At 39.1% G+C, this 982,088-nt stretch overlaps 1 protein-coding gene and 1 long non-coding RNA gene across 3 annotated transcripts; one reads left to right on the top strand and one right to left on the bottom strand.

The window, feature by feature from the left end:
* The first annotated feature begins 48,812 nt into the window (after positions 1 to 48,812).
* On the top strand, positions 48,813 to 49,697 carry LOC136876593 (uncharacterized). The gene is made up of 2 exons (XR_010860630.2): positions 48,813 to 48,950; positions 49,244 to 49,697. It is a non-coding gene; the product is annotated as an uncharacterized lncRNA (long non-coding RNA).
* A 98,617-nt stretch (positions 49,698 to 148,314) lies between these two features.
* LOC136858067 (uncharacterized) lies at positions 148,315 to 727,408 on the bottom strand. 2 transcript variants are annotated; one of them, XM_067137317.2, is made up of 20 exons: positions 727,326 to 727,408; positions 727,092 to 727,238; positions 680,979 to 681,173; positions 659,000 to 659,296; positions 647,922 to 648,084; positions 631,570 to 631,875; positions 615,367 to 615,521; positions 578,717 to 578,900; positions 578,512 to 578,633; positions 542,857 to 543,075; positions 530,631 to 530,830; positions 510,915 to 511,053; positions 458,577 to 458,852; positions 407,950 to 408,081; positions 320,606 to 322,074; positions 285,961 to 286,094; positions 260,008 to 260,203; positions 201,481 to 201,613; positions 200,968 to 201,046; positions 148,315 to 149,863 (listed from the first exon to the last, which is right to left on the bottom strand). In XM_067137317.2, the coding sequence occupies exons 3-19, from the start codon at positions 681,165 to 681,167 to the stop codon at positions 200,981 to 200,983; spliced, it is 4,380 nt and encodes a 1,459-aa protein (XP_066993418.2). In that variant the 5' UTR covers positions 681,168 to 681,173; positions 727,092 to 727,238; positions 727,326 to 727,408; the 3' UTR covers positions 148,315 to 149,863; positions 200,968 to 200,980. The 2 variants fall into 2 exon arrangements, with proteins under 2 accessions (XP_066993418.2, XP_066993419.2); XM_067137318.2 differs by having other exon boundaries at positions 458,628 to 458,852.
* Between the last annotated feature and the right edge of the window lie 254,680 nt (positions 727,409 to 982,088).

The raw sequence follows: 982,088 nt of genomic DNA, 5'->3' as shown, positions 1-982,088 counted from the left end.
GCCCTCACAACGCATTGTTCAGTTAATTCCTTGTTCTTTAAACGAAATGTGAAACAAAATTCGACAAATAATTACCGTGGCTATCCGTACTTTCGCTAAGTAAACAATAAAATGGATTTAATTACAAACAGAAATTACAAAAAGGAATCTCGGCTATAATTCAGTAATACTTACTTAAAGTACGATATATCCTTGGTTTTATTACTCCGATTAGTACAACCATACGCTGAGCTTACGGCTGGCATTCTTGAAAGCGAGAATCTATCTTTTCACTTCTTAAAACTTAGGGAATTAAATTGGCATGCACGATCTCCCTGTAACCTCAACATATGCTCTCGCGCCAATTCGCTTTGTTTTGACAACCGTTAAGATGGCTGCCCCTTATCAACTTGCTTCAAGCAGGGAGCGCTGATGTCAGGTATACAGCCCCTCTATTCTAGCTCGTTGCTCGCAGCGCTTCTTTAAGCCAAATACAGTATTTGTATTTGTTTAAGCCTCATTCACAATGCAAACGTAACGTAAAGGCCGGTCTCCAATTAAATGTTAACTGGTGACACCATCAGCATGTTAAATGTTAAATGTCAAATACTGTTTCATTTAACATTGTGTCCACACCAAATACAGTAGAGACAATACGAGACACTGAGCGAGATATCGAGGGACAGCTATTGGAGCTCACTCTAGCGGATAGACCTGAACGGTACTGATTCTGTCATAAGAGCACGTGTATTTTTGTGTGAAGTTTTTGGTGTTATCTATGCGTTTTCAGTGAGTTGACATAATTAAATAATAGCGTGTGTCATTCTTTGATATCTCCTCTCAACATGAGGGGAAAGGTATGTGCTGTGTTTGGCTGCAGTAATTACGAAGTAGAGAAAAATGCGCGGTCGTTCTTTAGGTTCCCTCGTGACAAGAACATGTAAGTAATATTGTGTTTGCATATATATTCTTCCAGTTACAGAGATTTTTATAGTACTTCATAATCTTCTGACCTGCTCGACCCATGTTTTAACGGGCTTAAAATATAATACGCATATTTTATTGTATAGTGCAGCAGTTAACCTTCAATACCGATGTGTTGTTGTAGGTGTGATCTGTGGGTTTTGAAATGTCACAGAAGCGATTTGGATAAAGTGTACAAGAAAGAAGGGACGTTACGCTTGTATAAGAATTATAAGATCTGTTCAGATAATTTCCAGGCCAGCGACTTTAAAAATCCTCGACTATACAGCCAAGGGTATGTTACATTTTTACTCCAATTGTACATAAATATTCCTCAAAATATCACTATCGACAACATTTTAAAACTTTTCTTTCTTTTATCCCTCTTCTCAGATTAAAGCCGGGATTTTATAGATTTTCTTTCTGTTAATAGGCTTCATGTTAAGAGGAAAATTGTCCACCTATTAAATGTTAAATCGTTGCATCATGTGTGTAAGGAATGTGCCGATATTTTTATTGACAAATATCTTAATGAGATGATACAATGTTTTCAAATGAGGAAAAAAGACAAATCTAACCGTAAGATTTCAGGTAGGTATGCTAAAGCTAAAATTTAATGCATAATGAAAGATCAAGCCATTTCACAGCAGTCCATTTCACACCTTGTTTATATGTCTAATTTCAGTCTTTGAATAATAACCTTTTAAATAATTCTTCATTCATTTATCCAGAATTGCTTTAGCAACTTCGAAGTTAATATCTCAATACCACTTTCTTTCTAGACGTAATTTATTTATCAATTTCCGCATATACATTTCCATTGATATTTGAATTTAGCGCGATTTGTTCAGGTCAAGTCACTAGGAGCGCCACAGTCGAATTGTCTCTCATTTTAGCAAGGCGAAATCTGTAAGTGTCGTGTATTGTCTGTACTGTATTTGTCCACACTTAATAAACATGTTAAACTTAACATCCTTTGTTTATATACAGGTAGTTCATCATATCAATTTATGGTAATATATTCAGGTGATGTCAAATACAGTAGAAACAATACGCGACACTGAGCGAGATATCGAGGGACAGTTATTGGAACTCACTCTAGTGGATAGACCTGAACAGTACTGATTCTCTCATAAGAGCACGTGTATTTTTGTGTTAAGTTTTTGGTGTTATTTATGCGTTTTCAGTGAGCTGACATAATTAAATAGTAGCGTGTGTCATTCCTTGATATCTCCTCTCAACATGAGGGGAAAGGTATGTGCTGTGTTTGGCTGCAGTAATTACGAAGTATAGAAAAATGCGCGGTCGTTCTTCAGGTTCCCTCGTGACGAGAACATGTAAGTAATATTGTGTTTGCATATATATTCTTCCAGTTACAGAGATTTTTATAGTACTTCATAATTTTCTGACCTGCTCGACCCATATTTGAACTGGCATAAAATGTAATACGCATTTTATTGTATAGTGCAGCAGTTAGCCTTCAATACCGATGTGTTGTTGTAGGTGTGATCTGTGGGTTTTGAAATGTCACAGAAGTGATTTGGAGAAGGTGTACAAGAAAGAAGGAACGTTACGCTTATATAAGAATTGTAAGATCTGTTCAGATCATTTCCAGGCCAGCGACTTTAAAAATCCTCGACTATACAGCCAAGGGTATGTTACATTTTTACCCTAATTGTACGTAAATATTCCTCAAAGCATCACAATCGACAACATTTTCATACTTTTCTTCCTTTAATCCCTCTTCTCAGATTAAAGCAGGAATTTTATAGTTTTTCTTTCTGTTAGTAGGCTTCATGTTAAAAGGAAAATTGTCCAGCTTTTAAGTGTTAATTCATTGCATCATGTGTGTAAGGAATGTGCCGATATTTTTATTGACAAGTGTCTTAATGTGATGATACAATGTTTTTTAAATGAGAAAAAAGACAATTCTAACCGTAAAAGTTCAGGGAGGAGTGCTAAAGCAAAAAAAGGTACTACATAAATGAAAGATCAAGCCATTTCACAGCAGTATATTTCACATCTTGTTTATATGTCTAATTTCAGTCTTTAAATAATAACCTTTGAAATAATTCTTCATTCATTTATCCAGAATTGCTTTAGCAACTTCGAAGTTAATATCTCAATACCACTTTCTTTCTAGACGTAATTTATTTATCCACTTCCGTATATACATTTCCATTGATATTTGAATTTAGCGCGATTTATTCAGGTCAAGTCACAAGGAGCGCCACCGTCAAATTGTCTCCCATTTTAGCAAGGCGAAATCCGTAAGTGTCGCGTATTGTCTCTACTGTATTTGGTGATGTCTAGTATTTTTAAACAAGGACAATAGACTCATATGAAGAGGAATTGGCCTTTGTTATTGCCACTGTTGCTTCTTGTTATGATTTAGAAATGCGGTTTTATTAGGCACATTTCTTCCCCTCATTCTGCTCATTGCTTCAAAAGCAAACCACGTTGAAGTATAAACTTCGTCCGTTCCCGACTACCGAATTTTCTGAACTTTCTGCAATTCTTGACTGTACTGGAAGCGGAGGGACGCTAGTTTTTTCGATGCACCCGCGGGAACAATTATAGATATTTTCGAGTTCCTGGAAACCGTCGGCTTTCTTCGCTTTTTATCTGTATTCCTCTGATGAGACATCCCACAAATAAGGCCTTTCTATTATATCATTAATTAAGTCCAGAGTAATCTCCTTGCTCTACTCCATTTCTGACTATACATTTTAGTATAGTGCAGAGAGAACGACACACGTGCGCGTACTGTATTTGTAGCTTATAACAAAAGAGAATGAGTTGCGGAGTGTTGTAATTATAATCCTTCTTCATGAGGAGCACGTCGTTAGCGTCGTTTAGGCTATGTGTTGGCATGGAAACAGCATGGAAGTTGCCGAAGCTGTGCCAACATCGCACGAACAACGAATTGACATGTTTTCCACTTGGAGCGGAAAACACGCCAACATGTTAAAAGTGTTAACTTCAACATTCTGAGTTAACATGCAAAGTCAATTGGAAGACACAATCACAATATACATGTCAACTGTAACATGTTAAATTTAACATGTTGGTGTTAAATGTTAAACAATGGAGACCGGCCTTAACGTAAACTTAAAATTAACGTTAACTCAGAAGTTAGCGGCCATCTTATCTAATGGATCTAATGGAACCATTCACAATACGCCAACGTAGACTGCGAGTCCGTAAAATTAAGGAATTGCAAACTCCAAGCTATTGCGGTTAATTTTACGTTAACTTTAAGAACCAGCCAATCAGAGCAGAGGTAAACATTGTATTTTGTGCACGATATAATGACTTCTTTCGACGAAACACTTGTAATTCTCTTTCAAAACAATCTTTGAAGAAAGAATTACAAAGACGCTGTACCGAAAAATTATAGATGGAAATAAATATCCTGTAGCAATGAAATTTGTCGATAAATGGCGGGAGACAAGCTCGCAGCGCTGGCGAACGGACGAGAGACAATCTCTGTCATAAATAAAACAGTGTCCCTGTATATTTCTTAATATTATACGGACTACTAGTTTACGAAACAAATAGATCCAAACATCTCATCGGGGTGTGATAGATAGGGGCATAGATGTCGGTAAAGGAGACCTTACATTTCTTTTCTTATTAGAAAACAGGAAGTAAATCCTAAGAAAGGCAAACAGTTCAGGTTTCATCCACATGTCCAAAACGAGCTGATGAGGCTCATTTCTTACATTAGATTACCGAAATCGCACTGATGTACCGGTAACATTCTTTGATTCAAGAGACGAACCCATTTTATGCACCGTTGTTTAGATCGCCTTTTCCCAGGAGCAAAGCAATAGATGTTTGAAGTAATATGAATTCCGCTACCACGTTCTTTGATTCCATCGTGGTAATGAAATATAAAACTGCGAAATAGTCCAAAACCCGACTTCCGTGCTAATTAACATTGCATTGTTTTGATTGGCTGCTGTGTACTCTTTACGTTAATGTTACGTTCCTCCATTGTGAATACCACAAATTTTACGTTAATTTTACGCTTACGTTACGTCGTTAAGTTTACGGTTACGTTTGCATTGTGAATGAGGCCTTATAACTTGTACCAGCCATGAAAATCGCTTGTGAATCCGTTCATTAAAGCAGTAATTGGAAACTTTTACCATAATGCCGCTGGAGCGCTGACCCCCTAAGTCACTGGCAGGAAGCTCTATACCGCAAATTACCACATTTATATTGTTTTGCTGTCGTAAATGTTGGCAATGGGTTCGCAATGAGGTGTTTGTTGGCTTGATATTGAGAGCTGATAGTTATGCACTAATCAGTTATTTTATTGTCTGATGTGGTGATTTTATTTTTTTAATTGTATGTACAAATTTTGGAATATGTTATTTCACTGTGCGCGTTTTTGTCCTTCGAACAGAAAATTTCTGCAAACAAGAACAAAGGTAATGAGTGGTTCACAGTGATTTCTAGCCGAAATTTCGTCCTAAACAAGAATTTGAATTTATGCCCAAATTCATTTTTTAAAATTGTGTAGTGATTTGCTTTTCTTTAACGGGGTTTGGAAATATTCGAATATGTATTGTTGTGTGCCTTTTTTTGTACTTCGAACAGGAGAAAAAAAGCAAAGAGACACTATAATTTCACGAATTCTCTGCAGACAAGGACAAAACTACAGAGTGACTCAAAGCTAACACTTTCATCCTACAGTAGTTTTCCGCTTCTGTTTCGGGCATTTATCTTCTTTCTTTCTTAATGTGTTTACCCCTCCAGGGTTGGTTTTCCCTCAGACTCAGTGAGGGATCCCACCTCAACCACATCAAGGGCAGGGCCCTGGAGTCTGAGACATCGGTTCGGGGATACAAATGGGAAGTACGACCAGTACCTTGCCTAGGGGGTCGCAACTGCTAGCTGAACAGGGGTGTCGAAGATGGGACGATTGGATGGGATAGACAAGGAAGAGTGAAGGAAACGGCCGTAGCCTTAAGTTAGGTACCATGCCCGCATTTCCCTGGAGGAGAAGTGGGAAAATATAGAAAACCACTTCGAAGATGACTTAGGTGGGAATCGACCCCCCCCCCTCTACTTGCCTGACATCCCGAGGCTGAGTAGACCCTGTTCCAGCTCACGTATCACTTTTCAAATTTTGTGGCAGAGCAGGGAATCGAACCTGCGCTTTCAGGGGTGGCAGCTAACCGCGCTAATCGGGTATTTCTTACCCCTACATTTTCTTTCACTGAATAATCCTTTAGGCGGAGTAATATTTGCCACAAGACAGCAACACAACACATTTTTACCCAAGATAATCTGAAACTTAACATTTAAACACTGACAAGTACTGTTATTACGGTAAGGCCAAGGAATGAAGTGTTACCTGTGCAATGAACAATTTAAAATGTATTTACTCAAAATAATTTTCTCTCACTGAATTTTTATTTAAAAGTCTTCTTTTTTCTGCTATTTTTTATATCGCACGAAACAGATAGATCTTCTGGCGAGGTTGGGAGAGGAAAGGACTAGGTGTGGGAAGGAATCGGTCGTGGCATTAATTAAGGTACAACCTGGTGTGAAAATGGGAAAGCACAGAAAACCACCTTCAGGGGGCTGCCCACAGTGGGGTTCGAACCCCCTATCTCCCGGATCCAAACTCACAGCTGTGCGCCCCTAACCGCACGGCCAACTCGCCCGGTATTTACAATTCTACTACTTTTGTTCCATCATGATTACTTCAAGTTGAAGTTGTTTGTGGTGATCTTTAATAAAGATCACGGTAATTCCAGACTGGATTGTTGAGATCAAGCCATATTTCACTGCCGCACCAACTAGGTGAACAGACGCAGACCACTAGTTGCGGGATACCAGAACAGACACTAGTGGATTTCTTTATGTTGTTGTTGTGTGTTTGGTCCGCAGAGCTATTTTATTTCGCTCAAGTCCGCCGGCAAGCCGGTAAGGACCCCCTATCCACTACCTGGGACGCGCCACGTCGGAGTATCACCTCTCCGCCTGCTACGACACTGTAGGAGGTTTGTGTGTGTGTGTGTATACTCGCGCAACTTTTAGTGATATTTGATGGGTGTTACGGGAAAAAAGAGTAAGAAGGGAGCTCTCCCAGTTTCGGTAATACTGCTTCCTGAATGGAAATGAAATCTGAATTGAATCGATAATATGATCGATCGATATGAATTTTGTAAATCTTTATTATCTTAAGCCAACAACTGTGTCATACACACATTATACAACATTTCTCGATGCGTATCTTGTTCCTAGCATGAATTCTATGGTTTGGCTTTGCTGTGTAAACAACAGCACTAGTACGTAAAGTGTACGCCAGATGTCTCACAGCGATTTATAAGCGATCCATAGTTTGTGTTTCAAAGGCTGCCAATACAATTTTTCCATAACAACCGAGGTCACGCCGAGGTCTACCGATCAGTGATCTCAATCATTCAGTGCTACCTCCAGTATATATTACAGCTCAGTGCTACCGATTCAGTAATAGGGAGCCCATAAAAGTTGCGGGATTAATACCACGGCCGACTGGATCTCTCGCTGCGCTCCTTATACCGGCCTTGACAATCGCTAGAGAAGCCCAGCATACAGCCAGGAATTCTTCTTCTTCTTGATGTTTATGGGCTCCTATATTTGCCCAGTAAAATCTCTTGGATTCTATACAAACACACAAAATATAAACACTGGGACCTTTCCCACCGTCCCCCATGACTCATGGGACCATGTGACAACAAACCAACCCTTTCGGGTCACGAACACATGGGACCATGCTCCACGGAAGTCGATAGTCAAGGGATCTTTTTGGTCTGTGCCGATTTCTCCTCATTGGGATTGTATACTTAATCCACTCACATGAAAAGTTATCGACCATTCGACTCAGCTAGATCAAAGCTACTCTCCCGTTCCTGAGGTCTGAACACGGACTCCTCAGGGCCGAAGAACGTTCGCGGCATATAGAGGCTATCAAACATAAACTATCTTAAAGGCCTACAATGAACGGAAGAGGATTCTGGATGCATGTTTTTCGGTATAGATAGGCATGAAATCGTTTAGAACAATTTACTATTCACTCGGTGAAATATACAAAATTTACATACACTCTTGATACTTCTTACACAATTGATATAAGCAATCACTTATTTTAGCAGCGGAAAAATCCGGGCTGCCATTGACATCAGATGTTACCTCCACATTCCACAGACCAAAATCTATGTGGACGGCAACGTTAACTGGTACTTTCTCTAATCCAATTAATTTTCCTTTTTGACACAGACGTAAATATCCATATCCCTCTCTACCAAAACAGAGAATTACCAAGAGGTTATCAATATGATCTCACTTTTTCACATACTATCACTTTGAATTGCCTGTGTCCTATATTGCTTACATAACTATTACATTAGTTTGGATGTATGCTACACAAATTGTTTTGTGTATTATCGCGATTGTTTTGTGCGTTCCATCCCCCGGTTACCATAAACCATTGAGTACGACATACACAATAAAATGACCCTACCATATTCACAAAAACAAAACAAGCCATGTTCCCCCCAATGCGAGTATTCCATGGGACTGAATTCCGTATTACACATTACTCTATTTACAAAAAAGCAAACTGTCCGCTTTTTGAATGGTCGGCTAACTTAAGAAATCATTAAAGTAAATATTAAAACATAATTAATCCGAACATTCTGACCATATCAGAAATCCGTCACTAAAACACGGAGAAGGAAAATAAAAACAATGGACTCAAGTCTTCCATATAAAATTAAACAGACTTGAACAACGAATTATCATTTGCAATCACTACCAGTGGACTTTCACGAAGTCTAGATTCAAATCGACATCGATTATAAGTAAACAAAACACTTCCTGGAAAAGAAATATATCAAACACATGTATCAATAAAGACAATAGCTGTAATTAACCCGTTGTAACCCGCTGTCTTAGCGAGCTGTTGATCCCTGCTGTGCTTACACGAGGTTTGAACCTGAGACTCTGGTCGTCTCCATCCAGGGAGCTGTAATGCAAAACCCTAACTAAGCTAATCATGTCTCGTGCAGTAGTTACACTCTACATTGTTTTACGGATCAAGGCTAATGGACAGTGTGTAGTATTTACATAAATTTTGTGTCTTCTTTCACACAGTAGAACGCAACATTCTACCAGAGACGTTTTCTTAACAAGGCGAGTTCCTTTCTTCTCTGGTCATAAATCAGGACCCCAGTCCGTTCCCCCTCTCGCACCCCGGCAAGACTAATTCACCGCATTCCCAGGCGGCCTTCAAGGAGCCAATAACATCATTCAATTTTGCTAATGCAGGGTCACCTGCTCAAATTAGCTCATTACGATCCTTATGACCAATAATTATCTATTTATTTTTATTATACAACCAGATTATATCAAAAACTCCCTCATTATACTAGCCATTGGAATTTAACCCTTACATTCCAATCGTATCCTCATTCACACTTCCAACCGCCTTTCCTCGAAGAACAACGTCTCCTAATTTCACCCGTGTGGGTATAGATTGTGTACCTGGCATAACATTAACTTGCCATTTAAACGGATCGGCATGAAATCATCGATCAAAATATAAAATTAATAATAATAATAATAATAATAATAATAATAATAATAATAATAATAATAATAATAATAATAACAATCCTCTAACCTTTTGCTTGAAATGTATCGGTATCAAAACACTGATCAAGTTACATTAAGAAAATAATAATAATAATAATAATAATAATAACAATAATAATAATAAAAATCAAATTAATTAAAATTATTAAATCCTGCCAAAAACACTAACAGACCTCATTAGTGTAGTGGGGGACAGGGGTTCAAACCTCGGCACTCCAATCCTTGAACATCTTCCAGTACAGCCACAACTTATATTATCATGCAACAAACTATATCTTTACGAACATAGTGCTGATTCTAGCCCAAGCCTTTCCTTTTTATACGGACACTTTTTGATGACTCTTGTCACCTCGCTAATCCCTGTGTAACTTAGGCAATTGCTCAGATGAGATCTACATTATTAATCTACATAGCATTCTACTCCTTTTCCCCCTTCAATTCCTTCTCAGCACTAAATAAACAAAATATGATAACATGCAAATGTAGCCACTAAAAGGGGTCCCATATTCTATACACTAACACAGGATCACTCCCTTCCCATATCTAATTAATTAATTGAAACAAAAATGAATAAAAGGATTCCCGACCATTCTTGGGCGGATTAAACCTATTTATATATGTTATTTTAACCCTATACTTCATGACTATTATTTACAAAGGGAAATAATAGCATTGGAGAAGAAAACATAACTTTGTACTCAACGGTTGATGTCTTCGGCCCTGTCCGGAAGCTCCGGAGGCCTGCCCATGTTGGATTACTCCATGGTACTGGATCCTGGAGTCTTGGAGTTCAGAAGTTCCATATCTTGTCTCGCGTAATCCATTTTTGTGGCACACGGGTCACTGAAATTAGATTGTAACTTACACAATTTATCAATTTCTTGCACACGTGTTACCGTTCACTCCTATTACTTCTTTGTCTACCCACTACCAGTTACATGGAGATGAATATATCGGCTACTTTCAGCTAGTCTATTACACTGTTAAGCCGGGCGTTCCCAGCATTCGTATGATGCAGAATTTTCTATCCCTATCTTCTGTATGGTTTAATAGTTCAGGAACACCCCTCACTAGATTGTTAATCAGTTAATAATCTGACCTACGCTCTGTTCAGAAACAGCGTGATTCTATACAGTCCTTTGTTCTCCTCGAGAAATTCTACGTACTATCAAGTAGTTGTTATGCAAAATCCTACTTCATATTTCACGAAGTCTTAGTCTACTTTGCAACCGAGATCTAAAGTACATCTCATTACCGTAATCTTCTGTTGCCTATTACAAATTATAAGCGAAAAAACTGAAAAACTTTCACTCCCGCCTTGTTCACATAGTATATCAAGGAGCGGTAATTCGATAGCGAACCGACCGTCGTTTCCCGTCGAAAGCTCCTCGACGACTGCTGAAGCTCCCTGGAACTGCAAAAACTTATACTAGCCCCGATGGTAGGGGCGGTTTAGTGACTTCATCCCCACTCTTATTTCGACTGCTCCTGGATAAACCAGCCTGTCGAAATTAGCAATACGCTAGACTGTGTGACTTGGTTATGCACAAGTACTCTATGATATGCGGAACTGAATATGTTCGGCGGATCTGTAGTAATTAATTAATCAGCTTGGAGGGGAAATAGGGAGTCCCCGAAGGCCTCTGGTTTTTCACTAGGCGTCCGTACGCTACCGGGGTTATATAAGTTGTTTACCAACGCCTTTCGCTTGGAGAATATTTTCTATTAGATCTCCTGACTTTATAATTCCACCAAAATTCAGCACACTACTCTGATGGGTGCAGTTTTGTTAATCAAGCCTTATTTATGCCGAAAATGCATTAACTTTAGCCCGATCGCTTTGGCATCGCTGTACGCTGGCATTTGTTTTCCAATATGGAGTCGCTAAAGAGTGTTCTTCTCCTGCTTCTTCTATGACGTGTGCCTAGTTCGGGGATTCTTTAAGCCACCCAGTGGGCGGGTGAAGGCGCCTCTCTGGCGGGCGTCTTATTGCTCAACCTGATGATACTCCCAACATCCACACAAAAAACCACCTTCAGGGGACTGCCCACAGTGGGGTTCGAACCCCCTATCTCCCGGATCCAAACTCACAGCTGTGCGCCCCTAACCGCACGGCCAACTCGCCCGGTATTTACAATTCTACTACTTTTGTTCCATCATGATTACTTCAAGTTGAAGTTGTTTGTGGTGATCTTTAATAAAGATCACGGTAATTCCAGACTGGATTGTTGAGATCAAGCCATATTTCACTGCCGCACCAACTAGGTGAACAGACGCAGACCACTAGTTGCGGGATACCAGAACAGACACTAGTGGATTTCTTTATGTTGTTGTTGTGTGTTTGGTCCGCAGAGCTATTTTATTTCGCTCAAGTCCGCCGGCAAGCCGGTAAGGACCCCCTATCCACTACCTGGGACGCGCCACGTCGGAGTATCACCTCTCCGCCTGCTACGACACTGTAGGAGGTTTGTGTGTGTGTGTGTATACTCGCGCAACTTTTAGTGATATTTGATGGGTGTTACGGGAAAAAAGAGTAAGAAGGGAGCTCTCCCAGTTCCGGTAATACTGCTTCCTGAATGGAAATGAAATCTGAATTGAATCGATAATATGATCGATCGATATGAATTTTGTAAATCTTTATTATCTTAAGCCAACAACTGTGTCATACACACATTATACAACATTTCTCGATGCGTATCTTGTTCCTAGCATGAATTCTATGGTTTGGCTTTGCTGTGTAAACAACAGCACTAGTACGTAAAGTGTACGCCAGATGTCTCACAGCGATTTATAAGCGATCCATAGTTTGTGTTTCAAAGGCTGCCAATACAATTTTTCCATAACAACCGAGGTCACGCCGAGGCCTACCGATCAGTGATCTCAATCATTCAGTGCTACCTCCAGTATATATTACAGCTCAGTGCTACCGATTCAGTAATAGGGAGCCCATAAAAGTTGCGGGATTAATACCACGGCCGACTGGATCTCTCGCTGCGCTCCTTATACCGGCCTTGACAATCGCTAGAGAAGCCCAGCATACAGCCAGGAATTCTTCTTCTTCTTGATGTTTATGGGCTCCTATATTTGCCCAGTAAAATCTCTTGGATTCTATACAAACACACAAAATATAAACACTAAAACTTCTCCACACTCGTTGATCGTGATTGGCTCTCGAATATAGCACTACAGAATGTGTATCGCATAAAGCCTTGTTCAGAAATCACCAGTGGAAGCAGCAGTGCATTGGCTGAGCAGTGCTGGATTAAAGTGTTTGGGGGCCCTGGGCTTTTTAAAAATGTGGGGTCCCTTCTTCGTAACATCACGTAAGACTAGCATACTGAAGTCGTTATAGAACTACTTGCACTTAAATTGATGAATAGGGAAGTATTGAAATAGACTACAATTTTTCTCTATTTTTCATGTTAATATTTCAAACTGCCAAAACATATTTTACATTTGTCTCATCATCACTATCAAATCGACATACAAAACGGAACTTACGTTTTTTGGCACCACTATGATATTTCCTATCCATTTTACAAAAACATTACAGTTGTAACTTACGAATGGTTCAATAATCAGAGGTGAACTGGAAGTTCTCATCCTGATGCAAAGATGTAGTAGCCTATAGCATGCACATTCCACCGTGCTTTCCCTGTCTCCACCCGCTCACTTTCTAGACTTCATCCCCTTCCCCCTCTGCCCGTACTCGCAAGGTGCCAGATTTAAATTTTCGTCAACAATAACCTTTACAATAATTACAGTGCGTAAGTATCGAGGATTCCTGTCTCCGGACGGTAATTGATTCTAGCAGTGATGAAATACTAACGCGGACAACTGATGAGAAGGATTGAGCGTAAATATTCATATACATGCACAGAGGTGGAACAGCAGGCCTTTTTATACAATTTTAGGTTCGGCCAAGGGCCGGGGCCCCTTGGCACGCGGGGCCCGGGGCTGCAGCCCCTTTAGCCCCCCTTTTAATCCGGCCCTGCGGCTGAGGAAATGTTATTACGGTACAACTTGTTATAACACAAGGTTACAATCGTCAATAAACTCATTGATCACAGCTATCATATCTGGGGTAGGATGATATAAAAAACAAGAAACCCTTGTGGGGAAAGGTTGTTTGAGGCGTAGGAAATGTTTCAGAAAATTCTGACGAAAGGAATGAGTCGATTGGCATTGAAAAAATGAATGATCGATGTCTCCGTCATCCTCACCACAAGTGCAGTAGGCCGAGTTAGCAATGTGAAACGTATACTTATATTGGGGAGTAAAAGCATGATTCAAGCGCAAACGAATTATGTCTGTGATATGGCGACGAGAATAATATCCTTCCATAAACAATTATTTATGTGGAATACGAGGTTGTAAACTATAATGAAATATTGACCTTCGGTTTTTATTTATTTTGCCACTCTTCTTGCCAATCATGATATGCTTCGGCGTTGCATATTAGAATCTTTGAATAGACGGGGGGTTTATATGAAAACTAGAACGGTTTTCCTCCATTTTCTCTTATACTATTGATTTTCTGTAAAATCCGTGGACCGTATCTGAAACGCATCTTCATTATAAACAACTTTCGTTATGTTTATAATTTACCTTACTCTTCAATTGACGGATAAATTTACTATTTTCTGCGGGTATCATGTTCTGCATTGAGTGACCGACAGACCGACAGACCGACAACGAACCTACAGGTTACCATGGCAACGTCTCTGACTGCGTGCCAGCAGGTAAGTTGGTTGCTAAAAGGTCAGACTTTTCATTTCCGGGTATTCCCGCATGCCCAGGCACCCAATCCAAGGCGAGATAAACCCCCGATTGATCCAACCTATACATAAGTTGTTTAACATTACAGAGGTTCCAATTCGGAGAAAGGGACAGGGCGAGAGGTATTTTAAGAAACATAATGCATCTGTATAAATTGTAACCTTAAGATAAGCGTGGTCTATAGCAAATTCTAGAGCCTGCCGTGTGACAAATAATTCTGCGTTGAAAAAGGGTAACGTATTCGGTAACCTAAATTGCTCAATGACGTTGATATTAGACACAAATAATGCAGCTCCAACACCATTCTTGGATCCGTCCATATAGATACCTCGATCCAAATGCATGAACAACATTTCTGTAATCATCTCTGTATGTACCGTAAAACCTCTAGCTAGGATATAATTATTAGCGAAAGGAATAATTATGTGGGGAGTGTAGAAGAGTATGGGGAAAGAAAAGGTGTAATAAGGTAGTGTGAAACACTTCAATAATGAGTCCCGATACGAATGTAGTGAATTATACGCGAAGTATAGTTCTGGCATGCGCCTCGATCTACGTTGGTGCGCGGAGGTGTATTAATGAAGACACTGCAATTTGGGCACAAGCGTATTAGAAGTAAGGGCTAACCTTTTAAGGAGATAATTTTTGGCCAAGATTGTGCGTCGTATAGATAACGGAAGTCTGCTCGATTTCACCAAGAGGGCATTTATGGAAGTGGTTTTCAGCGCTCCCAAACATACGCGAAGGGTCTGAATTTTTTTGCTATTTGCTTTACGTCGCACCGACACAGATATGTCTTATGGCGACGATGGGATAGGAAAGGCCTAGGAAGTGGAAGGAAGCGGCCGTGGCCTTAATTAAGGTACAGCTCTGGCATTTGCCTGGTGTGAAAATGGAAAACTACGAAAAAACATCTTCAGGGCTGCCGACAGCGGGGCTCGAACCCACTATCTCCCGATTACTGGATACTGGCCGCACTTAAGCGACTGCAGCTATCGTGCTCGGTGGGGTCTGAATTGAGCCAGATTGGATACTGAAGCTGTGTCAGAAATATGCACCCCATAATCTAGTTACGTGCAAATTGATGCTTTATACAGGGACATGGAAACAACTGGATCCGCACCCCACTGACCTCGGATAACAATTTTTGAGACACTGTTATATACTGTACTACGGCTTTTTGACGAATGTTTTGGAAATTTTTTCTCCAATTCAGTTTATTGTCAAGAATTAAATCTAGATATTTATGGTGCATAGAAATCGGTACTTCGAAGCTACCAAAGTGAATAACAATGCCGGTGATGGATAAAAATAATTGACGAGTATTTATGGATCGAAGGTTGTAGACAATGTACATCTAACCACGCATGTGCTTCGCTCATTACTTTGGAAATATGTTGTCGACAGGTATCTAGGCAGGCATGAGAATAATAAATGACAAAGTCATCCGCGTAAGTAAGTAGACGAGCTGATCTGAGATTTAAATGTTTAAATGTTCGAAGTCATGCATACATAGGGCAAATAAAATTCCACTTAGAATGTCACCCTGTGGTAGACCGTGAGATGTTTGTTATTGATATATGATATTCTGTCGATATTAGTTACCGTGTTTTAGCGGTAGGTAGAGGTGAAAGAAGGTGCGGGTGTGAATGGATCTCAAGCTACGAAAATATAGTGCATGTAAACTAAATTTAAAATTTAATAAGGTTATATTTTCCTTTCAAAATAAATAAGTAACAAGCATGGCAGGTACAGAGTAGCAAGTCAAATAAGGTAGTTACAATATTTACAGGATTTGGGCTTCGCGCCCCGAATTCACAATGTTTGGGCAATCAGCTCAGTTTTACCCCAAACACAAGTTTTAACAGAGGGGCAGAAAACCCCATTCATACCTAGGAGCCCTTGCTCCAAATTACACTGAAAAGCCTCCTCGAGGCATGCAACATACAATTTTCAAAAGAGCCACTCGCTCTCAAATTTAAGCCTCTCCCAGGCCACACCAAACTCCACCTTCAAGCTGTCCTCAACGGACATAAACACAGGGGTAAAATACCCAATCTACTGAGGTCTATTAAATGAAAAGAATGTTAATTAAATGACCTCTAAAATAACAATTTGAGAGGAGGCGAACTTGCACTCCTAATACACTTAGATTAAGACCTACTTGGCGCTAGGCCGTTAATACAAGGGCTAATCCCATACTAAAGAGGTGACTTAAGAAGAGAACAATTTGTTTTACATTAACGAAGAATAGGTTGAGAAAAATAAGTTCACCTCAAAACAAAATGAGTGGGAGCTCGAGAGGGTTAGCACTCTCTATCCCAAAATGCAGCTTAAAAGAGAATAGATGAAAAGATCGTTACATTTTAGGAAAGGTTACATGGTAGAACGCTTCGCACCCGCCCCGAGAGTTAAACTGCTGAGCTAGCAAAGAAAGAATTTATTAATCGGCCATTACCTTATTGTTGACCGCTGCCGAAGAAAGAGGCGCTTCCCGCCTCCTGCTATGTACTTAATACACGGAAAGATGGAACAGAAGTGGCCCGGAGACCCAAAAATCAGCAGTTTATATCCTCTCGCGGAAGGTTCTAGGTGTTAGGGGAAAGAAAACACCCTCCCACAAACTTTTTATTGGCTAGGGTATAGAAACATATTCAAGTTGGGGGAAGATACCTATGATTGGTCAGAAATTAATACCAGAAATTCGGGATTGGTCAAATGCAAAACAAGGGGAAAGAGAGGGGTATACAGCCAACTTAAACAATAACAGAAAGAAATTTAACAAAGAACAAACTTTAGAAATAAAATTTTCTCCAAAGAACAGTTATTTTTCTTCCCACTAGGGTGCACTATTGTAGTTTTTCAGTGGTGTCCTCTAGAAGAGAAAGTTCACACTTCTTACTTTAAGCAAAACAAAAACACATCAAAAATGACACAGTTCTAAAACTCCGAAATTTACAGGCGGTGACATCTTCTGTGAAAGTAGAAAATTAATACCATCAATAAAGTTCAGACTTCCTCCAGCAGAGGAGTTTCAACTGGCGTACATTTTAAATTAGCGGAGTGGAGGTGTACCGCCCGGTACAGACCTCCCCCCCCCAAAAGTTCCTCCAGGGGTGACACATGAAGTCAGTTTGAAACAAGTTCCAAGTTATGATGTGAATATGAAGATAGATTGCAGAAGCATTTATGAGATTTTCTTAATTTGGTTTGTTTCAGTTCCAAAATTTTGTTGTTGCAGGTGAAGTAAAGTCTTTCTGTTTGTAGTAGTTGAATTCTGAGGTTAAACTTTTAATACTTAAAAGTGAAGAAAAATTTTGCAATGTCCACCAAATATTGCTGTTGAATTCCCATGAAACGGTATTAAGGTTGAACAGGAATGTCTATGTAGTTGATGTAGGCTAAGTTGGATGGCCAGACCGGCCGTTACAGCTTGCGTCCAAAGGAAGCCGCTCGGACCCCTCAAGTACCCTGAGATACCGCTCGCCCGCACTATGAGGGGAGCAGAGGTGTTGAAGCACGCCGCGCCCGCGGTGAACATATACAGGCTGCGGGCAAGTAGCAGGTCGTGCGCCGCACATCAGCCTTGGCCGGGAGGAGAGCTCCGGCTCGCCGTGCACATGTCGTCCTCGCTGGGGCCGAGGGGGCCCTTCCTCGAACCCAGTTGCGGCACGGCGCCGCGCGGCTGCGGGGGCACTGAAACATTAAAACTAGGCGGCAGAATTGTGTTGGACCATCATGTTTCTTTGAGGGCACAGGCTTGTAGAGAGATTGAGGGGCCAGCGGCGTGCAGATATCCATGGCATTTCATCTAAGCCAGCCACTGTGTATAGTGGAGCAGGAGACGGGAGCGTGGTAATGGCCGTGGCAAGGACAGGATGGCAGTTTAACAATCGGGGGAGGTTTACAAGAAATGCTTACATATAAAATAAAATAGAAGGAGCAGAATGTCTTAAGAGTGGAACTCAAAAAAAAAAATATAACCATCATATTCCTATCAAATTATATGAAGCAAGTTGACACAAAATTTACACCGGTTTCACCTGGGACAGGTGAACCCTAAATATCCTCTCGGTGGCTGGATTGCTTACTAACAATGTAACCGGCGTAAGAAAATCGAGAATGATGCATGGCCCATGAAATCTGGGGGCAAGCTTGCCCGCGGGAACAAAATTCTTGACCATAACCTGGTCACCTACCTTCAAAGAGGTGGGTCTCCGTCCACGATCATACCTTTCCCTAACCTTTTCATGAGACATTTTAAGATTGGCTTTAGCCTTCTTCCAAAGATCTTTGATATTATCCGGATCTATTGTCTCGGGTAGAATGTCACTCAGAGACCAGAGGTTAGAGAGCGGCGTGTTGGGAACAAACTTGAACATCAAGGAAGCTGGAGTAAACTTATGAGATTCATGAACCGCCGAATTCAAAGCAAAAGCTATCCAATGCAGGGACGTGTCCCACCTAGAATGATCTTCATGATGATAGGCAATAAGTGCGGACCTGAGATTACGATTAACCCGTTCAGCCAGAGATGGTTGAGGGTAATAAGCAGAAGTAGTTACATGAGAGATGGACAAGTCAAAACAGAATTTACGAAATAAATTAGATGTAAAAGCCTTAGCATTATCAGATACCATATATTGGCACGGACCAAAAGAAGCAAAAATAGAATTTAAGCAAGTAATGGTGGACTGAGCGGTAGCCAGCTTAGTCGGAAATAACCAAGAAAATCTGGTAAAACCATCTACACACACAAAGATGAACTTGTTGGCATTTCCCTTCGACTGGGGGAAGGGTCCTACATAATCAATATACAGGCGTTCCATGGGGCGCGACGCTTGCTGAGAAGACAAGAGGCCTACCTTGGTGGACATGGTCGGTTTACTAAGCAAACAGGATTTACAAGCCTTTACAAGTTCACGGATTTCACCGTCCATACCTTTCCAGATGAACATATCACGAATCTTTTCACGAGTTTTAAAGATACCAAGATGCCCTCCTAATGGGGTCTCATGATAATACTTGAAGATCATAGGTACAAGAACCGCTGGAACAACAACTTTCATCATCTTATCATGCCTCGAAGGGCAACATAGAACACCATTCCTCAGAACATAAGGGACAACATGTTCCCCAGAAGAAAGGGTTTCCATTATCGGAGCCAGCGTCGGATCTTCACGTTGGTATTTCTCGATATCCCTAAAAAGCATGGGAGCATCTGTTAGGATGGCATTAACCTCAAATAGTATGGACTCGGAAGGTGATGAACTGTCGACCGTTTCGTGGGTCTCGACGTCGTTAGAAAACATACGGCTGAGTCCATCAGCAACAACATTTTCGGTACCTCTGATATGTCTAACATCAAATTGGAAGGCAGAAATACGGATGGCCCAACGGGCTATACGACCAGTACGACGCGGCCTACCTAAGACCCAGCTTAAAGCTTGATTATCTGTCTCCAGGTCGAATTTGACGTGTTCCAGATAGAGACGGAACTTTTCTAAGGCGAATAAGACTGCCAAACCTTCGAGCTCATAGATGGAATACTTGGCTTCTTGAGCCGATAGAGTCCTAGATGCGTAGGCGATGGGTCGCCTCCCTAGTTCAGTCTCTTGAAGAAGGACTGCCGCTACTGCTGACGACGACGCATCGGTTTGGACGATGAATTTCTTCGAGAAATCAGGCATAGCAAGTACAGGAGCATTACAGAGAGCTAATTTAAGGTCTTCAAAAGCGGCTTGTTGAGAAGGTCCCCACTCAAATTTGATGCCTTTCCTACGAAGAAGGTTTAAGGGCGCCGCTCTATTAGCGAAGTTAGGAATAAACTTCCTGAAGAAATTCACCATACCAATGAACCTGGCGATACCTTTAATGTCCTTGGGAGGTTTAAAATCACGGATGGCCTGTGTTCTAGAATGATCGACTGCTACCCCATCGGGTGACACAATATGCCCTAGGAATGACATAGAGGGCTTAGCAAAGGCAACCTTGGACAACTTAACAGTTAACCCAGCCTTACGAAGGCGATCGAGAACTTCTCGCAGATGACCTAGATGTTCTTCAAAAGTCTCTGAAAATACGACGACATCATCTAAGTAGTGATATAAGTACTCGAATTTGATGTCGGAGAAGACCCTATCTAGTAGCCTAGTGAGCACAGCTGCCCCCGTGGGGAGCCCGAAAGGTACGCGGTTGTATTCATATAAATTCCAGTCCGTGGCAAACGCTGTAAGGTGTTTAGACTCTTCGGCAAGGGGAATTTGATTATAGGCCTGATTCAAGTCCAAGATGGTGAAGAACTTGGCATTACGAAACCATGAAAAACAAGAATGAAGGTCAGGAAGGGGCACAGATTGCAACACCACCTTCCGATTGAGAGCCCTGTAATCAATGACAGGCCTGAAGCCTCCTTGGGGTTTCGGGACTAGAAAAATAGGCGATGAATACGCCGACTTAGAGGGCCTAATAATACCATCCTTCAACATCTGATCGATAATTTCTTTCAGAGCCTTCATTTTAGGTGGAGATAACCTATAAGGTAGAAAACGGACAGGAATCGAATCCGTGACCTCAATTTTGTATTCAATAAGGTCAGTAACACCAAGAGTATCAGAGAACACCTCGGGAAACGACTGACACAGTTTGCGAATACTATCAGCCTGCTCCTCAGGTAGATGTCTAAGGTCTAACAACATCTCATCCTGGGTAGGCGAAATAGAAGAACATGACGCAGAATTACACTTTAATAGTGAGATTTTACAACTAGAAGCAAATTTGAATGTGCACGACCTAGACTGGAGATCGAGCACAAGACCAGTGTGAGAAATAAAGTCAGCTCCCAATATAATGGGGCAAGACAATTGCTTGGCCACAAACAATTTAACTTTCCATGTAAACTTAAAAATACGAATTTTGACCAGTAAGGAACCTAGAATTTCTAATGGAGATGAATTAGCCGAAACGTATTGAACAGGAGAAGAGACATAGTCAGGAAGTTTACAAACCGATTTCAATTTAGAATACCATTCAGCCGAAATAATCGAACAAACACTGCCTGAATCTAAGAGAGCTGTTATAGGCTCGTTATTTAACTCAATCTTAAGAAAAGGAACAGGTGCGGGGGTATCCGCCGCAATCCTAAGACATTCTTTAGGGCATTCAAAAGTTGAATTTGAAGGCTGATCGTTCTCTGCATTTACAACCTGTTTACTAGGGGCTGAGTCTCGGGAAGATGGATTAGTCGACTCAGCCGAAGCCACTAGTCACTTTTTATTATTGGCATAGGTGGAATTTGCACCAGAAGTTGAGCAGGAGGGGGTGCTATTTGAGTTTGGGCAATTCTTGGCGATATGTGAGAAGGCCCCACACTTAAAACAGCCTTGTGATGACCCGGCTCCATTCCTCGTCCCACTTGACTTGATCAGTGGACACTTGTTGCGCAGATGGTCAGGCGACCCGCAAGCATAACATTTACGGGGATTGACTGGTCGGCGAGGTGGAGGCCGAGTGTTTCTTTCGCGACACGCAAAGAATCGGCGTATCTAACTCCTTCCGCTGAGACGGCCAATGCTTCAAGTTCAGAGAAAGTTTGCGGGCACGCCGCGAAACACAAATATGACCTATAGGGAGGTGAAATTCCCTCTACAATAGCCTGTACAATCTGATCTTCAGGAAAATGAAGGGCAAACACCCTAGTATAAAACTTAATGTCCTGTATGAAATCAGCCAAGTTTTCATCCAAGCGCTGTACACGATAATAGTACTTCTGAATAAGGGAGGACCTGACCCTAGCCGGGATGAAGTTAGCTAGCAAATGGGCATGGAAATCCTCAATAGATGATTGCTCGGCAATGGCTCTTACGATTTTATCTGAGAGAATACCAATAGCATACGGATAGATAATTTGCAAAATTTGACATGGAGAAAGAGAAAACACAAGGGCATGATCCTGAAATTCAACTAGAAATCTTAAAAATGAAATTACATCACTGGTGGTATTAACGGAAAACTTAGATATACCTCTGAGCAACATTGCCAATGGATGAGGCAAGCTACTAAACCCGGGTGACATAGTAGGTAAAGGTTTCAATGGCAAAGAAGTTAATTCAGAACGGATGTTACTCAACGATGCACGGCGTTCAGACTCGTTGTCCAATGGGGCAGAGATAGTTTGAGCAGCGATGGTTTTCCTATTTACTTCTCCCTTAGCAAGTTCTTCCTCGCTACCTACATTCACTATGGTGGGTTGATCAGATTTGGGAGGAACTTCCCCAGTTAACAATTGAGTGACCTTACTAGATAATTCGGAAATATTTTCCAGGAGCGTACTAGCTTCCTTCCTCTGAACGTCATTCAGTTTTAGAGACAACAGATCGTTAACCCTATTCGAAAAATGATATAGCCTGCCTTGCACACGCTTAATTTGATTAGGAGACGGATCATTTTCATCAAAAAAACTAACTACAGAAGCTAGTCCAGTAATATTCTCGACGATCGTGGAAAGAGAGTCATCAATTTCTTTCTCTCCCAAATTGGGGATGGAAATGGGCAAATCAAGGGACTCTCTAAGCTTGTCAGTGTCTACTGCAACCGTGCCTCCAGATTGCACATTTCTGATATTTAATTCATAGATCAACTCCTCTTTGCGAAAATAATTAAGATGGAGAACATCGCGAGGGCCGGGCATGATGACAGAACAATTTTGAAAAACTCAAAAAATTCCAGCAACTGAGAAAATCGTTAGAATTCGGAACAAAACAATGTTTAGCCGTCAAAAGGGGCTAAATTGAGACCCATTCAACCACGCTCTGCTACCACTTGTTACCGTGTTTTAGCGGTAGGTAGAGGTGAAAGAAGGTGCGGGTGTGAATGGATCTCAAGCTACGAAAATATAGTGCATGTAAACTAAATTTAAAATTTAATAAGGTTATATTTTCCTTTCAAAATAAATAAGTAACAAGCATGGCAGCTACAGAGTAGCAAGTCAAATAAGGTAGTTACAATATTTACAGGATTTGGGCTTCGCGCCCCGAATTCACAATGTTTGGGCAATCAGCTCAGTTTTACCCCAAACACAAGTTTTAACAGAGGGGCAGAAAACCCCATTCATACCTAGGAGCCCTTGCTCCAAATTACACTGAAAAGCCTCCTCGAGGCATGCAACATACAATTTTCAAAAGAGCCACTCGCTCTCAAATTTAAGCCTCTCCCAGGCCACACCAAACTCCACCTTCAAGCTGTCCTCAACGGACATAAACACAGGGGTAAAATACCCAATCTACTGAGGTCTATTAAATGAAAAGAATGTTAATTAAATGACCTCTAAAATAACAATTTGAGAGGAGGCGAACTTGCACTCCTAATACACTTAGATTAAGACCTACTTGGCGCTAGGCCGTTAATACAAGGGCTAATCCCATACTAAAGAGGTGACTTAAGAAGAGAACAATTTGTTTTACATTAACGAAGAATAGGTTGAGAAAAATAAGTTCACCTCAAAACAAAATGAGTGGGAGCTCGAGAGGGTTAGCACTCTCTATCCCAAAATGCAGCTTAAAAGAGAACAGATGAAAAGATCGTTACATTTTAGGAAAGGTTACATGGTAGAACGCTTCGCACCCGCCCCGAGAGTTAAATTGCTGAGCTAGCAAAGAAAGAATTTATTAATCGGCCATTACCTTATTGTTGACCGCTGCCGAAAAAAGAGGCGCTTCCCGCCTCCTGCTATGTACTTAATACACGGAAAGATGGAACAGAAGTGGCCCGGAGACCCAAAAATCAGCAGTTTATATCCTCTCGCGGAAGGTTCTAGGTGTTAGGGGAAAGAAAACACCCTCCCACAAACTTTTTATTGGCTAGGGTATAGAAACATATTCAAGTTGGGGGAAGATACCTATGATTGGTCAGAAATTAATACCAGAAATTCGGGATTGGTCAAATGCAAAACAAGGGGAAAGAGAGGGGTATACAGCCAACTTAAACAATAACAGAAAGAAATTTAACAAAGAACAAACTTTAGAAATAAAATTTTCTCCAAAGAACAGTTATTTTTCTTCCCACTAGGGTGCACTATTGTAGTTTTTCAGTGGTGTCCTCTAGAAGAGAAAGTTCACACTTCTTACTTTAAGCAAAACAAAAACACATCAAAAATGACACAGTTCTAAAACTCCGAAATTTACAGGTGGTGACATCTTCTGTGAAAGTAGAAAATTAATACCATCAATAAAGTTCAGACTTCCTCCAGCAGAGGAGTTTCAACTGGCGTACATTTTAAATTAGCGGAGTGGAGGTGTACCGCCCGGTACAGACCTCCCCCCCCAAAAGTTCCTCCAGGGGTGACACATGAAGTCAGTTTGAAACAAGTTCCAAGTTATGATGTGAATATGAAGATAGATTGCAGAAGCATTTATGAGATTTTCTTAATTTGGTTTGTTTCATTTCCAAAATTTTGTTGTTGCAGGTGAAGTAAAGTCTTTCTGTTTGTAGTAGTTGAATTCTGAGGTTAAACTTTTAATACTTAAAAGTGAAGAAAAATTTTGCAATGTCCACCAAATATTGCTGTTGAATTCCCATGAAACGGTATTAAGGTTGAACAGGAATGTCTATGTAGTTGATGTAGGCTAAGTTGGATGGCCAGACCGGCCGTTACAGCTTGCGTCCAAAGGAAGCCGCTCGGACCCCTCAAGTACCCTGAGATACCGCTCGCCCGCACTATGAGGGGAGCAGAGGTGTTGAAGCACGCCGCGCCCGCGGTGAACATATACAGGCTGCGGGCAAGTAGCAGGTCGTGCGCCGCACATCAGCCTTGGCCGGGAGGAGAGCTCCGGCTCGCCGTGCACATGTCGTCCTCGCTGGGGCCGAGGGGGCCCTTCCTCGAACCCAGTTGCGGCACGGCGCCGCGCGGCTGCGGGGGCACTGAAACATTAAAACTAGGCGGCAGAATTGTGTTGGACCATCATGTTTCTTTGAGGGCACAGGCTTGTAGAGAGATTGAGGGGCCAGCGGCGTGCAGATATCCATGGCATTTCATCTAAGCCAGCCACTGTGTATAGTGGAGCAGGAGACGGGAGCGTGGTAATGGCCGTGGCAAGGACAGGATGGCAGTTTAACAATCGGGGGAGGTTTACAAGAAATGCTTACATATAAAATAAAATAGAAGGAGCAGAATGTCTTAAGAGTGGAACTCAAAAAAAAATATAACCATCATATTCCTATCAAATTATATGAAGCAAGTTGACACAAAATTTACACCGGTTTCACCTGGGACAGGTGAACCCTAAATATCCTCTCGGTGGCTGGATTGCTTACTAACAATGTAACCGGCGTAAGAAAATCGAGAATGATGCATGGCCCATGAAATCTGGGGGCAAGCTTGCCCGCGGGAACAAAATTCTTGACCATAACCTGGTCACCTACCTTCAAAGAGGTGGGTCTCCGTCCACGATCATACCTTTCCCTAACCTTTTCATGAGACATTTTAAGATTGGCTTTAGCCTTCTTCCAAAGATCTTTGATATTATCCGGATCTATTGTCTCGGGTAGAATGTCACTCAGAGACCAGAGGTTAGAGAGCGGCGTGTTGGGAACAAACTTGAACATCAAGGAAGCTGGAGTAAACTTATGAGATTCATGAACCGCCGAATTCAAAGCAAAAGCTATCCAATGCAGGGACGTGTCCCACCTAGAATGATCTTCATGATGATAGGCAATAAGTGCGGACCTGAGATTACGATTAACCCGTTCAGCCAGAGATGGTTGAGGGTAATAAGCAGAAGTAGTTACATGAGAGATGGACAAGTCAAAACAGAATTTACGAAATAAATTAGATGTAAAAGCCTTAGCATTATCAGATACCATATATTGGCACGGACCAAAAGAAGCAAAAATAGAATTTAAGCAAGTAATGGTGGACTGAGCGGTAGCCAGCTTAGTCGGAAATAACCAAGAAAATCTGGTAAAACCATCTACACACACAAAGATGAACTTGTTGGCATTTCCCTTCGACTGGGGGAAGGGTCCTACATAATCAATATACAGGCGTTCCATGGGGCGCGACGCTTGCTGAGAAGACAAGAGGCCTACCTTGGTGGACATGGTCGGTTTACTAAGCAAACAGGATTTACAAGCCTTTACAAGTTCACGGATTTCACCGTCCATACCTTTCCAGATGAACATATCACGAATCTTTTCACGAGTTTTAAAGATACCAAGATGCCCTCCTAATGGGGTCTCATGATAATACTTGAAGATCATAGGTACAAGAACCGCTGGAACAACAACTTTCATCATCTTATCATGCCTCGAAGGGCAACATAGAACACCATTCCTCAGAACATAAGGGACAACATGTTCCCCAGAAGAAAGGGTTTCCATTATCGGAGCCAGCGTCGGATCTTCACGTTGGTATTTCTCGATATCCCTAAAAAGCATGGGAGCATCTGTTAGGATGGCATTAACCTCAAATAGTATGGACTCGGAAGGTGATGAACTGTCGACCGTTTCGTGGGTCTCGACGTCGTTAGAAAACATACGGCTGAGTCCATCAGCAACAACATTTTCGGTACCTCTGATATGTCTAACATCAAATTGGAAGGCAGAAATACGGATGGCCCAACGGGCTATACGACCAGTACGACGCGGCCTACCTAAGACCCAGCTTAAAGCTTGATTATCTGTCTCCAGGTCGAATTTGACGTGTTCCAGATAGAGACGGAACTTTTCTAAGGCGAATAAGACTGCCAAACCTTCGAGCTCATAGATGGAATACTTGGCTTCTTGAGCCGATAGAGTCCTAGATGCGTAGGCGATGGGTCGCCTCCCTAGTTCAGTCTCTTGAAGAAGGACTGCCGCTACTGCTGACGACGACGCATCGGTTTGGACGATGAATTTCTTCGAGAAATCAGGCATAGCAAGTACAGGAGCATTACAGAGAGCTAATTTAAGGTCTTCAAAAGCGGCTTGTTGAGAAGGTCCCCACTCAAATTTGATGCCTTTCCTACGAAGAAGGTTTAAGGGCGCCGCTCTATTAGCGAAGTTAGGAATAAACTTCCTGAAGAAATTCACCATACCAATGAACCTGGCGATACCTTTAATGTCCTTGGGAGGTTTAAAATCACGGATGGCCTGTGTTCTAGAATGATCGACTGCTACCCCATCGGGTGACACAATATGCCCTAGGAATGACATAGAGGGCTTAGCAAAGGCAACCTTGGACAACTTAACAGTTAACCCAGCCTTACGAAGGCGATCGAGAACTTCTCGCAGATGACCTAGATGTTCTTCAAAAGTCTCTGAAAATACGACGACATCATCTAAGTAGTGATATAAGTACTCGAATTTGATGTCGGAGAAGACCCTATCTAGTAGCCTAGTGAGCACAGCTGCCCCCGTGGGGAGCCCGAAAGGTACGCGGTTGTATTCATATAAATTCCAGTCCGTGGCAAACGCTGTAAGGTGTTTAGACTCTTCGGCAAGGGGAATTTGATTATAGGCCTGATTCAAGTCCAAGATGGTGAAGAACTTGGCCTTACGAAACCATGAAAAACAAGAATGAAGGTCAGGAAGGGGCACAGATTGCAACACCACCTTCCGATTGAGAGCCCTGTAATCAATGACAGGCCTGAAGCCTCCTTGGGGTTTCGGGACTAGAAAAATAGGCGATGAATACGCCGACTTAGAGGGCCTAATAATACCATCCTTCAACATCTGATCGATAATTTCTTTCAGAGCCTTCATTTTAGGTGGAGATAACCTATAAGGTGGAAAACGGACAGGAATCGAATCCGTGACCTCAATTTTGTATTCAATAAGGTCAGTAACACCAAGAGTATCAGAGAACACCTCGGGAAACGACTGACACAGTTTGCGAATACTATCAGCCTGCTCCTCAGGTAGATGTCTAAGGTCTAACAACATCTCATCCTGGGTAGGCGAAATAGAAGAACATGACGCAGAATTACACTTTAACCTTTACCACTCGTCTGTCGGGTGAGGCCCGACATTACGATATTCCCGTTCCGGTCGCATGTCGGGGGAGACCCGACATGGCATTATATCGCCCACCGCTCGTCTGCCGTCTCTTAGCTGACAAAATACGCGATGATATACTGTACTGCCATCTTTTGGTTCCGCGTGGAACTTTGTAGAATCCAAATACTATTCAACAGTCAGTCAAAAATCCATTATTTAGGTGGCAGTGTAGCCGTCAGCTGTCAAATCACGCACATGAAAGCTCGAGCGATAGTAAACAAACATGGCCGCCATGTGCTCTTCTAGTCATATATATGTTGTCAACACACAAAACCTCAGTATTTTTGCACCTCTGCTCCTAATGAATATATCTAATAGCATTTCACGATGCCTAAAAGTCAACTGACGATGGTCGGTTTGTGTACCGTAACCCAACATGTACCTGATGCTGACGGCTGGCACAATTATAAATCAACGGATTCAGATTTCAAAAAATTGCCGTTTACAGTGGTTTCAGCCTACAAACTACCGCGAGGTATGAAAACAGAGACTGAATAGAGTTTTTCAATTGCTTTTTAGCGATGATTTGTACACTAAATTATTAACGAAACCAATCGGTATGCGATAACGGTAATAATAATAATAATAATAATAATAATGCAAAATAATTCGTCTTAAATTCCACATATTGCTTTTATTTGCTCCAGTATAGCTTGCTGTAAACGTGTATAGCCTAACTACATCATTTAAAAGCAAGTGCTATCTCCAAAATCGTGAAAGATTAATACAGGTCATATAAGATAAAAATGTACATTTAAAATACAAGTAGTAGAGGCAACACAGAGAACTTTAATTCTAGGGGTAAGGGTTAATAGTGAGATTTTACAACTAGAAGCAAATTTGAATGTGCACGACCTAGACTGGAGATCGAGCACAAGACCAGTGTGAGAAATAAAGTCAGCTCCCAATATAATGGGGCAAGACAATTGCTTGGCCACAAACAATTTAACTTTCCATGTAAACTTAAAAATACGAATTTTGACCAGTAAGGAACCTAGAATTTCTAATGGAGATGAATTAGCCGAAACGTATTGAACAGGAGAAGAGACATAGTCAGGAAGTTTACAAACCGATTTCAATTTAGAATACCATTCAGCCGAAATAATCGAACAAACACTGCCTGAATCTAAGAGAGCTGTTATAGGCTCGTTATTTAACTCAATCTTAAGAAAAGGAACAGGTGCGGGGGTATCCGCCGCAATCCTAAGACATTCTTTAGGGCATTCAAAAGTTGAATTTGAAGGCTGATCGTTCTCTGCATTTACAACCTGTTTACTAGGGGCTGAGTCTCGGGAAGATGGATTAGTCGACTCAGCCGAAGCCACTAGTCACTTTTTATTATTGGCATAGGTGGAATTTGCACCAGAAGTTGAGCAGGAGGGGGTGCTATTTGAGTTTGGGCAATTCTTGGCGATATGTGAGAAGGCCCCACACTTAAAACAGCCTTGTGATGACCCGGCTCCATTCCTCGTCCCACTTGACTTGATCAGTGGACACTTGTTGCGCAGATGGTCAGGCGACCCGCAAGCATAACATTTACGGGGATTGACTGGTCGGCGAGGTGGAGGCCGAGTGTTTCTTTCGCGACACGCAAAGAATCGGCGTATCTAACTCCTTCCGCTGAGACGGCCAATGCTTCAAGTTCAGAGAAAGTTTGCGGGCACGCCGCGAAACACAAATATGACCTATAGGGAGGTGAAATTCCCTCTACAATAGCCTGTACAATCTGATCTTCAGGAAAATGAAGGGCAAACACCCTAGTATAAAACTTAATGTCCTGTATGAAATCAGCCAAGTTTTCATCCAAGCGCTGTACACGATAATAGTACTTCTGAATAAGGGAGGACCTGACCCTAGCCGGGATGAAGTTAGCTAGCAAATGGGCATGGAAATCCTCAATAGATGATTGCTCGGCAATGGCTCTTACGATTTTATCTGAGAGAATACCAATAGCATACGGATAGATAATTTGCAAAATTTGACATGGAGAAAGAGAAAACACAAGGGCATGATCCTGAAATTCAACTAGAAATCTTAAAAATGAAATTACATCACTGGTGGTATTAACGGAAAACTTAGATATACCTCTGAGCAACATTGCCAATGGATGAGGCAAGCTACTAAACCCGGGTGACATAGTAGGTAAAGGTTTCAATGGCAAAGAAGTTAATTCAGAACGGATGTTACTCAACGATGCACGGCGTTCAGACTCGTTGTCCAATGGGGCAGAGATAGTTTGAGCAGCGATGGTTTTCCTATTTACTTCTCCCTTAGCAAGTTCTTCCTCGCTACCTACATTCACTATGGTGGGTTGATCAGATTTGGGAGGAACTTCCCCAGTTAACAATTGAGTGACCTTACTAGATAATTCGGAAATATTTTCCAGGAGCGTACTAGCTTCCTTCCTCTGAACGTCATTCAGTTTTAGAGACAACAGATCGTTAACCCTATTCGAAAAATGATATAGCCTGCCTTGCACACGCTTAATTTGATTAGGAGACGGATCATTTTCATCAAAAAAACTAACTACAGAAGCTAGTCCAGTAATATTCTCGACGATCGTGGAAAGAGAGTCATCAATTTCTTTCTCTCCCAAATTGGGGATGGAAATGGGCAAATCAAGGGACTCTCTAAGCTTGTTAGTGTCTACTGCAACCGTGCCTCCAGATTGCACATTTCTGATATTTAATTCATAGATCAACTCCTCTTTGCGCAAATAATTAAGATGGAGAACATCGCGAGGGCCGGGCATGATGACAGAACAATTTTGAAAAACTCAAAAAATTCCAGCAACTGAGAAAATCGTTAGAATGCGGAACAAAACAATGTTTAGCCGTCAAAAGGGGCTAAATTGAGACCCATTCAACCACGCTCTGCTACCACTTGTTACCGTGTTTTAGCGGTAGGTAGAGGTGAAAGAAGGTGCGGGTGTGAATGGATCTCAAGCTACGAAAATATAGTGCATGTAAACTAAATTTAAAATTTAATAAGGTTATATTTTCCTTTCAAAATAAATAAGTAACAAGCATGGCAGGTACAGAGTAGCAAGTCAAATAAGGTAGTTACAATATTTACAGGATTTGGGCTTCGCGCCCCGAATTCACAATGTTTGGGCAATCAGCTCAGTTTTACCCCAAACACAAGTTTTAACAGAGGGGCAGAAAACCCCATTCATACCTAGGAGCCCTTGCTCCAAATTACACTGAAAAGCCTCCTCGAGGCATGCAACATACAATTTTCAAAAGAGCCACTCGCTCTCAAATTTAAGCCTCTCCCAGGCCACACCAAACTCCACCTTCAAGCTGTCCTCAACGGACATAAACACAGGGGTAAAATACCCAATCTACTGAGGTCTATTAAATGAAAAGAATGTTAATTAAATGACCTCTAAAATAACAATTTGAGAGGAGGCGAACTTGCACTCCTAATACACTTAGATTAAGACCTACTTGGCGCTAGGCCGTTAATACAAGGGCTAATCCCATACTAAAGAGGTGACTTAAGAAGAGAACAATTTGTTTTACATTAACGAAGAATAGGTTGAGAAAAATAAGTTCACCTCAAAACAAAATGAGTGGGAGCTCGAGAGGGTTAGCACTCTCTATCCCAAAATGCAGCTTAAAAGAGAATAGATGAAAAGATCGTTACATTTTAGGAAAGGTTACATGGTAGAACGCTTCGCACCCGCCCCGAGAGTTAAACTGCTGAGCTAGCAAAGAAAGAATTTATTAATCGGCCATTACCTTATTGTTGACCGCTGCCGAAGAAAGAGGCGCTTCCCGCCTCCTGCTATGTACTTAATACACGGAAAGATGGAACAGAAGTGGCCCGGAGACCCAAAAATCAGCAGTTTATATCCTCTCGCGGAAGGTTCTAGGTGTTAGGGGAAAGAAAACACCCTCCCACAAACTTTTTATTGGCTAGGGTATAGAAACATATTCAAGTTGGGGGAAGATACCTATGATTGGTCAGAAATTAATACCAGAAATTCGGGATTGGTCAAATGCAAAACAAGGGGAAAGAGAGGGGTATACAGCCAACTTAAACAATAACAGAAAGAAATTTAACAAAGAACAAACTTTAGAAATAAAATTTTCTCCAAAGAACAGTTATTTTTCTTCCCACTAGGGTGCACTATTGTAGTTTTTCAGTGGTGTCCTCTAGAAGAGAAAGTTCACACTTCTTACTTTAAGCAAAACAAAAACACATCAAAAATGACACAGTTCTAAAACTCCGAAATTTACAGGTAGTGACATCTTCTGTGAAAGTAGAAAATTAATACCATCAATAAAGTTCAGACTTCCTCCAGCAGAGGAGTTTCAACTGGCGTACATTTTAAATTAGCGGAGTGGAGGTGTACCGCCCGGTACAGTTAATATTAAAGTTCGATGCGTAAGCCTTCGGGGAACCGTTTCAAAAAGAGCTTTTTCCCAAAGTAAATCTAGTGGGACTGAATCATACGCACTTTTAATATCCAGGAAAATAGCAACCGTATTTTGTTTACGATATTTCGGCAAGAGAACATAAGTAATACAAGTATTGAAGGCGTCGTGCGAGCTTCACCCCTTAATGACAGCATATTAATTTTTGGGAACCAGATTATAATACTCCAAAGCGCACATTAAACGTTGTAAAAGAAGTTAGCTGAATGTTTTCCGAAGACATGAGACTAAGACTGTTCCACGATAACTGTTCAGATCCCCAGGAAAACTTTGGACTTTAAAATGGGAATAAGAAATATTCATTCCAGTAATTTACCAAAGGATATGATTGATAAATTTCTAAGTTTTTGAAATCATAGGAGAGACTAATTAAGCAACTGTCAGGGAATCTGTAGCCGAGCGACAGCCCTAATTGTAGATCAGTGGTGACCGATTAATTTATTGATTGGTTGATTGATTGATTGATTATACCCTGGTGGTATGTCCTGGTTGAGAAGTAAACTATTGTTGTTTAGATTTTCGTGTGTTAAGTGTGTAAAATATTTTTTTTAAATTAGCCGGCCATCCAACGCATTGAAATTCCACGAGGAAGGCGGAAAGAGTAAAAAACGGCAAAGTGGCAGTTACTATAAACAATTGAAGCAAAAACGATGCGTTTGGAGAAAGATGAATTAAGTAAAGGTGTCACAAGAAAGACAGAGAAATGAGTCTAAATTCGAAGGCCTCTAATCCTAACATAAGAATATCAGGAGACGCAGAGTAAATGAGTACGGTTGAGATAATCATAAAGGACGGGGCATCTATGACCCCTCTACGCATTTTCAGCAGAAGGCCACCTACTTATAATGAACAACATATCACCTTTCGCTAGAAAAATGATCATGCTTGATGCAAGCTTCAGAGTGTGCCGGGCAGTAATACTTCACTGTTACAGAACAGGTGATAGTTTAAAATATTCTACTTAATGTCCAAAAACTAACAAATTTACCCGTGCTTCGCTACGGTATTCTACATTGTATACGGATTTCTCCGTAAATTACTGTAAATGCAATGAGTAAGACTATATTAAATTTCACCTACAAACGGACTTCACCATCAGACGACTCGTTCAGTGTTCTACATGCTTGGTCCTGTGACATTTTCCCTATCTCCTATATTTATGGGTTAGATTCAGTGATTCATTGAATGGGGTGAAATTTGGTACAGTTTTAATACCCTTTTTTATTTTTTGATATTCATGTCACCCTGGAATCATAAAATTTTGCGAACATATGGCCACTGGTCATGCCAATGGGCGTGCCCAATGTCATGAATGCATCTTTCTTATAAGTGTGCCAAACAATAACATACAAGTGTAAAATGTACAACATTAACTTGAACTCAAGAAATGCAGTACTATTTAAAGAATAAGGGATAGAGATACGACAAAATGTCATAGGCCCAAAGTTGTAGATCTCTCCATATTGAAATGCGATCTTTTGTGATACGACTTACGGTTTAGCCACCAGTTATTCCGAAAGGAAGGTTGGCACCGTCGTTAAAATTCCATCCATATTTCGATATTTTCCGGTGCCAAAAGTTATACATTTGCATGGCCTGGAAGATGTATTTCCTCCAAGAAGAGATTATCCAGGTGAGTAATTCAGGAAGAAATTAATTAAGGATTACAACTGAGGAGAGCGGGTTGAGTACAAATATATAAATAATAAGTGAATGTATTGGAAAATCAAATGCTCCTAAATAAATTATGATGGTATGAGTTATGGATATAAGAAAGCCGTAGCAGGGGAGAAATTTAGGCGCAGGGATTCTTAGGTAAACATATAAGAATATGACTAATGGTGTTATTACTTAAGCTATTCGAGGACGGTTATGAACTCCAACGATATTCCGCCAATATCCCGCAGAATGTCCGATTTACCCCTCTCTTGCATTCTACTCAAGGAACAACCACGAATTTAGAGGAATTATGACGAAAATGGCAATAAGTTATTTCCCTGGTGGCATGCAGTCAGAGACGTTGCCATGATAACCTGTAGGTTCGTTTTCGGTCTGTCGGTCACTCAATGTAGAGCACGATACCCGCTGAAAATAGTAAATTTCTCCGTCATTTGAAGAGTAAGGTAAATTTTGAACATGACAAAAGTTGTTTAAAATGAAGGGGCGTTTCACATAAAGTTCACGGAGTTTACCAAAAATCAATCGTATAAGAGAAAAATGAGGAAAACCGTTCTGGTATTCCTATAATACCCCCGTCTATTCAAATATTTTAAAACGTTTGCATTTCAAAACCGTCGCCGGGATGAGTATAATCTAAATATGACGTTTGGTCGAGATCTATGCTCCGTTTCGCTGTGATGGTGGAACAAACAGACAAACGGACAGACACGAAAAATAAAAACCACCGATTCGGCCTTGAGTTTACCTAAAACGGATAAATATCTGAAAAATTGGCAAAATAAACAAAATTATAGACAGCGAACCCCCTACAATTTCATTTATATAGATAAGCATGGACACGTCTAGCAGGGCATACCTTTATTTCGAGAGTTACTGCTTCGAAACTGTACGACATATCTACAAACGGACTTCACCATCAGACGCCTCGTTCAGTGTTTTACATGGCTGGTCCAATGACGTCTTCTCGTATCTCCTATATTCATTGTTTGATTGAGTTAGAGCCATTGAATGGGGTGAAATTTTATACAGTTTTCACATACTACTTTATATTTTTGATACTCATATGACAGATAGAATCATAAAATTTGGTTATCACATGGCCACTGGTCATGTTAATGTGCGAGCCGAATGTCATGATTCTATCTTTCCTACTAATGTGCCAAATGATAACATATACGTGTAAAAGTACAAAATTAACTTGAAATCGAGAAATACAGCTCTATTTAACGTATAAGGGATAGAAATACGAAAAAAGGCATAGGACCAACGTTTTAGATCTCTCCAAAATGAAACGCGGTTGCGCTTTCTGGTTTGTGATACGACTTAGCGATTAGCCACCAATTATCCCGAAACGATTGTCTGCACTGTCGTTAAAATTGCATCCATATTTCGATATTTTCCGGGGCCAAAAGTTATACATTTGCATAGCTTGGAATATTTCCTCAAGGAAAAGAGTATCCAGCTTTCGGGATTAGGACTCGCATACATACGGAATAATTAAGGAAGCAAAATAATAATGCACCTAAGAAAGCTGACATTAATAGAAAATGGACTATAACTGAGGATAGCTGGATGACGACAAATATGTAAATACCAAGTGAATGTATTGGAAAATCAAATGCCTCTCAATAAATTATGCTGGTGTGAGTTATGGATATAAGAAAGCTGCAACAGGGGAGAAATTTAGGCGCAGGGATTCTTAGGTAAACAGATAAGAAGATGAGTGATGGTGTTATTACTTGAGCTATTCGAGGACGGTAAAAACCTCCAAAAATATTCTGCCAATATCCCGCAGAATGGCCGATTGACGCCTCTCTTTCCTTCTACCCAAGGAACAACCACGAATTTAAAGGCATGATGAGGAAAATGGCAATGTGCATATCGAAAATTTTCACTGGATGAGTATAATCTAAATATGAAGTTTGGTTGAGATCTATCCAGCCGTTTCGCCGTGATGGTGGAACAAACAGACAGACACGTAAAATAAAAACCACCGATTCGGTCTTGAGTTGACCTAAGACGGATAAATATCTGAAAAATTGGCAAAACAAACGAAATTACAGACAGCGGACCCCCTACAACTTGATTTACATAGATTAAGAATTAACTTCACTGAATGGATTGTAAAATTCGAAAACGGAGAACTAGTTCAAATTGCACTATTTAAATTCAAGAAAATAGTATTTCAAAAATATTTTACGAGAATCGCATGGTATTTCATTCCATAAAAGTCACAGTACATTTTCAAAACTAGCATTTTTTACCTACGGAACGAACAAGTTAACATCATCAACTTTTAGGTTCTGCATAGTTTGATAGGTGGCCAAATAACGTACATTGGCAATGACTAGTGTGCAACGACGTTAAGGAAGTTAATAAAGCTGGTTTGTGCAATGGGACGAGACGGCATCTACGGAAGCAAGACACAAATATCTTTCATGCAGAAATTCGGACGGACTCAGCCTCAGGAAGAAAGAATGTTATTCGAAGAACAGCACCTGTGAATTCGGAAGACAATTTCCTCTAAATTTAACCTGTTCTGTCACAATGAATATGTCACCAGGGTAAATTTTAAAGTTGGTATAAATCTCTCCACTCCAGTGCTTCGGAGAGTTGCATGAAGGTTCCTCAACAGTACGCAGATCCACAGAAGTCAAATACAACTCAGAGCTACAACTGCATTCATTAGGTTTTGTAAGGGTATTCTACAATACCTACTTTGATTCCATTCGAATGCAGTATAAAACCTGTAATGTATAACTTTTATTCATAAGATACATTAACAGTCCATTTAGAATTTGCATTTAATTTATAGATAGTAATTTCGACTGTCGAAGGTAGGCTAGTGTAAACGCAGTCATTTCTGGACATTTTCCTTTTCATCCCTGCTCAACCCCCTTGCCGATGGTGGGTGAATTTGCAAAAAAAAATGTCATCCGGAGTGTTACTATTGTGCTATTTCATTGTTCTGAGAATAGAATTCAGTGGAGTTAAGATGGTCGCAATTGCCGATAACGAATTTAAACAGAACGCACAAACACTATAATATTTCTAGGAGATATGGTATAAGGCGAAGTCGAAATAGTCGAAATCAACATGGCAGTGGATAAGACAAAACAGGACTTAAAACTGTTAAAGACAGCACTATTGTAGAATTGATAAATGAACAAACAATCGTAGAGAGCGAACGCATTACGTCCAAGAGGCTAGCCACGCATCTTTAAATTCATAGCTTAGAAGAAATATCATCGGAAAAAGAAAAATTTACAGCGTCAAACTAACTGAATAGCATACAAATACAATATAAACAATATATTCTACGCGATAAAGAGATATATAATCGATATACAGGAGTTGATCATTGCAAAGATGAGGCCTTGATTCCATTAAAAGGAAAAGAAAGAATTCCTTGTAACGCAGCGATGACATATTGAACCTTAAAACTATAGTAGACATATTCGAGATCTGCAAGATTAAAACGATAAAATTCTAGCTAAACGAATTCTCATTGAAATTGTTATGTTAGAAGCACATCCTTCGTGATGTAAAGGCCGTACTGTAGCTCCGATGACGTCACGCAAAGAGTCGAACTGTTTCTTACGCCCTACCCGTGCAATGCAAATACACGATACGTCTGTAACTTGTAATTATGAAATATTCACAAATGTTGTATTAATATTACAGGTGAGATCATTACCACATATAATCGCATCGTAACTCGTGAGTCAGGTCTATGTAATTTTAGGAGAAATAGATTTGAAGTGCGATCTACGCGGTCAAAGCTTGAGTATGTTACACGGCAATGTACCCAACAAATAATAATTGCACATTAATACAAATATGATGACAACAAACGTCCAATACTAATAAATACTTTACCTCCAAACCTCTAGATGACCATAAATGAAGTATATATCTTGATTATATTTTTTCCTTGTCACTTCTGACACTATCCTTCGTACACTTTCTTGAGACCCTTTCTTCGACACAAACATTTGTGTAAAGTTTTATCTAGGAATAGCCCATGTTTTCCCAAATATTAACGCACTGACCAGCAAGATCTGTTAGTTACTTCCCATATTCACGTAAATTTCCGAGGAATTGTTTTTACTCGCATTAATTTTGGGGAGAAATGGCAGCGGGTATTCAACATTACTAACCCGAGAAAGAACCATGTATACGTTCAATTGGTTACTGACCACTTTTACGTTTGTTCAGTATGTTCAGTATCAACAATAAAACGCCCTGCTGTAAACATGTGTGACAAGAAAGTCAAAAGCAGAACTCGTCATCAGCTCTGGAAAATAAGTGAATAAATACCCCCTATATCCTTCGTAACAGGTAGTTTTTCGGTTGGGATTTTCGTCCTTCATAAGAGTAACCTGCACTCATACGAAGAAAATGAAACTATTAATGGATATGTACTTCTATAGTTGTATTTTCGCCGTGCTACGCACAATTCCTTAGCATTGTGACAACTGTGAACTTCCACACATTGTACTTAAATATTCAATATTTCCACAAAAACTTGGTATACGATAACAATTATATGAACAAATTCCACGAGAAGTAATGCACCATTCCATAAATCCGACTAACTCAGGAAATAGGTAGAGCGCGCGAAGGTGTTCGAAAATGGGCTAAAGAAAATCTCTAAATAACTTATACTAAATACTATATGGAGAGGATAAATGGAGGCATATCCTGAAATGTGTAATATATATATAAAAGCTAGAATGGATTTATTGGTAGAAAACATGAATATGGTCCATATTAATTTCAAAAGAAGACGAATAAAATTAAAATATCGCCCCCAAACCAGTCTTAAACTGCGACACGTGCATGAACAAAAATACATGACAATAAAAAAATCTAAACAAATAAGCGGGCAACGACCCGAGATGCAAGTACAAAGTCTATTTACATGGAAAATTTGATCCGTATTACGTAATAATTTTAGGTGCACCAGATGATTAACGAAACCCTTTTTTGCCCATGGGCTTCGATGTAAAATCGATATTTGATGTTCCGGGAATACTAATACACGTGTACATTATCTATCACTCTATGTTTACATTCCGACATATTCCGACACAAATAAATAAGCACTTTGGCCTAGGGGTGGTTCCATATCTACCATATAAATAACTCTGAATCTACTGTATGAGCCAGCACTCATATGCAAACGTATACCAGGCAGAGCCGGTTACCAACAAAATTCAGCTATCGAACTGATAAACCCATAATTAAACGACACAAGACATAAAAACAACAGAAACACACACATACATGGCACACACCTGTGGACATAATATATACACATACAAGCATATACGTCACAGAGATATCGGGGATCGAAGCCGACGTTAGCAGGCTGCGTAGGCATGTGTCTGACTAGAAACACAACTGGTCCATGTCTCTCTTGTAGGTCGATCAGCTGTTGGGAAATCAAAACACACTCTTTGACAGGCAGAGAAGAGCAGTAGTCAGGGACAGCTAACGGAATCTCATACATTTTACTTTCACTCAACACGAGGGGACATCGGCGCTAAGCTGTCAGACGGGCACATACAATACTGGGGATCTTGCACAAAGACGCAGCCCTCTCGGCCGCTATTCTCCTATATCTCGTCTATTCACACAAATTTGGCCCCTAAGTTCATCCCTCTGGCATTTCAAGCCATTCACATTACATTTATCTCATCTATCTACAATATATTTACACATCACTTGGGCTATATCATGCACTTCAGACCTGACCAAGCATTTAACGTTAAATAGACTGAAACAAAACACACGCCATCTGGCTGACAATTTAATTAAACCAAATATATTAAAAATTTCCCTATCCTAATGTATTAGTCCTTCCACAGATATGATTAAAATGGAAATCATACTCATCTTTTGAAGCTAGTGGTCCATTGCCACAGATCACATATCCGCTGCGTCACCACTGCTTAGTTCATCGTGACAGGGGTGAGCGAAGGTTAACTGGTCTTGGCGTCGACTCCACGTACAGCCATGGTGTCTTCTTCACGTTCCTGGAACTCTGCAGAAATGCTATGGATTAACACCTCCCTCTTCACCGCTTTGTATGCACGAGTGCACAATGTTGGATCTAATGCTAGGACATAATTTACGAAGCCTACGAGCAAGTATTTAGTCCCGACTCGTGCGTCACTAGATTAAGGGTCTGAGTCCAATCAACATTAGTCTTTCTTAGTGGCTCCGATTAAGCGAATCGCACACGATAGACTCATAACTCGAGATCGCGTACGGACTTGAGATATCGGATACTGTTTGACGTATACTTCCACTTCACTCGTAGGTCTCGAGTTGTTATTAATCACAGATTAATGAAACTATTAGGTCCGCACAGTACCAAACAGCAATTGTTATTCCAAAATATTTGAAACCAAACTAGGATAGAAGTAACTATCATTTAAAAGTACTGCTAGAGATAAGCAAAATGTTAAATCCGAAAGCGCACATAGCGTGTAACTCTTCTTGATCTATACAAATAAAAAGCACTTCAGTCACACAACGTTTGTTCACTGAAAATACTCCTGGTAAGTAGGGCCTCTTCCCACACCACGGGCGTTTAAACAGACACTAAGCCTCGAATGAATCCCCGAGTCACAGAAGCGATGGCTCGTAACGGCTCTCCTTCGGACCCAAACGACTTTAGGTTCATATAAGATTTTATATCAGAGCGCTCAATTATCCACCATTTTCACACAGAAGTGAATGATAAATCTACTTCCACGTTTTCATTAATTCGGACCTGTGGAATTTTAGCTAAAAAATTCAGACCCCAGTCCTGCGAAGATGAAGTTGGTCAAACTGAATTGCTTATCTCAGGGTTCCCGAAGTTCAAATATTACCTCCCCCTAGCTCGTATCGCTTGGATTTGAAAGGTTGAGTGGGGTCGGCGTGCCTAGATACCAAGCCAAGTGCTCAATTTTTAAAGTTCGCAGCTTGATATAAAAATACTGGGTGCGCCACGCTTATATTGACGTTCAACGGACTCCCTGCCTTCATACCTGCTCCATGCTTATGCCTCAAATATATGTTTCCACAATGTTATAATTTATTAATTGAGGCATCTAGGGGATGGCTCATCCTCCGTCCAATCGGGGTAAAAATTATCCAGCAAGTATATTTTTTTGACAAGAATAATATTCAACATCTCTTAACACTGGTTTGACTCTTAGGTACTCTCCTTACTCGCTTCGCAACCTTCGAGTATCCTCCCTCAGGCGTTCGTAATCCTTACTAGTATGTTAGTAAATATCTAGCAATGCCTGGAATTCTTTTTGATCACTCTCGCATTCCGTACAGGTATCTCCTGTAGTCTGTACTGGACTTTCGTTGATAACGACTTTTATATCCTCAGCAGCTTCCTCCTCTTCTTCTCCTTCCTCGGCAACCACAGGTTCTGCCTCCGGGTCTTCCTCTTTTTCGATGTCTTCATCTTATTCACCATCAAGACTTTCACCTTCCGTTTCCTCATCCTCGGGTATATCATCTATCCGTATTTGACGAGGTGGATAGTAACGTTTGCTGCATTAAAAGTTTCTCAACCATACCGTCCGTACTCCTATCTCTATACGAATTGTTGCCATACACGTGCACAATTATATATAGACCTATATACAACTCTTGCAAACTTATGGCAAAAGCATGCAGGCGCGTCAGACGCGCCGGCTCGCTTTACCATTGCTAATATTTGGCAGTTAATTGACGGTGAAAAACCTTGTGCCTACTTCAGCGTAATCGGCGGTTTGCCTAAGCTTTCAGACACTTCAGCTGTGTTGCTAATACACATATCAGGAGACGGTCTTGGATCAAGGTATTATCACGTACCATGGTCTGTTTGGATACACGTTCAAGTGAACACTGAGGGTATTTGATCACTAGACTCGTAGCGAGTTGAATTTATGCTCTCCATAATTATTGGTGTGACGTCCAACCACTTCCAATGCTCTTTCGGTATAAAGATTCTACAGTATTTAGCAATTTCGCGCATAATGCGTTCACTCGGGTTTGACTCAGGAGGCCACACAAAACTTAAAGGCATACTTGATTTCTAATATTTCAAGCTCACGTTTGAATGTAGGAGAAGTGAATTGAGGACAATGGTCGCTCAATATACTTTTTGGTTTTCCCATTGTATGTATAATTTTATTCTTAATTTGATGTAGAACAGATTTTATATTCGCCATTTGTACAGGACATTACGTGACAAATTTAGAGAAGACGTCCTTACAAACAAGTATATATCCGACTCCTCGACGTCTAACAGGCAACTGACCACAATAGTCTATTGAGAAAAGTGGCTTCGTCTTGTTTGGCAAAACTGGTTTAGGCGCTTGCTTCAATAGGAAAGTATTAGGTTTGATACGCTGCCACATGTCAGATGTTCTGAGAACTTTGTGTATCATTCGTCGCATTCGAGGTCAGACGAATGTTTCCTGTTATGCAGCGGTTACTTTGTCAATCCCCGCGTGTCCAGTGGCGTGAAGTCTAGCCAAATCAAATCTATCTGGAATACCGGTGGGACAACAATCCGAAAATTTGTATGTTCGTCGCCTATGAAGTTATATAACAGGTTATTGAAGAAGTGGTATGCCGTAGCATTCTTCTGGGCTTCAATGTATCTCGGGGTACCAGGTTCGATATCTTTCTTAAAATCAATTAATAGACGAGTATGTGGACAATTATTTTGTTCCTGGCTAATATCACGAAGTCGGTCAATAGTGCTTTGGTCTTAATCACACAGCAGTGCTATGTTGATAACAGTTTCATCCGTGTTCGGATTTCTATTAAGGGCATCAGCGAATACATTCAACATTCCAGGACAGTATTCTAAGATGAAGTTGAACTGCTGGACGAAAAGTGACCAACGGTAAGTACGGTCGCTTCCAACGTTAGATTTCATGATGGATGTGAGTGCCTTATAGTCCGTTCTAATAGTGATCGGAAAGCCATAAACGTATTTTCTCCACTGACTTAACGCAACCACTATAGATAACATCTCCAGCTCTGTAGTTATCAATTTCAATTCATTAGGTCTCAGCTTCCTACGGATAAATGCCAAATACGCGACTTTCTGCTCACACTCGGGTGTCTCTTGGTAAAGAACAGCTCCCATTCCAACCTTAGATGCGTCTGTCTGGATTATAAATCGGCGGTCGTAAGATAGGTATCCTAATTTTACAGCATTCGCCAGCATTTCCAACGTCTTCCTGAAAGCTTCTTCATGAACTTCGGTCCATTTCCAGCAGTTATTGATTTTCAATAATGTTTGAAGGGGCGCTACTGCTTCTGTATACGCAATACAGTGATCTGCGAAAAATTGGCATAATCCCGAAAATTGCCGGATATGCTTCACACGGTTCGCTTTCGGAAAATTCTGGATAGCAGAGATTTTCACCAGATTGGGCCTAATTCCCTTTCCATTAATCAGGTGTCCCAGAAATAGCGTAAATCGTTGACAGAAGTGGGACTTTTCCAAATTAATTTTGAAATTGCTTTTGTTAAGGTCTGCAAAAATAAAGTTTCTGAGGTATTCCTCTATTGTCTTCAAGCAAAAAATGATATCATCAATATATCTCAGTGTGAAGGCTCTAACTTCGGGACTAAGGTTGTTTTCGAATGCACGGATGAGAGCAGAACTGGGAGTTCATCAGTCCGGAAGGAAGTCTTTGAAAATTATATGTTTGATTGTCAAACATGAACCCTGTGAGCATATATGATCCTTCACGCAACGCTATGTGATGAAAAGACATTGTCAGGTCTACCGTCCCAAAGAATTCCTCCGAATTTCTTTAGAATTTCCTTCATCACGGGGAATTTGTCATATTGCTCTTGCATCCAAGCATACCCTAATAGAACCATTGCGTTTAGACACGGCGAGTATTGGGTTCAGGAACAGTGTGGGTGACTTAGTGATTATCTCATTTCTCTCCATATCCTCAATTTTCTTGACCTGGGGAAATAAATTTTCCGGAATCGGGTATGGTTTTCTCGTAAAATGTTCTCAGTTATTTACCCTTATATTGTATTCGTAATTAGGGATCTTTCCAGGCTTAGATCCGAAGACAGCTGATATTTTACTAAAATTTCCCGTAGCTTTCAATGCATATCTTCATTTACAGGTGTTTCGTGTAACTTCTCCGGCAATAATCTCTGAAATTTCTCCTCTTTATTTTCCTCCTCGAGGTTTTCTGTCATTGCTTCAAAATTTCCCCGATCTTCGTTACAATTACAATTTTCTAGCCAGTCGGTTGGAAAATCGGCAGACTCCAACGTCAATACTTTAATTTGAATGACATAAAAGGTATCTTAAAGGTAGCAGGTAGGGACCCTCTTCGGAGGTAGCCCTACCCAGGGATTGGCGCCTCTGTCTATGTGAGTCCCAGAGCACACTGACCCGGTCTGTAACATCTCGTATGGGTCCCAGCTCAGGGTTACGAGTGAAGATCTCAACGGCATCTACGGCGGAGAAGGTGGAGTTCTGTACGGCGGAGATGGCGGAAGGGGCATACCCGTAGCTTCTGTACTCCAGAGGAGCGGCTACGAAAGGTGTCTGTCTCCATGTTAGGGGTGGCCTAATTTTGAACCTGGCAGTAGGTATAAAATGCCTTTGGGTGTGGCGAGCCCATCGTAACAATAGCCTATATGGACAAAGCAGATATGGTGCCTCGGAAAAGTTTAGGGCGTCCACTGCTAAAAAGCGACGCGCAGCTCTTCACGTGCTGGGGGAACTGTGAAAAATGGGCAACCAGCACCAAACTACATCTAAATTGCAACAGTAAATGTACTGACACTGACGAGAAAGACAGAAGAACTGGTTGACTTCATGACAGAAAAAGATACATTTCTTTTTGAATGTGTGAGACCAAGAAGAGGGGTACAGGGGAGATCCCTGTGAGAGAAGGACACAAGCTGTATTACAGCGGACGACCTGAAGCAAAAATGGAGTGGCCATCATACTTAGAAGAGAAATCCAAGAATATGTGGAATATACAAAGTACGTCAGTGATAGGATGATGATGATGATGATGAGACTCCAGTTTGAAAATGGCGTGAAAGATCTATTTCAGTTGTATGCCCCACAAGCTGGTTGCATAGATGAACATCTAGAGGACTTCTTAGAGGAAGTGGAAAGACAGATAGAAGATAAGGAAGTACTATTGCTGGGAGATCTAAATGCACAAGTTGAAATGGAAAGACAAGGAAAGGAAGATGTTTTAGGGCCCTTTGGATATGGAAATGTAAATCCAGAAGGCGAGTTGTTGGTGGATTTTTGCATGAGGAATCAAATGATTGTTGGAAACACCTGGTTTAGGAAGAATGACAGTCAGAAGATTACAAGGTATGGTTGGGGAGACAGACGAACAAAGACCGTGGTTGATTATATAATCATAGAGAAAGAACACCGCAAGAACCTTGTAGATGTAACAGCCATACCTGAAGAAGCATTTGGTGGAGTTCATAGAGTTGTGATAGAGAAAAATGAAAGTTGGAAAGATTGAAAAACACCAATTAAAAAGAGAGCAAAGAATTAAAGTATGGAAGTTGAAGGAGAAAAGCATACAAGAAGAATTTCAAAGGGAAATAATACCCTTGCTACCCAGGACAGAGGTGGAGAATGTTGAAGAGGAATGGAAAAGATTTAAGGAAGCACTGGTTGGATGCGCAGAAAAGGTGTGTGGTAGAACATCAGGAAATGTGAAAGACAAAGAAACACACTGGTGGAATGATAGGGTAAAGATTAAAGTGAAGGTAAAGTAAATGGCATGGAAAGCATGGAAAACATCTAAGACTGAAGAAAGTAGAAGAAAATATCTGGAGGCAAAGAATTTGGCCAAGAAAGTAGTGGAGTAAGAAAAGAGGAAAGGCTGGGCCTTATTCACACAGAAATTGAGAGATGATACGCAGGGCAGCAAGAAATTACTGTATGGTATCTTAAGAAACAAAAAGAGAGATCAAGTAAACAACAGATTTGTGAAGGATGAAGGTGGCATAATTTTTATCAAAGCCAGAAGAAATAAGAAATAGATGGAGAGAGTATTTTCAGAAGCTGCTGAACATAAGAACGGATGACAGTCATTCAATGGACGACCAGGAAAAGCAATTAGTTGATGAAGAAATGGATAAAGAAATTACAATGAATGAAATTGAAATGGCAGTAAGAAAGATGAAGAATGGAATAATAATAATAATAATAATAATAATAATAATAATAATAATAATAATAATAATAATAATAATAATAATAATCGTTACGGGGTTACCCGCGGACCAGCAGAGGTGAAAGAAGGTGCCGGGGTGAATGTGTCTAACTACAAATTCATGAATCGATTAAAACTTTAACAAAGGTTATATTTATTTAGGATTTCAGAAATCAACAACAGAACTTTTAACAACTTTTCACTTAGTGAGATAACAATGACATATCAGGTACCATTACAACGTTTAGACAAAGCAAGAAAATCCAAAATTTAGTGACTGTTTAGTAATCAGGGCTTCCAGCGCCTCGCTTCACAATTATTGAGCGCTCAGCTCAAGATTTACAAAGACACAAAATTATACAAGGGCAGAAATCCCTCAATACAATGGAGCACTGGCTCCGTAATTTACAAAATCAAGCCTCCTAGAGGCACTTTCACAACACTTGAAAAAGAGCTAACGTGCTCTCGGTTTTCCCAAGCCTCTCCAAAGCGATATCAGAAAATACAATCACTTGCCATCAAGGCACAACTTACAATTTGAAACAGGGGTGTCTAATACCCAACCTATTGGGCCGTAGCTGAAAAGAATAGGTTAAGTAAATGGCCCGAAACGCAAATGAAAGGAGGCGAATGCTTGCGCTCCTAGATATGAACACTTAAAACCTAAAGAGCACTAGGCCGATGAAACAGGGGCTATTCCCAAACTATGGAGGTGATTCGTATAAGAAGAAATTAAAGACCTTACGAAAAGGACGAAAACCAGTTACAAAACGTAGTCACCTCAAACCAATATGAAGGGGATCTCGAGAGGTTATAACACACTCTATCCCCGATTCAGAGTTAAAGATTTATGAAGTTATTAGATAAGCCGGCAGAAGTTACATTTACAGAAAAGTAGGTTACGTCGTTAAAGTTTCGGACCTATCCCTCGGGTTAAACTGCGGAGCTAGCAAGAAATAAAAATGTTAAACGGCCATTACCTTGCTGAAGAACTGCTGCCTGATGAAAAAGTTCCTTTTGGGGATCATTGTAAGTATCTAGGTGTTATTATAAGGAAAGTTCTTCATTGGGGTAATCACATATATGGGATTGTAAATAAAGGATACAGATCTCTGCACATGGTTATGAGGATGTTTAGGGGTTGTAGTAAGGATGTAAAGGAGAAGGCATATAAGTCTCTGGTAAGACCCCAACTAGAGTATGATTCCAGTGTATTGGACCCTCACCAGGATTACCTGATTCAAGAACTGAAAAAAGAAAAGCAACTCGATTTGTTCTGGGTGATTTCCGACAAAAGATGAGGGTTACAAAAATGTTGCATAGTTTGGGCTGGGTAGAATTGAGAGATAGAAGGAGAGCTGCTCGACTAAAGGGGGCTGTCACACAGGCTCGATCGAACGACTGCGATCGACCGACTAAGAAAACAAACCTACAGAGGGCAGTGGCACCAGTCACACAGCATCGATCGTCAGCGATTAACTACGAGCGATGAAGATCGACTGGTTTGTAAAAACAAACGTGTCCGTTTTTCAGTCGCAGTCGTTCGATAATGGCGGACGCAACATAGTCATCTGTTGATGAAATCGAAACATTAATTTGCTTAGTGTATGAAAACAAAGTGGTGTATAATCCTAGACTCCCTGGATATAGTAATAGGGAGACCGTGAATTTTGTATGGCATTCTATAGTGTGGAGAATTGGGACAAAAACTGGTAAGTAATTATTAGATTTATTACGATTATCTTATGAATAGTGCTATCTTAGATTATTTATTGATAAAGTATATTATACGGAACAGAGTGGTAAAATGAGTTACACTAGGAGAAGTAGTAATTATCATTCTTGTAACTTAATTGAAGAAATGTTTGGAAAACATAAGCAGTGCTTTCCTAACCTCCATCTCGTACCTAATGAAATGAATACCATTGTTTGCTTTAATGACAAATAAGTGTAGGCCTATGCCATAAGTAGGCCTACTACATGTATATTTTCTTTGTCACCATATTCTGATTCATTGTTTCAGGAAAAAGTTGTACCAGAACATGGCAAATTCTGAGGGCTGGATATCGAACTTGGAGAGATAACATCCTCCCTCTCCTCCCAGGTTCTGCTGTACAGAAAACATAAAATGGGTCTACTTCAATGCCCTCAACTTTCTGGAACTCTTCATTGCTGGAAGAAGGTACAATTCTGTAATATTTATTGTTAAAAGTAGGCCTACATTACAGACCAGTGTTCTAGTTGTGAAAGAGTGAGGGGAAGATTCAGTCTGTAGGCCTTAAGTTCCACCCATCTGTTCATTAATTTATCAGATATAACTGAAAGTAATATAATATAATCTAACCTAGCAATCATCTTACTAAAATAATTATTGAAAGTAACAATTTCTTAAACAGAAGGTTTGTGTCCAGACTAAAATGTAGGCCTAGCTCCAATTTAGAAGAATTGCATTAATATGTTGTTCATTTTTTTCAGTTCTATAACAAACACATCTATGGAAGTGGCACCTGGTGTATGAGAGCCTTTTCACCAAGCTGAAATATAGGAGGAGGAACCAGAAATAATTTGTGTTGGAGGGGTTTAACTCCTACAGTTCAGAAATTACTGAAGGGACTTCAACTTCCAGTCCAGTGGCTTCTGCTTCTACAAACAGCTTTGCCAGCAGTTAAAAATAAAAGAAACAGAAATGTGACAGTGATGTGTTAAGTGAATATTTAGAAAAGATACTGAAAACTGAAAAGAAAATATAATCAATGTTATTTTTAGTGTCTTCATGATGACATGGAAAGAATGAGTGAACTAGGTCGAAGGGTTTTCAAAGTTAAAATTCAGAAACTGTTGTATACAGTGTTAGACCAAGAAAGAATCTAATAAAATTTATGTTCTTGAGAAATGTTCTACTTTTTAAATTAAATCATTTTTTGTTATACTTATCTATCAATATTTATTGGAATACTCAGTGAGTTATGTGTATTAGGACCTGATGGGAAAGAACCTTAACTCCAATTTTTATTAATTATTAGCATTATTACAACATCTTAATTTGTATATTTTATGTGGTAGAACAGGTATGGTTTACAAGGAAAGGAGTTTTTGAAATACATGTAGTAGGTCCTTTCTGTGTGTATGTAGTAAGCAGTTGTAAAGCACAGGTGGTCTGAAACCAGACCAGCGTATTGATAGTTCTGTCCAAGAGCTGACTTCCTTCTTACGGTATACTGTTGATCACAACTGCAAACTCATTGCACTAGGTTTGTACAGCACAGGTGGTCTGAAACCAGACCAGCGTATTGAGACTTCCTTCTTACGGTATACTGTTGATCGCAACTGCAAACTCATTGCACTAGGTTTGTACAGCACAGGTGGTCTGAAACCAGACCAGTGTAAAGACATTAGTAGTTTTGTCCAGGAGCTGACTGCCTTCTTACAGAATACTGTTGATCACAACTGCAAGCTCATTGCATTGGGTTTACTGCATCTGTGTTCAATGTTGCTTGCTATACTGCCATCCTGCGAGAATACACATCCTAAATACCTATTTGAAATTATCTACCTGTTCCAGTTTTGTATTCTCAACCTGACATTCAGTTCTATTTTATCTTCTCATTCCAAGTACTCTCCTGCCATTGTACCTGTCTGCACCAGCAATCACTACTTTCATGTCTGTTACCGTACTTATAATTTATTAATAACATATAGGCCTACAGAGGGCATCAAGGTAGACTGCTTATTTTATTTCTTGTGCTGTTGATCCATTAATATTAGATTGCACAGTTTCAATAGACCAAGTTGTTTGCATAGGACAAAATTCTTACTACAGTTATACCTGACAGAATCCCCCCCTGCCACCTTATAACTTTGTAACTTAGGTAGCCTTTATCTCCTCATTCCAAGTACTCTCCTGCCATTGTACCTGTCTGCACCAGCGATCACTACTTTCATGTCTGTTACCGTACTTATAATTTATTAATAACATATAGGCCTACAGAGGGCATCAAGGTAGACTGATTATTTTATTTCTTGTGCTGTAGATCCATATAAACAATGAAAAACAAAGATGAAAAATTCATTTGTAACTATTTTGACAGATGTTTCCACCAAAGTTTTGTAGATTTTAATCTACAACATAAAAAACTGTATTTTGTGTGATGTGATATTAAGGGGATATGATGGCAGAATATGTACATTATTTATAAAAATATATTCATATGACAGTTACATGCTTGTAATAAAAGGTTGAGTAGATTAATTACCCTGTAAGTCAATCCAAGATCTTACAAGGCCCATACACCCTACTCTGTCAAACATTCATTTATATAATTGGTATTTACAAACAGTTTTGACAGGCAATGTAAGATATAGCAAAATTAAATCATTTACCACCTGAGGCCTAAATAACATTTTACTGTAGACGGCAATAGTAGTCTATTTAGTTGTTAGAAAGGCATACTCTTCACTTCTAAAAATAGAAGGCAAGATGCTTGTTATTAGCACCTATTATTTTTTGCAGTGGTTGGTTCTCACTTTTGGTGAAATTGAAGGCAAAGTTTTCATTTTCCTTGAACTGATTCATAAGGAAAGTATTTCAGGATGGATAGATAGGCTTGGTCATGTTCATATCAGTAAAGAAGTTACATATGAACAATACACAGAAAGGCAAAATCAACATTGAAGTAAGAAAGAGAGTCCTACCAGACCTTTGTGGAAAAAGTTGTTACTCTGTACCAAGGAGTTTACCAGTAACTTGGATGGAAGTGCAGGATTTATATTAATTGGCTTATTATTGCCAAGTGAGCAATTAGATCAGCTTGCCAGTGCAAAGTTCGGGGAGACAGTACTTTATACTTAGTGATGAGGGTAATAAACAAGACCTTGTGTGTAATTTACATGTAGTTTTGACAAGTATCAGTCTATTACACTGCCAACGTACTTATTAGAACAATATTCCAGAAGCTTTTCCTATAGTTATTAAGCTAGTGTACAGAGCACTAGCCTCACCTGAACTCCTCAAGAAATGTACACATATGTGAATACACAGAATCCTAAAGAGAATTTACTTTGGAAGAGATGTCCATAGACAACCTTTCTTCACAGCCACTTGGTAAAATTAGCTGCTTTCGAAGCTGCTGTAGTCTTCAATGATATAAATTAAGACAGGATTGTCATTCTTGCAAAGTTTGGATATGGACCTGGATTCTTTGCACAAAACACAGTAGACCTACAGAAATTCAGCAACATGCTTGTCATGAAAGCAATATGATACTATTCTGAACATGGCACAATAACAAAGAAGAGGAGAGGCGACAAGAGATTTGCAGAGGATCATGAGGGAGAGAAACAGTGTAAGGAACTCCATTGCTTTTATCATTTTCACAATATTCAGAGCATATGTGCATTTTTCTTTCTTTCAAAATTATTTACAGGATTGTAATGAAACTTGACACACTATTTCTACATTAGGTAATGTAAATTTTGACTGGGAGCATTTCTTGATATGTCTATTATTTTGGTAGGTGGGATCTCACCAAGTGGTATGAAAAAAAAAAAAAGCTGTTAACCTCCATCTAATAAACACCTCAAAATATCATTTGAAAAGACAGTAATTATGCCCCAGGATCCAGCATCATTAAAACAAATAAGCATAAATGGTATTAGTCTTAATATTTGAAATACAATGAGCCACTTTTGTGAGGCTTTTGTTGGAATTTTCACCCTGTCAAGAATTCTGGCTGTAGTGCTCTATGAATGGCATCATATATAATAGGAACAAATCCACTGATGTATTGTGAGCAATCCTAAATCTGTATGAGTCACCGATGTCCAGAAACCTGTAGGCCTAAATAAATATATTTCCACTGTTGATGGTAGCACCTTCAAATTATGAATTCAAATTGATGTACATAACAGTTTTCAGTCCTTTTTATCAATACTTTATTAGAATCCTCCAGAATGCCACTAATCTTTTATTTGATATATTTTGCCACGGACATACAGTAGTTGTTTCGAAGGTAAACATCACTTTTGACTTTAAACCTAAAAAAATCGTTGTGAATATTGAATTTAACGATAGTGTCAGCCTTTCCTCAGAACTTATACTTTTCCTGTAATTCATTCATTCATTCATTTATTTCAATTAATTCCAACGAGCCTGCAGGCTCATACATAGGAATTGTACAGGACATTACATACTGGCGGGCACTTACACATCAAAATATAGTTTGTGTATATAAGATAATTAGTAAATGGTTGAACATATAAACACATACAATATATAAAATATGTGCATCATCAATATGAGGATTACAGAGAATTATTTCTGACTGTATTTACATTTACGTAACATGAAAGTTGCAAGGCACAAGAATGGATTATGGAGTATTTTCATTTACATAAGAGTTGCTGAAGTACAAGAATAGATTTCAGATTATTTACAATTACATAACACAAAAGTTGCAGACGTACAGGAATTGATTACAGAGTATTGTTTGCCTGATGTTTATTATTGACTTCATTTTTTCCTCTAATTCCTTATACCGTAATTATTGATGGGCATTCGGCTTACTAGTTCCTGAATTTTTCTTCGTCATTCCGCAACGAAGGCACACTTTGGTGGAATTCTCCATGGCTCTTTACCTTGTCCACTGTGATCGTCTGGTTCTTTCCTTTCTCCTAATATATTCATAGGTTAGAATCATATTTCCACCCGAATTATCGCTTTCACAACACATTCTTTTTCTCTCGTGAATATGAATACATCTGTAGCCTGTACGGTACTGGGCGGGAGTATCAGCTGTTTCCGTGCAGTCGATCCCTCTCGATCGATGAGCAGTGTGACAAGGTAAATGAATTTAGTCGTTAGTATTCGATGCCAGTTGGTCGCTCTTGATCGTTCGATGCCCTGTGTGACAGCGGGCTAAGTCGTATGTTCCGACCTGTCAGCGGAGAGATGGCGTAGAATGACATTAGTAGACGGATAAATTTGAGTGGCGTTTATAAAAGTAGGAAAGATCACAATGTGAATATAAAGTTGGAATTCAAGAGGACAAACTGGGGCAAATATTCATTTATAGGACGGGGAGTTATGGATTGGAATAATTACCAAGGGAGATGTTCAATAAAATTCCAGTTACATTGAAATCATTTAGGAAAAGACTAGGAAAACAACACATAGGAAATCTGCCACCTGGGCGACTGCCCTAAATGCAGATCAGTATTGATTGATTGATTGATTGAAAAATGAATGAAAATAATTGAGTTAGAAAAACTTAAGAATACAAAACTTCTTTAAATCAAAGTTCATCCACTTCGCACCATGGTGCATGATCATAGTTTTTGTAGTGATATCTGTTGCAGAAGGTGCAAACTTCTTGATAAATGGTAAACAAAACACGTAGAATTTCATACAGTACATGAGACTTCAAAATAACAAAATTTCATTAGATTTTTGTAGTGACATCTTCTGAGTAACGGTTTAAGTGGATGTAGTTTCAAGTTCACTTGTTCCTCCAGAAGAGGAGTTCTTTTGGGCGCAAGATTTAAATGTGCGGCTTAGAGGTGTACCTCCCGGTACAATAATAATGGTTCTTACGTTCCACTAACTACTTCTTACGGTTTATGGACACGCCGAGGTTTCGGAGTTTAGTCCCACTAGAGTTCTTTTACGTGCCACTAAACATACCGGCACGAGGCTGACGTACTTGAGCACTTTCAAATTCCACCGGATGGAGCCAAGACCAAACCTCCCAAGTTGGATTCAGAAGGCCTGCACTTTACGCAGCGTGGCACCAATCATCTTGCCGGGCCGAGTGGCTCAGACGGTTGATTCACTGGCGTTCTGACCCATCTTGGCAGGTTCGATCCTGGCTCAGTCTGGTAGAATTTGAAGGTGCTCAAATACGTCAGCCTTGTGTCAGTAGATTTACTGGCACGTGGAGAACTCCTGCGGTACTAAATTCCGACAACTCGGCGTCTCCGAAAAGCGTGAGGAGTAGTTATTAGGACGTAAAGCCAATAACATTATTATTATAATCTTACTTGCACGGTTCATAGGGGTATCTTACCTGGAGTTTCTCCTAGGTACGTTACTAGAGCTTTCAGAGGACACGCCGTTTCGACTATGCAGAAACATGTGGATTTTACACGATGGGGCACCACCTAATATAAGCCGCTTACTGCGTGATCATTTGGATCAGAAGTTTGGTCAATGGTGGATAGGACGACGCGGACCCATCAATTGGCCCACCAGATCTCCAAACCTGAATCCAGTGGGTAAGTATGTCTGGGGAAGGAAAAACAAAAGGTATATCGAACTAAAGTACCGACTTCAGATGACCTCCGGGAACGTATGTTTTAAGCAGCCGAAGATATTCGGAACAATCCTGGTATCTTGGCTCTAATGCGTCGCAACTTGATTCGGAGAAGTGATTTTTTGTTAGTTGCTTTACGTCACACCGACACAGACAGGTCTTATGGCGACAATGGGACAGGAAAGGCCTAGGAATGGGAAGGAAGTGGCCGTGGCCTTAATTAACGTACAGCCACAGCAATGCCTGGTGTGACATTGCGAAAACATGGAAAACCATCTTCAGGGATGCAGACATTGGGGTTCGATCCCCCTATCTGCCGGATGCGAGCTCAGAGCTTTGCGCTCCTAACCGCACGGCCAACTCGCCCGGTACGGAGAAGTAAAGCATTCATAGAAGCCCCGGTTGGTCACTTGAACAATTGCTACGAATTTCACCTTGGTATGTCAGATGTTACACCATTTCTGCAGCGTATTGAGTTGGGAGTTCAGTTCTCAATCGATGTAGTATTTGGAGTCTCGACAGTTCGATATTCTCATAAATCCGAGCAGAAAAATTGAAGTTCCGGTAACAAAACTTATTAATCGAGAGTTTCAGTGCGCGATTGCCTTGTGCGTAGCGAAAGCTGAAAACAACACACGCAAGACTTGTTTGTTAATACGCTAGATATCGGCCGTGAACGCAGTTCGGCAGTTCCTCATTCCTACACTGCAAGTGGTTCGGGTTCATTGCGTTTCTGTGGAAGTGCATGTTTGATATTTATACACAAAAACTGTTAGTCACACTTCGTCCTCTGGCGCTAACCACAATACGAAGGTACAGCTGACTCAACGCCAAGAGACCTGGTTCTGGACTTACGCATAGTATTCTGTAGTTAACTACTGCGAGCGATATTGGCACGTGTGAAGTACAGTACATTTCATCTTGTTTCTTCCTAAACCACGCTTATTTTACTATTTTTTTCCCTGCCTTTCAGCTCTTAATGACCTGATGGTAATAATAACTTAATAATAATATCGGTAATGTTATTTGCTTTACATCCCACTAACTATTCTTGCTGTTTCTGGAGGCCCTGAGGTGCTGTAATTTAGTCCCGCAGGAGTTCTCTTTACGTGCCAGTAAATGTACCGACACGAGGCTGACGTATTTGAGCACCTTCAAATACCACCGGCCTGAGGCAAAATCCATCCTGCAAGTTGGAACCAAGAAACCAGTGCTTTAACCGTCTGAGCAACTCAGAATGTTAACTTTTATTTTGATACATTTAATAAGTACTGCAAAGGCAGCAGTAAGTTATAATGCTTAATTATAGCATTAGACATATGCTTTTCATTTGCAAGCACGAAATCATAATGTAATTTTTTAACATCCCAATAATTGCTTTGACGGTTTTTGTAGATGCTGATGTGCCGAAATGTTGTAGCGCAGGACTTTTTTTAATGCAAGCAAATCTACAGACACGAAACTGGCGTATTTCAGCACCATCAAATACCACCGAACTGAGCCTCCATCGAACCTGCCAAGTTGGGATCAGAAGACCAGCACTCTATCGTCCGAGCTACTCAGTCCGGCAATAGAGCTTGGAGTAAGATGGTCGTGCGGTTAGGGATGCGCAATTGTGAGCTTGCATACGAGAGATAGTGGGTTCGAACTCCACTGTCGGCAACCCTGAAGATAGTTTTCAGTTGTTTCCCATTTTCACACCAGGAAATGATGGAGCTGAACTTTTATTAAGACCACGAACGCTTCCTTCTCACTTCTACCCCTTTTCTGTCCCATTGTCGCCATAAGACCTATCTGTGTCAGTGCGACGTAGAGCCAATTTTATAATGTCATCATACGTAGGACATTATACAACTGTCGAGATCGATAGTTATAAACGATGATAAGTATTTCCTGGGCAGACATTATTGGCGAGTAGTCAATAATAATAATAATAATAATAATAATAATAATAATAATAATAATAATAATAATGTTATTTGCGTTACGTCCCACTAACTACTTTTACGGTTTTCGGAGACGATGAGGTGCCGGAATTTAGTCCCGGAGGAGTTCTTTTTACGTGTCAGTAAATCTACCGCCACGAGAGTGGCGTGTTTGAGCACCTTCAAATACCACCGGACTTTGCCAGGTTCGAACCTGTGAGGTTGGAGTCAAAACGCCAGTATCTCAACCGTCTGAGCCATGCAGCGCGGCAGGAAGCAGAAAATGTAGGTACGTTTAATTTATTTATTGGTATAACATGTCCATTATTCGTTTGAAGCCTAACGTTCGCTGTGCTTCGAGAATTCAATTCCGATGCTACTCATTTGGACGTCCTATCCCATGCTTGCTTTCGTTGGCGTAAGGAATTGCCTTCTTTCTTCTACCTTTACGCAACGCACAACGGGGTTCGTACCGTATTTTACGTCCCGGCGCGCCTATCCAATCCAATAATTATATCACACGCTCCTACAAGTCCGCACCGACACGGGTTTTCAGGTCATTTCCATACTCACTAGACCACGGGGCTGACGACCACAGATATCCCAATCCCCTAAAAGACGTAACAGTAAATTAACTAGTATTAACGCTGACAATTCGGTACATCTCCAAGGTCCGAAACCGATGACTGGGGTTGCCTGAAGCCCCTAAGACGGAAACTAAATACTGACAATAACAAAACCAGTCTGGCGAGAATGCAACGTAATATGGTATATACTGGTAGTAGCCTTCAGCCGTTATCGTAGTTCAGCTGCTCGTAAACATAAAACCAGTTTGGCAAGTGAATTACGTAACATCTGATGGCATTGCGTAGGTAGCATTCAGCTGTTACGGTCGTACATTAGCTGTTAAAAATAAACAGAAACGAGTTTGGCATGGATGGCACGTGACTTGCCTGTTATCAACGGAAAGCTATTCATTCACAAGAACAAGGCATACTGCATAATCTAAAAACATCGCATCCCTTTGCTCTCGAAAATAACTTCCGCGGATTTCTAAGAGTGGTTCGTCACATCGTTCTCTATTGCTACAAGAAATATCTGCACGTATACCCGTAACATCCTGTTTATAAGCATGTTTTAAGTGATTTGACAGAATCTGAGGATGTCCTTGTAGAACGAAATATGTCATTCTTTGTATAATAGTGTGTATTTTTTCCGGGTATATTTATAGTGTTATTACTTACTTCGTAATTGCAGTGTGGTTGACCGACGAAAAATCTCGAGAAGAACTAAACAATGCTAGAAGACAAGTGGCCAAAGAAACTAGAAGAATCAAAAGAGACCATCAAAGAGAATACCTGAATATCACAGATGAGTCATTCAAACGACATAAGACAAGGGACTGTTACAGGACATTCAGACAATATCAATCAAAGTATCCACCACCCACACCTGAGATGAAAAATTAACAAGGAAAACTAGCGCACAATAATGATAATGCCAAAATTCTAGCCGATCACTTCAAATAATTACTAAATGCTGAGGAATCAAAGGAATACTTACAATTTGATCCTTATCCAAAAAATAATTCATATCTAGAAAAGATTATACCATCAGATTTCAGTGAAGTAATCAAAGCGATTGGTTGGCCCAAGAATTACAAGGCATCACGAGAGACCCTAGTGGTTGCAGAGCTGTGGGAGAATGCAAACAAACAAACACTTCAAAACCTCCATAAACACTTCATATACATCTGTACTTCATAAAAACTGCCTGCATAATGAAATACAGCGATAATTCATCCAATACACAAAAAGGGTGATAGATTGGATAAAAATAATTACCGGGGATTTCTTAACTTGATGTTACATATAAGATCCGGTCTACACTTATCCTAACTAGAATTCAAGAACAAGTCGACCATGAACTTGGAGAATATCAGGGAGGATTTCGACCTGGAAGAAGTTGTCCAGATCAAATCATCAGTCTTAAGTGGATTATGAAACATCAAAGGGTGAGAAACAAAATATCAGTCATCACTTTTTTTATTTCAAGAAAGCGTATGACAGTATCCATCGTGAGTCATTACTTAAAATCCTCAATGAATTTGGACTACACCAGAAACTTATCAACCTTATTGAAATTGCCATTAAGAACACCAAATCGAAAGTTAAGGTCAGTGGGGAGTTTTCTGAATCATGTGAAATCCGGACTAGACTTCGGCAGGGTGACGGTGTCTCACCATTACTATTTAACTGCACACTGGAGAAAATCATGCGAGATTGGACGAAGAAATGCCAATCAAACATCAAGATTGGCAAAAATATCAAACTCAATTGCCTGGCATTTTCAGATGGCCTTGCGCTGCTCGCAAATAGTGTGGAAGGGGCTAAACACCAACTTGAAGAACTCAAGAAATAGCAGAAACTGTCGGACTACAAATCTCATTTGAAAAGACGAAAATGATGCCATCCTTCAATGTTGAAACACAAACTATCACACTGAACAATAACAAACAAATTAAGATTGTAAATAAATTCAAGTATCTTGGGGAGACTATTACTTTGAACTTAAACGAGAAAGTATCAGAAAAAAATAGAACAACTAACTGAATCAAGCAAAACGCAATACTTGGTCAACCTACAAGAAGAAATCTCTCTCGATAAATGCAAAATTCAAACACTACAACTCCGTTACTAATCCTGAAGCAACCCATGCTGGTTATTTATGTATTTATTTATTTATTTATTTATTTATTTAATCGTGTCAGAAACGTACATTACATCTTACAATAATATCACGACAATAACAAATCTGGTACCGTACTATAACCATTACTTATTTCTGATGATACCTATGCTAGTGAAACACTATTCAATTTCAACACCAAATCAACAACAGATAAATTAAAGAAGACAGAAGTAAGAATCCTTAGAATAATCATGAACAGAAAACACAAAGTAAATGGACAATGATGATTATTATCTAATTAAGTTTTATACCAGGTAACTGAGTCAATAATAGACACAATCAGCAAAAGAAAGGTTGCATTTCTCTGTCACATATCAAGACTACCAGAAACCAGTGTACTGAAACAGCTTTTTAGCTACTTTTGGAAAAGTAAAACCAAGAAAAATTGATTCAAAGAAGTCCAAGATGATTTAGATGAGTTAGATATGACAATGTGCAAATTGAAGATCGAGAAGAGAAGAGGATCCTAAGATACAGAGACTTGAGACTAAAACTAAAAACTTTTACACGCAAACAGTACACCATAAATGACGAAGACAGGTTAGCCAGGTGGGAAAGAATGAAGAAGTACTGGGAGCAGAAGAAGAAACATCAGAAAAATTTCTAGCTAATATTCTTAAGACTTAAATGTGTATGGATTGATTAAAGTGCTCCAATGTGGACGTAAAATAATTTAAACAATGGTATGGGTAAAGACCTGGAATCACAGATAAGGATATTTGCGGATGATGTTATACTGTGTAGAATAGTAAGTGAGCTGCAGGATTGTGAGCGACTACAAGGTGAGTTAAACAATGTAGTGAGGTGGTCAGCAGACAATGGGATGAATGTAAAATGGGTGAAAAGTAAAGTTGTAAGTTTCACCAAGAGGAAAAATCCTCTCAATTTTAATTATTGTTTGATGGGTTGATAGTACCTGATAGGGAACAATGTAAGTACCTAGGTGTTAATATAAGGAATGACCTTTATTGGGGTAAACATACCAGCGAGGTACTTAACAAAGGTTTCCAACTCCTGACAATCTTCTATTGAATCTCTGAATTCCCTACTAAATAGATTTGCTTTCTCAGTATCTGTTAAATAGTGTTCAAGTGCTTTCCCTCCTTCGAAAATATTCAGTCCTAATAATGAACAAGATTCAAATTTAATCAGAGTACATTGTTATTCCACTTCTACTCCCACCAGCAACATTAGTTCTACATCCAAACACAAAGTGTAAATATCAAGATGACTAACGTTAGGCTTTACCAGCATTCTTTTGAATAATCAGGATCAACCTCAAAACCTTCCTTATTTGGAGATTTTAGATAACGACAGTTTGAAGCCTGTGAAACTTAAGAGATTCTTGCAGGAAAAATATCCGTGCTGTGAAAGTAAACCTACAGAAATGTTTAAGCATCATGAGCAACAACTAAAAGGTAATGTCCGATTTCCTTGAGAAGCGCGCAACAGTTCCTAAAATAAAGTGCTAAGAGCATCCTATTTAATTGCAAAATCCAAATCGCCATGGATCATTGGTGAGAAATTACTTCTTAACTGTGAAAATGTACGCGATCATATATGGAGAAAAGTCCGGCGAGTGTCTGAAGTCAATACTGCTCTCAGATACAGTGGCTCGCCATACTGATACAATAGCCTCTGACGTAAAACATCAATATTGCTACCACGTCACAGTACCCAGCTCCTTGTTTTTGTACGCTACTGTCATGAACATAAAATGCACGACGATTTTCTATTTTGTAGAGCTCAGGAAGGGAGGACTACAGGGGAAGATATTTTTTCTTGTGAATTCCTTTTTCACTGACAACAATCTGTCATAAACAAATTGTGTTGGAATATGTACCGATGGGGTGGCTGCATATACTGGAACTTCAAAGGAGTTCAGAGCAAGAGTGAGTGCCGTTACTAATTGTGTAAAATTTACACACTGCATGATAGACAGGAAGGCGTTGACTTCAACAGTATTACAACCAGAAGTCAATAAATTGATGAACGATGCAGTCAGTGTTGTAAATCTTGTGAAAGCAAGAGCTTTAAACAGTAGGCCATTTTCCATTTTTGTGAGATGGGATCTACACGATTCGTTTCTATTGCACAGGGAGGTACGTTGCTTGTCCCGTGGTAGAGTCCTTCGTCACATTGATGTTACTGCGTGCTTCAGCAATGAAGAATGGCGGATGAGAAATTATATTTATTAGGTTATAAAAGTAAACGTTCTTCTGTAGCCTAGCGGGTGGGTCCTGGCTGTTGCAGTGAACGTATCTCCTCTCTACAAGGTATTCCACATAAGATTTGTGGCATTTCAAATCCATTATAATGTTATAAAACTTACATAGCACATACTGAATTTTTCAATTGCTTGGTCAAACAGACCACGTTCTAATTCGCTATCAAGACTTTTGAAGACCTCTCAAGATTTGTCAAGTACTGAAAGCGATGTGACAAGTAAACTTTTGTCTTGTGAAGTCTTAAATTTGACAAAACATTGTCCGTGTACAACAGGCTTTAGTTTTGCGTTACACTGTTTCCTTGTCACACTCAATATTGTGTAGGAAGTAGTTGATCCTTCCCAAACATACAGTATAATAAATGTAAGTTGAACACTTAAACTTACTTTTATTGTTTGAAAAGATCAACTACTACCATATATAGAAAATGCACTAAAGTAAATCAAAGAGGAATTTGGAAATGGAATCACAATCCAAGGACAGGAAATAAAAACTCTGAGAGTTGTTATTTTGTCTGAGTCTGTAAAAGATCTGCAGAAATTGCTGAATGGTATGGACATAGTATTGGAGAGGGAGTCCAAAACAAACGTAATGGAGTGCAGTCGAATAAAGTCTGGCAATGCAGAAAAATTAGATTAGGAAATGAAGTCTTAAAGTAGGTGAATACTGTTACTTGGGTAGTAGAATTACTAATGATGGCAGAAGTAAGGACATACACTGACTGACAGAGCAAATGCAACACCAAGAAGGAGTAGTCAGAACTTTATGCCAATTGCAGGGTAGACTGACGTCACTGACGTATGCTCATGATGTGAAATGCGCCGCTGTGCTGCGCACGTAGCGAACGATAAATGGGACACGGCGTTGGCGAATGGCCCACTTCGTACCGTGATTTCTCAGCCGACAGTCATTGTAGAACGTGTTGTCGTGTGCCACAGGACACGTGTATAGCTAAGAACGCCAGGACGCCGTCAACGGAGGCATTTCCAGCAGACAGACGACTTTACGGGCTGAGAAGGGCAGGTTGGTCGCTTCAAGCTTTTAAATGTAGTGTTACTGAAGAATGCGGAAGGTGAGATGGACAGATATAATTATGAAACTTATTTTTTACAAATTACTTTACGTCGCACCGACACAGATAGGTCTTATGGAGACGATGGCAGAGGAAGGGGACAGGAGTGAGAAGGAAGTGGTCGTGGCCTTAATTAAGGTACAGTCCCAGCATTTGCCTCGTGTGAAAATGGGAAACCACGGAAAACCATCTTCAGGGCTGACGACAGTGGGATTCGATCCCACTATCTCCCGGATGCAAGCTCACAGCTGCGCGCTCCTAACTACATGGCCAAATGGCTGATATACATATCATGAGATTATTTATGCAGACAATATAATTCTCACCTCAATATCCAGCGCGGAACTACAACAGACATTTAACGTGCTGGTGAAGTGGACAAAAGAAAACTTCACTTAAATGAGGATAAGAAAAGACGTTTTCAAAGACCTTTAGAATGGGTGTAAAACTTCAGAGTTTTACATTCACGGAAGACCTCTGAAAAATGTATCGAGTTTCAAATATTTGGGCATCATGCTAAAATCTATGGGTAATGTATTCTCTGCCCACATCAATGACAGGACAAATGTAGCAATTAAGGCCACAAATGACAAAAGAATCTGAATAAACTTTCTATCAAAACAGCAGTAAAATGATTATAGATTGGAAAGTCTCATCCGTTGTCACATATCGTCTGGAAAATGTCTGGCCTTATTGAAAATGAAACAACTAATGCAACTGGAAAAAGTGAAGACAATGTTTCTGAAAAAAAAATCACTATGTGTCTCAAAACACACACCTTCAAAGCTTGTATATGAGTTAACATGTGAACCATTCTACGTAGCAGATCTTCGTTATCACTTGATGCTACCATCTACATCGAGTTATGTACAGTTTATAGAGAAATTAAGGACAAAGGAGAGCCATATGGAGTGAATTTTACTGAACGGATGCAATGATCTACAGAGACTGGCAAGGAGCAGGTTACCAGTTGAGACGCTTTATTACACGCTTTGACATACATTGTTTTTTCTTGCCGTGTGGACGCGCCATTGGTCTGCACCAGTTATATGGGGACAAGCAAAGGAGGTCTGGGGTGTAACCACACAGTTAAGAGCCCCAAAGCGGCCGTAGGCCTCTACTTTCTTCCACAAACACCACTGGTCCGGATTGGTTACGGTTAAGCCTGGACAAGACCATTGGTCAGGTCTGCTTTAATTGTGCCGGAGTTGGTAAAGGAATCTAATTATCATGATAGACGGGAATGAAGTCACGTACCACTTTCAGCCGGCCAATAGGAATGCAAGTAGCTACTGCAGCAATGGAAAATCGCATGTAATGCTCTTCATTAGGTTATAAAAGTAAATCTAGTTCTGGTGGTGGGATGGTGGGTTCCTGGTCATTGCAATGAACACATCTCTCATCTGACACTCTTTCCAAGTATGATTTCATTAATTTATACCTCCTTATAACGTTAGAAATATGTTGTGACTAGGTGTCAATTTTTACCCAGGTTAGAAAAAGAGATGCACCCGGGGCCACTATAAGTCCTTATAGTTTCATCTTTATATTGTCTTTAGTATGCTTGTTAAGCAAGACAGAAGTGTGGTATCAGGTTCCTGATATTCTGTGTGAACCATACACAATTCGCGCAGCCCCAGAAACAATAGGCCTACTTATTAAGTGCGCCACGTGTGTTGTATGCAGTTCACGTCATCAGTGTCTAAAGGCAATGGCTTGTCTATTTCTATTTTTGCTAGTTGCTTTACGTCGCACCGACATAGATACGTCTTATGGCGACGATGGGACAGGAAAGGCCTAGGAGTTGGAAGGAAGCGGCCGTGGCCTTAATTAAGGTACAGCCCCAGCATTTTCCTGGTGTGAAATTGGGAAACCACGGAAAACCATCTTCAGGGCTGCCGACCGTGGGGCTCGAACCCACGATCTCCCGGATGCAAGCTCACAGCCGCGCGCCTCTTGTCTATGAACCCATTCTTCTCTGTCCTCAGTTCCTCGTCTCTTTACATAACAAGAAACATAATGAAGAGTCTGTGCCAAGTCTTGAAGGAATTCTTTCCTTGGTCGTCCTATGCCCTTCTTCCTCGTGATTTTCCCTTCCAGTAGATTGGTAAGAATTATTCAATTCGGAGGAACAAAATTATAGGTCGTCCCCTGCCTTTCTTCCCCGTGATTTTTCCCTTCCAGAAGACTGGTAAGAAAGATTCATGTCAGAGGAACAAAATTATATAACAAATTATATAAAAAAGATCTGCAATAAATTTATTGATATGAGTGATATAAGGATGTGTCATTATTTAGTGATGTTTCAGTTGAGTATTTACCTCGTTAATCTACAAGTGAAAATAAATGAGAAGTAGGAAGTAACACCAGTAGTTACAAACCCGACAGTATAAACAGGATGTACTGATGCTAAGGACTGTTCAAGGTGATAAAGAAAAAGAAGTTCAATCTAGAGCAGGACGAAGAAGCCGGTAATAGTAATCGACTATGACCATTTAAAATCATTCATAGAAGTCTCTGATAAGATGAAATCATATTCCCACTCCCTACGACGTGGCATGAAATATACTAATGCCCACGACAGCTGGAGTCCAACACTTAGGCCTAGCGCCACCGGCACGAAACTGTCGACTAAAGCTGCTCCTCGAAAAGAGTCTATTGCTATGGCAACGATAACACCGATGTCACATTTAACGAAGAAGAGTGGAGAAGACGAATTGCTGCCAACCAATCTTAGGATTAATTAAGAAGAAGATCGCCCCGTGGGTTGGCTTGCTCTCAGTCTCTTTTGTAACATTATTCGGAGTGGTACTATATAAGCTGTTGCTGCTTTATGTATTTACATGTTTGTTTTATGAATATTATTTTAGTTTTTAGTTCATTTTTTGTTTTAGTTGTTAGTTTTATTGTAAGTTAATCAGTGACCAGTTGTACAGTTTAGTTCTCTATTTATCATGTGCACTTGTTAAGGTTATTGTCAGAAACTTACAATTCTCTTAGTGATCACAAACTCTATTTTTCGGCACTGAGTTATTATTGCACAAGACCAATTTCATGTTTTTGCCCGTATTGAACTTACTGCTAGTATTTACAAATCATGTTTTTATTATCCACTCAATTCAATACATCAAATGTTCTCAAATAACGAAAACACAACGAAAAATACTGCAAGTTTAACCCTTTAACTTTCACTAATTTCATTTTCCGATAAATACACGAACTGTGTGTGAAAAATAAGAAACAAACGAGAATTAGCGAAATATTTCAATTTAATTGTCATATTTAATATGACTTGGACATCAATATTATGTCATTAACGTCTAGGCCATTGATGATACATTTAAATTTTCAAAAAAAATTATTACTTTTTAAGTAGTGACAACGTTTTATCAATATTATATTATTAACGTCTAGTCCATTAATGATACAATTTAAGTGATAATTTTACTTGGTTACTTTTTAAGTAATGACTAAATTTTATTGTGTAAAACATTTTTAATGAACAATATTATTATAAATAAGGTTTAATGTATGACTCAACCTTGAGAAAATCGTATAAAAGATGGCTGAAGATGCTCGATATAGCGAGCGAAACATGTCCCAATTAACAGTTGTATTGTAATGTCCCTTTAGAAACAGTAAACATTTTATGTATTGAATTGAGTGGATAATAAAAACAAGAATTGTAAATACTGAGCTATTAGTCAGAAAAACTGTAAACTCTGAGAAGAGTAACTGGCGACAGTACTACGCTCGACTTAAGCGCACCTTCTTGTGATTAACTATATGTAAAAATAACGATAAATATAAAAATTATCAACATGAACTCAAAATTAGCTGTTCTCAACTTAAAAAAATATAAATATTATGCACTACTTAAAAGTTCATAGTCAACTTTGCAAGCTAACTGCTTCTACATCGACCTCTACAAAAACTTACCCAACATTTCCATTAACAAAAAACTGTTTTAATTCAAAACACCACCATTTAAAAGCAAGCATTAAAAGTAGAACACTATACTATACACACATAACCGTCCACAGCCTGCAGACTCAAAAGTAGACTGATTACAAATGAGACCCAAACACAGCGCTAGATTACTAGTTCAGGTTTCCTATGGGAATCAACATCTATATCAGACTACTAGTTGTTAAACCACAAAAAATTCCTTTGGCACACTAGCCTATAATACGAAGAAAATAATACTGAGAAGCAAAAATTAAACTGAAACACTGAAAATATTTTAATGATGTGCTCTACAATAATATAATAATGACATAATGAAGTACGGTAGGATAACTTACATTTGTACCCACTGCGTATCAGGAACGTTGCAACTTACATTACATGTCTCCACTTTAGGAAATATTTTATAACATTTTATAATCTGATTAGATGATATAATTTTTAAGAACTCATGAAAAATTAATATTGGTAATGGACCCAAATATCTTTACCATGGGAATTAAATATTTGGAGACAATTTTGGTTACTGGCATTATATCATATTGTGATTTTTCAATGTTGAATACATTATATAGTGGCAATTATAACAAATCATACTGCTCTAACAGGTGTCTTAAAGAGTAAACGAATTACCTCAGTGGTCTAATTTTGTGGTTCCCAAACTTTTGCAGTTGTTGGCCCCTCCATGAATAACCTTCAAGTGGCGATCAAGAGATTATTTAACAGAGCTGTTTACCACAAACTTACAACAAATACAACGTTGGGGTATTTTCTCCACTCGAAGGCTCAATACCATGAATATTTCGGACATGTGTCACGAGATTTATCTTTGCCGAAAATGTTTTACCACAATACTCACAGATTGTACTTCCACATTCATAATCAACGTTTTCAGCAGCCATTATTCATTCCATACAAAATTCCTCTCAATTAATATTCCGCTCTAACTTCGAACATGCAACACAGAGAAATGATTATGAATCAGCTACACCAAGCGACGCTAAACTAACAACACAGCACGCGGTAAGGAAAAGCGTAAAATAATAATATAACTTAAGCGTAAAGTGAGTCCACTCAAGACAGCCTTGATCCCTCCCGCCTTCAACAACAACTCCCCTTCCTCCCCACCACCAATAACAGAACTTTGCCGAACAGTACCCCCTCCCCTCAAGAACATGAAGCCGACCAAGTGCTGGTCTGCATTGATTCAAACGTGTTTGAGAGAAACGAGCATTAATCAACCGCCTTATGCAGTTAAAGTTAAGCTAGTAGTTACCTTCCTTTTTGTACCATAAATCATATATATATATATATATATATATATGAATGAGGGATATATATATATATATGGACTATTCATTTAAAACATAACTTTATGATATAGTATACATTTTCCGTGTCCATCGCCGTTGTAAATTATATTTTCATCAATTAATGCTAGTCTTGTTTTAATATTTAATAGATTGATTGCAACAGGAATGTTCAGTCAGCCGAGTGTGATTGCTGTGCTTTGCATTTATGTTAATACAGAAAGAGATTCTTCGAAGATTTCCTTTCTGCAACAATGGGAAAACCTAAGAATGTTGGCGCGGAATAATCTAAAGGTGAACATTTAGTTTGTAGCGTATTGCAAAGTGAGGGATTTGAAACATTAAGCAAAACTGAACTATATGAGAAAACTAAAATTATAGACAGTGCGTTTACAAGAATTTTGAAGGCCGAGTGTGAACGTGAATCCTTCATTATCTCCAATTCCATTGTTGAAGCTATCGTGGATGATGCTGTAGAACAAAGCGAAACAAGACTTTCAATTCAGTGTCTTCAGCAATTAGACCTTCAAAACGTTAATAAACTGTTTAGATGCTATGGAATAAATTACTTGCCAAGTGGCAAGATATTAATAGTGCCAAACAATTATTATGAGTGCACATTGCCAAGTGACCTCCTTAATTTTTATTATGACACCGTAAAAGTTACAAGATCGTAGACGTATGATATTGCGATTGAGACTAGGGCTCAGCCTAAAAATCCTGCGTGGCACTATCAAAGAAAATTACACATATCTGCCAGCCAAAGTGTACACGAGATTATGACACTGCAAGGTGGAGCTTTTAGTAAACTGGCAACCCAGCTCCTTATTTCTAAGGATATAAACACTCCTGCAGTGAGATACGGCAGAGATAATGAGCAGAGGGCACTTCAGGAGTTCTGTTTATCGTCCCAATGTTGCGTGTCACAGCTGGGTTTGTTAATAAAAGAAGAGAAACCCTAGTATCCTGGATGGGATAGTGCGAGGTCAGGACTGCCTCCCTCTTTTGGAGATTAAGTGCCCTTACTCGTATTGGGAAAAGCCCATGATTGATGAGAACATGTGTATTGTTCCATATTTATATATTGACATCGATGGTGATATCATGTTCAAGGAAAATCACATATATTACACCCAGGTACAGGCATCATTGTATATTTTGTACCTCAATACCTGTGACTTTTTTGTATATTCTGCAAAGAAAAGTGTGAAACTGGGTGTCTCCAGAAATGAAGAATTCCTTTCAAATAATATTCTCGCGGTAGGGAGGTTTTATTTCGAACATTATCTTCCACAGATTTTCAAGCGTTATGCATAGTGTTACATTGTTACTATACTCATGCATAGATTTTTACCGATATTCAGACATTTCAAACATGATATAATTTCTACTCGAGTTAGAAGAATTAAAAAAACAGTGAACTAAACTGACGTAATCATGTACACTTCAATAATTATATAATCATGTTCAAGTTTAGGCCTTACCTAAAAGATACTAGTCGTCTGCATTAATAATAGGAGGACTGAAGTTCACTAAGACACCTATGAGATGAACAATTTTGACTAAATGAGTTACCAAATGTGTTTCTTATTGTTTGGGAAAACGATGAACTTCGTTCCAGACGGACAATTTCTATAGGAATAGTTACATCCAACCACAGAACAATTCTTTCTACTCTTTGTAGAACTTTCTTCTATCTCGAACTTGATTTCGTATCTCAACAAACGCAGCCTGATAATAGCGTTGCTTCACTTCACTGACAAGAGAAAGTCACATGAACTATTCGAGGAACTTGCCGCCAGAGCGCAGCAATATCCATGCGCACGAGATCTATTGGCCAACTTCGTCATCCCATCCATAATTCGGGTTCATCTGTCTCGGAAAATTTCGGGCATCCCATAATTTTATTTCACCTCTAACAGGTCTTAAATGCCGAAGTGTGGGTTGAAAAACATTCTCATGGCGTCTCCTGCTTGGAATTATCCCACGGTTCAACAAAGTTTTTCCAACTTTTGTTTGAAGACAGATGTTAGTTTTATAATTACCAGGGAACGGATTTATATGTACTAATAATTATTGAAATATGTACATATATATTTAGTTACTTTTATTGAAATATGGAATTATATATGGACTTAAAATTACACATACAACATTCATTTCGATTTAATATCAAAGTTCAAAGAAGCTAAACAAAGTTTTAATATATTTTAATATATTTGAAGAACACACAATATTTTACTCCCTGATACCAAAACAATGGATTAAAAATGCTCTTTTAAGTGCTGTAAAGTGAATCCTTTCCTATTATCTCTAAGGACAGATTTATATTGACTGAAACTGCGTTCAACATCGGTAAAGGTAATGGGGGCATAATTCAACTTCACAATATCTGCTGGGGTTAAATCCAATGTTAATTTTACACTTAAATCTCCACACAGCATCGCAGCAACCTATGTAATTTCTTCATATCCAGGGTTGTTTAAAGGTACAGTGGCCATCTTCATGTTTGCTACATCTGCAACTTTACCTGTACCACGATTTAGTTGTTCCACAGTTTTATTCACAAATTCACAACTTTCAGAAAGTGTGAGATGCGAGTTTCGGAGCCTTTTCAGTGCATTTGTGATGCATGAAAAATTATGCTGAATGTAACATGTCATTTCTCACATTTGTATCGCAGACAACTGTTTTCGCGGCTTCGATTGAGGCTGCATCTTCGAAGTCCATAGCGTGCAGACCGTCCTTAATACAGTCTATATATTCAACACAATATTCAACCGCTTGCAGCCACGTGCCCCACCTAGTTAGAATCGGCTTAGGCGGCAGTGGACTCACTTGGGTACATTTCTTTCAAAAGATGAACTCTTCTGTGGGATTTGAGAAAAACTTTTCACTGAGGAAATCAATAAATTTACTATAGGGTAACTGTCTCTTATCACTTCTGCCACATGATGAATGGCATGTGCTACACATGTTAAATGAGTCATCTTAGGATATACAACACACAATGCTTCTCCGGCTTTTATCATATAAGGTGCGGCATCACTAATAAAAAGTAACACATTATTATACTTAGGCCTAATGCCCTGTGGCCAGAGGATACCCATCGACTCATTGATAAGTTTTGCTATAGTTTTGTTATCGCACTTTTGTAGAACATCAGAGTGTAAGAGAATCCATTTACAATAATCTTCGCTTAACAAACCAATGATTACGTTGCCAATTAGCCTGCCTTCTATGTCTGTTGTCTCGTCAATGGAAACCGAAATTGGACCGTCTTTAATCTCTTACCTTATCTTCCAAACAGTTTCATCGTATATGGCTGAACAGTACGTTTTTCTGAACGTTGACTCATACGGGATGCATCGTTTAGTATATTTCTCGAGGAATTCTCCTGGAGCACTGATTATTCAGTTTGAAGAGAGGTATGTCAGCAGAGATGAGAGCACGGCAGAGATCGGTGGTGAGCTCGGACGTTACACTGGAAGTTGCTGATTGTGTCAGAAACAACTGTCTCTGCTTGGAATCTCGTTGTTTGTTAGCCTGGTGTTTACTGGTTGAAACGTGCTGTTGCACAAGAAACCTTTGAGTAGATGTCACTGTACAATACACAAATTACAAAATAATATCTTACTGTCAGTTGATAAAGCATCTTCTTTAAATTCTGATACGTAACTTTTCAGTCTTAAACTGGTTGACTGAGCTACTTAAGGCATATCGTGACAACGTTAATGTCTGCAATGAATATCGATATACAATTGCACACACTGAACGTAGAAGAACACTATGATCCATCTTATTAATTCAAACTGTGAATGACTGGTAGTGAATTAGATCGCCTTCTAAAGCAATCAGAGGGAATGCCAGAATTACGAACTAATCCGGAAACCACTAGCACATCGTCGATGAATGAGATTTCCTTAGTTACGAAATTATGGCACAGACGCAGTCGATGTTATATAATGCAGCTGATCAGTGGTGTAAATGTGATTCAGATAGTCACGGTACTGACCGGCTGATCTCCACCACTTCTGCGCTCAATCTGTCTCTTTCTTCGCACCGCTTATCAGCTTATTTTATCAGCCCAGACGTGGACAGCCGTCCACTGAATATATATTTTTAATTTATTTCTCCGTTATTGAAAGGACTGCTAATTTAATACAATTTAACACTTTTTAGCCGAAATATGGACTATATTGATTTTAATGACGAAGAATATGTAACATATGTGCTAAACTCCAAAATATGGAAAAATCTGGAAAATGAATACTCCATTTTTCAACTCCACACGTCATGATTCGTAAAGATAATGCAAAATATAATTAATTTTAGTTTCCTAAAGGGATATGTATTTACATATAAATCCGTTCCCTGATAATTACTTTTTATTTGGAGTTTCACTTTGCCAATTTAGATAATAACTAACGTGTAATTCCTCTTTGTAATGATGGATTTTTTGTGTGTGTGCCCTCTTTCAAGTGGCGAGTTAGGGCGCATGCCCATCTCTTATATTTAACCACATTTACATTACTTTCTTCAGATACATTACCTTAGAATTTAGTAGAATTACGTTACGGTAACACGCATGCTATCGCCCTCACTCACATGCATAAAGCAGGGGCGGGTTTTCAGGTGAAGTGCCACTTCACCACTTATTTTTACCATAATGAATTACTTAAATTTATTTTTCTTATGACATTTGTTGGTTTTACGGAAAAAATGTTTTATTATACGGCGTTTGGAGCATCTCATCACCTGATGAGAACCAGGGGAACTCACGAAAGCGCCGGCTGTCGGCCACAGTACGGCGCGTGAGACTGAGTGAATACGAGAGTTTTTTTACGGGGTCCCCCGTAGCCCGCTCCCCCGGCGTGGCAATCGACATAATCTACATTGCCTCCGACATGCTATTAGTTCTAAGTAGAAAGAGATAGCAGGGAGAGAGGTAAGTGATACAAGGAGTATCTGTCTGTTTACATGTTGAACACGTTACCAGGCGATTTTGTATTGGTAGGTTGGTGTTAAGGTATGGTGTTGAGGGGTCAGGGAAAAACCACATAGGCAGAAAATAGAAAGAGCCTGCATGTAAAACCTGACATCTTTTGATAGCACATGCAAGGATGTGGGCTGGAAAAGTCCAGAGGTTGTGTTAGTTAGGAGTATGTGTCATGCAATCATAACCATTTACCTAGCTTTTGTTAATTATTATGGTGAATCAGTCCTTCTTGTCACTGCCTGGTGCGGCTCGGGTCCGCTGGCGTCTGGACTTTGGGCCGTCAGTGGAATAGGACGCTATGACGGGGGGTGGGGTTGGCTTGGATCGTCTCTTATTATGGCTGTGTTGCCTTCGTCATGTTGTATTTCTTCTCTCAATCCTCCCTCGCCTGACTTCCCTGTGGTGGCTAAATCTGCAACATAGTATAACATAATCTAGGACAAGGATATAGGTAGCAAACAGGCATGTACATATATACAGGAGTTGTGGTGTGTGTGCGTAATGTTAAGAGGTGCGGTGTAGTGAGTTGGTGTCAGCTTAAGAGTCGGGCGGTTTTGGGCCCCCGGCCTCCTAACCCTGTGGCTGAACAGAATGTGTTTCGGTTTGGGGTATTTGGTGTATAGGTCGACGTCATAGCGTCCTATTCAACTGACTAGTGGGTTGACCTTACTACCTCATGACTTCGTGTACATTCGGAGTGTTTCTTTTCGTATATGTTGCCTTATCGTGCTGACTTTCGCAATTGCATTAATCAACCGCCTTATGCAGTTAAAGTTAAGCTAGTAGTTACCTTCCTTTTTGTACCATAAATCATATATATATATATATGAATGAGGGATATATATATATATGGACTATTCATTTAAAACATAACTTTATGATATAGTATACATTTTCCGTGTCCATCGCCGTTGTAAATTATATTTTCATCAATTAATGCTAGTCTTGTTTAATATTTAATAGATTGATTGCAACAGGAATGTTCAGTCAGCTGAGTGTGATTGCTGTGCTTTGCATTTATGTTAATACAGAAAGAGATTCTTCGAAGATTTCCTTTCTGCAACAATGGGAAAACCTAAGAATGTTGGCGCGGAATAATCTAAAGGTGAACATTTAGTTTGTAGCGTATTGCAAAGTGAGGGATTTGAAACATTAAGCAAAACTGAACTATATGAGAAAACTAAAATTATAGACAGTGCGTTTACAAGAATTTTGAAGGCCGAGTGTGAACGTGAATCCTTCATTATCTCCAATTCCATTGTTGAAGCTATCGTGGATGATGCTGTAGAACAAAGCGAAACAAGACTTTCAATTCAGTGTCTTCAGCAATTAGACCTTCAAAACGTTAATAAACTGTTTAGATGCTATGGAATAAATTACTTGCCAAGTGGCAAGATATTAATAGTGCCAAACAATTATTATGAGTGCACATTGCCAAGTGACCTCCTTAATTTTTATTATGACACCGTAAAAGTTACAAGATCGTAGACGTATGATATTGCGATTGAGACTAGGGCTCAGCCTAAAAATCCTGCGTGGCACTATCAAAGAAAATTACACATATCTGCCAGCCAAAGTGTACACGAGATTATGACACTGCAAGGTGGAGCTTTTAGTAAACTGGCAACCCAGCTCCTTATTTCTAAGGATATAAACACTCCTGCAGTGAGATACGGCAGAGATAATGAGCAGAGGGCACTTCAGGAGTTCTGTTTATCGTCCCAATGTTGCGTGTCACAGCTGGGTTTGTTAATAAAAGAAGAGAAACCCTAGTATCCTGGATGGGATAGTGCGAGGTCAGGACTGCCTCCCTCTTTTGGAGATTAAGTGCCCTTACTCGTATTGGGAAAAGCCCATGATTGATGAGAACATGTGTATTGTTCCATATTTATATATTGACATCGATGGTGATATCATGTTCAAGGAAAATCACATATATTACACCCAGGTACAGGCATCATTGTATATTTTGTACCTCAATACCTGTGACTTTTTTGTATATTCTGCAAAGAAAAGTGTGAAACTGGGTGTCTCCAGAAATGAAGAATTCCTTTCAAATAATATTCTCGCGGTAGGGAGGTTTTATTTCGAACATTATCTTCCACAGATTTTCAAGCGTTATGCATAGTGTTACATTGTTACTATACTCATGCATAGATTTTTACCGATATTCAGACATTTCAAACATGATATAATTTCTACTCGAGTTAGAAGAATTAAAAAAACAGTGAACTAAACTGACGTAATCATGTACACTTCTATAATTATATAATCATGTTTAAGTTTAGGCCTTACCTAAAAGATACTAGTCGTCTGCATTAATAATAGGAGGACTGAAGTTCACTAAGACACCTATGAGATGAACAGTTTTGACTAAATGAGTTACCAAATGTGTTTCTTATTGTTTGGGAAAACGATGAACTTCGTTCCAGACGGACAATTTCTATAGGAATAGTTACATCCAACCACAGAACAATTCTTTCTACTCTTTGTAGAACTTTCTTCTATCTCGAACTTGATTTCGTATCTCAACAAACGCAGCCTGATAATAGCGTTGCTTCACTTCACTGACAAGAGAAAGTCACATGAACTATTCGAGGAACTTGCCGCCAGAGCGCAGCAATATCCATGCGCACGAGATCTATTGGCCAACTTCGTCATCCCATCCATAATTCGGGTTCATCTGTCTCGGAAAATTTCGGGCATCCCATAATTTTATTTCACCTCTAACAGGTCTTAAATGCCGAAGTGTGGGTTGAAAAACATTCTCATAGCGTCTCCTGCTTGGAATTATCCCACGGTTCAACAAAGTTTTTCCAACTTTTGTTTGAAGACAGATGTTAGTTTTATAATTACCAGGGAACGGATTTATATGTACTAATAATTATTGAAATATGTACATATATATTTAGTTACTTTTATTGAAATATGGAATTATATATGGACTTAAAATTACACATACAACATTCATTTCGATTTAATATCAAAGTTCAAAGAAGCTAAACAAAGTTTTAATATATTTTAATATATTTGAAGAACACACAATATTTTACTCCCTGATACCAAAACAATGGATTAAAAATGCTCTTTTAAGTGCTGTAAAGTGAATCCTTTCCTATTATCTCTAAGGACAGATTTATATTGACTGAAACTGCGTTCAACATCGGTAAAGGTAATGGGGGCATAATTCAACTTCACAATATCTGCTGGGGTTAAATCCAATGTTAATTTTACACTTAAATCTCCACACAGCATCGCAGCAACCTATGTAATTTCTTCATATCCAGGGTTGTTTAAAGGTACAGTGGCCATCTTCATGTTTGCTACATCTGCAACTTTACCTGTACCACGATTTAGTTGTTCCACAGTTTTATTCACAAATTCACAACTTTCAGAAAGTGTGAGATGCGAGTTTCGGAGCCTTTTCAGTGCATTTGTGATGCATGAAAAATTATGCTGAATGTAACATGTCATTTCTCACATTTGTATCGCAGACAACTGTTTTCGCGGCTTCGATTGAGGCTGCATCTTCGAAGTCCATAGCGTGCAGACCGTCCTTAATGCAGTCTATATATTCAACACAATATTCAACCGCTTGCAGCCACGTGCCCCACCTAGTTAGAATCGGCTTAGGCGGCAGTGGACTCACTTGGGTACATTTCTTTCAAAAGATGAACTCTTCTGTGGGATTTGAGAAAAACTTTTCACTGAGGAAATCAATAAATTTACTATAGGGTAACTGTCTCTTATCACTTCTGCCACACGATGAATGGCATGTGCTACACATGTTAAATGAGTCATCTTAGGATATACAACACACAATGCTTCTCCGGCTTTTATCATATAAGGTGCGGCATCACTAATAAAAAGTAACACATTATTATACTTAGGCCTAATGCCCTGTGGCCAGAGGATACCCATAGACTCATTGATAAGTTTTGCTATAGTTTTGTTATCGCACTTTATGTAGAACATCAGAGTGTAAGAGAATCCATTTACAATAATCTTCGCTTAACAAACCAATGATTACGTTGCCAATTAGCCTGCCTTCTATGTCTGTTGTCTCGTCAATGGAAACCGAAATTGGACCGTCTTTAATCTCTTACCTTATCTTCCAAACAGTTTCATCGTATATGGCTGAACAGTACGTTTTTCTGAACGTTGACTCATACGGGATGCATCGTTTAGTATATTTCTCGAGGAATTCTCCTGGAGCACTGATTATTCAGTTTGAAGAGAGGTATGTCAGCAGAGATGAGAGCACGGCAGAGATCGGTGGTGAGCTCGGACGTTACACTGGAAGTTGCTGATTGTGTCAGAAACAACTGTCTCTGCTTGGAATCTCGTTGTTTGTTAGCCTGGTGTTTACTGGTTGAAACGTGCTGTTGCACAAGAAACCTTTGAGTAGATGTCACTGTACAATACACAAATTACAAAATAATATCTTACTGTCAGTTGATAAAGCATCTTCTTTAAATTCTGATACGTAACTTTTCAGTCTTAAACTGGTTGACTGAGCTACTTAAGGCATATCGTGACAACGTTAATGTCTGCAATGAATATCGATATACAATTGCACACACTGAACGTAGAAGAACACTATGATCCATCTTATTAATTCAAACTGTGAATGACTGGTAGTGAATTAGATCGCCTTCTAAAGCAATCAGAGGGAATGCCCGAATTACGAACTAATCCGGAAACCACTAGCACATCGTCGATGAATGAGATTTCCTTAGTTACGAAATTATGGCACAGACGCAGTCGATGTTATATAATGCAGCTGATCAGTGGTGTAAATGTGATTCAGATAGTCACGGTACTGACCGGCTGATCTCCACCACTTCTGCGCTCAATCTGTCTCTTTCTTCGCACCGCTTATCAGCTTATTTTATCAGCCCAGACGTGGACAGCCGTCCACTGAATATATATTTTTAATTTATTTCTCCGTTATTGAAAGGACTGCTAATTTAATACAATTTAACACTTTTTAGCCGAAATATGGACTATATTGATTTTAATGACGAAGAATATGTAACATATGTGCTAAACTCCAAAATATGGAAAAATCTGGAAAATGAATACTCCATTTTTCAACTCCACACGTCATGATTCGTAAAGATAATGCAAAATATAATTAATTTTAGTTTCCTAAAGGGATATGTATTTACATATAAATCCGTTCCCTGATAATTACTTTTTATTTGGAGTTTCACTTTGCCAATTTAGATAATAACTAACGTGTAATTCCTCTTTGTAATGATGGATTTTTTGTGTGTGTGCCCTCTTTCAAGTGGCGAGTTAGGGCGCATGCCCATCTCTTATATTTAACCACATTTACATTACTTTCTTCAGATACATTACCTTAGAATTTAGTAGAATTACGTTACGGTAACACGCATGCTATCGCCCTCACTCACATGCATAAAGCAGGGGCGGGTTTTCAGGTGAAGTGCCACTTCACCACTTATTTTTACCATAATGAATTACTTAAATTTATTTTTCTTATGACATTTGTTGGTTTTACGGAAAAAATGTTTTATTATACGGCGTTTGGAGCATCTCATCACCTGATGAGAACCAGGGGAACTCACGAAAGCGCCGGCTGTCGGCCACAGTACGGCGCGTGAGACTGAGTGAATACGAGAGTTTTTTTACGGGGTCCCCCGTAGCCCGCTCCCCCGGCGTGGCAATCGACATAATCTACATTGCCTCCGACATGCTATTAGTTCTAAGTAGAAAGAGATAGCAGGGAGAGAGGTAAGTGATACAAGGAGTATCTGTCTGTTTACATGTTGAACACGTTACCAGGCGATTTTGTATTGGTAGGTTGGTGTTAAGGTATGGTGTTGAGGGGTCAGGGAAAAACCACATAGGCAGAAAATAGAAAGAGCCTGCATGTAAAACCTGACATCTTTTGATAGCACATGCAAGGATGTGGGCTGGAAAAGTCCAGAGGTTGTGTTAGTTAGGAGTATGTGTCATGCAATCATAACCATTTACCTAGCTTTTGTTAATTATTATGGTGAATCAGTCCTTCTTGTCACTGCCTGGTGCGGCTCGGGTCCGCTGGCGTCTGGACTTTGGGCCGTCAGTGGAATAGGACGCTATGACGGGGGGTGGGGTTGGCTTGGATCGTCTCTTATTATGGCTGTGTTGCCTTCGTCATGTTGTATTTCTTCTCTCAATCCTCCCTCGCCTGACTTCCCTGTGGTGGCTAAATCTGCAACATAGTATAACATAATCTAGGACAAGGATATAGGTAGCAAACAGGCATGTACATATATACAGGAGTTGTGGTGTGTGTGCGTAATGTTAAGAGGTGCGGTGTAGTGAGTTGGTGTCAGCTTAAGAGTCGGGCGGTTTTGGGCCCCCGGCCTCCTAACCCTGTGGCTGAACAGAATGTGTTTCGGTTTGGGGTATTTGGTGTATAGGTCGACGTCATAGCGTCCTATTCAACTGACTAGTGGGTTGACCTTACTACCTCATGACTTCGTGTACATTCGGAGTGTTTCTTTTCGTATATGTTGCCTTATCGTGCTGACTTTCGCAATTGCATTAATCAACCGCCTTATGCAGTTAAAGTTAAGCTAGTAGTTACCTTCCTTTTTGTACCATAAATCATATATATATATATATGAATGAGGGATATATATATATATGGACTATTCATTTAAAACATAACTTTATGATATAGTATACATTTTCCGTGTCCATCGCCGTTGTAAATTATATTTTCATCAATTAATGCTAGTCTTGTTTAATATTTAATAGATTGATTGCAACAGGAATGTTCAGTCAGCTGAGTGTGATTGCTGTGCTTTGCATTTATGTTAATACAGAAAGAGATTCTTCGAAGATTTCCTTTCTGCAACAATGGGAAAACCTAAGAATGTTGGCGCGGAATAATCTAAAGGTGAACATTTAGTTTGTAGCGTATTGCAAAGTGAGGGATTTGAAACATTAAGCAAAACTGAACTATATGAGAAAACTAAAATTATAGACAGTGCGTTTACAAGAATTTTGAAGGCCGAGTGTGAACGTGAATCCTTCATTATCTCCAATTCCATTGTTGAAGCTATCGTGGATGATGCTGTAGAACAAAGCGAAACAAGACTTTCAATTCAGTGTCTTCAGCAATTAGACCTTCAAAACGTTAATAAACTGTTTAGATGCTATGGAATAAATTACTTGCCAAGTGGCAAGATATTAATAGTGCCAAACAATTATTATGAGTGCACATTGCCAAGTGACCTCCTTAATTTTTATTATGACACCGTAAAAGTTACAAGATCGTAGACGTATGATATTGCGATTGAGACTAGGGCTCAGCCTAAAAATCCTGCGTGGCACTATCAAAGAAAATTACACATATCTGCCAGCCAAAGTGTACACGAGATTATGACACTGCAAGGTGGAGCTTTTAGTAAACTGGCAACCCAGCTCCTTATTTCTAAGGATATAAACACTCCTGCAGTGAGATACGGCAGAGATAATGAGCAGAGGGCACTTCAGGAGTTCTGTTTATCGTCCCAATGTTGCGTGTCACAGCTGGGTTTGTTAATAAAAGAAGAGAAACCCTAGTATCCTGGATGGGATAGTGCGAGGTCAGGACTGCCTCCCTCTTTTGGAGATTAAGTGCCCTTACTCGTATTGGGAAAAGCCCATGATTGATGAGAACATGTGTATTGTTCCATATTTATATATTGACATCGATGGTGATATCATGTTCAAGGAAAATCACATATATTACACCCAGGTACAGGCATCATTGTATATTTTGTACCTCAATACCTGTGACTTTTTTGTATATTCTGCAAAGAAAAGTGTGAAACTGGGTGTCTCCAGAAATGAAGAATTCCTTTCAAATAATATTCTCGCGGTAGGGAGGTTTTATTTCGAACATTATCTTCCACAGATTTTCAAGCGTTATGCATAGTGTTACATTGTTACTATACTCATGCATAGATTTTTACCGATATTCAGACATTTCAAACATGATATAATTTCTACTCGAGTTAGAAGAATTAAAAAAACAGTGAACTAAACTGACGTAATCATGTACACTTCTATAATTATATAATCATGTTTAAGTTTAGGCCTTACCTAAAAGATACTAGTCGTCTGCATTAATAATAGGAGGACTGAAGTTCACTAAGACACCTATGAGATGAACAGTTTTGACTAAATGAGTTACCAAATGTGTTTCTTATTGTTTGGGAAAACGATGAACTTCGTTCCAGACGGACAATTTCTATAGGAATAGTTACATCCAACCACAGAACAATTCTTTCTACTCTTTGTAGAACTTTCTTCTATCTCGAACTTGATTTCGTATCTCAACAAACGCAGCCTGATAATAGCGTTGCTTCACTTCACTGACAAGAGAAAGTCACATGAACTATTCGAGGAACTTGCCGCCAGAGCGCAGCAATATCCATGCGCACGAGATCTATTGGCCAACTTCGTCATCCCATCCATAATTCGGGTTCATCTGTCTCGGAAAATTTCGGGCATCCCATAATTTTATTTCACCTCTAACAGGTCTTAAATGCCGAAGTGTGGGTTGAAAAACATTCTCATAGCGTCTCCTGCTTGGAATTATCCCACGGTTCAACAAAGTTTTTCCAACTTTTGTTTGAAGACAGATGTTAGTTTTATAATTACCAGGGAACGGATTTATATGTACTAATAATTATTGAAATATGTACATATATATTTAGTTACTTTTATTGAAATATGGAATTATATATGGACTTAAAATTACACATACAACATTCATTTCGATTTAATATCAAAGTTCAAAGAAGCTAAACAAAGTTTTAATATATTTTAATATATTTGAAGAACACACAATATTTTACTCCCTGATACCAAAACAATGGATTAAAAATGCTCTTTTAAGTGCTGTAAAGTGAATCCTTTCCTATTATCTCTAAGGACAGATTTATATTGACTGAAACTGCGTTCAACATCGGTAAAGGTAATGGGGGCATAATTCAACTTCACAATATCTGCTGGGGTTAAATCCAATGTTAATTTTACACTTAAATCTCCACACAGCATCGCAGCAACCTATGTAATTTCTTCATATCCAGGGTTGTTTAAAGGTACAGTGGCCATCTTCATGTTTGCTACATCTGCAACTTTACCTGTACCACGATTTAGTTGTTCCACAGTTTTATTCACAAATTCACAACTTTCAGAAAGTGTGAGATGCGAGTTTCGGAGCCTTTTCAGTGCATTTGTGATGCATGAAAAATTATGCTGAATGTAACATGTCATTTCTCACATTTGTATCGCAGACAACTGTTTTCGCGGCTTCGATTGAGGCTGCATCTTCGAAGTCCATAGCGTGCAGACCGTCCTTAATGCAGTCTATATATTCAACACAATATTCAACCGCTTGCAGCCACGTGCCCCACCTAGTTAGAATCGGCTTAGGCGGCAGTGGACTCACTTGGGTACATTTCTTTCAAAAGATGAACTCTTCTGTGGGATTTGAGAAAAACTTTTCACTGAGGAAATCAATAAATTTACTATAGGGTAACTGTCTCTTATCACTTCTGCCACACGATGAATGGCATGTGCTACACATGTTAAATGAGTCATCTTAGGATATACAACACACAATGCTTCTCCGGCTTTTATCATATAAGGTGCGGCATCACTAATAAAAAGTAACACATTATTATACTTAGGCCTAATGCCCTGTGGCCAGAGGATACCCATAGACTCATTGATAAGTTTTGCTATAGTTTTGTTATCGCACTTTATGTAGAACATCAGAGTGTAAGAGAATCCATTTACAATAATCTTCGCTTAACAAACCAATGATTACGTTGCCAATTAGCCTGCCTTCTATGTCTGTTGTCTCGTCAATGGAAACCGAAATTGGACCGTCTTTAATCTCTTACCTTATCTTCCAAACAGTTTCATCGTATATGGCTGAACAGTACGTTTTTCTGAACGTTGACTCATACGGGATGCATCGTTTAGTATATTTCTCGAGGAATTCTCCTGGAGCACTGATTATTCAGTTTGAAGAGAGGTATGTCAGCAGAGATGAGAGCACGGCAGAGATCGGTGGTGAGCTCGGACGTTACACTGGAAGTTGCTGATTGTGTCAGAAACAACTGTCTCTGCTTGGAATCTCGTTGTTTGTTAGCCTGGTGTTTACTGGTTGAAACGTGCTGTTGCACAAGAAACCTTTGAGTAGATGTCACTGTACAATACACAAATTACAAAATAATATCTTACTGTCAGTTGATAAAGCATCTTCTTTAAATTCTGATACGTAACTTTTCAGTCTTAAACTGGTTGACTGAGCTACTTAAGGCATATCGTGACAACGTTAATGTCTGCAATGAATATCGATATACAATTGCACACACTGAACGTAGAAGAACACTATGATCCATCTTATTAATTCAAACTGTGAATGACTGGTAGTGAATTAGATCGCCTTCTAAAGCAATCAGAGGGAATGCCCGAATTACGAACTAATCCGGAAACCACTAGCACATCGTCGATGAATGAGATTTCCTTAGTTACGAAATTATGGCACAGACGCAGTCGATGTTATATAATGCAGCTGATCAGTGGTGTAAATGTGATTCAGATAGTCACGGTACTGACCGGCTGATCTCCACCACTTCTGCGCTCAATCTGTCTCTTTCTTCGCACCGCTTATCAGCTTATTTTATCAGCCCAGACGTGGACAGCCGTCCACTGAATATATATTTTTAATTTATTTCTCCGTTATTGAAAGGACTGCTAATTTAATACAATTTAACACTTTTTAGCCGAAATATGGACTATATTGATTTTAATGACGAAGAATATGTAACATATGTGCTAAACTCCAAAATATGGAAAAATCTGGAAAATGAATACTCCATTTTTCAACTCCACACGTCATGATTCGTAAAGATAATGCAAAATATAATTAATTTTAGTTTCCTAAAGGGATATGTATTTACATATAAATCCGTTCCCTGATAATTACTTTTTATTTGGAGTTTCACTTTGCCAATTTAGATAATAACTAACGTGTAATTCCTCTTTGTAATGATGGATTTTTTGTGTGTGTGCCCTCTTTCAAGTGGCGAGTTAGGGCGCATGCCCATCTCTTATATTTAACCACATTTACATTACTTTCTTCAGATACATTACCTTAGAATTTAGTAGAATTACGTTACGGTAACACGCATGCTATCGCCCTCACTCACATGCATAAAGCAGGGGCGGGTTTTCAGGTGAAGTGCCACTTCACCACTTATTTTTACCATAATGAATTACTTAAATTTATTTTTCTTATGACATTTGTTGGTTTTACGGAAAAAATGTTTTATTATACGGCGTTTGGAGCATCTCATCACCTGATGAGAACCAGGGGAACTCACGAAAGCGCCGGCTGTCGGCCACAGTACGGCGCGTGAGACTGAGTGAATACGAGAGTTTTTTTACGGGGTCCCCCGTAGCCCGCTCCCCCGGCGTGGCAATCGACATAATCTACATTGCCTCCGACATGCTATTAGTTCTAAGTAGAAAGAGATAGCAGGGAGAGAGGTAAGTGATACAAGGAGTATCTGTCTGTTTACATGTTGAACACGTTACCAGGCGATTTTGTATTGGTAGGTTGGTGTTAAGGTATGGTGTTGAGGGGTCAGGGAAAAACCACATAGGCAGAAAATAGAAAGAGCCTGCATGTAAAACCTGACATCTTTTGATAGCACATGCAAGGATGTGGGCTGGAAAAGTCCAGAGGTTGTGTTAGTTAGGAGTATGTGTCATGCAATCATAACCATTTACCTAGCTTTTGTTAATTATTATGGTGAATCAGTCCTTCTTGTCACTGCCTGGTGCGGCTCGGGTCCGCTGGCGTCTGGACTTTGGGCCGTCAGTGGAATAGGACGCTATGACGGGGGGTGGGGTTGGCTTGGATCGTCTCTTATTATGGCTGTGTTGCCTTCGTCATGTTGTATTTCTTCTCTCAATCCTCCCTCGCCTGACTTCCCTGTGGTGGCTAAATCTGCAACATAGTATAACATAATCTAGGACAAGGATATAGGTAGCAAACAGGCATGTACATATATACAGGAGTTGTGGTGTGTGTGCGTAATGTTAAGAGGTGCGGTGTAATGAGTTGGTGTCAGCTTAAGAGTCGGGCGGTTTTGGGCCCCCGGCCTCCTAACCCTGTGGCTGAACAGAATGTGTTTCGGTTTGGGGTATTTGGTGTATAGGTCGACGTCATAGCGTCCTATTCCACTGACTAGTGGGTTGACCTTACTACCTCATGACTTCGTGTACATTCGGAGTGTTTCTTTTCGTATATGTTGCCTTATCGTGCTGACTTTCGCAATTGCGCGTAGGTGGCGTATTGGTGTGTCATACGGGAGGCTGGCCGCTGCTCGAATGCGTTTGTTTTGTATTAGTTCCAGCTTATCCAGGTTCGTCATAGCAGTGTAGCCCCAGGGGGGTGCTGCGTACGTTATTATTGGCCTGATTAGGGCCTTGTACATGTTGATTGCTACTCTCTTGTTAATACTGGATGTTTTATTCAGTATAGGATAGAGCTGTGACAGTTGTGCGTGTGAGATTCCGCAGCTGCCTCTACCTCCCAAGTGCTCCCTCCTAGCGCTTGGCCTTGGCGGTTGCCATGACAAACGGGACGTCACCCGCGTACTTTCCACATAGCGGAATGTGCTAGTGAAGTTGTCGGAAGAGCGGAATGTTTCGTCTTCCCTGCGTCATCCTGTGTGAACTACGAGTACTTACGCATCGTGGTTCATTCGTAGTGTTGTTCTGTTATTCCAAATATGTATCCTATTTATGGCATAGTGTGCATTTTATTATAAACATCATTTTCACGTTGAAGAAACGAATATCCGTATGAAGTTCTACGTTTTGATCGCCCTATTGAATCACTGCAAATTTGTGCTACAAAAGAAGTGAAACATTCCGGTAAATCTTACAATCTTAGTTTCAAACGATCGTGGTTTAAGGAATTTCCATGGTTGTGCTCCTCTCCAGCTCTAAAGAAGTTGTTTTGTTGGGCCTGTTTGCCTTTTATCAATAAAAACAACGTTTGGAATAAAGAAGGATTTTCAGCCCTTTTGAACATAACACGTTCTTTACATAAGCAGTCAGACTCTGCAGAACATAAAATACGGCAGCTAGATTTCAAGGCATTGGAAACAAACCAAAATACGATCTTTGATGTCCTGAGGGAAAATGCCAGACTGTATATTGTAATTGTACAGTTCAGTGAAAATGTACATTTAAATAGGCTTTTCCTTTAGTTGGTAATTGATGCAGTGCTCTATTTAAGTAAGCAAGAACTAGCTTTTCGTGGTCATGACGAAACATTAAATTCAATAAATCGTGGTCACGTGCTGGACCCTCCGCCAGTCACAGGTACGAGGTACGAGTACAAAACAACCCGGCTCTGCCACGAAATTTGAAAAGTGGTACGAGAGCTGGAACGGGGTCCACTCAGCCTCGGGAGATCATCTGAATAGAGGTGGGCTCGATTCCCACCTCAGCCATCCTGGAAGTGGTTTTCCGTGGTTTCCCACTTCTCCTCCAGGCAAATACCGGGATGGTACCTAACTTAAGGCCACGGCCGCTTCCTTCCCTCTTCCTTGTCTATCCCTTCCAATCTTCCCATCCTACACCAAGGCCCCTGTTCGGCATAGCAGGTGAGGCCGCCTGGGCGAGGTACTGGTCATCCTCCCCAGTTGTATCCCCCGAACCAGAGTCTGAAGCTCCAGGACACTGTCCTTGAGGCGGTAGAGTATCAGTAGAAAATAGAACAGCTAAATTGAAACAAGCACAATGTACCACTTGGCCAACCTACAAGAAGAATTCTATCTCGATAAATGCAAAATTCAAACACTACAACTCCGTTATTAAATCTGAAGCAACCTATGCTAGTGAAACACCAAATTTGAACACCAAATCAACAACAGATAAATTATAGCAAACAGAAAGAAGAATCCTCAGAACAATCATAAGCAAAGCCACTAAGTAGATGGACAATTGCGATTACATAATGAAGATGTATACCACGAAACCGAGTCAATAGTAAACACAATGCGGAAAAGGAGGGTTGCATTTTTCTGACACATATCAAGACCACCATAAACCAGGGTACTGAAACATCTTGTCAACTACTTTTGGAAAAGTAAAACCAAGAATAATTGGTTCAAAAGAGTCCAAAATGATTTAGATGAGTTAGGCTTGTCAATGCAGCAAATTGAAGATCGAGAAGATTGAAGATCCTAAGAAACAGAGACTAGAGAGTTAAACTAAAATATTTTACAGGGAAACAGTACACCATACCTGACGAAGAAAGGTAAGCCAGGTGGGAAAGAATGAAGAGTTCTGGGAGCAGGAAAAACATAAGCCAAATTAGTAACTAAAACTGTTAGGACTTAAATGTGTATAGATTGATTAAAGTTATCCAATGTGGTCGTTAATTAATTATTTTAAATTGTGTTTTTTGTTTTTAACCTGGTTCTTTGGATTGTTTCTTTATGTACTGAAGTTGTCAACAATTCTTCAATTGTAATCAACCTATCATAAACTTGTACATATTTTCTCTAGCGAATTAAAATTAGGGGTGTGTACAGGAATCCAGCCCATCAGTAAAGAGTTCTGGAAGCTTCCCCTCAAAAATACTATAAAAGCTGTGCGCCTCAGGGCCGTATAGTATGAATTGCTCTAGTGTGAGGAGGATGTATTGACGTGTGCTAGGAGGCAGGGGCCGCGGGAGGCGTTCGGAAGGCCCAATAACTCAAGGCAATGAGTGAATTTTGATAAACATGTGATAGCTCCTGCGGATAGCTTGAGCGAAAAGTTTCAACCTCTTTTATTTATGTAACGTTTTAAATTTGATGTTTTAAATGTAGAATTTTCGGCAAGTCTGAGGACTCTGTTGTACCGGACAATAGCGATAAGGGACACCTAGGACGACTGCTCCATTTCCTGTCTTAAACTTCCAACTAAGCTCAAGTGGGTAGACAAGAGGGTTAGGCTGCCAAGGGTAAAATATAAGTCGAAATACGAACACTACTAAGTATAATGACAGGAATAATGAAGGTTTGTTGAATGAGAAATACAGTTAAGGGGTAAGGTGGATTACCGACAAATAACCGATTCATCCTAAACAAGTATAACCAAAATTAAATCAACCTCAAAAATATGATCCGCACATCACAAATAAAATGAAATAAAATTGCAAGAAAGTTGAACACAAACAAATACAAACTTGGGTATCGACCCAAAACACATTACACACGTCATAATTTAAATACATGGAGACAGGAATCTTAAGTTTGCGAATTAGTTAATTAATTGAGTTGCCTCTGTTAAGTACGATGTCGAGTGGGATAACGACCGCGTTTATGAACGTCCAGTGCATGAAATCATGATATACGAAAATACTAGTGAATCACTAATTACCCTATATTTACATCCGTTAATAGGTCAAAAAATCACATAATACACATTGGTACATTATTGGCAATAATCCCTTCCAAAAGGCACAGATTCTACATGTGAGTCCCGACTCACGGCAAGGATCCATGCAGAAATGGAAAACCACAATGATCAAACAGCATACGGGCTGTATCCCCAATTTAAACAAGACAAGGTTTTATTTATATAGAGGTGTGAGGGAATTATTAAAGCGAAGACGTATGATATTGATGATATGACGACGAGTGTAGGTGGCGTGTTGATACCAGAAAGTAGTAGGTAAGATGGGTTGGAGACGATGATAGAATTTGCCCTTCTGACATGCAGATGTTGTCCATGTGTTTTGCCATAATTGTCGTTGTTGTGATTTGAGGAGAGATATGAAATCTGTGGCTGGAACTGAAAATGTAGCTGGGGTTGTAGATAATAGGGAAGCCTCTTTCGCTAATCGATCGGCTCGTTCATTGCCTGGTATGTTCTTATGTGTAGGTATCCAAATGAGGGTTACTTGGACACCTAATTGGTGTAAATTGAAGAGGATATGTTTGACATTATACACATACCAGTTCAGCGTAAACTTGGTAGATTTTAGTGTTTGGAGTACGGAGAGAGAGTCAGTGAATATATTAGCAGATTGTATGGATGAATTTTTTATGTATACTGTAGTAATGTTTGTCGTATGGCAAGGAGTTCAGCAGAAAAAATAGAAAAGTGGGACGATAAGTGAAACAATTCAGCATACTGAGTCTGTTCGTAATAAAAAGCAGCGCCGACACCACAAGAATTTTTGGATCCATCAGTATAAAAATTGGGACAGGCATTAGTGGATGAAGTGCGAACTTTTTTAGAATGGAGAGGAAAAAATGAAAGCCGGTAAGGGAGCATAGCAAAGGAAGATTCTTTAGAATGAATAATAGTAGGAGTATATTGAATCACGTCGTATGCCACAGAATAGTATGGTAGCACATGACTACGAATAATAGTATGTTTAAATGGGGAGACAGACTCGAATGCCCAAATTAAGGCAGGGGCTCGGCAAGGATGTGTGATAGGTGATGAGAATGACTGAGCGAGTAATTGTAGTTTGGGTATAAGGTTATTGGAGAGCACTAGAAGTCGTTTGAGGAGATACTTAGATGCTAGAAATCGGCGCCGAAGGAGAAGAGGAGGGTGACCAGTTTCAACTAATAAGGCATTAGTAGGAGTGATAGACAACGCACCAAAACAAACTCGTAGTGCTTGATTTTGAGTTGTATTGAGGGATTGAAGGGCGGAGGGTGATGCAAGATCAATTATATGTGCACAGTAGTCGAAACGAGCACGGATGGTGGAGCAGAAGACTAATTTTGCTGTAGCAGGATCAGCTCCCCAGGAACGACGTGTAAGGGCTTTTAGGAGGTTAATATACGTGGCAGTACAGTGGCGTAGGTGTTATATATGTTGGGAAAATTGTAATTTACGGTCAGGGATAATGTCAAGATATTTATGGTGCCAACGTATGGGAATTTCATAAGTATCGAACAGTAATGGCTCGGAGTTGTAAACCCGCTTGGTAGTAAAGATTACGGCAGAGCATTTATCGGGTGATAAAGAGAACCCATGAGTGTGTAACCAGGACTGAACGTGAATTAGCAGCCGTGTTATGCATTCGCGAGCAACATCGACCTCTTTATGGGAAAAGTAGAGAACTATGTCGTCGGCATACATAAGAATTCTAGCAGATTGGAGGGCAAGTTGCTCGAGGCCGGATAAATATAAAGCAAACAGTATTCCACTGAACATGTCACATTGAGTGACGCCGACAGTAGCTTGACGAGGGGATGGTGTAGTGAGAGGAGGTTTGAAGATTAGAGTGCGAGACGTTAACAGATGACGTAAAAGAGTTATGAAAGTGGTTGGGATGCCTTTCTGTGCTAATACATCCCATAACATATTCAGGGGGACGGAATCAAAGGCACCTCGTATATCGAGGAAGACAGCAATAGTGTGTTATTTTCTAGATTTAGCTAATAATATGTCTATTATTAGCATATTGATCGCATCCTGAGCATTTCGACCTTTTCAGTAAGCATACTGATACTTGGGAAGAAGGGAATAATATTCTAAGTACCAGAGAAACCTTTGAAGCATGAGTTTAAGAAATAGTTTGCGTATACAAGATGGCAAAATTATTCCCCTAATATTGTGAGGGGAGTTCATTGGACGACGAGGCTTTGGAACCGAGACTAGGAAAAAAAGTGTTCCATTCGGGAGGAGGAGTCGTAGTATGTAACACAAAATTAAAGTACTGAACAAGCACTTGTAGGGATTTGGTCGGCAACTGTTGTAACATAGCATATGAGATATAATCAGGACCTGGAGTGGATGATTTGCAGGAGTTAAGAACGGACGTGAGCTCAGGGAGAGTGATGGGACGAGAAAGGACTGAGCACTGACTAGTGGAAGCAGAGATAGCTAGGGTATTAGGTGGAAGTGCATGATCTGGAGTGAGGGACCTTAGAAAGTCATTTATAATATTCGGCGGGATTTGAGGGGGTGGGACGTGAGTGGAAGCCCGGGTGAGAGCACGGATAGCATTCCATAATTGAGATGCAGAAATATGGTTATGGAAAGAGGATATAAAAGTTTTCCAGGCCTGTCGTCGTTTTTGATTGAATACACGTCTGATATGAGCAGTATGATGTTTGAGGTGAAAGTAGTGTGAAGGGGTTAGAGTTTTACGATAAATTTTGAGGAGTCTCTTGCGTTTAAGGATTAATTGGTGACATTCGCTGTCCCACCACTTTAATTTAGAGGGACCAGTGGTCACGGAGTTTGATGGTGTTGTAAAAGGATGGTATAGGTCCAGATACTGTGTTATTATTTGGAGAAGTGAGTGATAGGATAATTCTGTTACAGGGAAGGTCTCCAATTGGGTGACCATGTAGGAGTTAAAGCACGAAGCATTGAACTGTTTCATGGAACGTAGCGGAGCGATATAATGGTCGTTAAGTGGGTTTTTAGTAATATACCCATGGCCATAAGTAATGAGGATAGGAAAGTGATCACTTGTATGAATGTCACTGAATACCCGCCACGTGGTGATAGAGGCAATAGAGTTGCGGCAAAGTGATAGATCGACTGCACTAGGCAACGAACCAGGAGGAGTGAGCCTGGTAGGGGAACCATCGTTCAGAAGCAAGAGATTATGTTGAGTTACAGCATGTAAGAACTGTGTGCCTTTGGAGGTGTCGAGCGGGGCTTCCCACTGAGTATGATGAATATTGACATCTCCCAAAAAAACAGTGGGGTATCAGGTGGAAACTGATTAAAAAATTTGAACCATGGGGCGAAAGAAATATAGTTATCGGGGGGATTATACAAGTTTATAACATATGTGTTCTGATATATAAGGCCTAGGGAATAGGTATTTGGTATTATGTATTGTAGACGTAATGGAGTGTGCGATAACGAATTATGTATCATAAGTGCGACACCATCAAATCCTGGTCCGTCATGGCGTTCGATAGAATATCCTGGAAAATAAAAGTTAGATGTATGAGAAAACCAAGTTTCTTGCAAAGCGACTATATGAGGAGATGTTTCGTGCATGAGAATTTTGAATTCGTATTGTTTATTTTGTAGGCTCCTAGCATTCCATTAGAGTATGCGTACTACCATTATTAAAGATAAGGTGTAAACTTTCTCGAAGTTGACTAATAACTGGTAAAATATTGGGGTGATCTCCAATTAGTTGATTAAGCTGCATGAGAAGATTGAGAACACACTGTTGAACATGTTTTCGCTGTAGGAGTGCAATAGCTGTTTGGTGATGCTGTGCGGGTTGCAGAGGCATTGACGGGCTCGATGTTGAGGGAGTTGTCTGACTGGGTTGAATGGGGTATTGATAACTCAGAGATTCAGAGGGGCGAGGGGATGTAGTGGATTGCACTAGCTGGAGATAGCCAGCTCTGTCATATCCGGGAGAAGGCTTAGGTGGCAAATCCTTAACAATCACTTGTGTGAATTTGCGGTTGCAAGGGATGTCTGGTATTGGAGAAGGATGTTGAGAGGGCAGGGGAGGAAATTGTTGAATGTTGTTATACTCAGAATAAGTAGGTGGAAATAGTCGAGCAGAAGTTTCTGAGAAGGAGATGTTATCAGTGCACATGAGTTTTTTGATTTCCACTTGCTTCTGATGAACAGCACAATCTGATGAACCCGTTTCGTGTTCCCGATTGCAATGTACACATAATTTGACATTAGCAAGGCAGTCTGAGGTAGCATGATTCAAACCACAGTTGCGACAGCGAAAGTTAGTGGCCTGGCAATTGCGTATGGTGTGACCATAACGCTGGCACTTGGAACAAATAATGGGGTAGAATATAAAGGAATTGACTTCTAACATTACGTGATAGATTGAAACATATTTGGGCAAAGTTTTGGAGCAAAAAAATCTTTACAGAGCCGGTAGGTAGATAGACTACCTGACCATCTTGGAGGGTTTTACGGCGTAGGCGATGAACAGAATGAACCTTGACGTCACTCTGAAGTAAAGTAAGAATATCGGATTCAGTTAGATCTTTCTCAACACCGCGTATAATGCCTACTCGGAAGATATTGGAGTGAGGAATAAAGGCATCCAACTTGTGTGTATCAAGGAACTTATTCTGCAAAAAGTCATTAGCATGATTGGGAGAGTGAAAGTTTACCTGAATCCTGTTACGGCCTTTATACTGGATGGATTTAACAGGAAAGTTTCTTTCATGAAGTGAACGCCCAATAGCCATAGGGTGCAGGTTGCCAATGTTAGTACCTTTTTTGGATGAAACAAAAACAAGATATGGTCCCGGGTGGTTTAATGGGTATAAATTACATGCAATAGTATTAGGAGGTTGGACAGGAAGGCGAGGGTTATTATTGCATTGGGTCGAAGGTTGCAACGAAGGGGTAGTAGTAGAACTATCATTCACGTTTGTATCCATTTTCACTTCTTCTTCCCGTTCAACATTACTATTTGACGCGGGATGAAAGTGCCGAGTTCCTCCACTATCAGAACTCATGCCACCACTTCACAATCACACGCAAGCTAGCACTCGAATGCAGGAGTAAGTTCGAGAAACTTCAGACACCGAACACGAAACCTCGAACACTACCAACCGTACAGTACGAGGACAAGACTCATAGATCAGCAACTGAAGTAAGTCACTCGATTGTCTGCCGCGCACCTCAGGTCCGGCCAAACCAGTTTGATGCGCACACACACACACACACACACACACACACACACACACACACACACACACACACACACACACACACACAGTCCGACTTGGCGCGTGTTTACGGCCGGGGTGGAAAACCTGAGGTCCGTCCAACCCGGTGCGGTGCGGTTCGCTCGCCACCACACACTACCTAACCGTTATCCAACCCGGTCTGCCATCCGACCAAGTTGGTACCGGGTTGGATAGTGTATGGGGGGCTTAAACACAGTTAAACGGAGTTGACCGCTGCAACACATCGCACGGAGCCACTGTGAGTACACGTGTCATTGCAAAATGGGGTGCAAAACGGAGCAATCCGTTAACATGAAGTTTTGCTTCCACCTAGGCAAAACGGCAACGGAAACACACGCAATGTTAGTGCAAGTTTACTACGCTCAAGCTGTGAGTAATAAGTGCGTTTTTGACTGGTTTAAACGCTTTCGGGATGGAAAGGAAGGTGTTGAGAACGAGGCGCGTTCGGGTCGACCACCCATATGCACATCTCCAGACAACATCGAACGAGTGCGACAGATGTTTGCGAATGATCGGCGACTGTCCTTACGAATGGTAGCAGATGAAGTGGATGTAGGCAAGGACAGTGTAAGGACCATTGTTCCAACAACGCATGGCAAGGGTTCTCCGGGAGATTCGAAAAGAAGCGTTTGCTGCCGGCTTCCAGCAGCTTTACAGTCGATGTCAAAAATGTGTTGTAGCTAACGGAGATTACTTTGAAGGCCAGTAAAGGAGTTCTGTGTGTAACTTGCGTTGTCTTTATTTCATGAGACCATTCACCGAACTTTTCAGACACAGGTTGTATTTAAAAGCGTATGGTAATATAAAGGTCATTCAAATAACAGTATTTCTAAAAACAATCATTGAATTATAGGAAGAATTACGGTCTGGAATAATTTAATAATGGTGCCCCCTACTATATCTAGATCAATTCGAAAAATTTCCAACTTCTTTGAAATCATTTAAGAAAAACACTAGGTGAACAATTGATAAGTAGTTTGCCACTTGAACAACCCTAAATTCAAGTCATTAGTGATTGATTGAATTGAGACTGTCATACTTTGAAACCCATCAGATATTCCCCCAGGACTGATATTTTAGAATACAAGCCTATATTACCTATTTCCTGGACCATACTAGTTCACATGAAAGACTTATATTTTGAACTAGCTGTTACCCACGGCTTCGCTCGCGATGATTTCGTAAGTCGATAAAAATTAATTGTTCCTCGGTACTGCACTAAGACATTATCTAAAATTCCGTAAAGTATAAAAAGTCGCAAAAAATTGCATTTATTTTACCCCAGAACCTCTTTGTAAACGACATTTGTGGCATAGCCTTTTGGGGATAAAATGACCAAGCTACTGGCAGAGCTAAATCTGGAACATGCGACATGGAACTCTACATGTGAGAAACAGACCTCTTTTAAGTCGAAAAGAAGAAAGGGTTTCTTTATTTCTAAAGATTCCAAATGCAAATTATCAGGTCTGTAACGTTTTAATTTTTGAGATATAAGTATCCTCAAAAAGCAAATTCAACCCCTTCTTCACTTATTTTCGAATTCCAGCTTAGTTGTATTTCCGAAAACAAAAAGTACGTGTTTCTTTATTTTTAAAGGAGATTACAAATACCGGTTTTCACGTCTGTAACATGTTAAGTTTATGACGTGTATTGTAGATATACTCATTTTAAAAACTGCTCCACTTCTTGGATGAGTGGTCAGCGTTGAGGTCTTCGGTTCACAGGGTTCCGGGTTCGATTTCGGGCTGAGTCGCGAAATTAAATCGCGTGTGATTAATTCTTCTCGCTCGGGGACAGGTTGTTTGAGTTTGTCCCAACACTCTCCTCTCCATATTCACTCAACACACCACTTTACCAACCACAACATGAACATGCAATAGTAATTACATCCCCAGACAGAGGGTTGGCGCCAGGAAGGGCATCCAGCCGTAAAACAGGGTAAAATCCACATTTGCGACACAGTTCGCAATGGGAAAAGCGGTCGAAGAAGAAGAAGATGCTCATTTTAAATCTTCTCCCACTTTTTTATTATTTCACCCCACTAAGTGGATTTTCCAAGAAAGTGTGTTCACTTATTTTTAAAGGAGATTCCATGTAACATCTTTGTTTTTCTCATATAAATAATTCAAATCTTTCCTCACTTCTTTTCACATCACCGACCCCTCCTCGCAAATCAACCCTTAAGTGGATTTTCTGAAAACAAACATTTGTGTTCTTTTATTTTTAAAGGAGAAACTAAATACCAGTTTTCATGTCTGTAACATGTGAAGTTTTTGTGATATATTGTAGATAATCTCGCTGCTGTACAATCTTGGAGCTGACGTTGCCATGGTTACGGCAGTTCATTTCTTTACCCAATTCCTTGAGCAAGGGTAGTATGGTGCCAATATCTCCATAACAGTTGGTTTGAGGGCCTTAAAACACGGTTTTCGGGCCCGTAGGGCTTACCGAGTTTCGTTCTTTGCGTCAAGGGGCTTAAATTGAGCTTTGTCTCGTTCTTGTACGACAAATTCGATTTCGCCTATATTAGCCTATTATTTTTAAATGTTTAAATCTCTCTCCGCCCCCCCCCCCAGAATTATTTTGAAAATAAAATACAGCCCATATTACTCACTGGCAATGTAGCTTTCTATAGGTGAAGTAATTTTTAAAAACGGTTCAGTAGTTTTTGAGTCTATCCGTTACAAACAAATATACAAATTTTTCCTCTTTGTAATATTAGTATAGACTAGCTGATGTACCCGTGCTTCGCTACTGAATTCTATACTGTATACAGAATTCTAGGTTAGGTAGTGTACACGTTGTGAGCAAGATTGTGTTAAATTGCATAGCTCTTAACGTTACCATAGGAACGCGACGGAGAAGTCACCAAACGTCTTTTCTCATATGAAGACTGGGTTACGGAAATTTTTAATGGTAGGCCCGCTTGCCTACCAACAGTCACAATCAGGTCGGGCAGTTTTCATTATAATAGCAGACACTAACTCTCCACGCCTTTTCTACATCCTCAGAAAGACTGTCTTAGTGGTTTTTCCAACTGAATTGAACATAGGTCATTACAATGACGTCAGTAGGAATGGCGCGATTAAAAGCAATGCTTTCATATGTACTGGATGAAATGAAAAACCACACATTAGTAGCATAATAGGGGGATTCGGCGGCCTCCTCCTCCTCCCGCGGGAAATTTGAATTCTGGCGGAAAATTTGAATTTTTGGCGGGAAATTTGAATTTTGGCGGGAGATTTGAATTTGTAAACAAAGCCACGTGCTTTTTGACAGACAACAACGCATCGCTAACCTCACTGCTGCCATCTTGACGGGCCTGAACCTCAGTAGTGCCAACTTAACCTAACTAGTGCGAGGTAAACAAAGCCACGTGTTTTTTGACAGCCACGTGCTTTTTGACAAACAACAACGCATCGCTAACCTCAGTACTGCCATCTTGACAGGCCTAAACCTCGGTAGTGCCAACTTAACCTAACTAGCGCGAGGTAAACAAAGCCACGTGCTTTTTGTCAGCCACGTGCTTTTTTGACAGCTGTCATCCGCCATCTTTAAACTACAGAGCACAGTGCTGCCCTCTTTATCGCAGTAGCTGCAAATTCGTCACCTGTCATCCGCAGTGCTGCCATCTTGACGGGTCTAAACTTTAGTGCTACCAACTTAACCTAACTAGCTCGAGGTAAACAAAGCCACGTGCAGCTGTCATCCGCCATCTTTAATCTATAGAGCACAGTGCTGCTCTCTTTAGCTACTTACCTTTGAAATGTGGTGGCGGATAATTTGAAAAATGCTTTTTGACAGCAGCCATCTTTGAGCACCGTGCTGCCCTCATTAGCTACTTACCTTTGAAATGTGGTGGCGGTAAATTCCACGTGCTTTACAAACCTATATGCTTTTCTGACAGCTGTCATCCGCCATCTTTAATCCAGAGAGAACAGTGCTGCCCTCTATGTGGTGGCGGCAAATTCCACGTGCTCTTGTTTGGAAACAAAGACATGTGCAGCTGTCATCCGCCATCTTTAATCAACAGAGCACCGTGCTGCGGGCAATTTCGTCAGCTGTCATCCGCCATCTTTAATCCACAGAACACCGTGCTGCCCTCTTTATGGCTACTACCTTAAGCACGTAGTAGCGGGCAATTTGAAAAGTTCTGTTAGCTATCATCCGCCATCTTTAATCAAGAGAGCACCGTGCTGCCATCTTTAGCTAGATACCTTTGAAATGTGGCGGCGGATAATTTGAAAAATGCTTTTTGACAGCAGCTATCTTTGAGCACCGTGCTACCCTCTATGTGGTGACGGCAAATTCTACATGGTCTTGTTTGGAAACAAACCCACGCGCTTTTTTTGACAGCCATCATCCGCCATCTTTAAGCAACAGAGTACAGTGCTGCCTTCTTTGTTGTGGCGGCAAATTCCACGTGCTCTTGTTTGGAAACAAAGCCACATGCTATTTTGACAGCTGTCACCCGCCATCTTTAACCAACAGAGCACTATGCTGCTATCATGCGGGCAATTTCGTTAGCTGTCATCCGACATCTTTAATGAACAGAGCACCGCGCTGCCCTCATGCGGGGCAATTTCGTTAGCTGTCATCCGCCATCTTTTAATGAACAGAGCACCGTGCTGCTTTCTGTAGTAGCGGGTAATTTGAAAAGTTCTGTTAGCTGTCATCCGCCATCTTTAATCAAGAGAGCACCGTGCTGCCATCTATGCGGTGGCGGCAAATTCCACGTGCTTAACAAACTCACGCGCTTTTTGTCAGCTGTCATCCGCCATCTTACATCGCAAACCTCAGTGCTACACTCTTTAGTTGAAAAATGGTGGTGGATAATTTAAAAAGAAAAATTCTACAGCAGCCATCTCTCGACGCTAATTGCACAAGATGGTGGCTATACATGACTCCTTAAAGGTGCTTATGCAAGATGATCGCTATACATAGACTCCCTTGGGATGCTTGCGCAAGATGGCGGTTATACAAGGCTCCTTATGAGACACCCTAGAAATGCTTGCGCGAGATGGTGGTTGCTCTTATGAGGCGGCTTAAGGATCATTGCACAAGATGGCTAGAGACGCCCTAAGGATGCTTGCGCAAGATGGCGGATGCAAGATTGCGGCTATACATAGCTCCTTATGAGACAGCCAGTACTCGATAAAACATGTAATTAGAACATTGATTGATGTGTTCAGAACACAAAATAAGTAGAATCGAAAACTGTACTCGATGTCGTTAACTTCAACATGTGATTAAAACATTGTCTGGTGTGTTCAGAACACTACATAAGTAGAATCGAACGCTGTACAACATTTTAGGGGATACCTTTGTTCTAAGAAGATCAGATTGAAACATAACAAGACTAGAATTGAACACTGCACTCGATGTCGTTACATATGATCAGAACAATGATTGATGTGTTCAGATCACTAAACAAGTAGAACCGAACACTGTACAACATGTTAGGGGATACCTTTGTTCTAAGAAGATCAGATTGAAACATAACAAGACTAGAATTGAACACTGCACTCGATACAACATGTAATCAGAACATTGATTGATGTGTTCAGATCACTAAACAAGTAGAACCGAACACTGTACAACATGTTAGGGGATACCTTTGTTCTAAGAAAATTAGATTGAAACTAACAAGACTAGAATCGAACACTGCACTCGATGTCGTTAACCTTAACATGTGATCCGATACAACATGTTAGGGGATACCTTTGTCCTAAGAACCGAACACTGTACAACATGTTAGGGGATACCTTTGTTCTAAGAAGATCAGATTGAAACTAACAAGACTAGAATCGAACACTGCACTCGATGTCGTTAACCTTAACATGTGATCCGATACAACATGTTAGGGGATACCTTTGTTCTAAGAAAATTAGATTGAAACATAGCAAGCCTAGAATCGAACACTGTAAGAACATTGTTTGATGTTTTCAGTACAACTTCAATGATTTACCTAGTGTAAAACACACACTGTGCACATATCGCATAGCTATCTCGCCTATCACGAAAATAAAAAAACACACTGTGCACATATCGCATAGCTAACACTTCAAATGATTTGCTTAGTACGAAAATAAAAAAAATCTATACCGCGTAGCTAACTCGTTCATCACACTGCTAAGACGCTTAGTAATTGTGAATACACTCATACGAAAATCAAGAAAGCACACTGCGTAGCCAACTCGCTCGGGTCACTCGCTTAGTAATTGCAACACTGATACACACACGGATAAGAATGTTGCGAGATACTACATACTTACATGTTTTTTAAGGGGGGTGAAAGATCATAAATTATATGTACACATGTTGTCTCCTCCAAGTTGTAAGATGAAATAGACGCAGTACTGCGAGTTTCCGCTCTAGCTAGCGAACGGAAGTAGCATGATATCTCAGCAAAAAAATAAAAAAATAAAAAAAATACGCGTGAGCTTGCAAGTCAGACACAATGATGGATACCGCGATTCAAATCCTGGCAACTTATGCCGTCGGGAAGGGCATCTAGCTAGATCATGTTATGACGATCGCGCAGGTCCCTCGCCTAGCATTTGCTATTTTTTACAGTTTCCAGTTCGAACCCGCTATCATCCGAAGTAGTGAGAATGATTGAAGAGTGTTTGAGGGTGATTCATTTGTTGGATGGAGGCGTTAAGCTGTGTGCAGGCTTCTTCGGTAGGAGTAGGCTATGTGCCGGTACCGGGACATCTAGTTATAAAACCCGCTATAACAAATTTATCGCGTATACTGCGATTTAAAATCCTAGTCAGGAAGGGTAACCGGTCGTATAAAACTATGGTGTATTATCTAAGAGGCGGGGTGTGCAAAAAAGCCAGCATTAAGTAACGGTTGTTGATGGGGGCGTTAAACCTTGTGCAGGCTCCTTCGAAAATGATTGTGAGTACAAGAGTGTTGAGGGTGATTCATCTGTCGGATGGAGACAATAAGCCTTGTGCAGGCTTCTTCGGTAGGAGTAGGCTATGTGCCGGTACCGGGATATCTAGTTATAAAACCCGCTATAACAAATTTATCGCGTATACTGCGATTTAAAATCCTAGTCAGGAAGGGCAACCGGTCGTAAAACTATGGTGTATGATCTAAGAGGTGGGGTGTGCAAAAAAAAGCCAGCATTAAGTAAGGGCTGTTGATAGGGGGCGTTAAACCTTGTGCAGACTCCTTCGAAAATGATTTTGAGTACAAGACGTTGAGGGTGATTCATCTGTCGGATGGAGACAATAAGCCTTGTGCAGGCTTCTTCGGTAGGAGTAGGCTATGTGCCGGTACCGGGATATCTAGTTATAAAACCCGCTACAACAAATTTATCGTGTATACTGCGATTTAAAATCCTAGTCAGGAAGGGCAACCGGTCGTAAAACTATGGTGTATGATCTAAGAGGCTCGGTGTGCTAGCACTGTGTGTTTTAACCTCTCCGTACTATCATGATAATTTATGTTAGGAGCTTACACGGTGAGTTACAAGTAGCTTATCACCACGCAGTGTCTTCGTTCAAGGTTACTACTACAGCCGGAAGATACGTGTACAATTTCAGCTAACACATGCATTCCGCGCCTCGCTCTGAATGACTGCGCTGATACAACTTCAAAGACCGTGGAACAAAAAAAATGTAACCTATAGCCTACAGTTCGGTTTAGTGTGCATGCCTCTCACCCGGTAGTCTCGGGTTCGATACTCTTGGGATTAAAAATATGTTTTACAGATTTTAAATCGCAAGAATTTGTTGAGTTGTCCTTCCTGACGCAAAACTAGCAGTATCTAACCTCTTACATCATACACTATTGTTTTCGACCGGTTGCCCTTCCTGACGACAAAGAACTCGGATTAAGAATGTGTTTTACAACTTCTAACACGAGAATCGGGGATTTACAGCTAGATGCTCTTCTTAGATTCTAAATCACTGTATCACGAACTATTGTTTTACAGCCGGATGCCCTTCCTGACGCAAATCTAAGATTTTAAATCGCAAGAATTTGTTTTAAGACTAGTTGCCCTTCCTGGCGCAAAACTGGCAGTATCTAGCCTCTTACATCATACACTATTGTTTACGACCGGTTGCCCTTCCTGACGTCAAAGAACTCGGAATAAGAAACTGTTTTACAACTTCTAACACGAGAATCGGGGATTTACAGCTAGATGCTCTTCTTAGATTTTAAATCGCTGTATCACGAACTATTGTTTTATAGCCGGATGCCCTTCCTGACGCAAAACTAAGATTTTAAATCGCAAGAATTTGTTTTAAGACTAGTTGCCCTTCCTGACGCAAAACTAGCAGTATCTAGCCTCTTACATCATACACAATTGTTTTCGACCAGTTGCCCTTCTTGACGTCAAAGAACTCGGATTAAGAATCTGTTTGACAAGTTCTAACACGAGAATCGGGGATTTACAGCTAGATGCTCTTCTTGGATTTTAAATCGCTGTATCGTGAACTATTGTTTTACAGCCGGATGCCCTTCCTGACGCAAAACTAAGATTTTAAATCGCAAGAATTTGTTGAGTTGCCCTTCCTGACGCAAAACTAGCAGTATCTAGCCTCTTACATCATACACTATTGTTTTCGACCGGTTGCCCTTCCTGACGTCAAAGAACTCGGATTAAGAATCTCTTTTACAACTTCTAACACGAGAATCGGGGATTTACAGCTAGATGCTCTTCTTAGATTTTAAATCACTGTATCACGAACTATTGCTTTACAGCCGGATGCCCTTCCTGACGCAAAACTAAGATTTTAAATCGCAAGAATTTGTTTTAAGACTAGTTGCCCTTCCTGACGCAAAACTGGCAGTATCTAGCCTCTTACATCATACACTATTGTTTTCGACCGGTTGCCCTTCCTGACGTCAAAGAACTCGGATTAAGAAACTGTTTTACAACTTCTAACACGAGAATCGGGGATTTACAGCTAGATGCTCTTCTTAGATTTTAAATCGCTGTATCACGAACTATTGTTTTACAGCCGGATGCCCTTCCTGACGCAAAACTAAGATTTTAAATCGCAAGAATTTGTTTTAAGACTAGTTTACCTTCCTGACGCAAAACTAGCAGTATCTAGCCTCTTACATCATACACTATTGTTTTCGACCGGTTGCCCTTCCTGACGTCAAAGAACTCGGATTAAGAATCTGTTTGACAACTTCTAACACGAGAATCGGGGATTTACAGCTAGATGCTCTTCTTAGATTTTAAATCGCTGTATCGTGAACTATTGTTTTACAGCCGGATGCCCTTCCTGACGCAAAACTAAGATTTTAAATCGCAAGAATTTGTTTTAAGACTAGTTGCCCTTCCTGACGCAAAACTAGCAGTATCTAGCCTCTTACATCATACACTATTGTTTTCGACCGGTTGCCCTTCCTGACGTCAAAGAACTCGGATTAAGAATCTGTTTTACAACTTCTAACACGAGAATCGGGGATTTACAGCTAGATGCTCTTCTTAGATTGTAAATCGCTGTATCACGAACTATTGTTTTACAGCCGGATGCCCTTCCTGACGCAGAACTAAGATTGTAAATCGCAAGAATTTGTTTTAAGACTAGTTGCCCTTCCTGACGCAAAACTAGCAGTATCTAGCCTCTTACATCATACACTATTGTTTTCGACCGGTTGCCCTTCCTGACGTCAAAGAACTCGGATTAAGAATCTGTTTTACAACTTCCAACACGAGAATCGGGGATTTACAGCTAGATGCTCTTCTTAGATTGTAAATCGCTGTATCACGAACTATTGTTTTACAGCCGGATGCCCTTCCTGACGCAGAACTAAGATTGTAAATCGCAAGAAATTGTTTTAAGACTAGTTGCCTTTCCTGACGCAAAGCTAGCAGTATCTAGCCTCTTACATCATACACTATTGTTTTCGACCGGTTGCCCTTCCTGACGACAAAGAACTCGGATTAAGAATCTGTTTTACAACTTCTAACACGAGAATCGGGGATTTACAGCTAGATGCTCTTCTTAGATTTTAAATCGCTGTATCGTGAACTGTTCTTTAACAGCCGGATGCCCTTCCTGACGCAAAACTAAGATTTTAAATCGCAAGAATTTGTTTTAAGACTAGTTGCCCTTCCTGACGCAAAACTAGCAGTATCTAGCCTCTTACATCATACACTATTGTTTTCGACCGGTTGCCCTTCCTGACGTCAAAGAACTCGGATTAAGAATCTGTTTTACAACTTCTAACACGAGAATCGGGGATTTACAGCTAGATGCTCTTCTTAGATTTTAAATCGCTGTATCACGAACTATTGTTTTACAGCCGGATGCCCTTCCTGACGCAGAACTAAGATTGTAAATCGCAAGAATTTGTTTTAAGACTAGTTGCCCTTCCTGACGCAAAACTAGCAGTATCTAGCCTCTTACATCATACACTATTGTTTTCAACCGGTTGCCCTTCCTGACGTCAAAGAACTCGGATTAAGAATCTGTTTTACAACTTCTACCGGTTGCCCTTCCTGACGTCAAAGAACTAGGATTAAGAATCTCTTTTACAACTTCTAACACGAGAATCGGGGATTTACAGCTAGATGCTCTTCTTAGATTTTAAATCGCTGTATCACGAACTATTGTTTTACAGCCGGATGCCCTTCCTGACGCAGAACTAAGATTTTAAATCGCAAGAATTTGTTTTAAGACTAGTTGCCTTTCCTGACGCAAAACTAGCAGTAGCTAGCCTCTTACATCATACGCTATTGTTTTCGACCGGTTGCCCTTCTTGACGTCAAAGAACTCGGATTAAGAATCTGTTTTACAACTTCTAACACGAGAATCGGGGATTTACAGCTAGATGCTCTTCTTAGATTTTAAATCGCTGTATCACGAACTATTGTTTTACAGCCGGATGCCCTTCCTGACGCAAAACTAAGATTTTAAATCGCAAGAATTTGTTTTAAGACTAGTTGCCCTTCCTGACGCAAAACTAGCAGTATCTAGCCTCTTACATCATACACAATTGTTTTCGACCAGTTGCCCTTCTTGACGTCAAAGAACTCGGATTAAGAATCTGTTTGACAAGTTCTAACACGAGAATCGGGGATTTACAGCTAGATGCTCTTCTTGGATTTTAAATCGCTGTATCGTGAACTATTGTTTTACAGCCGGATGCCCTTCCTGACGCAAAACTAAGATTTTAAATCGCAAGAATTTGTTGAGTTGCCCTTCCTGACGCAAAACTAGCAGTATCTAGCCTCTTACATCATACACTATTGTTTTCGACCGGTTGCCCTTCCTGACGTCAAAGAACTCGGATTAAGAATCTCTTTTACAACTTCTAACACGAGAATCGGGGATTTACAGCTAGATGCTCTTCTTAGATTTTAAATCACTGTATCACGAACTATTGCTTTACAGCCGGATGCCCTTCCTGACGCAAAACTAAGATTTTAAATCGCAAGAATTTGTTTTAAGACTAGTTGCCCTTCCTGACGCAAAACTGGCAGTATCTAGCCTCTTACATCATACACTATTGTTTTCGACCGGTTGCCCTTCCTGACGTCAAAGAACTCGGATTAAGAAACTGTTTTACAACTTCTAACACGAGAATCGGGGATTTACAGCTAGATGCTCTTCTTAGATTTTAAATCGCTGTATCACGAACTATTGTTTTACAGCCGGATGCCCTTCCTGACGCAAAACTAAGATTTTAAATCGCAAGAATTTGTTTTAAGACTAGTTTACCTTCCTGACGCAAAACTAGCAGTATCTAGCCTCTTACATCATACACTATTGTTTTCGACCGGTTGCCCTTCCTGACGTCAAAGAACTCGGATTAAGAATCTGTTTGACAACTTCTAACACGAGAATCGGGGATTTACAGCTAGATGCTCTTCTTAGATTTTAAATCGCTGTATCGTGAACTATTGTTTTACAGCCGGATGCCCTTCCTGACGCAAAACTAAGATTTTAAATCGCAAGAATTTGTTTTAAGACTAGTTGCCCTTCCTGACGCAAAACTAGCAGTATCTAGCCTCTTACATCATACACTATTGTTTTCGACCGGTTGCCCTTCCTGACGTCAAAGAACTCGGATTAAGAATCTGTTTTACAACTTCTAACACGAGAATCGGGGATTTACAGCTAGATGCTCTTCTTAGATTGTAAATCGCTGTATCACGAACTATTGTTTTACAGCCGGATGCCCTTCCTGACGCAGAACTAAGATTGTAAATCGCAAGAATTTGTTTTAAGACTAGTTGCCCTTCCTGACGCAAAACTAGCAGTATCTAGCCTCTTACATCATACACTATTGTTTTCGACCGGTTGCCCTTCCTGACGTCAAAGAACTCGGATTAAGAATCTGTTTTACAACTTCCAACACGAGAATCGGGGATTTACAGCTAGATGCTCTTCTTAGATTGTAAATCGCTGTATCACGAACTATTGTTTTACAGCCGGATGCCCTTCCTGACGCAGAACTAAGATTGTAAATCGCAAGAAATTGTTTTAAGACTAGTTGCCTTTCCTGACGCAAAGCTAGCAGTATCTAGCCTCTTACATCATACACTATTGTTTTCGACCGGTTGCCCTTCCTGACGACAAAGAACTCGGATTAAGAATCTGTTTTACAACTTCTAACACGAGAATCGGGGATTTACAGCTAGATGCTCTTCTTAGATTTTAAATCGCTGTATCGTGAACTGTTCTTTAACAGCCGGATGCCCTTCCTGACGCAAAACTAAGATTTTAAATCGCAAGAATTTGTTTTAAGACTAGTTGCCCTTCCTGACGCAAAACTAGCAGTATCTAGCCTCTTACATCATACACTATTGTTTTCGACCGGTTGCCCTTCCTGACGTCAAAGAACTCGGATTAAGAATCTGTTTTACAACTTCTAACACGAGAATCGGGGATTTACAGCTAGATGCTCTTCTTAGATTTTAAATCGCTGTATCACGAACTATTGTTTTACAGCCGGATGCCCTTCCTGACGCAGAACTAAGATTGTAAATCGCAAGAATTTGTTTTAAGACTAGTTGCCCTTCCTGACGCAAAACTAGCAGTATCTAGCCTCTTACATCATACACTATTGTTTTCAACCGGTTGCCCTTCCTGACGTCAAAGAACTCGGATTAAGAATCTGTTTTACAACTTCTACCGGTTGCCCTTCCTGACGTCAAAGAACTAGGATTAAGAATCTCTTTTACAACTTCTAACACGAGAATCGGGGATTTACAGCTAGATGCTCTTCTTAGATTTTAAATCGCTGTATCACGAACTATTGTTTTACAGCCGGATGCCCTTCCTGACGCAGAACTAAGATTTTAAATCGCAAGAATTTGTTTTAAGACTAGTTGCCTTTCCTGACGCAAAACTAGCAGTAGCTAGCCTCTTACATCATGCACTATTGTTTTCGACCGGTTGCCCTTCTTGACGTCAAAGAACTCGGATTAAGAATCTGTTTTACAACTTCTAACACGAGAATCGGGGATTTACAGCTAGATGCTCTTCTTAGATTTTAAATCGCTGTATCACGAACTATTGTTTTACAGCCGGATGCCCTTCCTGACGCAAAACTAAGATTTTAAATCGCAAGAATTTGTTGAGTTGCCCTTCCTGACGCAAAACTAGCAGTATCTAGCCTCTTACATCATGCACTATTGTTTTCGACCGGTTGCCCTTCCTGAAGTCAAAGAACTCGGATTAAGAATCTGTTTTACAACTTCCAACACGAGAATCGGGGATTTACAGCTAGATGTACTTCTTAGATTTTAAATCGCTGTATCACGAACTATTGTTCTACTGCCGGATGCCCTTCCTGACGAGAAAACTACGATTTTAAATCGCAAGAATTTGTTTTAAGACTAGTTGCCCTTCCTGATGCAAAACTGGCAGTATCTAGCCTCTTACATCATACACTATTGTTTTCGACCGGTTGCCATTCCTGACGTCAAAGAACTCTGATTAAGAATCTGTTTTACAACTTCTAACACGAGAATCGGGGTTTTACAGCTAGATGCTCTTCTTAGATTTTAAATCACTGTATCACGAACTATTGTTTTACTGCCGGATGCCCTTCCTGACGCAAAACTAAGATTTTAAATCGCAAGAATTTGTTTTAAGACTAGTTGCCCTTCCTGATGCAAGACTGGCAGTATCTAGCCTCTTACATCATACACTATTGTTTTCGACCGGTTGCCCTTCCTGACGTCAAAGAACTCGGATAAGGAATCTGTTTTTCAACTTCTAACACGAGAATCGGGGATTTATAGCTAGATGCTCTTCTTAGATTGTAAATCGCTGTATCACGAACTATTGTTTTACAGCCGGATGCCCTTCCTGACGCAAAACTAAGATTTTAAATCGCAAGATTTTGTTTTAAGACTAGTTGCCCTTCCTGACGCAAAACTGGCAGTATCTAGCCTCTTACATCATACACTATTGTTTTCGACCGGTTGCCCTTCCTGACGTCAAAGTACTGGGATTAAGAATGTTTTACAACTTCTAACATGAGAATCGGGGATTTACAGCTAGATGCTCGCCGGATGCCCTTCCCGACGGCATAAGTTGCCAGGATTTGAATCGCGGTATCCATCATTGTGTCTGACTTGCAAGCTCACGCGTATTTTCTTTTTAATTTTTTTTTTTTTTTTTGCTGAGATATCATGCTACTTCCGTTCGCTAGCTAGAGCGGAAACTCGCAGTACTGCGTCTATTTCATCTTACAACTTGGAGGAGACAACATGTGTACATATGATTTACGATCTTTCACCCCCCTTAAAAAAACATGTAAGTATGTAGTATCTCGCAACATTCTTATCCGTGTGTGTATCAGTGTTGCAATTACTAAGCGAGTGACCCGAGCGAGTTGGCTACGCAGTGTGCTTTCTTGATTTTCGTATGAGTGTATTCACAATTACTAAGCGTCTTAGCAGTGTGATGAACGAGTTAGCTACGCGGTATAGATTTTTTATTTTCGTACTAAGCAAATCATTTGAAGTGTTAGCTATGCGATATGTGCACAGTGTGTTTTTTTTATTTTCGTGATAGGCGAGATAGCTATGCGATATGTGCACAGTGTGTGCTTTACACTAGGTAAATCATTGAAGTTGTACTGAACACATCAAACAATGTTCTTACAGTGTTCGATTCTAGGCTTGCTATGTTTCAATCTAATTTTCTTAGAACAAAGGTATCCCCTAACATGTTGTACAGTGTTCGGTTCTATTTGTTTAGTGATCTGAACACATCAATCAATGTTCTGATTACATGTTATATCGAGTGCTGTTTTCAATTCTAGTCTTGTTATGTTTCAATCTGATCTTCTTAGAACAAAGGTATCCCCTAACATGTTGTACAGTGTTCGGTTCTACTTGTTTAGTGATCTGAACACATCAATCATTGTTCTGATCATATGTAACGACATCGAGTGCAGTGTTCAATTCTAGTCTTGTTATGTTTCAATCTGATCTTCTTAGAACAAAGGTATCCCCTAAAATGTTGTACAGCGTTCGATTCTACTTATGTAGTGTTCTGAACACACCAGACAATGTTTTAATCACATGTTGAAGTTAACGACATCGAGTACAGTTTTCGATTCTACTTATTTTGTGTTCTGAACACATCAATCAATGTTCTAATTACATGTTTTATCGAGTACTGGCTGTCTCATAAGGAGCTATGTATAGCCGCCATCTTGCGCAAGCATCCTTAGGGAGTCTCTAGCCATCTTGTGCAAGGATCCTTAAGCCGCCTCATAAGAGCAACCACCATCTCGCGCAAGCATTTCTAGGGTGTCTCATAAGGAGCCTTGTATAACCGCCATCTTGCGCAAGCATCCCAAGGGAGTCTATGTATAGCGATCATCTTGCATAAGCACCTTTAAGGAGTCATGTATAGCCACCATCTTGTGCAATTAGCGTCGAGAGATGGCTGCTGTAGAATTTTTCTTTTTAAATTATCCACCACCATTTTTCAACTAAAGAGTGTAGCACTGAGGTTTGCGATGTAAGATGGCGGATGACAGCTGACAAAAAGCGCGTGAGTTTGTTAAGCACGTGGAATTTGCCGCCACCACATAGATGGCAGCACGGTGCTCTCTTGATTAAAGATGGCGGATGACAGCTAACAGAACTTTTCAAATTACCCGCTACTACAGAGAGCAGCACGGTGCTCTGTTCATTAAAAGATGGCGGATGACAGCTAACGAAATTGCCCCGCATGAGGGCAGCACGGTGCTCTGTTCATTAAAGATGTCGGATGACAGCTAACGAAATTGCCCGCATGATAGCAGCATAGTGCTCTGTTGGTTAAAGATGGCGGGTGACAGCTGTCAAAAGAGCATGTGGCTTTGTTTCCAAACAAGAGCACGTGGAATTTGCCGCCACAACAAAGAGGGCAGCACTGTACTCTGTTGCTTAAAGATGGCGGATGATGGCTGTCAAAAAAAGCGCGTGGGTTTGTTTCCAAACAAGAGCATGTAGAATTTGCCGCCACAACATAGAGGGTAGCACGGTGCTCAAAGATAGCTGCTGTCAAAAAGCATTTTTCAAATTATCCGCCGCCACATTTCAAAGGTATCTAGCTAAAGATGGCAGCACGGTGCTCTCTTGATTAAAGATGGCGGATGATAGCTAACAGAACTTTTCAAATTGCCCGCTACTAAGTGCTTAAGGTAGTAGCCATAAAGAGGGCAGCACGGTGTTCTGTGGATTAAAGATGGCGGATGACAACTGACGAAATTGCCCGCAGCACGGTGCTCTGTTGATTAAAGATGGCGGATGACAGCTGCACATGTCTTTGTTTCCAAACAAGAGCACGTGGAATTTTCCGCCACCACATAGAGGGCAGCACTGTTCTCTCTGGATTAAAGATGGCGGATGACAGCTGTCAGAAAAGCATATAGGTTTGTAAAGCACGTGGAATTTACCCCCACCACATTTCAAAGGTAAGTAGCTAAAGAGGGCAGCACGGTGATTAAAGATGGCGGTTGACAGCTGTCAAAAATGCATGTTGATTTGTTTCCAAACAAGAGCACGTGGAATTTGCCGCCACCACAAAGATTGCAGCACTGTTCTCTCTGGATTAAAGATGGCGGATGACAGCTGTCAGAAAAGCATATAGGTTTGTAAAGCACGTGGAATTTACCGCCACCACATTTCAAAGTAGCTAAAGAGGGTAGCACGGTGCTCAAAGATGGCTGCTGTCAAAAAGCATTTTTCAAATTATCCGCCACCACATTTCAAAGGTAAGTAGCTAAAGAGAGCAGCACTGTGCTCTATAGATTAAAGATGGCGGATGACAGCTGCACGTGGCTTTGTTTACCTCGAGCTAGTTATGTTAAGTTGGTAGCACTAAGGTTTATACCCGTCAAGATGGCAGCACTGCGGATGACAGGTGACGAATTTACAGCTACTGCGAAAAAGAGGGAAGCACAGTGCTCTGTAGTTTAAAGATGGCGGATAACAGCTGTCAAAAAAGCACGTGACTGTCAAAAAACACGTGGATTTGTTTATCTCGCGCTAGTTAGGTTAAGTTGGCACTACTGAGGTTTAGGCCCGTCAAGATGTCAGTACTGAGGTTAGCGATGCGTTGTTGTCTGTCAAAAAGCACGTGGCTGTCAAAAAACACGTGGCTTTGTTTACCTCGCGCTAGTTAGGTTAAGTGACAGCTGTCAAAAAAGTACGTGGCTGTCAAAAAGCACGTGGCTTTGTTTACCTCGCGCTAGTTAGGTTAAGTTGGCACTACTGAGGTTTAGGCCCGTCAAGATGGCAGTACTGAGGTTAGCGATGCGTTTTTGTCTGTCAAAAAGCACGTGGCTGTCAAAAAACACGTGGCTTTGTTTACCTCGCACTAGTTAGGTTAAGTTGGCACTACTGAGGTTTAGGCCCGTCAAGATGGCAGCAGTGAGGTTAGCGATGCGTTGTTGTCTGTCAAAAAGCACGTGGCTTTGTTTACAAATCCAAATCTCCCGCGAAAATTCAAATTTCCCGCCAAAATTCAAATTTCCCGCCAGAATTCAAATTTCCCGCGGGAGGAGGAGGAGGCCGCCGAATCCCCCTATTATACTACTCACATTTTCTCACTTTTTACGAACAGTACTACGCTGCCGATCTAACAGTCTAAAGAGCTGGAATGACCAAGCCGCAGACAGCCGTGATCCGTGAACACTCTTCGTCTTTTTCCTGCGGGGATTGGGGGTCGAATAGTGGAGAGTTCCAAGGCAAAATCTATGCCCTTTTACTAGAGAGTGTTGAGAGCACCAAAGAAGGTCCAGTATTTCCTAGTAAAGTTAAGAGAAGGTGTTTCCTAGGAATACCCGGTAAGTCGGAAAATCTCAGTTCTCTACATTGGCGGCGGAAAAAATGTATCTGACTTGGAGGCAAATTTTTCCTCTAGCCCAGAGGAACAACCCCTCTTCATTGCTAATTTGGAATAAAATGAATGTAGAATTTAATAAATGTGAAGAGAAAGAAGCTTTTCTTTAGAAACAGCTCTTTTCAGCGTTGAATTTTGAGTTATTTAGTGAAATGTGGTGCTATAATTCGGAATAGTCATGAATTGTAATTCTAAACCAGGTCATACTACTACTATTACTACTACTACTACTACTACTACTACCACTAAGTCCCCTGGTATCTATATGTTCCACCTGTCTCCGACAAGATAGGTGATTGGTGACGTGCCGATACCGGTGCGCTGTTCCGCGCTCCTCTGTCGGCCTGTAGTGGGTGTGTAAGTCGGTTGTGTGTGATTATGTGTGTTTGAACTAGTTTGGTAATTTTGAAAACATGTGTGTGTGTGTGGGGGGGGGGGTCACCCAACCAGTGAGTGACCACGCCAGATATTGCTTAACTAACAGGTTTTTTTTGCTATTTCAATTTTTCTGTATATGTGTGTATTAGGTGTTACGTGTGTTTGTTTGCATATGTGTGTGAGTGACCAGAGGGTCGATTTACATTCAGTGTTGACTGACACAGCTGTCAAGTGTGTCAGCTGTGGTAGCCCTGGTGGTCACCCATCCAGGAGCTGACCACGCCCGGTTGCGTTAGGAAGTTTGCATGGGTTTTAGCCGATGTCGTGATGCAGTGACTAACACTTAGTTGAAGTGGTGTCGGCTTTAGTGTAAGTGTGCGGTGTTAAATTTTGAAAAACAGCATTGTAATAGGCAGTTTAAGTATGCGGTGCTCCCGCCTCGGTTTCCGCGTTCCACTGCTTTTATTTGAGGAAGTGAGAACTTTACATGATGTCTGACTTGACGGGAGTGCGGGTGTTGGTGATTGGGGGGGGGGGGGCTCGGGTAGTGTTTATTTTGTTATGTGGTGATATTTGGGACTGGGTTTAATCTGTTCTGGTTCATGAGTAGGTTTAGGAGTAAAAGTTGGAGGAGATTGTAGGTATCTCGACTTGGCTGGCGTGGAGGGACAGGGTTCGATGGAGGCGAGACATTGAGGTTTAGGAGGGACGGAGGATGAGTGTGTGTGTTTGTGAGGAGTCGTTGAAGTCTGTAGTGCTTCTGTATTGCCTGTTTAAAATAAGGGCAGCCAGGATATGAAGCTGCGTGACTACCTTCGCAGTTCGCGCACTTCGCCTGGTCCCTAGGTACCGTACAGACAGTGTGGTGGTGTGAGCCACCGCATCTGTTGCAGCGGATAGCTTCTGAGCAATTTGCTGCAGAATGATAAAGCTTCAGGCAATTGAAGAATTGTTACTAGGGTGGGATGGGAGAGTGTGTGGGTTCGTTTTTTGTGTTGTCTGTGGTCGTGACTTAGGAGGAGGGTTGGCACGGCTTCTGTGTGAGCCTCTGCCTTAACCCTCTGAGCGCCAACGTCATTTTGAAAGCCCGTTTGGTTTCCATCTGAAAACTGTCATCGTCCTTTCAAAAGGCCGTTCAGTATTTACTTTTTGTTATTAAAAGTAACAGTAATTTCCTTTCAGAATTTCCCAATATAGTTAGTTACAGACTTACTATTTTTGCAATAAACAGCCTCTTTTATTTTCAAGGCCATTATTTCAGTTATCAGTCCAATCAGCAAGCACATTATTGGCGCGCTTTACTTGGCGCGGCAACAACACTAGCAGTCTCGCTTTCGATCTTTTACTTGTTCATTTATTGCTGTGAAAATGATTATATATCCACTCTCCTTGACAAAACATAAGCGTGTTTGAGAGGTCTTGGAAAATGTACTGTACTGAATTTGATTATTATTTGTAGTATGTTATGTAAGTGTTATGTAAAAGAAGTTTGTACCGTGTTTCATTAGTAATGACAAACTAAACGAGTGTTATTAGACTTGTATTTTTGGCTCATATGGATATGTAAACTAATTATTTTTACTACAGATTTATTTTAGGTACAAAATTAATGAAATTTTCAATATAGCTTCATAACAGGTTGTACTATTCCATAAATATGTTCGCGATGTATAAAATATATTTTATTCTACCTACATTTTATTGCTAAACTTTTTTGTTTTATTTTTAATTATTTTGGGTTTTGGGTTCCAAATATTTACTAATGGTCATAAATGAACTGAGTAAGGCTTTATTTGTATAGGCACATATTAGTAAAATAATAGCGAAAATTTCAAGTTTCTACCTACAATAACAGCTGAACTGTGAGTGATCAAACAAAAGGTTGCAAAAAACGGAAACTAGCCTTGACGCTCAGCGGTAGGAAAACCGGAATAGCACGCGGCGCTCATAGGGGTAAGTTAATGTGCACACTGCTCATTGAAAACAGCGCGTCAGAGTAGGGATCGAATAGCTGGAATACTATGATGAACCAGTATGTTACGCACCAGCAGTATCAGACAATGTATGAACCAGAGGAATGGCATGCTAAAGAAGAAATGTTTCTAACTCTCCAGTTATTTCCAGCCAATGTTCAGTCAGGCTGTTATACTCGGTACGCAGCAGTAATTCCACCTATCCGGAGTTGAGTGGCAGAATAAGAGGCAAAGAACTTCACAACAAACAATTTTCGATGTAACGATATTGTTAATCAATGTTGTGGGCTTTCGTATTGTAGACCTTCGCATTTAGTTTTCTTCTGACTCTGAAATACCACTCTTATCATAGTCGGTACGGTAAAACTGAATGAAACATAATTGATCGGAAATTGTATTCCCTATAACTTTTGTTATGTGGCACTTTTCGATAGGACCAATGACATAGGTATTTAAAAATTAAATTTTAGGTGCCTTCCCCTAAACTACAATTTTATCCAGGGTGAATAAAATTGGTTATAGCTTAGACTGTAGTTTCTTATGCCGCGACTCTATACACCGATTTTCATTAAATTCTGTTTACCAGTTTCTCGTGGCTCAGCGTTCACATGGATTTAGCAACAAAAATACAAATTCATGAATATCTGCGTTAACATAGACGGTACGGTAAAAATGTATAAGACATAAATGGTCGGAAATGTAATTCTATATAACTTTAGTTATGTAGTATTTATCGATAGGACCGCTAATAATATGAATATTTGAAAATTACATTTTAAGCCTTCTCCTAAACTACCATTTCACTCAGCGTTAATAAAATGATTTATAGCCTAAATTGTAGTGGCTCATCTCCCGACTTTACATACCGATTTTCATTAAATTCTCTTCAGCCGTTTTCTCGTGATGCGAGTACATACATACATAGACAGAAATTACGGAAAAGTAAAAAATGCATTTCCTTGTTACTGTAGACGTGACCGATACAGAAATACCATTCTTTTCAAATTCTGAGCAATGTACGGACAAAACTCTTATTTTATATATATATGCTTATCCAAATATAGGCTATTTGTAGATGATATTGGTCTATTGCCCAAAGTATTCTCTTAGTTATTATTGACAACTTAGCAATTCAATACGATAATCAGAAGGTTGTGTTTATGTATCACAGGTTTGTTTACATTCAACCGATGCGTCGGCCATGTTGATTTTGTATTAAGGTATTACATTGTAGATGGTCTTGATTCAATCGTTCAATGCAATGATTCGTTCATTATGAATCACTCGTTCAGTCTCCCCACGTCTGTATTGGTACAGTGTATGAATATTGATAACGGATAAAAATTAACACGCCCGAATTTGGCCGTAATAACGAACGAATCAATAAAAGGGTTCTCATTGTAACCGAAGGATATTGCGCACATTAATATAGGAATTTTCGAAGGTTATAATAACATTGTCATTAAAACGGGGGTTCTCTTCTGCTACAGCGGCCGCAGTCGGATTTGCATCTGAGTCCAACATCTCACTTTAGCGCTAAGTGCCTGCGCTCTAAACTCCTCTTCTACCTTGAATCGTCCTTAGCAAGCTTATAGCGTCTTTTTCATAGGTTCTTACTGTCCAATAATCAAAACGAATAGAAATAAATATTTGAAAATTTTAACATTTTCTTAACGCTAAATGTGGGTTTTGCCCTAATGTGAATTTCGTTAAATCGAATATAAAATTGCATTTCCCTTACTGAATAATTTTCAGGACTGGAAATTTCTTCCGTCAAATGCGGGTTTACGTTAAATCGAGGTCACGCAAAATCGGGGTTATACTGTAAGTTGAATTACAATCATAAAATAGCAGTAGCAAAACGGAAAGTAAGATGAAAACATAGAGAAAGATGGGAAAATTTTGTATTAACATTGGAAATCGATTTAAGACCACAACCACATAAAATTCTGAATAAATTAAATAGGGAAACAAAGGAAGATGTAAAACTCGATGCAATACCATAAAATGGATGGCTTAAATATTTTCAGACACTTTGGACATGTTCAAAAGAACTAGAATCTACCTTGAAGAAACTCAGGAATGGTAAAACACCTGGAGAAGATTAAAAAATTATGAACTGTTCAAAAACTCAGGAGAATCTTTCAAATGATTCCTCAGTTTATAAATCTAATTTGGAATGACAACCTACCAGAAACCTGGCAGAAAGAATTTGTTATCTCTATTCATAAAGAAGGTGGTGTAAAATGTGAAAATTACAGAGGAATTATCATTGTTAACTCAGGTTATAAAATGTATGCAAATATAATTAAAGGAAAGTTGCAGAGACATCATGAATATACTGTAAAATGGGGAAAGAACAGGGTTTTCCAAAAAGGTTGCTCCTGCAATGATGCATATTTCACTATGAAGATATTAATAGAAACCATAAAGAATTAAATTTGGAAACACACATTGCATTTGTACACTTTTAAGAAATAAATTGCTCGAAATTTTAAATCAGGGTAATATTCCTCAATAGATCATAAATATTTCTGTAATCTAATCTCCTATAAAGATAAGAACGTCATCATTCAATACACATCAATAGACACCTCAAACATTTAGATGCCATTCTCTTTGTTGATGATGTTGCATTGCAGGTTTTAACAGATGACCTACAAAGATCAGTATTTAATTCTCGTAGATATACAAGCAAAAAATAATTTCATAAAAACATTAGGAATAATCAATCACATCATGAAGCCATCACTTGTAGAGAAACATACTTGTTTGCTAGGCCAACTCTTTGCTATGGATGTGGAGCGTGGACATTAAGAACTGGAGAATTTCAAGAATCATAGCATGAGGAATTATGTTCATGCACCATACTGCAGGACACACCAAGATGCATCAAAAGAGGGATGAAAAGGTGCTCAAAGAACTGAAAATACAACCAATAACTAAGTCTACCATTATCAGAATAACTGGAAACGTCATGGAACCTGGAAGATTGCCAAAAGACATTCTCTGATATCACCCCAGAGGAAAAATATCTGTAGGATATTCGATGAAGAGGTAAGGCAAATTTGTAACGGGACACATGGCCCAGTTACATGAAAGGAAGAAGAAGAAGATTATGATAATGATGATTCATAACATTTTATTCAGACATTTCTTTCAAAATTTTAATTTCCAACCAGAATATGATTGCTTTTCATCTTAGAATAAAATTGCCATGCAACATATTAACTGTGTAATTGTTTTAATGACATACAGCCTAATTCAATAATTGAGTACTGGTAAGCCCGATTATATCATTGCTCTATAGATACCTCTTAGTGAGTTTGGCTCCATGGCTAAATGGTTAGTGTGCTGGCCTTTGGTCACAGGGATTCCGGGTTCCATTCCCGGTAGGGTAGGGAATTTTAAATATAATAGGTTAATTTCGCTAGCTCGAGGGCTGGGTGTGTGTTGTCTTCGTCATAGTTTCATCCTCATCACGACTCGCAGGTCGCCTACGGGAGTAAAATAAAAAAGACCTGCATCTGGAGAGCCGAACTTGTCCTCGAACACTCCCGGCGCTAAAAGCCATATGCCATTTCTTACCTTTTAGTGACAATTTCTAAAAGAAAGCATTATAATTTGTAGTAGTATTTTAATAACTTTCTGATGTATTTATTTCTTCTGTATTATCTAACTTACTTCTCTTTGAATGTGTAGGCCTAAACTTCAATGCAATTCCGATTATCATAATGTTTGGTGTTTAAAGCTAGGTCATCGGCCCCTAATGGTATGATGTGCAACAAAATGAAAATTAAAACTTCAAAATGTATCCACTGACTAGAATATAAAACGAATGGTGATGAAAAAAAGATTGTCAAACAAAAACGATCAGTGGGTACAATTCACAATGTCTTGGAATTACTGGGACGATACGTATTATCTAAAGGGGTCCAAAATCCTGGTCACCGGTCCCTCATAATGGTACTAATCACTGGTAAAGCAGAACAATGGTGTGCCTCCTACAGCGGTACTAATCACAGGAAATGTAGACCCCCATGGTATGTCACACAATGGCACCACTCACAGGAAACACAAACCTATGGTGTTTCACAAGTAAGGATAATACTCACAGGAAATTCAGACCCATGGTGTTCATTACATAGTGGAGCAATCACGGGCACCGCATTTCCCGTTGTGTTCCTCACTTAGTGGAAATAATAATAATAATATTGAATTTACGTCCCACTAACTACTGTTACGGTTTTCGGAGATGCCGAGGTGCCGGAATTTAGTCCCATAGGAGTTCTTTTACGTTCCAGTAAATTTACCGACACGAGGCTGACGTATTTGAGCACCTTCAAATACCACCGGACTGAGCCAGGATCAAACCTGCGAAGTTGGAGTCAGAAAGCCAGCGCCTCAACCATCCAAACCACTCAACCCAGCAGTTTTTTATGGGGGGCCCCCATAGCCCGCTCCCCCCGCATGACCATCGACTCAATCTACATGGCCTCCGACATGCTATTAGTTCTAAGAAGAGAAAGATAGCAGGGAGGAGTGGGATTGTGATACTACAGGAGTATCTGCCTGTCCCCATGCTGGGCATGTTACCAGGCCAGATGTGCTGGTGGGTATTTAATAGCGGTGTAATCGGGTAATACGGGTCAGGACAAAACCACAGCGGAAATATAAAGATGCCTACATGTAAAACCTGACATTTTGTAGATAGCACATGCAAGGATTTGGGCTGGACTTTTCCAGGTTGTGTTACTGAGGAGTATGTATCATGCACAAGTCATGTCCATTTTCCTGCCATATTGTTTGTTATAGGGGATCAGCCTTCTTGGCACTGCGGGATTCCATGCGCGGGTTCAATGGCATCTGGGCTTTGGGACACAGGGTAAGTCCCATTGTCCAGCCGCCAATGTTCCCTGGTGCCATGCCTCCGTTTGCGGAGAAGGGATAAGCCAAGCCAGCTGTGTAGCTGGGGCTAACGTCTTCTTCAACAACGTCTGCTTCTTCTCTCATCCCTTGGGTGTGTCCCGGTATTGCGGTGGTATTCACTCATGTCACTTCTAATCTAAAAATAAACATACATACATGCTTGATATTATTATGATTACTGTACACGCCCCTGTCGCTGCAGCCAATCTTGTGCGATTGTTGTCCATGTACGCTTCTTGAGGGGCCGGTCTCCTGTTTACTCCTCGCGTTACTGAAACATAGGAATATAGAAATACAAGGATATGGGAAAACATATTATGTACATTTTATATACATTTAAAAAATATATTATAGTGATGTTTGAGGGGTGTTCGTATGTACATTTTTAGTGAAGTGGATGCCGTAGAAGGATTTGGAGCAGTCTCTTTATCTTGTATTCCTGTGGCTGAATAGTATTTGTTTTGGCGTGGGGTACTTTTTGTATTGGTCTGGGTCGTACCTTCCAATACTCCTGATTAAGGGATTGATCCTGTTGCCCCACGCCTTGGTGTACATTCGAAGTGCTTGCTTTCTGACGTGGTGTCTTATAGAGCGAGTGTTTGTTATGGTGCGTAGGTTCCTTGTTGCCGTTCCATAAGGGAGTTTCGCCGCTGCTCGCAGGCATTTGTTTTGTATGCACTCGAGGCTGTTTATGTTGGTTTTGGCCGTGTATCCCCATGCTGGGGCAGCATACATGATGATTGGCCTGATCAATGCTTTATACATGTTGACTGCTACCTTTGTGTTTATGCTGGATTTGCTGTTTAGTATGGGGTACAGTTTGACAAGCCGTATGTGGACTTTTCGCCTTAAGTCTCTTACGTGATGTAGCATCGTTAGCTTTTTGTCCCTAGATATTTAACTCTTTCGTGCCAGTTTATTTGTTTGTTGAATAGTGTCAGTGGTTTGATGCTGGCGGGTTGGTGTGTGCGTCTGTTTTTGCGTGTGAACATCACTGCTTGGCACTTCTCTACGTTGACTTTTATGCGCCATTTAGTGAGCAACGGTTCCAGTGTGCGCAGCGCTACCCGGAGCCTCTTTCTTGTGCTCAGGCGCTGGGGGTGCTGGACGGTTATTGCTGTGTCGTCCGCACAGAGGTACGTGGTGGTGAGCTCTGCTGTCGGCATATCATTGGCATACAGGACAAATAGGATCGGTCCTATTAGTGATCCTTGCGCTACGCCCGCTCTAATGTTTCGCGTACTTGATAGAGTGTTGTGTACGTCTACTTGAAATTTTCTATCTGTTAGGTAGGACTTAATTAGCCTTACGTATCCAGGATGGAACTCGTAGTCTATCAGCTTAGCCAGCAGGCCTTCATGCCATACTTTATCGAACGCTTTTTGTATGTCTAAGAATACCGTGCCGGTATCCCTTCGCTTGTTAAGCCCTATTGTGGCATGTTCTAGGAACCGCGTGAGGAGCTGAGTGGAGGAATGTCCGTTAAGGAACCCGAATTGTTCGTTCCTTAGTATTCCTTTCTCCTTGGTGTGGTTTACGAGCCTTTTTAGCAGTATTTTCTCGAATACTTTGCTTATGCCTGTTAGTAGGCTTATGGGCCGATAGTTGTTGGGATCCGATTTATCTTTCCCTGGCTTCCCGAATACAAGATTTTTGCTAGTTTCCATTGTTCTGAGAAGTATTGCAACTTAAGCATGGCGTTGAGTATGTTGGTAATTATTGTGAGAGCTTTCCTGCTTAGCTTTTTGAGAACTAGATTCATGATATCATCTGGCCCGGCGGCTTTTTTAGGGTTGAGGTGATCAATGATCCATTTTATTTCGTGGATATTCGTCTTTTTAATTTCTGGCCTAGGTGCATTGTTCAGAAATTCATTTACGTTTGCTTCGGTTTGCCGCGTGAATTCGGGGTCTGAAGGGTCACCATTCGGTGTGAATGCTGCCTCTAGTGTATCAGCTATGATTTCGGCTTTCTCCCTCGTGTCAAATACTGGTCCATTTGGTCCCTTTATGGTCGGAATAACGTGTGGCTCGCGTGTGAAGTGTCTTGCGAGTTGCCAGACGGGTCTGGTATTCGTGTCGAATTTTCGCAGCTTGTTGTTCCATTCGTTGGACCGGCGTTCTTTTAGGGCATTTTGAATTTCAGTGTTCAACTGATTTTTCATTTCCCTGTCTATGTCGTAGTGGTATCGGGCCCAGCTACGCCTATGACGGTTCCGTCTTCGTATGAGATCTTTAACGTTACTAGGAATTTCGAAAGTGTGCTCCTTATATGTGTGGGTGGGTACGCTCACTTCTGTCGCTGTTTGTATCGCCTTGATGAGGGTTGATATTGTCTCCTCAATCTCGGCGGGGCTTTCGGGGGTATTGTTTTCTATTCCTTGTAACTGCGAATCAAGTTTCCTTACGAACTTGTCCCATTTGGCTGCTTTATAGATTGCCTTCGCTTGGGATTTAGTTCGTATCCCTCAGGATCAGCATCTAGTGTTAGAAGTACTGGTTGGTGTCTTGATCCTAGGTCATTGATCACCTTCATACTGTATTCCAGAGGGATGTGATTGAGTAGAACAATGTCTAGTATATCAGAAGTGTGTCCTCTCGGAGCTAGGAAGGTGGGTTCCTTGGGTGCGGCTATTACGTATTCGCGGGCGAGCATGTGTTCGTATAGCGTGGTGCCTTGTTTGTTAGGCTTAAGACAGCCCCAGATTTCGTGTTTCGAGTTGATGTCTCCGCCGATTATCGTGTTTCTGGCTAATCCAAGGAGTACATCAATGTCGCCTGTGTTGACTGTCCTTTGGGGGGGGGGAGTATGTTGCAATGACATTAATTAACGTCCCACGTACTAGTAGGCGTATTTCGCATGCTTCCATTGCTACTAGCTCTGGAATTTCAAGCTCCATGTGTTTTAGGTCCCTTCTTACCAGGACTGCCACGCCGCCTCTGGGTGAGGGTCTGTCGTACTTGTGTTCTTTGTAGCCTTTGACTGTTAGTTTCGAACCTGGGGCGAGAAATGTCTCCGCGATTAGTGCTACGTGTATTTCGTGCTTTACTAGGAAGGCTTCGGGTTTTATTTTCATGTTGCGTATTCTGTCGCAATTCCAAATTAGAACTCGCAGCCCCTGTGTGTTGTGTGTGTTTATGTGATGTGCATTTTGTGTAGCCATTTCAGGGAATAGAAATAAATGACTCGATGAGGTTTACTATTATCCGCAGCCACTTGAGATTCTCCTCCTCTGCCACACTTTTTAAGAAGTTTAGAACGGTGGGTATCAGGGTGGTCAGCGGTATATTTATGCCTAATGACTTCAGTATGTCTTCGGCCGCATTGGTCTTCTGACCTGGAGGTTCTCGTGGGAGTTGTGGCTGGGGTGATATAGTGTTGTGTTAGTGGTGGTGGGCGTGGTCTGTGTTGCAGATGCTTTGTGTGTGATCCTAGTTACCGTGCGCTGACTGCGAGGGGTGAAGCAGGCGACGGGTTCTCCCTTTGGTTCCTGCTCGGGTTCCCTGGGCGTGGTCTTTGCGTCCCTTTTGTCGCATTTGGTTCGGAGGTTGGTCCTGCTTTGGTTGTTTGAGGCTGGATTTAGTAGGGCCTCGATTTCCTGGTTGGCCAGGTTTACCTGAAGGACCTGGTTGGCTACGGGGCCTTTGTTGCCTGATCGGCGTTTTTGAGCCTCATGGCGGCCACGCTGTTGTTCTCTTGCGCCCTTCGGTCTCTTAGCTCTGAAGGAGCTTTCGTATTCCCTGCGGCTCGGGCATTCACTGTAGTTGGCCGCGTGTTTCCCCTCGCAGTTACAACATTTAACATACTCCCTGTCTCCGCCATTCGGACAGTCACGTGAAGAGTGGGGCCCAGCACACCACCTGCATCTGTGGCTAAGCTTACACCCCACTTGGGAGTGACCGAACCGTTGGCACACTCTGCACTGGGTGCATGTGGCTTTAGGCCGGTATGGCTGAACCTTCACCAGCCATGCTTAGGAGGGTGCGCAGACTCTCCATCTTTTCCACTCCCGACTGGTCCGATAACGTGACAAGGTAGAGTGAGGCTACACATATTCATGGTGTTGCTCACATAGTAGTACTAATCATAGGCAATGTAGACTCACAGTGTATCACACATTATGGCAATGCTCACAGGTAACACAAACCCTGGGTGTTCGTCATATAATGGTATAACTACTCTCAGGCAACGCAGACCCATGGTTTTTCTCACATAGTGGTACTAGTCACGGGCACCAGCCAAACCCGTGGTGGTTCTCACTTAGTGGCACTAATCACAGGCAACACAGATGGTGTTTCTCATAAAGTTACTCATAGGTAACACAGATCCATTCTGAACACAGTGGAACCAACAGGTGGAATACACACGATGACCATTATCACAAACAATTATCATTATCACAGACCCGTTGTGTTTTGCACATAATCGTACTGCTCCTATGTAACGTAGACCCATGTTTTTTTCTCGCCTGGTGGTACTAGTCGCAAGTAACGTCGACCCATGTTGTCCCGTACGTAATGGTACTAATCACAAGTATTCTCATGGTTCTAATGTCATCATCCATTAGTCGCCTCTTAAGACAGGCAGGGGATACCGTGGGCGTATTCTTCTGCGTCTCCTACCCACAGAGGGTACCATGCACTTCTGTTATAACTATATACATTCCAATAATGTCCAATTTGCTTGGTTCATGGTGTGGGTTACTGTAGTCATGTCCTAGTTCAAGAACGGCTAGAGCTATACAATCCACCGGTGGTCCCTAACCCGTTAGGGGAGAGATCCTCACCTGGACTATATGTAAATAGGGTGGCATCCTACTTCATGAATTTACCGAGCTCAGGACATTTTAAGCAAGCTTTGGAACGATGGGAGTAACAGAGTCCCACTCCCATTTGACAAGCGAGGGATTCCTTGGAAAGAACTTGGCGAACGAAATGGAATTCGATGGCAGCTATCAATATTAATGGGGCTTATGGAAGAAAGAAAGCAGAACTGGCTGAGTCAGCAAAGAGGATGCATCTGGATGTGCTAGGAGTAAGTGATATTTGGGTAAGGGGAGATAACAAGAAAGAAATTATAACGTGTTCTTGACGGGTGTTAAAAAGGGAAGGGCAGAGTCTGGCGTAGGGCTGTTCATCAAGAATACTATTACATGCAACATTATTTCTGTTAGGCACGTAAACGAGCGGATGATGTGGGTAGATTTCAGCTGGAGGAATTAGGACGATAATTGTCTCAGTGTATTCAACATGCAAGGGTGTAGATGAGGATGATACTGACAAGTTTTATGAAGCATTGAGTGACATCATAGTCAGGGTCAACAGCAAGGATAGAATAGTGCTAATGGGCGATTTCAATGCGAGAGTTGAAAATAAAATTGAAGGATACATAGGGTGATTGGTAAATGTGGGGAAGATATGGAAGCTAATAGGAATGGGAAGCGTTTGCTGGACTTCTGTGCTAGTATGGGTTTAGCAGTTACGAATCTTCAAGCATGAGGCTATTCACCGCTACACATGGGAGGCTAGGGGTATAAGATCCGTAACAGACTATATCTTAACAGACTTCGAACTCAGGAAATCTGTTACGAATGTAGGTTTTTTCCTCGATGAAACAGACCACTATCTGATATGTAGTGAACTAAGTATCTCTATGCCTAGGATAGAGAAAGTGAAAACTGTCTGCAAAAGAACAAGGGTAGAAAATATCCAAGACGAGGAAATTAGAAGTACATGGATATAATTAGTGAGAAGTTCTGAACAGTGGACAGTGAGCAGGCCTAGGATATAGAAAGAGAATGGGTGGCATACAGGGATGCCACAGGAAGGGAATGCCTAGGAACAACTGTGTGTAAGGATGGGAAAAGTGAACATCTTGGTGGAATGAGGAAGTGAGAGCAGCTTGTAAACATAAAGAGGCGGCTTATCAGAAATGGCTTCAAACAAGGGCCGATGCAGACAGGGAAATGTACGTAGATGAAAGAAACAGAGTGAAATAAATAGTTGTTGAATCCAAAAAGAAATCTTGGGAAGAGTATGGTACTAACCTCGAAAGGCTAGGTCAAGCAGTAGGGAAACCTTTTTGGACAGTAATAAAGCATCTTAGGAAGGGAAGCAAAAAAGAAATGAACGGTGTTTTGGGTAATTCAGGTGAACTCATACTAGATTCCAGGCAGGGCCGTCGCGTGGTATGTAGGCGCCCAAGGCAAGGCTTAAATCACACGCCCCCCCCCCCCCCGGTAAAACTCGTAATTTTGTTCGTTCCAGTTTTGGTTCAGGGATGATACCCTACCTCTTTATAGCCACTCCATTATCTACCACATATCGACCCGCCGTGCTCCGGACTGGGAAAACCGGCAGCTATTATAAATAACAGCATCACGGACCACCCACCGTCCACTACATATTTGATATACATATACTAAGATTATATTTATTAGATTATATTTATTTATATACAAAATACAGTCTTTGATTTTTCTATATTTGTTCTTGTCTTTGGTGTTCTTTTTTGTCGTCTATATACAAACTTCAATCAATGAAAGGCATTCACCTGGCTTCTGCATGAGCAAACGTTATCAGAATTTCTCTAAAGCTTACTAAAGCTTCGTTCGGCACTAGCAACTGTCACGGGTATTGTTAGTAACACCGTTAATGCGACCCACAAGTGTGTAAACAAATCTTTACTGTTTGTGTTTTTGATCATCCACAAGACTTCTTTTGGTGTAACTTTGTTCTTTCCATGATCGAAAAACGAACTTACATGTAAAAGTTTAAGACACAGTTCAATGCCGTAGATATCAGACACTTTGGCTGTTTTGTCAGTTAAACGTCTTTCAAGGTCCGAACAACTTTATTTTAGATCAAGCGATTCCAACTGAGGTGCTCCCACGGCCCCGGCTGGCCTCGGCAGCAGCCCCGGCGCTGTGCTATAGCACCGTTGAGTTGGTGGGGGAAGGAGGGGAAGTGGCAGAGGCAAAACCACAGATCGTCAAGTCAGTGCGCAGCTTATGAAAACAATATTATTTATGACAGTTCCGTGAACACATAAACACACAATTTATTATGTACATACATTGCGTTGGCCTTAATGCACATTTAGCGTTTAAGTCGATTGTTGACATCGTTTTGCGGCAACTAATTTACCAATATTAGGTACAATCGATTTGGCAATAGAAATTCTAAGTACAGCCTCTAAGTCAGCATTAAACAGAGAAGTCCTAGTTTTCCATTTATTTAAATTCAGAATTGAAAAATTATGTTCGCATGCATACGTTGTACCGAGCATTGACGTAAATTTTAAAGCAAGTGCTTGAAGTCTAGGAAATTGGAAATGGCGGTATTTCAAACGCGAATTCTTGAGAAAACTCAACCGTGCGACGAGGCAACGGGAGAATCCCCCGAATACATTCACTGACAACACGTACTGATCAGATCAGCTAATATTACACGATGTGGATGAACCCCTTTGTAAAATTAAATCACCGCTGTAGTGGTAGTACCTGTCCTTTAGGATTGCGTCACACTGTAGTTTTATCAGCTCTATTTGGAAATATGATGGTGATTTTTCAAGACGCGCTGAAAATGGGGTCATGAATATTTCAAGTTGAGATGCCATATCATTAATTTCTTTGAATCGGGCACTGAATGCAGAGTGCAAAGTCTGTAACAACGTCTGATAGTCTCCAAGATTTTCATAAGTAGACAAATGTAATGATTTTAATGAAGGAAAATTGTCAAAATGTCCGGCTTCAAGCTGACTTTTCAATAACAAACTCTGCAGTTTGAAAGCCTTAATTCTATCACACATGATGCTAATCAATTTGTTTCTCCCTTGCAATGAAATATTTAAATCATTCAAATAAGACGTTATGTCTGCCAAGAACGCGAGGTTAGTTACCCATTGTTTATTCCGCAAAGTTGGTAGTGAGAATCTTTCATCTCCATTAACAGAGCAATTTGTGAACATGTAATGGGGCGGAAAGCCTCTTTGTTCATAAATAAATACTATACTATACTATACTGTACTATACTATACATTAACAGAGCAATTTCTTAAATTATTGTAAAGAAGCTTGTTAGCACTTTCGCGCAACTATACAATAAAAGTGAATGTCGCTACATTCTGCTTCGAGATCTTTTAAAAATTCTTTGAACTGCTGTTAGTTCAAACATTGCTTTCTGCAGAAATTTACACATTTTGACACAGTATGCATAACGGATTTAAAGTTGCGAAAGTTATTTGCGCGTAATTTTTTTAAAAAATCTAAAACACAATGTACCGATAATATTGGAGGTAACCCGGTATCGCGCACCTTCGTTTTTGATGCGGCCTGTAAAACCTTGCCCATCCGACGACTTCGCTGGTGCTCCGTCAGACAGATTTCCGAGTGATAAGCCCACATCATTCACTGCGTCTTCAAAAGCTGCAAATATAACTGCGCCGGTGGTAGTATCTTTGAGGGGAATGATGTCCAGTAGTTCCTCAGCTAGAGCGAAATTTTTTTCGACGAAAATAGCTAGCTAGCTGTAGATAGCTGTGCCGTATCACTTTTGTCAGTTGTCTTATCGAGAGCAATCTAGTACTTCTGGAAAGTGCCGCATTTGTTCCGAAATTGCTCTTTCTAGTCGGCACCAAGTTCCTGTACACGGTGAGAGATCGTTTTTTTTTTTTTTTAACAAGCTTATCGCCTCAAAGTGGGCCACAGCACGTGGACACAATACTTCCGAGCACTCTATTAAACATTCTTCTACAAATTCACCATCAGTAAATGGTCGCTCACTTTTGCAATTTTCAGAGCAACAATAGCCCATAATTTGCTCGAACTACGCCTCCTAAAGTGTTGAGTTCAAGTATCTGTGGGACAGGGAGATAAAATAACTATCTTTGTGTTTTCTTAGCAGCACATCTAGGTCTAATTCTAAACAGTTCTTAATAATACAAACCCCAAAACGAAAACAAATTCCCTAAATCGCATGTAAAACAAATCCTAATGAGTAAGTTAGTATTTATCTCTGAAGAACTTGGCAATTCCGATTTTAACTTAGCATTTCGTTCGGTTCTTGCTGCGCCAACATCATCATAGACTGAAATATGTTTATTGTGGTAGAGCAGCAATGGCGAAGCTAGGGGGAAATCTAAGAATATCAGATTCCCCAGACGAAATACGAATAATAAATTGATATAAGGCATAAAAATGATGTCTAATCACTGCCTGCTCGATCAGCATCCGATGGCTGCTTATACTGCCTGCTCATTCCATATTCAAACGTGTAACACGACTTACAAACGATCAAGGATCATATCAAATGATCTGCCGCTAGATGGCAGCACCAACCGTACCCAGTTATCGCGTGAATAAAACTAGATAAGCATACAAGCGAAATTTAAAATCTGAAAGTAACAGAAAAATTAAAGAATTTTACGCATAAAGTGGTGCTCTAGAGAGTTACAGCTTCAAGACTTTTCGAGAAAGAGGTTTCGACGAACAAGAAAACCTGGAAACTTTGTTTGTATGGTACTTCCCTATATTACTAAGTAGAGGTTTCACGAATTTGGCAACCACAGCTTCCGACACAAGTTCCTGGTGCTTACTTTTACTAAAACACGTTAAAATGTTACACTGGCACAAAGAAGGTAGAACATAGATTTTTATAGTCTGGAGCAGACTTGCATATTTCTTGCAGTACGGCAGAGTCGCCTCAACAAATTTCTGTAGCTCTATAATTAGGCCATTAAATCGTTGCTGGGGTTAGCGCAGACCTCCTCTATCCGACTGTCTGATTAAGTTCATCAATGGTGAAGCGTTAACTGAGGTAGAAACGTTATTCAAGCACGTGCTGCATTTTGTTTTTTCTTCGATTACACGCACTAAATAACCACAAACTAATGCCTGGGAAGCAGTTTCTAAAGTGACACACACTGACTCAGGGGGTTCACGAATATCTTCCAGTAAATCAAGTACATACTCAGGGAGCAACACTGGTTCTGTTTGGTCAAGTCCGGGAGAGGATACTGAGGCAGAAAATTTTTATTTTCCTCGTGGATAATGTTAGCACCATCGGTGGACATTAAAATTCCGGATTTCAGAATTCTCTTTATGGAATTCTGAGCAGCCCGGGAGTCAGTCATGTCATTGCACCCTCCTCCCATTCTTATAGAACTAAACATGGCTTCAACTGGGTCTCCTGAAAAGGCCCGTGTCAGCACATAAAACAATCCATTCTGTAGATGAACAATGCACGAAGAATTAGATAAAGCAGTAAAAAGAATAGCTTGATGTGTTTCTTTGGTAAGTCCCTTTAGATTGAGAGCTTTGGGCGCTTCTTGTATCTCTTCAAGATATTGACAGAAATCGTCTTTCTCGTCGCCATAAGACCTATCTGTGTCGGTGCGACGTAAAGCCCCTAGAAAAAAAGAAAAAATCGTCTTTCAGCCACTGGAGACGCTCGTCTGCTGGAGAAAAGAACATCATTTTGTCCGGATTATTTTGCCTCAAGTGCTGTGTTTTATCGCTGGTGTCATGGACACTGAAGAATTTATACACGGATTTCATAAAACGTATGGTAGGTCCAGCCTCCGAAAAATCGACTCTTGCCGTCAGGCGCGATGAGTTTTCCATTAGGAACTGCAAAGCTGCTGTGACTGGCGGTGAGAACACTTGCACAGCATAGAGTACATTCATCTTTTCAAAAGAACTTGGTTCGACGTGCATCCTCGTTAAATTCTGGACCGGTTTCACTACGAGATTCTTCTGAAGACGATACAGCTCCTTTAAGAAAGATGAAGTGATAATGCCGTCTTTATCTGCCATATCATGTTCAAGATACTGAGATCTGATGTTTATAATAACTTAATATGACAATAATCGAAAGACAAAAATATAGTTGTCGCATGGATGAACTACACACGACTTTAATTCTCCGTCACCAAATTTCTTAAACATTGAAGTATTTGTTCTATGATTGTCCGTCACCAGACGAATAACATAGAAACCACATTCTTCGACAGTTTTCAAAACCTGCTGAACCAGGAGGAAAAGCTCATGTTCTTCGTCAACCCATGAATCACAAAGCACAACAATTTGTTGGCGAGTTGAGGGTTTGTTCCAACTTCTTCGTTATAGATTCCCTCTGCTTCGACCAGTCCATAGAATCTGCCCTCTTCTTTATTATATAGCAGCCGCTCTTTAATTGCCATTTCGTCGCAAATAAGTGAGCAAACTTTCTCCAGATCATTCAAAGTTGCTTCTGCTTCCAGTCTTTCCTTTATTAGTGGCGAAATACCAGATCCACACTTCACCGTCCCTAGATACCTGTCTAATGTACTACGTGAAGGTGATAGCACCGTATTAATTTTGATCTCCACCCATACTCGTAATCTTTCGGAGAAGCAATCCGCCAACAAATGCAATGCCGCATAGTTTCTTCAGACCATACTGGGCGCAGTTTCTGAAAGTTATTCACTTGATCTTGAAGATAAATGGCCTTTACAACACCCCCACCTGCAGCTTTCTTTATAATGTTCAGTGGTTTGAGTTGCGTATAACAATCTTCAAGATGTTTACTTGATCGGTGTAATTTTTCTTCCAGATCGACTATTTTTTTTCTTCATTCTGAATAGCGCAACACGAAGCCTTTTATTTGTTCTCTTTAGACTTTCCATGCTGCTGTCATCCAATGTATTAACTTGACAACCAACGTCACACGGTTCGTTATTACTAGTATTTAAGCCTACCTCTCTATTCGTAAACGAAGAGTCGACTGGAAAGAGAAAGAACCTGACATTAGTTTAGCTATAACTGTAAAACCGAAACAACTAAATAGGGCCTATCTGCGTAATGAATAATAATAATAATAATAATAATAATAATAATAAAAATAAAAGAAGAACAGTATATTGACACGATTTTATACTACTAACAAACGACTCGTAATGGAATATATGGCAGCATATTATTCTGTTTTGTACCTTGATATTAACAGTACAATTGTCCCCAGAAATTATATTACTTAGTATGTAATACTTCAAACCTTATATAACGCTTACCATTTTCTGCAATGATGTTTGAAGAGCTCTTGTTAGACGTCTCTGTGCTTGAATCCCTTCTCTTCCTCTTCGCTGAAATTAGCGGTTGTTTATAAGCTGGATAATCAGGGAAAAGACTGGGTACAGATCCTGTTTTTAATTTTCGCGTTTTGCTGGTCACTTTGAAATCATCATTTACGAAATGTAGACTGCAAACCACGGAATAGTCAGAAGGAATCCATTTACTTCCCTTGCTGTTTCCTTCCCTGGATATAATACTTAACCACTTTCGACGCAATTCTGTACTTGTAGGTATGTCATGGAATGAAATACCACGGCATTCTGGTTTACCTTTCTTTGATATGCAGAAAGGCACGCAGCAGTACACCATTTTCACTGAAAACAAGTACAGTACTACCCTATTTCTCGCTATTTCATTCCGACAGGTCTGGAGCCAGTTGGTGCTGTCACCTGCTGTGGGTATTTGTAAACGGAGTGTTTCATTTAGTGCCATGTTAAAATGTTGTAATGAGCAGGCAGTATAAGCAGCCATCAGATGCAGATCAAGCAGGCAGTGGTCTACTAAACTTAATAGACTTCACGGCTCTCCGCTCTGCCGCGCTACTCACAGAGCCCTGAGCCGCCAGACTCTTACTTTCCTGCTAGCGGGCGGGGCTTGTGCTGGTTGCTATGACAATGTATAACATCATGAAGCGGTAAGTGCTCGCTTTGAAACCTAGTTGGGAGTCTAGTCTCCAAGTCTCGAGTTACGAGTGAATTTTTACATTGTGATCTTTTAAATCCGTGTGTAATGAATGAAAGTAATGATTTTTTTTTTTTGCTAGGGGGCTTTATGTCGCACCGACACAGATAGGTCTTATGGCGACGATGGGATAGGAAAGGCCTAGGAGTTGGAAGGAAGCGGCCATGGCCTTAATTAAGGTACAGCCCCAGCATTTGCCTGGTGTGAAAATGGGAAACCACGGAAAACCATCTTCAGGGCTGCCGATAGTGGGATTTGAACCTACTACTGTATCTCCCGGATGCAAGCTCACAGCCACGCGCCTCTACACACACGGCCAACTTGCCCGGTAAAGTAATGATATTACATACTTGCTTCGAACTCCATTTTCTTCTTTGTCTTCCGAAGAAAAATGGGCCCTGGAAGAAAAGCAGCCACAGTCATTATTGAAAATTGTGCAAAAGGATGGAAACCAAATAAGAACTTTCCAGTCCCAATGGTATAAGGATTATACATGGCTTACAGCAAGTGTGACAGATTGTAAGCTTTATTGTTATATTTGCACATTATTTGGAGGTGATAGTGAATGGAATGAGGGTGGCATCAGTACCCTAAAAAAATTTCATAGAAGAGCACTAAACACCAGATTTCAAAGAGACATTCAGAACAGTGAGCGTTTTCTTCTTCTTGGCAGAATTAGAATAGTGCATGCCTTATGAGAAGCGGCTCACCTTGCAGCTCTAAAGCATAATGAGTTAGTAAATCATAATAGACGGGTTCTTGACAGGTTAGTTCAAGTGGTGTGTTTTCTTGGAAAACAAGAACTTCCATTCCATGGGCATGACGAGAGTAGCGACTCCGTAAATAAAGGTAACTACCTCGAGACCCTGGAATTGCTAGCACAAGAAGAACAATTCATGAGAGAGCATCTGGGAGCAACTTCAGGATTTAAAGGAACTTCGAGTGACATTCAGAATGAACTTATTGACTGTGTAACTCAAGTGATGAATGAAGAGATTCAGAAAGAACTTTCTCTTTGTGAATTTGTATCAGTTCAGGCAGATGAAACATTAGATATATCTTGTCAGAATCAGATGAACATTACATTTCGGTATTGTGTTGGCTATAACGTTCACGAGAGGTTTGTGGGGTTCTACGATGTCTCAAAAGATAAAAGTGCCACTGGAGTGTCAGCCGTAATATTGGATGTCTTAAGAAAATGGGACGTAGAAAATATGTCAGACTTATGACGGGGCTTCCGTAATGGCGGGTTCTACAAGGGGTGTTCAAACTATCGTAAAGCAAGTTTGCCCACATGCAATGTTTATCCATTGCTATGCACATAAGCTTAATTTGGTACTCTTGTATGGAGCAAAAGCTATAAAGAAAGTGCGTCTCTTTACTTATGATTTGACTGCCTTCCATACATATTTCAGCAAGTCATCAAAGAGAACTCAAGTCCTAAGAGATAAAGGCTTTAAACTTCCCCGGCATGTACTACACGTTGAAACTTCCACTCCAGAGCAACACTAACAATAGCATCCCATTTCAAGGACTTGAAAGAAGCTCTTACACACATAAAGATGAAGAATGAGATGGCGAATCTGTTAATGGTGCTATGGGACTGGTTAAGAGATTAGATGACTCTAATTTCCTTTTCCTGTTGTGTATCTTCAACAAGATATTTTGCTACACGGATCAATTATTGAAGGTGCTGCAAGCAAAATGCACATCTAATGTAAATATCTGCAACCATGAGATAAAGCAAACCATAAATAACTTAAAAATCTGAGAAATGAAGAAACAGTGAATGAATGCATAGACACCAGCAAAGCTCGCAATTCTGCAATGACAGCAGAATCATTTGTAGTGCCAACCTTCACAGCATTAGCACATGAAATAATTGATACCACTGTGGTACAGATGGAAATTCGGTTCTGTGACTTTGAAAACTTCAATTTTGCTGAATTATTAGATGAGAATGAATTTAAGGCTTACAACACAAGTTTTCCCTCAATGAAAATGAAACAACTCCTGAAGACGTACCCTTTTTTTTAAAAAGTAAACAACTTACAAATTAACTTGTGAATGTGTGCTCTGATGAAGCTAAACATCTACCTCCACAAATACTGCTGAAATATATATTGGATAATGGTCTTGACAAGGTTTACGAAACAATACGTTTGGTTTGTTTAGTTCTCACATTTCCAGTGACAACATGTTTGAGTGAAGGAAGTATGAGTGCGCTAAAATGCTTAAAAACCTTCCTGAGGAATTCAATGACAAACAGTAGACTATGTAATTTAAGTACACTTGCGATAGAGAAATCTCTATTGCACAAACTGTCAAATAACCAAAGCTTCAGGGACCGCTTCATTGATACATTTGCAGAGAGAAAGGAGCACCGCATACACTTGCTTTATAAAAGAATTTAAGGTAAGCTTGAACAATATTATTAGACACCCCAAGTAATATAACTAGCTTCGCCACTGTAGAGCAGTCGAACGGTTGAAGACTTTACGCTTAAAATGACATGACAAATTAAACATTGAGCTTTCTCTTCGTTATTGTGAACAAAATATGAATCCACCCATGAAGGATTAAACAACATTTTTAACGAAGGAGAAACCAAGTGCTCCACTATCTGTTCTATCGAATAGATTCTACTGAGAGAGAGAGAGAGAGAGAGAATAAATGTACTGTCTCTTACGCACACATGCATCAACACTGCATGGGGTAGCGGGGAAGGAGGGGAACGGTGCTGCTGAGAGCAGCGCTGGTCTGCCCCAGCACTAAGTGCTCGAGTTGGACAGGCCTGTTTTAGATCATCTTTTTCCTGGAAGTTAAGCAACATTACCCACAAATCTTCAAAACTTTATCCACTAATGGATAAAAAACTTTTCTCATAAAGGTTCCTTTAAGTGACGATTGCACTTCCTCAGAAGACTCATAAAAAACGTGTTTTCATTTACGAATCCTTTTCTTGGGAAAAACAGGTTCGATACCAAGTTCAGCATCTATTTCTTTAGCGGAGATTACTGTGTTCACATATCCATTCTCTCTAAATCTATTTACAACTCCAAACATTTATTGAATTTTCAGAACAGTTACTGATGTCTACTTCTTTTCCTTGAATGCTTTTACTGACCAAATTAACTTCATAAAGAATGTCATTCCACAAGATCAAAGTTACAATGAAGGAAAAGTCTTCCATCTGATTAGTCAAAGATTGATCTTCACAGGCTTTTTGGGGGACATCAATTTTGTCACCTAACTCAACCAATGCATCTCTAACTTCGGTGTATTGGTATCTAACAGCCTGAACAGCACTTATGTGAGATTCCCAACGTGTTTCACACACTCGCTTTAAAGTAAGTGCTTTAGTATGGTTGCTTATTACACACCAGCGCTTTGTTGAACTAGAGAAAATGGTAAAGAGGCGTTGTAAAATACCAATTAAAGTTGTAGACTTAATTGATGCTCTTGCTCCATCAGCAATTACTAGGTTTAAGCTATGGCACCCACAAGGAATGAACACAGCCACAGGGAAGTTGGCCGGTATACTGGCTTGAACTCCTTTGCATACACCTGCCATGTTGGCGCTGCTATTGTATCCTTGACCACGAAAGTTTGTCAGGCTCAAACCACACTCTTCAATTTCCTTCTCCAGTGGTTTCTTTGGCAACTCAATATGCTATAAAGCTTTCTTCTACTTTGATCTTCCGATCATCATCTTCAGTGACGTAGCGAATCGTTAATGAAACTTGCTCCTTGTGACTTATGTCTGGAGTACAATCAAGGATAACGGAAAAATATCTGGCTTCCTTTATTTTTGCCAAGATACTTTGCTTTACTGAGTCACCTGGTATAACTTATTAGCTCATTTTGTATTGACACACTTAATAAATGAAATTGTGTTTCTATGCTAGTTATACGTCTTAAGTGTTCCATTACTACACTATCAAATTTTCCTAAAAGTTGCACAAGTTCAAGAAAGTTTCCATTATTTTTTGTGAAAACTTTGGAAGTTGACCCATGGAAAGCCATATTGTGCTCTGCTAGATATAAAGTAATTTCCACTAACCGACGCAATACTTCTTCTGAACGTTGACCCTCGGTTTAAATTTGCTTCATGATGTACTGGTTGATTGATGTGTCTCCTTTAATTCTTTTTTCTGCTTTAAACCATGTAGCCATATTTTTGAAATGGTCTGGTGACAACTCATGGGATTTTAAACGATCTGCCAAATTGTTCCAGTTGTTAAAATCCATTGCTTGACCAAAATGTGACTTCGATGAGGGATTAAACAATCTACAACAGAAACAATAGAAAGAATCTGATTTTTCTGAATCAATCAACCATCGCCTTGATATTTTTTCTCCATTTTCCAAAACCCAATACCGAAATTGGTTTGAAAAGTGCCTATTTTCGTAATTTGTTTTGGGCAATCATGGTCTTCTTTAGAATATTTAGTCGGCCCTGTCGAAACAAACTCATCACGCTGAATGTGCATAATATGCGCTGCCCACGTTGCAGGATCTCAAGTAATCACCGGCACCTGCTCCGATTTGGAAATAAATTCAGTTTCAGTGTCTGTTGAGACTCTTTTATTGCCATTATCACTAACACGATGGTCACGATCACTTGTAACTGTATCATTAGTAGGGGAAGGTACAGGTACAAATACAGTGTCATTGGCCTCTTGAGGAAGAACTACAGCTAGGTGCAGACGTACTGGTCTCAGCCGCAGCAACATTTCGTGTTGTATTAGTTTTAAAATAATAGTTTTGGCACTTTACTTAATAAAGCCTCATTAGCTAACTCACTTTCCTTGTACAACTTTCTCCTGTGCGCCCCTGACAATTTTTTCTTCAGAACGCGTTTTCATTTACAAATCCTTTTCTCAGGAAAAACAGGTTCGATTGAAAGATACGAAGTTTTCCACTAATCACTATGCACTTCACAACAACATTGTTCAGTATTCATAAAGCTCGTAACTCACGGAAGAATAAACTATTAACAATTGGCGTAAATAGCGACGGCGTGTCTACGCCAATGTCACTATAAAACCAAGTAACCAAGACAAGTGTAAACTGTGTCCCATGCACACTGTGGGTGGGGAGGGGTGTTGATGTCGACTCGCCGGCGCCGATGAGTCACGATCCTATTTCTACCCTCACTACATGCTACCACAGCGGACAGCGCTGCTCAGTACACACAGTTACTACAGTACATTATGCATAGAGAGAATTTGTGTGCACTCAGCCATGCATCCATTGTGTTATTGTATAACACAGAGACCAATACAGTCATCTATAGAATTAGACTACCAACGCATAAAATATACTTTTTTACCCACAGCGGCGCCCCCCCGATTGCGGCGCCCAAGGCGACCGCCTCGGTCGCACTATCCACGCGACGGCCCTGATCCCAGGGAATCACTGGACAGGTGGAGGGAATACTTTGAAAATCTTCTCAACATAAAAGGAAATCTTCATGGTTGTGTCGTGAACAATATAGCTCATGGGGAGGAGTAAAATTATGGTGAAATTACGCTTCAGGAATAGGTGAAATTAGACCTAAAATGGTGAAGTATAGTGAGAAGGCAGGGATAAATAATGACTTCATAGGCACCTTGAGATTGGACAAAAGCAGTAATTGCACCTATCTATAAACAAGGGAATAGGAATGATTGCAACAACTATCGAGCTATCACATTGATTAGTATACCAGGCAAAGTATTCACTGGTATCTTTGAAGGGAGGGTGCGATCAGTGGTTGAGAGGAAGTTGGATGAAAGCCAGTGTGGTTTCAGACCACAGAGGGGCTGTCAGGATCAGATTTTCAGTATATGCCAGGTAATTGAAAAATACTACATGCCCGAGAGAAGATCTAGAGAAAGCATATGAAAGGGTACTGAGGGAAAGATGTTCACCATACTGGGGGACTATGGGATCAAGGGTAGATTCTTAAAATCAATCAAAGGCATTTATGTTGACAATTGGGCTGCAGTGAGAATTGATGGTAGAATGAGTTCTTGGTTCAGGGTACTTACAGGGGTTAGACAAGGCTGTAATCTTTCACCTTTGTTGTTCATAGTTTACATGGCCATCTGCTGAAAGGTATAAAGAGGCAGGGAGGGATTCGGTTAGGTGGAAATGTAGTTAGCAGTCTGGCCTATATGGACGACTTAAGTCTTAATGGCAGATTGTGCCGAAAGCCTGCAGCCTATCTTGAAACTTGAAAATAGGTGCGATGAGTATGGTATCAAATTTAGCCTTTTGAAGACTAAATTGATGTCAGTACATAAGAAATTCAACAGAATTGAATGTCAGATTGGTGATACAAAGCTGGAACAGGTAGATAATTTCAAGTATTTAGGATGTGTGTTCTCCCAGGATCGTAATACAGTAAGTGAGATTGAATCAAGGTGCAGTAAAGCTAATGCAGTGAGCTCGCAGTTGTGTTCAACAGTATTCTGTAAGAAGGAAGTCAGCTTCCAGACCAAGTTATCTTTACATCGGTCTGTTTTCAGACCAACTTTGCTTTACAGGAGCGAAAGTTGGGTGGACTCAGGATATCTTATTCATAAGTTAGAAGTAGCAGACGTGAAAGTAGCGAGAATGAATGCTGGTACAAACAGGTGGGAACAATGACAGGAGAGTACTCGGAACGAGGAGATAAAGGCTACGTTAGGAATGAACTCAATGGATGAAGGTGCATGCATAAACCGGCTTCGGTGGTGGGGTCATGTGAGGCATATGGAGGAGGATAGGTTACCTATGAGAATAATGGACTCTGTTATGGAGGGTAAGAGAAGTAGAGGGAGACCAAGACGACGATGGTTAGACTTAGTTTCTAACAGTTTAACGATAAGAGGTATAGAACTAAATGGGACCAAAGCACCAGTTGCAAATAGATGATTGTGGTGACATTTAGTAAATTCACAGAAACTTGCTGACTGAACGTCGAAAGGCATAACGGTCTATAATGATGATATACTATGTATGGATGTGTGCTTGGTGGAAAACCCTGCAAACAGGTGATTTATAACATTAATATCAGGTTAGCTTATGCTACGAGGTGTATTGGTGCCCTCATAGACATGTCGTCACCAGCTAGGTTTGATATGTATAACGTTTTATTACAGAATTTGATGAAGTGACTATAAAAATGCTGTTCAGGAAATAGTCTAGTTAAATTAAGGAAACACCTGTGCTTCAGTGAAGTATCAGATGCATATTTCATTAAATAGTGTATTGACTGCCGCATCATCAGAAAGTGGGAAGTTATAGAAATTGAGTGAATGCTTTACAGTACAATCTTTTCTTACTTTCTTCTATTTCAGTCAATTTCTTTAAAGGATGGCACTTCTAGAAAGCAACACGCAATAACGTAAACAACATTTATCTTACCGGTATAAGCGAAGAATGTCATCTCTTTATGCATGGAGCAGCTTTGCGCGCAAAGTATTACTAATGACGTCGGACACCAAGGCCACTAGCTTTTAATTTGAATCTAACTTAGTCGAGCTGAGGTTAAGTTTTGTCTCGGAATACAAATGCAGAACTTTACTTCACGTGGCCTAGCTTTTTACTTCACTATGTTACAATGAAGTCAAGTTGGAGAAATGATGATCGCAGTTGTCACTAAAAGTTTCAATGGACAGGTTGGATCTGAGTGGGTGGTGAGAATATTTCACACTGAGTAGTTAGGTGGTGGGGACTCCAAAGGTTTTCAGAAAGTTTGTGATTTTAAATTTTATAGTGATATCAAGATTGAAAAGGTGTGCGTGTTGGACACATGCAAATATAATTGGCACAAGCTTGAGAAAACTAAAAGGAGACCTGAAGGGACAGAAATTTTCAGACGGGAAGGCAATTGGGAGGTTGTGGGTGACTAACCGATGATGAGAGGGGTAGTAGTAGTAGTAGTAGTAGTAGTAGTAGTAGTAGTTTGGCTATGAGAAGAAACAGACAATCTTGAAGGTATGGAAAAAGCAGTTTCTTTAATAAAAGATCCACTGATGACCATCCAGTTCACCAGCTTTGTCTGCCTGGCATTGATTCATGGTGTTGGAATCCAAAGGCAATGGCAGAAGGGAAGAAATACTATACTAACATAAACACTCCCTTTCACATCATGAAGTAGAAGCTATGAATTCAATATACAAAGATTTCAGTGATAATAATTTGTTAGAGGTTTGATGGAAGAACAGAGAACCTGAACAAGAATTTCAATAGTTGCATGTGGCAATGGGTACCCTAAGCTGTCATGAGTTTAGATACATTGAAAATAGGTGTAGTTGATGCTGTTATCTGTTTCAATGGAGGAACTGCTTCAGGATGCAAAGTGCTACAATCACTAAGAGTAATTTGTGGGGAAAATTACAAAAAATGCTTTGGTTGGAGTTGACTGAAGAAGGGTTTTCAAATTAGAAAAGGCAATCCAGAAAGCAGCAAAGGAAGCTAGAACTAAGAGAAGAGAGCCCAGAAGAGAAGGAAGATCAGGAGCTCAAAAACCAGGATGAATATAAATATTAGAGGAATGCTTTAATTTCATCTCAGATGAGACTGAAGTGTAGGATGTCAATATTTACAATGGTTCACAAGTTATTTGAGATGGACCTCTTAGCTGTAGATACCAAAGTAATTTTGGGGAAGCACAACTTTTGAGAATTTAAAATGGTGCTAAGTGGGCTTATAGTACATGAGGTGTTGGGTGAGGAGAGGACAATCAGCAGAGGCAGTGCAATCAACTGGCCACCTTGACTGCCTGATCTCTCTCCCTGCGATTTTTACCTGAGGGGCAAATTGAAGGGTCAGATGTACTCCAATAATCCTCACACACTGGAAGAGCTAGAGCAGAACACTGAAAACACTATTGCTGCTATCACTCAGGCAGAGCTGCTACGTGTGTCTCACAGTTTGATAAATCGAGCACAGCACTGCTGTGACGACAATGGTGGCTATTTCCAGCATCTTCTGTGATGTTCGTGAAAAAGGGTCAATCCCACATTAGTCCTATTGTAAATATTTTCTGGGCCAGTTATATTTTGCACACATATCCATACAATTGTTCATCTAACTGGAACAAAAAGAAATTAGTACTGTACATCCATCACAAAATACAAAAATGATTAATACAACATGTACAAGTACATGACTAAATTTGGTTTACAGAACTTGAGACCAAACCAACATCACACGGTTCGCTGTTACTAGTATTTAGGCCTACCTCTCTATCCGTAAACGAAGAGTCGACTGGAAAGAGAAAGAGAGAGAACCTGACATTAGTTTAGCTATAACTGTAAAACCGAAACAACTAAGGCCCGATGTGTTATTTATTTCTGTCGTGTGTTTTATTTTAGGATGTCCATTTAAAATACGCACTGAGTTGTTTCATAGGTCTGATGGTTCTTAAGTAACATGTGCTCATTTCAGGGGGTGTTACTTGATTTTATTGATGCATGCCTATTTTTGAGTAGAAAATATGACAACATGTGAATGTTCTTTGATTTGTTTGTACATTTTATTTGATGTGGGATGTAGTGTGTGGTTTCAATCCACGTTTTCATTCATTCTTGCTTGTTATTCTGGCGAGAGTTGTATATAGAAGAATACGCCTCCACACTCAGGCACTTGCGTAGTTAGAGCAGGAATTTTCCCGAAGAAATTAGATAACTTGTTAGGCTTGAATCTCCACTATGATATAAAAGTGCGCAGGAACGAGATATGTACTCAATCTTAAGGTTGAATAAATAAACAAAGTGAGCCAAGAGTGTAGTGTAATCACGCAAGCCCAGTTAAAAAGGTGATTAATTTTAAATGTGTGTGTCGGCTCATAATTGCTATTCTTTTATTTAACCACAAGATGAACTCTATTTTGAAACTTGGGAAAATACATTTTTTGTTCATGTCATTTGCTTAAGTGTTTAATATTTTTGACATCTTGTTTATTTCTGTGTAATAAATATTTCCTCAATATTATGTTGTGGTCTGCCTCATTTATACCTTTAGTTTTCCTTGACTTGTCCAGTGTAATAAATATGTTCTCCTTCACAAATCCAGGGTGTAATTTAAGTTAGATATTATTTTTATTGGAGTACAGACTTAGCACATCAGGGATCCACTGACTAGTTTGGGGCAATTACCGATGTGGTATAATAAGGGGACATTATGGAGTAAAGTGTCTTGGATCACACTTTCCAGGTGTACTAGATGATCGCAAACCACACTGGTATTCAAAGAAAAGATCTCTCTTCTCCAGACACTGTACCAGTAGCAGATTTATCATCCTCTCAAAAATTTTACACAGGTAATTTGTAAGGCAAATTGGTCAGTAACTCCCTGTATGCTTACCACATTTAAGATTCAGGACTATTATTCCCTCTTGTTACTGTGCTGAAACTCATCCTTCAACCAGACCTCGATGATCACCTTAGGAGGATAGCATAAGCAATTATGGATATTATACTGTCCGGGGTCACTGTCCTTGAAAAGCTCCAAGGTACTATGGAGTTACCACTCGATAATGGACACGTAATCATCTGAAGCATGAGTGGCAAAACATAGATTACTGTATTTACGCAAATAATTCCCGTACCCTAATTTTAGGAACGTTCATTTTGAAGAAAATGAAATTAACTAAAATTCCTTCCATCAAAAGAGTAACATAAGCATAAACAAACATTTCATATCACTCCGCAGGGTCCACATGGTCTTTACGCAAATAGGAACGTGTAAATTTACGGATGCAACTGCTTTGCTTAAACATATCTGAGGTGATAGAAATACATTTTCACTGTTATAAAAAATATGCCATGAAAAGTAGTAAGCCTAAGTATTTCATTAATCTGAACTTGCAATAAGCTCGATTCCCTGTAGATCGGAAGATTCGTTGTCTCTTGCATCACAAGGATCCCCTCTTGAATTATTTACAAATTCGTCACACTCAACGTCTAAAACACTTTTCAAACGTGGTCTCTTTTTACTCCGATATTAACACGACTGATGGTGGATAATACTTTTCGTGCAATGTAAACACTTGAAAGAGACAAAATGGCAAACTCCCATGTTAGTTTTGCGATACAGTAAAACTCTATCAATTCGAAGTTGTTGGGACGCAAAAATCGGACTTTGTATCACATGATTTCTAATTAACCGCCAACTCGTACTTCAGAAATGCCCAAACCTTGCTGCATCATTAACTATTCTAAGACCCGTTACTGCAGGGAATTAACATTGTTTCACAGTTTAAACCTTTCAAATATCATGGAAAGAACTATTTCCGAAATGTATCTAACAAGGTGCATTTACATTATTCAAATAATGCACTTGGATAAATCACTGACAAACATAACCTCATGCAATGAAAGAAAAATAACACGATTCAAAGATGAAGACAAATTATGCTGGCTCCTCTGTGCAAAGTGCTTTATTTTTTGGATTACTGTACTGTTTGCATTTTTAGATGCCTTGTACTTGCACGGAACCAGATTCCCTTAAAACTTCACGGTTCATCGAACTTTCCTGTGACGAGTGGAGGAATTCTTTCGCTTCCGTCTGCATTGCAACATAGTACAGTGACCCCATCTCCTTTAAAAATTTCTGTTAGGGCTAGGCATAAAAAACAATGCAGTTTCATTGGCGTAGAGAATACTGTTGGGTGCGTACGAATTGATTATAATTAATAATAATAAATAATGTTATTTGTTTTACGTCCCACTAACTACTTTTTAAGGTCTTCGGAGACGCCGAGGTGCCAGAATTTAGTACCGCAGGAGTTCTTTTACGTGCCAATAAATCTACCAACACGGGGCTGTCGTATTTGAGCACCTTCAAATACCACCGGACTGAGCCAGGATCGAACCTGCCAAGTTGGGGTTGGAAGGCCAGCGCCTTAACCGTCTGAGCCACTCAGCCCGGCTTGATTATAATTAAGAGCCACGCTTTTTCGCCAACTGTCGGCATCGCCAGTGTTTGCGAATTCTGCTTCTCCACACACTGCCTGTTACGTGATATTGCGGCATTCCTTAAAATGCTGAATACAAAAGAATTACAATTTCATTTGAACTTAGCAACTATGAAACACACTGTAGACTCACCGAAGTGAAAGCAGTGGCGGTGGGCTCTTAGGAGCACATGAATATCCAATTTTAATGCATATTCACGCATTCATGGATAATTCAAAATGGTTTCCTTTGTTTTGACCTGATTTCATCAATCGATTACAAGCATTTGACTTATATCGATGCCGTTACACTGACAGTTGTTCGTTTTGACTGACAATGCAGGAAGCACACTGGCGGTTGTGCTATGAGCCTCAAGACTATACACATGCGCATGCCGATGATGTCATGCTTTATACACGGTAAGGTACGTGTCTTTTCATCTAAACCACACTCAAACCAGAGATAGTATTACAGTTAACCACAAGGGTCCGCCATCTCCCCTGTTACTGCTGGCCACAGCTCCCAGAAGTTACTATTGCATTACATCGCCAAAGAAGTTTGTTTTACATTATGGGTGGAGAATAGTTTCCAGTAAAATTAATTTGAATACTGATAAATATGGTACCAATACGCATTATTTATATGCTTGTTGTCATACCTAAGTGAACTTCGTGCTATGTAAAACCAAGAATAGTGTTTGCATCGTTTAATATTTGCTACAGTAGCCTACAGCATTGTAGCAAAGCTGCTGTGAGTTTTACTTTCACCGAGATGAGTAGCTTTGGCTAACAGTGGTCACAACTATAATGCGACTTTTCAGATCTACATTCGGGAGGCGGTGGGGTTGGTCTCCTCCTGTCCGCTGACCTGAGAAAGGTTTTCCGTGGTTTTCAATTCTCCTCTCTTAAGAGAATGATGAAATACATCAACAGTTCCTTTTCTAGGCCACAGTTGCTCCTCTCGCCTCAAATCACCGTAGAACATCTCCTAGAGGATGTCACTCTCCAGGAGGCCCACCATCAAGGTACGGAATGAAAACATTTTAGCAGTACAAATAATAATAATAATAATAATAATAATAATAATAATAATAATAATAATAATAATAATAACAATAACAACAACGATGATGTTATTGTTTTTACGTCCCACTAACCACTTTTACAATTTTCGGAGAAGCAGAACTGTCAGAATATAGTCCCGCAGGAGTTCTTTTATGTGCCAGCCAATCTACCAAACAAGGCTGACATATTTGAGCATCTTCAAATACTACCAGACTGAGCCAGCATTGAACCTGCCAAGTCAGAAGGCCAGTGCTTCAACCGTCTGAGCTACTCAGCCAGGCAGTCGTAATTTTAGTTTTGTTGTACACTGGCAGATTAATCTTGGAAAAATGCATACTTGGTTGTAGGGGTTGTACCATATTATGAGAGAACAAGGAACCGTACAAGGAACTTTAAGTAAAATGAAGTTGTTTTGTACTGATTAGCATTCTACTTTGGTACATTTGAGGCGTGAACAAAAAAGTTGCTGTGAACCCCCTGAAAATGTTGTCGCGAGCCGCCACTGAGTGAAAGTGCAGAGAGCTACCCCCTGCACGTTCCGGAAGATGCATTCTAATGTGACACAGAGAAATTTTGAATATAAAATACCCTGTAAAATACTATTTTTTAAAATGTAAAGGTAGTTTTAAATTAAAAGTCTGAATTGTTTTCCATTTAAATATGACAAATGGAGGCAGTTTTCTTCCATCTGCAGTTACACAAAGCATAACTGTACACCCAACATCGAAAACTGGGTGAGCAGAAGCGTGTTGCCAACCTTGACACAATTAAAACCCGCACCCCAATTTCATGCCTGAATTTTTTAAAAAAAATATGCGGGGAATATTCACGTAAATACAGTATTTTGTTATGCCTCGCCCCTCAGGATAATAAATACCACAGCATAGTTCCTGGAACCAGAAATAACTACTAAATGTGAAGATAGACTGTTAGCAATTGAGGGAGGATGTGTGACGATATCGCCTGCAATGGAAATTCCTGGTATCAAGATGGATAAATACATACCAGAAATACATTGCAATTTTGTCCACACTTCAGATGGAGTACCAACAACTGAATGTTCCCATGAAGCTTTTCTACTCTGTCAAATATGTACCAGTTACTGATTTATCAGCGTTTCAAAAACTTTAGCACAGAGTTTAAATGAATAAATTGACCATAGTACGCTACCTACAGGAGAGCTTATGAGTGTGACAAGTCTCTTATAGCTGCTGCCATATCTTCCTTCTACCATACATTGAATTTATGACTAGCAGTCCCAGATAAAGATGGAAAGGACTCCTTGGCAGCAGCGAGAATGATGCTGGTGACATATTTCATTTCGGCATCTACACTTTGGCTACTGGAACTGTTAAAGACAATAAATAATGTGAACTTTGGTCTTTTCGCATTCTTCAGAACCCATTGTGGAGGAGCTTCAATAGATGTCTGTTTCAACAAAGTAATAATACTAAAATGGTCAATGTCACAGAGGCTGTCATGTCCATCCCACTGAAATAGTGGAAAAAACATACAGCTGCACAGAATCAAGTCTATGCTAAAGAAGGTTCCACGCACTATACTAAAGTGAGTTGGTTCCCCTGTATTCAGTGGACGCAAGTCCAGCACTCAAATCAATTTCTCCAATCTGGCAAATATTGAGAGAGGCCAGTAAGGGTTGCAGGACACCAGCTCCCTGAAGACATCCAGAGGTTGCTCCTGGTTGTCCTTTTGACTTCCAGAGATACCACTTTACAGAGGATACTGATGGTCTGGTAAAATGTGAAATAATATAATACCGATTAACTGCCTTATTACTGTACTCTTTCTAAAGTGATGAAAAAAGAAGAAATGAGGTGCTGGTGCGTGAGTGATGACATTAAGCAGGATGGAACTAGTCATCTGCTGCAGCCTTGCAGTAGAAACCTGTATGAGTGTATGAAGTGCAATACTCAACTATGGATCCCATGTTTTGTATCTTTCTATACAACCTGAGCAATGTCTCAGGAATTGTCTTTGGCTTCTTATAACTAACTGCTAGAATTTTCTGTTCAAAAATGCTTGCTTTTTTAAATGAGAGGAAAAGTACATATTCTTAGCCACAGTGGTATGTATTCTGCATTTTGAATGCTTGTGCTCCTTGGCATGTATACTGGCCTCAGCCATAACCTCCACTCGCCAAGCGTTGTAGTCACAGAGATATGCATTCCATATTTAGAATGCTTTTACCCCACGGCATGTATACTGGCCTCAATCATATCATTTCCACTCGCTGATCTTTGGTGTTAAGAGTAAACAGAGGGGCTGAGTAAGCTATTGTAATAGTAGGAAAGTCGCTAATCTCCAAGATATTTCCAGAGAGGATAGGAAAATGTCATGTTTAAAATTTTCTTTCATGGTACAAAAAGCAAACAAGCAAGTTTGTAGTTCTAAGTAACGATTGTATCGTGATCATAGCCACGGGACCTCCAGTTTTAAGAGGAATTTGACTCTTCATTTCAAAAACTGCGCAGGCATTGTCCAGAATTTGAAACACAGCCACCTTGGTGAGAAGCCATTGATGATGTCACTGTTGCTTCATGATGGGCTTGGTGCATTACGGAAAATAGCTCCGTGCACTTGTGTCTGACGATTTTCTAGTAAATTGTAGTGATATTGGCAGTGATAAAAAATAAACAAACAGATTGCACATGTAACTATTAGTAAGATGAGTTCATCCATGAAAATACTAAAGGAGTCTAAATTATCACTTAAAAAAGGAGGGACAGAAAGGAAAATACTGCTCATATTCTCTGAAAACCGTAAAAGTAGTTAGTGGGGCATAAAGCAAATAACATTATTACTGTTCATGCTCTCTTTAATAATAATACATTTTAAAAATAACAAACATAAATCTGTGCAAACCAAAGTAGGTCCAAGTTCTAAGAAAGAAGAAAATGTACATAAGAATGAACTCGTCAATTAAAATGTAAATATGTTGTCTTTCTAGCAGATGTCATGTCTAAGATCTTACTTCAAAGCAACTATAGTTTTATTTGTTGGACAACTTTTATGATTGCACTTTAATCTTGTGATTCCAATTTAACAGCAAGCAAAGAAAATTTTGTTACAAGAAAAATTCACCTAGTCCTCTAGGCGGCTTCTGCTTCACTAATCAAGTGAAACTACGGACATATACTGGAGGCCTTCTCCTATAAAAATGGAATACAATTTTGATTTTATAATTTTTATCTACCTATGAAAGATCCATTCATAAATAAAACAGCCAATTTTGGAGTTTGTGACTTCTGCCAGAACAACGAATATATCAAACTGATTTTAACAGTGGAGATTGCACTATAATAGAAAAAACACAGCGAGGTAAAATGAAATAATCATGACTACTAATAAGATCAACCAATCTCTTTCATTTTAAGACTTCAGTGTTACAAAAGATATAATAAAATCAATAAAGAGAAAAAGGTCTTTTACTAAAAACTAATCAATTTTATGAAGAGCACTGTTGGTATTTTAAACACGAGGAACTGACAGTAACCTGAGAAGAGTGTGTGTGTGTGTGTCTAGTTATAACTTAAATCTTCTAAGCATTAGGAAATAATATTGGTAATGATATGGGAGGATTAACAGTTGGACTGAATTAATAAACAAAATCTTTGGTGTAAATTTAGACAGTATACTTCCCTTATAACAAAAAATTATTGGTATATAATTGCATGTGAACTACTGTACTAGAAAGCCATCACACTCAAGTATACGAGAAATATTCATGTCAAAATGTGCCCCACACACACTTCTCATATGGCTATGAATACAAAGTTTTGTTTTGACAAAAAATAAATACAGTTAAGCAAGCCACACAGCTACAATTACTGAAATAAACACAACACATTTTTTATTAAATCTGAGGAACTAAGTAATTTCTGATCCATGACCAAGGGACAGCCAAAATGAAACTTGTTTAACAAACTGAGATTACTTAAAAAATAAGCATTATTATTTGAAAATGATAGCTTAAATAGTTGCGTCGTCATTCTGAAGACCAGAAAGAAAGTTGCTGCCAATATGCTGCATCTTCTCAAGTCTCCAGAACATTCTGAATGGCACAATCCAGTCATCTCGAGGGCAACATCACTGGACTAAGTGTAAGTCATTTTCATCCAGAATATACAGTTATATTTACGAGAAGTAATGCCTATTATTATATTTAACTATGTACATATATATCACTTTGATGAACAAATCTTTACTGATGTACACTATTTCCTGAGAAAGAATATATATACATAATATCTTACATAAATTCTTTTTCTATAGAATTGTTCACGTAAAAAAATATATAAAACAACAATATCACAGATCTCGTGGTTCAGTCCATTTATTGTTGAAGAAACTGATCTGTAACAAAAATAAAAATAAAAAAATGAATATTTATAACATATAATATTATAGAGGGCTATAGTAAGATTGGGGGGAAAGGAAATAACACACTCCCCAATGTCTTCTATACTTGAATTTTACAGGAAAACTCATTGAACTGTCAACTTCTAAATCCAACAAAATAAAACAATTAGCAAGCAAAATTAAAAAAGGAATCATCCATGACAAACAAATTAACATTTATTGTTTATACTTTTCTTATACTATTACATTCCTGAATAAAATAACACCATATTCTCTACAAGTTTTATGGTAAACTAGTTATTTTGCTGTATTCAGTAACTAATTTTTGGAACTGGAACACAAGATGATGTGGGTCTGTTACAAACATTACTGTCAGAAGATAGTTTTGTATGATGTTTTAGTATAAAGCGTGTGATTTTAACCGTGTCTGTTCTCCGAGACTGAGCAACTAGCTACACAGTTTGTGTCATGTATCTATCAGCTTGCATTGAAGAGATAGTGGGTTCAAACCTCACTGTCGGTAGCCGCGATGATGATTTTCTGCGGTTTCCTATTTTATTGCAACCAATGGCCATACAGATGTAAGATCATGTTACAATAGGTAATATAGAGTAAACTGCATTTTTTAATATTTAGTCTGTTTTATGCCTTACAGAAATCTGTTGGTGAGGTTCCTCTGTTTTTGCACCACATTACATGGTATTGGTCGCAATTTGACCCATATAGCTTGCCCTTGCACTTGTTTTCTGGGTTATGGTATTTCTTTGTTGTGCATATTCGGTGGTGAAACCCATCAACCGTTACTCTCGTCATGATGTGTAGTAGGTCGTATCTGGCTTCAGTCCAGTCTCTGTAGATCATTGCATCCATGGTGAAGAACTCCAGCCATACCTCGTTTCTTCTTGGCGAGTTCTCTTAGTAGATCTTTGTAGGCTTCGGTGGCTGGGAGGAGCAAGTCTAGGTGAAGTTCTTCTATGAAGAACTGTTCCTTTGTTAGCATGTAGGTGAGGTGTGAGGATGTGTACTTTGATAGAGAACTCTTTTCAGGAAGTGAGCTTTGACATTTTCTATGTCTTCCAGATTTTTCTTGTTTAGGTTCTTCCATATTACCTCTAATCTTTAGTTCATAGGTGGAATATGGTCATCGCCATCTCCAAAGATAATTTTTCAAATTCTTTATCCTATTTGCTGCCATTCTGGCTGTTAAGGCACGTTCTCTGATGTGTAGGTCGTATGTGTCCCCTCAGCTTTGCAGCGCGATTCCTAGGTATTTGAAGTTTGATACGTTTTGCAGTGAATTTCCTTTATACAGTAAGTAGTCTTTTGCTGCCAGTTTTCCACCCCTTCTAAATGTCATTTTCACTGTCTTCAGCTCACTTAGATTCAAGTTGTTTTCTCGGCCCATCCTATGAGTTTGTTGATGGCTTCTTGGGCATTTTAAAGTTCTTGAGATATGATTACCATGTCGTCTGCGTAGGTGCATATTTTGACATTTTCTGTTGCTATTTCTTCTGGTACTGCTGCAGTGGCTATTATGAAAAGCAGGGGCTTAAAGGGTCACCTTGAAGGACACTGTTCGTCTGCAGCTCTTGAGACTCTGTCGTCTATTTCTACTTGGTTTCTGGATAAGATGCTTTGTACGAGTCTGGTTTCTCGATTTCCTGCTGTGATTTCAATTCTTCTTCTTATCAATTGCCTATTTGCCTTGGTGTAATGTATGAAGATGGCATGCAGTTTTCCTCTTGGGTGTTCTAAAGCTGTTTCGATGTCATCTTGTATGCATTTCACTGCCTGAATTGTCAATTTCCCTTTTATGAAGCCAAATCTCTCTGTAAGTAGGCTTGTTAGTATTTTAAGGGCTGTGCAGTCCAGGGCAATCGCCCTGTAGGAGTTCGGGTCCCTTGTGTCTCCTTTGCCCTTATAGAGCACTTTAAGTATTGCTACTCTCCATTTGTTTGGAATGTTGCCTTGCTTCAGGCATTTATTGAAGAGCTCCATCCAGGTGTCTGCGAGAGCATGCACTGTTTCCTTTATATGCTCGAAAACAATACTGTCTGGGCTGCATGCTTTGTTGTTCTTTCAGTTTGCGATTTGCCTCCGTACTTCTCCGCAGAAAGGATGGGATTCCTCTACTTCTCCCTCCCCACTTGGGATTTCTGGGTGTGTTTCTTTGGCCTGGAGTACTTCTTTAAAATGTTCTTCCCATGTGTTAATTGGGAGGTCTCTTGGAAAATAGGGTTGCATTGGTGAGGCCACTTGCACCATTTCTCCTCTGCTTGTTCAATAAGTATTTTCTCCTCTTTTGCCGTGTATAACTTTTTGTATTTTTCCAGTGTTTGTTTGTAGGCTCTCCTGGTGTTGTTGTACTCCATTAGGTCTTCATGCGTTTTTGTTTGTCTAAACTTGTGAAGGGTAGTGATCGCGATTCTCCTTTCTGCGTAGCACTCCTGTTTGAACCATGGCTTGGCTTTTTTCTGTTTCCATTCTTTCTTGACCATTGCCTGTTTTATATGTCCTTCGATTGTGTCAAGTGCTTCATTTATTTTCCCTTCTGGTATTCAATGCTTTTCTTGCTGCTTCTGTGTTTAGTTTGTCCTTGTTGATTTCCCTTGACGGTTTGTTTGTTTGTTTGTTTTCTAGAGGTGTTTCTTTGTTGCGGGTCTTTTACATATATGACGGTGCACATCAGTATATGTTTCCTCACTGGGATGTGTGTTCTTATCTCCTAGTGGGTCTTGTCACTGTTTGTGAACACGAGGTCAATTATACTAACCCCATTTGGTCCGAGATGTGTGTATTCTTCCCATTTGTTTACCAGAGTTGGTCTTCCTTTTTCGATGTAGCTGATTACAGTTTTTGTTTTCCGTGTGAGAAAACACGTTGTCCATCTTGCTTAAGGCCTGGTTGATCTCCTCTTGGATTTCTTCTGCCTTGTATTCTGGCTGGAAGTAGGCATTTAGTACTGTGGAGGTGTTGGTCTTTACTAATAGTATGCTTTTTGTGTTTTGCAAAATCTCGAACGGTGCTAACCTTGGTTTTATTAACACTGTTATTCCTCCTTTTGGCCTGCCTCTTTACTCCTGGCTTGCATACAAGTGTGCTGCGTAGAAGTTATCTGTGCTCCATTAGGTTGTTGGGAATGTTTCTGCGAGTGTTACTATGTTGTATTCTTCAACGATATCTTCCGGTATCATGCTGATTGCATTTCTTAGGCCTTCTATATTCCATACTAGTGTATTTGGTTCCAATTTCCTTTTCCTGGTTCTTACAGTGCAGCATTTGTGCTTTGCCTTGAGAAATGAACTGGTCGTACAATCGCTCCTTTGGGCCAGAAACTTGGGTCTTCAGCGATCTTGTAGTGTTTAAACACTATTCCAATTCTGTATGCCTTGTTTCTTCCCATGACTGTTAACTCTTCCACTTCTATATCACCGTCAAGAACGTTTTTCAGTAGGTGTTCTTCTACCATCTCTGGTGTGGTCAATTTGTGTAGCTTTCCTATATAGAGCCACCTCTTTTCTCGGCCGCCTGTAGATTTTTCCTCTAGTCGTTTGTTTTGTCCCGACTGTTGTGTTTCTTGGGTGTCCTCTTCTTACCACTTGTGTGAATGTTTCCTTTCTCTCCTCTTCTTCATGTGTCTGGTCTGGTGTATAGTTTGTTTCACCTGTTGTGTGTTCCGGTCGCTCTAGTGAGGTTTGCTCCTTTATTTTTAACTCATCTTTTATCATCCGTTTTACATCTTTAAGTAAATGTAGCATATTTTCTTGTTTTTCTAGTTGCTTTACGTCGCACCGACACAGACAGGTCTTATTGCAACGACGGAATAGGAAAAGCCTAGGAGTTGGAAGGAAGCGGCCATGGCCTTAATTAAAGTACAGCCCCGGCATTTGCCTGGTGTGAAAATGGGAAACCACGGAAAACCATCTTCAGGGCTGCCGACAGTGGGATTCGAACCCACTATCTCCCGGATGCAAGCTCACAGCCGCGTGCTACTGACCGCACGGCCAACTTGCCCGGTAAATGTAGTATCTGTTCACTTACCATTCCTATAATGCTCTCTTCTATGACGTAATTTGTGTGTAATGGTTTTGCCATTGTCACACCATGCAAATGCTGGGGATGTACCTTGATTAAGGCCACGGCTGCTTTCTTCCCACTCCTAAGCCTTTCCTATCCCATCGTCGCCACAAGACCTATCTGTGTCGGTGCGACGTAAAGCAAGTTAAGGAGAAAACATGCTGACACTGTACAACACGGAGTGTTGAATGGAATGGACTTTTTCTGTTCTTTAAAACTCATATATAATCTTGGGATCTGGAGGCTGACACACTACCACTATGATGCAGAAACAATCTAAATTGTATGCAGTTACATGATAAAAATTATATCTTTTAACTTTCTAACAATAAGTACCAAATATGAAAGATGCAAACATTTGCTACAATTTTTACAGTAAACATGCTATTTCACAAGAGCACTTTTAACTGATTATATCTGGCTGTCTTCAGCAACTGAACACTGGATATGATGGATCTATTACCAAGATTACTGTTAGGATAGTTTTTAATGATGTGTTAGTATAAAGTGTGTGATTTTAATTGTCTGTTCTCTGAGAATATTATGGATATAGGCTATACTTATATTTACTCACATACAAGACCTTACCCCTAATTTTTTGAAGAGTAAAAAGGAAAGAAAAAGGAAGAGGTGAAAAGAAAAGGGCTTACATACTGGACCCTATTAAAAGAAAAACAGCTAACCAGTGAAGAAGAATCACAAGCCTTATGAACCATGTTCTCAAAATCTTCGTAAAACGAATAAATGAAAGAATATACAGCAAATGTGAATCATAACCCAGTTTGGATTCCATAATGGGTTTGGCACCAGAGAGGCACTTCTGGGGATGCAGGTTTTGGTGCAAAGATGTGTAGATCTGTCTATGGATGAACATGCTTGTTTTATCATTACGAAAAAGGTTTCGACCATGGGAAACATGAAATATTGCTGTATATCCGACATGATACTGGCCTGGATAGTAGAGATATCTGAATTATTGCAAACCGGTATTGGAATCAAACTGCACAAACACCTGTGCTATTTACATAAACCAAGGAGCGAGACAAGGCTGTGTTCTATCTCTACTTCTCTTCAATGTCTATTACGAAAGGATATTTTCTGAAGCACTGGAAGGAAAACAGGACAGCATCATTGTTCAAGGGATCACAATAAATAATCTGCGATATGGAAATTATACTGTTCTGCTTCCAACAAATGCTGAAGATCTACAAACATTACTGAACCATGTGGTCGAACACAGTGCTGCAGCAGGTCTGCATTTAAACATGAAAAAAGACCAAAGTAATGTTCATAAGCAAACATGTATTCAATGTGTTAACTTGACAGTAGCTGGCACATCACTGAAGCAAGTCCAATCCTTTAAGTATCTTGACTGTGTACTTGATCACAGCTGGAATAATGCTGTTGAAATTAGGTCCCGGATTGAATAAGCTAACTCCTCCATAACAGGAACTTTAAGTATACATTTTAAAGTTTACAAATTTTTGGTTTGTTTAATGAAATTGTACCTAACAGTTTTATTTCTGCCTAAAATATGTATGTCACCAGAGTTTGCTAGGGATGAATAGTAGTACAGTGACTTAGGATAGTAATTATAATAAGTATTGGAGTCGTCCTAGCAGTGGCTGGAGGACTGGCAACAATAGGCTGAATGTTGGCGTATGTCATTTAACTCGGTGACCGCCGAGTCCAGGGCTTCACAAGAAGTTACAATGAGCTTGTGGATTACGGTGCATTAACATTCACAGCAAAATATTTCAAAAGTAGTTTTATTTCACAAGTGATACGGGAATTTTCTATTTTTTCAATTTTATCACTGTTTAAAAAAGCCAAAAATTAAAGCAGGAGATAAAATATATCAAAATTCTGCATATAAAGGCTTCTTCTAGTGGCACTGACATGATTACTACTGGAAATGAAAAAAAATACCTGCAGATGATGAAATAAGGATGAGTGCTCACAGTACTTTAGTTGAAACGGCTGACATTTCCACTATCCCAAATGATGATGAGATTGTCACAGGAAAACAGGTAGGCCGAATCAAACAGGTGCTATGTTTTCTAGCGAATAACATTTCAATTAGGGCTAAGCGGCTAGTCAATAATGAGCATAAAACTGAGTAATAAAGTTACTTAAATGTAGTTTTTGAAAGATCCATGTTCTAAATGACACATGACAAAAACAGGGGAATATACAGTTGGTAGCGGAGGCTTGCATGACTTTTAATGCTTAATACATCTTCCATATTTACAATAATCTAATATAATAGGAACTCCTTAAATTCTTTGAAGAATTGCCCTTCATATTTTTTAATTATGAAAATGTTCAATGTTGAATGCTTAATGCAATTGTGGGGAACACGGAAGGAGCCACCCCGAAGAGGCATTCGGGCGTTCTCTGGGCAAAGGTGGTATTCCACCTGATTCTTTCATGAAGGCGCTGCTACACAGCAACAAGCAGATGATAGCAAGTACTATGTGCGCTAATAGTCCCTTTCAGGACCAACCAGAACACTTGTCGATCAGACTTGGTAACAATCTCTGCATTTGTCACTTAAATATCGAATCAATATCACCACCAAAGAGACAGTATCTGTCTTGTCTTATGCTGGAGAACAACATGGATTTGATTGCACTACAGGGAACACACACTAGTGACAGTGAAGATCTCTTCAGAAGAGGAAAATAGATGGTTACAAATTGCTGGGGCAATCAATGATGAATGTTGTGGGGTTGCAACTTACATCAGATCCCAGTTAACTGATTTTTAAGTTTTTTGAAGACATCTCAACAGATATCTTTGTCCTGGCAGTGGAAATTTCAGGCATTACTGTTGTGAATGTCTATAAACCATCAGGAGTCAGTTGGTCCAGCCCTTCATTAAAAGTTTTTGATCACCCTGTTTTGTACCTCGGAGATTCCAATAGTCACAGCCCAGCTTGGGATACGAAGTCGAAGATGACAATGGGTCCAACCTTATTAGCTGGATTGAAGTAAACTTCCTACAACTCGTTCACAATGCTAAACATCCTGGCACATTCTGTTCTGGCAGATGGCAAAAGGATTATTCTCCTGACCTGTGCAGACGTGCCAAGTCTACCGATTTGAGCGAGACAATCCCGATTTTTCATCATTCCTCCCGTCCGACTCGTTGGCTGAATGGTCAGCGTACTGGCCTTCAGTTCAGAGGGTCCCGGGTTTGATTCCCGGCTGGGTTAGGGATTTTAACCTTCATTGTTTAATTCCAGTGGCCGGGAGGCTGGGTGTTTGTGCTGTTCTCAACATCCCTGCAACTCACACACCCCACATAACACTATCCTCCACCACAATAACACGCAGTTACCTACACATGGCAGATGCCGCCCACTCTCATCGGAGGGTCTGCCTTACAAGGGCTGCACTCGGCTAGAAATAGCCACACAAAATTATCATTATCGTTCCTCCCGATCGCCGCGACCGATCTCCCGATTTTCAGAGCAATATCCGTAATTTACGTATTATTCTAAAATATTATGTTATCTATAGCTGATGATGCTCACTAAGATCGAGCGAAACATGTCCTACTTGTAATTAAATGGTTTTATCCTAAATATAAAGGACTATTGTGTATTGGAAAGGTGGTTGTATTAATATAATAACTTCTTATTCTAAACTCCCAATATATCGATCGATATAACTATCGATATATGGCTGAGTATGGCTGGTCAATAGTAGTTCTAATAATGATACCAGATGGCAGTCTGGGGCAAGAATGGCCAGTCATGTGCTCCTCTTTGGTCTATAATACAGTCATTCTCTTTGCAAGCGAGTAACATTCTCTTTGGAGTAACCTAACCTCAGAAGTGCTCGTGTTGTGTCTTAATATTTGTTTTGGCCAAAATGTCAAAAAAGAAATAAGATGCAATGTTTAAAAGTGCTTATAGGGAAGAGTCTCCGTGTTTGAGTGAATCCAGAAAGGGACCAATGTTCACATTCTGTACTACGTGTAGGTGTGATTTTTCATTGCACATGGCAGAAAATGCGATATACTCGAGCATGTGCAAACGAAAAAAACATAAGGAGAATGTCCAGCGTGTAGAAAGAAACCAGAAACTGAACTTTTCATGTAAAAACCACGATGTAAATCCTGTAACGAATGCCGAGGCGTTATTTACATCATTTATAGTAGAACATAACCTGTCTGTAAATTGTGCCGATCACGCGGGACCTTTGTTTCGCAAAATGTTTCCTGATTCGGAAATTGCTAAACGATATGGGTGTGCTAGAACGAAAACAGCGGCTATCACTACAGAAATGTGTATGGAAGAAAGGGCGTAAATTGTATCACATTTGTAGACGAATGCATTTTCTGTTGCTATTGATGGTAGCAATAAAAGCGACTTGAAAATATATCCCATTGTTGTAACATTTTTTAGGCCCGAACTCAATGAAATTCAGAGTTGTCTACTCTCTGTGCCTAATTTAGAAGGGGATGCTACCGTAGCTAACATTGCCAGTCTTTTGCTCTCAACTTTTCGGGAAGTCTGCATTCCATTAAAACACTGCCTAGCTCTTGGTGCTGATAATGCTCCAGTAATGGGAGGATAAGAGAATGGTGTGGCAGGATGTTTGAAACAGGAAAATAGTAACGTAATCATCGTAGGCTGCTCTTGTCACCTAATTCATCTTGCTGGTGAGATGGGTGTGGCGTGCTTGCCCGTAAATGTAGATGAAAGTATAATTGATATATTTTATTATCTGGAAAGCAGTGCAAAGAGGAAAGAGAAGTTCAGAGAATTTCAGACTTTACACAACACAGAGATCAGGAAAGTTCTGAAGCATGTGCCTACTCGATGGTTATCACCAAGAAGGTGTTTAGACAGGATATTGCTGCAGTGGTACCCTCTAGTTATTTTATTCAGGGGCAAAATTGTGAGTAAGGATTCTCAGATCAGAACTTTGAAGACTTACAAAATTCCTAAACACAGTTTAAGTGCAGATGCGTCTTGTTTGTCTGGAAAGGTGAAGGAATACCATTACGTTTCACCTCACTCCTCTGTTAAAAGGAAAACCCAGTGATCAGTTTCACTAAAAAAAGAAATGAAACTACTGATGACACTAAGAGCCATGCATTGTCATGTGAAGAACGACTGTTCATGTTCCTTTAATCAAATTTACATAAATCTTCTTGCCTTTTTCTCTCAAGTTTTATGGATATTTTTGAGAATACAAACGTAGCTCTTCAGTCAAGTATACCGCACATCCACTTTTTGAGGTCAGTTTTGGAGAAACTACTGAAGAATGTGATGGCAAGGTTTGTGAAACCACACATTATTAAAAGCTCCTTCTCTCCCCTTGATGTAGATTATCATACTCCAGCAAATCAAAAGGATGATTGTGATCTGATGATAGGGAACTCTGCGTTAGTTTCAGTGAACAGACTTCAAGTCTGAGGAAAAGTGCATATTCTTTAAGTCTGTTAGAAAGCGTTTCTCTTCATCGTGTGACTACATGGTACACAAATTTCCATTGAAAGATGAAGTTTTAATTAATGCAGAAGTTGCAAATATTTCTGCTGTAAGTAAGGCATCATTTTCTAGCCTTAGATTTTTCATTAACAAGTGTCCGAACACTTTGACTAGTGAAACGGAACATTTTGATAAAGAACTGATATTCTGCACTCCCAATTCTGTAACTTTCAGCTCGAAGGAACAGATCTGGCAAAAGGAAGAATTTATGTTCAATGCGCATTGGTAGGCCAAATGAAATCACCTGATGGTGTACTTAAATATGACAGACTCTCTAAGGTGATGGTTGCTATTTTGTCAATTCCATAAAGCAATGCATAATGTGAAAGGATTTTTAGCAGAGTCACAAAGACAAAAACACAGTTCAGATCCTCGCTGTCTGAACAAACTTTGAAGAAACTTTTAACCTGGAAATCAGTTCAGCAAGGCAAGTGCTTTGAGCAAAAATTTAGTTCCGAGTTTCTAAAGAAGTCGCAAGTTCCTACAGTTCAGATATGTCTGATCTTTAGTATTCACATATAAATGATGAAAAATATATCATCCCTGTTCTGCCAAAACGGCGAATGTGACAATGCTCTTCCTATCCATTATTTCCCCTAAGACTGGTCACACTGCCCAGCCACATATTGATATGCATTCTATCAGAACAATTTTCGTTGAGTTCATTTTCCTATGTACAGGTGTAGAGGAAAATGAACCTTAAATACATCACACTCTAGGAGTGGGTAAATGTCATGCAAACATACATTCCTTCAGTATGGCACATTAAAGTTAATTTTCCTTTACACACGCGCATAGGAAAATGAACTCAACGAAAACTGTTCTGATGGACCGCATAACAATATATGGCTGGAAGGCATGACCAGTCTTAAGGGAAATAATAGATAGGAAGAGCATTGCCACATTCGCCGTTTTGGCAAAACAGGGACTATATATATGTAGGCCAAATAGAATTGTTAATGTACTGAATTATAATAATTTGTAAATGTTCTGCCATCAGTGAAGTGTCGTAATACATCGCGATTCACTGCCAAATTTCTCCTGATTTCTCCTGATATGCCTGTGCATAGTGTCACAGTCAACTCCTGAGAATCAACACATGGTACAACAAAAGATCATCAGTTCCTTTCCTCACAGTCAACACAGACCAGTTATTATTCACTATGGCACTGAGATCCCTCTTGTGTCTTCAGTACCACAACCTTGTTAGAATTTTCAACTAGCAAAGTGGGATAAATTTGCAAAAGGGCTTGATAACACTGTACAGTGGATACCACCAGTTCCTGAAAGTTACAGTAGATTTGTCAACGACATAAAGGCTAATGCTAGGAAGTTCATTCCCCGGGGATATCGTAACACGTATATACCAGGATGGTCAGAAGAATGTAACCAGCACTACACCGAATATCAGAACTCTCCCAATAAAACGACAGCTGATGAGTTGCTAAGTGCTCTAAATAAATCTGGGAGAGAGAACTGGCACAGAACTACAGCAGAGAGGGACTTCACACACTCTAGTTGTAAAGCCTGGAACCTCATAAGAAAACTTGCTAGTGTCCCTCCCATGAAACACAAAGTTTGCCAACCCAAACACCATTGCCTCCAGACTGACACAAATCTCTAGAGCGAAGATAGATAAGGTACACGCAATGAGTGTTAAGAAGCAGCTAAGAATGAGAAGATCACAGTTGACATTTCATCCTGAGTATTCTTGTGACTTCAGTACTGAAGAACTGGACAAGGCTCTATCCAAGATAAAGATAAATAAAGCTGGTGGCCTGGATGAAATCTACCCTGAGTTTCTGAAGGCCATAGGCCCTGGAACCAAATATTGGCTTGTCAACTTCTTCAATGAAACTCTACGAACTGGTAAATTACCTAAGTTGTTGTTTTCTTCTTCTTTTCTTCATGGGGCCTCTAAATATTAGTTTCTAATTAGCATCAACCTCTAAGATCTTTTGCTACCATGTTTAGATGATGGTGATGCTTGTTTAAAGGGGCCTAACATCTAAGGTCATCGGCCTCTAATGGTACGAGATGGACAACATGAGATGATAAGTAAAATATTAAAATGTATCCACTGACTAGAATTTAAAATAAATGGTGATGAAAAATGATTATGAGATTAACACAATCCGTGGATCTAATTCGCAATGCCTTATTTACTAATAGAAGAATAGAAAATAGAGGTGATAATAGAATAAAGCATTGCCTGGACACTCAGATACATATACACTTAGAATTCAAGTTATGAGTTAAAATAACACATTAAAATATGCAACAGAACTAAAATACAGTCAATGGGATAAAAGTGCAGTCGACAGAAATATACTAAGCCAAGAACAATATTACACACGAGAAAACAGAACACTATCCCTCATAAAACGGATAACGAGGTCTGCAGACTGCTTGTCATCACTACCATGTTTTTCCATCATTCCCACCTAGATATACCTGCTCCCTTCACAAAGCTGCAGGTTCGGCCTTCTTGGATTTTCTCTCTCTCTTCACCTGGTAGTCCCTAGACTGGAGAGTCTGATTCTACCCAGCGCCTCACATTCGAAAAGTATGTGTTCAGCTGGTTCCTCGGCTTCATTGCGTTTTCTACATATTGTACCCGTCTAAATGGTGCCTAATTGAATTTGGGGAAGCTGGAGTAATTTTTGTTACAGAACACTGGGTTACAAGCAAGCATACATCAGCTGTTACCGTGCCGTGCCGCTGCAGGTGGACGTGTTATGTCACCAGGCTGGTGAAGGTCGCCACGTCACGCATTACGTCACTTAGCGAGCCGACCGCCGAGAGGGGAAGGATACTCTGGATAAATCTGCTTGCCGGTGTGAAGGACGAATTACGTCACAAGGAGGTCAACAGCCAATGAACATCGAGGAAGGTGCTAGTAGGTCTTGACATTATTCTAGAAAGAATTCGAGGAGAAGTCTCTAAGGAAAATCTGAAGAGAACAGTATAGTTTCTACGAGAGAATCGAATGGAACAGTCTCTGAGGAGAAGTTAAGTAAGACAGTCTTCAGGAAGAACATCGTATACTTTCAACCATCTAGCAAGAAGATAAACGTTCGCAGATATGGTTACTTTCTGCCCATTTCTTGTATGGCACAGCCACTATGTAATATGAGTGCTAATTCAACTTTTCATTAGCCTACTTCGGTATAGAGCGAACTGTTATAGCCGCATGATTCACTGGGTGGAACTTGAGAAATCACGGACAGTTCGTGCGCTCACTTAAGCCGAGTGTTGCAGTAGAAATTCATGGAGTGTCTCTTTGGATATTGTAAGGGAATTGAGCTATATAAAGCGAATATTCGAAAGGAAACCTGGCTTATAGAACGTCGAAATACTAGTAATAATGTTCCGTCAGCTTCAAGACTCACTGTAATCTTGTGAATGTGCTCGGAATTTGAAGCTTGGGGTACAACTGAAATTGATCGTACATCATTGTGCCAGTTAAGTGTCGTAAATAATTTAATAGAATACAACTTGTGTGGAACCACTTTTCTTATACAAAATTTTAGTTTCAGCTACCATTGTGAAGAGGAACCGAGAGCATGCAACGAACGAGAGGAAAATCCTGGAATTTTCTGGAACGTTGTGGGAGTGATACAACGCTGCTGTTCATAGCCGTAGTCATCATGGGTTAAGCCAAAGTGTGCACGCCAGCGCGATGACCTTGTACATCTATGAGCCTCCGTAGAGGAAGAAGAGGACGCCGACGCCCATAGTTGCATCCCGACGCCAAGGATTTCCATCGGAACCTTAAGTACCATTGTAAAATTTCTTCTCTTTCGGTAGATGAATATTAGATTGTATTCTTGCTTAGAGCAGTGTAGTTTCTTTTGGAAATGTTGTATTTAAATGGTGATGGTGGAGTATTCATGTATTCTTTAACTTATGGTTTCTACATTTTCAATCTTTGCATTTCCTTAGAACAATGTTTGTGTTTTTGATTCGAAGATAAGTAACCCCAGTTGTCAATGAGTTACATGAGGTCATGTACAGTTAAGATCCTCAAAAGGAATTATGGGGGATTAAGACCTAAAAATAATAATAATAATAATAATAATATTAAAATATGATTATAATAATCACAACGAGGAGGATAAAATTAAATATAAGAGTAAATACCAGTAAATCGAAGTCTTAATGAACTATTAGTTTATGTGATATAATTGATATCAGAAGGGATGGTCATTGACGTGTACTAGGAGCAGCTAATCGAGAAGACGTTTCTAGGAGCCATAATAGGAGGAACAAAAATAATTCATTATAATAATAATGAAAGTCGGGTACTTGACTGGTTGTTGAGAATAAAAATGTACGGCGTTATGATGGTAGATTTTACGATGAAATTGACTATATGGGACCACTAGGGTGCATGTCAGTCATAATGGTTATGGTGAATTATATTGATGATAGTGATTTATAGTGATTTGATAATATTTAGGGACTAATAGTAGTTCATTCCTTCGCTCAACAACCGATATTGTATAACATACGACTTGTTTATTATTAGCCTTTCCTGGGGCTCACAGACGCATCCTTCTGATGATGGTGGTGATAATTATCTCTTCGAGATTAACTTCGTCATCCTATGTCGTCTTGTAACAACAATCTTAGTGAATTCTTATTATGATCGATTCATGCTATAAGGGTCTTCAATAAAATTTAAGAGGAGAATATAATAATGATGATAATAATAAAATATGACAAGTTCAGCTGTATGATAAATTTGCCTATAAACAGCTGGTGTGATTGAGTTATTCGTGAATATTATTCATGTCTTTCCAGGAATGCTTATTCTTTTTTATATTTTATGTGATTTATTGGTCAACAATGTTGTTGTTGTTGATGATTACGCGTGGTGTTACGTGATGCTCTATCCATCCATAGAATACTAGTCAGATAGAAATTGTTGATATAATTTATAAAGGAATGCAATCGAGCGAGGTCTGCGAGAGGGGAGAAATGCGCCAAAGAATTTTTCAAAGAATTTCTCAAAGGAATTTGTCAAAATTGTATAAAATCTCTCAAATTATAAAACATTTCACAAAAATAATTTGAATAGAATTCCTCGAGAATAAGTTATAAAGAATTTCTCAGTGGCATGGAAAAAAAAAAATGAGTTAGGAAGGATTTTTCCAGAAATGTCAAAGTAATTTCTCAAGAGAATTTTCTCCAAGTATGCCAATACAATTTAAATAGAAAATTTGTCGCAGATGTGTTAAAGTAAAAATTATTAATGAGAATTTGTGAAGATTAAAACAGTAATAAGAAATAGTTATTTTCATGTTCAATGTGGCATTGTTTCGTTGATGTTAGTATGATGGTATCACTAATTGCACGATCAATCAATGTTACAGAGAACTGCTTCGGTTGGAGTTCATTGGAGATATTACTGAATCCCATGAAGCGACAAAGCATGTCAAGGACTTATAGTTAGTTGTAAATGAGAAGATCAAGCAATGGAATTATGTTGAAGAGATGTTAAAACATTTTTTTTTCTTTTCCTTTTGGTGCTTTGTCCAGACTGAGTTTTGTTTTTATATTTTAATAAATGATGTTATTTTGTTCTGATTTTTATTTCACATTATGTCTCCTATCCAGTCACCAACGGCCCTGTAAATAGAAATTTTCTGAAGGTCGGTCCCATAATAGCAAATCGGCCCTGCGAACAGTCCACCCTTTTGGGACTCTCGCTCCGCCGACTGAGCGACCCCGGAGAAGGGGACAATATATTGTCTCTTATTACTCCAATTCTATGTAGATGTGTTTTCAGATGGCAGTGTCCTGTCAAGAGTCCTACTACCCATCTAATTTTCTCTGCTGAGTTTCAACAGTTCTTTAGTATGCTTCTTGTTTGGTCCTTTTATCAGTTCCTTTGCAAGCCTGTATCCTGGAGTATTTTTCCAGTTCTCCATTTGTTTCTTTTATACCCATTTTCCTATGTAGCGTCGGGCTTGTCCATAGGAAATCCTGCAAACAGGTTCTGGGCCTACAAAATATGTTTCTGCCCCTTTCCTGGCCAGTTTATCTGCCTTTTAATTTCCTTCTATACCTGCATGCCCTGGTACCCATATTATTTTGACAATGTTGTACTTTGAGAGCTTCAGGAGAAGTGAATGGCAATACCAGACAATTCTGGATATTTTCCAGACTGCTTCTAGTGCCTTAATGGGCCGCTTGGCTGTCCGTAAAACTGAAAATGTTCTTATTCCTATAGTTCATTTTCAGATTTTCTTCAAGACATGTTGTGATAGCTACCCCTTCAGCTTGAAAGACTGTAGTTTTTTGCTCAGGCTCATCTGGATTGATCTCTCAGGTCTTTCCCCCGTTGATCCCTCCTCCTGTGCCATCCACAGTCTTTGAGCCATCAGTCCACCACACTATATCTTCTTTTTCAGTATTCCATTTGTTGATATCCCAGTGTTCTTTTTTTATTATCTGGGTCTGAAACGGTTTTTCAAAGTTGTACTTTGACATCATATGATCAGAAGGCAAGTGTAGAACTTCCTTTGTTATTACTCTGTTAATTTTATAGTGTCCTAGATTGGGTCTTTGTGCATTCCAGCACTCTGTGCTTATCTATATGAACTCATTCTAGCCTGTCTTTTTATGAAACTGCATAGCGATGGGATGTCTAGTAAAGTATTCACGGCTTCTGTCGGCGTAGTTCTCATAGCTCCAGTTATGGCTATGCATGCCATTCTCTGTAGGCTATCCAATCTTCTGCTGACTTTTCCTTGATTTACTTTCTGCCACCAGATGATTGCAGCATAGGCCATCAACGGTCTAATGATCACTGTGTATATCCACATTACCATTGATGGTCTTAGGCCCCATGTCTTTCCGACGGTTCTTTTACATGCATACAGCAATTTCTTGGCCCAAGTCACATTTTTATCTAACACTACACCTAGGTGCAATGCCTGTTCTTCCACACACACACACACACACACACACACACACACACACACACACACACACACACACACACACACACACACACACACACACACACACACACACACACACACACACACACACACACTCTCTCTCTCTCTCTCTCTCTCTCTCTCTCTCTCTCTCTCTCTCTCTCTTTGTCCAAATAGCTTCAGTGATCTCTTTCCCTCTAATTTTCTCCTTCTTGTAACAGGGCCAGAATTATCTTGTTTGGGTTGACTGATAGTTGTTCTTTCCGACACCAGTTCTCCACAAGGTTGAATGATCTTTGCATGAGGTCCTGGATAACGCTCATCACCTTACCTCGTACCTCAATCACTAGGTCATCTGCGTATCCTTGTGTATAGAAACCCTGTTCGTTGAGCATAGCTATGATTTTGTTCACCACAAGGTTCCACAGCAGAGCAGAAATCACTCCTCCCTGAACACAGCCTTGGGTGCCCCTAACCATCAGTGTTTCTTCAAACAGGGTTACTTTTATCTTCCTTGCGTCTAACATGGATTTAATCCATTTGACGACGGTTTTACTCACCTTGCTCTTTTCCAATGCTTTGATCATAGAGTCATATTGCTGACGGCTCCCTCTATATATCTAGAAATGCTGCATTCTAGGCTTTCCTCTGGTTTACAAACCTTACAAACCAACTGGTGGAGAGCTACTTCAGTGGATCTGCCAGGTCTATGTGCAAATTGATTTTCATGCAACTTTGAGTTCAGTTGCACTGTTCTTTTGATATATTTATCCAGAATTTTCTCCATTGCTTCAGCATGAAGGAGGTTAAACATAATGGTCTGTATGCTTTGGGTTGGGCACAATTTGCCCTTCCAGGCTTAGGTATGAATACTGCTTTAGCTTCAGACCATGATTTTGGCACGTACCCTAAAGCTAGACTAGCTCTGAAAAGGTCCGTCAGGGCACTGACGAGTATCTCCCATCCTTCTTGTAGGAGTATCAAAAATTTATTTAGATAATTTAGAATACACAAAAATCTTAAACAAACCCATATTCAATAATATCTGCTACTGGACTTGCTATGTGGATGATGTTCTGGCTATATTAAATCAAGACCTTGGAAATGTGGCCTATACCCTATCCAGTTTAAATGCCCTAGATCCACATATCAATTTTACACTAGAATCTGAATCCCAAGAGAATCTAAATTATTTAGGTTTAAGTATTACTAGACACCCCAACCAGCTATCTTATCTTTAGAAAACCAACTCGAACGGTTAGTACAACCCAAAATGATTCTCTCCATCCCCAATGCCATAAAAAAGGGGCATACTATTATGGTAAATAGAGCATTCACCATCCCCTTATTCAAAAGAGACCTTCAAAATGAACTAAATGTTATATGATCAATATCTAAATCAAACAGGTATAACGCACAATTTATCAATAAAATCATGAACACAACTAAAAGACACCAAATTTCCACTTTAACCAGACAATCACTAGACAAAAAAACTTCTGCCTTCACATTCAATAGAGTAAATATATACCAAATTACTAATATTTTCAAGAAAAAAAAAATCCAACAAATAGCTTTTAAAACAATAATAACAATTTTTCCAATTTCTATAATACACATACTATCAATCAAACTAATACATTTTCTCAATCAGGTGTCTACAAACAATAATGCAACAGCTGTAAAATTACATATGTAGGACAAACAGGACGTGGTTTTTCAGTAAGATACATGGAACATGCCAATGCTTCAAGATACAATTGTTTCTCTGCCATGGCGCACAACACATGACAGACTTGAAACATAATTTTACATCAACTGTCCAAGATTTAAGCATATTGAAAGTTGATAAGAAGGGTACCATGCTCAACATATTGGAGAACTGTTACATTTATTTAGAACAGTATTTTAACCCTAACTATAATATTAATGAAATCAAAGAAAAACCTAATATTCTGTTTGATATAAGCATTCCTATATATGCAAAGTATAAACATAAAAAGACACAAAGTCCACCAATCAGTTCATCCCCATCTACCTGCCCTCCTCACACATCTCTCCTCCAACCTCTGCCATCATAGCTATACTCCTGCTCCCTCTTAACAGTCAGTCTGGTGTTGGTGTCCATGCCAAGTGCACACAATTTGTGAGGAACATAGAGGTGAGTTTCACATAGCTGTATGTTAGTCTTAATCTTCTAGCTTTCCTTCTTATAAATCAAATGGTTCAACTATACAGATAAGGAATACCAACTCCAAGATCGACTCAAGAACACTTGGTTATTATAAGGATATTGGCATAATTCAACACCAACCACAACAGTTTTAATGTGTCATTTTAGTCTCAATTTTAAATGTGTAGTCTGACTTCATCTATGTTTTAGACTTATATTTTAAATTAAGACATACCAAATTGTATTCTTTATTGTTGGTTGTATGTAAACATGTTACCAATTAGATCATGGCTGAAGATGACCCAATGTATGTAGGTCAAAACTAGTACCAATTATATAGGACACTACATTAAGCTAATGGTACTGAACAGGTGGACCTTTCTCTACCCTTTGATAGTGATCAATTGTCAATACGGACCATAATGAATTTTAACCCTCTACTGCATACTGTTGCTACTTGGACTCTTTCCAAGTTTTGTATTAAATACTGTTGAGAAGGTAGCTACACCTCACCAACAGTATTCAAACGATGGCCTGATTAGAGTGCAAAACAAAGTTACTATATCAGAGTTCTAGGAAAAACAAATCTGGCAAAGTTTTTTTTTCTTCAGAAAACCAAGTAATCTTGTCTAAATGTTTCTCAAAGGAAAGACCATAACAGTTTGAACGTGTCACACCAAGATAATTTATTTCATTCACACAAGCTATTTGAAAATTACATAAATAGCAAGGGTAATTTACTGGTTCCAATTTTGTGAAAATGTAATTGCATTGCATTTTGAAGTATTCAAACCAAGTAGCCACTATATATATATATTTCGTATGGCATGAGGATACATTGTTACAATTTAGTTATTTACAAATATGTACAATTACACGAAAAACAGTTTCATCTATACACAAACAATATTTATACATTTATACATTTGAGCTCATCAATATCTGCATTGCTGCTAAAGCCACTTTTGACACCAGTTACTTAGAAGGTTCAAGTCAGACTGTAGCAACTCACTACTTATCACCTTCAGATTGTCAGCATAGAGAAGGCAATTACTGTGTTGTATAAATATAGTTATATCGTTTATGAACACATACATTCATTATTATTATAGACTGTTATGCCTTTCAGCGTTCAGTCTGCAAGCCTCTCTGAATTTACTAAACATCGCCACAATCCTCTATTTGCAACTAGTGCTGTGCCCTCATTTAGTTCTATACCTCTTATCTTTAAATCGTTAGAAACTGAGACTAACCATCATCGTCTTGGTCTCCCTCTACTTCTCTTACTCTCCATAACTGAGTCCATTATTCTCCTAGGTAACCTAGCCTCCTCCATTCACCTCAAATGACCCCACCACCAAAGCTGGTTTATGCATACAGCTTCATCCATCGAGTTCATTCCTAAATTAGCCTTTATCTCTGCATTCTGAGTACCCTCCTGCCATTGTTCCCACCTGTTTGTACCAGCAATCATTCTCGTTACTTTCATGTCTATTACTTTTAACTTATGAATAAGATATCCTGAGCCCACCCAGCTTTCGCTCCCGTAAAGCAAAGATCGATGTAAAGATAGTTTCGCCTGGGAGCTGACTTCCTCCTTACAGAATACTGTTGATCTCAACTGTGAGCTCACTGCATTAGCTTTACTGCACCTTGATTCCATCTCACTATATTACCTCGATAATTGTTGCAATCCTTCCTGTTCCCTTGCTTATAGATAGGTGGAATTACTGCTTTTGTCCAATCCGAAGGTACCTTACCAATACTACATGCTAATCTTACTACTCTAAGAAGCAATTTCATCCCTGCCTTCCCACTGTACTTCACCATTTCAGGTCTAATTTAATCTATTCCTGCTGTTTCATGACAATGGAATTTATTTACCATCCTTTCTACTTTCTCAAGCGTAATTTCACCAACATCATTTTCCTCCTCCCCATGAGCTTGGCTGTTTGCAACATGACCAGGAAATTTCCTTTTACGTTGAGAAGATGTTCAAAATATTCCCTCCACCTCTCCAGTGATTCCCTGGGATCTATTAGGAGTTCACCTGAATTACTCATAACAGTGTTCATTTCCTTTTTTCCCTCCCTTCCTAAGATTCTTTATTACTGTCCAGAAAGGTTTCCCTGCTGCTTGACCTAGCCTTTCCATGTTTATGGACATGAAAAAGAAAAGAGGAACCAGCAAAAAGAGCCTTTGGTGATATCGGAAGTAGGGTGGTACAGCTTTGACATCATTCATATTTTACTATGCAAACCCTGTCAGTGAGACAGCTTCTATTTCACTCCAAAGCACTTCCTCCTATTCTGTATGCTGACAGTTTGATGAGTAGAGAATCATGTTGAACGGAATCAAAGGCTTTGGAGAAGTCCGTGTAAACAACATCCACCTGTTGCCTCCTGTCCAGAGATTCTGAAATGAAGCTGAAATAATCCACCATATTGCACACGGTAGAGCGTTTCTGTACAAAACTGTGCTGAGCTACTGTATATTAATATACTGTGAAACTTGAACTGTAAATCTCCTATACATGATCTTCTTTGCCACCTTTGAAATCAGGGACAATAACATAACAGGGCTATAGTCATCAAGCACCATTTTCTCTCCTTTCTTGAACACTGGTACGATGTAACCTTTGTTTCTCTCACATGGAGAATACCCTCGAATACAGCATATTCATTATGATGCTAAGTGACCTGCACATTCGCTCAAAACTATTGTGGGTACGTCATCCGGACCAAATGATTGGAGGTATCCAAAGATGCAAGAATTTAAGATACCTCTGCTGGAGAGATCACTATCGAGGTTAGAGCCATATCACACATGGATGAAGTGGACAGATTACACTTTGTGGCAGGTGAGAGATACTTTTCAAACATATAAGCAAAACTGCCCAAGATGCTCCTTTTTTCTCCAATTCTTTACTGTCCTGAAGCATAGTAAATGGAAGGCAGAATGACCTCCGTTCGTTGCCCAAAAAATTCCAAAAGTGCTTTGGGTTGGCAGCTAATTTCGATTCCATTTAAGTCATACAGTTCCTGTACTTTTTGAGCTGAAGGCACTTAAATTCACTGTGTATGGTCGAAAATTGCACATAATCACTACCATATCGCCTGTTTTTTGAAGCTTTCTTGGCTTCTCCTTTTAATTCATCTATTACCTCTGTGTCATACCAGTATAGGTACTTCTGTGTGCTATCTGGGACGGTACAGTGTCTTTTTATTTCAGTGTGAAGGACGTCGTAAAAAAAGGGTTGAGGTCTCATTGACAGAGGGGGGATCTTCGATTAAATTCCAAGGACACAATGAAAGGAGATCTCCAATTTGAGGAAAACTGGCCTTAGTAACTTCCTCTGCAGTACGGGCCACATAACTTGTGGTAAAGATAAAGTGAATCTACAGCTGAATGGTCAGATGTAATTATCTTTTCTGTCCAAGTTTGCATAGTATTGTTCTGAGATTAGAACAAGGTCCAGGAAGTTCTTGTTAGGAAGTGACACATTCGGTTGAGTCTGAATTCACTGACAATTTCCGTAAGTCTTTGTTTTATAACAGGACAGGGATTCCAAGTCAAATGTCTGATGTTAAAGTTTCCACAAACTACAAGAATATCCTGTGGGTTTAAAAAAGCTGTGACGTTGGTCAGTGTTGTTCGTAGATGACTCATCCTAGCAGTCAATTCGTCTGTTGACAGGTAGCAGCACACTACAAACACAGCCCTTCCTGGTCTAGGGGTCGCCTTGACCACGAAACACTCCCAGTCTCCCGCTAGCTCTGGGCCGAAAACGGCCCCAGAGCAGATTTCACAGCAACCATAATCCCTCCCCCGTTTCACTTTGCTACTATGGACCTGATGTCTGTCTAGATGAAACATGTAGTAATCATTAGACAACAGTTCATTACCAACAGAATCATTCAACAAACTTTCAACTATACAAATACAATCTGTTCTGGTGTCACTGAAAGCAAGGTTAAAGTCCGTCAAAGAATTACACATTCCCTACATTTTGGTAGAAAAATTCATACCGCTGTCATGCTGGGGACCTGGGTTCAGTTGTATATCACCGGACAAAGCCAACAGAAGCAAACAAATCGTTGAACCAGATATCCAGATATCTTCAGGCTAGAGTTTGTCTCTCGCGGACTGGTTGCCTGGTTGTGAAATCACCAGATACATAGTTCCATTTAAAGCCAGCACATGGGACGAAATACAAAGCTCCAAGTCATTCACTAGAGTGGTTTTCATATTTCATGTCAAAGTCTAGCACACTGCCATCCCGGAGGCAAACTCAAACGAACATGATACTACATTTGAACACTACTAACTGACAAGAGATATGGAGTGACACCGACACACGACTACTCTCGGTTGCCATCTTGGACAACAAAGATGCAGAAAATACAATTGGTTCTTCCATAATCATCACAGGAATTCAGGCTTCCAGGAAGTCAGCAAGAGAGAATGTAAATGAAGTTAAATCTGAAGTAAGGAATGTAGCATATGTAGTTGGCCTATAACCAAGTAAAAGAAAATTCAAGTAAGAGTGGTGTGAAGAATGGTCTTGGCTGGTGTTCGATAAAACTACAGGCAGGGTTTAATGTACATCTTGTGTTTAGTTTCCAAATTCTCCAGATCAATCTTCTAAAGTAGTAAAGTTTAACAAGGCCATTTAAATGAGGAACATTTTAGAAACCCGAAAAATCTTGACAACACAGAAACTATGTGGCAGCTAGAAATACAGCTTTGTTTCCAGAAAAACACCCCTAGTTACGTATGTAAAGAAAATGGATTCTAATTATGTTTGACAATTTAAAAATCTGTTTCAATAATAATAAAAATAATAAGCCATTCATATATTTCCCTGGACATAGAAATGGGGAGAAGAACTGAGAAAGGAGTATGGCAATAGAACTATTTACAAGGAATTTATCTGTCAAATAGCTGAGGTGCTAAGAAGTGACTTAATTTATGAACTGAAAGATGAAAGTTGTGTTGCGGTACATTTATACTGCAGCTTTGCTGCTTGCACATGGATGCTCGCCCTAGTACCTTGCTGCTGGCAACAGCCAGACTACTCGCTATGGAGCTTATACCCTGCAACAGCCCCGGGCGCACGCTGCTGGCAGCTCACAGGTATAATCGAAAATTCAAGACAGCGGAACTGATAGTTAAGGCTGTTTGTATTTTGCATAATTTGATTATAGATATAGAGAGGCTGAACACTTAGACTACGAAGATGTACTTCCAAGAGCTACCCCATCGAGGAGGAACAACGCAGCTCCAGGTGAAGCTTTTGGAGTGCGGAATAAATTCAGAGATTTTTTTTAACGAGTGAGTCGCGGTTCTGTTGACGAGTGTATCTTACAATAATTTGGTAATTTGAATGTGTAATAAAATGTGTAAAATACCTCGCCTGGATTTTTCAGGGCATTTCTACTGCGGGAGCTGATTGAAGAATGAAGTTACAAATGCTTCATTTCCTACTTTAATAGTGTACTTTTGAATAATGTAAAGTAAGGGGTTATAGAGTATTTCACTTTGACTTTAGTTAGGTCTCCTAAACAAAATGTATTTACAGTTTGAAAAAATAACTGTCGAACTTTCCATGAAAAACAAAGTACTTCATATAAATCACCTGCTTGTAATGATAGAGGTCCCCTAAATAGCAAGAATAAAAGAACAAAGTTGACATAATCATTCCGCATTCTTTTGCCACTTCACTACATAGTTTGATGATGATGATGCTTGTTGTTTAAAGCGGGCTAACATCTAGGTCATCGGACCCTGATGGTACAAGATGAGACAAAATGGATTGAATGAATGAAAAACTACAACCTGTTTTCCAGTTATTGAGTGGGTCGGGGATCCAACATCTTGCGGCAAGGATAGGAATTGTGCTGGCTGCCGAGGGTTGTCGCACTCCTGTGGGGCAATGATTAATAGCTGACAGATGAAATGTACTTATATTGGAGGGTGCTGCTGGAATGAAAGATGACAGGGAAAACCGGAGTACCCAGAGAAAAAACTGTCCCGCCTCCGCTTTGTCCAGCAGAAATCTCACATGGAGTGACCGGGATTTGAACCACGCCTGCATAAAACGGAGAACGAGGTCTACTGGTCTCTCGTCACTCCTTTTATCCCACACAGACCTCTTATGATGATCCGCATGCCGCTGATTTCAAATTGCATTGCGTTCTAAGACAGGTTCAAATAGCAAGTGAGCAAGTGATCACTGAACATGTGTATAGATTGCGAAGAGAGGAAGAGTGGGAGAGTGGGTGACCTTGAAAGAATCAATCACAGTCCAAGTTACAGGATAGCCAGCGATGTGCCAGGCTCGAAATCAAACGTGTTTGAGACCACGGATGTGGTGAGGATAGCAGCCAGCAGCGCAGCTATGAGCCGAGCTCCTGGGTAAAAGAACTGATTGAGATCCATTGGTTTGTTTCATCATTGCCTAACATAGAGCAACAAGGGTTGGCAATGTGCTAGCAGCAAAGCTGCAGCATAAACGTACCCTTAGTTTAATGCTGGATGGATCAGTGGACAGTGGATCTATGGAAGAACTAGTCCTCTATGCAAGATACATAAGGAACTTCAAAATCAAAGAAATTTTCCTATCACTTACAGCTTTACAAAGTAGAAGAGGAGCTGTGTACATGAAAGTACTCGAAGAGGATCTTAAACTTGGCATTTCAGAATGTCTATATGGATAAGAGGTAGTTGGTATTGGAACAAATGGTGCTACTTCTTTACTTGGTGCACAAAATGGTAGACAAAAGGTCAAACATATTGCTTCTCTGCACTGCATAGCACATAGGCTTCAATTAAGTGTATTAAGTTGTGTAAAACAATTTGGACTATGTTGATGAACCTGATTTATTACTGTAGTCGCTATACAAATTCTGCCAGCAGTCTGTCAAGAGGCTACGGGAACTGAAAATGGTTGCTGAAAGCCTTGAGGCGAGAGTTTGGAACTTTCAGTATTTGCACAGTGCAAGATGGGTTGCCAGCAAGGCTGGTTGTGTATCAGCTCTAGTGACTGAATGGAAATGTGTCATTGTGCACTTGGAAAATGTAATTGCAAGTAAGGATAAATCAGTTGCAGTAAAGTTCTACTGACAAGGGAGTCAGCACAACTTGTACATTACAAATATGCGCAAATATATCCCATTGACAATTACACTGCACTTTACAATCATGCGCATGTTCAGGCACCGAGTTCAAAATATGGGTTGTTGGTAGCTCTTGGCAAAATATTACGAGGATGAGCATGTCCACAGAGTATAAAGTGCCGAAAACAGAGTTGCTTATCACAGTAGGAACACTTCATGAATGGTTTGCAATAAGCAGTCTTCCGAGTCACATGGCTTTTGAACATAAAAAATACGTTCGGGTGATGACTGAAACCTCTCTGGTCTGAAGTCATATCCAGTTACAGTCCAGGAGTATCGAACGAAGTCAGCGAAGACTGGAGAACAGAACTGATTGTGTAGAATACACATCAGCAACGAAATGGAATCCCTCGACGATGGTGTGAACTGATAGTCGGTAAGGATAATGTGATCTTCAATCTGCTTCAGCACCGCTTTGAACTGTCGGAAGAAAAGCACATCAAGCGGCTGAATGAAAGGTGTGCACTGTTACGTGCTCCCTAAATCACTGCTACTATGTTCATCTTACCTTCTGCCTACTTCGCCGCCGCGCTGCCGTGAATATTCCAACTTGACTCACTGTGCTCTGTCTGCTCACTCGCCTCATCAGCGACTGATTGCTGTTCCGCCTTCCTGGCGTGCACTGTACTACGTCACCAGCTTCGCATATGTTCTCGGCTACGCTTCGCTCCGGTATAAAAGTCGCCGCTGCCTTGCAATCACGGTCAGGCATTCTCTGTGTATGTGAGCGATGGGAGCACAAACTCTTTCGCACGGCTGGCCCGTAGCGATTTTAAATAAATTTTGTTCTACGTGGCATTTCATCACTGTGCAGGGTGAGCAGACTTGTATTATGTTATTCTGAAGCTTCGGACCTTCTTCACTGCGTAGCCCCTCAGGCCTTAACATACGTATTTTTCGAACTCTGGCCCATTCTGGGCATTTCATACTGTTTGGTTTAAACAACTTCAAATCCTTCAGACTTGGTCATAATTCTTGTTCAAAGGACTTGTGCTTGGGCAAACTTTTCTCACTGATACGGAACTTTGTATACGTCCTGTGTGCGTGTGATTTAAAATCATTGAAATAGATATAGCAACCTGATTTTTACCCTCTCTCACCCTCGCCATTTCTGTCCTCCTTGTCACTGTCAACACTGCTTCCCATTCCCTGTCTTTTCGTTTTTTCTGCCCCTCTAACCTCCTTCCTATTTCATAAATGTTAGTGGTGAAATTCTAGTAGTGGCCTTTACGCATTGTTAACTATTTTGTACATGGTGTATAATTATGGTGCGTTTATTCTTTTAACGTGTAAAGATTACTGTTAGATCCCTTCTGAATTGTTGATAAGGTATTTATCTCCAATCGAATCTAATTATTCCATAAAGCGTTTCCTCAGGTGTGTATGTTATTTCCAGTTACAGGGTTATACCTAGGTCTAGTCACAGTCTAATGATCGTTTAAATTCTTCCTTGTATTGCCATAGCAATTTTGAAAATTCTAGTCACGATCTCAAATCAACTTTTTCCTTGATGAGTCCCATGTAACTTTTTGAATTTTAGCTTATGCTTGAAAATGGAGCAATTACTGTAATTTGATTTTGATACTGTAATTATCAGAATTTTTTGATTGTAAAAATGTTTCCTTTTGGTGGTTTTGTTAATACATATTGTGACTTGAACCTTGTTGTCTGAGCTGTTTTCCTATCCCTACTTCCCCTCTTTCTTTCTTCTTATGTACTTACCACGATATACCTCCTGGGCAAAGGTCCAGAAATCCCTGTGCTAATTCTGCTGATGTCTTGGAGTTTATTCTGATTATACGCTTCGCTTTATTTCCCTATGTCGTCTGGTACTCGAGCTTGCAAATACTACATGTGCGCCACGAACAACTAGGCTGGTGTTTTCTATTGCACGTGACCTTGGGCTCAGTGCTTTTGTTTCTAGGCGCATACTGATTTATAACTTGGCTTTGCATTTGAATTTTCGCATCTTTAACCTTTGACTATGTAACTTTGATGCACTCAATGTATCCCCCCATTATCAACAGATATTATCAATTGTATGTAACATAATGCAAATCTTACCTAACAGCACCCAGGAGGGATGGTCTTGACTGTATACACCATATTTTGAGGTCGGATAGCATCGATATGCCTTCTGTCACGATATGTCCCGAGGGAATCAACCAGAAAAAGAGACTCCTGTGCTGCATATGGGAAGTAGACATCTTGAATGAATTGCGTCATGATTTGTTTTGTGATTAGGCCGGACTTTGAAGCAACTTGAACCATGTTTTGTGGTTTCAGCATGTGTTGCGCTACTCGCACTCCAAACTTACCATTAGGTTCCTGGTAAATAACCAGCAACGTGGGAAACACGCATCCACTTGCCGAAGTAACAGGTTGGATGGTGTAAGAATGAGGTGTTGCGTGATCACTCCGCACCAAACTTCTTACTGACTTCTCTCCCTTGTAATGCAGTAATCCTCACAGTCAGGTTCTGAATCATCCATAATGTTTTCACAATCAGATACGTCTTCCTCTGCGTATTCATGTTCTTCAATATAGTCTATTATATGTTCTTGATGTATTTATTACCACTGGTTGCGAGGGGTTCGTCTATCACATTGATTATGAATGCAGCTGCATTTCTCTCATTTACCGTAATTTTTCTGGATCTTCGTTTGTTTTTGTAATGGCTAACAATTATACTCACTATATTGGCAGGATTAATTATCACACGATTACGGTGACAGTGACTCGCTACGAAAATGGAAACACCACAAACAGAAGGAACTTTATGAACGGTCGAAGCAGATACAACACAGACGGAGTTCCCTATTATACTAGCTAGAGCTGGGAACGGAGTGAATAATACTGATGAGTAATCCGGTTGTAGCGGTATAGCACACCACCGATCCCGTCCGCTTACAACTGCAAGTACTCGCGGAGGACCAGACCACAGTGTAGTGCACAACACATGTTTAACAAGGGGAGACCACGACGTTCGGATCACGGATTATCTTCAAAGTCTGTTCACTTTTAGTAGTCCATTAGGACAAGATAATGATAAAATAGTAAGGCATACTACTTAGGCGTTACCGAGAAAATCAAAAGAGAATTTTCACGTCGAATATGTACCGGTGTGTTGCGGTCACAAGCACGAGATGGTGACGGTCAAGTGATTAGCGTTCAAGCTCCGTAATCACTGGATCCAGTCCCACTCATCGCTTTTTGTTATTCAACACTGGTCATATTCTTTCACATATATTGCAGGTCAGAACGTCCAGGTGCAAAGCAGTTCCGGGTACCTTGCCCGATTTCACTGTCAGGAATGAGGGATTTCGCAAATCACGACAGGCATACATTTTCAGGAAAACTTTATGCATTTGGTCGTTTACTTAGTTGATCATTATAAATATCTTTTTTTTCTACTCCGTCTCTGTGGTGGAGTGGTTAGTGTGATTAGCTGCCACCCCTGGAGGCCTGGGTTCGATTCCCAGCTCTATCACGAAATTTGAAAAGTGGTACGAGGGCTTGAACGGGGTCCACTCAGCCTCGGGAGGTCAACTGAGTAGAGGGGAGTTTGATTCCCTCGCCAGCCATCCTCAAAGTGGTTTTCCGTGATTTCCCATATCTCCTCCGGGCAAATGCCGGGATGTAGGCCCCTACCTGACGAAGGCCCAAGGCATTTCCTTCCCTCTTCCTTGCATATCCCTTCCAATCTTCCCATCCCTTCACAAGGCCCCTGTACAGCATAGCAGGTGAGGCCATCTGGGCAAGGTACTGGTCATCCTTCCCAGTTGTATCTGCAACCCAGTCTCGTACTTACTCCAGGACATTGTCCTTGAGGTGGTAGAGGTGGGATTCCTCGCTGAGTACGATGGGAAAACCAACCCTGGAGGGTAAACAGATTAAGAAAGAAAGAAAGAAAGAAAGAAAGAAAGAAAGAAAGAAAGAAATTATTTTTGTAACGATAAACATTACTAAAGAGCCAAATAACTTTGGAAATTCAATAAAAGTTCATGCAAGTACACCTTTCCTTCATTATAATACCTTTGAATTGTAATGTATACTAGCAAATGTACCCATGCTTCGCTACGGTATTCTACACTGCATACGGATTTCTCCGTACGTTACTGTAAATGCAGTGAGTAAGAATATTAAATTGCACCTACAAATGGACTTCACCATCAGACGACTTGTTCAGTGTTCTACACGGTTGGTCCCATGATGTCTTCTCGTATTTCCTATATGTATGGTTTGATAGAGTTAGAGTCATTGAATGGGCTGAAATTTTGTAGAGTTTTTACATACTACTTTATATTTTTATAACTCATGTGACAGAATCATGAAATTTGGCTATCACATGGCCACTGTGAGCTGAATTCTTTCCTATAAGTGTGCCAAATGATAACATATACGTGTAAAAGTACAAAATTAACATGAAATCGAGAAATACAGCTCTATTTAACGTATAAGGGATAGAAGTACGACAAAAAGTCATAGGACCAAAGTTGTAGATCCCTCCAAAATGAAACGCGATTGTGCTCTCTGATTTGTGATATGACTTGCCGATTAGCCATCAATTATCCCAAAACGAAGGCCTGCACCGTCGTTAAAATTGCATCCATTTTTCGATAAATTTCCCGGGCCAAAATTTGTACATCTGAATAGCTTGGAATATTTCCTCAAAGAAAAGAGTGTCCAGCTTTCGGGATTAGCACTCGCATACATACGGAATAATTAAGGAAGCAAAATAATACATCTAAGAAAGCTGACATTAATAGAAAATGGATTATAACTGAGGGTAGCCGGATGACGACAAATATGTAAAAACCAAGTGAATGTATTGGAAAATCAAATGCTCCTCAACAAATTATGCTGGTGTGAGTTATGGATATAAGAAATCGGTAACAGAGGAGAAATTTAGGCACAGGGATTCTTAGGTAAACAGATAAGAAGATGAGTAATGCTGTTATTACTTGAGCTATTGGAGGACGGTTATAACCTCGAACGATATTCTGCCAATATCCTGCAGAATGGCCGATTGACGCCTCTCTTGCCTTCTACCCAAGGAACAACCACGAATTTAAAGGCATGATGAGGAAAATGGCAATACGTTACTTCCCTGCTGGCATGCAGTCAGAGACGTTGCCATGGTAACCTGTAGGTTCGTTGTCGGTCTGTCGGTCACTCAATGCAGAGCATGATACCCGCAGAAAATAGTAAATTTCTCCGTCATTTGAAGAGTAAGGTAAATTATGAACATAACGAAAGTTGTTTATAATGAAGATGCGTTTCACATAAGGTCCATGGAGTTTACAGAAAATCAATAGTATAAGAGAAAATGGAGGAAAACCGTTCTGGTTTTCCTATAAACCTGCCGTCTATTCAAAGATTTTAATATGATATGCATATCGAAACCTTCCTTGGGATGAATATAATCTAAATATGACGTTTGGTTGAGATCCATCCAGCCATTTTGCCGCGATGGTGGAACAAACAGACAGACACGAAACATAAAAACCACCGATTCGGTCTTGAGTTGACCTAAAACGGATAAATATCTGAAAAATTGGCAAAACAAACTAAATTACAGACAGCGAACCCCCACAACTATATTTATATAGATGGAATAAAAAAACAAAAACAAAGTAACAAGCGGGACTCAATCCAGCGATTACAGAGCTTGAACGCTACCCACACGACCACCACCGCTTCGTGCTCAAGGTCGCACGACCGGTATATATTTGACGCAAAAACGTCTCAGCGATTTTCTCGAGAATGCCTTAGTAGTACAACTTACTACTTGCACATTATCTTGTCCTAAAGGACTACTACATGTGTATAATGTTATAATGTTTGAAGATGCTTCCGTGTAAGAGTACTGCACCTGTATTCAGTCTGTGCTTCTTAATTTGTCTCTATATTTCCTCTGCTTGTTGTGTTTTGTAGATAATGCAAAGTATATTAGATAATAATTGTGGTATTAGTTTGATATTTAATCCCATTTTACATGGTATTCATTTTTTAGAATATTTAAGCAACTGAATACATTTTCACATAAATTTCTACCTCAAATGCCACAAAAACCATCTGATTCACGGCAGTTCCTAAAATTATTGATGATAAATATCAACAAAATGCAAATTTTGCGGCCAGATTTATGCGACGGCCGGTGGCGTTTCAAATTTTGGGAATCATATCAAGAGGCATCAAAAGGATAAAATGGGCAGGTCGGCTTCTTTAGCAGAAAACAACATTGCTGTATTCAGCAAAACAGTTATGTTGTGAGAAAAGGGCAATTCATTTACGTTGCCATACTCATAACATATTTAAACCTGCTGCCACATTACATTCACTCGGTAGTTAATTCGGTACAACCAGGTGATGACGTCAGAACAACTGCTCCACTCTGCACTGCTCCATCCCCACCACTAATACTAGCTTCCTTGCTCTTATGCGGAATGTTTGTCTGGTTTCCCTAGATGTTGCATCAGGAACTGTGTCGGGTGACCTTGGACACGGTGCGGCATGTGTCGACCATAGCATACACGTAAAATAACTAAAGTAGCTAGAGAAAATGTTTACGGTGTCTAAAGTTACTAAAGCCACGATATCATGTTCGATATGGTCTACTTTGAGCGGAATAGCGAATCTTCGTAACTTACAGTGTAATTGGCCATGGCACCTAAGTTATACAGTGTTGTAATCAGCACCTCACACATATTCAAACAAACCATAAATCACCTGCAACTGCGATTGCAAGTTGTGCTAACTCCCTTGTGAGAAAACTAACTGATTTTAAATTTATTCACATGCTGTACTTTTTTCTGGATTTTTTAGACATTCTGAAAAAATTGTCTCTCCTATTTCAGAGGGAGCAGCTATTTCTCAGCACTACTGAACTAAATGTTAAAAGTACAATAGCATCACTTGAATTTCTCAAAACCACCCCTGGTCTAAAGGAAGATAAATTTGTAACAAACACCATCTTTAGTGACATTTTCCAATAGATACAGCTGAAGGAAGTTGAGCCAGCTGCTAGTTCTGCTGTCAAACTGCAGAAAGAAAACTGATCAGTCATAACGTCAGATAATTGAAGGAAAGATTTTTAGTTCAAGGAGCTGTAGAGAAGTGCACAACCATACCTGATACCTTCACATTGCCAACTGGAACTGATCTGGAAATTATTGTGCTGGCAGAACATTTCAGGGAATAACCTGCATAATATGAGAATGGTGGGAACTACATACAATGCAAACAAAATGAGTGATACAAGTTCCAAGTCCTTGCAAAAAAAGACAACTTTGAAATGTCCGAGTTGGTAAGCAGTGACAGATACTCTACTTTGGGACAGCTACTATCTAGTGTGTGTGTGTGTTCCTTCACTCTCTACAGCATTGTCTGAGCGAGGATTTAGTAAAATAACCTTATAAAAGACAAATTCAGATCAATATCAAATACGAACATTTTGTGTGATCTGATGATTTGTAATATGAATGGATCTGCAGTACAGGAATTTGATCCTGAAAGGGCTTTGGACTTGTGGCTTTTTAGTACCAAGACCACAAGGCACATCCATGATGACGAAAGACCATTCAAGAATTCTGTAAGATTGTAATGATGATGTTATTGATTTTACATCCCACTAACTACTTTTGCGGTTTTCGGAGAAGCCGAGGCACCATATTTTTGTCCCGCAGGAGTTCTTTCATGTGCCAGTAAACCTACTGACATGGGGCTCCAAGACTATGTTCATATGTTTTGGATTTTGTAAAATAAAGCCAACACTAGACTTTACAGCTAATAGCCCTACTGTAATTCTATAATTTAATATTTCTGGACAGTTTAAATGCTTGGATTAAAAAAAAAGTAATATTGAGGTCAACACTAAATGGCGCAACTCGATTATTTATAAGTATCAGGTTGGTGGGATCCTTGTTGGTTCATTAACTTTTGGGCTGGCTGCTCAATTCAGAGAAAATTTCTGTACCCCTGCCAGATAGTGAGCCGTTAGGTAAAGCTGTTGCCTTACGTGTGGCTTTGAGAAGAAGTGAATTTATCACCGGTTTGGAAACAGCTGTTCTTTGTTTGGCCTACACTGTGAAACTAAGCAAGTTCTTGCAAGATCCTAAATAATATTTGTCACCTGCATTGTCTGACACTGGCACCGTAATAGAAAAGTTGAATTTTTACAATCTATTTCATGTCACACCGACACAGATAGGTCTTGTGGCGACGGTGGAATAGGAAAGGACTAGGAGTGGGAAGGAAGGAAGGAAGGAAGGAAGCAACCGGACCTTAATTAAGGTAGAACCTCAGCATTTACCTGGTGTGAAAATGGAAAACCACCGAAAAACCATCTTCAGGGTTGCCGACAGTGGGGTTCGAACCCACTATCTCCCGACTGCAAAAGTGTAAAGGCATTTTTATTGCATCAAGTAACGTGACTGCTTCAATGGGTGAAAAAAATCCGTTTCCCACGTATTTGTGGCAGGCGAACTCCAAGAATTAATATGTCAACTAAGAATCCTGAAGAATACTTCAGTAAAGTAGTATTCTTGCCTTCTGCCAACCTCTTAATAAGCCAGTTAGAATAATGCCTTTGTGATGTCAGCAAAGTGACTCGTTTTTAAGGGCCTATTCCCAGCAATTTTTCTAAGATGAAATTATTAAAGCAGCTAAGACGTATGGCGCAGATTGCACAGCAACAAGAGCTGAATTAAGAGGAAAAATATCATTATGGAGAAGTAACTGGACAACGTCACATTCAGAAGAAAATAGAAGGCCAAAAATGAGTATAAATTAGCTCTATGTAATGAAGACTTCTTTCCTAATATTAGACCACTGCTACAAATATTTGCCACTCTACCAGTCAAGACAGCCTCTAGAGAAGTTTCTTGGCACTAAGTAAGCTAAAAACCTACAAGTACAATGGCCTTGCATTAGCAAACATCCATAAGGAAAGATCTCTTAACTAAAAACCACGAAGGCTGGATATTTCTAACTGGTCAAATGTCAACTGATGTGAACTGCTAGTACATAACCATACACAGTAAATTTGATGTATAACATTAAACATTATTTAATGGAATTTTGTGGCGATATATATATATATATATATATCAATAAATTATCTTAACTAACGCTTACTACTACTTATTCTTTTATGGCCTCATTGGACCTCTTCTTCCTAATAGTATCTGTGACAGGCTCCAGTTCTCTGTACACCACTTCATTTGGCCCTATCCACCATTGTCCATCTTTTTAATACTTTTTATTTAAGCACATCCTTACTCTTCTTCTCTCTACCATTTGGATTTTGTTGATTGTGTTTCTCTGAGTGACTTATCTTGTAATATTTTAATTCTGTTTTGTTTGATAAACATTTTTTATTATATATAGAGCATGTTAATTTTTGAGCTTTTATCATTTTAGTAGTGCTTTCTTGCCATGCAAGTTTCTTGTCCAAGTTGTATGTTATACTTTCTCCTAGGTATTTAAATTGTTTCACTATTTTTTACTGTTATGTGGTTTATACTAGTGGATCTGCTACCATTATCTCAGTTTTTCAAATGTTATCTGGAGTCCTATTCTTTGCACTATATTTTGTAGACTTGTTATTTGATTTCTGGCTTCTTGAATATTGTTAGCTAGTAACATTAAATCGTCCACAAATCCCAAGCAATTTAAGTTTATTTGATCTTTCTTGGTTCCAATTTGTATGTTCTTAGGATTTTTCCTGTACCTTTCCCTTATCATGTATTCTAGAGCACAGCTGAAAAGTAAAGTAATAGCGGTAAACCATTTTCCTGTCTTAATCCTACTTTAATTGTAAACGGCTCAGGTATATCTCCTCTGAATTTTACTTTGGTTTTGGTATTTGTTAGGGATAATTTTATCATTTTAGGTCATTTGGGATGAAGTCAAAAATCTCCTAGTATCTTCATCATTGAAGATCTGTGGATACAATCATAAGCTATTCTGAAGTCTAAAAAGGTTATGACTTGTTAGTTTTGCATTACTGTAACAATTTCCTTAAAATAAACATGGGAAATTTCATCACTACAGAAGTAAAATGTTCCAATTACACACTTTTTTAAAAATAAGTTAACTCCTCCCTTTAGCGAATCCTAGATCCACCACGGGGTATACAGTCTGTAGTAAGTTTCTGGAAGTCTTTTATCACATAAATTAGGCCTATGTTGACTTTTAAAGGTTATGTTGAACTCAAGAATATAGTTTCGAAAGTAAGTATAATTCTCAAAAGTTCTTGAACGAGAATATAGTTTCGAAAGTAAGTATAATTCTCAAAAGTTCTTGAATACATTTTACTCAATATTCTGCTATTCACTTATCACAAGAAAATTAGAAAGATAAAATCACTGAAACGGGTTTATTTGTTAAGTCGAATCAGCTGGAAAGCGTGTTGAGACACTCACTGCACAAGCCAGTATGAATGGAAAATGATACAAACTCGTTAAATGTAATGCTGCGCATATAAAACAACTGCGGTTTTTATAAGGACATATTAACACAAAAGTGTAAATGTAAAAATCTCTGTCTTATATTAGGGCCAAAACAGTAATAGGCAAACCCAACACCTCGCATGGCTTTATGTAAGGTAAGGGTGTATTCTCCCCGAAGGCAGGTCCGAACCTCCTCAGGGGTGTGCCTGAGCCATAGTTTACGTACGGTAGGGCGGCCAGTTCCTTTCCGCTCCTCTATTCCCTTACCCCCACCAACAGCGTGTGCCCGAGGCGGAGTTTACGTACGGTAGGGTGGCCAGTTCCTTTCCGCTCCTCCATTCCCTTACCCCTCACCAACAGCACGTGACAATCCATCCAAATCTTGACCACATCCAATGTTGCTTATGCAACATCTATTTTGGTCTCAAGAACCTAATTGTATCCAATCATATTAAAATACTAGATTCATGTTAGGATGGAACAATTTCATTTCCTGTCTGAAAACCCAGTGACTTCTCTGAGAGAAGTGCTGCAAACCTGTTTGGTGATCATTTCGAAAAATTAAAAAAATAAACATCTTACCTTGGACATAATGTAGATGTTTTTTTACAAGTACAAACATTTAATGAAACTCATTCCGTCTTCAAGCTGTCGAAATGTACTCTGTCTCCTTCCAACTGTTGCAGCCGCTCTCAATTTTGTGATTTCTGAGGTTTTCCTACATAACACCAGCCGAATGCGATACTAAGATAGTCCCTTATGCAAGTTTACCACTGATCGTTTTCCCAGTACAGTACTTGCTCTAATTACCGCAATGACGGAACATTAACGTCAAGATCCATAGGTATGTTGCAGCTGTCCTTTCGTGAGATACTGTTTCTTGAAAAATTATTGATTGAGAATTTAGCGTTGATGGCACTGAAATTTCTGGATGATTGATGAGGGAAATTGTTTCTTTGAGAAACGGATAATGCAGGATTTTTAAAGTAATTTAATTAGGATGCTTGCGGGACTATGTAATCTGAATGAATGATCTGGGAAAACACAGAATTCATGCATTTGCACTCAACTTGATCTATCCAAGTACCACTGCCAACACTTTTTTAAAAATACCGCTTCAGATATGGTGTCCCTGAGTCAATTTGACAACAAATTCCATGTTCGAATTGTGCTAACAACAAAAGACTTATTGTAGCAGGTGAACATGTGATTTGGTATTTTGAGGATTAGGTTAACTGCAACTCTAGTTGTAATGTTATGAATGATTGAGAACAACTGGAAATAATCTGTTAAGATAACAGGGGTCTGCCTGTTTATTATTTTGTAGAGAAAAAGCAATTACAATTTGACACAAAATATTCTATCCACATTTTTACATTGGAAGAAAAGTTTGATTTTAATTTTGCCAGAAGTACTGTATGTCTTTATCTATGCAGCTGAAAGCTTTAGTCAGATCTAATAGTATCAAAATTGTCAGCTGACAGCACATTCAGAATCACTGATTACTTTCACCAGTGCAGTAATACTGTGTGTAGGATGAAATCCTGACTAACATTTATTGAGTAAACTGTTCTCATCTATGTATGATAATCTGGTTGTAACTTTTTTTTTAGAATTTTTGACAGAAAAGCTAATATAGGTCGTAAATCTTCAGGAAGAGTAGGATTACTGTTTTCTGGGACTGGTTGAATAATAGCTTGCTTCTACTATGTACCTATGATGACATATGCAGTAGAAACCTGGATAATAACTCAGAGAGATGAAAATTGAGTACAGGCAGCTGAAATGAAATTCCTGAAGACAAGAAGGGATAGAGTACGGAATGAAGACATACAAGACGAGCTAAATGTGCAAAAATTAAATGAAAAATTGGAACAGAACAGATTGAGGTGGTTTGGACATGACAAGCAGATGAAACGAGAAAGACTGCTAAGTCAAGCACTGGACAGACAGATGACAGGGAAGAGAGGACAAGGGAGACCACGATTACGATGGGTGGACTCCATGAAGAACAGAATAGGACAACAGAACCTGGACTGGAACACAGTGGTGGATGAGGAATGGTGGTGGTGGTGGTGGTGATTATTGTTTTAAGAGGAAGTACAACTAGGCAACCATCCTCTAGCCTCTATATAACACTAATCAAAGAGAAGAAATGGAAGGGGTCCGACACTGCAAAAAATGAAGATATCAGTCAAAGAAAGACAAGGGCTATGAAGAGCATGAAAATGAAAGACTCTGTAGCCCTCGGAAACCTGATAGTGCCGGGGTCGGAAAAGAACAAGAGTTGACCAAGGGAGGTCGGATAGGATAGATGAAATTGAGGAGCCTGGCACAAGTAAGTGAGGAATGGTGGGGAGAGAGGATGAAGTGGAGAGGAACCATATTTGACCCCACCTGGTGTCAGCTGAAAAGGGGGAACTATTGATGGTGATGACTCTTCCATCTATTACAGATGCTGAAACAATGTGAAATGTTCTGAAGAAAGGTGCCATGAACATCTAGGCATTACAAAGTCCGGACGTCACAAAATCGACTGTCAAACGTGGCTCTAGACAAATGAGGTCATGACAAGGAGCTGATGAAAAAAAAAAAAAAAAAAAAAAAAAAAAAAAAAAAAAAAAAAAAAAAAAAAAAAAAAAAATGCTTATCGAAATGCGAGAAGTGAAGCAAACAGAGCTGTTGCAACAGCAAAATCATATCATTTCAGTGAAGTCCACAAAAGACTTGACACATCGGATGGTGAGCGAGAAATTTACCACCTTGCTAAGCAGCACCACAGACAGACAGGTGATATTGAGAGATTTTGCTATATTAATAGCAAAGAGGGCAAACTTGTCACTGATGGAATGAAAGTAGAAGAGTGCTGGAGGCAGAAAATTGATGAAATTAGCAATGCAGAGTTTCCGCACACCCCTAAAAGTCCACAACAACACAAGGACCCGTAAGCCCGATCACCAGGACAGAATTCGTTGAAGTAACTGAAAACATGAAGTCTGGGAAGGCAACTGGACCAATGTTATTCCTGCAGAACTCTGGAAATTAAAGCTGAGGGACTCAACTCGATGGCTCAGATGTTTATTCAATAACTGAAGACAGATGGACCAAGCAGATATTTAATACAATAATATTCTAATTATTGCCCAGTACACCTCCTATTTCACACAATGAAGGTTTTCAAGCATTTTATTGATCAGAGAAGCAAACAAATTGTCCACCTCATCATTAACCAATGCGGTTTCATCAAAGAATGTGGTACAATACATGCTCATCGAGATGTATCACGAGAAATCCAGGCATCTGCATCTTGCTTTCCTCAATCTTGAAAAGGCATTTGATCATGTGTCACGACTTGATCTGGCACATCCTCCATGGTCACGGTATCCCTGAATAGCTGATAGATTGTGTTAAACTGCTCCACCACAACCCAAAGAGCCAAGTACAATCAATGGCTGGATTATCTGATGATTTTCCTATTTCTGTTAGTCTCCATCAGGGATCTGTACTCTCCCATCTCATTACAGTCATGGATACTGTTACAAGACATCTACAAAAATCTGTACCTTGGACCTTGCTCTATGCTGACGATGTACTTTTGGTCTCTGAGGAAAGGACTGACTTACAACTACAAGTCCAGGCATAGACTAATCGCCTCGCAGAATTTGGACTATGGCTTAATGTTAAGAAAACTGAATATTTGATCACAAATCTAAAGGATCTGAGTATGATTAAAATTAATGGCATTGACCTTCCGAAGACAAGGTCATTTAAATATTTTGGCTCGACAATTACTGTAGATGAAACCCTCAACCATGAAATATCAAACTGCGTGAGCAGCGCATGGCTGAAGTGGCACTCAACAGCTAGCGTCTTATGTGATAAGATTCCAGACTAGCTAAAGTCTAAAGTTTATTGACCTGTGGTGCATCCAGTTACTATGTATGGTGCAGAATGCTGGCCTCCCACTAAGAAGACGTGGCTTGGTTTGATGGAAACAAAGATGCTCTGACGGACATCTGGCTTGACACTTCATGATCATGTCAGCAACAATAAAGTTTGCAAGCGATATGGAGTGGCACCAATCACTAAAAAGATGAGGGAAAGCTGTTTCCGTTGGAGTGGACATGTGCTTCAAGCTGCTTTAATAACAGTTGCAAAAACTGGATTGATATTGCTGATTGATGGGAAAAGGCCAGTAGGACGACCGAGACAACGTTGGCTTCACACCCTACATGAAGATCTAAAAATTGAATGCCTTCATCCTGACATGGCACAGAATTGTTTAAAGTGATGACAGAGAGTCAAGAAAGCAGACTCAATAATAATAATAATAATAATAATAATAATAATAATAATAATAATAATAATAATAATAATAATAATAATAATAATAATAAGAAGAAGAAGAAGAAGAAGAGTTAACCGATAAATATCAAAAGCATGTACAGAGGTTAAGAAGAAAGCTTTTGCTCCAAAGTTCAATGTCCTTAAATTTCGTGTTTTAGCTTTGTAGACATTGTCCAGAAAACATTTTCAAAACGAGTATGATACATAGTAATAATAAACAGAGTTGATGAATACTCAGAAATAAGTGAGTACAAGCAGAAATGTGAGGATCAAAGTGAGTGTGAAAACAACATAAGAGACATGGGAGAACAGACAATGAAGAGCTAGATAATATAGGTGGGATTTACTATCAGAATTTGATAGAAAGTGAGGATGACAGTGATACTGATGAGGAATGCATGGAATGGTATGAGGTCACAAATCAGATTTCAGGACCACAAACAATATTCTAGTTTACAACATAAATAACTTTATTGATGTTATTTCTGTATTACTGTTGTCTAGAGATATCAATTTTGTATTGGAGTTACTTCCTAATAAAGCCATAGGTTACAACAACAACAACATAAATAAAAATTCCAATTTGCTTTCCCATTTTGACATATGTACTGTAGTGTGCGTATCTAATAGTGAATTTGTCATTTTCAATTATTATACCATAGCGTTAGTGATGGTGAATTATAAGGTATGCAAAAGAGAATATTATTACAGGCCTAAGTTTTGAGTATGTAAAATAAATAAATTGTTTACAATATTAGTTGAGACTACTATATGGTGCTATTTTTGCACTAAAAGGGAGTTGAGGATTTTTTTCCTTCAAGATTAAATGGATGCTTGCAATTTCTGATAAAATACGGTATGAATGACTTATTTATGCTTAACTAGGCCTACTTATATTTTTGGAATTTTTATGGGTGTTAATAATTTTTAAAACTGATACAGAGTCTTCATACCTCACCTTAAATTAAGCTGAATACTTTACTCTGCAAGTTTGACAATTCAGAATTATAAAAGGAATAAAGTATCACCTTCTGTGTAATAATAATAATAAAAAAAAAAAAAAGCTAATTTAACTACTTAAGTGGAAAAAGGTATAGACATGTGAACTTTAGTAAGATGGTGCAGATTATGCTGTTGGTGAACAACTCCAGTCAGCGGAGCACAGTAGCATTCCCTCCACAGCAAACTCTTGTAGTGTGCGCATAATTCAATACGGTAGAGGTCGAAAACCGTGTTTTCTCTACCTTTACTCATGAGGGTTTTGGACCACCAATGGCAGATTTAAAAATGGTGTGCCAGCTGAAAAGCTGTTGTCCTTGTACTATAACACAGTATTTACAAGTTTACACTGCCTATTTGCAGAGTTCAAACTTTAAAAATAAATCATGAAATCAAATATTTGCAAGATTCACAACGCTCCTTCTTCAGTCGTCAGCATAACCACTGTCTGATGAATCAGATGAATTGTTGTTTAAATTTATTACAACAGCATCAATAGTAGGCGTCTTCCATGAGTGCTTCTTTCTCTCAATAATGTTTCTCAATTTTATTGGTGTGTCCGATGCATTCTTTCCATAGCTTGGGAGTAATTAACATCAAGGCACTTGGCCCTGGAAAACCTAGCAACATTCCCAAGTTGAACACCAACTGGGCATTTGCCGCTGTAGAATAAGTGGATTTTTATTGTTTCATCAGTTGTTTAAAACCTTTATTGGACTAGCACAGATCTCGCATCACCTCCATTGACCTTTCCTCAATCTGCCTAGTTAGACAAAGAGTATTCACTTTAGCTACTTTATGTTTTACATAAGTCCATATCAACTCTATGGGGTTAAGCTCACAATGAGCGACCGGCAGCCAGATGAGATTAACATCAGGACAAACATGCTTGATGATCTGTTTAAGTTTCTTTACGGGTGTCTGGAAGTGCAGCCTGGCGTGAACAATGAGCTCCGCTTTTGAAATTTTTTCAAAATTCTGGATTCCTGGAGGAAGTTCAATAGCCCTAGCTGTGATCCACATAATAATTTGATTTTTCTTCCAAGACATCAAATTCTTTTTGGGGGGGTGGTTAGGATCAACTATTGTAGAATACGGCACCTCATCGATCACAATAGCAGACTTTGCACGTAAAAGAGTCAACACTTTTTCAAACCATTCTTGATAATGTAAAGCGTTCATTTTGTTGTGGTAATCGCCGTCGTTTTTCTTCCTGATAAAGTTCTGCTTCAGATCAAAACCCATCTTCACTTCCGATATGGAGAATTATTAATTTTTTCTGCTCCTGATGATGTCTTGAAACCCCTTTGCCATCTGTAAATTTCCTACATGTGACCTCTGTATTGGTCATAGTTCTAAAAACTGCTGTTCAGAGCATCTGTAACATTTTCTTGCCACCCATACTTCATTCTATGATTCTGGGCACACCATGTTTTATCGGCACAAAAATTCTTGTATCCTACTGAGTGTAGAGTGCTCAGTTTCCTTAAATATGCATGCCGTGATGTAGCAACTGTCACCGACTCCATCAAAACAGGCTATTTGTTAAGTTTCTTGTAGAAAAATCCTAAGTTATTCACGATCTTTGAAAGAGTTTTTCTTGCTATTTCTCGAAAATCAGTCATGGTCTCTATGAGTTTCTGATGGAGATTTTGAATTGTTGGGAACATCTTATTGAGATAAAAGTCGTGTATTCTCCTCCTAATAACTCCAGAGTAAAACCGTCCAGCTTTATTTTTGGCCGTCCCGTCCTTACACACATCATCATCTTACTCGGTCCACATCCCGCATTCTCCGCATTCTTTTCATTGAAGTGGCACATCTCTTCACCATTGCTAATGACCTTCCAACACACACTAACACTTTGTGGTAAACTGGATACCTCTTATTATTGCTCTTTCCACTCTCACTTTGAAAAAACATATCACACTAATGATCATGGCAATTCTCCCAATAACTGTGGTTTGGCCGGCATCCTAATCGATGTGCGAACAATGAGAATTGCAGGCAAAATGAAAGATACTGTGAGAATCTTCACTGCTCAGTTCTGAAAGGAATGTGAAGGTTGCGTATTTAAGCTTCATCATTGGCAAAAAAATTTAAGCCCCAACAGTGTGTGCCAAAAAATTATTTACTCTTTGTCAGACTCCGTAGCTGAATAGTGAGTGTCTTGGTTTTTGGATACAAGTTTTTGGGTTTGATTCCTGGTCAGGTCATTGAAATTTATCTTCACTTCGGACTAGGTGATAGGGCTTATTCATAGTGTATCCTCTCTTCGAGATATCGATAGCAAGGGTGGGATGCGTTCAACTTTTGAAACGTCTTGTATTTAAAGTTTCAAGTGATGTGGGGGTGAATACCACTCTTCGTCATCTAGCATGTTATTCCCTTATTCCACTTTCTCAACCCACCCCACCCCACCCCACAACACAAGACAACAACACATTTATTGCAAAGTAGCTCTACATGACTCAAAGCTGATACAGAGCAGTGACAGAGTTCAGTTGGCACGGCAAATAAGCCAACTGGGCAACACCGCTCGGCCGATACGTTGCTTTCTTCTCTCAAAACCACTTAATTAAACATAAATAAACTAGCTGTTGCCTGCGGCTTCACTGTGTGGGTTTCGTAATTTGATAAAAGGAATCGTTCCTCGGTACTACACTAAGATATTAACTTATCAGAAAATCCCCATAGTATAAAAACTCACTGAAAAATTGAGTTTCATTCAACCCAGAGCCTCTTTGTAAACCATGTTTGCGGTATTGCCTTTAGGGGCTAAGATGACCAGGCTACTAGCAGAGCTAACTCTGGAACATTTGACAAAGAACTATACAGGCAAGAAACAGCCCTCTCTCAAGTCGAAAACAAATAATACGTGTTTCTTTATTTTTAAAGCAGATTCCAATTACATATTTCCACGTCTGTAACACGTTCAGTTTTTGAGATATACGTATCTCCATAAAGAGAATTCAACCCCTTTATCAGTCCTTCCCCTAGCACTCCACCCCCTAAATGGATTTTCTGAAAACAAATTAATATGTGATCTTTTATTTTTAAAGGAGATTCCAAATACCAATTTTCGCGTCTGTAACATCTTCAGTTTTTGAGAGATAAGTATCCTCATAAAAAGAACTAAACCCCTTTTTCAGTCCATGGATTTTCCAAAAACAAAAAATATGGGTATCTTTAATTTTAACCCATTTGCATACCATTTAACTGAACTTATTTATGCCTTGGTGTTCCATTTATTTTCGTTACTTTACATGATATTATCACCGACACTGAAAAAGCATGCTTTACAGCAACGTAATGAGAGGAAATATCCAAACTACTGTCAGATGTCCTTTGTGAAGTCTTTACGAAAATGGTAGGTCATAAAACAGTCATATTCGTGCATCGCCACCTTGCACCGGTGGCATTCAAATGTAGATTCCTTCCTCAGACACCGTGACACACAGACTTGGCCAACAGCTGTTCAGCCAAATAGATCCAGAAGGTGGTAAAGCCTACTCGCTTCTTTTCAGGGTTGAGGAGGGGATGAATGATGTTGGAATTCAGGAGTGTCATGTCTAGCATGTAGAAGTATATTTTTTGTATCCTTTTACATACTTCCTCATCAAAGGGAATGATGTGAGTCTCTGGACATGGGAATCAACACCACCCTTTCCACAATTGTAATGAACAACAAGATTGGGTCTGAACATCTTTTTTCCATCATACATTACCACTTCAAGGTAATCTGGCCTTCATTTCATCCACAGATACAGGAATCCAGTGTTCCTTTCCAAATGACATTATCCTATTTATATCCTTGGCAGCCGATACAAGACATTTACTTGCATAAGCATTTACCTCATTGGTTAGACGTTCCCGAAAAGTCTGCTGTTAGAAATTTGTTCACAACTTGTAGTTTGTTCGGGCATTGTCCTAGGTGCCTTTGGAAAACACTATTTCACCACTTGCGATGCATGAATGATACTCTGGAGTATTACTTACTTGCTCCCAGTTCCATTCCCTATCGTGTAAAACATGATTAGAAGCTGCTGGTGCAGCATCAGTTGTAGGCCTAAAATTCAGTGACATATTTGACGGCAAAACAGCACTTTGTTCACCCCTACCAGCGCTAAAGTTTCTATCACACGAACTACTTTCACTACTTTCCATATCCACTAAATTCTTCGTCGCTTATTTCTATATCAATGCCATTCTCTTCCAAAAAATTTCCATATAATCGCTTCGTCACTCAACACGGAGGCAGCCAGGATTTTGCTTACGATGAGGTTGCTAAGATACTGGCTATTCTTTCCGCGAAATAACTACACAGACATGTTTATCGAATACATCAATGGAATAAAACAGTGATTCCATCTGTCAAGAGGTTACTTACTAATATCAAATCCTTTCACAAAGGAAGCTGGCTTGGAGCGGGTCCGGAAATAAACACTACGCGCGGACGGAGAGATCCGTCTTTGTACCGGAGTGCAGTCTAGAGCCAGGACGGAGAGATCCGTCAAAGTACGTCAAGTGGTTAAAGGAGATTCCAAATCCCAATTTTCATGCACATAACATATTCAGTTTTTGAGATAAGTATCCCAATTGAGGGATTCAACCCCTTTTTCAGTCCATATCTCCCTCCCCGCCCACCTAAGCGGATTATAAAAAAAAGAAATCTTTACCTTTAAAGGAGATTTCAAATACCAATTTTTACGCCTGTATCATGATAAGTTTGAGATATACTCAATTTAAAAATCCACCCATTTATCACTTCTTCCCCTCACCCCCCAGCTTAAATGTCTTTTTTTTTCTTTTCTGAAAACAAAAGAAATTTGGGTTTCTTTATTTTTACATGAGATTCCAAATACCAATTTTCACGTCTGTAACATCTTCAGTTTTTGAGATACAAGTATGCTCATAAAAAGGATACAAACCCCTTTTCACTTATTTTTACCCCCTTTAAGCGGATTTTCTGAAAAAAAAAAAAACATGTTTTTTTTATTTTTGAGATATAGATATACTCATTTTGAAATTTCACTCCCTTAATGACGAAATATCCAAAAAATCCTTCCTTATTGAGCAGCTACACTGTAATATAAATGGATCTCCAAAATGTAATTTCTTTATGACCAGTTGTTTTGGCTCGGTGATGATAGTCGGTCGGTCGGTCGGTCAGTCGGTCAACGATATCTATTTAATATATTACAAAGCTGGACGAAAAAACAGTAATGTGTAGTGTGATATTCTATAAACAGATATACTGTATTTTTAGGTAAGGTATATGTATAAAATTAGGCATTTTCTTCATGTCAAGTAAATTCATGTGAAATTCAACTCACACACGGGTATTTCCTCTGCTGCGTGCTGTGCACCGCGCCAGCTCACACTGCTGTATTGCACTGCAATTGCATTCAGACAGAAGATTTTGTTGTAGTGTAGTTAATCTACAGTAGTAGCCGCGAGGCGCGTCAGTGGTAGAAGATCGAGAATAAAGAGTGAGTACGTTATGATAGTGTTGCTACTTGATAGGCAACAATGAACAAATGAAACCACGATTATCGTATGATGTTCTGTAAACAGATGTGACTCGGATGACATTATGCTAGCATTGCTACAAGGAAATGGAGCCAAGATTATTGTTTGAACAGTGGAAAGTAAATTTGAACTGGTATTGGAAAACTGAGAATGTTGTTGAAGTTCAGCGGCAATGGAGATGTGTGAACAAAACAAAACAATCAATTTGAGTGACAACTGCACGCATTCAAGACAAATTTGATACTCGTAGTATCATATGCGATGTTCACAAGGGCAGATCTGGAAGACCTCGCACAGCAACAAGCCCCGCGTCCTCGGCTATGGATTTGGAATGCTGTGAGTACTCACCGCAGAAATCTACAAAGCAATGTATGTGTGCGACTGGTATTAGTAGAACCAGCATATGCTGTATTATTAAAACAACAAAGTTGAAAGTTTTCATCCCAAGACTTTTGCATGCATTACATGAAGATGACCCTGATCGGAGACTGCAGTACTGCTTTGGAACAAGGTGCGAGAGGAGGGACCTTCATAGGGAAAGTTGTTTGGTCCGATGAGGCACAATTTAAGTTAACTGAAACTGTTGACCGGCATCACTGCGTCTACTAGTGTGCAAACAATCCATGTTTTTATGGAAAAGGCTGCTAATTTACCTGGAATGTTTGGCGTGGGTTGTCATCTAGGGGTAAAATTGGAACAGTAAACGGCCAGGTGTACCTGAACATGATAAGTACATCCGTCTTACCTGCCATTCACAGACTCTATGGGAATGAAGAATTTTACTTCCAACAGGATGGTGCACCACCACATTACTACTGAGATGTCCGTACATACCTTAATAACAATCTTCTTGGGCACTGGATAGGACGTAGAGGTCCGATTGAGTTTCCATTGTGTTCTCCGGATCTAACTCCATTGGACTTCTATCTATGGGGAACTCTTAAGGATGTTGTATACCGAAGAAAACCAGTTACACTGGCAGCACTTCTATATATATAAAATATGAGTTTTGTCTGTACATTGCTCAGAATTTAAAAAGGATGGTATTTCTGTATCAGTCGTGTCCACAGTAAGAAGGAAATGCACTTTTTACTTTTCCGTAATTTCTGTCTGTCTGTATGTATGTACACGCATCACGAGAAAACGGCTAAAGAGAATTTAATGAAAATCGGTATGCAAAATCGGGGAATAAGTTGCTACAATCTACGCCATAAATAATTTTATTCACGCTGAATGAAATGGTAGTTTAGGGAAAGGCCTAAAATGGAATTATCTAATATTTATGTTATTAGTGGTCCTATCTTAATAAAAATCGGTATTCAAAGTCGGGGAATAAGTCGCTGTAATCTAGGCCATAAATAATTTTATTCACAATGAGTGAAATTGTAGTTGAAGGGAAGGCCTATAATTTAATTCTTAAATATTTATGTATCGTATCGATAAAAACTACATAACTAAAGTTATATAGTATTAAATTTCCCATCATTTATGTCTTATACACTGTTACCGTACCGGCTATAATCACAGAGATATTCATGAATTTGGATTTTTGTTACTAAGTCCATATCAGCGCCGAGTCACGAGAAAATGGGTAAACAGGATTTTATGAAAATCGATATGTAAATTCAGATAATAAGAAACTACAGTATATGCTATAAATAATTTTTTAAGACGCCCTAATATCACAGAGTCGAAAGAAAACTAAATGTGAAGTCCTACAATATAGAGAGCCCATCACATTTATCAACAATAACATTAAATTGACCATTGTTTGTTGTGATGTGCTTTGTGTCTTCTTCTGTTGCCAATCATCTCCGATAGATAGGATTACTGCTGCGTACCGAGTATTTTTCAAAATTTGCCTTAAGTCGCACCAACACAGATATGTCTTATGGTGACGATGGGATAAGAAGGGGCTAGGAGTGTGAAGGAAGCTGCATTGGCCTTAATTAAGGTACAGCCCCAGCATTTGTCTGGTGTGAAAATGGAAAACCATAAAATACCACCTTCAGGGCTTCCGACAGTGGGGTTCCAATCCACTACCTCCCGGACGCAAGCTCACAGATGCGCGCCCCTAACCACACAGCCAACTCACCCAGTCGTACCGAGTGTAACAGCCTGCCTGAATATTGGCGGGAAGTAGCTGGGGAGTTAGATAACGTTCTTCTTTAGCATGCCATTCCTCTGGTTCATACATTTTCTGATACTACTGGTACATAGCACACGGGTTCATCATAGCATTCGAGCTATTCAATCCCTATTCTGAGGCACTGAATGGAATGAACATTGTGCATATTTAATGGGAAAATGGCAGAGGAGTGTTCACGGCTGTCTGCGGCCTGGTCATTCCAGCTCTGGAACTTTGGACAGTTAGATCGGCACTGTAGTAGTACTGTTTGTTCAAAGTGAGAAAATGTGCGGCTTTTCATTTGATAGAGTATTTTATATGATAACATTGCTTTTAATCGCACCTTTCCTACTGACGTTTTTGTAATGACCCCTACGTTGACTTCAGTTAAGAAAGTCACAAAGTCAGTCTTTCTGAGAATCCCGCAGCGAAGCATGGGTACATCAGCTAGTTGGGAATAAATTGAAACGGCATGTGCTGCAATCGCTGAGGACACTTCAGCAAATGTTGCTCGATCAGTAGTTAAACATACTCAGAAGTAGTGTATCGACGCCAATGTTAAGCATTTTGAACAACTGGTATTACTGGAAAAGTTGAAGATGATTACTTGCTCAACATTTTCTGTTTGTGTGAATTCAGCTTTGTCACATTAACACAGTTTTTTCTTTGCTTGAAATGTGAATACATTTTATTGGCACCCTCTGTACACAGATATAAAATCAACAATTGCATGCAGGCAAAAAGCAGTTCTAATTTTAGTGTGACATTCTTATGAGCTTCATAACAAGCCGAATGTTTTATGGCTATAATCACCCAATAATGAGAAAATGTTGTTTCAGAAAATTTACTTTTCACAAATATCAGGTGAAATAAAAACTTGGTATACAGATCAACAATAAGTTACTTTAAGATGTACTAAAGTTTGGTAACGATCTGATTAATACTTTTAAAGTTATGCATTTTCAAAGCGACCGCTGCGTTGGAAATGCAAAAAATACCACCACTTTTTTGTTCAACCTGCATTAAAATTTTAACTGGGTAGGATAAAAATTTCTACCACATGGAATTAAACATAGAATAAAATAAGCTAAATTTTGGTGTAGATTGTTTCTATGTGAGGCACAGGATAAACTTTTTATTAACGTATTAACTTGGGTGTCTATACTTTTGTCCATGACGGTAAATTTCAGTGCGAGACTATCCAGTGGAGGCATTATTCATCCCAGAGCCCGGAAACACTTCAGTCACATATACTGAATTGACTGTCAAACATGCATGTTACTTCACTGGAGGATAAGTAAAAAAAAGTCAAAGGCTTCACTTGTCATAATTTATCAAATTTAAATTAGCAAGATGTACGGGCTGTACGTACATGGAATAGTTGCTGCTTGCATTGTCTCTCAGAAGAACAGGAAAGAAAAGCAAGCAAACTTGCAGTTTTAAGTACCTACCTATTCATAGAGACCTCTAGCTTTATGTGGTATCCGAACCACATGGAAGTAACTTTTCATTTCAAAATTCCCACTTGCTCAGGCCAGGCTTCAAACAACAGCCACCTTGGTGAGAAGCCAGCGATGAAGTTACTAAAATTCCACGGCCATGAAAAATGTAGTAGAACAACTACATCTGAAAGAGAGAGAGAGAGAGAGAGAGAGGAGTAATCTCTGGGATAATGGTAACATGCAGAACTAATACTCTAAGGCAACCTGATCACCTGTATTATATTAATTTTATTAAAAGTATTAAATTTATACCTTCCATTTAGGCCTATGTACCACCAGACGTGTTTCCTGTCCAGTAGATGTCTTGGGGGTTAAAATTACTAATTTCCACCTGCAGAAAGAAAGAGTAATATTAACACAGAGATTCAAAGGATCATAAAAATAATAAGGAAGTCATAATATGAAATTACAATGAATCACATAAACAAAGGCAAATAGCATTTCTTTTTATTTCTTATTTTGCCAGCAGTTTAATATTACACTAACTCACATAGATAGTTGGCAATGATGGGGTAGGAAAAGGCAAAGACTAGAGAGGAAGTGACAATAACAGCATTTGTTACAAACACAGAGGGAACATTCTGGCAGGAATTTTTGAATAAACTCACTTCCAATACAAGATCCGAAACAAGGAGTGATGTCTAAACATCCATGCACGCTCAATAAATATCCAATTAGGAATTAAATATTGGAAAGGCAACTTCTACTGTTTTACCCAAGCTACTTTAACTAAACGATTAATATAAGAACAAACAAGTAACTCACTTGAAATGCATCCTGGATGTCAGAGCTCTGATTCAAAGCCTTTAGTACATCCATGGTAGATTTCAGTGGGAGAAGATGGATCCTTCTGCAAATTCTACCATCTGTTGTCTTCTTTAAATACTCGGTTGGTATCCTGTAAGGTAAGAATGAATGAATAACATATGGTATATTACAATTTAAGGAAAAATGCAAACCTCCACAACTTATCCCACATAAAAGCCACAATGCTTCATTTATTATTTTGGCTGGGTGTTTTAAGGCTGGATGCTTTTCCTAATGTCACATTTTCAGGTGAAGATTCCAATAGACTAGAACTCGAACCTCAGCCATCAGGGTGGAACGGGAGTAGCTAAGTCAATGCTCTAAGCTGCAGATTCTAATAAACCAGAATTCAAACCCAGCCATCTCGGTAGAGAGCCAGCAGCTAAGCCACTGCGATAACCATGCCCTCCTCTCAATTTAATTGAACAAACCAAAATTACAACAAACATATAGAGAGAAGGTGTTCATACCACATTTGTATACAGGACCCCAAGCTGTAAAATTTTGAATTATGATTTAGACAAGGCTAAAACCGATGTATCAAACTCTGAAGAGATCAAAGCTTTCCTCTGGATGCAAAATATTTTGACTGCAAAACTGGAATAAAATTGAAAATATTAGAAATACAGTTACTGCATTGAAAAACATAAGAACTTGCGAGTTACTGACCGAAAATGGTTGTTGGAAAAATTGTTGAACTCTATGCAGACAACACCCTCAAATTCTGAAGGTGCTGCAGACCAGGTCAAAGAAAAGCTTTCAAAAAATTGCAAGAGAACCTTGGTCAAGGACTGAAAGGAATTGGGTGAACTGGTAATATATTCCACAAGCCTGTCAGGGTATAACTCTGAAAGGACTTCTGAAAATTTATAAAGTTCTTTGACAGAATACTTATAAAGACAGGTATTTATACAAAGTTGTACCTTCTGCAGTTTTAATATTCATAACTGCTAGATACAATATTTTGTAAAGCAATGCAAGATCCACTTCAACTATCACAAAGGAATTCTTCAACATGGTTGACAATTTTATTTTGGCACTGATTTCCCCGACTTTGCATGACTGAAAATACAAGATTTATTTCCTTGACTCTCGATTCATTAAATGACAGGAAGGATTTCAATAATTTCATTTTAAAAAAAATTAATCGGCCTTCACCATCCCCATAGCCGTCCACCACTCACCTTTTTATTCTTACAATACTCTTTGATTATTACATAATAAAATTTTTCAAATTGAATACAATGTCGTACTCAGTCTAGTGCTTTAAAGTAATCAACTAAACATATCCTACAATATTAATGATACAAACATTTTAAGGCATGCTGAAAATTAATACAGTATGTCATAACATAAATGCGTATATTTGTACCTTTACACCTCTAGTAAATTGAAATACCTTTCAGATAACATTAAAAACTGTCTTTTTTTGGAGTTGCCATCATGACCCGTACTTATAATAGGCTTTTGGGCTTATGGCGTGTCAAGAAAATAAGGTGAAATTCTTTACGTTTCACAGAGAACTTTGCTCTGCGTCATCAGAAGTAAATCTTAAGGGCTCATGAGACAGGCTTCTCAAGGAATGAGGTTTGAATTTAGATGCTATAATAGAAGTGGAAGTGGTACGTTCATTCTTCACCAGATGGCTCACCGGACGTGATACAGTGCTAACGTTCGAAGTGGAAGCTGACGGAACCATCAGAATCAGTCAGAGAGAGTCACATAACAACAGGAGTACACACATATGAAAGTATGACGTACAGTCGTGGAAATATTTATTGCATCGCCATTAATTACTTTGTCTTTTTGTCTTTTACAGCTGTTTGCTTCAGTTTATACCATTCCCATTATTGTTAAACACTGTTGACATATTCTTGCTATGATAGTTTGACATATGGTTTAACTTCTTGTCACATTTTTTTCCCACAGTTCACAACTCTTTGTTGTTGTTTGTTTCTACAATGAAGCCAGTGTTTGTACAGTCATTTTGAGTTGAGACTTTGCAGCGAGAAGATGGGTAAGTCAGTTAAATTAACGCCAGAAAAGAACACTGCTATATTTGCTTATTCATCTTATGGTCTCGGTACCAGACAGATAGGTTTTAAAACAAGTTTTAATCCGTTTACGATTTTGAGGTTACTGAAAAATACAGGGAGAAAGGAAATGTCGATCATGAGAAAGAAAGGTCTACTGCTAAACAGGACAAGGTATTCAAAAAGGAGCTTTTGCTCAAGGATCGTTGCCTGTCATCAACTGAACTAAAAGGAGACTGGGAAGAAATGTGCGACATCTCAGTAACCAGTAAAACTGTGAGAAATAGACTACTGGAAGCTGGACTCTCAGCCTGCCGTCCTTGAAAGAAGCCTTTATTGACCAAGACAATGCGACAACAGTGGCTAAAATGGGAAAAAAGCACGTGTGACATGGACACCAGAGATGTGGAACAAACTAATCTTTTCAGACGAGTCAAAATTTAATCTCCATGGCTCAGATGGAAAAGGGTTTGTGCGTCGAAGGAAAGGTGAAGAAATTTTGCCATCAAATATAACACATGCAGTCAAACACCCACAAGGACAGATGATCTGGGGGCACAATTCCAGTCACGAAGTAGGTCATCTGGACTTCATGAATGGCACTGTCAATGCGGATGCCTACATAAGCATCCTTGAAAGGAAGCGTATGCCAAAATATACGAGACGAGTTTGGAGATGTTCCCACTCAAATTTTTCAGGATGACTCCACTCCTTGCCACAGAGCTATGAAGGCGAGTCCTGTGTTTAATTTTTGTACCAAGCACTAAGCAGATGATGTTTGTGATTGATTATCACGTATTCCTACATTTCAGGTAAAATATTTCCTTTGACAAAATGGGGTTTGAGTGTTAAAATGACCTGGAAATGGCCCTGAGTTCAATCCTATTGAGAACTGTTGGAAGGTTATGGGAAGTGTTGTCACCAAAAAAAGAAGCTGCGGAATAAATAGGAACTGTTGGAGACCCTTGTGCGTGTGTTGTTTCATGCAATGAATGAGGATTACATTAAAAATTTAATTTTTTCAATGCTTTCACGATGCCAAGCAGTGATTAAGGTGCGTGGTGGAACAACAAAGTGTTTAATGGCAACAGTGCATTCATATGAGGCAACTGTGCATTTACAAACACAAAAATCGATCAGTGTTACGTTACAACATTAATATGCAACATTTCTTTCAAAATTAGTATTCATAGTTCAGAAGAGCAAACAGAATAGCTCACACATCCACTTACATCCATTTTTCAAGAAAGTGTTAAATTATTTAAAAAAACCCTTTTTATAGAAACAAAAATTAAGAGTAAAAAAAAATTAACAAAAAGCATTGCGTATATTCATTTCTGATAGAAATGGAGAAAAATCAGGCCAATTCAGTTTAATTATTTAATGATTATAACAAAAATTGTTAATTATGAAAGGTGATGCAATAAATAGTTCCACTACTGTAGATGCTAGACTGGAATGAAACATCTGGCACTGAGGAACATACAAATTTGGAAAACACCGAAACAAAATAACAATAGTGAAGGGACATTGGGGGGGGGGGGGGGGGGGAACTACCTACGTAAATCCTTAACGGCTGACAACCACGTATTACTTAATTGACAGCCAGTGTCCCTGTTGAAACTGTTACGTAGGATTTTTGTGCATTTCAAGAGCTTCCCGTATAATCCTGGACCTGTAGTGTCTAGTGTGCGTAAGAGCTTGAGCATCTAGGAACACAACATTATGACCCAACGACAGAGCGTGCTCAGCTATTGTTGTTTTGTTCAGCTGGTTGAAATGAATATTTCGTTCATGTTCCTTGATATGAGTACCAATAGAGCGGCATGTTTGGCCAATGTATACCTTGCCGCAAGTACAGGGAATTTCGTATACCTCAAGATGTAAACGTGGGGACAATTTGTCCTTGGTTTCACCCAGACTGTGAGCAATTTTAGTGACAGTGCCAAACACGGTTTTTATATTGTGTTTGCGGAGGACCTTGGCAATTCGATCTGGGGTGTTGTGAATGTAAGGCAGGTAGGCAGTTCCCTTCACTTCTTCCGTCTGTGAGCTTTGCTTGGTCGTTTCTCTGGGATGCAGGACTCTAGTGAATCTGCAAATTGCTGTAACCATTATTCTTACACGTAACTTTGAGTGTGCCCATCTCAACCTGGATATTTGATGGCTCACAAATTCATCACCTTCTTGGTGAGTGTTGTGAGAATGCCTCGTCTTTATACTGGATGGTGGTGAGAATCCATAGTGAATGTAATTGAAGGAGAAGGAGTCGGACGGATGCCTTCCTCTCTTGGATGTTCTAGTAAGAAAGAAACCGGATGGTTCCTTAGGATATACCACCATCTATCGTAAGCCTACCCACACAAATCACTACCTTCATGAAGATTCTCACCACCATCCAGCACAAAAACAAGGCATTCTCATGACACTCACCAAGAGGGCGAGACAAATTTGTGAGCCATCAAATATCCAGGTGGAGATGGACACACGCAGTCATGTTCAGGGGTAATGGTTACAGTGATTTGCAGATTCATTGAGCCCTGCATCCCAGGGAAACGACCAAGCAAAGCTCACAGAAGAAAGAAGTGTAGGGAATCTTACATTCACAACACCACAGATCAAATAGCCGAGGTTCTCTGCAAACACAATATAAACACAGTGTTTGGCACCGTCACTAAAATTGCTCACAGTCTGGGTAAAACCAGGGACAAATTGTCCCCATGTTTACATCCTGGGGTATATGAAATTCCCTGTACTTGCAGCATGATATACAATGGTCAAACATATCGGTCCATTGGTACTCGCATCAAGGAACATGAACAAAATATTCGTCTCAACCAGCTAGACAAATCAGCAATAGGTGAGCATGCTCTATCATTGGGTCATGATGTCGTGTTCCAAGATGCTCGAGCTCTTACGCGCACTAGACACTACAAGTCGAGGATTATATGAGAAGCTGTGGAAATATGTAGAAATCCTAAAAATCCTAAAAATTTCAACAGGGACTATCAATTAAGTAATACGTGGTTGCCAGCCTTTAACGTTTTACGTAGGTAGTCATAGAGGGTCATGATGTTGTGTTCCAAGATGCTCGAGCTCTTACACGCACTAGACACTACAAGACCAGGGTTATATGGGAAGCTGTGGAAATAGGTAGAAATCCTAACAATTTCAACAGGGACACTGGCTATCAATTAAATAATACGTGATTGCTAGCCATGAAGGATTTACGTAGGTAGTTCCCCCCCCCCGCGACCCTTCACCATTGTTATTTTGTTTCGGTGTTTTCCAAATTCATACATTCCTCATCGCCAGATGTTTCATTCCTGTCTTGTTTCTGTCATACGTTCATATATGTATACTCCTGTTGTTATGCGATTCCCCTCAGACTGATTCTGATGGTTCCGCCAGCTTCTGCTTCGAACGCTAGCACTGTATCGCATCTGGTGATCCATCTGGTGACGAATGAACGTACCACTTCCACTTCTATTATAACGTCTAAATTCAAACCTCATTCCTCGAGAAGCCTTTCTCGTGAACAGTCAAGATTTTCTTCTGTTGACGCAGAGCTAAGTTCTCTGTGAAACGTAAAGAATTTCACCTTATTTTCTTGACACGGCATAAGCCCAAAAGCCTATATCATGTCTATAAGGCTATGCTTGTTTTGCCTTCTCCAACAATAGTATATTTGATGTGATGTTTTCTTATTTTTGAGCTATTTTTTGACTGTTGGAGGCTTTCCTCATATCTTCTGAGGGCAGTTCTGACATTGTTCAAGAGTGCTTGGGTTATTGGTACTGTATTTTCTGGATGCTTTCATAGAATCTTATTGCATTTTGAACTGTACGTTGCGCAACTAAGCTGTGTCCATGTAGATTTCCAACAAGTAAATTTTATATTTACTGAAATACTTCTCAACAGTAGCATTTCCATGAGAAAAGATTAGACCAAGTTTAATAACTTGCCACAGTTCCTGATATTTTATGTTCCCCATCAATAAGTCTGAATAAAAGTCATCAAGTCTTGCAGACGAACTTGTATTTTCTAAATAAGTTTTGAAATGCTGTTCAAATGTAATGCATGCTTCACAACAAAGACTACTGTACTGTGTTTTTGCTTCTTCAGCAAAAACATCAGAAATTCTGTTAGCGGTGTACAATGATTCCAATAACATGCTGACACTCTTGTTTTCCTTATTCTGATTGACTGAATATTATGTTGGGCTCTAAAAGATGACAAACCTTGAACAGTTCTGTACTAAATAGGACATTATCCTAGTAATTTTTCAGTCAGTTTGATCAGTATAGTCTGACACTCTAATGTGAACTTTTGAATATCAGTTTCCTTTGCTTTGGTTTCTTTAAGAAGCTTTTTGGTTTGGAAACCGATATCAATATTTTTCAAGTCATGGTAGTTGAGCTTATCTTTTAAGTCCAAGGAGAAGAGAGCAGATATACTAGAGGGTAGTTTCTCACTTCTTATGAACCTCTCCAACAAACTACGTAAAATGACTTGCAAATCTGTAAACAAAAACGGAGCTAGTGGATCCAAAGTTTGAAATTTTCTTAGAAATCATTCACATTCTAGGGAGATGTTTTGAAAAATGCCACGTTGCACTTGATGAAAGAGTCTTTTGTTTGTTCTGAAATATTTCTTAATGGTTCTGTATTCAAAACTTTTCTTGAAACAATGAATTCTTTAACACTATAAAAAATGTTTAAAAGTCAGTTACTATACATGCCACATTATCTAACCATCTAGTGATACAGTATTTTAAAGGAAATACTGTATTATATAATAAAAATCTTCCGGGCTATTATGCCGTGGTCCACTCCTCTCGCTTCTCCCAGACGCTTCGACTACTGCTGCGGTAGTCATCTTCTGTGGCATCGTATAGATACGCTATCCTGTATCCCGCTGGCGCTACCGCAGCAGTAGTCGAAACGTCTGGGAGAAACGAGAGGAGTGGACCACGGCATAATAGCCCGGAAGATTTTTATTATATTGACACCGGCCGTGAAAGCCTTCATACTTTAATACTGTATTGCCAGTAAGAGTGGTATATTCTAAGCAGCGGGCAGGAGAATAATTGAAAATGTAATGTACACCTCGCAAAAAGTCATGCCAGTTCCACTTTGCAGCTAGCAGACCAGACCGAATCACTCCATTTATTACATGTAGCCTACAAACTCCAATGTTAATGAGTTTTTCCCCATCAGAATTCTCTCCCTTTATGCTATCTTCTAACTGTTTCATAAAACTCAAATTAACATCTGGGCCATCCATTGAAACTTGAAGAATATATTTTTGCTTCAATGGATGGATACCTGCACTAAAACTTTCACGTAAATCTTGCGCAGTAGCCCTGCCTAAAAACAACTGTTAAAATACTCCATATGTACACTACTCTTATCGATGTCAAAAAACCTAACAAATATATCCATCTGTCCCTTTGTACTATCTTATTTAATGACTCATTAAAACAGATGATGTAATCATCACTCTGTTGCAACGTATCTTTGAGTTCACTGGCAAAATGAGGAGCTAGACCATAGTTTGTAATGTATTTGCACTTTGTGGCACCCATTTTAAATTTTGAAGCAACTGAACTGTCTGGGAACATTAGTTTGAATGTTTCTCCTACATCTGAACATGAATTTAATGAATACTTGCTATTAACAACTTTAAAAGCCCATACTGCTTCTGCTTTCGTAACATTGTCCATTGTGCAAAATGATTCAACTGAGTGTTGAGCGGATTTCAAAATCTCAGGTTACTTGACTCGTACTAGCAACATATTTTCTCTTCATGTACTTGTAGAAGCACAAAAAACGTTTTTATGGAAGATTGGTCTTCTTTCGTTTTAGCTAAACTCATATGAATTTATCCTTTACTATGGGATATAACATCCTTACGATCCATGTTTGATAAATCAATTGATTTTATGCAAATGTTGCAATGAGCTTGTGAAATGGTAGATCCTTTGCTTCACCAGCCTGCAAATTGGGAGTTGATTTTACAGTCCAACCATTGGTCATTAAAAAAGGTGTTCTTTGATCATGTCATATTCAAAATGTTAGTTGAAAAGCAGTTTCCATCTTCTGAATTCTTGAAGTCATGGATTTCCTTTCATTACAATTTTGTGTAATCTATTCACTTAGGTATTTGAATTCATTCACCCTTGAGATTTTGTTAGTGCCAATGATAAGTTCTTGTGGTGCATTTTTGATGTCAGTCATATATTTAGTTTTCTTCGTATGATATTTTTGCTGCTTGTTCTTGTAGAATATCAAGTTGCTTTTGTGCATCGGGTATGCTTTGGCTATAAGTGCCATATCATCAGCAAAGGCTAGACAGTCAATTTTTATACCTTTATTCTTAAGCCCTAAATGGTGACATGGTGCACCTGCTTTCCTGCATTCTCTGACAACCTTTCCAAGAGCACAATTGAAAAGTAATGGAGATACCTTGTCGTAATCCTGTGTTTATTTGAAATTCCTAACTATATTCACCCATACACTTTACTTCAGCCATAGTTTCGGTAGGCATTTCCTTGATAATATTTCTAGTTATTTGATCTAGTCTAAATTCTGATAAAACATTAAGAAGTGATTTTCGATCTATACTGTCATATGCTTTTTTGAAATCAATGAATGGATGTGATCACATAGTTTTTGTTAGCTGTGGTACGGAAGTGTGTTACTGTATTCTTTAAATTTAGAATTTGCTCAGCGCACAACCTTCCTTTTCTAAATCCAGCTTGGTATTCACCTAATTATTGGTCCAGTTGATGCTCTGCATGGTTCAGGATGACGATTGAAAGGATTTTATAGGTAACCTGAAGGAGAGAGAGTCCCTGATAATTATTTGGATCAGTCTTACTTCCTTCTTTATGTACTGGGTGTATGACCGTTGTTTTCCAATCTATAGGGATTTTTTGGGTTAGCCATATTGTCAGCATAATTTCATGAAGTTTCATGATAAAATTTTCTCCTGCATTTTTCTAAAGTTCAGCCATTATTTGGTCTTGCCCTGAAGCCTTGTTGTTTTTCAGTGATTTAATTACTTCCTTAATTTCCTGGACACTCAGTAGGGTTGAATCTGGGTTACTTCTGGGAAAATTGAATATAAACTTCTCTTGCGGTGTTTCAGAATTAAGTTATTTAGAAATGTATGCTGCCAGGATTTCACAACTAGCACTGTTAGTGTAGGTGATTTCTCCACGTTCATGGGCAAGATGGAGTGATGGTGGCGAATATTTGATTAACTTCTGTTTAAAAGTTCTGTAATAATTTTGTGAATTGTGTTTCTTAAAGTCTTCTCCTATACTTTGCAGTTTGTATATTCACTTTGTTTTCCAATTTTTCTTATAGTAGATTTTGTTACTGTCTTTCTAACATTTTTAAGATTTTGAAATGTGGTTGGATTTTTGTTGCATGACCAATTATTCCAAGCTTGTTGTCTAAGTTGTATGAGCTTGTGACATTAGTCTGTCTACCAAGCATGTTTTCTAGTCCTCATTAGTGGTGCTATGTTTCCTGCTCTTTGAAGAAGTCCTGCTTGGAGTTGTGACCAATTTTGTGGATTCAATTTTTCTGTTGCTTTCTTAAAGTTCTCATTATCTTTAATGTCATATTTTCGTTGAGGAGTTCGGTTTATAAACTTTCTTTTTTCTGGAATCATGGTAATTGAGAATTTATTAGGATAATGATGAGAGTCCAAGTCTAGTCCTTTGAGGACTTTGAGTTTCATGATTTCTGTTGTATTCATGCGGCAGATTAGGATGGGGTCCAGTTGATATTCATCTATAATATCTATCTATAATATCTATAATAAAAATCATCAAAATAAAATGTAGCCTTTGATGGCAAATTTCTGTAGCCTTTAAGATAGTGGTAGACTTATCTCCTGTCAACCTTTATACATTAAAGGCATAAGGTGAATTGTTTTATATTAACAACATGGTAAATATTATGTATATGAAGTATACTTCATATTGTTTTGTACTTTTGCAGTACTTATTGAATAAGAGTTGAAGTATAGTAAATGTACACTTATAGTGTAATTTTGTTATATAGTGTAAATTAATGTAGTTCTTGATTAATTCTATTTTAAAAGTAATAGCAGATATATAATATACTGTATAAATATTTCTTACCTGAACTTGGTTACAATTTGTTTCACCAGCAATTATCAAGAAGAAATCACACATTTGTTGTTGATTTATCACAACAACAAGCGCGAGCGAATGATGTAATTTAAAAATCCCCGACTTCTATTTTCTTTGATTTTCAGCATTTTATCAGTGTTTCCCTGAACTTTCCCAAATTCCCAGACTTTCCAGAAAGTGTGAACAATGTTAAAATAAATAAAATGATAGTCTTGTTTGTTTTGAAAAATAAAATAAAAGAGGAGTTTAAACCTTCATCCGCTCACACAGGTGGCAAATCGCTGCCCTTTCTGAAAAAAACGCTCACATCTTCACTGAGGGAGCATCAGGAAGTGATAGTACTCTCTAGTTACTCCTAGTTCCAATATACAGCAGACTATGCTAACATCTGTCCAATGTTTGATTCAGTTTGAGTGACAAAAGTGAATGGCTAACTGCCGCCTTGCGAGCAGAAGTAAGAATTGTTTTCGATCTTCCAAGGAAAATGGAGGGAAGGAACGAAGGTAGGTCTCCCTCAAACAATGTACAGGGTATAGTAGGTAAACAAGAGGGAGGGAATGGGAGGAAGTTGTACCTTTTGCAGTTTATAACAGTACTAGATATAATATTTCGTACAGCAATGTAAGATCCACTGCATCTATCACAAAGGTAATAATTTCTTCAAATAAATAACATGATAGCCTTGTTTATTTAAAAAAAAAATAGAAAAAAAAGAGAGAGAGGAGTTTAACCTTTATCCACTTGTCTGGGCAGCAAATGGCTGCCCTTTCTCAAAAGACGGTGCTCACATCTTTACTGAGGGAGGCTAGAGCATCGGGAAGGGATACTATTCTCCAATTATTCCTAGTTCCGATATATAGCAGACTATGCCAACATCTGTCCAACATTCAGTTCAGTTTTGAATTTCAAATGACAACAGTGAATGGCTAACTGCCGCCTCGAGAGCAGAAAAGAGAATTGTTTTTGATCTTCCAAGGGAAATGGAGGACAGGATTGAAACAATGTTTTAAGGTTGCAGTCTCCATGTGGTGTGTGCTTAGTGGTAGGCATTTGTTAAAGATGGCAGTTTGCTGATGTGTGTATTTTGCTGGTGACAGCAATTGATTAGGTTATGTGTATGTTTATGTGAAGTTAACGTGAAATAAATAGGTGTATAGAGTATGGTAGGTAGACAAGAGTGAAGGGAAGGGAGAGGATAAGTTGTCAAAGAAGACAGGTAGGCTTAAGTTTGAAGAGTGATGTATCCACAAAGACACACACAAAATGCTGTCAGTTGGTACACCTATTTATTTCACGTTAACTTCACATAAACATACACATAACCTAATCAACTGCTGTCACCAACAAAATACACACATCAGGAAACTGCCATCTTTAACAAATGCCTACCACTAACCACACACCACATGGAGACTGCAACCTTAAAACACAGTTGAAACAGTTAACTGCTTACAAGCATTAAAAGTTAGAAACTTCATTATGTTCCGTATTGAACTGGGATTACAATAAATTGAAAATGTTAAGGATCCACCTTTTCAATACAATGACAATTTATTGATGTGAGTTAGATCACATGTCGTTTATACAAGATTGCTACTAGTTTTGACACTCACTGTGGGTCATCATCAGCCAATGAATCAGTTGAGCAAAACACAACTAATAAACAATATAAAACACATGACAAGCACCTACAATGACAAATGTTAAATTATAACAAGTTAAAATTGTGGTACAAGATGATGAGAGTATGGTGTGTCTGACCATAAAGTAAAATTCTATAAAATCTGAGAAGGTAACTCAGTTAACATTGGTTCAAATTAAGATCTTCACATGACTACATTGTTTGTTTCGGAACCACGTGAGTTAAGCCTGTTGAATAACACAGATTTAGAGAACAAGATTTATTCTTCCCACGGATAACACGTTTTGCAATTTCTTCTTAATGAGACTAAAGATACACTTTATGAACTATACGCCTCAAGCTGGACTATTTTCTTGTGTATCAAGACTTAACAACTGAACAACGGATCAAATAGCTTACAAGAGGTCTGGATAATTGGTTTTGTTTTTCTTACTGTAACCAACAACGTTGGTCATACAAAAACAATGGCTGTCATAACGCTTGTTCTGTTCTCGCCATTGCATGGGCATGGCAAACAGCATTGTGTTTAGTTTGCTCTCAAACCAGTAACAAAGTCCCTTGACAGAGGTATTGCATGCAATATGAGGTGTGAAAGATTTGTTTTGATCTGCATTTTTCAATTGGAAGTAAGAAAAATGTTTCTTCACAAATGAGTCTACTTGATGCACCTAGGAATCAAACACAAGTTCCACAAATGTAGCAAAACCCTTCTGTGCACCCCTTACTACATTAGCCATGATGGTCTTAAAATACTAATATACAAAAGTTTCATGAATAACGATCAATTGAAACATAGCTTTTATATTCACATTAATGCACACATGCACGGATACAAATGAATGTAAAGACGCACTAAACAGATACTTTTTGGAGTACATCTCAAGTACAACTGACTATATCAACCTAGTTTTATCTTGAAAAGGAATGACAGCTCAACATCAACATTGAATATGGGCTGAGTTTTAAAACACTTCAGTTTATACAAGTGGTCTGAGATTGCAACTCTAGTCTTATTTTTAGCTGCAATCCAACTTCTCTTGAACTCCTAATATTACACATGGTTTAGCTATGGGCTCACCAACCTCAGGCATCCTAGCCGAAATATATCTTGATTTCTTGGAAAACACAAAAATTAATAATAATAATTTCTCTAACACCCTCTTTTGGTCCAGATATGTTGATGACACTTGCGTAATTTTAAATGAAGAATCGACCAACGCAGCCTCCACATTTCTCCTTCTTAACATCGCTGACTCTAATATTAAAAAGACCCTTGAATCTGAACATAACAAAACTCTCAATTTTCTAGACTTAACTGTTACCAGACATCCTTGTTCTTTAACCTACAAAATTTTCAGAAAACCAACCCAAACAGCAACCACAATTCGGCAAGATTTTGCACACCCACAAGCACATAAATATGCTACTTATAACAGCCTAGTTTTTCGGGCCTTCAACACTCCTATGTCTAAAAGAGATTTAAGTAATGAATTGAACACTGTCTGTTGTACTATCGCTAAATATAATGGCTTTAACAACTCTTTCATAAATCGTATTATTAACAAATTCAAACACCGTCCCAAAACCACGTTAACAAAAGATAAAACCGAAGCCACTGCATATTCCACTTTTACTTTCACTCAAGATGCTTATGAAGTCACCAACATTCTTAAAAAATACAACATGAAAATATCTTTTAGAACCAATAACAAAAATCCTGATATATTACACAACTCTCATTAAATAAATCTAATGCTTTTTCTAAATCTGGAAAATACAGATTCGAATACAACTGTAGCTCTTCGTACATTGGGCAGACTGGACGTAACTTTACTATCAGATACTCCAAACATATCAACGCCATAAAAGACAACAGATTCTCTGCAACAGGACAACACATACAAGACTCTAAACATAATTTTGCCAAAATTGAACAGGTCTTGGAAATACTTAAAATTATTAACAAAGGCCCCCTTCTAAACACAAATGAAAATTGTTTTATTCACCTTGACCAATACTTCAACCCTAATTTCAATTTTGACAATATTTCTAAAAAGAAAATTATTCTATTCGACTTCTTCATTCTCATCTTCAAAAATGCTAAATTTGTAAACCCGAATTTGATTTTCCATGCCTTACACAGTTCCTACCCACGTATTCTACCTCCAATAACCCATCCACCTGCCTCACCTTAAACTATTCCTCATCCTTTATTTCCCTATCCTATCACTTCCTTTCTTCTTTCCACTTCCTGGTCTATTAATCATCTCCTATCTAATTCAACCACTCTTTTTTACCTGCTTCAGTCATTATATATATTTTGATCCACACCTATTTATCTTCTATTAACATCTTTGTATTTTCTCTTTTTTTTTCTGCATCGAACTGTATATTTTAATATCACTTACGGTTCAGGTTATTATAAAATTTAAATTTAAATTTATACCTTTCACCTCCTCAAGAACTGTCTGAGTTCTTGTCTTCAAGAAATCACATACTGTGTAAATGTGCTTCTCAATTGTTCTAATATTGCGCTTTTTAACTTTTTTTTTTTCACAATTGTTTTTATGTCAACTATTCTGCATCTCCAAACTTCAAGAATCTGACATATGACATTCTATAAACACTAATATATATTTATATCATCAAGTATATTAATACATTAGTGCTCCTAATTACGATAAATATTTTTAAAAATATTTTTCATCGTTTCTGGTTTATAATGAACCTAGTAAGAAGTAAGAACTGAAATTTCAAAAATATATATTCATCGAGTAGTCATTTTTGACTGGCAACTTAAGCTGCTGGGGAGCACATACATAGTCAAAATCAGAAGGAAACTATAACTTATTACACTCATATTTACAATTCACATGTTATTCCAAATTTGTGCCGAAGAGCACATACATAGTCAAAAGGCACAAGGAAACAATAACATTTTACAATCATAATCCACATCTTACACTGACTGACAGACAGAGCAAATGCAACACCAAGAAGGAGTGGTCAGAACTTTATGCCAATTGCAGGGTAGACTTACGTCACTGAGGTATGTTCATGATGTGAAATGCGCCGCTGTGCTGCGCACGTAATGAACGATAAATGGGACACGGCGTTGGCGAATGGCCCACTTCGTACCGTGATTTCTCAGCCGACAGTCATTGTAGAACGTGTTGTCGTGTGCCACAGGACACGTGTATAGCTAAGAATGCCAGGCCGCCGTCAACGGAGGCATTTCCAGCGGACAGACGACTTTACGAGGGGTATGGTGATCGGGCTGAGAAGGGCAGGTTGGTCGCTTCTTCAAATCGCAGCCGATACCCATAGGGATGTGTCCACGGTGCAGCGCCTGTGGCGAAGATGGTTGGCGCAGGGACATGTGGCACGTGCGAGGGGTCCAGGCGCAGCCCGAGTGACGTCAGCACGCGAGGATTGGCGCATCCGCCGCCAAGCGGTGGCAGCCCCGCACGCCACGTCAACCGCCATTCTTCAGCATGTGCAAGACACCCTGGCTGTTCCAATATCGACCAGAACAATTTCCCGTCGATTGGTTGAAGGAGGCCTGCACTCCCGGCGTCCGCTCAGAAGACTACCATTGACTCCACAGCATAGACGTGCACGCCTGGCATGGTGCCGGGCTAGAGCGACTTGGATGAGGGAATGGAGGAACGTCGTGTTCTCCGATGAGTCACGCTTCTGTTCTGTCAGTGATAGTCACCGCAGACGAGTGTGGCGTCGGCGTGGAGAAAGGTCAAATCCGGCAGTAACTGTGGAGCGCCCTACCGCTAGACAACGCGGCATCATGGTTTGGGGCGCTATTGCGTATGATTCCACGTCACCTCTAGTGCGTATTCAAGGCACGTTAGATGCCCACCGCTACGTGCAGCATGTGCTGCGGCCGGTGGCACTCCCGTACCTTCAGGGGCTGCCCAATGCTCTGTTTCAGCAGGATAATGCCCGCCCACACACTGCTCGCATCTCCCAACAGGCTCTACGAGGTGTACAGATGCTTCCGTGGCCAGCGTACTCTCCGGATCTCTCACCAATCGAACACGTGTGGGATCTCATTGGATGCCGTTTGCAAACTCTGCCCCAGCCTCGTACGGACGACCAACTGTGGCAAATGGTTGACAGAGAATGGAGAACCATCCCTCAGGACAACATCCGCACTCTTATTGACTCTGTACCTCGACGTGTTTCTGCGTGCATCGCCGCTCGCGGTGGTCCTACATCCTACTGAGTCGATGCCGTGCGCATTGTGTAACCTGCATATCGGTTTGAAATAAACATCAATTATTCGTCCGTGCCGTCTCTGTTTTTTCCCCAACTTTCATCCCTTTCGAACCACTCCTTCTTGGTGTTGCATTTGCTCTGTCAGTCAGTGTATTTCAACATAGTCAAAGCCAGAAGGAAACAATAACTTTTTACAATCATAATCCACGTCTTATTTCCAATTTGTGGAAATGTCATTGTCAGTTCACTGCTTGTGGAATACCTTGAAGCATTCGTTTGGATGCAGAGGTGCATCACACTTTCTACACAAATATGTCGTGCTATTTCCGCATACTCTACAACGCCTGTACTTGGATGTTCCCTTCTCAATGATGTGATCCATTCGGTCTCGCCTCACATCATCTAACTCTGGTGAGAACTCCTAATGTTGGTCGGATGCCTGGAGATTGCTGTGGCGTCCCAAAAGACTTCAGAAGACATATAGCACATTGACGACGAATTTCCAACAATGCCATATCGTGCCCAAATCTGTGGAACAGAAGCCATGCTTGCACACAGGAAACGTCAACGGCCCAAGCAAAGAATGGCCACCACCATTTCTTTGTCCTAATATTGCAGCGGTATGTAGCTACGAACTGATCATTGATATCTACACCACCCATATCTCCACCTGGGCGATGAGACGTGGAATATCCACCAATATGCTTTTCTTCTCTGTACGTGAATATCTGTAGCACTTTTTCTTTAGTTCAGTGCTGTCACAGTTGGTTAGTACTGCTACAACATTGTTGTCATTCCACCTTACCACCAAAAGGTCCTTAGTAGACGATACTGCCGTTGCAAATCTGGGCTCTTTTTTCCACGTTTTCTTGTCTGGCAAGTGCATGCTTGGAAGGCATCTGTTTTCTCGGAGAGTCCCAGTGCCTCCTAATCTCCTCCTTGTTAGCTCCTGCAGGAGAGGTACGGAGGTGAACAAGTTATCAAAGTACACCTTAGTACCAGGCACAGGATCTACTTAGTCCAACAAACCTAGAACCACATCACCACCGTGGCCTAAGATTGTTGTTGGAAGCTGCGAAGACGCACCAGAGTAAGGTTCCACGTGAAATATAAAACCAGAAGGATCGGCAGCCACTCACAGTTTGTACCCGAATCTTATCGGCTTGCCGCGAATAAATTGCTTGCACCCATGCTTTCCATAGTATGGTATAATACTTTCATCAATACTGATAGTACTGCCGGGGCATAAAATCTTGAATGAATTATTCAAGAAACTGAAAATCGGACGAACCTTGAACATGCGATGTTCTCCTGTATTTTTGTCATTGTTGGCCAGATGGAGGTGTCGTAAAATTTCCTCAAAGCGCTTACGCCGTATAGCTTTGGTAACTAGAGGTATGTGCACGTCTGGTTCATTTCTCCAGTAAAGTTTTTTTGATGGAAGTGTGTGATAACCTGTGAATAGCATTACACCAATAAGGGTGAGTATTTCATTTGTTGTACATCCTAAATCATGCACTAAATGCTGAGCAGCATACCTGTTAGTCTCTTTTACTATATGATCGATAAGGTCACTAGTGAGGTATAGCTGAAGTGCATCTAGAGGATGTGTAACTGTCTCTTGTAACATGTCTTCAGAGGTAGGTTTATAGACCAGAGTTAGTTCAGGAATACTCAAAGAAGTAGACGTTCGGTGCAATTTCCATGACAAAGATTGGAACTGTTGCCTGACTTGTTTATGAGGAACGCTGGCACGAGCTGATGATGTGCTTGGTTGTTGCTCTTCCTCCTCTTCTAAATAAGATCTGCCATTGTCATTGTTGTAAGTTAGCAACACTTCAGACTGTAGAACACGAGATGGAAGATGATCAAAGTCTCCAGTCACCTCTGCATCTGACTTATCGGAGTCCTCGTCGCTGTCAGCTGGTGGATTTTCCATGGGCGGGCAAACCGCAATTGTATTGGGCAGTTCCCCATCTTCCTCATTTCCTTTAGCAAGTTCCTCGAGAATTTGATCTAAATTTAGGCCTAGCCCCCTTTTATAAGAGCCTCTTGATGACCTGTAAAATGCACAGTTGATTGAAGGATTGTGTTTTCTAAACTTCTAAACACTGTTAGCATATCAAATAACACATTTAGTGTTCTAAAAGTTTGTAATATTTTATGTCATTATTCCCTAACTGTCCTGAGTACGTCTTGTCATGTTCTTCAAATCTACCCATCTTTAGAATTTTGTCTGTTCGATCGCCGCGTGCGCACGCACGCACGCACACTCTCTCTCTCTATCTCTCTCTCTCTCTCTCTCTCTCTCTCTCATATGAACGCATAGAAAAGGATTGTACTGAAATACTATTCCTTTGTGATAGGCTTGCTTGTATATTACTAACTGTGGCACACTGGTATTCCAAGTGTTCCTCGGCAACTTTAGTTGCCACTATTATTATTATTATTATTATTATTTATTTTCCACTAATTGTAGTTACAATTTAGGGATGGTGAATGGAGAAAGGGCATAGCCCCATATACACAAAAGTGCCTCCATCACCACTTAAAATTATAATATACAAATATACAATTACATTCTACATGATGTTCTTATATACAGTTAAAATATTTACATAGGCATATTTACATACAGTAATACTCACAAGACCTGTTCAACATTCAAGTCATGACGACACACACACACACACACACACACACACACACACACACACACACACACACACACACACACACACACACACACACACACACACACACACACAGAGTCTCTCTCTCTCCCTCTCTCTAGAAACCCCACATATATTTTAGCTAGACCGGCTCACTCATACACATTTACCATCTCAATCACTCGGGACCCCATAACTTTCATCCAACCTCCCACTCATACTGAACATTCTCACAGTAGGTAAATTATGTTTTGTACAGAGGGTTTCGTTATATATACATCCGTTTTACGTCTTTACAGAAATTTTCTGCAGGTAGTTCTTTTATCTGCGGTGGGAGTTCATTCCACAACCGAGCAGAACGACTAAAGAAGCCACTTTGATATGATGCTGTTCTTGCAAATGGAGGGAAAAGGGACACACCTCGACCTCTTTGAGCGGAACGATAGTTCAGCTGTAAGCGGTTGAAAGGGTTTATATGAATGTTACCTGCGAGGGATTTTCTCAGGAAAGTAATATCTATTTGTTTACAGAGGGATGTTATGGAGGGCAGTGACCTGGCTGTATTTAAATGACCGTGTTGAGTAATTAGTCGTTCTGCTCGGCGTTGAACTCTCTCTAGTTTCGTCATGTTCTCCACTGTAGTAGGGTGCCAGGAAGGAAGCCCGTACAACAGTATTGGCCGTACTAATGACAGATAGGCTGTCTGAACGGCTTTCTTCCTGGCCACTAATATGAAACTGTATCTGTACATCAAGATATTCCTCATAAGTGCTTGATTATCAATCATTTCACTTGTACATACTTTCATCTAAGCTAGTAATAATGTTGAACTTAGTAAAATTATTGAGTATGAGAAAATTACTTACACTTTTGAAGTTCTGTAACAACAAGCAAATGGCAGCTGTGTAGTGTAGTTGAATAACTGTTCATTTAGGAAACAATCTGGTCTAGAATAACAATGAAGCTCTCTGTTGAGGTTGTAGGAGTCTCCATTGTTACTGTTAAGATCAACTCCAGGGATGTCAATTGTTTTCATATATCACCAGAGCATGAAATATGGCATGGCAAATTAAGTTGCTGGGGAGCACTAATGGGTTAAACTGTACTGTACTGTACGATTTTGTGCCTAGCAGCGTTTGCAGGCTTGATCTTTGAACTATTTAATTTTTCGTCCAGTTTTCATAAACACTTGGAAGCACAGTGCCAGTCAGCATGTATGTTTTGCTGCTCTCCAAGAACTTGCATCTTGCTTCATTTATGTGATTGATCCTCGACTTCTTCAGGATTTTGGGAACTTTCAACACACAGTGCTAATCCCTAAAGTGTTATAGTGCTCCATGGACTGCAACTGGTGAAAGATTTGTGCACTGTTCTTTATATTTTTTAAGTGACTGGCTGATGATGACCTGGACCAGTGGTCAAAACCGGTACCGCATTTAATCAACTAGGAATGTAGCATTACATTTCTAATTCTACTTGTATTGAAAAGGTTGAACCATTATATATCTTAATTCAATTTAATTATGCCTTCTTCACACTCAGGAATAATTATGCGTTTCCCTACCCTGTTTGACGGTTAGGGCCACCCGAGGCTGTGCTCAGGGAGAAGTTCTTTCGCCTCTGCTGTGGAACCTCGTGGTGAACAAAATCATAGCTATGCTCAACGAACAGGGTTTCTATACACAAGGATACACAGATGACCTAGTGATTGAGGTACGAGGTCAGGTGATGTGTGCTATCTAGGACCTCATGCAAAGATCACTCAACCTTGTGGAGAACTGGTGTTGGGAAGAACAACTATCAGTCAACCTGAACAAGATACCTCTGGCCCCTTTTACAAGAAGGAGAAAATTAGAGGGAAAGAGATCACTGAAGCTCTTTGGGCAAGAACAGGCGCTGCACCTAGGTATAGTGTTAGATAAAAATCTAACCTGGAATCCACATACAGAAAGGATCATAATCAGGCCAAGAACTTGCTGTATGCATGTAAAAGAGTTGTTGGGAAGACATGGGGCTTAAGACCATCAACGATAATGTGGATATACACAATGATCATGAGACTGTGACGTTCCAATGTTGATGGTGTGTATAGCCGTGACCTGACTATATACGAAAATCCATATATGTGAATTACATTACTGTATTGCATGGCTAAGCTTATATAATAAAATGTATGGTGCGCTTAGTATTTCGGTATTGGCTATGTGTGTATACATCGGGCTGGGAAGTGTACCCCAATGCCCTCTACCCGCGGACAGTGAAACTTTTATTGTGTTCGAACTCTTATATCCAGGGCGCGCAAGTATCTCTAGACTTTACCGCTGTGAGCGAGCTACTACGGAAAGTGTCTGTCATTAGAACTGAAGGTGAAGGAACACTTGGAGTCATGTACTCCATTTCATCTTGCAAGATGAATGTTGACTTAACTGGAATTGGGTGAAACGATGTTGTGTATCCCATTTAGGGATTAATGCTTGTACATGAGTTTTTGTTTTTAAAGAAAATATTGTAGTTTCTTAGATTATGTAGTATTAATTGTGTTTGATGACAGTGATTGCGGGCGCATGGGCCTGCATTGGTAAGATGCTAGTGTATCTCTCTTCACTTCTGTAAGCACCTTACTTTACTTTTTGTTGTGGGCTCATATCTTTTATTTGTGTATTGCATTTTTTTGCTGTGCATATTATTGAGAGATTTGATTTACATGCTATGCATATTCGTCATGGGGACTTCACGTTGGAGTCGTTTAGATAATGTGTTATTGTTCGTCTGGTGATCTTAAGTTTACTTTGTCCTCTCTCATTTTTTTTTTTCATCTGATGCATATTTTTTTTCTGCCCGTTTGACGTGTGTTTCATGGTACGTTGTCCTTCATGGTGGTGTTGTTGCCACTATATGTCTTTGCTGGTCATTACTCTTAATTCTTACCTGTGTTGGTGTTAAATTTTTATTTTGTCCTTCTGTTCTGGTTTAATTATTTTCTTTCCGTTTGTTTTGCATCCATTATTTCCGTGTAGTGAACTATGCACCCCGTAATCACTAGTTGCTACAGTTTTTTAAAAACTCAATATTAGGCCTATTATTATGATTAAATTTAGTAAGATTTAGTAAGATTATTTTTAAGGTATGCAGTTAATTAGAACTTCATGTTGAGTGCCAGAGAAGAAAATCACAAGTTTATTTTACTACTGCTTCCTGTCTCTTAGCTTCCAGCAAGATACAGCAGATATTTTGGCTTCAGGTCAGATGGACTTGTTACCTGCGTAACAATTTTTCCCTCTCGGTAAATATTTTTGAACTAGCCACATGGCTGTAGAAAAACTGTGTTCTTAAAAGTGGTTCGCCGCTTCGTTATTTCTTCTTTTCAAAACTTATAGCTGGAAACTTCGCCGCTGAAAAGGTTATTTGTTGTCCAGCCGACCGTATGCACGTCCTGTCTGTGCCTTACTGTATTCTCCTGCACTCTAGTGGCGTAGGTATGTACTACCTCGCGAACTACGTTACCACTCAGGCGCTTACCCTCTGTGTACATGTGATCGTTGTGGCCGTGCACTGTGGAATCTCGGGAAGACGCCATTGCTGTTTTGTGAGAAGAAGGAGATGGACGTGTGTGGCTTCTCTCCCCCTAGCGAGATGATTTCTCCAAAAATGTTCGAGCCTGGTTAAGGTTACATACGTAGGGCTTTGCCCTGGTGAAAACTGCAAGTTGTTTTGGTTTAATATTCCTCGCCTGGAATTTGTATGTTATGCATTTCTTCAAAATACGTAAGTAGAATATACTACCGAAGCCGCCCTCACAACTTCATCTGGATGAAACTGTAAGTGTTGTTCCAACTAAACTTTTACTGATTTATTGTGAAAGACCTGAAAATTTCCCTATGTGAAGAAAGTGTGTGCGACACGATGTTACTTGCGTCATCTAAAAACTAAGTCTTGCCTTGTGGAATTTCAAATTTTTGGCTTGTTAATTGGAACTTATAGCATGTGTAATTACGTCTGTTAACTTGGGACTTGCGTGCTATGTGAAAGAACGTTTTGGATTCTTCAAAATCGTAATTTGGAAACTTGATGTTTATTAATGGCTTTTCTAGGCCTAAAAGTTTTGTGGTAAAAGGCTATTATTTAACTGGAATAATTTAACAAGCGAGTCGCTTCAGGGATGTGGGTGTTACGTGTACATTCTGTCCTGGTTCCTTTTCTTTTCTTGCTTCTCTGTGTAATTCTAATTTAAATTCTTCTTTTATTGGTATTTGGGTAATTTTCTGCGTTGGGTTTTCTTTTGTCCTTTGTAAGTATTCGCCTATTGTTGTTTTGTGGCCTGTGATTGGCCCTTTCCTTCCCTTGAGCCATTGTTGGTCGTTGCCATGGGAATGCTAATGTTGTTGATGTTGTTGTGATGTGATTGATGACTTGTATTTGATGTGCCTGTGATGAATTCTGCCTTGTGCGCGGATTACCTCGGTCCCTTTTATTTTTCTTTGGGATTTTAATTTTTCCTTCTGCTCATTTTTCCTCCCAGTGTCGCGGAGCTTATTATTATTAATATTATTATTATTATTACTTTTATTTCGAGAAAAGTGTACTTAATACCTACCCATCCTTGTAGGGGCTCGTTTGGACACATCCTAAAGAAAAAGGGTTTTCAGTATCAATATTAAAAAAAATTGTTTCTGTCAAGGTTGTTTTTCATGGTTGAAAAGATGTTTGAAAAACTTTGGTACTGGACAAAGAAACCTTTTGGTTGTAAGAAACCTTATGAGTTGATGAGGTGTTTCATTAATCTACGTAGTCTTACTAAGTCCTTTAAAAACTAAATAATTATTTTCTTTATTAACGGTCGACCGTAGGGTTTTGGTTTGAGTTTAAAATTTTTAATTCTTAATTTTATTTTTCCAGCGAGGATATTCGTTTCCTTTTGTGAATTACTTAATTTTGCTGATTAAATATCTTTTGTTCCCCAAGGTGTTGGTGTTTTCCTTTAAAAGGGGTGATAATTTGATATGACCAGGTGTACTTTATCCGCTCCTTTGGGGGCTCTGTTTTTTTTCTTATGGTAAGTGCCTTTTTTTCCTTTTATTTGTCTTGGTCTAGCACGTTTCCATGTATCTGAACCGTGCCTTTGGTGCATGGTCAGACCTTTGGTGCTGTCACTTGGGGTAATTGAGCCTTTAATTGCTCTAAGTGCTACAGACTGTATAACTATTGACCTATCCAAGGCTTTTAATAGGGCAGATCCTGGAAGACGAATTCTTTTTAAGATCTGTTTTCAAGAAATTTAGAATACATGAAGTAACACATTAATTCACCTTCTTTCCATTACAGATCACATCTGGACTTAATAAGATCAACATATTGACAGTTTCCACTAATTGAGTTACAACAACATTGTACCAGGCCTTTTTTTCACATACTCTATGTTCACTTAAAAAAAGATTGAAGGTGGCAGCACCAGTAAAACAGGCAGCAGTACGAATGAACCGCTTTAACTCCGGGAAATTTGGGAAACTTGAAGTGCAAAATTAATTTAAGATACATTTGAAGAACAGGTTTGAAGCCCTCGCCAAACAACCAGATGAAGATGTAAATACCAAATGGAACACAGTCAAGAAACTCTTTCATGACACATGTGAAGAGAGCTAGGGAGGAAAGAATGGATATAGGATAACACTTGGGAATCAATACAAAAGCAAAGAGAATGTAAGGCACTTGTCAACTCCAGTAGAACAAGAAACCAGAAAGCAGTAGCAATGGAAAAATACAGGGAGGCCAACAAGGAGGTTAAGAAGAAAGTGAGGAGAGATAAACAAGTGTTTACAGACCAACAGGCAACACAAGCAGAAGAAGCAGCAAGAGTCGGCAACAGCAAAGAAGTATATGCCATTACGAGAAAGCTTTCTAGGAGGAACATTTCAGGGCAGAAACCAGTTAGAGATGCAAATGGATGCCTTGACATCTGAGACACAACAATTGGAAAGATGGAGACATCACTTCATGGAAGTACTCAATAATCTTGGTGAGGAATCGAGAACTGAAGAAGTTGAAACCATTTTGGAGGATCCAGACATCTCGGTAGAACCACCAACACGACAGGAGATTGCTCAAGCAGTTGAACAAATGAAGAGTGGCAAAGCACCAGGTTTAGATAACATTATCCCAGAAGCCCTAAAGGTAGATTCAGATTTAACAGCGGAAATCATGGAGCCACTTCTAACACTAATATGGAATGAAGAATGCCTTCCTGAGGAGTGGAAGAAGGGTGTCCTCATCAAGATACCGAAAAAAGGTGACCTCTCAGATTGCAATAACTGGAGGGGAATAACATTGCTCTCATATGGGGGAAAATTGATGTCAAGAACAGGCAGGTTTCACAGAAAGTCGGTCTACTGTGGATCAGATTAACACACTAAGGCTAATCATTGAACAATTTGCCGAGTATCAGACATCTCTGTATATACTTTTCATTGATTTTGGAAAGGCCTTTGACTCTATCAACCGGAGGAAAATGTGGAAGGCTATGGAAAAGTTCGGAATTCCACAAAAGATAGTCCGTCTTATACAGGCATTGTATGATGGATATACTTGTCAAGTAGAACCTTTTGCTGTAAAATCTGGAGTAAGACAAGGATGTCTACTGTCGCCAATCTTGTTTTCATGACACTGGACTGTATGCTGAGAGAAAAAACTAATAGAAAGCGTGGCATTCAGTGGGGATTAAGTCATCGGGCCCGAGCCATGGAACCGTTCCGTGCTTCGTCTCGGTGGACCAAACGCCGGACCACGGAACTGTTCCGTTGTCTCATTTTACTACGTAATTCAACTTTTCCTCAAGAGATGGCAGAGTGAGTTGCATATGTGATTTGTGTAGGGACACTTTCTTTGCAATGTTATATGCTCTTTGCTAATATATATCGATAGTGTGCTTGGTAATGTTAGTTTGAAGTGGGCTATCTCTAGCTTTGAGATTCGCTTGTAAACAAGATGGCTGCCATTATGGAACTGATATTTAACGATATATAACCGCTTTTAGGAAGTAATGATGATTAGGAATATAATTTTTTCAGTGAAATTAGTAGTAATATTAGTACTAGTGTGAGCAACGCTCCTGAAGAACAAATAGATGGGGAAATTGAAGAGGAAGTGCAAAGATAAGACTGTGTTACAGCTCAGCAGGCGGACCGAGCATGGTCCCGTCATGCTAATAAAATAAAATGTTTTACTGTATTCCTTGTTCCGCAGTTTGTGGTATGAAAGCCTTTTGTTTTCATGTACATTTAAATCTTTAATGGTCTTGTAAGTAATAAATTTCTCATGATATGAAGCGACACTATATTTCCGCCAAAATAATCCCAGCGCCAACGCAGTTTCAATCCAACAAATATGCAGGGCTCAATGGGTTAAATAACCGATTGGAAGAACTGGATTATGCGGATGACCTCAACATTCTTGCAGAATGTTTTCGGGACATGGAAATCAAACTGAATGACTTAAAAATAGAAGCTAAAGAAGTAGGCTTAAAAATTAATAACAAAAAGACTAAAGAAATGTGCATAAACCATCGTAACAATTGTAGCTTGACTCTAGATGGAATGGATATAGAAAAGGTAGAGGAATTTTGCTACTTAGGAAGCATGGTAAGCCAGGATGGAGGTGCTTTTAGAGATGTGGTGAGTCGTATAAATAAAGCAAAAGGAGCTTTTGCACAGTTACGACCAATATGGAGATCCCCTCACATTCGTATAAAAACGAAGTTAAAGATATTTAACTCAAATGTTAAATCTGTGTTACTGTATGGAAGTGAGACCTGGAAAGTGACCAAAGACATTACCACAAGGTTACAGACTTTTATAAATTGGTGTTTGAGGTACATTATGAGAATATGGTGGCCAAAAACCATCTCAAACAAAGACATTTGGGGAGGCCACAAGTCAAAGTCCCATACAGGAACAGATAATGAGAAGAAAATGGAGATGGATTGGGCACGCCCTGAGAAGACCACAACAAAGTATCACAAGGCAGGCATTGAGTTGGAATCCACAAGGCAGACCGAGGATTACCTGGAAGAGAACCATAGACAAGGAGATTGTTGGAGTTAACAAAACATGGAGGGAGGTGAAAGCATTGGCAGCAGATAGAACAAGCTGGAGAAATTTCGTCGAGGCCCTATGTTCCACCTGGAATTAAAGGAAATAAGTCTAGTCTACGTTCACTGGCTTCTGTTGCCATCCAGATCATAGGCTATGTGACTTACTGAAGATGGACAGTTCCAACTTTATAATTAAGATTTTACCCTCGTTTTAGAGTGATACAGTTTTTAGATAGAGGTTTCCAACCTCAGTATAACCCTGCTTGTTCTAGATATATTAATCATGTTCTACTCGGATTTTACATGCTCCTTTGCATTTTGCCCATTCCTCCCCCCAGACAGCCGGCGCCAGTGGTTTCCTGTCAACTTGCCACATGTCACAGAATGAAATATAAAATTCTGAAGGCTATTATTTCAATGTCTTATTACATCATTTTGTTGTATTAATTGGCCTAAGCACTGAATAAGGGTTCAATAGTACCATATCTGAAGTATTCCTTTGTTTACTCTTTGCATGAAGGAGCTATACCAAATGAATGGTGAGTTGCTATAATAACCCTAGTGTACAGAGGAAAAGGTGATAAATATAAAGCCGCTAAGTATAGGCCAGTCAGCTTGACGTGCTGCATGTAAGCTGTGGGAAAGCATTCTTTCTGATTATATTAGAAATGTTTGCAAAATGACTAACTGGTTTGATAGAAGGCAGTTTGGGTTTAGGAAAAGTTATTCCACTGAAGCTCAACTTGTAGGATTCCAGCAAGATACAGCAGATATTTTGGCTTCAGGTCAGATGGACTGTATAACTACTGACCTATCCAAGGCTTTTAATAGGGCAGATCCTGGAAGAAAAATTCTTTAAGATCTGTTTTCAAGAAATTTAGAATACATTAAGTATTCTCTGATCCTGTAGTGATTAAGAGGGGGCTTCCTTAAGACAGTATTACTGGACCTTTATGTTTTCTTATATACATAAATGATACAGGTAAAGTAGTGGAATCAACATAAGGCCTTTTTTTAATGATGATAATACACTGAATCGTGTAATAAATATTACAGGATTGTGAGCAACTACAAAAAAGACCTCAACAATGTATTAAGATGGACAGTTGATGATGGTAAATGGGGTGAAAAGTCAGGTTGCAGGTTTCACCAAGAGGAAAAGTCCCCTCAGTTTTAATTACTGAGTTGATGAGGTTAATAATCTCATGGGAATAATTGTAAGTACCTAGGCGTTAACATAAGGATAGGTCTTCATGGGGGTAATCACATTAACAAGTTTGTAAATAAAGGTTACAGATCTCTTCCTATGAATATGAGGGTAGTTAGGGGTTGTATAAAAGATGTAAAGAGAGGGCATGTAAATCACTGGTAAAACCTCAATTAGAGTATGGCTCCAGAGGATTTCTCTCTCATTTTTTCTTTTTTTTTTTTTTGCTAGTGGTTTAACTAACACATTGAAGGTGTTTGGCAACATAAGGATGGGAAAGGGTTAGGACTGGAAAGGAAGCGGCTGTGGCCTTAAATCTCCCGAATGCAAGCTCACAGCATCACGACCATAAGCGCACTGCCAACTCTAGTGTATAGAACCCTTACAAGGATTACTTTATTTGCGAATTAGAAAAAATCCAATGGAAAGCAACATTTGTTCTGGGTGATTTTCTACAAAAGAGTAGTGTTACAAAAATGTTGCAGACTTTGGACTGGAAAGACTTAGGAGGAAGGAGACATGCTGCTTGACTAAGTTGTGTATTCAAAGCAGTCAGTGGAGGGATGGTATGGCATGGAATGACATTAGTAGACAACTAAGCTTGAGTGAAGTTTTTAAAGGTTAGAAAATTCATAATATATATGTAAAAAAAATAAGAGTTTTGACTGTACATTACTCAGAATTAAAAAGAGATTGGTATTTCTGCATCAGACGTGTCAACAGTAAGAAGGAAATGACATTTTTTTAAAAATTTTCTGTCATCTCTGCTGTATCATGAGAAAATGGCTGAACAGAATTTATACAAAATTGGTATGCTCAATTGGGGAATAAGGCACTATACTTAAGGCCATAAATAATTTTAATCACGCCAAGTACAACGGTAGCTTAGGGAAGGCCTAAAATGTAATTCTCAAATATCTATATCCTATTGATAAATCTGTGTGTCGGAGGTATAGGACACTATGTCACATTTATTAAATTTTATATGAGAGCAGTTGGAAGATGCTTTACTGTGTTCTCCCTGAACAATCATGCCTGTTAATAGCATCATTGTAACAAAATTTTGTCAATTTACACTTTCAACATTATGTATCATGTTGCTTCACACGTAATGTACTTTTCTTTATTTTGTACTGATTTTACGGATATATAATGGGCTTGGTGTTGTATACCTCTCATAAACATGGTGAATTATGTGACATAGTGTTCTTGGTATTTAAGAAATAATATTACTTAACCACATTAATTTCATTGTAAAAATATATTACATGAACAGAACATTACTCACATTGTGGTATTACTTGCTGGAAGAAAGTAAATGTTACATTTGGTGTTAAATCTCATCTATGTCTTCTTCTGGATAGTCTGTTTTATTTGTATTACTTTTATGTTCTTAGTTTTTATAAAATGCATGGCAAGGGAGATATGGCAATAGCACCATTAAATCATTATATTTCTGCTGAGAAATAGGTTTTGGGACATCTGAGATTTGATTCAAATCTGCTGGAAATTTAAGTCCATGTCTGCGGAACCTAACAAAGTCAGCCTGTTTGTTGTCTCCATCAAAAGATGTTTTGAAATACAAAATTCCCATGTTTTGCTGTTCCCCTTGTAATTGCAAACACTTTGATAGAAAAAATGGCCATTTCTCAATATCCATTTTCCTATGAACAAGGGAAGTGCTTGCAGAGTCTTATGTGGCACACAGTGAATTGAAACTTTTAAAATCCATATTATAAACAATGTACTTGTTGGAAGTTTGTCTTACCAGTTGTTGCCAGTCTCAGGGTGTTAAAATGCTCTCTATCAACGCATGAACACTGTCAGCCTCCATATGGGTATGACCTTTTAGTAGAAACTTCCGAGTTATGGTTATAATTTGTGGATACTTATGCAGTACCCAGAAAAAACACACTATAATATTCACATTCTTATTTTGCCCATAGCAGTTGTCTGTCCAAAGTGTGATTTCTTCCATGTCACTGTCAGGTATGACACTATCTACCCATTTCGAAATTGCTAAAGCAATTTCACTTCTGCCTCATCCTCCTTTTGACTCATCCCACATCACACAGCGAACTGAGGAATCAGATGCATCTGAAAGGTAAAATTGAAGGCCCAAAGCTTCCTTTCATAGAAACTAATACTACTTGATATGAGTGGGGATGGCAAACATTTCTGAAGGTCTCTGGTTAACACTTTGTGCGTTGGCGTTCCTCTTGTCATCTTAGTGTCATTACCTTTTAGATTATATCTGTTTTTTGATTCATTAAGATGAGCAGTATGCTCAGCTTAAATACATTCTTTTTCTTCTGCAGTCAGATTACCTTTCAGCTTTGCTTGAAACATATCACATGTATCTCACAGGTGTCTACTTCAGGTGGTTTGCACGACAAATTGAACTGTTTATTAAAGATTTCTGAGTAAAGCAATTTTTTACCTCTTATCTCTGGATCAATATTGTTTTAAATGCAGCCATCTATGTATAGTTCATACATTCTTTGTATGTTTAGTTCTGGTCCTAAATATTCCCTGACACCCTGTTCTCTACTTAGTGACTTTCATATTTTGGGAAAGAAGAAATATGTTTTTTGATAAGTTCAACGGTTTCATCAGGTGTTTTTAGGCCTGAAGTTTGCCTACCCCTTTGATCATTTTTTTGCTACTCTACCTGCCTCAATGTTTAAAACAAAATTTTACTACAACTGCATTTGAGATAGAAAGTGTGTTCAAAAACATAACCTTGCACACCTTAACTCGTACACCATTTACAATAAAATAGTAACTCAGAGTATTATCTTTGCACTTATTCAAGGTTGACGCAAGTGTAATAGACCAATATAACTTGAAAACAATGTTCTTTAACCCAAGGGAAAATAATGCAAGTATTGAGCTCAAATCATTTTATTTTTATGATTATTATGATTATTGTGACTTGTGAGGTATGGCTATGAAGTGTTTACATCCATTTGGTATCAGTATTATTATTATTTCCGGACGATAGTGTTATTTGTGAGGTTATGTCATGAAACATTTGCTGTATATATATATATAAGAATCCATAATTAATAGTATATAATTTATTATTACCTGTATATATGATGTATAAAACACTACAATGTTGTGCAACACACCATAATATCCAGAATGTTACATGTTATAAACTTCATAATTATTCCGTATTGAAAGTTGTTATAACTTAAAATCCAATAAAGGTATCTTATTAGTGCAGCAATTCAATACTGTCCTCTTGTAAGTAGTTACAAATACATATGATTACAGACACCTTCGGGACATGTTTCGCCCTTTCTTACGTCTTACGCAAAACATAGTTCCTGTGCTTATGATATAACTTTTCCTTTGTTAGAACACATGTTTTTTACCATTGCATTCAGAGAAATAGGAGACAATTCAAAGAGACATTTTATAAGGACTTCGCAAGTTCATATAAGATGAAGATCTAGTTTTAGTCTCGGAACACATGGTTTTAGTGACTAAGTGATAGTTTTTCAACGACATTTTATCACAGTTTTTATTTAGTGTAGTCCATATATCACACTTAATGTACCATAATTTTAAGCATATTAATTCACAAGGCTAATTATCTAGCTTCTTGTTTTAATATTTAAGGTTAATATTTTAAGATTGATTTAAGGCTGAAGATGCCCTATAGAAAGGGTGAAATATGTCCTGAAGGTGTCTGTAATCGTATGTATTTGAAACCACTTACAAGTGGACAGTATTGAATAGGTGGACTAATAAGATACCTTTATAGGATTTTAAGTTATATCCAGAATGTATGACGAGAACTATGTAGAACTTTCCTTACAATGTAACTATGCTATTGGACACACTAGAATTTACGACATGATAGGTTGCGACATATCCTTCTAGAAGCCTGGCCAGGCAACATATATAAGGAGGCAGTCTTGATGGTGGAATTGAGTTACTGTTTAACAGGAGTTGTTTTTGTGAACTCGTGTTGTGCTTGTGCCAACATGCTACAGTAGCAGTCAGCTGTTTCAAGACGGCAGTCTTAGCCTTCTGCTTCTTCGTGAGAGGCAGTTGTTAAAAATGGTTGTTAATTGATGTGTGACAAATGTATGACAGTTTGTAAATAAATTAGTGTACGCAAGTGACAGCATTTTGTGTGTGTCCTCATGAATACATCAAGGTTAGGTCTGTTTTTCTTGAAAAAGTTGTACTACGTCGCTCAACACATGCACAAATAAATTGCCTTTTCATATCTAAAGGCATTTCCTCATACCAGCATGAATCAAAAATCTTCTTTCATTTTCTGGCAATTTTTCTGAACATTTCATCCTACACATGCATGGAGGCCGCAGTATTTTAGCAGGAACAGCCCTACCTTTCTTATTTACATACTCCTTCCCATCAGCTACTTTGCATTTAAGGACGTTACATTTCCATTCGTCAGCATGCACTACAGGCTTTCTACCATGCTGTATAATATTAGTTTTTTGGTTTACTTTCCTTCGAGTACATTCATTCTTTTCCAAAACTGCAAGACTTCTCACAGCACTTTCGCTATCACTGCTTAAGTATAAATCTGCCTCACGTAAATTTGGTATTTGTTGTTAATTTGCGGCAGTTTGAACATCACTTTTGTTTTTCAACCCACTGTTTGATTGATTACCTATTGACGCAGTACTATTACTGCCTTTAAGTAACTTTATAATTTTGTAACCATGAGTGTTTGGATTCATAATTCTTAACTCTTACCAAACACACACTGGAGACAACGCTGTCAAATCACACGTAAAACCGACTGGACTGAACTTAGCTCATGCTAACTCCTCCAGACTGTATGTCTCAAATATTATTACAATATTATAAGTCCACCTGTTCAATACAATGCAATATGATCCACTATTTCATATGGTCAAAATTTTTTTTATACATAATACATAAAAGTCAATGGTACATGTTTCACCCTCCTTACGGGCATCATCAGCCTATATCAATCTTAAAAATAATACATATAGAGTCATTCTAATCTTATAAATTATAGGTTAAAATGGTGAAAATGATTTCGTAAAACATTATACAATAACATCTAAAACAACGATAATGCACCAAAGTATGTTAAAAGAGAGTAAATTAACAGTTTTGAAGATTAAAACGTGATTAAACATGAAAGTCAAGCTAGCGTTGCTGAAACAACCTGACGTACTTAATACGCACCGTACGAAAAATCCTGATCATTTCTTCCAACAAATGTTTCAACGGAATTATAACATCAACTTGACTATCTTTTAGATCCAATCGACTACCACATAATTTCTGAACTCCGCTAGCTTTGACATACGTTTTATCATTAGTAACGCCTCTACAAGAAGTTCCATTTTCTTTTCGACTTTCAGATATCCCAACCATATACATTTTAACATGTTTATTACGTTCACACTTCCGTTTTAAATAACTGACAGTGATTTTACCATCTTGGATTCAAACTTGGGAATTGAAGAAACATCCCCCTTTGATGATTGTGTTTACACTCAAGGCCACCACAGTCTTAATGATATTATAAAAAAAGGATCCATTTTAGTTTTAAACTCTCAAAATTTCATGTTTAATCACGTTTTAATCTTCAAAACTGTTAATTTACTCTCTTTTAACATACTTTGGTGCATTATCGTTGTTTTAGATGTTATTGTATAATGTTTTACAAAATCATTTTCACCATTTTAACCTATAATTTATAAGATTAGAATGACTCTATATGTATTATTTTTAAGATTGATATAGGCTGATGATGCCCGTAAGGAGGGTGAAACATGTACCATTGACTTTTATGTATTATGTATAAAATTTTTTTTGACCATATGAAATAGTGGATCATATTGCATTGTATTGAACAGGTGGACTTATAATATTGTAATAATATTTGAGACATACGTCAACTTCAATACGGAACCAAAATGAGAATAGTTACTTGTAACTATCCTCCAGACTGTGCAGAAGTATATAACACTACGTTCATATGGTGTTGTATACCTCTAAGTGAAAGCAGACTTGGTGTTATTTAACAGCACCGCAACTCCACCAATATCTGACTTAGAACATAGTGTTGTATACCTCTGGGTAGAGGACAAGAAACCTATATGATTGTGCCAATAATCTCATTTTGGCTAAAAGTGGAAAGTGTCCTACACCTCCGACATACACAGAAATACTTATATAATAGGAATCAATCAAGGGATGTTCCACCATTCAAAACTTTCCTCAGACATCGACCTTTTGCAGGTATTGTGTCATACAACCTGCAACCTTCAACAACAACATCAACAGTACATTTTCAACATACAGCAGCTGTTACAAAACAACGAAGGATGTTTCCCCAACTCCTCGGCAAACTGCCTTAAATTTCATAAGAACTTTCATAAGAACGTCAAATTCGATACAAGTTTTTCATTATTTTTCATCGATGATCCGAATTCGAATATATGAACATTTTTTAACATATGTTTTTATATCCACAGCAACAACATAAGAATTTCATTGCATACCTCAACTTCAAGTTTTTATACATTATCTTAAAACTCTGCTCAACACTGTACAGACGCACTCCAATTATCTGTGACCTGGATCCTAGGACGTTCTTTAAATTTTAACATGTTTTTATGACATATAACTCATGTCAACTATTTTAAGTGTGTTTAAAGGCAGATTTCATGTTGAGTGTGTGTTAATGCCCCTTTTGATTCATTTATTTGCCATGAACTGATAATGATCCCCAAGGAATTGAAACCAGTATTCATTTAATAAATGTTATATTGTTAGGAAATTACACAGAAGTACATGGATATGATTAGTGAGAAGTTTCAAACAGTGGACAGTGAGAAGTTTCAGGATATAGAAAGAGAATGGGTGGCATACAGGGATGCTGTAGTACAAACAGCAAGGGAATGCCTAGGAACGACGGTGTGTAAAGACAGGAAAAAGAGAACATCTTGGTGGAATGATGAAGTGAGAGCAGCTTGTAAACGTAAAAAGAAGGCTTATCAGAAATGGCTCCAAACAAGGGCTGACGCAGACAGGGAATTGTACATAGATGAAAGAAATAGAGTGAAACAAATAGTTATTGAATCCAAAAAGAAGTCGTGGGAACTGTTTAGTAATAACCTGGAAAGGCTTGGTCAAGCAGCAGGTAAACCTTTCTGGACAGTAATAAAGAAAGGAAGGGAGGGAAAAAAGAATTTGAACAGTGTTTTGAGTAATTCAGGTGAACTCATAACAGATCCCAGGGAATCACTGGACAGGTGGAAGGAATACTTTAAAAATCTTCTCAACGCAAAAGGAAATCTTCATGGTGGTGTCGCGAACAACCAAGCTCATGGGGAGGAAGAAAATTATGTTGGTGAAATTATGCTTGAGGAAGTGGAAAGGATGATAACTATACTCCATTGTCATAAAGCAGCAGGAATAGATGAAATTAGACCTGAAATGGTGAAGTATAGTGGGAAGGCAGGGATGAAATGGCTTCGTAGAGTAGTAAGATTAGCATGGAGTGTTGGTAGGGTACCTTCAGATTTGACAAAAGCAGTAATTGCACCTATCTATAATCAAGGGAACAGGAAGGATTGCAACAATTATCGAGGTATCTCACTGATTAGTATACCAGGCAAAGTATTCACTGGCATCTTGGAAGGGAGGGTGCGATCAGTCGTTGAGAGGAAGCTGGATGAAAACCAGTGTGGTTTCAGACTGTAGAGGGGCTGTCCGGATCAGATTTTCAGTATGTGCCAGGTAATTGAAAAATGTTACGGGAGGAATAGACAGTTGTGTTTATGTTTCGCAGATCTAGAGAAAGCATGCAACAGAGTACCGAGGAAAAAGATGTTCGCCATACTGGGGGAATATGGAATTAAGGGTAGAATATTGAAATCAATCAAAGGCATTTATGTTGACAATTGGGCTGCAATGAGAATTGATGGTAGAATGAGTTCTTGGTTCAGGGCTTAGACAAGGCTGTAATCTCTGTAATCTGTTCGTAGTTTACATGGATCATCTGCTGAAAGGTGTAAAGTGGCAGGGACAGGGCCGGATTAAGGGGGGGGGAGGGCTAAAGGGGCTGCAGCCCCGGACCCCGCGTGCCAAGGGGTCCCGGCTCTTGGCCGAACTTAAAATTGTATAAAAAGGCCTGGTGCTCTACGCCCGTGCATTTATCACTCTTCCTTCCTTCGTATCAGCTGTCCATGTTAGTATTTCATCACTGCTAGAATCAATTACTGTCCGGAGACATGAATCCTCGCTACTTACGCACTGTAATTATTATTATTTTTTTGCTATTTTGCTTTACGTCGCACCGACACAGATAGGTCTTATGGCGACGATGGGACGGGAAAAGCCTAGGAATGGGAAGGAAGCGGCCGTGGCCTTAATTAAGGTACAGCCCCAGCATTTGCCTGGTGTGAAAATGGGGAAACAACGGAAAACCATCTTCAGGGCTGCCGAAAGTGGGGTTTGAACCCACTATCTCCCTGATGCGACCTCACAGCTGCGTGCTCCTAACCGCACGGCCAACTCGCCCGGTTGTAATTATTCTAAAGGTTATTGTTGACGAAAATTTAAATCTGGCAGCTTGCGAGTATGGGCAAAGGGGGAAGGGGGAAGAGGTTTAGGAAGTGAGCGGGAGGGGACAGGGGAAGCACAGTGGAATGCGCATGCTATACTATATCTTTGCATCAGGAAGAGAACTTCCAGTTCACCTCTGATTATTGAACCATTCATAAGTTACAACTGTAACGTTCTTGTAAAATGGATAGAAAATATCCTAGTGGTGCCAAAAACGTAAGTTCTCTTTTGTATGTCACTTTGAAAGTGATGATGAGACAAATGTAAAATGTGTTTTGGCATTATGAAATATTAACATGAAAAATAGAGAAAAAGTGTAGTCTATTTCAACACTTCCCTATTCATCAATTTAAGTGGAAGTAGTTCTCTAACGACTTCAGTATGCTAGTCATACATGATGTTACGAAGAAGGGGCTCCGCATTCTTAAATAGCCCAGGGCCCTCAAACACCTTAATCCGGCACTGGGCAGGGAGGGATTCAGTTAGGTGGAAATTTAGTAAGCAGTCTGGCCTATGCTTATGACTTGGTCTTAAAGGCAGATTGTGCCGAAAGCCTGCAGTGTAATATCTTGGGACTTGAAAATAGGTGCAATGAGTATGGTATGAAAATTAGCCTCTCGAAGACTAAATTGATGTCGGTAGGTAAGAAATTCAACAGAACTGAATGTCAGATTGATGATACAAAGCTGGAACAGGTAGAAAATTTGAAGTATTTAGGTTGTGTGTTCTCTCAGGATGATAATATAGTAAGTGAGATTGAATCACAGTGTAGTAAAGCTAATGCAGTGAGATCGCAGTTGCGATCAACTATATTCTGTAAGAAGGAAGTCAGCTCCCGGACGAAAATATCTTTACATAAGTGTGTTTTCAGACCAACTTTGCTTTATGGGAGCGAAAGCTGGGTTGATTCAGGATATCTTATTCATAAGTTAGAAGTAACAGACATGAAAGTAGCGAGAATGATTGCTGGTACAAACAGGTGGAACAATGGCAGGAGGGTACTTGGAATGATAAAGGCTAAGTTAGAAATGAACTCGATGGATGAAGCTGTACGCATAAACCGGCTTTGGTGTGGCGTCAAGTGAGACGAATAGAGGAGAATAGGTTACCTAGGAGAATAATGAACTCTTTTATGGAGGGAAAGAGGAGTAGAGGGAGACCAAGACGACGATGGTTAGACTCAGTTTCTAACGATTTAAAGATAAGAGGTATAGAATTAAATGAGGCCACAGCACTAGTTGCAAATAGAGGATTGTGGTGATGTTTAGTAAATTCACAGAGGCTTGCAGACTGAACGCTGAAAGCCATAACGGTCTATAATGATAATTATAATGATTATGTATGTATGTATGTATGTATGTATGTATATAAAGTGCTGAATGGTGGAACAATCCTCGATTGATTCCTATTATATAAGTCAAACGTCAACACGGAAATGAAAGTTATAAATTACCACAGAAATACTACATAACAAAAGTTGTAGATAATAGAATTTCCGATCATTTATGTCTTATACAGTTTTACTGTACCAGCTATGATAACAGATATCCTACAGCATTTGGGAAAAACCGGGTAAGTTCACTTTTGGTCGGAAATGAGTTGTGCACCAAGCGATCACTGATGATGATACCCGCATTGTGTAAAAACGGGTAAGTGATCTTGTAAAAAATGGAGTCATTATTCCGCATTTAATTTTTGAAGTAATTCAGTAGTATGCATTTGTATGGGTAAATCGACTTACTTGATTTTGATCAGCGGAAGCTGCGAAGAAGGATCAAACGGTAAGTCTAGTTACATTATTTTTACCCTTGCGAATCATTATTGTAGTGGCTGTTAAAACTGGGTAAGTCTACTTGTATGGTTTAATAAGCTACAAAGCATTATGTAATGAATACAACCCGGATTTCCATGCACTATCAAATCTCAAAATATGCATGCATTCATGCACTATCAAATGACGGAACGTATACAATAAACTGGAAAATATGCACTATCAAAATTCACTTCAACATGGTTATATTTTCACTTATCTTTGAAACATTGTAAAACAATTAATTTCTCCACATTTTCTTCATTTAGTTCATTCGTTTATCTGATAGAACATTCCTGAACACGGAAAATATTCTTTCTACGTCACAAGAAGTGATAGGTTCATACCTAAATGAAGACATTTAGGACGAAGTACATCTGAAGTTATCTCTTTTCAAAAGTTAACTTAGAAATTACTTTCCTCGATCTATTTAGACATGAGGTGTCTTCGTAGACTTTTAACAAATGGCATGATATCAACACTTCTCAGGACAATTCAACACTGAATTACAATTTGAAGTGTGTAAGTGTGCTGCTTTCGAACTCCCTTCTTTTCCTAATTATTTTGGCCTCAGACGTGTAAACAGTGAGATTTCGGTTTTCGGGGTAGGAAATTCCAGGAAAATAAAACAGGATTCAGTGCAAAACCAAGGTTTGTAAGCTGCTATCTCATTGTCAGTAACAAGGTGTCGCAGTAATGTGATTCAAGTTTTGCTTTCTTCGTCTAACATGTTCCTAAAAAAAATAGCATTTAGTATTGAAAAATGTAGGGTTCAGTTTTTACTGGGACACCATATTTCTAAGGATTAGAGTGGCCGACGCGAGGTCTTCCCACTTATCTCAATGTTTACTCAAGCAAAAGATAAGAACGTGCTTGGCTAACTGGATTATAGGACCTCTATGCATCTAACTTTGGTTGTCAAGGAATACTTTTTATTTCTCTCTCAATAATAGACAAATAACGTGGACGTAAGGTCCCAATTTCTGCAAATCCATGTTCAAAAAAGGCACTATCATGCATGTAAACATAATATGTGCATCAAAATTAGAAGAAAAGTAATATAATCCAATAAAAATGTCCAATTATTTGCTATTAAATACACAATTTTTCAAAATATGCACAATGCATGAATTTTTCCTAAAAAGGCCAAAACATGCAAACATACACGGAAAAAATAAGGTTGTTTGGAATTGATTAGTTATAAAATGAATATTTGTAAAGTTTCCGAAGTGTTACCAGCTTATTTAGGAACATGCATTTGCATGGAAATCCAGGCTCTAGTAATGACTAATAACAAAACAAAAATCAAAATATATTAATATTAATCCAAGAAAATGGTTTGATAAAATCTGCTATAGAAATAAAATAGAAAGAGCATATGGTATAACAAAAAATACATACAACAAACAATGTTTATCTAAAAATCTTAAATAAAGCACTACAACATGGTTGTGAAACTAGAATGCTTATATGCCAGTGAATGCTCAGTACTCAATTATAAACTTCAAAGATGGGAAGTATTAGAAAGAAAAATTATAAGAAAATTATTAGGCCCTCTAAAAACTACAGAATTCTGGAAATTAATAACAAAATTTATCAGAACATAGAAAACATATTGCGCCGTTCCCGCGTCCAGGCATGGACACAAGAGATCCTGACTAGCTCTAACTTCAATAAATCTGGTAATTAAGTTCTACGGGTGTGAGTTCCGTAACAGAAAAACGTCCAGGTCGATCAACGGTAGTCTCTAACTAACGCAGAAAGACGTCTCTTGCTCGTATTTAGTTAGGCACCATTCTCATTAACTCTTATGGAAATTGTCGTCGCTTGTTACTACTACAGTCTTACAACTAATTCTTATTCTAAGAACACAGAGAAAGAGTGTTTAGGTTTCACTATTCCATATTTATTTAAAAATTAAACCAAATATTCAAGGAATTATCTCAAATTTTTACTAATGAAGTAGCTCTTGTAATGAGTGACTCATTGTCAACCTAATAATTCATGTCCGTCAACAACTTTAGAGAAATCACATCTTCCGACTTCAACCTAAATGAATGCCTTCTCGGCTTAAATTGCTTCCTTTCATAAACTCATTAATCTCCTAAATCATCCATTACTAGTATAAATTACATGTAACATCTAGGAAATTCTTGAAAAAGCTATGTTTTCCTTTGTATATAATTCACCTACAGAGCTGGGTGATGACCAAATAAATTAAATTGAACGCAGATAATGGTATTTACAAGTGCCTTCTTGGCAAGAAAATAAACATTAAAATTAAGTACATTAAGAATATAGGATGCATCCACCAAGAATAAAATAAAAATCCTATTAACTATTATTTACAGTCTTTCTAGTGGTACACTCATGAGAAAATAAAGGAATGCTAGTGGAATTTCTGAGTTAATGCTCGGTCAAGAAATGGAGTTCGAGTTATTTGAATCAATTATTCGTGGGATCCACATTAGATCCTGTTAATTAACACCTAATACCTACTCTAAAAACTGTCACATTACTTAAATTTTCACTGAATGATTGTCTGGCTGCAGTTTTAAGACTATCAATAAGGCTATTATAAAGCTCTTCTTGCATTGTTTTGACAAGTACACTCTTATATGTTTTACATTTAAAACATTCGTTTATGCCTACTTAGTTGTTTCTTAGACGCTCATATTTCCTTGTGTTACACATCATGAGCTAAGCTACGTCCATTGTAAGCCGTAATCACCCTACAAGTAACATTCTCGCAAGATTTAATTTATGAACTTAAGGTAATATGACCTTAGCTTATTGACATAGACTACGTGCGTACGAAGTAGCAAGAAACGTCACCACGCTTGTCATACAGAGTTATTATAACACACACTACCAATGGAAAATCTACTTAATCGTACGACACTATCTCCGACAAAAGAAAAATGATTCTCCTTTGAAAATCTAGGTCACCAGTGATCGGCCTATAGGTTGAAATTATCCAGAAATGGAGTTATATACAGTGAGAGTTTTCAAGATCATCCTAAGTAAATCAGTGTAAGCTCAAATCTTATCTAGAATACATATATGCTTCTCTAGGTAGGCTAATACGGATAAAACATTGCACTGCACGTCTCGAGATCATATCCTGAGCTAGGTAAAATGCGTAGGATCCAGAATTATTGCATGGAATTGGCGAGAATTCAATGACACTCTCAGAAACATCATTTGAAATCACGAGGTCTTACTTCGTACAACTATGACTATCTCTCTCGAAGAAAACAATAAATACAACCATCATACATCATTAACCACTCAATATCATATCCATGACGCGTCAATTACTACTCATATTTCATATATAGCCACTCTATCACTTCATCATACGTAGATCAATACCTTGACTTGCACATCAACGTGCCGTGACATTCCTAAAATGCCTACTTTATTTACTACAGACATAGTGCCAAATTTAACATGGAGTAGTCTACTGCCATATTCCTTCATAAAACACATCCTATGTACGATCTCGAACTGCTTGACATTACTTAAATTTAGGACACGCAGGTATTAAAGCCAACTTCACTCTTTACACTTCACTGATAATAATAATAATAATAACTCAAGCTATCTCTCCTCACATATCACTGGAAAACATTGCGATCGGAAAATCACTTGGTGACCACGCCTACAAATGGAATTGACGTTTCATACGGATGAGTACCTACTTCCAATCATCTCAGCTAGACGTTTATCTACGCACTGTCTTCACACAAAGCAAACATTAACATGCAATAAAAGAAATAATATACTCTTACTTACGAAAACGACTTGGATAATGGACTTAGCTTTGCTCAAGATGGTCTCGGTGTTTCCTCATCTCTGGTCATCTGAGACTAGGATCTCGTCATCTGGTTCCTCCACAAGTGGTCGGGTACATCGTAGCTTCTCAACATTGATCACTGGTCATCCGGGACAGCCAACATCGTCTCGCCTCATCAGGATCCAAGCAGCATCGCCTTGCTTCCTTACAGACCCATGGTGAAGACTCGTGCGTATGGAACAGAACAATGATAGAATATTTGACTCATTGCTGACATCTTCCAATTAATATAGCTCTTGCGTTGCTCAGATTGCATAGGTCTTACTGGGGTGCAATTGATCCAATAAATAGTTCAAAACCGTCTAAGACAGATGTTATGTATATTCTGATTTGAAAATAAATTTCTTTCCGCTATCCTTTTATTAGTCTAAATGCATTCAACCACTGGTCCGTAGGTGTCTTTCAATGTTAAACGGTATCGGGAAAATTTCACCGAGGGCTTGCGTCACTGCGTGACGTAGTTCTACTGTGATATACTTTATCTCTTCCTTTTACGTATTTAATCTCCCGCGCGGCATTTAAATCTTGATCTCCGCAGATTAGCGTGTAGTCGCGATTTAATTTTCGTCTTCCAGTTCCTAGTAATTAGCTCCGCTGGATAATCCTTTTTAAATCGAGTCTTGCGTCTTCTTAACACATCGAAGTCAGATTATATAATAAATGATGAGCATTTTTTTTCTTGAATAATGGTTTCAAATAATGTCCATCTGTCATTTTTTTCTGCGCCTTCTATACGTGGCCATTACTGTAATCGACCGACGAAAAGACTTACAATTCGGCCCGTACTGATGTTAAATGCATTTTATTTGACATTTGACCGCAGAGACTCCATCTTTGTTACTGCAGCTCTTATAAAGAAATGTGAAACGGCACAATATCTATAACAGTACGGAAGAGGAGACTGCTATTTTTTGGACATATTTACAGAATGGATGACAGTAGACTAACCAAAAAGATCTTCACATATTTTTGGAAGAAAAAGTCAACTACCACCTGGATTCAAGAGATCAAAAAAGACTTGGCAACATCAGAGAAGAAGAAGTAATGGAAAGAGAAATTTTCAGGAAGAAAGTTTTAAAGATGAAAGGATTCCAAGGGAGGGAGGCAAAAAACAAAACAAAAAAAAACTTGGCACTAAGTGGTCTGAAGAAAGAAAAAAAGAAACATAGCAAAACAATGAAGGAATACTGGAAGAAAGGGAAGGAACAATAACAAAGGATGAAAAACTATAATTGGAACGTGGTCCCTAGTAGGCCCTAATGCAAGAAGAAGAAGAATATTATAACTGAACAGTAGAGGGAATAGGCAGTTTAATATTCATGTTAAGTCCATTGATGGACTTTATAGAACTAAGTACGGTAGTTCTTAAAAGAATTCCATTATAGTACTTGCTTTAATAACGTGCATTGTCGATTTCTCTCACATTTTAATACTGACACTGGCTTATGTGTAGGTATTTGTAGTTTCTTTGTTAATATGGAAGGGTGTGGAAATATGCTTAGTCGTAGACAACGGTTAGTTTATTTGATGGAATGAATATGGAAGTACGGATTACCCAGAAGAAAATAGTGGTGGAAACCAGAACGGTGAGTTTTAAATTTTTATTATTATTATTATTATTATTATACTATGACTATTGTTAATGTAATAATCATATTTCAAATCGCATTATTAACATTTATTTTACATTTTATTTTAGATTGTTCTACACTAGCCTCAGTACCACAGGCTGAACCCAATAATACCAATGCGAGAATGAGTGAAGAGCATGAAAAATATGACGTGCTAATTGACCAAGGTAAGATTATTGTTATTAGTAATGCAATATTCTAGAAATTGCTTACATGTATTACTTCATATTAACCAAATCAACCTAGCATTAAATTATTAATAAAATGGAGAAATATCATGGAGAGCCAAGTTAAGGTATTGAAATAGCGAATTCCTTGCTCTACTGACCTTTCATAATTCCTCACAAGTTTCTTGCTAGGATTTTATAAATATAAATTTATTCTTAGAAAAGAAACAAAATGCCAAATGTCTTCGTGACTGTTATGTTATTATTTTACAGATTTGCCAGTTTTGAAGTCAATGGTGCTATTAGAACTTGAAAGTTTGGAAACTGATGATGGAGATACTGCCTTTAATTTGGATAAGAGTGCGAAGGATCCAGATTTTGTCCATGAGAGTACCACTGAAGAACATGTTTCCAGTAACCCTGATGACAATTCAGCCGTAAGTAACAGCATTTAAGCCTACAGAAATCAGAAAATCATATGGTTAAACATGTTCTATGAAAGACTAATACATCAAGATAGCAAAGGAGACTCAACAAAGACTTTAGAAATAAGGGATTAGCTTACAAAACAAGTAAAGGGAAGAGAGTTGAAGAAAGACAGATGTTGCCTTTGAAACCATTTCGTATGAAATGCAGTGAACGAATCTCGGAGTTAGACCGGAAAGAAGACTTCAGCAGAATGGTGGAAATGACATAGATGATGAATTTCTTCATAAATTACATGAAGCCAGATGAAAAATATGGACAGAAGCGGTAGAGACTCGTTGCCAGTTGCATTGTCAACATGTCAAAAGTGATACCTGATAAATATCACACAACATCAATAAGAAAAAGGAATTATCCACATGGACAGACACAGCAGTGCTGCACCTGATCATTCTATGCTGTTTACTGATAGATAAGTTCTTGAAAGCTTTGAAAGGAGTGAAGAATGGGAAAGCACCAAGTTTTGATAATGTACGGTACACCCAGAGTTCCCGACACATTGTGGGAAGAACGTACAGTTTAGCCTGCTCATATGCTTGTCAAAACGATGAATTTTTCTCTAAGTCTTTAGACTTATGCTTGAATGGAAATAAATTATATCTTAAAGTATCAAACTCATCTGATATTGTCTCTTTTGAGAATAATTTCATTTTAATGAATGGAAACAAAATATTTCATCACAAATTCTGCTTTTAAGTTTATAGCAATCGAGATGCAAATTTATGCTATATTTTACCTAAATTTAACACTGAGATTAGCAAAATTATGAAAGTGAAAATTAAACTGTCTTGTAAAGTTCAATCTTGATCTTTAAATAATTGTGATAGACCCAAATGATTCTAGTACAAGTTCATAATGTTCATTGAGCTACCCACTCCAGAACTTACAAATTTTGCTTCCACTCATGAAAAGTTAGTGTGGTGGAACTACAAAGTTTTTAAAGCACTTATATGACCTGTATTACTGGAACTCTGGACTGGATTGAAGAACATGTAATTCAGTGAACCAAAAGTTGAGCTCCCTGCAGTCGGATGTCGTCATGTCCACCATGCTACCACGTTCAAATCCCTTGTCGAACCGCGATATGATGTCCTTCTTGTAGTACAAAAATATTAAAATAGTTATATTTGAATCAGCCTTATCAATACACTTATTAATGAAAGAAAATTATTTATTCAACCAAACATGTTTCAGGAATTCAACCATTTCCTTCATCAGTGGTCAGATCGATCGATTTACGATCAGATTTTCTTTCATTAATAAGTGTATTGACAAGGCTGATTCAAATATAACTATTTTAAATATTTCTGTACTACATTCAAACTAGTCAATATGGATCAAACAGTTATTTTTACCTATCATGGTTAAGTTTATCAACACATAATGTCCCTCGTCGAACCACAATCTTCTTTTCCCTTGTCGACAGGTGTAGATAAGCGTAATAGGCACTCGTCAGGATTTATCGTATTCAAAATATACTGATAGAACACAAAAAAGTCCAGCTGACTATCTTTAACTTTGGGAGTGTCCTATTTTAATATAGCACAGTTCTAATACAGTGCACACGGATGGAGTATCTTATCACTGGTAGCATATTTCGAGATTCTTGCACTAGAAATCGTAGTCTAGGTCTATCATTTGTAACTGTCACAGGTGAAAAATGTAGTGGAAGTGGAAAATGTTTATTGAAGACTTTATGTGTAAAGTGTGGTAGTATGTTTTATTTGTAATGACCTAACCTGTACTGTGTAATATTTGTAACATATGGTATTTGTAAACAGTAGATTTCAGTTCCGTACTTACTGGAAGTATTCAGAAATGTTACATGAATTTTTGAGCAGGGTGTGTTGTATTTTGTTGGTTATGTCTTCCAGAATATATATTCTGACTGTTCTGGAAATGGAAGGTTCGCGAGCGTGTGTATTCGAGAATGTTATTTAAAATTCGCGACAGGAGTAGGAATTGTGATTGGTGAACCTAGGAGAGGATAGGCGGACTCATGCATTCTGATTGGCTACTCCAAGGCCAGGGTTTACCTATATATAGCCCACCCTCACCGGAGGGTCTGCCTTACAAGGGCTGCACTTGGCTAGAAATAGCCACACGAAATTATACCTATATATAGAGAGGGAGGCAGCGTTCGTGATAATTCGGTCTGTGTTGTCTTGTCTTGGCCTGGTCTGGTCTGCCCTAGTCTGTCTTGGTCTGTCTGAAGTTTTACGTCGTGTACGACGCCTCCGTTCCGGCTAAAATGTCCGTAATGTTCGGTTGCTATTTCGTATAGGAGTCTGCCCTAGCCTAACCTAGATTCGCCAAATTAATTATTTATGAGGCCTTAGCTTTTCAGCTGGGCTTGCCTGTTTGTTTTCAAGGCATTCCCATTTCTTGTTTCACTAAATATGTAGATTGTAGTTTAATATATTTACCTTGGGGTTTGCCTCTGGTAGTTCAGTGTCACTTGATGTACGCTAGAGTTTTGGAGAGTACGTTTACTTGACTGTAAATTGCATTGTACAACTGGATTTGTAACTAGATGTATAGTTGGTTTGAAATATTGAACTTGTACCAAGGTATTATCAAAGATCCTCTAGGTTATGGTATCACAGAGAATATAGTTCGTAAGTTGCAAGTTGGTGGATCTTGTCCGGAATGTGTTTGTAAAATTTCACTTGTAAATAATATTTTTCAAATTTAAGGATCACGGCGAATTATTTCGGAAACCGCAACCTAAGCCATGTCCATGTCTTCGGTAGGTCGTAGTTCCTTCCACCTTCCTGGCTTATTGTCCACTAGTTGGCCCTACTGATATTTACGTATTATGTTGTTGTTGTTGGCTGATGTTTCTCTGAGTGTGTAGTGGTTGCTGATATTGTGTAGTTGCTCTTACCTTCCCCCCCCTTACTGTGTTTAGTGCTTTGTTTTGTGTAACCACTGTAGTAGTGGTTACATTTGGTAGCAGAACAGTAATCAGTATCAATCAGATCTCACAGTCTATTTCTAGCACAGTTCAATTGTACCTAAATTGTGGCACTCAAAAATTGTAGTCAATTGAAAGCATAATTCACTAGGGATAATTAATAATGTCCTTACTTCAAATCAAATTTAAGAGTAGTGTCACTTGGAATAAAGTTTGTTACCGAAAATATATTCCACTAAAATCAAATTTCACTTCACACAATTTTGTGTGTCTATACGCAATGATACGAGTCTATTCATGAAGAATGTTTGTAAGTTTTGGAAATTTAACTTGAAAATAACACCCTTTCTCGACTACAATGGTCTCTAAAATTCAGAGTTGGAATGTGGAAGCAAGAGAGAATTTAATTCAGTATCTCACACTCGCCATGAATGTGTTAGCATTCCACAGTCTTTAAATGTACACGTCAGAGTACAACTGTTAACAGTTGACTTTTGAGAGCTAAGCAGTCTATAATATCCTAAAATGTGTTCTCAATTCACACATAATAATCAGTATTGGAGAAAACTTCAAGTAATTTCTTGCCACTTACGTTTTAAACTGTAGTTAGAAACACAAAATTGGTAACTATCACCATCATACACTGTGTCATCAAGAAATGTCTAAGTGTTGTAGCACTCGCCAAATTTACAAGTCCGTATGCAATCGAACATTTTCTAAGTGTCACATCGTTCACTGAATTCACAAGTTTATTTTGATGAATCTTCGCGTACCATACTAAGTTCGAATACCAAGTATAGATTCATTCTCATGCCTGCACACTCGACAGCTGTGAGCACTGAACTGGAACTACAGTGACCTTGTAAGCGTGGCTCTCCCTTTTATATCCATGAGCCAGGTGATTACCTGAGCCTCGTGGAAAACTGTATTTCCTTCTTCTCGAATATCTCCCAATTCCATGGATTGATTTTTGCCAAATTTGCAGATGTTTACGTTTAAACCAAGGGCTACAAGATGGTGTAGTTTTTAAATCAAAATTACAATGGGTTTGGAGTTTAGAAAATGATTTGGAAACTTCCAGATTGTCACGCCTTGTTCATGCGCTGTTGCATCATCGGTGACGTGGAACAGGTAATGTGGACTGCAAGCTGACTGCCAGGACATGTCGTGCCGTTGAGAACCTAAATTCTGGCCGTCCCGTTACAAATCTCGGACTTTAAAATTTCATGTTCCAGGTGACCAACGGTTCCTGGTACAGTATGTTGGTCAAACAGGAGGGTAATTTCATGCTAGATATCAAGAGCATGTTAATGCAAATAGACATAGACAATATTCTGCTATGAGTGTACATATAGGGGATACTGGCCATAATTACACTAATATAAACCAAGACTTAACCATACTAAAAGTAGTGAGTTAAGGGAGTCTAATGAGTATATACGAAAATGTCTATATTAGTCTGGACCACGTTTACAACAACAACAACAACAACAACAATAATAATAATAATGATATACAACAGAATAATAATTCATTATAGGAACGAATACCATCGATTTTAACACCACGGAAAATCAACAGTTACATCCACAGAAGCAAACACCCCTCCCTTCCAATCTGCACATAGGTGGAACAGTTTCCTCTTCCCCTACCAACTATGCTTCTCCAACTTCCCCCAGCCTGGTCCCGCCAGGCGAGGGGAAACACAAGTACAATACACGTAATAGTATGGTGAAGAAAAGACCAGAGCTAGGCTCGGAAGGTAACCAGCCATATGGAGGAACATAATAAAGGGTGAGTTTCCACATCTTTTAGCAAAAACATATTCCTTTTAATTTGAAAGTTCAAACCCACTAAGATATTTTCTTTCTTTCCAGACCTTGTCATTAAAAAAAAATTCAACGTGGAAGCCTCGGTGCTCTCCTGTTGATCAAACAAGAGCCGGCAAGGTTCGATTTTTCTACCACCTCTGAAACTACAGCTCAACTTTCAACTTTTAGTCAGCATTTCTATAAGGAGGTTTATATTATAATGTTCTTTTTAACATGTAATTTTAAAATTATTCCAAGAAAGGGGTAGAACAGAACTACAGCAAAGCTGCTTGTATAGACAAAAATGTTTTTAAATATCCTTGAAAGGATGTGTACTGATTAGTATTAAGTCATTAGACAGCAACATTTCAGTGTTTTAATTTGATATTTTACTGAGACGCTACAACTTAAGAAGAAAAACACATACCAAATTATGCACAAATTCAAGAATAAATGTATTTTCACTTGTAAAGTGAGGTGTATTGATTAGGTGGACTAGTAAACTAAATTAATATTCTTAATTACCCTATATGTTGACAAACATCACTTCGGGTAGTAATGCATAATAAGCACAGAGAAGTTAAAATTCTAAACAGGGGTCTTCCTCAAGGATCAGTGCTATCTCTGCTGTTGCTTAACCTCTACATTTCAGTTCATGATGTTGAACCATATGCCACAATGCCATAGCTGTTATAGGATAGCAACATAGTCATGTAAAAGTGTAGCAGCACTGCATGGTCAGCTGCCTCTACAATGAGCCGCTGTGAAACTTAAGCATGTTAAGGCTCTTCATTCAGGCAACCTTCAACTGACAGATGTGGGTCCGCCACTTGTTTTCTTATCAGAATAGAGATCCAGAAACCTGCAGGTGACTACCATTGCTGGGTTACTATTTTACAAGAGGAGGTTCCTACACTTATTTTTGTTTCATAAACAAAATTTCCGCAAATGTAAGGTTGGTACATTTCACTACAAGTCTTACGAGTTAGCTGATTTCTGTGAAATAGCCAAGTGGAGTCAAACATGAGTAATCATAAACAACAACAACAAGTTGCTGCATTCATAATATTGCCTTAACTCTGGAAGAGAATTTCCTCTGAGACTTCACCTCACCATACAGATTATCTGTAAATTGAGAGGAGAAAGAAGATAGCCCTTCAGAATGAACTGTTAGAAATAAAAATCTATAATTCAAAACTGGAAGCTTTGAAACTTGAGAAAGACTTGGGCCTACCCAAGTCTCAATACACTAAGGACCTTACAAAGTATGATGAGAATGTAAAAAAGAGGGGTATATTATATTTTAACAAATTAAGTTGCTGAAGAAGCTAGTGTATGATTTTAAATTTATATTTCATTATTTTCTCCTGTATATTAAACTTTTAAATTATATTGTTTCACTTAATATTTTAGGAAAGTCTTAATCTCAAGCAAAATGATTAATGAGTTGCTGTAGGTGCCTACATGCTGCTGGAAGAGGTACATAGTCAAAATCTAGTTCGTTTCCATTTTGAACAGATTCTGTGTTCATCACATTCTGATCTTGATGTTCTCTTGAAATATTATTAAGTGTAATACAACAAATAAAGATATTAGCTACAAAAGTAGGATTAACTCTAAGGTGATTGAGACATGGAAATTTCCCTTTTAAGATCCCAATAGCATTTTCAATTATGTGTGTTGTTTCCTTATGAGGTTTATTAAAACGCATAACAGCAGGGTCATTTATATTATGCAAGACAGGTATAACAAGCCATTCTTTCAATGGGTACCCTGAATCGCCATGAAGAATAGCACTTGGAAATGGATGCCAACTGGCATCAAAGTACAGTAGAAGTCCACTACAGAGAGTACGGCATATAACGAGAACTCCGTTATAGCGACGATTGTTTTCGGTCCCTTCAAAATTCCTATATTAAACTGTGTACCGTCCTTTGGTTACAGCGAGAGCCCTATCACTGACGCATCCGTTCTTACGAGCGATTAAGCACGCACGATTTTTTCCGTTACCGATATTTATGCACCCCAGCAATGATATTGCATGCGATCGATTACCTTCGGCACCGTTTCCTCGTTATGTGCACTGGCAAGTTCTCTTGTCAACATTCGAAGGTGACGTCTGAGTCGATTAGTAATACCCGTCGACTGCTGTTCCGTAAAGAAAATTCAAAATGAAAGAGAAAATATTTTCGTAATAAATGCGTAAATAACGTGTCCATTAATGGTTGTTAACTCCTTAAAAATTAAGGCTGACTCAACGACCGCTTAATTTTGAGGCTAAATACTGCAATTAAGTAAGAATGGGATACACCTCGAGATATGGCAGAGTGCTTAATTGATTTCAGATGTTAGTTTATATTTTCTCGCGTCTGGTTGAATTACGGAAATGCTATTATGAAAATTTATAGCGAGAAGGTTATCATTTCTCTACTGGCGCTTGAAGTGTGTTTTCATCATAAGTATAGTACGGTTAAGTTTGGATAGGTGACGCCGTTTGAATAAGAAAAATGAAACGTTTGCAACAAAATGCGATCGATCATCTTCGGTACGGTATAGTTTTCTCACTTTGTGCATTTGCGAGCTCTCTTGTCGACATTCAAGGGGGTTTTTGGAATTGATTACTAATACCCATCGACTGCTGTTCTCTAAAGAAAATTCGAAATGAAAGAAGATAACACGTTTTTGTAATAAATGCGTAAATAACGTGGCCGATAGCAGTTGTTAATTCGTTAAAAATAATGACTGAAGTAAACGATATCTTGATTTGATTATTATATATGGAAATTAAGTAAGAATGTGATACACCTCAACATATGGCAGAGTACATCACTGATTTCAGAGGATATTTCATATCTTCTCGCGTCTAGTTAAATTTCGGAAAGGCTATTTACATGTAAATTTTTCGCTAGTAGGTTATCATTTCTCTACATGCGTTTCAAATATGTTTTCATGATATATAAATGGTTACGTTAGGTGACACCATTTGAGGAAGAAAACTGAAGTGTTTGCCACAGAAACCTCTGGAGTGATATTGTATTTCTCCGAATCCAAGACTTTTTCCCCCTCAGAATCTCATGCGAAAACTCAAGGGTTGTCTTGCAGTAAGTTAAAGGATACCATTGGCAACTACCGCGGTAACCACGCTGGTTCTTTTCACACGCGCACAAAACTCGTTGACAATAAACGACCGGCTCTTTACTATAGCCTACATCGCTATCCGCGACAACCGGTTGTACAGTGCTTGTGTGTAACATCACTGGATCTCAGGAAATAGTGAAGAGAGTATGGCGTTCTATTAGCTTCTACAAAAACATTTCTCAAATCTGCAGAATGGCATCAAAACATGCGAACCTTTGAATTCTTAGAAAGGTCATGGCTACTCAGTAGCAGAGTTATAACACGTCTATTGTACTTGACGCTTAGTAAAATTAAGTTTTATAGACAGCAGGAATATTTTCGTGATGGATAGCGTATTGTAAAGATACGCGGAAAAGGTATTGCCGGCAAATTTTCGATATTATGATGCCAATTTTACTGTAAGTTAATGGTTATTAAACACTCATAAATGTAGAAAAATTGTGCAGCCGCAAGAAAATACGGCATAGGGCTAACTAAAGCCAATATTTGGCGTCAGCGTGAAGACAAAGAGCTAAAAAAAAATGCGTACTGTACAAAAAATGCATTCAGTGGTCTGCAACAAGGACGCTTTAAAGAAGTCGAAGATGAAATTGTGAGGTATGTGCACGAAAAACACAAGGGCGGAATGGCCATACCATGGCACAATAAACTCGTTTGTTGACTTTCAACGTCCGCGATTAGGCCTATACATCGCTAGCCGCTGAATTTGGCTGAACCCGGCAAGCGAGACATGCGTGTAGCGGTAGCCGGTTATATCTGACGATGAGTAAAAGTAACAGTTTTATAGACAGCAAGAATAATTTCCTGATGGATCGTTGTATTGCAGAGACGCATGGAATAGGTATTGCCGGCAAATTTTCAACGTGTTCTCTTCGGTCTTATGATGCCAATTTAAAGTTAATGGTCCTTAAACCGGTGGAAATAAAGAATAATTGTGCAGCCGCCCAAAAAAATAGGCATGACGACATTTAATGTTCCGCATCTAAAAATAGTCTAAAATGCGTAGGCCTACTGTACAACAAAGGCATTCATATGATTTTACAAAGTACTTTTTGAGCCTGATTAAAATTTTTTGAAGGAAAAAGTGGGGTTCATCTTGGATTCGGAGAAATACAGTACTATATTTTTACAGAATGTAATTAAACATACAGTTTCCTGTAGTATCGATTTCGAAAAATAACAAACAAGTATGCCGGCGTGGAATCATCTGCGGAAACACAAGTTTTGAACAAACTTATCGCTGTTTCATATCGATTTTAATGTATATGGGGGGGTTTCCCGACTTTTATAAAAAAAATCGGATATAACGACAATCTGTTATAGCGAGAAAATTTTTCGCTGTTATGAATTCTCACTATAACGGACTTCTACTGTATTGAGAAAGAGTGCTGTTCCTTAGTATGCGTGCATCATGCACACTTCCAGGCCAGTTAGCACCTGCATAGTAAAATTTAAGATTTGGTCCACACACTACCATGCAATTTATGGAATGGTTCCCATACCTATCAGTGAAGTCGCTCTCATGTACTACAACAGGAGCACCAATGTTTATTAGTGTTCCATCAATACATCCACATACTTCAGGCATACAAGCAATAGCACGGAACTCTCGAACTATGTGGCCAGTTTCCTCTAGCCAGTCAACAACTGTGGGAAACTTGACAATATTCATTGCATTCACAACTGAATGAACTGCTCTGCACACATTAGATTTTGATACACCATGCATACACCTACTGCATGACACTGACCTTCATTTCTTCACCAGTGTAATGCTGTAAGTAACTGTTATTTTGGGGATAGAGCACAGTTCCTGTTAGCTGCATGTTGAAGTTGATTACCTAGATCTTGTAGGAGTGACTCTTAGTTTTACTGAACTCATTCTAAATCTTTCATTGTATTCATAAAAGCTTGTGAAAGCTATGTTAACCCTACTTCTGAAAGTTCTTTCCATCTTTTCCATCCCCTATTATATCTTCATCACTATCGTATAACAAATCCAGTTCCGTACAAAAATGAACACAAAGCTTGAAAACTAATTGATTATTGAGTATTTAACAGCAAATTACACAGACTTGTATTCAACCTTACATGTCTAAAACAACTTGTAAGAAAAATGGTATTTTCTACAAGTTCTCGTACTCTACAAAGGGCACTAGGAAAGTTTTGCATGTGAGTGAACACTTTAGATTTTTTCAAACTAATTTCCACCACACTCAAAACACTTTTCCATATGTCGAAAGCAGTCACCGAACCAACTCTGCCACTTTTCTTCGGTTACATTTTCACACTCTTGATCCCATGCTGCCAGAAGCTCCTCGTCGGATGCAAAATGCCGCCCTTTCAGCTTCATCTTCACTTCTGGGAAGAGTGTGAAGTCACATAGGGCAAGATAAGGACTGTATGGAGGGTGATCAAGCACAGTCAACCCTGATCTGGCAAGAAAATCCATTCTTACATTAGCCAAGTGTTGAGTTGTGACCTTGGGCGGAGCTGCTTTAGAGTCTGGATGACCTGAGGCAGACAAGTCTCACTGTATTACTTCGCAGTCACTGTCCTTCGTGTTTCTAGCACAATCCGAGTCAGGATGCCCCGATTAGTGAAGAATACTGCAATCATCCTTTTCTTCACTGACCTTGACTCTCGCACAGTCAAAGGTGTACCCTCATCTTTAAACAGCCACACCTTGTTCTGGGATTTTGTTGGGACATCGTAATAATAAAGCCAAGTTTTGTCACCTGTAACGATGCTATTGACGTTACACAAAGTCCCATTTTCAAACTGTTTTAGCATTTCTCGGCACCATTTCACTTGTGCCCTTTGTTCCTCTGAAAGTTAATGGGGCACCCAAAGGGAACGAACCTTTCTAACAGGGAGATGGTGGTGTAGAATTGAATGAATAGCTGGTGAAGGGATGTGGAGGGTCTCTTCTACCTGCCGATATGTCAACCGCCTCTCTTGCTGCATCATTTTTCTCACAGTTTCAATATTTTCCTCAGTCACCGATTCAGACGGTCGCCCAGAACGAGGATCGTCTTCAACCCCCAAATTTCCCCTCTGGAACTCTTTGTACCAGCGGAAAATTGTTGTCCGATGTGGACGGTGTTTCCCCAGCACAGGAGTCATTTCCTCCAGGCACTGGTCAACAGTTAATCCACGAGCAAAATTGTAACGGATAATTGCGTGATATTCACCTTTAGACCACAACGACATCTTAACTTGCTTTCAATCCCACTGCTTGGTAACAACTAGTGTGAAGGTCGCGCCTTGCTGTCTTCTAGACCGGTTTTCACCCCCTTTTTTTATCCCTCACCATAACAGGGGTGTCCAGCCAACCATTTTTGCATATTGCAAAACTTTCCTAGTGCCCTTTGTACAAGTATCTTTATGAAACACAACATGAATTTTGACTTGTTGACAAGTCTTGTAGCTTGTATAAATACACTTGTACCTACAAGTGCTTTTAAGAAACAGGAATTAATTTTTTCCAACAACTTGTATGAAAAATTACTTGTAACTTGTGAACTTGTGGCTTTATGAAACAGGCCCCGGGTCAGAACATACACGCTGATGTTGACGTGCAACTGAATTTTCTGCTGCTGGAAATAAAAAAACCGTGCTGCAGGACCAATCTGTTGTCTCAGTTAATGGCTGATATATATTTTTATTCCCATAGAGAACTTGAAATATTTGTCCTGAATGAGTAAAATCATAATTCCAATATAGGTCATCCGAAACTCCCACTCTGTGAAAAGCATGTTAAAGGAATACGGAGGATTAGAGGCCCTGTGTTTAATAGAGAGATGCAGGGTCATATATCCTAAAGTTGGATGTATCTGCAAAATGTGATGTGGTCTTGCAATGACTGAAGGAATTGTAGCTATCTCTCCGACCCGTCATCCGGAGATACTCGGGTTCTTGAAATAAAGTTTGTAGTATCCTCTCGTAATTGTGCTGTGTCCAGGTCTTAAGACTATGGTGAACACATGAGACGGATATTAGTTGATGCAATTCAGTTAGGTCACACTGATGACATCTAGTACGGGCATTGTGTGGATCATGCACAGTGAGCCTTCTTCCTGGGAGAATTAAGTTCCACAGAAAGGGATCGAGCAAGAAGGCGCTGGGGGCTCCCATTCTTGCCCACCATTTGAGTGCACTTTGGAAGAGACCCAGCAGATGGTTTGTCAGTCTTCTTCGGGGATGTGGTGACCCCCGATTTCTTTTCCAATCGTGTAAGGAAGTGTTGAAGCTACCCCTTCTGGACATTGGAAGGAGGGCTAAAAAGTTCCACCCATAGTTGGGGAAGTCTTCCCCCACTCTCGGATGACTTATTCCACATAAAACCTGTTAATAACAAAAGTTATATGAATTAAAATTTCTGATCATCTATGCTTTATACATTTCTGCCACACAGGCTATGATAATTGAGATATTCACACAAATTTAGATTTTTATGATGATGATGATGATGCTTGTTGTTTTAAGGGGCCTAACATCGAAGGTCATCGGCCCCTAATGGTACGAAATGAAAGCTGATGATGATGATGCTTGTTGTTTTAAGGGGCCTAACATCAAAGGTCATCGGCCCCTAAGGGTACGAAATGAAAGAACAAAAATTGTAAAGGCATCCACTGACCAAAATAAAAATAAAATATGGCATGAAGAATGAATGGATGGACAGGAACTTAACAAAACACAAAACAAACAAACTTAAACCAGTGGATCGGACGCAATATAGATCGAAAATAACATTATTAACGACCAAGGGACCACTTATAAAGCACAATGATGCTTGGTGTCTAAAGGGGGTGCAAAATCCACGTCTAAGACCCCACAGAATGGTACATGTCGCGAGTAAAATAGAACCATGGTATGTGTCATGTTGGGGTATTAATCAGAAGTAGCGAAGATTCACGGTGTTCCACAAAATATGGTACTACTCATAAGTATTGCAATACGTACAAGTAACGCAGACCTATGGTGTGTCTCACACAATGGCCCAACTCAGAGTCAACGCAAACCGAGAAGGTTCCCCACCTAGGTGTACTAAACACGGGCGCCGGTATTCCCGTGGTGTTCCTCACATAGTGGGTACTAATCACAGGCAACGCAGACCCACGGTGCTGCTCATATAGTGGTACAACTCACAGGCTACGCCCAGACCCGCGGTGTTGCACACATGGGTACGACGCACGGGTACTGGAATCCACCAGGCCAGGCTTTAACTGCTACTAATCACAAACCTATTTCGTACCGAATTTAGTGGTACTACTCGCAAGTACAGGCAACCTATGGTGTTCCCCGCGTGATGGTACGATTCAAAATTAGTTTCATGGTTCTAATTCAGTCAGCCCTTGGTCGCCCCTTTTAGTCGCCTCTTACGACAGGCAGGGGATACCGCGGGTGTATTCTACATGTGCGTCCCCCACCCGCAGGGGGTTTAGATTTTTAGAGCCGAGTTCCCAAACGCAGAACATTGCTGACATGGAAATATTGTATGTAAAAGTAACTAGTCAAAAAGTGATGTTGGTCGCTGTTGTCATAAACTCATATTGATTGGGATAAATATTAACATTGAAAGAAGGAGGGAAAAAAAGAGGTGTGTGGGAATCCACAAAGGGATGTAGAAATGAAAAGACTCCCTTGCACTCGGATGTCTTCATATCGCCTTCCAAAAGGGAACTAAACGCGGTGGCCTACAATGTCATAAGCCCATTAAACTAATCAACAATAACAGTACACTAGCTGTAGTTAAGAGAGAGGTGCTCTCTCTCATTCCTGCAAGATGCATTTCTGCTGCAATTGTATAAAAACTAACCTATCAATGACAGGTTCAACAGTCAGTAATATAACAAAATCACAAGCATTTATATATTGTTATATAAGGTACCTGAAATTCAACTTTGGATGTTGGCTATCTCTTCCTTATACATTATCAGAACTGTGAGAAAGATTGCTAAACAAAGTTGAAAATAGCAAAAGGTATGCTTTTAAAGATGAAAATAACAGAAGAAGGCAAACTTACGCTTCAAGAGTATCGAATAATTCTGGATGATCTTTCCGATCTGCTTCATAGAATGGAATTTTGATACTGTAGGACTCCAAAATTTTTGTGACCGCAAAGCGAGTAGTAAATGGAGTGAAGAGAGGAACAAATTGGTCAGTGCAGAGGAAGGGTTCATCTCTTACATTCAGAAGCAGCACCTTCTTGCCAGCAATGACTGAAAAACAGAAAACACAGATTAAGTAAAATCCTTTTTTTATTCAGATCCAGAGACACAGATTAAATTATATCTGCTGTAAGGTTTATGTACAGATATTCCTTACATGAATGTAATATTTTAATATACACAAAAATTTTGTCCAAAAGTTCAGAAAATAATTGTTCAAGACAGCATTTAAAACATTAAACAAACAAACAAACAAACAAACCTATGGCACAACAGACCATAAACCCTAGAGCAGGTGCGTGCTTTTAGGTAAAAGGAACATTTATAGTGATTCCGGGAGAGATGGCGCACCGGGTGAGATGGCGCAGGGTAGCCCAGTGCGGCAATTGCCCGTTAGATCGCTCGACCACTACATCTCGTGTGTACAGTGTGTACGTGAGAACAAAAGCTATCTGTTGGATGTCACATGGTGCGAGTGATTTCGCCTGAAATCCTGGATATTTCTGGCAAGTACGTCTACTCTGCCTTCAAAGTTTTGCTCCGTCATGATATAAAAGCCCACTGACTGGGTTGTTCAAGCTAAATTAACTTTGCATTTGCATAGGCGGGTGACTAAGTTAGTCAACGACTATGCTGGTGTGATATACACCATGTTGGGTCAACACAGTTCCTGGGGCAGGGGTATGCCATCTCTCCCCAAATGTCGGGTGAGATGGCGCGCTACATTTCCGGGAGAGATGGCGCGACATTCTTTGAATTTCCATTTAGGTGTAAAATGTGTTTCCATTCTCTGATCAACTCCTATATGTATTTTGTTTAATTCTGTGTCAAATTATACTAATTATGGAGAAGAGGAAGCAGCCACAGCCTAATCGTAGTTTGTGGTACATGCCTTTAATGCAACTTTAAAGCGTAATATCTCTAACAAAAGAGAAATCTCAGCGAACGAAAAGAACAAAGTGCAAAGAAAAATTACAACCACTGCCACAACGGGAAAGAGTAGGAAAGGAGAAAAACCTTATTCCAATGAAGCAGCCAAAATGATTCCAGATGGGCAAAATAATGCAATATCTGATGATTGCAACTAGTGTGTGGAATGCTGGGAGAAGTATCATTTTCAAAAAAGAAGGATGATTGGATTAAGTGCACCGTCTGCAACAAGTGGCTGCATGAATTGTGTTATGTAATGATTGTGGAGGAGAGAGAGTAAGCAAAAACATATCCTAAAAGGACTGAGGGATAAATCTTGAAGTTTAAATAATTAATTGATTTATTAATGGCCAAGGAATAATAGACAAGTTAATGTAAATAAGGTAAATAAATGTATTAAACCTGTAATCATAGTTTACTTCTTAATTTCTTCCCTCCTTAGCATATCAAGTATGTAACGCCATCTCACCCGGACACTACGGGAGAGATGGCGCAGGTGACACACTTTCAAATAAACGATCTCTTTCTGCTATCTACTTACATTAAGACCATGTCCTTCAAAAGGCAGTGAAGAGAGACATAAGGAATGATGTCTAGCATAAAAATAAGCTAATCGAAATGTTGGCGAAGACTTGCTGCACAATCATTACAAAATGTGCGCCATCTCTCCCCGACTTACTCTATATGTATGGAGTTTTCTCAAGGATTAACTGATTTATTGGATATTTATGAAGACTTTAGGATAAAAAGGGTCATATTATCTAGCATGCTTGGGCAAAAGAGTAAGTCAAAAAATTGTCAAAATGAGATAAGTCCAGATTCTGTGAGGTAGAGTCATCACATAGCTATGGTAAAAATGATATAAGTCTGAAGAGAAACAATGAGCTGTAAGAGCACATGGTAGAAATAGTATAACTGAGAAAAGAATTTATTTGCTTGGTCAGAACAGTATATGTCAACATGTACTGTTTATACCACTGCACCTTCCCACAAGACATACTGAGTAAAAGAGTACAAGTCATTTCCCTCCTTGATTACGATTGTTGGATACAATTCTGTGCAGAGATTGATGCATTAACAATACCAAATAACAATTCCGGTTATTGTTGTTCATTACAGTGTATAATAATATCAGAAGGATTAGTTCAACTGCGACTTGCTGCTGCTAATAAAGTAGTTTTTCCTGCTGTGTGAGTGAATGTTTTGTGATGCAACATGTTATCAAGGGGTAAGAAGATATTGGAGTTAGTTCTGGCTCAGGAAAAGGACATCTCTGATACAGAAGGTATAATGATCTGTTTCTTTCTTTTTAATTTTACAAATTCTTCCCCTTACATTATAATATTTTTTAGTGACAGGATGGTGGTTGTTCATGTCATTTCAGATCAGCATGAATCCAGTGGAGTTTTCACACCTGAACACAAAGAAGACATACCGAGTATGGTCTTCCTCGGAACTTAACGATGAACAGATGGAAATAGCAGACATTTTGTGACACTTTTTATATCTCTTGCTTGAAATTAGTGCAATTTTATTATGTTTACATAAAAAATTTGATGTACTTTTAGCTATTCTGAACCTGAAAACATGAATGGTCCAAATAGTATAAGTGCAAAATTGTAGGTAGTAAAACCAGTATAAGTCAACAGTTTTCTAAAATATTTAATTGAAATCAATTTACATTTATTTTACAGCATTTAAACTAAGAACCTAACATTTTTAAACATTTACATGATTTGTAGTAGGTATAGTACTTGAATAAAGAAAAGAATGCTTCTACTGAAAAGTTACATTTTTTGACTTACACTCTTTTGCCCGAGCATGCTAGATATATTTATGCCCTGAATTTTTTTTACAAAAGTCACATAATTTGAACTTAAGTGCTACCATTTAAGCCTGGTAAACGTTTTAATATATCATATCCACTGGTTTGGGTACTGAAATTAGGTGTTTACTTTCTACATTAACCCCCATTATTTCCTGTACAAAAACATGGAGATCCATTCTACCGCCTTTCCTCTAGCGTGTCTACTTCATTCTCTTCCTCCTCTCCTGCTCAGATTCAGTTTCAAGATCATAAGTAATAATTACATCATCTATTTTATTGCTGCTTTCTTCATCTTAGGGGGAATTTCATTCTCGCCATTAATTATTTGTTTACAATTTGCTTCACGTCACACCAACACAGATAGGTCTTATGTCGACAATGGGATAGGAAAGGGCTAGGAGTGGGAAGGAAGTGATCATGGGTTTAATTAAGGTACAGCCCCAGCATGCCTGATGTGAAAATGAAAAACCATGGAAAACAATCTTCAGGGCCGCCGACAGTGAAACCACTATCTCCCAAATGCAAGATGAATTTGCCGATACTGTTGCAACAATATTCAAGCCTATAATTACAAACAAAAAAAATTATGGAATATGTATATTGATGAGAGTCTGGTGAATGATATCGTAATACAAAGGAAACAGAAATCACAAACAAAATACTTTCAGTCACCTTCAAAGTATTTACATTGGCCACAATACACTTTTAAGACTTCAGGCACCAGATCCAGGCAGTATGGCCGATGTTCGAGAAGAGTTACGCAACACTTAGCGAAGAAGCTGTGCGCACAGATCGCATTGTCATGGAGGACATTCCACTTTCCAGTCCTGTACAATTCTGACTGAACACACTAGATGCAGAGCAGCAACCATTTCGAAATGTTCTCAGAGAATATGGCGTTGACAGTTTCACCCTCTGGTATGAATTCCTCGTCGTTCATGCCATTGCTGTCGGAAAAGGCAAAAACTGGATCTTGGCATACTTGTCAATGAAAAATCCAGCAATTTCCATCCATGTTGCTGTTTGCTTATCAGTCTGTGCACAGCACAAATGCAGAAAAGATCTTCTGCTCACCCAAATTGTTGTGAATGATGATGATCACACTGTCCTTTCTAATCCCTAATTCCTCTGATGTTCACTCAGATAGAGTCACCAATTATGTGGCATCATCTGTTGCACTTCCTGCATGTTTTCAGCACTTCTGCTTGTCGACAGCCCACCCAGATGTGGCACAAAATTAAGAGTTTCGTATCCATCCTGAAAGCATCTGAACCAGTCGTAAACACATTATCTGCTTACGGCTTCTTTTTTGTAGATTTGCACGAATATTGTATGCATCTCTCTTCCCGTTTTTCCAAATTTGTATAAAAACTTGATGTTTATGCATTGAGCCATTGCACTATGACACGAGTCTTCACAAGTTCTATGTTCAAATGGCTGCAACAGACTAACCTGCTTTAGCTATATGTGTTACAATGCTACATGGTGGATTCTCGAGATGTCTCTCCATTCACATGCACATACATGCATTGTTACCACTCGTTGCCATTGCAATATTGGTCCATTCACTGTACTTCTTAGACACACCTAGTATTAGCCTCTGTTTTTCAGTATAACAGCATTAACAAAATGATGAAAACTACTTAGAAGGTAACTAACAATCATCCTGTTTTCAAAATGAAAAATCTTAAATTATATCTTATAAAAGGAAATGAAATTAACGGCACAGAAAAACCATACAAAACAACTGGATTTGATTGAAGTGATTTTCATCATGAACTGTATTTGTATTATTTACTGATAATAATTCTTCTTCTTCAGCGTTTATCCCCCTCTTAGGCGAGGTTTGCTACTTTGACTCTACGTCACCATTTTGGCATGATCATGGGCCTGGTCAGGGTGTAGGTTTGCAATTCCGAGGTCGTTGTACAGAGCATGAAGTCCAACCCCATGGTGTAGGGGGCAACGTGTCCGCCTGTCATCCAGTGGCCCCGGATTCGATTTCCGGCTGGGTCAGGGGGCCTTTAGTTGTAAATGATTAATATCCCTGCCCTGGGGACTGGGTATTTGTGCCGTCCTTAATGCTCCTTTCCTCACATTCAACTCTCTACACTTCCGCAATTCCAACTTCACGCAGGTTCATACATGGTGCAAGTAGGGGCAAAAGATCTCTATAGGTCGATGCCCTGAACAAACGGCATTTAAAAAAAAAAATAAAAAAAAAAAACCAGGGCATGAAGCGAGTGCTCTCTCTGTTTTCTCACCGGTTCTTTTACCATTAACTTGCAGTGCAAAAGCCCTTTTTGCCACGGTTGATTTCTCTGCTCGAAGTATATGACTGAACCAGTGCAGACGGCTTTCTGTCATCATCTATATGGATGGAGCAATTCCATATTGCCTGCGTATATACTATGTCACCTCATCAAGATAAATCAGACCAGATGTCCACCGTAGCATCCTTGTTTCCATAACAGCAAATCATTTCTCCAGTTTCTTGGAAACCAGCCATCATTTGGCATTATAGAGAGCAATTGGCCAGATGACAGAGTGGTATATTTTTGATTTATGCTGCTCTGGAAATTTCCTACCACAGAATACAGCAGTCATAGTCTGCCATTTAAGCCAAGCATTGCCTATGTGGTTGGTTATTTCGGGCTGAAGGGTTCCATCCTCGGCAACTGTCAAACCAAGGTATTTTAAAGTCTTGGATTTTGGCAAGTCGATACTGTTGATGTTACTGGAATCTCTTTTATTCAAGACTGTGGTGGGATATTCAGTAAAAAAAAAAAAAAAAAAAACCTAAACTGCAGGCCAAATTAATTGAGGTGGTTTTTCCAAGTTTGTACTTGTAATTGAAGCTCCTCCTTGCAATTAGTACTGGTTTCTGGTGATATTAAAGAACAGTGTTCATAATTATGATGAAAAGTACAAGTGAGAGAGCCGGATCCCTGATGGACTCTTATCTGCAATTGGGAACTCACTTGATAAGCTAGCAGCTGATTACACACAGCTTTTAAGAGCTTGATAAAAGAGCTTAACCCATCCCATTATTTCTATGGGATGCTGTGCTTTTGTAGGGCACACCACATCAGCTCATGAGGCACATGATAATAAGCTTTTTCCATATGCAGAAAGGCAAGGTGTAAATTTTTTGATTTTTGTAGTGTTTTTCTATCAGCAAACAAGCAGCATGAACAATATCTGTAGTACTGCAACCTTTCACAACTTCATATCGTTGTTTTTAATGAAGACAGTTTTACTTAACCTGCTTTCGATGAAATGTTCGAGTGACTTCACGGTATGTGAGAGGAGGTGCATCAGGAGACAGGTAGAGCATTCACTAGACTGCCTTTCTGTTTCCAAATTGGAGCCGTTTTGCTATACAGTACATTAATTTGGCTGGCACATTTCCATCTTCAATGATTTTGTTGAATAAACCCTACAACCATTCTGTGCGATCTCAATGTTCAGATTTTCACAATTCCAATTGCAGGTCATCTGGTCTGGTTGCCTTCCCCTGTTTCATTTTGCCCAAAGCCGTCATCACTTCTAGCTTTATTACTTGCATAATATGTCCATGAACTGGTGCTGGCTGCAGAACTGGGGCATTTGGAAGTTCTCTGTTGCCATACTTATTTCCTCAAAGTAATGTCTCCAGCATTCCGATGCTCTCTTTCGGTCTACAATAGAAGGGCTCGCGCTGAGCATTCCATCCCGCGGGCTAGCAGACGATGAGCGCAGCATATGCTATTTAACCACAGTGTGGCTTTGTCACAGGCCATAAAGGTTGGACGAAGTTCGCCCAGTCACTCTCGATCACTGCTGCGATGCCCGTGTTTGAAATGGAGGCAGAAAATAATGAAAGAAAGAGGGCAGAAGTCCATGTCATTTTCAATTTACGTTGTAAGAAATAAGTCATTAATATTCATTTCAGTTTATGTATTTTGACTGGATACGATAAATTGTTAGGCCTACATCCTTAAATATTTTTATAATGTACGTAATGAATTACAATTTTCACTATTACATTTTAAGAGGTGCTTTAGAAGCAGTCCTAATATAATAAGGAGTTAAGGTGGATAAGCTGTGGCTTGTGGTTGTTTGGGTTTAAATTATCTGATCAACTCACCAACAATCTAATCATACTTACCGGGAATAAAATCAATGAGATTATTTATCTGAAGGCATACTGTACATCAATTTGATAGATACATTTACGTTGTTGTCTATAAATATAAAATAAGATTTTTGTCTGTACATTGCTCAGAATTGAAAAAGGATGGTACTTCTGTGTCAGTCGTGTCCACAGTAACAAGGAAATGCACTTTTTAATTTTCCGTAATTTCTGTCTGTCTGTATGTACGTACACGCATCATGAGAAAATGGCTGAAGAGAATTTAATGAAAATCAGTATGCAAAGTCGGGGAATAAGTCGCTACAATTTACGACATAAATAATTCTATTCACGATGAGTGAAATGGTAGTTTAGGGGAAGGCCTAAAATTTAATTCTCAAATATATATGTTAATAGAGGTTGTATCTTAATGAAAATCGGTAGGCAAAGTCGGGGAATAAGTCGCTGCAATCTAGGCTATAAACAATTGTATTCACGCTGAAAAAAATTGTAGTTTAAGGGAAGGCCCAAAATTTAATTCTTAAATATTTATGTTATTAGTGGTCGTATCGATAAATACTACATAACTTAAGTTATATAGCATTAAATTTTCGATCATTTACGTCTTATACATTGTTACCATACTGGCTATGATCACAGAGATATTCATGAATTTGGATTTTTGTTCCTAAGGCCATATCAGCGCTAAATCACAAGAAAATGGGTAAACAGAATTTAACGAAAATAGGTATATAAAGTCGGAGAATAAGGAACTACAGTATACGCTATAAATAAATAGATCTCAGAGAATTAGAGTAGGTCAAGCTTTATCTGACCCTGTAATAATTAAGAGGGGAATCCCTCAAGGCAGTATTATCGGACCTTAGTGTTTTCTTATATATATAAATGATATGAGTAAAGGAGTGGAATCGGAGGCAAGGCTTTTTGCGGATGATGTTATTCTGTATAGAGTGATAAATAAGTTACAAGATTGTGAGCAACTGCAACGTGACCTCGAAAATGTTGTGAGATGGACAGCAGGCAATGAATGGTATGTTGATAAACGGGGTTAAAAGTCAGGTTGTGAGATTCACAAATAGGAAAAGTCCTCTCAGTTTTAATTACTGCGTTGATGGGGTGAAAGTTCCTTTTGGGGATCATTGTAAGTATCTAGGTGTTAATATAAGGAAAGATCTTCATTGGGGTAATCACATAAATGGGATTGTAAATAAAGGGTACAGATCTCTGCACATGGTTATGAGGGTGTTTAGGGGTTGTAGTAAGGATGTAAAGGAGAGGGCATATAGGTCTCTGGTAAGGCCTCAACTAGAGTATGGTTCCAGTGTATGGGACCCTCACCAGGATTACCTGATTCAAGAACTGGAAAAAATCCAAAGAAAAGCAGCTCAATTTGTTCTGGGTGATTTCCGACAAAAGAGTAGCGTTACAAAAATGTTGCAAAGTTTTGGTTGGGAAGAATTGAGAGAAAGAAGAAGAGCTGCTCGACTAAGTGGTATGTTACATGTGATAAATCTCATAATTAGATCGTATTGAAGATAATGTATTAAAGTTAAAAACTTTTATTTTATAACCACCTATTAAATACAAAGATAATGCACTCAATTATTTATAAAATATTCATGAAGTACATTGGTTAATAGAACATGTTTCGTTCGTCTTTGCGAACATCATCAGCTATAAATAACAAAGCCTAAGGTCAGGGCCCTGAGTTTATTTAAATGGTTAAAAATGTCGTTATATTAAAAGAATGGTAAAATTGTGATAAAAGTAGTTGTATAGTATTAAAATTAGACTGTAACACAGTATAACGATTAGCATCAAGAATTTTTCATAAAGTACAAGAATATTGATAATCTGAAAAGTAAAAACAATCATAAGGGTTATCAAATTAGAAAAGATGTAATAGTAGACATTAAAAAGACTTCGATGTTTGAAGCGTGGATTAATTGTAGAGTTGTTGGGTATAAACTTGAAGTTTGAAATCCATTAGACCGGTGAAGATATTTGCTAGCGGTAACAGCGTGAATAGGACAAGGCAGGCCACTTGTTATTGCCTCTAGTGAATTGTGTTGGGTTGAGACTGATGATATTGTAGGCACTAAGTGGTATGTTCCGAGCTGTCAGCGGAGAGATGGCGTGGAATGATATTAGTAGACGAATAAGTTTGAGTGGCGTTTATAAAAGTAGGAAAGATCACAATATGAAGATAAAGTTGGAATTCAAGAGGACAAACTGGGGCAAATATTCATTTATAGGAAGGGGAGTTAGGGATTGGAATAACTTACCAAAGGAGACGTTCAATAAATTTCCAATATCTTTGAAATCATTTAGGAAAAGGCTAAGAAAGCAACAGATAGGGACTGCCACCTGGGCGACTGCCCTAAATGCAGATCAGTATTGATTGATTGATACGTACATACCTTGTCTATAGTATTGAAAGCTCATAAAATTGATCAACAATAACATTACATTGACCACTATTCGTTGTGATGTGCTTTTGTCTTCTGTTGCCACTCACCTCCGATAGATAGGATTACTGCTGCATATCGAGTATTTTAAAAAATTAGCTTTCAATCTCACTGATGCAGATAGGTCTTACGGCGACAATGGGATAGGAAAGAGCTAGGAGGGTGAAGCAAGTGGCCTTGCCCTTAATTAAGGCACAGACCCAGCATTTGCCTGGTGTGAAAATGGGAAACCACGGAATACCATCTTCAGGGGTGCCGACAGTGGATTTCGAATCCACTATCTCCCGGATGCAAGCTCACAGCTGCGCGCCCCTAACCACACGGCCAACTAGCCCGGTCGTACCAAGTGTAACAGCCTGCCTGAATATTGGCATGCCATTGTTCTGGTTCACAAATTTTCTGTCCGGCTCCATGGCTAAATGATTAGCGTGCTGGCCTTTGGTCACAGGGATCCCGAGTTCGATTCCCGGCAGGGTCGGGAATTTTAACCATCATTGGTTAATTTCTCTGGCACGGGGGCTGGGTGTATGTGTCATCTTCATCATCATTTCATCCTCATCACGATGCGCAGGTCACCTACGGGGGTCAAATCAAAAGACCTGTACCTGGCGAGCCGAACATGTCCTCGGACACTCCCGGCACTAAAAGCCATACGCCATTTAATTTCATACATTTTCTGATACCACTGGTACGTAACACATTGGTTCATCATAGCATTCGAGCTATTCAATCCCTACCCTGAGGCACTGGTTGGAATGAGCAGTGTGCATATTTAACAGAATATATATATATATATATATATCGTATGGTTTTACAAGTACACAAAAAAAAAATCTAGTATCAAATGGAAATGTCCAAATTTGACAACCAGTCCAGAGCATTCGGAGTCACTTGGTGTAGAAGCCTCAGATCACCATTAAATGCTCGAAGTGGGCACTTCTTAACAATGTGGCAGAGGAGTGTTCACGGCTGTCTGCGGCCTGGTCATTCCAGCTCTGCAACTCTGGACTGTTAGATCGGCACCGCAGTACTGTTTGTTAAAAGTGAGAAAATGTACATTGATCAAGTATTTTATATGATAACATTGCTTTTAATCATTACCCATACATTCCTCCTGGCATTTTTGTTGACTTCACTTAGGAAAACCAAAAAGTTAGTTTTTCTGAGAATCCCGTGGCAAAACACAGGTACGTCAGCTAGTTGTACTATAATCTTGGATAGTAAATATCTATGTCCTCACTCCTGATGAAACTCACTCTCGTCATTTAGAGGCCAGCTATTATCACTGGACGCCTGTTAAATTTTATATACTCTTTTTAGAAATTCAGTGAAGAGGGAGTCACTCAACACTACTACACTGTGCAAAATCATTGTTGCATTATGTAATTATATTACTTTTTGCGGAATGAATAACAGGAATTTTATTTTTTAAATGAAAATACTGTCATTCCCATGCAAGGAATTGCAAATTGTAGCTTGTACGCTTAACCCCTGTATTTTTGTAGATTGTAACACAAAAATTATAATGTGTGCATTTTCTTGGAATGAATAACCATAAGAAAATAAAACTAACTGTCAGTATAAAGTGCAGTAGAAATCAAACCAGAATATCTTGAAAAGGTTAGTAATTTTTGTTGTGATTATAGAGTTTTATTTTAAATAATGTATCCCAATCAGCACTTCGCTGAGAAGTGGAGGAGAACTTCATAATCACGACTGGAGGTCGCTTTCCTGCAAAACGTGTTCGCTCTCTCGCTTCACTGCAACGCATGCTTGTTACGTACGCTGCCCGCCTTTACGTCACATCAGTCTGGCTGCACTGGGCTAGCCTCAACGGGCACCCAGCTGAACACCTCTGGGCTACAAGGAGGCTAAAATTCTCACCTTTGATGCCATAGAACGTATTGATGTCGGCTGCACTTCTGTGCCGCTATTTGGCTAATAATCAGTAGATGCCTTGCTCAACCAGCTGATGTATGAAATTTCTCATACATTACATTGAGCTGAGCTGCTCTGGCTGTTGTGACTGCCTTCTTTGCTGATTGCTAGCTTCACAGTACGCCTTTAGATTTTCTTATGTTTCTGATTTGAGGAACACCTAATAGAGTTTCTTCTTTGCACAGACCTTGTTTTTGACCACCTCAGTTCACAACCATGGTAAATAGTCTATCCTACGATGCCCAAGCTTTGTCATACCACGTTCTTGAAAACTGTATGGACATTTTTCTTTAGAGAGATTCATATAGTTCCAACATCCCTAATGAGTGGTAGTGTGATGCAAGAAATGATAGCAGTTTCCTCTACTCTCAGTCACTACCATTCTATTGTCTTTGGACCATTTTGCTCTTCTTTCTTTTGTGATGGAGGTTCGATGTGCAGTTGAACAACCAGTGGACGACATCGTGCTGCCACTGTTTATTAAGGAATGACTTTAGTATCACCAATGAAAATTATGTCATGTCAGAGAAGAATGATATCTATCTGGCTTGTTCGAACCACTATAGTCAGTCCACAGATGGAAAGGTTACATCTTAAAAAATGTACTGGTAATAACCAATCATTGTTCGCCTTTTGCAAAATTTAAGATTCTCTTCCCATCCTGATTTGTGCTGACAATTCCATGGTAACGATAGCCTTCTGCTGCTGAATCAGTGAGTCCATTCAAATCATTGCAGATGATAAGCATGCCTCCCTGTGGCACGTCTATGACTTTATTGTCAAACATGTTCCAAAAGTCTTCTTTCACAGTCTGAGAACAGCCAGTTTGTGAAGTGTGGCAGCAGGAGACGTGAATCTTTCCTGCATCAGTAATCACAATTATCTTCATTAGGAAGTCTCTACATCCCTCTACCTTAGCAAGGGAGTCTCAAAATCTCTCACTAACAATCAGCTCAATGCCATTAGTAGTTCTGGTGCTGCCAATATATACGATCTTAAAGCCCATATATGATCTTAAAACCCTCCTCTGTTGTATGTGCTTTTGCAGTACTCCACTTGGTCTCTTATAATGTGCAGAAGTTGATCCTTTGACTCCTAAATGCCTCAACCAGTTCATGTGTCTTTCCTGTCATGGTGCTTACATTGAGGGAAGCAAAACGTGTGTCCTGAACTCTTCTGTTTAACTGGCACTACACAGGTAATGCCATTAACCCTTGCTCACTTTTAGAGTCAAATGGGTGCTGATACACGCCACCTGTTGGGGATGCCCTAGCCTTCATCCCACTAATTTTATCTTTTGACGCTGAACCATACTGACACGGCAGTAATTGTAAATGACTGGCCCGTAACACAGGTCTGTCGCTGATCCACAGTTTTAAGTGGTGGGCCTAGTCCTTGTTCATACAACATCACAGGATGGCCACAGGATGGGAGTATTCTCAATAAAATACAGGAGTGATTTACCATTGCCTTCTCCCATACAGTGTTCCATGCTGTTGTTACCCATTTGATAATGAGCCTCAGAAAATCTCCTATATTGCTGTTGCCCAGAATACGAGCTGCAGTCACCCCTACCATAGAGAACAGATGATGTTTTAGGCGTTCAGGTAGAGATGAGCAATAAGCGGTTTCAGGCTTGGCTGGGCTTGTCTGAAAGCTAAGCTAGGCTTGCATTGTGCGACAGCACTGAAGAGCTACACTAGGCTTGCGTACCGGCCAAGCTGGCTGAGCAGCAATTACTAGCGTGCTGCGTTCACTAACAGTTTGCACCTTTCCCTTCCGAGTTAAATGAAATAAATATTTGGTATTGTTGTGTAAGTAATGTAGTTGTAATAATCAAGACTGACTACCGGGAATGCCACCAGGATAGCGCCCTAGCTACTCATCCGCTTCCAGGTGTGATTCTCGGTACTAGATGATCGACCCAAAGGAGCATGTTTAGTATCGTTGGACTGCTATCTCCTCCTAAATCATTCATGACTTCTTTGAAAGGTTCTAGGAAGTAAATCAAGTCACTCATGAGTTCTTTATTGATTGCTTCCAGTTTTTACTTTACACAGGAAATTTAATTTGTTCTCCAATTCCATACATACATATCTCCATTTTTAGATGGAGTAATATTAATCATACATGTTTCAACTTGTTTGAGCCATATTCAGTGAAGAAAGTTAATTTTTCTTACATTATTAATATTAAAAGGATATGTTAAAACACAATGAAGAAGACAGTGGAAACAAATGAGACATGATAGAATTAAAACAATAAGTAATTATGGCGAGGTTGTAGACCTCTTAGTCTAGATGTGCAGTGTGTCGCAATTAAAAAACGAGGACGAATTCACTGTGCTAAAATTTAAAATGACAGTCTGTCTTTATTGAGTCACAATCTCAAATAGTCAAGAGGGCAGCGTGAATTGAAAAACTATATTTGAGAATAAAACAAATGCCAGGTAAAATGTACGTGACTCATAGTGCAAATCGTCAATAAAGTTCAAATCTGTAATAGAAAAAGTGTGTATGAGAAACTTGGGCTAATAAGTAAAAAATCATATCTGAAAATCTATTTTATTTGAGAGCGTTGCGATGTTCAGCAGATCTTATAACAAAATTGTGGCCTGTTTGACCAACATAGCTGGAATTACAGGTTTGGCATTCTAATCTCCAGAGTTCAAGTATTTATCATTATTGTTATTGTTGATGGTGTGCAGATTGAAAATAAGTCTGGAGTCGGTGTGGGAGATTCTAAATGCTTTTTTTTTACATGAACAAAGCACAAACTTTTTTTTTTACAGAAAAGAACTTCGTAACACCTAAAAAAGATACAACAAATAAAATACAAAGAGACCTGAAAACCATTATTAAGAATGTTTTGTTTTTGTTTAATGACCTTGAAAAATCCAAAATGATTATCATGAATCCGAAGCTTCCCACAGCGAAAGCGCTACCCAAGATCCATAAAGCCGACGTCCCCATAAAGCCCATTATCAATTTCGGAAATAGTCCAACCTACAAAGTATCTCAGTTCATTCACGAATTCCTTAAATCACACTATCATTTTCAAGCCAATACGTCAGTGAAAAATTCCATGGAATTTTGCAATAAAATGAAGTATTTTAATTTATTCAAATATCATGCACTTCATTCATTTGATATTATTAACATGTTTGCTAATATGCCCATTAACAACACCGTACAATTAATTAAGAACAATCTTACCTAATTCAGTTAATTAAGTAGAGGTGAAATTGAACAATTTATTTCGATTCCAAAATTCACACTGAATAACAATTTCTTCACTTTCAGTAATGTCATTTACCAAGAGATGGGTCTTCCCATGGGGTCACAGGCCTCAGGGATCCTTGCGGATATTTACATCGATCATTTAGAACATTCTCACACCATTGGTAAGATTAGCAGAATTCAACAATGAGCACGCCATGTGGATGACACAACTGCCATTTTAAGACTCTCGTATTAATAACAGCAACACAGTACTTCAACTTCTCAACTCCACTGATCCACATATAAAATTCACCAGAGAGTCAGAAAACAATAATGCTCTTAATTACCTGGATTTAACCATTATGCACAACTACAAGACTTTATCCTTTAATATATACAGAAAACCCACCCATACCATCAATACCATCCAACAAACTTCTCTGCACCCAGGCATACATAAGAAAGCAGCTTACAACAGTATGGTACTCAAAGCATTAATCGTCTCTTATTTTCGCAAAAAATTACAAAAAGAAATAAAACACTATTTACAATATTGCAGAATACGACGACTTCAGCAAAACATTCGTCAACAGAATCATCAATAGATATAAGAGCAGACCTAAGACTACCCTAGAAAAAGATTCCGCTCGTAAAGAGAAGTTTTTTCTACTTTCACATTCAATAGTAGTATCATTTACCAAATTTCTAATGCCTTTAAAACAACACAACATTAAAATAGCACTTAGAACCTTCCACACCAACTCCAGATTTATTTTCAATCTGCACTATCAACAACAACAACAACAACAACAACAACAATAATAATAATAATAATAATAATAATAATAGATACTTGAACTTTGGAGTTTACAAATTAGAATGCCAATCCTGTAATTCCAGCTATGTTGGTCAAACAGTCCGAAATTTTGTTATAAAATATGCTGAACATCACAGCACTCTCAAATAAAATAGTTTTTCAGATATGAGTGAGCATCATAAAGAATCCGGTCATGAATATACAATAGATAAAGATCTTAAGATCTTGCATTATGAGCAAAGAGGCACCTTGCTCAACATTCTCGAGAGCATCTACATCGATATAGATCTGTTTAGGAACCCCTCTTATAATTTAAATGAAATCAACGAGAGAAAAAAAAACCACATTCTACTTGAAACGTCCATTCCATACATTAATTTTGTAAGCAATTCTATAATAAAAACAAACCCCGCCTCCATCTCTCCAACTAAACACCACTCCTCGCCCTCCCTCTCCCCACCAGCTCAGCACCTCCCTACCCTTCTCCCTTCACTCCTCCCATCCTAGCAAACACAGCTGAGCCAGCAACAGACACGATCAGTGAAAGCGGGACCACTACATTGAGAAGGTCAGGCCATTTGAGAGGGCAACTCTTTAATCAGTAAGTTTAAAGCTTTCTTCACGCTTATTTTTTACTTATTAGCCCAGGTTTCTCATACACACATTTTCCATTACAGATTTCAACTTCATTGATGGTTTCCACTATGAGTCACATACATTTTACCTGGCATTTGTTTTATTCTCAAATATAGTTTCTCAATTCATGCCCCCCTCTTGACTATTTGAGATTGTGACTCAATGAAGACAGACTGTCATTTTAAATTTTAGCACAGTGAATTCATTCTCATTTAAAAAAAAAAATTGCAACACACTGCACGTCTAGACTAAGAGGTCCAAAACCTTGCCATAATTACTTACTGTTCTAATTCCATCATGTCTCATTTGTTTCCACTGTCTTCTTCATTGTGTTTTAACATATTCTTTTAACATCAATTATGTAAAAATTGTAACTTTTTTTACTGCAGATGGCTCAAACGAGTTGAAACATGCAAGCTTAATATTAATCCATATAAAGATGAAGATATGTATGTATTGAATAGGAGGACAAATTAAATTTCCTTTGTAAAGTGAAAACCGTCAATATGGAACGATTTTAATATCTTGTAATGCTTCCAGTTTATTTCTCACTTTTTCTACTTTCTCTGTTTTGCCTGCAGTTGAAGCCGATAGGAACTCAATTTTACCATACTGATTACGTAAAGATTTTGGCATGATTAAGTTTATTATTCCATCTTGTTTCTACACTCTGATACAGAGTATGCTCGACACAACTAAATCTGTACGTTTGAAAAAGGCCACAGATTTCTGTGTTTCTTTAATTATGTATTCTACGTCCTGCATGTGAGAATTAAGAAAAACATCTTGGAATGTGTGCTGCAAAACTATATTTTAAAAATACCTCCACAAGGTATTCAGATAAAGCCTTTGTGAACCTTTAAGGCATATTAACTGTATTTAATTTTGGTCCATATTGATGATTTATCACTATTAACAAGGATGAGAAGGTCTACCTATTCAATAGTGTATATAATAAGTTAATATTTTTTATTACATAGGGACTAGTTTTGACCCTTTGTATTGGGTCATCTTAAATGGAAAAGAACATTAAATGTAACTTGAAAGCACCAACACCTAATATAACACTACTGGCATGTCTTGAAGCACTGATGAAATATGTTGTGGTCATACAAGACTCCATTAAAATTGATATCTCTTGCACGTATGTCCAACATTTTTTTGGTCACTTTTTCTGTTAAGATAATTATTAAGGGGCAGATTTTAAAATGACATGTCATATTTTTGCTTGAAAAGTCATATTTTGGATAAATTTAAGATATTGATCATATTTCTTCTTGATGCACATATTTCCTGTCCTATTTTAAGGAATTTCATAATGAGTGAATTTTTGTGGCAAGCTATTCAGTGAAGGAATCTTGTTGCAATAGTTCGGGAGTCTATTTGTGGACTGAATATTATTCTGTATGCGGGAATGGGCAGGTAGCAGGTAACTGGAATTATGAACAAGGGATCTTCTTGGAATTTCCTAATGAGGAGCACAAAGTGATTGACAATACTCAGGAGAAAGGTATCCTGGGGTGCATACGTAGGTAATGAACTGGTGTTTCTGTTTCGTAGACAACAGAAGACTGTCTGGGTTGTTTTGAGACCATTTCTTGAGTGTAGTTTCAACATGCCTAAACCAAAGTGTTCAGAGAGTGTGAAATTAAGGCAGTTTGTTAAGTAATTCGGGCAGCAGAAGTTTAGTAGTGATGGTGTTACTTTATATTGTGGGGCCGATGACCTAGATGTTAGGCCCCTTTAAACAACAAGCACCATTATCATCATTTTATATTGTAAACTGTGTGAAGTGATGGTATGTGCTCAGAAACGTTTTAATGTTCAACAATACTGCGCTACAACTAAACATCAGAAGTGCTTAATAAAATCTTCTGTGGCAGAGAATACGCAGCGTTAGCTTTTTTGAAAGGGCCTCATGTGCAGCTACTGCTCCGTCAGGCAACAGATCGGAATTCTGTAAGGATCTCTGCAGTATGATGGTTACTTCATATATTTCCTTGAAAAAACTGAACAGTACCAGCTTCAAGTCCTTCTTAGAGAAGTATATTAGTCAACCTATTCCCAATGAATCAACTTTGAGAAAATGTTATATTTCGAATCTCTATGAAGATGTTTTAAAGAAGATAAGATCTGAAGTTCTCAACCACAAGATATGGGTTTCATTAGATGAAACAACCTGACGTAAATCGGAGGTACATAGCTGAAATAATTATTGGTATTCAGAAAAATGAAAAGCCCGGTAATGTATTTCTCCTGATTTGTGCGGTTTTAGAGAAAGTAAATCATTCCTCCATTGCAGTGCTGTTTGATGATGCTATGAAGTTAATGTGGCCAGATGGGGTAAAAAGAAATAACATACTATTTCTTGTAACTGATGCCGCCCCGTACATGAAGAAGGCAGCCAAAGGACTAAATTTACTTTATCTGAAAATGGTCCATGCTTGCCCATGCTTTCCATAGAGTGGCCGAAGAGGTTCGGATCAACTATCCTGAAGTAGATAAGTTAATTAAAAATGGCAAGAAAGTATTCCTGAAGGCTCCACTTCAAGTTCAAAAGTTGAAAGAAACTGCACCTACTCTGCCTCTTCCACCTCAGCCTGTCCTTACTTGTTGGGGAACTTGGCTTGATGTTGTTCAATATTCCTGCAGCAATTAGGATTCCTTCAAGATGGTTGTTTAAAGAATTTGATCCTTGCGATTCCGTGGCAGAGAATAGGCAGCGTTTGCTTTTCTGAAAGGGCCTCATGTGCAGCTACTGCTCCGTCAGGCAACAGATCAGAATTCTGTAAGGATCTCTGCAGGATTGTGCAAAATTTGTTTACTTCTGCCAGCTTGGTCAGAAATTTGGCATTCATATCGTCAAATTTTGGTGTGATACCAAATCAATCACTCGGCTTTAAACTGTGGGGCTTCCACTAAGTAACATGTTGGATATTGTGAATAACATTGAGTGTGATTTAAAGACAGGGAAGGGTAAAGTGGCTGAAAAAATTTCTGAAAAACTGCAAAGAGTGTTGTTCTCAAATGAAGGTTATTCTATGCTTTGTAAGATAACTGATATTCTTTGTGGACACTGTACAACATTTGGGGAATTTCAGCCGCAGTTTTCTCCGAAGGACATAACCTTGTTCAAATTTGCCCCCTTAACATCGTGTGACGTTGAGCGGAGTCTCTCCAGGTACAGAAACATTCTGTCTGACTAGCGAAGAGGGTTCGAGTTTGACATTGAAAATACACATGATCATCCAGTGCTATTTCACTGCCAGAAAGGAATACTAAGACCAGGTATGGATATTTTCATAGTCATTTTTATAGAAATTTGCTGATTCAGAACTAGTCAAATACGTAGGTGGTTTGAAAAGTTCTCAGAATGTACTAGAATGAAGTAACTTACCTCGGTGGAACTGATTTTATTTTTCAACATAGTCTCCCTGTAGACTAATGCACTTGGTCCAGCAATGTTCCAATGCCTTGATAGCATGTTAAAAATGAGATTCCTCCAGGCCTGCAAATACCTCTCCAATTCGGCTGTCAGTTCTTCCCTTGTAGAAAATCTCCGTCCACCGAGGAAAATTTTCAGCTTGGGGAATAGATGAAAGTCTGATGGTGCCAAATCAGGTGAATAAGGTGGATGTGGCAACAATTCGTACCTCAGTTCATGAAGTTTTGCCATGGCAATAACACTTGTGTGTGGCGGAGCGTTGACCTGATGAAAGATGACTTTTTTCCTAGCCAAACCAGGCCTTGTTTCGCGTATCTTTTCCTGTAGTTGGTCTAGGAGGTTTGCATAGTATTTTCCCGTAATTGTTTGGCCAGTAGAAAGATAATCTATCAGCAGAATGCCTTTTGCATCCCAGAAAACTGAGGCCATGACCTTTCCGGCCGAACGCACTGCCTTTGCTTTCTTTGGTGGTAGTGAATCAGCATGTTTCCACTGCTTTGACTGCTGTTTTGTCTCAGGGGTATAGTAGTGGACCCAAGTTTCATCTGTAGTCACAAACCGGTGCAAAAAATCTTGTTGGTTGCACTGAAAACGGGCCAGACTTTGTTCGGACATTTCCAATCTGGTGCATTTATTGTCCAATGTAAAGAGCCGCGGCACCCATCTTGCGGATAATTTTTTCATACCCAATTCTTCGGTTAAAATATAATATACCCGTTCAGAAGACATCCCTACAGCTTCAGCAATCTCCCACACTTTCAGTCGACGATCCTCCATGACCATTTTATGCACTTTTGCGATAAATTCTGGGGTCGTAACACTTTTTGGCCGTCCACTACGCGGATCATCATCCAAGCTCTCCCGACCAAATTTAAACTCGCTGGTCCACTTGGCAACAGTTGAAAATGAAGGAGCAGAGTCCCCCAGTGTGTTCTGAAAGTCGGCATGAATTTCCTTTGCTTTCATACCTTTCTTTACGAAGTATTTAATCACTGCTCGAATCTCAGTTTTTTCCATTGTCACAAATCACTACGTGGGAACAACAACAAAGAGTTGTCACTACCACACTCCTGCAGCTAGAGCACTGACGTGCCACGTGTTCACTCACAAAGGATGTGTGATTATTGCGCGGGAACCTCTTTGCTCTAGCACTGACATCTAGCGGTGATTCCGAGAACTTTTCAAACCGTCCTCGTACTTTATCAGATCATCATCCGTTGCTAATTATTTTTTGATTTTTCAGGATAAGTGTGCTGCCATTTCTGAAGATAAAAAAAGAACTTTGTGATTAAATGAAATTGAATGTAACAAACAAAACTGACAAATGTTCATTTATAGGCCTAAATTAAACAATTATAATGCAGGATCATATTTTCTCCTTTTTTGGTCATATATTAAAGATTTTTGGATCATATTTGCTTGCAAATTCTGAAGAATTTTAGGTCATTAAAATCTGCCTCTTAATAATCGTAGTCTTAATATAAAATAGCACATTGCACAGTACATGCTGTATGTCCAACACTTCTGTATCACTTTTTCTTGAAATTGTAGTTTTAATATAAAACAGTAAAATCTTGCACATATTCCTTAAAAGAAAAGGTGATGCAAAAGTGCTGGACATAGGCTATGTGCAAGATTTTACTGTTTTATATTAGAACTAAGAATTCCTTAAAAAATAAAGTGATACAAAAGTGCTGGACATATGCACAATGTACTGTTTTATATTAAGACTACAATTATCTTAGAAGAAAAAGTGACACGAAAGTATTGGACATATGTGCAAAAGACATTGATTTTAACAGACTCATGTGCAACCACAACATATTCCATCAAGGCTTCACGACATGCCAATAGTGTCACATTAGGTGTTGGTGTTTTCAAGTTACATTTAATGTTGTTTTTCATTTATAATTTAAGGCTGAAGATGACCCGATACAAGGGTCAAAACTAGTCCCTATGTTATTTTATTTTTTATTTTACATTTCATGACCTACAATGGACCACTCTAGTCAATTGTACAAAGGATTTCTTGATTTCCTTTGAGCCCAATATTTTTTTCATTCTGAGAGATGCTTTCTTTGTTCTGTTGAAAATACCCTCCTATTGGACCTTTTATTGGTCCTTGTCTGTAGCCTGGTGTGTATGTCTTGAAGTATCTTAATTTTTTCTGTTTTCTTTTTGAGATCATCTATTGTTATTTGTAGTTCTTTAATCTCCTCCCTATGTAATAAATAATATTAACATTTTATATACAGTAATGAATAGGTGGACCTTTTCGTCCTTGTTAATAGTAACCGTTAAGGCCTACCAATATTCGCACCTTGATCTGTTACAAACGTAACCCTCTGTAAATCTGGCAGCTGAATTCCTAACGCAGCATAATGAATAGTAAATTTTTCACAATATTTTCACCAGACTTGCGAGTATTGGGGAAGAGGCAGGTTAAAAGAACTCAGATTTTTATTGCCCACTCATTAATGTAGTGAACCTTAAGGGAAATAAAATGACTTTTTTTTGTTGTTATCATCCGTCCACATGTTTGTAGTTGCAGTACAAGAATAACACTGTATTACGCCACGAAGTCCAATATTGTAGTGTTTATATATCATTGGTCATTTCATGACTTCACCAGGATACAGTCGTCCGGTGTGGTAGCACCTCAGATCCATTTTTGTTTCACCATTTGAAACCCTGCACCTGACTTAACATTGAAAGGGTGTAGGTTTACGGGACATATTTTAACACAGGACTCGGTTATTTTATGCTCTATAGAGATAGGAATAACTCGACTTCACGATACACTCAACTAACTCGAAGGAGAACGAGTGCAATACGTCTAGCTAATGTACTGGTACTTGAGCTTCGTAAGACAATTTTTAACAATTTTATTTATGTCGCACCGACACAGATAGGTCTTATGGCGACGATGAAATAGGAGTGGGAAGAAAGCGACCGTGGCCTTAATTAAGGTACAGTCCCAACATTTGCCTGGTGTGAAAATGGGATACCAAAGAAATCCATCTTCAGGGCTGCTGACAGTAGGGTTCGAGACCACTATCTCCCAAATGCAAACTGATAGCTACATAACCCAAACCACGCGCCTACTTGATCGGTCAGCTTCATATGAGGCACTGTCCTATTTTGCATTGCACAAATTCTGTTTTCTGTCTCTTGTCATTAACAACAACATTGAAAGGGACACATTTTAATGCACGCCTCTGTTATTTTATGTTCAATAGAGATAGGAATAACTCGACTTCACAATATACTCAACTGACTTGGAGGAGAACGAGTCAGCACTATTTTCTTTTAATGCATTCGATTCATTTTTGACTTTCATCTCGACTTCACTTAGAATTTCTATGTTCAACAATCATCTAACTGCACTGAATTGAAGACAGGTGTTCTGGATTTGTCACTAATGAGGCCTACGATCTTTGAGCTCGTCCTGACTTGACCTTGTGAATCACTGGGCTTGCTCACTTCCCAGCGTGAACACTAGGAAGCTTGTGCACACCAGCTGGCAATACCAATACACCATGTTTAGGCTGGCACCTGGAGAGGCAGGCAATTTCTTTTGCTTGAGTTCTCCTCTTTAGGTTCAGGTGGCACTTCCTTCACCCATGGGACCATCACACCACCTAAAGGGACCCACTGACCTGAAGCCTTGGTCCCTTTAGGGAGTTATTAACAGCCGGTCAACCCTCAGCATCAAGTCGCTGGAAGTACGCTCTACTCCATTACCATAGAAGTATAACACGTATCATACATCTTCATTATAGACTGTCATGCCTTTCAGCGTTCAGTCTGCAAGCCTCTGTGAATTTACTAAACGCTCCCATAACCCTCTATTTGTAACTAGTTCCGTAGCCACATTTCATTCAATAGCTCTTATCTTTACATCGTTAGAAACTGAATTGAATTATTGTCATCTTGATCTCCTTCTACTTATCTTACCCTCCATAACAGAGTCCATTGTTCTTCTCCATTCACCTCACAAGACCCCACCTCCAAAGCCGGTTTATGCGTACAGCTTCATCCATCCAGTTCATTCCTAACTTAGCTGATATATCCTCATTCTGAGTACCCTCCTGCCATTGTTTCCACCTACTTGTACCAGCAATCATTCTTGCTACTCTCATTTCTCTTATTTCTAACTTACGAATAACATCGAAGAAGCCATCACAGTCATGAAGGAGAAAACAATGGGGATCAAAATTAATGGCAAACAAGTACACTCTATAAGATTTGCCATACTAGCAGAAACAGGTAAAAGTATGCAGAGAATGATCAACATATTAGCAGAAACTTTAGGCAAATGGAACCTCAAAATTAATACAAGGAAAACAAAAACCATGACAATATGTAAAGACAAGAAAACACCTGTACACACTTAAAAATTGGCCCTGATAAAATAGAACAAGTGAAACAGTTTTGCTACCTAGGAACCCTGGTCACGAGTGATAATCGGAGCATATCAGAAGTCACAAAGAGGATAGCCATTGCAAAGAGAGCATTCCAAGATAAAAGGCATCTGCTGGCCAACAAACATATAGATATTCAAACTCGGAAGGCCTTTGCAAAAACTTTTGTATGGAGCGTGCTTCTGTGCAAAAAAAGAAAAAACTAGAGGCAGTTGAAATGTGGATCTGGAGAAGAATGCAGAGGATAAGTTGGACGGAAATGAAGAGCAATACCGAAGTCCTCAGAGAGGTAAGAGAAGAACAGAGTCTGATAACCGAAATTGAAAAACGGAAAATGAAATTTATTGGTCACATTCTGCAGCACGAGGAGTTCCTTTGTAATATCATTGACGGAAAAATTGCTGGAAAAAGAGGAAGAGGACGACCCAGAGTGTCTTACTTCAAGAACCTGCTTCTGAAGATGAAGTGCAAGACCTACGCTGAGTTGAAAAGACTGGCTCAAGATAGACAACTGTGGCTGCAGCGACAAGGCTTAGCCTTTAGAATATGATGATGATGATGATGATGATGATGATGATGATGAATAACATAACCTGAGTCCAGTCAGCTTTCACTCCCATAAAGCATAGCTGGTCTGAAAACAGACCAATGTAAAGACAGTTTCGTCCAGGAGTTGACTTCCTTCATACAAAATACTGTTGATCACAACTGTGAGCTCAATGCGTTTGCTTTGCTGCACCTTGATTCAATCTCATTTACTAAATTTCTATCCTGGGAGAAAACACATCCTAAATACTTGAAATTATCTACCTGTTCCACCTTTTTATCATTCAATTCTGTTGGATTTCTTACCTACTAACATCAATTTGGTCTTTGAAAGGCAAATTTTCATACCAGACACATTGCACCTATGTTATTTTCAAGTTCCAAGATAATAGACTGCAGGCTTTCGGCACAATCTGCCACTAAGACCAAGTCGTCAGCATTGGCCAAACTGCTCACTGCCTTTTCACCAAACTGAATCCCTCCCAGTCACTTAATATCCTTCAACAGAGGATACATGTGAACTATGAACAACAAAGGTGAAAGGGTGCAGCCTTGTCTGACCCCTGTAAGTATCTGGAACCAAGAACTCATTTTATCAATTCTCACTGCAGTCCATGAGATACCTCGATACATGTTGCAATCCTTCCTGTTCCCTTGCTCATTGATACGCACAATTACTGTACTGCTTTTGTCCCATTTCTACCAGGACTTTAAGGAGGCAATTGCACAGCATAGGCTTCACCAGCCGACCAACTCGTGTCTCTTTGCTGATACCTCGACACAGAGCCCAACGACGTGCATGGGCCTGCAAACATGCATTTTTAATTTCACTGTGCTTTCCCTCTTTTTCCAGTAAATGGGTGCTCTGTAGAGGCATTCTAGCTGTGGTGTTGGAGACTAATGGAAAGAATACCCTAGATGGCAAAAAAGATCAACCAGAATTGGAGAAAAGAGAAATCCTTGGAAAGAGCTATTAAAAGGAAGAGATTGGTTTATTGGAAACTGAAGGCAGGTTAATAATCAGGAGGCAAAGCAGAGGGGAAAAAAAGGAAGAAGCAGGCTGATTGCAGTTCAATGACCACATCATTGATGACGTGAATGCAAAATCCTATGTTGGAAGAAAAGGAGGAGTGGAGTAGAAGAATCGCTGCTAAGCAAGTTTCAGAATGAGGAACTAAAAAAAACAATACTCTACTACAGTACGCGAACCTTTTCTTCAGCCCTGAACTCCACAGTGCTGAATGGGAATTAGGGCTCAAGAAAAGGTTCGCGTACTATACAATTCAATGTATGACTAGTTTTGGTGGGAAAGAGTGACCACGAGTGATTACATGTTCAGATGCTTATCGAAATAGAAATATCAATGAGTTAAAGTGGTTTAACCATTACTACTAAAATTTATACCCAATTATTAACTTACTAGTCTCCTTAATGTGATGTGGTTCGATGGGACTGAGTTCTTCTCTTACTTCCTCCACCACTACATCAGCATCCACATCATCCTCTTCTTGCTCAGAATCATTCCTAGAATCCTCATCTTTTTCTGAATCGCTTCTACAACAAAATATAACATAATTTTCTAATTACACGTTGTACCACACTTGTCACTACATACACACAAGGAGTTCTCAAGATATTTGGAAAGAAACATAAAACTGGTAGCACATCAACAGGTTGGATCAGACAGACTGGGCTATAAATCTTACCTGGGTCCTCATGGAATGGGGAATAGGACGACAGAGGGCGAACATATTCTAGATCTTTGTATCAGGAACAATATGGTTGTAAGTAACACTTGGTTCAAGAAAAGGGACACGCATAAGATCACAAGATTAGTTGGGACGATCAATATGGAACTGTGATTGATTATATACTCGCCGACCAAGAAGTTTGGACAACTGTAAATGATGTCAAAGTAATTCCTAGAGAAAATTTGGATGGAGACCACAGGCTGTTGGTTGCAGATATCACAAAGAGAAGATCCCCTAAAGTCTACAACAAAAGAACACCAAAAGTAAAATCTTGGAGACTTTCTGAACCAAGGGTGAAGGAAATGTTTCGAGAAAATGTACGGAAGATGTTACCAAAAGAAGATCTGAGATCTGCAAATGAGGAATGGGATAACTTGAGGAGAGTATTGGTGAAGACAGCCGAGAGAGTACGTGGAAGGCAGAGCCAAATAAGAAAATCCAAAGAAACAGCATGGTGGAATGAAGATGTGAAAGCTGCTGTCTAAGCTAGAAATGGTGCCAGAAGAGCTTTGTACCGTGCCAGAGTGCGAGGAAATCAAAGTGAAATTGAGGATAAACTATCATTTTACAGAGAAAAAATATTACAGGTCAAAAGAAGTTGACATTCAGAAACGGAAATGCAAAGAAGATCTTGCCAATAGAATAGGGCAAAACAAACACAAGAAGCTCCTGCATAGCACTGTTAAAACAAAAGAAATGATAACAGTACTACCAACACAGTAGAGCTTCCAAATGGAGAGGTAACTAGTTTTTTTTTTTTTTTTTTGCTAGGGGCTTTACGTCGCACCGACACAGATAGGTCTTATGGCGACGATGGGATAGGAAAGGCCTAGCAGTTGGAAGGAAGCGGCCGTGGCCTTAATTAAGGTACAGCCCCAGCATTTGCCTGGTGTGAAAATGGGAAACCACGGAAAACCATCTTCAGGGCTGCCGATAGTGGGATTCGAACCTACTATCTCCCGGATGCAAGCTCACAGCCGCGCGCCTCTACACGCACGGCCAACTCGCCCGGTGAGAGGTAACTAGAAATGAAAATGAAATATTACAGGAGTTCAGCAGATATTTCAATCTTACTGAACTGTAATACAACTGACAGCACACAAGATGATCCTCTAAACCCTATAAATTATAATGTAGAAAGTTTGACCTGGCTGGAAGTGGAGACAGCAATATGTAAAATGAAAAACAAGTCTGCAGGATTGGATGAATTCAGTGCGGTCATGATCAAAGCACTTGGAGAAACTAGAATACAATGGTTGTACAGAGTACTAAATAAAATTTGGGAAGAAAATGAAAGCTCGAGTGACTTGAGGGAAGGAGTGATTATTCCACTATTTAAGAAAGCTGACCCAAAGAAGTGTAACAACTAGAGAGGTGTAACCGTTCTATCTCATGGTTTAAAAATATATGAGACCATCCTGGAGAGAAAAATCAGAAAATTTGTTGAACCTAAACTTGAGGAAGAACAACGTGGATTTAGAGCGAACAGATCAACACTAGACCTAATTTTTTTTGACAAGAATGCTCTTTGAAAAATACTGGGATAAGGATAGAATGGTTATAGTGGTATTCTTGGATATTGAGATGGCATATTATCATGTACCACATAAGCACACATGGGAATGTCTGAGACGTAAAGAAGTGCCAGATGAGATTACAGCTTGAGTAAAACAACTATATCGAGAGACAAAGAGCTGTATGCAAATTCAAGGAGGCAGATCAAACTGTTTTGAAACCAAGAGCGGAGTCCAACAAGGAAGTTGTCTATTACCACTTCTCTTCATTACTATTAATGGTTGAGGTTATAAAAGCAGTGAAAATGAAGGATCAGATAACAAATGCACTTGCATTTGCTGATGTTATGCTATGAAGTGAGACAGAAGCAGAACTTCATGCTAAACTAAATCTTTGGGAAGAAGAATTTGAAAGAATGTGAATGATCATCAGCTTAACTAAAACCGTAGCTTTAGTGATGAGTCGAAATCCTCAAGCAGTCCACCTATGAGTGCAAAATGAAGTCGACATTATCAATAACTTCAAATACTTAGGGAGCTTCGTTTCTTCTGACAATACCATACACCAAGAAATAGGCAAAAGAATACAAGCTGCATCAAAATTCTACTACTCCGTTTGTCAATTACTTTGGGACAACTCATTTCCCCAAGCTTGTAAGCTCACGCTGTACTAAACATATCCTGTACCAATTCTAACATACAGACTGGAAGCAGCAACATTGACTAGATCTGCACAAAGTCGCCGACAGGCCACTGAAACGAAGTTCCTTCGGTCATGTCTCCAAAAGACAAGGAGGGACAAAATAAGGAATGAAAGTATTTGGCAGCAACTTGGATTGGACAGGAGCCTGTTGGAAACCTTAGAATTAAGCAGATTACGATGGTATGGACATATGAGAAGGATGGCTCTAATTAGGACCCCAAGAGCATACTATGAAAGGAATGTTGTTGGTAAGAGGCCCAGAGGGAGGCCTCGTGATAGTTGGGAAAAGCAAATTTACAAAGACCTTGCCAAATGTGATGTAAATTGGCAGCAAAAGGTAGCACATGAGCTGTGGATGGACAGGACGAACTGGAAGAGGCTCGTAAACACCGGCACCCGGCTTGCTAGAGCAGAAAAATCGATTAATGATGTGGAGCACATCAACAAAAACATGTGTGATGAAAGATGAGAGTGAATCATTCAAACATAATGAATATCAAATAATGATACAGTTAATGATAAAGTTTATGAAACAAGACCTGTAAATACTCATTACATAGTTGCAAAGGTATTAAAATCCTATTCAATTTTACATCCCAACAAAAATCTGTTTAAATACCCAAAATATAATCTGGATAATAATAATACAACTAATTCTAAATCACACTTTACCAGGTCAAAAGGAAAATGCTTTGTTATTATTAATATTTCAACTCAGCAATAAGGGAATGCAAACTGGTTGAAGAAAGCTATCTGATTTTTATTCTGGCTTTCCAAACCTTTGTTGAGGTTATGTATACAAGTAGAGATGATTCAAATCCTTCTGCCAATTGAGAAGTTAGGTAATCCTATCCTCCAACCAGTGAACTAGGCCTAATGGAACAACTGTGTAAAAAAAGCAAGTGTGATCAGACAACCTTTCAAAGACTAAAATGATGCTGGTTACACAGAAACTAGAGCAGACTCAATGCTAGGCAGTAAACTCAATATTAGAGTATGTGGACTATTTCAAGTACAGTCAAATCTCCTCTAACAGGAATCTTTATTCAGTGGACACATCCCTATTTTCTTCAAAGTACCATATCAGGGTTCCCCTGACATTGGCGATCACAGTGGTGAATGTTATGCGATCTCTTGCTAGATGGAAAAGTTTTTCAACATTGTGAATTTCAGTCCATTCTTTGCTGTTTCCAAGCCATGATGTTTGCCTCCTCCCGACACCTCTTAAGACACTGTATTTTGCCTAGTACAATTCGTTGTAAGATCATGTAATGGTCATTTTGAGGATGTGGTCTGGTACTTCTTGGTTTGCTAGTCGAGCAATCCATTAAAAATCCTGAATATCCTCCAATGGCACATTTAAAAGGCTTCCTAGTGTTTCACCTCCCTACACAGACATTTTACCATAGAACCAATTTTATTTTACACAAGACACATGTTAAATAAGCCTCATGTAACTCTTTCAATGCTATGTTTTATATGCGTATGTAAACACTCTGTGCTCAGTTTTTGGATAAGCTGCAGTTTACTTTTGAAGTATTTCTGATGGCGATCAATTAAAGGCTTCAGCTTGTACAGTTCGCGTTTATTGTCGGTAGGTGTAAGGTTGTAAAAATGAAGCATGTTGAAAAGGGCATTTGTGGACCAATATTAAGAAAATTCCATTTTTAAAGTCTTATCATAAGCACTACAAGAGCAAAAACCACACACACATTGTCCACATTAGTGTCACTCCATTTCTGAAGTGTGTGGCACAATAATGTGAACCAATGCAGGGGTGAATAGACATAGAAATAAATCTATTTCTTGGGAACCATCACCTAATGTACTGTCTACTGAAAGTACAGAAAGTGTAAATGAGAGGAAATAAACTGGCCAGCACTCCAAGAAAATAATATCTTTTGTTTGCTGTTATAGAGATTGAGATTGCCTCACTTTGTCATCTTGGCATTCTTCGCTGATGTCCCTGTCAGCATCTTCACCATCGCTTTGTATCGTAAAATCACCAGCATCCCAAATTTCATTATCCGAGGCACTATCAACTAAACATTACTGAATTTCCTCATCACAGAGATGACTAGGATTATGCAGGACAGCCAGTTTTGCTGTAGTGTTTGGCTCTACAGTGACAGATATTTTACCGCTCCTAGAGAACCTAAGCTTATTGATATTACATGGAAGTAGTGGGAGGATCTCATCTTTTGATCTTCCTTGTATTTGAGTCACTCAACTTCAATTGTTCTAACGTTCCACACACTTTTATGGGCTTAGCAAGGTGAGCACTGAACAGAAACAAATATACACTGAGTGGCCAAAAGTCATGGAAAGGGGAATTCCATTAGAAAATGTGCCGTGTATGATTCCTGAGCATTGTGGCCAGCTGTGGCATAGCTGAGCAGTCTGCCACAGACACCAGTGTCGTGAAGATGGCAACTTGTTGCAAGTTAACAGATTTGAACGTGGGATGATCATCGGTGCACTGCGCATGAGCATAGCATTGCAGAGATTACATCAGAATTCGGGTATCTGAAGTCAACAGTGTCGAGGGTGGATCCTCAACATCACAGAGAGAATGTTACCACTAGCGTAAAGCGCAGCATGGGAAGACCACAGGTGTTTAACGAATGGACATCACGTTGCTGAATGGAAAAATCTTATTTCCCATAGAGGGAACTGGATATTTTTCACCAATACAGCTTGTCAAAAACAAATCAGATGTAAGGCTTTTCAGGCATTTGCTCTTACATCTGATCTGTTTTTCACAAGCTCTACTGGTGAAAAATATCCAGTTCTCTCTATGGGAACTAAGATATTTCCATTCGGAATTGCTAGGCGGGCAATAATTCCATTGTGGAGATTTATCTCCCGTATGCAGTTATCAGACTGTGCTTCTTATAATGGGCTTCTGATAAGTTCACCTGCATACACCCCAGCATCAGTGGGTAGGGTCTGACACATCCCACTCTGATGAGTCTAGTGTCACTTGTCAGACCTAAGACGAAACGCTGGTTAAAGAGCAAATGCCTGAAAAGCCTTACATCTGATCTGTTTCATCACGTTGCCTCCGTAGAACCATACTGGGAGCTCGAAAGGCTACTGTGAGTCAGATCACCACCCAGTTGAATGTTGGGAGTCAGAAACCCATTTCCACCAGGTCTGTAAGGAGGCAACTGCACCACATAGGCTTCACCAGCCGACGATCAACTCTTGTTCCTTTGCCAACACTTCGACACAAAGCCCAACAACGTGCATGGGCCTGCGAACATTGGCAGTGGACCATTGAACAGTGACGGTGTGTCGTATGGTCCAATGAATTCCGGTTTCATTTTTATCAAGCCAATGGGTACGTGAGTGTGGCGTATGCCCCATGAAGCTATGGATCCTGTGTGTCAACAAAGTTGTGTCCAGGTGGAAGGTGGCTCAGTTCTGGTCTGGGCGGCGTTCTCATGGTCGCAATTACGCCACATTGTCTGGCCGCAGGGAGCGCTGACAGGTGCGCGTCATGTAGACATCCTTTCAGACCAACCGCATCCCTTTCTGATCCTAGAGTACCCTAATGGAGATGCCATGTTTCAACAGGACAATGCGCCATGTCACCGATCTGTGGTGGCACACGGGTGGTTGGAGAAGCACTCCAGTGAAGTTATGACCATGGATTGACCCTCCAGATCCCCCAATCTTAATCCAATTGAGCATTCATGGGATGCTGCTGATGCTGGTATACGCTCCATGAACCATGCACCAACTACACAAGACTAATTGTGGATAGCAGTACAACATGCGTGGGACCCGAACCCTCCAGAACGATTTCAACACCTTGTAGAGGCGATGCCTCGCCGTATTGCTGCTGTTTTGAGGGCTTGCAAAGGAGCAATTCGTTATTAACATCATTCAGTGACTTCCCGTGACTTTTGGCCACTCAGTGTACAAGGATTTAGCACTGATATACATTATCATACAACGTATATATACAGGTTCAACAATGAAAGGGTTAAGTGGACATCTCCAAACTCTAACAGTGTAAATCACCATTAGTCACGTCCACTGTCGTAAGTGGACACATTCCAGGACACTTTATTTTACACTGCACCATGTCATCCTTTTTATCTAAAAATATTCTGCAGACATATGACAATTCCTTTTGAATGTTTATACCATTTTGAGCCCTAGGAAATCATCATCAGTGTTCTGCCATATGGTAAGTCTTCACATGGCAGCTCTCCAAGCAATCCTGTCTCTTGCCACCCTCTTTGTTTCCTCATACTTGTATTCTACCCTGATACTGTCCAGCATCTGATATCTTCTCTGTTCTCTTTGTCTTTTTCCATTTACCATTCCTTCCATAGAGTCTACAAGCAAGCAATTTCTCCTCATCCAATGACCAATCCAACTGTGTTTTCTTGATTACTTTTAATATATATTTCTCTCTTCCCCAACTCTTCTAAAGACTTCTTCATTCTTTACTTTTTCTATCCATTGTATACTTTCCATTTTCCTCCGAATCCACATCTCAAATGCTTCTAGTCTTCCTTTGTCCTCTTTTCCCAAAGCCCATGTCTCAGCTCTATACAGTGCCATGCTCCATACAGAGCCTTCACGAATCACTTCCTCAAGTCTCTATTTATCCCCCACAAAAGAGTCTACTCTTTTTATTAAATGCTTCCTTTGCAATCACAATATGAGTTTCACCTCTCGACTGCACCTCATGTCCTCTGTTATTACACTTCCCAAGTATTTGAAAGCATCCACCTGTTCTATTATTTCCTGCCCTAACTTTATGGTTGTCTTCACTTTTTTTGTGCTTATCACCATACATTTAGTCTTTTTCTTATTAATTCTCATTCCAAATTCTTCACAGACAGCATTTAGATCTGTTAGCATCGCCATCATAGCTCGTTCACTCTCTGCCAGTAGGACCACGTCATCAGCAAATCAAATACATTCTATACTCCTACCACCAACTTTCACTCCTCTTTTTCCATTCATGCATTTCTGGATAATCTCTTCCAAATACACGTTAAAAAGTAAGGGGGAGAGACAGCAGCCTTGTCTTACTCCCCTTCCAATTGTGATTTTCTCTGTCATCTCATTCCCTATCTGCACTCTTCTTCTGCTGTAGATACAGCTTCTTAATCAGCCTTTTCTCCTTCCAGTCGACTCCGTTCCTGCTTAGAATGTCCATTAACTTTTTCTATTATACTCTGTCAAAAGCTTTTTCCAGGTCAGTGAACACAGCATATATTTCTCTTCCTCTTTCAATGTATCTCTCACCTGATGTTCTTAATAGTCCAATTGCATTGCTTGTTCCTTTACCTCTCATGAAGCCATACTGTTCCTTAGAGATACAGTTGTCTAGCCTTCCATGAAGTCTTCTGTTCAGTACTCTCAGTAATACTTTGGCTGCATGTGTGATCAGAGTGATGGATCTAAAATCTTCACATTTCTTTGAATTCTTTTTCTTTTCAATCGGTACCATTACTGCTGAAAGAAAATCATCTGGCCATTCGCCGCTTTCATATATCTTATTACAGAGATGTTAGCTCTTTCACTCCTTTATTTCCAACTCTTAAAAAGCTCTACCGATAATCCATCAATCCCACTTGCTTTGTGATTCTTCATTTCTTTCAGAGCTTTTTCTACCTCCCCTTCCAAAATGCTGTATCCTTTTTCATCTTCTATTACTCTTGTCTCATCTTCTATTTCTATGTCATTTGTTCTTTGATCATACTCATATAGGCACTCTACATACTCTTTCCACCTTTCCCTTACTTCATCAGGTTTATACACTAATGTACCATCATTTCTTTCTATTTCTGGTCCTACTTTTCCTCCCTTCAAATACCACTTCTGAAGCTAATTTATAAATCATTTCAAATTCCCTTCCTTTTCTAGTTTTTCTATTTCCTTACCTCTCCCTTTCATTCATGTCTTCCTTGCTTGATCTGTTTCTCTTAATTTGTTCAGTTTTCTGTACATTCGTTTCCCTTCCTCTGATCCTACATTCTTCCATTTCGTTCTTTCCTTCATCTCGCTCAGCATTGCATTTGTGACCCATTCTTTCCTTATTCTTGCAGATGTCCTTTCCCCAACTACTACTTCTGCAGAATCTGTTAAGTTTTCTCTCATCCTCTTCCATGTCTCATTTGCACTTTCTTCATTAGAACCCCTACTCCATTTTGACATAAATATGTCTTCCAGCTCCTTATCTTTACCCTTTCCCATTAGAATTTTTAGGTCAAAATTTTCTCTTGGTTTACCCTTTCTCACTTTTTTCAAATGCAAATCTCCTACCACCAAGTTGTGGTCTGAATCTATAACTGCTCCGGGGTATGCTTTTGCATTCTTTAGACAGTTTTTGTACCTGTTCTGTATCATAATATAATCAATTTGATACCTCTCACCATTCAATCTGGATGTCCATGTGTAACGCTGTCGCTTGTGATGTTCCCGAAACAAAGTGTTCCCAATCACAAGTGAGTTTTCTTAGCAGAAATTAACCAACATTTCACCCCTGTTGTTCCTTGTACCCAGTCCGAATTTTCCAACTACTACTTCTTTTCTTCCTTCACAGACCACTGCATTACAATCCCCCATTACAATAATGCAGGCACTTCTCTTCTCCTTTACCATAAGTTCTTCAATGTTTTCATAGTACTCTTCTACTTCTTCATCCTTGTGTTGGCTTGTTGGCATGTAAACTTGAATTAGAACAACATTCTTCTTGTCACCCTTTAATCTAATCATCATCAATCTATAAATGCCACCTTCAATGCTTTGTTCTTCAGCCATTTTCCTACCATAATTGCCACACCATAACTACTGCCAGTTTCATTTCCTGAATAAAACAACCTGTAGTCTCTACTTTCTACCTCACCACAGCTTCTCCAACTTATTTCACACATTCCTAAGGCGTTCAGTCGATTTTTCTCCATCTCCTGTTTCACATTTTCCAGCTTGCCACCTTGCAGCAGTGTTAGAACATTCCATGTTCCAATCCTTATCTTCTCTTCTTTCTTCCTTAACCTGCTTTGAGCTTCCTTTCTCATCTTCCTTCAACTTATCTTTGGTTTGTCTCACTGTTATCCCCTCCCGGAGATCCGATTGAGGGAAGTTTTACTTACGGAATCATTTACAGAAAGAGCCATACCATGTGTTTCCTTGGAAATAAAATGTGGTAGTATCCCGTTACTTTCCACACAGACAAGAAGCTGCCCAACCTAATGGGTGATTATCTCATTGTGACCGAAGATGTTCACAGTTTTAGGTTGTCATTTCCTCCAAACCCAACTAGCTATGGTTTACCCGCCAATACTCGGGAGGCTGACTGCAGTGGTTTCCTACTGGGCGATGGGGTCGCCACATCCCTATGCTTGACCCTAGGAAAAGAGAGAAAGAAATGTACATAGGAATGCTGTAGTTACCATGAAGTTAATTCTTCTGTACAGGTCTCTTTCCAAACCTTTTGTTATGGTTGTCTTGCATTCTAATTAGTGTACATACTATTTTGAGCCCTACGAAAAGAGAGAAAGAAATGTACATACGAATGCTGTAGTAGCCATAAAGTTAATATTTCTGTACAGGTCTCTTTCGAAAATGTTTTGTTATGGTTGTCTTGCATTCTAATTAGTATACATTCTGAGAATACTAGTTGCTCAGGAATGCTGTCAGTGACTGTTAACTCACAAGTTACCAAGTGATTTTCCAACCCAATTTGAATTATTCTATTCATAACTTCGATTGTCGCTGACGAGGTCAAGGTCAGGTAGTTCAGTTAAACCTGACAAAGAAAAGAATTACATGCACTAACTGCTGACCGTAGCATTTCAATTCACTAGTCAACACGAGCAACAAGGGAAGAGCGTGTTTAGATCTCAAGACAAGAAGAAATGTAACTACAGAAAGTGCTAATGGACTTTCAGTAAAAAAGCTCACTGAAAAATTCAAATATGGGAAAACTGTAATAAAAACAATTCTGAAGAATAAAAATGAAATTTTAAGGGAGGGAGAATGAAATAAGAATCGAGGAGTGAAAAGAAAGTGAGAGTCAATTTTTGCAGAAGTGAATGTTGCAGTACGAGTGGTTCAAGTATTTAAAGTTAAAAATTTCATTGTTCCGTATTGAAGAATATTACAGTTAAAATTGAAATAATTGATAAAGAGATTCAACCTATTCAATACAAAAGAATAAGAAATGTAGTGAATTACATTCCCATTTAATAATAAGTAGAAATGGTACCGTTTTCGACCCTAGTCCAGGTCATCATCAGCCGATTAAGACATGAAAAACAATGCATAGGATCAGTAGAAGAGGCGATATAAAAATGAACAGGGGTAGACACTGTAAAACTTAGAAGAAGTAAAATGCAAGTAACTCAAAATAAAACAGTGCGCAATTCTCTGAGCGGCAGCATGGCACACGCAGCACTAGGCAAAGTCCCACAATGATTACAAATAGTGGAGAATGGTTAAATGAGCCAGTTTTTAAACACTGTCAGGCATAAAGTCACATCACAATCGAACACATACGAAGATCCATAATCGTGCAGGAGTTGAAGACAATTAATTTTTTACAACCTTGTTTCAGTGAACATCTCTCGTATTGGACATTTTCCCACAGAACCAATGATGTCTGCGAGTATTCTACCAGGATGTATATAACAAGAGGCAAATCAAGGTATTGGAAAGCTAAGGTAGTAAGTTCACAATTGCTATCAACAGTAGTTTGTATATTGTTAGGAGTTCATAGATGAAATTCCTTTCATTGCTTTGTCTTCAGGCTGACTTTGCTGTGACTCAGGATATGTTATATATAAGCTGGAGCTAATAGATATGAAAGTAGCAAGAATGATTGTTGGGAAAGAAAACAGAGGGTACTTTAGTGCTTAAGACATGTTGCAATAATGGTGGAGGGCAGGTTACCTAGTAGAAACTTGGACATGTAGGATAAAAGATGCAGAGGGAGACCTAGGAGATAACAGACTCTAGTTTTAATGATTTAAGTAAGAAGCATAGAACCAGATTAGTCCCTCACTTATGAGAATATGGAAACTGTTTATTCATAGAGGCTTGCAGACTAAATGCTGAAAGGTTAGTCAATGCATATGAAAAGGAATAAATGTATGTACTGTATGTATTCATGTATTATATCAGCAACATTTAGAACATTTTTCAATGTAAGATCTACACCATGATAAAAGATACAAACATCACAATGACTCTGAGAGTTGAACTTTGACGGAAAAAAAAAAAAAGCTTTACATCCCACTAACTACTTTCACGGTTTTCGGAGAGCTGCGGCGCCGGAATTTAGTGCTGCCTGCTGACACAGCAAGCTTCTGGTCTACTTCTTAAAAAAAAATTATTTTTTACAAGTTGCTTTACGTCACACCAACACAGCCAACAAGCCTTACCTTTCAGGATATTTAGGAAACCTAAAGAATGATAGTTCTGGTGTCTTCTTCTTGTTGTTGGAACGATTTATTGTGCTACACACATCTTTCATAAATACCATGTTTATTTACTAGAAAACTAATCACTTGTAATGGAATTGCCTCACGCTAATGTTGCAAAATATATACCAACTTACACATTCCAGTAGACCAGACCGGTATCCAATATTCAGGAGATAGTGGATTCGAACTGCACTGTCAGCAGCCCTGAAGATGGTTTTCTGTGGTTTCACATTTTCACACCAGGCAGATCCTGGGGCTGTACCTTAATTAAGGCCACAGATAGTAAAGAACCAGTTTCTCTCAATTTGTTCACGAGTTTCTACAGGGTCTCTGTATGGAGAGGGTGTACACCTGGAAACTGTGTTACAAATAGCCTGATGACTTTCCTGCAAGACTGTTTTCACATAATTATTGTACATAAAATACCCTTTCCTCTACCGATTACAATGTGGAGACATTATGAGAATTATACCCCTAAGTAACACTTCACAACTCGAGAATAGTTGGAGTGATAGATCAACACTTAATACACGTCCTAAGCACGGACCTGAACTGCAAAGTGTGGGTATTCCCATGCTGTTGCTGCACTGTGTAACTGGAAGTGATGAGTCAACAGGAGGCAGATAAGCTGGGTGCGCCTGCCGGCCAACCAAAGAGAGAAACTCACGGTACTTTGTATGCCTCTGTAAGCATTTATCACAACCTGGCACCTACGTGACATACTGTGTACAAGTCTACGGAGGTCATTCTGCAGTATCCCTCTATTCTTTAATGACAGCCTGTCAGAGCTCCTGGAAAGTCTGAGGAGCAACAGGATATCCCACATGTGCTTAATGGGATTCAGGCCAGGACTCATCAATGGCCATTCCATCACTTGAATACGAAGCCTTCTGAAGACAACCCTGGCATGACCCACTACATGCAGCCTGGCAATGTTGTGCACGAGAGGGAATTCAGGATCAACAATGTATGCAGAACAACCACAGGGTCAAACAAGATCTGATTTACTCCCTGGCAGTAAGATGGCCACGGACAATGACAAGATTTGTATGGCTGTTGACATTAATGCCACCCCACACCATCAAGGAACCTTGACCGGTTTTGCCCACTTGCTGTACATTTGGCAAGTACCGTAATGCTCACCAGGACCTCTCCAAACACGTACCACTTTGCGTTACGGGAAGTCATGACTCATCTGTTAATAACACAGCCCTTCAATGGCAAAGTTCTTAATTAACTTGGTTGTGGGCAAATAGAAGGTGAGCTGCTTGATATTGCTGCATTAAGCGAAGCACTTGAACAGGTTGTCTGAGTTGTTTCCTTTCAGTCTGTTTGGATACTGTGACTCCTGTTGTCCTTCTCAGGTCGTGCTGCAGTTCCCTGGCTCTGGCAGTATGGCAACACAACACAGAACTGAAGAGATGCCAGTTGTCAGTTTGGGGCGTGGCATCAAAGACCTTGTCCAATCTGCCTGTTGAACTGACCTGTCTTGCTGTATAAAATCTATAACTGGTAAATGACTGATGGGGAGAAACTGAAGTCCTAAGGAACACAATGAAAAGTCCATCTTTCCCGGATTTAAGTGACTGCTAGTGCAACTTGTACACTGTTAAGATGAATTATAATCATTATAAAATATCAAAGCCATTTTGACAGTGCTGATGTAATTATTTTATTATTATTATTGATATATACAGTCGTATCAGCACACACGTTTTTAAAACATAACCGGTTTTCGGACACTAAGGTCCATCATCAGTGTTAATATTTAAATTTAATTTCACATAAGTGTGTCGTCAAAATGAGTTAAAAATGAGTTTAAATTTGTAGCCCTGTTGACATCAACTGTAAAATGAGAAAAAAAGGAACCAAGTGTTAAAATTATGAAATCAATACATGTAAACTTACAATGTTGTTGTAAAAATTATGGACATACCATGTTAAGGCTGGCTTTCCTTCGTGCTCAGGCTGTTGGTCGAGTACTAACGAGCGTTCAACTTCAACTTATGAACACATTCAATAAACTGGAATGGACATGTCTCGCAACACACATTCACGAATACATAAGAATTAGACTTGAGAAAAAACGGAAAACAATTCAGAATAAATTAAATAAACTTAAGAACAAATATACACGTGATGATTCCAATAATTTAACTGAACACGAATTTTGTGAACCTGTTGTCAACATTTCGGACACACCTTTAACCCAAAATGAAACCAACCTATTAAAACTAGGTTACAAACACAGTTTTAAACAAAACATTAACAATGCCGCATTAAAACAACTAATAACAGAAACTGAATCAGCTATCCAAAAAGTCCCCGACAATAAAAAAGAAACTGTAAGACACTTAGTAGCAAATCAAATTGAAAACATCAAAAACAAACCTATTACAGAAAATAAAGAAAGTAGTACACAACAAAAAGTAATAACTAATCTAAAAACTAAAATCAAAAATAATAATTTGATTGTAACTAAAGCAGATAAGGGTAACGTCACAGTTATCATAAATAAAGACGACTACATCCAAAAAACAATTGATTTCATAGAAACAAATGGCATAAAGGAAATAAAGAAGGACCCCACCAAGAACTTAAACACAAAAATAAAAGAAACTCTAAAGGACACACAGTTCATAATAAATGAAAAAGAGAAACAAAAATTAGTCCTGATGAACCCAAGATGCCCAACTTTAAAGTCTCTCCCAAAAATTCACAAAGAGAATTACCCTGTTAGACCTATAATTAATTGTCGTAACAGCCCCACATTTCAATTATCAAAATATTTACTTAAACACTTACAAAACCACATTACACTAGAAAATAGTAATTCAATATCGAATTCTTTGGAAGCTATTTCCAAAATACAATCAACAGAAATAAACGAAGAAACTGTAATGGTATCATATGACGTGACCAACATGTATTCCAATATTCCTATTAAAGAGACCATAGACTTAATAGAAGAAAACTTAAAGAATCAAGATAGACTAAGTCACATAGAAATTAATGAAACGATAAACTTATTAACTCTAATATTAGAAAATAATTACTTTACATTCAACGGGAAGTACTACCAGCAAAACACAGGTTTACCAATGGGGAGCCCACTATCAGGTTTCTTAGCCAATATTTATTTAAATAATCTTGAGAAAACCATTTTGAACACATATCAGAAAGAAATAAAATTATGGGTCCGTTTTGTTGACGACACGGTAGTATTTTTAAATGGAGACCTCATTACTCCCGAAACATTTCTGGGTTGTTTGAATTTGCTTGACAGTAACATTAAATTCACTATGGAGAAAGAAATCGATAAAAAGTTAAATTTCTTGGACCTCACATTAACAAAAACCAACAATAGGATAGATTTCGATATTTTTAGGAAACCCACACAGGCCATCACTACCATCAATAAAGATTCCAACCACCCAGGAACCCACAAACAATCAGCTTACAACAGCTACATTAGTAGATTACTAAAACTTCCCTTGAGTAATGAAAACAAACTGAAAGAAATTAGAATAATAAAACAAATTGCTAAAGCAAATGGCTACAACCCAGAAATGATAGACAATATTATACGAAAGAAAGAAAATGGAGAAAAAAAGAAAAACCATGAGAAAAGAAAGAAAATCCATGAACATAATAAATTTGTGACATTTACATATTTTGGAAGTCAAGTTTTTAAAATCGCGAATATATTTAAGAAATTTCAACTAAAAACAGCTTTCCGAACCAGAAATAAAATATCAGAACATATATATAATGCACACAGTGTCAATAAAAAAGATATATATACTAATTCGGGAGTATACAGGCTCACTTGTAACGACTGTAAAAAGTTTTATATAGGTAGAACCGGGCGAACCTTAAATCAAAGATATCAAGAACATTTTAAGGCAATAAAGTACAACAAGTATTCAGCTTTTGCGGAACACATTTATAACAATAACCATAGCTTTTTAGGGATCGAAAAGGACATGAAGTTAATTTTTAAAGGTAATTATGGATTTGAATTAAATACACGTGAAAACATTGAGATATTTTTAGCGCAGACTAGGGAACCAGATAAAATTTTAAATGAAACAGCCGCAAGCAACATCTTGTTTACAATCTTGAGTTGACGTAAACATCAGGTGCTCACTACGTAACCTTGAGGTGACGTAACATCATGTGCTTGCAGTGCGGTTCCGTAGTTAAAGCTGAACGCTCGTTAGTACTCGACCAACAGCCTGAGCACGAAGGAAAGCCAGCCTTAACATGGTATGTCCATAATTTTTACAACAACATTGTAAGTTTACATGTATTGATTTCATAATTTTAACACTTGGTTCCTTTTTTTCTCATTTTACAGTTGATGTCAACAGGGCTACAAATTTAAACTCATTTTTAACTCATTTTGACGACACACTTATGTGAAATTAAATTTAAATATTAACACTGATGATGGACCTTAGTGTCCGAAAACCGGTTATGTTTTAAAAACGTGTGTGCTGATACGACTGTATATATCAATAATAATAATAAAACACTGTTAAGATGTCGCATAGCACGTGCTTGAAGGTATACGAACTATGAACTCTGCAAATGGCAACTTCAGTCCGTTGAACTCGCTATGACACACTATTATACAGGTATTCACTTTGTTTTCAGGGGTCTCCTGGTACTGCACAGCAGGGCTAAGACTATAAAGGCAGTATGGCTCAGATGTTCCCTGTTTTGAATACAAAAGGTCTCCAGCTATGCATTAAGGCCGTTGGCACTAACTGTGTAAAATGTACTGTAACATACCAGATGTTCAAAAACATGTTCTGCTAATTCTTTTGAACAGTGTACGTAATATCATACTACATTTTACTATGAAGGCTGTGACCACCGATTTTACTTCATCAGTTTGATTTCTCCACAATCACATCTTCTGCTTACCACAACCAGCTGCACACAACCGTCTCTCTCTCACACATACTTTCAATGAATATCTGAATATAACAGAGGTGGGGGACAGCCAGATATGGCCCTGCTTCTGGGGTGTGCTAGCACGTGAGGAACAGAAGACTTGGCCATCACTGTTTTAGCATACTGAGTTGGTCCACTATGCCGAAGGAGGCAACCTTGATTTCCTATCGGACTTTTGGAATGGCCTTGCCCAATAACTTTCTAAACGGAGTCATCAAAACCATATTCTGTATGGTCCATGTGTAAGAAAATCAATGATGTTGGTTTATCCCAAAAGCATGTTTCAAAGATTGACTTGTTAATTGCCTGTGCCTTTGAACAGATGCTGCAACAACAGGAGTCTCATCAGCCATTTCAGCACCGATTTCATTCTTGCTACCCATCTCTACAACACTTTCAGAAAATGCTTTAATGGCTGGAAGTGTCGGTTTTCTATCAACAATTGGACAGTTAATACTTGAAGCAGTATGATTTCCTTTACTTCTTTTATAGTGCCATATGGAGTTCTCATCTTTATACGAATCCAATTATTACCACTTCCCACTTATCAATACCCCTGCAGCACAGCCAACTTCTCGATGATTTTTCTTTTTTCTTTTTGCTAGGGGCTTTACGTCGCACCGACACAGATTGGTCTTATGACGACGATGGGATAGGAAAGGCCTAGGAGTTGGAAGGAAGCGGCCGTGGCCTTAATTAAGGTACAGCCCCAGCATTTGCCTGGTGTGAAAATGGGAAACCACGGAAAACCATCTTCAGGGCTGCCGATAGTGGGATTCGAACCTACTATCTCCCGGATGCAAGCTCACAGCCGTGCGCGTCTCGATGAAAAACAACAAGACAGTCTCAATACTCACGATCAGCCTTTGAATAATTATGCACTTAAAATATTGCATTGAAAACAAACATAAATCTGATATCTTCTTCTTCTACTACCGCTTTTCCCACACCTGTGGGGTTGCGAGTGCCTGTTTTATGGCCGGATGGCCTTCCTGACGTCAACCTTATACGAAAGGATGTAATCACTATTGCGTGTTTCTGTGGTGGTTGGTAGTGTAGTGTGTTGTCTGAATATGAAGCTGAAAGTGTTGGAACAAACACAGACACCCAGTTCCCGAGCCAGAAGAATGAATCAAACATGATTAAAATCCCTGACTCTGCCGGAAATCGAACCCGGGACCCTCTGAACCGAAGGCCTCAACGCTGACCATTCAGCCAATGAGTGAGACATAAATCTGATATAATTTAGCAATTTATATTATATATAAATGTTACACTTTAAAAACATTGCAAAAATTACAATGGTTTACATAACGTACCACACTGCTCCAGTTTCTCAATGAAATTTACAAGTCTTGACTACACTTAATCACAGCATGGTGCAACAGATGCTCAAACAAAAAACTTACACCTATTTTTTACCTAAAGTGTTTTTTTACATCACATGTCGCAATTGGAGCATTCTCCAACTTAATGAAATCAGGGATTTCTTGTATCCATGCACTGTAAATTTTTTCTTCATCTTGCAGAACACCAGAAATATTTTTAAGATTGCAGAGACCAGAGTTTTTTAACACTACACACTGAATTTTTTCTGAGAAAACTTGATTTGTTAGGTTCATTAGGGATTGTTCAACTTTAAAAAAAATACCAGTAATGATGTGAAGTAAAGTGCTTTTCTTTGCAATTTCTTGATGGCTAAAGGTATGCACATCAAATTGGAACAAATGAACAATTATAAGTTGCTCACAAACACCATCTTTGCTCAAGACTTCTTGTGTCCTTTAATAGAAACAGCTTCTTCATATCAAGGTATTCAACTTCCTTTTTTACTGCTTGAAAATATTGTAACTGGCATAATAAACAGCAGCTTCAACCCACATTCTCCCTCCTGTATGAACTAGTGAAGGCAGGAGAGGCACATTACTATCTGTATCAAACAAAAAAATTATCTTGCAAGGTTAAGCCTTCAGGAATACTATTTTCACTGTAGAGATCAAAACATTTACCACAGGAAAGGAAGCCCGCACTGCTTCTGCTACCCTATGAAGTCCATGTGCTGCACATGTGAGGTGCATAAGGCCACGAGAACATTGTAAAGAGTGCATGATGGTCACCAGAAAGTCGGTGCATCATCGATAAATGCAGCAAAACTGTTGGGTAATTCACTTTATTGTTAGCTAACACATCCATCAATACAGTAATAGATATGTCTCTCTCTTCTTCCTCTCCTAAAAAGTTAACTACCGATCTTTGATCCATGTCCATCGTTTCATCATGGAGAACCATATATATCCTTAAAATCCAGACCAAATGAAACACGTCACAGTAAAGGGTGTCCAAACAGCGAACAGTCACATCAATACATGGTATACACCCCTCTGGTAGCAATGCAGGTGTGTATTTGTGTATGCAAATGATCATAAAGGTGCCAAAAGGCATCCTGCAATAGATTGTCCCAAGCATCTTCCACCTTTTGATGCAATTTGGCAATGGTTCTTGCAGACTCTGGGGACCACTTCGTCATGTCCCATACGTATTCAATTGGCGAGAAATCCGGTGATCTTGCTGGCCTGGACAGTTGTTGTACACCACGTGGAGCACGTTGTGTCGCAGCTTCTGTATGTGGACGTGCACTGTCCTGCTGAAAAAGCACATCACCTTCCTGTCGAAGAAATGGCAGTAGCACGGGCACAACAACCTGCGCAATGTAGCGAGCACTGGTTATGTTACCCTGAAGAAACACCAGCTGTGACTGCAAGTTGGCCCCCCCACACCATGAAGTCTGGGGTAGGACCTAGGTCTCATGGGTGAAAGTATTCTGGAATAGGCTGCTCACCAGGTCTATGCCATACACATATACATCTACCACTCGCGTACAGATAGAACCTACTCTCGGCACTGAAGACAACAGAGTGCCATTCCCCTCTCCAGTCGATTCTTTCACAAAACCAGAGTAACTGTGCTTTGCGGTGTCGTGGTGTCAGTGGCAACCTGGCCAGAGGCACATGATATCTGAATCACACTTACAGCACTGATAAGCTGCATTACGTAACATCGACTGTGTCTGTGCCATAATTTCGTAACTAGGAAAATCTCATTCATCGACGATGTGGTAGTGGTTTCCGGATTAGTTCGTAATTCGTACATTTCCTTTGATTGCTTCATGACTCCATCTAGTTCACTACCAGTTATTCCCAGTTTGAATTAGCAGTGAGACGGATCATAATCTTCTTGTACATTCAGTGTGTGCAGTTGTATACTGCCATAGTGTTCTTGTACGTTCAGTGTGTGCAGTTGTATACTGATATTCATTGAAAACATTAACGTTGTTACAATATGCCTAAAGTAGCTCAGTCAACCAGTTTAAAATTGAAAAATTAAGTATCAGAATTTAAAGAATATGGTTCATGAACTGACAGTAAGATATTATTTTGTAATTTGTGTCATTGTCCAGTGACATCTACTCAAAGGTTCCTAGTGCAACAGCACGTTTCAACCAGTAAACACCAGGCTAACAAACAACGAGATTCCAAGCAGAGACAGTTGTTTCTGACACAATCAGCAACTTCCAGTGTAACGTCCGAGTTCAACACCAATCTCTGCCGTGCTCTCATCTCTACTGACATACCTCTCTTCAAACTGAATAATCAGTGCTTCAGGGAATTCCTCGAGAAATACACTAAACGATCTATCCCGGATGAGTCAACGTTCAGGAAAAAGTACAGTTCAGCCATATACGATGAAACTGTTCGGAAGATAAGGCAAGAGATTAAAGACTGTCCAAATTGGGTTTCCATTGATGAGACAACAGACAAAGAAGGCGGGCTAATTGGCAACGTAATCATTGGTTTGTTACGTGAAGATTATTGCAAACGGATTCTCTTACACTGTGATGTTCTAGAAGAGTGCGATAACAAAACAATAGCAAAACTGTTCAATGAGGCTATGGGTATCCTCTGGCCACAGGGCGCTAAGTATAATAAAGTACTACTTTTTATTAGCACCTTATATGATAAAAGCCGAGAAGCATTATGTGTTATATATACTAAGATGACTCATTTAACATGTGTAGCACATGCCTTTCATCGTGTGGCAGAAGTGGTAAGAAGCAGTTAACCCAAAGTAGATTTATTGATTTCCTCAATGAAAAAAAGTTTTTCTCAAAGCCCACAGAAGAGTTCATCTTTTGAAAGAAATGTGCCCAGAGATTCCATTGCCGCCTAACTAGGTGGGGTACATGGCTGCAAGCGGTTGAATATTGTGTTGAATATATATAGACTGTATTAACAACGTTCTGCATGCCATGGACTCTGAAGATGCAGCCTCAATTGAAGCCGCAAAAACAGTTGCCTGCGATACACGTTTGAGAAATGACTTATATTACATTCAGCATAGTTTTTCATGAATCACAAAAACACTGAAAAGGCTCCAAAACTCGCATCTCTCACTTTCTGAAAGTTGTGAAATTGTGAATAAAACTGTGGAACAACTAAATCGTGGTACAGGTAAAGTTGCAGATGTAGCAAATATGAAGATGGCCATTATACTTTCAAAGAACCCTGGAAATGAAGAAATGACAAAGGTTGCTGCAATGCTGCGTGGAGATTTAAGTGTAAAATTAACACTGGACTTAACCCCAGCAGATACTGTGAAGTTGAATTATGCCCCCATTACTCCTTCGGATGTTGAACGCAGTTTCAGTCAATATAAATCTGTCCTTAGAGATAATAGGAGAAGATTCACTTTCCAGCACTTAAAAGAACATTTTGTAATCCATTGTTTTGGTAACAGAGAATGAAATATTGTGTGTTCTTCAAATATATTAAAATGAGAAGTGCAACATTATGTTGCATGTAGATCTACTTTGTTTAGCTTCTTTGAACTTTGATATTAAATAGAAATTAATGTTAAAATTATATATATAAGTCCATATATAACTCCATATTTCAATAAAAATAACTAAATATATATGTACGTATTTTAATAATTATTAGTACATATAAATCCGTTCCCTGATAATGTGTTTTGTTTACAGGTATGTTGTAGTATAATATTTATACCATATTTACTTGCATATTAGACCCCTTCCCCCACACATTTACAGCCAAGAAAAGGAAGGGGGGTTCCAATATGCAATAACCTCAAATTTTGTGCAGTGAACACATGACTTCTAGGCTATAAATTGTACACGTTAACATTCAATACTAGTCTTTAAAAAAAACTTACGAATGTATTCTGAATTTTACTGGCTATTTCCTAAATTTAAAAAGGATAAATGGTGAACATATGACATTTAGGCCTACATATAAAGTAAATATAGTCAGTTTTAGTTACTCTTATATCACGTCATTCGTTTCAACTCATTAACTTCCTCTCTCTGATGAGGTTGACGTCAGGAAGGGCATGCGGTCGTAAAAACTCGCTACGAAGATTCGTCACACTTCATACTCGACCCCGTAGATAAAAGGGATATGGGTATTGTATTATGCAATATTAATTCAAAAGAAGGCAGTCATTTTGTGTCTGTCAGTTAAGGAGTAGGCCTACCACACAATAAACCTGCTCATTGCTTTCATCTGAATTACGTCGTCTTGCGCCGCCAACCTCCCTGCTACCGGCATGTTGTCATTCCAAATTATGCCATCTTCACAGCAACCGCAAGTATTCAAGATACTGTCATTTTGCAAGTTAAAAAATAATCTTGTTCCCGACTATAGAGTCCAAACAGTGAGAATCTATTCCCAAATGGTTTCTGGAGATGGTCTCTGTTATTCCCAGTTGGTATGTGTGTAGCAGAAGCCACCCCATCTGAATAAAGCCGTGCTGTAAAAAGCGTGCCAACCCATCAGCTGATAACCAGCGTATGTTACGAGTTGTACTTCTGAATGTAATATATACTGAATGGAAGTATTCTTTGGATAACTGCAGCTACGGAAAGCCAGAACTTTATTTCTAAGTATATTTCATGCTTGTTCTCTACATTTATCACACCAGGATTTACCTAAACAACTGTAATTGAGATAAGAGAGACTGCATTGATTAGGTTAGGTATGCTACTAAGTGCCAGCTAGTGTCTAAGTTCCACAATGGAAAGAATAAAAATAACAGGAAAACCCGTTGCATATATGGATATCTACAGGTGTGATGGTAATGCGTTTTATTTATTTTTTTCATTTTCTCTGTCCCAAAAAGCCAGGGGGGGGGGGTTCTAAAACGCGAGGGGGTCTAATACACGAGTAAATATGGTACTTTACTTGTGTGTTTGAAAGACTGAAGAGCTTTTAAGTTACATTTAAATAAGTCGACACTGAAAAATATGGCTTTCTTCTTAAAGCACTACAAGAGGAATGACCATCTATTAACCTGCCCATAACAATCCATCCCAAACAGAATTTCTACATATAGCAGTTGAGGCTTTTCTGGTGGGCATTATGAAGAATGTCTGTATTTTCCAGCCTTGTAGGCTGTGGTCTAGCAGCATATAATGGTCCCGACATTTCACCAAAGACTGTGTTCGGCATCTTCAAGGGTTCCGAATGACTTCGAAGGCTACGAAGCTCTCAGTGGAATGGAGTGGTGTCAGAATTCCACCTCAATATATAGTGTAGACTGTGGTCTGCCATAGTAGAGGGGTGGTCTTTGATAGGCTGTTCTTTGGCCAATGATAGTGCAGGCTATGGTGCGCTGTTCGCCTACTGGTGTGTCATGGTGGTGATACGGTCGCTAATTGACTGTTCTTTGTCCAATGATTGAAGCAGTGTGGAACTCGGTATTGGTCGAACCAAAAAACTGGTCAACCGCTGCTTTTTCTGGCCTGCTGCAGCCACTGCGTCCAAGTTTTTCAAGGACTGGAAACTAGGCTTTGACACGACTTGGTCAGATTCCTCCTTACAGTGTGTTTCAGAATTTCAGAGGATTTCCTTCGCAGCCGGGTGTAGTAAGACAGGGTAGTTAACGGTACTTCAGTTGCTGTACTGTATGTCGTGGCCTGCTAGCAGAGTGTGTGCAGCAACTGATGCTAGTCCAAGTCAGCTCTGCTGGTTGTGCCCCTTCAGTCGGGTGGCAATGCTGCGTTTGTAGTTCCTGTGTACACCTGGCTGCTGCTGCACAGGATCTTATAGACACCTGCTGTGGAGAAAGGAGGACGCATGTCTTCAGTAGACCTTAGCAATTTCTGGATTTTCTTCATTGGCTATATATGGTTTTTACTCCACGAGACTCCAGTAGTCTTCCTATTCTATCGGTTATTTTCCTAATGTACGTCAGAAAGGCTTTAGCTGCCAGCCGCTCACCTTTTTCCTCCCTGGTTGTAGAAAAACTGGGATGGAGAGCTTGCTGTATATCTTTATGGCTGCACCCGTCAGCACGTAGGGCCATATCGAGGTGGTTGAGCTCCTTGTTTAAGTGTTGAGATTAATGTATTCTTCTTGTTGCATAAAATAAATTTCATTGCAAAGCCTATATTGTCGTTTGTATACTTTTTCAAAAGGTACAGTCGAAAGTTCCAACTTTACAATACTAAAAGATTTATTATTTAATTATCAACTAACAAATACATGTTTCGTCCATCTTTGTGGACATCATCAGCCAAATAATTGTAAGAATAAGTACAAAAGACAAGGACAAAAACACATTAATCCGAATCATGTCTCTGTTGAGACACACCTAGCCAATATTGGACACAATCATCGAGAATGCGAATGGGACCACTAAAATTGAGAAAGTCAAGCCTTCCATGAGTGCAACTATTAAAAAAAAAAAAAAAAAGGCATTTTTCCACAATGTGTCACACACTTTTTACCTGGCACATGTTTCCTCTCAAACTTAGTTTCTCAAGTTTTTTGCTCCCCTCCTAACTATTTGTGACGGTGACTCAATGGAGACAGAATGTCATTTTGAATTTTTAGCATAGTGGTTCCATCCTGTTTCTTAATTATAACACACTGCAGTTTTAGACTAAGAGGTCCTCAACCTCGCCATAATCACTTATTGTTTGTTTCCGTCATGTCTCATTTGTTTTCATTCTTTTCTTCATTAGGTTTTAGCACTTTTTTTTAGCATCAATTATGTAAATAACTTTAAGCTCTTTTCAAAATGGCAGTCGAGTAAGATAAGGGTCACGGAGCGCTCCCGTATATACGTTGTTTGTGGCCAAAATACCGTGAAATCGCACAATGTTTTTTTGATAGTTGCGTGAAGTGAGTGCCAACTTTCCATAGGATGATGCGTAACCTACCGATTACGACTGGTGAAATGTGGTAGTGTCTGACATTTGAGCCAGCGTCGGAGTGGTGGCACCAAGAATGATAAAGCAATTATTTTGCGTAGTAGAACAAGAGTTGATGTGTCGACAAATATATTTAGTTAATTATTCTGTAATATATCCGTGTGGCAGCATTATTATTATTTCTTTTTAGTGGATATTCTTGTATTATGGAACGGACAGGACATTATTCAGGGCCGCAAGCACCGTGGAGTCTCTCATCTTGTATGAAGAACGGACTGGAAATCAACCACCTGAACAACGAAACCCATGTGGTCCAGAGGTCTGATACATCAATGCGACGGTTGTTGCAAGTCATTCAAACTTTCTGTTAGACGATATGTAACTTACTGATTACGACCGGTGTAACGTGGCAGTATTTGACATCCAAGCCAGTGTTGGAGTAGTGGCACCTTGAATAATAAGAGAACTATTTCGTGTGGTGGAACAAGAGTATATTTACTTAATTATTCTATGATAAATTCGTGTGCCAGCATTTTATTTAGTGGACATTCTTGTAGTATGGAATGGATAGGACATTATTCAGAGTCCCAAGCACCGCCGAATCTCTAACTTACTTGAAGAATGAGTTGCAAATCAACCACCTGAACAATGAAACCCATGTTGACAAGAGGTCTGGTACATCAATGCGATGTCGTTACAAGTCATTCAAACTGGAAGTACGCCATAATGACATTTTTCTAGCCATAATTGAAAACGGCAGTACCGGTATACAGACAGTGTGGGGAAACGTGCAGGTTATGATGTAGACAGGTGTTATGCACACAGGGTCAAGAAATAAAAGAACGTGATACTAACGCAGTCTAAGGGGAAAATAGCCATAATGGACATGGGACCTTTGATGAAGTGGCTACCAAGTTTATCGTTGCTATCGTTCGCCAAATCAAGCCGCAGCTTGCTATTGAGGAGAAAATTATTAGAATATTAAGAAGAGAGAAAAATGCACAGGAAGAAATCCACTGTCTTCTAGATCGAGAAAACATCGTAGAAGTGAATAATACGAGACAGTACAAACATTGAAAGTACCCCCAACGACAACACGCGACATAAACTACACATCGCCCTCAACAACAGCAAATCGTTTTGAAGTCCTTGGGAATCCAGAAGAAGGTATTACAGCCGTTTACGCGGGAGCGAGTCCTAAATAACAGAGTAATCAAAAGAGGTTAAGTTTAAATTTCGTCTTTTACTGGGAGATTCTTTAGTCAAGAATATGTACTGTTGTCTAAGGGTCTAGGTTAGTCAACGAACACGGATAGTGTACACATACCGGAGAGAAACCGTTACGCTGCGTCGAACGCAATAAAGCTTGTACAACCGGGGGCAATCTCCTGCAACGTGCATACTGGACAGAGGCCGTTCCACCGTAAAAAATAAAAATCACAATATGGTGGTTTACAACAAGGAGCATTGTACAAAGACACGCAACTCCTCATACGGGAATTAAAGATATTCCAGTGCAGGCAATGCAATAAAACGATTTCCGTAGACTTTCAGCTCCAAACCCTGCTGCCTGTTCATAATGGCGAAAGGCCCTCCCAATGCCAGGATTGTAACAATGCATTTGAAAAATGGATCTAGCTTCCGAAAACACATGACGCCGCATACTAGACAGTCCAATCTGCTGTTAAGAATGCAACAAGCCGTCTACAACTAACAGCAAACTCCGAACACACACTGTTACACATACTGGATCGAGGCCATTCCAGTGCCGGTAATGCAATAAAATGCCTACCCAGCGAGGTAATCTACAATGGCACACCCCCCACCTCTTCATAATGGAGAAACACCATCTCAGTGTCAGGAATACAATTAAACGTTTAGTCAAGCCCGTCTCTCAAGCAACATATCATCACGCATACCGGAGAAAGACCATTCTATTGTAAATAATGCAATAAAGCGTTTGAAGTTAAAGGGTAGCCTCCGACAACACCAAGTCGTACATACTGGAGAAAAGCCATACCCCTGTATGAAATGCAATAAGACGTTTTGTCTACTTAGTAATCTTCGCACCCACTTGCTTCTTCATAAAGGGGAAAGGCTCTCTCAGTGTTAGTATTGCAACAAACTATTCGCTAGGCGAAGTGACCTCCGGCTACACATAACGATACATACTGGAGAGAAGTCCTTCTACTGGAAAAAGGACAACCTGCACTCTTCGTTTGGTTTTGCATAGGATATGATCTATACTTCACTCAAACCTGGCGGAAGGTATACGTAAAACGTGACCCAGTTTTGTGGAGACAATCATAAAGGAAGACATTTATTACTTTAAACTTACATCTTTTCACGGTTTCTTGCTTGTGGAGTACTGTACATCCCTTATCCGAGAGGACTTGAAGTGTATATAGTCTTTATTTTTTTCGTGTGGTGTAGCTTATTGATAGTTGAAAAGTTTAGTATGGTTAACTTTTATACATGTCGCCTGTTATGTGATTGTCATATATCCTAGTATTCCGCCGCCTCATTCAGTAAATCAAGTCGACAAGGCAGTGATGTTAGAAGATCACGTGGCTCGTTTTATATTCTTTTCTGGATAACAGCGCATAGATAAGAATATTTTAATCGTAGTCATACGGTCACATATACATGTTCGCAATATGGCTAACAATCTTTCCGACGAACAACAATCACATGGTGTACAATGCACGCACTGTGGAAAATATTATCGATCCGATAGGGGCGTAAGCATACACGTTAGCAGAGCTCACCCTGCAGTGCACAGAGATACCCTGGTCAAGAAGCAGAGTAAAATCAGCATTATACGAAATTCTCCAGAGAATCGTCAGTCCAATGAAACCACAACCAATACCGCTACTACTCAAGCTCCGAATATGGACGAGTACAACCGCGATCTGATTGAATGGAAATCAAAGTTTTCTGAAAACCTAACAGACGACCACTTCGACGAGGCCGTTAATAACTTTGTCCAATTCTTAGCTTCAGTACCACATATTCTTTCCGGGCCGAAACACCCCGCCCAGAAATATTACGAACTGAGAAAGAATGGCCAACTAAATTCTGCCCAACGTTCATATAGGACCTCTTCAAAGCCTGAAAGATCAACGAAAAGGGGAAGAGAGAAGAGAAGAAGGAAGTACATGTATGAATCCACTCAGTTCTACTATTACAATCAGCGGCGAAAAGCCATACGCAATGTGTTTACAAACGAACAACCAATTTGCAGCCTGAAAGAAGATGTATTGCACACATTCTTTTCGGACATATTTTCTAGGCCTAACGACCACAAAAGACCAGAATACCCTCAAAAATTCACTGAGAGTGAAATCATGGAGACTAACGACCTATACAATCCGGTCATATCTAAAGAAGACATTATTCAGGCAACACAGAAAATCAAGATAGACACCGCAAGCGGTCCTGACCACGTAATCGTCCGAGCTATTAAAAACAGCACGATTTCAGAGATAATCGCAATCATCGCCACTAGAATGCTAACAACAGGGTTAGTACCATCGACTTTCAAGAAAGCCTGTACAATTCTGGTTCACAAAGGAGGTGACGTAAACGATCCCAGTAACTGGCGTCCAATTACTATATGCTCAGTTATTAGACGAGTCATCGAGAGAGTTCTTGACAAACAGCTTCGGAACTACATTGGGTTTCATGACAACCAAAGAGGTTTCACCAATACACCCGGTACTTACATAAATACCTCAATTTTGGAAGCCGCTTTACAGCACACTAGGCAAGAAAAGAACGATGCATGCATTATATTTCTCGACGTTCGCAAAGCTTTTGATAACGTCGGACATGCGCACCTCCAGAGCACACTGGAGTCGGTCGGAGTTCCCGAAAAACTGACGAGACTGATAATTGCTCTACAAGAGGGAAACGTAACACAGATAGAGACACGAAAACAGGGAACAAAACCCATCAAAATTAATCGCGGTGTGCTTCAAGGCTCCCCTTTGTCACCGGCATTATTTAACATCGCTACCAATCATATTGTGGAAGAACTTTCTGAAGATTCTTTAGCAAGGAATTACGGTTACTCGATTGCAAACGAGGAGCCTAACCTCACTATAATGTGTTTCGCCGACGATATGGTAATATTTGGGAAAAACACTGAATCTGCTGCCGAACTAGCCAGGATCGCCATAGAAAGATTTAAGGAACTCGGCCTGCACATCAGCGCTTCAAAATCAGCTTGTCTTTCTATCAAGAAAGGTCGGCTAACGGAGGAGAACATCATCATTAATGACGACTGTGAAATTAAATCACAGTGCAACGGAAGTGCAATTCGTTACTTAGGTGTGAATTTCATCAATGAAATTAAACTGGATCCACAAGCCGTACTTGAAAAGACGCGAAACAAGATTGACACCCTTGTTAGCTCACCATTGCTGCAATCTGACCAGAAATTTTCAATTTTAAACAGTTCAATATCACCTACTCTTATTTATCCACTCCAAGTTACTCCCCTAAACAAGATACCTCAGTCTTTTCTATCAGATGCGGATAAAATATTAAAGAGTGGAACTAAAGAATTATTACAACTACCAGCAGACGTTCCGGATCACATGGTATACTCCGAAAGGAAGTATAAAGGCCTCGGTTTGTTCGCGCAACTTGGGAAGCCAAACTACAGCATATTAACATCTGTAATAAATTATCGCTTGCAAATAACGGCTACATTAATGCAACTAGAAACTTGGAACAAGAGCGTACAATTTGTTTGCAAGATCTAGGCATAGAAATGAATGATCGAGTTATGTCCAAAAATAGCCATCTTCCCAACGTAAGGAAGGTCCGACAGATACAAGACAGAGAAGTTCAGTCATGGACGAAGTTGCCGCACAAAGGAAAGGGCGTCTGACTCTTCCAGGAATACACGCCAGCGAACAAATGGATAAGAGATCACCGAGGCTTATCCTGTGCGGAATGGAGAGAGGCCATCAAGATGACAGCGAACGTGTGCGCCGTTCGCTCTGTGCCAGGAAGGTCCCAGGACAACACCCTCTGTCGGCGTTGCCACAGAGAGCACGAAACCCTTGCCCACGTCCTGGGAGCCTGCCCTCACGGGGAGGTATTGAGAAATTCCCACCATCATACAATACGACACATGATTGCGACCTCGCTGAGGGATCACGGTTTCACGGTGCACGAAGAGGTCTCTGGCCTAGCTACCGACGGGAGTAAGAGACGTATTGACATGATAGCCTTTCAACCAGCTAGCAAGCAAGGACTAATCTTAGATCCCACAATACGCTTCGAGTCGCACGTTGGCCAGGCCGAAGAGGTGGACGCCGAAAAGAAGTCAATTTACCAGCCAACTGTAAACTACTATAAAGATAAATATCACCTAGACAATATTTCCGTCCATGGACTCATGATCGGAGCTCGAGGCACAATCCCTAAATTTCTTGTACAGCTATGGGATTCTCTCGGTCTCAGCCGGACACGACTCCACGACATCGCTATCGCCGCAATACGAGGTTCAGTGACCATACTCCGCAATCATCTATATAACATCTGACGAACCATATTGCAAATCTATTCCTGAGCCTTTTGGGGAATCTTCTACCTGGCACACTAGCAAAGTCAACAGTAACTTAGAAGACAAAATACTGTGTAGTCGACATACTTTGTCCTTGTGGCAGCCTCCGCATGGGGGAAGTTGTAATAATAATAAATACTCCATCTAATAACGGAAGTGTATATATATATATATATATATATATTGAATTAATTCTTCCATGTCTCATTTGTTTTCATTCTTTTCTTCATTAGGTTTTAGCACCTTTTTTTTTTTTTTTTAGCTTCTATTATGTAAATAACTTTAACCCTTTTTTCACTGAAGATGGCTCAAACGAGTTGAAACATGTTTGACTATTATTACTCCATCTAATGATGGAGATGTGTATGCACTGAATAGGAAGACATATTAAATTTCCTTTGTAAAGTGAAAACCATCAATACGGGATGATTCTAATATCTTGTAATTAGTATGAACCCTGGTTCACCCACAGCCAAAGCCCTCCCAAGATACATAAAACCGGCATCATTCGCCTGATCACTAACTATAGACCGAGTCCGTTATATAAAGCGTCACAATTCAAAGGTTTTTAAGAAGGAAATATTGATTTTTGTCTAAAAAATCCATTAAAAACACTAAAGAATCGATCGAAAAATTACAAAGTTTAATATTTAACCCAATCATTCTCTTCATTCATTCGATATTGTAAACATGTATCCTACCATACAAATTTCCAAGGTACATCCCATAATTCAAAACAATTTAAGCAAATACAGCGGCCTAAGTATATTAGAAATACAAGATTTCATGTCTATGCTTAAATTAGTTATAAACAACAATTATTTCACTTTTGATAACATTATTTATCAACAACAAGGATTGGCTATGGGATCGCCGGCCTTGGGTATCTTAGCTGAGATTAACTTGGATTTTTTGGAACACACCAAAATTGATAATAATAATTTTGACAACATCCTTTTCTGGGCAAGATATGTAGATGACACCATAGTAATTATGAATGAGAGCATTACAGACGCTGCTACCACTCTCATTAATCTAAATAACACTGATTCGCATATAAAATTCACACCTGAATCCGAAACTGGACGGAAAATTAATTTTTTAGACTTAACTATTATCGGGCACCCAGGCTCATTAAGACACAAGATTTTCAGAAAACCTACCCAAACAGTCACTACAATCCATGAAGATTCTTCACATCCTCAAATTCACAAACGTGCAGCGTACAACAGCATGGTGTACCGAGCCTTCAATGTTCCAATGTCAAAAGGAGACCTCAAAAATGAGGTGAACACTATTCGTAATATAGCCAAATCTAATGGATACAACAGTTTCTTTATTGAAAGAATAATCAATAAATATAAATATTGCCCCTCAACCACTTTGAAAAAAGATGAACAAAACAACTCTTTTTTTCTACCTTTACGTTCAACAAATAAATTTACAAAGTCACCAACATCTTTAAAAAGCACGATGTAAAAGAAGGTTTCAAAAACAATAGGAATGCAGAAGTCTTAATCCATGTCCGACTCGTTGGCTGAATGGTCAGCGTACTGACCTTCGGTTCAGAGGGTCCCGGGTTCGATTCCCGGCCGGGTCGGGGATTTTAATCGCTTCTGATTAATTCTTCTGGCTCGGGGAATGGGTGTATGTTTCCGTCCCAACACTCTCCTCTTCATATTCACACAACACACTACACTACCAACCACCACAGAAACACGCAATAGTGATTACATCCCTCCATATAGGGTTGGCGTCAGGAAGGGCATCCGGCCGTAAAACAGGGCCAAATCCACATGTGCGACACAGATCGCACCCGCGACCCCACAGGTGTGGGAAAAGCGGTAGGAAAAGAAGAATAAGAAGTCTTAATCCATACATAATCCATAAACAAGTTCAATAGTTTTTTCAAAATCAGGAGTGTACAGGATTATTTGCAACAGTTGTAATTCTTCTTACATCAGAAAGACTGGAAGGAGTGTAATTCTTCTTACATCAGAAAGACTGGAAGGAGCTTTAAAATAAGGTACTTAGTACACGTTAATGCCCAGAAGTAAGATATATTTTCAGCTGTAGGACAGCATATGCATGACCATAATCACAAATTCACAGACATGAAACAAGATATGGAAATTCGCAAAATCATCAAATAAGGACCCCTCCTTAACATTATAGAAAGCTACTTCACACAAACAGATCAATATTTTAACCCGAATTATATAATCTTTCATTTCAGAAAAAAAAAAAAAAAACAAATATCCGGTTTGACCTTCTAATTACCATTTTTAGAAACGTCAAACCATGAAGTCGTAATTCAGTTTTTCATACTATTCACAGCACCTTTCCTCAGTAGAAATCTGTTTTCCCACATCCTTCAGCCCTGCCTTAATCCCCCCTTCCTCTCTCCCCTTTCCCATCCCCGCCCTCACTCTTTGAATCTCACAACCGTTAAGTACGAGGCACATAACAGTAGGTCATGCACCACAAGCCACAACGAAAGGTAAGTCTCATATAACCTGTGCCATTTGATTAGCACTCCCTCTCCTTCTGTTCATTAATTTTGTCTACCATTTATTCAGGTTAACTTCATGGGTACCTCATTGAATTGCGAGAATTGCGAATGTCTACCACCTGCAAATTAAGAATGTGCCAGTTATTTAACCATATCTTTGTGTGCCGTCCTTGATTCAACCATTGACAATGTCCAACAGAGGAACTTTTCAGCATTTTCATGATATTTTAACAAGCACGAATAGAACATTTTAACATGATGCAACGCATTTTAGAGCCTGATTTAAATTTTGTCATATTTTACATGTTGTGCACATAGTGTCTTTTTCACTTTTTAATATCATTTGTGTGTTTGTACATTTGTTTTAGTTATTGGATGTGTTTGTTAACTTGCATTTGGGAGACAGTAGGTTCGAAGCCCACTATCGGCAGCCCTGCTTTAAAGGCTGGATTAGGTAGCTGAGTGGGAAGTGGTTGTTTTACATTTGCAAAATGTATTTTCACACCAGGCAAATGGTGAGGCTGTACCTTAATAAAGACAATGGTCGTTTCCTTCCCAGTTCTATCTCATCAGCGTAATGTCAACCACAGGAAAAAAATAAAAGGTCAAAAACTTTCTGGCTACAAATACCTGTGACAAAATTATATAATATATATAAAAACCTAGCATTTAAGCAAGTGAAAGTATATATCTTCTCTAGTGCACTGCAACTGTATTGTCCTACAAAGGAAACGTGCAGTGAAGTCTCAGTGGCATATTAGCTGCCAGCATCTTAAAAAGGTGTGGCAATCCAACTGACGATCCCACTGCCACAGTAAGGTGAAACACTGGTAATTTTACAACTGAAAAGGCCTAAGGAGCTTGAATATACTATAACACAACTGGTGAAATCCAATTACGGTTCCCTTCTGGGAAATTAATTTTTGAAATACTAATAATATTATTTGTTTTACATCTCACTAACTAATTTTTCTGTTTCTGAAAGTGCTAAGGTGCCTAAAAATTTTGTCCTGCAGTAGTTTTTACATTTAAGTAAATGTAGTAATACAAGGCTGGCATAATTTAAAACTTTTAATACCATTAGATCGAGCTGAGATCAAACCTGCAAACTTAGGGCCAGGAGTAAAGCCCTCTTTCATCTGGGCCATTCAGCCTGGCTGGCTTGAATAATTATGGTTAGAGGTGGTGAGCTCCATTATAAATCATGTAATTTTTTCAATAATGATACACAGTGACAATATAAACAATCTTTTACAAAATTAATAGTTACTGAAAGTTAACATGAAATGCCAATAAAGTACATATCAATAATACTACTAAAAATAGTAATGATAATAATACTAGTAAAAATAATACTAATTACCTGTATACAACGTCTTCATAATCTTCAATGGGATTCACTAAGGAAGACACTGAGCCAGGTGGTTCAGAAGTTGCGCTAACAAAATCCTCCTCTCGCGACTGCTCTGAACCACAGGCTATGTTAGTGATAGATTCCTCCTGCACTTCAGGTTCACAAGTTGTTTTTGTCGTGTTTTGTTCTGTTGAGTCAGGATCAGTACAAGATTTCTCAAGTTCAGTGACAATCTCATCTTCCTCTACAGAATGACAATCAGGTGATTTCTTATCAATCGTGACCTGTTGTGATTCACTCGTTTTATCCAAATGTAATTGTTCCACAGTTTTTGAAGTGAAGTCCTCTGATCTTTCAAGGTTATTTACTTCACTACTATTTGTACTAGCACTAGAACTAACATTTCCACACAATATTACACTTGGGTCTATAGACAGAGGTGATGGAACACTTTGTTTCAAATTTCGATCAAATGAACAAGAAAAGTCTTTTTGTCGAGTATTTTGAGCAGGTTTGGGTGGCACAAAACCAACACCTGCTTTAAAGGTTGGGTTAGGTAGATGAGCGGGCGGAGGTCCATTTACATGTGATGAATGCACCAGAGAAGAATTGAGCATACTGTTCACCAAGGCTGACTGATTGCACAAATTTGCCATCCCTGGTTGGTTATACGCAAAAAATTGTGGAGCTTGCAATGGCTGAAAGTACTGCTGTTGATGCATTTGATTTGGAAAGTAGAATGGTGACTGAAATGCTATAAAATCCCCTGATGCGAAGGAAGCATGGGGCAAAGGTACTCCATAGGAGTTCAGAGGAGAAGCAAAGGAAGTATTTGGAGTATTGAATATTTGGTTTTGAGGGAAAGGGTTTGGGTTCATGAAAGTATTTGGTTTAGACACATCACTACCATATGCAAGAGGAGTAGACTGTTGAGATGTGATGTTGCTGTTCAGTCCCCAGGGCAAGTTCTTGGCAGGGAACCCAGGAGGTGGTCGTCTTATAGTTGGCTGGTAGTTCACCACTTCCGGCTGCACTTCTGGATTTGTCTCCTGAGTTAATAACCCAGGTGGCAACTTCTGTCCTGCTGGATTTTCAGCTACTTCTGTATTACTCAAGGAACTCAGACTACTATGGGAGGAAGACAAGTTTCTTTTACATTCAAGCAATTCTGAATCTGGATCATTGTTAGTTTTAATGTTAGTATGCTCTTTGGATGAATGCCCTTTGTCTGCAGGCAATTCTAAACTTAGACCTGTGCGTAGCCGGAGATTTGCCGGAGAGATCTTTTGTGCTGGCAGTTCCAAGTTAGGGCCATTACGAGAACCCAGCATGGCAAATGTACTTGACTGTTGCTGGGTGCTAGGAACAAACACTTGAGCTGAAGATCTCAGTGAAGAGGAGACGGATGCTGATGGTAATACACATGCAGGTTCATCAGTATGTGGCTTACTATGAATATCTTCTGGTTCTTCATCCACCTAAGAGAGAGAAAAATAAGTATAAATCAAACTGTTAATTTTGTACAAGATGCAAGTTTGATTAGGTTTGAATCATATAAAAGAATCTTAAGATAGGCAAGATTAGTCTTGACAGCTTTCTTATCAATCCAGAATCTTTTTAGGTAAACACTAAATCTCTTATTTGTAAATTTATACAGCTATAGGTCTGTACAGGTGCCAGTGAGTAGGCATCCAACCTAAAGGAGTGTAAATTGACAAACAAAGTTTACCCATTAAAAACATCACACTGAATTAATTATCAGACAGAAATTAAAAGACAGTTAATGAACACTGATGAGTGAGTAAAGTGATAAAAAGTTTCCTTTTACATATCATATATAATGAGTCAATATTATTATTTGGAATATATAACCACTGTGCTTTAAAAAGGTGTCGTCTTCAAGATAGCTGTATGAATATTTGAAATCAGTGCAGAAATTGGGTGGTTAGCCTGTTCATTTCTTGCATGCAAGATGTAGTTGTTCACACTGGCATGTGAAAGAACCCTGGTGCTCACTATTCTACAATTCACTCAACATTCTAATCTGTCTACAGCAGGTGTGTCCAACATGTGGCCTGTACAGAAATGTATAAATTAACACCAGAACAGCGGAAGGGGTCAAAATGACATCCACCTTCAATCTTTCATTAATAATGTGCATACTTCCACTTTCTCTTCAAATATCTTGACTTTTCACAATTTTTTGTTCTGTTTATGGGAATGTATCACACCCAGCAAAATATTTACATTTTCATAGATTTTTGATATGGCATAACCTGGGAAAAATGGAAAGGGTCATTTTGACACCTGTACTATTCCTTATTACAACGCAGGATTTTGCATTGCCAGACAACAGTGTGTACCTGGCCTGGAATATTAGTATTGTTTTCCTAATAGTCAGATTAGTGTTTCAGTTAACGGGATTACTGTATTCATCTCATTTAGAAAGTGTTCTTACAAACATTCGTTATGATTCTCTTTTTACTGAAGAGTGGCTAGTGACAAGCGAAACTAGTGAGGACGAAGATTATAATGAGATAGAGGATGAGTTATCAGCAGAAGTTGAAAGTGCTAATCTGCATCTAATTTGCCTCAAATGTCTCAATCTCAGTTTGGTGTTTCACGAGTGAAAATGGTCGCTCGAGACAAAACCGAGTGGGAGGTCTTAGATTCTAACTCTTCATTTGGAAGGCTGGCCTGCAGTGAACGTCCTGAAAGAGCGGGGAGGTCCTACAATATATGCTTATCACCGAGTTAACGACTCTGTCATTAGTGCCTTTCATCTTCTTCTCTTTGATGAACTGATGTTTCGTCTAATAATAAAACGACACACAGAATCAATCACTCAGAAAGAACTCAAGAAAACGGACTGGATGTGTCACACGAGGAGTTGGGAGGCTATGATTGCCATCATGTATACCTGGAGTATTCTATGTTCGAAAGGTGCGTCTGGGGATGATCTTTATGGTTGTCTTTTTTGTGGATAGCAATCCATGAAGGACACATTGTCAAGAGATAGATTTCAATAGCTTCTCAGATTCATCCATTTTAATGAGAAATTAACCCCAGTTGAGTGCCTGCCAGTTAACAAGTTTGCTCTTGTCTCTGAAATCCGAGACAAATTTGTGCAAAATTGTCTTCACTATTAATGCCTAACCATCTTGCAACAGACTGGGAACATACAGTGCACTTTGACAGCATACCAAGGGAAGAAGAACAAGAACATCCTTCTTACCACAGAACACGCTTAAGTAACACAGAACGAAGAAGAAGCCATAAACTGTAACTTTATACAATGGCACGAATTACACGGTAGATGTGGTCGACCAAAGGTTTTGTAAATATGCCACCAAGGATGCATACAGAAGGTGGCCAAGGCATGTCTTTTACAACATCCTAAACCTAACAGCTATGAATACTTGGGTCATTTAGAAGGAAGAAACAGGTAGGAAGATAAAGCGGAAGTTTATCCTCCATCTGGCAAGTGACCTAACAAGATGGAACGAGCAAGGGTAGGTTGTAGGACCATGCCCATCTATAACGCGGAAAAAGTGCCAAGTTGGTCTGTGTAAAGGTAACAAGCCTAGCGATGCCTGCAGCAAGTGCCTCAAAGAAGTGTGCAGAAAATGTGCACGAAAAGTAAGAAGTTGTGTATGCAAAATATGTTTAGGTTGTTTTTAATTTCCTTTAAGTATTTCTGATAATGTATAATTATTGCAATATGGACATATGACTAACAAAAGGTGTTGAATTGGTTAATTTTGTGAAAACTCCTTAGAGAAACAGAAACACAATGCAGTTGTTTGTGATTAATCATATGCCCATTTATAATATAAAAGGTCCATACAATAACGTCAGGTCTTTGTGTGTAAAATAAATTTGTGGAAACACAATAGAAGAAAATACATCTCTTATTGAGTTCTAATTTGAACATTTTCAAGCATTTCTTACAATGGGTCAAAATTACCTTTTACCGCTGTTCTAGGAAAGTAAGATTCTCAGCTGTTCTAGTGTTAAGCAAGCTGTAATACCCGTCGTTGATGGGACAATCACTTAGCATAAGCATGATTACATTTTTTTGTCTACCCCCTCATATTGTTCTCCAGATTCTGAGGCATATAAGTGGGCATGCCTCTCCCTGTCAGCAGCTTGTCATGATGTATACTGACTTAGCAAATGTCATGGGATAGTCACCTAATAGCGTGTGGGACCTCCTCTGGCCCAGCAAACTGCAATGAGACACCGTGGAAGTGAGTTGACAAGTCCCTAGTAGTCCTCTGGACGCAGCTGACACCAAATCGTTTGCAGAGCGGCCGCCAATGCTGGTCTGTTCGTGGGTGCAGGATCCACTGCACGGAGCCTGCTTTCCAGGACATCCCAGATATGCTCGATAGGGTTCATATTGGGGCTCCTGGGTGGCCATGGCAGTTGTTGGACCTCTGCTGCATGTTAATGGAACCATTCCCGGGCGACATTTTTTTCTTCTCTCTACAATTGTTTTTTCAAGTCAACTGTTTACCAAGAACTTAGCTGGAGTACGGGTGCTCATTCGGTTGTACTAATTGGCGTCGTATATTTTTATATACGTACTTGGCTTCCCGCAGCCGTGACAGGTTCTGGACCTTCGAAACGTTCTCCACTCTACTTTGGTGTTTGGCCGCAGCGCGTGACCTTGTGTGTGCTGCGCTGGTCACCGGGAGCTGGCGGCTTTCTACTACAGATCTGTTCGTCTGCGAATTCAAGCCTTTTTGATCTTCGCATGTTGATTGTTAGTGTTGTGACTTTGTGCAGGACAGAATGTGGTGTCGTGTCTTTGTGCCTAACAGAGTGTAAATGACCTCCAACATTCATAAACATTTTACATGTTTTTTATGGCTGATGATGACCTAGACTAAGGTCGAAACTGGTCCCATTTAAATAGAAATGTGATTGCTACGTTTCTTTCTTTTGAGTATTGAATAGGTTGAACCTCCTTTCCAGTTATTTAATTTTTAACAGTGGAAGCGATGTGGCGGCGCGTTATCATCTTGAAACACCACAGAACCGTCTGGGCGCTGGAAGGCCAAAAATGGGTGGAGATGGTCTCCGAGCAGCTCAACATACCGCGTACCATTCAAAGTCTCTTTCAGAATAACTAGGGGGCCCATTCCATACCAGGAAAATGCACCCCAGACCATAACAGAGACACCAGTGCCCAGGACCAATCCTTCGAGGCAGGCGGGATCCATCGCTTCATGTGGTCTGCGCCATACACGGTGCCTCCCATCGGCATGGTGCAGTTGAAATCGTGATTCGTCCGACCATATCATGTTACGCCATTGTTCTAGTGTCCATCCCTGGTGACTGGCAACAAATGCGCGTTGTTGTGCCTGAAGACGTTGGGTTAACAGTGGCACCCGTGTGCGGCGCTGGCTCCCATACCCCATACAACCCATGTTCCTACGGATTGTCCACTGGGAGACGTGTCTAGCACGGCCTGTGTTGAATTGAGCCGTGATTTGTTGCACGGTTGCCCGTCTGTCACTACTGACAATCCGTCTCAGATGTCGCCGGTCACGGTCATCGAGGGTGGCTAGACGGCCGATCGTTCATCTGTTGTGGACGGTGACACCCGCATTCAACCATTCATGATACACCCTGGACACGGTTGATCGTGTGAAGCCGAATTCCCGCACCACTTCCGAAATCGTACTTTCCATCCGTCGGGCACTGACCACCATACCCCGTTCGGTGTTAGCTCACGACGACGTTCCATGTTACACCTGTAACATGCACAGCCACTGCTCACAAGATCGCTGGCACAGGGGGCGTGTGGTGCGCAGACAACACACCTGCGCATCAGTGCTCCGCTATCCCATGACATTTGCTCAGTCAGTGTACTCTCTTCCTTGATCTTTGTGGCCTTTTGCAGTTTCATATTATTTTGCTTGCTTTATTTCTGATCTTGATTTCATCTCTTCCTTTCAGTATTAGGGGAAAAAAAAAAAAAAAAGCAAAACAAAATTGGGGTAATATTTTACAAATTCTGACAGATGTACAAAGCCTTTAAAATATTGCTGGAACAATCTCCATAGCAACTCTCTTTACAGTCTATAGAGTTAGTAACTGATTCTTGGACTGCTAGAGGATGGTTGCCCAGTTGTACTTCCTCTTAAAACAATAGTCACTGCCACCATAATCATCTTGGACAACTTTCACACAACTGCCAATAATACTTCCCTTGTTTTTCACTGCAGCAGAAAAAGGTACAGAACTAAAATTTGCCAAAGCCATTTTCGTGTAAAACCAACCATAAGAGAGATAAACCGATTTTTATGCTTTAGGCCCATTTTGATGCACTCCTTCCTGCTGAATTTTTTTTAACTACTTACGGTATAGTTAAGATCCTACTCCACCTTAAACTGAAACACTAAGTTTCATTAAAATCCACCCATCCATTTCCCTGTGATGCTGTAACAGACACGGACAAAAATTACACTGAACTCAACATGGGTCATTGCAATGATGTTGGTATTCTTGTCAGAATACAATACTAACAGACTGAAATGTCCTAGTTAAAAGGAACGCTATCATATGAAATACTCGATCAAATGAAAAACAGCACTGTTTCTCACTTTTCATGAACAGTAGTACGCCGACGTTCTAACAATGCCAAGTTCCAGAGTTGGAATATCCTGGCCTAAAAAAACAGCGGTGAACACTGCTCTGCCGTTTCCATTAAGTGTGCCAACTTCCCATTCCTATGAGCGTCTCAGAGCAGGGATCTAATAACTGGAATACTATGATGACACAGAGTGCAAGTACCAGTATTTATCAAAATATATGTGAACCAGAGGAATGGAATGCTACCACATACCTGCCAACTTTACGAAACAAAAAATCAGGAGATTTTGATATGAAAATCAGGAAAAATCAGGAGATACAATTGGTCAAAACTGCTTATTCTACATGTCTTGCGCAATACCTGAGTACTATGGCATATATTATAACACTTATTGTCTCAAAACTCAACTGTTGCTGTTGCTATATGAGGCTACAAGCCTAAACTTTTCACATCTCTATTTCCCTCACAGGAAGTATGTGAGTGAAATGATTGGTCTCTGATAAGCCTTCCGAAAATGGTATGAACACATGATCTACACATGTGAGTCAGTCATGTACTTAGATGCCATTACTTAGTAAATGCATAGATTAATATATTGCATCACACATCCGCGCGATTATGCAAAACGCAATGTCACCATAATCAAGTAATAAATTAAAATTTGCGAGAATAATCTCCAAATGGCTCCTAAAATTTTTGAAATGCTCACTAAATAACTAAAAACTTAGCAGGTTCGATCCTGGCTCAGTCCGGTGGTATTTGAAGGTGCTGAAATGTCAGCCTCGTGTCGGTATGTAAAAGAACTCCTGCGGGACTAAATTCTGGCATCTCAGCGTCTTCGAAAACCATAAAAGTAGTTAGTGGGATGTAAAGCCAGTAATATTAATATTATTTACTTTACTAAAATAGACACCAAATCTAGCGACTAGTCTCTAGAATTGACTAGACTGATGTGAACACGAACATAGCACGCGAGAATGAGACATTTACAATTGATATACGCGTTGCGATATACAGGTTTCACTAAACATCGCACATTTGCGTGAATTTCTCGTATTAATAAACATCGATATTTCATTTGAAAGCGGCCAATAAGCGAAGGACTGGGATACAATGCTGAAAAAAAATGTTTGACGTTCGTCAAAAAATAAGCCAAAATCAGGAGAAATAATAGAATAATTTTTTCATAAGAACATCAGCACATGTACTATGTGTGACCACAAGGGTACTGAATTTTACAAAAACTTTAGTAGACGTAATGTTACAATTTGGGAAAAATAAATAAATAATTGATATGCACAAATAAATAATTTTGACTCATACTTTACGGAAGGAAAATGCAACAGATTCATAGGGGATTATCACACAAAGAGGGCTAGATTGGCAATTATGAAATATAAAGTTGGTGTGTTCCATTTACTGCTATTTATATATTGGTGTTTAGTGCTTGTTGGTAGAAATTGGAAGTAGTGATATTTATTTGAATTTTATAACAAGTAATTCATTTGGTGTTCAGTAGATTACGTTTTCTAGGTTAAGTAGGCTAGCTAGGTGTACCTTGTTCGAATTTAGGTTTAGTAAATACTTTTAGGTAGCCTCCGTGGCTCAGACGGCAGCGCGTCGGCCTCTCACTGCTGGATACCGTGGTTCAAATCCCGGTCACTCCATGTGAGATTTGTGCTGGACAAAGCAGAGGCGGGACAGGTTTTTCTCCGGGTACTCCGGTTTTCCCTGTCATCTTTCATTCCAGCAACACTCTTCATTCCCATTTCATAGCATGTATCACTCATTAATAAATCACTTTGGGAGTGGCGACCCCATCGTACTAATAGCCTATATCTGCATCATTCATTACATCCCTGACCCGGTCATTGACTGGAAAACAGGTGGTAGGTTTTCATTTTCATTTTTTTCAAATACTTTTAGGTAATAATATTAACTTTAAAAAAATATTTTAAAATATCTGTAGGTTCGTTGGTATAATACTTACACAGGCAGATTATCATGACAGAGTTGTAACTCATTGTAATTTTCGCCGCAACTTTTCCGATATTTCGTATAGATATCCGTTCAAACTATTACGCAAGTAATATTATTTATTATATTAAGTAACAAGATTCGCCTGTAAACTTCGATTTAAAAGAAGTTAAAGAGAATACACGGTAATTTCACTGGATAATTATGGTACTTAACATTTTTTGGAATGTTGATGATTCTATTAGAATTGTTGTCGATTGTTGCTACATGCACATGGTAGTTGTGTAAATAAATACAAAAGCAGCTGATTACTTATTTTTATTTTTTTCCCTGCAAAGAATGGCTAAGGAGTGCAAGTGTAGAGACTGTGGGTTTGGCGAGGCATTGAGGGGTATGAGGGAGGAGTTGGAGAGTTTGAGGGAGATAATTAGGATTCTCATAGAAGACAGGAAGGAAGATAGGCCTCCCTCAAACAATGTACAGGTTACAGTAGGTGTACAAGAGGGAGAGGAAGGAAAGCGGGGAGTTGTAGAAGGCAGGTGGTCTAATGTTCTAAGGGAAAGGAGATTGCAGGCTAAGAATTCAGTACAGGTGTCTGTGCGAAATCGGTACGAGCCACTCCAGGTAGAGCAACAGAGGGAAGATGAGGAACAGGGAACTGTTGCTGAGATGTGTGGAAGTAGGAGGAAGGGAAAATGTAGGAAAGAGAAATGTAGAGTAGAGGATAGGAAAAGACAGGTGGAACAGGGTCATGGGAAGGACAAAAGGGAAGAGGAAGTAGTTTCTGTAGCTATCAGGAAAGATAGGGCTGACCAGGAGGGGAAGGGATCAAATGAGGTGGGTAGGACTGAGGCTCTGGTCATGGGGGATTCCATCGTTAGACATGTGGGGAAAGTGTGTGGAGGAAAGGGAACCAGGGTAGAGTGTTATCCAGGAATTAGGTTGAGGCAAATGTTGAGGAAAGTATAAGAGAGGGAGGAGGGGTACCAACATACTTGGAGATGTGTGGGATTTGATAAATGCAGCACGGGTGAAGTTAAGGAAGCGGAGATTGTTATCAGTGGAATTCTGTGTAGGAGGGATACTGACTGGAGGGTGATTAGGGATTTAAATGAGACTATGGAGTGGGTAAGTGTGAGACTGGGAGTGAAATTTCTAGATCCTAATGGGTGGGTAGGAGATAGGGATCTGCGCTCAGATGGCCTTCACTTAAACCGCAGTGGTACGTACAAATTAGGAAATTTGTTTGGAAGGGTAACAGGGAGGTACATTCAGGGAAACGGGGTTGTCTAGGGAGCGGTGATCAGGGTATACAGAGATCTGGAAGTCAAGTAGGGATGACATAACAATGTTAGTGTTCAACTGTAGAAGTATTGTAAAGAAAGGAATAGAATTAAGTAATTTAATAGAAGCAGTTTGGCCTATGCCGATGACTTGGACTTAATGGCAGACTGTGCCGAAAGCCTGCAGTCTAATATCTTGGAACTTGAAAATAGGTGCAATGAGTATGGTATGAAAATGAGCCTCTCGAAGACTAAATTGATGTCAGCAGGTAAGAAATTCAACGGAATTGAATGTCAGATTGGTGATACAAAGCTAGAACACGTCGATAATTTCAAGTATATAGGTTGTGTGTTCTCCCAGGATGGTAATATAGTAAGTGAGATTGAATCAAGGTGTAGTAAAGCTAATGCAGTGAGCTCGCAGTTGCGATCAGCAGTATTCTGTAAGAAGGAAGTCAGCTCCCAGACGAAACTTTCTTTACATCAGTCTGTTTTCAGACCAACTTTGCTTTACGGGAGCGAAAGTTGGGTGGACTCAGGATATCTTATTCATAAGTTAGAAGTAACAGACATGAAAGTACCAAGAATGATTGCTGGTACAAACAGGTGGGAACAATGGCAGGAGGGTACTCGGAATGAGGAGATAAAGGCTACGTTAGGAATGAACTCGATGGATGAAGCTGTACGCATAAACCGGCTTCGGTGGTGGGGTCATGCAAGGCGAATGGAGGAGGAATCGTTACCTAGGAGAATAATGGACTCTGCAATGGAGGGTAAGAGAAGTAGAGGGAAACCAAGACTACGATGGTTAGACTCGGTTTCTAACGATTTCAAGAAAAGAGGTATAGAACTAAATGAGGCCACAACACTAGTTGAAAATCGAGGATTGTGGCGACGTTTAGTACATTCCCAGAGGCTTGCAGAGTGAATGCTGAAAGGCATAACAGTCTATAATTGGATGGTGTTATGCATCAATTGACCAAGCGCCAAAATTGATTTTTTTAGATTATTGCGCCATCTGGTAGCTAAAGGTGTAAACTTTACATAGATTATTGTTTGCACTTTAATTCTCAATATGATTTCGCGGGAAATGAATTTTGACCAAACGCCAACCTCTCAATCATTAAATTGAAGTTTTGCATCAAGTGACCAACCACCATTTCCGAGTCTGAATTACGCATCAAATGACCACACGACAAGCGTGCAGTCGCTTGGTCGTGTGATGCTAAATGTCAATTCCCGCGTAGAAGATTCCCGCACAGGTTTTCTTCCCTGCGGCATACGCCCGGAATCTAAAATCCTCCGATATGAAAAAATCAAAGTTCGATGAAAAACTGGAAACGTTTTGATTTGGCCTTGAAAAAACACTGCCATTGTCCCGTATTCCCACAGATGTGGTTTTTTACAAGCCCAGTTGTGGTTAAGGATTCATAGTGGGAAAGCTAATAAAGATCACTGTTATGTCTTGTTGGAAGGAAAAGCAGGACAAGGGGCTCAGGAGGTTGGATCCTGCTTGTATAAGCATCTCATGGAAAACATGCACAACGCCACAGTTTTGGAACAACGCCCTACCATTGAAAAGATTACACGAATATTTTTATTTCCAGGCCATCTCCCTAACGACAGCGAATTTGGAGATGTAGAACGTGCTTTCAAGTTTCAGCAGTGCCTTCATAAATGTAATGAAGATGTGCCGAAAGAAGAACCTGCTTGTTGTGACCAGAATGACCGGACCGGATTTTCATAGTACGGTTCATCTGGGGAAGCACATTTTAAACAGAAAGCAGGCACACAGTGAGAAGGTAAACTGGCTGCATGTGTGAGAAATACAGTTGAAAAAAGATAAACTTTTTACCATTTTCTTCAAAATGCACTTTGATGCAGAACGTACTGTTGAAGTTGAAGAAATCTACTGTTGGTCGCGGCTTCAGAATGAAAATGCATCAGCTCTACATGGTCTACTCACTCTGTTATGGCCCAATGCAAAACCAGTTTCAGAAGCAAAACTGAACGACCTGCGCTCTCTCATGGAGCTAATATGATGCTAAGCCTTTCTATAAGGTCTTGTTTAGTGATCCTAGAATAGACGATGATATAGATGGGTTTGATTGTGGAAATATGGATTTTGAACTTGAAAATTCTTAAAATCCTTCATTATATTACACTTGGAGAAACTGTGTGTTTATGATGCCTTAATATTATGATCTAGCAGTGTATTTTTTTGGCTAGTTGCTTTACGTCACACCGACACAGATACGTCTTACGGCGACGATGGGACAGGAAACGGCTAGGAGTGGGAAGGAAGCGGCCGTGGCCTGGTGTGAAAATGGGAAACCACGGAAAACTATTTTCAGGGCTGCCGACAGTGGGGTTCGAACCTACTATCTTCCGAATACTGGATACTGGCCGCACTTAAGCGACTGCAGCTATCGAGCTCGGTAGCAGTGTAATATCTATACTACTGTATCTTCTAAAATTCATGTTTTTTCTATGTCATGTTGTATGCTGTTATGTATTATTCAATCCTGTACTTAAATAAGCAATAAAATCAGTTAATAAGTACCATATTTTACACTGCATTGAATTTTTAAAAGTCAAATCTAACACTAAATGACAATTTTATTTGTTGGTCAAGTGATGCAAAAAAAAAAAAAACTCAGGTAAGCGCAATAAAGCATCAAGTGACCAAGCGCCATTATCTCAGATTACGACGATATACTTCAAATATCCCTAAATTGAATACACTAAGAAGAAAATTTATATTCTTATCTTCATTTTGGTATATAATACCTCACATTTAAAAGGAAATATGAATTAATACAAAGGATTTTGCGTTTGTATCAATATCTCAAAATCTACTTTTGGCGCTTGGTCAAGTGATGCATAACACCATCCAATTGTAATGTATGTATATATTTACCAGATATTGTAATAGGAGTTGAATCATGGCTCAGAAATGATATAATGGATGCAGAAATTTTCTCACTGAACTGGAGTGTGTATCGTACAGATAGGATAGGAATGGTGGGAGGGGGAGTATTCATTCTGGTGAAAGAAGAAGTTGTAAGCTACGAAAAAGTTAAAGATGAGAAACATGAAATTCTAGGTGTAAGGCTCATTTCTAAAGATAATAGGCAACTTAAATGTCTTTGGAGTGTACAGACAGGGAAAGGGTAGCGCGGACACGGATTCAGAAGTATTTGATAAGATAATCAGCTATGTGCAAAACGACATGGAAAGGAATGTGATTGTAGCGGTGTAACCGTCCAGGCTTCTCCAGCCCTACTAATTTAATATAATACCATTTTACGCGATATCATTTTGATATCAAGTTTATCCGCCATCGGCAATTATTTGTAATAACATATTTATTCTACGTCAACCATTGGTAAATTAGGTTTTTGCAATCATATTGTATATATTATAACATTATTTATTATTATATTATGAAATATAGGAATTTATTATGTATTGGATTTGGTTAATATGTTGAAATATAGTTGTTGTCATTTCATCTCATATTTGTGTATACGGAAAGGTTATTCTTGAGCGTGGAAAATTACATGACTCATGGGTTTAACTCATGAACCAAGGCTAGTAAACAGCGACCCGCGCGCAAGGCTTGCAAGCTGGTCAGCTACATCATTGCCACGCCTACTGGACTTGTCAAGAAAGAAGAGAAGGGGAGTTGATAATTTGATCTACGAATCAGATACTTCGTTGTATATGAGTTGAGATTAAACTGTTACCAAGAGTGGGGGTGAGCCCGGATATATAGAGATCCTCACCAAGAGAACGGGACCTAACAACCTAACTACAACTTCTGCTGAGAACCTAACTTCTACTGTGAACATCTACTGTGAACGACGTTATTGATTCTGAGACGGTATGTGCTCGCTTCGATACAGTACTCAGCTGCGGTAATGTTATCGGATCTGCGTGAGACGAAACAAGCTTACGGCTTGTGTTATATTCAGTAAATCTTCTGGACGAAGAACTATGTTTAGTTCAAGTCTACGGAATTTGGTACAAGTCTATACTGTATAAATAGTATTGCTCAGTTGGATTGAGATTTCTACTAATATGGAAAAATTCATGTCTCTGAATTTTCTCCTCTTACGATCAATGCTGATCAGCTTTTACAAGTATAGGGCCAATGTCTAATTTAAAGACTAGGCAATTAGGGAGTGCTAGTCCAGATAGCCCGTACCATATCAGAGAAGGAAGGAAGGATGGATGTCCATGGAGCAAATTCTACATCGAGAAGAAGAGAACGAGTAACCACAGAAACCAGATGACTTCAACGAAAGCTGCAATTGGTGAGCTTCAATTAGAGAAAGCAAGCAATTAGTAAATTCAGTAAAGTAAATTCTAAATCCCTCCATGCTTTAAGGAACTTTTCCGATTCATCTCATTTTTAAAAAAATAATAGATTCATTTGTATTTTAGATTGCGTTAATTTTTTTCTTAAGCGATACTTAATGGTTAATTATTTAAAATACTACCCCTGTGATTTAAGTATAAGTCTCTATGCTAGTAAATATAAATTTTGGTTTACAGTTTTGTTTAAAACTGTAACCCTGGCGCCCAAACATCACATAGAGAAATGGGAAACCATGGAATGTTGTTTCTATTTGCGTGGCAATTTGCGGGCAAGCCACAAATAGTTTATTTGATATTCATGTGTCCCAAGGTAATAACTTTCATCTCCCGAAGTGTCTTGATGAGGAGAGCGACAGCGGGGATCTGAATTTACCAAATGTCAATTGGGAAGGAAATGTGATCGACAGGAAGCATGACCAACAAATGACAAATAAGCTAATATGGGAAGGACAGGTGATTCAGGAAATGATGGAACCAACTAGAGGGAAAAATAACCTGGATGTGGTGCTGGTAAAACCAGATAAGCTCTACAGGGAAACCGAAGTAATAGATGGCATTAGTGATCATGAAGCTGTTTTTGTCGTAGTTAAAAAATAAATGTGTTAGAAAGGCAGGTCTTAAAAGTAGGACTATTAGGCAGATAAAGCAGGCATGAGGCAGTTTTTAAAAAGTAACTATGATCGGCAGAAAACGGTAAATAAAAATGTAATCAGACTCTGGGATGGGTTTAAAGCAATTGTTGAGGAATGTGAAAGCAGGTTTGTACCTTTTAAACAGATTTGTACCTTTTAAGGTGGTAAGAAATGTAAAGACCCCCTTATTATAATAAAGAAATAAAGAGACTAAGAAGGAGGTGCAGATTGGAAAGAAATAAAGTTAGAAATGGCTGTGGAAGTAAGGAGAAATTGAAGGAACTTAATAGGAAATTAAATCTAGCAAAGAAGGCAGCTAAGGATAACATGATGGCAAGCATAATTGGCAGTTATACAAATTTTAGTGATAAATGGAAGGGTATGAATAGGTATTTTAAGGCAGAAACATGTTCCAAGAAGGACATTCAAGGAATAATTAATGAACAAGGGGAGTGTGTATGTGAGGATCTTCAAAAGGCAGAAGTATTCAGTCAGCAGTATGTAAAGATTGTTGGTTACAAGGATAATGTCCAGATAGAGGAGGAGACTAATGCTAAAGAAGTATTAAAATTTACATATGATAACAATGACATTTACAATAAGATACAAAAGTCAAAAACTAGAAAAGCAGCTGGAATTGATAAGATTTCTTTTTTCTGCTATTTGCTTTACGTCGCACCGACACAGATACGTCTTATGGCGACAATGGGATAGGAAAGGCCTAGGAATCGGAAGGAAGCGGCCGTGGCCTTAATTAAGGTACAGCCCCGGCATTTGCCTGGTGTGAAAATGGGAAACCACGGAAAACCATCTTCAGGGCTGCCGACAGTGGGACTCGAACACACTATCTCCCGATTACTGGATACTGGCCGCACTTAAGCGACTGCATTTATCGAGCTCGGTGATAAGATTTCTGGGGATATACTAAAGACAATGGGTTGGGATATAGTACCATATCTGAAGTACTTATTTGATTATTGTTTGCTTGAAGGAGCTATACCAAATGAATGGCGAGTTGTTATAGTAGCCCCTGTGTATAAAGGAAAGGGTGATAAGACATAAAGCTGAAAATTACAGGCCAGTAAGTATGACATGCGTTGCATGTAAGCTTTGGGAAAGCATTCTTTCTGATTATATTAGACATGTTTGTGAAATTAATAACTGGTTCATAGAAGGCAGTTTGGTTTTAGGAAAGGTTATTCCACTGAAGCTCAACTTGTAGGATTCCAGCAAGATATAGCAGATATTTTGGATTCAGGAGGTCAAATGGACTGTATTACGATTGACCTGTCTAAAGCATTTGACAGGGTGGATCATGGGAGACTACTGGCAAAAATGAGGGCAATTGGACTAGACAAAAGAGTGACTGAATGGGTTGCTATATTTCTAGAAAATAGATCTCAGAGAATTAGAGTAGGCGAAGTTTTATCTGACCCTGTAATAATTAAGAGGGGAATTCCTCAGGGCAGTATTATTGGACCTTTATGTTTTCTTAATGCCTGCTGTCATTTCTTGATGGATACAGTACTTTTGCATCCATCTCTTGGCACAGGCCAGAGTAATGTGTAGCTTCCACCAAAGTCCCAGTCTCATCCATGGCTGTGACAACATGGTAGCTGCTGGGGTATGGGTGGTGCTGAGTAATGACTTTCAGAGCACAACCAGTGCGTATGAGTGTTATGAAAGGTGTTGCTCATAGGGTCAGTCGTGTTGGAATAGTACTTTCTGACCCAGTGAGGAAAGCAATGGCAAACTACCTCACTCCTCATCTTGCGTAGTACGCCTCATTTTGGTGCTGCCATTGGTTTTTGGGGTTTCCTTATAACCGCATTATCTTTGGTGGTGCTATTTGAGGATCCAACCAGCCTCTGGGCTGATGACCTGACAGACATGTTTTCTTATATATATAAATGATATGAGTAAAGAAGTGGAATCAGAGGCAAGGCTTTTTGCAGATGGTGTTATTCTGTATAGAGTAATAAATAAGTTACAAGATTGTGAGCAACTGCAACGTGATCTCGATAATGTTGTGAGATGGACAGCAGGCAATGGTATGTTAATAAACGAGGTTAAAAGTCAGGTTGTGAGTTTCACAAATAGGAGAAGTTCTCTGAGTTTTAATTACGGCGTTGATGGGGTGAAAGTTCCTTTTGGGGATCACTGTTGAGTATCTAGGTGTTAATATAAGAAAAGATCTTCATTGGGGTAATCACATAAATGGGATTGTAAATAAAGGGTACAGATCTCTGAACATGGTTATGAGGGTGTTTAGGGGTTGTAGTAAGGATATAAAGGAAAGGGCATATTAAGTCTCTGGTAAGACCCCAACTAGAGTATGGTTCCAGTGTATGGGACCCTCACCAGGATTACCTGATTCAAGAACTGGAAATAATCCAAAGAAAAGCAGCTCGATTTGTTCTGAGTGATTTCTGGCAAAAGAGTAGCGTTACAAAAATGTTGCATAGTTTGGGCTGGGAAGAATTGGGAGAAAGAAGACGAGTTGCTCAACTAAGTGGTATGTGAAGTCAAATGAATATTAATGTTTATTTATTCCACCTATTCAATACATAAAAAGAGGTTTTAATAATAAATTAAATCTGTAAATAAAATTATAGGGACATGTTTCGCCCTTTAATTAAGGGCATCTTCAGCCTTATGAGGCCTCATATCAAGAATTTTATAACTATTGTCAACCATTGTTAAATGTTAAACATTAATTTATTGTACCACCTATTCAATACTGGTTAAGTCTTTATGACTATAACAATGTCATTACATTAAATTTTGAGTACGGTACATGTTTCGCCTGGCATTGCAGGCATCATCAGCCATTAATTCTATCTCCAAGTCAGAGCTCTGAGTGGATGCTATTTTAGGAATAATCATAGTCAATTATTTTGTAACAGTGCAAAGGAGTGATCAAGCCGTCCATGTTTTAAAGTTATAATGTGACAATCTACTCTTGTTCACATTTAATGGAAATTATTGCCTGTTAACTTTTATAATGTCAGTAATAAGAACGGCTTGATGCAAGTGGGATTAAATCATCTGTACATTTTTACAACTTATTGGAGATTAACTAGTGCTAGAACTATTCTTAAAAACTATTTTTTACACAATTTACATAATATATACAAACTTATGGTACATTTTGGAACTAAACTGGTCGAACTTGTCTTGAAGTTTCATTGGGATGTTTTACTCATATCCTGTCAAATGGAGAAAATGCTGACGCTGGGATGGCATTGTAGTCTATTTTAGTTACAGCTTTGCATCAAGCCGTTCTCATTACTGACATTATAAAAGTTAACAGGCAATAATTTCCATTAAATGTGAATAAGAGTAGAATGTCACATTAGAACTTTAAAACATGGACGGCTTGATCACTCCTTTGCACTGTTACAAAATAATTGACTATGATTAATCCTAAAATAGCATCCACTCAGAGCTCTGACTTGGAGATAGAATTAATGGCTGATGAGCCTGCAATGCCAGGCGAAACATGTACCATACTCAAAATTTAATGTAATGACATTGTTATAGTCATAAAGACTTAACCAGTATTGAATAGGTGGTACAATAAATTAATGTTTAACATTTAACAATTGAATTTCAATACGGTCAAAATGAAAATAATCACTTGTAATATTGTCAACCATTTCGCTCATTTCCAACATCATCTTCACATTCATATGTAATTTAATTACAATCAGGTACCTGATTAATTATCTTCAGATTGAGATTAAGGCTGAAGATGCCCTTAATTACAGGGCAAAACATGTCCCTATAATTTTATTTACAGATTTAATTCATTATTAAAACCTCTTGTTATGTATTGAATAGGTGGAATAAATAAACTTTAATATTTATTTGACTTCATTGTACTTTTCAATACGGACCTAAACATGAGAATTATAACATGTAAGTGTTATGTTCCGAGCTGTCAGCGGAGAGATGGCGTGGAATGACATTAGTAGATGAATAAGTTTGAGTGGCGTCTTTGAAAGTAGGAAAGATCACAATATGAAGATAAAGTTGGAATTCAAGAGGATAAATTGGGGCAGATATTCATTTATAGAAAGGGGAGTTAGGGATTGGAATAACTTACCAAGAGAGATGTTCAATAAATTTCCATCATCATTTAAGAAAAGGCTAGGAAAACAACAGATAGGGAATCTGCCACCTGGGCGACTGCCCTAAATGCAGATCAGTATTGATTGATTGATTGATTTAACTTTTAATGGTTTTAAATGAATGCTCCGCTGGTAGATCTACCAATTGCACCCATTTTGTTTCTTTTGGCATTATTAATATAGAAACTGAGAAGAAAATGTGCACACTACTTTCTATTTTTGGCATTGCCTAGGTCACAGAGCCTACCCATACTGTCAGCCATCTTTATTTGCATGGTCATGAGCCTCTTAGCAAGAGATGTACTTTATAAAACATGGCGGCGTGTTCCCATCCTCCTATATACCGCATTTCTTACTGGACTATCATAATACAGAGTAGGTCGCTGTCACCCAGCGACAGTCGGTCCATCAAGTCGATCCAATCTTGGTGCGGCTTTGCAATTAATTAATTACATAAAATTCAGAAACAGAATGGAATTAATAGAGACAAATGGAAATGACTAAGCAGGGCAGCAAGGAAAATGATAGCATTGGCTAAAAAGGATGTCCTGGGAAAAATTTACAAAAGAGATGGAAGAGAATTGTAAGAATGACAAGAAAATATTTAACCGCATATTAGGTAACACAAGGAAGCAAAAAGAAAATAACATCAAAAGTCATCAACAATGACGAAAAACTGTGTGGGAAGAAAAAGAATTTTTGAAAGTATGGAAATAATACTTCCAAAATCTATACGAAGGACAAAATGAATGACGGAAGATAAAATAAATGTCACCATTACAGTAGAAGGGACGAATAAACTATCATATGAAATAGGAAGAGAAAATCTATAAATGTAGAAAAAGCTGTATTAGAAATGAAAAATGGCAAAGTTCCTGGAATAGATGACATCACAGTGGAAATGATTAAAGCTGCAGGACCTATTCGAATGCAGTGGCTGCATAGAATAATGAAGATAGTATGGACTGATGGAGAGATTCCTGATGACTGGACAAGGGCAATTATTGTACCTATTTTTAAAAGAGGTAATAAGGCACTTTGTGAGAACTAAAGAGGCATATCATTACTGTGTCATTGCATGAAGATTCATGAAAGATAATTCTACAAAAAATCAAGAACAAGATTGATTCACAATTAAGAGAAGAACAATAAGGATTTAGACCTGGAAGATCAACTGTTGATGCCATATTTACAGCTAGATATATAGTAGAAAAGAAATTGGAATTTCGGAAAGACATCACAGTTGCGTTCATAGATATACAGAAGGCTTATGACACGGTTAGAAGAGAAGAGATATGGCAAGGGCTGAATAGAATGGAATTGTCAAGAGAAATGCAATTCACAATTAGAAACACGTATAACAGATGTCTGAACTATGTTATAATAGATGGCTAAAAATCAGAATGGTTTAGAACAGACAGAGGAGTTCGACAAGGAAGTGTACATTCACCAGTGCTTTTTAATATAGTGATGGACAACATTATGAGGAAAGTTCACCAAGGGTCAACAGCAAATGATATGGGAAGAAAATATTGGAAGAACAACAAAATACCTGGGAGAGGGCAACTGAAGAAGCAGGCATGGAAATAAGTTTAACAAAAAGTGAGGTAATGAAAATCAGCAGAGAGAAAAAAAAAAAAAAAAAAGAAGGATGTTAGGTGTAATGGACGAGGGGTCAGAGAAATGTAATCAACCACATGCTAAGTGATAGTTCCAGCAATGACAGGTACAACACCTAGTATAATTACGGAAGTCACATTAAATAGATTTAGGTTCAATTTAGTTTAGGTTATGGTCATACTTGATCTTATAATTGGCATCTACCTAGCGCGAGCAGCCTGGTGAAAGTCCGAATGGAAGGGGCAGTGACCTTCAGCTAGTGAGCATGCGAGCTCCCCAGTCGTACTCCTCTTATTCTCAGTTCAGAGTATCTAGCACAATCTTCTGGACTATGTGTGCCTACTGTAATAGTGTATACTTCATTCTGAGAGTGCTGAGTTTGTACTACATTCTGTTCTAGTCCCTGCTGTCTCTCATCATGGCAAGCAAACATAAACACAACTTGTGTACGTTAAAAGAAAAAGTTGAAGTGTTAAAAAGACTGAACAATGGAGAAAGTGCCACTCAATTATCAATCAAATTTGGTGTCGGCAAAGCAACCATTAGCAATTGGGAAAAGAACCGTGTTAAGATAGAGCAGCTTTTTCTGCTACGAGTGAAAGGTCTCTTGAAAAAGGGCAAACAATGACATTGTCCTCGTATGAAAAACTAGATGAAGTACTTTATTTTGTGGTTTACTCAAGAAAGACAGAAAGGAATCACTATCACTGGCCCTCTAATACAAGAGGAAGAAAAGACATGGAATTAGACAGCTTATGATAACCGGCGAGAAACTGTCAGCAGACAACAACACAGCTACTGAATACCTTGAGGAATTTAAAGTGATTTCTTCTATGTACTCACCGCAGCAAGTGTACAATGCAGATGAGACAGGGATAATTTTAAGGCGTTGCTTACCAAAAGCCTTGCATCACAAGAAGAAATATCTGCCCTGGTTTTAAAATGGATAAACAACGCGTAACTGTGTTAGCTTGCAGCAATGCCTCTGCGACACATAAACTTCCACTAAGGGTAATTGGCAAAACCACGGTGTTTCAAAAACATGAACTACCGGGGGAGCTGAACATGCGGTTAGAGGCGCGCGACTGTGAGCTTGCATCCGGGAGATAGTGGGTTCGAATCCCACAGTCGGCAGTCCTGAAGATGGTTTTCCATGGTTTCCCATTTTCACACCAGACACACCTTAATTAAGGCCACAGCCGCTTCTTTCCATATCCTAGGCCTTTCCTATCCCATCATCGCCATAAGACCTATCTGTGTCAGTGCGACGTAAAGCCACTAGAAAAAAAAAAAACCACGAACTTGAACCCACTCCCTGTTTATTACAAAAATCAGAAAAGGCTTGGATGGATCGCACCTTATTCCAAGACTGGTTCAGAAAATAATTTGTGCCAAAAGTGAAAGCGTTTAACAAAGAAAATGAACTGCCTCCTCGTAACTGTTACCGATAGACAATGCTCTGTCGCATCCAAAAGAAATGCAACTTCTTTGTGGTGACATTACAGCCAATGGATCAAGGAGAGTTGCAAGCAATAAAACAAAATTACAGAAAAATTCTTCTTCAAAGCCTACTTGAAGAGAATGAAAAACTTACAATCCTGCAAAAACTTAATATTACCATAAGAGACGTAATTTACTGGGTGGAAGAAGGTTGGGAGAACACAAGTGAAGGGACACTGCAGAAATCGTGGGAAAATCTCTGATCTGATCTGGAGTATGTTAAAACAGTTTTTTCCCCAGCTAAAGAATGTGAACTTCTTCCACTAGTAAAGAAAATTCCGGATTGAGAAAATGCAGAGGAAAAATGCATCGGAGAGTGGACGGCTATTGTCGACAGTGGTCACGAGGAATACTATGCAGATGAAGACATTGTAGCAGTGGTGCAAGGGACGTTAGCTGAGATCAACATAGATGATAGTGAGGATGAGGGCGACGTCCAAACTGATGTTTCACACACTGCCACTGCTAGTGCCCTTGACCTCGCCCTAAGCTACATCAAGCAGCATGCCGCTGCAACTCCTAGTGATGTGATATTTATGCAACGTTGGCGAAATATTGCCTCTTCAAGTCGTTTCAGTGCATTGTGTCAAAAGAAGATCACTGACTTCACGTCTTAAGTGCTGATTTGCTTTTCCGTATGTTTTGTCGTTAATGTAAGAAACTGCATTCAAACTTTGTTATGCACATTGTTAGTAGGTCTAGGCCTTCCATTTTCGTTTTTGTGCATAAGATAGCCGACAGATTTACTGTTTACTCCTATAGCATTTATTTCATGTTTTTCTGTGCTAATAAATTTAACGTTTTACTCGAAAAAACTAGTTTAATCTTAATCTTTAGTTTTTCCTATTTCAAATTCAAAACAAATTTGGTAGATATGTTTTCCTAGCTGTTTCAATCAGGCGAATTTTCGGGGTTCAGATTGGCGGGACTCTACTGTAATATTAAATTTAAGCATGTGGCCCGTACACCAATCATCATGACAGTAGAGACCCCGTGACAAGAAAGGTTGGGCACCCCTGGTCTACAGAATTTTACCAAACTGAGTGTTGACTGTAGTCAACTACAGTGGTATAACCTACTGATGAGAATGGAACGTTGAAATTGACTCTGAAGTTCATCAACATGGTGTGAAGTTAAAAGATTTCGTTTTTTCCAGCTGAGGTCACACAATATTATAATATCTACCATTATCATAAACAATGCCACAACTTTTCACAGTGGCTATATTTCATTTCTCCACACAGAGGGCAGTGCATTCCCAAGGTGTAACGTGACACGTAAGTCACTGTTACCAGAGCTGTAAAAGCAGGAAGTTGTAGTAGCTTTCACTATGGACTGGGGTGATTACAAAAATCAAAGTCGCAGTGCTGCATACGATAAGTCAGCAGGTGAGATTTTCAAAACGTTCCACAAGCTGAAAATTTCAGCATTTCAAGGAGACTGGAATTGTGAAAGATCACCCCCTGGCAAGGAAGGCCATGCACAATACAGACTCCAGAATTGGTAAAAGCAGTGACAGCTTGTGTGCACAGAAAACCACAAAGGAGACAGTCAGTGTTGGAATGTGAACTGAAAATATCCAGAATGTCTGTCTCTCTTGTGTGTTGAGTAGCGACCCAGGAATACATGCCTAAAAACAAGGCAAAGAGCACCTCCTCACAAATGAATTGAGGCATCAGAGATTCATAAAAGCAAAGCGCTTACTTGAGCATTTCACAGTAAATGGGCACTGATGAAAGAGTTTTCGGTGTTGAGACGGCTTTCAATGCTCAAAATCACAAATTCAAGAGATGCTAGAAATAGGGCTCCAGGGGTCCACCGCCCTGCTTCAATCATTATGTGGTGGGGTGAAAGTTATGGGGATACAACTGATCTCCATTTCTGGGAGAAATAAGTACCAAGTGCACCAGGGGACGGTGCTGGAAGCAATGGACAGGAACCTCAATAGTACCCTTTTTCCACAGCTGGAACTGGAGTTATTTTAGCAGGATTCAGCCCTGAGGCTTATGACAAAAATGACACACTTTGTTACTATCTCTAATTGGCATTCTGGACCTAAAATCTCTTGGTTTGTAAGAAGTTGAACCCAAATATCATCAGTTTGAAGTGCTCACCTGTGAAGACAGCAAGGTGATGACATATATTGAACACTTAAGGTCATATGAATGAACATTTGAAGATTACCTTTAATCAGATGTGAATAAAATACCGTATAAGTAACAAATCCACAAAGGGTGCTCCTCTGGGTTCATATAACCTGTATTCACCATTAGATAAATCATTTTATAGGTAATAAACGTACTTGAGGTGCACAGGTCAATTATTCCATATATAGTATTACGAAGTTTAATGTCAAACAAGATTTGTTGTATATCAAACTGAGTTATTTATTATTAAATACAGGTTTTATGAAACACTGATACAGTTTAAGAAGGCATAAGCAGGGACCAATGCATAATGTAATTTCTTAAACAGAATCAAGCACATTTCTGGTCAACTTCAAGGAGATAAAGGCAGCTTTATTTCTTCTTGAAGTTCTTTTTCTTCAATTCTTCCTGGTACTCTCTTGAAGATACGGCACATGCCTTTCTTAATCTAAATTGGTGTGGTTTTTCTGGTGTTTTAGGAAGCTTCTGAAACTCTTTGAAGGAGTTGTCACTGCTACTAGAAGAAGGTGAACATACTACCTCAGAAGCAATTTCATCCTGGTCCAATCATTCTGGTATGTGAACTTTTGTCTTGCCCTTCAAAGTGACTGCTCCAAGATTCTTCTTAGGCGAAGGTGTGTACTCCCTCCAGTTGCTAAGTGTTCCATCTTCTATATCTATCTCGCTATTTTCTTCATCTTCTTCTGAACATTCAGCTATTGCTTCCTTTTCTGTAGAATCTGAATCTTGCATTGCACTGTAATGGATTATATAGATGTTGATTCCCATAGGAAACTTAAAATATTTGTCCTGAATGAGTAAATTTAAAATACCAATATAATGGTCCGTTATTGGACATTATAAATTTTCCAGCTAACTCATTCTTGGTTGCCTGCGTTTCGCCCTCGTGTGCTAAGTTGGGCTCATCTTGAAGTAGCCTATGCAGTGGCCTCCACGGTATGCACTAGCCTTGCGTCTTGGGAGGTGTGCTAAGTCCCAACTGACGAGCCCCACTTAGCACACGAGGGCAAAACGCAGGCAACCAAGAATGAGTTCGGTGGAAAATTTATAATGTCCAATAACGGACCATTATATTGGTATTACTGTAATGGATTCTCACACTTTTCCAATACTCATAAAAATCTGGATCCCCATCATTTCACTGAGCTTCTTCACTTCTCATTTTTCACTGAAGCTGTTAAGAATAAGAGTAGGCAGGGATTCTTAAATGTAGTTAACCACAACTTTCAGCTTCTGATCGAGAGATGGGCCAGGAGAAAAACACACGTTTTGATCATATTTTTGTGGATGGCTTTCCCATAGGGTTTTCAACATATCTGCAACACATCTGCTGTAGTCAACAGCATTAGAATCCAGGGGAAAGAAGCTACACTAGCAAAAGATGCTTTTCACAATGTCAGGTTTTACAGGCTCATCCCAACCTTTCTATAACAAGGGTGCAAAATTGACCTTTGTTACTGTTGCTCAATGCAGATTTTCTCATCTTGCGAAGTGTTCTCCCAGGCACGCTTCGAGGATGCAAACACATACTCATCTGTTGGTTGGAGAAGATGAATGGCATTAGGAAAGAGAAAATGTAACTGTATACCCTCGTTGTGACAAAATTTATTTACAGAGCGAGGTGCCTCTTGTATTCAACAAGTAAAAAGAATGATAGGAAGATGCCCTATATCTCTCTTAAGCCACAACCTAAAATGTTTAAGGTAGCTCAAAAAGGTTGTGGCCTTCATCCCTCCACTTTGTTTTCTTGATAGGTTCCTGTAGTCTAATATTGCTGTACACAATCATAGTTGAGGCACAATGCCCATCAGCACAGAAGTTGGTTGACCTGCAGAGTGATTTCTTCCTTTCCTTTAGATGTTGCTGTTATTTGAAGTTGTTCCCCTCTGGCACCAAGGTACATTATGGAAAAGGAAGTTCATGTCATCTGCATTGAAGATCCTGTTAGGGCCATCAATGATAGGCTTGATACCTTTGGCTTTAAGATTAGTTGATAAACTAGGGATGGGACAAATGGTTACTTTCCGGTCATGTTCCTATATATCCGTTACACTGTAGTATTAGGATATAAAAGTAACATACTAAAAGTTGCAGGTTGTTCCCTCTTGCAGCTGCTAGCCTCGCCTTAGTATCTACATAAATAGCAGTACAATATCTTCATCTCCCACTGTCCCTTTCATCACCTCTCCAATCACATTCTTAACTATTCTTAGACAATATTTGCAATGACCCACTTATACTTCTAGAACTAATACTTCAAAACCTTTATCTATAAAAAGCACAGTGACTGCTAGGTAGCTCTTTGTATTCCTAGATGTCCAGAGATCTGTAGTTAGACAGACACTGGGACCCAGCATTATAAAATATGTTCACGAACAAGTGTCACACCTGTGTATTGCAAAAGAAAGCTGAAGATAATAGCAAGGGCAGGGCTGCTAACTGTTTCAGCAAAACCACGGGAAAGGGTAGGGTGTTTCTGATTGTCTAATGGATATTTAGAAGCACAGCAGTTTGCTTTAAGTGCACACTCCTGCGCAGGTACTAGCAATATTTATGTAAGAGTTTAGAGGCAGCACTGACGTTCCACCTCTGTTACTTGCTGAGCAGTTACACATATTCTTTAGTTATCTGAAGTATTTTGTATTAAGCTTACTGTTAGTAATACATACAGTAGCGCAGTTCTTCCAAACAGTTCCGCAGGGTTTTCCCAATCTGCATCTCGTGTTTTACACTATGTTGTGGACAGTGAGCAAAAGACTACATTATTTATGTGGACAGAAACACAGTTACAGGGAAGTGGTTTCTAATTTTAAAAAACACACTGAAAGAAGGTACCCAATAATAATACAAGATCATTTTAAAATGTCTAAAAATTCTACTGGTTCATGTAGTTGTGACAATGTGCATGGTACTCAAATATCAGGTTCTGAAAAGATATGACAAGTGCCATCACACGTATCTTTCCCTCCTGAAACTTCGTCATCGACTGCAACTTTTGCTGATCTTCCTGCATATTTCCAGATTTCCGCAGGATGGCGACCCATAAAATGGCCAACAGAAGTTGCAATTTTCTGATGTCCAGTGTTTATCACAGGAAAATGGTACATTTTAGAAGCCTGTCACTGGGACATCTTGATGGATTTTTCTTACTGAACAGGGAAACAAACGAAATGTGCAGATTGTAATACTTCTTACATTGGGCAAACATGGAGGAATTTTTCAGTAAGATACCAGGAACATATCAATGCAAAGAAATACAATTTAAAAAAATTTTACCCTCTTAAACACTCTGAACAAAGGCAAATTAATTAACATCCTGGAAATCATTTATATTGACACTGATCAGAAGCAGAATCCTAATATGAATATAAAAGAGATTACTGAAAACATAAATGTACCATTGGAACAGGTTTACAAAGAAAAGTTTTCAAAAAGGGTCCAGATAAACATTTCGTTTGTCTCCTACTCTATAATCTATCAGCTTCAATCTGAACACTACGACAGCAACACGACGCACGCGCAACAAGGCGCAGCACACTCCGGACTACACTTGAAGACATATCCAGCCCACACGTAAGTAACAAACACTCTATAGCACACAAACCATTTAGCAGGCACTCTCTATCAGTTATTCTAATTCCACTTCCTTTTTCTTTCTCAGATTTTGAATTTACCTGAGCACAAATGCAAGTGTGAAGAGGGAAACTCTATCAACCTTTCTTTAATTTCAAAACTTCATCCATAGCATGACATGCCTCAACAAGGAACCTGGAAATTAGTATTTATCACTAAGAATGAACAAGCTACAGAACCTCAGTTGATTACGCTCCCCGCAAAATTGCGGCCCAACAAAGCACCTTGATTGTGTATTCACAACGGTTGGTCTCAGTGCCGACATGCTGCATAGACGTTTCAACTTGACACCGAAACCTCAGTGATCCTCTATTCTATAGGAACTGTATTTTCAACCTCTGTTATACTATTTTTGGAGTGTGTGGCATTCAAGGGACTCCAGCAAGCCAAAGCCCTTTATTGCACCATATGTATATATGTATATTGTTTGACATAATGTTGGCAACAGCACAGATTTTTCAATGGAACTCCAAGTCTAAGCCCCATATTGTACCATATGTATATATCTTAATAGTAATATTATATTAGAATAAGGCATTCTTGTTAAATTAGCTTTAGTAATGTTTACGTACAATCGCCATTAAGCAGGTTCACCAACAGCTGATGATGACCTTTTTACAGGTCGAAACCGGTACTGTTTCAATGTAGATAACTTTAAACATTTTGTAATAAAGTATTGATTAGGTGGAAATCTCATTCTTCATACTTGCATTGTCTCCTACCCGTCGGTTTCACTTGCTATGACATCACACTACTTTTCCCTCCGTTTCCCCTCTTCCCTCTCTTGCCCCTCTCACAGGTCAACAGCACAATACACACACTCAGTCAGCTGACGGCACAAGGAAAATAAGCACAGAGGGACCAGCGGGGAGGTAAGCGGTTTGAATGTATTTTCGATACCCACACATGCATTTACAACGTTATCTGTTCTTTTAATTTTCTTTCCATTTACAGACTCCATCATAACACCTTCCCAAAAAGTTTACACAAGACGTAACTTCAACTTTGGTTTCTCAAGGATTTTCCCCAGTACTCGTAATATTAAAAAAATATTTTAAGTCCACTAATGTCAGTTTCAAGTTATGTAAAGTTTATATAAAGTAACAACAGTAATAGTTCCAGCTTACTTTCTGAAAAAAGAAGACCACTTTGTACACACAGGTCTTACTCATGGATGTAGATTTTCTTATGAACATCAACATCAACATACTGATGCGTTTTAGCATAACAAAAACATTTCCAACCTCATTCTTACTATCAGTGTTTTAATTGTGTGTGTCAATTATTGCACTTGCGTTTTTTAGCTGAAGATGTTCCGATCTTATACTTACTTATACTAACCTTTTAACTAAGTAGCTAGACCTTATGTATGTATTTTCATGAATTAGCTATAAAAACCTTAAGTAATGGAAGGTGGTATTATTCTTTCAACCTTAACTAAGCTCCTTTAATCGAACACCAGTTCAATATTATAAAATTGGGCTCAAATATTGAACATACTGTATTTTTCTCTAGTTAAATACAATTTATGTTCTGAAACACCCATCACAAAGGATAAATATACCTTGATTTATAATACTGTTACTGGATTTTTTACACCCCACTAATTACTTTTATGGAATTTTGTTCTGCAGAAGTTCCTTTACATGCCAGTAAATCTACAGACACGAGGCCGGTATATTTGAGCACTTTCTAATACCACTAGAATAAGCCAGGGTCAAACCTGCCAAGTTGGGCTCAGAAGGCCAGCGCTCTACCGCCTAAGCTACTCAGTCCGGTGTATTTAATTGATAATAAAATGAGGTGTTAACTGGAGGATACCTCACAATCACAATATAAATCAGGAAAATAAGAATCTCACATTTGGTTTGTTCCAAATTGACTGTGTTCTTATTCTTCTTTTATGACCACATAGGATCACTTTAGTCAGTCCATCGTTCAGGTCTCTTTGAAGGGATTGTTCGGGCTTTGTGGTCCTCCCAGTACCTCTTCAGACGCTCCGATCTTCGTGCCCTTTCCTCAGTTGAAAATATGCATGTTGTTGGTTTGTTTTGTGTAAGAGTAAAGCGGAGGTTTGTATTCTTGAGTTATGTATTCAATTTTATTTTATTTGTGGTGTCTTCTGTTGCAAGGCCTATTTCCTTCAGATCCTCTCTTACTTCTCTGATCCATTTACATACTGTTGTGGTATTTTTTTGAGATGAGATTGTGTTGTACTAGTTGTTTCAGAAGTCTCGAATCCTGCATCCTCATGATATGTCCAAAGAATCCCAGTCTCCTCTTACGCATAGTATCTGTAATGGGTTATCCGCCACCGTCCATCTTTCTCGTATTTTTTGTTGATGCAGGTTCTTCCAATCCTCCTTTCAATTTTTTGAAGTCTGTCAGTCTTAGATTGTTTATTCAAGTGAAAAAGTGTTTCTGCTGTATATGTAGCTTCCGGTTTTATAACTGTGTTGTAGTGTTTTATTTTTGCATTCATTGATATACATTTCCTTTTGTAGATATCACATATTAGTTTTTGTGCTATAACTAATCTATTTGTTATCTGGATTGAGATTTTTTCATTTAGGTTATATGTTATTACTTCTTCAAGATATTTAAATTGAGTTACTATTTTGATTTTATTACCATTTATGGTAACTTCTTTTAGTTGTGATGGTTTTTGGGGCATAATTTCTGTTTTTCAAATGATATTTTGAGGCCAAATTTATTTGCAATGTTTTGAAGTTCTGATATCTGGGTTTTTGCTTCTTTTATGTCCACTGCTAGTAATGCTAAATCGTCAGCGAAACCCAGGCAATTTGTTTTGATTTTTCAGCCAATCTTTATTTTTGGGGGACATTTCCTAAACCATTCCCTCATTACCATTTCTAGAGCACAATTAAATAATAGTGGTGAGAGCCAATCTCCTTGCCATAGTCCAGTTTTAATATCAAATGTCTCTGATGTTTCACCCCTAAACTTAACTTTTGATTTGATGTTAGTGAGAGTCAATTTTATCATGTTTATTAATATGGGGTGTAGTCCAAGGTGTCAAAATTTTAAACAGAGATTCTCTATGGATGCAATCATAAGCTTTCTTGAAATCTACAAATGTTATCACCATATCTCTGTTTCTTCTCCTGTTATAGTCCATTATCAACTTAAGACTCATGATCTGATCAGGACAGCTCCTCCAGGGCCTGAAACCTCCTTGATATTCTCCTAGTTCTTTCTCAAGTTTTAAACCTATCCTATTAAGGATGATTATTGAAAATGTTTTGTATGTCTAGGAGCGAGATTCCCTGTAGCTATTAGGGTCGGTTTTGTCTCCTTTTTTGTGCAGTGGGTGAATGAGGGCTGTTGTCCAGTGTTCTGTTAGTTCTTCTTTAATCCAGATAGAGACAAGTTGTTGATGGAGGGCAACTTTTGCTGATCTTCCTGCATATTTCCAGATTTCCACAAAGGTCTGATCTTCTTCTGGCGCTATGTAGTTTTTAAATTTATTCATAGCTTGGTAGACTTCCTTTATTGTGGGGGGATTGATGTTCTCCGGTGGTGTTTTTATCGGGGTGTTAGTGTCGAAATGAAGGAGTTCTGCAGGTTCCTCACAATTTAAAAGCTTGTTGAAATATTTTGCCAGAATTTCTGCATTGTCTTTATTGTTATGAGCCAGCTTACCATTTTCATCCTTTTCATCAGTATGGTCAGGGGTTCATATTTTTGGAGCTGTTTTCTGAAGGTTTTGTAGTAGTCCCTTGATTGAGTTTTATTGAATTTTTCTTCTACTAACTGCAGTGTGTCCTTATGATGTTGTCTTTTTATTCTTCTTAAGACTTGTGTAGTTTCTTTTCTCTGTTTTACTAGATCTTGATAGGATATTTCTGTTTTTTGGGACTGATGTAATAGCCATGCCTGATGTCTTTTCTCCACTGTTTCATCACATTCACTGTTCCACCATTGGTGTTTTTTACGTGGTTTAATTGGAGCCAGGTCTTCTGCAATTTGACTGTATAGTAAAAGAAAAATTATATAATTGTATTGACTAAGGTGGACCAATTATATAATTTTTCATTTAAGTAAATAAGATTATCTCAGAAGCTCCATACCTTGCTAAAAATGCAATAATCTCTGTCTATTCCAGCTGACTGTGAAAGGAGTGTCTTTTCTAGTGTTCTCGAACTATCTGTAGAATCGATCTATTGTACATCTTGGAACAAGGTATGAAAGATACGTTCACAAACATACTGTAATATATTATGTAAGTTATCTATATCTTTACTGTAGAAAGAAATGTGTAATGTGTTTGACATTTAGAGGGCGTTCGATATATAGTGCCAACACCCTACGTATACAGTTGATGAATGGCCATAAAGACTTAACTGTGTAGGCTAAAGGGGGCCATTTTGAATAATGATAAATGTATGGCCTCAACTGTCATGTGTAGACATTTGAATTTGGCACCATCTGGCTGTCTGCTCGTCAATTTCGATATTCCGTTTTACTCTAGGCCTGCTAGATGGCAGATAGAGTAAACCAGATCTCTTTTAGGTATCTGTGGCTGAGAATTAATTAATTTTGTCGCATAAACACCAAATGTGCCACCAGAGATTTACATGCCAACATCGTACGATGTGGAGTGTCGAATGTGCTTTCATCTGCCCTTCAAAAATCCGACTACCTCTGCTGGGTTTGAACCCGCTATATTGGGATCCGGAGGCCGACACTCTACTACTGATCCACAGAGGCAGCTATTCTGAATAATAATTTGTTTTCACTATATACCTATACAACTAATATTATTAGGATATTGAAATAATTCTCAGCATCTTGAGTCAAATTTCCGAAAACTTTGTGACAGTATTATTTATTTAAACATAAGAGTTTCATTTTTGGTCCGTATTGAACTGAGAATGGAAGATAGGAAAAACTAGAAAGGGTCCACCTTTTCAATACAAAAATGTTATAGTTTATTTATAACATGTATTTGCACTTGGGACTAGTTTCGACGCTGTGTTGGCGTCATCATCAGCCAAAAAATGGGAAAATAGGCCAGTGTGTAGGCATTCATATTACACAAGGTGTTAAATTAAACAATACAAATCTTGCAAGGAGGTAAAAACATGGATGAATATAGAAACAAATGAATCGTTGAGAAAGCAAAAGTTATACATGTTAAAAATAACCTTAACCACACATCTTGCAGTGCGAAAATATTCTTCTTGAATGATTCCTGAGTATAAAACACACGCGCACACATTTCTGAAGAGCCAGCAGGCAGGACAAAGTAAAGTGAAACCTTAAGAGTTCTTCTGAGAAGAGTTCATCATTTTTCTATGTTCCGATTAAATAATGAAGTCTCCCTTGAGTTCCTGATAAACATACACAACAGGAAATTCTCCTTCACTCTCAACAATAGCTATAAAGACCAACGGTAAATTTCATTTTTCAAGGACGTGACAGCATGATCTTGAACGTGATGTAACTCCTTTCATTAAACCCATTTTTTACACAAGGTGTTACATTAAATAATATATCTCACGAGGAGATAAAAACAGGGACGAATGTAGAAACACATGCATCGTTGAGAGAGCAAAAGTTGTACATATTAAAAATAAGCTTAACCACACAACTTGCAGTGCGAAAATATTTGAATTTGAAAGATTCTTGAATAAAAGACGCACACGCACACACTTCTAAAGAGCCAGCAGGCAGGAAAAAGTAAGGTGGAACCTTAAGAGTTCTTCTGAGAAGAGTTCATCATACTTTCAATGTTCCGACTAACTAATGAAGTCTCGTTTGAGTTCCTGATAAACATACACAACAGGAAATTAAACAATACACATCTTACCAGGAGATAAAAACAGGGAAAGTTATACATATTAAAAATAGTCTTAACCACACATCCTGCAGTGTGAAAATATTCGTCTTGAATGATTCCTGAATACAAAACACACGCGCATACAATTCCGAAGAGCCAGCAGGCAGGAAAAAGTAAAGTGAAACCTGAAGAGTACTTCTGAGAAGAGTTCATCATTTTTTCTATGTTCCGACTAGCTAATGAAGTCTCCCTTGAGTTCCTGATAAACATATACAACAGGGAATTCTCCTTCACTTTCAACAATAGCTATAAAGACCAACGGTAAATTTCATTTTAAATATTGTGCAGAGACGTGAAAGCAAGATTATGAACATGATATAACTCCTTCATTTAACCCAATTTTTACACAAGGTGTTACATTAAACAATACACATCTTGCGAGGAGATGAAAACAGGGCCGAATGTAGAAACAAATGCATGTCCGGTATTCAGCTCGACAAGAATATGAAATTGGTATTCAGGAATACGTTTTTGAGAGTTTGGAGGTTGACTGTGCCAGTATTTGTGGTGTATTGTTATGCATATTAAAAATGAGCTTAACCACACAACTTGCAGTATTATTTATGTTCAAAATATGTAATTACAGCAATTGAAAAAACATGCAAACTCTCCATTTATCTGGGGCTCACAACAAATGAAAGAACTACAGGGTGCAACTTGAGTTTGGCAGTGCTTTCACTTACTTGCGTCAGCTTCTCATATTCCTCTTTTGTACTTAATCTCTATAGTTATTTTTTGTTCTCTTCTGATCCCAATATCTTTTTTCTAACAGTTTAGTGTTCCACTAAAACTTAGTTTTTTGCAATGCTGGGATTGGAGGGTTAGAACAAGGAAGGTAAACTACCATAAAGCATCTTCAAAGACAGGGTTTGATTGTGATCTCTTAAATGCTTACAGCTACACAACCTGTATCAAGTTGACAACTTGCTTGATGAAATTAAGTTGGCAGGCTCAAAGGACTCCCCCACTTTTCCTACTTATGGCAACCTTGTTTTCTTTTTTCAATATCCTCATTCTCTGAAGATTCAGAACTCTTTATCCTTCAATTGGAGATGTAATGTTATTAGTCTTACATTCCACTAACAAATTTTATAGTTAGACATCAAGGTGCTGGAATTTTGTCTCGCAGAAGGTTTTTACATGTCACTAAATCTATAGACATAAGGCGGCTGTATTTAAGCATCTTCAAATAATACTGGACTAAGCTGGGATCAAACCTGTCAATTTAGACTCAGAAGACCAGTGCTTCTACTGTCTGAACAACTCAGCCTTGCCTCATCTGAAGAGGATTGCTCAGTTTTTTTTTTTTAAACCCTTAAAATCATCACAACATCATAATATCATAACAGACAAATAAGTTTCTGAGACTTTAAATAATTAAATGGAATACATTTCTTCTACAATATATTTCTGCATGTATGTTGCGATACTATGAGTTCACATCTTTGGACTGTTACCATCAAACTATTTCATGTCATTTATGTGTAACTCTTGTATTCAACTCTGTTGAATATGCAGTACATATAAAATAATTTTAGGTTCACTGGCGCATGGTTGCCAAGTTTGAACATTTAGTACTGTTCCTGTGTGTCTAACATGGGCCATTATGACAAAGCACAATATAAATTAGTTGTCCTAGTCATATGCTGTCCCCCCTCCCAGATGTTGGATTTACCAGTTACAAAGAGGCGAGAGGTTAGCACATGACATGGTGCGACGAAAATTTAAATCAAATTACAGTAGTTTATGGACTGATGACTCAAGTTTCAAAATCAATTTAAATATTTACTAGTTTTACAATTCTATAATCATTCAAAATGAATAAAAACTGTTATGGAACTATCAAAAACTGTTGTATTTAAAGTGTCTTTCTTAAGAAGTGTTAGCAGCAAGGCTGCTCTAGGTAAAATGCTTTATTTTCAAGAATGGCTTGGAAACCTTATGTTATGGTACTGCTGCAGGTAGAGAGATGGAATACAAGTAAATAAAACTAGTTCTACATGAGTGAAGTCACTGTACTCAAATTGTATAGAGCCATGTTGGCTTTTCTCTATAACTTGTGCATGGTGGTCAAAATAATTGACCAGGCGAGTTGGCCATGCGGTTAGGAGCGCGTAGCTGTGAGCTTGCATCCGGCAGATAGTGGGTTCGAACCCCTGTCGGCAGCCTTGAAGATGGTTTTCCGTGGTTTCCCACTTTCACACCAGGCAAATGACTGAGCTATACCTTAAGTAAGGCCATGGCCGCTTCCTTCCCGTTTCTAGGCCTTTTCTATCCCATCATCGCCATAAGACCTATCTGTATCAGTGCGACGTAAAACAAATAGCAAAATGATTACTTTCCATTTAGTTTCATCTACCATTCTCGTTGTGTGAGAGGGATATATACTGCACAAACCTTGCTGATTTTTACTTGTGTTAGGTGTAAATTACAGCATTTACTTTTAAATACTGATGTCGCATGTGAACTTTACGCTATATAAAGGGTATGAGGTGGTATACAATGTTTACCAGTGCAGTCATACTACAGTATCTGCTGCTAACACAGTGCAAACAAACAGGCTTATAGTTTACATGATTGTAGATATCACGATTATAACAAGGGGGTATTGAATTACATGTAGAATCTTAACCACAAGGATGCGACATCCCATAAAAAAAAAAATTCCACATGCATTGGCTGGGAACCAGACATAGAGGGAAAAAGAGGTGTGAATTTATAACATGATTACATCATAGGGCTTACTTGTAACAATGTAAGTGATATAATTTAAACTGGTTTCACATTATTCTTCTAAAATATGATATGGCAGCGACTGACAAATGTAAATTCTGCAGCCATCGTAACAGGATGACGAAACCAGAAGTGATTCAGAACTCTGGAGAACGTAGTTTGGACAGCAATTTCATTAATGGGGATAGTCTGGTGGCTATCACTAAGGCATCAAATCCATATGGTCCGACACTGTGGTTAGCTGGTTTGAGTCTCAGTGTTGGAAAAAGATGACACTATCAGAATGTTGGCTGGCAGGGTATGAGGTGGTGTATAATTTGTAATCACTAGAATGCCTGCCAAAAACCTAGATTCATCAATTCCAAACCTCCTCACAGTGTTTATACGGAATGAGGGCATATGATGCTATTGATGGTGATTCGTTCCTCGGATGGGAATGTTAAGCCTTGAGCAGAGTCCTTGGTGTTATTTGACAGGAGTAGGCTATGTGCGGACAATGGGCTTCACCTTCTTCCTACCTCATCATCATCATCATCATCATCATCATCATCATCATTCCACACCCAGATGCACAGGTCACCCATGGACGTCAAACAGAAGAAGAATAAGAAAAAACTGAGGTGAGCTGAACATGTCCTCGGACACTCCCAGTACTAAAAAGCCACGTGGTAAATAAATGTCGAAAAGTCATAAGAAGGAAGTTATGCAGCAACCTTCAACCACACAGAATGTGGGGAGAGCACACAAATAATTACATTCTCACTCCTGAGCAGCTGTATGACATAGGTTATCTTTTAGACAATAGTTATTCTGAACCATGTTTGACAAGGGAATCATGTGAAAAAATGATAAATGTTCAAAATTATCTATTATATGCGACAAATGTATAAATAACTGCACTGTTTGCTACAAATGTGATGAAAAGTTCACCATGGATAAACAGCTCTTTCTATGAAAACTCAAGGTGCATTAACTCAGTAAATGACAAGTAAGTTTGGCATAAAATTGGCAGCAGACTTGGAAGTTGTGAACAGTTTATCCTACCACGGAGAATATGAAACGTGACCTACTGATCAGACAATAAGTGAACATGTAGTATATCTTGCATAGAATATCACATGTTACAGCTTGTGCATTTAAGAAAGAAGAGAACAAATATCATAGGCGCACTGAAGAGTTGGTTCCTTCCTCTGTGAAGATCACCAATCTATTTTACAGTACTGCAGTGTACAAGCAAAGATGTATCAGTTAGCAAAAAGCCCATTTCATGAAATGTCTCCAGATAATGGCGGACAAAACCAAAAGAAAACCACCCTGTCTAAGTAATGTATTAATGTATCTATAGCAGTTGATTATATTGTCATTGTCAATGTCAATATGCTAACAAGGAAATAATAACATTATTATAATTGTAAGACATGTTAGTATATGATCCAGACTGCTGCATTCAGGATGATCTCATGCTCATCATGGACAGAGTGATAAAAGCTGCTGAGTTATGGATACGAAGAATTCAACGTGTCTCCCAGACACAGAAAATATGTAAGAGATATTGACAAGGGTTTTGAGTAAGACACCTTTCAATTAGAGGAAGGTAGTAATTTTACCAATCTACAAACAAGGAAACAGGAAGGATTGCAGTAATTATCAAGGTATTGCATTCATCAGTATACCAGGCAAGAATTTTACCAATATTTTGCAAATGACAGTACAATAACTGATGGAGAATACGATGGCTGAAAACCACTCCAGTTTCATGCCACAGAGGGGCTATCAGGATCAGATTTTTAGTATATGCCAATTCTGTCTACAAAATGAACGAACAGTTATACTGTATGTAGAGTACTAGGAACTATTATTATAGGCAATTTGACTTAAGTAAGAGTTGATAGAAAATGAGTTCTTATTTCAAAATAATTACAGAGTTCACCCTTACTGTTCAAACTGATTATTTATTCAAGTATTAAATGGGAGAATGTGAAAATATAGTAGTTAGGCTTAATGTGTACAACTTGGTCTTAATGGCACCTTGTTATTTTTTTTTTTTTTTTAATTATCGATCTACGAGTACCCTGGAACTTGAAAAGAAATTAGCACGTATGGTATCAACGTTAGCATTTCATGACAGTTTCCCTTGTGGGTGGGAGCAATAGATTAACATCTATGGTATCCTTTGCCTATGGTAAGAGGCAGCTAAAAGGGGTTCCAGTGGCTCTTTAACTTGGGAACATGATATGGCGACCATGGGACCCTTAGTCAAGTCCTGGCACTGCTATCACTTACTTGTGCCAGGCACCTGAACCCCTTCCATCCTCACACCTCTGATTAGTGTTAATAGAGGGTGGTTGCCTAGTTGTACTTCAAGAATAATCACCACCACCACCTGAATGTCAGCTAAGGAAAATACATAAGAGTTGAACAAGTGGACCGTTTCAAGTACTTACATTAAAATGCATATTCTACCAGGACGGTAGTACAGTGCGAGAAATCAAATCAAAATGTAGGAAAGCTAAAACAGTGTGTCACAGCTGTAGTCACTGGAAATGAGTTTGCAAACAACATTAATTGTACTTCACTCTGTTTTTAGGCCAACCTTGCGGTACAAGACTGAAAGCCGTGTGAACTTCAGGATCTTAGTCCTATACTAGAACCAGACATGAAAATAGTGAAACTGACTGCTAGTACACACAGGCAGGACTAGGTGGTGGTAGTTTATAGGGTAGTGAATATGTTTAATTTAATCAAAGAGACCAGCAGATAATGATTTGACTCAATCCTTAATGACTTCAAGGTAAGTAGAAAAGGCTAGTGCTAACTACAATAGAAAGCTGTGGAGGGGCTTATTTTATTTTACAGAGGCCTGCAGGCCACCCTGAAGTATGATTTGCAGCAACTGGTATTTTCCCCCATTTAATAAAAAGAGAGATACATTTTCCAATATTTCACTGTGCCCAAAGTTCATGCCTTCTATTAGTTCGTAGCAGGACCTGATTATTTGAAACCTTGTTGAAGCATTCTTCTATAAATCCCACATTTCATATGTCTGTAGCTGACTAATAGTGTCAGACCTCTCTGCTCCACTGAAAGCACTGACCACACATAGCATTTAACCATTCTACAGGCCGCTTGAAGCTGAGCTGAGAGAGAGTGACTGAAAGCTGTGTATGTCAAGCCAAGCCTTTACTTCTCTGCCAGGACTAAAGTCTTCTGCAATTGTGGTGAACAGATACTTGTTCGTTCATTATATTTATTTCCCATTAAGTTCTAGAGAGACACTCTAAAGTTTCTGATGGTGGTGGTAGTTACAAATAAATGGTAGTGAATATGTTTAATCAAAGAGACCAGCAGATAAGGGTTAGGCTCAATCCTTAATGATTTCAAGTAGAAGAGGCTACAGTGCTAATTACAATAGAAGGCTGTGGAAGGGTTTATTTTATTTCACAGAGGTTTGCAGGCCACCTTGAAGTACGATTTGCAGCAACTGATATTTTGGTTTCACTAGTGTTGATGGCGAGACCATTAGCTTCCCTAGATGCAAATACTTTGTTTAAAAGTAAATTAAGACATTCAATATTGCAGGCTAATAGAATGGTGTCATCTGCATATTATATTAGATAATATTAATGAATTAAAGCAAAACAAAACGAAAGAAGGTAGTATTTTTATCCGACTGTTGATATCATGATCACAGCAATGAGACCTCAATTTTTATACGGTATTCGAACTACAGAGTCGTGAATTTTCATTTCGAAATTCCCATATGCATTGGCTGGGAACTGAATCATGGCCACTTTGGTGAGAAGCCAGCGGCGATGTTGATTGGCTATCATGTTCCTTTACTTATGAATTATCAGCAGAAAATTTCAGCCAACACTATTTCCATCAATTTAATACAGGGTCTTCCTGCTGGCCCATAGCAGAGTGTAATAAACTAAATGATCATCATAATCATTTTACAGTTCCAGTTTTCCGGGTACTGTTGGCAAGCCTCTTCCATTCTTTTTCAGATACGTTCTGTTGTTAATGACGTCCTCCAGTGTCCTCCCCTGATCTGCAATGTCTGTCTTTATGATATCCATCCAGTGGGTTCTCTGTCTTCCCACCATCTGTTTTCTTGCTACATGTCTCTCCAAGTTAACATAAGCTGTCCTTGTTGGCTCCATCCTCATTACATGCCCAAATTACCTCGATTTGGACATGCTGACCCGATCTAACAATGATGTCTCAATCCCAGCTTCCTTTCTAACAATGTCATTCCTTAACATGTTCAGTTTTGTTTTTTGAACTGTGGGCCTCAGTAACTTCATCTCAGGTGCCTGCAACCTTGATGAGTCCTTAGTGAGCCTGCAGATTTTGATACCATAAGTTAAAATTGGTATGAAGTACTGACTGAACATCATCAGTTTTAAAAGCAAGTACACTCTACTTAAAGAGTACAGGTCGTGAGACTAATCCCATCTAGTGAAAGCAGAGTACATGAAAACAGCAAAACTTAAAAATCACTGATAGGAAATAAGCCCTGAACTTTGGTTTTGTTCTCCAGCATCTCTAATGAATATGAGAATCAGATTATGTTACTGTTCCCATGATGCATAATTTGTTTCCAGCAATTAATCACATACTTATTCCCCCATGTTCTAATAGAGCACACACGTTTTAAACACCATCATATGGTTTTATAAGCGATTAATGTATACTATGACAGGAAATGAAACCTTCTTTAAACCTATTCCAAATTCCTCAAAGTATAACCAATATCACCATGAATGTTATGATTATGTACTCTTTAATATGTTACAAGCCCAAAATCCTTTCTCCTTATAAGCCTTTGGTCATACTTGCTATCTTCCCATGCAAATATAACAATGATCACATTAACTGCATAGGCCTAAGCTAACGCTGGAATGAGTGACGAAAGTAATTTCACTAAATTTTAGTCAATTTTCATACTACAATGTCCTCACTACATTTCAGTCCAACTAATTTACTTCTTTAATTCATTAAGACATTTATAAAATGAGTTTATTCTAGAATCCTTATCGGAGAGAAATAAATGCTAAGAAGAGACAAAACCCTTCCACTAGGGGAAAAAAATGTGATTCTTGGAAGGAAAACTAATATGTTAAAAAGGAATTCCTTATTATTCCTTGGAGAAAAATATTTTATTAATTTATATCATTATGAAGTTGAAATAAAAGAGACAACAATATTTTATTTGATGTTTTTATTTAATCATATATACAGAACATTTTTACAAACAACAGAAATGAAACACATTTTTTCCCCCATACACAGGCATCTGGGAACCATACATCATTTTTTGGAGAAATAACATTTTTTTTTACTGACTCTCTCTCTTTCTCTCCAATAAGGTAGGAGAAAAATCCTTGCAAGAAAATGTTTCTTGAATTACATTAATTTCCTCATACAAACACTACACAGTAGATTGTACATAGTTTGCAAACCTACATAATTATCATTGCTGATTTTTCAGAGGTTCTGTCTTGCCAAATGACAATTAATGTAGCTGCTATTTAGTAAAATGTTGGCAGTCTTCTTGATGGTAAAAATAACAGTCTGGTAGGGACTCATCTTCATTTTTTTTTTTCTTGAGGGTAAACCACTTTCATGCTTGAGGTGGTCGCTCTCAGTTATGAAGGGAGAAGGAAAATGCTAGACTGGCTTGCTTAAGTAGCTGCAGCTTCCTTTTAGAGGCTAGTAACAACATGGTCATTAGCTCCATGATTTTGATAAAACACATTCAAGTCACACTTCTAAGTCCATCCTGGATGCAACTGTTTGATGCTCACTTCTATTTAGGCAAGCTGACTGATTTAATCAAAAGTATTTGAATACTTCCAAATATCTAGTCTCTTTCTTATACTGTAATTCAGTGCTGGGCTTTATATAAATTTTAATTGAACTACACTGAATTATTCTTAATATAGGTATGGGCTGTTCAATTGAAACATACAGCTGACAGCACTGCATGATTCGGTGTAGTAACAGTACAGAATGAAGTCAATCAGGGACACACACATCTGATGAGTAGAGGAGAAAGGTGAAGCAACAGTGGTGTGTTATGGATATATCTAAATGAATACAAGAAGGCATGATTCAATTCTTGTGCAAAGATGGTGTTTCAGCAAGTGAAATATCTGGTTGAATGCAAACTGGGTATAGTAATGCATGTATAAAGTGAAGTGTTCAAGTGGTATGTCGTATGCTCAGAATGGGTACCCCAGAACTTTACTGACGAGCGAAGTTGTTTGAATGGGGATACGCCTGGAACATCTTATTTGATACTATTTGGAAGGACATTTTTTGGAACAAATTGTGATTTGTGATGAAACCTGATACCACCATACTGAGACAGCAACAAAGACGAGTAAGGAATGGAGATACTCTTCATTATCAAGAACAAAGAAGGCATAGTTATTTGTTTTGGCTGGGAGGGCCATGTTCACACAGTTCTTTGATGTCAATGGACCCTTGATGTAGAAGTGGCTACTGGATAACTCCACAATCTTCAATGTTATTGTAACACCATACAGAAACTCCTAAGGGCCATTGAAACAGATCGTTAGGAAAATTGTCATTAGGTGTACTTATGGCTCCACAATAACACATGCCTAAGTGCTGTTAGCACAACAAAAAACACTCTGCATTGTTTTTGCTGGAGTCTCATATAACACCTATTAAGAGTCCAGATGTCTCGACTTGACACTATCTTTGGTCCGTTGAAGAAGTCCAGAAAAAGCACTTCACCAGTAATTGACCAGTTTATGATGTTGTGAAAACTGGGTTCAATCAGCAATCAGTGTCCTTAGCAGAACATATAGAGAAACTTGTTCAGCAGTGGGACAGGTGTATGGGCAGTGGAGGGGGTGACTGTCTCAAGCTGTCATCAGTACGCTGTAGTGATAGAATATGTCCAACCCTTGTCCTGTTTCTCTCAGGGGTCAGGTATGAAGCGAGATGAATCTTCGTAGTGAGTTTTTACGGCCGGATGCCATTCTTGACATCAACCTCAACCTCATCAGAAGAGTTAACGAAATGAATGGCGTGATTATGATAGCAGGAAGGGAGAAGGTGAAGCCCGGTGCACGCATATAGCCTACCTCAGTCAAATAGCACCAAGAGATCTGCTAAAGGCTTAACATCTCCATCCGATGGACAAATCACAATCAACGGTGTTATATGTCTTCACTCCATATGAAATGGTGGAGAAGTTTGGAAATGAATCCAGGCTTTTGGCATGCAATCTAGTGATTATAAACAATCATTCTACACCATCACATCTCCTACCCTGCTGGAGAACATTCTGATGTAGACATTGTTTTTTTGAACAACAGGACTCTCAACGTTTTAGACCACATAGACTTCATGGTCATGACCACCACAAGACAGGCTGTTGTGATATAAGGTATATTGTCCAATACATAGTGTAAATTTCTTGACACCAGCCTATGCCTAAACTGAACAACCCTTATAGAAAAGAGCTTAAAATGATGGTTGTCCTCAGGACGTGAACCATAATTCTCAGAGTTTCTAGAATCAGAAACTGGGAGGATTTTGGCTGGGCTGTCTAAGGTCTGTACCTTCTTAGAAATATACACTAAGCTTTTACATTTCAGAAGCTGTGAATGTTACAGATTCGTACAGTGCCCTAGCCAGGGTCAGATGTTTATAGATGGATGAACTGAAAGTTTGTATGTGGTTAGTTTTCACAATGGACTGAGGTGAAAGTGGAGAGTATGTTGCTTTTGTAGTACTCAGAGAAGTGGCCTGCAAGATTTTCAAAACCCTGCAGACGCTGAAAGTCTCTAAAACGTTAGTGCATTGCACTGCCCAAAAATTCCCTGAAACTGTAAATGACAAGTCCAAGAAAGGATGGCCATATTCTGCAAGGACAGTGAAGGCAGTGATACAGAAACAGAATTTGATTCAGAAACAATCACTAATGGCCTAGGAAGTGAAACTATACAAAATGTTCATGTCTAGCATAGTGAAACATGACCTAGGCACAAAAGTTGACAAAAGAGGTACCTACCTACCTTCTCACAGATGAGTTAATGTGCCAGAGAGGATAAAGACACTGCGACTACTGGACCGATATCCAGGAAATTTGCACATGCAAGAAGATTTTTATCGTAGAGGAGACTTCCAATTCTCAAAATGACAAGAGTGTACCCTAGATCATGAGAAGCTAGTGAGAAGGCTTCCAAGTGTCCAAAGAGGTTATCACCTACTGTAGCTTCAGTGAAGGTATGGCAGGGGTTAGCAACAATGCCACCTGTGAGCTTTACGTCAGAAGTCAGCTATATTATACCAGAAGACTTCTGGATATGGTGGTCAAGGAGTCTAACATCACCCTCTTTCATGGACATTGAACACCAGCTCATATGGTTTGAGGAGCCCAGCAGCAACTTAAAATTTTAGGAGACTGCAGAAATGCTGACCATAAAAAAACAGAAGCTGGAATACTTGGGCCATATAATAAGGAATGATAAGTACAGAATAAAATCCTCCAACTTGTCATGCAAGGAAGAATAGAAGGATGTTGGAGACCTGGCAGACGACCAACTCTGTGCCTGAAGAATTTCGTGGATTCATACAGATTGAGCATGATGTTCTTGTTTAACAATGCTGTATCCAAATTCAAGATAATCATGTTGATTGCCAACCGTCACTGGCAGATGAGACAATAATAAGACGAAGGCTTCATTTTCACTTCAGATTGACAGTTTGCTAATCATATCTATACTCTCTGGACTAAAAATTGTGGTCTCTGCTTGAAAACATGGCCTGCAAGAAAAACATTGTAATACTGAAAATCTGAAGTGCTTTCTTGTCAAGACAGAGGAGGATTTTTCCATAGATATGCTGTGTAATTAGACTGGTGATCAATTACAGAGGCTAGGGCTTGTGTGTCCCCCAAAGGAGGTTGCTTCAAAAAATTGTTAATAGTTTAATGTCACATTAACACACACAGGTTTTTGGTAACAGAGGAACGAGAAAAGGTGAGGACTCAAAAAGTAATGGCCATGGCCTTAATTGAAGTACAACCTTGGCAAATGTCTGTTGTGAAAATCAGAGACAACAGTGAACCATCTTCAGGTCAGATGGTGGTGATGTTTGAGTCCATAATTTCCCAAATATAAGCTTACAGCTACAGGACCCATACAAAGTTGCTAACTCACTTGGTCATTTCAAACAATGAGTGATTTGTGTTCATGATGTATTGTTTCGATATTATAATATCACTCCAGCACCTAACACATAAGTATGCCCAACCCTTATACCGTTCCCTAAAAACATTGTGAGAAGCACTTATTGTAATACTGTGTAATGGACAAGGAAAGAGTTATTCTAATAGATTTTTTTTTCTTTCAATAAAACTGTTGTGGTATGCCAGTCAACACTGCTCAAATATTGTCTACTTTGTACTCGCTCACAAAATTCATACAATCTTTCAATAATGAATTAATTTTCCAAGGGTCTTCCTTTCTTTATTCTACTAGTAGTTTACCAGTAACTTCCAATCAGAAAGCATTGGTAGTTCAAGCATCCAAGATGGTCAAGGAGTGCTCACAATTCTCACTGTTTGCAACAATAACTGGCTTATAAGATTTCTCACTACGGGAACATTTCCTGTTAACATTTTACAAAAATTTGTAAGAAAACAGCGGAACTTGGTGAATCTTGCCACAAAATTTGTCAGAAAAGTTATTTTAACTTGGGTTATTTACAAGGACTGGTAATTGTATAATACTTTCAGAACCATTCAATATATGGCCACATATACAGTGGGGGACATAGGTATTCATACAGCCTGATATCAACACTAAATCACTAATTGTCTTATGTACACCGTTCAGATCACAAACATAAATGAAGATGCTTCAACAGAAAACATTGTAATACCAATATAGTTGGTCTGTTATTGGACATTAGAAATTTTCCAGCTAACTCAATTCCTGGTTGCCAGCATTTCGCCCCAGTGTGCCAAGTTGGGCTAATCAGTTGGTAAATGGCACATCCACATGGCCAGTGCATACCGTGTAGGCCACTGCGTAGGCTATTTGGAGCCACCGGCAGTGCCAATGCACTATGAGAGACTTTGTCTCATTTTCAAAAATTGATGCCTGCCTGGCCATCAGATGATAATAATGTTGATTCCCATAGGGAACCTGAAATATTTGTTCCGAATGAGTAAATTTATAATACCAATATTCCTCATGAGTTAGCTGGAAAATTTATATGTCCAATAACGGACCAACTATATTAGCATTATAAATTTACTCATTTGGAACAAATATTTTAGGTTCCCTATGGGAATCAACATCTTTATCATCTGATGGCCAGGCAGGCATCAATTTTTGAAAATGAGACAAAGTATCTCATAGTGCATTGGCACTGATGGTGGCTCCAAACAGCCTACGCAGTGGCCTCCACGGTATGCACTAGCCATGTGGGTGTGCCATTTACCAACTGATGAGCCCAACTTGGCACACTGGTGTGAAACGCTGGCAACCATGAATGAGTTAGCTGAAAAATTTATAATGTTCAATAACGGACCAAATATACTGGTATAATAAATTTACTCATTCGGAACAAATATTTCAGGTTCCCTATGGGAATCAACATCTTTATCAACAAAACATTGTAACGACACAAAGTGAATAAACGGGAAAAGTTTGTAAATAATAACGAAATACGTAATTAGTCTGGATTAAGCCAGTGAAATAAGTATTCATACACCTGGTTTGTACTTCAACTGTACAGGCAGTGGATACGTCCCCCTCCCTATTCAGTGTCCAACAGTTGTTATCAAGATGTCGATGAGCAGCACCAGTACAGAGTACAAGCTGGTATTATTATCCGAATGGAGCGCAAGACTAAGAAAACTACAGCTGCTGATAGAGAGAGAATGGTTCAGCTTCATAATCAAAATAAATCATATTCTGAAATTGCAGATATAGTATACAAACCGTGTTTCAGTCCAAAGTGTCATACGGCGATTTAAAACAAACAGAAGAACCCCTGTAAGATCTGGCCGACCGTACAACCTGACGACTCGAGATAGGAGGATGTAGAGAAAACAGTCATGAAGAATCCTAAGATAAGTGTGACAGAAATAAAAGCTCATGTAGAAGAACATTATGGTAAACAAGTCATAAGTAGAACCATCAGAAGAATCCTTCATCGCACGGAGTATAAAGCTAGTGTTCCCAGGAAGAAAACCTTCATTAGCAAGAAAAATCAAGTAAACAGATTGCGGTTTACCATGAGTATGTAGGAAAAGATAATGGATTTTGGGACCAAGTTTTATTAGGATGAGGGTTGGTCTGGAGAAATCCTAATACTGAGCTGGACATCAAAAGTATCTAGGCTACTGTGAAGCATGGAGGAGGTGGAGCAATGGTATGGAGATCCATGGCAGCTTCAGGTGTAGGAGAAGTCTGTAATTATGGACAGATTAGGTTACCTGAATATACTGAAGGAAAATTTGTAGAGGAGTGCTGACAAACTGGGCATTGGGAACAATTTCTATTTCCAGCAAGATAATACGTACTGCGGAAACTGTCTCTGGCAGCTCTATCATATACCACACGCCATTAAAACCCCAGCCCAGTCCCAGACCTGAACCCATCGAGCATTTGTGGAACGAGCTGGGGACAAGAGTAAGGAAGCATGACATTACCAGCAAACGAAGGTAAGGAACTGTTGCTACATGAATGGAACACAATTATTGGTTCCAAAATAACAAGGAAATTGGTATATTCCATGCCAAAACGGCCTATGCATGTCATCCATAACAGAGGTATGCATACTAAGTATTAAGAAACGATTTGGTGGAGGTGTTACTTATAGAAACAAAATCGGTTTGTTATGTATGAACACTTTTGTCCTACGTAAAAATGATATTCCAATGAGGTGCATTTTTTTATTTAATAAGACGTCATTTGGTGTTGATTTTCTGTGTATATATTTATTTAAGTTGAGATGTTAATAAACAAGTGTTCATTACTTAATTACGTTCTCTTGTATAATTCCAATAAAATGTTTTTTTCCATACAAACTCATCTGTATGAATACTTATATCCCTCACTGTATCTCTTTAGTTTTTGTGCACAGGGTGCACCTAAAATCTCATCTATGAGTCATAAGCTAGGCTAAAGTTAATTACAGTACTAAAATTATTTTCAACAAACACAAATTTGGCCATGAACTAAGCCTATAAGAGACTGTTTAATGTAAGGCCTAACTTCAGACCTATTTTTTCCATCCTTAAGAAGACTGTCAGTCAAGAGGATTTGCCATTTGATAAAGTGGAAATCAACAACTCAAGAAAAAAAAAACTTTACACAAGAAAGAAAGAAAGAAAGAAAGAAAGAAAGAAAGAAAGAAAGAAAGAAAGAAACTCTGTACTTGAATTTTACAGCTTAATATAAATTATACATAAAACAAAATCAAAGTCCAAGTTAGTCACATTTAAAACTTACATTTTATAAAGACACCACAAAATCTCTTTCAGAAAACACTGATGAACAGAAAAATACTTAGCCATACAGGCTGTGCAACATTTATTAACATTTTAAATTTTATTTCCAACAAGCATGTGTTAGGCCTTCAAGAGTGTGTGAAAAGTTTTAAAATCAGTAAAGAACATTACTGTATATTTTATACCTCCCAATGGAACCAAATACAGACATATTCTTCCACAATTGATTGTTCAGTTTTTTTAAACATTAATCAAGCAAAAAATTTACATTTCTGTTTGGTGCCTCCATTATTCCAGCTTCTTTTGTCACACACAATATCAAGAATGTCTAAAACTAGGCATTTTATAGAATAATTAAGAAGATTGCAGAATGCCTAAAATCAAATGAGAAAGTACGTATATTAAGTGCTCAGCCCGAAGGCTGGTTTGGACCTCAACCACTCCACCATCAGCCCAGGCATCACTGAAGAGGTGAGCTAGAAAAATTAGAGAGGTAGTTTCCCGTTGCTTTCATTACTGAGCCAGAAGTTGCTATTATATAGCAGTCTGCCAAGCCCACTGAAATGCCCACACCAACTGACCCTATGAGCAACATTTTCACACCATTCATAACAGGGACTGGCTGCAGAAGGAATGGCACTACTAGCATTGCTCATACCTCGGTCACTTTCATATTGTCAAAGCGAAGGGCGAGACTAAGACAGGTCAATGAAAGTAACAAATTTGTTCTAGCCCACACCTGAAGACATAGTGCACTGTAAACACCAAATCTTGCCAGCAAAGGCAAAAATGAGAAAGTATGAAATACAAATTACTATTCACAATTCTTACCCATTTTATAAAATTACATTATTGAAGTCGGCAAAGTATTATAAAATTAAATTAATGTTGTACCATTGCTGTAAAGTATGAAGGTTTGTCAAGCTACAATTCAATCTCTACTATTGTAGCACACGGGTATTTTTCTCAGTGTTGTTCAAATGTCACAACACGTCAGAATCTCTGTGAAATAGGACTGTTTCCATGAAAGGTTGAGAATTAATGTTTTTAAGAACTGTATTTATCTCAAGGATGAAAATCACCTAAACGATGTGCTAAATTATAAGATTTTAATTTAATTTCGTGTGGCTATTTCTAGCCGACTGCAGCCCTTGTAAGGCAGACCCTCCGATGAGGGTGGGCGGCATCTGCCATGTCTAGGTAACTGCGTGTTATTGTGGTGGAGGATAGCGTTATGTGTGGTGTGTGAGTTGCAGGGATGTTGGGGACAGCACAAACACCCAGCCCTCGGGCCATTTGAATTAACCACTGAAGGTTAAAATCCCCGACCCGGCCGGGAATCGAACCCAGGACCCTCTGAACTGAAGGCCAGTACGCTGACCATTCAGCCAACGAGTTGGACAAATTATAAGATGATCATGCAGAAGAAATTTTGGGACTTGATACTGCTGAAGAGGTATGGGGTCATATTTGTTAAGAATAAGAGGAAATTATAGTAATATACCCAATTAAGACGAAGCCAGTAATTTTGTGCTTTATGACAATAATGTTATTGTTTTTTACATCCCACTAAGTACTTTGATGGTTTTTGGAGACGCCGAGGTGCCGACATTTTATCCTGCAGGAGTTCTTTTACGTGCCAGTAAATCTACCGACACGAGGCTGACATATTTGAGCACCTTCAAATACCAATGGACTGAGCCAGGATCAAACCTGCCAAGCCCGACTGTGCTTTATGTAAAAGATTCTGGGCTACTCTGCGCACTATATGAAGCTTATTTGGCAACTGGTCAAGGAGAATGAGACAAAGTTGGAGGATTTTTTTTCCAAACACGACAAAGCCTTAATGAAAAAGATGCTAGCCGTACTGAACGATTATGGTATTAGTGGAAGATTATTACAGGGAATCAAAGGCATTTATAATGTCTATTTTATGCATGGCTAAAGCATAACAATAAATAAATAAATAAATAAATAAATAAATAAATAAATAAATAAATACCAAACTGGTATAATATTATCGAACTTCAACCAACCAATACCTGTCTATCGCCACAATTGTATCCTTTTCCTGCCCTCAATTTTATTGCACCTAAGTTTACTTTTTAACTACAAATTCATCCAAACAGCGCACTGAAATATCTTCAAATTTTATGGCAAATACAACTTACCACAGACCCCACAATCAAAAGGATGTTACTGAAGCCGACATATTGGGAATTTACTAAACGCCTCCACAGTCTTCAATTTGTAACTAGCTCTGTGGCGTCATTTAGTTTATATTTAAATCATTAGAAACCGAGTCTAACCATCCATGAGCGAGTCAATTATTAGCCTAGGTAACCTATTCTCCTCCATTCACCTCATATGACCCCACCAGGGAAGCTGGTGTATGCGTACCGCTTCATCCATCAAGTTCATTCTTAACTTAGCCTTTATCGCATCATTCCAAATACTCTGCTGCAATTGTTCCCACCCGTTTGTAACAGCAATCTTTCTCTCTACTTTCATGTCTGCCACTTCTAACTTATCAGTATGACGTGCATATAACTTCTTACTCTCATGAACTTCACAGGCTAAAACCTGACAAAAGACGTATATCACATACTTGTATTAATACACAACCTCCTGAATAGCCATCTTGCCCCAGCGTATTTCCTCTAAATTTCACTTTCTCTCCTCTCCTAGCTGTAACACTTGCGCTGGCACTATCCTTGCTATTCCTTCTCACCATTCATCTGACCAGTTCCAGACTTTGGAATTCCTTACCAGTCAATTAATTAACTAAATTCAAAAGATCTTGCTGCTATCTGCTGAAAGCTATGGATTGAATTGTTCACTGTACAGCTGAGTGTGTGAATGATGTGCTATTTCACGGTTTGCAGTGAAGTTATCTGGAGCAAAAATGGTCACTACGCCATGAGAACGTCGGAAATAACACGTCAACATATCCATAAAAAAGCTTAAAATTTATTATTGAAAATAAAAATAAAATAAAAAAATAAATAAATCGATTCACAGAAGACCTACTGGCAGAACGCTCTCACATATCAATCCAAGAAGAAGGCTGAACGTGAAAAAAGTTTAAATTTAAAGATAAATAATAATAGACGTCCACAAGAACACTGTAAGACATCGGCGTTAAAGAATTCAGACAGCTTCGAAGAATAAAACTGCACAGTTGGATTGGCAGATTACGCAATTACTACGTCACGAGATACCGACAAGGCAACGTACCCAATGAAAGAGTACAATCTTAAGAAGTTAGAGAAGAGTAATAACTTGTGAAGCAAGGCATAGGAAATTATACAACGTTCCGATTGAAGCTTAAATAGCTATATCTTTTTTTTTTTTTGCTAGGGGCTTTACGTCGCACCGGCACAGATAGGTCTTATGGCGACGATGGGATAGGAAGGGCCTAGGAGTTGGAAGGAAGCGGCTGTGGCCTTAATTAAGGTACAGCCCCAGCATTTGCCTGGTGTGAAAATGGGAAACCACGGAAAACCATTTTCAGGGCTGCCGATAGTGGGATTCGAACCTACTATCTCCCGGATGCAAGCTCACAACCGCGCGCCTCTACGCGCACGGCCAACTCGCCCGGTAATAGCTATATTGACAAACTACAAAACTATCATAAGATATCATTATAAGAAGCAGTAGTTGGAGAATATTACTAGATCATAATAGGCTTTGTATCCATAAGATGATGAAAATGACCATGTTAATGTGTATTTCTGTTTCAACTGTGCAAGAAACCAACTACGTCATGTACTAGAAAGGCTGATGCGGAGGCTACCTGGATTATGGGGACACAAGCCGACAAATCAAGCCCATGATGACCGAAGAAGACCAAAGACCTTCCCAGATGTTTCCAAGAGGCTGATACGATGCCATGAATGCAAACACAGCACGTCCTAGCCAGCCGGACATGTAACAGTGACGAGGAAAGCAGGAGGAAAAGATAAGTCATTTAAGTTCATCGTACGTGAGTAATTCAAATAATATTTTGTTTGGAAAGTGTCATTTTATATTTTCCCGAAAAATACATGTGAAGTGCAATCTTAAGTTATCCAAAGAAGTGATGTTACGTGAAAAGTCAACCAAATTAACAATATTAGATGTTATTAGGTAGTCATCTGACCAGAATGACAAGTTCATTGGATTAGGAAGTGTTTAACCAGTGATAATCTAACCTTGCGTTCGTAATGTTGTCAATGTTGAATGAAAAGAGGTTAACTTAGCTTAAATGCAAATATGATACGACATTGTGGTTAATATTAGGTTTACATTAGGGCATATACTGCAAAGTTAAATTGAAATAAGATCGTATACAGGTTATAGCAACATCTTAGGAAGACATATGAAGATAATTAATGGAATTTGAAGAAAACTGAGAACAGAATGGAATAATTAGATGGATGGTTAATGATGAGGTAGTTACATGTGTCAAGTTGAGATGAATTATTATGTTTAATGTAATATAGAGTGGGACATGAGATGTGTAATATGAAATAGATGATTTATATATGAAGACTGGTAGAGTATTATGAAGAGTAATGATTGTGATGATTTTTGTTTTGTCGAGAGTGAAGAGATAGATAATTCTAGCGACGATATTAGATCAATTGTTGCAATTTTGAGATAGAGGATAGTCATATTTGGTTCTTTAATGTATGTTAATTCTTCAGCAATCCACATGAAGTACCAATACGATCTATATAACGTGCCTATGTTAATATATACCTATAGATCATCAAAAATAAATCCACATACGGAGGATAGCACAAATGTAGCCTGTACGAATTTCTACCCACAAACATTTCCATTGAAATAATAAAAGTAAGGAAACTTATTTAGTTACATTCAATTATATCACTGGTAATATTATTGGTAATTGAAAGTTGACTGTGACTGATAGTCTTCTTACAAGCTAGACTACTAAATATATAGGAGAATTTCGTTGAATAGTTGTCAGATGTGAATGATAACATGATGACAGATCACATATAATTAATGTGTTGGCACTTAAATTAATTATTGAAATTAATATTTATTTTTAATGAACAACTTTGAGTAAATAACAGTAATGGCATTTCAATTATTTTATTTCGAATGGAGTGATGACTTAATGAATTATATTTTCTTCCACATAAAGAGAATAACAACAAGAACTTTGAAATAATTGAGAAAATATTTTCTTTTAATCAACTATATTGCTGATGATGGAATATGGACAACTACTGGCAAATGAAACTAACTTACCGTAAATTAATTAGGTGATATACTGAACCATTCAGTTCATCGTCCAATAGAGATGATCTGCAGATGATAATAATAATATGCAGATGAGACCACATAAGAATGTCATCAGGTTTTATATTATGGTGCAAGAGCACGCAACATTGCGCGCTTTTTTAAGATACCAGCGTCAGTAGCAGGGTGGAGTTCCCAGCATAAACAATTAAGGACACGAAGCCACATTAACCACTTAATTTATAGCGTCTGATGCCAGCATCTTTATGAGAAATAGCGGGAGAATTCAGGATGGAGGGAAACAAACTTGACGGATATTTCTGCCAACAGGAATAATATTGAGATTTTAAAATGATAGTCTGAATGAGCATAATTTTCTGAACAATTTGATAAGCCACATGAAATTATTAATAATCCCTACGAATTAATATGCATTTGTCTCGAGCACCGTGAGAGAAATTCCCTTCCTGTGAGTGCACATCTAAGTGGACCACACAGTGAGAACCTCGCAGGCGCGGGTACGCCTCTTCAATAAATACACCACGCGTGAGACGTGAGAAGCATTCTCTGTGTGCATCGCTGACTGCAAGGTATACCTGTGTTACGGAAGCTCATCGACAAGAAGACAGCCTTTATCTCCAAGCGGTGCAGTTAGAGATACTGCACTGTCCCAGTGACAATTGTCTAGCATCAGGAGTCACCCGCCACAGCCTATTCATCACTCTGGGGGCGGTGGTACGAGCCAAGCAACGAGGACATCCATCACCGCAGAGAGGCAACGATCGAGGACCCGCTAGCAGTGTGCATCACATCCAGGCGAGGCACCACAAGCAAATAGCAGACGGCGATCAACTCATCAATACGAGTTTGCAGTTGAAGAATAAGATCCTCATGATGTCACCAATCACAAACTCCAGACTGCTGTCTTCTACCAACAGCGTGAACATGGGTCACTAAGCCTCATGTCCGTCTGGAGAATTGCTTAAGTGTCATCACAGGTGGAGGTCAGGCAAATCCTTACTTATCAGCATGGATCAGAGATAGGGTAGTTTCGATAATTTAAAGATGTAACGTAACAACTTTAATTTGTAAATAGTATGTGTGCCCTCGGGCACTTGTATATAGATTATGCGCAGGACACGCACGATTAGTGTAGTTTAATTTCTGCAAGTTATATTTCTTGATTATGTTTTCAGTGTGTCCTATTTGTTGTACATTAGGTCTTCAGTCAATGAAAAAAGGGTTGTTTTTATTTCATCAATTAAAAGACTTGCGCAGTCTAAGAATTTTATAGGCAGAGGTCTTCTTTAATGCATCTAGGGGTTTGTCCGGGAATCGAGCTTGCCATGGATTCACGCAGAAATAGATAAAAGGTGAGAGATATGTGTTTAATAAGCCCAGGATAATAAGAGATAATAGTGCCCTAAATTGCGCGATGTACGCAGGTATAAGCTGTGAAATGATATATGTGGGTGCAGACTAATGCACGTGAACATAAAAAGGGAAAATGCTCTAACGGAACTCAAGTTATAAATAAATTAAGGTACTGGGATTCGCACTGCCTGAGATAAGAATATGTGTGGGATTTACATGTTAGTTACGTTAATGAGAGGGCATGGTAATTAAATACCTTTACTAGGGCTGATATTTGTATGAATGAGAGTCTTGCCAGGTTGCTTGTTTACTAGTTGTCAGCTGCTCATAAATCACAGCTGGGATTCATGATGGCGCTTGATGCTTGAGGCAAGTTCCCTGGGTCGCATAAAGGGAAGGTTTTTTTTCCCCCTTGCTATTTGCTTTATGTCACGCCGACACAGATGTGTCTTATGGCGACGATGGGACAGGAAAGGCCTAGGAAGTGGAAGGAAGCGGCCGTGGCTGTAATTAAGGTACAGCCCCGGCATTTGCCTGGTGTGAAAATGGGAAACCACCTTCACGGCTGCCGACAGTGGGGCTCAAACCCACTATCTCCCGATTACTGGATACTGACTGCACTTAAGCGACTGCAGCTATCGAGCTCGGTAAGGGAAAGTTTCTGATGTCACTCATTGGGGGAATTCTTTCCAAGTCCGGTCTGAAAATGGAGTCACTGTCTACAGGGGAGCATTGACCTGCTTTCAACAGACGTTTAAAAATGGGAAATATACACATAGTTGGTTGTACTGTTTGTACCTGTACCTGGAGATCCCATATTATTCTGCGCAATGTCAATAAATTGTTTTTCGATTGTGATGTAATTAGAGATATTGCATGCTTTCAGTGGAGTCACGAGTTCGAATCTCCGAGGTTGAGCATTTGTGTTGCATGTTTCAGTGTTTTATTTATTTCGTATGGCATGAGGATACATTGTTACAATTTGGTTATTAACTATATTTATACATTTGAGCTCATCAATATCTGCATTGCTGCTAAAGCTGAATGTCCAGTTTTGTTAGCCAACTCACAGCTTCATCACTGGCCTCGTGGATATCCTTTATTGTCCCACTGAATCTTCGGAGTGGGCACTCTGTGACGATATGTTGAACGGTCTGAGGCACATCAGAGCAGTCGCAATAAGGATCGCTGGTAATCTTCCACTTGTGTTTCCAGAAGTTGCATCTGCCATGTTGAGTTCTGATCCGATTAAGTGATGACCAGATTTTTCTGGGTAAGTTGAAACCAGGAGGTTGCATAACTGGATCCGAAATTAGACCTAATCTGTCAGGGTTTGAAGCTGCCCACCCATAGCGCCAGGCAGTGTTAGTATGAAATTCATCTTAGACTAGCCTCTTTCCTAGTAACCAAGAAGGTTTCCTAGATTTCAGCCTGAGATCTTCACGTAGGCAGTCTTGATGTATTGGTAGAAGAGGATTGTCACAGAATTTAACCCATTCTTTCTTCAGTGCCATTTGTCTTCGGAGATGAGGAGGTGGAATATTTGAAAGAACTGGTAACCACTCCAAAGGTGTGGATTGGATGGTTCCTGATATAGCCCTCATTGTATCGTTTAACTGAGTGTCTATCTTCTTTGTATGGGCACTGTTGAGCCATACTGGGCAGCAGTATTCGGCTACTGGGTATACTAACGCAAGTGCTGTAGTTCGGAGGGTGGATGCAGATGGACCCCAGCTTGTTCCTGTGAGTTTGTGCAGGATGTTATTGCGGGTTTTGATCTTGGCAGATGTTTTGCGTACATGTTCGCTGTAAGTCAAAGATCGATCCAAGGTAACGCCTAGATATTTTGGATGAGGATTGAACTTCAGTATATGACCTCTGAATTGAACCTGAGGGGCATAATTAGCTTGTCTGTTGCTCAAATGAAAGCAGCTGACCTCTGTTTTTGTTATGTTTGGTTTCAGTCGCCAGGTTTTAAAATAATTATCAATTCTGCAGCGATCTTTAGTGAGTGTGGTTTCTGCTCCAGCAAAATCACTAGACTGGGCTGCCAAACAGATGTCGTCAGCGTATATAAACTTCCTAGCATTAGTTGAAGGTAGATCTGCTGTATATACGTTGAAGAGTAATGGGGCCAATACCGATCCCTGTGGTAATCCGTCACTCAGTTTGTAAGTTTTACTTATGTTGCCATGTAGGTGTACTTCAATCATTCTATTAGCCAACATATTATTCAGCAGGGTGGCAAGCGTCTTACAAGGGATTAACTTCAGGAATTTGAGGATCATTCCTTTTCGCCAGACTGTGTCATATGCTGATGACAGATCTACGAACACTGCTACGGTCTTCTTTCGATCTTGAAATCCCCTCTCAATATGGGTGGTTAGGGCTAACACCTGGTCGGTACAGCTGCGGCTTGGTCTGAAGCCAGCTTGTTCAAGTGGTATGTGCTCTAGGATTTTGGCTGAGATTCTATTGTATATTACTCTCTCCAGTAGTTTGTAGCAGACACTTAAAAGGGCTATGGGTCTGTAATCTTCTGCATTGTCTCCACTTTTCCCTGGTTTAAGGATTGCTACTATTTTTGTTCTTTTGAGTATTGATGGTAGTTGTCCAACATGTACGATATTGCTGTAAAATTTGGCAAGCCATTCGGTTGTTCGGGGGCCACAATGTATAAGGAATTCTGGGTATATTCAATCCAATCCGGCTGCTTTTCCTGACTTTATTTCTTTTAGCGCAGTTGAGATCTCAGCAGCTGTGAAATCAGAGGAAAACTGAGAGACTGCTTTGGCCTGGGTTATCCTCGATTTTAGCTCTTGTTGAATTCTTTTTGACTCTTTCTTATTTGTGCCGACTGGTTTTCTTGTCAGGTTAACTAATATGTTTGCCACCTCGTTTGGTTTTATCTTAGAGCTCTTGGGACCGAATTTGGGAGTGCTGTTGCCAAGTTTCCTTAGACGTGACCATGCTTTTCGACTGGAATGTTGAAAACTCATATTTTCCATGAGATTGAACCATTTTTCTTTTCTAGATGAATCTAGAGACTGGATCAGTTCATCTGCAATTTCAGGGTCACTGCTGAGCATATATTCCTCGTATAGCTCTTTGCATTTTGGGTTCCATCCAGGAATATAATCCTTCCTGTATCCTCTTGGGATATGCTTTTTCGCGATGGCGGATGTTAGTTTGACAAAGCGCTCGTAATTTCCTGTTGTAGGAGGAATCCACTGTACATTATGTTCCAGTTCGCTGGTGAATTTAGACCAGTTGGCTTTGGAAAAATTCCAGCGGGGAAGTGGGACTGATCTGATAGCAGGTATTTCCAGGCCGACTTTGACAAGCACTGGTCTGTGTTGGCTTCGGGGAAAGTTGTTCAGAATTTTCCTAGTACAGTGTAGAGGTCTTCCAAGAGAGTCTTTTGATACAAAACACAGATCAGGGTTATAGTCCTTATTCCATCTGGTAGAGTGGAAGGAGCCCTTTTCTTTGGCATCAAACAATAAAAAAAGATCTTCGGCATCAGCCCATTCAGACACATCTTGTCCCTCTTTGTTGGTATAGTTATAACCCCATTTAGTGTTCTGACTGTTAAAATCTCCAAGGATTACGGCTGGGTGCTGTATATTCAGGATGGCCTCGTTTAGGCTCCAAGGTTGACAAGGTGGTTTGTAGATGTTTACAATTTCTGTATTTGCAATCTTTGTTTTAGAGCAAAACATGTTGTTATCAGTATTTGTGCTTATTATTTCAGCTTCCTCTATATCATTTTTTACATATGTTGCTGTTCCGTACTGTTTATGAAACGTTGCATTGAGCAGATTGTATCCGGGAATCCTACATCTGGCATAAAGCTGGTCCTGGTTTTCACAATGGGTCTCCTGCAATAGAACAATATCCACCTTGTGATCAGTCAGTATTTTTGTTAGATAGTCACTTTTTGGTCGACTAGCTCCTTCGATATTGAGCTGCAGAATGTTTAAAGTAGAATCATGATTTTCAGTGGGGCTCTGAAAAGGGCCATTTACGATTTTAATCATTTTTCTCATATTGAGTTAATGAATCCTCTGAATTGCTGGGATATCCACAAAGAAGAGCTTAGGGTCCAGCAGCCAAAGTTGTTGCTCTCTTAACACCACCCAGGGGTCACGTGTAGGGTAATATGAGGTTAAACCTACGGACGTGTAGCAACGGAAACCCCGCTCTAAAGATGGCTGACTAAGTAAGGGCAGAAGATGTAAATAAACAATTTAAGCTCTGTGGCCTAGGCAACACATAAAATGTAGGGTAGAGTTCCCATCTGCATCGTGGTTTCCATGGCTGTGTAAAATGGCCGACATTTAGGGCAGTAAGAGTGATAGAAAAAAAGGAATAAGGAAAGAACAATAAATTGCCCCTCTGACTAGTGTTTACTATGGATGGATTGTAGGAAAACAAGATGTCTGACACTTAGGGCACAAAAATATAGTAAAAATATGAACTTAATATCGCTTGTAACAGAATGTATTCAGAAGATAACACCACCACATGGACATCAGATATAAACACACCACGGATAGCTCTGAAAACCACAACTGAGGCATTAGTTCTTAATAAATCCATAAACTTCTCAGCACATCTTTATCTGATCTGCGTGTGTTGTAATTTTAAGTCCTGCAGCATAATATAAGTAGGGATGAATTTAAAAAACCATTTGTATATGCGAGTTAATTTCCCCTTGATTTATTATTTTGTTTCATTTCTGTTGGAGGTTAGCATTTGTCTGTACCAAACGCACTAGCTGGTAACCCGATTGCCGATGTATGTATGGATGAAGATGCAAGGTTTTCCCAACCGTTCTGACAAGGACCAAGGATCCTATTTCTTGATGAAATTGTTAATTGGAGAAATATTACATTGTATAAAATTTTCCTTATTCACTTATATTTGAGGAAGTCAAGCTCTCATTTTGTAATAAACTTTATATTTGAATTTGAATCTGCAACTCACACAGTTTCTTTCATCTTAGCTTAAGTTAGTTTTTAAACCTGATCGTACCTTTCCTCTTCATTTTTTTTTATTGCTTCGCTGACCCATTTTACCCAAGAATCTTATTCTGGCTGAGCTATGCTGTGCTGCAGAAGAGGATTTACGAGTCAGGTAAGCTATGTGCCAAGCTTACCCACCGTTTGGTGAGTAAGTTTATCCACTATAATGCATCTGGTCGGTTCTCAGCATTTGCTTGACAGCGGCGAGAGCATTGTAGGGCACAATATATGTAAATCAAGTGAAAATTTTTAAAATCAGATTATGCAATGATTGATGAAAGAGGGAAACGTGATTTTCATTTCGTTTATAATATTGATTCCAATGTAAATAATTTGCATCAGACATTTTCTAGCTCCCAATCGAAACTTGTAAATATTGTGAACTTGTTTCTTTTTCATTTTAATTGGAGGCCTTTATTTAAAAAAACATTTTGAGAATGATTGATGAAATATGAAGTTAATTGATTATAATTATTTTTAAAATTTGATATCAGAATACCTAACTCACTTTTCAAGATTTTCTTTTATTTAATAAAATAGTATTATAAAAACTAGTACTATATGTCTTATGGCGACGATGGGATAGGAAAGGCCTAGGAAGTGGAAGGAAGTGGCCGTGGCCTTAATTAAGGTACAGCCCCGGCATTTGCCTGGTGTGAAAATGGGAAACATTTTAGGATAGGTACCTAGTCTTAAGTGAATGTTGGTTAAGAATTATATGAAGATTGCGGAAATGAACCAAATCGCGAACTGGAGACGTCCACTGTGTAGGTTGTGTTTATCCGACAGTATACCCCAAGGGTCCGCTCTTGATACTGAACTCATGACCCGAAATTTGAACCCAATTGGAAATTGATGTCATATTGAGCTAGTCTGGATCTTATGCGACTTGACCTGGACATGGGGATGTCGCAATACGTGTATTCATTGTGTGTGTGTTTGAGCACATGTGTAATACAACTCTGCCAGATTGTAAACGTGGTTAAGTATAAGACAGGGTCAGGTGCCCTAATTTTGCATTTTGAAAAAAGGCAAATAAATAAAGATATCCTGAGTCCACCCAGCTTTCACTTCTGTACAGCAAAGTTGGTCTGAAAACAGACCACTGTAACGATAGTTTCATCCGGGAGCCGACTTCTTTCTCACAGAATACTGTTGATTGCAACTGTAAGCTCACTGCATTAGCTTTGCTGCACCTTAATTTGATCTCTCTCTTCTTTCTTTAAGTCATACTGACACAGCAGGTCTTATGATGATGGGGCAGGAAAGAGCTAGGAGTGGGAAGAAATCGACCGTGGCCTTGACTAACGTAGTCTCAGCATATGCCTGGTGTAAAAATGGAAAGATTCAATCTCTCTCACTACAGTATACTACCCATCCTGGGAGAATACACATCTTAAATACTGCATTCCCAAACTGACATTCAATTCTCTTAGGTTCCTTATCTAGTGACATCACTTTAGTATTGAAATGTCAATTTTCAAATCATATTCAGTGCACCTATTTTTAAGTTCCAAGATATTAGATCGCAGGCTTTCAGCAGTTATTATTATTAAGCGTATGGAATTTACAGAATGGACAAGTATATACAATATTATACAAAAGAAAAACCTGCAAAGAATACATGGTAAGTAGGGAATGAACGTTGCTCATGTCCACAGGATTTACCTCCACATTGCCCTGCATGTGTTCCCCGGGTGGTGCTAAGCGAGCAACAACAAATCGGCAGCCAAACTATCAACAGACGTTGATCTCCTGGCCAAATGGACTCAGAGAGAACTTCTGCAAATGGTCCTTCTCAGGACCAACCTGCAAAGATACTAGGACCTTCTTTACGAATATGCCAAATAAACATCGAAGGCATATCCAGATTGAAGAGTGAACATCTTTCTAGAATCCTTCTTGAAAACAACATCGATTTAGTGACCATTTAAGAAACTTTCAGCAGTGTACCATTAAGACCAAGTCATCGGCATAGGCTGAATTGCTTATTACATTTCCACCTAACTGAATCCTTCCCAGCCACTCTATACCTTTCAGTAGATGATCTATGCAAACTGTAAACAAAGGTGAAATATTACAGCTTTGTTTAACCGCTGTAAGTACCTTGAAACAAGAATTCATTCTACCATCAATTCTCACTGTAACACATTCGTCAACACTGCTTATAGATAGTTGAAATTACTGCATTTGTCCAATCAGAAGGTACCTTACTAACATGTGAGCTCCATTTGTAAAAATAATTACTCACTTTTAGATAACTGTATAAAGGAATGTTATTATACTATAATTAACAACAATTTACTACTACCACCACCACCACATCTGCATGAATTAAAATGGAAATCATTTTCTGAAGCTGCTATGACGTTTAGGTGGGAAAACGAAAAGTTAATTTTCTGCTTTTCATTTTTCCTTTTTTAATGATGAGCAGAGCCCGGATTTTAATTTGCAATGAAGTGAATAAGTGTCATCTAATAATATTGCTCTCCATCTACACTCACAACGTGGCATAAAAGGCTGTAAATTTTTAAGACCTGCAATATTGGCAGAACATTCCTCAACACTCAATACAGATAACAGAAAAAGCTGCGACCTCAATAGTGAAGAGAACAGTGAGTGGTGATGGTGGTGATTATTGTTTTAAGAGGAAGTACAACTGGGCAACCATCCTCGATATAACACTAATCAGAGAGAAAAATGGAAGGGGTCCGACACTTCGAAAAATGAAGATATCGGCCAAAGAAGACAAGGGCCACGAAGGGCATGAAAATGAAAGACTCCCTAGCCCTTGCAAACCTAATAGCGTCGGGGTCGGAAAAGAACAAGAGTTGACCAAGAGAGGTAGGATAGGATAGATGAAAGTGAGGAGCCTGGCACAAGTAAGTGGAAGCAATGCCAGGACTCAGCTAAGGGCCCCGTGTTCGCCAACCCACACTTCAAAGATCAGAGCCCCTGGGGCCAGAGAACAATGAAGACTTATCTTGTAAATTTATGTAAATTATGGTTAAGTTCTATTTCTTACATGTAATTATTGAAATACAGCTATATTTATCAACTATAAAGCTGTAAAACAATAATAATAATAACAATAATAATAATAATAATAATAATAATAATAATAATAATAATAATAATAATAATAATAATAATAATAATAATCTGTATAGAGAAACAGAGGTCAATTCCCGGCCAGGTCACGGTTTTTCTTTCGACCTGAGGGCTGGTTCGAGGTCCACTCAGCCTACGTGATTAGAACTGAGGAGCTATCTGATGGTGAGATGGCCACCCCAGTCTCGAAAGCCCAGAATACGGCAGAGAGGATGCGTCGTGCTGAACACATGCCCCTCATAATCTGCAGGCCTTCGGGCTAAGCAGCGGTCGCTGGGCAGGCCAAGGGCCTTTCAAGGGCGTTAAGTGCTGTGGGGTTTGGGTTTTTTTTTTTAGTCTTTTGAGAAAAATGGCAAATACTCCTGGATACTAATCAGCCAGCTGAACAGGCAGGTTTTTGATCTGGATTATCTACAACTGAACATTTTCATACTGTTAATCAGGTCACTGAGAAATATAAGGAATAATATAACAAGCAACTGTATGAAGCCTTTGTTGACTTTACCAATAATAATATTGCTCTCCATCTACACTCGCAACGTGGCACAAAAGGCTGCAATCTTTTTAAGACCAACAATATCGTCAGAACCAATTGTCAATTTATTTCCTATAATTGCACTTCAATACGGAACAGAAATGAAATTTATAGCTTATAATTTACCAAAGCTAGTCAAACATTTGTATCTTTTGAGTGCTTTAATCCAAGCACAGAAGTACCAATGCCTTACATACAAATCCTTCAACATGTACTATCAAAGTAAATCAAAAGTCAAACTTGAGTCTACCAAGGAGATTCCATATCGCTGAGCTATTCAACTGTCTACTGGAGGCTGTGTTTTGAGACTTGGACTGAGATGAAAATTAGGGTATTAACATCAATGGTAGAAAACCCAAATTGAAATTTGCAGATGATGATGATGATGATGATGATGTCCTGTTTTCAGAGAAGTTAGTGCCTCACTTTATGTTGAATGACCTATGTAAGCATATTAAACAAGTGGGGTCTGATGAATGAAGCAAATATCATGTTAAGGACAAACAATCTTGAGAAGGTGATAAATGTGAACAAAGAAATGACTTTACAGTATGCTGTGTTCTTTCAGAGCAGGCAGAAAAAGAGTTCAGGAGATGATCAATGACTGCCTGGAGGAAATACTGGTCACTTAGCTTCAGTCTCAAGAATTATCATCTGCTTAACAGCAAGAAGGAAGTAATAAGCCTTGTGTTCAGCCTGTTCTCATACATGGTGCTGAGATATGGTCTGCAACTAAAAATCAGGTCAATCAATTTCAGGTCTATCAGTGAAGGATGAAAAAAAAAAAAAAAAAAAAGCTTACTGGTTGTTTCTATGAAAGATCATCTCTGTTACACAGTCATATGGCATCAATCTGGACAAAAAGAGGTACAGTACAACCTCTCATATCTGGCTTGGTTTCCAGAGATTAATTTAGAAAAACGCATATTACTAGTTAATAGTTTTGTCCTGATTTGCCTGATGTCCTCTCTGTTACTTCTCACGTACACACGGTGTGATGGAACATCTTAATTGCTTAATGTTGTTGTCAGCTCCCGCTTGGAATACTAGCACTGTGCCAGCATACAGCAAGCCACCTGGTGATGAATGAGTGTACCATTACAGCTCCAATGGTGAAGCATTCTTAAATTCAAACCCTTATTATTGTAGAAGTCTTCCTCGTGAACAGCTGAGATTTTCTTCTGAAAACGTGGAGCAAAGTTCTCTGCGAAACTTAGACACGGCATTACCCCAAAAGCCCACATCATGTCTACAATGTCTGACAAAACTCATTGTAAGACATGAACCACTTCAAAAAACCCATGCATTGTCCGTGACTGACTCTGAAATACAGAGCAGAGTAAATCATTTAATAAAACTTCTGACTGGCAACAGCTTTTATTATTTCATGTAGAAAATCTTTGCTGTTACTACTACTTGGCGAATTGTCCTAGTAGAGAAACTCTTCCATTCACACAGTGCTCCTTTTTTGATGGGATATTACAGAACACGGTCACCATAGTCTGTTCCACTAGTGCTGAATGGATGAGCTGTTTGAACATGAAGTTTAGGTACGTCAGCCACAAGCTGCTGTGCTGTTACTGCTTCCTTAATCTATGCAGTCATATGCAGTTGTGTATGTTTTGTTTTATTTTATATTCCTACCAATCAGAATATTTCACGAGGGCAGGCTAATACTAGGACCTGCATGGGTATTTTGAAGTGGTTCATGTCTTACAATGAGTTTTGTCAGACATTGTAGACATGATGTGGGCTTCTGGGCTTATGCCGTGTCTAAGTTTCGCAGAGAACTTTGCTCCACATGATGTGAGAGATGTGATAGGTCTGGATGAAATCATTCAAAAAATTAATTGTGCATGGTTTATAACACTGTATTTAGCATATTACCAAACAAAACCACATTGCACAGGACACTTAATTAAACTAACTATTAAATTCTGAATGGTTATAATTTTCATTGCTGTAGAGCCTAATTTAAATACTAAACACGGGTGCTATTCAAGCGCATTGTCTGCCCATGCAGTTCATTGTCACCACGGCCAGAAGTCTTGTTCCTTCTTACACCCACTGGTTCCTATTATATCCAGTAGTAGGCCTATATGCTAGTTGACAAGTGTTGAACTCTGCTATCGATATTATGAATAAGTGACACTGAAACATTCTGCCCTCTATTCTTTGTCCACAATGAAAATAGAGAAAAAGAACACTTGTAGGAAGCTAAAGTAACACAACATAATGTGTACAAAAATATCAATAGTTTTCCCACACTGCAATGATTTTGAAATACACCAAACAATGTTATCACACGCACGCGCACCCATGAAATATGAAACAACTAGATATTATAACTACTAGCAGGAGATGTAGTTCACTCAATAGGCGAGTTTCTTAAATAGACCATTTGTAGTTTTTTGATAGTTGTCTCACGAGTCTATCTTTCCCAGAACGAAGTTTTTGCACCACTGCTTTATAGGGATGTTCTGCCTAGTCAACACTGTACACTGTATAAGTTATGTTAAAACTCTTATTATATTAGGACTAGTTTCAGTCCTTTTTTGACCATCTTCAGCTAAAGTTAAAAATTTCATTGTTCCGTATTGAAGAATAACACAATTAAAATTGAAATAATTGATAAGGTATTGAATAGCTGGAATCTCCTTATCAATTATTTCAATTTTAATTGTCATCTTCAGCTAAACAATACATTAAACCTATAAAATTAATGAACAAAAAAACACACACTCTCTCTCATTTAAAATTTGTTAAAAAATCACACTTCACTGTTTATTTGGTATTGCCATAATACAATGAAAATTGGCCAATAAAAGTCTTGCAAATGTCCACTGTGTTTAAAAAATCAAGATTAAAAATTATTTATAACTCAGTCTATTCTCTTAATTTTATTTAACTATTCAAACTGTTGGAGAATTGTTTAGTGAAGTCAGCAAATATTTTGAATAAGTAATTCTTTGGACATATCCTGGTATTACATGATCATTCATACAGAATTGTATTATGCAAGTCAATGCACACTTTGCACATCTTTAATGTGTTGATACTACATTAAAGTAAAAATGGGGCTAATTGTCATAAGAGGAAATATCCTTTACTGCTATTGCTAGATGCATTTTAGTGACATTGGCTGCAACGAAATTAGAAGATCAAATGAATGCTGAAACGACTCTTGTAGTTAAGTGGGTTGAAGAAAGGTACATTCCTGAAACGAAAGAGAAGGTAAAACTAGTATGTGACTACTAACACCTAGTGTGAAAGCATTATCATACTCACTACCTCTGGCCCGTGTCGACCTGTATACCAGTGTGTTGAATGTGGACTGACTATTCTTGTAAGTTAGTATAAACAGTTAGGATAATGCTTTCATGCTACTGTAGGTGTTAGTAGTCACACAGTAGTTTTAACTTTTCTTTTGTTTCAAGCATCTACCTTCCTTCAACCCACTTTACTACAATAGCCATGCCAGCGTTCATTTCATCTTCTAATTTCATTGCAGCCAATGTCACTAAAATGCAGCTAGCAATAGCAGTAAAGGATGTTCCCTCTTATGACAAGTAGCCTTATTTTTACATTAATTTAGAATCAACACAATAGACAAGTGTGCATTGACTTATATAATACAATTCTATGTAAATGATTGTGTAATACCAGGATATGTCAAGAAATGACTTATTCAAAATTATTTTTTATTATTATTATTATTATTATTATTATTATTATTATTATTATTGATGTAAGCCCACTAAGGAGTGCTGATCACTAGTTCTTCCTCGATGCTCTTCTTTGTTCCCAATATCTGAGCCCTGCTGATAATTTCTCCTTTCTCTCCTGTGAAAGGGGCTTCCGACTTCTAGGGACTCTAGGTGGTGGGGTCCAAGACTGTACCATAGCACAAAATTTGGAACGATCTTCTGTATCAATGTCTGAAATCCCAGCCGAATCCAAGTATTTCTGTACTTTATTAAGCCACAAGCTTCCAGTCTTCCAGCTTTTAACCAAAGAGAAGATCTTCTTGGTAAGCCTGTTGCTGTCCATTTGTTGTAGTTGTCCGTAAAACTTAAGCCTCCTACGTTGCATGCTGGTATTGGCTGATTCTAACTGTTGATACAGCTCAGAGTTCGATTTAAGTCTGTAGGTTCCATCTGCAAGCAATCTCGGTCCATGAATTTCAAAATATTTGCTGACTTCTCTAAACAATTCTCCAACAGTTTAAATAATAAAATAAAGAGAATAGACAATTATAAATAAGCATGTAATTTTAAATAAAGATATATTTTCAAAAAACAATGGACATTTGCAAGACTTTTATTGGTCCATTCTCAGTGTATTATGACAATACCAAAGAACAGTGAAGTGTGACTTTTTAACAAATTTTTTAAAAAAGAGAGAGAGAGATAAGAGAGATAGAGTGTGTTTTTTGTTCAACAAGTTTTTGGTTTAATGTATTGTTTAGCCATAACGAGTAGAAGAGAAAGTGTGAGCTCTTAAGTTGTTCCCTGTTAGCTAGTATAGGGACTGTGATGAATCGTCCGTTAGGGGCAGCACCGTTGCTATCTGAGGGTTGATATCTGTAGTTGTAATATGGTTATGTTCGGTAGTGTTGTTCTGTGAAGGCAAAAACTTAATTGTCGTGCATTATTGTTAAGTGAAAGTGAAGAGCGTGTGATTTGGTGATGGTATTCTTTTATTTAGTGTAAATATAGTGCTGAGTTTATAAAACTTACAAAAGTACCAACGAGTAAAAATGCCTACTTGCTTCATTCCAGGATGTAAGTCTGGCTACAAAACTACGAAAGGTAAACACTTCTTCAAACCACCTAAAAATGAAGCAGAATTTTCAAAATGGGAAAAGGTGATTCCCAGAAAGGACAAAAAGCTTTCTGATAAGTGTTATGTGTGCGATTCACATTTTTCTGATCAATTTATTGTTAAATCAGATTCATTTGGAATACAAGGCAAACAGGTAGAAATTCCTAGAGATAGATGGAAACTCAAAACTGCCTCATATATTCCCCAATTTGCCACAAAAATCGCCCCGTAAAAGACGGCCTCCGAAGACGGAGGTAGGTTCAAGAAACAAATCACACAGGCCTCACCGCGAATTAAATTTTGATGCTTTTTCTGAGAGTGATAAAAGAAATTAAATAGATTCATACACAGCTCAAAAGACAATAAGTTCACTTAGAAATGAACTAAAGAGACAGGGACGCAATATAATGACTATCCGTAATAAATTGAAAATAGCTAATGGTAAGATTTTGTTGCTAGTAAAACCACTAAGAGATTCCAAATTACAGCCAAATTATTCAAGTGAGCCGACATTAAGCAGAAAGCAAAAGGTGATTGACACCATGCTAAAGAATGTCAGCTAAGAAATAAGAAAGGGATGAGATATGATAATGAATTCCTTTTAGATAGTCTCTTATTTAAAATTAAATCACCTAAGGGCTATAGACACTGTTTAAGGCATAACATGCTTCCCCTTCCTTCGGAAGCTCACCTGCGAAAATTAGTTAAAGGTCTTTAGTGCTTTTACGGGGTGAACACCCATGCCATTAGTGCTATTGAGAACTACTTCTGCGATGAGAAGAGTGAAAACAATCGCACGGGAATTCTCATATATGACTAAGTAAAACTGAGAGAAGAGGTTCAGTTTAACACCAACTCATTAAAAGTTGATGGATTCGAAAATTTAGGAAAACACCCCCAAGAACATGGGAAAAAAGAACTCTCAAATCATGCGTTAGTGTTCATGTTTGTGCCGCTATTGCATAATTGGATTCGACTGGCTGCTGTGTATGCAAGCCAAAATTCCATACCTGGTGATATTTTGTCATGAATTTTAATCCAGGTAGTCTTACAACTGGAGCAAATTGGTGCCAGAATTGTAGGTTTCACCTCAGATGGAAGTCAGTCTAATAAAAAGGTGTGGAAATGTTTCGGAATAAGTGGAAAAGAAGGGAAGGTCATGTACTCTATTTCTAGCCCCTTTTATTCTAGTAGGAGACTTTGGGCCTTTTCAGATGCTGTACATATAATTAAGTGCATCAAAAATAATTTTCATAACAAAAGGCAAGTCTATTACAATAATGAAGTTGTGGACTTTAAATTCTATTGACATGTTTTTGAAATGGATAACTGCCATAAATTTGCAGTTTGAAAGTTTGCCACAAGCTAACGTCTGCATATATAGACTCCACTTCATTTCAGCGCATGAACGTGAGACTTCCTTTTCAGTTATTTAGTAATTCTGTTGCAAATGGTATAAAGTTCTTTAGACAGATAAACTCGGAGGGATTTGAAGACAGCGAACCGACAGAAATGTTCACAAGGGAATTAAACATCCTAATAGATGTATTAAATTCTTCTACACCGGCAGGGTCTCTTTATAAAGATTCTAATGCTATTTGCTTTACGTCGCACCAACACAGATATGTCTTATGGCGACGATGGGATGGGAAAGGCCTAGGAATGGGAAGGAAGCGTCCGTGGCCTTAATTAAGGTACAGCCCCAGCATTTGCCTGGTGTGAAAATGGGAAACCACAGAAAACCATCTTCAGGGCTGCCAACAGTGGGGTTCGAACCCATTATCTCCTGATTACTGGATACTGGCCGCACTTAAGTGACTGCAGCTATCGAGCTCGGTTTATAAAGATTCAATACGGCATCAAACCTTAATAAAATGGAGAGATAACCTCAGTGGGAGGAATAATACTTTTGCTTCAGAAAAAACTCTTGAATCCCTAGGAGTAACAATTGAGAGCACCATACAGGTGTCCGAGTATTTATGGAATAATGAATTCTGATATGTGCTCACAGCCAAATTTAATCAAGACCCACTAGAATGACATTTTCGTATACTACGCTCATTAAGTTGTGACAACCACCCTTCATGATATAGATGTTGATTCCCATAGGGAATCTGAAATATTTGTCCCGAATGAGTAAATTTATAATACCAATATAAATGGTCCATTATTGGACATTATAAATTTTCCAGCTAACTCATTCCTGGTTGCCAGCGTTTCGCCCTCGTGTGCTAGGTTGGACTCGTCAGTTGGTACCAAGCACACCCACCAAGACGCATGGCTAGTGCATACCGTGGAGGCTACTGCGTAGGCTACTTGTAGCCACCGTCAGTGCCAATGCAATGGGGACCATTTATATTGGTATTATAAATTTACTCATTCGGGACAAATATTTCAGTTTCCCTATAGGAATAAACATCTATATTGTGCCATTTCACTGTTCTCCAAACGATACAACTGGAACAAAAATGGAGTCTAAATTATCAAAACGACGATATTTAAACGTCTGACACCATTACAAACCAAGGTAATAATAATAATTTCGTCAAGCGCTCGGCGAAAGAACGGAACATAGAAGGCAGTGATAAAAGAATGACGTATGAAGATTGTTCCGAGTTATTATAAAGAAAAATTTTAACATTCACTCAACTTGCTTATAAGAAGAACTACACAGTCGACTACCAGAAGGAGGAAATATCATCAAATTGGAATTCTATTCCCAAGACCGAAAGAAATATTTGTTCACGGCTGTTCTCTACAGTATTAGCGGTATAAATTATTTTGCTCCGTGAAATTAAATTGCTCTGGAAAATATAAAAGATTCCACAGTGATTCGCCACACTACACTTCCTTAGACAACGTATTAGCTGATATCACCACTTTGGAACGGCTAAAGGATTGTATAATTGGCAAGAACATTGAGAAAGGGAAATATATATAACCACGCAATCTTCACATTTTGAGTGGAATAATTACCTTTGCCTATCCCAGACTGTTAGAATATTTCTAATATCAACTCTTCCGAGAACGACGTTTATTTATCATAGGCAAATAATAACAGAATATAGCCATAAGATGTCAACATTGACTGAAACGATGTATTATTCTGTTCCAATTGCTCAAGCTACTACCATGATGCAGTAAGAAGATGAAGGCGAGACTGCCCAGATGAAAGCAGCACAGGATGACGTTGCCGACCCATGATGACCAGTAACCAGATGAGACGGTCCCGAATGTTCCCAAACACCTAAGGGAAATTCAAGGAGCTATGTCCGCATGTCCACCCACCCGGACATGAGACAACTACGGGAGTCGCAGAGCAAAGATAAGTTCACTTTAAGTCCAATGTACAAGTAAGAATTTATTCATTCTCTTTTTATTAAAGTGCTATTCTAGTTAGTGTCAGTGCGATAATTATATACGAGTAGATGGTTACCAAAGTTAGGTTAAAGGATGTTAGGTATTCATCAAGCCCAGACGTCAAATCCATATGTAGGCTACATTCATCCAGTGATAATAAAGCCTTCGTTCGTAATGCTGTCAGTGTAATGTGAGAGGAGCTTCATTTTTAATTTATTGGTGAATTTCATACGACGTTGAGATAGAAGTTAGGCATATGTGAGAACTTATGTTACCGAATGATCGTAGAAAGGAGATCGTATGTAGGAAGTGCTTACTATATATAAGGATGTGGTAATATCTTTTGGAATTATGAAAGGATTAAGACTGTGACAGAGTAGATAAGTTCACGAACCATGATGACGGTAAGAAATGCGTCGAGTTAGAATGTAACAATGCATATACTGTGTGCAGTGAAATGTGATATTTATTTAAAATGTGAAATGATGGTTATTTAATGTGAGTAATGATATGAGATATGGTAATAAATGTTGGTGATAGTTATTGTTCTTGGTGAATATGGTCATGGTTGTGTTGTTAGGGAAATAATGTTCCAAGTTACGTATTTTTGAAGCAATTAGTGAATTTATTCTGTCTTCAGTCGACTATTTATCCATGAGTAGGATAGAATGTGATCTAAATGCCGTCCGTATGTTGACATTTATATTAAAGATCACCAAATGATTCATAATGAGAAGGATGAAATTAAATTAGCTGACATCCGTGTATATCTTCTAATTATAAGATTTTTCTCACATGTTAGGCAGACTTTGAAGTTTATTCTAAGGCAGTACCCAATATCACTGGTGACTTAACTGCACAAATAAGAGTTATTAATTTGAAGTAGAGTCTTTTCACAAGGTAGATCACATAATTATCGTATGTTTTGATGGAATTATGATTACATACACTTGATAATACAGTGTTATAGCATGGATACGCACTTGAATTTATTAATCATCTCGAGTTAAGAGAATAATTTGCCTAATTTTCTAGATGTAATGTTTAATCATGATCTTTTAAGAGTATACATTGACTTAAAGGGGAGTTATCGATGCTTATGCAAGATGAAGCGACAAGAAACATGAGCATAACTTGAAAATACGATATCTGTCAAATATTATGAATGTTATGAGGATATTTTCCCAGGTTAATTTGGTTGTGTATCTGGACACAGAGAATGTGGATCAAGAGAAGTTAATGCATTTCCATAAATTAACGTAAATGAGACGAGAGAAACAGAACATTTGAATTAAATTTTTTGAGATTTCATTTAGGAAAGATGTGATTCCAGTTTTTTAATAGATTTATGACAAAATATGAAACTGCATCCTAAATTTTCTAGAACAATCCTCAATCTACGATACTGTACATAGTATGTTGTGATGTAAATTTTCATTTTTTTAATTAGATGCATCTAATATTTTAATTATCTGATATTGTCATTATCCAATACCTTTATTGTCTGATACCCTTATTTAACTTGTTTCTTTTCTTTTCAACTAGATATTTTCCAGACAAATAATTCTTCAAGTAAGACCTTTTAAGGTCATGATTATTTGTTTTTCGAGCATCCTAACTGGATATTTCATTGCTTTCTAAAGACTTTAACTTAATGTTACCAGAAATGAACTCTAAGATATATGCATAGTTCGACACTCGTTACCTTTTATTTCAAAGAGAGACTATGATGATCTCACTACTGATTGAACTTAAGTTTATAATAAATGAAATATGTCAAAAAAATCAACCCTTCTTTTAATGACTTTTAAAGTAGTTCCTTAGCTGTAAATACTTATATTTTTGGCGATCTGATAAGGTATAGGGAATTCTAGCTAAGAAAACGAGTAGGAGACTTCCTTCTGCATGAGTTAGATATTTCCATGAGTATAAATAGGTGTTCTTTCCTCTCAGTCGGAACTCATAGCTCGTAAAAGACGAATAATGACAATTATTATCATAATTTGAGCTAGCCTGGATCTTGTGCATCCTTACCTGGACGCGGGAATGGCGCAATATCATCTGATGGCCAAGCAGGCATCAATTTTTGGTAGTGAGACAAGGTCTCTCATAGTGCATTGGCACTGCCGATGGCTACAAGCAGCCTACGCAGTGGCCTCCACGGTATACACTAGCCATGCGTCTTGGTAGGTGTGCTTGGTACCAACTGACGAGCCCAACCTAGCACACGAGGGCGAAACTCTGGCAACCAGGAATGAGTTAGCTGGAAAATTTATAATGTCCAATAATGGACCATTTATATTGGTATTATAAATTTACTCATTCGGGACAAATATTTCAGATTCCCTATGGGAATCAACATCTATATCATCTGATGGCCAAGCAGGCATCAGTTTTTGGTAGTGAGACAAGGTCTCTCATAGTGCATTGGCACTGCCGGTGGCTTCAAGTAGCCTACGCAGTGGCCTCCACGGTATGCACTACCCATGCGTCTTGGTAGGTGTGCCTGGTACCAACTGACGAGCCCAACCTAACACACGAGGGCGAAACGCTGGCAACCAGGAATGAGTTAGCTGGAAAATTTATAACGTCCAAGAATGGACCATTAATATTGGTATAACCACCCTTCAACAATAGATTTTCTGAATTTACACATGTTGCAATCTATTTATATCCCAACTTGTCCTGTCATCGGGTAGTAATTGTAAGCCCAAATTTTAACTGCCAATGACATCATTCATCAATCAAATGAGAACATTGGCTAGGAAGACAGAAGAGACAAATAAGGCTGTAGTAGAAAATGCACAAAAGAAAATAAGAACAAGCACTAGACTTCTCTGAGAACATACATGACCTCTTACCGGATTGGGAGAACAATTTAGGTCAAATTAACAGTGATAGCCGCAGTCTTGCAAAGGAGTGTTTGATTTATTATCTAGGAGGATATATAGTACACAATGAATCCAAGATCACAAAATGTCATAAATGTGTCAGCCTGCTTCACGGAAAGCCTACAGAAGAAATACTTGCCGCAGCCCTCACATTTATTAGGGACTATAGCAATATACACAGCAATGACAGCACTTTCCTCACCCATCCTTCAAGAGCAGTTTATAATGTGTTCGTGAAAGCTGAAAGTGCAGTGGAACAAAAACTCTCCTGTGAACAGAGTCTATGGGGCGATGCATTTTACGAGTTAAATTAATAAACTTTATTGTTTGTCCCTATTGAACCAAGATTACAACTTTTATTATAATTTGGGTCCACCTTATTCAATACCTAAAAATTATTGCGTAGATTTATTTACAACATATATTTCAATCAGTACTAGTTTCGACGCCCCTGTGCGTCATCATCAGCTGATAGAAGTTTGTAGAGAAATTGACAATCATGTAAGTTTATCAACGTCAAACTGATCACAATTTAAAACCATATTAACAACATGAAACTGTGTTAAAAACATACTGTCTCTAATTTCATATTTTCTACAAGTCCAAGACTTGCACATCTTATGCCATAAGCTGATAAAAACATATGCAAACCGGTTTGCTCACTTATGATATAAAGTGGATTTAAAAGAACAACAAATTAAAATAGAATAGTCTTGAAACACTATGTGCTTAATTTATCACACTTCTTAAAATTTGACATGGTATCGTACCAGAATTCAATAAAAACTAGTGTCCTTTTAATGGAGCAATCCTAATGAGGTGGAAACGAGCAATAAGTACTTTGAGATGTTATCAAGAACAACGTTCTCAGTTCAATGCGGACCTGTAATAATAAGAATATAATAAACTATCACTTCACTGAAGAGGCAAGATATAAAATTGGGTCTAATAACGTAATTGTTATTACGTGACTCACCTCAAAAGAATGTATTGAATAAGGTGGACCCAAATTACAATAAAAGTTGTATTTTATGAGTGTTTGGACAGTTTGCACAGTATCACTATTAATTTGAATGAATTAGGATGCTGCGATTAACATGTTGCGTACATCCCTAAACTTGTGTTACATTACAGGAAATGTCTATTTTATTTTGTAATAACAAGGTAACAAGACAGATGAGAAAGGAACTGAAATCTTCTAAGACCACAACTGACTTCTGCAATGGTAAGCAATAAGCATAATATTTTGCATGCAATAATTGTCTTTTATTTGAATGCTGACTTGTAAGCTCAAGCACTGCTGGGAGAGTGGCCTAGCGAAGGAACCGATGAACTAGGGGAGTGATCACACTTCTACCTTTTACTCGCTATGGTTTAGCTGAAGAAGGTCCAAAAAGGACCAAAACTAGTCGTAATATAATAAAATAGGAGTTTTACAATAATTGTACTGTGTTGGGTAGGTGGAACATCCCTATAAGGCTCATGATTGAAATTAGAAAATCAACATGGAACATGAAGATTGTAAATTATGATGTGAAGAATTCCTCAACCAGAAAACCGAAAGTGAGTAAAACAGACTAAACTAAACTTCAGTGTTAAAACCGTGTGATTAATTTTCGTGGTGCTAGCCGACTGCATGAACTTAAGCGTTACTATGGACAATGTTTGTCTGCCTTGAAGTTATGTAGGATATCTAGTTTCTGTATGGTGTATTTAATATTTATTAATGGCAATACTAGGAGTTACTTCAATAGTGTTTTCTTCATATTTAAGGTCCTTATTCAGAAACAATATGAAAAGAACATACATTTTTACATTCTGATGAATTTTCACGATACATATATATTTTTTCTATTTGTTTTACGTTGCACCGACACAGATAGGTCTAATGTCGGCGATGGAACATGAAAGGCCTAGGAGTGGGAAGGAAGCGGCCGCGGCCTTAATTAAGGTACAGCCCCAGCATTTGCCTGGTGTGAAAATAGGAAACCACGGAAAACCATCTTCAGGGCCGCCGACAGTGGGGTGCGAACCTAACTCCCGGATGCAAGCTCACAGCTGCGCGACCCTAACCGCATGGCCAACACAATAATATGGGGTAATACCTTACCCCGCGTGACCACTGGCATGATTAAACTCTGCGCAAGAACTTGAGGGTTAAGAACAAAACACGTCAATCTACTTTAATTAAATTGTTTCCTTTTCAAGTATAATACTGTTGCCATAAGTTTTATTATTCAGGTAGTTCATAAACTTATTCACTTAAAATTAGTTTCAGCAGACTGAAGAAATTAACAGTTATAAAAATAATCAGTCATATGCTCACCAATCGTGAAATATCTTTTGAATTTGTTGGCGTTTACATGTTCTTTATAACAAGTTGGAAAACTCCTGATTTCATCAATGTAACTACCATCACACAGGGTACATTTTAACTTGTAAACACCAAACTGTTATAATTTTTTTGCTAATGGCTTTACATCACACCGACACACACAGGTCTAATGGCGACGATGGGATAGGAAAGGCCTAGGAGTTGGAAGGAAGCGGCCGTGGCTTTAATTAAGGTACAGCCCCAGCATTTGCCTTTGTGAAAATGGGAAGCTATGGAAAACAATCTTCAGGGCTGCCGACAGTGGGATTCAAACCCACTATCTCCCGGATGCAAGCTCACAGCCGCGAGCCCCTAACCGCATGGCCAACTCGCCCGGTCTGTAAATATTTAAGGTTTTCATTGAAAATAAGCATGTTGTAAGGTAGTCTGGAATTGGTGGTATTTGTTTTAAAGGCAATGTTGAGGTAGTTTTTTTTAAATATTTGTGATCTGGTATAGTTATTATTAAAAGTGAAAGTGATTAAATCTTTTTTCTTCTCAAGTCCTTTTTTTGAATGTGGTGACTGGCTTATTCTTTATTTTGTTAATGATTATGTCAATGTATTTTTATTGTATATTGTAAACTTTATTGAGTGCTATGGTGTATATAGTGTTAATTTCTTTATTTGTAATCTTTGCTGGAAAGAGGAATGTTGTTAAATTTATTTATTTTTTATTAATGCCTTTTTTTCAGTGGCGAAGTTAGGGCTCGAGGCCCTCTCTTCCACTTAACTGAATGCTCCTTTAAGAGAAATTGTGAAACACATTGAAAGCAAGACAGAAAAATTGAGAGAAAGATGTACTTTAACAATGGGGGTGAGACAAATGATGTAGAGTTTATGAACATGTAATTACCAAAGAATTAGACCAGGACGTAAGTAATTTGCAAACATCATGAGACAGCAGGATTAGTTAATGCATCTAAAACTGTAAAGAGGGAAAGAATAGCAATTAATTTTTAAAATGAGAGGTTAGCTTGGAATCGATCAGTGTACAAGGCATGATCTTCACATGAACAAGCGTGGGAAAAATCAATTACCGTATGTGACAGGCTAGGAAATTTGACTGAGAATTTGGATATGCCATCGAGAATTAAAAAAAAATCAGCATTCAAGTGGATTCTGTCTGGAATGTGAAAACTATGTATGAAACTCGCAGACTAAGGGTAGTAATGCCAGAAATGAAAAGGTATAAACTGGTGATACTTGGGTTGAGTGAAGGAAGATGGACAGGCTACGGAGAGGTGGAGACAGAAGAGGGCAGTGTCTTCATTTACTACGGAAGAGGAGCAAATGAACAGCATTCAAGTGGACTAGGTGTCTTACTCACAAAGAAAGAAAAAAATAGCATAATGGAATGGACCCCTGTATCACACAGTATAATTAATGTACGAATAAAAATGAAATTTAAGACTTGTGGCCATAGTGCTGTGCTACAAGCCAAAACAGGTAGAAAAGAAGATAAGTTTTATGATAGGCTGACATCAACACTGGTAGGGATAAAGAAGGACATTGTGGTACTGATGGGAGGTCTAAAAGCAAAAACTGGTAGCGAAAATGATGGAAGAGAAATAATCACGGGTAGACATGGAATAGGAGAAAATAATAATGGCCAGAGACTCATAGACCTGTGCAGTAAGTTTAGATTGGTTACTGTTTCAAAATAAGAACTGTCACAAGATCTCGTTGGTGTCACCTGATCTACGGAGAGAAAACCAAATCGATCACTTGGTAATAAGTAAAAGATGGAGACATTCATCCTGGATGTGAGGAATAAATGTGGAGCAGATGTAGGGAGCAACAATCATCTTATGATTATTGATATTTGATTGAAGGTGGCAACACCAGTAAAACAGGCAGTTGCATGAATGAAACCTTTCAACTCAGGGAAATTTGGAAAACTTGAAGTATAAAATGAATTTAAGACACAACAGCAGAACAGGTTTGAGACCCTCGCTGAACAATCACATGACGAGCTAAATATTAAACGGAACACAGTCAAGGAACTCTTTCCTCACACATGTGAAGAGATAGTGGGCTACAGAGATCCAGGGAAGGAAGGCACTTTCAGATGCCACTTGGGAATCAATCCAAAAGTGACGAGATTGCAAGGCACTGGTCGACCCCAGTAGAACAAGAAACCGGTAAGCAGTAGCAATGACAAAATACAGGAGGCCAACAACAAGGTTAAAAAGGAAGCACAGAGAGAGAAATGTTTACAGACTAACTGGCAACACAAGCAGAAGAAGCAGCAAAAGTAGGTAACAGCAAAGAAATATATGCCATTACGAGAAGGCTTTCTAGGAGGAACTTTTTGGGGCAGAAACCAGAGATGCAAACAGTAGCCTTGACATCTGAGACACAACAACTGGAAAGATGGAGACATCACTTCATGGAAGTACTCAATCTTGGTGAGGAATCAAGAACTGAAGAAATTGAAACCATTTTGGAGGATTCAGACATCTTGGTAGAACCACCAACACAACAAGAGATTGCACAAGCAGTGAAACAAATGAAGAATGGCAAAGCACCCAGAGTAGATAACGTTATTCCAGAAGTCCTAAAGGTACAGTAGATCCAGATTTAAAAGCAGAAATCATGGAGCCACTTCTAACAGTGACATGGAACAAAGAGCTTTTTTTTTCTAGTGGCTTTACGTCGCACTGACACAGATAGGTCTTATCGTGACGATGGGATAGGAAAGGCCTAGGAGTTGGAAGGAAGTGGTCGTGGCCTTAATGCAGGTACAGTCCCAGCATTTGCCTGGTGTGAAAATGTGAAACCACAGAAAACCATATTCAGGGCTGCCGACAGTGGATTCAAACCCACTATCTCCCAGATGCAAGCTCACAGCCGCGTGCCCCTAACTGCACGGCCAACTCGTCCGGTACTGAACAGAATTAGCAGTGCTGTTGATAGGAGACTATGTCAAGAACAAGCAGGTTTTAGAGAAGGTCGGTCTACTGTGGATCAGATAAACACATTAAAGCTAATCATTGAACACTATGCTGAGTATCAGACATCTTTGTATATACTTTTAATTAATTTAGAAAAGGCCTTTGATTCTGTCATATGGAGGAAATTGTGTAGGGCTATGGAAAAGTCCCACAAACAGGGTCGGTCTTACACAAACAATGTATGAAGGATATACTTGTGCAGGTAGAACATAAAGGGAAGCTGTCAACCTTTTTGCTGTAAAAATCTGGTGTAAGAGAAGGATGTCTACTATCGCCAATCTTGTTTATCATGACACTGTATTGTATGCTGAGAGAAGCAATGAATAGAAAGCGTGGCATTCAGTGGGGATTAAATAACTGACTGGAAGAACACGATTATGTAGATCTCTGTCTTCTTACATAATGTTTTCGGGACATGGAAATTAAACTCACTTACATAAAAATAGAGGCTAAAGAAGTAGGCTTAAAAATAAATAACAAAAAGACTACAGAAATGCACATAAACCATCATAACAATTCTAGCTTGGCTCTAAGTGGAATGGATATAGAAAGGGTAGAGGAATTTTGCTGCTTAAGAAGCACTGTCAGCCAGGAGCTTTTCCACAGTTACGACCATTATGGAGATCCCCTCACATTCGTATAAAAATGAAGTTAAGAATATTCAACCCAAATGTTAAATGTTTTACTGTATGGAAGTAGACCTGGAAAGTGACCAAAAACTTTACCACAAGGTTACAGACTTTTATAAATCGCTGCTTCAAGTACATTATGAGAATATGGTGGCCAAAGACCATCTCAAACAAAGGCATTTGGGAGACCACAAGTCAAAGTCGCATACAGCAACAGATAATGAGAAGAAAATGGAGACTGATTGGTCACACCCTGAGAAGACCACAAGAAAGTATCACAAGGCAGGCATTGAGCTGGAATCCACAAGGTAGTCACAGGCAAGGCAGACCAAGGATCATCTAGAAGAGAACCATAGACAGGGAGATAGCTGGAGTCAACAAGACATGGGAAGAAGTGAAAGCATTGATGCCAGATAGAACAAGCTGGAGAAATTTCGTCAAGGCCCTATGTTCCACCTAGGAATTAAAGGCAATAAGTCAAGTCCACATGAATTGATTTTTTTCATCGCACCGACACAGATAAGTTTTACGGCGATAACAGTATAGGAAAGGGCTAGGAGTGGGAAGGAAGCAGCTGTGGCCTTAATTAATGTACAGCCCCAGCATTTGCCTAGTGTTAAAATAGAAAACCCCGCAAAAACCATCATCAGGGCTGTCAACAGTGGGGTTCGAATCCACTATCTCCTGAATACTAGATACTGGCCGCACTTAACTCTTTCACTCCCACTCCCGAGTTAACTCGGGAACCTGTGTGTCTTCTGCTGACCCAACCACGAGTGAACTCGTATTTCAAATTTCACGCTCTCTCCCAGTCCCGCGTTTAGTCTCTTCTTCTTTGACAGTTGCCTTTAGTCGAGCAAGATGGCTGCATCCGCTATTAAACAAAGTTAAATGGAAGATGATGTTTTGGGTAATGATGACGATTCTATTACGAGGATAGTGAAGGTTATATATTAGTGAATGATTCTGTGGAAAGTTATAGTAGGAGTGATTTATCTGGAGGTGAGGATGAGGAGGAGGAGCAGGAGGAGGAGGAGGAGGAGCAGGAGGAGGAGGAGGAGGAAGTGAACAATAAGCCTGCTCATATGGTGTGTACCCATGCATGGGAATTTATAACATAGTCTTGAAATTTTGATGAAAATTGAAGAGATAATGTTTTAATGTCACATCGTCCTAAAACCTTGTAAATAGTTATAAATATCAGCCTATTTCATCTAGTGTCAAAATATCCAAAATAACCTGGGATGGAACATACATAAACAGGGAAGATACCTGGGAGTGAAAAGGTTAAGCGACTGCAGCTACCGAGCTCGGTAACTCCATATGAATTAGTAAAGATGTGTGTAGATGTATTACTTATAAATACAGCATAACATATTTAGCTCAGTATATATTCCAGGTATGGTATGGTATGAAATTAGCCTTTCAAGGACTAAATTGATGTCAGAAAGTAAAAAATTCAACAGAATTGAATGTCAGATTGGTGATACAAAGCTGGAACATGTAGATAATTTCACGTATTTAGGTTTGTGTTCTCCCAGAATGGTAATATAGTGAGATTGAATCAAGGTGTAGTAAAGCTAATGCAGTGAGCTCGCAGTTCTGATCAACAGTATTCTGTAAGAAGGAAGTCAGCTCCCAGAGGAAACTATCTTTACATCGGTCTGTTTTCAGACCAATTTCGCTTTACGGTAGCGAAAGCTGGGTGGACTCAAGATATTCATAAGTTCGAAGCAACAGACATAAAAGTAGCGAGAATGATTGCTGGTACAAACAGGTGGGAACAATGGGAGGAGGGCACTCGGAATGAGGAGATAAAGGCTAAGTTAAGAATGAACTTGATGGATGAAGCTGTACATAAAAACTGGGGAACAATGGGAGGAGGGCACTCGGAATGAGGAGATAAAGGCTAAGTTAAGAATGAACTTGATGGATGAAGCTGTACATAAAAACTGGCTTCAGTGGTGGGGTAAAAAAAAATGAAATGGCGTATGGCTTTTAGTGTCGGGAGTGTCCGAGGACAAGTTCGGCTCGCCAGATGCAGGTCTTTTGCTTTGACGTCCATAGGTGCTGTGATGAGGATGAAATGACGATGAAGGCGACACATACACCCAGCCCCCGTGCCAACGAATTTAACCAATTAAGGTTCAAATTCTCGACCCTGCTGGGAATCAAACCTGGGACCCCTGCAACCAAAGGCCAGCACACTAACCATTTAGCCATGGAGCCGGACAGTGGTGGGGTCATGTGAGGTGAATGGAAGGGGATAGGATACCTAGAAGAATAATCGACTCTGTTATACATGGTAAGAGAAGAACAGGGAGACCAAGACGACGATGGTTTGACGAAGTTTCTAACGATTTAAAGATAAGAGATATAGAACTAAATGAGGCCACAGCACTAGTTGCAAATAGAGGATTGTGGCGACGTTTAGTAAATTCATAGGCGCTTCCAGACTGAACGCTGAAAGGCATAATGGTCTATAATGATAATGTATGTATATTTCAGGGGAGATGAAGTGTAAATGACGCTATTATGTTATCGCAACTAGAGAGGTTAATTTCGGTATATTGTGAAACCTCGTACATTCATGATTTAAAACATTTTTATGGATTGCTTGACTTTATCTATTACAATGGACATTGCTTATTGTCATTAAATGATCTACGATGCTGCCTGCTCAGTGGGCTTGTTTTCTTACTACCACTTCACCGATTCAGTGTATGGGTTCTACAGGGAACAAGAAAGGAAGGAAGGAAAGAAAGAAAGAAAGAAAGAAAGAAAGAAAGAAAGAAAGAAAGAAAGAAAGAAAGAAAGAAAGACATGAGAAAAATAATTCTTGGAGTTGCTGCTGCTGCTTCTAGCAAGGGGCTACAGACACTGCAGTCAACAACCCCATGGACTTGGGAGGGACAGAGTGGGGGTGCACATACACGCACAACTATCTGATAACCTGTGTAGCTGAGATGTACTTGTAAGTGAATCTGTAATTAACTATGAGTAGCATTGAGAAGAAAGCAGCCATGTTCTATAAGTTTGGTACTAGGGGACTGAGGTGTGACGTAGCTTCCTACTACTTTCCCCACAAGACGGAGTAACTGAATGAATTCTATTTGTAGAACTAGAATATAAAAACCTTCTCAGTCATGCCATAAAGTAAGTTTGAAGAGATTACCAGCTATCAAATGCATTATGCACATGAGTCAATAAATCAATACCCTCATGTGCTAAAAAAAAAAAAAATTCTTTGAAGATCCTACTTTTCTTCTGCGGTTGATGTTTTCAATTAGTCAACTGGAATTATATCAAGAGTACATAAAAATTCTTCAGTTGGAAAACATTTTTCTGAAATTGAGACGACAACGACAACTGTATGGACTCAGCTACCGCACGTAGGCATTCAGATATGACGCCATTCAGGCGGCCTGTGCATCAATTTCAACGTATCAGTCTGTTGACCCATTGAAAAACACACACCAGTCGACTAAGTGTGCTTGCTCTTCTTTTAATCTCATATGACATGTACATAATTGATGGATATGCAGAATTGTTTCATTTCTAGAGTAAGGTATAACAAAAAACATTAATGCAGTTGCAAAGATATTACTAAAAACGCAATATAGACCTATATAAGCTACTGAAATGTCAACTTCAAAGACTTATCTTTGCCAATTTAATAATTAAAGGTTATAGCAAAAATACTCTACAATGTGATGTTGGTTGCTATTCTGGGTGTGGTTTTCTTCTTGTCTTTCTATACACTAAGTAGAGGCTGCAGTAGTGCCACATAAAACATTCTGAGACACAAAATCAATTCTAGATCCAAGTAACTACTGCTCAGCCAAAAATAAAATGCTTTCAAAAATTTTCACACACTATTAAACCCACCAGGCTGATGCTGAATGACAGCCTAAACCTTCTCTAATGAACAACATTTCACTGAGGTTCCTCACTCACTTTTGACTGTTAAATCTTACTCCATTACACTTTTTACAAACATAATTCAAAAATTGAAGTTTTGAAACAATTAAGAATTCAAATTAGCTGGTCTAAATTCAGTGTGTCTTTCTTTTCATTTCATTTTTATAACAAACAGTTTGAATATTCCATCTTCCAAGGAAATGATACAATTATTTCTTGATGATAACTTTCATATCATTGTACAGCTATAAACTAAATCTGTATTGTAGACATGATAATAAGCTTTTGCCATGTCAGAAAACAAGGTGAAATTCTTTACGTTTCGCAGAGAACTTCGCTCCGTGCCTTCAGAAGAAAATCTTGTCTGTTCACAAGCAAGACTTCTCTGATAATGATTTGAATTTAAGAATGCTTTACCGTTGGTCTATAGTAAATGGTACTCTTGTCTGTCACTGTATGGCTCGCTGGGCGCAGACTGAACCATCTCGTAATGAGGAGTACGAATTTGGAAAACTTGTAAACGAAATAATGACCGTGAAACGACAGGGAAGAGAACTACCTACGTACATAATGGCTGGCAACTACATATTACATAATTGATAGCCAGTGTCTGCTGAAATTGTTAGGATTTTTGCATATTTCCACAGCTTCCCATATAATCCAACATCTTGGAACAAGACATCATGAACCGCTGATAGGGCGTGTTCAGCTATTGCTGACTTGTCTGGCTGGTTGAGACGGATATGTCACGGGTGTTCCTTGATACTAGTAGCAACATGGTTGCCAGCTATTAAGAATTTACATCAGCAGTTCTCTCCCCTGTCCTTTCAACTACAGTGGAACCTTGGGTTGCGAGCATAATTCGTTCCGGCAACATGCTCGTAATTCAAATCGCTCGTATATCAAAGCAAATTTTCCCATAAGAAACTATTGAAACTCGGATGATTCGTCCACAACACAAAAACATTTATTCGCATAACATTTCTAAAACAAAATATAACGTAAAACAATTAAACTGCACTTTGTTGATGTGAGGGAGACGACAGATGACATGAGAAGAGTTACTGTGTAGCACGAATTTCACTAACCGAATCACTGCTATCGGTTGGCTCATTGGAAGTGTTTTCTTTTCATGCAACTTTAACGAGGAACCTGTCCAATGACTGTTGTTTTTGCCGCTTTTTGAGGATTTCACAAAAATGTGACATTGCATTGTCATTGAACAGATTCATCCACTGTAATCATCTCCTTCTTCCGACCAAATTACTTTATAGCCTTCTTTTCGTTCACAGGGCCCATCGTTGCAGAACAGTTATATCACAGATGACAGAAACAAAACATGTACACTCGTACGGTGTTGACTATGCGAGCGAGGCACGCCAACTGAAGTCCAGCGCGGGAAATGATTACACACACTTTTCCAGGAAAGAGAGTGGCATGGGGAGGGGAAAACAAAGGTACAGGGGAGGTGGAAACGTACGTACACGTGACGCTTGTATTGCGAAACCTCACTCTCTTATCAAGTTACAATTTATTTAAAATATTTGCTCATCTTGCAAAACACTCTTAGACCAAGTTACTTGCAATCCGAGGTTCCACTGTATTGTTATTTTGTTTCGGTATTTTCCAAATTTGTACTCTCCTCAGACGGTGTACTCTGCGCCCAATGAGTCATGTAGTGAGAGACGAGAGTACCACCTACTATAGACCAACGGTAAAGCATTCTTAAATTCAAACCTTCATTATTACAGAAGTCTTGCTCAGACAAGATTCTCTTCTGAAGACACAGAGGGAAGTTCTCTGTGAAACGTAAAGAATTTCACTTTGTTTTGCGATATGGCACAAGCCCAAAAGCTTATTATTATGTCTACAATTACAGGCCGTGAAAGCATCAATCTAAATATAAAAATGTATTTTCACTCTATTTATATATCGAAAAACAAGATGCATTCATTCTTTACAGTGCAAAGGAATGAGATATCTTTCAATGGTAGATGGAAAACAAGTATCACAGGTCTGTTAGAAGATATGGAAATTGTTGAGCTGTTCAAAAAGATTTACCGTTGGCTTCTCTTCAACAAGCGAGTCTGAGGTGGTGATGAACTCTGCATGACCTTCAAGGACTAAGTTATCGTTGATATGGAAGTCCACATCACTTGAAGTATCCACCAATGCAGCTGTGAAGCTCTGCGTCTGTTGATAAAATTCACAAATATAAAATATTATTTTATCAGAGTATAATGTAGTTAGGGTACATGAAATACTTCAAAATGAAAGAATCTAGATATGAAAATACTATGAAACTACAGTACAATGGCTACATAAATGTCAAGTCTAAGGAATTTATGGGATTAGGTAAAACATGTTTATAAAGTGTGTTCCCAAAAATGTGTGAAGTAATCTGGGCATTGATAGTGACCCCAAAACAACATAAACCGTCCCTATGAACGTACGTCCTAGGGTCGATTGTTACGTATTATACCTGCTGATTTTATCAGCTGAAATGGAGGGAATATTTCGTATTAATTTTGGAGTCAGGAATTCTGACCTAAGGTCTCATATTAATTTACCATCTAATCGTTATTAAGTTCAATGATGTTTAAGTTTGTTCTTCCCCCACGGTCAAAATGACTCTCTCATTCAGGCTGACCAGATGTCCTGGTTTTGGAGCTTTATTCCAGTGTCTGGAAACACTTTCTTGGAATTAAAAAATGTCCCTGTTTTAAAAAGTCTGTTATTTGCTCATAACAAGAGTAGTGTGTTGCAATCGGAACAATACAAACTTTCTCTGAAAAGTTACCAACATCTAGATTATTATAACATAGATGGATTTTTATCTTCATACAAAGGAGTAGTGATAAATGCCTTTTCCTTACGTGCTTTTGTTGTTTTGGTTCTGGCATTAGAAGGAAGTGTGTGGGGAGATTGTTTCCAGTTTGGCTATTTGGTGCATTATCTTCGTAGTGCATATTTGTCACTTGTATTTGTGGGTATAACAGACTAAGTTCTCATTAATATGCCACAAATAAAATGATCATTCAGTGATGAACTTCAAGTTGGAAGACACATTGTGTGATTTGACGTTTTGAATATAACATGATGGCAAAATACACTATTAAGTTGAAAAAAGATGTATGATGGTTCAACCTTCCAATACTATTAAAATAATAAATGTAAGTTTTACATTCCTACTTAATTATAATTGGTACTGGTTTCGACCGGTACTCTTGGTCATCATCAGCCGATCACAAATAAGTATAATAGACAAGGCACAGAAAAAAAGGGTGAAGTTCAAATAATTCTGTCAGTTGCTGTTTGTGAAGCACTAAAACATATTAGGGAGCACCGTGTGTTGAAATTTCAGTTATTGAAATATATGTCATGTGTTTCAATATCTTCAAGACTTCAATATACCAAATTCTTTAACTTGGATATATTTCTTTTGACAAATAATATACAACTATATTGTATTATTTCACTCATATCAGCATTTAAAGGCTTGATACTTGAACTTTTTAAATTTTTTCATTGGATTTCCACAAACTTTTGGAAGCACAGGACCGATCGGCACAGGTCTTGCTACTGTTCAAGAACTTGCTCCGTACTACATTTGGGTATTTGATCTACGACTTCTTCATGATTTTCGGAACTATCAACACGCAGTGCTGATCCCTAAAATTATACAGTATACCATGAACTGCAACTGAAAAATACGTATTTGATTCTAGACTTCTTCATAACATTCAAATTTCAACACACAGTGCTCCCTAAAGTGTTTTAGTGCTTCACAAATAGCAACTGATGGAATTATTTAAACTTCACATTTTATTTACCTGTGCATTGTCTTTTATACTTATTTGTGACTAGCTGATGATGACCAAGAATACTGGTTGAAACCGGTACCAATTATAATTAAGTAGGAATGTGAAACATATATTTCTTATTTTAATAGTATTGAAAGGTTGAACCACCATACATCATCTTTCAACTTAATAGTGTATTCACTTCAATATGGAACACTATGAAATTCTTATCTCTTAATGATGGGAAAGTAACAACAAAAAGAAGCATAAGGGTGTAACTTTACATTGTCATCCAATACTTTTTTTTTCCCATTCCAATGGTAGCAGGTAAAGAATAGTTGAAATCTGCAGCAGAAAAAATATTTACGTACCACACTGTCAAACATAACCACGGTTTATGTTCGATGCATTGCACTTCTTATATTGTTAGAAAAATCTTTAACAAAAGCAACTTTACTTGAGGTTGCACTAAATGTGGTAAGACTTCCTTATGCTGACCCTTTATGTGATGAAACAATTGTGAAGGAACTAGAAGCAACTAGGTTCATATCTATAATTAATAATTACTCTAATCATAAACATCTGGAAACTGTTCCTGTCTTTGATACATTTTGTTCCTAACTTACATTTCAAGAAAGATAACTGAATTTGGTAATCTTGAATGTGAAACTGCTGAAACCAATATTATGGAAATACTGAAGAAATATGATTTGTTGGATAAAGTCATAGTATTGTCAGCTGAAATACAGTACTTATAAGAACTCTGGTGGTGCTGAGAGGAAGGGAAGAAACAATGTTGTTGGATATTTTTTTTTTTTTTGGGTAAACTGGGAGAGAAAATTGACACGCAAGGTCAACTAATTAGAACTGGCTGTTGTGCACATGACCTTTAGAATAATATTCAGTCAGCAACACATTCAGTTCCAATAGATTTTGAAGCTTTTATATACCGGTACCAGATTTTCACCTGGCTATCAAATGCATTATACATATATTTGAGTCAATAAATCAATACCCCCACGCGCTAAATTAAACTTCAAAGATTCTACTTCTCTTCTGTGGATGATGTTCTTAATTAGTCAACTGCAATTATATCAAGAGTTCATAAAAATTCTTCAGTTGGAAAACAATATTCATAAATTGAGAGACTAACAATAACAACAACAAATGTATGGCCCCAGCTAACATACTCAGGCATTCTGATCTGACATCTAGACTACCTACTTGCCAATTCTGATGTGCCGTTTTACTCCTACTCCACCAGATGGCAAGGTAAACGATCTCTCTTATGGGATTATGGCAGAGTTTTAATTAATTTTGTCTTGTAAACATCAAACGTGTCTCCAGAGTTCTTTGACATGCCAACATTGTACGACAGTGTGTTGAATGAACTTCTTCTGCCTTTCAAAAATTCCACCAGTACAAGGAGTTAATTTTACACAATAGCTGTCAAAGAGTTGCTTAGTGAATTGAAAGAACAGAGTGTCATTACATAACCCCAAGTTTGAAGTTTCACAGAGGCAGTATGCATTAACTGTGATCAGTATATGAAGAGGTGGACAAAGATGACAAAGAATTCAAAGTCTTTGAATGAATCGCTCATAAGAAACCTCTGTGAAGTGAATTGGAATAAAGTTTAAATATTCCTTCCAGATGATTTCAATGACAATGAGCTATATTAGATAATGTTTCTCAACCAGAAGAAGCTTCAGTATGTATGCAAGCACTTTGAATCGTGAAAAAACAAGTGTAGCTGACAAGTGGGTATTCGCTGAGAAAAAGTACACCGTAAATGTTGTTTATCTGGACAACCTTTTAATCTCGGCCAAGTTTATGTCATGTCTTCCTAGTAGCATTGAAATGTACAGCATATATTTAGCCTTATGACTTATTGAATGATAAGAACCTGGTTTTATTTTAGTTGAGCCAGTTTTGATTGAGAAAACACATTTTGATATGTCTTATGGTGGACTTCTATGTACTGATCCAAACTCAAACACTGCTGTCAAAAAAAAAAAAAAAAAAAAAAAAAAAAAAAAAAAATTGCTAGTGGCATAATGTATAGAAGGAAAAGTGTGCGCTTTTCTTCTTTCATCCATAGGCAGACTGAAGAGAGTGGTGGTCCTTCCACCAGCGGCAGCACAATCGCCGTTTCCCGGCACAGATGAGACTTGTTATTAGTGCGTGTTACATGTGTGTCAAGTTATTGGAATTTATATTGCTCTCCATTATCACTGTTAAGAAGTTTAGGCAGTTTACATTAGTAATGTATTCATTAGTGAATATTGCAAGTTGTGTTATGTATTATGAACAGTAGTTTACATCTCTATTGTGCTTGAAGACAGTGTGTTTCAGTGAGGGAACTACTGAAGCAAAATGTCTACCCATGTTTTGTACTCTGTTGTAGATCTGTTTAGGTAATATTTTGCTGGACATTTAATGCTCTACACCATGGTGTAGTTACTTCCCATAACATTACTTTTTAATTCAGTTATAGAGAAATGTTTGTGATTAGTTTGATGGCAGAGTGCCAATGGGCTTCTCACTGGCAACCACTGCACAAGTCGAAGGGTCCACAACACTCCCATATTTGGCAGGTATACTAGAAATTTCATCCGTACAAAATTCACCTCGTGCAGTGTTAAAACACTGATAGAATTGTTCATGTCGATTTTTTTTTTTTTTTTTTTTTTGTATCTGAAGCCTATTCTTTTCAGTTTTGACTAGGTTAATTTATAACTGTTAGGCTCTTCAGTCTGCTGAAACTAATTTTGAATAAATAAACTAACCACCTGAAAAAAGAAAACATATGGTAACAGAATTAGGCGTATACCTAAAAAAAAAAAAAAAAATATTAAAATAGGATGACATGTTTCTTGAAGGAGCATCATCAGATTTAAACAGAAATAAACATAAATGTTTATACATTTCTAAATGCAATTTTCTTTACATTGCACTGACACAGATAGGTGTTATAGCGATGATGGGATAAGAAAGGCCTACGAGCTGGAAGGAAGCAGCCATGGTCTTAAGGTACAGCCCCAGCATTTGCCTGGTGTGAAAACAGGAAACCATGCAAAACCACTTTTAGGGCTGCCGACAGTGAAGTTCAAACCCACTCTCTCAAATGCAAACTCACAGCTGTGCAAACCTTACCGCACAGCCAACTTGGTACAGTTCTAAATATTTCTGAGCGTGATTTGAGAGAATTTGATGATGTGCTTTCAAGAATGCATAATTTCAGTCTATTTTAATTAAGTTGTTTCTTCTTTTAGGTATAATACTGTTAACATACTGTGCCGTTCTATTGTCCTGATTGCTAAAACACGGAGTTAAGATGTTTAGATTTGCTGTGAATAAAATTCAAAAGTATGTATTTTAAGTGTCAGAATGATACAAGTCAGTTCGAATCATAGTCACCGTTATTTTGGAGTTCAAAAAACAAATTTGTCGGTAGAAAACCGAAGACATATCACAGACATATTTCCACGTGTAATATACAAGAATATTTTACTACGTAATACGGAGAAGAGATAAGATATATTATAGAATTCATCTTGGATGCATGAGAGGAGAAGAGCAAGATAAATGAACCTGACATAGAAGTAAAGAAAAGGTTTCGTTAGAGAACAGATTTTAAAATACGCAATCATATAAGATAGATACTATTGAGTTAGATGAACTTAAGTCACATCAGACATATTGGTAATTTGTATATAACTTTCACATTGACGTTATATTAGAGAATATAAAACAAGATAATAGTATAAGAAGGTTTTGCATTTAACCAAATGATGTTATTAATACTGTCTTTGAATCTGTTTTCCTTGGATGCGCAAGAAACTGGCATAATGGATCTGTAAATCGAGTATGGGGTTGGCGACTGAAGGAGTCCAGAAGACATTGCACGAGAGCTCATTTCCCATAAATCCCAGATAACTGAGCCTATAACCAAAGGAGGACCGTTGCGTTGGGTAAGTCTCATCTGAATTCACGTAATAAAAAAAAATATTTTGCTACAAACCCTGAGATGCTCACCGACCCTAACCGTGGATTTTTCTTGAACACTACAAGATTTGGACTTGGAATGGCACAATACGTTTTCTTTTTCAGGTAATTTATTAATTTATTCAAAATTAATTTTGGCAAACTGAAAAACCTAACATCATAGCGTCCACGCACCAGCCCATACCCACACACAATTTCTAAAATATTGAAAAGTACTTGTACACGTGTGCACAGAAATGTTATGATGCTTGTTGTTCAAAAGGGCCTAATATCTAGGTCATCGGCCCCTAATGGTATAAAATGAGATTGCAAGTGATAAAAATCATTGTTAATCCGTATTGAAGATACTGAATGTAGGATGCTAAATGGTTTACTTTGTCACCTACTCAATACATATACATTTTTACATTTAGGAATTTATTATTAATTCCACTTGAGACATGTTTCAACCTTCCTTGAGGGCAGCATCAGTCAAATCACCTCCTCAAGGCAAAAATCAGGTACCTGACTAGTATTTAACGTGCACACATTAATATACATTACAATGGGAAAATTAGGTACGAGAAACACTTGTACAATGGTGATAGTTGACAATATAAGTTTATAGACTAAGTAGTCGGCACCAATGCGTAAAATTACTGGGTAATTTTACCAGAGTCTAGCAGTGGTGCTCCGAAGAATAATTGACGCACTCATAGGAAATTATAACGTTTTTACAAATTATTTACATTATAACAGTCAGGGGAGAAAGGCTATAGTGCTTGGCGTCAAAGTTTGTAACAAAAATTACTGTTAATGGTTGGTAACTATACAGTAAATGTACCTTCCAACAGACCGTTGTTTGACAAGGGGGCGTGGTCTGACTCCCCCTCCAAAAAATAAGGCTTCTCACTATAAAGGCTAGTGGCAAGAAGGCAGTATACACAGTATATCCAGTGCATTCGGTCTAATCAGCAGACCCATTCTTTAGTAAACATTCAGTTTCAATATTCAGTGTGTCACATTGTGAAGGTTCTTATTGAACAGTGTTATGTAGTGGTAAAAGACAACACGTAGTGAGTGACAGTGCGCTGAGTACCAAATATTCGTTATGTCTTTAATTCAGTTTGCTATGACTCGTATCCTCCTCTGCGAACTATGTGACCTTGCCGCGGTGGGGAGGCTTGCGTGTCCCAATGATGCAGATAGCCGAGCCACAGGTGCAACCATATCGGATGGGTATCTGTTGAGAGACCAGACTAACGAATGGTTCATCGAAAGGGGGTTAGCAGCCGTTCGGCAGTTGCAAGGGTGGCAGTCTAGATGATTGACTGATATGGCCTTGTAATAATACTCAACATGGCTTAGCTGTGTTGATACTGCTACACGGCTGAAAGCAACGTGAAACTACAGCCGTAACAACCTCCCGAGGACATGCAGCTCTCTCTGTATGAATGATGAACTGATGATGGCTTCCTCCCGGGTAAAATATTCCGGAGGTAAACTAGTCCCCCATTCGGATGCCTACTAGTTCAGTAGATGATGAAGAAATCGAAAGAATATATGAGATAGAAGATTTAATACAATATGTAAAAGGTGACGAGAATCTAATTGTGATGGGAGATTGGAATGCAGTGGTAGGCCAAGGAAGAGAAGGTAGTACAGTAGGAGAATTTGGATTGGGACAAAGGAACGAAAGAGGAAGTCGGCTGGTTGAATTCTGCACTGATCATAAATTAGTCCTTGCCAATACTTGGTTCAAACACCACAAACGACAGCTGTATACGTGGATGAGACCCGGAGACACTGGAAGGTATCAAATAGACTTCATTATGATTAGGCAGAGATTCAGAAACCAGGTGTTGGATTGCAAAACTTTCCCCAGGAGCAGACGTGGACTCTGACCACAACTTGTTGGTCATGAAATGCCATCTGAAGTTGAAGAAATTAAAGAAAAGAAAGAATGCAAAAAGATGGGATCTAGACAAGTTGAAAGAAAAGAGTGTGAGGGATTGTTTGAAGGAACATGTTGCACAAGGACTAAATGAAAAGGCTAAAGGAAACACTATAGAGGAAGAGTGGAGAGTCATGAAAAAATGAAGTCAGTAGGGCTGCTGAAGAAATGTTAGGAAGGAAGAAAAGATCAACTAAGAATCAGTGGATAACTCAGGAGGTACTAGACCTGATTGATGAACGACGAAAATACAAGAATGCTAGAAATGAAGAGAGCAGAAAAGAATACAGGCGATTAAAGAATCAAGTGGATAGAAAGTGCAAGGTAGCTAAGGAAGAATGGCTGAAGGAGAAGTGCAAGGATGTCGAAGGCTGTATGGTCCTGGGAAAGGTAGATGCTGCATACAGGAAAATCAAGGAAACCTTTGGAGAAAGAAAATCTAGGTGTATAAATATTAAGAGCTCAGATGAAAAGCCACTTCTAGGGAAAGAAGACAAAGCAGAAAGATGGTAGGAGCATATCCAACAGTTGTATCAAGGTAAAGATGTAGATAATTTGGTTCTGGAACATGAAGAGGTTGTTGATGCTGATGAAATGGGAGACCCAATTTTGAGGTCAGAGTTTGACAGAGCTGTGAGTGACCTAAATAGGAACAAGGCACCTGGAATTGATGACATTCCCTCTGAATTACTGACTGCCTTAGGAGAAACCAGCATGGCAAGGTTATTCCCTTTAGTATGTAAGATGTATGAGCCAGGAGAAGTCCCATCCGATTTTCGGCAGAATGTTGTTATACCCATTCCCAAGAAAGCCAGTGCTGACAGGTGTGAAAACTATCGCACCATTAGTTTAGTATCTCATGCCTGCAAAATTTTAACACGTATTATTTACAGGAGAATGGAAAAACAAGTTGAAGCTGAGTTGGGAGAAGATCAATTTGTCTTCAGAAGAAATGTAGGAACACGTGAAGCAATCCTGACTTTACGTCTGATCTTAGAGGATGGAATCAAGAAGGACAAGCCCACGTACATGGCATTTGTAGATCTAGAAAAGGTATTCGATAATGTTGATTGGACCAAGCTATTTATGATTCTGAAGATGACAGGGATCAGATACCGAGAACGAAGAATTATCTACAATCTGTATAAAAACCAGTCTGCAGTGATAAGAATCGAGGGCTTTGAAAAAGAAGCAGCAATCCAGAAAGGAGTGAGGCAAGGCTGCAGTTTGTCCCCTCTCCTTTTCAATGTTTACATAGAACAGGCAGTAAAGGAAATCAAAGAGAAATTTGGAAAGGGAATCACAGTCCAAGGAGAGGAAATCAAAACCTTGAGATTTGCCGATGATATTGTTATTTTATCTGAGACTGCAGAAGATCTCGAGAAGTTGCTGAATGGTATGGATGAAGTCTTGGGTAAGGAGTATAAGATGAAAATAAATAAGTCCAAAACATAAGTAATAGAGTGCAGTCAAACGAAGGCAGGTGATGTAGGAAATATTAGATTAGGAAATGAAGTCTTAAAGGAAGTAGATGAATATTGTTACTTGGGTAGTAAAATAACGATGGTACAACTTGGGGATCTACTGCAAACATCCTACGCTCTTCAGCCTTAGCACTGGTTTTCTCTGCTGCTGACTACTGTGCTCCAGTGTGGATTAATAGTCCGTATACAAAGTATATTGACCCACAATTGAATACCAGCATGCGTCTTATATCTGGCACCATCAGATCAACTATAGTTCACTGGCTCCCACTGTTGTCAGGAATAATGCCACCTGACTTATGAAGATTCAGAGCTCTTGTTCGAGAGTACAACAAGATCTGCAAGAATCCTCTGCTACCTGTTCTAAATGACATACCAGCTCTTAGTCTCAAAAGACTGAAATCACGACATCCACCCCTTTGTGATGCTGCTCTGAAGACGTCCACCAACTTCAATGCTTTGGAGGAGTGGAAAGGCCGCTGGAATAACTCTCCCGACGTGCTCCTGCATAACATCTTCAGAGGGGAAAATATTGTAAATGGATCCCAACTGCCACGTGCAACTTGGTCCAGACTGAACAGGATCAGGACAGGTCATGGAAGGTGTACGGATTCTCTCTACAAGTGGAACTTTGTACCATCTCCAGAATGTGACTGTGGAGCCCCTTGCCAGACTATTCCCCACATTGTAAGCGAGTGTCAACTACGGGCTTATCCAGGTAGTTTGGAAGACTTCCTATCTCCAACAGTGGAAGCACTACAGTGGATTGATAAGTTGGACATTCAGATATAAGAGATAACACTAATGCCTGAAGTGAATCAATGTTTTTTTGTTATTGTGTATATATTGTATATTATGTATATAATTTCCTTGCCATACGCTAATAATAATAATAATAATAATAATAATAATAATAATAATAATAATAATAGCACAAGCAAGGAAGAGCTTTATTAAGAAAAGAAATTTGCTCACTTCAAACATTGATATAGGAATTAGAAAGATGTTTTTGAAGACTCTTGTGTGGAGCGTGGCATTGTATGGAAGTGAAACATGGACGATAACTAGCTCAGAAAGAAAGAAAATAGAAGCTTTTGAAATGTGGTGTTACAGAAGAATGCTGAAGGTGAGATGGATAGATCGAATCACGAATGAAGAGATACTGAATCGAATTGGTGAGAGGAGATAGATTTGGCTAAATTTGACGAGAAGGAGAGATAGAATGATAGGACACATCTTAAGACACCCAGGACTTGTTCAGTTGGTTTTTGAAGGAAGCGTAGGTGGAAAGGACAGTAGGGGTAGACCAAGGCATGAATATGGCAAGCAGATTAGAGCAGATGTAGGATGCAATAGTTACGTAGAAATGAAAAGGTTAGCACAGGAAAAGGTGGCATGGACAGCTGCATCAAACCAGTCTATGGACTGATGACTCAAACAACAACATGACTCGTATGTGGAGTGGCACGGGGTTGTAAAAAAAAAAAAAAAAAAGAGAGAGAGAGAGAGAGAGAGAGAGAGAGGGGGTCGATTGAAGTGAATTAATACGTGTGCAGTTATGAAATTGATCTGAGTGAGTGTGGTGGATTATGCCAAATTATACGAATCATATAAATGAGGTTAAATGAAGGAAGTAATTAAATACAAGTATAGTCCAATAGCAGTGTTACAGTAATGCTTGAACCTACAATAACAGTGAGCAGCTTATTAGCTATCATTTTAGTAGATCGGGCGGCACTCTCCGTATTCTCTCAAACGCAGTGAGCTGTATATCGTATCAATGATTAGTGAAATGGAGTGGGTCGACTAATGACCAGTAAAAAAAAATTAATACCTAACATTCATATCCAGTGATGGTGACCGGCTAGTGTGTGATGCTCCGAGATTAAATTACTTGCGGAGAACTGAAGTATGCAAATGAAAGTATTGATATTGGGCTACAGGACAAATACCAATATAGAGCTGCGGCAGTGAATTTCGATGACTTAATGTTACGTCGTATCGTACCACCGGTGACCTGACAATTTTGACTTTGTTTACTCTCTACTATGAAATCCTAAACAATGCATATGCACTTGTGTGCGTTATTGTTGAGGAGACATTCCAGCGTATATACCTGTGCGACAGTGTTCCAATTCAACAATTGTGTGAAACAGAAATGACCCCGAAAATAATTGTTAGATTCTCGTTCATTGATCTGTTTTTATGGGAATATGAGTAGCCTATGTTAATTATTTTCATATTATGCTTAGTAAAAAAGTAATGTCACAAAAGAGAAAGGATATAAATTCAGAACAATATTTACTAGACACGACAACAATCCCAGCTATTTACAGTAAAAACGGAACAAAAATATAACATCATTTGCCAATACTTTTCAGAAAAGTCATCAAGTAAAATTACGTACTAATTTCCAGACGAGATATAACACAAACACTGTCACCGTTGCGTTTTACACGTTCACTGGCACTTTTTCACGTGAGTTTCATTGAAGTACTCGATACACATTTTTGGTGCTCCTGGACACTCTGCACAGAATGTCACACCTTCTTTGTTTTGTCGGCAGTTTTCTTACCATGCTGTGCAAATATCTTCTTGTAGCACACTGTGCAATGTCGCCACATTTTTCTGGCTGGTCCTTCCAGTTTAACCAGTGTGTACGCCCTGTTCCTTGTTGGAGGTGTACAAGATGTAACAGTGCTGTACCGACAGAGAGAAGGCAAGAGATTCCTTAAAATGACACAAATTTTTTTTTTCCAGAACTGCGCTTGAATTGTAGGATCCAGGCATTTACAACTGCAGTACCCAGGAGAAGTTCAATGGCAACTTTCCTCCACCATTTTACACCCTTTCTCAATAAGGTATAATATGACAACATTTGATCACCAAGATCAACACCCCTTTTTTATCCTGTTGTAGTGCAACACAGATTTTGGCTTCAAAATTGGATCTCTTTTCCTGTTCCTTTTTCCGGTGTCTTTCAGAATATCACCATGATTTGGTACAGTGGATATCATCAAAACTCTCCTCTTGTCCATCCAGTTAATTATCTTGACCCCCTTTTCATTCTCTGCTCCACATATTTCCCCCCTTTGAAGACGCTTATTAACCACATCTTTGGGGAGACCACTCTTATTAGGTCGAATTGTTCCACAGAGAAGTGTTTGCTTGTCCAATAGATTCTGTGCCAATTGAACACTTGTATAAAAATTGTCGGCGAACAAGATGCGACCTTTTCCCAACAATGGCTCACTCATGTTCATGACGATCGCTTCAGCGTGACCTGTCCCTTGCAGCTCATCATCTTTCCCTTGATAAACTCTTACTGCAAATGTGTACCCATCTTCCGTGCACACTTTGTATAGTTTAATTCCATACTTATGTGTTTTGTTTGGAATATATTGCCTGAAAAGCAATCTTCCCCTCCACAACATCATAGACTAGTCTATTACAACATTTTTCCCAGGGGTTAAGGCATTCTGAATATTTTCCTGAAGCTGGTCTACTAGAGGTTTCACTTTATACACTCATTTCTCTCCCTAGGGGCTTCATTATCACACAAATGCCAACAGGAGAGGAAATCTAAGAAGCGATCACGAGTCATAGTGGCTTTTATTACCTCATTCTCATATAAAGAGTTCTTCGACCAATAAAGTGCCAGTTCAGGGACATAATTTAACCCCGTAACAAGTAATATCCCCCAAAACTTGGCCATTTCTTCCTCAGTGGTATCAATCCATTTGGATAACCGCCTCCCTTTCTTTGGTGGATATTTTTCTAACTTTTGTGCAGCAAGTCTGTTTCAGTTACCATAGTCTGCATAATTTGCTGTGTTACCAACATGTTATAAATATCAGAAGGGCTATCAAAATTACTCACAATGTTCACTTCTGTGTCATCACAGAAAATGGGTATGCCAAAGTCATGTCCCCCTACTGGACCCCACCTTGGCACATCGACATCACTTACATCGCCATTACCAACAATCTGACTTGGAGAGTTATCACTTAGCGTTTAGTCCCCATAAATAGCTGATCCACATGCTTCAGAGTCACTGTCTGTGTCAGAAGACGAGTCACTATCTTGGAGGTTGTAAGTAGGGTCATCATCAGATACAGGAGAGAAATTACTGTCACTGTCATCACTTTGTTCATAATAATGAACAATTCGTCCAGGATCCAGTGCTGTCCTAACCCTCTTTCTTTTCCGTGCCACCGGTGTGTCAGAATGTGAAGGCTCCATGTCTAAAAAAGGACGTGAATTTGCTTGTAAATATTATCTACGGAAGATAATAAATATGTCAATAACTACTCCAATAACCTCTATTCGCTTACCTAAGAGCAATGTAGAAAGCAGATATCAGAAGGGTGGTACTCAAACAACAATCTACCATCTGAGGGCAGCAACACTCTAGTCTTCATCGCCGTAACCGCGCTAAGCGATTCCCGTGTAAAAATATAGGTCGGACAACAATCGAGACACAGGGTGACCCGAAGCGATATGAATAGAAGATGAAAAAACTTCCTTCGGGTCACCGGTGGGCCGATCAAAACTAGTAGTATGCCTCGATCCTTTACTTCAATTGGAACACTATGTTGCCATTAGTTAACGGAAATTCGTAACTAGGACGTAGTTACTTACTTCGCAATTTTGGGAAGTTCGCACCGACGGATAAGAGTAATATGTTTCGGGGCACATGGTGACCCGAACCACAGGGAACGTGTTAAGTTTATAAGTATCCTTAGTTATAACAGAGTTATAATGCATGGCACAATTAGTGAATTTATGACAAATTAGTTCTTCCTCATTTGCATAATTGACCTCCGAGAGCTTTGGGTTTGAAGAGGGCCTGTGAGCAGTCCTCTGTACAGTCACTCCAACGCAGCAGATATTCCGGAGCTTCTGACGCCAGACGAGGATTCAACGAACATGCAGGTGAACCGACATAGGACGACTCAGGGGGCCATCGCAAGTGAAGACGTCCTGATGGCACCTTAAATCCCTGGCTATACTCCCTGAGGAAAGGTAATTGCAGATATCTGCGCGCTAAATACATTTTTTAAACTTATTTGCACGACAGTTAGGTCACATTCCCATTAAAAAGTAGCTTGCATGTAAATACGTTGAATATTATTTGACCATGACGGCGTTTCAGAGGGATTATAGTTCTTTTTTTTGGTCCGATTTTTCTGTGAGATTTTCTTCGTGGCGTTGAACCACTAATTTCATTCATTATGGGAAAATATTGCATGATAGTTATAAGACCCTAGCATAATTTATAGGTGACGTGACGTAATGTAAAGGGGTAAAATTTCGTAGTATGATTCAATCGTCTTGAAGTTACAATTAAATGCTATGATTCATCATAAAAGTTTCCGATTATTCATTTTTGATTGCACGTCACCTACTGGTAGAAACTCCTCCTGTCTAGATTTAAGACTGCAAACTCCACGACAATGGTCAACTGTGGGGGTGTAAGTGAATTATGTAGATTGCAATTAGCCATGAATTTTTTTTTTTCCTGTTGAAGGTTAGGATCTTCTATTTAAAGATGCATGTTCTCGGGATACGAGGAATGAGAAGACGGAACCTGATATGTAAGTTCGTAATTTTTAGAGTGTAGAGGTGTTAAACATATGAGTTCCCCTGCTGAATATGTATAATTAAGGCGATGTAGAATGCTGCCTTGAGAATAAAATAATTGAGGCCATATGTAGGCTGGTATAATGTTAATGAGTCGAAGAAAGATATTGTTTTTGTGATGATATGAATATTTAAGAATAGCAGGTAAAGTATGAGGCTTTGCTTAGCGGGGAAGGGAAAAAAAAAAAAGGGAACGAGCAGGCCGACCCGTCTGACAGTTTTATGAGGGAACGGTCAGGGGAAGCCCTAGCAAAGTGTGTGTGCCACTTTATGAAGGAAGACACATTTGGTTCGCTCTTTTCTCCTTCTAGTATAACGGAGACATGCATAAACTTAAGAAGACGGCATCGTCGTATAGATCCCAGATGTGATAAATGAATGACATCCTCCCACCTTTCTATTATTTTGGTTTATTAAAGTAAAAAAACGCTATAGGGTTTTCAGGTTGAGACATCCCCCCACATGTCGAAGTCCCTGGGTTCAAGTCCCAGATTCTGGCGAGGACTGTTGTCCATCAGTGGCAAATGAGATGGATCGTGCCAAGATCTTGTTCTCTCCTTGGAGATGCAATGTAGAGCGTTATGTTATTTCTTCTAGTGAGTGTTCATTATGTATCATATGTCGTAAGATATTGGTTGCTAATTGCTATATTCAATGTTTATAGAAACATCGTTAAAATGTCATGTGTTAATATTAGTATATAGATAATCCCAGTGAAGCAGACATTATGAAGGAGTTAATACTCTGTATGATAAGTTAGACACGGTCATTAACGTAGACAATGTGACATAACTATCATGTGTTTAAAATGCGCTCAAGAATTTTGTAGTAAACCTCAATTAACATGATCTGAATAAACTGAATGAAATAATTCATGCTGTAAAGGAGATATGCCTTTGGGAAAAATATGTGTACACTGTTATCATAGGATATAATTATAATAAGGTTTTTCGGTGTGTTAAGTGGCTCTGAAAGGGGACGTCCTTTTGATGTATTTTCAATCAGTTGAAGGTTATGAAGTGATAGATGCCTATCCGAGATAGACAGAAAGAGAGATCCAAAGCTCAAGCCTAATTTATGAATCAATGTATTGTATCGGTAAATATCTCGGCATATCTTTATGTAATGTAAAATACAAATGTTTCCTTAGCTAATTAAAGGTGTTTGTGCAAAAAATAGATGATTTTCCTTCTCATTAGTAGTGTATTCGTATTCCTTTCATATCCGAGACTCTTTCCCCTACTTAGAATTAAATAGTTTAAGCCCCTTTCCGGACATACCATGTACCCAAGCTCTTGAGCCAGCCGAGGAAAGACTCAAGTAGGGGTGATGGACTTCGACTGCAGGGACTGTCCGAGGGTCTCGTCAAATAAATCCTTACAGCCACTTCATAAGCCAATTAAGATAAATTGTTATGCACTGGAACCCTGGACAGGTGCAATATATATACTATTATCACAACTGACTGCTGAAAAAATAAATGAATGAAGGATAAGGTCGTTAATTGCAGCTAAGTGCAAGGAAGTAAATATATATATATTTTTCAAACAAGGGAAGAAAATAGAAAGCACAGAGGAACGCAGTATGTTTATTATAAAGGAACAGTGTTCTTGCGTAAAAGGAAGAGGAAAACTCAATAAACGAAGCAAGTGGTCAAACGAGGACCAAAGTAGCAATTACCGGCAGGATACCAGGATTGCCGAGTGAATTTCTGATGATAAATTCAGGAAGGGAGAAGCATAAAGAAAAGAATATGGCAGAAAACAAGCAGATTATCAGAATTCATCTTTCATATAAACAGAATAGAAACTGAAGCAGTATTGAAGCTAAAAAATTATAATTGAAAGCAGTCTTAATGGATATCAAAATAAGAGAAATTATAGACTGTCAAATTACTAGAAATACTGATATGAACTCTCACATCTCATATTTGTATTTTGTGAAGCTAAGCTCAATCATGAAGATCTACATGATGTACAACTAGATCTGCAGTAGGCAGTCTTGGAGATGAATGTGACACGGAGGATCCAGCCTACTCGATGTGGAACATGAGACCAGCTGATCTATGGTTTCCAATCGGCCGAGCGCAGCAGCCTTAGATTGGATGGCTGAGGAATCGTTCTAAACCGGAGAATGATAAGCTAAGTTTTCCTAAATTACAGTTCTTAATCAAACTGATGCAAAATAATGTTTGGAGGTTATAGCCTAAGGTATGTACCTATAATATTGATATAATCAGTGAAGTGTAACCTCAAAATCTAGCTCTCATGATTAAGATATGTTAGGAATGATATACATTGATTGGAATAATCTACATTGTGTATAAACGAGAATATGATGCAATAACTATGGTAATCTTGCTATTGATATCAGGAATGAGAGTTTACTACTACAGAGAAAGATCATATGTTGAGAAGTGGATATCACAAATGGGTCAAGTAACCTAAAAATCATTGTGATATGTTTAGATAAAGATATGCAGCAAACGTGTTATTTCTTGTCAATCCAGAATCAATGCAGAAACAGGAAGGGATCTTATAGTATACTAGGAGGTGAAGTAATATGTGATCCAATGGAGTGAAAATAGTTTTAGTTGAATAAAATACGTCGTGGGAAATGTATCTACGAGAAGAGATTACAACATTAAAGAGTAATGGCTACGATAAGAAGGTATTATGGATGAATTAAATGAGCTACGTGTTGTACTGAAAGAAATAAGAAATAGTCGAAAGGAATTGATATGAAGAAGGCATAGAAGAGGTAGAATAAATGTAAAATATATGTCATTTAAGACTGGATCTGGTATAGGAAGCACTGACATGAAAAGAAATCTCATCAAGGAAGTAAATAAATGAATATAATGTAGGCATATCTAAACGAGATTAGTGAATATGAAGCCAATTTGATCTCACTATAACAATATGTTTGAAAATAAAGATATTATGTTAGGAGTTACCCTTAATAAACATCCCATATATGCATTTCACAAGGTAATATGTAAAGTATGATGTTGAAATGATCAATATTGATATCCAGTAATAATTAAGCTGTCCAATGAATCGAAATAAATGAATACATTTAAGAAGAGAATGTTGTTGCATTGACAGTAGAACATGTATTCTTAAATGAGAGTTATAATTAATCAAGAACTGATATACCGGTAATTAGAATACAGTTATAGGTGTTCATTTTTATCGGTTATGACATATGATTGTAATATCTAAATGCGGTATGGTTAGGCCAGTCGATGCTAGAATTTTGCCTGGCAGGGAAACTAGAAAGCTTAGCATATCATTCAAAGGTAATCAGAATAAATAACGATGTTAGAACAATTTAGCGGTCAGAAAAAATTGTAAATGTTGAAAGATAGTAAATATATGGTAATTAAGATTGTTTCATCAGATATCAGCATATCTGTGGACATTTTTTGGAAGGATAGAGTTGAGTTGTCAGAATGAGAAGTCATATTACAAGGTTAGCTCATATCAAGCATGATTGGAAAACAGTTGTAAATAGAAACACTCCCATGTAATTTATTTGGATTTTATGAATTAAGAAATGAAACATTATTCCAATTTCTCTCTTTCCTAAACTTTATTATTGTTTAACAAACCGTATAGTTAAGATTAACTATGTGTAGTAAATTATTCATAGGTAGGAATTGTAGAATAGCTTATTGGTAAATGTGACTCAATCCTTGTCTTCGAAAATTATTATATCTGGTGCGTAGGGTGACAGACGTCCATCTGAGGAAATGATAGGTCACGATTTTAGGAGCAACTTCACCACTCTTCAGGATCCACGTTAAGCAAATACTTACTCTAAATATACCTTGAGATCATCTGAGTAGTCAGAGAATTTTTATACGCCGTTATTGGATGCTGACCAAGGGACTGCTTCTAAAGCAGAATACTGAATCTACGATGCTTGTAGTGTAAAGGGGTCCAAAATGCAGGTCACTCATCCCTCATAATGGTACTTGTCGCTAGGAAAGTAGAACCATGGCATTTTTCATGTTGCAGTACTAATCAAAAGTGGTGTAGACTCGCGGTATTCCACACATTATGGTACTATTCACAGGTAATGTAACACGCACATGTAACACAGACCTGTGGTATTTCTCACATACATACGTGTACTAATCATAGGGACTTATACTCTCCTGTGGTGTTCCTCACATAGTGGGTACTAATTATAAGCAAGGCAGACCCATGGTGTCGCTCATATAGTGGTACTAATCACAGGTACTGTAAAACCCACGCTGATTCACACACTGTTGCTACTAATCACAAACCTATTGTGTACCTAACAATGGTACTACGCGCAAGTAAAGGTGACCCATGGTGTTCCCTGCGTGGCGGTACTAATTACAAGTAGTCTCATGGTTCTAATTCAATCATCCCATGGTCGCCCCTTTTAGTCGCTTCTTACGACAGTCAGGGAATACTGTGGGTGTATTTCCCCCCCCCCCTAGGGAGATGTGCTTTAGGTATGCGAGAGCTATTTTATTTCGCTCAAGTCCGCTGGCAAGCCGGTTAGAACCCCCCTATCCACCACTTGGAATGCGCCACGTGGGAGTATCACCCCTCCTCCTGCTATGCCAGCGTAGTAGGTTCATGGTGCACAGAAATGGTGTCCCGACATAAAACCATCAACAATGCGCCACTCCAGCAGTGAAAAAGAGGTAAGGAGTGAAAGGGTAGTGTTGAAGGCCACTCCATACCAAAAAGGAAGGGAGAGAACAGATAGTGCTGAAGGTAGTGACCCACCTCCTCAGTTAACGCATTGCTGCAGGTAGACAGTCTGCTGTGATTGAAATGGGCACAGTGGTGGATGTATTTAAATACAATGGGAGGAAACCCACTCTATAATTACAGTATCAGGAGGTAAAGGAGGCTTTTAAGTGAAAAATATTTTATACTAGTTACGAATATCTTGTAGTTGCATTATGTCAGGACATAAATTGAAATCATCATTTACTGGTTCGTAACTTGGTCCTGGATTTTACATAATTTAAAACTCTGATATGGAATTCCGGTAAATTCTATAAATAGAAAATGAATATGTTAAAACAAGATACTCGTGTATAAATTATTATAACTGTGTAATTATTTCTTTATAAAAACTGAAAATACATTTTCTTCTTGAACAATAATAAAATAAATCTGAAATGTATTATGTTGTCCTAAAATGAACGACAAAAATGCTATTATTGCAACATCTCAACATAAATAACTTTCACATTTAATTTTTTTACAGAAATGTCTTATCAAAAATATGAACGTATCACACCTTTCTAGAAAATATATAAATAAATGAAATGTTTGGTAAAATAATAAAACATAATGAACTGTCCATAGTTACATGTATTCAACAAAAGAAAAATGGAAATTAAAACAAAACTAATTGTGAAATATATATGAGGGCAGATCAGAAAATAAGTTGCACTTACCAGTTATGGCCATTTATTACACCACCTATACAACAGCATAGCATGGTTCATGTTTGTGGGTTACTGTAGTCACGTCCTAGTTCGTGAACCATGGGCAACGGCTGAGTGGCCTAGTAAGTGGTCCTGAGAGTCGGGATACCAGTTGCTATGGACATCTCGGACATATTCTGAGTCATGGCCCTCCTTGTGCTCAGGCGGCTAGGACTATACAATTCACCGGTGGTCCATAACCCGTTAGAGGAGAGATCCTCACTTGGACTATGTGCAAGTAGGGTAGCATCCTGCTTCATGAATTTACCGAGGTCAGCACATTTTAAGTAAGCTTCGGACCTATGGGAGTACCGGAGTCACACTCCCATTTGACAGGCGAGGGACTCCTTGGAAACAACTCGGCGAACGAAATGGAATTCGATGGGGAGCTATCAATATTAATGGGGCTTATGGAAGAAAGAAAGTAGAACTGGTTGAGTGAGCAAAGAGGATGCATTTGGATGTGCTAGGAGTAAGTGATATTCGGGTAAGGGGAGATGACAAGAAAGAGATAGGAGATTATGAAGTGTACTTGACGAGTGTCAGAAAGGGAAGGGCAGAGTCTGGGGTAGGGCTCTTTATCAGGAATACCATTGCACGCAAAATAGTTCCTGTTAGGCACGTAAATGAGCAAATGATGTGGGTAGATTTGTCAGTTGGAAGAATTAGGACTAGAATTGAGTCCGTGTATTCACCATGTGAGGGTGCAGATGAGGATGAAGTTGAGAAGTTTTATGCAGCATTGAGTGACATCGTGGTCAGGGTCAACAGCAAGGATAGGATAGTGCTAATGGGCGATTTCATTGCGAGAGTTGGGAATAGAACTGAAGGATACGAAAGAGTGATTGGTAGTAAATGTGGGGAAGATATGGAAGCTAATGGGAATGGGAAGAGTTTGCTGGACTTCTGTGCTAGTATGGGTTTAGCTGTTACGAATACATTCTTCAAGCATAAGGCTATTCACCGCTACACATGGGAGGCTAGGGGTACCAGATCCATAATAGACTATATCTTAACAGACTTCGAATTCAGGAAATCTGTTAGGAATGTATGAGTTTTCGGTGGATTTTTCGATGATACAGACCACTATCTGATCTGTAGTGAACTAAGTATCTCTAGGCCTAGGGTAGAGAAAGTGAAATCTGTCTGCAAACGAATAAGGGTAGAAAATCTCCAGGACGAGGAAATTAGACAAAGTACATGGATATGATTAGTAGACAGTAAGCAGGTTCAGGATATAGAAAGTGAATGGGTGGCATACAGGGATGCTGTAGTAGAAACAGCAAGGCAATGCCTAGGAACAACTGTGTGTAAAGATGGGAAAAGGCGAACATCTTGGTGGAATGATGAAGTGAGAGCAGCTTGTAAACGTAAAAAGAAGGCTTATCAGAAATGGCTCCAAACAAGGGCCGAGGCAGACAGGGATTTGTACGTAGATGAAAGAAACAGAGCGAAACAAATAGTTGTTGAATCCAAAAAGAAGTCATGGGCAGATTTTGGTAACAACCTGGAAAGGCTAGGTCAAGCAGCAGAAAACCTTTCTGGACAGTAATAAAGAATCTTAGGAAGGGAGGGAAAAAGGAAATGAACAGTGTTTTGAGTAATTCAGGTGAACTCATAATAGATCCCAGGGAATCACTGGAGAGGTGGAGGGAATATTTTGAACATCTTCTCAATGTAAAAGGAAATCATCCCGGTGGTGTTGCGAACAGCCAAGCTCATGGCGAGGAGGAAAATGATGTTGGTGAAATTATGCTTGAGGAAGTGGAAAGGATGGTAAATAAACTCTATTGTCATAAAGCAGCAGGAATAAATAAAATTAGACCTGAAATTGTGAAGTATAGTGGGAAGGCAGGGATGAAATGGCTTCATAGAGTAGTAAAATTAGCATGGAGTGGTGGTAAGGTACCTTCAGATTGGACAAAAGCAGTAATTGCACCTATCTATAAGCAAGGGAACAGGAAGGATTGCAAAAACTATCGAGGTATCTCATTGATTAGTATACCAGGTAAAGTATTCACTGGCATCTTGGAAGGGAGGGTGCGATCAGTCGTTGAGAGGAAGTTGGATGAAACCCAGTGTTGTTTCAGACCACAGAGAGGCTGTCAGGATCAGATTTTCAGTATGCGCCAGGTAATTGAAAAATGCTACGAGAGGAATAGACAGTTGTGTTTATGTTTTGTAGATCTAGAGAAAGCATATGACAGGGTGCCGAGGGAAAAGATGTTCGCCATCCTGGGGGACTATGGAATTAAAGCTAGATTATTAAAATCAATCAAAGGTATTTATGTTGACAAATTGGCTTCAGTGAGAATTGATAGTAGAATGAGTTCTTGGTTCAGGGTACTTACAGGGGTTAGACAAGGATGTAATCTTTCACCTTTGCTGTTTGTAGTTTACATGGATCATCTGCTGAAAGGTATAAAATGGCAGGGAGGGATTCAGTTAGGTGGAAATGTAATAAGCAGTCTGGCCTATGCTGATGACTTGGTCTTAATGGCAGACTGTGCAGAAAGCCTGCAGTCTAATATCTTGGAACTTGAAAAGAGGTGCAATGAGTATGGTGTGAAAATTAGCCTCTCGAAGTCTAAACTGATGTCAGTAGGTAAGAAATTCAACAAAATTGAATGTCAGATTGGTGATACAAAGCTAGAACAGGTCGATAATTTCAAGTATTTAGGTTGTGTGTTCTCCCAGGATGGTAATATAGTTAGTGAGATTGAATCAGGGTGTCGTAAAGCTAATGCAGTGAGCTCACAGTTGCGATCAACAGTATTCTGTAAGAAGGAAGTCAGCTCAAGACGAAACTATCTTTACATCGGTCTGTTTTAAGACCAACTTTGCTTTATGGGAGCGAAAGCTGGGTGGACTCAGGATATCTTATTCATAAGTTAGAAGTAACAGACATGAAAGTAGCCAGAATGATTGCTGGTACAAACAGGTGGGAGCAATGGCAGGATGGTACTTGGAATGAGGAGATAAAGGCTAATTTAGGAATGAACTTGATGGATGAAGCTGTATGCATAAACTGGCTTTGGTGGTGGGGTTATGTGAGGCGAATGGAGGAGGATAGGTTACCTAGGAGAATATTGGACTCTGCTATAGAGGGTAAGAGAAGTAGAGGTAGACCATGACGACGATGGTTAGACTCGGTTTCTAACGATTTAAAGATAAAGAGGTATAGAACTAAATGAGGCCACAACACTAGTTGCAAATCGAGGATTGTGGCAATGTTTAGTAAATTCACAGAGGCTTGCAGACTGAACGCTGAAAGGCATAACAGTCTATAATGATAATGTATGTATGTATGTATGTATGTATGTACAACAGCAACACGACTATAAGGAAATACACTGTAACGTCACTTTTCCACATAGTTTCCAAGAGACTCCAAACATTTCTGTGAACGCACAACCAACTTGTTGATGCTGGATGCATAGAAATTTCCTCCAGCGTTCTGCAACCACTCGGAGTCAGCGGCCTTCACCTCCTCATAGGTCTGGAAACGTCGACCACCGAGCTCTGTTTTGAGCTTACCGAACAGATGAAAGTCACATGGCGCTAGGTCGGGACTGTATGGTGGATGTTGCCAGATCTCCCACTTGAAACGCTGCAGCAGTTCTCTCGTTTGGCGGGCCTTGTGAAGTGTTGCATTATTGTGCAACAAAAATCACACCGGCGCTCAATTTCCCCCGGCACTTCTCTTTAATCGCTTTACGCAACCGGTGCAAAGTTTGACAATACAACGCCGCGTTGATCGTCGTTCCTTTCGGCATGAATCCCACGTGCTGCAAACCCTCCATGTCAAAGAACAGTGTCGTCATAACCTTACCAGCTGAAGGTTGAACCTTGGCATTCTTTCGTTGTGGTGATGAGGGGTGCACCCATTCCATTGATGTTCGTTTCGTTTTGGGGGTGAAGTGGTGGACCCACGTTTCGTCGCCTGTGATGATTCGCCGCAGAAACCCGTTGCCGTTTGCGGCATAATGGTGCAAAAATGCCAGGGAGGATTGGAAACGTTGTCCCTTGTGCTCATCGGCGAGAAGACGTGGGACCCATCTTTGACACAGCTTACGATTTCCAAGGTCCTCGTGAACAATGGCGAACACACCGCCATACGACATGTTCAGCTGCGTCGCGATTTCTCTCAGTTTAATGCGTCGGTTCTGTCTAATGATCGCATTCACACTGTTGACCTCTGCACAGGTCCTGGATGCTGCGGGCCTGCCTTTGTGATGGTTGCCCGCGATATCCGTTGCCTTGCCGGGAAATGGTCCGCTCCCCATACACAGCACTAATTTCACGATGAATGTCCGTGCAATTCTTCTTTGGCCCATAGGAATCGGATTGTTGCACGCACCTCATATTTGCAGTGAACGTCCAGTTGACGCGCCATTGCATTTGGCCACTATTCACACAATACTAGACAAGACACCACAGCGACCTGCCTAACAGACGTGTGGACAGTGTTTGTCTCTTTCTCCGCTGTGCCCACGTTTGCGACACACAGCGCGCTGCTGCTGTGCGTTAGTGCAACTAATCTTTTGATCAACCTACGTGTATATATATATATAAATAAATAAATAAGAGTTTTGTCTGTACATTGCTCAGAATTTCAAGAGAATGGCATTTCTGTATCGGTCATGTCCACAGTAACAAGGAAATGCATTTTTTTTCTTTTCTGTAACTGCTGTATTTATATATGTATGTATGTACATGCATCACGAGAAAACGGTAGAAAAGAATTTAATGAAAATCGGTATATAAAATCAGGGGATGAGCCACTACAATCTAGGCTATAAATCATTTTATTCAAGCGGAGTGAAATGGTAGTTTAGGGGAAGGCCTGAAATTTAATTCTCAAATATTTATATTATTAGTGGTCCTATCGATAAATACTACATAACTAAAGTTATTTTGAATTTGCAAAAAAGCCTGATGTGACAGGGGAAAACTGACTTCAGTTCCGGAATCAGCATGCCCGAAATATAAAAGATCACTGCGTAACCTTCATGCAATGATTGGAAAGTTTGAATTTGCAGGTCAGTGTAATCAGTCCATGCCCCATTTCTATTTATCAGTTGGCTCTAGCTGCTTAGGAATGGAATCTAACGGATGTTGGAGAAAATCTGGTTCATTCCTTAGATTTGCCCAAACTCTATGGCAGTGCATTAACAGAGCCACTCTTGTCCTCTCCTTATCTGTAACCCACGTATTTACCATTCTTGCCCAAAAATGTTCTATTATGAAGTCAGCTGACTTAGGAGGCCAGTCAAGATTGTGAACATCAGGATGCTGTTCGAAAAAAGCTTAGGTTACATATGCAGTGTGAACAGAGCAGTTATCTTGCACTAACCTGATAATGGGAATTTCTTCGATGGGGTAAATAGCTCGAACAGTAGGAAGAACGGCACCTTCCTAAATGTAAAATGTTCACATATTCCCAAGCAGTCATATGTGTAGTGACCTGCATCAACTCTCCTGGACTGGCACCAATTATCCACCCCAATAAGTCACATGTAACTCGACCCGACTGATAAGTTACCTGAGCAAAGGGCTCTTCATAATGCTTTCCAACTGGACACCAGTACTTCAACTGTTTACCGGATTGGAGAATAATACCTTTTCATCCAACCAGATTGTAAATTTCCACTCCTATCGTGGAGTAACATTTCCTTGTAATTGAAAGCCTGTGGATAAGAAGAAGTCATCCCTGTTTTGCACCTCGGCGACTGTGAACACCTGCAGCATGGAGCCAGTAACTCATGGTAGTCCGGTTTACTGGCAGTTCCAATGCGACAATCATATTACCTATAGTCGCAAACGGAGAACTGCCCATAGTTTGAACAATTCCAGCATCTTGTACTGGAATAGTTCTTCTAGGAGCCTTGTTATGTGCCCTGATCTACCATTTCTTCTTCACCTCGTTCTTGCCATGCTTCTATCCACTTCCAAACTGTCTTAAGACTGCATATTATTGCTTGAGCTATTGCTTCGGGGGCCACGTGAGCCTCCCACATGCTAACATTATAGCCTCAACAGTGTTACAGTATAACAAAATTTAGGCTGGCACGGAATACACACATTGTGCCTTCAGCATTACATGTTCACTCCCTTCCCCTCATTTTTGATACTGGAGTGGCCTTCAACACTACCCCTTCACTGTGTAATGTTGCTGTGTAGTGTGTAGTGTGGGCCAGGCCATGACTAAAGATAGATTTGGTATTACTCAATAGGATTTACAGATGATGGCACAATTATTATTAAATAAGGAGATATTTCCCCCAACAGTTTTAGAAGTGCTTCAGATAGCACTGAAAAGGATGGAAAGCTGGTGTAACAGAAATTAATTTTCTGTTATCCCCAGAAAAAGTAACTAGAATTTTTTCTTACACGTTGGTTCATGCTACACCGACATGGATAGGTCCTATGGCGGTGATGGGACAGGAAAGGCCTAGGAGTGGGAAGGAAGCAACCATGGCTGGTCAAACAATCCTTGCAGCTCTGCATTTGTCCTCATTCTCCATCCATCCTGATCTCTAACTTCTCCAAATATATTTCTCAATTTCATCATTTCCCACCATAACAGCCACTGTTCTTTAATAGTCATCACCCAGCATTCTGAGCCATACATCACTATAGGTCTTAGTACTGTTGTGTATATTTTAATTTTTGTATTTCTACCGACATTCCTGGATTAAAATATATTTTGCAAGGCATAAAAGCATCGGTTATATCTATCATAGAAGAGAAAAGTATCGGTTCCCGCTTGTTATCCTTTCCTGTATTTCCACAGAGGTTTTGTTGTCTGCAGTTAAAACAGAGCCTACATAACAGAAAGCTGTAAACTCTAATATTCCTTTTCATGTATTCTCTCACTGTGATCCTTCCTCTTGCTCCCTCTGTATCTCCCATCTTCATATACTTTGTTTTATTTATATTCACTTCTAGCCCTAAGTCCCATGCTTTCTCTTCTAACAAAGCATAGTTCTTTTCATAGAGCCCTGCACCGATGCGGATATCCGCGAAGTTAGTGTCTTGGCGGAAACAAACTGTATGGCAGTGCGGATAATTTTGCTGATAATTTCTAAATAATGACGTTTATTTATTATACTCTTGTTTTTGCTTGTGGTTAGGTGACCCTTGACATTGGTATGGGAGAATAGTGATATATAAAGAGCCCTGAGACCAAAAAGCCATAAATCTGACCTAAGCCTAACTGGCTCCTGCCTGCAATTAATGGAAGGAAGGAAGGAAGGAAGGAAGGAAGGAAGGAAGGAAGGAAGGAAGGAAGGAAGGAAGGAAGGAAGGTCAATACGTCGATACTTGTAGCAAGAGAAAATCCGTTGTAAACCTGTGATTGTAGGGGTTCTGGTGCCAGGTATCAGGCCTATTGTATTATGTAAACAGATCTGTTTCAATACCGTGCACGTAATATACTGTAGTTAAATATTTTAATTATCCACGGATAATCTGTTCAGGATGGTTCCCCCTGGGTTGATGGGTAGTTGGCGTATTATTTTTTCCAGAGCTAAATTGAATAGGAGTATGGAGAGAACACCCTCCCTGTCACAGCTCCTTTTCAACTAAAAATGCCTCTGACAGATCCTGTTCCATTCTCACCTTGCATACTGATGTTTTTCTCGCCAGGTTGTCACCAAGTTATCCGCTTTTCCTGTAGTATGTCTTAAGGTATCCGTAACATTTGTCTTTTTACAAGGTAGGGGAGTTAACCCTATGCCTAACTTCCAACCTGGAGGACCAGGGCATCACTCTTAGTATGGATCATCACCTTAGACCTGTCTGGCTTGGGTGGCCCTACCAGGAGCATGTGCTTCCCCCAGCATAGCTCTAAGGATAATTTGAACACGCAAGCCTCCAAACACCCAACAAAATATATTTTGCCTTCCTCAAGGTGGTGATACCTTCAGGAGGCAAGGCCTCATCTGAAGAAGTGAAAAACTAATGATCCAAAAGTCCTGACTCCACTTCACTCAGAAACCACTAGCAGAACTCAACAAGAGAAGGATCATCTGGACGCTTTAACGCATGCACAATAGTAAGTTTGTAAGGATACAGATACAGGTCCTTTCTGATAATGCTTCGACATGACAATCTCTTAATTCCCACTTGTTCAGACAAACAGTATTAAGATTTAGTCAGCCCTGAGTCCAGGCTTTCCTTCACTCGAACAATGTTTTCTGGTATTCAAACTCCCTTCGGATAGTTACGGTTTTTATTCGCTGCAGAGCATGTTTCATGCCATTTTGCCACTAAATTTTGCATTGCAGACTTTGCCAGAGGTTTTGCCAAAACACTTCCAGCCATAAACTCTTGCGCAAACAGATCCGCACAGATTTTCTACAAGTCTTGCATTGCATAACACTCGGCAAAGACCTTTTATTGTGAGCACAATTTTGTGTTGCATTCAACTGGTCACTAAACATGTCTGTTGTTCTCACTCACTCACTCACATGTAATTACACAACAGCGTACTCGGGACAGAGCATGCGGGAGATGCGCATATACAGACGTGTGACAGCAACCAATTGGTGCATCAAAATCATAGTTTCCAGCTTTTCCTGAGATGGTCAGCTCACCAGTTCACTAACAAGAGTCAATTCTGCATCAGTCTTATAAATATAAACTGTAATCAAAAGAAATAATTAAAACAGTTTCTTCCCTAACAAGGAAGCACACTGGGCTTATGAAAATAGGTGATTTTTTTTTTTACAAGTTTCTTTACATCGCATCGACACAGATAGGTTTTATGATGATTAAGAAAGGGCTAAGAGTGGGAAGTGAAGCAGTTGTGACCTTAAGGTACAGCCCCAGCATTTGCCTGGCATGAAAATGGGGAAACAACAGAAACTATCTTCAGGCCTGCCGACAGTGCGGTTTGAACCCACTGTCTCCCGAATTCATGCTCACAGCAATTGCATGCCCCTAACTGCACAGCCAACTCGCTTGGTGAAGATGAATGTAAAAGGAGCTACAGAGATCATTACTGCACTGAAATATTTGAAGAAAATACCTCCTTCCAATTTTAAAGCACCAGCTTTCGAGAATTGGAGTTCAACGATTGGTTCAGTAGGAAAGGGTTTTATGTTACAGACGTAAACAGCACTAATGGCGTCACCATAAAGAGAAAATGCACTTTTTTGACATGAGCATCGAGATACTATCTTGGTTGGAAAAGGAATTTCTTGTGCATCTGGCAGAAATTAAGAAATGCAGTGAAGAACAGGTTACTGGGTTTCTAACTTTGAATCCGGCATGAACTTTTCACTTTTCAAGAACTGAATTGAAAAGTGCAAAGTGAAAAGTTGCAAAGTTTGTTCGTTGAACAGGCCCCAGTTGACCTCTCTTATTTGAAAAATTAGTTTATTACTTTCCAGTAGCCATTCTGCTTTATCTCAAAAGAGAATTATAAAAATGTCAAGTTGTTCTTTTTCTTTGCTTTATGTTGCACCGACACAGTTAGTGATGAGCCTGTGACCTTCATCCCCATCAAGGTTCAGAACAAAAAATCTTCCACTAAGAGTTAAGAAGTCACAACCCTATTACATTGGTTACGGCAGCTGATTTGCATTCACAGTCTCAGAAGAACAAGTGTTCAGTGTTATCTGAGTGGACCATTTTATTAGTTTAAGACCTCTGAAGATGAAAGATAGATATTATGTAATAGCTATATTTCAATTGTTTTAAGTAATGTTAAGATAATAAATGACCATCTACTGTATTTACTTTAATCAAATAATTGAAATTGTGAAATACGTTTGCTGAAGAAGGTAATGATATGTTCTCGAAATATGTGTGAGTAATTAACATATATTAAATAATTTTTTGATTAGTATTGACAAGGTGGATTCTTTATCTCCTGTTTATTCAGTGCAGTAAGTTTATCATTCTACTGGCTGTGTCGCATCAGTCTCGAAAGTGACAGCTGGGTCAATAATATATCAGCATTTTGCTTTGTCGTCAGAGGCAGTGATGTCTATTTGATGAGTGCTGCCAGTAGTGGAGATGCAGTGAACGTTTTGATGGACAACTATGCCAGAATCTTTTAAGCTCTTGTCCAAGAAGGAACGAATGCCATGGTGTCTGGCATTAGTGTCTCATTGTGCGTGCATTGTCCTAGGATGTGAAGAAGGGTTTTGATCTCACGACTGTTGACAATAGTTACTGTCATAGTATCCTCCTAGAATAATTTATATTTTCCTATCATCTTAAAACCACCGTGCCATTTGCTGCTACTGAGTCCTTGGAGGTTTTGAACCCACTTGTTAGATGAGAGTACTCCTTAATCCTTTAAGTGCTATGTATTTCCAGATTCATAAACACCCCTGTACCAAGTTATTTTCACACCACTTAGCCTCATTCTACATCAAGGCCCTGAGTCAATTTAACATTCTCTCTCCTCCTAATGGTGAGTGCTACCACCCAGTAATGCTAATGAATTGGTTTGTCTCTAGGTATGCACCTTCTCAGTTCCATTCTAGCTGTTTGAGGTGCTGTCATTTGAAAGTAGACTTACCTGCTGTCTTGTGATAGACTATAGTACCATTTAATTTACTTTAAAGTAGACTTACCCACTGTTTTGTGATAGACTATAGTACCAATTAATTTACAATCTCTATGGTGATGCCATTCATTTGTTCAAAGAGAAGGCAATATTTCACATCAGCATGCTGCAAAGGCTGATAACAGACCAAGCAGTAGTTTGAGTAATAGTGCTTAATATGTTTCAGTAAGCTATCTTCGGATTGTGTAGTTGAACTATTTACAAATTCAGAGTCTGAAATAAGGACGAAATTTTTAGCAAAAGTAGATGGTTCTATAGATTACCACAAGACAGCAGGTAAGTCTACTTTCAAATAGCAGCACCTCAAACAGCTGGAATGCAGAAATGAAAGGGTGAGAGTGTAGAGATGAACTGTTTTGTCAATAGCATTACCATGTGGTAGCACTCGTGACTAACTATTTTGCCAATAACACACTGATGGTTAAAAAGAATAACTCCTTTTCCTTGCTGAGGGAGAAGGCACCATTTGTCACATTCTACATTTCTCAGAGCACTGCATACTTTTCTAGTATTGAGAAAGTTCATGTTCTTATGGTAAAGATGTTCATTGAGTTGTACATTGAGTAGCTGGAAGTAATGGATACTTTCCTCATAAAGTTGTACTGTGTCGATGTACATGTTGTTGGCAGCGTGAAAACATTGAAGTCAATTTATTTGTTGAAGGAAGGCTTCCCAACTAGTTCTGAAAAATCCATGACCTCTGAATTCAGTATGACTAGAGCACTGAGTTTTATGTTTTGTACATATTTTGGTACCTGATAAAACTACTTTACTCACTATGTTTCTAACTGTAGCAACTTAGTATACGGTACTTATTTCAGCTGTTCTCGTAGAAATAGGAAATTTAATTACTGTATTCAAAACACTGGCAATGGGGAAAATATGCTGAAATTGTAAATTATCACCATAAAATGATCCAAGAGAATTCCATTTTATCAATCAACACTAACTTTTCTTTCTTTCAATCTTCACTTCTTGCTCTATTCTCCTTGTGTTCAATGACATACCTCTCAGAAATTTCATTTCTTCTTCCTCTAGCTGATTTTCAACCTTCTTTGTCATGGACCAGATTTCACCTGTTGAATTCATAATAAAGTAATATGTCTTAAAAACACTAAGCCTTCATTTGGACATCTTTATTTCATAGTCGACACTGAATTCAGAGGCAAAAAACACTTTAAAGCCGCATCTTTCACCGACTTCCACATTCAGTTTTACACCTAATATTTTCACCAAATCATCGGCAACTAACGTTCTGTTCATTCATGAACCTCCAAATGGTAAAGGTGACAGCATACCTTCCTATCTCAGTCTGTTACAATTTCAAATCATTCTACTTTGTTAACATGGTTGATTTTCCAACAAAACAAACCTTTCATCTTGAATTTACAATTTAAGTTTTTTCTTTTTCTTTCTGGTATTCTAACCAGCATTTTGGTAACATAGGTTATGACTGTGATTACATACCAGTTCCTTCTTATTGCCTTTCTTAAAATAAATACTCCACTGCCAGTTAAAACACAGTATCTTTCAATTCCCACAGCCAAACATTACCTCATATAAAGGAACAAACATTACCTCATATAAAGGAACAGAGTCCACTTTCTGTACAAACGCTGGGAGATATCAGTCATGATTGCAAAAGTAAAATGAGTGCATACTCCCAAGAACAAGGAACTGGAGCAACCAATGAATCTGAGGGACAATACAAACAAAATATATTCTCTGAAGAACAGCAAACTTAAGAAGGCATATTCACTTCAAAATGAATAAAACTAAAAGCACAGCAACAAAAGGTGGAGAGAGAAGATCAAATATCAGATCATCTAGCACCAAATCATACACACATTTGAAAGCCCATTCAAAAACTGCTCAATAAAAGAAGCATGTTAGCAGTACATGCAAGTTACAGCAAGCAAACTTATATAATACTACCACCTTTAAGTTCATCCAATTTTTTGTAGGGATATTAACTGGTTAAAGCATGATAAAAGTACCTATAGTTCAATTCTTATGAGTTTCGACTTGATATCTGAGCGCTGCCTTTTGCTGGAGGCTAAGTGAATCAGTTAACAGCCAATCATAGGTAGCCGATCACTCCGATAGAGCGTGTTACACTCTAATTCCAGTCACCAGTCTTGTCGATCTGTTGTTAACTATAATCACATGCTATCAGCCGTGTGTTGTAATGGGTTCAGTTCTTTACACGGTGTTTGTAAGTTCACTCTGTCATTCTTGACCAAGCACCAACAATGACAGCTAGAAATAATGAGTTGATTGAGTGGTTGAAGGAGCACAATATTTTGATTCGCGGTGACATGAGGAAGGGAGGATCTCTTGCATCTTGTGAAACAAAACAAGCCCTAGTACCCAGTTTACGTGGTGGATGAAATAGCCAGGAGGCATAGGCATAATGTTGTTCACCGTCCACCATATTATTACTTACTTTCTGTGTCCAAGTGACACATTAAATTCTTCCTCTCCAGAACTCTGCAGCTCTTAACCCTCGGTCTGTGGCAAGCATAAGATCTTCCTGGGTACAGGAGTCATTCACATCTTGACATATGAGTAGGTGTTGTGGAGTCTAGGTATCTCCACAGTCACATCTTGGATCTTCCGCATAACCCGATTTCACAAGATTACTACGGCACTTGGACACACCTGTTCTCATCCAGTTTAATGACCTCCAGGTGTTATAGGACAAATGGCTTCCACTACTCAGTTTTTCTTTAGGAGTAAACCCTTCTGGCAGTACTTGTTTCCAGAGTGATATACGTCAAACTTCTGGTTTGATATAGAGGGGTACTGTTCTCTTCATAAAGCTCTTCCCAGATCTTTGTCACCTTGCAGTTATACAATGGATTGCAGGTGATAAATATCATTGTTAATCCATATTGAAGATATTGAATGTAGGATGCTACAGGGTTTATTGTGTCACCTATTCAATACATTATAAGTTTTAAAACACTTAGGAATTTATTATTAATTCCATTTGAGACATGTTTTGCCCTTCATTGAGGGCATCATCAGTCATAGTACCTCCTCAAGGCATAAATCAGGTACCTGATTAGTAAATAAATTGTGAACATTACACAGTAGTCATGTAGTAGTGTAATATAAACTCATTTTGTTTAACTGTACCACCACTGAACATGTTTTTCTTTTTTGATTAACTAGGGGTCGAAACCGGTCTTGACCATATTTACTAGCTGAATGTGAATAAATTTTGTATTGATAAGGTGGTGACTTATATTTATATTGTTTTTGTAAAGTAATATCTATCAATACGGAAATGAAACTTATAAACAACAATAAGTGAAGCTTGCGAGGGGGAAAGCATCACAGACGATTATGTTGAATACGTTATCTCGTTAGGTCAAGCGAGAGTGAAACCTCAACAGATGATAACAATGCTGATAGTGACTCGGAAATGAGTAGTGGTGTATTCCCTTTGTAGGATTTTTCCTTCCTTAGGAGAAATTGAATCTATTAATAAAGCGAGCTCCTGTAGATGTGAGTAGAAATTTATTTTAATTTTATCACGTTTAATCTGTTCGAGCATTGATCTATTTTTATTTAACAGTCTTATCCTAAATATATTATGTGTTATTGTTATTCTTATGTGAGTTATACATGTTGTACAAAGAATAATTGTTTCTGGACATATCCAAGTATATACATTTCCGTTCGTGTTGTGTGCCGTGAATCAGCTGTTTGTACTAGTAACAATTTGGCACCAATGTCAGACTTCTGGTTAACTGTCAAGTTGAAACTCATAGAAATGGAACTATAATATATCCAGATTTTTTCTTCAATGGGAAGCCCAAAATAACAGAATGAACATCAGCTGAAAAGACTACATTTTCCATCATTATATCAGAAACTTAACGGGTGTTTATGAGTAAAAAAGTTGCATGTTACAAAGTGAACATTACACTAATGGCAGGCATTTAGTATAAACTCCGTTACATACAAAGGTGACTGCTTAAGATTAAGGTAGCCTGCAATAACCATATTCTGGAAATAGACATGAAAAAGAGGTGAAGCAATGTTACATAAGAGTGCTGCCAAGCCAATAATAATGATAATAATCACAGTCATAATAATAATAATAATAATAATAATAATAATAATAATAATAATAATAATAATAATAAAAATTAGTTATCAAGCCATGTATTGCAAATATATTTTTCAAAACTAACTACATGGGAAGGAAGGTAGGGGAGACACCTTAGACCCAACGTAAGTTACAGGAAAGGAAATGGTAACAGTCATGCAAACCCAAGGATGATCTGTAAGCCATGCCATTCACCAGGAAGCAGATGCAATATTACATATGAATGAATGTCATTCTATGAAGCTTTTGCATAAATTGTGAAACAGGGTAAGTTAACCAAAGGAAATTCACTATTAAATTAAATTCAAAAGCAGTATCTTTGCATTCTACTGCGTGTATCTGTCATGCAGAGCTAAAATGAAGCACATTTTTATTCAAATCAGTTAATAGTAGTTTACAAACTTCAAGGACAGGTGCCTAGGTTTAACTGTGTCATGCTCTAAGGAAATATGGTAATGAAAAAAAGAGCATCTAGTGTTAAATACTTGTGGACAGAACTCACAGTGCTCTCTACAGTTCCCAAGCAGAGGCTCCTTGTACCAAATGGTGTCAGTATGCATGCTTGTGCTGTTCAATGCCTCACTTGTGAACCCTACATGTCTGAGGCCAAGAGGTTTTTTCTCACTTGATCCATAATTGTCAAGAAACAATCCATAGTAAGACAAAATGTTAAATTCAAATTCTTGCTTGCATGTAGTACAAATGTTTACGGAGTTATTAACAACCAATCTAAGGACAACTAATTGTACTTGATTGGACACTTGTTCGTTCCTTTACAGTACTCAAAGACAACTGATGATTCACGGCTTGGTTATATTACACTGTCAACAAGGCAGTCACAGGAGAAAAGTACATGTTCATTCACATACTGTGAAGCAGGTTACACTTGAAGCTGGAGAATTACCGCTATACTACTGTGATTGATACAATTTGTCAAATGAGAGTATTTATGCTGCATGTTGCAGTGTAAGCTCACTCGCCTGCTATCTTTGCTCCTCCAGTACTCTTTAACCCTCCGTTGGTCGCGGGGTGAGCGCGGCGCTCACTTTCCTTTTTAAAGATGTGCCATGCGAAGCTAAGTAGCACTACACTTCTTAATCACCGAGTAGCTGACTTTTGGAATGTTCTGAGCAAGTACAACAATGTTGCAGGGTGCGGCGTGATTTTCATTACCAGCCAGGCAATCGTTAATGACCACGGTGTACTATAAGTGAGCGAGTCACTCACCCGCGACCATTCACGTTACATTTTTTCCAACTTCCACATTATTCCTATCATATTAGCCTACAAGTCATGAATCAAGATTTCATGATTTGTAATTGGTTATTAGAGGAGTCGGATGATGAAGCAGTTCTCTTAGCTGAAGGCAATAATGATTCCGAGTACTCAGATACAGAGCAACCCGCCAACAGCGATCACGACAGCGCATCTGATGTTTCTGGGGATGAAGCCGTTCCTGGTCAGCCAGTCGAGCCTGCTCCTCAATATGTTGGTCGTAACAACATTACTCTGTGGAATATTCATCCCCTTCGCCCCAACAAACGTAGGAAGGAAAGAAACATCGTGATTCATCCACCAGGTGTCACACGTGTTGCACAGAATGCGAAGACAGTGAGTCGTGGGCTCTCTACTTCCCAGACAGTGTGTTGGAGAAAATTGTGTTGCATACGAATGTTCGCTTAAGCATTACGAGAGCTAATTATTCTCGGGAGAGGGATGCTGTGAATACCAACATTGATGAAATCAGGGCTCTTATAGGATTATTTTACTTATCCGGTGTGATGAAGTCCTCTCATCAAAATGTTGAAGATTTGTGGGCGACAGATGGGATAGCTCCAGAAATATTTCGTCTAGTGATGTCATACCGGAGATTTTACTTACTTTTGAGATGTCTCCGATTTGATGATGCTCAGACGAAAAATGAAGGGAAATCCGTCGATAAATTGGCAGCGATATGAGAAATATTTGAGGGCTTTGTACAGCGCTGTAAAGTTTGCTATTCCGTAGGAGAGTACGTCACCATGGTGTATGCATAATTATGTGTATTCTGTTTCAATGAATATTGTACTTAACTTAACCTGTCAACAAAAAAGTAATTAAAGAATAAACAAGTATCAAAATTAAAACAATAACACCAAAAATAATAACAATAAAGGCCTCAAAAATCATATTACATTAATGGTGAGCGCTCCGCTCACCCGCGACCAGCGGCGTTAAGATATGAGGCGCGACCAACGGAGGGTTAAATAAGCACCATAGCTTTCAGTCCAGATAACCTCTGAGATCTCAAAACCTGCACGACATGTGTCAACCGTGGGACCCCAGCCATGCTCCTTGTAAGCTTTGTTATCTCTTTTTCTTAGGATAACTCTCGGTCTCTTCTGAACTCTGGCAATATTAATTCAAAGCTTAGATTTCTTTTAATATTAGTCCTTTAAGAACTATCATTATGTGTGTCTAGATACTTTCTTCAAGAGTTGAAGGTTCATTCATATCCTTTGATGATACAGGTGTTAATGTCTCTAAAATTTATCATCATCAGTATGGAAAAAATACAAGCAAAAGTTCTTAATGATGAATTTTTACCTCTTTATTTATCATTACCATACAAATCATGAAAACGGAATTCCATTATTACAGCCTGTTCAGTAACTGTAAAAGTGTAACGATGTTTATTACTGCAGTTTTACTCATACACCAGCAACTATACTGAGATCTCTTGGTGCTCATTAGAAGCTAATACAGCTCTGTACTGTTCTGCTACAGCTTCAGAACACGATGTGACTTTCACTATGAGAAACTTTTAATTCATCAGAGAGCAACACTTATCATTAAGTTATCTTGGATACTTACGGATAAATAGTTGAGAATCATGCCTTGCAGTTTGAAGCTGCTAGAAATTCACACACAAAATGTTTTTCATCACTCCTGTGAGTAGTGTCTATCTGATGCAGTGTTGAATGTTCATGTGGAGACGGGCAGCAAGCCCTTAAATTATGTGCAAACATACTGATCTGAACCAATACACAGACTGTCAAACTCAAATGGTAGGATGCATTTCAGCTGGAGTTATAGCATCAGAGAGGAAATATTACAAATGTGTTCTACAGAGTGTACTGAAAATCAATGATGGCAAGGACAAGGACATCTGACCATATCTGTACAATCACTTAATTTATAACTGTTAGGTTCTTTGGGGCTGAAACTAATTTTGAGTAATAAATATATAAACTACCTGAATAAGAAAACATATGGTAACAGTATTATACTTGAGAAAGAAACAGCCTGCATGATGTGACTTTCACTATGAGAAATTTTAATTCATCACAGAGCAATACTTATCATTAAGCTAATTCTATTTTGATTAAGTTGTTTCTTTCTAAATTCTAATAGTATTACCATATGTTTTTTCTTTTTCATGTAGTTTATACAGCCTCCGTGGCTCAGACGGCAGCGCGCCGGCCTCTCACCGCTGGATACTGTGGTTCAAATTCCAGTGCCTCTATGTGAGATTTGTGCTGGACAAAGCGGAGGCGGGACAGGTTTTTCTCCGGGTACTCCGGTTTTCCCTGTCATCTTTCATTCCAGCAACACTCTCCATTATCATTTTATTTCATCTATCAGTCATTAATATATCACTTTGGGAGTCACGACCCCATCGTACTAACAGCCTATATCTGATTCATTCATTACATCCCTGACCTGGTCAAAGACTGGAAAATAGGTTGTAGGTTTACAGGTAGTTTATACATTTATTACTCAAAATTAGTTTCGGCAGACTGGAGAACCTAACAGTTATAAATTAACTGAGTAGAAACTGCAAAGAGATGGCTTTAGATATTACAAACAAAGATACAAAACAATCATTTAATGTTGAGAAGAATTATTGTGTGAGTGATTCAAAGTGATGTGATTCAGACATGGAAATGTTCGAGACAAATAAGTAGAGTACCGTATAATCCCAAGTACCGCCCATCAATGAATAAGACCCGCACCCTATATTTTAAAGGACAAAATAAAAATAAAAAAAAGTTTAACTCAAATTTCTTTATAATATTTGCCTCAGAACAAGAATGTCATTTCACTAGGTATGTTTCATAAATTTAAAATAGTTTCAGACAGTTTTTACATGTCTTTGAAATAATACCCAATAAATTACTTAAAACACACAGAAAAAGTTTTCAATCACAGAACGATAGACAACACTTCATTCATCAGAAGTACCAAGTTCAGAACTTTCACTATCACTTTGACCATCACTTTCCCACACGTAGTCGTCTTCACTGCCATCTATAGCATTAGGAATACTGCACTTCTGGAAACTTTTCCGGGTGAGGTCACCAAAGATACGATTCCACGCCGACTTTACCCATGAACAAAGCAGCCGAACTTACGTGTGCTCAATACGACCAGTTGGCATTAGTGTATGATTGTCAGCCGCCACCCACTCGGTATACAGCTGTTTCAAGGCTGCTTTGAACTGATGGTTTACACAGACATCCAACGGCTGTAACATAGACGTCAATCTGCCCAGAATGTTTGCTAGATCGGTTTTTGCGTCCTTGGTTTGCTTCTTCACATCTTTTGTTGTGTGACCGCGGTAGCTGTCCATAACAAGTAAGCTTTTCCATCCAAGCAATGCATCAGGGCGACATTGCCAAACACAGTTCAGTCAGTCTTCCACTAGTAGACTGTCCATCTAACCGGAGCCCTGAGTTCTGATGATAACATCAGCAGGTAGATTTTCTTTCAGAAGCACTTTTCTCATCAAGATAACGTACAGTGGAAGTTTAGTTACATTGGCAAGTATACATTACTGTTCACCTCTGTTTTTCATTACCACCTGTTCTGATGGTAACACTTTCTGACCCCGTAACACTCACAGAACTGTCCAATGGCATTTCAAAATAGATGGGTATCTGATCTGTATTTCCAATTTTGGAAAGCAGATACAAATTTTTCTTTTGCAACCGAATTATATGATGCTGGAAGGGAAACAGTTTTTCTCCATAGGCAGTAGTCTGTGAAATTGTGGTATACCTTCTAATGCTCAGTCCACTCCTCTTATAGAAATTATTGATCCACCCTCGGCTTGCTTTAAACTCCAGCTTAGAAAGTTTTTTTGAGATTTCTAATGCTTTTAATTGGCACATTTCGGTAGACACACTGTATTCCAAATCCTGCCTTTCTGTTACATATTTGTACAGAATCCTTTCAATTTTAAGGAAATGTGCACTTTGCCCGGGGAAAGCTCTACGATCACCACTACTGTTTAAAAGAAAATATTCACCACTACTGTTTAAAAGAAAATATTCTTTCCCCAATCTCAAATACAAGATTCATCCATATCGTATTTCCTACTGGCAACATGATTTCCGATAATTGCAGCCTCCTTCATAATTTTTAGTTTTTCCACTTACAGTAAAAGACCGCTAACGCTTTGTTGAATTCATGTTTACACGTGGTCCTCTAAGAACGTGAAACTGTAGACTGACTGTCACCGAGCGCTTTCAGTAAAAGAAAAGTGTTTTTGGGGTTGGGGGAGTGCGCGATGAGAAGCTTGGCTGCCAAGTCACAGCGACGAGTACACAGATGTTTGATTTCAGGGTTGTTCCGTACTTAGAAATAATTTTACTGAGTTTATAAACCACAGCCAACTTTTGGGAAAGTTTTACACACATTATGCCATAGAACAAATCTTCATTATCACATGAAATACATAAGAGAGAACAATATGGTACACACATGTCCACTTGTTATTTTCAAACAAATGCTGTCGGAAGACGTGGTTGAATCGCTTGAAACTAACTTACACTAAAAAACGCAACATTCCTGAAGATGCGTGAAGTATCATGCCGTGAAATGAAAGGCTTGAAGAATCAGTCTCTCACCCAATTCTTAGAAGCAATATTTTCGGAGAAAAAAAAAATGCAGGTGGTATTCGGGATTGTACAGAAAACGACAGGCTGTACAGGCCATCCACATTCTACAAGTTGATGTTCACTATCTTTCATTGTAGCCTTCGAGGAAGCAGAAGCTGAATTCTACAGGATTCAATTCTGCATATGTGGTGGCTACAGGATGTTGTTTGTCAAATGAAACTGTTGAATGAAGCTACATCTGCATTCTTGACAGCTATGCTGAAGTACAGTTCTTACACCCTGACATCATGTAGTCCATTGCAAATGGCCAAAAGTAACCCTGAAAGGTCCCTCCAGAATTTGTACAGTGTAATGGTTACCAATGAATGTCACATCTGAATGTAGACAATTGCAGTTAACATGATATTGAGGAAATCAGGTAATACCACACATCTTACTCTTGCACAGCAGATGTTCTGGGATAATGTGGGGTCACTGTATGCATCTCTTAGCTATCCAGGATACACTGAATGCTCCGAAGAACAGGAAATATATTCTCCAGCCAACAGCAGAACAGCGTTTCAGAGAGGACTTCATCTTATCGTACGATATCTTGTGTGTTACTGTTAATATCTTTTGTAGAGCTGGTATCACTTACACGGTGTGACCTGTTAGTACACTAATATGAACCCCACCGAGTGTGTCTGGGATCCACTGAAATTAACTTGAACAACCACGTATTCTGCAAGACTTTTGTAGAATCATCAGAGATTAATGAGGCAAAATGTGCGGTTGGTTTATCTGAGCAAGATGAAGTGCAACCCAATGTGCTAGAGGCAGACATGAAAAACTCTAACTGAGAAACTAATAATGGTTGTTGGGCAGGAATGAGAGTAAATGAATACAAGAATCAGGTCCAATCACTGCATAGGTGATGCAAAACTGAAATGTGTGTATGAACTTCCATGTCAGTATTTTGCTATTCTTTCAGTAATGAGGTGATGGGAAAGGATGGGTAGGATGATCTACAGTTTTCATCCTCCAGCAGTGCTCCTCTGACACCTAACATATTTATGTTGCATTCCGATGTTGGGCAACATTTACTGGATTTTATTATAACAGAAGGTACACCTAACAATGGAAATTTAGAGAGATGTACCTGTCGTCCAATTATCTGATGACTAGTTAGCCACAGAAATAGCCTCAGCCAATTAGCCTTCGCTGAATACCATCCAAACGAGATGAGAGGCTATGCTGGCCTTGATCATTTGATCAGTGCCATTTGGTCAGTAAATGGAGCAATACATGCTTAAGTTTGTCGAGAATATAAAAGTGGCAAATAACAACCCTAATTGATTCCACAATGGGTGTTCATTTACAATTCGAATGCCTGTACAGAGTATGCTCATACTGTAATGAGATTATCTGAAGAGAAATTCTCTGGAGTTTGAGTTTCAAGTCATAATAGGATACATCAATTAGTCAATAAATTTTATACTAAACCAAGTGTTCACAATAAGGAGTAAAGAAAATGTACTACAGAAGAAAATCTTGATAACACTGCATACTGCAAAGAAAATTCTTCTAAATAATCCCTTAACCTTCACAGCAAATATGAATTTCTAACGGTTTTAACATAGGGCTACGAAGAGACATAGCTCAAGCCCTACAGAGCTACCAAGGGTCACAAACTTCAGCAGGGTGATTTCTTCATTTAGGATAAAATTTTGTGAGTGAAACCTGAGGCAAGTGCATGATGGAGAAATTGATCCTTATAGTCACATATACAGTAGAAGTCTAGAGCGAGAATTCATAACAGCGAAAAATTTACTCGCTATAGCGGACTATCGTTATATCAGTTTTTTGTAGAAGTTGGAAAAACCCCCATACACATTAAAACTGGTATTAAAAGGCAATCAGTTTGTTCAAAACTTGCGTTTTTGCGGATGATATCCACACTATGGCTGGTTACGTGAACGATGTTGATCCACGATATATCACTGTAATATTTGTCACAAACGAAAGGTAATCATTGATTTACTCAAATATAGTCTCAAATCCCAGGTTGATTAAGAAATACGTCGTTACTAGCAAGAAATATGTATACGTATTTACTGGCTGTAAATAGGAGTCCATGGTGTTGCATTCCGCTGCTTGCTCCGTCTTTTGTTTCTTTCTTGAGGTCCAGGGCTGACACCAATGAATGGGAGTGCTATGTCTGCGATTTTTGTTATCTTTGGCCGTATGTCTTGCATTCCGCTGCTCGCGCCGTCGTTTTTTTTTTTCCCCTCGAGGTCCAGGGCTGATACCAACTAGCTCTCTTTCTAGCAAATGGGAGTGTGGGTATTTTGTTGAAAAATAGCATGATCCCTGGACCAATACATATAGCATGATCCCTGGACCAATAAATCGTTTAATGAATCGGTTAATGCACATGAAGCGACAGCCCATCAAATTACATCGAATGAGAAAAATCAATAAAACGACACCAAAGAACATCAGTGAGCAAAAGACATCACAGACGAGTGTTGGACAGACAAAACACTAACGGAAGCGCTGCGACGTAGCAGAAATAGTTGTTGTAAGGCAGCAAAATATGTATTCCTTAAAATAAAATATTCCATATTATTTCTTAATTAACCTGGGATATAAGACTTTATTTGAGTAAAAGCAATTACTATCTCCCATTTGTGACAAATATTACAGTGATATTTCGTGGATCACATTCATTCACATAACCCTATGGCTTACTTGTTTGTTATTTTTCGAAATCCGATACTACATGTAAGTGTATGTTTAGTTTCATCCAAGACGACCCTGAATGCAATAAGAACCCCACTTTTTTCTTCAAAAAAATTTAATCAGGCTTAAAAAGTACTTTGTAAAATCATAAGAATGACTTTCTTGTACAGTACGCATTTTTAGACTATCTTTGTCATCACGCCAACTCCGAACACTGGCTTCAGTTATGCCACATCTTCTGCGGCTGCATAATTATTCTTTATTTCCGCAGGTTTAATAACCATTAACTAAAAATTGGCATCAAATTATCGAGGAGAACCCATTAAAAATTTGCTGGCAATATCTATTCCACGTGTGTCTACAATACAACAATCCATCAGTCAGCTACAACCGACCGTTCCACGCACGTCTCGCTTGCCGGGTTCGGTCAACTTCAGTGGCTAGCGATGTGTAGGCCTAACTGCGGGCGTTGAGATCAACAGAACGCGTTTAATGCGCCGTGGTATGGCCATTCCGCCTTTGCGTTTTTCGAGCATATATCTCACAATTCCATCTTCGACTTCTTTAAAGCATCCTTGCTGCGGACCACTGAATGCATTATTTCTATAGTACGCAATTTTTTTTAGCTATCTTTGTATTCACACTAACGCAGAATATTGCCTCTCGTTAGGCCTATGCCGTATTTCTTGCGGCTGCGCAATTATTCTACATTTCCGAGTGTTTAACAACCGGTTTTTTCTTCTTTTCAAAATGGCGCCCGGTAATGACAATGTAGTGTTTTATCCTCCGAGTAAATTAACCGTAAAATGTGACGAAAAGTGCGGAAAATGTCGAAGATTAGTGAAAAATGGAATGTTGTGTGATTCATGCAATCGAAGGTGGCATTATAAGTGCGGAAATTGCCCTGGAGACGTAAAAACTAATGAAAATGTTGACTGGATTTGTGAGCAGTGTGTTCGGAATGTTGTATTTGGCAACGGCGTTGATGATGAAGCACCGACAACAATTGATGAGGAATACAAAAGTGCATTAGAAATTATAAACATTCTACAAAAGGACAATGAGGCTCTTAAAGTTGAAAATCAGGAATTAGAAGAAAGACTGCGATTGCTAAAATTTGGGACTGACCATTCTTCGAGTGATATACCAGTACCAGTAACAAACTCGAGCACGTGGTGTCAAGTAGTTCATGGATGGCCGGCTAAGAAGAAATCTACAACTGAATTTCCGGAAATAAACATCAGAAATAGGTTTTCTGCACTATATAATTTAATTCTGGAAGAAAGTGATCGCGCGCGTGAAACCAAATCGTCGCGATCCGCTGCCGTTGCCGTGCCGAGGTTAAAATTTAGGCCTAGACTTCAGATTCAAGATCCAGTTAGGCCTAAATCAGCGAAGGTAGCTGTGTTTGGTGATAGCCAAGGAAGGGGAATTGCGGGAGTGATAAACGACGAGAATATAGCAGCAACCGGAGAAATATATGCAGGAGCTTCTATCAGCAGTGTCCTGGAAAACGTAGAAGAAGCAACTAGGAACTTCGGGAACGGTGATGCAGTGCTTATCATCGGTGGGACGAACGACGTAGCTCACGACGACGCCAAGAATGTAAGATCACAACTTAAACATACACTAGGGAAGCTGACCCACACTAACGTCTTTGTAGTGCACGTGCACCACAGGCATGATTTGAGTAGAGACTCGTGTGTGAACACTGAAGTGGACAAGGTCAATACAGATATTGTTAAATTTTTTTTTTGCTAGTTGCTTTATGTCGCACCGACACAGATAGGTCTTATGGCGACGATGGGACGGGAAAGGGCTAGGCGTTGGAAGGAAGCAGCCGTGGCCTTAATTAAGGTACAGCCCCAGCATTTGCCTGGTGTGAAAATGGGAAACCACGGAAAACCATTTTCAGGGCTGCCGACAGTGGGGTTCGACCTACTATCTCCCAAATACTGGATACTGGCCGCACTTAAGCGACTGCGGCTATCGAGCTCGGTGTTAAAATATGTAAACATTTTCAGAATACTAAGGTTATTGAATGCAGCAGTTTTGAGAGATACTGTTATACAAAACATGGCCTCCATCTAAACAATTCAGGTAAACGAAAGATAGCAAATATTGTTCTAGATTTTATTAATCTTAAGATATGTACTGTAAAACAGGCAACTCCCTTGAGTTATAATACTGACCAGGAAAACTAGTAGAAAGAGCCAGCTGTACTTCAAGCTGGCTCAGTCAACTATGAAACTCAGGAAAGTAAGGAATTTCAAGTTACCCAATTGCAACAGTCAAGTTTTAGGGAGGAAGGGGGTCTGAGATTGCTCTTGGTAAAATGTCAAAGTGTAGTAAATAAACAGTTAAAATTCGGTACCGTACATTGATGGAATCTTATGGGACTGATGTGGTGATAGGAGTGGAATCGTGGTTGAGAGAAGGGGTGGGTAATAGAGAAGTATTTCCAGAAGGGTACCCAGTCTATCGTAGATACCGAGGAGATAAAAAGGGAGGGGGGCTGTTTATTCTGGTGAAGGAAACTTAGGGCCGATTGCAGAAACGATGACTAGTTTTAAGCCTTAGACATCGTCTACCTAAACAACGTCTAAATCATTCACGATCTTCCATTGCATAAACAATGTTCAGTCGATGTTTAACTAGACATCCCTTAAAGTTTCAATTTTGGTTTGAAAATGGAGACAGAAGTATCTTTCATGCAACTCTTTGCTTGTCGCAACCAATGAAATTCGTCGGTGCGTGCGCCGAACGCCAGTCAGCTGTTTGTTTTACTACACATTACTCAAATATGGCTGAGCATGGCTTACCCACAGATAAGAGTATCGCCTTGGGTGCAAATTAAATTTCATAATATTATCGACACTAAAGCGACACGCCACAGTACGGGGAAGTGTAGCTTACGCTTTCATTGTTGCAGTGAGTGTAATTTACTCATAAATACAGTAGCTTCGACGAAGAGAGGATGAAGCAATAGTAATGTGTAACCGAGTGTGTTGTACGGGCCATATAGATGTAGCTTGCATTCTGGAGATCGTAGATTCGAAACGCATCATCGGCAGGCGTGAAGATTGTTTCCCACAGTTTCCCTATTTTTACACCAGGCAAATACTAGGGCTGTTATTATGGCCACGGCTCTTCTTCCCCAGTCCTCTTTAAACGATTATCACCACCACTTGCCTGTTCCTATCTGATAGTTGCCGAAAACCTATGCGATTATATATATATAAAAATCGCATACAACCTACTTTTTAGTTTTCACTATTATGTGTGTTTACTTGGCAGTAAATATAAGTGAATCTCTCCCGGTTGATGTATGTGACAGCCCTCAGACGATCGGGACACGTCATTGTGATATGTATGTAGTCGAAGTGACCTATAATTCCATGGAAATTACCCCATGTATATAATAAAATATATCGATTGCCAAGAATGTATTCAAGTTGACAGTTACCGGACTGTCACTTTGTCAGTCTCAAGAAACAAGTCTCTCGTGAAGCGAAACCTTATTTTATGATTATCTCCCCGTGCATGTCAAACGAATTGCTGCGATTTAGCAGCGGGCGACCCACAGAGAGGCCGTTGGACTAACCTTTCTTCCCGGAATCGTCTCAACATGATAATACCAATTACGTATTTCACGGTACATAACCTCTGATTGTGATTCACTCCTGTCATTTGAGGTTAAACAGTGCTCTCGGCAGTGTTTAAACATGAGCGGTTGAACATCGGTTTTAGACAGTGTCTAAGTGATAAATAACGTCTCTGCAATGCGGCAGCCATACTTAGGCATTGTTTAACCGTAGACATCGTCTAAATGCCGTTTCTGCAATCGGCCCTTATTGTTCACATGAATGGTTTACCGACGAAAGGGATGAAATATTAGGGATAAAATTAGTTTGTGATAATATGAAGGAGGTGGGAATTATAGGAACATACAAGCCTGAAAGAGAGGAAAGAGACATGGAAATATTTGAGAAAATAATAGATTATACTCATATAAACAATAATAATGATATGGTAATAATTGGGGGGAGATCTAAACTTGCCTGAAGTTGAATGGAATGGAGCAGCAAGTGAAGCCCATGAACAGAAACTGGCAAATAAGTTAATTTGGGAGGGAGGATTTATACAAGTAGTACAAGAACCGACTCGTCTCAATAACTTACTAGATGTATTCTTGGTTAAACCATGGGAAATTGTTGATAAAACTGAGGTAATTGAAGGAATAGGAGACCATAAGGCTGTAATCATGGATGTAGGACTCGTACCAAAAAGGCTTAATAAGAGGGTTACATAAGACAAGAAATTGTACAGAAAAACTAAAGTTGATGAATTTGGGACTTACCTTAAATCACAATTCAGTTGTTGGATAAGTGAAGGGAGTAATGTGGATACACTTTGGGCTAAATTTAAAGGAATCATTTGGGAAGGAGAGAAGAGATTTGTACCTGTTAAGAAGGGTAAAATGACCTCAGACCCTGTTTATTATACAAAGGGAAAAAGAAAATATAGAACAGTAAACAGGAAAATCAAATAGGGTAGGGAGAGTAGAGAAACTAGAAAACAGCTAATGGGGAAACTGCATAGAGTGAAAAAGGAAGCAAAAGAGAATTATATGAATGGCATACTTCAAGAGGGTAAGGACCAAAAAGGGAAATGGAAAAAGCTGTATTCATATATCAGGAATCAAAAAGGAAAAGGAATCCAAATTCCTACAATGGTGGGAGAAGGGGGTGAACACTATTTAACAGATACTGAAAAAGCAAACCTATTTAGTAGGGAATTCAGAGATTCAGTAGATGATTGTCAGGAGTTGGAAACCGAAACAGAAGATAGAGAGGGAGAGACACAGAGGGAAACAAGAAGCTTCTCATTCACAAATTAAGATATTTTCAGAGAAATCCAACTGCTTCAGCAAGGAAAAGCAGCAGGAAGTGATCAAATTACTGGGGAGGTATTAAAGACAATGGGGTGGTACATAGTGCCTTATTTAAAATTTCTCTTTACTATGTCATAAATAATAGTGTAATACAAAAGGAATGGAAGGAATCTATAATAATACCAATTTATAAAGGAAAGGGTGATAAAAGGAAACCAGAGAACTACAGACCAATCAGCCTGACCAGTATAGTTTGTAAAATACTGGAGAGTTTAATATCAAAGTACATCAGAGGGATATGTGATGATAAAAATTGGTTCATGAGAAGCCAGTATGGATTTAGAAAGAAATTTTCTTGTGAGGCACAACTGGTGGGATTTCAGCAGGACATATCAGATCAATTGGATTCAGGAGGTCAGTTAGATTGCATAGCCATAGATCTTTCCAAAGCCTTTGATAGAGTGGAACATGGAATATTATTAAAGAAATTGGAGGGAATAGGATTGGACGTAAGGGTTACACGTTGGATAAAAACATTTCTAAATTCAAGGGTTCAGAAAGTCAAAGTAGGAAATAATGTATTGCAGGAAGAGAAAGTTTGGAAGGGAATTGCACAGGGTAGTATAATCGGTCCGTTACTTTTCTTAATATACGTAAATGATTTAGGGAACAATATAACATCAAAAATAAGATTGTATGCAGATGACATATAATTGTTTATAGGGAAATAAATAACATTGAGGATTGTTCAGAATTACAAAGGGACCTTGAAAGTATCCAACAATGGGTTGAAGAAAACAATATGAAGGTTAATGGAGGCAAATCAACTGTTGCAACTTTTACAAACAGGAGCTTTAAAACTGAATTTGAATATACTTTGGATGAGGTAGTTATCCCAAAAGATTACAAGTGCAAATACTTAGGTGTGAGATTTGAAAGTAATTTGCACTGGAAGGGTCATGTTGATGACATTGTTGGGAAAGCATACAGATCGTTACATGTCATAATGAGGCTACTTAAAGGATGCAATAAGGAATTAAAAGAAAAAAGTTACTTGAGTATGGTTCGTCCATTATTGGAATATGCAAGCAGTGTTTCGGATCCTCACCAAGAATACCTAATAAAAGAAATAGTGTGCAGAGGAAAGCAGCAAGATTTGTAACGGGGGATTTCAGGAGAAAGAGTAGTGTATCAGAAATGTTAAAGGAACTTGGGTGGGAAACTTAGTAAGGGAAGGGAGAAAACTAGACTTAATAGGATTATATGTCGTTCATTGTCAACGAAATTTGCGTGCGCGTGTGAAAAGCAAGAGCGTGGTTACCGTGGTAGTTGCCAGTGGTATTCATTAACTTACTGTTAGGCCACGAATGCAAGACAACCCTTGAGTTATCGCATGGGATTCTAAGGGAAAAAAAAAAGTCATCTTGGATTCGGAGAAATACGGTATCACTCCAGAGGCTTTTGTGGCAAACATTTCAGTTTTCTCGCTGTAGCTGAAGGTTAATACACAGTTTCTTATAGGACTTTTGAAGGGACAGACAAAACGTGTCATAACGGGGTTCTCGTTATATGCCGTAATCGCTACAGCGGACTTTTCCTGTACTTCAAAAGGATATGAGAGCATTAAAATGTATTAGAATATTCCTCTACCAACTCTCGTGTAGTGTGGATGGCTCTGAGCAAAGGCTTTTACTCATACAATTCCTGCAGCTAACTGGTCATTTGACAACTGAATCATCTTATACTATAAATTTTTCTTTGATGTATGTTCAAACCAACAATGTTTGAGATACCATATGATCTGAATATTTTCTTACTTTGATACATCAAATTAACAAGGTACTGAAATTCTCTTTTTAATGGTTATGTATTTCTCTTAGAGCAGGTGGTGAGTGATATTTTTTTTAAACTGTGCACTGCATTCTGGTGAAAGCATTTCAGTTTCGTGAGTTATACTGTATAGTGGGCTGTATGAAAAATTTAGTGCGTTACTACACATACAATTAATTTCTGTAAAATGGAAAAGATATTTACCATATTTTAGCTGGTCCTTGAATGTTTCCTTATCTCCCCTACCTTGCCATTCTCAAGACTTCAAAAGGATAGGGACATAATGGAGAGGATCAAACTTACCTCAGGGAAGTACGAGGTAAACATTGCCAGTAATCTCTTGCCACGGTTTACCTGCTGGTCAATGGAGGCTACTAAACCCACGAGGGGTTTATCCGACACCATTTGCAAAAAGCGTCTGCTAGCAGAAGACGGCCACTTTGTCGCACCCTTTGGAGGCTTCAGATTTGTTAAGCTACACCTGATAGCTTGAGCTGGGAGGTAACTGAATTTCTTAATAAGAAAGCACAAGTCTGTCACTTTCACTCTACTTTTCGTTCCATAATCAATATAAAAAACCTGTAGAGAAAAGAAAAAAGAGTTAGTCATAAATGTATATTACAGAAATAATTACTGATGTAATGAAAATACAGAATAGAAGAGAAAAAAACAAATGAAAGTTTTTCACACAAATTATTAATTACATGGTGAAAGTGAAACACACAAAATTTGTAAATTTACTGTAAAATTGCAGTTCATAATACCAAAATATGCAGTCCTTTCAAGTGTGTCACCCTTGCAGTCACCTTTCATGGCAGACAGGACATATCCTTAGGTGTATTCAACTACCCCCCTACCTGAAGGGAACTACCTGAAGTAGAAAGGCTGACTAGACAGTAGGATAGAAGAAATTTATGGAGATTTTAAAAAATTTGAAAATCAACAAGCATACAAATCTCCACACCAACATCAAGGTCACGTGGCTCAAAGGTACCAAAATTGGACACAACACTAACAAAATTATCATGCCACTTAACTGCAAATAATCTGTTGCCAACATTCAAAGCTGAAATCAAAGCTCCCTTTTGGCTCCTTTAAGTTTTTCTTGTCTGAAGTGGATACAATAGCATTCAGTTCTCTCGCACTGTTCCAGCTGCAAAGAATCTCTTTTCTGACAGCATGGTGAGAAGAGACCAGTTGGTGAAGAAATTATCAAAAAGCAGTGTGATTTTCTGGACCACGTTCAGCAAGTCTGTACCTACCCTTTCAACTAAAGACAAATTTTCATTATTGCTGTTCTGCGAAGCTCCTCCATAAGACTCAAAGTGATACACATATCCAGATGATGAGGCTATACACCAGAGTATGAATTTAAATCGTAATTAGTTTCTTCTTTTTGTAATATTGGGCATTGTATAAATACTCTCATATTATTTTGGTATTTATTTCTCTTATCAATAAGATTATATAACTGCTATTCCTTACACTAGTGCTCATCGAACAATAATCTTATACTTATATGATGAACGTGGATTCTGGATAATACTGAAGATCTTCAATAATAACGGATTGGTTAACAACTCTGGGTGTGTGAAACTGTATTGATGAGCAGAGCGCTGCAATCACAACACACAAATGTCAATTAATAGCCTAATGACAAATATTTAATAAATAGTTTTGAAGTTTTCATATTAATTAAAAACTATATCCTTGGCCTATGAGTGGAGTCTTCACTCATCGTTCTTCCCATGTATCCTTCAGGCAGGTATTTTGTCAGCCATCAGCTTGTGCCATCTGTCAAGACATTACGAATCAAGTTAGAGTAAATGATCTCCTTTCCTATCTCGCAGCTCTCTTGGGCATGTGTCTCACTTGTCTTTCACTGGGTTCCATTATGAACGAATGGCGTGTTGACTTCAAACTGTTTGTGAAATCATTTACTTTATTGGCAAATGTGCTTCTGCTATAATGATGCTAATTACTGCTACCATACAGTTTTATAGTGAAAAAATTTTGTAACCTGTTTCAAAACTGTTTGGGAAAAACAATTGTTTATAAAAAAAAGAGTTTGTTGGCGTTTTCCTAAAACAGCAGAAATTATCACCACTAACTGACTTGAAGGTCATTGGGAATTTATAGCCCTACTAAAACAACGTGCGTGTTCTGACGCCTCGCAGCAGGTGGTGTCGAGTAAAGGAGCGGGAGCGCTGAGTTGCCACATGAATCCGGCTGGAGTTACTACAACTTCAATCAAAGCCTCTCGCTCTGTGCTAGGCGCTGCGGAAAATAATATTCATGTACGGGGATTATGAGAGCATTAGAATAACATTAAATATCGTTGCTATTATTCCCAGGTGGTTCCACAGTAATTTTATCAGCTCAAAATATCGTAAGACATACTCATAATTCCCCTCCCTCACAGTCTACCTCCGGACAATTGATTTCATTTTTCAGATACATTTCAGCAGCAGAATGACACTGACTGGCCTGCTCAACATTCTGGGTTCAAATCCGGGTGTATGTTCAGTCCTACGACTGGATGGATCCTCAACAGCTCTGCCATTAGCTGTCATAGACAGCACAGGCATCACTGAAGAGGCATACTAGGGAATGAGCAGCAAGGTAGTTTCCCATTGCTTTCCTCACCGAGCAAGAAGTTGCTATTACATAACAGTCTGCCAAGCCCACTGAAATGTATGCACCAACCGACCCTATGAGCAACAATTTCACACCATTCATAAGAGGGACGGGCTGCATAAGGAATGGCATTACTAGCATCGCTCATACCTCGGTCACTTTCATATTATCAAAACCAAGAATAAGACTGACACAGATCAATGAAAGTAACAAAATTGCTCTAGCCCATACCAGAAGATATAGTGCACTGTAAACACTAGGTCTCACCAGTGGGGGATAAGAGAAATATCTAAGAGATTTTTGTATACATAAAAAAGGGAAATCGTTCGGACCCTGTCATAGGTGTTGGCACAATTTAAGATGCCAGCTATAATTGAAATGTGAGTTGCGATAGGCAAAAGTCCATCTTTCACCTTGTCGTTTCGAGTGCCTTTAAACTAACAATCATTAGTTTCGGGACCTCTTTTTATTGAAATCTGAAGCAAAAACAAAACTTCAGGTATTCTAACCACAGGTCGTGATTCTTAATTCCTAAAATCTTACATGCTTTGTCCAAAATTCCAAAAATCAAAGCCCGTTCACCTTAATGAGAAGGAATCAAAGAAGAAAAGAAAAATGTATGATTATTATTTTAAGAAACCAAAATAATAATCAGTATCATAATTTTGAAGGGTGCTGGTTAACACTTGTAATACTTCAATTCAAATATTAACTTTTCAAGGGATTTTCCAATTTTGCTGACTTAATGCTAGAGCTGGAAAAATTGCATTACCAATTTTCAAGAAAAATGTGAAATTACATTTTAAGATTATACTATGTAAAATTTACACTGCACTATAATGCTGGTCTTGATAACAACACACTTAGTCTATTATTAGCACTTATTAACACAAACACAACAGCACCATAAACATTTAGCTGATTTCCAAAACACACTATACAGATAATGATATCACTTAATATTATATAGCCCGGCCACACTGGCCATGGTATACCCACTGGCAATGTGCAAAATAGACCAGCCTCCTAATGGAGCTTTAAGACAGAGAGGTAGGAAAAGGGAGAGAGCTTATCTAGCTGAGATTGGTTACATGGGAGGCGGTACAGGTTGCCATAGTAACTGTCATCCCTTACTACCATGCTGGAAGCTGTCAGAACATGCATGTTGTTTTAATAGCACTATAAATGTCCGACTCATTGGCTGAATGGTCAGTGTATTGGCCTTCGGTTCAGAGGATCCCAGGTTCGATTCCAGGCCGGGTCGAGGATTTTAACCTTCATTGGTTAATTCTAATGGCCCGGGGGCTGGGTGTCTGTGCTGTCCCCAACATCCCTGCAACACACACACCACACACAATACTATGCTCCACCACAATAACACGCAGTTACATGGCAGATGCCGCCCATCCTCCTCGGAGGGTCTGCCTTACAAGGGCTGCACTTGGCTAGAAATAGCCACACGAAATTTAAAAAAAAAGCACTATAAATGAGAATATGGAGTGGGTACAATTAGTGTTGAATTGAAGAAGTAACGTAAAGAACATAATTAACTTAACAGATATATACAGTATCTGCAGATGTTGCAATAGGAGAAGAGTCATGTTGGAGAATGGATGATATGGATTTGAAAAATTTCTCCTGGAAATGGTGTGTTAATCGCAGAGACAGGATAAGAACTGTTGGAGGGGGAGGGTGGGTATTCATACTGTTGAAAGAAGAATTTGTAAGATACGAAAAAATAAGGAAAGAGAAACATGAAAATCTATGTGTACAGCCCATCTCTAAAAATTAGCAAGTTGATATTTTTGGGGTGTACAGGCACAGAAAGGATGGCACTGATGAAGAAATATTTAATAAAATAATCAGCTAAATGGGAAACGACACGGAAAGGAACGTGACTGAAGCTGGTGATCATTATTTACCAAGTGACAATTGGGAAGGTAATGCCAATGACAGGAAGCATGACCAACAAATGGTAAATAAGTGATCTGGGAAGGTCTGCTGAATCATCAAATGACAGGACCAACTACATGGAAGAATATTCTGTATAGTGATGGTAAAAACCAGATGAGCACTATAGAGAATCTCAAGAAATGATCACAAAGCTCTGTTCATAGTCAAAAATAAATGCGAGGGAAAGGAAGGTTGTAGAAGTAGGATGATTAGGAAGCACCAAATGGGTGATAAGGCAGGCAGGAGGGGGTTCTTAAAAAGTAATTGTGACTGGTGGAAAATGGTATATCGCATTATGCTTCAACAAATGGCTAAGGAACTCATCCTGCCCAATATGTGGTCTGTGAATGACGAAGGAACTGATCCCGCCCATTATGTAAGCATGTTTTCATGGAAGATAAGTTACCTAGTCCTGCCTGTTTTATCATAAATATGACTTCTGGCTGGTGGACATCTGAAATGAGCAGCCATTGATGGATGGCCATGACAGAGACATTTAGGATCATTTGATATTCGCAAAGGGAAAAGTGGTTTCTTTTTATTTGCATTTGTTAATTCAAACCATAATTCAATATTTGATTAGACTTCTTGCAACTACATTATGGCACTAAGTAACAACCAATAAAACGATGCCACTGTTGTAATGAAGTATGCCATTATTATACTACTGTATAACAGTATAGCAAGACGAGCAGTGAAAAATAAAAGTAAAAGACTGTACTGTACATGACGTTACCAAACAGAATTGTAAGACAATGATCTTTAATATAAATTTTCTTCAACGAGTTTCTTTTAAAAAATGTACGCCTTGAACGATGGAGCTACACAAATTCCAACCTTAGAATCTGGGCACCAATACCAACTTTCTTTCCTAACACCTTTACAACCTTGCATTCTGAGCACCAATAGACTCTCTTTCCTAACACCTTTGTCATAACACACTTTGGACCTCCTTATCAAACACTGTTTTTTGATCACTGGGCAGGATGAAGTCTGGGAAATGCCTCTTCTGTAAATCGTGTTGGTGTAGATTTCAATGATAGCCTTCCCACTTGTGGGCTTCTCATTCCATTGGCTGCTTCTTCAAGATTCTCTTGAACTATCTGTTCACCCAGATAAATCATAAAGAACAAGGTGTTTTTGGTTCCTCCCATTTTTCTTATACAGCTGAAAAGCAGTGAAACAAACTATGTCTAGCAAATGCATGACTAGTTTGAAGTAGTATTTCTTTACTCTTTCTTGTTCAATAGGACATGCCTCCATTAGTCCATCAGTCTTACCTACTCCGCCCACAATTCTTATTGTAGTCCACTGCTAGCTTGGGTTTTCGTTCCACTTTGTTTCTTTTCTCTTCATCTCTGAAGGTCTCGTCGAGAACCGTACTAATCATAGTAATTTCCCTCTTATCTTTCCAGTGCAGGACCATAATCTTGTCCTTATATCTGGCATTTGTGTACACGTTTCTTCACGAGCTTATTCTTGAAAACATCAGGTACCCCAAAGCGATTTATACGCAACGTTCCCACCATATCAGCGTCCATGCTACATAAAGTTTCAGCTAACTGGACACTGGTGTACTGGTTATCTAGATACACTGTGTACCCTTTGTTCAGTAGTTCATGTGATAGTTCCGGGACTAATGGGACACAAGTTGACGAAGTCTGCATCCTTCCCAGAATATATAATAAAATTCCAAATGTACCCTAAACCACTCTCACAAAGAACAAACAATTTGAAACCAAAGCGACTCCTTTTCAATGGTATGAACTGCTTCCACTGCACCCTTTCTTTCCACAGCACAGCGATTTATCCACACAAATGTTTTCCTGTAGTGTATACAATTCTTGGCACTTCTTGTGAATTTGATTCAAAACAGGCAAGATACAACTTCCCACTCATATTGGCATCATGATTATTCCTTGAAAAATGAGGAGGGATAGGAATAACTTTATAGCTCATGTGGCAGTTGGAGTCCAAACTTGAGCTTGCGACAGGTTTCAGTACCGAATGCACTTCAGAAAAGTGTTCTGCGAATTTGTCTGCTCACATATTAGCTTGATTAAATCCTCCGCTATAAACTGGCTAAAAGAGTACAATGGGCTTGCTTTCTTGGAATCACATCAATATTTATTTTACTGACTGATACAAATATAAAAGAAGCACAAGGATTACCTTGGCTGTGCCAGTGCAAAGTGGCTGCATGATTTCTTGTAGGCAAGCTAATATCTTCTCCCTCTTCTTCATTTTCAGAAGAAAGTTCAGTCACTTTCACCACTTGTGACACTGTTGCTACCGGTACCCAAAGAGTTGTCATCTAATTTGTCATCTGAATCAATGAGATGAATAGTTTCATCATACAAACAATCACGCTTAGCCAATTAGGTACGAAAATACAATTAAATATTGGTGCGCACAGTGGTGCAGCAAATCTGGAACCTATTAACATCTATAAAGCAATCATAGAACTACACTCAATAACAATAAGAGACGAGATAACGTGCTCCGCCCAGCAGATAATTTCCAAAGTTTCTAGATGAGTTAACTCGTCATTACGCGACTGAGTAACAATTACTGGTTGACTAATTAACTCATCACGCCTGGTTAAGAGGTTACAGGTGGTAACGAATGTTTGACCTGCTATATTATAACAAAGTAAAGAGACTAAGATGGGGCAGGTTGGAAAAAAATATGAGTTGAAAATGGTTGTGGAAGTAAGGAGAAATTCAAGGAACCTACTAGGAAATTGAATGTAACAAAGAAGTCAACTACGGACAACATGACAAGCATAGCTGGCAGTCATACAAATTTTAGTGAAATATGGAAGACAGAAACAGGTTCCAAGGACATTCCATGAATCATTAATGAACAAAGGGAGTGTACTGTATATGTGAGGATAACAGAAGACATAAGTATTCCATCAGCGGCATGTAAAGATTGTGGGATACGAGGATAATGTCCAGGTGGAGGTGGTGACTAATACTAATGAAGTATTAAAATTTACCTAGGGTAATAAAGATATTTACAATAAGATACAGAAGCTGAGAACACCTCAAGACAGGTTAATACGCAGAATTTTGGAAAAGCTTAGGAAACAAAAGCAACAACCTGTCTGGATAAAATAAATAAAAGAATAGTAAAGTTAGATTCCTACCAAAATGTGATAAAAGAGAAACAACTAAAAGGGTATTTTCAAAAGAAGAACTTCAACGAAGATCAGATAGAATGAAGAAATACTGGAAGATCAGAAAAAAAAAAAAAACATAAAATATCATAGAAGACCGGACAGAAATTGACTACAGTGGTCCAATGCGGCCGTAAAAGCACAATAATAACAATAATAATAATAACAATAACAGAAGCTGAAACATAGAAAATTAGCTGGAATTGGTAAGATTTCTGGGAAAACACTAAAGCCAATGGGTTGGGGTATAGTACCATATCCAAAATGTTTATTTGATTACTGTTTGGAAGAAGGAGCAGGGAGTTGATATATTAGCCCCTGTATACAAATGAAAGGGTGGCGAACAGAAAGCCGATAATTCAAACCAGTCAGCTTGATCTGTGTTGCACGTAAGCTTTGGGAAAGCATGCTTTCTGATTATATTAGGTCTGTTTGCAAAATTACTAACTGCTTTGATATATGGCAGTTTGGGTTAAAGAAAAGTTACTCCACTGAAGCTTAACTTGTAGGATTCTGGCAAGATATAGCAGATGTTTAGATTCAAGAGGTTAAATGGACTGCACAGTGATTTTCTTTCTTTCTATCTATCTATCTATCTATCTATCTATCTGTCTATCTATCTATCTATCTAGGAGACTAAGAACAAATGAGTGCAAATGGCCTATACAAAAGAACGGCTCAATGGTGGCTATATTTCTAGAAAACAAAACTCAGAGAATTAGAGTGCCAAAGCATTTTCTGATCCAGTAATCATTAAAAGGGGAATTCCTCAAGGCAGTGCTACTGGAACTTTTGTTTTCTTATACCTATATAAATGATATGAGGAAAGAACTGGAATCAGAGATAAGGCCTTTTGTGGATGATGTTATACTGTATAGAGTAAAAATTGAGTTGCAAGATTGTAAGCGACTGCAAAAGGACCTCAACCATGTTGCGAGATGGCAATTGTTTGATGGTAAATGATGTGACAAGTCGGGGTGTGAGTTTCACAGAGAGGAAAAGTCCTTTCAGTTTTAATAATAATAATAATAATAATAATAATAATAATAATGAATTATTCCATGAAAATATCATATTACAGAGGGACGCATCGGAAAACCATTTTACAATATTCCATCCCAAACTTTTTAATGCAACAACATAGCCTACAGTATGTTAAATGTGCTAACCAACTCACTATTACTTTAAATATTCATCTTGTCTTTTTGTATACGTTGTCCTCAAGAGCAATTTCCAGTTGGGGAAAGTCAAAATAAATACATTTAAAAAAATCTTGCAACACTGAGCACATTTAGAAATACTCAAAACAACATGCATTTTTCAAACCTTGACATTGCAAGTAATTTTGTTTACTTCAAGGTCACATTTTTATATGTCAAAATGTGATCTTTCCTGTAATGTATATTATTATAATTCTCTAAGTAGTTTGAAAGAACACAATTTGTTTAGGGCAGATTGTGGTCAGTCAGTCATGATAAACATAGGAAAATTTAAAGAGATAAACTTCATCACGATCCGTATTGACAAACATTCACATTAGTAAAAAATTAAAATTAAGGCTGGCAAGCATCTGTATTTTCATTGAGAGAATGTTTTCTTTTAGTTGTGTAATTTACAACTTTCTTTCTTGGCTTGTCTGAGGTTTCAGGACCTTTAGACCCTTCCCTTCTTTTTGCTATCTTTACATTTTCTTGCCATTCTTAATATTGACCTTTCTCCTTCAGATGCTGTTCTCGTCTTTCTGCTGGCGATTTACCTATATTCATGTTTCATTACCACAATTCACTTGTAACATCACCAGTGTCTCCAAAGCATCTGACTGGACTGTGAGGTGTGCATGACATTGAGCGCACAATGTCAGTCACAGTGCCATAGCGGGAAACTGATTCACTGTAGAAAAAAAATGTTTAAATATGTTTTGTTTTTTTGGCGATGTCGTTTATGTGACATAGGATCCTGAAGGAAATTTTATTCCATCGATTATTGTGCTGTGTACACGTCTTTTCCTGTTTACATTAGTAAGAAATTAAAATTAAAGTCCACCTATTCAATACCATTTAATATGATGTCAAATCACTTATACAATGGTATGGGTCATCTTCAGCAATGGTCGAAAACTGACAATGTCTACTGCAAATACAATAATATTAACACATTAAAAATATTATGTACACACTAAAAATTATATTACAAAGGAGGTGACAAATCTTTCAGTCTATAATACTATAATTAGTGAATCTGAAGTCCACTAGTCAAAGTTTGTAATGTGCAGAGGTGCCAACCTTTGAAGTGGATTATCAGTAATCACCCTCCGCCCCCGAGAAGAATTTCGAGTCAAGTCCAAAGCATGCTCCTTCCTTGTCGATAATGACACCCCCTTTGCCCTTCCTTCTAGCAATCTATTCGAAAGTATACCATATTACACAATAACATTTGCACACAACCTGTTAGTTCTGTGATAAAACATTAATTGTAGCTTGTTTCTCACGCAGCAGCTGCTTTTCAGTGTAGTTTTTCTTGAAGCATCCTTCCCACTGTGATGGCATTTTCGTCCTCTGAACCATACGCGATTCCAGTGCTAATGTGCTTAATGTAGGCCTTACTTCTTTCCAGGTACACTTAACACAGCAAATACGACATTGCTGAAGGATTTATAGTGGAGAAGGGCAGCGCCTAAGCTCCTTCATTCACAATGAATTTTACAGCGCTTGTGGTTAGCAAAGGAAGTCACGATCGAATAAGTATCGTTGCCAACTCACACGCATTGAAACGAGGACGATTGAGGAGAAAGACTCGAAAGTATTGAAAATTTTTCCTTTTATTTTTACCGTTCAAAATTATTTTTTCGTGATGTCTGTTTTTCCGTAATAATTTCCCCCTTGACCGTAATTCCGCAATCGTGAGGTGAAATCCGTAATTATTACGGACAATCCGTAATAGTTGGCACCTCTGAATGTGTGACATTGCCATTGGTATTAATCTAAAATTAAGAGTCCTAATAAATAAACCCTGTACATGTACAATTAAAATATTAAAATTGGACCTGTGCTGTTACACTGGTGTTGAAAATTAAAATAACCATCTTTTGTACTTAGTTGGTAAAAGTGTGCCTTGCTAAGTAACATGATTGTATTAGCGAGAATTGTATCAAATGCAACACTGCTGTTAAAGAGGCATACACACAATGAGTAGACTTGAGATGGTACGACTGAATTGTTTGACAGAAAGGACCTTGTAAAACCAAAAGGACTTGAGTCTTTGCCTTGTTTAAAGTGATTCCAGTGATGATCACTCCGTGATATTTGCTTTGTGATCACCTTCTGAGTTTGTACGTTATTATTTTCCTACACGCGATGACCGCTCAGTGACTGTAGACGCCTGCTCTAGGAGCAGTCACATCGCAGTCACTAGCATTTCTTTGTGAATTCAGCACGTTCTCCCTTTGCCAGTTGCAGAGTGCAAGAAGCGTTGGAAGAGCATCAAGGATACATATGACTAAAAATGAGGGAGAAGACACCAACAGGCTTGAAATCTTAATCCTTAAGCTCGTAATCAGAAGTGCTAGTATGCTGGTGTAATGATTTTTTTTACAATGCTATTTGTTCAGGGAGTCGACTTTGAAAGGTATTTTGCCCCTACTTGCACCATATGTTATGAACCTGCGTGTATTTGTAATTGCCGAAGTGTAAAGCGTTGAATGTGAGGAAAGGAACATTAAGGACAACACAAACATCCAGTCCCCAGGCCAGGGATAATAATCACTTACAATTAAAAATCCCTGACCCGGTCGGGAATCAAACTCGGGGCCGTCGGGTGACAGGTGGACGCGTTTACTCCTATACCAAAGCAAGCCACGGATTCACAAAGGCTTGAAGACTGAACGCTGAAAGGCATAATGATAATGTATGTATGTATGTATGTATGTATGTATGTATGTATGTATGTATGTATGTACAGTGGTCTGCCTAATTATTATACTCAGATTGAAAATACATGGATTTACTAACATTCTGGCAAAATAAATATATTTCTGGGAATGTTTCATGCATTATATTTATTTCATTTGTCTTTCACATATTCTATTTACCATTTTTCACACAAAAAACAGTTTCTTAACTATAATTGTCTTTGTAATGATCAAACGTTTAGTATTTTGTGAAGCCACCCTTAGCCACAATCAGTGCAGAGACTCTTCCTGGCATACTCATAATGCGCTTCCTTGCCTGTTCTTCCATATATGGGCTGTTCCAGACCTTATTAAGTCTTTCTAGGAGCATGTTCTTGCTTGTAATGGCACTTTGTTAAGTAATTTCTTTTTTCAGTGCCTTCCAAATATTTCCTTCTTTCCCTCCCTTCCTAAGATTCTTTATTACTGTCCAGGAGGTTTCCCTGCTGCTTGACCTAGCCTTTCCAGGTTATTACCAAAATCTTCCCATGACTTCTTTTTGGATTCAACAACTATTTGTTTCGCTCTGTTTCTTTCATCTACGTACAAATCCCTGTCTGCCTCGGCCCTTGTTTGGAGCCATTTCTGATAAGCCTTCTTTTTACGTTTACAGGCTGCTCTCACTTCATCATTCCACCAAGATGTTCGGCTTTTCCCATCTTTACACACAGTTGTTCCTAGGCATTCCCTTGCTGTTTCTACTACAGCATCCCTGTATGCCAGCCATTCACTTTCTATATCCTGAACCTGCTTACTGTCTACTGTTCGAAATTTCTCACTAATCATATCCATGTACTTCTGTCTAATTTCCTCGTCCTGGAGATTTTCTACCCTTATTCGTTTGCAGACAGATTTCACTTTCTCTACCCTAGGCCTAGAGATACTTAGTTCACTACAGATCAGATAATGGTCTGTATCATCGAAAAATCCCCGAAACTCGTACATTCCTAAAAGATTTCCTGAATTCAAAGTCTGTTAAGATATAGTCTATTATGGATCTGGTACCCCTAGCCTCCCATGTGTAGCGGTGAATAGCCTTATGCTTGAAGAATGTATTCGTAACAGCTAAACCCATACTAGCACAGAAGTCCAGCAGACGCTTCCCATTCCCATTAGCTTCCATATCTTCCCCACATTTACCAATCACCCTTTCGTATCCTTCAGTTCTATTCCCAACTCTCGCATTGAAATCGCCCATTAGCACTATTCTATCCTTGCTGTTGACCCTGACCACGATGTCACTCAATGCTTCATAAAACTTGTCAACTTCATCCTCATCTGCACCCTCACATGGTGAATACACGGACACAATTCTTGTCCTAATTCCTCCCACTGACAAATCTACCCACATCATTCGCTCATTTACGTGCCTAACAGAAACTATGTTGCGTGCAATGGTATTCCTGATAAAGAGCCCTACCGCAGACTCTGCCCTTCCCTTTCTAACGCCCGTCAAGTACACTTTATAATCTCCTATCTCTTCCTCCTTATCTCCCCTTACCCGAATATCACTTACTCCTAGCATATCCAGATGCATCCTCTTTGCTGACTCAGCAAGTTCTGCCTTCTTTCTTCCATAAGCCCCATTAATATTGATAGCTCCCCATCGAATTCCATTTCGTTCGCCAAGTTGTTTCCAAGGAGTCCCTCGCCTGTCAAATGGGAGTGGGACTCCATTACTCCCATAGGTCCGAGGCTTGCTTAAAGTGTTCTGAGCTCGGTAAATTCATGAAGCAGGATGCTGCCCTACTTGCACATAGTCCAAGTGAGGATCTCTCCTCTAACGGGTTATGGACCACCGGTGAATTGTGTAGTCCTAGCCGCCTGAGAACAAGGAGGACCACGACTCAGAATATGTCCGAGATGCCCACTCCCATTCCATAGCAACTGGTATCCCGACTCTCAGGACCACTTACTAGGCCACTCAGCCGTTGCCCATGGTTCACGAACTAGGACGTGACTACAGTAACCCACAATGAACAGTGTTTTGAGTAATTCAGGTGAACTCATAACAGATCCCAGGGAATCACTGGAGAGGTGGAGGGAATATTTTGAACATCTTCTCAATGTAAAAGGAAATCATCATGGTGGTGTTGCAAACAGTCAAGCTCATGAGGAGGAGGAAAATGATGTTGGTGAAATTATGCTTGGGGAAGTGGAAAGGATAGTAAATAAACTCCATTGTCATAAGGCAGCAGGAATAGATGAAATTAGACCTGAAATGGTGAAGTATAGTGGGAAGGCAGGGATGAATTGGCTTCATAGAGTAGTGAAATTAGCGTGGAGTGTTGGTAAGGTACCTTCAAATTGGACAAAAGCAGTAATTGCACCTATCTATAAGCAAGGGAACAGGAAGGATTGCAACAACTATCGAGGTATCTCATTGATTAGTATACTAGGCAAAGTATTCACAGGCATCTTGGAAGGGAGGGTGCGATCAGTCGTTGAGAGGAAGTTGGATGAAAACCAGTGTGGTTTCAGACCACAGAGAGGCTGTCAGGATCAGATTTTCAGTATGCGCCAGGTAATTGAAAAATGCTACGAGAGGAATAGGCAGTTGTGTTTATGTTTCGTAGATCTAGAGAAAGCATATGACAGGGTACCGAGGGAAAAGATGTTCGCTATACTGGGGGAATATGGAATTAAAGGTAGATTATTAAAATCAATCAAAGGCATTTATGTTGACAATTGGGCTTCAGTGAGAATTGATGGTAGAATGAGTTCTTGGTTCAGGGTACTTACAGGAGTTAGACAAGGCTGTAATCTTTCACCTTTGCTGTTTGTAGTTTACATGGATCATATGCTGAAAGGTATAAAATGGCAGGGAGGGATTCAGTTAGGTGGAAATGTAGTAAGCAGCCTGGCCTATGCTGACGACTTGGTCTTAATGGCAGACTGTGCCGAAAGCCTGCAGTCTAACATCTTGGAACTTGAAAATAGGTGCAATGAGTATGGTATGAAAATTAGCCTCTCGAAGACTAAATTGATGTCAGTAGGTAAGAAATCCAACAGAATTGAATGTCAGATTGGTGGTACAAAGCTAGAACAGGTCGATCATTTCAAGTATTTAGGTTGTGTGTTTTCCCAGGATGGTAATATAGTGAGATTGAATCAAGGTGTAGTAAAGCTAATGCAGTGAGCTCGCAGTTGCGATCAGCAGTATTCTGTAAGAAGGAAGTCAGCTCCCAGACGAAACTATCTTTACATAGGTCTGTTTTCAGACCAACTTTGCTTTATGGGAGCGAAAGCTGGGTGGACTCAGGATATCTTATTCATAAGTTAGAAGTAACAGACATGAAAGTAGCAAGAATGATTGCTGGTACAAACAGGTGGGAACAATGGCAGGAGGGAGCTCGAAATGAGGAGATAAAGGCTAATTTAGGAATGAACTCGATGGATGAAGCTGTGCGCATAAACCGGCTTCGGTGGTGGGGTCATGTGAGGCGAATGGAGGAGGATAGGTTACCTAGAAGAATAATGGACTCTGTTATGGAGGGTAAGAGAAGTAGAGGGAGACCAAGACGACGATGGTTAGACTCTGTTTCTAACGATTTAAAGATAAGAGGTATAGAACTAAATGAGGCCACAACACTAGTTGCAAATCGAGGATTGTGGCGACGTTTAGTAAATTCTCAGAGGCTTGCAGACTGAACGCTGAAAGGCATAACAGTCTATAATGATAATGTATGTATGTATGTTCCAAATATTTTCTATTGGATTCATGTCAGGCGATTTGACTGGCCAGTCCAATACATTGATTTTTTGATTCTGTAGGAATGCTGTTAACGTTTTAGCCTTGTGGTATGGTGGTGATTCATGCATGGAGGTAAAATCATTTTTTGGGAACCATTCTGAGACTTGAGGCAAAAGTTTGTTCCTTAGCACCAGCTCGTACTGATCCTTCCCCATTTTGCCTTGAACAATATACAGAGGGCCATTACCCTTGCTGCTAATGACAGATCATCTCATTATGGAGAGAGGATGTTTCACCCGTTCTACAACACATTCTTCATTGAATTTTTCATGGGTGCAGCGTCGAACAAACTCGGTTTTATCATCAAGGATCAGTATTGAAGATACATCTGAGAAGCAAACCTAAAACATACAATGCCAGTGCAAGAAAGTATTAATCAATATTATCTTATATCATGAGAACACAAGAAATTGCATGTGCAATTTTACAGACCTCATTCCAATCTTCCTCTGACCAATTTTTGTGATCCTTAGCCCACTGAAGCCTTGTTGGTTTCATAGCAATTGTCAAGTTTGGTTTCTTTAAAGGGCGGTGGCGTTTCAGATCCATCTCTTTGAAACGCCGCTCAAAAGTTCTTTGCGATAAAGGAATCCCAGCATTCCGAAGTTTATTGGTTAACACTTTCGCAGGTGTAAGACAAATTTTTGTTGCATGATTTTGAATTATTCTGTCAATTCTGGGCGAAGTTATTCTTTTTCTGCCCCACTGACCTCTGTGGCATGAGTCAAGAGGTGTGCTTGTTTTCATTTTTTTGGCGATATCTCTCACCGATGAGTGTTAAACCCCCCACAATTGATGCAATCTGCCGTTGGTTATACTTACAGTGGGGCAATAATGTAGAAATTGTGGCTTTCTTACGAGGGGTTATGTCACAACGCTTCCCCATCTCAATTTGTAGGTTAGAATCCCTAAACGGGGAATAACAACGGATTTAATGCATTTTTTCACACGGCTTCTTATTACTAAGTACTCCGCATACCATACTGTAAAAGTAACTTGTAATTACAAACATTGAAAGAGAACAGATAGACCACAATAACTATAGGACATCAACGAACAATAGTAATACACAACTTGCGCACCAATAGTGCTGAAGTTCCAGGCCCACCAACAATGACACGACACTATTTCAGGACTTGCCAACTTCTTGATATATGCAGCAGTCTCCGAAGAATAAATAACTCATGAATGGACAAGCTGTAGAACTAACAATGGAAAATATTACAGCTTTGCTGTTAAAAAAGGCAAATACTTGTTCTGAGTATAATAATTTGGCAGACCACTGTATGTATGTATGTATGTATGTATGTATGTATGTATGTATGTATGTATGTATGTATGTATGTATGTACAAGAGAATGGAATTTGTATCAAGAGGTCAACTGCAGACCTCTATAGTTACAACACAGATAGTTTCATCAATACTGTACGGAGGAGATGTTTGAAATTTTTTAGACACCTTTTTAGGGCAGATAATAGACTCACAAAAAGGTTATTCAATGTAATAAATTCCCAAAACAGGAGAATAAATTGGCAGGAGGAAACAAGAATAAATGTGAATGAGTTGAACATCGGGCAAGACGACATGAAAAATGGCCAAGTCTTAGAACCTCAGTAAATAAACATATATTTGTGGTCAAAACTAGCAGCAGAACTGGTACAAAGTGGTCAGAAGAACGAAAAAGACAAGACAGTGAGTTCATGAAGAGATTTTGGAAGAATAGGAAGGTGAAAGTCATCAAGCCAATGAACAAGTTCCAACGCGCTCTATGAATGCACATAACGAAACAACAATAATAATAATCATGATGAGCGAACAAATGAGTCTTAAGTTTCAGTGAATTTCACATATTGCTATATTCAAACAGTAGGTTTTTTTTTGCCTGTCTTTATAATATACAAGGTAGTAACTATCGCACCTCATTACACAGACATCCGTTGGGTTGTGGAATTTTATCTGTGCACTTATTTTGTGGTGGAAGCCATGTATTGCATTTAAGCAATTAGAAAAACTATGAACATAAAATAATTGATCAAGCTCGCCATTCCCCAACAACACACAATATTCAATAGTAAGCAGATCAAAACATTACAAATTTGATTGATTGTAGTCGCTACTGCTAGCAACTGGCTATCCATATAGCTAATGCTACTATCAGTTACTTCACATTCTAGATAGCATTTCTTAAAATCTTTATTCGTTTTCTTTGCAATTTTTTTTCCTGGCATAAGAGACATGCCCTAGATTCATGTTATAAAAGATGAAAAAATATTCTATTACGTGGATAAATACAGGAGGTCCATTTCATCTGGCAGAAGAACAAATTTCCAGGGTGACGTGAACGCTACTGATCCACGAAATATCACTGTAATATTTGTCACAATGTGAAAGGTTATCATTGATTTACTCAAATAAAGTCTCAAATCCCAGGTAGATTAAGAAATACCGTCGTTACTAGCAAGAAATATGAATACGTACTTACGAGCTGTAAACAGGAGTCCATCATGTTGCATATCGCTGCTCGCGCCGTCTTTTGTTTGTTTCTTGAGGTCCAGGGCTGGCACCGATGAATGGAAGTGCCATGTCTGTGGATTCTCATTATCTTTGTACATTTGTCTAGCGCGGACAGTTCAAAAAGCAAAATGGAGGTGAACAACATTAAGGATGTTATCGCTTTTTTTGACGACGAAAATCACCATGTAATAAGGAAATTACAAGACCTAAATCTCGTGCCGAAGCAACCGGAAAATAGCATGATCCCTGGACCAATAGATATATTACTTTATTAAAAGAACAGCACTATTAGACAATTGACAGTTGAAGTGACACGACACCAAAGCATTACCGTGAGCAAAGACATGACACACGAAAGTGTTGTGTTACACACAAACAAAACACGGAAGCCGTGCGACGCAGAGTAAATTGTATGTACTTGTAACGCAGTAAAGTATGTATTGTGTAAAATTAAATATTCCCATTATTTCTTAATTTACCTGGGATTTGAGACTTTATTTGAGTAAATCAATGATAACCTTTCACATTGTGACAAATATTACAGTGATATTTCGTGGATCAGTAGCGTTCACGTCACCAATTTCCAGATTGTTTTAATGATTCCCTGACTTTTTCCAGGTTTCTTGTGATTTATCAAATTCCCTGACATTTCCCAGTTTTCCATATGGGTGTATACCCTGGTGATATTAAAGCATCCAATATAACTATGCCTTTGCTGGCAAGATATAGTGGTCACAATTTCACTATATCTTCTGTTATCGTTGGCAGATACCTGAGTGTACGTTTCTCACCTGCAGTTTCATAATTTATTGGTCTACTCAACGGAGGTAGTGTCGGTGGCTTAGCAGACCAATTCTTGCATAGAACATGTGGCCATATGTTGCATCTGATGAAAGGTAGGGGGTGTGGTAGTGTTTGACATATTATCTTTCATTGGTGAGTTTCCTCTTCCTGTCTGACATTCCTCCTCGAACAGTACAGCTAAAGTTAAAAACTTCATAACTGATCCGTATTGAACTAATAGTAACAATGTTAAAAAAGGAAAAATAATCCACCTTTTCAATACAATAACACTGTTCCACGAATCAATGTAGCAACATATTTAATTTATTAAGGGACCGGTTTCGACATCTGTCCATGTCATCATCAGCCTACACAAAAAAATGGCAAGAAGTTAACACAATGGTAGCACTTATGACACCTTTCTTGAATTAAAAATAGAAGTTCATGTAGAGGTTCTTGAGCACTCTTGCTGATCTTGAGGTTAAAAAGATGTAGTATAGTTCACAATTGTTATTCAAGGAATACAATTTTGGTTGCTAGGTAACAAATGATATAATTTTGTTTTAGTACTTCAAAAGGAGGCTAGTGGTATATATAAAAACTCTTAGAATATGAGACTATAAGAACTGATATGGATTTTTTTGATATCTAAGGAAAGGAAAGAAATTAAAACAAGAAATAGAAAAGTGAAAATGGTAAGGTAAGTATTATTACGAGGTTCACATTTAATTTAGCCTTGTCATGAAATACAAGAGGAAGTAAGAACCGAAAATTGAATATAGGTAGGGTTTAGGAGGGGGTAAGGGAGTAAGGGGAGTAGTTTAAGGTGGGTCAGGGGGGTGTTGTGGTAAGAGCAAGTAGCGTGAGAAGGTGTTGTGTATTACGTGGAAGATTGAACGCTTACTGGTCAACTTGAAGCTTTTGAAAACTAAAATAAGGAAGTCAAAAAGAATGTACGGTTTCTCAGACAAATCGTTAAGGTTTTGGTTAGGATTAAAGTATTGATCAAGGTGTATTAAACAATTTTCAGTGATATCAAGAAGAGGGCCTTTGTTTAGGGTACTGATAATTTCAATGTCTTGGTCTAATGTAGTGAAATGATGTTTTACATCTTGCATGTGTTGCCCTATTGCTGAGAATTTATTGTATCTTATCGCGTTAACATGTTCTGAATATCTAATTTTGAAGCTGCGTCCAGTTTGTCCAATGTAAGAAGAATCACAGGTGTTGCATTTAGAACGGTATACGCCAGATTTTGAAAATATATTAGTTCTGTTTATAGATTTGGAGTTATAACTTACATCCATGTTTCTATTGTTAGTTCGAAAGGAAATTTTGGAATTATGTTTTTTGAAGATAATGGCAATGCAGTACACGTTTTCATTGAAAGTGAAGGTAGAGTAAGCTGCTGGTTTAGGATTTTGATAGTGTTGTATTTATTTGGTGTTTAAATTTATTGATTATTCATTCAATAAAAAATCTGCTGTAACCATTAAATTTAGCGATGGAACGTATAATATTAAGTTCTTTATTTAAATTTTCTTTAGATAAAGGTATTTTGAAAGCGCGGTTAACCATACTGTTGTAAGTGGCACATTTATGTGATTGTGGGTGTGAGGAATCTTGTCTTATGGTAGTAGCTGTTTGTGTGGGTTTCCTATAAATCATGTAAGATAAAGAATAAGGTAATCTGCTGATTGTTATATCTAGAAAATTGATTGAACTGCTGGATTCAGTTTCAAGTGTAAATTTAATATGAGGATCAATCTTGTTGAGAATATTAAGAGTAGAGGATGCATTAATAATCCTATCATCTAGAATTACAAATGTATCATTCACATATCTTGCCCAAAAAAAGTATATTCTTGAAATTACCGTTGTTACCAATCAAATTATGTTCCAGAAAATCTAAGTATATCTCTGCCAAGATCCCCGATGCTGGTAATCCCATTGCCAAGCCATCTTGTTGGTATATTATATTGTCAAATGTGAAAAAATTGTTATTGACTACCAATTTTAAGACAGTCATGAAATAATGAATCTCAAATTTACTCCGGTGACTGTATGTATTCAGGTTTCTTTCTATAATGGGAAATAATTTTTTGGTATTAATGCTAGGGTACATATTGACAATATCAAAAGAATGTAAAGAATGGTGTGGTTGAATTTCAAAGTTGTTCAGTTTTTCAATTAGATCAATAGTACTTTTAATAGACTTTTTTGATTAAAACTTAAAATTATTCTTTAGAAATTTTTGAATGATTTGGGCTAATTTGTATAGTGGACTGGGTCTGTAATTATAATGATCGGGCGAATGGGGACATCAGCCTTGTGGATCTTAGGGAAAGCTTTTGCAGTTGGTAGACCCGGATTCATGTTCAATAACCTTGTTTTCTCATAATCTGTGAATAGGAAAGAGGTGTTCTTTAATGTTTGCTTAAGAAGATGCTGAATCTGTTGAGTTGGAACTTTTTAAATTATTGAATAAGAATTATTGATGAAAAAGTTTTTGGTTTTTTCAATGTATTCAATTTTATCCATAACAACGGTTGTGTTACCCTTATCAGCTTTTGTAATGATGAGATTATACATTATACACACAGTCGCCTGAGTAAATTTGAGATTCATGATTTCATGACTGTCTTAAAATTGTTAGCCAATAACAATTTTTTCATATTTGACAATATAATATACCAACAAGATGGCTTGGCAATGGGATCACCAGCATCGGGGATCTTGGCAGAGATATACTTAGATTTTCTGGAACATAATTTGATTGGTAACAACGGTAATTTCAAGAATACTTTTTTGGGCAAGATATGTGGATGATACATTTGTAATTCTAGATGATAGGATTATTAATACATCCTCTACTCTTAATAATCTCAACAAGATTGATCCTCATATTAAATTTACACTTGAAACTGAATCCAACAGTTCAATCATTTTTCTAGATATAACAATTAGCAGATTACCTCATTCTTTATCTTATATGATTTATAGGAAACCCACACAAACAGCTACTACCATAAGACAAGATTCCTCACACCCATAATCACATAAATGTGCCACTTACAACAGTATGGTTAACCGCGCTTTCAAAATACCTTTATCTAAAGAAAATTTAAATAAAGAACTTAATATTATACGTTCCATCGCTAAATTTAATGGTTACAGCAGATTTTTTATTGAACGAATAATCAATAAATTTAAACACCAAATAAATACAACACTATCAAAATCCTAAACCAGCAGCTTACTCTACCTTCACTTTCAATGAAAACGTGTACTGCATTGCCATTATCTTCAAAAAACATAATTCCAAAATTTCCTTTCGAACTAACAATAGAAACATGGATGTAAGTTATAACTCCAAATCTATAAACAGAACTAATATATTTTCAAAATCTGGCGTATACCGTTCTAAATGCAACACCTGTGATTCTTCTTACATTGGACAAACTGGACGCAGCTTCAAAATTAGATATTCAGAACATGTTAACGCGATAAGATACAATAAATTCTCAGCAATAGGGCAACACATGCAAGATGTAAAACATCATTTCACTACATTAGACCAAGACATTGAAATTATCAGTACCCTAAACAAAGGCTCTCTTCTTGATATCACTGAAAATTGTTTAATACACTGTGATAGTACATATATCACACCCCAGAATTATATGTAGAAGTTAGAGATATTATTGTCAATATTCGATTTATTATTATTATTATTATTATTCATTTGTATATTTTGCCATTTATATTGGTAAGCTGGAAGATATCCACATATGTAGGTATGAGTAATTTGTTTTGCACGAGTGGGAAAACATTGCTTTAATAACTCTGGTAATTTGAATGAGTCATCTGGCTACCCCACTGTTTGTTGTGATGTACTTGTGTCAGGAAATTCCATTAGTCATGTATATATCCCAGCCTGATGAGATGAGCTTGTTGTTGTACCAGGGAAATTTGATGATTCATGTAAAACTCCCGAGTGTTTGTTTATAACTTGGGAGCAAGAAGAGGTTCACTCATGATTGGCTGGCAAGCACCAATCCAGACGTTCATCTGAGAGGAGGGGGATGTTGATGTCTATAAAGGTTGATCATACGGCGGCAACCAGGAACATTGTAAAAGGGGACATTGTAAGGGTGATGGTAGAGGTGATTGTAAAGGAACGAGAAGGAAGACAACTACTACAACTACAAGCTGTAACACTGTATGAAGGAACTACAACTGACGCACTGTACGGGAAGGAAGTAGTGCTGATACACGGTACTGGAGTGACACGGCAGCAATGGACTGGACTTCAAATGTTCGTGGAGCAGAGTCTTGTTATGTTCGTGCAAAGTGGCTGATTGTGAAGAGTGCTTGCGCATTAAGTATGGTAGCACTTGTGGCGGCCTAGCATTATGTTGGTGAAAGCTATCTCAGACTTTCCATAACTTATGTTGAGGATCGACAGACGTGTGTATATATCTTTATAACAAGTGTTAAAATATGTGAACACAGTAGTACAAGGTACAGTATCTGTGTGATGTGATAACTGCTGATTATGAGAATCGGTAAGTCGAATTGATATAGAGACAGTGAAGGGTATTTATCTTCATACATGTACATTGTTCATCGGACTATTTACAAATGATAGCTTAGTTCTCGCTTTCGTTTTCCCACGATTTTCATTATTTTTGTTGTTGTTGTAAATATGGAGTCTTCCAGCAATATTTTGTGTGTGTATTATATGTATAATGTTGTATGTTGATGAGGTGCTCATGCACGGAATTTGTTAAGAATATACTTAGCTATTTTAGAATCAGTGTTATTGATGAACCTAGGTGCAGTTCCTACCTAATTAGTCGTTTTCAGGAGGTTAGGTAAGGCCTGCAGCAGATGTACCAATACGCAGCATTATGTACACGCCCTGGGATATAAAGTTTATCATGCTCTTATCTAAATTCGAGGCATCCATTCTGGTGAACTCTGGCGCCCATACTACGGACATTTCGGTTAATTATGCTTATTCATTTTATTAAGTTTTTGAGTAATTTTATTTATATATTTTATTCATGATTTTATTTATTAGTATTCATCAGAAAAGTTACAACACCTTGATCAATACTTTAATCCTAACCAAAACCTTAACGATTTGTCTGAGAAACCAAACATTCTTTTTGACTTCCTTATTTTAGTTTTCAAAAGCTTCAAGTTGACCAGTAGGCGTTCAATCTTCCACGTAATACACAACACCTTCTCACGCTACTTGCTCTTACCACAACACCCCCCTGACCCACCTTAAACTACTCCCCTTTCTCCATTACCCCCTCCTAAACCCTACCTAAATTCAATTTTCGGTTCTTACTTCCTCTTGTATTTCATGACAAGGCTAAATTAAATGTGAACCTCGTAATAATACTTACCTTACCATTTTCACTTTTCTATTTCTTGTTTTAATTTCTTTCCTTTCCTTAGATATCAAAAAATCCATATCAGTACTAATAGTCTCATATTCTAAGACTTTTTATATATACCACTATCCTTTTGAAGTACTAAAACAAAATTATATCATTTGTTACCTAGCAACCAAAATTGTATTCCTTGAATAACAACAATTGTGAACTATACTACATCTTTTTAACCTCAAGATCAGCAAGAGTGTTCAAGAACCTCTACATGAACTTCTATTTTTAATTCAAGAAAGGTGTCATAAGTGCTACCATTGTGTTAACTTCTTGCCATTTTTTTGTGTAGGCTGATGATGACATGGACAGATGTCGAAACCGGTCCCTTAATAAATTAAATGTGTTGCTACATTGATTCGTGGAACAGTGTTATTGTATTGAAAAGGTGGAACATTTTTCCTTTTTTAACATTGTCAGTACAGCTAAACCCGCGATGGTAACACAGCAATGAATGCAATTCAATGCAAGACTATGAGAAGTATTTGGGTTTATGTCTACACTTCTCAGGTTCTTTTTAAGTTTATCTTATGCGAAGTATTTGGGTTTATGTCTACACTTTCTCAAGAACTGCAGTGTTAGTTATACAGTCATCCCATTTGATGTTCAAAATGGACCTAAGATTTTGCTGGTGAAAGCGTTCCAGTTGCTTAATGTCCTGGCAATATAGGGTCGAGGTTTAACACCCGTAGAGTACATACATACATACATACATTATAGACTGTTATGCCTTTCAGTGTTCAGCCTTAAGGCCTCTATGGATTTACTAAATGTCGCCACAAACCTCTATTTGCAACTAGTGCTGTGGCCTCATTTAGTTATATACCTCGTATCTTTACATAATTAGAAACTGAGTTCAACCATTGTCACCTTGGTCTCCCTCTACTTCTCTTACCCTTCATAACAGAGTCCATTATTCTCCTAGGTAACCTATCTTCGTCCATTCGCCTATCATGATCCCACCAAAGAAGCGGATTTATGCATACAGCTTCATCCATCGAGTTCATTCCTAACTTTTCTTTTATCTCCTCATTCTATGTATCCTCCCGCCATTGTTCGCACCTGCTTGTACCAGTAATCATTCTCCATCATTCCCATAGAGTAATGTAGAGAATAACAGCATGGTACACCATTATTTCTGCACTAATCCTTAAACCTTTGTTTTGGAATACGCAACATGAGAGACTTCCATAAATCATATGGGCAGCCTGTATTCTATTCTCCATGTCCTTCTCAGAGGTACAGGTCACTGAGAGACTACTCCCGAGGTGTGAGAAGTGATCCACCCTTTCCAGAGTTGTGCCAGATATGGTGATATTTAAATCTGGGATGGTGGTTCCAGGAGCAGGTTGAGCAAACATTTTGGTCTTCTGAATGCTGACAGTAAGGCCAAAATGTTTGTATGCTCTGTTGAGGCAAATGACAGACTGCTGAAGCTATGGAGGGTCATGGGCTGGAGAAGCAATGTCATCTGCATATTGCAATACTGTAACCCGGGTGGAACAGAGCGAAGTCTGGCCTGGTTGAAAAGCCCAGCTTCATTTTTATATTTAATTTCCACACCTGCGTTGTTTGTAGGCGTTCTCATAAACCATGGCTGCTAGGTACAGGGCAGAAAATGTAGGTGCAGGTAAATACCCTTGCTTGAGCTCATTTTTGATTAGAAATTCTTCTGAGATATCATTGTGATATAGTAGCTGTCCAACCATACCTTCATGGAGAGCTTGGATCCGGCCAACAAAAGGTTCAGAACATCCAAAGCACCTTAGAACCATCCACACAGCATTTCAACGAACAGTATAACGACGAAAAACTTAATAGTCATAGCGGATTGTCGTTACATCAGATTTTTCATAAGAGTCGGAGGAAAAACCCACTCATATTAAAATCGGTATGAAGCGGAAATCAGTTTGTTCAAAACTCACATTTACACATATGTCCAAACTGTGGCTTACTTGTTACCTATCATCTAATTCTGAGAAACGTGAACCTGTATGTTCAATTTCTTCCTGAAAAATTGGACTAGTATCACTCCAGTGGGTTCTGTGACAAACGTTTCGGTTTATTTATTAAAACTGCATAATCTAACCTAACTTAACCTTAACACTGTGCTGCTCGCGCTGTAAATTCTAACATGAGCGCTTGCGCGAATGACAATTGTCATCCATTTTAATTCCTTTATTCCACCTTAAGTATTAATATGCATATTTCACAGGTCATTTTATCTATTCAATAACGGCATTATCTACCCGAGATTATACCTTTCATTTTTGAACCTTAATATCATGTGCTACAAACTATCTTTTGAAGAGTAGGACAAAAAAATCCTAGAAATTTACAACTGTTTACATATCTCTGTGTCCTCAACCACTTTCATTGTCTGTTGCCTCCTCTCTTGTTTCACATGAACAACAGAGGCAGACTGTATCTGCATAATCAGGGCAAATCCATTTCACTCGTACTGCAGGATTTCCGGGTGGTTTTGTTGCGACTTCTTCCGCACATGTAGCAGTGTCCTTGCGCTCCAACTTACGGACGGTTAGCAGATCTCTCATCATCTTCAATTCCAACAAATAACTTACACCGCCTCTTCAGTTCTTTGGGAATCATTTCTTGTTGTATCCTCCTTAATATATGAAGTTTGATGAGATCCATTGACAGGTCATATAGGAACTTCCTTCTCAAAGTATTTGGAAAACTACGGTTCTTCTTATAAATGACTAATGCATTGACTCCACCAATGTTCATCAGATAAAAAAATACATTCAATGCCCAGCGTCGACAGTTTCTAGAAACATCATACCCTCACACATTTTGTCCAGGATATCCACTGGGAATTTTGTCTTGTTGTAGAATGTTATAGGTATTGGTTTCTTTTTCACCCCTGTGTCTTGGTAGATTTCCTTTTTTCGTATAATGTGGACAACACTAGAACAACTTTGCCTTTTGTTGGTACGTAAGATACGACACAAGCATACTTTGTGAATGCAAACTCAGAACTCTAGACATCGGTATTCTTGGACACTTTCAATTCTTCAGGGACATCTCCTATTCTTTCTTACAGTACCAACGTATGTAGTTTTGTTCTCCAATAACTGTGCTGCAGATTGAACTGAAGTAAACCAATTGTCACCAGTGATATTACGCCCAGAGTACAAAATAGGCTGTGCTAGTCGTATTACGACGTGGTGAGTTGCTAAGTTGAAAGGGGCCATCTGGTTGTTTGCCGGCATAAATAACCATATTTATTGTGTATCAGCTGGGCAAAAGATTTTCCCCCCTACTTCGCAGGTTTACTAGGTATAAACTGCCTGAAAGGGCAGTTCCTGCAAAATGCAATCAGTAGCTCATCAATGCACAAGAACTCTCCAGGCTTGAATCACTTTTGGCAGTTCCTCACAAACATGCCAAATATTTCTCTGATCGGTGCAAGCTTGTCTACTGTCTTCCGTTCTTCCCTATGGGTTATATCATCAAATGTATGCGTCTAATAAGGAATCTAAATCTAACACTACTCATTGTGATGTAAATAGCTTCACAGCCAATACCCGATTCCATGTCCCATAATTCTGATATGTTTCTGTGGCCTGCCTTCAGCAATCCGGATAAATAGGTAGTGCCTAATAGAGTTTTAATTTCAACTGCATCAGTGAGCTATGCATTTCTGTCTCTCTGAAACTTATTCTTTATCTTCTCAACGAACAAGTTTGTCGAATTTGTTATCAAGTGAATAATACTGTCATCCAGAAAGCACTCTAAGCACTGTAACTGAGTGATTGAACGATTTCTTGCTGGGTCGTGAAGTCCATGTAACTGCTGGGGAGGAATAATATTGTGGCCTCTGGTATGGAAATCTGCTAAAAGTGGCTCCTTATACCACTTCAAACCATCCTTTGTACAATAGAAAATTCTCTTTTGTCTCTTATCTTGGTTTGTTTGATCTTCTTCACTACACAGAAGTTCTGTTTCACTATCGGTTTCTTGCTCTGTGTCTGTATCATGTTCACTCAGTTCGAGATTATCTTCAAAATCTGAACCGTTGACTGGATCACAGTCCAAAGTTTCCTCATCCAGCCATTGCCGAATTTGGTCGATATTTTTTCGGTGATATGGAAGCCATATCACTTCCACTAATTACTGTATAATCTCGAATACCACCCGCACTGTTTTTTTCTTCGAAAATATCACTACCAAAATTGGGTGCGGGTCTTATTTAAAATTTTGGGAAATTTATTTTTCCGAATGCGTGTAAATTGGGCATCACTGCTGGCGCGGCTTGGCAACAATGCTCTCTCCGCTCTCAGTATATGCTACTTCCGCGCTTGGCATCAGACTCACACACGTTTTCGGAGTATCAACATGAATTCCACAAAGCGTTTGCGATCTTTTACTGCAAGTGAGAAACTCAAAGTAGTTCAGAAAGCCGAACTTATTGGAAATCGTGCTGCTGGTAGGAAATACGATATCGATGAATCACGTATTCGCGATTGGAGAAAGAAGAAAAATGTACTATTAACATGTAGTGGTGATCGTAGGCTTTTTGTAGACTGAGTGTACAGCTTCTAGAAATTGAAAAAAAAACATTATAAATATGTGACAGAAAGGCGGGAATTGGGATATGGTGTGTCAACCGAAATGTGTCAGCTGAAGGCAATAGAGATCGCAAAGGAACTTTCATCGGAAGGGTTTAAGGCAAGCCGAGGATGGGTGTATAATTTTTATAAAAGAAATGGGTTGAGCGTACGAAGGCGTATCTCAATTTGACAGAGTCTTCCCAGTGCCTACGATGAGAAGTTGTCGTTTCAGCGTCACATAATTTGGTTGCGGGAGTAAAATGCATATTTGCTTTCCAAAATTGGCAATGCAGATCAGACGCTAGTCTATTCTGAAATGTCAGTGGACAGGACTGTGAATGTTAAGGGTGTGAAAAGTATTACCAATAGAACATGTGGTAATGAAAAACAACAGTGTACGGAAATGTTGTGTATTCTTGCCGGCGGAACCAAATTGCCACCGTACAATGTTCTCAAGCGAAAGACGCTTCCTAAAAATCTACCCGCTGGTGTTATCGTCAGATCTCAGAACTACAGCTGGATGGACAGTTCACATGTGGGAAGACTGGGTAAAGTGTGTCTGGCAACGTCGCCCTGATGTATTATTGGGACAAAAGAGCTTGCTTGTTCTCGACAGTTACCGCGGCCACACAATAGACGCTGTGAGGAAACATATCAAGGATGGGAGAACCGACCTAGCAGGCATTCTGGGCGGGATGATATCTATGCTACAGCTGCTGGATGTCTGCGTGAACTGTCCATTTAAAGCAGCCTTGAAATAGCTCTATACAGAATGGATGGCGGCTGATAATCACACACTGACGCCAATTGGCCGCATTCAGCGCCCGGAAGTTCAGCTGCTATGTTCGTGGATTTTGACAGTAGGGAATCGTAAGCCTGGAGACCTCATACGGAAGAGCTTGAGGAATTGTAGCATTTCTAATGCTATGGATGGCAGCGATGACATTTTGAGGGAAGGTAATGGTGATGAAAGTTCCGAAGTTGGTACTGATGATGAATGAACTAGTTGGATACCGTTCTGGAAATGTTTGTTTAGGTATTTTTATTTGTATTTTCTAATCATCTGATGTGTGTTAGTAAAGATTGTAAATAATTTTGACTTCACTTCTTTTTTAAAAATTTTGTTCTTTTAAAATAAGGGTGCGGGTCTTATTCAGTGGCGGGTGGTATTCGAGATTATGCGGTAGTGTGAAAGGAAATAAATGGAGGAATGAATGAAATCTAGATTTTCATGCCGATGCAGTAAATCCGACAGAAGAAACTACATTTACCCTTGTACAAATAACTCGTATACCATCGCCGCACTAACTCAGATAAAATAGAAAAGATGAAGAAATAGTGTACATTCAGTGAATATTTATTGCATAGAAAGGAAGCACAAGCAAATCATAAGACATCACCGTCAGTCAGTTATAGACAACAACTACTGTATAATAAGTTTTCCTGACTTTCAGTTGGGAACACAAAATTGTTGCTTTGTACACTTATGCACCGCGTAACCTCTTTGTTGGCGGAATTGGGTGGGAAGCTCATGTTTCACAGAGAAGACAGATCGAGTGCTTACTTGTGGCTGGATGAAGAACGAGAGTGAAATACAATAAATAATACCAAGAAGTGTGCTTAACTCCCTCTGTGTAGGTAATGTCCCATGTTAGGAATATTATAAACAGTCTGAAAACTTTGTGAAGATGATAAAAGTTATAGGTAACTTAAAAAATTGTAACGTCAGTGCTCGCATGGATGACTATTGTCATCCACTTGCTTTTGAAATGTCATAGTATTGAAGTATCTGGAGAAATTAACCTTAAACTTTAGAGATATCATTAGGAATTGTTTGTTGAGGATTACACAAAATATTCAAATGAATTATTTAAAAATGTATACAATATGAGGAAAAATGTACCTCTGGATGACAATAGTCATCCATGCAAGCACTGGAGTATTAAATGCATAATGAAAACATATTTCAAGCACCAGTAATGACAACCTTTTCGCTATAAATTTACATGGGAATAGCCTTTCCAAAATTTAACGAAACATGAGAAAATACAGTGAAATCTCGTTAGCGGTTTCCTCATCAAGACGATTTCTCGCTTAGCACGTTGTAAATTCGAAGTGTTAAACCTATATAAAAATTCCTTACTTATTGCATCACAAATCTTCACTATTACGATCACGTTTTTCCTACCCCTGAAAATGTTCTTTGTCATCCCATGTGAAAGGAACATTATTTCAAACACAGATTAGAGTCCTCGCCAATGGAGGCCGGTCGGAGGAAGTTGCGAGAAAATAAGAAATGGCCTTGAAGTCCTGAACTTTACAGGATAAATTATATCTTCGGGAAGCAAGCCATTAGCCCCAGAAAGCCTGTTTGTGTTTACTGTATATTTCACATTCCATTCAGAAGTTAGAAATTTATTGAGTTATACAGTGAAGGGTACTGAATATTTGTAGCGTGATCGCCTACGTACGGATTAGGAACATAATTGTGAGAAGTTGACTAGCATTGTCATATTATTGTGTAGACCAGTTCTGGATACTGAAAAAGTCATGATATCGCTTACTAATGAAGACAAAATTAAAATCCAGGAAGTGGACAGGCATCCACATCTTTCAACAGTGGTGTGCCTTTGAGTTTCGACTCAAGTTGATCCAATTGATAGAGATTGATTCAAATGTCTCGCACATGAACGAGTTTCTTCAAATAATTCATGATCGAAGAGTGTGATCAGCAAACAATGTTTAATAACCCACTGGTCTGAAATATAAGGCTTCAGCTGGCATTTGTCTTAGAAAGAGGATGATCTGCAAATAATGTGTTGATATTTTTATACACCCCAGTGCAAATGTTTCTATATTTGTTGTCTGATGTTTTACACACCTTTTAATACTCTCTTATTTCCGGTATTTAATAAGCCCCAGAGGAAAAGATTTTTGTATTTATTCTCTTGTTTTTTTCATGCCTTAATACCATCTTTATAAATGGTAGATGGCCTATATATTTCACTGTACCCGCACATACACGGTGTAAAATACAGGCATGTCGGAAAAAATATATCAAGTGTTTACATATCCCTGCTGAATAGTTCTGATTCATTTATTCAATAGTATGTTTTCTCGTTTAACACATTATCTTTCCATGTCCCTTGCAGAAACGCACAAACGAGGGTTTACTGAACAAACTAACCTCTCAAATGAGTCATCCACTCTGCGCCGTATTTTGAGGTGTATCACTTTCTTACTTAATTTCAGTACATAACATTAAATTTAGTGATCGTTTGTTTCAGGCTATTTCTAAACAGTTAATTACTACTATTGGCCATATTATTTACACGTTTATTATGGAAACATATTTCAATTTTTGTTTACAGAACACCGGTTGACGAGTATTACTAATCGACTCCGACATGCCCTCCGAGTTTGAATGTCAATGAGAGAGCTTGCTAGTGCACATAGTGCGGAAACTATACTGAAGATGACCGTTTGCACTCAATACAATCACTGGAGTGCATAAATATCTATAACGGAAAAATAACACAGGCTTAATCGCCCATAATAGCGGATGTATCAGTAACAGGATTCTCGCTGTAACCGAAGGATAATACACAGTTTAATGTAGGACTTTTCAAGGGACAGAAAAATCTGTTGTTACAACGGAGTTCTCGCTAAATGCCGTACTTGCTATAGCGGGCTTCTACTGTACTATACAGTAAGTTCAGACTCCTTTGTCCAGGAGAGGTATGTCAGGAACCATTTACCAACAATTCTGTTAAAGAACGACGACATGAACAACAACATCATCATCTCACCTGCTGTGTGCAGACATTTTGATTTAATGTCAATCAGGCTGCTTGCATGCCAAATTTCGACATTCCACCTTACATCAGCAGATAGCAGAGAAATGGATTTCTTTGTGGTGACCAATCAGGTAAACATCAAACGTGTCACCAAAGATCTTGTACATGCCAACATCGTACAACATGAAGTGCTGAACAGACTTCCTTCCACCCTTCAAAATTCCAACTACCTCTGCTGGATTTTAACCTGCAATCCTGGGATTTGGAGTTCAAACTCTACTGTTGATCTACACAGAAAGCCATCGGATTGCCTGCAATTGCTATAGAACTCAAAATGTACTATTATAAGCTATAAATTTCATTTTTTTTCTATTTTTCATTGTCAATTTATTTCTTATTATCAATATGTATTAGACGTAAGGTGCAAGACCGAGCACAGAGTATTTTCTTCCCAATAATTTGCTTTTCAGTGTGACACAGCTTGCCTGGGGAGTTACGGAGAACTGTTCAAGTTTTCTTTATATATATATATATTTTTTTTAAGGTTTGCAGATGACATTACACTTTTGGCCAACGACATCGATTAACTACAAACTCTAATACAGGATCTTGTCTCAGCCTGTCAAAAAGTGGGACTATCCATGAACCTTTCTAAAACCAAAGTAATGCTCAACAAATGGGCCCCAGCAGGAAAGCTGCATGTGGGAAACTCCACATTACAACAGGTCAATGAGTATGTCTATCTCGGGCAGCTTGTAAACATGAAAGGGGACTTAAGACCAGAAATCTTCTGACGTATCAAACTAGGATGGCAAGCCTATGGAAGAAATTCCTCAATCTTCAAATCCAACATGCCAACTCACCTAAAGAAGATGGTCTTTGACCAGTGTGTTCTCCCTGTACTGACTTACGGTTGTGAAACCTGGACATTGAGCGAGTTTGTTAAGCAAAAACTCAGAACAACCCTAAGAGCTATGGAACTGATTATGCTAGGCTTCACGAATAAAGAAGGAAGAGAGCAGATTACATCAGGTCAGTCACGAAGGTCAGTGACAGTTTAGAAAGGGTGTTTACCCTAAAATGGCACTGGGCAGGCCATGTTACTCAGAGAACTGATGGTAGGTGGACAAAGCTTGTGCTTGAGTGGAGTCCGAAAGATCATCTTAAACCTAAGGGAAGACCACTGGACAGATGGGATAAAGACATCCGGAAGATTACCGGGATCATTTGGCAGAACATCGCTCAAGACCATCCCAGATGGAGAGACCTCATGAAAACCTACCTTACTTCGGACTTAAAGAGGCCACATCGTAAAAACGATTGAATATGGCTGATAGTGATAGTGATTTGAGCGATTGCATTCACGGACAAGGAAGCCGTGGGCTAAAAAGTAGACAGTTCCCGGAGATCGAAAAATGAACCATTTTAGTTTATAGGGTGATGGATATGGTGTTTCACATGAAATGCTACATTTTAAAGCATGTGAGATAGTAGCAAAGCTGGGTATTAGCGGTAAGATACTGATGGTGAGCCACGCTGGGATTGCCCAATTCCAGCAACAGTCTCTTCAGAAGAGTAATAAAATGGACAGAATGAAATGTAATATGTTATATGACAATGAGATGCTTTATTCTTGGCTCCACAATCTAGTGGTACTGTAGCGAGCCTGCCTCTTACCTGATGGACCCAATTTCAATACCCAACTAGGTCATGGAATTTTATGTGGTCTGAGATCTGGTTTGAGGTCCACTCAGCCCATATAAGAACAACTGAATTACCTGACAGTGATATAGTAGACCCAGTCTAGAAAGCCAATAATAATGGCCGAGCGTATTTGTCGTGCTGACCATGCATCACATTGTAACTTGCAGGCCTTTGGGCTGAGCTGCGGTCATTGATAAGCCAAGGCTCCTAAGGACTGTAGTGCAATTGGTTTTCTTGAGAAACTTTATTACTTAAAAAAATAATTTCAATTAGGTTTGATTTTTTAATTCCCCACTTGTCCCTCGCACATTGAACTAGAATTTTCTGGTGGTGGAGGGGTAGCAGTGGACTAAAAGTGATATATAGGAGAGTAAATATGATATCGAGTAATGGGAGAAGGCGGACCTCATCCATTTTAACTCTACATTTAAAGGGAGGCTAGGAAGCAAGGTTATCAGCCTCTTAGACAATAGGGTACATGCATAATTTTCAAATTTTTTTTGTTGAAAAGTACACCAATGAAATAGTACGTAAACATATTACATTGTGGTAAGTTGCCTTGTTTTCTACCATTAAAGAAATATTTAAAAGCCCCTTTCCGCAAGGCGAGTAAAACGTCCTCTGACATAAGCGGCGTGCTGTGACGTCACGATCCAGTACAACATGCAGCTCCACCAGCCACTGTGCATCAGCTGTTACTAAAAGACCATTGTTTATTATTTGTGATCGCGAAAAACTTCAAAATGACAGAAGAAGGGTTCAAACCAGCACAGCCAGACAATCTACCATGTTTAGATGTATCATTCTTGATAAATAGTGACTTCTGTGGCCACAGAAATTCGGAGATCAAAAGCAAATTGGTAAGTGGCATCTTTTATATACGTGCAATGTACTGTAACTCCTAGTATTAGGGTAACAATTAACATGGATAGAAATCACATCACTTTCAACATTTGCTTCTAGACTGATTCCCATATTAGAGAATATATTTTCGAGCTTTCAGCATTAGTAAAGTAACAAATCGGATTTCAGCACTAACATAAACATATAGGTAGCATTATAGTACTAGTCCGCCTCTGTGGTGTAGTGGTTGATGTGATTAGCTGCCACCACCGGAGGCCCGGTTTTGATTCCCGGCTCTGCCATGAAAGTTGAAAACAAATAGTACTAGGGCTGAAACGGGGTCTACTCAGCCTTCTGAGGTCAAATGAGTAGAAGGGTTTCCATTCCCACCTCAGCCATACTTGAAGTGGTTTTCCGTAGTTTCCTAACATAAGGCCACGGCCGTTTCCATCCCTCTTCCTTGTCTATCCCTTCCGATCTTCCCATCCTCCCACAAGGCCCCCTTTTGAGCATAGCAGGTGAGTCCGTCTGGGCGAGATACTGGCCCTCCTCGCCAGTTGTATCACCATACTCAAAGTCTCACGCTCCAGGACACTGCCCTTGAAGTGGTAGAGGTGGAATCCCTTGCTGAGTCTGAGGGAAAAACCAACCCTGGAGGGTAAACGGATTAAGAAAGAAAGAAAGAAAGAACGAAGGAAAGAAAGATCATAGTACTGTAGGTCTATAATCTATCATTCCTGAAAGAAAAAAAAAAAAAGTCGGGGCAACTGGCCTACCCACTTCCGAGGCCCATGAAAGAGAAACATTAAATATCATGGTGGAGGAAAAAAAGTCAAACATGATAAAGATAAATATGACTTCATCTAGTTTTCATAAGTCGGGCTGAGTGGTTCAGACGGGTTGAGGGGCTGGCCTTCTGACCCCAACTTGGCAGGTTTGATCCTGGTTCAGTCCGGTGGTAGTTGAAGGTGCTCAAACACGCCAGCCTTGTGTCGGTAGATTTACTGGCACGTAAAAGAACTCCTGCGGGACTAAATTCCTGCACCTCGGCGTCTCCGAAAACCGTAGAAGTAGTTAGTGGGGCGTAATGCCAATAGCATTAATTACATTTGGCTTTTAACATGCTGAGCACATCAAGCAGGAAAAGTGTCTTGGTGACATGTTAGTCATTCAATATAGGAATGTCTTTGGATGCTGTGATATTTACCCTTCGATTTATTGACTTGGCTTGTATAACCTAAAACTTACGCTAAGTTTGGATAATATTTTAAACACCAACATCACTGTTATTTTTAGTACCAGTAATGTATTTTCACCAGTATGCAATTATGTTATTTACTTCATTAATAATATGATAATTATTATAATTGAGCATAGTTAACTTATAAGACTGAGACCACTCCAACTGACAAGCATTGTTTTGTGTAGAGATATACCTATATTTGTTAAATTCACGTTATTTTCTTTCATGATGTACACGCCTACTTTTTGTTATATTATAAAGCATACCTGCCAACTTTACAAAACCAAAAATCAAGAGATCTTGATATGAAAATCAGGAAAAATCAGGAGAAATCAGGAGATACAATTGGTCAAAACTGCTTATTCTACGGGTCTTGTGCAACACAGTACTATGATATATTTATAACACTTATTGTCTCAAAGCCCGATTGATGCTATACGAGGCTACAAGACTAAACATTACAAATCTCTCATTCCCTCACAGCAGGTATGTGAGTGAGATGATCGGTCTCTGATAAGCCTTCCGAAAATAGTATGAACTCATGCCCCACACGTATGAATTAGTCATGCACTTAGATGCCACTACTTCGCAAATGCATAGATTAATATATTGCATCAAGCGCCCGCACGATTATAGGAAGGGCAATGCTATTTGTATACAATAAGCAGCTGATGCACCCGTGCTTCGCTACGGAATTCTCAGAAAGACACTCAGTTTTCCCAACCGAAGTCAACATAAGCCATTACAATGACGTCAGTACGAATGTCGTGATTAAAAGCAATGCTTCATATGAAATATTCAATAAAACGAAAAGTACTACGGTGTCGATCTAACAGTTCAAAGTTCCAGAGCTAGAATGACCAGGCCGTAGACAACCCTGAACACTCCTGTGTAATTATTCTGTTTAAGTGTGCAGATGGCTCATTCCAATCACTGGCTCAGAATAGGGATCGAATAGCTGGAATACTATGATGATCCAGTGTGTTACGTGCCAGTAGTATCAGAAAATTTATGAACCAGAGCAATGGCATGGTAAATAAGAAAGAGATTTAACTTCCCAGCAACTTCCCGCAAATATTCAGGCAGGCTGTTATACTCGATATGCAGCAGTAATCCCATCTATCAGAGATAAATGGCAGCAGAATACATAAAGGACATCACAACAAACAATGGTCAATGTAATGTTATGGTTGATCAATTTTATGAGCTTTCTATATTGCAGGCCTTCACATTTAGTTTTAATTAGAGCATCTAACGTAAAGCGAGTCTTCCTTTCTTTCACGACTCCCTCTTGTGTTATTATTCAAGCTACGTTCCTTCATGAACTTTTTTCTCATTCTTATAATAATTTAATCACCATCACCACCAATACTATTATAGTCGTTACAGTAAAACTGAATAAGACATAATCGGAAATTGTATTCTCTATAACTTTTGTTATGTAGTACTTTTCGATGTGACCGATAAGACAGGTAAAAGTTAAATTTTTTGGCACCTTCCCCTAAAGTACAATTTTGAACAAGGTGAATAAAATTATTTACAGCATAGACTGTAATTCCTTATTCTCCGACTAAATACCGATTTTCATTAAATTCTCTTCACCCATTTCTTCATGGCTCGGTGTTGATATGGATTTATAACAAAAATCAAAATTCATGAATATCTGTTATCGTAGCAGGTACGGTAACAATGTATAAGACATAAATGATAGGAAATTGAATAATATATTACTTTAGTTATGTAGTGCCAATAATAACAAATATTTGAGAATTAAATTTTAAGCCTTCCCCTCAACTACCATTTCACTCAGCGTGAATAAAATTATTTATGGCCTAGATTGTAGCGACATATTCTACGACTTTATATTCTGATTTTCATTAAATTCTCTTCAGCCGTTTTCTCGTGATGAGCATACATACATATAGACACAGACAGAAATTACGGAAAATTAAAACGTGCATTTCCCCTTGTTACTGCGGCCACAACTGGTACAGAATTTTAAAAATTCTGAGCAATGTACAGAAAAAACTGTTATTTTATTTATATTGAGATGAGATAAGTTAATAGTAGTCAGAATTGTCTCCAAATGGCTCCTAAAATCTCTAAAAAAGTCACTAGTCGTTATCATTGAAATTCTGTCACTAAATTACTAAAAAAAAAATCCATATCTAGCGACTAATCTCTAGAATCAACTAGACTGATGTGAACAGTGAATTAACACGAATATAGCACGCGAGAACGAGAGATTGACAATCGGTATACGCGTCGCAATATACAGGTTTCAATGAACATCGCACATTCGTGCACATTTCTCGCATTAATAAACGTCGATATTTCATTTGGAAGCGGCCAATTACCGACGGACTTCCGGCCACTGGCGTAAAAATGCTGAAATGACGGGATTTGAAAACAAATGTTTGAAGTTCACCAAAAGAAAGCTAAAATCGGGAGAAATAATAGAACAATTGGGAGGCGGGAAAAACTGTCGAAAATCGGGAGTCTCCCACCTAAATCGGGAAAGTTGGCAGGTATGATAAAGTGTTTAGCTACAGACTAAATTTGTTTACAAATGTAAGCTACTAAATTTGTTTACAAATGTAAGCTCTTCAGTAAAGACATAAATAACTGTCGCATTCCAAGATAAATTGGTATAATTAGAACTGTCAGTATGGTTCATAACCCCTTTATTACCTCGACATGGATCAGCCAAAACTTAGGTTATGTTTGGAGAATACTTTAATATAATAATTTCGTGTGGCTATTTCTAGCCGAGTGCAGCCCTTGTTAGGCAGACCCTCGGATGAGGGTGGGCGGCATCTGCCATGTGAAGGTAACTGCGTGTTATTGTGGTGGAGGATAGTGTTCTGTGTGGTGTGTGAGTTGCAGGGATGTTGGGGACAGCACAAACACTCAGCCCCCGAGCCAATGGAATTAACCAATGAAGGTTAAAATCCCCGACCCGGCCGGGAATCGAACCCGGGACCCTCTGAACCAAAGGCCAGTACGCTGACCATTCAGCCAACGAGTCGGACAATACTTTAATAATCAGCATTAATTAATGCACCTGTGTATTACTTTCATATTCCAAGATGTAATTGAAGCATATAATTAAAGCACCATTCATTACAATTTAAAATTTTACCACTAGAACAGCTGACATAGAAACTGAAAATTCAAACAAATTCAACTTACGTTAAAATGATCTTCAAAGAAATAAACGGAACAGTAGACTTTTCCGATATATCACAAGCATTTCTCCGGCTCGCCAAAATCCATTTCTCCCGAGTTTTAGCAGTTGTTTGGGGTGGTAAGTGGTATGCGATGTGCTATTGCACATCGGACCTATACACTATAAGTTTCCTGCCTCACTGTCTGCGAAGGATTCATTTTAAGTCCAAAATATACCACTCAAGATTATTACCCAATGTATAGACCTCAAATGTAACTATACCAGACACTAACATCAAGTAGAAATACGCAAAGTGTATCCCGTTTCTCACAACCCACTATGTGTTATTTCGTCTACTAATTCAGTCGACCTGTACGATGACGTCAGACCAATGAGATCGCGTACTTGCGTCACGTGACATTTTCGTACTTTAATTTAGATTTTTATCATGTTTGGAGTTATTATTTGTACATTCTGATCTCATTTTTGAATTCTGAATGAAATTTTGAATCAGATTAGCATATTATTAATTAAAACCCTGGATCATGCACATTCCCTATTACCCCCTGAAGAAGTGTCCACAGAGTTTATTGATGACTACAGAAACTACAGTAATGGAATGCAGACGAATGAAGTCAGGCAATGCAGGAAGCATTAGATTAGGAAATAGGAAATAAAGTCTTTAACTAAAGATGGCAGAAGTAAGGATGACAACAATAATTATTAAATTAACGCCGTATGGTCTACCTCTTTCAATACTATATTATGCAATATTATTGAATTGCATTACTAAACTAGGGGCAAGTTTTGGCTTTGGCTGGCCATCTTCAGCCTTAATGTAATACATCTAATAACTAAACAAATGTAAAAACACACAACTGATATGAAAACTAATGCACAAACACACAATTAGCATTAAAATCCAGGATGAACTAAGTGTAAAATCTTAAAAAATAAATTAGGCTCCAAATTCTTAGCATCTGGAGTATGCTCGTCATCCAGACTCTTTCTTGTAATGATATTCACAGAACTGTTAGTTCCATCACTGCTAATCATTACAATTTCAATTGCAAAACGGGAACTGGTAAATGTTGATTCTGTAGTCAGATCATCAATCACCAAATCTACTTGAGTGGTGTTAGCAGTATGCAACCCACTGGATTCCACTGTAAATAACCACCAGCTGATGCAAAATTGCTAGATGGTGTTTCCACATCGAAATAAAATTAAATGTTCCCGTAGTGCTTGTTAAAATCATGCTGAAACGCTGTTGGACATTGTCTGGATGGCACATGAAGATATGGTTAAAACTGACACATTCTTAATTTGTGGCTGGTATGAATTTGCAATTCATTGCGATGCCCATAAATTTAACCTGAATAAATGATAGATAAAATTAGATTAATGAATAGAGGGGGAGAGAGCGTGTTCCTCAAATGGCATAGGTTATATGAGACTTACCTCTCATTGGAGCATGTGGTGCCTGGCGTATTGTTGTGTGCCTCATACTAACGGTTGTGAGATTCAAAGAAAAAGGAAGGGGTGGGGCAAGGAGAGAGAGGCAGGGCAAGGGGCGAGGGGGTGGGGCAAGGGCCGAGGTCAAGGAAAAGAGAGGGGGTGGAGAGGAATTAAGGCGTGGCCGAAGGATGTGGAAAAAGAGATGGCTGCTGAGGAAAGGTGCTGTGAATATTATGAAAAACTGAATTATGACTTGTTGGTTTGACGTTTCTAAAAATGGGAATTAGAAAGTCAAATAGGATATTTGGCTTTTCTGAAATGTCATTAAGATTATGATTCGGGTTAAAATATTTATCTATATGTGTGTGAAGCAGCTTTCAATAATGTTAAGTAGGGGTCCTTTGATGATGATTTTGAGAATTTCCATATCTTGTTTTATGTCTGTGAATTTGTGATTATAGTCAGGCATATGTTGTCCTACAGCTGAAAATGTATTGTACTTCAGGGCATTGACATGTTCTGAGTACCTTACATTAAAATTCCTCCCGGTCTATCTGATGTAAGAACTGTTGCAAATAATCCTGTATAGGCCTACTCCTGATTTTGAAAAACTATTCAACTTCTTTATGGATGTGGCATTATGTTTATATCCTATGAGAAGTGAGGATGCCCAAAAAATGTATACTAGCACAAGCAAGGAACGCTTTTCTGTAGAAAATAAACTACTTGTTCACTTCAAACACTGATATGCATATTAGAAGAATTTTGTGTGGAGCATGGCATTGTATCAAAGTGAGAGGTAGTTATTCCTCAGAAATAACGAGAACAACGATTTGTTCTATGTAGCACCAACACAGATAAGCATTATGACAACGCTGGGATAGGAAAGGGCTAGGAGTAAAAAGGAAGCGGCTGTAGGCCTTAATTAAGGTACAGTCTGGTGTGAAGATTGGAAACCATGGAAAATCATCTTCAAGGCTGCTAATTGTGGGATTGAATCCACCATCTCCCGAATGCAAGCTCACAGCAGCGCGACCTTAACCGCACAGCCAACTTGCTCAGTAAGGAAAAAAAAAACAACAACAAGAGAATACAAGCTTTTGAACTGTGGTGTTACAGAAGAATGCTGAAGGTGAAACAGGTAGATCAGATCATGAATGAAGGAGATAGAATGATAGTACACATCTTGAGGCAACCAGGAATTGTTCGGTTAGATTTTGAAGGAAGCAGAGCGTGAGGGGTAAGTAGTAGTAGTAGTAGTAGTAGTAGTAGTAGTAGTAGTAGTAGTAGTAGTAGTATCATCATCACAGAGCTGAACAGGTTAGCACAGGATAGTGTGGTATTAAGAGCTGCATTCAACCAGTTGACGGACTGACGACCCAAATAACAAGATGGAGGCGTTAAGGAAGATTCTATATTAATGGAGGAAAAAGGGTAATTGATTTCTAACTTATGAAACAGATACTCCAAACTTAAGAAATCCGTTTTAATTAGAGTTAGTTGTTATTGAATATCATCACTGCCTAACATTTATATTGCACTAATTAACTACTTTGATCAGAAGACAATGTTTCAAAGCCAAAGAATTACAAGTTGTTTTATGTTGCACCAACACAGATAGATCATATAGCGACGATGGGACAGGAAAGGCCTAGGACAAAGAATTACTAATCATTAAGTTCCTTCTGGAGTAAGAACCAAATGCAAATGAGTCAGCTTGGAGGGCAAAAGCTATCTATTTTAAACTCCAGGCCGAGTGGTTTAGATGATACAGCACTGACCTTCTGAACCCCAGCTTGGTCTGGTGGTATCTGAAGGTGTTCAGATATGCCAGCCTTGTGTCATGAGATTTACAAAAAAATAAAAGAACTCCTGTGGAACAACATTTTGGTATGCCCTCAAAAAAAAAGTAGTTGGGATGTGAAACAAAACATTATTAGTTACCTGTTTAGTAGTACCGGAAACTAAAATTCTAGTGAACTTTTGAAGACCATTTTGATGTTGTTGTAGAGTCATCAGTCCATAGATTGGTATGATACAGTTCTCCATACCACCTTATACTGCACTAATCTTTTCATTTCTACATAACAACTACATCCTAAATCTGCTCTAATCTGCTTGAGGTATTCATACTTTGGTCTATAGAGCGTTCCAACCTTAAATTGCAGTACAGCGTAGATGGAGCGCGCTGTTGCGAAATCGACCCGTGAAGATCATGCTCGAGTGTGGCTCAAACAGTGCGTCACAGTTCCACATTTTGTGTTTGTAATTTTGTAATTTTAAGTTCATTCATTCATAAATTGATATTTGTAGCATGGTAAAATAAATACAACATACCTTAATCACTGTAGTTGCTCTCAGATAATGGACGTACACCTTCTATTATTACTGCAAGGACTGATGTTCCCGCTTTGGATGAACTGTTCATCGTCGACATCGTCCTGTAATTCGTCTGCTTTCCACAAATCTCCTTTGTTTTTCTTTACTTCGTTCACGTAATTTGCCCAATCGTCCACTGTAATGTTCTTATATGCAGCGGTTATTAAATTTTCCACATCATTTTTCTTGAATGATACGTTATGATACCAGATGTAGTTTTTCACCTGGGACCACACCATCTCAATAGGGTTTAACTCGCAGTGATAAGGCGGGAGACGTAGAACCTGCCGCTTTTGCCATTTCATCTATTATCTGCTTATCATACAGAGCCCTATGCTGAGAAGCGATGTGCAACAGTTCTCGCTTGGGCATCCTGTCCTCAAAAGATATTTGCTTTTTACGTAACCACTGTACGATGTAATCTTTTCGCCAAGAAGTCACCGGCAAAGGTTCCAACTTACGGGAATGATAAGCGGCATAATCCAGCATGATTACGCACCTTCGGGAGTGTTTGGCAACAGTTGTTGCGAAAACCACTCTCGTAAATTTCACCAATCATTTCCTCGTGGGCGTCCGCCGTGTTTTTAATGGCATAAAAATGTTAGTTCAGCATTTGGAACAAAACCATGTTCATTACCCGCGTGGACTAAGGCGAATCGCTATCCTCGGCTTTAACTCACCCCTTCAATCGCGGCCTGCCGTGCACTTTTCACTGTCGTATCCTTCCATTCTTTTGTCACTGTCTGCCCAATATTTACCCATGATTCATCTGTGTAAATTATAGCTTTATTTTGTGCCCTCAAACGTGTTATCTCCCTGAGATATCTGTGCCTCCAATTAATAATTTCATCGGTTTCAATGAAAGCTGCTTTATTACCCCGTCTTAAATAGCGGAGGCCTATATCATGTAAGAAGCGATACAACGTAGTTTTGGAAAATCGTGACCCGACTCAAAATCACGTTCAATGTCGGTGGTATGTTAGCAAATAAAAGAGAGTGAACCATCCGACGCACTCCACTTTGCACAATTTCATCATACTTAATTTTCCTTGCATTTTTTTGCCGTCCTTCTCTTTTTTGCTTTTTTTTTGCGGGAGTTCGCAAAGGACCATGTGTGTGTTCCTTCCTTACAGCATAGAGATTGTTCTTTTGGAACAACCTGTAGCTTTAGCTGTTTCACAGACTGCACTAGTCAAATTCATAGTCTTTAAGAAATAATCCAGGACACTCATTATAATATTGCGTTCCTTTCCCCTGAGTTTACCTATGGAAAGTTTCTTTTTAATTTGACAATCCATTGTACATCCTTCTGCACTTTTTCTTCGAACTAAGAACCCCCCGCATGAGCACAAGCACAAGCATGAACTCACAACTCAACAGACTACACACACACACAACAAACACAATCCACTTGCCCTCAAGAACTATACATTTATCACTGATCTTTACTTAATTTTATAATACTAATTAAATGAACACCACTGCACACGGCTGTCAGTATATTTAAAAGCTCAATGTTTGGGAGAGCATTACTGGCCAGCCATCTGAGTCACTCGTGAAACGTAAACAAACGAGAAGTTCTCCCCGTCATAAATTAAGAGATAACGAGGTAAGGACTTGAGGTATGATTTAAAAATAACTTCCTATCCGAAGACCGTTTGATTGGCTTTAACCACGCCATGATCCTTCTGCACTTTTTCTTCAAACTAAGATCCCCACGCACGAGCATGAACTCCCGAACCACACAAACGAAATACACTTGCCCTCAAGAATTGTACATATGTCACTGATTTGTATTTAATCACTATTATACACACTACTGACAAAATGAGCACTGCACTGCATGCGACTGTCTGGAAATGTTAAAAGCGCATGTTTGGGAGATCACTACCGGTACTTCAGCCAGCCAGCCAGCCAGCCAGCCAGCCAGCCAGCCAGCCGAATCAGGCGCGAAACCAAAATTCAAGAAGATATTCTTCCTGTCACAAATTAAGAACTAAGCAAGATAAGAACTTCGGGATTGTTTTAAAAATAACTTCCATATCTGAAGTCCATTTGCCTCGCTTTGACCCCCCATGAAAATTCAATAGGAAAGACGCTGGCCAGCGACTGACTTTTTCGTGTCTGCACATAAAAATCCCTGAACATGACTGAAAATAAATGCATATACTGCATTTTGTTATCACTTTAAAAATAACCCTATCTACATCAAGCTGAAATGTTTCTTTACAAGCAGTGAAAAAAATTAGGAAAATCATGAATATAAAATAGGAGTTATGACATGATAAGTTCTATGCAATGAAGATTTTGCATTTGGCGTAACTTTCCATTATAGTACCATTTTCACACTAAATTTTTTTTACATTTTTTTGTTAACGGCATCATATGCACCTTAAAATTCTGTACATAACATGATATTCATCCATTTTAACCGATAACATTCTAATTTACGGATATTTGGCAAACCCGCTACATTAGAGTAGTACAGCGCTACCCGCAAAACATGGGAGAAGGAAAGAGACGGAATTATCCCATTACTGCTGTACTGCAATTTAAGGTTGGAATGCTCTATACATGTAACGTTCTTACCACCTACACTTCCCTCAATAACCAACTGAACAAATCCTGGGTGTCTTAAGATGTGTCCTACCATTCTACCTCTTCCACTCGTCAAATTTAGCCAAACCAATCTCCTCTCATCAGTTTGATTCAGTATCTCTTCATTCATGATTCAATCCACGAATCTCACCTTCAGCATTCTTCTGTAACACCACATTTCAAAAGGTTCTATTCTTTTTCTTCATCTTTCTTTCTTTCTTGTCCAGTGTCATTTCCATATAATGCCATCCTTCAGACAAAAGTCTTCAAAAACATCTTCCTAATTCCTATATCAATGTTCAAGTGAGCAAATTTATTTTCTTAAGAAGAAAGGCTAGTCTGCTGTTCATGTCCTCCTTACTTCTCCAATTGTTACTTACTTTACTATCCAAGTAACAATATTCATCTACTTCCTTCACGACTTCATTTCCTGATCTAATATTTTCCTGCATAACCTAACTTCATTTGACTGCCCTCCAAAACTTCTGCTTTGGACTTATTTATTTTCATCTTGTACTCTCCAAAAAACTGCCCTTACCATTCAGCAATTTCTCCAGATCTTCTGCAGACTCACATACAGTAACATCACCAGCAAATATCAGAATTTTGATTTTCTCTCCTTGGATTATGATTCCCTTTCCAAATTCCTCTTTTATTTCCTCTACTGCATGTTCTATATAGACACTGAAAAGGAGCAGGGACAAACTGCACCCTAGCCTCATTTCTTTCCGGATTTCTGATTCTTTTTCAAACCCCTCTTTTCTTATCACTGCAGACTGATTTTTGTACAGACTGTAGATAATTCTTTCTCAGTATCTGATCCCGATCACCTTCAGAATCTCAAACAACCTGTTCCAATCAACATTATAATTTTTTTTCTTGTTGCTAGTTGCTTTACGTCCCACTGAATCATTTGTCTTATGGTGACGATGGGACAGGAAAGGCCTAGGAATGGGAAGGAAATGACCGTGGCCTTAATTAAGGTACAGCCCCAGCATTTGCCTGGTGTGAAAATGGGAAACCACGGAAAGCCATCTTCAGGGCTGCCCGGAGTGGGGTTCGAACCCACTATCTTCCGGATGCGAGCTCACAGCTGTGCGCTTCTAACCGCATGGCCAACTCGCCCGGTCGAATGCCTTTCCTAGATCTACGAACGCCATGTTAAGTGGCCTTGTCCTCCTTAATTTGGTCCTCTAAGATCAGACATAGAGTCAGGATTGCTTCACATGTTCCTACATTTCTTCTGAAGCCAAACTGAACTTCTCCAAACTCAGTTTCAATTTGTCTTTCCATTCTTCTGTAAATAATATGAGTAAAATTTTTGCAGGCATGAGATACTAAACTAATGATGCATTAGTTTTCATACTTGGTCAGCACAGGGGTTTTTTTTTTTTTTTTTTTTTTTTTTTTACAAGTTGCTTTACGTCACACTGACACAGAGTTCTTAAGACAACAATGGGACAGGAAAGTGCCAGGAGTGGGAAGGAAGTGGCCGCGGCCTTAATTAAGGAACAGCCCCAGCATTTGCCTGGTGTGAAAATGGGAAACCACGAAAAACCATCTTCAAGACTGACGACAGTGGGGTTTGAACCTGCTATCTCCCGAATACTGCATACCAGCACCGGCTTCCTTGGGAATAGTTATAACAACATTCCGCTGAATATCAGACGGCACTCCTCCTGTATCATACATCTTACACACTAAACAGAATAACGTTGCCATGCTAGTTTCTCATAAGGCAATCAGTAATCCTGAGGGTATATTATCAATTGCAGGAGCTTTGTTCCTACTTAGGTTTTTCACAGCTCTATCAAATTCTGACTTCAAAATTAGGTCTCCCATTTCATCAGCATCAACAACCTCGTCTTGTTCCAGAATCATAATTATCTATATCTTTACCTTGATACAACTGCTAGATATGTTCTGCCATCTTTCTGCATTGTCTTCTTTCCCTAGTAGTGACTTTCCATCTGAGCTCTTAATTTTCATACACCTAGTTTTCTTTTCTCCAAAGGTTTCCTTTATTTTCCTGCAATCAGCAATTACCTTTCGTATAACCATGCAACCTTCAACAATCTTGCAGTTCTCTTTCAGCCACTCTTCCTTAGCTGTCCTGCACTTTCTACTCCATTCTTTAATCTCCTGTATTCTTTTCTGCCCTCCTCAGTTTTTGCATTCTTGTACTTTCGTCATTTGTCAGTCAGGTCTAGTATCTCATTATATGTACGATAAAACAAATAAAAACAACAGTACTGAACAAAATATATACAGTTAAATCTTGTTAAGACATTTCTGCTCAAGGACATGGAAAAACAGAATGTGTTAAATCACTGAATACCAAATTAGAAACTACCCAACAGGGATTTAAAAAAAAATATATACATGACAGATCCCCCTACATACGATATTTGTGTGTTTTGTATTTCATGTATGTACAGCGAAAGCTATATACACCGTTTCTGAAGATGAGAGGAGAATATTAAAAGCTGTAATAAACATAAGGAAACAAATATTAAAACCTTTTCCATTGGGGATTATAAATTAACAACAAGGTATAAGAAGGTGTGAAAAATATGAGAACAAATATGAATACATATGCACCGGGCCCATAAAAGTATCAACATACTATTGCAAGTTACTCTCCTTCTAAAACAAAAGCATATTGTTAAACTGTTGGTTGAAGCCCAGAGAAATTTCACAGCGAATCGCGACGTATTATGACACATCACTGATGGCAGAACATGTACAAATTCATTATAATTCAATACATTAACAATTCTATTTGCCCATATATATATTTTTCATCATTTACATGTGAATACTAAATACCGGACATACCTGAACTGTAGGAACATGTGACTTCTCATCCTTCAACATGGTGATCACATTACGACTAATATTGTTGTTCAACACACCAGTAGCTGACTTAGCCCTCTCCAGAAACTCGGAACTAAATTTTTGCTCCCCTGAAAATGGTTTTCCGTGGTTTCCCATTTTCACACCAGGTAAATGCTGGGGCTGTACCTTAATTAAGGCCACGGCCGCTTCCTTCCCCTTCTAGCCCTCCCTGTCCCATCGTCGCCATAAGACTTATCTGTGTCGGTGCGACGTAAAATACTAGCAAAAAAATTTTTGCTCAAAGCACTTGCCTTGCTGAACTGATTTCAAGGTTAAAAGTTTCTCCAAAGTTTGTTCAGACAGCAAGGGTCTGAACTGTGTTTTTGTCTTTGTGACTCTGCTAAAAATCCTTTCACATTCTGCATTGGTATGTGGAAATGATAAAATAGCATGTATCACCTTAGAGAGTCTGTCATATTTAAGTACACCATCAGCTGATTTCGGACCTACCAATGCCCACTGAACATCAATTCTTCCTTTTGCCAGGTCTGTTTCTTCGAGCTGAAAGTTACAGAACTGGGGGTGCAGAATATCAGTTTCTTTATCCAAATGTTCCGTTTCACTAGTCAAAATATTCGGACACTTGTCAATGAAAAATCTAAGGCTAGAAAATGATGCCTTACTTACAGCAGAAATATTTGCAACTTCCTGCATTAATTAAAACTTCATCTTTGAATGGAAATTTGTGTACCATGTAGCCACACAATGTAGAGGAACACTTTCTAACAAACTTAAAGAATATGCACTTTTCCTCAAACTTCAAGGTGTTCACTAAAACAAACGCAGAGTTCCTTATCATCAGATCACAATCATCCTTTTGATTTGCTGGAGTATGATAATCTACATCAAGGAGAGAGGAGGATCTTTTAATAACGTCTGGTTTCACAAACATTGCCATCACATTCTTCAACAGTTCCTCCAAAACTGACCTCAATAAGTGGATGTGCGGCATATTTGACTGAAGAGCTACGTTTGGATACTCAAAGATACACATAAAACTTTAGAGAAAAAGGCAAAATGTAAATTTGATGAAAGGAACTTGAAAAGTCGTTCTTCACGTGAAAATGCATTGCTCTTAGTGTCATACGTAGTTTCTTTTTTTTTTTTTGTGAAACTGATGACTGGGTTTTCCTTTTAACTGACGAGTGAGGTGAAATGTTATGACAATCCTTAACGTTTTCAGACAAACAAGACACATCTGCACTTAAACTGTGCTTAGGAATTTTGTAAGTCTTCAAAGTTCCCATCTGAGAATCCTTACTCACAATTTCTCTCCTGAATAATGTAACCAAAGGGTCCCACTGAAGCAAAATCCTATCTGAACACCTTCTTAGTGATAACCATCGAGTAGGCACATGCTTCAGAATTATCCTGATCTCTGTGTTGTGTAAAGTCTGAAATTCTCTGAACTTTTCTTTCCTCTTTGCACTCCTTTCCAGATAATAAAATATATCAATTATACTTTCATCTACATTTACGGGCAAACACGCCGCACCCTTCTCGGCAGCAAGATTAATTAGGTGACAAGAGCAGCCTACGATGATTATGTTACTATTTTCCCCCTTCAAACATCCTGCCACACTATTCTTTAATCCTACTATTACTGGAGCATTATCAGCACCAAGAGCTAGGCAGTTTTTTAATAGAATGCAGAATTCCCAAAAAGTTGAGAGCAAAAGATTGGCAATGTTAGCTCCAGTAGCATCCCCTTCTAAATTACGCACAGAGAGTAGAAAACTCTGAATTTCATTGAGATTAGGGCTAAAAAATGTTACAACAATGGGATATATCTTCAAGTCGCTTTTATTGCTACCATCAGTAGCAACAGAAAATGCATTCACCTGCAAATGTGATACAATTTTTGCCCTTTCTTCCATGCACATTTCTGTAATGATAGCCACTGTTTTCGTTCTAGCACACCATATCGTTTAGCGATTTCCGAATCAGGAAACATTTTGCGAAACAAAGGTTCCGCGTGATCGGCACAATTTACAGGCAGGTTATGTTCTACTATAAATTACGTAAATAACGCCTCGGCATTCGTCACAGGGTTTACATCTTGGATTTTACATGAAAAGTTCAGTTTCTGGTTTCTTTCTACACACTGGATACTCTCCTTATGTTTTTTCGTATGCATATGCTTGAGTATATCGCATTTCCCGCCATGTGCAACTGAAAAATCGCACCTACATACAGTACAGAATGTGAACGCTGGTCCCTTTCTGGATTCACTCAAACACGGAAACTCTTCCCTATAAGCACTTTTAAACACTGCATCATATTTCTTTTTTGACATTTTGGCCAAAACAAATATTAAGGCACAACACGAGCACTTCTGCAGGTCTTGCCCCGGGTACAACGACTATGGTGTGCTACTTCTGAGGTTAGGTTACTCCAAAGACAATGTTACTCGCTTGACTCGCTTGCAAAGAGAATGGCTGTATTATAGACCAAAGAGCAGCACATTACTGGCCACCGTGCCCCGTACTGCCATCTGGTATCATTATTAGAGCTACTATCGACCAGCCATACTCAGCCATATATCGACAGAACGAGGAAATCCGCAGGAGTTTAAAATAATACGAAAATTACGGATATTGCTCTTAAAATCGGGAGATCGAACCCGGCGATCGGGAGATCGGGAGGAATGATGAAAAATCGGGAGTCTCCCGCTCAAATCGGGGGACTTGGCATGTCTGGCTCAAATCGGGGGACTTGGCATGTCTGGTTGAAGCCTTATGTTTCGGCCCAGTTGGTTATTTGTTTTTTGGTCACACTCTTCAACTATGAATTTCTCTGAGGTTACACTCACCCAGGAGCGGCTTTGACTGCCATCTTGAATGTGACAACATTTCAACAACATCTAGCATTGTTTCGGCTGACTTGAGTTGCTGGTGCAAGATTTAACATTCATGCCAACTCTATGCGCGTAAGATGCAAATGCTTGTTTGCTACCTGAAGGTTTTTATTTTTCTTCATTAGCAAGCCATTTCATGACTCTCTCCATATCCATAACTAAGCTATCGCAAGATAAAGATGTACCACACTACTGAACGTCTCATGATTCCCTTCGTAATTCATAGATAGGCTATAACACAACAAATATTCACTACACTTCACTGTACAATTTAACACACAACAAATTCCTAGCGTCTGACTGAAATGTGAGATACAAGCACAAACACACTTGGTGGGTTAATCAGCAAGCAAAAGTGAACTTGCCCGAGGCTAACAGCTTGCTCCCCCAAGGCGTAATTTACCATGTGAGGTTCAGGAATTCTGGGCCTTTTTCCATTATCGTGTAATTTTTCCTGACCTGCTTCCTATAGCAAGGGCTCTTATCTGCATTGGAAATTACATTCTATACCCATGGGACAACAAAGAGCATTTTCAGGGCTGGTAAAAAGGGGATTGTACTATTTGGTAACAGAGAAAATTTGTGAAGTGATAAATGAGGTAGTTTTATATAACATAGATTTAATGTGGTGTGTATTGGGAATTTGAATTTATGACGTGCTAAATGAGAAAACATTATTATGAGGAACACAATAATTAACTTCCACTGTAATATCAAACTTAAATAAAAGGATTCTACTGATGTAAACTGTCAACATTTTTGCTTTCTACAAAAGCACATAAGATGAATATTTGAAATTATATTCAAATCTAGACTCTCTTAAGCACTGACTAATGTGAAGAGAAAAATATGTTATAAATAGCGTGCAGTTCTGAATTACAGAACACACTCACCTCGACTTCTTCAAGATTAGGAATACTTAGGATGCGTGCTCTGTGCCAATCAGAAGAGTATGAACAGGCACATATCTGGTTAGCCCTAACAGCTGCTTTAGGCATCTTGTACTCGTGCATATGCAAAACGTAGAAAGCCCTAAAAATAAAATAAAAATATGATAGCTATCTTTCAAATGGAAAACATTAAAACAAAAGTTCATGTAAATGTGTCTGACTACAAGCGACAAATGTAACTTAAAGGCTCTTCAGTCTGTTGAACACACGTTAAATATAAATATCATACTACAACATACCTGCAAAAAAAAAAAAAAAAACCATCGTTAAACAAGGGATAGTGTGTCCCTTGTTTACTAATATGTTGTAGTATAATGTTTATATTTAGCCTGTGTGTTCCACAAACTGAAGAGCTTTTAAGTTACATTCGACTGAGTCGACACTGGAAAGTATGGCTTCCTCGTTAACAAAACACAAGCAACAACAGACAGCAGTTGCAAACCAAATTAATATAAACAAGTGGATATTCTGTCTGTGTGTGTGTGCTGTACAGGCAGGAGAGGTAGACAGATGATGATGATGATGATGATGATGATGATGCTTGTTGTTTAAAGGGGTCTAACATCTAGGTCATCGACCCCTAATGGTACAAAATGAGACGAAATGTAATGACAAAAGTCCAAAATCCTCCACTGACCAGAATTCAAAACGTGAGGTCAAAGAATGAATGGATGGATATGAATTTAAAACAATCAGTGGGTCCGACCTGCAATGCCACACATTCACAGAAACTGACGTAAAACAATAGTATTACTGACCAAGGGACTGCTTCTATAGCACAATACTGAATCGATGATGCTTGTAATCTAAGGCTGGTTTCACACCAAGTAAGTCTTTACAAGTCAATCCAGTCACGTCTGGGTACGTTTAGGTCCGTCAAGGCCAAGCCCGTCTATTTAAGTCCTGTGGTTTCAAACCAAGCACGTCTAGTCCAGTCATATCCCCAGAAGAAAGGACAAGGTGTGGATAGAATTCAGTTTTTCTGCCTTGGAAATGGAAGGTGAGTTTTATAGTTTTTTATAGTTCGAAAAAAAAAAAAAAAGAGCAAGATCACGATTGCGGGTTCATCCGATTAATTTCAGAACGGATATCTATGTGCTTTCTTTCATTTGTTTCCCGACTTGGTGAACGATCCGTTTAAATTTTATAATTTTTTTCCGAATGAGATATAAAAGTTTTGTGAAGCTTGATGACCTGGTTCGAAAGGAAGTTGAAAAGCAAAACACTAATTACCGAAAGACCATACAACCAGAGCTTCGGCTAGCAATATTGTTAAGGCAAGTTAACACAAATACTACTTTTAATGCAAATTAGTATTTATTACACCACACAAAATAATTGCAATACAAATCATTTTATTTTAACATAAATATTATAATTACAGTGATATTAACATAATTACAAAGCACAGGCATTTAAGAAAATTGTATAAAAGAAAATCCACTTTTCCAGATTCATGCACAGAACGAAAGAAGGAAAAAACACTAAATAACTACATTGCTCAGAATGTGACTCGTGTTGTTAAAACAATGAGACTGGACTGGACTGATGCATCAGAATCAAGCCCGGTTTGGCTCCCCTTCCACTTGACGGGACTGGTTTAACCTTGACTTGACTGAGACTTGGTCTGTGCGAATGAAATATAGCTGTGGTAGCCTAAAACAAAGGGAGACTTCAGTGTTGGATTTTCCTGTTGACAGGCGTGACGTGACTGGACGCGTTTGGTGTGAAACCAACCTAAAGGGTTCAAAATCCAAGTCATTGGCCCCTCATAATGGTACTTATCGCTAGGAAAGTAGCACCATGGTACTTGTCATGTTGTAGTACTAATCAAAAGTAGTGTAGACTCGCGGTATTCCACACATTATGGCACTACTCACAGGTAATGAAATTCACATATGGAACAGAGACCTATGGTGTTCATCACATAAGTGTACTAACCACAGGGACTCGTACTATCCCGAGGTGTTCCTCATATAGTGGGTACTAATCACAGGCAAGCCAGAACAATTGTGTCGCTCATATAGTAGTACTAGTCACAGGTACTCTAAAAGCCAACAGCGCACTCTGTTGCTACTAATCACAAACATATTTTGTACATAACATAGTGGTACTACGCACAAGTAAAAGCGACCTATGGTGTTCCCCGCGTGGTGGTACTAATTATAAGTACTCATGGTTAGAATTCGATCATCCCTTGGTCGCCCCTTTTAGTCACCTCTTATGACAGGCAGGGGATACCATGGGAGCATTCTTAGTCTTGGTCCCCCAGCCACAAGGGGTAGAGAGAAAGAAAAAAGAAAAGAGAATTGATCCATCACTACGAAGAATGAAGTAACGGACGAAGGAATGCAAGGGCCACGAAGGGCCTCAAATGCTCTAATACCGTCGGGGTCGGAAAAGAACAAGAGTTGACCAAGGGAGAACGGACAGGATAGATGAAAGCGAGGAGCCTGGCACAAGTAAGTGGAAGCAATGCCAGGACTCAGCTAAGGGCCCCGTGGTTGCCAAACCACACTCCCAAGTTGAGAGCCCTTGGGACCCCTTTTAGTCGCCTCTTACGGCAGGCAGGGGATACCGTGGGTATATTCTTTGTCTGCGTCCTCCACCCACAGGGGGTGGAGAGATAGACAAACTACAGGAAACATTTAATAAAACCATCCTACTTTGACTTTTAATACAGTCTAGATTTCCTTGAAAATGTAACTATACAATTGCTGGATGGTGTTTGAAGGCATATTTGACAAATAGAGTGCAGTGAGTTTGCACCGAGCATCTCGATGCAAACCTCACTTGCAAAACCCGACCAGCACAGAACATAACTGATTCTTGCCAACTTCGTGGATTACATCCAACTACCATAAGAATAACTAGAGAGGAAAGAGCAGAAAGTCCGAGAGGAAAGTACACTGACAGACCAAAAGTCACAGGAAGGGGTGTCCCATTAGAAAATGTGCCATGTATGACTTATGAGCGTTGTGGCTAGCTGCAGCATAGCTGAGCAGTCTGTCACAGGCACCTGTGTAGTGAAGATGGCAACACTTTGCGAGTTAACTGACTCTGAATGTGGGATGATCATTGGCGCACGGGTCACAGCATTGCAGAGATTGCATGCAAATTTGGGTTTCCCAGGTCAACAGTGTCGAGGGTGGGTCTTCAATATCGCACAGAGAATGTTATCTCCCACTTAAACCACCGCACGAGAAGACCACGGGTGTTTAACGAACGGACATCATGTTGCCTTCGCAGAACCAAACTGGACACTCTGATCTACAACCTGTGACAAAGTTTGGTGAATAGTCCTGTACTATCAACAAAGATGAACAATGCACAACAGTGACCTTACTGTCCTTTGAAATAGTCTCCTCCCATAACTATGCACTGCTGAGATCGGCGATACATGTCCTGGAAACTTTGCAAGGAGGCTTCCTTTGGGATGGTGTTCAGAAGCCTCGTCACGTTTCGTTGGATGTCAGGAATATCGTCAAGTCTCTTTCCTTTCAAAGAGAGTTTGATGCGTGACTTTTCGGCTCTGACCTTTTTCCAACGATGGAATCCCGGAGAATGCCATTTCATGCTTTGCCGTTTCATTTCAGGGTCGTATCTGAGACACCAGCTTTCAACCTCAGTGACAATACAGTTCAAGAAAATTTGGTGTCGCATCCACCTTTCAACAAAAACCTGTGAAGCCTCTAAACGTGCCTGCTTCTAATCGTCAGTCAAGTGATGTGGCACAAGACGAGAACATGTTTTCCTCTTCCCTAACTTCTGGGTAACGATTTGTCGCACGGATTCATGGTTAATCTGCTGTTCATCCGCTATCATGCGCACAGTTAATCGCCGATTGTTCGTGATTAATGTCCTCACCTTCTCAATATTTTTAATCACTGATGGTGGTCGCCGGTCTTCCGCTACGGGTGTTGTCAGAAACACTTCCCCGGCCTCCTTGGAAACGGGCGAACCACTCGTACACACACTTCAAGGACAATGCTTGATCTTCATAAACACATACCAGCATCGCATGCGTTTCTTAGGGTGTCTTGCCAAGCTTAAAACAAAACTGTACATTGATCTTTTGGCCGTTCATGTTCCAGTTCACAGTTCAGAACCAACACATTAGACACGCACTGTGTCAAACAGGTCTTACACGGCACACACACGATGCCCAACTGAACAACGTTGGGAGCAGGGTCAAAACCTGCTGCTACACAGGTGCAGCGTTGTGTGTCGCCAGTGTTGCTGGATCGACCGTTCCGACTTCATTCACCGAACTTTATTGTTACAGGCTGTATTAGGGCAGGTTTAACTGTATTAAAAAGGTAGACAAAAATATATTTTATATTAACAGTTACGGTTCATTTAAAACAAATCGAGGCAAATGGATCTTTTACAAAGGAACAAACAGCGTTTCAAACAGGAAACAAGGGATATGGGAGTATCTTCTTAGGTGACTGTGTCATGAATTCGTAGTTAATGAATACACCACATGGTCTTCTCTTAAATATAATACAAGATTACAACCAAATAAGCTCCAAGAAAAGGCAGGTACTACAGGAAAAGATGTAGATATTTGTCAGATCCAATTAATGAAGGAGCCATGTATCATACACCTAGGCATTCTTAAAAACAGGCTTGTTTACTAATCTAGTACTTACTGTGTACATTGCTATCGAGACTCATTAGAATTTTTCAAAGCTTTTCTGGAGAAGGGAATGATCCGATTGATGGACCATTCCACTGTTCTTCATATGTGTAGCAAAAGTATAATGCAGGTCTACCTACGTGCAAAGGGTTTCACAGCTGGACAAAGATGCCAAATATGAGCGCCTACTTGTAGTTCATCTTTAATACTAAACTATTAAAGGACTTTCTAATATGCACATCTATGTTGAAAAATACACATTTCTGATGATGATAACGATGATGGTGGTTGTTTAAAGGGGCCTAAAAGCCAGGTCATCGGCCCATAATGGTACGAGGCACAACAAAATGAAACGATAATTAAAACTTCAAAATGTATCAACTGACTAGAATCTAAAACGAATGGTGATGAAAAATGAAGATGAATCCAAAACAATGAGTAGATTCAATTCACAATGCTGCATTTTATGAGATGATGCTTGTTGTCCAAAGAGGTCCAAAATCCAGGTCACCAGCCCTTAGAACTAATCGCTGGTAAAGTAGAACCATGGTGTTCCTCATACAGTAGTACTAATCACAGATAATGTAGACGGTGGTACTAATCGGAGGTAGTGTAAACCCATGGTATGAAACGCATAATGGCACCACTCATGAGAAACAGAGACCCAGGGTGTTTCTCACATAATGGTCCTAATCACTGGCAACGTAAACCCACTGGTGTTCCACATATAGTGGTACTAATCACAGGCAATGTAACGGTCATGTCCACAGTAACAAGGAAATGCACTTTTTACTTTTCCATAAATTCTGTCTGTCTGTATGTACATGCATCACGAGAAAACGGCTGAAGAGAATTTAGTGAAAATCGGTATGTAAAGTCGGGGGATGAGCCACTACAATCTAGGCTGTAAATCATTTTATTCACGCTGAGTGAAATGGTAGTTTAGGGGAAGGCCTAAAATTTAATTCTCAAATATTTATATTATTAGTGGTCCTATCCATACATACTATAACATAGAAATAAATTCCCGATTGTTTATGTCTAACACATTTTTACCGTGCAGGCTATGATAACAGAGATATTCACGAATTTGTATTTTTGTTGCTAAGTCCATATCAACGCCAAGCCACGAGAAAATGGGATAACAGAATTTAATAAAATCGGTATATAGAGTCGGGGAATAAGAAACTACAGTCTAAGCTGGATGAAACTGTAGTTTAGGGGAAGGCGCCCAACATTTAATTTTTAAATACCTATGTTATTGGTCCTATCGAAAAGTACTACATAACAACAGTTATAGAAAATAGAATTTCCAATCATTTATGTTTTATTCAGTTCTACCGTACCGACTATAAGAGTGGTATTTCAGAGTGGGAAGAAAACTAAATGTGAAGGCTTACAATATCTAAAGCCCATAACATTGATTAACAATAGCATTACATTGACCATTGTTTGTAGAGTTGTTCTTCGTCTCCTATGCTGACACTCAACTCCAATAGATGGGCTTCACCTTTTCAGACAAACAAGATACATCTGCAGTTAGACTGTGCTTAGGAATTTTGTAAGTCTTCAAAGTTTCCATCTGAGAATACTCACAATTTTGAGTCCCACTGCAGCAAAATCCTATCTAAACACCTTCTTAGTGATAGCCAACAAGTAGGCACATGCTTCAGAATTTTCCTGATCTCTCTGCTGTGTAAAGTCTGAAATGCTCTGAACTTTTCTTTCCTCCTTGAACTCCTTTCTAGATAATAAAATATATCAATTATACTTTCACCTACATTTACAGGCAAGCACACCGTACCCTTATCTGCAGCAAGATTAATTAGATGACAAGAGCAGCCTACGATGATTATGTTACTATTTTCCCACTTCAAACATCCTGTCACACCATTTCCGACGAAAGCGTAGCGTTACAAAAATGTTGCAAAGTTTGAGGTGGTCAGATTAATAAATTAACTTCGTTATTATTTCAATCAAATATCATCAATACGGATCAAAAATGATATTTATCAATGTAATAAGTGGTATGTTCCGAGCTGTCAATGGAGAGACGGCGTGGAATTACATTAGTAGACGAATAAGTTTGAGTGGCGTCTTTAACCCTGACAGTAACACCATACGTTTTTCTGACGTGTTGTGCGAATGAATGCCATCTATTCCTCTTAAGGAGGGGAGAGTTATCCCCTCCACCACCTCTATTCCTTGTTCATTCCATCTGGTAACTTTAATGTAACTTTAAATAATAGGCTTTGAGTGACACGTCTTCGAAACGTGTGGTGTAACTAAAGCGATATTTATAGACGTGTTACTGTCAGGGTTAAAAGTAGGAAAGATCACAATATGAAGATAAAGTGGGAATCAAGAAGACAAACTGGGGCAAATATTCATTTATAGGAAGGGGAGTTAGGGACTGGAATAACTTACCAAGGGAGATGTTCAATAAATTTCCAATTTCTTTGAAATCATTTAAGAAAAGGCTAGGAAAACAACAGATAGGGAATCTGCCACCTGGGCGACTGCCCTAAATGCAGATCAGTATTATTTCATTCTTTAATGGAGCATTATCAGCACCAAGAGCTAGGCAGTCTGAAAAGTTGAGAGCAAAAGATTGACAAGTTAGCTCTAGTAGCATCCCCTTCTAAATAATGCACAGAGAGTAGAAGGGCCTAAAAAAAAAAAAAAAAAGGTTAACAATAGGATATATTTTCGAGTCACTTTTATTGCTAACATCAGTAGCAACAGAAAATGAATTCACCTACAAATGTGATGCAATTTTCACCATTTCTTCCATGCACATTTCTATAATGATAGCTGCTGTTTACGTTCTAGCGCACACATCGTTTAGCGATTTCAACCAGAAAACATTTTGCAAAACAAAGGCCCCGCGTGATCGGCACAATTTACAAGCAGGTCATGCTCTACGATAAATGACATGAAAAGTTCAGTTCCTGGTTTCTTTCTACACACTAGACACTTCCTTTATATTTTTTTCGTCTGCACATATTTGAGTATATTACACTTCCTGCCATGTGCAACAAAAATCACACCTACATATGTACAGAACGTGAACGTTGGTCCCTTCCTGGATTGAATGAAACATGGAAACTCTTCCCTATAAGCGGTTTTAAACACTGAATCATATTTCTTTTTTTGACATTTTGGCCAAAACAAATATTAAGACATACAACAAAGAAGTACTATAACGTGACGTAACAAGAGCATTTATGCAGGTCCTGCCCCGGGTAGACGTCTATGGCGTGCTACTCCTGAGGTTAGGTAACTCGCTTGCGACTTCTACTTCCTATTATTTAGCTTCTTGAGTGTTTGACTGTATTATAGACCAAAGAGGAGTACATGGCTGGCCACCGTGCCCCGTACTGCCATCCGACGGTGGTTATTAGAACTACATGTTTGTTGAAAGCTGTCTTTTGCTATTTACTGTTGCGTTGGTAGCCGCCCTTCTGTTGGCTCTGAGTCTCTTATTATAACATATTAAACATAGAACGTTTTCCAGTATCTACTAATATTTCCTGACAAGGTCTCAGACAATAATATTGCCTACCAGTGCTACGGGCCCCTTCTGCAATAATTCAACTGATGCTTCAGTTTCACCTTATGCTTATGATTAAAAGTAATAAACTTCATTGTTAGGTTCCGTATTGAGTTGAGACTATGCTTAAAGTAAATACAAAATTTTAATATTCCACCTACTCAATACTAAAAAATCATGTGATGTTTTTACAAAAACATTACAATGACATTAAAAGGTACTAGTTTCGGTCCACTGTGGACCATCATCAGCCTAGCCAAATTACAACAGTAAAAGACATAGTGATAAAAATAGTATGGAGAAATGAGAGGATCTAAAAGGATGGGATGGTGGTGGAATGACAGATAAAAGTGAAAAAACCGTATTTGCGAATAATGATAAAAGTAACAGAAGTGTTCACAATGACAAGTAAAATCTTGTGAAGTCACAGTAAAAACTCTTGATGAGATAGTCAGGTTGGTAGTTGCTCCTCTGTTGCACGATTGACATATATAACTACGTATATGCTTCTAGAAAGTTGTAGATGTAAGTTCCACTTTTGCGTAGAGGGAAGAATTGTCCAATGAGACTAGCACCAGATTAAAATTGACAAAGTTGAACCTGTTCTATGGTGGAATTAAAGGCTTTCTGTGTTGAACAGAAGTCTCAGATCAATCGGGACCCCAATAAACCTGGGGAAAGAAGATAGTATTAACGCGGGTAATCGAATGGAGAACAAGCGAGGCACCGGAAAATATAAACGATGACTCACCTTGCGCTGTGTGGAACAAACTTGCTGGATTGAATGCAACTTACGGAGTGAGCATGGCGCAGAGTAGATCAGCAGGAAAGGGGTAGGTGAATACGGAGGGGAGGAATGACGTAAGTGGTGGAGGGTGGGAGGGATGGGAAGGTTCAAGGCGGGGTGGACGGGAGAGGAAGTGAGGGTGTTTGTACTGTCGGGGGACCCTTAATTGACTTAAAGAAAGAATTTTGAACGGCCGATTTGTTTTTTCTGTAATAAGTAATGAAAAGGTCAAATAAAATATTGGGTTTCTCAGTTATTTCGTTAAGGTTATAGTTGGCATTAAAGTATTGATCTAAATGAATGTAAAAGTTCTCTATTATATTGAGTAGAGGTCCTTTCTTAGCTATTTTGAGAATGTCCATGTCTGTTTCAATATTCGTGAATTTGTGGTTATAGTCGACCATGTGTTGGCCGATAGCTGAAAATTTGTTGTATCTGACTGCATTGAAATGTTCTAAATATCTAATGTTGAAGCTCCGGCCGGTTTGCCCCACATAAGAAATATTAGAGCATGTATTACATTTAATCCTGTAGACGCCTGATTTTGTGTACCTATTTATTTTATTAACACGTGATGTGTTATGTAAGATTTGTGTGTTGTTGTTGTTGTTGGTTTTAAAGGCTATTTTCATACCTTTTTTCTTTAAAACGTTAGTGATCTTGTGGATTCCATTGACGTAAGTGAAGATGGAAAAAGAGTCATGTTTAGGTGGTTCTTTTTTAAGTGTGGTTTTGGGGCGAAATTTATGTTTGTTAATGATGTTTTCTATGAAATGGCTATTGAAGCCATTGAATCTGGCGATGTAGCGGATAGTATTCAATTCGGTATGAAGATCATTTTTATTCATGGGAACGTTGAATGCTCTATGTACAAGACTGTTATATGTTGCTTTTTTGTGGGGGAGGGGGTGAGCTGAGTCTTGTCGGATTCGATTACCCGCGTTAATACTATCTTCTTTCCCCAGGTTCATTGGGGTCCCGATTGATCTGAGACTTCTGTTCAACACAGAAAGCCTTTAATTCCACCATAGAACAGGTTCAACTTTGTCAATTTTAATCTGGTGCTAGTCTCATTGGACAATTCTTCCCTCTACGCAAAAGTGGAACTTACATCTACAACTTTCTAGAAGCATATACGTAGTTATATATGTCAATCGTGCAACAGAGGAGCAACTACCAACCTGACTATCTCATCAAGAGTTTTTACTGTGACTTCACAAGATTTTACTTGTCATTGTGAACACTTCTGTTACTTTTATCATTATTCGCAAATACGGTTTTTTCACTTTTATCTGTCATTCCACCACCATCCCATCCTTTTAGATCCTCTCATTTCTCCATACTATTTTTATCACTATGTCTTTTACTGTTGTAATTTGGCTAGGCTGATGATGGTCCACAGTGGACCGAAACTAGTACCTTTTAATGTCATTGTAATGTTTTTGTAAAAACATCACATGATTTTTTAGTATTGAGTAGGTGGAATATTAAAATTTTGTATTATGCTTATGAATTCATCAGCAGCCTTGAATATGTTGTATTTATGACATTCAGTTTTGTGCTTGTGATTCACACCCTCATGTTTTTGGCATTATGTCATTGTCACTTTGGTATTTCACTAACAATTTTAAATGAACCATTTTAATTAGAATTTTTAACGGAATAAGTTTTAGTCTCTGACGAAATAGTTTATGGTTTAATCATTGACAGTGTTTCAATTAACATGTTTGTATAATGTATCATTTTTCACATTTTTATGTACTGAATTTTAGTAACTGGCTAAACTTTTAGCTTCTATATTAATATAAGGTGTAGTCTTGAAGATTTTTAGGCAGAAGATACCCTAAACTGAGAGCAAAACATGTCCCATTTAACTGATAGTCTGTTTATGTAACCACTATAAGTGGAAATTAGAGTATTGAATAGGTGGATTAAAGAACATATTATTTATTGAATTGTAAATTTTCAATACGGACCAAAAATGAGATTTATAACATGTAACAATCAGCCAAGTTTGTCGGAAAATAACTTGCGCCACATAATGCAATGCCAAACAACAATTTTTTAGTTCTCTAATCTAATAAACTACAACAGTTGTCAAAACAGAGGCACTGTATAGCTCAGAATGCCTGGTAAAGAATAAGAAAATATTGAGCTAGGAAAAAAAAAAGAAAGAAGGAAGAAAGAAAGAAAGAAAGAAAAATTCTAAGGAAAATACTAGAACCTGTTAAGAGAAGAAATGGCACCTGGCAAAAATAGGAGAAACGAAGATCTACATATACAGCCATGCAGAGAAGATTAGACACAATGCACAAGACAAGTGAAATTTTAAGGACAAAGAATTTCAAATAACCTACATCACCGATGTAAAGACGACCATAAAATGGGCTCAGGAGACAAGAAAAGATACGGAAAAAGTTGTGATGCATACAAATAAGATCTGGAATAATGTTCCAAACTGAGGCTGATCAATTCAAGGTGTTCCAGGAACAACATACAAAGGCAAAGACTACTTGGTCAGAAGAAAGGAGAAGGAACCTCAGTGAAAGGATGAAACAATTCTAGAAGGAGAAGAAAAGATGAACCAGTAAACCAGTTTTCTGTGGTTCAAAAGTAACCCAAAATCAGAAGGTGAAGACGAAGAAGAAGAAGAAGAAGAAGAAGAAGAAGAAAATAAAGCACATCTGGTACAAAAGCACCCAACAAGATTGCAACATCCCTTCTTTAAAAAAATTTCTTGTTTTTTAGTAATTGGTATACAGAGGAAGCTTTTTGTAAGTTTTGTACCATATAAATTACAATTAGAAGAAAACTTCATTTCTTTCTCTTCGTGCGGAGTTTTCTCTGTGTCCAATACTTCTTCATGCGTTCGCTGGCCTGCTTCCGTTATTCAAGAAGACAGTAGCCATGAACTACCCAGGAGTTGACAAGAGGACCTTCATGCCTGTGCTGTGTGTCGTAATCATGGGCTAAGCCCGTGTGACATAGTGGCATGTATTCGCTACTGATGGAGAGGTTGCCACCAAGTTAAGTCCTTTTGTTCTTTAAGCATGTGATGTGATAACTAGATTCACTAGGAAAGGCCATTTTAAATGTGTTAATTAACTGTTTATAATGTTATTTGCTTTACGTCCCACTAACTACTTTTTAAGGTCTTCGGAGACGCCAATTAACTGTTAAATGAAAGCCAGAGTGGTATTTGTATGGCTCATTTCAGTAAATTTAAATACGTTTAGGGCTGAATGCATGCTAAGTCCCTGAGCTGTGTATTGTAAATATTTAGATGGGAGATGAGGGAAAGAACAGGTTAGATATAGGGGTGTGTTACTGTTATTTGTATTTTATTCCAGTTTATGTTAAGATTGATTTGTATGGGTATTTTCTTCGTGAAAAATCTAGTGGACTGTATGCCACCAGTGTTGAACAGGGAGAGCGGATTAGACTAGAGCCAGTGTAGGCTAGGATCTTAGGTTGCATGATGCATGAATTTCAGCTGTGAGAAGGCGCAAGGTGAGACTTTTCAATGCCGAGAGTAGGGTCTTTAAGTGCGGTGGCAGGCAAATTCATGGGTATGTACCGGTCGCCGAGCCGAGGTTTATTTATATGCGAGGCTAGAGAGTTGCCTGCGGATATTTACTGGGGCTGAGATGCTAAGAGGTAGGCCGTGATGTTATATTTCGAGCCGTGATGATGATGACGAGATAATGAACCTGCCTGTTAAATGTGTAATTATGTAAAGCTGTCAGCCGTGTTTGCTGGCCAGATTTGTGTGCTTATTTGTAGCACTGAGAATGTTGTCAAGGCCGGATGTGCCATTCACTCTTGCCTCAGGAAGTTGACGACTCTCGACTCAGCTGTACGCTGCTCAGAGAGGGGTAGTGCAGTTTTACAAATAGTCCTGTTACGTTTGTGAATCGTCTAGCCATGAAGACCTAGCTGGTTGTTTATTTCTGTCGCCCATCAGGTGATTTCTCTGCTGTGTTACATGCTACTACTATGCTGTAGCCTACCTACATGAGATGTGTGACATCCAGTGCTCAGATATGTTGGATTCTTGACCTGACAGCTCTATAAACTTTCATCATCATCATCATCATCATCATCACCATCATCATCAATGTCCCATTCCAGTTGCCCGGGTGTGGTTAACAAGCCCCCTCCACTCCTTTCTGTCCTTCCACTTTTTCTGCTCCATTACTTCCGCCACGTCCATTCCAGCTTCTCTAATGTCCTTCCAAATCTGATCCATCTACCTTCTTCTCAGTCTTCCAACTGGTCTCTTTCCCTTTAACTTCTCTTTCTAATTCCCTTCTTGCTACCCGTGCCTTTCTCATTCTTTTTACATGTCTGAAACATCTGTCTTGCTTTCTGTATGTTCTGTACTAACGGTTCTATATTTAGCTCTTCTGTGATTTTAATATTTTGAATTCTATCTCTTCTTGCCTTTTCAACTGATGTTCTTAAAAATTATATTTCTATGAACTTTAGTGTATATAATTTGTGTGTTTTATTTTCCAGGTTTTGTTTCTTTTCATACTGTAATTTTGTATTTTGTGTCCAGTGTGTTATTTCTTTGTTGTAAAGTTGTCATTTGTTCAATAATGGGGATATATAGCCCGATGGCCATTTTTAGGAAAAGAGGTTCTGACCTCATCTGTGATCATGGGTTCGGACTCATATAATAGAATCTGTGACAATTTTGGAAGGGTGATTCAAATCAGTCCTGAACAAGTATTTTATATGTTTGTGCCCGAGTGTTTGGAATATGTGGACCGGGTATTACTGTCGTATATCGTGAACAGTTTAGGAAATCCAGCCCTCGAGCAAAGAACTAGGGATTTAAAGCGTGCAACGACAATATGCAAATTTTTCCATATTCCATTCCATGTGAGACACTCTTAATATCTCTGGTTCGTTACCCACATAGTTTGTAAATAATTTGTTTAATAATTGTAATTTATGTAAAAATTCGTGTGATTTTCTTTGATTGACACAACCAGTGGTTTGTTGTTTTATTTGATTTTTTCGTTTAGTACGATTTCTTTTTATGTTTTTAGTACAATAAGCCTAAATCCATTTTAACCAATTTCTTGAGTTCTCATGCACTAGATTTATGTATGTATTACTTGTCCATATATTTTAATGTATTTTATAAGTTAGAATTTTTTAAATTTGCTACTGACCCTATTCGGACGCACCATGTGCTTCTACTCCTGAGCTAGGCCGAAATTAGGACAGGATATGGTACAATACTGTCTGTATCATGAAAAGATATTTTGAGTGCCAGTAGAGAATTGATAACCTTCTCTGTATACATTTACATGGGAATAGCCTTTCTGAAATTTAACCAGACGCAATAAAATATGAACTAACCTCTGAAATCAATGATGCACTCTGCCATATCTTGAGGTGTATCCCATTCTTACTGAACTGCATTATTTAGCATTAAAAGTAAGCGATCGTGTACTTCAGCTTTAATTTTTAACGTGTTAACAACTGTTATCACACATATTATTTAAGCATTTATTAAGAAAACCTGTTCTCTTTCATTTAGATTTTTTTCACGGAACAGCAATCGACGGGTATTATTAATCGACTCCGATATCACCTTCAAATGTCGAAAAGAGAGCTCGCTAGTGAATATAGCGAGGAAGCGATACCGAAGATGATGGATCGCATGCAATATAATTGCTGGGTGCATAAATATTAGTAAGGGGAAAAATCGTGCACACTTAATTGCTCGAAATAACGGATGCATCAGTGATAGGGCTCTCGCGGTAACCAAAGTATAATCTACAGTTAAATATAGGAATTTTGGAGGGACAGATAAAAAACTGTTGTTATAACGAGGTTCTCGTTATATGCCATACTCGCCATGGCGGACTTCTACAACATATAGAAGATGAATGCCACAGTATCCTCGAGTGATTAGATAGTAGAATGGTGGTGATTTAACAAGGAGTCATCCAAATATTTTCAGTAAACTGATCATACACCTTAGGTATGCATTCTATTTACAGGTATGGAACAACCAGCAGCAAGATTCTACGTTGATACTTTAAACCACGTATGGTAGGATTGTACATTTCAGCAGCAGAGAATAATAAGATCATCAGTAAGAAAGAATGCTAGTGAAGTTCAGTATTTAGTAATTGAGTTGTGAATTGGAAGGAATCTTCAAAATTAATGCATGTCCTGTCGCTATGATTATTTTGTGGCACGCATTTATTGTCTATTATTTTAGAAGGAATCAACAGCTGTACATATATCTGAGTGGATTATTTTGGTTGTTTCACATATTTATGTTACAGGTTGAAGATGAGTTTTTTTTATTAAATGTTAAAAAATTAATTTATTGCAAACCACCTATTCAATACTAGCTAAGCCTTTAGAACTATAACACTGTCATTATATTAAGTTTGAGTATGGTACATGTTTCGCCTGTCATTGCAGGCATCATCAGCCATGAAATCTAACTCCAAGTCAGAGCTCTGAGTGGATGGTATACTAGGATTATTCATAAATAAATATTTTTTATATAACAATTTGCACTGAAGTACAAGACATTAGGTCATATTGGAGTGAAAAAGCCGTTCTTGTCTTAAACTCTAATGTGACGTCCAACTCATGTTCTTTGACTTACTTACTCTGACTTATTTCCTGTTGCTCCTCCTGGAGCATACGGCTTCCGTGAAATATTTCCATCTGTTCCTATTGTTGGCTAACCTCTCCACTTCATTCCAAGTTTTTCCCACTGTTAGACATTCCTCTTCGATCGTCTTTTTCCACGTCTTCTTCGGACGTCCACGCTTTCTAGCGCCTTGGGGGTTCCAGTCGAGCGCTGTGTTTTCAATGGCTCCAGCGGGCTTCCTTAAAGTATGTCCTATCCAACGCCATTTTCTCTCCCTTATCTGCATTTCTATTGGCTGCTGACTACTTTCTTCCCATAGATCTTCATTTGAAATAACATCTGGCCATCTTCTGTTGATGATACGTCTTAAGACAGCGATTCACAAAGACGTGCAGTTGTTTAGTCGTCTTCTGGGTAACTTTCCACATTTCACAGCTGTAAAGCAGAACGGACTTAACATTTGAGTTAAAAAGTCGTAGCTAATTTTTTCTAGAAATGTTCTTGTTTTTCCATATAGGATACAATTGAACAAAAGCACCATTTGCTTTCCTGATACGACTCTTAATGTCTTCTTCTGCTCCTCCAGTTGTAGTAACCATACTCCCAAGGTATATGAAGGAGTCTACTTGTTTTACCTCTTTGTCATCTATAGACAATTTATCATCAATCTTAGAATTGACCCTCATCTCCTTTGTTTTATTAATATTTATTTTAAGTCCAGCATCCTCTGCCTCATCCTTCAACCGCTTAAGCTTCTCTTCCATATCTCTGAACCGTTGAGCCAGTAGGCAGATGTCATCTGCAAAAACAAGGTCTTCTAACCTATCTTGTAAGCCCCAGTAGATCCCCCTTTTCCGACCTCGATACACTCTCCTCAGCTCCAACACAAGTAGGAAAAGCATTGAATACAGCCCTGTCGAACTCCCGAGGTCACATCTATTGGTTCAGTAAGATCAACTCATATACATTTCTATAACCACACTCAGGAATTAAATCAGTTATTTTCTAATGACAGTTTGGACAAATAGTCAGCCTTAGACTTACTCATATGCCCTATGTTAATTTGAAGGACTCTGTAATACAGGACCCAAGGGTTTGGCTGATTGGCTCTGAAAGAGCTTCTATGAGCTGTCGTTTGTGTACCATTGGTCAGGAGATCACGAGACAGAGTCTGACCGCCAAGTGCTGATGTTCAGTTCAGTAATGGAAATTTAATTCCAAATACCTTAGCAGGGGTACCACGGGCAGGAATCAGGAAATGGTTGTTACGGTTTTTCTCAAATATCCTGATTACAGGCAAACTTCCTCCAGAGGTCAAACAAACCAAGATTCTGGCTATTCTGAAACCAGGTAAACCTTCTAATTGTCCTGCAAGTTACAGTCCAATTGCTCTAATGAGTGCCTGTTACAAACTTCTGGAATGGCTCATCTACATAGAAGAAGCCCTCTAGTTTTACGATCACTCCCTGCAGAACAAGCCGATTTTAGACCTAACCGTAGTTGTGAAGACCAAGTTCTTGCGATAACAATCCACAATGAAGCAGGTTTTGAAAAACGACTGAAGAGTGGTGCAGTGTTCATAGACCTTACAGCCGCTTATGATATTTTTTGGAGAGAGGGAGTTTTGTATAAGTTTTTTAGACTTGTTGGATGCAGAGTAATGTCACAACTCATAAACAACATGCTATCAGATAGAATGATCCAGGTAGTTAAGGATAACGTACATAGTAAAGTTAAAAAGCTCAACGTTGGTCTCCCTCAAATATCTGTGATCTCTCCATTGCTGTTTAATACGTACATTGCCGATATACCTAGCACTACATCACGTCAATTTGCTTATGCGAATGACCTAGTAATAGTTACTCAGCAATCCAATGTGAATGAGATAGGAGCAATTCTAAACAGAGATCTTGACATTTTCAGACAGTACTTTGATAAGTGGTGTTTGATATTTAGCACCAGTAAAACAGAAACCTGTCTCTTTCAGCTTAATAACAGGCAGGCAAACATTACTTTGTATGTTTCCCTCGACAAGTCTCCGCTACCACACAATCCTAACCCCAAGTACCTTGGACTAACTCTTGATCGGACACTATCCTTCAGGAAACATTTAATGAATACCGCTGGTAAACTGAAGACCAGGAAGAGTATCATTCAGAAACTTGCAGGATCTACATGGGGAGCATCAGCAACCACTCTTAGGTCATCAGCATTGGGACTGGTATACTCTACAGCCGAGTATTGTTCTTCTGTTTGGCTGAATAGCCCTTATGTTAAGAATATTGATGTTGTTCAGAATCAGATGATGTGCATTGTCAGCGGCGCAGTCACATCTACTCCTCTTTTTTGTTTGCTAGTCTTGAGCCACATAACACCTCCAAGAATACAGAGACAAAACAACCTAAAACGTGAGTTCAAGAAGATAACAATGAACCCAAGTCTTCCCATTCATGAAGACGTGGTTATTTCTGTAAGTATGGACGTCTGAAATCAAGATCTCCGCCATTCAGTCTCCAAGGGAACTTATCAATAGGAACTTTTAACAGTTCTGATGAATGGCAATCGGAGTGGACCAACACAGTTCCAGAGATGAATGGCAGACCCTCTTTTAGTCTTCAACATCCACCACCTGGTTTTAATCTCCCCAGAAGAACTTGGGTTCTTCTCAAGAGTCCGTACCAATCATGGACGATGTTGCATAAGTGGAGTATGCGGTCCTCCCCTGAGTGCGACTGTGGTGAGTCCGTCCGTCTGTCCGTCCGTCCATCATATTGTCATTGAATGTCCAAGGAGGTCAGCTGAAGGAGTTTGTGTGTGCTTCTGATGGGGTTGTACAATGATTGGACAGTTTGGATTTGATTGTGAACTGTTTTTGAGATTGGCTCATTGTTTGAAGTGTTATATTGTTTGTTATATTTTTGAATGTTTTGTATGTAGAGTTATGTACTAGCCATAAGCTAACTAACTAACTAACTAACTAACTAACTAACTAACTAACTAACTAAATAAATAAATAATATCTCATGAATTATTAATTGGTCATTGATGTGGTATATTTATATTATCCCTGCGTATAATAATTTATGAGTTTATTTTCTGAAGTCTACAACCAATATGTTACAACATTCAGCTGATTCTGTTAGCGACACATTGTTGTCAATGTTACTACTCGCTGACTGTATTACTGACTTGTTTGCACATGAGATTTATATTGGTAGTAGACCCTCCCACATCTCTATTACCGTAAATAAATGGGAGAAATACTACTCTCAATAATTTCAACTAAATCTCTATGTAACTTCTTATAGATAATATAATAGTGCTCAGGAGGCTATTTAATGTCATATTATATCAAGAAGAAATCTACTCCTTTGGGATAAGAATCCATGCTCGTTATTTCACATGAGGATACATATTGGGATACATGTTGCCATTTTGTGTTGAACTATTGATGATGATGATGCTTGTTGTTTAAAGGGGCCTAACATCGAGGTCATCGGCCCCTAATGGTACAAAAAGGTACAAAATGAAATGTTAAATTTAAAGTTCAAAAACATCCACTGACCAAAATAAAAAATGTTATGAAGAATGAATGGATATGAATTTAAAATATCGGAAGATCCAACTCAAAAAGCTATCATAAATAATGGTATTACTGACCAAGGGACCACTTCTAAAGCACAATCCTGAATCGAGGATGCGGTCAAAATCCAGGTGTTGAACTATTTTATACTGACCTATGGATATTATAGAATCCCAAACTGTTGTGGTTCCGTTGAGCACTCGAGAGCATATAATGAAGCAATGTACAGCCACTTTCGTCTCTTTCTGAAATATATCACTCAGTGTGGTTGTGGCAGCCCATAGCGGGGTGCACCCACTACTTCAATCTCATACATATTGTGCCAGACAACTATGGAGCACCCCTGCACTGCAGCCTTTAGTATATATTGACAATGCATTCTCAAGATTATAATTTTGTGTAGCTATTAAATTACTGTAAAAAGTGTTACTGCCACCAAGCACAAATTATTGTTAAAACTTACTGAATATCATCCATAAGACTGTCCAGGCCATCGCGATGATCAGCACCACACAACTGGACCCAGAAGGTAGTAGGGTCACGTACCTCCCCAACAAACACTTCCACATATTTCCTTTCACCAACATATGAAGGAATAGTCTCTTGAGGGATATCATCGTAGGGTCCCAAAACATCAGGTGGATACAAGCTGAGATCAGGGGCCTGAAATAATGTCAGCTAACATAAATAACTCGATCTCCAAGTCAACAAGTGATTCTATATTATACGTAAATCAATAACTTTGGTACACTGGCAAGTATAAATTTGCAATATAGGATATGCACATATTTGTGAGGAACAGGTAATGATTAAGACTGGTTAAAATGTTGCAATATATTTACTATGAGTCTTCTTTATTCAACATAGGCTAATATAAGCAGCAATTTATAAAACTATACACTATGAACAATGCATTGTGGAATTCATTCAAAATTTAAGCATTTAATGCCAGTTTTAATTTCTGTTAGTGCACAGCAGAATAAAATAATAATAATAACAACAACAACAACAACAACAACAACAACAACAACAACAACAACAACAACAACAACAACAACAACAACAACTTGTCTATGTATTTAGTTTCAACTATATTTCTAACCAAGATTTTTGGACACACTCTTATACAATTAGTATACAATTAATATCAATCAGCTGATGGGTTATGTTGAGAGAATAATATATATCGAGAAGTGTTATATTTTCATATCCTATTTACAACAATGGAAGGCAACGGGGAATCACCAATGTAATACTTTCCCTTAACAATTCCATTAATTTTGCTCACTTTAATGTTCCCGAGTTTCTTCAATGGGGACGAAGCTGAGAGAAGCTCCTGTATCAATGAGCAAGTTATCCGTGCGTGTCAAATTCGAAAAATCGCAATACATTTTTCAGAGGAAGGAAATAGATCTAGAGTTTCTTGAGAGAGTTCAAGACATTGCTGAATGTAGCTCCTTATCCCTAGACCTTTTCGTCCTGGTCATCCTGGGAATGTTACAGGGACCAGCTTTCAAATGGCATAGGTTAATTAAAGTGAATGTGCGATCGTGGGACGATTTCGCCAAACAAATTTAACAGAGGTTTGGTTTGTCTGACATGGACTATTGCTTAAAACAAGAAATATTCAACAGAACACAAGGGATTGGTGAATGCATAGATGACTATGCCAATGGCATCCTAACCCTACTCAACAGACTGTGTTTTAAGGTCCCTGACCAAGAAGTCTTCGATCAATTTTACTGAAATCTGACCCCTGATTACAAGTTGTATATCGAAAGATCCCAGGTTGACAGCGTTGACGAAATTATTGATTTAGGTTGCGAGTTTGAGTTGACCATGTGTCAGAATAAATTGTACCGACCTCCTCCTACTCCGTTTAATTGTTCCTTTCCTGATGTCGCCTGTCATACGTCATCGTCGAAATGTGTCTCCTTTCGCAAAACCCCTTCATCGTCTCGTTCTTCTGGCAACTCTGGCCGCAAACCCACCTTGGCATCCCCTTCTCGACACGGTGTCAGTCTTGTCCAATCCTGTAACTCTGCCGTCGCCAGGGACACCGCGAGCAAGAAATGTTGGAGTTGTGGGAAATCTGGATAAATTTTTAAACATTGTAGGTCTGAATTCTCTTTAAAATGCTACAATTGTGGTTTAAATGGCGGTACCAGGAATGTGTGCCCGAGGTGCAACCCTCTGCGGGGAAACCGAATCTGCGCCGACGTGATGGCCCGTCGGCGCCGAATAGGGATGTGAATAAAAAAATTTGGGGTCTTCCCTCGTCCACACCCTGGGCTAAGATTCTCTTTGGATCACACGTATTGTATGCGCTATTGGACACGGGTTCTTGTAAATTTTTCATTAGTCAATCCTTTGTATAGCAAGAAATCAAAATATATCCATGGTTGTGAGAGCTCAGGGCATTTTGTGTGTGCAGATGGTCGTTGAGTATACCCTGTAGGCTGCGTAGAATGACACATTAAAATTCAAGAACTATCGTGGAACTGGGTATTCCATGATGTTCCCGACCTATCTGTCTCTGTCATCATAGGAAGCGATTATATGCTAGCTACCGGTTCATCTATTGACTTTATCTCCCGGACTTCGCTTTTCACTTTAAATCTGGCACAAATTACCCTTTTGAAATGCCCTTCTGAAGTGCTACTGTTTGCTCCGTATCTCAATCCCAACTTCCACAGGCCTCTTGCAATCTGACTGACCATAAGAATTTATTGTTGAACACTTTGCAGGAAGAATTTTGTGACGTGCTGACCGCAAACTTAGGTCGTGCTAGAAATTTTTCCTACTCAATAGAATTGAAAGATGATACTGTTGTCAGGTCCCCGCCTTTCAGCTGCTCGCCCCTTAAACAGGCCACTATGAGGGAGTGCGTCGATCTCTTGCAAGAAAAAGATAATCAGTCCCTCCAAATCTCCTTTCAGTAGTCCGGCGTTCCTTGTGCCCAAGAAAGATGGTAGATTTAGATTTACTGTAGACTAGAGGAAGGCAAATAAAAATATTATCTTCGACAGTTTCCCTCTGCCCACCATCGAAAGTGCTTTTCAACATTTCAATGGTGCCAAGTTTTTCACTGTTTTCTATTTCAATTCAGCCCACTATAAATTTCCTTTGCATCTCAATAGTCGTCCCTACACTGCTTTTGCTACCCCTTTTGGTCTCTTCGAATTTAATACCGTGGATATGGGTATTTCCATTGGCGGACAAGCGCTCAGACGCATCCTGGACTCTATTCTTGGTGATCTCAAATTTTCTTATGTGTTTCATTTTCTCGATGACCTTATTCTCTGCCAGTTTTGACGAGCACCTGATCACCTTTGTGAGGTACTTGGCCGTTTGCACAAACACGAGTTTACTATAAACCCCGAGAAGGTGTGTCTTTGCTCCAAGCGCCTGAATTTCCTAGGGCATGTCATCTGACTCGGGTATCGCTGTGAATCCCGACAGGATCAAATGTGTTCTTGATTTCCCTCAGCCCAAAAATATCCGTGGTGTGAGAAGGTTCTTGGGTATGATCGGCTTTTACAGCCATTTCATCGAAAATTTATCTCAAATCTTGGCCCCCCTAAATTGTCTTAAAAGGAAAAATTGCCGTTCCGTCTGGGGCGAAGACCAAAGCTGTGCTTTTGATATGTTAAAAAAGACACTATGCGAAGCCCCTGTACTGCACAGTCCGGATTTTTCCCATGATTTTGTGCTACAATGCGACTCCAGCGACATCACTGTTTTGGCTGTCGGGTAGACGTCTAGGGCCTGCTACTGCTGAGGTTAGGTTACTTGTTTGCAAATTCCACTTCCTATTTGAGTATTTGACCAAGGAGAATGAGTATCTGACTGTATTATCGACCAAAAAGGAGCACATGACTGGCCACCATGTCCTGTACTGCCATCTGGTTTCATTATTATAGGTGGGCTGGCACAAGGTTGCACTTGACAGTTGTAGTTCATGTCAGCACTACTACAAAAAATAACTGGAGAATATCATCCGTCTATCAGAACGACCAACCCACTACTTTTCAAATCAGATACAGTTATGCATTTTATACATATTAGTTCGTATTTAATTTCGTACAGTGCTTATAATCTTTTATTTACTGACAAAAACACAAGCATTTAAAAAAATGTAACGTTTAAGCGAGTTGCAAAATAGAGATGATCTATTTTTATTTGGTTGTTGTTGGCAATATGGCTAGCCATCTACAATTACCTTGACTTTTTTATTGAAGTGTTGCCACTTGTCTGTCGTCGCTAGCACGTGGTCAGGTGTGATTCTCGCGTTGATGAAGTTGTCATTTTGTATGTGTGTTGTAATGGTGAAGTTTTTGTAACTATTGCAGTGCGATGTCACGGAAATGACGACATAGTGATAATCCTTTGCGTCGAGGAATGCCCATTAATAGGATTGGAAATTTGTGCAGAGAACTCGCAAGTTTTACAAGAGGGAAAGAATATTCGTATGCTTGTATGGTTGTCCCTCGGTTCTTGCAGATCAAGTTGTGGAACGTACGAGGCAAACATTAGGGTTTTTAAAGTGTACTGTTATTCATGAAGGTGTTCTCCTACAAGAACTGAAGGAAAAAGGGACTGGGGAACCTAGAAGTAGCGGAAACGGGGCTGATAGTGGGGAGTTGTTTCTTAGCACTCCAGGAAGGAAATGATTTAAGCCATCTCCTGCAACAGGAATTGATTTTTTTCCATGCTGATGCATTACGAAGACACGTGTACGATTATTACAGCACGAAAGAATACGCTATCATGGCAAAATTACTAGTCTCTCTTAGGCAGGAAAAGCTTTTCTCAGGAAGTAAGATGATTATGATGATGCTTGTTGTTTAAAGGGGCCTAACATCAAGATCATCGGCCCCTATGGTATGAAATGGGACGAATTGCAGTTTAAAAGTACACAATTCATCCACTGACCAGAATTCAAAACGTGATGAAGAATGAATTGATGAATATGAATTTAAGACAATCAGTGGATCTGACCCGCAATGCCTCACAATCCCAGAAATAATATTACTGACCAAGGGACTGCTTCCAAAGCTCAATCCTGAAACGATGATGCTTGTCTAAAGGGGTTCAATATCCATGTCAACGGTCCCTCATAACAGCACTTATCGCTAGCAGAGCAGAACCATAGTATCTCTCAAGTTGCCGTACTAATCAAAGGTAGCGTAAACTCAAACATTATGGTACTATTCACAAGTATAAAACGTCGTACAGGTAACGCAGACCTATGGTGTTTCTCACATAATGTCGCCATTCATAGGCAATGCAAACCCATAGGGTTCCCCGCCTAGGTGAACTAATCACGGGCGCTGGTAACCCGTGGTGTTCCTCACATAGTGGGTACTAAACATAGGCAACGAAGACCCATGGTGTTGCTCATATTGTCTTACTAACCAGAAGCAACGCCCAGACCAGTGGTGTGTCTCACATACCGGATCTAATCACAGGCAACGCCCAGACCCGTGGTGTTCCACATTTAGTGGTACTAAGCACAGGTACTGGAAACCCACAGCGAACTCCACTGGACTGCTACGATTCACAAAACTATTTAGTACCTAACAGAGTAGTACTACTTGCAAGTAAAGGTGACCCATGGTGTTCCCTGCGTGATGGTACTAATCACAAGTAGTTTCATAGTTCTAATTGGATCATCCCTTCATCACCCCTTTTAGTCGCCTCTCACGACAGGCAGGGGATACCGTAGGTGTATTTTCCTTCTGCGTCCCCCACTCACAGGGGTAGAGAGGGAGAAAAAAGAAGAAAGAGAAGGGATCCGTCAATTCGAAAAATGAAGTAACAGACAAAGAAAAGCAAGGGCCATGAAGGGTGTGAAAATGAATGACTCCCTAGCCTTGAATATTCTAATACCGTTGGGGTCGGAAAAGAACAAGAGTTGACCAAGGGAGGTCGGACAGGATGGACGAAAGTGAGGAGCCTGGTACAAGTAAGTGGAAGCAATGCCAAGACTCAGCTAAGGGCCCTGTGGTCGCCAAAACACACTCCCAAATTGAGAGCCCCTTGGGCCCCTTTTAGTTGCCTCTTATGTCAGGCAGGGGATACCATGGTTGTATTCTACATATGCGTCCCCCACCCACAGGGGGTACTCAGGAAGTAAAAACTTCTTAAAATTGCTACTGCAAGCCATAGGTTTCAGATATAAAAAACTGAATGGAAGAAAGGGGCTGCTTGGAAAGTGGCACATCGTGATGGTTAGGAGTATTTTTCTGAATAAACTTGATGGTAAGGATCTCCAAGAGGTAATATGGTTGGATGAGATGTGGGTGAATGCTTGGGAGTGCCTTGCTAAATATGGGACTGATGACAGTTGTAATGCTCTGGTAATCAACTGACTGGGAAGGGCACCATAGGCTAACAGCGCACGCGGGTTCATCCAGTGATTTTGTGGAAAGGGGTCTTCTAATGCTAAGTCAAAAAAAAAAACAGTGATTATCACAAAGATGTGGACCATGTTCACTTTTTAGATTGGTTTAAGAAGCTCCTGCAACAGCTCAAAGGCCCTACTGTCGTCGTTATGGACAATGCATCTTACAACTCTGTATTAATGGACAAGACCACTACTTCGAGTACCTGTAAAGAACTGTTAATGGAATGGCAGCAGGAAGGACCCCAGCACATAAGGGTATGACTAAATTAGCCTTATATGCACTGGTGAAACAAAACAAACTGGTTTCACAGACGTATGTAGTCAATGAGGTAGCGAAGGAACAAGGACACGAGGTTGTTAGGTTGCCGTCGTACCACTGTCACTTCAACCCTATTGAGTTGGTATGCAGTGGAGTAAAACATTTCATACGCACGAATAACAAGTCCTTTACAATTACTGAAGTGGAAAGATTGTTCCGGGAGAGCATTGCTCTAGTGGATGCGGCTTCGTGGAGGAAGAAAGTTAGCCATGTCACAACATTAATTAACTCGACAATAGCAATAGATGACATCATCAGTGACTGTCAGGAGTTGATGATCTGCCTGGACGACGACAACGAAGGCGACTGTAGTGATGGCAGTGATATGGAGGGTATATAACATCTAGGAACGTGAATGAGGTAAGAAGAATAGCATTTCTGAATTTTCATAAATTTAATAGATTTTCCTCTAAATCTTCTGCATTAGCACCGGTGTATATTATTGTAACATTTATTGGTGTATTTAAAGTGAGATTATAGTTTGCCGATTTCTTAAGTATTTTCTAACATCGTGATAAGAATTTCGTAATAGATTTATCTCATATTATTTTTTGTGATGATATATTTTGTTGTAAACTTAATTGGTGTGTTGAAAGTGCGACAATTTTTGTCCGCCAATTTCACTTGTTACATGTGATAAATATAATTTTTGATCTGTATTGATGATATTTGATTGAAATAATAACAATAAATTAATAATAATCAATACTTACCAATACTTACTGTATTGATTAGGTGGTCAAATTAATAAATTAACTTATTGTTATTACAGTAGAAGTCCGTTATAGCGAGTACGGCATATAACGAGAACTCCGTTATAGCTACGAGTTTTTTGTCCCTTCAAAATTCCTATTAAAAACTGTGTATCGTCCTTCGGTTACGGCGAGAACACTATCATTGACGCATCCGTTATTACGAGCGATAAAGCGCGCGCGATTTTTTCCGTTACCGATATTTACGCAACCCAGCGATGGTATTGCATGCGATCGATTAGCTTCGGTATCGTTTCCTCACTATGCGTACTAGCGATTTCTCTCGTCGACATTCAAAGGCGATGTCGGAGTCGATTAGTAATACCCATCGACAGCTGTTCCGTAAAGAAAATTCGAAATGAAAGAGAACATATTTTCGTAATAAATGCGTAAATAACGTGCCCGATAACGGTTGTTAACTCGTTAAAAATTAGGGCTGACTAAACGACCGCTTAATTTTGAGGCTAAATACTGCAATTAAGTAAGAATGCGATACACCTCAAGATATGGCAGACCGGGCGAGTTGGCCGTGCGCGGAGAGGCGCGCGGCTGTGAGCTTGCATCCGGGAGATAGTAGGTTCGAATCCCACTATCGGCAGTCCTGAAGATGGTTTTCCGTGGTTTCCCATTTTCACAGCAGGCAAATGCTGGGGCTGTACCTTAATTAAGACCACGGCCGCTTCCTTCCAACTCCTAGGCCTTTCCTATCCCATCGTCGCCATAAGACCTATCTGTGTCGGTGCGACGTAAAGCCCCTAGCAAAAAAAAAAAAAAAAAAAAAAAAAAAAAAAAAAAAAAAGAGATATGGCAGAGTGCTTAATTGATTTCAGAGGTTGGTTTATATTTTGTCGCGTCTGGTTAAATTACGGAAAGGCTATTATGGAAATTTATAGCGAGAAAGTTATAATTTCCCTACTGGCGCTTGAAGTGTTTTCATCATACGTATAGTATGGTTGTTAGGATAAGTGACACTGTTTGAATAAGAAAACTGAAACGTTTGCAACAACATGCGATCGATCATCTTCGGTACGGTATAGTTTTCTCACTTTGTGCATTTGCGAGCTCTCTCGTTGACATTCAAAGGCGATGTTGGAGTTGATTAGTACAACCCATCGACTGCTGTTCTCTAAAGAAAATTCGAAATGAAAGAGGATAACACGTTTTCGTAATAAATGCGTACATAACGTGGCCGATAGCAGTTATTAACTCGTTGAAAGTAAAGACTGAAGTAAATGATAATTATCTTAATTTTAATGTTATATACGGAAATTAAGTAAGAATGTGATACACCACAAGATATGGCAGAGTACATCACTGATTTCATAGGATATTTCGTATCTTCTCGCGTCTAGTTACGGCTATTTACATGTAAATTTTTCGCGAGGAGGTTATTTCTCTACATGCGTTTCAAATATGTTTTCATGATACATATACGGTGACGCTGTTCGAGGAAGAAAGCTGAGGTGTTTGCCACAGAAATCTCTGGAGTGATACCGTATTTCTCCGAATCCAAGAATTGTTTTCTCAGAATCTCATGCGAAAACTCAAGGGTTGTTGCATTCCCGGCCTAACAGTAAGTTAATGGATACCACTGGCAACTACCGCGGTAACCACGCTGCTTCTTTTCACACGCGCACAGAACTCGTTGACAAACGAAAGCGTCTTTACATAGCTAGCCGCGACAACCGGTTGTACAGTGCCTGTATGTTTCTCGCATCTGCAGAATGGCATCAAAACATGCGACACTTCGAATTCTTAGAAAAGCCCTGGCTACTCAGTGGCAGAGTTACAACGCGTCCATTACACTCGACGCTCAGTAAAATTAAGGTTTATAGACAGCAGGAATATTTTCGTGATGTATAGTCGTATTGTAAAGATACGTGAAAAAGGTATTGCCGGCAAATTTTCAACGGGTTCTAGTCGATATTTTGATGCTAATTTTAAGTTAATGGTTATTAAACACTCGGAAATGTAGAATAATTGTGCAGCCGCAAGAAAATACGGCATAGGCCTAACTAAAGTCAATAATTGACGTTACCGTGAAGACAAAGAGCTAAAAAAATGCGTACGTTACAAAAAATGCATTCAGTGGTCCGCAACAAGGACGCTTTAAAGATGTCGAAGATGAAATTGTGAGGTATGTGCACTAAAAACGCAAGGGCGGAATGGCCATACCGTGGCGCAATAAACTCGTTCGTTGACTTGCAACGTCCGCGATTAGGCCTATATATCGCTAGCCGCTGAACTTGGCCGAATCCGGCAAGCGAGACGTGCGTGTAGCGGTAGCTGGTTATATCTGACGCTGCGTAAAAGTAACAGTTTTATAGACAGCAAGAATAATTTCCTGATGGATCGTTGTATTGTAGAGACGCATGGAATAGGTATTGCCGGAAAATTTTCAACGGGTTCTCTTCGGTATTATGATGCCAATATTAAGATAATGGTTCTTAAACCCGCGGAAATGAAGAATAATTGTGCAGCCAAAAAAACCACGGCGTGACGAAAGTCAATGTTCGGCGTCTAAAAATAGTCTAAAAATGCGTAGGCCTAATGTACAACGAGGCATTCATATGATTTTACAAAGTTCTTTTTGAGCCTGATATAAATGTTTTGAAGGGAAAAGTGGGGTTCATCTTGGATTCGGAAAAATACGGTACTATTTTTTTTTTCAGAATGAAACATACTTTCACGCAGTATCTGATTATGAAAAATAACAAACAAGTAAGCCGCAGTGTGGATATCATCTGCGGAAATGCAAGTTTTGAACAAACTGATTGCCGTTTCATACCGATTTTAATGTGCATGGGAGTTTTTCCGACTTTTATACAATAATCGGATATAACGACAATCCGTTATAGCGAGTAAATTTTTCGCTGTTATGAAATCTCCCTATAACGGACTTCTACTGTATTTCAATTTCAACTGTATCGGGTATCATCGTGATGACATTAAAAAGATTTCTCACGTGTTTCTAAAATCAGCTGTTGTTAGGGCGGCAATATCACTTCATGCTCCACTGCAGTGTGATCGACGTTTTGCGTAGCTGTCATGTGCAACCTTACGCCGGCCCACCTACAGAACTACTATTGACTAACCATACTCCCAAGGGGAGGTCACAATGTCCGCATCACCGATTTTGTTCAAACTTGGTAGGTTGGTAGTACTAAAACACAAAAACACACCGGCGAAGTAGTAGCGCACAACTCTCAAAAATTTTGCAACAAAAGATTTTGAAAATGTTGAGAAAAGTTACGGAGCTTTAGCACGGCAGCTAGCATCAAGTGAGAGAATGTCGACAGTCGAGTGGTTAAGGTTCTCCGCTTCAGTTATGAAGACGGCGAGTTTGAGACATGCTCACCTCAACTATTTCCCCCTGATGTTTCCTGATCCCCTTTTTCCTCGTGTTGCAAATGAGATCGGCAGTTAGTCACTGTCTGACCGCGTTGTGTTGTGTAACGGTTGTGTGCGATGTAACTAGACGTCCTCATCATAAGTTCAATCGGCATGGAGATCTCGCATGTTGAATTATGTTCGAACAGAAGTGTTTTTGAATTTGAAACTACGCAAAGTGCAAACAAGTTTCTGGAAGAGTTAACAAGAAATAAACAGTTGAAAAGGGCCATGGTTTACGTCAAGCACCTTCTTCATATAAATCGCTTACTGGATCCCGGCGACTCTGTAAAGATTACAGAAGAGGCCAAATTACTGGGAAAGAAAATTTTTAAAACTACTTTGACAGTAATATAAAAAAATAAATTTGCAATAGATGAAAAAAGGGGGGAGGGGGTAAAAAGCTGGTAGCAGCGTGACTCAAACTCACCATCTTGATAACTGAAATTGAGAACTTTAACAACTCGACCACCTCACCATAGTCCTCGCTTGATGGTACCTAGCATGCTAAACCTCTCGTAACTTTTTTCGGCATTTTCAAAATCGTTTTTTAAATATTATTTTTAGAGTCGCATGCTACTACTTTGACAGCGTGTTTTCGTGATGTAGTACTACTAACCTACAAAGTTTGAACAAAATTGGTGATGTGGACATCGTGACCTCCCCTGGTCAGCCATATATCGATAGAACAAGGAAACACACGGGAGTTTAAAATAATACTGATACTGCTCTGAAAATTGGGGGGGATCGGTCCCAGCAATCTGGAAGAACAATGAAAAATCGGGAGTCTCCCGCTTAAATCGGGAGACTTGGTCCGTCCTCATTCCTTAATAGTAAAACAAGCTCATGTCATACTCTTACATACTGCCGTACTTGAATTACATTACAATATTGATTTACACCATCAATTAAATGATAGAGTTCATATTTTTCTGAGATAAGAGATTCAAAACTCCATAAGCTTACATATTATCATAATATAAATTGATCTAAATAGATTTCTTAATAATTCTGCCAAGGGTTGAACATTAACCGATAGAGATCAAGTTTTGTTTCTTAAAATTTCAAGATTGCATCATCATATGTAGCTGCAAGCTACAGAATTATGAAATATGAACAGATTATTTATAAAATTGATAATTTTACATGAAAATTTTAAAAACGTGGATTAACTTCAAATACATTTTAAGTGTTTCCTATAGCTGGATACTGGAATGTAGTTTGACAGTTAATACTTTGTCCTTATAAAAATAAATTAATTGTATAAAATTCAATACAGTACAGTAATCTATATATAAATAATGAGCTTCTCTGACGAGCGTTACATATTCTTTTGGCCAGCAATGTAGGCCTAATTAAAAAAATAATTTCCCACTATTTATGCTTTTCCACAATTTTCACTTTTCCTGATAAGTCCCTTGAAAAGTGTATAGGAGTGGTTTCACTATAGGTTGTTGACCTGATACCCTACCTTTCTCATATGAGACAGTTCATTCCATACTAATGTAGAATAGAACCTGCAATTTCTACTAATTTCCGTATATTTTCACGCTCCGAAGTTCTGCTTCTACCCAACTAGTTCTAGTAATTGGCCAATATTCAACCATTCATTTATTATTTAATAAATAAATTGATTCAAATGCCTAACTGCAGGCATGTCATGTTTTTTCTACCTAATGATGAGCTTAGAAAGAAAAGGTGAGAGTTTCTTGCAGAAAAATAGGTGCATGTGAAACAAGCAAAGAAAATCAAAATATAAAATTTGGTGGGGAGTTGGGTTTAAAATCTGAATAACAGGTATACATAGTAGGTTACTCACCCGTATGGTTTTAGGAAATGATACTGACAGTGGCTCTTCATCGTTGTGGTCATCAAAAAGGTTCTCTACTTCAATTGGTAGTAGTACTGTCACTTCTCCATCTACACTATCTTGAGCTATCCCAATCCGCAGAATATTCACTTCCATTAAGTATTGGATAAAACTATCCAATGAGCTGAAGCCCATCTTCAGAATACAGAGTGATGTTAAGTATTTGTCCTGTGCATTATAGAAAAACGTTAAATAATATATTATTATTATTATTATTATTATTATTATTATTATTATATAACAGGCATGAAATGACACATTAAGTAACCAAATATATATCAAAATACTCCCTTAAATTCTAGATACATTTCAGAAATATTGCTTGGTTTTTAATGTAATTTGTTTTTAACAGGAAAAATAACAATTTACGTTCAAAGAGATTTGCATTAAAAACAGACATTTCAAGACACACTTTGATCTCACAGAAACAGTTTACCAACAGACCATTAACAATGGTTTTCAAAGGTGTACCGAGACAATTCACTTCTTATGTGCATCATAAAAGATAGGAAGCTATGAAGGACGATTGGAATACATAAAAAAATTAACACAATTATAAAGCTAAAGTGGGCAGAGGGATCTTGGTACCTTTTTTCCTCTTCCACGTTGTTCTATGTTCATTGTATTATTCCACCAAGTATTAACTTTCATTTTTGTTTTAGTTTTTCCCTTCTCTCATGTTTACTCAGCTTCCTCCTCATTCTGTACTTCTTGCATCAAGAATTCCCATGAGTGGCTTTTCAATGAGTGAAGATGTCTGTCTCCATAATGAAGCAGAGGAATAGAAATGAACTTGGTAGGGGAAATAAGAAAAATATCCAAAAGAAATCAAGACTAATGGGAAAGAAATAGCAGTGTGTGAAGAAGTGGCATTTGTTCTAGTACTTAATATACGGAGATTGGAACTTAAATAGTGACAACTAAATATTTACAACAGATACAAAAGAGTTACATGTTAGCAACCTTTACTGTCCTTCAATGTAGTCACCATCGTTGTGTAGAACCTGTTGCCAGCAATGAAGTGGTAGTATACCTTTAGCAGAGCCTGTTCTGCGATGGTGCGAACGGAGCGGTCTACTGCCTGTCGAATCTCTGCAACAGTTCTGAAGCGAATGCCACAAAGTGGTTCCTTCATCTACGGAATCAAATCGAAGTCACAAGGACTTAAGTCTGGGGAGTATAGTGGATGGTACAGTACTCCCCAGTCCCATCAACTGAACAAATCAGCCACAGCTCGCGCTGTATGCGCCTGAGCATTGTCATGCAAAATGATGGGTGGATTCTGCAGAAAGTGTTGCCGCTTCTTTCTCAAAGCTGGTCGCAGGTGGTGCTTCAAAATCGAACAGCAATACTATGCATTGATGGTCTGCCGTGGAGGAATGTGTTACACAACCATTTGTGCATTTCCGTCAAATCATGCAGAACCCATCGTGATGCAATTTTTCGCATGCCCAGGCATTCCTTCAGGACGTGAAGCACAGTCGTATGCACTAATCTGGTTTCTTGGGCGAGCTCACGAATCGTCAGATTTTGATCACTGTCCAGTAACGCGGCAACAGCAAGCACTTCTTCACTGACGCTCGTAGGATGATCTGCTCGATGAATGTCCGCCACAGTCTGCCGACCATCGTTGAAGGGTTTTATCCAAAGTGCCACTGCTCTGGAAGGCAATGCAGATTCCCCGCAAGCCTCTTGAAGACCTTGATGGCACTGTCATGCTGTACGACCTCTGGCACATTCAATCTTGATCCAACTCAGCTGTTCCTGTTTGGAATACATAGTGACAACGTTACGTTAGACCGCTAGCTCACAAGTGACTTGTGTTTCTCTCACTTGTGCGCACGCAGGTGATGTGGGAAGGGAGAGTCCATTTGCTCTGAGGTAAGGTTGGTATGTAACCAACGTGTGCTAACAGCAACAATATGAGATTTCGTTGCATAGCGTCTCCACAGCAGTGTTGCCACTATTTAAGTTCAAACCCTGGTATAAAAGAAGTCTGTTATAACGAGAATTCATGATGGCGAAAAACGTACTCGCTATAGTGGATTGTTGTTATATTCGATTTTTCATAAAAATTTGGGAAAATCCCGCAATCAGTTTATTCAAAACATGCGTTTTCGTAGATTTTCAAATTATGCCTTATTCATTACAGTAGTTCTTTTTCTGATTCCAAGACAATGTGAACACGCACGTTCAATTTCATTCTGAAAAACTGGAAAAGTATAACTCCAGTGGTTTCTATGGCAAACACTTCAGTTAATTGTAACAAACAGAGTCACCTAACTTAACCTCATATGTACTTTTTTTCTTTAACAGTCTGCTATACGTTGCATCGGCACAAACACATCTTATGGCGACAATGGGAGAGGAAAGGGTTAGGAGTGGAAATGAAACAGCCGTGGCCTTAATTAAGGTACAGCACTGGCATTTGCCTGGTGTGAAAATGGCAAACCATCTTCAGGGCTGCCGACAGTGGGGTTTGAACCCACTATCTCCTGAATGCAAGCTCATAGCTACGTGCGCCTAACTGCATGGCCAACTTGCTCGGTATCTTACATGCATCATCAAAACAGATTTCAAGCACCAGTAATGATACAGTAACCTTTTTGCTACAAATTTACTTGGGAATAGCCTTTCTGAAATTTAACCAGATGCGAGAAAATATAGTGAAACCTCGTTAGCACGTTCCTCATTAAGACAGTTTCTCTCTTAGCACGTCGTAAATTTGAAGTTCTGATTCATGTTAAATTAAATCTACAGAAATTGATTCCCATAGGAAAATATTTGTCCTGAAATGAGTAAATTTATAATTCCAATATAACTGATGCATTATTGGATATTATAACAGTCCATCTTGGAATTTATTCCATCTAGGAAAAACAAGCACTGTTCAACCAGATACATATGCACTCAAGCATCCATAAACTTGAGACGACATCAGTCTAATGAAGATATTATTTCTACTTTTAGAACATGGTGATCTTCACATCAATCTTTTATTTTGAGAACCAAAACTCAATGGAACTTTTATCATCTAGTAATTTGTTCTTATGACAAAATATTTTAACAAAATGAACTGTTTTTTAACTGTGTCCACAAATGATAGACTGAGTCATTTTGACTCTTAAAAATTTAAAGTCATTGTTTTAGTGTTACCAAGAATATCATGTGTTTCTTAGTATAATATATTTAGGCTGAAGATGTCTCACATGGAAGAGATGAAACATGTCCCTTTTTAAAATAAAATGAAAAGGAATAATATTGAACAGCATTATAAAGGTCAGATGTCAGAGTAATACCCAGCGAGAGCCTTGACTGTGACCACCGTCTATTAGTAGCGGACCTGAGAAACTTCAATGCGCCAAAAGTACAGAACAGGAAAATGCCAAATATCAAAGTATGGGAACTCCGGAAAACAGGTAAGGGAACCGAGTATCAGAACTGGATAAAAACCCTATTACCAAGAGATGAAAGGTAAAATGGAAAGGCAAAATGGACCAGACTAAGGGACACATTGGTTAAGGAAGCAACTGAAGTTTGTGGAAAGACAAGTATGAAAACAAGGGAGAAGGAAACAGTGTGGTGGAATGAAAGAGTGAAAGCAGCAATCAAGGAAAGAAATCTCTTGCAGAAAGAAAGGGATCAAGAGAAAAATGAACCAGATCTTAGACTAGGCAAAAATCAGAAACCTCGAACAATTATACCGAAAAATGAAACTGGATCTTAAAAGAACAGTTACAGAAGAAAAGACCAAGGTATAAAATATATATTCACTCAGAAACTGGAGGAAGACAGCAGAGGCAATAAGAAACTACTTTATAGTGTTAACAGAGGTAAAAGGAAACGAACGAATACCATAAAGGCATTTGAAGATGATAATGGAAATCTGGTTACGACAGAAAGTGACATGAGGGAAGTCCTGAAGAACCATTACTGAATAGACCAGTTCAAGAACAAAATAAAGAACCAGAAATCCAAGCCTGGACAGAAACTGAGACAGCCTCAAAATCTATGTCTAAAGGAAAATCTCCAGGTGCAGATGAAGTAAATGCAGACGCAGGCATCCAGGGTATGCAATGGCTGCACAGAGTACTAAATGCCATATGGACAGACAACAAAATAACCGCAGATTGGAGCAAGGGCATTATAATTCCCCTGTTTAAGAAAGGCAGCAGACGGAAACCCACCAACTATAGAGGAGTAACACTGCTGACTCATAGGCTAAAAATTCTAGAGAAGATCATAGAAAGCAGAATGAGAACCATCACTGAACCACAGTTAGAGGAGGAGCAATATGAATTCAGAAGTAACAGATCAACAACAGATCTAATTTTTAGCACTTGCATGCTGATGGAAAGGCAAGAAACTGGTCATTGTATTCCTGGATATAGAAAAGGCCTCTGATAGTGTTGTAAGAGATAAGATCTGGGAGTGCCTGAGGAAAAGAAATGTGCCTGAAGGACTGGTAAGGAAAATTTACATGTTGTACAAAGACTGTACTAGCTGTGTACAAATTGGGGAAGGTCGATCATTATGGTTTGAGACCAAGAGTGGAGTTCAACAAGGAAGTGCACTGTCCCCACTACTGTTCATCACTGTTAAGGACAATATAATGAAGAACATCAAGGAAAAGTTAGGTGAACTGAATGCAGTGGCCTTTGCTGATAATATCAGGATTTGGGGTGAAACAGAAGAGGAAGTACAGACCAGACTCAACGTATGGAAATTCCAGTTCCAGGAATATAACCTCAACATCAGTGAGACCAAGACAGTGGTGATGGCAGTCAAGAGAGAAGGGCATCCAGAAAGTGTAAAACTAGGAGACCACCAGCTAGAGTGTGTGGATAGTTTTCCTTACCTTGGAAGTGTAATCTCTGATAATTTGGTCAGAAAGGAAATTACAGAGTGCAAACGGGATCAGAACTCTACCAAAAAGTATGAACACTTTTATGGTGATATTGATGATTTTTGTTTTAAGAGGAAGTACAACAAGGTAATCATCCACACTTTTATGGGATGACATGATTCCAAAACCAGCCAAACTGATGTTTAACAGCTATTTCGTATCAATATTGACCTATGGTATTGAAGATTATTCAAGACTGCAAGCATCAGAGATGAAATTTCTAAGATCCATTTTAAATTTACAAGCTGCTTTACGTCACACCGACACAGATAGGTCGTATGGCGACAATGGGACAGGAAGGACTAGGAGTGGGAAGGAAGTGGCCGTGGCCTTAAGGTACAGCCCCAGCATTTGTCTGGTGTGAAAATGGGAAACCACAGAAAACCATCTTCAGGGCTGCCGAGAGTGGGGTTCGAACCCACTATATCCCAAATACTGGGTACTGGCCGCACTTAAGCGACTGCAGCTATCGAGTTCGGTTTTATTAAATCAACCATCCAGACGACCAAGATGGAGAAGTTAAGAAATGAGGAGGTGAGGAAGGAAGCCGGAACAAAGACATCCCTATTAGACCGAATCGGCACACACAGACTACGGTGGTATGGGCATGTGACGAGGATGGAGCCTACAAGAACAGCCGGAATAAGTTTGGAAAGACAGGTGGAGAGGAAAAAGACCTGCAGGAAGACCTAAAACCCGATGGATGGACAAGATCAAGGTTGATCTAGTTACCAGGGGATGGACAGTGGATGATGTTCTTCATGGCAAGTTGAATATGGACAGGAAGAAGTGGAAGAGACTCATAAACAGTACCCAGAAAACTGGAACTGTACAATGATGATGAATCGTAAAGGTGGAGTTACCCAATCATTAAGACCTTCTATCTTGTCAAGGAATCAGTTAGCTGAGAAATTCATAATGTCCAATTAGGACCAATTATTTGGTATAATAAATTAACTCTCTTGGGACAAATATTACAGGTTCCTTATGAGAATCATTTTCTGTAAACTCTGATGGCCTAGCAAGTATCAATTTCTCTCATAACACATTGGCAATGCTGATGGCTTGCCTATGCAGTAGCCACCATGGTATGCACTAACCATGCGTCCTGGTAGGTGTGCTAGTTACCAACTGATGAGCTCAAACTGGCGCACTGGGGCAAAATGCTGCCAACAGGAATGAGATAGCTAGAAAATTTTAAATGTCCAATAACGGTCAAATTATATCGGTATTAATATTAAATCTATTTAAAAATACCTCGCTTAGCGCGTTACAAATTTTCACTATTTCTGCTTAGTACGATCACATTTTTCCCAGCCCTGAAAATGTTCTTTGTCAACCCTTGTAAAAGAAATGCGATTTCCAACACAGATAAGTCCTCACCGCAGGAGGCAGAACGTGGAAAGTTGCCTGAAAAAATGGAAACAGCCTTAAACTCCTGAACTTTAGAGAGTAAATCACACCTTCGGGAAGCAAGCCGTTAGCCTTAGGAAAGTTCAGTTTTGCCGTCTGGATTTCATTGATATTGTTGAATAACACAGTTAAGCCTGTTTGTGCTTGTATTTCGCATTCCATTCAGAAGTTCGAAATTTATTCTGTGGTGAGTGATACAGTGAAGTGTAGCGAATATTTGTCGCATGATAGACTACCTACGATTAGGGACATACTCGTGTGAAGTTAACTAGTGTGAAGCATATTTGTCCTATGGTAGCCCAGTTATGGATACTGAAAAAGTTGTGAAATCGCTTAGTAATGAAGACAAAATCTATGATGTGGACAGGCATCCACAACATTCAACGGTGGCACGGATGTTGAAATTTGCACCTCCGATTTTCGACTCATCGATCCAACTGTTGTTGCATTCAGGATTAACGTGAAAGTCATTTTCTCACACAGGACCGAGTTTAAGCCCCAAATAATTCACGGTGACCTGGAAACTATGTTTAATAACCCACTGCTCCGAAATATAACGCTTCAGCCAACATTTGTCTTAGAAAGAGTGTGATCTGCAAAAATGTGCTGATACTCTTATGGGCCCCAGTGCAAATGTTTTTATATTTGTTGTCAGATATTTTACACACCTTTTAATTCACTGTTGTTATTTTGTAAGTCCCAGTGGAAAAGGTTTTCGTATTTGTTCTCTCGTCTTTCTCATGCCTTTTCGTACTCTCATTTCACCTTCAGAACGGTACATAGCCAATATCTTTCACTGTACCCGTACATACACAATGTAAAATGCACGCATGTCGGAAAAAAACATAATGTTTACATATCTGTGTTGGATAGTTTTATTCACATATTCAATAGTATGTTTTCTTGCTTAACACATTCTCTTTCCTTATCCCTTGCAAAAATGTCCTAACAAGGTTTTTCCTGAATAAACTAACCCCTGAAATCAGTCATCCATTATGTGCCGTATTTTGCGGTGTATCGCACATTCTTACTTAATTTCAGTACACTACATTAAAATTAAGCAACCGTTCACTTCAGTCTTTATTTCTTAAGAGTCAAGTACCGGTATCAAGCCACGTTATTCACGCATTTATTACAGAAACAAGTTCTCTTTTTTTTTTTTTTTGCTAGTGGCTTTACAATGCACCGACACAGATAGGTCTTATGGCGACGATAGGATAGGAGAGGCCTATGAGTTGGAAGGAACCGGCCATGGCCTTAATTAAGGTACAGCCCCAGCAATTGCCTGATGTGAAAATGGGAAACCACAGAAAACCATCTTCAGAGCTGCGGACAGTGGGATTCAAACCCACTATCTCCCGTATGCAAGCTCACAGCAGCGCGCGCCCATAACTGCACAGCCAACTCAGTTGGTATGTTCTCTTTCATTTCAAATTGTTTTTACAATGAATATTACTAATAGACTCCGACACTGGGTTCAAGTTCAAATGTTGACGAAAGATCGCTAGTGCACTTAGCAAGAAACCTATACCGAGGATGATCGAGTGCATTGAATATAATTGCTGGAGTGCATAGATATTTACAACGGAAAAAATAACACGTTTACACGCTCGTAATAATGAATGCATCATTGATAGGGTTCTCACTGTAACCGAAGGATAATACACAGTTTAATACAGGAATTTTCAAGGGACAGCCGTACTCGCTATAGTGGACTTCTAGTGTATGTCCTTGTCTCTCCTTTATGTTGGTCCATTTGCTCATAATTGCCTGTCATTCTGTTTATCCTTGTTTGTGACCTTATGTTTCAGTCTTGGATGAGGTGTATTTGTGTGTCTGTCTTGTTCCCTTCCCATTACTTACGATTCAGCACAATGTGTTCCTTTCCTACTCATGTGTTTGCCCTGGCTTTCTTGCCTTCAACCAACAATATCAATTTTTTTTTTTTGCCCACTCTGTTGTCTTGTGTTTAACTTTCTCCACATCCTACACTTCTCACAATGAAAAGAATCTCAAAATGGCTGCCTCAATAAGTGTGGAAGCCTAGTAAGGTCTTTTAACAGCACAGGTTGCCTTATCCAGAACTGGCCAATAAGAGTGCTATCGTAGTGCAATGTAGGTGAGATTTCATATGCGTGGACATTGGTGTGCACTGGCTTGCATCTAAATACATCATGCCGGGCTGAGTGGCTCAGACGTTTAAGGCGCTGGCCTTCCGACCCTAACTTGGCAGGTTTGATCCCAGCTCAATCCGGTGGTACTGTATTTGAAGGTGCTCAAATACGTCAGCCTTGTGTCACTAGATTTATTGGCACGTTAAAGAAAACCTGCAGGACTAAATTCTGGCACCTCGGCGCCTCCAAAAAACGTAAAAAGTAGTTAGTGGGACGTAAAGCCAATAACATTATTATTAAATGCAGCACAGAAAATAACACAGAAAACCATATTCAGGGCTGCCGACAGTGGGGTTCCTATTATAATTTATAAAATTCATTCAACTCAAAAGTAATTAATAATCCATCTTTCAGCAATTGATACAAAGATAATGCAAACTATAATTTGAATGATATTTTTTGGCTTGTTTACAAGCTATCATAATGCTATACAACCATTAATTAATGAAATGGCATTAAAGTTGAAGTTACACTTTTATTCACAACCCATATACAGAGTTCGATAGAAAAATCTGATGGTTTTCGGAAGAAAAAAAAAAAGAGAGGAGAGAAAAAAGGTAGAGAGATGTACCATACTTAAAGTATGTTGATACTATCTGCGTCTGACGAGAAGTCGCGGCAGCTTGTAGCTACGGCAGGAGTAACAGATACTACACTCTTAGCTACAAACATAAGTCGTAACAGACATTCCGAGCTCTCTCAATCAATGCATTCCTTACTAAACTGACGTGACTCAACACAATGCTTCAGTTTTCCTATGTACCTACAAAACTCAAAATGGCCAGAATAATTTTAATACATAAAGGTGGAGACATAAATGATATTAAAGAATGGACACCTATAACCATATATTTGGTGATTAGGAGAATAACTGAATGAGAACTAGATATGAGACTGCATTCATATGTCAAACCAAGTCCTCACCAGCGTGATTTTGTGTGATTACCTGGAACTCATGTCAATGCTTACGTCGTGAATGGTTGCCTCCAGGACGGGAAACGTAACAAAAAAGGATTGTAGCATCATTTTCCTAGACGTCACAAAAGCATTTGACTATCCGACATGATCATTTCAAACAATCTCTCCGAAAATCTGAAATTCCTTCAAAATTATGTAGACTAATGGAAGCATTTCTTACAAAGAACACAGTTCAAGTGGAAGCTGATCATAAGAAATGAAAACCCATTGAAATTAACTGTGGCATAGCTCAAGGGTCTCCTATCTCACCATGGCTGTTTAATTTAGCAATCAATACTGTAATACAAAATCTCACCGACCATGACATATGCCAACATTATGGCTATATTTTATCTGATGATCTACACCGTTATCCTCATGTGCTTTCGCAATGACCTAGTCATACTTAGCAAAACTGAAAGTGATGCTACTACCTTGTTAAATTTAGCTGAAAGCAGCTTTGCAGAAACTGGTTTACATATCCATCCTCTTAAAAGCAAATCTATAATCCTGAACAAAGGAAAATTAATTGAAGGGAATGTCGCTGCACTCGAAGGATCAATAATCCCATTGAGAAAAGCAATGAACGAATCAAGTATTTAGGAACTGATTTCAACAACAAAATCTCTCTTGACAGACAAACTAATAATCACAGTAACTTCCGACTCAAGTAATCCGGTAAAAAATAACCTTCTAAAACCAGAGCAAAAGATCAAGATTATTAACGAGTTTGTTTGGCTGGGTTTAATCTATCCTCTATCCCTGTGACAACTATCAAATGCCTTTCTTAAAGATCTTGAGAAAATTATAAAAAGTTCTGTAAAAGAATTAATGATGCTGCCAGATGATAGGCTACTCCAAATTCAATGCTGTATAATGCCAGAAAGGTCAGAGGAATGGGAATAATGTGCGCAGAATGGGGAGCCAATATACAGCAACATTTGTACTCGCTTACTCGATATTCAGGACGTTCATCTACTATACGTAAGTAAGTTAACTGAAGAACAAGATATGGCACTCCACAGACTTCATGTGCTAAAATAATGTCTTCCCCCAAAGACTGATGGAAGAAAACTACGTGAAATGAGAAATTGATTCTTTCAGTCATGGTGCCACTAACCACAAAAAGGAAAGGGAGTAGTGTCACATTCAAACTGCCCAAAAGCAAACTCCTGGAGGACTCATAAATCATCTCTGTCCTCTTCTGAGTATATAAACGCAGTGAAGATGTAAGAACGTCAACTGCTCAAGCCTTGAGACAGCGTGAAAGGGAGGTGCACAAGGAGGTTCACTGCATCTCTACCAATGACTCTAATCGGAGGGCTGACATCATAGCCATCAACAGAAAGGACAGAAAAGCAATGGTCTTAGATCCCACCATTCGCTTTGAAGGAGACTCAAATCAGGCTTGGTATGTGGACCTTGAAAAGCAAGATATATATATGTTCTATGCTTGCCTTACCTGTCAGCAAAGTATAAAATAACTAACAATTGGTGGATTATCAGAGGCCTGCAATTCGGAGCAACAGGCACCCCTCCTTAGTCAGACATTCGACCTTCCTACAAAATATGAAAGTTCCCTTCTCTGAATTAGAAAAAATAGTAATACAGATATTGCAGGACTCTCTACAAATCATTCATTTCCATTTATACCTGAGAACGTGATTAACATTCCTCCCCACTGACCCTGAAAAAAAAAAAGCATTAACAATTAAATTTCCATTTTTTGATATTTTAAATTCCATCAAAACCAGAACGAATAGAAATGAATAGTGTGATGACTCCCTCTGTATCACATGTTAACAGACATGGTGTGCATGTTCTCCGCCACGTTCAGCACGGCCATCGATAAAAGTCCAAGTACGCGTGCTTTTTGTCGGCTTAATGTGGAAGTTTGTAAACAGTTTGTGGTCCTTTTTCGGTAGTTTTATATGTGCAAAATATCTGGTGTTAACTTTTCGTGAACTGAAAAGTGAAAAAGATCAAGCATTTGAGAAGTAGGACGTATACTTTGTCATATGCATCAATTTACTAATGCATGTGAATTTGACAACTTGCTATGTCGTGGGTTGCAAGTCGGGTTAGGATAAACATTTGAATGAAAAACGGCATTTTCTTCACACCCAAAATATCCCACTCTATTTTCAAAGTGATCGAAGGCTATCCCACATCAAGATTTGCCTTTAAGTAATAGCACCCTTAACATAATTTTTCAGTCAGATTAGAGCCATAGCAAAAGCTGTTGTCAAAGAGAATGCCAAAATCATAAGTACAGCTCAGGTAAAAATTACAGCAAACTTACATTTGATCAGCCACTACTATCAAGTTGGGAAGATGAACAAATAGGGTTCCTTTCACCAGTTGAAAAATGAATGTTATTCATCACTTCTGTGGGGATATTGTTGAACATGCAAGCAAAGTGACAGATTTCACAGCATATATTGGTTCTCTGCAAAACAATACAGAGGAGTCCGGCTCCATGGATAAATAGTTAGCGTGCTGGCCTTTGGTCAAAGTGGTCCCGGATTCGATTCCGAGTAGGGAATTAACCAGAATTGGTTAATTTCGCTGTCACGAGGGCTGGGTGTATGCGTTATCTTTTCATACTCATCACGACATGCAGGTCGCCTACGGGCGACAAATCAAAATACCTGCATCTTGCGAGCCAACTTGTCCTCGGACACTCCAAGTACTAAAAACCATACTCCATTTTATTTAATACAGAGGAAGCAAAAGGCAGTCTGTTTTCAGTCCTAACAAGTATACCAGAATATAGTAACTCACCCAACTATCACATTTACCCATCAAATTAATTATTTATGTTTTCTCATGTAGAGGAAGTTGTGAGAAATTTTAGTGTACAAGAAGCATTATGGGGAGAAATATTTCAAGAATGCCTGGATAGTTTACCTCCAATTACTGTTTCTCATGGACCTGGGTGCTGTACTGAACATTGCTCAGGAGTTGGTACCAAAATTAATTTTCCATTACAATACGATGCCAATTTTATTTACGAATAAAAGAAGTAAGGAAAGAAATGCATGCTCGTATGACCACAAAACATACCCGCAAAATGTCAAAGGTGTCTAGTAAACTAACTGATGGGATGAAGTGCTGGCAAGATTCATTAAGCTAAGCATGTTAATATATTTTTAAGTAGTTATGTAGGAATTAAATGTGTATGCCATACCAGTACGTAACAATCATGTGGGTGCCTGCAGAGTTATAATATGTTTATATTATGTAGCATGTACACTAACAGTTGAACATGGTTTTTTAAGGTGATAATTGATAATTGCAACTGAGTTTGATTTCGGGCTCAATTAATGAAAGATCACTTAGCTTTATAGACACATACACGTTTGAAATATTCGTTAAGATACTGGCGAACGAATTTCAGAAGGAATGTCATTAAATCATTACTAAATGCAAAATATTTCCTATGTATTTTTCACTTATTACTTTCAAAACAAGGAGCACTATATCTTAATTTGAACGATACACAGAACGCATATAAACACAGTCATCGGTCAGTAAACAGAATACACAGTCCTAAAACATCACGATAATTAACACACTAAAGTATGAAGGCTTTCACGGCCGGTGTCAATATAATAAAATTCTTCCGGGCTGTTATGCCGTGGTCCACTCCTCTCGCTTCTCCCAGACGTTTCGACTACTGCTGCGGTAGTCATCTTCTGTGGCGTCGTGTAGATACGCTCTCCTGTATCCCGCTGGCGACTGCAAACGTTGTTTGTGAAGCAGCTGTATTTATATGTAAGTGTGTGGCCTCCAATTGGCTCGCGCTGTGCAAACCGACATCTGATTGACTATCTGAAAGCACGACCTCCGATTGGGTCGCGCCGAGCAGCTTGACGTTTGGTTGGCTATCTAAGCACGCGACCTCTGATTGGTTCGCGCCGGGCATGGATTCTGACTGGGTCGCTCCGAGAAGTCTGTCGTCTGATTGGATCTTGGAGTGCACGACCTCCGATTGGGTCGTGCCGAGCAATGGAACCTCTGGTTGGTTGACTGTAATGTCCCTGATCTTAGTAAACTTCGGCCGTACGTTATATAAAGGGGTGTACCAGGCCTTGCTGAGTTTCATTCCTTCCTCCTTTCTATTAAAGTTATCGGGATGTTTATGTATTTCGATTGCTTCCCTGTAGAGACGGGCGTGAAAGTGGGATGTTGTGGCCAGTATGTCAGTATCCTCGTAACGGATCTCATGATTTCCGTCAAGCAGTGCATGCTCCGCTACAGCTGATTTGTCGTATTGCCCCAAGCGACAATTCCTTTTGTGCTCCGTCAGGCGAGTATTGACACTTCTGCCAGTCGTGCCAATATAAACAGCTCCACAGCTGCACGGTATCCTATAGACCCCAGTAGATGTTAAAGGGTCACGTGGATCTTTGGCAGAACGTAACATGTTTCGTAGCTGTTGGGTCGGCTGAAAAATGGTTTTTACTTCGTGACGTTCAAGGAGCCTTCCAATACGATCCGTGACGTCCCGTATATACGGCAAATAAGCGATACCTTTCTTCCTGGGTTCTTCTCGCTTACTATTCGCTGGCTGTCTTCTGGGGTGGAGTGCTCTCCTGACCTCTTGTACCGTGTAGCCATTGGTTTGTAAGGCTAGATCAAGATGCCGTAGTTCCTTCTCGATGTACTCTGGTTCACAGACACGAAGGGCGCGATCCACCAAAGTCTTCATCATGGCGCGCTTCTGCCCAGGATGGTGATTCGAATTTTTGTTTAAATATCGGTCTGTGTGTGTTGGTTTTCGGTATACTTGATGCCCTAGGGATCCATCATTCTTCCTCTTCACCAGCACGTCCAGGAAAGCTAATTCTCCATCCTTTTCCTTCTCCACAGTGAATTGTATACGAGGATGAATACTGTTCAGATGTGTAAGAAAACCGTCAAGTGCCTCCTCTCCATGTCCCCATATTACAAAAGTGTCATCAACAAAGCGGAACCAACAGCTGGGTTTATTTACAGCAGTCTGCAGGGCTTCCCATGGCAACACCGTCTGTCTGTTCATAAAATTCATGTTTCCATTGGAAAAATGTCGTCGTAAGTACATGTTCAAATAAAACTATTGTCTCCTCTGCAAAGAGATGTTGAATATGTTCAAGAGTATCCTTGATTGGTACCATAGTGAACAGCGAGACGACGTCAAAACTAACAAGTATATCCCCCGGTTGGACTCGTAAGTGTCGCAATCTGTTTATGAAATGGGCCGAGTCTCTGATGTGCGAGTCCTTAGTCCCTACGTAAGGTTTCAGTAAATTGCTTAAATATTTTGCGACTTCATAAGTTGGAGAGCCAATGGTACTAACGATGGGACGAAGAGGGACGTCTGGCTTATGGACCTTAGGAAGACCATATAGTCTTGGACACAAGGCTTCTGATTTCTTCAGCTTCTTCTGTTCTTCTGGTGAAATAGAAGATTTCTTAATCAGAGTATTGGTCTTGCGCAGGATACTCATAGTCGGGTCACGGGGAAGTTTTTTGTAGATCGATGGATCAAGAAGTTCTTTGATCTTATGTTCATAATCCACGGTGTTCAAGATAACAGTAGCATTACCTTTGTCAGCTGCTAATATGATAATACTTTCGTCGGCTTTTAAATTCTTTAGAGCAAGCCCCTCCTTCTTGCTAAGATTACGTTTTGGTAACTTGGCCTTGCAGAGTATCTTGGAACAGTCGTGACGTATTTCTTCGGAAACCACTGGCGGCAACTGACGTATTCCTGATTCTATGTTGGAAATAATATCTTCTATTGGAATGGTCGCCGGTGTAACAGCAAAATTGCCTCCTTTTGCAAGAACAGTAGTTTCATCTTCTGTTAAACAACGGTTAGATAAATTAACGACTGTCCGGGCAGTGTCCACTCTGTCGATCGGATCCCTCGTCCTCATATTGCCACTTACGCGTTCGTACTTTTTCTTCTGCCGTAGCGTATCCTTCTTCTCCTGATGTTCCATGGTGTTGTAAGTAATCCTGTCAATTCGGTCCCAGTCACTCCAGTGCATCGAGTTGCCTGTCGTCAAATGTAGTGATAAAAGCCGTTCATCATTGAGGGCCAGTTCTTTACGAGTAAAATGAATACGTTCCCTAAGAAGGGCTTGTTCAGTCCTGTTATAGATTCTGTGTGCCGAAGGAGTTGAAAAAAAAAAGTCTCTTCTGTCGAAGAAATTGTGGAATAACACATGTGTCGCGGCAGCGGAGTAAAAATGTAAGAGAGCACAGTAGATGGGATTTCTTCTTGCGAAGCGTTTCAAATTGACGACTTAAACGATAAATATCCTCCCCGTAGAGGTGGGTCATTAAAGTATGAAGGCTTTCACGGCCGGTGTCAATATAATAAAATTCTTCCGGGCTGTTATGCCGTGGTCCACTCCTCTCGCTTCTCCCAGACGTTTCGACTACTGCTGCGGTAGTCATCTTCTGTGGCGTCGTGTAGATACGCTCTCCTGTATCCCGCTGGCGACTGCAAACGTTGTTTGTGAAGCAGCTGTATTTATATGTAAGTGTGTGGCCTCCAATTGGCTCGCGCTGTGCAAACCGACATCTGATTGACTATCTGAAAGCACGACCTCCGATTGGGTCGCGCCGAGCAGCTTGACGTTTGGTTGGCTATCTAAGCACGCGACCTCTGATTGGTTCGCGCCGGGCATGGATTCTGACTGGGTCGCTCCGAGAAGTCTGTCGTCTGATTGGATCTCTGAGTGCACGACCTCCGATTGGGTCGTGCCGAGCAATGGAACCTCTGGTTGGTTGACTGTAATGTCCCTGATCTTAGTAAACTTCGGCCGTACGTTATATAAAGGGGTGTACCAGGCCTTGCTGAGTTTCATTCCTTCCTCCTTTCTATTAAAGTTATCGGGATGTTTATGTATTTCGATTGCTTCCCTGTAGAGACGGGCGTGAAAGTGGGATGTTGTGGCCAGTATGTCAGTATCCTCGTAACAGATCTCATGATTTCCGTCAAGCAATGCATGCTCCGCTACAGCTGATTTGTCGTATTGCCCCAAGCGACAATTCCTTTTGTGCTCCGTCAGGTGAGTATTGACACTTCTGCCAGTCGTGCCAATATAAACAGCTCCACAGCTGCACGGTATCCTATAGACCCCAGTAGATGTTAAAGGGTCACGTGGATCTTTGGCAGAACGTAACATGTTTCGTAGCTGTTGGGTCGGCTGAAAAATGGTTTTTACTTCGTGACGTTCAAGGAGCCTTCCAATACGATCCGTGACGTCCCGTATACACGGCAAATAAGCGATACCTTTCTTCCTGGGTTCTTCTCGCTTACTATTCGCTGGCTGTCTTCTGGGGTGGAGTGCTCTCCTGACCTCTTGTACCGTGTAGCCATTGGTTTGTAAGGCTAGATCAAGATGCCGTAGTTCCTTCTTGATGTACTCTGGTTCACAGACACGAAGGGCGCGATCCACTAAAGTCTTCATCATGGCGCGCTTCTGCCCAGGATGGTGATTCGAATTTTTGTTTAAATATTGGTCTGTGTGTGTTTGTTTTCGGTATACTTATTATATTGACACCGGCCGTGAAAGCCTTCATACTTTAATGACCCACCTCTACGGGGAGGATATTTATCGTTTAAGTCGTCAATTTGAAACGCTTCGCAAGAAGAAATCCCATCTACTGTGCTCTCTTACATTTTTACTCCGCTGCCGCGACACATGTGTTATTCCACAATTTCTTCGACAGAAGAGACTTTTTTTTCAACTCCTTCGGCACACAGAATTTATAACAGGACTGAACAAGCCCTTCTTAGGGAACGTATTCATTTTACTCGTAAAGAACTGGCCCTCAATGATGAACGGCTTTTATCACTACATTTGACGACAGGCAACTCGATGCACTGGAGTGACTGGGACCGAATTGACAGGATTACTTACAACACCATGGAACATCAGGAGAAGAAGGATACGCTACGGCAGAAGAAAAAGTACGAACGCGTAAGTGGCAATATGAGGACGAGGGATCCGATCGACAGAGTGGACACTGCCCGGACAGTCGTTAATTTATCTAACCGTTGTTTAACAGAAGATGAAACTACTGTTCTTGCAAAAGGAGGCAATTTTGCTGTTACACCGGCGACCATCCCAATAGAAGATATTATTTCCAACATAGAATCAGGAATACGTCAGTTGCCGCCAGTGGTTTCCGAAGAAATACGTCACGACTGTTCCAAGATACTCTGCAAGGCCAAGTTACCAAAACGTAATCTTAGCAAGAAGGAGGGGCTTGCTCTAAAGAATTTAAAAGCCGACGAAAGTATTATCATATTAGCAGCTGACAAAGGTAATGCTACTGTTATCTTGAACACCGTGGATTATGAACATAAGATCAAAGAACTTCTTGATCCATCGATCTACAAAAAACTTCCCCGTGACCCGACTGAGTATCCTGCGCAAGACCAATACTCTGATTAAGAAATCTTCTATTTCACCAGAAGAACAGAAGAAGCTGAAGAAATCAGAAGCCTTGTGTCCAAGACTATATGGTCTTCCTAAGGTCCATAAGCCAGACGTCCCTCTTCGTCCCATCGTTAGTACCATTGGCTCTCCAACTTATGAAGTCGCAAAATATTTAAGCAATTTACTGAAACCTTACGTAGGGACTAAGGACTCCCACATCAGAGACTCGGCCCATTTCATAAACAGATTGCGACACTTACGAGTCCAACCGGGGGATATACTTGTTAGTTTTGACGTCGTCTCGCTGTTCACTATGGTACCAATCAAGGATACTCTTGAACATATTCAACATCTCTTTGCAGAGGAGACAATAGTTTTATTTGAACATGTACTTACGACGACATTTTTCCAATGGAAACATGAATTTTATGAACAGACAGACGGTGTTGCCATGGGAAGCCCACTTAGCCCTGTTATTGCTAATTTTTATATGGAGTTCTTTGAAGAGGAAGCCCTGCAGACTGCTGTAAATAAACCCAGCTGTTGGTTCCGCTTTGTTGATGACACTTTTGTAATATGGGGACATGGAGAGGAGGCACTTGACGGTTTTCTTACACATCTGAACAGTATTCATCCTCGTATACAATTCACTGTGGAGAAGGAAAAGGATGGAGAATTAGCTTTCCTGGACGTGCTGGTGAAGAGGAAGAATGATGGATCCCTAGGGCATCAAGTATACCGAAAACCAACACACACAGACCGATATTTAAACAAAAATTCGAATCACCATCCTGGGCAGAAGCGCGCCATGATGAAGACTTTGGTGGATCGCGCCCTTCGTGTCTGTGAACCAGAGTACATCGAGAAGGAACTACGGCATCTTGATCTAGCCTTACAAACCAATGGCTACACGGTACAAGAGGTCAGGAGAGCACTCCACCCCAGAAGACAGCCAGCGAATAGTAAGCGAGAAGAACCCAGGAAGAAAGGTATCGCTTATTTGCAATATATACGGGACGTCACGGATCGTATTGGAAGGCTCCTTGAACGTCACGAAGTAAAAACCATTTTTCAGCCGACCCAACAGCTACGAAACATGTTACGTTCTGCCAAAGATCCACGTGACCCTTTAACATCTACTGGGGTCTATAGGATACCGTGCAGCTGTGGAGCTGTTTATATTGGCACGACTGGCAGAAGTGTCAATACTCGCCTGACGGAGCACAAAAGGAATTGTCGCTTGGGGCAATACGACAAATCAGCTGTAGCGGAGCATGCACTGCTTGACGGAAATCATGAGATCCGTTACGAGGATACTGACATACTGGCCACAACATCCCACTTTCACGCCCGTCTCTACAGGGAAGCAATCGAAATACATAAACATCCCGATAACTTTAATAGAAAGGAGGAAGGAATGAAACTCAGCAAGGCCTGGTACACCCCTTTATATAACGTACGGCCGAAGTTTACTAAGATCAGGGACATTACAGTCAACCAACCAGAGGTTCCATTGCTCGGCACGACCCAATCGGAGGTCGTGCACTCCAAGATCCAATCAGACGACAGACTTCTCGGAGCGACCCAGTCAGAATCCATGCCCGGCGCGAACCAATCAGAGGTCGCGTGCTTAGATAGCCAACCAAACGTCAAGCTGCTCGGCGCGACCCAATCGGAGGTCGTGCTTTCAGATAGTCAATCAGATGTCGGTTTGCACAGCGCGAGCCAATTGGAGGCCACACACTTACATATAAATACAGCTGCTTCACAAACAACGTTTGCAGTCGCCAGCGGGATACAGGAGAGCGTATCTACACGACGCCACAGAAGATGACTACCGCAGCAGTAGTCGAAACGTCTGGGAGAAGCGAGAGGAGTGGACCACGGCATAACAGCCCGGAAGAATTTTATTAAATTAACACACTGTTTTAAATCATTTATTTAAACGATAAATTCCGAATAAAGTCACATCAATTCTCATTTTCAGAGACAGCTGATCACCTATCTACACCAGCGCCGCGTAGTGTAGGAACATATCAACCAGCAGAAGCTGTCACAGTATGCATTTCTATTCGTCCTGTCTGTAATCTGACTGTATTCCGGATCTGAATGTCCACCCTCATTGGAGGATGGATGATTTAATTCTTTAGTAAATCTCTCTCTTTCAATAAATGTGTAACTAAGGCACAATTGCTCTACCCCTTTGAAACTTCACGACAGCACCTCAATTTGCAAGAGTAACCACAGATGGAACAGATGTTTACTGTTTCAGGGCCTTGAGATATGAGGTGGGCGCATGCGCGGAAGCCATGCTTACGCCTTGTACCTCTTACCCCGCATTCACGTGACTTCTCGCTGGACGACCATAGTATTTCATTCATTGAAAATGAACATTACTGTCATTTAATAATCACCAGGAAGAAAAGTCTTGGGACAACGATTAAGTTTTGGAAATAATACCCTCGAAATTATGTCCATTGTTTCTCACACACTCCTTGGGTCTGCTTCTGAAGTTGCCACTGTACGATATCTTCTGGTATTGCCAAAATTTTGTAGCGAATTGCTTTCCTTATGCAGTTAGGGGCACACAGCTGTGAGTTTGTATACAGTAGATAGTAGTGGGTTCGAACCCACTGTCAGCAGTCCTGAAGATGGTTTTCCGCGGTTTCCCATTTTCAAACCAGGTCAATATTGAGGCTGAATCTTGATAGGGCCATGGCCGCTTCCTTCCCACTCCTAGCCCTTTCCTATCCCATCGTCACCATAAAATCAATCTGTGTCAGTGCAGTGTAGCTGCCTCTGTGGATCAGTGGTAGTGTCGGCCTCCAGATCCCAAGATAGCGGGTTCAAACCCGGCAGAGGTAGTCGGATTTTTGAAGGGCGGAAAAAGGTCCATTCGACACTCCATGTCGTACGATGTCGGCATGTAAAAGATCTCTGGCGACACATTTGGTGTTTACCCGACAAAAATTCATTAAAATCTCAGCCACAGATGACCAAGAGAGATCCAGTTTACTCTGTCTGCCATCTAGTGGGGGCCTAGAGTAAAACGGAACGTCGAAATTGACGAGCAGACAGCCAGATGGCGTCAAATTGAAATGTCTGCACACGGTAGCTGAGGCCATACGATTATGATTATTATTATTATTATTAGTGCAGTGTTAAGCAAATTGAAAAAAAAAAAGAACATGCTCTTTTACTTCTGATATTTCCACCTTTTTTCACATTTCTTTGAAGAGATAAAAGAACGGCTGAGGGAGGCAGGTGTAAGGATTGTGGTTGTGAGAGGGAACTAAGGAGGATGAGGGAAGAGATAGCGAGTTTGAGGGAGTTATACTTATAAATGGAGGACAGAAATGAAGACAGGTCTCTCTCAATCAAAGAACAGGATATGGTAGGTAGGTGAGAGAGAGGGGAAGGAAGGGGAGACAATGTGGAAAACAGGTGGGCTAATGTCTTAAGGCCATGGACAATGATGGTTAAGGGTTTTCCTCAGGGAGTAGGCCCAGAAGAGGTATCAGTGTGAGTCACTGCAGGGAGATCAGCGGAGGGAAGATAGGGATTAGGGAAGTGTAACAGAGGTGGGGCGGGGAAAGAGAAAAGGGACCGGTAGGAAACACAGAGCACAGGATAGGAAGAGGGTGGTAAAGAAGGGAGAAGGAAATGAGTTCTGAAGGTATCAGGGAATTTAAGGGAGACCAGGAGTGGATCTAATGAGGGTGGGATTGAGGCTCTGGTCATGGGTGACTCAATTGTCAGGCATGTGAGGGAAGTACAGTATATAGAAGAAAAGGAATCAGGGTAGTGTATTTAACCAGGTTAAGGTAGATATTGAGGAAAGTAGAAGGGAGGGAGGATGGTGAGGAGACTGTGGTAATTTTCTACGTAGGTACCAACAACGCAAGGCAAGAAGGAATAGGTAGTAACATAGTTGGGGATGATTGGGATCTAGTTACAGCGGCACGGAAGAAAAATTTTCTATCTCTGGTATCAGACTTAAATGCCCCCAGTGTGAATTTTCTTATATCGGGCAAACAGGCCGTAGTTTTAGAACTAGATACTTGGAACATTATAACGCCTTAAAGCATAAAAAATACTCTGCTTTGACCAACCATGAGGAATTCCGGCCACAATTATTCTATAGCTGATCAAGACCTCCACATTATTAAATATGTAAATAAAAGCAGCTTAATGACCAGATTGTAGAATACTTACATTTTTTAGATCAACATTTTAATAATAATAATAATAATAATAATAATAATTTGAATGATGTCTCTGAGAACAATAGCCCGTTAATTGAACAAGTCCCCAAGTTACTTACTAATTTTGATATAAACCATAATAATTTCACAAAAATTTTCAATTATAAAGCTTTAAATATCCCCATAATACAACTCCGCCGCCAACTTCTAGCGCTCTCATTGTTGCACCTATCCCTCCCGTCCTGACTCGCTCTCTGCCCGTGCAAGCGCATCGATACAACACACATAGCAACGGGCAGACGTTTACCAGACCCCCTCGAGCGGCTAAGGTAACCAGTCAATGCTCTTCCAACATAAGAGGTAAGCGGCCTTAGACTCTCTTTTTTGAACACTATTTTCAAGGCACTGAGTACATCTTTTTTTTCTCTTTCCATTTTTCAGACTCATTGCGTCTTATTTTCTCCATGTATGATCTTGAGCTCCCAGTAAAAATGGGGACACCAGTTTTCGGCTTTAACCAATATTTTTTAGGAACTGGATATTGGCCTCTACCCATAAGCAGCTTCTGGCGTGATCAATCCCGTTGAAGTGTTACTACTCCAAGTCAACCACAAAATGTGATTTCTCGTACCTGACTCGCGTGTCTATGCAAGAATGAGATTTAATTAGTTAACCATTCTAATTACCTTCTTCATTCCAATGAACAGAAAAATAATCATTTTTATGTATGAAAATTCTTATTGATTGATTGATTGATTGATTGATTGATAGCAATGATATCCTATATGTTAATTACTTCACTCCCAGCTCTATGTTGTACTTCATATTTTTTACCTCTGTGAACACGATTGTGTGGTTTTCTCTTAGCCATGTCGAAATAGCCTATTATATCTATAATAGCCTATTTGATTTTCTATCATGTAAATGTCGAATATTAGGGTACCATATATTTTAAAGACACTAGGTTCGGGGCCCTGACCTAACTTTAGGCTAAGATTTATTTTGGCTGATGATGCTTACGACAGTTAAGCGAAACATGTCCTAACTTACATCAGTTGTAATGTTTATATCCTAAATATAACGAAAGATATGTATTGGAAAGGTGGTGTAAATTATTATTCTTATTTTAATGTTTATAATCTGACGTCCAATATGGTCTACAATGAGATTTATTACTTGTCATATAACTCACAGGTGCATGCAGTGTTTGGTTATCTCTTTATTGGTGCACGGACTGGTCTAGTGAATAATAATAATAATAATGATGATGATAATAATAATAATGATAATAATAATAATAATAATAATAATAATAATAATAATAATAATAATAATAATAATAATAATAATAATAATAATAATAATAATGGTATTTGCTTTACGTCCCACTAACTACTTTTACGGTCTTCGGAGACACCGAGGTGCCAGAATTTAGTCCCGCAGGAGTTCTTTTAAGTGCCAGTAAATCTTCCGACACCGGGCTGTCGTATTTGAGCACCTTCAAATACCACCGGACTGAGCCAGGATCGAACCTGCCAAGTTGGGGTTAGAAGGCCAGCGCCTTAACCATCTGAGCCACTCAGCCCGGCACTGGTCTAGTGTGTTCATCCAGCTGTAGAAATGTAGGTAAGCAGGTAAGCAAAGAAGTGTGGTTCGTTTTCTGGTGGCTGAGGGTGCTGAAGTACGCAAAGCTCATCGTCGCACGTCTGCTGTGTATGGCGAACACTGCATATCCATGACAAGTGTGCATGACTGGCATACGAGATTCTGAGAAGGGCACATGTCACTGCAAGACGATGGGCGCCCTGGACAGGCCCATCTAACCATTACTCCTGATGTGTAAGGCGGATTGATGGCCTTATCGGAGTAAACCAATGAATCACGCTGGAAGAAATTTGCATTCAGGTCAGCATTAGCCATGGCTCTGTGCATGCCATTATCAAAGATCACTTGCATTTCCACATAAACTGATGGAGAGGCAAAAGACTGACAGAATGACGTTAGGTTCGAGTCAACTGCAGCAGCACCACGAGGAAGAGTATGGGTTTCTGTCTGGTATCGTCATAGGGGACGAAATGTGGTGCCACCATTTCGAGCCCAAGAGCTAATGGCAAACCCAACAATGGAAACATCTCAATTCTCCCCTGCCAAAGAAATCCAAAGTTGTTCACACAAGTTCCAGTAAAGTCATAATGACATCCTCCTTATCAAGGGTGGAAAACTTATGTTTATAATTTATATGTGACCTCCTCCTTAGATGCAGGGCCTGTCTGCTTGTTGACTTCCTCGAGCATGGAACCGCAATCAATGCGCAGCGCTATGAAGATGCAACTTATCAATCTCATTTTTTATCCCATACTGGCTTGAACAACAAAGGTCAAAGGATTTTCCCCACCATCCAATACAGTTTTATTTTTATAGTTAGCTTTTATGCATATATAAAAATATGTCAGCTTAAATTCTAGCTAAATACTGTATTGTAAGGAAATGTTTCATTCCATCTTCAGCTTAAAAATCGTATATCAAATACAAATACTGGTACATACAAAATAATGAGAACACTAAAGGTGATAATGAAGTTAAAATGCTCTTCAGTGAAGAATTAAAACAATGAACAAGTCGTCGTCCATATTGATGAAATAGTTTGTTGCGGCATTAGTCTTTAAAGGGGAAGAAGTGATTCTTTCTTCTAAATATAAAAATATGGTTGATATTATACAATGTACATTTCATTAACTTATAATACGGTATGTTCTTCTTTCTTATAAATATAGAAATGTGATTGATAATATACAATGACCATACCATTACTTTTTAATACTGTATGTACCGAGTCTTGAATTTTAAACTAAAACAACCAGGGGAAACTCCTTAAAATCAGAACCTTAATTGATAATAATTCATGGTTAGAACATGTAGAGATGTTCGTGGTAGTCTCCCATCAGTCGACGGCGTAAGAGAAGGACGGCTGATATGATGAAAGACAAGCTAAGTGTTTACAATAAGTAATATAATTCTTAACACATGGGTGACGAGCCCCGAGAAATCTCGTAGTGCGCTCGCCAGCGGTAGGTGACGGGCCCCGAGAAATCTCTGTTTTATTCACGACAATGTTTTTGGTCTTCCTGCGACATCTCTTGACCATATATTGAACTATTTCGGACTTGCACATTGAGTAGAATAAATCGTAGATGTATATCTGCCACTTTTCTTTTATTCACGGCCTCTTTTATTCGATTTATTTTCGAAACATCGACTTTCTTTCTGCCGGTTCAGTCAATGACAAGATGGAGCGCCCGCGGAATACGGTGTTAGCTGATGATGATAAGAATTATAAGCCGATGATCATTCAAATGGCTATAGTGATAATGAATTAGTGGAAACTGAATGTGAGAGTCATAGTGGAAGTGATATTCAAGCCTCTACACGCCGTAATTTACCTAGCGTGCTTATTTATTCAAGTTACTCTGACGACAACAATGTAAACATTAATGTAGTGTTGTTGAATTAACACGCATTTGCTTGCTTATCTTAGATATATTGAAGTACTACTAGGGGCATTGGCGAGTACTCATACGAACTTTAAAGATAAAATCTTGACTGGTTTAATATTTATGTACATTTTTATAATCAAGTGCAGCCTAGTATACTTAGTAGAAAAAATGTCCAGTCCGAAGGGTAAGTGACAAGCTCAAGCATCCGGTCAGCAATGTGTTAATTTAGCTAGGCATATGCATTAGAATAGAGTATTCTAAGTGTGAAATACTTAAGTGTGCAAGTGAAACAGTGAAGTGCGTTACATTTAAGCTGCTAATACTATATTAAGTTAGTGAATAATTAGATATATCGTGAAGTGTGACTATTTATGAACAAGTGGATCTACGAAGTAGTTGAGAATACGAGTAGAAAGAAAAGTTAGCTAATAGCTGATTGCAAGGATGATCATATGGAGAATAATAACTATGAATCTCGCGAAACCATTCAGTCAAAGATTACGTCACAAGTGGATCGCATGTGAGAAGTGAAACATATAGTCGAGTTATTCCTTGTAAAGTAACCCATTTATGCCCAGGTGGGTCGTTTTCGACCCATCACATTATGCTATCCTTCTTTAAGCTATCACATTATTGACACTTGTAAGATCGATTAAGTTAACCATTATATATTTCGTCACACGTTTAGGCGGGAATTTGATTCATTGTTGGCGTTATTCTTGATCTGAAGTCGACAGAAGAAAGATGGATTGTCAGCCCTCTGCACGCAGGAGAAGAATGTAAGTAGAATTGATAACTATTCTCAATGGCAGATTACTCATTGCATTATTTACTATTTAAAACTTCAATAACATACATAACTTGATATCCGCGTAACTTGCTTAGAATTTTCGGTATTTTCAATGAAACCTAGTGTGGGTTGCTAACGACCCGCTGCGCAGTTACCTGAGAACTAGCACTGACTTTCCCATTTACTCTATAATGACCATATGTTCAGTTTAAACCTTACGTAAGTAGTCTTAGTATTCCTAATTGCTCTGTAATTTATTGCAGAGTACAGCAACTGACAGTTGCTGAAATTCTGGATGAGCTCGAAGTGGCTGATACTTCAGATATCCCTGACTCAGGTGTTGATATCTTTATTGGGCCGCCTGAAGATGGAGAAGAAACAGATGCTGACTCTGGTGATGAAGATTGTTCAGATCCTGACAGACTAAATCGTGCTCAGCTTCAAGCTCCAGCAGAGTTAGTGATGCAGGTACCAATAAACAGTAACTTCAATTCAGAACTTGCTCCCGAATTCAGTGATGAACCTGAACCACTTCCGGAAAATGAACAGGTTGACGGTAGTGACTTGGATACAAATTGTTCTAATGGGACAGCTAAATCCTACTCTTTCAATTGGAAAATAGGTGGTATGAAATTCCCACCCTCTTCTTCGTCCAATGTTTGTCATCCAGGTAAAAGGAATTTTACAATCCAATCACAGCCTATAGACTTTTTGGAAGCATTTCTCAATGAAAATACAGTTCTTCAAATATTGAAATATACCGTTGGTTATGCCTCTTACACCAATAATCCACAGTTTCAAGTATCGTTGGAAGAGATGTACTCTTTTCTCGGCATAATATTTCTGAGCGGGTATGTACCCCTACCACGAAGAAGGATGTTTTGGGAGAATTCAGATGACGTTAGAAACAAACTTGTTCAGAACAGCATGCGTAGGAACAGGTTTGAGGAAATATTCAGATTTCTTCATGTTTGTGATAATTTAGATCTCCTGTCAGGTGACAAAATGGGTAAACTGAGGAATTTTATATATCATCTAAACAAGTCATTTCTTATAAATGCTCGCAATGAAGACAAAGTATCTATTGATGAGTCTATGATACCATATTTCGGGCGCCACAGGTGTAAGCAATTCATCCGCGGCAAACCAATTCGTTTCGGCTTCAAAGGCTGGGTAGCCGCTCAGCGGACAGGCTGCTGTCTCCAGGCTGACATTTACCAAGGATATAAAGGAGGAGAAAAGAGGGAGAAAGGAGTGGGATTATGTGAAGCAGTAGTGATGACATTTGTGAATATTCTTTCTGAAGTATTTCCTGGAACTGCTTTTGCTTTCTATTTCGACAACTTTTTCACGTCAGCTAAGCTTCCATGTAGAATCTCTGAAAAAGGCCATCATGCTACAGGAACTCTCAGAAGCAACAGAATGCTAAAGTGCCCTATTTCTGGTAAGCCTGTCATTGAAAAGAAAGAGCGTGGTTACTTTGAATCTTGTTTTGATAAAGAGCACTGTGTGATAGTTGTGTCTTGGAAATACAATGGTGTAGTGAACATTATGTCAAATCAGTTCGACGTAGCTCCCATTCAAGAGGTCACAAGATACTCAGTCAGCCAACAGGGGAAAATAAAAGTCAAACAGCCAAATGTTTTCCGTAAGTACAACCAAAGCATGGGTGGAGTTGATCTCATGAACCATAACGTGTCAGATTTGCGAATTTCAATTTGTGGCAAAAAATGGTACATTCCTATTTTGTTTTGGTTGCTCGATTTATGCATGAACAATGCCTGGATTCTTAGCAGGTGCTACGGTATGTCTCTTGATGCCCTAACTTTCCGTCGGGAAGCAACCAAGGCAATTCTCTACAAATATGGGACAGCTCCTAAGGGAAGAGGTCGACTTACATCGCTTGACATTATCAAGGAACGCCAGAGGAAGGACCATTGAGGGCACCTGCTGATAAGTCAACAACCTAGGCGCCGATGCAAGATTTGTCGCAATAAAACAGTGAAGGCCTGTGCGAGGCGTAATGTTCCCCTTCATGACAGATGTTTTGTAAATTACCATGAGTGAGTTTCAGTTCCACTGTCAGTTATGGAATCTGAAGTTACGTGTTTTGGGTACGAAATATTATTATAATTAAACAGAACAATGACAACTATTGCTCTTTGTGTCATTTTAACACTCATTTCTAAAGGTAAGTGAACTGTAAGTCTGTAGAAATAAATTGTTCAGAATATTCTCTCCTTGTTTCCCGAGCAAGTGCTTAGCGGGTCGTTAACGACCCATGTGTTTATATGGGTTCTAGACAAGTAAATATGGTTTTGTTCATTTGTACATGAATAATGGGTCATATTAAGTGTTTATATATACAAGTTATCAATGTCGGAAGACAAAAATAATTTGGGCATAAATGGGGTAATGTTGTTAAATGCACAAACGCAGTATTTAAGGTTAAGCATCGTAATTTTGGAGGAGAATTGATCAATGTAAAGGAGTATTTACGTACAGAAGAATGTTATGTCTCGATAGTTGCAATTATTATGAAGGAGATTATGAATGATGAGAATAGATATTGAGAAAGATGAAATGGAATTAATTGAAGGTTGTATAAGGTAGTAAGAAGATATATGAATTGATTTGAGTATGATAATGTGTGTTGTGGTAATTATGAGACATATATATGGATGGTAGATGCTAAATATGAATGATACTGGATCAGTTAGACGATGCAAGCACAGGGAAAGAAATACACCGCGGGAGTGACATGAAATAAGGTATGGATGGTGAATGTTCGTATATAGTTGAGATTTGAGAGGTGATGTAGTATTACAAGTTGTCCATTTCATGACCGTATCGATGTTTAATCAAGAAGTAAGTATAAATAACCACCTAATCGATACTTTATTAATGCCTCAGGCAAAATTGAATAAAATTAAAACTTACAGGACATGTTTCGACCACTTAGTGGTCCTCTTCAGCTGTATAAATAAGAACTGAAAAGAAAAAATTATGACAATAAGCACAAATAAAAGTTCTTTGGAGACTCCTTTGATAAAAATGGAGGTCATCAGAATAGGTCATCTAGCCTCTCGTTCTTGTTTGGAAGAGATGTTTATTCTGCGCTGTCTAGAGGGTCTGTCTTTGAGCGCGACCTGGTGAAGTAACGATGTGATACAGTTTGACAGTTCATGGAAAGCTCTGGAGAGAAGGGAAGTAGAGTTTTATCGTCATCTAAAATAATATGTGAGGGAGGAGGGAGATTGGGCTGTGCTTCTGCGATGTCGTGTTTGATTATATCTCTTGTTCGTCTAGTCTGTTTCATGTCTACCCATTCTAAGTATTTGCTAATATTCTCATATAAGATGTTTTTATGCTCGTTTTCGTTGAGATTCTCTTCACCGTTTTCCAATTTATCAAGAACGATGTGGATGTTTTCCAGGTTGTTCATAAGATTACCTTTATTAATCATACAGATAATTTGAAGGTCCTGTTTTATATTGGTGAATTTGTGGTTGGACTCTTTCATATGGGATCCCATGGCAGAGAATCTTTTGTATCTTTCAGCATTGACGTGTTCATGATATCTAATTGAGAAGTTCCTTCCAGATTGTCCCACGTAAGCTTTTTACATTGAGCACAAGTCAGCTTATAAATACCCGATTCCTGGAATTCGTCATCTTTAAGTTTATTAGCTTTATTATGACTAAAGAATCTATGTTTCGTGTTGTTGTTTGTAGAGAAGGCTACCTTGGTATTGTGTTTCTTGAATAAGTTGGTGATTTCGTAAATCTTCGGGTTATTAAAGGTGAATTTTACATATCCTTTTTCTTTTTCTGAATGCTGTTTAAGTTTAATTTGTTGTTGGTATTTGCATTTAGTGGTGATTTTATTGATGAATTTCAAATTGAAACCATTATGTAGAGCCTGTTGACGAATGAAAGAAAGTTCCTTCTTCGGGTTATTAAAGGTGAATTTTACATATCCTTTTTCTTTTTCTGAATGCTGTTTAAGTTTAATTTGTTGTTGGTATTTGCATTTAGTGATGATTTTATTGATGAATTTCAAATTGAAACCATTATGTAGAGCCTGTTGACGAATGAAAGAAAGTTCCTTTTTTCTGTCTGTTTCTGTTAGCGGAATTTCAAAGGCTCTGTTGACGAAACTATAAGCTGATTTCTTTTGCGAGATGGGATGTAAAGAATCACTTTTGATTGTAGTCGGGATAAAAGTGGGTTTCCTGTATATTTTAAATTGGAAATGGTTGTCTTTACGAATTGTTTGGATATCCAGAAAATTGAGTATGCCTTTCTCTTCTTCTTCAGCTGTAAATTTTATGTTTGGGTCTAAATTATTCAAAGTATTAAGGATACTGTGACTATCATTTATTTCCTTGTTAATTATGGCATAGGTATCATCAACATATCGAAGCCAGAGATCGAGTCCTTTAATGTGACCTACTATCTGAGTGTGTTCCAAAAAGTCGAGGTAAATGTTAGCTAAAATTCCAGAAGCCGGCGCTCCCATTGGAAGTCCATCTTGCTGATATATTTTATTATTAAAAGAGAAGAAATTGTGGTTCAAAACGAATTCCAAGATAGTAATGAAGTTTTCTATTTCAGGTATACTGATACGTTTGTGAATTAATAAATTCGTCTTTATAATCACAATGGTGTTTTAATAGGAATGTTCGTGTACATGTCCTTGATGTCGAAGGAACTTGTTACATGAGATGAAGTTAACTTGAAATCTTTTATTTGTGCTTATTGTCATAATGTTTTTCTTTTCAGTTCTTTATTTATACAGCTGAAGAGGACCACTAAGTGGTCGAAACATGTCCTGTAAGTTTTAATTTTATTCAATTTTGCCTGAGGAATTAATAAAGTATCGATTAGGTGGTTATTTATACTTGCTTCTTTAAGTGATGTAGTGTCGAATACAGCTGTTAATATTAAGATATATGAATTTTGTGATGTATTCTCGTAACATATGTGAAGTGTAAGGTATGTTAAGATAATAGAAGTGACGTATATACATAGTAACGAGATATCGTAACGCAGATACCTGTTGAATTACTTACACATATGATATATTAGAGATAAATTTAACGAAGGAATGCATATTGAGTCGAATAACAATAAATTAAGAATTATTTAGATAGAATAGTGAGATAGATTATTTTATATTTTGAGTGTTGTTTTATAATTCATGCTAAAATTTTAAATGAGAAGATAGTAGATTAGGAGCCGTGATTTAAGAGGCAATAGGGATGGAAACCTTAGCACGTTAGTCATCACAACACAGTTCTTCGGAATGATATTCTACATTAAACGAATCCAGATTTCATGATTTTAAAAAATTTATAAATAAGGAGGAATTCAATTTTTTTTTAATTATAATGTAATTTGATACAGTGATGCATGTGAATGACTGGTTTAATTTTTCAAGGATGATTATAGATATTTTGAGTTCATTTCAGAAATATTGAATTCATAATATATTATTTCATTAGTAAGCCAGCGCTGACTTAAATTTTGAATTTCACGAATTATTATTAATTTTAAGCAACGATTGCAGAAGTTCATAATGATACGAGTTCTCCGTTCTTTTGAGTTTTCCTTATAATAATAAAAATGTTTTCCTCATTATTTTATAATACAGTGAGTGATAATTTTTAGTAGTTGTAAGTAGATTAACTTAGTTTTTAAGGTGTTGATTATGCGATTTGCGTTAGAATATTGAGGTCAGTGATGAATTTACACTTCTATGCGATAGGATGGAGCCGTTCATCGATGATTATCGCGTATGGCCCCTACGTTTTTCTCTGAATTCACGTAAAGCCTAACCTACAAGAAAAATTAAATATTTTTCTTATTTGATGAGATACCCTGAGATTACATCTGACTGTTGGGAATTTATGGCTGTGCCGTACCTGGTCGTGGGAAGGGCTCAGGGATCGCAGCACGGTTTGTTCTAGGTGGTTTCTGACAAAGGAGTAGTGTTACGAGGATGTTGCAAACTTTGGACTGCCAAGATTCGGGAGTAAGAAGAAGAGATGCTCAGTATGTGGTATGTTTTTTGTTTTTCCTTCTTTATATCGCACTGACAAAGAAAGGTCTTATGGCGATGATGGGACAGGGAAGGCCTAGGAGTGGGAAGGAAGCGGCTGTGGCTTTAATTAAAGTACAGCCCCAGCATTTGCCTGGTGTGAAAATGGGAGCTATTACCAATATAACGGGTCCATTATTGGACATTAACAATTTTCAGGCTAATTTATTCCTGTAGCCTCCACGGTATGCACTAGCCATGTGTCTTGGTAGGTGTGCTATTTACCAACTGATGATCCCAAATTAGCACAATGGGGCAAAACACTGGCAACAGGAATGAGTTAGCCTGAAAATTTAGAATGTTCAATAACAGACCCATTATATTGGTATTATAAATTTACGCATTCAGGACAAATAATTCAAGTTTCCTTAGGGAATCTATATCCATATCATGTTTAGAGCTGTCAGTGGAGAGTTGGCATGGAATGACATAAGCTGACGGATAAGCTTGAGTGAAGCTTTTAAAAGTAGGAAAGACCCTAGTACAGTGTTGCCAACTTATATTTTCAACATCCACTAAATACTACTAAACATCCGCTAAAATTCTGCCAAGAAAGCCGATCTCAAATAATGAGCAATAATAATAATAATAATAATAATAATAATAATAATAATAATAATAATAATAATAATAATAGTAGTAAATATCTGCATTCACCTGATCTGTTTCACTGGGATTAACCCCCTGCCTGCGAGCCGGCAAGCTAAAATTTGTTGGCGTTTTAGTGCCGGGTGCAAACTACATGAATCCCCTACCTCAAGAGCCACACACAGAACAGGCCAGTTCATTAAACGGTCTTCCTTCATAGCATAAATATAAATGCTACTCTCTCACAGTTTCATTATCTGTCGTCATTCGTCAACTAAGAGATAAGTAACCTTTCCCCACGCATTACAATTTTATGATACCATGATCTCATAACATCAAATCCGAATAACATGTTTTCCTCATGTGACTGCTAGCTCCTGACTAGAAATACGGAATAGCTCGGAGACAGACTGGAGTACAAATTTTTAAATAGCAATAAATGGATAAAACACTAAATTCCGCGATAATAAATCTAGAATTCTGCCAAAAAATCTGCTGTCCGCTAAATTATATATTTCTCCGCCGACAGTCTTCTAATTCCGCCAGCGGAAAATCCGCCTAAGTTGGCAACACTGCCCTAGTATGAAGATAAAGTCAGAATTCAAGAGAAAAAATTGGGGCAAATATTCATTTATAGGACAAGGAGTAAGGGATTGGAATAAATTATCAAGGGAAATGTTTTATAAATTCCCAAGTTCTTTGAAAATGTTTAAGAAAAAGCTAGGTAAACAACTGATATGGAATCTGCCACCTGGGCGACAGACCTAAATGCAGATCATTAATGATCGATTCCTTGAGATCATTCGTCATATGGGGTTTGACCGCATAAACTTTCCTTTTAACGCAGTCCAAAAGAAAATAGGCACACACGCTGAGATCGGGCGAACGAGCAGGCCATGGAACATCACTATGGCAGGAAATGACATGTCCAGGGAATATATGGCTTTAAATTGGCATTGAAGGCCTAGATGTGTGCACAGCAGCAGCGTGAGGGATGATGAACGTTTGCTGTTGGGAACTCGTCCATGTCGACCAGCAATGAAATGGTGCCGGAATCTTCGCTGCGTAACAGTTACAGACTCTCCTGTCTTTGAAAATGTCAACACAGCAAACTCTCGATGTGCAGCATTTCACAGCACATCACAAATAAAACGGTATGGAGAGTGGAGTTCATCCCATCCTATCCTGTCAGCATGCATCTTTCCTAGCTGAAGCTACAGCCAGTCTAAAAACATCAATCTTTTTGCCGGACCCTGAATAAGGTAGAGCCACTTTTCACTGTCCCATCACTGCTCACAGCTGGCCCCGGGATGTAGGGGTAGCATGCCTGCTTCTTACCTGGAGGCCCTGGGTTTGATTCCCAGCCAGGTCAGGGATTTTTACCTGAATCTGAGGGCTGGTTTGAGGTCCACTCAGCCTATGTGATTACAATTGTGGAGCTATCTGATGGTGAGATAGTGGCCCCGGTCTAGAAAGCGAGGAATAACAGCCCAGAGGATTTGTCGTGCCGACCACATGACACCTCGTAATCTGCAAGCTTTCGGGCTGAGCAGCGCTCGCTTAGTAGGTCATGGCCCTTCGGGGCTGTTGTCCCGTGGGAGAGGATCATTGCTCACAGCATCAGTATTTGCAAAATTCAATTAGCATAATTAATTTACCTATTATACTTGATTCAATGAACAATATTACTTGAAAGTTCCCACTTAATTTACCAGTGCATACTGTAAATTACTGAGCAGCAGACCTAAAAAAAAGGGGAGAAATATCATTTTGGAAACAATGTGACTTACATAGGATACGTAGCTAATTTGACTTCTTGATAAAGTGTAGGCTACTTATAACATAATCAGACTAAATTCTTTATATTGCTTAACCTCCAACTCGCCATTCAATATTCACACATTTCAATAGACAGAAACTTCTCAGAATATTCTGAATGTAACACGGTGCGTACCTGTAACAAAAACAGTTGCTAGCAGACATACCGTATATGATGATGCATAGTGCTTTCAGAAGAATCTGAATTACACCACCTCACCTGAAAGGTTTTGCAGTGAGGTGACCGGCAGTATGCCCAAAATCCATGGAAGCCCACCTCTTTGTAGAATTTGAACTTAGGAAACATGACAACCTTGTCAAAAGCTAAGATAAATAGATCTGAAGAAGTAGGATTAACGAGGAAAGAGTTCATGTGCGTATATGAAGTAGAGTTGCGTGTTTGTCCTTGTTCTTTTGCGTTTTTACGTTCATCCCCCTCCTCTTTGCACACTATCAGTTCATCTATTCTTACTTGTTTCTGCATTCTTTTCATTCCTTTAAGTTTCACAATTGCCTCGAGTTGATCAGTAAGGCTCTAGTCATATAATCTTCACATTTAAAACAGTTAAAAATATTTTTTAACACCTTTTTCTCAAGTATAATATAATAATATACTCCATATACAGAAAAATAAGTTCACTACCACACAATTGCATAGTTAGAACCATTAAAAATAAACACTTTCGACTAAGAATTTAGATCACTAGCCTCACCTCATACTTAGAAAGAAAGAGGTCTTCCCTCAGCCCACCAGGATACTCTCTCAATAACCTCATTATATTTTTCTGTATAAAATGAGGAACAGTCACATTATCTGGATAGTTGTGATGCTTGTCTGCAAAATAAGAGGACGAAACTATTAGAAAGCAAAATAGCAAATAAAGCATTATTAGTCAAACAGAATTTAACGTGTCTCACCATATTCTGGATTGAATAAGTCGTGATTAGTAAAACGAGTAGGTATCGGTTTTCGGGCATCCAATAGCATAAAATCATTGCCATAAGGTCTCAGCACATGGAAAACTTCAGGTAGTTCAGCTGCCATCTGCACCATACTCGTGAAACCGTATGACCGAAAATTCAGTGAAGCACCAAACTTTTCCTAAGAAGTAAGGAAAACGTTATCAACAAATAATTTCTTAATTATAATTACACATATCTCTGTCTCTCTAATACATAAGAAGAAACTTACAAATCAGTTGGTTAGATAGCAACATATTTTAAAATACAACTAGAAGCTAATAACCTACAGCATGACAGATATCTATTACATGCCAGCAGTAAAGGTCTGTATTAGTACAAACTTGATGCTATTTGTGAGGAAGTTATTTACGTTTGGATGCACTGGCGTAGCCAGGGGGGGGGGCAGGGGAGCTGGCCCCACCCCCCAAATATTTCCTGAAACTAGAGCGAGGATCAGCCGTTGTTTTACGTACGGTACCAACAACTTAAAAACTTACGCCGAAATGTTAAGTTAACGTAGCGATAAAGAATCTACTAGTAAGGCTCAATAGGGCCATATATAATTCTCCATATTTATACTGCTTGAATGAAAGGAAGACAATTAAGGTTGTGATGCGCAGGGATATTTCCCTGTAGAGGTCTCACTATTGAGAATGTAACCGTGTGTCGACAATAATGTCAAGACATGAAGAAAGGGGCAATTAGCAAGGGATTACTCAGTAGGGGGCCGGAATGTGACCACCAAGATAACGGGGGCCACATCCAGAAACATTTGCAAGCTTACAACATCATGTCAGCTATTGCATATCGGTTCCAGGAAACAACAATGTCCTAGGAATCCTCGGGTTGTACTGTGGTTGAGAGATGTGCTGTGTTTAAGTTTCAGCGTTGGGAAGACTGTGACGGGATTGTGAGCTGCACGTTAGTTCCTCATTTTGTGCCATATAAGTAACTTTTTTTGAAGAGGAGCCGTTTTGTCACTGAGAAGCCAACACTAAGTGCATTCTCGGTAAGTTATGAAAAACGTTTTTTTTTTATTCTTACAGTAGCAAGACAATCGCGGATGCGTGCCTAAGTTCGATAGGTGGGCCTGTATATCTTGTCAAATGCCCAGAGACTAATTGGAACCTCAAATGGCACCATCAAAAGTGCGGGTAACTTTGTAATTGGCAGGCGTGATAACTCAGTCCCAATGGTTCTATCTTCTCAACAGGACGGCCCAGGCTTGAATCGCAGTCGATACATGAAGCATTTTTAAAAAGGGAAATCACGTTCTATTGATACGGATTCTACTTAAAACACTAGATCCCGTCCCTTACCTTTCCTTGTACTTTTGAGCCAGTACCTCATCATTTATGGTGGTGTATTTTGAGTATCCAACCATTCTTCGGACCTACCTTGTACCTTAAATGGTGAGTGGATGCAGCGGCGTACCCACAAAATAATTTCAGTGGGTGGGGTGTAAGTCCAGACCAGTAGTGTGGATACAACTTTTCCTTGGAAGGGGTTGTGAAAAGATTTTTTAATTTTTACCTAGAATTTGCTTTACATTGCACCGTAGGTCTTATGGCGACGATGGGAAAGGAAAGGGCTGAGAGTGGGAAGAAGCGGCCATGGCCTTAAGGTACAGCCCCAGCATTTGCCTGGTGTGAAAATGGGAAACCACAGAAAACCATCTTTAGGGTTGCCGACAGTGGAGTTTGAACCCACTATCTCCCGGATGCAAGCACACAGCTGTGCGCCCGTAACCGCAAGGCCAACTCGCCCGGTGGATATGAAAAGAAAGCCGGTCCTACCGAGTGCGGTGACGGATCTTCAGTAGATATTGTTGGTTTTGATTGTTACCATGTACAATCATACCTTCTGTACTCTTAACATAAACCGACTGCATTATTGAAACTGTTCCTTCTTCGTTTGTGAGGAAGCGGAATCTTCATTTAATTTGTCTTCTTAAAAAAAGGAACCATTTTGGTACTACACCCCGTGAAGGTGACTACCTTCCAGGTCATAGATATTTCGATTACGGGAGACTCAAGGCCAACTCTACTGCACCCACAAACAAAGCTATATCCTCCCCATCCCATGCCTTTCTTAACTCTGTCAGTGCCGGGAATCGAATGCAGGATGCCTTAAGTCAAATTCCAAATAAGGAGACCTGAAAGTATCCATCCAGCCCCACGGTGTAGGGGTAGCGTGCCTGCCTCTTACCGGAGGCCCCGGGTTCGATTCCAGGCCAGGTCAGGGCTGGTTCGAGGTACACTCAGCCCACAGGTTTATAATTGAGGAGCTATCTGACGATGAGATGGTGGCCCCGGTCTAAAAAGCCAGGAATAACGGCGGATAGGATTCGTCGTGCTGACCACACGACACCTCGTAATCTGCAGGCCTCCGGGCTGAACAGCTGTCGCTTGGTAGGCGATGGCCCTTCGGGGCTGTTACGCCATGGAGTTTGGTTTGGAAAAGTGTACAGAGAAGGAAGCGACACCCCAGCAAGGCTCTTCAGCTTCCAGCTAGTTCTTCTGTCCGGCCTCGTGCATTTAGGACAGTAAGAAAACGTACGCCTTAATAAATGCTCCTCATAAAACCTTTGTAAAAGTACTAACTGCATCTATTTCTAACAATAATCACAAACGCCTTCTTTTTATGTGGTTCAGTTGGTTGAGTCGCTGCCCTTCTGAGTCTGAGTTCGCAGGTTCAAATCCCGGCTTGGGTCGGTGGCCCTTAAAATGGTGTTGAAATGGCAACAGCTCAGTTTCGTTGGTTTCTGGCACGTAAATAAAAATTATACATACGAATATTAGCGTCATAAAACTCTAACTTTATACTACTATATTCTGTATCCCAGGCTTGCGTGGAAAAGTAATTAACAATTTACTTTACGTCGCACCGACACAGATAAGTCTTATGGCGACGGTGGGATACGAAAGGCTTAGGAGTGGGAAGGAAGCGGCCGTGGCCTTAATTAAGATACAGCCCCAGCATTTGCTTGGCGTGAAAATGGGAAACCACGGGAAAACATTTTCAGGCTGCCGACAGTGGGGTTCGAATCCACTATCTCCCGGATGCAAGCTCACAGGTGCGTGCCCCTAATTGCGAGGGAAACTAGTAGGACAAGGTAAACCCTACACAGCATACGTTGTAAGGAGTACCCTTTCTTTACCAACTAACAAAATATCTATACCCATATGCTTTACATTATATATTTATTTATTTATTTGTTTGTTTGTTTGTTTGTTTATTAGTGCCTTCAGTACAGTACAGTGGTGAAGTTAGGGCTCCAGGCCCTCTCGTACACTTAACCGCATATTAATCAGAATCTTAAATAAAATACTGAGATACTTAAAATAGTTAAAACTACATAAATTAATAGAATTGAAAATAAATGTAAATAAATTACTCACTAAATTAATATTAGAACTAATAAATAAAAAACTCTTAAAATGACTAATCCTCAGGAACGCACACATTCATCAACCATTCAGTCAGCCCCCCCAAACTGAAATCCTGGCTACGCTACTGTTTGGATGGCTAAAGTATCATGGACACTAGACCAACAAAAAATAATGCTCTCTCTCTCTCTATTTCTTGGCAATACGATGATTTAACAACACAACACTTAATGTAACTGGTTTGTATTCCTATGACAAATGTACATCAATAAGATCAGTACTAAATCACTGGGTGTTCTCTAGCTTAGAACTGCCAGTCTGTCTTCTAGAAAGACTCACCAATCAAAAATTATTTTACAGATGTAATGTTATAGTACACACATTTTTAATACCCCAATGAGTAGAATACATTATGGTTTCCTCTGCCAAAGTGCGACTAAAGCCAATAAAATAATCTAAAAAAAGACTTAATGTAACTGATTTGTATTCCCTTGTCAAATGTATAACAATAATATATGCTAAATCATTGGATAGTCTCTAGTTTAAAGGACTGCCAGTCTGTCATCCTGGAATACACCAATCAAAAACAGATGTAATGTTACAGTACACACATCACTAATACCTCTCTGAGTAGAAGCATAGAATACATCCACAGTTTCCTATGTCAGAACAAGGTGACTAAAAGGGGTGATTAGATCACAAATGGATTTAAATTCAAACCATGTTTATATTTATGAAAATATAAAGGCCAAAACACCCATAGTACAGAGTTACGATTATAAACAAATTTATTTTGACACAACATAAACTTTTCGTCTTTTTTTTTGTTGGTAAAATGTCACAAACCTCAACTTTATGTTCTTTAACCCTGGAGAAGGTGTGTGGGGGACGTGTCACCCACGTAGATTTATCTTTATTTTGTTGGTAGTTAACTCACTCCAGGCTCTTGCGTCTTTCAGTACCTTACAAGGGGATTGCTGTCAATAACATCTGATTATCATACTATTTATTGTTGTATTTGTACCAGAACCAGAAGACGCTGAACATCGTTGGGTGACGGGTGTTCCCCATGGGCCTATTCGTGTTACAACTTTTCTTTTTTAAGTTTTATCCATATTTCACATGATATCTGTGGTTAGTTCAAGGGAATGCCTACATATCAACTGTAATCTTATCAATATAAAGGCTCTGGGTGTTCATTCGTTTTACGTAACCATAAGGTCGCATATAGTTGTGACGGCATCAGCAATATTCCTACCGGCTAGCATGTGAACATGAAGGACAAAAATTCTGAGTACTGTGGACTCTTCGGTCAGAAGTGGTTGGTTAGATGAATCATTTGGTGGTGAGTAGGAAATTCCCTTTGAAGATACAGAAACCAACAGTTATTATTCGTGACCAAGAAATTGAGTTTGAGCAGGAAGAGGAGGAAGGTAATGAAGAAGACACACCTGATGAAAGGGAGAGGATGAATCACCAAGGTTTTACATTAGAAAGAATGAAGAAAAGTAAAGAAATTAAACACTTAACCTCATTAAAACCGGCAGATACAATACCACATTTACCAGGCGCAGGGGGCGGGAAGTTCAAGTTATGGGATGTTTGTTAAGAATTTTGGGGTTTAAATATGACACTAAATATATTTTTGTGTTAAAGTCTATATATATATATATATATATCGAATAAATCAGGTTTTCCATTGTAACGGTTCAAATACCGTTACAAGCATTCCTCTGTATTATTGTTGTTTTAACTATATTATTATTATTATTATTATTTGTATTAGTATTATTATTATTATTATTATTGTTATTATTTGTATTATTATTATTACTATTAATATTATTTGATTCAATTCTATAATCTGATTTTGCTCTGTATTAATTATCACTTGCTTCAATGTATTTAATTTATTATGTATATATGTTAGCATTAAAATTATGTAGAGTGAGATTTGCTGCCTAATATCAGATATGGATATATTTTGTGAAATCTTTAAGACATTGCCACATATGGTGTAATACTGTTACAGTAACTGTTGAGTCATCGCTTGTTACTGTATGCATTTAGAAGTATGAGATAATTTATGGAGTTCCTAGTTTGCCTCAGGCAACACAATCTGTAACACTTTGGAGCTGGGTGGGAATGACATCATGAACTGATTTAACTCTGACGTGGGTGTAATACCATGTGACAAGTGTCTATATATAGAGGAGGATCCTATAGTGGTTAGTCGGATGGAGGCGAACAGTGAGATAGTCAGTCATCAAAACTGAAGCTAAAAAGTATCCGGAACCAGCATTACTTGACATTAGTGCTATCCGGTGATAAGTTTGAATTCTAAGATTCTCTCTCTCATCCCTCAGAGAGACGATTGCACTCACTTGTTCCTGGAAGACTGTCTGCAGTTCCAGGGTTAATGCAATCATTTTTGCCAGTGTTTGATGAGAGTTCTGCTCTGTTGGAAAACTGTGTGGTACTATCTGTTACTCTTCTTTCCCATTGCAATGCTTGTGACAACATTTTGTGCATTCAAGGCATCTGATGACTAAGTAATGGGGCTGATGGATTACTGTTTTATCTTTTTGCGACAGCTGACTACATATTTAGGGCATATCATGAGAAACAGGCAAAGATATACTTCACTACAATTGATTCTCCAGGGGAAGATAGAAAACAAGACCTGGAAGAAAATTTTTGGCTGAAGAAATTAATAACATGATTCAAGTACAAATTCTGAGGGACTTTTCAGATCAGTTACAGATAAAGGATGTGTTGCCATGCTGACTGCCAACATCCAAAATAGAGAGTACCCCAAGAAGAAGAAAAAGAAAAAGAAGAAGAAGAAGAAGAAGAAGAAGAAGCAGTAGTAGTAGTTTACTACACCTTTCCCTTCATTACTTTCAATTTGGATTAAATAGGTACTAATTAAACAAATCAAGAAATTTGGTCCTGTCAATATGCAACAGTTGCTTAATTTACCTACACCTGCAAAATACTGAAGATGTGGAGGAACCGTAGTCATGTATGATTCAAGATGGCAGTAAGCAGCTCTGTGGTGATGAGAGTTCTCTCTAGTTTGTCTTATGTTCTTAATGGTAAAAAGTGCAGCAACATCCGTAGAAGTATTAACGAAGCACTCCTTGACAAACCGAGAACTATGCACGGATTTAGAAAGAGAAGAACGCTTGTTAGTACAGTAAAACCTACCTTCAACTTGTCTTAAAAATAGAAATGGAAATAATTAAAATTACTTAATATTACAATACACAAGACCTCACTGTAAAATATTCAAACTAAAAAACACACATTAAAATCTCCAACAATTCTGTTTCATCTTATAAATCTCATTTTTATCTTGTATTGGCATCAACTGACCTCATGTTGATGTTGAAGGATGAATCCCACCTTCCACAACTTGTTTGCTTTTTATGGCTAGTCTACGTAATCACAAACATATTCCAGCTTAAAGTCTAGTTAAATGACTAAAAAGGTACAAGTTTTGTTCCACTGATTTGGAACATCTTCAACTACAAACTGTATAAAGATACAAAAATTTGCACATATGAATTAAAAAATTCTTATGACGACAATGATAAATATTCCTTCATAATGAGTTAAAACACTCAACAAGTCAATGTTCAAATTTGTAATAAAATCTGTGTGTAAGGGATCCTAGAAAGTGTTCTTCAAAATGCAGGAGTTCCTGTAGTTTTTTAATATGTGGATTACAATAGACTTAAATTTGTAATACCATGACCTGGGAAAACTCCTTAAGAAAAACTGAGGTTGAGTTTAAATCCTGATAGAAAGTTTTGAGGTGTTGAAGGAACCAGTAGCGGCGATCGGGAATTAGAAGTGAGGGGGGGGGCACAAAAAATATGTAGATAACAGAAAGTACCCAGGTCCAATCAATACAGCCCGGAGGGTGATAAAAAAATTGAAAAAAAAAAATTGCTATAAAAAGTTTTTGATACACTTTGAGCAAATTTCGATAGAGACGTAAAGCTTGACACTCTACCAACCTAGGTGCGGTAATAACAGTACTATACAATAAAACTTTCACCAAAGTAACAATAATTACACATATATCACAGTTAAATAGAAGTACGGCATGATTTTACAATTAAAATGTAATTTAGTATTTGACTACACACTAAGAAAGTAACAGACACTAGATTTAAGTCAACAGACACATTGAGCGAGACTGCCAGACTGACAAATGCAGGTGCCCTTAGATAAAATATACCCCTGCTACCCTTCGCTGCAGAACATGCTACACATTGCTCCGCGGGTCTCCACAACTTGCTGTGGTGCTGTACAAATTGGTCAGCCACGAAGAAAGACATATTTTGCCTGTTTCCGCTAAATATTTTTCTTGATAATAAAATAAATTAAAGGAAAGAATTAGTTGAAAAGACAACAGGGTTGTACATTTAAAAAAAAAGTAATTCCCAGTTTCAGGCAGCTAAAATAGAATATAAATTTAATTTTTGCTCCACGAAGTGGGAGGAGACTGCACCCGCATGCCCCCCTAATCACCGCTACTGGAAGGGGCTAAGCGTATACAGCTGATGACGTAAAGGATGTAAACAGAGATGGGACTGGCCAGGAGACTCCCTTCAATATTCAATTTTTCCCCCACCAGTGTAGCGAACTGAGATTTTCTGACTCATCGGGTACTCCTAGGTAACAGATTAAGTAAAAGGGCATAGTTCTATCAAGATTTAACCTCACCTTTGGTTTTTCTCAAGGAGTTTTCCCCGATCATCGTATTTCAAATCGACAAGTTATTTAGATTTCATAATAAAAAACTACAGCATTCCGAAGAAACAAGATCACTTTCTAGGATCCCTTAACCACAGATTTTATTACAAATTTGAACAATGACTTGTTGAGTGTTTTAACTCAATATTAAGGAATATTTGATTTCATAATTTCCATCATAAGAGCTTTTTATTTCATACTAGTTGATGTACCCGTGCTTCGCTACGGAATTCTACATTGTATACGGAATTCTAGGTTCGGTAGTGTACACGCTGTGAGTAAGATTGTAATAAATTGCATAGCTCTTAACGTTACCCAAGAAACGCGACAGGGAAGTCACCAAACACATTTTTATATGTGAAGACTGGGCTAGGGAATTTTCACTGTAATGATAGGCCCTCTTGCCTACCATCAGTCACAATCAAGTTGGGGAATTTTAATTATAATGGCAGGCTCTCACTCTCCACCTGCCTTTTTACATCTTCAGAAAGACTGCATTAGTGGTTTTCCCAACTGAAATCAACACAGATCATTACAATGATGCCAGCAGGAATGCCGCGATTAAAAGCAATGCTATCATATGAAATAATCATATCAAATAATCATATGAAAAACCACACATTTTCCCACTTCTAACGAACAGTAGTACAATGCCGATCTAACAGTCCAAAGTTCCAGTGCTGGTATGACCAGACAGCCGTGAGCTGTGAACACTTATTTTCTGGAGGGCGAAGAGTGGAGAGTCCAAGGGCAAAAACTATGCCCTTTTACTAATCTGTTTCCTAGGAGTACCCGATGAGTCAGGAAATCTCAGTTCACTACACCTGCGGGGAGCAAATTTGTCTGACTTGGAGGCAAATGTTTCCTCCAAGCCAGAGGAGAAACCCCCTCTTCACTGCTAATATGGAATAAAATGAATGTAGAATTTAATGAAAGTGAAGAGGAAGAAGCTTTTCTTAAGAAACGGCTCCTTTTAGGGTTGAATTTTTAGTTATTTAGTGAATTGTGGTGCTATACTTTGGAATAAGCCTAAATTGTAATTCTAGACCAGGTCATATTACCACCACCACCACCACTACTTAATGAGCCTCTGCCTTAAGTATGCACACTGCTCATTCAAAACAGCATGTCAGAGTAGGGATTGAATAGCTGCAATACTATGATGAACCAGTGTGTTACGCACCAGCAGTATCACAAAATGTATGAAACAGAGGAATGGCATGCTAAAGAAGAAAGTTTTCTAACTCCTCAGCTATTTCCTGCCAATATTCAGTCAGGCTGTTATGCTCAGTATGCAGCATAAGACAAAGAACATCACAACAAACAATGGTCAATGTAATGTTATTGTTGATCAATGTTATGCACTTTGGATATTGTAGGCCTTCACATTTAGTTTTCTGAAATACCACTCGTGCAGTCGCTACGGTTAAACTGAATAAAACATAAAAGATCGTAAATTGTATTCTCCATAACTTTTGTAGTACTTTTCGATACGTCCAATAACGTAAGTACCGGTATTTAAAAATAGGTGCCTTCCCCTAAAATACCATTTTATCCAGGATGAAATAAATTGTTTATAGCTTCGACTGTAGTTTCTTATTCCCCGACTCTATATACCAATTTACTTTAAAACCTGTTAACCCATTTTCTCGTGGCTCGTCCTTGATATAGACTTAACAAAAATTCAAATTCATGAATATCTGTATTATCATAGCCGGCATGATAAAAATGTATACGACATAAATGATCGGAAATTTAATTCTATATGACTTTAGTTATAACCAGCCTCCGTGGCTCAGGCGGCAGCGCGCCGGCCTCTCACTGCTGGGTTCCGTGGTTCAAATCCCGGTCACTCCATGTGAGATTTGTGCTGGACAAAGCGGAGGCAGACAGGATTTTCTCTGGGTACTCCGGTTTTCCCTGTCAAATATATCATTCCAGCAACACTCTCCAATATCATTTCCTTTCATCTGTCATTCATTAATCATTGCCCCAGAGGAGTGCGACAGGCATCGGCAGCCGGCACAATTCCTATCCTCGCTGCTAGATGGGGGCTTCATTCATTCCATTCCTGACCCGGTCGAATGACTGGAAACAGGCTGTGGATTTTCATTTTCATGACTTTAGTTATGTAGTATTTATCGATAGGACCACTAAGAATATAAATATTTGAGAATTAAATTTTAGGCCTTCTCCTTAACTACCATTTCACTTAGCATGAATGAAATGATTCATAGCCTAGATTGTAGTGGCTCACCACCCAACTTTACATACTGATTTTCATTAAATTCTCTTCAGCCCTTTTCTCGTGATGCGTGTACATGGGTACAGACAGACAGATGGATGGACGAACGGACAGACAGAAATTACGGAAAAGTAACAAGTGCATTTCCTTGTTACTGTGGACATGACAGATACATAAATACCACTTTTCAAATTCTGAGCAATGTACAGACAAAACTCTTATTCTATATATATAGATGTGCCAATGTTTGTATCTTTATACACAATTTTAGTTGAAGATGTTCCAAATCAGAGAAACAAAACATGTATAAAACAAATTCAAGTAAGTTGAACATCTTATTCTACCTGGAAATCGGGTGACTACGACAATCTAGTTAAAAGCAACCCAACTCATTCTGACACCACAAAGGCAAGCAGTTCACACCACAAAAATTGAGAGGATTCTCCACCAAACTTCCTTCAATTTGCAGTAACCCTCCCATATTTACTTAAATACTTAAGCAAATTACTTATAGATGAGCAATTTGATGCAATTTGCTTTCCGCTGCCTCTAATTTCAGTTTAAGAATATTGTTAGTTTTACTTTTGTCATCTAACTGCTTTTTTCAACCTTTCAATTCCTTGTTAGGGCCATACTATTATTACAGACCTGGGGAGGTAGAGTGGCTGGGGAAGTTAGAGTGGCTGGAGGAGGTGGTGAACTTGCAATAGTTGTGTTATGTTCTGAATCTTTAACAATTCATCAGCCATTTGTTTATTCTTCCAATTCTCCTTCTTTCTTACTCTATATTATGTAGAACATCTAAATCTATAGAGGGAACAGCATCTTTGCTAAGCACATGTTTGAGAGGAAGCCCCAACAATTTGCCCTTTTCCTGTTTAAAATTGCTACCATATGAACGTTCGGAACAAACCTAGCACGAATCCCCTCTCTATTTTCCATCATGCCCCATCTTTGGACCCACTGCTTTCTTTGCTTCTCATTTACTGGGAAACTGAAGCATTTGATATGACTTTTGAAAAGATCTTGTTTGGTTTTTGCCCGGCTGTTACTGCAAAGAGCACCAGTACACCTCATACCAGGCATGTTTATATGCAACCCAAGACTTGAATCAAGCTGAACTCAGAATAACACTGGAATAAGAAAGCAGCTATTCACCATAGGATCAGTTGCTAACTCATAAAAACCACCATGAAGCTAAAAAAGATAAACTACAACTTACTTGCACAAATTAAAGTAACTCGCATGCTATTTACATGTTACTGTACAAGCTCTTAGCGAGACCAGTGGCGAGTGTGATCCTGCAGCGAGGCAGGTCTAACCATAATGTTAAAACCCGAGTGTAGCCGAAGCCATCAGAATGCAGAAACCCTGTTTTAGGCAATCTCTTTATATACCAACCTTGAATTACATATACATGTGGAGCGATATCACACCATACATTCCTCTTTCAACAGTAGGAAGAGGAAGAGAGGCCATAATCTTGACAATATTCTTGTTTCCTTCATAGTAACAGCACAGTGTGAGAAACGTATGGGTGAGCTGATCTCCCCCAACACACAGCACAGAACCATCATAAGTGTAGTTAGTGCTGTGGTGAAGACAGAGCAAGCACCCTTAAAAGCAGGTCCTGGCGTATGTTCAGAGAAGATCTCTACAGAGAAATAAAAATTCTCCTTGGCCAGAGATGTCTTCTGTCCAACAAATTTTGAGGAGAACCATACCCAGAAGATGCAGAACCTAGTACATTCTGGGCATTGAAATGCACTGGGATGAAGCAAGGGAAGCACAGCTTCAGTGCTCGAAATTCCCCTTAAATTCATCGTTTTGGATTAGTTATTTGCTGTATTTCCTATTTTTTCAGTGCTCAGTTATTGTCTCGTCTGCACGTAAAAGATCTGCTTCAGCATGCGCTAGTGTTAACAATGCCTTGTATTAAAGATTAATACCCAGCAGGTCGAACTGAAGCATGTATCACCTCATGTTGAAGATGTCCTAGTTCATTTCGTCATCAACACATAGCAGCAGCCAGCAGGCATAGACTGAGGGCGAGAATCCAAGGACAACACTGAATAGTGGGCGAGGAAACTTTCACTTCGAACCCCATGAATTGGACGCACCCCGTGACCTAACCACAGAGCAGTCAACTATAGTAGTAGCAAGTTTATTCTGAGTGAGTGAACAGTAGTGATATCTGAAGTGTACAGTATAAATTTTGAATAGTTATGTGTGTGCTTTTATGTAAATCAATGGCTAATAGTAAGTGTCTGTTTCAGGACACAGCCCGACCAATTTCAACACGTTCATTTGCAGAAAAGAGTGAAATTAAAAAAATGGTAGACAGGCACTGGAACTCCCCAATTTAATTCAGAAGTATAAAACGTTCAAGCGCCATTTTCCTGTAAATTCGTACGAGAAGCAGGATTGGCTTGCTGGTAGTACAGAATAAAGTGCTGTTATATAGCGACATTCGGAGAACTCAGAATAGAAACAGCATTAGATAAGCAACTGGGAAATTATATTTCGGAACACAATCGAAAGCTTACAAAAAATAGGGAAATGTTGATGCGTTTCATTAAAGCTGCCTGGTTTTTAGGAATACGCGAGTTATCCTTTAGAGGTCGTGATGAATCAGAATTATGAACAAATCACGGCAACTGCGTATAAGTACTTAAGTACACGGCAGAATAACACCCGTTGTTGGGGAATCACTTAGAAACATCGTCAGCGTATAGAGGAATTTCCAATAGAACTCAAAATGAACTGATTGACGCCGTAGCACCTTCTTTGTAAGAAGAAAAGTATGAATGGAAATCGGCAAATTTTGTAGCAGTATAGTAGACAAAGCAACAGATGTTTCAAACATGGCTCAAATGTCTCATATTTGTATGAGGGTGAAGTAAAGAAACTATTCATAGGCTTCAATGATGTAAGCTCTGATCACAGAGATCCAGCAATAGCCGAGATCATTAAACAGTCCTTAACGGAATTCAAAATTAATCACAAATAATTTGCTCAATCCCATGATGGGGCAGCCACCATGATGGGATGTTTAAATGGGGTACAGGCACCGATAAAAAAAACTCATCCGAGGCTTTATTCATTCATTGTTATGCCAATGTTCTGAACTTGGTTTTATCACAAAATGTCTGTGTGATACCTGAATGTAAGGTATTTTTTAGTACTTTGAGTTGCCTTGTTTCATTTTTTTATAAGATCTTCAAAACAAGCTAAATTCTTTGATGAGTTTTTGAAATGTAGACTTCCAAGAGTTTCACCCACACGGTGGAATTATTCTTCTAGACTCGTAAATACAGTGTTGAGGAACAAATCTCAACTGTGTGATGTGTTCACTGCCATGATAAATATTCCACGAACCTGATATTCTTGCGCCTGTATCCGGTTTCCTCTCTTCATTAGAAGATTTTACTTTCTGTTTTCTTAATATCTTCGACAAAATTTTTGCTTTCGCAGATGTTTTATTCAGCATTCTTCAAAAGAAGTCATTTCACATTGTGTACTGTAGGCAGAAAATCACTGAAACTCAACATCACATTGCGAATCTCAGAGAAAGTGTTGACAAAATGTACCAGCAAACTGTTTCTGATGTAAGAGATCCTTCTAAAAAAAGAAATATATATTCCAGGTGAATATTCTTTGAAAATTTTGAAAATGTTGGTTCTCATTTTCAAACCCGATTCCAATTTCATTCTAATTTGCACTTTCTAGGCCTTCTTTACAAAGACAAATTTCAGGACTACAGTAAAATGTTTCCTGAAAATGAATTTACAAGTCTGCTGGAATCATATGGCAAGCATTTTGTTAGCATTCGGTTGAAAAGCCAATTAATAGTGCTATATGGCAGCAGTGAATTCCACCAAAACAAGGACTGTTTTGAATTTGCTAAGCTAATAAGTAGTTCTCCTGCTCTGTCGTCAATTTTCCCCCAAACTTCCTTTCTTGTGCAATTAATATGCACAATTCCCGTGTCAACAGCGACAGTGGAGCGATTGTTTTCTGCTCTGAAAAGAATAAAAACTTATTCAAGGAACACGACGAGCGGAAAGAAGATTAACCAATGTAGCAGTAATATAAATCGAATCTCGGCTGTTGGAGAAAATTAGACAACTTTCTTTGACAGAACTGTCAGCTTCTATGCCAGCAAAGAAAGGTGTATGTATGGACATCTAACTTTAACATTAGGTGAGTTCTCATTTTTATTTACATTTAGTAGTTTTATTTGTTTGGTAGATAACTTAAATTTACAAAAATCATGGATGTATATAATTTCATGTGGCTATCCCTGCTATAAGGCAGACTCTCGAAGAGCGTGGGTTGCATCTTCTAGTGAAAATTCTGTGTGTAACTGTGATGGAAGGAAGTATTTCGTGGTGTGTGTGAATTGCAGATAGGAGAAAAGATTTTCATGACGTCACAAACAAGTCCCCTAACGAGGGGAATTTACCACTGAAGGTGAAATTCTCTGGCCCGGCAGGAATCGAACCCAGGTCCTTTCACTCAGAAGGCCAACCTACTAACTGCTCGGCCATTGTGCTGGACAGCATGAAATGTCGTCTATATATTGGATATCAACAGGAGGGAGCATATTCCACACCCACAGTAACCTCCTGTGTGTACAAGGGCCATGGTATCATCTCAGTTAAGCAAAAGCTGTTAAAAATGGGTTCACATGAAAATAGCTTTATCATAATCTTACTTGCTTTACATCACACTAACTACTTTTGCAGTTTTGGGAGACGCCGAGGTGCCGGAATTTTGTCCCGCAGGAGTTCTTTCACGTGCCAGTAAATCTACAGGCACGAGACTGATGTATTTGAGCACCTTCAGATCGTCGTTCAACCTATCCTTATTATTCACCTATTCTCTAAACCATTACAGTGTGTAAAATTAGGTCGCCAGTCAACAATGACTGTTTTTTAAAATAGCATAAACCAAGGGCTTGAATATAACATAACTCACAGCTGTTTCAATTCCACAAACTGTTGATTTGCCTTTTGTAAGAAGACTTCAACTTAAAATATGACCACGATTACAGAAACATCAAAAGGTTTTATAACATCCCTCGAGGATGATTAAAAGATGTTATCAGACATCAAACATGTAATTAGCAACCAGACATCTGAAATCTTTACTCTGTGACTGTACATAGTGTCTTAACATGGTGTTTATTTTGTATCAAGTGTTAATGTACTCTTTAAATGATAAACATTGTTTCATAAGACTGGGAGTGCCTAACCACATGATCATTAACTTAATAAGTGCCAACACCAGATATATTAAAAACATTTCAAAGACTCTTTCAAGAACTCTACTAAATCTTATTTACCTGTCGGTAAAGGACCATCACATTGTATTTTTAACCCTACTACTATTATTTTAGTTATATGTTGGTTTAATATGAATGTATTGGGATCCCAATATCAATTGATTTTGAGGCTGAGATATAGGCTGACAATGCCCACAACAAGGGTGAAACATGTTACAATTTTAAGTGTCATGCTTAAGTTAAAAACATTCACATGAATGTATTTTATTGAATACGTTGACCACTTCAATAAACTTACTTGTTTCATATTTATTTAAACATATTTACCCCCTCCCCCCAATTTTTATAGTAGGCAGTTTATGTCTTAACTTATTCTTTCATCACATTCTTGAACAGGTATATTCTAAAAGCATGGAATTGCACTGGACAGACTTGTCATAAAACATTATTTTATTATATTAAAACTAGTTACAACTGTTTTTATAATAATAACATACTGCATGTGCAGTACTGAATTGTACTGTATGAAAATGACTTCAAAATATTTATTTATTATTATTATTATTATTATTATTATTATTATTATTATTATTATTATTATCATCATCATCATCCAATTAGTTACTCTTCACTTTAATACAGTGTTTCACTAGTCCCGAAGGTGACTGCACGCCACTGATTCTGGGATTACCAAATAATGTCAAACCCTGGATAAAACACTATCAAGATCTCAAGATCTCTATGAGAAATATCCCATTGCTGAAGACACAATTCAAGCAGATCTTTCGATGGCCATCTCAGAAAACCAAGAGTAAGATGGACAAACCTGATGGAAAGTCCACATATGAAGGTGAACAATTAGGCAAGCCTGGTAACTACTACAGAACCTGAACAGAAATACAACAAAGCTACATCACAACTTAACTGAAATAATGGCAGATCAGGTGGTAATCCAGCTACTCTGCAGTGGGGAAACCCCGCAGAAGGAAACCATGAGAAACAATCATATGTGACACAGAAAATGAAAACGCACTTCCTTCAAGGAGCCTTCCTTCACGAGCGAGCTGAGAAAAGTAACATTCATCATGAAATCAAAGCTGCTGTTATACATTCTGTAATGCATTATACTCAATCGGATTGGAAATTTACAAAAAAAGTTCATCCCGCAGCAAGCAGGACTTTGACCTGAAGATTTTATGTTGAACAGATCTTAAACCTCACACAACACACTGAAGATGGTTTTAAACAAAAGATTACCAGAGTTGCGTTTATAGACTTTATTGTTGCCTATTATCATATATTATTTCAATAGTATAGATCCTTTCTGCGGCGCTCACAAGTAACCGATTGTGACAAATGTGCATTCAAAAGAAAGAGAATAGACATTAGCAGCGATAAATTAACTCTCATTTCATAAATATCGATAATTTCTTTTAAAAAATGGAACAAAGTGTGCGATTTGCAAATACTGTTGCTATAGGAAAATACGTGCCATCATTGGAGTCTACTTCAAATTTTGGATGCTGCGACAGCTGTTTTATGTCGTCATAATATGCTGTAATTATCAGTTAAGAAAATGATAGTAAAACCAAAATTACTTCCAGAACATTCTTCAGTATAATAATGCACTTGCATTTGCTTCTGTTGAAGTGGATGCAATAAATGTTAAAAAAATCAAAGATTACATAAAGTGGTAAGTAAGACTGTCTCATATTGTACTGATTTGTGTATTCCTTAGTTCACCAGGGTGCTACTACACCACATACTTTATGAACATGAGAGATTTCTAGCACGGGTTCCCTAGTACTATAAAAAACAGAAAATTGTTGAATGAACCGCGCAAATTCACAAAGAACCACCAACCGACTTTGCTGATTGGTAATATTCTGCACAATAGAAGGTTCTTTGTTAGTCTGAATAGGAAAAACATGTAAATTTAGAATGACTTGCTTCAGCGAAGTGTACCACCACTTTACAACATCATTTGTTTTAGATTCTAGTCAGTGGATACATTTTGAGGTTTTAATTTTTATTTCATTGCACCTCGTACCATTAGGGGCTAATGACCTAGCTGTTGGGCCCCTATAAACAACAAACATCATCATGTTCTTGGTGACTTCCGACAAAAGAATAGCATTACAAAAATATTCCAAAGTTTGGACTGGGAAGACTTTGGAGAAAGGAGACAAGCTGCTTGACTAAGCAGTATGTTTGAGCTGTTAGTTGGAGAGATGTAGAAAAGTAACACCCATCATGAAATCAAAGCTGCTCAACGCTAAATCCTCGATCATGTGTTTTTCAAGAAACTGTATCTCACCAAAGGACGGCTATGGCATACTTACGGATCTTGGTGTTAAAGTTCCGTCGTTGCGGTACTTTGAGGAAATACAATACCAGAAAAGCGATCGGCAGTGAACTTGCATAGGGGACTATCTTAGCATCGCATTTGGGTGGTATTGTTTAGAGAATCAAAATCATAAAGCAGAGAGTGTCCACAACAATTGGAAGGAGACAGAGCGCATTTCGATGGCTCTACTTGAAGACGGAACGAGTTTCGTCAAATGTTCATACTTGCAAAACGTCTACATTATGTCCAGGGTTAGATGTTTATTTTTTTACCTTTTTCGAGTGTATCGCCGAACAGGTTTTCGGCACTTCCCTCAGATCACTGTATAGTCACTGAGCTATCGGGCAAGAATCGAAACTGCTCCTTCTTACAATAAGTAACACAAATTTAGTACGGTAATTTAATATTATCGTACGGTATAAGATTATGTTATCGAGACCAGAAGGAATGTTGCACTTTACATACATAAAGCCATGGGAGATTTTGGGATTGCCTATTACTGTTTTAGTCCTAATATAAGACCGGAAATTTCAGGTTTTTTGTGTTAAAAAGCTATGAAAACCGCAGTCATTTTATCTGCGCACGTTACATTTAAAATCTTTGTATCATTTTGCACTCGTACCGATACCAACTTGTACAGCGAGTGCGCTTTCCAGCTGAGCTCATGGTAGCGAATAACCGCAATTTCAGAAGTTTTGATGATTTTTTCTTTCCAATTTGATTGTGATTAGTGACGGGCAGAATTGAACATAATGCATTCGAGAACTTCAGAATCGATACATGAAGCTGATTTTATGTAATTCAACATAACCTTTAAAAGTTGATGTAGGCCTAGTTTACGCGGTACAAGATTTCTATAAACTGACTATGAACAGTATACCGGTGACCAAATTACAGTGGAAGATTTAAAAAAATGGGATTTCGCCATCATATTGGGCGCTTTTGTATCCAATGTGCTTTATTTTATTACATTAGGGAATTAAAAACTACTTGTGGTCGATTGTCGTTTGGCTTGGTGTTATTAGGTTTTTCGAACAGTTTGGTTGATCAAAGTTGCTGAACTGAAGAAACTGACGAAACTGAATGTAAAGTTTCAAGATTTTTAAGTCGTGTACGATACCGGTAATTAATGTTTGAAACCAGCCCCGCGGTCGGACTTACCTGCCTCTCACCCGGAGGGCCCGGGTTAGATTCCCAGCCAGATCAGGCATTTTCACCTGGATATGAGGGCTGGTTCTAGTTCACTCATTCTACGATTACCTTTAACTGAGGCACTATTTAATGGTGAGATGGCGACTCCAGTCTAGAGAGTCAAGAATAATGGCCGAGAGGATTTGTTACATACATCATGCGTCACTTCGTAATCTGCAGGCCTTCGGACCGAGCAGCAGTCGCTTGCTAGGCAGAAGGCCCATTAGGGCTGTAGTTTGGTTTGGGAGTGTTTGTACTGTAATATTATAAGTATACGTATTTATTTTTTTGTGATATTTAGCCAAATTGTTGATGGTTCATTTGTTCCCGGATATTCTGTTTTCCCGTGTTGTACGTTTTTTTTCCGTGGTCCCACCAAAAACGGAGAATTGAGGTTCCACTGTACATCCTTACTACAATCCCTAAATACCCTCATAACCATGTGCAGAGATCTGAACTCTTTATTTACAATCCTGTTTATGTGATTATCCCAATGAAGTAATTTATATGGTAAAAGACTTCCAGAAACTTACTACAAACAGTATACTGGTGACGAAATTACAATGGAAAATTAAGAAAAGAACAGATTTCATCATTATGTTTGGTGTTTTTGTATTGGATGCGATTTAATTAGATAAGAGAATTAAATACTACTCGTGATCGATTATTGTTTGGTTTGCCTTTATTTTGATATTTTTTGATGAGCTTGGCTGACCTGAAAGAAGTTTTCACAGGAAACTGACAAAGATTCCCCGGTAATACAATGAAAAATATAGAGATTTTTAACTTGCGTAATTAATGTTTGAACCCAGCCCGCGGTCTACCTTGACTGTCTCTCACCTGGAGGCCCTAGGTTCAGTTCCCAGCAAGATCAGGTATTCTTACCTGGATAAGAGAGCTGGTTCTAGGTCCATTCAGATTATGTGATTATAATTAATTGAGAAGCTATCTAACTGTGAGATGGCAACCTAGGTCTAGAGAGCTAGAAAGAATGGCCAAGAGGATTCGTTACACTGACTATAATTTACCTTGTAATCTGCAAACCTTCGGGCTGAGCAGCGGTCACTCAATAGGCCAAGGCCCATTAGGGCTGTGGTTCGGTTTAGGAGTGTTTGTAAGGTTATAAATATGCATATTTCATTATTGTGAAGTTTAACTAAATTGTTGATGGTTTTAGTTCGTTCCCAGACTTTCCATTTTAACGTATTGTAAGTTTATTCTCCACGGCCCCTCCAAAAATGGAGAATAGAGGTTCTGCAGTATCAGTAGCGTGTCTCCAACACTGCCAAACACCAAAATATATGGGTATCTGACTGGACAACACAGTGACATTTAAACAGTAATATGCCACCACATATGAAGAGAAAGCACTAGACAGATCTCTGCCATCCACTTAACTGACACTAACCTGCAGCAAGGCAATTCATATCTAGGAAGAGTTTCCTATCTAGAATGCAGGCTTTGGAGGGAATAACATAAAGAAACTACATCACAAAATGGAGGAACGAATTAGGCAATAAAAACATCTGCATCAAAGAAGAACCAGGTCCTGGTTTATGTCAACCCTACACAGAAGACTTTAAACCGTTTGAGCGCTGGTGAGCCATGATGCAAGACGAACATGCAGATATGGGGCCTCCAAGCAACTGATGCAGATGTTCAGTGTGAGTGTGGTCCTGTATTCTGTATAGAGCAATAAATAAGTTACAACATTGTGAGAAACTGCAAAATGACCTCAATAATTGATTGACTGATTGACTGATAATGTTGTGAGGAGGACAGTAGGCAATAGTATGATGATAAACGGGGTTAAAAGTCAGGTTGTAAGTTTCACAAATACGAAAAGTTCTCTCAGTTTTAATTACTGCGTGGTTGGGGTGAAAGTTCCTTTTGGGGATCATTGTAAGAACCTAGGTGTTAATAAAAGGAAAGATCTTCACTGGGGTAAGCACATAAATGGGATTGTAAAAAAGAGGTACAGATCTCTGCATATGGTTATGAGGGTATTTAGGTGTTGTAGTAAGGATGTAAAGGAGAGGGCATGTAAGTCTCTCGTAAGACCCCAACTAGACTATGGTTCCCGTGTATGGGACCCTCGCCACAATTACTTGATTCAAGAACTGGAAAAAATCCAAAGAAAAGCAGCTTGATTCGTTCTGGGTGATTTCTGACAAAGGAGTAGCGTTACAAAAATGTTGCAAGGTTTGGGCTGGGAAGACTTGGGACAAAGGAGATAAGCTGCTTGACTAAGTGGTACGTTAAAATTATAAAATAAAAGAATTTTATAATTTTAATATATTATCCTCAATACGGTTCCATTATGAGATTAATTACATGTAAGTGGTACGTTACAATTTATAAACTTCATCATATAGATCCGTTCTTGTACAGTTTAAATTAAGAACAATGGTTCATACCACGTTAAGAAAACAGCATTAGTCTTACGGACCTGCAAGGAGTGAACCCACCCCTCTGAGACACCCATTATTCCTCGTGATTAAGGGATATTATACTGTGCCTTGTAATGTATTATGAAAGAGAGACAAAAAGGAAGTATTTTTGCCCGCGAGTTATTAAAATAACTACATAACATTATCTTTTTTCATAATACATTCGTAGAGAGGAAGCATAATGGCAGGAACAGCCATCGCTTCGTTGCCTTCCTTCATTTTCCTTCTGTGTTGCTCTGGTACAAGCATCGTGTAGTCCCTCACTGTGTGAACCGCCGCGCCGGCAGCTCACTTCAGTAGTGAAATCATCTGCAATAAATCTGCTTTAAATCAGCGCGTACTTGTCTTTTGTTGAGTGAGAGTTATGCGATAAGCCTACGTGTGTGATTTCTTTCTTTAACAAATAATACGGTGATCTTTTGTAGAGTCATCTACAGTATTTATTTGTTGCGTCTGTTTTCTAGCCTTTATATCAGTGCGTACTTGTTTGTATTGAGCGAGTGTTGTGTGATCAGCCTGTGTGACTGCTTTCTTTTAACATTAACACAGTGATTTGTTTGCGTTATGACTGAGAACGTTACTGTACGACAGCACAGTAGTACCCCGCGTAGGTTGGTGAAATGTATTAAATGCAATTAAATGCACCCCTCACCCCTCGAGCCCAAAATAATAATTATTTGTCTATTTTATCCCTGAATTTGCCTTACACTTCGATGCTGAGGTTTTTTATGTGCCTTACTTTACCTCTGTTTCTGCACGAACCAAAAATAGCCCCTGTAAATCCCTCGTCCCTTTTAGTTCATAAAAGTAATTTGCAGCTTAGTTTCTTCTGGTTTTTATCTTGAACGTAATTACCGAATTTCACAAATTTCATCTCCTCCCATGAGTTCCGAATTCCTCCAGTTCCAAATCCTTTCACAAATTAGCTATGTGTCAATTACACTACCTGAGCAAGTCCCATCAGTTCTGAACTATACCTGAGCGAGTTTCAGTTTAGTTTTCTACAGAAAAATTATATTAATTTGTTTATTACTGAAACAAATAAGGTACACTGTTAGCGCCAGCCAGCAGTGAGTGCCCTCTTTAATGAATTGGCTCCTCTAAACAGATGAGGGCGGACGCCATGGACCAGTAGTTCCCATAAGCAGCTTTCACCTTGTCAGTATCTCTATCAGCATGCACCTTCGTCAAAATAATCAGGTTTGAGGTATATTTACAAAGTTCTCAAAATAGCATCAGCATGCGTTTCATCTTTGAACTTTTTTTAATCTTACTTGCAAGTCACTTAGTAATCAGCATGTATCTATGTTAAATTGACCTTTTAACTGAGTTATTCTTCTCTTTATACTCTAATTAATATGTACAGCAAAAGAAACATTTCTTTAAAATACTGTTAAATCACTGGTCTCTTCAAACTGTTGAGTTGCTCTTTCGATTCTGTCATCCACTGCATCATATTTTCTTTTCCTTTCTGTGGCTTGCAAATTCAACTCTGCCCGTATAATTTTTTCGTCTGAATTTTGACACTACTCCTTCAAACACAACACCAAGTCTCTTACACGGGGATGTGGTTTTCTGCATTTCAAATTCCGCTCATGGTTCCAACCCTCTACAGAGTTATTTGTTCTATGCCTCTTCCTATGGCAATTCCACATTTCAATCGGGATATGCACGTTTTCAAGCCATTGCTTGACAAAATAATAAAAAAAATTGATTAACTTTTCATTGCCCGGGGCCGTGCTATGAATGTGTAGCCAACCGTCATCTACTTTTTCTGGTTTGAAGAATTCAAGTGCAGCACACTGCCTGATGGTGTTTCTGATTTCCTGGCTAGTTTTATACATACATGAAAGCCCAATTTCTTGCACTTTTCAAATACTTTAGCTTAAGTGGAAAAAACAACCTTGCACTTGGACTCTTGGAAATACTTCTATCGCTTTGGTAGCTCCAACCTCAAAATACATGTTTACTATTTCAGGTGACCATTCAGGTATTACATCAAGGTTTTTTTGAAGAGGCAAACATAAGTGGCTTTGTTCTTGTTTGGAAGCAGTGTGAAAACAGCAGGCATTACATTTATCTCCTCTTTGTTGCTTTCCAAGTCTACATGAATGGTGCATACTTGACAGAACTGCTTACTGACACTCTTAAATGTCCCGTCCATTAAGAAGGGTTTTTTTTGTTTCAATATTTCTTTGCCTCTAGGGCTTGCAAATATCAAATATCAGACGTCAGCCAATAAGAAGTTTGTGCCATCGGGCATACAAAGAGTTTCTTCCACTAAATTTACTTCATCTCGATGCAAGGGTTCTTTCTGCACTCCTTGTGCTTTACTATGCTGCCTGTACAATGAACTCTTTAAACTTTGGAACTGAGGCATTCAAGTCACTAACTCTTATCCTGTTGATGCAAGTGTTCGAATTCTTCGTCGTATATGAAAAAAAATACATGGCGTTAGAATGGTTCACTTTACCGCTTGTAATTGTGTAATCTGATATTAAAAACTTCATATCTGGTCCGTATTGAAAGGAGATTAACACACAATAAAGGAGAGTATACATGATCCACCTTATGTCAATACAAATTATGTTGTTAATACAAGATCACAACATTTTTATTAGGGACCGGTTTCGATGTCTTTGGGCATCATCAGCTACAATAGCTTAAATAAACAAAGATATATATCTTACAATACAAAATATAAACCATTAGTAATAAAATAGGAGAAATATACAACATGATGGTGCTTAAGAATCATTTTTACGAAATTTACAAGTTAGATACTTGATGGTCAGACAATAAAATAGGAGTGAAAAAATTATCAAATGGTTTAAAAAGTCTTTGCCACTGTGTAATGCCTAAATGTTTTGAGCATGGCATAAATAAACAACAGAATTAATGTTAAATGTTGACATCTAAAAGCTGACGTGAATTGTTGTTCCTCTGTAGATAATATGTAACTTGGTATTGGCCTGTATCATCAGTTTTCATAAGGTAAACATCAAGTTATAAGGTAGTTGAGCAAGTGGATCGTGTTTACAGTATTGACAGAAGTATTTGTTGTGAAACGAGAAAGTTCTCGATCCAATGCGGGACTTTGATCAGCCTGTTTGTATGGAGAACGGAGAGGAACTGAAGGCTGGAGCTTACAGGGAGCATAGCACAGTGTTAAGGGAGGGAGAGGGCTGGATCAGGAAGGAGGGGGAGAGGGGCGATGGAAGGGGCAGAGTGAGGCAGACGTGGTAGGGAAGGATAGCGCGATAATTTGTTACGTAAAATCTGATAGATCCTGATTTATGAATTTCATTTTCCGTATTGACATTTACCAATCGTCATAAAAGGAAAGAAAAATTCCACCTAATCAATACATTTATTTTCTTGTGAAGTATTACAATCTAGGACCGGTTTCGACCCTTCATAGGTCATCCTCAGCTATATCAGAATCACATTTGCATTTCTATCTTATACCTCTGAAAGACCTTCATGATATATTGTTTCATAATTTTCAGTGAAAACTTATCTTAAAAAATTTACAAATTTCTAAGCGTTGTGTTAAAATTAAAAATTAAAATTACAAAACATTGTCTATTATATACATGCACTTTGGCTGACAGAATGCGTCCTTGGGTTGATTAAGCATCTATCTTAGGTATTGTTGCTTATTCTGTTGAATCGATTCCCTTTTATACTTATGTACAATCGTGAATAGACTATCAGTAAAATTTGATAAATAAAGCTTGCGTGATAATTATAATAAAATATCATGTTACTTCTTTATACCATATTGCTGGAGTGATATTATTTTAGGTAGAATATAAATGCGTGTTGACCTCTATAAAATATTTTTACATAAACACACTAATATATTTTAAAGTCTAATCATTGTACTTTAAAGTCTAAAATACTTATTGCTTTGGATCTTGCGTTGTTATGTGGTAAAATATTGTAACAATTTGTCTTCTATAACACCAGATATTGATAATATTTAAATATGCCGTGTATGGTTGGCTTTTAAGTCTAATGATTAAATGTCAGTTCCTTCTTGTATAAAATTACAAGTTTCATATTATGTTGATTATGTATTGTATAAAACATAAATGTCTATTAAATAGAATGCTTATCATTTACTACAGAAGTTTTTTAAAAACACTTGAATGTCTAGTAATAGTCAGTGTATTAGTGACACTGAAACGTGTTGGCCTTGATTCTTGCGTTATATTTCCATAATTTGCCTTTTTTTATATATGTTGAATGTTGGTCTTTATAGGTTCCATTTGTAAATAACAGCACTTTCCTATAATTGTGAAATGGATCAATATAAGCTTGATACGTGTTAAATTATGCACTATATGTGTGATTCAGTTCTGGCCTAACTCGTCTAACGAGTCAAACGGCTAAGAAACTCGCATTTCAAACATCCAGCAACTTTACCAGCCTCAAAAAGGGATAGGAACCACCACATTCTTACGGCATTTGATGGGAGAAAACTCCAGAAGTTAGGCCAGAACTGAATCACACATATAGTGCATAATTTAACACGTATCAAACTTATATTGATCCATTTCACAATTATAGGAAAGTGCTGTTATTTACAAATGGAACCTATAAAGACCAACATTCGACATATAAAAAAAAAAAAGGCAAATTATGGAAATATAACGCAAGAATCAAGGCCAACACGTTTCAGTGTCACTAATACACTGACTATATTACTAGACATTCAAGTGTTTTTAAAAAACTTCTGTAGTAAATGATAAGCATTCTATTTAATAGACATTTATGTTTTATACAATACATAATCAACATAATATGAAACTTGTAATTTTATGCAAGAAGGAACTGACATTTAATCATTAGACTTAAAAGCCAACCATACACGGCATATTTAAATATTATCAATATCTGATGTTATAGAAGACAAATTGTTACAATATTTTACCACATAACAACGCAAGATCCAAAGCAATAAGTATTTTAGACTTTAAAGTACAATGATTAGACTTTAAAATATATTAGTGTGTTTATGTAAAAATATTTTATAGAGTTCAACACGCATTTATATTCTACCTAAAATAATATCACTCCAGCAATATGGTATAAAGAAGTAACATGATATTTTATTATAATTATCACGCAAGCTTTATTTATCAAATTTTACTGATAGTCTATTCACGATTGTACATAAGTATAAAAGGGAATCGATTCAACAGAATAAGCAACAATACCTAAGATAGATGCTTAATCAACCCAAGGATGCATTCTGTCAGCCAAAGGGCATGTGTATAATAGACAAAGTTTTGTAATTTTAATTTTTAATTTTAACACAACGCTTAGAAGTTTGTAAATTTTTTAAGATAAGTTTTCACTGAAAATTATGAAACAATATATCATGAAGGTCTTTCAGAGGTATAAGATAGAAATGCAAATGTGATTCTGATATAGCTGAGGATGACCTATGAAGGGTCGAAACCGGTCCTAGATTGTAATACTTCACAAGAAAATAAATGTATTGATTAGGTGGAAATTTTCTTTCCTTTTATGACGAAATCTAATAGAACCAACTGTTTTCGGGGAGCACGACACTGTTCAATACTGAAATGAGGACATCAAATAAAATTCTAGGCTTTTCGGAAATGTCATCGAGTTTAGATTCGGATTGAAATATTGATCCAAATGTATATCGTTGGCTTTCTTTTAAAACCTCGTATGGCTCAATACTCGTCCTGCCCATTATATTCCTTAAGGCTGGTCACGCCTCTCAGCCACATACTGATATGCTGTCCATAACAATAATTTTCGTTGTGTTCATTTTCCTATGCTGCTCTGTGAAGGAAAATTAACCTTATCATACCGTATTGTAGGGATGGTGTTTGCATGGCGAATTTATGCACTCCTACAGTATAATGTATTTAAGGTTCGTTTTCCTTTACATAATAGCAGAGGAAAATGAACATAATGAAATACAGCAGATCTCCGTGGTGTCTAGCAAGGGGCCTTTGCTCAACGTATCTAAAATTGTTAAGTCGTGATCTATACCATTAAATTTATGTTTATAATCATGAATGTGCTGACCTACTGCGGAAAACCTGTTGTATATTGCACCCTACGGGTCAGGGTGACCACAGTTATTTTCCCAACTAGTCAGATAAATATCTCAGGGTATTCATGTTTCCAGAAGAATGGTTAATTTTTCTATAATTTTGTTTAACGTGCGTTCAAAGAGAAAATGGTGACACCATACGCGGTTCAAAATTCCGTAATTCAACGCTCAGTAGTGGATTCCGCATACGTATACTTCAATCAACATTTCCAAAGACACATCCGCATATCGGGAACCTTACTCACTAAATACAACTACAGACTATCACTACAAATGAGAACTCATTCAATTATATAAAACTTAATCAAGAAACACATTTATTAAATTATTGAGAATCGCGAAAGAAATGGTTAAATGTCAAATATAGCACGTGAACTTCCAATCATGAATCTAATAAACAAATATTTTAACTTCTGAATCAAATATTTTAAGTCAGCGCTGGCTTATTTCTAATCTAAGTTTGCATATCTTAACATTCTGGGTTGAGTATTCCTGAAATGAATTCACGTTTGTTTCAACTTCCTATTAAAATTTAAATCTGGTCATTTAAGTATACAAATATATCATATCTTCTGACCACAGTCAAAGTTCAGTATGTCAATAAATTATTCTATCACTTGCGGTGTTAACTATTCACCATCATCAAAAATGCTAACATTACAGTATTCACATTATTGTAGGAATGGTCTGAATTTCAATAAAGTATCTTGAATTCTAATTTCAGTGATCTGAATCAAATTAAAAATTATCCGAGTTCGTTGGTGCTGAATAAGGTGAAAGAAATGAGAAATCGAATGACGCACTAAGTTTCTTCGTCCGAATGCCACTTAAAATACGGCTCCTAGCTAAATATTCGCTCATATAGTATTTCAAATTAAAAACATCGATGATATCCTACGTAAATCTCATATTATTTCCCTACTCTAGCTAGATAATTTCTTATGTAACGTATTCCAGCTCAATATGCACTCAGCCAATAAGCATTTATCATATATAGATGTGCAAGTGCCTACATTACGATATCTCAATATTACATTATCATACCAGTTACATACTAGTTTCATCTTCCACGCAATCGACATTCATTCAGAATACGACATAATCATGCATAAATCTACCCATCACCGGTTGTTACTACTGTCAAACCATTCTCAAACTTCATTTAAATATACATAATTTTATTATCCATACCTCGCTATAGTTCTTCCCTGGGGCATATTTCCTTTCTGTAGTTGCTTTACTTGTGCCCTTATATCGCACATTACATATATCGTATACGTCTCATTTCTTATTAATCTGCGCAATATTTCACTTAAAACACCATATACTCTTCCATCATTTCATCTATAACCTTATTTTCAACCTATATTTAACTCATTCGACATCTACAATTAACGCGTTTAACCTCCAATATTCATTGAACATAACGAAACGCGACATTCCTTTAGCGCAGAATTCATTCCTCATAACACGTTTTATCGTGCAATTCAACACATAACCCCAAATACGGTATCTACTCTTCCAATATAATCATTCAGCAAAGAGTATGGTAACTTAAATTAAACAATTCCAAAACATGCGTCCCTCTATGACGTAATCTGGGTTCGAATCATACTATATCACTCATGGATCTTTTTAGCTAACCGGGATTCTTTGCAAACATCTGTTACACTATGTCACATTTTAAAATGGTATTCTCGCTCCTCTGGTTAAGATAATACAGTAAATACGTAACCATTATGTCACGAGATATCATCTTAAGTTCACACTGACTTAATATATGTTAATATCGTAAATATTTCACACTGCACTTCCTTATACTAATTGCACACTTAATTATTTCACGCTTAGGCTATTCAGTTCTATTGTATATACTGGTAATACTTTACATAAGAAATTATACTACTTATTACTATTACTTAGCTCGTCATTCAATATCTCGGGCCTTAGTTGCTCTTCTTCAACTGCTCCACGGTCTGGTCACAGGCCTTGGATCGAGAACTGGACAGGTTCTCCATCACTGGTAGCTCGGGTTGAGTGACCTCCACCACTCGGATCGGGTGGTTTTAACTGCCGGGACGACATCTCTCTTCAGGTTGGTCTATGCCGATTTAGCAAGCCATCATTTCCTCAGGAATACAGTAGATAATACACATCAATTCTGAAACATATGTATTCATCATAGTTCTGCGAAGTATATATATATATATTTTTTTAATGATTGCCTCTTTATTTACGCTATCGTTGCTATTATTTCCTCTTAATATAGCTCAATCTCCAGCTCTCGCGTCTCGGTCAACCTTTTGCTTCAAGGCTTAGCAAATAAGTATACGGACGAACTTTTCAAAATTTCCGGGTTTTATACCCTCCTTACTGTATTTCAGTGTTTATCACTTCGTTTCCTTCAATTTTACCATCGTATCAACTTAAAATCCACGTTAGAAACTACTAATCTTGCTTATTCTTGAGAGCGATGTTCAGCACGTCTTGCCGTTACGAAGTCAATTTTTTAAGTAAGTTTTTATAATAATCCGTTTGATCCTTCTTATTTTTTAAAAACAATTCAATCGATTCTACTCTATTGTACACCGCCTTCATAGTGGTAGGTTTAAATCAGTCGTGGTCTTCTAACATACATAAATACCGATATTCTGCTACACATTTCTTTGCCTTGGCTGGTCTCTACCTTCCGTAGGCGTCATTTTGTAATACGTCCAGTAAATGCATTGGGTACATTTTTTGTATATTTCTGCCAAGATGCCAGAGGCCGGTGACCCCATAGCCAAGCCATTTTGTTTATAAACCACGTTGTCCAATGTAAAATAATTATTGTCTATTAATAGTTGCAAAACGGACATAAAATCAGAGATTTCAAGTTTGCTCAAATGACTACTGGAGTTCAGATTATTTTCAATAATAGAAAAAAAGCTTGCTCATTTTTTATGCTTGGGTACGTGTTAATAATATCGAAAGAGTGCAAAGTATGGTATGGTTGTAGGTCAAATCCGTCTAGTTTCTTGATTAGTTCAGAGGTATTCTTAATGGATTTATTAGAAGCAAAAGTGAAATGTTTTTTGAGGAATTGTTGAATAAACTGAGCAAGTTTGTACAAAGGCTTTGCCTATAATCTATTATAGGACGTATGGGGACATCTGCCTTATGGATTTTTGGCAGTGCTTTCGCATTTGGTCAGAGCTGTCATTAAAGACCAAGGCCAAGTTTATAATAGACTTTTTAACGTGTTATCTCGGAAGCAGACGACTTTAGAGAATAAGTTTGAAGCACTCTTGAGCAAATCAAAATCACTTAACAATTCCTCAAAAAAGATTAAAGATTCTAGTACTCCCGAAGATATTGCACAATTTCACCCTCCGCTTATCAATTTATCAAACACAGTAATAAATGAGGCAGAAAGCACAATACTTTCCAAAGGTCTGAAGCATAATTGGCCGAATGTTAACACATCTAGTATCGTTTCTAAACTACTTATTGAGACAGAGGTCCCTATTAATAAAATGCCGAAGGATTCACAAGATGAACTAAGACTGGATGTTAAGAGACACCTAAATAAAATTTCACCTCTCCCGGTTTCAATGAAACTAATAGATTTTCCAGAAAGAATGAACATCCTGGAACTAAGAGAAAAATCAAGGACAATCAACTCATTATTACTAAGGCAGATAAGGGGAACGCTACCACCATTATGGATAGAACAGATTATATTGAAAAAACAAAAACTTTAATGACAGCTCGTTTTTTGGTAGTCAACAAGGACCCAACTCAACTAATTCAGCGGAAACTCAAACGCTTAAAAACGGATCTTTTCTTTTGACTGAAAAGGAAAAATCGAAACTCATTAATATGAACCCTAGCTTACCAACTGCAAAAGCACTACCGAAAATCCATAAGGCACATGTCCCCATACGTCCTATAATAAATTATAGGCCAAGCCCTTTGTACAAACTTGCTCAGTTTATTCATCAATTCCTCAAAAAAACATTTCACTTTTGCTTCTAATAAATCCATTAAGAATAACTGAACTAATCAAGAAACTAGACGGATTTGACCTACAACCATACCATACTTTGCACTCTTTCGATATTATTAACATGTACCCGAGCATAAAAACGAGCCAGCTTTTTTCTATTATTGAAAATAATCTGAACTCCAGTAGTCATTTGAGCAAACTTGAAATCTCTGATTTTATGTCCGTTTTGAAACTATTAATAGACAATAATTATTTTACATTGGACAACGTGGTTTATAAACAAAATGGCTTGGCTATGGGGTCACCGGCCTCTGGCATCTTGGCAGAAATATACTTAAGATTTCCTTAAGCATAATGCAATTGGCAATAATGAAAAGTTTAACAATATCAAGTTCTGGACCAGATTAGTAGACGATACTTTTATTATCATTGACGAATGTTCTATTGTAGCACCAAACACCCTTACAAACCTCAACAACACAGATCCTCATATCAAATTCACAATAGAATCCGAAATTAATGGTTCCATAAACTTTATAGATTTAATGATCACTAGGCTCCCTTCTTCATTTAAATACAAAATTTACAGGAAGCCCACCCACACAGCATCAACAATAAAACAGGATTCAATACATCCCTACTCTCACAAGTGTGCCTAGTTGATCGCGTGTTCAAGGTCCCAAGGTTGAAAGCAGACTTGAATTAAGAACTTAACATCATACGTGCGATAGCTAGGTTTAACGGTTATAATAAGAATTTTATTGAGCGTATTATTAACAAATTCAGGCACCGCTCAAACTCTAATTTAATAAAAGATAAACCCAAACCTAAATTATTTTTGACTTTCACCTTTAACCATAACATTTACGGTGTTACCAACATATTCAAGAAGCATAACGTTAACATTGCCTTCCGCACCAACAACAGCAACATGCATGTTTTTCACAATTCCAACTTAATTAACAAATCAAACCCTTTCACCCAAGTCAGGTGTTTACAGGTTTAAGTACAACGACTGCCGCAGCTCTTATATAGGACAAACAGGTAGGAACTTTAAGATTAGATATGCAGAACACCTTAATGCAGTCAAATACAACAGGTTTTCCGCAGTAGGTCAGCACATTCATGATTATAAACATAAATTTAATGGTATAGATCACGACTTAATTTTAGATACGTTGAGCAAAGGCCCCTTGTTTGACACCACGGAGATCTGCTATAATTATACATTTGGATCAACATTTCAATCCTAATCTGAATCTCAATGACATTTCCGAAAACCTAGAATTTTATTTGATGTCCTCATTTCAGTATTCAACAGTGTCACGCTCCCCGAAAACAGTTGGTTCTATCAGATTTTACGTAACAAATTATCGCGCTATCCTTCCCTACCACATCCGCCCCTCTCCACCTCCCTCCTGATCCACCCCTCTCCCTCCCTTAACACTGTGCTATGCTCTCTGTAAGCTCCAACCTTCAGTTCCTCTCAGTTCTCCGTACAAACAGGCCGATCAAGGCGAGTCCTATACCTTAAAATTCTTTTAATACAATGCCCTTTTTTCCAACAACTTAATTTAATTCAAAAATTGTCTTTCTTACACTTCAGGTCCCGCATTGGATCAAGAACTTTTTGGTTTCACAACGAATACCTCTGTCAATACTGTAAACACGATCCACTTGCTTAACTACCTTATAACTTAATGTTTACCTCATGAAAACTGATGATACAGGCCACTACCAAGTTACATATTATCTACAGAGGAACAACGATTCACGTCAGCTTTTAGATGTCAACATTTAACATTAATTCTGTTGTTTATTTATGCCATGCTCAAAACTTTTAGGCATTACACAGTGGCAAAGACTTTTTAAACCTTTTGTTAATTTTTTCACTCCTATTTTATTGTCTGACCATCAAGTATCTAACTTGTAAATTCCGTAAAAATTATTCTTAAGCACCATCATGTTGTATATTTCTCCTATTTTATTACTAATGGTTTATATTTTGTATTGTAAGATATATATCTTTGTTCATTTAACCTATTGTAGCTGATGATGTCCAAAGACATCGAAACCGGTCCCTAATAAAAATGTTGTGATCTTGTATTAACAACATAATTTGTATTGATATAAGCTGGATCATTTATACTCTCCTTTATTGTGTGTAATTATGTAATTAATTATTACAGTATTGTTAAATTACAATAATTGTTAAATAAGTAAGCATATCACATGAATCATGTTTTAATCTTAGCCTTACATTTAATATAATAAAATGGCTCAAAAGTCCAACAACCCTATGTTCATTTTCTGTATTTGGTTAATAAAATAGCTTGTAAAAAATAAAGAGAAGCAAAAATAAAGTTATATGAATCATCCTTACCTGTGAGACTGAAGTGTTATTCTTCTCGCAAGCTCTTTTCCTGGCCATGGAAGCTGCTTTTGAACACTTCAACGCTGGCCACATCAGGAACAAAATCATGGTCCGCTTCTTTAATCAATTCCCGATTTTTTAAAATAATTTTTCCGGCACATGGTATTCCAGCACAAATCCACACTTCACTTGATTTGTTGTCGCGTTTCTTATAAAAATGGTAACTATCAGATATCAAAATTTGGTTTCCTTTAATGCTAGTTGTGAACTCTATGTTTATCTGCTGTACTCATAGACACAAACACAAATGACTTTGAAATAGCCTTTAGGTACCTGGTTGTAAAGCCATTAACTCTTCAAAGTAGCGTCGTACTATTATTAGCTGGTCAAAACTCAGAACTGACAACTGGGTTTTCCAGAGACATTCGGAACTAGTGGGACTCATTAGCTTATTTACTCAGGCTTAAATACGTGGTAGGAACTCGTGGGACGTTTTTCCTAAGCAATTTGTTTTTGGAACTCACAAGAATGGAACTCATGAGACGGAATCCACAAATTTATGTGCCGCCGTTTACCCATAATGGTGTTGAGCAGAGCCATTCGATGTGGCAACACTGTTGTCATAAGAGCAATACTGTTTTCTTAACATGGAATGACCTACACTATAGTGTTAGGTTAATGGTCTATCCAATCAACACACTTCATTCTACAAGTGAAATCACATTCAATATTAAAATATATTATACATTATTTGGTACGTTTCGTCTAATTTAAGACTCCTTCAGCCATAGCATCTCGTATCGGATTAAGATACATCATTGTTGCAGTCTAATAATTTTAAAAATTGATGAACCCATTTCCTTTACGAACTGTTTGAGAACACACTGAAGACAATAAACACTATTTTTCATAAAACTGTCCATCACTTTCTTGTAAAAATTCTTCGTGTGTTAAAATTTGAATGATATTTCCTTAAAATATGACATGCAGTGCTGGTAGCCAGTAGCTTCAATGTTCTGACTGAGGGAGATTCGAACACGGGCCACAAAATAGGAAAATAAGAATAAGAATTCATAAAAATTAAAGCTTTAAGTATTCTGATGTGGATAAGGTCCCATTTTCCTATTCCTTGAAAGTAGACTAGCAGCAAGATGCAAACTGTAACTGTACCGACTAGTGTCACCTGCAAGCGACACTCCTGTATTTTGTTGGAACACGTTTCCTGTAGATTTTTAGTTTTGCATTGTTTTTCGTCATGTACCTAGAATAATCTGAAAGGAGATACATAGATTTATCTTGTACACTGTGTTTGAGCTTTGATGGGTTAAGAAAAGGCTAGGAAAACAACAGATAAAGAATCTGCCACCTAGGCGACTGCCCTAAATGCAGATCAATAGTGATTAACGAATTTAGATTTTTAATGCCAAGTTCATCAACAATGAGCAGCACTGCAAAACTGTGTGGTTGTTAACTCCTATTGATGTGGAAGATAAAGATGATACAAAATGGGTAAAAATGATGCAACGATTACTTGAAGAATGATGGGGAAAAGGAATCATAAAAACATGGGTTGAAAGCCTAGTCCTCAAATGCCCTAATATAACCCAGTCAGAAGAAAAAAAACTAAATAAAGGCCTACAATGGCCTATGCTGTTAAAACTAATCAATCAACAATAACATTATACTGGCTATTGTTACTGTAGTTGGAGTGTGCACTGTCTCTTCTTCTGCCACTCATCTCTGCTAGAAGGCAACAAAAACTAATCTTTCAACGAAGGGTATACAACAGCTAGTACGTAATAAAATTTTTAAAATCACCCACCTTTTAAAAACACAAATTTACAAGACGAAAGAAAAATACTCACTTGTTGGTTTAATGTCTCTTCATTATTCTAGTCTAAAAAGCACTGAGCACAGTCATTAATATTAATGTACTCGGAATCTAAAGCTGAATTAGATGTCTTATTTAAATATGAAATGCTGAGGAGTGTGGAAGAATGGAAATACTGTATGGCATTTGCAGTGCCAAAAAACTCATCTACAATTGACAATACTTCTGTCATGAGACAAAACTGGCCACATGACTGTTTAAGTACAGAAAAACTAGAGAGGTACATGTAATAGGAAAAACACGACAGATCAGTGTGGTAAAAATCTTACTCTTGGCCACTCCAGAGAGATTTCCACAGCTTTCCAGTTCAATCCTTGGCAAATGCCAGGACTGCATGTAACAGGCAGTTCTATTTTGTTATTACTGTATTATTATTAATTACTACACTTAAATATAGTTTATAAATTAAAAAGGCATATTTGAAAGGTTTTAAAGTAATTTTCCTTGTGAAATACAGAGCAACAACTCATTATTAAAGATTTCTGAAGATTTCTGTACCAAATTTGTAGAAAAGAGAACTGTTTCTATCCTAAAATTCTCAACAGCTTGAAATTCCTTAGAATAACAATAACTCACCCTGTATTTATCTGGTAATTCTGTACACCATACACCATTTGGGCACTCATCTAGAATAAGTCTGAAGTTGGATATGATTTTATCATTAATGCACGGATTATTTTGCCTCTCTTGTGATGAATTTGAACTTGTTCCTTTATCCGAAACTGGGGTACCTGAAAACAATCCAATGATCATGTTACGTTACTATAAAACATATGAAGAGAGAATGGGGAAAAAGGAAGACAAAACTTTTACATTCAAGGATATATAGAACTAAAATTACAAATCCACATAAGATAAGGTCTGGATGAATATAGTATGCCTTAGATATATACGAATTGCATCACTGAGAAATGAAGTACCACCTAAAGTTATTTTGAGCGAGCCAGATACACATGTTTAAAAATTCATACAGAATAGAAAGTACACGTTCTGAACAGTATGCCTTTGCTTCTGCAATGTTGCTCCAACTTCATAAGACTGCCAGCAAAGCTGGGACACTAAAGGGCTTGTACTGGGAAAGCAGCAGCTGTGTCTTAATTATGGTGCTTGATAAGAATGTATTTATTGGGGGAGTGGAGCGAGGGAGTCGAAGGGGTCCAGAACTTCTCCAAAATTTCTTCAGTCTTTTGAAGTTTGATCTAGGCCTATTTGTGAATACTCTATGTTGCAAGCTGAAGTCACCAGCTGATCAATGTCTTCTAGAATTGAACGTCTCTAGAGTCAAATACTATACATATTACACAACCTATACCATACATACATCTTCATTAGACTGTTTCAGCGTTCAGTCTGCAAGCCTCTGTGAATTTACTAACCACCACCACAAACCTCTATTTGTAACTAGTTCTGCAGCCTCATTTAGTTCTATACCTCTTATCTTTAAATAGTTATCTTGGTCTCCCTCCACTTCTCTTACTCTCCATAACAGAGACCAATATTCTCTTGGGTAACCTATCATCCATCATTTGCCTCACGATCCACCACCAAAGCCGGTTTATGCGTACAGTTTAATCTATAGAGCTCATTACCTATATCTCAAGCTAATATTAGTGTGTAGAATTCAGTATTTAAAAAAACTTGATCATGTACCATATACAAGATACTCAATTTAAAAAATCCTACAATTCATATATTATGGAAATTTGCAGAAATATGGAAGTACTGTAATTTTATCACATACAAAAAAATTGCCAGTCTTAACAACGCAAGACCAACATGGAAAAGGGAAGTAATAAATCTGTCAGCATTGATAACACTGAAGGGTGCCAAAACATGTTAGCTCATAAAACTATCTGAGAAAAGAAACAATGTTAAGATAAACACAGCCCTTGGATAAATGTATCTTAACATAGTACCACCAGTCTTCAGTTGTCTTTCTTTTCTCGTCATTGTCGGAGTGTAATATTTGCTGGTTTTAAAGTGTTCCTTAGTGTTGTTTATATTGATATGTTAATATAATATGGCTTCAGTCTCTGCAGCACCAAGAAGGCAGTGTGTGAACAACCCAAACAATTTGTGTTATGCATGTGGTTCACACTTGTTACGGAGGCAGAAACATAATTCGACGATAAAAGTGCACGCCGCATACTATATGTAAAACATGTTTTGAAGGACTATGATGGGGGTTTAGAGAAGAACAGAAATCCATACAGTTTCGAATTCCCATGATTTGGCGTGAAACAAAAAATCATTATGATTACTACTACTGCCTGTGCAATGTATTAGAGCACAACAAAGTTAAGAAGTCAAAAATAAAAACATCCCAAAGGCTATTAGGTCTGAACCACACAGTCCAGATATTGCCACTCCAGTGTCACCAAAGCAACTGGAAGATGTGGAGCAATCGAGTTCATCTGAGTCTACAGAACAATTTTGAAGTGGATGAGGATATCTCCCACTCGCTCCAGAAAACAATTCAAACTTTTTACTCAGGCACTCGCTCCAGAAAACAATTCAAACTTTTTACTCAGGCAGAGCTGAACGATTTTGTGCGGGACTTAGGTCTTACCAAGAAAAAGATGAGACTGCGGGATTGAGATTAAAAGAAAAGAAAATGCTGGCATCAGGAGGTCTTTAGTCAGTACAGGAACCGAGAGGAGGAATTCCGTAAGCTTTTAAAATGGAAAAACGGGTAGTTTATTGCTGTGATGTATCAGGTTTGATTCTTCAGTTTGGTGGTGAAAAGTATAATGGCAATGACTGGCATTTACTTATTAATGTGTTGAAGAGAAGCCTAAAAGCAGTGTTACTACATAACAGAAGCAACTTTCTTTAGATTCTCACTGGGTATTATGTTTTTTTTTTCTTTTCAAAGAAACAAACATTTTCAGTTGATTCTAGAAAAAATTAACTACCAGAAACATTACTGGCTGTTATGTGGAACCCTAAAGGTAACCGCAATCTTGCTGCGCCAAAAAGCAGGTTTCACAAAATTTACTTGCTTTTTGTGTCATTGGTGTTATAGAAGTAGAGATACAGTAAACAATGGGCAATGAAAGAGTGGCCTAAGAGGGAAAGTTAAACTCCTGGAGAGAAAAATGTCTGGATGATCCTAAAAGAAATACTAAGTAACCCCCTTTTCATATCAAACTTGGGATCATTAAAGCAATTTATAAAAGCACTGGACAAAAGTGATATGTGCTTTGAGTATTTAAACCAAAGATTCCCACTCTAGTCAGAAGCTAATTTAAAAGATGGAGTATTCAATACACCACAGATTAGGCTCCTTATGAAGGACATAGCATTTTTGGGCACTATGAATAATGCTGAACATCAGGCATTGTGTGCTTTCAGAGAAGAAATTGATGAATTTTTGGGAAACGTAAAAGACGTGAACTATAAAACAACTGTGAGATAAATGTCGAAACAATTTCAAGCTCTCGGCTGCAACATGAGTTTAAAACTTAATTTCTTGAACAATCATTTGGACTATTTTTCTGACAATTTTGAAGCCCTAAGTGATAAGCAGCATGCAAGATTCCACCAACAAATAAAGAAAATGGAAAGAAGATACCAGGGATGGAGAAACGCAGTGAAGTTGGCTAACTACTGCTGGTAAACTACGCAACATGGCTATAAATGTCAGTCAACACAACAATCCCTCCACGCAAAGAAAAAAGTTTTTCTTCAAATGGGGCTTAGTAAAGCTAGGTAGTCTATTTTATGTTGTATAAGGTCTTTCTTCTATTTTGCAGTGCACTTTATTAGGTAAAAAAAAAAAGGTTTACCTCTTCTGACAGTTTATACACTGTAAGAAAACTGGATTCTGGCACTGAATTCAGTGTGTTAAAATGATTTACAATCACCTATACATCTCAGACCTCAGGGAAAAAAAAAGTTTATTTTGCTGGCAAGTCATTTACGGTCACGTATAAAATAATGTTTTTGTAGATCTTTACAAGGTGATAAAATTTAGTGAAATGTGATGAAAATCATGGTATTAAAGGAAATGATGCAGCTGTTGTGAAAAATCCTTATGCAGTATGAAAATACAGTATGCAGATTTAAAATCAGGAAACAAGTTTTTTTCAATGTTTGTTTATAGAATACACTGATCAGCCAGAACATTATGTTCACCTACCTAATAGTCGGTATGTCCACCTCTGGCATGGATAACAGCAGCGACGCGCCTTGACATGGAAGCAATGAGGACTTGGTAGGTCGCTGGAGGGAGTTGGCATCACACCTGCACACGCAAGTCACCTAATTCCCGTAAATTCCGCGGGGACGGGGACGATGAGTTCTGATGCCATGTTCAATCACATCCCGGATGTGTTTGATCAGGTTAAGATCTTGCGAATTGGGGGGCCAGCAGATCAATTGCAACACACCACTGTGTTCCTTGAACCACTCCATCACACTCCTGGCCCTGTGACAAGTCACAGTGTTTTGCTGAAAAATGCCACTGCCCCTGGGAAATATGATCGTCATGAAGGGGTGTACATAGTCTACAACCAGCACATGATACTTCTTGGCTGTCATGGTGCCTTGCATGTGCTCCATTGGACTCATGGATGCCCACATGAATATTCCCCAGAACACAATTGAGCTGCCGCCAGCTTGTCGCCGTCCCGCAGTACAGGTGTCAAGGAGCTGTTCCCCTAGAAGACGACGGATTTGCACCCTCCCATCAGCATGATGAAGAAGGTATTAAGATTTATGAAACCATGCAATGCTCTGCCACTGCGCCAACGTACAGCGACGTGCCTATTTCAGTCATAGTTGCCGATTTTGTGGTGTTAACAGTGGCACATGCATGGGTCGTTGTCTGTCGAGGTTCATCCTTAAGAGTGTTCGGTGCACTGTGTGTTCAGACACACTTGTACTCTGTTCAACATTAGAGTTTGATGTTACTTCCACCACAGTTCACTGGCTGTCTTGTTTTACCAGCCTGCCCAGCCTACGACGTCCGACATCTGTAACGAGGGGTGGCCGTCCAATCCCCTGACGTTTGGACATGGTTTCACCATGGTTTCGTCACTTCCTGAAGACACCCATCACAGCACTCCTCGAACACCCGGTAAGTCGCGCAGTTTCCAAAATGCTTGTGTCGAGCCTCTTGACCATCACAATCTGCCCTAAACTCACCATGCGTGTCTGACTAGCAGACATTCCTCGTCAGGTGATGCTGCTATTACCTGGACAGGTTTATATCGATGGTAGGTTACATAGATGATCATAATGGTCTGGCTGATCAGTGTAATTTATTTTGCAGATCTTTAAGGACTGTCAAAATTCAGTGAAAACAAGATCACAATATTAAGGTAAATGATGGGGCTGCTATGAAAAATCCTTACACGATATGGAGAAACAGAAAGCAGATTTGAACTCGGCATACCTAAGTAAGGTAAGATCACCTATTAAACCTTTTACAACAGGAAAAAAATATTTTTCAGGCTAGCGTTATCAGGCCCACTCCCATTCCCCCCCTCGGCTTCATTCTCTTCTTTCTTTTCCCCTTCCATTTAACTTTGCTCAACCTCTCATTTGTATACTCTCTTTCTCCATAAAATTCACTATTTCTGCCTTTCCAGTCAGGGTCATAAAGTTGATTATGCCTACCTTCGTGATTTTGGCTACAGGTCACCCATTTTTTCACAGTTACCCCCAGCACCCAAGCAAAATGCGCATCGCTTGCTGAGGCAAGTTTGAAGTACCATACTCATATTTAGGCGGTATTACGGTGGAGTCACCACTTCCACACGCATTTTATATCTACTGCCAAATGCCGCTCCTCAGGAGTACAGATGTCTTTTGCAACCGCTTCACTGAAGTACAGACGATGCTGACAAGAGAGTTGTTCAGTTTTATTTGCCGTTGGGACTGGGAGTCCTCTTCTGCCATCTAATCCGTTGACCATTTTCTCCTTTCTGGTGAATTTATGTGTCATTTCGTACACAAAGGCTTCACCTGGCCTCCAAAGGGAGGACTTCTCTGCCCATAACCATTGGACATCTCCCTCGCCTCTTTGGGTGTCGAGAATGGTAGAGGCCGCTTGACCTAGACAGATAGTCACAGGTAGTACCGTCTATTGTCACGTATGGTAGCAGGATGATCCTGACCTGATGTCATTTTGTCTAATAAATAGTCTGTAAATGCAGATTCTATTTTATGTCTCAGAGCTTCTGATATATTCCGCAAACCTTTGTTTGAAATTTGGACCTGTTTACCTAATATAGTATTTGAGGCATGCATGGCATACGAGGTGTGAGTGCTGGATGTTGTTTCCAAGTTGGGCTCCATTTAGTATTTAATTCTATGATCTGATTATTATATTGAGCGAATAATGGCATGACGTTGGAAGAGGAGCAACTGAAAAGAGATGAAAGTTTTAAATACCTGGGAAGTCATTGAAGAAAATTGAGGAAACCGGATGGAAATCAATGAAAGAGGAAGGTGTGTATATGGATTCTTTAAGAGTGTGGGAGGACTGACATGGAACAGGGATGTACCACAGAGATGTAAAGGAATTATCTACAAGACTTATTTTGTGCCAATTTTGACATATGGATCAGAAACGTGGGTGATGAAGGAGAGGGATAAAAGTAGAATACAAGCAGTGGAAATGAAGTTTCAAAGATGTCGAGTAGGTTTAACAAGAATGGGCAGAGTAAGAAATGAGAGAGTTCGGGAAATGGTAAATGAGATACCTCTACAACAGGAAAGATGGAAAAATCAAGGCTGCAGTGTTATGGATATGTTAAGAGAATGGGAAAAGAGAGGATACCGAGAAAGATGTTAGAAATGGAGTTGAAGGGAAGGAGACTTAGAGGAAGACCCAGGGGCAGATGGCTGAAAGGTGTAAAGAAAAGCATCGCGGCAAGAAGAGGGAACAGGACGACAGTGAGAGAAGAGAAGTGATGGACAGAAAATTATGTTTCCAGAATTTATATACACACAAGCATAAAAAAGTTTAAATTCACCTGAAGAAAACAACAGTTCTTGTTATTTATTAGGCAGCAGATTAGTGATATTTCAAATGACATACATTTTAAATCAAGATACGAACATATGCATCCATTATATACATAGTGTAGCAATTAACACTTCAAATAATGGAAAACAATATCTTTTAGAGCTACACTTTCAAACTTGCGCTCGTCTATTTTACACTGATTACTCTGAGACAAATATATGGCATTCCTGGCATTCTTCTGGTCAGTTTTTCCTATATTTATGTCTATAGTTATAGCTCTCGATGCTTGCAAAAGGCATTGCCAGAGATCTTCATAACTGTTGACAGAAGATAGTTTCGTCTTATGGTCGAGTTCATCCCGCAACAACCCAACGGGCAATGGTGGCCGTCATTACTGTTTGTAGAACCCCTTGCGTTTCTCTGTTTCATACATACTTGTACAGCTCCGACATCTATTTCAGATTGTTGCCCTACTAAAACCCTCTTACAATGAGTTCAAGATGGTACTACATCACTTGATAGAATGTGATGATTCTGCTCCTTCAACATACATCTACAGTCAAAAACTCTCTCACCTCATTATTACCGAAACAACTCCAAACCATAACGCTACCACTTCCATGCCTCACAGTTGGAGTATGGCAGCCTTCTAGTATTATTTCTCCTGGATGACTGTACGCATACCAAAGACGATTTGACATGACTCATCAGTCCATTGCACACGTTTCTAATGGTCAATGGTCCAATCCCTGTGTTGTCTGGCCCACTGAAGTCTGAGATTTTTGTGTGCATGTTAAGAGGCTTTTTGGCAGATAAATATCCACACAAACCAACATCACGAGTGATATTTCAGTTAACGCTGATGCTGATTGTTCAATAGTTCTGTTGATTACAGCAAAGATGTTCACAGCAGTAAGCCTTCTGTTACTCTTGCTTAATCTCACAATGTGTTAATCATCAGCAGCAGATGTTCTACTGGGACGTCCATTACATACTCTATCTCTTGCCTTTGCTTCAAAGCAGAGTGAATGCCAAATTAAGAAATCTCTCATTCTGCAGCAATCTTCCACTTTGACCACCCAACCTTCTAGTAGGTTCATGCCATAGCATTTATGCTAGCTTCCAACACACCTCCCCCCACCATTTCTCTATCTGAAAAATTTGGAGCAGTACTGAAGAGAACAAAAGAGTATTAATATTAACTTTAATAAAAATTATTCATGCTTTTTTTTTTGTTATTTGCTTTACGTCGCACCGACACAGATAGGTCTTATGGCGACGATGAGGCAGGAAGGGGCTAGGATTGGGAAGGAGGCGGCCGTGGCCTTAATTAAGGTACAGCCCCAGCATATGCCTGGTGTGAAAATGGGAAACCACGGAAAAACATCTTCAGGGCTGCCGACAGTGGGGTTCGAACCCGCGATCTCCCGAATACTGGATACTGGCCGCACTTAAGCGACTGCAGCTATCGAGCTCGGTATTCATGCTAAATACCGTATTTCACGGCATAATCGTCGCCACCGCGTAATCGTCGCATCCTTTATTTTCAATACAAAAATCGGACTTTAAACCTTTAATTACATAATCGTCGCACGTCCAAATTTTGTTCACTAATCTGGTTAAAAGGTAAATGGAACTGCAACGTAAGTTGCACATGAATGCGCAATTTAAATACGTGTATGGTTTATGGGCAATTTGGCAACACAGTCACGTTTGCGACATGTTGCACAACGTATAAATAAATAATACCGGTATATGTACGACGCATGGCTTACCGGTAGACTATCGGCAGTTTGACCACGTGGTCGCGAGACAGTGTACTATTTATTCACCACCTACATATTATGCTTACCGGTAGGCTATCGGCAGTTTGACAACGTGGTCGCGAGACAGTGTACTATTTATTCACCACCTACATATTATGAGTTCCCATTTGAAATACGTAAGGCTGTAAGTTATCGCTTATCGGCAACGTCGCCAGGAAATACCGGCTAGGTAGGTTGAATGGACCTTGAACCAGCCCTCAGATACAGGTAAAATTCCCTGACCCGGCCGTAAATTGAACCCGAGGCCTCCGTGTAAGAGGCAAGCACGCTACCCCTACACCATGGGGCCGGCTCCTGTGTTATTGCGCACAAAGTGAAATCCAAGACGATAACGCAGATTTCCACGGAATTATTCAGCCGAATTATTTACGATGTCTCAGTTGTCATCGCTAGACTCTTATCTTACTACTACATCATACGTGTCCGGGCATGGGATGAAAACTTTTATCCAAGCAGTCAAGATAATTATTATCCAATGCTATTAAAGTTTTATTTTATACACTCGTCAGTAATGTAATGTAAAATCATCAATAACTGGGAAGAAATATTAACCTAATTACCGTATGTTTAAAAGAAATTGAAAAAAATGAATGTTTGTTACTGACGTCTCGGAATACAGTCAACTATACAGTAGATCTACACCGCGCTAGCTAGAGCTCCGGTTTGCGAGCTTTGCGCAAGCGCAGTAGTGTGTTGCAACCAACGAGCTAAACTGATAAATTGTTGCATGCTTCCTTGCTGCCTAATAATATTGGCTGCTCTGGAATGGACAGATCACAGATGCATTTATTTGTTTCAGATTTACGTGATTACTGTAGACATGTGTGCGTGAGAATTTAAGTTTTTAATTTGTGTTTTGGGTGTTTGCAGAAATAATTTGTTTTAATAGTGAACAATTACGGAAAGTCATTTATATCGCAAAACATTAACATGTGAAGCATTTATAAGCGATTATGGGTAAATATAGAAACTATTCTGCGGGCTTCAAGCTAAGCGTAATTGCCTTCGCTGAACAACACGGGAACAGAGCTGCAGAAAAAAAAATTTCTGTGAGTGATAAGTTGGTGCGTGACTGGCAGAAAATAAAAAACAAGCTAAAAAGCACAAACACTTCTAGACGCGCGTTTAGAGGTCCTAAAACAGGGAAGTTTCCTATAATTGACGAAGAAGTGTTTAGGTACGTCAGTGAAATACGTAACAATGGCTGCAGTGTATCATATGAAATGTTACAAATTAAGGGACAGGAGGTAGCGCGCAAACACAACATACCGGTAACTCAGTTTAAGGCGACTCGTGGGTGGATTAAGGGGTTCATGCGACGACACAATCTGTCAGTGCAAAGGAGAACAACACTAAGCCAAAAGTTGCCTGCTGATTACACGGACAAGATTGTAAATTTTCACCGATTTGTCATACGTTTGCGCAAGGAAACTTCGTACTTGCTTTCTCAAATCTGTAATGCCGATCAGACTCCAATCTTTTTTGATATGCCTCGCAACAGCACTATTGCGCTAAAAGGATCATGGAGTGTATTAACGAAAACCAGCGGTAGTGAGAAGTTGCGATGCACGGCAATGCTAGCCATTACAGCTGACGGGAGAAAGTTGCCGCCTTACATCATTTTCAAGAGGAAAACGATGCCTAAGAATATACAGTTTCCCCGTGGAATTCATGTACGAGTGCAACCAAAGGGTTGGATGGACGTAGAACTCATGCTGGACTGGGTTAAAACTGTGTGGAATAGAAGACCTGGTGCACTACTAAAACAACCAGCTCTGCTTGTTTTAGATAGTTTGCGAGGTCACCTCGTGAACGAAGTGAAGCAAATTCTCACTACAAATAAGACACGACAGACAGTCATTCCTCGTGGCCTAACATCTGCTTTGCAGCCACTAGACGTATGTGTTAATAAACCCTTTAAAGACCACTTACGTCGATTTTACAACGAGTGGATGATGAGCGGCGATCAGCAATTGACGCCCGCCGGAAATATCAGGCGTCCACCCTTGGACTTGTTATGCTCGTGGGTGAAGAAGAGTTGGGATCTTATACCACCTGAACTAGTCTCCAAGAGCTTCAAAAGGACTGGGATTTCGAATGCACTAGACGGTTCCGAAGATGACGCAGTGTGGCAGGGAGACGAAGAATCTGATACTGGTATTAACAGAGGCGAGGATGGCGCATCAGATAGCGAAACCTGCGATAGCGACACCTAAGATTTGGAATTAATTGCGTACCGGTAAGTCCGCATTTCACAACAAAGCGATAATTTTTTGCAAGTGTAATATTTTAACTTTAATACTCAAATTAATGACAAATTAACTTAATACGTTCATTTTTATTTTCAGGTTGGAAAAACGTTCGCCGAATTGTTGCGAAAAATTATGAATTTTGTTTTAGACTATTTTAATTATTTTGATGTATAAACGCGAGTATTACGTGCATCTTAAATTTGTATCAAATACAATTTAGTTATAAATACATTTTTTGAGTAATACAAATACTGGTATTAAATATTCATCGTATAATGGTCGCATCCTACAATTTTTTTCGAAAATTTTGGTATAAAAAGTGCGACGATTATGCCGTGAAATATGGTAACTCATATTGAATGTCTAGGTGATGCCTGGAGATGCAGTATTATCGGACTACAGCTCCATTAGTAAGAGATAACGGGTCACAACAGCTGCAGGGAAGTCTTTATCAGTTGAGTGATTTCAGTTTATTTATGTGAATTAGTGCAATGTGGGAAATCATGTGTTCCAAGAAGGAAATGCTGCTTTCAAGATTTGAACCCACGATTAGCTCAGTATTTGTAATGGCTGGTTAAAACCCCACGGCAGCCAGTTGAGTGAAATACGGTCAACTGAAGGATGTTCCTGTAAAGGTCTGTGAAAGCTATTATTATGTAAATATGTCAGAGTGGAATAATTTGTCTAGTTAACATTTCAGGAAGCAAATTTATCATTTTAATGCAGTAAAAATACTAGTTTCTTGTAGAGAACGCATGTGGATTATCATATATTTCAAAGTAGATTTTTGTGGTTGCCATCATAAAGTCAGTGTGTCCAGAATTAGAGAAGTTGTGTTTTTGTCTTATATAAAAATGTTATAAGAACAACAACAGAGGGATGAGGAGACTGCCGTTAAACAGCTCGAGATACTTGAAGAAAGTGCAGAAAAGGTGGGACTACAGATATTGTTCGAGAAAACAAAATTCTTATGTTCAAAGACATATCAAGAGCCCCAAAACAAAATAGGGTACAATTGACTGGGTCTCTTACTTTAAATAACTTGGAGAATTTATCAATCTGACAGGTCATGAAAATATCTCACAACAAAGTAATCTCCAAAAATTAAAAAAGCATTAGGGTTAGTCCAAAACATCTACAACAAAAAATCCATGTTGAGAAATAAAATAATGTTGAGTCATAAAATCAACAGTCCTTTATGCAAGTAAAACACTGGCACTCAACAGAAAACAAGAACTCTAATAAATTAAGAAAAGACGAGAGGAAGATCAGGAAAATCTTAGGAGCAAGATACACCCAAGACGGTTAAGGTTACAATCAATCAAAACAACAGAAAAGTTCCCAACCATGAAATTGACATTAGGAAAAGACAAATGAAATTTTTCGGTTATCTCACTAGATTATCAGAAAACAGATTGAAAGAAAAAAAAGATAACATATTATGTAGCCTCAACTTAAGAACGCAACACCCTGGCTTAACGAACTTTGAAAGGACCTCAAAAGCGCAAACATCAAGTTCAATAGACATTCTAGACAATTGGGAAGCTATATCAGAGCAATCACAACAAAAACAGTACAGATGAAAGTGGTCGGAAGAACGCAAAAAAGCCTTCTCAGAAAGAATGGAAGCCTACTGGAACAACACAAAGACCCACAGAAAAATTGAGTTGTTTGCTTGACGTCTTCCAATATTGGGAGAATTAGCTAATTGTAACAACAACAAAATTTTACCCTGCATAAAAAAGAGATTAAAATTACGCTGTTTGACTCCAGAATAAACTAACTGTGTTTTAATAACATTAACAGATGACAGTCGTTCATTTCCAGTCAGATTTGAAGCCCAGTTAATATTTGTAGGTTTGTGTATAAAAGTGATTAGTTCTGAACTGGGCAGTATTATGCCTGAATGTATGGGATAGAATCTAGAGGATGAGCATTTGTCCATTTTTGAAAGTTTGTCCAGCGTTTGGAATATGTGCCCCTGAGATGTGAATATATCGCCCAGAGATAAGCCTGTGAACCTGTAAGAAACTGATATGCGCCCCTGAGACGTAATACATAAATATAATGAAATGCAGGTTTGGGACCATTATACAAGGTGATTTGTGAGCCCCTAAGATGTTATTTATGTATCCCACAATTCAGATTGTTAGCGTTCGTTTTATGGCACAGTTTAGATTGTTTATGGTAGAGAGATATTTCCACTGTTATATTTTTGATACCCATGTGCCACTGGAATCATAAAATTTGGAGAACATATGGCCACTGGTCATGTCAATGTGCGTGCTCAATGTCAAGATTGCATCTTTCCTATAAGCATGCCAAACGATAACATATATGTGTAAAAAGTACAAAATTAAATTGAGTTGACCTAAAACGGATAAATATCTGAAAAATTGGCAAAACAAACTAAATTACAGACAGCAGACCCCCTACAATTTTATTTATACAGATAAGCATGGACACGTCCAGAAGTGCAGAACTTTATTTCGAGAGTTATTGCTCTAAAACTGTACGACATATCTACAAACGGACTTCACCATCAGACGCCCCTTTCAGTGTTTTACATGGCTGGTCCTGTGACATGACATCTTCTCGATTCTCCTACATTTATGGATTAGACTGAGTTAGAGTCATTGAATGGGGTGAAATTTTGTACAGTTTCCACATACTACTTTATATTTTTGATACTCATGTGACAGCTAGAATCATAATATTTGGCTATCATATGGCAACTGGTCACGTCAATGTGCGAGCCAATGTCATCATTCTATGTTTCCTGTAAGTGTGCCAAACGATAACATAAACCTGTAAGAAGTACAAAATTAACTTGAAATCGAGAAATACAGCTCTATTTAACATATAAGGGATAGAAATACGACAAAAAGTCATGGGCCCAAAGTTGTAGATCTCTCCAAAATGAAAGGCAATTGTGCTTTCCGTTTTGTGACATAACTTACGTTTAGCCACCAATTATCCCGAAACGAAGGTCTGCACTGTTGTTAAAATTGCATCCATATTCCGATATTTTCTGGGGCCGAAAGTTATACATTTAGTAGGTGTGCTAAATACCAACGAATGAGCTCAACTTAGCACACGAGGGCAAAACTCAGGCAACCAAGAATGAGTTAGCTGGAAAATTTATAATGTCCAATAACTGACCATTATATTGGTGTTATAAATTTACTCATTAAGGACAAATATTTCATATTCCCTATGGGAATCAACATCTATATCATCTGATGACCTGGCGGGCATCAATTTTTGGAAGTGAGACATAGTCTCTCATAGTGCATTGGCACTGCTGGTGGCTTCAAGTAGCCTGTGCAGTAGCCTCCACGGTATGCACTAGCCTTGCGTCTTGGTAGGTGTGCTGAGTACCAACTGATGAGCCCAACTTAGCACACGAGAGCAAAATGCAGGCAACCAAGAATGAATTAGCTGGAAAATTTATAATGTCCAATAACGGACCATTATATTGGTATTGTAAACAAGCATGGCGGAACAACAAGCTAGTTGCTCTCGCAGCAATGTTATTTTGGATCAAAGAATCTTTCAATTATTAACCACAGCAAAGAGTGATGATAAAGATGATGATTTTAATGATATGTTAAGCGATTTTGAAAGCGAGAGTGATGAAAATACTGTAAGTGACAAAGAAACAGAGCCTCTTTTTAAATGAAGGAAGAAAAATATGGCGAGTTCAAAAGCTATTTCATCACTATTTTCATAGCAGATGGATGACTTTTCTCCATCAGACTTTCAAGTAACTGTGAAAGACTTAGGGAGCGAAGTAGTGTTTGATGATAACCCAAAAATTGTTGAGTGGAGTTGGTGCAGCTGGTTGTTGATAAAACAAATTGGTATCACACACAACTGGTGGAAAACATGGAGCTGTCACCACATTCCAGGTTTAGAAAGTATTTCAAAATATCAACTTATGTACTTGTAAGGAGTTACATGTATTAGTTGCCTACAGATTTTAGGAAATACTGTAATTTTATTTTGGGCTCTTTTCTTTGTATAATGATGATGTACACACAGGAACAACAAGTGTAATTTTGTTTTCTCTCAAAATAAAATTGAACATAAGAGTAGGATTTTCCATTTGCATTTAGATTTACAAAGAACCAACATATATAAATATTTTAAGCTAATCATCCCACTGATAAGTTCAAAATTGAGGCTTCTACAATTTTTTTTTTTAACATACAAGTGCAAAAGCTCAGTACTGAGTTACCAAACAGTCAAATGGTAACCCAGCACTTAAAAGGTTAAAGGATTGGGAGCCACAGATGCCATCTTCGCAGCTCGACAGCTCATTGAGAAACACTGTGAAAAAGGAAAGCCCATTCACATTGCATTTTTTGATCTTGAGAAGTCTTTCGACCACATACCACACTGTCTAATTTGGTATGCATTGTGAGATCACAGAGTTCCAGAACAACTCATTAAATGGGTTCAAATGCTCTATGTTAACACCAGTAGTAGAGTATGATGTACTACTAGTGTATGAGACAGCTTTCCAATCAAAGTTGGTGTTCATCAAGATTCAGCCTTTTCTATTTGTGTAATGGACATGGTCACTCCAGACCTACAGCGCGAAGTTCCATTGAACTTAGTCTATACGGATGATTTCATGTTTGCCAGTACCACCTAACATGATCTGCACCTCCAGGCCCAGCTGGCATGACGCCCTCAGCAGATATGGTCTTCATCTTAATATCAAGAAGAGAGAATACAAACCAGAGCAACGGTGATGTTGAAGTCATTGGTGAAAACCTACCAAAGACTGATACTTTCTTTTACTTAGGATCTCGTGTAGCAACACCAACATTAATGTTGAAGTGCGAGCAAGGATAAATGCTGGATGGATGCGATGGAGGGAGGTAGGTAAAGGGAGTGCCCTGTGACAAGAGAATGTCGACATGCCTGATGTCAAAAATATACTGTACAATTGTTTGTCCAGTCGCTATCTATGGAGTCGAGTGCTGGACAATTATGAGACAAGTAAAGCATCAATGTTACATTATGGAGATGCATATATTGTGTTGGTCGAAGGGAATCTCTCGCCTTGACCACATTACACACAACGTTATTTGGAGGAAGATCGACATCACTCCAATAAATGAGAAAACATGTCAAGAGACATCTACTATAGTATGGCCACATCACGCACGCAACACCTAACACCATCGCCAATACTGCCTACCACCTTAAAATCAGCAAATCTCGATCAATAGGAAAGCCGAAAGAATGATGGCAGGATGCCATTAATGCCAAAATAAGAGTACTCCATGTACAGCATAATGATATTTCTGATCGCGGGAAACGGTGTTCCTTGATCCATCAAGTGGACCCTACACCAGTAGGATTAACACTTGAAGACGAGAAGAAGAATAGGAATGATTTCAAACTCAGAACTGAAAGCTGAGATCCATCTGATATCCCTGTATTTAAAAAAAGGAAAGCAAAGCAAAGCCATCTCTGTACAGGTCATGAAGGCCCTAGGAAGAGTGAAACGTAAAGACTGCGACTACTTGCAACACTGGTGTAGTGGCATAGAGTGGTTAGCCTTTGCCCCCAAGAATGAATCCAACACTCATTTTTGATGCAGACTGAGTGGACCTCAGGGAAACATGCCTTTTCAGAAGTGGAAACCTTGTTTCTAAATATTATACCTGTATACCTGTAGTAAGCTTTCAATAGTCCAGAAGCTACATACCACAGGGTGAAAGAGATCCATTAGTTGAGCCAATTGGACTAATGCTTTTATGATTCTGGTCTTCACTTTTCTGAAAATTATGTGATCTTCCATTTGTCGAAGTCTGAGGAGACTCCACACGTGATTCAGAACCTGCAGGTATAAAAGTAACTCTATTTGTTGTCAATCTAGCCTGTGATTGACTGGGCCCATCACTTCTAGGAGTAACTCTTGAAGAGGTATTAACTGAACGGGTTCCTTTCATGTTGTGGTTAGAGTTATTACTGTCCTGAGTACTTCGCCTTTCACCAGAAACGGAATTGGTGCCTGCAACAAACAAAAACAAATACTGGAAGATATGATTCAAACCATAATACTAGAGTATACTTTATATGTTTTAATTTACAGGTAAAATAACATCTTAATTGAATGGGCTCCTTTCATGTTGTGGTTACAGTTATTACTGTCCTGAGTACTTTGCCTTTCATCACAAACGGAATTGGTGCCTGCAACAAACTAAAACAAATACTGGAAGACATGATTCAAACCATAAAACTAGAATTTACTTTATACGTTTTAATTTACAGGTAAAATAACATCTATATATATAAAAAGAGTTGTCTGTACATTGCTTAGAATTTAAAAAGAATGGTATTTCTGTCTCTGCAAATAACCTCAGCCTTTGTGGGTGAGGTTAACTTCCAAAAGTAACCAGGGGAACCTGAACCCTACAGAGTGCGTCCCCAGGTGGTGGATAGGGTCCCCTACAGTATGTAGGGCTGGTTGAAATACATAATACAACCCGCAGACCAACAGGCAGCCCAATTCCTGGGGGCTTTAAAATACTGGGACACCCTCTCTCCAGGGATCAAAAATATGGAGGGCCCTTGCCCTGGGTTATGGGTGAAGTCCTCAACGACATCTACGGTGGATAAAATGAACTTTGGTACGGTGGAGATGGCGGAAGGGGAAAGTCTGTAGCGTCTGTACTCTAGAGAAGCGGCTACAAATGGCGTCTGTCTCCACCAACAACTCGCCTTTACATTTACATTTCCGTATCCAAAGTCCTTCTTTCAGAGAAATCTCTCCCATACCCCTCTTCTTGGTCTCACACAATCCAAGTATGGCTATATCTTTTTCTTTCATGAAGTCAACGATACATAGGACAGTCTGGAAGAAGTATGGCTATAAGGTACAAAGAACATGTTAATGCAGTCAAACATAAAAGATATTCAGCAATGGCAGAACATATGGTTGAAAAGAATCATAAATTTACAGACATTTCTAATGACTACATTCGGCCAAAAAGGGAAAATTCATGAATGTTTTGGAAAGTTTAGAAATTTATCTTGCAAAAAAAAAAAAAAAAAAAAAAAGAGAGAGAGATTTTCAATCAATTTTAAATTAGAGAAGTACAGAAGTACATTGTATAAACTAGCATTTGATCAATTAAGAAAAAGAAGAAAAACTCCTTAAATTTATTTAGGTATTCTCATTCAGTTCAACAAAATTTTATGTAATGATCATAATATTTCGTTAGTTTCTTTATTCATTGATATGGTGAATTAGGACACAATACTTCTTTAAATTGTAAGAAAAAAAGATAGTGTTATATTGCTTTATTCCTTGAATTGACATCACTGAAACATGTATGGTAAAATAAATACAGTAGTCTTCTATCATTATAAGGTGTATTGACAAGGCGGACTCAAGTAAAGTTAATAGTTCTTTAATAGATTCAGCCCTATCACTGACGCATCCATTGATATGAGCGCTAAAGCATGCCCAATTTTTCCCGTTTCCCATATTTATGCACCCCAGCGATTATGTTGCATGTGATCGATTACCTTTGGTATCATTTCCACGCTATTTCCACTAGAGAGTTCTCTCGTCGACATTCGAAGGCGATGTCTGGGTCGATTAGTAATACCCGTTGACTGCTGTTCCGTAAAGAAAATCTGGAATGAACGAGGTCATTTTCGTAATAAAATTGTAAATAATGCGTCCGATAACTCGCTGATAAAGGCTGACTATACGATCACTTAATTTTAATGCTAAATACTGCAATTAAGTAAGAATGGGATACACCTCAAGATATGGCAAAGTGCATAATTGATTTCAGAGATCAGTTTATAATTTCTCGCATCTGGTTAAACTATGGAAAGGCTATTATCACGTAAATTTATAACAAGAAGGTTATAATTTCTCTACTGGTGCTTGAAGCATGTTTTCATCGTACATATAGTATGGTTAAGTTAGGATAGGTGACAAGGTTTGAATAAGAAAACTGAAATGCTTGCCACAAAATGCGATCAATCATCTTTGGTACGGAACAGTTTTCTCACTATGTGCATTTGCGAGCTCTCTCGTCGAAATTCAAAGGCGATGTTGGGGTCGATTACCAATACCCGTCGCCTGTTGTAATCAAAAGAAAATTTGAAATGAAAGAGGATAACACGTTTTCATAATAAATGTGTAAATAACATGGCCGATGGCAGTTGTTAACTCGTTAAAAATAAAGGCTGAAGTTAAGTAAGAATGTCATGCACCTCAGGATATGGCAGAGTATATCACTGATTTCAGAGGATAGTTCATATTTTTTTGCGTCTAGTTACATTTCGGAAAGGCCATTCACATGTAAATTTTTAGCAAGGAGGTTATCATTTCTCTACATGCGTTTCAAATATATTTTCATGATACATATATGGTTAAGTTAGGCGAAGCAGTTTGAAGAAGAAATCTGAAATGTTTGCCACAGAAGCCTCTGAGTGATACCGTATTTCTCCAAATCCAAGACGACGTTTTTTAAAATCAGAATTTCATGCAAAAAATCAGGGATTGTCTTGCATTCCGGACCTAACAGTAACGAATACCACTGGCAACTAGTACGGTAACCACACTGCTTCTTTTCACCCCCGCACACGCACGTTAGGGTGTCCCTTATTTTTCAATGTTTTAATTTTGCAATGCATAGGTTACGGTTTTATTCACTTGGGCCTAAAACACCCTAAAACAATTTTTCTCCTTATTTGGAACAGTGCAACCCATGCCGACTCGCGCACAAACATGTCCATACAAGTTGCGTCACACGAGTGGCGCGCTCTCATTGTTATTGTCACTTAGTTTTCGCTTATCGGGTAGCTAGCATGGATTGTTTTATATTTCGAAGATGTCAGTGGAAGTAAGGAGCAATAAAAAAAGTATTTTCTTGGTTGGTGAAGTAAATCACCAAATAACAGGCGCAAAATTACATCTAATCGTCAAGTTCTCGCAGTTCTATTTTTCAACATACTTTATGTTAAGTTGACTGTTAGTGAAAGCGCAAATCTTGTCATTCGGGAGTGCAATATATTCTGGGAAAAGGCTAGAATACCTACCAGAGCTGTGCCTAATTGTGTTAAGAAGTTAGTGGATCTCTATCAGGTCTGGCAAAAACTGCAAAAAAATACAAAAGACTCAGGATTTACACAGGCGCCGCGAGGAGAATTTTCAACTTGAATTAGATAATTTATTTGATATCGCACATGCTAATGCTCTTGAAAGAATAAAAATCAAAGAAGATAAAATATTTTTGCGAAAGCAAAAAGTGCCTAGCGGGTGTTGATAAAAAGTTGGCTGAAATTGAAGAAAGGGCCAAGCTGAGAAAACTTACAGAAGAGACTAAAGCAAATGCCTTCAGCGAGCTCATTGGAATCTGCAACTTTACAGACCTTTGGTACACATCAAGACGTAGAAGAACAATCTACAAGCTCTACCTTGCAAGAATCTCTGCCATCCACATCTTAATCTGTAAGTTCTACGTCGACAAGAAGAGGAAGAAAAGATTTTATCACATCTAAATTCGTTGCAACTTAACACAGATGTCAGCTAAACATCAGAGATTCTGTTTATATAATTCAGTCTGTAGTAGAAGCATCTGGTCTTAGTACTGACAATTACCCGATCTTCTATTTAATGCATTTGAACACAAATGAGAAAAGATAGAGCGGGATCCATTAAATCCGATTTTCATAATAACGTGCCCGAAGTAGTTACTGTTCATTGGGATGGAAAATTGTTACCTGCTCTGGACGTAAGAAGTTCTAATGAAGAACGCCTACCAATTATTTCACATGACAAGGAAGAACAACTTCTTGCTGTGCTGAAGTTAGACAACCCTTCTGGCAAAGAACAAGCGAAAACAGTATCAAATGCCTTTTCATAATTGGAACCTGGATGATAAGGAACAAATAATGTGCTGTCATACAACAGCATCTAATCCAGGACGCTTGAACGGAGCTTGTGTGCTTTTAGAGCAAGAACTAGAAAGAGAGTTGTTACTCTTTCCTTGCCACCATCATATTTAAGAACTGGTGTTCAAAAGTGTGTTTGAATCAAAGATCAAACAAATCACTAGCAGTCCTGATATTCCGCTGTTCAAAAAGTTTTTTTTTTTTTCTTTTGCTATTTGCTTTACGTCGCACCGACACAGATAGGTCCTATGGCAACGATGGGACAGGAAAGGCCTAGGAATGGGAAGGAAGCGGCTGTGGCCTTAATTAAGGTACAGCCCCAGCATTTGCCTAGTGTGAAAATGGGAAACCACGGAAAACCATCTTCAGGGCTGCCGACAGAGGGGTTCAAAACCACTATCTCCCGGATGCGAGCTCACTGCTGCATGCTCCGAACCGCACAGCCAAAAAGTTTAGAGACAACTGGAAGAATATTAATCCTAGTGCTATCGAACCATGCACTGATTTTGTCCAACAACATCTCTGTGAGGCAAATATTATTGAATTGGTGACGTTTTTTAACAATGAGCTGGCAAAATCGACTGTACAAGATGATTATTGCGAGCTCGCTATTGTTTTTCTGGGTGGAGACATGCTTTGATGATTCCAGAAAGAGATATGTTCCATCGAAAGAAGAGATGTCTGGCTCTCTATATCGTACGCAGTAGACTAGTAGTGTTTAATCTGGTATTTAATTTAGAACTTATTGTTTTATTTATAGGCACTACAAGTATTTTTTATCTTGTTTCAGGGAAATCTGAGTGATTTTGTTTCTCTCAAGAGTAAAGATTTATTTTCACAACTGAAACTTGACAGTGGTCTTCATGGAAAGACAACGTGACGTTTGTGGAAGCTAAAAAGAAGGTTTCTACCTTAAAAGCAGTTTTTTTTTTTAAATTTCATGTGGCTATTTCTAGCCGGGTGCAGCCCTTGTAAGGCAGACCCTCCGATGAGGGTGGGCGGCATCTGCCATTTGTAGGTAACTGCGTGTTATTGAGGTGGAGGATAGTGTTATGTGTGGTGTGTGAATTGCAGGGATGTTGGGGATAGCACAAACACCCAGCCCCCAAGCCATTGGAATTAACCAATGAAGGTTAAAATCCCCGACCCGGCCGGGAATCGAACCCGGGACCCTCTGAACCGAAGGCCTGTACGCTGACCATTCAGCCAACGAGTCGGACTTAAAAGCAGTTAATAGCACAGGTGAAAGACCTGTTAAACTAAAGGTAGATTTTCATGGTTTGATTACCGCAGATGAAGAACAGAAGCAGTTCTTATAACATTGTGTGCAAGAACATAGAAAAATTTACCCAGACTGTAAAAAGGAGACTATAAAGAGAAAATATCCAAATAACTATAAAAATTGTATCTTTTTTGTTAAAAGAAGAGCATTATATAAACTTCTGTTTTCATTTATATTTCTCAAAAATAATTGTTTTGAGTGATCATCTACAACTACATTTAAGAGACACTTTAAGCAGCTATTTTCTAAAACTTTTAGGCCCCGTCGGCACGGGTTAAAATTAATGTAGGAAGTTGAAATTCCATACTTGGGTAACTAATAGACTAATAAACACAATAACAGGGTATGTGTTTCAATAAATGAAAAAGAAAAAAAAATTTGCCCTTTTAAGGGACACCGTAGCGCACGTACATACAAAACTCGTTGACAGTAAACGACTGCCTCTTTATTATACATCGCTAGCCGCGACAACCGGTTGTACAGTGCTGCCTGTGTGTATTGTCAGTGAATCTTGGGAAATAGTAAAGAGAGAATGACGCTCTATTAGCCTCTACAAAAACATTTCTCAAATCTGCAGAATGGCATCAAAACATGCGAGCCTTCGGATTCTTAGGAAGGACACAGCTACTCACTGGCAGAGTTATAACGTGTCTACTGTACCTGATGCTTGGTAAAATTAAGTTTTATAGATAGCAGGAACATTTTTGTGATGGATAGTCGTTTTGTAAAGATACGCCGAACAGGTATTGCCGGCAAATTAACGAGTTCTCATCTATATTATGCCAATTTTAAGTTAATGGTTATTAAACACTCGGAAATGTATAATAATTGTGCATACGCCTAACTAAAGCCAATATTTGATGTTAGCATGAAGACAAAGATAGCTAAAAAATGCGTACTGTACAAAAAATACTTTAAAGTTGAAGATGAAATTGTGAAGTATGTGCATGAAAAACTCAAGGGCAGAATGACCCTACCGTGGCACAATATACTCGTTCTTTGACCTTCGGCGTCCGCGATCAAGCCTATACATCGCTAGCCGCTGAAGTTGGCTGAACCTGGCAAGCGAGACGTGCACGTAGCGGTAGCCGGTCATATCTGACACTGAGTAAAAGTAACAGTTTTATAGGCAGCAAGAATATTTTCCTGTTGGACCTTCACATTGTAGAGACTTAACAAAGGTAAAATATTGAGTGTATCCTCTTAATTCAATACAACATATAATTCAATCATTAGATTGAGTAATCAAATTCAAACATGTTTCGGCTTGTTTTAGCCATCTTCAGTGAAAAAAAAGGGAGGGGGGGGGGTTGAAATAATTTACATAATACAAGCTAAAACAATGCCTAAAAACATAATGAAGGAACAAATGAAAAAACAAAAGAGAGACATGACAAAAAAAAATAGCACATATACAATATTTACATCATCATGTGGAGCAAAAAAAAAACTCACTGCAACAAAATTCAGTGAAAACAGGGGTTAATACAAAACATAATTGAAACTTATAACTGTATTAAACTAACAAGAAAAGAAATGAAAAGAAATGTTACAGATGGAAATGAACAATAAGTGCACATAGTGAGGTTGCGGACATCTTAGTTTACAAAATATTGGTTTTATACCAATTCAAAACAGGATGAAATCACTGTGTCAAAAATTCAGGCCGAAACTCTGTCTTTGTAAAAACACCTTCACATCGAATGGCTAGGAGAGGAGTAGGAGCAAAAAAGTTTGAAGAAACCCAAGCCTGAGATAACGTGCAGGCAAAATACCTGTGACAAGTGATGGAAGAATGCCGATTAAATTTAAAACTTTAGAGCAGTAGCATTCTCACTATCTTCTCAATCTAGCGGTCCCATTCTTGATTATTGTTTCATAATGTTGGCTGGTTGGTTTGCCTTATTATAAAAGGTTGGAAGGGCCGCGACATAAAATTGAGAAGCTGTGTTAGAGGAGATGACAGATGCATGGTAAACTGTAAGTGACCTAGTGGAAACCGTCAATGAAGTTCCAATCTATAATGGGAAAAAAATGTGGTTGTGTGAGAACCTTGGGCTGATAAGTAAAAAGTGTGAAATGGGTGTGAAGAAAGCCTTAAACTTACAGTGTTTAGAAGGTGGTTGTCCTCTCAAACTGATTGGCCTTCTCAAAGTAACGGTCTCGTTCGCACGATCGAGTCTATTGTTGGCTCAGCTGTGTTTGCGAGGATGGACGGAGCGGAGGGGAAAGGGGCGGTGCAGGGCTGGTGGGGAAGGGGTGGTGGTGGTGAGTTGGAGGGATGGAGGCGGGGTTTATTTATATTATGGAAGTTCTGACAAATATATGGAATGAATGTTTCAAGTAGATAGAATGTTCTTTTTCTCATTGACTTCATTTAAATTGTGAGAGGGGTTCATAAACTGATCTAAATCGATGTGGATGCTCTCGAGAATGCGAGCAAGGTGCCTTTTTGCTCATAATGCAAGATCTTAAGATCATTATCTGCTGAAGCGTATGCGTGGCTGGATGCTTTATGATGTTCACTCATAGCTGAAAAACTGCTATATTTCAGATCGTTGCGATGTTCGGCGTATCTTACGACAAAACGGCCTGTTTGACCAATATAGCTGGAATTGCAGGATTGGCATTCTAATTTGTAAACTTCAAATATTTATTATTAATGTTGTTATTGTCATTGTTGACAGTGTTTTGATTGAAAATTAGTTTGGAGTTGGTGTGGGAGGTTCTATATGATATTATGATGTGTTTTTTAAAAATATTAGAAATTTGGTAAATGCTACTATTATTGAAAGTGAAAAACTTTTCTTTAGGGGCAGAATCTTTTTTTAGGGTAGTCTTGGGCCTGCTCTTATATCTATTGACGATTCTGCTGACGAGGGTTCTACTGAAACCATTGTGTTCTGCAATTTTGTAAATAATATTAATTTCTTTTTTTTAATTCTTGCGGCGAGATTAGACCTAAAAACCATCATTAAGAATGTTTTGTTTCTGTTTAATGACCTTGAAAAATCCAAAATGATTATTATGAATCTGAAGCTTCCCACAGCAAAAGCGCTACCCAAGGTCCATAAAGCAGACATCCCCTTAAGACCTATTATCAATTTCAGAAACAGTCTGACCTATGAGGTATCTCGGTTCATTCACAAATTCCTCAAGTCACACTATCGTTTTCAAGCCATTACATCAGTAAAGAACTCCATACAATTTCGCAACAAGATTAAATACTTTTATTTATTTACACAACACACTCTTCATTCTTTTGCTATTACTAACATGTATGCTTAAGGTTCCCATTAACAGCACCGTACAATTGATGAGGAACAATATTTCCAAATTCAGCAATTTAAGTATAGGCGAAATAGATGAATTTATTCGGATTCTGAAGTTTTCATTGAACAGTAATGTCATTTACCAACAGATACGGTCTTCCCATGGGGTCACCAGCTTCAGTAATCCTTGTGGATATCTACATCGATCATATAGAGCATTCTCAAATCATTGGTAAGATTAACGGCATTCAACACTGGACACGCTTTGTAGATGACACGTTTGTTATTTTAGACTCCCACGTTACTAACAGCAACACAGTACTTGAATTTCTCAACTCCACTGACCCTCATATAACATTCACCAGAGTGTCAGAAAACACTACTGCCCTTAATTACCTGGACTTAACCATTATGAGCAACAGCAACAACACTTTATCCTTCAATATGTACAGGAAACCCACCCACACCATCAATACGATCCATCAAACCTCTGTGCACCCAGACATTCATAAAAAAGCAGCTTACAATAACATGGTCCTCAGAGCATTAACTGTTCCATTATCTCGCAAGAATTACAAAAAAGAAATTACAGTAATACTATTTACAATATTGCGGAACACAATGATTTCAGTAGAATCATCAATAGATATAAGAGAAGACCCAAGACTACCCTAGAAAAAGATTCCGCTTCTGAAGAAAACTTCTATAATTAAAAAAAAAAAAAAAAAAAAAAAAAAAACACATCAAAGCATATAGAACTTCCCACACCAACTCCAAACTCATTTTCAATCCACACACTGTCAACAATAACAACATTAATAATAAATAATAAATATGTGAACTCCAAAGTTTACAAATTAGAATGCCAATCCTGTAATTCTGGCTATATTGGTCAAACAGGCCGCAATTTTGTCATAAGATACTCCGAACATCGCAACGCTCTGAAATATAATAGTTTTTCAGCTATGAGTTAACATCATAAAGCAGCCAGCCATGTATACGCTTCAGTAGATAAAGATCTTAAGATCTTGCATTATGAGCAAAAAAGCACCTTGCTCACGTTCTCGAGAGCATCCACATCGATTTCGATCAGTTTATGAACCCCTCTCACAATTTAAATGAAGTCAACGAAAAAAAAAAACCCATTCATTCCATATATTTGTCAGAACTTCCATAATATAAATAAACCCCACCTCCATCTCTCCAACTCACCACCACCACCCCCTCCCCACCAGCCCTGCACCTACCCTTCCCCCTCCGCTCCGTCCATCCTCGCAAACACAGCTGAGCAAACAATAGACTCGTGCGAACGAGACCGTTACTTTGAGAAGACCAATCCGTTTGAGAGGACAACCACCTTCTAAACACTAAGTTTAAGGCTTTCTTCACACCCATTTCACACTTTTTTCTTTAGGGACCTGAAAAATTAGCATCTATTTGTTTCAAAATTAGCATCAATTTTTTTCTAAAATTAGCATCTATTTACAAAGTTAAAATAATCGCATGGTATTAAGATTCCAAGTTTATGAAGTGCAATTATTGTCCTTGGTTCACACAAAATACAAATTCATTGTTCAAACTAAAGCATTGTCAGTACTTCGGCATTCCTTATTTTCAAATTGCACCGTCTGTCTGTAACCACTGTGTTGCAATGAGACAACACGCGCTCGCCATCTACATGTTCATTGGGGTCCACAACAACTCAAGACAGTATTTAACAAATATGCTGAACTCTGTCTAATGCAAGCATGACATCACATTTTTCACTTTCTTTCATCTGGGTTTGAATTGCATATTTCAGAGAACAGTAACCAGACCAGATATCGTTTTGTGAGAGATCTATTACTCCAAAAAATTTCTCAAGCTCATCTATCAGCGTTATTCAAAATTATATTTTTTGGATACAAAGCTTGAGAAATTGACACAAAATGCTTATGGTTGGGGTCTTTAGCTTTCACTGTGGCTAGCTTGCACTGTGAAGAATGAGCAGCTTTGACAAAATGCAGTCTCCTGTAGAGGAGTGAGCTTAATCAAAGCATCATTAGTTGCCGCAGAAAAATTCCCCTCACAAATTAAGGTAAAACTGGCGTCGAGATTATGCAGTTTGGGGTAAAGGAGATGAGAGGTAGGATACAGAGACCCTTCAAGTTCAGTAAGGAGGTCAACCAATACAGCTGCATGATCTGTGACAAAAACCATATGGGAGTGAAGCCTATTCACTTCTTGGTCACTCAGATCAGTCAGGTACTTAATACCACAGCTGTTGATGTCTTTCATGCCAGACATCTTGAAAATTGTAACATCAGTAAAGTAAGCACTCAAATAGAAGACAGCCTGAAACCAGCTATTCCATCGGGTTATGACAGGTGAAGGAAAAAGCTTTGCTTCCTCTGAAGCACCATACTTCGATGTTAAGAATTGTAAATAATTATATTTTCCTTTTTTTTTGTTCAAAAATGCAGATTTCATCATTGCAACCACATGATTTAAATCTGACATCACTGCAACCCAACTATTGTCAACCAAGCTGATCTTATGTGCCCAGCACTGTACATGCATTAAATGATCCCCTATGACCACACTTAATGTTTCATAACACCGGGTCATGTACGGGGCACTTCACTAACAAACACTTTAACTGCATCATATGGTACACTATAACTGCGCAGAGCTTCTAAAACAGCACGAGAGCAGTTTGTAGCATTTCCTGTATCAAGATAGTTCACAGAAACAACGTGCAGCTCTCTTTTCGATCCGACTGGGACTTGGAATATGATGATCAAAACACAACGGCCCATTCTATCTGTAGTTTCATCACAGAGTATGTTGATGTTCTTTCCCACTAGAGCCTCTGCTGTCCTTTTCTGGTGGTCAGATGCAACTTCTAGAAAGGCAGAAAGAACTCAAATTATAACAAAATAATTTAAAATTACTGGATCAATTGGGTACAGGTAAGATAGTTCAATATGGAAATCGCACTCAAATTCGATATCCTTCAATTTTGCGGGTGGTTTCGATGTCGTAATACCTAAACCGTACCCGATCAATGAAATCGACACTTACCCGGTAAATATACTTCACATAGAGTTCTCACACATGGCAGCTCTTCATTTGAAAACTCAGTAATCCAGGCTTTTAGCTCTTTGCTTTCCAGCTTTCCAGAGGTATATTCACTTTGGCAAATACTTCAACTGTGCATTTCGAGAAGTTATCTTTGGAAATTTTTCATCTTTTACAACTATCTAACTGTGTAAGCACAGAAGATTGCTTTCTTTGAGACTAGAGATGGGGAATCTGATTCATTTAGAAGAAACGATTCATTCAAACGATTCACCAAAATGATTCGTTCATTCGATTACCACGTGACGGAGAGCCGAAAGCGAAACCATGGACTCAGATGAACCATTCCGTTATGTTCTTTGTAACTGCTCCTGCTTTACAAGTTACATGAAGTGAAATTTACAAGGGAATTGCTAGAATTTTAACAAGAGTAATATCCTTTTCAGAGGTTACAGTCGAAAAATGCTATACAACTCTCCGACTAATCCTTTCCAAACTTAAGTAGCTACCATTCTAAACTATGCGACAATCGAAACTGACATAGTAAATAGGCCTATGAGCATTTTTGTGGCCTTGTTCCACACGTTAGTTCACGAGAATGGAAACGGGAACATTGAAGTAAACTTGGCGATATGGATTGGAATGAAAGAGTTGTGGCTCCCTCTCTATCGATTCACAAACGAAACGATTCATTTTGTTTGCTGAATCATGATTCAATCGTTCGGTGCAATGATTTGTTCATTATGAATCACTCGTTCAAAATCTCCCCATTTCTATTTGAGACGTACTAGCAGTAGGGATTGAACTTTCGTTATCGCATCGCTTACCCATGTGTTTTTCAGATTTAATGTATTTCACAATGCTATCCTTTTTTCCCCACTCAACTCGGCAATTATAATACTTGCAAAACACAGTCTCTGAATCTGTGCCATATAAACCATCCTTTACATATTGCCGAGCCCTTTCGTGTGCAGTTTTTGTTGTGCGCCCCATAACATTAACAATCCCTCGACTTTCTACTTTTCATTAGTTTCAAATTCTGAACAGGAAAACAACGCTGCGTCTATCTCGTTATTTCCGTGACACTCGATTTACATTTCAATAATAAATCGATACAGATCTTATTCCGCTTGCTATTCCCATTGTAAACATTGATTCAAGTCAGCAAGCAGCAATCGATCGGCTACTTTTCTTCATCGATCAGAACGGTCGAAACATTTATGATCATATTTTGAGTATTTCTGACGATTTTGCCAAAATATGTTGTTTTCACCAGTAAAATAGCACATTTTCACAGAATTCACACCAAAATCGCATATTCATACTAATTTCGCATTTTGGGTCACAATTCGCATTTTGTCGCACTTCTATTTATGCGTAAAATTGATTTTTTTTCCACATTAGAATGACCGTAGGCTTGGATTCAGTACAAGATTAAAAAATTTGCATTTATCGCAAATGGATTTTTTCAGGTCCCTACTTATCAGCAAAAGTTTCTCATACAATCTAATTTTTCTCCCATTACAGATTGGAACTTTTTTGACGGTTTCCACTAAGTCACTTACAGTTTACCATAGATCTGTCATCTCCTCTAACACAGCTTCCCAATTTTATGTCACGGCCCTTCCGACTTTTTATAACAAGGCAAACCAACCAGCCAACATTATGAAACAATAATCAAGAATGGGACAGCCAAATTGAGAAGATATTGAGAATGCTACTGTTCTAAAGTTTTAAATTTCATCGACGTTCTTCAATCACTTGTCACAGGCATTTCTCCTGCACGTTATCTCAGGCTTGGGTTTCCCAAACTTTTTCACTCCCACTCCCCTCCTAGCCATTCCATGTGAAGGTGTTTTTACAAAGACAGAGTTTCGGCGTGAATTTTCGACACAGTGATTTCATCCTGTTTCATCCAATATTTTATAAACTAAGAGGTCTGCAACCTTACTATGAGCACTTGTTGTTCATTTCCATCTATATCGTTTTCATTTCTTTTCTTGTTAGGTTAACACAGTTTTAAGTTTCAATTATGTTTTGCATTAACCCTTGTTTTCACTGAATATCCCAGCGAGTTGCTTTTTGCTCCACATGATGATATAAATGTATATTGTGCTAATTTTGTTTCTGTCATGTCTATCTTTTGTTTTTTCATTATGTTTTTAGGCATTTTTTAGCTTGTATTATGTAAATTATTTCAACCCACTCCCCTTTCTTTTCACTGAATATGGCTCAAACGAGCCGAAATATGTGTGAATTTGATTACTCCATCTAATGATAGAATTATATGATGTACTGAATTAGGAGGATACACACAATTTTTTACCTCTGTAAAGTGAAAGCCGACCAAAAATGCGCTGGCTACATGCTGTACAAGACAATATGTGGGCTATTGGCTTGAGTCCAAGCGATGTCCACAACTGTGCAAAATGGTCGTTAAGGACCTAAAGTGTAGACCCTGCCCTTGTGGGACAACGCTAGATAATAGACGAAGAATAAGACCCCTTCCTGAAACACAAGTCTATTATGTATTTGGTACTCTTCATCTTTAGGAAGAACAACTTTACACACTAAGAATGAATTACATGCCAGTGGTTAGGACGTGATTGTAAAACGATCCTTGACCGGGGGAGTTGGTTTTGCAGTTAGGGGCGCGCAGCTGTGAGCTTGCATTCTGGAGATAGTGGGTTCGAATCCCATTGTCGGCAGTCCTGAAGATGGTTTTCCGTGGTTTCGCATTTTCACACTAGGCAAATGCTGGGGGCTGTACCTTGAATAAGGCCACGGTCACTTCCTTCCCACTCCTAGGCCTTTCCTATCCCATCGTCACCATAAGACCCATCTGTGTCGGTACAACGTAAAACCAATTATAAAAAAATAGATCTTTGATTTTTCACATGAAATTGTGAGGTAAATGTCTTGGATTCGGATCAAATCTCTCTGCAAAGCAACCAAAGATCTGGAAATCAGAGGGTGCCAAATCAGGGTTGTATCACGAGTGTGCAATGTTGTCCATCACAGTGTTTGGGCGGTGTCCCTTGTTTTCTGAATAACGTGTAGTCGAACACTTTTGTGGAACAACGAAACATACTATCTAGATCAAAGGGGTACTACACGATTCAGTCGAGCATAAAGGTTCTTTAGGATTGGGACATATGCATCAGAATTAATAGTGATTGCTTGAGCCATGTCTAAAAGAAGGAATAACTCCAAATCCCCAAGAAAAGTAGTTACTGCCTTTCCAACTTAAAGTACCACTTTAAATTTCTTTTCCAGAGATGGAGGTGCAGAATACCCCCCAACTGATTGCCTCTTCATCTTTGGTTCAAAATCGTGCAGTCTGTCTTAATTACAGGAAATCATCTCCATGACTGTCAAACAGTGTACAAAATATAATACTCATAATATGTCCATAGCTTTTATTTTTTAGTGGCTTTACGTCGCACCAACACAGATAGGTCTTATGGCGACGATGGGATAGGAAAGGCCTAGGAGTTGGAAGGAAGCGGCCGTGGCCTTAATTAAGGTACGGCCCCAGTATTTGCCTCGTGTGAAAATGGGAAACCACGGTAAACCATCTTCAGGACTGCCGACAGTGGGATTCGAACCCACTATCTCCAGGATGCAAGCACACAGCCACGCGCCTCTAACCGCACAGCCAACTCGCCTGGTATGTCCATAGCTAACGGTACTGCAACTGACAGCATCATCTCTATACACTAGTTAAATAGTTTTGAGAATGTTTCTCATAGTCTCATTTGTACAACATAGGAACTCTAAAATAGCAACTTACTTTAAACGGACTTCAAGCACAGCAGCCATCTTCAATGAGTGCTATGACTGCACCATTAGTGGGAACAGGTTGAACTAGATTCTAATAGATTCAGTGAGGGTGCTTCTATGTACTCTGTAAATAGCTAAGGTGTAGCAAAAAAAAGGGGTGCTCTACTTTCAGATTGAAGCTCATCAGAGTAAAGTATAAAATTAAAATTCAGGAAACTCAATCGTCAAAAATTACCAGTGTTTGGCCCAGAGTGCGGCATGGGCTCATCAGTTGGATACCGCACCTTTTCCAAGACACTTTCCGGCTATACATGTGATAAGCACAATGCAGTGCCGACGTAAGTGGAGATGCAGTTCTCCCCTAGCACGTCGGCACTGCATTGTGCTTATCACATGTATAGCTTGCAGTGGTGTTGCTACCGGCGTGCTAGCCGGAAAGTGTCTTGGAAAAGGTGCAGTATCCAACTGATGAGCCCATGCCGCACTCTGGGCGAAACACTGGTAATTTTTGACGCTTGAGTTTCCTGAATTTTAATTTTAGCTATCTCAATCGGAAACCATATTTTGGTCAGAGTAAAGCATGTTAAAACAGAAAACCTATAGCTCAAATAAATGAATATGAAAAGTGAAGGAACTTAGCTGAGACCTCAGGAAAGCAATTTAAGTATGAAACACACTAATGTGGAAGTCTTACTATACTGCCAAATGACTTCTCAATTCTATTTGTCTCGTATGAATACCAACCTGAACTTCTTTGCCGAATTTCTACAGCAGGGTATACAAGACCATTTGAAATCTTGGCAAGATGAGGAAGTAGTTCTACCAATTCTTGAGCACTATGGATATCATATTTGTCTAACGGATATTTAGAACATACATCTGCTTGAATGTCCTGAAATCGTACACCCTGTAACAAATTATTACCAAACCTTAGGCACATGGCAATGTAATGTACGTAACTATATGTCACATTCATTCACATTCATTAACAAACTTCAAGCTGCAAACAGTGGAGGCTGCCCAAGGTCTCAGCACATGACCGTGGAAACATTCTAACCTGCGAATATTGTCAAATAAAATTTAAAAAACAAATACAGTAAAACCTCCTTAAGACGTTTCTAAAGGGGACAAGGTAAAAGAACGTGTTAAGCAAGAAAACGTACTACTGAATACACAATAAAAACTATCCAACAGGGATATAGAAACACCAAATATGATTTTGTCCATCATAAGGAGATTTTACATCGTATATCCACGGGTACAGTGAAACTCTATGAGAAGAGAGTATTACAAGAGGTGAAGAAACATAAGACAAAAATATGAGAACCTACTCCGCTGGGGCTTATAACGTAACAATAATGCACTGAAAACATTAAACAACAAATATGGAAACATTTGAACGGGGCTCATAGGAAACATTAAGTAATATTGCAGATCGCACTCTTTCTAAAATGCTAGAGAAAGCTTTTTATGTCGGACCAATGGGTTATTATACATTATTTTTCTGGTCACACACTTTGACAATGAATTGGACCAACTTATTAAATTACCACCTAATCGATACTTTATTACATGCCTTTGGCAAAATTATAAAAACATTAACAATCGCAGTACATGTTTCGACCACATAGTGGTCATCTTCAGTTGTGTCCAAAAAACCATAGATGATAATACATGAATAGTAAGCATGTTAAAAACCTTGATAATTTTATCCCCTGGGAACTTTAAAAATCATTACTATTTAATATTGAACGAGGAAAGGAGGGGGGGTAGGGGGGGTGGGGTTAAGGGGTTGGATAAGGATAGATGGAGTATACTTAAAATTAAAATCAGTGTTTACAATGTGTTAAAACTTATTCTTCCAATTAAACATTCTGAAAACATCTTTTAAAAGTCTATTGAGAGGTTCTTCTATTTGATCACTGAATGACTTGAACTTATATACAATAAAAGTCTATCTGTATTGCAGTCCTCAAATGTTTAGTGTTTATATGATATGTTGAAAATCTTCCTTGAAGGCTTCATTTTACTGGAGGGCTGTTAGAAGCTATTTGATTTACTGTTGTTTCAAGGTAACTTCAGTGTTGTGTTGGGTGGAACAGCGGTCTTCTAATTGCGCAGCTTGCCTCACGATCTGCAACCAGCAGAGGATGCTAAAATTTATTGAAGTATGTCAACATACATTGATTTCAATTGAATCTGTGTCGCGGAAGGGATGAAAATGAAAGCTTAAACTCACCTCTTTCCAGAATGGTGTCTTTTATTCCCCACTACCTTGAGGATGTGTCTGTGTACTCGACCTGGTGTAATAGCGATGTGTCACAGCCTGTTTATGCACACGGTTCGGCGGAAAGAGTGGAAGCAAGGCTGTGTCATTTATTGCGTCTGGTGAGGGGGAGGGGTTTCTAGTTGTGCTTCCGTGATGTCATATTTGAGCATTTTACTTGTTGAGTTTATGTTTCCTGTTTACCCATTCCATATATTTACGTATATGCACATAAGGGGTTCCTTTGCTCATTCATTTCATTTAAATTCCGGTCTTTGTTCTCTAGTTTATCGAGAAGAATGTGAATATTTTCTAGATTGTTCAAGAGACTTCCTTTATTAATCCTGCTAAAAATTTGAAGGTCCTGTTTGATGTTGGTAAATTTATGACCTGCTTCTCTCATATGAGCTCCCATAGCAGAGAACCTCTTGTACTTTTCTGCACTGACGTGCTCCTGATATCTTATTAACCCCAATGCACCCGCAAGCGGACTGGTACGCACTAGAGCGGCTGGGCCAGGACTCCACAAGCGGACTAGTACGCCGGGATGCAAGGTCGCATATTGGAGACATTTGTGACATCGTTGGCTTTTTCCAGAAACATTTCTAATTGAAATCTGTTCTTGGTGTCTCAAAGTGTCACCAGAGTGCTCTGGTATGCTTCTTTGACAAAGAGAATTGATTAAAATATAGATCGAAAAAATCTCTATTCTGTTGTTGACAAGATGGCTGAGAAGGAAGTTGCTTGCTTGTTCGTGCGAAATGCTCAGTAATAGTGAAAATTCAAAGCATATTTGTTTTAGGCTCTGATTTCAGCAGTGTTAGTGAGGAGGAAGTTATTAGTGATTCTGTGCATGAATGAACACGAAATATATCACCAGAAATCTTTCACGTAGTAATATCGCACGACATGGAATGCCGAATGAACTTTCTCCCGCCCCTCAAGATCCGATTGCGACTGCCAGATTTGAACCTACGATCTTCGTACCTTGATGTGAACACTTTACCACCGATCCTCAGACTGAATTTTCATAATAATAATAATAATAATAATAATAATAATACACCGAGTGAGACATATGGCTGTAAGTTCGTATTAGGGATATAGGTTCGAATGTCATCATTCGCTTACTCGTGATTTGTTTCCCATTAGTTCCGTATTTCCAAATCAGGCAAATGTTAGACTCATGTCATATTGGTTTCCTATTATTTCCTAATTTCAAACTCAGGCAAATGTTAGGATCGTGTCAAAAATTACGGCCATAACACACACTAAAGAACTTCCGAGGTGAGATAAGTTAATGAAAAATTTAAGATTTCAAAGGGCTTTTTGGGTGTTATATTTCTGTATTGTTCTGTTTTTTGTGTCATGAGCAATAATGTGGAATTTCTCAATAATATAAAACAGGTCCCGTGATAATACACGCAGTTGATCACCCACTATACTGTTTTAACTGAAAGCTTGCAACACCCAGGTTGCATACTAAAAAGTTGGCAGATTCCTAGCAATGTCAGAGCAAAGGGGTGCATATGGGTTAAGAAACTCCTCCCAGATTGTCTCACATATGTGTTTTTCAATTGAGAGAAATTTACTAATATCAAACAGGACCTTCAAATTATTAGCAGGATTAATGAAGTCTCATGAACAATCTAGAAAATATTCACATTCTTCTCGATAAACTAGAGAACAATGACAGGAATCTAAATGAAATGAATGAGCAAAGGAACCCCCCATACGAGCAAATACGTAAATTTATGGAATGGGTAAACAGGAACCATATAAACTCAGCAAGTAAAATGCTCAAATATGACATCACGAAGCACAGCTAGAACCCGCCCCCTCACAAGATGCAACAAATGACGACACAGCCTTGCCTCCTCTCTCTCCGCTGAACTGTGTGCATAAACAGGCTGTGACACATCGCTATTACACCAGGTCGAGTACATAGACACATCCTCAAGGTAGCGGGGAATTAAAGACACCATTCTAGAAAGAGGCGAGTTTAAGCTTTAATTTTCATCCCTTCCGCGATACATATTATATTTGAAATCAATGTATGTTGACATACTTCATTAATTATTCGCTCCCTCTGCTGGTTGCAGATCGTGAGGCAAGCTGCGCAATTAGAAGACCGCTATTCCACCCAACACGGCAGTGAAGTTACCTTGAAACAACAGTAAATCAAACAGCTTCTAACAGCACTCCAGTACAGTTTAAATGAAGCCTTCAAGGAAGATTCTCAACATACCCTTTGAACACTAATCATTTGAGGACTACAATACGGATTGACTTTTATTGTATACTAGCTGATGTATCCGTGCTACGCTACGGGATTCTCAGAAAGACTGACTTGGTGGTTTTCGTAACTGAATTCAACATAGGTCATTACAAAAACGTCAGTAGGAATGTAGCGATTGAAAGCAATGTTATAAAATACTCGATCAAATGAAAACCCGCACACTTTCTCACTTTCAACGAACAGTACTAAGGTGCCGATCTAAGAGTCAAAAGTTCCAGAGCTGGAATAACCAGGCCGCAGACTGCCGTGAACACTCCTCTGTCATTATTCCGTTAAATATGCACACGACTCATTCCAATCAGTGCCTCAAAGTAGGGATTGAATAGCTCGAATATTATGATGAACCAGTGTGTTACGTACCAGATATATCAGAAAATGTATGAACTAGAGGAATGGCATGCTAAAGAAGAAAGTTATCTTACTCCCCAGCTACTTCCCGCCAATGTTACAGATGGTACGACCAGGCGAGTTGGCCGTGTGGTTAGGGGCGCGCAGCTGTGAGCTTGCATCCGGGAGATAGTGGAATCGAACCGAACTGCCGGCAACCCTGAAGATGGTATTCCGTGGTTTGCCATTTTCACACCAGTCACACCAAGCTGTACCTTAATTAAAGCCAAGGCCGCTTCCTTCACACCACTATTCATTTCCTATTCCATCGTCGCCATAAGACCTACCTGTGTCAGTGTGACATCAAGCAAATTAAAAAAACTCTGTACGCTGCAGTAATCCTATCTATTGGTGATGAGAGACAACAGAAGACAAAAAGCACATCACAACAAACAATGGTCAATGTAATGTTATTGTTGATAAAGTTTATGAGCTTTCTATATTCCAGACCTTCACATTAGTTTTCTTTCGACTGTGATATTAGGGTGTCTTACAAAATTATTTATATTGTAGACTGTAGTTCCTTATTCTCAGATTTTTCATTAAATTCTGTTTACCCATTTTCTCGTAACTCGGCGCTGATATGGACTTAGTAACAAAAATCCAAATTCATGAATATCTCTGATTATATGCGGTACGGTAACAATGTATAAGACATAAGTGATCGGAAATTTAATAACTTCTTACATAACTACTACTAACTTACGACATAACTAAAGTTATGTTAGTTATGTAGTATTTATCGATACGACCACTAATAACATAAATAACTTATTTGAGAATTACATTTCAGGCCTTCCCCTAAACTACCATTTCACTCAGTGTGAATAAAATAATTTGTAGCCTAGATTGCAGTGGTTCATCACCCGACTTTACATACTGATTTTCATTAAATTCTCTTCAGCCGTTTTATCGTGATGCGTGTGCAGACAGACAGACAGACAGACAGACAGACAGACAGACAGACAGACATTACAGAAAAGTAAAAAATGCATTTCCTTGTTACTGTGGACATGACAGATACAGAAATACCATTCATTTCAAATTCTGAGCAATGTACAGGCAAAACACTTATTTTATATATAGATTACATTTCAGGCCTTCTCCTAAACTACCATTTCACTCAGTATGAATAACATTATTGATAGTGTAGATTATAGCGCCCTATTCCCCGACTTTGTATACCAATTTTTGTGAAGATACGACCACTAATACAATAAATATTTGACAATTAAATTTTAGGCCTTCCCCTAAACTACCATTTTTCTCAGCGTATATAGCTTATATTGTAGCGACTTACGGTATTTCCCATCTTTGTCTACCGATTTTCATTAAGACACGACCACTAATCACATAAATATTTGAGAATTAAATTTCAGGCCCTCCCCTAAACTACCATTTCACTCAGCGTGATTAAAATAGTTTATAGCCTAGATTGTAGCGGCTCATCACCCGACTTTACATTCCGATTTTCATTAAATTATCTTCAGCCGTTTTCTCGTGATGCGTGTACATACATACAGACAGACAGACAGAAATTACAGAAAAGTAAAACATGCATTTTCTTGTTACTGTGGACATGACCGATACAGAAACACCATTCTTTTCAAATTATGAGCAATGTACAGACAAAACTCTTATTTTATATATATAGATAAGTTCAAAGTCATTCAGTGATCAAATAGAAGAGCTTCACGATAGATATTTAAAAGATGTTTTCAATATGTTTCATTGGAAGAATAAGTTTTAACACATTGTAGACACGGATTTTAATTTTAAGTATACTCCATCTATCTTTATCCAACCCTTAACCAGCCCCTCCCCTCCTTTCCTCGTTCAATATTAAACAGTAATAGTTTTTAAAGTTCCCAAGGGAAAAATTTATCAAGGTTTTTAAGATGCTTACTATTAACGTATTATCATCTAAGGTTTTTTGGACACAGCTGAAGATGACCACTAAGTGGTCGAAACATGTACTGTGATTGTTATGGTTTTTATAATTTTGCCAAAGGCATGTAATAAAAGATCGATTAGGTGATAATTTAATCTAATAAGTTGATTTAACTCATTGATACAGTCATGAAGTGGACAGCTTGCAATGAATTGGACGTTGTACACTGCGATGAGCGACTGCAACAGAATAACTTTGGCCATCATTTTGAATCTACCTAAAGTTCGACCAACCAAGATCGATTTGAGTGATCGAGTCGAAACTGGAAGGTGCAACTTTCAACATTCATGCCAACTCATGTAGATGCCAGTCGACTCGCCAACAGACTTTAATTTTGTCTTCATTAGTAAGGAATTTCAAGACTTTTTCTGTATCCATACTTATGCGATTATGTTCCAGATGAAGACTACCGCGCAACAAATATTCGCTACATGTCACTGTACAACTAAACATGAAATACATTTTACTTCTGAATGGAATGCAAAATATAAGCACAAAACGGGCGCATTGTGTTATTCTGCACTTTCACTGCTAAACAGCAAGCAAAACTGAGCATTTCTGAGGCTAATGGTTTGCTCCCCGAAGGTGTAATTTATCCTGTGAAGTTCAAGAATTCAAGGCCGTTACCAGTTATCACACAACTGCAGCAAAGTCTTTTACCGAAGTTGAAAATCACGTTCCTTCCACAAGGAATGGCAAATAACATTTTCAGGACTAGGAAAAATCTGATTATACTAAGTGGTAATAGCAAAAAATCGTGATGTGATAGGTGAGGTATTTTTATGCATATTTAATACGATGAGAATCGGGACTTTTTACGACGTGCTAAGCAGGAAAACGTAATGATGTGGAACGCACTAATGAGGTTTTACTGTATACATGAATAAGCAAATTATCTCTGCCAACGATCCTGCACCATTATAAAGTTTGTTGTGTTTGTGTAGCTTTGTTAAAACATTCATTTTGAAAACTGTAATTCCTAGAGTACAATAAAAATTATGAAGCAATTCATCACATATCCTTTGCTGAATACTCAGTGCTGAGGCCTGTGTTTTGAAGAGTCCTAAGTTTGATTCCCAGCCGTGTCTGGGATTTTAATTATGTATGGTTAATTCCTCTTAATTCCTGTCTCAGGGACACCGAGTGTTCGATCTTTGTCCCCAAATGCTCTCCTTCACACCCACACACCCACCTTACTACCGACCACCACAGAGACTCGCAATAGTGAATACAACCTTCCACATAGGATTGGTGTCAGGAAGGGTACGCAGCCGTAAAAAAGGACCAAATCCAAATGTGCGATGCGGTTCACACTCATGACCTCACAAGGATGTGGGAAAAGCCATAGAGAACAAATTCCTCACGTTTTAAGCTTCATTAGAAGCCTATACTCCACTGGCATTTCAAAATATACTGGCATCTGTTCTACATACCAATTTGTGAGAGTACATACAATTTTTTCTGGCACAAACCGATAATAAATCTGTAGAAATTCACTACATTTTCTTTATAAATGACTGGGAGATGTTGCACAGTGTTTCCTTACAAAAACTGGAGTTATTTCGTTCAAAAATAAATGTGAGACACCCATGGCTAGCCTTACACCCTGTAATTTAGCTTTCAACCGACACATTTTAGTTGAGACTGCACATTAACTGCCTCTTTTCAGTCACATTCTCATATCCTGTTTTCCCCCCACCCCTAGTTGCTTTACTTTGCACCGACACAGATAGGTCTTATGGCGACGATGGTACAGGGAAGGGCTATGGGAAGGAAGCGGCCATGGCCTTAAGGTACAGCCCCAGCATTTGCCTGGTGTGAACATGGGAAACCATGGAAAACCAGGGCTGCCGACAGTGGGGTTCGAACCTACTATCACCCGAATACTGGATGCACTTAAGCGACTGCAGCTATCGAGCTCGGTATATCCTGTTTTCAATTTCTGGAAACTCTGCCTTTTGTCCATGAAATGGCCAGCGGTTACAGTATATTGTTCAAGACTATTATTTTCCCTCCTATCACATACCGTACCACAATTCTCAACAAAACTATCTTCCCGCAGCATGGTTACCAATTTGTCTTCCTCCATCATAATATGTCCTGTAACGACAATTCACTTAACACCTCCTACTACTTTGACTGACACTGTACAAATGACGTGTTACGTATGCGACACACTTCTTGATTGTGGCGGGAACAGAGTTGCCAACATAGCAGGAGGAAAAATTCCAACTTCTATCTGTAAGTCAGTAGCAACGTACCAACCTGGATGTAAATAATACACGAACCTGACTTTTCACTGCCAGGTTTGAAAAATATATGTGGGGATTATTCGTGTATATATTGTACATAAAACAAATAATAAATAAATAAACACAATACGTGCTAGTTAAGAACTGCAGGCACCTCAACCATCTTGTGGCACATCTTATGGAAGAGTTAAGTCCTGCGTGCTGTACAAACTCTGGGTAGGGCCCATACTGAAACACCACTGAAATATAGGAATGATCAGCAGAAGATAGTTTTGCTTGCAGGCTTCTGTTCAAGCCACTTTCCATTTCAGTAAGAATATAAATTGTTAAAACATTAGGATCTGAGGCATAGAAAACTCGCATGCCATCCGGGAGCATTCAAGAAAGCCACCTGAAAAGAACCCCTTTTGAATAATGAGCAAAGGCAATTCCTTTCGCTGAGTTGACTGTTTCTCACCATTTTACCTGGTGATACTCAAGTATGGCTGAAACCTCAGCAGGAAGAATATATTTCAACACCATGGTGTTTTTCTACATTTCTGCAGGGATCTTCCTTGATACCTCAATACAGTACTACCTGACCAAGACAATGGAGCAGTCATGCCGGAAATTAGACTTTACTAACTTTGCTGTGGTCTCCACAATCACCATACTAAAATCTTGTAATTCTTTATGTGGGGATACATTAAAGATATGCTGCAATGTGTTCTGTATGACCTCTACAACTGTCTAAAATTTTCTAAAACTAAAACCAAATGTATTCTCTTCTCCAAAAATAAACATACTATCGCTAACCCTGAATTATATATGGAAGACCATAAAATTGAATCAGTTAAAACTATTAAAATTCTAGGACTTCTATTTGATAACAAGCTCACCTGGACCCCATACCTTAAAAATCTTAAAGACGAGTGTCAAAGAAGAACGAATATCATGAAAATTCTCTCAGCAAAAAACTGGGGAGCAGACTACCATGTCCTAATGAACACATACAGAGCCACAATCAGAGCCAAACTGGATTATGGCAGTATAGTATATTGTTCTGCCAGACCATCTACTCTTAAGATCCTTGATACCATCCAATCTTCAGCTCTTCGAATTGCCCTAGGAGCCCACCGCACCAGCCCCATAGCTAGTATAGAGATTGAAGCCAACGAACCACCACTTGAAATCAGACGTAAACAGCTGAGTTTGACATACGCACTCAAGATAGCTGGTACAAGTAACCAACACTTGAAAAACCACCTAATTTCAAAGAGACATAAAGGAAAACTAACTGGATCTCAACCCCAACCCTTTAACATCAGAATATCCAATCTTCTCAAAGAAATAAACCTCAGCCTTCCACCCATTTTATTTCCACACAACTCACTAGATACCCCTCCATGGAAAACTCATTTGCCTCCAGTCAACTGGGAATTGAACAACAACCTTAAAGCTCAAACTGACACAGCAAAATTCCAACAGTTATTTAATGAAATTTGTAATAGATACTCATCATATAGTGCAATTTATACTGATGGATCAAAATTCAATGAGAGAAATGGTTGTGCAGTGAAATATAAAGACTATAGTAAGCTATATAGATTACCAGATCTTTTCACAGTGTTTACAAGTGAACTGTATGCTCTTAAACAGGCCATGATTCATATTTCAAAAGCAAGCTACAATAACTCATTCATAATATTCTCTGATTCCAAAAGTGCATTAACTTCAATACAAAATCCATCAACAACACACCTACTTGTTAAAGAAATTCAAATGCTGTACCACAAGATCAAGATCGCAGGAAAACATGTTATTTTTATGTGGATACCATCTCACAGAGGAATACCAGGCAATGAATCAGCTGATCAAGCAGCAAAAGAAGCTACTAGTCTCCCAATCAACGACCGTCAAATTGCCATGCCACATTCTGATATCATCGCTTATATCAAAATCAAACTACACGAACAATGGAAAATGAACTGGCTTAAAACTTCCCCTAGCAACCTCCAAAAAATTGAAATGATATCTACAAGAACATATCCTCTCCAAAACCTCACCAGACATGAACAAGTCTTAATCTCCCGACTAAGGATAGGACATACGAAGATCACCCACAACTATCTCCTAGAAAAGAAACAACCTCCCACCTGCAGCAAATGTAACTGCTCTCTCACTGTCAAGCATATCATCTCAGAATGTCAACTGTATGACCATTGGCGCCAACACCACAACATACCTAAAGGAATGGAACTGACACTGTCTTCTCCAGCACTGAGTCATCAAGTCATCAACTTCCTCAAAGACACTGGCTTGCACTCCAAAATGTAATTACATTATACTTATTTTTTTCTTTACATTTTTTTAATTACAATATTATTATTATTATTATTACCATTATTCTGTAATCATATGTAAGAGTCGCGATAAGACCTTGGAGTTAAAGCGACTATAAACAACCCTAATAAAAAAATAAAAAAATAAAAAAAAACACTGTCTAAAAGTCTGTAGTGCAAGTGAAACTGGGAAGATTTTATGTCTTTTCATATTGATACGGTTGTGGTATGTCTGTTCACTGAAGAATAAGACAGTTTTATGCTAGAACTTAAAATAACCCTGCATATCAATAGCACTGTAAGATAGACAAAGGGGAAATATTCATAAAGAAAACATTTCACTAACCTCTGGATGACGAGACAGCAGGGTATACAGTGTACTCTGCACAGAAGATGGAACAAATGAACCTCTTGAAGGAGGAAAACCATTAACAGGCGTCTTCAACAATGTCCGATTCAAAGTCGAGGCTTCGGAGAGCGGGACTGGTTTATCCGCAAAGTATGAAGGTAATAATCCCTTCCGTCGTCTACTAAATGAAACAGAATGGCGACTTGGAGGTTTTGTAACCTTTTGCTTCGTAACAAGAGCATCAACGTGTGCACTCTTATCACAAAGAATAGGATGAACAATTTCCCCCTTAATCTGTAAAAAAATAAAAATAAAAAAATAAATCAATGTAAATATTAGCCCACACATGGTGAAGATATGAAAGCTGCAGATTATGACAAAAATAAATAGCTGTTTCCTAAATGTTTCACAGATTTAGAGTAAAAACACAAAACAAAACAATATGTTAATGTACCTAGCAGTCTGTCACTCCTTTTGTTTATTATTTAGACATCTATATAGTTCTTCTGTTAAGGAAGTTTACTACATTACAAACTACATAAATGAAAATAATTATAAAATTCAGAGTATGGATGCACATATTCTGATGGAATAAAATGAGGATTTAGAATATATAAAAAAAACTATTTGAAAGTTCTTGCTGGAAAGAAATCTATTGATTACTGGTAGTGATTATTGTTTTACGAGGAAGTCAACTGGGCAGACGTGACAGGAATAAAATTATTAAAGCCCTTTCCATTCTGCAATTTTTTATTATTATTATTACGCTGCTTTTCCAACATCTTAATGAGGTCGCAGAAGCAAACTGTGTCACACATAAGAACTTTGTTCTGTTTTATGGCTGAATGCACTTCCTAAAGCCTACTCTATGTGGAAGAATATATTCTCTATTGCGTGTTTCTGTGCTGGTTGGTAGTGTGGTGTGCTGTGTGAAAATGCAGAGGTGTGTATTGAGATAAACACAAACCTCCAGTCCCTGAGTTAGAGGAATTAATTATAAGCAGTTAAAATCACTGACCTGGCCAGAAATTGAACCCAAGACTCTCTACCGAAAGCCATGACACTGACCATTCAGCTAAGGAGCCAGATTATTCTGTAATTCATTCAAAAATGTAAAAATAAATTACAGCATACAAATTTGACAGTGACCAGCATAAAAAAAAAGAAGAATTGCAACAATTCAGACCCTTTTACCATGAAATGAAATGGTGTATGGCTTTTAGTGCCGGGAGTGTCCAAGGACAAGTTTGGCTCGCCAGATGCAGGTCTTTTGATTTGATTCCCGTAGGCGACTTGCGCGTCGTGATGAAGATGAAATGGTGATGAAGACGACTCATACACCATCCCCCATGCCAGGGAAATTAACCAATTAAGGTTAAATTTCCCGACCCGGGAATCGAACCCAGGACCCCTGTGACCAAAGGCCAGCATGTTAACCATTTAGCCACAGAGCCGGAACCTCTTACCATTATGTATGATAATCTGCATCAAAAGTATAACAGAAGGCTCCATCTGATATTAGATGTGGTGTATAGGTTGTGTAATTTTCAAAATCTCTATCCAAAGTTGTTTCCTTATGTTCTTCTTCAGAGTTAGGTGGGTTTTGTTTAAGCCACTGTAACTCTTCTTCAAAACACTGTACAGTACATTGGGGAACAGTTAACATAGTAGACTTCTCATGCAAAATGATTATAATTTCACAATCTGTGCAATCTTGAAATGTCCAGTTTCTTGGCTGAATGATGATATACAGGGTGAAGCGTAATTCGCGCACTCGGACGTCGCAGCGCGACTCCTCACATCCCAGCAATAAAAAAAAGTCTTACAAAATTTCGTTTTGCGAGTATATCCGGCAGAAAAACGACGTTGAAGAGTAGCAATCTGGCAACACTGTAACCACATGTAGGGTAACTACCTCTGTCAGCAGAAGTTAGTCGTACTGTACAGTTGGTGCAGTGGATAGAGTTTTGGGTTAGCATTCAGGAGGTCGAGTGGTCGATCCTGGGTTGAGGCGTATGTTTTTTATTTCGTAAATGTAGTCCAGGTGGTATGGTATGTGGCATCTTAATCGTCAACAGCGATTGCAGTGGGTCCTCTAGAAACCATTTGCTCTTACATACTACGACGCTAGAAATGGATGAACAATAGTTTTCATTTGTCAGATTTGAAAGGCGCCCTTTCCACGTTGTGGACGTGAATTTATTCACACCACTCATTTACTAGATGTGAAACCTGTTTTCTTTGTACCCTCCTCCAATGGTCCTATAGATTAGTACCAACTATTATTCTTGCCTCGTTCAGGTCCATTACATTTCGTTAGGGCCTTACGTTACGTTGTTTCAGCGTTACAAAATGTTGTAAATGTAGGATACATGTGACCTCAGAAACGGTGTCTTACTGTATTACAATAGGTAATGTCAGATAGAAATTAGCAAATAAAAAATGCGCCTCAACCCAGGATCGAACCATCGACCTCCTGCATGCCAACCAAAAACTCTACCCACTGCACCAACTGTACAGTACGACTAACTTCTGCTGACAGAGGTAGTTACCCTACATGTGGTTACAGTGTTGCCAGTTTGCTACTCTTCAACGTCGTTTTTCTGCCGGATATACTCGCAAGACGAAATTTTGTAAGAGACTTTTTTATTGCTGGCATGTGAGGAGTCGCGCTGCGACGCCCGAGTGCGCGAATTACGCTTCACCCTGTATATACAACACACCATACTACTAACCACCACAGAATGCACACAGTAGGTGTCAGGAAGGGTATCCAGTCATAAAACAGATCCAATTTCATACGTGCAACACAGTGTGCATCCCCCACCCCACTATGGTGTCACAAAGGGCCAGAAGAACAATCTATAATCTTAAATCCTTTTTTGACTTTCAAATACCTTTTTGATTGTACAATCTGGACCTATCCATTAACTTCCAGATTCCAATTTCTGTCATTCTACATGCTCAAGACAGTATGTATTTGAGCTTCTTTTTTACTACTGTACACCAATTCACATGAGAAGATATGAGGGAAATGGGCAGTAGGATAATGGAGAGAAAATTCAGAGATGAACAGACAGAACAAGAAAATTAACAGTGGTTCTTATTTCCAACAAGACAACACCACTATGAATTTGGGAAGGACTTAGTGATGGCTTTAGTGATTTTTCTAGAGGGCCATCTGAAACTTCATTCGTCTCCAGAAACCGCTTCACACATTGTTATATCACCTAACATATATCAGTTGCTTCTAATACATTACATTATGCAATATCTCCAAATGGTATAATTTTTAATATTAACCCATATATTTCTGACTTATCTTGTTAGGATCTGTACTTCCACTAACTTGTACTGTTGAGTCCCACTTGTATTTTTTTTTGCAAGTTGCTTTACGTCGCACTGACACAGACAGGTCTTATGACGACTATGGGACAGGAAAGGGCTAGAAGTGGGAAGCGGCCGTAGCCTTATTTAAGGTACAGCCCCAGCATTTGCCTGGTGTGAAAATGGGAAACCACAGAAAACCATCTTAAGGGTTGCCGACAGTGGAGTTTGAACCCACCATCTCCCGGATGCAAGCTCACAGCTGCGCGCTCCTAACCGCACGGCCAACTCACCCGGTAGGATGGATTTCCAAAAAGGCTTTTCATTCTTATAGCTTTGTGTGGAGTGAGGAGATACCACTCTAGGGAGTGTTTGAGGACAGATGGAAGTAGCTGCAACATTTAACCGATGAAAACTCTGGACTGGAAGATTTTAATAAATTTTAAGATACGCTAAGTTTACTAAATTGATTGTACTTAGTGTTCAGGTCAGGAGAGATCCTGCTACCGTATGCTACAGTAGACGGTACTACCTGCGACTGTCTGGCCGAGGGTTGGGCGGCCGATACTAAACCCGACAAACTAGGGGAAGACCAACAGCAACGAGTGGAGGAGTTTCCCCTAGAAGGTTTGATGTGACCCTTGTGTAGGAAATGACACATAAATTCATCAGCTGCTGCCTTGCAGTGAGGTAGGGGACTGCCAAAGGCTAAGGGAGAATACCCCTGACAGAAAATCCCCAGCAGTGTTAGGCTTAGCAAGTCAACTGAAGGGTTATATCGATTGCTTTCAACTACAAAACGAGCCTCGGATCGCAAAACAAATATCGGATAGACACATCTTCTCAAACATCTGCAACGTATGATGACCGTAAGGCTGATGTTCAAGTACGATGTTTTGAGAAGACCAAAAGAAAGAGTCCAAACACAGAATTGGAACATTAAATATCCTGACCCTGACTGGCAGAAGCAAGGAGCTGATAGATATGAAAAAGGAGGAACCTCTGTATTCTTGGCCTGAGTGAGGCAAAGTGGAAGGGAAGAGGAACAAGAAAGCTAAGAAAAGGATACAAACTACATTGGAATGGAAACAAAACAGAAGCCAAAAATGTCATCAGTGAGGTAATATATGTTAATGAAAGAATTATTAAGTTGAACATCTCTCTTAACAAGAGTGTGCTGACAGTAGTCCAGATGTACGCCCCACAGACTGGCTGTAACGAAGAGGAAAAAGAACAATTCCGAACTGATTTAGAGGAAGCTATAGAAAGAGAGGAAAACATCATAGTAATGGGAGATCTAAATGCTCAAGTTGGATCAGACAGACTTGGATATGAAAATTTACTAGGTCCACATGGTTATGGAAACAGGAACCCAGAAGGAGAAAGTCTTCTAGATATATGTGTAAGGAATGCTTGAGAATAAACAACAGTTGGTTTCAGAAGCAGCTAAGTCATAAACTAACAAGATACATTTGGAATGGAGATACTAAAACTCTGATAGATTATTTTATATCAGACAATGAAGCAGGAAAGACCATATGTGATTGTCAGAGTTATACCAAGTGAAAGCCTGGACAGTGACCAGACTTCTCCTCGCAACAATAAAGTACATTAAAATTTACAGACCTCAGAAATACAGGAAACCAAAAATCTAGACACGGGAGCTAAAGAAGGCAGAGAAACAAGCTGAATACACAAAAAAAGTGACCAATAAATTACCATCAGATGCATTACAAGAAGGCAACATCGAGTGGACTAGATTCAAAGAAAGCATTGTCAGAGTTGCAGTAGAAGTTTGTGGTAAAACTAATAGCAAAATGAAGGCAAAAGAAACTCCTTGGTGGAACAATCGGGTGAAGATTGCTGTGAAAGTGAAAAATGAAACCAGGAAAGCCAGAGACAAAGAAATGCAAAAAGGAAGTCAAAGGAATGAATCTAGAGTAAACGAACTGCAGCAGAAATACAGAGATCAGAAGCTATGAATAAAGAAAATTGTAGCCGAAGAAAAACAGAAAGCTTGACTGATTTCACAGATAAACTAGAGCAAGACAGCAAAGCTAATTCTAAACTACTTTACCGAGCAATACAAAATATATGAAGAGACAATGAATACATAACAGCAAGAGAGGAACCAGATGGTAACATAGTCAGCGAAGAGACAGAAATAAGGAAGATCATGAAATCCTATTTTGATAATTTATACAACTGTACTGGGAAAGACTCCAATGATGTAACCATTTAGGTCAGTTTAAGCTGCAATGATGAGCCTGACCATGAGAGCCCGCCAACATGGAAGGAAGTAGAGACTGCCCTTAATAGTATGCCCAAAGAAAGATCAACAGGATTTGATGAAGTCAGTGCAGATATGATCAAAGCAACTGGTGCAATAGGATTACAGTGGCTTCATAGAGTAATTAATGCAATATGGAAGGATAGGAAAGTCCCAGATGATTGGAAAAAGGGAATAATAATACCTCTCTTCAAAAAAGGAAGCTGGAAGAAATGTAGCAATCACTTTATTGTCTCATGGTTTGAAAATATTTGAGAAACTTGAAAAAAGGCTAAGGAAAATAATAGAACCACAACTACAGGAAGAACAATATGGATTTAGAGAACCCCGACCTCATATTTGCACTTAGAATACTGTTAGAAAAGCATTGGGAGAAGGGCAAAGACTTAACACTAGTGTTTTTGGATCTCGAAAAAGCATTTGATAGTGTTCCAAGGAAGACTATATGGGAATGCTTAAGAAAGAAAAATGTACCCAAGGGTCTTATCCAGAAAGTTAAAATGCTTTACGAAGACTGCTGCAGTTGCGCACAGATAGGAAACGGTAATTCTGATTGGTTCCAAACCACTAAAGGAGTGCAACAAGGCAGTACCCTTTCACCCTTACTTTTTATCACTGTCATGGATGAAGTCATGAAAGAAATTAAGCAGAAGAACAATATGGACATCAATGCATTTGCATTTGCAAATGATGTAGTAATTTGGGGAAATACAGAGAAGGAAGTCCAAGAGAGGCTGAACACCTGGAATGAACATTTGAAAGCACACGGATTAACAATAAATAAATCGAAAACTGTTACTATGTCTGTCAACAGGCAGAAGAAGAAAGGAAAAATAATGCTGGAAGGTACACAGCTGGAAACAGTAGACCAATATAAATATCTTGGGGTGCATCATTTCAAGTGATAACAGAATACAGCACGAGATTAACAACCGCATTCAAAAATCAGCTCAGTTTTACCATCAAGTTCGGAACCTCCTCTGGAACGAACAAGTTCCCTTAAAATCAAAGCAGATTCTATTCCAATCATACTTCACCCCCATACTAACATATGGCCTAGAAACCTGCACAACAACCCAACAAGTGGATAGCAAACTACAAGCCGCAGAAATGAAGTTCCTACGTACTATGGTACAGAAGACAAAAAGGGATAGGGTAAGGAATGAAAGAAAAAGGGAGGAAGCTGGTGTGTACCCATCCCTGAATGAAAAAGTGACAAGGGCCCATTTGAAATGGTTTGGCCATGTCAAACGATTGGACGATGGAAGGACAGCAAAACAATGGCTACACACAGTCGTGGCCGGAAACCGACCGGTAGGAAGACCTAGGAAGAGATGGCTGGACCAAGTGAAAGAGGATATAGGAACAAGAGGAGTCAGCTGGGATGTCGTCTTGAGAGAAGAGTGGTACATGGACAGACAGAAGTGGAGAGTGCTCGTAAACCACACCCGGGCAACTGGAGTGGAAAACTGATGATGATGATGATGATGATTGTAAGAGAAGACAAGGCTACGACATTTTAAATAAGACTGCAAATAGAATAGTGTAGTTTGGTGCTCATTTATGACATTTTATTTGTGACACATAGTAGGCCCTATATATTAACTAAGAGATATTTAGAACTAAATATGCAGTAAAGGTACAATATGATTTGTTAAGTATAAGATTAGTGTTTATTAATAAGTAAAAAGGTCAAAGAGATATTTGGCAGTGTGAGAAAAACCGCTGATGAAGAGGACAATAAGGTTGAGTATATTAAGTGAAAATAATTAGTAAATAAGTCTTAGGTAATGACATGGGTGATTTTAAATATCAAATGTGTATTTACTGGAGTAAAGATTTTAGTCAATATGGACCATTATAAAATCAAACCACAATGGTTAAATTAAGAAAGCTCTGAAATTGGCTGTGCTCTGCTTCAGTGGTTTAATCAGCTTCCAGAATCACTTGCAGACATCCATCTATATTCTGACACTTGCTCTGGCCAGAATAAAAATATTGCTGCATTGTTCATCTTCTTGGTTCAGAATACCCACATTAATGTTGCTGTAGTACACACATTTTTAGAATCCGGACGTACATGGAATTCGATTCTGTACATAGTCCTATAGAGCAAGAAAATAAAAATATCCGGTATATTCCATGATGATTTTATGGATGGCAAGGTCTCAAAGAAATAGAAAGAGTGCAAGGCCTTACATTGCGAAAGAACTCACGTATAAGGCCATGGCAGACTTGAAAGAGAATTATCAGCAGCACTAATAAGGAATTACAATGTAGATGAACATGGAAATACTGTACAGTCAATTGGCTGAAAATAAAGTGCCTGAAGTTTGAAAAAGATAAGCCTCAAATCATCCAGTATCACTATCAGTATGATGGTCCTTACGTTAAAATCAACTTACCATTATTGTCGGAGAAAAAATCAGTAAGTCCTAACTGTTTTCTTATTATAAATTAAATTTGCATTATTATTATTATCATCAATTAAACGTATCATTGGACAAACAAAAATAGTTTCTTTTATTTCTCTATTTCTCCCTGCTCATAATGGAAATTAATTAAAGTGGTATAAATTAATATTATTTATTTTTAAATCATGGTCAAACATTTAAAATGTCATTATCTCAAAATGTACAATTTGTGTCTTGCCAAATTTTCACAGTAAGCCGACGATATCAAACAGAGACTTGAGCCTTTCTTACTGTGATTAAATTGTATTCCTGGAGAGTTGTGAATTATTTTCTGAGCATGAGCTGCACTCTGATTTTCGCTCTTGAATTTTAATGAGAGCTTCGGAAGTTCTGGTTCTGAAAGTTAGCCATTTTGTGATGCTTTTAACATTTTGTGAATCCCTTCCTTTTTTTTTTCTAGAAGTGTAAATGTTAGAAAACAGTAAATTGTAAACATTAGGGAAATTTATTTTGTTGTGCCACTTTCTTAATGGAATTTCATAACTATTACAAGCAACAAAAACCCATTACATGAGGAATTTCTCATCACTTTCCTAATGGCGATTTTCAGTCCATGTGTTTGAAAGTAAGAAGGTGTGGATGTTGTTTAAAATTCTGTTATCTACTTGCACAGTTTGTCTGTTAATTATTCTGATCAATATTTGTATTCCTTTACGTGTTTTCTTACTCCTCACCCTCTCAGACTTGATTTGACACTTGTTTGCCTCTTTCCTATTCTTGTATTCTGATCAATGTATGTTGTTAAGGTTAACCCTTTTTTTCTTAATGCTTTTTAAACCTGGACAGTTCGTTCTCCTTCATATTCGTGAGTGTCCCCTTCACACTCCTCTTTTATGAAAACACTTACAGTTGTTGCTTTCCACTGCATTAGCTTGCTTACGTGTTGCACATTCATTCTTAATGACTTAATTCTGCTGATAGCGCCCCTTTTAAAGAGACCTTTGATTTACGGTTTGGTTGTGCTTAGTAAGTACCTACCGATGCCACGTAAAGAGCGCACTTGGCCAGCCCTTCAAAAGTTACACACTACCCAGGATTGACGACGCTATGGATACAATATGAGGGTTGAAGTGGTTCTCTATTCTGGATCTGAAGAGCAGTTATTAGCAAGCAGAGAGTTATCCTTGAGACCGACGGAAGATAGCATTCTCGGTTGGACATGGTCTCAGGCAGTTCAAGGTCCTGTCATTTGGCTTGTACAATGGCCCGGCAACTTTCAAGAGGCTGATGGAGACCATACTGCGAGGACTGCACTGGAAGACGTTTAATCTATTTAGATGACCATCTTCTGGGAAGCACCTTTGAGGAGCACCTTAAAAACTCTGAGATTTTTGGAAAACTAAAAGCAGCCCAGGTACTTAAACCTGAAAAAATGTCAGCTCTTCAAGGAAGTACATAACTTCTGCCATATTGTCTCAAAGAAGTTCAGATTGCTCCAGAGAAAACCATGGCAGTGAGGAACTGGCCAGTACCAAAGGACAAGTCCCAGATTGAAATTCTTCTTCTGTCATACGTTTGGCGTGACCAAATCATCGCAAACGTGCCCTAGTTATGGTCTCCTTCAGGGACAGATTTATTCCAGCTTGTTCTCTACTCTTCTCATTTCTTACTTTGTCTTTCCTAGTCTTTTGAAGCATGCTTCTTAGAAACTTCATTTCTGAAGCCTAAAGTCTGCTGTCATCTTTTTGGGTAGTTGTACATTTCCAACCCATACGTCAATATAGGGACAAAATATGTTTGAAACAGTTTTTTTTTTATCTTGGTGGCACTTGTTTATTCCAGAGAAGATATCGAACTTGCTGACAGAATTTACTGGATTTTTGAATACAGTTATTTAATTCAAGCTGTATTCTGTTGTCACTTGATAGTATGCATTCAAGGTACTGATACTGGTTTATTGTTTCCAATTGTACACCCTCCAGCATTATATTATCCTTAGTTCTCTGTCTATTAACAGACAGTGCAGCAGTTTCTGTAGCACTTACTTTCAGTCCATATATTTTCAGATGATCATTCTAGACGTTCAGCCTTTCCTGGACTTCCATTTCGCTATTTCCCCAGATAACTATATCATCTGCGAAAGCAAATGCTTTAAGATGCATGATGGTGTTCTGCTTCACTTCTTTTATGATTTCATCCATGATGGTGATGAATAGTAATGGTGAGAGGGCACTGCCTTGTTGCACATCTCTAGATGTCTGGAACGAATAGGAATATCCACTTCCTACTTGAACACAGTTGTAGCAGTCATCACGAAGCATTTTTATTCTCTGAATGAATTCCATAGATACATTCTTCTTTTTAAGACACTCCCATATAGTTGTTCTAGGGACACTATTGAATGCTTTTTCGATGTCGAGAAACACAAATGTCAAGTCGCAATATTTCTTCCAGTGCGTTTCTAGTATTTTCAGTGTGAATATGAGGTATATAGTTGATCTATCTTTCCTAAATCCATATTGTTCTTCATGCAGTTGGGGTTCAATAATTTTCCTTAATCTTTTCCCAAGAATCTCCTCAAATATTTTTAAACCATGGGACAGTAAGGTAATCCCTCTATAGTTGCAGCTTTTTTTTTTCAACTTCCTTTCTTGAACAGGGGAAATATAACCCCCTTTTTCCAGTCGTCTGGTATAATTTTATCCTTCCATATTGCCCTTATCACCCTGTATAGCCATTGAATTCCTTGTGGGCCAGCAGCTTAAATCAAGTCTGCACTGCATCAAAGCCAGTAGTTCAATCATTGCGCATACTTTTAAGGGCTGATTCTACTTCACTCCAAGTTGGTGGCGTTTCTTCAGATATATTATCACTGCAGTTTGACTGAATCTGTGCATTAGGACTGGAGTTCTCCTTTATACTATTGTATAAATTCTCAAAGTACAGGTAATCCCCGTTATACGAGGATTCATTATCCGCAATTTTGGTTTTTGAGTCTAGTGCTGCCATCTGTTAACAGTACATGGAAGCTGTAATGCCTTAAGGCACGCCAAGGTTAAACGGGGCAAGCGCATCTCTACGCGCATCTGTCGTATTAGTCGAGACATGAATCGTCAGTTCCAGTCAGTAGAGCTATCAAGTTGCACTTCACAGGTTTTGTATTTAAAACGCTGGGTAAAAGGAAAGAAAGCGTGCCTTCGAAGGAAAGAAGCGTGTTTCAGTATTCAGTTTTTAAGTGTATAAAAGTTGTATTAAAATGCAGTTCAGAAACCTGATAATGGTTATTTCTTGTAAAAATAACAAGAATCTCTGCTATTTTAAATTTAATATGTGAGTAAACTGAAACCTAACCCTATATTTCACATATAAAATGACACTCGACTTACACGAATTCCGTATGCACGGCAATTTCGCAGAACGTAACTATCGTGTATAACGAGGTCTACCTGTACAATTTTATAATTTCTCTTATTTCTGTTTCTTCCCTAGTGATGCTCCCATCTGGTTTCTGTAGAGCATTTATTTGCTCATAATTACTCCTGGCATTTCTAATAACACTATATAGCAATTTGGAATTTGCTTTACTATCTTCTTCCAATTTATTTGTAAAATCAATCCATGACTTTTGTTTTTCTTCTGCTACTATTCGGTTCACTCACAGTCTACAATCTGTCTGTTGTAATTCACTCCTTTTTATCATCTTTTCCATCTCCATTCTGAATTTATCTCCAGTCTTTCTTGCTTCAATTTTCTTTTGAACTGCACTCTTTACTTCATCATTCCACCATGCTGTTTTTCTTTCCTTTACTTTACTGCTAGTTTTGCCACATACTTCTACAGCAGTTCAAACAAGACATTCTTTGAATCTGTTCCACTCTGTATTTCCTCCTTGTGTTCTGTCTGCAGGTATTTTGGAGGCCACCTTTTTTGTATAAATCATTTTGTTTTCTACTTTTTTCAGTTCCCAGGATCCAACTTTTAGTGAAGCAGTCTGTGGTCACTATCTAAGCTCTCACTTCATACAACCTTAACATCACAAACAGTTTGACCAGCATTTCCGTCAGATATTATGTAATATATTAAGGATTTGGATTGTCCATCCCAACTATACCTTGTTATTTTGTGAGATAATTGTTTTTGAAACCAAGTGTTATTTATTTAAGCCATTTCTCACACAAAAGCCTAGAAGTTGTTCACCTTCCTGGTTCCTAGTACCAAAACCATGAAGGCCCAACACATTTTCATACCCAAGTCTGTCTGTTCCCACTGGTGCATTCAGATCACACATCACTAATATAAGTTCCACTCCTTCAATAGCTTCCTGCAGGTCAGATCGAAATTGCTCCTTTCCTTCATCACATTCAGACTGTGGGGCATATACCTGTATGACTGTTAACACCTCCTTATTGAAGGAGACATCCAGTTTGATGATTTTGTCATTCACATATTGAACCATTCTGTTCATGGTCAAAGGACGTTGATATAATGAAAATTACAGTAATCATATGAGACCACAAAGAATGGACATTAGATGGCATTTTATTGCGGAGTAGTGTCTCACATTGCGTGCTTCTCAAGTGGACGTAGCGTCAGAAGCGAGCTGAAGTTCCCAAGATGCTTATTAAAATTTATTATCCCAAGCGAACCTCTTGACTTTCAGTGTGGGAACGCGAACTACACCGTGTGAACTGCGGGGAAGTTTATATTGGAGGGAAATGAATTTATTCAATATCTCCGTTCACAAGAGGAATATAGAACATTGGATGTAATAATGGCAGTGAGCATATTTTTCTGAAAATTTTGATATGCTACATGACACTAATTGTAATCTCAATAAAGGAATGAGTAATTGCACGGGATACTGTGGGAGACACACGTAGCTCCGTAGCGTGGGTGCGCGATCGCTAATATATACGGCCGCCGAGGGCGCGAGCCTCATTTTACTGGGTGTATCACTGTCAAGAAGGTGTCTGTCACGGAGCGACGCAGCGAAGGGAAGATTACCTTTGTCTACAAGCATCGCACTCAGAGTCTACTTTGTCCTATGGACTTGTAACAACCATTTGTAATATAGATAAGAATTTTATACAGCAAGTATTGTCCTTATTTTCTGTAAGATCATTCTTCTGCTAGTAATTTGTTCACACAAAGTCGCCTAGCATAATCTGAGGCTAACATTGTTCTAAACTAAGGTTACGCTAGTGTAGGCTCAGAAGGTGAATATTAATTCAATTTGGTCAGTATAAATATCAGTCAAGAGTGAAGCAAAGTGCTGCTGGAAATTGTGTAACTGTCCAAAAGGATAATGCTAAGAACAAGTCCTGACATTCCAGGATTAAATAAAAGGCCAGAGGGGAGAACTAGAATCGGAGTAAGAACACTTTGTAATATAGTTTTCCTTACAGTTTCTCTTACGTCACGTGTGGACCGGACGCTGCTCATCCATCACGTTGAGGCAGTAATTTGGAGCAAAGCTACAAGAACATCCTTCACGGCATCAAGGTACAATCGTGGACCATCAGCGACGTCAAATCAGCACACCGACTACATTGAGGAGGCGGCGATCGAGTCACCTGAACGTGTTGTAGTTGAATGTCACAGCAGACCAAGATGTCACCAGTCATCCAACTACGATTGCTGTCGCCTGCCCACAACATTGACATGATGGCTTAAGTTAGCAATGTCCGTTGGGGAACTGTTCAGATGCAATCACAAGACACAGGTCAGACAATTCTAATTCTCAGCATGCAGCAGTCAGGTTATGGTTAGGTCAGCTGCAGATAAATTAGGCCTTTTGCCAAGATGTAAATAAGTAGGTGTCTAAGGACACATGTAAATAGAATTTATGCCTAGGACTCAGGCTTAGTTAGATAATGTTTCCATGTTGTTATTCTCATTTATTTGAGTTTACGTCATTATGGTATAGATACAACGTTTCAGTATAGGGAAACTAAGCTCGTGAACTTTCATTTATCCAGGACTTGTGCAGTCGCATGTGAGACTAGCTAGAACAAATTGTTAGGTACTAGCTAAATGCATGGAGCATGGTAGACTGTAGTGTCAATTTGTGAGACGACGAAAAGCATAAGACCTTCTATGTTTCTTTAATGCACTTGATCTGGCGTATCAGTGTGAGCGAGTCATGTACTGAGAAGCCCATAAGTAATGAAAAGTGTAGTTGTTATGCCCAGAGTATAGAGATAAGGCCCTTAATAGCATGAGGAATAAAGGCTTATGTGATAATTTGAGAATTTGTGTGCCAGTAAGAGCGCCGATATGCATTTGTATGAATGTGCCAGTAGTGCACCAATGTAAGTTAATATATGGGCCAGTTGCATTGGAGTCATAACTGGAATAGTGTGTTGAATGATTCTACTCGAAAGAATAAATTGGCATGTAAAAATTATTATATAATAAAGAGGGAAAAATGAAGAGTAGGCATATGGGCCAGAGCGCAGGAAAGACATCCTTCAGCTGTGTTTATAAGTTGTCAACCATGAGAGAGATTTATGGGGTAGAACATGGCTGCTCCATTTATACAAAAACCGGGGTGTGTTGGAGTAAAAAGTAGGTCGTTCTGACGTCACAACCTGAAGGTATGCAGGAAGGAACAGTACTGTGTCTGTCAAGGGAAAAAGGAGAGCAGTGACCTTTTAATACTGCTGTCTGAAGGATAAAATTTTATACACGATTACGTGTGTCAGTTCAAGATGTATAACTATTCATGTATCTGCATATTGTAAATAATGTTTTTTTATCATACTTGAAGTCATGTGGTTGTAGGATTTGGGGATAGTCCTGTGTTCGATTCCCGGACGGTAGTGTGTGTATTGCATGCTTAGTTTAGAGCTAATATTAATCACGAGTACTGTGGCATAGATTCAGGCTAGGATTATGTTTTGTTCATTGTAAATATGAGTTGGGTATTTCCAATCTAAGATTTAATTTATTCTCTTTTGACGGAGCATTAGGCTGGCTGTTGCAGTATTGGCTGTTTCCACTGGCTAGGAATCTCCTCCACATGGACATTAACAACCGATGAGATGCCTCCTTACTTCAAGAGCCCATTTATATTTTTTTAATGCCAAGATTGTCAATTCTATAAATTTTCATTGATGATTTTTGGCTTAAAATCAAATTTTGAGTATTATTGTAATAAATATGTATAGTATAGCGAACGTGCAGCTCAGTTTTAGTTTTCTTTTCACTCGAGTTAGTTCACACCCTGCTCATCTTATTCCTCTTCATTTATTTGTCACGTTGACCCCTTTTTGTACCCGTAACCCCTGTTGTTGCTGTTGCTCCCGGAGCTGATGAAGAGGATGGTCAAACAAGGTAAGCTATGTGCCGTAAGGTTTCACCTGGTGGTGAGCATATTGTTCACTATAATGTACTTGGTCAAGAGCTCAGCATTTGCTTGACGTTGACGAAGGCATTATAGGGCACAATATATCACTTCACTTACAGCATCTATATCTTCTCTCAATACAAATCCGATACCATTCTTAGCTTCGGTTTTGTTACCCATCCAGTGAAGTTTATATCCTTTCCTTAGTTGTTTTACTGCAGTGCCTTTCCATTTTGTCTCACTTACGCGATGCAAAGTTTCCTCCTCTCCATCAAATTCACCAGTTCTTCACATTTACCTGTCAATGTAAGGAAGTTTAGTGTTCCAATCCTGTGTTTGATTTTCTTGATTTGGGATTTCTTCGCATAACATTGTAAAAGATCATCAGCTTTTCGGTCATCATACGTTACAAATGTGTGAGAAGATTCGTCAGTCCGGTATTTGTTTTCCTTCCTGAGGCTCGTTTTAGTTTTGAAAGCGATCCACAGGTACATGTACATGTATGGCCAAGAATTCCTTGTCAGGACTGACCACACATCATTCAAGTGGCTCCTAAATTTCAAAAACCTGTAGGGACAACTCGTATGATGGCTGGATAGACTGCAGCAGCATAAGTATGTGAGTGAACACAACGAGAGTCAACTACATTCCAATGCCAATGCTCTGTCCCGAAGATCTTGTCCAGAGGACTGCAAGTTCTGTTCCAAGAGAGAGAGGGTGGACACGAAGTTCTCTACCGAAGGGCCAATGTGAGATTGACGCAAAAGGAAGCGATGACCCCTGGATTGAAGCATAGAGAGATGACAAGGACATTAGACTGCTAGCTAAGTGCAAGAGTGCCTGTGTTCCGAGGCTTGGATGGACACAAATCAGTAATCTCAACCACAAGACTAGGTGGTATAACTCACAATGGGATTCACTGGTGTCCAGGGCTGAATTGCTGAAGTGTGTCTGGGAAAGCAGTGAAGGGAAGACATTCTGGGAGCAGGTCCTTGTCCCATGAACGATGGTAGTGGAAGTCTTGAAGGGCATCTATGATGGAATTTTGGGAGGACAGCTTGGGATCGAGAAAATCCTGGAAAAAGTTTGAGAGATGTTCTACTGGTTGGGACGTGGATGACTTCTGCATAAAATGCAATGGGTGTGCAGCCAAAAAGAGACTAAGTCAGAAACCTCAAACGAAGACTTACAACGTGGGTGTGCCCCTCGAGACAGTGGCAATTGATGTGGCCGGACCATTCCCAAACAGTGATGCAGGAAATTGCTATATACTTGTCGCTGATGTAACAATTTATTGCTCAAATTATCCTCCTGTTCAATACAGCAAGTGATTTAAACTTAACATTTTAGCTGTCAATATGAAAATCATGAGACTCATATCTTGTGATATACTTATTGTCAGTTGTTATTTCTCGAAGTGGACAAAGGTATATGCCAGGACGCAATTACAGTAGCGGAAACACTTCTGTACACGTCTGTCAGCAGATATGGCATACCATTAGAGCTACATTCCAATCAATGACAGAACTTCAAGTCAGCAGTCCTACAAAACGTGCGACTGCTGGGTATTCGGAAAACCACGACCACGCCATCCCCAATTGGATGGAATGGCGGAATGACTCAACAGGTCCATTAAGAATCACCTGCGAATAGTTGTCAGCAGACATACAGGAACTGGGTTTGTCATCTTCCCCTTCCTCTTGGCATACCGCTCTGCAGTGCACAAGGCCATGGGACGCACACCAGCAAGTACGCAATTTGGTGGAGATCTCACCTCACATGGATTTAGAGTTTGGCTGGTCTGAGAAACATCCTACCCTGACAGACCAGTAACACCTGGATTGGCAAGGAAACTGTGGGACATACATGCCACTTCTGATCAACAAGCGCAAACTACTGGGTATTATGAGAACATTCTAATGTGGCTGTATAATCCCATATAGAAGAGAGACTTGTCTCCCAAGCTCCAGAAGGCGTAGGAAAGCCCTTACTGGTGCCTTACCGAAGAATAGCTGAAGATAACTGATCGGTATGATCAGCTATAGGAGGGAGGGGCAATGAGACTGTAAACTCTCTGGAAGCCCCCTCTGGTATTTCCTGGAAGGGATAAGTTAGGCTGGGGAGCACCAGGTCGGCCTGAGAGCATGTGACGGCCTCTGCTTCTATTGTGCTTTTCATCTGGTGTCTTAGTGGATTTTGTGGAAGGCAAAACTAGAACACTCCCATTCTCGCTGCAACCCAAAGATTCTACAAGATCAGCACCAGGCATATAAAAGCAAGCCTGCCGCAGACAAGCAGAAGTAGATGAGTAGTCTAGTCATTTTATTGTTGCGACTGCTCAGCAGTCAATCATGAGCCAAGAGTTGAGTGTGTTGAGTCATCAGGTGACTTGCTTGTGCAAGTTTTCGGTAAAGTCAAGAGTACAAGAATTGTGCCGAGATCCAGCCAATGAACATGGATTTGAACTCGGGAAATGCTATGTAAACTGAGGGGTGTGCGCACAGAAAGTGAAAGGTGAGACCTGTCAGTTCAGATTAGAAAGGATAGGCATTCTGTGAAAAGACCGCCAGCCACAGACCCGCTGGAAGGTTAAAACTCTTTTGTAAACGATCACTACGTTGATAATGTTACTGATTTTATGTACCACTAACTACTTTTACAGTTTTCAAAGATGCCAAGGTGTCAGAATTTTGTCCCACAGGAGTTCTGTAACATGCCAGGAAATCTACCGGCACCAACTGACCGAAAAAGGATCAAATCTGCAAAATTGGGCTTAGAAGGCCAGCACACTACAGTCTGAGCTACTCGACCCAGCTAAATGACCACTAATTAGTGGTGTTGTCATTCCCTGTCAAGTATAATTGTGTATGTGTGTGTACGGATTAAGTCATTCTAAATAACATTAGTTTAATAAAAGAGTCACTGTTTTTTTAACAATATTCTTTCTCTACTGGAATTATGAACTAATAAATTTATATCAAGCTAAATTCTGAAGTAGTCAAGAAAATAGATTTATACCTTTCTTAAAAGTGATCTTACAGTAAAATCATTCTATGTAAAGAGAGTGTAATGCCTTAATTGTGTAATAATTTGATGCATGTCTCATTCTTATTGTAGCAGATCTGATCTTTCGATCTCTGATTGTTTATCAGGCGAATTGGCCTTGCGGTTAGGATCGCGTCTTTGTGAGCTTGCATTCAGGAGATGGTGGGTTCAAATGAAAGTAGATTCCCATGGTTTCTTATTTCCACCCCAGCAAATGCTGGGCAAAACTAGAACACTCCCATTCTCGCTGCAACCCAAAGATTCTACAAGATCAACACCAGACATATAAAAGCAAGCTCGCAATAGACAAGTAGAAGTAGATGAGTTGTATAGTCATTTTATTGTGGCAACTGCTCAGTAGTCAGTCGTGAACCTCAAGGTCACAGTCATTACCCTCCAAATCCTAACCCTTTCCAATCCTTTCACTGCCAAAAATTTTTGATGTGTTAGCAATAAATAATAATAATAATAATAATAATAATAATAATAATAATAATAATAATAATAATAATAATAATAATCTCTGGTTGGTTACTTTTGTAGATAGATTTGCATCCTTTTTACTTTTTTGGCATTTAGTAGCGGGCTTTGGCTTTTATCTAATGATGTGATCGGATGTATTTTTGAGCTATTGTGGGTATTCTTCCTTGGGTTCTGTGTGCTGTCTTCTTTTGGGATATTCTATGTTTTAATTTTATTGTAAATGTAATTTTTCTGAGATTTCATTTCTGCTGTTAAGTAACTGGTTGGATTGTTGAATTAGTACAAGAAGAGGCAAGCAGTTGACGTTCTAAAAATTCTTCAAGATCATAATTACGTATTCAATTATATTGAATCGTAAACACTGCGCCGATCTTCTGGAGCTTGCAAGTTACTTCGGTTGAGCTGCTCGTCTTTGGCTTCTTCATGACTTTAGATCTTCATATTTGGATTGTGTTTGTGCCTAACGGTGTATGCAGTCTGGCTCATTTAACTGTTCTCTGCTTTTCGTGAACATTGTGAGACAGTGCCAAACATTGCGTGTGCCGTGCTGATGCTCGGAAGATTACACATTACTTCTTTTAAGTGACTTCCATTCCACTTCGTCTGAATTTTACAGTGCATACCCCCGTCATTTTTATATCGCCTCTTCAACTGATATTGTGTGGACTTGACCGTTAACTTCTTTCTTACGCATTGTTTTTCGAGTTATAATCGGCTGATGATGACCCAGATTGGGGTCGAAACTAGTACCATTTCCACTTTTAATTAAATAAGAATGTAATCTCTACATCTCTTATTTACTTGTATTGAATAGGTTGAACTACCATATTTATTATTTCAATTTAACTTTTCCACGTTCTAAAAAAAAAAAAAAAAAAAAAAAAAATTACGAAACCCTGACAATCATTTAGAATAACCCTGTATATTGACTTCATGTTTCCTTGACAATCTTTCTCTATCCTGGTAGTAAGTTTATCTCTTATTTCACCAAAAATCATCTGTCCTTTGTACAGAAAATCAATAGAGAACCTATGTTGAGTACTACAAAATGGATGCTTACTGAGCTCGATAGCTGCAGTCGCTTAATTGCGGCCAGTATCCAGTATTCGGGAGATAGTAGGTTCGAACCCCACTATCGGCAGCCCTGAAAATGGTTTTCCGTGGTTTCCCATTTTCACACCAGGCAAATGCTGGGGCTGTACCTTAATTAAGGCCACGGCCGATTCCTTCCCACTCCTAGTCCTATCCTCTCCCATCGTCGCCATAAGACCTATCTGAGTCGGTGCGACGTAAAGCAAAAAAAAAAAAAAAATGGATGCCATGACTTACACTGTGTTGGCACCCAAACTCCTTTGGACGAGATCATCTGTGTTTATCCCGACTGCTGTTTTATCTCCAGATCAAAGTCATGATATCCACGTTTTACTCTGGGTCACAAGTCTGCTTGGGATGCATACACTGCAAATTTTCCTCACACTGGGAACTTGGTGCACAACCTCTTTGCACATGTCAAGGTGCTTGTGAATAACAAACCAATATGTTTCTTGGAGATGCTCAGGCATCAAGTAACAATTTGCTATATCACTCGGCAATCTGTCATGGTCATACTATGTTCATTAATAATATTCTCATCTGTGGGATACCTCTGCAAATGCCTTGAAGCATCTTTCATTCACTTCCACCAATTATAAAAATACAGTAGAGCGTCTAATCAGAACAGTTGAAAATCTGAACCTGAATCCTCAATTTTTTAAATATGTGTTTCAGAAAGTGTTGGCATGGTTCTCTAAAAAAAGTCACTCATAAAACCTTTTGTAATGACCGTTGCTAGCAGGGCCTGAGGATGAAAATGTTGTGAGCTTTACAAAAAAAAAAAAAAGCTAACTTTAAGGACTGTGTTTATGGTGCTTGGGATAGTTTGACAAAGAAATGTTTAAATGGATAAAAATTGTGGCCTGAAGGTACAGAAGCAAGAGGAAATGAAGGGAAATGGGTGCAAGCTGAAGTTATGTCTCTTTTGAATGGCATACCTAGCTTCGAAAATTGTGGCAAGGATGATGCTAACAAATGAATATTGACCAAAAATGACTTTGGCTACCAAATTTTGAACAATGACAAAATTATAACCGCTGTAACAGATAGTGATGCATCCGTAGATGATGACGACAAAGTTGAAAATCAGGATGAAGAAAGCCCTAGGCCAACTCACGCAGAAGCTTACAATGCTCTAAAAATGGCTATAAAGTGGCTGAATAAAATGCCCGAGTGTTTGCTGACAACTTGCAAGGCCACGCCAAGTTACAGACTTCGCTGAAAAAAAGTGAAAATGTGCTCAGAAAATTCTAAATAAATAATAAATCAGACTTTTTAAAATCTGTCTACTGTTATCTGCAGTACAGTATGTTGGCTTATTGAAAGCTTTAAATTTAATTATTATGTAGTTAAAATTAGGTTCATTGTCGCTTTTGCTCCATGTTTGAAAATCCGTATGAACTGACACTCTGAATAAGGCTGAATATCAGTTTGGATTATCGGCACTCTACTGTGCATTAAACTACTGACTGGCTGTAGGTTGTCTCCACTTACTTTCTTTCCAACTTTACAGTGCTGCAGCAGATAACCAAGCATAAAACAACTTAGTAGGTTTTATTTCAAATACAAGATGGATCTGCACAGAGATTCCCCTTATAAAAAGAATGATAAAGTGATAAGGCAAATCCCATCATTTGCATAATTTGAAGAAAATGAATAGGCCTACAACACACTCAAATCTATCTAGGTTTTTGAGATTAAACACATGGATTAAGATCTGAGGTCTGTTTAGAGACAATGAAGCATTCAACATCCATGCTAATTTATCATTAACTTTAAACACAGTCAAATTGTAAGAAACATGAAATATAGCTGAACATGTAGGTCTTTGTCAGGAGCCATAAATCAATACGCAGAAAAAATCAAGTCTTAATAAGGTATAGGAATTTACAGAAATGAAAATCAGGGTTATGAAACAGGTACAAATGTGAAGTGCAACAAGCTGAATGCAATCAGAGTTAGCTTGAAATTACTTACTGATAAGGTATCTGGAATAGATTTCAGAAAAGCTGGCAAAGTGGTAAAGCCAAAGTCTCTGTATGGAATATCTTTTCCTTCTTGAAGCCTGAAGTCCCTTCTGAGACCTTCTATAGTCATTTGCCTCGGGGAGGAAATGAGTAAGCCTCGTAGGATGCTTTTTACCTCTGCCACCTTTTCTTCTACCATCTTCACCTGTAAGATGAAGATATTAGGTACACAGTAAATTTTAAAAACTGAAATTAATATATATTAATACCTAACACCATCTGTTTATAGCCTCATGTATGCAGATATATCCAGACGGAGAGTAGTGGTGATTGTGGTGGAAATTACAATCTTAAAGGGTTATCAGGTTATCAGTTCTACTAAGAATAAACAAGAAAAGAAGTTTAAAGGATTGTATATGTTCTATCATTATACCGTAAAATCCCGTTATTACACCCCCGCTTATAATGAAATCCTGTTTATTAGACTCTTTTTGTAAGGCCCCTGGATGGCTCATTTATAATACTGCATAACTTTAGCTTATAACAACGCTACTAAATTCTGCTAATAGCGCTTTTTCCATGTTGAGAAAAAGAGGGAAAATTCTGTATAAATTGTAAAAAAAAAAAAAAAAAAGAGCATCGTACTGTATTTGAGATGTTTTAAAAGGTGTAGTGAAAAGCTTGTTGATCTCCCTGTACTGGAGGCCATTTTAGTTCGAGTAGCTGCAAGGAATTCCACACGTAAGTGGAGAAACCCTCTGGGAACAGTATTGAAATTTTACCTAACGATACTTGCCTTTCCTGGAAAGGGAATAAACACTCAAGTCTACAAGTCGATACAGCTCATTTCTGTCCTGTCTTATTAGTCGTTTTCTGAATTCTTGTCAGTGCAGTTGTGAATAGTGCAAAATGGCAAAGCATAAATCTCATTCTATAAGTGAAAAACTACAAATTCTCCATAAGTACAACGAAAATTCTACACTGAATCAAAAGGATTTTTCTGAATCTGTGGATATCCCTTCATCCAGCTTAAGAACATTAATAAAAAGTAGTGGTGAATCAGTCAGTCAGGGACAGTGATGTAAAGGACTGGCAAAGTGAAGTGCTACCTAGAAAAAATTATATGCCGCACGACATGCTTAACATTATTCTTTAAGCTAATGCCAAACAAGTCATAAGTGTTCAAAGGGGAGAAATGTCACAGTGGGAAATTAAGCAAAGAAAACGTAACTGTGTACCTCTGTTAATGTTGGGGAAGTCAGCTAGACCCCGATGTTTAAAAAAACATTAAACGTCTGCCTTGTGAATATAAAAATCAAACACGTGCCTGCCTGGATGACTAGTGACTTGTTTGTTAATTGGCTCAAAGAATTGGACCCCAAAAAAATGGTAAAAGCCAATCACAAAATCCTGCTTTTTGTCGACAACTGTCCAGCTCACCCGAAAAATGTGAACCTGAAAAATGCAGAACTAACATTCGTGCCGGCCAACACAACCAGTAAACTTATCCAATGCACCAGGGGGTCATAAAAGTGCTCAAGCATTTCTATCGAAACCGTGTTCTATGAGATCTGCAGTGCATCAACAGTGGAGCCGAAAACCACATCACCTTATTGGACACAATGAATTTAATCTCAGCTGCATGGGAAGGGATCACAGTGCAGACAATCGTCAATTGCTTTAATAAAGCAGGCCTCTTCAAGGTAAGATCTTAAACTTTGTTAGATAAGGATACTGTTATTTTTTCGGTCTTTTGTATAAAACAAGCCCCGACTGTAGAACGTCGGCCTCTAACCGCTGCTCCAGCGGTTCAATCTCCGGTTACTCCACAAGAGGTTTGTGCTGGACAAGGCAGAGGTGGAACGTGTTTTCTCTGGGCACTTCGGTTTCCCCTGTTGACTTGAAACAAGTTATGGGTTTTCAGTTTCTGTATAAAATGTTTTCATTTCACCAGGGGGTTAATTTGCCTTTTTTTTTTTTTAAGGGACAGTGAGCATCACCCAGTGAAACAAATTCCCCTGTAAGAAATGATAACGAAGAGGATTGGGCTGCCATATGGGAGAAGTAAGGAGCTGTTAACTTGGAAGATTTTATGTCAGTTGACAATGATCTAGTGACATCAGAAATCCGCGATGTCAATGACGGTTGCAGATCAAGGTCAACTATGGTTCCACATTGAACTGGGAACTCACACCAGTTATGTTTTAGAACATTTTGACCTTCACATGAAATCTCCGTCAGCACTTCAACATAAATTTCAAAGACATCGTTGAATGTCAACTGCATTTATATCTGTGGCGGAACTCCATTCCATCTTATTCATCATATTGGTGATTGATTTCTCTTCACACCAAGATAAATATCCACAAACATTTTAATGACTTTTAAATGCCCCATTCTATTGCATGATATGTATGTTCAAAAGTTTTAGCATCAATTTGAACTTACATCACAGACCAGCTTATCTTTTTAACTAAACATTTTATTTCTTCCATGTTTCATGTTATGTGTTTGTACATTGGCTTCATGATTTTTAGTACCATGCACTATTTGTGTTATCGGCTGATGATGACCCAGATCTGGAGTAGAAACTAGTACCATGTGTAAATACCTTGTAATGTAACTCACATGGCAAAATAATTTGTGTTGAAAAGGTGGAACCATAAAATATACTTAATTTTAATATAATCTCAGTTCAATACGAACCAATATGAAATTCTTATCCCTCAATGCAGATCATGCTGCCGCTACTGTCCAAGATGAAGGCAGTGATGAGGAAATTCAATCTCCGGAAGAAAATGTCCCCACACAAAATGAAACTCTCAGAGCAATCAATCTGCTCTGATATTACAGGATCACTGTTATTGCTAGTGATTCACATCAAGTGATGTGAACAGCTACTTCAACTGTATAGAAAATGTAATCACACACTCAACAAACATCAAAGACTTTTTATATGAAGCGAGATAAAAGTTGCATTTTGCATTGGAATTACAGTAATGAACAATAACCTGCTGTGCTATAATTTATTTATTTACACTGTTTACACCCACAATGGAGTACCAAAATCAACCTTATACAATAAAGTCTTCAAAAAATTTCATTTTTTTAAACTTGATAATTTCTTCTTTTTTCAAAACTTCTTCATTCTACACGATCTTGCAGTTCGTTCTTCTGCTGATATAACATACTGCTTACGTTTTGATGTTTTAAGTGATAGTTTTATATATTTGTTTAGAATCTTCTTCTCTTCTCTATTTTCAATTTGTTCTATAGTAATTTTCAATTCATCCAAATCCATTTGTATTTCTCTAAAATAGGCCTAAGTGGTTTTTGTTTTACTATTTCAAAAGAAATCAGAACGCTGTTTTAGGAGTCTAAAATTTGGCAATGTGTCCAATAAGTGCGGTCCTCCATTCTCTCATATGTCAATAATTGATTCACTTTCCTTGTAAATTACTGAATTGGGTAAAACACTCCACTGGACATCAACCTGATGTTTTTTATTTATAAGTGTCCAGAGAATTCTTCTATCCGCTATCTGCAGTTGTCTGTTGTTGCTTGGGTATTGAGTTTGAATAATGTTTCACTTGCATGTGTGTGTTGCTTCTGGTTTGATGATGGAGTTATAATAGCAAAATTTAGCATTAATTGAAAGAGACTTTTTTGTAACTTGGCCATGTAATTTGTTGTGCTCGTCTCAATTTTAGAGTTCTATTATCTATGGATGCTTTTTCATTAGCATTCCAAGTGACAATTTCACCAAGATATTTAAATTTATTTACAACAATTATTTTCCGAGTATTATTTAATATAATATGTGAAGTGTGAACTTTAAGGATGGCATCTTTTCCGTTTTCTCGAAAGATATTTTCAACACAACCCTTGCTGCTATCTTCCTAGTTCCTCTACTTGAAATTTTGCTTCTTCTATACTATTTGCTATAGCACCAGATCATCAGCAAATGCAAGACAATTTAGTTGAATATTTCTTCCAATCTTAACAGTCGGAGGACATAACTTACTCCATTCACGCATAATTTTTTCCAGAACTCAAACATCAATGGGGATAATCCATCTCTGTCCAAGACCAGTATGAGTTTCAAAGGGTTCAAACATTTCATTTCTGAACCTAACTTTAGACTTTTTATTTCTCAGAGTGACCGCAATAAGGTTAACAAGCTTCCGATGTAGACCAAATTCAGTAAGGATATGTAATAATGATTCACGATGGATAGTATCATAAGCCTTTCGAAAACAAACAAAAGTGATCACTAAATTTTTACTCCAAATGCACTGAAGTTTTATGATCCATTTGAGACTGATAATTTGATCTGGACAACTTCGCCCTGGACGAAAACCACCCTGATATTCACCCAATTCACAATCAAGCTGGTCATGAATTCTGGAACAGAAGTTCTTAGAGAAAATTTTATAGGTGATATCTAGCAAAGAAATTCCCCGATTGTTACTAGGATCTGATATATCACCTTTTTTATGGATTGGGTGTATAACTGCAACATTCCATTCTTCAAGCAATTTTTCTGTATTCCAAATGTCAATGAGATGTTTATGCAGATTCTGAATAGTCTGTATATTTGCATTCTTCCAGAGTTCCGCAGTAGTTTATTTTTCTCCTGCTGCTTTAAAATTCTTCAGTGAATCAATTGCTGTACTTACTTCATCGTAAACTGGTGGTATGACCTTCTCCAAAGGTGTTTAATTTCTGGGAAATAGATCAAATTCAAAATGATTTTCAGGTTCATCACTATTAAGTAATGTTTTGAAGTATCCAGCCAAAATTATTCCATTGTCATAATCATTATGGGCCACCTTTCCGTTCTTATCTTTCATCAGGAGAGCAGGGGGAGTATAATATTTTTGGCGTTGTTTGAATGTCCTATAATAGTTTCTTTGTTTTATTTCGATTGAAAGCTTCATCAACAGATTTCAACATTTCCTTCTGATAATTTCTTTTAACTCTCCTGATTTCTTCAGCTGTTAATCATCTAGCATTGATTAGTTCTTCTCTAGAGCTTTCTGTTTTTTGTTGTTGATCATTCAACCAAGCTTTATGCCGGCGTAGTATTGCTGTATCCAACTCTTCATTCCATCAAGCATGTTTCTTTTGTTTTTTAATGGGAGCAACTTCCTCTGCTATGGCTTTTAATTTGTTAATAGTGCTTCCCAAGCTATCACTTAAGCGTTGTGGATTTCTCAAAGTATGTTCGATTATTAATGACTGAACTAGGATCATACAATCTTTTCCTATTAAGGTTATGCGGTTTATTTTTCCTTATAGGAGTTAATTTAAATTCAATCTTGGAGATGTAATGGTTTGAATCAACAATGACATCACGCAGAACCATAACATTATAAATTTCTTTATGAAATTTACGATCCATTGCCACATGATCTATCTGGAATTCAACCAATTTAACACTTGGACTTTTCCAAGTCATTCATTTATGCAGTTTTCTTTTAAACCTTGTTGTTTCTAAAATTAGTCCATGGTTAATACAAATATTTACTTAACCGTTCTTGTTTATTTATGTGCTGGCCATTGTCCCATCAACACAAAATTTTCTCTCACATCCAATCTTTGCATTAAAATCTCCCAGAAGAATTTTAATGTTAGTATCAGGTATATTCGTTACTAAATGTTCAAGTTCATCCCAAAATTGATCTCTTCCGCCTTTGTCAGTTCTGTTATTTTCATTTGTTGGAGCATGAACATTTATCAATGTATAGATCTTGTTTTCCACTTTAATCGTTAATAATGCTACTCTTGATGAATCTGACAAAAATTCAATAATGGAGTCTAGAATTCTCTGACTTTTCACCCGGAGGTCCCTTATAGAGATGATACCCTCCAGATTCAATTGGGTTCTGATCAGTATTACATAATTCTTGAAGAGCTGTGATCACAATTCTATGTTAATTAAAAATATCTATCAGATGTTTCAACTTACCAACCTTCATCAATGAACTGATATTTAACGTTGCCAAATATGAAAACTTTCCTGGATTATTGAACTTAAATACATTCTTAGTTTGATTAAACTGCATGATTGATCATTACGTCTCTGGGCGCTCCGACTCGCCACAATCCTCTATCTGACACCCCACTGTATCCGAATGGTGTCTTCATTTGGAAGATTATATAGCTGTCCAAACTGGTGGATTCTTTCAATAGAAGACTTTCCAATTTAGGTTGATTGATCAATGATCAAGAGTCTGACCGTGGTCAGGGTTTGCAATTCCAGATGTGATCTGGAAAGATGATAAACGAAATATGGTATGATGAAAAATGAGATTGTGAAATGTGTTTGCCTCAAGATGTTCTTCGGCTGTTATTTTACGGCACTGAGCCTACCTCGAGATACAATTCTAAATGTTATTTACAAAGGTGAAGATGTGAGATGGATGATTTTATGAAATTGTGAAGAAGGCTTTCTGCCTTATTTCATCCTAGTTGTTCAGGACTGGGAGTGGGCATTTCCTCCATACCCCGCAAACAATGGTTTTCCCGCCAATACTCAGGTAGCTGATTGCAGTGGTTTCCCACTGGGCAATGGGGTCGCCTCATCCCAACGCTATAATAATAATAATACTAATAATACTAATACTAATAATAATAACAACAACAACAATAATAATAATAATAATAATAATAATAATAATAATAATAATAATAATAATAATAATAACAACACAGTAAAATAAAATACATTACTGAAATATTGTTTTCTGGTTGTTTTCCCACCTCACAAATCATTTCCCATCTATAGCGCTGTCCCGCTTATTACGCATTTAAACTAGAGTCCCACGAAGAGCGCAGTAAGGGGGTTTTACTGTAGTTGCTGTCCGACTCGTTGGCTGAATGGTCAGCGTGCTGGCCTTCGTTTCAGAGGGTCCTGAGTTCGATTCCCAGCTGGGTCGGGGATTTTAACCTTCATTGGTTAATTCCAATGCCCGGGAGCTGGGTGTTTGTGCTGTCCCCAACATTCCTGCAACTCACACACCACACATAACACTATCCTCCACCACAATAACACGCAGTTACCTACACATGGCAGATGCCGCCCACCCTCATAAGAGGGTCTGCCTTACAAGGGCTGCACTCGGCTAGAAATAGCCACACGAAAATACTGTAGTTACTAATGATATGAACATCGCACGTACCATATTACAACATGAGATGGAAAAGTTGTGAAACTAGGCTGAGTTTCATAGCCTGAGTATAGTAATATGATGATGTGAACCTATTTTGAAGGTGAGATTTTAGAGTAGGGCCATCCAGTCATTGCGCTCCGAGATCGCACCAGTGAAGCACTGGGCAGTCAGACAAGCGCTCCTTCCCCTACCACCACTACACTGTGGCAACGAGGAAACCTGAGACAGCCGGACAATGTTCGGACAGCGCTGACTAGATATGTACGTACAGTTGTGCGGCCGAAGGCTTTTGTGGGTTTGTTGACATAATATTGATAGGTCTGTTTTGCCATAACAAATATACCCCATATACAAATCGAAAGGTACTCCAATGTATGGAATGGCAGGAAACAAAATCAAGTGTTAAGTAAAGAATAATGTGATTTATTTAAAACTGAAATTTGAACATATTCGAGAGGAAAATTCAACAAAATGTTACCAATATGAACAGATAGTACAGACCTTAAGTGACTCTTGCTCAGTCGTTTCTACAAGCTTTTAGTTTTGGAGCAAACAATCTTCTACAAATTGTGTACAATATATCTGGACACAGCTATTCTTAAACAACTGCGCAAGTTTCTATCGCTCATCGTTGCACAATGTTTACTTTTGGTAAGCTTAAGAACCGAAAAGAAATGTTCACAAATGTACGTTGAGCCAAACATTGACAGAACTTTACATGCACGTTTATACAAAAGGGGGAATTCTTCTTGCGGAAAGCCACTGTAAAATTCTTCTAAACTTCGTGACATTAGAAAGCGGTCTTTAAAATGAACATTGCAATGCAGTTCAATCAACTCTAATTGAAATAGCTGTGGAGCACTGTCTGCACTAAGAGAAAATGGTCGAACAAATACATCTAACACCGCTTGTAGTTGCAATAATTCTAAAAATCTCTCTTCAAACTCTTCTTGTAATTGGCGAATTACCTGCAAGTACTCAAAGTCGACACTTTATTTCACTGTTTCAAGCAATGGAAAATGTCCTGCATTCCTTACACGCAACTGGTTTTCCCACAAAATCAATTTTCTTTTGAGCGCTTGATTTTTTTCCACCAAATCACAGATATTGTGCTTTTCGCCCTGAAGCGAAGTGTTCAAAGTATTTAGATGGGCAGTAATGTCTCTTAAAAATGCTAAGTCCACCACCCACTTAGGATCACGCAAAAGAACTTCAGGCCACCCTTTCATGTCACAAAAGGTATATTGCATTCTGCAAGCAAAAAACACGATAAAACACCTTCGCCTTGCTAAGCCATCTTACTTCTGCATGGTATGGGATATCTGGATACTCCACTTTGATGTCATCCCAGAAGTCTTTGAACTGACGGTGCGAGAGTCCATGGGAGCGAAGAAAATTTACAATTCGCACAACTGTTCCCATTGTCTTTAAGCTTGGCGACTTTTGCACAGATTGCCTCCTGGCGTATCAAGCAATGGATCGTCGCCATTAGGATACTACCACTCTCAGCCGTTTTTAATTTTACATAGCTGAGGAACCCAATGCGTAGACCATGTAAAGCAGGAGCTCCATCTGTCGTTACTCTCGTCAATCGCTCCCATTTTAATCCCATTGACTCAAAAACACCCTCCACAGCTTGGAAAATATCGAAACCGGCAGTGGTGTCTTTGAGAGCCCCCGCCCCCCTGTGGGTGGGGGCGGTAGAATAACACCCATGGTATCCCCCGCCAGTCATAAGAGGCAACTAAATGGGGCCTAAGAGCCTCCGAACTTTGGAGCGTGGGTTGGCAAAAACGGGGTCCTTAGCTGAGTCCTGGCATTGCTTCCACTTACTTGTGCCAGGCTCCTCACTTTCATCTATCCTATCTGAGCTCTCTTGGTCAACTCTTGTTCTTTTCTGATCCCGATGCTATTAGGTTTGTGAGGGCTAGGGAGTCTTTCATTTTCACACCCTTCGTGGCCCTTGTCTTCCTTTGGCCGATATCTTTATTTTTTGAAGTGTCGAGTCCCTTCCATTTTTCCCGTCTGATTAGTGTTAATTAGAGAATGGTTGCCTAGTTCTACTTCCTCTTTAAACAATAATCACCATCACCACCACCATTGTCTTTGAGAGCCACCAATCTAGGAAATCATCATAATCATCATTTCTTCGCTCCAGCAAGCCGGGTACGGTTGTGAACGAGCCTCCTCCAGTTTGTTCTATCCATCCACAGATGCTGCTCATATATGCGACACCGGTTCACATCTCTAATTTCAAGGTCCTTCATTATCTGTTTTTCCCAAACATCACGAGGTCTTCCTCATGGTCTCTTCCCAGGAACATTGTGGTCAAAGTATTTTCGAGGAGTCCTTTGAGGGTTCATTCTTTTCATGTGACCATACCATTGCAATCTCTCCACTTGTGAAGTCCCCAGCAAGCTCTTTCCAATCCAAGCTGTTGTCAGATATCCACATTCCTTATTTTATCCATTTTTGTAGACAAGAACGGAGGAACTTCATTTCTGTTGCCTGAAGACGACTCTTTGTTGATCCAGTAAGTGTTGCTGCTTCCAGGCCATACGTCAATATAGGTACTAGATATATTTTGCACAAGCTGATCTTGGAAACTAACGGAAATGTTTCATCCCAAAGTATTTGACGTACAGCCTGATAGAATTTGGAAGCTTTCTGTATTCTGTATTCTGTTACTAATCACTTGATGTATGGTATTGTCTGATGACAGAACACTACCTAAATACTGGAAGTGTTTACAATATCCATCTCCTCATCTAGAATTCTTAGATGAACAGTTGGAGAGTTTCTACTCATCACCAAGCCAACTGTCTTCGTTTTGCTGATTTTGAGACCTAAGGTTGTAAAAACTTCATGCCAGTGATCTAGTCTAGTTTGTACTTCTGCTTCTGTCTCACCCCATACCATTACATCATCAGCAAAAACCAGGGTATTAGTTGCTGGATCCTTTCTCTTAACCGCTTTTAAAACTTCATCCATTATGATTATGAAGAAAAGTTCTGAAAGACAACTTCCTTGCTGGACTCCACTATTCGTTTCAAACCAACCTGACCTTCCATCCTGGACCTGGACACAACACTTGGTTTCATCATATAATCATTGTACTCAGTGAAAATAACACTAAACATGAATGAAAATAACGAGCTGAGCTGTGTCCGCAATGTTGGGTGATTCATTGAGGGCAATGGAAAATTATACAAAATTTGCTGCCTTCTCCATTAATTGCTGTTCCATATCGATGGCCATATCGTCTATCCTGTGAGCCACAGTCTGAGAAGAAAGAGAGATTTTGTCAAATTTCTCAACTGGCTCTATAGCACAAATACATGCCGCCGCGTCCATTAGGCACTCCTTGATTAAATTCCCTTCCATGAAGGGTTTCCCAGCTTTGGCAATTTACAGCGAACATTTGTAGCTTGTTCGTAAAATGGGTCCACCAACCTCACTCTCCTGTCAGACAAAAATACAGCAAGTCAATTTTAGTGTTCTTCAGATAATTCAATCATTTCTTCATTCCCATTTGTAAACAAGCATTTTAAAATTAAAACAAGAATACTTACAGAATAGTGCTACTTGAAATTTTGTTTCAATTCTTCCAACTTCGACTGGTGACTGATGTCTGTCAAATCACCGTAATCATCCCTGAGGTTGGCAATGTAGTGCCTTTCGAAATTTTTTTAAAAACATATTAAATCTCGGCAGCACACTAAACATTTGGCATGCCCTTTATAAGCTGTACAGAAAAATGAAATTTCCCATTCTGCTTTAAAGGCTGCTGCTTCAACACTCCTTTTTTTTTTTTGTAAGATGTTCAGTCATGACAACTACGAAACACTTAGTTACACGCTGTCAACAAAGCGCATCGGACTAGACTAGCAACTGATAGATCGGCTGCTCGCTTCGGCGCGGCGGGCAGACCACTCACTCAGCCAGCCAAGCTCCTCCCACCACTACTGAAACTACCTTCACCCAAAGCGCTCGGAGCACTGGCTTAGAGCACGGCCAGAGCGCTGTTTGGATGGCTCTGTTTTGGAGAATCTTGCTTTGCAGGGGATGATACAGTTTTGTTTTTAACCACTGATGGTGGACAGTGCATAGTCGGACAAGGCAAGGCTCCTGATTAACGTTAAGTTTGAAGGTGTACTTTCGCAGTGTAAATTATTTGTGACGCTAATACTTTTCCTAGCATTGCTGTGCGTATACAGAAGTGTTAGTGACGTGATATGTGCGATTTACATCTACCAGCAGACAAAAATATCATGCTGCGCAAAGAGAAGCAAGTGCCGATGGAGAACTTGGTGAAGCAAGCCGTCCAGGACACGCTGTGTCGCAAGGACATCTTGGGCACGCTTGCCAACCTAATAAGGAGCAAGTGACAAAGGTAGTGGTAGAACAATTGCAGGAGTCTATAGACTTCAATACTAAGGTAATTGAAGACTTGCGGAGTGCTGTCGAAGACAGGGACAAAATCATAAAGAGACTAGAGTCCCAGTTACAGGAGAAGACCGACGATCTGGAACAATACACGAGGCGCCAGTGCTTGCGAGTGTTCGGTGTAGCCGAGTCCGCACATGAGAACACGGACAACATAATTTTAAATATTGCTGAGGAAATTAGGGTCAATCTCAGTCTAGAAGACATTGATAGGTCACACAGGGTAGGGAAAAGAGAAGGCAGTCGTCCAAGACCAATAATAGTGAAGTTTGTGTCCTATCAGAAGAGGAATGCATTGTTCACAAACAAGAAAAAACTGAAGGGCACAAACAAAACTATCCAAGATGATCTCACTCCCCTGAGACTATCAGCTTCTCCAGGAGGCAATTTCGAAGTAGGGTGTAAAAAGCACGTGGTCAAAGGACGGGACAGTGATAGTGAAACGAGGTGACAGGAAAATTCGAGTCACAAATCGCCAAGCTTAACAGCATTAGCTAATCATGAGCCTAAGCTAAAACTAGGCGATAACTGTAATTCAATAGGAAAATACCTGGATTTGTAAATATCTGTTAAATTTAATTGATAACTTAGATTAGACTTCACTAAATTCCAGGGAACTAGTTCAGTTAGCATTTAGAAACTGTCAAGTTGGCTTTTCTTAGGGTAAAGGAAACAAATGTGTCTAATTACAGCCTGCAAACCTCCCCTCCCCAAACGCAGACCGATCAAACTACAACCAACCCTTCCCAAACCACTGCTGGCTGCCCCAGCGACATTCCTCCTGTAGCATAATTAGTGCAATAAATAAGTATTGATAGGTGGAAATCCTTTCCTATTTCTAATTGTGTAGTTCGTCAATACGGAGATGAAGATTATAGATTACGATTCCTCCTGTACCTCCAGGCTCTCTGAAGGTGGGCCACATGAACACACAGAGCCTTCTTTCCTATTTCATTGAATTCTCAGACATATTCTCTAACAACTTCCATGCCATATTAATATCTGAGTCACGGCTGAAACCAAGTATCCCGTCTTCACTAGTACATATGGAGGGTTACACACTGATAAGAAACGATAGAGTACGTAAAGGTGGGGGATGCGTAGGGATATATCTGTGCGAGGATATGAAATTCAAAGAATTACGCAAAACACCAACTGAATTTCACAATGGGCCGGAGTTCCTATTTATTGAATTACAAATTCGCAGTGTTAAGTGTTTACTGGGTGTTGTGTATCATGCACCGAAGACGAGATATATCGAAGACCTGGAGGAAGCACTACAGGACCTATTACCCAGGTATGAGCATGTTATTTTAATGGGTGACTTTAATTCTGACATGATAAAATGTGACTCTGCTGAATCTAGACGACTCAAAAGCATGCTTACCTCACTCAATATGACGATCCTTCCCCTAAATCCTACACACCACACAGCTACTTCCCATACACTACTGGATTTAATTATTACAAACAATACTGACAGAAGGCAGACTTACGGACAACAGCCAGCTCCCGGACTTTCCCAACATGACTTTATTTATGCAACTTACTCACTGAAATGCCCCAAATATGAGCCTAAATTAATTTCCTATAGAGATTTCAAAAGCCTAAACGAAGTGGCGTTCATTGAGGACGCACTCAAAACACCATGGCACAACATACATGACATTAATGACAAAATAACCTTGTTTAACAAACTACTTTTAGGACTGTATGACAAACACACCCCCATGCGGACTGCACGAGTGAAACGAAAACCATCACCTTGGCTGACGCAAGATATACGGGCAAAAATGGAGGAAAGAAATGCAGCTTACAAATATTATAGAAAAAATCCAACCGCAGACAATTTTGAAAAGTACCAAAAATTACGCTACACAACAACTCAGACCATCAGGAATGCTAAGAAACGCCACACACATGAAATCTTAAAAAATAACAATTCTGACAATGTTTGGAAAATTCTTCGGAACATTGGTTTGACAAAAAATAAAACCGACGAAAACAACACTGACTTGCCATTAGACGAATTAAATAAATATTTCCGCTCACAAAATTCACATACAGATGAACGAAGTAAAAGGGAAACAATCGACACACTACATACAAAAAGAAAACACGATGGAGAAGAATTTTATTTTTCACATGTAACTCTTAATGATGCCAGAGAAGCAATTCATGAAATAAAGTCAGAGGCAACAGGATCTGACGGAATAAATTTGACATTAATTAAAAGACTCTCTGAAATTGTTCTCCCAACAATTACACACATAATAAATACCTCACTCATGACAGAAATCTTTCCCAATATATGGAAAAGTGCCATAATACGACCAAAACCGATAATCCAACAAAACCCAAAGACTTTCGACCAATTTGCATACTTCCTTGTCTTAGTAAAATATTAGAAAAGGTAATTCACAAGCAGATAAATTACCTTAAACACAATTTACTAGACAAATACCAGTCAGGATTTAGACCTAACCACAGCACAACTAAAAGTTACAAACGACATTCAAGCAAGCATGGACAACGGACAAATGACTATCCTTGTACTTTTAGACCTAAGTAAAGCATTTGACTGTGTGGACAGGGAAATATTATTAGCTAAACTACAAGCACAAAAATTTTCTTCAAGCGCATTGACGTGGCTGCACTCTTACTTAATTGGGCGGCAGCAGTGCGTGTCAGCAGGTGCGAAAGTATCACAATGGCAACAAACTGAAGTTGGCGTAGTTCAGGGCAGTGTTCTAGCACCACTGCTATTTTCACTGTACTTAAATGACCTACCAGAACATATAAAAACGTGTAAATACCATTTCTACGCAGATGACATTCAACTTTATATACATACAAACCCAAAAGGCATCCAACTAGACATTAACAAACTAAACGATAACCTGGAAAATATAAAAGACTGGACTAAAAATAATTATCTTAAAGTCAATCCATTCAAATCGCAAGCAATCATAATAGGATCCAAAAGTAATCATACCAAACTCAAAAGTGTTAAAATTCCCCCAATCCTATTCCACGCAACACCAATACAAATAAACGAAAATGTAAAAAACCTTGGCCTCATTTTGGATAAGTAATTAAACTCGACGGAGCACACGACAAAAATATGCCAACGGGTATTCTTTTCTTCGCACTCTCTTAAACGTTTACGGGATCTCCTTCCACTAAATACGAGAAAGTTACTTGTTCAAAGCTTGATTCTACCCATCTTTGATTATGGTGACATAATATACAACAACATAAACACCACACTTAACGCTAAACTTCAGCGGGCTTATAAAACATGCATCCATTTCGTATTAAATATGCCCAGGTATTGTCATATATCACCATGTCTTGAACAGCTGTTGTGGTTATATTTGGCGGAGAGAAGAAACCTTCACTCTGTTTCGCTTGTTCACAACATTCTTCGTACAGACACCAAGTTATCTGAGAATGGATCTTAAATACTTGTCATCTCCAAACAGTATACCTACAAGGTCAGAAACCTCTTCCCGGCTGAGCTTCCCAATTTACCGCACGACCGCTTAAACTCATTCATACCTGCAACGCTCTTGGAATTCCCTTCCGGCTGTAATTAGAGAGATACATAGAAGAAATGTATATAAAAAAATATGTTATAAATGGTACATAGACTTAAGAAATTAGTATTTAATGTTTTTTAATAGCGACTCTCAGAAATTTACCTTTTGTTTATAACTATTATTTAAGGTTAATTTTATATTATTGATTTAAGCCCACTAAGGAGCGCTGATGACTAGTTCTTCCTCGATGCTCTTCTTTGTTCCCAATATCTCCTGAGCCCTGCTGATAATTTCTCCTTTCTGTCCTGTGAAAGGGGCTTCCGATTTCTAGGAACTCTAGGTGGTGGGGTCCAAGACTGTACCATAGCACAAAATTTGGAACGATCTTCTATATCAATGTCTGAAATCCCAGCTGAATCCAAGTTCTTCTGTACTTCATTAAGCCACAAGCTTCCAGTCTTGTAGCTTTTAACCAAAGAAAAGATCTTCTTGGTAAGCCTGTTGCTGTCCATTCGTTGTAGGTGTCCGTAGAACTTAAGCCTCCTACGTCGCATGCTGGTATTGGCTGATTCTGTCGATACAGCTCAGGGTTCGATTTAAGTCTGTAGGTTCCATCTGGGAGCAATCTCGGTCCATGAATTTTCCTGAGGATACGTCTTTCGGCTTTCTCTAGATCATCCATGGTGCCTTTTTTGTTCATCAGGAGGGTCTCTGAGGCGTACAAAAACTGTGGTCTGACAACAGTTTTGTAATGACAGATCTTAGCATTTTTCGAAATGCACCTCTTATTATAATGGTTGTGGGATAGTTGGTATGCTGCATTGAGTTTGTTACACCTTTCTAGGATGGATGTACCGTCTCTACCATTGGGGTGGACCCATTCACCAAGATAGCGGAAGTGATTGACTTTCCCAATCGTTCCATGTATGGTCGTCAAAGGGATGCCAAGTCTCAAAGTACTTAGTTTTGTCGTACGATATGTGTAATCCTGCCTTCACCGCTATCTCGTGCAGGGCTTCGATAGCAATGACAGCATCCTTAGAGTTGTTGGTTAGGATTGCAATGTCATCTGCGAATGCTAGGCACCTGATCTCAATCTTTCGGGTCCCGGCTCCTATGGCAACTGGTTTGATTTCTAGATTCCTCAGTGTACATTCCCAGTTCTTGATGACTTTATCAAGCACTAGATTAAACAGAATGGGTGAGAGGCCATCACCCTGTCGTACTCCAGTTTTTATCTTGAAACTCTGAGATAGTTCTCCCCTGAACTTCACCTTAGATGTTGTATCTGTAAGAGTCTGTTGGATGAGGGTGCGTGTGTTGTAATCAACACCTCGTTCTTGCAGTACGGAGAAGAGTGTCTGGCGATCGATGGAATCATAAGCTTTTTTAAAGTCGACGAAAACCACAGCGATGTTCATACTCCTTACTTGTTTTAGTTGGAGAATGGTTTTTAGGTTGAAGATCTGCTCGGTACAAGACCGTCCCCGCCGAAATCCTCCTTGATATTCATCAATCGTTCGATCACATTGACTTTCTACATTGTCCAGTAAAATCCTTGACAGCACTTTGTATGCTACTGACAGCAGAGATATCCCTCGGTAGTTGTTGACATCACTGCGGTCACCTTTTTTATGTAAAGGGTGTATGACAGCTGATTTCCAATCATCAGGGATCCTGCCAGTCTCCCAGCAGTCGATCAAGATCTGGTGTATGGCCTCTGTGATCGTATTTCCACCTGCTTTTAGAGCTTCCGCAATGATGCCATCTTCCCCGGGTGCCTTGCGGTTCTTAAGATGTCCGATGGCATTAGCAACTTGCTGCATTGATGGTGGGTTAGATGGGAGGTGTATCTCTGGAGGATCTTCAACAGGTAATCTTTCCGTGGGCTCTTCGCAATTGAGCAGCTGCTCAAAGTAGTTTGCCAATAATTCCATGATCCGGCGGTTACAGGTGACCAACTCCCCGCCTGTATTCTTAAAGTGAAGACATTGTGATTTATAACCCAAGAGTTCCTCTTTGAAGGCCCGATAAAAGTTTCTGGTGTTGTACAATTTGAATTCTTCATCTAACTTCTCCAGTCTTGACCGATCGTAAGATCTTTTCACACGTCCGATGGTCTTACTCGACAGTTTCTGCATCATTCTGAAATTCTCCCAGTCTTCCTTTCGTTTAGTCGAGTACCACTTCGTCCACGCTGCGGCGCGCTCATCAACTGCAAGATCGCATTCAGTATTCCACCATCTATGTCGTCTCTTCCTTCGAAGTTGTCCGAGGTTATTGGTTGTTTCGCATATGGTGGACTTCAGTTGGTTCCAGTCTTTCATATGTTTCTGCAAGATGTTGGTTGCAAAACGTTCTTTATTCTCCGACAGGAATTGGGGATCAATTCTCGGTGGAACTGTAGTAGAAGGTATATTTCGTGTGGGCAATAATCTGGTCTTTATTTGTGTGAAGAAATGGTCAGAATCAACATTCCAACCTTTACGAACTCTGACATTCATGATCTCTTTCCTGCATTTTACACTGACTGCAACATGATCGATTTGAAATGATCCTATATCTGCGTTCGGTGATTGCCAGGTGGTCTAGTATTTTGGCTTTCTGGGGAAAACTGTGGACATGATCTTCAACTGATGTACTCTACACAGTTCAATTAAGCGCTTGCCGTTGGTGTTTGTTCGTCTATGTGCTGTGTAAGGCCCCAGTATATCTTGGTACTGTCGTTCTTTTCCCAGTTGAGCGCTGAAGTCACCTACGAGTATTTTAACATGGTGACTGGGGATCTTACCGATCTCGTCTTCTAGCATCTGCCAGAAACTTTGGACCTTTTCACGGTTCTTCTTATTGTCATCATTAACTGGAGCATGTGCATTTACAATAGAGTATCCCTTGTTGCCACATCTTAGAGATAACACAGAGATACGTTCGCTAGCTGATTTAAATCTGATGACAGAATCCATTATATCATGTCGTACTAAAAAAGCTGTACCAAAAACGCTGGAGCCATGTGTGTTCTTAGACGCTGGTTTACCCTTGATTACTCTATAACCTTCTGACTCAAAAGCCACATCATCAGTAAATCGGGTTTCTTGGACTGCTGTTATTACCATTTTGCGCGTATGCAGGATGTCCATCAATTGCTTGAGTTTTCCGGTCTTACAGAGGGTTTGAATATTGATGGTTCCAAAGTGTGTGACAGTTTTGGGTCTCAATAGGTTGGCGATATTGGGGAACTCCGACTTTCCCCGCACGATGAGGTCAGGCTCCCCAGAATCCGAAGGCCTGAATGCGCCACCATTGGTGACGGGAGATTGGATACTCCCTGGGGTAGTGACATCTGTGTCGTTTATCATCGTATGCGAACTAGTAAAGAAATTTACTAGGGGGGAAGACTAAACGCCTTCAGGGTTGGCCACTCCGAATCTTATTCAGGAGCGTTGATTACAATGGGGTCGCCACTCCCAAAGGCATTTTAGAGCTACTGCCAGCAATTATTTAGGCCGCCCCTTACATGGGGAACAGACGCCCTCGCAGCCGCCCCTGACATGGGAAACAGACGCTGTTGATGCCAAGTGTACTTATATTGTTCCCTAAGCACTGGGCTGCCTCTTCCGCAATCTCCACCATTCAGAAGTCCATCTTCTCTGCTGTAGATTCTGTTGAGGGCTTCACTCGTAACCCTGAGCTGGGACCCTTACCAGATGCTACACACCGGGTCAGTGTGCTCTGGGACTCAAATAGGCAGGGGCGCCAATCCCTGGGCAGGGCTACCTCTGAAGAGGGTCCCTACCTGCTACCTGGGTTAATTTTATAATTAGTTATATGTAATTAGAAATCTTAATACCCTATAGTTTGTACAATGTAGCGCATATAAGCTGGTTTGACATAACAGCATAGCTTCATAGCCTGAGCCACGCCATGTAAAACAAGTCAAAAAATAAATTAAATAAATAAAAACACTTGATATCAGATTTTTTTGCTCCATTTGTCCAGTGGCAGCATCTTTGAACTGTTATAACAAGTAATACTCTGTTCACCTTGTGGCAGTATCTTTCAACTTTTTCAGCAAGTAATCAGTAAAATTATAATTTCCTCACAGAATGCCAGCCTGCATTCTTTTTCACATGGGGCTAGAATGATATCAAAGTTTGCAGAGGCATTAATTAGCCATCATTGCCAAGTGAGACTAAACACGATACCTTGAACTTCCAAAATAATTACTCCCAAACATTTCACTCATTTTATTATGCTGAGGGCTAACTATTTCAAAGTATTTATTCAAATAGCAGAATGGAAATTCCTTAACCCCTTTACCACCACATGTTTATTCCTGTTCCGTTATTGACCACACGTAAACTCACAACATTGTGGTATTTAACTAACTAAATCTCAACAAGTAATCCCGCTGCTAGTAAATGAACGAATGTACGAATTATTTCTTGGGTTTATACCTCTGGCATGATGAGATGTAATGTGGTAATAAACATTTAACATATAATTTCAGGCTGATGGTATATGTATGTGTGATTTTATGATGATAATCCTTCCACCTCTTTGCCCAATTTCAATCACCTTCATTCGTTCTTCATTAACTCCTCTACTGTGGTTTGCATCAGAAAGAGCATCTGGCCATAAACACATTCTTTAAATCTCACTTCACCCCCAACTCTGCATCAGGTGACAGGACTAAGGGGTCGACTTACACACAAACCACCAAACTATTCCTCACTGAATGTTGTACTAATTATTAGACCTATTTCGTTCCTTGCGAAATAACATGATTTTTAAAAAATATGTTGACGTTTCATGATAAATCCCTTACATTAATAGAGTTTTATAGTGCCCTAAAATGCCTATTTGGACCTTTGAAGACTATTTTACTATTTAAGTGCCTAAAAATGCCTATTTTCTACATTTAAAATAAAATTCAACTTCTGTAATGTTCACAATCACACAATGGACATCCCTGGAATGAGCAGAAAAACAGAGGGTGGGTTTTTCACAGAAATGTGCTCTTCCCAGACAACTGTCACCAAAGGAATGCTGAGTGAAGGGTGGAGGTGGAGGATGAGCTCAGAAGAACAACGATCAGGTAGTAAAGGACGTTCTGTGTCGAGTGACGGGGTGAGGGGAGGATTATCTTGGAAGAACAAGGAGCAGGTAGTAAGAAGGGGCATACTCTGTCAAGTCAGCAGTGAAAGAACAACTGTTTAAGTTAATATAGTTCATCATGCCTAAAACGAAACCATCTAAGAGTGCGCTTATACAACAATGGCTTGTACAGTTTGTAGGGACGACTTTTGATGGCAAGATTATTTTCTGCCAGAACTGCAATAAACAGGTATGTGCATATATCTTAAATTTCATATTAATCTAAAACTAATGTTTTGATATTGGTTCCTCTAATTAATTGTAGAGACCTAGTCCAGGTGACCTGGGTTCGATTTCCAGTACCGGCAGTAATTTAGAAATCTGAGGTCTGGAACGGTGTTGACCCAGCATCGTAAGGACAATTGAGAAGCTACAGTGGGCAGGGGTCACAGAGGCAAGGCAATACGGCTGAGGGATGCTTTGTGCTGACCACACGCCACCCAATATCTGCAGGCCATGAGTTGGGCAGCAACCGTTATTGAAAGCCAAGGCCCTTTGGGGACTGTAGTTTTATTTTTAATTAACTTTAGAGTAATAATGGCTTAATTTAAATAGTTCAAAATTACAAATTTTATTCAATAGCTCACCTTTTTTATTCCTCATTTTAGTCTCTAATTGACATCACTTTATTGTGTTTTAGATTTCACATGAGAAAATATGCCACCTTTCAGCACCATGCAGAAACTGCCAGTCACAAAGCGAAAGCAGCCATGAAAAGTAACATTAGACAGACTCTGCTCACACAAACTATATCTCCTACAACCCATAATGGTTTCTATGCTGATATGTGTAGAGCCCTAGTTGCAGCAAATATCCCCTGGAATGCTGTGCATAATCCAGTTTTCAGAGATTTTTTACAGAAATACACCAAGCAGCACATCCTATCAGCATCTACAGTAGAGAAAAACTACTTAGATATTTGTTACAATGAGGCCATTTTGTCAATCAGGGATAATATTGGGGAGTCTTGCATATGGTTGTGTGTGGACGAAACCACAGACTCTGTTGGCAGGTACATTGCTAACCTTATAGTAGGAAACTGGAACCCAATCAGGCAATTACCGCTCACCTTCTTTGTTCTAAACAGCTTGAGAAAGTCAATAGTCAAAGCATTGCATACTTCATTAACAAGGGGTTGCAATTGTTGTATCCTGGGAGTGTTGATGATTCTAAAGTCCTTCTCCTTGTCTCCAATGCTGCTTCCTATATGATTGCCACTGCACCTCTCCTCAAAACTTTCTATCCTTCTTTAATTCATGTTACTTGCATGGCCCATGCCTTGCATAGATTCGCAGAAACAGTTAGGGCGGAGTTTCCTGCAGTAAATACTCTCATTTCAACAATGAAGAAAGTGTGCTGTAAGGCTCCATCAAGAATAGCCATCGTTCGAGAGAAACTCCCCTCTATTCCCCTTCCACCACAGCCAATCATCACCCGTTGGGGTTCCTGGAGAGAAGCTGCCCGGTATTAAGCAGAGCATCTTGAGGAAATCATGACTGTGATAGACAATTTGCCTTTAAAGGAAAAGGCTGCATGTGTGTCGTCTGTCAAAGAGCTGTTAAATGATCGTTCCAGTGTTCAGAGAGACATTGCGTATATTCAGGCAAATTTTTCATTTCTTCCAGTCACCATTACAAAAATGGAGGAAAAAGAAAACAGTCTTAAAAGCAAATTTTCTGTAATTGAGGAAGCTGAGAATAACATACAAAGTGCTAGTGGCAAGGTAGAGGATAAAATAAGAGACACGTGGTCTAGTGTACTGCAGAAGAACCCAGGTTATTCAGTGCTGAAAAGGGTACATCAGGTAATGGATGGGGAAATGGTAGACTTAGCAAGTGAAATTGAATTGAAAAATGTAGGTAAATTTTCCTCTGCCCTCTAACATCTGCGAGTGTGGAGCGCTCTTTTTCTGCTTTCAAAGTGATTTTAACAGACAAAAGACACAGCCTGACTGTGGAAAATTTGAGAAGATTATTGTTATGTACTGTAAAGCAAACTACGAATTAAAGTAATGTAGGAATGTTCCTCACAAATAATAAACACATATTCCATTTGCGTTTACACCATTACTGGATTCTTGCAGTGTTGTAATTGTGGACAATGATTTTAGTATTAAGAGTTTAGATCAGTACTGATAATGATATATCCTATAATCCATAACTCTTTTGACACATGACTTTTTAAATAGTTTTTTATAAATGTCTTTTTTATTCTGACTTAATTTTGCAGTTATTTCGGTTAAGAATAAGGATACCACGTTTGTTAAAGTAAAAAGGTATCACGTTACAGTTTAAGTGTATATTGTAATATTTTAAAGTCTATTTCCTGCCGTCCGGCTCCATGGCTAAATGGTTAGCGTGCTGGCCTTTGGTCACAGGGGTCCTGGGTTCGATTCCCGGCAGGGTCGGGAATTTTAACCATAATTGGTTAATTTCGCTGGCACTGGGGCTGGGTGTATGTGTCGTCTTCATCATCATTTCATCCTCATCACGACGCGCAGGTCACCTACGGGTGTCAAATGGAAAGACCTGCACCTGGTGAGCCGAACATGTCCTCGGACACTCCCGGCACTAAAAGCCATACGCCATTTCATTTCATTTCCTGCCTATCCACACATTTTTAAAACATATTTTAGGTGCCTAAAACTAATTTTTTTAGAGCCTAAAATCCCAGGTCTACTAATTATGTATCCACCGAAAGATAAATGTTACAATCGAATATTGAACCAATGATCTGTGAAACAATATCAGGGCTGATGACCTTAGATGTCAGGCCCCTTTAAACAAGCAAGCAACAAGAAACATTGTCAAACATACTTCTGCAGTCTTGCAATACTCTTCCTTGTTCTCACACTATTGAATTATGTTCCTTATTGTTTATATCTCTAAGCTGATACAATATAGTTGTGTACAGTTTCGAGATTATGAATATGTAAAAACGGTGTATCATGGCTGATAATTTGCAGGATTGTAACAGCGATGTTGCAGAAATACCCAAGGCCAATTTCAGTGATGATGGTGGATGAAATTTTGAGATCAATGAGGATAATGAAGTGCAACTGAAGGATTTTTCATTAAGAAGAGGTAAAAAATGGTGCCTTCCGAGGAGTAGTAGTGGTAAGTCATCAGCACTGTTATTACAAGCTTGAATACCTCTGGAAGGCTGACAGCTGTGGAGGAAAATTTGAAAACTATCCCAACAGATCATGAGTGACGTGTAGAAGTTGTGGAACACAGCTGTAATATAAACTATGCTTTTCAATTTGGAATGGTACTATAAACTATATATAATTTCTACAAAATAATGCTTTTGTTTATCTTATTTTTACCTAAATATTTTTTGAAAGATGTATTAACTCTTTGAAAGGCAAGTGAGAGAATGAAATATATCCCCCACAGGGGCAAAGAAACATAACACTAATATCACTGACGTGAGAATTCAAACTTTCTGATCATTGTATGAAGTCTACATAGTGATCTTTTATATTTCGGACATGCTGATTCCGGAACTGAAGTCAGTTTTCCCCTATCACGTCAGGTTTTTGTGCAAATTCAAAACAAAAATTTGATAAATATGCAGCACGTTCACATGCAAGATTACTATTATCACATGTAAAGAATGCTTCTTTCTTATCATTTTCACCCATCTGAACACTCCTATCTTACACTGGTATACTTATGAACATAATATAAAGATATGTAGTGTATTGTGTTAACAGATCTGTAGAAAAACACAGCCAAATGGACCAAAATTTACCATGCATTAAGCCTAATAATGTACTGAGAATGGTAAGTCTATGGTTTCAATTTTATGATGTCCTGCCTTAGTATAAGAAACGTCTTCGCCTTGCTTTTCGTGTGGGGAACAGATGGACCTTCTCTCTTTAGTAATCTGCCAGCATGTTTTTGTTCCATTTCCCTTGATATCTGCGTTCCATTTCCTGTAGATCCTAATGGAATCTTTCTCCTTGCTCTTCACTCAGCATTCCTAGGTTCTCAGGGAAATAGTCCAGATGTGAATGTAACATGTGCACTTTCAAGCTCATTTTGCAGCCTAAATTTTGGAAAGAAACAAGCAATCTATCCACCAACTGTTTGTAGTCTGAATCCTTTCTGTTTCCAAGAAAGTTTTTGGCCACATTCCGGAATGCTGTCCATGCTGATCGCTCTGCAGCGTACATAACATCTTCAAAATTAGCATCAGAAAGAAGTTTTCTGATATCTGGACCTGTGAAAATACCATCCTTGATTTTGGAATTACTAATGCCTGGGAATCGATGACACAGGTACTGAAAGGATTCAAGTTTATTGTTTAGGGCCTTAACGAATTGCTTCATAAGCTCTAGTTTGATATGAAGCAGAGGTAACAGTATTTTGCTTTTGTGAACAAGAGTTTCTTGTTTTATGTTTTTCAATCCTACAATCCATCATCTACGTTGCCATTCTTTTTGAGTCCAGTGATGTAACCTTGCTCGACTGTCCCACTCACAGAAAGCAGGGGTGCTTTGTGTAACCTCCTTGTAAACCTAACAGAATACCTATCACTTTGAAATCACCACACACTTGCCACTTGTGTTCCTGGTACTTCAGTTTACACAACAGCATTTCGAGATTTCCATGTTTCTTGTATAATAACTAAATAAGCAACAGGAATGGATGCAAATTTGTTTTCATTGTGAAGATGACGCACTTCAAACTACACTTGGAGGTGCTGATGAAAATTCTCCAGTCAATAGGGTCATACTGTGGTGCTCCTAGTTTTAAGATAACCTCCGGAAGATTGTTGCAGTAAACCAAGGCTCCTTCTCCAGAAAATAAGAGTGTAAATTCTTATTCGCAATGTCTGTACCAATAGTACGTCGTCCCTGGTGCCAACATGTTCCTTTTACGAAGTCTAGATCCAAGTAACTTGGCAGATAACTGTGTAAGGCCAAGATCTCGAACAAAGTCATTTAATGCACTTTGCTCAAACAGTCTCAGTTCTTTTTCAACATATTCAGGGGAGAAATCACAGTCAGAGTTAGTGCCCACCATTTCTGCGTCAGATTCAGAAGAGGGACAATCCTGTAAATGCTCTGGACGCTGTGGAACTGGTGTATCAGGGCCATCAGGAACGGGCAAAACTGCAGATCGAATATTGCTTGGATACACAATGGTACCTTTGTTGCTGCTGTTATAAATCCCTTATATTCACAGACAGAAGCAGCAGTAAGTACTGTGGTCTGGGTGTTCTCGCAACACCATTGGAATACCGAATTGCAACGCAGTTCGCTTACCGTGCACCCATTGCCATAAATGCAATATACAGGTTCTACAAGCCTTATATGGTGCCCACAGCTTGTCTTGGTCTCCAAGTTTCAAGCCAAAGTAGGCATAGTAGGCCTTTCCCACAAACTCAGTCATATTACGCCGCTGTCTCATCGGCACGAAACTTCCACATACATAGCAGAATGAACCTGGATTGCTTTTGCAGCTACGTTGTAACCGTGAGATTTGTTGGTTTCATAGAGTCATGCTGTGGCTTGTAACTCTGGCCAGATGAGCTGGCATAGTATTTTGCAATCGAGGCTATGTTTAACTAAGAATGTAATGTGCAACTAGGTTTACCGGTGACGCATGCAGCATAGTCATCTCTAGTCCGCTTGGGCACGCTTATACGACACATGACTGATGACATCAGTGCGTGGGCACGTGATTGCGACCAAGTGTCTGTATTCGCCAGCTACTGTATGTTGAGGTGGAAGGGATGACCCGAGAGTAGGGAGACAAGTGGTCATCATGAGGTTATAAAAGTCGATGCAACGGTGGTGAGAGGTATCATATGAATCAGATGGCTCAAATGGAAGAAGTGAAGGAAGAGTGATGGTCAGTGGTTATAGAGTAGTGATCAGAGCTAAGAGTTGTGTTTGAAGAGGTTTTGGAATCATCGAGGAAGTTTACAAGTGGTAGTTGGATCCGAGTAGAGACTGGTACTATGCTGATTGTGAAACATCATTTACTTGTGAGGATGAACTTCACAAGGTGTTTCAATAATATTTTCCAATTTCTTACGATCTATTGTGTGGATGTAACTACATTGGAGCTTACTACACACGTACATGGTATGTAGGTCAACTCCTGGTTACATAAGAAGATTACAGTAGACGGCTCCCGACTTCAGCTCATAGGTTTTTCCAGGAATTTCAAGTTCAACAGCGGTGTATGCAGACATCAGGTAATTAAAGCATCAGACATGTTATGCAGTAATAACATGAAGAGATTGTAATCAGCGGCGATATCACATTTCATTTCAAGTTCATGCCAATAGCTTTTTTTGTTTAGATTATATTTTCTTTTTAAATGTTACTGCAAATCTCACAATATATATTTTTTGTTAAATTAAAATACGTCAATGCTTGCTCATTGTGACGTAAATTATAGTCATAAACTCAGTTTTATTTTAATTATAATAAGTGATTCTATTTCCAAGCACAATCCTCAATTGTGGAAATGCCACCGTAATCTAATATTGTCCTGATCCATATCCCTGTATATTGCCAGATGTGTGCACCTCACGCCTTGAGATAGTTGATATAAGAGGTATGCTCTACCGATTTTTTTTTTTTTTTTAAAGCAACTGGCGCTCAAACAAATATTTATATTGTGTGGAAGATATGAAGGTATAAGAGTAGTCACAACATCGTGGCATGTTGATAGATGTAAGTTCAATAAAAAAAATTTAAAAAAATAAAAAAACAGTACGTCACTCACATATAGAAGGCTTATGAAGACAAAAATCTCTTTTCACCAGCAAGCGAAACACAACTCAGACTGTTGCAAACAATGCACAACGAGAGAATGACGCCACTCCGCCAAAACCGCGCACTGCTGGCTATGTTGTACATAGTTGCCGGCTCTACACTCTGAGCGTGATAATACAACACACTGAGATGGCTGGAGGACATCAAATCAATAAAATAAATTACTAAAAGAATACGGAAATCTAATTTAAAGCAACACTCTTCCTAACAACGTAAGAAGTGCATTAGTGCATGTGATGAAATAAACGTAAAACAGGATTTTTGAGAAAATGTAATATGATGGGGAAGAATTAACATCGGATCCTGATTTGGGATGCAGAAGTCATCCTAAAAAGCAATACAGGATTGCGACAATGAAACCATCGCAGGACAGTGTATTTAAACACAATTTAATGGTTTTTTATCAGGTTAGTAAAAATGCGTATAACAAAATATATGAGTTTCGTACACTTTTATTGCATAGGGGTATATATCAAGGGTGTTCATGGTGGTTACACTGTGACCAGTGTCCCAGTAAGAGAACTTCACTTTGTGTTCTTAGAAAATTAAATAGTTGTGCAAAACGAAGTGCAAAAATTAGTGTATTAATTCTTTAGCAACCGAAAACTACCCAATGCTGGTAATGAAATTCTTGAATACAATTTTTTTTCCATTCCTGAGACAAAGTGGGATGTCATAAGACATACAGCTGTCTTATAGACATAATGCAGGCTTTTGGGCTTATGCCGTGTCAAGAAAATAAGGTAAAATTCTTTACGTTTCGCAGAGAACTTTGCTCTGCATCATCAGAATTGTTTGAGAAGACTTTCTCGTGGACAGTCGAGATTTTCAAGCCTAAATGCCTATATCAAGTCTATAAGTACGGGCCGTGAAAGCATCACTGGCAACGTACAGCTATCTTGTACACACTGGTGTCTCAGTGCACGTCTTCTTGGTGACTGAATAGTAGATGATTATGTGGTTCATCTTTTCCTGGCTTTCTAGATAGATAGATATAATACCCGTCTCCCATAATCTCGGAAAATACATACATTACAAAGTCATTCTCATTTTTGGTCCGTATTGATAACAGCTATCTCACTTAATTTACAAAAGGTATACATGTATTGAATAGGTTGAATAATAAATGTATACCTTTTGTAAATTAAGCGAGACATACATACATTATCATTAAAGACGGTTATGCCTTTCAGCATTCAGTCTGCAAGCCTCCGTGAATTTACTAAATGTCACCACAATCCTCTGTTTGCAACTAGTGCTGTGGCCTCATTTAGTTCTATACCTCTTTTATCTTTAAAACGTTAGAAACTGAGTCTAACCATCGTCGTCTTGGTCTCCTCCTACTTCTCTTACTCTCCATAACAGTCCATTATTCTCCTAGGCAACCTATCCTCCTCCATTCGCCTCACATGACCCCACCACCGAAGCCGGTTTATGCGTACAGCTTAATCCATCGAGTTCATTCCTAAATTAGCCTTTATCTCCTCATTCTGAATACCCTCGTGCCATTGTTCCCACCTGTTTGTACCAGCAATCATTCTTGCTACTTTCATGTCTGTTACTTCTCACTTACGAATAAGATATTCTGAGTCCACCCAGCTTTCGCTCCCGTAAAGCAAAGTTGGTCTGAAAACAGACCGATGTAAAGACAGTTTGGCCTGGGAGCTGACTTCCTTCGTACAGAATACTATTGATCGCAACTGTGATCTCACTGGATTAGCTTTACTACACTTTGATTCAATCTCACTATATTACCATCTTGGGAAAACACACAACCTACATACTTGAAATTATCTAACTGTTCCAGCTTTGTATCACCAGTCTGACATTCAATTCTGTTGAATTTCTTACCTACTGACATCAATTTAGTCTTCGAAAGGCTAATTTTCATACCATACTCATTGCACCTATTTTCAAGTTCTAAGATATTAGGCTAGACTGCACGCTTTCAGCACAATCTGCCATTAAGACAAAGTCGTCAGCATAGCCTAGACTGCTTACTACATTTCTACCTAACTGAATCCCTCCCTGCCACTTTATACTTTTCAGCAGATGATCCATGTAAACTACGAACATTACAGCCTTGTCTAACCCCTGTAAGTATCCTGAACCAAGAACTCATTCTACCATCAATTATCACTGCAGCCCAATTGTCAACATAAATGCCTTTGATTGATTTTAATTATCTACCTTTAATTCCGTAGTCTCCCAGTATGGTGAACATCTTTTCCCTCTGTACCCTGTCATATGCTTTCTCTAGATCTACAAAACAAACACAGCTGTCTATTCCTCTCATAGCATTTTACAATTACTTGGCACATACTGGAAATCTGATCCTGGCAGCCCCTCTGTGGTCTGAAACCACACTGGTTTTCATCCAACTTCTTCTCAACTACTGATTGCACCCTCCCTTCCATGATGCCAGTGAATACTTTGCCTGGTATACTAATCAATGAGATACCTCGACAGTTGTTGCAATCCTTCCTGTTCCCTTCCTTATAGATAGGTGCAATTACTGCTTTTGTCCAATCTGAAGGTACCTTACCAACACTCCATGCCAATCTCACTACTCTATGAAGCCATTTAATCCCTGCCTTTGCACTATACTTCAACCATTTCAGGTCTAATTTCATCTATTCCTGCTGCTTTATGACAATGGAGTTTATTTACCATACTTTCCTCATCCTCAAGCGTAATTTCACCAACATTATTTTCCTCCTCCCCATGAGCTTGGCTGTTCATAACACCACTATGGCTCATTCCACGTTAAGAAAACAGTATTGCTCTTACGGACCTACGAGTGAACAAACCCCCTCTGAGACACACATAATTCCTCATGATTAAGGAACTGTACTTTGTAATGTATTATGAAAGATAGATAAAAAGGATGAGGCATTTTCACCCGTGAGATATTAAAATAACTATATAACATTTTATTTCTTATGAATACATTCGTAGGGAGGAAGGATAATGGTGGGAACAGCCATCGCTTGGTTGCCTCGCTTCATTTGCCGTCTATGTTGTTCTCGTACAAGCGTCTGTGAAGCGCGGGCAGCTTTACTTCTGTAGTGAAGTCACGTACAATGTTTCCTTATTGCATGTGTGTTTTTAGGCTGTAAATCAGTGTGTTCTTGTCTTGTGTTGAGTGAGTGTTATGTGATTAATTAGCCTACTTGTGTGATTTCTTTCTTTTAACATTAACCGTGATTTCTTTTGTACAGATGTCGTTTATGGTATTTATTTGTTGCGTGTGTTTTTCAGCCTTTATATCAATGTAGAGGCCTGAGTGTTATGTGATTAGCCTACGTGTGTGATTTCTTTCTTTCTAACATTAATAGTGATTTATTTGCGTTATGGGTGAGAACGTCCATAAAAATAAACAGCGAGAGATACTTAGGAAGAAACAAAAGCAAACTGTGCTTAACGTACTTAATTACCTTTTTAGAAAGAATCCAGATAAAAGTCCCAGCTGGGTGGTTAACCCTAGAATGGAAGATATAATCACCCACCTATTATTAGTAGACATACGTAAAAATGACGTGTCATAGGAATTTTTGCTAAATGAGCAAGTAAATCCACGTGTAAGTTATCTATATTTACAAAAAAAAAATTCACTTGTCACAATACAAAATGAAGCTAGTTTCACAGAACGGTGCACAAAACCTACAGAAACTGTTAAATGTTCCGTTGAAAACGAATTACACATAAGAAATGAATTACAAAGTTCTGGTTTTGCCACAACAATGGGGTAGCATGAACACACACAAGACGTACTGTAACCTGACAAACCCAGGTCAGATATTATTATTATTGTTATTATTATTATTGTTGTAACCTGACAAACCCCAGTCAGATATTATTATTATTTATTAAAGTGTATATTTCAATTATGTGTGTATTTAGCCGTCGTGGCTTAGTAACTCTTTTTGGAACTCTCATTATTGCATATAATCTCGATATTTATTTGGGACTAGCGTGTTTAGTTCACTCAGTTTATCTCCTGGTTGTGTACCTACGTGACGATTCTCCGAGTGGATGCTTACGTGTTGACGGAGCTGAGGTAGAGAAATTCCTGGAACTGGGCTATTTTAAGATGCTGTTGTGTTGGCCTGGGCTAGTGTGGTGCAAGCACGCGTCAGTAGTCTGAAGTTGCAGCTTGCAGTGTGCAGAGGTGATACTTGTGGTAATCAGAGAAGTGTTTGGTACGAGTTGAGGGAAGAGGTCCCATGCCATGTTGGGAGTTTTTGGAGATCTTCAGTTGACGGAACCAGGAAGAGTGATGCTGGAGTGGGACAATATTCTACGGTTAAGAATATCTACAGGAGGTAACGTGTGGGGCCGTTCCAAAATACAGTATATCAACGCTATCAGCAAAAGGGAGTCCATTTTCGAAAAAATCATGACTGCGTGTGTATAATATGCGTTTCGGGATAAACTCAGTTCCTGTAGAGAGAGAGTTACTTCATAATATAGACATTAATTATTCATATTAATATTCTGTTTATTTTGCTATATATATACACACACACACACACAGTAAAACCTTGTTAATTCGAAATCGTTGGGACTCAAAAATCGGACTTCGAATTACGTGATTTCGAATTAACCACCAATTCGCAATTCACAAGTACCAACCCTTGCCGCGTTACAAAATATTCTGAGGCCCGTTACTGCATGCATTTAACCTTGATTCACAGTTTATACCTTTCAAATACCATGAAAAAAGAACTATTTCCAAAATGTATCCAAGAAGGTGCATTTACAGTATTCAAATAACACACTCGGATATCTCACTGGTAAACATAACCTCACGCAACGAAAGAAAGAAAGAAAAAAAAAAAGCACGATTCAAAGACGAGGAGAAATTTATGCTCGCTCCCATGTGCAAGTGCTTTATTAATTGGATTACTATACTGTATGCATTTTAGATGCCTTGTATTTAAACAGAAAGTACCCGATGCCCTTAAAATCGAACTTTCCTATGACTCTATCCCCTCTATCCTTGTACGATTTCCCGCCATGGCACTTCTCTCGTACTTCAGAAATGTAAACACTTGACACGTCACAAAGTATTCTAAGACCCATTAGTACATGCAATCACCTCGATTCACAGTTTAAACCTCTCAAATGCCATTTCCGAAATAAATCACTGACAAACATAACCTCACGCAAAAAAAGAAAAAAAAAAATCGCACAATTCAAAGACGAGGATAAATTGTGCCGGTTCCCCTGTGCAAATGCATTATTTTTTGGATTTCTTTACCGTTTGCATTTTTATTATAGATGCTTTGTACTGGCATGGGAAGTGCCCGACGCTCTTAAAACATTGTGGCTTATCGAAGTTTCCTATGACGAGGGAATAAAGTATCTCGCTTCCATGTGCATTGCAACGCACGACTATGACCCCCATCCCTCACACTGTACGATTTCCCGGCTGGCAATTTCTCCTTTAAACAATAAGACCGTTTGGGCTCGCATTAAAATATAGCAATGCAGTTTCACCACCAATGTCAATATTGTTCGGTGCCTACGAATTTATTATATTTGCCACGGTTTTTTGTCAACTGTCGGCATCTCCAATGTTCGCGGATTCAGTTTTCCCGCACACTGCATGTTGCGTGATATCACGGCGTTCCTTAAAAGGTTGAACACACAAGAATTCAGATTTCATTCAACTTAGCAATCATGAAGCGCACTGTAGACCCACCAAAGTGCGTGTAAGTGCGGAAAGCTACCCCTCCACGTTCCAGAACGCGCGTTCTATTATGACGCGGAGCGGATAAATTTCGAGTTGAAATTACTCTGTAACATACTATTGTTTTAAAATGTAAAGGCAGTTTCGAATTAAAAGTCTGAATTTCGGTCATGGGGGCCGACATTGTACTTCGAATTACGAATTATCCGTATTTCGAATTAAACAATTGAAATAACATGCAAAACTGTATCTCATGTTTCCGGGAACGAGAGCTTCTTCGAATTAGGCAGGATTTTGAATTAACCGATTTCGAATTATCGAGGTTCTACTGTATATATATGTTCAAGGGTGTATTACGACGAGCTATGCTCAGATTTTAAGATATATTCTGGTTTAATTAAGTAAATTTGTGTGATATTAAGATATATTCTGTTTAATTTTATGGGTGGGGGAAAGTACCAGACGGACTCCTTTTCCAATGTTATTTTCCAGGTATCAGTGATTCAGATCTCCTTGTTACAAGGCAACGACCCTGGAAAATGAGTCTCAACAGCCGGCAAATTTTAAGAATTATTTATTTGTATATTTATGGCTCCCAAATTCCATTAGTCATTATCAGTCTATATTTATTTAATAGAAAGATTTCAGTACAATATGCCCAACGATAGGGCACAGCCTTAAGAGTATCAGATACTTAGGTTGTCATCAAGTGGAACATACAGGACATTTCTTCTTTTGATGTTCGCCGAATATGGGCCTGTTGCAGGAGCAGTATGTAGTCGTCATTCTTTTGATGCTCGACGGGCAAAAAGCACAGTACTTCCTCTGTCCCTTGTAATCTGAAGCTGACGTTGGATTTGGCCCATCATCTTGTCCGTGCGAGTTCTTTATGAATGTCTTCACCTTCGTTTGCATGGTGGGGATGGATAGCCTTTGTGATTGCCATGGAGCTGCTAGTTGCTTGTGGAGTTCTATCATATAGCCCAGCCTTGAAAGTGCCTTTTTTCCTCCACAATGGAGCCTGCACAAATTGTGAGAATATATAATGAATGAGTTTATGCAAGCTATATTCATCATATTAAAGAAAAAGCACAGTGGTCACCGTTTAGTTTTTCGTCCACAGTCCATGTTTGAACACATCTGGTCAAATACATCAACTCCACATTTGCTTTGGTTATAACAAGGGATCATTTCTGGCTTGTTGTCATTCACACTGATTGATGCATCATCGTGCATTGTTGAGATGACTGTCACAAGTTTGTTTTTCTTCGGCATGTAGGACACTGGTGTCACATTTTCGTGAAAAATGAACAAGCTGGATCCAACTTTCCTTTGCATAAACTTGGGGTCCTTGAACTCAGAAGGTAGTTCTGGTTTGTCCTTTCGAATAGTTCCAAGAGCAGTAATACCTTGTGCAACAGGGATTCAATTAGGGGTACACTTGTGAATCATCTGTCTATTGTAATATTCTGGTTAGTTCCTTGTATGTTAGCAGAGAGTTTTTCCACAAAATACTGAGCTGCCGGCATGTTTGCAGGTGTGGCGCCTTTTCCAAGGTAAGGGATGGCATCCTGCATGTAATTTGTTCCTGCATCACACATCATGATCATTTTTAGCCCATATTTGTTAGGTTTTGCGGGCATGTACACATGAAATATGCATTTTCCATGAAACCCAACGAAGCTCTCAATTGTCATGTAAGGACCTGGAGTGTAATTTCCTCGGCAATTCTTCAATAACATTTCCCAAATGTCAGAAATAGGAGCAAGTCTATTCGCATTTCTCCTCCCCTCACGGGAACTTTTGTCGTCAAATCTCAGGCAATTTGTGATGAAGTTGAATCTTCTTTCTGACATGGTAGCCCGTTAACGTTCACCACATAAAGTAGCATCAAACAATTTAGATGCTGCCAGATGGTTATACTTCAGAGCTGCAGCGAGTATAACCAAAGAAAGATAACCGAGAAGTTCATCCATAGTTATACCACTTATAGTAGGGTCCTTCCTTTGTTTTTTGTTATAGTTGCTTCTTTGGCGATCCATTTCCTCATTTGTATATTTGAGAATTTTTTCGAGTATATCCATAGTAAAGAAGGAATGGAAGCAAGCACTAGGTTCAGAATAGCTCGAAACATTCGGGTTTACCCCTTGACGAATATGTACAACATTCCTTTGTGGAGTTTTCCCTTCATTTTTCCTTTTCTTTAATGTCCACTGAAATCCATTTCGTCCAGTCATTATGAGTTTATCACTCTGAACTAGAGGATTAGAAACACTTCCACTGGGAGCACCACATTGAGTAGATATTCTGGAGGTCTCCTTTTGCCGTTTTTTGCTGCTATTTCCTCTATTCTATAATATTTTCTTCCTTTTACCTCCACTTGAGACGGGATCCTTCTTTCCGGAGTTGCTATGTTCTTCCACCTCTACATCACGTATTACTTCACTCAATTCTTCATATATGGTATCATCTTCAACTGGCACATGGTCTTCATCAATGTCAGAATTATATTCCTCAGAATTAGAGCATACTTCCACATTGTCTTCTTCACCTTACGACTCATCTGACAGCTCTCCTAAAAGTGCAGCTATCGCCTTGTCATTATCCAGATACTTTGCCATTCTGCAATCAGAAATAATTATTATTAATTAAATACTTATTGTACATAAATGTGTTAATTATATATATCACACGTAGTGTAGGTGAAGAGAAAATCCATTATTGGTAGACATACGTCAAACAGACGTGCAAAAAATTTACATGCATTGGTAGAGTACGTCATACTTACGTGTAGAGTTTCAATGGACGAGAGCTATAGACAAACTGGCGGGAGCACGGGTGCCATTCGTGGCCACTTCTGTTTCACAACTGATTAGCGGATGCACTTCCGGCCGGACAAGCGATAACGTTGAGTGGGGGAAAGGAGGGATGCTCCTGTTCATGATAGACACGTCATTTTTGCATAGTCTACCATTCTAGGGTTAAAGAAACTGCTGAAGCAACAGGAATTTCCGAGAGGACTGTTTATAAAGTGCGATCAGCAGCCACTACAGGACCTTTGGCTTCTTCGATTAAAACAAGAGAATGTAAAGCACCACGGAAAGACAGCAGGTCAGTCAAGTTCATTGATTTTGTTCGCAGTGGTGTAAGGCGTAAGGTGTACTAGTTTTTCCTTAAAAACCAACCTCCAACCTTGCAGCAAGTCCTACAGTCTATGAAGAATGATAAAAACCTTCCCAAGTTCAGAAGAACAACTTCGTATCGTTTGTTGAGAGACATGGGTTTCCAGTATGAAAAGAAAGGAAATTCAGCTCATTTGATGGAAAGAGAGGACATATCTTGGCGTCACAATTCTCTGTCAACAGTTAAGAAATATCAAGACGAGGGAAGGAACATTTTTTACACTGATGAGTCATGGGTTAACACAGGGCACACTATTGGGAAAGAATGGAAAGATAAGACCATTTCAACTCCACGGGATGCTTTTCTGTTAGGACTCTCTTGCGGTCTGAAGTCACCTACAGGTTGTGGTCCACGGTTCGCGTTAGTTCATGCCGGTAACGAGAATGGGTTTGTGCCAGGGGCGAAGTATGCGTTTCAGTGCAAGAAGAATACCGCAGATGCTCACAACGAAATGGACAGTGATTGTTATGAGAAGTATTTTAAAGAACGTCTACTACCGAACCTGCCGCCAATCTCTGTCATTGTTCTTGACAATGCCTTCTATCATAGCCGCAAGAAAGAAGCTCTGCCTATGAAGGCATGGAAAAAAAGAGAACCTGCGGTCATGGCTTCGAGAACCTGGTGTAGTGTATGACGAGAACATGCTGAAAACAGACTTGATGGCCCTCGTAAATAGTGTGCGATGGTAATACGATCGCCACAAAATCGATCAAATGGCAAGAGAAAGTGGTGCCACAGTTCTTCGTTTACCACCATACCATTGTGAGCTGAATCCTATTGAACTTGTTTGGGTGCAAGTGAAGCACTATGTTGCTATGAACATCACCACATTCAAAACAAGGGAGATGGAAAGACTCATCGATGAAGGTTTCCTACACGTGTCTACTGAAAACTGGACGAACTACGTGAAACACGTGAAAAATATTGATGCGGACATGTGGAAATCTGATTTGATCCAGGACGAAATGGAGCCCTTCATCATTTCTGTCGGCAGTGAATCTTCGTCCGATTCAGAATGATAGAGGACTTCAGCCTGCAGCGGCAAGGAAGTAACATTCGGTGAGTACCATAAAGTTGTTGTCTAATGGCAGATATTTTACTTTGGTTGTATATTGCATAGTATTTGTGTGCGCTCTGTTATTTTCGTACTGTACAGAAGTTGTTACTGAAGATTTTGATGCTGTGGTGTGCAGCGACAAGTCATGGCATAACTTGTACCGATGCAAAAATTTGCCACGTGTTTTTTTTTGTGCTTGGTTTTGTTATTTAGCTGTTCTTTCTTAAGCGCATTTTAATTACCACTGTTTTCTTTAAGATCGCATTTAATTTTTACTATTGTCTTTTGTTAAGCGATACGACAGCACAGTAGAACCCCGCGTTGTCTGGGGAAATTTAATAATTGCTGCTTTACATCCCATTAACTACTTTTACGGATTTTTGAGACGCTTAGGTGCCGGAATTTAGTCCCGCAGGAGTTCTTTTACGTGCCAGTAAATCTACCGATACGAGGCTAACGTATTTGAGCACCTTCAAATACCACCGACTGAGCCAGGATCGAACCTGCCTGGTTGGAGTCAGAAGGCCTGCGCCTCAACAGTCTGAGCCACTCAGCCCGTCTGGGGAAATTTATTAAATGCATCCTTCACCCTTCAAGCCCATAAAAAATACTATTTGTATAGTTTCTCCACCAATTTACCTTACACTTCAATGCTAAGGTTTTTTATGTGCCGTAGTTAATCTCTGATTCTGTACAAACCAAAAATAGCCCCGTAAACTCACCGTCCCCTTTAGTTCATACAAATAATTTTCAGCTTAGTTTATTCCGTTTGTTATCTTGAAGTTAAACATTGAATTTTACAGATGCATGTGCCGCCGTTACCCCGTGATAGTGTTGCGCAGAGCCGTTCGATATGGCAACCCTGTTGTCATAAGAGCAATACTGTTTTCTTAACGTGGAATGAACCATAGTAAGATTTTCTTTTATGTTGAGAAGATGTTCAAAATATTCCCTCCACCTCTCAAGTCAATCCTGGGATCTATTATGAGTTCACCTGAATTACCCAAAACACTGTTCATTTCCTTTTTCCCTCCCTTCCTATGATTCTTTATTACTGTCCAGAAAGGTTTCCCTGTTGCTTGACCTAGGCTTTCCAGGTTATCATCAAAATCTTCCCATGACTTCTTTTTGGATTCAACAACTATTTGCTTTGCTCTGTTTCCTTCATCTACGTACAATTCCCTGTCTGCCTCGACCCTTGTTTGGAGCCATTTCCTATAAGCCTTCTTTTTACGTTTACAAGCTGTTCTCACTTCATCATTTCACCAAGATGTTCGCTTTTCCCCATCTTTACACACAGTTGTTCCTGGGCATTCCCTTGCTGTTTCTACTATAGCATCCCTCTATGCCACTCTTTCTCTTTCTATATACTGAACCTGCTTACTGTCTACTGTACGAAACTTCTCACTAATCGTATCCATGTACTTCTGTCTAATTTCCTCGTCCTGGAGATTTTCTACTCTTATTCGTTTGCAGACAGATTTCACTTTCTCTATCCTAGGCCTGAAGATTCTTAGTTCACTAAAGATCAGATAGTGGTCTGGATCACCGAAAAATCCCCAGAAAATTCATGTATTCCTAACAGACTTCCTGAATTCAAAGTCAGTTACGATATAGTCTATTACAGATCTGGTACCCCTAGCCTCCCATGTGTAGCGGTGAATAGCCTTATGCTTGAAGAATGTATTCGTAACTGTTAAACCCATACTAGCATAGAAGTCCAGCAAATGCTTCCCATTCCCATTAGGTTCCATATCTTCCCCACATTTACAAATTACCCTTTCATATACTTCAGTTCTATTTCCAACTCTCGCATTGAAACCGCCCATTAGCACTATCCTATCTTTGCTGTTGACCCTGCCTACAATGTCACTTAATGATTCATAAAACTTGTCAATTTCATTCTCATCTGCACCCTCACATGGTGAATACACTGAGACAATTCTCGTCCTAATTTCTCCAACTGCCAAATCTACGCCTGGCACCTTTTTTCAAAAATTGGAAAGTGTTTTATTCTATGTATATACATGATGACAAAATCTTTTATACATATGTGACAATTTTACAAGCAAATCATATCATTTAAACTCCAGAAACAGCAACCAAGTGTACAACTGTATAAATAGGACTTGAACACAGAAGTCACCGATGAATAGAACAACACGCAAGACACAAACATTCATTGCATGAAGCGTTCCTATTTATATTGTATTTATCTTGTATCCTACACTTAAGAAATTGGAAATTGCAACACCATGAAGGCATTGGTCATTTGTGTTGATTTTCAAGATACAGAACGATGCCATGTAGGTATGTAAACGATCGAAGTTTCAGACCCACTGGATTGTTGCTACAGGTCTCCCCACGTGATTGGTCACGGAGGAATCATCTCCAGTATACGGACTCTGGTGTAGCGTAGTTGACTTGCAGTCTGTACAGTGAAGTGTTCCCCGTCAAACATGCCTCAACGACAGAGAAGAGCATGCTATCAACAACTGTCGCCGTTTGAGAGGGCTCGGATAATTGGACTGTGTGACGCTGGATTATCGCTGAGGACTGTCACTGCACGTGTTGGCCGACAGGCATCTACGGTACATGTATGGCAGCAGTGGTCAAATGAAGGTACTCACACTCGTAGACCTGGCACAGGCCCCGCGCGACTGACAACTGTGAGAGAGGATCGCCGCATCATTTGGATGGCCCGGATGGAACCCCATGCAACAGCAGCGCAAATTCGAGCAGCTGTGGCACCCCACGTTACACAACAAACAGTTGGTAATTGCCTGCGTGCAGCTGGCTTACGAGCCCGTTTCCCTGCAGAAGGTGTTCCATTGACCACACAACAGCGACGTGTAAGGCTGGCCTGGTGTCGAGAAAGATCAAAACGTGGGTCGATGAATGGCACAGGGTCGTCTTTAGTGATGAATCGCGCTTCTGTCTTGCCTGCAGTGATCGCCGGAATCGTGTGCGCCGACATACCAGGGAGAGGGGCCGCCCAGATCTTATTGTCGAGAGGCACACAGGGCCAACACCAAGCATTATGGTCTGGGGAGCTATTGGCTTTAATGTGAAATCACAATTAGTGCTTGTTGAGGGCACTATGACTGCTCGACAGTACGTTGATAGGGTACTGAATCCAGTCGGACCTCAGTTCAATTGAGCATGTGTGGGATACGATGGGTGAACAACTGGCCAACCGTCCTCAGCCACCCACAACTCTGGAACAACTGACCCGTGCAGTGCAGCATGACTGGCCACAATTCCTCAGGAAGCGATCCAGGGCCTTATTGACTCCATGCCTCGACGAATTCATCAATGTATTGCAGCTCGTGGTGGGCACATCCTGTATTGATTGTTGTCCAAACTTGCGGGCAGAGGGACCTGAAAGTGTAATCATCGAAGCACAACCGAACACTCGTCCTGCATGTTCAACTGCAGCAATGTGGCACCACTTCTTCTGGGTGTTGCAATTTCCATTTTCTTCAGTGTATGAGAGTTAGTTTTAAGTAGAGGTGTTTTATAACTAACTTTAAGGCCTAAAGCATATCATTTTAGACATACAATTGTACTGTCGCTCATAGTGACACACACGCCAGTTCCCGTTTCGACATGCCCCATTTGGATGTGACCAAATGTTTATCATCATATGGCATTTCCTAGACAATGTAATCTTAATCATAGCTTCATGACATAGATGTGAATGTATTTTTCAGCTGAAGATGACCCTATGTAGGGGGTCGAAACCGTACTGTAGCATAATAAGTGCAATAAATAAGTACTGATAGGTGGAAATCCTTTCCTATTTCTAATTGTGACTGCAGTAATCCACACCATGTACCATATTGCTAATGAAAAGTCGTTAAATGATGAAAAGTCCTATGTTTATAACCAAATTTTGGAAAGCATCGAAAAAGGCACTGGTCAAACATTTTTCTTACCGTAGATGCTCCTGGGGGCACCGGTTAGGACATTTGTCGTAAATATTTTATTGGCAATAATACAAAAATGTGGTAGGATAGCTGATTTCAAACTGCCCTTGAACATGATGCAAGAAGACACGCCTATGTGTGATATTTCTGAAGAGAGTAACATGACAAGTTTTGAAAAGTGTCAGCTTATAGCTGTACAACATATTTTAATACTGAATGTGTTCACACTTGCAAAATGAAGTGTACTGATTGGGTGGACCATTAAACCTAATATCGAGTGTGCTGGGCGGATAAGAGATAGTTTTTACCCCAAAGATACCATTAATCCAAACTGAATATCTATTAAGAGTTTAAAAGAACACAATTTCCTCTCAAAGTATGCTCTGCCATGACTGTTAATATAAATCTCAAGGAAAGTCGCTGAACATGGCTAGCACCGACTTGAGAGAGGAAGTTTCTTACATGGACAGTCAGTATCTAAGATGTTCTCAAAACAGAACTAGTGCAACAGAAGGATAAAATATAATATGCTTGTGGCTGTATAGCATGTCAGTGTCATGAAGGCCTTTCTGAGGCGTGCAGGAATTTGGTGTTGCCTTAAAGAACTATGGCACAGTAGGCTAAACCTTCAATGACAGACGACAATGTGTGGCTGGCATGCCTCGGCCGTTGTAACACAGTATTACTGTTCATTTTTGGAACACTGCCTGCATTGCACAACAAGTGATGACACTTTCTGCAGACACCTCCCATCATTTTGCATGACAATGCTCAGGTGCATGTTACACAACTGGTGGCTTATTCATACACTCAACGGGGCTCGAAAGTGCTCTACCACCCCTCGTACTACTCCGATTTAAGCCCCTGTGATTTTGACTTGATATTGAAGATGAAGAAACCACTTTATCACATCCACTTCCAAAGTTCTGCAGGTAACAAACCATTCCATTCGCATCATCCACAGAACAGGTACTGCTACAGGGATACAATGGCTTCCACACTACTAGCAAAGGGTTCTACACAATGCTGTGGACTACATTGAGGAAATGTATCTCTTTTGTATCAATTGTAAGTAACAGCTGCCATTAATAAAGAAACAGCCCTCATATGTCTGAAAAGATACTGCTGAAATTTGTGTATGGAATCTGAAGTATGATCCCACATAAATTCAATCGGGAGTGAACGCAGGCTGGCAGTATAGTACGCACAACTTTCAGTGATATATGAACACTAGTGCTGAATCGGTAGACCATGGTTATCTTCGAGATTCGTATTGACAACCTTTGAAACACAAACTATGAATCGCTTATGCATCGCCGTGAAACATCTGGCATACAATTTTCATACTAGTAGGGCCTACTGTTGTTTACACAGCAAAGCCAAACAATAGAATTCAAGCTAGGAAAAAGATTCGAATTGAGAAATGTTATATAATGCGTGTGTGTGACAACTGTTGGTTGAAGATAATGAAGGTTCAGAAAATTTGCATCGATCAATCATACTATTGATTCAATTCAGATTTAATTTCCATTCAGTTGGCAGTATTACTGGAACTGAGAGTGCTCCATCCTTACTCCTCACCACCGTAACAGCAGGTATCACTAAAAGTTGCGTGTACAATACATGCTACTACTTTCTCCCAGCTAGACTCAAGAAGGAAAAAGGCAGTTGAGATTTTTTTAAATGCCATTTATTCGGGGCTTCGACCTAAGATCTTTTGCCCCCACATTGCACCATATGTTATGAACCTGCGTGTATTTGGAAATTGGGGAAGTGTAAAGTGTTGAATGTGAGGAAAGGAACATTAAGGATGACATGAAAACCCAGTCCCCAGGCCAGGGATATTAAACAATTAAAAAACCCTGACCCGGGCGGGAATCTAACCCGGGGCCGCTGGGTGACAGGCGGACGTGTTGCCCCCTACACCGCGGGCAGTTGAGATAGTTCTGAGGGTCTCACACACCATTTCATACATAGCGCAGATAACTCTGATATGATGCACCCAAATTCTACTAGGCTCCTGTCATTTAAAAACATGCACTGACTTCTCGTTTGACCAGTCATCTATGAAGCTGCACAAGTAGAAAATTTGCTTTCTCATTGTAACTTCACAGTTTACATGTATGAACTTTATAGAGGTGAATAGATTTAATTGCCGAATGAATTAGGGTCAGTCAGGGTAATTATGAGACAGACAAAAAAAAAGGGAAAAAATGAGACACTCAAATTTCTCAGCTCTGATTAATGATCACAACACTTTTCATGAATGATGTTATATATTAGTCTTATATCCATTATGATAAAATAATTGAAAAGTCTCTGAACTATATATCTACCAGCAGACAAGTTTTTCCTGAGTGGTGTTTCTTCTAACCAAAAAAATTTCATGCATTACACTTTGTATTTTGTTACTCTGGCTCAATCTAAAAGTCCAGGAAAGTGTTTGTAGTTTTATTTGGTAGTGTAAGGGAGAATCTTCTTTCTCAGCTTGAAAACACAATTTTATGTTTTTGATTTGAGAAGAAAATTCATTGTTAAAAAATGGGGGTAAATATGAGACATCATGAGGGTAAAAGTGAGACACTTCTAGGGGAAAAATGAGACACTTGGTAAACTTGTTTCTGTGCCTAAATACTTATCCTACTTTCAAAAATCAAACGCACTGACAAAACCATGATCAAGTGAAAGAGTGGACCCAACAGCAAAGGTGATAACATCTGAAGAGTATTGTCAGCTTGCGAGGGAAAAGCAGAAACCAGTTCATAAGAAGAATAGAAAGGGTACTGGTATTCAAAAGGCAACAGTTTCAGTAGTAAAACCTCCATCTAAGAAGAGCAAAAGTTGACTCAGCTTCAAGAAAGATGAAGATTAGCAAGGTAACAGTGGCAGTCTTGATGAAGTTGATCTACTCAACACAGATACTATGGAAAGGACCCTGGCAGATGAAGTAAATCCGGGTGACTTTGTAGCCTACTTCTACATTTTGAAAGTTGAAAGTTGTGGAAAGTGGCATTCTTTTTAATATAAATATGTTGCCACTGTTCAGAAAGTTCTGGAAGGTGGAGACAAGCAAATTATGTGTCTCAATTGTGTGGACAATAACAAAACTGCGTTAGGCTTAACGAAAATGACATCCGTTATGGAAAAGTCAAAATTACTGATGAAATTGCCTGTTCCAATAATAACAGGGAAAGACAGAAGCATTACATTTGCATTCCCAGAAATAGTTGATGTTAAAAAAAAAAAAAAAAAAAAAAAAAAAACACTAGAACTCCTAGTTTCTGTTAACCCAGTTTTTAACCAAGTGAAATCTCATTTTTTCACCATTCTGATTACAATGGGCACTATGTATTTATTTAGTATCATTAAAATGTAACAAATTCAGACAAAGCTCAGGTACCATTTAATTAGATGGTATATTGTCAACTATCTATACTACGTAATTTTTGTCAGGAAAATGTATAAAAATGTATCTTAAGTCTAAATTTTGTGTTATCGAAACATGACCATTTTATTCCTATAATAAAACTGAAGAAAGTGTTGCAAACTATTATACCCAGATTTTTTTCTGTCTTCCTTTCACCCTAAACTGTCTCACAGTTACCCTGTTAACTCCCCAACATGATTTTACAGTCTGCTACAATACTGTCTCACTTTTTCCCTGGGTTGTCTCAGAATTCCCCCTTTAGTGGGTAAAAAATGAGACGCATATTTATATTTATTTTTCAAAAGTTAATGAATTTATAGTAATCTGTTGTTTCCAGTGCTTTTTGTAACACATGGCACAATTTATTATGATTATTTGCAAAATTGTCTCTGTTGTAGTTTTTAATTTATGAACGAAGTTGTAAAAAATGTCTCATATTTACCCTGACTGACCCTAGGTGTTTTGTAACGTGTGTATCAACTAAATCGTCAAAAATTCAGAACAACTTGCATTTTCCAGCGCACGCATCTAGGCACTGTCATTTGTTTCTCTGCCTCTACTATCCCGTGTGACATCTCCATTGGTCTGGATTGGTTAAAGTTAGTGATAAAGCCATTGGTCTGGATTGATCTGGATCAAGCAAAGGGGTTCTGGGGACTTAAGCCCCCAGGTTAGAAGCCACAAAGCGGCCCTAGGCCTCTAGTATCAAGCGTGACATTGGTCTGGATTGGTTAAGGTAGGTTAGTGACAAAGCCATTGGTCTGGATTGGTTAGACCATTGGTCTGGATCAAGCAAAGGGGGTCAGGTTAGAAGCCACGAAGCGGCCCTAGGCCTCTAGTATCCCACGTGATATCTCCATTGGTCTGGGCAGTTGTGTATTTCTTGAGCGCGGGTTGCAACGGAATTCATTTTACTTCATTGCTGGGAGTGACATTTCCCACTGTGTCTCACCCAATGGAAATGCTGGTACGTAGTTAGGCGATGGACTATGGCGCATGATAAATTCTATTAGGTTATAAAAGCAAAATTACTTCTGCGGGACGGCGGGTGGGTTCTTAACTGTCGCAGTGAACACATCTCTACTCTACAAGATATTCCACTTAAGATTTCCAACATATTACATCCTTATCATGCTATAAAAGTAATGTAAGTCTTACTGAATTTCTACCAGCCTACTATAAACACCCTCCTCCTAATATGTTTCTTCTACTTAATAGAAGAAATAGAGAGAACAATAATTCATTCTCGCCTATGTTCAAAACATATATGTTTCTTCATAGTAGGATTTGCAATATGTTACACCTGTCACAATGAGAATGAACCAGGCTCACACCAAAAGTGGTATCCCAACAATTCTACAACACATAAAAAAAAGAAAAAAAGTTCTGGCAGTTTTTAAAACACATTACACATTTTCTTTGCAGAAACTAAATCATTCATTTCATGGATTACTATTAAATTCATTCCACAATCCAAAACAATTAAATAAAACATTGTTAATAAGAGTACTCCTTCAAGAGACATATCGTAGGACAATGAGTTTTCTTCACAGTCGAAAGACTACAGTAGCACAAAATTCTACATACAACAATGGCACAACACAACTGGAAATATGAGAAGAGAATACCTAACGCCTTCTGCACCAGCACTAATCTATAGGACGCAAAACTCAATAAAATAGATTACCTCAGTTTCATTTACTTTCACATACTTACAATTGAAATATCAGACACAGTCCACAGCAATTATTCTACTATAAGTCAATGTAAGTGCTGTCACTCTGACAGTTACTGACAGCAATATCATTTTCAAATTCTTCACTCAAGACTTAAGGTTAAGGATTACGTTACCACGCCAGTACTCTGTAACAATAAGCGCAATTACGAAAAGGTATGTAAAAAAAATAAAAATCATAAATAAAGTCAATTATTGCTTTAACATTCACTAACAGTTCCAGATTTCTACGCCTTTATACAATAAGAAACTCCGACACGAATGTTATCCCACAAAGAATTCCGAGTTAAAACGCGCCTCATAAACCAAAGAGGACAGGAAGAAAGAAAGAGGTTGTCAACATATTACCAAATTACAAAGAATAAGCAATATCATCTCTGAGCAAATAAACTACGTATAATGCGTAACGCTTTCCGAGATATCGCAAAATATTGATTGCCAGCGCACCTAGGGGAGTACCTTAAAACTGAGTGCAGTAGAAATAGTAGTAGTAGTAGTAGTTGTAGTAGTAGTAGTAGTAGTACTGAACAGCTTATGTAGTGTGAAATTTTGTTCTTGCGTTTGCTTTAAAAAGAAGGTTTTCGTGAAAATGTAATTTTTCCGGTGACAAACGTTTTTGGAATTACAATCATACAAGTACCGAACCACGTTTCATCAGGTTTGTGCTGTTTCTTGCTGCAATAACTTTGAACTTATTTAGCTATCAAAACCTTTCTTTCGCTTTCCTCGAAATAAAACAGTGTAAGTAAATTCCGATATTGTACCCATATGGTACCCATCACATTAGTTTAACATTTAGTTGTCAACATGTACTCATATCTTAGATTAATATCATGAAGAACAATGAAACAAAAAGTATTATTCTAATCCTACCATTCCCACATCTGTGGGGTCATGGGTGCGAGTTGTGTTGCACATGTGGATTTGACCCTGTTTTACAGCCGGATACCCTCCCTGAGGCCAACCTATATGGAGGAGAGTAATCACTAGACTTGGAATTTTAGGGAAAGACCTGTTGTGTTCTTGGAGAGATAACTTAAATTGTTTTTACACATTTCATGTAGGTATTTATAACGTTAGAAACGGCGATCCTATAGTGCCTAAAAATGCCTGAATTGACGTTAGAACCTATATTTGCCTATATTTTGTCATTCATATTTTCATCTCTAAATTGGTTAAAATGCTTTTAACATATTCCGATGAAATAAAATATTCCCTGACTCGTTTTCAGTATCTAAACGAAATATTAAAATCGGAAAGCTGTCAAAACCACACTCTTCGGAAAGCCTAACGAACCTCCCGCAGCGAACACAGTCACTAGGCAGGGGACAATATCCATTACTAGGAAATTGAATCTAGCAAAGAAGTCAGCTAAGGATAACATGATGGCAAGCATAATTGGCAGTCATACAAATTTTAGTGAAAATTGAAGGGTATGTATAGGTACTTTAAGGCAGAAACAGGTCCCCAAAAGGACATTCCAGGAATCATTAATGAACAAGGGGAGTGTGTATGTGAGGATCTTCAAAAGGCAGAAGTATTTAGTCAGCAGTATATGTAAAGATTGTTGGTTACAAAGATAATGTCCAGATAGAGGAGATGTCTAAAGCTAAAGACGTATTAAAATTTACATATGATGAAAATGACAGTTGCAATAAGATACAAAGGTTGAAAAGTAGGAAATCGGCTGGAATTGATAAGATCATGGAAGACCACTGGCAAAAATGACAGCAATTGGACTAGACAAAAGAGTGACTGAATGGGTTGCTATATTTCTAGAAAATAGATCTCAGAGAATTAGAGTAGGCGAAGCTTTTTCTGACCCTGTAATAATTAAGAGGGGGAATTCCTCAAGGCAGTATTATTAGACCTTCATGTTTTCATATATATATAAATGAATCGTTTTTTCCTGAAACAGCACATGTCAATAAATCTTAGTTTGGAGATATCCACCTAAAACGTACAGGAACGGTAAACAATATACACGTTGTAAAAACACTATGCTTTATAGGTAAAGGAAACTGAAATCTATGTTTTTATTGAAAAATAAAGGAATTAATATTGCAGTAGTTTAGATTTGTCGGAAATTATATCCCCTTGACATGTGCTGTTTTACCAAAAAAAATGGGCGACAAAAATTAATTTGTTACAAAATATCTTTATTTTCGCTGTTTTACAAAACTGTTTGGTCAGTATTCATTCTAGTCATCACCGAACACATTATATTTGGTAACTGGCCAATTAATAATCTCAATGTAGAAATCAAGATGCTCTTCTGGAATATACTGCATTGTTTTCCTTATATCCTGTATTTTCTTCTCCTGAATAGGCAGTCTTTCTCCTGGATATGCTAACTTTGTAGAGAACGTTATGACACTCATTGAATTCCTGATACCTAGATTGAACGTATGTACCACTAGACCGTCAATGAAATCTCGAGCTCGAACAGTATTCGGCATTTCACTTGAGTATGTGAAGTGACTGAAGAACGATATCTGGAACGATTGTTTTTGGTCTCATGGAAGTCTGCGATTCATTGACTCCCGAGATAGGCATTTTTTTAAAGAATGAAGGCCACCAATATTTGAAGTCAATAATATCTTTGGATTCAACCATTTTAACTGTAAACTTTCTTTGACTTGTGAACAGTACAATCATCTCTGCATAATCTTTGGGAACGTAAATTCAGTCATTTTTCCTTACCACTCTTTTTACTGCAGCAAAATTCCTGTCATTGGTTAAATAAGAGTGTCCTCTTTGAGGAAAATACTGATTAATTGTCTGAAATCTGCCCATAGTCACCAAAGCTAAGAAAAATCGTATGACCGTGTGGTTACGATTTTGTCCAGGGCAAGAGTCTGAAAACACATGGAGGTGTTGTACCGAATTGGGCATTTCATTGTTAATGAAGCCCAAAAGAAAAGAGACAACCTCATTCGGACCTTTATGTCCTTGCCCCTCATGATATGTATAAAACTTCGCCTTATTAGGACCCAGTGATGTGACGCTAAATATGTTCACTGTTAACTGACGGAAGTAAAAAGTATCTTGCACAGGGATATCTGGCAGGGGCAAATTTTGAATATAATCGAATGTAATAGCAGCACTTGAATCGTCTTCCAAGCATTTCTCTTTGACAAATTTCATTTTGGAGTAAAACTCCTTTAACCTCCTTTTGTGTATAAGCAATTCCTCTCCTGCAACTTTCTTTGCTTTGTCATTTAAAGATGGGTTGTTAATTTTTACTGATAGTTCTTAACAACGGGAACATGTATCCACTTGCGGACGACCAAAGGACAGGGTGAATCTTTCCTTGAAAATATGTCTGTATAAGCTATGAGATACTTTCATACTAGGATGTTTTTCTTCAAAAAGTTTGTGCACAATACTAAGTTCAGTTTAGGATTAAGATATTTCACTTCTTTGCTTGTATAATGCGCTATTTTTGTAGGAAAACACTTGATATGGTCAATTACTGCTTGTATAACATTACCTGGTTTAGGATTGGCTGGAGTAGACTTTCCTCTTCGATCAATGGCTGAGCTGAGAGACCAACATGGCTACAAATCCTACGTAGTCGTCCAGCGGTGGCAGCAAAAATATGCATAAGTGCCGTTTTGCAGACCTGAATTCAACCATAAGAAGTAGTTATACTATATACAAACGTGTGTCCTTTCGGTTTCTCCCTGTCCCCATGTCTTGGACGTTTACTTTTAACGTCCATTCTAGCAACAAGCGCCAGGAGAAATGCGTCTTGTTCATCCTTTGTTTGGAACTGCCGGAACTGGGTATGGATCTGTTCCCTGTCTTCAGGAGTTGTACGCTTGAAACACATCCCACGGCACCTATTTGAATTTATTAGATGGCTATAAAGGCATTTAACACGTTATTTATATGTTACAAAGAATATACCCTTAAAAGTCATACCTGCAATCTCCTGGTTTTCTTTCATGTACAATGTTACCTCGATAATTAACATATTCTTCTCCAGAAATCCTAGCCTTTTTAATTACTTCTCGTTTGTATATCTTCCACTTTCTTTTCACATTCATTTCAACGATTTCCGCATCTACACAGCGGCGATTTCCGCATCTACACAGCGGGATGCGTGGAACTGCCGATTGGATACAGCAAGCCAGTTCATTTTACGGATAAAATGCTCATGTCAGTGACAAGAGCTGTTTCTCCAACGAACTATAATTACCAGGCAGAGCTACCGGATAAAGCAATAGAGTGACGTGTGTAGTTAATGCAGAAAACGATAGATCTTTACTTGCCTTAACTCAATTGTGGCAAAATCTTGACATGTGTCGTTTCAAAAAACTATTCGAATGATTTGACTGAAGGAGTGGAATCAGAAGACTTTTTGCGGATGACGTTATTCTGTATAGAGTATAAGATAAGTTACAAGATTGTGAGCAACTGCAAAATGACCTCGATAATGTTGTGAGATGGACAGTAGGCAATGGTATGATGATAAACGGGGTTAAAAGTCAGGTTGTGAGTTTCACAAATAGGAAAAGTCCTCTCTGTTTTAATTACTGCGTTGATGGGGTGAAAGTTCCTTTTGGGGATCATTGTATCTGGGTGTTAATATAAGGAAAGACCTTCATTGAGGTAATCACATAAATAGGATTGTAAATAAATGATACAGGTCTCTGCACATGGTTATGAGGGTGTTTAGGGGTTGTAGCAAGGATGTAAAGGAGAGGGCATAAATGTCTCTGGTAAGACCCCCAACTAGAGTATGGTTCAAGTGTATAGGACCGTCACTAGGATTACTTGATTCAAGAACTGGAAAAAATCCAAAGAAAAGCAGCTCGATTTGTTCTGGGTGATTTCCGACAAAAGAGTAGCATTACAAAAATGTTGCAAAGTTTGGGCTGGGAAGAACTGGGAGAAAAGAAACGAGCTGATGAACTGAGTGGTATGTTCCGAGCTGTCAGCGGAGAAATGGCATGGAATGGCATTAGTAAACGAATAAGTTTGAGTGGCGTCCTTAAAAGTAGGAAAGATCACAATATGAAAATGAAGTTGAAATACAAGAGGACAAATTGGGACAAATATTCATTTATAGGAAGGGGAGTTAGAGATAAGAATAACTTACCAATGGAGATGTTCAATAAAATTTTAGTGTCATTAAAATCATTTCAGGAAAGGCTAGGAAAACAACAGATAGGGAATCTGCCACCTGGGCGACTGCCCTAAATGCAGATCAATATTGATTGATTGATTTCTGGGGATATACTAAAGACAATGGGTTGGGGTATAGTACTATATCTGAAGTACTTATTTGATTATTGCTTGCATGAATGAGCTATACCAAATGAATGGAGAGTTGCTATAGTAGCCCCTATGTAGAAAGGAACAGGTAATAGACACAAAGCTGAAAATTACAGGCCGGTAAGTTTGACATGCGTTGCATGTAAGCTTTGGGAAGACATTCTTTCTGATTATATTTGACATGTTTGCGAAATTAATAACTGGTTAGATAGAAGGCAGTTCGGTTTTAGGAAAGGTTATTCCAGCGAAGATCAACTTATGGGACTGCAGATATATTGGATTCAGGAGCTCAAGTGGACTGTATCGCGATTGACTTGTCTCAAGCATTTCATAGGGTGGATCATGGGAGACTACTGGCAAAAATGAGTGCAATTGGACTAGACAAAAGAGTGACTGAATGGGTTGCTATATTTCTAGAAAATAAATCTCAGAGAATTAGAGTAGGCGAGGCTTTATCTGACCCTGTAATAATTAAGAGGGGAATTCCTCAAGGCAGTATTATTGGACCATTATGTCTTCTTATATATATAAATGATATGAGTAAAGAAGTGGAATCAGAGATAAGGCTTTTTGCGGATGACCTTATGGTGTATAGAGTAATAAATAAGTTACAAGATTGTGAGAAACTGCAAAATGACCTCGATAATGTTGTGAGATGGACAGTAGGCAATGGTATGATGATAAATGTGGGTAAAAGTCAGGTTGTGAGTTTCACAAATAGGAAAAGTCCTCTCTGCTTTAATTACTTCGTTGACGGGGTGAAAGTTCCTTTGGGGATCATTGTAAGTGTCTAGGTGTTAACATAAGGAAAGATCTTTATTGGGGTAACCACATAAATGGCATTGTAATTAAGGGTACAGTTCTCTGCACATGGTTATGAGGGTGTTTAGGGGTTGTAGAAAGGATGTAAAGGAAAGGGTATATGAGTCTCTGGTAAGACCCCAACTAGAGTGTGGCTCCAGTGTATGGGACCATCACCAGGATTACTTGATTCATGAACTGGAAAAAATCCAAAGAAAAGCAGCTCGATTTGTTCTGGGTGATTTCCGACAAAAGATTAGCGTTAGAAAAAGTTGCGAAGTTTGGGCTGGGAAGACTTGGGAGAAAGGAGACGAGCTGCTCGAGTAAGTGGTATGTTCCGAGCTATCAGTGGAGAGATGGCGTGGAGAGACATCAGTAGACGAATAAATTTGAGTGGTGTCTTTAAAAGTAGGAAAGATCACAATATGAAGATAAAGTTGGATATCAAGAGACCAATTGGGCCCAATATTCGTTTGTAGGAAGGGGAATTCATTAAATTTCCAATTTCTTTGAAATCATTAAAGAAAAGGCTAGGAAACCATACATAGGGAATCTGCACCTGGGCGACTGCCCTAAATGCAGATCAGTATTGATTGATTGATTGATTGATTGATTGATTGATTGATTGATTGATTGATTGATTGATTGATTGATTGATTGATTGATTGATTGATTGATTGATTGATTGATTGATTGATTGATTGATTGATTGATTGTCCTTCTGGAAAATCTCCATTTCACTCGGTGAGAACTGTTCGGTATTCCCGTTTGTTTAGTGTGTGAATTATGCCGAAAATATCAGGTTGCAGGTCATCTTTATTTAAAAAGTGGTTACAGGAGTTTCCTCATTTTACATCGGAAGGTAGATATCTGAGATGTTCGTAGGAAAGAGGTGAGTGAAACATCATTTATATTTCCACCTAACGAGCTATTATCAATTTATCAAAATAAACATGGTACCTTAATTCATGGCTATTAAATTACGTAAAATTGAAGGTGGCTAAAAATATTTTAGAACCTATTTGAGAGTCTATTTTTGGCAGGTAAAATACATTTTACACCTATGATCCGGAGGTCTAGTAATGAGCATTGCATGCTTGGAAGTGTAGTGTGTTGTCTAACTATGAAGAGCAAAGTGATGGAACAAACACAAACACCCAGTCCCCGAACCAGGAGATTTAATTTGAAGTAATTAAAATCCCCGATTCCACTAGGAATAGGACGCGGGACCTTCTGAGTAGAAGGCCTCAGCCCTGACTATTCAGCCAAGGATTCAGAAAAAAACGAAACCATTATTAAGTTTCATTATTTGTATCAGTATTAACGTTCAACTTTCGTAATAGAACAACGCAGAAATAATTATTTCGTTTCATTTATCTATCAATTTAAACATGCAACTTTTGTAGTTTCAATCTTGTCGCCTGATTTTTAAGGTCGGACCACCAGATGCGCTACTGTCAACATGTTTCTCAGCTTAGTGCGGGAGAATACGGAAGTGTCCCGTATTGTCTATAGTGTATTTGCTCTCAGTTACCGTACTTGTTCGTTACAAAACCGATTCCAATCCTCAGACCTTTATGCTACTCTCGATCGTTCAAAGATGGCGAATCGAGTAGCCGGACATGGAAATGTGAGTTTGTTTTCGTTTGTTGTTGTGGTATGTAGTCGATGTAATTTCATGAAAGTTGACGATAAATTTTGTTTCTTTGTATAATATAAGTGATAGAGTGTATTTTTATGAGCTGGTGGACACTTGAGAGCTGTAATTATACGCAGTGATGTGAGAACGTGTTGGTTTTGATCGTGTTGTGAACCAGGTGTAAGTCTAACTACGGCAATGCATCTCTTACAACTATTCTTAAGTTTCCCACGGAATAAAATATTTAGAGAGAAGAGGATTAGGATTAGGAATATGCATCGTGATTATTTTGAAGTCGATGGCAAAACTGTAGTGTGCATACATTATTTTCAGGATAAGTCTGAGGTTAGGGGAGATATTTCTCTAATTATAAACGGGGAACCTATTCGTATTCCTCAAAAATATTAATTTAGTCAGAATATAATCGATATTGTGATATTTCGTCAATGTGAATGTGCTTTAAAGTGTCGAGTGATTAAAATGCAAGTATATTTTAAAATAATCTGTGCTTTCCTGTGGAAATGTTTGGCTGGATCTTGTGGAGTATAACAATGGAGCAATCTGTATACTGTTACACAGAAGAAATAGTGACTTGAAGGGATTAGCTGAGTTTGTACCACAGGGTGTTACACTACCAACACCTTCCGATTCTTGCTGTTGTTATCTGTTATAAAGCAGACTACGCCGAACTGAAGCTCGTCCATATGGTTAAATATCAATGTTTAGTCAATAGAGATTTTGCACTCATGTTCTTTAATGGGTAAAAACTTATATCTTAAGTGTCTGAACGTTTCATTACTAAGGTTACCATCATTGTGTGCAGTGTTGCTATGCCGTACGTCAACATTATGCTAGCATTACCAGGGCCGTTCATTGGGTTAACTTAATCATCTCGGGTGTACTTGGGCTGAGTGGCTCAGACGGTTAAGGTGCTGCTAACTGTTGTTACCCATTCATGTGATGATTTATTTGGGTTCTGAGGCAAAAATACTCTTCACATATACATCAAAAGTGATGTTCTTAGATACTGTAACTACTTTGTGGAAAACCCATGCAGCTAAAAAGTATAAAGTGGGTGTGGTGAATTGTTTTAAGAGGAAGTAAAATTAGGCAACCGTCCGCTAATCAGAGGTAAAAAATGGAAGAGATCCGACACTTAGAAAAATGAAGGTATTGGCCAAATAAAGACAAGGGCCACGAAGTTCGTGAAAATGAGAGATTACCTTTACCTTCAATGCTCGAATAATGTCGGAGTCGGAAAATAACAAGAGATGACCAAGTGATGTCGGATAGGATATAAAAAATATGAGGAGCCTGGCACAAGTAAGTGGAAGCAATGTCAGGACTCAGCTTAGATCCCCTTGGTCACCAACCAACGCTTCAATCATGTCTCACTTTTATAGGTATAACTCTTGTGGTAGATAACTGTGAACCAATTTGTCTTTCATAATTCTTTTCCCCTGTGGTTGACGGCGATAGAATAACCCCCACGGTATCCCTTCCTGCCGTAGGAGTTAACTAAAAGAGGCCCAGGGATCCTAAGTGGGAGGCGCGGGGCCTTTAGCTGAGTCCTGTCATTTCTAACTCTTACTTGTGCCAGGCTCCTTACTTTAATTTTCCTTAAACGACCTCCCTTGGGTAGTTAACTAGAAAAAGGAAGCACTATTAATATGATTATATAGTTCCTATTGCCTTTATTGCTTCTTTTAAAAAGTATCTTAGTTTGGGAGGTTTCCTAGTACATGTAAAAGACTTGGGTGGATTCGGAACGTTTTCGGGATGAAATTCCACTTGAATGTTTCCGCCCATCTACCCTCTTCTGTTCAAACAGCGATTCATTAAAATTATGGCATAAAATACATAATGGAACCCATAAATAAAAAATCGTTCGTATAACGATTCTTCAGGAAAAATGTTCATGCAATTACTTACTAAACTCGCACAAGACGGAATTATAACTTATGTAGGTTGCCATTTATCAAGCCTGCAATTTTGTACCGTCCTCTGTGCTCACCAGTGCTCATCACTGGAAAGCAAAACACTCTAATTCTGCCAGTTGACTTAATCAGACAGTTTGGTGTAGTGCATTATCTCATTTTCCTTAGAAAATGCACATATATTTCACATTTTCACATCGTGCACGCCCACATCATAACCATGCTTAAATATGGTCATCACCCCAAAGAATTGTGGTATCGTGACAAGACCTTCCTAGACTGACCTTCATAACATAAGAGTGGTTGAAGCGCTGCCTGGATGAAGCTAATTGAATGAACGAACGAACGAACGAACGAACGAACGAACGAACGAACGAACGAACGAACGAACGAACGAACGAACGAACGAACGTCCTCCATGATTTCAGTGTACACATGAGAAAGGGAGCGTGAATCTCGAATGACGAAAAATGTTGAAAATACGCATTATGGAATTAATGGTGCAATACTAAAGACCGTTAGCCGGAAGTTTAGAGCATTAATAATAATTATAGAGTGCAAGTTGCGCCATTTCAACCATATTGCGCACGAAGCCAACGTAACGAATAGCTGATTATGGGTAGGTAAAAAGGACATAAGAAGAATCGTCAAACCGTGACAAACGAACAGGCCACGAAATCAGAACAAGAGCGGTTCCCTGCTTGGCTGTTAGATTTAAAATTATATTCTAACTTGTATGATCTTTTTGACACTTCTAAGGCCAGTTTTAAAGTTGCATTATTTGTATATTTTCCCTGACACTTTTTAGTCCGATATTACTGTTGCCATTGAATTGAATTTGTTTATGTACCAGGTTAGTCGTCTTAAATTAAGACAACCTTATAAAAGTTAATATTACGTGTTCATTCACTTCAGTTCATTAAACTTAAGAAGAACGTTTAAGTATTGACCCTGAATCGAATAATGCTCAACAAGAATGGAAGCATTGGTACACCACGTTCAAGAACTTCATACTGGCGTATCAAGTAAGTGACGCTGACAAATTACGCATATTGTTCAACTATGTTTCACCTAGCGTTTAAAAAAATTGGTACATCAATGAACCCAAAACGTACAATGACGCCATTCGTGTCTTGGCTAGTATTTTTTCCAATCCCGTGAACGAAATATTTACCAGACTCAATTTGGCAACTAGGAAGCAACTACCTTGCGAAACTATATATATACAATCTTTAAAACTCCTGAGCAAGGTTTGTAATTTTAAAGCTGTGATATCAGAAGTAAACAAAGTGAACGATTGTATTCGCGATATTTTTATTGCCGGCCTTCTCGACTCAAACATTCGTCAGAGGTTATTAGAGAAACCTAACCTCACTCTCGAGGAGGCATCGATTAAAGCAAATGCTATAGAGTCGGCACTGGAACAATCTATTTAATACCAAGGACCTGCTTTAGTCAATACTGTCCAAGAGCATCGTTTCTCTAGTTCATCTCACGCAATCTGCGATAGCCGTGAATGTAGCTCAGCGGGTATTGAAATGTCGCTGCAACAAAAAAATTTGAAAAGAAATGCTACTTCTGTGGGTAGGCTCATTTTTTCAACTTCAATTTCTTCCCCACTTCATATTTCAAGTCGTGTTCTTCCTTGTTCTTGCCACAACAGAAACACTTGCCCAGCAAGGGAGTCAACTTGCCGTGCCTACTCAAAAATCGGCCACTACGCAAAGGTGTGTAAGAGTTCAAAATCTTCAAGCTCCACCAAATATTGCCGTTGTGATACTATACTTTTAGATTCTCTTCGACGAGCAATGGGCATGATCCCTCATTTTGCCAACTTCGTCTTCTTCCCCACTTTTTTCACATTCAAGTCGTGTTCTTCCTTATTCTTGTCATCCACAATGACATCGTCTAGGTGAGCTGCAATCCCAGTAAGTCTTAATTGTTTTAATGATCGTATCTATGGAAACATGGTACTCCATTTGTGGGGCCAAATGGAATCCGTTTGTACTGCCAAACTTTACCGTATGATTTTAACGCTGCGTAAGGGCGATCCTCAATATCAATCAATACTGATCTGCATTTAGGGCAGTCGCCCAGGTGGCAGATTCCCTATCTGTTGCTTTCCTAGCCTTTTCCGAAATGATTTCAAAGAAATTGGAAATTTATTGAACATCTCCCTTGGTAAGTTATTCCAATCCCTAACTCCTCTTCCTGTAAATTAATATTTGCCCCAGTTTGTCCTCTTGAATTCCAACTTTATCTTCATAATTTGATCTTTCCTACTTTTATAAACGCCTTTCAAACTTATTCGTCTACTAATGTCATTCCACGCCATCTCTCCGCTGACAGCTCGGAACATACCACTTAGTCGAGCAGCTCTTCTTCTTTCTCTCAATTCTTCCCAACCCAAACATTGCAATATTTTTGTAACGCTACTCTTTTGTCGGAAATCACTCAGAACAAATCGAGCTGCTTTTCTTTGGATTTTTTCCAGTTCTTGAATCAGGTAATTCTGGTGAGGGTCCCATACACTGGAACCATACTCTAGTTGGGGTCTTACCAGAGACTTATATGCCCTCTCCTTTACATCCTTACTACAACCCCTAAACACCCTTATAACCATGTGCAGAGATCGGTACCCTTTATTTACAATCCCATTTATGTGATTACCCCAATGAAGATCTTTCCTTATATTAACACCTAGATACTTACAATGATCCCCAAAAGGAACTTTCACCCCATCAACGCAGTAATTAAAACTGAAAGGACTTTTCCTATTTGTGAAACTCACAACCTGACTTTTAACCCCGTTTATCAACATACCATTGCCTGCTGTCCATCTCACAACATTTTCGAGATCACTTTGCAGTTGCTCACAATTTTGTAAATTATTTATTACTCTATACAGAATAACATCATCCGCAAAAAGCCTTACCTCCGATTCCACTCCTTTACTCATATCATTTATATATATAAGAAAACATAAAGGTCCGATAATACTGCCTTGAGGAATTCCCCTCTTAATTATTACAGGGTCAGATAAAGCTTCACCTACTCTAATTCTCTGAGATCTATTTTCTAGGAATATAGCAACCCATTCAGTCACTCTTTTGTCTAGTCCAATTGCACTCATTTTTGCCAGTAGTCTCCCATGATCCACCCTATCAAATGCTTTAGACAGGTCAATCGCGATACAGTCCATCTGACCTCCAGAATCCAACATATCTGCTATATCCTGCTGGAATCCTACAAGTTGAGCTTCAGTGGAATAACCTTTTCTAAAACCGAATTGCCTTCTATCGAACCAGTTATTAATTTCACAAACATGTCTAATATAATCAAAAAGAATGCCTTCCCGCCAATTATGCTTGCCATCATGTTATCCTTAGCTGCCTTCTTTGCTAGATTCAATTTTCTAGTAAGTTCCTTCAATTTCTCCTCACTTCCACAGCCATTTCTAACTCTATTTCTTTCCAGTCTGCACCTCCTTCTTAGTCTCTTTATTTCTCTATTATAATAAGGTGGGTCTTTACCATTCCTTACCACCCTTAAAGGTACAAACCTGTTTTCGCATTTCTCAACAATTTCTTTAAACCCATCCCAGAGTCTGTTTACATTTTTATTTACCGTCTTCCACCGATCATAGTTACTTTTTAGAAACTGCCTCATGCCTGCTTTCTCAGCCATATGGTACTGCCTAACAGTCCTACTTTTAATACCTTCCTTTCTATCACATTTATTTTTAACTACCACAAAAACAGCTTCATGTTCACTAATACCATCTATTACTTCAGTTTCCCTATAGAGCTCATCTGGTTTTATCAGCACCACATCCAGTATATTTTTCCCTCTGGTTGGTTCCATCACTTTCTGAATCAGCTGTCCTTCCCATATTAACTTATTTGCCATTTGTTGGTCATGCTTCCTGTCGTTCGCATTTCCTTCCCAATTGACATCTGGCAAATTCAGATCTCCCGCTACAATCACATTCCTTTCCATGTCGTTTCCCACACAGCTGACTATTCTATCAAATAATTCCGAATCCGCGTCAATGCTACCCTTTCCCGATCTGTACACTCCAAATATATCAAGTTGCCTATTATCTTTAGAAATGAGCCTTACACCTAGAATTTCATGTGTCTCATCTTTAACTTTTTCGTAGCTTACAAATTTTTCTTTCACCAGAATGAACACTCCCCCTCCCACCATTCCTATCCTATCTCTACGATACACACTCCGGTGCCGTGAGAAAATTTCTGCATCCATTATATCATTTCTCAGCCATGATTCAACTCCTATTACAATATCTGGTAAATATATATCTATTAAATTACTTAATTCTATTCCTTTCTTTACAATACTTCTACAGTTCAACACTATTAATTTTATGTCATTCCTCCTCACAGATGGGGGTCTAATGATAGGCGTTTTTCAAATCACCTGAATTGAAATTTGTCGACTACAGAAACGCACACAGAACAGGTCAAACATAAGCATTCGCCTTCATGGTTCATGAGTCACGACATTATTATTATTATTATTATTATTATTATTATTATTATTATTATTATTATTATTATTATTATTATTATTATTACTCAACTCCACGTCTATCAATTAACACATGCTCCACTTGAAGAAATTACGTTCAACAACACGTATTCTCCGAAATAAGACTCAATAAATGGATTCACAAGTCACAAACACACAGTAAATAATCCATCCTCAAGTCAATAAAATATAATAAATGATCCGACGAGAATCCGCCATATTCCAGGCTCATATTCATCCTAACTGAGCACACATTAACATCATACATACAAGATCAAGCAATATTTAAACTCATGACCCTTATTCATTTATTTAACCCGAGATGAAAATTCATTATTATTATTATTATTATTATTATTATTATTATTATTATTATTATTATTATTATTATTATTATTATTATTATTATTATTATTATTATTATTAGATGTGCGAGATCTCAAATTCGCGGAAACCGGGATTCGACAATATGTCAGACGATACTAACACGCCTTAAATCACACATGAAGAAACTCTTACATACAAATCCGGCGTAACACTGTAACGTGCTCCTGCCTTAACCCTTCGATCTACGTTCTACAAGCTTCTCGAAACATCGTCACATCTACGTCTCCATATATTCTGCAATATCGACATTTCTAATGGACTATATGCTTTCTACTGTTCTTATTATCTATGTGTTAATGGTTTAATCATATTTGGTGCTCACCCGTCTCTTCCTTCCCGTGTCTCACTACGTACTGATTGCCACTCTGTGTTTACATTCTACGGTCTACGTCATCTGCTACGTCACCCTAAACTTCTCGAAGTTACTGTGCTTCCTTTCTTGGCGTATATATAAGGCACTGCCTTGCTCGTCTCACCAGGATACTGTGCGCAGCTCGCTCCAGCGGCTTCTACGCTGCCTCATCGGCCAAGTCACCGAACGTTCTCGATGTTTCCTGCTAGTACATCGACCTTCCTTCTGTCCGCCTATAAATGGGCGTAGCACTGCGCTTTAGCTAGTAGAGGGACGAGCTGACAGTCGTAGCGGAAGGACGCATGTGCCTCTCGCTCCGATTTCTCTCTCCTTGCCAGGCGCTCTGTACTTCTTAAGTATCAGCCAGGCACTTGTACTTATTAGTAGGTACATCTTCGAAAGAGCATTTGTCAGAGCTGAGGACTTTTTAGTGCTCGCTATTCCTCTTTCAGGAGCTTTATTTTCAGGAGGACCAGGATGGAGAAGCCGACCCTACCAGTGAGACTGGTCGACCACGACTACGAGGCAGCCTTCGAGAATCTACAAGACGCGCTCTACACGATGGAAGCCCCCCCATTATGAACGCCCGGGGCTGGTGGTGTTCAACCGGTGGGGGAGGACAACCACCAGGGGACGCTGAGAGTATTCGAGCACCTCAACGCGATCGCGGAGTCCATCGGGGAGCCAGTCCTGCAGATCATAGGCCATATGGTCCCTGCCTGGGCGATCATCATTCGCCCTAATGACGCAGCTAGCTTCAAGGTCTACGAGGAGCGCGCGTCCCAGGAGTTCCAGGTTGCCCGGCTACCAGGACTCAGGGAGCATCTGGACGTCTCAGGCTACCAGGAGGCAGCCACACAGACGGAGCCGAGGACCGAGTAGGACGGCGGCGCTCCCGAGCGCCGCGACGGCGCAACCCCAGTTGGAAGGCTGTACTCTACGAAGTACACGCAGACCAACAAGGCCGCCAACCAGGATCGTCGACCACCTACCTAGGCGAAGTGGTCGCAGACGCAGGCCTACTAGGAACGGCCTTTTACCCGGGCGCAAGCCAGGAACGCGCCCGTGATGATGGACAGCAGCACAGCAGTGGAGAAGGACGCCCCCTGGCGTTCTGAGAATGCTGCCCAGGCCCAGCCTGCCTGGATGTCTGTCGAGCTACAGACCTCGATGTGCGTCCCTCAGGACAGGGAACTCAGTCGAGTGTTAGTAGCGACCGACGCCGCCGCCGCCAACCAGGAGATGGAAGATGACGGCGACGCAGCGGAGCCACCAGCTACCCCGGGGTTACCAGGCCGGGAGGAGGGTCACCAGGACGAAGCCTCTTCCCCCGCCGAGAAGAAACCACCGGGAAGGAGACGACGCCGCCCCAGGACCAGGAGGAAGAAGACGCCGGCCCACCAGGAGAGGGCCGCCCAGCCGCAACCCAGGACTGCTCCCAGGACAGCAGTCAACCGAGGAGCCAATCAGGAGAGGACCTCAGCGGGTAGCGGCAGCCAGGTGAGATGGAAACGTCCCCCTCAGCACCTCTTGCAGTGTTTCCGCTGTCTGAGGTGGGGCCACCGGCAGGAGAGCTGCGGGCTCCAAGTGAAGTGTAACCGTTGTGGGGGTGATCACCACTACACGGCCTGCGCGACACTTAAGGAGGCGCCGGTTTGCGCCAACTGCGCGGGGGGCCACCCGGCCTCCCATCGCAGTTGCCCAGTCTACCGGGCCATGGCGCGGGCAGAGAGGAAGGAGGCCCGGCGTCATGACCCACCCCCTTCCAGGAGGCCCCCGCCTCGGCGGGCTTGGTCTCATTCTCCGGGATCGGAGACTGAGTACGAGGGACCCCAAGGAGGTGGTGCGGTGCGGCAGGCCCTAGTGGTACTCGACGCATGGCTCCGCAGACGGCAAGGCCCGCGCTAGTAACGGCAGTGCCCAGACGGACTGACCCCCTGGCAGATGGAACGGCGAGACTATGGTTCATGGCTAGCTGGTGCATGATACCTCTTCTCAACTAACATTACCACTGGACCTTTTCCAGTCCACATCCTTGCATGTGCTATCACAAAATGTCAGGTTTTACATGTAGGCTCTTTCTCTTTCTGCCTATGTGGTTTTTCCCTGACCCTTCAATACCACACCTCAACACTACCTTACCAATAAAAACTCTTGCCGTGGTAGCGAGTCTAACTCGGAAACCGGCAGATACTCCTTGTATTACTTTCCCACTCTTCCCTGCTATCTCTTTCTTCTTAGAAATTAATAGCAAATAGCATGTCGGAGGCCATGTAGATTGAGTCGATGGTCACGGCGGGGGAGCGGGCTACGGGGGCCCCCCGTATAAAAAAAATCGTCTCACCAGGCTGGCATCGAATTCTATACAGTGTGTGTGTGTGTGTGTGTGTGTGTGTGTGTGTGTGGAGGGGGCCACTGTCCTTGTACGGCTTGCCGTATGAAGTGCAAGTCTTTTCCGTCCAACTGGAAACATCGTATCGTCGGGACACTGGGTGAGCTAACACTTCACTTCTAACCTTGCAAAAATTAAATTTGCCCTTTCAGGCTTCTGCCTGTTTATTCATTCTACTTATCGTAGGCCTTATTTAGTGCCTTAACTGTTTCTATGCTCTCTGAACTTAAAATGTTCACGACATAAAATGAAAATGAAAATCTTTAATTTGGACTATGAGAGACCACCATCGACATGATATGTTCAAACCTCTTAAATAGCACAGTAGCCGGCGAAAGAACTCTCTCTAAGTATTGCGCAGTCGGATTCCTGTTTTTCTTTCATCCTTGCTATTTCTTTTATCTTCCTCCTTTCCCTCCCGTCCCTCCTTTGCTTTCATTATTAGAGTTTTTTATCGTGGCCAATAATTATGTTCGTAATGCTAAAATGTTGCTTTTTGAAAAGTTTATCATTGTTATCCTAAAAAGGAAAGTTGTGAGTTTACGGTATGTGTAAATCGTTTTAAAGTTTGTGAGAAGATTTTGGGTAGCAGTTTTCTTCCTTTGTTATGATTGTTTCGAACTCTGTGGTCTTTAATGAAAGTGGGAAAACGCATTACTGGACTTCATCTATGTTATCTCTTGGACTTTTTTCAAATCCCATGATAATCTGTGTATGTAATTATAAAGTCAATTGTCTAACATATTTCATTATCCGAATTGTTGAATGATGGTCCCCTTCTCATTTCTGGTGCCTACCACGGAAAACCTCTCCTATCCCCCTCCCAGTGTTGCTTCCTATCGCTCTGCTCGTTACTGTTTGTTTTACGCAGAATCTTGGTCACACTAACCTTGTGAGGAGAGTCGGTGACGTATTCTCACCACTGCTTTGGAATTATCTTGTTTTTCAAACAGCGCCGATGCAAAAATACTATGCCAAATAACTTATGTTGCAAATAATGCGTTACAACACAACATGCCGTAAATCTGTCCCACACGACTTCCGAAAAAATATATTTTCAAAAATTAAATTGTTAATTACCGGTGAGGACAATGATTTTTAGACACCCTAGACTATTAAATGGGATAGCTAGAATAATCGTAGAATACACACACGCGTTCTAGCTAAACTAATAGAGGTCAATAATCATCCACACACAAGATGACAAAACTACCATCTCCCATATGAAAGAAGAGTGAAAATATTAAAATCTACTGCAAGACTAGAAGAAACATTACCACTAATGAATAAGAAAGCATTATTTCTACAAAGATGAACAGAAAAACATTAGTAAAGTGTACTTAAATGAATGATGGAACTGGATCTTCGCCGATGGTCTGGAACATGTGGTAAGTTATCTGTCCGTGGTCGCTATCTCCTCATGCCGGAGATTACCTACACTTTTAGCAGAGCATTGTAGCCTCAGTGTTCCAAGTAAAGTTGCGGCAGGCTTCCTCTTCACAATGTAACAGCATCTTGAGACACTCGTTCCCACACGTGGCGATTTTCTTCCTTCTTCTCGTGGAGTAGAGGCTGAAACTAACAAACAGTTTTAAGATATGCTCCACACACACGCGCGATGAAATTAATGATGGAAAAATACGTAACTTGTTTTACAGAAATCTGCCAGACTCGTTGATCCAACTATAAACGAAGGGTGGCTGGTTTTACGGTCAAATAATTGATTTAAGAAGTAACCATCTCGGAGTAGACAGTAAATATCACGTCGAAGTCCGCAGCACGTCTAAGTCCGCAGCATAAGAACACGTCGAAGTTCGCAGCACAAAACAGCAATGTAAGAGCATAGCCAAAGTATAGAAGAGCAGAGAGCGTTTCTTCTGGAAACACGGCTTTTTATGCATATCCAGGGAAAGGGGTGTGGCACTATAATTGTCCGTAATTGGTCTACGTCTAGCGTTCAGTTCTCGAAAGTACTTCTGTCTGAGATTTGACATGTGCTGTCCGCGTGTCCAGGTGACCTTGGCCTGCTCCCTCAGTGTGTCACGTGGGCCAGCTGATAGCTCCTCAGAAAAAGAATCAATACATTTCTCCCCTGCCAATAAGACCGGTTTTAAACTGTTGGAGCTGTCCCCGTAATGCAAGACTGGAGAATATCGCTCGCGCTAATGAAACTCTTACACGCGCAAATACAATAAATGCTTATTGTAGGCCAAATTTGAAGGGGACACTACTGTTAATCCACACATACTCAGAGGCTATATGTGACCCCCCAAACTTAATCTCTACAGATGAATGGTGGCCAAGGATACCATGTCCTAAAATGGCGTCAAAGCAAAGGTATGTCTAAATGTTAAGTTGGCACATCATTGTAAATATTGTCTTAAATTTTTATCTCTACAGAGCTGGCTCCTTTCACTAAAGAGCTAAGCGACGTTGAAGCCACAGTGACAGTAAGACCACTAGCAGAAATAGGTACTTTGAGCTTTTGGACCCGCTTCTCGGAAATAAAACTCGTTGAACTGCCCGTATCAACAAGAGCGTTGGTCTTCATTCCATTCACACGGATGGGTATTGCAGCTTTTGATTACCATCCCCGTGGAGAAATAGAAGCATGTCAGGCATATGGGTAAATGGGTAAGTATGGTAGCATAAATTACAATGAAACAGTGGACAAACTTACGACGGAAATTCATAAAATGAAGGGACTTGCGATAGGTTACAACCTCATTTTGAGCTTATTTTAAACGTATTTCAATCCCTTGAGAACCGCTATAACTGTTTAGTATGATTATTTTATAATGTAGGGGAGATATCATATTTTCCCATTACCATATCATATTGCGACCACTAGCTGAAAGGAACCGGTAACCATGGAAGTTGGCCATTGTGAAGTGTAGCCTAATTTTAAATATTAATGAGAATAATATCTACAATAAACACGTCGTGTATTTCAAAAACAGGAGTAAAATACAGAAGTAAAATACGGTATTTACCATGCTTGGTGTACGTTTGACTGAAATAGGCCTACGTCAAGACAAGACACAGAGCGCGACACTGGCCTTCAGGACCATTACGGAGAATAAAAGAAAGAATCTAGATATCAAACTTCTATGAATCATAAACCACCAACAAAAATGAACTATCAAGGGCAAAGCATAAACAGGTACCAAGAAATCATCATTTATCATAATTTAGAAAAAGGGAACATTATCAATCATCATATACACACTACATCTTACTCCGATTAATGCAGCCGTACGCTAAAGCACGTGAATGGCATTCTTGAAGATGAAAATCTAACTCTTCACTTCTTAAAACTTACGATATTCAATATCGCACACAATCTCACTGTCACCTAATAATATGGTTCTCGCGCAATCGTGCTTTATTTTTACAACTTAAAACATGAGTACCCTTTATGAAATTGCCTCCGCAAGGAGCACAGATGTTAGGCATACAGCCCATCTACTGTACGTTATTCTTGCTCATTGGTTAACCCATATGGTGAAGACCGAATACACATATTTCTAAAAAGTTTCACGGGGTCGGGAGAGGCAGAAACCACCAGATGCGTTTCACGCCATGTTTTCTTCACAAATTTTCATATATAAGGAATATAATAATAATAATAATAATAATAATAATAATAATAATAATAATAATAATAATAATAATAATAATAATAATAATATGAATGAAATCTCGTGACTTGTACAATCACTAACATATCAGAGACATTTAAGAAAAGACGTTTGAAACTGAACTTGTTTGTTCAAGAATGCCCCAACTCCACCTTTCAACGAAATGCACTTTATGGTATGTATGGATAGCTGAACTTCGGACACATATATGTAGATGGAGAAAATTCCCCAACTTGAAGCGCAAATTGCTTGCATAGCATCAAGAAATTCTAGTATATTTCAAGAACGTCCCAATGTTTGGAGTTGGGACAGTTTTGAAATATCTGAACAATTTCCCGTCAGATATCTCTGGTGTTACTTTGTTTACATACAAGACAGAATGAAGCCCACTGGTAATGCAGGAATGAATGGTAATAAAGATTCTTCTAAAATTCGAGGCGAAAAAGAAAGAAATGAAAGTAACTAGGATAAAAATATAAAAAGGAAACGCGAGTATCTGTCCAAGCATATGTAAGTACTGTGGGGAAACACGTTTCTGCTGAGGATTTGTCGTCTCTGCGTGATCATTGTGCTGCAGGTGTGACGGTCGGGGTACTCACAAAATACGCCTTCGACAGAAGGTAGAAGAAACATGTAGAAGATTAATAGACATATTAGACGATTTCCTTATACTGTTTCTCACTACAAAAGGAACCATCGTAAGCGCAGGTTTTTGTCAAGCAACCTGAATGTTCTAAAAATGTATACTTTTTTTTTACCAAAGATCATTATCCAGACACCTTTCTTTATCTGGAATCTGGGGGCGAGGTACATATACTTAAGTGTGAGGTTACTTATGCATTTTATCTTGATTACTTTCGTACACACTTTAATTACCGTTCTGGAGTACCAAAACATATGTTTGTGGCACATATGCCCTTCTAAAATGCAAAATTGTCTATTAGAAAAATTCTACCATCATGGAGAAGCTGGCTACAGATATAAGAGTCCATAAATGTAAGGAAAATACTTTTTATATCGAACTTGAGAAAGATGAGCAAGAATCACAGGCTTATGCCAATATATAATTTTAACTTTCAACAGAATATTCCTTTTCCCCATTTGGAAGTAGGTGAAGTATTCTATTCTCGGCAGTTGTGATTACATAATTTCTGCATATACAGTTGTAAAACGAGAAAATCTGTGATGTATATGTGGTCTGAAATAGGGCCACGCAGATGTGTTAATGACAGCTCGGAACACACCACTTAGTCGAGCAGCTCATCTTCATTCTCCCAGTTCTTCCCAGCCCAAACTTTGTAACATTTTTGTAACGCTACTCTTTTGTCGGAAATCACCCAGAAAATATCGAGCTGCTTTTCTTTGGATTTTTTTCCAGTTCTTGAATCAGGTTATCCTGTTGAGGGTCCTATACACTGGAACCATACTCTAGTTGGGGTCTTACCAGAGACATATATGCCCTTTCCTTTACATCCTTAGTACAATCCCTGAACATCCTCATAACCATGTGCAGAGAGCTGTACCCTTTGTTTACAATCCTAGTTATGTGATTACCTCAATGAAGATCTTTCCTGATATTAACACCTAGATACTTAAAATGATCCCCAAAAAAGAACTTTCACCCCATCAACGCAGTGATTAAAACTGAGAGGACTTTTCCTGTTTGTGAAACTCACAACCTGATTTTTAACCTCGTTTATCAACATACCATTGCCTGCTGCCCATCTCACAACTTTATCGAGGTCACGTTGCAGTTGCTCACAATATTGTAACTTATTTATTACTCTATACAGCCGCAAAAGGCCTTACCTCTGATTCCACTTCTTTACTCAGATCATTTATGTATATAAGAAAAAATAAAGGTCCAATAATACTGCGCTAAGGAATTCCCCTCTTATATATTACAGGGTCAGATAAAGCTTCGCCTAGTCTATTCCTCTTAGATCTATTTTCTAGAAATATAGCAACTTATTCAGTAACTCTTTTATCTAGTCCAATTGCACTCATTTTTGCCAGTAGTCTCCCATGATCCACCCTATCAAATGCTTTAGACAGGTCATTCGCCATACAGTCCAATTGACCTCCTGAATCCAAGATATCTGCGATATCTTGCTGGAATCCTACAAGTTGAGCTTCAGTGGAATAACCTTTCCTAAAACCGAACTGCCTTCTATCGAACCAGTTATTAACATCGCAAACATGTCTAATATAATCAGAAAGAAAGCTTTCCCAAAGCTTAGATGCAACGCATGTCAAACTTACTGGCCTGTAATTTTCAGCTTTATGTCTATCACCCTTTCCTTTCTACACAGGGGCTACTATAGCAACTCCCCATTCATTTGGTATAGTTCCTTCAACCAAACAATAATCAAATAAGTACTTCAGATATAGTATTAGATCCCAACCCATTGTCTTTAGTATATCCCCAAAAATCTTATCATTTCCAGCTGCTTTTCTGTTTTTCACCTTTTGTATCTTATTGCAAATGTCTTTATTATCACATGTAAATTTTAATACTTCTTCAGCATTAGTATCTTCCTCTATCTGGACATTTTCCTTGTAACCAACAATCTTTACATACTCCTGACTGAATACTTCTGCCTTTTGAAGATCCTCACATACACACTCCACTTGTTCATTAAATATTCCTGGAATATCCTTCTTGGAACATGTTTCTGCCTTAAAATACCTATACATACCCTTCCATTTTTCACTATGACTGCCAATTATGCTTGCTATCATGGTATGCTAAGCTGTCTTCTTTGCTAGATTCAGTTTCCTAGTAAGTTCCTTCAATTTCTTCTTACATCCGCGGCCATTCTTTTCTTTCCAATCTGCTCCTCTTTATTACCTTGTTATAATAAGGTGGGTCTTTACCATTCCTTACCACCTTTAAAGGTACAAATCTGTTTTCACATTCCTCAACAATTGCTTTAAACCCATCCCAGAGTCTGTTTACATTTTTATTTACCGTTTTCCACCGATCATAGTTATTTTTTAAAAACTGTTTTATCATCCATATGGTACTGCCTAATAATCCCACTTTTAAGACTTTCCTTTCTATCACATTTATGTTTAACTACGACAAAAACAGCTTCATGATCACTAATACCATCCATTATTCCGCTTTCTATATAGAGCTCATCTGGTTATACAAGCACCACATTCAGTATATTTTTCTCTCTAGTTGGTTCCATCACTTTCTGAATCAGCTGTCCTTTCCATATTAATTTATTTGCCATTTGTTGGTCATGCTTCCTTTCGTTCGCATTTCCTTCCCAATTGACGACACTTTTACTAAAGCAGGCATAGTCCAAAAATTGTATTTTTTAACGGAGACCACCACTCTGTACTTTTAAACATGCTGCACCGTTGGACATTCAAATATTTTACAGAAACGTCCATAGTTCCATTCTAAATGCATGTTAAGGTTTTCCCTGTTTTACAAAAACAACAATTGTCCTTTGACTTTGTTACAAAAAGTGCCAATGTCCTGAGAAATCTTGATGACATATCGTTATCAAGTAGGCAGTGCCTTCAAAATGGCTGACATAGATGTGTATACTTGTCCTGCAAATTCAACAAATTGGTAGCGTAAAAGGGCTAAACAGGAGAAAAGGGAAGATGTAATTATAAAGAAGAAAGTATCTGGTGAAGCACACATTAATCACAAAGGAAAAGAGGTTGTTGCGCGAACAACTGGACCCGATTGGAGGTAAACATAACCGTACTTTACACATAATAACAACGATGTGCGTCATACAGCTAGCATTACATGTTATTTATTTATCTGTTTATTTGTTGGTGTTCGAGATCGCAATGCTTCGTTAAAGTCAATGCCGAAGGAAGGGCCTATATTTTAACTCTGCTCAACAAACTAGCAACTAAAGACGAACAAGATTCTCACCTGAGTGGTCTGATATCATTTCATCTTTCATACAGAAGGAAATTTAGAAAATCTGGTCACACGGATAGTGAAGGGTATGGAGAAATAGGTGAGAAAAACAAAAATTGTGCTAGCTTCTGCTATAAAGTTCGATTCCTGTTTGTGCTGCGGCGTTTGCCTCTATTTTTGGAATCACACGTGGACGCGTGTGAAGGATTCAACAGTCGCTTGTTAATACAGGATGTTCACCCAAGGATAAGCGAAGAAGGAAGGCATGATAACCGTTTTAGAAATACTCCTCCAGCAGTTATTGACCCGATTATTAATCACATCCAGTCTTTTAAAGTACGGCAATCTCATTATTCTAGGAGAAGAAATCCAACAGAATGTATCTTCCTGAAACTCTGACTGTGAGAGCAGTGCACATTCTTGAAATCCCATAGACTGAATGTGTCATATCTAATTTACCTAAAACTATTTAAAGAGAAATTCAGTATTTCATTTGGCCTACCAAGAAGTGATACGTGTTCAACATGCGATTCACAGCAGCTGAAGATTGATTCGGCTAAAACTGAAAATGAGATCAACAGGTACAAAGTTGAAAAGCAAGTCCACCTATGTAAAGTTGATAAGTTTTGGAACTGAGGAGAAATTACAAACGTTTGGCTCAGAGGAACTAGGTTACGTGCATCTATTTTTATTTCATGCGATACTTTCCTCTCCCTCATATTAGTAGTGGTGAGGTGTTTTATGCCCGCCAAATGTGGTACCATGTATTTGGGATTCATGACAAGGGGACGAAGGTGCTCAGCATGAAAGTATATGATGAAATGACTCCCAAGAAAAGTCAGAACGATGTAACTTCAATGCTACTTAAACAATTCAATATGTATGGCACCGGAGCTGAAACATTGGTAATTATTAGCGAAGGGTTTTCAGGCCAGAACAAGAATCAAGTTATGATCTGATTCAACTATGCTCTGGTTCACTTTTTCAAGGAGTTCAAAACTATAAAATACATATTCCCCTTTAGATGTCATAGCTATCTCCCAAATAACCAAGATTTCAGTCTCATTGAGGCTAAAAAGAAGAACAGTACTGCAGAAGTCCAAAGCGATTGGGACAAATTGATCAAATCTGCAAGAGTGAACCCTAATATTTAGTGAATATTAAACAAGATGATATTTTTGAATGGCATCTTCTCTGTCTCCATATTTTCTTAAGCATTGTAAACCACCTATGAAGCTTAGAAGTGTGAGAATGCACAAAATATCTACAAAGACATCAGGTGTTCTAGTGCGTTACGCCTACAATGGGCTATGGGAACACATTGTTGTAAGCAATGCTCAAACCCACCCCACAACACTGAACATTGAACCCAACTACCACGGACCACTAGCACTGAAATCAGCGAAGTTGCAGGACATTCGAAGACTGGCTTCGTTGCTTACAAAACCTCAGAACAGAGAATATTACAGTATATGAGTCTGGAAGCCGAAGTGAGTGTAGAAAATGTTGAAGTGTTATATGACATTGATCCTGATGATAATAACAACGGCGATGAAGCACTACAATAAATCAGTGGACTGCAAAGCATTATTTTCATGTCTGATTTTGCACAAAAAGTGATTTAAGTTCAATTTCATGTTTTTCACATTCAATACAATTTATGTATTTAATGTAAAGTGTACAGAGAAGGTAAATCAATGCTATTGTTTGATATAAAGTTACGTTTGCAATGATCTAGTGGAAAGAATAGACTGAACACAGTTTTTGCTCTACTGAAAAAATCAATTTTTGGTCAATGGGTGTTTTTGTAAAAATGTCTTCAATTGACATTTGGTAAATTCAGATCTCCCGCTACAACCACATTCCTTTCCATGTCGCATGTCGCTTCCCACATAGCTGATTATCTTATCAAATAATTTGAATTCGTGTCAGCGCTACCCTTTCCCGGCCTGTTCACTCCAAAATAACAAGTTGCCTATTATCTTTACGAATGAGCCTTACACCTAGAATTTCATGTATCTCATCTTTAACTTTTTCGTAGCTTACAAATTCTTCTTTCACCAGAATGAATACTCCCCCTTCCACCATTCCTATCTTATCTCTACACACTCCAGTCCCGTGAGAGATTTCTGCATCCATTATATCATTTCTCAGCCATGATTCAACTCCTATTACAATTTCTGGTAAACATATATCTATTAAATTACTTAATTCTATTCCTTTCTTTACAATACTTCTACAGTTCAACATTAACATTATTATGTCATCCCCACTTGATTTCCAGTTCCCTGTTCCTTTATCACCGCTCCCTAGGCCTCCTCGTTTCCCTGAATGTACCTCCCTTTTACACTTCCAAACAAATTTCCTAATTTATACGTACCACTGCGGTTTAAGTGAAGGCCATCTGTGCGCTGATCCCTATCTCCTACCCACCCATTAGGATCAAGAAATTTTACTCCCAGTTTCCCACATACCCACTCGATGGTCTCATTTAATCCCCAATCACCCTCCTGTCAGTATCCCTCCTACACAGTATTCCACTGACAACAATCTCTGCTTCCTTAAACTTCAGCCGTGCTCCGTCATACCCCTCAATGCCTCGCCATACCCACAGTTCCTACACTTGCACTCCTTACCCATTATTTACGGAAAAATTAAAAGAAAAGGAAAAATAAAAGAATTTACATGCAAGAGATGAAAGGTGGGAAATATTGTCTGGGATAGAACTCAATGATCACACGACAATAATGTAATTAATATACGACTACAGTACAATACTACTTAGTCGCACTCTATTTTTATCCTACATCTCCGTAACATCATAAAAACTGCTGTTAATTACTGAATACCGAATGGAATACACACGAATTACACAATTCTAAACTGCAATTAAGCCTATCCTAATTACAACAAAATAATTTAGTAAAATAAGCACGCTAAATTCTAATAAGATATTGCTCGTATACTACTGTACAGTATACTAAAATAATTTTAAAGTACGTTTAGACGTATCCTAATTACAGTACCGGTACCGTATGTCACTACTAAACACAAACAGAAATTACATTTCAAATTTGAAATTTGTAAGAAATACTGTACGCAAAGATTAGCAACAACGCTAAATGCTTAGACAGATTATTATTAGTACTACGCTCTAATAGATACACACGAAAGACACACACGTGCACATTGTTACATGCACATTCTCTGTGTATGTTTTGAAACTTAATGAAATTAAGGGCTGTTTGTTTTATCGAATACAGTAGAGACAATACGCGACAGTCTGCGAGATATCGAGGGACAACGATCAGAGCTCTGTCTAGCGGAGTGACTTGGAGTTGCTGATTCTCTCATAAGAGCACTTATTTGTTTGTGAAGTTTTGGCGTTATTTATGCATTAAGTTGACATAAGTAAATAGTAGTGCGTGCCATTCCTTTATATCTCTTATCAAGATCAGTTGAAAGGTATGTGCTTCCAGTTAGAAAGATATTTTTATCGTACTTTCTAAACTTCTGACCTGCGCGACCCATATTTTAACTGGCTTAAAATATAATAAGCTTATTTTGTTGTATAGTGCAGTAGTTAACCTTTAATACCGATGTTTTGTTGTAGGAGTGATCTGTGGGTTTTAATTAAATTTAGGAAAATGCATATGCATGTGTGTGTGGCTGGTTGTGTTCCGAATTACCCATTTGGAATTCCGTAATGCGTTGTCAGGAAATGAAGAAAATATGGGTGACTTAAAAAATGTGTACATATTTTGTTGCAACTAGGTGATAGTGCAAATTTGCTTTATCCTAATGTGGCAGGAATAGCTTAAATGGAAATTTTGAATGTTTTTGAGGCAAAATTTTGGATTTTCTTTCTGTTAGTAGGCTTCAGATTAAGAGAAAAACAGTTCAGATCTTCAATGTTATTGCAATAAATCGTGTGTGTAGGGAGTGTGCCGATATTTTTATTGACAAGTGTCTTAATGTGATGATAAATGTGTTTGTAATGGAGAAAAAGACAAATCTAGCCTTGAAAGTTCAGGCAGGAAAGCTAAAGCTAAAAAAGTAATGCATAATTGAAAGATCAAGCCCTTTCACAGCAGCCAATTTCACATCTTGATTATATGTCTAATTCCAGTCTTTAAATAATAACCTGTTAAATAATTCTCCATTCATTTATCCAGAATTGCTTTAGCAACTTTGAAATTAATATTTTAATAGCACTATCTTTCTAGACATAATTTAGTTTACATTTCCGTATATGCATTTCCATTGATATTTGAATTTAGAGCGAATTTCCAGATCAAGCCACTAGGAGTGCCACTTGCGAATTGTCTCGCATTTTAACAAGGCTAAATACGGAAGTGTCGCGTATTGTCTCTACTCTATTTGGTTTTATGCTGGAAGTAAATGTGTGTTTCTGCATTCATTTTCATCAGGTTATGTGCTCAATATCGTGAACTGCGTGAGTAGATTACGACTTCTCTATAAAAACGTACTGTAATTATGCAACATGACTCAAGATATTACGGTATTAGGTTAAATATCTCATTACTGAATGATGGCAATTACGTATTTCGGAAAACAAAGATGCGAGCCAATTTTGTATGTAATGATTTATGGGAAGTTGTTAGTGAGCCGAAACCCGAATATGCAAATTATGACTTGAATAATAAGAATAAAAATGCTATAGCGCACATTATGTTAGATGTCGAAGACAGCCAATTCATTTGTTTCGCTCGCCTAGAAAACGCGTACGATGCATGGAAAACATTGTCAAAAAATTACGAGCGATCCACGTTTGGCAACAGGTTGCATTTACGTCCCAAGATATATGGAAATACACAATCGTGGCGGCTCGATGAACAAGCATATTGATGCCATCATGGAAGTGGTCGGATAGCTGCGATCGTCAGGTATGCCTCTCAAGAATGGCGAAATCGTCGCGGTGTTATTGGTGAGCTTTCCAGAAACATACTCAGGACTCGTTACGGCGCTCGAAGGTCGTGACGAAGCAGATTTAACTGTGGAGTACGTAACAGGAAAATACTTGACAAGTCAACCATGCCTAGTGGCATGTTTATTAATCTGACGTTTTTCGTATGTAAATTACTTCATTCGGCCTCAGTGCGAACAACTTATGTGTTTGTATCAACGCACCAGACAGTGCAGCACTGTCTGTCATTACCACGGAAGGTAGTTGCTTTTATGAGATTAGGAGTTTTATCTCTTTGAAGAGAATATTTGCTTTGTTCTGGTGAGATGAACTAACAATGGAGGCCACGCAAATGGGAGCAGCTTCTCTGTGTTTCAAATGGCTGTTTAACATATTTAAACTTACCCTATTCTAGCTAACTTCTTATTGATTTAATTATTCATATGCCAGGTACGTTGATTCTTGTTTTATACTGTTTCTATATTTATTGCGGGGGCATTCATTTGATTTAATTATAGCTGATTGGTACGCGTCTTCCGCCCCACAGCATGAATGGAATGTGTGTCTGTTATTATTATTATTATTATTATTATTATTATTATTATTATTATTATTAGTATTATTATTATTATGATTATGCGATGTTGGTAACTGGGTCTTAAACTGATTTTGATCTGCACTGCATCGTATGCTATTTTGCCATCCAATGTGTGTAAGCACGCCGTGTCGACTCAGAGCTCAATTCTGGTCGTACGGAGCGCGAGACATGATGGCTGTGAGCACGGAATATTTATCCGTGCACGCTGTTAACTGTTTGATGCGAGACCCGTTGTTGTGACCAGGTGAGTTATGCTATGTGGATTGGTGTTGATCTAATAAAATGAAGCTGCCACTCACATTTCTTGCCCATGCCGGCACATGTGTGAATGTGTGCGTGCGTGTCCGTAAGTCGGGGGAGTGTGAATATGACGTATGGGTCAGTTGTATTTTCACTTTTAATCTTGGTTGTGTGTTTTGTGTTTTATCTCGATACTGCATTATTTATTTTGGCCATGTCTTGATCTTGGCCGATGGCTCGCCCGTGAGGCCGCCACACTTGTTTACCTTATTCTTTGGGTTGTGTGCATGCCCGTTAGTGTCTGTGGGATTTCAATCTTTGAGTCTTGGTACAGAGATGTTGGTCTCTGTGGGATGTTATTATCTAAGCTTTTGTTCTCCTTGCTATCTTGATTCTCCTGGATGCGTGGAGGCTTTGATGAATTGATGCTATTGTTGTGTGAATAATGGCGTGTAAACACTCGAGTACTATGAATATAAAGGGGATCTCGTGAAATAAACGATCTTAGTGTGCCGTGTAAATTGTGATAATAATGCCACAGGATGTATAAAGATTCTATTAGAGGAGGTGAGCTATGTGGCAATTTTTAATTTTGAAGTGCGATAACGGCACGCTCACTTAATGATGTTGAGAGAATGTTTCAACAAGGTATGCGATTGTTTGAATCCTTTAACTTTTTGATTACTGGCTTTTCTCACTATGATACTTGTTTCAATTTTATTTTATCAATAAACCCCCATATTAATTTCATTCTGATTTTTATTGCTGTAGCATTAGTTCCATTTCCTTGTTCACCGATTACGAGGGGCATCTCCAGTTCAGGGCTGTGTCTCGGCCTTTCCTAGTCGCGGTCTTACGCCTCAATTTCTCTTGATGTGGGTATATAATATTGTGTCTTATAATACCAGAAAGGGAGGGGTGTGGGTCACAAGTATCTCAAAGACGTGTCGAAAGAGGGGAGACGGGAAATGATGATTGAGAGAAAACACTACAATCAACCGCAAGAGGCTCAAATGAGGTTAGTCATCATAAAATTTATAAAGAGACAAGAATATATTATTTTTGTCAAAATCCCGGCCATTTAAACACGGAATGTCACTGATTCAAGAAACGCCAACAAACAAGGTCAGGTGGTAAATAATTAGCAAAATCGTCGATCGAGGCAGAAAATAAACGGAGTTATGTGCCATTCAAGATACAAGATAAGCAAAATAACACTAGACGTGATGGATGGTGCATTGATTCTCGTGCAACAAGTTACATGACCAGCAATCAAACAATTTTTCTCAATTATATGTGATGTAAGGTCTACTGTTTATCTTGCTGATAGTTTGTCAGCACAGGCAGCTGGAATGGAGAAAGGACCATTGTATTGTGAACTACCAGAAGGATAAGTCCAAGAAATAAGACCGCAAATCTTTCGGTATATTCCGCAACTGGACGATAATTTAATTGGGCCGATGACCTTAGATGTTAGGCCTCTTTAAACAACGAGCATCATTAAACAAGCATAATTTGATTTATCTCAAAGCGGGTAACAGAGAATAATTTGAGAAGAATTCATGTGGAATCTATAATGGTCACAAGGTCATCCCGAGGCAAGAAGCGATTTAAGTTATTCCGACTTGAATCTGTGACTCTAAGTCAGGTAGCTAACACGGCAAGAGAAGAAGGATTTCTGCATCAATGCAACGTCGATTGGAGCGCATGGAACTGGCTGCGGTTAAGCGGTTAATTAATGAACAATTGGCCACAGAGATTCGAATATCTTCATGTTCGGAGGAGGTAATATGCAATAACTGTATTAAAGGAAAACTACCTCAACCAAAATTATCAGATGGTATGCCAAGGGAAACAGAACCAATGAGATTTATCCATTCCGATCTTTGTGGGCCTATGCAAACGGCGACACCTAGTGGCAACAGATGTCATACGCGAGTATCTCTCCCAAATGTCAACACGATTTGGGAGAAATCAAAATTCAATTCGCACAGACAACGGAAAAAAGTACGTTTATCAAGAACTCGATTTTTTCTGCGGAAAGCGGGCATACAGCACCAGCTTATTCCCCCCTACACCCCGCAACAGAATGGTATCGCAGAGGACGTGCTTCTTATCATCTGGCTTGCAAGCTTGACTTGTACTATATACCCATTAGTTAGAAATACTCGTCACCCGTATGGTATTCTCTACCTGGGCCGATTTTATCGCTGGACCCGCCTGCCGATGGGGCATAGCCTGACCCAATCTATCATGCGACGCTGGGCAGTAGCTGTGCAGGAACTTCTGACCCAGGAGTTCATAGTCCAGATAATTCCCTATCTCATTCATTGCCCTGACCTCACATCTGACATGATGCAGCACACAGAGCTGTACCTCACAACGATACTTGGCATCACTATTAATTATGCAAAGTCTGTCCTGCTCCCGACACCCATCCCCACCCATCTCGGTGTGACAATAAACATCGCCAGCCAAAAGATCACTATGCATCATGCCCTCTCTCTCTTGCACGCGCTGCCTACCTTGTCCTCGTATCAGCTCCAGTAGGCGACTGGCTACTTCTCATGGCTCGGTTGGGTCATGATTTGGCCTAATTTCCTACCTAAACACGCTTTAGCAGGTGAATTCTTCTGGGTCAGACGTCTGCTCACCCCGGATTTTGTGGTCACACCTCGATCGATGCAACAAGGCCAGCACGTAATCCAGACCTTCACCGATGCAACACCCTGGTCCATCGCGGCGGTGGTACCAAGGTTCCACCAGGTCTCGGCCCAGGCCTTCGCCGAGGCAACCAGAGTCAACGTTGTACAGACGGCAGCGGCGATAATCGGAGCTCACCATTTTCTTCATGGTATGTCTTTGTAAATTGTACGCATCTGGATGTATTCACAAACAGCTCCGTAGCCCGATACACTATCGCCTCGGGCTGCGGAGCTGTTCTGCACTCCATATGCATTAGCCTTGTACATATCACTCATTAAAGTTTGTGCACGGTGGCGGATTGATTTCTCGTGGCGTCCCATTACCTCCGCGGAGAGCCCGGCGGACGCTCCCTTATGTGACGTGCCGACCTCAGCACACGCGTGCCTTAAGAACCTACAAAACGAAGGCTCGCCCTGGGAGGGACACAGTCGGCAATCTGCGGAGCAATGGACCGTCACCTTCTGTGTTCTCATATCTGCTCCAAATAGGCCATGATACGACCTCATCATCGTGTGCGTACGCGATGTACTCCCTGGTCGCAGGTGAGGGTATCCCAGGGTTCGCCGCCGACCAGGGAGCGCGCGGAGACCTATGGAGGCACCCCCGTCGACTACTTGGAGAGCTTCGACCCCACCGACCTACAACAAGTGGAGGCAGCCCCACCACGCAGAGGATCTCCGTCTCAGATCTGCTCCATGGGACATCCTCTCCGATGGTGGTGATGGCTCCGGGCCGTGCACCCCCTGCTCACGACCTAGCAGCTCACTGACTGAATCTGCGAAACATATGCTATTAGATCCTGGATTGAACAACCGTTACTAGGGAGAAGCCTTATTAACAGAAGCATACTAAAAAAATCCGTCAGCGAGTCGGAGTATCAATAAAACTCCTGTTGAGTTATTTACGGGAGTGAAACTTGAATTTTTGGATCGAAGACTTATTCCTTGATTCCCAAGGATAAACGCTAGAAATGGAAGGTGTTTTTGTTATGACGTCTGTAATTAAAGTATATACGAATTTGGACCTTAAGACAGCCAAGGTTTGGGTCAGCAGGTCTGTGGAAATAGTCGATTATGACACAAGTCACTCGAATCTTGTTAGCAGTACAATGCCAGAAGGGGAAACCAGTGTCATATCGAAGACCAACTCAATAATGAAGAAAATTCCTATTGAAATGTGTTCACCTAATGACAATGCACAAGATTCTTATGAAGAAAAGACGATTTGAAAAAGGAATTTGACAGCACAACTGAAATTGGAGAGGAATCCCAAAGACGTGCTTGAAAATGAAGACATAACGGAGTACAACCCTCAAGTTTGACCTATAAAGTGCAAACAGATTACGTGAGAGAGCGTAGCACATGGGATGAACTGCTGAAAATGGAACCCCGTGAGCGAACGTTACAGTCGACTGCTGCTGAAGGGGAAATATATATTATAATGGAACGTCATGTATGGGAATCGGTAGATCATCCGTCTGGAAAGAAAGCGATTTCATGCAAATGGGTTATCAAAGCAAAACCAAACGGGGTTGGAAATGTTCACACGTATAAATCCTGTTTGGTTGCTCGAGGTTTTCTCGCAAAAATTTGGAGAAGATATCGACGAAACATTTTCACTACTTGTTAAAAATGAGATTATTAGAGTTTTGTTCGCTGTAGTTGCAAAGAAATGTCTGCATGTTTGACATTTGTACGTCAAGTCTGCATACATGAATGGCGAATTTACAGAAGATATATTCACGAAGCAACCATAAGATTTTGAATAACCACGTCCGGAAAACAGAGTATTAAAATTGCGGAAAAGTATTTAGGGATTGAAACAGACTACACGTGTGTGGAATAAGAACGCTCAAGAAGTTTCCTTGCAGCCAAGGTTTCAACAAGGAAAGGCTGATCAATGTCTGTATTACCGGAGAGAAAAGATTGTTCTATTGCGTATATTTTGTTATACGCAGATGACTTGCTGGTAGCTGTTTGATCTTCAGAATTAACGTAAGTGTTGGTCGAAAACTACTAAATTATTTTGACATGAAAGAGGTGATATAAAATATTATTTGCGACTCCACATTGAACGAAAACGAGATGGATCGTTGTTGTTAAACCAGAGGTCAAAACATATGAAACTATCAGAAGCAAATCCAGCAGTTACCCCAGAACATCTCATAGTCCAGATCTACAAAACAATACAGCGAACAGAAAGGCAGTAGGACCTTCAATGTATGTAATTACAGAATCAAGACCTGACGTCAGTACGCCAGTTGGCATTCTTAATCGTCGTAATGAAAGACCAAAGCAATGTGTTTGGAATGCTGTGAAGCGGGTAATGCGTTACCTTGTTGCAACAATCGATAATAAATTGCATTTATCTTCACACGGAAATTTAGAGTCGAAATGTTATCTGGGTGCTGACTGGATTTCATACCCTTTTGATGGCATGTGTAGCGGTGATCCTCCTGTAGATTTTGCCTCGGCTGTTGAAAATGAATAATACTCACCGTGCATGCAGAAACTTACCTCAGGGCTGGTACGTCCAAGTTTCCCTGAATTAGGGTCGATGGGGGATACAACTACTATGGGTAAGCTAATCTAAGCCCAGACTGATTTAAAACGACTTAAATCAAATTTTATTGACAATAATAAAACATGAAATCAAACAAATAAAATTTAACTGTAATTGGAAAATGAAATGAATCTGCTCTAGCTCAAAAGAGCGCAACTACTACAGAACAATAATTATTCTGAAATAAAAGGTACCCTGAAATCTAAGCCAAAATGCGAAAGAAAAATCATCACCTAACTGTACTCAAGAATGACTCAAAATCACCTCACATTAAATAATTACTTACACCCCAAGAAGTTTAATTCAAACTGTTACTAAAGTCTGAACACCAAACATCTTCAATGAAATTAGCTTATGACAGTAATAATACAATTAATTCGAAATAGGTAGGTAACCTAATATTACAGACTGTTAAACGTGTGAAACCATTTCGCCCATGAACACACACTCTTATCTCTAAAACATAATTTTGTTTGTTGATATTTTACTCACACACTGTTATCAAATGCCTGGTTGTTGTCTTTCATGGCTGTCTTTAAATTTACTAGAAGTGACAGATTTAAAACAATTTGTCAGTCATGAAAATATAAGGTGGTTCCCTGTTACAGTCATTGGACACTTAAAACTTTTCACATGCTTTCTGTTTTGCCATTGATCAATTGAGTTCTCCTTCGCACACATATACACATTATACCGCTTACCACTCTTAGCAAACCTTCTGACCTACAACCTATTACGTTATGTACTCTTGCGGCAGGTTTTGGCACTCTTATTAATTTGCGGCATTTATTTTGACACTGAGTTAATTTTTCAAGGTGGGTTCAATGACATGACATAATTCCTTTTGTTACATTTATGGTTGTGATAATTTATTTTGTTGCGATGTCTTTTACTAAGATAAATAGAAATGTTGCAATTTTATGACGATGACCACCGGGCTGTCTTCCTTAATATTACTGAATTAAATGATGAAAACGTTCTTGAAACTGTATACAATTATACACAACACTGTCAAACATAATGTTCATAAAAGCAGAATAATAAAAGCACATAATCCTGATATACAATATCTACATTGAATTTACAACATAATCTGACATTCAAGCACCTTCCTACATTGATTCGGACACAAATATCAGCAGCTTCTTAACAATCACCGTCTCAGATAGAATAATGTTGGGGTGTTGACTAGTTTCTTTAGTGACTGTTCTTTGTCTCAATAAATATACTGCAACACCCCCAAAATATAAAGTAAATGGCGCTAGGCTAGTGTAGCGTCATTGTGGAGTGAGCACACACGACAAGTAAGAAAATAGAGTAAATAAATCAGAATAAATTAGATAATAACCCAACAAAAATACAAGGAAGCAAGGAAGAGGAGGCTAGTGTAGCGTCATTGTGGAGTGCGCACACACGACAAGTAAGAAAATAGAGCAAATAAATCAGAATATTTAGATAATAACCCAACAAAAATACAAGGAAGCAAGGAAGAGGGCTGGAACCTACCCATAAAATAAAAAAGAAGAGGTGGGGATCCAAGGAATTACGAAACAACTCACCCAAAAAAGACACCAAGATTTTCAAATAATAGAAATAAAATATTATTATTAGTTAAATAATAGATACATCAAAATTAAATTTGAAAAATCCATGTGTGGTAAAATAATACTGAAGAAAAGTTTTGCAACGAACAGAAAATCAAGTAGCACAATTAATTTTTAGTAAATAAATAATTTAAGTGTATATAACATAGTCTTATAGTAAATGGTACCATTTTAGCGAATAATGAAAGTTCTGGTGCACCACCCTTCTCCTAACATAGCAAATAATTAGACTACAGATATGTTAAATAAAATATAAAATTTAAATGAAAGCAAAAAATGGGTTAGACGCATTAACAGAGGGCTTTTGACAGCACACAATGGAGGCAAGTTTCCACCAATACTCACGTAAACGAAGGTCACACGACATTGCACCATAAACTAACTCAGAACACAATAAATACCGACCATAATGTCACCACACCAGGCTCACACAGAATAAGAAATATAGCCCAAATTAAAAGTAATTTAAAATCGCAAAAGCCATGGTAAGCTAGGGCAATAAAAACACCAGAAACATATTTAAAATGGAACGAGCCAGTTCACTTCACATCACTGAGACCAAAAAACGATTACGGCTTAAGGAAAAAACAATTCATAATAATATTCACGGAGCAATATACAAGATGCCGTTATCGCGGCCGAGACAATCCACAATAATAGTTACATAACTGCCAAGCACGAAGAGAAAATAAACAATAGAAGATAAGAACCAGACCCCATATCTCTCACACTAGGGCTGTCCAAGATCCTCGATTAAACCCCGAGACGTTACAAATACATTGTTAAAAAATTAAGTCAGTATTAATGCGGGTTTACATATATACTGAAGATAGAATTACATTAAACGCCCGCAATAGAAATGACCATGAAGCATTCCGACCCAAATAAAATATTCCTCAAGGGATATTAAAATTTACAAACTTACGATGATAATAATAATAAAAAACGGTGATAATAATAGTAATAAAATATAAAAAAGATTAGAGACTAGTGTAAGCGTAGTATTAGGTCAAATACAGGCACGCGCAAGCCGAAACACACGAAAAGAAGCACGAATCACACACAAGAGAATTACCACCAAAAATGAACACGAATATGTGCCCACAATACATCAACGATAGAGATGATATATAATATTATAAATTTCAAAGGGTAACGGCACACGCATCAAAGACATAGCACAGAAAACCCCCCGCAAATACACAGAAAAATAGAACCAGACCAAGGGAACAACAAATTTAAAACAAGGCAAAGGAGAATTTTAAAGTTATCTAAGCACAATAATGGACATCCGTTACATACGACACACACACACTCGAAGCAAGAACTCCGTACCATCAAAGTGAGATACCATTTACATTCAAATTAAAACACTAAATAGGATATAAATAATACACCAATAAAATAAATCTTTTATTGTTGGATGCGCTTGTGAACGGTTGGCTGTTGAGAGAGCTCTTGAATTATTGTAGTGAAAAAGTAGTAAAAACCTATTGAAATTATTTAAATTTTGTGTGTGTGTGTGTGTGTGTTCCATTTAGTGCTATTTGTATGTTGGTGTTTAGTGCTTGTTGGTAGAAATTGGGAGCAGTGTTATTTATTTGAATTTTATAACAAGTACCGGTAATTCAAACGGTGTTCAGTACCGTAACATGGGGCTACTTGGACACGTTTTTGATTTAAACACTTGCCATTTTCATAAAAATATTATTTGTGTTAAAGTAACTTTTTGAAAACGCGGGTTTACAGTTATACTTCCTAAACGTGAGATAGTATCATTTCTACAGTTATACAGAAATGGAGAAATTTGAATTTAATGGGTGTCCCAAGTTATACCCCACTGATTTAAAACACATGATATTCTCAAGTTAGCCTATTGTAGGATAACTAGGGACACTTCAAATGTATAAATAGATCATATAAGTGAAAAATTAATAACATCATTTATTTATAATGATATATTTGACCATAATAGAACATATTTGATACTATACACAGACCCTACCATAAACTTAGTTTTTAATTTCAAAGGGGAATGTAAATTTGCCCCTCCTCACATTGACTGGCTGCACACTAGTTAAAATGACATTTACATCAATTTCCATAATATCATCAATTGGAAAAATATACACATTTCCGAAAGATTTTGAACTTTTTCTTAGAAACTTCACTGTCACTTTATCGTTATCAACATCTAATTGTGTGATCTGTCCGTAATATTGTTTCATCACTTCTTGCTTTGTGTTCTCGTTAAACATCAAGTTCACAAGCACAAATTCACCGACAGAAAGTTTATTTATGTTCACTCCTAAGTTTCCTGGTACCGGTACGGATGTTTCCTCATCATAGTCACTTAGGTCAAGATCAGAGGCTGAGTTGTGGACAGAATAAGAGTCTGTATCATCACTAGAGGTCTCATCAAATTTCCTTTTACGGCTATTTCTTTTTCTTTGTTGCAGCATTGGTGCATCACTTTCTGGTATTTCTGGAGCATTAGGGCTCACTGAAAGATATTCTACCAGTATTCCTCTTCCTGGTGGAACATGTAATTTTTTCCTTTTCAACTTCTTCAAAGGCTCCGTTTCTCTTTTCCTGGATTCCTCCAAATAAGTTTCAAAGGTAAGGGCCCATTCACTGCTAGAATTATCAGCAGATGTAGATGTTGATGGTCCTTGATCAATAGATCGTGTCCTTTTGTGGGGAAGCCTTTTCAGCACTTGTTCTCTGTCAACAGGGGCAATTCCTGATGCTTTAAATCCACTCTGGATGTCTTTGCATATTGCGTCAGTTCCCATTTCCTCTATCGTTTGCCTCAGGAGACGTGTAAATTGGTCTTTGGGAACAGTTCCTCTGTTCTTGTTTTTCCACTGTGTTAGCACTTGACGCCATTTGACTTTTAATGGTCGGAAAAAAGCGACATCCAAAGGTTGAGTGAGTCCAGCGCTGTTGGGGGGCAGAAGAACAAACTTAATGTTGTTGCTCTTACACTCGTTTATAATCCAAGGTGATATGTGACTTGCCAGGTTATCACCAATCATCAGTTTGACATCATTTTTGTCAAATCTTCGAAAATATGGCAAGGCAATTGTTCTGAACCAATCTTCAAATATTTCGATAGTAAACCATCCACTTTTTGATCGATTGTACACTGTTCCCATAATACCTCCCTCTGTCCATGTGTTGTACAGGTGCTCAGCCTTATACGTAATATAGGGAGGCAGTAAAGTGCCATCAGCGGCAGCAGTAAACATGACGGAGGTACTTGATTTGGTTGAATCAATAATTCTCTCAGGATGACGGCTACCTCTTCTAACAACAATTCTGTGTTTTCCAGGGTCATCTGTCATGTTAGTTTCATCATAGTTGATTATTTGTTTGGGCGGTACACCATCTAACGTCACACTCAATTCATCAAAGTACTGATTAATAATGATATGATCTACACTGGCTCGACTCCTCTTTATATTTTGGCACATTTTGTTTGAGAGTTCCTTTTTGTATCTTCCTAGGAAAGAACGCACAAAATCCACACCAGGTAAATTGTCTTTAAACCTTTTCTCACTTTTACCCAACCTATCAAGGTATGATTTGACAATAAGTCGAATATCATACACTGTTAGTGGAAATCCCCAGTCACCGGCCAAGATCAAACATTGCACCAGCTCTTCTTGGTCTTCCACTGAAAGTACGTATGGCCTCCCAACTTTTCCCATACTTTTCCCATTAAGTTTCCTATTCAAGGTGGACTTCGATACCCCAAATTCTTCAGCTGCTTTACGGAGAGATGTCCCTTTCTTCACAGCGTCAACTGCTTTTTCTAGCTGGTTTGCAGAATAGTCCTTATATGTACGTGCGCCACACACTCGTTTATAATCACGTACCATATTTGAAGCTGAAAAAGGAACAAAATTAAACATTCTGATACTTACATAACGTGAAGTTTAAATAATGTGAAGCTTAGATAATGCGCAGTTTAGATAGTATGCTAACTGTCCCAAGTTACCCCAACTTCTACACTGTCGGAAAATTTTGTTCTCTACTAAATTACAGTTGGCAATATGATCTTTTCACTGTTACAGGCTGTTTAGAACAGTATGAGGTTTGGGTGAAATGTCGTAGACACAGCCCATAAGCATCAGCAAGCAAGCGGTATGAGGTTATGCATGAAGGCGCGAAAACTTATTCAGCCTTAACAGATTCTTGTGCGGAGACAAAGTTATTTCATACATATATTTTTAGATAAATATGTAAAAAAAATTAAAACGTGTATTGCAAACTTACCTTCAAGTCGCAGAAGATATGAAATTTCTCACAGTAACAGTCACTTATTGCACACACATCCGTATACTTACAAGAAGGCGAACTAAAACAGTGTTGCCAATAAGGAGAACTAAAACATGAGATGCTGTAATGTCCCAAGTTACCCCAGCGTTCCAAGTAGCCCCATGTTACGGTAGATTACGTTTTCTACGTTAAGTACTTTGTTTCGAATTTAGGCTTAGGAATTACTTTAGGTGTTAATATTAACTTTTAAAACAATATTTTTAAATATCTGTAGGTTTGTTGGTATTATACTTACAAAGGCAGATTATCATAAGGAGTTGTAACTCATTGTAATTTCCGCCGCTACTTTTCCGATATTTCGTGCAGATATCCGTTCAAACTATCACGAAGGTAATAATTTATTACATTAAATAACACGATAAGTCTGTAAACATCGATTTAAAGAGAATTCACGGTAATTTCACTGGATAATTACGGTACTTAACAGTTTCTTGGATTGTTGACGATTGTTGCTACAAGCACATGATAGTAGTGTAAATAAATACAAAGTCAGCTGATTCATTATTCCGATCATTTGTAGTCTTAATTCCCTGCATATTTTGTACTTTCCACCTTCGTTTATTCATCGAGTAAACGTTAATAGGCCCTAATCAAATTCCTATATCCCAATAATATTGCACTTCAAGCCCGCGGCGTGGTTTTGACAGAAATCATAGTAGGCAACCTCTTATTCTCAGCATTTAAGGACACTTTTATTCTCCGCCCCGCGTACTAGGGAAAATAATACTAATCCACCAGCGGTAAAAGTTCATATAACCACACTTCAGCTGAAAATTGTAGTGTAGATACACTGTAGTATAGATACAGTAGCCTACATTTAGATAGTGCCGTATCTTGCCTGCTATATTCGTGTGTTATCTTTCGTGTGTATCTATTAGAGCGTAGTACTAATATAATTTGTCTAAGCATTGAGCTTTGTTGGTAATCTTTGAGTACAGTAGTTCTTGCAAATTTCATTTCTGTTTGTGCTTAGTAGTGACATACGGTACCGGTATCGTAATTAGGATATGTCTGAAAGTAGTTTAAAAATTACTGTAGTGTACTGTAGAGTAGCATACGAGTAATTTAGAATTTAGTGTGCTTATTTTATTATTGTAAAATATTTGTGTAGTACTGGTGTAGTAGAGGTATCCGTAGAAACTCTTACTAAAATTCTGTTGTTCTAATTAGGATAGGCTTAATTGCAGTTTGGAATTGTGTAGTTCTTGTGTATTACTTTCAATATTCAGTAATTAACATAAGTTTTTATCCTGTTAGGGGTTGTAGGATAAAAAATTGAGTACGACTAAGTAGTATTGTAGTGTAGTCGTATAGTAATTACCGTATTGTTGTGTGATCTTTGAGTACTATCCCAGACAATATATCCATCCGTCTTTTTATTTTTTGCAAATAAGTTATTTTATTTTTATTTTCATTTTTTCCATAAGAATGGCTAAGGAGCGCGAGTGTACGAACTGTGGGTGTGTCGAGGCATTGAGGGGTATGAGGGAGGAGTTGGAGAGTTTGAGGGAGATAATTAGGGTTCTCGCAGAAGACAGGAAGGAAGATAGGACTCCCTCAAACAATGTACAGGTTACAGTAGGTGTACAAGAGGGAGGGGAAGGAAAGGGGAGAGTTGTAGAAGACAGGTGGTATAATGTTCTAAGGGGAAGGAGATTGCAGGCTAAGGGCTCTATTCAGGATCAGAATTCAGGACAGGTGTCTGTGCGAAATCGGTACGAGTCATTCCAGGTAGAACAACAGAGAGAAGATGAGGGACAGGGAACTGTTGCTGAGATGTGTGGTAGTAGGAGGAAGGGAAAAGGTAGGAAAAGGAAATGTGGAGTAAAAGATAGGAAAAGACTGGTGGAACAGGGTCATGGGAAGGAGAAAAGGGAGGAAGAAGTAGCTTCTACAGCTATCAGGAAAGATAGGGCTGACCAGGAGGGGAGGGGATCAAATGAGGCGGGTAGGGTTGAGGCTCTGGTCATGGGGGATTCCATCGTTAGACGCGTGGGGAAAGTGTGTGGAGGAAAGTGAACCAAAGTAGAATGTTATCCAGGAATTAGGTTGGGGCAGATGTTGAGGAAAGAGGGGGAGGAGGGGAAGTAGAAGGTGGTAGTGTTTCACGTTGGTACTAAGAACGTAAGGCAAGCTGCTATAAGTACCAACATAGTTGGAGATATGTGGGATCTGGTAAATGCAGCACGGGTGAAGTTTAAGAAAGCGGAGATTGTTATTAGTGGAATACTGTGTAGGAGGGATACTGACTGGAGGATGATTGGGGACTTAAATGAGACTATGGAGTGGGTATGTGGGAAACTGGGGGTGAAATTTCTAGATCTGAATGGGTGGGTAGGAGATAGGGATCTGCACTCAGATGGCCTTCACTTAAACCGCAGTGGTACGTAAAAGTTAGGAAATTTGTTTGGAAGTGTAATAGGGAGGTACATTCAGGGAAACATGGTGGCCTAGGGAGCGGTGATAAAGGAACAGGGAACTGGAAATCAAGTGGGGATGACATAAAATTGTTAGTGTTGAACTGTAGAAGTATTGTAAAGAAAGGAAGAGAATTAATGTAATAGATATATATTTACCAGATATTGTAATAGCAGTTAAATCATGGCTGAGAAATGATATAATGGATTCAGGAATTTTCTCACGGCACTGGAGTGTGTATCGTAAAGATAGGATAGGAATGGCGCGGGGGGGCGGTAGTATTCATTCTGGTGAAAGGAGAATTTGTAAGCTACGAAGAAGTGAAAGATGAGATACATGAAATTCTAGGTGTAGGGCTCATTTTTAAAGATAATAGGCAACTTGATATATTTGGAGTGTACAGATCGGGAAAGGGTAGCACTGACGCGGATTCGGAATTATTTGATAGGATAGTCGGCTATGTGGGAAACGACATGGAAAGAAATGTGATTGTAGCGGGAGATCTGAATTTGCCAGATGTCAGTTGGGAAGGAAATGCGAACGACAGGAAGCATGACCAACAAATGGCAAATAAGTTAATATGGGAAGGACAGCTGATTCAGAAAGTGTTGGAACCAACCAGAGGGAAAAATATCCTGGATGTGGTGCTGATAAAACCAGATGAGCTCTATAGGGTAACTGAAGTAATAGATGGTATTAGTGATCATGAAGCTATTTTTGTCGTAGTCAAAAATAAATGTTATAGAAAGGAAGGTCTTAAAAGTAGGACTATTAGGCAGTACCATGTGGCTGATAAAGCAGGCATGTGGCAGTTTCTAAAAAGTAACTGTGATCGGTGGAAGACGGTAAATAAAAATGTAAACAGACTCTGGGATGGGTTTAAAGAAATTGTTGAGGAATGCAAAAACAGGTTTGTACCTTTAAGGGAGGTAAGGAATGGTAAAGACAAACCTTATTATAATAGAGAAATAAAGAGACTAAGAAGGCGGTGCAGACTGGAAAGAAATAGAGTTAGAAATGGCTGTGGAAGTAAGGAGAAATTGAAGGAACTTACTAGAAAATTGAATCTAGCAAAGAAGGCAGCTAAGGATAACATGATGGCAAGCATAATTGGCAGTCATACAAATTTTAGTGAAAAAGGGAAGGGTATGTATAGGTATTTTAAGGCAGAAACAGGTTCCAAGAAGGACATTCCAGGAATAATTAATGAACAAAGGGAGTGTGTATGTGAGGATCTTCAAAAGGCAGAAGTATTCAGTCAGCAGTATGTAAAGATTGTTGGTTACAAGGAAAATGTCGAGATAGAGGAGGAGACTAAGGCCAATGAAGTATTAAAATTTACATATGATAAAATGACATTTACAATAAGATACAAAAGTTGAAAACTAGAAAAGCGGCTGGAATTGATCAGATATCTGGGGATGTACTAAAGACATGGGTGGGGATATAGTACCATATCTGAGGTACTTATTTGATTATTGTTTGGTCGGAGGAGCTATACCAGATGAATGGAAAGTTGCTATTGTAGCCCCTGTGTATAAAGGAAAGTTTGATAGACATAAAGCTAAAAATTACAGGCCAGTAAGTTTGACATGCGTTGTATGTAAGCTTTGGGAAGGCATTCTTTCTGATTATATTAGACATGTTTGTGAAATTAATAACTGGTAAGGTAGAAGGCATTTCGGTTTTAGGAAAGGTTATTCCACTGAAACTCAACTTGTAGGATTCCAGCAGGATATAGCAGATATCAAGGATTCTGGAAGTCAAATGGACTGTATCGCGATTGACCTGTCTAAAGCATTTGATAGGGTGGATCATGGGAGACTACTGGCAAAAATATGCTATATGCTATATTTCTAGAAAATAGATCTCAGAGAATTAGAGTAGATGAAGCTTTGTCTGACCCTGTAATAATTAAGAGGGGAATTCCTCAAGGCAGTATTATCGGACCTTTATGTTTTCTTATATATATAAATGATATGAGTAAAGGAGTGGAATCGGAGGTAAGGCTTTTTGCGGATGATGTTATTCTGTATAGAGTAATAAATAATTTACAAGATTGTGAGCAACTGCAACGTGACCTCGATAATGTTGTGAGATGGACAGCAGGCAATGGTATGTTGATAAACGGGGTTAAAAGTCAGGTTGTGAGTTTCACAAATAGGAAAAGTCCTCTCAGTTTTAATTACTGCGTTGATGGGTGAAAGTTCCTGTTGGGGATCATGGTAAGTATATAGGTGTTAATATAAGGAAAGACCTTCAAGGGGTAATCACATAACTGGGATTTTAAATAAAGGGTACAGATCTCTGCACATGGTTATGAGGGTGTTTAGGGGTTGTAGTAAGGATGTAAAGGAGAGGGCATATAAGTCTCTGGTAAGACCCTAACTAGAGTATGGTTCCAGTGTATGGGATCCTCACCAGGATTACCTGATTCAAGAATTGGGAAAAATCCCAAGAAAAGCAGCTCGATATTTTCTGGGTGATTTCCGGCAAAAGAGTTGCGTTACAAAAATGTTGCAAAGTTTGGATTGGAAGGAATTGAGAGAAAGAAGAAGAGCTGCTCGACTAAGTGGTATATTCCAAGCTGTCAGCGGAGAGATGGCGTGGAATGACATTAGTAGACGAATAAGTTTGAATGGCGTTTATAAAAGTAGGAAAGATCACAATATGAAGATAAAGTTGGAATTCAAGAGGACAAACTGGGGCGAATATTCATTTATATGAAGGGGAGTTAGGGATTGGAATAACTTACCAAGGGAGATGTTCAATAAATTTCCAATTTCTTTGAAATCATTTCGGAAAAGGCTAGGAAAACAACAGATAGGGAATCTGCCACCTGGGCGACTGCCCTAAATGCAGATCAGTATTGATTGATTGATAATTTTAACAGAAATAATTCATAAAACGTATTTACAAGGAGGCCATATGCCTAGATAACTTACCTCGTATTTGACCCAACACTACCACTTCACAAGTAAAAAATAAAACAAAAACTACATATCTACATTATACTAATATGATGAAAAGGTTAAACAAAATACCATTCCCTTTGCTGGGATATATGTATCCCCTCTTAACCAGCACCAGACGGGAGGTCCATTATTTTAGGAGCCGCTAAGCGCTCCATTTTCTGTAGAACCGTCCGTTTCCAAGCAGATCCAAGGGTAGACAGACACACTTCACTATCCGCCGCCAGAAGCAACACAGTCTATTCTCGGTGCACGTCCTGGCGGGCACTGTGGAAACACACTCTAGTTGCAATATACGCACACAGATGGCGTAGGAATGCAAGTTGCTGTCTACAGTACGATCATACACGCCAGATAAAACTTGCAGGATAATTAGGTGCTCTCATGTCCTAATAGCCATACATACAATGAGTAGTTTACAAGCAGATTAAATGTCCAATGCGCCCATGCACTAAAATTATCAGAGTCCACCAGATATGTATTTTAGTCATCCAATTCGTCAAATAGTTTTGGATTCCAGTCTGAAATAGATTATGGTAATATCACAGATCAGTATACAGGCACATTGCCGAGAATGCAGAGTTGAATAGCAGAATGCATATTTCACAAAAGGTTACTTGTTCCGATAAATGCACACGATTTAAACATATGTCGCGTAGACAGTTGATTGTGCAAATTATATCACATTATTAATATATTTTGCACAATAACGCCTCAATACCTGTAACTCCTTCTCCATATTTTCATGAGTATGTTAATTTAGATCGCTTAATTAAATATTTACTTTTATGGCTAATGATAAATTTCACAAGTTACCACGTCAAATACAACACAAATTAGATCACGCTTTATAATATGTTCACTCACACGGTTATAAAATTACTATTAATATTTATTCATACTGCGGTTCTAGTGTCGGCAATCAGTCCATAAAATAGTATCCTATTACTTTTTACTATATTAGTCTCAGTATTTAATAATATAATCAACATCACATAATTTCTATCTCATTGCTATCTTGCTTATTGATCTTATCTCTTCATTAGTTCAGTTTGTTTGTACCATAATATCTACGAGCACCTTCGTCTCAGAAATAATGACTTAATCTGTCATTCCTTCTTATTATACCTTGTTATCCCTGCAAATGACTGGCGTATTCAACATCTCTTATTATTTTCATTTCATATCCACGTAGATTTGAGCTCATATTCATCGAGCTAATTACTGTATATTACATTAACTTGTCGTCTTCTATACCTTGAAGACGATTTTCACTTATTTTTTTCACGACCCGGCTGTTCCAGCCACTATTCTCGCGTTTTACCTATTAATTACACTAGGAATATCATTTTACAATCTTGATCGTATTTTCCGTCTTTCACTTCGATCTCTTTATCGTATACATATCATTTGTTACATTTCCTGCAAGTTTGCAATGGAGTCCATATTTACCAGTAGTACGGCATTAGTATTTCTATAATCAAAATATGATTGCCTACACAATAGATTTTTGCTTCTACATCTCAATCTCGCGGATAATTACAAATCTTTCCTTAAAAACTCTGACGTAGGATTATTATTATTTATCATTATATTCAAATACACTGTTTTTCCTTTACTACTTGATGATCATACGCTACCTCAGCATAATTCATTATACGTTCAAGACAAATTTATTATTATTTACTATTATAATAATGGGGTTCGAGCCCACTATCGCCCAAATGCAAGCTGACAGTTACGTGATCCAAACCGCAAATTTACTTGCTCGGTATGAGTATTTTAAATATAATAAAACCGAGCTCGTTAGCGGCAGTCGCTTAAGTGCGGCCACTCTCCAGTATTCGGAAGATAGTAGGGCAAACCCCATTGTCGGCAGCCCTGTTACGTGACGATGACGTAATGACCACGTGCTATTGTTTGTAAACAAAGCCACGTGCTTGGCCACGTGCTCTTTTGACAGGTGTCAAGATGACAGCTGTCATCTTTAACCACGTGGGTGCGGAATTTTAAACAACAGAACATCGCTAACCTCACTGCTGCTATCTTGAGAGACCCCAACCTCATTGCTGCCACCTTATGCACGTGGTGGCGGTCAATTTTAAATCCACGTGCTTTTTTTCACAGCTGTCAGGTCCAAACCACGTGGGCACGGAATTTGAAATTCACCAGGCGTGATCAACATGCCACGTACAAATAGGCGCAAATAGGTAGCATTACCGCAGACAAAACATTAAAATACATTTCTGCCACATGTGACATAAATACTCAAGGTTGCAGGGCTCCTGACAGTGCATTTCTTATAACAGATAAGAACAGTGTCATAACACATGTGTCACTTCTACTTGAAAACATAAAAACGCATGGAAATCCCTGAGAAAGATCATCTAGAATGAGAAGAGTTGTAAGTTCATATCCGTAATTGCTGAGGCCATGAGTGCCATCGGAGCATACACAATCGTTGACAATGCCGAAGCATTTCCCTCTGTGCTTCATTCATCATAATAAAAATGAAGTCATCAGCTTGTAGTTGAGGATGGGTTTCTAAAAAATGCCCTGTGGCTTGTAAAACATCCCGACATCACCAGCAATCTCCATCTCATTAATCCACGATTCGACGGACGTACAGTCATTTTTGAGTCGAACTGCGGGTGATTTTAAACTGTACTGCTGCTCTACGTTAGAAAGATCCTTTCTAGTGAGTATGTGGATACGTTCTAGCCCTGAGCCACCCAAGGAATCTCAAATATCATCTAGTATTTTATTGAATGGACCCTGCATTGCAATCTTGGCTGCAATGTCAGTTTTTGCTGCTTGTGATTCAACTCTGGTTGATGACCTACGTGAGTTTTACAGTACAAAACTGTTACTTCTCCTGATGAATGAAAGCTTACATACATTTCTGCGGGACAATGTCCATTAATCTTGTTGCTCCCTAACATTTAACAGTGGCGTATATTTTTGTTTTCAGTCTTAAAGGTACCATCTCGATGACATCTAAATGACATTTTTGCACACCCTTCTTTCTTATTAACATATTTTGACCGCAATACTACAAACTAACAGACTTCTTCTTTTTCGGCTTAACTTTTCCATGTATAGAACTCCTCTTCACTCGAAAATTTGATAGTTGTATTCACGATTGATATCTTGTGCTCTGATGTGTAGTGCTGTATGATATCATTTTTGTACCGCGAGTCCCGTTACACAGTGGACACTCGACATTACAATTACTTTCTGACCTTGGTGTTGAGTGTTTCCCTTTCAAATGACGCGTCAAGGAAAATTTCGAGTCGGTTCTAAAATCGGATAAATTGCAGATGAACTGTGTACTCGAACCTGAATGCTTCAGCTTTATATGCTTCACCAAAGTTTTATTATGACTGAAATTCCTAGCGCAATGACTGCATGCAAAGCGATCCATGTTTTCATTAAATATTTTGTTTTAAAAGGATATCTACCCTAAAATATAAGTACCAATAGCACGTTAATATTCACACAGCAGCATAAATAGCAGCAGTATTATTCTAATTAAATCTTCACTCACATAATACAGGCAAAAGCTGAGAAAACTAACTAATCAACTGTACACGTCAAGTGTATACGTAGCAGAAAACAGCATCATAACCCACACACGAGATACAAGAGAAAACTAATCATCAACTACACATGAGAGACAAAACTCAGAAAACTATGTAACAATATTGGCGCGAATGCAGCTGATAAACAGAACACCCACTTACGCAGCCGAAACTAGCATCAGGGCTCCGAATATTGCCGATTTTGAACGATGCAAGCACCACACTTGCCAGCCGAACTTACCCGACTGCAGCCGAAACTATCACCGTTCATCACCACAAAGAAATTCCGGCTCCATGGCTAAATGGTTGCCGTGCTGGCCTTTGGTCACAGGGGTCCCGGGTTCGATTCTCAGCAGGGTCGGGAATTTTAACCATCATTGGTTAATTTCGCTGGCACGGGGGCTGGGTGTATGTGTTGTCTTCATCATCATTTCATCCTCATCATGACGCGCAGGTCGCCTACGGTGTCAAATCGAAAGACCTGCATCTGGCGAGCCGAACATGTCCTCGGACACTCCCGGCACTAAAAGCCATACGCCATTTCATTTTACCACAAAGAAAGCGCGGGGCCAGTAACGAGTTTGACCGAATGTTCCCGATTTCCAACGATGCAAGCACCACACTTGTCAGCAGCTAGACGTAAGTGAACTAGACACAGGTCATTGCAATGACGTCAGTGTTCTTGTCAAAATACAATATTAACCGACTGGAATGTCGCGGTTAAAGGCAATGCTATCATATGAAATGCTCGATCAAATGGAAAACGGAATATTTTCTCACTTTTGACGAACAAAATACTACGCTGCCTTTCTAACAGTCACAAATTCCAGAGCTGGAATGACCATGCCGCAGACAGCGGTGAATACTCCTGTGCCGTGTTCCGTTAAGTATATTCACTGCTAATTCTAATTAGCGCCTCAGAGCAGGGATCGAATAGCTGGAGTACTGTGATGAACCAGTGTGTCACGTACCAGTAGTTACCAGAAAATTTATGAACCAAAGGAATGGAATGCTAAAAAAAGAAAGTTATCTAACTCCCCAACTACTTCCCGCCATTGTTCAGGCAGGCAGTTTTACTCGGTACGCTGCAATCAGCCCAGGTATTGGAAATGAGTGGCAGCAGAAGAGACAAAGCACATCACAACAAACAATGGTCAATGTAATGTTATTGTTGATCAATTTTGTGAGCTTTCGTTATTGTAGGCCTTCACATTTAATTTCCTTCCGACTCTGTGATATTAGGGCATCTTCTTTCATAACTCGCTTTCCTTTACGATTTGTAATAATTTTTATAATCATCTTCACAAATTTCCTTGTCAATATGAACCAGTGGCCACGCTGTTTTACACCTTAAGACAATCATAACAAAATCCATTGCCATTTAACACGATTGAACATTATTTCCATGCTAGCAATGCTCGACTTTGACTAAGTAACGAAAATCTAAATTCATGAATTTTATTTTCATAGTCGGTACGGTAAAACAGTATAAGCCATGTATGTATGTATGAAAGAAGGCTGGTTGGATCCTCTACAGCTCCGCCATCAGCTGTCATAGATGGTCTAGGCATCATTGAAGAGGCGTATTAGGAAAATGAGGAGTGAGGTAGTTTCCCGTTGCTTTCCTCATCAAGCCAGAAGTTGCTATTACATATGTCTGCCAAGCCCACTGAAATGCATGCAACAACTGACCCTATGAGCAACATTTTCACACCAATCATAAGAGGGACTGGCTGCATAAGGAATGGCATTACTAGCATCGCTTATACCTCAGTTACTTTCGCATTGACAACGCAGGCAACGTAGACCCATTGTGTTGCACATAAGGTGGTACTACTCATAGGTAACGCAGACCATACTGAACACAGTGGAACGGACCAGTGGAATACACACGACGACCTCTTTCACAAGCTACACTCAGACCCATAATGTTCCGCACAGAGTACTGCTCCTGTTATAACGGAGACCCTCGCAATATGGTACTAGTCGCAAGTAACGTCGACCCATGGTGTTCCGCACGAATGGTACTAATCACAAGTAATCTCATGGTTCTAATGTCATCACTCATCACACCTTGGTCGCCCCTTTTAGTCGTCTCTTACGACAGGCAGGGGATACCGTGGGTGTAGTCTACGTCTGAGTTCTCCACCCACAGGGGGTAGAGAGAGAGGGGGGAAAAGAAGGTATCCGACACTTTGGAAAATGAACTACCAGACAAAGAAAGGCAAGGCCACGAAGGGCGTGTAAATGAAAGACTCCCTAGGCCTCAAATGCTCTAATACCGTCGGGCTCGGTAAAGAACAAGAGTTGACCAAGGGACGTCGGAAAAGATAGGTGAAAGTAAGATGCCTGGCACAAGTAAGTGGAAGCAATGTCAGGACTCAGCTAAGGCCCCGTGGTCGCCAACCCACGCTCGCAAGTTGAGAGATCCTGGGACCTCTTTTAGTTACCACTTACGACAGGCAGGAGATACCGTGGGTTTAATCTTCATCTGCGTCCCCCACCTACAGGGGGTTAAAGAATGAGGTCTCTAGGGCTGCTGAAGAAATGATATGAAGAAAGGAAAGATTACCTAAGAATCACTGGATAACTCAGAAGATACTAGACTTGATAGAAGAACGACGAAAGTACAAGAATGCAAAAAAAGTGAAGAGGGCAAAAAAGAATACAGGCGATTAAGGAATGAAGTGGGTAGAAAATGCAGGACAGCTAAGGAAAGATGGCTAAAGGAGAAGTGCAAGGGTGTTGAAAGTTGTATGGTGCTAGGAAAGGTAGATGATGCATACAGGAAAATCAAGGAAACCGTTGGAGAAAGGAAAACTAGGTGTATGAATATTAAGAGCTCAGATGGAAAACCACTTCTAGGGAAAGAAGACAAGGCAGAAAGATGGCAGGAACATATCCAACAGTTGTATCAGGGTAAAGATGTAGATTATATGGTTCTGGAACAAGAAGAGGCTGTTGATGGTGATGAAATGGGGGACCCATTTTGAGGTCAGAATTTGACAGAGCTTTGAGAGACCTAAATAGGAAGAAGGCACCTGGAATTGATGACATTTCCTCTGAATTGCTGACTGCCTTAGGAGAAACCAGCATGACAAGGTTATTCCATTTAGTGTGTAAGATGTATGAGACAAGAGAAGTGCCATCCGATTTTCGGCAGAATGTTGTTATACCTATTCCCAAGAAAGCCAGTGCTGACAAGTGTGAAATCTACCGCACCTTTAGCTTAGTATCTCACGCCTGAAAAATTTTAACATGTATGGAAAGACAAATTGAAACTGATTTGGGAGAAGATTTATTTGGCTTCAGAAGAAATGTAGGAACACGTGAAGCAATCCTGACTTTACGTCTGATCTTGGAGGATCGAATTAAGAAGGACAAGCCCACATACATGGCGTTCGTAGATCTTGAAAAGGGATTCGATAATGTTGACTGGACCAAGCTATTTGAGATTCTGAAGGTGATCGGGATCAGATACCGAGAACGAAGAATTATCTACAATCTGTATAAAAATCAATCTGCAGTGATAAGAATCGAGGACTTTGAAAAAGAAGCAGCAATCTAGAAAGGAGTGAAGCAAAGTTGCAGTTTGTTCCCTCTAATTTTCAATGTTTATATAGAACAGGTAGTAAAGGTAATCAAAGAGGAATTTGGGAAGGGAATCAAAATCAAAGGAGAGAAAATCAAAACCCTGAGATTTGCTGATGATATTGTTATTTTATCTGATACTGCAGAAGATGTGGAGAAATCGCTGAATTGAATGGGCTAAGTCTTGGGTAAGGAGTACAAGATGGAAATAAATAAGTCCAAAACAAAAGTAATGGAGTGCAGTCAAACGAAGTCGGGTGATGTAGTACATATGAAATTAGGAAATTAAGGCTTGAAGGAAGCAGATGAATATTGTTATTTGGGTAGTAAAATAACTAACGGTGGCAGAAGTAAGGAGGACATAAAATGCAGACTAGCACAAGCAAAGAAGGCCTTTCTTAAGAAAATAAATTTGCTCATTTCAAACATTGATATAGGAATTAGAAACGTTTAGGAAGTCTTTCGTCTGGAGGATGGCATTGTATGGAAGTGAAACATGGACGATAAGGAGCTCAGAAAGAAAGAGAAGAGAAGCTTTCGAAATGTGGTGTTACAGAAAAATGCTGAAAGTGAGATGGATAGATCGTTTTCTTTGTTATTTTTACAATTTGCTTTACGTCACACCGACACAGATAGGTCTTATGGCGACGATGGGATAGGAAACGGCTAAGAGTGGGAAGGAAGCGGCCGAGGTCTTAATTAAGATTCACGCCCAGCATTTGCCCGGTGTGAAAATGGGAAACCACGGAAAACCATCTTCAGGGCCACCGACAGTGGGATTCGAACCCAGTATCTCCAGGGTGAGCACTCACATGGATAGATCGAATCACGAATGACGAGAAACAAAATCGAATTAATGAGAGGAGATCGATTTGGCTAAATTTGACGAGAAGAAGAGATAGAATGATAGGCCACATCTTAAGACACCCAGGACTTGTGCAGTTGGTTTTTGAAGGAAGAGTAAGCGGTGAGAACGGTAGGGGTAGACCAATGTATAAATATGACAAGTACATTAGAGCAGATGTAGGATGCAGCAGTTACGTAGAAATGAAAAGTTTAGCACAGGATAGGGTGGCATGGAAGGCTGCATCAAACCAGTCTATGGACGGATGACTCAAACAACAACAACAGGTAAACCGACATGAATGCAAATATACGATAACCTGAAAACCAAACTCCTTAATTTCGCTAACAAGGCGTTTTTCGATCGTTCGCATTGCCAACGCTCTGAGACGATCTTGACCCATGGAATTCCGTGGAATGTCTTAATCCTCTTCAGCGTTGAAAAGCATCTCTTTGCTCCTGCTGTAGCCATAGGCGTAGTTATAATTTTCAGTAGTTTTACTACTTCAGGAAAAGTGTCCTCTAAATTATTTTTTGTGAAAAGCTCCAAGATACGATGGCTCCATGTATATGACAAATCACTTTTCTTATGTTCGGAGAGAAGCAGATTCGCGTTTCGTTGTGGATAAGTGCTGGCAAGTAGTTTGCGGTCTTGTTCGGGAAAAATATCTTGCTGAACAATGAGAATAACTCTTTAGCCACTCTCAGGTGATCGGAGAATATAAAGCGTTCTTCAGTTTGGACAGAAATGATGCCGCACGCTTTCCTTGCAGCAGCAGTCATTTTGTGTCCTTCTCTCGTCTGAGAAGTTAGAATCGGAATTTTAGCAATGCTTTCTCCAACTTTCCTCATATGAAACTAAAAATCAGAGACATCTTTACGAACTTCAATGGAGTCCTTTTTCATTTTCTGCATTTGTTTGAACAGAAGTTCAACGTGGAGGATAAAGTTTGTGAAAAACAGAAAGTCAATGTATGAAAGCTGGATGTTCTAAGCTACGAATGTGGCCATCAAATTCACGCAACGTGACTGAGTCAATTGGTCTGATTTCCTTCAATTCTTCGAAACATTTGATCAGTTTCCTTGTTTCCGAAGACGACGGCAGCGGTCCGGGTGTTATAATTCCATCGAGTCGGAACACTTCTTGGAGGACGTTTCTCCATATCTTGATCTAAAATTTGGGTTCGTTTTGACGAGTTACAGAAAAATAGTGGTAAGCCTGAAAGATTAGCCAGAAACAATTTACGTGCCTATTCATTGAGACTGCCTTCTCCATCCCCAAATTACGCGAGTTGGTGAGCACAGCAATGAACATACAGTTTTAGGCTCATGGAAAGTATTCCCTTATTTGTGCCTGGACTCCGTTAAAGCTTCCATTCATAACTGCAGAGCCATCGTAGCCGGTGGCTATCAGTTTCTCAGAGTTTTCTTCTTCACGGACACTTTAATTATTTTATGGGCTCTGTGATAAGTGATTCGGGGGATTCAGGAGATTCAAGACCCCCAAAATCGTTCAGCTGGTCCACCATTTACAACATAGCGATACACAACTGTCATTTCGAAACGAGCAGAAACATCGGTGGTTTCATCTCATTGTACCGCTGAAAAATCTTCCCCCTTAATTCCTTCTCGGATCTGGTCTCTGAAGACATCCAACATGCACTGTAAAAGGTCATTTTGTACTGTTGTCGCAGTTCCTTTTAAAATAGTTGCATCATCAAGTACTTTTATGTTGCTGTCGAAATCCTGTATGAAATCCAGTAAACCGCGAAACACTGCTGGGTTATCAGAATCTTGTAATTTATCGTGACCTCTCACTATCGGATCGAAAGCACCATGCAATATATTAGCCTTGACAGAATGTATCAGTTATTTTCAACCACCTCATTTTTGCACTGAATTTCCAGTCTGTGTCTCCCGTTAAGCTGAATCATTATACGAGTACTATCTTTTCATATCGCGGCCAAGTTCATTTTTTAAACAAAATTCTGCCAACATTCGTGATTTTTCACTTAATCGCTTAAGTGTCCCAAGTTTTTGTCCGTGCAATATCACCACCGAACAGAACAAGAGAAAAATAAAGGTGCATTTATTGTATCACACCCACAGTCACTTACTATATACCGTACTTGTTTCATCATTCCTTTTAAAATGTTCTTCTGTAAACTCGTGTTGAGCCATTAACTTCAGTTAGAATATTCAAATCAGGCCGATGAGCAGCTACTGTCTTAATTTAAGCGTAAGAAATGGGCCACGTAGAAGATAACGCACTGTATTCATTTTATACTTGCAACAAATATTCAGAGTATCAGAGTACCGGTAATTGTTTACAATAGAACAAGTCCAGCCATAAAAATTAGTAGCCTACAACTTACTTCATCTACAGGTGCTTAGTGCTTTACGTTGAACAATCCCTTCACTTAAAATGTTACACTATTTAAACATTACCGATACTAGGACACGAATGTATGTACACTGCACACTGCATCCTCCACATGCCACTAAAACACTAGACCCTCCCTGCACTCAGTTATTGCTAATATACACCAAACAAGGAAAAAATGATCACATGTTCTCTCTAGAGTGGAGGGAATATACAATGTCACTATATCCGCATACGCGTCTTTACAGTACTGCCCTCAAGCCTTCGCCCTTGCGGTTAGCCACGTATAGCAATGGCATTTTGTTATTTCTTCAGCAGGTATTTTTTCAAATTATTTTAACCTTAATTTTAACCTTGATTGGTTAATTCTAATGGCACGAGTGCTGGGTGTATGTGTTTTCTTCATCATAATTTCATCCTCATCACGACGCGCAGGTCGCCTACGGACTTCAAATAGAAAGACCTGCACCTGGCGAGCCGAACCCGTCCTGGGATATCCCGGCACTAAAAGCCATACATTTCATTTCATTTTTTCATTATTAATATTATTGTTGAATGATGGAAGAAATGTTCATAACTTACTCTTTTCTTCTGCTGTTGCAGAACAATAGAGCACTATCCTTTATTTGAAATTCGCACCACCGGGCGAGTTGGCAGTGCGTTAGGACGCGCAGCTGTGAGCTTTCACGCGGGAGATAGTGCGTTTGAATTCTATTGTTTACAGCCCTGAATGGGGTTTTCCGTGGTTTCCCATTTTCACACCAGGCAAATGCTTTACTGTTCTGTACAGTTGACGACGGTCACAAACGTGATACGCTGCTGGTCTTATTTTATAAGCAGACCATATCAATACTTTGCATACAATAACCGGACCTTTCTTCTTGTAATAAAATTATTCTACACAACAAGTCTTCAGTCCTTTCTGAGTATTAACGAACACGCAGACACGATCTGAATTCGAGGGACCGTTAGCCGTAAAAAAGCTAAAAGCATAACTCCTGTACTGACGACAGAACTGGATAACAGAGCACCGGGCGTAAATGACGAGTAGTTCTGGCATGGCCGGCTGAACACGTAATAATAGCTCATAGAAATAAAATGTCAACTGAGATAACTGGGAAATATTGTTTTACAGAGGCGATATACAATAGGTAGTGATAATAATAATAATAATAATAATAATAATAATAATAATAATAATAATAATAATAATAATAATACAAGGACAGCTTACCAGAATAGTAAACGTGAATGTACGTTTGGCAATATTAAATCCAGTATATTACACAGTGTAAAGACCTCCAAAGTGGAATCGTTCCCTTTCCTCCGATCAGAAGATGGCACTTGTCTTAGTAGAATGGGATCGTGCCTTCAAATATACGTAGACACTGTTTTGTCGTTCACCTCTTCAGGCTGGCTTCTATGTTACTCGAAACAGATGGTTGGGCCTATTGCATGTCCTTCCGAAGACCAAGCATGAAAACAGCCCTGCATATGAATTGATGCCGGTTTCAAGAGAAAATTATGTTCATTTTTACAATCCCATTAGATATTTTGAACTTTCTGAAACATTTCATAAGGATGCATTTGTTTCTTTCTGTAAGGCTGTCTATTCTGACGAGTTAGCTAACTAGCTAGCAATGTGATGCGTTTGGCACGTCGTATGAGTGGTTTCACGCGATCCATCATGTCTTTTGTAAACGGTTTATTTGTGTGAGGAGAAGGAGAGGTGTGTGGGGGGAGCTCAACACAACTCACATTCACATTCGAATATAGAGAAGACGAGAAAAATGAAGCTTTTCCGGCTCTCAGCAGGATGCAGGTCTCCATTAGTTTGCCGTCACGTGCAGATGTTTGCCGGCTGAGTGTAAGATACACACCCTTCCTTTCCCCTTTACCAAGGTGAGATTGACCTCCACGAGACCTCTCATAATATAAATACATGATTACTCAAATTATAACCAAAACAACCATAATCAGCACATGAGGAAACAAAACAAATTACTCAAGTTCGTAGTTACATGACATTCTTCTCATCAGACGTACAGGTTTCAGAATGATGCTATTCGACTACTGTAGTTGAGAATAATAATAATTGGTTAGTTGCTCGCCTCCATCGCTGACTGTTACAGGATGGAGTACCTGTGCAGCCATTCGGTTGGCGTTTTTGAATGTTGAAATAAGAGGGAAGAATGTCAATGTACATATTGGTCGAATTTCGGAGCCAAATTCCCGCACTCGGCGTTATTAAGATTTGGTCGAGAGAAAGTTGAACACATACTATTATTAATATACCTGCTCATGCATGTAGGCATATACTATATATACACTAGCTATGGATATCCGTCTTCGATATTTCGGAATGTCACCTATTCTTAGTGGGAATCTAAAAAAAGTTTTCAGGTCTTTTTGCTATTTGTTCACATCACACAGACACAGATACGTTTTAGGGTGCAGTGGAGTAGGGCACAGCTAGGAATGAGAAAGAAGAGAACGTGGTCTCAATTAAGGTACAGTTCGACATTTTACTGGTGTGAAAATGGAAAACCACGGAAAATCATCTTCAGAACTGCGGCAGTGGGGTTCCAACCCGTTACCCACCGAATGCAAGTTCACAACTATGTGACCCAAACCGCACAACCAACTCGCTCGGTAGGGTCTCAAGTCAATTGAACACAATTTATACTTGTTTTGCTAGTGGCTTTACGTCGCACCGACACTGATAGGTTTTATGGCGACGATGGGATAGGAAAGGCCTAGGAGTTAGAAGGAAGCGGTCGTGGCCTTAATTAAGGCACAGTCCCAGCATTTTCCTGGTGTAAAAACGAGAAACCACAGAAAACCATCTTCAGGGCTGCCGACAGTAAGATCGAACCCATTATCTCCCGGAAGCAAGCCCGGTACAATACTATAAACGAATAGAGCTTAAATAACAATACTGTTAAGAGGGTAGATGCACCTTCATGAATTGTGTTTTCAGTTTATTTTTTCTTTACGGAATATACCTTCCACCTTAATCTGGTGAAAAAATATAGTTATCTCCACTACCGTACTTCAAAAGTTATGTTTAAAAATATCCATATAATTATATAATAAATATGCTACTTACCACGTCCCACTCTGTCATATGTCTGTTGCTCATTTTCTGTAACTTTACCCTTACATGAAAAAGGGGAGCTGTTCAAGACATTTCCCCGCCCCGCGGTGTAGGGGCAACGTGCTTGAATCTTACTCAGGGGTCCCAGGTTCTATTTTCGACCAGGTCAGGGTATTTTACCCGGATCTGAGGGTTGGTTCGAGGTCCACTCAGCCTACGTGATTACTATTTAAGAGCTATCTGACCGTGAGGTAGCGGTCCCGGTCTAGAAAAACAAGAATAACGTTCAAGGGGATCCGCCGTGCCGATCACATGCTACCTTGCAATCTGCAGGCCTTTAAATTTCTGCTCTGAAGACAACAGAGCTCATGTCAAACAAAGAATGAGCCAAACTGAACCAGACTGATAGGAAATAAACTGTATAGAGAAATTAATTATTTTACTAAAGTTTACGTGAAGGATTAACACTGTTACGGTGCACTTAAAAAACTCAAGTTAACATGTACTAGTGTACATATGGAGAGAGAGATGAGACTGTTAATCATTTTGACTGTTAAAAAATAAGCTGAGTATCTTGCATAAACATTTTTATACTTTCTATATTCCGAAGAATTTTCGTAGCCAGAGAAACTGTGATCTTACAGTCTGTCTAAGAGAGATCAACGTCTGGAGGAAGAGTCGCTGCTGTGTATTGTGGTGTTGACTAAGAAGTAGTGGTCCGATGTGGCTGGAGATAGACCGTCACACGCACAATAAGGTGTGTGTTTCAAGGAACCCTTACCCAGGTACCCAGATTCCAGACCACCCGACAGAGATGAAATCAAGCGCCAGATTGCCCGTCTCAAAAATAACAAAGCGCTGGGGGAAGACTCAGTAGTAGCAGAACTATGTAAATATGCCCCAGAGGAATCACTTGATATCTTGCAAAAGCAAATAGAAGAAACTTCGAGCAAGGAGATCCTACCCGAAGATTGGAAAATAGCTTTGATTCATCCATTACACAAAAAAGGCAGCACGAAGAACATCAACAACTACAGAGGAATATCTTTGCTACCCGTGACTTACAAAATTCTATCACTTGCCATCCTGGAGCGTTTGGAAGCACAAGTCGAACATGAAATAGGTGAATACCAAGGAGGGTTCAGAAAAGGTCGCTCAACAGCCGAACAGATCCAAAATCTCAAAACGATCATTAGATATTGTACACTAAGGTCCAAGCAGCATGTGTCTGTATTTGTGGATTTTAAGAAAGCGTACGACTCAATTGACCGGGAAGTCCTGCTAAACATCTTCAATGAATTTGGAGTTGATTTGATACTGCTGGCATTAATTAGAGCCACCCTGTCCGATACAAAATCCAAAGTGAAGTTCCACGGATGTCTCTCGCATTCCTTTGACATCAAAATAGGAGTCCGACAAGGTGATGGGCTATCCCCGATACTCTTCAACTGCGTTCTTGAAAAGATCATCAGAACCTGGTGGGTGAGATTACAGGAAACCAACTACAGTCCATTAAGAATAGGAACCAAATCCATGGGGATCACAACGGACTGCTTAGCATTTGCCGATGATATTGCTGTTCTCTCAAACGACATAGATACCGCTAGAGCTCAAGTTGAAAGTTAAAGGAAATTGCCGAACAAACTGGTCTGCATCTATCGTTTGAGAAAACAGAAGTAATGACTAACATCAAAGAGGCCCCACCAAAACTCCATACAAAATACGGGGACATCACCCGAGTAGACAAATTCAAATACCTGGGTGAGATCATCATGAAAAATGGACTGGACAAAGAAGCACTTCAGGAGCGAGTACGCAAACTGGAAATAGCCTACCAAACATCCCGCACAATCTACAACAAAAAATGCCTTTCCCAAAACACCAAGATACGTCACTATGAAACAGTTCTGAAGTCAGTAGTTCTATACGCAGCCGAAACCCTGTCTCCTTGAAGAACTGGAGAAAAAAGAGCGCAAAATTGCGAGAGGAATCTTGGGATCAAAGTACAGAAATGGAATCCATTAAAAGAGATCCAACGAGGAAGTCTACAGCAAAATAGAGAAAATTACCGACACAATCAGAAAAAGACGGGCACGATTTTACGGTCATCTGAAAAGAATGGACGGAAGAAAGTTAACTAAAGAAATCTTTCACTTTTTTGTTTCAAACCCCAAAACCACAATTCCCTGGTTTAGAAATACCAAAGAAGACCTGCAATTGCTACATATCTCAGCTGAAGACGCCCTTAACAGAAATCGTTTTCCGCAAGAAAATATTGACGAACGGGCTAAACCGAGACGAGCAACCGAAGAGAAGACACGGTGCCCCTTGAACAGAGGAGCGCAAAACAGGCCCACTCACAAAGAATGAGGGAAATTTGGGCTCTAAAGAAGGCCAAGTTCAGTGTCAAATGCAACAAGACTTAACGTGGTCCTTGATGGCCCCAGCGAATTATATAATAATAATAATAATAATAATAATAATAATAATAATAATAATAATAATAATAATAATAATAATAATAATAATAATAATAATAATAATAATAATAATAATAATAATAATAATAATGTCTTTTACCTTCCACTAACTACTGCTGACGGTTTTCGGAGACGCCGAGATCCGGAATTTTGTCCTGCAGGAGTTCTTTTACGTGCCAATAAATCTACCGACATGAAGGTGACGTGCTAGAGCACACCGAGCTCGATAGCTGCAGTCGCTGAAGTGCGGCCAGTATCCAGTATTCGGGAGAGAGCGGATTCGAACCCCACTGTCGGCAGCCCTGAAGATGGTTTTCCGTGGTTTCACATTTTCACACCAGGCAAATGCTGGGGCTGTACCTTAATTAAGGCCACGGACGCTTCCTTCCCACTCCTAGCCCTTTCCTATCCGATCGTCGCCATAAGACCTATCTGTGTCGGTGCGACGTAAAGCAGTTTGCAATTTTTTTTGTACTAGAGCATCTTCTTAAAACACCGGACTGAACCACGATAGAACCTACCAAGTTCAGTCCAGGAGGCCAGCGCCTCAGCCGCCCGAGCCACTCAGCCCGGCACGGAAAGTTTCATCCCAGTGACTTGTAAACAAACATAACATTACATTTAAAAATTAGTTACTTATTTTGTATGAGCAATTGTTACTACAATTTGCTTAAGGGAATTCCAAACAGAAGTAAATTAGTAGGAATCAGAAATGGAAAAAAGAATTTACGAGAAATGTTCAATGTGACCACCATAAGCCCGAACTCGTGCATCTCAGCGACGAAGTCATCTTCCTCGTACACGTTCACACGTCGTGAGGTCGTTCATTATTGAGGCTACAGCATCAAATAGACACCTTCTGAGATTTTCTCGGTCATGATTTCAGTCCTGTACACCAGTTCCTTCATATTGACCCAGAAATAAAAATCCAAGCGATTTAAATCAGGGCTCGCCATTGATCTGGACTATTTCGACCAATTCACTGGCCCGACAAGATTGTATTTATGTCAGACAAAGATTGTGTTTATGGATTAGAAAATTGGTTAAATGATTCTGTCGGTGATAATGAACTGTTGTATACTGATTACTGTGTGTTTCGTCAAGACTTACAACAGGTCAATAGTAGCAAAGTGATAGGGGGAGAGGGATTATGGTTGCTGTGAAATCTGCCCTGGGGCCAGTTTCCCGGCCACAGTTAGCGGGAGACTGGGAGTGTCTCGTGATCATGGCCACCCCTATAGATCATTCCATGTTAAGAAAACAATATTGTTTATATGAAAACAAGGTTGCCATAATCGCACAGCTCTGCACAACAGCATCACGGGAAAATCGTGGCATATACTGCATATTGGTGAAACTCAGCACTTAAGTTCAAAATAAAAGAAGAAAGAAAGTAAACTGCAAATTATTTTTGTGAAACCTAGGGTATAAGAATCGTATGACGAGGAGACGGCTTCTTTCGGTTTTTACAGCAACATGGATTAACTACTGCACATACAAAACCTCAGTATTCAAGTTCAAGGCAAACTGGGAGAAAATAGACAACAGTTATATTTTATAAGCTCGGGATGGGGGACGCAGTTAACTACATTTAATAAATTTTCCCAGGCAACGTCGGGTACTACTGTGCCGTCATATCGGCCCACGAAGAGGATGGTAAAATTAATGCGGTTGTGAGAAAGTGGTATGTACATGGAAGAATAAAATGCGCTTAAGAAACAAAAGCTAAATAACAAAAACCAAGCACAGATAAACATCAGAGCGTATTTCTGTAACAGTACAAGTCATGTCGTGATGTATCGCTGCACACCATAGCATTAAAATCTTCAATAACAACTTCTGAACATTACAAGAATATTATAACGCATACATAAATCAACTGACGACTCCTCTTCAACAGTGATAAGCTGCCGGCGATTCACAGCGTAACGGATTACGCCTAACATGTACCGTACCAGAGCAACTCAGAAGGAAATTGAAGGAAGGCAACAAAGCGATGGCTGTTCCCGCCATTGAGCTTTCTCCCTGCGAATAATTTGATTAAATAGAGAATGTTAAGTAATTATTTTAATTACTCACAGGCAAAAATTCTCATAATTTCATAATCTCATGGATAGGATGCAACAAGTGGATGCTGTTTACACGAACTTCTACACCAAGTTTCTTTATTGGATCCCCTTATATTTTGACGTATTCATATATCTATATGTATATACAGTAAAAATAGCAAGATACTCGTGATTCGCTACGGCTTTAAAATGAAACTATTCAACGTTTTACATTTTGGAGAGTCCACTGTCAGCTGAGCCTGTAAGATACGCTCTCAGTTCGTACGTCAAACGATTTTGGGGGAATGATTAATTACCTTATAATCTACCACTCACTTGAACCTCGTACGGAAGAATGTTAATGTTTTAAACCATATCTGATTTAGCATCTAGAACGTAAAAGCGACCTATCTGTGAAATTTTGATTTTGTACGTCGAACCGTAATGGAGAAATAAATACATTTCTTAAGTGGTTAATGTTTTGAAATATTTATTAACATCTAGGATATAGAAGACCACCCTTCATAAAAAACGGTTATGTTTTTGACTGAAACGGTTTCGGAAGAATGGATATTGTGTTTTTGAGAGTCAACCACCATCTAAACCCCTTAGGGGAGAAATGTTTTGAAGTATACGGTATTTTATATCTAGGACATAAAAGAAGACCCTTCTCGCAAAATTAAAAGTTTGTACGCCAAACGGTATTGGAGAGATGAATAATATAGTTTACGGAGCTAACCTCATTTGACAATTTAGCGGTGGAAAGTTTAAAATATTTCCTGTTTCACACAGAGGATTTAAAATATATAACGCTATTTGGAATTTTATCTTCGTACGTTAAACTGTTTTGGAGGAAGGAATTAATATATTTGTTTTCGGATCTTAACCCACATTTAACTCTCTCAAGGGGTTAAATTTGTTTCAAACCTTCCGTTATTTCACACCTAGGATATCATTTGATATTTTAACTTCGTAATTCAAACGGTTTCATATAAACGTATATTTTTGTCATCAATCCTCATTCCCAGTCAAAATCCCTTAGCGGTGTATTGTTTTAAGTCCACTTGTTATTTGTATCGTCATAAAAAGAATTCAACTCTTTACACCCCCTTAAGTTGATTCCCTCCCCCAACAAAAATGCGTGTATCTTTATTTTTAAAGGAGGTACCAAATGCCTATTTTCACGTCCATAACATCCTTCGTTTTTGTGATATAAGTATCCTCATACAAAGAATAACTCATTTTTCAATTCATTTTCCCACCCTTAATTGGATTTCCCGAAAACAAAAGAATGCGTGTTTCTTTATTTTTAAAGAAGACTCAAAATAAAAATTTTCCTGTCTGTAACATCTTCAGTTTTTGAGAGATACGTATCCTCATAAAAATAATTCAACCCCTTTTCAGTTATTTTTACACGCCCTTTAAGTGGATTATCCGAAACAAAAAATACGTATTTCTATATTTTTAAAGGAGATTTCAAATACCAGTTTTTACGTCTGCAATATCTTCAGATTTTGAGATACCAGTATCCTGATAAAATAATTCAACCCCTCTTTCAGTCCTTTTTTATGCCCTCCCTACAAGTGATTTTTCCAAAAACAAAGAAGTATGTGTTACTTTATTTTTAAAACAAAATTCTGAAAACAAAGCAGTATGTGTTACTTTATTTTTAAAAGATTTAAATTCCCAACTTTTATATCTGTAACATGTTCCGTTTTTTAGATATACTCATTTTAAAAATTCACCCCTTTGACAGTCCTGTTCACCCCCCCCCCCATTAAGTAGGTTTCCCAGAAACAAAAAAAACGTGTTTCCTTGCTTTTAAAAGATATTCCAAATAAAACTTTTGATGACTGTAACATCTTCAGTTTTTGGCATATAAGGATACTAAAAAAGGCATTCAACACTTTTCTCAACTTTTTCACCCTCTTTAGAGGATTTTTCCGAAAACAAAAGAATACGTGTTTCATTATTTTTAAAGGAGATTTCAAATATCAATTTTCACGTCTGTAACATTTTATGTATAAGTATCCGCATAAAAATAATTAATCTAAGTTCATTTCTCTTCAAGCACCCCTTAAGTGGAATTTCCGAAAACAAAAACATGTTTCTTTATTTTGAAAGGAGATTCCAAATACCAATTTTCATGTCTGTAACATCTTCCGTTTTTGAGATATAAATATCCAAATAAAAAATATTCACCTCCTCTTTCAGTCCTATATTACCCCTTCCCCCGTTCCACTGAAGTGTTTTTCCCGAATACAAATACGTGTTACTTTTATTTTTAAAGGAGGTTACATATATCAATTTTTCACGCTGTGCCGTGTTTTGATATATACTTTATATATGCTCATTTAAAATATACCCCTTTTAACACTTCCCCTTAAGTGGATTTTCAAAAAACAAATTATGCGTGTTCCATTATTTTTACAATATATTCTAAATACCAATTTTCACGTCTATAACGTGTTGCGTTTTTGAGATATATTCATTTTAAGAATTCACCCCTTTTGTCACTCCTGTTCACTACCCGTTAAGCAGATTTTCCAAAAAAAATAAAAAAAAATGTTCCTTTATTTTTAAAGAGATTCCAAATACCAGTTTTAATGACTGTAACATCATCAGTTTTTGAGATTTAAGTGTCACATGAAAGTTATTCAACCCCTTTTTCACCCTTTTTCACACCCGTTAAGAGTCCGGCTCCATGGCTAAATGGTTAGCGTGCTGGCTTTTGGTCTCAGGGGTCCGGGTTTGATTCCCGGGAGGGTCGGAAATTTTAACCTTAATTGGTTAATTTCGCTGGCACGGGGGTTAGGTGTATGTGTCGTCTTCATCATCATTTCATCCCCAACACGACTCGCAGGTCAGCTACGGGCCTCAAATCAAAAGTCCTGCATCTGGCGAGCCGAACTTGTCCTCGGACACTCCCGGCACTAAACGCCATACGCCATTTCATTTCATTTACCCCCGTTAACAGAATTTTCCGAAAACAAAAATACGAGTTTCCTTATTTTTAAAGCAGATTCCAAATACCACTTCTCATGTCTGTTCAGTGTTCAAGATATAGTTACACTCATTTTAAAAACCACCCCAGTTTCACCCCTTTAGCGACCGAAATGCAAAAATCCTCCCTTAATGAGCACCTACATTGATGAATCATTCATGACAAGTTATTATATATATAAGTTGTACCAGGAACCCTGGTCCAGTAATACAATCCATGCATTTAAAACTTAAAATTCGCGCCATGAGCCAACGGAGTGGCTAGCAGCTGCGAGCAGGCTGTGTGTGACGTGGAGTGGATGACGCATAAACTGCCTCGAATCTGCCAAGGCTATGATTACATCAGCCATCGAACATTCCAAATTTTATATGGTGAGTAACTTTCTTGGAATTACGATACAATTATAATGACAACGCCATCATATTCGTCTATTTAGTATCTTCAGTTTCACCAAGTTTTATTAACATCCGCCAAGGATTAAAGAAGATATTAAACGAAATAGAACAGCTGCAATTGTCACGATTCTGCTATATAAATGGAGTGAATTTTCAAAAGGACACAGTAAAGTCCCACGGTCGAGACCAGACGGTCCGCTTGTGGAGGTCCGCGTCGCGATGTATTACGAGAAATGATTGAACTTTTTCTACAGTGAATGAACTTAGACTCCATAGTGGTACAGTAGAACTTATATATTTTCTTCATGTGAAACGATGCAAAGTGATTGAATTATTTCTACTCAGAACAGTGCCTGTAGAACTTTTATTTTCTTCGGTATTAACGTTTCAAGGTGATTGATTATTTCTACAATTAGGGACTAGTGCATTATTACTTGCATTTTTCCGAGTGTTCATACTTCCAGGTGATAGAAATATTCTTGCAATTGTTAAACTTAGATCATTGCAGTAAGACTTGTATTTTTGTCAGTGTTAAATGCTTTCTAGTGATTAAAATATTTCTGCAGTTAGCAAATTCAGAACTTTGTAGAAAGACTTGTACTTCCTTAGGTGTCAAACGCTATAAGGTGATTGAAATACTTCTCCAGTTAGTAAACTTAGACTCCGTAAGAGTGTCATCGGACGTGTATTTTCTCGAGTCAAGATTTTTTCAAATGATCGAAACATGTTTGCAGATAACTGACTTAGAACAGAGTATTCGGATTTGCGTTTATTTCGATGGAATTTGAATGTTAGGGAAGATTTTACGTGCGAATATACTTAGAACTGTTAGTGAACAAAATTAATTTCCATTATCAAAATATTTGCCAGCATTGTTATTCATAACAGTGCGTGTGAACGAGACTAACATAACGAGCAAAGTATTTAGTTTCTTTTCTGACAAATTAAAGTGATTACCCTCAGTGTTAAATGAACGGTGTAAATACTTGTAAATAAGAATCTATTCTTCGAAAACTTAAATGAACTCCTTTGTGCCAAGTGTCACGTACATTAAATTTGTTTGCGAGGTCGACTTCATTGACATTCGACCGCATGAAAGTATACTATATTAATTGCTTCCAAGTGGCAAATTTGTTCGCGAGTTCGATTTCACTGACATTCGACCACATGAAAGTATATTTCTTTATTTCTCAATTGTCACAATTTGATAGCGTGCTCGATTCCATTAACATTCGACCAGTAAAAGTTTACTTCTCTGTTTTCAAGTGACTAATTTAAGTCGCTGGTTCGATTTCATTAACATTCTACTGCGTGAGAGCTAATATTCTACTCTTTCGAGCGAACTGTTTATAGGTGTTAAAGAAACATATTGTCCTCGAGTTCATCATTTCATTTATTTTTCCTCTGTGCAGAGGATGCACCTCAGATCAACAAATCCAAAGGTTTAAGTACGTGTGTTCACGCCATTCTTCCAAGTGAGCGATCTCAACGTACCGAACTACTAGACCTCCAAGACCTTCCAGGCCTTCCAGAATTTCTAGACCGTCTAGAGCTTCCATCGCTGGAGGAGTCGTGGTTCCATGGTGCAGAGAGCTGATCCATGGTGGTACGAGAGGAGGAGCGGTTCAACGAGGGACATCACCAGCCACAGGACGGGGAAAGGTCACATCCCCTTATTCTTCTGTACTGAGGTAATATAAACTTTAATTTTCTCAATAAATCAGACAGTTTGAAAAATTAACGAACTTCATTTAAAATAAACCCCCCTCTCTCTCTGTGCCACTCCAATTAATGTACCGTACACGCCCTGCGTAAATCTCGTGCTCTTCAAGCCTAAAGTAAGGGCATTTTCTGTTACAATATAGATAGATAAGAGTTTTGTCTGTACATTGCTCAGAATTTAAAAAGAATTGTATTTCTGTATCGGTGGTGTCCACAGTAACAAGAAATGCACTTTTTAAGTTTCTTTAATGTATGTATGAATGTATGTATGTATGTACGCGCATAACGAGAAAACGGCTGAAGGAAATTAAATGAAAATCGGTATGTAAAGTCGGGGAGTAAGTCGCTAAAATCTAGACCATAAATAATTTTATTCCCGCTGTTTGAAATGGTAGTTTAGGGGAAGGCCTAAAATAAAATTCTCAAATATTTGTTATTAGTGATCCTATCGATAAATATTACATAAGTTATATAGTATTACATTTACAACGATTTATGTCTTATAATTTTTTATCTTACCGGCTATGATAACCGAGATATTCATGAATTTGGATTGTTTTTGCTAAATCCATATCAGTGCAGTCACGAGAAAACGGGCAAACAGAATTTAATGAAAATTGGTATGTAAAGTCGGGGAATAAGGAACTACAGCACATGCTATAAGTTAAATAATTTTATAAGATGCCTTAATGTCACAGAGTTGTAAGAAAACTAAATATGTGGGCCTACAATATAGAAAACTCATAAAATTGATCAACAATAACATTACATTGACCATTGTTTGTTATGATGTGCTTTGTGTCTTCTGCTGCCACTCATCTCTGATAGATAGGATTACTGCTGCGTACCGAGTATAACAGCCTGCCAGAATATTGGCGGAAACTAGCTGCAGAGTTAGATCTCTCTCTTCCTTAGCATGCCATTCCTCCGGTTCATAAATTTTCTGATACTACTGGTACGTAATACACTATTTCATCATAGTATTCCAGTTATTAAATCCCTACACTGAGGTACTGATTATAATGAAAAGAGTGTATATTTAACGTAATAATGGCAGAGGAGTGTTCGCAGCTGTCTGCGGTCTGATCATGCCAGCACTGGAACTTAGGACTGTTAGATCGGTACCGAAGTACTGTTCGTTAAAAGTGAGATAATGTGCGGTTTTTCATTTGATCGTGTATTTTATATGATAATATTACTTTGAATCGCTACATTCCTACTGGCGTCGGAGTAATGACCTATGTTGTCTTCAGTTGGGAAAACCACAAAGACAGTCTTTCTGAGAATTCTGAAGCGAAACACGGGTACATCAGATAGTAAATTATAAAACAACATTTATAAAAACATAGTAATTGCCTTATCTCTGCTGACAATCTAATGATCTTAAGGATGGTAAATAGTGAGTTCAAGTGGCGTATTCTGGTCTGAAGATCCTACCACTCATCCTAATACTGTAATACACAATATATTAAATTATATTTTTAAAAATCTTATCTTTTTATATGTGAAGTCGAAACGTCTGATTTGGGATGAAAATTCCTTGATGATGTCATTAAAGTTGTGGTTGGGCAGCTTGCGAAGTTTCTGAAGAAAGGACTTTTCGGTTGACATTGATAACAAACTGCATAAACGTTACTGTCCCGGCGTTGAACGGCAGTATGACTTTATCCTCTTCAGCGCAGAAAAAGTACTTTCTACAGATGCTGAGTTTGCTGGTATAGTCACAATTAATGTTGATGATTTTAGTGCTTTAGGAATCGCTTGGTTTAGTCTGTTTTCATAAATGGGAGGAAGAATTTTATGGACACTTTTTGCGAGAAATCGAATACGTAATAAAATTTCACGATTTTTTCTTACAAGAGCATTATGTTGGTCAGTGTGAAGAGCATGTTTTTATCTGGTGGTAAATCTATTCTTGCATTACTGAAGTTTGCAAAGTTCATGCTACTGAAAATGTGAGTCTTCGATTTATCATATTTTTGTACTGGCGTGAGAAAAGAGCTCATATTTTTACGACTATCTTCACGACTATATAACAACCTGGCTAGCAAGACAGTTTAGACAGCTTAGAACTACCAGACAAGTTCCATCTATTATATGTACTCTGGTGATATAAAATAACGTGTATACTCACGCTATTTTCGTTCTCAATCGGCACACGGTTGCAGTTCAGGCATAGGCCTTATCATATTCATAATTTGAACTTTGTCACTGTATGGACGATGGCTGAAAGGAACTTCTAACAAACTCTCTATTAGACAGTCACTGGCATTTAAAGCCCTCACATGTGTTTGTTCCATCATTTTCCCACAAAACCATAGCTGGTTCAGTTGAAACAAGACGCTATAAGTAAAATTATACAATTGTTCAGCATACAGATACTTAAATCACAAATCGAAAACACTAAGACTTCAGAAGTAGTTATAAATTAAACAGTTATTCTAACTGGAAATCGAGAAAAAAATCCGATAATGCATATTTAAAGAAAGAACTGGATGTCCCGAAAACATTTTTCGGGGTATTGAGCGGGTATGTGGTGAGTTATATATGCGGAGTAAACTGAAGGGATACAGCGCTACAATCCCGTTTTAGTAATTTTCTTTAAATTTTATAGAATATCTGTTTTGAGGATTTGAGTGGCTTGTTTCTGTATCTGCTCAAGTACAAAGTTCACCAGCTAATTCGGGAAACAACGTTCATATTGATGAGAGAATTGTAAGCATTAGCAGCAAATCTCTCGGGTCTAGTCCGCGTAATCCATTGTGTGTGTTAATCTCCCACTACCAAGTATTCCCCGGTCGCTAGTCCTGTATTGCAGTGTGCCTCTGGATCATAAACTTGTATGGATCCATCATTCAAAATACACCGTATTCTCTACAAGTAAATAGTAGAAAACAGATTACTTGTTCCGAGCTTTCAAATACGCCTGGTTGAGTCTGATAAGGTATAAGCTAGGATTTAAACATTTTTACATTTCAAGTTTAATCCAATTGTTACGCGCACACAATAACACTTGCCAGAAGCTTCATCTGCTCGCTCAGATAACACCTAGTCAATTTTTCCCTATCGGCATAGTTCCAGGATTTTTAATACCGCATTTACTAATGAAGAGTCTTAGGAATATACTTACAGCTAGTATCGGCAAATAACTGAGCACGGATAATCGAACTACCTGGCCCGACTGCTTGTAACCATTAAGTTTTTGGGCGTGTAATTTTATGTTTGATATCTTGACGTAAGTTTCTTTTCAAAGTAGAGAAAATTCTTGACAACAATGGGCATGCGTTCACTTTGTGATGTGTTGGGTTCCATTTCGATTCTTAAAATTATTTATAGGCCCATTCTTCTTCACTTTTCCAAACTCATTAAATATGTATCTTAACGTTTGTTTTACTTCTATTTATTATTTATAACTAATTTGTTAAGAGAGGATGATAATGATGTTTTGCCTCTTAAAAGAGCAATCACCACCACTACCACAAACACCAGTATTTTTCTTCATATTCTTCTACCTCGTGTATAGCTGCCTCTGTGGATCCGTGGTAGAGTGTCGGCCTCCAGATCCCAAGATAGCGGGTTCAAACCCGGCAGAGGTAGTCGGATTTTTGAAGGGCGGAAAAAAGTCCATTCGACACTCCATGTCGTACGATGTCGGCATGTAAAAGATCTCTGGTGATACATTTGGTATTTACCCGACAAAATTAATTAAATCTCAGCCATAGACGCCCAAGAGAGATCCGGTTTACTCTAGGTCCGCTAGATGGCAGACAGAGTAAACCGGAACGTCGAAATTGACGAGCAGACAGCCAGATGGCGTCAAATCGAAATGTCTGCAAACGGTAGCTGAGGCCATACGATTATTATTATTATTTTACCTCGTGTATTATTGCTATGGTTTATTTTTTGCCTTTCCTTTACTCTTGGTTCTTGAATTAAAGAAACTATGTACGAAATAATTAAGCTCCGCCTGAAAGTAAGTTTATTTAGGTCTATGTACAGCGCGTCGGAATTGAAGCTAAGTATTAATTTAATTACTCAGTTTTCAAACTACAGTTATTTTTTGAATCAATTGTAGTTGAGCTTAGTTACATTCTTTTGCATAGAGATACCTTTACAGGTGAAAAAGTCTGATGGGCCGATGACCTTCGATGTTAGGCCCCTTTAAACAAGAAGCATCATCATCAAAAAGTCTGACTGCATAAATTATGTTCCGTAAGATGGGGAAGTGATAAAGCTATCTTCCTTTTATTTTTTAAGAAAATCTTGAAAAAAGTGATGTAACGACATAAAGAATCCTGTATGGTTATTTTTTAAAATGTCACTCTCTTGTGAAAACTCCAGTTAAGGCCCCCAATACTCCACTTGGGTCTCCACGTGTCTATGAAACAGTTTACAACATCACTTGAATATCTGTGCGGATTTATATTCAATAAGCAGATTTTGGAATTAGTTGAGTAAAAGTAAACGAACGACTTGTGACGAATATATTCTTAGTACGGTAGTTTTTAATTATAATTGTTACGTTTTACAAGATGTGATTTTTATTCATTATTTACTTCTTGAAGTAAAATTTTAATTTTATTAATCGCTAAATTCTAGTAATCGACATACATCTCATCGAGAGTTTGGCAACAAACCAGTAGTCTTGTTAGTGCTTCCAAGGACATCAGACTTATCCATCGCTACTGGGAAAGCAAATATGTACTTTCTGCCAAGAGGTCGAGGCTTAGCGATACGAATTATAAGAACGAATTATTTTCTAAAGCAAATAGCAAATTATTTGAAATGCTAAAACTCACTTACTACAAAAATGGATGGAAAAACATAATTTTGAGTGTTCGAAGGTATCATGTATAGTCTCACTTAGTGACGATAGCCAATTAATGTCTCTATGCTAAAAAAACACACAGTGAAATACCGGTGGTATCGTTTTCCTTGTAAAATTTGGTATCATTCCAACACCATGTAAAAATAATATCAATTTTTTCTTAAGACTGTCAGTCTGTGAAGTAATTGTGATTTTACCGATTACCTTTTGGAAGAGTAATTTGTAATATTGTAACTGAGTAAAGTATTTATTTCTCAGGTAACTGTAAATGAAGCAACGGGAGCCAAAAGTTGGTAAGTCCACTTTTGGCAGTTTATAGATAATAAGTGCAATGTACTGTTCTGTCCATGCCAGCAATTGTGTTGAGGCTGTCTTGAATCAGACATGGATAAAACTCTGCGGGTCATATGTTTATAAGTCCACCTTCTAAGAGTCATTATGTTGATACTTCCATATTGGCTATTTGCACACGCCAATTGTTTTTTTTTGGCCGGGTTGTACATTTTCGAGGTTGCAACCCTGCCGTCGGCAGCGAGAAACAGTTATGTATGTATTATTCTTCCGATGTACACAACAATAGCTTCAGTATTCGAAACTGCCGGTACTGTATGAAAGGAGCGATTAGTCAGTGCGCTCTCTACCAGCTGGCAGTTATTGTGTTCACGTAAGACAGTCATACAACTACAGTATAACATATCTGAATAGTGATTACATTACGGATAATCCACTACCTGAAATATCGACTACGGGCAGCAAACCCAGTAATTCTGCTTCTAAGAAAACAGAAACAGAACGGAAATCTCATCCCAATCAATGGCAAAGAAATAACCACAAGCGCACTCGATCCGAAGGTGTGTATATTATTGTATACAGCAATTAGTTTCACAGAAGTATACAGGATTATTTTACCATTCGTCTAACCATTATCATGACCATCATTACAAAAGGAAAAGGAAAACAGATACATACATTATTTAAAATTTTCGACTTAGCCTGATGTTGGTCTTTCTTGATCATACGCTCTCGTTTTACCTGCGCTGTACTCTGTTTCATATTCCTCACAGCTGCGGGAGGTACAGTAGGGCCCACGAGAGTTGAAGTCTGACGTTTAGCGCCACCAGCGAGAAAAAGTTGACTAACGCTGCTCGAAAATGGTCTGTTGCTATGGCAACAATAACAGAGATGCCACATTTAAGAACGCTATCGCCACGTGGGTTGGCTTGCTCTCAGTCGCTTTTGTGATATTATTTGGAGTTGTACTGTGTTAGCTGCGTTAGTTGTTGCTGATTTATGTAATTATTCACATGTTTGTTACCTAAATATTATTGTCGTTGTTATTTTATTTTTGTAAATTAGTTAGTGGCTAGTTGTACAATTCTATTCTCTATTTGATATGTACATTTGTCGAGGTTATTGTGAGGTTAGTGAATATGAAATCTCGTATTTACGTGTTCTGTCATAAATGCCGGAATTATTAACATGAACTTAGGAACGGGTCAAAGTTTATTGAATTGCATTAGGCCAACATTGTTTATTAAATATTCAGCCTGTATGAAAGAGTGATATGCCGCAGATTGAGGTAACTATGACAACACAGCTTACTTCGTAGTTACAGCTTTCGCCGCTCAAATGTCAGACTTCAACTCTCGTGGGCCCAACTGTCTCACTGATCGCTACTGCCTTATGCTCACGTACAGGCAGTGCGCGTGCGGTTGAGCACGGGACTTGTTCACTGCACCATCTGTACAGGCTTAACGATTCATCTGCGCATGCACACTAGGGTGGCTAACATTTTGTCGGGTGGGATTAAGTTACAAGTTTGCGAGCCACTGCAAAAGGGCCTCTACAATATTGTAATACGGTGGTAAAGGGGATGAAAAGTCAGGTTGTGATTTGCACAAAGAGGAAGAGTCCTTTCAGTTTAATTACTGCGTTGTTGGGGGGTGAAAGTTCCTCATGGGGACCACTGTAAGTACCCAGGTGTTAAAATAAGAACGATCTTGATTGAGGTAATCACATAAACAGAACTATAAATAAAGATTACATATTTGTTTATATGCTTTTGAGGGTATTTATAGGTTGTAATAAGGATGTAAAGGAGAGGGCGTGAACGTCTGTGGTAAAACAAAAATTAAGGTATGATTTCAGTGTATGGGACTCTATACTAGGATTACTTGATTCGATAACTGGAAAATATCCAAAGAAAAGCAGCTTGATTTGTTTTGAATGTTTTCCGACAAAAAAGTAGCGTTACAAGAATATTGCAAAGTTTGTGCTGGGGAGGCTTGAGAGTAAGGAGACGAGCTGCTCGACTAGGCGGTATGTTCCAAGCTGTCAGTGGGGAGATGACGTGGAATAACATTACAAGACGAATAAGTCTGAGTGGTGTTTTTAAAAGTAGGATTTACCACAATATAAAGGCAGGTGATGTAGGAAATATTAGATTAGGAAATGAAGTCTTAAAGGAAGTAGATGAATATTGTTACTTGGGTAGTAAAATAACTAACGATGGCAGAAGTAAGGAGGACATAAAATGCAGACTAGCACAAGCAAGGAAGAGCTTTCTTAAGAAAATAAATTTGCTCACTTCAAACATTGATATCGGGATTAGAAAGATGTTTTTGAAGACTTTCGTGTGGAGCGTGGCATTGTATGGAAGTGAAACATGGACGATAACTAGCTCAGAAAGAAAGAGAATAGAAGCTTTTGAAATGTGGTGTTACAGAAGAATGCTGAAGGTGAGATGGATAGATCGAATCACAAATGAAGAGATACTGAATCGAATTGGTGAAAGAAGATCGATTTGGCTAAATGTGACGAGAAGAAGAGATAGAATGATAGGACACATCTTAAGACACCCAGGACTTGTTCAGTTGCTTTTAGAAGGAAGTGTAGGAAGTGATAAGAACGGTAGGGGTAGACCAAGGTATGAATATGACAAGCAGATTACAGCAGATGTAGGATGCAATAGTTACGTAGAAATGAAAAGGTTAGCACAGGATAGGGTGACATGGAGGGCTGCATCAAACCAGTCTATGGACAGATGACTCAAACAACAACACAAATAATTCAAGAGGACAAATTGGGGAAATATTCATTGAGGACGAGGAGTTTCAGGAGTGAAATAAATTACCAATGGAGACGTTCGAGATATTTCCAAATTCTTGAAATTTATTTAATAAAAGACTGGGTAAACAGCTGATAGGGGAGTTGCCACCTGAGCAACTTCCCTGAATGCAGATCAGTGGTTATTGATTGGTTGATTGACCGATTGATTGTTGCACGATGTTCTATCCAGAAATATCGAGGTTTCAGCGCATTTTGCAGAAGGGGTGACCTTGGGTCTGAAATAATGAGTCCGGCAGAAGAAAGCATCTTCACTACGGTCACAAATGTAGCAAGTAGACTAATGTAGCAAGGGTAAGTTCATTTAAGTCATTTACATGATTGCTGGGCCAATGGTGAACCGAGCCCGCGTACCTGGGAGCGGATGTGCTTGTGGGATGCTTCTTGACTACCGTGTCTGATCGCACTGTAGACAATTGCTTCACTTTTGCCACATTTCGTGCCGTGAACCCCAAGTGGTTATCTATTCCCTTCCAAATTTGAAGGCAGCGTTATGTTGCGGTACTCGGAACATCTTGCAACTTCGCCGCTAACGGTGTCAGGACACTCCTAAACTAGTTCTGAACGAGTTGGCGTATTTCTTTAGCCATTTCAACAACTCGGAAAGCTACTTTATTGCAGTGTGAGTCTAGGAGCGCAGTACTCATAGTCATTGAGGGGCTTTTATAAGAGAATAGCCTCTTGAAAACGACATCCAGATGAGCTTTTGGTTGGAACATTAAAGGCATTTCGGTATGTGACTTCCCGAAGGCTGAACATGTAGGTCTAAAACTAACGAAATAGCTTGGGAGGAAGTCATACACCGAGTTACACCAAAAATAAGTCATATTTCTCAAGATCAGGTTTGGTGCACTTACCAGAGGTGGATTAATAATATAGGCCCCTCGGCGGGTGACAAATTTTGGCTAATACTACTTTTTTTATTACTACCTACAATCGTATTTTTGTATGCTGTGAATAATTACAATTATAAGTTATTGTCTTAATTTTCGCTATTTATTCCCAGAATAATACAGCATTTGAGTGGTCTCACTTTTGTAACAGCTAAGAAACATGCAATTAATGCATGTTATTTGCAACCCCTATCAACATGACAGTTTTGTTTCTCGAAATATCACTGCTCTCCTTGTTAACAATACTAACGAAGACTGGCTTGTTTGACATTTACTAAAAAAATGGGAACTATGAAGATTTGCTCGACGAGTTCTCTACCGTCAAGGTAAGACGAAAACCTCTTTGAAAATGAAGATCCACAGCCTGTTTCCAGTCATTCGACCGGGTCAGGAGGATAGGAACTGTGCCGGATGTCTAAGCCTGTCGCACTCTTCTGGAGCAATGATTATGACTGGTGGGTGAAACGAACTGATATTAGAGAGTGTTGCTGGAATTAAATATGGCCAGCAAAACCGGTGTACCCGGAGAAGAACCTGTCCCGCCTCCGCTTTGTCTAGCACAAATCTCACATGGAGTGACCGGGATTTGAACCACGGAACCCAGCGGTGAGAGGCCAGCGAACTGCTGCCTGAGCCAAGGAGGCTCTACGAAAACCTCTTTCATCTTAAAATGCTATCAGTTTCCGTGATTTTAAATATTGCTTATTCGGTGTAAAATAGCTGAGGGGCAACGCATACTCATCGGCATTCAAACAGTTCGGCAAACGTATGATCACCCCGGCCACTCACTGGCGCAGTAGGGGGTGATTTATGACGGTAGTGGGCCTTAAAACTGAAGTTGTCATTCCCCAAAAGAAATACTTACAGCTCTGTTGCCAATGCACCTCTTACTAAATTGACATCAGTCTCTTTTTTTTTCAGCTCAGACAGTTTGCACGTGCTTTGTTCGCTGTTTGAAAGTCTTGGAATATTTGCTTCATTAATTAATTAATTAATTAATATTTGTATTTGTATTGCTTTTCACTTAGCTTCATGCATTAATTAATGTGGAGGCCGTGGGAATCAAACCTGTAAATTCACGCACCGCAAGATCCTGAACTAAATCTGCATGTGCACACAAACGATCCTCAACCAAGTACTAATAGCAGTGATATTCGACCGAATAGTACTGGCTCCGTGCCCACGAGTGATACTCGACTAAGTAGAAGAAAAGAAAGGAGACTGAAACTTGAAGTACGGCAAGCAAAGTCAACGGCTGATATGTAATGCATATGAATACGTTACGAAGAGCAACTTAGGCAAGGGTTATTATTATCCCAGTCCATAATTCGTGATTTTACTTTTCCTTTCTTTACTCTGATATTTTACTGATTTTAGCTGCATAAAAGTAATATTTTAATGGCTTTACTTTGATATGAATTCAAGCATAATATTTAGGGAGACCTGCTATTTGTATTTAAAAGCTCATGGCGAACATTTAAGTCCATTTGAAAGTTCTTTGTCGAGTTTATTTGCCAATTCATTTTTTCTTTCTTTCTTTCTTTCTTTCTTTCTTTCTTTCTTTCTTTCTTTCTTTCTTTCTTCTAACATCTGCGACCAATGCACGGGTTATACATGAAACAAAATATTCTGCGATATTTGTTTGTACCGTGGCTCATGACTGGGTTTTTATATTTATATTGTCTTGTCTGTCTGTTAGGTCATCAGCCCAGGGGCTGGTTGGATCCTCAAATAGCACCACCAAAGGTTATGCGGTCATAAGGAGACCCCCAAAACCAATGGCAGCACCAAAATGAGGCATACTAGGCAAGATGAGGAGTGAGGTAGTTTGCCATTGCTTTCCTCACTTGGTCAGAAAGTACTATTGCAGCACGACTGATCCTATGAGCAGCACCTTTCATAACACTCAGATGTACTAGTCGTGCTCTGAATGTCATTACTCAGCACTACTCATACCTCAGCAACTTTCATATTGTCACAGCCATGGATGTTGACTGGGACTTTGGTGGAAGCTACACTTTACTTTGGCCTGTGCCAAGAGATGGATGCAAAAGTACTGTATCCATCAAGAAGTTACAGCAGGCAGTATATTGTGTTAAGAATAAATTAAATGCTAAAATGTTTAAATAATCGACGCAAAAATATGACAACCATGTTCTTGACAGCGCTTACTTGCCTTTAAGACGACACGCGCCCCTTGTATCCAGAGGAAAGAAACCGACTGACAACCCTCATTATGACTAGGATGGGCCAACTGACAACCCTCATTATCACTAGGGCGGGCCAAGTTTTTGGATCAAAAGCTGCCGCATGGGTATACGTTCAGCGTCAGGAGTTTTATGTCATGTACTTGACTATTGTTCTTTTGTTGGAGGGGCATGCTTTAATTGTGCCCACGGACGCAAAAATGTTAAATCCACCACTAACATTGACAAGTTATTTCTTCTTTAAATGATTACAACATGTAATAATAATAATGTTATTTGTTTTACGTCCCACTAACTACTCTTTTACGGTTTTCGGAGACGCCGAGGTGCCGGAATTTAATCCCGCAGGAGTTCTTTTACGTGCCAGTAAATCTACCGATACGAGGCTAACGTTTTCGAGCACCTTCAAATACCATCGGACTGAGCCAGGATCGAACCTGCCAACTTGGGGTCAGAAGGCCAGCGCCTCAACCGTCTGAGCCACTTAGCCCGGCCACACAAAAATGTAATACGGCAACTTTAAACAAAGATGTATATATGCATAACAAAGCAGACAATCAGGACAATTGTCTCAACATGCAGTCGAAACAGCAGCATAATTCTGCTTCTTTGCCTATGTCACGCACGCTGTACGGAGTACTCCAATTAAATCGCTGCTCTGATGTGACGTCACATAATTGCTGTCCGACTCGTTGGCTGAATGGTCAGCGTACTGGCCTTCGGTTCAGAGGGTCCCGGGTTCGATTCCCGGCCGGGTCCGGGATTTTAACCTTAATTGGTTAATTCCAATGGCCCGGGGGCTGGATGTTTGTGCTGTCCCCAACATCTCTGCAACTCACACACCACACATAACACTACCCTCCACCACAATAACACGCAGTTACCTACACATGGCAGATGCCGCCCACCCTCATCGGAGGGTCTGCCTTACAAGGGCTGCACCCGGCTAGAAATAGCCACACGAAATTAAAAAAAAACATAATTGCTATTATATTTATCGTATGGCTTTTAGTGTCGGGAGTGTCCGCATGTTCGGCGCATCTGGTGCAGTCCTTGTAATGCAGACCCTCCAGCGAGCGTGGGTGGCTTCTGCCGTGTATGGGATCTGCGTGTTTTGTAAGGGAGGATAGTGTTGTGTGTGGTGTGTGAGTTGCAGGAATGTTCAGGAATGTTTGGGACAGTACAAACACCCAGTCCCCGAGTCAGAGGAAATAACCATTTAAAGTAAAAATCTCCGACCCATCCAGGAACCGAACCTACGCTGACCATTCAGCCAAGAAGCCAGGCACATACCTGCTAAAACCGAGTTACTCCACAGTTTTCTACTCGCTCCCAGCATCAAGGTGAAAGCAGTTTGGTGTGTGTGGTATGGATAAGAAAAAAATATTTCTACAGCAAGAATTCAGTATCGCAAATGACATTCAGACGTCACACAGGTGTTAATACGCCCATATTGTTTTATTTTATGTTATTATATTAATTTTATAATTGTTTTTCTACTCATTTTTACACGCACTTCAGACTGACTTGTTTCCGTTCTAACATAGTAAAGAAGAAACATGCTCAGTGCTGGGCATACTACATTTTACACCGAGTGAGTTGGCCACGCGGTTCAAGGCGTGAAGCTGTTAGTTTACATTATGGAAATGGCGGGTTGGACTCCTACTGTCGGCAGCCCTGAAGATGGTTTTCGTGGTTTCCCAGTTTAACTCAACGCAAATGTTGGGGCTACCATGGTCGCTTCCGTCCCAGCCCTAAGCCAGCCTGAGTGGTATGCTTTCTAAGTTCGAGGAGGCGGTTCGTAAAAGAACTCCCGTGGGGAAAATTTTACAGCATCTCTGCGCCCACGAAAAACTGCAGCAGTAATTAGTGGAGCGCAAAAGTCTAATAATCTTTCTTTCTTAATCCGTTTACCCTCTAGGGTTGGTTTTTCCGTTGGACTCAGCGAAGGACTCTACCTCTACCGTGTCAAGGGCAGTGCTCTGGAGCGGGAGACCTGGAGGGGAGGACCAGGACCTCGCCCAGACCACCTCATCTGCTATTCTGAACAGGGGCTTTGTGGGTGGATGGGAAGATTGGATGGGATAGACAAGAAGGAGGAAGGAAGCGCCGTGCTCTTAAGTTAGGTACCATCCCGGCATTTGCCTGGAGGAGAAGTGGGGAACCACGGAAAACCACTTCGAGGATGGCTGAGTTGGGAATTGAACCACCTCTACTCACTTGACCTCCCGAGGCTGAGTGGACCCCGTTCCAGCCCTCGTGGCACTTTTCAAATTTCGTGGTAGAGCCGGGAATCGAATCCGGGCCTCGGGGGGGTGGGCAGCTAATCACATTAACCACTACACCACAGAGGCGGACACTCTAATGATAATAACAGTAAATATATATATATATATTAAAAGAGTTTACTAAAACAGTTTTGTTCAGACGTTTATCCATTCTACTGGACCGAGATGAGATGAATTGTGACACTCTGGATGCCGTTTAAGTCCAAGTTCAGCCTCGGCATGCGGGTCATAAGGGGGGAGAAATATTATGTCCAGAATGACCGATATTAGTATTGAATTCACAGTTTTGGGTTTATCTAAGCTGATTGGTGGCAGTCCCAATGACAGTTGGAATCGTGTATAAGCCTCCTGTGTATACATCTGTTATACAGTAGTTATTCATTGAATTGCTTATACAGACCAGGACCCTTGTATAAGCGTTGTATAGTAGCGAGTAGCGGAAAAAGAAACGAGTGAGCAGGTTATATTCGTGGTATTTACTGTCTGCAGTACGGTAATATAATCGTGGTGAAATATTCGACTTATCCATTCAACATCGAACACACATTGAAGCAATGGACGATAACGTTGATGATCTTCACGATATTTTAAACATAGAAGACATACACAATTTAGGGGTTATGGAGGCTAGACATCTTCGTAAAGTAAACCACTTTTAAAGAGACGGAATGACAATGAATAACTATAAAAGAAATGATGGTTGTGCGAATTTTTGTGTAATAATGTGTTACTGCTTAATAGACTTTTGAAATTACGAGTTTATTATACATTATCTGCCTCTACAAAGATCTTTCTCGAATTTGAGTATAAAAAGGAACATGTTCCTTGATATAAAAATGGTATAACTCGAAAACCGTACGTAATATGATTTCCATACTTTGTAGTTGAATACGAAGTTATATGGTGTGTAAATGCCTAACATAAACTTTTTTGATCAAACCTTTCTTTTAGCTACAAAACAGTTTTTCCTTTCTCCTGAAAAGTAAGGATTTTGGAATGTGCACCCTTTTCAACACACCGATTCAATTACAATTGCTTATGTTTTCCGTACTATCCCAGTTAGGAGTTCTTAATCTTTTCTTAAGCTTTTCCATTTCTTTCGTGGCGTTCATTACTCAAGCAAGCTGAAGAAATGTTGATATCAATATAAGCCAATTTCCAGTTGTCTCACTTTGTGTTGCCACTGCCTTTTCGACATTCCGTGCTACTGCGCGACTTTCCGGGAAGTTTTGCTCGTAGATAACCAGCAGAAGCGATTATAAAGGCGGTGAACGTGCGAAATACGTCAGTGAACTGCAGGAAGGGATTCCTACGACTTGGAACGAGTGTATACGTGCTGTATAGTAATACAATGCGTATACCGTGTTTATTAGTAAGAAAAATATACAACGGTTATACAGGGGTTATTCACTGTATAACTATACAAGTGTTAAACAACTGTATAAGGCCTTTTTATTAGTAAGACAGTGAATGTACACGATTCCAACTGTTTATTAGTAACGAATTTCACCTAAACGGTGTATAAACCTTCTGAATACTTCCTTTTATATGCAGCAATACTATCTTTGGTTTATTCCATGACTGAAGCATTGTGTAAACAAGAAGTGAAGATTTTAGCCATGTGGTTACTGTTTCATCACCTGTAAGCTTCAGAATATCAACAGAGAGATCATCATTACTGGCAACAGTTACTTTTTTTCATGTTGTTTATCGCACAGCTGACTTCCGAAGGAAGTACATCTGGAAATTTAGTTACCGGTACACTTTTTGGATCAGGTGCTATCGAAGTTCCCTTTGTTTACAATACAGATTGCTATAAAAGTCTCTAATAACATTCAAAACCTCCTCCTTTTCATTAATAAGACCATTGTCTCCATCAATTGCTATTATCTGTTTTTTACCAATTGTGAGCTTGTTCTCTACACTTGTTCTTAAGGTTTCTTCATTGAACTTCTGTGTATCAGCTTTCATTTCTCTTCTTAAGATCTTACATAGCTCAGAATATTCCATTATGTCCCGATCAGTTCGAATTTTCATTTCTCTTCTCCTCTGTAGCAGGTTTATGGTGTTGTCACTGAATTTATTTCGTTTGTCGTTATTCTTACATAAGCCACCTACTTCTTGTGCACTTACAACTGACATTTCTGCTAGGCCTTCTGCCTTTTTTTTTACCAGAAACTTCCTTTTGATGATTTTTTTGGAACTCTTTGTTTTCTTCTACATTTTTGAGACTGAATAGGTTTCTTTTCCTTTTTTTAAAAGTTTTGTTTCTTTCATCTCTTATATTGATTTCAATTCTTGCTCTTACAAGTCGGTGCTCACTGTCAGTACTGAATTTGTTTGAAACTGAGATGTATTTCACAATATGAGGCGTATTTGACAGAATAAAGTCTATCTCGTTTTTAACACTGAAGTTGGAGCTTCTCCATGTCCATTTCCAGTTAGAATGCTTCTTGAAGAACATGTTCATTATTGGCATGGTGGTATATTCAGAAAATTGGACTAGTCTCTCTCCTCGGTCGTTTCTGACATCATTTCCGTAGTTGCACACCACTGAGTCGCCAAGTTTATAGGTGCAGACTTTTGCATTAAAATAACCAATAACCAGTTGGCAATGTCAATCACTTCCTTTTTCACAGATTTTTTTTCAAGATTCTAATTGAAGGACTCAACTTCTTCATCTGAATGGCTTGAAGTGGGAGCATAAACTTGTACCGTCTGCACTTAGTACCTTTTCGGCACATTCAGAACCAGTCGAGCAATTCTGCTGGATACTCCTTCTAATACCGATATCTTGTCGGTCATGTTCCTGTTTACAAATCAATCACTGCTGATCTGCATTTAGGGCAGTCGCCCAGGTGGCAGATTCCCTATCTGTTGTTTTCCTAGTCTTTTCTTAAATGATCGCAAAGAAATTGGAAAATTATTGAACATTTCCCTTGGTAAGTTATTCCAATCCTTAACTCCCCTTTATATAAACGAATATTTGCCCCAATTCGTCCGCTTGAATTATTTATCTTCATATTGTGATCATTCCTACTTTTAAAGACACCACTCAAACTTATTCGTCTACTGATGTCCTCCCACGCTATCTCCCCACTGACAGCTCGGAACATACCACTTAATTGAGCAGCTCGTCTCCTTTCTCGCAAGTCTTCTCAGCTCAAACTTTGCAACATTTTTGTAACGCTATTTTGTCGGAAATCACCCAAAACAAATCGAGCTGCTTTTTTTTTTGATTTTTTCCAGTTCTTGAATCAAGTAATCCTGGTGCGCGTCCTATACACTGGAACCATACTCTAGTTGGGGTCTTACCAGAGACTTATATGCCCTCTCCTTTACATCCTTACTACAACCCCTAAATACCCTCATAACCATGTGCAGAGATCTGTACCCTTTATTAACAATCATATTTATGTCATTACCCCAATGAAGGTCTTTTCTTATATTAACACCTAGGTAGTTACAATGATCCCCAAAAGGAACTTTCACCCCATCAACACAGTAATTAAAACTGAGAGGACTTTTCCTATTTGTGAAACTCACAATCTGACTTTTAACCCCGTTTATCATCATACCATTGCCCACCGTCCATCTCACAACACTATCGAGGTCACCCTGCAGACGCTCACAATCTTGTAACTTATTTATTACTCTGTACAAAATAACATCATCTGCAAACAGCCTTATCTCTGATTCCAGTTCTTTACACATATCATTGATATATATAAGAAAACATAAAGGTCCAATAATACTGCCTTGAGGAATTCCCCTCTTAATTATTACAGGGTCAGATAAAGCTTCGCCTATTCTAATTCTCTGAGTTCTATTTTCTAGAAATATAGCCACCCATTCCGTCACTCTTTTTTCTAGTCCAATAGCACTCATTTTTGCCAGTAGTCGTCCATGATCTACCCTATCAAATGCCTTAGATAAGTCAATCGCAATACAGTCCATTTGGCCTCCTGAATCCAGGATATCTGCTATATCTTGCTGAAATCCTACAAGCTGAGCTTCAGTGCAATAACCTTTCTTAAACCCAAAACTGCCTTCTGTCAAACCAGTTATTAATTTCGCAAACACGTCTAATATAATCAGAAAGAATGCTTTCCCAAAGCTTACATACAATGCATGTCAAACTTACTGGCCTGTAATTTTCAGCTTTATGTCTATCACCCTTTCCTTTATACACAGGGGCTACTATAGAAACTCCCCATTCATTTGGTATAGCTCCTTCAACCAAACAATAATCAAATAACTATTTCAGATACGGTACTATATTCCAACCCATTGCCTTTAGTACATCCCCAGAAATCTTATCAATTCCAGCTGCTTTTCTAGTTTTCACCTTTTGTATCTTACTGTAAATGTCATTGTTATCATATCTGGACATTATCATTGTAACCAACAATCTTTACATACTGCTGACTAAATACTTCTGCCTTTTGAAGATCCTCGCATACACACTCCCCTTGTTCATTAATGATTCCTGGAATGTCCTTCTTTGAACCTGTTTCTGCCTTAAAGTAGCTATACATACTCTTCCATTTTTCACTAAAATTTGTATGACCGCCAATTATGCTTGCCATCATGTTATCCTTAGCTGACTTCTTTGCTAGATTCAATTTCCTAGTAAGTTCCTTCAATTTCTCCTTACTTCCATTACCATTTCTAACTCTATTTCGTTCCAACCTGCACTTCCTTCTTAGTCTCTTTACTTCTCTGTTATAATATAGTGGATCTATACCATTCCTTACCACCTTTAAAGGTACAAACCTATTTTCATATTCCTCAACAATTGCTTTAAACCCATCCCAGAGTCTGTTTATATTTTTATTTACCTTTTTCCAGCGAACATAGTTACTTTTTTTAAAAACTCCCTCATGCCTGTTTTATCAGCCATATGGTACTGCCTAATAGTCCTAATTTTAATACCGTCATTTCTTTCACATTTATTTTTAACTACGACAAAAACATCTCCGTGATCACTAATGCAATCTATTACTTCGGTTTCTCTATAGAGCTCATGCGGTTTTATCAGCACCACATCCAAAATATTCTTCACTCTAGTTGGTTCCATCACTTTCTGAATCAGCTGCCCTTCCCATATTAACTTATTTGCCATTTGTTGTTCATGCTTCCTGTCGTTCGCATTACCTTCCCAATTGATATTTGGTAAAATGAGATCACCCGCCACAATCACGTTCTTTTCCTTATCGTTTCCCATGTAGCTGATTATCTTATCAAATAATTCTGAATCAGCGTCAGCGCTACCCTTTCCCGGTCTGTACACTCCAAAGACATCAAGTTGCGTATTATCTTTAGAGATGAGCCTTACACCCAGAATGTTTTTCATCCTTAACATTTTCGTACCTTACAAATTCTTCTTTCACCAGAATGAATACTTCCCCTCCTACCATTCCTATCCTATCTCTACGATACACACTCCAGTTCCGTGAGAATATTTCTGCATCCATTATATCATTTTTCAGCCATGATTCAACTCCTATTACAATATCTGGTAAGTATATATCTATTAAATTACTTAATTCGATTGTTTACAATGCTTCTGCAATTGAGCACTAACATTTTTATGTCATCACTACTTGATTTCCAGTTCCCTGTTCGCTTAACACCGCTCCCTAGTCCACCCTGTTTCCCTGAATGTACCTGCCTATAACCCTTCTAAACAAGTTTCCTAACTTATATGTACCACTGCGGTTTAAGTGAAGGCCATCTGAGCGCAGATCCCTGTCTCCTCCCCACCCATTAGGATCTAGAAATCTCACTCCCAGTTTCCCACATACCCACTCCATAGTCTCATTTAAATCCCCAATCACCTTCCAGTCAGTATCCCTCCTACACAGTATTCCACTTATAATAATCTCCGCTTCGTTAAACTTCATCTGTGCTGCATTTACCAGATCCCACACATCCCCAACTATGTTGGTATTTATACCTGCTTGTCTTACTCAGCTCCGTTCAGTTTTCCTTCTTTTTCGCCACAGAAATAAAACAAATTGTCAGATTTTAAGAGGAGACAGTTTTCTCCTTTACGATGTATTTCACTTAGGCCAACATTACTCCAGTTGATCTTCAAAAGTTCTTCTCTTCAAATGATGAATGATATTGAGGTTAATAAACTTTCCGGCAGTAAAACATTTCCACAATCGGATCTTCGGGTGGAAGCAGCTTTGATGTATCAGATACAAATATATATTACAAAGAAACCTCAAATATTTAATGTCTGTACCTATAACTGTCGCTCATTGCTAGGTAATGACAGACTAGAAAAAGAATAGCACAAGTCATTCAAATTAATATAAAACGTGACCTCAGTTTAACGTCACCCTATTTATTGCACCAATTACACTCTGAACAAACGATGACGTTAAAACGAGGGATAACTGTGTATCGGATAGTGATATATCGGGGGTTAACTGTATTTTACAAAAAACCCTGGCAGTGTGTATGTTGATGGATAACAATGTCCAATGAGTTTTAAAGAAAATAAGTAAGAGGTGCTAGTGGTATTTCGGACAACAGTAACAGATAAGTAAAAAATAATGTCGAAGCCGAGTGAACTGGCCATGTAGTTCTGGTTATGCAGCTATAAAATTACATTTGGTGGGTGGTGGGCTTGACAGTCGTCTCCCATTTTTTACACCAAGCAAATACTGAGACTGTGCTTTAATTAAACCAAGGCTGTTACTGTCCTAGTCCTATCCCATCGTTACCGGAGACTTACTAGTGTTATCGGGAAGTTAAAATGCCAAAAAAGGAAAGGAAATGAAAGAAAGATGCCAAAACTTAATCTCATACGAAGTAAGAAACAATAAGTGCTTCAGTTACGTTAGAACTTAAGTCTATGTTCCAAAAGTGGGAAAAACTAGTAGGAGATGTGAAAAGGGATGAAAGTAATTTAACGGATTTCTTTACGTTTATTTTATAGTATAACCCAAAGAAACACTGCGTGAAAGAACGATATTTAGTTTTTCAATATTTTCTGTCTTTAGTCTCCTTTATATCGGATTTTTTTGTAATTTCTCGATTATGTCAGTCAGGGTTGGGTCTATCATTTTGTTGTTGTTGTTGTTGTTGTTGTTGATGTTGTTGTTGTTGTTCTTCTTCTTCTTCCGCTTTTCCTACACGGATCGGGTCCTGGATCTGGCCCGGTTTTGCGGATGGATGCCCTTCCTAACGCCAACCCTCTGTGGAAGGATGCATTCTATGTTGCGTGTTTCTGTGGTGGTTGGTAGTGTGGTGTGTTGTGTTAATATGAAGACGAATGTGTCGGACAAACTAAAGGCCAGTGCACTGATCATCGGCCAAGTAGCCGGATAATAAAAAATCCATGATATGAAATATTTAAAACTAAACTTAAACTAAATTTTGTTTCAAACATTTTTGAATAAAGCCGCCTGTTTTAAAGAAATCAGAAAAAAATCTCCTCCCTCTTAGGCCTCCGTCCTCCTTCGAATACTGTGTTTTCAATTAGCCCAGATTCTAAGTTAATACGATTGAAAAATGTATGACACTCACACACACGAAATCGAACCGTTAATCTCTAAGGTCGTTATATTTAATTTTTAGTCAAACAAAATTATTATTCTAATAGCGGAAATGCAAATTTCACTTATGGAGAAAGTAGTGTTTCCTACATGTTAAATTATCCTTTTCCGGGCTGAGTTGCTCAGACGGTTGAGGCGCTCACCTTTTGAATCAAACTTGTCGATTCTGGCTTAGTCCGATGGTACTTGAAGATGCCCAAGTAGCCTACGCCAGTCTGGTGTCGGGAGAATTACTGACACGTAAAAGAACTTCTGAGGGGCTAAATTCTGACACCTCGGTGTCTCTGAAAACCGTAAACGTATTTAGTAATTAGCGAGACGTAAAGCAAATATTATTATTATTATTATTATTATTATTATTATTATTATTATTATTATTATTATTATTATTATATTATTATTATTATGGTTCATGATGTGGGTTACTGTAGTCACGTCCAGTTCGAGAACCATAGGCAACGGCTGAGTGGCCTAGTAAGTGATCCCGAGAGTCGGGATACCAGTTGCTACGGAATGGGAGTGGGCGTCTCGGACATACCGTGTTCTGAGTCATGGCCAACCTTGTGCTCAGGCGATTAGGACTATACAATCCACCGTAGTCCCTAACCCGTTAGCGGAGAGATCCTCACTTAGACTAAGTAGAGTAGCATTCTGCTTCACGAATTTACCGAGCTCAGAACATTTTAAGCAAGCCTCTGACCTATGGGAGTAACGGAGTCCCACTCCCATTTGACAGGTGAGGGACTCCTTCGAAAAAACTTGACGAACGAAAAGGAATTCGATGGGGATTATGGAAGAAAGAAAGTAGAACTGGCTGAGTCAGCAAAGAGGATGCATCTGGATGTTGAACCCTACCGCACCTAGCCTGACGCCAATATACACCCTTACGGTAACTTTGGATGGGAGACCCAAGCATAATAATGCATCAGCGTAACCTGACAAACGACCGCGAATGAGACTATTTCGAAGAGCAGCCTGAACTGCCAACACGGGCTTCGAACCACCCGCCTCCTACTTTCTGTGCTGGCCTCGGCAACTCGAGCCCTTGGGTGGTGGTTACGTTCCAAAAAAAGAAATAAGAAAATCCTTAAGATGGAGTCTTATCTAATGAGAAAGGAGGACTTCTGGGTTCAAGTATTTACTGGATACTGCTTAGCACTGCTAGAAATGACAGGAATAATGTAATGGGGTCACAAATATAAATTTATTATGAATTGTGACACAAGAAAAATGAACACTATTACAATAGACACTCCGCACACGAAGGAACGAAGAAAAGAAACACGCACATTAAATGGACTCGCCTGAAGGGCGTTCACTGATCTCACTCAGCACAAGCTTCATTTAGCAATGAGGTATAATCGAAGTCTGGCGATTAACATCGTCTATCTTTCCATCGTTAATTTAATAGCTTCGGTCGATCACCACCGTGTAATTTAAGAAGATATCCCCTACATCATAGATCCTATTCTTAGCACGTAATTAGTCGGTCCCTGCGTTACATAGTTATTACATGAGAAACATATTTACATAACAAAAAAAAACCCACAACACTGAGCAAAACTTCCCGGACTATCCGTAGCCTGACACCAAGACAGACAACGATGAACATCGGTTCTGTTTGAACTCAAAGAAGTACACATTATACACTGAACACAATCATATGTACACTTTATGTAGGAAAAACATAGATATCACTTTCTTCTGCCCCCGACTAAAACTTAATGCAAGCTTGCGTATGCTAGTTCATTCTGACCTGGGGTCGAACCGGCTCCTTCTGACTGAGAGATACATATCTGAAAATCCCTAGCTCTCCGTCGCCTCAAACTACGGAACATTGGGGGGATATACAATTATTTATTAACTACCGTCTAAATTATCGTGATGTTATCATTTACCACCAGTGTTCTTAAACCGAACGATTGAAAAAAGACACAGTGTGAAATCCAAGGGTCCATAGCTTTTAACTTGAATAACACGGCACGCTGCCCTGCACATAGGGAAGAATGAACGAAAGGAAAGGTTTTTCTATTGTGCGCAACTCGGTCAGTGGGACGGTCCTTCCCATTCAATGGCTGCAAGAGTCCACGACCCTTCATAAATACAGTGGCCAGTTCTCATCCAAGGATACACTTATTAGCGCCATAATTCATTTATTTCATATCACCGCAGAATTCCCGAGGAATGAATAAGTTATTCCATATTTTCCGTCTGGGGTACAGAGAAAATTCAGCTCCATTCATTGGTGTGCCTCACATATTTTTCCTGTGTTTGGATCAAAATATCACATAATTTTACCGGCCAAAATTCGACGTTGACACCCGTGAAACGTGCAGAAAAATAGGAAGTTTATTCTGTTAGTGTGGAACCCTGTAAAATAGGCCGCGCATCTGGGCTTATTAGACTGTCGTTGCGTCGCGTCACGTCCTGTCTCCAACTCTGTCTCACACTTGAGAGCGCCTTTTCTCGCGGGCTTGGCTTCAGCCATACCTTTCAATTGTTTTTCGAGCTATATTTCGCGGGTCTTGTTCTCACCACACGCCGATCGAGTGCCGGGGATGTTCCTTTTGCCCAACATGCTACAAATAACGCGATTTCTGAAGTGATTTTACTAGGGTGGAAAGATGCAGATGCTGTCAATGAGCTGTATAGGACACTGTACAGTTTCAATATGCGAGGAGTAAATGATATTCGGGTAAGGGGAGATAACGAGGAAGAGATCATAAAGTGTACTTGACTTGTGTTAAAAAGGGAAGGGCAGAGTGTGGGGTACAGCTGTTCATCAGGAATAATATTGCACGCAAAATAGTTGCTGTTAGGCACGTAAATGAGCGAATGATGTGGGTAGATTTGGCAGTTGTATGAATTAGGACTAGAATTGTCTCAGTGTATTCACCATGTGAGGGTGCAGATGAGGATGAAGTTGACAAGTTTTATGAAGCATTGAGTGACACCGTAGTCAGGGTCAAAAGCAAGGATAGGATAGTGCTAATGGGCGATTTCAATGCGAGAGTTGGAAATAGAACTGAAGGATACGAAAGGGCGATGGGTAAATCTAGGGAAGAAATGGAAACTAATAGGGATGGGAAGCATTTGCTGGACTTCTGTGCTAGTGTGGGTATTGCAATTACGAATACATTCTTCAAGCATAAGGCTATTCACCGCTACACATGGGAGGGTAAGGGTACCAGATCCAAAATAGATGATATCGTAACCGACTTCGAATTCAGGAAATCTGTTAGGAATGTACGGGTTTTCCGGGGATTTTTAAATAATACAGGCCATTACATGATCTGTAGTGAATTAAGCATCTCTCGGCCTAGGATAGAGAAAATCAAATCTGTCTGCAAATAAGGGTAGAAAATCTCCAATACGAGGAAATTAGATAGAAGTACATTGATATGATTAATGAGAAGTTCCGAACAGCGGTTAGTAAGCAGGTTCAGGATATATAAAGAGAATGGGTGGCATACATAGATGCTGTAGTAGAAACAGCAAGGGAATGCCTTGGAAAAACTGTGTGTAGAGATGGGAAATAACGAACAATTTGGTGGAATGATGAAGTGAGTGTAGCTTGTAAACGTAACATATAGGCTTATCAGAAATGGCTCCGAATAAGGGCCAACGCAGACAGGGAATTGTACGTAGATGAAAGAAACAGAGCGAAACAAATAGGTGTTGAAACCAAAAAGAAATCGTGTGAAGATTTTGGTAATAACCTGGAAGGGCTAGGACAAGCAGCAGGGAAATCTCTCTGGACAGTAGATCTAGAGAAAGCGTATGACAGAGTACCGAGGGAAAAGAATCTTATGAAGGGAGGGAAAAAGGAAATGAACAGTGTTTTGGGTAATTCAGGTGAACTCATAATAGATCACAGGGAGTCACTGGACAAGTGGAGGGAATATTTTGCAAATCTTCTCAACGTAAAAGGAAATCTTCTTGGTGGTGTCGTGAACAACTGAGGCCTAGGAATGGGAAGGAAGCGGCCGTGGCCTTAATTAAGGTACATCCCCAGCATTTGCTTGGTGTGAAAATGGGAAACGACGGAAAAACATCCTCAGGGCTGCCGACAGTAGGAGGGGTTCGAACCCACTATCTCCTGGATGCGAGCTTACAGCAGCGCGCCCCTAACCGCACGGTCAACTCGCCCGGTTTGGAAAGTTGGGTGCGATCAGTGGTTGAGAGGAAGTTTAATGAAAGCCAGTGTGGTTTCAGACCACAGTGGGGCTGTCAGGATCAAGTTTTCAGTATGCGCCGGGCAATTGAAAAATAATACGAGAGGAGTGGACAGTTGTGTTTTTGTTTCGTAGATCTAAAGAAAGCGTATGACAGAGTACCGAGGGAAAAGATGTTCGCCATGCTGGGGGACTATGGGATTAAGGGTAGATTACTAAAATCTGTCAAAAGCATTTATCTTGTCGATTGGGCTGCAGTGAAAATTGATGGTAGAATGAGTTCTTGGTTCAGGGTACTTACAGTATTTAGACAAGGTGTAATCTTTCACCTTTGTTGTTCGTAGGTTATATGGATCATTTTCTGAATGGTGTAAAGTGACAGGGAGTGATTCATTTAGGTGGAAATGTAGTAAGCAGTGTGGCCTCTGCTGACTACTTGGTCTTAAGGGCAGATTGTGCCGAAAGCCTGCAGGCCAATATCTTGGAACTTGAAAATACGTGCAATGAGTATGGTATGGAAATTAGCATTTTGAAGACTAAATTTATGTTAGTAGGTAAGAAATCCAAGAGAAATGAATGTCAGATTGGTGGTACAAAGCTAGAACAGATAGATAATTTCAAGTATTTAGGATGTGAGTTCTCCCAGGATGGTAATATAGTAAGTGAAATTGAATTAAGGTGCAGTAAAGCTAACGCAATGAGCTCGCAGTTGCGATCAACAGTACGGTATTCTGTAAGAAAGAAGTCAGCACCCGGACGAAACTATCTCTACATCGGTCTGTTTTCAGACCGACTTTGCTTTACGGGAGTTTAAGCTGGGTGGACTCAGGATATCTTATTCATAAGATAGAAGTAAGAGACGTGCAACTAGTGGGAATGATTGCTGGTATAATCAGGTGGGAACAATGGTAGGAGGGTACTCGGACTGAGAAGATAAAGGCTAAGTTAGGAATGAACTCTATGGATGGAGCTGTGCTCATAAACCGTCTTCGGTGGTGGGGTCATGTGAGGCGAATTGTGGAAGTTTGGTTACCTAGGAGAATAATGGATTCTGTTATGGAGGACAAAAGAAGTAGACGGAGACCAAGACGACGATGGTTAGACTCAGTTTCCAATGATAGATAAGCGGTATAGAACTAAATGAGGCCACAGCACTAGTTGCAAATAGAGGATTGCGGCGACTGAACGCTGAAAGGCATAACGGTCTATAGTGATGATGTATGTATGTGTGTATCTTAATAAATTATCCTTTTCAATACCTTCGATCTTACTCTTGCCAAGATGCGTAGGACGGGAAAGAAAAGTCACCAAATTTTAGTGACATAATCTGGGAACATGTTGTCTGAAACTTAAGTTTTCCCTACGTAAGCTAGTAAAACGCATGGTATGCACCCTTCCTGGTCTTGCAATACAGTTAAGTACTCGTAGAATACTATGTTTGTATTTGGTATAATGAGAAAAAAATCCTTCCTTCCTAATTAAGACGTCAATAAGATGAGGCAGTTTTTGTATGGCTTAAATAAATAAATAAATAAAATAAATAAATAAATAAATAAATAAATAAATAAATAAATAATAAATAAATAAATAAATAAATAAATAAATAAATAAATAAATAAATAAATAAATAAATAAATAAATAAATAAATAAATAAATAAATAAATAAATAAATAAATCTTCTTCCTGGCCTATTTCCTAATTACTTCTGGACGGCACGTGACGTGGATTTGGCACAGTTCTGCAGCCGGTTGTCCTTCGAATGTAGCCACAGAACACCAATATGTAGCTAATGGCGTGTGGCCTCTTTCGAGTTAACGCCGTATTGGATGCCTACGTGTCTGTGAGGATGGAGTCTTACCTATGGTGAATTTTAATGATAAAAATGGCACATACACCCAATCCCCGAGCTATTGGAATTAACCAATGAGTGTCAAAATCCCCGACTCGACCGGGAATCGATCGCAGGGCCCGCTGGACCAAAAGCCAGCACGCTAACCATTTAGCCACGAAGCCGGACTCTAATGTAATAGAAGACAAATGTATTAATTTATATGAACACAAACACACAGTTTCAGAACCAGAGGACTTAACCATATGCATTTGAAATACCCAGACTGGCCGGAAATTGAACTCGTGGCACTCTGAACAGAAGGCCAATACGATGAGCATTCAGGTAAGGAACCGGACGGAATAATAAATAAATAAATAAATAAATAAATAAATAAATAAATAAATAAAAAAATAAAAAATAAATAAATAGAGTAATGAGAACTGATACATGTAACACGTATTGAAGGTTTTAATTTCTTAAGTTTACTTTTTCAATTAGCAATCTTTCTCAAGTGCGTACACTGTATTATTCCAAACGACGTGATTACCAACATTAACAGTAAACACGTTTTTAAAAGGGAAAGTGTCCTTAAAAGTAGGTTGTTAATTCTAATGAGACCTGACTGAAGAGCTTTAAGACGGGCGACGCATTTTCTCGAAGATGAGATTAGCAATAAGAATGTTAATTGTGCCCAACCTGACGCACTAAAGTTGTCGCGCGGTTCTCTGGATTACATTCATTAACTCCCACCGTTATGAACATACTTGCTCCTAGAGGAATGTTTTGCGTTCAGAAAGCGTTATGAACTAAATTGATGTTAACGAAGTGTTTGTTTCACCTTTTCATGTATCCTACCCACCATCATACACTGATTCCTAAGCTGTAAACAAGTTTTGGTTATTCTCGTTTAGCCCACTTTTTATTCTGCTATGTGTATATAAGTACATTATACGTTAGGAATGGCATATACAAAGAAAATCAGCATGCAGTCAGCTGTGCAAAACCACAACGTTGGTAATGTGAAATTTTGAACACAGAATTATCGTTAATTGTGTCGCAGATCAGTACCGTGTGCCAACTTGGGCACTGAGGCATGAACACGATGAGGCATACTGAACACCAAATAATCCAACTGTTTTTCTGCAGAGTATTCCTATCTTGGAAAGCAAATTCAGTCAGTTGCTAAATGTTAGCAAGAGGATTAGGACGGCCGTCAATTGTTCTCTTCAGTTCACGCCACGCATGTTCAACTCAGTTCATGTCCGCAGATTATGCCGACCACACAATTTGCTGTATATCATGCGTTTCAAGGAATTGATTGACCATTCTAGTTCGATGGGCACGAATATTATCACTCACTAGTGTAAAAACCTCGCCCACAGTGACAGCACATCTTGTAACTACAGACTGGAGGATGCTGTCTATGTGTACTACACCAGCCATGTTACCCTGGATAGGAATTAGAGGCCTACGTCAACCAGATTTGATCCCATCCCAAAACGTAACTGAACGTCCATATTGCTGATGGTGTTCTAGGATGAAGGGCTCGTTCAATCTCTCACCGGATCGTCAATGAACTTAAATGCTTCTATTGAATGAGTGTACGTTTATGGTGACCACATTAGAAAATGGCGTGCGCTTTCACTGTTCCTAATGCCATGGACTATTTCATCCCCACCTCACACGAGCCGCCCTATGTGTGGTTTAAGAGAAACATTTGACACAGGCCTCCTTAATATCAGTTCTCCATCGTGCAGCCGATTTCACACTGTCTGATCTGATACGTTTACTACAGTGGTCCTTCGAAGGTCCTGGCGGACCGACGTGGCAATAGCAGTGGGTCTACGATACAACGCGATGAAAACAACAAATCGTTGTTGCCCCTAGAAAAACATCTATGTGATAATATTTCATTTTAGAACTCTGACCAGAAAGGTTTTGTCATCTAAGGTTCAGCATTGCGTGAACTACACTGCTGTGCAAAACTTAAGGACGAGATAGATAAAGCAACATAACATATCAACTACTCGGTGGAAAAGAATGAAAGTGAGGTAACATGCTGCTAGAGGTCTCCCACATGTGCATAGAAACCTGGCATGAGGTCAGCGCGACTATAGCGCCAAATGGGTCTAGCTCCACAAAACGAGGCACCTGAAGGAACGGGACAAGACAGTGTGAGTCAATCATTGAGCTATTACGGTGCAGCGAGGTGCTGTTATTCATTACAAAATGACCCGGAGACAACATTTGGATGTCTTCACACGGCGAAGAATCATCGGAAAACTGGAAGAAGGACAAAGTGTGACGAGTGTAGCTGAGGAGTTTGGTATTGCTCACAGCATTGTTTCACGTGCATGGGGAGCATTACGAACTACAGCCACGGCTGTCCGAAAGAGGGGAGTGGGTTCAACAAGGTCAATTACAGCAGGAGATGAGCACTAGATTGTGCAACAGGCAACCTCACTTCAAACAGCGGGTGTAATTGCAACCACATTTAATAGGACTGCAAGACACCCAATTGCACGCTCCAGAGTGCCATGGCGAGTGCATGGGGTGGTCTGTTTACCCGGCGACCATTGCATTGTGCTCCGTTGACACCTGCACATCGTCGGTACCGTTTGTGATGTTGTCAACAGCATCAGGTCTGGACCGACGAGGAGTGGGTTCGCGTGCACTTCTCACATGAGAGCAGATTCATTCTCAGTAGTGATTCTAGACGTACCCTCATCTGGCGAGGGATGGGAACACGTAATGCACCCAGGAACATTGTTGAACATGATCATTTGGGTGGTCCAAGTCTTATGGTGTGGGGAGGCATAATGTTGCATTGGCATCCCAACCTCCAAATCTTTGAACGGTGTACACTCACAGGTCAACGTTATTGTGGCAGTGTACTCCTTTCCCATGTGCGTCTTTTCAGGGGTGCATTCGGCCCTGACTTCATTTTTATGGATGACAATGCACGACCGCATCGAACAGCGCAGGTGGAGGGGGGCTCTTGGAACGAGAGGATATTCGGCGATCGGATTAGCCTGCCCGTTCTCCCGACTTCAATCCTATCGAGCATGTGTGGGACATGTTGGTCATATGTATTGCAGCAAGTACACATGCACCAACGACCAAACGACCATCCATCAGTTGTCAACCGCGCTGGTGGAGGAATGCAACGCCCTACCACAAGAACTCTTCACCAATCTTGTGGCCAGCATGGGAACACGTTGCAGAGCATCCATCGCTGTCCGTAGTGATCACACCCCCTTTTAAGAATCAAGTCCCTTCTTTTTTGAAGTCCAAGGGACCATCATGAGTCGCAGTGACTTGTCTCTGTATAAAAGTGTCATTTCCGTTCGTCTCATCGCATATTCCTTACAGTTGACTACCGTACCATACTTTAGCAATTCTTGCTATGTATGGTTCAAGTTTCCTCGAGCTGTGCTACTTGGCAGTGACACAACATGCGAATGTTACTTTCGCCCTTAAGTTTTGCACAGCAGAATAATATACATGAATTTTCGTTCTAAGTGAGACATGTACCGCAGGCCAGTATATACACCAGCGACCTTACAAGTGATATTAATTTAACCGATAAAACAAGTTCCTCCTCTCGGACAAATATTGAACCAGTGTGTCTCAGAGATTGGTCTACAGTGCCCACTGTAAAAATGCTAGCGGGTACCGTGAGGTACCGTGACAGGCCGTGTAAAATAGCAATATAAAAAAATCTCTTTTTAGTGATGTAGATACCCATTCTAAAGTTGGCTTCGTTCTCAGACTATCATCTATACAACTAAGATTTATCGCCTTTAGCCTCTTCTGTACAATAGGCAGCACAAAACTAACATTCTTTTATTCGAATATTCCGCTTAGTATAACTGTACCTTCATTGTGTTGAACTCGTCGAGATGTGTAGACTCAGATAATAATAATAATAATAATAATAATAATAATAATAATAATAATAATAATAATAATAATAATAATAATAATAATAATAATAATAATAATAATAATCTCGTATGGCTATTGCTAGCGTAACGCAGACCTTCCGACGAGAGTGTATAAATAGTTATGTTTATTTCTGTTTAAATACTTAGGAACTTGAATTCTGGAAGTTATTCGTATCATAATGAAGTCCTGCTTTGTCTGCACTCCAGCATATAATGTGTTAAGAAAGTCACATGGATAACAACATAAAACAACTAATCATGGTCGTTGAAATTTTATTCGACAATATAAAGAAATAATTCAAAACGTGCAACCAACGAAGCACCAAAAATAATGAAACCAGGAAAAAAAGCGCAGGTTGCCTATCAGGTGTCCACTCTAAAAACCTGCACCAGGACTTTCTGAAGGCTACACGATATTAACTTCTAACACAATATATTCAAGAAAATAATTTACGAGGTATGTGTATGGTCCTTCACAGCCGCTTGCTGAATATCGGAGAGATAGGACAAAAAGTAGACATTTCCAGAAATGGCCTGGAAAGAATATAAGACATGCCAGCATCTCCCTTCCGTAGAGATGTGTGAAAATTAACTATATTTCGTCTGGAATGAGTTGTGTCAGTGACGCCCCAGCAATCTTGTTTACAGAAACGCATCTGTCGTGAAGTCTTGACAGTGCCAGCAGAGGGGCAGGGAAGCTTCTTACAAATCTCCCGTGACACACGTGAGGTAAGTTATTAGACATGCACACTCGGTTCAGGAAAAGAGGAAACAATTTTATGAAATTTCTTCTCCACTAACAATCTGTAACTCAAGTGTTTTTACTCTCTATAATCGTATGGTGCAGAAGGTATCCATAAATAATCAATCTCATACTTGGATGCTGTTCCATGCTGATGATGGCATCAGGTTAATAACTCCTTGAGATAGACTCAAGCAACTCGTCAACCAATGGAAGACAGGGCTTGATGATTTTGTAATGAGGCTCAACCTGATCAAGACAGAATAGTTGGAGTGTCACATCCAGACAGATGGTACCCTAGGTTGGCCTTAATTAAGTTAAAGCCCCAGCATTTGACTGGTGTGTCACATGATTTCTACAACTGCAGAATAAAATTCAACGTATTTAACTAGAATTACGGAATTAGCTACTAAAATTTGTTTGGTTATACAGAAGGTAACCATAAATAATCAAACCAAAGCCGTGGCCCATACAGCCCATTAACGTTTGGCCTGCAAATAAGACCGATCTCCAAACACACGGCCTACAGTTACCGGAGTAGGCTGTGGTCAGCATAACTATCCTTCGGCCTGTTGTTTGCTTCCATTACTGGCTGGTGATCATGATCGTTATGGTGTCAAATCTGTATGGTCTGACACCATACTTAGCCAGTTCGAGTCCCGTTGGTCGAAAAAATTGTCACCAACAGAATGTTGACCAGCAAGGAGAGGTAGTGGTTTACAATTTCTAATCACTAGATTGTGAGCCAAAAGCCTGAATTCAATTCCATAACTTTCCTCACTGTTCATATGGAGAGAAGGCATATGACGCTGTTGATGGTGATTTGTCCATCGGATGCAGACGTTAAGCCTTGAATAGACCCCTTGATGTTATTCAACAGGAGTAGGCTGTGCTGACACCGCGATTCATCCTCCTCCCGACTTACATGATCATCATCATCATACACTCAAACGCACAGGTCGCCCATGGGTGTCAAATAAAAAAGACCTGCAACATGAAAGCCGAACATGTCCTTAGATACTCCATGCATTAAAAGCCATACCCTAAATATTCGCTATCCCTGTATCAGGTTTATTTAGCGAATGCCATTAAAACAGCAATATACAATATTATGAAAGGAAAAGAAAAAGTTAGAATTTCATTTTATGAGTTGTAGAGTCTCTGGAGAAGTATCCAAGAAATCTAGAACAATTCCAGAGTAGGAAGACAAGGGAATTTCCTTGACAATATGTTTAATATTTTTCCGGGAAATCTGCATTTACACTTTTACGATGATTTCTCTTGATCACACACTCTTAAATCAATAACATTTACAAAGAGTACACATAATAAAAGTGTTCAGAAGAAAAATAATCTGATTATGATCTTTCTGGAGCGAAACATATTAGTCAATCTGTTATTAATTAAATGTTTTCCTTTTCAAATATACTCTAGCGTCTCTTAATCTTGCCTTGGTGTCGACAAACTGCAAAGCTGAGGAAATAATTTAGCTGCTGTGGAAAGGTGTTTATCTATTCTTGCTTCCAATGTCTGCCAACCTGGTTGGATGATGTGTAAAACGGAGCCTCTTTATTTCAGTGCCTGCGATATTCTCATGGATAAGCAGATTAGAGTTGATAGTCTTCCTCTTATTTTCCCTGAGTGGAGCATGTTTCCTTCACAGGTGAGGCGAAGATATACGACAGAGGTCTGGCAGCCAGAAAGTTGGACCTTCTCAGATGAGCTCCTGAAGAAGGATGAATCCTGTTCTAATCTGCAAATAATAATTTAACTCTTCAGACAAGAGGAAATAAATCTTAGACCTCCATATAAGAGACATGGAGTTGATTTTACACCTTACTGGTTTATGTAAATTTATCACAGATATATGCTTATTTGCCGGCCTCGCGGTGTAGGGGTAGCGTGTCTGCCTCTTACCCGCAGGCCCCGGGTTAGATTCCCGGTCAGGTCAGGGATTTTTAGCTGATTATGAGGGCGAGTTCGAGGTCCACTCAGCTTATGTGATTACAATTGAGGAGCTACCTGACGGTGAGAGGGCGGTCCCGGTCTAGAAAGCCAAGAATAACAGCTGAGAGGATTCGTCGTGCTGACCACACGACACGTCGTAATCTGCAGGCTTTCGGGCTGAGCAGCGGCCGCTTGGTAGGCCAAGGCCCGTCGGAGTTGTTGCGCCATGGGAGGATGGGGCGGTATATGCTGATTCACTCTAATGTAATTTGTGCGTAGAGGTCAAATACCCACGGCTAAAGAGCCTGAGAGACAGAGATTCAGGGAGAAAAGGAGGACACCCATACAACCTTTTTCAATTTGGAAAAGGCACTTGATCAGCTCCTGTATGAGATAACTTGGCATTCCCTTTGTTCCCATGGTGTGCTTGAAGTCAGCCACTTGCAGTGCCATCAGCTGAGTCTGTTGAGCCGTTGTCATCACTCAGCAGTTTAAAAGTCCGGCTCCATGGCTAAATGGTTAGCGTGACGGCCTTTGGTCACAGGGGTGCCGGGTTCGATTCCCGGCAGGGTCGAGAGTTTTAACATTAATTGGTTAATTTCGCTGGCACGAGGGCTGGGTGTATGTGTCGTCTTCATCATCATTTCATCCTCATGACGACGCCCAGGTCGCCTACGGGAGTTAAATCAAAAGACCTGCATCTGGCGAGCCGAACTTGTCCTCGTCCACTCTCGGCACTAAAAACCATACGCCATTTCATTTCATTTCATTTCATTTCATTTCATTTCATTTCATTTCATTTCATTTCATTTCAGCCTTTTAAAATAGAAGCTGAAGTCCATCAAAGATCCCATTCTCTTTTACTTTCCATCCTATGCACAGACGCAGTTGTTGCAGATATGAAAAGAATTGCTAGTGGTTTTCATCGCTGTAACACATCGAAGGTTTTCGGGAACACAACTATAGGAAAGGGCTAGGTTGGAGAGATAGCGGCCATGATCTCAACTAAGGTAAATCCACAGCATTTGCCTTGTGTGAAAATGGGAAACCATCTTCAGGGCTGTCGACAGTAGGATTAGAACTCACTATCTCCTGAATGCAAGCTCACAGCTCCGCGACCCTAACCGCACGGCTAACTCGCTCGGTAAACTTAGAAGTATCTCATCCTTGGATGCTGTTCCATGCTGATTATATCATCAGGTTAATATCTCCTGCGATAGACTCAAGCAACTCGTCAACCAATGGAAGGCAAGGCTTGGTGATTTCGTAATGGGGCTCAACCTGATCAAGACAGAATAGTTGGAGTGTCATACCCAGACAGATGGTACTCTAGGTTGGCCTTAATTAAGTTAATGCCGCAGCATTTGACTGGTGTGACACATGATTTCTACAGCTGCAGAATAAAATTCAGCGCATTTAACTAGTTAGAATTATTGAATTAGCTACTAACATTCGGAAAGCCAATTCGTGGTTATACAGAGGTTTAAAAGTCCTGTGCCGGCTGAGATTATTGCTATTTATGCAACTTTGTTCTGCCACTTGTCGGCTTCTTTCGACCTAATCATCACCAAGTAGCTCCTAAATTAACCTCATGAGGATGAGTGAAACACGTCTCATTTCTTGCACCAAATTGTAACCCTTAGATGAGTCAGGAACCGAAATAGAGTAGAAGGCACGGACGCTATTCCAACACAAAAATCTTAATACTCTTAGACAGCCAAGACGACTGCTGCCAAGCCAGATGACCTGGAGTTACTAGAAAGTTACTTTGTGAGCATCACAACGCGACCTAGTCCGCTGCATCTTGCATCAACAGCACACCAGCTGGTGTCACAAGATTGAGTGAACCTCGTTATAGTCCAGAATTTAAACCCTTGGCCTGCCAGGGAAGTTGAGCCTGGGGACTCGTGGAGGGAAGCAGGCTAGCTACACCACTAATTGTAATACGACCGAGCTCGATAGCTGCAGTCACTTAAGTGCGGCCAGTATCCAGTATTCGGGACATAGTAGGTTCGAACCCCACTGTCGGCAGCCATGAAAATGGTTTTCCGTGGTTTCCCATTTTCACACCAGGCAAATGCTGAGGCTGTACCTTAATTAAGGCCACGGCCGCTTCCTTCCCACTCTTAGACCTTTCCTGTCCCATCGTCGCCATAAGACGTATCTATGTCGGTGCGACGTAAAGCAAAAAAAAAAAAAAAAAAAAACACATAAAATTGTAATACGGTGCAGGTATACATTGTTCTATTGGTATTTCTATTTCATGATGTACTTGTACCTAATTAACCGAGCGTGTTGTTTCTCGTTAACCTGCAGTTAATCAAATCATTAGAATACCACCTCCGCAAAATCCCCATATCCTAAATTCTTTAGAGCCTCGGTGAGATTTAAGCTACCTATCTTCGTAACAGTACAGTTTAGTCCTCGTTACTCTAGGACTGGATAAACTCCTTCACTCGGTGATACGCATCTGCAGCTATCCTCAATGTTCCGAAGGACCTAGAAACACGGCACGGGCGGTGTAGCTGTTGTCTTGGGACTCGGAAAGTGGTGGGCATTTTCACACCAGGGCAGTTGTGAGGCTGGGGACACGAGCATTACCCTGCCGGTACTAGCACTTTCCTATCCCATCTTACTCGAGAACGTATTTGAGCTGGTGCGATGTTAAACCACAAGCAGATCTATATACTATTTCACGTTGCACATCTGCTACTCATTTGCAAGGTGATCGTCAAACCTACTAAAATAGTTTATGGCTAGTAGATTTAAACTTCCAGAAAATATACATTTCTAAAACTGAACAGTCGCGCTTTGCATTTGTGGGAGGTCTTCGACGGACGTAGGTTTTACTTCAGTCTGTCTCCTACATAGCACAAGCCCAAAGAACATCAAGTCTATTTTTATTCTACTTTTATAGCCTTTTACACAATTATCTGTGGTAGGCACTATTATGGATTACGCCTAGTTTTGTGGTCGGAAGCCCTTCCTGACGCCAGCCCTTCGTGGAAGGATATGTTCGCTATTGCGTATTTCTATGGCGATTGATGTGTACATGAAGATATGTATTGAGAGAAACACAAGCACCCAGTCATCAAAGTGAGTGAAAATTCCTAATCAATCCGGGAATCGAATCCTAGCCTCTGTGAACCGAAGGCCACTGTGTTCTTCATTCAGACAAGATGCCGGACACCATGAAAGCGAGCGTTAAATCATTGCCTTTGATAGCAACAGATTACCTCATTTTTCTCGAAGTCACTGTTTCATCTGGCATCATCCGGAACATTTCAATAATCTATTTCTTGGTCTGTGAAATTAATTAATCTAATCATACCTTTCATAAAGGAGATCATATGAACGTTCTTCAACTAAATACTTTTATGTCATGAGTATAACTTTCATCTTGTGGTATTCATTTTTATTTTTATTTTTATTCCATCCATGTTCTTCAGCTCAACCGACTGTAAAAAGAACAGCTTGATAAGTGATAAATCTCCCTGACGAGATGAATTCACAGGAACGTATGACTCACTTCTTGTTTGCTCAGCCATTTCTCATAACATCCCCTCATTTCACTCTCATTATTACAATATTATACCATCCCCTTGCTCCCCAAAGTGCAGCCTTTTGATGACAAGCCGGCAAAATTTTATTTAAGAAAAAAAGATGAGAATTTAGAGCTTTATAATGCTTAGAGAAAGTTCTCCACGAGAAATTAAATATGATTTTAATATTTCAACTCATCAACCACTCCCTACAAGCAGCATATCTTATTAGTTCTTCCGTAACGGACACAAGAGCTTGGGAGCTACTAATATATATATGAAAATTCTAAGACAGATTACTGAAGAGCGACATCATAACAAAGGAAATTATATTCAGGACGTTCTTACCTTAAAAATCTTGGGGTGAATTTTCAGGCAAGGCTAAGAAAATGTAATATGTCATAAGAAATGTTCATACTGTAGACTGGAAAATAAGAATAAAACATTTTAAACGAGATTTATTTTTTTACAATTTGCTTTACGTCGTATCGACTCAAATAGGTCTTATGGCGACGATAGGATGGAAGATGGCTAGGAGTGGGAAGAAAGCTGTCGCGGCTTTAATTAATATACAGCCCCAGCATTTGCCAAGTGTGAAAATAGGAAACCACGTGAAACCATCTTCAGGGCTGCCGACAGTGGGGTTGAAACAAGCGCTGTGTTTGAACTGTATAATGTTGTAATGTGTTATTTTTTGTAAGGTCGCGCTTGTAAGCTGACCTCAATTTTTAACGCCCGAAATTTTGATAAAAATTGCAGCTTATTTTCGGAACCATACGGTACTGTAACTAAAGGAAAATGTCTCAATACTTTGTAAAAAAGAAAGTTAAAACTAGTTTCTTGTTTAGATTAGGAATGCATCAAATAAACCACTCGGCTGTAGTCGGAGTTATTCGGGCCATTTCATATCTCTGAGCTCATGCTCGAACGAGCATGCAATTTCTTTACTTGAGTTTATGCAAAATATCATGCAAGTTAAGTCGAATGCATGTTTGAATTGAGTTAAAGGAGTTGAATGTTCGACTCGTCGTGTCATTACCGTATTCCATTCCTTTTATCATCATCATCATCATCATCATCATCATCATCATCATCATCATCTACAATAACGAAAACATCCAAGAATTATCTTGTTGTTGAAATGGGATGGCAGCACTGGTAAAGATAAAAATATATACAGTTCAGTATGGAAACCATTGAAACTATCAATATACTACAACTGAAAAAACGGAAATAATGTGGGGATTAAATTCAGCTAACAGGAGCCTCCATGCTTGTAACAAACAAATGGGATTCCGACTGTTGTTTCACTACACCAATCTTCACATATAATACAATAATACGTCCAGTACTAACATATCGGACAGAGAAATGGATTTTGAATACAAATAGAAGAAAGGAAGAATGAATGAAATGTAACCTTTAAAAGCCAGGTATTGGAAGATTTTTGGATCAACTTACGAGGGGAAAGAATGGAGAGTAAAGCATAACTAAGAGCTCGGAAGACTATTTGAAACCCTGATTTCGTAGTTTGAGGTTAAGAGCAGGAAACTGAGATGGGCAGACTATGTCATGAGAAAGGAATAGTGACAAGGTCAAAAAAGTGTGGTATGGTGTACCAGAGGGAAGGCGGCAACCGGAAAGACCTAAAATAAGATGGTACGATTAGGTTCGGAAAGATATGAAAAGGATGAGCCTGTCGGGATGCGATGGATCAGACAGAAATAAAGAGGCAGTGTGTTGGTGAGGCCATTTACCGACTAGGATACCAGTGGCCACAGCAGTACATACGTAACTACGGAAATGAAGAAATTTAGGAGTTCTTATTGTTGTTGTTTAGGACGCAAGGTTCGAGTGAAGTGATTGGAAACTGAAATACGTTGGTCTATATAATCTACTAAATATCTCGATTAAAGTAATTGTGGTCATTATGTTTCATTTTAAAGAAAATGCATTTTTGTGTCCCTAACCAAAAGTTAATGAATGTTTGATCGTGTGCTCATAAAATAACAAATGTTAGGTAATTTCAGACGAAGGTTAGGTTTACACCTTATTGTAATGACAGCGCATATAAAAGTAATGTGAATACAGCAAACTAAGCTAAATTAAAAGACAACATATTTCCTAGGACCAAGTAGTACGGCATATATTAATTGAAAATTTATTCCATTCAGTTAGGTTAATGTTCAGTCATTAGAGGTTCAAGGTTAGTATATGGAAAGTATTTATAAAAACTATAACATGATTATCTATTGATAAAGTGCACAATAATAAAATTTCATTGATCATTATACAAATTTTAGTCAGAGTCTGCGAGGGGGAAATATATCTGAACATATTATTCGCTTTATTGGTTTATATGTTTACATCACAATACGCACCAGTAAGGGGCTCATGCCAAAGAGTTTAGAGTCTACTATCAACTCCATGGCGAAAGAGGAGGCTGATTTTTAGCGCCTGCAAGTGGAAACTATTGGAATTTGTGATCCGAATGAAAAACCGAATGCAAAAGGAAACAATCGATTGTAACTGCAGTTGACGACTATCGAATAATTCGGTAGTTTTCATTCTATAGTTCCGTCACTACTCCAATTACCTGTTTTGGTTTACAAGTCATGGTTGAAATATTCAGTTACATGGGCTGTGGCGTAAATATTGACACAGTAATTTGTTATTGTGTGTTTGTATTTGTGAACTTTTGTATTAACATGGTTGCTTGAAGTGATGCTGCTTTTATCATAGCATATTTTCTTTTGTTTAAGTTTATAAAAAGACGTTTTGCTACAGAAGCTATACAGTAACGGCATAGTACTCGGTATTATTCCGCTTCATAAATGTTCATAGGAGAGTTGAGCACGTTAAGCCCCTTTTGTTTTGTACTTCATTGCTTATGACAACCTTTAAAATAATTATTTACTTTCCTGGTACACGGTGATTACAAAGCATGTTGTACGGCACATTTTGTACAAACGACGTACTGAACATATTTAAATGTGTACGTCCTTATATGAAATAATTTATAGGCCCTACATGTATTGTACGCCAACGGCCGTAGCCGTGTTGAAACACCGGATCCCGTGAGATCTCGGAAGTTAAGCAACATTGGACGTGGTCAGGAGTTGGATGGGTTGCCACGCGCTGTTGGTGGGGGGTAAGGGAATCGAGGAGCGGAAAGGAACTGGCCACCCTACCGCACGTAAAATCCGGCTCACGAACACCTCTGCGGAGGTTTGGATCTGCCTTCGGGCAGAACAACCCTTACCTACATGTATTGTACGGAGTACCTTACTAATGAATATGTAATGCATACTCGAGATCTTTAACATGAATGTAACACACGCGGAAGGGAAGGTACTTGCTTCACCGCCTGCCCGCACGACTCCCTGGCTCGAAAATAAAGAGAGAGGGGAATGAGTGAAGGAACCACACGGCTACTTGCAGGTAACTGATGTACTGTGTATGTCAACTCATTGAGGGTCAAATTCTACAGCTTCTTTGTAATTCTTGTGTGCGAAGGCTGGCTCAAATGTTAGCAGTCTCGGGCTTGACTTCATCTAATGGCATCGCGCTCAACCAATGTTGGAAAGAATGACCCTTATTTTAATCAATATAGGCCCTTTTAAACTAAACTACTTTCATACTCTCCCAAGCACTGTCAAAATAATATTTAATGTACTTCGTACTAAAATATGCACGGATATCAAATTTGAACGCAAGAAATTGAGATAAAAGATGGTAAATATTTGATTGGAAGATAGTAGGGCCTATCCTTTTACTGAAATATTTTAGCATTCGCTTGTCTTCATATAACTATGGGGAAACGGGATAGAAATTTTAAACGGGATAAAATGATGTATACAAATAAAATACAGAGACAATGCTTACATTATTTAAAAGACATGCGAATAAATAATATTATTCACAATCCAAAACAGAAGAATAATGATAGATAAGTTTAATGAATAAAAACAAGAAATTCTCATATCATCACAGTAAAATACGAATATTTAAGAAGCAAAGGACTAAATTTTGTAAGAAAAATAACGGAAATAATTGTATTTGTATAAAATCCAAAGTAAAGCATAATCTTAAACAGTGCACTCGTTTTCTACAAAAATAATAGTTTTCTAGCCATTCAAATCGGAGGTAACTAATCAAGGAGGAGAGGAAACTGAATGGTTCTTCATTATTTTATTAATAGGAAAGGATTAAAATTTCTGGCTTCTACTTGCCTTCTCAAGTTACCCCGATTTACTGCAGGTTTTAATGCCCTCCGTACCCTCTTCTTGGGATCTTCTTACCTAAAACCAAACTGTGTGTTCTAGTAAGACGGTAGAGTAAAAGCACTGAAATCTACTGAAGCGTTGTAACTTCTGTATACAACTCCATTATTTTAGCAGTTTGGAAACAGTGAATTACATGAAATATTCGTATTCATGAGAGCCTGATCGTGATCACTGTTCGAATGGATCGAGGTGCTGTGTGCTATTTTATATTGCTGAAAATACGTTGCAGTTCCGTAAGTTATTTACAGAGGAAAATGTGTTAAGTAGGTCAGTCTTTTCCTGCCTTTTCTTTTCATGAACTGCCAAGCGGTATAAAATATTCCTTCTTCTTATGACCTTGTTTTTCTACCTATATAAAGCTGTTGATTTTTAAATAACTTTTGGGTTTACTTCTCGTGGGGTGTTTTATTATTATTATTATTATTATTAATAATATCATATTCTATCCTCAACAAGCAAAATAAAAGTAACCTGGTATTCAATAATTATGATCATCAGAGACGCAAGGGTGTTTGGAAAACCGTTCCTATGGAGTTATTGTCGGAGCTGATGAAACACTTAAATGCCATATGTTTTGGGGCTGGATTACATTGTGTTAATTCATTGTTTTCCTTGATTAGGAGATGCCAGTATAGCCAGAATGTTCACGAGAAAATGGTGTTGGGAGTGACCTCTGAGTGCGTAACACGACAGGCCGCACCTCCTGGAAGACGAACACATGTGACTTTGCCTCGCTTACTTCCTCTTCATCCTCAGGGTTGGACAAAATCTTCTCCCAAACGTTACCTGTTTTCCTTTCTCTCCGGAATTCTCGTGATCACGAGCGTACACCCCTCCAGGCTTGCGCTGTCTGATAACGTCCTGGACTAGCGCTCGCAACAGCTCTTTTTCATGCACACAGAGTTGTCAGTCACCTCATGACCTTGACATACTGGCTTACAACGTGTTCAGTCTGAGACACGCCTCCGCTAAGTAGAGGAAAAGGTAGAAGCAACATTCATGTTTAATGATTACATTGAAACGAATACAATGTGGCATGATTCAGTAAAGAAGGTTATTTGACCACGGGAACCGTCACGAAGTGTGCTTGTACTCCACGTTAACGCATCTCAATACGCTGTCAGCGCAACAATCGACAGTGTTTTCGCTGGGGTCTTATGGATCACCAACCTTACAGCAGGATCACTCCTTTTGTAGCCCGTCTGCTGGCCATGATCGGTAAGACATCAAGTCCATACGATCTGACACCGTGGTTATCCGGTTAGAATCCCGTCGGTAAAAACAAATGCCACCATCTGAATATTGATCAGCAGGGTGTACAATTTATAATCACTAGAGTCCATGCCAAATGCCTGGATTCAATTCCAAACCTCTCCGCAGTGCTCATATGGAGTGAGGACATATGATGCTGCTGATGTTGATTCGTCCGTCGGATGGACGCGTAAAGCTTTGAGCAGACCTCTTGGTATTGTTCGACAGGAGTAGAGTACGAGCGACACTGTGTTTCACCCTCTTTCTACCTCATCGGCATCATCATCATCATCATCATCCCACATTCAGACGCGCAGGTCACCTATGGGTGTCAAATAGAGAGACCTGTACCACTTGAGCCGAATATGACCTTGAACACTCCCGGCACTAAAAGCCATACGATAAGTAAGTACGGCAAGTCTATTTTTGCGACAATCATGTCTTTGGTCTGCTGATGAAAATCCTGAAACCGGGCGAGTTGGCCGTGCAGTTAGGAGTGTGCAGCTATGAGCTTGCATCCGGGAGATTGTGGGTTCGAGCCCCATTGTCGGCAGTCCTGAAGATGGTTTTCCTTGGTTTTCCATTTTCACACCAGGAAAATGCTGGGGCTGTACCTCAATTAACGCCACGGCCGCTTCATTCCCACTCCTAGGGCTTTCCTATCCCATCGTCGTCATAAGACCTATCTGTGTCGGTGGGACGTAAAAAAATAAATGAAAAGACCCTGATCAGCGAGCGTTTCGCCACCGATCAAGCGGTTACTAATGTTGTAGAAGAGTGGTTCCACCACCAATTGTCATCGGTATGCTGTTATTGTAATTTAACGCTGTCCTGTACACACCGTGTTCATTTCTAGAGCCCAGTGTACGTTTTAATTGAATAACCTTTTTAGAAACGCATCAGATTAACTAATCTTGAGGTCGGATTTTCTCTACTACTATACTGCTGCAAGGAGAGCTACAGCAACAATATTTTTTATTACGCAAGCTGAGGTACAGTAGATTGACGATCTCAGCAATTGACTGGATAATTTTTCCAGGTCTCCATATCTGATTCCGGTTCAGTACATCGTAATCACATATATTTTTCAATAACTAATATCCGTGGTGTAGGGGTAGCGTGCCTGCCACTCACACAGAGGTTCCTTGTTCTATTTCCGGTAAGGTCAGGGATTTTTCCCTCTTTCTACGGGCTAGTTCGGGGAACACTCAACCTACATGGTTACGATTGATGAGCTGTCTGACAACGAAATAGCGGCTCGGGTCTAGAAAGCCAAGATTAATGGCCAAAAGGATTCGTCATGCCGACCACACGACACCTCTTAATCTGCAGACCTTCGAGCTACGCAGCGGTCGTTTGGTAGGCCAAGGTCTTCGGGGATGTTGCGCAATGGAGTTTGGTTTTTACAAAATATCATTCCAAAATATTTCTCTTTGGTGAGAATAGTATTCGTTTGGACTGAGGTGTATCTCTTCTGAACGTGCCACATACTGTATCAGTAAATCGTTATTGTTTTCTTTCTACCACTATTGCCAACGGCCGTAGCCGTGTTGAAACACCGGATCTCTTGAGATCTCCGAAGTTAAGCAACATTGGGTGTGGTCAATATTTGGATGGGTTTCCATGCGCTGTTGGTGGGGGTAAGGGAATGGAGGAGCGGAAAGGAACTGGCCACCCTACTGCACGTAAACTCCGGCTCAGGCACACCTCTGTGGAGGTTCGGATTTGCTTTCGGGCAGAATACACCCTTACCCTACTACTATTTTATTTTACTATTTTATTTCAAATATGTCTTAACATGACTGTTTTGTAGTCATATCTAGGACTTTATATTCTGTTAATGATTAAATATTTACATTAGTGTTGATCTATGCAGGTAGGTAACTAATAACGTTACCACTGCGTTGGTTAGCCATCAATGCAAATGTATGAAAACATGCTGCATATTTTAGTGAATATTTCCACACCTACCAACAAGTTTCATGACATCAGTCTCATCACCACTTCACATGCTGCTATGTATAGACTCCATATGTGGTAATAATGTTACCGGTGTTATTAAAGAGAGAGCTCCATACTTTTTATTAGGTAACGTCAGACAAATGCTCATGCAGGAAATAAGTAGAAAGAGTTGTGTAATGCAATAGAAACCCTAAAGAAATATTGCACTCCACTGCAACAGAGCAGGAAGTCTGCGAATAATTTTAACGAGGGTATCAATCCTGCATTTCTCTTTTTTCATGTTGTAAATGGGCTCTGTCCAGGCCTGCTTACTCTTATTTATCGTGCCGGGCTGAGTAGCTCAGACGGTAGGGTACTGGTCTTCTTAGTCGAAGTTAAAGGGTTCGATCACGGCTCAATCTATTGGTATTTGAAGATGGTCAAAAGACGCCAGTGTCATGTCATTAGATTTACCACCACACACAAAAGAACCCTTGCAAGATAAAATTTCGGTACCTCGATGTCTCTGAAAACAGTAAAAATAGTTAGTATTATTAACTTATTTTTCATAAAGTCATATTAGTAGTAATGTAGAAGGCAATCCGGGCTTGTAGACAGTTGTCGAAAACTTTCACTGAAAATTGTGCCCGGATTTTCAAAGGTCCCGTTTTTACGAATATCAGTAGTGGACTTGTACAGTCTGTAATACGCAGGCCTTAAAAGCCTAAGCTGATTATGTCCATCTCTTATTTTTCAAAGTATTCTTGCCTCTTTTGATACTCATAAGAGTATTCTAATGAATACCGTACGCAGATAGGTTATTGTCTGGATGGCTCCGGATTAACAGCGGTATTATTAATTTAGAAAGTTAGGTTATGATTGACTTAGGATCATCCAGCCTCAAGAGGACAATGAGAATCTGTCTGAGGTAATGGTAGCTTGAGGAATGGTAAGATACCGGTCATCCTCATACGAGTTAACTGTGGTCTTTTGCAGTCATGTAGGGTACATGGATTCGTATAGTCTTCCTCAGACACAATAACACACGTTGACGGTTTGTTACGCACTCTTATATTCATTACTAGGACTTTCTTTCTGCACTCAAATGTCTGGAACTGATGGCTAAATATATTCATAGCAAGTTACCTGCAACAAAAAGAAAATCTATAAACGCGGTGGTGGTGATTTTTATTTTAAGAGGAAGTACAACTAGGTAACCATCCTCCCGAGTGGAGACGAAAAATAAATTTATTAAACGAGGGAATTTGAAAAAAAAAATGAGCCGAAAAGGACAATAACGCAGCAAACTGGAGCGTAAGTTCCCTGAGTAAAGTACACTTGACATTTATATGCCCTTGAATAATCAACTTTCACACATAAAGCGAATGATGAGATCCTCAGTATTCTCGTCGTCGGCTACATATGAGTTGGAATGTCTCTTGCAGGGTGAGGTTTCGTCTTAGGTCAGACAGATCGGCGCGTTCTATGAGGACGTGGGCGACGGTGAATTCGGCACCACATTAACACATGGAAGAAGGAGGGGGCGGGGGTGTGCGGTCTTCCCTCTGAAGGAGGTAAGAGTGCATAGACCTTCCTTGATAAATCCTCAGCTTACAATAGAGTACAGCAGTAACAAGTTGTAAAAGTAATCCTTAAGTTGTTGGTCATAGAACTCGAAAAAGGTTGGTTTCCAAGTGATCCTGCTGTTCATTCAGAGATCAATTGAAATTACAGTAACATTGTCTTCTCAAGATGTTCATAAACTTGAAAAAATGTTGATGCTCTGGACCTTTTTATTGATCTCTTATTTTAACATAATGTAGCGCATCTCTGGTATCTTAAGCCTCCACGCGCAACAATTGCCTTCCTTCAAATTCCAAAAAACTGAAGAGCCTTCCCAGCATCCATGTGTTTTTACGTCTATGAATATCTTAAAAAACGACGTAACTTCGTCTCAGTTGTTCTTCGAATATACAGCAGCGCATTTAAGAAGCCAGCATATGTTGAATTCCTTGGCCCACAACTGAAAAATATCCATCCCTAACAACTTCTTAATGCTATATGGCGCACTGGACTTTAATCGTAAATAAACGACGTGACTTCTACTCAGTGGTTCTTCAATTGGATACCAGCATCTTAAAGGAGCCAGCATAATCTAATCTCCTTATCCAGCAACTCAAGGATTCCTATCTATAACATCTTTTTAATGCGCACTGGGCTTTTTATGAATATCTTTCATAGAGTTACTTTTTAACATAGTGCTGCACAATATCTCACATGGTATGTACTTTTACGAGACTTTATGTGTCTTTACATTGTTTAATTTCTTGGGTATTTGTGTATTAATTTTGCTTTAGGCTGACGATGACCTAGTACTAGGTCGAAACTAGTCCCTGGTCATTTATGTAATTTAAACTCTTTACATTTTTTATTGAAAAGGTGGACCCTAATAATACATTAATTTATTATATTGTAATCACAGTTCAGTACGGATCTATCATTATGAAACTTATTCCATTGAATCCCCAGCTTACACAAAACTACGGACTCTCCCCGTAAAGGCTGGGAAGGAGACCGTGTAACTCTCGGCATGTCAGAGTTCGGATAGCTAGCCACTCCGATTCCCAGGACGTCAGGCTGAGAACAAATATCCCTAGCAAGCACATTGATAGGTATAGGTAGTAAAAGTTCCGTTTTTTTTAATAGTTTGATCCGCAACTTCGTTACCCGCAATTCCCACATGGTTTGGAAACCACGCGAAAGTGATTATGGTGCCAACATCGCACAGCGTAGGTAGAAGGTCTTGAATTTGCTGCGCCATTGGGAAACAGGTATAAATAGACTGCAGACAACTTAAAGAGTAGGTACACATGAGAAAGTGATCTCGTTTATGATTCAGAGCAACCTGATGGTGAAGAACTCTACAGCAGGCCATGATAAATGTTTTTAAATCTAAGAGCCAGCACTCAAATCTAGGAGCCAGCCAGTTTTTCTAGTACTCGCATGGTTAACATACTACCGTATAGCCTCTGAAAAATAAAATATGGTAGTAATAGCAATAGTTATTGTGATTTTATAGTTTTATACACTATAAGAGATGACTACAAAAGACAGCAGGGCATTGAACCATATAAGACATGCCACTATGTAATTTAGGAAACTGGCCAATTGTTGCATAATATTTTGATATCGTTCTAAAAATCATGTAAATTATAAAATGTAAATAGCAAAGTGAATATTGACACAAACAACGCCAAATTGCACAATTCCTCTGACATGTTAAGGGATTAATAACGTAAACATTATTTATCTCTCTATCTAAAAAGTATGATACAAGGAACAACCCACCATTTAGAAGACATTTTTAAAGTGCCTTCTGTGCCCATGCACATGCGCAGGAGCTTCGTATGCTGTCAACATATGGAAATAAATCCCACGAGATTACGTTGTAATTAACTTTACAATAGCAGACCTGTTAAAATAATACAATTACTAGCAAAGGAGATTCTATTTTGATAGTAAAGGAGCATCGCAGGATATTCGTGTCATTTTCATGAGAAGTATATTTGATACATACTATCCACTTCATATCCGTATCGACTATAAGATCCAATTAATTGAAGGAACAAGAATCCACCTGATCGATACTTTCACTTTTATTTAGCCTTAGGCTATTTCAATAGACATTAGATTAAAAATTCAGAACATGTTTCGAATGCGTTGCATTCATCATCAGCTGCTTGCATTTGGCAAAAGTAAAAATTAGCTAAAAACAGTCTCACAATTTTCTTAAAACCTTAAAAACAAGTGTTAGTAGTGTTTTTAAGGTTTTAAGAAAATTGTGAGACTGTTTTTAGCTAATTTTTACTTTTGCCAAATGCAAGCAGCTGATGATGAATGCAACGCATTCGAAACATGTTCTGAATTTTTAATCTAATGTCTATTGAAATAGCCTAAGGCTAAATAAAAGTGAAAGTATCGATCAGGTGGATTCTTGTTCCTTCAATTAATTGGAAGTATATTTGAGTTATTCTATTCGGTAATACTTTCTTTACGAGAGGTTTTCTGTGTATCGAAACGTTCGAAATTGACATTAATTTTTCTTGTATTGATTATATAATGCGGTCTTGATTATTATTTAAAATTCTAATAACATTAATACCAAAGCAGAAATCGCCCATACTTACTAAGATCTCCGCCGTTACCTAACCTCATTCCCTTGATCAACCGAGTTCGATATCAAATGGAGTGTCAAGGGATTGTGTTATTACATCCCTTATTAACGCCAAACAGGGAGCTAAACATATAAAGTGAGAGATTATACTCGATTTGAAAGCAAGAAGCCAAAAAAAGAATTGTAGGCGCCAAGGCGACCTGGCGCCCGGGATTTGTCGTGCACTACTCTACAGTATCGTTGCGTACGAGATATACGAGTACAAAGCCGGGAAGTGGACCGATAGAATTGCGGGTCGCAAGTAGTTTTACGAACGTCCGGTAGAAGTCTCGATATTGTGCTATGCTGTTCACACGAAATATATTGTTTGCAAATTGTTTTGCGTCGCATCGACACAGATAGGTATTATGGTAATGATGGGAGAGGAAAGGGCTAAGAGTGGAAAGGAAGCGGCCGTGGCCTTATTTAAGGCAGAGGCCCAGCATTTGCCTGATGTGAAAATGGGAAATCACGGAAAACCATCGTCAGGGCTGCTGACAGTGTGGTTCGAACCCACTATCTCCCGAATACTGGGCGAAATATATTGAATTAATAGTACATGTTGGTTTTAAAAACATAAAAGGCTAAGAAACTACAAACAATGAAGTCAGGACCATCTAAATGCGATTAGAGTGATTTGATGCAATGTAAAGCATATTTAAGTCCTCTTTGGAATTATTTTAGGCAAAGTTAAGTGCAATAAATAGAGTGTATATAGTAATAAATTAAATTGACCATGATCATTGGTCATATCACTCATATTTTAAAGTTACCGGTATTCTGATTTAAAGGCTTTGTTCCGAAATTCTTTTCCAAGTCATGAGCATCTGTAATTTTTTGAGCTTCATAGTCAAGAATTGGCTTTAAAAGTTTTGTAAGAGTTACAGCCAGTGCTCTCTGATCACACTCATCACATTTGAATGCCTCAATGAACTTTGGAACAATAAAAGCAAAATTCGTATAGCCCAGATAACGTAAGGAGTGACGCATAAAATTCAAAGTATTTTGCTGAAAGTAAACAAATTTTCTTGAGGGGTAGCGTAACGCTCCACGTTCTTGCAACCTAATGAGGCACATCACTGTTATTAGTGGCCCAAGCATGATTCACAATTGGAATTTTCTTCCGCATCTCGAACAAGATTACCACCTATCATGGCCAAAGAAGGCAACTTCAGAATGAAAGTTTTCTCTGGAAAAACAGGGTGTTATTTTTAATATCATTGGCGTCCAAGTTAATATAACACTTGCAAATTCTATTCCAGGTTAGACGGAAAAATTACTTTCCTCGTTAAACCACGAATAGGCTACACTGTTTGCTGCCTTTGTATATTACATTCTTAATATGGATGCTTGATATAATTTTCCTCATGGAAAGAATCTTTCTGTAAAAACTGGGAATTAATGTTCTTTAGCAGATGACTAGAGTCGAAACTCAGAACGAGAGGCCGATTTTGGTCATTTGGATGCTAAATTTCAGGTAAGATAGTTCCATTGCGCAAGTCTTTTATCATATTAACTGTACATCAACTGTACAGTTGTCAATAATCAACCGCAAAATTTGTAAACCTTCCACTTCAGACAGTACCTTCAAAGTTAATTTACGCAGTTATGTACCCGTTAACTGGGGAGTGAAATAGAACGCCACAGAAATCCGGAAAGGTGTATAGAGCCCTGGAAACAAAAAGCACAGAAGCCTGTTTGCAATCCTCTCGCTAAGGATTCTTCAAGTTCAGCCTCAGAGATCCTAGAAATCGGTCAAGATTACGATCATAGTGTACTCTGAGCTTAATAGCCATTTCATCTCTGATATGAGATCCTAACTTTTCCTCCCCGCTTGTCAGATTCAATGCTTCGTAATGGAGCCCTTGTTTATTTTCCAGTTTCCCCATTTGAAAGGCCAACATAATTCTGAAGTGTCTTTTGATGAAGAATGAAGAGTGAAGTGATCTCATGAACCTGTAGCCCATTGGCTACTTTCTTTGCCAAAGGACAGTAATTTTGAAGTTGTTTCTCCATATCTTACATACTTCTTCCCATAAGCGTCTATTTGTTCTAATAGGTATAACGCTTTAATTTCTTCATTTCCACCATCTTTTCCTATTAACTTTTTCATCAAATGTCGAATTTTCAGCTTTCTTCGAGAAATTCATATCTTTTATTTTATTTTATTCCTTAGCTTGAGTATTGTTTGTCTCAGTCGATAGTTTGATATATTTTCAGTATGTATTTCGCTTTTGTAGTGCTAGCTTTATGGTCAGCAAGTGGGAAAGAGACTTGAGTTCCTACTTCACATGTGGTAAGCCTACTTGCGTAATTCGGCAGAGTCATTACATTTTCACAATCATTATCTGTGGAACTCTGTTTTCTTATTTTATTTGGAATTATACATTAGGTTCCGGTTTCTGGAAATGACACCTTCGTGTTTGCAGGCGAGAAAACCTATGAAGACTGAAGGGACTCTATTCGGAAGAAGTTGTCTTTCTGTTGTACTTCAACTTTAAAATGATTACAGACTCTGGGTCTGGATGTAGCAATCATCCACTTCTCCTTTACAACTGGGTATATAGGAAACGAATGAAAACTCGTTTTACAGACGGTACACAACAATACACCATATTTCATAATGTATATGAAACTTATTTGGAGTTCATTTGAACTAAATGAAATCTAGTCGTAAACGTATTAAAAACACTTTTCTCCACATGTTAATGCACTACAGCTAATGCAGACTATAGCACGATGTAGATATCTCTGGCGGGGCGATACTGCGTACCTGGTTGGAGACGGTTTTTATGTTCAGAACTGGCGCCCACTTCCCGGCCTTGTATATCTCGTAGGCAACGGCACTACACACGCTAGGTGCTGACATCTTCAGAAACGAACGAACTACCAACATTCTAGAGAAAACCGTGAAGACAAGTCGCTCGTACGGATTCTTGCGAAAGAAGCCCTGAAAATACTCCAATGAGCGGAGGTAACCATGTTCACCTTAGGTTCACGGAGTAGATCTAGCCGTATGTCCGCTCGCGGAACTAGCCACGGAACTACCTAGCTAGGGGTCCTCTGAAGGACACCCATAGTCATTTCCAACTCACTACACAAGCCATAAATTCTAATCCTAACCGGTTGTGCGACATTCGGCCAGATTTGGTACCTCTGGTGGTATTGAGTATTTAAGAGCCATTGATAGCTTGGATGTAGCATCATTTCACGAATTTTGGTAGCGTAAGAGAGAAGTATTTGCTACCGCCTTCTTCTCTATGATATCATAGGCCCTAAAATTCTATTGATTTTCCTCTTAAAACACCAATCACCAACACAAACATAAACACCGACGTACTACCAGTGTGTGTTACCTTAAATGTATCATTCTGTAATTTACTGAATGGTTATTAATTGCAGGAAGTACAGGAAGTTGCTGCTGTAAAGTAATGGGTACAAGATGATTTACAAATGAGAGTAAGAATCCGACCTAATATTGTAAAAAGTAAAATATTGATTGTAAAACATATTTTACAAAAGCGTGTTTAATTTGAAACAGTTTCTCGTATCGGGGTTGGTGCCTTATGAATGAGAAAATATAATTGTTATCTAATTATTTTCAGGCTTGTAGCAACAAATTAGACTGCTCTGCTGTAAATTTTCACCCCCCATGGGAATGGCACGGCTGTTCACGAGACTTTGATGTAAATGGGAAAATATAATATTAAGAACGAAGAAAAAATGAACGATACATTAAAATTAATGTAAGTACCTATTGCGTGTCCGAAATAGTATGAATATACTCGACAAAAGATAAACAGTTAGTGACATTTATTGAAACAGCTAGGTTTTGCTTCTATACCAGATGGTCTTTAGCCCCATACTTTCTACGTATAAGTGTCCCGTATGCAGTAGTGATGAAAGGGATGCCTATTAGCTGGTTTACAAAGGAGCACTGCAACGTGCGATACCTACCCAGATTTGAAACACAGAACAGTCGTTTTGCTGCACATGTTCTGCAATAATGTGCGTTTGTAAATATGTCAATGGTGAAGAAAATAAAGTTTAATAACTCACTGATTTATACACGTTGCTTGTATGTGGTATGTGTTTTGAATGATCCATTAGCTCTTAATTCTGGACGTCAGAGGTAAACTATCGTAAGTGCAAAAACGACGAATTTGAGGTTTTTATCGTAGGTGACTTGTTTTGGTCGTGCCTTCTCAAGGGTACGCTGTTGTATGTGTATGTTTCAAAGGAATGAAGAAAAGATATGTGATAATCGTATGTGAGAACCCAGCGATAAACAATTCTACTATAAATCATACTACACTGCAGTTCAACCTTATGCTGTCCGCCGCACTCCTTATCGTATTGACTCTTAGGATAGTTTACATGGTAAAAATGAAATGGCGTATGGCTTTTAGTGCCGGGAGTGTCCGAGGACATGTTCGACTCGCCAGGTGCAAGTCTTTCGATTTGACCCAGGAGGCGACTTGCGCCTCTTGATGAGGATGAAATGATGATGAAGACTACACATACACCCAGCCCCCGTGCCAGAGAAATTAACCAATGATGGTTGAAATTCCCGACCCTGACGGGAATCGAACCCGGGACCCCTGTGACCAAAGGCCAGAACGCTAACCGTTTAGCCATGGAGCCGGACGTTTACATGGTCAAAACTGTCGGTTCGACCTGCCTTAAAGGTAACAAAATATGCTCCTCAGCAGCTTCATTCTACTAACCTGTAAAGTTAGTGAAATGTCACTTACGACAGTTTACATCTGACGTCCAGAATTGCAACTCTGTTCGGCGAAATACGTGCACAGGGGGCAGGCGACTATTTCGAAACTCCCGCGAATGTGGTTTGCAAGTTAGGGCTCCATTCCGACCAGATTCTACTTAGATTGAAATTATGTCTGTGAATTCGTCGTTGTTGAACACTTTCTTGGCAGCACTGTTGTGCTGCTGTACCAATTACCGGCCTGCTACTGAGCGTTCGTAAACGGGGCTTGAGGCGCTGGCCTTCTGATCCTAACTTGGCAGCTTCGATCCTGGCTCAGTCCGGTGATATTTGGAGGTGCTCAAATACGTCAGCCTCGTTTAGGTAGATTTACTGGCACGCAAAATTACTCTTGCGAGACAAAATTCCGGCACCTCGGCGTTTCCGAAAGCCGTAAAAAAATAGTTAGTGGGACGTGAAACCAAGAGCCTCCGTGGCTAAGGCAGCAGCGCGCCGGCCTCTCACCGCTGGGTTCCGTGTTTCAAATCCCGGTCATTCCATGTGAGATTTGTGCTGGACAAAGCGGAGGTGGGTCAGGTTTTCTTCCGGGTACTCCGGTTTTCCCTCTCATCTTTCATTTCAGCAACACTCTCCAATATCATTTGATTTCACCAGTCATCATTAATCATTGCCCCAGAGGAGTGCGACGGGCTTCGGCAGCCAGCAAATTCTTATCCTCGTCGCTAGATCAAGCTTTATTCATTCCATTCCTGACCCGGTCGAATGACTGGAAACAAGCTGTAGATTTTTTGAAGTAAAACCAATATTATTATAAACGAGGCTTACTAACTCAAGGGAGCCCGTTGGACGGGTAGCGTCTTGGAACATGCAGCGAGTTGTTATCTCTGCGTATTCTAACGTAACCCGCCTGAAGTCAGTAATATCCCTGTGAAAATCAGTTATTAGGCGTCCCATTAATCATTAGTGCAAGCGGGAGCGCAAGTACGGCGCTGGTGGGCCACCTGGTATAAATACAATAATTATAATTTTGTGTGTAAAGTTCATTCTCCCTCATCTAGCGTATAGCTTTTAGTGCCGGGAGTGTCCATGGACATGTACGGTGCAGATCTTTCCATTTGACTCCCATGGGCGACATGTGCGTTTGGATATGTGATAATGAGGTAGGGAGAAGGTGAGACCTGGCGTCGACACGTAGCCTACTCCTAACGATTAAAAGCAAGAAGGTCTGCTCAAAGCTTAACGTCTCATTCTGACACACGAATCACCACAAACAGCGTCATATGCTCTGACACCATATGAGCACTGCGGAGTGGTTTCAGATAGAATCCAGGCTTTTGGCACCATTTCTAGTGATAATAAATTGCATACCCTGCCGGCCAACATTCTGATGGTGACATATTTTCCACCGACGGAAATCGAATCGGCTAACAATGGTGTCATACCATACAGACATGACGCCTTAACGAACACCAGGCTATTCACATATTTGCCTTCACTTTTATCTTGGATTAGGTGTAAAAAAGTTGAAAATAGGTTGAGTTCAATATTTGGCTCTGTTTGTTTGTTTGTTTGTCACATCACGGGAAAACTACTTAACATCCTAAAAATAGGTATTTATGTTCAGAGATAGCAGTGGTGATTCTGGTGATAATTATTGTTTTAAGTGGTAAGTACAACTGGACAATCATCCTCTTTTTAACGGCAATCATAAGAAAAATGGAAGAGATTCGTCACTTTGAAGAATGAAGGTATCGGCGAAAGGAAGAGAAGGGCCACGGAGGGTGTGAAAATTAAAATCAGCGGGTTAGTTTCGTAATTTCAGCAGTACTGCTCTCTATCGGAGACGAGTGGCCGCAGGAGAGACAAAGCAGACCTCAACTAACATATTTTTTTGTTATTTGCTTTACGTCGCACCGTCACAGATAGGTCTTATGGCGACGATGGGATAGGAAAGGCCTAGGAATGGGAAGGAAGCGGCCGTAACCTTAATTAAGGTACAGCCTCAGCATTTTCCTGATGTGAAAATGGGAAACCGCGGAAAACCATTTTCAGAGCTGCCGACATTGGGATTCGAACCCACTATCTTCCGGATGCGAGCTCACACCTGTGCGCCCCTAACTGCACGGCCAACTCCCCTGTCAAATAACATTAGTAATTAGTCAGTTTAATATCATTTTTGATTAGTTTTAGGGGTTTTGGAGATAAAATGTTATCATATTATATTTTCTTTCCATTCAGCGATATTGGAGCCTTCAAACTCACGTTTTTCTTCTCATTTCGATGGTGATCTTCATTACCTTCTTCAGCAATAACTGCAATTGACCAGGCAGTTTTGAAGTTTGATCACAACACTCACCACCATCGCGAGTTAGATCGTTACCAGTGACAACTGAATAATATTTCCATGTCCGCGCTGCTTGATGGATTTACTTGTTAGAAACAAAAATCTGAATTCGTGAATATCTACATTATTATAGCTCGTCCGGCACAAATATCGGATATAAATACTTGAAAATTATTGTTATGCATACTTTTAGATTAAAGTAATTCCTCCGAACTTATTTGGAATATTTCGAAAAATAATCTCGAATATCACCGTTAGTATTCCTCACACGGTGTTGTAATATGACATGACGTGTAGTCTTCGCAGAGGCTTGGTGCAGATCTTCCTAGTTGACTCCCATGCTAAAGACGCATGAGACAAAAGATTGGGCATTACATATATGACACGACATTTATTATGTGCAGTTTTCCGATACAGCTAGAAATTTAGCATTTCCTGTTTATGCACCCTCAACATTGCTATGCCACTGTATAGTAATCAACTATATAGCCTACTGCACCCGCCTGCTCTGTCTCTAACCGCCTGCGGATGGGGGCAGTAAAATCCATCATGGTCGTCCTAAAAGGCAACTAAAAGGTGGCACCAGGGGCTCTCAACGTGGGAGCGTGAATTGGCGACTACGGTTCCTCTACCTATCGGCAGCCCTGAAAATGGTTTTCCGTGGTTTCCCATTTTCACACCAGGCAAATGCTGGGTCTGTACCTTAATTAAGGCCACGGCCGCTTCCTTCCAACTCCTAGGCCTTTCCTATCCCATCGTCGCCATAAGACCTATCTGTGTCGGTGCGACGTAAAGCCCATAGCAAAAAAAATCTACCTGAGTCTAGTATTGATTCCACTTATGTGTGCCACTCTCCTTGCTTTCTTCTTTCCTATCTGATCTCCCTTGGTCAACTCTTCTTTTCCGACCACGTCGGAGAGCCTTTTAGCCAGAGGAATTAATCATTGGAGGTTAACATTTCTATCCCGTCCGGAATTCATACCCGGGACCCCTTGGATAATCACGCTTTATTAACACTAATCAGAGGAAAAAATGGAAAGGGCCCAGTAACATGAAGGTATCGGCCAAAGTAAGGCAAAGGCCACGAAGGGCGTCGGGAAAATAAGAGCTGATAAGGAAAGATTGGAGAGAATAGGTGAAATTGAGGTACCTGGCACAAGCAAGTGGAAGCAGTGCCAGAACTCATTTAAGGGCCCAGTGGTCGCCAACCCATTCTAGTAAATTAAGAGCCTCTGGGGTCCCTTTTAGTCACCTCTTACGACAGTTACGACGGGTACGGGTGTTAATATCACTATTCACGTTGCTAAGTAATCCATTTGTCTGAAATAATATATTTATATATCACGTTACTATGTAGTTGTTGCTTGTATTTGGAATCAGATTACTAGGCTTATTCGACGTTAATTCCTTCTTTTATTATGCCGCGAGCCTCTACGGAGAAGGCATTAGCAGCCTGTGATGCGGGCAACTGACACGCAGCACATGCTTATTTAGATCATACTTTCTTCAATAGATGAGAGAAGAAGGAGCATGCACTGTGGATCAGTCAGGCTACTTATGATCACTGGTCTAAGTGATCTACGATAATTTCGACTGACAGAATACTCGAGACAATAATTCTGAATGTTTGTCAGCGACTATTGTGAAGACCACACTTGAGCTGTGAGTTTAGTAACGATATACTTTTGAGCAATTCTATTTTAGTCTCAGTTTTAAAAATTACATCCAGTTTTCGGAAGTTGCATAAGTTAATATTTAAAGCACATTCATAGACGCAGAATGTAAATTTGTGCTTACGTAGGTCAATGTAAGATATTGAATACATTGCTTCAGCAAAAGTTTAAAAGTTTAAAACTGTTGATGGCAGATCTTCCTGCTTAACCTGTCTATCTAGGTATATATCCCCCTAAAGTTGGGGTGGTAGAATACATCCATGGTATCCCCTGCTTGTCCTAAAAGGCGACTGTGAAGCAACCCTTAGGGACTCACAAGCGAGGAGGCGACCATGGTGTCCCTTGATAAGTCTGGCATTATTTCCACCCACTTTTGCCAGCCTCCTCACTTTCAGCCTTCCCACTGTCAACTCTTGTTCGCTTATGACCTCGAATGTATTAGGTTTGTGAGGCGAGCGTAATCTTTCATTTGTACGCCCTACGTGGTGCTCCTCCATCTCGCTGCTATCTTCAGTATCCGATAATAATAATAATAATAATAATAATAATAATAATAATAATAATAATAATAATAATAATAATAATAATAATAATAATAATAATAATAATAATAATAATAATAATGTTCTTTGTTTTACGTCCCACTCACTTCTTTGACGGTTTCCAGAGACGCCGAGGTGTCGGAATTTAATGGTGATGATGATTACAAATGTACACAATGAACTGTTGGGAAGGACCATATTTGGTTGTGATAGGAATTTTCACTAGAATTAATTTTTACAAGTCCGCCTCTGTGGTGTAGTGTGGTGTAGTGTGATTAGCTGCCACCCCCGGGAGTGCGGGTTCGATTCCCGGCTCTGCCACGAAATTTGAAAAGTGGTACCAGGGGTGGAACGGGGTCCACTCAGCCTCGAGAGTTCAATTGAGTAGGGGGGTTTTGATTCCCACCTCAGCCATCCTCGAAGTGGTTTTTTGTGGTTTCCCACTTCTCCTTCAGGCAATCTCGGGATGGTACCTAACTTAAGGCCACAGCCGCTTCCTTCCCTCTTCTTTGTCTATCCCTTCCAATCTTCCCATCCCTCCACAAGGCTCCTGTTCAGCATAGCAGGTGAGGCCGCCTGGGCGAGGTACTGGTCCTCCTCTCCCGTAATATACCCCAACCCAATGTCTCACGCTCCAGGACACTTCCCTGGAGGCGGTAGAGGTGGGATCCCTCCCTGAGTCGGAGGAAAAACCAACCCCGGAGGGTAAACGGATTAAGAAAGAAAGAAAGAAAGAAAGAAAGAAAGAAAGAAAGAAAGAAAGAAAGAAAGATTACTTTTTACAAAAGAATATGTGAATGTTCAGTTATGTTCAGATTATTTTGTATTAATTTATATGCCGTAACTTATAATATCTGTAATAAAGTTTATATACACTACATTGCAGATCATATTCTTGAAAATCTGATCTCCTTTAATATCACAATGCTAAAGCTATGTCCTGAAAGTGTCAAAATGAAGTCGAGGCATGGAATTCCATGTCAATTAAAAAAGCATAAAAAATATCAAGGAGATGTTTGACAGGTATTTTGATTGAAAATCATGAACTTCACACCAAAATATATGTTGTTTTAAAAATGCAAATATTTTCAATAATAAATAGCTGGGCAATTAATTTAAAAGATGTAAAATGAACTTTAAGCAGCTCCCCTGAAGAATTCTGTTTTGTGACATACTGTTTTATGCCTTCTAGGTACAGAAATATTCAATTTCCAATCGTTTATATTCGATACGTCTTAACGCTACGAGCTATAGTAATTGAGATATTCATATTTCTAAATCAACAATAGCGACCATCACTAAGGTAGAAGTAATGTCCAGCCCTCATGGTTACGAACTGACGGTGGTGATTTTTGTTGACGCGATTGTTTTTATAATGTGCACAACCGTTTGGTTAGTAGCCGCTACTGATCTGGAAGGTAATGAAGATGACTATCGAAATGGGAAGAAAAACGTTTAGGAACGATCAGTCGAAGAATGAGAGAAAGTGGAATAAATAAGGGGGCTGGGGGGAGGGGCGGGGGAGGAAGGGAATGTTGTTTGAAAGCCTACGCCTCGAATGCCGTAATATTGCCACAATGGAAGAAACAGAATGAAATGATTTGCAACGTACACAGCGCCTAAAACTTATCAAAAATAACGTTACATTGACTGACTATTGTTAGCTGAGGTGTGCTCGGTCTCTTCTTCACTCCCCATCTCCGGTAAGAAAACATTACCGCTGTCAACGACAGGTACACTACTGATAATTTAAAGTAAATATTAGTGTGGACTTTATGTAATGTTATATGTTATTCCCAACATACATTTTTTCATCCACTTTATTCTTACTTTTTCTCCACCTAGGCCTATAACGTGAGATACTTATTCAAGAAGTCTAGACCAAAACATATTTCCCAAACTTATTTCCCCCTGCACTGTTCAAAGTTTAGTCTGGTCAAGTTAGCCACTATGTACGAACGGAGAATTCTATTAGTATATTTTGCTGTCGGATCACGTATCCACTAAAGACGAATACTGCAACTCCAGTGTAAATCGTAATATATCAATATTGGCAACCATTTTTATGGAAACTGCATATCTTGTAGCAAAGAGGATATGTTGAAGAATGAATTCAACGGTATTTGAGGAAGGATTAACTATGGTGGTAGACATTTCCACAGCGAGCTTAGTGGGAATGCAGAGTTCTTATGAGCAGTTAAGCTGAAAGGAATTTGACGAGCCGTGTTGTTATTCATCCCAGTGGGAGGACAGGCAGCGGTAACGTTGATTTATCACGGCTTGCCGGTCGGACGTAGCCAGTCAACTGTCTTGACGTTGTGAAACTGAAGCAAGGAACAAGAAATGGTGATATTATTCCCTTCTCTCCGGAAATACACATTAAATTATACATATTCATGTCCGTCGGTAAGACATATGAGATTTTCTTTGCACTTCCAACGCAATATGGCAGATTTAGATTAATAGTTGCCTATTTCATAAGGTGTATAATGCCTTCCCTGTATGTAGCCGTTCAAATAAACCCGTGATATCTGGTGCGTTTTAGTGCGTTCACAGCCATTCTGTAACGTTAAATAGATTGTGCCCGCTGGGACTCACACCTGCTAGTGACTTGTGGAATTGGATATTCTGAGAAATTTATATTCTGGGTTTGTTTCATCTTTCCTATAGCATTCTCTTGAACACTACAATAGCTAATTTCTGTTGCTAATTGGATGGGAGAACAAAGTCTTTTCCTTACAGGCCATGAAACTCGAAGAGCTCCGAAGTGTTTAAGCCAACAAGTAAAATATTTTGCTGTTTGCATTACTTCCTACCTATGCAGACAGATCTTATAGCGGCGAAGGTATAGGACAGGGCTAGGAAGGGAAGGAAGGTGGTGATGGTGATTATTGTCTTAAGAAGAAGTACAACTGGGTAACCGTCCTGTACGAACGCTAATCAGAGGGTGAAAATGGAAGGTATCGGCCAAAGAAAGACTAGGGTCACGAAGGGAAGCCTAATGCCGTCGGAATCGGAAAAGAACAACAGTTTACCAAGGGAGGTCGAGTAGGGTAGATGAAAGTGTTTTAAGAGGAAGTACAGCTGGACAACCATCGTTCATTAATACTAATCAGAGGGAAAAGGTGGAAGTGGCCCGGAACTTCGAAAAATGAAGATATCGGCAGAAAAAGGACAATGGCCACGAAGGGCGTGGAAATGAAAGAATTCCTAGGCCTCGCGAACCTAATAACGTCGGGGTGGGAGAAGAAAAAGACAGAAGAAAAGGAAAGATGAAAGTGAAGAACCAGGCATAAGCAATGACAGACACAGCTAGGGGAACCGTGGTTGTCAACGCACGCTCCAATATTTAGAACCACTGGTCCCCCTTTTAGTCACCTTTTACAACAGACAGGACATACCGGGAATGTGTTCTACCACCCCTACCTGCAGGAAGAAGGACAAACGTGTGGCCTCTAGCAGCTGGAGGTGTTGAACAAATAGGATGCCTCTTTCTATTGTCATGGAAAGGAGATGATCGTTTCACGCTATGGCAAATACTGAATAGCTTCGGTAATTATACCTAAATATAAAGAAGTGATGTTGAAATAAAACAGTGGTCTGCTTGTACCTGTTCACTTACAAAACATTTACCATCTTAGTATAGGTGATTGCTTGCCAGCTAACCATAATCCAGAGAGCAAGAACTAAACCAATGTCCAGCAGCAGCAACAGCAGTAACAGCAGCAGCAGCAGCAGGCCTCTACTCTAGAAGAAAGTAAAGGCTTTCATTACAAGTAACCTCTGAGCTAAGCAAAAAAAAAACGAGTTTAACTCTATACCCGGCCGCCTATGCCCCCTGGAATGAATTAATCTGGCATTTCTTCTTGTAGTAGACTGAGTAAATCAAAGGACCATATGCTTCTCCAAAATTAAAGGCATCCTTTATACATTTTTCGACATAGAAAATCAAAATTGGATGAGAAAATTGACATAAATAATTATCCTTACACAGAATACATCGTAAACTGAGATTAATTTCTAGTGAGATATAGTGCATACAGCACATTATATCATCTGGCATGAGTTAGAACAAATTTCTTATTTTCACTGACCTGTCGCAGTCTCCGCCCTGGCTTTGATAGTTAGAAATGAAGCAAGGTATGAGCAATTGAGCACGAACTGCACCTTAGTTCAGCTGAGTTTCTTTGCGGGTCTTCATCCCTCAAGATGTTGGAGTGTACTAAGGTACAATCACCCCCAGTCGCCCCGCCACCTACAGCAACTCGGTCTTGGAATGAATGCGGTATCCTCTCTCAGTCGTGTCGTGTACAGGTCTCAAATGAGATTTCATCAGGTAGACTACGGAGGTCGGAGAGGCGTATATTAGTTAACGTAACTCAGCTAGGCGACATCGATAACTACTGTATTGCCATTTTAATGTGTGCCATTATGTGGATTAATAACACGATGAAATTAGGACTATCACTTGTTCTTCTTTCGTCCAGATATCTGCCATTATCCACCATTGTCAACGTCATTACCATCTACAATAATGAGTGATTCAGTCTTCATCGTCCCTTCAGGTGAGCGCTCCGTAGATGGTGAGCTCTCTGATTTGGAATGGTGGGCCTTCTTCCTGAGGAAACTGCGTAATTTAATCTGTGACTTAAGGGAGGAAAGTCAATTCCCCTGTCATCATTTCTTCACACCAGGTAAATGCTGGGCCTATACCTTAGTTAAGGCCAAGGCCGTTTCCTTCCCAATTCTAGCCCTTTCCTATCCCATCGTCGCCATTTAAAGATACCTGTGTCGATGCGACGTAAAGAAAATTGATAAAAAGACCTTGTATTATTTAACACGTATAATATCATTTGAAATAGGGTGCTTATTTGATTCACTTTTGGGCATGAAATTCACGGTATTAAATCCATAATAAATGAAAATATCCCTCTGATCACTACTTGCTTACTATTTCCATTAGGAACTCGCAGCGCTAGCCTGCGCGGTAACTCAGGGATGTCCAGTAGAGCGCTCTGAACCTCGTGACTTGCACGTTCCCCATATAGATGGCCTTGACTTGTTTGTCTTTAGTTTTTAGTTTTATTCACGACCTTGTTAAAACAACATCTACTGTCAATTTAACACATAACTGGAGGACCTGTGCTGCTCCGCAACATTCCTTATAAATATGTCAGATAACTCGTCTTGATATGCCTGCCGTCATATTGTTTTGCCTGCCCTTTTCAGTGTTTTTTTGAATATTTAATAAGAAGAGCGTTATGGTATGCCAGACTTCGTAGTCAGAAGTCAATCATTCTGACGTCATCATGATGTCTGGTTGGTAAAAATGTATCTATATATTCGTTTTTTATCCTGCAGTTCTTGATGTAAAGCTTGGTATTGTGTTGTAGAAGGCAACGGTATTTTTAATCGCAGGTCTCTATATAGAACGGTTGTCTTGTGAGTTCATAGGTTATTATCGAAGAAGCGTTTTTTGCCAGGTAGAGAACTCTTTTAAGATACATGGCCTTCACTCTTTCTAGTGTAGCTAGGTTATCCGTTGATAGGTGTTACCAGATAATGGCTAGGGCGTATGTCATGATGGGGTCTCTTTGTACGTAGACTTTTTTTTTCGTAGCAGCATGTAAATTATTGGGGACGCTCTTGCATCTGTTGAGTATATTTGAAAGCTGGGAACAATTAAAGAATCAAAGAGTACCGGGCAGGGAACAGTATTCCTTCGTGATCAGAAGAAGTGTATACCCTCTGGTTTGACAGTCTGGCAATGACATTACTAAGGATGAAAATCTCATATATCAGAATACAGTACAATGAAAGTGTTAGTCGCTTAGCAACGTGATAAGTACAGAATGTATTGCGAGCCTTCACCTGCAATTTAATGGAGTGATCATCTAACGATTTTATTTTATGACTAGCAAATGTACCCGTGCTTCGCAACGGTATTCTATATTGTATACGGATATCGACGTAAATACTGTGCGTGCAGTAAATGAGATTGTTTTAAAATTGCATGTCTCTTAGCCTTATCCGAGAAATAGCATGGGGAGGTCCCCATACGTTGTTTCCAATGTAAAGTGAGGGTTGCGGAGTTGTGATGATAACGGCAGGCTCACTTGCCTACTGCCATTCACAATCGAGTTGGCAAGTTTACATTATAATTGCAGGCCCCATTGCCTACTGCGCGGTAAAAATCGATTTGGGGAGTTTTAGTTACAATGGCAGACCCATTTCCTACTTTCAGACAGATTACAGTTGAGGAGTTTTTATTATAATAGCAGGCAACTTCCCTACCACCAGTCAAAATTGAGTTGTGCAGTTATAATTATAATGACAGGCCCTTTTTACTGCTGCCAGCCAGCTTACTGCCAGTCACACAGAATTAGTGAGTTTTCATGAAAATAGCTGGCCACTATGCCTAATGCTAGTCAAATTCTAGATCGGAACATACGTTTATAATGACGGGCACCCTGGCCTAGAGCCAAACACAATAGGGTAGGGGACTTTCGAACAAAACTGCTTCATCTCTTGCCTTCTGCGAGACAAATCGAGAAGTGAATTATTCATTAAATTGGTAGGCCCTCCTTACTAATGCTACTTACACAGGAGTTGGAGAAGGACCCCATTCCTACTGCCAGCAGTCAAAGTCGGTGTAGGGAGTACTGATTACAATAGCAGACACACCCTTTCTCGATCGCTACAAATCGACATCACTGAATATATATAGATGGACATACGAAAGTATATGCATGTTTACAATATTGCAGACCTTCATTTACAGATTAACTGCTGCTAAACGGTACGTCATATTAACAAAGGATTGTACCGTAAGGCGCAGTATTTAGCGATCTAAATGGCTGGTCCTATGATGTTTTCTCGCATCTCATCTATTCATGGGTCAGATTGGGTCAGAAACGTTGAATAGGTTGAAATTTGTGTAAGATTATCTCACATTGCATTACTTTTCGGATAATTATGTGACATAACATTTGGCTCACATATGGGTACTGGGTGGGCCAATGTTCGTGTAGAATTTGATCATACTATCTTTCCTGTAAGTGATTGAAAGTATGAATTATATAGGTAAAGAGACCAAATTTACTTAAAATCGAGAAATAGAGACGAATCTAACGTATAAGCGATACAGATACGACAAAAAGTCACAAGACCAAGGTTGAAGATCACTCCTAATTCAACGAAAATTGTGCCATCCGTTATGTGATAGGACTTCCCGTTTATCCCACGAAATACCTCGAAACGAAGGTCTGCACCATCATTAACATTGCTTCCATATTTCGATATTCTTCGGGGATAAAAAATGAAACGTATAATTTTCTCAAATTTCAGTTTTCTTGCTTGTCTGGCAGATTATGCTGCAATCTGGATTTTGGGTGAGGGTGTAAAGATTATGACTTTCAGGAAATTAAACCAAAATATATGCAGACGATCATTATTACCCCTCAAACGGGTATCTGTACGAAAATTTCACCAAAATAGTCAATGTACAGGCACACACAGTCGTTACGATTTTATTTATATAGATAGATAAGGAATCTGCTCCACGTACAACACATTTTGGCTACGTCCGCTGGACTTAACCTGCAAAACCAACCGTTCATGATATCTCACTTATTAATCCTCCTGTCGAAAAATTCACATGAGAACAAAAGTTTTAGAAATGGATTTCCATTAAGGATTGTAGATTTCGATTAATTTCGGATGTGCAAATTTTGAGGAAGTGCAATATCATGGTTCCGGTTTCGGATAAACCCCAGTAAATTTAGGTATTCAGAAATAATATTGGCCCTAAAACCTACACAAGGACAGGTGGATTCTAAATATCAAGTTTGGTAGAAATATATTCAGCACTTTTCAAGTTATAAAAACACATACAATCAAACCGACAAACAGACACCAAAGTTAAGAAATATGCAGATGGTCATTATTACAACTGAAACGGATAACTGTACGGAAATTCCGCCAAAATAGCCAATTTATAGACAGACGGTCGTTGCGATTATATTTATATGGATGACAGATAAGCATGGGCACGTTTGAAAGTGCAAACCTTCATTTCGAGGTTTACTGCTCCTAATCGCTACATCATACCAACAAACGGTTTGCACCCTCAGACGTCATTTTTATAGCTCTTCATGTTTGGTGTTAAGACATTTTCTCTCGTATCTCACATATTTATGGGTTCGATTGAGTTACGATATTTGAATGGGGTGAAATTTGGGTACATTATCATTATTTTACATTATTTTCACATACTTATGTGGAAGCTAGAATCATAAAATTGGGTTCGCATACAGCCATTGGTCGTGTCAATGTGCGTGCCAAATTCCATGACTCTACTTTTCCTATAAGTGTGTCAAACTAAGTAATACACGTGTAAAAAGCACAAAATTTACGAACCATCGAAATATACAGCCAAATTTACCCTATAAGGGAGAGAGAGAGATACGACAAAATATCACAGGACCAAAGTTGTAGATCACTCGAAATTGAACGGAGATCGTGCCATCCGTTTTGTGATAGTACTTACCGTTTAGCAGCGAAATAAATCGAAACGAAGGTCTGCACCGTCATTAAATTGCTTATTTCGATATTATTCGGCATAAAAAGTGAAATATTTAAAGATCTTGGAAGTTTTCCGTAGGTTACCGGCTGAAACGTATAAATTTGCTTAATTTCAATTTTTCAGCTCGTGTGGCAGATTGTGAGGCAATCTTGATTTTAGGCGAGGGGGGGGGGTACAATTTAGGACTTCCAGGAAACTATAGCAAAATAATATGCAGGTGGTCATTATTACCCCTTAAACGGAGAGCTGTACGAAAATTTCGCCAAAATAGTCAATGAACAGACACACGGTTGTTACGATATGATTTATCTAGATAGATAAGGAATCTGCTCCACGTATAACACCTTTTGGGCTATGTCCGCTAGACTTAGCCTGAAAACCGACCTTTCATGTTATCTCCCTTATTAATCCTCCCGTTGAAAAATGCACATGAGAAAAAGAAATTAGAATTCGATTTCCAAACAGTTTGATCGATTTCCAGTCAGGTTGGTTTTGTACTTTATATATTGTGGGAGAGTAAACATCACCATTTCGGTCCCCTATAAAACCCCAGTCCATTCCGGGAATTTGAAATAGTATAAACCTTAAAACCTACCCTTGGTGGGGTGGATGCTAAATATAAAGTTTGGTTCAAATATCTCAGTAGTTTTCAAGCTGTAAGAAGTACGCTTTACACGCACCCGCTCTTGCGTTAAGTCCGGTGGGATTTGTACCGAAAAACGGTCCGTTAATGATATCTCCCTTATTAAATCCTGTTATCGAAGTGATGCACATGAGAAAAAAAGGTTTAGAAATTAATTTTCATTAAGGCAGGTAGATTTCCATTAAGTTCGGTTGTGTATACTTTGAGGGAGTGCAAAATCACGGTTTCGGTTTCGTAAAAATCCCCACTCAGTTCAGGGATTTAGAAACTATATTTGCGCTAAAACCTAGCCAAGGACAGCTGGATTCTAAATATGAAGTTTGGTGGAAATATATCCAGTAGTTTTCAAGTTATAGAAGGACAGACAAACAGACAAACAGACAAACAAACGAACAAACAGACACCAAAGCTAAAAATGTTGCAGATGGTCAATATTACACTTGAAACGGATAACTATACGGAAATTTCGCCAAAATAATCATTGTACAGACACACGGTCGTTACGATTATATTTATATAGATTACGCAGAGCCGGCTGAACTTAGAGACCTATCAATGTCTTACAATTTACCTACAGGCAATTCCGAAGAGAATAAAACGGAAATGAAGCAAATCGGTCCGGTAGAACAGACGGATTTTTAAATCAACTTTGGTTACTTTTCTTTGTATTTAACTTTCTTCGTTTCCAAACTTCATTTTGTGATAATGTTGTTCCTTTTTTCTCTTGAGTCCATTTTCTTCCAGTTGGTAATTTCTTTCCTTCCTGAAATCCTGCCTTTCGCGTTACTTCTATGAAACGTGTTCTGTTTTCTGTCATATCTGTTTTGATTCCAGTGTTTTTCATATCCTTTTCAATTTAAATAAACCACGTTGGCTTGGATTTGTAACTGTTCAATAAGTTGAAGACTTGATTAGTTAGTCTATTGTTATTGATTCTATAAATGTCTCTAAAAATCGGAGTCTTCTTTTCCTCATTACAGTTGTCAGTTTCTCAACTTTTAAATATAGCTCTCTGTTTGAACGTAGTCTAAATACGGCATTGGTGTTTCTTACATGTCCCAGTATTTTTCTCAAAATTCTTCTTTCGACTTTTTGTAATTTTTCAGGATTCCCATTTCTTGTAAGTTTTTGCTAGTTGCTTTACGTCGCACCGACACAGATAGGTCTTATGGCGACGATGGGACAGGAAAGGGCTAGGAGTGGGAAGGAAGAGGCCGTGGCCTTAATTAAGGCACAGCCCCAGCATTTGCCTGGTGTGAAAATGGGAAACCACGGAAAACCATTTTCAGGGCTGCCGACAGTGGGGTTCGAACCTACTATCTCCCGAATACTTTTCTTGTAAGTTTAAGAGTTTCTGCTGCATATAACATTTCTGGCCAGGCCACTGTTTGATAATGTCTTAATGTCAAGTTTCAGGATAGAGATTTCTTATTGTATATCTTTTTTACCATATGAAACATCCTTTCCGTTTTGTTTACTCCTATATCTGTAGCTACCATTTCTTTTGTGTTGTTTGTTTTCCAACCTCCCAGGTATTTAAAGCAATCTGTCCGAGATATTATTGTTAATTGTGATATTTACAGATGCATTAATGATGTTTGTCATGAACTTTGTTTCTTCAAATTATATTTGCAATCCTATTTTGGCCGGTTGTTTCTGTAATTCTCATATTTGTCCTTGAGGATTACCTAATGAGTCTGTAATTAATGCCATGCCATCTGCGAAAGCTAAACAATCTATAATGATTTTATTTAAATTGTTTCCTAGTTGAACACCTTTAATATTGATGGCTTTCCTCCATTCTCGAACTACCGTCTCTAATGCACAAATGAAGAGCAGAGGTGACAAACCATCTCCCTGTCGTACACCTGATCTTATTTCAAATGATTTTGAGAGTTATCCAAAAAAATATGCTTTGGATGTTATGTTTGTTAAGGTTGCTTTAATTATGTTAATTGTTTTATTATCAAGTCCAAATTCCTTTAAAATATCAAATAGAGTATTTTAAGACTGACTTGGACAAAGTCTTATATGTAATTAATTAGTAACACGGAAATTCCCCTATAGTTGTTAGGGTCTGATTTATCCCCCTTTTTGTGTAGCGGATGTATTGTTGATATCCATCCTGCTGGTAAAGTGACTGTTGTTCAGATTTCTTCGATAATTTATGTTAAACATTGTATCATATTGTCACTAGAGTATTTCCACAATTGAGCAACTGTATTACCTTCCCCAGGTACTTTACTATTTTTAAGCTCCTTTATGATTTCTTTGATTTCCTCTTTTGTTGGTGGTTTTGAGTCTGGTTATATTGTTGTTGTATTATAAAAATTAAATGTCTCTTCTGACGGATCGCTGTTATATAGTTCTTCGAAGTATTCTGCAAGTATCCTCCAATCTTCTGTGTTATAATAAACAGTTGTCTGTGGTTTTGGATCTCTCGGTGGTGTGTATTTTCTTACGTTGTTCTTAAATGCTTTATAAACGTGTCTTGGATTGCTCTGTTTGAAGTCTGTTAGTTGGTCCTTCATACGTTGTATTTTGATCTTTTTGAGGCCCATTGATGCAAGCTACCTGGATTCCATGAAGTTGCTTCCATTTTTATCATTTTTGTTTGCATTCCATATGTTCCAAGCTCGTTGTCTTTTTAGAATTAATTGATCACACTCATCATTCCACCAAACATGTTTCTTATTCTTTTTAAGAAGGATACAGTAGTTTCTTCTGCTGTCTATAAAATGCCCTTCTGAAGTTCTGCCCATGTTTTAGTTGTCCTTTTTCTGAAGAGTGTTTTGAAACTATTTTCTTTGGCTAGTTTTTGTACGTCAAATATTTTAGGTTGATACTGATTCTCTTTTTTACTTATTGGTTTAATTTTGAATTTAATGATTTACAGATAGCGGTCTGAATCCAAACTGGCACTCTTAAAAACCTTTTCATCAAGTATATCTGATGAAGATTGTCTACTTAAGGCAACATGGTCAAATTGTTTCTCACCGCGATTGGATTTGGGGAGACCCATGTAGTCTTTTTCTAGGAAGTTTTTTAAAGAATGTAGATTTTAGGACTATATTCTGTTCTCTGCATAGCCCAATGAGTCTTTATCCATTAGCGTTTGTTCTTCGATGAGCAGGGAATTTACCTACTACAGATCGATGACAACGTTATTTGCCGATTTGAGCATTAAAATCTCCAAGCAATATTAAAGTGTTTTAGGTTGGAATCTGTTCTAAGGTGTTTGAAACTTCTTTCCAAATCGTTTCTGTTTGTTCTTTCTGGGTTTTATTTTTCATTTGTAGGTGCATGTACATTTACAGCAGTGTAGACTTTATCCGTTGTTTTAAAGGTTAGCGTGGAAAGTCTTTCATTAGGTGATTTAAACTCTATTACAGATCCTAGTATATTCTTGTTTACAATAAAACCTATTCCAAATTGAGGTACATTCTTCATAGCTCTTTTTCCACGGTTATTTTTACGCTATGTAAAGCACGCTTAAGTGAAGTATGGAATTAGTTTAGGGAAAGTTAAATGCAATAAATAGCCAGTCTATAGTACAGGTAGTAATAATTAAAATTACTTGGCATGCTCATTGCTCGTTGCTTCATATTTTTAAAATTTTTCGGATTAAAGGCTTTATCTCGAGCTTCTTTTTTACAAGTCGTGTGCATCTGTACAATTATGAGCTCAATTGTCGAGAATTTGTTTCAAACGTTGTCATGATATTTTCAGCCCGTGATCTCTATTCACACTCATCACATTTAAATACATCATTTAATTTTGGAACGAAATAAAGTTACGTGAAAAAATCATGTTACCTATATAACGTAGGGAATGACTGGTAACATTCAGTTTTCATAACACGAATTTTCTTGAGGTATAGCGTAATGCTCCACGATCTTGCGTCCTAAGGACCAGTGGACTGTCATTAGTGGCCGTAGGCCTGCGTTATAGCTCTCAGTTACCATCCGCAAAATTGGAAACAAATTCTGTCTTCCACTTCAGACAATACCTTCAAAGTTAATTTGTGCCATTGTGTACCCATTAACTGGGGAGTGAAATCGAAAGCCACGGGAATTTAAAATGATGTTGAGAGCCCTCAAAACAAAGAGCAAAATAAGATGTTTACAATCCTGTCACTAAGGCCTTAATCTTCAAGTTCAGCCTTGGAATATCCTAGAAATACGTCAAGATTCGGTCGTAGGGTACTCTGGGTTTGATAGCCATTTCACCTATGGTAAGGAATCCTAACTTTTTCCTTACGCATGCCATATTCATGGCTTCGTAATGGAGCATTATTCCAGTTTCCCCGTTTGAACAGACAACATAAAAAGAGCCTTTTATGTGGCAATCTGAGGCAGGCACTCATGAATCTACAGCCTATTGGCGATTTTCTTTGTAAAAGGACATAAATATTTAAAATTATTTCTCCATACCTTAAGAATTTCTTCTCATAAACTTCAATGCTTCCACTTCTCTATTTACACAATGTTTCCTTATTTTATTACCTTTTTCGTCAAATGTTGAGTTCTCAACTTTCTTTGAGTATTTTCTTTCTAGCTCGAGTACTGTTTGTCTCTGTGGGTGATCTGATTTCCTTTTTAGTATATATTTCGCTTTTTGGAGTGATGGATTTATGGTCAGCAAGTGGGAAAGAGGAGCTGCTACTGCAGTTGTGTTACTTGCGTAATCCTACGGCCCCATTACGTTTCCACAATTGTTATCTGTGAAGCACTGTCTGCTTACTTTATTTGGTGTTATACATGTAGAATTCTGGTTTCTGAATTGGTATCTTTCTACGTTTGATTTTAGGTGCGACTCCTTCCTGTTTCTAGGAAGGATACCTATGAAGACTGAGGTCTCCTTCTTTAAAATGTAAATTATAGACATTGGATGGTGTTCTCGGTGACTAAAGGGCACCTAATTACTCCCACCCACCCGTCTCAGAAAAACTATTCTCCAATTCTCTTTTAAAATGGATCGGCAGCAAACGAATGAAAACTCTCTTTTCTTTCAGAATCAGAATTACAACACGATACACAACAATAAATCGTATTTTATAATAAATTTGAAAATTACTTGTAGCTCATCTGAACACTACGAGAAATGTAGACATAAATGTATTAAAAGTACCACACTCCATATTAATAGATTTATTACAGCACATGCAGACTATAGCATGATGTAGAGACATCTGGCGGCACTATTGCGTACCTGGTTGGGGATGATTTTTTGCTCAGAACTAGAGCACATTACACACACACACACACACACACACACACACACACACACACACACACACACACACACACACACACACACACACACACACACGACATTATTGAGGCTTCTTCAGATGTTACGAGACCTCTATAGAAGTTTGTGTTAGCAATGACTCTAACTTCATTACACGGTATATGCCGAAATATGAGGATATTTAGGCTTTTTAAAAGGTTGCACAAACACATTTCGGACACATAATTGTAACTGAGCTTAGTATGCAGAATATCATATTAGTTTATCTCTCGCTAACAAAGTAAGCGTAAACAAGGTCATGCTGAAACCTACCTTGAAACTTCGCATGCATTGAGATAGAATGATGTGAATGACCTGACGGTTCAAACGTATTGTTCCTCAAATTGAAGCCATACAATTCTCATGTTCTACAAGATGTAAATAGCTGCTTCCAACATCCATCAACTATAACGCGTTTCACTCTCGTCTCTAGTCTCTTTCCTTTCCACCCTTCACCATGACACGAGCGTGATGTGCCTTCTCTCGCAAGCTTTCCCACATTTCTTTTTCCATCACCGTGATTTAGCTGAAGTAACGTAAATGGATTATATAAAACGAAGATTGTATAAACTCATTTAGACTCGAATTTTTCTCACAAGAAGAAGACTATTTAAAAAAATCCTGATTTCAGAAAGAATAAGTATGAGCACTGTCCTTAAAAACGAACAGTGTTATTGGTATTTATGAAAAGTCGACGCTTATACGCGAGTTGTCCTGAAAGATGTCAGTCCTCAATATATCATTTATGACTATTAATGTTGTACAATGACGATTAGAATAGGCTCGCTCAACATCGTCGTTGGTGGTGGTCCAGCCGGAGTGTGGCGCTGCAGTGGCAACGCACCAGCTGCAAGAACACGTGCACCAAATTGTCGACGAAGGTAATACCATGCGTGCGCAAAGTCATGGCGATAATTTTAACGCCTATCGAGGGAATATGCTTTTTTTTAATATTTTCCGAAAGCCTGTGCTAGTATATGTGTAGTGCTTTGTGTGTGCTATCTGCTAGTTTTATATTATTTCCAGAAAATGTCGTACTGTTTCGTTCCTGGTAGAGGATTTTTACACCTCCTAAAGAAAATAATATTTACGAAGTGGGCGAGACTTATTCCGCGGAAGGATAAGCAATAGTCGGCCAAAAGCAAAACATGTGACCTGCATTTTTCTGCAAATTTAATTATAAATGGTGAATGGTGGAAACGTTGAACTTTCTCGTTATTCAAGACTATTTAAATACTGAAGATTGGAAAAATGCTGTGTAGGAGTCGAGCCCCGTCCACGATCCTTAAATATAAAACTGTTTAGTTTATCATGTAGCCGGTTATGTTGTTAGGCAATCCTCAAAATTTATCAATTGTATATCTTGTGTCCGTTCTCTCAGTCACGAAATGAAAGTCATTTTTCAGTTCTTACAGAAATCAAAGATTAGACTACGGATCCGGCAGTGGCACAAGTTTCCTAACAAGTCCCTCTGAAAGTGTGTGTGACATTCTTTTCCAGACTGAAAGGAAAATTAATGAAAACTGCGTTCATTTATGTCGATGTCGGGTGTTATTTGTTACGAGTGTCTTGACTCGATTGAGGCGATTTCAGTTGTGCCATCAGGAGCTGGCTGTTGTATTAAACATACTTTGGCCATTATTTGTAAACTGGTCTACTACTATTTAAAGTGCCAATTCTTCTCCAAAGCGGGAGAAATCTGCAGAGATCTTCAAGCTTGACAATCTGATACGTCTACTCGTAAACTATCAAGACTGGTCTCGAACTAGTTTTGGTTGACAATTTAAGTCATTTACTTTATTTAAGGGAAGTGTAAGTGTTATTTGCAAGTTGGTGTGTGTTTAATGTTTTATGTGCTCTGTTTAACCCTCCGTCGGTCGCGCTCTAATTTCGACACGATAAGTCGCGCGGCATCTAGGATGCGCCATGGTTTATTACTGAAATGAAACGGACCCCTCTGGCTATTTCCCTGGGAAAATTTCCAAATCATGACAATAGAAAGGTTTTGCATCCTCTAGGGCATATATTTTTATCCCGTATTTGGCTCGTTTTGATGCGATATACTGCTTAAACCGGCATCTTCCACGAAAGGCTCCAAGCTTTTCATCTATTGTTACGAACGCCCCAAGAGAATAGTTCTTACAGTTGTCAACAAATGATTGAAATACTTCCCCGATAGCTGCCAAGTTGTCCAAATTCTTACGCTTCTCCCTTGTAACCCTGTTGTCAAAACGAAAGCAATGAAGCAAAAATTTAAAACGCCTCAAATTCATAACAAGATGGAATTTTTCCACTCAATTGCCGTCCGTGCCCCACATGTTCTCCAGCATTATTTTGTTGGAAGTACAGGCAAATATAGGAGTCCTAAGAATGCCTTTATTTCAGTATCAGTCACTTTTGCATCTCTTTCACTTTGAAAATGTCCTTGATTTGTATATCGAACGACATTATGTAACATTTCGTCAGTTATAAACAATTTCCACACTCACCATCTTTTATGCGACGTGCAGTTTAGTGAGCAAATTATGTGGGGGTGATTTCTTCCAACGATTTGATTCAGGGTGCTTACCCCATTTTGTGTCCGACTCGTTGGCTGAATGGCCAGCGTACAGGCCTTCGGTTCAGAGGGTCCCGGGTTCGATTCCCGGCCGGGTCGGCGATTTTATCCTTCATTGGTTAATTCCAATGGCCTGGGGGCTTGGTGTTTGTGCTGTCCCCAACATACCTGCAACTTACACACCACACATAACACTATCCTCCACCACAATAACACGCAGTTACCTATACATGGCAGATGCCGCCCACCCTCATCGGACGGTCTGCCTTACAAGGGCTGCCCTCGGCTAGAAATAGCCACACGAAATTATTATTATTATTACCCCATTTTGTGTTTTCATCCTTCCCTGCATGAAACAGGATGTCCCCGAGAAGAGATTCATCTTCCGCTCCACTTTCCTCAGTATCGGAGTAGTCTTCTCTGCGCTCAGCCGAAATATCTTCAGCGTCGGTATCACTGTCCTCTTCATTCTGTTGCTCTTCATCAAGATTATCATCAGTAAGTAAATTGTGCATTAATTTCAAATCACTAGGATTGTTTACATTGAAGAACTGACGGTTACCGGCCGTACTAAAAACACTGGCCGCTATGAAGATACCGTGAGTGCAGGTTCACCAGACGCATGTGCTGTGAAGTAGGGCGCAAAAACCTGGCGCTGGCGCCTTTTGATGCTTCCATTGCTTATATTTACTTGTGCTAGTCTCCTCGCTATCATATTTCCTATATGACTCTCTTGACCAACTCTTGCTTTCTTCCGACCCAGAATGTATTAATTTTGCGAGGCTTAGGATGTCTTTCAGTTTCATGTCCTTAGTAGTAATTCCTTTTCTTTGTCCTGTAATTTCATTCTTCATAGGATTGGGTCCCTTCCATAGATTTCTGTGGTTAGTGTTAAGAGAGGATGGTTGCCATGCTGTACTTCCTGTTAAAGCAATAATCATCATCGCCACCACCACCGTCAACACCAGCGACTAGATTTTTCTTCGTGTTCTGGCTATAATGAACTCTACACATCGCGCACTATCCCCATAGAACATGTTACAATCTTCGATGCTGTAATGCTACCTCTGTTGAAGTAGCTAATGTCCTCTTACGACTGTATGATACGAATATGTGCCGTTCTCATTCCGTTTTGACTATTAGCTGACATTCCTACTAAGCTACGTGGCCCATGCCACAGAGTATACATTGGTTATAGGCTCGCGACGTCGCACTGAATTGGCCTAAACTCGATACATATATCCAAAGCACACCGTAGTGCCTATCACTCATTTGAGTGTTGCCGAGTAAAAATAAACATCATAGAGTAACTTTTGTTACGCATTCTGATTTTAATGAAGAGTCATGTTATTCAACTTGATCAAATTTCAAGCCTTTCAAGACTAAGCCTAAATTTTGTGTTGAACAGACTAATTGTGAACAATAGCTGGTTACGTCGTATGTTCGTCTATGCTACCTCATTATTTCTTCTTCTTCTTACCTTTAAATTCTATACACTTGAAAACCATTAAGAAGAATCATCAATTTCGATGTCCTACTAGATGGCAAATTAAATTGTACCTCTCTTGGGCCTCTATAGCTCAGTTCTAATTGATTTTGTCGGGTGAACACCAAATGTGTCACCAGAGATCTCTTACATGCCGACATCGTACGACACGGAGTGCCGAATAGACATTTTCCGCCCTTTAAAATTCCGACTACCTCTGTCGGGTTTGAACCTGCTGTCTTGGGATCCGGAGGCCGACACTCTAACACTGATCCACAGAGAGAACTAAGATCAATATAAATAAATAAATAAATAAATAAATAAATAAATAAATAAATAAATAAATAAATAAATAAATAAATAAATAAATAAATAAATAATTTTTATCCACGTTATACTCTGATAGATGTGGTAGAAATGTCAAGTATTATGTCATGTATCTTAATTCTTGGAGCAAAACGATTTACCTATGCATTTCTCTGGAGGCCACATATTACTTTGAAATATACCTACTCATTTTGCACGTTAAATTTAATGGACGTTATTCCGCAAGTCTGTTTGCTGTTCTCGTTCATAATTACGGTTATGTTATTTACATATTCATGGGCAATGGGCAGGGGATACTGCAGATCACTGTTGTGTGCCAATTATTTTGGAGTAGTTTGCTGAACAAACTTTCTCTATTCCATACTGAGTACAGACGTTAGCTGGCTCTTACCTTCCTGATATGAATACCTGGAATTGTTACTTTTCTTTGTACTCTAGAATGTACTTTCTGATTCTGCCTATGGTTCTACGAGCTCATTGCCGTGAAAAGAATATAACAGCGTTAGAAACTAATATTTTCACTACTGTGGTGTACATGTATGGAACACCACACAAATAAAACGTTGAAATTGGTATACCTTATCATACATAATGATAAATTGGATATTTCACTTAACAAATCATTTCTAACAACACTGAAAATAAATTAAGTAGCATGTTTTTAAAAAGTGTGAGGGTAATACTGCATGGACTAACTCTGCTTAGTGGATGGGTAGCGGAAATTTTATGTATTAGGAAGTAAATATAAGCTAATGATTTTGATGAAATGATTTTCAGTACAACATTTCACACTTTTTTTCATTACCGCTTAATGAATCCCGCAGGAGGTTACTCTGACGCTAAACGTCTGAAATATGGGTAAGGATATTTTCTGAATTTACGCAGCATTCTCGCCACTCGAGATGTTTTATTACTAAAAATAATATCTCAAAGTATACTCTTTAATTCAAGTCCATATTTTTATTTCATCAAAGTCATTAGCTAACTTTTCCTTCCTAATACACAATACGTACATTGAAAAATGACGAAGCAGCATTTCCCCTCCTCTTTCCACTGAGAGGATGATTCGATCGTTGTACTTCCTCTTAAAACAAAAATCACCACCACCACCACCACCACCACCTTTCCACTGAACAGAGTTAATGTATACAGTATTTTCTCCACTCCTCACTTTCTCTCCCATCCCCACTGAATGGAGTCATTACCCTCATCTTCCTACACAGCTACCAGAACTGTAGCAAGGGAACTGGCTTCAGTCCAAACACAGTCGCTGAAGGTAACGGACGATTAGCAACTTAGAGAAGTAAACTATTTCAAAGTCGCTAAGGTTACAGTGGAGGACTATCACAATCATAATTTGTCTCACTTGTTCATCACATCAACAGTTCTCAAGCATTGAAAAGTTTACGCAACGTAAACAACATTGTACATACTGTATGTGCGAATGATTTAAAGCGATTCCATACAATAAATACCAGCTGTATGCATAAGTCTTTTCCGGTTTCATTAAGAGATGGCGCCAGCGAACAGTACTCAGCGTATGAATTAGACACATACGTCAGTTGGTTCGTCTGACATTAACCTACCAATACACACGAGCTGAGTCCACCACACACTAGCGTCTGTGCTGTATCGTTCAGTGATCATGTCGACGTTTGTGACCGAAAAAAGAACTTTTGCGTCACTGTTGCATTTCTTATTTAATCAAGAGAAAAAGGCAGGGGAAAATCATCGTTTGCTGGTAGAAACATATGGTGAACACGGTCCATCGATTAGAACATATGATACATGGTTTCAACAAAAGTGCAAAGACAAGCAATTGCAGGCGTGACTGGATGATAACACAACTCAAACTCAACAGCAATTGCCACAAGCATTAAATGTATCGAAGGAAACAATTAGCAGACGTTTACGAGCAATGGGGAAGATCAGCGAACTTGGTAAATGGGTTCCACACTATTTGAATGAACAGCAAATGGAAAATCGCAAGGTCACTTGTGAAATGTTGCTTCAACGCCACGAAAGAAAATCATTTCTGCGCCGAACTGTGACGGGTGACGAAAAATGGATTTATTTTGAAAACCAGAAGCGGAGGATATCGTGGCTGTCACCTGGCGAAGTCGGTCCTTCAACATCAAGGCCAAATCGCTTCGGCAAGAAGACAATGCTTTGTGTCTGGTGGGACCAGAGCAGTATTGTGTATTATGAACTCTTGGAACCCGGCGAAACCGTTAATGCACAATGATATCGACAACAACTTTTAATTTAAATCGCGCATTGATAGAAAGACGACCGGAATTGGGCAGAAGACATGGCAAAGTGATTTTGTTATACGACAATGCGCCGTCTCACACAGGAAAACCAGCGAAAGACACCTTGAAATCGTATGGATAGGGCACCCTTTCGCACCCGCCGTACCGCCCCGACCTTTCGCCATCTGACTATCACCTCTTCGCATCAATGGGACACGTGCTCGCAGAGCAGACTTCAGCAATTTCGAGGAAGCTGTAAACTGGCTCGACGAATGGTTTGCCCCAAAAGACAAACAGTAATTCTGGCATGGCATTCGTAACTTACCTGAAAGATAGGCGAAGTGTGTAGAAGCCGATGGCCAATATTTGTAAAAAACAAAAAATGAATTTCCCTTGAAAATTATGTGTTTTATTTACCACAAAAACGGCAAAAATGTATGCATACACCTGGTAATTACGTGTGCCTGGTGCAGTCCTTGTAAGGCGGACGCTTCAACGAGGGTGGGCGGCAACTGCCGTGTATGGGAAATACGTGTTTTTGTAGTGGAGTACAATGTTGTGTGTGGTGTTAGAGTTGCAGGAATGTTGGCGATAATAAAATGCTCAGTCCCCGAGCCAGGGGAAATAACCATCTAAAGTTAAAATCTCCGACCCGGCTGGGAATCGAATGAGGGTTCCTCTGAAGCAAAGGCGAATTCACTGACCATTCAGGCAAGGAGCCGAACAGTGATTTGATAGAATGTGAGGTTGTTCTTGTAGAAGGAAACATGCCATTCTTTGTTTAAAAGTGTGTATATTTTACAGATTTATGTGTGTTAAAATCAATGTTTTGGTCAGACTGGAAATCTTTAAAGTTTCATTATACTACATATATAACATCTTAATTGCATCATCATCAAATCAAAAATATGAAGAACACCTGATAAATAATATTAATGAGATTAGTGAAGAATGGACTATGTATAAACACGTCCAGATCTGTTTTTAGAGGAGAATTACATTTTTAGATTACTTCAGGTCCGCCTCTGTGGTATAGTGGTTAGCGTGATTAGCTGCCACCCCCCGGAGGCCCGGGTTCGATTCCCGGCTCTGCCACGAAATTTGAAAAGTGGTACGAGGGCTGGAACGGGGTCCACTCAACCTCGGGAGGTCAACTGAGTAGAGGTGGGTTCGATTCCCACCTCAGCCATCCTGGAAGTGGTTTTCCGTGGTTTCCCCCACTTCTCCTCCAGGCGAATGCTGGGATGGTACCTAACTTATGGCCACGGCCGCTTCCTTCCCTCTTCCTTGCCTATCCCTTCCAATCTTCCCATCCCTCCACAAGGCCCCTGTTCAGCATAGCAGGTGAGGCCACCTGGGTGAGGTACTGGTCATCCTCCCCAGTTGTATCCCCGACCAAGAGTCTGAAGCTCCAGGACACTGCCCTTGAGGCGGTAGAGGTGGGATCCCTCGCTAAGTCCGAGGGAAAAACCGAACCTGGAGGGTAAACAGATGATGATGATGATGATGATGATGAGATTATTTCAGAAGTTTTCAAAACTTTACCGGAGAAGGTACAAGTCATACTGTATTAAAAACGTCCCGAAAAGGCACATGATGTACGGACCTTATTGGGCATAGTCAGCTTCTATCAATGCCCCAGTCCCCTTGCGATCCTCTAGTTTCCTACGATGAATACGATATGTTGTTGTGTTAGACCAGCCCCATGTTATTCTTCTCGCATGGCCACGCCAGGTCTGGGCACGATGGAGGACAACGAGGAATAAATAGCCGGAAAACACAACACATACACAGTGTGATAGTACATATATCACACCCCAGAATTATATGTAGAAGTTAGAGATATTATTGTCAGTATTCGATTTATTATTATTATTATTATTATTATTATTATTATTATTATTATTATTATTATTATTATCATTATTATTATTATCAGTATTTCATTTGCATATTTTGCCATTTATATTGGTAAGCTGGAAGATATCCACATATGTAGGTATGAGTAATTTGTTTTGCACGAGTGGGAAAACATTGCTTTAATGACTCTGGTAATTTGAATGAGTCATATGGCTACCCCAGTGTTTGTTGTGATGTACTTGTGTCGGGAAATTCATGAGTCATGTATATATCCCAGCCTGATGAGATGAGCTTGTTGTTGTATTAGGAAAATTTGGTGACTCATGGAATATACCCCAGAGTTTGTTATTGTCTTGGGAGGAAGAAGTAGTTCAGGGCTTGGGCTTGAGAAGAGGACCACCCATGATTGGCTGGCAAGCACCAATCCAGACGTACCATCTGAGAGGAGGGGGATGTTGATGTCTATAAAGATTGATCATACGGCGGCAACCAGGAACATTGTAAGAAAACATTGTATGGGTGATGGTAAAGGAACGAGAAGGAAGACAACTACTACAACTACAAGCAGTAACACTGTATGAAGGAACGACAACTGACACACTGTACGAGAAGGAAGTAGTGCTGATACACGGTACTGGAGTGACAAGGCAGCAATGGACTGGACTTCAAACGTTCGTGGAGCGTAGTCTTGTTATGTTCGTGGAAAGTGACTGATTGTGGAGAGTGCTTGCGCATTAAGTATGGTAGCACTTGTGGCGGCCTAGCATTATATGTTGGTGAAAGCTATCTCAGACTTTCCATAAATTTATGTTGAGGATCGACAGACGTGTGTATATATCTTTACAACAAGTGTTAAAATATGTGAACACAGTAGTACAAGGTACAGTATCTGTGTGATGTGATAACTGCCGATTATGAGAATCGGTAAGTCGAATTGATATAGAGACAGTGAAGGGTATTTATCTTCATACATGTACATTGTTCATCGGACTATCTACAAATGGTAGCTTAGTTCTCGCTTTCGTTTTCCCACGATTTTCATTATTTTTGTTGTTGTTGTTGTTGTTGTTGTTGTAAATATGGAGTCTTCCAGCAATATTTTATGTGTGTATTATATGTATAATGTTGTATGTTGATGAGGTGCTCATGCACGGAATTTGTTAAGAATATAGTTAGCTATTTTAGAATCAGTGTTATTGATGAACCTAGGTGCAGTTCCTACCTAATTAGTCGTTTTCAGGAGGTTAGGTAAGGCCTGCAGCAGATGTACCAGTACGCAGCATTATGTACACGCCCTGGGATATACAGTTTATCATGCTCTTATCTAAATTCGAGGGATCCATTCTGGTGAACTCTGGCGCCCATACTACGGACATTTCGGTTAATTATGCTTATTAATTTTATTAAGTTTTTGAGTAATTTTATTTATATATTTTATTCATGATTTTATTTATTATTATCATCAAAAAAAGTTACAACAGGCAGAAAGATAACGAAAAATGAAAAAAAAACGATCAGTGGAAGCTAAAACTAACCAGAGGTAACGGGTCGATAAATAAATACTTACCTATCATGTTCGCGCAGACCGGGTCGAAAATGACCAGAAACGAAGTCATGAACTGAACTCGAGCCTATTAAATCAAAAGGATGAAATTTAAAAGGCTATCCCTCCTACTCCTACAATAAGAACACCGAGTAGAAAAGAAAATAGTTTAATAAATAATTATTAAATCAAAATAGTAAACGGCCACACGAAAATCAGGAAGATATAAAATAAGAAGAAAAGAGGCCCTGATGAAAACAATACATAAGCTTAATAACCTATTCACTATCGTCATAGCATCGTGCCTGCCCATAATATGATCCAGCCAAGATGTTCAACCATACATAAAATACAATCATATTAGAAAATAACAAAATAAATTGTTACCTTAGGAACAAATTAGAATAAATCAATGATTCAGAGCCCAGCCCAATGTATTAAATTAGTATATCAAGAGGACGAGTCTTTAGAGATCGCGACACACGGCCATTCAATGAGATGCCACACAACAAACTAAAAAAGACGAAAGGTAAAATATGGCACAACCAATGATCAAGGAAAGGGAGGCACGTGCAGGCATGGCGCCCGGGATCGGGGATAAACAAGGCGTTGGTAAGGGAACATATATACACCCAAAAAATGCCAGTGCCCAGAAAATGCAACAATAAGAACAAATGTCACAACTAGGCAATATGATATGCGTCCTACATATTTCAGATTCAAACACTCACACAATAGGTTAGGGGGGGGGGGGGGGGTTCCAAGAAACAGGGAACGCATAAAAGATAGCAAAGCAAAGCAAAGTCATCTCCAAACAGGCCATGAAGGCCCTTGGAGGAGTGGAAGGTAAAGGCTTCCACCATTGTTAACCTCGGCACGTGATGGGGTAGAGTGGTTAGCTCTACGCCCGGTCGCCTTTGCCCCCAGGAATTAACCTGGTACTCATTTTTGGTGTAGGCTGAGTGAACTTCAGGGCCATATGCACCTCCGGAAGTGGAAATCTCGTTTCTTAAATTTTACGACTTCCTGACGGGGATTCGAGCCCACGCCCTTCCGGGCGAACCGAGCACGCCTTTATCGCCTCGGCCAGGCAGCCCCTGCATAAAAGATAACAATGGTCAAAAGGACCCCAAAAGTGTAGAAGCAAGGTTCGTAAATAATGTCTCACGCGGATATTCGAGACCAAACCCACACAAGATCAGAGGCCCAAATCACATTATCAATACGTCTCTCATATACAATTCAAATGCCAAAACAGTTCAAACCATCCATGTACACGTCCTTCCGATAAACAACAACATAGCGAGGACATCGGAGATCAATTTGGTATATGAATAGTAACAAAGAGACTTCCACAACATAAACCTAGAATAAAATATACGTAACACACGTCCAAGGAGCAACAGAGTTTATTCACGCAATACAGACACTCATTTACAGTAAGACACAAATCTATATACCGAGTTGTGACGCAAAGAAAAGCATAGCTGATATAAATAACGTTACATGGGCAACAACAGAAATAACAAGACGGGCCACCAAATTAATAAATACCGACGGAGAGCAAGAAATAGTGGCCAACCACAATGTCACTAACATAATCCATGAGGCCAACTTCAAATAGTAGACAACAATCGAAAAGTAAAAAAAAAGTAAAAAAAATATATATATAGTACCGAGCTCGATAGCTGCAGTCGCTTAAGTGCGGCCAGTATCCAGTATTCGGGAGATAGTAGGTTCGAACCCCACTGTCGGCAGCTCTGAAAATGGTTTTCCATTTTCACACCAGGCAAATGCTGGGGCTGTACCAAATACTTTAATACACCAATACCGGACAGCTCTATCTCAACAGCATTGAGTCGAGTGCGAACAGCGATGGTGGTGACATCTAGCGTGTTGGTGTGAACTGCATACTCGTCTATGCTACAGTTGAGAGGAATGCACTACACTCATTGGAAATATTTTTGTTAAAATAATTTAATAATCATAATAATTAAGAATGAAATTTTAAAATATGAAATGCCTCTTTCACAAACCTCCAAACGAGCATTATGTTAGCCGTGCCTTTCGCTATGTCCTGAAAATTAAAAGCAGCATTTGTTTGAGGATCCACCCATCCTCTGGGGGAAATATTTAACAACTACCTACTCTCTCCAGTTTTTTCTAGCCTGGCAAAGGACTTTGTATGGACTTAGCCTAGTTTTGCGGCCGTTTGCCTTTCCTACCACCAATCGTATGTGGAGGGATATATATTCACTACCTCGTGTTTCTGTAGTTGTTTCTCGTGTGACATGTTGTATATATTTGAAGATGCGTATGAATGCGAACACAAACCTGTAGTCCCCGATCTACAGGAATTAACAGACGCGAATAAAATCTCCGATTCAGTGAGGAATCGTACCAGGGTCCTCTGGACCGAAGGCCAGTACGCTGACCTTTCCGTGGTGGTGATTATTTTTTAAGAAGAAGTACAACTGGCCAGCCATCCTCTATTAACACTAATCAGAAGGGAAATGGAAGAGATCAAACACTCCGAAGAATGAAGGTATCATAAAAACGGGGGGCACGAAGCGCTAACCATTCAGCCAAAGCGCCAGAGCGGGCAGATAACTTAACAACATCCATGATTTATTACAATTTTGGAAAGAGAAGCTGTAATTAAGGAACAGGAGTTCTGATCCATTATTTTGACTTCTCCTTCTTTTTCTTCTTCTTCTGCTTCGATACGGCCGATCTTCCCGAATGCTACAGGAGAACTCAGCTCACGCTGCTCTCTCGTTTTCGCTGTACTTTGAATTTTCTGTTGTACCTCTGAAGACAGAAATACATAATATGTTTAACACAGTGGGGTTACGGTGAGTGAACTAGGATGTTCTTGACAAGGAAGAAGTGTTCAGAATTTCCTAAAGTCTCTTTCACAAATTTATGCATGAAGAATTACCATACACACCTATTAAATTAGTTGGACTGGTGTTCAAGCCTATGCCTGTAATACACTGAAATAATTGTCTTGCCCGCTTCTGGGGTGTAGTGGTTCATGTCATTAGCTAATACCCCCGGAGGCCCGGGTTCGATTCCCGGCTGTGCCACGAAAATGAAAAGTGGTACGAGGGCTGGAACGGGGTCCTCTCAGCCTCGGGAGGTCAACTGAATAGAGGTGGGTTCGATTCCCACCTCAGCCATCCTGGAAGTGGCCATCCTTCAGCAGGCAAATGCCGGGATGGTACCTAACTTAAGGCCACGGCCGCTTCCTTCCCTCTTCCTTGTCCATCCCTTCCAATCTCCCTATGCCTCCGCAAAGCCCCTGTTCAGCATAGCAGGTGAGACAGCCTGGGCGAGGTACTGGTCATCCTCCCCAGTTGTATCACCCGACCCAGAGTCTGAAGCTCCAGGACACTGCCCTTGAGGCGGTAGAGGTGGGATCCATGGCTGAGTCCGAGGTAAAAACCGACCCTGGAGGGTAAACAGATAAAGAAGAAGAAGAATTTTCTTACGCCGGGCTGAGTGGCTCAGACGGTTGGTGCGATGGCCTTCTGATCCAAATTTCGCAGGTTCGATCCTGCTCAGACCGGTGGTATTTGAAGGTGCTCAAATACGTCAGCCTCGTGTAGATAGATTTACTGGCATGTAAAAGAATTCCTGCGGGACTATATTCCGGCACCTCGGCGTCTCCAAAAACCATAAAAGTACTTAGTGGGACGTAAAGAAAATGATTATTATTATTATTATTATTATTATTATTATTATTATTATTATTATTATTATTATTATTATTATTATTATTATTATTTTCTTACAGTAAAAAAGTGACTGGATTCGAAACTCATGGCCTTCAATTTTCAATTTCAAGACTACCGCGATAACCATTACGCTACAGGCTCACAAGTTTTCGATTGTGAAATTTATGGTACTGTTTAACAATGTGGATCCTCAAGTTTGAGTATACTAGAGTTCCATATATGTTAATATTATTGCTTTTACGTCCCACTAACATTTCAGTAGAGTATTTGATTGACTTTCTTAATATTAAGGGTCATAGAATGTAACCTCAACACAGATGCGAGGTCATTACTTTTTTAATACTTGCTGTCCTTATCAGTTCCTATGCCCATTATCTTGTGGGTAATTTGTTCAGCGCATAACACTTTTCTTGGAACATAACTGCAATGTAAGATTATTTAGTGACAAACACTGATACATTATAAACAACACGACAGTGCGCCAAGAATCATACAGATGGCTATGTTATTGAAGAGTTGGTCACACCAAGCCATGTAGGTAGCAGCACTATCGACTTTCTCACTGAAAACAGCAAGCTGTCCGGTATTATCATATTAAAGTATTTGGCTGTACCTTAATTAATGCCACGGCCGCTTCCTTCCCACTCCTAGCCCTTTCCTGTCCCATTGTCGCCGTAAGACTTCTCTGTGTCGGTGCGACGTAAAACAACTAGCAAAAAAGAAGATATAGTTGTTACATTATCTTAATCAATCCATTCATATATGTGCAATAGAGCACGTTAGAAACCTCCGGGACAAAATGCATTTACGTCTTAAAACGTTTAAAATAACGCTTGTAAAAACAAGCGTGTTGAAACAGAGTGTCGCTCGCCATAACCCTTCACCAAGACAAAAGCTTAGAAGAAGAGCCATGGAGAAACAGGATAGACAAGATTGGGGAAAAACGTCGTAAAATCACAGGACGACAAAGGCGACATCTGTGATCTCCTTGGGCTAAGTATGAGTGTACAATAAAAGTCAAACTCCGCCATGATGCCGAAGTCAATAAGGTAAAGGTAAACTCGTGTCCTCATCCCGAGGTGGTGCAGCTCTTTCCAGGTACACCCCCAATGGAGGTGAGCTGCATGTACCATTTCAACTATATACCAGCCCTTCTACCATTTTTAAATTTCTGCCAGTGCCTGGAATCGAACCCGGGCCTCCGATGATGGCAGCTAATAGCACTAACCGTTACGCTACTGAGGCGGACGCCGAAGTCAATGAGTACACATAAGTAACAGAGGGCAAGCAGTTCGTACGAAAAGCGAACCAGATAAAGATAAAGATGGCCAAGACAAAAGCTGAAAGATGTTGCTCAGTTCTTCATGAATAGCTTAACCGTACAAGTTAAAGAGACAAACGACCAATTCAGTGATCAAAAAGAAGGAAAGGAAATTTTTGAAAAATGTATACAGGACGTAGCGAATACTGTTCTATTATCTTTTCCTAATTTCGAACTTCCGCTAACAGTGTTCACAGATGCATCGGGTATTGTTGTAAGTCCAGTACTTGCACAATATGAGAAAGGCAAATAAAAAATATAATTTTTCTCAAAAATGTTTGAAATACAAAAGACCTACACCACATATGATTCTGATCTTCTCAGAATTTTTCTTTCTATCAAGAAATTGAAGCACTTACTAAAATGAAGAAACTTAATATTTACTGATCATAAGCCCTTGGTATTAATTGATAGTATAAGTGATCAAGAAGCTGTTTTCTTCGTAGTTAAAAATAAATTGCCATAGAAGGAAGGTTGTAAAAGTATGACTATTAGGCAGTGCCATATGGCTGATAAGACAGGCAAGAGAGAGCTTTTAAAAGTAATTATGATCGGTTGAAAATGGTAAATAAGAATGTACTGTCTGTGAGATGGGTTTGAAGCAATTGTTACAAGTTGCTTTACGTCGCACCGACACAGATAGGTCTTATTGCGATGATGGGATAGGAAGGGGCTAGGAGTGGGAAGGAAACGTCCGTGGCCTTAATTAAGGTACAGCCCCAGAATTTGCCTGGTGTGAAAATCGGAAACCACGGAAAACCATCTTCAGGGCTGCCGACAGTGGGGTTCGAACCCACTATCTCCCGAATACTGGCCGCACTTAAGCGGTTGCAGCTATCGAACTCGGTAAAGCAATTGTTGAGGAATGAGAAAATCTTTAAAGGTGGTAAAGAATGGAAGATATCCACTATTTTATAACAGAGAGGTAAAGAGAAGAAGAAGGATGTGCAGGTAAGAAATAAATAGATTTAGGAATTGTTGTGGAAGTAAGGAGAAATTGAAGAAACTTACTAGGAATTTGAATCTAGCTAAGAAGTCACCTGAGGGTAACATGAAGGCAAGTCACAGAATTTTTTGTGAAAAGTGGAAGCGTATGGATAGGTACTTTAAGGCTGAAACAGGGTCCAAAGGGGCCATTCCGACCTTGACGAAATTTCATATGTGAGGCCAAGGGGTCCTTCGTAACACTTCCCTCACACTTCGAAGGGTTAGAATTTATCCAATTTTCTCCATTTAAGAGGAGGTGGTTACCCAGTTGTACATCTCCTTACTTGCCCTTAAAAGGAGCAAACACAGCCGCCGCCACCACTACCAGTGATCTCCGAGGATGACAGCAGGTATCACTACCGTTATACTAGTGGCAAGGGAACTGTTTTGGGTGAAACCAGACAGATTTTAATGAAACTTGGGTGAATTATCAATCTCTACTTAGTATAAAATAAAGTCTGTCTGTCTGTCTGTCTGTCTGTCTTCGGAGATCAATTTGGTACATGAATAGTAACAAAGAGACTTCCACAACATAAACCTAGAATAAAATATACGTAACACACGTCCAAGGAGCAACACAGCTTATTCATGCAATACAGACACTCAGTTACAGTAAGACACAAATCAATATATCGAGTTGTGTGTGTCTGTCTGTGAGAGCTAATCTCAAGAACCACAGGTTGGTTTTTAATGCGGATTTCACCATTCTATTAAGCATTTCTCAAGAAAGGTTTATGTATAGAAACATTCATCTATGGCCAAAGAAAGCCGAGAGATAAATATTTCATTGAAGCAGTAAAGATAAACCGGACGTTCATGCGCCCTTTTTAGCTTACGCTGGCTAATTCATTTAAGATACTTCTATACTATGAGGGTAAGAATTGTTCAGCGTACAAAGTTCTATAAAAGAGCCTGGGACAGCATAAATCTGTCTTTAACAAATAGCGCCCAATAAGAGATTTTATGTTACAGTAACGATTTAAATCAGGGCCTCTCAAACGCCCAAAATCTCACGCGTGCAGAGCGAGGCGCAAGAGCTCCGTGCACTGTGCATCGGTGCCGCTCGGTATGGCTCGGATCAACGCTTCATCTCTGGGCTACTCGGCTATGCTCGGCTCTACTCGGCTATACTCGGCTCAACTCAGCCCGGATTTGGAGCGCTACGGCGCAAGTGGGGGAGAGGGAGACAGGGGGAGCGAGCGAGACAGGCGTGAGGAAAGAGAGAGTTAGCGCTATTGCTCCAAATCGAGGAGTGGGGGTCTGCACTCTGATCAACCAAGCCAAGTCGTCTTTTGCACCGTGCACAGTGCATGCACCACGCGCATGCACCCTGAGAGGCCCTGATTTAAATGAAGCAAGTAGAAGAATAAATGGTAGCCCGCGCGCCTTTTTAAGATTACGCTGGTTCATCCGTTAAAGATACATTTATACTATGAGGGTAAGAAATTAATGCTCAGCATAAAAACTTCTACAAACAAGTCTGTGACAGCATCTTTAACACGAGTGTGTTTTATGTTACAGTTTACAATAAAAAAGTACCCCATCAAATTTGAAAACGACATTTTAAATTTAGTTAATTCTTATCAAAATAAATTGTTTATTCTCCCCAAGTAGCTATTTTAGAATAAAATGTAATTTACGTAATGATATTTTCATCTATACTTTCGGAGACATCGTCGTTGTTATTGTTTCGTGCAACCTTCATTCTTAAATATGGGAATGTAAAGGACCAGCTTCAGTGATTTCAGTGATTTTTCGTTATCTATATAAAATCTATGACAACCCAGCCTGCCGAGACGGAAAGAGAATATAGGTCGTAGGACACTGAATTTTTAAAAAAAATGCTTTTATCACGTAACAATGAAAATGACCAACAAAGGGATTCTCGAAAGTCACAAGACAGAGAAATCATGACTTCACAAAGACAAAAATCACTGTCCAGGTTCAAGTATATTACTCAATATACACAGTAGACCTACCAAGTTTTATTTCAGTGGATGCCTTGGACACACCACGTTCCATTTACAACTTTAGAATATATCACTATTTAAAATAGGTAATTGTTTTTTTCGGCAGAATTAAGTTTATGATATCTTAATTAATCGTTCTATCATGATTCATGGTCCAAACGAAACGTTTCGTTTGTGAGATGGGCATCTGGTGGTGATTTTAAAGAAATAATGCCTAGCTGGGTGCTTAAAACGCGCTGGCGTATCGACGCTGGGTTCCGTGGTTCAAATTCCGGTCACCCCGTGTGAGATTTGTGCTGGAGGAAGCGGGGGAGGGACATGTTTTTCTCCAGGGAACTCCATTTTCCCTGTCATCTTTCATTTCAGCAACACTCACTAATATCATTTCATTTTATCTGCCAGTCATTATTCATTGCCCCAGAGGAGTGCGACATGCTTTGGCAGCTGGCACAATTCCTAACCTCGCTGCTAGATGGGGCTTCGTTCATTACATTTCTGATCCGGTGGAATAACTGGAAACAGGCTGTGAATTTTCATTCCCCCTCCCCACTTCTACTTTCGGAGAGTGACCTGGACCTGGGTTTTACTCAGCGAGTGGCAGAAGTATCAGATTAATTCCTGGAGAAAAAGGCGACTGGACCTAGGGCTAACTACCCTACACAGTACCGAGATTATGAACATCCTTATTAATTTTATCACCTACATGGAAATGGGTTTGTATTTCAGAAAATTTAACGTGATTCTTGTTTATTTGTAATTAACCGCAGTTCGACTAAACGTGAAATTATTATTACGAAAACAATAACTTTTCACGAGATCGATTCCCGAAAATACCCACACGCCAGTGTCAAAATAATTCTGTTTTGATAATCTGTACATATCCATATTTACACTTGTTAGCGCAAAAATACGTTCTATAAAGACTGTATTTACGCAAAGTGAGTGATACGTCATACTAATATCAGTTCACTCAATAACTATGCCTTTGGTCGACGGTGGCTTAGGGTGGGTTACTATTAATTTAATGATGCTGTATCAATCGCAAATTACAATAATGATGTTGGTGGCGAGGTCCATGGCCATTGCAGGTGACTCCCTGGCTAGCCACACGTACACAAAGGAACCAATCTCCGTGTAGCCGTGAAGGCAGATGGTGGAGACGTGTTACACTGTGGTCCACCGCACGCATTAATTTGTGTATCGATAGCGGCCTTGTCTACATGATAATTATGTAGTATATAGTGGCTAGCACACACGGTTAAACTTAACTATATACATTACAAAATAACACAATTGTCTAAACTCCCATGTCTGTCTGCTCTTTCAATGACAGGCATTCGTCTCCTGATAAATATGTGTTTGTTTTTGTTGCTAGAGTTTAACGTCGCACCAACTCAGTTTCTCGATTCGATGGAATAGGAAAAGGAAGTGTCCATGACTTTATTTTACATAGAGGTGCCATGGTCTATGGCTTCTCACCAAGGAACTAGAGGTTAGAAATCCAGTCAATGCACGCGGAATTTTGGAATGAATACTCACGTTTTCGTGGTTTGGATTCCACGTAAATCTGAAGGTTCTGTGGCTATGATCATGATAAAAACAGCCAAATATAACTTAAAAGTTTATCTTGGAAAGCATAGGAATCCATTCTTAGAACCGCTGACAGTGGGGCTCGAATCTATCATCTCCTGAATACAAGCTCATAGCTACATGGTCGTACCGCTTAGCCGATTCGCTCGATTCCTCACAAATAAAGATTGAGCTAGATATCAATACAAATGAACTTACATAAAATAAATCAATCAATCAATCAATCAATCAATCAATCAATCAATCAATCAATCAATCAATCAATCAATCAATCAATCAATCAATCAATCAATCTGCATTTACGCTCAGGTGGCAGATTCCCTATCAGTTGTTTACCTAATCTTCTCTTAAATGATTTCAAAAAAACTTGCTTATTTGTCGAACATTTCCCATGATAAATTATTCTAATTCGTAATTCCTCTTCTTATAAATACTTTTCCTAATATGCCCTCTTGAATTCCAACTTTATCATAGTACGATTTAAAGCTCTACTCGAGCTAATTCCACGCCATTTCTCCACTGACAGCTAGGAACATAGCACTTAGTCTCCTTATTCAAAAGTCTTCCCAGATCAAAGTTCGCAACATTTTCGTAACACTACCTTTTTGTCGGCAATCACTCAGAACAAATCGTGCAGCTTTCATTTAGGTATTTTCCAGTTCTTCTATCAAGTAATCCTTGTGACAGTCCCATACACTGGATTCTAATTAGTGTCCTATTCAGAGACTTATACGCCATCTCCTTTTGCTATTTGCTTGACTTCGCACCGACACAGATGGGTATTATGGCGACGAAGAAATAGGAGAGGGTTAGGAGTGGGAAGGAAGCGGCCGTGGCCTTAATTAAGGTATAGTCCCAGCATTTGCCTGGTGTGAAAATGGGAAACCACGGAAAACCATCTTCAGGGCTGCCGACAGTGGGGTTCGAACCCACTATCTCCCGGATGCAAGCTCACAGCTGCGCGCCCCTAACCGCACGGCCAACTCGCCCAGTGCCCTCTCCTTTACATCCTTACTACAACCCCTAAATATTCTCATCACCATGTGAAGAGATCTATAACCTTTCTGAACAACCTTGTTAATATGCTCACCCCAAAAAAGATCATTCGTTATAGTAACACCTAGGTACTTACGCTGTTCCCCACGAGGTACCATCACCCCTCCAACACAATAATTAAAACCGAGAGGATTTTTCCTCTTGGTGAAACAACTTGACTTTTCATTCATTTTACTGTACATTCAAACCATTGTCTGTTGTCCTTCTCACAGCCTTGTTTAACTCCCCCTGCAGTCGCTCACAATCTTGCAATATATTTATTACTCTATACCAGGGCCTCTCAATTGCCCAAAATCTCACGCGTGCAAACTGAGGCGCAGAGTTCCTGTGCACAATGCGTCTGTCCCACTCGGCTCGGCCCGGACCAACGCTTCGTCTCTGGGCTACTCGGCTAAGCTCGGCTCAACTAGGCTTGAATTTGGAGCGCTACGGGGAAAGTGACGAAGAGGGAGACAGGCGGAGCGAGCGAGACAGGCGTGGGGAAAGAGAGAGACAGCGCTATTTCTCCAAGTCGAGGAGTGGGGGTCTGCACTCTGGTTAACCAAGCGAAGTCGTCTTTTGCACTGTGCATGCACCCTGATAGGCCCTGCTATACAGTATAACATCATACGCATAGAGCATTATCTCTTATTCTAGTTCTTCACTCATATCATTTATCTATCTATCTATCTGAAAGTGAAATTATGTGTGTTTGTCTCACATGGACTCCAAAACTACTGGACCGATTTCGCTGAAAATTTCAAAATTTCTTCACATTACTTCTGAGACGGTTTAGGAAGGGGTTTGAACGAAATCCTTTGGGTTGTTTTTCATGATGAGTAATTTTATGAAATTATTTTAATTGCAAAGCCGCACCAAGACTGGATCTACTTGATGGACAGATTGTCGCTAGGCGACAGCAACGTACGCTGTATCACGATAGCCTGGCGAGAAATGCTGTATATAGAAGGTATTCTTGATGGTATTCTAAGGTGATCAAATACGTCAATCTCGTTTTAGTAGATTCACCGGCACATTAAAGAATTCCTGATGGGTCAAAATCCCGGCACCTCAGCTTATCCGAATACCATGAAAGTAGTTATTTATTTATTTATTTATTTATTTATTTATTTATTTATTTATTTATTTATTTATTTATTTATTTATTTATTTATTTATTTATTCAGGATCAGCAACAGCATGACGCCGAATTACAAAGATCCGAGCTATGTACAATAGATATGAATCTAAAATAAAAGATATATAAATATTTACAAAGAACATAAATATACACAATAAAAACTGTAGAACCATATATAATACATATTTACATAAACAACGATATTAACAAAGAAAAATACATTTACAGTAAATACAGGAGCAGAACTGGAAAGAACAATAAGGAAAATTAAGTTATAATAGAAATATCATGACAGAAGGAAGGAAACGTTATGAAGATGTCTAGATAATGTATTAAACATTGCTGGAATACGTATAGAAAGGGACCTTTGGGTGAGAGAAAGCCAGGAGTAAGGAATATTGAATAGGGTCTTCATTCTGGTACTACGGGATGGGACGTGGAGGAGGAATATGGAAGCTAGAGCTGGAGACCAAAATAGACCATTACCTGCTTTGTATAGCAGCTTTAGTTCGGCTACTTTCCTCCGAGCAGAAAAAGTCTTGAGGTTCAGTTTCCCAAGCACTTGGATAGTGCTTAGGTTCCGACATGCAGGGACCCTGGCTCTGACGATAGCACAGAAAAACGATTGTACACGGTCAAGGTGGCAGAGGTTTGAAGAAGCAGAAATGGACCAGACAGGAGAGGCGTATTCAACAATAGGTAAGATACAGGAAACGTAGAATGCTCGGAGGGCATTTACATCTGTGATGTCAGAAAACCTGTAGAGTAAACCGAGGAGTGATATAGCACGTGAGGTAACCCTGTTTATGTGCGAGACAAACAACAATTTACTGTCAAAATGCACTCCTAAGTCTTTTTGATTGTCAACAAGAGCAATCGGTTGGTTCAGCAGATGATGTTCTTGTAGAACAGGGGATTTACGAAGTGTGAACGAAATGGTGGAACACTTGGAGGGATGAGGTTTAAGACGCCATGTAGTATACCAACCTGACAGTAAATCAAGAGCATTTTGCAATTGGATTTTATCTGTAGGAGAATCGATCTGCTTGAAGATTTTACAATCATCTGCAAAGAGAAGGATTGCACATGAATGGCTGGAAATAGTATCGATAAGGTCATCAATAAACAGGGTAAAAAGAAGTGGACCTAGGACACTACCCTGTGGGACACCAGAGAGGGTGGTGGTGGGAGAAGACCTGCATCCATAAAGGACCACGCACTGTAGTCTTTCGTTCAGAAAGCTATTAATTAGAGCTAGGAGTCTCCCATGAACGTTAAACCGTTCAGAAAGTTTGTGTGTAAGAAGCATGTGATCCACGGTATCGAAGGCCTTCATGACGTCGATATAGCATACATCAAGTTGAGAGCCCGCGTTGATAGCAGATGTGGCATGATGGAGGAGGATAGCCACGTTAGTTACGCAGGAGCTTCCAGGAAGAAAACCATGCTGCTGAGGGGATATATATGGAATAGTAAACGCAAGCAAATGCTGATGGATGATCCTTTCACAAATGATTGATAAAGCAGGTAATATAGAGACCGGGCGATAATATGCGATATCCGACCTCTGTCCACCTTTAAGAACGGGTGTGATATAAGCAAGTTTCCAGGAGCTCGGAAAGTAGCCGACTGAGAAGCACCGATTGAATATCACACTAATAGGGTATGAAAGACTTACTACTGTTTTCCGAAGGAAGATAGGACTAAGACCATCAGGACCAGTGGGTTTATTTTCTGACAAAGACGAAAGTAGGGAGTACACTTCAGATTCAGTGGTAGAAATATTACTGAGGCTATGGGAAGTAACAGGTTTGATTTTAGGAAACTCAGCATACTGCACAGGTTTAACAAATTAGAGGTAAAATATTCACTGAATAATTCAGGTCTATCTGCTCCACTGGCTACAGAATGGTCCCAGGTTACCACTTCCGGTATTCGTTTGTTGTCTCTTCTGTTATTTATAAGTGACCAGAACCTTTTACTGTTGTGTCTTACTTCAAGGCAGGCTCCGTTAATATATTCTGAGTAATCCCGCCTTAATAAATACTTGTGGTGTTTGCGAAGGTCAGAGAATATTTTATAATTTCTCTCGGAGGGCGCATTCTTCCATTGTCTCCAGGCTACCGATGTTTTTAGTTCAGCACTTTTAGTATCACTCTTCTTCCACGGGGGGAATTTCCTGGACATCGAACGAGTAGGAATGAGGTCATGGATCACAATAAGCGTCCAATAATAAAATAAGTCCACCGCATCTTGAACTTCACCCACATGCAAGAAATGCCATGGTAAAAGGGACAGGGTACGATTCACAGTCTGCCAGTCAACTTTACGCCACACAGGCACAGAGCTCCGAAGGACAGGTCGATGACATCTCGAAGGGGTGGGGTGAGAGTGAGAGTGAAAGTTGCTTCAACGGACTTGTGGTTGGAGTTAAAAATATTTCGTCCCACAGGAACAGATGAGGGTTATGGGAAAGCAGGTAGTCAAGAAGACTATTTCCGCAGGTGTTTTCCAAGACATGCTGTTTGAAGTTCAGTCCAGTAATATAGTGGTCCATATGCCATTTGTCCAGGCTATTAGAAGGCTGACTTAATGAAGGGGAAATCCAGGAGACAGACAGATTAAAGTCTCCTAGTATGACAATGTCATCTTTGGAACGAACGGCTTTATGCACAGAGGAAAGAAAAGCTTCATATCATGGGCGCCCATATGACAGTTTCTAGAGGGGGGCCCAGACCTGGGGGTACGTAGTAATTTTACTATTTTGGATGATAAATGGCGATTTGTATTCTGCGGTAGAATTACCCACGGTATACCCTGCCTGTTGGTGGTGAACGTTACTACCGCTTTTACGTAATACTGACTTTTAAATCATTTTCTTGAAAGGAAAACACGTGACTGCACTAGATTTTTGCCTTTCCCTGACAGCTAGAGGGGGGGGGGGGCGGCCCCACCTTGCCCCCGAGTATGGGCGCCCTCGTTCAGAATAGTTGAGATAGGAAAGAGGTGGTCTATAGAAACATGCAAATAGATATTTTATGTTATGAAATGTAACTTCAACCCAAACAGCTTCACAGTCATTCATCAGGTCGGAGCGTAGGGTCACATGCCATTTAGATTTGACAGCGATTAAAAAACCCCTTCCCGAGATCCAGTTCTACGATCGGCCCTGAATAAGGAAAACTCTTTAGAGAGTGGGATTTCAGAGTCTAACACAAAATCCGTCAACCAAGTTTCACTTAGGGCGATAACGTCAAAAGCAGCTAATTCTTGAACATGAAGTTCACAGACTGTAATCTTTGTTTTTTTTTATGGACCTGATATTTTGACAGTACACAGAGAACTCATTATTCGTTGTCGGCCCAGGGTTAATTTGCACATCACCAGACAGGAGTAACAGTGTTAGTAAGAAACTTAACGGGAAAAGGCGCGCATGACAGCGTAATTTCAACGAATCGTGGGTCGATGTTGGGACCGTAAGAAAACAAGACAGATTAGTGGTCGGTAAGGAAGGAAAATAAAATTTACGATCCGAAGTTAACCAGTCTCCTGCCTGTGAGAGGGCGAGGGAAGTTTCCACGTTCCATTGCGTACCTGCAGGCGGATCACTCGCAGCAGTTGAAGAAGCCGTCTCCGTAGTGTGCGTAAGCTTGTTACAGCCCAACCACGTGGCGCACAAACACAATCTCATTGATTTCACCATTATATCGTCACAGATCGCCAACTCACTACACTCCACATCACTACTAAATTCCTAGGAAGAAATTCCAACACAATTCGAGACAGCAAATCCTTGATTAACCACACATATTACTAAAGTAGTACAGAGGATACCCATACTGAGACATTCAGTCGCCGCCATCTTGAACCGTTTAACGTATAAAGCGAATTATTATTATTATTATTATTATTATTATTATTATTATTTTCTTAACGTCGCACCGAGACAGATAGGTCTTATGGCGAAGGTGGGATAGGAAAGGCCTAGGAACGGGAAGGAAGCGGCCATGGCCTTAATTTAGAGTCCCAACATTGCCTGGTGTGAAAATGGGAAACCACGGAAAACCATCTTCAAGGCTGTCGACAGTGGGGTTCGAATCCACTATCTCCCTGATGCAAGCTCACAGCTACGCGCTCCTAACCGCACGGCCAACTCGCCCGCTGTGAATTCTTCTTCTTCTTCTTATCATGGTATTATATGTTGTTCTCTATTCTAATTGAAATGAAATGGCGTATGGCTTTTAGTGCCGGTCAGATGCAGTTCTTTTTTTGAATTGACGCCGGTAGGCGACCTGTGCGTCATGATGGGGATGAAATGATGATGAAGATGACACACACACCCAGCTCCCGTGCCAGCGAAATTAACCAATTAAGGTTAAAATTCCCGACCCTCCCGGGAATCGAACCCGGGACCCCTGTGACCAAAGGGCAGCACGCTAACCATTCAGCCATGGAGCCGGACTCTATTCTAATTAATAACTATAGGCTATACAAGTTATACTTGGCATATAATTTCACGCGAATTCCCAGATAGAATTGCATGTAGTCTTATTAGTATCCTAGCTGAAGTCCATGTTGCTCTCGATATTAATACATTTTATCACACATACCTGACTAGGTATATTAGGAAACCAGAAGGAGGGAAATGATCTGAACAGATACCGTTTAAAGACGTTGGTATCACAAAACGGCATCATTAGGGCGAATTCATGTGTAGTTCAGAACGTGCTTTCTCGCCTGTTGAATACAGTTATTGGTTCTTCTCTGAATCATTTACAAAGTTGCTGAAGCCAAATCCAATATCTTAAAGTATTACGTATTTTTCTTCTCGTATTTTGCACCATTAGTGAGTGGAGAACGCTCGCACTCTTTCGGATGGAGGGGGTGTGGTCTCTGAGAATAACGAGTCTCTCCACGAGGAGGGAAGTGGATTAACCTCTAAACGGTGTTATGGCAACTTGTTCGATACTGAAGAACCTGCATACTCCTACTACTTCCTCTGTTTATCATTTTATTGTTGGTCGTTCTCTGTACCTTTCTGGCAGTTCAAGACCAATCGTCTGTTTCTTCTGTATATTACAGCAAATTTCAAGCTGTCCCACTAGTGTGCCACGTTCCTATTAGGTTTTAATATTGGACATTCGTGAAAACAATCTGAATGATACCCAAAATGTCAAATCATACTATATTCATGAGGTTGAACGTTTGTAGCATATTTAACCACAGCGAATTCTCAGATTTAGCATGCCTGCCTCTTACCTGGAGGCTCCGGGTTCGATTTCCGGTCAGGTAAGGAATCTTTACCTGGATCTGAGGGCTGGTTCGAGATCCACTCAGCCTACGCAATTAGAACTGAGGAGCCATCTGACGGTGAGATAGCGGCCCCGGTCTAGAAAGCCAAGAATAATGGACGAGAGGATTTGTCGTGCTGACCACATGACACCTCTTAATTTGCAGGCCTTCGGGCTGAGCAGCGGTCGCTTGGTAGGCCAAGGCCCCTCAGGACAGTAGTGCCGTGGGGTTAGGGTTAGGTTAGGTTAGATTTTTCAGATTGCATCTCATTGTCCATTATTATTTAGTATTTAGGGATGTTTCGAATTATTTTCACCTTATGAGTTTGTGTGTTTGTTAAGAAGGAAGCCATAATTTTCAGTGTCGACTTAATTAAATGCAACTTAAAAGCTTTTCAGTCTTTCAAACACACAATTTAAATATAAATATTACTCTATAACTGTAAAAGAAATTACATTATTAAACAAGGTTTAATAGTGTGCATTTTTCCCTTGTTTAATAATGTGTTTTTTACAGGTATGTTATAGAACAGGGCCTCTCAGGGTGCATGCGTCTGGTGCATGCACTGTGCACGGTGCAAAAAACGACTTCGCTTGGTTTGACCAGAGTGCAGACCCCCTCTCCTCGATTTGGAGCAATAGCGCAGTCTCTCTCTTTCCCCACGTCTGTCTCGCTCGCTCCCCCCTGTCCCTCTCTTCCTCACTTGCTCCGTAATGCTTCAAATTTGAGCTGAGTTGAGCCGAGTTGAGCCGAGCTTAGCCGAGTAGCCCAGGGACGAAGCGTTGATCCGAGCCGAGCCTCGCGGGACCGATGCACTGTGCACAGGAACTCTGCGCCGTTGTTTGCACGCGTGAGATTTCGGGCGTTTGAGAGGCCCTGTTATAGAGTAATGCTTATATTTAATTTGTTTGTTCGATGGACTGGAAAGCTTTTGAGTTACATTTATGAGTTTATCTCACTGCAGTATTTTATCTTACGCTATTGATTTTTTGTTAAAAAACATGCAAGTATAAATATAATAGATAGAACACAATTTGACCGAGCTCGATAGCTGCAGTCGCTTAAGTGCGGCCAATATCCAGTATTCGGGAGATAGTAGGTTCGAACCGCACTGTCGGCAGCCCTGAAAATGGTTTTCCGTGGTTTCCCATTTTCACACCAGGCAAATGGTGGGGCTGTACCTTAATTAAGGCCACGGCCGCTTCCTTCCCACTCCTAGCCCTTTCCTGTCCCATCGTCGCCGTAAGACCTATCTGTGTCGGTGCGACGTAAAACAACTAGCAAAAAGAAAAAGAACACAATTTGTAATACTAACAAAGTACAGTATAAAATTGTATAACTTCTATACTTGCCTGCTGCCATTTCTTGAGGGATACAGTACTTTTGTATCCATCTCTTGGCACAGGCCAGACTAAAGTGAAGCTTCCACCGAAGTCCCAGTCTCATCCATGGCTGTGACAATATGGAAGCTGCTGGGGTATGGGTGGTGCTGAGTAACGACATTCAGAGCACGACTAGTGCATCTGAGTGTTATGAAAGGTGTTGCTCATAGGGTCAGTCATGCTGCAATAGCACTTTCTGACCCAGCGAGGAAAGCAATGGCAAACTACCTCACTCCTCCTCTTGCCTAGTACGCCTCATTTTGGTGCTGCCATTGGTTTTTGCGGTTTCCTTATAACCGCATAACCTTTGGTGGTGCTATTTGAGGATCCAACCAGCCTCTGGGCTGATGACCTAACAGACAGACAGAACTTCTATACAAGGTTTATACACCGTTTACGTGAAATTTACTACTAATAAACCGTGTATAAGCTCCTGTGTATATATCTGTTATGGTTATTCATCAGTCTTAGTAATAAACTTTCTTACGAGGTTTATACACAATCTATGTACAATTTGTTACTAATAAACCGTGTATAAGCTTCCTGTGTATACATCTGTTATATTTATTCACTGAATTACTCATACAGATCGGGATCCTTGTACAAGCGTTGTATAGCAGCGAGTGACGAAAAAAGAAACGAGTGAGCAGTTTATTTTCGTGGTATTTACTGTCTGCAGTAATATAATCGTGGTGAAACATTCGACTTATCCATTAACGAGTATACATTGAAACTATGGAAAACAACGTTGATGATCTCCATGATATTTGTAATACAGGAGGCACAGAACATTATCGGTTATGGAGGCTGGACATGTTCGTAAAATAAAACACTTTAAAAGACGGAGTGACCCATTTTTAAAATGAAATACATATTCATGAAAGAGTATGCTAAAAATTGCCATTGCTACAGACAGAAATAACTTAATGAAAAATCCAAGAGGTAGCTCTAGGTTAGTAATTATTAACAGTGACGCAATTATTACTAGTGAGAAAAGATAGCGCTGAAATATGTGTATTACTGATCTGTTTTTGTTTATTCGAGCATTCTATTCTATTCTATTCTATTCTATTCTATTCTATTCTATTCTATTCTATTCTATTCTATTCTTTCCATTCTATTCTATTCTATTCGTTCTAGCACGCGGCATCTTGAAAGGTTTTGCTCCTAGGTAACCAGCAAAAGCGATCATAAAGGCGGTGAACGTGGAGAAATAAGCCAGTGAACTGCAGGAAGAGATTCCTACGGCTTGGAACGAGTGTATACGTGCACTATAGTAATACAATGCGTATACCATGTTTATTAGTTAGAAAAATATTCAACGCTTTTACGAGGTTTATTCAATGTATAACTATACAATTGTTAAACAAGTGTATACGATTTTTTTATTAGTAAGCCTGATAGAGTATTTTCACGGGCATAGCAATGTGGTACCGTTTTAGACCCCATGACACCTTTTATTATAAAAGAAGCACACGACAGCACTGCTGAAGGGTCCGAGTCCTACTCTCGTCTATCCTAGAAGAACGTCACGTTGGTTCCCATTTCAAAGCCATGTGCACACATCCAATGGATCAAGACCGATACATTCTAATGAATTACTTAAAGCAAGAAAGATGTTTCACCACAGAGATTATCAGACAGAATTCATACTTGGAAAGTCTACAAAACTCTCTGTGGATCAGTGGAAGAGTGTTTGCCTCAAAATTACAAGGGTACGAGTCAAGCCCAGCAGAGGTACGGTAGGTGGGTTTTCGAAGGCCGGTAATATGATCACTTGGCATAACGTTCCGTGCGGTGTCCGCATGTGTAAGGTCTTTGGTGACACATCAGGTGTCTACCCGAAGAACAAAATCAGCTTTAGGTCACCAGTAGAGTCCTATTTTCTCTGCCATATGAAAGGATCACCCGGAATGTCGGAATTTACCAAGCGAGTTGACCATGCGGTTAGAGTCTCACAGCTGTGAGTTTGTATTCGGGAGATAGTGTATTGGAACCCCATTGTCGACATCGCTGAAGACGGTTTTTCGTGATTTCCCATTTTCACACCAGGCAAATGCTGGGACTGTACCCTAATTAACGCTACAGCCGCTTCCTTCCCACTCCTACCTCATCGTCACCGTAAGAGCTATGTATGTCGGTGCGACGTGACTGAAATCGTAAAAAGAACCGCCCAAATTGAAATACAGGCAGCATAAATTCAGTCAAATCAAAATGTTACCACATGATCTCTGTGATTATACCATTATTTTATTTATTTATTTATTTATTTATTTATTTATTTATTTATTTACACTGACTGACAGAGCAAATGCAACACCAAGGAGGAGTGGTTCGAAAGGGATGAAAGTTGGGGAAAAAACAGAGTCGGCACGGAAGAATAATTGATGTTTATTTCAAACCGATATGCAGGTTACACAATGCGCACGGCATCGACTCAGTAGGATGTAGGACCACCGCGAGCGGCGATGCACGCAGAAACACGTCGAGGTACAGAGTCAATAAGAGTGCAGATGGTGTCCTGAGGGATGGTTCTCCATTCTCTGTCAACCATTTGCCACAGTTGGTCGTCCGTACGAGGCTGGGGCAGAGTTTGCAAACGGCGTCCAATGAGATCCCACACGTGTTCGATTGGTGAGAGATCCGGAGAGTACGCTGGCCACGGAAGCATCTGTACACCTCGTAGAGCCTATTGGGAGATGCGAGCAGTGTGTGTGCGGGCATTATCCTGCTGAAACAGAGCATTGGGCAGCCCCTGAAGGTACGGGAGTGCCACCGGCCGCAGCACATGCTGCACGTAGCGGTGGGCATTTAACGTGCCTTGAATACGCACTAGAGGTGACGTGGAATCATACGCAATAGCGCCCCAAACCATGATGCCGCGTTGTCTAGCGGTAGGGCGCTCCACAGTTACTGCCGGATTTGACCTTTCTCCACGCCGACGCCACACTCGTCTGCGGTGACTATCACTGACAGAACAGAAGCGTGACTCATCGGAGAACACGACGTTCCGCCATTCCCTTATCCAAGTCGCTCTAGCCCAGCACCATGCCAGGCGTGCACGTCTATGCTGTGGAGTCAATGGTAGTCTTCTGAGCGGACGCCGGGAGTGCAGGCCTCCTTCAACCAATCGACGGGAAATTGTTCTGGTCGATATTGGAACAGCCAGGGTGTCTTGCACATGCTGAAGAATGGCGGTTGACGTGGAGTGCGGGGCTGCCACCGCTTGGCGGCGGATGCGCCGATCCTCGCGTGCTGACGTCACTCGGGCTGCGCCTGGACCCCTCGCACGTGCCACATGTCCCTGCGCCAACCATCTTCGCCACAGGCGCTGCACCGTGGACACATCCCTATGGGTATCGGCTGCGATTTGATGCAGCGACCAACCTGCCCTTCTCAGCCCGATCACCATACCCCTCGTAAAGTCGCCTGTCTGCTGGAAATGCCTCCGTTGACGGCGGCCTGGCATTCGTAGCTATACACGTGTCCTGTGGCACACGACGACACGTTCTATAATGACTGTCGGCTGAGAAATCACGGTACGAAGTGGGCCATTCGCCAACGCCGTGTCCCATTTATCGTTCGCTACGTGCGCAGCACAGCGGCGCATTTCACATCATGAGCATACCTCAGTGACGTCAGTCTACCCTGCAATTGGCATAAAGTTCTGACCACTCCTTCTTGGTGTTGCATTTGCTCTGTCAGTCAGTGTATTTAATTTCCTTATATCGCATCTCTTAACTGATACAATAAAAATAGAATAATAAGCCACTTTGTTACGGAGCTGATCTTCGGTAGCGTCCTCCCTATACCATCATAAATCGGAAATGAGGGAAAAGTGAAATCGTTTTCCGTTGGTTTCTTCAGGAAGCCAGACGGTACTAATCCATATCACCTGTCATAGTCACTAATATACTGTAAGCGCCATAAGCGGCAATGATGCACCATTCATTCAGAGACTGGCTGTATAAAGTATCTTACCGGCATCACTCATTCCCCTAATAATTTCATACCATCAAAGCCAAGGATAAGACTGAAACAGGTCATTGACTGTATGAAAACTTGTTTGAACCCATACCATAATGTATAGTGCTGTAAACACTATACCACTCCAAAGGCAGACTGAGCATGCGAGCAACGACTGTATTACTTTCAAAGTTACAATTAACAAGTTAGTAATAACATATTTCAGTATATGAAATGTTATTACCCTCATTTGAATATTGTATGAAATTTACTCAGTTGAATCAGAATTCTCCGCCACTTTTTCTGGCTGGTCTACTTTTATTTGGGGGCCTATGGCCTTCGATGTTAGGCCCCTTTAAACAAAAAGCATCATCAATATCATCATCATCATCATTATAATAATAATAATAATAATAATAATAATAATCATCATCATCTTCATCTTCATCTACTTTTATTTGATACCTTAATTTTTCGAGATATCGGAACACTTTCTCTTCTCCTATCCATTAGACTTTTGGAAGGCTGATAAATTCGTTATTTATCCCCTAAAATGATCATTACTACTACCATTCTGTTCCACAAATTTTAGAATCCTATGCATTTCTGGAATATTTCATGAACGTTCTGGCACTTACTGTGATGCTAATTGTCGAGAAGTTGAGAAAAGCAAGCTTTCAATATTAAATATCTGTTTGAATCATAATCATGGGAGCTCCAGTTTCACGCGTAATCTGAGACATAATCACAAACTTTTCATATATAAAATCTCACATGCATTGACTTAGTTTGAAGCCGTGGGCACCTTGGTCAGAAGGTACTGAGGATGCTACTCGACGTCATGTCCCCTTGTTGCAAAGTTTCGTTGTATCGCGTATACAATATTCTCTCATCATTGGTTGTAACTTACAAAAGCTACAGCATTTTTGGAAACATATTCTAGTAAATAACTAATTTCATTCTTACAGTTATGCTCGATGTAATTCTTAGCCAACGTTTGTCAAATAAGAAGAAATCTTTGCTATTACCAAACGCCGTTGTTAAATGGTCTGCTATGTGGAGACGCAGGCTGGTGTTCACCTTCTATACTCAAGATTATGAGGTCAATCCATGGCATACTTGCTTGACTTGTAACAGAGCTTAAACATGAATGAAGATACATAACTTTATTTTTGGTTTTACATGCTACTAACCACGTTAGCGCGGCTTTCGGAGACACCAAGGTGCTGAATATTCTTTCGCAGCTGTTTTGCGTGCCGGTAAAGCTACCGACATGAAGCTAACGTATTTGATCACCTTCAAATACCACCGGACTGAACCGATATCGAACCTGCTAATTTGGAAGCAGAAAGACAGTGCTCTATTTTCGGAGCGACTCACCCCGAAAAATGTGTGACGTACAATAGCTAGTGCTTAGAGGAAGTAGACATCGTTTACAGAGAGCAGCATAGGTCTTTCCCAAAATTTATTTATACATCAATAGGCTAGTTTAAGACTTTTGCTAGCGATGAACTTCTGGATAATGAGATAGTCACTCCACTCTTGAAGGTTGAAGCATGTCTCTTGTCCCTTGGTGAAGAAGGCAATCTTTTAAGTCATATTTATTCTCGTATCACCCCGTGTTACGCGTGCGTTCTATTAGATCCATTCGGCTCAAATTTATTTGCAGTAAGTTCATCAGCTCCTATATGCCCTTTCTTGGTCCAGGACCATGGATTTTGCCTAATTTTGCTTAATTTTTAAGACATCAATATATCTGTTATACTAGCGTCGGTAATTCGTAAATCTTGAACAACTATTAATTTAAGGGGTTTGGAATAAGTCAATAAAAGACCAGATATCGGAAGGCTCAGTTGTGAGTTCTGAAAGTGTCTAAGTATTGGAACTGGGTTCAATTTCATAAATGTTATACTAAGCTTCTGAGATGCTATTCTCCGACTCCATTTCCAAATGCACTGATGTCGACTTCAATAGTCTCTATAAAAATAGCAATCCAGACGTCTGTATGTGAACAGATGTGAGGTAATAAGGATGTAGCCTTGTTTCTAGACTGTGTCTTGTAAAACACACTACCTAGTGTTGAGGTTAGCGGCTTATCGCTAGAGTTCTGGTAGTCGAGAGGCGTAGGAGTTGAGCGGATGTGTGAGCTGGGAGTGAGATGAAGGAGAGACGAATTAAAACCGACGCCCAGGGCTGCCTGGCGTCTAGCTCTGTATATTGTACTGCTAAAATCGATCAAAGTTTAATCAAAATCTGGTCAATCCAGCACCCTCCCTGAGGTCTGTCATCCAGTGCCATCGGGAAAAAAGGAAACTTTCCTATTGCTGAGATGAACGAGTTTTAAAGGATCACTATAAACTCAGAAGTGATAGTCCTCTTGCATGAAGGAGCGGATGGAAACTGGGATAAAATGATCGGGGGCTCGTGCTTTTAATAACTACTCACTTCCTCGGGAAGCTTCCCTTCCCTTTCTATGTGCTTATTTACATTTTGTGTTTACATTCATAACTGTTTTGAATTAGTTTTTCTGCATATTTTAAATTTGATTTCAATTATATTTTACTTTCGTTTTCTCCTTTGCGTGTGTTGAGGGAAGCCGAGTGGTCTCATTATTATGCCTTTTGAGCATCAAGCTTAACAGATTTTCCGTCATATTATAGATAACAAACAAACAAACAAACAAACAAACAAACAAACAAACAAAGAAGCCAGCAAGCAAACTAACAAACAAAGAGCAAAAACCAACCAAACAGACAGAGACAGGTAAGAAAAATTGAACTGAACCTAGTTTTGACTTTTGCATACTTAGTTCCAGATTAAGTCGAAGTATTAGGTAATGGTGTACATTAATTTAAATTTATAGTGTACAGAAAACAATATTTTATTTATTTTGGAGAGGATATTTTTATCGTACTGATAAAAGTTACTTAATCGTCACACACATATTTATTTTACAATTTGCTTTACGTCGCACCGACACAGATAGGTCTTATGGCGACGATGGGATAGGAAAGGTCTAGGAGTGGGAAAGAAGCGGGCGTGGCCTTTGCAGCCCCAGTATTTGTGTGGTGTGAAAATGGGAAACCAGGGCTACCGACAGTGGAGTTTGAACCCACTATCTGCCGGATACAAGCTCACAGCTGCGCGCCCCTAACCACACGACCAACTCGCCAGGTCCTATCCATTATTTTCCGTAAGGCTGGTCACGCCACCTAGACACATATGGGCATTTTCACTCATTATTATTATTATTATTATTATTATTATTATTATTATTATTATTATTATTATTATTATTATTAATAGTATGGCATACAATAAAACATCAATTATTCAAGAACAATATGGATACATACATATTAACACAGTTCACAAATTGATATCCAAGCTCCTTAGATACTACACTGAGTCAGGTGTTACGCGCACAAAATCCCTAAGGTCACCATGTTTTTTTTAAGTTTACAATGTCACCTTGACGTCAGTTACAATAATTTACCCTTGGCACTTCCAGCACTTCGCACTTACAGAACACCACTTAGCTGCTCTGCATATTTACCGGACTAATAGTTTAGCTTACAATAATAGCACTAAATCCACGTTAAAACATAGTCACTTATCTCGGACGTTCTTTCAAGTTCACTGTAAGGCTCAGAAGATTTCAGCACACAGTCGACATAACAACCTAACAGTAACGCGACAGCACTGTTCAGTTGGAGTGGTTGTAAACTAAATGTAAGGCTGATCACCCATTCAGGTGCGATATATGCGATATATGTGTTCGGACGTCCAATCATGCACTGCAACATCTGTTTAAATTTATTCCTTGTCGGTCGAATCTTCGCACACGTTGTTAGTCTGTGTTGGATTGGGTATTTATGTTGACAGAAGTTTCACAAATCCGTCTCCATCATATAAATATGACGAAGTCTGCTGTTTGTCGGTATAATCTCATGGATTACTTTATGCCAACATTATTTTACTGTGTCTGGAATTATCCAATTGGAGATATTCCTCCATAGTCGATTCCAGTTGATTATCAAAGCTGCTTTCGTTATGTTAGGGGCTAAATATTGCTGCGACAGTATATAATTATAAACCTTTTTCGCCACGATTGGTGGTGTGACAGTTTTAAGGTCTATGCGCATAGCTATGATACCACTTTAAATATTGTAGATGTAGCTTGAAGACCATCGTTCATTTCTGATTTCCCGTACTTTCCTATACTTGCTGAAAATGACATTATTTTCTCACTCGGCATTTCTATTCGTAGGTTCTTTATTCTGACAAATTTAGACCAATTTACTATCAACATCTGCACATGCTATAACAACATCAGAGAAGGAACCATTCAATTTTCGTAACTGTTTGTAGTTAGTACTATCTTCTTCATCAGTAGTTTACTGGTTAGTTTGATGTAAACAGCAGTTTCCAGATTGTTGAGTTGGATGGCTTCCAGTTGATCAATTTTAAGTTAGTTTTAAGGTTTGCTGAATCCACTCACAAAAGTTTTGCTGGCGCTGTTTTATTATTGTCTTGTCGGTAAATGCACATTTGATTGTATTTCTCCTTTATTTGACTGGAAAATATTTACGCACCAACGTCACACGCAATGAAGGCATAGTACAGCGAACCACTCTCTGCCACAGCTCAAGCCGGACGTCTGTCACTGAGCGGTCAACTTTTCCTGTTTCCTTCGTAATACTTGTGTAACAGGACACAATAGGCCATTTTGGAGGACAGTTTTTTAATATCGCCACCAATGAAAATGTTGTCTATGAATACTTCTCACACACAAAATCATTATACCACAATGCACGTTTCTGTTTTCGGACGGGGTTTGATTTTACTTTCTTCTTCCTATAATACGTTGTCCAGGAGTCACTTTACAGCCAACAACGCAACACGACTTCTGCGTGCATTCTTCTTCCTTGGTATAGAAGGCAGAGGGCACAGAGCATGGTCTACGTCCTATGGAATATCATAGGACTTCGAGGCTTCTGGAAGATTGAGTCGACCGAATCTTAGAGTATCAGCTACTGCTTCTCACCACCTAACTCATATCCCACTCTGTCGCTGCGTTGTTCTGACTCTCATTTTTGAAGTCTATAAAAAACAAGTTGCAACTTGAATTCCTCCTTTCAAAATATATTTTTTGAACTTTTCGAATTTTGCAGTGCATTTCAATCTACGCAGAAAATATGTTTGTATAAGCCTATACAAGAAGATCAAGAATAAAGGATTACCTAAAACATTTTATATTATTTGACAAAATAAAATTTAAACTCCATGTAAAATAAAACCATATTTACCGGTCAGTGCAAATTCTAATCAGTCTTGTAAAACTGCCATGTCGCTGGCCGTATTACAAGAAGACACGTTTTCAAATAGTTCATAAGTTAGTTCATAGATGGTAGCACCAGTCTAAGAAACGGGAACACATTCGCCACCCTTAAAGGCCATGTTTTACTACCGCTATCCGTATTTTGTAACAGAAGCATGGTTGTGACATAATAAATCACGTTCTCCACGCTCTAAAAAAGAAAATGGCTCCTTCAGACTTATTTTTCAACATGGGCTGTCTTATATTTCCTTGTGAAAATACCGAAAACAGGAGGAGGCTGCTAACACACAACTCAGCACACGTAAAATAAATATGGCAATGATTTTACAGCCCTCTGCCGTTCCAGTCGTCAAGTAGTTTGGTCGACAGATTTGAAGCAGACTTTCTGGCGGTTTTACAAGACCGTCCGTATTATAAGACTTGACCCTATACCCCATTCAGTTGAAAGAGGAGGGAATGTCTTTTCAACCTTCCATTCATTGAAGAGTAATGCCGTGTTCATGCACTTTTTAATACGGTTGGTTCTGTCCATGTCTTCCCAGACCTATTTCCCCTTGCACAACAGACTATGAAGGATGGCATAGGCACTGAAAACTTACAATAGTTGCGAGTAGTGAAGCATTTCATTTTCTTTATTCAACTCCGATGTTTTAGCAGTTTGGAAACGCTGAATTACTTGAAAATATCCGTATCTATGAGAGACTGGTCATGATTAGTATTCGAACATGTCGCGGATTCGGCGCTGTGTGCTATTGCTATAATTCTGCAAATACATTACAGGTCCAGAAGTTCTTCACAGGCGAAAACGTGCTAAAGTGCTAAATAGAGCACTTTTCTTTTCTTCTTTACAAGAAATGCCATGAGATATAAAAATATCACTTCTTATTAATACCAGTTTGTCCACTGCTATAACGCCGTTGAATTTTAAATAACTATTTTAGATATACTCCAAATGACGTATTATTATTATTATTATTATTATTATTATTATTATTATTATTATTATTATTATTATTAACAACCGAAGTAAAACTAACTTGTCATAAAATACGTATGATCATAACTAGAGATGAGAATTATAGGCACTAAGTACAGTTGAAATAGACAGGCATGTAGGCTTTTAAAATAGCCAAAATAGGCATGTTATTAGTAGACCTGGAATTTTAGGCTCAAAAAAGATTAGTTTTAGGCGCCTAAAATAGGATTTTAAAACAAGTAAATAGGCTTTTGAAGGAGATAATAGGCACTTACAGTATGTTTTTAAAATTTGTGGATAGGCAGGAAATAGACTTTAAAATATTACGATACACACTTAAACCGTAACGTGATACTTTTTTTACTTTAACAAACGTAGTCTCCCTATTCTTAACCGAAATAACTGCAAAATTAAGACAGAATAAAAAAGAAATTTATCAAAAACAATATAAAAAAACCATGTGTCAAAAAAGTTATGGATTATATGATATATCATTATCAATACTGATCTAAAACTTTAACGCTAAAATCACTGTACACAATTACAGCACTGTAGGCATCCAATAATGGTGTAAACGCGAATGGAGTATGTGTTAATTATTTGTGAGGAACATTCCTATAGTACTTTCATTGGTAGTTTGCTTTACAGTACATAACAATAATCTTCTCCAAATTTTCCACAGTCAGGCTGTGTCTTTTGTCTGTTAAAATCATTTTGAAAGTAGAAAAACAGCACTCCACACTCACAGATGTTAGAGGGGCATAGGAAAATTTACCTACATTTTTCAGTTCAATTTCAGTTGGTAAGTCTACCTTTTCGCCATCCATTACTTGATGTACCCTTTTCAGCACTGAATAACTTGGGTTCTTCTGCAGGACACTAGGCCACTTGTCTCTTATTTTATCCCCTACCTTGCCCCTAGCACTTTGTATGTTATTCTCAGTTTCCTCAATTACAGAAAATTGCTGTTTGAGACTGTTTCCTTTTTCCTCCATTTTTGTAATGGTGACTGGAAGAAATGAAAAATTTGCCTGAATATACGCAATGTCTCGCTGAACAGTGGACCAGTCATTTAACAGCTCTTTGACAGACGACACACATGCAGAGTTGTCCGTTAAAGGCAAATTATCTATCACAGTCATGATTTCCTGAAGATGTTCTGTATAATACAGGGCAGCTTCCATCCAGGAACCCCAACGGGTGATGATTGGCTGTGGTGGAAGGGGAATAGAGGGGAGTTTCTCTCGAAAGATGGCTATTCTTGATGGAGCCTTACAGAACACTTTCTTCATTGTTGAAATCAGAGTATTTACTGCAGGAAACTCGGCCCTAACTGTCTGCGAGTCTATGCAAGGCATGGGCCATGCAGTAACATGAATTAAAGAAGGATAGAAAGTTTTGAGGAGAGGTGCAGTGGCAATCATGTAGGAAGCAGCATCGGAGACAAGGAGAAGGACTTTAGAATCATCAACACTCCCAGGATACAACAATTGCAACCCCTTGTTGATGAAGTATGCAATGCTTTGACTGTTGACTTTCTTAAGCTGTTTAGAGCAAAGAAGGTGAGCGGTAGATGCCTGATTGGGTTCCAATTTTCCTACTATAAGGTTAGCAATGTACCTGCCCACAGAGTCAGTGGTTTCGTCCACACACAACCATGTGCAAGACTCCCCAATATCCTCCCTGATTGACAAAATGACCTCATTGTAACAAATATTATCTAAGTAGTTTTTCTTTAATGTAGATTCTGTTGGGATGTGCTGCTTGGTGTATTTCTGTAAAAAATCTCTGAGAACCGGATTATGCACAGCATTCCAGGGGATATTTGCTGTAACTAGGGCTCTACACATATCAGCATAGAAACCATTATGGGTTGTAGGAGATTTAGTTTGTGTGAGCAGAGTTTGTCCAATGTTAATTTTCATGTCTGCTTTTGCTTTGTGACTGGCAGTATCTGCATGCTGCTGAAGGTGGCATTTTTTCTCATGTGAAATCTAAAACACAATAAAGTGATGTCAATTAGAGACTAAGATGAGGAATAGAAAAGGTGAGCTATTGAATAAAATTTGTAATTTTGAACTATTTACATTGTCATTATTACTCTAAAGTTAATTAAGAACAAGAACACTACAGTCCCCGGAGGGCCTTGTCTTTCAATAACGGTTGCTGCCCAGCTCATGGCCTGCAGATATTGGGTGGCATGTGGTCAACACGATACATCCCTCAGCCGTATTGCCTTGCCTCCGTGACCCCTGCCCACTGTAATTTCTCAATTGTCCTCACGATGCTGGGTCAACACCGTTCCAGACCTCATAGATTTCTAAATTACTGCCGGTACTGGAAATCGAACCCAGGTCGCCTGGACTAGGTCTCTACAATTAATTAGAGGAGCCAATATCAAAACCTTAGTTTTAGATTAATATGAAATTTAAGATATCTGACATACCTGTTTATTGCAGTACTGGCAGAAAATAATCTTGCCATCAAAAGTCATCCCTGGAAATTGTACAAGCCATTGTTGTATAAGCGCACTCTTAGATGATTTCGTTTTAGGCATGATGAACTATATTAACTTAAACAGATGTTCTTTCACTGGCGTCTTGACACAGTATGTCCCTTCTTACTACCTGCTCCTTGTTCTTCCTAGATAATCCTCCTCCTCACCCCGTCACTCGACACAGTACGTCCTTTACTACCCGCTCGTTGTTCTTCTGAGCTAATCCTCCACCTCCACCCTTCACTCAGCATTCCTTTGGTGACAGTTGTCTGGAAAGAGCACATTTCTGTGAAAAACCCACCCTCTGCTGTTCTGCTCGTTCCAGGGATGTCCTTTGTGTGATTGTAAAAAGAAGTTGAATTTTTAAAATGTAGGAAATAGGCATTTTAGGCACTAAAATAGTAAAATAGGCTCTAAATGTCTAAATAGGCATTTTAGGGCACTATAAAACACTATTAATGTAAGGGATTTATCATGAAACCTCAACATATTTTCAAAAAATCATGTTATTTCGTAAGGAACGAAATAGACATTTGCCTTAAAATCCCAGGTCTAGTTATTAGGCATTAAAGTGTAAAAAAGCAACAAAATAGGCATGAAAAATTACTTATAATTTAATAACACACTCAATTACTGTAAAAGGAATTTACAACAAGCAACTTTTCGATGTTTTACGGTAACAATATTGTTCTCCTGTCACGCAGAATGTTTTGCACTGAGAAAAAGATCTCTCAACATCACATGCAGTGATCAGATAAGACTTCAATGAAGCCACTTCATCTGGTCTTAGTTCCATTGTTTCATCCACCTCACCTCGTAGGACTCTGGGTACTGATACCATCGCTTTCTATCCTGAATTCCGCTGCAGGACCTTATCGATATTTTCGCTGACAGCGGATACCTTCCCAGAGGTTCGGTCAAAACTTTCCCCTGACTTCTTCCACAATCCTAAATGACTACATCTGGGGCATGTCACCCTTCTCCAACTCGGTGATTCCTCCTGGCAACTTGTTGAAGTTTGCTTTCAGGAATGCCAAATCGGATGTAACCGATGGCCAGGACAAGGCTTTCTTAGCTTCTATTATGCAGACAGCGTCCACTTCATCCATGGCCTGAATGACCTGCAGGCACAGGGCAACTGTCAGGGCAGTGAAATAAAATACTCAAAATTTGAACAATAGTGTACCCGCTTCCCATTGCCAGAGAAGATTGAAACGTAGGTTGAATCTAACTTGATGTTTACTGCTATATAATGACTTTTCAAACTTAGTGATAAGTACGATGTTTGCAGGTAAGTCTTCCGTGGCCTTGAGGGACATGGTATTGATAGTCATATTCTTTATTCTTTCTCCAGATCTATATAATATGTATATGATCCATTAATGTGGAGTATAAATAACAAGTCTTACCTAAGTCAGCTCACAAAAAGAAATGGAAAAGAATGTCACCAGATAGACATACACATGAACAAAACCATATATAATAATATTAAAAATAGTAATATAAATAATAAAAATAAAATGGCAATGAGGCAGGATAATCACTGTCGCCTTGCCCGAGATCAACCCTTATTGGTGGTCTGTTGGCCATGGCAGAAGGCAGTAAGGCAATATAATAATAAAAAACTTAAACAATAACATATAGCTATATAGAGTACAATCGTGTCAGCAGACGGCATCTGTAACTTGAACAAACAGCATATCACTTCCGGCCTGGTTTGCAACTCAGCGCAGTCCAACCCAGCTTTCATACTACATCCACTGACGTGCCGGTGTGCAATTATTCTCCTCACGTTTCATTACTATTGTCCACTGTTAAACTCCATTGTCTTACGACACTTATTTTATTTTATTTTACAATTTCAGGCAACTCTCGACATTAAATGAGCCCTTCTCACTTGCCATTCCATACATTACCAGCCAAAAATCACTATCTCCCTATTCAGCCTTGACTCATCACATATATTTTACAATCACTCAACTACCTTATACCATCCAACTCCACACACATTAACTTAATCACGAACCCTCGTGATTATTTATTCAGCCACCACACTTGCCATCACAACTTTGAATCGCACTCATCCTGCCACCTACTTGTATTCATCAACCAAAGTATCTCAACTATATCCACACAAGCATCTCACCATATTAAATTTTACCACTTCATTTTACCATCTTACTATATTAAATACACACTTCATCGCCTGCTAATTTAACTACTTAATCGCTCTTATCTGAGTTACAAAGTAACACACACCCTCCACTATTCTCATGTGCTTAACCAATTTATTTACTGCTGTTGCTTGTTTTTTTACTTCTCGTCGTTACGCCTACGTCCAATTTACTCGTCTTATCCCACATTTCTTTTAGGCTCAAGCTTCTCCCTCTCGTCAAGGCATCTCGTGCTTCTGCTTTCTCCCTCCAGGCCGTATTTTCACTTCGTTTATCTCATTTGCTGCTTCCCTGGCTCCTTCTATGAACGATTCGAAGATAGCCTGCGCGACTTCCTCTGTTCTGTTACTTTCTTTTAGCTGCAAGCTCTGTTCCAGTGCCCTATTTTCCTTGGGTTTTTCTTTATCCCAATGCCCGTCTTCACCACCTTTACTGTCTCTAAATAGCATTTCTTCCACTCTCTTCTATTACCACTTCATTCTTCATATTCTCCTCCATTTCGTGTAATTTCGTTACTGTCCAAAATTTGATCCATTGTCCATTGGTTACCACTAATACTTGACCCTTAATGTAGGCTCTTAACCCTTGCAGTCTAGCCCTGACCAAGTGTTTTTTAGTGTGTTTATATTCTTAATCCCTTCTCTTCCCATGTCTCTTTTAATCCAAATTTTTGTCCTCCGTATATTCTCCGCATCTCTTATCACAATTTCCACCATCTGGGTGGAAAACAACTTCACTTTTATCGGCCTATTACCCCTTGCTTTACCTATCCTTTCCACATCGTCAATATCAGCTTCACTAAAGTTAATTTTCATCATTTTTTGGATGACTTCCACAACTTTGTGGATAGTCAGCACTTTGTCCTCTCCTTTTTCTTCCGGCACTCCATATATAAATAAGCATTTCTTCCTGCGTTCTAGGCTACCGTCTTCTATTTCTGCCTTCAACTTCACCATCTCTTCCTCCAACTCCCATATTTTCACCTTGAGTGATATAATTTCTCTCTCGTTCGTTTCCACTTTGGTCATTGTTTCGTCTGTTTTTCCCTGTATCCAGCGCCTCATATTTTCAAATTCTTTCACTTGTTCCTTCATCATATTTTTAATCTGCTCAAACGGGCATACTTCCTCCACAACTTCTTTAACCACTCTTCTTTTGACCTCCACGTCTTCCCAGCCCATGTTACCACTGGAAGTCGGGCCGGGGTTTACTTCCACACGCCCTATAACTAGCAGTACCATAATCACCGCTCCCACCAGTATCATCTCACCCATCATTCTTGTTTCCACTTTACCTCCTTCACTCCTGGCTGTTTCCTTCTTCCATCTCCCCTGCCATCTTCCAATAACTACCCGATATTGATCCACACTAATCATCTTCCTCTTCCCACCCGTCTTTCTTTTCCCACTCGTCGCTCACACTCCACTCCCGCTCTCCCGGCACACTCAACTCAGTACGTTTGCCTCCGACCGCTGACTAGGTTAGACTGGGACATGGTATTACTTTGCTTGTGTATTTTATAAAAAAATTCTTTGAATGTTGGATTCTCTAGTTTATGCAGGGTGATATTAGCTCCCACCATTGCAGTGCATAGGCCTGAAGAAAATTGTTGTAGGTCACTGTTCACAGTGGACTGGTAGAAAGGCTGTGTTCATACAGCTTTCTGTATTTGCGTCATCGCAGTATTTCTGGGTTGATCTATATTTTTTCCCCCACTAGAGCTGAAAAATAATAAAATTGACTTAAATTGCAATGTTTCTATATCTTAAATTTCTACAGTTAGGCTAATTGGTAATAACGTTTAGTATATATCATTCATTTGTTTCATAAAAAAGGAAAAACTGTTAGAGATGACGTTTCCAGAAGTACCAAATTTTAAAGTAGGAAGAAGTGAATTCGTAATTTACATGGAAATATGTCCTCAAAGATTTTCAGTTATAATTTGACAGTATCGTGTAGAGTTCACGGAGTGAAAAATAATAAAAATGACGTAAAACGATACCTGAGTAGCGTAGAGAAGAGATCCTTCATTTATGCTTGCCAGGACCCACCAGCTGCCCCTAGCAGTATTCTTACTTATATAGAAGAATTAAGACAGAGGCACTATAAATCTCAGATTTTTGAACATTTTATGTGATGCTATTCGCCGGCTTTAGTCAACCGTGTCAGCTGTCATGAAAAATATTTTCTGTTCCCTGCAATAGATACTGCATCATGTGTGCCCATAAGGCTGTCACCCTCATTGAAAATGAGAAAACCGAGTAATTTGTCATGGCATGTGCCCATAACCTTACATTTTGTCACAATTTAGTAAGACACTAGGAGATGCTTGAGGCTTGTTTGTGGCTTTGCGGCCCCAATCTGGGAGCTTACCCCCCTCCGGACTCATCTTTGCTTTCTCCCCTTCCCCCCGCACAATGGTTATTAACCGGACCTTACCAATCCAGACCAACGGTCTTTTCACTGGCCTGGTCTTGTAAAGATAGTCTTGGCAGCCTTGTAAAACACACTGTGACATCGTCCGAGCCGTGCCATGTTGTATGTCTGGTCTCCGTGACGTCCTAGCCGCGCTACATTGGATCTGGTACCTATGTTTCGCAAAGGCTTAGCGGAAGCGTAACAGAGTTCACTAGAGCCTACACATAAGTCTGGTGAAAGTTACTCACGATTTTTTTAAAGGGAGTTTTGAAAATTGCATTTCAGTTGAAAACTTTTATTTTTACCGCAAACGAATCACAGTTCTAAATGCCGATTTATAATTTCCACCCAGTCTGTGACAAGAGACCACCGGCGTTCTAAATCCTCGTCCAGTAAATAATTGATTATTTACATTTTAGCAATATACATTATTTAAAGTTCGCGATTAATACAGCATTGCAACAGAACAACTTGCCACAATACATACATTAATAGGCTTATAAATGCTACAATGAAATGCGATCGTAGTTCTCCATCATGAAAAGACTACTCTTCTATCCGCAGTGAAATTGGGATCAGCTGTAACCTACTGCTTCAGTCAGTAGGACTTCGACGATTTTTCTTTGAACATTGCGGCGGACACATTTCTTCTTCTTCTTCTACTCCACAATAAATCACAACACGTTCTGAAGATAAATAATAATAATAATAATAATAATAATAATAATAATAATAATAATAATAATAATAATAATAATAATAATAATAATAATAATAATAATAATCGTATGGCCTCAGCTACCGTGTGCAGACATTTCAATTTGACGCCATCTGGCTGTCTGCTCGTCAATTTCGACGTTCCGTTTTACTCTAGGCCTCCACTAGATGGCAGACCGAGTAAACCGAAACTTTCTTGGGCGTCTATGGCTGAGATTTAATGAATTTTGTCGGGTAAACACCAAATGTGTCACCAGAGATCTTTTACATGCCGACATCGTACGACATGGAGTGTCGAATGGACTTTTTTCCGCCCTTCAAAAATCCGCATCGTGATGAGGTAACGGATATTGGTTGTGCAATATAATTCAACGTAGACTGGTTCTCGCATATGTCTTAGGAGGTCGGAGGGGTTGAAGGCTTGGAGGTCAAATTGTCCCTTGTTTCTCCCGATGGAAACTTCCCAAGCATTCCCGTTATCGAGAAGATAATTCCGTCGACCACACCAGTATCAACAATGCATTAGAAGAAACCCGACTTCTTTATAATACAGTCAAAAGGCATGAAATAGGCAATTACACTCCAAACAGGCACACACCTCTAAAATAGGCAATTATAGGCACAATAAAACCAACGACTAAAAAGAACCTAAAACGTATTTATATCTCAAAAGCCTACGTTTCTGAACACAGGAATAAAATAGGCAAATAGGCAAATTCCAATCTCTAATCATAACAGACGCAAACGTGTCTGAAAACCCTTTCCTATGGAATTATCATTGCTGATCAAACACTTAAATGCCATACGTATTGGATCGGGACTACATCGAGCATCTTCTTTTGCTACTGCTTTTTACCCAGATCTGTGGGGTCGCGGGTGCGAACTGTGTCGCACATGTGGATTTGGCCCCGGTTTCCCGGCCGGATGCTCTTCCCGACGCCAACCCTATATGGAGGGATGTAATCACTATTGCGTGTTTTTGTGGTGGTTGATAGTGTGGTATGTTGTCTGAATATGATGAGGTGTGTTGGGACAGAAATATACAGTACAACCAGTACCCGAGTCAGAAGAATTAATCATAAGCAATTAAAATTCCGGACCCGGCCGGTAATCGAACCCAGGATCTTATGAACCGATGACCAGTATGCTGACCATTCAGCCAACGAGTCCGACAAGGGACTATATCGAACATATTTCTTCACAATTAAATTAGAGTTTATTGTTCTCCATGATTAGGGAAAACCATTATAGCCAGAATATCTAATCACAGAAACATCTTAAAGAGTTCCCGAGAAAATGTAAATCGAATAGGAGTAACTTCTGAGTGCGTGACGTCACATGCCACACCTCCTGGAAGACGAACACATTTGACGTTGCCCAGCGTCTCTCTTCTCCATGCGTAGGGTTGGCCAAAATATGCATATTAACGTTACTTGATTCCCTTGCCACTCGTAATTCTAATTATCGTGAGTGTATATAATGTGCTTTCTCCCTCCGACTACTAGCTTTTGCAAAGGCAGGTAATTGTACTTATATTCTGGATGAAAATGACAGACGATCAACCAAATTAAGAGCACTCACTTCATGATACACCAATACATCTCAAAGAGTGACGAACTACAGTTCATTTAGTGTCTACTCATCTTAGCTCGAATATAAATAGCCCTTATCGATGTCTTACTTCTAAATCCTCGTATCTCCCAATGCTCTTCCTGTCCATTATTTTCCTTAAGACTGGTCACGCCTCCCAGCCACATACGGATATGCAGCCCATCAGAACATTCTTCGTTGTGTTCATTTTCCTATGCACATCTGTAAAGGGAAATTAATCTTAAATATGTTATATTACAGGAGAGCGTAAATTCACCATGCAAACAACATACCTACAATACGTTACGATAAGACTCATTTTCCTTTACACATTAGCATAGGAAAATGAACACAACGAAATGGACTGCGTAAAAATAAGTAGCTGGGAGGCGTGACCAGTCTTAAGGAATATAATGGGTAGGAACAGCATTGGGACATACGAGCTAATGGAAGTAAGCCATCGTTATGCAAGTTACTAAAGGTATTATTAATCCTTAATTATTTGCTTTAAATTTCTAAATACTTTATTACCTTATCAACAGCCGTATTGTACCGGGCGAGTTGGCCGTGCGCGTAGAGGCGCGCGGCTGTGAGCTTGCATCCGGGAGATAGTAGGTTCGAATCCCACTATCGGCAGCCCTGAAAATGGTTTTCCGTGGTTTCCCATTTTCACACCAGGCAAATGCTGGGGCTGTACCTTAATTAAGGCCACGGCCGCTTCCTTCCAACTCCTAGGCCTTTCCTATCCCATCGTCGCCATAAGACCTATCTGTGTCGGCGCGACGTAAAGCCCCTAGCAAAAAAAAAAAAACAGCCGTTTTTGTTCTAGAAGTGTTGTCCTTTAGGGAGAAATTATCTGAACGAACGAACTCCTGCAAAATACTCCTAACAAACCCGATAGGTCACCACATTTACTCCGTAAACTGCATAGATCTTTGAATTTGTCAAACGATCAAAGCATTACAATGGCTTTTATTTTCAGAAAGGTCAGTCTGTTTTTGAATTTAACTTATGTTGAAAATAATACTTTTTATTAGTAATGATTTTAATTTTACGTTCCACTACCTACTAAAGATTTTTAGAGACGCCACGTAAGTTTAGAATATTTTCCTATTATTGCAACATATTGTCGTTTGGTTCCATGCATTTCGAAAGAAATAAGAATATTTTAGGACTCTTCGCAGTTATATATTTTTGAATTTTAAATTTCTAACGGCTCTGCTGAAGAAGGTACTGTAATTTCAAATGCAATGCAACTGAAACGAGTCAGTGAAGAATGTTTAAGTCACTTTTAATGTGAAAAAATCGAAAGAATGTTCCATCTTCTGGATTTCTTTACCCATTTTAACTTCCAGGCTCCATATCCCAAAATAAATGGAAATTGATCTATGCTATTCTTAAAATGACGTATCATTATAATCTCGAATCTATTTACGTGCTCTTCTACATAGAGAAGTATCCTAGTGATATGTTTACAGCCATCCTTCTTTCCGTCTCCCACTCACGGTAAAGCTGCTAGACTGTCCGTCAATCTCCTAACACTGCAAGTGACATATTGAACACCGATCTCATTATGTCATTGTCGCAAGCTATTTGAGCCTTCTCCATTTATTCACTCTCAGCTGATTGCTCTGCTGACACAACACGACAGGACACATCCCCTGTCCTGTCCTGTCACATCGAGTTTGTAGAAAAGTCTATAAGCTATCCATAATAGTAGAGGCAGCTGTTAGTGCCAGCTCCATTAGGAGTGAACAGCACACGTTCATCAGGTGCTCAGAGATGTGGGTAGATGTATATACTCTATAAAAAAGAGAATGGACTATGAGGTAAAAGAATACAATATCACCTTGAGTAGAAGAAAATATCCTGCCACTGAGATCAGGTTTATTAGCACTGTAGTTTACCTCCCGGTAGACCTAAGTTTGAATTTTTTGTATTATAAACTAATATAGTTATACCGCTTTTCACGAGAGTTTAATCCTGATGTAAACAAATAGGCGGAGCACCTTGCCTTTACACGTGGACATAGACGTAGTTGATTGGAGAAGCAACCGTCGCACTCACTCGACTGTATGCGAGCTCGAAGAAATTAGTGCGTCACATTCATTTTATTTAATTTTAGTTTATTACATTTAGAGAGTCTGGAAGGGTACGTAATCGAATTAAAATATGGTTGTCATATATACTGATATATATATATGGTTTTGGTTTAATAAAATAGTGATTAAATAACCAGAAATGAAGGCACAAGGCATGGTGTAATACAGGAAGTCTTCTCGTAGCAGGGGGAAGTCCCAAGCTGTACAGTGCGGAGATAAGGTGTTACATCTTCCAGCAGTCAGTGAGTCGGTATTCGTAGTGAGAGAAATGGAGAAAGAGGTAGGACCATCGCGTGTAATGAAGCACAAAAGAGGAAAACCGCTCAGAAGTGACCATAGGCAAAGCATTGTGAATGTGTTCAATAAACTAAGTGAGCAGAATCCAGGTTTAGTCGTTTATTCAGAAGTTCAGAACTTCGCACTGTTGTCGTATGCGATTCGCAGCACTGTACATCCGAACACGAGACGTTGACGGGATGGAGGTAGGTACTACACGCTCAGCAAATCATAACTCTTTCTTTGGCGGAGGCGTGCACATACCATGTTTACATCAGGATTAAACTCTCGTGAAAAGTCATATAATGACAAATCGAAAGATACCGAAAGACTGCACAACCAACCAAAGAAGGGCTGCTTAAATCAACCCTGATTGCTCATAGTAAGATGATCGTTTTTAGAACACACATAGTAATGACTCTACTGGTCTCAAACGAACTTACAATATATACTGTGATTATTTTTATTTATTTACAGGCCATAAATATTTCATAGGAGGCTTGATAGCCAAGGCAGTGAAGGCATGTGGGCTCATCCGGGAGGACATTAGTTAAATTCGCCGTTAGAAAATCAATGAAACTCAGAGATTTCAACTTCTGGAGATGCTATGAGGTTCACTCGACGTACACCAGAAATGAAAACTATTGGGGGGAAAAGGCGAACATGCATAGCGCCACTTACGCTATCCTACTGAGCGCCAATGTACGAGTAGAACCAGCATATCGTCGCAGCCGGGACAAAACCTCCTATGTGAACTATTTTGGCTTAGAACTTTGGCCGGTAGGGTTCTGTCATCTAAGGTGCAATACGAATGTATGCTTGCATTATGTATTTACGCACTCCTATTGTATAATGCATGTTAGGTTCATTTTCGGTTACTTGTCAGCATAGGGAAACGAACACAACGGACATTGTTCTGATGGGCTGCATATCCATATGTGGCTAGGAGGCGTGACCAGTCTTAAGGAGAATAATCGATAGGAAGAGCTTTGTGGATTACAACCTTTTACCGGTGAAGCGACGACATATCAAAATCCTGGAAGACCGACTTCGATGAATCGTGAAAGCACAGCTGGAGGAAGAGCAGGTGGGTTTCCATGAGGAATAAGCACCCAAGCCCTCATGTTCACCATCACATAAATCAGGAAGAGGAACACTTGGCCCTCATTGACTTAGAGAGGGCATTTGGCACCGCTCCAAGAAGAAAAGAGTGGAAGACAGTGAAGCAAAGAGGAGTTCATGGCCACTTAATTATAGCGATTCAGAACTGCTGTGAACGGGGGTGGAACTACGTGTGCATCCACAATGCAGGGTCACAAGAGCTCGAGACTAGAGTGGGACTGAAACAAGGGTGCATCCTCAGTCCGTTGCTCGTCGTAACACTCATTGATGACGAAGCCAAGTCATATAAGAGAAGATTCGGAAGTTCGAAATTCGGGACAAATGTTTGAGAGCAATATACGGTATTTACTGTGCCTTCGCAGACGATCTGCTGCCGTTGGGAGACTAAACAGAGAGCCTGTTAATCGGGGGGAGGAGCTGAAAGAAAGAGGCATGAAGATTAATGCAAGGAAGACGAAGGCCATGGTGATTTCTTGCCAACCTATCCAACAATGCACTAGGTACACTAAGCGATTGGACACAAGGTAGTTAAACTTGGGAGTGTAGTTCCAAACCTTGCATATGCCTTGTGTAAATATGGGAAACCACGGAAAACTATCTTCAGGGCTGCCGACGGTGGGATTCGAACCCACTCTCTGCCAAATGCAGTCTTACAGCTGCGTGACACTAACCTGTTGATCTGGGAGGAGGAGCTGGAAGAAAGAGGCATGAAGATCAATGCAAGGAAGACGAAATCCATGGTGATTTCGTGCCAACCTATCCCACAATGCACTAGGTACACTAAGCGATTGGACACAAGCTGGGGAAGATTACAGATTTAAAATATTTCCGGATTAGAGTGCAACTACATGGCAGACTAGACGGTGAGATCACTGCGTGCTCATCAATCCACATTCACAAGTTCAGAACTCCTGGAGAATTTTTCATTTTAAGTAATCTCGAATGCCTGACTGGTAGGGGATACCATGAATGTAAATTATATGCTCGTACAAGCAGTGGAAAATATGACCTTTGAAAAACAATTGGTTGATTTATTTATTTATGTAACTGTTGGATGTTTGGTTGTTTGGTTGGTTGGCTTTAAGACACATGATTTCTTTTATTCTTTTGCTTCTTATTATAACGTCGCACTACCACATAGAAGTCTCCGGCAATGGAAGGATAGGAAAGATCTAGGATTGGGAAGGTAGCTCTCGTGGCCTTAATTAAAGTACCGCCCCAGCATATGTGTTGTGTAAAATGGGAAACCACGGAAAACTATCTTCAGGGCTGCCGACGGTGGGATTCGGACCCACTCTCTGCCAAATGGACTCTCACAGCTGCGTGACACTAACCGTATGGCTAAATCACTGGGTAGACATATTGATATTGAGGTTACATCATCATGATTAACCAGGTTTACCCATAATATAAATTACCCCACCCAACATAGCACATAAAGCCTAGTTTGGTCCTTGGCCTTCTAAGACGACTGTCGGCCATGTAGATTGCCTAGAAGTTTCATGAGGTCAGCGTGGCGACGTCCTCAGGCGTATTGCTTAGATTTCGTGACCGGTTCCGCTGCCACTCGTTCAGACAGCTGCTCCTTTGGTTTCACGAGGTTGAGTGAGCACCGTTACAGCTTTCGGTCTAGAATTAAAAATCCCTGGACCAGTCAGTAATCCAACCCGGAGCCTACGAGGAAGAGTCAGGCACGCTACCATGTGACCAAAATAATAGTATGCAATACATAAATAACAACGAAATTTGTTTTTGTAAATTAAAATATACAGAGGTTTTAACCACCAGTACAGCAGAGGAAAATTAGGCAAATCGATGATGTAGTTGCCCAGTGTATAAATATTCTTTCGGGAACAAATCAGTATTCCAAACTCTACTCTTTCAAACGTGGTGATACTTTTACCTACTCTGTTTCTCTATATTAACTTGATGAACGATTAAAATATGTACATGCTGCCATAATTGCTAAATGGAACAAATATCTATATTGTTTGCTTTCGTATTCGACGCATACTGATATTGCACAACTTTTATAAACCCTTCTCCCGCTTTCAGTTAGCCGTTGTTACAATGAACGTCTCCTAATTATTGTGGAATATATTATACTGTATTTATGCCAATTAGTGAGAGCAATATATCCATAAAACACATTACATCGTAATTCATATCTACACACCATGACCTCCTGCTGCAGTGTGACAACGAACATCCTCGCATCATTTGAGAGTATAGTTTGGAATAGTGATTTACTCTCAAATGAATGATCCTACTTTACAAACAAGTGGACGACAAAATTTCTTCTAACTGTGCTGTGCTGGTGAATGAAACGTGTATATTTTGTTTTAAGAAACAAATTTGGTATCGATATCTCCATTCAATAATTCCAAGGAAAAGGGGAGCGTATTGTTTTACGAGCCCTTTCATATCGTTCAAGGATATGGAAACAGAATATCGAAAATTTAAATGATTCTGGGGATATTTTAAATGGATATTCCTACCAATTCATCCTCTGCATAAGCTTCTCCTGTGGAACGGTGGTAGACCGTCAACCTTCGGAACCAAAAAACGCGGCTTCAAATCCGACAGAATTAGTTAGAATTTTAGAAGGGAAAATATCCTGTTCGACGCTCTACGCCGTACGATATCGGCATGGAAAACATTCAACCTCAGCCGTACATCGCCTAACAGAGATCCAGTTTAGAGTAAATCGAAATTTTGAAATTGACAAAAAGGCAACCAAATGGGGTCGAACTGAAATGCCTGAACACGGTAGCTGAGGCAATATAATAATAATAATAATAATAATAATAATAATAATAATAATAATAATAATAATAATAATAATAATAATAATAATAATTTGCAGCTCGCAATCGCTGCATTTTTTCTTGTTAAGTCCGCCATGTTTCCATCGTCCAACCACTGTTCTGCTTTTGTTCTTCACGGAAGCCCTTTAAGTTGTTGATTTTTAACGGGTACTGTGCTCGATTTGACATGCCCTTTCGCCTCAGTCCAGTCTTGTCCGGCTCCATAGCTAAATGGTTAGATATGGTTAGCGTGCTGGCCTTTGGTCACAGGGGTCCCGGGTTCGATTTCCGGCAGGGTCTGGAATTTTAACCATCCTTGGTTAATTTCTCTGGCACGGGGGCTGGGTGTATGTGCCGTCTTCAGCATCATTTCATCCTCATCATGACGCTCAGGTCGCCTAAGGACGTCAAATTGAAAGACCTGCACCTGGCAAGCCGAACATATCCTCGGACACTCCCGACACTAAAAGCCATACGCCATTTCATTTTTTAGTGCAGTCTTGTTGAAGTCCTTCCTCACCACCTGGAATCACTTATCAGAAACTTTCGGTTTGCTATCAAGTGTTTGTCCAACCCTTGTCCCGTTTCCCTACGGGGTCGGGTTTGAGGTGAGATGAATCTCTCGTGGCGGGTTTTTATGACCGGATGCCCTTCCTGACGTCAATCTCATCAGAGGAGTTAATGAGATGAAATGAATGACGTGATATATGATAATAGGGAGAGGATGAAACCCGCTGCCGGCACATAGCCTACTCCTGTCGAATAGCACCAAGGGTTCTTCTCAAGGCTTAACGTCCCCATCCGACGGACGACTCACCAACAACAGCGTCATATGCCCTCACTCCATATGAGCACTGCAGAGAGGTTTGGAATTTAATCCAGGCTTTTGGCAAGCAATCTTGTGATTACAAATTGTATACCACCACCTCCCCTACCCTGCCGGCCATTATTCTGATGGTGAAATTTTTTTCGACCAACGGGACTCGAACCGGCTAACCTCGGTGTCAGACCGTTTAGACTTCAGCGCCTTAACGATCATGGCCACCAGGCGGGCTATCAGTCTGCTATCAAGTATCCGAAATATTTGTTTTCTCAATCGGTTTCCATCCATCTGAAGAAGTATGCACAGAATTTCAGTCTTCTTTTCCCAATAATTTCCATCAGATGTTCAGTTGCCCATTTATAGATTTTGGACCCATTATCTTGCGAAGACATTTTCTCTCAACCTTCTCAGTGTCTCTTAAGCCAGCCTTCCCAATAATTTGCAGGCACTCACTGGCATATAGATATTCCGTTTTAATTACAGTGTTGTAGTGTCAGAACTTTACGTGAAATTTGCTTATTTTGAAAAAGGTTGGGTTACTTCTTATTATCATTATATATATATATATATATATATATATATATACATTCACTACCCTTTTAATATATTCTATTAAATCAAGGTGCATAACGTCTGAAAACATTAACTTTAGAAGTGATTGCTAAAAATGCCTCATTTTCCAACAATAATTCAGATGTCTACTTCACTCTACACCTAGGCACCTTCTATTATCATTCACAATAGCTCACTTTAAAGACTAAGAGTGGTTTACATAAAGAAAGAAGGTAGTTTGGCCAGACAAGTTCGTATCAGAATAGAATCTAGTGGCTGTGAATGCGAGCACTTTATACTATTCCTCGTCTTGGAGAACTGGGTGGAAGTTTTATGTGGCTGAAGTTGTGTATCTCAACATGGAGCGATAGATAGCTTCTTTTCCATCCAATCCGAGCCCATCAAGTTTCCGCGAGGTGATCGAGAAAACAGCCCTGGCTCAAGCTTCAATCACCCAAGTTTGAAGAAGGGTGGAGTGTCTTAGTTATTGAAAACTCTCGCGCGTGATACCACGGCTGGGACCTCACCGTGTGTTCAAACATTGTGGCCGAGAATTACTACAGTAGTGCTGCTCGTAGTATTTGCTGAATAACAACTCTAAGAAAAGACAGAATTCGTTCTGAATTCGTACTGTGGGTAAAATACTTTAGTTTAGGGGCAGTAGTTTGAGAATACTGTTGCTCGAAAGATGAGACAATGATTTAATCATGGGTCCTGTATACAGCAATGGGCGATACTAAAGGAATGATATATTGTACATTCAGCTCAGTTCTAGCCTGTAGATTTAGGGCTGTGAACTAAGCAGAATAAGTAGTATTTCATTTATTGCACATTACATCTAATTCTGTTTGTTTAACATTTGCTTTCCGTCGCACCGAATCAGATAGGTCCCGTCTGGCTCCATGGCTAAATGGTTAGCGTGCTGGTCTTTGGTCATAGGGGTCCCGGGTTCGATTCCCGGCAGGGTCAGGAATTTTAACCATCATTGGTTAATTTCATTGGCACGGGGGCTGGGTGTATGTGTCTTCATCATCGTTTCATCCTCATCACGACGCGCAGTTCGCCTACGGGAGTCAAATCAAAATACCTGCACTTGGCGAGCCGAACATGTCCTTGGACATTCCAGGCACTAAAAGTCGTACGCCATTTCAAATAGGTCCTATGGTGATGGTGGAATAGGAAAAGTATAGGAGTGGGAAGAAAGCGACCGTGACATTAACTAAGGTACAGCCCCAGCATTTGCTTGGTGTGAAAATGGGAAACCACAGAAAACCATCATCATGGCTGTCGACCCACTATCTCTCGAATGCAAGCTGAAAGCTACGTGATCCAAACCAAGCGGCTCCTTGCTCGGTCAAATTATATCTAGTCTTATGGTAGCGTGCCTCCCTCTTCCTCATGAGCCGCGGATAGGATTACTGACCGGCTCGGGGATTTTTATTCTGGACCGAGTGCTGTAGCGGTGTTTGCTCAACCTAGTGAAATTAACGGAGGAGCTGTCTGATACGAAAGGCGGAGGAACCAGGTTAATGTATGTTAAAGCAAATCAACCAAGTAATGAACCATATAACCAATAAATAAATAAATAAATAAATAAATAAATAAATAAATAAATAAATAAATAAATAAATAAATAAATAAATAAATAAATAAATCACTGATTCGAATGTATGACGGCCATATTTTTCACTCCTGCTAAGGGCATGGAATATACCGGTACATGATATCCCCTGCCTGTCATTTGAGATGACTAAAAGGGGAGCACCCCAGGAGTTCTGAACTTGAGAACGTGGACTTTTTTCAAGTTGCTTTACGTCGCACCGACACAGACAGGTCTTACGGCGACGAAGGGACAGGAAAGGGCTAGGAGTGGGAAGGAAGCGGCCGTGGCCTTAAGTAAGGCACAACCCCAGCATTTGCCTGTGTGAAAATGGGAACGTGGATTGGTAGAGCATGGGAACTTTAGCGAGTCCAGCATTGTTTCCTCTTACTCGTGTTAGTCTCCACAGTTTCATCTTGCCCATCTTACTTTCCCCTTTCAACCATTGTTTACCTCCAACTCTGATTGTATTAGGTGTGCGAGACTTTTCTCTCCAGACTTGGGTTAAGACTGGATGCTTGTCTAGTTGAACTTCCTCTTAAAACAATGATTACCTCCACACCAGCACCAAAACAGACTTTGTTTAAATATGAATTCAGTATAAAAATGTCTGTGAGAAAATCATTTAATAATAATAATAATAATAATAATAATGCTACTGGTTTTAGTCTCACTAACTTCTTTTACAGTTTTCGGAGACGCCAAGGTGCCGGAATTTTGTCACGCAGGAGTTCTCTTACGTATCTGTAAATCTGCTGACACGAGGCAGACGTATTTGAACACCTTCTAACCCGAGATCGAATCCACGTACATGAGTTCAAGGCTAGCGTTCTACCGTCTCAGTTAATAAACCCAATAGGGAGGCATTCAGCAAAGGAGTTCTCAGAAATATCATACCGTCGTGCGACTGCGAAAATCGATATGTGTTAATATTTTCAAGAAATACTGACCCGCAACAAATATGTTATGAAGAGCGAGAATTCCGTGACGATATTCACACTATATTGAAACATAGATGACATAACCTCAGATGCTAGGATTCGTCATACCTAATGTAAAACCATTTAATGGAATTGCAATGATATTTGCACTCTACAACACAAATATCGAAATAATAGAAGAATTCCAGAGACGTTTCCTAGAAATTCTATACATGAGAAAATATGGTGAATTTGCTTTGAATGGTATATGGTGTGAGTTACTGCAGTCACGTCCTAGTTCGTAAAACATGGACAACGGCTGAGTGGCCTAGTAAGTGGTCCTGAGAGTCGGGATACCAGTTGCTACGGAATTGGAGTGGGCATCTCGGAGATATTCTGAGTCAAGGCCCTCCTTGTGCTCAGGCGGCTAGGACTATACAATCCACTGGTGGTCCCTAATCCGTTAGAGGAGAGATCCTCACTTGGACTATGTGTAAGTAGGGAAGCATCCTGCTTCATGAATTTACCAAGTTCAGAACATTTTAGGCAAGCCTCGGACCTACGGGAGTAAGGGAGACCGACTCCCTTTTGACAGGGGAGGGGTCTTATGGAAGAAAGAAAGTAGAACTGGCTGAGTCAGCAAACAGAATGTATCTGGATGCGCTAGGAGTAGGCTAAGTGATATTCAGGTAAGGGGAGATAACCAGGGAGAGATAGGAGGTTATAAAGTATACTTGACGGGTGTTAAAAAGGGAAGAGCAGAGTCTTGGGTAGGGTTGTTCATCAGGAATACTGTTGCACACAACAGAGTTTCTTTTAGGCACGTAATTGAGCGAATGATGTGGGTAGATTTGGCAGGTGGAGGAATTAGGACGAGAATTGTCTCAGTGTATTCAGCATTTGTGGGTGAAAATGAGGATGAAATTGGCAATTTTTCGAAGCATTGAGTGACATCGTAGCCGGGGTCAACAGCAAAGATAGGATAGTGCTAATGAGCAATTTCAGTGGAGAGTTGGAAATATATATACAGGGTGAAGCGTAATTCGCGCACTGGGGCGTCGCAGCGCGACTCCTCACATGCCAGCAATAAAAAAATGTCTCTTACAAAATTTCGTCTTGCGAGTATATCCGGCAGAAAAACGACGGTGAAGAGTAACAATCTGGCAACACTGTAACCATATGTAGGGTAACTACCTGTCAGCAGAAGATAGTCGTGCTGTACAGTTGGTGCAGTGGATAGTTTTTTGGGTTAGCATGCAGGAGGTCGAGTGGTCGATCCTGGGTTGAGGCGTGTGTTTTTTATTTCGTAAATGTAGTCCAGGTGGTATGGTATCTGGCATCTTAATCGTCAACAGCGATTGCAGCGGGTCCTCTAGAAACCATTTGCACTTACTACGATCCTAGAAATGGACGAACAATCGTTTTCATTGGTCAGCTTTGAAAGGCGCCCTTTCCACGTCGTGGGCGTGAATTTATTCGCACCACTTCATCTACTAGATGTGAAACCTGTTTGTTTCAGCTGTCTGTTTCTTATTAGTCTAACCAGGTATTTGTTGTTTCAGCGTTACAAAATGTTGTAAATGTAGGATACATGTGACCTCAGAAACGGTGTCTTACTGTATTACAGTAGGTAATGTCAGATGGAAATTAGCAAATAAAAAATGCTCCTCAACCCAGGATCGAACCATCGACCTCATGCATGCCAACCAAAAACTCTACCCATTGCACCAACTGTACGGCACGACGAGAACATGCTGACAGTGGTAGTTACCCTACATATGGTTACAGTGTTGCCAGATTGCTACTCTTCAACGTCCGTTTTCTATATATATATATATTTGCTAGCTGCTTTATGTCGCACCGACACAGATAGGTCTTACGGCGATGATGGGACAGGAAAGGGCCAGGAGTGGGAAGGAAGCGGCCGTGGCCTTAATTTAGGTACAGCCCCAGCATTTTCCAGGTGTGAAAATGAGAAACCACGGAAAACCATTTTCAGGGCTGCCGACAGTGGGGTTCGAACCTACTATCTCCCGAATACTGGATACTGGCCGCACAAGAGTTGGAAATAGAACTGAAGGATACGTAAAGGTGATTTGTAAATATGGGGAAGATATGGAAGCTAATAGGAATGGGAAGGGTTTGCTGGACTTCAGTGCTGGTATTGGTTTAGCAGTTACGAATACATTCTTCAAGCATAAGGCTATTCACTGTTACACATGGGAGGTTACGGGTACCAGATCAATCTATACTATATCTTAACCGCCTTCGAATTCGAGAAATCTGTCATGAATACTGTATACGGTTTTTTCAGGGGTTTTCAATGATACAGACCACTATCTATAGAAGTATCTCTAAATTTATCTAGCCCTAGGATAGAGAAAGTGAAATCTGCCTGCAAACGAAGAAGTATAGAAAATCTCCAGGACGAGTAAATTAAACAGAAGTGCATGGATATAATTAGTGAAAAGTTTCTAACAGTGGACAGTAAGCAGATCCAAGATATAGTAAGAGAATGGGTGGCATATAGGGATGCTTTAGTGGAAAGAGCAAGGGAATGCCTAGGGACAACTATGTGTAAAGAGGGAAAAAAGCGAACATTTTGGTGGAACAATGAGGTGAGAGCAGCTTGTCAACGTAAAAAGAAGGCTTATCGGAAATGGCTCCAAACAAGGGCTGATGCAGACCGGGAATTGTACGTAGATGAAAGAAGCAGAGCGAAACAAATAGTTGTTGAATACAAAAATAAGTCGTGGGAAGATTTTGGTAATAACCAGGAAAGGCTAGGTCAAGTAGCAGGGAAACCTTTCTGGACAGTAATAAAGAATCTTAGGAAGGGAGGGAAAAAGGAAATGAACAGTGTTTTGGGTAATTCAGGTGAACTCATAATAGATCACCGGGAATCACTGGACAGGTGGAGGGAATATTTCGAAAATCTTCTCAACGCATAAGGAAATCTTTATGGTGGTGTCGTGAACAACAGAGCTCATGGGAAGGAGGAACGCAATGTTGGTGAAATTACGTTTTGGGAAGTGGAAAGAATGGTAAATAAACTCCATTGTCATAAATAAGCCGGAATAGATGAAATTAGACCTGAAATGGTGGAATATTTTGGGATTGCAGGGATGAAATGGCTTCATAGAGTAGTAAGATTACTATGGAGTGTTGGACAAAAGCAGTAATTGCACCTATCTATAAGGAAGGGAACAGGGAGGACTGCAACAACTATCAAGGTACCTCATTGATTAGTATACCAGGCAAAGGATTCACTGGCATCTTGGAAGGGTGCGATCAGTAGTTGAGAAAAAGTTGGATGAAAACCAGTGTGTTTTCACACCACAGAGGGACTGTGAGAATCATATTTTCAGTATGCGTCAGGTAATTGAAAAATGCTACTAGAGGAATGTACAGTATATTCTGTAGATGTAGAGAAACCATATCACAGGGTACCGAGGGAAAAGATGTTCGCCATACTGGAGGACTGTGGGATCAAGGGTGGATTATTAAAATCAATCAAAGGCATTTATGTTTACTATTGGGCTGCAGTGATAATTGATGGTAGAATGAGTTCTTGGTTTAAGGTACTTACAGGGGTCAGACAGGACTGTAAATCTTTCACCTGTGTTGCTCGCAGTTTACATGGATCATCTGCTGAAATGTATAAAGTGGCAGGGAGGGATTCAGTTAAGTGGGCTATGCTGACGACTTGGTCGTAATGGCGGATTATGGTGAAAGCCTGCAGTCTAATATCTTGGAACTTGAAAATAGGTACAATGAGTATTGTACGAAAATTAGCCTTTCCAAAACTAAATTGATGTCAGTAGGTAAGAAATCCAAGAGCATTGAATATCAGATTGGTGATACAAAGCTGGAACAGGTAGATAATTTCAAGTATTTAGGATGTATGTTCTCCCAGGATGGTAATATAGTAAGTGAGATTGAATCAAGGTGCAGTAAGGTTAATACACTGAGATCGTAGTTGTGATCAACAGTATTCTGTAGGAACGAAGTCAGCTCCCGGACGAAACTATCTGTATATCGGTCTGTTTTCAGACCAACTCTGCTTTACGGGAGCGATAGCTGGGTGGACTCAGGATATCTTATTCATAAGTTAGAAGTAACTGACATGAAAGTTGCGAGAATGATTCTGGTAGAAACAGGTGGGAACAATGGGAGGATGGTACTCGGAATTAGGAGATAAAGGTTAAGTTAGCTATGAAATCAATGGATGAAGCTGTACGCATAAAGCGTCTTCGGTGGTGGGGTCATGTGAGGCGAATGGAGGGCGATAGGTTACCTAGGAGAATAATGGACTCTGGTATGGAGGATAAGAGAAACAGAGGGAAACAAAGACGGGGATTGGTAGACTCAGTTTCTAACGATTTAAATATAAGAGTTATAGATCTAAATGAGGCCACATCATTAGTTGCAAATAGAGGATTGTGGCGACATTTAGTAAATTCACAGAGGCTTGCAAACTGAACGCTGAAAGGCATAACGGTCTATAATGATGATGTATGTACGTCTGCCTGCTGTCATTTCTTGATGGTTACAGTACTTTTGCATCCATCTCTTGGCACAGGCCAGAGCAAAGTGTAGCTTCCACTGAAGTCCCAGTCTCATCCATGGCTGTGACAATATGGAAGCTGCTGGGGTATGGGTGGTGCTGATCAATGATATTCAGAGCACAACCAGAGTGTCTGAGCGTCATGAAAGGTGTTGCTCATAGGGTTAGTTGTGCTACAATAGCACTGTCTGGTCCAGTGAGGAAAGCAATGGCAAACTACCTTACTCCTCATCTTGCCTAGTACGCCTCATTTTGGTACTGACATTGGTTTTTGTGGTTTCCCCATAACTGCATAGCCTTTGGTGATGGTATTTGAGGATCCAACCAGCCTCTGGGCTGATGACCTAACAGACAGACATGTATGTACGTAAGCTACGAGTTTCTACTCATAGATGCCTGTTTCAAATATCTTAAATCTCGTAGAGATTTATGTAATACGATATTTATGTACACATTTATAAAGAGCATCCATGATAATTCGTATTTCCTTTTTATTAAGATTCAATGTTCCACAGGCGAAAAGACGAGTTCCATTTAAGTTCTATTGTGAAAATGTGAAAACTCTCAGTCACAATAACTCACCACTTCATAGAGTATGAAGAATGGCCGTGAGCAATATGGAGCTAAATTTTCACCATCAGCTCAGACTCGTCATTTAGGCCCTAAAGAGATTTATTACAGTAATTAAGTTAGTAATGGTTATTTCACGGTGTTGTTGCCTTTATGTTCATTTCCTAATTTCTCATTATCATTACGCAATCTCATTATCATAATCATCATCATTAATACAATTATTTAGTATTGAACCCGAGTGACTTAGGCCCATAGTCAATCATGATTTGATCGGTAAAATAAAATGGTACATTTATTGGAATACAGGAGTGTAGTTGAAAATATTTCGTTTATGTAATGTCAAAATCAGAGCGAAGGAAGGACGACAGACTGGAGCCTGACGGATTAGCTCAATACGACAACTTTTAGCTACTTCACAGCAGGGAATATCATTAGTTGGCGTACAAGGAAATACAGAGTCCACAAATAAGTCTTGGTCAGAAAGAGGAAGGGGGAGAGTCATACAAAGGAAACTCACAACATGAGTAATACCTTGGGATATTTTTGGCCGAACGGAAATTCCGTGACCTCGTGGAAAATTACAGCGGCTGAGTGTACGTTCGCTAGCCTAAGTTCGAGCAGGCGGAGATTTAAATCACGTGACCGCTTGCCGGCCAATCGTAAAAATTTAATGGGAGACTCAGTGATACCATCTTAAGGAATGATGGATGAGATATTTTCGTAACTACAAAAGTATTCAGTAATAAATTATTATGAGTACGCGGATGAATGTAATGAATTTATTAGATGTCACGCATGGAAAAATAATCAATACTTAATGGCAAATTAAATAAATTGAAGGCTGGATTTCTTGGAAACCAGACAGCTTGAATCTCATTGGCTGAAAGAAGACCACGTTGTCAGAGACGCTTACGAAGGCGCGAAATGTGAGGAGCTAAATCCACCCATATCTCCTAAATCTGTGATCACCAGGAGTTCATATTTTATCCAGCAGATCTGCTAGCGGAGTGGATTAATTTGATGTAAATTTTAACTTCCAATTCGGAGTGCAAGTACCGATATTAAAAATCCACCCCCTCCCTCAGGGGTATGACGTCAATGAATCCGCGGGAAAAAGGCTTCATCCATATATACGGGGCAAGGGATCCTCGCCAGCACACTTGTCTTGAATCGTTGGAGCTGAATTGACGGTCGCCAGCACACGTGAATTGAATATCGGGAGCTGAACTGTTGGTCGCCGCTAACTTAGAATTCTACGGTCGTACAGTCATTTAATGGCGCGAGCATCCGCCAGTGTTTGTAAAATGTGATCGCGCTCAAGCATCAGGGACTAGAAAATGTTAACGTAGGACAGTGTTTGTCATTTGTGAATATCAGTGATGTAAAGTAATTACGCTGCAAGAGAGTGGTATAAAGTATATCACCATAGGTACGTGCATAACAGACTGTGTGACGAGCAGTACTGTCTGGGGAATAGTAGCCTGTACTTTGCTATATCGGACCGTTATTATGAACACGTCAAGAATGCCGTATAAAACGGGCGTATCGCGACGGGCGTAATAGTTGACACCTCGTCGTACGTGTCCAGGTCCATTGTGCGGTAGGTGGACGAAGATTAAATAGTGTAAATATATTAAATTCTTGGGTCTAGGATAGAAATTTGTTGTATCCAAGTTAAAGTATACAGTGTTAACGTTGTAAATGGTGAAGGTTTGTGGTAATCAAGATAGGAGTGTAAAATGATAATGTGCCAGGAAATCTTTTGTGAAACTACGCCATCAAGAATGGAGGAGTAAAATGCAGAGAGGGGCCGGATGGAGCCTCTCGTCTGCAAAGCTGCAATGGAATACCGATAACTAAGATGAGTACTAAACTGTAAATAATATTTGGGAAATGTTATCGTGATGGGAAAAATGGGAATAATTTGATTATACTTGGTTACCTTCTGTAACAAGATGGGTCGCTTAACGACCCCATCCTAAATTTGTAGCACGGACAGTAGTAAATCATAATAATGTAAATAATCGGGTCTTTTATGTATTCAGTTTGTTGGAGATGTAAATTTGTATATATAGTGTAGTACGTTAAGTCATGCATGCATTCATATATTCTTTGTAGTCAATAATTTTCTTTACATTTGATTTTGGTTATGCTAGTTAAATAAGACCCGATATGTGCTTTTATGTTTTGTCATTTTAACGAGCCATTTAATGACATGGAAGGAAAATCCAGCTTCGCCATACCAAGTGTGTTTTGTTGTAATTAATATGGTCATATTTTCAAAGTGAAGTTGTTAAATTTGTGAGATGCGATTAATATAATATTTCCATGTAAATCATATCTGGAGTGTTTAGTGCCAGAATAAATCGACTTTGTGAAAGGGGTTATGCGTTAAACATATTACGAGTGGACTACCGTATTACAGGCGAAATTTTGTTTTAATTATTAATAATAATAATAAATAATAATATAACTATTTTTTGTTAAAGAAGATATTTTTTTTTATATAATATGATTTAGAGATAATAATAATTTATGTGATCAAGTGTTGAGTTTATTGGGAATCATTTAATGACGGGATGTCGGTTTTTTATTCGGAATTAAAGTGCGTGATAATGTAATTTGATCAATTAATAATATTGAAAGGTAGATCGGTGCTAATAATCCGTACATGTTAAATGAACGGGTGGTTTAAATTACGGTCCAATATTTTTTTTACGTATAAATGTCGCGTTTGAAGTTGCGATTTATTAGCCGGAAAACGCAGGGCTAATATTACGAGACCATGATTGTCAAAATTTTGGTAAATATAATTTCAAGATGTTACGATTATTTGTGGAGAATGAACTAAGTCGTAGATCGAAATGAGATAGAAAATGTGAAAGAATCTGCAGTCAGATAATAAAAGGTCGTACGATGTCAGAAATGAATAAATAAGTCAGTTGATAATTCTGTGAGAAATAAATGAATCGAGGAATATTGAGATAGAGAGGAAAATAAATTCCGTACGAGAGACACTTAGGATATTGATATGAGTGTAAAATGTACGGGCAGTGTCACAGAGAAATACTGAGTTACGCAGCGGGTAGAATTCGAACCCGTGACAGCATGTACGAAATAAATAGACTGCACAGCTATTCCTTGAGATACAACGGATCTAAGGATAATGAGAGGTCAGATTCCACATAAATGGTCGTATATTGTATTTATTGTAATGACGAGCGAGAACAATCATGATGTCGTAATAATAATAATAATAAATATTGCAGATAAAGGATTGGACCGCCTTAATTAAATGAGCGTTGATAAGGATGTTAAACGGGAATCTAAATGATAATATGCAACCGATAATAATAACAATAATGTAAGGACGATGTTAAATCATCGCGATCAGATTAATAATAATTGTCATAATAATAACTGTAATGATGTCGTTGGTTGATCAGTGAAATATTTGTAATTGCGACCGATATCTTAATATAATTATTTTGGCGGAAATGACCGGTCCATTAATAATAATAACCTCTTAAGTAACGTGAATAATAATAATAATATCTTGAGTCACCTATTCATTAATAATAATAATAATAATAATAACCACGAGAGGGATATAATAATAATAACAGTAATAACCATTTGTGTTTGCATCCCGCATAATAATGATGATATTAATCAAACGTGACAGTGCCAGGAACCGTTGAATAATAATAATAATAATAATAATAATAATAATAATTTCAAGGATGATAATGTCATGAATATCAGACGATCGTGGATTAATTTGTTTGGCGACGATATCCCTCTATTCGTATGTTGAATAATGAGAATGATAATATTAGAGTCATTTGGTAACTCTTTATTGTACGGTTTCCGTATGGGACGATGTGACTGTATACTTGGCGTGTTTGTTTACTTCGCTCGCGATGCGAGGGGGGTCACTGGCACGGTATTTCCCACCGCTTCTCGTTATCTCATCCGTGGCAGTAGTCTACTGAGGCTAACTGGTGACAATTCAGATCACATGTAAATAATATGTAAATGCTAATTCATTGGTATGGCATCAGCTGGATATAGTAAGATAGGAACTGTCCGTGGAATCCAGTTTTCGCATTTCACGAGAAACATTACCCAGTCCGAGTACCGGTCTCGGAAAAATGTATATAGCCGGAGTACGTCATCTTAGTTAAATCGGGAAGCCGACCGTAACAGGGGTTATGCTCGGGCTCCCGATGGAAGGAAGCTATATCTTTGAGCAACGGTTCGATTCAAATGGAATCGATCCGTAAATTATACCTCCAAAATGTCATTTTATTTCAGAAGCAACACAGCAAGATATTGATACCACTTGCGGTATGGCAAGTGATTTATCTATGTAACATGTGTGTAAATTCAAATATTGTTGCCACGTGTATCAAAGTTTTATACGTCAAATGGCGTAATAAACCGCTCCTTCTGGCAAATTATTTCAAAGGAAACCACTCTCATAATCTTTTTATTGTAGTTAGATGATGCCCTTTTTAAAGTAACAGTCACTTCCTAGTCCTATCATGGAGTCCTTAAATTCAAGTTACAATCGAGCCTTCCCCCTTTTAATTTTAAGTTGCTCCGTTCATCCCCGTGTTCTATTTATGCCGTTATATTTATATTTGATGATTTAAATAATGAACCGACACCCCTGAGATAAATGCTAGTCTGGGACTCGGGAGGTGGACGGGTGCAGTATATGCAATGCTATATTTTAAACTAGCTGATGTACCAGTGCTTCGCTACGGGATTCTCAGAAAGACTGACTTGGTGGTTTTCCTAACTGAATTCAACATAGGTCATTACAAAAACGTCAGTAGGAATGTAGCGATTGAAAGCAATGTTATCATATAAAATACTCGATCAAATGAAAATCCGCACACTTTCTCACTTTCAACGAACAGTACTACGGTGCCGATCTAACAGTCCAAAGTTCCAGAGCTGGAACAACCAGGTCGCAGACTGCCATCAACACTCCTCTGTCATTATTCCATTAAATATGCACACTACTCATTCCAATCAGTGCCTCAGAGTAGGGATTGAATAGGTCGAATGCTATGATGAACCAGTGTGTTACCTACCTGCAGTATCAGAAAATGAATGAACCAGAGGAGTGGCATGCTAAAGTTTTGCAACTCCCTAGCTATTTCCCGCCAATGTTCAGTCAGGCTGTTATACTCGGTACGCAGCAGTAATCCCATCTATCGGAGTTGAGCGGCACGAAGAACATCACAACACACAATGGTCAATGTAAAGTTATTGTTGATCAGTGTTATGCGCTTTGGATATTGTAGGCCTTCTGAAATACCACTCTTATCATAGTCGGTACAGTAAAACCGAATGAAACATAAATGATCGGAAATTGTATTGTCTATAACTTTTGTTATGTAGTACCGTACTTTTCGATAGCACCAATAACATAGGTACCGGTATTTAAAAATTAAATTTCAGGCGCCTTACCCTAAACTACCATTTCATCTCGGGAAAATAAAATTATTTACAGCTTAGACTGTAGTTTCTTATTCCCCGACTCTATATAGCGGTTTTCATTAAATTTTGTTCACGCATTTTCTCGTGGCTCGGCGTTGATATGGACTTAGCAACAAAAATACAAATTCATTAATATCTGTGTTATCAGAGCCGGTACGGTAAAAATGTATAAGAAATAAATGATTGGAAATTGAATTCTATATGATTTTAGTTATATATTATTTATCGATAGGACTACTAATAATAGCGGCTCATCCCCCGACTTTACATACCGATTTTCATTAAATTCTCTTCAGCCGTTTTCTTGTGATGCGTGTACAGACAGACAGACAGACAGACAGACAGACAGACAGACAGACAGACAGACAGACAGACAGACAGACAGACAGACAGACAGACAGACAGACAGACAGACAGACAGACAGACAGACAGACAGACAGACAGACAGACAGACAGACAGACAGACAGACAGACAGACAGACAGACAGACAGACAGACAGACAGACAGACAGACATAAATTACGGAAAAGTAAAAAGTATATTTTCTTGTTACTATGGACATGACCGATACAGAAATACCATTCTTTTCAAATTCTGAGCAATGTACAGGCAAAACTCTTATTATATATATATAGATTACATTTCAGGCCTTCCCCTAAACTACCATTTCACTCAATGCGAATAACATTATTGACAGCCTAGATTATAGCGACCTATTCCCCGACTTTGCATACCAATTTTCATGAAGATACGACCACTAATAAAATAAATATTTGACAATTAAATTTTAGACCTTCCCCTAAACTACCATTTTTCTCAGCGTGTATAGCTTATATTGTAGCGACTTATATCCCATATTTGTGCAGCGATTTTCATTAAGACACGACCACTAATAACATAAATATTTGAGAATTACATTTAAGGCCTTCCCCTAAACTACCATTTCACTCAGCGTGATTAAAATAATTTATAGCCTAGATTGTAGCGGTTCATCACCCAACTTTACATTCCGATTTTCATAAAATTCTCTTCAGCCGTTTTCTCGTGATGCGTGTACAGACAGACAGACAGACAGACAGACAGACAGACAGACAGACAGACAGACAGACAGACAGACAGACAGACAGACAGACAGACAGACAGACAGACAGACAGACAGACAGACAGACAGACAGACAGACAGACAGACAGACAGACAGACAGACATTGCGGAAAAGTAAAAAATGCATTTCCTTGTTACTGTGGACATGACCGATACAGAAATACCATTCTTTTCAAATTCTGAGCAATGTACAGACCAAACTCTTATTTTATATATATAGATTTGTGAACTATAATGCAATTGGGGACTTGTTCCCGGTTGTATGCTTTTCATAAAAAAAAAACCATAATAAAACATAACCTTATTGGCCAAAGTTCTACGCTAAAATATTTCACATTTTGGTTTTTGCAGGCGCAACGACGATGTACAGTGCAAGTCTTCTATCCCTTTGAATATTAGACCATCCTTCAAACAGCAAGAGCACGGAAGATCTGAATTCCTTTGCCTACCTGTAATATTGTACCATGTCATTAAGTAGAACTTACAGAGGAACCTAGCCTCCAAGGTTAGATGACGTCAGATGATGTTATCACATCGAGATCGTAAAAATAGAATGTTAGTCATTTCCTTTTGGGAAAATCAATGATCGTAAATATGTCTTTGAAATGTGTGACGCAGTGTTACCTAGGAGATGTTCAGGCTGTGACGTGAAGTATTAATGGAAGTCCATGTCGTACAGATCAACGGCCTGCACAACTTTCAAGGTACTGTTGATAGGTAACATCGCATCATACTGTTTGTTACATGACATTATTCGTTGCACAAATTTTCGGATGACTCCCAGATCTAAGACATATCTATATGAACCTGTATCTATCAAACGATAATATTAATGGATCATGCTAAATGATCCGACGTTGTAAAATATGAGGTGAATTCTGAAAACAAGGATACAGAAGTATTAAAATTGTTCAACTTGGTGAAACGGATGTGAACGCACATTAAATATCGTCGTTGCCGGGACGAAACCTCCTATGTGAAATATTTTAGCTTAGAACTTTGGCCGGTAAGGTTCTGTCATCTAAGGTGCAATATTGTGTGACAGTTGTCAAGGCATTCTCGCTTTTCATAATGTATGTGCTGCGGGTCAGTATATCTCCAAAAATATTAACACATAGGAGGTTTCGTACCGGCAACGACGATATGCTTTGTAGATGGTCCCTCTGTGTTGTCGGCGTGGTTCAGTTGGGTAAACACCGTTCGCTGATGGTTCCAGTTTGCTTTTTTTTGTTTCACAATCGGAGCTTCGTCTATCAAATAGACTCATGTTCGTGCCACATTCGACAAATAGGACATTGTTTTATTGGGATGTGGACCTTAACTGTCCCAATTCAAATACTGTGGTGTGCGGTCCCAGTAGTGCTGTTCACTCCATTGCTGTGTTTTCATCGGAGGAGTACGTTGATATGCTGCTAATTTATGGCGAATCAAGAGCGAATGCACTACAAGTACAACGCACTTACCAAGAGAGATTTCCACGCAATCCGGCTCCTTGGCTGAATGGTCAGCGTAGTCGCCTTCGGTTCAGAAAGCCCCTGATTCGATTCCTGGTCGGGTACGTGATTTTAAGCGTAAATGGTTAATTCCCTTGACTTGGGAATTGGGTGATTGTACTCCTAACATCGATGCAAGTCACAAACTGTACAGAACACTCTCCTCCACGACAGTAACACGCTGTTTCCTATTCAGGGCAGATGCCGCCCACCCTTCAAGGGCTGCATCAGGCTAGCAATATCCACACGGAAGTATTATCATTACTAAAGCCCGGATTTTTATGCAGTAACAGGTTAGATTGCAAACTAATTTGGTTAGTAGGAAGTGTCGGCCACCCGCATTTCCATTATGTAGAAAGAGTAACATAAATCATAGGGGTTCTGATGGGCCTTACCCCTAATGTTCGTGCAAGCCCCATAGCATAATCGTTGTGAAGGTAGACTATACTTGCTATTAGCTTCAGTAAGTTTGCAATCTAACCTGTTAATGCATAAAAATCCGGGCTCTAATAGTCAAAATTCTATAACTCAAACGTCTACAACTCGAATTTTCGATATTCCGAAGGGATTTTCTTTTCCCGACGGAATCTTGTATGTTTAACGTATTATAAGTATATTTTCAATAACTCGAGGTTCTACAACTAGAATTTTTCGATACATCGAAGAGTATTTCAAGGCCAGATGTAAAATGTGTTTCTGTATCTTGAAATCATGCGTAACATTATGCTTATGCGTAAAAGTCATCCTCACAAAAATATAGTTCCTTTAGAAGGAACTTGACTATAAGTCGTCTCCTTATATTAGGATAAGCAATCTCTACATCTTCGTCAGTGTATTGTTTTTTTACAACTTGCTTTACGTCGCACCGACACAAATAGGTCTTATGGCGACGATGGGAAAGGAAGAGGCTAGGGGTGGGAAGGAGGCGGCCGTGGCCTTAATTAATGTACAGCCCCAGCATTTGCCTGGTGTGAAAATGGAAAACCACACGGAAAACCATCTTCAGGGCTGCCGACAGTGGGGTTCGAACCCACTATCTCCCGAATACTGGATACTAGCAGCATTTAAGCGACTGCAGCTATCGAGCTCGGTAGTGTATTGTTTGGCTAGCCGCGTACCATTACAGTTTAAAATCCTACATTAAGCTACTTGACAACACTCAGAAAGCTGTTGACAGGACGGAGTTGTTTGAAAGTTGGGAGTTCCTGGCCTGCTGGATTGGTAAAGCCCTGGCCAAATTTTGCAGCTTTATTCAAGGACAGTCATCGGTTGACAAGGATATGCCTGGGGCTGTCAATATGCCAGAAAAACTTGAAGAGAGTACAGTGTTACGAAGGAAATGGCGAAAGAAAATTATGGACTTTTGTTCAATATGAATTTGTAAATTTCCAAAATGAGAATGTTCCCTATAAAGACATATAAATATGGTTTTAAAACACAAACTAGTAGATCTAGAGAAAATATAATCGTATTGGTGGAATCGTCCGCCTCTGTGGTGTAGTGGTTAGTGTGATTAGGTGCCACCCCTAGAGACCCGGGTTCGATTGCCGACTTTGCCACGAAATTTGAAAAGTGGTACGAGGTCTGGAACGGGGTCCACTCAGCTTCGGGAGGTCAACTGAGTAGAGGTGGGTTCGATTCCCTCCTCATCCATCCTGGAAGTGGTTTTCCGTGGTTTCCCACTTCTCCTCCAGACAAATGCCGGAATGGTACCTAACTTAAGGCCACGGCCGCTTCCTTCCCTCTTTTTGTCTATCCCTTCCGAACTTCCCATTCCCCCACAAAGCCCCTGTTCAGCATAGCAGGTGTGGCCGCCTGGGCGAGGTACTGGGCATCCTCCCCAGTTGTATCCCCCGACCTAGAGTCTGAAGCTCCAGGACACTGCCCTTGAGGCGGTAGAGGTGGGATCCCTCGATGAGTCCGAGGGAAAAACCGACCCTGTTGGGTGAACAGATTAAGAACGAACGAACGATTGGTGGAATCGAAGTAGTGTGCACGTATTTCTATACTTTGAATATTCGATAACTCGAAGTATTTCCAGCCTTCGCAAGCCCTTTGATATATCGAAGTTTGACTATAGACTATTATTTACCGGGCGAGTTGGCCGTGCAGTCAGGGGCACGCGACTGTGAGCTTGCATCCGGGAGTTAGTGGATTCGAATCCCACTGTCGGCAGCCCTGAAGATGGTTTTACGTGGTTTCCCATTTTCACACCAGGCAAATGCTGGGGCTGTACCTTAAATAAGGACACGGCCGCTTCCTTCCAACTCCTAGGCCTTTCCTATCCGATCGTCGCTATAAGACCTATCTGTGTCGGTGCGACGTAAAACAACTAGCAAAAAAGAAGACTATTATTATTTCCACGCAGACGTAAATCCACCGCAGCTACTTTTAGTAATATGGAATGACGTTTGCGTACAACAGGGTCACTCCCTCGACTTCCTTTACTGTAGTTATGAGAGGGACTTGTTACTGCTGGAGCTGGTGAGAAGGTTGTGTTGAACGCGCTATCACGGATAACCCGTCCGGTTCCATGCCTAAATGGTTACCGTGCTGGCCTTTGGCTACAGGAGTCCCGGGTTCGATTTCCGGCGGGGTCGGGAATTTTAATCATAATTAGTTAATTTCTCTGACAAGGGGCTGGGTGTATGTGTCGTCTTCATCATCATTTCATCCTCATCACGACGCGCAGGCCGCCTACGGGCTTCAAATCGAAAGACCTGCATCTGGCGACCCGAACTTGTGCTCGGACACTCCCGGCACTAAAAGCCACACGCCATATCATTTTTTTTTACGGATAACCCGCACACGAGTACACGGGCAGTGACACAAAAAGCTAATATCAGCTAGTCGTCTGCAGTACGTATCTTGCATCTCCTGCAACTACATCAGGAGCTCCACAGGGCAGATTTCGGAGTTCGGGTCAATTTTTGTGAATGGATACTCAATCAAGTGGCAAACGATTGGGCGTTCGGCTCGAAAATCTTGTTTTCGGACGAATCGCGATTTCACAATAGTGGTACCGTGAATCATCACACCATATATTACTGGAGCGTAGGCAATCCCCATCGGACCAACCGAGTTGGCCGCGCGGCTAGTAGCGCGTAGCTGCGAGCTTGCATTCGGGGGATAGTAGGTTCAAACCCCACTATCGGCCGCCCCGAAGATGGTTTTCAGTAGTTTCTCCATTTGCACACCATATACCTTAATTAAGGCCACGGTTGCTTCCTTCCCATTCCTAGCCCTTTCTTATCGCATCGCTGCCATAAGACCTATCTGTGTCAGTGCGACGTAGAGCAAATTGTAAAAAAAAAAAAAAAAAAAAAAATCCCTATTGAATAAGAGGGCAGTGTTTCAGGTACGATGGGGAGTAAATGTTTGGTGGTGTATTTGAATACGGTAATCATCGAATTGTTACAAACTTCCCGCTACCTACATGTTCTCCGCCATCAAGTATCACTGTTGTTAGAGGTTGTGTCTCTAGGACGGCATAATATTACTATTTGGTTTCAGCATGACGGAACTCCATCGCACATTTCAGCAGTAGCCTGCAACCACTTGAATGCTATACGCTCAGTCAATGGATAAGAATGTGAAGATCTGTCTCTTGATCCGCCAGATTACCATATTTAGCCCCATTCGCCTTACCGAGCGAATGGTAGCGTGGTTTGGGTCAAGTAGCTGTGAAATTGCATTCTGGAGAGAGTGGGTTCGAACCCCACTGTCAGCATCCCTGAAGGTGGTTTTCCGCCGTTTCCCATTTTCACACCAGGCTATATCTTAACTAAGACCACGGTCGTTTTTTACCACTCCTTGCCCTTTCATATCCCATAGTCGCCATTGAACTTATCTGCGTCGGTGCGACGTGAAGCAAATTTATTAAAAAGGAATCGGTCTTCTTTTCGTGGAGCTATTTAAAACAAGCAGCTTACGCACAACAGCCGGAAGATCATAAGGGCCTTGATTACGGAGGCGTGGAGATACATTACACCTGACATGCTTCAGCAAGTCAAAGTTTCAGCTCAACGGAATGCCCCAAATGTGCGTTAATGAAGAAGGTCACCATTTTGAGCACATACTATGTTAGCGAACTTGTGTTCGCATATCTTAAGTCCTTTCCATCGGCCATATTGTTCCCGTGCAGGTCTGATCATCAAACGGACGTTTTCAGGACCTCATAAACATCCAGTCACTGAAAAAATGGATGTGAAACTACAATTCCACGAAGGAAGGCAAAATCATTTTTAAAGAAACACCTTCAGGGATTCGAACCAGCTCGGACTTTATCCGGCAGCTCATGAAGTTACTGCCGGGGACCTAGATGGTTAGGGGTAGATTACGCTTTACTCAGTATACTTGGCGTAGACCTAATGCACTCTTCCACGCGTATAAAGGGTTCATTCGCTGTTGCGAACGGCTAATGAGTTCATTCTGGAGTGCTATTACTCCCAGATTATGGCATAAGGCCGTCAGAGCTCTACGGAGTGTACTCAATAACTGCGTATTATGTGCTCACCGGCATGGCCTGATGTTTTTAGGTTGTCTATAAAAGATGTGTGTGGGACGTGTAGCCTAAAACTACATTCAAAGAGGCAGAAAACTCGCACTATATTATTATAACAGTTTACCAGGGAAAGAAGTTTGACCACAACATAAGATTCGCTCTAAATTGTTCGATTACGGAGGAAATCAAGCAGCTTAAGTACCTTGGCGTTACGAACTTAAACAGCCGCTAGAACCTGTGGCTTTGTGGAGCTTTGTGTCGATATGAAAGAGATTTGATACTTGTACTTTTAGTCGTCTCTTAAGACGAGTGTATCTTGCCACTGATATCAGAGAGGAAGTGTTGAAGAATGAAGAAGAAGAACAAAGGAATCTTATACTTTAGAGGTGGAAGGAAAACAACATTGGCTGAAGAACATAAAAGAAAACATTTGTAGACCAGCGTAATTTACGTGGGTGTTAATCACATCTCACCACTTACTGAGTGAGCCTTATGGAAATTTGCAACGGTGTTAAGATAATAAGGTTGACCAATTTGTGGACCACTGGTTGAGACAATTCTACATTTTGAAGACTCCTGCCTTGAATCTTTGTTGGCAGGGAAGGAGTAGGAAGCTGCTATATCTTGTATAACGTGTATCGACAGGAGAGGATAGGTGATGCGACTGGCTCAGAGCATTATAGATGGTTCTGCCTTTAGCTCACTTGTCGCCAGGCACCGTAATGGAGTTGTGACAGGGAGGGAGGTTTTCCATGTTTAAATCACGGGGACAATATGGCGCTGATTGACACAAACCTTCACTGCGCTATTGATGGTGTGTCCTGATTCACTCGCACAAGTAGTATTGGTCGATATTGTGAGTAACATTCTACTCTTCATGAAGTAGAAGAATCGTTCGCCTTTCATCTACATGTTAAATATTCCACTTAGATTCCCACTTTTACTGATAAATCTCTATGTCATTATCTAACTGGTTCGAATAGTGTTATGAAGGAACTTCGTTTCTTTTAATGAAAATCATAACTTTGCATGATATATCTCTGAAAGGGTTTAAGCATATTTTCTTCTTCTTCCTTACATTTTCCCAATACTTGGAGTCGGCACTACACGTGGATTAAGTCCGGTTTTACAGTGAAATGCCGGTCCTGATGACAACCTAATTAAAGAGATCTAGTCACTATTAGGTGTTTTTCTGGTGGTTGGTAGTGTGGTTTGTTGTATGTAAATGAGGAAAGAGCTTAAAAGTATAATAAAAGTGCATACTGACTACCATTAACACATCATACAACTAAAGAACGCCACCTATAATCTACAATGTTATATTATATGTAACCGTTACTTCAGCAGCTACACAAAACACAGTTAAAGAGATGAAATGCAATTACACGGCACCATAACCACTACACACAAAATAAACTTTGATGAACTGCGCTGCACAGCGCCGAATACAATTCAAGTACATATCAGTGAGGACAGCTTGACGAAAACAAAGAAGGAACGTGGAAAGGGGACTGGGAAACCTTACCGAAGGCCATGGAGATGCTTAGGTTGCTGTTTTCGGAAAGATCAACGGTGATATCTGGTTTTCAACAGTATTATTTACAAAATTGACTATACAAAGTAAATTCCGAACAAATTCAGCTAGGCGGAAAATCCCGATACATGTTCTTTGAGAAACACAAATTAGATGTTCCATTACAAGAGGTTTCTATAGTTTCGAAGAGTCAAGCAAACAGTACACCGAGCTCGATAGCTGCAATCGCTTATGTGCAGCCAGTATCCAGTAATCGGGAGATAGTGGGTTCGAGCCCAACTGTCGGTAGCCCTGAAGATGGTTTTCCGTGGTTTCCTATTTTCACACCAGGCAAATTCCGGGGCTGTACCTTAATTAAGGCACGGCCGCTTCCTTCCACTTCCTAGGTCTTTCCAATCCCATTTTCGCCACAAAACCTCTCTGTGTCGGTGCGACGTAAAGCAAATAGCAAACACGGTACATGTTATTGCAAATCAAGTTGTACGATAATATCTTGAAGGTAAGAGGAAACGCAAAATGCTATTAAAATTTAGAATGTAGTTAAACATACCTTTCAAAATATCAGATCAATAGAGTGGCGATTATTGCAATCTCCTGTGTGATACACCAACGAAAATTACTTGCAAATTAAAACCCGACAGAAAACAACAGTGGTTACCCTAAGGCAGCCCATCCTGGTAGGGAGGAGGCGCTGACGACGTCAAAACTTCGGCAGACAAAAAGGAAAACAGGCAAAGACAGCTCAAAGACTTCAGAAGTCGAAATGCTGCCTAGCTCCCTTTTAAAGGGAAATCAGGCCTTGGAGTAGCCAATTAGAACGCAGGAGCTTGCTAAGATTCACCAATCACAACTCTTTCTGTGGTCGCGATCTTTGAACCACTTTCTTGAACACATGTACAGACTCCGATCGCGAACCTTCCATATTCCAAAATAGAAAGGACATGTTTCTAGAATACATAACTAACAAAGGTCGACACACCCTGTTCCGAAAATCCGCGTCACAACCTTTCTGGACTGTTCCAGTTAATATAGAAATATAATCTAGTAGTTACAAACAACATATGTTACAAAAATATTTTACACTGTACAGGTTAGGTAACAAAATGGAATACGAATGAATTATTCTAGAACAACACTCCACATCATACAGTAAATATTACTTAAAATATTTACAAACAAAACCTTCTACAAACACTTTCCACCTCCAAGAGATTATACATCTGTCTCATTATTCATTAGTTTAAATTCGAAGGTCACTTATGATCATCGATAACACGCTCCCACGCTAGATCATTACTAATTTACAGTCAAGTGCATACGTTTGAAAATAATTATCTGATTCGGAAGACCAAACCCAAGACCTTCCCATACAAACGTTACGTCTACATCAAAATCCAACTAGAAAGAATGCTGCCAAATAATAATCATATTCATTAAATATGTAGTTGGTGAATATTAATAATACTGTATGAGTTGGCTGAACGGCACAGGTATATTGCTACTACTACTATTACTCAGTAAACTGTATATTATAGCACGGAAATAGTCATTTTTCAGCACATACTTTATTGACAGTACAGTACGTAACTTATCAATAATTTCTCTTTCTTGAATACATTGTTAATTCTGGAATTCCAGAGGGTTCAAACCTGCGACCATTGCTATTTTCTGCTTTTATAATTTACCTACCTAAAAGGATTACGTACTCCCGTAACCAACAATAGGCCTATGATTTCAGAATATTTAATCCCAGTCGCTTGAATATAAACTGTTCTCAACTGCAACATGATCTAGATAAAAAACTGCAATGGACCTTAGAAAATAAGCTTCCTTTTACCATATCCATAAAATGTACCATTTCATTGCCCTAAATATAAAATGTTTATAAAAAGTAACAGGGCAGAAAGTTCGAAGTAATGAAATACAGACTAATGGAATCCATGTGGCCGCTAACATAAGGGAAAATATACAGGCAAACGGAATCCAGGTAACCGTGATATAAGAAAAGTTCACTATAAACCAACAGTATAGTAATGGGAAGAAGCAGTTCACCTGTGGGAACTAGTTCATTTACTCTCACTCCCAAGAAAGAACTACTTCATGAACTACTTCACGAACTACTTCAAAATGTTTAACTTTCCCGCTAGAGCACTCTGCAACCGCTGAAGTAGTTCGTCCGCGAACAAGTTCCTTCCCATTCCCTTCACACTCGTGAAGTTCTACAGTTCGCGAAGTAGTTCTCGAGAGACGAGTAAACACTTCACAGTTCGTGGGAGTGAAGTAGTTCCCGAGAACTAGTTCGTTCGCGAACTACCCATCACTACAACAGTAGGAACATTCGAAGATCGTAAAAAGGAAGAATATTCACAGAAGATTTCAAGAAGCTACTGTATAAAGAAATAGCAGATTTTAGAGAGAAGATACTAACATTATCGGAAGAATTAACAAAAATACGAAGTCCAAATGTTATATTTCTCGTAAAGATATAGGCTCATAGGCAAATTACACTGCAATTCGTGTTGTTAAAACTGCAATACCGTAGTTGAATTTACGTCATCATATTCTCCTCATAAGATCCTAAAGAATTTAAGAAGGCTTTATAACTATGGAGACCGTGGAATTAATGTTATATTTATCTATGTTTTTCATGCATGTACGTGAAAACGCTGTGATGGCCTGCTAAATGAAGATGGGATTGGCGACAGACGGGAACCGAACCGGCCTTGCCCGACAACACAAGTCCAGCGATCAAGACTCGGAGATGCCGCAGATATAAACCAGAGATGATCGCCACATAAGAGGACGAAATTACAGCAGTCCCAGCCCAAAACACAGGCAGAATAAGATAAGTTTAAAAGCTGTATTTTTCAAAAGTAGATATTTGTGTAGTATCATGTAGTAATTTGTTGGTTGTGTTGATGTAAGGAATGGATCGATGTATCTTCGAGAGATGACTTATAAAGATAGTTCATCGCGAACGTACTGATAGTGCTGTTCAGATGAAGGTGTTTGGTAATCTTCAAAAGCAGATAAGAACTTCCATATGTAGGAAATGTCGCATTCGCCAATGAAGCACAATAATAACGTCTTGTCAGTCGATTTTCAAAGAGTTATGCCATAATCAAGCCGTTCAAATGTACTTGGAGTAAGTAAATACCGGTAATGCATATCGAATCGTAGGTTACCAAGATCATCATTAATACCAACTTCTTGCCAAACGTGAGTAAATATGGGTTGTATTTATATATATATTTTGACAAATCAAGTGCATATTGTCAGAAATAGATGTTGTCGATCCATAACATTGTAATTTCATTGGGATATGGAATTATTCAAATCGAGCGTTACATTGAATGGATCAAATGAAGTTTATGTATGCGGTGATGTAAGGATATGATGGAAATATGAGATAGGGAGTGCGAATAATAAATAATAGATATCCTTGAATATTTTTTTGGGGAATGATAATAAATGGAAGCTCGTTTGAGGAAAGAATCTCACGTATAAGTAATTAATGAGAGTGTATGTAACGTAGTGTAGAATTAAGGTTTTATTTAATGCTTAAAGCGACGTAACCTCGAATAATCTATATGTGACGTATTGGCAAATTGAAGATGGGTTTACAGGATGTTAATGAAGTATGGTCATCGGAAATTAATCTCAATTAACCGACAACTCAGGCTATTATGGCAACCTCAAAGAAAATTTCCACATCCTATTTGATATTTAAGTTGATTTAAGCTGAAACACTAGATTAGTGTCGGCAGGTATGAAATTAGTGTCATCGTAATGTTAGCTAATCACTATTAATGGCTTAGGAACTGTCATCTAAGGTATTCCTTGACTTATTGCAAACATATAATTGAATTTATTAAGCGGTGCGACATATTATAACCTGAATGCAAAGGTGATGAGTCCATCTTGAAGATTTTACAGGTTTCATAGGAATATTTCGATCACATCTAGTCATGAATAATGATATATATATATATATATATATATATATATATATATATATATATATATATATGTGTGTGTGAGTGTTTATATATACATTAACGTAGGTAGCTATTACGAGCTACAATCATGAAACATTTCTTATTCTGCGTGTGTTTTCTGAAAGATAAAGTTAGTTGAAGAGCCCAGACAGATAATTAAGCTTACTTACCAAAAGTTAAAAAAAAAAAAAAAAAAAAAAAAAAACAGAAAAAAAAATATTCTCGGATTCTTAAGTTTGAAACTTTGTAAAATATCAATAACCGAAACTGGATGTATGTCAGAACTCGACATTCTGCTGGAGTTTAACAGTAGAATCTTATATTTCACGAGAATTTGACTTTATTCATAAAAGAGTTTCATTTTTATTTTACTCTTGTTGTGTCATTTACACAATTTCAAGCTAATTCATTAATCTAATTAATTTCCAAATGTTAATATAAAGAACTATACAATTATAATTTTTTTTAATAAGAGAATGAGAATATGAAGATAGATTGTAATTCATAATGAGTCAGGATGAATTCATCGAACAATCTTAATCCATGAAAAATTTTAGGAGAAGAGTTATTTGGTAGGATGGGACCATGGACAATAATGAGGTAGATTTTGATTAATGATCATGGACTTCAAGGACGATTTCAAGATTTTTTTTGTTTGGATGAAATACCAATGTACATACAAAATATTTAGAAAACATTTAGCTCATCTGAAAATATGATATAATTTTGAATAAATATTAATAATTTAGAATTTAAGTGATTTTATATTATTTATAGATTATAAGATTAATTTAAGGTAATATCTTACCTGATGATGGTAATTGAGTTTGAAACCGAGTCTTCATGACCAAATATTCCAATCGATGTTCGTATATAATGAAAGGTAGAGAGGGTAAGCCCAGTCGGATTCACGGTAAAAAAAAATGCTGATGTAACTTATTCCCTGAGATATTGTTTGAACATTGAATTTTCTTGATTGCTGAGGAGGACCGAAAGGTGAGATAGGCATTGTAGCACGGCTCTAGATAAATAGTCACCCGTAAGAACGGTGCAAGAAAAAATTCTTACCCACTCGTAGGGCTCGAAAGGAGAAAGACGCCGAGGGACTTAGCGTTCGATTCAGGAAAAAGGTAGTCGCCCACTCATGGCAAGAAAATTTTTCCCTAGCTCGGCTCAATACATTCATTAAAGATGTAGTTGGTGAATATTAATAGTACTACGAGTTGGCTGCACAGGTATACTACTACTACTACTACTACTACTACTACTACTACTAGTACTACCATTACGTAGTTAACTGTATATTATAGCATGCAAGTAGCCATACTTCACATACTTTAATGGCAGGACAGTACTTAACTTATCAGCCCTCCTGTCATTCTGAAATCTCTGACAGTACCTGGAATCGAATTCAGGGTACGAGGTCGGCAGCTAATAGCCCTAATCGATACGCTACAGAGGTGGACGTTCATTTAGGTTAAAATACTCTAGTTAAATTAGTTATATATTTGATATTAAATATAAATTGCCCGTAATGTGTGTCTATTGAAAATATTGTATAATATTGGACTGACCTATTATCAATAAGGAGAAAAGCTACACCGTAATTGGGGCCTATAAAAGCCCTGTTAAGTACTAAGGATAAATAAATAAATAAATAAATAAATAAATAAATAAATAAATAAATAAATAAATAATACAATATAATAGACGGTGGTAGCGAAATGTGCTTATTAGTATGTGTTAGAACGTGCATATTGGCAAACAAAATTGATAACTAGCTGATATTTGAACAGCGAGAAATCAAATCATCGAAGTTCCAAGTTCTGTTCGATATAGGCCCCGAGATAGCGAGATGTCTCATGCAGAAGGCTTTACGGTTTCTCAAACGGGAGCTACAACAGAGAAGCGGCTTCTACTATACCGCCTTTGTGTTAGTCTCCTCGTTCTTCATTAGCCTCCCTTGAATGGATGTTCCAACTTCAAAATATTTTGGTAATGAAATTAAATTCTTCACGAAAATTAATACATGTAACATTTATACAGTGCGGTCAAAACTCGATTGTGCAAGCCAAATATGTAATTTGGAATTTAAAAAAATATTCAGCAAATACTTCGACACTATTTTCGACGTTTCTGCAGTATTGAAGAACACCGTATAAATGGTATGATATACAAAAAGATGTATGCATATCAACAATATTATTTTAGGAAGTTTATTGTAGTGAGTTGGTGGAGAGGCTACTCCCTTGCATAGTACTGAAGAACACCAAAAATGCGGATGGTGAAAAGAAAAGTATACAGATATGTTTAATTCACTTTACCTCGACGCCTAATCCGCAGTCGTGGGAAGGTGTCCAAAAACTGGCGTTGGCCCACATGCAAACTGAAGTACACTGGAGGTCCATCATTCATGGATTACATGGTGCAGCGAACTGCTAGGTCACGTGTCCAAGAAGCGTGTCCGCCAAGAAAGCCGGATACACTAATCCATTCAGTCATTGGGCCAACATGTATGGAATGATCAGCTCAACACCACACATTACGTAGAAAGTCTTGTTGATGACGGACGACAAAATCGTCAGCATTGTAGTGACCATGTGCAACACCTGTACCTCAATACCAGCGCACTGTAGGAGATAATATGTTCACTGGGACATTTTCTTCCTTTTCTTGATCCCAGGAATCGCCAAGCACGTTTGTTATAAATATTTAGATACGCTTGCGTCGTATTCAGGTCATTATTTAACGAACATATTTCAAAGTTCGTTTGTTAGTGCTGTAATGTCACACTAACTCCGATTTTCGGTGGCGATGGGTTAGGAGCCGGGATGGTACCTAACTTAAGGCCACGGCCGCTTCCTTCCCTCATCCTTGCCTATCCCTTCCAATCTTCCCATCCCCCTACAAGGCCCCTGTTCACCATAGCAGGTGAGGCCGCCTGGGCGAGGTACTGGTCATACTCCCCAGCTGTATACCCCGACCAAGAGTCTGAAGCTCCAGGACACTGCCCTTGAGGCGGTAGAGGTGGGATCCCTCGCTCAGTCCGAGGGAAAAGCCGAACCTGGAGGGTAAACAGATGATGATGATGATGATGATGATGATGGGTTAGGATAGTATTAAGACTGGAAAAGACGTGGCAAAAGACTTAATTATGGTACAATAATAATGCTAATATGCTGTAAGTCCCACTAACTACTTTTACGGTTTTCGGAGACGCCTAGGTGCTGGAAGTTTGTCCCGCAGGAGTTCATTTACGTGCTAGTAAATCTACCGACACTGGGCTGACATATGTGAGCACCTTCAAATATCAGCGGACCTAGCCAGGATCGAACTTGCCAAGTTGGGATCAGAAGGCCAGCAATTATGGTACAGCTCCAGCGTTTTACTGATGGGAAAATGGAAAATCACGGAAAAACCATCTTCAGAACTACCCATGCCGAGCTCCGAACTCACTATCTTCCGAATAGAGGTTTATCGATGAGTGGCCCTTACCGCCCAGCCATCTCGTTGGTAACGAAACCATTATTTACTTGTTTACATCGCATAATTTTGAAGAGAACCCTTGATTCTCTAAATAGGTTTGAACTCGGCGTAATTATTTAGTTCATAATACAGTTGTCAGGTATTTATTGTGAAACACTATTGCAATATTTATCCTGAAGGTTCAATAACATATCCTTGTTCCAGAGCGTATGGATATCAGGAATATCCCTGGAAAACGTGGACATTTGAAGAAGACTAATTCTAAAGTCTGGTGCTAAATACAAGAATTTAAGTCCGAGAGGTTGTCAACATTACGAATAAATTAAATTTCAATATAAATGGCGTGTAGCCTCCGGAGAGGCCTTGTGCAGGTCTTTTGATTTGACACCCTTAGGCGACCTGCGCTTCAAGCTGAGGATGAAATGATGATGAAGATGTCACATACACCCAGTCCCCGTGCCAGGGGAATTAACTATTTATGGTTAAAATTCCCCACCCTGTCGGGAATCGAACCCGGGTCCCCTGTTGCCAAAGGCCAGCACGCTAAGCATTTAGCCATGGGGCCGAACAATGTCAATATAATGTTGAAGAATTTTTAGGAGAGATGAAAGACATGACGATACTTGCCTAGAGGAAACCAGTAGAGATTGTGTTATCAAATGAATGCCTCTTTCATGGAGTATAAGGACCTTGACAAACAATAATTCTCCTCTTATGGATGATATGTCCTGTCTCAGTCCATGATGTTCCTAATCTGATATTCCCTTATATATATTGCTATTTACTTTACGTCGCACTGACACAGATATGTCTTATGGCGACGATGGAATAGGAAAGACCTAGGAATTGGAAGGAAGCGGCCGTGGCCTTAATTAAGGTACAGCCCCGGCATTTGCCTGGTGTGAAAATGGGAAACCACGGGAAACCATCTTCAGAGCTGCCGACAGTGGGGCTCGAACCCACTATTTACCGATTACTGGATACTGGCCGCACTTAGATATTTCCCTTATAGGCATTTTCACATTAACTTTCGTGACTTAAAAATAGGTATGCACTGTTTGTTATCGTGATCATATACTGTATAAGGTATCTTTAGGTTCACTTGGGATCCTAACTACAGGGAAGTGAATTTTCGGGGATTCGAACCGCGACTGCCTTGTTAAGAAGCCAGAGACAATACCGCTCGGATATTATGCTTCCAGGACCATTATGAGGTATTTTCCTTAATATATTACGCTGATATATTTGAATATTTGAAAAAATATGTATTTCACCTTTTCCAGTTTCGTGTATGGTTCTTACAATTTCAAATTAAATGTTGATTATTGTGCAGTCCACTATCAAATAAGAGGGGCTGTGTCTTCATTACTCTCTGCGCACACCATATCCATTTTCGATAATCTGAAATTATTAGATTTCCACTATCTGAGACGAACCTGAGTTTTTTTAAAAAAAATCAAGTGATATTTGTTCGTTGCGTCGACCTCTATAGATTTTGCCACTACTTGCACCATATGTTATGAACCTGCGCTTAATTAAAATTGCGGAAATTTAGTGTTGAATGTGAGGAAATAAACGTTAAGGACAACACAAACATCCAGGCCAGGGATATTAATAATTTACAATTAAAAATCCCTGACCAGGCCGGCAATCGAACCCGAACCTGAGGTTAGTATCTGTCCTCCTCTCCAAATTCTCTTGAGATCAGGCATGCTAGAAGTAGTTTTATAACTCTTTGTCCAGAACTTATGGACAGTTGTCGGATATATAAAGAATCATTTTCAAACTCTTTATAAGATCAAGTTTGTTACTTGCTTTTTTTTTTCTGTTCCGGTCTCAACCTCGGAAGTAACTGAGGTATGAGCGATCTTAATGAAGCCGTTCACAGTATAACCAATCCCTGTAACGAATGGTGGAAAGTGTTGCTCATAAGTAGGGCCCGGATTCATATGCACTAAAAACTTCGAAAATATGCATGCACATATGCACTAAAATGTTGAAAATATGCACTAAAATAAAATATAATTACCAAACACATTATTTAATTTTAACTCAGTGTTAAATTGATAAACAAATGTCATTCCTTGCAAAATGATGCATGACAATACGCTTCAACAGTTTTTCAATATTTTTAGGAGTCAATGACTTTCTGTTGTCGGAAAAAATTAATTTATGCACTGAAAATGATCGTTCTCTGTCGACAGACATACTTGGGCAATACTTGTACACCGGCACTCGCTGCTCGTAACGTTCTTCTGGCAAAGACTTTAGGCATTTTTACAGTTTAATCTGGCAAAACACTGCGATAGACGAATAGCAAGTTAACAGAGGAACTCTCTTGTTTAAGCAAACCTTGCGAGACTACTGTAAGGAGGAGAAAGGAATGTCAGAAAGAAGGAAAATGTTGTTGTGAAAAACGTTATTATCCATCTACCTACTTGTATTGCGACACTGAAAGCACTTTCCTTGATCAGGGAAGGTTTCTCATGTTGCCAATTGATGTGCAACATACGGAGCTCATTAAATTTTTCATTTTGTACAGAAATCTTAGATAATCGATCATACATAGAGAAAAATATGTCTGTATATGCATTAACGTTCAAAATATGCAATAACATTCAAAATATGCATTTGCATATACGCATATGCATTTTTAAAAAGTCCGGGCCCTACTCATAAGGTTGTTTATTTTATACATTTCAGTGGACCTGACAAGTTAGTGATAAAATCAACAAGAAACTGGCCCACTTTTCATTTCCTCATCAAGCCACCTTATTGACGCCTGGGATATATATGGCAGCTAATAGTGGATCTGTTGAGAATACAAACAGTCATTGAGCAGGGGACTTGAAATACGGCGCGTTCTCACGAGTCAAGTTTAATTGAATGATTATAGTTGAATAAGACTTCAATCAGTTTTGTTCACACATTCCAATACAAACTGATCAATAGTATTGAAATGAGCAGTTGTGCGTGAAGTTGTAGAGGTAGTAATTGTTGTCATAAAAGAAGAACACAGAACAATTTTACTTAACATGAGCAACAATCGTAAGAAACGCCTTTTTTATGTGAGGAATGGAATTCAAGAAAAAATCGATTGGGAGCAACTGAAACCTAACTGAAGGAACTAGCATTGACCGATAAAGAAGGATATAGAAATCATTTAATAATATCTGAAGAAAAATTTTGATAACCTGCTGTTGAAAGTTCAGGATCACATAAAGAAACATGATACAGTGATGAGACAAGCAATCTCACGAAAATTAAAACTGCAAGTAACTTTAAGATATTTAGCTACAGGAGATACATTTTTAGTCCGCCTCTGTGCTGTAGTGGTTAGTGTGATTATCTGCCACCCCTGGAGACCCAGGTTCGATTACCGGCTGTGCCACGAAATTTGGAAAGTGGTACGAGGGCTGGAACGGGGTCCACTCAGCCTCGGGAGGTCAACTAAGTGGAGGGGTTTCTATTCCCACCTCAACCATCCTCGAAGTGGTTTTGCGTGGTTTTTCACTTCTCCTCCAGGCAAATGCCGGGATGGTATCTAACTTAAGGCCACGACCGCTTCCTTTCGTCGTCCTTGTCCATCCCTTCCAATCTTCCCTTCCCCTCAAGGCCCGTGTTCAGCATAGCAGGTGAGGCCGCCTGGGCGAGGTATTGGTCCTCCTCCCCAGTTTTATCCCCCGATCCAATATCTCACGCTGCACGACACTCCCCTTTAGGCGAGGTTGGATTCCTCGCTGAGTCTGAGGGAAAAACCGACCCTGGGCGATAAACAGATTGAGGAAGAAGGAAATAAAAAAGAAAGAAAGAAAGAAAGAAAGAAAGAAAGAAAGAAGATCCACTTTTAACGCTTGCTTCCGTAACGATAAATACCATTTAAAATTATGTGATGGAAGTTTGTAGGGAAATATACGATGCTTTTCAAGAATTTATTAAAGTATAACATTTTATTAACAAAAGTAGTGCAGCCCTTTTAGTTAGAGCTCCATAAAGTGTATCAGATGGCTTCTACAAATTCTCTCTGCATTATGCTCTGCTGTACGATTCATTTTTCTGATGCTGGTGATGAAAAGTTGAAAGCGGTGTTGAAAGAGTTGTATACTGGGACTGTTTCAATAAGAGCTTCAATTCCTTTTGTTGTACTGCAGTTTGAATTTGTTCCTGGCAGATGATTGCATCGTAAGGAGGCATCTGTTTTATTTGGTCAGCGACCTGTTTAGTAAATATGTTGAATTCATCATCAGTCTAATTTTTATTACTTTGCGCTTGTTCTTGAAATGTTTACCATTTACATTAATGTTATCTTTGATAGTTTCAGAGAAGGCCGATTATCAGTTCCTGTTTTTTTTTTTTATATTTATCACTTCGTGAGTATCAGCATTTGTGGTAGTAGAGACGCAGATGTTAATGAAGATAATGAATTTTCATGTGAGTTTTCTTCATTTTCGAGCTTTTCGCTCACAACTGCATCATTTTGTGGTAAATTCTATAAATAAGTATAACTTTCTTTTTTGCTATTTGCTTTACGTCGCACCGACACAGATATGTCTTATGGCGACGATGTGATAGGAAAGGCATAGGAATGGGAAGGAAGCGGCCGTGGCCTTAATTAAGGTACAGCCCCAGCATTTGCCTGGCGTAAAAATGGGAAACCACGGAAAACCATCTTCAGGGCTGCCGATAGTGGGGTTCGAACCCACTATCTCCCGATTACTGGATACTGGCTTAGCGACGTAAGCGACTGCAGCTATCGAGCTCGGTAAGTATAACTTTACTAAAATACTAGCTTTATTAAAAATGCAGCAGAGTATGTACATCATTTTTGATTATATTGTTAATTTTAATCAATTTAATTGGAATAGTAGTAGTCTTTAATAAATGTGAAAATGTTTTCACATTTTTGATATTAAAAAAACATTGTTACAGCTGCCACAAACTGAAGAGGAATGGAAGACAATTCGATGGAATTTTCCTAACTGTTGTGCTGCGATAGACGGAAAACTACTGTTATACTAAATAGCCCTCATAGTTAATCAGAGCATTTTGATTACAAAGGCATATATAGGGTAATTTTTCTTACATCTCTTGACGCAAATTATTGCTTTCGCTACTTCAGTGTAGGAGCAAATGATGGACGAGCAAATGATACTGCGGGTTTTGCAAAATTATCTTTGAATGCAGCATTATGTTCAAAATACAATAAATTTCCCAAATTGTGGAGTATTAGAAGGTGGCGATGCTGAAAGGCAGCTTGTATTACTGAAACTTTAAAACCTCTAGAAAACACAAACACACACGAAATAGTATTATTGCCACTATTATCATCAACAACAATGATATAAAAGGTAAGTAAGTAACTAAGTAAGTAAGTAAGTAAGTAAGTGAGTGAGTGAGTGAGTGAGTGAGTGAGTGAGTAAGTAAGTAAGTAAGTAAGTAAGTAAGTAAGTAAGTAAGTAAGTAAGTAAGTAAGTAAGTAAGTAAGTAAGTAAGTAAGTAAGTAAGTAAGACTAATCCTGATACGTCGAGTTTACTCCTGATTCTTCAAAAAGTAGTTCGTTTAACAACTGTGGCATACTTAAAGTCTGAAAACCTCATTCATAACTTTCACCAAACAATCCAAGATTAATTCAAGGATGTATTATTTGATATGCATTTCTAAAAGAGAAAACTTTCAGTGACTCTATAATTAAATAAATATATATCAAGTTAATTGAAAATCAACGAGCATTAACTCGGTTTCACATAAATCAGACAGGACGAATTCCAAGTCGTTAGCTTTTATGGCCCATGGCAGAAATGTTGAATAGTGAAAACAAAATAAAACGTTTTATGTAACAGTGGATTTGGAACAATGTACCGCAACCTCTTTTTCATGAAGTACTGCCTCCAATGTTCTAATAACTTCAAGTACTACCAAAATCTAAAATTATGTAGGAAGTTGTGGGGAGGAGAACTAACACTGAATCACATAATGAGAACTAGTTAATATTTCCTTCAGCCGTATAAGAAAGACCTTGCGATAAATACCTTGATCTGACGTTATTACTTGACCCTAGGGCAGGGGTTCTCAATGAGGGTGATACTGCCCCCTGATGGGTGGTGGGATTAACTTGGAGGGTACTAAGAGGCAAAGCAGTAGCTAGGGGAGCGCTGAGGGTGTGTTGAAAATGCTGAAGAGTGCACATAATTAATTTTTGCTGTTTGATTTATTATTATTATTATTATTATTATTATTATTATTATTATTATTATTATTATTATTATTCTTTCGAATGGGCCACCAGAGGACCACGTGCCAATTTCAATTCCTTCTTCTTTGTTCTTTCCTTTTCTTCCAGTACGCTTTCATCTGTTCACTATGTTTCTTCTTTCTGTCTTCAGACCACTTTGAACCAGTCTTTTTTACTTTCCTACCTTGGAATCCTTCTATTTTCAATACTTTTTCCCGAAAGCCTTCTCTATTATTTATTTCTTCTGTTGTTATACATATTTTTTTTCTAAATCCTTTCTTACTTCATTGACCCAGCTTGTCGTTGATTTTTTACTCCACAAATATCTGAAAATCTTACTGTTTAATCTACTATCTTGCATTCGATATAAATGTCCAAAAAACATAAGTCTCCTTTTCCTCATTACATCTGATATATTATTATTATTATTATTATTATTATTATTATTATTATTATTATTATTATTATTATTATTATTATTATTATTATTATTACTTTTACTGCTGTTATATACATTCCTATACTGAAGTCGAGGGAGCCGTGGAGGAACTAATAGAGCGGCATAATGAATTCGAGTTGAAGACAAAATTTAGATTAAGAAGCTCCTCGTTGTATTTTCAAGCTCTGGAGACATCACTCTCACTCATTAGGACAAGAACGTCGGAATCCAATTGAATGAATTTGATGTGATTATGGAAGTTATTTCGAAACAAATAGACTCCAGATAACTCAGCATGGAGGATGAACACTGCTGCTAAGTCATATTAAACCAGACATAGGAAAATTGGTGTCACTATATCAACTCCATCCATCACACTAAGAATTTTATGAATATTAATTACAATAACTATTGCTTGAATAGTATTGTAATACAGTGTTTTAGTAGATGTCAATGTTAACATAAATGCTTTTCTGAATCTAAAATGAAAAATGGTAAATTAATAATTATTTTTTTAAATTATTTTCTTTACAGTTCGTGGTGGATTGTGGGAGTCGCCTTTCTGAATGTGTGATGGGACGAGGAAAGAAAGGAAAGCATTAACTATCAGTGGCCCAAGCGATTTTATGAACCAAGTATAAGCGGGGCCCCTCACATAAATAATTTGGTAACGATCTAGCTCATCATGCCTCAAAGAATGTAATTTAATGAAGTATTCAGCTCTCACAGGTACGCTCTAACTTTTCTCACAAACAGAATGGAAGAAGCTGAAGGGAATATTGGCTGCAAAAAGAAAAGCTGATCCGGACGTCCTCTTGATTTAAATTGTCAAAACTCAATGCAGACAATCAACTATATATATATAAAATAAGAGTTTTGTCTGTACATTGCTCAGAATTTAAAAAGAATGGTATTTATGTATCAGTCTTCTCCACAGTAACAAGGAAATGCACCTTTTAATCTATATAAATAAAATTGTATCTGTTTGTCTGTTTGTCTGTTTGTCTGTTCCACCATCACGTCGAAACGGCTGGATAGATCTCAACCAAACTTCATATTTAGAGTATACTCATCCCGGGGAAGGTTTAGATACGCATATCATTTTAAAATCTTTGAATACACGGGGGGTTTATAGGAAAACCAGAATGGTTTTTCCACCATCACGTCGAAACGGCTGGATAGATCTCAACCAAACTTCATATTTAGAGTATACTCCTCCCGGGGAAGGTTTAGATATGCATATCATTTTAAAATCTTTGAATACACGGGGGGTTTCTAGGAAAACCAGAATGGTTTTTCCACCATCACGTCGAAACGGCTGGATAGATCTCAACCAATTTTCATATTTAGAGTATACTCACCCCGGGGAAGGTTTCGATATGCATATCATTTTAAAATCTTTGAATACACGGGCGGTTTGTAGGAAAACCAGAATGGTTTTTTCCACCATCACGTCGAAACGGCTGGATAGATCTCAACCAAACTATATATTTAGAGTATACTCCTCCCGAGGAAGCTTTCGATGTGCATATCATTTTAAAATCTTTGAATACACGGGGGGTTTCTAGGAAAACCAGAATGGTTTTTCCACCATCACGTCGAAACGGCTGGATAGATCTCAACCAATTTTCATATTTAGAGTATACTCACCCCGGGGCAGGTTTCGATATGCATATCATTTTAAAATCTTTGAATACACGGGCGGTTTGTAGGAAAACCAGAATGGTTTTTTCCACCATCACGTCGAAACGGCTGGATAGATCTCAACCAAACTATATATTTAGAGTATACTCCTCCCGAGGAAGCTTTCGATATGCATATCATTTTAAAATCTTAGAATACACGGGGGTTTCTAGGAAAACCAGAATGGAAGAAGCTGAAGGGAATATTGGCTGCAAAAAGAAAAGCTGATCCGGACGTCCTCTTGATTTAAGTACATTGCTCAGAATTTAAAAAGAATGGTATTTATGTATCAGTCTTCTCCACAGTAACAAGGAAATGCACCTTTTAATCTATATAAATAAAATTGTATCTGTTTGTCTGTTTGTCTGTTTGTCTGTTCCACCATCACGTCGAAACGGCTGGATAGATCTCAACCAAACTTCATATTTAGAGTATACTCGTCCCGGGGAAGGTTTCGATATGCATATCATTTTAAAATCTTTGAATAGACGGGGGTTTATAGGAAGACAAGAATGGTTTTTCCACCATCACGTCGAAACGGCTCGATAGATCTCAACTAAACTTCGTATTTAGAGTATACTCCTCCCGGGGAAGGTTTTGATATGCATATCATTTTAAAATCTTTGAATACACGGGGGGTTATAGGGAAACCAGAATGGTTTTTCCACCATTACGTCGAAACGGCTGGATAGATCTCAACCAAACTTCATATTTAGAGTATACTCCTCCCGGGGAAGGTTTAGATATGCATATCATTTTAAAATCTTTCAATACACGGGGGGTTTATAGGAAAACCGGAATGGTTTTTCCACCATCACGTCGAAACGGATGGATAGATCTCAACCAGATTTCATATTTAGAATATACTCATTTCGGGGAAGGTTTCGATATGCATATCATTTTAAAATCTTCGAATAGACGGGGGTTTATAGGAAAACCCGAATGTTTTTTCCACCATCACGTCGAAACGGCTCGATAGATCTCAACTAAACTTCATATTTAGAGTATACTCCTCCCGGGGAAGGTTTCGATATGCACATCATTTTATAATCTTTGAATACACGGGGGGTTTATAGGAAAACCAGAATGTTTTTCCACCATCACGTCGAAACGGCTGGATAGATCACAACCAAACTTCATATTTAGAGTATACTCCTCCCGGGGAAGGTTTCGATATGCATATCATTTTAGAAACTTTGAATACACGGGGGGTTTATAGGAAAACCAGAATGGTTTTTCCACCATCACGTCGAAACGGCTGGATACATCTCAACCAAATTTCATATTTAGAGTATACTCATCCCGGGGACGGTTTCGATATGCATATCATTTTAAAATCTTTGAATAGACGGGGGTTTATACGAAAAGCAGAATGGTTTTTCCACCATCACGTGGAAACGGCTCGATAGATCTCAACTAAACTTCATTACTCATCCCGGGGAAGGTTTCAATATGCATATCATTTTAAAATCTTTGAATAGACGGGGTTTATAAGAAAACCAGAATGGTTTTCCTCCATTTTCTCTTATACTATTGATTTTCTGTAAACTTCGTTTACCGTACGTGAAACGTCTCTTAATTATAAACAACTTTCGTTATGTTCGTAATTTACCTTACTCTTTACATGACGGAGAAATTTACAATTTTCTGCTGGTACCATGCTCTGCATTGAGTGACCGACAGACCGACAACGAACCTACAGGTTACCATGGCAACGTCTCTGACTGCATGTCAGCAGGGAAGTAACGTATTGCCATTTTCCTCATCATGCTTTTAAATTCGTGGTTGTTCCTTAGGTAGAAGGCAAGAGAGGCGTCAATCGGCCTATCTGCGGGATATTGGCGGAATATCGTTGGATGTTATAACCGCCTTCGAATAGATTAAGTAATAACACCATTAGTCATCTTCTTATTATTTGTTTACCTAGGAATCAATGGACCTAAATTTCTCCTCTGTTGCCGCTTTATTATATCCATAACTCACACTAGCATAATTTATTGAGGGGCATTTGATTTTCCAATACATTAACTTGGCATTTACATATTTGTCGTTTTCCGGCTGCCCTCAATTATAATCCATTTTCTATTACTTTCAACTTTCTTAACTGTATTATTTCTTCCTTAATTACGCCGTATGTACGCGAGTGCTACAAACTACTGGATGTATTTCCACCAATACTCATATTTAGAATACACCTGTCCTTGATAGGTTTTAGGGCAAATATTGTTTCTAAATCCCTGAACTGACTGGGGGTTTACACGAAACCGAAAGTGTGATTTTGCACTTCCACAAAATATACACAACCAACGTTAATTTAAATCTACCTGCCTCGGTAGAAATTAATTTCTAAACCTTTTTTCTCATGTGCATTATTTCGATACGAGGATTAATAAGGGAGATATCATTAACGGACCGTTTTTTTGTACAAGTCCCATCGGACTTAACACACGAGCGGGTGCGTGTAAAGCTTATTCCTTACAACTTGAAAACTACTGAAGATATTCGAACCAAAATTCATATTTAGCATCCACCTGTCCAAAGGTAGGTTTTAAACGTAAATAACATTTCATGTTCCGGAATGGACTGGCGGTTTATAGGGAACCGAAATGGTGATTTTACTCTTCCACAATATATAGAGAACAAGACCAACCTGACTGGAAATCGACCAAACGTGATGGAATTCTACCTCTAAACCTTTTTTTCATGTGCATTTTTTCGTTAGGAGGATTAATAAGGGAGATATCATGAATGGTCAGTTTTGCAGGTTAAGTCCAGCGGACATAGCCAAAAAGGTGTTTTACATGGAGCAGATTCCTTATCTACATAAATCAAATCGTAACGACTGTGTGCCTCTACAATGACTATTTGGCGAAATTTTCGTACAGCTTTCCGTTTAAGGGGTAATAATGACCATCTGCATAATTTTTGGTTTAGTTTCCTGAAAGTCCTAATTTTTACCCGCCTCGCCCAAAATCCAGATTGCGGCATAATCTGCCAGAAGAAAAAGAAGATAATTGAAATTTGACAAAATTATACGTTTTAGACTGCAACGAACGGAAAACATCCAAGATCATTAAATTTTTCACTTTTTATCCCCGAAGAATATCGAAATATGCAGGCAATTTTTATGATGGTGCAGACCTTCGGAAATTCCTATCACATAACAGATTGCACAATCTCCGTTCAATTTGGAATGATCTACAACCTTGGTCTTATGACTTTTTGCCGTATCTGTATCACTTTTACGTTTGATTTTTCTCTATTAATGGATGTTAAGTCAATTTGGAATTTTCACATGCATAATTCATACCTTCGATTACTTCTATGAAATACAGAATCATCAAACTCTTCACGAAAATTGGCCCACCCAGTAGCCATATATGAGCCAAATGCTATGTATGTAGCCGTCACATAATTATTCGAAAATTAATGTAATGTGAGATAATCTTACAAGAACGTTACCCTGTTCCACGTTTCTAACTCAATCTGACCCAAGAATAGATTACATATCATAGGACCAGCCATTTAGGCCACTAAATCCGGCGTGTCTTATAGTATAATCCTTTGTCGATATGACGTACGTTTAGTAGCAGTTAATCTGTAAATGAAGGTCTTCAATATTGTAAACACGCATATACTTTCGTATGTCGATCTATATATATTCACTGATGTCGATTTTTAGCGATCGAGAAAGGGTGGGTCTGCTATTGTAATCAGTACTCCCCACACCGACTTTGACTGGCAGTATGAAAGGGTTCCTTCTCCAACTCCTGTGTAACTGTCATTATTAAGGAAGGTCTACAATTGTAATGAATAGTTCACTTCTCGATTTGACTTGCAGAAGGCAAGTGAGCATGCAGTTTTGTTTAAAACTCCCCTACCCGATTGTGTTTGGCAGTAGGCAAGGGTGCCCGCCATTATAAAGAAATGTCCTCATCTAAAATGTGACTGGCATTAGGCATAGTGGCCTGCTATTTTGATGGAAACTCACCAACTTGGTGTGACTGGCAGTAAGCTGGCTGGAAGTAGGAAAATGGGCCTGGCATTATAATGATAACTGCACAACTCAATTTCGAGTGATAGTAGGATAATTGCCTGCCATTATAATAAAAACTGTAATCTGTCTGGAAGTAGGAAAGGGGGGCTGCCATTTTAACGAAAACTCTCCAAATCGATTCTGTCCGCATAGTAGGCAATGGGGCCTGAAATTATAATGTAAACTTCCCAACTCGATTGTGAATGGCAGTAGGCCAGTGAGCCTGCCGTTATATCACAAATCCATAACAAACACTTTACATTGGAAACAACGTACGGGGACCTCCCCATGCTCTTCCTCGGATAACGCTAAGAGACATGCAATTTTAAAACAATCTTATTGACTGCATGCACACTATTTACTTCGATATTCGAATACAATGTAGAATACCGTAGCGAAGCACGGGTACATTCGCTAGTTTTCTTTAATTTCTGTGTGTCTGTCTATGTATGTATGTATGTATGTATGTATGTATGTATGTACGCGCATCACGAGAAAACGGCTGAAGAGATTTTAATGAAAATCGGTATACAAAGTCGGCGAATAAGTTGCTACAATCTAGGCCATAAATAATTTTAATCACGCTGAGTGAAATGTTCGTTTAGGGGAAGGCCTAAAATTTAATTATCAAGTATTTATGTTATTAGTGGTCGTATCTTAATGAAAATCGGTATTCTAAGTCGGGGAATAAGTCGCTATAATCTAGGCTATAAATAATTGTATTCACGCTGAGTGAAATGGTAGTTTAGGGGAAGGCCTAAAATTTAATTCGCCGGCCTGAGTGGCTCAGACGGTTAAGGCGCTGGCCTTCTGACCCCAACTTGGCAGGTTCGATCCTGGCTCAGTCCGGTGGTATTTGAAGGTGCTCAAATACGTCAGCATCGTGTCGGTAGATTTACAGGCACGTAAAAGAACTCCTGCTGGACTAAATTCCGGCACCTCGGCGTCTCCGAAAACCGTAAAAGAGTAGTTAGTGGGACGTAAAACAAATAACATTATTATTATTTAAAATTTAATTCTCAAATATTTGTTATTAGTGGTTGCATCTTAATGAAAATCGGTAGGCAAAGTTGAGAAATAAGTCGCTACAATATAGGCTATAAATAATTGTATTCACGCTGAGAAAAATTGGAGTTTAGGGGAAGGCCTGAAATTTTATTCTCGAATATTTTTTTATTATCTTAATGAAAATCGGTATGCAAAGCTGGGGAATAAGTCGCTGTAATTTAGGCTATACATAATTTTATTCATGCTGAGTGAAATGGCATTTTAGGGGAAGGCCTAAAATTTAATTATAAAATTTTTAGTTATTAGTAGTCGTATCGATAAATACTACGTAACGAAAGTTATATAGCAGTAAATATCCGATCATTTATGTCTTATACATTGTTACCGTACCGACTAGGATCACGGAGATATTCATGAATTTGGATTTTTGTCCATATCAGCGCCGAGTCACAAGAAAGTTGGTAAACAGAATTTAATGAAAATCGGTATGTAAACTCGGAGAATAAGTAACTACAGTCTACGCTATAACTAATTTTATAAGACGCCCTAATATCACAGAGTCGAAAGAAAACTAAGTGTGAAGGCCTACAATATAGAAAGCTTATCAAATTGATTAACAATAACATTACATTGACCATTGTTTGTTGTTATGTGCTTTGTGGCTTTTGTTGCCACTCACCTCCGATAGATAGGATTACTGCTACGTAAGGAGTTTAAAAAAATGCTTTACATTGCACAGACACAGATGGGTCTTATGGCGACGATGGGATAGGAAAGAGCTAGGAATATGAAGAAAGTGGCCTTGGCCTTAATTGAGGTACAGCCCAGCATTCGCCTGGTGCGAAAAATGGAAACACGGAATACCATCTCCAGGGCTACCGACAGTGGGGTTCGAATCCACTATCTGTCGGATGCAAGCTCACAGCTGAGCGTCCTTAACCGCACGACCAACACGCCCGGTCGTACCGAGTGTAACAGCCTACCTGAATATTGGCGAGAAGTAGCTGAGGAGTTAGATAACTTTCTTCTTTAACATGCCATTCCTCTGGTTCATAAATTTTCTGATACTACTGGTACGTAACACACTGGTTCATCATAGCATTCGAGCAATTCAATCCCTATTCTGAGGCACTGATTGGAATGAGCAGTGTGGATATTTAATAGAATAATGGCAGACGAGTGTTCATCGCTGTTTGCGGCCTGGTCATTCCAGCTCTGGAACTTTGGACTGTAAGATCGGGACCGTGGTACTGCTCGTTAAAGGTGATAAAATGTGCGGTTTTTCATTTGATCGAGTATTTTATATGATTGCTTTTAATCGCTACTTTCCTACTGACGTTTTTGTAATGACCTTTGTTGACTTCAGTTAGGAAAACCACGAAGTCAGTCTTTTGGAGAATCCCGTAGCGAAGCACGGGTTCATCAGCTAGTAAAGGTATAAAATGGAGTTCAATAGATGTGTTGTGAAATATAGGGCTAAATACGCGAATACTTTCAGCTGGAATATATTATCGGGCTTCCAATAATATAATTTCTTTAAAGTGACAGGCCACTTGAAATCGCAGACCTTCCAACATGTGTCCTACTCACCTTCGCCACTCTCTCAAGTTTTGTGTGGCCCTGAGTATCAGTGTCGGCTTTGATGTTGTGGGAGTCTTATTTTTCCATTCGTCACTGCTTTTGTTCTCAATGAGTCAAGTCCTGGTGAATTTCCTATTAGTCTTTTAACAGAAGGAATAATAAGCAAGAAAAACTCACTGTGTGACTGAGTGGAAGAAAATTCTTTTAAATACCACGAGAGAAGGATCAAGACAAGATTTGTACGTTACAGAATTGTGTAGCCCTAGCTTCAAATTCTATATCTCATAATTAGTTTGTACAGTTGCCGTAATTTGGCATTCTCTAATTACGTTATGCCAATGTATCGTAGTTCGAACAGTTGCTGTAAGGTAGCAATTTCGACTTAAGATATATGAAAGTACTGTAATTTGTACAGCTTCATACGGCGGCAATTTCTCATTATGTTTTGCGAAGGTGCCGCAGCTTGTACAACTGCCGTAAGGCGGCAATAACTGATTATGTTATGCTAAAAATATTGTAGCTTTTCCAGCTGTCGTAAGGTGGCAATTTCTTATTATGTTATGCGAAAAACACAGTATGTTATACAGCTACCGTAAAATGATAATTTACATGTTCGGCAAAAAACTTTAGCTTGTACAGGTGCCATAAGATGACAGTTTAATTATGTTACGCCAAAAATATCATAATTTTTGCACCTGTCGTAAGGTGGCAGCTTCTAATTATGTTATGCCAAAAATTCCGTAGTTTAGGCCTATACATCTGCGGTAAGATGGAAGTTTCCAATTATATTATGCAAAAAAAAACAAACAAATGCTGTAGCTTATACAGCTGCCGTAAGGTGGTAGTGGCACAAATGGTCTAAACATTTGAATCCTCAAATTTTGCATGTAGTATACGGGGATTTTATTCATATTTTGAAATCTTTAATAATCTGCTCGTGAAGAATCATAAAACGACACCTCACGTTTATCATCGGTTGAAAAACAAAAATATTTAAATACGAGATGGAGACATGTAAAAGCAGGACAAAGAGCAAAGCAAACAAGCTTGTAGATTTACAGTACAGTATATGACTGTTGATATTATTGTAATGGATTTAAAATTATTCTTCGCGATGGTACGATGCATTTGGTTATGTGTCTATTTTCTTGTCTGGCCCACCGTGTATTCAAACTTCAGAATTCCATGGACTTCTATAATTGATGATGGTGTGCTATCTAGCGGTCGACTTGGAATTTAAGCAGCGAGGTAGCTAGTTGTGGTGCTATCTGGGCGCTAGATGTGAAGCTTTCTCTGTCGTAGTCTGTCGACAATGCAGATAGCAGTTGTTCTGATTATTGATTTGTAGTCTGAAGACGGAGGAACCTATTCTCTACTGATTGTGCTTTAAGAAGACTAGTAAATCAAGATGCAAGAAGAGGAGATGGTGGAGAAACTAGACCATGGGTGATGGATTGTCCATCTGGGCGATAGGCCTGAATATTTGGTTATCCTTCTGAATTTTTTTAATTGTATATTTGTTTTCTTCGACCTCCTAAGTAAGGTGCATCCATCCTTGTAGTGAACTAAGCGACCAAGGAATGGATTAGATAATTGTGTTAATACGCGGAGATATTTAAATTCGTATGTGAAATTGGGCATGTGTTTTTAAAAGAAATTAACTTCCTAAAACAGGTCTTCATAAAAATCTTGTAACATGATAATATTTGTTTTAGGCTTCAGTGTTGTAATAATCATGTTGGCATTTGTTTACCTTCTTGACTTCAATTAATTTTAGTTTGGTGCACCAAAGCAAGTTATTTTTTTATTATAATATTTTCAAGCGAATGTCGGGCTACTAAAAGAGAATCTGTGGGACTTTAATGTAGGACTTCTAATGACTTCCTCGGTACTTCAAGTGCTTGTTTTGATTTCGGTGCTCGTCATCTGTTACATCTGTGTAACAGAATGCAAACTTACCGTGGCCATGCCGTGTTGACATTGACATTTAAGGATCGTCGTATTATTGGTAACTTATTATTTCAGCTGATTTTTGGGGTAGATCCTTGTGCGTGTGGAATGTTTTTCGTTGAGTTTGATTAATTCATTTGGTTTAAGCTACCGTTCATTGGAGAGTATTTGGGTTATTTATCCTAATTATGGATTTATGGCCATGTTTCGAATAATTTCTTGGTATTAAATGAAGTCATGCCTTTTCTTCGATTTGATTAATTTTAATGCAGGCCTGGAGTGACCGAGAATTTCATTAGGAAAGTTTTCAAGCTTCTTTCAATAATAGTTGTCTTAAGATTTTAAAACTTCTATTGGCCTACGTTTGTTTATTTTCAAAACATTTACTGCATCCTGGCAATTTGAGTCAGTGTTAAAATAATTTATTTTCAATTAATATCCTTAATTAATTTTTCTGAATGGTGTGCACGTTCATTGTGCGGTGGTAATTCATTTGTTATTTTGTTTGAGGTCGAAAATTTTTTAAATTATTTTCCTAATTAAATTTAGTTTGATCAATTTATTTTGAGTTATTATTTCAGCCAATTAATTAAGTAAGTTATTTTAAGATGATTCGCTAGACCTTTTGTGTCCAGAGCTTCCACAGTGTGCGACGGCCTTTTGTTGGGATAATCGTAAGTAGTCCTTTCTTATTTTATCCCTGGTCGTGCTAACACTCTTGACATTTACCTTATGTTGTGAGAGTGTGTTTGGTAGCAGATTGCGTGGTTGCCATTGCAACTACGTTCTGTTATTCTCATTATTTGTGTTGGTATCAGATTGTGTAGTTTTCTGTACAGCTACGTTCTGATATCTTGTGGAAGCATATTTTTCTTTCTTGTTTATTGTAACCGTTGGCTATGTTGTCAGGCCGTTGATATCACCTTGGCTGAAATAATAAATCAATTGAGACTAGTTAATTAAACTTGTGAAGGGAAAGACAGGCTTGTGTGGAGTGCTAACCTTGGCGTTTTCTGTTTCATATCAAAATGAGTGTAATCCATCAGATTACCAATTGAGAAGATTAAAAGCTCGTACCAATCACTTTATTAACAGGGTGCAAGATTTGATTTCTCTTGGACCTGAAGGTGAATTGATGTCTCAATGTACTTCGTTATTAACTTCTGTAATTAATGTTTCGGTTGAACTCGATTTTATGATTAATATGAAGAAGGTTGGTCAGTTATCATTGAGTGATGAGATTGAAACTAATGAAGGTAACAACCTTGGTGCCACTAATGAGTTAATTACTTCTCAGACCGTCAATAATCCATCCTTATCTCATTGCTGCGGACTTAGTCCTGCGGTTGAGAATTTGTTGATTAGGTCATGTTCGGCTCCTAATTCTATTAAGGATCTTTTCAAAAATGTAATGACCTTTTCTGTAGATTCCATTGACGAAACCATCAGATTCCTGCGGTTTCTAGTAGAGTTATCTGAGTCGGCTAATGTGTATTGCATGGATGTCCTGGGAATTTTTAGAGTGTTATTTCCCAACTGTCAAGGTGTTCTTAAAAGAGAAATTTCTAAGGCTATTAGCAGTAATTTAAGTGTAAATGAATTTCACGAGTTGATCTTGGCAAGATTTATTCCGTCCCTTGCGTTACTAAGTCTGGTTCCAAAACATTGTTATAGGACGCAGTTCTTGCATGAAAATCTATTGGCCTATGTCTTGGATTTGAAATTTTATTGCGGGGTTTTTAAAATCATGGTACCGGAAGAAGAGATGGTAGCTCGTATAATCAAAGGCATTACTCCTCAATATCGGTCCTTTTTATCCTTGGCTAAGTGTCCGAGTAATTTTGCAGAGCTTGAGGAAGCATGTATTTTTGCCGAGGATATAAAACATGGTGATGAGTCTCGGCACTCCTGGTATCCTCCTCCCTCTGTTTCGTGTAGGGCTAATAATTTTACTACTCATCGTGTTATCTCTTCTTCATGCAATAAGGGGTATGCTTATGGATCTATGGAGCACCTGAGGAAAAATTCAACCTAACCTCTGAGCATGGCCTTCTATCTCTGTTTACTTGAGTAAAACGTTAGGTGTGGAATGGTGTGCTGTGATGTGTTGCGCTCTTTCATTATTATTAGCTGAGGTCTGTTACCTTGACATTGATGATGGTATATATTTATTTGGCCTTATTACCTTTTACTAACCTCTGTTATTTTCATGTTGGTACTGTACCTTGATTGTTAGTATTTAATGATCGGGCGTGCACATCATGGTTTCTTGAAAAATTATTTAATCAGTGATGTAGCTGTGCGCTTTGGTGTGTTTTATTCTGAAATTAATGAATCTTATCTGACTTATTAGGTTATTTCTTAAATTGGGTTTAATTTACCTACTTCTAATCTGTAGTGAGCTTGATGTGTGCCGTTATATGTGTCCACTCTGTTGTGATTTGGTCTGGGTTATGTCACAATCAATTAGTGATATGTTTTCGCCCTTGTGTGGAATTGGATATGATATTGTACTGACCTGGTTAATGTTTTGGTTACTCCTTGTGTCAACTGTTTATTGGGCAGTTACCATCATGATTGAGCCATGTGGATCAGTATCTGATTGGGTTAACTTGTTGGTCTCGTACCTAAACCTTAGTGTTTTTACTGGTTTTCCCTGTCTTAATTATTTCTTGCATGTGTTCTGCTATTTCTGATGGTCGGAAGCCCTCTTACTTGTAATGTGTTGATTGGTTGTGAGTAATGTATCTGAGTCATGTGATCTGGTTCCTTCCTTCCTCTCTTCATGCATTACCTGTTTATCTGACGTCCTCTAATGTTTAACCTTTTTCTGTAAAGCCCATTTTATGTTTACCTGCCACTCAATGGCATTTTCTCTCAGTGGTTCTTACTATGTCTCTTGACATGGTTGTTGTCATCTTGCCGTGTTATTGGATTTGATATTTGGGTATGGGACTAAATAACAAATCCTCTAACTGGTACTGGAATCCTACTAATGATGGTTTATGGGGGCCATTTGCGGTGTAACTGTCTTTTCAAGAATTCTTGAGCATTTCCATCGACTCGACTTCTATTCCGCTACTTATATTTTATTTACCTCGTCCCCTGGGGAATATTGGGGGAGGTACCTGTTTTGCTGTGGAGCGACAGTGTGATCTTGACATCACCTATTTATAGACCGGGTAATGCCGAGGTTCTGCAAAGGACAACTGTGGTATATGTAGTTTGGGTTCTTGCTCGTTATTTCCCTGTTGGTTCTTCTAATCGAAGGATTTAATTTGCCCTTTTTAATTGGTTGGATGTTCCATGGTGGGATGAATTGTATCTGTGTTTCTGTGAAGTAGGCTAGTTACCTGATTCTAGATTGTGTTCCCTCCTGAGTTTCTGCTATCTCTAATTCTATGCTGTTTGATCTGATGTTTGATAGCTTGGCATTAATTGTTGATCTGTTGTGATGACAAACTTATTGAGCTCTCTTCATCTATTAGTACTAGAGGTCTCCAACTGATCGTGCCTATTTTGCCCCGCTATGAATTGTTTACCATTTCTATCTTGGATTTTGCTTGTTCGATATCTAGTTCTAGATTATTTGAAACATAATTATTAATTGTGGATCGATTGCTTGTCCTTCTTCTTATTCAACTTGGTGATGTAGTTGTGGAGGAAAGTTGAACCTGTGGCAGTTGAAAAATTATTTTATGTTCTGGTCTGTCAATTATGTTCTAGTGTTTTGAAGTTGTAGTATAGTCTACTGTTAGGTGTTCTTGCCATCTTCAAAGGGGAAATGCAAGGAAAGTTGGGTTAAGTGAGTTCATCCTATGGAAATATTGAATATTCGTGTGGACTTCGCGTTGTAAGGTGATCTGGTACCCTGCCAATTCATCGCTGTTATCGTCATTTCCTAAGGAGGTTTTGGGGGAAATTGGGACTTGTTTTATTGAAAATGTTGTTTAATTTGAGTTGTAGGTTCATGTAATGTACTTAGAGTTTTACTTCTTCCGTCCGTTATTGTGAGGTGATGTTGAGATGGTTAAAGGATTCATGACCTAAGGAGTGTACCTCCTTTTGACCTTAGGGTATGGTTTCTGATCCTTGTGTATCGGTGAAGTTTGGTATTATGGGTTTGATTTTGGGAATTATGTTGGGGTGGCATTATGGTTTCGTTGAGAGGTGACTGTGTTCCTCTGAAGTCATGATGGTGTTATTGCTGTTGTTGTGATGATATTGGGGTGGGCACTCTGTGATTTGTGAGATGGTGTCGAGGATTTGTATGTCCTTTACCTTCGAGGCTGACACATCGGCACTGGTGGTCATTTGAGTGGTGATGTATTGTTGTTATTTGAGTTACTTATTATGTGGGTTCTTGTAGTATGGACACCTTGAGGAGGTTGTACATTGCCTTTTTATTTTTCTCTTGGTGTCAAAGGTGGATTTGGTGAAAACTCATTTTATGTATCTACAACTCATTTTGGGAAAAATTCTTAACTATGTGTTTATTTCGGGTCTGTCACCTGACTTGTGTTTCAACTTCTTATATTCTCTGCCATAACCCGTTCTTCTGAAGTCATCTTGTTAATCCTACGATCTTAATTTTCATTTCGATTAACCTGCCTGTCTAGCGCATTTTTTTTAAATGGAGCCTTTCCTGGATTAGTGTCGTTGGTATCGTAACTTATCGTTCTGTGATGTAGAAGAATAAGTATGGGATTATTCTCCTTGTACAGTCGGTATTGCAGTCATCGATCCTCTACCTGCATATGGGAGCTTGTAGTAGGACTATGTGATTTCAGAATAGTGTTGTCTCCGGTGTTTCTCCTGGTCAATTTCTATCCCGGTGTAAGTGTTGATATTGTGTGTGATTGCCTGGTAATTGCTGATAGTTCGGTTGTTGATGACCCACCTTACGCGTACCCTACATCTGAATTATACATTTGTCTCCAACTGTAATTAACCTTTTACTCTTGGCTCTAAACATTCATATCTTCTACGCTAGCTTTGCTTATTGTTCCAAACGTGTTATTCAGATTCTTCTATTTTTTGTTTCTTGTTTCACCTTCTGCTTGGAACGAGTATATGTGTAGTAAGCCTATGGAAGTTGAAGCTGTGAGAATGGAATATTAATTTAAGCCAAGAAATGATTTGAAAATTTAAAAAGAAAGGCTTTATCATCTATTGATTTGGGGGTTATGATTTCACAGATATGACTGTTAAAATTTTATCTTTATTCATGTATTGATTTATTCGCTACTATTAGCTTGATGTGGTAATTTAGCGTGAGTGATTTGATACTCTGTTTATGCCTCTTGCAGTTGTATTCTGTACTGATTGGAGGAAACTGATGATAAAGTGATTAGTGCGATAAGTTACTTAAAGAATTATCTAATGTTTGTTGCACTGACTTGCTTCTCGTGGAGGCTTATGTTTTCCTAATTATTTTTCTATTTTCTTTCTTCTTCTTGTGTTTTCTTTTGGGAGGTATTTATGTGGTAATTTGGTTATCACTCATGAAGTCTTGTCTTCCCCTATTATTGTAGCCCGGAATCAATTTCAAAAGAGAATTTTGTTATGTTTAAAACATTGTAAGACCTGTCTTATTGTGTAGGTTGTACCTCTGAAAATTTATTGTGATTATGCGAAGTTCGATTACCTTAGAAACCTCGGTATTATCTGCACATTTCAAGGAAAACTGGCGTGCTGATGATATTGCGCGTGAAAACTGGACTTAATTGAACACTAAACAACTGCGTGTGGTCTGTATCCCTGTTATACCTCACCCAAGTATACCTCTGCTCTCCTGGAGAAGTGTTTATGTTAAATTATTCTAGATGGAACTTTTCTTACATATATTCTTGAGACAACAGATGGTTTTTATCTATGACTGCTTGTTATACCCCACCCCAAGTTGATGGTTTCGGGGGGGAGGCTGTAATGGATTTAAAATTATTCTTCGCGATGGTACGATGCATTTGGTTATGTGTCTATTTTCTTGTCTGGCCCACCGTGTATTCAAACTTCAGAATTCCATGGACTTCTATAATTGATGATGGTGTGCTATCTAGCGGTCGACTTGGAATTTAAGCAGCGAGGTAGCTAGTTGTGGTGCTATCTGGGCGCTAGATGTGAAGCTTTCTCTGTCGTAGTCTGTCGACAATGCAGATAGCAGTTGTTCTGATTATTGATTTGTAGTCTGAAGACGGAGGAACCTATTCTCTACTGATTGTGCTTTAAGAAGACTAGTAAATCAAGATGCAAGAAGAGGAGATGGTGGAGAAACTAGACCATGGGTGATGGATTGTCCATCTGGGCGATAGGCCTGAATATTTGGTTATCCTTCTGAATTTTTTTAATTGTATATTTGTTTTCTTCGACCTCCTAAGTAAGGTGCATCCATCCTTGTAGTGAACTAAGCGACCAAGGAATGGATTAGATAATTGTGTTAATACGCGGAGATATTTAAATTCGTATGTGAAATTGGGCATGTGTTTTTAAAAGAAATTAACTTCCTAAAACAGGTCTTCATAAAAATCTTGTAACATGATAATATTTGTTTTAGGCTTCAGTGTTGTAATAATCATGTTGGCATTTGTTTACCTTCTTGACTTCAATTAATTTTAGTTTGGTGCACCAAAGCAAGTTATTTTTTTATTATAATATTTTCAAGCGAATGTCGGGCTACTAAAAGAGAATCTGTGGGACTTTAATGTAGGACTTCTAATGACTTCCTCGGTACTTCAAGTGCTTGTTTTGATTTCGGTGCTCGTCATCTGTTACATCTGTGTAACAGAATGCAAACTTACCGTGGCCATGCCGTGTTGACATTGACATTTAAGGATCGTCGTATTATTGGTAACTTATTATTTCAGCTGATTTTTGGGGTAGATCCTTGTGCGTGTGGAATGTTTTTCGTTGAGTTTGATTAATTCATTTGGTTTAAGCTACCGTTCATTGGAGAGTATTTGGGTTATTTATCCTAATTATGGATTTATGGCCATGTTTCGAATAATTTCTTGGTATTAAATGAAGTCATGCCTTTTCTTCGATTTGATTAATTTTAATGCAGGCCTGGAGTGACCGAGAATTTCATTAGGAAAGTTTTCAAGCTTCTTTCAATAATAGTTGTCTTAAGATTTTAAAACTTCTATTGGCCTACGTTTGTTTATTTTCAAAACATTTACTGCATCCTGGCAATTTGAGTCAGTGTTAAAATAATTTATTTTCAATTAATATCCTTAATTAATTTTTCTGAATGGTGTGCACGTTCATTGTGCGGTGGTAATTCATTTGTTATTTTGTTTGAGGTCGAAAATTTTTTAAATTATTTTCCTAATTAAATTTAGTTTGATCAATTTATTTTGAGTTATTATTTCAGCCAATTAATTAAGTAAGTTATTTTAAGATGATTCGCTAGACCTTTTGTGTCCAGAGCTTCCACAGTGTGCGACGGCCTTTTGTTGGGATAATCGTAAGTAGTCCTTTCTTATTTTATCCCTGGTCGTGCTAACACTCTTGACATTTACCTTATGTTGTGAGATTATGATTACGGCCAAGAAGCCCCAAGTTTTACGTAGAATCTGAACCACTGGGACGTGGTTCTAAATTTCGTCATGACTGGTCCAGATCTGAGCCGCGGTCGTTGTGGTCAGAAGTAACTGACAATGTCACTCGGCTACCATACTCACAAGTGAAATAGCGACGAGGTATTTAGTATGAATTTGTGATTTTAGTCCGACTATAACGGGAGCTGGAGTAGGTCGATAATAATTTAACTTTCCTTGCTCCGTTATTGTAGTCCTATTATCGTGCTTATTTCGCAGGTTTCATTTCTCTGCGACATGAATGAGGTCAGGCCAAGGCAGACCGAGAGGCTCACTAAGTGCTCAAAGATCATGAAAGCTCTGGCTGTGGTTGATATCAAAGAGTTCCATGTGCGAGACGAGAACTTGCTTTCGATTATATTTCCCTTGACTTGAAATATCTCAGACTCGTTTCAACATCAGCCTATTTCTAATTCCCATTTCTTGTTTTTAAAGACCAATATTTTAAATAAACAGACTGCTAAGATTTGGGATACAGGGAAAACACTTCAAAGTGCGTAGCACGATAAGTTGTTGAATATAGAACCTTCGTCGGATGGGAAGTTACACTACCAGCATTCCTGACAAAATATAGAAATCATCCTTACATAAATATCCAGATCGATAAATTGGCGCGAAGTTTTCTTGAAAATGGGGGGCACCCGTCAGGACGTGTGATAGATTTCCCTTCAGGAAGGTGAAAATGTTTGAAAAAAGATATCCACTTCTTGAGGGGCATGTGGCCCTAGGAAAGATACTTAAGATTTATGCCCCTCCAGCATTTGACCGATCACGGATTATTGCTTGTTCCAATGCTGACCATATTCGGCAAACTCTTTGAAGAACAAGATAAGTCATTGAATGCTTTCAAAATTAACCTTTCAACATCGAACACTAATATTTTTCGCAGAATTTTATACGTAGTACATTCATCAAGTTCTGAGACTTGACGCCTTGAGGACAGGCAACCACACGACTCTGTGTGTTGCACACGATGCCGCATTACACGGCTTACACATACACAGAACCACATCCACCCTAAAAAATAGTCGCCGTTGGCCGTTATGCACGTTTTCCAACGTTGGTATAGCTGCTGGAAACACCGCTGAAAAGAAACACCATGTTTCGTCTCCAGTTATTATCCGGTTGAGGAACGTGGGATCATCGTCAGCACTACTGATGAGGTCACCACAAATCGTCATGCGATCATTACGTTGGTCTTGCGACAGGATTCGTGGCACACCGTGCTGGGTAACACTAGACATGTTGAGGTCACCCGTCAGAATTTTGTGGCAAGTACCAGGACGCACATCATCTTCCAAACTGTCCCGTATTTGCAGAAAACGTCGGTGCCACCTAAACACAATACTGCGACTCAATGCGTCCTCACCGTAAACCTGCTGCGTCATTTCAAACGTTTCGGCAGCAGTTTTGCCTAATTTCTGGCAGAACTTGATGTTTGCCCGTTGTTCAAACTGTGACATGTCATGGTCCGACTGGCGCATTCAAATCACAGTCACAATAAAGACCGTACGTCTGCTTCCATTGCGTGCACTCAATTGTCTCTTGCAGGGACGAGAGACTAACTGACATAGTACCATACCATGGCGCCATCTATGCGCTATGGTGCACCACAGTGCCATCATGCGGTCAGTCTAAGAACTTAATGACTGTCCTACGTAGAATGTGGCCGTTGAAATTATCTTTGATCAGATTTAATTGCTGTTCTTTTAGGTTCACATATCGCCACCTAAGAAGCAATGCCAGGTATGTTACAATGTTCTTCCTATCCATTATGTTCCTTAAACAGGTCACGCCTCCCAGAAACTTGTGGATATGCGGTCTATCAGAACATTTTCGTTGCGTTCATTTTCCTATGGTTACGTGTAGAAGAAAATGAACCTTACCATACAGTACTGTAGGGATGTATGTTTGCATAACGTATCTACGCACTCCTGCAGTATACTGTATATAAGGCTCATCTTCCTTTATACTCAGACACACCCACATGAACACAACGGAAATTGTTCTGATGGATTGCATATTCATAAGGGACTGGAAGGCGTGACCAGTCTTAAGCAAATTATGGACAGGAAGAACATTGTGAGATACGAGTTACTGCTTCTTAGGCAATGATGTGCAGAGTGATGAATGCCGTAATTCACTGAGGTATTTATCACCAGACCATAACCGACTAGAATAGAATAGAGTAGAATACTCCCATCCCTCAGTTCCGCATCACCTGAAACTGGGGGACATTATTCATTTACTGCAATCGAAATTATTTTCATGATATAAGAATTACTACAGTTAATTCGGCTATCATTACGTTAAATATTATAATTGCGTGTA

The sequence above is a fragment of the Anabrus simplex genome, chromosome 1 (assembly GCF_040414725.1).
Source record: "Anabrus simplex isolate iqAnaSimp1 chromosome 1, ASM4041472v1, whole genome shotgun sequence".
Classification (NCBI taxonomy): Eukaryota; Metazoa; Arthropoda; class Insecta; order Orthoptera; family Tettigoniidae; genus Anabrus; species Anabrus simplex.
The sequence above is the reverse complement of the archived record's forward strand: the minus strand, read 5'-3'. Positions and strand labels throughout refer to the sequence as shown.

Bases quoted from the DNA above. Each gene is read 5' to 3' on its own strand.
- LOC136858067 (XM_067137317.2), bottom strand. From the start codon at position 681,167: ATGGTAGAAGAAAAGGTGGCAGAGGTAAAAAGCATCCTACGAGGCTTA. The intron at 631,876-647,921 runs GTTGGTATTCAT...TGTTTGTTGCAG, and splicing joins AATTCGGCAAAGAAGTTCAG to GCACCAATTCCGTTTCTGGT. The intron at 322,075-407,949 runs GTAAATCTTTTT...TCTCTCTCTTAG, and splicing joins TTGTTGAAGAGAAGCCAACG to GTGGATGAAGAACCAGAAGA.